A 1,153,433-nucleotide genomic window follows, 5' to 3' on the forward strand; every position below is an offset into this window, starting at 1 on the left:
CTCTGTGCGTGTTGGCGTTGCACACAGCTAAACAGCACCGCTCAACCAGCCGCGTGGTTCAGCTCAACCTCGTCGCCAGTTTGTTAGGTCCTAAACAGCACCAGTTTAGGACTGGTTATTCTTCTAGTAATGCGGCGCCAACGAATAGAAAACAATGACACACGCTTGGTTATCACACTCTGCTTCTCTGCCTGTTGGCGCCCAGCCAACCGGCTCTTTTATTAACTTTACTGACGTCAGGGGCAAACTAAATGCCCCTCCGTTTACAGGGTGGTTATTTACACGTGTTACACCACACGCTGTGAAAACACCCCTCTTCTACTTGGTATGTGACAATTACGTAAACATAACAGGTGGCAGCTACCGCGGGCTTCTGGAAAAAACTTGGGCCTAGCAATTATTTGTTTACAGTTTAAGCACTGTCCAGGGGAGTAGACGGGGTCTGATTTCAGCCACTGCTTGTGGGTGGAGGGCCTTCAAACTCATTTTTGGGGACTTTCGCTTATTTATCCACTTCAGACATTTACTGAAAGCAAAAGGAGGAAAAACACATAAAGCAGACAGAGAAAAAGAAAGGAGCCGTCACAAAGGGAGACAACAGGAACCTTCATGAGTGAGATAAAGGGGCAGGGAGTGTCTGGTAGTGGATTAATTAAACAAGAGTTGGATTTAAGACTCTGCAGTCCTGGTGGTTGTCTCACAAACATTTAAGTGCATCGGCCACAGGCTTCTGACCAGAGCTTTGGGTACCAGGACTCATTCTTTTCCAAATCAAGCAGCAGGCATAGAGGACCAAACTGAACCCCAGTGTGGGCAGTTTTCACTACTAAATTAGAAGCTACAATGGACTTCTTTGCATTGTGGTGTTTGACAACTCATTTTAAGACATGGGCAAAGTGGACAATTGCCTAGGGGCTGACGTTCCAGGGGACCCACTCATTACATGAGTTGGACAGACAAAATTCCTACAATAATAACAATTCTCTTAAAAATCAGCTTTATCTAATTTGACATCTAGGCTTTCTTTGCAAAAACGTAGTGTGCCTGCTGTCCTGCCCATCTTTAGTCTCTGCACTCTCAGGAAGTTGTTGGCAGTTACATTGAAAAATTATCTGGCATTTCTCTCGCCTTGCCTCACCTCTTCTATCTTTCCCTTTTCTCTTTACATCTATTTCTACATCTCTGTGTACATGCATTCTCTCAATCTCAGCTTTCTACCTCTTTTTTGTCTCCCTCATCTCTCTCTCAATATCCCAAATGTACCTCATCAACTTCATCTCTCTATCTCACTCTCATTAGCTTGCCTCTCTGTGCTTAACTCTATATCTATCACTCTTGACCCCTTTCCTCTCAGCTCTTTGTCTTCCTCCCACCTCTCTATCACGACTGTTTTTCCATCTGACATATCTGTATCTCTCCTCCAACTCCTTCACTTCTCATCTAACCATATCTCAATTTTTACCGCACCTCACTGTATCTCTCTCTGTGTCTCCATCAAACGTCTCTTTCAGATCTTTCTCTACCTCACTACTCCCTCTCACCTCTTTATGTCATTTGTGTTTCTACTTCAAATCTCCCTTACTACCTCACCTCTCTCTACCCCAACACTTTCTCCCATAACCTAATCTCTCAAGTTTACCATCATTAGTTCAGTACCTTGCCTCGCCACCTCCCCATTCTCTCTTTCCACATCTGTTCTCTTTCTTTCACTTCTCTGAATATCTTACTATATGTGACATTCTCTATTTCTCTACCTATTTTTCACTGTCATCAACTCCTCTCACTCTTTCTCCTTCACACGCATATATTTACCTAGACCACCTTCTCCTTTTCAGCTCACCTATATTCATGTCAACTGTCTCTTTCTACCTCTTTCTTTTTAGATCCCTCTACCTCACCAACTCTTCATCTTTCTCTATCTTACAACTCACTCTTCATGAATGTATGTTTATGGTATTTCTATATTGCAAATGTAGCCAAAATGCAACAGACTGGCAAAAACAAGTATAAAGTCAACGAGTGATAGCAGAGGTAGCTAGGCTGTGGACAGTTAATGCATTGTGATGTAGTGTACTTTAAAGAGGTGAGTCCTCTAAATTGGAGTAGTATTTGAGTGGTTCTAATGTATGCTGCAATATTGTTGTAGATCCTGGGTGCATCTCTACCTCTGTTTCAATCCCACCTCTATTTTGCTATTCAACATATGTCCCCCATCTTCCTCTTTTCTCCACACCACATTTCCCTCTCTACACCTCAACCCTCTAACTTTCTCTTTTGCCCACTGCTCTCTGTACCTAACATGTATTTCCCTACCTTTCTTTCTCTAACTAATTCTCCCACTTTTTACACCTCTTTATCTTTCCTTCTGGCTATGTCACCTCTCTAAATTTACCTTACTTCGCTCCCTACCTCACATTTGTTTCTAGATTGTCTCAACCACTAATCCCTCCTTTGACAACCTTAGGGGTTTTGGCCTGAACCAATCAGTGAATGCGCCGACCCATTCTGTAGGGCACATACTTGATGATATGTTATCAAATTACCCTGGACTTCAGCTGGATGATATCCATCAGGTTTGCTGGTCCAACCATAATACAGTATGTTTTAGTCTAGACATCAAACTAAACATGTCAGCAATGCCAAAGCTCACCCAGGAAATATGGATCAGACCCTGGAATAAAATCGATAAAGCTGTCCTGTTGGAAACCTTAGTGGCTTCTCAGCCAGCTTTTTCTGGCAATATCAACGTAGTGGGCGAAAACTATTTGAACTGGATAACCAAAGCAGCCAGTAGGCTGGGTCCAATACAAAAGGTCATATATAATAGAAACCACAAATGCCCCCTGGTTCTCTCCTGAGCTTACAGAGATGAAAATGAGATGCTGACACCAGAAAAGATCCTAGAGGAGCGGCTTTGCTCCTGATGAAAAAACAAAATATATATTGCTCATTCAGGAATATAAAAAGATGATAAAAACAGGAAAAAATGATATTTTACAGAGATAATCCACTCAGCAATATATTTGTCCAAGGATCTGTTTCAAGCAGTCCGGGCACTTACTACCCCTCCTGCTGTACAAACATTAATTCCCACCCAACAGCGCTGTGAAAGCTTAGTGGGATTCTCCAAGAATAAATTGGAGGCAGTATATTTTGATTTAGGTACTAGCTGGTGTGATAGCTATCCACAGGTAGTGGATGCCCAGTCAGATCCCTATCATTCAATCCTCAATGACCTTCCATCTTTGACAACTGAGCGACTGGCTGAGCTCCTAAGTTTCACTAAATCTGGGTCTCCCACTGATCTGTGCCTCGCAAAAGTGTTACATAAGATAGCTTGAACAACCCCCCCTCCATTAACATCGCTGTTTAACATCTTGAAAAACAGCATTTTACCAATGAAATGGAAAAAAGCTTCCATCCTCCCCCTACTGAAAAAAGCAAGCTTAGACCCTCAGGAAGATAAGAACTACCGGCGTATCTCTCGACTCCCGCTGCTAGCTAAAGACCTTGAGAGGCAATAAAACATCTCTCTATCCAAACATTTAGAACAAAACAAAATCTTGGACGCCGCACAATTCGGCTTCCAGAAAGCCCACAGTACGGAAACAGCCTTGCTTGCAGTTACTGAGGAGGTTCAGAATATCCTAGATAGAGGTGGAAAGGCTGCGGTGGTCCTGTTGGATCTTGCTGCAGCCTTCAATATGGTGAGCCACTTGATTTTAAAACATCATCTGGCTGAGATCAGCATCCAAAGTCCGGCCTTGAATTTGCTAGGTTTGTTTCTTGATGGAAGGGAACAAACAGTCTCTATGGGTAAATTCTCACTAAAGCCCTTTTCAATTCCATGCAGGGTTCCGCAAGGGTCTTCACTGAGCCCTACTCTTTTCAATACTCATGTGATGCCCCTCCTGAAACTGATAAGATCTTTTCGTTTCATAGCCGTCTCCTATGTTGATGACACCCACATTGTTGTACCTATCTTCAATGATGAGGAGGAGGTGGCCACTCGTTTCAAAAGGTCTATGACTGCAATAGTCTCATGGATGAACTCGCACTGCCTGAAGCTTAACTCAGAGAAGACAGAGGTGCTCCTCTTTGAATGTGACACATCCATCTGGAACACCTTTTTGTGGCCTCAGTCCCTTGGCTCCCCTGCCACTCCAGTGCCTAAGACCAGGAACCTGGTGATTATTTTCGATCCCTACCTATCCTTCTCTGAACAGACTAACCAACTGACTTCATATTGCTATTTTATTTTAAAAACAGAAAACAACTGTCCTTCCTTTCTTACCCCCAGGACTGCCGGAAACAGTGCATTCTAAGTTGGACTACTGCAATATATTATATGCCCGGGCACAGGCAGGCATCATAAAAAAACTCCATAGACTGCAGAATGCGGCCTTCCGGATTCTCAAGAACTTAAGAAAGTTTGAATCAGTCTCAAAGGAAAAAGAAGAACTTTACTGGCTTCCTGTTAAAAAGAGAGTAGCTTTCAAACCACTCTGTATCGCACACAAAACCCTTTGGGGAGGAGGGAACAAAACCACAACACCGTTGCTGTGTGTAAAAGGCTGCTTTATTGGAACAGGTGCACTTACAAACAAAATCCTTGACCTTTGCCTTACAAAACTAAAGCCTCACTAGACATTAAAAAAAAACTAACATTATCCTCCTACCTCCCCTACCCCACCCTCCCCCGTCCTGCAAGGTTCTCCTGCCACCCCTCTCAACTCTTGTTTTACCTATTTCTCTATCATGCCCACTTGTTCTCCTCCTGAACGCTAATGTCAAGCTTCCTTCCTGCCCGTCGCAACCTGCTGCTGTTCCCCCCCACTACCTAAAATTGTCCTGCCATCCTGCCCATCCGCACGTGTTTCGTTAGCTGCAAACTCTCCTCGCCTCCGCCACCAGAAAAATCCGACTGGCCTTTTTCTGCCCCCGACACTGTTTAGGTCCCGGAACATCATCCTCAACGTGTCTTTCAACTGCAAAAGGTGAAGTTCCATCCCCATGAATGATAAATGGAGCCCAACATCCCTGAAAAATTCCACATCTTCAAACCGCAAGTCTTTATGTTCCATATAAGTAATTCCCTTGTCTAAACAGAAACTTCTCATTTTCATATTAATCTTACGCCTCGCTCTCTCAATAGCCCCTGGTTTCCTCGCCCCTCTTCACACCCGCCGCGGAACAAAACCTGTAAAAAGCACATGAGTGTCACTCCACTGCGACAGAATAATCTGCAAATCCCTTTTCATAACTTTCAATAAATCCAACCCAGTTTGAACGACCAAATTGTTCTCCCCAAAATGTAAACACAACACATCCGGACAGGGACCCACCCCACGGGCTCCCTACCAATGAGGTAATAGCTCCTCCCACCGCATACCGCCCTTACCAAACCAACAAACATGATACTGCTCTAAATCTAACCAAAAATTCTCCCCTATGGCCGTCCGTCGGGCTTGTCGCTGAGCCGATTTTACGAAAGAGTGGCCGACGACCCAAATGCCAACGAAAGCCGCCTCTGGACAGCCACCACACCTGAAAAAGAAACAGACAGTTAGCAGACGTTCCCCGCCGAAGCGTCCCTCCCCCTCACATATCTCCGGAAACAAACCGACTTCCACCTCCCCAGAGACATGAGTGCCTCCCTGCTCCAACCCTTCTGCCCTGTCTCTGTCGCCCCCCCCAAACCAAACTGATGGGGGTCCTGCCCGAGAGCCTCTAGCCCCTACTGCATCACTGCCACCAACTGTGCTGAAGTGGCCCTGCTCCCGTCGCCATGCAAAAAGACGGCACCCGACCGGTTGTTCGACTGTTATCTCCACTTCTGCCCCAAAATTAAAGGGCATTTAGAAGCCACAGGGTATCGCGTGAGAAATACAGCCACTCCGGAGCCCCTCTGGCCTGTCTTTGAGCCGGTAATTCGCAAGGCCACACCCCGGCCGCCCAACTGAACATCCTTCCAGCAAGCACCTGGCTTGCATCGCGACCCCAGCAATTCAGACACCCGAAAAGCGCCGAAAAACAGCCAGGACATGAAGGTCTGAAAAACAAGAACCTCTCCCCTGTTAAAATAGACGTCCCGCAAGCTACCAGACAAGCCTTTCAACAGGCGCAAAGACATCGGGCGCTGACAACGACCCGTAGTGCCCCCCTCCCTAGCCCAACCTTCCAAAATCCGCTGCCCTAATTCACCCGCCGTCAGCTAGTAACCCCAGAAGAGCTTGCCCATGAAACCCAACGCCGGGAGCTTACCTTCTAAAGTGACCCGAGACTGAACTTTTTCTATCAATGTCATAATGAACTGAACCACATCCTCCATCGTATCCTCAGGCCTCATCCTCTTGCGCGCTCCCAATTGTCTAAACTCCTCCCACGCTTTCGCACATGCCCGTCGCGTAGCTGGCGGCAGTGAGTTTATTACCAGTTGAAGCATCCTCGAGTGTCTATATTCCAAAGAGCTTCTGGTATCACCGTCCTGCACAACTCCGTGCCCGTGACCAACCCATGGAATCTGCCCACTGTGAACGAGACAAAGCATCCGCAATGTCATTGTTCACTCCCGGCACATGACGTGCCCAAAACAAAATATCATTTTGTAAACACTGCAACACAAAAGCCCGAAGCAGCTGAAGAACCTGGGTCTCCCTTGCTGACTGCCTATTTACCAAGTGGACCACTGCCATATTGTCCACTCTGAACAAAACTTTTTTGTGCCGCAAGGCGCTCCCCCACAGGCACACTGCTACCACAAGGGGAAATAGCTCCAAAAAGGCTATGCTACGCCCTCCATTCTTCCACTCAAGCGGCCACTCTTCCGCACACCACCTGCCCTGCCAATAGATGCCAAAACCCGTCGCCCCAGCCGCGTCAGAAAATATCTGAATATCCCATTCCCACTCCTGCCAGGCCCTCACCGGAATGCCATTGAAAGACTCCAGGAACGTATTCCACATCCAGAGGTCTTCCCGAACTCCAGCTTTAAGATGTATACGGTGATGCGGCAAGGCCTTCCCTGCAAAAGCCAAAGCCAAGCGTCGACAAAACGTCCTCCCCGACCTCACCACCCTGCATGCAAAATTCAGGTGACCCAACAAGACCTGCACGTCATGCACCGTTACTTTGGTTTTGCTCAGCAACTTCAAAGTCTTTTGGATCATGTTCATCCTCTTCTCCTCTGGCAGTCGAGGTGTCCCTGTCACCGTATCCAACTCAATACCCAGAAAAGACAGTGCCGTACTGGGCCCAACTGTCTTCTTGGGGGCCAAGGGCACACCAAGGTTCTCCATGATTTCTTAAAATGTTTGTAACACCTCCGTGACCCGCGGAGAATTTGCTGCTGCCACAAAAAAGAAGTCATCAAGGTAATGCGTCACATGGACATGTCCAGACGCTGCTGTGAAAATCCATTGCAGGTACGTGCTGAAACATTCGAACAGGGCACACGAACTTGTGCAGCACATGGGAAGAGCTTTGTCCACATACCAGCACCCACAAAATTGAATTCCCAGCAACTCAAAATCATCCGGGTTCACCGGGAGCAAATGAAAGGACGACTTGATATCTGTTTTTGCCATTAGCACTCCGGGCCCTAGCACTTCCACCATGTCAATGGCCACGCGACCGATGCATATGACACCCTCGTGAACTCCTCCGGGATAAAATAATTGACCGAAGCGCCCTCTGGCCATGACAAATGGTGAATCAAGCGATATTGCCCTCTTTCCCGCTTGGGCACCACACCAATGGGGGACACGATAAGGTTCGGCATCAGCCAATGAAAGAAAGGGCCAACCATGCGACCTTCACAAACCTCCTTCTCTAATTTGCTGCTCACAAGAGCCTCTTTGCCCCCCACCGACCGCAGATTTTCCACCCACCGCCACACCCAGGGACCCTTGTACCTCAACCAGAACTCCTGCGAAAAACCCAGTACCAGCAAGTCTGCGTCTTCCTTTCTGTTGTAGGCCTGCAACCACAGAGCCAACCTGTCCACTTTAACTGGAGTATGAGCCCATTCCCGTAGGGCCCTGTCTAAACCTCTGGTCTTGACCGCTCGCTCCTGATTGCTGCCCACCCCAGGCCCCTTGCCTCTGACCTCCCGAGCACTTCGAGCATTCGTGCTGAAATTTACAATACTCCTGGGGGTAGATCCCTTTATTGTAGTCCCAGCATGCCCCCGTTCGCCCGTTTCCTGCTGTGCTTGAACTTGCCTGATTGGCGCTCCCGGTCCCCACCCCTTGGGTGGGGCGCTCCCGAAAGGGCCGATAAGTAATGGGCAGCCCACTGGCTGTAAATAAGGTCTTACCAAATTTTGCCAGGCACATGGTGTGTTGCCATAGATCTGCATCTATTTCCCCCCACTTAACCTCCGGATCTGCTGCCATTCGCGCTCTAAACTCCTCGTCATACTGCCGCCACGCTTCCTCTCCGTAGTTGAGTTGTGCCTTCCGAATTATACCCATGTACTTAAAAAGTGCAACGGACCTCTCCGGAAAACACACGCAATAAACGCTGGCAGATATAAAAAATGCCGCCATCCAAATTTCAATGTTAACAGGCACTTTTGGCCGCTTAGCAAGCTCAAACTCCTCTTCCTTTGAGCCCTCTTTCGCCCGCACTTCCCTGTGCAGCAGTTTCAAAACCTCTACATATTCCTCTGTCCAAATGTTTTCTTAAGTGGGCAACATTAGATGTGCGCCCAAAGGCTTAGCAGGGCCTATATACGGCAAACGCGCCTGCTTCGAACCCCCCCCCGCTGCTCGCCCACCACTCTTCCTCCTCCCCATCTTCTAAAAGCTCCCCTTCCTCTATGCTGTGCTCATCAAAATCCAAAGCACACTGGTCTTCGCACCATAGATCAGGCTCTGACACCCGCTGCCGAACTCCTTTGTCGCTACCACTCACCACCTAAGGCAGGGTGTGCGAGCAGGCGGACCCCAACGCATACCTAATGGACCCGGACGCTGTTCCCCAGGGGAGGCAACACCGACGGGCGCAAAATCCATACCTCCGCCCCACCCCTTCGGAGCATCCGCAGCCCCTTTTCTCCTTGCAGGTCCGTCTGTTGGTGAACTCCGGCCAGCCGCCCTGGGCTCCCCCTTCTCTTCCCGCCAGGGTATCAGAGCCGCTCGCTGCTCACCTGGCTCAGCACGTCCACGATCCCCCTCTGTCTGCCAAAAAAGGTCCGATGTGCCAGATTGAGCATTGCGCCTGGCAACACGCCTGACCGATGCCCAAAAATCCTCCCCAGCCCCACAGGACCCCCCAACAAACACGGCTCCCCGAGGACACCCCTGAGTACCTTGATGTCCCTCCCCGCTGGCTGGTCCCCATATACGCGCCCGGTGAAACTTACAGCGAAGGGGGGGAGGGGTCAACAGACCCCCCCCGGCCCCTCCCCATCCGCCTCACTCTCACCCTCACTGTCGGTGGCACTCCAATCTAACATGGTAGGCCACTTCTTTGAAATGGGCACCACGGGGTCTGTATCCACATCCTGTACCATAACCTCCCCACCCACCCCGCTATCTGAGACATGCTGCTGTCTCCCGTCCCTCGAAAATCCATCTCTGGCAGTCATATTCCCCTCCTCCCGGCTGAACCCCCCACTTGCCCCTCTCCGCTTCTCCCCCATCACCAGCACTATCTCTGGCCCCTGCTGAGGCCCCACGACCAAGAGCTAACTTATTAAGCCCCCCGCTGCCTCCCCACTCCCTCCACTTCCCTGCAGGTCTTCCGTCAGCACCAAGCTGCGTACCCGAATCCCGCACACTGCCAGTTTCAGACGTATGGGCCTGTACCAGGGCCGTGTGATGTGTCCCCCCTGCCCCGCCTCCCCTACGAAGGCCGGCTGCCACTGAAACCACGGTGCTCCCCCTTGCAACTGGAGCCTGCCCTGGGGCCCGCACCTATCTCCTCACCTGATCTGTCTTTTCTTGGGGGCGCGACGGCGAGCACACCAATACCACAGCCGCGACCCCCTGCGCCGCCTTTCAAGCCGGGCGCAGCGCAGTCAGGGCCTCGTGCTTAACGTGGTCCATGCCTTCTCCAACAGAGCCAGTGCCCTCTGAACGCAGTCGCCTTCCATGTCCCAACACCAACGGTAAGCCTCTATTACTCGCTCTATTGTGCTGTGGTACAGCAACCGTTTTTTTTTTTAAGAAGAAGAAGCGCGCAAACGCTCAAACCTCCGCCAACAGAGAACAGAGAAGAAACAAAGTCCCGCAAAAAACAGGGACTGTGTCACCTGTTGACAAAATGGTGGCCGTCCATACAAAATGGCACCATATATACCCCCCACCCGAGCGCCCAAACCGTCCAAACATAGCCCAACTCCAGTTGCGGACCGTACCACCCTCCAAAGACCCCGGGGGAGACCTCATTCTTCTGCGGATCCCCCCCGGGCCCCATTCTCACCCCGGCCCCCCTTAAAAATAAAATTGTGAAGTATTCCCAGAACAAAAGCCTTCACTCTGCCACAGCCAAGAGGCTGACCGTTCTAAAAAATGTTAAAGTCTCCTGGGAAGGCAGAAGTTTCTCCTATACGACCCGCTGTCTTTGGAATCAAATTCCATAGTACTTACGAAACCAGCATGACATTTTACTCACCACATGTAGCTTATCTGGGCTGCCGAGACACCATTGGGCATTTGTGCACTTCACAAATAAATCAAAACAAATTCTCTCACTACTTCACATCTCTCGCTACATTGTTTTCTTTATATCTTAGCACGTCTCTCCCATTTGTTTTACTCAGTATGGTTAGACGTAACTCTCTAACAAGAGAAGTTGCATACATATATAAAATGACAAGGGAGAGAAGGCAGTGGGCGGGAAAGTAGGAGAAAATGATTAGATTTTAACCAATGGAATGGTGAAAATCCACAGAGCAGTGCTATGATTATCACTGTTGCAACAAGACTGGCTGTAGTGAAGAGGAATATATTTGTTGTTACAACTATATAGACATTAAAGCTATAATTTCAAGTACACCAGGCATGTTTTTTTTTATATTACGCACTAGTCCACTAAACACCTAACAAAACACCATTGGCATGTTTTATTTACCATGGTGTCAACAGGCCTGATAGTCACTGAATTACACATAAAATTTTATTATAAGTTTTTAAAAAAACTAGATCCAATCATTAAAAATGGCTTTATCAATGCTTGTTCAACTTTCTTTTTGGAATTTGGCTTGCGGAAACCAGGCAGCTGTTTTTCCATGCCCTTGTTTCCAAAGATTTACACTCAATTCAATTTTTTTGGGGCTTCGCGAAGGCTTGAATAGGCCAAAAAGGGGGAGTAGATTCAAAGTTGTTCCAAACAGAGGCCCTAATATATATCTCGCCCAGGGCCTCAAAAATTCTTAAGCTGTCACTCATGGCAAGCACCTTGCAACCCACTAGGTTGATCACCCTCGCCTCACTGTAAAGCATAACGGTAACAGTGGCACAAAACTGTGGCATTTCTTTCAGTGGGATGCTGCACCTGTGTGGCCCCCTAATAAGAAGGAAGAGTTATCCTCTTTCATCGGCAGGCGCGGCCAGCCCTGCTACGGGAGGGAGGCTGGGAGCTCTATAACTTGGCAGCTCCAGCTTCGGGGGCGGCGGGAGAGCTGAGCTGTGAGTGCAGCAGGGAGGGGGAGGAAGGGGCGGGAGTGCAGTTGGAGCAGGGCTGGCTCACGCTGCTGTCGCGGGTGTTGTTGTGCTGCCGGCGGTGTCTGCGGCTAATAGTGCCGCTTCCTGGGGCTGCGGCAGTTGTCGGGCCGCAGTGAGGGGCTTGCACGGCGCCTGCGGACAGCGCCACTAGGCCAGGAGTCAGAGCAGCGGAGCTCGTCCCAGTCTCTTCCCGACTGGCATCCCTTGCTCTCCCTGGCAGGGGGCGGAGGACTCGCCGTGCGAGACATGCCGGGTGTACCCGTGGAGGGAGCACACGAGGGAGCTGGAGGGAGCCGACAGCTGGGAGGAGTCGCGGCCGGTAGGTGCGCTGCTGCTGCACTCGGTGCTTCTCTCTTCGGGGCCTAGCGTGCTGCATTGTTAATCTTGCGTCGTCTGTTAGTCCGGGTCAGCCGTGGGAGACCTGGAGCAGTGAACCATCAAGTCCAGTTCTTTGGGTTATTATTTCATGTAATAATAACGTCGGCGTTGTATGCCCCTGAGGATGGAGGAAACATATGGTGCATCTCTTGCGCACAAAATCTCAGACACACGCTGATGTAGCCCACGGAAATGCACGCGGGCAAACCCAAGTCCAGCTGCACCGTAAGAAAGATGAGCACATACCCAGGATAAAAACATACGCGGTGTGTTGACAGTAGCTGCCCTGTGCATGGACAGCTCCCGCCCTGACACTGAAGGCGATGGACGGTTCTCTCCCACTGAAGCTTCCTGAGATTTTACCACTGGTAGTGAGACTTAACCCTCAGATTCTCCCACATTCGAGTCATTTTCGCCCTTTAACCAGGCGAATTGCGTCCTGTAGACCTGAATAGGTTCACCACATTGGAACACACACATGATCTTCCTGAAAAAAATGTTAGTGGCACCAGCTTTCAAAACCAGTTTCAATCCTACTAGAGACTTAAGAGAGAGAATTAAGGGCGAGGAGGAAGATGTGCGTCTTCATCCCCTATAAATATTCCGACAGGAGAGGATACGCCCCACCCATTATTGTCCCCCTCTTGAACAGGCTGTAGAACCCAGTAAGCAAAATGTCCTTTAACTTTGCCTGGAGCAGAGGGATGCAAACGGACACAGCACCCTATTGCCCACCTTTTGCTTTTTGTTCCAATTGGGAACTCGTGACTGTAGCTGTGCTGGAGTCAGCATGTGCCGAGCAGGGGTGCGGGATGGGAAACCGTGGGCTGCATTATGTGCACGCGAGGTGAGCTCGATGGACTCGGCTGTGGGGGCAGAAGGGGCGCCCTCGAAGGGAACGCGTGCGAAGTGCTGGTGGCAGGGGTGTGCGCCACTGTTGTTTATATTCCAAGCACCGCTGCAAGAAAAGTAAGATGTTCTTTGACTGTGTGTTGAGTTCACTGTTGATGTAGCTCGTCTTTGGCCATATAACCGAACACAACTAGCGTAGGCGAGTAAGAAGCCCATGGGTTGCATTCACGTAATATGACCGGCATGCTAAGTACATAGACCATACAGGTTTATAAAAGCGCTTCGACGCCTCGTCAGGGGTAGTAAGCGCTATATAAATACGATTACAAAGCAATACAATATGTCACTCTGTGTGTCGTTCAAAATAGCTTGTGCCTCGCATAAAAACGCACATACCGCCTAACATTCTGCATATGACGCAGTTATGTACGCCATAAAATACTATGCCATGCGCGAAAAAATCAAGCAGTTTAGGAATCAAAGATGGCGAACGAAGACTCATTGTAAAGTGGTTGTGAATTGTAGTTCCTCCTGTGACAGGGCACTCTAACAATCAACAGCCCTGGTTAATATGCTAAAATCAAATTTATGGCGCCATTAATATACGTCCTTACCACTTGCTGAGTTCCCCCCTTGGTATTAGAGATATGAATATAAATAGTGCAGATTGCGTTTTGCATTGCAGATGGCTGTGAGCTGGATATGAACAGAGCAGCAGTATGTCAGCATAGCAGCAACAAGGGAGGGCCTCTGTTGGGTCTCCTTATTCTGAACGTGGGTGGCGTGACTGCTGGTGAGTTATTGGGCAATGGTTCATTCAGGTTGTGGTAGAGCCTAGGGAATGGCAAGATGGGACTTACTGTCTATCAGGATGGACGTTCAAGCTTATCTTTGCTTTATTGTTGGTCTGAATTTGTAAAGAGTTTTCAAGTACACGAGACACATTATTAGGCCTGTAGTTAGATTTGATCGTCTGATTGTCCTAAATTATACGTACAGCATTCTTACTCATAGAGGCTTTCAGCTAGTCTTCATCCTTCATCCACTGGTTTGTTATTGTCTCGTTCACATTTTTCGTCTGCCCACTACATCACACAACAAGAAGCAAGGAATCAGTCTGCTTCATCCCTTGGTTAGTTTCACTGTGAGTTATGGCATTCTGACCTTTCAAAAGAAGCATGTCTACACATAAAGTAGTTCCCTTCAGTGGCAAAGGGCTACTATGGCATTCTACGCTTTTTGAGACCCCAAAAGTATTTTTGCTTTTAGCCATTTGTTTTTTAGGTTGATGAGGGCCCACCAACTTCCTCTTTAAAAAAGTTTTGCAAAAGCGATGACAAAACAAAATAAACACTGACAAAGCCAAAAGACTGACAGCGAACACCACACTAATCTGCGTTCCCAATGCTTGTTTACTGTCTTCTTGTGTAGTATGGGAACCATCAGCGAGGAATACCAAGGCTAATGCTCGAAAAAGCTAGCTAAACCGAGGTTAATATGGTATTTTGCTTCCATTGCGGACCTTTGATTTTGTATTGCCAGTTTCCCATTAATTATTAAGGAAGTTCTCTTGTGGGGAATTGGACAAGTCTAATACCACTCCCTGTGTGCCTCTCTGTCGCCATGTTTGTTCTGTTACATCGCAATAACCAATTTTTCCACTGTAAGCAGTCTTAGACACACGTTAAAATGGCGTGTGGAGCTTCTGCCACACCTATAATTTATGATAAGTGGTCAGCTGTTGAGCTACGACCTTTAAAATTGTTTATTGGCTGACCATGTCTGAGGCTCATGATTTGGCATACACATTCTATCTGTGAGACACGGTGTAGAGGAATGTTTAGCATTTTGTGAAGGCCTTAGGTTGGGTGTCAGAGGCATATACGTCTGCTAATCAATACCATTTCTCACTTCTAAGACCACTGGTACCCACACATTATAACATTCAAGGCAAAGCATTGGCTTGTTGAAAAAACTGCCTTTTTTAAATGCACCAAACAGGTGTAACTCTTGTTTTAAAATTGTATTTTGACTCATTCACAAGGTAAACTCTAAATGCATGGAAAATATTAATGTGCTTTACATTAGTAATAACTTCAAAGTTCTTTTCACATTTCCATTCGGAATAAAGGAGGGCAGAAGCAGGTTGTCAAAGTCCTTCTTATGATGAAGTGACATTGATGCACATTGCATATGCAGATTTTTCCTTCTCTCATTTTTATTAGGACTTGGTCCTGGCTATCAGGGTTAGAGGGATAACAAGCTTGAGCTCCCACTACTCTTTGGCTGACACTACAAAAAAATGATTCGTTAGGGTTTGATGTGCAAAGATTGCATTAAAAAAGTGGTCACAAATTGCTCACCCACTTTTTACAAATGCAGCCTGATTTTTCAATCCAATCTATGTACAAATAAGTTGAGTCACAAAATACCACATATCCACAGGTTGCGGAACAGCCTCATTAATTAATATGAATTAATCAGGTTACAGTGTGCAACCCCTCTGTGATAGGCTACAATCACAGAGATGATGGCCGTCAAGGGACAGGATACCATCATCCCTGTGATTGCTTTCCAAAATGTAAACCTTTTTTTAACCCCTTAGCTGCTATTACTACCCCCAATCACACCCCTTGATGCCCCCACGCCACCCTCCATTCTGGGCCCTTTTCTGGCTATTTCAGGTAATTTGAGCTTAGGGCTTCCCAACTTTTTTCCAGAGTGGGTATCCAAGTCAAATTTGCTTACTTTTTCCCCAACTTCCTGTGCAATCTAAAGGTACCCAGGGTTTGTGGATTCCCTTGGAAGGGAGCGAAAAAATAGCCAAAACATAGCAAAATATTTAGTTTTTTGAAGAAATAGGGAAAAACTGGCCCCTTTTTCCCAAAGTGGGTAGCTCTAGATTTTGGACCCTAGCTCAGCTGGCACGTAGGGAAACCTAGCCAGCCTGTGCATTTTTCAAAACTAGACACCTAGGGGTATCCAGGGTGGGCTGATTTGCATGGCTCTCACCATGTGTTTTTAACCAGAATACCTTGCAAACTTCAAACTTCTACTAAAAAACAAAAACATTTTCCTAACATTTCTGTGATGTAAGTTCTGGAATCTGCAGGGAGCCAACAACTTCCATCCGCCTGGCATTCCCCTAAGTGCCCCGATAAAAATGCTACCTCACTTGTGTGGGTAGGCCTAGTGCCCGTGTCAGGAAACAGCCCAAAATATAACATGGATGCATCTTAGGGGTATCCAGGGTGAGCTGACTTGTGTGGCTCTCACCACAAGTTTTACCCAGAATCCCTTGCAAACCTCAAATGTTGACTAAAAAACAAATTTTTGTCACATTTCTGTGATGGAAAGTTCTGGAACCTGTGGGGAGCCACAGACTTCGTTCCACCGGGGATTCCCTTAAGTCTTCCGATAAAATGGTACCTCACTTGTGTGGATAGATCTAGTGCCCACAACAGGAAGCGGCCCAAAATGCAACATGGACGTATCACATTTTTCCACCGAAAACCAACCCTTTTTTTCCAATATGGGTAGCTCCAGATTTTGGATCCTAGTTCAGCTGGCACATAGGAAAACCTAGCAAGCTAGTATGTTTTTGAAAACTAGACACCTAGGGGTATCCAGAGTGGGCTGACTTCTGTCGCTCTCACCATGTTTCTTTACCCAGAATCCCTTGCAACCCTCAAACTTTGATTAAAAAAACACATTTTCCTCACATTTCTGTGATGGAAAGTTCTGAAATTTGCAGAGAGCCATGGTATTTTTTTTTTAATTTGCCCCTCGAGATATCATCCCTGGTGTCTAGTGAGGTATCCTGCTGGCTGTGGGTCACAGTGTGACGGTGATCCACTGCCAGGAAGCCCTATTAAGAAGGCCTCATTTAAAAGGGTAGGGTCTTCCCTTTCAAATGAGCACTCCCTTGAGGCTGGGGAGGCTGTTTTGGCCTTTTTTCTCACCGGAGTGGGAGATGATGCTTACCTGTTCTTCCTGTCCACTTCAGTGGGGGGGGGGGAGTGACTTCAGCATGCCTCCATGGGTGCTGATGACACAACATCGGGGAGAGAAGCGTTTTTGTGTCTCCCCCAGAGGAAACAAAGAATCAGCACCGGAGGATTCACTGAAACTCTCCCAGGTGTTGGCTAATGGCTGACAGACACATATTGCATCGACCATTGGACGACACACCCTACGAAAGGGTTAAAGGACCCGTGCTGGTTTAAAAATATTTTTTCCCATTTTGGAAAACTTCAAGTAAGAGCAGCCAATGGTCTAGTGCACCACTGCCTACTCAACTTCAACATCAGTTCCCGAAGGGGACCTCTTCCCCCTTGCAAATCAGTTAAAAGCCCAACTTGGGAGTTGGTACAAATCAGTAATTAGAAGTGGGAATTATGGTTGCAAATCATTGGTATATAATTTACCAATTTTAATTTTCGAAGGAATGCCCTTAACTTTCCCCTTCGAGATTGTGATTTGTTATGCCTTTCTAAATGAAGTTTGTGATTCAGAAAAAGCTTTCCATCTTGCACATGGGGTTAGTACATGAGCAAAAGTGATTTAGCTGGTACATACTGTGTAAATCAGACCTCACGTTGCCTATCATCCAGCTTCCCCTTGGAACTACTGATATGAGCTCGGCCCTACCAATAATATGGTACACCTGGCTGCTTTGTAAGCAAGCAACCCTCCACCAAGGCCACTTTCTAGATTTTGGTTTTCATGGTATCAGTATTCAAGCTTTTATGGTGTACTAGCGGTGGCCTTGTTTTTCTCACTAATACAGTGAATGCCAGGTCTGAACAGGAGGAGATATTCCTACAAATCAACTTCTGAATTTGTTCTATGCATTTTGGAAATATAAGCTCAAATGCAGTTTATGATGTGTACATTTAGCTCTGGTCAGCCGTAAACGGGATGTGGGCCTCTTCCTACATAAAGAGGATTTTCCTTCAAAGATAACCCATGACACTCAGTGCAAAAACAGAGCCACTGTGTCTGAAAACAGCACGTCACATCTTAGAAAGTTGTATAGTGTACTTTGGTTGTGCAGCATTTCGCCTCACCTCTCATCGGGGAAAAGGTCAGTCTCTTTTGCTGAGCTCTCGCTGATCCTCTGACTGTGTCATTTGATAGGCCATGCACGCCACACAGCAGAAGCAAGCGTTATTGCCATTGGAGGCGCAACAGCACCAGTAGCTGAATATGCGTTGTCACCAATTTAATTTTAATGCGTTTTTACATAGCCCTTGATACAGCACTTCTAACACACACAATGTAATAGTATTTCATGTTGCTTAATTTATGGGTACTCAGTGTATCGACCTCCGAAGAATTAAATGCTGAATCAGCCATGTATGGAGTCGAAGCCAGGACCCGCAGATTCCCTGCAACTGTGAGGTTTTAACTCACCGAGCCGTCCTGCTGGCTGTCAAATGTTATGAGAATTAATTAATTGTATAATAATATAATGGCAGTAGTCATGTCTTCATTTTATAGTGCTGAAGCGCTGCGACGGGTCTTCAGATCTCATATTCTGGACCTGAAAATCCGAAACCTGGAGACAAAGCCCAAATACTTGTGATGAGCTGTGGGGCCTGCATGCAGTTGCTGTACCTGGCCCCAACACACCCTATACGTTTCTCATACTTCACCAAGAGGGGAAAAGAAAAACGCCTCCCAGCTGAAGTACAACAAAGCCTGTCCTTCCACTGCACCGCTGCCCCTTTAACCCTACAAAGCCAAGAAAAAAGCCCCTGCAACATTTACCACCTTTTTCAACATTGTAGTAAATGTGTGCAGAATCGGGCCTGCTGTTTCCCCAGAAGGGAGAAATCATGCGGAATTGCACCCAATAATCTTAGGTGCATGTTATTCCCCATTCCGGTGAGAAAACTTGGAATCACAGTAACCTTATGTGGATACATATGCTAGTATTGTAAATCCTGGCCCCTTGTCTCCCAGTGGACAGACCAGGATCTTGGAATTAGAGCCTTTGCGTGAACGAAAAACAAGGAACCCCCATTTGCCAGGAAATTGTCGATAAATGAGTTCAGAGACACAGGGCTTAGAGTTAATGAGCTTGATTAGATTACTCAGCATTTCGCTAAATTATTTAAGCACAACACATAAATACACATACATAAACATTTAACACAGACAAAATAAAAGGAGTGAAGCTTATATGGTACCTGTATTGTTGTACAATCTAGGGGCGTTGTCTTTAGTTTTCCTGCTAATACACCTGGGAATTCATCGTGTTCCTTTTAGAACATAAATGTGCATACACGCCAATCCTCCCGATTCAAGCGGGAGACTACCGATTTCAAGGCTAGTCTCCAACCTCCCGATTCCTGCATGCAGAAACTCAATCCGGAGTTTTGCAAAACTCCCAGAAATAAAATGTTGATGCCTGTTACACACGCTCCACTCTTTCCCTCCAAGAATTAGCCCTCAAAGTTGCTGTGCTTTCCGGAAACGTTTTTCCCACGCAGTACACAACTTCTCCCAATTAATAGCGATTTCACTTACCTTCCAAGTTCGCTGTAACTACTGAAGTAGCTTCTGTGAGATTAAAGGGCTTTCTCCTTCATAAGCATTATGGGAATGTAGTTTTGGTCTTCCATGAAGAGAAATCGCACCACAGCTCCATGTCAGATTCATTTTGTGCAGTACTTATTTGGTGAGTTAGGATTGTATACAGTGCATTGTGGGTTACGTAGTTCTCTCTAGAACGGCTGAAGCATTTGTATTTTTCAAAATTGTCTGTTGTCTTTAAAGTTAAATGTATTGCATGAATACGAAAACCCATGATCAGATAATGTCTACATTTGAATCTATCCTTCCAAAATTCGCGCACTAATGTAACTATAACTCGCATCCTTGCCATGCACAGTTTTCTCATCATGATTTTATTGCAAATGTTGCAATGATAATATCAAAGATGTAATAGAAAGTCTCATTAGTGATATACTATGTGGAATAATTAGCTGTACATGGCTAAGTCGCAAGTTATAGTTACCTTAGGGGGCGAATTATAGTTAGTTGAAATAACCCTAACTATGACTGCTGAATTTCTATGTTTTTGTATGAGTAAATTCAGAACCTAACTATAACATCCCTGTAACTTTTAGTTTTTTCAGTGGATTTTTATAGTTTTTTAACATAAAGTAATTTTAATTACTATGCGTTAATCCAATCACTGCTGAGCACGGCCTTGCGGTCTGGCTCTGCAGTCAAACCCTTATAACACCCCAACCCTGCGCTGTGCATGGCCTTTTGCTGTGCACGGAAGGGGTTGGCCACAGGGCCTGTCTCTGTCAGTGTATCTGTGAGTGGGCTCATAAGTGTCTAGTGAGTGTGTGAGTCTATGTGTGAGTCTGAGTAAGTGCAAGAATGTCTGAGTGGGTGTGTGAGTGGGCACCTGAGTTTCTGAGTGCATGCATGAGTGAATGAATTAGTGTATTAATGAGTCTGTGAATGTTTTTTTAATTTTTTTTTGCTTATTCCCTAATATTCCGGAATATTCTTGAATATTCGCGAATATCACGCATGGTGAAAAAAATAATTTAAAACCCATAATGTGACCCTCAAACACCGCTATACTCCAAACCCTGGGGTCATGTCACCTCCAACCTGACCCCTTATGCTACTTTTCATTTTGTTTTTCAGGCATGAGGACAGTGTCCTGGGACGTTAAAATTTCCGCTGCAACTTTCTGTTTAGGTGGTGGCCAGCCAATTACAGCGCTTCTATTTGCATGCGCATTCATGAATGTTTATGAATATTCGCGCCTCTAGATATACAAATTTGGATTTAAATTTTTTTTTTGAAGGTTTGTCAAATTACGCCAAAGATATAGGCAAGTCAAAAAAACTTTTTTCTATGAAAACATTGTCCTACCTGTAGATACCTGCTGGCGACCACTATTTCGTTGTATATATAGGGTAAAACCTGAATAGCTTTATTAGACTGGAGAACAATCTTTAAGATAGATTTTCCTTGTTTAAAAAAAAACCTGTTGAGCGCATTTTCGCAGAACAACTGAAGCTGTTCCCGGCTTCTTTTGACATAATCAGGTCTGGTTGTAGATATGAATGGCATGCCTTTTCTGAGGAGATTGATTTCTGCTTTACCAAGTGTCTTTGGAAAAAGGTTATAGATGGAGAATTAGTTCTTGTTGCTGCATCTGTAAGTTTGTCTCCTTGTGCCTTGTTCCTGATTCATCCATTGTTTCCCACGTCCTCTTTCTTGGCATCATCCTAGAAAACAGCCTCTGTGTGGACCTTCAAAGTTCTTGCTAGATGGGTCTGAGTCACTGCTGTTATGAAAACATTTCAGAGAAATTAATACATATCCTTCTGCGACTTCCCTGGTAATGTGGTAGGATACTGGTGTTCTCCTGTTGTTCATAACATTCCTTTTTTAAAGAGGGATAGGCCAATTTCAATCACAGGTTAGCTACATTCTTTTGCACTTTCACTGGTTTTAAATTTTCAATGGCAGGTTTTAAACAAATGTCGCTCTATTCTTTATTTACGGCTTCTTCCAGTTCTTTTATCGATCGCTATTATTTTTTATGTATTTTTGATCAAACATTACAACAACAACATATGGCCTGTATGTTTCTCTGGGAAAGTTGGCAACCCTACAAGACACAAGTGTCTTCAGCTGAGATTGAAAAGCTACGTTCAATATGACGTTTTTTCAATACTTGTTGAAAGTAGACTTCATTGGCAATGTGGCGAAACTTCTCGGGTTCTACCGGGCTTGAGTGGGGGGCGAGGGGGCGGCGTGGGCAGTTGAGGGCGGAAGGATGGTAGATGTTTATTGTTTTGGCCCAAAAAAATCTGTTGACTCGGCGGGTATTCATGAGGATGTCAGGTTTCCTCTGCCCTCACAGTATATCGTGATTCCCTTTATCACCTAACACTTCACTTCCTCGAGAAAAGAAAGAGGAGACACAGTTTTGACAAAATAAAACTGCTCCAGATTAATACGTTTATCTCCGTTACAAAGGTACCTGGAGAACGTTTAGTCAGATCATAAGAATATTTGTAGAATAGCAGCTGATATATTAAGGTGCTCCATCAGGGGAGGGCGCCCGCATCTTGCGATGCGCATCATGGACCGCCGGAGGGCATTCCCGCCTGTTTTCAAACATGTGTTAATGCAGGCCAGGAGGATGGGTGCTTGGAGAAGCACCTTAGCGCGTTGCCAGGCTGCATGTGTACCTGGTTAGCAATGACATAAACGTGTCCCGTCCGCACACCTAGATGCCGCCAGGTGCCTCATTTTTGCTCTTTTATTGTAGGCGAGGGCCTGAACTATGGGTCGAACTTCCTCCTTGTTCACTGAAGACTAGGCCCTTAGGATAAAATGTAAGTCATGTCCATGTCGTAGTAAGAGAGCTGTGAGCCCTAATGCAAGCAATGGGAATGGGCTTCCTATTCCCGGATTTGATAGTTAAAAACAGCTTCTACTGGGAATGCAGAGGGCCCCTTAAGCTGCTGGGCCCCAGCCTGCTGCATTATTGATAAGCTACATCCCCATGTAATTTGCATGTAATGGTGCTTGTATTAAGTGAACCTATTTGGGAAGCATCAGACTTTTGAAAAACGTGATAGTTACTAAGCAGTAATTCAGATGATTAAATACAGAAATGAATTGAATAGAGATTAAAATGCACTGTTGTCCATTTCCTTCTTAATAGTCCAACTGATGGCGCTTAGAAATGTTTCCAAGAATCATGTCATTGCATTAACACGTAGCACTTATGTATTCCCCTCCTGCGCTCTCCATCCACGGTTTCACGTCACTGATTGGCCATTTAAAGATACCTTAGAGCCTGATCTACAATACACTTGTCGCAAAATATCACCATGTGCCCCAGATCTTTGATTGTTCGCGGAGACAGCAACAGAAATTGTAAATAGGCTCCTCCCTACGTGAGCACCTGCCCATCCAGTCATCTGAATTTCAGCATCCACTTCAGGTACTTCAGTGTGCAGCACCTCCTGAATACAAAACACACCACTGAGAGCAAAGGTGCTATTGAACACTGATTCACACATTTATTAATACAGTGTAAAGGTCAAATTCCAGTTCACTTCCGCAGTGCAATTAAATTGACTCAAGTAAAACACTATTTACTGCTTCAAAGATTGCATGTTACAGTTACTTTTACATAAGCAAACACACCTTCTAGTTATCTGAAATTTACTACCATGCATCATGGTTTTGGTAAATATGTTTGTTTTAAAAACAAATATACATAAAAGTGCCATGACATAAACCATATATGCAGGTACACAGATAGTAATCTGCTCTTTACTAACATTATGATGCATGGTCCCTTCCACCACTCATTAGTACTAATTAATAGCATTTCAAAAGGTGCATCTGTACTTATACTTCCACGTTCTCCCCAACAACCACCATTTTATTCTCTTTCACTCTCCTCTATTACTTTAAAAAAAAAATTGTGTGCTACTTCCCTGTAATTAGCAATCCTTCTTTAAAATCGTGTTCTGAATATATTATAAATGTTTCGATTTTAATATTTGATTTTTGGGTCTGGCATTAGCCAAGACCTTTTGATTTTAATATAATTTTATATATAATAATATACTTTCTCATAGTGGCTTTCAGCCAGTCGTTTTCATCCAGAGGACTGTTGTTGAGTCCTTCACATTTTTTGGTCTCACCTGCAGACAGTGTATGTGCTGTCCTTGCTGCAGTGGGTATTGTTTACTTTTAAGGATTTGGAGCCTGCACAATGCTTACCATTCACTGGCATTATTGTCATTCTTCTTACTGCCTCCTAATTTGCCAGAGGGTGACAGGCGTCACTTTGTTTTCTGTGGAGCATGCACCAAACACTGATTGAGTCATCTTAATTAGTGTCCGTCCACTGCTCGGGCTGTGATCGAGGTACTATTTTGTCTTTCCCTCCCACCACCCTTGTCTGTGTGCTTCTGTCCCCTCCCACCTACCCCTTATCCATGTTGATTCTTCTTCTACCATCGCCCATTCCTAACTTCTGAGAAAGTTGTCATACAGTTCCCCAGTTTTCAGCTCTAGGATATCTTTCATGTAAACCTTCAACAGTCTGTCTGTTCAACTCTTCTCATAACATGGTGATTGTTACTCACTGTCATTCTCTATCATGATTGAGTACTGAACACCTCTGCTGCTCCTGCTTGGAAAAGGCTTTTAACATTTGTAGCGATCTCCTTCATCCCCAACAGGTATGATATATGTAACTCCCTCGCCTAGTAACCTCTCCTGGCCTAAAACACATTTAGTTATAAACAAACCAGTTCTCGCCCAAGTGTTGTAATTGTAATTGTATTTACATAGTGCTTACTACCGCTGACGAAGTGTTGAAGCGTTTTTCAGCGAGTAGAACCCAAAGGGATTAGTGGTGAATTAGTATAGGAAAATATGAGTTAATTTGAGCCATAGACATGTGAATCTTTTAGTTGAATTGAACAGGATAAGGCAGGATAGAACAGGGTAGAGTTTAGAAAGTCTTAATTGGGGGGCCATAGTAGTAATATGAGGTTTGGGATGAGTAAAAGGAGAGATGGAGGAGAGAAGAGTCTGTAGAAAGGGATTATGTAGATCATAGTAGGAAAAAAGTGGTTTAGGATGAGCCAAAAGAGGGCTACATGAGGGTTGAATTTAGAGAGGGTTGTTTGGAAGATCATAGTAGTAAACTGAGGTTTGGGGTGAGCTAGGAGGGATAAAGGAGGGAAGAGTTTAGAAAGGGTTATTTTGTAGATCATAGTGGTAGAATGAGGTTTGGGATGAGGCAGAGAGTGGAGATAGAGGATATATTGAGAGAGAGAGAGTGAAAGCAATTTTTTTTCTCGTTTCTCTTTTCTACTGTAGGAGTAAAGTAATAAATACATAGATACATGACAACATAGAAAGGGTATATACATATAATATATTGAGATTTAAAGTTGTATTATATAAACTCAGATTTTCAAGTGTGGCTGTGCGTGAAGCTCATTTATTTGTGCATTTTTTACTAAACCTTTTAGAAATGTTCTGCTTTCCTCAATATTTCAGTAATGAAGCGCTTGTAGGTAAAATAGTTGATGATATTTCCATATAGTGATAGATAAATAAAACAGATACCATAAGCATCTAATCAAACAACTTGTATAAAAACTATGCAATGGCCTATACACATGTTAAGCATAGAATTATATATATATATATATATATATATATATATATATATATATATATATATATATATATATATATATATATTTATATATGTATATATATATACACACACACACACATATATATATAATTACAAGTAATAAATACATTTGTTAAGAAGTCCTAAAGCATATCTATATATTGTAAACTCCATAGTTCTTATACATATTTGTACAAAGAAATACACATACCCCAATACATACATTTAATCAAAGTATAATACATAAAATGAAATTATAAATGTTTACATACACAGGGCTACGCTGTACATTAGTGTTTGAGGATTGTGGATATGTAGGAAAGAGACAACTCTTGAGTAGTTTTCTGAAGATAATATAGTTATCTACAGATCTTATATTTAAGGGTAATGAATTCCATTGTTTGGCTGCTTGAGAAAGATGTACCACCTTTGGTCTTCTCTTGTATGGCAGATTTTTGAGGAGAGGAGCCAATTTTGAGTCCAGGTTTCTTTGTTGAATGTATTTGGTGATTTTATTCCTGATGAAAAGCAGTCCTGGTCCATGTATTGCTTTGTGGGTGATTCAAAGCAGCTTGAAGGTGCATCTTCTGTCAACCGGTAACCAATGTAGAGGTCTCAAAGCAGGGGAGATGTGGCCTTGTGGCTTTACTCGTATGAGTAGTCTGGCAGCAGGGTTCTGAATCCGTTGTAGTCTTTTCATAGTTGATAGAGAGGATCCATAATAGAGGCCACTGGCATAATTGAGTTTAGACAGCCCAGGAGAGATAGTAGCCTGAACCGTGTGTGGAAATCCCAGGTGGGAGAAGATGCGTCACAGAGTTTTCATGGTGATAAAGCTTGATCTTGCTAGTTTGTCCACTTGGGCATTCATTGTTAACTTGAAGTCCATGGTAATTACAAAGTTGTTTACTTTCTGAGGTACTTTAGGAGGGTGCCCCAGTTCGTCAGGCTAGATGCAGAGTGGCGCATAATTTTTCCATTCACCACATTTGAGTATTTCTGTTTTGGAAGCGTTGAATTTGAAATGGCTCCATGTTATCCACTGACCAACGGTTCTGAGGCAACTGAAGATTTTTGAGTTGCAGGTGTCTTTGGGGCTCTCCAATTTAAGGAGTATCTGTGAGTCATCTGCATAGTTGTAGCATGTGAGCTTAACCCATTGATCGTTGCCAGTAATTACTTCATGTAGATGTTAAAAAGTAGGGGTGAGATGATAGAGCCTTTTGGGACCCTTGCTTTTGTGAAGTACTGTTTGGATGAGAACGGGGGGAGTATGGATGACATCTGTTTTGTTCTGAAAGTAGGATGAGATCCAGTTGAGAGCAGTCCCCTCTATGCTTTCTTCATAGAGTCTTTGTATTAGGGTGTCATGGCCAACTGTGTCAAAGGCAGCGGAGAGGTCCAAGAGAAGAAGTGCAGTAAATACACACAAGCTCCTGCATCAGAATCAAAGCCATCAGATCGTACACACATCTGTGATTCAGATTATTGGTAACATAGTGGATTATAATTAAATTTATTTAGCAAGAGGCATTGAAGTGCCATAGGGCAATTCAGAAGCAACCTGGGCATCTTTCCAGACCACACTATGAAACTCTGCTTCATACAAAGCCACTCCACTCAATGCCACACAATGCCTCTCCACACTACACAATTTCTCTCTACTCTATGCCACACAATTTTACTCTACTGCATGGCACATAGTTCCACTCCACGGCACACAATAACTCTCCCTGGCACACAATTCCCCTCCATGCCACACAATTCCACTGTACGCTACACAATTTAATGGAACACAATTCTACTCCACACCCCACAATTCCATGCCACACAACTCTTCTCCACTCCGTGCCACACAGTTCCATGCCACATAATTACACTGCACATAGTTACACTGCACTAGCATGATCCCACTCCACACAACATAATTCCACGCAGTGGCACACAATACCACAGCACAATATTCCATTACATGCCACACAATTCCACTCCACTCTATGCCACACACTTCTTCTGCACACTACACAATTCCACACAACATAATTCCATTCCATTCCAGGCCACACATTTCCATGCCTTTCCTCCTTGCCACACAGTTCCACACAATTCCTCTTCATGCCACTCCACTAAATTCAACTCCACATGATTGCACTCCAATCTACGCCATTCCACTTCCCCATGCCACATAATTCCACTCCGGCCACACAACTCCACACAACATAATTCCACAACACACCAGACAACTCTACCCTATGCCACAAGATTCCCCTCACTCCATGCAGTGCCACTCCAGTCCACTCCACGCCACTCACTGACAGTCCACTCCACACCACACAGTGCCTCTCCACTCCATGACATACAGTGGATCTCTACACCATACCACGCCACACCCCACCATGCTACTCCGCTCCACTCCAACAACGGCATCAATAGATCTCACATAGTGGAGACCTATTGGCTTTCCATCCTTTACAGCATACAGCGTGGGGAGCTGTTGGCTAGCTTCACTGTGAGTGTTGACACATCCAAACACAAAGTAGTACCTTTCACTGCTAGAATCTGTTAAGGCAATGTGTGTTTTTGAGAAAAATATTTTTGCTTTCAGTCAGTGTTTTTTTTATATTGGCAGGGTACAGGCAAGCCATCAAAATAATTGTTATTCTAAAGCAACAAAACAGGCATTGATTGACAAAGCCAAAAGACTGTCAGTCCAAGTCAAAACCTGTTGAACATTATTATTGTGGTTAAATATATTGTGTGGATGTACTAATTAGGCATGTTGTAGATTAAGCCAAACACAATCTTCATAACTTAAAAAATATGGATCTAATCAAAGAAGATCAGTAAGTATTCTCTCTTGCAGAAGAGAGGCGTTGGTAACTTAACTGGGAGATAATATTTTAGTTGTTGTCATACAGAATGGAGATTTACACTTGCTCTTCGTTTCAAACCTCTGTGATCAGTTGGTAGGCCATTACTGCTGCATAACTAACAGTTGTTACCAAACAAAGCAGTTGGTGGGGTCCATCAACTTTCTTCATAGTGCTTTTCTACACACTTCTAGGAAGATTACAAATCACTCCTATTCAGAATACAAATTAACATTTACAGGTTAAGGAGTAATCTTTTGGAAAGAATAAAGGCTTTTAGAGCGAGCACTCTGGGTCATATCCCTGTATACTGAGAGTGCACGTTCCTCATGGCTTCTTGTGGTATTCTTTAAATAATACAGTGTACAATATCTAATGGTCTTTTTTTCTCTGGAGAAAGGCAGGAGGACGCTGTTGTGATGAAGGCTGTAGAATGTTATATGACTCTGTGGCAGTTGGGTGATGCAGTACAGCTGTGCTGGTGGGTGGGCTGTTTCTCCAATATAGAACCTACAAAAATCTCCTATGGACTTTCCTCTTCATTACATTTCTGAAGTACTTTTGATTCCACGGACATACTGTGCCTGGCAGATGTGGCCCTTCTTTGGAGACCACCCTTCAATAAAGTACGGGATCGTACAGAAGGAGTAACTTTATTTACGTAGGTAATAGGTAGGTCTGCAGAGTCATATATGTATATTCTTCAGATCATCTAATTAAAAAGCGCCTCCATTTACTGTACTTTTTCATATTATTGGACTTAGTCTTAGGCCAAACATGCCTTTGGAGTGTGTGCGATATTGTACACTGTTTTGGGATTCTGATACAGTGAACTAATGGTAATTGGATGTCTAGTGCAGATACCACACACATTTCATTTACTTATAATTAAATTCCCTCTTCAAATGGAATATGGTTTAATTCTATAACATTAATATTATATGTTTGCTTAATTTATGTTTACCCTTCTGTACTTTGATTTTAATTAGTGCGTAAAATTGAATATACATGAAAATAAAGCCGTTGTTGATTATGTAATATAGATATGCATGTGAATGCAGATGTATGATTGCATGATTCGAGGTTAATATGCCCGTTTTCATTGTAATAGGCCAGTGGTTCCCAACCTTTTGGCTTCCATGGACCCCCTACTTTATCATTACAGGAACCTGGGAACCCCCCACTGAATCATTTTTGGTCTCTGGGGACCCCTTACTGAGTCATTACTGGGAGCCGGGGACCAAGGCCTACGCATTGTTGATGATTTGCACCGCAAAACAAAAAACAAAAGATACAGAAACAAGCATTTCATCGCACACATAAACAAATGATCACACATTTTATTTAATTTGCAAACAAACTGCTCCCACAAATCAATCAGAGGATACTAATTTAGTTTTTAGCCTCCAATTTCAAGTTCCTTAACATTTACGTATGTTTTAAAATTTTCAGTTGCACATTTAGTCACTTTATTAATATGCACTTTATTTATCTGTAATATTAGTTAATTTTCTAAGCAGTCACGCGCCCCCTTAGGAGGCTTCGTGGACCCCCAGAATACAGGTTGGGAACCACAGTAACAGGCCATTGTGGACCAAAATGTACATTGTAAAGTGACTTTAAATACTTTTATGAAGTAACAACATTCTACAACCTAGGACATTGGCAACACTTGCAATTTAAGGATAGCAGTCACTTCTCGTCTCTAGCTTGCCGGTTTTTCTTCATTGTTTTTTTGTGATTCAGCCACTTTATTGTTAATGCATCCAGGCACTCATACAACTTCATCTTGTACACTATGCTTTGGTGTATGCAGTTTGTGGCAGAGGTTTCCCTAGCTTGCTGATATCAGCTGCCCATGGAGCCCTTGCTACATTAAATAATGTAGGGCAGCTGCCTTAATTAGGACTATTGGAATTATGCAGCAGGGGAGGACCAAATCATGCGGCAAGAAAACGTGGCGTATTGTGGCACATTTAGTGGTAGCATTTATTCAATGATTTTTTAATTTTTACTCATATCAGCTCTAACTGTGCAAAGGTTTCACCACATGAGTTTCAGTTCAGAAACTAAATACAGCAATCACCAGCTGTAACTTGGGCAGTTCATCCTTGCAAAGGGCCTTCCTCTGAGTTGCAACGTGTTTTGTCTTTCCAGCTTTATTGGCTGCACGAGATGATTTCCGCGTTTTGTTAAGTGACCTTCCCAAGTGACCTCAGCTGTGTCTGGTATCGGTAACTCTTGCTTTTCAATTCACAAGAGGTATTTACAGATACTGCACCCTTTGTTCTAGAATGCCTAAAAATAATAATTTTAGCACAGTCTGTACTTTATTGACTGGAATAATGGTCATTATCACTTGTTAATGCACTGTCACAAAATATGCGCCATATTTTATTGTAAGGGTGCATTAACATGGAAGAGACAGCCCAGCATTTCTCTGCAGTTGTATCTAGGCTCTGCTTCATAGATATTTTTCCTTCATAGAGCAAAATGGTGTGCGTTTTGGCCTGACATTAAATGCTGTACAGCGAATATTCTATTGCTTGTAAATAGCTTAATGTGCTTTTTCAAATAAAAAAATACAACAAAGAAGGAGTTTCGCTGTTTCTAGCAGAATTTCCAAAACCACTCGAGCCAATGATACCTCTTCATGTAACGATCGTTTCAAAGCGCCAGAGGAAAAAGGTAACTGACTCTCTATTTGAAAATTGAAAGCACGAGGCTTAGTGGGTAGAGAATAGATGCACTTACTGCCGCCTGAGTAGTTTTTGAGGTACATTTGTGATCTGAAGGAGCCAACAGTGACTGTGATTTTTGTTATTATAGTGCTAAGTACCAATTTTAAATGTACAATTTCTCATCAGTTTTTTTGCGGACACTAGAACTTCTTATTTTAGAAGGATTGATTTTAAGTCTGGTTAAGGTTTTGTAGAGTGCAGAGACTCCACGAGGAACCCACTAAGTGAGAGTCATTTCTTCTATTGTTCGAGTTCTGAATTGGCCACGAATAGCAGGAATATAAATGCCAGCTGAATAAATTACAACAGAGCTGCACGGACATTGTCCACTCCCCGAATGTATAGGGCCCCAAGAGCCTTCTGATTTTACTAAAACTAAATGTAAAATATAGTTACTAGAGGGGCTTTCATCCAACCCTCTTCATCCTTTGGTCTGTTATTTTTGTCATTTACATTTTTCTTCAGCCCAAAACAATAATACCTCCGGTCCCTCCCTCGCCTTCCTTATTAACCAGTGAGGCCCCTTTGCCTACCTAGATCCTTCCCTTCCCCTTTTAAAAACTCCCCCACCCAAACCCCATCCTGCTTCTTTTTGTCCAACCCTATGGACTTACCTCTCTTTTTCTATTCCATAGCGGGGCCTGGGGTGCTTCGGTGATCCATCGCAGTGGGTTGCGGTGATTCCGGCGGTGACCCCTGGCTTGGCAGCTTCTCGTCAGGGTGAGCATGGCTTCATCTGCTGACGCAGATTCTGAGTCAGTCTGATGGAGTCAGATGGCTCTGTATGGCTGTGGTTGTACTACTAGGTCGGTGCCTTGTGGGACTGGTGACGTCCTCGGCAGCATGTAGATTGTTGAATGTGCGGTAAGCACGTTTTTTTGGGCCCGTTTTTGTTACTTTTTTAGGGGGGAAATCATGTTGGTCCTGATTGGAGGGCCGTTTGTTCCGCATTCTCATTGGTGTTTCACTGGGGTTCTCTCCCCTATTTATGGCTGCCTTTTGTTGGTGTGGGCATTTTGGTGTAGTGATGGCGGAAAAAAGAGAGGCAAAATGGAGGCACATTTTGTCATCCTTGTCGTCTTCCGAAGGGGAGGATATTCCGGTTCCCCAGAAGAAACCTCATACACCCAAAGGTTCTGACTACAGGAATGCTCCTCTCATGTCTAGAGAGGAGGTGCAGGACATGATTAAGGTGACTGTGTCCAGGGCCCTCCAAGCAGGGGCTGCTCAGCCCAGGCGCCCATCCAGGTCACAGAAATCATTGGCTGCTGGTAGCTCCTCTTCCTCAGAGGGGGAGGCTCCTTCTGCACCCTTGGGGGGGGGGAGTATGTGTCACAAGAAGAGATGTGGGACATTCTACCACATGTACTGGAAAATCTGGGCTTCCCTTCCCTTCAGCCAGTGGAGGCGGAGTCACACATATTTCCTCAGTATGTTATCCCATCTCATTTTGCTATGCTTTTAAGAGGGCCTGTCAAATAAATGTTTTTTTGTGAATGGATGGATGTGGACAAGGTCCAGGTTCCACATTTCCTTCAGAAGTGTATTTGATGGAAGGTGAGGACGCTCTGCCTCCTTCAGTCTGACTGGATTCCAAGCTGGCTACTTTGACTGGGAAGACGCAGTCAATCCGAAGGATTGTACTCCTACTAATGCCACTTATCGGAAAGTTGACTCAGGGCTTAAAAGGGCATTTGGTGCTGACAAATTGGCTTTAGGGGCCAGTCTCTTTTCTGCCTATTCTGCTTAGACCTTGGTTCAGGACTTTGATAAGCTTGCAGTGGCAGTGCAAGAGGGCTTGGAGTGTTCTGACTTGTTGACTGTAATGGAGCAGCAGGCTAGGTTGCTGGTGGACATTTCTTCTGATGTTATCCGCACCTCAGCTAAGGCTTCTTGGGTCTTGATTGCAGTCAGGCGGTCTCTGTGGTTTTGACAGTGGAAGGCAGACCCCGGGGAAAAGGCTGCCCTTATGAGCCTACCATTCGAAGCTCAAGCTCTTTTTGGGGATCAGTTGCCGGCCATGATCTCTAAGGCTTCTAAGGAGCAGAAACATGCATTGCCTTATAAAGAGGGTTCCTTGGCTAGCAAACAGTGGAAGAAACATGCTAGGTCTTCTCCTAAATATGAGCCCAGGTCCTTTTCTTCTGGAATACTTAGATTCCAGCCCCACTTTTCTCCTAAATGTTCTGTTCCTTCTGAAAAGGGGGCATCCAAGAAGGACTTCTGAAAATCACTGTTCGGTGGAAGATTGGCCGGTTGGAGGAAGGCCACTACATTTTCTGTCAGTTTGGCAGGAGGATGTCACGGATCATTGGATGGTGAACAACACCTGTGGCTGGGGTTAGGAGATCATTCCTGCTAGAGGGCTTCAGGAGTTATTGTTGAAAGGAGTAATCTCCAGAGTGCCTCTGAGGAAACCAGGAAGAGGGGCTTATTCCATCTTGTTTCTAGTTCAGAAGGTGTCTGGGGGTTTTCGCCCAGTGTTGGATCTCAAGTGGGTGAGTTCTTGGTTCAGGACTGTTCATTTCAGGATGTTGACTCTACAGGCGATTATCCCTCGCATTGGTCCAGGAGATTTTTTGGGATCTCTGGATCTGCAAGATGCCTACCTTCACGTCCCTGTCACAGAAACCTCTCAGAGATTCCTGCGGTTTGCGATAGGGGACAATCATTTCCAGTTCTGTGTTCCTCTTTTTGGCCTTAAGTCCTCTCCCAGCATTTTCACAAAGGTGCTGGCACCTCTGATGTCTCTTCTTCATGCAGAAGGGGTGTTCGTGCTTCCTTATTTGGACTATCTTTTGGTACAGGATGCCAGCGAGGCCCCATTATTGGTTCATATGGCAAGAGTATTGCAGGTCCTCCAGGGTCACAGGTTTTTGATAAACTGGGGCAAATCAGATTTGGAGCACTCTCAGGACTTGGGTTTCATCGGGGCTCGATTTCTGACTCTGCAGGGATTGGTGACTGTGTCAGAAAGGCAGTTGCTCTGCCTGCAGGAGCAAGTGGGCGCCTTATTGACGCAGGTGGCTCCCAGGGCTCTCCGATGGTTACGACTGCATGGTCACTTGGAATCGGTGGTCTTTCTAGTGCAAGATTTCATCTGCTTTGTCTGGTCAATTGGATTCTCCGGATCCTCACGGTCTTTAGGCGAGGATTCCGATGTCAGTATCCATTCACAGAGAGTTGAGTTGGAGGCTGGTGCAGAATCATCTGTGTCAGGGGGTTCCTCTGTCTCCTCTGGTTCAGGTGATTGTGATGACAAATGCCAGTCTCTCCGGGTAGGGGGCTTGGCTGGGTTCGGAGCAGGTGCAGGGGTTTTGGACTCTCAGGGAGCCACAGAGGTCCTCATATTGGAGGAGTTGAAAGCTGTTCTTTTGGCACTCGTGCATTTTCAGGAACTCATAAGGGGGTAGGCAGTACTGGTGCAGACAGACAATGTGGTCATCAAAACACACATCAACAGACAAGGGAGGACCAGGTCCAGGACTCTGAATTTGGTCGCACAGGACTTTTTCCCGTGAGCCCAGGTCTCTGTTCTGTCTCTTCGGGCCCTATACATTCGGGGAGTGGACAATGTCCGTGCGGCTCTGTTGAGCAGGGTCATTACTTCCTCCAAGGAGTTTTCCTTCTGCTGTTTCTGTTCACTCTTTTGGTGCAGAGGTAGAGTCATTCAGGTTTAGATTTGTTTACGTCCCCAGTGTATGCAAAAGTGGTGATATTCTGCTTCCGGTTTTGATGTCTTCTGGCTCGAGCAGTGGACGGACTGACTTGTCAGTGACCGCAGGGTCTCCTATATGCATTCCCCCCTTTCAGTTACTCAGGACTTTTCTGGTGCGAGTCCGGAGGGAGAGGGCTCAGGTGCTTTTGATCACAACATGTTGGCTACGGGTGAATTAGTTCCCTTTGCTCCAGTTGTTGTCAATTGAGCTGGAGTGGGTTCTTCCACTCCACCTCTCTTCTCTGGTGTTTCCATGCCTCTCTCTCGGGTCCTTGCAGTGGCTAAATTTGACCACATGGCAGTTGAACTGCAGGGTTTGACAGTTCTAGGAGTGCCGGAACAACTGGTTGTGACCCTACAGGCTGCTAGGTGAACATCCACTCTACATTCTTATGCTCGTCATTGGAAGGTGTTTTCCTCTTGGTGTTTGCAACAGCAGGTGGATCTGGTTGTCCTGTTCTGGTTCCCTCTTTTGTCCGTAAGGTGAATTAGGTTTTCATGTAATCGAGGAGGTGACCCTGCCTGCTTTTTGTCCGGTTCTTTCCTCTAAAGAGGAAGACAGGTTGCATTGTCTGGAAATGCGACGGGCTTTGTTATGGTACCTGAAAGTTGTTGATGCTTTCTGGAAGGGGGATTCCTCGTTTGTGAATTTTGGCCCTGCTAGGAAAGGGAAGAAGCCCTTTTCTGCTTATTTGAGTCAGTGGATTTGGTCTATGGTGTTGCTGGCTTAAGCTTTGAAGTGGTACCTCCTTTGGGGATTCAAGGCCGTTCCACTTGAGGTATGGCAGCTATGGGGGCTGAATTGTAGGGCTGTTCTGTGGTGGAGATTTGTAGGGCAGCTACTTGGTCCACTCCCTCCACTTTTGTTTGTCACTATGAAATTGCTGAGTTGGAACGTTTGGAGGTGGTTTTGGGGCACAGGGTTTTGCCCTCTATGTAGGAATAGAGGTGTTTTGTGTGTCCTACTTGGATTTGATTAAAGTCGTTCTGTGTTGAAACTCAGTTGTCTGACTCATTCTTTACTTGCTATGTTTCATTGGTTAATAAGGAAGGCGAGGGAGGTATAGGAGGTAATGCATCCATTACTTACTGTTAACGGCATTACTCCTACTCCCCTGACTTCCTTACAGTTCCCTACCGCCCTCCCCGTAGAGGACAACTGAGTTGCTGGTTGGCTTGTTTCTGTACAGGAGGGTGTTTGGACATGGGGAGTGTTTAAAAGGGGAAGGGAGGGTTCTAGGTGAGGCAAAGGGGCCTTATTGGTTGATAAGGAAGGCGAGGGAGAAGGACTAGGAGTAATGCCATTAACGGTAAATAATGGACGCAGAATACAGCAGTGGCCAGTGCGCCAACCTATTTCAGCTCTTGGCTTACTTCAGTGTGAGTGACTGCATTCTGCCCTTTCACAAGGAGCATATTCACACACAAAGTAGTTTCCTTAAATGCCAGTGATTGCTATGGCAGTATGTGCTTTTTCAGTCTGAACAAATACATTTACTTTTAGTGTTTTTTGTAGACTGATGAGCGACCAGTAGCTTCCCCAAAAAAGTTTTTAAAAAACCAAACAAGCAAGATAAAGCAAAAAGACTAGCAGCCATTGCCAGACCTCTTGGCCGTGCCAGTGCATGTTAAAACTTTATTTGAAATGTTTACGTTAGCTTAGCCAATTAGAGGGTTTATAATGGATTCATTATCTACTCCATTTATGCTTTATACACCTACATGACCTTACTGAAAACGTAAACCATGTGCATAAAATAGATGGGAGCAAAGTTGTTTGTTTCTGATTTATTAGTGGACAGTACTGTATGAGAGAGTACGCTCTTTCCTAGATATGACTTGTGTTGGGATGGAAAACTCCTCTGCATGGTAAGAGATGTGTACCCCTGCCTTGAGAGCACAAACTGTACTGTTGTCTGGATCCCTAATGCTGATTTTTTTTGTCATAGGTGAACACGGATCATGGTGTGCTCCAAGACATAGGCCTGTCTCATAGATTGCAGTCTTGTTGGACCAGGAGCGGTGCCTAAATTGCTACCCTCATAGTCGTGTAAGGCTGCCACCTTCACCAAGAGTTCAAAAGCGCAATTGGAGTGGTGGCAGCATACTGTGTAGGGGTCCGTAGTAATCAACAGGACCTTTTTACCCTATGTCACTGGAGTGAAGCCTACAAGCTCTCTTACTTTATTATAAGTTCCGCTGCTGTGTGCTTACCTTAACCTTGGTCTACATCAGGTAGTTGTGGAGTGCTGTGCAGCTCAGGACTAGTGACTCTGTGTTGATTGTATATCTGCCCGGGAAGGGTGCCTTACAAGGATGGAGCAGTACCATGTAGTGCATGTGTGGTTGGTAGATGTACTGGGTGTATGTATGCCTGAGAGGAATGCATTGCATGAGAGATGTAGTGCTGTGCAGTGCATGTGTGGATACATTGTGCTGGATGTATGTGTGGTTGCGGGAAGTAGAATTCATAACTGGTGAAGACTTGCACATAGTGAGTGCGTGTGCTGGCAGTGCAGTTTAACACCCTGATTAAACATAGGAAAGCTTCAGTGCTGAACAATGCGCATAGACTGAGTGTGTGAGCTGGATACATAGGTATATGCAAGGGATTAATGCATACAGGTATTAGTTGTGAACAGTAAGTGTGCTGTGAATGTACACTGAGTGAGGGTGCCTGCAATGGTACCTTAGATCGAGGACCCTGGGTTCCGTTTTAGGAAGCCCAGACCTGCCTGGTAAAGATATGAGCAGGAGAGGAATCCACCCATACAGATTTGTGGATTGCTGCATTCCTGTGAGCTGGGTGGTAACACACACTGGAGGGAAGGAGGAGACCCCCCTTTAAATCTTAAAAAAAAACGCTGTTTGATTCAGTGATAGATCACGGGGAAGGAGCCTGGACACATTTCAGGAAGGAAAATGGGTCTGATAAGAAAACCATAAAGAATGGGTCTGGGATTAACCTTTTTTTTAACATGACCGTGGCTGGCATCCAGATGAGAACTCTGGTCACTCCCATGAATTATGTTGTGGACCAACACCTTCAGAGTCATGTTTGCTGTGACAGACCTCTATCATGGAAGAAGATGAAAAGAAGAAGTGCTCACTTAAAAAAAAAATCAGGACTCCAACATAAAACTTCATAGAACCAGACCCTAAATTACATTTTGTGTCTAGAAAAGGTCTATAAGAAGGCGAGGTTGAGTCCATAAACATTTGTCACCTTGCTGAGCATCCAGATCAGCTATGTGAGAAGGGGAAGCTCTGCAAGACTTCTGCGAGTAACTAGGACTGAATAGAGACGCTTGCTGGTCTCCCGGCTTGGTGAGGGGACATCATCCAGGACACCAAGATCACCTGCCCTAGAGCATCATTGCCTGCTTGCTTGCCAAGACCATGGGCATGGGCAGTGCAGGGGCCCACCTGTGGCCCCTGGCTTTTCACCAGCCTTTCCATGGTGAGGTCCCCGCCATGTAAAGGCTGCCAGAAAGCTGAGCTGTAATCAGCCAGGCACCACTGAGTTCAGCGCCACCGTGGCTGAGTACAACTCAAGCGGCTATCAGCCCTTCGGGAACCATGTTGACCACTATGCTCGTAATCAGGCCCTAAGTTCCTAAAAGAATAGAAGAGAGAGGGTTTGAGTCTGCCCAAATAGTTTGCATTCCCTGATGTGGCACCAGTCAATGGGGAATAACCATGGCCACATTTCATGAAGAAGAGTGGGACAGGTACTTGCCTGACAACTCCCGCAAACCCAACCTCAAGGGGTATTATGTTGTTGCTTCTGAATGTCATATTCCTTTGCATGCATAGATTTAGAAATAAACTCTACTTTGTCTTATAGACTCAAGGATTTGGCTGGATATTGATTTATTGTTTGTGCCATTTGCCTTTTGAGTTATGAGTTGTGTTCACTGACCTGTACCTTCATCCCCTGAAGGGAAACTTGACTGCTTGACCACAGCTACCACTGAGGGTCACGTGAAGAAGGGGTACTTGGCCCAGTTGTGTGGGATCCATAGTCGGTCGGGCACTGGGACATCAAGCGTAAAAGGCCTCAACCTCCATATTTGGGCCCACTAGCCCCTGCGTGCCCTGTGGCCATATGAAAGTAGTTCTGACAACCTGACTACTTGCTTCTGGAATACTCACTTTGTTTTAAAAGAGTTGTTTATTGATTTTTGTTTTGTTTGAAATCATTGACATAATTTAAGTAGGGGAGTTTTCTTATGTAGTCCAAACTGCAAACCAAATCATTTCTATTTGCTTTCGGGTACAAGAGGATAGAAGCAGGTGTAGGGTTAATGAGTTACCCAGGATCATAGTAGTGAACTGTGGAAGACAGGATAAGAACTCTGGGGTACTGGTTCAAGGGCTTGGTACTTAGCCATAGCCGTACGACCACTCCTTCTGTTTAAGCAGTACAACTAACTCTTTCACAATTTTAGAGGTATGATATTGTGGAGAAGGATATGCAGTGTAGGTGAAGATGAAGAAAGTAATCATAGACTTGCTGAAATTTCAAAAGTTTCTAATATGTTCAAATAAGAGAAAAGTATGATGTGACTAAATATTGGAAGGTCGTTCCTTGGCACATGCATGAAAAACTCATAATTGGAGCACACGTAGTAAAAGCATAGTGGGAAGAAATTTTATAAATGCTTGCTCTGCATAAATGTGGTACATTTGTGATGTATTGAAATGTAGTGAATAAGGCAAATTCAGTGGATTCTAATGAGTCCTATTTACAAAAATCATTTTGGAGTACATGAAGTAGTACTCTTTTGCATACTCCTACATGGCTCTGTGAGTAGTCCCATAAACACCTAGGGCCTGTTTCACAAAGGTAAACTTAGACCAAAAGTCTGACTGTACTTTGAGTAAAGTTAGACCTTTTGGTCTCAACTTGGACTAAAACTCTAAACTTAGATCAAAAGTCTAAGTTTACTATGAGTAAAGTTAGACTTTAGGTCTAAACTTAGACTTTTGGTCTAAACTTAGACTTTTGATCTGTATTTACCTTTGTGAATTGGGCCCTATAATGTAAATACTCTGGCAATGTTAATGTACACCTTATGGAAATAGAAAGGACTGTGCCATCTTTCTGCTTCTACTAATAGGGCATTTCGGAGCTGATTCACAAAGGTGTATAAGAGTACATAAAAGCGTTCTCCTGTAGTACTAATTCCGTGTTCCTAAAGGCTTTTGTGAATTTGCCCCAGGGTGTCTGTAAGTATGGCAGGTGCATGACAGACAAAAAGTGTTCGCTTGGGAACTCTTAGTGTTACCACGTTGGAATCATAGATGGGCCAGCACCCGCGTCTGAGGAAGCAGCTAGCGCTGAGGGAACTCCCATTCTATCAGCATTAATGGTGACTCTCACCCCATCTATGAGGGCACACACAAAGTAACTTTCTTGTATACTTCATTTATTTTTGTGCAAATCTTTAATAATAAAAAAATCTTAGTTCTGATCCAGTGTATCATGTTTTCCCTAAACCGAAGAATTAACATCTGTTTTATATAACTTTTCAATGCATTTTGGGATTCACGTCCTGTCTTCTTGTTTTATAGACAAATGATAGAATTTTATCAAAGCAAACAATCTGTCGGAGGCTTCTCTAATAATTAATACAGAACTTCCAATCTTGCAGGAAAAACATATTCCACAAGAGCTTACCATCAATTTGACTACATAGCATTTCACCTATCTCACACACTGGCATTACCCTTACTATTGTGGAAGGCAGGATGCCCTCTCTGCATCCTAAAATCGTTGGATGCATTGCTGTTATATGACACATTTTAAACTAGTTATTTATGTTGTCCACATTTTTAAACCAAGTGCCAGATGCTGTTGATGTGTCACTCTTTTTGATCAGTTTTGATAAGAAAATAAATTAATCACATCCTGTAATTTAATCTAGTCATACGTTAGAAATTACAAAAAGTTTAGTAGCTTGCTACATGTGTCAGTGCATTCATTACCCTTTCTTCCATGCCTGTTATAGTCCTCAGCTCTTAACTGCTTATTAAAACTGAATGACTAACATATAGCCTAAAATCATCCATCGCACTGTATCTTGTTATGGTCCATATGTTGCTGTTAATTCTCCCAGTGTCAATTTAAAAATGAATCATTCAAAGAAACAAATATCAGCCACCTGTATAATTTAAATACATCAACAATATCTCCCTGATAAACTCGATAATGTCTAAGAAGTTACCCAAAGTGACACCAAAATGTAATTATATTGCCTTTTTCATAAGTTAAAAGGAATCTATAGGAACAGTTAAACTAGATCATCATACTCACTCTTATATTGTAATATAACTGTAATAATTCAATCCACCAAAGTTCTCTTTATGAAAGTATTTTCTTACTTTCTCCTCTTTTAGATTTCAATACCACCTCACAGATTTGAAGTTTTATTTTGCTACTGTGTCTTTTCACACTTGATTTCATGTTTGTTTATCCTAATATCAAATGTGTGCTTCACCAATTATATTGGCATTGTTCTTGATGCCTTGTTGAAGGACATTGTTCCACACAGACATTTCAAATAGATAAACCACATTCTGTATTTCACGAGTCGCATATTGTTAAAGATATATCTTTTTGCCCATGATTAGGTGACCTTTGATAACATTATGGCATTGTAAGCATTGTAAACAATGGAATGTTCCTTTTGGTTTTGTCCTCAGTAACTTTTTGTTGTGTTTCTAGACATGTCTGCTTAAACGTATTTTCCTGTAAATATATCTCATATGTTTCTTTATCTATTACAATTTTTTAAAGTCTTGTTTAGTATTTTGGTTTGTGATTAACCTATTGTTAATTCTTACGTTAAGATCCAGAAAATACATATTAGGGTGTCCAAAGTTTAGCATAACTTTGAATGTATCATCCAACGTTTTAGTTTTTCTTAAGTGCCTCTCCATATCATTAATATGTCGTCTGGATATTGGTATCCTTACAGAGTGTATTATTTAAATTTCATGTGTTATCGAACAGGTTATATTTATAGCTTATGCATGAAAATATTCACATAGGTTGGTGCCTTGTTGCTTCTCAGACTCCTAAAGTTTGCAGATAGACGTGACTTTCAAATTTGAAATAAGAATGATGAAGAAATGTATAATAGTCATAGAAGGAAGATTCCTTTATCCTTAAATCATTGGTGTTGTAATATCAACTCTTCTACTGTTTCTTTGCCTTCCTCATATGGGCGCTTGATAGGGGATTACATACGGATGGTATTGGCACAGCGTGGAGGCTACACTGTGTCTGCTCGGATGAACCTTCATCTCGAACTGAGGCTGAAATCACAAATACATTAACCTTACATTGACAGTGAAGCAGATTGTGGCCCACAGTAATGACAGACAGAGAAGGGTGAATTAGATGGAAATTAGAATTCATCTGAATACAGCATACATGAAGCTAATTCAAGTAATTCAATTAGTAGTGTGAATATTTCATTATTAAAGCAACCTATGCAAATCAAAGCACAATCTCGCTTCCATAAAGGAAACTCCCTAAGGCTAAGCTATGGTTGTGGGTAGATCGGGGAAATTCAGAAGCAGCAGGTGTCAGCAAATATAGCATTGAAAGAAAAAACAAATAAAGGTTCCAATTAGATCAAGAAGGAAAGTGCTTGCTTCCAAGAGCCCTTCCAAGAGCAGAAAAAACGAGGAGACTGATCTTAGAGAAGGGAAAGGACACCTGCCTGTGAGGGTGGACAGTGGCAAGTGATTTACCTAATGAGCTTCACATAGTAAAAACATAAATTTCGTCCAAGCGATACATTCTTCAGATGCCTTTTTGGCAAGAACTAATCAATACCCAGTGTTCTCTTTGAACTTTGTATTAGCCTCCATCTCACGGACAATACAATGCCAAAATGCTCGCTCTTTGTGACCTTCACAATATCTCACAAAGGAGTGTTCACTTACTTAGTTTCCTATCCCATACAGGTGCTGAAGTTACTAACCACACTAACTGTTCGCTACCCTGTTCCTATCAAAATGTAAGAAAACAAGGAATAACATTTCTAAATGAGCACACAGTGAATCGAATGCCTGAAACAGAAAAAGTCTGATTCACAACAAGTTGAAATGCAACATTTATTTTCAAACATTGCATTCTTCATGGCCTACTTAATGGCTGTCTTAATTTATACAGTGTTAAATAAGGTCAAAATATATGGTTCCTTCGGTCTATATAATGTGCAAGTCAGGTGTACATGACATGTAAACAATAAGCAGTGGTTTACAGGTTACAGATTAAAATGTAATAACATGTTATGAAGCTCAAGTAAGTGACGATTACACTGCGTCATCTCTACTTCAATATATTGACCACATTACAAGTAAAAGGAATATGTTCATCTTTACATTCACAATTTTCTAGTTTTAATAACATATCAATTGAATCTCTGCAACTCCCATGCTTATACTGGGAATCTTCGATCAAGGGATATTGTTGTGCCCATTTAATACTACCTGTTAACCTGTGAGGAATAGCTTTTCACAGTGAACATTGGGCCTGGAATGCGGCAGCGTAAAGTGCCTAGCTTCAAACAGACCTTCTGTCTCCTTTCTTAATTTTAGTTGCTCTCCACTGTCTAACCTACTGAAAGAAGTCCTTGAAATGTTTTCTCTACCTTTGGCTCCATACAAAGGGTCAGATTTAAGAGCTGCTTGCGCCATACTATTACCACATTAGCGTCATTTTTTTATGCTAATGTGGCGATATTATGGCAAAAATGCTGCACCAGATTTACAAAGTGGCGCAATGCATGCAGTGTGCCACTTTAAAACCCCTTGCGCTACATAATTCCTGAGCCAGGTTGCTGTTAATTCTCCCAGTGTCAATTTAAAAATGAATCATTCAAAGAAACAAATATCAGCCACCTGTATAATTTAAATACATCAACAATATCTCCCTGATAAACTCGATAATGTCTAAGAAGTTACCCAAAGTGACACCAAAATGTAATTATATTGCCTTTTTCATAAATTAAAAGGAATCTATAGGAACAGTTAAACTAGATCATCATACTCACTCTTATATTGTAATATAACTGTAATAATTCAATCCACCAAAGTTCTCTTTATGAAAGTATTTTCTTACTTTCTCCTCTTTTAGATTTCAATACCACCTCACAGATTTGAAGTTTTATTTTGCTACTGTGTCTTTTCACACTTGATTTCATGTTTGTTTATCCTAATATCAAATGTGTGCTTCACCAATTATATTGGCATTGTTCTTGATGCCTTGTTGAAGGACATTGTTCCACACAGACATTTCAAATAGATAAACCACATTCTGTATTTCACGAGTCGCATATTGTTAAAGATATATCTTTTTGCCCATGATTAGGTGACCTTTGATAACATTATGGCATTGTAAGCATTGTAAACAATGGAATGTTCCTTTTGGTTTTGTCCTCAGTAACTTTTTGTTGTGTTTCTAGACATGTCTGCTTAAACGTATTTTCCTGTAAATATATCTCATATGTTTCTTTATCTATTACAATTTTTTAAAGTCTTGTTTAGTATTTTGGTTTGTGATTAACCTATTGTTAATTCTTACGTTAAGATCCAGAAAATACATATTAGGGTGTCCAAAGTTTAGCATAACTTTGAATGTATCATCCAACGTTTTAGTTTTTCTTAAGTGCCTCTCCATATCATTAATATGTCGTCTGGATATTGGTATCCTTACAGAGTGTATTATTTAAATTTCATGTGTTATCGAACAGGTTATATTTATAGCTTATGCATGAAAATATTCACATAGGTTGGTGCCTTGTTGCTTCTCAGACTCCTAAAGTTTGCAGATAGACGTGACTTTCAAATTTGAAATAAGAATGATGAAGAAATGTATAATAGTCATAGAAGGAAGATTCCTTTATCCTTAAATCATTGGTGTTGTAATATCAACTCTTCTACTGTTTCTTTGCCTTCCTCATATGGGCGCTTGATAGGGGATTACATACGGATGGTATTGGCACAGCGTGGAGGCTACACTGTGTCTGCTCGGATGAACCTTCATCTCGAACTGAGGCTGAAATCACAAATACATTAACCTTACATTGACAGTGAAGCAGATTGTGGCCCACAGTAATGACAGACAGAGAAGGGTGAATTAGATGGAAATTAGAATTCATCTGAATACAGCATACATGAAGCTAATTCAAGTAATTCAATTAGTAGTGTGAATATTTCATTATTAAAGCAACCTATGCAAATCAAAGCACAATCTCGCTTCCATAAAGGAAACTCCCTAAGGCTAAGCTATGGTTGTGGGTAGATCGGGGAAATTCAGAAGCAGCAGGTGTCAGCAAATATAGCATTGAAAGAAAAAACAAATAAAGGTTCCAATTAGATCAAGAAGGAAAGTGCTTGCTTCCAAGAGCCCTTCCAAGAGCAGAAAAAACGAGGAGACTGATCTTAGAGAAGGGAAAGGACACCTGCCTGTGAGGGTGGACAGTGGCAAGTGATTTACCTAATGAGCTTCACATAGTAAAAACATAAATTTCGTCCAAGCGATACATTCTTCAGATGCCTTTTTGGCAAGAACTAATCAATACCCAGTGTTCTCTTTGAACTTTGTATTAGCCTCCATCTCACGGACAATACAATGCCAAAATGCTCGCTCTTTGTGACCTTCACAATATCTCACAAAGGAGTGTTCACTTACTTAGTTTCCTATCCCATACAGGTGCTGAAGTTACTAACCACACTAACTGTTCGCTACCCTGTTCCTATCAAAATGTAAGAAAACAAGGAATAACATTTCTAAATGAGCACACAGTGAATCGAATGCCTGAAACAGAAAAAGTCTGATTCACAACAAGTTGAAATGCAACATTTATTTTCAAACATTGCATTCTTCATGGCCTACTTAATGGCTGTCTTAATTTATACAGTGTTAAATAAGGTCAAAATATATGGTTCCTTCGGTCTATATAATGTGCAAGTCAGGTGTACATGACATGTAAACAATAAGCAGTGGTTTACAGGTTACAGATTAAAATGTAATAACATGTTATGAAGCTCAAGTAAGTGACGATTACACTGCGTCATCTCTACTTCAATATATTGACCACATTACAAGTAAAAGGAATATGTTCATCTTTACATTCACAATTTTCTAGTTTTAATAACATATCAATTGAATCTCTGCAACTCCCATGCTTATACTGGGAATCTTCGATCAAGGGATATTGTTGTGCCCATTTAATACTACCTGTTAACCTGTGAGGAATAGCTTTTCACAGTGAACATTGGGCCTGGAATGCGGCAGCGTAAAGTGCCTAGCTTCAAACAGACCTTCTGTCTCCTTTCTTAATTTTAGTTGCTCTCCACTGTCTAACCTACTGAAAGAAGTCCTTGAAATGTTTTCTCTACCTTTGGCTCCATACAAAGGGTCAGATTTAAGAGCTGCTTGCGCCATACTATTACCACATTAGCGTCATTTTTTTATGCTAATGTGGCGATATTATGGCAAAAATGCTGCACCAGATTTACAAAGTGGCGCAATGCATGCAGTGTGCCACTTTAAAACCCCTTGCGCTACATAATTCCTGAGCCAGGTTTAATGTGTACATGGGGGACGTTCCCCCGTTATGGGGGCGGAAAAAATGGCTCACAGAAATCGAAAAGATTTCTTTGTGTCATTTTTTCAGCAATTTTAAAAACTGCTCAGAGCAGGTGTTAAAAGGAGGCACACCATTGGTTACAATGGGCCACTATGTACTGTTCAGGATTCGGGCCAGAATTTTGGTGATAACCCTGAACAGTACGTCAATAGCACCAAACATTCGGACGCTGGTGCCCCCTACCCTGCCCCATGGTGCACCGTATTTTAAATACGGCGCACACATGGTAGTGGTAGTGGATTGCTAAGGGGCGCAAGGAAAGTAGTGGTGCACTGGGTGCAGCACCACTTTTCTTAAATCTGCCCCATAGTATGGAGGGTGTAAAATGAAACCCACTGTGGCTGTAGTCATATGCGTTGTCATGCTTCACACATGCATTCATTGCACGTAGGCCTTGCATGCACATGCAGTGTCTACACATCTTTAGAACATGCACATGCAACATTCATTCCTTTTATGGGTATGCCCTGTTTTAAGGAACTGGCAGAACATTTTCAAATGAAGGAGTGGTGGGTAGGTTGTTCTCCTAGAGCAGACAACAGGGGAAAAGGTCTGCCCTGCACCATCATCGTTTGGCTACACTCCTGTAAATCCTTTACAGCCCAGGGAGATGACACTAGTCACTCTAGTAAGAACGTACTTGGCGTGTCTTTTCGACCACAGAGCCACACTCGTTCCATATCACGGAAAGACCTCAGCTTGCACTCATGATTGTCGTGTGTCCTGAAGTGGGGAAAGCACTACAGCTTGTTATGGGGACCTCAGGGCGGGGCCGCACATTTTCTAGAGCATTGTAGGGGACCTTTCTCCACTCCAATATCGAAGAGTTGCTGAAATAATGATCAGCAACATGGCTCAGTTAATTAGACTTCGATGCTGCATGACAATAATTTGAAGGCATTTCATGCCTCCGGTATTTAGCAAACCTGCTCTTAGTATTTGTTTTAGCATAATTTATGATCTTTTCTCTAGAGGATAATCAGAAATGTTTTTTTCAAAACAATTTCTGGTTTTAATACTGTTCTGAATAATGTGTCTTTAAGGATGATAAAAAAATGCCTAATGCACTTTTGAAATGCCCATGAAGCATAACATTTAAACATTTAATGTAGGGGGGGGGGTAGAATTTCAAAATCCCCGAATCAAGTCATGGTTTTCCAATATGCTTTGGAAAATCTTATTTGTCAATACATCACCAAAGATAACGTTCTCCTTAAAAAATATTACGTATGAGAGAATACCCATGATTCCCCCTCCCCCACGTTACCGTTAGAAGTTTTAATGTTATCTAAAGTGGCAATATATATCTCTGTCACTGGATATACTAGTGTAAGTCGATATACTTACATGCTATTGGAGGGTAGTGTTTTTTCTATTCTGTCAATAACCAAGCATGTGTGCAGAGGTCCCCATTTGTGAATGAAGTGACATACATCCTGAACTATTATTTATTTTCATAGTTACTTCTCGATATGATTCAATTAATAATGCCAAGATTTACTAATGAGTATGTGATGCAAAACATCAGAAAGCGCAGAAAACAGAAGCCCACCTAACCTTCAAACGTTATATCACTAAAACATATTTGGTCCCCTTGAACAAAATACACAATAATGCACAGAAAGTGGGCGATACCTATCAGGTACAGCGCAAGTACCTATATGTACCATCCCTCACAGATACTCCCCAAACTGAGGGAAATTATCACAGACCTACAAAGTGAGGGTGACACTGGGAAACCACAGGAGGAGATCAAACAAATGTATTGATTAAGCACTGATATTATATTGTAGGTTTTTGAACAAATAGCCCCTCCCTTGAGCCACCTGTTGATAGTTGGTATCCAATACAAGCTTTTATTAAATTACTTACTGCATGCAGGCTCCATTCACAACCCTGACGTGTGATGAAGGCAGTTAGATGTGTTTATGACAGGTCAACACCTCAGGTTCCCTAAACCAGGCCCTAGGCAGCAAAAATTGGAAGACTTCATTCTATATGTCACCGAAAGCGTCTTACATACAAGCTTTGTTTGGAAATTTGATTTACCTGAGATTAACGCAAGATATTGAAGCCCATGAACAATGCTTGATTCCTGACTTAATTTGAGGGGGGAAGTGAAGGCCCATGAGGCCAGTTAACTAAACAGCGATAATTGGCTTAAATGCTACGTGCTGCTATGGGAATATTTCAGGGTTTATATTGATTTGGTTTGTGAGCAATCAGTGTAATTGCAGCATGTGAGATAAAGTGATGAGATTACATAAAGTAGATGCCAAGGGTTCACATATAAAAAGAGATTGACAGTGGTCAAGTCTTGGAGTATGCCAGCAGTGGATTTAAATGGTGCACAGGAGAAGGAAGTAGGCAAGATGATGAGATGTCTGTCAGTGAGGTTAGAGGCAGTACATTTTGAAGCAATTATTTTAAATACAATGTCATCAAGTCTCTGTGGGATCTCATGGAAATGAACCATATCCAGAGTCAATGGCTGAACCCCATCAAAGCTCCGGGCAGGGTGCCTGCCAGGCGACTTGGGGCTGCTAAGTAGCCTCACAGGGGTTAAGGCCAACTCCATTTAAACTTCCCTAGTGGAAGTTGCACCTTTGAGATGGAACTGGAGATTGTTTGAATGCTTTTTAGATGAAGGCAGCCGATCCAGCAGCAATCGAACATAGTGCCTGCTGTGGAGGGGCATGTAAACAACGCCACTAGACATTTAAGCAGTGCCCCCTTCTTTCTTATGTACTCACTGAGACTCTCGGAGATTGAGGCACCACCTGGGAAGATTAGAACTGCACCATGGGGGGGGCGGAGCGTGGCTGCTGCCGAAAATGGCTCTCGGACTTGGGAGCTCCATTGTGCTGGAAGTCCCAGGTAGCACTTCGTTGTTGGTTGGTCATCTCTAACCACCTTTCTTATGGAATGTGAGCCCGTCTGAATAAGGAGTCTGTAGAGGCTACTGCGGGGACCATGCATGCATCTTAGCAGGCGCTGGCAGTGCTGATACCTCCTGGCCCAGACACGCGGAACTCCGCTGTGGGGAGGCGATCTGCATCTGGCTAGGAAGCGATTCACACCTCCACAGCTTGCTCCCGGCCCCCATGACATCCACGGCCGCTGGGCCAAGGTGAGCAGCACCTCTGCGTTGGGGACACAAGTGACCTGAGCCGCAGCCCCTTCTGACCTGTAACTCTCCCCTAGGGCCTGCACCGACCTCGCTCCTGCCGACTGCGGCAACCAGGGTGCAACGGTGATTATATCATAAAGCCCCACAGAGAGGCGCTTGGGAGCGGCACACACTCTCTTGCTTAAGGCTACATCCCGGTCCTGGGTCAGCTGTGAAACCCCAGCAGTGGGTCAACCGACCTGCATGAGAGGCCCCGGAAGGCTCTGGCATAAGAGGCTCCTCATGACCTCCATACTCAATGTCACTGCAGTGGGGGCACACTTGAAGGACTTTGACAGGCTAGATACACTCAAAGGCAACCACAGTAGGCCTTTGCACACCACAAGATACTAATATTGCAGTGAGTGCCTCGTTCACCTCATCTACATCCTGCAAGGCATAGCCGGACCTGCTGTAGCTGGCCTGGAGATTCCGCATGACCTCCATCCTCAATGTCAAGGCAGGCACAGTAGGCCCCCGCACACTGCAAGAGATCTAGTGTTGCTGTGAGTAATCCACCCCCTTTGCTGCATCTACACCCTGCAAGGCGCAGTTGGACCTGCGGCTGGCCTGTAGAATCATTCTGTATGAGGGACGTGCTCTCCGCCCCCTCTCCTCCCTACACACGCCTCTGCCAGTCTCTTGCAACTACCCCTGCAGGATAGGGAGCACCTGCTGCCAGGCACAGCCTACCCCAGCTCATCACACTGGAGGCTTCCCCTTCTGTGGAATTCCTGGACCCTGTGCTCCGCAGGTGGCCGATGGCCCATGATGCTTGTCAGCATTTGTTCTGCTCCACCCCAGAAGACCCATAAAGAAACCGTCCTCGGCCTCTGGGCTGCACATGACAGGGAAGCACCTCTTGTGACATGAGTAAATGCCGCCAAGCGGGCCTGGACCCTGTGACAACCTCCCTGACATCGTCCCTCTGTGAGGACATGGAGGAACAGATCACATAGAGGTGGGCCATGTTATACATGGGATCACGGTTGGCAGTCTTCCTCGACCTTTGATTTCCAGTGTGGGTCCATGTTGGCCTTACATATTGCTGTATGTGATGTTGTTTCTCAAAACTTTATGCATGCCAATAAAGACAGTTGCTACAAAAAAAAGAAGAATTTCACCATGGATTTGCTTCCCCTCACTCATGCCCATATCATCTATTGAGATGTAAACAACTCAGTGAAATCACATCCGCACTACACCAAAAATGTATATGCTACAAGTCGGACATCTCCCTAAACTCTTCTTTTACCTTTACAGGAAAACACTGTGTTGCATGTTGCCAGAAACGGTCTGCAATATACTGGAATTACTTGATCTTCCGTCAAGTACAGAGGGCAGAGGTACTAATCACCATAACAGATCACAAGCTTAGTAGATGTCCCTCATACCTAAGGCAAATTGAGCAGCACGCAGAGACACAACCATGAAAGAGAACAGTGCCCACATGCCTCATAGGACGGCTGACATTCTGATGCTTTGCCAAGATCTTGGACCCTTGCCATAATGCTTTCTCTGTTACTTCTTGAAGCAGTTTTTGCAAGTGTATGCCTTTTATGCCCCAAACCGGATAGCTTGGAGTATGTCTTCTCTCTCCCCACCACCAGTTTTCCCAGCACCAGGGATGATAATATAGGGCAGTCTTCGACCTATGATGGAGTCCCGACAGGCTCAGGCCTCACAGATTAATAACCTGAATACTGCCCCATATTTAGAGGAATGATCCTAAACTTTCTAGTAGACCTGTTAGCCAGGCCCTTTTCTAGTTTTTTTCTTTGTTATTTCTTTCATTATATTTAATGTTTCTTGTTTACAGGCTAATTATAACGCAGATATCGATGGTTCTGGGCATGGATGGGAATGACCATTATTAAGAAGACAGATATGGGGACAAATGACACACTTGGGCAACAAGGGGAAAGATTTGTGTTGTGTGAGTCGTGAGCAAACAAGCAATTTGAATTTCTGTTGTTGTTGACCCTAAATGTGCAAGGTTTGAACTCCCAACTAAGTGATGATTTTGAAATAGCTACAATATAATGAATATGACATTGAATTGCAAGAGACACACCTCCTTAAACAATATGCACATCAGATAAAATCATACTGGTTCCCACTGAGAATACAGTTCACATGCAACTAATAGAATGAAGGGTTTGGTGATATTGCTAAAGAGGGACTTAGATTTTCAACTCAGTACCCTCACACAAGCCAAGAGGGGAGAATGATGGGCATTAGAGGCAACATACAGAATAGAGAGCTCTCCATCTTCTTAATATATGGTTCTAATCATGACAGAAATGCTTTCTATCATTCTCTGTTACCTCCTATCAAAACCTTTATTGAGGGTTACTGATCATAGAGGAGGACTTTAAGTCTGTATTACATGAATTGCTAGATAGGTAAATCACTAGACATCTCACAGACATAGGCCTTCCTTACAACCCTGGTGGAAAATCCCACTTACCGCCATGCCGACGGCCGCCAACATACAGTGACTGCGGCGGTATTCCGCTACGGGTATTATGACCCACACAGAGAAATCCACCACAAAACAGACAGCCACACAAGTCCGCCAGACCAAAGGTCAGTGATAAACTGACGATAGCAAAACCCACACCGTCACACCAACAGGAATACGCCTGCAGTATCACGACCCACGAATCAACGCGGCGGTCTTTCAACCGTGGTAAACCATTGGCGGTACACACAGCTGCGCTCAAAATACACACACACTTACAAAACACCACCACATTGGACAATTCAAAATACACACATCTGACACACATACACACACTACACCCACACACCCAATCCAATATAAAACACACACCCACATTACCCCCAACCCCTTGCAGCGAAAAAATGTGAACAAGCAGAGAGAGAAAAGCAAAGATCACACCATCATTCAGAGGCATAGAACACCATCACACATACACCATCCACGCACCTCACAGCACACACCCCAACACATCACCCCACACATCACCTCACACATCACTCACACCACATCATGGCACCTCAAAGACACCCCAGGTTTTCTGAGGAGGAGCTGATGGTCATGGTGGAGGAAATCATCCAGGTAGAGCCACAGCTATTCGGATCACAGGTGCAGCAGACCTCCATTGCAAGGAAGATGGAGCTATGGGGGAGAATTGTCGACAGGGTCAGTGCAGTGGGACAGCATTCCAGAACCAGAGATGACATCAGGAAGAGGTGGAACAACCTATGGGGGAAGGTAGGTTCAGTGGTTTCAAGACACCAGAGTGTACTGTACAGAGGACTGGCGGTGGACCCCCACCTGCCCCCCACAAGTAACAACATGGGAGGAGCAAGTCTTGGCGATAATGCACCCTGAGGGCCTTTCAGGAGTAGCAGGAGGACTGGACTCTGGTAAGTCAAATCTTAACTACTTTATCCCCCACCCTACCTGCATGCCAGCACTAACTCCTACCCCTACCCTCACCCCCATCACTCCAACACCTCACATATACCCCACTATCACAACTCACACATCCCAATACCAAGCCCTGCATGCAACAACAATGCATAGACACCCATCACAGACCCGCATGGACACCCATCACCACAGCATGCCCAGTAGAGAGACTCACCCAACCCACATAATCACCAATCACACAAGGTCAGGGCGACAGTGCAAGCACATTAATACAGGGGAACACACCCATTGCACAAGATGGCACGCACAGATACAATACCAGTGCATTTACATCCCAATAGGACCCGTACCCAACGTCTCCAGACAGGAGGTGCCAGCCATATACAGTCCCCCCACAGAAGAGGACCACAGTGATGGCAGCAGCTCTGCACGCCTGGATCACGATGACCAGCCTGGCCCATCTGGGGCCTCTGGACAGTCGGTTCCCTTCCACAGTCGCAAACCACCACAGAACCTCCCCCCACAGGAAACACCAGCACAGCACTCACCCAGCGGGCCCATGCCACTGTCCCCAGGACACGTCACTCACCAGTGTGTCTACCACTAAGGGGACCCCAGGCAATCCAACTAACCCAGGACGATCAGGGACCTGGGGTCAGTGGCAGTGGGCACACGGTTTCTTGGGACAGAGGCACAGGACAACAGGGAAGCTGGGAGGACTGCTGTTCGACAGGGGGTGGACAGGCCCAGGGAGCGCGCTCTCCAGGAGGCGCTCGCCAACATCATGGGAGCATACCACCATTCCCAGGAGACAATGGGCACGGTACTGGCCAAGTTTCAGGAGACCCAGCGGCTGCAGGAGGGACACTACATGGGGCTCAGGGATGACCTCACCAAAATCTACACCATCCTGGCCACCATAGCAGGGGTGCTGGCTGACATGGGCAAGACCATGAGGGAGGCAGTGGCACAACAAAGGGCCCCTGACACTAGCCAAACCGAGGAACAGCCTTCCACCTCCGCCGGTGCAAGTGGACAGGAGGCACCGCCACAGGAAGAAGAGGCCACCAGCACCACACCCCCTGCAGAAGGAGAACCACCCCGCAAACAGTCCCTGCGATCCAGGCAGAAGACAGAGAACATTGCCAAGACACCCGCAAGGAATTAAGACTCTCCTGATTGTCACCCTTCTGTTCCACTATGTCACCCTGTCCAACTTGAACTGGCATTACTCCCCTTCCTGTGCCCCATTGGACACTGCACCTGTGATACCAAGAGACTGGACTCTACTATGGACCTTCCTCCACCATCACCCCAGCTCCTTACACATACCCCTATACTCATTAGCCCCTAAATAAACACCCTTTAATCACAAACCAATCTGGAGTCAGTCTGATCTTTCACAAATGTATTATTACAACATTAGCAACAAATAGCAATGTAAATGTTCATTTCCTCATACCAATGTATGACAGTTGTTGGGCAGCAGTACATATAGCAGAAGGCAGAATGTGGTACCCAGATCTGCAAAAAATAAATCCAAAGGGAACATTCAGTGTCCATAAAAAGAGGTGAAGAGGCTGACATGTACAATGCCCTACAGTATTCTGAAATGTGAGGAGGAGTTACAGTCCCTTACCTGTGTGTCACTGGAAGTACTGCATGATTATATTTGTTCTGTTGTCAATATCTTCTTCCTCTACCTCCTCTTCCTCACTGTCCACAGGCTCCCCCGCTGCCACAAGACCATCACCAGGCTCACCCTCCTGGACAAAAGGCACCTGGCGTCTCAATGCCAGGTTGTGCAACATGCAGCATGCCACGATTATCTGGCAGACCTTCTTCGGTGAGTACTATAGGGAGCCACCTGTTAGATGGAGGCACCGGAATCTGGCCTTAAGGAGGCCGAACATCCTCTCAATAATACGCCTAGTTCGGACATGTGCCTCATTGTAGCGGTCCTCTGACTTGTCCTGGCATTCCTCACTGGGGTCAGTAGCCATAAGAGGTTGGGGTAACCAGAGTCACCTGCAAATTTCGAGGGATACCTGTTAGACACACACACTTCCCCATACCCAGACACCTACTAATACTGTGTGGGGACCTTGGACTCACCTATTAGCCACACCTGGTGCCTCTGGAGTTGGCCCATCACATAAGGGATACTGCTATTCCGCAAGATATAGGCATCATGCACAGAGCCAGGATACTTGGCATTCACATGGGAGATGCACTGGTCCGCCAAACACACCATTTGAACATTCGTCGAATGGTAGCTTTTTCTATTTCTGTACACTTGTTCATTTCTGCGGAGGGGACTAATTCCACATGTGTACCATCAATGGCACCAATGATGTTGGGGATATGTCCCAGGGCATAGAAGTCAGCTTTCACTGTGGGCAAATCCTCCTCATAGGCGAACACGATTTTGCTGCGCTAGTGTTTCAGCAGGGCAGACAAAACTCTGGACAACACGTTAGAAAACATTGGCTGAGACATCCCAGATGCCATGGCCACTGTAGTTTGAAAGGAGCCACTTGCCAGGAAATGGCGCACTGACAGGACCTGCACTAGAGTGGGGGATACCTGTGGGCTGGCGGATAGATGACATCAGGTCTGGCTCCAATCGGGCACACAGGTCTTGGATTGTGGCACGATCAAGTCTGTATGTGATTATGATGTGTCTGTCTTCCATTGTCGACAGGTCCACCAGGGGTCTGTACACTGGAGGATGCCGCCATCTCATCATCTGCCCCAGCGGTTGTAGCCTATGGAGAACGGTGAGCAGAGGGTCATTTACCACATAGGTAGCACAACTGTGTCTGCAGTAATGTTAGTAAATCTGTGTGTGCAATAGTTAGTCCGTATATGTGCCAATATGTGCTGAGACGTAGTTAGGTTCCATGCAATGTGCACCCCTGAAATGGTGGCTGCCTGACTTGTGAGGAGGGACAAGGGGAAATGAGGTAAATGCGCTGGCGTTGTGCAGTGTCGCAGTAGGCGGTCGAAGACCGCCGTGCAACTCAGCATTGGTTATCATTGGGCCCTTTGGGTTCCAGGAGCCAATGGCCATGTATGCCGACGGTGACGGTACGCACCGCCACGGATGTGACCGCCATTTTCTATCTGTTCACTCACTTGATACCTGACCATCAACAGGAGAGGACCTACACTGCAAGTCCTGCTGTTACCTGAGTCTGGAAGGCGACAATGTGTCTGGGGAAAGGGACCCTGCCTTCACTGCGGAGGAGTTGGACAAACTGGTGGATGGGGTCCTCCCCCAGTACACGCTTCTCTACGGTCCTCCAGACAAACAGGTGAGTACACTGTGAGCATGATGCGTGGGCAATGCCTTTTTGGAGTCGTGTGTATGGAAGCCACATGTTGAGGGGGGCTGAGGGCTGCATGTGAGGATGTTCAGTGTATGTGTGTCAGGGCATGGGTGGGAACTTGTGGGCAATGGATATGACGGTCCGGACGGGTGAGTAATTTCCTTTCCTCCTGTACTTTTCCTCTAGATCAGCGCCCACCAGAAGAAGGGTATTTGGCGTGCCATCGCCAAGGAAGTGCAGACCCTGGGGGTCTATCACAGATGGAGCACCCACTACTGCAAGAGATGGGAGGACCTGCACCGCTGGAGCAAGAAGATGGCGGACGCCAAGCAGGGGCTGGCATCCTGACGTGGAAGGGGTGCCTGTCGCACCATGACCCCCCTGCTGTTCCGCATCCTGGCAGTGGCCTATCAGGAGTTGGATGGACGCTTGAGGGCATCACAGCAGCCACAAGGGGGCGAGTACAGTGTCATAAAGCTGACTCTGCACGGTTTAGGAGGGATCTGGCTGGGGGTGTGGGCTGTGGGTGACGCAAGGCCAGGGTGGTCATGCCAGGGTAGCTCCCTTGTTTGCAGGCTCAGAAGCACCCCTACCCCAATGGTACAGTTGGACCTCTACTAGTGTGCAGGGTCCTGTGGGGGGGTGTGCATATGTTGGTGTTAGGCATTGTACCCCATGGGGTGGTGGCTACCATAATGACTGGTTGGGCAAGGCCTAGTGCACAGGACAGCTCTGTGTGTGTTGTGTCTGCCAATGGTAGTGGTGTTGCTGGCATTGACCATGTGTGTCCTCTGTCTTTCCCCCCGTTCTTGTTTTGTCACCCTGTCCTTGTGTGCATTAGCATCTTCTGGCAGAGGAGCAGAGGCACCGGCGACGGAGGGAGCTGCATCCCACATGGCCCAGGAGGGTGAATCCACAGAGGGTGAAGGCACTAGTGGGACGGGGGGCAAGGGGAGCTCCACGACGTGGACAGGAGGGAATACCAGTGACAGCGACTCCTCCTCTGATGGAAGCTCCCTGGCGGTGGCAGACACCTCTGTGCCCATCCCAACAACAGGTACAGCCGCCACCCCCCACCAGCACTGCCCTCCCAGCAGCCCCTCAGCATGTTTCCCGTGCCCCCTCACCCAGGAGGTTGGGCATCTCCTTTGCCCCAGGCACCTCAGGCCCTGCCCTAGTCAGCCCTGCTGCCCTCAGTGAGGAGGCTATTGACCGCCTGAGAACCCTCACTGTTGGGCAGTCAACCATTCTGAATGCCATCCAGGGTGTCGAGAGGCATTTGCAGCAAACAAATGCACACCTGGAGGGCATTCATTCTGGCATGGCAGCCCAACAGAGAGCATTTCAGGCTCTGGCCTCAGCACTGATGGCAGCCATTGTCCCTGTGTCCAACCTCCCCACTCCAACTTCCATTACCCAGACCCAATCCCCTGTACCTCAGCCTATCCCAAGCACACCATCAGACCAGCATGCACACACATTAACAGACAAAAGTGGCTCAGAAAAACAAAAGCACCACACATCACACAGGCACTCACACAAGCACCATGCACACATACCAACATCCACTTCCTCCACTGTGTCCCCCTCCTCCATGTCCTCCACCTCCCTCCCAGTCTCGTCTCCACTCACACCTGCATGCACTACATCAGTGGTTCCCGATCTGTGCGCCGGGGCGCCCCAGTGTGCCGTCAAAAGGAGCCAGGGGCGCCGTGCACCAAGGGGTTTCAATTTCGAATTGAAGAAATAATCGCTGCTTAACATCTAGACAAATTTGAGGTTTTCAGTATGAGCATAAAAACCGCTAATGTTTTCCACTAGATGGCAGCAGTGTATTATTCTTGAAGAGTGCAGAAGTGAATGTTACTAGTCCCTCCAGCCTGCAGCAGCGGTTCCTGCTCTGACCTGCGTTTCAGCAGAGAGATGGAAGCCTCAACTGCTACAGCTTTGGATGTGTGAGAAATGTGGGGATGGAAGCTGGGCGCAGGGCTTAGACAGTCCTCTTGAAAGGTGCTCAGAGGCTGACGCTGCATTTCTTCTCCTATAAGGCAATCAATGAACTGCCTGCTAGCCGTATAAAGCCAGTGCCATCACTTTCTGGCCTGGGCTAGCCGTGCCTGGTCTTTTACAGGATACTTTCTAGGAATGAATGTAGATTTAAAAATGTTTTCCCTTTTTTCCCCCTCTCTCACTTTGGCCCTCTCTTGAGGATGATCTCTCATTTCCTGTCCTTGCACCAATAATTACCAATAAAGTATTTATTTGGTGTAATCAGCTTACTTTGGGCATGACAAACTGCAAAAGATAAATACAAAACAAATGTATGGTACAAACTTCTATTGTCCCATTCATAACCTCATAAAACCATTTCTAGAACACCTGAATGATTGATTGTGAGAGCGATTCTCTCAAACAAATTGACATTTTCATTTTTATTTAAACTGACAATAAGAAAGCAAGGCAGGATGAGTCCTTATCTTATTGTCCATTCAGGGTTCACCTTTTCTTATTTTATAGGGATGCCTAACCTCCATAAAAGACAAAGCAACTCCAGTCACATGTATGCCAGCCAAGAAACTGAAAAATGCTCTACTATATACAGTGTCTCCTGACATGCAAGTGTAAACATTTTTATTCTTCAGTAACTGGGCATGGGAGGAAAATGAATGGTAGTGTGTAGAGAAAGTAAGGAGTTTGTTGTTTACTCAACTCTGTGAAGGAGAACTTAGTAGTGACCCTACCTCTGCCCCCCTACATGCCCTTCAGGTAGGTCAGCAACCCTGGTAGTGACTCAGATTCACACACATTTCTTCTGTGGCTTGGCCCAAACTATTTTGGAGCGAACACACCTTTTTTAGGGATTCGAATGGGCCTAACGGGGAACAGCGACCACTACCAGTAGGTTAAGGGAGCCACGGGTCAAAAAAGTTTGGGAACCACTGCCCATACAGGAAAGATTTTTTTGTTTATGTCCTCATACACCTCAAAGCTCCTAAATCAGCTCCACAGTTACTCTTTGCACCCTCTCAAGAGTAAAGCAAATCATGCCGTGGTAGAAAAAAATATCCATACTGACAAATCTGACGTGGGGGGGGTCGTGGGGGGAATAATCATTGGACATTGAAATTCGGACACCTGATCTTAAACCCTAACTATTCTATTATTGCCTCTCTTGACCTTTTTCCCAATTTATCAAGGGGGCCCACATTTCCTCTTTTCTCTGATTTAAACCACCGGCCTCCAAATCCATTCTTGCACGATAGAAGAGAGCATGGAGCCAATCCATAAGAAGGGGGAGGGGGAGATTCCGACAGGAATACAGGAATCCATACAGGAAAGATTACCTCCTCCGTGTCCCTCTTGCTATGTTGAATCATAATTCTGACTTTCCACCAGGTCAAAATGATGCTTCATTCCTGAATCTGGTTACACCAGGGCCATGCAGACTCCGCAACTTGCTTGACAATAGTCAGCTGCGGTCGCGGGAGGAAGGTAAAGCCTCATTTTCATTGAATTAGAACAAAAGGTTTAAGCTAATACAGGTGATGCACTTGGCAGGTTTGGGTAGGTAACGAATTGGGGTGGGAACATGAGTTGACACCGACTGTGGCACTATTTAAGGAGACCTGAGCCTCAGGACCGTCACACACCTGTTTTAGGCCATGGACCTAAACACTGAACCTGTGCAACATGATTCTATAAATATATGGGAAGAGGAATGAGTGGCTGATTTGGAAGAAGAGGTGTGGAAAGCAATATGATCTAGGGCTGCAGTTGTTTCCATTTGTACTAGATTCAAACAAAGTACCTTCAAGGTCCCTACTTTATGATATTTCACCCCAGACTCAGGGCCATATTCAGAACTGCTGATGTGTGCTTGAGGGACTGTCAGCAAGTTTGCACAATGTTACAGATTTGGTGGTCCTGCCCATTGGATCAGTTATATTGGGCAGCTCTGCTGAATCTCCTAGAAGAAATTATAGGGATCGCTTTCCCATTGGACCCTGTAGTTATAATATTGGGCCACTCACAAGAAGATAAAACATATCCTATACATTTCCCTGTGGGTCTTTTGATCACATATTTCATATTGGCAGGCAAGGTAACATTGTCACTAAGGCTCTCATTATTCTAATGAGTCTACTGTATTTTGAGCGGCAGAATCACCTACGTTGTGTGAGACTATGTCTGACCCACTACAGGTGACACCTGTCGCTCCAATCCGGGTTTTGCTCCGGCTAACTAGCAGTGCCTCATCTCTACTCAAGGACAGGGATGATTGGGCAGCTGAGCGCATGACATAACTGATTTCTCAGGGAAACAGTGGTCACTCAGGTCTCATTAATTTCTCTCGGTTACATTAGTCTCACATGCACAATGATAATCAGAGGCAGTATATGTTTCGATAATGTTTTAATGAAGCGACTGCATCTTAGATAGCAAAGCATGGGCTGCAATAACCAGGACGATACAGCATGACAGGATTAAAATTGTGACAAGGAGAGTAAAGCATAGAAATAACGCTACCATATTGTCACTAGAGTTAATAGACTAATTTCTACCTAGCTATAATAGAGCACAGCGGGTTAAGCTCTAATTCTGCCCTTCAGGTTCCCCTGGGAAGACATCATCCCCCATACCTGAGCAAAGACCTGAAGTCTGCATAAGCAGCTGTAGTGAAGCATTCGGCAATCAGCATACAGTCGTGGTTCTCTGGCTGGAATCACCATCTAACGTATAAGGGACAGGGAAGTGTTTTTATAATAAAACAACTGATGTTCTGAGAAAAATGTCCCTACGTAAGGATGTGTTTTTTCTGTGAATTTCAGTAACAAAACTTTATACCACGTTCACCGGCAACCTATCTCTCTGCAGCCTTGGAAGAAGCACAGAGTGAGCAAGAATGTCTTGTTTGAGGACAGAGTGCTGGGCTAGGCAAAAACTGTTAGAGAGAAAATTAAACAAGACCGTAAAAGTGGCTATTGTAACAATAATAAAGCAAAACGTTCTTAGACGGGAGCAAAAGAAGTGTGAGGGGCAAAATGTTTGCTTGAATTGGGGCAGAAAGGGTAGGGGCTAGAGTTGGACTGCGCAGGACGGAAACAGTTCCTCCGATTTTGAACAAGGAGGAGCTAGAGAAAAAGGTGGGTGGGGTAAGCAGGACCATAAGCACGCTAGAGAAAAATGGGAACCTGTAGTATACCCACGGTAGTAGGAGAAGTAAGCATTCGAGTAGCAGTGGAGAGGGAGCTTGTCATCCCTGGCTAAAAGTAACCAGCAGTTTGTACAGTCAACCAATATGTCATCTCCGTGTGAACTGCAAAACAGTTTGAAGCTTCTCTTGTCGTGGCATGCATAGTACATTCTACAATGTAGCTTATCACCATAAACATGTCAAAGTGTGTCTCATGGAAAAACATGAGAAAATGAAAAGGGTAGCATTCTATGGTTGCATCTCCTTTCATTGCTCACAACGTACCCGTTTTTCATGTGCACCTCCAGGAGCCTGCCATAGGTACCGAAGAAGCTCCTGATCGACCTGGTAGCTTAATCTGCCAATGTACTAATGTGGGAGAGGGGAAAAGCACATGTGCAAAGAAACACACACAAACAGAGGCATGCACTGCAGCCACAACATGTGTCCACAGGCAGGTATAAACAGTGACAACTCACACAAGTAGAGGTATGCACTGCTACAATGGCCATTTTCAGGCAAGCTTGAAAATAGCAACACACTGCATGCACGGTCACCCATTTAAACAAAAAAAGTAGTTCAGAAAAAAGATGAAAATGGTTGCTTTGCATGTTTAAAGGTAGTTGGGCGGTGCACAAGGGGAAAAAGCATGACATATGCATACCCTTCACAAATGAGGAGAAGGAAAAATGGCGTGACTGTGCTGCTAGCAAATTGAAAGCCTATGGTCGGGATGAAGCCCACAACAGTAGCTAACAGAATGTCTCGGTTCAAGACAGATCATGTGCGCTGTCGAGAGCCGCGATCTAAAAAATGGAGGCCACCTTAGACACATTTTAACTCCATTTTGACAACTTGACCCTTGTCCTGTATGGAAGCGGACCAAAATAATGGAGGGGAGAAATAAGCCTACACCTTGAAACACAGAGAAAAGGGATGCAGACAACATTCTAGAGGACGGTTATCCCAACCCCTTATCAAGAATTAAGTCCCATTGCTTTTTCCTCCTCTCTCACTTTTCACTCACAGGATCACATCTATGATGATACATCTAGGGCTGGGGAAACATCATTAAGTGCAAACCACAGTCACTTTCAGAAGGAGTCTTCTTTTACCACATGGGGTAATTTTCACCTCCACTCCCAACTTAAACGCACACACTATTGGTTGGGGGTCATATGTCCAATATAGGCCGGGCCCTCCAGTTATTGCCTCTGGCATCTTCTTATTGAAATGTTGACTGGAATACGTATATAATATTATATATGAATTTAAAAAAAAGTAACATTTTATTGACATTTATTAGGCAAATCAAAGTGAATGTATTTGAATGCCATTATGGCTGACTCGATTTGTTATTAAATAAAATAGTTTCTGGTGGCTTTTACAGAAAAAATAGAGCATTTTAGAGTACAATGTAATCACAGATATCTGACGTTTACAGATGAATTGTACTGAGTTTATTCGTGCACAGACATGAGCTAATTTTCTCATGCAACTTAGAGCTTTCCCTCAGAGCCTATGGTTTTGCCAGATCCAATTTCATAAATCTCTCCTCAAATTTCTGACTCTGTTATCAAGCGGCCTAGAGTTACTGCTTCAAATGGGGTTGTCCACACAGGGTTTTGAAAGACATTATTTTGTATTAAGATGATGAATACTTTATTTAAGTATTTCTTTTATATCTTGATATTTATACACAAAATGCATTACATTCTTTTAATTTCCTTAAGAATGTGTACTATTTTCTCACAACCCTCAAATGAACTGCAGTGTTCATTTAGCATTGGGACATTTTTAGGTCCTGTTTGCAACAGTGCTTGTGCTGCATGAGCTCATGCTTGCAAGAAATTCTATTTACAACACGGGGCTTTTAGCTCACCCATTACTTACCATTTGTTGGCTCCATTGTCTCTCTTACGTTCTGCCAGCTTCACTTCCTCCTCTTTTCTCAGGAGCATGGACCACGTACAGATTGATTGTATTTGATTAGTGTCCATCCCCTACTGCTGGGTTTGCTGGGTTTGAGGTACTTTGCTTTTCGTATTCCCAGGTTGTTGCTTGCCCTTTGTTTATGGCCCCGATTGTTAGTGTTGCTTTTTCCCCCTCTAACCCCTGTTGTCCTTGTGGCTTCCCCACTCACGCCCATTGTGCCTCTTGCTTTTACCACCTTCCACCCCTGTTGTCTATGTTGCTTTTACCCCCTCTTATTCCCCATTGATCGTGTTGCTTTTAACCCCCTCCCCTCCTTTCTTGCTGAAAATTACCCTTCCCCTGTTGTCCATGTTGCAAATTCCCCTTCTCCCACCCTGTTGTCCGTGTTGCAAGTCCCCCCTCACACTCCTGTTGTTTGTTTTGCTCCACCCCCACCCACCAGAACACAAAAAAGCGATATGACGTAGCCACCACTGGCTGTCATAGTATTTTTTTTTAAACTTTATTTGTAGCCATGGCGGCAGCCACACTCTCGTACAGCATGGGTAAAATACATTAACAAGGCTAATAACTTTCGCATAGGCGAGGCCTAATGGCTTTGCCATTGCTTGTTTCTCATAGTCAGAATTCCAAAGTGAAGACGGCGCATGAACTAGTTGACTGAAGGTAACCATAGAATCTGAAAATACAAATAAACTGTACGAAAAATAGTGTGATAGTCGTGACAATAACAGTTTTTATCAAAGTGCGTTTCATGGATAGCTCTTTTAAACCACATTGTGTATGTGCATGGCCTCCAGAAGATTACTGCACATCAGTCTGAGAGTTCAGTGATTGCAAAGTATCTAAACAATAAAACGCGTGTGAGACTTTCAACTTTAAGAGTAAAGTCATGCTGTGGCATTCTACAGGGGTTTATGCTTTGGAAACATTTATGAATTTCTTTGACTCAGAAGGAATAAACATTTCTAATATTTTAAATGATTTAAAATTAATTATATTTGCAAAATATTCTGAATGTATTTCATAAAAACCACAGTAAAGCAGTTCAAATAAATAGCAAAGAAAAAAGTATTTTTTAGCAACATTAATTCATTTTGTCTAAAACATCCTAAACATATGTATTTATATACTTCTACAAATTTAAGTACATTTAAAAAAAAAAAAATACTTCTACACCGATCTTCATACTTTCACGATTCATAGGTTTATCTTTAAAGTCATCTTCACCAGGTCAGCAGAAAAACAGTTGCAAGACGAAAATAATATCCCCTGTTATAATGCAGTTCCTTAACTAAATGAGTATGCCTATCTTCCAAACAGTCTATTGCTGTCTAAGGCCCAGATTTATGAGAACATGACAGAGCACGATGCGGCGCCAAATTTGGCACTGCCGAGCTCTGTCATTTTCAAAATGCAGGGATTTGATAGATTACGGCACACCCCTGTGTTGCCCCCTGCGCGCCGCTAAAGTTGCTGCCTGAGCGCCAACGCAACCACCCTTGCGCCACAGTGCAAAGATGGCTGCGCTGCAGGGGAGATTGCTTTTGTGCAGGAAGGAACACCTTCCTGCACAAAAATAATCTTCAATGGTGATAGCTCTTCCTATGTATGCTGCAGAATGCAGCACACATAGAAAGAGCAAAAAACGAGAATTGAAAGCATTCCACCTCATTGCGCTATGCTAATGCCACCCCTGGGGTGGCGTTAGATTTCGGCGCTGCCTCAGGTTTACGAAAACTCGTAAATTTGGGACAGCATCAAAATGCAATGGGTATTGCTGTGGAACGCCCACAGCAACACCCATTGCACGCCCCTCCACGCAAAGTGCTGTGTGTGAAGGGGCCGTATTTACAAGGTTGCATTAAGCCACAAAAAGTGGCTTACCTCCACCTTGTAAATACGGCACAGTGCATAGCGCCACCAGAGAATTACTGAAAGTGACACTCCAGTGTCAATAAGGCCTTGGAAATCTGTCTCCAAGTTTGGCAGCAGGGTAACTGTGATACAAGGCATAGGTCTACAATGAAGAAGAAGATAATAACTCATATATGTATCATAATGAAAAAATATAAAAGTATACTACCTCCCAAGTAGTTGGGGTAAAAATTAAAACATCATTATTAAATGTTTTTCTCTAAAAGAAAGACAGTGACAATGGAGATGGAAACGGAAGTGAATCATATCAATGTAAAACTATTCAGCCTGGAATTTAATGTAGGATGTCTGTCTTTTATACAGATATAATGACTGGGAGGCGTTAATTTCTTTACTGAAGTTGGTTTTTATTATTACAAACATATTCCGAAGTCCGAATGTACTTGGGTAACAAAACGTCGACACTACTCACTTGTAATAACGTATTTTCATGTGTGCAGTGACATCGAAGCACCCTACTTCCTGCACACTGCTAAGTGAGGGCTTTCTGGTCGCTACAATGCCAAACATGTAAGGAGAGAGACCCTTCATGCCACAGCTACTTCTGTAAATGCTGCAGGCCATGAGCTCCAGCACTACTTGTCCATCCCACCTCCTGCTGCTTCAGAAAATACATGCTGCTGCTGTCAGTCCTCGGAGCTCAAGTGGCACTTCCAAATAAATGCATGTTGCTTCTGGCAGACTTTCAGAGCTCCTCAGGCAAAATTCGGCCTTCTGCCACTGTTAACATGTTCCTTGTATTCCCGGGATGATCTTCAGCACCCTTTCTCCTGCCCTCCTGACAGCCACAATTAAGCCTGAATGGTAGGAGGGGATTTTCGACCTAGTATATCCGGTGTTCCAAGATTATCTGTGGCAGTTCTGGGTGCAAAAACATAGTTAATCTTAAGAAGTGTCCTTGGTCAGATGTGAGCTTTGCATCCAGTTATGTTGTATGTGCGTTCTGGGATTGTTTTGTTCAAGGCCTGTAATCGAATAGACTGACTAGCGATCGTATGATTGTCTTATTGGGAAAAAACTTGAAATTCTGTGGGAGGGGGCAACAACGTCATTATGTGGAATTACCCACCCATCTGCTGTAAATTATTAGTCACCTTGGAATTCCGTGACTGCTTAAAGCCACTGAGCCTGCAACCTTATGTCTTAATCTGGTAACATAACTATTCTGTGACTTGCAGTGTCCTTAAAATGTAAAGGGGAGGGGGCACATTAACTAATATACAATACATAAACATTATAACTTGTAGAGCACTACTATTGTTTCTATTTTGTGCAATTGCTTTTGACATCAAAATGAATAATTTTGTGCCGATAAGGAAATAGTTGAGTAGGAAATAGACTTCCGTCCTACATACTCCAAGTGTATTTTTTCATGTTTTATAACAAAATAATGACTACGAGATATTAGATTTTTACAAATGTCTTTGTTTTGCAATTTGTCAGCGTTAATTCACATTTTCTATGAGATATATTTTTCGTGATTTTAGTACATATTGAGAGTTGTGCCTTCACAAAAAAACAGTAAAAACGGTCCATACTATGTCATTCATAAGCGTTGCCTTTGTGCCTGACTCTCTTTCAGGCTCCTGGATGCAACCCTTATTTGCCAGTTCCTGTTAGACAGTGTATTGATTTTAGGCCCTGTTGCTTGGATTGCCTTCTCTCGAGGATGCTCTGATACAGTCAAAAGAGGTCTTGGAGATGTTGAGTAGCAACAGCCATCCATTAAGGCAAAGCTGTTTACCACGAGAGACCATATTTGACTGCAAAACATTTCAGCCCTTCCATCAATCATCTTATTTTTAAAACACTGCTTGTCCATCGTACGACCGGATCTGCTGCGCACACATTCCATGATGTCCATTCTAAACCACAGCAGATTTGAACTCAGAATAAAGTGGGATCTTTGTCACAGGCTAGTCTATCTATGCTAAAGAAACAAGTGATCGTAGATCCCAGTTCCCAAAGGTACGTTTTTAAGTGTAGAACTATGCACGTATAGTAGTAGTACACTTCTACTGCGCATACTTATATACTTGGTTGCAGTTCACAAAACAACATATTTAAAATACGCCTACATGGGTTTAAGTGTTGCAGATGTCTCCGAGTCATGTAAATAATGGGGTATGGACACATGAGGCTCAAGCTTCCCACTTGGGGCGACAAATGCAAAAAGAACAGATGATGGACGGAATGTTGAACAGTGCAAACATTCACCCACAGTCACAAAGATCTGGGTTTAATCCATCATTTTTCTGCCCACTACGCCACCCCAGTTTGGACCCAGCCATATGCAAACTGTTCTTTTTGCATTTGCCACCCCAAGTGGAAAGGGTATGCCCAGACGTGGGTCCTGTGCTCACTATGCCACCAGATTTAAGCTACCCTGGCTGAAGAGGGGTGAAACCCCGAAAACGGTCCCAGAATGCTTGCCTCTGGTCTAGGGGGGACATGGTCTGGCAGTTCGGGCTGGACTGTTCCCATGGGGAACAGGATCAAAACTGATTTACATATGGCTGCGTCCAAACTGGAATGGCATGGTGAGCAAAAAAACTGATGGATTAAACCCAGATCTGTGATTGGGGGGTGAATGTGTGATTTGTTCTGCATTCCGTCCATCAACTGTTCTTTTTGTGCAGGTTAAATAAATAGACCAGAATTTTTACCCATTTCATGGCTCTCAACTCATGTCACCCTCTCCACAAGCAGACAGATTGTCCGAATACACACATAGCCATACATCCCACACATACCAGTGTCACACAGCTTGCCTGTCCCCCTATACATGCAGGAGGTAAGGCAAGACAAATTTATGATTAACTGTCCAACGTTACCAAGCCCCATGAATGCCACATTGCCAGCAACAGCAGCAGAAACTGCTCCACTGCCTGTGACAGGGCCGCAATGACTAGAAAATCACAAATCCCTGTCACCCACACAGACATGTGTCACTGCTATAACTGTCACAAACACACATAAGAAATATGTGCACATTATTTTGTTTTGGCTGACCACTGCAGTAATTGTAATTAGTCTACGTATGTTGAGACAACATTCTACCTCGTACGGCAAGTGACAATGAAATGTCCTCATAAACATTTATGATCGCCATTTACTTGTCATTGTTCAGGCCCTGATTTACCAGCCTCACCGGCCACCTGCCACCTCTGCTACTGTTGTATTTCTTCCTGCATCATGATGTGACCGAACTCTTGAACCAAACTGATGACAGAGGCTGGTAAGCTAACATCCATGTCAATGTACTTGCCCATGCGTGTCTTCCTCCGTGTACATTTCATAACTGTACCACTGTAAATGAGTAACCCACAAAGACACCAATGTTTGGTATGTATTAGCAATAAATATCTGATGTCTACCACATATACCCTTTACTTCATCAACATGGATGTCAGGGATCCCAAGACTGCACTGTTAGAAAACTGCCCAATATCATCTTGATAGTTTTGTGCATAATTTTGGAATGGAAAGCATGACTGCATCTTTGAATTGCCACAGCAGACTAACCTACATCTGAACATGACACAAAGATAACTAGTATGTTCATGTACATTTTTTCTACTAACTTATTCCAAGAATGTTCCATTTACTAACAATCATATTCGGGTATGTCTAATATTATCTACCTACCACTGTGCCGTTATCTGACATCTTGCTTCATAGTACCCCTCTGTCCCTGTATCTGTCTCGCACATCACAACTTTATAGCTGCAATGTGTGTTTGATACACAATGACATGTTGCCATACCTACATACTGATGGGTCCTGTGAAATATGACGTGTCTTTATGTGCTCCTCTTCAGGTGTGCGGTAGCCTAACACCCCCTGTTGACCACGCTTTGGTCGCCCCACCAGTCCCTATTAACAGGCATCCTGCAAGGAGCAATTTGTTTCTCTGCCATGCATCAGTCAAGTATGTCTGTGGCCCTCAGCCACTCACTGCATTGTAGAAGGATCTGAATTTTTTTGGCACCCTTTGCTACCTGAACCATAATTATGTACAGACCCGATGTCAATGTTTAAGGCATGTAATGAATCCCCATTTGGCATTTTACAACATCCACACAAGTCATCATACCTGTCACAATTGTCCACATTCAAACTGCCATGATTCAGATGCATCATATTGTTCAATTTATAAGCTGTGCATTCATTGTTGGCACTCAGAAATCACCTGGGGCAGCTTTAAATAGCAGCTGATGCCAGAGGGCCCACAAGAAAAGAAGCATCAATGGCATTGGTGTAGGAAGGTAGCCTCTTTCTAGCCTTGTTACCCCCACTTTTGGCCTGTTTGTGAGTATATGTCAGGGTGTTTTTACTGTCTCACTGGGATCCTGCTAGCCAGGGCACAGTGTTGATAGTGAAAACCCTATGTTGTCAGTGTGTTTGATATGTGTCACTGGGATCCTGCTAGCCAGGACCCCAGTGCTCATATATTTGTGGCCTATATGTGTTCCCTGTGTGGTTCCTAACTGTATCACTGAGGCTCTGCTAACCAGAACCTCAGTGTTTATGCTCTCTCTGCTTTCTAAATTTGTCACTGCAGGCTAGTGACTAAATTTACCAATTCTCATTGGCACACTGGTACACCCATATAATTCCCTTGTATATGGTACTTAGGTACCCAGGGTTCCAGAAGATCCCTATGGGCTGCAGCATTTCTTTTGCCACCCATAGGGAGCTCAGACAATTCTTACACAGGCCTGCCACTGCAGCCTGAGTGAAATAACGTCCACGTTATTTTACAGCCATTTTTCACTGCATATAAGTAACTTACAAGTCACCTATATGTCTAACCCTCACTTGGTGAAGGTTGGGTGCCAAGTTACTTTGTGTGTGGGCACACTGGCACTAGCCAAGGCGCCCCCACATCGTTCAGGGCAAATTCCCCAGACTTTGTGAGTGCAGGGACACCATTACACTCGTGCACTATACATAGGTCACTACCTATGTATAGCGTCACAATGGTAACTCCGAACATGGCCATGTAACATTTCGAAGATCATGGAATTGTCACCCCAATACCATTTTGGTATTGGAGTGACAATTCCATGATCCCCCGGGTCTCTAGCACAGAACCCGGGCACTGCCAAATTGCCTTTCCGGGGTTTCCACTGCAGCTGCTGCCAACCCCTCAGACAGGATTCTGCCCTCCTGGGGTCTCGGCAGCCCCGGGCCAGGAAGGCAGAACAAAGGATTTCCTCTGAGAGAGGGTGTTACACCCTCTCCCTTTGGAAATAGGTGTGAAGGGCTGGGGAGGAGTAGCCTCTGGAAATGCTTTGATGGGCACAGATGGTGCCCATCTCTGCATAAGCCAGTCTACACCGGTTCAGGGATCCCCCAGCCCTGCTCTGGTGCGAAACTGGACAAAGGAAAGGGGAGTGACCACTCCCCTGACCAGTACCTCCCAGGGGAGGTGCCCAGAGCTCCTCCAGTGTGTCCCAGACCTCTGCCATCTTGGATTCAGAGGTGTTGGGGGCACACTGGACTGCTCTGAGTGGCCAGTGCCAGCAGGTGACGTCAGAGACCCCCTCTGATAGGCTCTTACCTCTCGTGGTAGCCAATCCTCCTTTCTTGGTAGCCATACCTCCTTTTCTGGCTATTTAGGGTCTCTCCTCTGGGGTATTCTTCAGATAATGAATGCAAGAGCTCACCAGAGTTCCTCTGCACTTCCCTCTTCAACTTCTGCCAAGGATCGACTGCTGACTGCTCCAGGACGCCTGCAAAACCGCAACAAAGTAGCAAGACGACTACCAGCAACATTGTAGCGCCTCATCCTGTCGGCTTTCTCGACTGCTTCCTGGTGGTGCATGCTCTGAAGGCTGTCTGCCTTCACCCTGCACTGGAAAACCCGAAGAAATCTCCCGTGGGTTGGCAGAGTCTTCCCCCTGCTAACGCAGGCACCAAGCTTCTGCATCACCGGTCCTCTGGGTCCCCTCTCATCTCGACGAGCGTGGTCCCTGGAACACAGGAGCTATATCCAAGTGACCCCCACAGTCCAGTGATCCTTCAGTCCACGTTTGGTGGAGGTAAGTCCTTGCCTCCCCACGCTAGACTGCAAACCTGTGTACTGCGTGATTTGCAGCTGCTCCGGCTTCTGTGCACTTCTCCAAGGATTCCTTTGTGCACAGCCTATCCTGGGTCCCCAGCACTCCGTCCTGCAGTGCTCAACCCTCTGAGTTGGACTCCGACGTCATGGGACCCTCCTTTGTGACTCTCAGTCGACTCTGGTTCACAAATCTTCTAAGTGCCTGCTCTGGTACTTCTGCAGGTGCTGCCTGCTTCCGTGGGGGCTCTCTGAGTTGTTGAGTGACCCCTCTGTCTCCTCCTCCAAGGGACGACATCCTGGTCCCCAGTAGCACCCAAAAACCTCTACAGCGACCCTTGCAGCTAGCAAGGCTTGTTTGCCGTTTTTCTGCGTGGAAACACTTCTGCAACCTCCAGCACGCCGTGGGACATCTTCCATCCAAAGGTGAAGTTCCTAGCCCTTTTCGTTGTTGCAGAATCCTTGGCTTCTTCCACCCAGAGGCAGCCTTCTTGCACCTCCATCTGGGGTTTCCTGGGCTCCTGCCCCCACTGGGCACTATCGCGAATCTTGGGCTTGGTCCCCTTGCCTTGCAGGTCCTCAGGTCCAGGAATCCGACTTCAGTGCTTTGCTGGTGTTTGTGGTTATTGCAGAATCCCCCTATCACGACTATTGTGTCCTATTGGGGTAGTAGGTGTACTTTACTCCTACTTTTCAGGGTCTTGGGGTGGGGTATCTTGGACACCCTGGCTGTTTTCTTACAGTCCCAGCGACCCTCTACAAGCTCCCATAGGTCTGGGGTCCATTCATGATTCGCATTCCACTTTTGGAGTATATGGTTTGTGTTGCCCCTAGACCTATGTTCACCTATTGCATCCTATTGTAATCCTTCCCTGTTTGCATTACTTTTCTTACTATTACTTACCTGTTTTGGGTTTGTGTACATATGACTTGTGTATATTACTTACCTTCTAACTGAGGGTACTCACTGAGATACTTTTGGCATATGATCATAAAAATAAAGTACCTTTATTTTTAGTAACTCTGAGTATTGTGTTTTCTTATAATATTGTGCTATATGATATAAGTGGCATAGTAGGAGCTTTGCATGTCTCCTAGTTCAGCCTAAGCTGCTTTGCCATAGCTACCTTCTATCAGCCTAAGCTGCTAGAAATACCTCTATTCTACTAATAAGGGATAACTGGACCTGGCACACGGTGTAAGAACCACAAGGTACCCACTATAAGCCAGGCCAGCCTCCTACAACTGGCTTCTAAGGCACAATCCTATCTGATATCCATGGGCCCGTTGCACGCACCAGCTACCCTAGTATGCCAATGCTATTTGTAATCTCTTTATGGTGATGTGCCATGTGTGCCTGTCAAAGTGACATCAACTAGTGTGCATCTGTTTGATTCAGCATGCTTCTTCACACTCACAAATGTCACAGACAGATTGTTTTGCACTATAGAAGTTGTAGATGATGTGCCTGACGATGTTGCCCCTACCTTCAGGAGCTGTGGGCAATGTGCACTCACATGAAAAAAATCCCTGCTCCTGCAGGTCGTCACCTCAGCAGCATCCAAAGAGGAAGGTGGGTGGACCCACATAGGATGCCAGCTCACATGCTGCCATTTATCAATCTCCATTATCAGAGGGTGTTGTGGATTGCAAGTAGCCAGGCACAAGAATCAAGGCAACAGATGGTAGTCTCAGCTTTGCATGACTCATCTTCACTCACAACCTAACCTACAGATAGCCCAGTAGTTTCCCCTATTCCACCCACCAACCTTGGTGCAAATTCATTCCTCTGAACGTATCACATGGACTGGGTTTCCCAGATGAGTTAAGATGAGTTAAGTGTCTCTCAGATTACTCAAACTATATACCACAACATCCCAGAAAACAACCCTCAATGTGCAAACCAGTGAGGTGAATATGCGAGGTAACTAGGAATGGAGGGATATTGGCTTGGGCTAGAGGATGAGTTCTTTGACTAGCAGGTCTCTGTGGGGCAGGAAAACTGTGAAATGTGGGCATATATGTGCACTAGGTCCATCCACCAGAAAACACTGACACCCAGCAGCAGGAGCTCCCAGGGTTGATGGAGAAGCAGGCCTGGGCCAAGGAGAACCTAGACAAAAGGCTTTAATTGAGGCTAATTGAGTTACACTGGGACCACTTTTGAGTGTCAAGGATGGTGGAATGCACTGCCAATCATTTTGAAGAGAGGGGAGGACATCACTAAAAATGACCTTCACAGTGTATGATACATGGCCCGTGACTGGGAGGTGGCGGTGATAAGGGTGATGGATGCACAATTCGCCAGATGCCTGTTAAGGACATGACTATAGTTTGATAGAGGGGAGATGATTGTCATACATCCGAATGATACACTTATGAGCTTTGCAGGAGCACAGAATCCTTTTTGCATCCACTTGGGTCAATTCCACCAAATATGCTGATTGACTAAACCCACCAGAGAGATTTTATGTGAGTTTCCGATTAGCCCTTCTGCTATAGCAGTGACGGATTTGCTGTCGGACAGGAGCACATGTCTTAGATTGATTACTCAAAGGTATAAGGCCCCACAGATGGTAGCGTAAAGACCTCCGTGAACGTTTGACAGCAGTGGAATGCAGATCTAGATGAGCCATTTTCCAAAACAGAATGGAAAGTAACATGTGCACAAGTTAAAGAAGTGTCTAGTAATGTGTGCTCTCAGGTGGTGCATTTTTAATTTTCTCCATCACACTTAAATGGCACCCTTCAAGTTGCACATAAGATCGGTCGTGTGCCCTCAATGTGGGGTTTGCACATATGATATGGAATAGCATGGGAGTTAATCATTACCTGCATCAGGTAGTCCATAGATAAAATATGATGACAAATACTCACACAAGTAGAATCATTAAACATTACGTACTCTGGATTATACCAAAACCCAGGAGGGTAAGAATGAAGTATAGGTTTGTCATGTTGGGACTGGTACTAGCAAAGTGACATATAGCCATACACTGGATCAGACTGAGGGATCAGACAATAGCCTCCTGGATACAGGATCTAAAGGAGTGTTATCTGACAGAGGAGCTCAGAATGCAGTGATTCAGGACAAATGATAGGGCAACAGAAATATATTTTCTTGACGTCTACATTGATACAGCAAGTGGCAGAGGGAGAGAACAAAGAAGGGAAGACTAATGTGTAAATTAAGTGATGGAAAATATAGATATCTTTCTACATAACAACGGAACTTGAGTCATCAGGGACATTGAGTAAACACTGTGATACAAAACAATGGCCCCATGATATGTGAATGTAACATTGATACCAGCAAAATGGTTATTTATTCTGGATAATAATAATAATAAGTATGTTTCTTTATAAAAGCACTTTATAAGCGCTGTGGGTGTGAGTGAAAAATGTGCTTGGTGCTGTCTCATCAGTGATACACGCACATGACAATAGTAATTAAAGCTGCATATCTAAAAAGAAGAATAGCATTGCCTGTTCTTGGCTATTTCAATCGACGTTTTTATCCGTAAGGAGATAACAGGATCATTAACAGGACACTAGATATAACCGAGCATCATGATGAAATAAGAAAAAGATAGAGATGGTAAGGAAACAAAAAATGCTGAGTAAGGTATGCAAAGCATATATAGAAAGATACCCAGTAAAAATGCACTTTGCGAAAGAGTGAAAGAAAAATAGAAAATAAGGTGATGTGAACCTCATGCGAAAAAAGTCACACTAGATGACTAGAATCAAAATTAAATGTAAACACTGCTTACCTGAAAGTGTAACACAAAAAATATTATTCCCTAGAGTGTGATACCTGTAAAATAAAGAGATCAAATAAATGTGGAACCAATGAGTAGTTGCTTTCCTTTCCACTCGCTGTTCACTTCCATCGGAACACTGCTCTCATCGTGCCACACCCCATTGTCTTGTATGTGCTTCCCTTTTGGGACCCCTATTGCATGGAGAGGCTCTCGCTACACCACAGGCAGTGGAGCATTGTCTCCCTTGGCTTGGGAATGCCTTTATTTGGCTCCCAGCGTCCTCGTCCCTGAGCTTTGGACCATTATCTTTAGATAATTAGGGTGCTTTTGGTTTTCCCTATTTTGGTCTTGTAATTCATTTTCCTAGCATTCTCATTAGTTCCCTCTTCTTAATCACAGGTATAATGCCCTAGAGACTGCTATTTTTTCATTAGCCGTTGAGGTAAGCACTGTTTTTATTTTTCATTCTGGTCATCTACTATGACTTTTTTTTCTAATGAGGTTTACGTCTCCCCCTTTTCTTTCAGACTTTTGCAAAGTCCCATTTTTACTGTGAGTACTTTTCTATATATGCTTTTTGTACCTTACTCAGCATGTCTTGTTTCCTTACTATATCTATCTTTTATGTGCAGTGCTTTTTAAAGAAACATTTTCTTGATTATTGTTTGGAATTAAAAACCATTGGGTTGGTAGCTTTGTTGCATTCATATGTCTAGGGGGCATTTTTTGGTATCACAGGGAAATATAGATATTGCACACCTGGTATCCAGGAGTTATTTGGGTATGCATGTGTCTAGTAGATTAGGGTATGCATGTATCTAGTAGTAGACAATAGGAACACAATATGATATGTAAAGATAAGATATGCTACCCAATAATCATATTTATATTTTTGGTGTTAATTGATTGTAGAAAATATTAATTCCCATGGAATGATTTGCTGATCAAAGTGTGACTGCTGAAGCCTAATGAATACCTAAGCAGTGGTTCTACATGGATGTTGTGGTTTTTTATAACTTTAATGCAAGGTTATGTGTCTATAGATAGCGTTTAAAAAATGACAAAATAAAAACTTTAAAAAAAGAGAATGGTGGATGCAAGATGGCTTGTCAAGATCATACCTCTCATACAGATCATTGCCTACGGAGACCCACAACAAGCTATGGGCTAAGAAATGTACTTGAGACCACAACCACATGCAGGGCCAACCAACCCTACTAGCCAACATGCCCCCAGTGCCCCATCTAATCCTGATCCCACTGTAGACTCAGTATTATGTAGACAGAGAAATGAACAACCCTCCGCTGGACATGGAAAACATCCACTAGCCTCATGAATAATTACCAGAAACTCACCATATGATCTCACTGTAGACTCAGTGTAATGTAGACAGGGACATAGACGACCCTCCTCTGGACATGGAAAACATCCACTAGCCTCATGAACAGTTACCAAAAACTCACCATACCCATCCTTACACATCTCACTCCTGTTTGTGTGTTTCCTATCTCACAAATGCATTTGAGCATCAGGACATTCCCTTTCTTTCACTTAAGTAATAAACACATTTTGTACTTACCTTCATGCTGTATGGCATTTCCTGAATACATGTGTCTGAAGATGAACACATATTACTATTGTAATGAAATTCTTGGATTAATCTTGATTATATGCCATCATGTCACTTCACATTCTCACACAGGATTAATGATTCTGGTATAGGGTTTAGGGAAGAAATGTCCAAAATGATGGGATAACCATTTAACATATTTCACAAGTCCATGCAGGGAGATTTCGATGCCTCGTTAGGGGTAGTAAGCGCTATAAAAAATAATTAAACATGGAGGAAGTGAGAAAAAGAAGAAAACTGTAGGAACATCAAGGAAAAGATTATGTACAATATCAAAAAGTGAAAGGTTCTAAAACAAAGTCAAAAGTACTAATGAACTGTCCAAATAGAAGTCCAAATGTGTAGGGCAAACAAAAGTCCAACAAAGCTAGCACAAATGCACATTCAGTCCCCTGGCCAGGATAATTCATTGTTGCTGAACAAGTTCTTCTCCATCCTCATGGTCAAATATCAGAGGGACCTCAGTCACCTCCTCTTTTGCAGGCATGTTGACAGGTATACTGGACCAGGCGCACATTGATTGATTGCTTGAACACATTGAGAGAGGTTGCACGGCTTGTTTTGAAATACAGTCTAGACTGGCAATGGCAGTGGATGGAGCGGTTAAGGGTTAGTCGGAGGAAAGACTTCGCAGCAGTCAGGAGGATAACTTGAGGCAAGTCATTTCCCAGTGGTGGACAGCGTGAGGAGCATCATTCAAATCATTGAACACAGTCCCAACTACCCAATGAACTGTTGAAGAACCTGCAGAATGTCCAGTTGCCCACCAACTATATTGTTGATGCCGCCCTCCACTGCTTCCTGACATACAAATAGAGGACTCTTGACTGCTGCTTTCCCTGTTTGTAGGCACTCTCTACTGCAGAAGGAGGCTTTGGAAAGGCCCATTGTTCGAAGGTACTAGACCTTGGATGAGGAGGTGGCCTTATGGCCCTGGTGTTGTAGGTGTGTAGTCTTTGGAAACCTTAACATTGTCCTGGCCAGGAGGGCTGCCACATAAGTCCCTTCCTGGGCTGTGGCGTCCAAGGTGACCAACCTCCACTGTAGCAGAGACCTCCATCCAAAGATATTTGGTGTGGGAGCTTGCCTGTCTCCTATGGATAACATTGAATCTCATGTTCAGACATGAGTTAGGCTACTGTGGCAAATCAAAGATACTCTGTACATGCATAAATTGTATGCCAAACATTTATGTACAAAAGGATCAAGATGATGATGATAGACACACATTTGTCAGTGCAGCCTCTTGACCCCTAACACACAAGTTTACGAAGTTTAGTGTACATATTGTGTATTGTGTACTGAGGATGTAGACAACATAAATGAGTGTTCACCCATGATACCTATTGCTGACACACACCTAATTTAATACTCTTTTGTGGTGACTCATTTACCGATGGGAAAGTGCAGATTGAGATGGGTGTTGACTTAGCAGGCTCTGCAATCTACCTGGTGTAAGAGGTCAGTCCAAATTGCTATGCAGGCACAGTTACAACAGTGGAGGTTTAAACAGGTGACTGAGGAGCAGACAACACAGAGCCTGTCAAGGTGACAAACGGTGGTAATGAATGTTTATGAGGTGCTTTCATTGTCAACTGTTCAATGAGATGAGACCTTGTCTTGCAACAATACATGTTGCACATAGCTAAGGTCTGTGGTTGGTGTTGAAAGTCATAGCAGTGCCATCTACTTGGCTGAGTGACAAGACTGTGTAGTTGTGCCAGTCCTGATTGTGGTCTAGATACTTGTAGAAGTGCTTCTGCTGCTTGCAGTGTAGCATGCCCAAAGACTGCAGGAAAGTAAGGCAGAATAGACCTGTAAGTATTTCTTGCCTTATCTGTCCATGTGTAAGGGGTAGAGTACGCTGTATTGCAGTCGTCTCCGTTGCGTGCATGTCTGTGTATGTAGACAGAGACATGCCCACATGCTGATTGTGGACAGGGTGAGACGAATTAGGGGTCACAGGATAGGTGAAATGTAGCTGTGTATTAAGCTTTGGATTAATAGACCGAGTGTTCTTTGGAACATGGAAGCCATAAAGAAGGGGTATTTTGGAGAGGATATGCTTGTCAAGTAGAAAGATTGAGGCATGATCAGGGTCTGTCACCGTATGTACCCTTAGCCACCTCCATCTTGGCACATTTGTTTATCACAGACCTTGCATCATTTTACCAGTTTTTCCTGCTGTCTCAGTGTATGTACCTTCACCTCCAAAGCATTTTCACTGCTAATGACCTTCAGCCAGATTGTCACCTTCACTGCTCTAGTGGGGGTGAGGTGGCACACTATTATAAGTTTACTGTAGTGGACAAGCCCAAAGGTTACTAGAATGGCTGTCTCCTCCTCGGAGAAGTCCCTTTTCCTCTTGATGGGAAAGGTCTGCATCTTGAAGGTTGTGTCAAGTCTCTGGCTTCACTACTTCACACAGAAAAAAGGGGAGGTGAGTAGAGCCCAAGAAATAGGCTATTTATGTTCTCCAAATTGCAGTTCTTTTCTGGTGTGCCTGATTGTGCTAAGATGTTGGCTTCTTTCCTGTTGTGTGGCATTCTTAGAAATGTGCTGGGAAGTTGGAGGCCTAAATTCCTTAAGCCGAATTACACTTAAAATACAACCATATTGTTAATTTTAGTAACATTACAGTCACAACTGAGACACGCATGTGCCCATTGATGGCCTCTATTCAGTGAGACCGTCAGAGTATACTTTCTGTCGACAGAGACAAAGAAGGCTCAGTTGGAAGAAAGTTTTTGGCCTCCTCGTCTCTAAATGAAGTGGTCAGAGAGTTTGTCAGACAGAGTTCACTGTCTACAATGTAATACCGTCGGCCAAACTATAAATTAGGCCCTTAATCCTCTTTTAGAAGGAAAATGATTCGATTTCGCCATAATTCTAAATTTGCAGCTTGTTCCAAAACATTTCCGAAAGATAGGAAAAAGAATGACCTCTCCCCACACGAGTTCTTTTCTCTCCTAGAGAAGCAGTCACTATCTAAGTTGCCCACTTTAAGCCACATTAGTGCTACTGTTGAGAAGAACCTCCATCGTATTAGACATATGCCTACTGTAATGACTGGTACTCCCAAACATCAATGTTCCCCATCTACATGAGCCTACCCCAGTCAACCGATGTGGCCTCTTTTTCTGTAGGGTGTCTCCATGCAAATCAGCACCTTCCCTCTTCCACCGGCAGAATATGTTGGCTTGCCATTTATGTTGCTGACTGTGTAACAATATACAGTGCCCAAGAGGAAACAATTGATCTTCTCTCGAAGGACAGCTACAAGTGGTCTCCACAATATTGGATGGCATGAGGCGATGTCCAAGATATTCCTATCCATCCTGCAAGATACACACAGCCAATATCTGACAGAAAGGAATTGTGAGACAATAGTTGAGGTATATCCAGGTGAGCAACCTGATCTCTAGTGCCTTTGCTAACCCATCTTGGGGTATATCAGCCATCACAGCAGAAAATCGAACCGACAACTATCTGCAATGTCCTCCCGTCCTATTCCAGATAGACAGGGAACCCCTTATCATATCATCCATTCCAGAGATTTGGTCTGCCTGTCACTTAGATGAAGAAAATTCAGGTTCTGAAACATACGTTTGTATGCTCCATCCTGCAAATAGTCCAAGCAACAAAGAAGCCGCTATATTATCGCATTTGAATGATAATGCCAATGAGAAGGATTTTGCTCATGCTTTGTTGCACAGGAAACTAAACCTGTCTTGGAGAAGGTGTTGGTACCCTGTAAGTGAGTGCTGCCATTTCCAACAAGACTCGTTCACATGATCAACTTTTTCTATTTCCATAAACCTAGTTTTGTCAGTAACATAGCAACAATGCTGTGAACCTAGGTGCAAAGAAAGGGAAATGGCCCTTTGCCTGCTGTTGGGATAGTAAAACACAGTAATTATTATGGCTCAATGACCCCTCAGGTTACTGGGCCCCGGTCTTACTGCCCCTGCTGCACCAGTAGTAGCTATGCCCTTGAGTTCGGTATAAATACGCATTGTTAAATTATAGTCAGCTTTTATGTGCTATACAACTCTAATAAAATGTGGCACTTACAGAATGTATGTCACTCAGTGTTACAACACGTTGTTTGAATCCCAACTATAGACTGTTTCTTTGTTAAGATATTACGGTAATAATATTTTTGCAGTGCCAAAACAGCCTCTTCCTAGTTATACCTTCTAAGGAAAATCAACCAATAATGCCGACTCCAGACCTAAGAGCGGCTGTGGAACATCTAATAATTTGGTATCCAGATGAAGGAAATGCATTGGTTTTTGGACTTCTGACTGGCGATTCGTAATTTGCGATATTTACTGAATCGCAAATTAGGAATCACTATTTGGTATATACAGTAGTGTTAAACGTTTACCGATCTGATATCATCACAGTCACAATTTACTAAATCTCACTTAGCGATTTTGGCAGGGTATAATGACCTCATACACAGGAAATAGAACACCACATTGTCAGTAAAGGACTGGAGAGCACGAAGGTTGGAGATGGATTGTGCAATCCATCAAGTCACCTATATTTTATAGAAATATCTTTATTATTTTCCACATACAACAAGAAAATGCACTCATATTACAAAATAACTTTACAAAGGAGTGGGCACTGTGGGGTGGAAGGGTTGCTTATTCGGCCCTGTTGTGCTTGGTTTCTCAGAAGGCAGATAAACCCTCCCACCTCAGGGTGAGATGGGGAATATGAGAGACAAAACCAAAACTAGTTTGGGAGGGACTGGGATTATGTGGATGGCGTGCACTGATGTGGTGCGGCCTTTGGAGAGTTGTGTGGGATTTTTTAGCTCCCTCTTTAGTCAAAGATATGCAGCGTTCTGAGTCGTGGGGGATGAAGCATGTGTGTTACAGTCTGAAGAGGTGGGTGATCGGGGGCACAACCGGGCAAACAATTGTTTTTCTGTGTGGTTGAGCTTGTGTGATAGATATTCCATGGCCAGCACCTGCCACAGTTTGTGAAACCAGGATGCTATTAGAGGGGTTTCTGTTTTTTCCAATAGAATGCTAGGAGTTGCGTGGCTGCCCTAGTCATGTCGGGTGCTTGAGTCCAATCAGAATGTGTCATGCCTTCAAGGGTGGCAGATCTCATACCCAAGAGAAGGTTTGCCATATCTGTTAGGTGGGGGTTTTGGAAATGGACCTTTTTGCAGGGTTATCCCAAAACGTTTTTGCCTCTGACCTCCTATTTTTGACTGTATGCTGCATTACGTTTTTAGGACTCTGGGAACTTTACCACTGCTGACCAGTGCTAAACTGCAAGAGCTATCTGTCTAAATTGTATTGGTAATTGGTTTGTTCATGATTTGCATATTTAATGTACTAGTAAGTCCCTACTATAGTGCACCATGGGTGCTCAGGGCATGTAAATCGAATGCTACTAGTGAGCCTGCAGCACTGGTTGTGCCACCCACATGAGTAGCCCTGTAAACATGTCTCAGACTTGCCCCTGCATTGCCTGTGGGGGTGTTTTTAAACTACAATTTCAACCTGGCAAGTGGTTACACTTGCCAGGCCCAAAACTTCCCTTTTAATACATGTACGTCACCCTTAAGATAGGCCCAAGGCAGCCCCATGGGCAGGGTGCAGTGTATTTAAAATGTAGGACATGTACTGCTGTGTTTCACTTGTCCTGATAGTGAAATACTGCTAAATTCAGTTTTTACTAATGCAAGGACTATCCCTCCCGTAGAGTAATATGGGGATTGCCTTGAAATATCTTTTAAGTGTAATTTCCCATTGGGAGCAGATAGAGTTCAGGAGTTTGGGGTCTCTGAACTCACAATTTAAAAATACATATTTTGGTGAAGTTGGTTTTTAAATTGTAAGTTTGAAAATGCCACTTTTAGAAAGTGGGCATTTTCTTTCCTAACCATTCTATCTATGCCTGGCATGTGGATGTCAAGGGGGAAGAGAAGGCCCGAGACATGGGATAGGGGAACAGTAGAGACAATTCTGGGTTGGGGTCTGTGTCCACAGCACAGCCTTTCCTACTCGGGCTGGCATGTTCATTGCTGGTTTGGTTCCATCAGTGATTTGCCGGCAGTGGGGTGAAATGCATGTTTTGCAGGTGGGCTATAACTCCTTCTTTGGCGTGTTGGAGTTTTTGGGTCCGGCACTGCAAGACCCAGAGGTCTGGGCAACGGGTTACCTCACTGGTATTTGACCTTGTGTTTCCAGAGATTGTCTGTCATTGGCTTGAAGTCTTTGTGTTTTGTAAGCGTGATGGGAGCCAGATCTTGGTAGAGATGAATTGCCAAGCCTCTGAACATGATGCCTGCTTTGCCCCTGGGTTTGGGAATTACTTCTTCCTTTTTGTCAAAGAAGTTAACCTGGGCGAGGATGCCCAAGGCAGCCCCCTGTGCAGCAAGGAGAGGAGTGTCCTATGACTGCAATCCAATAATGGGGGGTTGGCTCCAGTTGGCCTCTTATTGCTTAGAGGAGGTCTTGGGTGAACCTCATTATGTCATCTCCCTCAGCCCTCCTGGGCACTCCCCTGATCCTTATGTTGTTGTGATGATTTATGTTTTCCAGGTCTTCCTGCTTGTAGGTCGATCTGTTGATCTTCCAAAGTGCAAATCTGTTGGCAGAACATTCTGTGGTCCTCTGATATGGGTATCTAGGGAGCACTTCATGTTGTCCACTTTGTAGCCCAGGTCTCTGACCTCTTTATGTAGGTCCTGGAAGCATGTTTTGAAGTCTGTCTCCAAGAAGCCAATCTCTGAATGGATCTCCTGTAGGATGGTGCCCAGGTATTCTTGAGTAATGGGGGTAACAGTGGTCGTCTACTCGGTGACCCGGTCTTGGTCCTCCTGCAATGGCGGGGCTGCAGAGGTTACTTGGCTCCACAGGCATGTTACCGAGCTCCCTTAGTGGCTCTTCCCTTTCACCATGTTGTCGGAGCATGAAGGTGGAATGGTTGGGGAGAGTGGTCGGGCTTGTGTGGCATCACGCAGTCCTAGTTGTATTGTGCGTTGGGGGAGCCTAGCTGTGTGTTCGAATGGGAGCTGGTGGGTCAGGCCTTTCATGATGGTGGTGCCAGAGGGCCCCACTGGAGAAGGGGTTGTGGGCACAGGGTGGGCGTGTGCTACCTGGTCAGGATTCTGGAACGAGGGCTAGTCGGAAACTTGGGGTGCCAGGAGTTGTAGGGGAGTGCTTAGTTCCCAGAGTTTCTCTTTAGGAGACCCCTCCCTACTTACCTCCATGGCAGCCTGTGCAGTAGCCGCCAGCATGGGGCAGTTCGCTGTGTCCCTGTTTGAGAGCACACCTGGCTCGGCAGACCGAGACCTGTAGTCTGTCGGCAGTGGATTGCGATGATGTTCTGCCGCCTCGCATGTCGCTATGAGGTTGGGAACAAAGTCTCAGCCACCATTGCTGCTGGGGAGGGTTAGCCCTCCTGTGCAGTCCTTATGTCACGGGATGTGATGCCTTCGCTCCGGGACTGCCTCCCCACTGGGGGCCCACCCCTCTGCCCGCAGTGGAGGGGGGAGCTCCTCGGAGCGGTCCTGGCACAGCTGGTGATGGCGTTGTCCGCACTCCATTGCAGTTTCACCTGCTGTAGGTCTTCCGCCACGTGATCCAAAATGGCAGGCGGCTCCTCGTGGTTTTGTAAGCCGCCCCTGCGGGAGCCATTAAGAAGGCTGTGCGCCAGCTGAAGTGAGAGCATTCACAGTTGCGGGGTGTTCACAGGGACCTCAGGAGCCCCCGGGAGAAGCGGAGCGCTGAGTAGGGGTGCAGTTGGTGGTTAGTGAAGGTCAGCTTGGATCGTAGAGATGCAAGGTGCATCTCACTCTATTCCCGGCTAGGCCACGCCCCCAGTCACCCCTATTTTGAGCCATCCATCCTTGGAAATGAGGAAAATGTCTCGGCAAAACCATAAGAAGGAAGCAGGAGATAGGAAAGAATCTAAAATTCTTACAGAGGAGTGTGTTGCACATCATGATTGGTTGTTTCGCAAACCATCACTTTCTGTGCCAGACCCTCAAAAAAGGAAAATTAGAGTCTCCATACAGGAGTGGAGGAACTCTGTTGGGGTCACACAGAAAGCAATTGATGAAACTGAAAAAGATGATATGATCTACGATCAAGGGGAAGGTAGCAACCCAGCTAAGTGAGGCCAGTGCTACAGGGGGACCCCTCTCTCCCACCACCAACCTCTCTTGAGGAATCGATGGAGTCAACTCTGGAACCTAAAAGTGTGTGTGGTTTCAGCAACATAGACATATCACCTGCCTCAGATGCGCCTAAACGTAAGTGTAAACAATACCAGTTTTCTTTTCCGAACACATAATACATAAAATACATGTTCAGAAAATGTAAATATTTAGCAGTATATCTTTCGAACGAAAGTATAATGTATGCAGCAAAACCTCCAGTCCACATTTCAGTTTACGTTAATATGGCATTATGGGAGATGTAATACAACATAGCAAGCAAAGTCTAATGAACTTAGCTCGTAGATATCATCAAAATAATTGTGACTTCAATTTTAAAGAGGTATGCCTATTGATGAAGCCAATGAATCAGACTTCCGAAATTCACCAGGTAGTCACAATTTTCCACGCCATGAGTTACCCTTCTACACAGTCTGTTGAGGAACCTGTGGAGACAGGCAAACAAACTGAAGTGGCAGAACCAGCTGTAAGGCCCAGACAATTGCGCAGGAGAAGTATTGTTCGACATTACGTGTTTGGAGGCCACAATCAACCAGAACTGTTCCCACTGGAAATAGGGGAGATAATGTACAGTTGTTTTAAGTTTTAGAGGCCTCAGTGTTCAGGATTCAGCCTTTCCAACACAAACAAATAAAAAATCTAAATACAAAATTGGTCTGCCTTGCAAGAATATCAAAATTGGCTTGCAGTATTTGGTTAATAGTGAAGAGGAAAGCCAAAGCTTCATAGGCGAGAAAGTGGTTATTATGACGGAAGCAATTAATAATTTTATGTGGCCACTTAAATCAGGAATGTGTAACCCAAAAGCATAGCCAGCATAATTATGTTGCCTTTAGAGATGGATTGAGCCGCTCAATAAATCGCCTTGTCTTCGGCCTCATCTTGCCATCCTGTCAACTTGCAAACAGAAACGACCCACTATAGTGGGATACTGCAGGGGCCCTTGCAGAAGTGGCAGATGTAGTAGAAGATTTGAAAACCCAGCAAATTATAATTGGGGGCTGAGGAAAGTGAAGACCTGATGCAAAATAGAATAATTTCATGAACTCCATGATGTTCTTCTCTTTGAGACATTTATTAGATGAGCAGAAGCCCTTAGTTGCTTCCACATCCTGTGGTCTCCAGTTGCATCTGTCATTCAGTGGCATATGGAATTCCCAGAGCGAGTGAGCAGTCACGCGTCATAACAAATGAAAACAGTTCCACAAGGGTGTCACTCAAGCGGACGCAGCAGCACAAGCTACAATATTCAAATGGAAATAACAGTGTTAAATAATATTTACATACTAATCATTACACCTGTCCAGGATCAGAGGTATTTATGTGACAGAGGATATGAGCTTGCTTTGCAGTCGTACTCATGGTAGAATTTAAGGAATTGCTGGGTCAACAACATCTGAAACACCTACTGCTGGTTGTGGTAAATGCAAACATTAAAACTTTGTAAATGTCTGCAATTTCATTTATGTACTAATGTCAAAATTTTCATTTAACATATATGAAGACATTTGTAAAACATAAATAGTTCGGGTATATTCTATAGGTACCACTACTCTTTTTGAGACAGTGACAATGACTTTTGAGCAGTTCAAATGTTCTCCTATCACAGATATTGTTATTTTGTGGTCAGCATTATAACAAAGCACACCTTATGTTGAAGGGGGTAAGGTAAGGTGGCAAAATAATTGAAGGCCATGCATAATCACTGTCCTCTTCAATGTAAAAAGACGTAATAACTACCAAATATACTGGATGTCCATTATTAAATGTGAGAGAAATTACAGAGTAAATAATCATCTCCAAAATCTTCTCCAGGAAGACGTGTAAATCCCAGTATGCCTAAGCATAAATGAATCATGGGAGCACCCTGGAAGTCGTTTTGGGAATGCTTAGTACATTGAAGTAACAATTCAATAATATTAAAACGCAAAAAGCGACTTGCTTTTTAGAGTCGCAAAAATACTGATTCAGTATATATTTGAATTGCAGAAATAGTGAAGCGACTGTCTTTTGTACACCTGTAAAGGCCACTTGTGCATGTGGAAATCAGTTTGTGACTGGACACTGAATTCAAAATGGTTTGGGCCTTATTTATACTTTTTGGTGCAAAACTGCACTAACGCAGTTTTGCACCCAAAAGTTTTGATCCGGCTTGCACCATTTGTTAGCACCAGCTGGGCACCATATTTATGGAATGGTGCAAGCTGGTGTAAAGGATAGGCTAGTGTAAAAAAAAATGACTTTAGGCAGGTTAGAGTCAAAATAAATGAGTCTAACAAGATTAGCATAATGTTTTGACGCTAAGGGGCATATTTATACTCTATTTGCACTGAATTAGCATAATTTTTTTTACTCTAATTCAGTGCAAAACTAACTCCATATTTATACTTTGGTGCTAGACCCATCTAGCGCCAAATTTATGGAGTAAAAGTCATTTTTTGGAAGTGGAAACCTACCTTGCCTTAATAAGATGCAAGGTAGGCGTTCCCGTGCAAAAAATTACTCTATGGCCTTAACGCAATATTTATACTCCCATGCAAAAATGGTGCACGGGAGGGAAGAGGGGTCAAAAAATGGGGCAAAGCTTGCTTTGCCCTATTTTTTAAAGCCTGGGTCAGGGCAGGTGTTAGGGGACTTGTGAGCCTATTTCCATGGTGGAACACCATGGAATAAGCCCACAGGTGCACTCCCCAGGCCCGAGGGGCACCCCCACCCACACCAGAGGGACTGTGGAGGATGGGGGACCCCAACCCAGGTAAGTACAGGTAAGATTGCATTTTATTTTTGAAAGTGCCATAGGGGCCCACAGGGTGCAATGGCCATGCCCAGGGGAACCTTGTCCTCTGTGCTGGCCATTGGGGTGGTGGGCGTGACTCCTGCCTTTTCTAGGGCAGGAGTCATGTGGCATGGTAGGTTTAGCACCATAAAATGATGCTAATCTGGTTAGAGTCATTTTTTTTTACTCTAACCTGCCTGAAGTCATTTTTTGGTGCTAAACCCTCTTCTTCTATACTGCCAGCCCCACCTGACTAAAGTCATTTTTTTTTTACTCTAGCCTACCCTTTGCACCAGCTTGTACCATTCCATAAATATGGTGCCCGGCTGGTGCACAGAAATGGTGCAAGCCGGTGCTAAACTTTTTGGTGCAAAACTGAGTTAGTGCAGTTTTGCAGCACAAAGTATAAATATTTTGTAAGTTGGTGCCACTTTTGCATCCAAAAATTACGTTAACGTGGCAAAAAAAATATATAAATCAGGGCCTTGGTGCTAGACGGGTCTAGCACCAAAGTATAAATATGGAGTTAGTTTTGCACCGAATTAGAGTGAAAAAAATGACGCTAATTCGGTGCAAACAGAGTATAAATATGCTGCAGAGTATAAATATGCCCCTAAATATGGCATTAAGGCCATAGAGTATTTTTTTGCATGGGAACACCTACCTTGCATCTCATTAAGGCAAGGTAGGTCTCCACTTCCAAAAAATGACTTTAACTCCATAAATGTGGCGCTAGACGGGTCTAGCACTAAACTATAAATATGGAGTTAGTTTTGCACCGAATTAGAGTTAAAAAAATGACACTAATTTGGTGCAAACACAGTATAAATATGCCCCTTTGTGTCTCTGACCCTTTGTGTCTCTGACCCTTAGTGCCGTAGCATGAAGAGCTGCTCTGGCTCAGCCTGCAGAGCCTATTTGTTTGTGTTTAGAGTGTCTAAAGCCAACACATATAACTAGAAAATAGTCTGAATTAAAACAGTGACAGGGGTTGTATCTCTCTGTTTCCAACTCATGCATTAGATCTGAGAAATTCTGTGTTGTTTGTATGAACTTTGCACACCTCAAAATCAAACAATCAGGCTCTCAACTATTCGCTGAGCCAGCTCAGCTCTTCATGATATGACTACAGAGATTGTGCAGTTTAGAGTTCAACTGGTCCTACAGGTGAAGAAATCTGATCAAAGTTTCCCCTCACTGTTCTCTAGTCAATCAATCAAAAATTCTTTACTGTTCTCTAATACTGTGCTATATCCACTGCCTAGCTTTCACTCTTTGCAAATAAAAGATCTGCTGGATTACTTAGAGAGCGATCAAAACCAGTCGTGGCTCGTCGGTCTTACATGGGGCAGGGTGGCATCCGTGGGGGAAGCAGCAGGTGGGGTGGCTGGGTGGTATTAATACAGTTAAAAAAATAAACTTACATGAACGCAGCCCGCGCTACTCCTCTGTCTCTGCTGCAGCCTGCTGAAGGCACAGGCTCCAAGCCTGCCCTGCGGCCCATCCTGATGCTGCACAGAGCAACGTCAGGATTGGCTGTGAGTGCCCAGCTAGGGTGCTCCCAAGCAGACTGGGAACCTGTGCAGGCTCCAGTGGTGGCTGGTGACTGAAAGCAGTGGTGGGGCACAAATACAAGACGGAATTGCACCTTTGTGAGTGAGCCTCACTACCCACGTATTTCCATTCACCTACTCACCCACTGCCTTTGCTCACCTACCCATTTACTCATCCACGTTGTCATCCACTGCCATTCACACAACTATTATACACAGACACCCACATTTTCTCAGCCAGTCAGTCAAGCCCTGCAAACACTTATTCAAACAAACACACATTGCCTCACCCATCCAGTATCCAGCAGTTTCAGTGATAAAAGGTACACGTTTATTTGAACTGCAGATTACATGTTTAATATGACATATCACGTTATTAGTCTGCAGAAGAAATAAAACGAGCATAACTAGCCATGATAAATTACTGGAACCATTACTGCCTTTGAGAGAGGAAATCACCTACAGAGGCAGTGAAGGGAGAGGAGAGCTGAGAGAACAGATTTTTTCCTTATTGTCTGTAAAAAAGATAGAGCTCCAACTTACTTGTGTGCAGGGTTGTCTTTGGCATATTTAAGACTTGAGGTCTTCAGGTCACACTCCTGTCTCCCAGATAGCCCTGGATGGAGTTATTTATTGTATTCATTCCATTTCTCTGCCACAGACTGCTTGTAATGCAGGAAAAGGGGATTTTCTTTGCACAATGCCACATTCTTTTAATAAAATGTGACCTTTGGAATGTAGACCCTTCTGATCACACCCCACGATTTGAGTAAGTAGGAAAGGGTGGATAATAATATTGGAGTGACATGAAGTTTTCAGGAACCCGGGCTGAACAAAAAACGCTCCAGGCTGTTTACTATCAGGGCTTCTTGTGGAGGATATAAGCCAGGGACGTCACTGCGTTCTGAGAAAACATAAGGGCTTTGCGTGGGCAAGCCCTGTCAGCCCTACTGTGCAGCTTTCAGCCACATACTGACGCAGGCGCAGTGGGGCTTTTCAAAGTGCACAACTTTCACTTCGGAAATGTTGTGCAGAAAATGTTTTACTTTCATCAGATAATTAAATATATGCTTCACTAGAGAGGCCAGAAAAGGCTAGGGGTGCAGCCCCTTCGCGCCCTTGAACACAAGCCGCCCCTGGCAGGCTCTTTCCAGCCCAGCAACTGTGTTGCTAGGCTGGAGAGAGCCCTGTGCACAGGTGTGTATCACCTTTGCCTGGTCTGGTGAAAGGGGGAGATGTGTGGAAGTCGCTATGTTCTTTGGGGTCAGCCGGTGTTTTGTTAGGAGATCTGTGACTGCAGTAAGGAAGGTTAGAGACTTGATGGAGAAGTTGATGATGTGGGTGACAAATTTGCTGAGCATGGGTCCTTCTAGGTTGAAGATATGGTTTGGACTAGGGTCTGTGGGGACCCACGAGTGGATGATATTCATAACTGAGACGGCGTCTTCCTTAGTGAGGGTTCTTCAGTTGGTTAGGTGTCTGTCCGAGTGATAAGTGTGCAGTGTGCTGATGATGTCCTTTGGATTTGGTGTGTTTTACAAAGTGTTGTGTTGGCACTGTCATTGGCGGCTCTAGTAGGGACAATGGGTGGTGAAAGCTTCGGTGGCCTCATTAAGAGAGCCTTGGCACTTATGTTTTGTTTTTACAAATTAAGCATTGAGCTAGTGCTGCGATTGCCAAAAAGAGGATGGCCCTGGGTTGGGGGTGATCCCATTTCCAGTGATGCAGAAGTACGGGGTGAGGGAGGTACTGCAGAACTCCCACATAACCTCGATAGAGATCAGATAGAGCATTACCAATAAAGAACATTTATTAGGACATGAAGCATTTGTAAGCAGTTTAATAAATGAATGCCTATAGTTAATAGTCTTGAAGAATTTACTGTTGATTCAAATACAAACTGTCTCATAACAGGCAACTTCCTGCGACAAAGTGCTGCTAAATGTTTTACTATTTCTTTCTGGTACTGTATCTTTGAAGTATTTTGTAATTTTAACTATTGATACTATTGCTATGGCACATGCGAAATTAGAAGGCCACGGTACTTCAGAGGATTTTCAACACATGTAAATGAAGACGTGCGTGATTTACAAAGTAAAGTACAAATATCTGAAAATATGTATCTGCAGCAACGCATGCAAAGTAAAATCAGGGTACTTCAGTCAGGTGATGTCGGGAGCGGCACCCCCACTCTGAATATTGTTCCCACACCACTGCCCAGTTGTGAAAGTGTCAGCCTCGATTGGGGGTGTGGTGTTCTCTAACGTTGTGGTGAAGAGTTTCACAAACATGTTACCTGTGGGTAGCACGCCTTTGGGACATATCGACTATTTTGGAATGCTGTTTATTACTCAGCGGGGAGAGTATTCCTAGACTGATTGAGAACCACCTGAGCGAGAAATGAATGCTAGCTGATGAAGCTGTTGACCGCCCGGTTAGTACTTAATTTGATCCAGCGGTTACTGGCGGGAGCCACTGACACTTCTTTTTGGGGGGACTGTCACTTATTTCTGTTCATCAGACGTTTCCGGCGCGCAAGAGGGGGAAAACATAAAAGGGGAAAGAAGGAGAACGAGAAAGAGAAAAACCGTAAGAGGGGGAGTAAGCGGTAACCTGCGGGAGTGAGAAAAAGGGGCAGGTAGTGTCTGGTGGTGGATTAAAGAGGCCTGAAGTAGATTCCTGACTAGGCAACTTCGGTATTTGATGCACTGGTGCCAGGCGGGGGGCTTCTGGGCAGAGCTTTGGGCACCAGTACTTACTCTTCTTGGCAACATGCAGTGTCATATTCAAACCATTATGAGACGGGATATATTCGTGACTGCTATGGGTTGATTTGTAGGGGTGATGAAATGGCGAGGAGGGGGGCCCATATTGTAAAGTCAGACTTTTACATGTGTTCAACCAGATGCACCTGTTGTATTTGCCTAAAGTTTGTTCACTGGAGTGTTGCAATGCCATGGTCTGTAAAGTTAAATAAAGTGAGATACAAATAGCTTATGTAAAAACCCTTTCTCTTATTGTTCTTCTGTTCCATTTCCCAGACACTTCCTTGCTGTTGGTTTAGGTTGTTGCATGAATAAATGCTGAACACAGGGTTGCTGTAATAATTTACTCTGCAGTATTTTTAATGTCTCCATCAGCATAGTTACTTTTCTGCAACATTGTTGTAAACGATTTTTCAAACAATAATTTCTGGAATAGAAAAACAAAGCTCTTTGGTTGACATTTCGAATTAACAGAAAGACATGTTAATAAATTTCAAATGTGGTGATTTATGATAGCTTTTGGTCGAATTTAATTTTGTTCTATCTTGAAACACGGTGCATCGAAAAAATCAGTAACCGTTAAGCAGAACGATTCCGATCAATGTCAAACGTATCATCTTAAAATTATTTTAAATTTTGACATGGACATTTGACTTCAGGTTCGGCTCATCATCATTGAAACGTCTTCAAACAACAGAATCCAGAAGGTTACATTGATCTGTGCATTTTTTTTTTTTTAGGGCTCTCAATACAAGTGGTCTCTTAATTCAAGGGGGCAGAAAAAACACTTACTGGCCCTATCAGAATTATGAGACGGGTAGATCTCTTTATTGTCACATGGTGATTTCAGATCCTGAAAGCAGATGAAACATCCACGTGAAAATCCAAGCAAAAATTGAGAATTATTTGGAGGAATCGAACCAAGAATTAATGTTTTCCCTCTGAAATCCCTCATGTCTAAGAGACCCTCAGGGGCACAGTTGTAATGCTCTGCTAACTTCAGCCCTCTGCAGTTAACCAATATCATTTTCTCTGGGGGAACACAAGGGGGTTTGGGTGACATTACAAGGAGGATAAAAAAAATTCTAGCATTCTCGATAAAGAATTTTCAGTTCTATTAAGGTCACGGAGGCAAAGATTATGCTTCTCTTTCTATGCTTTATTTTCTCAGCAGCCAATAACCTTACAGTAAACAAAACAGTCACATGGTAAACCATAGAGATGGCCCATATAAATACTCCTGACACTTAATCTCCTCCTCTTTCTTTGCAAACCAAGTCAATACAATTTGAAGAGATTTTCAACCAAGATTCAACTCCATCTGGGAAAATAACACTCCCAAGGACTGAAGTCAGTAGAAAGCCCTGAGGAAACTGGCCTCTGATTATACCTGCCGTCAAACTATCCAGTGTGCCAAACACTTGACTTCTTCCCTAAGTCACTGGAGTACCAACGATCGTTTGTCACCCTGTCCTAAAAGCCTTAATCTTCACAATCAACCCTCTCTGTATATAGTCAGAGAGAAATAACCACACTTAAAATATTAGGGAAGGTACAGTATGAAGCATATTAATGGCTTACCATCATACATTATAATGAACATGCAAAACAAAACAGCTGAATTATTTTTGTACCTGACTGGGTGGGCTAATCCTCGCCTCCATGTCCTTAATAGAATTGAAAATTCTTTATTGCGAATGCTAGAAAATGTTTTATTCTATGTCAGGACCAGAGGCTCCGATTATTCTAGTTTAAAGCTGATCTATCACAACTGAAGCCACATCTAATATTGGTTTATAATAAAATACTCCTAAAAGTGGACTCAGAGGACCAATCCGCAGCTTTCAAAATGTCTTCCAAACGGGACCTTAAATAAAATGACTTGGAAGCCATAGCACCCTTTGCAGAATGCGCAACAAATTGTGAAGTATCAATACCTGCTTCATTAAGCAGCCATTTCACCCATCTAGCTAGCGTAGCTGCTGTTACTGGACAAAAAGTTTTTGTAATGCAATCATTAATTGACCCTGCATGTCAGATCGAAACTTTGCTGTACTGATTTCATATACCTTCAGACATTGAACTACACATAGTTTACAGTTAGCCGGAAACACTGGATATTATATCACTCTGGAATTGCTTTTTGTCCTTCTAGATATTAGAAACTAAACTCCTTCTGGAGAAAACTGCCTACCTGCTAAGTTCAAGGCCTTCACATCTGGAACTCTTTTGCAAGAGATAAGACACGGCAACATGGTCAACTTGGCTGACAACTGTTTCCTAGATAGATATTTATTGCATGGCCAAGAATCCAAAAATATGAGAACAATGTTAACATCCCATAAAACTGAATATTTTGGTTGAGGGGGATTGAACATCAGAATACCCCTAAGCAGCTTGCAAATAATTGGCAACTGCCCCACCGGGCTCCCGTCTATAAAGGAATGACCAGATGAAATGGCTGATCCAAAGTTGTTCACAGACCGGTAATCCATCCCTGCTGCCGCTAGTGAGGAAAGAAACTTCACTGTCATATACCAGTCTGCTCTAATGGGGTCCACACCCCGTGATGAACACCAATCCCACCAATGTCTCCATGCAGAAGTATATCTCTTGTGGGTACCAGGTGCCCATGTGAGACCAATGAACTGTTGAGCGTCTCGGGAAAGTCCTGGGATGTTTCATCTTTCCCCAAAACTAGCCAGACCATCAAAGACAGATGGCCTGTCTGGATCAATGGATGCGTAAGGCCCCCCGGATCCAACAAAAGGTTCCAACGCCATGGCAGCAGAACCGGGGGGAGGCACATGCTAGTTCTAACATAGTCGGAAACCACATTTGAATTTGCCACCGCGGAGTCACTAGAATCATCTCCTCTCCCGACCGCCTCAATTGAGCTAGCAATAATCATTAATGGAGGAAAAGCGTAATTTCGAAATATGCTGCAGTCTTTGAAAAACACTTCAGGGTCTGGACGCCAAATGAAGAAAACTGGAAGTTGACGATTTAGGCGAGACGCAAAAAGGTCTATCCCGCATGGACCCCATCTGCGTATCAGTGCACAGAAGACAAAATGCAGCAATTTGCTTCCCCGGCAGAGAAACTCTGAATTGCAAATGAACCAGCCAAGAGTTCCAGGCAATTGTTATGGAAGTCCAGCTCCTTCAAGGACCATCGACCCCCCTGGAGGTTTGACCGCAGCGGGCTCCCCAGCCCCAGTGGCTGGCATCCGATTCTATACTCATCTCCGGAGAGGATCCAAAAATGGCTCTGCCATTCCAGGCCTCCTTGTGATGCAGCCGCCAGGAGATCTCCTCTTTGACCTCCTCCAAAAGCCTGGTCTTTTGGGAATAGGAAAGACCCTTGTTCCGATGTTGGATTTTTAGGCATTGAAGGGCCCGATAATGTAGGAGTCCTGAAAATATCACCTGAATAGATGATGCCAGGAGGGCTACTACTCTGGCTGTTGACCTCAATGATATGGCCATCTTGGACAACACTGTTCTCAATTCTTTCTTGATATTCTTCACCTTGCGATGCAGACGGATCAGTTGAGTTGAGAGGGAGTCCATCTGAAAACCTAAAAATTCCAGGTTCTGGGTCAAGACCGATTTCTGGTAATTGACAATAAATCCCAGTTCCTGCAGGAGAACAATTTCCCATCCTAGATGAGTTAAAGTCCTCCGAGAGCACTGGGACATGATAACAATGTCATCTAGTTAAATGATAAGCAAAACCCCTCGGGTCCTCGGAGACTTCACTACTAGTTTCATCACCTTTGTGAAACACCAGGAGGCGGAAGGCAGCCCGAATGGGAGGACCTTGAACTCGTAACACACACTGTTCCATACATACTGAAGGTAACGACGATGTGGAGGAAATATTGGAATGGTCAGATGAGCGTCTTTCAGGTCTAACTGTACCATCCAGTCTCCTTCTTGGAGAATGATCCCTAAAAGGTGGATACCATCCATCTTGAAGTGACGGTAGAGTATGTAGTAGTTGAAGTCTTGGAGATTGAGGACCAAACGTGATCCCCCTCCTTTCTTTTCGACTAGAAAAATTGCACTAATAAAGCCCCACGGATGTATAACTGACCTCTGTATGGCCTCTTTTTCTAGAAGCGTCTGAATCCCTGACTCTATGAAGTTCTGCTCGAGATGGGAAAAATACATTAAGCAAGGGAAATGGGTTTGCACTGGCGTCACCTATAATTCTTATTTGAAACCTTGTACTGTCTCTAGAACCCATGGGTCCGGTGATATCTTGTGCCAGTTGTGAACAATTGTGTTCTCCCCCCAAAAGAAACTTCTGCTAAAGGAAGAATTCTTACCTGTGGTATTAGACTCTCGACAGGAGCCCTAGTTGCTCCTAAATCATCCCTTTCTGAAGTGGCCTCTGAAGTTGCGGTTCCTTGAAGGGTTGAAGGTGATGGTAACCACCTCTCCCTCTTTGATAATAGTCTCTTTGATAATAGTCTCTCTATGGGCCTTGCTGGTAACCAACGCCAAAACCAACGCCAAACTCTTGTCTCCTGCAGCATCTGGCCCTATGAAAAAGTGGGTGGAGGATTTTTTTATAGAACCTTGGGCCTCGTCCAGGTTGGAATAAGTTGCAACAAACTTAGAGAGCTCCTTCAAAAAGGGCGCTCCAAAAAGGAGACATTGAGCTGACGGTCCAGTCTCCGAGGAGGCTAAACCGGATAGTTTAGGGCCCAACTTCACAAATGTGGATCTGTGGTGTTTGCTAGAAATAGTGCAATTCACGTTACCCAACTGGCATATGGCACGTTGGGCCCACCCCACTAAGACTTCTGCATCAATCGGCACTTGAGATTCTTTGGAGTGGAAGGCCATCTCCAGGATCTTTGTCAATGGGCCCAACATGTCTAAAAGCTTGTCTTGACATGCATTTGAGGCCCTAGACACTTCTTCAAGTCTTTGGTGTACTTTTTAAGGGAGGTACCAATGGTAGGGTCCACCTCCAGGGTGTCAGTCAACTTGTTGGGTTGGTCAGGTCTGGGGCATTCAAACTTCAGACCTGCTTGCAGGTCTTTGTCAAAATCTTGGTGGATATGGGAAGAAACATAATTCTTAACCTCTCGTGGGGGCACCCAGGAAGTAGGTCTGGGGTGTATGATATCTCCAGGTTCGAACATGAGAACCTTGATCTGATTACGTGGTTTCAGATGTCGTGCCTTCTTCTTCCATTTACTAGACTCTGGGATTACTTTGCGATCTGAACTCTGAGAGGCTGCAGAGTCGGAATTCGCTGACCCTCTGTCAGCATGGGAGGCAGAAAGAGCACTGTACGCATGGTTAGATGCCAGAGATGCTGCCAACTTTTCAAAGGTCCCAGCATGAGGCACTTTGGGTTGCATTGCCTTTTTGCTTGTCTTTTTTGGTACCTCAATCAGGGGGTGAGAGATGCAGCCTTGCTGCTGCGCAAAGCCATATATATGGTGTTTCAAGGGGGCAGTGGCTTGCACCAGGGCTTCATTCACTGTCTGATGCACTCCTGCATCCAGGGCATGGACCAGATTTTGCTCAAAAGACCCGAGGGGTCCTCCTCATAGAAGTAACTTCATCTGCCTCTTGGTATTCATCAGACATGGCTAGAGATTTATCACACTGCTGACTAAGGAATAAATGTATTATCACCAAGCAGTTTAGGACTCTGAGGAGTAGTCGGGGGAGCACAGAAGCAGAAAGATAAACTTTCCCTAAAACCCCAAGCAAAATAGGCCTGCACAAAGAGCCAATGCAAATAGAGTGTGGAGGGAAAATCTAGGTCTGTACACGCTTTGGGCAGTGCCTCTGCAAATTTTACGACCCTGCCAAACTCTGTTGAGTCATGGTGTTAACGGAAGCCAGAATGCATACCACAGTCATCCAGAGGCAAAAGCGCTCATCTCTGTGCTCTCTGAGGCGAATCGTGGTGAAGAAATACTCGCGAATCGGAACACGCATGTTTGTGTCGTTCCCGAGTAATAATAATGAAAAAAGGACGACGCGATCAACTATCGCGTCGTTCCAGCTTCCAAATCCCTCTCCATAATGTATAAAACATTGGCAAAATCACCTCGCTTTGAGCGGTTAGACCGCCTCACACCTCTCTTGTGTCACGCTTAAGAGAAACGCCGCACGAGCATTCAAAGCACACAGTACCAATAATTAAACATCATTTGGAAATGAAAATGAGAATGCACTTAACTGGCTCCGGAGCAGCAAAGAAAGAGGAGGAGTTTCTGTGTCAGGAATATTTATATGGGCCATCTCTATGGTTTACCATGTGACTGTTTTGTTTACTGTAAGGTTTTGGCTGCTGAGAAAATAAAGCATAGAAAGGGAAGCATAATCGGATGCTGCGGTCCTGACATAGAATTAGTTGGCCACTTAGGAGGGCCTAGGTTGTATCTTGCAATCTACCGACAAGTAATAAGTTGAAACTTTACAGTTATTAGCCTCAGAAATGACTCTTCGGCCCAGATTTACTAACACTTTGTGATGGGATAGAATTTCCTTTGCCAATGGCAGACTTACTAACTTTTGATGCAAAGCAGTGCAGCAGCCAAAAACCATCTGTACCCCCAAATTTCAGTGTACTTCGCAAATGTCCTAGTTTGTAGAGACAGCTGACTGAAAATGGTGAGGCAAGTTTTCCAGTGCTTTGGTGCCAGATTATTGAGTAACCCAAGTACTCAGAAAACAGTTTAGTTAACACTTAATTCTGTGTGTAAGGGTTGTATTTAATTACTCTTATAGCTTCTTTGTCTTTAGGTCGCAGCCTACCATATAGCGCATTGTGGACATTGTGGACTTTCAGAATGCTTACTGCTCGTTGATTACCAAAGGCTTTGTGGTTTTTAACTCACACTTTCTGGCTTTCGTTTTGCTGGCTTTATTTGCATTAGTCTCTCCAGGTTTAGTTCGTCCCTCCCGTTGCCTAAACCATGTCACTGTATTCTTCTACGAACTAGCTTTCTGTTGGCAGGCCTTTAAACCTTGTTTTTACCTTGTCACATTTGCCGTGCATTCAAGACAAAGGTCAAATGTCAGGCGCTGTCTTCAAAGGGTGCTTTTTTACTTTTATTTCTCTGCCTTCAAAGTGAGAGGATTTATGTGACAATCTAGGATACAGGGGGATAGGAAAGAGTTTTTTCTAGTACATGACAACATTTACATGAGCTGTGTGAGTATTTTGGAATAGATATCAGAATGATGAATGCGCGAATGAAGCACATTTTTTGTTATTTCAGAAGTGTGTTGGGAACAAATACTTAATATGATTAAAACAAATCATTAAACTAGGTGATGCAATTTCCACACATTTTCGTCTGTGCACTGTATAGTTTTATTATTAAACCTGTATGCCTGTGCAAATGTAAAGGTCATTTCAATTGAAAATGTGTTGTCTGTAATAGTATTGTGCTACCAAACTATGAATACTCCAGTCTATGCCTCTTCACTATTCTCTGCGCCATTCCACTCTACTGCACTCTATTTTGTACCACTCCAGTATACACCACTCCACGCCACTGCACTCTGCACCACTTCACTCTATGCTACTCCATTCTACGCCACTTTGCTCTATGCCTTTCTACACTGTGCCACTCTACTCTGTGCCCATGCACTCTTCACCACTCTAATCTTCACCACTGCATTTGCTGCTGCTGCACTCTACACTACTCTAGTCTCGGCTACGTCAACCCACTTTGCAACACTATACTCTACGCCAATGTACTTTTGCTCTGTAACACTGAACGTCCCTGCACTCTACACCAATCCACTGTATGGCACTCTAATCTACTCTGCACCACTGCACCCTATGTCACCGCATTCTACACCTTTACTCTATGCCATTACTCTGTATGCTACTCCATGCACCTGCACTGTACCTGCACCACTCCAGTGTATGCCACTTCACTCTACTCTGAAACAATCTACTCTACGCCACTGCACTCCATGCTAATGTACTCCACTCCGCGGCAGTCCACTCTATGCCTTTGCACTTTACGCCACTCTACTCTTAACCACTGCACTCTACCGCAATGCGGTGTATATAATTGCACTCAGTTTCACCGCACTCTATGCCACTGCATCACTGTACTCTATGCAGCTGCTCTCTGTGCCACTCTACTCCACTCTATACCACTGCACTCTGACACTCTACTATGCAACACTGCTTTCTCCGCCACTGAATTCCATGGCACTCTGCTCTGCAGTACTCCATTCTACTCCACTGTACGCTATTGCACTATACTCTACTCTTCAACACTCTGTGCTACGCTACTCTGCACCACTCTACGCCACTGAACTCTGTGCGACTCAAATGTACTCCGCAGTCTGCGCCACTGCCCTCTGCATCACTCTACTCTGTGCCATTCCACTTTGCATCATTCTACACCACTGCACTCTACCCTGCGCCACTCAACTCTGTGCCATTCCACTCTGCACTACTCCACCCTGCATCACTCTAATATACGCTATTGCATTATACAGCGCTGCATTGTACGTCGCTGAATTCAGTGGCACTATACACTACAGCACTCTACAGTCCACTCTAGTCTATGCCACTCCAGTGTATGCCACTCTGCGTGACTCCACACTATACCACTCCAATAAACAGCATTCGAGGCAACTCCACTCTACTCCACTGTTCACCATTCCACTTTAGGACACTCCTTGCCACTCTTCTCTATGATACTAACTTTTAGCCATGCTGAACAGCAGATACCCGGGTGAACAACATGGCTAAAACACATTGCTAAAGCCAATAGCTCTTGCATAGATGCGACCTAGTGGGTTTGCCAATGCTTGTTTTTCTATGTTGGTGAGTGCTTCAGTCAAGCTGTTGTGTGTTCTTCGATGGGTGCAAAATTGTAGTCTTACTTCTATGTTTTTGGAATGTCCCAGTTTTTAGTGTACAAAATCTGGTCACCCTGTATCAGTGCTTCATGATAGCAAGTGAATTTTCAGTTACCTAAATCAGCCAAAATACTAAAAATATAAAACGAAGGCAGGTTTTCTTAAAATAGAAGACAGGCTCCCAACTTTATTCTGCGTGGTGCATACATTGTTCAAAATCAGCTCTTCCTACTGCACAAAGCATGCTTCCAACTACATGCAATTCATATCAAATTTAGTTAAATTACATGCCTACTTATCAAAACATAAGCAGCATTCAGGAAGAGGTCTCCATCCACTGTAGCCACAAAAGTAAACAATTTTGTAGCACAGTGCACTCTATTCCTTTTGTTAATGAGGGCGACTAATTTAATTCAGATAGTGCTAGAGGCACCACTTGCTGAACTGATGCTTCAGCAACCAGATAATGCTTTTTAAGTTGTGCTTGAGACAACGCTTGAGCTGCCACTTGCAAGATATTTTGTTTACTAAAAGGGACTTGGAGATTGTTCATTTTTTACCATTTGTTGTCTTAGTTGTTATTCTTTTTTGCGGGCTCCTGATTAGTCGGTGTAGTCCGGTTTTGTTTGTTTTTCCCTTCCATGGAGTATAGACCAAGTATGGTGGTTATTTTTATGGTCTGGCTTGACAGACACTTAAGAGAGAATCACCAGGAGAGGGACCAACTGCCTGAGCTTGAACTTTCAGGGTAACACACATGCCATTTTAATGCTGTTAAAGTGTCTTCTATGACTAGATCATTTATGGTGTTTTTCTCTGGAAGCAGCACAGATGGGAGGAGGGCAGTCATGAACCTAAATGGATTTTTGATCTGCCTTGATAGTGCAGCTGTGACTGCACATTTTAACATACACCAATATTATTCTACAGGACTTTTCTTCTTCACATTACCGTACAAAATTACTTTAAAGCCAGACCTATTGGCTTTGTCAATGCTTGTTTGTTAATGTTTTTCCGCTGCTTGCGCTGTGATAAAGGGACCTTTTTTTTCTTCTTCTCCGTTGTCCTTTTTGTTGCTTGTTTCCCGTCCCCCCTCCCACATACGTATGTGTACCACCACCCTGCCACCACACTACCCACCAACCCATCCACCACACCCTCCCACCACAACCCTACCACCACACTACCAACACCACACCATCCTACCACCACACACCACCACTCCACGACTATCATACCACCACTGTATCAATATCTTACTACCAGCATATCACCACTATCATATCACCACCCCTACCATTACCACCCTACAACCACCCTAACCGCCACCAATTTACCGCCACCACCCTAACAATAACCTTTACCACCACCATACCCTAACAGCCACCATCCTACCATAACAACCACTGCTCTACACTAACTACCACCACCAACACTAACCACCAATATCACCACCACTACAGTACCACCACCACCCTATCACTACCCAACTTAACTACCACCTAACCACCACACTACCACCATCTCCACTACCCTACCACCACCCTATCATCACCTTATTACCCCCTCCAACTGCCTTTCTATCAACAACCTAACCACCACCACATTAAACACCCTACCCTGACCCTCACCAGCCTACACTAACCACATCACCCTACCCTAAACACCTCAACCACCCTACTAACCAACACCACCCTACCCTGACTACGACCTCCCTACCAACACCCTAACCACCACCTCCAACGTAACTACCAATACCTTACCCTAACCACCAAAGCCCTACTCTAATCACCGTCACCACTGTAGACACCACTACTCCCCCTTAATCACCACCCTGTATCCACAACCACTACCCTGACCACCTCAACCAACCCTAATTACCAACACCCTAACCACCACCCCCACTCTAAACACCCTTACCCTAAACACCACCATTCTAACCACCACCACCCCACCCTAACTACCACCACCCTGACCATCATTACCACTAAAACCACTACCGTAGCCTCCACTACCACCCAGATCACCACCCTAATCACCACCAGCCCCACCTCCTTAGCATCACCACCCTACCACCACCTCCATAACTGCTGCTACCCTAACCAACACCACCCTAACTAACATCACCCTATCCACTGCCACCACCACTACCAACACCCTATCATCACCCTACCCCTAACACCACCACCTTGCAACTACCACCCAGCACCTCCACCCTAACCACCACCATCCTACCATACCACTACCCTACCCTACCACTGCACTCTAACCTAGCCACAACCACCATATCCTAATCATTGCCCTAACCACCACCACACCCAACCACCAACAGCTTCACCACCATCACCAACCTCACCAGCACCACTGTACTCACCAAATCTCCTTTCACTCCCCTTACCACCACTACTCTCACCACCACTATTCTAACTACCCCTATATCTTCCCCCACCTCCTTACCTCCACCCTACAACCACCACTCTTAATGCCACCTTCACTAAGCCTTCACCATCACAACCACCCTAGTCACCATTACCAACCTATCATCAGCCTTACCACCACCACCTCATAATCAGCACTCTTAACACCACCACAACAATAACTACACCTATCGTCACCAACCTCAACACAACCACCACCCTAATCTCCCCACCATAACCACCACCACCCTTTCAGTAAACATGACTCTCACTTCCTGTAGAAGATCTTCATTTTTAACAACTATTTTCAGCTCATTACTTGATTGTTGTTTTCATGGAAAGTTGTGGCCCATGTTTGCATTTGTTTACTCTTGAATAAATTGTTCTCATCTGAAAACTATGCTTCAAGGTATTCAATAAAGCTACGTTATATGAAAGATTTAGAGACATTTATACGCCAATTATAGCTATCTATTCACTTGTCGGCCCTATCTATGCAAATCAATATATGTGATTGTTGAGAAGGAACTCAATGGAAGATGTTGCTGTGAAACCTAGGATGAGTGCTTGCCAGGCAGATTCACCTTTGCGTAAATGCCATATTTTATTGCATTGTACATTTTAAGTGCTGTGCAGTGGGAATAAGAAAACAATGTTCATCGCATTGTGTGGAATGTTTTTTATTAAAGCAACCTACAAATGCATTCAATCCTGCTCCAAAGACTGGTTGTGTGGGTTTTCCTTCCTCGTCTTGTGTTTGTCCCTCCCACTGGATCATGGGCTCAGTATATGAGTCCATCCACTGCTTATTTTTTAGACACTCCTTTTTAGGTTGAGCCTAGGCAGCTCATTTGCTGTCTCTTTGAGTTATGCTGTAATCAATTCATGGGCTTTTATCCTCCCCAGTAGTATTTTTATCTTTTTTATTTGTTGTTTGGTGTGTCCTTGAAAAAGGTTTCTTTGCTGTTGGGTACTTCATCTTTTTAGTCCCACCTTGTGCTCATTTGTTTCCTCCCCTGGAACAGGGACTAACTACTTTTATTGTTCCACTGTTGTTCTTATCTGTTGTTTTTGTGCACTGCTTTTTTGTTGGTTACTTGTTTTCTTCTTTACAGGTGTGTTTGGAACGCCATCAGACATACAGCCCTGCACTGTTATGGTTTGTTGTTTTATTTGCCAGCACGAAACGGCTATGCTGTTTAGTGGTATTGTTATGAACTTTGTTTGACAGCCTAGCACTACATTTTTGTTCCCAAAGGCCATATCATTACCATACCAAGACTCAAACCCTGCTCCCCAGCTCCAAGGTCGGCAGTCCTGGCTGTTGCGCCACATCCTCTGACTTGCCCCTTCTCTTTTATTTTTGATATTCTTGTTTAGCAATCGCGCCTTGGTCACTTCGCCACCGCTCCTCACAAACCCCCCTCAGTGCAGCCCCCTCTCTGTCTGCAGATCATGTTCTGACTGCCCCCCTCGCATCATTTGCTGTTGTTACAGATAAACCCTGTAGTATATTTTGTTGCAATCTAAAGCTCTCTTATATCTTATTTTTTGTATGAGTGCCACACACAATTGTTAAATAAATATATACATAAATATTCAAACTCATCCTGTGTCTTTGCCCACAGAGAAGGTACAGCCAACCGAAATGCAGAAACCTCCCTTAGTGTGGCCCCCCCTTCCTTCAGCAGTCGCGGCTGGGTCACTTTGCAATTGCGTTGCCATCGCTCCATGCAAACCACCCTCAGTGAGGTCCCACTCTCAGTCTATGGCTGCTGGAGGTGTCTCGTTCTTCTCGTCTGAGGTACAGACAGCCTGAGGAGCAGGACCAGGGAGCTGTGCTACAGGGCACCGGTCATTGCAAATGGTTTAACTTCAGTTTCATCTCCATGGACATTCACCAAGGCAGCCCCCTGGATGACCCTGTTGCATGGTGCAGCAGGTGCAGTTGCACTGGGGCCAGAACCTCCAGGAAACCCACCTAACACCAATTATAGCTGTATGTTGCTACCAAACAAGCAGTCACAAGTTCAGTTACCTTACAGGCACCAGGGCCATGATTTGAATGGGGCAGAAGATGCAGTGGCACAGGGGCAAAAGCTCCAGGAAACCCACTGAACACTGATTATTGCAGTATGTTGCTACAAAACAAGCAGTGGGAAGGGTATTTGCCTTGCAGGCACCCAGCCCATAATTTGAATGGTGCAGTAGGTGCAGTGGCACAGAGCCAAAAGCTCCAGGAAAACCACTAAACCCCAATTATTGCTATATATTGCTGCTAAACAAGCAGTCACAAGCACAGTTACCTTGCAGTCGAAAGGGCCATAATTTGAATGGTGCAGCAGGTGCAGTGGTACAGGGGCCAAATGCTCTAGGAAACCAGCTGAACACCGGTTATTGCTATATTTTACTACTACCAATCAGTCAGGAGTGCTTTTTTAAGTTCTTTCGTAACTATTGCAGCCAAACTAACACATAGCCTAAAGCATCGCTGTAACAAAACCTGTAACCTATTGAACTTTTCTGTATACCTATATCTTATGTTACATTCAGTTCATTTATATGGCACATTTTCACAGTTTTTGTATGGTCCTAAAATGCTTCTGAATCTGGACACACTAACACTTTGGCCCGGACATTCTGCATTCTATAACATTAGCTTTCAAAACTATGTAAATACTTACCACTTATCATATAGCATTCAATTCCAAGCATTTACAAAGCCAATCAGTTTCGCCTGTGCAAGGTCTATAGGCTTTGACAATATTTTCTTAGCCATTTAATACAGCAGCGCTAGCTTCAATGCAGCATAACTAAAAATAAAAAAACACTATAATGCAGACAACGTTGGTTGTGACATACAGCTTTTTACATTGCTTTCAGCCGTTTGCAACATAGCTAAAAAACATTAACAAAGCCAATAAATCTCACATAGGCAAGACCTATTGGCTTTGTCAATTATTTTTTAAGCTTTTTGCTTAAATTGCACAACCGCTCACGAAGCTGCAACTTACGACAAAAACAGATTATTATTAATCACATAGGCAAAACCTGTTTCATTTACCAATGCCATACCCATCTACCTCGCTCTCTCATGCACTATCCCCCCCACTAATATAGTTAACTTCAGATCTTCACGCACAGTTTCTTTCCTGTGCCTTTTTACATTTTCTGTCTCTCAAACACACGCTCTCCCACTCTTCTTAGGGTGTCTGCTGCATACACAAAATATCCCTCTTTGGGAATCTGTGGCCTGTTCTCCCCTTCTTTCTCTCTTTCTCACACACTATTTCTGCTCCTCTGTCTCACTGACAATCACCACTCCCACAGAAACTACCTATCCCTCTCATTCTTCCTTTCTATCTGTCCTGTGCAGCTTTCATCACTAGACTATTCACCCTGCCACATAATTCTACTACACAAACACACTACATAACACACAATTCCACACCACACAAATAAACAATTCCAATACAACACACATAATTCCACTATACACCACATACATTCACTACACTACAAAACAAAACACAGGTTAAAAACATAATTTACAATTCCAGTAGCTCCAACTCTAAAAAATCTGTGACTTATACCATTGTAAACACTTGTTCGTTTTTGCTAAGCACTCCATTAGAGTATGTGTTCTCCAGCTGTCTCCCTCGTGCTTCTTTTTGCCTCTCCACCGCGCTCCATGTTGCTCACTGCATTGTGCTTCTCCCCCAAGACCCTCCTTGTCATGCTTGTCCTTGTGTGCTTCTCCCCACTGCATTGCTTTCTCGCCTGTGTGCTTTTCTCTGTTCCACATTGCACTTTTTTTCACACATGTGCTTCTGTTCCCTCGTGCTTCAGGTTGCTTTCTCTTGCCTGTGTTTACTTCAGCCACCACTCCCAGGTTGCCTCCGACTCCGTCCTCCATGATTCTACCACCCACCAATGCACTCCATGTTGCTTCCACCCCTGCTCTCCTTATAGCTACTCTCACCCCACCTTTATTTTTAAAAAACACTTTGGCACTAACTTTTTTTAATTTATCTATCCACTTGGATTAGCAACTAACAAGAAATAAAGCCCATGTGTGCATTTTGTAGGCACGTGCATACTTGCTGCACATGGTTACAAAATGACAAGGCTGCTAGGGCTGTGTCATCGCACCTCTTTTTTTGTTTCTCTCTTTAGCCTTGCTGCACAGCATCACTTAAACCCCTGGCAAAGCCAGTAGTGCCCAAAAGGCAAAACCTATTGGCTTTCCCAGTGCTTCTTAAACTAGAGGGAATTTTCCCCAAATTCTATCAGTAAAACCAGTGCCTAATTTGTAATAATATGTGGCAGGACCAAAGTTCTGCTCAGAAGCCTGTGACCTACGCTGCCCAATATTGGGGCTCCCGAATACCAAGGCTACATAGTCTTGATTCCACCTTCTTCCCCTTTCACCCACCACAACATGCTTCCGGCCCCCTTTATCTCACCATTCTTATCTTTTCTCTGCTCACCGTCAAGCTTGTGCTTTTCACCTGCTGATGACAGAAGACGGAGCAGTGCTCTGGGCTGAGGAATTATTCCCAACTTTAATTTCTCTGCATAGTATTTCACCTGGGCTAAAGTGGGAGAGTGCAGTATTCTGCCTGGCCTGATGGGTTATTCTATATTTAAATTTCAGCAGTTTTTCTCCAAACCTCTACATCTATCTGCTGCTCCCCTCTGTTTGGTCCCTACATTTCCATTCTACCTTTCCACATTTTCTTTCATTCCCTCACTTTCTTGACTTCTTCCACTTCTCCTGATCCCTTCCTAGTTTTTCACAATGTACGTGCCCTTCCTTTCCTCCTATTTCTCTTCATCCTTCTTCCCTCCCTCATTATTCTCTTAACACTCCCAGAGGCATCGAGTTGTATCATCAGTTTGGGCATTCTGATCATTTAGCCATACATTTGTGCAGTGCTTAATTTGCAAAAGGAAGTGTGGCAGTGCCCGAAACTATGTTCAGAGGTCCGCAGCCAGTGCATTAAATGCCAGTCAGACGACACTAAGGCTGGTAGTCTTGCAGCCACATAATCGTCTTTATCCCGTTACCAGACACTCCCTGCACCTTTCTCTCACTGTTGTAGATCCATGTTTTTTTTAACATTTATGACGTTTTGTCTTTCTCTTCATCCGCCTTTTCCGATGTGTGTGTTTTTTCCTCTCTTGCTCTTGGTAAATCTCTAATGCAGAAAAATAAGTGCAGGTCTCCAAAAAGAAGCGCCGTGACCCCCAAATGAGAACCACCGGCTCAAATAAATCACTGCATCTGTGATGGAAAAGGCAACTACAACCCTGTAATAGGATGTAAGAATGGAAGTGACCGTATCATCGATAACTTATTCATATAAAGAAAATAATTTCCATTAATAATCATTTAAACAACGCATATATTGTTCGTCATAAAAATGTTTGGTCACACTCAGGAGGTGTCTAATGTGACCTGGAGTGAGGTGGTCACCTTAGGTGCAGGGAGTATAAAGCCATGTGTCCAACCATTTATGTTACTCATTGTAAATAAAGAGTCAAACAAAACTTGTGTTGGTCCCGCTAGAGAGGCCTCATACCCCAAGAGGCCAAACTGGCACCTCTGGAGAGCTCCTCCTATTTGTCTATAGTCGGTATCTCAGTGTCAGCCCCGCAGCCCCCATGTGGAATGCCCTGCGCAGCCTTTCATTGAGAATCTGTATCTCCCCGCTTAGTGGGTCCATTAGTGGAGAACGGATCTCGAGAAGCAACTGGCTGCGAGAAAAGTTGTCAACTTACCCTTTTCTTTTTGCTTTCAAGGTTGTGGAATTTACTGGAGTCAGGGGTCTAGGATTTCCCACTATAATATCCTCCCTCCAAGAACAACAAGAACTGCAGTCACTGAATCGCGCATAATAAAGAAAACTAATAAACTGAGCAAGTTAGGCTGGCAAGCAGTTGAGTACTTTTGTTAAATCCGATGCAAAAAAACAGCCATTACATTCTGGTAGTGAGTGTGTACTTGGTGCAGTGAAATCTTTTGAGGTGAGAAAACTCGATTAGGATGCTCAACAAACAGGTGGTTAGGGTATACTGCAGATGGAGGGCGGCAGCATTGGCTCCCAATTTACCTTTCTTGCTTATGTGAAAGATGAATAATATTCAGTAAATTTTAATATACAAGTAGTAAACACATGAAGGACTGCACCCTCTGCGCGGTTACAAATAGCGAGTTCGCCATTTCCGGGAGGATTCACAGTCATATATAAGTGTGTAAAAGAATACCCCTCGAGTACTTCTTTCCACACTAATAAGTGCTTTCTTGAATCAGTTCCTTAGCAGGTGTATCCTTCCCTGCCTGACCCAGGTCTGCAACTGAAGAACCCTTCTTCCTCAAACAGTGGCTCTTTAATCTCTGTTTTAAAACAGGGTTTATAAGAAATAAATGCACTAAATGGTTATACAGTAATATATGGTACTCCATCTAATAGTGTACAACACCCCTTTGCTGTAATAGATATGTGGGTGAATTTTTTTTTAATCTTGTTGACAAATTCTTTTTTTTAATGTATTTTATTAGCTTTTCTTGAACTAAAACAACACCACTGAGGGAGTTCCCAGCGTGCAACACATCATTGATATTGAGAAGGAGCTGCACATACATGCATCGCAAACGTTTGTCCAAGGTGTCGCGGCACAGCCAGAAGAGAATTCAAGTTCAAGAATCCGACTCAGTATCAGTAAAGCCATTTTCAGTACAAGTCAATAAATAGGAACGAAGGGGAGCCCAAATATCCTTTGGCCGTGACGTAGGGGGCAGTAATAAAGCATAAAGTTGTCTCGCTCTGTCACAACAGATAAGATCAGTTAATCAGTCATCAGCAATAGGCCGCTGACCACTGCCCTATAACAATGCAGTACGCCATTTAACAATCAGGAGCGCCATTGCTGCAAATCCTCTATGATGTGGAACAAGGGGACTTGACTTGGCCCAGGGGTGCCATTGCAGGGTCAGGATCTACGCCATGGTCTAGCAGATAGTACACATTGAACCGATACTTCCTGTGTCATTAGTAGCCATGGGTTACCTGTTAGGGAAATATCTGGCAAGTATAAGACATCATAACATAGGTATCTCCGGAGTCGAAATCATGCCCAGCTTGTGGAGGAGAGGGTATGGATTTCTTGAGGTTCTCAAGGCATGCCCTTCTGTAATATTGAGGGCAGTGGGAGCAAGTCCACCTGGTGTCTCTGGGGCTTCAGGTAGGGGAGCCTGGCGTCGGGATGATACCAGTAATATGAAAAGTGCCATTGAGCCACTAAGTAATAGAGGTTGAGATCCGGCACTCCGAACCTGCCCCTTGAGTAAGGAAGAGTGAGTATTTCTCATTTGATTCTGGGACAATGGCCAGCCCATATCAAATGTGTTAATAAGGTGCGTATTGTAGAAAAAAAGGAAACATTTAATGGTATTGGGATATTTAGGTATCAGTGAAGAAAACGGGAGAGCACAACCATTTTTATAATTGCAATGTGATCCGCTATAGATAATGGAAGGCGCATCCACCTGTTGATTTGGGGCAGAGAGGGTGTCGATGGCGGGGCTATAATTGCAGCAGATCACCTCTTCCTTTTGGCAGAGGAGGAAGATGCCTAAATATTTGGGGGTATCGTCACACCACTTCATGGGGTATTCTAGGTGGCAGGGAGTGGTAGCGTCAGTGAGTGGGAAGAGTTCTGACTTATGCCAATTAATTAACAGGCCGGACAGGGTGCCACACCGGATAATCTCCCGAATGAGCGGAACGAGATGCAAAGCAAGGTCCCTCACAAATAGCAATCTATCATCTGAGTACACTGTAGTCAGAATGGGGCCCTTCTGAAAACAGAGTCCCCTATGTAGGTGTCATTCTTGAATGTGCCTAATCAGAGGGTTCAGGGCAATATTAAAAAGGAAAGGGGGTGCCTCTTGGGTGCCTCGGGATATATCGAAGGCATCTGTGGCATGCCTGTTAACCCGCAAACGGCATAGAGTAGTAAAATCAAGTTCCAAAACCCCCAGGGAAGACCCACTTTATCGAGAGTCGCCCTCCGGAACGGCCACACGAAGGCCTTCTTGGCATCCAAAAGGGCGGAAGCAGTTTGGAGAGATGGATTGAGTTGGTTCAGTATTGCGAATATTGTTATAGATTATATGCTCAATCAGGAGAGCCAGGCGAGCAGCAAGGACTTTCGCCAGAATTTTAATATTGAAATTGAGGCGTGACAAAAGTCTGTATGAGGTACAGAGGTGAGGGGCTTTACCCAGCTGTGGAAGGAGGGTCACTACAGCCTTACACGCAAATGGGAGGAGGATACCGTCCTCAAGTGCATCAGCATATCCTTTAATGAAATGGCGAACCAGGGCCATTTTAAAGGCCTTGTAGAAGTGGCCTGTGAGGCCTTCCAGACCAGGGGCCTTAGAGCCACCAAGAGCATCAATGATCTGGGAGATTTATTCTCGTATGATAGGGTCTGCGAGGAACTGCTATTGACCAGTAGTAAGACAGACTATGGCTATCTCATATAAATAAGAAGTGATCTCTCCATCACCCTCTGTACGTCTTGTGGTATATCATGTGCAATAGTAGTCAAGAAGGGTATTAGCAATATTATCATCCCCACTAACTATGGTACCATCATTGGCTCGCAGGCTTGTTATATATGTGTACTGATAGTTTGGACCTAGGATGTGTGCCAGACTATGGCCAGGCCGATCCTCTTCCTCATATCACTGGGCCCGGGCAACTTTACCAAGATATTTTACCTCATGGTCTGCCAGCTCGTGAAATTCTTGCAAAAGTAGTGAACGCCTATGCATCAAGGGTGCCTGGGCCTCTGTTGAAGTGGCAGATTCTATAGCCTAGAGCTACCTTTCCACACGAGCCAGATCGCCTCGTATACACTGCAAAACTCCTGAATATTTCGAAATACAGACTCCCCTAATATTGGCTTCAAAAGCGTCCAGAGCACAGCCTGTTTAGTGACCATGCCCTAGTTCAACGAAAAGTACTCATTGGTAGCCATAAGAAAATCATCTGATCTGAATACAGCATCCTAAAGTGCTAGCTCTGGAAACGCCACTGTCTAGGAATGGTATGTGAGTGCGGAATCAAAAGGGTTAGATGGATGGGGGCGTGGTCAGAAGTGTACGAGGTAGACGCATTTTACATCCTGTAACCAGAGTAGAATGTGTTGGCCAGTAATCCAGGTGAGACCAGGAGTAATGAAGGGACGACTAATAAGTAAAGCCTCTAGTGGAAGGATTGTGAAAGCGCTGTGCGTCACAAAGGTGGTGATCAGCTAGAAGCTCTTGCAGGGCCTGAAATTAATAAAGTTTTAGACTTGCCACCAACCCAGTAGAGTTCAATGGGGAGTTATGCACTATGCTAAAGTCACCCACAAAAAGGGTACGGACAGCGGGCATTCGGGTGATGAGGGTAGTTAGAATATGAAATAATTCCAGGTTACCCACATTGGGGTCACATATATTTGCAAGCAAGATAGTCCTGCCCACCAGCGTGCCATGGCAAAAGAGTAACGGCCCTCTGCATCTGAAATATGTAAGTGGTAAGTAAAGGCCAGGGACTTGTTACTAGAGTACAATTCCACAGGGATAGGAGCTATAGTATGAGAACAAATTGTGTTGTCTCCATGTATGAATGAACTTGCAGTTGTTCAGAGGGGATAAGTGGGTTTCCTGAAGAAAGGCTAGCGTTATGCAATGTCTAGTGAGGAATGTCAAGACCTGTTTCCCTTTCCCAGGACTAATTAGTCCTCGGATGTTCCATGTGAGGCCGTGAATATCTACAGTGTTAGAGGGCATAGGCAATATGTGTTAGATAACAGAGCAATGAAACATTTTGCGCATGCATGCACACTGCAGTGTAACGGTCAAGCATGTGGAGACAAAGGACAGCAGTGGTAACAGAAACGTAATACCAACAGAACAACATATCCCTTCACCTTCTCAGCCCACCCATACTGAATTGCAAACATCCAGTAAATCCCTCGAACATAAACATTAATATGAACATGCCACAAAAACATGGCGGTAGTCACTATGGGCCGAGACAATGCCACGAACGAAGCAGACCAATTTTAAGGAGAATTGAAGTGGAATGTTCTAAAATGGCAGGCTGTGCCCCACCCCCAAACACAACACAATAACCATGATAAGACTATCATGAAGGTTTCTGTATAGACATATTGAGAGCCAGTACAAACAGGGCAGCAGGAAGAAGCCAACTGAGAGCTGAAGTGTATTGACCATCATCCAGGGTGGGAGGTCGCTGGAGAGACCAGGGATGCAGCGCGGTCCGGCATCTTCTGTTTGGGTGTTCAGTTAGCGGAGTGTGTCAAGCAGAAATCCTGAGCCTCCACTGGGTTGTCAAGTACACAAAATTTACCATTGACATCAATTCGCAGCCTGGCCGGATATAGCATGTCATATTTGACACCAATCTTCCGAAGTGAGTTTTTGACAGCAAAGTATTACTGGTGGGCCTCTAGGACAGACCTGGAGAAGTCTGAATAGAGAGAGACAGCCGATCCATGATATTGTAACAGAACATTTTTACGGGCCAGGCGGAGCGATGTGTCTATATCTTTGTAATTTAGTATGCGAGCTATAAGCGGTTGCGGCAGGGCTCCAAATGGTTGCTGAGGGTGATAGAGCGTTCCAACCTAATAATTTACCTGTATCTGGACGCTCTTAGGCCGATGAACCTTTTGACCAAGTGGGACACTCTTCACCCGAGAGTAATCAATCAAATCAACAATCAATAATCAATAACGAACATAAGCAATACCCTGATCTACATAACACTTCACAATTAATCCAGAAAACATTTCGGCGAACCATGACCTTTCGGCCATGAATAACCACACCAGTTTATTCAAAGTTAATGCATTTATTTCCCTATATTAACAAAGCTAGCACGATATAAATGTGTCTCAACACCAAATGATATATGTAAATGAACATTAATAGCTGTCCATAGCGGCGAAACAGATGCAATCTATGCAGCATTTGAATAACAATGCATTCGATAATAGCAACACAAACCACTAAAACTATAATCTGTAATGAGCTAATTGCATACATTGGTCAGCATAACAAGGTCGCAAATTGCATCGTGCATCAAATGAATCCTCATCTAACCCCAAATTAGCATCAGCATGTGGGTCTTCATGCAAAAACAATTTAGCAACATTAATTTGGAAAACTCCTAACTAAGGCTCTTATCAAAAATCAGCAGTTGGTTACCTAAAAAGAAAACACAATGCAATTGTACATTTTTTTTCCTTTCATATTTACCAAATTCAATCAGCATTCAAGGAAGCCTTCGTCTCACAGGTACCGGTTTCGATCAGCATGGGATGGGGCAAAGGGGCAGGATGGACGGGGCAATTGCCTCACAGCGGCAAGATAAAACTACTACTTCATGCAAAGGGGTAAATCAAAGTTAAAGTCTCTAGGGCGAGAATTTCTTAAAAGTCTCTAGAAGATGGCAAAATTACGATGTCTGCAAGATGGGCCATAATGGCTGCAATGTCCTGCAAAATGGCGGGTATAGGGGCGATGTCTCTCGTAATGTCTGTAATGGCTGGTAAAGTTCGTAATGGGCAAAAATGGCGGGCAATGGCTACTTTCTTCTTGTGCACCTGGTTTAAATAGACAACAGTTCAAATCCAGTAGGGTCTTCCATTGGAGGGTTCATAGGTTGGCTTCAAATTGTCCAATCAAAAACAACAGTTCTCAAGCTTTTACCTAAGCATACATTATCCTTGGAGTCGGGAATGTAAGTTGCAACATATTTTACCAATTAACTCACTTTCAGAGCTTCCATTGTCCGCACCTGCAGATTGACCTTGGAGCAAAGAAGAAGATGCCAGGCTGGCACGAAACCTTAAAGATAAGCATGTGAACGATCTCACTGGAAAAGTACAGCTTCAAGCAAGAATACACGTTTATTAGCACATTGGAAAAATACGAGCATCTAAACCATGAGACAAGGCAACTGGGCCAAAGCCTCCACTAAAGTTATGCTAAGCTAAAACATTTCAAACAAGCAAATCATAGCACACGTTTACGATTATGTCGGACTAGTACAATTCTAATACATCACGTTATAAAAAGCACGCTTATAAATGTTGGCAAACTACTCTGAGGGCACATTTGTCCCCGTACAATCTTTATTAATTTTCATTTTTAATCGCCACTGTTTTTAATATGCGCTCTACCTTGTCCAAGCGCTTTGTCATGGAATCAGCCACATCCTCAACAGCAGATATGTGACCCTCTGCCTTATCAGTCCTGGTTTTCTGATGGTCAAGGCACTCTCCCAAACGGTCAGTGTGGCCAGTGAGGGAGTCAAATCGGGCGTCAATAGAGCAGAAACTGGCTCTTAGCTTCGCCAATATTGCCGCCGTGCCCCTACGGTTTTCATGGTCTTCTCTTCCATGTCAGATTGGGCATCTCGATGGCGCAGCGGTTTAGGTTGATCAAACAGGAGCTTGTGCTGTTTAGGGTCTCCCTGGCTCATCCTGACAAGTAGGGAGGGTGCAGGGGATGGTAAGTTGGTCTCGCCAGGTGCTGGTCACCAGAAACAGTGTCATTGTGTACCTGGAGGGCCACATGGAACAGTCCAGGAGCACACATGGTAGTCCAGTCGGTGAGTCACATAGCAGTAGCTAATCCAGTAATGCAAGGTCCTAGATATGGTTAACAACAGGATGCCCGCCACAACGGCACCTAAGTGTTATCTTTGTGGGTAGAGCAGGTCACCAGCTGCCCATCGGCCACAGCATGGGGAAAGGTGCCACAGATGCAAAGGTTTCATATTAGGTCAGGAGGAGCGCGCATACACAGGCAGTCACTGTGGGTCATGATGGTATGCCAAGGGTTCATATAAGCTGATGGAACTGTATAAATGCATTCCAGATGCCCCCCCCAGAGATAGGACCGGCAGGCCGCAGGCCTATTGGGGAAAACCGCTAGGAGGTCATTGGGCCCGCTACCCCCGTCAGCGATCAGTCAAGCAGGCGGAGTCAGAATGGAGGGAGGGGTAGCTGCTGTAAGTGGCCTAGGCACCAGGCTGCGATGTCGGCAGTCACTCACAGGCTATCAGAATACAACCCCGGCCATCCTCCACGCCAGACAACAGCTCACATGTATCGCAGAGGCACTGGGACCGATGCAGCAAGCAGGGCTGTGGTGCCAGCGATACCAGGGGGCCTCAGGCTCGCCTGCAGCACCTGTCACTATGGGGCCTCTGAGGCGGTGTCGGGTCGCAGGGCCTGCCACAAATCGCAGAGAACGCAGGTGGCATCTACACTGGGAAATCCGTAACTGAGGTCCCCCCATGTTTAAGCGGCCATACCAGTGTCAAGGGGACTCAGTGGCGGGGCAGTGCCAACGATCTGTGGTCTAGATAGGCCTCAATCACCAGAGCTTCACTAGCAAGCGGCCATTGCAGTCGCTGCCATGGCCGCACCCCTTGTTACAAATGCTTTAACTCTTATATTCAAAATACAGCTTACTAAGTGTGCATCTAACTGGCCAAAATCACAGGCCGTATTTTAGAATAGCCACCAGAAATGTTAAATATTGTTGTTTGCCTTTGAAAATGAAAAAAATACCAATTTTGTTTGTTTTTATGTGTGGAAAACCAATGTTTATCACATTTTAAATGGGTTTGGTTTGATTTATACAAACCATTGGTTATAGCTTATTTTCCATTGCTAGTGATCACATCAGTGTTGTGCCTTTAAAATTCTTGTACTTGCCTTGTGTTATTAGAGTCACGTCGTCCCTTCATTTATTTGAGAATTGAGAAGGATTGAGGCACTTTTGGCAGATTTTGAAAATGTGACCCTCCTTTGTACACAAAAATCAGCCGTACACGATAGCAATAGCAGCCTGGACGTTTTCACCTCCGCACCATTAATTGTCTCGACTAGGCGGCCTTGATTAATTTGTACTGCTAATAATAGTGCCGTTCAAGGTATTCTTTAAGCATACCTAACTTCACATTTGTTAATAGAAATTGATTGAATTGCTCGCTCCAGGTAATAGAGATAGAGGGGACGTTCTTTTGAATGGTTTAATCACAAAGTTGTTCTTTTTCAGTAGGAAACCTTTAATTTCCCAAGAGTTTCAACGTAATTCTTTTGGAATGGGGTTGAAGGGTGAAATGTAGATTTGATGCTGGTACCTTGTTGGGGGCGGGGAGTCACGGAAAATGTACACCCCAAAAATGTACCTCAGCAGAATGCTCACGGTTGATGAATCAGAGACGGTGTTAAAACTCAATTTTATGAGGCAAGGTGTGCTCTAGGTAAGACATCTGCTAGCACATCAAAAATACAGTCAATTTTTTTTAGTAAGGGCCCACTCAATAATCGAGTTCTGGAGCAGCTGAATTAATTTAAAGGTTTTATAAATTCAAAAGATTGTGGCACAGAATTATCATAAAGTCATTGCTATGAAAACTCTGTTAATTGAGCTTTAGAGAGTAGTACAAAATCGAAAAATATTTTAAGTCGCAAGTGAGCAGCAAAATCAAAAGAAAAATGGACAGCATTCCTAGCAGCATAGGAACGTTTTCATGAAAATCTTTTGGCTCACTCTCACAACTGAAAGCTAATATACACTATTTTTGCATATTAAATCACAAAACCTGCTAAGTCATCATGGTTAGATCAAAAGTTTATCATTATCAGCGAAGCGAACCAGGGCATGGTTTTATTAAATGTCATAGGGCCAGATGTAGCAAAGGGTTTGCGCCTCGCAAACGGCGAAAAACGCCGTTTGCGAGGCGCAAAAGCCTCTCTGCTATGCAGAAATGCATTTTGCAAGTCGGATCCGACTCACAAAATGCATTTCCGACTCGCAAATAGGAAGGGGTGTTCCCTTCCTATTTGCGACTCGCAATGCTATGCAATTTCATTTGCGCCCGCGAAAGCGGTCGCAAATGAAATCGCTGTTACCATCCACTTGAAGTGGATGGTAACCCATTCGCAAACGGGAAGGGGTCCCCATGGGACCCCTTCCCCTTTGTGAATGATCACAAAAACAATTTTTCAGAGCAGGTAGTGGTCCTATGGACCACTGCCTGCTCTGAAAAATACCGAAACAAAAGGTTTCGGGTTTTTTTCTAAGTGCAGCTCGTTTTCCTTTAGGGAAAACGGGCTGCAGATAGAAAAAAAAAACTGCTTTATTAAAAAGCAGTCACGGACATGGTGGTCTGCTGTCTCCAGCAGGCCACCATCCCCGTGAGTGCCCAGACTCGCAATGGGGTCGCAAAGTGCGACTCACCTCATAAATATTTATGAGGTGGGTCTTTGCGACCCCATTGCGAGTTGCAGAAGGTGTCTGAGACACCTTTCTGCATAGCAAATTGCGACTTGCAATTTGCGAGTCGCACGGACTCGCAAATTGCAAGTCGCAATTTGCTTTTTTCCTACATCTGGCCCATATTTCTTTAGCACCTAAGCACTATTCCACTACATGAACATTTATTCTGCTCACTGCATGCAAATGTCATCCGGAGATGGTAAAAAAAATTGGTTACATGAACAACTGCAATTCTTATTAAATAAATAGGGAGCAATGAGCTAACTGAAGGTCCTTGAAGAAAGATACAGTTTGTGACCAAGCAAGGATATTTTTCATCGAGAACAGCAAAAACAACATTAGTGGAAATAAACATACATGACTCTGCTTGACTATGATCTGCAGGTATAAAGAATGGTGAAATGTGCAGGGAGAAACATCCATTTTGAAAATGATGGCTCCCAGTCTAATTGGACCTACTTAACAAAGGTCAGAAAAACACACTTCTTCATGTTATAGGTAATTTGTTTCAAAACCATTAGTACTATATCAATAGGTACATGTGCAATTAAACATAAAACCACATTCTGCATTTTGTTAATGATGCCCAAAAATAGAAATGCTCAAAAACTCTTAACATATACAAGAACTGTTAACAATAGGACCAATAAGAAAAGGCCATTTTTGTGACAAGAGAAAAATTGTTAACCAGAAAAAGCAACAGTGTGGTCTGAGTTGCTTAGATGATGTAAATACTAGACGTGTTCTTTAGAGGTGGTAATTCCTGAGGATGTCAGTATTAGTGGGGAAGGTAATTTATTGAAAGAGACTGGTACTACTATACCAGGGATGAAGTGGGATGGATGGATGCTGGAAACGAGTACTGCTACTGATGTAGGACTGATGGTGCAGGTCAAACAAATCCCCCTGTCCTTTCTCCTTTTAATAATAATGCTTTTATTCTCTTGACTGTAGAATTGTTATTTGTACTTAACTTAATCATGTTTATTTTTTTAGAACAGGTGGGTCAAAGTCTGATTTGGGTCAAATGGAATCAGCCCCAACACCTGGCAGTCTCGGTACAGGCACTCAAGAGTATCATATGACTCACATCTGCTTTACTTTGGTTCCCACTTATGCCCTTCTTTCCTCTTATTCCTTCTCCATGCCTATTCCTCCTTCTCTGTATTTCTCTCTGTCTCTTTTTCTCTATGTTTGTATGTCTGTCTTTCGCTGCCTTTGCCCTTTGTCATTTTGTCAACTTTGATCTTACTTTCTGACTCTCCAAGCTCTTTTTTTTCCATCTCCCTTTTTCCCTGCCTCTCCCAGGGTCTTCCTCTTTCCTCTGGTAATTATCATTGCAACTTGGTCTGGTCACTTTTCCTTCCACTGCTAATTATTTCATTGCATGTAAACATGATTGTAGTATTTACAATATTTTAAGGCCATGTTCGGGGTTGAACGTTTTCTCTTTTTGAGTGTCCTGAGTTTGTACAAGCTATTTCTAGCTGTGTATTTCTAGCTTATGTGCACATCCATGTTAAGGTTCTTGTCCAACGTGATTCCAGGCGACTTGGTGCAGTTAATGATTTTGGAAGTGCAATTGAGTGCATCAATATGAATGATACAGTCTTGGTCTGGTGGAGCGCTTTCATTGGAGAGAGATTAGGAGGATTCTATCTTTTATGGTTTGAGCATTAGGGGACTGTATTGCACCGTTTTTCACAATTTGAGTTACATGAAGGACATTGCAGAGAGAGGAGGTTTTTAGGTAGAGTTGTGTGTCATCTGCCTACAGGAGATATGCAAGGTTAGCGTGTCACAGGATTGAGGTCAGAGGTGCCATGTAGAGATTTAAGAGAGAGGGGAATATAATTGAGCCCTAGGAAACCCCTAGGTTGATAGGGGTGGGGTTTGAGAGGAAACGTTTTTGTTTGATTGGTTGATTTGTTGTGACCATTTGCTGAGCTATAGGGAGAGGCAGTTTAAAACTGTGCTGTCATTCCACGTGCTTGATTTTAGGATACTTATGGAAATGTCATGGTTGACCATGTTAAATATGGAGGAGAGTTTAAGGAGTATGAGTAGGCATGAGTCTCCTTTGTTCAGGAGCCTACAAATGTCCTCAGTGACATTTAGAATGGGTATTTACATACTACAGCCTGCTCTGAATTTTGACTTAAAGATGTCACATAAGTCCTTGTCTTTTATATTTTGTTTGATTTGGGACAGTATGCTTTTGATAATGACTTTGGCCATGAAGGTTAGGTTGTTCACAGGGTGAAGTTGTCCATGCCCTGAGTGTCCACCGTTGGTTTCTTGAGGAGTGTAATGACCTGTCCTAACTTCAGGCAGTCTGGGACTGCACCGATGGACAGGAAAGCATTAATATTTTAGTCCAGAGATGTTAAATGAGGTGGCTGAGTTCCTTGACTAAGGATGAGGAGATGGGAGTCTGATATGTGGCCAGTAAGATTTGAGTCAGATATGACTTTGGTGAGATTATTTTCTGCGAGTGCCCCAAATTAATTCCAGGAGACATTGTTCTTCCAGGTCAAGGATGAGGGATGCCTAGTTGATTAACTGGTTTTAGTCCTAAGAGTAGGGTATGGATGTGTGGACAATGGAGAACTGTTGTTATCTGGAGAGGTAACCACAAAGTGTTCAGTCTTCATAACCTTGTTGGCAAAGAAATTGGTGACTTCCTGACAACCCTCAGGTGGGTGATTAGGTTTGTTGTCTGATGATAGTGAACAACTTGTTTGGGGGGTTTCTGGTCTCGCCTAGGTGGTAACAGAAGAAGGTGCCATTTACATGGAAGAAGTGTTTATGCACCTGTTTCTTTTGTATCGAAATAAGCTTGATTTGAACAAGAGGGGGTTTCAACTCCATCTTCTTTCAGCCAGTCTGAATTGTCTCCTCTCTTCATTTAGATCCTTGTAGAAACAGAAGCAGGAATAATTTGTCCCAAGCCTCTTGACTTTTAATGGGGTGACTTGAGGATGTGATTTCATTGTAGTATGAGGTCAGGTCAACTACAGTTTGTGTATCATTGGAGGGTTGAAGGCAAGAGATGATTTTAATGCTTGCTCATTGGTGTTCATTTGTTTAGTATTTGATCCAGCACTTAGACTTGTAGGTCTGATCTTTGTTAGATTTTCCGAGAGTAGGTGGAATTGCAAGATGTATTGATCTGACTAGTCAACAGACAGAATGGGATACATGTGTACAGAGTCTTCTTCGGTTATAAGGAGATTTAAGGTGGCCCCCTTCATGTGTGGTGGATTAATGCAGAACTGTGTCAGGTTGTTGTTTTCTAGAAAGTCTCAGATGTGTTATCAGAGAGTTGCTGGTGTCAGTTTCTAGGATGCTCTAAATTTTATTTTATTCTCTCTCTTTCTTTACTTTGACTATTTCTCATTGCACTCCTTTCTATTTTTTCACAATTTATATTTTCCTTCTTTTCCATCTATCTCCCCTCCTCCCTTTTCCCCTCCCTATTCTACTACCCCACCATGAGGCATCAAGTTAGTGCATTCTTATAATTTATTAATATATCTGTAATGTAAAAGTCAACTACAAATGCTGCACTGTAAGAAAGAATATGACCATATAAACTACTCATACAAGGAAAATAATTCCCATCAGTACTAAACAAAGCAAGCAAGGCATATGTTTGTATTCATAAAAACACTTTTGTCTGGACACAGCAGGTGCTTAAGGGTAGGGGGAACTCATGGAGTTTCATTCTGTGGAATTCTGCAGAGTTCCATAAAAACTCAGTGAGATTCTGCGGAGTTCCGCAAGCAGCCTGAAATTGGTACATCACGCTGATTTTTAGCGCTTGAGCTTGTTCGGTGCTGAGAAATCAGCGCGAACAGCACTAGGTGGCGTGCCAGCGGGCACTGGTGCTCAAGTTGGTTGTGCTGCCACTCAAGTAGATTTTTTACTGAAACAGCAGCTTTTCCAATGTGAACAGTTGCGCCTGCCAGCAGTGGGGAAAATCTCACCTGGTGCCCTCCTAGCACCCGAAAATCACAGAAGAGAGCCATTTCTCACTTCCACTCACTAACTTACCATTGGTGAGCTGCGTTTTACAAAAAGCCCTGTTAGTGTGGAATTTGAAAGGAACTCCGCATTGCATGCATAACGCAGTTTGGTCGAATCTCTGCAAACTCCGCCAGTTGAGCAGAATATTTCACCCACCGCTACTACTATGTTGAATTAGGCTCTGCATGTACGTTTACGTTACACAAAACAAATTAGTTAACCATTTTCTGGACAAGAGGTTTGGAAAATACAATTGACAGAGACACATATTTTAATCCTGTATGTGCATATTGTGATGGACAACACTTTTCATTTCAAGCTTCATGTTCCCTCTTCCGCAAATATTTGACAGTAGCTACAGTATAGAACACCCTACAACACCAGAAACACTAAAAATTTGCTCACCTCAAATGACTGCTTCTTTTTAGCAAAGTTTTTAAGCATAGGATTAGCTCAGTGCCATCCAGACCGAGCTAGAAAGGGACCGAGGGACAGATTTATGGAAAGTGGCTCTGCACCGAGTGCAGCACCACTTTCCCTGTGCTCCTTAGCGCCCCTCTACTGCCACCATGCGTGCGCCGTATTTAAAATATGACGCACCATGGTGCTGGGTAGGGGCAATAGCGTATTTTTTCATGACGCTATTGATGTACTCTGCAGGAGTAGCGCCAAAATATTGGCGTTACTCCTGCAGAGTGCATAGGGGCCCATTATAAATAATGGAAGCCCCCCTTTTAATGCCTGCTCTGAGCAGGCGTTACATGTGCCTTAAAAAATGGCGCTAGTAAATCTCATAGATTTCTTGGCGCAATTTTTTCATCCCCCTCTAACGGGGAACCCCCTCCTTTGCATACATTATGCCTGACAAATGCAAAATGTAGCGCAAAGGGTTACACAGTGGCGCAATGCATGCCGTGCGGCACTCTTTAAAGAAGACGCAGGGATTTTAGCCTCATTGGGCCACATTAACATAAAAAATAATGATGCTAATGTGGCGTAAGGTGGCGCAAGGGGATTATAAATATGGCCCTAAGTCTTTTGCCATTATAACGCAAAGTCTTTAAGCATAGGATTGGCACAGTGCCACCCTTGCCGAGCTGGAAATGACAAAAGCCTGTCACCACTCCAGCCACAATATTACAGCTTTGAATTGGTAAAATACCATCCAAGCCAACCTAGAATGAGCAAAAGCAACCGCTGACGTGTTTCGCTATTGTTATTGCTTTTCAGAGAGGTTTAGCTTTGTCTGGACACAAGGGAGCACCCAGTATAAGTCAAAACAATTCACTTTCAGACATAGAGTGATGCATATAATATGCAAAAGAAAAGAAAGAACTCAGGGTAGTTCCCATGTCTAGGTGACGAGCAGCTCCAGTATAGAGCACCCTACAACATCAATGACACTCTAACTTTGCTCACCACAAATGTCTGCTTTTCTAGCAACATGTTCAAGCATTAGATTAGCACAGTACTATCCTCAATCTGAGTTGGGTTTCAGCAACCCCCAGCATTTACAATTATACTCCTCTGCATACCATGGAATACTCCGACACTCCAGTGCTGCAAATTCCTCTTTATTGGCTCCCCTCCACGCATTTCGGCCATAGTCCTGGTCGCGGGTAATGAGTGAAGCACCTAAAGTCAATTGCTTATAGTGCAAAGAAACATACACAGTAATAGTGGATAGGTCTTGCAGGCCAAAATGTACTGTAGTAAAGGCAGGTGCCATCATTTTTTCGAAAATCTGTTTATTATTGTTTTCAATGTACTATAACATTATTATTTACATCAGCATTAGGATAACAAACTTGTGCAATTATTAGTTAATTATATGGGCACATCAAAGAACGGCAGGTGGCAAACCAGCTGATAACCAGTCCCTCAAGTAGAATGTTTAGCTTCAGTGTGCCCGAACTCACGTAGTTTAGGATTAAGAGACATATCAATTCCAAAGAGATGTTCCATATAATACAGTCTTGAAGCTTACACACAACCCGAAGGAGGTCAAATATCTTCATATCTCTTCAAACCGTACCTGAGGATCAACGTGTGCGTACAAGGTTTTGCTGGTATGTATATATTTTAAGCATATCACAGATAACAATAAAAACATGAACAATCGTTGGAGTACTATTTTTACAGTCAATAGGTTGTATCTTAAGCATGCCCCTATGGGTGCGGGAATCTCCCTGTGCCATCCATTCATACCAGTATAGGACGGGGTTATATACAAGCCACAGACATCTGCCACCCTAGCAACATCCAGCCCCCTTCCCATAACCAAAACCGGACCGGCCTCTCATGTACCAGCCTCCCTTCCCTCACGCTCCCATTCCGAGAGCAGACGCGCGGCCTACCCACCAGTTAGATTGATTCCTCCTCATCTGAGCCTTGTCTCATGCCCCACAAACTGGACACCATCTCCTCCCAGCTGTCTGACAACGGATATTTGCGTAGCCCCAGCGCATCTTCTAGCCTCAATGCCACTCCCTCCGCGGCTGCCCACACCTCAAATGAATATTTCCAGGCCCGCTCAACCGCTGGATTAGCTGACTTCCACCTGCGGGTTATCAGCAGCTTAGCCGTTATCAGGCCCAGATCCAGGAATCGCGCCTCAGCTCTATGCCGCCTGCCCCTAGGAAAGAGGCCCAGCACACAGGCCTCCCAGGTAAGTGGAACCGGACATGACTTACATTCCGATACACCGCTCTCCAAAAGTAATGCAAGGACGGGCAGGACCATAGCATGTGAATCATGTCGGCATCCATGGAAGAACAGCGGGGGCAGGCCGCATCTTGACGAGCAAGATATCTGTTCACTCGAGCCGGAGTGAGATAGGCCCTGTGGATAATATAGAACTGGATCAAGCGAAATCTAGAGTTGCGAGGCACATTAATGTGTCCAGAGAGAGCTGACTTCCACTGCGCGTCCGTGATTGAAGCGGACGCATCACTGTCCCATGCTGCACGCAGTGCATCGCACTCCAGAGCTGTATGTATGCGCAACGCGTCAGTAAACCATCTAATCAGGTGCCGCCCTTGCCCCATCACCTGTATGTACTGTACTAACAAATGCGTGAAAGGGGCTACTGACATGTCACCCCATCTAGATGTTAAAGACCTCAACAGTGAACTGTATAACAGGAACTGTCCTGCAGGCAACCCCGACTCCTGGACCAGTGTAGGAAACGGAATCAGCCTGCCATCATCATAGAGGTCACCCAGCGTACATAACTCCGCCGCATTCCACGCATGTAGCTCGGGACCCGACGTAATCCTAGGGCCACGAGGGGTACCTAGCAGCGTTAGAGCTGGAGCAAATGGGACCTCCCTCCCGGTAAGACGCAGGGACCTGTGATAACAGCTATAAGCCACCTCGAGGAATATTTGTCTCGGCGATGCCACACGCGCAAGTGAGTGGAATAGATGTGACACCTGCATGAGGGACCAAGGGCCTTCTGCGGTCGCTGTGTCTGTGAGATGAAGACCCGCCAATCATTTGGACACCCACTGGAGCTGAGAGGCCAGATAGTAGTGCTCTAGGTTAGGGACCGCCAGGCCGCCTCTCTCTAACGGCAAATACAGATTTTTCAGCGTGACCCTACATCGACCCACATTCCAAATGAATTCCCGCAACGTAGACTTCAGATTCCTAAAAGAGCTGGAGGGGATATAGTGTGGGAGGTTAGAAAAGTAATATAATAGGCGCGGTAAGACTATCATTTTCAGCAACGCTATCCTACCTGCCACCGACAGCAAGATCTAGAGGCTCCTCCAGCGCAGTCCCCTGATCAGCCGTCAGATGTGGGAGTTCCACATTAGCAAGGAACTCGGTACAAGACTGTTCAGAGGAAATCACCATTGAGGCGTACAGCTCCTGGTAATACTGCTTAAATGCAGAATGTATTTCCCCAGGCGTATGCAACAGACGCCCAGACTCCGAGCGGACCTCCATCATCGGGCCATGGTCTCGGTCCTCTCTTATCTGCTGAGGCGTGCGATCTTGCTGAGTGCGCAGCATAATTCAAACGACGCAGCTCAAGTAGCAACAAACGCCCAGCACGAGCCTTGGCTAACCAGGCCTCCTCCGCAGGACTCCGAGCAGCTTCCCTCTCTGGGCGCAGCAAGTCTCGCTCTATACGAACTAGGTCATGCTCAATTGAGCGACGCAAATTCCATTGAGCCCCCATACAGTGACCTCAAATAAAGACCTTAAAAGCATCCCACTCCAGCAGGCCCGTAGTGGCAGTACTATCGTTGTGCTAAAAAAATTCAGGGATCGCCGTGCCCAGCAAAGCTTTAAAAGCAGTGTCCTCCAAGAGCTCAGGCCTGAGCCTCCAGGTAGGAACAGCCTAAGGGGAGAAATCCCAACCCAATCGTACAATCTGTGGGTTGTGGTCCGAATGCGTGCGCCCTAAGTAATCTGCGCCTACAACTGCGGAGGTCAGGTTCTGCGTACACAATATTCTGTCTAATCTTACATGGAGTGAGTGCGAAGCAGAATAAAACTAGTAAACTCTGTCTGCAGCATTCCGATGTCTCCAAATATCTATCAGGTGCCATTGTTGCGTCCAATTTACCAACCTGCACCCGGCTGCCACAGCAGGGGACGTGGGCAATGGGGGGAAGGAACGATCCAAGTCAATATCAAGCACACAGTTAAAGTCCCCTCTCAGTAACCAGGGGTAGTCGCTCCAACCCGCTAAGTGGTGGGATAGATTGTGCAGGAAAGAAGTCTGATCTACATTTGGTGCGTATATAGAGCTCAACACTATGGCCCGGCCTGCAAACCGTCCACGGACCAGGGCAAATCTCCCCTGCAAATCTATGATCCTCTCCTCCGCTACAAAAGGGACACCTGCTCTAATCCAAATCAGGGCGCCCCTGGCATAAGTGGAGTGCCCTGTTGCATATAGCTGCCCCGCCAACGCCGCTACAAGCGAGGGAGCTCTGACAGCGCCAGATGGGTCTCCTGCAAAAAAAGCAAGGTGGGCGGAATGCCTCTTGAGATATGAGTATATGGAGTACCGGCGCCTAGGCGTGTGTATGCCACGCACATTCCAAGTGACCACATTATATGGATTCATGGCGGCATCAGTTTAGTGCACCCACCCACCGTGCATCCTGCCCTTAAGGGTGGCGCTTCGCGCGCAGCAGCAGACTCCCAGCACCTGGTCAGACGTCCTGCATATAGCCTCCAACAGAACCAGAACAAAACCAATACCATTAGAGCAGATAAACAACTGGTTCTGCCCAAACCTGGCAACTTGAACATGCAACAACATAGTCACACATGCCAATTCTCCGTTAGCAGGAGAGTGGGGTAAGCCAACTCATGCAATGAAGCGAGCACTCACTAGACCAGTAAACCCAGCTATAGTGAATAACAGAGGGAGAGGCCAGCAACTAACTGCAGTTTTTAAACAACAATCATAAACAGCCACAGCGGCAGCTTGCACAATCTACCCAGGGGAGTTTCCCAAGCCTGGCAGCCGGACCAACTGGCGGCACATATTAAAGAACATATCATCTCTGTTGTCCGGGCGTCTCACGGATTCCAAGCAGGAGGTTGCAGCATTTCCGAGTCCTCCAAGTAGGCCTCTGCAGGGCTTAGAAAAGTTAATCCGCAGTGGCAGGCGTCACAGATGGGCAGTCCTGGAAGCCCAACTCCGAGAGACGATCCGGTGTGGGAGGCCGGTCACTGGGAGGCTGTGAAATTTCAGTTTCTGATTCCGATGCCGCCGGAGAGGTACGGATGTCCGCAGCCGATTGAATCGCCTCACGCCGCTCCCGTATGAGCTGTTCCAAGTCACAAGCATGTGCCGCTACCTCCGTGGTCGCACTACCTCCCTTACGGCCGCGCCTCGTCCGACTGCGCCTGCTCTTCGATGCGGGCGGGTTACTCTCTATTCCCCGGCCCGAGACGCGGCCCATCGACTCCAGCCACTCCCAAGCCGCTTCTGGCGTGGTGAAGAAGTGAGATTTATTCTCAGCCACAATGCGGAGTTTGGCGGGGAATAGTAGAGAATATTCCAGGCTCAGAGCACGGAGTCTGCGTTTCACGGGCAAGTAGGAAGCCCGGTCCTTTTGCACCGCCAGAGTGTAGTCCGGAAACAACATTATTTGTGCATCGTCCACTCGAGGCGGCGAGGAGGATCTCACAGTCTTGAGTATGATGTCGCGATCCGCATAGTGGAGCAGGTGAATTATAAAGGGACGAGGGCCACTTCCCGGAGGCCTGGGCCACGTGGGGATTCGATGAGCCCGCTCCACCAAAAAAAAGGGGGTTAGTGTACCAGCTGGCACCAGTCTTCGAAGCCAGCTCTCAGAGTAGGCCACTGCATCCCGGCCCTCCGCTCCTTCCGGTAATCCAACCACACGTATATTATTTCTTCTGGTGCGGCCCTCCGCTTCTTCCACATGACGCTCCAGCTCCGCCACTCGTGTTAAAACATCCCCCATCGTAGACTTCAAGCGAGACGTCACCGCTGTCAACTCATCCACTCGCTCCTCTATCATATCTGGTTTATCTGCCAGATGCAGTGGTCAGTGTGCAGCAAGACAAGGTCACTGGCTACCTTGTCGATCTTAGCTTCCAAGGATGTACGAGCCCGCTCCAGCGAGTCACCAATGCGTTCCACTGCCGCCAGCACAGCATCTAACTTCTGGCTGTCCTGTGCCGCACCGTATTGCGACCTCCCAGCGCCAGTGCCAGAGCGAAGGCGGCCCGTCCCCGCCATGATCAGGGCCAACGTAAGCTCCAACCAGCTCCACTCTGCTCAGCAGCCAACTCACCACCAGCTCCGTCAGCCCAGAGCTCCCCGGCGCACCCTGTTTGCGCGGGAAGACCAGGCCAGGGGACCGCCGCAGTCAAGGTGGCAAGCACGTGGCAGATTGGGCCCTCCAGGGCAGCCTCGAGCTCCTCACAGTCCGCCACCACACTAGTTGAAGTCCCCAGCACCGGGCACCAGGAGGGATCCACTCTTCGTCCCCAACGTCGTAGCTGGCAGTAACTTTGCCACTCTGCCGCTTCCGATATCAATCGGATCAACACCTCACCAGGACTTCAAACAGGGCTGGGCCCGCTTGCCTGCGCCTCCGGTACAGCACTGCGCAGCAGCACGAGCAGCCCAGCCCACGGCCGCTCCACTGCCCTCCTCCTGCCCCACACCTCCAGGCCAATGTGCACTAACCTGAGGCCAATGAGGCCTCAGGTAATCAATCCAGTCAGGGGCAGGCCAGCAGTCAAACCACGCAGCCAGCAGGCCCGGCCCTTCCCCTCCACGCATAAGCGCTCCTTATGGGAGGCCGATGCCCCCCGCCTCGCGCCTTCAGGGTCCTCCCGCTCCTCTTCGCCCCCGATGGGGCACCGCCTCTCCAGGAGGCCTCCCCTAGGCCGATCTCCGTTGCTGGGCCTCACCGCGCCTCGCCCGCACGAAACGGCGAGTCCGTGTCCGCCACCCACTCAAGCCGGCGGGCTGCGGATCAACGTGGGTTCGGCCCGATTTCACTCTGAGTCGCTCTGGGGAGCCGGCCCCGAGCTCCTCTGCTGTCCGGGGCCCCACCCCTGTCCAGCACCTTGATGAATCGGGCGCTGCCGGCCTTCAAACCCCTGTGCGGTGTCGGATAAGCCGGGCGGGACGCGGAGCTCTCTTAGCTCGTGGCCACCATGAACGCCGGCTTGGCCACGCCCCCTCAAGGCAGGTGCCATCTTATAATGTACACTCTACAATCATAATCATGGCAAGAATTCACACAAATGTAGCCATTTATAATTTTAATAATATGCAGAATTCCAATAACCAAACCAAAGTTTCTTTCAAAATTGTGTGAAAAAAACAATTTGAAAAATATAAAGGAAAATACTGTATCACCTGATGTAACTCATCAGCAAATCATTATGGTACGCTGTTCCCAAAACAATTTAAATCCAATAAGGTAAGAGACGCCATTACAGATATACTCATTTATACATTATGGTCATTACTATCAGTGAAATGAAGCAATAATAGTGAATTTCACAATAGACCCATCATAACAATCAGTGTGATATAGGAGTAAATTTGGGCGACATCTTATAATATGCACTCTTTCCTACATTTCACTGAATTCCATGAATGCCAAGATTACATATACATTTCAAAATATTCACAATCATATGGTTATACATCAATATAAAATATTGTAACCAATTAAGCAAGCTGTAATAAAATACAAGCTGCATCTAGTCTAAAGCGTATACTCCATGGCTCTATATTGCTCACTATTCTTTGTGTAGGAAAATGGGTATCTTACCAAATTATGATAGAAATAAACATCAACAATATCAATATGGCACATACTTTGCACCCTTAACAGTTTATATATAGTCATTCATTGTAAATACGCCAACTGCAATAATCCTCAAAAATTAATACTTCCACTAGTGTGGATGTATGTATACAGAATTATTGAGCAAATCCAATAAGCAGTCAACGTCTTGTTATATATATGGTAAACAAAGACATATGTAAATATGCAAATCAGGGTCTGGTGGACTAAGTTAACTCAAAACAACAAATTTGCACCCAAGTGGACAAGTAACATGCTGTTTAACAATTGTAAGGGCTTGATAGAGTATTGTTTGTGAAAACGTGCTCTGCGGTCTACTCTCCTTCCTGACCAGTGTGAAAGCACAATTTCTAAAGAGACAAAGTCATGCATAGCTGTAGTATAATTAAAGGCAAAGTTTATTTGCCCAACTCAAGAGTGAACCCGCAGTTTGCATCTGCCAAGAATTCCACCAGGCTGGGGTTACATTGAGCTTTTTATACATGAGTAGATGCATAAGAATACATTAGAAGAGCTTAATCATCTACTGCTTTTATCTACAAGGTTACTCTTATTGGGCACTTGAAAGCACCAATTTCAAGAGTTATGTGGCTTGGCAGTCAATGTGTTGCCTGCAGCTACTTAGCTGTCTTAGTTTTCTAGACCCCAATCAAGCAATCTTAAGATAAAGCAGATTTTACGTGCCCATTCTTTCATTCTTAAAGTAATTGGACAGGGAGTGAAAACTTTCATTGGAAGGGGCTCACCCAAGTTCTGCACCTGCATCCTGATAATTGCAAGTTTCCATTACTCACTTGCAACCCACCAAGTAGATAGAGAAAGAAGGGTCAGTCTCAGAATATTCAAACAAAGTTCAATGAGTAATTCATTCTTACTTCAGCACACTTATCCTAATCTTCAGAGTCCTAATAAAAGTAAAAATTATTCCACCAAGGTTACGTGTCTGGGCTGAGGCCACGCCAAGCCTGCACCTGTGTATTTGCAAGAAACAAGTCACAAGTTTCCATGGACAAGCTTTTGGAGAACACAAGCACAGTATAAAAAGGCACTCCTGAAACAGACTTAAGATAGAGGACCAATTGGTTCAATGGTTGAACAATGGTTCACTTATAAATGTTCTTCTTACCCTTACATCAGTGAAGATACCTGAGTAGAAAAGTAAAAAAAAAAACTTGATTAAAAACGTTTATACACACAAGGCCGTCAGTAGGAAGAAAACAGGATTTCAACATTAGGTAACCTATTTAGAACCCAAATGCACTGACATTTTCACACTTGAAATCAAAGCATTTGGAGTCAGTGTGTCAAACAAATCATAAACTTAGATTCAAGAATCCTCAACATCTTTTCCTTGTTGCCACCCCTGTTGTCAGGTTTTATACTGTCTACCACCATGAACCTCAGCAGTTTTTCATTTTGAAAGTGCATCTCAGTACAGGTGCCTTGCCACCGGGTACTGCCGTATCGTTGTGAGATATTGCCCTCATGTGCTCAAGGGCCCACTTTGTGGCCTTGTGTATAGTGCTCCCAATATATATTTTGCCACAAGGGCATAGTAAACAATATACACAAAACTCTGTGTTGCATGTAAGAACTTTTCTGATTTTTTTTCTCGGATGTTTACACTTAAGGAAGAGGTATTCCTCCCATTCCAGGAGCCCTCTGTCCTACCAATCCACTAATATCTCTCCATACTAGACAGATACTCCCTTACTTCCTTGCTATCCTCCTCCAGGGCCTATAGGGACTCTGGGGCACATCGTAGCTGACCAGTTGACACCATGACGTTACTGATCTCTTGAGACAGTGGGTGGACTTTTTCTGGAAACTCACCTTCTCACATTTGATCAGTTACAACTGGACCATGGCTTCCCTCCAGGCCAATTTTTGCTACATGGGCAGCTGCTAGCAGCGCTTCACGCTCTATGGTGCATAGTAGATGAGAAATGGCCACAAACTTCCTTCCAGTCAGCATTCCCCCAAGTTTCCCGATAAAAATGGTACCTCACTTGTGTGGGCAGGCCTGGTGCCCGCGACAGGGAATGCCCTAAAACACAACGTGGACACATCACATTTTTCCAATGAAAACAGATGTGTTTTTTGCAAAGTGACTAGCTGTAGATTTTGGCCTCCAGCTCAGCCGGCACCTAGGGAAACCTACCAAACCCATGCCTTTTTTTAAACTAGACACCTAGGGGAATCAAGGATGGGGTGACTTGTGGGGCTCTCACTGAGTTCTGACTCCCAGAATCCTTTGGAAACCTGAATATGTAGCTAAAAAACACTTTTTCCTCACATTTTGGTGCTGCAAAGTTCAGAGATCTGAGGGGAACCACAGACTTCCTTCCAAACAGCCTTTCTCCAAGTCTCCTGATAAAAATGTGTGGGTAGGCCTAGTGCCTGTGACAGGAAATGCCCCAAAACACAACGTGGACACTTCACATTTTTCCAATGAAAACATGTGTTTTTTGCAAAGTGCCTAGCTGTGGATTTGGCCTCTAGCTCAGCTGGCACCTTAGGAAACCTACCAAACCTGTGCATTGTTGAAAACTAGACACCTAGGGGAATCAAGAATGGGGTGACTTGTGGGGCTCTCACTGGGTTCTGTCTCCCAGAATCCTTTGCAAACCTCAAGATTTGTCTTAAAAAACATGTTTTCCTCACATTTCGGTGCTGCAAAGTTCTGGGATCTGAGGGGAGCCACAAACTTCCTTCCACCCAGCATTCCCTCAAGTCTCCTGTTATAAATGGTACCTCACTTGTGTGGGTAGGCCTAGTGCCCGCGGCAGGAAATGCCCCAAAACACAACGTGGACACAGCACATTTTCCCAATGAAAATTGATGTGTTTTTTGCAAAGTGCCTAGCTGTGGACTTGGCCTCTAGCTCAGTCGGCACCTAGGGAAACCTACCAAACCTGTGCATTTTTTAAAACTGGACACCTTGGGAATCCTGGATGGGAGGAACTTGTGGGACTCTCACTGGGTTTCCCAAACCTGAAACTTTAACTAAAAAACATTTTTCCTCACTTTTCAGTACTGCAAAGGTCTGGGAAGTAAGGGGAGCCACAAACTTCCTTCCACCCACCATTCCCCCAAGTCTCCCAATAAAAATGGTACCTCACTTGTGTGGGTAGGCCTTGTGCCCGCGACAGGAAATGCCCCAAAACACAACAAGGACACATCACATTTTTCCAATGAAAATGGATGTGTTTTTTGCCTCGCTGTGGATTTTGGCCTCTTGGTCAGCCGGCACCTAGGAAAAGCTACCAAACCTGTGCATTTTTTAAAACCAGATACCTAGGGGAATCCAGGATGGGGTGACTTGTGTTGCTCTTACCACATTTTTCTATCCAGAATCCATTGCAAACCTCAAAATATGTCTAAAATACCATTTTCCTCACATTTCAGTGCTGCAAAGTTCAGGGATATGAGGGGAACCACAATCGTCCTTACACCCAGCATTTCCCCAAGTCCCCTGAAAAAAATTATACCTCGCTTGTGTGGGTAGGCCTAGTGCCAGTGCCAGGAATGGATCACACAAGAGTCAATGGTAGTCCTTGCATGAGGACTACTGTTGACCATGGTGTGATCAATTCCTGACACAGGCACAGAAGTGGGGTTGTGTTTTAATCAGGACAAGTGGGAAAACACTGGATGGTAGGAATTGTGTGGAACCCTGCACATTCCTGTAGTTTACGTGACGAAAAAGCAAAGAAAAATTGTGTTTTTAATTAACGTTTCACCTTTGCAGGGTATGCTGGGTAAGAAAACTTTGTGGAATCCAAACATGCCACACTTCTGTCGACTGCTCCAGGTGTCTAGTTTTCAGAAATGTCTGGGTTTGGTAGGTTTTCCTATATGGCCGCCGAGCCCAAGATCAAATACACAGGTGACTGTTTTACAAAACCTGGTTGTTTTGTGGTAGGTAATTTTGATGTCTCCAGAATCCGTCCCCATTGCGGTCACTTGCCCACCCACTCACATAAGGCAACGGTTTTCTCTGGAGAGTTAGTGGAACCCTGGGTGGTAAACATTTGTGGCTACCTGCGGATTCCATGACTTCACCTAACTGGAATGCAAGGCAAATGTGCTTTCAGGGGGATTCTGGGTAAAGGAAAACTGGTGAGAGCCACGCAAGTCCTGCACCATGTTAAAGTTAATCCAACACTCACACTTGTTGGTTTTAGCACCTCCAGAAATTATGATTTCAAAGCATGAAGGCATATCAAAGTATCTGAATATTGAAACCAAGCCTTCTGATGGTGAGCATAAAGCCACTTCAAGGCACCAACCGCTTTATGGTCCATTCACATGCCATTCACGCACAACAAACAACACTTTCATACCGCCGGCCACGGGCCCAATCCAATCAATCACTGCACTCACATCAACTTACCGCTGCCAGACAAGGGCCTATCACAATAATACGCCACAGGACGGAATATGTTTGACTACATTTTACCACCTGTCAAATAACCGTCTCGTTCTTCCTGAACATTACTGAAGGCATGCATAAGGAACCTTTACTAATGACTCACTGTGCTAAATCTAACTCCTTCCAGTTTGTGGATGCAAGTTGGGGGTGTTCAAGCATGCCTTGGGTGGCCTATTCCTCGAACTCAGCGAGCATAGCTATCTTTGAAACTAAGGCAGACATCCTGGGTAATTTGCACGATGTTCCCTAAAGAGAAGGTCATAGACTATGAAAAAGGGTAGTGTTTGGCACACAGGGTGGTCCGTGAGACCGTAGCATATGTCCCAGCCAACATTATGTGCAGTGCTGTGACTGTAATGCACTCATACAGCAAATTGAACATCTGCAAAGATCTGATGGAGAATGAACATGGCAAGCAGGTCAGTGACCCGTACTTGTCATTGTCCTTCAGTGCTGGGGTTGCACCAATGAGTTTGAATCTACAGGTGTAGATGATGTGCATCTGTACTACCTTTACTATCTGCCTTCTAGCTGTGCAATATCCCTGTGAAAGCACACCTACCATAAGCTTTCCTTATACGTTCATTTCTCTGTCCTCATCAGAGTCCTGACTAATCCTGTAATTGCCAAGTGAACCTATATTAATGCCTTCTGCTATTAGCTACTTGAAGCTCAAGAAAACGTCTTTCCTGCGCCATCAGCGCACTTACTGTACTAAATCCAACTCTTTCTAGTTTGTGGATGTAAGTTGGCGAAATAAGAATATGCCTTGTGAGGCCTATTCCTCAAACTAAGGCAGACATGCTGGTCAATACATCCTAAGGTCTCTAAACTAAAAAGTCAAACAAATATCCTGTGGGACTCATTCACAACACTTCTGCTTTTGCTCTGAAAGTGAAGCTACAAGTTGAGTTTACACACTTTTAAACAAGTAGAAATGTTGATGAATATGTCCGAGAGCACATTTGTTTGGCTTATTACACTTACTCTGGTTCTTGTTGGCAATCATGGTGGTCCTTGTGCAGCATAAGTTAGTTCCCTAATAAGCACTTCAAAATTCAGTCATGCCTTTAACATTTTGCCACACAGGGTACTCCGTGACAATGTGGCATATTTTCTGTCCACTAGTATGTGCAGTGTGGGCACTATTTTGCACGTTAATCAAACAGAACATCTAACACGTTCTTAGGGTGAATATAAATGTCGAGCACACCATAAGGAAGTCCATGATTTCCTGAAGCAGATGAAGTAAAATTCTTTGGCTGCTTGCCTAATAAAGCAGTGGCCCATGGGCGTTCGGTATCCATGCACAGCCACTGAAAGGTTTACCCAACGGCAGCTCCACCTCAGTCGATTTCCGAGAACTTTGATTTAGTACGATACAGCGTTAAGCAAGTAGGGACGCAGAGGCCTGGCTGAGATGGGCACTGGGGACAGTAACACCGACTCTCCTGGCGCTTTCCATGCTTCAAGCTCCCTTTACAGCGATGACATGGATGATCCTTTTTGGGTGTTTTAGAAATATGATCAGCAAAGTGTCGCTCCTGCAGCCTTGCCACAACCTCCAGAACATATGAGGTGGAGGCTGCTGCTTCTATAACAGCAGTGAGGTTTTCAATTGCAGACAACTGTAAGTCAAGGAAAGTCATGAGTCTTCCTCTGGTTGTCTGATGATAAACAACATGCGCATTGTATGTTGCCATCTGGATCAGGAGGTTAAACAGTTTCTTATACCAAGTGCAAGTTTTATGACACGCATTGTATGGTTGAAGAACCTGGTCGTTCTTGTCCACGTTCCCCATGTACTTATTGTAATCAAGTATACAGGTGGACTTGTGGACCATCTGACCCCAAACCATGATGGGGGAAGTGCTCCCATCATGAATTGAAGTGAGCACATATACACCACGCCTTTGTTGGAACGCAACGCAGTACTTACAAATAAGCTCCTGCAGGAATCTATTGCAGTTACAATGAACTGTACCGCTCGCTGAACAGCTCTACTCCTGTATATAAATTGTCCACATAAAGGTTATAACCATTGTGAAGGAGTGGCTGGACAGGTTCGTTTATAATTCTAGCTGTGACCCCTAATGCGGGAGGGCAAGTTACAGGATTTTCCGGGTGGAGTCCTTCCCTGTATACATTCTCAAGCTGTACACATAGCCAGAAGAGCTCTCACACAGCAGGTACAGCTTGATGCCATAGCAAGCTCTTTTGCTCGCAATGGACCGTCTGAGCAACAGCTGCCCTTTGTACAGGATCAAGGACTCATTGACTGCTATATTCTTTCTAGGAGTATAGATCACTGGAAACCTGGCAGACAAATGTTCCACGACAGGCCGAATTTTGAACAGCCTGTCATGGCCTGGATGGTCCCGGGGCAATGCAGCAGAATTGTTATTGAAATGCAGCATGTGCTGCAGTAACAAAAAACAATCTCTGCTCATGTGTGGTGCGAAGATGGGGGTTACCCAAACCATGCGAGTCGTCCAGTAGGACTGCAAGGTGGGTTTCTGCACTAACCCATTTGTGAGCGTAAGGCCCAAAAATATATTCAACTCCGCCAGCAAAGTGGGAGTCCTTTTGTGTGTCCTAGAATGGGGCCTTAGAGTGCCTCCATGCTCCATCAGAAATTGTTCTGCATGCAAATTTGTTTGCTGCGCAATTTGCTGAAGGACGTTAACATCTAAAAATAGATGGACGTAGTCAACTGGCAAAAAGTTGCCCGTATCGACTTTACATCCACTGTCACCAGTAAAAAGGTTGAATTTGGGGCTGAACTAAATCAGGAGGCTGCCAAGAGAACAGTCTTTCTGTGCTTGCTGCCGCACGCACCTGCTCTCTGGGTTGGGCTAACGCGCTGTTGTTCCGCTGCACAGACTGTGCTTGCAAAATGACAGTATGACTTTCCTCATTGTCTCCCTCAGAATCACTGGGAGAGGTGTCATTGGATGGGACTCCACTGATTGAAAAGTCACTCCCAGATTCTGCCCCATTGTTCTCTCCCTCAGATGCTGTCTCAGTATCTGCTGTCTCAGTCTCTGATCCTGCCTCAGAGCTGTCCGCCATAACCCGAGTTACGGCTTCAGCAGCAGTCATCCAACCAGACGCCATCTCTGCTAATGGCTAAACTGTCCCTCTAAAGCACTAGTCTATGTAGAAGGCAGATAGGGTCACAAAATTACTTGTGGATGTGTATGTATGTGTTGTGTGCAACAGTAAATGTCAAGTCACCTTACCTTCTCTTCTTCTCTGAATCAGCAGATTCTCTGAAGACACTGAAAAAAAAAAAAAAAAAAAAGACACACTATTACTTCACCTTACCACATACCCATCATCATAGCCGTTAGCACTGGTGGCACCCAGTGCGACAGCCATTTTTGGTGTTTCTCCTTCCATGGTCTCCTCCTCTAATTCCCTCAGTACCAACCAGCAAAAGTGCCCCTTTATATCCCCATAGCACCCCACGCACATACATTTCATTTGTTTTAAAGCACAGGTAACGCCTGGCTTTACTAATACACTCAACTAAATACATATCTATCCTGTGCAGCAGGCATATAAACCATCTGTGTTACTTTATGGCGTCAAAACTGCCACTAGACAAAAGAAATATCTATTGCTATATATAGAGAATCTATCTCTAGAAAAAATATATATATATATCACTTTTATATGTGTGTGGTTTCCCTGGGGGCCAATTGTGGCTCCCGGAAAACAACACATGTAAAAAAGTGATATATGTATATATCTATAGAGAGATTTCTCTGTCTCTCACTATATATGTATATATATATATATATATATATATATATATATATATATATATATATAGAGAGAGAGAGAGAGAGAGAGAGAGAGAGAGAGAGAGGGTGTTTCTGTCCACATCACTTTTTCTTTTTTTCATACATGTGTGCTTTCCCTGGGGCTGGTCGTGACCCTAAGTCAAACAAACCACATATATATATATATATATATATATATATATATATATATATATATATATATATATATATATATATGCCCCCATAGGGCTGACCCCAACATTTTTGTTTAAAAACAAAAAACAAAAATCTTTTTGGGGGGGGGACCAGTCGCCCCCCACCTCCCCCTTCCCCAGGGAAGACCATTTTTTTTATACTACAAATTTCATCCCTAGGGGTTGGCCCCTGCAAGAATGGCCGACCGTGCCATTTTGTTTTTTTTTTATTTAAAAAATCAAACAAACAATTTTAGTCCCTGAGGGGAACCCCAACATCTTTTTTTCACATTTATGCCCCCATTGGGGGGGAGGTTGTGGGGGGGTGAGTGCCGGCCCACTTACATGGGGCCGACCCCCCCCCATACAAGATCCCTGCTGCGATCCATGGCCAGGAAATGGTGTGAGGAAGGCATCAATGGAAAGGGGAGACTCCCCTTTCCATTGATGCCTTCCTGGCATCTGGGGAGGCCGTTTTGGCCTTTTTTCTCCCACCGGAGTGGGGAGAAGATGCTCACCTGCTCCTCCGCTGCTTCGGTGGGGAAAAATGTGAAGCGCGCTGACGTCACATATGGGCGGGTGGAGACGCAGAAGTTCTTCGGGGTCTCCTGGGATTAAATTAAAAAAAAACTCCCTGGCGTCGGCCACTAGTCATGATCCGCACCAGGGAGGGTGTGCGTGTATTCGCTATTGACCGACGCACGCACCTACAGAGTCAAAAACATTCAATATATGTTAATACACAGGGGCATATCTCACGACCTCTTGGCTGAACCCTATGTTCCTCGGGCTGACTTCTCCTGTCCCAGATGCTGGGCTCCCATGACTGACCTCCAGCACGTCCTTTGGACCTGCCCCGGAATAGCTAGCTACTGCCAAGCAGTACACACCACACTGGTCGCAGTTACAAAACTCAAGACGCCGAATTCATGGGAGGCCACAGTCCTCAGTATCTTCTCTAGCAGAAAAAATCATAAAATGCGGGCACACTTTGCCAATCTTGCCTTCATGCTAGCTAAACAACTTCATACCATACTTTGGAGAGACCCGGACACTTCCTCATTAGCAGAGAGCTCATCGCCATTAGGGTGAGGTGGAGAGTATTGCCTTACACTGGGGAGCACGACGCCTCCGAAAATACCCTGTAGCATTGCCCTCGGACATTATTCTTACCCAATTGAAAGACCTGACATATTAACCCTCCCCACTCCTCCTCCAACTAGCTCTGTGTGTTCCTAGTTAGTTACTGCATTTGCCCAGTGCTACCCTTCCCCCTTCACCGCACTGCTTAAGAGGGCTGGCTCGAGGATTCGCGAAAAAGCTGTCCCTGCAATCGTCCGAGTTCTGTGAGTCCTTAATCCAAATACCCCTTCACACTTCTTGAAGCTCATCAGATGCCTCGCTCACATCCCTTCCCTTAGTTACCTCTTGCATTTCACGTTTTTCCCCAACTTTTCTGCTGGTCCTGTTCATGAATGAGATTTCTCTTCTCCCGTCCTGTTGAATTGCATTCGCTCCTATGGAATGCCTGGATACTCAAGGTTTACTCCTAGACTACCTGCCTCCATGCAGATGTACATTATGGAACTCATAACCTATTACATGGAACAGCACACTAAGCAGCATGTGTTTCATTGTTCATGTTTCTTAACTTATGACTAGTCACCTTATATAAGCATACTACGGCTGGTCTACTCTGCCATTATTGTGATCTGCTGGCAAGTAATTTTCTATTTTTCCTCTACTACAAATGACATGATGTAATTTGAAATTTTCACAAATGTAAGAAAACCTCAATAAAAGTTATATTAAAAATATCCAAATGCACACACAGTTAAAGGGACACATACAATCAAACATACACACAACCCTTCTAGCAGAAACACAACAACACCCAGACTTAATTACAAACCACACATACACACACACACACAGACGGCTCTTGCTGTATATTTTTTTAGTTGTGTTCATTGATAAGTAACACTCCTTATTCCCTTTTTGCAGGATGTAGCATTTAATAAATTTAAGTCATTTGATGATGCTATGGACTTATGGTGCAGAAACTGTAAATCAGGTTATTTGGGAGTTCACGTTTACTTTCAAGGTCTGTTAACAGTTGCAACAGCCCAGCAACATCAAGCCTTTAGAATATAAATTATTTATATATGACCTTATAAAAACAATCATAACACACCAATGTAGTTTATTGCAGGGTTGTGAATTATAGTGAATCTAGTAGCTATTGAGACTGCAGTATCTCGGCTAATTTAATATATCTCAGAAATTAAAAAACAGAACACACTTAACGAGGGCCACAGTGTAATCTTTACAGTCAAACACCACTGATATGAGTAAGTTCCCTGTCGTTGTCACACAGCAGCTAACTGTACACACCATGGATCATCTTTACATTCTCTGCCAATCACACAACCAGCATTTGAGATCTGACTACCTTTTTCTGACATACATCAATGGCATTAGTCCCTTTGAAGCTAAATCTGAAAGCACTGTTCATAAATTCTACACAATATCTTTCTTAAACTTAGAGGAACGAATTGTACAAAAATTGCAAAAATGAGGTGTTGTTATCAAAACAGACATAGAGGGAGCTCAGATGTTTTGTTGCAGCTGTACATTCAAGGCATATTTAGGGCTCGAAAAAATCATAAAACCTTTACTAGACCTTCAGGTCGAGTAACTTAAAGAAAGTACTAGACCTAACTGTAATGTACTTGACCCGTAAACGGGTCTCAAATTGTGTAATCATAGGCAAATAGTTTACTGAGTCACCTTTTTCTGAATTCCTACATATGATGGCACCTTCAAATATGTGAGCTCAGTATTTCTGCAGTACAAAAAAGTATTTTGTTTGATTAAGTGAACTAACGTTTGCTGCATGCATCAGGAGAATGTAGCCCACATACCCTTGAGGTCTAGCCCACATAACCTAGGACTTCTTTTAGTTTACTAACAACATTGACATCAGGACAGGAGTGTTTCTCGGTTTGTTTAAACTCTCAGTTTTAATAAATGTATTACTAAACCATGATGTGTTACCATATTGTTATCTACGCACAGTAACTTTCCAAGTAATGTCCAAAAACCTCTCCACTAACTTGCAGCTTTACTGATAAAACTATATATTGTATTAACAATCTGTGGACATTGGGTTTCAGTAAACATATCCTTTGCACATCAACATGTTAAGTATTCTGATTTGTTTTCATCATATTAAAATATTTTTTCATCACATAGAAATAAAAAAGGGCTTTCACAACTACTGAAATATATTATGAAATGTTTGCACAGTTGACTTAGTCATTTAAATGTTGTGTGTTAAGAAAAAGCTGACACCCTATATCCTTTTATTTTACATTGTAAGCAGCAGGTCAGACAGTTCACCTTACAAAGTCCTGGAACTCTGCAGTCAGAAGGAAAATTGATTGAAAGAAAAACTGACTTTTGACCTCTCTCTGTGTACACAGAGCAAATGTGACAGAAAAACAAGATTTAAAGGCATCTTTTATTGCCCCATCACTTTTCAACTGAACAGAACACATGTTCAGTGTTAACTGACCGGAAGAGAGGAGTAAGCTTTAAAAATAGCTCTACCTGATCAAATAAGACTAGCCAATGCGAGTGGTCGCCAATGCGAGTGGTCCAGTGGATTTCTTGAGCCCTGATATTCTTTACAGCTTGCTCACCAAGTAAGAATACATGAACCAGCTAGCAAAGCACTGTAGATACTACAGTAGGATCCTGGATAAATAATATCCCTACACTGTGCTCCATTATGAGTTGGGTGAGTTTCTTCCTGGTATTCCCCTCAACCCCTTTTGCCCCCGCACCATTGAGTTCCCGATACTGGTGAGACTGGAATCTCTCGGCAGGGAAATATTCTGTATTCTGGGATTTTGACATATAACATACAAGAATACGTGTTTGTACGCCAATTCCGATATGTTTTTGTCCAGTATTTCATGCAATGGCTTATTCAGCCCAAAGTCTACTGGTGAAGTACTACATTTGGGTACCTCAGTAGTGTGTTACTTTCTATTACTGTCCCCATTGGCATTACCGAGCCACTTAGAACGCGGTCCTTAGAGGAGAGAGTGAGGCCAGCAGGAGCAAAATGTTTTCTGGAATCCTTAAAAGTAATGAGCTGTTTCGGGGCGCATGCTCAAAAGAATATCTTCTGCTTGTAAAACATTTAAAAACCAAGCGCAAATAATTGTATCTGTTGTATCCAGAATAAGCGATATATGTTCAACCCTGTGCAGACTTCACTGGCTCCTCGCAATAGTGAAATTCAAGAGAGTATTTCTTTGTGGAGAGCTCGCAAGGAATATTGAATAGCATGTGTAGATTTGTGGTTTATGGCATGCTGGTGTGTTTATAAAGCATTGAGTTCAGGAGCATCAAATATCCAACAGCAGTTACAGCACTTAGGGCCATATTTAAGAAAATCTTGCTCCCTTGACCGTCCCCCTACCGGTGCAGGGTATGGGGCAATAGTGTACTTTTTAATGACGGTATTGATGTACTCTGCAGGAGACGTGCCAAATTTTGGCGCTACTCCTGCAGAGTACATAGTGGCCCATTGTAAACAATGGTGTGCCCCCTTTTAACGCCTGCTCTGAGCAAGCATTAAAAGTGCCAGAAAAAATGACACAAAAAAATCTATAAGGTTTCCTTGTGTCATTTTTTCAGTCCCCCTAACGGGCGAACGCCTTTTTGCATGCATTATGCCTGGCGCAGGCATAATGTAGCGCAAAGGGTTTCAAAGTGGCGCAATGCAAGCATTGCGCCACTTTGAAAATATGGTGCAGGGATTTTGGCCTCGTTGGGCCACATTAACGTAAAACAAATAATGCTAATGTGGTGCAAGGAGGCGCTAGGGGCTCTTAAATATGCCCCTTATTATTACATGTTTCCATAGTCCTTCAAGGACTTCTCCTGCCCCCAAGCTCCTGCCTCCCTAGTTACCAAATAGCAATAGATTAATTTACATGGATAATTCGGCAATTGCACAACAAAGCCATCATCTCTCACTACAACTCATTTGAGTAACTCAGATCTACTTGTCTATGGGAGAAGTCCCAGAGCTGTCAGTCTATGTGGAAGTGGCCGCGCGGGGTGCCCTTGAAGAAATATTCCAGCAGATGTATTATTCTTTTCCTTTTGATCCTACATAAAGTGGCATTTTTAATGCCTTTTCATGACTGCTTGCCTGTCATGATGCTTGCATCAATTCTACCTTATTTACTCAAAATATGAAGTTAATTTTTTTCACAAATCCAGAGTGACAAAGAGTATTTTGTTGAAACTCAGCACTGTTGATCATATTCAACCATATTTGCACTCCCTCTGTTGGCTGCCAGTTCAGAGACATGTAGACCCTCAATATGAGTTTGCTGGATTTAAGATCTAGTAATACTGCACCAGGAATAACTGATACTGGGGTATCACTATCACCAGGTCGAGCATTACGGAGGATCACAAGTTGATCTCCCGTAGTCCAGTATAACGTGGGTATTGGAGTTTCTGCACCGACTCCTGCAGTTAAACTCTTGATTGCAGGATATTTATCTGGAACAAAGTGGTCCATGTGTGACCTAGAGGATTTGTTACGAATCGCAAGGTTATCACACCCAGAGATATTTGGGCCCATGTTTATGGATTTTGACGCAAGACTGCATTAGCGCAGTCTTGTGTCAAAATATATTGCGCCTGCTAGCGCCATTCCATAGCATCAGCCAGGTGCCATTAATGGAATGGCGCATGATGGCGCGAAGGACAGGCTAGCATCTACAGAAAAGATGCTAGGCAGGGGGGTATGGCGGGAGGGGAAAAGGCGTTAGTGGGCCAGAAATGCCGATAGGCTGATTAGCGGCAATAAATATGCGCTAACCAGCCTAGCATCATTTCCTGACGCACTACCGCCCAAACATGACTCCTGTCTTAGTAAAGACAGGAGTCATGCCCACCACCCCAATGGCCAGCCCAAGGGATCAGTGTCCCCTGGGCATGGCCATCATACCCAGTGCCAGGCAGAGGGCACCGTGTAAGGGGCCCCCAATGGCACTGAAATTAAAATGAAAAATCTACGTACCTCTACTTACCCAGGAGTAAGGTCATTTATTTTGATACTAAAATGGCGCAAACTTAACTCCATATTTATATTTTGACACTAGACCCGACTAGCGTCAAAATATTGGAGTTAACGTCATTTTTTTACTGTTAAAACTTACCTTGTGTCAATAAGGTGCAAAGTAGGCGTTCCCGGCAAAAAATGACTCTAAGGCCATAGCCCCTTATTTATCCTCCCGTGCAAAAATCACGCACGGGAGGAGGGCCTTAAATAATGGCGCTATGCCTGCCTAGCGCCAATATTTAACGCCTGGGTCAAGGCAGGCGTTAGGGGACCTGTGGGCTCATTTCCATGGTCATAGACCATGGAAGTAGCCCACGGGTGCCCTTTCTTGCCCCCAGGGACAGACCCACCCACCCCTACCCACACCTGGAGGACAACTAAGGATGGGGGACCCATCCCAGGTACGTCCAGGTAATTTTTTTTTTTTTTTTGTAAAAGTGCCATGGGGGGCCTAACTTGGGCCCCCCTACATGGCACTGTGACCAATGGCCATGCCCAGGGAACATAAGTCCCCTGGCCATGGCCATTGGGTAAGGGGGCATGACTCCTGTCTTTACTAAGACAGGAATCATGTCCATGGGGGTTGTGCGTCAAAAAATGACGCTAGTCAGGTTAGAGTAATTTTTCTGACTCTAACCTGGCTAGTGCCATTTTTCGACACACAACCTCCTGTTTCCCCTACGCCTCCCCCACCCGGTTAGCGTAATTTATTTTGACGCTAACCAGGCCTTACCGCCGGCTAGCGTCATTCCTTAAATATGGCCGCTAGCTGGTGGTAAACTTTTTGACGCAAACCTGCACTAACCCAGGTTTGCATCAAAAAGTATAATGGTTGGATTTTGCTGCTCACTGTAATTTGGCGCCCCCCTTTCCTTTTAAATTGCACTGCCATTAATCAGTGTTTTTCTGTCAGATGCTGCAGGTGCAAATCTTAATTGAACAGTGACACCCGATGGACAGTGTCCTCATTGTGTATATGAGCTGAATGGGTATTGCTGTTCGCTCCTCCAGGGACAGGGGCTGCAATAAACAATTAAAAGAGGCTTAATGAGAATGCGAGATGGAGATCTCCTGTTTTTCGCAGAATCCATCCCTGCATGTGTAGCTTCTTCGGTGCGAATCACAAACAGAACCATGCCTCTTAAGTATTGATGTATCAGGATTCAGCGAATCCTCGCAAATTGTCATTTTGTGCTGCAGCAGACTTGTGTATCCATCACAGTAAAAAATGAAGAACGCATTATAAAGCAGTTGTGCAACAACACCGACTGCTTTGTGGCACAAGTATATCGGGCACTAGGTGATAAATTTATACACATGAATAGCGAAGGAAAAATGAACAGAAGAGGTGCCCGAGAGAATGCTTATTACAAGCGGCGTATGGTTGATAAAAGCACGTCTGCATTATAGAAGACCTCCAACTGTCCAGGAGCACGTGCAAAAACTGGCTTCAAAAAGTATAAAGTATAACTGTAACATTAAAGAGTACCATAGCTGTGAAAAGGTTAAAAAAAGTCAAATATATATAGTAAAAATAAAATGAGTGCAGCTTAGTTCTGTTAGTTCCGGTTCACTTAAAACACTAAAAGATGGACCATGAATTGGTTCTGCTTTTCCTGTTATGGGAGATGTTGGAAGAGTAAACTATAATGCTAAGCGCTGCCCATTTGGCATGTAACTGGAGTAACTTGAAAAGGGTTGGGTTTGAGATTATGGTGGAGGGTGGGGGCAAATCATTTTTTGCCTTGGGTGCTGTTAGACTAAAAGCGGAATTTATCCCTTGCTGCCTGGTCCACATGTAAAGCACAATTGTTCGTAATTCATAATTATTTGTTATTTATAAATATTTTAATATATATTGTATTAATTATTTATTATCTTTCATACACCTTTTTACATTCAGATTCCTGCAAGCCTCCCAACCTAACCTGTGCACAAGGCCACCTTCACCTTGTAAAACAATAAACTCCTTCAGCTTACCTTTCCAGTGATAAAGTGCAAGTTTAATCAAGATATTTCCTGAGCAAGTCACTTCTGTTTAATGAATCTGAGACTTAATGAAACAAACATATCTTTATATGTCATTGCTGTGGCAGGAAAGCCAAAGATATCCAAGAGACATGGAGGCAGCAGGTAATCCTAGCTACACCTGTTTCTCTAGCAGAGTAGCAGCATGTTAACAAGCATTTGCAATGCAATAGGTCTTGCATTAGCAAGAGTTAGAGCTGTTGGCGTTGTAAATGATAATGACAACCTCGCATTTGGAACCTTGTAAATATTTAGCCATGCAGCACATTAAGGGCCTTATTCATACTTTTTGGTGCAAAACTGCACCATTTTTTTAGCACCAGCTGGGCACCATATTTATGGAATGGTGCAAGCTGGTGCAAACGGTAGGCTAGCGTAAAAAAAAAATGACGTTAGGCAGGTTAGAGTAAAAATAAATGACTCTAACCAGATTAGCATCATTTTTTTACGCTAAGAGGCATAGTTATACTCTGTTTGCACTGAATTAGCATCATTTTTTCTTACTCTAATTTGGTGCAAAACTAACTCCATATTTATACTTTGGTGCTAGACCCATCTAGCGCCAAATTTATGGAGTTAAAGTCATTTTTTGAAAGTGGAAACCTACCTTGCCTTAATGAGATGCAAGGTAGGCGTTCCCGTACAGAAAATGACTGAACAGAAAGAGCTCATTGTTCTGAATGATTTGGGGGTGGTCCCATTGCCCTAGGACCACCACAGGCTGAGTTATGGGCATATTTTGTTGTAAAATGAATTCCTGCAAAGCATTATCGGGTGAGTCTCCGTGAATACATTAATCCTTATCAGAAACAAACTGTGTTCATGCATTAGCATAAGTGCAATACCACTGGTGGTAGTGGCTAGATGTCCCTGTCAAGCCAACTAAGTTAGTATTGCCTTAAAACACTTATTCTTTCAAGATCAAGAATGTAGCACATTACACATTTGCAGGCCAAGCAGGACTGTCAGAATAATATTACAAACAAGACCCTTATAACACAAACTCCTCTGAGATGCAAACAAATAAACGTTTCAACTACAAGTGAATTTAAAAGCACAATGAACGGTGGAAGAGGTTATGATTTTAGGGACCCCTCTCACCTAGTGTGACCCACAAGAAGGCCTGAACAGAACGAGTACATCGCTCTGAATGTATTGGTGGTGGTCCCATTGCCCTAGGACCACCACAGGCTGAATTATGAGAAAAAATGTGAAGTAAAACGAATGCCTGCAAAGCATCATGGGGTGAGTTTCCCCGAGTGCATTGAAAAATGTAGTATTGGCTTTCCGACTGTGCTGGGAAAGCCGTTGTTGAGGATTCATTCCTAGGTTGATTCCATGCGCTATAAAGCAGCAAAAAAGTAGAAAACACAGGTACAACACAACTACTTGTAATTATGGACTATGTAAAGTATGGACCAAGTGATAGGCAAACGTGGAAAATGAACCGCTTGTGTGAACACAAGTGCTTACTGAGAAACATGAGAGACAGGAAACAAAGAAAAATAGGCAGTCCAAACAACAGAAAAACATTCCAGGCGTAAGTAAACTGTACTTGGCCGGTGCACCTCAGCCAAGTACAGGAAATGACGTATCAGCTGCCAAGCCACTTAGCAACACTCCCTTTAACCTATTGGAAGTGGCAGGCATCAGCAGGTGGGAGCAAATGTCTATACTCCATGCAACAAGTCATCCAGACAGCGCCTGCGCGCTGTCTAGGCTTGATCTAAAAACCATAAGAGTTGGGCACTGGCAAAGCAATTTGCTACTTAAATCTAGAGAGACTATCACTCCTTGAATAGTGTGACTTAGAAATAAGTCTCACATCTCCAATTTCCATTCTTTTTAAATATATTTATTCACATTATCTTTTTATATATCTCTGTACAGCTCTTTTGCTACTGGAAACTGCCTCAGTGCACTTTGAGGCTTCGTAGGCATAAATAGAGAAAGAAGACTTGTTCAATACACTTAAAATGCACAGAGATACAAGGAATAAGAAGGAAAGCGGGCTGTCATGGCAACAGCCGCAGTGTCTAAATTGTATTCCGTTTATAGAAACAGCTGCCTTATCCATAAAGCTACATTTGGTCGCAAATGTAAGTTCAGACCCTAATTGACCTTTTTTTTGCTTAGCAGGAATTTGCTAACAAACCTCTGTCAGTAAGTTATAGGTTTACTGCTGCAGATTTCTCAGCAAAAATTCTACATTAGTAAATCCAACTAAACGTGCAGGAAGTGAGAATTCCAAGGTGTGCTTTGATTTGGATGTGTGGGAGTGTCCATAAAATGTTCATTTGTGGGTACTGCTAAACTCCTCTCTGACCTCTTCCCTTCATGAATATGGTTGGGCGTTTACTGCAGCCAAGGGCTAGAATATTCCACTTCAGTTATGGGAAAAGGAATGGATCAACCCCAGACCTATCCTGGATTTAGTGTGATGCAGGGAGAGGGTTGAGAAAAAAATGAGCATTTGAACAGGAGGCCCCTTTTGCCTTGTGTGAAGTTCTCTGCTATGGAGCTCAACAGGAAAACAGGACCATTCACAGAAGTCATATGACATTCCCACAAGTAAGCCTGAAAACCTGAACCTACTGTAGCTTTCCACCTCTATGTTTCCAAATATTAGTAAATTATAAAATAAAGAACAGTATGTAAAAACTTAGGGGGGCCTCGCGGGAACCGCCATTTGGCCGCCCCGCGGTCAAAAGACCGCTGGGGCCATTCCGACCTTCCCGCTGGGCTGGTGGGTGCTAACATTGTTAGCGCCCGCCGTCCCAGCGGGAAGGTGGCCTGCAACACTGAAGCCGGCTCCGAATGGAGCCGGCGTTGTTGCAGGTGTGCGACGGGTGCAGTTGCACCCGTCGCGCTTTTCACTGTCTGCTAGGCAGACAGTGAAAAGCAGGCTGGGGCCTTGTTAGGGGGCCCCAGAACACCCGTTCCCGCCAGCCTCTTCCTGGCGGTGTAAACCGCAAGAAACAGGCTGGCGGGAAGGGAGTCGGAATCCCCAGGGCAGCGCTGCTTGCAGCGCTGCTAGCGCTGCCCTGGTGGATTCTCCCAGCTGGGGGAAATCCGGCGGGAAACCACCGGACCCGGCTGGGCGACCGCGGCTTTACCGCCGTGGTCAGAATGACGAATGAAACACCGCCAGCCTGTTGGCGGTCCTTCCGTCATTCGCGACCCTGGCGGTCTATGACCGCCAGGGTCGGAATGAGGGCCTTAATCTATAAAGTGTCCTGGCTCAGGCAGAGATCAGCTACTGTTGTTTTATATATAGAGTGGCAATTTCCCATGTGGTAACAAGAAAATCGAAATGCTCCGACCATAATGCAGTGGTCCCAGAGACATGGTAGCAGTTGGAATTGTGAAAGTTCTGTGGCAGTCGACTCTATACAGATGAGGTATCCGGTAGTTTCTGTCTTGAGCTGACAAGAACCATTTGTTTTTCAGGTTGTCCAAGTAGTCTGATCATTTTTTTTTGTTTACTAAAGTGACAATTGTGGGTAGGGCATGCTGATGTCATGTAGTGAAAGTAAAACAAGCCAGTCGGCATCTTTTACTTTCACTGGATCACTACTTGGAGGGGCAGTCCCAGTCCCCTGAGCACCGATTCTAACGGGAGAGGTACTGTTGGAAAGAGGAGACTCTCCCCTTTCAAAGGTACCTCTGCCCAGTGGATCCCTACTTGGGGATCGCCACAGGTGGGCTAACCGCAAGCAGGGATCTAGCCACCATAGGTGGGGAGTGGCCCCATTGTCAAGGGCTTTTGCTTCCCCGGCTATTTATTTTTAAAATCACATCTAGCCCACTAAGAACTAGGGAATATTTATTTAGTAATGCCTAGGGTTTGGGGCTGCCCAGAATGAGCATGGCAATGTCCCCAGCCCCCCTCAAAATGGGCACTGTCATTCTGACCCTCCTTGGGGGGGGCAAATGGGGGTTATTACATCATATATGCCCCCCTGGAAGGGAGAATGGCCACTAGACTCAAGGGAATTGTTTTTTTTTTCTTTTTAAGGAGGGTTGGGGCTTGCCCCCTATAAAGGGGGAATTATGTATTTCTGTCTCCCAGGGTACAGATGAGATAATAGCCCCTGATCTGCCCTCCCCCAAGGGGCAGAAATCACACTAGGCACCAGGGATTATTTTGTATTTAAAGGAAAGATGGAGCCTGACCGTCATGTGCATGGCAATGCCCTCACCCCAAATAAATGAGGACACAGTCCTTCGGCTGCCTTAGATGGCAGATGGTGTTATGACCCCTGATCTCTTCCCAGAGGGGCAGAAAGCCAAATTAATTCCAGGGAATAATTTATGTACAAAAAGAGGGGTGAGGGCTGCCTCCTTTCTCTTCAACTCCTTTCCTCCTGGTGTTCCCACTTGCAGCAAGAGGTTTTTCCCCTTTGGGTTTTTCCTCTTTAAGTCTCCTTCTGGAAGGCACAGTCTGCGTTGGCGTTACATTGTGGGCAGCACCGTGGCTACTGGAAAGGGTCGACCTTACCTCAGAAAGACCAGGGCCTTCAAGAACCGAGGAAGGACTTTGTCTCAGCCCAACAAAGGCGGTAAGAGAGCCCCTGAACGTGACACAGAAGACTTGTGGAAGCATAGAATAGTAAAATATTTGTTTATTACCTATTGGATTACAGATGACATTTTGGAAAATACCCTCCAAATCATACCCTAGTACGGGTAACAACAAACACAGAGATGTAGAAATAACCACTGCTCCTAAACTCCTTATGTTGTGGCCAGTGCAGAGATACATACGTTTCTTGATACCGATTTTTCCCTCTGCCTATTTCGCTATAAGAACTGGTCTATACTTGGTACTCAGTGGTACTCAATGAAAAACCATTGTACGGGTAAGCCCAGTTCTTGGCTCTGGGTACCTTGGGTTCTTGGAGAACCTACAAACCCTATATATCCCCACAACCAGAAGTGTCTAACTGATGTAATGGTATACTGCTTTTGTAAATCTACTATTGTGACAAAAAGTTGCAGATGAAAATGCTCAGAGAAATGCCTTTTTTCCTACTCATTATCAATATTCTTTATTCTTCTTGAGAAAACCTTGAGAGATCTACAAATATGACCCCTTGTTGAATTTTGTCTACGTTTCAGAAATCTATAGCTTTTCTGGATCACCCATGGGCTTTACACTGGTTTCCACAACACACTGGAAATAGACTGAGAACACAAAAATTAGGGAAAATAGGCTACCCCTTAGAGAAATGCTAAAATTGTGGTGCAAGATTATTTTTTTTGATTAAGCTCTGTATGTTCCTGAAAGCTGGGAAGATGGTGACTTTAGTACAGTAACCTGTTCGTAGATGCCCTTTTTAGGGAAAATCAGACACTTTTATCTGGAGCATCATGTCCCTATTTTTCTGGAAAAAAAATGTTTTACTATATTTTTCCTATTTTCTCAGTTCCTTCCTGGGGAATCCACAAACCCCGGGTACCTCTAGGATCTCCAGTATGTTGGAAAAAAGGGACACAAATTATGCGTGGAAAACTTATCTGGGAAAAAGGTATGGAGCCCTAAGCACAAAGTACCCCAAATAGCCAAAAAAAGGGCTCAGCTTCAGAGGCTGGGGGCAGGGGGACAGGCCCAGGAGCTAATGGGATAAGACCATGGTCTTAGGAGAGGAACCAATGGGATGTGTATGAAAAGGGAAACAATTACTGAAAGCAAAGAAGTGAGATTCACCTCAGCAGTTTTGTTTTAAGAGTGGAAACCTGATCTGCCCATAATAGATTCTCTGTTGACGATTGGCCCAATGAATATTGGATATGTTTCTTATGGTATTCAGAATAAAACAGTGGTGAAAGGGGAGGAGATTACAAGTGGCAGTGTGTTTCATAGAAAACTCCCAATTAGTCTGGTGTTGCAATGGAGGGAGGCAGGTGCATCCTTAAAATGTCTCTTTTATCATTCAGGTAAGGTAGCTTCTGAAAAGGCAGTGAAAAGGGAAGTATTCATTGGATGGTGATATCCTGACAAACTTCCGGTCCATGACAAAGAGATAATCATGCTCACAGGGAGAATGATTTGGGCTTTCAGGTGCTGCCAACTTCATGTTTAAATTGTTAAAGCAATTAAGAAGAAATCTACTGACTCCAGAAAGTGTTGAATACAAACATCCAAAATATGGTGGTTGAAATGGGATTTTAAGAACTTGCGTAATGAAAGTTGTGTGGGAGATAATGGTCCAGGAAGCGCAACACCCAAAACTCTCCAATTGAACCTCCAAGGTTGGTCATCAGAAAGACGCACACATTAATACTCACATTATTACAAGCAGTCGTCCTGTATTAGGCAACTCTTGTGTGTAGACTATAAAGTCATGGTACCTCCAGATATATTATGCGCGAAAGGGGATGTTGTATGAGCTGGTCCGACCCAACACCTTCGGAAACGTTTGCCATCTGTTCAGTCTTTTTCGAGTCTTAGATGTGACAGCAGGTTGTTCCTCATTGAAGATCCTGGTACATGAAGCAATCTGCCTTCGAATCATTTGTTTTATACTGCTGAACCTCAGGATTCTGGGTGGGTGGTATTGTTGGAGGATCTTAGATAAATGCTGTTCCCAGTCACAGTGCAATGCTCTGTGGATACATCACACATATGTGAACTGGAAGCATTCCTTGACAGTGTCTACTGTTTGTCCTTGAGTGTGGGGATGATATGATTACAGCATTTACAGTTCAGCCGAGTTGAACAGCCTAGGTTGTAGGTTTTTTGTAGTATGGAAAGATTATGTTTTGCTAGTCAGGAATAACGGACTTTGCAGTAAATCAGGAAGAAGGAAATTGTAGAGGGGAAGCGTCAGTCCTGTGAGGAAGTGAAAGACATGGGAGGATTCCGACAGTTGTCAATATAAGAAGCATACCTGGTGAGAGCATTGTGCATGACATAGTGTGATTTGTTTGATGAGGCATATTCTATATGAAGGACATACATTCTTTCCATATGCCTTTCAAACATTTGCAATCAAAAGATGGGCCTATTGAAAGAACCTGTGATTAATTATGATAGGTAAGGTCTTTTCTGTTAAGTTGTGGTAACATGCATGAAGAAAGTTGCAACCTTAAAAATTACAGTCAAAATGCTTCTAATTGTGTTCAATCTTTCTGTCTTTATTTGTGTCCTTGCTTCGATGCCTTCCTGAAATCTTAGGGCCTCATTTACAAGGAAGTGGTGCAGCGTGGCGCTATGCCAAAATTAGCACCGCCACACTGCGTCACTTCAGAAACACTGGGATGTGCCATATTTACAAAAATACGTTGAATCCCTGTGATTCTCCTAGCTTTGGCACTAAATTTATCTGCCTAGTGCCAACACAGAAACCCTTGCACCATAGTGCAAAGGTGCCTGCGTTGAGGGAATAATTGTTTTTGTGCAGGAAGGTGTCCCTTCTTGCATATAGACAATCAATAAAGGCGATTTGCTAGTAATATGTGTGCTGCATTCTGCAGCACAAATAGGAGTAGCAAATCGTCATTATTTAATGATTGTTTATGTGCAGGAAGGGACACCTTCCCGCACGAATGCAGAACACATAGAAGTAGCAAATTGTTCATTATTTAATGATTGTTTATGTGCAGGAGGGGACACCTTCCCACATACAAACAATAATTCAGAATGCAGCACACAAAGAAAAAGCAAAAACGAGGAGAAATAAACCTATTTCTCCTCATTGTGCCAAGCTAACCCCACCCTTGGGGTAGCGTTAGTTTTTGGTGCTGCCTTAGGTTTACGATTCCTCGTAATCTGGGGCAGCGTCAAAATGCAATGGGTTTTGCAGTGGAACACACCCACAGCAACACCCATTACACACCCTTTCCAAGCTAAGTGATGCATGTGAAGGTGCTGTATTTACAAGGTGGTGTTAAGCCACAAAAAGTGACTTAAGCCGCTGTGTAAATATGGGGCAAGGTATTGCGCCTTCAGAGCGTCGCTAAAAGCGATACTCCGGTGGCGCAAGGGCCTCGTAAATGAGTCCCTCGCGCCTCCGCCATGCACAGTTTTTTCTTCAATAATTTTACTTCTAACGTTTCATTAATATTTTTATTGACGTTATAAAAGTTATCATGAATGTTGTAGTATCTGGGGTAATTAGCAGTGCATGGTGAGGCGCAAGTTATGTTTACTTTAGGACGTGACTTATAGTTGGGGGCGTGGTCGGGATCCGGAACATGGCGGTCGCCTAGTGTTCCAGCTCCGGTGGGGCTGGTCGGAGTTCTCCATCCTTGCGCGCCAGCCCGGACCGCCATCGCACGAAGTCCGCGTGCTGGGCGGCTGACTGGCGAACGGAGCGGCTTGGCTCCTGCTGCGGACCCGGGGGACGCTGTGGGCTGTGCCAGATTGCCCGGCCTGAACGGAGGCTTATGGCCCCTCCTCCCCTTCAAAGCAGCGGCCCCGCGTGGAAAGGCGGGCCGAGGCGGGAGCGGTCCGCTGGGGTCCGTGGCGGCGGCCGGCCCCAGCGGCTTGACGGCGGGTCCCGGTGCACATTTGAAGGCACCGGGGGACCCGAAGAGGCCTTCCTTGATGGAGCGCCTCGCTAAAAATCGGAGGAGCGAGCGCGGACCTGCTCCCGTGGGGGCCGCCCTGAGAACGCTGACTTGTGCCCCGGGGAGGCCTCGGTGAGCCGCGGCTATGGACAACAGGCGGGCCCCCTGGCGGTGGTCGACTGGAGGTCGCCGGGGGAGGGGTGTGACACCCCTTATCTTAGCCCCCAGAAGAGGCGCAGGCAGACTGGAGCCACTAATTGGGGGCCAGCACGAAGGAGCCATGGATTTCTCGGCGCCCTGGGGCACTGCCGGCCCTTGAGCGTGGGCACCGTGCAGGTGCAGAAGAGCAGCCATGGGCGCAGCGGAGCCACCGGTGAAGAGGTGGGTGCCTTGTGCGGGGGACCGGCTGGGCCCTGGCGGCGGCGTGCGCCTGGTTTTGATTGGTGCGACTGGTGTGGCAGGCCCTACCAGCAGGAGCAGGCGGAGGGACCGAAACGGCCACAGGCAGCGACCGACCGTGACTGACTGCAGCGGGCCCCCTGCCCTAAGGGCTGAGCGCACCTGGCGGAGTGCCTGGGGCCCGCCCTGCGACGCCCATGAACGGAAATCAAAGCTGCGGAGATCATAGCGAGGTGCCAATCCCGGTGACGATTCCCGCGGCAGCGCGCGGGTCGGCTGCTCCCCCCCCCCCCCCCCCCCCCCCCCCCGGGGTGTGCCCCCCTGGCTGGACCGATGCCCCCCAAGGGCCGAAGCAAGAGCAGAGCCATGGACCCCCTGACACCGCCTGGGGACGGCGAAGCGGACTCACTAGGCCAATCACACACCAAGGTCCAAGACACCCTAGACAAGATACTGGGGTCTATAGAGGACACAAAGTCTACGTTGCAACGGGACATCAACCAGGTTGCGATTGAAGTGGGACTCCTGAGAGCTGAACATCATAAACTGGCTGACAGAGTCAAAGAAACGGAAACCACGTTAGCGGACATCGCCCCGAAGCAGAAAGACATGGCGGCGGAAGTAATCTCACTGGCCGACAGAGTAGCAGGACTTGAACATCGTGCTGAAGACGCAGAAGGGAGAAATAGGAGGAACAACGTACGCGTGGTGTGCCTCCCTGAAGGGTCCGAAGGGGCGAACATGGTCGAATTCCTGGAGAAATGGATGAGCACGGTGGTTGCACCGGGATGCCTGACTCCCTACTACACACTGGAACGCGCCCACCGCGTGCCATCGAGACCTCTTGCTCCTGGCAGACCCCCCCGTGCAGTAATCGCTAAACTCCTGCACTACAAGGACAGGGATATTCTCCTACAGAAAGCCAGAGAGATGGGCCCGTTCAAAGTAGCAAACAGGGAAGTGACGCTATTCCCGGACTTTACTCTGGAGGTCCAGAACAGACGAGCCTCATTCCTAGCGGTCAAAAGAGCACTACGAACCGAGGGGATTCAGTACTCGCTCCTATACCCAGCAAGGCTGAGAGTGATCGTAGAGGGAATGACCACATTCTTCCAATCCCCGGAGGAGACATGGGACTGGCTGGAGAGGCGCGGATCCCAAACGGTACGCCCAGCGCGGGTGGACGCCGGAGCAGACGGGACCCACCGTGCACCTAGGAGGAGGCGGTCCAGAGGTTGTCCACGTCTGGCGCCGACGCAAATACAGAGGGAAACAGGCAGAAAGGAGGCCCTGGAGGCGGTGGCCCGAGTGAGTGGCGAGGTGTCCCCTCGTGGGGGCTTGGAGGTAGAGTCCGACGACACAATGGTGTCCTCCGCTGGGGACTCGGGGAGCCCATCTCGGGCACCAAAGGTGACCCCGCAAACAGCCGACGAACTCGGATAGCCCGTCTGCGTGGCTGCGCCTGGAGACATGGCGTCCTGAATGAACGAGTGGCCCCTCCGGACACGGCTGCTCCCCCCTGACCTTGCTCGGCTGGCGAGTTCTGCAGTCATGTGTTTGGTAAAGTTGCACTCTTGCACAGTTTTTGGGCTACCTATAATTCCGGAGGTGCCCTGGGGTGGGGGTGTTGGGTTTTGCAGTTTCGAGTTAAATCAACAGCATGGGTAATAGAATCTGACTACAACACAGGAACAGGCACAGGAGTGGGTAGATTAGAATACTGGGCGCACCGGTCCCCCAATTATCAGACTACAAGAACAAGATGACAGATTACAACATCATAACCTGGAATGTCAGGGGGATGGGCACCCCGGCCAAAAGACATAGAATACTATCATTCCTAAAGAGAAGGGGGGGGCAGATAGCAATGTTACAGGAGACCCACTTGGCCCCAGGTGAGGGAGAGAAACTTAGGCGTAGATGGAGGGGGCAGGTGTTTGCCACAGAGTATTCAGCCTATGCAAGGGGCGCAATGATATGGATTAGAGCGGGTGTTCCCCTGACAATTGAAACCTCAAACATAGACAAGGAAGGCAGGTTTGTGATACTAGAAGGGAAGCTACATGGGACTCCATTAGTCATGAGTTGCATCTACGCCCCTAATCAAGACCAGGTTTCATTCATGACGAGCCTATCACGACACCTCACCCGCCAACACGCTGGGGAGGTCCTAATAGGAGGGGACTTTAACGCAGTACTAGACATAAACATGGATAGGTCCACCCTGCCCCGACAGGGAGCATCATCAGTTAAGATAGCACAAAACCTGGCCAAGTGGCTTGACGCATGGGGACTGGTGGACGTTTGGCGGGTGCATCATCTGACCGACAGGGATTACTCGTACTACTCGGGCCTCCACCGGGTGCACACTAGAATCGATAGGGTGGTCTGCACCCCGGGTCTGGCACGAGGGGTGACGCACTCTGAATACCTCGCCCGCACAATTTCGGACCATAACCCACTATTGTTAACATTGAGGGTAACACAGGATAGACCCCCCATACCATCATGGCGGCTGGCCCCCGCGGTGCTGGAAGATCAGGCGTATAGAGAGGCGCTGCGTAGCTATCTGTCAGAGCGTATCGAAATTAACAAGGGATCCACCCCCTCCAGGGCAGTGGAATGGGAGACACTCAAGGTGGCGACGAGGGGTTTCTGTCTTGGGCAGTCGGCAGGGGTGAGGAAAACGCTAGAAAAGGAGCTTATTGCCTTAGAAAAGGTCATACACGAGGGGGAACTAAATCAGGGCCTCGCAGCACAAGGGGTAGAAGAATATAACCGTGCCCGTAGTGAACACTCCCAGGCCGAAGAAAAGCTCATATGTCATAGCATGCAGAAGTGCCTGGCAACCCTACAATCAGAGGAGGGGAGATCGGGCAAGCTTCTGCCATGGCTGGTGCGCCCGGGTGGGGACAGCGAACCCATCACGAGCGTATCAGACAAAGAGGGAAACCGCAGACTTAGCCCAGGCCTCATCAATGACGCATTCAGAGATTATTATACACACCTGTACAGGAGACCTAGCAACCTTGAACCAATGGCATTTGACAATTATCTGCGGCAGATCCCGCTACCGGGTGTTGAGGCTAGAGGTCAGGGACAGTCTGGGGGGGGCGGTGACCGTAGAAGAGATCAATGGCGCCATAGCACATCTAGCCTGTGGGAAGACCCCCGGCACAGACGGTCTTCCTATGGATTTTTACAAAAAATATAAATCCTTGTTAGCTCCTAGACTGGCGGAGATGTATGCGGAAGCGGTGCAGAGCGGTGAGTTGCCGGGCACGCTGCGTGAAGCACTGGTAGTGCCACTCCCTAAGACCACCAACAGGGAAGCCTCGGTGACCGACTTCCTCCCGCTATCAATGCTGAACAGTGACTTTAAGATCCTTAGGATATTGGCCGACCGTCTGCTTCCCCATATGCCCATGCTAATACATCCAGATCAAAACGGCTTAATTCTTGGTGCAGCACCTCCCTGAATCTCAGGCGTATCTTCTCTGTCATGCATATGCCCAAAGAATTGATTCCGCCGACGGGGCTCCTTCTGGCGGTGGATTTCGAGAAGGCCTTTGATTCGATTAGGTGGGACTACCTGAGGTCGGTGATGGTGGGCATGGGCCTGGGAGAGAACTGGGTGAGATGGGTGGACTTGTTGTACTCGTCCCCACTGGCAAGAGTGAAGACAGGTAGGACAATATCTAGAACATACCCGGTGTTTCGCGGAACCAGACAGGGGTGCCCCCTTTCCCCGCTGCTGTTTGCCCTGGCGATCAAGCCCCTAGCGGCTCGTCTGCGGGAGGAGGGTGCAGGGAGGGGAGTAGTATGGGGGCCGGCTGAGCATATTGTCTCCCTGTATGCTGACGACATATTAATATACCTCGGGGACGGTGCTAGTGGTCTCCCCTGGGCCCTTAGGGTCTTAGAGGACTTCGGTGAAGTTTCCGGACTACACCTAAACTGCGGCAAAACGTATGTCTTTCCCCTGACCCCTGGGAGTGCGCGCCCAGCAACATGCCCGACAGACGTGAACTGGGCCCCTCGGACCTTCAAGTACTTGGGTATTCAGATATTCCACGAGTTGGGAGACCTCAGAGAGGGTAATCTGGGCAGGGCGCTATGATCCCTGAGGTCCTCGGTTGGGTTCTGGCGCTCTCTGAAGCTATCAGTAATGGCCAGAGTGGCATTGTCCAAAATGATTATGCTTCCCCGACTCCTCTATTACTTTGTTAATTTACCGCTGCTGATCCCCCCATCATGGTTCCGTGACCTGAACATGCTACTAAGAGAATTAATTTCGGACAATGGTCGTAGACGCACTGCACTTACGACCCTCTGCAGGCCGACACATATGGGAGGAGTGGGCGCCCCCGACTTTGAGGCTTATTACTTGGCATCCCAACTGCAGTGGGTGACTGGCTGGCTGACGGGCAGAGGACTCCCGGACTTATGCACACCCCAGGGGATAATGGATGCAGCATGGATAGTGGCACGTATGATAGGCAGGAAAATAGCCCTACCTGGCAATAACATAATGACGAGCGTCGCACTGGCATGCTGGAAGAGGTGTATGAAAAGAGTGGGAGTGGGCCCCCCATATTCTCTAGCTTTACCGCTCTCGGCACTGGCTCTGGAATCTGGGGTGAAGGGCCCCGGGAATCTCGGGCTTGGCCTATGGGCGAGAGCGGGGATTGAGACGGTGAGTGGACCTTTCGATGGGGGTGTGCTGAAGGAATTCCCTGCCCTATCGGGAGTGGGTGTTCCCCGGGGCCAATTTCTACTTTTCGGGAGGCTGGTTCACACCCTGAAAGCCCACTGGTGCACGATAAATGCAGAACCCGCAGTCAATGGGATACTGCACCTCCTGCTGACATCAAATAGGAACCCTATTTGATAGCCAAAATTTACCGGGCTCAGGCCCAGGCTGTATTAGACCCCCTGCAATCCTTGAGAGAGCGATGGGCAGGCACTATTGGGCGGGAACTGACGGACTTAGAATGGAACAAAGCACTGGCATACCCCCGGGTGATTTCTCGTAATACGCAATTAAGATACATCCAATATAATTACCTACACAGAACGTACCTCACACCACACCGACTATTCCGAATATATGGGGGGGCCCCCAGGACGTGCCCAAGATGCTGGAGGGGGCGAAGCAGACTTTGACCATATGGTGTGGAGATGCCCAGTGCTTCAAGTTGGTTGGATAGAGGCACTGGCTGTCCTCTCCAAGTTAATCGGAGCGGAGCTGCGGCTCACCCCGGACTTGTGCCTGTTGGTTCTCAGGCCGACTGAGTTAAAGGGGAAAGTAAGTGGGTGTTTCCTGGACCTAACGTTGGCCCTTTATAAAAGGCTGATCTCGAAGAGCTGGAAGTCCTCGGTCCACCTCTCACTAGCTGACTGGAAAAGGGATGTTATGAAATGGTCCAGGGCCGAACTGCAGGTCCTGAAGGCTGAGGAGGCCAAGGGCATCCGACAGGTTCCCATTGCCCCGTCCTGGGAAGAACTGGTGACGATTTGGGATGGGCTATCCAAGAGGACAACAAACGTCGAAGTAAGAGTGGGAGAGGCTTAGCACACCCTAGGGGGTGGTCCCGAGGAGGGGGCTGCCCAGGTGGTACCTTTGGGATCCCCGTGCTGATACCCGGCCCGCATGGAGTAATGCGAAATAGAGTCAAACGAGTTACCACCAGCCATAATGCCACAAGAGTCGGGGGGGAGTGAGTGAACTGCTGCCCCACTCCCACGCTGGTGCGCCCTGGGCATGGCCCTCTCAATCATATTACTGTGCCTCAGTTCCTTGAAGAGTACCAACCACAAATCTCACCCACACAATGCTGTAATGTTGACCTTTCCATTCAGTTTACATACCCTTCCTTTTCCCCCCCTAGTTTACCTTTTTCCCCTTCTTCTTTCCCTTCCTCCCCCTATTCTCGTTCATCGTTTTTTAATGGTTTCTCCTCCAAGTTGAAGCCTGGAACGAGTTTCCTCTTCTTAAACTTGTTATTCATATGCATGACACAAACCAATGCTATAGATCAACGAAGAGCACAGCACGAACTGTCATTGGGTCTGGAGCAGTGGACTCAGGGCCTGACAAACGCATAAATGCTAATGTGTGCATTACAGTTATATACAAAGAAGCACGAGTAATGTACACCACAAGTGCGGCTTGTTTTAATGATCATGTATAATGAGTGCAATTGTTTATCTTGAATAGACATACAAATGTATAATAACAAAATGCCAATAAAAATATATTTTAAAAAAAAAAAGCAGGACGTGACTTATAGTTATTTGAAATAACTCTAGCTATAACTGCTGAATTTCTCTGGTTTTGTGCATGCAAATTCAGAACCTAACTATAATGTCCCTGTAACCTTTGTTTTTTTCTGTCAATTTCTATGTTTTTTTTAATATGAAGTAATTTTCATTACTATTCGTTAATTCAACCACTGCTGAGCACGTCGAGGGTGGGCACCCTGGGACATAGCAGGAGCCGGTCTTTGGGGGTGGCAGTCCGCAGGGATGTATGTAGCCGCAACGGACCTACTTCCTCATCTTTTTCCAGCTCTGGGGAGGTGGCAGTCCTGGGGGCAGGGAGGGCATATGGGGAATGGGGGGAACAGGGGCGTGCTCCCCCCTTAATATGAAATTAATTGCCCTGGGGAGGTGGCGGTCGCAGGGGCTGCGGGTGGGGGGTGCTCGGGCCCCCGTGTTAATTTAATCTTTTGCCCCAGGAAGGTGGCGGTCCTCGGGGCTATGGGGGCAGTGCCGACCCTGCATATAATTTAATATAAGCCCTGGGGACGTGGTGGTTCCCGGGGCTGCGGGGGGGGAGAGGGTGTGGAGGTCCCCCTCGGTAATTTAATCTTTTGCCCTGGTGTATCCACTTCCCCTCCTTCATGAAAATTTGTGGAGGGATCTGTCAAGTGGGGGCCGAAAAATAAGGGGGAGCCCCAAACCGTAAAATCTCCATGCATTTTCCAAGACTTCAAGACAGATTTTAGCAAAAACTGCTGAACAGAATTACACCAAATTCAGCAGAAAGCTAGATCTTGGTCCGCAGATTGTACTTTTTGATATTTGGTGTAAATCCGTCCAGTAGTTTTTGAGAAATGAAGGGTAAAATATTATTGTATTGTTGACAGTGCCGCATAATTTGTCCCTCTCTGCCACAAAATTCTAGTGGCCCTGCATATAACGAAAGCACTTCCATTTTCCTTCTTCCTCTATCTGCAGCAAAAAATAAAAATATTGCCATTATTTATTTTATTGTTTTATGTTAATATCTTACCCCCCCCCCCCGCCTATTTCCCCCCCACCTTCCAGCCAGTCTAGTGTGGAGACCCAGAGATGACCTAGATAGAAAGGGCACGTTGTGCGGTGAGTTAGGAGCAAAAATGTTTTGTAAAAGGAATGGCATTGAAAGCATTATTGAGCGAGTTTCCAAGTGCAGTGACTATTGTAGTGTATTGACTGTAATTTTCAGAACAGTCCCTAGAGGGCACATTAATAAAAATAACATTTGTAAGAAACATGATCATGCAACCATATAGTCATCCACTAAAGAGCACAATAAAATGGAAACAGAACAGCACAAAGTAAGGCAGTGTAACCACATATGTAAACCCTAAAAAGTGTAGCACCTTGCATAGCTGGAAGCCTGGCAGGCCTATTGCAAAAACAAAGGCCCTTAATATACAAACTACACCTAGCTGTAAAATAAAAGTTCCAGCCATGAGAGAGCTTAAAAAACAAAGAATTGTGGGAGAGGTTAATATTTGGGGTCCCCATTAACCTAGTGTGGGGACCCAGAGATGACCTAGACAGAAATAGTGTGTTGTGCTGAACGTGTTGATGGTGGTCCCATTGTCCTAGGACACCCACAGGGTGAGTTGTGGGCAAAAATGTTTTGAAAAAGAAAAGCCTGTAAAGCATTATGGAGTGAGTTTTCCTGAGAACAGCGAATATTGTAGCTTCAGCTCTCTTCTGTGGCAGGAGAGCCGCTTTGAAGATTTCTTTGTTTTTTCACTGTTGTAACTGCTCCAGTTTGTATATTTGCAACTGCTAAACTTTTGATAGTTATGTAAAGCGCTCCTTAGATCACGCTTACGCTATATGAAACTTCACTGTTATGTAAAGCATGCCTTTGGTCGAGTACGCGCTATATGAAACTTCATGTACTCATGTAAAGTGCTTCTCCTATTGAGTTCACACTCTATTGACCTATTTTTTTTAAAAAATTAAATAAATGTGAAATATATAAAAAAGAAACAGTGGCATGCCCAAAACAAGGAAGAGGAAGACAAAACTTATAGCCACACAGTGTGAAGAGGCGAGGCAAACAAATAGTGCACCACACTAAGGTATCTCGCCGAGCGTACAATAATCCATGCAGTAGGGTCAGTATCCAAGGCGGTAACAAAGCAGCCTACAGGCGGGACAAGCCTAAAGCATTTCCCTACAAAATCAAGGGAATTTTGAAAGGCATGCCCAAAAACGAATGAAAGTGATGTGCATGCGATTGGCGTGGTTAAAGCCCACAGAGCAAATTACAACAGGTTGAAAAGAGCAGCACTTGGATGAAGCTATGCTCGATCTAAAAAGGAGTATGTGATTTCTCAATACACTCTACTAGTAGAAATGCATAACGTAATCCTTATTATTGAGAGAAAGTGTTTAAGAGAGAAGTACTATGATGAATAGAAAGTTCATTCTTTGTATTAAAAGAATATTACAATCTCACAAGGCCCGCGTTGGATCTTGAAAAGTAGAAAAGAGTAGGTGATCTTGTTACACTGTTGTATGCACACTTGCTACTGTAGAAAGGAGTATTACTGGAGATTGTGTTTATCAGAGTCTAATATTTAGCCCATTGGCTTGGTAAGAGTTGTGAGAAGAGTACAGTCTACTACCATATCCTGCTAAGTCCAGTCATTATCAGAGAGAGGGGTGTTGGCTAGGAGGAAAGTGCCAGGACATAGCATACTATACCACCATTAATTTGAGAGAGGACTCTTAAGTAGATGCCAGTCCATCCACACACCCTACTATGCACATCCAGCATCTGAGACAGAGGGCTGAAATGAGAGGCAAGGCCCTCCCAATACACTTTACTACACACACCCGTCATCTACAACAGAGGTCTGAAAGGAAAGGCCACTCTATCCACACATCCTACTACGCAACGTGGCATCTGAGAGAGATGTCTGAAAGGAGAGACCTGTCAATCCCCACACTCTCCTACGCACATCCATCATCTGAGAGAAAGGTCTGACAGCAGAGGCTACTCCTTCCCCCGCACACTGCTATGCTCACCCATCATCTGAGAGAGAGGTGCGAAAGAACAGGTCTGTCATTCTCCACACACTACTGTGCACACCCATCATCAGAGACAAAGGTCATCTGAGAGAGGTCTCAGCAGAAAGACCAGACTTTCACCACACATCGTACTACGCACACCTGTCATTTGAGGAAGCGGTCTGAAATGAGAAGTCAGTACCTCCTCACACCCTATTTCGCACAGCTGGCATCCGATATAAGTCTGACAAAAGAGGCCATTCCGTCCCCATGCACTACTATGCACACCTGTTATCCGAGAGAGAGGTCTGACAGGAGAAGTCACTCTATCCATACACCCTACTACGCACACCCATCATCTGAGAGGGAGGTCTACTGCGCCAACCTGTCATCTGAGAGAGAAAACTCAAATGAGAGGCCAGTCCATCCGCATACCCTACTATTCACACCCATCATTTGACCGAGAGAGCTCTCCAAGGAGAGGCCAGTCCATCTCCACACCCTACTATGCTCACCCATCACCTCAGAGAGAGGTTTCAAAGGAGAGGTCAGTCCCTCCACACACCTGCAACACACATACTGTCATTTAAGAGAGAGGTCTCAAAGGAGAGGTTGTTCCATCCCACGCCCTATTAAACACACCCATCATCTGAGAGAGAGATCTCAAAGGAGAGCTACTCTATCAACACACCCTACTGTTCACATCCGTCATCTGAGAGAGTATTCCAAAAGGAGGGGCAGTCCCTCCCCACGCATTATTACACACATGTCATCTTAGAGAAAGAATCCGAAAGGAGAGGCCAATCCCTCCCCACACACTACTGCGCACACCTGTCATCTGAAAGAGAGGTCTGAATAGAGAGGCCTGTCCATCCTCACACCCTACTATTCACACCTGTTACCTGAGAGGCCTCAAAAGTGAGGCCAGTTCATTCACACACCCTTCTGCGCACACCCATAATCTGAGAGAGAGGGCTCAAAGGAGAGGTCAGTCCATCCATACACCATACTACTGACACCCATAATTTGAGACAAAGGCCTCAAAGAGAGGTCAGTCCATCCACACACCCTACCACTGACACCTGTCATTTGACACAGAGGTTTCAAAGGAGAGGTCAGTCTATCCCCACACCCTACTATGCACACCCATCACCTGATAGGTCTCAAAGGAGAGGCGAGTCCCTCCCCACACCCACTGCGCACACCTGTTATCCGAACGAGATGTCTCAAAGGAGAGCTAGTCCATCTATACACCCTACTATGCACATCTGTCATGCAAGAGAAAGGTGTTATGTAAAGGCCACTCTCTCTCTCTATACTCTACTATGTGACCTGTAATCTTGGGGTAGAGCTCTTAGCATAGAGGCAAGTGTCTCCCCTCACCATACTACTGACACTTGTCATTCCATAGAGATGTATCAGTGAAGAGGCCAGTCCCACCACATACCCTACTATGTACACCTGTTATCCAAGAGAGGGGTCCCAGCGGAGATGGTTATGGTTATTTCTCTGGCGAGAGGTCTCAGTGGAGATGCGTTTACTTGTTATACTTGCTATGGTTTAGTGAAGTCTTACATGTGAGGTGAATACCTTCTACCAGGTTCACTGGAATTATGCAGCATGAGAGGGCAAAAGCATGTGGCAGGGTTTAGTAAATTATGCGGCAGGGCAAGGCCAATTATGCTGCATAATGTGGCACATTTTGTAATAATATTACACCTCATTAGTACCATTTTAATACCAAAATGTAACAATAAGCAACAAAAAGGTGACATGCCCAGTTTTGCAAAGGTCCCTTTACTGCTAGCAACATGTGTCGCTGCACTTTTAGTAACTTTTGAACTGTTTGAGCTAGAAATACGTTTTTTGTTAAAATCTGCAGATTATGCGGTAAATGGTGGATTATGCGGCAAATCTGTCTTTGTGCGAAAATCGCCACGGCCGCACAATCACATAATTCCAGTGGCCCTGCCTACCACTCCCTACTGTGCATACTGAGGACCCTGGAGAATCTCGCAAGAGATTTTAAGAAGGGGAAAAAAACAGTGGAAACAACAAAGATAACAAACATAGAGTGGAGCTCTAAAGAGAGCTGTTTTCTCCTTTTAAAAATTTTCAACAACTATAACATTTTTTGTGTTTTCAATTCTTTTTTTTGGGGGGGAATATCCCAAAATCTTTAAAAGGGTCCAACAAAAACATAGAAGAAGATGAGTTGAGCATACAAGATCAGCATCTCCTTAAAAACAAAAAGGAAAAAGATTTACAAAACCGAGAACTTGCACAAACGCAGTATCTCCTGGAGCAAATGGTGTTGAAGCTCCTACAGAGTTGTCTAGTTCTACAGCACAAGCCAACTCTGCCCGTGCAAGCCTTTACGAATGCATAGAACTCAGGTGTCTCCATACCCCTGTGGTACTCATGCTATATTGTTTATTTTTACTCCTCCAGCTAAACTCATTGCGGCAAAGTTTACAGGTGACATACTTCGCAGAAACCTAGGCATCTGGCCTCATTTTAAAAAATTGCCACATCAAGGTTCCCTTGTGTGGCTGAGGTGTCTGACTGGTGCAGAAAACCCTGGCTGCTCATCTGTGTCAGATGAAGACATCTTTCTGTTCAAAGCCAAACAGGAAAGGAAAGCAAGCCAATTGTCTACTTTCACCAAAGTCCAATAGTGAAATATAGTAAAAGGATGGCATCTTCTTCTTCTAATTAAAAACATCCATAGTTACCAATCAGAATCCTTCCTTAGAGTGTGCTTCCTCTACCGAAACTCTAGTGGATGTCTTGCGGGCATCTCGGGAGACCCTCAAAAAATACTTCCTCTATATTTTCTATAGAATGGTACACAATTCATTTTTCCTACCTTAAACAATAGCCTAATGTTCTATTTCGTTGAAAATGACAGTAAAACACTGTTATTAACTTAATTCTAAATTTTCAGTCCCGCGAGTGGGTCGTCAGAGCCATACAGGAAGTACAGCCCCCTCGGAATTTATGCAGGGGATTGTGTATCTGGCACCAGCGAGCATCTCAGGAGAGCTATCACTTTAAAAAAAATTAAATATACAACCGTCCTTTATTCTCTACCGTATTATAGATTAGCATTCATTAGTACTTGAAAATGTAATAGAGAACCATATCTAATATATGACAAAACAAATTAGAACTTTACATTCTTGCGAGTCTCCCACAAGCTTCTTGTGATCGCCTCACAAGAGTATTGACAAATGAAAAAAGATTGCTGGTGACGTAATCAATTTCTATTAAATATTTTTCTGTTTAATATTCACACACATTTTACAAAGATTTTGCTGTCACCCATGTCCTGTTTTGTTACAATAAAAACAAATCTTTTACTAAAATATTGTCTGAACACAACATATATTATAAGGTTATTCTAGCATACGTACACTCATAAAAATAATTAATATACTTTAAAAGAAAAAAATAGAAATTCACTGAAAAACTAAAGGTTAAAGTAACATTATAGTTAGATGTAAGAAAAATATCTGTTTTCGTTAAAACAAACCTTAAAAATTCACGGAAAAAGGGGCCGTGGCTTTGGTCGTCAAGATGGCAGTCACACTCTGAGAGTGCTCCGGACCCCTCCGTCATTCGCCACCATCCATGCTGCACATGGCCCTGCAAGATTGGGACGGGCGGTCCTGACTTGATAGAGGACGGGCGGTGAGCCGAGCAGAGGAATCTTTCCCTCTGCTTTCGAGCCGTAGGGAGGAGTGGCGATGAAACCCGGGCAGCAGGCATAAGCAACATGGAGGCCGCCTGCCGAGCCTGAGATGCGCCGGGTGGGACGGCCTGGCCCCAGAGAGTCGGTGCGGCGGTGGAGCCCGAAGGTACGGCATCTGGGTGCTCCCCGGTGACCTGGGGTGGCGGCGGTGGCCCTCCCCGTCTGGCCAAGAGGAAAAGCTGTTCCGGTGCTGGGGTTGGGGCATGGCCCTGGCCTCGTCTGGGCCTGGGGCCTGGTGACGCGGCCTTGGGGCACCTGCTGTGAGGTGCGGATCCCCTGTAGGGACTGAAGAGCGGTCTGGAGCCCGGCCCGTGCCGGATACAACAGGCCCCGTCTGGAGGGGGATGTACCTCGGTGTCCCGCCCTGACTGCTGAAAAGAGGGTCATGGGCTGAGGGAGGCCGTGTTGGTGTAGGTCTGCCCCTGCCCGGTAATTGGACGGACCGGGCTGTGATGGTGAACAGGGGTGCCGGCCCGCCAAGCGGAGTGTGCGGAGGGCCGCGGCCGTTCCCCTCTGGCCCAGTGATGAAGTGGAAGCGGCAGGGACCCTGAGTGGCGCTTGAACCGGGCCGTGACTGGGGCCTGTCTGGCCTGCTGGAAGTGGGCGGGGGCTGGTGTGAGGCGGTGTCCCCGACCCTGCTCGGCTGGAACTTCCGGCCCTGGGAGAAAGCAGAGCTGGAGCTGGAGTCTGGGTGCTGCCCCCTGGCCTCGCCTGGGACTGAGCCTGGTGGTACGGCAGTGGAGGCCGGGGAGTGGTCCTGGGGCCTGGCCAGCAAAGGCAAGACCCGTTTGGAGGGGGCTGGGCTCCGGAGGCTGCGTGGAGAGGGCTGGGCTCCGGTGGCTGCGTGGGGCCTGTCCCGATAGCTGCGAAGAGGGGCGGGCCGAGGTGGGCTGTGGTGGAGCAGGCCCACCCCTCCCGCAATCGTACAGACCGGGCCGCAGCGGTGAACAGAGGTGCTGGCCAGCCAAGCGGAATGTGTGAAGGTCTGTTCCCCCTTTGGCCCAGCGATGGAGTGGAGGCCGCCAGGGCCCTGAGTGGTGTTGGCCCCAGGCTGTGACCAGGGCCTGCCCGGCCTGGGCATATGGGCTGGCCAGATCTTCCCTCCGCTGATGAATCTACAAGGTAGGGAGGTGGCAGACATCAGTAGAAGGTGCTGGATTCGGGCGGCGACAGGCCGGGCCCCTGGTCTGCGCCTCGCCTGTGAGAGGAGGTGGGGGGCTGGGCCGGCCACAAACGAGTGGCCCACTGTGGTCCCAGGTCAATCGGGAGGGGGGCTATGGGTGCTCACCGGAGGTGCTCCGCGCCCCCAGAGACATAGCACGTTGCCCAGCCTACGCCTGGAGCACCCTACATCCGTGGGCATCTGAAGGGAGTGCTGCCCATTGCTGACTATCGTAACACATATGAAGAGTTAGGGAGAGAAAGAATTTAGTGCAAGCCAGAAGGAACACAACCGTACTAGTCTCCCTATATATAGAGCCAAAAACACACAAAGGAGTACGGGGTTCGCTTATTATTAAGGAGCTAGTGACAGGGGGGGTATCCTCTGCAGCTCTTGGACCTTACTAGGTGATTGAATATTGTTCAATGCTGTGGAGAGTCATCTGTCAATGGTGGGTGGGTGTTTCCTTTACGGACTAGGTGGTCTCACACACTATATAGTGTCATGCTTCATCATATGATCACCTAGCCCCACCCAGGTAGGACAGTGCCACCTGGGCGGACTCAACCTCACTGTTAAAGGAACAGGAGGGAGTGCGTACATTTATTACTGTTCTGGAAAGATATGGGATCCAGCTAACCTAGGGTATACTTAAAAACACCTAAACAGTCACCTGTGTAAGAGTACACTTTTAATAGTGGTGTCTGCCCTGACGAATGACGAGATCGTCCCTGGCTCACTACAGAGGGCAGAAACATGATGGCAATTGACTTCTAGATAGGCGACCCAGTGAGTCCTTGTTCTCACAGAGGTGTCCCGCCTTGTTTTTTAATCACACCAGCAGACACCACTATCAAGGCCATACAGTATCCCAGGCAGTGGTTGAAAATAAAATAGAGGAGGTAAGGGCCGACATGTCACCGTTGAGGCAAGACCTAAAAAATGAATTGGTGTTACTAGCGGTGTTTCTACAGTGGAATATGAGGTCCGCTACCTTAAGACAAAGGTGTCCTGCACCCTAACGCGAACACACGAATTGCAACAACGTGCTGACGATGCTGAAAACCACTCAAGGCGGAATAACCTTTGTGGAGTTCCCAGAGTCCTCCGAGGGCCCTTACCCTGCTGTCTTTCTCGAAGAATGGCTTAAATTGTGGATGGCACAGGACAAACTGTCCCCCTGGTTTGCTAATGAACGGGCGCATAGGGCCCTCTCCACCAGGCCCCTGCCTGGGGCACCACCGTGGGCGTTTCTTGCCCGCTTCCTCAGCTATAGAGACAGAGATGCCATCCTTCCTGAGGCTAGAGCTCAACCTGAGATCCAACACCAAAATGTGAAGATATTTATATTTCTGGACTACTCCCAGGAGGTCCAATCCAAAAGGCGCTCCTATGAACATGGCTCCTACTAATATAATCTCATGGAACGTCAATGGTCTCCTGGATAACATTACACGAACAGCTGTACTGCTCCAGGCGCAACGCCTCTGTCCCTCAATCCTACTCCTCCAGGAGACACATTTGATGGGAGCCACCTGCCCATTTCTGGCCTGTTATGGTTTTGACTGGGTATACCATTCAGGATACACCAGGAGAGCCGGGGGGTGGCGATACTCCTACACCGCGACTATCCCCTGGTACTGCAACACAAATGATCAGACCCACAGGGAAGGCTCGTGGCACTGGCAGACAGGGTAGATGGTCACAACATTAATTTACTCAGTGTGTATCCCCCTCCGACAGAACTAGATACATTTTTCCACACCCTTACCACACTACTGACTCGAATGCCTGTGGGCCCCACTTTCCTCGGCTGGGATATGAATGCGGTCTTGGACCCGTCCCTAGACACCACTGGCCCTACATCTGATGTGCACAGGAGACATTCCTTGTCCCTTGCCAGGTGGATGACCAGTACTGGTCTCTGTGATGTATGGCGGATTTGGCACCCTCACTACCGGCAGTACACTCATACCTCAGCAGCGTATCACACTCAGGCCCATATTGACCTGATTTTTGCCCTGGCGCCGGATCTGTCCATGGTCACTCAAGTCCAGATACTAGCCTGTGGCCTCTCTGATCATGCTTCTGTCTCTCTAACCATTGGCCACTCCAGCCTTGGTCTGAGACCCCTATGGCAGATCAATGCCGGGTTCTTGCAAGATGAAACATATTGCACTGATCTCCGTAACGCGATCAATCATTACTTCTAAGACAATGAGTGCTTGGTCCAATCACACACACTTTGGTCTGCGGGCAAGGCCACAACTTGTGGCCATGACAAGGGCCTACTGAGACAGCGAGAGAGAGACGGGCCCAGTTCGTGTCCCTGGAGACCCGGGCACTTCAGCTAGAGAATGAGCTGATTAGGACTGGGGGAAGGAATACGGGTGGGCTCTGGAGATGATGCGCCAATGAATCAGAACTCACTCCTTGGAAGAGACAAAGTAGATTTGGTGGGGCACGCAGGCCCGGATCTATGGCTGAGGGGACAAAAACAGTATACTTCTCTACTGCCTGGCTACTGGACCGTGGACGGGCGCGTGGAAATATTAGATGATCGGGGGTCTATCTGCAGATTTACAAGTACTGAGCAGCTAGCATCCCATTTCCCAACTGTTCTTTCTGTTTAAGATCTTAGAAAGTTTGTATAGAAAGCTTTCAGATCATCTGGAAACCAACTTCCTTTTGGATGAGGTGCAAGCTGGATTTAGGCCATCTCACAGAATAGATCTGCTTTGGAGGACCTGTGAGTGGCTGTTAAGGAATTTCATAGACACCTTTTTGTCTGCAGATGTATGTGCTGGTAATATAATGGTTTTCATAGCAGTAAATGATATATTTCACACTTTCTAATCATTGTACGTGCTTTCCAGCAGTTGTTGTTTTAATGTTTTCCTTAGTTCTTTTGCGAATCTTACATTTGAAGAAGAATGAAGGATGTGTCTTCTGTGACATAGATGTTGTTTGGTTAAATTTAGTTATTCGTTTGCTTTTTTCACCTTAGTCACCAAAACGTGGTGATGCCTCGTAGTACAACCTTCCATTTCTCAGTGCGACTGAAACATTAAAGTCTACAATACGGTCTGTTAATGGAGTGTATATCGCTCTGTCTGATAAGCTGATAATAAGAGTCTCAAGTAGGGAAAACATTAAAAAGGCATAGATTCGAAACATTAACAGCCAAATCAGCTAAGGAGTGGCAAACAGTTCTCGATTAAAAGAGCAAACAGACATTTTTGTTTGCAGCCAGTGTGAATAACCTATCCCAGGCTGGCACACTAACGGTAGATAATGTATTCATGCAAGTGCTGAAGGTGACCCACTGGGAAATCTCAGTGGAAATTATATAACTTCTCAGCGGAAAATATGTCTTCAGTGGAAATTAAAACCATGCCAGTTTGTTTTATTTGATCAGTACACCAAGCCAATAGGCAACAATAAACATTTTGAAAGGGCAATATTAGCGAGAATAGAGGTGGGTGAAATATATTTTTATTGTTTGATATAAGTATGAAATTATAAGAAGTATATTCGATAAGATTATATATATATATATATATATGTATATATATATATATATATGTGTATATATATATATATATATATACGTATATGTGTATATATATATATATATATATATATATATATATATATATATATATACACACACAAATGTTTGAGTAACTAAAACCGAACAATCATGGTTTCGGTCAACAGCAGTCTGCTGCTAATCAATCACTTATGTATTTCCTCTGTTCCTGGTGTTGATGGGCAGAGGCAGAGGTACCTGTGTCCATTTTTCGGGCTTCGGTTGCTAATTTTCTACCACAGCAACTTACTCGTTTTTCGCCCCTTTTGAAGTGTGCAGCTTTCTACAGATTTGAGCTAGGAAGAAGCCTTGGGCAGTAAAACTTATCGTGGAAACACAAAGGTCCTGATTTAGATATTGGCGGATGGTTTACTCCATCACAAAAGTGACGGTTATCACGTCCGTTGAAATATAAATCCCGTAGGAAATAATGGGATTTAGAGTTGACAGACGGATATCCGTTGTGACTGAGTAACCTATCTGCCAATATCTAAATCAGGCCAAATTTGTTTTAACCACCCTGTGGGCTGCCTTTGCCGGAGTTCCCAAGTTATCGCAATTTAGGTATCCCAATATCTTTCAGAAACGTCATCGTGCTAGTTATAGTTACCCCCAAAATATCTTGTGAACTTTTGTGTTTTAATACTGGTATTGTCCTGTGGTTCTTGTTGATTTAAAACAGTATGTAGAGGCAATAGCACTTTATGCAGTCCTCAATGCATCAAACTTTACATTTAATTATTGTTATTATTGATTGACACTTGCACCGTGCACTCACTGCCATCAGTATGTCATAGCAGCACATTTGCAGCAGCAGATGGTATGTGTGCCTTTCCAAACCTTTCCATCACAGATTGGAGTTTATTTCTGCTCTGTGGGGGCGCGTGGTCCGTAATCCGTGTCCTGCAGTTGTAATGACGTGTCAGACCGAACGCCACTACCAAATTTCTTTCATATTTTCTCCATTTGGCAGCCGCAGCAGGGGTGGGGTTCTTTATGGTTCTCCTCTGTCTGCAATTCCGCAGACAAAACATCAGAACCTTAAGTGCAGTGAGAGCAAGGAAGAACGAAAGGTGTGTAAATAGAAATGGGAAAGAAGGAATATTGAATGGAAGGACGGGTGGAAGGAAGAGTGAAAGGTATGAAGGGTGATAGAAAAGATGGATGATGAGTGGGTGGATGAGTGAGTGGGTGAAAGGATGAGTACATGGATCGCTGGACGGAGACAGGTGAAAGGATGGCAGAGTGTGGATGGATGGATACATGGGTAAGTCAAGGGTCGGATGTATTGGTGGCTGGATGGATTGATGCATGCATTGATAATGGATGTGTGAATTTGAATGGATGGATGGAAGGGGGAAGATTGAATGATGGATGGAAGGATGAATGGACGACAGAATGTAACGTGTGCTTTTTAAGTTATTTGCGTAACCTAAGTGCATACATAAACCACTATTTAAAAGGTGGGGAAAGCGCAGCAAAGAACAATGAAAGATATTGCAAGGATTCCATACTGAGTGTGTTGCATAAAAAGGGTTTAAGGTGACCATGTAATATACCAATGGGTTTAGAAAGTGCCACCGAAAACTTTATAATTTATAGGTTATGTATTCCAATCGCGATACCATATAACAAGTTATGGAGACCCTGCTGCAGGGATCTGAGCATAACCTGTGGCCTGCAGGCTACAGTCTGTTAGTTTACTTGGTGGGCTAAGGCACTTGCTGCGGAGATCTGTAACCTGATAACTAGTGTCCCAATCTCGGTAATCTTGTACAGGCTGGGTTTTGTTTGCCAAAAAGTATTGTGTGTGGGGTTGTTTTTCTCTTTCTGAAATGTGCTTAGTGGTAATTTCACAGGTTTTCTATTTAATTACCATTGTATGCAACAAGATTTACCAGATGCCGAATTGCACCCGTTAAAACCACCTGCTATTTCAATCAAATTCTCCATCTATTAAAAACAGGTGGAAAATGTGTGTGAGAAAGAGCTGGGAATCCTTCAAAAAAACGTGGTAAACGACCCACTAATTCCAGGTTGTACAGATTATTCCTCATTGATGGCCTCTAATTTGTGATGACTGGAATGTATGGGCGTCAAGGGCTTGACGTTGGACTCATGAGTCCTCAATTTTTTAGTAGGACTGACTGAGATATGGACAACCTTTTCCCTAGCCACAGTACCATCCAAGGTAAGGGTTTCACTAGAAAACTGGTGCCTTCCTGAATGAAACAGGAAGAAAAAAGGAACAAAGGCAGAAATAAACCTTCCGATCAGATAGGAACTGCAGGCTGACGTCAGAATGAAATGATAGGGCATTCCCAGGAAGATGGTCCAAGAGTGCTGAAAGTAAAACCTCGAGGAAGGGAACATATTAACGGAAGAGGCAGTGAATGAGACATAAAAGACACCGAAGGCATTGCAGAGTATCTTCCTTATGAATTGTGCTGCTTAAGTTTTCTTCAGACCAGAGGCTATCCCAGGATGTCTTCTGTCACCATCTTGGATTGGGAGGAACGGGAAGGGAAGTAGTACAACGCCCATTTGGATAGTTTCATAGAAAAGAAAGACTCCTGTTCTTTTCCTGTTAAGGAGATGACATGGACGCCACACGGAACTCACGAGGGAACCTAAGTATTGACGGCCTATTCTGACTACGCCCTACAGGAGGCTGACAGACGCCATGCTCCATAAAAGCACAGTTTGTAACAAATGCGAACCGTCCCACGGGAAACCAGGGCACTACGGGTGGGTAACGCGGGAACCGCGGGTCTCAAGTGTTCATGCACAGGACCTCAATTGTTTCTCGTGAGCGGACATGGCAGAGGAATGGTGGGTGACACCATTCGTGTTCTGTTGCATCAGGACTATTATCTCCCCACTAATCAGTCCAACCCAAACTGATGGCATGAGTGTCAGCAGCAGAGGCTTGGCCTCTAGTTTATCAATGGCAGATCCCAGCCGCAGTATGATAGCAGAGAGGTTTAATGTACCAGTTGCACAAAACCGCAATCAATCTGCTTTTTGCGTGTTTCAGTTACAGAAAGACTGTAAGGTCGTTACATCTACTGAAAGATAGAGTTTGACGGTTGATAAATCTGTAATACGTGGTATAACTAAGGCAGTACACATAAATATCATTAATAGGGCATAATATAGCTTTTTGAGACATTTTGCTCATTGTTTGGAAAATAGATATGTAGTGAATGAGTAGCAGCATCATTAAAGTGTATTTGTGACGTCAGCCGGTGTAAGACACCCAAATCTAGCGGCAGATGTAAGCGTCTTCTTCAAAGTGAAACGGTCAGTTATGACAGGGGATGACAGTGAATCGAAGATAGCTGGCCCTCGTGACTTCCATGTATCCATTTTTTTTATAGCATGATGCCCTCATCAAAGGCCGTCACAGTACATATGTCACTCGGTGAGGTTCAAGTCGAGTATGGAAATCATACAAGAGCACTTACGTATTCCGATTGAATTAGAACTTGAGCCACAAAAACCTAACCACAAATCGGGGCAGATAGTGCAGTTTAGTTCGCTGCTTGGTAGTTTTAGGACTCCCCAGAAATATATATTTTGAGAAAAGGCAGCTCTTCATATTTTGAGCCACCCAGAAGTCATCAACGCCTGTTTGTTGTTCTGTGTACTCTCCCAGTATAACACTTCAATTGTATGCTAAGTTGCATCGCAGATGCTGTGTAAAATTGGTGCTGCCCTGCCACTGGACCAAAAATACATCGGGACCCTATTTCTTTCTCTTCTCTATTCATGATTATTTAAATGAATAAAATGAAGTAGTAACTTCATTACTTGGGACATTAACTCTTTTGTTGATGCAAAAAATTCTTCACTTGTGAGCTTCTTCTGATGTATTGTAATAGATGGCAGATTTCACCAATGTCACCATTGTATTGCTGGCACCCCAGGGGTAAACTGAAGTGTCAGCTGCCACAGATCTCAAGGGGGGGGGGCCAGGGGGGCAGAAGGACAGAAGGGTGGTGGGTTTGAAAAAAAAACCAAAAAAAAACGTACTTTTACCACAATGCTGCCGTCTGCTGCTGCCTCACTTGCCACTCCTCTTCCCTCAAAGTAGTGTCCTAGCATTCACTGGGACACCAGCACAGGCTCCCCAGCAATCCTGGCGCTGCTTTCATGCTAAACCTAGCATGAAAGCGGCATCAGGATTGGTCTGAACGGCATGGACTGCTGCTCAGACACAACCCTGGAGTCTCTGCAGTTTCTTCCGGCTGTTCTCAGGCTGGAGAAACCTAAGTGCGCATGTGTGTTTGACTGGCCTGAGACTTAGGTGCAGTCTCTCCTCCTCCCCACCTTGCATGAACCAGCCCTTCCTGCCCCTCCATTCACATGCTGGCTGAGCCAGCAGCAGAAAAGTAAAACAATAGTGAACTAATGTTTTATTTTTCTGCTGCTGTCTCATTCTGGGGGGGGACTGTGGGGGGTGCGGGTGACGCTCCTTCGCTATTGCGAAGGAGCCACCCCTGGTAAATTGAAAAGGTGAGGAGATGGTGGATCATAACTAACCATTTCTAAAGTGGCAATTTCTTGAACTATATGAATAGTCCACATATTTCACTTTATGCTAGTATCTATTTTTAAAATTTAGGGAGCCGACGGGGACCTTGTGAAGCACTTTCTTGCTTTAGATACAATACCTAAGCACTCACATTATCTGTCATATGAATACACAACGAGTCTGACATAGAAGAGTAGCATGGTGTCTTTTTCTGAGAGGAGACAGATATGTTGCGTAGTAACAATTAGTCTTAATTTAATTGCTGACACAAAGTGTTACAGTTCTCTGTATCATAATAGCTAGTAAGTCGTATTTACTGTGTGCACAGAGAGAAACGTTACATGCCAAATACAAAAGGCAAAAGAGAAGACTTGCATGTGTGATGCACACGGAGGCAGCCCCTCCTCAATCCACCAGTCTAACAATAGATGTATTTGATAATCTTGCAAATACAAAAATCACATTACAGAAATAAAGAACAGCACAATATAATCATCACAAAATTCGTGACATAGAGACTTCTAAAAATTGAAAAAGAAACGACGAACATGAGCTTGATATAAGCAAAAATATTACACGTTAGGTAAACAGTTACAGATAGGAGTACTTACTCGGCTAATAGCAGTTTAAACGTACTTTATAACAGCATAGTATTCCACAGGGGTTCTTATTATTAAAAGCGTTGAAGGGGTGGACACGCCAGTTCAGAAATAAATCTGTTTCAGAACTGATAATGAGAATTTGAAAGATCTTGGGTATTTCAGACATGGTGTAAAGCAAGGGGTTGTGGCATTAGACTGAGAGGTCTCAAAATCATTGCTACTCCTATTTAAAGTTATGGTTTATGGCATCATCCTCGACTTAGAGGTTCACCATCAGGCTCCCTATTATCAGTAATAAAATGAATTGCACTTTCCACGTGGAGCTCATTCACAGATATCAGCTCTAGATCTGCAAAGTCAGTAACTACAGAGCCACCAGCATCGTTCACCTGCCCGAACTCATCCCATTTTTCAATTTACATTTTTTGCAGGCCAGTGGCGCACTTTACATATTTCGATCACAGCACTGTGAGATTTTTTTCCCCTTCAATAGGATATCCCCTATATCAGTGATTCCCAACCTGTGGTCCCTGGACCCCTGGGTGTCCGCAAAGCCTCCTCAAGGGGTCCACGACTGCTTAGAAAATTAAATAATATTAACAGATTAAATTCCCAGCTTTCAGTAATGACTCAGGAGGGGTTCCCCGGATTCCAATAATGACTCAGTAGCGGTCCCCAGGTTCCAGCATTGATAAAGTGGGGCTCCACAGATGTCAAAAGGTTGGGAGCCACTACTCTATATGTTGCCTTCAGCAGGATGCATTGGATCTCCTCAGCTAAACAGCTTACGCTATTACAGGTGCCGGTTCTTCACTGATGTCCAGATTGCAGGGGCATAGCTTGGTCAGGTGGGGGGTTGATGAGTGAACTTTAGATTTCCCAACAATCACATTGCTGTATCTTGTGAAAATACATTATATGAGAAACGGCATGAGGGGGGGTTTAAGGGGCGGTGTGTTAGAAATACTTAAAACACAATATTTTTCAATCTAACCAACAATTTGTAAGACCTCAAAACAGAGACATGAGAGGGAGTGTATGTCCTTGTTTTTTTATGTTTGTGAAATCCCAGGTGAAATCTGACAGACACCTCATTATACCCAACTGATAGCGTTTGTACCCAACTATTTACTACATAAAACATTTTTAGAGGGAATGCAACACCCCAAACACCCCCGCGCGAAGCTACACCCCTGCCAGATTGTCAGTCGACTCCGATAGTCTCACATTACAAGGCAACAAAAATCACAGCTGTCTCGCCTTATGTGATGTGCACAGCGAGCACTGGCCAACGCCATCCTCTGGGTAAATTACAAAGGTGTGGCCATGGCTCAACTCAGCTTTAAGTGATATAAATACAGGTAAAAACTGTAATAAAAATCACTTCACAAAAATAAAACAGCAAAATATCTTTTTGAAATTCTGTGGGCTAAAACAGCTTGATTGATCTTTAAATAATACAGAGAGTTAAGGGCAGTGAACAGGTCTTAATTTGTGAAAAAAGTGCTAATCCCAAAGGTTTTTCTCAGAACCCTGCATAGGGTGCTGATGAATGTTGGGATTGGAAAATTGCAGGGTTGCCTAGTCTTGTTTCCACCTCTTGCCCTTTTCTTCCGTCACCATCACCATACCTTGTCTGTTTCCACCTCACGCCTCCTTCTTCCGTCACCATACCTTCTCTGCTCCTTTATTTCACTATTTCAGGTTCTTTTTTACCCTGTCTTTCCCCATTTGTCGCTGTTTTTTTCTCTTTCTCCTTGTGTTCCTTTCCTCCGTTTGTATTTTTCTCTCTCTTCCTCTGGCTCTGATGAGGAAAAGTAAGCAAGGGTCCCAAAATGTGTGCCAGAGGGTCCCCCCCACCTGCATCCACCGGTTTAAATGAAACACTGGTAGTGTAAATACATACACCCTTAGTCATCGACCCCAAAACTTCGTGCACCTGTCCCTCCAAGACCACCCAGGCCGTTTGGGAACGAAAAAGACCCCCAAAAGTGGCAGAGGCTACATTGTAGACTCTACGTTGAACATTGAAACTACCCCCACCCCCGCAGCTGCTGTACTCCCTATATACTAATGATGTGTTTCAGTCACTTATTGTCCAATTACTTTATGCCAGTTTTGCATTTAATATATTTTTTTCACAGTATAAACATGTTCCACTTAACAATGTGCATTATGATATGTTTGTAATTGGGAAAACCCCCTGATTTAAAATTTTGCAGCACAGACGTAATAAAAGCTGACAAAAGATCAAGAGTATGTATACCCTATATAAGTCTTGAATTTCCCACATCATCACTTGCACATCACATACGTGCACATCTTGCACCTAATGCTGCCCACATCCTGCATCATTACCCACGTCTTTAGCTAATACCATTTCTTATAAACTGTCTGTGCCACGCAGCGCTATCTATGTGCACTCAGACCGCGCCTATCCCATCACCTTACCATAAAGGCACAGTAACACGAAATGTTGCATCACTTCTGCCCTATACCACCACCTAACAACAACACCAGACACACCACGCGCCACCTAGACGTCATACATTCAATTCCCACCAAAACTAATGGCCCCTAACTATATATGGCCTTTAAACACACTACGCATCTCATGATCACACTTGCAACACCAGTGCTTTCTATTTACTGGATTCCAATTATTTATTTTAACTAAACCTAGCTTTCACATAAGCTTGCCTGAAGTTGTCTTTGTATTGCAACTTGGGTAACATGTCCGTACCACAAGATGGGGCAACAATAAACTGCAGGTAACAATCCTCCTTCAGTCTCCGCTGTAGCAAGTGTATCTGTCCGCCTGCCAGTCCCTGTGCTCAAATGCAGGTCCGGATGGAGGCATGATGGGAAGTATTTAGTGAACCTAATGTTCTCACTGAAAATGAGTTTAACAAAAACAATTAATAAATGGAGCTTCTTGGGAATACAAAAAACATTTTAAATGTCTTGTGCTACTAGTCACACATTTCTCAGAGGGTTAAGACAAAGGCTGTGTGTGGCACCAGGGTAACCCTTCGATCCCAGATTCTGGCCCGCTGCTAGGGTATGCTTTTGTGACCAACTCTCTGTGTCATTGTAACTTCCTCTTCCCCCCTCTGTATTTGACCTTATGTGTGTCTGAGGGAAACTTGAAGGAACTTTGCCTAAGCTCTGCTTGTTATGTGCTTATTCGTAAAGCCTGAAAAATGTTTTTCGCTACGCAAAAGTGAAAGCGATTCGGTTTGTGAGTTTTTGTCGCAAAAATGAGTTTCATTGAAAATATCATACTCATTAAGGTCGTGCAACATGGAGATGATAGCTATAACGGGCAAGACTGAATCTAACATGAATAGCTGTACTCCATTGGCATTCTTTCTTACATTTTGTAGTACACTTTGTCCTTTTTTTTTAAACTGTTTTTATTGCGTTTTAAAGGTTGAAACCAACAAGAACATACAATGCAGTGCAGGTTATAGCAAGACAGTACATCTTCATTGTATGACAGTACCAAAGGGGCCGTATTGAACAGAGTCCAAGCCATGAGAGAGTCACAACCACTACACCAACATTACCCTCCATCCCGCCATCCCAACCCAAATCATCATGAGACCAGACATTAAACAGCGTATGGAGGTGGGAACGTGTTGAAACCATAGTTGGCCGTCACCTGCTCAGTAGACGCGATGTGTATCCCCAACCCCCTCATCCTCCGCACTACTTTTAGAGTTTATGTCCTCCACACTAGTAAACTGTTCCAATAAGATTCCCCAAACCGCCTCATCAGCGAGTGCCCTCTCATCCCTTTGTGTCAAGCGCATATGCTGCTCCTCAGCTGCCCCCACTCCATTAAATCCCGTATCCAATTCGAGATCATCGGGATCCAGGAGCTCATTCAACCACCTGCTACCCTGTGCTTGGCCAGCACCAGAGCTAGCTGTGACAATTTATATGGAATGCTCCGACCACGCGGCTTCTGCACCACTCCCAAGAGACAGGTCATCGGCGTCGCCTCCAACCCCAGTCCCGTGGCCTCCTCAATTGTCGCTGCCACTTCCTGCCAAAAGTCATATACTGTCCTGCAAGTTCAGACCAGGTGTAGGCAGGAAGCACCAAACGTACCACACCTAGGGCAGAATGCTCTATGGCCCGGGTCAATCTTGTTTAGTCGACTGGGTGTGAGATACGTTCTATGTACAAAGTTAAAATGCAACAACTTGAACCTATTGTTACACAACACCGTACGCACCAAAAACAAAGCCAAATCCCAATCAGCATCCACCATGGGTTCTCCCAGATCATACTCCCATGTCCTGCTTCCCACACTTATCACACCTGGTTGATCCTCTCGGAGGGCTTTATAAAACCGGGTAATCAAGTGCATCCCCTCACCCCAGTTAATCAGACCGTTCAGCACCAAAGAGGGCCCAGGGCCTACCGGAAAACCACTCCAGATCTCATGTGCCACACTCTCTATTTTCACATATTGCAGGAATTGACCAGGGCCCAGATTAAACAAATCTTGAGCCTCAGTAAAAGAGAGAAACTCTCCATTGGGTTAAAGATCCCCAGCCACCTTGCATCCTCCTAGTCTCCAAGCCTCTACAGACATCAACTTCTCCATATCCCGAAATGGGGTCAAGTCCCATAACTTCAACTCTCTATCTAAAGGGGCTCGCCGGAGTACATGTTTAACTACCTGCTCCCAAATCCCAGCAGTGGTCTTGATCAAGTAGGGTGCAGCAGGGTCAGATCTACCCCCGACATCAATATATGCACCAATGACTGCCCATCGCACATTCCTGCAAACAACCTCTTCTCCCAGTTATCAGTATCCGTCATCCACTTGGAAGCATATTGCAAGTGTGCTGCATAATAGTAGTGTCCAATGTTAGGAATTGCCAACCCACTCCCCTCAAGATCCCTCCGTAACACCGACAGAGCCACCCTACTTCATCGCCCAGCCCATACCAAAGAGATCAACAGACTATCCAAACGACGAAAGAGCCGGGCAGCCAACGGAAACAGAGAGTTTTGGACCAAGTATAAACACAGTGGCAAGAACACCATCTTTGCCACAGTGGCCCTGCCCATCACAGAAAGGGGTAATCTGTTCGAAAATTAAACCGAACGTTCCAGGCCGGCAACTACTCGCTTGACATTGTGTTTATCATGCGCAACCATAGAGTGAGTGACCCATATACCCAGATACCGGAAGCTCTCAACCTCCCATCTGAGTCCTGCTCTAGGTAAATCAGCCTGCAGAACCCCACTAAGGGACCCTAAGGGGTACAGGAGCGATTTTTTCCTATTGACTTTGAGACCAGAGACAACCCCAAAAACATCCAACCTCTGCAGCAGCATCTGCACCGAAACATGAGGTTCCCGTAAATAAACCAATGCACCATCTGCATACAGGGAAACTACATGTGTTGACCGTTCCACCTGGATCTCCCACGATTCCAGCTCCTCTTGAAGCCAGATCGCTAGTGGCTACACCGCCAGAGCAAATAGGAGAGGTGATAGCGGGCATCCCCGCCTCATGCCCCTGACGATCTCCCAGGCGTCCAATAGCTCTCCCCCTACCCGTACTTGTGCAGTGGGAGCAGTATACAGTAACTACACCCAAGTGCAGAAACCGGGGCCAAATCCATGCCCTGCAAGACCTCTAAAAGATAACCCCACTCAACAGTGTCAAAGGCTTTTTCCAAATCCAAGGACACTAGCGCCAATTCAGTCTCCACATCTTCGGTCTCGTGCAGAACATGTGCCTAACAGCGCAAGTTATATGACGTACTATGACTAGGAATAAACCCTATGATCCTCATGTACTAGACCCTGGATCACCCCGCGCAGCTGGGTGGCTAAAATCTTACAAAGTATCTTGACATCGCTATTTAACATGGTAAGCGGGCGACACGAGGAGGGGTCACCAGGGTCCCCTCCCGGGTTAAACATCGAGCACACAATACCTTGATGCATTGTGTCTGGCAACATACCACACACTTGAGCTTCCTCAAAGACCTCCAGGAGCTTCTCCCTCAGAGACAAGGAAAACATGTGATACAACTCAACAGAAAACCATCACCACCTGGGGACTTGGACTTAGTTGTCGCAGCCACTGCCTCACTCACCTCCTCTACAGTAATAGAAGTCTCAAGTGCATCCCTACTCTCCAAGTCCAAGCGTGGGAGCCGCATCCGCTTCAGAACCCACCCCCACCCCACACCCTCCTTGGGTTGTACAGCACCAGCCCTCGACACCCTTTGGAGATGCTCAGCCAATTCCCGTAGAATGTCCGTGCGCTTCATGAGCATTACGCCACTAGCGTTCCTAATGTGCAAAATAGGAAGAGCCACCACCTCCCGTTTCAGAATCCACGCCAAAAGTTTGCCAGATTTATCTCCCTCCCGATGCAGTCGCTGCCTATAACCTCTAAGTGTGCCCCGGCTCAAGGTATCCCAACAACTATTAACCTCCTTCCGTAACCTGAGTTCCTCCCATTCAGCCTTTCTCGTGTCTGGTAACCGCTGCTGCCAGTCCCCCAATTTCTCCTCCAGTTCTGTAAGTTCCCGCTCCAATTGTCTGCGTACCCCGCACGCTACACCTATACACTCCCCTGTATGACTGCCTTCATAGTCTCCCACTCCAGGCCCCTAGACAGTGTGGTGTTCCAATTCAATTCCATGTACTGTTTGATGGCTTCACCCACCCTTTCCCGACATCCCACATCAGTAAAGAAGTCCGCAGGCAAACGCCAACTACCTGCTAGACTGGTGGCGGCTGCCCCCCATTGTAATTGCATCCGCACTGGTGCATGATCAGATAAGAACCTGCCCATATTTGTAACATCCAGCACCTGCGAGCTGTTGAGACCACCCAACAGAAACCTGTCCAATCGAGTATGCGTATTATGCGTTCTGGAATGACAGCTCCCTCCAACTGTCCAATAACCCCAAATGTGTTGTCACTTCCGTGAGAGATTTCACCATCAAAGGCTTAGTCCCCAGCTTCGGTGGAAGACAATCCAGTTCACTGTGGAGTACACAATTGTAGCCCCCCACCCAGACAAAAGGCCCATCCACACTGTCCCCCAAAATCTCAGGTATTCTGGTATAAAAGGAGTGATCATCAGTATTAGGCGCATACATATTGAGGATAACGATAGGTGAGTCATCCAACATACCTTCAACCAGAACATATCGACCCTCGACATCTACTTCACTGTATATGTGGGTGAATAGAACCCTTGAGCCACCCAGATAGACACACCCTGCGCATAAGAGGATTAGGAGGATGAAAACATTTGACTCCGCCACCTCTTGTTCAGTTTTTGTGCTTCCTTCTCAGTTATATGCCTTTTCCTGAAGATAGGCAATATGAACTTATGGCTCTTTAGAAAGGAATGTACCCTATAGCGCTTGGTGTAGCTCTTCAACCCCCTGATATTCCAGGTCAACATATTAATTTGACGACCCATAGTGATACTGGACTGCCCTCCCTCCCAACCCATCACCTCCCCCTGTGTCCTAACCCACCATGGTAAGACAAAGAAAATATATATTGCACATCTCACCCTTATACCTGCACTGTTGAATAAACTTCAAACATTGACAAACTTGACCAATCAAACCTCCCAAACCCCTAACCCCCACCCCGGATATACAGCAAAACAACCATAACAAACCATACTGCAAGTCCACATCATAGATGCTGCCAGGACAACAGCCTAAACCCCAACTTTCCATGTCTAAAGTCCTACCACAACTGTGGAGTGACCACCCCCCACCCCGGCATTGATCCACTGATTGCCTAAGTACCACCCCAATCTTAGTTCACTAAGTATCAGAGGCCCGCCCAATGACCAATACAGTCCAATTCTTAAGTGAGGCCCTGTCAGGCCCTGAACCAAAATATAGCTGCATCTCTCCGCCAGAGAGGTACTTTCACTGTTGACACAAACCCCACAAGCAAGGGTGCAACGGCACCCTGAATCATGAAGGTCATAGTCAGACTTGCGCAGGGACCCCCCGGCTCCTCGCCACGGCTCCACATCCAGACCCCCGGCCAAACCAGCAGGCACTACCCCCATTGTTCCATCCTGTTGTATCTCAACTCTGCGAGTAGAATCAACAGCCGGACCGCTAGTCCCAGCATCTTCCAGCCGACCAGCTTCATGTGACCTCCAGTCCGGACTCTCCGCTCCAGAGGCCCGAAGAGAGACCTCCCCAGTCCCTTCCAGCCTCCCAGGGGCCTCCTTATCCCACATCTCCAGCCATCTCCACACCTCCTTCGGTCGATCGAAGAAGTGTGATCTCCCACCTGAAAGCACCTTTAAGCGTGCCGGATTCAGAAGCATATATCTAATGTTCATGGTGCAGAGGTTTGCCTTGACCTCCATAAATCTCTTTCGAGAACTCTGCACCTTGTTTGTGTAATCAGGATAAATGGATATTTTGCAGTTCTCATATATTGCCTTGTCGGACTCACGGGCGGCCCGCAACACACAGTCGCGATCCTTATAGTTCAGAAGACTGGCAATATTAGCCCTGGGTGGCGAGCCTGGCCGGGGAGGCGCAATAAGGGCCCTGTGAGCACGTTCCACTACAAATACCCTGGAAAGCCCAGTCGGCTGCAGCACATCTCGGATCCAGCTCTTGACAAATGCTTCCGCAGCGGAGCCCTCCGCGCACTCAAGGAAACCCAGCAGTCTGACATTATTGCGCCCGGATCTTCCCTCTGGGTCCTCCAACCTTGCCTCCAGCCGTCCGACTGTGGAATTTGCCTGCACCATTTGTTTCCGCAGGGCCCCCACCTCTGTTTGTAGCTCCACAATAGAGCCCTCTGCCACCTTGACCTTATCAGACACCTTCCAGAGGTCCGCCCGAAGCAGGTTAACCTGCACTGCCACAGGCTCTATCTTACCCTCCAGTGCCACCCCAGAGCCCTGATGGCTGCAAGAAGCTCTGCACGTGAAGGCTCCTCGGGATTCGCTGACAGCCTCATATCATCTCCGCTCCCATCCTATCTGGTCGTACACTGTGGCAAGGGTATTAGAAAAAAGAAACACAAGGGTAGTAAGGGTACAGAATGCCGCACTTAAAGGTAGTAAAACAATTATTTTTAACAAATATCTAAGAAAGAGCAAAGTCTGGTGCAAACTGGCCGAGTGCCCTACTACCCAAAAGGCACCAAACGGGTAACAAAGTACCCACGGGAAAAACTGGAACGAATTGGCCAAAGCACACAGAATATAGTGTCCAATAGTGCTGCAAGGATAAGGATCCCTGATAGTGTAATGAAAATCAGAGTAAGTATGAGGTTGAAGAAAAGTCCTGGCTCTCATTAGTAGATGATGCCTTTATTCGTGGGTGTTGTAGAACATAACAACATCATAGATAGACAGCCATAGTAACATCATAGATAGACAGCCAACACGTGTTTCGTCACACAAGTGACTTCATCAAGGCTGGGCCGTAAGGCTAGAATGCTCAATGTTAATTAGGTATGTGGGCTAGAATAGGTGATATTGATCTTAATAGTTTAGTAAATTGAAAGTAGTATGGCTGCCCAAGGAGCAGCAGGGTTAGTAGGTGTTGGGTACGTAGGTAAGTTCAGGTATAAACAGGCCCTGATAAGCCGCGAGACAAAACCTTGTAGAGGCAGGCCGGAGAGGCGCGGTAAGCAGCCAAGGACGCTCCTTGGCTGCTTACCGCGCCTCTCCGGCCTGCCTCTACAAGGTTTTGTCTCACGGCTTATCAGGGCCTGTTTATACCTGAACTTACCTACGTACCCAACACCTACTAACCCTGCTGCTCCTTGGGCAGCCATACTACTTTCAATTTACTAAACTATTAAGATCAATATCACCTATTCTAGCCCACATACCTAATTAACTGTGGCAAGGGCACTGGGGTAGTATAGTGCTCCATGGTGTTACCCTGTGAAGTGTCTGTCCGCTTGTGCCGCCCCATCTCACCTCGTACCCAGATCAGGGCTATGACCCAGTCCCAACTGGAGCAGGGAGACGCCAATAAAGTCTGGGATGCAAAGTACCACAAAAACAGGATCCGCTGCTCTTCCCACCGCCAGGCACCACTGTACACCACTATTTCACAGAGTGTTCAGAGGAGAGGTCGCAGATACCCCTATTAAGAGCGGAATCCTCTCAATACATTCATAGGTAAGAGCCAAAGGGGTCAAAAAAGTAGAAAACTCAGGTCCAGGGGCCATGTCGCGCACACCCTCTATGGTGCGTGCCGACCAGCAACTGCAGTCCATCAGGCCCCAAAGTGGCCCTCCAGAGCCCAGCCGGTCCCCCCAGATGCCCTCACAGGGCGCCGCCGCCCGTTTCCAGGCACAGGAGACCTCCACCAGTGGCTGAGGGCCACGCAACCAGCAGGCCCACCTGAGTCAGCAGCGTGGCAGTGCCACCTGCCAGCCGCCGCCGCACCAGTCAACAGGCCCAGCAGTCGGCACTCGTGTAGCCCAGGATGGCCTTCAACCATGACTTCCACTCACATCAGGCCTCAGTGCAGCTCACCAGGGCCCAGCTGCGTCCGATGGGACCTTCCGTTCACCTCATGGCCCAGGAGTCCTACCGCATAGGACAGGGGCCGCCCGGTCAGTGGGCCCCCCAATTCAGCAGCGCTGCCGATGCACCCACTCACCGCTCTCACACAAGCTCCCTGGGCCCAGCAGCCACCTCCCGCGTGGCCTAAGAGAGGCCTGCAAACACTGCCTTGGCGCACGCCACCGCGGGCTCCAAAAAGAGGGACTGTGCTGTGCCTGACCCTTCAGCACATCGTTCCACAGCAGGAGGGGGCCCCCTTTGCCTCAGGCACCCCAGGATGTCGCCGGGAAGCAGGAGCTCACTAGGAGCACATCCCACCAGCCATGTTGCTTCCACTTTGTCCTTTACTATTACCTGATCAGCAGTGGAATATTTAATTTAGAGTTTTCCTGCAAACGGGGTTGTGCTTGACAAGATTAAATGTCTGTATCTACCTAGATCTCAATAGGATTTCCTATAGCCTGACACCCAGGACATATTGTTTGGGAATGAAGACAACAGTTTTAATGTTTATTTGGGCCTTGGGACAAGTAATACCAACCCCTTGCAGCACAAACCCTTTGGATAGTAGCTTACAGGAAAGGGAACTGTCTGCAGGTGCTATAACATTTATATCTGTACACTAATGCTGTTTGAACTTGCACTTATGGTTCATTAATGCAAAGCCTTTATTATTAGGGCGAGTGCTCTAAATACACGTTGTAAAGTTGCACTGCACTACTGACAGCGGTTCAAGTAAAAAAAGTGTACCTACATGTTTGAAAAGTTGAACAATATGAGGCTACTTATAATGCTCCCAGAATGCTCTCTGATTAGATGCTAATGTTTGCAGAAGCTTGTAAGAAAATGCAAGTAGGAAAAAAACATTTTGTTTAACTAATGTGAAATTTTAGGTACTATTTCTTTGAAGTATCATTTAGTAAAATGTCTTTATGCATGCTAGTATTTCCCAAAAACTATTCATAATAGAAAATCAGTGTAACCATTTTCAACAAACTTATGGGAACCCTGAAAATAAACAAGTACTGGCAAAGCCAACCGATCCGACATTGGTGGCTAGTATTTTGGTTTTCTCAATGCGTGTCTTGTTTTGACATGGCTCTTGTAACCATTTATGATTGTGGAAGCTGCCAAGCCCTCACTATTATAACAAACATTGGCATAAAGCAAAAAAAAAAAAGTTTTGGGTCCCAGAAAACACACATTGCTACAGTAATTCCTGGCACTGAACAAACTACTTTGTATGCCAATATGCTCCCTGTGGAAGAGCAGAATGCTATCACTCACAGTAAAGCCAGCCAATAGAGAAATATAATTGTAATAAAAACAAAATGTCTTGGTTAACACCAGACCTAGTATGCAGCCCAATTCTTAAAGTCACAAAAGTGCACCCATGGTATATGTCTTTGAATTAGTGGCTTTCATGAACATCACAAGATGTTACAGAAGTAGACCAAGAAATCGTACTCCTAGAAAATATTTGTGAACTGCATTTTAGCACAAGCAGATATGCACGTGTAGATTTGCTCATGCGAAAATCTACTGAGCAGTTACAAGTTCACTTTTCCTCCAACCACTTTCTTTTTACCAACCCTGGAAGAACTTTTACTTCTGCCCTTGTCAGGAGTAAATTTCCAACCTTTATCAGTATGGGAAAAGATTAGAGGAGAGCTGGTGAAGATCCTTAAAACATGCAAGTTAATAGGTTTGCAGAGACTGAAAGGCATTCCAGCCCTAGAACTATTGCTTACTGCTTCCTCCAATGCCAGTATGTAGATCTGTGTAAAGGTGGCAAAATAAGGAAATTGCTATACCAGTGTTTAAAACTGCCTGTATTCAAACCCTACTATAGTATTAGCCCTGGCATTATCAGAGGTCTCACATAATGACATTGCTGCACTAAATGGCACCAAAGGGACAGGTAGATTTTTTTACAGGGCAAGTAGATTTAAGTAGCAACCTGTCACATGGACAAGGAGATATTTTATTAATTTCCACACCCCTGATGCCTGTCACTGCTTTTTCATGTGCATGTCTTCCCATGACACTGTGTAGTCTTGTCTCCCCATGTATCTCTTCCTGTTCTATGACTCACAACAGAGTATTCAAATATGTCTTCTGTCATGTGCCTTTTCCTTTGTGTCTTCCAGTGTCCATTTCTCCTTAGTATCCAGGATTTCCCAGTGTTTTGCTTTGTCCTCTTCTTCCCTTCTTCCTACTTTCTTCCCATGTCTTTTAGACTCTGTGTCTGTCAGTGTCCATGTTCTCCTGGTCCTCTTCACACACATGCTCCTTCTCTGGGCCCTGGTCTTGTTCCTCCTAATTCTTGTCCTCCCAGTATTGATCCATCTGATTCTGATTGCCCTGGTCCTGGTCATTCCTATGCTCCTGGTCCTCCTGTACCTGGACCAGGCCCACACCACATGCTCCTGGTTTCTACGTTTGTCCGCTTCCTTCTGGTGCTCCTCCTGACCCTCCCCCTTCTGGTCCTATTTCTCAGCCTATTGGCTCACCTCTTTCTGGCACTAACATACTGGTCCCGGTCTTTCAGCTCCTTCTGGTCCTGATTCTCCAAGTCCTGGTCCTCAAAATCCTCTTGGTTCCTGATCCTCTTAGTCTTCTTGTTCTTCATCCTTCAGGTCTTTGTTCTTCCCCAGAGTTTGTCTCGGTCCTTTTGGTCCTTCTACTTGTCCCCATGCACTTGTTCTTCCTGGTTCTCCTAGTTCCCTTTGGTCCTCTTGATTCTAGGTTTTTCGGTCCACCTATTCTGGGTTCTTCTGGTACCCTCGGTTCTCACAGTCTTAATCTTCCTATGTGTTGTCCTGCAGGTCCTGATCCTATTCTCATTGATCCTAGCACCCTAGCCCTTTTCCTACCTAGTCTTTGCCCTGGTAATCTTCCTAGTCCTCTTGCTCCTCCTGGTCCTCTTAACCGTAATTCTCCTGATGAAAATCCTCCAGGACCTAGTACCTATGCTCATGGACCCCCTGGGTCTGATCCAACTGGTTATGTTCCTGATGGCGGGGGTCAGATGTCCCTGGTCCACCTCTTCTTCATTTCCCTGGTACCCTGGTGCTGTTCTTCCTGGTCTTGGTCCTTCTGGCCCTTGACTCATGGTCCATGTCCCCTTATTTCTGGCCCTCCTGGCCTCCTGGTGCTGCTCCTCTTGGCACAGGTCACCTCACAGTCCTGCTCCTGTTGGTTCTAGTAATTCTGGTGTCCCTGGTGGTTCTAATTCTGCTGGTAATCCCCTTCCCTTCAAACAGGTAATCATGGAACTGCCTCCAAAACGGTCACTCAGGTTTCATTTAGTAACTTTCAGATCTTTATCAGTGAGTTAATATTTTTATTGCTGAGATCCTTGCATTACTTCCAATCAATAAGCCACAATGCCAGAATGTATAGGTTAATCAGTAGTGCACCTGCATTAAAGAGCTACATGTAACTTGTAAGCCATATGTTTAGAACCTTGCATCACCTTTGTAGGTCGAAGCCTACCAGACAGCACAGCTGTCTAATTTACCAAAGACATCTTAGGGATGTCCAGAAAACTTTCCTTTGAATGCATTCCAGCCATTGCTTACCATTGGCTTTGTGGTTTGTAACTCACATTTACGGGTTTCTATTTGCTGGCTTTATTTGTTTTAGGCTGTTCAGCGTGAGTTTGTCCATCCCAAGGGGTAAAGCCTTTTTGCAGTACCTTCCCTTGTATTCTTCCACAAGTGCTCCTTTCTGTAAATAGGCCTGTAAATCTTGTTCTTATCTTGTCACTTTTGCTGTGAATTCAAAGACAAAGGTCAAATATCAGGCTCTATCTTGATGGAGCTTGGTGTTTACTTTTCATTATCTGACCTTATAGTGAGAGAATCTATGTGACCATCTTGTTGGATAGTGGGGGTAGGAAGAGGTGTTTTTTTCTAGCACATAATAGCATTTAAATTAACTGTGCATGTATTTGTAAACTGTATAGTTTTATTAGTAAATCTGTATTTCTGTGCAAATGTAATGGTCATTTCATTTGAAAATGTGTTGTCTCTAATGGCAGTGTGCTACCACACCATGCTTACTCCACTGTATGACACATCATTCTACTCTGCACCATTCCACTCTACTGCACTCTACTCTGCACCACTTCACTTTATACCACTCAATGCCATTACACTCTGCATCACTCCACTCTATGCCGCTCTAATCTACTCTGCACTTCTCTTCTCTATGCCAATGCACTCTGTGCTACTCTATTCTACAGCACCGCACTGGTGTGACCAGAATTTTAAAGCCAAAAAAACAGAACGTTTCACTAAAATTGAAGAAGAACTACAATTCCACTTCAATCAAGCGCACAGAATGACATCATTCATCAGCTCAGAATCCTAGAAGAGGCACTAAGAACCTAAAGAAAATGCAGTTTTTGAAACCAGTAGCATGGCTCTTAATTAAGTTGTTTTCTTTTAACAGCTGCTAACTATCCCTGCTTTGTAAAACATAAAAAGGCACCTCCTACCCTCTCTAAAAACTGGGACACAAGTTAAATTTTCCAAAATCTGCCAGGACAGCTGGTGAAAAAATTGAACTGTCCCGGGAAAACCAGGACACCTGGTCACCCTGCATTGCACTTTCGTCACTGCACTCTATACCACTCCACTATAGGCCAATCCATTTTACTCTGCACAACTTCACTCTACGCCACTGCACTCTATATTAATACACTCTAAGCCAATGCACTCTACTTTGCACCACCCAAATCTATGCCCCTGCACTCTACGCCAATCAACTGTACGCCTCTCTAATCTACTCAGCACCACTGCACTCTATGCCACTGCACTCTACACCACTTTACTGTATGCCATTACATGCTATGCCACTCTACGCCACTGCACTCTACCCTGCACCACTCTACTCTACGCCACTTCACTCTACACCACTCTACTCCACTGTGCGCCACTCCACTCTATGCCACTTTACTCTACACATTCTATTCTAAACCACTGCACTCAGTGCCACTGCACTCTACATCACTGCACTGTCTGCCTCTTCTCTCTATGCCACTCTACACCACTGCACTCTGCAACACTCTACTCTGCAACACTGCACTCTAAGCCACTGAAATCTATGCCACTTTACTCTGCACTACTGCATTCTCTGCCAATGTACTCTACACCACTGCACTCTGCAGCACTCCACTCTACACCACTGCACTCTGCAGCACTCCACTCTACACCACTGCATTCTATGCCACTGCACTCTGCACCACTCATTTTACTCTATGCCACTGTACTCTACGGCACTCTACTATGCACCAATGCACTCTACATCACTGTACTCTACTCCACTGCACTCTGTGCCACTCTACTCTGCACCCCTCCGCTCTGCACTACTGCACTCTATGCCACTGCACTCAACTATGCATCAATCTAATCAGTGCCACCGCATTCTAACATGCAGCATTCACTGCTGAATTCTATACAGCTGCACTCCGTGCCACTGCTCTCTACTGTGCACCACCCAAATCTATGCCCCTGCACTCTACGCCAATCCACTGTACGCCTCTCTAATCTACTCAGCACCACTGCACTCTATGCCACTGCACTCTACACCACTTTACTGTATGCCATTACATGCTATGCCACTGCACTCTAGCCTGCACCACTCTACTCTACGCTACTTCACTCTACACCACTCTACTCCACTGTGCGCCACTCCACTCTATGCCACTTTACTCTACACATTCTATTCTAAACCACTGCACTCAGTGCCACTGCACTGTCCGCCTCTTCTCTCTATGCCACTCTAAGCCACTGCACTCTGCAACACTCTACTCTGCAACACTGCACTCTAAGCCACTGAAATCTATGCCACTTTACTCTGCACTACTGCATTATCTGCCAATGTACTCTACACCACTGCACTCTGCAGCACTGCATTCTATGCCACTGCACTCTGCACCACTCATTTTACTCTATGCCACTATACTCTATGGCACTCTACTATGCACCAATGCACTCCACATCACTGTACTCTACTCCACTGCACTCTATGCCACTCTACTCTGCACCACTCCGCTCTGCACTACTGCACTCTATGCCACTGCACTCAACTATGCATCACTCTAATCAGTGCCACTGCATTCTAAGATGCAGCATTCACTGCTGAATTCTATACTGCTGCACTCCATGCCACTGCACTCGACTCTACTATATGCTGCAAAACTCTACACCAATGCACTCTACACCAGTCTATTCTACTTTTACTCTATACCACACCTCTCTACTACTGCACTCTACTCTGCACCACTGCTCTCTACGTCACTGCACTATATTTTTTGCCACTGCACTCTATACCACTCTACTCAACACCACTTTTCTGTACGCCACTGCACTTTATGCCACTCTTCACCACTGCAATCTGTGACATTCTACTCTACAACACTAAACTCTAATCCACTCTACTCTGCACTACGGCATTCTCTGCCAATGCACTATACGCCACTGCACTCTGCACCATTCTATTTTGCATCACTGTACACTGTGCTACTGCACTCTGCAGTACTCCACTCTAAGCCACTGCACTCTACGGCACTGTACTATGTACCACTCTACACCACTACTTTGCACCACTGTAAGCCACTGTACTCTGTGCCATTCTACTTTACTCTGCACCACTGCACTCTATGCCACTCCACTCTACTCTGCACCACAGCACTCTATGCCACTGCAGTCTACTATGAAACACTAATCTATGCCACTGCATTCTACATTGCTGCATTGTACGCCTCTGAATTCTGTGCTGCTGCACACTACACCACTACACTCTGCGCTATTATACTCTGCAACACTCTACACCAGTGCACTCTTCACCAGTCCACTCTACTCTGCGTCACTCCACTGTACACTACTCTACGCAACTCCAATCTGTTCCACTTGAAAACACAACACTGTATGCCACTCCGTTCTATGACACTCTACTCCACTCCTCGCCATTACACTCATGACACTCTTTGCCTTTCCCCTCTACGCCATTAACTTTCAGCCAGTCTGAACAGCAGCCATGCGGGTGTACAACATGGCTACAACCCACTGGCAGGGCCAACAGCTCTTGCATTGGCGTGACCTATTGGCTTTGCCAATGCTTGTTTCAATCTATAATTACTCTAAGATTGTTAAAAGTATTTGATTGAGATAGCTATAATAAACTGTTACTACTAAGTCCTAAACCAAATATTTATAATATACTGCAAGTACACCTTGCAGTATATTATGACATTCAAATACCTACACTTAAACACAAACATGGATCTTGAAAGTGACAAAAACGCTTCAAAATCTGAATGTGTTTTTTATCAATTTGTGATGTATCATGCTCTACGTTTTTCTTTGTTCTGTGAACGTTTGTCTGAGTTCTGCAACAGTGTGTTAGGTTTCAGCTCTAACTTTCTGAGGCACAACTGCTCCTAGTCTTGTTAGACAACTGGAGCCGCTGATTACCCTCTAAATGCATCAGGTCCAACTATAAAGAAAAGTGGGAGAGCTTTCTGTGACACTATGCAGGCGCTACAACACAGTACACTGGGTCACAATAAAGTTCGGATACTGGGATTCGGCTCAGTAATAACTGCCGGATCTAAGATCTGGTCAGATCCCTCTGTAACTAGATCAGAAATTCCCCAGCGCTACTTCCACCTCCAAAGATAAGTTTTAACCAGAGACAAACTCCTTCCAGTCGAGCCCTCTCTGCACCCACGCTGTGGATGTTGCAGAGAGCCACTCGGGCTCTCCTATACTTTGTTGCCCGCTCCGTCACGACATAGGGTGTCCGGAGTGCAGGCTATATAATAAAGAGGTGCTGGACCCTCCTGGTCTTGGAGCACATGCACCCGAATGAAGCCGAGTCGCTGTGTGTTGGTGCCCGAGAGGGGGCCGTGGTAGTGGGCCCGTCAACAGCTCGCCTCCCCCTTTACAGATGTGACAGTCACAGGCGTATATGCAAATCATGGGTAATGTTGCTGGTTGTACTTGCGTTGTTTTCTGTTACTGCTATTTGTAATTTGCTCGGTCACGTTTTATTTTAATCAGAAGGAATGGAAGTTGCGCTGTCGATATTTAAACCGCTGTCTGTTTAATGTCAGTGAAAGGGAGCTTCCGTTGAGATGAATCTCGGCGATATGGCAGACACTTGTGTTCCAAGCGAAGGCTGCTTCTAATCTCCCCCAAACATGCTCCGGCTTCACCACCTGTCGGTACATAAACATGCACGCAGCGCGCTTATGAAGATCTGTGAGGTGATTTGCAGAACTGGCTTCCGCGGGTCTGTGCTTTTCCGACCTACTGTAAAAACACTGGCACGTGACCTGTTTTTCTTGTTTAAAGGTTATCCCCGCTCTCATTGCCAGAGCCGCAGCGTTTGCATTCGAACCTTAGCAAACATCCGGAGAACTAAAGTTGTGACCTGTGGCCTCACGTTATCTTTTGTCTCCAGGGGCCCTCCATGTGTGGGAATGAAGTAAGGACAGCCAGCTAGCAGTTCGCGCCAAAGGACGGGAGAGGCAGATTACTCTTCGCTCGTTGCACCATGGACTGCAAGGAAGAGAAGAAGGAACGCCGACCAGGTTACTTTGCCCGGTAAGCCTCCTGAGTGCACGTTGCTACCTGTCATGCGCAGAAATAAGTGCTTAATTTGTACGAGTGGCTGTAGGTTGTGGACAACGGAAGTCAGTTTCTGGGGACCAGAAGAGGGACGTAGCTGTCATTACCAAGGGTGTAGGAGACGGTATATTTCTGGGGCGGACTTGGGCCTCTTTGGGCAGGTCCGAGCCAGGGGTCTGGCTTGGCTGTCAGAGACAATGCACGCGCCGACTCATTGAAAGGTATAAACATGGCATCACATGTCATTAAAAAAAAGATAATGACTTTAAAATGGCAAACATTCAACATTTTTCAGTGCCTCAACTAAGTACGTACATAAATCTCTGAATTGAGTGGCATTTGTTGAAAATAATTTTTTAAGGTGAAATGTTCACGAATACTCCCATGATCTGCCGATGTTGCCGCAAATAACCCAACGTGTCACTTTATCATGTTCTCTCTACATGGCATATATTGTTATCGTATGTGAAGGAACTGTTATTATATATTAACAATATACAAGTGAGGTTTTGGTAGCGCACAGACCCTGAAATGAATCACTTCAATATGCACTGAAGCTCAATGCTTAAAGAAAACGATACACAGTGAGGTAAAGCGACGGGCCATGGATCACACAATTTGGTCAAGTGGGGAAGCCGGGATTTGAGTCCAGGGTTGCAATTTGTGTAGTTTGGAAACTACAGGGTTACATCATTCTCTCTTCCGTTTAACACCAAGGGCCAATGCTTTAGATCCAGTTATTTCTATTCAGTAGCTTTCTATAAAGCACATATCATGCCTTAAATAACGCTGACACCATACGCACACACACACACACACACACACACACATATGTATATGTTTCCACAGACATTGAAGATCAAACCCAGTGACACGGCAAATGCATGCTTGAAATCGTGCTTCACTTTGCAAGCATCTCCTTCAACATCGGTATCTGAGAGGGCTCCAAGACCTCTTTTTTGCCAGTTATTTAATTGCCGTTATTGAAGTGTTGAGCCTCTCATAAAATCCTTATTTTCCTCAAGTCCGCAGAGCCAGCAGTAACATAAACATAAAATAGCATCTCGTGCCTTTTCTTCCTCTGTTGGCTCGCCTGCCTTGACAAACAGAATGATTCAGGAGAGGCGCAACACTCCGTGACAACAATACGATGGTTGACAAAATAAAAACATCTTAGCCCACGACACAGGCTGTTCATCAGGTTGCAGTGATTCAAGTAGAGGCCACGCGCAGCGTGGCTTAAACGAAACGTGTTCTGGCTGCCACTGTTCTGTTTCCACAAATCTGGGGGATATTGCCCATTGCAACCCCCCATTTCAGAATCTGAAGGGGGTATATCCCTTTGTCCCTTCGGTTTCCACTCCCACAGTCATTAATAAAGCAGGTGCGGCCTCACCTGGGCACAAAGGCTGTGAGTGGTCCACCTTATATTTACAATGAGTGCTCTTTCCTATTCAGGGAGAAGGAAGGGTTACATTCCTTGCTAGCATTGTCGCCCACGATATCTTGATTCGCCACTCTGAGACAGCTGGGCAGAGGCATACTTGTGCAGCAGGAGCAGTGTCACCGTGGTGGACATCAGCCATGGCTGTCATTTATTACCAAAGGGGCAGAGGGGCTGCTATAATTCTCTTGCATCACTGCTAATCACAACCTTGCTGAGCCACTGGCGCGTGAATTACGTTTCATCATCAGACCCAGAACAAGAGCGAGAAAGGCAGAAGAGGGAGGAAGTGGGAGGTGGATTGGGAGAAAGGGAGAAAGCACTGATGAAAAGAACCTGCAAGAATGAACTGGAGAGGCACCACGTTTAGGGTGGAGGTAGAAGGACGCATGAATCCGACCCAAGACGAGGCTGCCTTGCATCAGCCTCCAACATTTAGCAGTGCCAGTGATGGGTTCTCAGGAAAAAGTTTGGACTCCTGCTCGTATTATTTATTTATGTATTTTACAGGTTGAACTCTGGGTGCCCTGTTTCCAAACTGGTAGCAATTGAAACAGCTTGCCTCCTTCCTGTCATGCTTTCATATTGTGTTATGTTGTGCTACTCTACAAGATGTCTAGCTTTTGGGCAATGCGCAGATGCCACTGGTGTGATATCGTAGCACTCAAGCCGTCCAGGGCACTTGCAGGCGGACCTGTGTTGTTGTCTGGTGTGTGTGTAGTTATAGTGTGTCCAATGCGGGAAAAGTGGAGGTTCTGGTCGTGTTACAGTGAACTTGTTGCTGCTTCTAGGCTGCAAACATTCATAGGGTTTTATGAGACGAGAAAGAGTCTGCATCTACCCGTACTATGGCAACTTAGCACTTAAACTGTTCGTTGTGGTAACTGGTTAGGTTATATGCATCTGCAGTCAGGGTCGGATTGGCCTGTAGGGCAGTCGAGCAGCGCCCAGTGGGCTGGTCTGACAGATCAGTGTGTGAGCCGTTTTTTAGCAGTTTTGGGCTGGTTTTATGGGCAGGTGGGCTATTTTGTACTGTTGATTTCTCTGATATTATCACTTTTTTAACTGTATGTTTTGCTAATGTGGGCATGGACGTAAATTCACCAAAATGCCAGAGGTAACAGGAGTGACATCACACGCCCTTTGACCCACCCACTTTCACTCATACTTACACATAGTTTCAAATTCATACTTACATACACTCTCACATAAACACACTCTCACCCAAGCACGCACACTGCGTACATCTATTAGCATTTTTTACTTACCTCAGCTGCCACGGAAGGGCGGGTTCCAGCTCATGGTACTCCATTGTCATTACACTCAGAGTGAAAGATATGGTACTATTCACTGTTAGTGTGATAACAAATTGACAGAACACAAAGAAAGTGGAGCCCCAACTGACCTCTATGTGGACGAGCTGCCTCATTCCTGGCACAGAATTTACCGCCCATGAGGACAGGGGTCAAAGGCAGTGTCAGGGGTAGCAAGGGGCAAGCAAGGAGTCGCAGCTGCGACCCCTGGCGACCCATAAATGACGTCCATGAATGTGAGCCACTTCTATTTTGGTGTCCAGGCCTATGTTTTGTACCAGTCTGACCCTGCATGCAATGTACATTAGTTATCTTAGGCATGTTATGTTTTTGTGTAGTCTGGCTATGAGTTGTCATATTCAAACACTTGCTGTCATTCGAATGTTTGCTTTTATTTCTGTAACATAGTTCACAAAATCTTATTTTCCTCAGAATGTGGCTTGCATTTCGCGCTGAATGCTGTTTGGCCAAAGTTTGTGTCACACAGTTGTGGTCAACTGCTTGCTGCAGATGGCAGGGAAGGGGTAGGTGGCACCTGCTTGATGTGGTCATTTGCCTCTTCTCGCCCAAGGGGCACTCTGCATGGTCCTCGATCCGATGGTTTGCTGTCCTTGGGTTAAACTCAGGAAACACCAAAAGCAGGTCTAGGAAAAGCTTTTATAAGCATTTGGTAAATGTTGCATTAACTGTGCTTCTTAGTTCCATCAGTTATGACTTTTCGTATAATATTTAGATTTTTGATAGAAACTTAGACCAAAAGCCTAAACTTAGACCAAAAGTTTAACTTTACAATGAGTAAGGTTAGATTTTAAGTCTAAACTTAGTCTTTTCATCTAAGTTTACCTTTGTGAGTCGGGTCCAAGATTGGGTACTCTGCCAGCTGACAGAGAGACCAGTGGCACACTGGGACCTTGACTATAGGAGTGAAAGAATGAATACGGGGACCTATGCATTACTGACACTGGTTGTAATCCTGCTTTATAAAGGAACACTAATACATTTTCGCACAATAATAGTTGCATGTTTTGCCCCTACCTAGTAGATAAGACGGCTGATTTCTAATGTTTTTCTGTAAAAACAGAATATGCCAGATGTGAATAATCTTGAGTGCGCGACAGAAGCTCTCACTAATTTTTAAAATGTAAAAAGAAAAAAACGGAATATATTCTGTTTTGATACTGACATTCAGGTGATTGTCTGACACCCATGCACGGTGCTCCTCCAGTATAATCATTGCTTACATTTCTAAGAATGGGGATCACAGGAACTGAAAAAAATAGAATCGTTTGAAGAAAGGGGTCATTGCTTGAACGCAGCTGCAAGGAATTGTTGCACTATTAGAAAGAAGGGAAAGGATTGATGCAGGAGAGGGACGGGAACAAAGGAAGAGCAGTGTGAAGGGGGTAGAGATACCCGGCAGAACTGCAAGAGTGAGGGATGCATTAAAAGCAGGTGGGAGTATGCCAATGCATTGCCTCACTAATGTCTCATTAATGAATAAAGTTCTGTTTAGATACAAGTTACTGGCTTTCAAGGAGAAACAGAACCCTTCCTCGACTGCCTTTGTCGTCTGGTTAAGCTGATATTCTCATTGAGTTATTAATAATAATAATTAGATTTTATGTAGCGCTAAAGACTGTGCTGCCTTTTATAAGCGCTGTTAATAACAGATTAGTGCTGTCAATGTCAGATGTTATTAGCCAATTATTGGTGCTCAATTTACCCATTTTGGATTTGTGTTTAAAGAACATATTTTGGTGCTTGTGATGCACAAAATGCAATGGTATAAACCCCCGTATTTTACATGGAACATTGAAATATGGGAATATTTCATGGCTGCCTTTAAACTACGAATTTCATCATCAAAATTACAGCCCCCAAACCACTTAACAAATCTTTAACATTGCTGAGGCTACTAGGATTATACTGCACGATGAACCAAATTATGCAGCAAGGTTATCTAAATAAGGCAGCAAAAAGTCAATTTATGCAACACTTTGCCAGTATTAGTTTCATCCATTTGAGCTAGAAACAACGTTTTTGAAGTTTTGATTAAATTGGCGCATTTTGCACATTTTGTGGTCAATACAGTACAACCCTAGAGTGGCAGAAAATGCTGCAGCTGTAGAATGGCCAGAGGCCACTGACCTTCACAATTGCCCACAAATTCATTTACAATTTATTCTAGAATAGGGAAACAGGGCCTAAACATTCTAAATCCAATCACTGCACTGTATTAAATGAGTATCATGTGACTATGGTTCCGTACTGCCATCTTAGGGTTCTGGTGACATTTAAAAAACTCTTGACCTTTAGGCATCATAGTTTATGATGTCACCACAACCTCTCAATGGCAATAGTGGCCTATGGGCCAGATGTACAAGATATTTTACCGCTTGCAAACGGCCCATCTGGCCATTTGTGACTGGTAAAATGCGTTTTGGTAGGTAGTTTGCAATTAGCTATTAGGAACGGGCATGTAAAGGGCATCCCTTCTTAATAGCGAGTCGCACTGGTATGTATGAATTTTTTCTGGCGGGGATTCCGGTAGCAGAACAGTCACACTTTACCAACAACTTAAAGGAGGCAGTAACCCATTCACAAGGGGTCCCCAGGGGGCCCCTTCGCCCTTGTGGATGGGGCGCCAGCATTTTTTCAGAGCAGGCAGTGGTCCCACGGACCACCCCCCCCTTCTCTAAAAAAACGAATGGAAACTTCCATTTTTTTTAACGCATCTTGTATTCCGTTGGGGAAAGCAGGCTGCATTAAAAAAAACTGCTGTATTTAAAAAGCAGTCACAGACATGGTGGTCTGCTGACCTCAGCAGGCCACCATCCCTGTGAGTGACAGCCATTCCAAATGGATTGCAAATTGCGACCTGCCTCATGAATATTAATAAGGCAGGTCCCCTGCAACCCATTTGGGAATCACAAACCGTGTCTCAGACACTGTTGTATCTCACTGTTTGCGACTTGCAAAAAAATACAAATTGTGAGTCGTTAACACTGAGGGTAGTACATCTGTCCCCATATTACATATCACGCATGCACACATATACTACTAAACACACATTCACACATTTATTACTACAGTGCATAGGTCAAATTCCAATTTATTACAACCATGTAGAAAACCTGACATGAGAAATGCCCTATTTACTGGATCACAACTTGCATGTAAGAGTTACTTTTCACAGGTAAACAACTCTTCTTATATTGAGTGAGGTTTTGCATTACTGCACAAATGCAACCCCCTGTGTCCTTGTTTTGTGTAAATATATTTTCTTAAAATAAATACACATGAATAATACAATGGCATAAACCATACATGCAGAAACACTGATTCTAAAATGCAATTTTTTTACCATTTTGAAGGGAGGGTAGGATCATTGTGACCCACTCCTGGCTTCTCGTCTCTTGAGACGTGCCCCTTCCCCACACCCAACAATTGTAATAAATACCATATTATATGCTACTTGTTTACACAGACAAACATCACTCCCCATTTTCATGAACCACGTCTATCTCCTACACCACATTTAGACAAAACCTTCGCTGTGTACTTGCACCTGATTAAAACCTGTGTATTTAAATAGGGAATATTGTATGCAAACACTAAGTGCTCCCCGTTTGGTGACCATTACTAAAGCTAGCATACAGGTTTGTATGAGTTGCCCCTGTAAACTCAGAACAGAGTACAACTAGTGCTGAAATCCTAATCTGAGTTAGCTTAAAATGGGCAGAAGTGCAATTTTCACCCATTTTAGAACTCATTTCTGGACCTAAATTCAGCTATTCTCGGGCTGTTGATTAAAACCTCTTCCAACACTTTTCATCCCTTGCTTTGTAGTTTAAACAAGGCCTTCTGGGCATTATTATAATTATCTGGTAAGGGAAAATCCCCTTCTTTCTGAGAGTTCGCCAGTGGAATTTTGCATCCCGTGCAACTCTGCAGGAAAATTTAGTACTCACCGCAGAAATCAAACGGTTATTATCCAAATGGCCGAAATGAAGAACCTGCACGGATGGGACGACCTGAATTCTTAGTCTATCCATGCTACAATGGACAGCCAGGATCACACTTTTTATTCTATACTCAAAATCTGCACTTACTCACAAAGTCTTTCTTTTCTCTGATTCTCACACTGACTTCTCATACACACTCTCTTTCCTTTCTCATCACACCTACTTGTTTCTTACAGTTCTCTCTTATACTCACTCCTTTCACTAACATTCCTCAACACTATGCACCTGTGCTCAAACACATTCTCTCTTTTGCTCTTACAACTACTACTCGTACACTCTCCCTCCTCTCACTCTTCTTTGTCATAGTAACACTCCTCTGCTGATGTCACTACCATCTCCCCTATGATGTTAAGTCTGCTCACTAGCCGCTGTTCCTTGTTACCGGGCTAGAGTCACGGCCAGCTGGTGTTTATACATTACTGATGGAGAAGGGCAGCATTGATTTGCGGAAAGTCATTTGCATTGTATAAGTACTAGAAAAAGAGTAAACAAGTATTTGCAATGCAATGGGTCTCGCATTTGCTTTAGTTAGAGCTGTTAGCGTTGTAAACTCCTAACCAGACTTTTCTTGCCACATATATTGAAAATGAAAAGTAATACAGTTTCACATGAGCGAGCCGATTCAAAGCGCCACGGCATCAGCGTGAAACAGCACACAAAAGAAAAAAGAAGTTTGCTCCAGGTCAAACATATTGGCAAAAGTGCAATTAGCCATGTAACAGGGGCGGTGTCCAAGGCAGTAACTAAACCGCCCCAAGGAGGGACAAACATAAAGCATTTACCAACGAACATAAAGTATTTTTGAAGGGCAAGCCCATGAACAAGTGATAGTGATAGGTCAGCGTGGTTAAAAGCTCAGATACATACCAACATGTCGTGAAAGCAGCGCTTGCACGCAGCAATGCACAAACTAAAAAAGGAGGCCGGGGTAAAATGGGGTGACCAATATGGCAAGTCAGATAAGAGAACTGCGTAGAAGGGCATTTCATTTTTAAGCACTTAAAATTGAAAATCTTAGTGGCCCAGATACACTCACACATGGATACTGTTGCTAACAGATTACACATTTACTCAAGAAACTTAGCGGCCATATCCAAGGGCACACAACTCTCTGACCCATCACCGTTAGAAGATCGTCTGCTAGATGGCTATATCACATGCAAAGCCATTTCAAGTAGCCTGACACCCTAACACATCTCTGGGGCAAATGGGCTAATGACTTGGGAGACCTAGACGATGCAGACTGGGCAGAAGCCCTGGCCTCTCCTAGAGAGGCAGCCATCACATCCAGACTCTGACTAATACAATTAAATATACCACACCATTTGTACTACTCTCCGACAACTGTATTCAAAATGGGGAGAACCACAAGGAGCAACTGTAGGTGAGGCTGTCACCAAGTAGGCACATTCTACCACGTGGTTTGGGGATGCCCAAATATCCGGCCTATTGGCAGGCAGTTTTGAATTGTTTTAATGAGGTACTGGGGTCTACTTTGGTCCCATTGCCGAAATGGTGTCTTTTGATTGTATGGGTCTAACCATAGCCATACGGAATATTGCCAAATTGTGGGGAGCTGAGAATGTACAAAGATTAGCTGAATGGCAAAAAGGGCATGGACTGGTGCACAATGGCAGAAAGAACGATATATGAGGGGCAAGGCTACCCAGAGAAATGGGATAACATTTGGATTGCCTGGAATACTTACAGAGGTAACTTTTGCAGAACATCAGATGAGATGATTTTCCAGAGCCATACTTCTAGGGGACCACAAGGGCGCCCCAAACCCTGTGAATTAATACAAAGAAGAAGGGACTTTGAGGGTGATTCATATTAATGTATTATGCAGGAGGCGGTGTGAGTTTTTTTGTTGTTGTTGATTTCTTTAAAATCACTAATAGAAAGATTTAGTGGCACAGGCTTTATGGTTTTGCAGAGCCCATCCATCTATGGAGCCCTCGCTGGTGCATCTGCCGTCTGGGAGGAAGCAGCCTATGCACTGCCATCCACCTCTTCATGTCCCTCAAGCCTCCCCTAGTCTCAGACATTCAGACAAGTGCCTCAACCCCCACCTCTTCCCAACCAATCAATGATGCCCTCTATTATCTGGAGAATATACCCGTACCCATACCTCCCCCACTTCCCCCTTCCCCACACACACACAGCTGCACAGGTTTGTCTCCTGATGAAGGGATGTGTTAACTGATTTTATGACTGACCACAGTGTACAATCTCATACATTATTTTGTGATGCTATTTCGGTCAGCATGGACATGGTTAACGGTGAGAGGGGTAAGGATGTAGGAAGGGAGTAGATAAGAGATATGAGGACTGAGTGGGGAGAGGAATTTGGGGGATGGTATAAGTCTGGGTGGGTGAATTCGGATGAGGGTTAGAAAATGGGTAGGAGTTGCAGGGTGAGTAGGGATGGCGAGGGTGTGGCTGGAGGGTCGAGAAGCACTGTCAGAAAAATAAGGGTGTGTATCAAATATGGAGGGATGAGAAGGGCTGAGATGGATGTGTTTTTGGGAGCTGAAGGGGAGAGGTCCAGGAACAGAGGATAGCTGTCAGTGAAAGAGCGACTGTGTGCTTTTATATAGGGAAGGGGGATAAATGAGTGAATGGGAATGTGGATAATTGGGAAGTGGTTTGTGGCTAAAAGAGTCTTAGGGGAGGTTATGATTGTGTTGTGGGAGTGAGAGGTGGATTAGGAGCGTGGGGGTTGCTGAAGGGTGGAGTGGTGTGGGGGATGTGGTAACTGCTTTGAAATGGGGCATTGTGTCCGAGCTGGTTTGGAAAGACTGTTGAAAGTTCTGTGAGTGCTGGCCAGAGGGGCAGCAGTGTTTATGGTAAGGCTATTTCTTAGGTTGTAGCCTACCAGACAGCACAGCCAATGGCCTTGTGGTATGTATTTCACATTTTCTGACTTTCTGTTTGCTGGCTTTATTTGCTATAGGCTGTCAAGGTTCAGTTCATCCCTCGCATTGCCTAAACTGTGTTTACTGTATCCTTCCACAAACTCCCTAACGGTAGACATGCCTTTAAATCTTCTTATCTTGTCACATTTGCTGTGCATTCAAAGGCCAAGGTCAAATGTCAGACACTGTCTTCCCAGGGCGCTTTCTTACTTTTCTTTCTCTGACTGCAAAGTTATAGAATTTATGCGACAGTCTTGCTGGATACAAGGGGTATGAAAGAGTGTTTTTCTAGCACCTAACAACATTTAAATGTACTGTATGACTATAATGGGCCTGATTTACAACTTGTTGGATGGGTTATTCGGTCACAACAATGACGGATATCCCATCTGCTAAAATCTAGCTACCATTATGTCCTATGGGATTTAGATTTCAGCAGATAGGATATCTGTCACCGTTGTGCTGGAGTAACCCATCTGCCAAATTTTAAATCAGGCACTATATCACAATTAGTAACACAAATAGAGCACATCTTTAGTTTTTTTCTGAATTATGTTGGTAACAAATACTTTAATGTTATCAAAACAAATCATAACACTAGGTGATGTTAACTCCACACATTTATGTTTGTGACCTGCATAGTTTTATTAGTAAAACTGTATGTGTGTGCAAATGTAATGGTAATTTCAATTGAAAATGTGTTGTCTGTAATGGCAGGGGCCTGCCATACCATGCGTACTCTGCTCTCTGCCACTCCACTCTACTCTGCACCACTCCGCACCGCTGCATTCTCCTTTGCACCATTCCACTTTACACCACTCCACACCACTGCAGTCTGCACCACTCCACTTTATGCCACTTGACGCTACGCTGAACACTCTACCTTGTACCACTCTACTCTATGCCAATGTACTCTTCGCCACTCTACTCTACACCACTTCACTCTTCACTGCAGTCTACATCACTCCATGATAGGCCACACCAATCTACTCTGCACAGCTCCACTTTGCACCACTGTACTCTATGCCACTCTTCAACACTGCACTCTGTGCTACTATGCACCACTCTAATCTATGCCACTGCACTCTATGACACTACATAGTATGCAGCTAAATTCAATGCCATTGCATTCTATGCCACTATACTCTGCAACACTCTACGCCAATGCACTCTGTGATATTCCACTCTACTTGATGCCATGTTCGTCAGTGTATGCCATTCTAGTGTATGCCACTCTATGCAGCTCCACACTGTGCCACCCAATACACAACATTCTCTGCCACTCCACTCTACAACACTCTACTCCAATCTTTGCCATTCCACTCGACGACGCTCCATGTGACGTTCCTCTACGCCACTAACTGTTAGTCCCGCTGAACAGCACCCACGCTGATATACAACATGGCTAAAACACGCAGGCAAAGCGAATAGCTCTTGCGTAGGCGAGACATATTTGCTTTACAAATGCTTTTACTTTATTGACCCTTGTATGTATTTGTAGGAGTTTTAGGCTGCAAGGATGGGTAGGAGGATGGCGAAAAGATGTTGGTGCCATGGGCAACGGCTAGGAGTTTGTGAGGTGCCCTTTTAGAGGCAGTGTGCCGTTGTGGTATTTGTACTTGGAAATCATATTTCTTTGTGTGTTTCATGTGGCTGTATGTAGATTTTGTCTGAGTGGGAGCGTGAGAGGACTCTAGTGTACTGAGAGGTAAAGGAGACTTTCTTAAAGGTGTGTATTAGTTCACAGATGTTTCATGTATGGCATCATTGTTGGGAGTTAGGCTGGTCAGAATGACGTTTTGAAGGGAACTTTCAGACTCTGGACCAGTGCAGTGAAAAGTGATGTGCATGATGCATAGTGCATTTAACTTCATATGCTCTTTGACCAATATTTCTTGTGACGTGCTTGAGAAGGGATTTTTCTGGGGTTGATCTGTAAAGTTCTGGTGGTTGTATTTTGTTCTTCTTGTAACCTTTTTGTGAAATATGCATAGAGGCGAGGAAAGCAGGCATTGGCATAGTCAAGGCTTGCAAGCACTAATGCTCCATTGGTCTGTAGATGTAGGGGGTACAGCAAGTACGGAAGAATGTGCCATGGTGTGTAGCGGTGGTATAAGCATGTTTGAACCATCTTATTAGTCTGTGGTTACATGATTACCCCAAGGAGTTTAACTAGTTCTGAGGGCAAAGTCCCTTGCTAGGTTACCACAAACCAGGGACTCAGTTTTGTCAGGAGTAAGATTGAGATGATTCGGACAACTCAGCAGTTAATCGAATGGAGGCATAGAGCTGGTGGTTCCTAAAGAATGAGGGGTTGAACATTTTAAAGATGACTTGTGTGTCATCGGCATAGTGTCCAAAACATATCAGAAGAGTGGGTGAGGAAGAAGAATGGATTCAGAGGATAAGTGGTAATGTAGGCATTGGACAATGGTGGGAAAGTGGGGAACCCTCTCTGGGTTTTCTACTTATTTGGCTGCTTTAAGAGTGGAGCAGCAGCATGTGTACTGTCTGAGTTCTGTCTGAAAGAAAAGAATAAACCAGCCAAGCACAGCGTCAGCTGGCCCTTATTCCTTCAGTCTGGTGAGCAGTTCCAAAAACTGACTTTTTGTCTTCATTTTGAATTGAACGCTGGAGGCTACCAGGTGCCAGCTTCTGAAGCGTGGGAAAGACTTATAGGGGGTCATTCTGACCCTGGCGGTAAAAACCGCCAGGGTCAACAACCGCGGGAGCACCGCCAACAGGCTGGCGGTGCTCCCATGGGCATTCTGACCGCGGCGGTACAGCCGCGGTCAGAAACGGAAAACCGGCGGTGTACCGCCGGTTTTCTGCTGCCCTGGGGTATCCTCCATGGCGGCGCAGCTTGCTGCGCCGCCATGGGGATTCCGACCCCCATTACCGCCATCCTGTTCCTGGCGGTCGTGGCCGCCAGGAACAGGATGGCGGTAAGGGGTGTCGTGGGACCCCTGGGGGCCCCACCATGATTTTCAGTGTCTGCCATGCAGACACTGAAAATCGCGACGGGTGCAACTGCACCCGTCGCACCCCTTCCACTCCGCCGGCTCCATTCGGAGCCGGCATCCTGATGGAAGGGTGTTTCCCGCTGGGCTGGCGGGCGGCCTTCTGGCGGTCGCCCGCCAGCCCAGCGGGAAACCCAGAATACCCGCGGCGGTCTTTTGACGGTATTCTGGCGGTCCCAGCCAGGCCGGCGGCTTCCGCCGCCGGCCGGGGTCAGAATGACCCCCTTAATGTCATCTGTTAATTTGTGACTCATTGTGACTGCTATATTATAAGGAATTTTAAATTTGCCTACATTGTATCTGGGTTTATGACCAAAAGGAGAGCTTTCATAATCAGTTGTCCCTCTGATTATAGTGCTATTGACTGTTGTCCTTTCTACCTTCAGTTACCCATGACATGGTTTATGCAGCATCTTATATTGCAATTAGAAAGAGGCATATTATTATATACATGGATATCCACACAAGCCAGGGGGGAAATGGGCCCAACCATCTTTACGTTATCTTTCACTACAATCTTTGAGTTGCCAGCCTTAAATGAACCATACTGTGAGTTTTTCTTACATAGTCAATGTTTTGTACCTATTACTAGGAGTTAAGAGTAAGTTAAATGTTGGTCATCCAATACTTTCACAACTCTTTCACGGTCATTAGTCAGTTTCCAAAAGCTGAAATACTATCTGTGTATCAACTGCATAATATTTAACATTGACATTGTTAACGCTGATTTTAGAATTGGAATTATTAATGAATATTCATGTATTTCGAGTGTTGAATTTGTGTTGAAAATTAAATAATATAGAGAAAAATAATGCACACATTTGAAAGTGTGACCACATGAGTGGCCGCCAGTGTTCACGAAGTGTACATATGAATGGCTTTTTAAAATGAAAAGTTGAGCTTATGTTTGATTTATGTAGTAATGTCATATTAAGGGTTATGCATTATGTATTAGCTTTATTAATTGAAAGCCTTAACTTAGCGGAGGTCTTGGCCTAGCTGCACGGCCTCATGTCAAGCTGTTTTTCTTAGGCGTCTAATAAAATGTCTGCTTAGAGAATTGAATTGTGATTTTCCACTGTGCTGACCTAATGTGCTCCTAGCTAAAAGTCTTTCTCATGAGAACTGCTTGCTAGCAGATGCTGTACTAGCTAATGCAACATTGTTTTATGTAATGTGTAGAAGACTGACTTTCTCAGGAGAATACAATGGAGACACTGACCAGAGTATAAGCTGCAACAATATTGTTACCTGACGAGCCGGATGAGGAGAACAGGACAAATGAAGCCAGTCATCGACATGTGAACTGTGTGCTAGCAGAAATGTAAATTTGAAGTTTTAGTTTTATTGGACAAAGTGTGAACATGTGATCGCTTGACCAATAGGGACCTGGGAAGTAGTTTAGGATATCTAACTTGGCCGAACTGCACTGAGAAGAAGACACCATTTGCCAATTTCTCTGTTGCGATACTGCCATTACATTAGAAGAGATATGCTTAACTTTTTTGCTTAAAAGACTTTGCCGTTTCTGAACTTTCATGCTGAATCCTGATGCCTTGCTGACTAGAAAGATGTTCTGGGTTTGAAGACTGTCACAGCTTGCTGATCCATACTGAGGATGGGTATATTGACTGTGAGATTGTTTGCTATGTCTATTTGCTTTTGTTTCTAGGTTCCAACCGCTATTTTAATAGAGCTATAGTTAGATGTTTTTCCAAATTTGTGTTTTTACGAAATTTTTTTGCATGAAGCCCAAACATGCTATGCTAGTCGGATGTTAGTTAGGGCGCTCACTAATGAGGTTCGCTACATGAAATAGTTGCTGATGTATTTTCATTGCTGAATCTAAATGTATATAATATTGTTTGTGCAGTTATTCTTGCTATTAATTTGCACTGTTATTTTAGAATTTTTAGAAGCCCAAGCTTTGATTAGATTGCGATCCTTTTGTCATTTCGGTCAGCCAGTGTTGTTTCTGTATGTTTATCATTTGATTTAGGGATTAACCTACATCACATTAGCATTGTTATTATAGGGAAATAAATATTCTAACTTTTACATAAAGGTGTGGTTATTCATGACTGCAAGGTCATGGTGTGTGACAATTACTGACTACTAGTGTTATTGATTGTTATTGATTATTGATCTGCATGTACGGGATAGATGGTGGGAATATCTTAAGCGTAGTAATCGACCTATCTGCGTCCCCTGTGAGTTTACTTATTAAGGTCAGACGCGCTAACAACATCAATATGTAAGAGAAGATGGTGTGATGGTTGAATGTAAATAGTGGAAAGCTTCAGAGAGTGGCAGAGGCAGTATGATACCTCCGAAGAGATGGCAGTTGTTTTTGCTCTCTTTTGACCAATCTCATTCTGGCGATTTCTATTAGATAAAAAATCGTTTTGGCAGTGTTGCTAATTTTAAATGAAAAAGAATGAGATATAATCAGCGCTCAGTTTGGTTGCCAGTGGGGCTTGCCTGCACTCGTTTTTGAAGACTGGCCCTTATTTTTCCTCATCAGATATTGAGCATGAGCAAGAGAGAGAAAAACACGCATCCGGGAAAAAGAGAAAGAAGAGGCAAAACCGCCAAAAAGGGAGAAACCAGGGATTGCAAGAGTAAGGTGAAGATTAAAGAGGCCTGATTTGAATTGAGCCCTTCGCAGCCTTGGTATTCCGTGCGCTGATTTTTAATAGCACCCCGGAGCAGAGGTTTTGCACCAGCACTCATTCTTTACAAATTAAGCAGTGGATATAATGATAGTTTTTGTGGCGTTTATGAACTTCCTTTCATTTGAACAAATTATCCTTTGCAGATTGTTTATTCCAGACCAATTCAATTTTTAAAACTCCTACAAGAAACACCTTTAGTTAATCCGAAAACGAGAAGCAGGATTTGTTCATGCCATTAACACGGCCGGTTTTTTAAATGAACCAGTCCATCAGCAAAAGGCGGTCAGTGTTGAATTGCGCAAGTTTACCATCGTAGCTATATTTCTCATGCCAGGCTTCTAATAGATTTATCTCACTGCAGTCAGCGGGGCTTTCAAGTTTCTGTAGGTGTCCTGCTGTAGCTTTTTCAAATTATGCATGCTATGCCCTATGTCTTGCTAAAGGGCAGCATTCAGTGACCTGACCAGTTAGCTCGACAGGTGGTTAATAGATCAATATCCAGACCACATTTGAGGACCCTTTCTAATGTACGCCATTTTAATCTGTGGGGTTCAACGATTATTGTTTCTAGCACAGTCCTTCAAATGTCACTCAGATCCTTGCTTCAGCATTGTCCCCAGTATCTTGTAAGCAGAAAAATATTTTCTGCCAATTCAATCACTTTAGATTTGACTTACATTAATGGAACCCCAATACTTAGAAAATCCACATCGATCTCTGCAGTTTTCAGTGGTGGTTGATAAGTTAAATAGAATAGTAACCATTTCAGTGGCGGACAGATTGTCCTTCAATATCATATGTTCAAAGGTCATAAATAGGCTAGAATTATACATTTGAGTTCCAATTCAAAACAATTTTTCAGTGAGGTACTCTTGTTGCACCCTTCCTTACTACTGAGTTCCAGGAAAAAGCCACAGGTATTTCCGGAACACCTCTGGATTTCAGGAGTAACCTGTGGTGTATTACCTTAAGTGTTCCAGGGGCCGAATGAGGGTATGCACTCGCTTTCTGTGCCCAGAGCACTTAGGTATTACAGATGGAAACACTGATGCTTGTGCAGACCCTTCTATAATATTGATAGATCCAGCGCACATGTAGTCCGGGTGTGATGTCCAAGGGGTATTCCCTCTTTTGTTTGGGTATGTGGCCCTATGAAAAGGAGGGAAACGCTTTAGTTCTTCACCGGAGTCCTATTACAGATGAGTACGCAGAGGAGCGGTCAGGAGGTGCACTGACTGTTCGCCATATAAAGATGGGAAATGGTCAGTATGCCTCCCCTAAGGAAATTCCCCGAAAAGGGGATGGAGCATCATGGACTCCCCAGACATCAGTCTGCAGGCACCGACCATCTGGGGAATCGCTGTCTCTCTTTGAAGAGGAGGTTGTGTTGCCACCTGGAAAGGAAAGACAGACAGGTCCATCTTTTACTAATTTGCTGCCCCTAGGTCTGGTGCAAGTTTGTGACTTCACTGTGGGCAGCACATTGACAGTGGTAGAGCGAACTGACCCAGTCTTCGCTAGGCACACTAAGTTATAGTTGCATTGCGGTGCAGACTGGTCAGTGCACCCATTTCATAACATGGCTCATGTGTACTATAAGACTTAACTCATGCATACTCTTAGAAAAGTTTTTTTTTTGCTTGAGCCCTGGGACTTTAAAATTACTGTATTAGCTATGACGTCTTCGTTATTGCTTCTCACAAATGCCAGCACTATCGATTCTGAAGATATCAAAGGGTGTTGATAATGCAAATAATAATTTTAGACCAGAGGCGTCATAAAATCATACCTTCTTATTCACCATTATACCAATTACATTACTGATAATTGCTTCAGAAAGTTCAATATTGTGGGTTTTAAGTGAACTTTCATTAATTATTATTGTCTCATTCTCAGTGGAGAACTCAAAAGTAGATTTTCCTCCACCATGGTAGCACTTTGTTGTGGAAATTCCATCTGTGGTTTCTCCTCTGGATGTAGCACTTTCTCTAGAAATTAGACTTTCCACTTGAGACTAAATTAGGCTCTCTGAGGATTCTCTCCATGTTCGCTTGCTCTCTCCCAGAGAACGTGAGAACCTAGTCGACCTGAAACCATGATAAATACAACCTTGCTGAACAGTGGACACAAACAGAAATTAGAACTGTCCACAAACAAACAGAGGCTTCAGGTGATCTGCACACTTCATGTTGCCTTTTATATAATTACTCTTACGTAACCCCTCTTCCACACAGTAACACTCATTTTTAGGTCTCGTCTGTGCTCTCGTTTGCAAGAGCTATTGTGTTCTACAAGGGGTTTGGAGCCCACCCATTGCTTACCATTAGTGGGCTTCATTGTCATTCACATTTGCTGCCTTCTAATGGGGAAGCGCCAGCTGGCTTAACTTCCTCTTCTTTTGGCAGGAGCATGTACCACATACTGATTGAATCATCTGGATTTGGTCCTTCTGCTGCTGTGATTGAGGTACTATGTTTTCTTTTCTTTCTTCTTCCCCTGCCATCCTCGTCCATATGCTTCTTTTCCACTCACCCCTCATTGCACTTTCTTCTTCTTCACTTCTCTCTACCCCTACCCATGTTGCTTCTTCGATTTCTGATGGTGGCCATGTCATAGCAGTTTTTTTCTACATTTTTTGATGCATTCTGTCTTCCGTATCTATGGTGCTGGATTGATAGTTCATCTGTTTTATAGTTTTGTACAAGGGCTAGCAGCTCTTATTTCTCTTATTTTAACTTGCATGCTAAATGTCCCTACTCTTCCTTTTGGTTCTTTGTAACATAGCCATGGGTATGAAGCTTTGAGCAGAGATTACAGTGCGGGTGTCTGTGACTGTGTGGACATTGCTGTCCATAGAGGCGCTCCGTTTCTGTAGTCCAGGCCATGGTGGCTCACTTCAGGTCAGGATCTCACTTTCTGTTTCCACCAAGTCTTCAGGGCAATGAACCCCCAACCAATAGGACATGTGCTCTGCATGTGTGTAGCCCTTGCACAGCCTTCTTTCAAGGCTACAACGCTACAGTGATTGCTTGCATGTGAACAGTTCATGGTACCACTGCTGGTGTCTGTGAGTAAAGTTATAATGTTGCAAGATTTCTTTTATTTAGCACAGTGCTCGCCATTTGCAAGCCGTCTTGTTTCTGTTTGTTTTGAAGACCTTTCTCTGGTGGTTGTGGGTTTCACTTATTTTTTAAAAAAAACCTTTTTATTTGAATAAACAGCTGCTCATCACATAACAATTAACACAAAGTCATTTGCAGAATATAGTTCTTGGCCATCGGAGAGAAACAACAATTATCATTGCATCATAGAGGATCACAAATAGGAGTGTAGCCAGTCCCAACAATCTACAGCGCACAAAACTTCACTTTGATTACCCCTCAACTACCCCTGAATGGTAGAATTTTGATAAAACCCACCTAGTCCTCCCACCCTTCCCTGTTTGGTTTTCAATTATTTTTGAGTGTCTGTATCCAGGTGTCTCTATGTGTGGTACTACCTTATAGAACACATGTCTGCATCTTGCCTGTCCTGGAAACTGTGGCCATGTTTTCTTCTCCAGTGTACATGGCTCTCTCCCCCTCCCAGTATTTTGTGGCTAGTTGTCCGTCTGCTTTCTCTCTTTGTCCGTATGTTTCCACACCAGTATTACCTTGCTCCATCATCAAAGCATGTGCCCTTCCCAACTTAGTGCCTGATGCTCCTGGTGCCCATTGCTCCTTTCCCAGGAACATTTGGCTACTCTGTCACCTTCAAACCCGGCATCTTCTCGACGTTATTGTTTCTATTTTGTTTTGGCAACTAGTGCTTGTTTGTTACATTTAACCATTCTGCACAGCAGCCCCACTACTCTACAACATAGAAAAACGACATTGGCTAAGTCAATAGCTCACCCATAGGCGAGACATAGGGCCTCATTACAACATTGGCGGGTGGCAAGCACCGCCTGCCAAGTTGTAACCGCCGTGCAGCTGCCAATGCGGCCGCACTCCCGCGGTGCCCATTTTAACATCCCAGCGGATGTGGGCCGCAACATGGGAGCCGGCTCCAAATGGAGCCGGCGGTGTTGCGGCCGTGCGACGGGTGCAGTTGCATGGCAGACAGTGAAAAGCCGCATGGGGCCCTGTCAGGGGGCCCCTGCACTGCCCATGCCAGTGGCATGGGCAGTGCAGGGGCCCCCAGGGGCCCCGCGACTCCCCATACCACCAGCCTTGTCCTGGCAGTTAAAACCGCCAGGAAAAGGCTGGCGGTTGGGGACTCGTAATCTCCTGGGCAGCGCTGCTAGCAGCGCTGCCCTGGCGGATTACTACCGCCGGGCCATTGTGGCGGAAAACCGACAACCCCGGCGGTGCGACCGCGGCGCTTCCGCCGCGGTCGTAATGACCCAGGAAGCAACGCCAGCCTGTTGGCGGTGCTTCCATCATTTTAGCCCTGGCGGTCATGTACTGCCAGGGTCAAAATGACCCCCAATATGCCTTTGCCAAAGCTTGTTCTAACGGTGCTCGGATAACACTCCCTATAGCGATACAGTGCCTGCAAAAACAACACTTCTGGTTTTGCTGTCTATATTTGGCATATTTTTAAATGTATTTCCAGCTGGAACTTTGCAGTGTCTCCCCTTTATAGTATTATTGTGAGATGTCTGCAGATTATCACACGTTTTCGATATCTAGGTTTGTAATTGTGTACACGTTTAATCCACCACCATGTGAGCACGTGGGGAAATGTTTGCCACCAGTTGCCTTTGGGTCTCACAGTAACATCTTATTGTAGTGGGTTCGTTGCATCAAATGTTTACCTTCAACCACAAATACAGCAGATGACAGTTTGTGGTGATAACAAACATGTTTTTCGTTTTATTATAAAGAACTTATCTTAGGTTTTGTGTTGTCTTATATAGGCATAACTTTACAGTCACAGGAGAAAGACAATATTGCATACATGTTCTAGCGTGCACCATTACCAAACCTGAAACGGTGCACCACAAAGATACAACATCTCATGTCAGTGTACAGTTACTCCGGTGTCAGGAGGAATCAGCTATGGCTACCTTGACAGTATTGACCAGGCTATCACATGACATATCAACAAAGAACTTCCCATCCAGGCCCCCATTCCTGATTTGTTGGTGTGTCGTTATGGAATCTGTCCTTGGGACTGTCCTTGGGATCGATGGTCACAAATTACAATTTCTGCTCAACCAGCCCATACGTCCCAGATGTGAGTAGGTCATTTCAGTTATTCCCCTCATGTATTCATTTATTCATTCATCCAGCTCACCCAGAGTAGAAAGATCCTGTGTGTCCTGTAGACCTGAGATGATGGCTGACCAGGCACGCAGGTCATCCTCCAGGTGCTCATCACTGCGAACATCGCACATCCTGACCTCCTCTACATCCACCCATTCAACCATGTCTTTCAGCCAAGCGGCATGGGTAGGGGGTGGGGGCCTCAGTCACCCAACGGCAATCTGTTGTTTTGCCAGGACCAGTCCTAGCAGGACAATATGTCCGACTCATCTGTTTCCTAGCAGGCAATGGTAGTAAATGCAGCAGGGTCGGTCAGATTTCCAGTTCCACGCTCCATTCTGAGGCCCTATTAATATTTTGCAGCACTGCTGTCTAGTAAGAGAAGAGCAAGGGACAGGCCCACACCATATGGAGGAAATCCGTTTTTGCTCTCTACGTCAGGGACAGGTGGTTGACCGGTGTGGATAGATCGTGTGCAGTATTTGTGAGGAAAGATATGTTTGGGGTATAAAATTGTACTGTAGAAGCTAGAAACGAGCATTTGAACTCACTTTCCATACCCCCTTGTGTTTTTTTCCCCAGTCTCTGGCTCGGATCGGTTCCCCGACGGCTGTCTCCCACCTGGCCTGCACTGGTAATCCTGCGTGTGGGATATCAGAACGCAGTGCATGATACAAGTGGGAGACCATCCTACGTCTTCCTTCCGTGGTCAACATGACCGTTAAAGTGTGCATCCTATTTGGTTCGTCGGGGAAGATAGGCCGTATTTTGCACGCTGTTTTCAAGATCTTCATATACTGGAGTTATTCCCCTCCCTCCAATGAAAACAATGTAGTGGCCTCTTTCCTGGTAATGAAGCATTGCTCTGTGTAAAGGTCCCCCATTGTTTTGCACCCTCCATCTTTCCACTGTTGTATCGACAAGGACTCGACAATTTTTAAGAAGGGTTGAGTTACCCAAAGAGGCATTTCAGTGGCGTACGTAGCACACCGAATGTTCCCCCTGACCACGTCTTCCCAGACCCTCGCTACCAGACACACAACGTGGGGGGCAGTGGGAGGCGAACCAGGTGGTCATAGCAAACATGTCTACTTCCCATATCATCATAAAATGAGGCATTCTTGAAAAGTTTTTGTTTACATTTGAAACACAAACAGTACAAAGCAGGAAGGCAAGACTTCAAGAAACAATACTCAACTGTCAGGGCTCCAAAAATCTACTGGCTATGGTCAAGCCATTTTAAGATTCAACTCCACCCTTCTGGCAGTGGGCAAAGAAGAGGAGTCCTGTTCTGCCAGAAACTGAGGTAGAAATTAGGATGCCTTTAAATCTCATTCTTGTCACATTTGCTCTATGTTCAGAGACAGAGGACAAAAGTCACTTTGTCTACTTGCAATGCAAATACTTTTCCTTGTGACTGCAGAGTTCCAGGATTTTGTAAAGTGAACTGTCTGAACTATGTGAAATGAAAGGCTTTTGGTATCAGGTTTTTCCTAACACACAACATTTATATAACTAAGTCAACTTTACAAACATTTCAAAATATATTTCAGTAACTGTGAAAGACCATTTTTTGTACTTCTGTGTGATGATTTTTTTTTTTTATAGGATGAAAAAAAAGTCAGAACACTTTATTTGATAATGTGCAAATGATAAATGTTTTCTGAAACCCAATTTTCAAAGATTATTGTTAATACACTATATACGCTATATAGTTTTATCAGTAAAGCTGCAAGATAGTGGGAAGGTTTTTGGACATTTCTTGGAAATTTACTGTCTGTAAATGTCAGTGCGCTACCACATCATTGCTTTAGTAATATATTTATTTAAAGTGAGTGTTTAAACATAGACTGAGAAACACTCCTGCCCTGATGGCAAAGCTATTAGTAAACTAAGAGGCAAGTCATGCATGGATCATGTGTACCCTATATGTGGGCTGGATGTATTATACATAGAGCAAACATTTAGTGTATTTAATCAAACAAAAGAGGATTTTTCACACATTTGAAGGTGCACACATATGTGAGAATGAAGAAAAAGTCGACTGTAAAATACAATATTTGCCTAGGATCACACAATTTGAGACCCGTTTCCAGGTCAAGTACAGTACAGTTAGGTCGAGTAAATTATGCTGCTCTAGTAACATTTTTATGATTTTTCGAGGCCTGACTGTTTAATGTTGGCAAATTTGATAAGGAAGATTTTAAGCCTGTAAGCTTCCGCTCTTTAGTTAATGCATTTATTTTTGTTGGCTAAATGGACAGATATATGCGAAAGGTACGTTTAAACAAAACCTGCATCCTGGGAAAAAGACAGATACCTTCTGATTGAATATTTACGTTCTAAAATCATAGAGATTAGAGTTTTCCTTAAGTACAGTTGTACCATTCTTCGACCTATATATGTACATTTCAGTTAGATAACGCATTAAAATTGCCTCACTTTCACGCTAATTGAACATTAATCTTACAAACTGACATGTTTCAGGTGAAGTAGGGGAAAGGGTGTTGTGGTATTGTGGCTAGACTTTGAATTCTCTTTGCAACTGGATGCACATTTAGAAGATCTACTTTGGTAAAGCTGGAATTGTGATTTTTGTAGGATTTAGAGTCAGGGTTGCATACTAGATGTATGATTGAGATAGTTAATTTAATGATGTTAATGTGCATATCAGGTCAGCATTTGCAAGCCCCATACCATTCAAGCATCATATTATCATTAGTGCTAGGAGTAAATAAACATGAGATTTCTTAGTCTTCTGAAAATAGTTTTTATTTTAAATGAAATTAACGTATGGGCATTGTTGTACCTGTGTAGTTATATGTTCTGGTAGTGTAAAACTCCTAAATTCGTTTTTACACTACTGTGAGGCCTGCTCCCTTCAAAGGCTAACATTGGGGCTGCCCTCATACACTGTTGAAGTGGCAGCTGCTGATCTGAAAGGAGCAGGAAGGTCATATTTAGTATGGCCAGAATGGTAATATAAAATCCTGCTGACTGGTGAAGTCGGATTTAATATTACTATTCTAGAAATGCCACTTTTAGAAAGTGAGCATTTCTTTGCACTAAAATCTTGTTGTGCCCTTCAATCCACGTCTGGCTAGGTTTAGTTGACAGCTCCTTGTGCATTCACTCAGACACACCCCAAACACAGGGTAATCAGCCTCACTTGCATACATCTGCATTTTGAATGGGTCTTCCTGGGCTGGGAGGGTGGAGGGCCTGCCCTCACACAAAGGACTGCCACACCCCCTACTGGGACTCTGGCAGACAGGATTGAACTGAAAGGGGGCTTGGTGCATTTCTTAAACACTCTTTGAAGTCACCCCCACTTCAAAAGGCACAACTTAGTATAAAACAGGGCCTCTGCCCTACCTCATCAGACACTTGCTGGAGAAGAAACCTGAACCAGAAACTACATCCTGCCAAGAAGAACTGCCTGGCTGCTCAAAGGACTCACCTGTCTGCTTTTCTACAAAGGACTGCTGCCTTGCTGTTGGCCTGCTGCCTGGCTGAACTCTTGTCTGGCTGTAAGAGTGCTCTCCAAGGGCTTGGATAGAGCTTGCCTCTGTTCCCTGAAGTCTCAGGACCAAAAAGACTTCTCTCTTTCACTTGGACGCTTCGTGTGCCGAAATTTGCGCCGCACAGCTTGTTCCGCGGCGAGAAAAACGCCGCACACCGACGCTGATCGACGCAACACCTTCGGGACGACCGAAACTTTGACGCACGGCCTCACAAGGACAACGCCGCCCGACTTCCAAGGAGAAATCGACGCCTGCCGTGAGAGTGAAATTTCAACGCACAGCCCCGCGGAACGACGCGCAGCCGGAAAACAAGCAGGAGAATCCACGCACAGACCCGGGACATCTGGTAATCCCCACGACCCATAGAAGGAGACGGTCCGCGTGCCGGAAAACGACGCACGTCTTCCCCGAGTGAAAAATAACGACGCAAGTCCGTGTGTGAAGGGGCGTAACCTACGCACACACCATTTTTCCTCCCGTAGAACGACGCATGTCTCCCCGCGTGAAAAATAACGACGCAAGTCCGTGTGTGAAGGGGCGTAACCGACACACACACCATTTTCCCACGCATCTCCTCTTCTGCGGCCCTCTGCGGAGATTTTCCACCAGAAACCAGGCACTTTGTGCTTGAAAGAGACTTTGTTTGCTTTTAAAGACTTAAGACACTTTATATCACTTTTCAGTGATATCTTTACAAATTCATATTGCATCTTTAATCGTTTTGACCTGCTAATACCCAGATAAATATTATATATTTTTCTAAACACTGTGTGGTGTATTTTTGTGGTGTTATATTATGGTATTATATGATTTATTGCACAAATGCTTTACACATTGCCTTCTAAGTTAAGCCTGACTGCTCGTGCCAAGCTACCAGAGGGTGGGCACAGGCTGATTTTGGATTGTGTGTGACTTACCCTGACTAGAGTGAGGGTTCTTGCTTGGACAGAGGGCAACCTGACTGCCAACCAAAAACCCCATTTCTAACATTGGTGATCAGCGGTGAGGATAGGACTTGTGTTTGTGCAGTGACATACAGTAGCTAAGTATTTCACTACCTACCCACAGTTGAAGGTCAACTTGATTTTTCATCTTTTTTGCTTTTGGTTCTCTGATGTCCTCCTTGATATACTATTGATATTTTGGACTTAGGATTTTGGTTTTTGCCGGTAAGACCTTATCAGCAATGAGATTGCTTACCTACTCACTCTTTGTGCCTACTGACCACCTCACTAAGGCTGACCTAAGGAGGCTTTGCAGAAAATGGGGCCTTCCTGTATCAAGGAGATCTACTAAGATGGAAATGCTACATGCCTACATAGTCTGGGGGGAAGAAAGATGGGCAGAGAGAGAGGCAGAAAAAAAACAAATGACTAAGTACCCCTCAGATGAGGAGGGGGACTGCTCAAATGAGGAGGAAGACTACTCAGATGAAGAAAGAGAACCAGTGAGAGATGAATGGCTCCTAGCTCAAGAGCGGTGGATGAGCGATGGATGAGCAGCTTGAAATGGATGAGGCAGCAAGACTCTTAGCCCTAGAAGAAGAAAGGACTGCAGCTCAAGAGCTGAGCTGTGAAGAGCTGAAACTGGAGGCCGGAAGGGCTGAGTCCAGTTCAGATGGTGGCAGCAAAAATCTTGCATCCAGTACTGCTGAAGAAGGGCACAAGCCCAGAGATGTGGTGCCCAACTTGAAGAAGGGAGTTGACACACCCCAGGTGGTTCAAGGGTATGAGGTAGTTCCCGTTATGCACAGGGTCCCTGAGAAGGATTGGGGAACTGGCACAGGGAGTCATATTCCTACTGGGGGGAGGGACACTTTACTGACTCTAGCAGAGAGTGACAGAGAAAAGGGTTCTCCCCTGGTGGACGTCCTGGATATAGAGTGTAGAGACATCCCAGAAGAGTATGGGTTGAGTGTCAGGGACAGGCAGATACTGTCTCACCAGTCTCAGGAGGGTGATGTAGAGTGCTTTTCCAAGGCTGAGTTACTGGGTGGTTGGGTGAAGGGTACTGTGGTTAATACATGTGAAGGGCAGAGTGATGTAATTGCTGGAGAGCATATGTCTGGTCCTTATTTTCCAGAGCTACGCCAACACCAGGTGGAGTGTGAGTTCTCTGACCCCAGGGAACTTACAATGGAGGCAGACTTCTGGGTGAGTACCAGAGAGTCTGAAGAGGCATTTGGGGGTGCTCCTGAAGGGAGTGGTCTAGGTGGTTCCCAACCAACTGAGGTGGGAGAGGATTGTAGTGTCCCAGGTAGGTCCCAGGTCCTAGAGGGTTCCATGAGGGAACACCAGGAGGGAAGCCTAGCCCGTACCGTAGGGCCACCTTTTGAGGGAAGCCCCGCAGTGTCAGAAGAACTTGGGGGGGTGACTGTAGCCAGCATCCCAACAGTTATGGTGTCTGGCAGTACCACTCCTAGTGAGGGGGTGCAGAAGTCCAGACATAGGGTTGAGAGGGGGTTGCAGACCCCAGTGGAGGACCTTGAGAGTCAGGGGTCAGCTCTGAGAGCAGAGCCCCCCAGGAATGACCCAGGTGAAACCATTTCTGGTTTGGGGGAAACCCAGACTCTGCCGGATGGGCAGAGGTCGGGAGACCTGCGCCAACCAGACTCTTGTGTGGCCCTTGGGGACGGTGTGTCCCTTGTGGGGGGTGAGAGTGCCCCCCAGGAAGTCCTGGCATGCCAGGCAAAGATTCAACCTCAGGGTGGTGACTCTGGGTTGGCTAACCAGGTTCAGAGGGTAAACTCTGACCTGGTGGGGGGTAGGTGTGCCCCCCAGAAAGTCCTGGTATGCCAGGCAATGGTTCAACCTCAGGGTGGTGACTCGGGGTTGGATACCCAGGTTCAGAGGTTAAACTCTGACCTGGTGGGAGGTAGGTGTGCCTCCCAGGAAGTCCTGCTGTGCCAGGTAATCGTCCAACCTCAGGGTATTGACTCTGGGTTGGATGGCCAGGTTCAGAGGTTAAACTCTGACCTGGTGGGGGGTAGGTGTGCCCCCCAGAAAGTCCTGGCATGCCAGGCAATTGTTCAACCTCAGGGTGGTGACCCTGGGTTGGATGGCCAGGTTCAGAGGTTAAACTCTGACCTGGTGGAGGGTCAGTGTGCCCTCCAGGAAGTCCTGGCGTGCCAGGCAATTGTTCAACTTCAGGGTGGTGACTCTGAGTTGGATGGCCAAGTTCAGAGGTTAAACTCTGACCTGGCGGGGGGTAGACGTGCCCCCCCAGAAAGTCCTGATTTGCCGGGCAGTGATCCAGTCTGAGGGTACAGACCCTGGGCTGGAAGGCCAGGTTCAGGGTGTCCCCCCGGACCTGGAGGGAGGGGCTACTGATAACAGTGCCCCTACCATGTTGTCTTCTGAGGAGGCCACTCCTAGTTGGAGGGTGCTGGACCCCAGAAGGGAGGGCAGGGGGAGGGAAGCCTCACCCCGGGCCCTAGTCCAACCTGAAGGTACAGACCCCAGGTTGGAGGGCCAGTTGCAGGTTAATAGCCCTGCACTGGTGGAGGAATGGTACAGGGCGACTTTTATAAGCACCCTGACCATGTTGGACTCTGGGGGTACCGCTCCAGGAGGGAGGGTACCGAGCCCCAGAGGGGAGGACCAGGTTCAGGCTGTGATCCCTGACCTGGTGGAAGGGAGAGTGGTTAAATGGTGCCCAGCACCTGGGGCTGCCGCCCCCCACTCTCCACAACCACAGTGGTGGGAGAGCTTTGAGAGGCCTGGGGCCTGGCTCTCATTCCTGGCAGCTGTCAGTAACCACTGTGGCTTGCTGTCCGGGTGGACAGAGTTATCCCTGGGGAGGGGACAAGTGTCACACCCTGAGGGTAGAGTGGGCAACACCACTGTGTTAGTCCTGGTGGTACTATCCTGCTCCTGGGATACATCTGTGAGCAAAGTAAGGTTAGGTGCTGCACAGATGGGATCCGCAGGTAAGGAGAAAGGTTCCCCATGGATGGGCTTAGTGGGCCCTGAGAGTATGGACAGAGGGATCCAATTGGAGTCAGGAAGGCGAAGAACTGGAGCATGCCCCTGCTGTTGTGGGCCTGGGTCCTTGTTCTGTCGCCTCAAACAGGGAAGTACATCAGGATAGTGATTGTTCTCCCCTGGCTTTAGGCTGGTAGGGGGTCATGTTGTACCTGGCTTTTTGACAGGGTCATCCCCAAACTTTTTGCCTCCTTCCTCCTATTTTTTCTGACCTGTTGTTGTTGGCTTTTGACCTTTGGGCACTTTACCAATGCTAACCAGTGCTATAGTGCATATGCTCTCTGTGTAAATTGTACTATTGATTGGTTTATCCATGATTGGCTATTTAATTTACTTATAAGTCCCTAGTAGAGTGCACTATATGTGCCTAGGGCCTGTAGATTAAATGCTACTAGGGGGCCTGCAGCATTGGTTGTGCCACCCACTTCAGTAGCCCCTTAACCTTGTCTCAGGCCTGCCATTGCAAGGCCTGTGTGTGCAGTTTCACTGCCACTTCGACTTGGCATTTAAAAGTACTTGCCAAGCTTAGAACTCCCCTTTTTCTACATATAAGTCACCCCTAATGTGCGCCCTAGGTAACCCCTAGAGCAGGGTGCTGTGTGGGTAAAAGGCAGGACATGTACCTGTGTAGTTATATGTTCTGGTAGTGTAAAACTCCTAAATTCGTTTTTACACTACTGTGAGGCTTGCTCCCTTCATAGGCTAACATTGGGGCTGCCCTCATACACTGTTGAAGTGGCAGCTGCTGATCTGAAAGGAGCAGGAAGGTCATATTTAGTATGGCCAGAATGGTAATATAAAATCCTGCTGACTGGTGAAGTCGGATTTAATATTACTATTCTAGAAATGCCACTTTTAGAAAGTGAGCATTTCTTTGCACTAAAATCTTGTTGTGCCCTTCAATCCACGTCTGGCTAGGTTTAGTTGACAGCTCCTTGTGCATTCACTCAGACACACCCCAAACACAGGGTACTCAGACTCACTTGCATACATCTGCATTTTGAATGGGTCTTCCTGGGCTGGGAGGGTGGAGGGCCTGCCCTCACACAAAGGACTGCCACACCCCCTACTGGGACTCTGGCAGACAGGATTGAACTGAAAGGGGGCTTGGTGCATTTCTTAGACACTCTTTGAAGTCACCCCCACTTCAAAAGGCACAACTTAGTATAAAACAGGGCCTCTGCCCTACCTCATCAGACACTTGCTGGAGAAGAAACCTGAACCAGAAACTACATCCTGCCAAGAAGAACTGCCTGGCTGCTCAAAGAACTCACCTGTCTGCTTTTCTACAAAGGACTGCTGCCTTGCTGTTGGCCTGCTGCCTGGCTGAACTCTTGTCTGGCTGTAAGAGTGCTCTCCAAGGGCTTGGATATAGCTTGCCTCCTGTTCCCTGAAGTCTCAGGTCCAAAAAGACTTCTCTCTTTCACTTGGACGTTTCGTGCGCCGACATTTTCGACGCACAGCTTGTTCCGCGGTGAGAAAAACGCCGCACACTGACGCTGATCGACGCAACGCCTTCGGGACGACTGAAACTTTGACGCACGGCCTCGAAAGGACAACGCCGCCCGACTTCCAAGGAGAAATCGACGCGACGTCTGCCAAGAGAGTGAAATTTCGACGCACGGCCCCGCGGAACGACGCGCAGCCGGAAAACAATCAGGAGAATCCATGCACAGACCCGGGACATCTGGTAATCCCTGCGATCCATAGAAGGAGACGGTCCGCGTGCCGGAAAACGACGCACGTCTTCCCCGAGTGAAAAATACCGACGCAAGTCCGTGTGTGAAGGGGCGTAACCGACGCACACACCATTTTTCCTCCCATAGAACGACGCACGTCTCCCCGCGTGAAGGGGCGTAACCGACACACACACCATTTTTCCACTCATCTCCTCTTCTGCGGCCCTCTGCTGAGATTTTCCACCAGAAACCAGGTACTTTGTGCTTGAAATAGACTTTGTTTGCTTTTAAAGACTTAAGACACTTTATATCACTTTTCAGTGATATCTTTACAAATTCATATTGCATCTTTAATCGTTTTGACCTGCTAATACCCAGATAAATATTATATATTTTTCTAAACACTGTGTGGTGTATTTTTGTGGTGTTATATTATGGTATTATATGATTTATTGCACAAATGCTTTACACATTGCCTTCTAAGTTAAGCCTGACTGCTCGTGCCAAGCTACCAGAGGGTGGGCACAGGCTGATTTTGGATTGTGTGTGACTTACCCTGACTAGAGTGAGGGTTCTTGCTGGGACAGAGGGCAACCTGACTGCCAACCAAAAAACCCATTTCTAACAGGCAGGATATCTAAGGATCCTTTTTAGGTCTGGTGTTAGCCAAGACCTTTTGATTTTAGTAAAATTAAGTGTATGATATATTTATTTACAGGGGGCTTCAGCCATCCCTATTTACACATTGGCATTTTATTTTGTCATTCACATTTTTCTTCCACCCACTACAGCATGCAACAGGGGCCATTGGGCCACTTCACTTTAGCCACAGGCTAACCTTACTGTGAGTCACTGCATTCTGCCATTTCACAAGGAGCACATTCACACAAATATTAGTGCCTTAAGTGCTAGTTACTATTATGACTGTTGGACCTGGCTTTTTGACAGGGACATCCCCAAACTTTTTGCCTCCTTCCTCCTATTTTTTCTGACCTGTTGTTGTTGGCTTTTGACCTCTGAGCACTTTACCACTGCTAACCAGTGCTAAAGTGCATATGCTCTCTGTGTAAATTGTACTATTGATTGGTTTATCCATGATTGACTATTTAATTTACCTGTAAGTCCCTATTAGAGTGCACTACATGTGCCTAGGGCATGTAGATTAAATGCTACTAGTGGGCCTGCAGCACTGGTTGTGCCACCCACCTCAGTAGCCCCTTAACCTTGTCTCAGGCCTGCCATTGCCAGGCCTGTGTGTGCAGTTTCACTGCCACTTCGACTTGGCATTTAAAAGTACTTGCCAAGCCTAGAACTCCCCTTTTTCTACATATAAGTCATCCCTAATGTGTGCCCTAGGTAACCCCTAGAGCAAGGTGCTGTGTAGGTAAAAGGCAGGACATGTACCTGTGTAGTTATATGTCCTGGTAGTGTAAAACTCCTAAATTCGTTTTTACACTACTGTGAGGCCTGCTCCCCTCATAGGCTAACATTGGGGCTGCCCTCATACACTGTTGAAGTGGCAGCTGCTGATCTGAAAGGAGCAGGAAGGTCATATTTAGTATGGCCAGAATGGTAATCTAAAATCCTGCTGACTGGTGAAGTCGGATTTAATATTACTATTCTAGAAATGCCACTTTTAGAAAGTGAGCATTTCTTTGCACTAAAAACTTGTTGTGCCCTTCAATCCACGTCTGGCTAGGTTTAGTTGACAGCTCCTTGTGCATTCACTCAGACACACCCCAAACACAGGGTACTCAGCCTCACTTGCATACATCTGCATTTTGAATGGGTCTTCCTGGGCTGGGAGGGTGGAGGGCCTGCCCTCACACAAAGGACTGCCACACCCCCTACTGGGACTCTGGCAGACAGGATTGAGCTGAAAGGGAACTTGGTGCATTTCTTAGAGACTCTTTGAAATCACCCCCACTTCAAAGGCACAACTTAGTATAAAACAGGGCCTCTGCCCTACCTCATCAGACACTTGCTGGAGAAGAAACCTGAACCAGAAACTACATCCTGCCAAGAAGAACTGCCTGGCTGCTCAAAGGACTCACCTGTCTGCTTTTCTACAAAGGACTGCTGCCTTGCTGTTGGCCTGCTGCCTTGCTGAACTGCCTGGCTGCTCAAAGGACTCACCTGTCTGCTTTTCTACAAAGGACTGCTGCCTTGCTGTTGGCCTGCTGCCTTGCTGAACTCTTGTCTGGCTGTAAAAGTGCTCTCCAAGGGCTTGGATAGAGCTTGCCTCCTGTTCCTTGAAGTCTCAGGACCAAAAAGACTTCTGCCTTTCACGTGGACGCTCCGTGCGCCGAAAATTTCGACGCACAGCTTGTTTCGCGGCGAGAAAAACGCCGCACACCGACGCTGATCAACGCGACGCCCTCGGGACGATCGAGACTTCGACGCACAACCTCGCAAGGACAAAGCCGCCCGACTTCCAAGGAGAAATCGACGCGACGCCTACCGTGAGTGCGAAACTTTGACGCACGGCCTCGCAAGGACAACGCCGCCCGACTTCCAAGGAGAAATCGACGCGACGCCTGCCGTGAGACCAAAATTTCGACGCACGGCCTCGCAAGGGAAAACGACGCCCGACTTCCAAGGAGAAATCGACGCGACGCCTACCGTGAGATCGAAACTTCGACGCGCAGCCCCGCAGAACGACGCGCAGCCGGAAAATAAGCAGGAGAACCCACGCACAGACCCGGGACATCTGGTAATCCCCGCGATCCACAAAAAGAGACTGTCTGCGCGCCGGAAAACGACACCCGACTTCCCCGCGTGGAAAAGAACGACGCAAGTCTGTGTGTGCTGAGCGGAAAACGACGCACACACCCCTTTTTCCACACATCTCTTCTCCTGTGGCCCTCTGAGGAGATTTCCCACCAGAAACCAGGTACTCTGTGCTTGAAAGACACTTTATTGCTTTTTAAAGACTTAAAGACTCTTAATATCACTTTTCAGTGATATCTTTACAAATTCGTATTGCAACTTTGATCGCTTTGACCTACAATTATCCAGATAAATATTCTATATTTTTCTAAACACTGTGTGGTGTATTTTTGTGGTGTTATACTATGGTGTTGTATGATTTATTGCACAAATGCTTTACACATTGCCTTCTAAGTTAAGCCTGACTGCTCGTGCCAAGCTACCGGAGGGTGAGCACAGGCTGATTTTGGATTGTGTGTGACTTACCCTGACTAGAGTGAGGGCTTTTGCTTGGACAGGGGGTAACCTGACTGCCAACCAAAAACCCCATTTCTAACATTGGTGATCAGCGGTGAGGATAGGACTTGTGTTTGTGCAGTGACATACAGTAGCTAAGTATTTCACTACCTACCCACAGTTGAAGGTCAACTTGATTTTTTATCTCTTTTTTGACTTTTGGTCTCTGATGTCGTCCTGGATATACTATTGATATTTTGGACTTTGGATTTTGGTTTTGGCTGGTAAGATCCTATCAGAATGGGATCGCTTACCTACTTATTCTTTTTGCCTACTGACCACCTCACTAAGGCTGACCTAAGGAAGCTTTGCAGAGAATGTGGCCTTCCTGTAGCAAAGAGATCTACTAAAGCAGAGATGCTACGTGCCTACATAGTCTGGGAGGAAGACAGATGGGCAGAGAGAGAGGCAGCAAGAAACCAAATGACTAAGTACCCCTCAGAGGAGGAGGAGGACGACTCAGATGAGGAAAGAGACCCAGTGAAAAAAGAATGGCTCATGGCTCAAGCACGGTGGATGGAAGAGCTAGATGAGTTTATTGAAAGGGCTGAGGCAGCAAGTCTCTTAGCCCTGGAAGAAGAAAAGATTGCAGCTCAAGAGCTGAGCTGTAAAGAGCTGAAACTGGAGGCCGGAAGGGCTGAGTCCAGTTCAGATGGTGGCAGCAAAAATCTTGCATCTAGTACTGCTGAAGAAGGGCACAAGCCCAGAGATGTGGTACCCAACTTGAAGAAGAGAGTTGACACACCCCAGGCGGTTCAAGGGTATGAGGTAGTTCCCGTTATGCACAGGGTCCCTGAGAAGGATTGGGGAACTGGCACAGGGAGTCATATTCCTACTGGGGGGAGGGACACTTTACTGACTCTAGCAGAGAGTGACAGAGAAAAGGGTTCCCCCCTGGTGGACGTCCTGGATATAGAGTGTAGAGACATCCCAGAAGAGTTTGGGTTGAGTGTCAGGGACAGTCAGATACTGTCTCACCAGTCTCAGGAGGGTGAAGTAGAGTGCTTTTCCAAGGTTGAGTTACTAGGTGGTTGGGTGAAGGGTACTGTGGTTAATACATGTGAAGGGCAGAGTGATGTAATTGCTGGAGAGCATATGTCTGGTCCTTATTTTCCAGAGCTACGCCAACACCAGGTGGAGTGTGAGTTCTCTGACCCCAGGGAACTTACAGTGGAGGCAGACTTTTGGGTGAGTACCAGAGAGTCTGAAGAGGCATTTGGGGGTGCTCCTGAAGGGAGTGGTCTAGGTGATTCCCGACCAAGTGAGGTGGGAGAGGATGGTAGTGTCCCAGGTAGGTCTCAGAGCCTAACCTGTACCGTAGGGCCACCTTTTGAGGGAAGCCCCGCAGTGTCCGAAGAACTTGGGGGGATGACTGTAGACAGCATCCCAACAGTTCTGGTGTCTGGCAGTACCACTCCTAGTGGGGGGGTGCAGAAGTCCAGACATAGGGTTGAGAGGGGGTGGCAGACCCCAGTGGAGGATCTTGAAAGTCAGGGGTCAGCTCTGAGAACAGAGCCCCCCAGGAATGACCCAGGTGAGACCGTTTCTGGTTTGGGGGAAACCCAGACTCTGCCGGATGGGCAGAGGTCGGGAGACCTGCGCCAACCAGACTCTTGTGTGGCCCTTGGGGACGGCGTGTCCCTTGTGGGGGGTGAGAGTGCCCCCCAGGAAGTCCTGGCATGCCAGGCAAAGATTCAACCTCAGGGTGGTGACTCTGGGTTGGATAACTGGGTTCAGAGGTTAAACTTTGACCTGGTGGGGGGTAGATGTGCCCCCCAGAAAGTCCTGGGATGCCAGGCAATGGCTCAACCTCAGGGTGGTGACTCTGGGTTGGCTTACCAGGTGAAGAGGTCAAACTCTGACCTGGTGGGGGGTAGGTGTGCCCCCCAGAAAGTCCTGGGGTGCCAGGCAATTGCCCAACCTCAGGGTGGTGACTCTGGGTTGGCTAACCCGGTTCAGAGGTCAAACTCTGACCTGGTGGGGGGTAGGTGTGCCCCCCAGAAAGTCCTGGTATACCAGGCAATGGTTCAACCTCAGGGTGGTGACCCTGGGTTGGAGAACCAGGCTCAGAGGTTAAACTCTGACCTGGTGGGAGGTAGGTGTGCCTCCCTGAAAGTCCTGGCCTGCCAGGCAATGGTTCAACCTCAGGGTGGTGACCCTGGGTTGGAGAACCAGGCTCAGAGGTTAAACTCTGACCTGGTGGGAGGTAGGTGTGCCTCCCAGAAAGTCCTGGCGTGCCAGGCAATTGCCCAACCTCAGGGTGGTGACCCTGGGTTGGGGAACCAGGCTCAGAGGTTAAACTCTGACCTGGTGGGAGGTAGGTGTGCCTCCCAGAAAGTCCTGGGGCGCCAGGCAATTGTTCAACTTCAGGGTGGTGACTCTGAGTTGAGTGGTCAGGTGCAGAGGTTAAACTCTGACCTGGTGGAGGGTCAGTGTGCCCTCCAGGAAGTCCTGGTGTGCCAGGCCATTGTTCAACTTCAGGGTGGTGACTCTGAGTTGAATGGTCAGGTGCAGAGGTTAAACTCTGACCTGGTGGAGGGTCAGTGTGCCCTCCAGGAAGTCCTGGCGTGCCAGGCAATTGTTCAACTTCAGGGTGGTGACTCTGAGTTGAATGGGCAGGTGCAGAGGTTAAACTCTGACCTGGTGGGGGGTAGGTGTGCCTCCCAGGAAGTCCTGGTTTGCCAGGCGGTGATCCAGTCTGAGGGTACAGACCCTGGGCTGGAAGACCAGGTTCAGGGTGTCCCCCCGGACCTGGAGGGAGGGGCTACTGATAACAGTGCCCCTACCATGTTGTCTTCTGAGGAGGCCACTCCTAGTTGGAGGGTGCTGGACCCCAGAAGGGAGGGCAGGGGGAGGGAAGCCTCACCCCGGGCCCTAGTCCAACCTGAAGGTACAGACCCCAGGTTGGAGGGCCAGTGGCAGGTTAACAGCCCTGCACTGGTGGAGGAATGGTACAGGGCGACTTCTGTAAGCCCCCTGGCCATGTTGGACTCTGGGGGTACCGCTCCAGGAGGGAGGGTACAAAGCCCCAGAGGGGAGGACCAGGTTCAGGCTGTCATCCCTGACCTGGTGGAAGGGAGAGTGGTTAAAGGGTGCCCAGCACCTGGGGCTACCGCCCCCCACTCTCCACAGCCACAGTGGTTGGAGAGCTTTGAGAGGCCTGGGGCCTGGCTCTCATCCCTGGCAGCTGTCAGTAATCACTGTGGCTTGCTGTCCGGGTGGACAGAGTTATCCCTGGGGAGGGGACAAGTGTCCCACCCCGGGGATAGAATGGGCAACACCATTGTGTTGGTCCTGGTGGTACTATCCTGCTCCTGGGATACATCTGTGAGCAATGTAAGGTTAGGTGCTGCACAGATGGGATCCGCAGGAAAGGAGAAAGGTTCCCCATGGATGGGCTTAGTGGGCCCTGAGAGTATGGACAGAGGGATCCAATTGGAGTCAGGAAGGCGAAGAACTGGAGCATGCCCCTGCTGTTGTGGGCCTGGGTCCTTGTTCTGTCGCCTCAAACAGGGAAGTACATCAGGATAGTGATTGTTCTCCCCTGGCTTAAGGCTGGTGGGGGGTCATGTTGGACCTGGCTTTTTGACAGGGACATCCCCAAACTTTTTGCCTCCTTCCTCCTATTTTTTCTGACCTGTTGTTGTTGGCTTTTGACCTCTGAGCACTTTACCACTGCTAACCAGTGCTAAAGTGCATATGCTCTCTGTGTAAATTGTACTATTGATTGGTTTATCCATGATTGACTATTTAATTTACCTGTAAGTCCCTATTAGAGTGCACTACATGTGCCTAGGGCATGTAGATTAAATGCTACTAGTGGGCCTGCAGCACTGGTTGTGCCACCCACCTCAGTAGCCCCTTAACCTTGTCTCAGGCCTGCCATTGCCAGGCCTGTGTGTGCAGTTTCACTGCCACTTCGACTTGGCATTTAAAAGTACTTGCCAAGCCTAGAACTCCCCTTTTTCTACATATAAGTCATCCCTAATGTGTGCCCTAGGTAACCCCTAGAGCAAGGTGCTGTGTAGGTAAAAGGCAGGACATGTACCTGTGTAGTTATATGTCCTGGTAGTGTAAAACTCCTAAATTCGTTTTTACACTACTGTGAGGCCTGCTCCCCTCATAGGCTAACATTGGGGCTGCCCTCATACACTGTTGAAGTGGCAGCTGCTGATCTGAAAGGAGCAGGAAGGTCATATTTAGCATGGCCAGAATGGTAATCTAAAATCCTGCTGACTGGTGAAGTCGGATTTAATATTACTATTCTAGAAATGCCACTTTTAGAAAGTGAGCATTTCTTTGCACTAAAAACTTGTTGTGCCCTTCAATCCACGTCTGGCTAGGTTTAGTTGACAGCTCCTTGTGCATTCACTCAGACACACCCCAAACACAGGGTACTCAGCCTCACTTGCATACATCTGCATTTTGAATGGGTCTTCCTGGGCTGGGAGGGTGGAGGGCCTGCCCTCACACAAAGGACTGCCACACCCCCTACTGGGACTCTGGCAGACAGGATTGAGCTGAAAGGGAACTTGGTGCATTTCTTAGAGACTCTTTGAAATCACCCCCACTTCAAAGGCACAACTTAGTATAAAACAGGGCCTCTGCCCTACCTCATCAGACACTTGCTGGAGAAGAAACCTGAACCAGAAACTACATCCTGCCAAGAAGAACTGCCTGGCTGCTCAAAGGACTCACCTGTCTGCTTTTCTACAAAGGACTGCTGCCTTGCTGTTGGCCTGCTGCCTTGCTGAACTGCCTGGCTGCTCAAAGGACTCACCTGTCTGCTTTTCTACAAAGGACTGCTGCCTTGCTGTTGGCCTGCTGCCTTGCTGAACTCTTGTCTGGCTGTAAAAGTGCTCTCCAAGGGCTTGGATAGAGCTTGCCTCCTGTTCCTTGAAGTCTCAGGACCAAAAAGACTTCTGCCTTTCACGTGGACGCTCCGTGCGCCGAAAATTTCGACGCACAGCTTGTTTCGCGGCGAGAAAAACGCCGCACACCGACGCTGATCAACGCGACGCCCTCGGGACGATCGAGACTTCGACGCACAACCTCGCAAGGACAAAGCCGCCCGACTTCCAAGGAGAAATCGACGCGACGCCTACCGTGAGTGCGAAACTTTGACGCACGGCCTCGCAAGGACAACGCCGCCCGACTTCCAAGGAGAAATCGACGCGACGCCTGCCGTGAGACCAAAATTTCGACGCACGGCCTCGCAAGGGAAAACGACGCCCGACTTCCAAGGAGAAATCGACGCGACGCCTACCGTGAGATCGAAACTTCGACGCGCAGCCCCGCAGAACGACGCGCAGCCGGAAAATAAGCAGGAGAACCCACGCACAGACCCGGGACATCTGGTAATCCCCGCGATCCACAAAAAGAGACTGTCTGCGCGCCGGAAAACGACGCCCGACTTCCCCGCGTGGAAAAGAACGACGCAAGTCTGTGTGTGCTGAGCGGAAAACGACGCACACACCCCTTTTTCCACACATCTCTTCTCCTGTGGCCCTCTGAGGAGATTTCCCACCAGAAACCAGGTACTCTGTGCTTGAAAGACACTTTATTGCTTTTTAAAGACTTAAAGACTCTTAATATCACTTTTCAGTGATATCTTTACAAATTCGTATTGCAACTTTGATCGCTTTGACCTACAATTATCCAGATAAATATTCTATATTTTTCTAAACACTGTGTGGTGTATTTTTGTGGTGTTATACTATGGTGTTGTATGATTTATTGCACAAATGCTTTACACATTGCCTTCTAAGTTAAGCCTGACTGCTCGTGCCAAGCTACCGGAGGGTGAGCACAGGCTGATTTTGGATTGTGTGTGACTTACCCTGACTAGAGTGAGGGCTTTTGCTTGGACAGGGGGTAACCTGACTGCCAACCAAAAACCCCATTTCTAACAATGACAATATGTGTTTTTGTGATTAAAATATTTTCACTTTTATCCCTTGTTTTTTTAGATCGATGAGGGTCCAGTGACTTCTAAGTAAAAAAGGGTTGCAGCCAATGCTGGATCTAATAATTTTGCCAATGCTTGTTTTAGTTTGTATGCTTTAATTCATAGTTTAGGGGAATGTATTATTAATGTCATTGTTTGCTGTGCCTTCTGCTCGTTGTACTTAGGTGTTTAAGTCCATTTGTACTTTTCTTTGTCTCCCAGTTTGTTTATAATGCGTGATGCATGTCCTCTACACCATTTCACCATGTGTGTGAAATATCTTACATGCAGACATGAATTTCTGTCCGGAATCCCTGATCCTCTTCTCCTTCTCATGATATATATAATCCATTGCTATGTTTTGAAAACCTTAAATTATTTTATTATTATACTGCCAGAGTTTTTGCTCATGGCTCTCTATTTAAGGTGTATTAGATATACAAGCTTTCAATTGGCATGGAACATGCACAGCACTCAAAAACGTGACTTGAATGCATATTACCATTTTTTAGGTCTTGTCTGAGACGGAGCATTCACTGTTGCTTATAAGACATTTTGTTATCTTACAGTGGGCTCAAACTCCGCCCATTGCTCAACAGTGGTTGGCTTCATTTCCACTCTTAGTTTCTTCCTCCTTATCTGTTAGTACATGCAGGCTTTTGTACTTTACTTGTGTTTTCCCCTCACCAGTAGCATGAACAAAGTATTTTTCCCTTCCACTGCACACATTTTGGGAGCAACATTCCTTTTTTTGAAGCACTCCGTGAGAGTGGCTTTGTTGGCAAGCTGCCTCCTTCATTTGCTTATTGCTACCCTGCGCTCTGTGTTGCCCTCAAACAGCTGCATGCATGCTTTTGTCCCCATCCATGTACATGATGCTCCTTCTTGCATGTGAGCTTCTGTTCCCCCGTGTCACTCTCTCACCTGTGTACCTCTAGCCCCTACCTGCACTGATGTTGTCCACTCTCGCCTGTGTGGTTCTGTGTCCATTTATGTTTTTCTTGTTCGTCTGCATGCTTCTGTGCCTCCCTGCTCTCTGCTTTCATTTATTCGTGTGCTTCTATCTCCCACACCCCTGATCCCCCCACGTCCCTTCATCACTCATACCCTGCCTCCTCACCCTGCTCCATGTTGCTGCTCTGCGCTCCTGGCTCCACGTTGCGGCCCCCATCTCCCAGTTCCATTGCTGGCCCTCGCTCCACGTTGCTGCTCCTGCTCGTAACTCCACGTTGCTGGCCCCTTATCCTTCCCTACCTGCTACTTAGACGCAATTGACAAAAAGTGCTGTGATGTTTATTTAATACATCAGATGAATACGAAACGGCGCATGCTTATGTTTTTTTATTACTTGTGTATATATCTTTCCTTTATGCCAGGGGCCTTCAAAGTGGGGGGCCTCATGTGTTCCCAAGGCGGGAGGGCAGGCTCTGGCCAAAAGAACTATTATCCTGGCAACAGGGCTTTATTTAAGCTGAAAAAATGAGCAGCAGAAAATCGCTCTGTAATGGGTCATCATTAACATGGTTCGTTCTTTATATCTAAGCTTGGAGTATATGTCAAAAGGGAAGGGACTCAAATACTTTTAAAAAAATCCCACTTCTAATAATCACACTGTGAATACGTTTACATGTTAGTAAGGTCTGTCTGACCAGAATAGAATGTTTGGTATCATTTATTTGATTGCATTTTTAAAACAGTAACAAAACCTAACTACAGTAACACATATTTAAACATTGCCAATTTAATAGAATGGTAAAAAAGTAATGGAGGGGAACGATTTTATTTTTCCCCTGGGGGGGCGTGGCATTAAGACGTTTGAAGACCACTGCTTTATGCTGTCCAGCATCTCCTGTCATGCTGGACAGCATGAAGGTAAGTTATTGGCAGAGCCTAAGGTGAAACTTATTGGGTTTGCCAAGCCTTGTTTTGACTTCAGACTCATTAATTGAAGAATCATAATAAATGTGCACTCAAGAAATGAAGCAAAATTTCCAGTTTATTTGATAAAGTCAGGGGTGTGGCCATTACATTTAACTGAATATAAGTGTTACTCAGTAGAAAAGTCAATTGTGGATTGGTATGGTACACATGTTTTAGTGGATAAGGCTTTTGGGTGTATTTTCTTGTTCTATGGAAATATATATGGTTTCCATTTTCAAACTGGTCACTTTAATTCAGTAGGTTTCTCTAGGGTATTTTGTCTGGAAGAAGACAGAATGAACATTGAAGGGGTTAGGGGTGTGATTTCAAGCATACAACTGCCTAGGCCATCTTGCCCTGATTAAATGGGACTTTAGGTTTGATGGATTTATAGAATCCAGCTGCTAGGCAATGTGAGAGAGAATGTATAGATATTAAATATGACTGCACTTCAGCTCGTGCTGAATTTGAGCTGGTGGTTGTCAGCACCAGCAGTCATTTTTAGGGTTGGCACTTATGTTTCCTTATCAGACATTTATTGTGAGCAAGAGAGCTCAAGCATTTGCAATGCAATAGGTCTCGCATTTGCTTGAATTAGAGCTATTAGTATTGTAAATTCATTCTGGACTTTTCTTGCCACATAAATTGGTCAGCCCTGCCTCATAATTTGGTATTTTCTTGCCATATAATTCCAGTGGCCCTAAAGCACTTCCATTTACATTCTTCCTCTATCTGCAGCAAAAAATGAAAATGTTGCCATTTAGCATCCTAATTTAAATCTGTCATGCTAATTCCAATAGAATACCAATTTCACCACCCCACCATCAAAGTTGCTGGCTGGTTAACACAATTCTTCAAAAAAGACACAAGACAGCCACATAGGAGAAGTAAGCTAGAGGGGTCACCCAAACATATCAAGAGTGTTCAGTCATAGTTTAATAACGATGTTAATTGACCTGAATTAGGGTCATAATTGTAATAAGGAGATAATATTAAAACATATACAATTATCATTTAAACCTTTATCAGTAATAAACTTTTGGCATAAGACCGTAATGCTCAAAACAGCCCCTAGAGAGCACTATAGAAAAAACATTTGTAAGAAACATGGTCATGTAACCATATTGTTAGCTCCTACAGGACATAATCCCATGAACGAAAACAGGAGAAAGTAATGCAATGTAACCATATATTTAGCCTCTAGGGGTGTTTTCAGGGCTAGCAGACCTACTACAATGATATTAGAAACAAGGCCTTTAAAATAAAACTTCTCCCCACGGTAAAACAAAAGTTCTAGTTTTGGAGTCCCCACTAACATATTGTGGTGTCCCAGAGACGATGTAGACGGAAAGAGCACATTGTGGTCAATGTTTTGAAGGTGGTCCCATTGTCCCTGGTCCACCACAAGCTGAGATATGAGCAAAAATGTTTTGTAAAAGTAATACCCTGCAAAGTATTATGGGGCAGGTTTCCGTACCTCAAATATTTAAATATGTTGATATGACTGTAATGCTTAGAACAGCCCCGAGAGAACACCACAACAGCATTTGTAAGAAACCAAAAGAAAAAGGCAACAAACAATGAAGAGCAACCACATATGTAGCTACTAGAGAGCATAGTACATTACATATTTTCAGAACTAGCAGGCCTATAGCAATGACATTATAAACAATGCCCTTAAAACACAAGCAATTCACAGCTTAAAAAAAAAAAAAGTTTCAGCCATGCAAATGCTTAAAAAGACATTGACTGGTGGGAGGGGTGATTACTTTGGGGTTCCCACTAACTTACTGTGGGGACACAGAGATGACATAGACAGAAAGAGTGTGTCATGTTGAACAGTTTGGTGGTGGTCCCATTGTCCTAGGACCACCACAGGCTGTGTTATGGGCAAACATGTTATGGAAAAAGAATGCTTGCTAAGCATTATGGGTCCAGTTTTCCCAAGTGCAGTCAATATTATAGTATCATCTCTCCAACTGTGCCGGGAGAGCTGGTTTGCTTTGAGGATTTCTGTTTTATGTAAATCCTTTACCAATTTCAAGTATTTTAAGGGTAGGGCCACAACAAATTACTTTGATTAGCTAACTGTGAACAATATGACCAATGCTTCAATACTGCTGATCGAGTTCACTCTTTGTGCTTGTTCTTACTGTGAGTGCCATGGCGTCATGCAGCACGAAGGGGAGAAACAAAAAAAATTGTTTGTCCATGCTGAAGTATGTCAGCAATCCTGCAATAATCCATGTAACAGGGGCAGTCTGCAAGGCGTGACAAAAACAGCATCAAGGCGGGACAAAACGTAAAAGCTTTACGTTTTAAATAAATGCTTTACCAATGACATTGAGTGATATTTGAAAGGCAAGACCACAAGCGATTGTAAGTGATGGGTGTGACATGGGCGTGGTTATAAGCCCTCAATACTTACAGCAGGTCAAAGCACTTGAGCGCTTGACCTAAAAACAGACAAAGGGGAAAGAAGGAAGAGAAAGAGGTATAAAGAGAGATAAATAGCTTTGGCGCTGGCCCTGAGCAGATCTTTAGGCTTCGGGATTCATTCTTTTACAAATTAAGCACAGATTTCAGCACTGCCCAAACCCAGGCCCTACAAGGTGACAGGGTTTCAAGAAGTGAAATCTTGTCTCACCTTTGCAGCTGGTCGAGAGCAATAAGTTGTTTCTCAGAGAAAGATGTATGCAATGACCTCAAGTTCAAACTAGGTAGGTAGTAAAGTACACTTTATATGCCACATACATGGGGAAAATTGGGGGCATATTTATGGAAAAGTGGTGCATCATTGATGATACGCCACTTTTCGAGCGCCCAATTGTGTCCCCCTAATGACACCATGTGTGCGCCGTAATTACACTACAGTGCTCAATGACGCTGTCCACATGAACATCATAATTTATGGCGCAATGTGTCACTTTGCTGGATTAGCACCATAAATGATGCCGCTAATTCAGCAAAGCACAAGGAGACCCATTGTTTTCAATGGGAGCATCATCTTAATGCGTGCCTTAGCCAGGCGTTAATAATGATGCTAAAAATGGGGCAGCAAAATTTCGTAAATTTCACTGCACCATTTTTCAGGGCCCCCCTACGTGGGAACACCCCCTTGCATACACTATTCCTGGGTAGGCATAATGTGGCTCAATGGTTACAAAGTGGCGCAGTGCAAGACAAAGTGGCGCAATGCTTGCATTGAACCTCTTTTTCAATGTGGCGTGTGGGAAATGGCACCTTAACGTCATATTTGCATTAAAAATTATGCAAATGTGGCACAAGTTGGCGCTAGGGGCATCATAAATATGACCCTTAGTTGGCTGCATATGAGTCAGATGGCATGTCACCTGGGCCAAAGGATGGTGAAGAAATGTATAGTGACTTCCTCGTACAAGTGAATGCGGTCGTGGAGTCACAGACGACAGTAACCATACAGAATTGAATAGGATTGATAACTATGCAGTAAAACAAAGACATGTTACCCTACACATGATAGTGGCCTGGAATAATGGGGCAGTTGAGAAATTGGCTATTGTCAAAACTAGCTCTCAAAGTATAGGCAGTGCTATTAAGCACTGTGCTTGTGGCTGAATGTGTTGGGCACCGAAACTCATTTTTAAGGACGGGGGCGAGTTCTTCATCAGACTTTGGCCAGGAGCATATGAGAGAAAGTTGGATTTGGAAGAAATAAGGAGAACGAGTCAGATAGGAAAAGAGTTGAAAAGGGGAAAGGTAAAGGGGCTCACATAGTGTAGAAAGGTGAAGGAGAGGCATAATGTGGAATCAGATTAGCAGGCTTGGGATAGGGCAACGCTGGCATTGGCCAGCTCGTTCCTCTTAAGAAAAAAATATTAGCCCCTGTACTTTCCCCACCACAAATTAAGCACTCACAAGTAACCGGGGAGTGCTATGTAGGGTGTCTCCAAGTTAGCCTCCTTTCTGAGGAGACCAGTCCACCTTTAGAAATATTGCCGAGTCGCAGAAAACTGTTACTTCGCAGCGCACCTTCCCAGCACAATAATTTCTACTTTTAGCCGTACCGAGGAAATCCGCCATCATATGAGCACCTCAGGGAAATATTTCCTGCCGGCTGCCTTTGGGTTTTACAGTAAAGTCTGTTTACCTTCGACCACCAAAAACCGTATTACACTTTGTAATGATAACAAACATGCTCAACCATCATGTGAAAACTCATTGTTAGCATTGAAATACAAACAGTCAAAAAAATAAAAAAGGAGAGGGCAGGACGTTCAAGAAATAACAGTGCTCAACTGTTCTTTGTTGGCGAATTTGATCTGGAAAGTTCCAAGTCTGTAAGTATCCACTCGTTATTTACTACACACATTGTTGTTTGCAAAGTAGACAGGTATATGAGTTGTCCGGGAAAGAATATATGTATGCCTAAACACACAGAGATAGTTTGCAGAGGTGAACACGCATCTACCTACTTTGTTTACCAAACGGCATCTGTAATTCGTCACACGAGGAAAGCAGAGCAGAGACGCAACCGCGGCCGTATGTTTTTAACCTATTTAATTAGTTAACAAAACAAGGCCTGTTGACAAAATAAAGTACTTTCTCTGTGGAAGGTGAACAGGCTGTTCTTATGGTTGTAAAGATAGCATGACGCACTGCTGTTTCAAATCAACCATTGGCAAAGCCAATATGACGCACCTTAGGGATCTATTGCTTTTGCTAATGGTTTTTAGCGACGATGTACGCAGTCCCTATGCTGTGCAGCATTAACGGAAAAAGCAGATAGGGGATATCAACTTTGGAAGAGCAGAATATATACGGGGCAAGGTAGGAGAAGCCGGAGCAATACAGGGCAGCAGATTAGTGGAAACAACACAGGACCGTGGGTGGGAGGCGCAAAAAAAGCAAATGGTTGAGAGAGTGCAATGTGGAATGCGGAGGAGAGAGGCGAACAGGCGAGAGAGAGCAAGTGAAGCAGCGCTGAGGGGCACGTGGACGAGAAAGTAAGAGGGGGCGAGAAAGGCGAGAGCATCATGGAGGGGGATAGGGTAGAAGCACAGGGGTGAAAGAGAACAACATGGAGCAGAGTGGAGAAGCACACTAGTGAGAAAACTGGAAAGCACATTTCTTCTCTGCTGCCTAAGACAAAATATAAAAGTAGTTCCCTAAAAGTGAGAGGTGAATGTACACAAGTAAGTGGGCTCTATTGCAGAGGACGGAAGACAGACAGCAGAAATTATCAGATTTAGAAGGAGGCAAATGAGAATATAGTAAAGCCAATTAGTGGTACCCATGGGAGGGCTGCAAGCCCCAGTATGTCCTTCGTAAGCCCACAATATGCCTTTTGCAACCAGGCAGCTGTGCTGTCTCTTATGCACAATTTAAAAATGTCTCTTAACGCCACACCATGCATCAGCTACACTCAGGTGTTTGTTGGAAAGAACTGATAGTTGCATAGCCCTCACACAATGTTGACAGAGACCTTGCATTAAGAGGTTTGAAGGCCCATTTACACGCCCTGAGGAGTGGAAGTTTGCTCATGTCAGTTGTTTTGTATGCCCTGCATACTTAGGCTCCATATAGGTGGTGGAGGTGATCAGGCCAGTGCGGCAGCATACTCCAGGACTGAGAGATTAGAAGATAGCCTGGAGTTGTGTGGGCTCACAGACCGAAATAAAGATTGCACCTTGGAGAAACTGGGAAAGCTGCATTGGAGCTGGCACCAGGCCAGTTAGAAACCAGGACGAGGAGCGCAGGATAGACGAGGTGCCACGACCCAAGCCAGGCCTCAACCCCCATACAGGAAACTGTGTCCACTGCAGCTGCGCACACCTGTTTGTGATAGGTGTCAGTGTTGCTCAACAGATGGACAGGTGGTCCTTTTTTCTCATATGGATGAAAGGATGAGCTGAAGCTGCTGAGAACCTTCCCTTGGCATCTATGTTTCATGAAGATTTGTGAAGGAGGGGCATCGTCCAATAGCAGATGTAACAGCCCATGCATTGACACCCTGAAGTAATTTTCATGGATTCGAAGCTATGCCTGCTAGTTGCAAGTGGATTTATGCAACTGATTCATTAACACACCCATCCATCCTACTGGTACTGTAACCAGTGACATACTGATTTCACTGATCTCTGCATTCAGCAAATTAACACACAGAGCTGTTTTTCATAAATTGCAACATGACCTACACATCTCTGCAGCAAGTGAGCTTGTGTATCGAGCTATGTTGCATAGATTGTACCATATAACCTGCAAATTAACGGCGGAGCTGTCCAGTGGGCATATTACTCCAAGCTGCAGAACACAGATTGGAACCAGTGACTTACAGAATGCATACAGCTCTCTGCAATAGATACATTCACTTTCATTAACTTGGAGAATGTACCTAGAGCTCTGCAGCAGGCGCCTTAACTTCCTCAGCTATCTTGCATGGTGACCTGAATAGTGCTCAAAGATATCTGCAAGAGGCTTATTAATGGACTGATCAGTCTTACATACATGGTATTGAGACTTTTGAAATGCAGTTTACACACGTTATCTCTGGGACGCGCATTAACATCAAGAGTTGTGTTGCTTGGAATAGAATGTGTCTCTTACTATAGCCTTATAGCCTGCCATAGCGGGCTATGCCAGCCATTAAAGGCCCACTCCTGCGTTAACATGGGTGCGGGACTTTAATGCCAGTGTAGCCTAGCTACAGAGGGCTAATGGGCGATTAGTACATTTTGCCTCTAGAGGGCAGAATGTTCTAATAAATAACACAAAGGTCTCAGGGAGCCCTAGGGGACTGAAATCCCATCAGGCTCCATGAGGCCTTTGTTCACAGCAACGGCTGTGAACAAAAATATTGGAATGTTGGAGCTCCAGGCTTTTACCAGCCATTAGAAGCCCGGAGCACTCCTTTGCTTTCCATGGAGCTCCTAACTTTCCATTGTTCTTATCCAGGTTACATACAAGAACTGCGGAGCTGTCAGACAGGGGTTTGTACTTCTAACCTATTGTAGGAGACAGCTTCCCTTTTTCTTAGCAAGCGCAGCTATGTGTTATTTGCATATTACACACAGTCTCTCTCCAGCAGATGTATTATTAGCATACGTGAGCTACCTGCCTAGTGGCGATGGACTGCCTGCATGCCTTCTCATAGCAACCAGCCTATGACGATGAGGAGCTGCTCTCTCTGCAGACCCTCAGGATGGGGAGCACGCACCCCGGGATCTGCAGGCACAGCGGCACAAAGCGGGCCTCTGCCGAGGGTCACATGGTGAGAGCGCGGCATGAGCCCGCTGGATTAGTTAGTATGTACCACTGCCCTTGAGTTATGCCTTGGTATATATTCATGTTAAGAGTTCGTTTAGCTATTTTAAGTGCTCTTTAGTACCACTCTCCAACTATAAATGATGGGCTGGATGAACAAGTCTCCAAAAAAAAAAACTAAGACTGTGTGAGCTACTTACTCGGAGCAACTTATCAGAAAATCATAACCGGAGTATTCTGGTACAATATTGCATGACTTTCTGCCATTTAACAACCAAATGCATTATGGGAGCTGTAGTTGTGGTTCAGTTCACTTGTTCTCAAGTTCATAAAAATGGTGGTTTGTGTCAACTGTAGACGTAGGCATCACTTAGTACGGTGTCTCATAAACGGCCCCTTTGGACCAATTGTGCCTGCTTGACGTGCTGCAGCTGTGACAGGGCTTTGTGCATTAACCTTTGGCCTCTGTGACGAGAGTAGGAGGGCTTAGTAGCTCTGTCCTGCTGAGTTTATGGAGCAGAGGGCAGGTATCACCCGAGGTGCTGCCACACACCTTAACTTGACAGGAGAATATATCGAGTGAGTCATAGAAGTATGGATTTTCTTTGCGCCCTCCTCTTGTATACCAGTCATTTGTGGTGTAGGGCTGGGACAGGTGGTGTGTGACAGTACTCTCGTACATGAAAAGAACACAGCTAATCTGCAGGCGCAGTGGGAGCTCTGAACTCTGTGTGCAACAGTATGCCTCGATACTAGGCCATGAGCATAACATAACTGTGGATACCACAGGGTAGTTAGGCGTTGTAATGCAGCTGATAGCAACATGAAGGGCAGAAGGGACAGGGAAGCAACAGGGTTGTGGGAAAGCAACACAGAGGGCATGGGTGGGAGAGGGGACATGGACTGCTGGAGGAGATAAGTACACAAGGGAGACAACAAAAACACACAACACACTCTCTCACAGAGTGCTTAACACTAAAGAAAAAAGAAGTGCTTGAGAAGCAAGCAGTGGGAGAAGAGATGCCAGTCAATAAAAGCCATAGTAAAGAGGCATTGGTCCATGGAAGGCAGAAACTTAAGACTGAAAAACTGGGACACGAATTTCAAGTGGGCAAATGAAAGTGCTAAGGAGAGCTAATCAATGGGCAGGCTCCAAGCCCCTATACATTCTTGGTAAGCCACAATATGCCTCGCAATAGACAACACATGAGCTATCTAGTAGGCTTGACCTAAAAGTAGGGTTCATCTAAGCAGATTTGAAAATCCAGGAGTTGATGATGGGGCATATTTTAAAATCCAGGCAATGGTTCCAGTTAGCAAGTATGCTAGCGAAGAGCACCAAGACACTGCACTAATCACACAAAACCTGCAGTGACTTGCTATGTTCCCACATAGTTGCAATACTCATCTGCTGGCGTGATCACCGAAGGCAGCTTCACAAAGTAGCACTAACACTGCTCAATGTTTAGTCACTGTAAGAGGCAAACTGCATATCCTTTGACGAGGGAGCTGGAAATGCTGTTCTAGTATTAGATTGTGGTTTAAATATCACCCTGCGAAAATATTGCATCGTCTACACCCATCACTGCTACATCATTAAGGTAGGGAGGTGTGGAGTCAAGAATACCAAATGTATACCCTCCTTGCTGATAAAGTGGTAGCCTATACAATTGATGGATACTTCGACCACTCTATGTTTGTAGGTCAATATTTCTTCTGTAGGATAGTGGTAAACCATTCCTGGAAACTTGTGGCCACAAGCGCCACGGTGCAGCTTCTAACCACACTTACCACCATGGAGGCCTTCATGATTCCATCAGTGGAGGAATGTAGGATGTATTTCTGCAAATGTCATGTGTAATCATCTCTACCTCCAGATCTCCTGCGTCACAAAGGTATCATCTTTCAGCTGTTTCTGGAAGGCTATTAATGACTGACACTGTCGGGTGGGCAATGGACGAGCATCCTGAATGTGAGGAGCGTCTAAAGGAAAATGTATAGGCCTTTGGAGACTTGTCTTGGTAGGGGTGGTATGACATCATATTCCTTCACACGACGAGCATAAATTCTCATCTGGGATGCAAGGGAAGGTCTTATTTTGGAAATGACTAAAGCTAGGTTAAAAAAAGAGTTGAGAAAGCAATCTTAGATAAATTTCTGTTCTGCACCATAATCCAAGGTAGAGATTGTTGAGCCGGAGAGACATGTTCCAATTGCCTCAGGCCCAAAACCAGTAGACAAACAGCAAACGGAGTTTGTTGCAAACACAGGAATGTCAGCAGATATGGATTTTCAGTTTTCCAACCATGAAGTTGTGGAGGCTTCTGTGACTGTTTCCATCTGCCCTTCAAGGGTAGGAAATTAATCATGTTCTTGAACAGTGTCATCGCTCAACGCGTGTCTACATTGTCAATCTGTGGGTTTGAAAGACACCTAGGGCCAGATGTAGCAAACAGTTTGCGAGTCGCAAACGGCGAAAATCGCCGTTTGCGAGTCGCAAACGTGTATTTGCTATGCAGAAATGCATTTTGCGAGTCGGAACTGACTCGCAAAATGCATTTCCGACTCGCAAATAGGAAGGGGTGTTCCCTTCCTATTTGCGACTTGCAGTGGTATGCAATTCCATTTCGCAGTTACCATCCACTTGAAGTGGATGGTAACCCACTCGCAAACTGGAAGGGGTCCCCATGGGACCCCTTCCCCTTTGTGAGTGGACCCAAAAATATTTTTTCAGAGCAGGCAGTGGTCCAAGGGACCACTACCTGCCCTGAAAAAATCCAAAACTAAAGGTTTTGGTTTTTTTTTCGAAGTGCAGCTCGTTTTCCTTTAAGGAAAACGGGCTACACTTTGAAAAAAAAAACAGCTTTATTTAAAAGCAGTCACGGACATGGAGGTCTGCTGTTCCCAGCAGGCCTCCATCCCCGTGAGTGCCCATAGTCGCTATGGGGGCGCAAATTGCGACCCACCTCATTAATATTAATGAGGTGGGTCTTTGCGACCCCACAGCGACTCGCAGACGGTGTCTGAGACACCGTGCTGCATAGCAAATTGCAAGTCGCAATTTGCCGTCTTCCTACATCTGGCCCCTAGTTCTGTAAGCATGCCTGGATTCTTTTATTTTTATAACTCATTTTATTAGAATCAGGATAGAACACTAAAGGTCTTGCATTGACTCATGTACATCCACATTGATAACATAGTTTACAATGTGAGGAAGGATTTTCCAATCTCTCACTCATTGTGTGGGTAAACTGAAGTTGCATCTGAAGCAGTTCAAACATATAACAGCCTTGCAGAAGAAAACCATGGAGGTAGTGAAGTCACACATTGGAGCCATTGAATGCAACCTCAATGTCTCATCACGTGCCCTTCAAGAAGCAGTCCCACCTCATGTACCTGCAGCATGAACAATGGGTAGGTCACTTTGCTCATTTACAGAGTTTAGTCCCCCTCCCATGTTTCACCCACTCTGGTCACAGGTGTAGCCCCAATATGCATTCCAGCGTCCCCAAATGTTAGTCCTTTTCTGGGGACACCCCCGTCCTTCGTACACCACCTTCTCTGCTAACATACACCAGTCCATACCTTTTTTCCAGTCCTGCAACTGTGGTGTTTGTTCTGCTCCCATAAGCATGCAGTGTTACATTTGGCCAATCCCATAGCTAGTGTAACCCATATTCTTTCCATACGGTTTAAGTCTATCTCCCTCAAATATAGAGCAGACACCTCTAGCAGCGAGAGCAATACTCTGGGTACATAGGGAGCCCAAGCAGCCTATTACAGGGCTCAAAAAGCATTGTATTAGCGGGCAGTCACGCAGTGTATGGTAAAAGGTACCAGGTTGTCCACATTCCCTTCTACAACTCTCATCCACAGCTCTGCCCATTTTGAACATGTTATGTTGTGCGTAGTAAGAATGATGCAAGATTTTAATTTGGACAAGATGAAACTCCTCTCCTATTGCCAACTTTCTGGCTCCCTAGGTCGTGGGTCCACAATCCCTCAGGTGTGCCAAAGCAACGGGGGTGTTAATCAGTTTATTGTATGTCAATGAAATGGCTTGCATGAATTCGTCTAGCAGTCTGTTCTCTAATGGAGAAGATTAAAGGAGCTCTGTCCCTTTTGGGAGGTCTGCTCTAAGTGCATGTTGTACTTGCAGATATCGGTAGGCCTGAGAGGGGGGCAGCTCATATTCGCGCTGCAAGTCTGCAAAAGGGATGACATCCCCTCAAGTCCATAAGTCGCCGACCTGGGAGAGACCTATGAAGTCCTGCCTGTGCTCCTAGGGAGCCAAATACTGATCTGTTCCAGAGGGGCTTGCTTGCGTAATTTTGCCCTTCCAGCCCAGTGCTTTCGCTGTCACATGCCAGATATGAACCAATACATCTGTTGGGTTGCGGGCTTTACGTTCTCGTGTAGCACTATAGAGGGATGTCCCTGTGGGTACATCCTGACTCTGTCCATTCGGTACACGGGCTAGTCTGGGGTTGCAAGACCCAGCTAATAATCATAGTCAGGTGAGCTGCCCAGTAATATTTCTGAATGTATGGGAGAGCGATCATACTGTCATACCATCCCGTGGTCAGTTTCCGCAATGCTAATCATGCTTGGCCTCTGTCCCATAGCAGCATTTGGAGTCCAGTTTCTAGAGACTTAAAATAGGAATCTGGCACCAAATAGGGTGTACTATGCAGAGCATAAAGAAAGGGGGGCAGGGGCATCATTTTAAATAAGGCCACCCTTCCAAGGAGTGCATGCGTCAAGGCTCTCCAGTGTCTGACATCAGTTTTAAGTCTATGTAGTGGGGGGAGCAAATTCTTTTCCAAAACAATTTGGGGTTAGTAGTGACATAGATGCCTCTGTGGCCATGATGGCCTCTCAGTTGTGAGGCAATCTTGGTGTGAGTCAGTTTAAAGTATCAATTGAGTATTTATGCCGGTTTATCATGTAGCTGGAGTGGCGACTGAATAGGAAGATTATTTGCATGTGCCTGTCCAAAGTAAGATAAGGATCTGTAACTTATAGCAGGTTATCGTCTGCATATAACGATACTCTGTTCTCCCAGTCACCCGTTGAACGGAGCCCGCAGACTAGTGGATCTAGACGGTCCCAGGCCATAAGTGGCTCCAACACTAATGCAAAATTCAAATGTGACAATGGGAAGCCCTCTTTCATGCCCCTTTGAAGCTCAAAGCCCCAGGATCTTCCCCTATTGACCTGGATGTGAGCCAGCGGTTTGGAGTATAATAAATACACCTATTTCAGAAAGCATAGCCTAGAACGAAATTTGGCTAGAACTTCAAACAAATAGGGCCCCTCCTCCGTGTCAAACCAGGACAATTTCTTGGAGGATATTCACCTTGCTTAACATGCCATTATGGCACCAGAGGTTTAAGGATGTAGTTCTCTTGGGCATAAAGCCAAATTGGTCTGGATGGATCAGTGTTTCGATTGTTTTTATTAATCCGGAGGCCAAAACTTTGGTCAGAATGTTAACTTCCACATTGAGGAGCGATATTGACCAGTATGAGGAGCAGTCATCGGGGGGTTGCCTTCTTTTTGGATGCCCACAATAGAAGCTAGCCTTTGGTCTCTGGGAAGGACACAGAGATGGCAACTATCCTTATACATACAAAGTAGGTAGGGAACGACTTTATAAGCTTTCAATTTGTATAATTCAATTGGTAGGCCATTAGGACGAGGGACTTTACCTACGTTTAGGTCATGGTTCACCTTAACAATTTCATCCTCTGTTATTTCCTCATCTTGTCATGCCCTGCCGGTAGGTGAAAAACTAGGGAGACGGATGTCAGCGAGGAGTTTTCTGGATTCGTGTACCGAGGCAGAATCCACTGGCGAATAGAGACAAACATAAGAGTTAGTGAAGGCATTCCCAATGTCCTACCTGTCTTTGATGATGGTCCCATCCTCAGCTTTGATTTCCAATACCCATTGGCCTGCCTGGGCTTGCTTGTCCAGCCACACCAGGAGTTCTTTTGCCTTGTTGCCCACCTCGTACAGCCTGTGTTGTGTGGTCCTGTGGCTCGCTTTAGCTGCGTCTGTGGTCGTGTCCCTGTATTACTGTTGCTTAATTTGTAGGACATGGATAGGTCTGCACTTGGTCAGTGAATCAGACTGCTCTCCAATTCCCTAATTTCGTTTTTAAATTGTTTGAGAATAGCTTATTTGTCCAGTTTATGGCCCACTATTAATGAAAGGCTTTGCCCCTCTATAACTGTTTTACAGCCTTCCCTTAGTGAGTGAGCAGAGTTGACAGAATGTTCATTTTCAGAAAAATATTGTTCTGTTGCCATTAAAAATCCCTCCCTGATATGGGTTACCTTAAGATACCAGGGATTCAGGGTTATGTTACGAGGAACTAATCCGCTGTGTAGTGCACATTCTACCCATGCTGGGGAGTGATCCGATATACCTCGCCGTAAGAAGCGGGCTCCCAAAAAATATTGAATTTGATGCACAAGGGTGAAAATAAAAATCAACATGCGAAAGGCTGCCATGCCCTCCCAAGTGGAATGTATACTGTCGGTCCATCAGATTGAGGGTTCACCATATGTCAGTCAGGCCCGGGACGACTAGGAACCCTGCCAGAGGGTTGTGGGGAGGTTCCACCACCATGTGGTGCCATCAGTCACGTTGATCACATTTAGTCACATTAAATCACCCCTATCAATAATTTACCATCTGGAGAAGCAGGGTGGCCAGGAATGGAATTATGAGGTCATGCTGGCGGGGTGGAATATAAACTGAGCATATGTTGATGGTGGTTCCCTCCCAGCTCCCATACAGAGCCACATAATTACCATGGCCATCAAACCAGGCCTGTTGAACTATAAGTGACTTCTTTACCAAAATTCCCACATCCCTGGAGCCTGAGGTGTACCCCGCATCGACGACCAATTTATAACCCCAACAGTCAAGAGTGCAACAGGTTGTTCCCAACAAATGGGTCTCCTGGCGGGGGACCACATCAGGTACCTGATGCTTAATATATTGAAGGGTGAGCGTTCGCTTGATTTTGTCCCAATGGCCATTCACATTCCAAGATATCAGTTTCAGTATTCATGTGTCAGAACAGTGGGCCATGGGTAGGTGGGGATGAAGAGGCTTGGTAATCTAACGGAGTGGACAGCTAGGTCGGAGAGACATGTAAGGAGATACCGGGTATGCATGAAAAAAATACAGTGTAGGAAATGCACTTGAGATTGAAGGTTTTACATCCAAAGCAAACATTAAGAAGAAAAGCAACAAACATCCCTAGAACAAAACCTCCCTCCCTTCTTCCCTACATAGCGGAATCTAAACTGTCTACCCCCCAAACACTGCAGAGTGCCTGTTGCCTCAAATTAACACAGAACCAGTATGGAACCATGGTCACTACTAGCACTCCCTAAGCCTTTCTCCCCCCTTTCGTAGGTCTTTCATGTTACAGAGTGCAATCAGCATAACTTGATGCCAGCAATCGATCTTAGCTGCCAGCGAAGTCCACCCCCAGATAGGATGGAGGTGGGGAGACGCACCATCGTAGTGCATATTGTTGAAGCTAAAATCGTTGAAAACAGTGGCGGTTTCTTCATTAGGGCGGCAGGGCTCCGCCCCAGCTTCAATTTCTGCATCATTCATAACAGTGTGACCCTCGCTCTGCGCGAGGGTCAGGCAAAACTACAGGCACTTTTGTAAGACAAATGTGCTGCAGCGCATGTGCTGGCCGTCGCAGCCTCTTATGACGCACTGAAGCCTCGGTGAAAGAAAACATCCTGGGCGCTTTAGCATAAGCCCTGGGTTTCGAAAGCTGGCGGTCAATCAGCAAGGCTGTGTAGCACTGCAGCCCTTTGTCACAGGGTGGGTGGGAACAAGCCTCCATGGCCCCACCTCATTCTGGGAGTAGCTGGGAAAGGATTGAGTTCTAGTCACTGCTGCTGTCTTCAAGCCATGGGAGAGCTCTCCCAGGGCAGTACCAATGATTAGCCACGGCGACTTACCATCACAAGAAGTACTCTACCCACAGTGTGCAAGGGACAGAGCTTCCACTGTTGTTATGACACGGGCACTGCGGGCTTACAACAATCAAAGTCCACACCTTGAAAGGAAAGTATGTTCATCTCACGCAAATCCCTTGAACAGGAGCCCGGGCTGTGCATACCTCGCTCTGCTATCCTGCCCTTAACAGCTATAGGTGCGAACATGAAGTAACAGCGAGGGTTGGTGAGATCCTTCCAGTGTCACTGTGTCCTTTTCACTGCCGCAGTGACTGACGCTGTGTAACCTCAGGCCTGATCCGCTGTTAGTCATGCAACATACGGGAGAGTGAAAACTCACACTGAACAGACCCCATAGTCTGGGGTGCAACCAACAGCACAAGGCAGGTATTTTTATGAATGTTCACTACTCTGCATCCTGGGAGACACTTCACTTTAATCCAAAGCTAGCAATATAGCTCAGTGAGCTGAACCGTTGTTTATCTCACAATGAAATTTATCTCCGACCAGGAGTTCAAAATCTGGTGAGGCAGAAGCAGATTTCCGTAGATAGTTACACTGAGTCACATAAATTAGTAAGTAAAAATATCTGCACTTTACAGCGCCTAGAATGGAAAGACGTTTTGTATTTAGCACTGCTCTAAAAATAAGATTTATAACATGCTTTATGGCGCATGTTATCAAGTGCTCCTATCACCATCTTGCATTTCCTCCTCGGTGTCCTATTGTGGGCAACGTGTTTTGCACAGCGATCTTTGAAAGCACCGCTATGGCAGATCCTTCACTGTACAGCACAGAGCTGGCGATGGCCACCAACTTGCTACAGTTTAAGCAGTTGCCTCCCTGCGAGCGATACCTTGTCATTAATAATACCTGATTGCAACAGGGATGGAAAGTGGAGACACCAATAAACATTATTGGAAATCGCAAGAGAGAATAGCGCGAATATTAAAAGTTACAACGGCTATAGATGACAAAGCAATGATCAGTTTTATGGGCATTTATAAATAGTAATTTTGTTTCGCTGGTATTTAATGTAGCTATTTCACAAAGAGACCAGAGCATAAGTAATCTACAAAGTGCTAAGTCTTCGTAGCCTTCCCAGCCCAGAGGCACCATTTAGTTGTTTTCTTATTTGCTTAATGTACTCAAAACTTCACCTTAATGTCGCAAGCTACAAACAGATGAAATGGGTCCATGCCTTCTGCAGCGCTGGAGCATCAATAATGACTGCACAGCCCATTCTCACTGGAGGAATCAACAGCCAATCACACGCAGCCAGCCCAGTGCCATTAACCAGAGGCGCTGTGTGCTGAGATTCCGCACTGCATCCGACTGATGTGTGGGCGCAGTGTGGAAAAAATCACGGCTATGAAAGGGAATGTGCATGTGATATTTCTTGCCACTTATGAACATTTAGTAACAGTCAGCTAATTATAGAGGCAAACGTGCAGCTGATTTTATGCTAATATTTCTCTTGTAAATGCTAGATTTTGTTTAATGACTAGAGCCCTCATAAAAGATCTGGTCACTTTTGTAATTCTAAACAGTGACCTGTAACATGGGATTTTCAAACAATCTCATTCTCCATATGGATCGGAATTTAAAAACCCTCAAACATTGTACATTGATGCACGCTTAGAAACGTCAGTATCACATCATATTTGGGTCTACATCCTCAAAGTGACTTGATGATTTACAAGTATGAGTGATCAACTGAGTTAATCCTTAGACAGGAGATTGACTACTTGAGTTATGAGTGAGGCAATAAGAGCGTGATCGTGCAAATTAATCGCCAATCGAGTGAATGAGTCAGTGAATGGGTGAGTATGGTAGTAGGTGAGTGAGTTATCAGTGAGTGGCTAAGTAGATGAGTGACTGGATGGATAAGTGATTGCGTGAGTGGACAAAAGGATGCCTGGGTGAGTGAGTGACTGGGAACCTTTTATGAAAGAGAGAGAAAAATAAAGAGTGTGTGGGTTATATCATAAACTCCTCATTGGAAACCATACAAGCAGTCCTAGGCAAACAGTGCTGGTTGTAGAAGTACTGTACTTTAATATTTATATAGAGCTTACTACCCCTGTGTAGGGCACTGATACTGCCTAAGCTGCACGTTTATAGAGGTGGAGGTTGTCGGTCATTAGCTAAGTGGAGCTTTCTGTACTGCCATAAGCAGCAGCTGAGCAGTTCCTGCCAAGCTTTTTTAATTTTTTTCTAGGGAGGAGGACCTAACCTGGACCCCACGTTTATCCATTAAGCTTGCTTGCTTTGTTCTCTTCATAAACGTCAAGCCCAACTTTTACGCCCCACCACTTTCAAATGTCACCAGCCACCACTGGTTGAAAATGAACTCCAGCTCACTCAGTGCTATCGTGCCAGTCTGTTTTGCAGACTTGTTGGGTTGGTATTTCCGAGTCCCATCATTGCAGTGACTTTGGTGATTCCGCTCCAGGGGTCAGTAGCACGTCCGTGGCAGCAAAACTGCAGGTGCATTCCATAACCCATTCTTTAGCCCTCCAGCCACTTCTATGTAGCCTCCGGGGTCATGAAGAGACAGGTTTTACCTTCTGCCACTATGTGCAATTGGGCCAGAAACATCATTGAGAATTGCAGATTCTGGTCCCCCAGGGAAGTTTCACTTCAATAAAACTGCAACACAGTTTTTGGAACTTGAATGTAAAGACTGGGTAGAAGTTAATGACTGTTTTATCCCAATTTAAGCTGCAGGGCAGTGCGGGCCATCTGGAAGATGACGTCCCAGTCTCTAAAATTAAAGATGCATGTTATGAACGTACGTGGTGGTGCCCCTGATTTAGGAAGAGTTCCTGGAATTCTATGCACTTGTCCGACAGAGAAATAGCTTGAGAGGCCTCGGAGTTGCAAGTGTTTCAGAATCAAGTCCTCAACAAAGAAGTCTACTTCAGGGCCCTCTCAGTGACCCCGACTATGCGAGCATTGTTTCTCCTCGACCTCCCTTCATAGCCTTCTAACTTGATCTCTATGGATTCTGTGGTAGCTCGCAAAGCCTTGACTTGCTGTCTAAGAATGGAGGTTTCAGCCATCAGGGTTGCGATCGAGTCTTTCGCTCCCTTTAATCATGCATTCATATTACAAAGGTCTGTCCTAACCAAGGTGACTTGAGTGGAGACTGTATCTATTTTGGTTTCCAAGGACCCTTGGACTGCTTGAATTGCCATCATGATGTCCTTAAGCGTGAGGGTGTCACTCTCTTGTGAGGGCTCGTCAGCGGGATTTTTGGCATCCCTTGTACCTGTCGTAGGCACCCCCTCTCGGAGGCCTGCAGACTTCTCTAGTTTTGTTTGTTGTTTTGCTGAAGCACCTTTTCCCCTGGTCATGATCACCACCACTTCAGGTCCACTTGTGTGATGGGGGGGTACCAAGGTAGTTGCCACCGCCAGCCAATTAAATTAGCCACTCGGGTCGGTCCTCTACGGCCTGTCAGGTGTCCCTTGTGTTCTGTACCTTTTAGTTGTTGTAGGCACCTCACAATGTCAGAGGAGGGGCATAAACAACGGAGGCCCTGCCTCGTCTGTGTTCCCTAATTCCTCCTAGGGGAAAGGGGTTGGACAGAAGACGCCCATTGTCAGGCAGACCTCTTATCCGAGTTATCATGACTGCAATGCATTGATAACTACATCAGTTTTATTTGAGACACAGACGTCAGGGTAGCCCTGGGGCCACCTGGGTTGATGTCGCCAGCCCCGGCACTTGCACAGTGTTATTACTGAAGGGCCTTGCCCGATAGAATATCCCTCTACTGACTCTAGGTATTCTGGTCACAGTCTCCAGAGCGTTAATTACATTTGTCTTTAGGCTCTGGGGTCAGGGGCACCAATTTGATTCAATGCAGGTGAAGGGCTGAGGGGAGGGGCACTGGTTACTGTGTCCCCTGTCCTGGCAGGATGGGCATTCGACAGTCCCTGTGGGTAGGTCGTGGCAAGTTCTTATGTCTCCCCCTCGATGATGAAAGGCTCGGCATGGACAGGCTGCCCCTGAAACTTGCAGAGGCCTTTATAAGTGCAGCACTCACTCAGCATGACGCCAGCACCGATGCGGCCGCTTTAAAGCTGTCCCTCAGGGGGCCTCACAATCACTCACCACTGCCGACCAGGTGCTATAATGACTGTCCGCCCCACCTCAGTCTGTAACAGAGGCCCTGCAGGGTCCGGGCTCATCGGGTGGCACCCTGTCTGAGTGCCAGCGGCCTCGCCACATCTCCTCGCTGCCGTGGCAGCTCTGCACTGCTTCCCAGAACTGGACAGACATGAATGCCACTCCCGTCAGTGGCCACCTAGGGGGGGTCATACGCTACAATGCAGCTACGTTCTCATGGTCCCTCAATCAAAGGCGGGGTCCGATGGGGGGGTATCGGCTGCTTCACGTTCCTGGCCAGCCGCATCGTATGCTTCCCGCCAGTGCTTAATTTGTGCTTGTTGTTTCCGGTGCGGAGCACCTGCACTTATTTTTGAGGGCCGGCGTTTATTTTTCTGCCAGCAAAAGACAGATATGGAACGACGAAGGAAGAGAAAAACGAAGAAGCATAACAATGGAAGAAAGCAGAAAGCTGCAAGACTGAGCTGAAGGGCAGGGAGTGGCTTTCAGTGGATTACAGAGCCCGAGATGGCTTCAGGATAACGCCGCATCAGTACTCTGTGCTCCCACATTTCATTGCAGCAGCCGCGTGTTTAAGAGGAGGGCTTTGAGCACCGGCACGTTTTTATTTACAAATTAAGCACTGCTTCCCGCTGGAACCCGCTGTGTTGCTCGTGTTCAGAGTCCCGTCCTCTGTAGGGTGAACCGAGGCCGGCATCGGCAACAGGAAAGCCAGTATCTGCATCTCCGCATCTCTTAAAGCGGATGGCAGATGTCAGGGAGTCGCGGGAACGGATTATGAGTTGGATTACTGGGGATTCGGCAGTTGGGTTTGGGAGCTGCTTACTTATGTGGCCATCTTGCCACATAAGTAAGCAGCTCCCTGAATCCCAGGATTCTTGGCCATACTTTGTCGGCGATGGGTTTGCAAAGAAAATGAGGACTACTTCCAAGTTAAGTTTCAGGGACTATCTTTTACCCCAGACAGGATAACACCTGTCTTGGCAGCACTGACATAGAGCCAGATGTCATTGGTAGAAACATCAGTGTATCATTAAGGCTGCTTTTTCAGCTCACGTGCATTGCTGCAGGTACATCTTCGGTAGCCCATAGTTGCTGATTTAGTGATTATTTTTTGTATCTGTTTATTTTACTTTGTGTTTCTGCTTATTTAATAAAGGTCCAACCAGTGCCCTGGAAAGGACATTTTGACCATGAAGGGATGGAACTGACAGCGCCTTGACCTTCAAGGCTTCCCCAGTGCACACATAAAACTGGCTATTTATCACCCTCTCGTCTCCCTCCCCACACCTTGATGCGCCTGGAAGGTCGAAGAACGCTGAGGACGGCAGTCAGGGGTGTGGCTTTGTCAGTAAGAATGGGAGTGTGTTAGTATAAGATTTTCCGACAATCACGCTAGCATATTATGTTTAAATAAATCATATGAGGAGCAGGCATGAGGGCGGCCTAAGTGGCAAAGGAAAGGGAACCGAGTTCATATTGTGAGAGGTATTTAAAACACAGTATTTCTTAAAATAACCTTGATTTAGGATCTTCAAAACAGAGTCGAGTTCGAAAGAGAGAGAGGTAAATAGAGAGAGGGAGAGTGTGTGTGTTTGTGTGATTGTCTGTCTGATTGAGTATTTAAAACTCCCAAGTGTAATCCGACAGACACCTTATTTTACATACTGAAAGCTCCTGTACCCAACTATTTATGAAGTAATACATTCCTGGGAGGGTGGGGCGTAACACCCCAAATACCCCCCGCCCCCCTCTAGAGCTACGCCCCTGAAAGCAGTTGGATGCAATGACCAGCATCTGTTGGTCCAGTGGAACACATTTTTTATACTAAATAATTCAATTGACATTCAAGTCAAACTTTATTAACATTGTACATTGCTGTTACATAAAAACGTTACAAGTTATATTTCCATCTTTGAATATCAATTAAAGATGACAAATTGCTTTCGCAGCAAGCTATTTCCTCAATAGTGATACTTGCCTCATCACATAAATAATTCATGATCTGTGTTCCTTTCACCTGCTATAAATTGCACAATCAAAATTACAGATCTGATAACCACATATCTTCCATGGAACTCACTTTGGCCCGTATTTATACTTTTTTTAGCGCCGCATTTGCGCCGCTTTTTGACGCAAAACGGCGCAAACCTACAAAATACAATGGTATTTTGCAAGTTTGCGCCGTTTTTGCGTCAAAAAACGACGCAAATGCGGCGCAAAAAAAGTATAAATACGGGCCTTTATTTATTCCGTTCGTTCAGGTCCCTGGTGGCAGCACGGTGAGGAGGCGAGAAGCAGAGAGCAGAGATTTTGAGAACGAAGAGCAACAGTTTTTACTGAGTAGAATGATCATCATGGTTCAAGGGGTGGAAATCCATTAACTGCTCTCACCCGTGTTGAGGGAAGGCATGCTTTCTGTTCGTGGGTAACATTCACAGTCTTTCATGAGTCAACACTGCCACTGATGAAGCACAAACAATATGTACATTAATTTGTTCTCTGATTATAAATATGGTCATGGTATGTGTTAGGAATGGGGTCTCTAGGTGGCAGTGGTTTGCACCCTGTCCAAGTAGTAACCCTCACTCTTGTCAGGGTAAGGGTGTCACACAGCTAAGATAACCCCTGCTCACTCCCTTGGTTGCTTGGCCCGAGCAGTCAGGCTTATCTCAGAGGTAACCTGTAAAGTATTTGTATACACACACATAGCAACACTGTGAAAACACCATAAAAGTACTCCTCACCAGTTAAAAAAAATAGCCAATATTTATCTGAGTAAAACAAGACCAAAACAACAAAAATCCAACATACAGAAGTAAAGATACACATTTTAAAAGATTAAATCTTAGTATAGCTCTTAGAAACACAATAGCACCTATTGGGGCTATCACAGCATCTGGACGTAGTCGTTTCCAAAAGTCCGACACCACTCGTGAGGGAGTACGGGCCCCTAGTACAGTACCTTGGAAGACAAGGAGGAAGCAAAGACTTTGCACGAAGTCGGAGAGATGAGGCATCGATAGAACCCATGTGGCATTGGCTCCTTACTGCCTCTAGGGAGGTGAGGCAACATTTCCTTACTGCTAGGCAGGGGAGGTGAGGCATCGGTTCGTTACAGTTGCAGGGGAGGTGATGTGGCGTTGGCGGCAAGGCAGCAGTTCCTTACAACACGGTGGGGTTGATGAATCCAGCAGGTCAGGATGTGAGGCGTCGACTTCGCGGTGTTGCGATCATACCACTGGTCCTCAGCTGCTATGGCGGATTTGGAGCCGGGTGCCACGGACATAGGAGACATGGCGCTCTGGACTCATGGTGTGGCAGGTCTTTGGAGGCGCTGCGGCGGCATCTGACCTGTGGCGTCGGTCGTTGCACTCTGTCTGAAAAAAGGCTCCGGTGCAGGCAGCGGCTCGGAGTTAGACAGCGGCACCGGTTCTGAAGTTGCTCTTGAGTGGAAGTGCTTGGTTTCTCCTCGGTTGCACCAGAACTTACTCCCAAGGGCCCAGGGACTGGATTTGTCACCACTTGACAAGTCAGAACTCTCAGCAAGAGAGCCAAGTGCTAGTAGATGAAGTCTTAGATGTCCCTGAGACATCTTAACAGGAGGCAAGCTCAGTCCACGCCCTTGTAGAACCTTTGGAAGCAGGATCTAGAAATTAAAGTCCAGTCCTTTCACTCCTAGGATAGAAGCAGCAAGCAGCATACCAGCACTGCAAAGCAACATGCAGAGTGGTAGTCCCTCCTACAGCATCCAGCTCTTCTTCTTGGCAGAATGTCATCGGTCCAGAAGAATTCTAACTATGTGGTGTCAGAGGTCCAATACTTATACCCATTTCTGTCTTTGAAATAGGCAGACTTCAAAGAGAAGTCTCTGTAGTGCACACAATCCTGCCTGTCCTGGCCCCAAACACATTCCAGGGGGTTGGCAAATTCTTTGTGTAAGGACAGGCACAGCCCTATTCAGGTGCAAGTGTTGGCTCCTCCCACCACTCTAGCTCAGGAAGACCCATCAGCCTAGTGGTTGGGTATCAGGATATACAGGGCACACCTCAGTTGCCTTTGTGTGACTGTCTAGAGTGAATGCACAAACAGCACAACTGTCATCCTGACCCAAACGTGTATTCCACAGACAGGAAGAGGCACAGAATGGTTAAGCAAGAAAATGCCCACTTTCTAAAAGTGGCATTTTCAAACCTACACATCAAAAGCCAACTTTTTCAAAAGATGCATTTTTAAATTGTGAGTTCAGAGACCCCAAACTCATTATCTCCAGCTGCTCCCAATGGGAAATTACTCTTAAAATATATTTCAATGCAATCCCCATGTTACCCTTTGAAAGGTAGGCCTTGTTGAAATAGCGAAAACCACATTTAGCAGTATTCCACTATCAGGACATGTAAAACACACCAGTACCTCTTCTACCTTTTAAATACACTGTACCCTGCCCGTGGGGCTGCCTTAGGCCTACCTTAGGGATGACTTACATGTAGTAAAAGGGAAGGTTTGGGCCTGGCAAGTGGGTGCACTTGCCAGGTGGACATGGATGCTTAAAACTGCACACACACAGGCACTGCAGTGTCAGGACTACTCATGTGGGTGGCGCAATCAGTGCTGCAAGCCTAGTAGCATTTGATTTACTTGCCCTTGGCACACCTGGTGCAGTATAGCAGGGACTTACTAGTAAATCAAATATGACAATCATGAAAAAAACAATCACCAATACATTTTAGACAGAGAGCATGTGCACCTTAGCACTGGTTAGCAGTTGTAAAGTGCCCAGAGTCCTAAAGCCAACAAAAACAGCTGAGAAAAAAAAAATAGGTGGAAAAAGGCAAAATGTTTCAGGATGACCCTGCTAAAAGGGTCCTGTCCAACAACATGCAACAACTATCTCAATTTCAGTGCTGACACAGAAATAAATAGTATTCCTCAGACATTGAGAACCATAAAATACTGGATGGACGTAAAGTGGCTAATCCTCAACATGAAAGAAGGTAGGTTTTCATGGGGATGGGCAAAGGCCACAGCACCAGCTGCTGTAACATTACATGAAATTCATTTTAATTCCACTGAAATGAACTTGCAGTTCAGACTAAAAATTATCCATCACTTCATTAACATGATGACCCTAGTCATGTAACCTCACATTCTTGGCACTGTGGGTTTCTTCACAAGACTATGCTGTGTAGTTGAATTATATTTTAGCCAATATAATCTGGTCATGGTTTCCTTTCATGTAATCTCACATTTTTGGCACACTGGGTTTCTTCAACAGACTATTCTGTGTAGTTGGATGATATTTTAGCCAATATAATGTGGTCATGATTTCCTGTGTATTTGTTGCATCAAATGCATACCATATCAATGGCCCCTATATGGATAAACTGCAGAAACTACAGACAAAGTGAAGCAACTTGAATGGTGATGAATCTAAGAAGTTATTGCACCTACCCCGACATCAAACAAAAAAGCTGCCTACTAATGTGCTATATATAAAATTAACCCCATAGTGAAATCCAAAACACTACATTTTGTTAGTGGAGTAACACTATTCCATTTGTAATTGAGCAGTTCATAAACAGATTGTACGTTAATACTAGTTAACATCGATCCAGAGAAAAACTAGTGAAAAGAGGTCTCCAAGTCTAAAAGTCACTGGAAGCACCTCCCAGCTAGCAAACATTAGAAATGAACGTCACAGGATAGAATAAGAAAACATTAAAACAGTTAATAGAGACCTGACTATTTGATTCTGTCCACCACATCCGTGCTGTTCAGATCTTCCTATGCCACTCTCAAGACATTGAGCCTGCATGTATTCAAGGTATTAAAGGCCTATAAATAACTTTAATATTTATCCTTATGGGCCTTGCTTTACCCACTGCATGATTTCACTTCCAACATTTATTAATGTATGTATTTACTTCTTAATGTATTTATCTAGGTAAACACACTTTGGATTTTTGTACTTTTCCTGGGCCACTTAAGAGCCATATGTAGGAGTAGTCAAAAGACAAAGAAAAATTGTTAAAACTAGGTCAAGATTGTTCGAATAAAGCGATATTTAAGTGTCCGTCCCAGAAATCCAATTCTACAGTCACTCCCCTTGGTGTAGTTAGTTTTAATTTAACGCTGTTTGAAAAAAGATTTTTTTTTTCTCGAGCATCCCGAATTGAAGATAGCTGCATTCAGCTTGGAGCTGAGGATATTCCAGGGTCTTGAGCACTGGACTGCCAAGGATGTTGTGCCGCATTTATGTGCCTTAAAAGACCACAGTTGGATCAAGTGAGAGGCAGCCAACTGAAGCTTCCGGGCAGATACCAGAGGTACAGAACCAGGGAAGACGAGGAGGCTATGATCAAGAGTTTCTCTTTGAATCAGGGAGCATTTATTAGGGAGCATTTATGGAATATGGCCATCCAGCTCCACCGATGCTACACAGAACATTAACTCCAGGGTAAATAATTTGTAGGGACAGAACAAACCTGTCGGAGTTGGCTGAGAACATGATATAGGCAACATTGACAAAAGAAAAAGTTGATTATGTACAGCTGTTCAAATGAAAGGAAGGTAAATGTGTTTACTGTTCAAGTAGTGATTGGCACAAAGTCTCCGCGTGCGAAGCATGGCTTGGCAATAAGTCCCAGCGAAAATAAAGCAAAATTAAAAACCACCAGAGTGAAACTTGAGAGGAGCCTGCCTTTGCATCAAGCAAATCCATGTTGTGGCAGAAGACAGCAATCCTAGGAGACAGGAGAATCCGGTATTTGTAAGTGAGAAAGGTATAAATAGAGTAAAGCTTGGAATGTCTCCAGCTTAAAATATAAAAAAGATGCTAAGAATCCGTTTTGAATACAGATTAAAGTTATGCATATTGTAGGAAGCTGGCTCTGTATATACTATTTCAAAGTAAGAAATAGTGTGCACAGAGTCCAAGGGTTCCCCTTAGAGGTAGGATAGTGGCAAAAGTAGATCTTTCTAATGCTATATTTTGTGGTAGTGTGGTTGAGCAGTAGGCTTATCAGAGCGTAATGTTAAGCATTTGTTGTACACACACAGGCAATAAATGAGGAACACACACTCAAAGACTTACTCCAGGCCAATAGGTTGTTATATTGAAAAATATATTTTCTTAGTTTATTTTAAGAACCACAGATTCAAGATTTACATTAAACACTTTAAAATGTAAGGTACTTCACTTAGATACTTTAGGAACTTTGAATGAAAGCAATATCACATACAGTCTTTGTAAAAATGGCAATAAGCTATTTTCAAAGTGGACACAGTGCAAAAATCAACAGTTCCTGGGGGAGGTAAGTAAAGGTTAGATTTGAAGGTAAGTAAAACACTTACAAGTCTCAAGTGTGGGGGATAGGCAGCCCACTGTTGTGGGTTAAAGGCAACCCCAAAGTTACCACACCAGCAGCTCCGGGCCGGTCAGGTGCAGAGGTCAAAGAGGTGCCCAAAACACATAGGCGCCTATGGGGAACAGGGGTGCTCCAGTTCCAGTCTGCCAGCAGGTAAGTACTTGCGTCCTCGGGGGCAGAACAGGGGGGTTTTGTAGAGCACCGGAGGGAACACGAGAAGGCACACAAAGTACACCCTCAGCGGCACAGGGGCGGCCGGGTGCAGTGAGCAAAGCAGGCGTCGGGTTTTAGGTTGAAAACAATGGAGAGACCCGGGGGTCACTCTAGCGTTGCAGGCAGGCACAAGGGGGGCTTCTCAGGACAGCCACCACCTGGGCTAGGCAGAGGGTCGCCTGGGGGTCACTCTTGCACTGATGTTTGGTTCCTTCAGGTCCTGGGGGCTGCGGGTTCAGTGTTGGTTCCAGGCGTCGGGTCCCTTGTTACAGGCAGTCGCGGTCAGGGGGAGCCTCTGGATTCTCTCTGCAGGTGTGGCAGTGGGGGCTCAGGGGGGTCGTCTCTGGTTACTCACGGGCTTGCAGTCGTCGGGGAGTCCTCCCTGAGGTGTTGGTTTTCTGCAGGTGGAGCCGGGGGCGTCGGGTGCAGAGTGTGAAGTCTCATGCTTCCGGCGGGAAATGCAAAGTCTTTGGAAGTTGCTTCTTTGTTGCAAAGAAGTTGCAGGTTTTGAACAGGGCCCGCTGTTCACGGGAGTTTCTTGGTCCTGTAGTTCAGGGAAGTCCTCTGAGGCTTCAGAGGTTGCTGGTCCCTGTCGGATGCGTCGCTGGAGCAGGTTTTCGAAGCTGGAGACAGGCCGGTAGGGCTGGGGCCAAATCAGTTGTCGTCTTCCTCCTTCTCTGCAGGCTTGTCGGTCAGCAGTCCTTCTTCTTTCTTCAGGTTGCAGGAATAGGATTTCCTGGGATCTGGGGAGCCCCTAAATACTGAATTTAGGGGTGTGTTTAGGTCTGGGAGGGCAGTAGCCAATGGCTACTGTCCTTGAGGGTGGCTATGCTCTTTTTGTGCCTGCTCCCTGTGGGGAGGGGGGCACATCCCTAATCCTATTGGGGGAATCCTCCAAACTCAAGTGGAGGATTTCTCAAAGCAGGGGTCACCTCAGCTCAGGACACCTTAGGGGCTGTCCTGACTGGTGGGTGACTCCTCCTTGTTTTTCTCATTATCTCCTCCAGCCTTTCTGCCAAAAGTGGGGGCAGTGGCCAAAGGGGCAGGCAGCTCCACTAGCTGGGATGCCCTGGGGCTCTGTAACAAAAGGGTTGAGCCTTTGAGGCTCATCGCCAGGTCTTACAGTTCCTGCAGGGGGAGGTGAGAAGCACTTCCACCCAGTACATGCTTTGTTCCTGGCCACAGAGTGACAAAGGTACTCTCCCCATGTGGCCAGCAACATGTCTGGTGTGTGGCAGGCTGGCAGGGACTGGTCAGTCTACACTAGAAGTCGGGTATGTTTTCAGGGGGCATCTCTAAGATGCCCTCTTGGTGTATTTTACCATAAATTGCACACTGGCATCAGTGTGCATATATTGTGCTGAGAAGTTTGATACCAAACTTCCTAGTTTTCAGTGTAGCCATTATGGAACTGTGGAGTTCGTATACGACAAACTCCCAGACCATATACTCTTATGGTACCGTGCACTTACAATGTCTAAGGTTTTGCTTAGACACTGCAGGGGCTTAGTGCTCATGCACATATGCCCTAACCTGTGGTATAGTGCACCCTGCTTTAGGGCTGATAGGCCTGCTAGAGGGGTGACTTACCTATGCCACAGGCAGTGTGAGGTTGGCATGGCACTCTGAGGGGAGTGCCTTGTCGACTTAGTAATTTTCTCCCCACCAGCACACACAAGCTGTGAAGCAGTGTGCATGTGCTGAGTGAGGGGTCCCCAGGGTGGCATAAAACATGCTGCAGTCCTTAGAGATCTTCCCTGGCATCATGGCCCTTGGTACCAGGGGTACCAGTAACAAGGGACTTACCTGAGTGCCAGGGTTGTGCCAGTTGTGGAGACAAAAGTACAGTTTAGGGAAAGAACACTGGTGCTGGGGCCTGGTTAGCAGGGTCCCAGCACACTTTCAAATCATAACTTAGCATCAGCAAAGGCAAAATGTTAGGGGGTAACCATGCCAAGGAGGCATTTCCTTACACATATCATGTTATAAATCATGGAAAAGCATTTGGGACTACAGGTTCAAAAGCAACTGTGTGTGTTTCGTACAGCGTGTATGGAATCAATTGACTGCTGTCTCATAATTGTAAATGAAGGCATCGCTCGTTGCTACTGTTAACTATTAAGAAGTGTGTTTGACTTATTGGTGAGTGTGCATATTCTGTACATATGCATCGTTGCTATTAAGTTAGATTAATCGGACCCAGAAATCCCCACACACACCTGCTGCCCTCAGATTCCTAGGCACATCTTACTCATGTTCTAGTCTACCCCTTCTATGCTGGTGAGATAATGCAACAACCTAATTTTCATGCAGTCCCCTCTCGCAGCCGATTTTGCCCAAAGGGACCTCATCCCTTGGGGCTGCCTCAATTTGTTTTTACAGTTGAGTGGTACGTGGCCCTCCTCCCTTGGCCGTATTTGGCCTCAGGGACCCCATCCCCTGAGGCCCATTGCTCAATTTATGGGGGAGGGCCATGACACCCCCTGCCCCAGGCTGATTTCGGCCCCGGGGCTGCATCTCCTGAGGCCCAGCTAGATTGTAATTAGGGAGGGGGACCCATAGTCCCCTTCCCGGGCTTATTTCTGGCCTGTGTGACCCCATCTCCCAGGGACAGACCATATTAAGAAAGGGTAGGGGGGCACGCAGAGCCCCCAATCCCAATCCAATATTGGTCCAAGGACCTCAACCCCCACGTCTATTGAATTAATAATTGGGGAATGGGGACACAAGGTCCCCCCTTCCACTGGACTATTTCGGGCCGATCCCCCAGAGCCTGGCTAATAATGCAAAGGGGTGGGGAGCACACAACTCCCCCCCCCCGGGTTGATTTTGGTTTGGGGACCCCATCTCCCAGGGCCCGGCCAGAGACCACTATATCCCAGGTTTGGGCACCCGAGGCATAGCTGCGGCCTGCCCTTGGCAATGGGGTTCCGAGGGCCACTAGTGGCTGTGCGACCACCCTCCCATTTCAGTGCATGGCCAGGCTCTGGGTGTTGGGGTCCTTGGGGACAAAAACGGCCCAGGAAGAGGAGCCATGCTGTCCCACTTGCAATATACCACTTTAGCTGGCCCCCAGAGGATGGTATCCCTGGGGCCGAAATTGGCACGGGAAATGGTTTCAGGTGCACTCCCTCCACCAATAATGTATATTAGTCCACCACAGGTACCTGGGCCACCTGGGAGATCGCGCTTGGTTTCTTTTTTTTATTTTTATTTTACCATGGATGTGCAGATCCTCAGTGAATTTGCTGTAAATTGTTTTTTTAGAAAAAAAGTTTTTGGCCGTAGTGTCCCTGGGAACCCACCACCCTGCATAGGGGGGCAGGGTATTTCTACCTGCCCCCTTGTCTTTTCTAATGTTTTTTCTTGAGCACCACTGAGTCTTAGTTCCAAGGTGGTTGCTACCACTTCCAGGTTGAAGTGGTGGCAGCCAATCAGATCACATTTTGAAATCTCTAGGATCTGCTTACCCTCCACGTCCCTAGATGTACATAAATCTTTTTTCTTTAATAATTTCAAAACTAGTGAACAGATTTACAACAAATCACAAAAAAGAAATCTTTCTGGAACAAGATCTAGCTTTCTGACAAATTTGCTGTAATTCCGTTGAGCAGTTCAGGCTGTAGTCTAAGACCCCTCACTTTTTCTCCACCCCCGCTTGACTAATCACCCCAAAACTTTCAAGAAAGCAGCTGAAATGAGTGGCAAAGTAGTTTTGGAAATTCTGTGAAGATTTGGATCTGTCAAATGGTGCTAAAGTTGATTAGGTCCTAGTTATAACTTCCTACTGGTGACCACTAGTAGGTTTTATGTGTATGTGTGGCAGTCACCACTAGGTCGTTATAGTTAGGACTTTTGATCAGCACAGCTGTTGCCTTGAAAGTTTTGGGGTGATTCGTCAAGCGGGGGCAGAGAAAAGGGGGGTCCAAACACTTTTTCCCAATTCTATGTCAATGGAATTTTTCAAAATTGAACACGGCTACAACCTGAACTGCTGAATGAAATTACACCAATTTTGGCAGAAAGCTAGATCTTGGTTCCGAAAGCACCCTTTTTGTGAATTGGTGTTAATCCGTTAAGTAGTTTTGGAGAAATTAGAGTTAAAAAAAATATAGGTTTATAGGGACACGGATCCTCTGTGGATCTGACTGTCCCCATGCAGATATCTGATTAGTTGGCAACAATTCAACCTGGAAGTGTTGGCAGCCTTCTTGGGACTCGGCTTTAGCCAAGCACCAGAAAAAAAAAATCACAAAATGAAAGTGCCAAGGTAGGGGCACTTTGACCCCTTAGCTCTGGTGCTGGGGTCCCAGAGAGACCCCGCAAGGCTTAAAAGCATTTTTTTAAAACATTGGAAAAATCTGCAGGTCTGCATCTGCCGGTTTTTCCAATGTTTAAAAAAAAAAAAGTGTGCTTTCCTGAACTTTTCATGAAGCTCCCGGTTGAGCCAAATCTTGGGGGCATGCAAAGAATAAGGAGGGGGCGCATGGGCCCCCCCCTCCTCTACTTGCCAAAGCCCAGGGGACCGCCACCTCCCCAGGGAAAAGATTTAGTTTTGTGCGGGGGCATGGCTCCCCCCACAGCCCCGGGGACCACCAGCTCCCCAGAGCTTTAAACAAATCAAACGTGGGGTGGGTCACCCAGCACCCATCAGCTACAGGGACTGCCACCTTCCTGGAGCTTTAAACTAATAATATGCGGGGGCACAGGGAAGAAGAGGAAACATTGCTCTCACAGAGCTGTGGCAGCATTGCCAGCTCCCACAAGAGGTAGAGAGCTGGCTGGGACCGGGGGACATTCAGACCTGCAATCTCCTACATTGAGACTGAGTGCCCTGGGGGCACCCAGGTCACATGGCCAGGCCCAGTGGTATAGGGTCCCAGGGGGCAAGATCGGCCTGGGGAGGGGGGCCGTGCAGCCCTCCTCCCCACCAAAAGAAATAAATATTTAGGTCTGAGGATGGGTTCCCTGGGGCTGAGATCAGCCTGGGGAGGGGAGCTGCGGGCCAGGCTCTGCGGCCAACTGCCGCTGCGCATGGCTGAAGGATGTGTGGGGCACTGGTTTAGGCGGTTATAGGGGTTGCCCTTAGGCTCTGCAGCCAACCCACGCTGCCCAGGGCCAAAGGCCATGCGCAGCACAAGGTTGGGTGGTTTTAGGGGTAGACTGCAGGGCCTTGCCACAGGCCAGGTCCTTCGGCAACCACTGATGTGCGTGGTGGTGGTTGGATTAACGTATAGTAATGAAAATTACTTTAAGTTTAAAAAAACATAAAAAATCACTGAAAAAAACCAAAGGTTACAGGTGCGTCATAGTTAGGCTCTCATTTCGCACGTACAAAACCAGTGAAATTCAGCATTTATAGTTACCTCAGCCAACTATAACTTGCGCCCACGTAATGCACTGCTTATTACATCACTAGTGACATTGTCATTCAGTTTTTTCAGTATATATATATATATATGTATATATATATATATACATATACATACTTGGCCAGTGGAAACAAATTGGAGAAATAGAAATAAATGGTTTGCAGGAACTGACTTGTTTGTGTTACCTGCTTCTCTTGACCGCCCGCCAGTAGGTAGTTTTAGTTAGGACCTAGTTTCTATAGAAAAAGCATTTTTTGACTTGGCTGTTTCTATGGTGCCGTTTGAAGTATCTTCATGAAATCTCCCCCCAAAAGTATCTTGTAGTGCATGGAAAGCTTTGGGGTTATCCATCAAGCGGGGGCCCAGAAAAAGGGGGAAGTGAAAAAAGGTGCATTTCGCATATTAATTCCCATAGAGATTTTAAACGTGACTGCAGCCCTAACCGCTCCAAATTTGGCAGGAAGGTAACTCTTGGTCCAGAAAGCCTTTTGTTATTTGGTGTAAATCACACCAGTAGTTTTTGAGATGCTAAAGGAAATCCAAATTTGTATATCTGGGCAGAGCCTTAGCACAAATCTCTTGGTGAGATCTGGTTGGCTGTCAGCACTGCAACCAGAAAGTGATGGCAGCCATCTTGGGACCAATATACATAATAGCACCCCATTGAAATGCATTGTTGTGAATGGCAGGTTTTTTGGGTCACAAAAAGGAGAACGTATAAAGGGTGATAGCAGATATCAGTTACAATATAAATAATTTGTTTCTAAGTTGCTAAGGCAACCCTGTGAAAAAGCCTTCTGCTAGGATTTCATGAATCATGTTTGAGAGAAAACTGCTTTCTCATGATTTTCCAATAGAGGATATGGAAGGTGCTCGTGAAGCTAAAATGAGAGCCTATTTTCTGTAAATTCACACTATCTTTCTCAGCCATATGAGAATGAAGGCTGACATTCTCAGTAAAACTTGCTTCCAACAAGAGCAGCCTATCAGTTGATCGTCTTGTGTTCTACTGCTGTCTCCCAGAGTGTTCTAAAGAACAACTGGAGCTCTAACAGTCTTACTTTTGACACAAGTGTGGCACACCTGAAGCCACATAGATTTAATCAAACTGGTAAGAAAAATTAGGACATGTTTTCAGTGAGTTCTCAAATATATTCCTCTTCTGTGTATTTAAACATTCTGAGATGTAGACTGAAACATGCACTTTCAACACCAGCAACAGACTGCTAGTTCACTCCCTCATGATCAGCAGTTTACTATAGTGTTCTAATGAGCAATTTCAGTGCTAACATTCTAAATGTATGCCAAAAGTGTGGCACATCTGACCTCCAACTTGATGGAATTGAAGTGGAAAACTGAAAGCATTTTCTAATGAGGATACTGTAGTAGATGAGGAGATTAGGGGGCTTCATAACAAATAAGTCTCTCAAGACGACCCCCAGAGAAAAACAAGCATTTGAAATGCAATAGGTATCACATTTTCTTGAGTTAGAGCTATTGGTATTGTAAATTCATAACTAGACTTTTCTTGACACATAAATTGGTCAACCCTGCCTCATAATTTTGTATTTTCTTGCCATATAATTCCAGTGGCCCAGCATTTAACTAAAACACTTCCATTTACCTTCTTCCTCTACCTTAAAACATACACAATTATCATATAAACGTTTATCAGAAATAAACTTTTGGCTTTAGAGTGTAATGCTCAAAACACCCTAACAAAAATATAAATTGGGACGTATTACAGTGTGAAAGGAAAGAAAGAGTCTGTAGTTAAGCTGAAGAGGGCAAGTGGCATAGTAACAGTGTCATGGGCCCTGGAGAAAGAAAAGAATATGGTTGACTGGAATTTCGGTAGTAAAATACAGCAGTCATTAGAGTTGAGTGAAATCTGTAGGTCTCTTGGCCCCGGTGCAACTGCAGCTGTTGCTCCATTGATAACTAGGCCTTAGGAGAGAAACAGGATGGAGCAGAAAAACCACACAAAAGGCAGCAGAAGGAAGGAAGAAAGAGAAGGTGTTGCAAATAAATAAAAGAAAGAAGGGAAAGAAAGAACGAAAAAACAAAAACACAACTAAGAGAAAAAATAGAGAAAATGTGTGAGACAAAAGGAAAAAGGGAAAAAAGCTAGTGAATGAAAGGTAAAGAGGAAAAAAATGAAAGAAGTGTGAAAAGAAAGAGAAAAATTAATATTAGAGAACAAAAGAGATGTTGAAAGAAACAAGCAGCCATAGAACCAAGGCATGTATGACCTGACACATTTCCCACAGAAACAGAATAGGAAAACCACTTTGACACTTTAGGTCCGACAAGTAACTTGTGGCTTCCACATACAGATGGGAAAAAGAGGGATTTATAGTAAAACATGAATTGACAGATGAAGGTCAGAAAAACACCAGAGAAAGGAAAGAAGAAAGATATAAAAAAAAGCGAAAGGACACACACTGAGTCAAAGGAAAGAGCAAATTAAAAAAACAAAGAAAGAATGAAGGGCAGAGAAAAAAATGTGAAAGAGTAAAAGAATGAATGCTTGATGAAGACAAAAAAGAGGAATGAAACAAGGAAATAAATAACCAAGTTTTTGTGAGTTTCAGAGAGGAGGTAGCAAGAAAAGAAAAAGAGGGAAATAAAAAAAGGGAGCGGAATAGAAAAAACAGTTGAAAGAAAGAGTGAATGTGGATTTTAATAGCTGGAAAGAGAAGAGTGGGAGAGAAAGAAAACATTGAGAGTAAATGAAAGAACGGAGTGAGATAGATGAAACAGACCCTTCCAAATAAAGATGGCAGTAAAGAATAGATTTAATTGGCTCCCGCTTCCTCAAACAGAAGTCAGAGTGGGGAACAACAGGGGACACTGCAGAACAGCAGGAGGTGCATTAGCAGAGTTGTATGTGAAACCCAATATAGCAATATTGGGGCACTTCAGATCAGGATTGGGAGTATAGATAGAGTTGTGTCCCGGCCCAGTGCTGGAATAATAGAAAGGCAGCGAGTGATAAATGAGGGACGGAGCGCCGTGTAATTCTTGGTATTGGAAAAATGGGGCACTGCAGGTTAGGGTTGAGGTGCACTCACAGAGTTGTATGTGGTCCACAGTACTGGGATAATAACGGGCACACAAGGTCAGAAGTGAGGTATGTTAATGGAGCTAGGTGTAAAACCTAGTATTGTCGTGCCAGTGTTGCTGAGTGTTTGCCTGGAGGTGCCCTGGTGAAGCTGCAAGTGGGGCCCAGCATGGAAGTGGCATTGCCTCCGAAGCACAGAAGCGAGGAGTCATGAGAAGATATGTGCACTGAATGTTAGAATTGATGGATTCTGGCAGAGCTGCAGTGTTTCCCATCTACAGTGGCGTTGGATGTTAGACTAGAGGTGCACTGGCTGAGCTTTGTTTTGCTTTTTTGGGTCCAGTATTGGCTTGACAGTGAGACTGAAGATTAGAATTGAGCTGCTGTGAGGGAACTGTATGTGAGCGGGGTCCCAGTATAGGAAAGGAAGAGACCTTGCCAGGGTATAACTGAGGTGCACTGATGGAGCTGTGCCCGAGGTTCAGTCCTGAAACAGCAGAGTGTACTGGCTGTAAGAACTGAGGTGCTCTGGCAGACAGAGCGTGTGGGGTTCCTGACACTGGCACAGCTGAGAGATAGGAGTGTGTGAATTGAGGTGCACTGATGGAGCTGTGCCCGTAGTCCCAGTACTGAGCAGCAGAGTGTACTGACTGGAATAACTGAGGTGCTCTGGCAGACAGCGCGTGTGGGGTTCCTGGTACTGACACGCTGGTAGAGCTGGGTGCTAGGCTATAAGCAACTACAAGTGATCCTCCGCCCTTGCTGTCAGCACCCCACAGGCAGGCACACTTGGTAAAGAAAATCCAATCCAAGGAAGGGCGAGAACCAGGTAGCTCAGAGAGGGTGCAGAGAGCCCACAAAGACCAAATGTGACCAAGATAACATCCTGATTTATAGCCTTGTTTAAAGCTAAACTCAGAGCAAGAATGCTCTGCAAATAAAAAGGGAAGCTTACCCGGACAGGAGCAGGAAAGAAAGCAAAAAAACTATCCACTACCGACCAGATAAACAGGACAAAGCATAATTATACAGTAGTTGGTCCCTGCTCTCACACAGAAGAAGGAGGGACAAAGAGGCATGTCTGACCTCTAGCAAGCAAGGATTCTTAAATGACACTGAAACTAACAAATGAAATAGCAGGAAGCCCCCAGAAGAAGTATACTTAAAAGTATACAAGAGGTTGTACGCTTATGCTCTACCCAAAGAGTCCAAATGTAGCACGCACCCCCCTATATATTATAGTGATTGTTGCCCCATTTGAGAAGTTTTGCCCAGGGGAGGTGGCTGTCCCGTGGTGTGGGCGGGACCAGCGAGCCTGCCCGCATAAATATTTTGCAGTGGCTCGGGGGGGGCATGCAGGTCCCTCTCCCATCAATTTAACAACTTTTGCCCCAGGGAGCTGGTGGTCCCTGGGGTGTGGGGGAGCAGCCCTGGCACCCCCTGCATAGATAATATACAGTGCCACGGGGAGGTGATGGTTCTTCTGGCTTTGATAATTTTTCCACAATGCCCCCGGGACCTGGCCCACCCGGGGGCAAAATAAAACGCAAGCGTGTGAGACAGTGCTTGATTTGCTTAAAAATCACAGCAAAATTTGCAGCCCTTTTCTTTTTTGTTATTTTTTTCATTTTTTCAAAACTCGGTTGAAGCTGAGTCTCAAAATGGCTGCCAACACTTCCTTGTTGATGTGTTGCCATCCAATCAGATCAGTGTACAATATCAGCAGTATTTGCAAATTCGTCACAATCCTAGATATACAAAATTGGATTTCCTTTAATTTCTCCTAAACTACTGAACTGCATTATACCAAATAGCAAAAAGCACTCTTTCTGGGCCAAGAGCTACCTTCCTGCCAAATTTGGTGTAATTCCATTCAGTGGTTTGGGCTGTAGTCATACCTAAAATATCTATGGGAATTATAATGGGAAATTTACTTTTTTTGAACTCACCCACCCCCTCCCCCAAACCCTCCTTTTTCTCTGCCACTACTTGATGGAAGATTTGACAAACGGTGCCAAAGACATAGGCAAGTCAAATAATGACTTTTCAATGGAAACTAGCTGCTAGCTATACCTACTTACTGGTGACTGTCAGTAGGTAACACACACACACCTACATGCACTTTTCTCATCCAAGGCCGCCAGGTGTCTCAATGACACCAAATTAATTAAAAAACATATTGCATTCTGAGAGTTCTATTTCAAGTGGATTAAAGTTCACCTTTTTTTTCTTTTTTTAATATGCATAAGGAAAACTTAAACTGAAATATAGTGTTCCTGATTACAATGATTCAGCTTCTAAGGTCACCGTTCACCTGGGCTCAATTCACACTCCCGCCAACCTTGGCTCTTTTATTGCACCTGATTCTGAGAACAAGCATCTGCAAACCCAAAATGATTGCGTTTGCGAGACCATGCTGCACATCAGCCACGCTGATGTAAAACCTGGCAAAACAAAATTGATAAGGCCAGTAGATCTTGCAAAGGCAAAACCTATTGGGTTTGCCTTTGCTCGGGTAGCCTATCTCCACTGCTGAACTATGGGGATCCTCTGGCCGGTATGCTCTGCAACTCACAGACTATTAAAGACTGTTATTTCTCATAAACATTTTCAGACTCATGCAAAACGTGCAAAAAAGTTTTCTTCAACATCTTCTAGTAACCAGGCATCTTAGAATGGAGGCACATGTGTTCTTGATTTTACTTCAAAACATTAGAAGGAAAAGAAGTCATTAATGGGCAGCTGTATCCCGGCAGAACTCATTGTCCGTACTTGTTTTAACATATTTTGCAGTTGGCCGCTTCATCTGTGGCATGATGTTTTCAGTAGCACAATTTAAAGTTTCTGGACCTGGAGTTAATGGTTCAATTCTGAACAGTCCATCCCTCCAGCAATCTCCCTCCCACAATCCAAACTCCCCCCACTCCAGTTACTAGGCATTATGATTTTTTGGCCCCATAATGGGGAATAACATGCTAATACGGAAATCATCAAGCCCTTTATTACATGATGCTCCGGATTCCAAAGTCTTTTTTTGCAGATATTATACGCCTGTTTTCAGCAGATGTATCACCTCAGCAAAAATGTTTTCGGTCTTACTAGGTGCAGTGCAGTAATTAGTACTATCCAGAAGTATATCAGTGTAGCCTAGTTTGGTATAGAGATAGTTAGTTCTAGTGATGTAGAATGTTGTTGTGGAATGCAGAATGTAAAGAATGGATAGATTCAAGGGTCTCCCCCAAGCTAGTTGGGCATGGTGGAGCTTTCCACGACACGTGGGGCAGCTGTTGGTCAGGGATGACAGGAAGGGAGAGACATAGGGAGGGTTCTTAAGGAGGTGGGAGGGTGTGATTGGCCTCTTTGGCCGTTGTCACACCCAGGCGAGGGAAGTAGTTAGTTTGGCACCTGTCAAAGCTGTAGGGAAGCCAGAGTTTAATGACACAATTACACCAGCTCTATATTAGATTCAGTGGTCATGGCTACTGCCAACCGTGTGGTACATTCCTTAAAAATTTGGCAAGAAGAGGGGAGGGAGGATCTCTTGCAGGAAGGTATTTTAGAGCAGGCATGGCTGGGGTTGAACTAAACAGATGTCTTCTGAGGGGGTAGCTGTGACTGTTTTAGCTTGTACCTTCCCTGATGTGAGACGTAAAAAATATAAGCAAAAAAGTGCAACCGGGCGACCGTCGTGCTTGTTACCTCATAGCGCTGGTAGCTACTCCATTGTGGGAAAATCCAAGTTGAGCCTGCCTCATAATAGTGGCCCGACGCACATCGTAGTGGTGGGCGTTTAGAACATTGTTCAAGAGCATTTTTTCAGGACCGTGTGGGGAAAAAGGCTTGCTCCGGGGTGATGCTGTGGCAGCTCCTCCCCAATAGGGGGAGTATGCGAGTGTGGAGCTCACTCTTGAAGTGGAATTGAGCTCTTATGGTCAAGGCGGGCTTCTTCGTTATTGGTCAGATGTGCTGGGAGCAGAATTGGCCCCGCATAGCGCGTCTGACTTGTTTCACGATCACATGGGATGTGGTGCACGAAACACCAGCACCCGATTGGTATTTACCTGGAAGTTTAGAGGAAAGCACATTAGGGGCGCCAGCCAATATGGGGGTGCCCATGCGTCACTTGTATGTATACCGATGAGGTTCGAAGCATCCTCTGGGTGCCGGCCTGCAGGGAGAGCAGGTTCCGGAGCGACCTGCTTGACATCAGGGGAGTACATTCAAACAACCTTGGATTACATCGGCAGCACGCAGGATGAAGAACAACTGAGTACTAGCTGGGGTGCTAGTGGGCTTGTGGATATGAAGAACTATGAGGAGGAATTGCTTAATTATGATGAGGAGGTTATTTTGGAGGAAGAAAAGATTGTGGACAAAGTAATTAATGTGCCTGGTGGGTTGAAGAAGGAAGGGGGAAATGGGCAGGTGATTAACCTGAGAAGGAGCATTGGTATTTTTCATGAGGAGTCCCGGGACTCAGTCCAGCATAATGTGAAGGGGTTGCAGAGCGTCAGACGGTCAATTAGTCAGCGTCCAACAATCCCTAGAGGTAAGAAATGAGTGGCGTAGGATGCATCTACAGTTGGGGGAAAGAACAAGGTGGTCAGGGTGGTGTCTGTGGCTGTGGGCAACAGTCCTGTTAAAATGCCGGCGAGTACGCAAAGTGCTGAGGTTTGTAAAGATACAGGTGTTCAAACTAGCACTGAAGATGGCAGAGCGCATCCATCGGATAGCTCAAAGGAGGGTGATAGGTTTGCAGATCTTGGAGGGTCAGCAGCTGATATTGAGAAATCAGGTAAGGATGAGGGTAGTATCAAAAATATGGTTGCTGTATATGGGGGTGCTGATACCTTTGGGGGTGCACCTCACCCAATAGATGAAGGATAACATTTATAAAGGAGAATTCGTAGATGTATTCAAATTGTTACATAGAGAGGTACAAGTGAAGGAAGGCTCAAAAGAAGAGGAGTGGGAACATGCTTGAACACCTAGGGCCAGATGTAGCAAGCAGTTTTGCCCATTCTGTGTCTATGGGAAAATGTGTCAGTGCATATGGCCCCTAGAGTACAAACGGCATTCTTGATATTTGCAAGCATGTATTATAAGCGCCATCCTCAGCGATGTGTAGCTGTTTTTAAATATATGAATGTGATGTGGATGGCCCAGATGGATTATGATGGCTTTGGATGGTTCAGGTATGATGAGGAGTTTCGTGCCATACTGGCCATCAACCCTGGGAGGGAGTGGGTTGAGATTTACAATGAGCTGTGGATGCAGTGGCTTCGTGCAGCCAAGAATGTACCAGTTGTCCACACTGCTAGTGTTTTACCCTTAAAGTACAAGCCTTTTCAGGTATGCCCCACTCAATATGGGGTGGAGTCTTTTGGGAGAGGTCAGTTCCCACAAAATGGGTTGTGTTGGTCCATTAACAGAGGGGCCTGTCAGCATCTATAGTGCAAGTTTTGGCGTGAATGCTCAAAGTGCGAGAGGGAAACATCCTCTGCTCCAGTGCTATGGAGGGGGGCTCAATGTGGATGGCAAGGAAGTTCAAGCAGAGGGGGAGATAGAGGTCAGGGGCAATGCCGCCAGTGGTGGAAAAAGGGTCCTACTGCTATTGATTTGCAGATTTGAGCTATTGGCTTCAAGTTTAGCCCAAGCATGACAATGCTAAATCTTTGTATTGGTTTTTCTTAAGGCTTTCACTTATGTTACCAAGGCCCCAGGATCAGAAGATGGGCAAAACATTTAAGTCACCTGTTGAAAATGCAGATGTAGTCAGGGCTAAGCTAGCCAAAGTAGTTACTCGGGGTAGGATTGTTGGTCCATTTAGTTTCTGGCCTTTGCCTCTTTTAATTATTTATTCCTTGGGAGTGGTACCAAAAAACCAGCAAGGTGAGTTTCGGTAGATCCATCATCTATCTTGGCCCTTAAGCACATCTGTTAATGATTTTATAGCTGAGAAGGATTTAGTAGTACATTATGCGTCTGTGGATCATGCTGTTGCTTTGGTAAAATCCTGTGGAATGGGAACTGAAATGGCCAAATCTGATATTCAGTCAGCGTTCAGACTGTTGCCAGTTCACCCAAATGATATTTTGTTGTTGGGTTTGCAGTTTGAGAGTTCCATTTACATAGACAGAATGTTGCCAATAGAATGGTCATTCTCATGTCTTTGTTAGAGAAGTTTAGTTCCTTCCTACAGTGAGTCTTTCAATTAAGAAGTGGTGTGGGTCATGTTACGCATTATTTGGGTAATTTTCTATGTGTTGAAAAGGGTGGCTCAGGTGAGTGTTGTTAGCTTTGGATTTCTTTAGGGTCCTTAGGGCTTGGTGTTCCTTTCGCTGCAGGCCAGACTGAGGGTCCAACTACTTGCATTTACCTTTTGGGTATCGAATTGGATACACGACGGATAGAGATTTGTTTACCTCAAGAAAAAGTCTGCAAATTGATTTCCTTGTTGGAAGAGGCAGTTGTTAGGCCCAAGTTGGATTTGAGACAGGTGCAGTCTCTTCTGGGTCATTTAAATTTTGCTTGCCATGTAGAGAGGGTTGGCTGCACTTTTTGTAGGCGGCTTGGTTTTGCAGTGAAAGGTGCTGTCTTGCCTCACCACAACATATGCTTGATTGCTAGCATACAAGCTGACTTGAGGACTTGGATTACATTTCTGAAGGAGTTCAGTTGGGTGACCATGTGGACAGATGACGAAGATTGGTTGAAGCAGATGCAGTTTTTTTCTGATGGGTTTGGTGCTCATGGTTTTGGTGTCTTTTGGGATGGTCACTAGGTGGAGGAAGCTCAGCCGGACAGCTGGAAGGCAGCCCGGCATAGTATTGTCTTTTTATAGTTCTTTCCGCTTGTGGTGGCTGTGGGCTTTCGGGGGAGGCCGGATGGCCAACAGGCAGGTCGTTTTCAATGTTGACAATAAAACTGCTGTGAATTTGGTTATTTTTCAAAAAGCTTAAAATGAGAACGTTTTGAGACTGCTGAGGATTTTTCTCTTGGGATGTTTGAAATTTAACAGTATGTCTAAGGCCAGAACCGTCCCAGGTGTCCCAGGTGTGAATAGTGATATCGCTGATGCACTATCTTGTTCACAGTGGCTGAGATTCCATGGGCTAGCACTAGGAGAGGATGCACAGAAGACAGAAATACCAAGAGATCTCTGGTTGCTAGGAGATTGAGGATTTTATGCTTGATTTGGCAGTACATTGCGCCTACAACTATAAGGTCCTATAAGCTGGCTTGATCTGAATTTATTCTGTCAGGTGCTTCTCGGAAGGTGTATGGTCCATTGGTGTTGTTGTGAAGAGAGGATGCTGTTCACTTTATTTTGTGGCAGATTGACTGGGTTTTCAGCAGGCACTATATCAGGCAAGATGTCAGGCATTATGAAGGTTGGAGGTCACAGTGTTATAAGCGTTATAGCTCTGAAAATATGCTTAAGAATTGTTCTCTCTGAATGTTCGTTGTCCTTTATTGGGTAATTTTAATTTCTTTTCAGATTGAGTGGTGCGCCCCTGTAGCGGCATGGCTACTGTATGGATTATTGGGCACTCGTTCGTCCATTGGGCTGCGAAGTATACAGAATACAGACATTTTGGCAGGCAGCTGGGGCTGGATGGTTCCATAGTTTTTGGTTAAGTGGTGGGATAAAGGAGGAATGCATTGGGGAGAATTGTGGGGTGTCCTCTCTTAGAGATTATCATCAGTTTTTTGTCCTGATTTGTCCTGATTTGCTTATCATACACCTTGGAGAAAACAATTTGGTATCCTTATCTGGTATAGGTTTGTTAAAAGCCATGAAAGTAGATTTGTCACAGATTAGAGAGAAGTGGACTGAAATGTATATTTGCAGACCGTATTTGTGTCTCAACGTTATTGGAGAGGGACTAGGAATCTCAGGGCCATAGAAAAGCAGAGGAAGAAAGTAAATAAGGAGATGAGACATTTTTGTAGCCATTTGGGCATTTCCACCTTACATCATGTTGAAATTGTTCAGGAATATGTATATTTATGTAGAGAGGATGGGGTGCATTTGTCTCTGCTTGAATTTTATCTGATGTAGCTAATGCTACAAATAGCCAATTTGTTAGGTGAAAGATTGTTGGATTAGTGAGCGCTGGCAAAACTATTCGGTGGGGCAGGAAAACACCTGCTGGTTTTCCCGGTTGGCTGGGATAAAGACAATTCTTTGGTGGGAGGGGGTCCCAAATCAGATGGATATGAGCTCCGATATATTGAAGAAGAATATAAGGCATGGTGGGCCAAGGGTAACAAATCAAGGTGGAATCAGGGCTGAGGGATACTGGATTTTGGTTTACAAGGTTTAGGATGAGACGTGGCATTTCTGTGGGTAAGCTTCATTAGAAGGGATGGGGTGGTTCCTTTGTCCTGCCCAAGGCAGTTAGTGGCGACAGTTGATTGCTGCCAACGTTGGCTGCCACACGCTGGTGCCTCGCTTTGTAAGAAACGTAATTTTTAATAAATAATTCCTACCTATATATCTAATACGAGTTGGAAGCTCTTCTTTACTTCCAACACCAAGTCTTTGGGCAATTTCTGTCTCCAGCTGCAGTTTGTACTTCACGTCAGTGTTAAGCTAACTTATCATATATATATATATTCAGTTAACCAGCCTAGGCTATCATCAGTTCATTATGTTACAACACTTGCTCCATTGATGTTTAGGTAAAGCGTGGTGTCTCAAGACAGTTGGTGCCTACACATCCCTATTTCCACCTAGGATGTTTTTAACATTCCCTTAAAAATGGAAGGCCCCTGAAACAGGGCTTAACCCTGAAATACAATGGGGCCAAAAATGAATTTGTGAACTTTGCGGATCATGAAACTGTCTACCACCTTTGAATAGTAAGCAGTTGGAACATAATGGACTGTAATTAATCTGGATGGATTAATTGAACATAGATATGATGAGATGCCTGTTAGAAATGGGGTCTCTGATTGGCCGTCAGTTTGCACTCTGTCCAAGCAGAGACCCTCACTCTAGTCATGGTAAGTGAGTTACAATCCTAGGATAACCCCTGCTCACCCCCTTGGTAGCTTGGCGCAAGCAGTCAGGCTTATCTCAGAGGCAATGTGAAAGTATTTGTATCAACACACAGTAACACAGTAAAAACACTACAAAATCACTCAATACCAATTTAGAAAAATAGCCAATATTTATCTTAATAGAACAAGACCAAAACGACAAAAATCCAACATACGCAAGCAAAGTTATGAATTTTCAAAGATTAATCTTCAATATAGCGCTTAGAAACACAAATACTTAAATTTGGTGTTATCATAGCACTGTGATAGACTCATTCCCAACTATACGACACCAATGGCGCCGGTCAAGTGGCCCCCAGATACAGTACCTTGTGAAAATGAGGAAACAAGCCGGTGCACGGAGTCGGGGATCGAGGCGTCACTGGATCCGGTGCGGCGTTGGTTGCGGTGCTGCGGAGCGAAGGCACTGGTGCGAGGCTTGGGGCCCTTGCTGCAGAGCAGTGAAAATGAGGTGGCGTCGTTGCGAAGCGTTTGTTCCTTACGCTCCAGCGGAGTCGATGGCCGGTGGGCAAGACTCAGTGGGACGACCTCAAGGAGTCGCGGTCACACCACAAGGCTGCAGGTGCTGCTGCGGAGTCTGGTGTCACAGAAGTCAGTGACACAGCACTCACGAAGTTGTGGACTTCAGCGAGCCTGCGGGTACGTTGGGCCTGCAGGGTCGGTCAGGGTCTTCACACTCCAGCCGGTTGCAGGCGGCATCACGGGATACGACAGCGGTGTCAATCCAGGCATTGTCTGAAATCGGTGCACTTGTTTTTTCTTGTTTTTCACCAGCTTCTCCTTTCAAGGGCTGAGGGACTGATGTAGGCACCACTTGGCAGGGTAGGAGTCTCAGCAAGAGATTCCAGATGCTGGTAGAGGAAGTGTTTGATGGCCCTGAGACTTCAGAACAGGGGGTAAGCTCATTCCCTGCCCTTAAAGAAACTTCACAAGCAGGATACACAGCAAAGTCCAGTCTTTGCCCTCTCTAAGGTAGAAAAGGCAACTGCAAGCCAACTCAGCAAAGCACACACAGCAAAGGGGCTGCACTCCTCCTCCAGCTCCTCACCTCCTCTTCTTGGCAGAGGTTCCTCTTGATCCAAAAGTGTTTTACAAATCTGGGGTTTTGGGTCCACTACTAATACTCCTTTCTGCCTTTGAAGTAGTCAAACGTCAAAGGAAAGTCACTGTTTTTCTCAAGATTCTGCCTTGCCCAGGCCTGGCCCCAGGCACACACCAGGTTGTTGAAGACTGCATTGTGTGAGGACAGGCACAGCCCTTTCAGGTGTACGTGTCAGCTCCTCCCTCCCCACTCTAGCCCAGGAAACCCATCAGGATATACATGCTACATCACAAACCTCTTTGTGTCACTGTCTAGAGACATTCACAAACAGCCCAACTGTCAGTCTAACCCAGATGTGGATTCCACAGGCAGGCAGAAGCACAGAATGGTTAAGCAAGAAAATGCCCACTTTCTAAAAGTGGCATTTTCAAACTGACAATCAAAAAGCCAACTTTACCAAAAGATGTATTTTTAAATTGTGAGTTCAGAGACCCCAAATTCCACATCTCTATCTGCTTCCAATGGGAAACTGCACTTAAAAGTTAATTAAAAGGCACTCCCCATGTTAACCTATGAGAGAGCTGGGCCTTGCAGTAGTGTACACCGAATTTGGCAGTGTTTCACTATCAAGACATGTAAAACACATCAGTACATGTCCTACCGTTAACATACACTGCACCCTGCCATTGGGGCTACCTAGGGCCTACCTTAGGGGTGCCTTACATGTACCAAAAGGAAAGGTTTGGGCCTGGCTAGTGGGTACACTTGCCAGGTCGAATTGGCAGTTTAAAACTGCACACACAGACACTGAAGAGGCAGGTCTGAGCAATGTTTACAAGGTTACTCGTGTGGGTGGCACAACCAGTCCTGCAGGCCCATTAGTAGCATTTGGTTTACAGGCCTGGGCCCCTCTAGTTCACTTTACTAGGGACCTACCAGTAAATAAAATATGCCAATCATGGATAAACCAATCACCAATACAATTTAGACAGAGAGCAAATGCACTTTAGCAGTGGTTAGCGGTGGTAAAGTGCCCAGATTCCTAAAGCCAACACAAAATGATCAGAAAAAATAGGAGGAAAGAGGCAAAAAGTGTGTGGATGACCCTGCTAAAAGGGCCCGGTCCAACAAGTGCCTTTACACAGATAAGCATCTTAAGCTGGTTGTCAGGAGACACAGATCACCGAGTGATCTGTGCTACACTGATCCATCACAAGAGTCGCTAACTAAAGGCATATAGTCCAGCTAACATACAAAGCGGAACAACAAGGATGAATTCAAGGAGAGCGTCACCACTCATGTTTTTCTTTCTTCATTGGGTTATATGAATAATATGGAAGTGAACAGGTTATTTTACCACCACCTCAAGTACACCACTCCTCTCTAATCCTAATTTGGCTCTCAGTGTCAGCTCTACTGTTAGGGATCCCTTGGGGCTTCTCTCCTATAGCATAGCCCCCAAAGTGAATATTAATATCTGGCTCCCACTACCTCCATTGCTTAAGGACCTGCAGCCTCCATCAACTTAGTGGGTATACTACAGTGGTCTGAGTAGGCATTTGTCCTGTTGCCCTAAAATGCTGTAAATGGAAAAATATAACTCAGCGAATCCAAACATGATGACGGAGTAACAAAGAGTAGAGTCAATGACAGTCTGCCAATACTTTTTTTTTCTTTTTTTTTTTAATACAAAAGTCAAAGAACTCGTTAATGAAAAATTTGAGGGTATGGTTGTTGTGGCTTATTTTTTTGGTCATAAACAGACTGAATTTAAAAGATACTTCATGGGATTAAGGCACGTGTTGTAGAAGCATATGTGTATTCACCAATTCTCGTGGTACAGTACTCATTAGACAGCACATTTAGTTACTACACTCGCAAGTTTGAGGTGTAATCTATTATCATAAGCATGAATCAGTAGAAAAAAGCTTAGACGGTTATCGTGGCTGCCGGGAGCATCATGTCACAAGCTTTCATTCTCTGCAGCATAGCTCAGTAGGTTAATGAATTTGTTGTAGAGATCTTTGTGTACTGTGTAGGTTGCTGTCTCTAGTTCTAGTAAAATAGTTTGTGCGTCCTATTCAAACCACGTACAATGCAGATATTTTAATGTTTGCAAGTTGTAACTCAATCTTTCATTGTCCAGGAGTGATATCATGTTTTTCATGAAGTTAGGCAATAGTAATAAACATTTATGAAGTCCCTAAATAATTGTTTTATTTAATCACTTTAAATGTTTACACGAATAGGTAGAACTGCTTACATAGACTCACATGGGCTATGAACATACAGTGCTCGAGGAAGTAAAGCACATTCTAGGATTTCTTTACTTTAATATTGATCCGACTAAGCGATAGTATTTTTACCACTTGATGAACTGCTGAGTCTTTTGAGTGGGTCTGGCTGGACTTCCTTTGTCATTTGATACCATTTCTCAGCAATAACACAACTCCCACAGGACAACTCACTGACTTTTCATGGTGGGGGAGAATGCTCCAGTCCATCCCACCCCTTCAAACTGCTGCTCCAGTCAACACACAGGCACATACACTGAATGTGCACAGGTGATGCTACATGTGTCTTGAAACAGTCTCATTGAGTTGGGTGGAGGACCGACAGTCCACTTCCAACATAAGAATAGCTGCCAGAAACAGAGTCCGCCAGGTACCCAACCTGAGACAGCATTGGCTTCCCATGGTTGTCTACACATTCTATCTGTACAGCTCTTACACATTACGTTCTATGTCTCATTTACGACACGCGCCTGTAGCACGATGTCCAATTGATGTGACACAGACAGCTCAGCATCATGCTGTATGTCTTCCACGGCATGCACCGCACCGCGTCAAGGTCGGCCTGATCTGTAGGCCAGTCAGGCAGGTCTGACAGATCAGTGAGTCGGCCCGTTTTTGGCAGTTCATGTAGCCATGTGGACTGTTTTTTAGGGCGAGCGCTCAAGCACTCTGAAATGTTGTAATCTATCTGTGGGCTTTTAACCATGCCCATCACTATCACTCGTTCATGGGCTTTCCTTTAAAAAATCCTTTGATATTATTGGTAAATGCTTTACGTTAGTCCCTCTTTGGGGCACTTTTGTTACCGCCTTGGCCATCGATCTTGGTACATGGATAATTGCACAGTTGCCAATACATTTCACTGCAAGCAAACTTCTTTTTCCTTTTGTGTGTCTCCTTCGCACTCGTGCTCATGGTGGCTGTGGCACTTTAAATCAGCTCGCTTATGTCGACTGTTTTACTTTTCATTTTCAATTTATGTGGCAAGAAAAGTCCATTTAGGAATTTACAATGCTAATAGCTCTGACTTGAGCAAACACGCAACCCACTGTGTTGCAAATGCTTGTTACTTTTGAGTTTCCTGCCACTATCACAATCATTGTCTGCAGGAAATACAAATAAATGCAGACGTCCATACCTTGCAAATACCCACACAGCGTTTCTTTACAAGTGAAAACTGGCAAAATTTGCCAATGTCGGCCACTTTTTTGCTATCTGGTTTGCTAATGGGGGGATTACCTTTATTTTGGTGCCTTTTTTGTTTCCAGTCCGACTCTGCACTGCTTCATATTGTATGTTTTGCATGAAAGACATTGTACTGAATCACGCTGTACATTTGGCAACAGTGCAAACAAAAAATGGATTTTGCAGAAATGCACTACAGGTGTTCGACTTGTGGTACATTTCCCAGCAAGCTTACATTTTACTCCCAAACAGTACTTGTTGACTGATGGCACGTTCATACAAAGTCCATTCTTGTTTACCAGCCTTTAGAATGGCTTTTAATGCTCGGAGTGAGACACAGTTGGTGGAAAATCAGTTCTACTGTGTGATCACACATTGCTCTTGATATATGTTTTTGCAGGTAAGATTTAGCACGTCCACGCTGCCTGTATTTTCACTGACGTAGTGGGATGTGACTTTTGAGCTCAGTAGAAGAGCCCACTGAGGTATTACTGGCCATACTCATTTCCACAGTGCAGAAAATAAAGCTTTCAACCTCTGACGATCCACAGCTGACTATGATTGGTTGGGAGTCTATAGAAACTGCGTCTCCAGAGTCTATATGACACAGTGCTGGGAGCCTCTTTAATAATTGATGATATTACCCCAGTTAAGGATATCATGCCGCCCCCTTGATACATAATCTGGCATCATTAAGAGCTTCGTGTTTTTATCATCACCTGGTTCTTTTCCATATTCAGTGGTCTGGGATTGTAACAAGGAGATGATATTAGAACCCTTCAGTCTAGGCTGGAGGGCATATGTGTATATTGGATGTAGTTTCCTTGTCTGACTCTCTAGATTTTTTTTCAAGGGTAACTGGTTAATAAATGTTCCCTCTCTGTTTGTACATTCCATGTTAAGAAATGCACATCTTTACGCGCCTTCCTTATGCTAAATATGTAAGAGTTATTTATATTTGGAGTTTCCTCTTCCTTGAAACATGCCGCGGTATATATAACATTATTGATCTCTGTTTTTCCCACCTGAGTTGTACTAATATGAATTACGTTACTTGTTCAGTGTCCTATAATTGAACATTCTGCTGTACTTTGTGATTGATTCATGGATATTACTACCCTGTTTCCGTCTACTACCTCTTCATGGATATTGGGAAGAGTTTTGACAAGTTTGCTTTATGAGTTGAAATAGCAATAGTATTGACTGAGGTTTGATTCTCCCCTTACACAGTCTTCTACGTTTCCGCTTTGTTGAGGGCATGGTTTTTGTGTTTCCATTTAGTTGTGTTTCACTTTGGCCCAGCTCTATTGTGTTATTTGTCTTCAGGCAACGTCATTTTGCGTGGCCAGGCCTGGTTGGGATATATATTTAGGTTTGTCCACCATTTTTGATGGTTGTGTTTGCATAATTGAAGCTAAACAGATGCCTTGGGTTGATAGATTTTTTCAGGGCAGGTCTAGCTTCAAGGTTTATCTCACCACGAAAATCCAGTTGGTTCTTGATTTGGGCCTTCTTTCTCTACACTACTTGAATTGGCCTTGTTTTCAGTAGTTTTGTCTGCTGACATATTAGCCCTTTAGCCCTTAGACTTCCAATTGTTTTGGGTTGTAATTTATTGTCAGCAGAAGCATTGCTGTAACTTAAACGTCTGGGCTTGTTTGTTTTGGTTGCAGTTAACATTTTGTCCTTCATGGGTGTATACTGCCCCAGGACATGTTGTGTGGGGTCAAGAACAACAAGCTTTAATATTTATTTTGTCCTTTGGATAAGTAGGCCCAGACTACTGCAACACAAACCCTTTGGTTGCCAGTTTACAGGGCAGTGAACTGTCTGCAGTTAAGGTATCATATAATAATGCTGTTTGAACTTGTATTTATGGTTCATCATTACAAAGCCTTTATTACTAGGGTGAGCATTCTAATAAAATGTTGTAAGCTCGGACTGCAATACCGACAGTGGTTCCCCTAAAAATAATGCATACACACAAATGTGAAAAGTTTAACAATATGAAGCTACGTGTAATGCTCCCAGAATGCTCTCTGATTAGGTGCAAAAGTTAGCAGAAGTTGGTAAGTATGATTGATGATTCCTTTCTTTCAAAATAAAATGTTCCAAAAAAAGCATACAAAAAAAAAGTTTTGATAAATTACTGTGAAATTTTAGGTACCCTTTCTTTGAAGCATCATTTAGTCAAATGTGCTGATGCATGCTAATATTTCCAAAATATATTCATAAAGGGAAATCAGTGTAACCAATGACAACATGATTAAGGGAAACATAAAAATGAATAAGCATTGGCAAAGACAACTGATATGATATTGGTTCTCCGTCTTTTTGTTTTGTCAATACGTGTCGTGTTTTGATATGGCTTTTGTAAAACTTCATTGTTGTGGGAGATGCCACGCCCTCACTGTTGTAACAAACATTGGCAAAAAAGCAAAAACAATGTTTGGTCTCCAAATGCACACATTGTCACAGTATTTCCTGGAACTGAACAAAACTTCTTTGTGTGTGAATAGGCTCCTTCTGAAAGAGTAGAATGATATCACTCACAGTAAAGCCAGCTGATGGATAGAGAGAAATATAATTTTAATAAAGGGAAATGGCTTTGGTTAATATCAATGTAATTAGGGGCCCAATTCTTAAAGAAAATCACAAAAGTGCACCCATTGTATATGTCTGCATTAGCACAGAATTATGGATTTCATGAATTGAAAATAATTTTCAGAAGTAGACCTGGAAGTTATACTCCTAGAAAACATTTGTGAGCTGTATTTTAGCACAAACAGATATGCATGTGTAGATTTGCTCATACGGAAATCTATTTAACATTTACAAGTTCACTTTTTCTCCAACCACTTTTTCCCAACCTTGGAAGAATTTCAAATTCTGCCCTTGAAAAGTGTACATTTCCAGCCTTTCTGTGTATGGGAAAAGATTAGAGAAGAGCTGGTGAAAATCCATAAAACATGCAAGTTAGAAGGTTTTCATAGATTCAAAGGCATTCCAAACCTGGAACTATTGCTTACTGTTTCCTCCAGCTCCAGTATGTAGATCTGCAAAAAGATGGTAAAATAAGGAAATTGCTAGTATTCAACTATACTATAGTATTAGCCCTGGCATAATCAGAGAGGATATTTTCAGAGCTCTTATGTAATGAGATTGTTTCCATAATTTGTCTCTGCACAACATGACACCAAATGGACAAGTAGATTTGTTTAAAGGATGAGTAGATTTATGAAGTAACCCCTGGTCCTTACACTGTACGGTTAGACAGGATTTCCAATGTAATATTGATACCTGTGACAAAGATGGCCAGGAACTTTAATAAATCCACTTGGGCCTCCAGTTTGGTGGAAATTTAGGTTAAGGCCTCTATTGTTGTTTGAATTATATCTAGGAGTGATATCCAATAATCCTTTGTTGTACTTTCATTACTATAGGTGCTTGAATAGCGTTTCTTGTTATTTTATACTACTTTGCTGTGATGTTTTGGATTTTTACATTGTCATTTCCTCTAGAGCTGAATTGCTTGGGCTCCCGGTAAACATGGATGTCATTTCGTCAGTATGGATGTAATCTTGGTTTTGCTAGCCAAACGATTTTCAGACTTTGCCCCTCGTTGTACTCAGGATTTTGGAAACCTTGTTGTAAGATCTGTCTGAAAGATGAATTTTAGCAGGGAGGATTGTCCACTGCTCTTCTGGTGTTTTGAGTTTTTGCACGGTGACATAACATTTTTTTTCAAGGAGAGCGTAATCATGATTCAGCGTGTTAGAACTGTGAGTATGCTCTGTAGAAGTTTCAGGAGACCACTTTTTTGTGTTTATAATCCATTTCTGGGCACCATGATGCTGGTGGTCTTCCTCTTCCATTTGCTCTAATGAGCCTATTATTGGGTCAGCTAAAATCTCCTGTTCGTTGTGCTCTTTATTTTCAGGCCTTTGCTACGTCACATACAGTGCTGGAATTTTCCCATTAAGCTACCACTTTTCCACCTGATTCAATTGAGGGGGATGTCTTCATGCTGTACAGGGTACGAGAAGGCGAATCTGAAGCACATTTATAAAACTGAAGATTTTGGGACTTGCCATAGCCCTGAAAACGATGTTAGATGTGACCTTAAGGATAGTGAATTAATGTTTTTGGCGTGCCTTTGTTTGGTTTTGCAACGCTTTGGAATTTTTTTTTTTTTTTGAGCTGGTGCCCTTATGTTGCACAATATACTAAAACTCATTTTATATTTTAAATACAGCGTTGCAACAACTAGCTTGTGATGACTCATTACTGTTGGTTGCTTTCATATCTGTTGTATTGTTTGTGCTTGCTGTTCTTTTTCATTTTAAATACTGTGGTACAAATTTGTTTGTTCTAATTTTATTGTTTCTTGACAAAACCTCTGTCCTAAGAATCTGATGGTTGTAGCTCCTGTTCTCTGAAGAGTTGTAGTTTCTCTCAGCCCACCTTTTATGGACTTATTTTTTGTCTGTGTCGTGACTGGACTTGGTTTTAAGTTGATTTTGCATTAATGAAGTGGGCCTAATGAGATCACAATCCGCCCTAGAGCACCTCTGGCCTCCTTCTTCACTCTCCAAGGGTGACACTCCAGGGCTACAGCGCCAGACAGTATACCAAGAGTCCTGCTCTGGCCCCTACAGGGCACTCCCCACTGCCTTACTGCCATCCTCGGTCCACGCCTTGACGCCCGTCAGCCTATGTGTCCTCCACAGGATGATGGGTACAAGGGAACAGGAGTGCAGGCCTCTGGTTATCTGGGGGCATGGCGATGCACATTTGACGAGCGCTCTCGTATGGACCTCCAAAACTGTGTCAGTGTACCAGTCTTTTTATCCAAGAGCGGAAGAGTTTGGGAGTGCGACTGGTGTTTGTTCGAAGCGGATCGTATCATGGGGGAGAGTTCAGCATCACAGCTCCCACTCTTGCATCCCAACTCCCTCGGTTACGGTATGTTTCAACTGGAGCCATGTCAGCATCAATTCTTGCGCCGACTTCTCCTGCTGGGACCTCCACCCGCATGTCCACTGGCGTTCAGTTCATCTGCACAAGAGTGCTGCTGTCTTACCACCCACTACTGGCACCCCAGCAGTGGAGCGGCACTGATAGGAAGTGGGAAGCAAGCCTGCGTTCAAGGGGGGACCACGGCCCGCAGCATGGAAGGGCACAAGCACAGCCAGCTGCTTCTGTGACATCCACCATCTGACAGTCGTCTGTGGCCTGAGTACTCTGAGCGGTTCTGCAGGCGGTGCACCTGCTGCACATACGTCACACCATAAAGCGAAAAAAGCGGGGGATAAATACTGCAGTATAATAAAATAAAATATTAGCTGGTATTGTACACAGGTATGTGGTTATTTTTGTAATGTTATCTTCCATTTGAATAAATACTACATCAAACCATATATTAGCAGAGATAATACATTAGGATAAGCTTCTTGATGGTTGTACTACAGAAGCCTGGTGCCCAGTTCCTGACAGATACTGCCGCTTTGGCGAGCCTGTTGCTCATTTCTGCATCAGTAATATTCATGAGACACGTTGGCAGATCTTGACAGAACCAGCTGAAGATCAGCCATCCAAAGGCAGACATATGTCAGAGCAGGTAATGACAGACAGACACTGCTTGAAACCTTAAAAGCACAGGTAAAACCTGTCGGCAAGAAGAATGTAAATTCTGGAAGTAGCGGAGTGTCCTGTGTTAAAGCATAACCGGAGCTAACTTGAGCATAAAGCAAACCTATATTTGTTGACATCTCTTCAAGATCATTTTTAGAAACGTTCTTGAATTGCTGCATTAAAGAGGAAAGCTACTTATCTGTATTAAGGATGATATGATTTGCAGATCCTAGTACCTCTTCAGATGGTGAACAATATAGCATACCATAATGCCCATCTGTCCTTAATATTTTTTATATGGTGAGAACACTTTATGTAGTATCGGAGTATCTGTATTTACCAGATCACCTTCATACCTTAGACTTGTTTCCTTGAAGCAAGTGAAAATGACATCGCCCAGAATGCAAGAGAAGCTTCAGGTTTAGACATATATTGTTGAGCATATATGAAGTTATCTGTCAGTTTCTGCGACACAGCAGTTTGCATTCATTAAACTTACCACAAAAAATACTTTTGCTATTTACTATATTGTCATTTTAATTTACATGCACCCATTTAAAAGAACTTAGATAAGATACCTGTTTGCACTTTGATGAGATATGGCAATCTTTCTAAATTCAGGCCCTCATCATTAGTTGACTGGTTATTGTTTCACAAGTCTTGCAGTAACTCAGCTGGCTCAGATTTTATGTGGTGTGATAATGGCCATCCAATAAATCGGATTAAAATACACATTGTGATCCAAACTGCACCAAAATCTGCATGTTACAGTATTTGCAGGGCATTTTCCCCTGATAAATAATTGCAGGTTGGACCTGCTGAAATTTATCCGATGGAAGCAGGATTTAATGCAATACTCATAATTCAGATACGAATTGGAGTTACCACACATTTTGCAAATTTAAAGGCCAATTCGTAATGAAGGCCTTAGAGTTATTTTCCTTTGCTCGGTTCACTTATTCGTTGTCACCTGTTTACATCTTTACGTCGCTCATTCAATGGATCGTTTAAAGGGCTGTAATGCGGTTCCCATTTTGATAACAGGTCTGAGTAATTAGGACGGTAGCACCAATAACGAAGTCGAACATGGCAGTGGTGCAGTAAACACGTATTTATTCACAAGCAGCTCATATGTCTTTCCTCTTCCTCGGTCCCCAACGTCTCTCTCCCACCACCGAATCTCCCCACATTCTGCAGCCCCAATATTCCATTTCAACATTCCACTAAATACTAACATATTACTTGTACAACTGAGTTACAAAACATTTCCCTTCCAAAAATAAAACATAAAACCCAAAACAGAAATACATTGTGAGGGAAATGCATAAGATACCATAGTACAAACAAAACAAAAAAACTATAAAAGGACAACCAAACAAAGAGACAACATGAAACAAACACATACAAAACAATATTGTATACCACATTAAAGAAAAAGTTTCAATTAAACAAACTTTTTGAGTTTGAAAGGTAGGCAACGGTTCCTCGCATTGAGTTTCACCCTTGAAGCAACAGAATCCCTGTTCCTCGCCTTGAGTTTCACCCTTGAAGCAACAGAGTCCCTGTTTATGATATTGTCAGCATCATTCCTTTGATTCCCTGCCAACCCTACCTGTTCAGATGCTTCCGCCTTAATTGAATGTCCACAAACCATTTCGCTACCACCACACTCCACAGAACGTGCACTTCCATTCCAGGTCGCTAACAGTTGATCAACATATTCTCCTTCAACAGAATCACCCCTGTTACCATAGCACTTCGCCACTCTTCTCACATTCCACACCTTGCCATCCTGTGTAACCACACTGTTCTTCAACACCTTGACCATCTTAAGAGCCCTTCCAAATTTACTTTCAGACTTTCTTACGATCCCAGGCTTACGTATCTTGACCCAGTCTCCAACTGCAAAATCGGGTCCCCTCACAGTCCATTTTTTGTCATGGATTTCCTTCATCTTTGTCTGTTTGCACCTGACCCTTTCCCTGACATAATCCATAGACACATTTTAAGATTCTTTGCCTTGCTTCCTTTTGAACCACCATGGACACAATTTAGACACGGGATGCCTCCCCCTCAACAACCTGAAAGGACTTACACCCGTCGTGGACTGTGGTGTAATACGATAATGCCATAATCTTTCCATTAACTTTTCCTTCCACAATCCCCCAAAACCACGTGCCCAAACAATGTTATCTTTAAGAACTCGATTAAATCTTTCCACCTGTCCGTTCCCTTGTGGTTCGTACAACGGAGTTGTAACATGTTTAATATTGCTATACCTAAAAAAACTCTGTGTTTCATTTGCCATCAATTGGACTCCATTATCTGAAATTAAAACTTCTGGATAACCTTCTCTAGCAAAAATTTCCTTAAAAAACTCTATGATTACCCCCACCGATACACAAGGAACCATTTTTACTTCTGGCCATTTAGAAAAATAATCAGTCAGTACTAAAGCATACTGTGCATCTCCAGGAAGAGAATGAAAAGGGCCAGTAATATCAAATCCCAATTTCTGCCAAGGGGAGTCCGGCCATGAAACAGGCGCAAGAGGCGCAGGCACAGTCCTTAACATCTTTTCTGCGTTCACACAAACATCACACTCCCGGACCCCTCTGTCTACCATTTTATCCAATCCTGACCACCAGAAACAGGTGCGGACCAAACGTTTCATAGATGACATACCCGGGTGCCCCTCATGGGCTATTCTCAGGATAGTCTCCATCAAACCTCTAGGAGGAATGCACTTCCCTTTTTTGAACAACATCTCATTTTCCACCTCCAGTTCATCTCTAATCTTACTAAAAGGTTCTACCTCCGCTGAAACTCTACCTCTGACAGGCCAACCATCTCTCACATACTTTTTTACTACTTGTAAAACACAATCACTTTTTTCACAATCCATCCACTCTTCTTCTTTTATTCCCTCGTACTCTGCAGTCATGTATTCTGACACTGTGGAAACTACCTCACATTCCAACATATCACGTAATGCATCGCCTTCATTTCTCTCATTCTGTGGAAGTCTCGACATACAGTCCGCCACTGCATTATTCCTCCCCGGCACATATTCCACCTTGAAGCAATATTCTTGCAATCTTGACACTAGTCTGGCAATGCGAGCCGTGGCATTCCAACCACCGCCAGGAGAAAGAATTCCCACCAAGGGCTTATGATCAGTTTGAAGGATCAAACTTGCACCCCAAATATAGTCCCTAAAATGTTCAACTGCCCATGTGCATTCTAACAACTCCTTTTCTATCACGGCGTACTTTCTCTCCGTGTCATTAAGTGTGCGTGAGGTAAACGAGACATTCCATCTGTCCTAAACCACATCTCTGAGATAGTACACTACCAATACCATACATGCTTGCATCCACTGTCACTATACACTGTGCCCCATACTGAAGGGTCTTAGGGTAGGGGTCCCTACAATCTCTTTTTTAATTCTCTCAAAGGCTTCACACTGTCTTTCCGTCCACTCGTACTGAACTCCTTTTCTCGGGAGTTCCCTCAATGGCTCCATCTTTGTAGCAAAGTTCTCAATGAACTTACTATAGTACTCACATAGTCCTGTAAATGATAGTAGTTTCTCCCTATTATCTGGAGCAGGAGCGTTTACAATTGCATTCACCAACAACTGTTTTGGGATTACCCCCTCACCAGATATGGTATGACCCAAATATTTTACAGATTCGGCAAACAATGAACACTTTTTTTCCTTTAGAGTCAAACCGTTCTCTCTCAATACATTGCAGACATTTACAACATGTTCCTTGTGCTCTTTTTCATCTTTAGAAAAGATTAAAATGTCATCTTGAAACTTTTTACGCATCCATCCATGTTTTTGAAAAATTGGAACATTGCTTGTTGGAAGACTGATGCCGCAGAGGCTAAGCCAAAAGGCATCCTCTTGAATTGGAACAAACACTGTGGAGTAATAAAAGCGGTAAGATGCCTTGAGTCCTCTGTCAACTCTATTTGATGATACGCAGATCTTAAGTCTAAAGTGGTGAAAATGTTCACACCCTCCAGCAAGCTAATTACCTTGTTAATCTTTGGTAGAGGATGACAATTAACAATAATGTTTGCATTCACTGCCCTCAAATCCACACATAGCCTCAAAGATTTGTCGGGCTTACGAGCCAACACAATTGGAGACACCCATTCCGAAGATTCAATTTCTTCTATAACATTGTCCGCCATCATCTCCGTCAAGATGTGTTTTAACTCTTCTCTGACACTTATAGGCACATTCCGAAGTTTTTGTACAACTGGCTTAGCATTTGCCTTGACCTTAATTTTATGACTGTAATTCTCCAATTTACCTAATTTACTGGTAAAGACTTGTGGAAATCTGGAAATAATCCACTCGTTGTTATCGCAACACTCTACTGCCAACACAGGTTCCTTACTCCTGGGGTTTAAAATTATGCTCAATTTGCCTTGATCTATCCACCCTAGAACATTTACCCCTTTTGCTGCCACATACAACTTAATATTCGCTCTCCTTTCCTTAAACAAAATCTCCGTCTCAACAAACTCCATTACCTCAATAGTTGTCCCTTCAAAACTCTCAGCCATAATGTCAGGTTCATTTAGGTCATTAATATCCCAAACTCCCTCAAACATTCTTTCAAAATAATCGTGCACGACAATTGTCCATGGCGATCCCGAGTCTGTCATAAGATCTAGTTTTTCCCCCCGCAATAGTCACCTCACACATAGGACATTTCAACCCACTCACATTGTCGTCATGACCACTCTTAAGCGACAACATTGTGCCACTTTGTTCAACACATCTCACATCACTTTCCCGTCAATCCTCCTCACACTTCCTTATGCCTACATGTGCCACTTTCCCTCTTGACATATTGCTACTTTTTTTTAAATCTCTGCATACCCTAGCAAAATGCCCCACTCTACCACATTTTTTACATTCTTTACCAACAGCGGGACACTGAGATGACGACGCTAAGTGATTTAAACGTCCACAACGAAAACATGCACATTTATCCAACCTGTCACACCTTTCCTTTCTCCCTACAACACTGTTACTGGCACCTGAATTACTGTTGGGATTAGCTCTCACGGCACCCACCACATCTATTTCCACATTACAAGTTTTATCAGACTCTTGATTTGCTTTCATCCATTTGTCTGACTGCTCTAAAGCTTTGGCGGTTACAATAACATCTTGTAGCTTAGGATCCCCCATGGCCCACAAATATTCCTTGATCTTCCTACTTTTCACATGCACAATTATTTGGTCTCTGATCATTTCATCAGTCATTTCTCCAAAATTACAATGTACAGATAAACCACGTAGTGCTGTTAGAAAATCATCAAAACACACTTCTGGATGCTGAACCCTTGTGTAAGACTGGAATCTGTTTAATGCTATGCTTGGCGTAGGCTTGAATCTATTTTCCAATCTCATAAGTGCTTCCTTAAACACATCTAATTCTCCATCGCCCTGCCCTTGGATAACAACGGGTGGTAAAGTTCTGAAAACCATTTGTCCCTCAGAGCCTAAACAATGGAGCAGAATGTTTTTTTTTTCTTTCGTTGGACATGTTATCATCATCCATTGCCTTCATATATGTTAAGAATTCTTCTTTCCATCTAGACCAGGGCATAGGTGGATCACCCTTTATTTGTAAGAATTTAGCAGGCGGTTCAAATTGTATTTTGGCAATTTAAAATTGTAATTTAGAGGATAAAGTTTATTTATTATGTATTTCTTTGTCCTTGACTTTATTTACACCTTCTTATTCCTGATGAACATAATTCAAATTGCCTGCTGCGTGAGTCTGTCTTCGATTTCTTTAGTTCCACAGTCCTCTTTCTATGCCAATTGTATATAGCCTTTAGGCACCTGTGCAGCATACAGACTGAAAATATCCAGCTGGAAAGAGACTTTGCCGAGTAATTTTGAAACGCAAGCACCGCTTCTAAACTTCAAAGATTCCATACAACACACGCAGCACGAGGAGTCTTTCAAAGTCTCTTCACACGGTGAGTACTGTGAAGCTGCAGCACATAACAATGCGTAGCGCGAGGGGCCGACACCATTAAAAGAACACTGCCGAGCGGAACGCGTGCAGAGTATTTCAAAAGCCGCTATAACCCAACGGCTTTGAAAAGAAAGATTTTATCATGTAAGCTTCACGAAAATACTCAAGAAATCAGTCAAATAACTTAAAATATTCACCACCGACTTCGTAGGTTCCTCTTCTGAAATTCTTTGCCGTATACACAAAGTAAATACAATCAGGTTTCTTCGGCTCGGTTTCACAGCTTTGCGTTTCTATGGAGACGCGTCTCAGGTCCGGATAGGAAACACAAAAGCATTTCCAAACACTCGTTGCCACTGTAACAAAGTCGAACACGGCAGTGGTGCAGTAAACACGTATTTATTCACAAGCAGCTCGTATGTCTTTCCTCTTCCTCGGTCCCCAACGTCTCTCTCCCACCACAGAATCTCCCCACATTCTGCAGCCCCAATATTCCATTTCAACATTCCACTAAATACTAACATAGCAATTGTACAACTGAGTTATAACAGCACCTCAAGTGTGAGTTCATCCCATGCTGCTTGGCAGCTGTCGGCCTAACTCCTGGTTGGCTCACAGTGCCTCACCCTGACCACTAAACCTGTTGGGGCAGAAAGTGATTTCAACAACTTCAACATGACGCTCTGACTCCTCAGGGAAGTTGCGGAAACAGATCTTATGCCTTTCATTCAGTTACTCATGCACAGCAAGGTGAGATGCAAGGTAGATGTCAATGTATGTATTGAAGCAATCACATTTGAGTATAAAAAGCAAGTGCTGCAAAAATTAGGCAGATAAAACAGAGCATGGTAACCAGCATGACAGCAAGAGTGAAGTAGATAAACAGTCCCATCATATTGCGTGTTTCTAGAGAGTCTACATGTTCCTACCAAAACCCTCTGTCTAGATCTGCGAGCATAGTGGTTGTAAGCCTTTGCCTGGCCCGGCCTATTGGATTTGCCCCAACCCCATACCTGAATTGAATAGCAGGGGTCTGCCCGTGATGCAGATGGCTTCACAGGAGGCTGAGATAACAGCTTCAGCGAAGTTGTCGGCCGAAAGGAAAGCGCCCCAGGATGGTCATGACTGGAATGCCCTCTACCTCCTCTAGACCTGAGTGTAGTTGATATAATGACACACACCTCATTTGGGTAGCAACGCTGATGCACTGCTATGTCTAGGAGATAGAAGCTGACGCCTGGGCTGGCAAATAACAGGTATCATATCATGTAATGTGCATCCCAACCTTGGACAAAGAGTACAGATTATATGGAGTACAAGGCTGATTAAACATGCAGCTTGAACTCTGCCTTCCTAGAAGAAGCAACTGATAAAATACATAAAAACAACCGCTAAAGGCAGGCTTGCTGAAATATGAATAAAAATGCATGTAAATGTAAAATAAGGCACAACCCGTGAAAGTAAGCTACGACAACCCAACCTGGGATCTAAAAGGGCCTTACGAGAGGACCTCTGGGAAAGATATTGTCTGCTGAACCATTGACATGTATACCTCACTTCAGTCATGCCACAAAGTCTAATGCATACAGGCTATCACAGACTTGAAGTGCACAGGAGAAGTTACAGAAACCTGCTGGTCAGTTAGTAGTTGAAACTCTCCTTACAGCTTTAATGGAAGAAATTAAAAGTACATTTGTAATTTCTGAAAAAAATAAGCGAGGATACATGAGACCTATGACACTTTGGAGGGAAAAATTAATAACTTAATGGCGAGATTGTGTAGTATGGAATCCTCCGTGGAGGAACTTAATAGAAAGGTTTAACTCAATTACAACGAGATTCAACTATTAAAAACAGGGAAGAAAGAGCTCCACGAAAAGATGGAGTCTTTGGGAAATAATGCAAGAAGGAATAATGTAAGATTACTAAATATCTCCAAAGGGGGTGAAGGTGATAACCTTAAAGGTTATGATTCATCTGTTTAAGGAGTTTATTCTACCAGTAGACTGTAATGAGCTGACAGCAGACATACAGAGGATTCATCAAGATCCCTTCACAAAAAAAATGAATAGGAAAAACCCAGGAAGACCTTGGTTAATTTCAAGTCTTATTTCTTAAAAGAGCAGATTGCATTGGAGCCACTAAAGGCAGACAGTTTCAAAAAAGGAGAGTGGTCTTTTTGTATTAGATAAGATATTTCGAGGGTAACACAGGACAGACAGTGGGAGTTGGAGAAATATATTCAAGAACATAGAATGTTAGAAGCAACTGCCCAGCTGAAGTTTCCCACAACTTTGAGAGTCATGTGGAATAACAAAATGCACAGCATAAAAGAGCCAAAGGAGGTTGAGAATGTAGTGAAAAAGATTAAAGTGCATCAGAAATAAAACTCAGCACTGGTAGGAACAGAGTTCAAATGGGTATTGCGAGAATACTCAAAATGGATTTAGGGAGGGTTCCCCAGGGAGCGTTGGTTTGATTTCAGACACATCACATTGATAGGAAAGGAAGTGAAAAGGGTCCTCATTTGCAGTAAGCAGTGGCAAAAAGCTGGCCGGTGAAGGGCTTATACCTTAAGGAAGGAAGCAGGATCCCCAAGAATACAATGATAGACACAAATAAGATGTTAAGGCAAGATACCGAGGCTAATATTATGCATCATTCTGTATTGCCACTACTCACAGCAGCGCCTTTAAAACAAGTATTTGCAATGCAATGGGTCTTGCGTTTGCTTGAGGTAGAGCTATTAGCGTTGTAAATTCCTAAATGGACCTTTCTTGCCACACAAACTGAAAATAAAAAGTAAAACAGTTGACAGAAGAGAGCTGATTGAAAGCGAGAGACAAAAGGAAAAAGAAGTTCGCTCGCAGTCATTTATCAGCAAAAGTGCAATTATCCATGTAAGAGGGCCGATGGCCAAGGCGGTAACAAAACCGCCCTAAGGAGGGACAACCGTAAAGCAGTTACCAACGAAAACAAACGATTTTTGAAAGGCAAGCCCATGAACGAGTGATAGTGATGGGCGTGCGGTGGGCGTGGTTAAAAGCCCAGATACATACTAAGACATCGGAAAAGCAGCACTTGGAGACAAAGGACCAACAGAGATAAGGGTTTTCATTTTCACAACAAAAAATATGGCCATGCCTCTAGGACTGATTATTTTCTTGTAGAGATTAGGCTGAGTAAAAACATTAAAGAGAAAATTCATCTCCTGGATCATCTGTCACATTACTCTGCAGTGAGATTAGAACTACTTCTGAATAACATCAGTCCTCACTAGATGGTCTTTTAACTGCATATGCTACTGGGTCGAGCAATAACTGGTCAACTGAAAAAAGAAACAGTAGATGCTTCTAAATAAACAATAGTGCGGCTTCCCCACACATAATTCGAAACACTTATAAAGCATTCATTAGGGAAAAGATACGCAGCTCACAAACATAAAGAATCTCTGTGCATACTGAGAGAGCTAGAATTGAAAAATGAAGGAACTCAGAGAGATTTAGATATTCATTGTTATGATCAAGAACAAATTATGCTTAACAATAAAACTTAAAATGGCAAGGGGTGAACTAACAGACTATCTGGAAGGAATTCTGCGGAGAAAATGGGAGGCCCACAAGCTACCTCACAATGAATATGGAGAGGGCTGTGGAAAACTTTTAGCCTGAAATGAAAGTGGAAAATTCTAAAAATCTTATTCGGGGATTAAATTAAAAGAATCTAGCAAATGGTCTACCGATGACTCAGATAAAGAACAAGCTCTCACAAGTTTCTTTCAGAAATTGTACATAGATGATTTAGAAGCGTTGGAAAAACAGATAGGGAGCTGGCTTAGGACAGATACTCTGCCTACATTTGAGCTGAAATTAAAGCAGAGTTTAAATCAAGAGATAATTGCAGAGGAAGTTATAGGGGTGATTAGGGCACTAAAGAAAGGTAAAGCATCAAGCTCCAATGGACTATCAAATGAGTTGTATGTGGTGTTAAAAGATGAACACATTCCGGTACTAACCAACTTACTAGTAGGTATTTTCTCTGAGGGCATGCCTTGCCACGGTCTTGGTATGGAGCAATTATTAATGTAATTTTAAAACCTGACAAGGACCATACATTTTACAAATTGTAAAGACTGATCTTGTTGATAAATAATGACTACAAAGTCTACACACACTTGTCAGCAAAAGGTTGGAGAAGGCGATGCGGGGCTTAGTGCACGAAAATCAAAAAGGTCTCATTAAAGGAAGACAACTATATGAGTTGGCACAGAAGTTAGTTGATTCTTCGATATGGTTACTAAAAACAAAACTCTATTAACAATACTGACATTTGATGCTGCTAAGGCTCTTGATGGGGTGAGCTTGCTTTTCCTATATGATGTTATCAACCAATACGACTTGGGAGAAGACTCTTCAAGGGCAATTAGATCAATCTATAAAGAGCCAACAGCAAGAATTGTAGTAAATGGAAAACTAACCAAGCAGATTCTGTGACAAAGTAGCCTCTTTCAAGCATGGTTACCCCCACTTTTGGCCTGTTTGTGAGTGTGTGTCACTATTTTTTTACTGTCTCACTGGGATCCTGCTAGCTGGGACCCCAGTGCTCATAGTTAAAACCCTAATTGTCAGTGTGTTTTGCCTGTCTCACTGGGATCCTGCTAGCCAGGACCCTAGTACTCATAGTTTGTGGCCTAATGTGTGTGTTGTCAGTAGTGCTTAACTTTGTCACTGAAGTTCTACTAACCAGAAATCCAGTGCTTATGCTCTCTCCACTTCCAAATTAGTCCCTATAGATTAGTGACTTCATATTCCAGTTCCAATTGGCACACTGGACCCCCCCCCCTATAAATCCCTAGTATATGGTACCTGGGTACCAGGGCATTGGGGTTCCAGGAGATCCTTATGGGCTGCAGCATTTCTTTTGCCACCCATAAGGAGCTCAGACAAACCTTTCTTCAGCACTACCACTGCAGCCTGCATGAAATAGTGCACACACTATTTCACAGCCATTTTCACTGCACTTAAGTAACTTATAAGTCACCTATATGTCTAACCTTCATTTACCGAAGGTTAGGTGCAAAGTTACTAAGTGTGAAGGCACCCTTGCACTAGCAAAGATGCCCCCACGCTGTCCAAGGCCAATTCCCCGGACTTCATGAGTGCAGGGATACCATTACACACATGCACTACATACAGGTCAAAAGCTATATGTAGCTTCACAATGGTAACTCCGAATATGGCCATGTAAGGTGTCTAAGATCATGGAAGTGTCCCTCCCATTCCAAATCTGGTATGGGGGGGCAATCCCATGCATCCTGGGGGCTCCACCATGGACCCCCAGTACTGCCAAACAAGCTCTCTGAGGCTTGCACTTCACCTACAGCTGCTGCCACCTCAGAGACAGGCTTCTGCCCTCATGGGGTCCAAGCAGCTCAGTCCCAGAAAGGCAGAACAAAGCATTTCATTTTGGTGGAGGGTGTTACACCCTCTCCCTTTGGAAATAGGTGTTACAGGCTTGGGAGGGGTAGCCTCCCTGAGCCTCTGGAAATGCTTTGAAGGGCACAGATGGTGCCCTCCTTGCATAAGCCAGTATACACTGGTTCAGGGACCCCCAGTCCCTGCTCTGGCATTAAACTGGACAAAGGAAAGGGGAGTGACCTCTCCCCTGCCCTTCACCACCCCAGGGGTGGTGCCCAGAGCTCCTCCATGGTGTCCCTGGCATTAGCTATCTTGTTTTCCAAGGTGTGGGGACACTCTGGAGATCTCTGAGTGACCAGTGCCAGTAGGTGACGTCAGAGACCCCTCCTGATAGGTGCATACCTGGGTAGGTAGCCAATCCCTCTAGCAGGGCTATTTAGGGTCTCTCCTGTGGGTTCCTCTTCAGATTCAGTTTGCAAGACTTCTCCAGGAATCCTCTGCATCCTCTACTTCAGCTTCTGACTGTCGGATCAACCGCAGACTGCTCCAGGAACTGCTGTAACTGCAAAAAAAGTATCCCAGATGACTCCTGTGACCTGCAACTTCAGCTCCAGACAGCATTTGCAACAGTTTCCAAGGTGTGCACACCCTGCACCAGAAGAACCAAAGGAATCTGCTGCAGGCACTTCCCTGCAGGCACCTTCCAAGACGATAACCGGTTCTCTGGGACTCCTCTCCTATGATGAGCGTGCTCCCTGGAACAAAAGTGGTGGACCAACATAACCTAGACTGTCCTGAGATCCAGCTGTCCAAATTTGGAGGAAGTAAGAGCTTGCCTTCCCGGATTGCGACAGTACCCCTGTGCACTGTGTCATCTCTAGCTCCTTGGGCTTCTGTGCACTTCTCCCAAGAATCCTTCGTGCATGGTGTAGCCTAGGTCCCTAGCACTCTATCCTGCGATGCACAACTCGCTGAGTTGTTCTCTGGCGGCATGGAGCCTTCCTTTGTTGTGCTGCACCAACCACAATTTGCACCTTCTTTGTCCCCGTGTCCTGGGACTCCCTTGGGTGCTGCCTGGTCATCTGTGGGCTCCCTCCCTCAGTCCGAGTTGAGGCCCTCAGGTCCCTCCTGGGTCCAGGCAGTGCCATTTTGACGCAAACCACAACCTTGCTTGAACCAAGGCTTGTTGGGCAAATCCAGCGACACAAACAGCCTGCATGCAACTTCTCAACGTGCGACATCTCCTGCACCACGCAGGAACCCGCAGCTATCTTCTTTGGTGCTCTTCTTCAGACTTCTTCTAACCGGAGAATCCTCTTTTGACCATCTGCTAGGTTGGCAGGGGCTCCTGTCCTTCCTGGATTCTTCTGCGACTTCTGGAGTTGGTCTTCTCTCTTCACAGGTCTTCAGGTCCAGGAATCCACCATTTGTTGCTTGCTGTCTTGCTTGGTTCTTGTAATAACTCTTATCACTACTTGTAGTGTGTCCTGAGGAAACTTGCAGTACTTTACTCCTACTTTCTTAGTGTGAGAAAACAGGGCTGATTGCAGAGGCCCCATAACTTTTTGCCCCCATTTTCCTCTTTTTGCTGGTGTTTTCCTGACTTTGATGGTGCCTTGGGTACTGCTAACCAGTCCCAGGGCCTGTGCTCTGTGTAAAATGGATATGCAAATTAGGCTAATTATAATTGGCTAAGTTAACCTATCTATAAGTCCCTAGTATATGGTAGGGCATGTAGGTTTAGGGACCACAGCATAGGTGGTGCACACCTAGGTGCACTGCTGAGGTGCCCAGTGTCATTTTAAAGGCAGGCCTGCCTTGCTGGCTGCTTTTAAATTAAAATTATATGCAAATTCGACTTTGGAATTAAAGGTACTTCCAAAGTCTTAAACTACCTTATTTTTACATATAAGTCACCCCTAAGGTGTGCCCTATGTTCCCCTAGGGCTGGGTGCCATGTAACTATAAGCAGGGACCTTATAAAAATAGATTTATAAGCCCTGGTGAGGTAAAAACAGCCAAATTCGTTTTTCCCTCATTGAAGTAAATGGCCTTCATAGACTAGAATGGGCAGACTTTATTTTAAATTTTAAAGTCTCCTTAAATGTTGCATACCAAGAATTTGGTATCAAATTAATTGTTGTAATAAATCCTACAACTTCCAGTTGTTGGATTTAATATAACTTGTTCAGGTAAAAAGTTTAGACTTTACCTAAAAAGTTGCCAATTTCAGCTCTGCATTGTTTTTGCTGCTGTGCTCTGATTGGCCAGCCTGCAGCAGCTTCTGCCAGGCTGCCTTGATGAGGTGTGAAGTGGCCAGGCTTCACACAAAGGAATGTGCTTGGGGGAGAGAATCTCCCCTCAGCAGATGGTGAGGCAGGAAGGGGGAGGGCGGCCAAACTGGTCTTCAAAGGCAGAGAAGGACATTTGAAGCACCCAGCAACACCCCCACATCCTGCAACCCCAGACAATTAGGTGCCCCCTTGATTAGATTAGGAGAGGGCAGGAGAGGGGTGTGTTTATGATTTTTAGCCACACCAGTGGGTGGGCTCAGCCAGATGTAACCTCCAAAAATCAGATTCATCCATGTTGGATTTTTAGAGACTGTTGCCTTCTGGGATGGATTGTTGCCACACTTCCCAGGAAGTGGTCATCACAGGGGGACGACCCTGTCCCTGATTGGAGAACTAGGACCCCCCTGCTTTTCACCCAGGAGCAAGGATAAAACTGGCAGACCTGCACCCACACCTCAGATCCCCACCAAATTTCAAGAAGAAAGAACTTAAGGAGAAGAAGGACTGCCCTGCTGGACCCCTGGCCTGCACCTGGAACCTGCATTCAGAAGGACTGCACCAGCTGCACACTTGGGCTTCACCACAAGAAGGACTTTGCCTGGCTTCAACTGGTTCAAGGAGGGACTCCCTGTTTGCTACAGGTGAAAAATTGCTAACCAGAGTCCCCTGCACCAACTCCTGAAGAAAGCGACCAGCTGACCACTGTCCAGTGGCCAAAAAGGAGTTTGCGCCAGGTGCATTCTGGGAGTTGAAGTCCGCACCCCCCAAGGACCATCACAGAACTTCTGGACCCTTGGGGTGAGCTGTGGACCCCAAAAGAACCTTAAAAGAACATCTGGGTGAAGCCCCAGAAGTTTGGAAAAGATTTGAGAATATTGGGAAAAAAGCTCCAGAGAGGGACCGACCCGCCGCGGAAATTCTAGCCGGCTTGCCTCAACCGCGACCCGGCCTGACTTCGTGGTTCATCCCGGTAAAGAAAAACATCCAAAAAAGAGACTAAGTCCGAAGGTAAAAAGTTGACCGGGACCTCCCAGCCATCGTATCCGAGAAGGGCTCCATGGACGTCGGATCAAGATCCAGGTTTACCCCGGTCGAAGGATTTTCATCTCGAAAAAACGACTAAGTCCGAAGGTAAAAGTCTCCACCGAGGAAACCCACATCGCGTATCCGGACAAGGGCTCCAGGAGGTCGGATTCAACTGGCAGGTTCGTCCCGGTGAAGAAAAACTTCAAAATAAAGACTAAGTCAGAAGGTAACTTTTTAACCGAGGCCTCCCGCGACCTGTAGCCGAGCAGGGCTCCATCGCGGTCGGCCTGAAACTTTGACTTTGCCCCGGTCCTGGTGCAACCAGATGACCCGATTGGCGCTTTTTGTTTCTAAGCGCTAGAAAAATAGTAATTCTTTAAAAATTCATATCTCCGGTTCCCCTGAACCGATTTTAATAGTTTTTGGGTCATTTTAAAGATAAAAATATAAACTATTTTTATAAATTGGTTTTGGATTTTTCAACTGTTTCCTGTGTTTTATTTGATTACTGTTTTGTGATATTTGAATGCTTTACACTTTGTCTCCTAAGTTAAGCCTTGACGCTCGTTGCCAAGCTACCAAGGGTTGAGCTGGGATTAATTTACTGAGACCTAACTGTACCTAGGTGGAGGTTAGTGGCTTGTTGCTAGGTGTAGGTACTTACCTGCCCTACCAATAACCCATTTTCCAACACTTAGCCTCTGAGGTGGGGTATTTTACTTACCTTTGGTGTTTTCTTACACTACCAGCGCCCCTCTACACACTACACTTGCCCAGGGGGGAATTCGTGATTCACATTCCTCTTTCTTAGTATATGGTTTGTGTTGCCCCTAGGCCTATTGCATTCTATTACATTTTCTACTGTTTGCACTACTCTATGACTATTTACTTACCTGATTTTGGTCTCTAGTGTATTTATTGTTTATAATACTTATCTCCAGAAGGAGTATTGTCTCTAAGATATTTTTGGCCTTGTGTCACTAAAATAAAGCACCTTTATTTTTGGTAACACTGAGTATTGTCTTTTATTGTGTATATGTACTGTGTAACTTTAGTGGTTTTGCAGGAGCTTTGCATGTCTCCTAGTTCAGCCTAAGCTTCTCACCTACAGCTACCTCTAGACAGGCAAGCTGCTAGCACTGCCTACATTTCACTAATAAGGGATAACTGGACTTGTTATAAGATGTACCTCATACCTTAGGTACCCACTACGAACCAGGCTAGCCTTCTACAGAGCCATATAACAAGAGGGACGCAGCAAGGGTGTCCGCTGTGTGCCTCTGCTTTTTAATTCGTACCTTGAACCCTTAGCAAGTATTAGTAAAAAACAGGATATTATTCCGTTTAAGCATAATGGATGGGTGAAAACAGTTTCACTATATACAGATGAGTTGAGTTACACTATATACCTAAGATCTCGCAAGCTCTTTTTCACCTATTCTTTAAACTCTGAGTGCCTTTTGGATGGTCTCTGGATACCTGGTGAACAAGCAAAAAACAGAGTTAATGATATGGAATATCCATCGTGATAGCCCTCTTGAAAAAAATAAAATAAGGTACCTGGATGTTCATGTAGTACCGTAGCTGGACAAGATGTCCTAAGTACCTTTCTAAAAGCTCATGATAGAGACCAAAACACTTCTGAGATGATGGGGATGTCTCCCCGATACAGTTCTAGCAAGGACTAACGAAATAAAAATGGCGATACTCCAGAAATTCACTTTCATTTTTAATGCAGTCCATCTAACCTTAGAGGAGAATGGGTCAGGAAACTACAGGGTGAGATAAGTAGTTTTATTTGGTCATCCAAGGAAGTGAGAGTAGTCTAGAGAAAACTCAACAGCAGTAAATTAGAAGGAGGTATAGTAGTCCCAGATTTCCAGTATTATTGCTGGACTTCTCAGTTAAAGAATATACGACCTCTGTTCACAGGAGGTTTCCAGAAGATTCCCCTTTATTTAAAGCCTTAACAACAAATCTGCATCGGGGGTAACTCCTGTTTAAATTTTGCCATCCTGAGTTTTTCTAAAAGTTTAAATTGAAGACTCTGTGTGCTGCCTGTAAGCTTTCGGCCCAGATTAGGCTGGTTCTAGGAATACCTTGTTACACTGACTTTGCCCCGATATGGAACTCACCTAGAATGGCAGAATGCTTGCAGGATAATCTAGCAAGACCCTTAAAAGATGCCGGTGTTCTAAGAGGGGGCCAGATTATTGAGGGGGATCACCTGGTGCCTTGGGAAACACTAACTCAGATCACTGACAATAGGCTATCTAAATTTAAGTTCTGTCAACTGGCCAGTTGGGTATGCAGACTTGGTAATGATGGGGAAGAGAATGCGGAATGGGAAGATAAATTACAAGATTGCTACACCCCCCTCCCAAAAAAAGGGAGTGTCAAAATGGTACTGGATGCTGGTGCAAGTTGTCAACGGAGTGTTTATACTGCCAAACGAATCTTGGGGGAGGGACCTGCCGATGCTGGAGTTAACTCACTTATGGCAAGTATCTATGGGCCTGATTTAGATAGTGGAGATGAGTTACTCTGTCACAATGATGACGGATATCCAGTCTGCCGAAATCTAAATCCTATAGGGTATAATGGGATTTAGATTTTGGCTGATGAGATATCCGTCATCGTTGTGATGGAGTAACTTGTCTGGCAATATCTAAATCTGGCCCTATGTCTACTCTCAGGATTTCAGTAAACTCTGCATCTCTCAGAAAAAAACATTTATTCTTACTACACAGGGTGTACTAGACTCTAAATAAGTTATCAACCCTACGGGGCCGAGGAACGAAGTTTTAACTTAAATGCGATTTGGAGAGGGCAGATGATATCCACATGTTTTGGCAGTGTCCTGTTATCCAATCTTTTTGGCGGTAAGTGGGTAAGGCTGTATCGGTCATAATGGGAAGAGAAATTAAGGTAAGCATGGCACTGGTGATATTTGGAATCCTAGATGGGGAGTAACTCTGCAACAAGATGAACGGCTGTGCAGTAACAAGATGAGTAGCTACGCACCAACAAGCGGAGCAGCGGTGCAACAAGAGGGTTGGTGGTGTAAGAACAGGAGGAGCAACCGTACAATAATGTGACTAGTGCTGCAAGGACAAGAGGAGCGGCAGTGCAACACCAAGAAGAGCACAGATGCAACGACAAAAGGAATCAAGGTTCAACATATTCACCCATTTTATTTACCAATGGACAGAGTAGTGGAGCCGCTTAAAAGTGAGTCCATGTTTTTTAAAATGCTTGTTTAATTTACGTTGTATTTCATGAAAAAATCGACTATCCCTAAAAGCCTTGCCCCGATCACATTTCTCTGAATCAGACTAGGCCTCAAAAATTGAACTATTAACCATTCTTCAACAAGAAGGCGACATAATTAGCAAGTGGAAGGCATTGTTCCCAGTACTGTTGAGTGTTGTGTCATCAGCATGGATGACAACACATTATCACTTCCGCAAGATTTTACTCAGATTGTACAACATATAGAAATAAATCTGGTTATTTTAATTTATAATCTATGCGATCGGTTCCGTTCCGTTGCCAGCGCGTTATGTATTGTATTATACCACACTGGGATAGCAGGCGGTCCCGTTTTTGCCAGGCAGTGCCGCAGCAGGCTGCTTGCTGAACATACATTTATTTAAAGCGCCAAAACAAATCACAGATCACTACTGGGTCAAAATTTAAAGACATTCCTAACACATTTTGGGTCAGGATTAAGAGAAAGAGCACTTGAAAAAACTACAGAAGAAACATGCATCACGTTTATTTGTAATAGTTGTACTTGCACGGAGGGAACTACAAGTGAAGTGGGCATCACCTGCCCTCTGGTGTTTTTGGATTGGGCAGTATCGGCTCAACTAGTTAGCAGGTTCGAATGCTGTTGTCACTTTGGTAAAAGGGTGGAGAGGTGGAAACCTTTTGAGGCCTGGTATAATGGACTCCTTAGGGGGCTAATATGTACTGCGACCCTGGTGTTCAATGATTACGATAAAAAACACAAGAAGTGAGGAGCTCCAAGTTCGCTACCTAACTCCAGCTAAATATTGGATGTGATTCTGGACCAGGAGGAGGGGAATCTCATACTCTGTTATGTTTCCTAGCTTGAGCTCCTTGCCTTTTATAGCAAATGAGGACACAACAAAAACACTAACATAGTGAATATCTGAGATCAAAAAAAGTTTGACAAGAGAGTTTTTAACACCACCACAACGGAAACTAGCAGATGCGACAATAACCAAACTCTGCTATGATAAACCCTTTTATTATTTTCTGACGGTTTTTTTGTGCTGCTTGTGCCGGAATACTAATCAAAGAGGGCATTTATTGATGAGAAAGGAATTAACGGTCGGACAGTTGTGCAGCTGCGATATAACAGCAATGCACAGATAAGATAAAGGAAGCGACATTTCCATCTGGTCCTTGGTTGCTGTATTTTCTGCGGATGAAGACTGTCAAATTCAGCATTGAGGGAAAATGTTGCCATGTGTGAAAACTGAATGCCCGCAAAGCTCTGCCGAAGAAATATTGCAGTGTTTCACACCTGACAAGGAAGGTGAGTACGAATTATACATTTCACATTCATAGAGTCGCTAAGTAGAAACGAGGTCCTTTAAATTGAAATATTTAACTAAACTTTGAACCTAGAGGCATAGATAATAAGAACAAGAAGAGTGGTGGTGCAGCGACAACAGGAATAGTGCTGCAACAACACAGGAAGTGTGGTGCCACAGCAATATGAGAGGTGGTGTAACAACAAGAGGAGTAGCAGTGTAACATTTAGAGGAAAGGGAGTGCAACAACACGGGCAGTGGAGGTGCAACAACTAGGGGAGTGGTGGCACAACAACTGGAGGGGTGGTGGTACAACAACCAGAGGTGTGGTGGTACAACAACTAGAGAAGTGGTGGCACAACAACTAGAGGAGTGGTGGCACAACCACTAGAGGAGTGGTAGCACAATAACTAGAGGAGTGGTGGCACAACAACACGGGCAGTGGAGGTGCAACAACTAGGGGAGTGGTGGCACAACAACTGGAGGGGTGGTGGTACAACAACCAGAGGTGTGGTGGTACAACAACTAGAGAAGTGGTGGCACAACAACTAGAGGAGTGGTGGCACAACCACTAGAGGAGTGGTGGCACAATAACTAGAGGAGTGGTGGCACAACAACACGGGCAGTGGGAGTGCAACAACTAGAGGAGTGGTGGCACACCAACTGGAGGGGTGGTGGAAAAACAACTAGAGAAGTGCTGGCACAACAACTAGAGGAGTGGTGGCACAATAACTAGAGGAGTGGTGGCACAACAACTAGAGGTGTGGTGGTACAACGACTAGAGGCATGGTGGTGCAACAACTGGAGGGGTGGTGGTACAACAACCGGAGGTGGGTGGTACAACAACTAGAGAAGTGGTGGTACAACAACTAGAGATGTGGTGGCACAACAACTAGAGGAGTGGTGGTACACAACTGGAGGGGTGGTGCTACAACAACCGGAGGTGTGGTGGTACAACAACTAGAGGAGTGGTAGCACAACAACTAGAGATGTGGTGCAACAACTAGAGGAGTGGTGGTGCAACAACTAGAGGTGTGGTGGTACAACAACTAGAGGCATGGTGGCACACCAACTAGAGGTGTGGTGGTGCAACAACTAGAGGTGTGGTGGTACAACAACTAGAGGCATGGTGGCACACCAACTAGAGGTGTGGTGGCACAACAACTAGAGGTCTGGTGACACAACAACTAGAGGAGTGGTGGCACAACAACTAGAGGAGTAGTGGTGGTGCAGTTGCAGGAGGAGCAGTGGTACAACGAGAGGAGTAACTCTGCAACAAGATGAACGGCTGTGCAGTAACAAGATGAGTAGCTATGCAACAACAAGTAGAGCAGCGGTACAACAAGAGGTTTGGTGGTGCAATAACAGGAGGAGCGACCATATAACAATGGGACTAGTGCTGCAACACCAAGAGGAGCAGTAGTGCAACAAGAAGAGGAACACAGATGCAACAACAAAAGACGTCATGGTTCAGGGTATTCCCCCATTTTATTTGCCATTGGTCTGAGTGGTGGAGCGGCTTTAAAGTGAGTCCATGTTTTTCAAATGTTTGTTGAATTTACGTTGTATTTCATGAAAAAATCCACTATCCCTAAAAGCTTTGCCCAGTCACACCTCTCAAAATCAGACTAGACCTTAAGTACTGAACTATTAACCATTCTTCAACATGAAGGTGACATAATTAGCAAGGAGAAGACATTGTTCCCAGTATTGTTGAGTGTTGTGTCATCAGCTTTGATGACAATACATGATCACTTCTGCAAGATTTTACTCAGATTCTACAACATTTAGAAATAAGTCTGGTTATTTTAATTTATAAACTATGTGATCTGTTCCGTTCTGTTGCCAGCTCGGTATGTATTGTATTATACCACACTGAGATAGCAGGCGGTCCCGTTTTTGCCAGGCAGTGCAGCAGCAGGCTGCTTGCTGAACATACATTTATTTAAAGCGCCAAAACAAATCACAAATTACAGTCAAAAGTCAAAGACATTCTTAACACATTTTGGGCCAGATTTAAGAAATGTGACTCTGCAACCAGTGCAGCACCACTTTCCTTGTGCCCTGTAGCGCCCCCCCTAACGCCACAATCTGTGCGCCATGTATATGATACGGTGCACCATGGCGGTAGTTAGGGAACTAGCATCAAAGGTAGGAGCTTTACTGGATTAGCGAAAAAAGGTTTGGTGATAATCCTGCACAGCCCGTTGAGGCCCATTGGATCTAATGGTGTACCACCTTTTAACGCCTTAAAAGTGGCATTAAAAGTAGCACAGAAATGACACAAAGAAATCTCTTCATCTGCGGCATTTCTTTGCCCCCCCTAACGGGTAAACGCCCCATTTGCATTCATAATGTCTGGCGCAGGCATAATGTAGCGCAAAGGGGATACAAAGTGGCGCAATGTGGACCACTTTGTAAATTTGGCTTAGTGATTTTGGCCTTGTTGGGCCACATTAGCATAAAAAGAATTACGCTAATGTGGCGCAAGGAGGCGCTAGGGGCTCCTAAATCTGCCCCTTTGTTTATTCATGAACCTTCACAGATTGGAACAGCACCACTGTATGTGCAACTTTGATACCGCTTGCCCACATCCTCTATTACACAGTGTGTTATACCTTCACTAGCTTAAGTTGTTTTGATTTTGGCAATCAGTTGTGAAACAGTCACAATTCTTGCATGTATGCATTGGTATTTATATAGCGCCGCCATTAGTTCGGCAGCAAAAAGAACTGTTCATTAATGGGAGTGGTAGGATGGGACACAAGAATTGACCAAGCATATCAAGGGAAATGTACCTATTTTGAAATACACAACTGAATTTCAGCTATTTAAAAATAGGAAGATTCAGTGATTTGCTGAGAGCTATACAATCTTTAGCCAAACACCAAGTGCCAAGCTTGAAATTTGATCCAACGTCCCAAAGTCAAGAGTATATTCACTGAACCACATATCCATGCACTCATTGCTGCTTCTTGTCTACTCTATGCTACTAAACAGTCTGATCCTCCGACGTAAACATTTTGGGGTTGTCTACACAGTAGTGTAGTTTCAGGGAATGGAATATATGAATTGATCCATACACTTCAACATACTATGGTCCCACAATATTGTGTCCTAAATATCGTCAGTCATTAGTATTGTGTCCAAATATAATTTATGAAAATATTGCTCCTTTGGAGTTAATAGAAAATCTTCACTCAGTGGAGGAATACTGTTGAACACGATATTAAGCCATTGCATTTATGTCAAATTGTTGACCTACAACCTTTAATAGGTAATACACAGGATGATTGCATTATGTAACCTATAATAATAAGCATATCAGAGAGTGTGACCCAGGTGTAATTGTTAATAGTTTGATTTGAATGTAATTTCTTTGTTCAACAGTCACCTTGAAAACTGAGCACAAGTTCCCAGCTTCCCTGATCTCTTTCCATAGTTACATGTTCAATAGCACTTCATAGACACAGAATTGCCTCTTTCAAAAGTTTTGCAGAGCCTTGTGCAGAATTAAGATCAGTGCTATTGAGCTCACCGTGTGCTTCACCATAATCTGGAATTCCTGTAAGGTCCTTATTGTCAACCTCTGTTATGCCCATTCTGAACACCTGACTTGGAGACACAGCCTTCTGTGTTCGTCTGCTAACTCACATTTGCTGCTATTGAATGAGTGTATTTTGCCATCAGAGTACAAACACAAGTTGCAGGGAAATTTGCCCTGTACCCATTTTATGGAAAATAGCTTTTCCATAAGGGAAGAAAAGGCAGTATTATGGTGAATGACAGTACACGTTGAGGGGAATGAGGGCAATCCTCAGTCGTGACTATAGGGTCCACATGTCCATTAGCGGTCATGTGACTGGGCATAGACATAGAAAGTGTGGTCTTCTAGCTAAGCTATGTCACCTCAAACATGGCCCTTGCCACGCACTGCTAATTACCTCACATATTACATCACTAATGACATGTTCTATGTCTTAATGGATAATATCTCTGCTACGTCTGAAATGACATCATTGATAACAGCATGGTGCATGGTAGGGCTGAGTTATAGGTACTTGAAATAACTATAACTGGTGAATTTCAGTGGCACGGTATTTTTTAACTGCCATTTTCACCTGACTATAGCAAATTCCGCGAATTTCAAACCCCTCTCTTATATATATATATATATATATATGCCAGACACCACTAGGTAGTTATAGTTAGTACTTAATTCCCATAGACAAGCGTTTTCTGTTTTGCTAATATCTTTGGTGTTGTTTGACAAATCCTGATGAAATTATCATAAGTAGTGGTCTGGTCACGTCAGCTGCTGTCTGGAAAGTTTTGGGGTGATCTGTGAAGTGGGGTGAGAAAAAGCGAGGGCCCCAAAACATGTTTTACCCTTGCAATTTCAATAAGGATTTTGAACATGACTACAGTCCGAACTGCTGGATGGAACTACACCAAATTTGACAGAAAGCTAGCTCTTGGTCCAGAAAGAGCCCTGTTTATTATTTGGTGTAAATCCGTTCAGTAGTTTTGGGGATATTAAAGGAAAAAGAAATATAGATATCCAGGGACACGGATCCTTCCCGTATCTCATGCTGAGATCTGATTGGCTCCCAACATGGTGCAGCATAGGAATACCCTGACCCCCTAGGCCTGGTGGTGGGCTCCCAGAGGGACCCGTCCAGGGCCAAAAAGCCTTTTTTTTTTAACTTTTTGCTGTGAAAATTGCAGAGGATTTGCAAATCGTAGTAATTTTTTTTAAATCAAGCACGGTCTCCCGCACTTGTTTTTATTTCAGCCCTCGGCAGTTTATGGATCCAGGGTCTGCCACCTCCCCAAAGCAAGGCTGATGTTTATAAGGGGAGGGAGACCACGCAGACCCCCTTCCCAGGCCCTTTTTGGCCCCAGAGACCACCACCTCCCCAGGGACAGAGTGATTCTCTATAAGAGTGTGGGTGGCCAGGTGGACCCCCCTCCTGGGCCATTTTCTGCTGCAGGGACCAGCACCTTCCCGGGGCCAAGACGATTTTGTGAATTGGGATGGGTGCTACATGGTCCTGCCCCAGGCTGTTTTTGGCCCTAGGTACCACCGCCTTCACTGGGCCAGACTTCGCAAATATAAAGTAGGGGCCAGCGTGCTAATGACAGATTTGCTTCAATACTGTATGTTATTAATCCAGGCCTCTGCACTGGCTCAATCACCCATGTTTCCTAGAACATACAAAAGTGGTAAGAATCAATAGATTCTCCCCCCTCCGGATCAGTAGATTTTTTATACAAACCTGCCCTATTCCAAGACAACAACTGTAATGTTTCAGGGCCCTCAACTGAGCGATTATTCTTAAACCCTCCCACAAACTCACTTGCGCCTTCCGCACTTCCTCAGGAGGCTTCAGCAACAAGAGTTGAGGGACATCTGGACTTCCAGTGAGAGTTGTGTCCTCCAGTAGAGGATTGAGCACTATGCTCGGTTGAAGCGATATATGGAGCAATCCGCCAACCTCACTCAAGGTGGAAGGAGCTGGACAAGGCAAAGTTGATCTGACATGGTGCCACTTACAAGAGCTTCATATAGGCTAAGGAGTAGTCATTGTCATAGGTATTGAACTTCGATTGAATTTAAATTCAATCTAGTTGAGCTGGATGCTAAAACCACTGTTTAGAATTGTGCATAGGTCCAGGCCGCCAGTCTCCATGTGTTTGGGATCTTTGAGAACAATATGATGTAATCAAACAATTCAGAGTTCAGTAAAAAGCTATGGGTGTAGGATATATCGGATCGAATAAGGGAGTAACAAAGACAATGTTGTCCATCCCAGTGGACCACCTTGCTTATGACTGAATCAGTGTCTTCCCTCCAAGAGCTATCTGTGCGCTTCAGCACATTCATCATGCCCTTTTCCTGTGACAATCCTGAAGCAAAATTAGCGTAGCTATGTTAATGTTTGCAGTGTCTCTTATTGGGAGGATGGGAAGACTGGCTCTAAGTGGAATGAACTCTGTGGTATGTGCATAAGCGCTGGAAGTAGGAGTGTAGTACCCTCAGGCATGACCATGATGGAGTTCACAAGGTGAATGAGAATAAAGATGCCCTAAATGTTGTCTTTAAATTGTTTTGTTTGCTGTTCGTTCAAAGATGGAGTTGAAATGTCAGGCTATGTCTTCTGACAAATTGCTGCTAATTCATTTAACAATGAGACTGGTGTCTACTTTTCGTTCTCGGACTGCAAAGTGAGAGGATTTTGTATAGTGACCTATTTGACGATCTTGTCCGAGTACAGGGAGTGTGAAATTAAAAGTTGCAGGATAATATTTAACATTTAAATACCTGTACATGGATTCTACAAACATTTACAAATATATCAGCTATTAAGAAAACACAAATTAAGCACTTTTTTTTGTACTTCTGAAGTGTAATGGAAACATACATTTTATTAGGATCAAAACAAATGAAGACATTTTGCTTAGTCCTGTTCAAATGATAATTATTTTTCGAAAACTGGATTTCTACACTGTCATTTGTGTCCTATAGAGCTTTACCAGTAAAACATCATCAAGTTATTGCCCATTTCAACCACAAATATGTTGTTTTTAAATGTAACATTAATGGCACTACCACACTACTCTGAAACTTGTTTAAGGATCACTTTATGTGTGGCGGTCACTCTATGCTGTAAAACAGGGACCTCCAGGATATCTACCAGGACTGGCCATTGGCCCTGCATGTTTTTGGCTTACATTGGTAGTGCTACGTTCTGGACACAATCTTATGATGGTTATTATTCGATTGCTGGCTACCTGAGATGGATGTACATGTATTACTTAAGTGGCCTTCTCGTTCTTTGTTTGCTACTAACTCATCGGTCAGTCTGCCTCTCTCTAACACTACCTGTAGCCTAGCAGTTAATGCCTGCACCAGAATTTTCAGTTGTCTCAATTCCTTTATAAGTAATCAAAGCTTGCTGTTGATATTATTCTTATTGCTATCGACATAGACTTGTATGTGGGTGAATGGACGTCCTGTTTGTCAATAGGACGACTGAGCACTGGAGTAAATCTATATTACAAATAACGAGGGCTCTGTGTAATAGTATGTATTCAGCCTGTGTGGTGTTCCTAGCTTTGATGTGAGTAAGTGAATATTAAATATGATGGTGGCTTCTCAGTGCATGGGTTCAGCTGGTATAGAACTCCAAAGGTTAATAAGAGATGGATGAGTGACTGTTAAGGAAGTACAGTTAGTAAAGGGAAGACCTTCAGGACCTGTGGAGTGTCTTGATTGTACTTTTTTCCTTGTAAAATTGGGTTATTTTAGCAGTGGAAACAGGGCTTTTGTTTTGATTCCTTTCCTGGTTGAGGATAGTCTCCACCGCCTCCATTAGGACGCCAATCTCATCGAGAGTACAGTTCTCAGCTGCATATCAAGCTTGCGTTTTCACCTTGTTCACTGTCTGTAGAGGTTCGGTGACCTTGCTCTTTCCCATAATAGCAAACAAGATAACTCTAGAAGAGAACATTAACATCAAAACTAAATAAAGTTGAGGTTGAGTAAATTAAAGAGAACAAGGTTTAAATTGTTATGCCGTATCGAAAAGCAGTCCAGTCTCAAAAACAGGCGAGGCACTATGCATGCAAATGCAAAACCTTGGCTCTAGAAGAGCACCAAGAAAGTGAGAACCAGTCTGGAGACAGCACTCCTTTAGAAGCACACACGCTCTTCATGGAAGGTACAGGGAACCACCATCAGAGGAAATAAGAAAAAACAGTTCAAACGAAAACTGGATACCTTGCCTAACCCAGAGAAAGCCCAACCCAAGTAGAGAGCCCTAAGGCTGTCGAGAAACCAAAACCACACACTCAAGTAGAGACGTATGGGAGGAGTGTATAAAAGGAATCCTCTATGACAAATAACCAAAACATGGAAACCCCATTATCGTACTGCAAGAGGGAGCACCTGACAGTTGTCCACCGCCAGTCAGAAAAAGGGGGAAGGAGGCCAGAAGGCCAAACCAGAAAGTTACAACTCATCAGAGAAATTAAAACAGGATTACATGAATGGTTGAGTAAAATATAAATACAAGGAGAGCCACAGGGAACAACAGAGCCAGAAGTCCAAAGAGATGCAAACACTCTAACCCCTAACAGGGCACACATGACTACCTGCCAGAGCAGGCACCACTACAGGCACGGAATGGAGCACAAACGCAGCCCACCAGTACAACCCAATCAGTCAAGGAAGGTCAGGAAAGCAAAGCGAATAATCTGCAATGTAGCCTGAGGTAGGGAAGCTGTGGCATATATCCCAGAAGTCCAATTCCCAGCAGGGAGAAAATGTAGAAGCTAACAACCAACTGACACAGTAAAAGGAAGATACTGTTCTGGCATTTAGCGATAAATATCTTCAGCATTATATAGGCAGATCAGAGTCACACCATTGCCAATGGGTGGACCTTCCTCTCACATGAAACAGCATCAAACAGCCCTGAAACATCAAAGAAAGGTAGACAAACAACCAGACAATAGAAACCATGCCACAAGAAGCCAGCCACAAGGAACACAGTACTAAATAGATCCAGTGCCGAAAGGAAGAACACAAGATATTACCTCCCCATCAAGAAAAAGGAAACACAGATCAAGCATTGCCTTTTGTAACCAAAATACAAAAACACCCTGGTTATGAGTGGGACGGGATTTTCCGATCCCTTTGAAGGGGTAGGAATACTGAGTTAAGCTGACTTCACCACACACAGTAATGACTGATGTTGTAAAGTCCTCACCCTTTTTTAAATTTCGGAAGGTTAAACCTGTTGAAATTTAACAGGGGAAGAAGAGTACGATATTTAACATGACATGCACAATTTGCATTAAAATCCACATTGTACCCTAAAATATGGAGTAGATGCAAATTATCGCACCTGATAAATTTCAAACCCTGGAAGTCAGATTTCATTGGGTGTGATAAATTGCAACTACCCCTCAGGACAGTCCTAATCAGTCACAACTGCCTCCCTGTTGCTGAATCATTCAATAGATACCTAGGTCACAATCAGTGGTCAGGAGGAATGGTATTTCCTAAGGAGATACCACTGCACCCACCTTTGAGTACCTTGGCTTGCCTACACCAATAAATATAAGGGATATAAGGGAGTTTGAAAACCGGGCCGAGTTAACCTGCCAAAAGTTGATAAAAGTCACAGCTGGAAAACAACTCAAATATGGGATAAGACATGCGTAGACAGATACAGCTATTCCGCACCTCCATGTTATTCTCTATTGTCAGGCAGTTTTCTCTTAGTGGTACCATCAAGGCTGACTTTAGGGCAGTGCGGCCAGTGCAGCCACACCTGGTGCCGACCTTGGGTGGGAGGGGGGCTATGACTAGAAATTGTGCTTATATCCCCTGCAAGTGAACCCGCGTAAATATTAGGATTACAGTTATAGACAACTTGATTTCACATGGTTGAGCAGAAGCCGATAGTAATATTGGGGGTTAGCCGGTTATTTGCAGCTAAGTTACCCCAATTAGCGGAAGAGGTGCAATCTCTAAACACCAGTGCTATATAAAGAGTTTCATCAGTGCAAATTGGTATTTACGGTCATTCCTTTTTCCTCAACAGAATACTTTCACACGTATCTCCCTTTGTAGAGGGAAAAGTTATTCCTACATAAAGTGCTCCAGCTCGACAGAGGAACCAGTCCTTGCAAGGTTAGGAAAAAATGTTAGCATTCCAGTAAATATAATGCGAACTGAAATTACAACTAATGCTGTATCCGCTAAATTAATTCAAAGAAAGTATTCTTAATCCTGGAAATGCAAAAGATTTTTTCTTTAAGTGTCAATTTATGTTTGAGTCCATCAAAAGTTCTTATTTGCAACACCATTTAAATTCCACAGGCAGGTAAAAGAAAGTTCTGTTGCAATGATATAACAGTCCGCCACATCTCCAAGTCCCTGAAAGAAATGGAACTTTACCAGTATATCTTAAAGTCTGAGCATTATAATGCATTGCATGAGCGAGGAGGGTTTGTGACGTGGGTATTCTATACGATCTGTCTACTAGCACATATCCTACAGCTTTGAGATTTCTGAACAGCCAGTATAAAGCAATCAAGGCTTACTTCCTTGTTACCTTTGTCAGTTCCTTCTGGCAGGCCAAGCAGATGCACAACATCCATCCAAGATTCCCATCACCCAACTTGGCCTCCCATTGTTTCACGAACGAGTGAAGATCTGTGATACTTTTAATATGTCCAAATCCTACTCCCCAACTCTAAATATATTTGTCCTGCCACGACACTAGAACTATAATCGATAGTCAATATACTAAGTCATATGGTTGATACTCTCTAGTATTGACAGCTTCAGACATTAGCTGAAGACATTTTCAGTATTTTATGCAGTTCCAGTTCCTTCTGGTTTTGCCATCTTGTTTGTGATTTTCAACTGGAATTTATTGGCAGAATGATTTGCATTTTGTACATTTCATGTTTTTGTCTCTCCCCTTATCACTCGTTATGCCCTTTCTCCGTGTATTGTTTGCATTTCTCTAATCAGTGCTTTAGTAGGCAATAATTGGAGACCACTGATATTACATGGCATAGTGTTTCTACATTCCAGTTTTCAATCATTGGTTATGCCTGCCGTCCGAGCTTCACTGTGCACTGTTATTAACAATTTTTGAGTTGCCAAAACGGCTGCTCGGCACACCTAGACATGATCCATTGGAAAGGCTCTTCAAGTATCTAAGCAGCCAGGCTATGCTCCTAACCAGCAGATTAGCTGCAGACAGCATAACTATCACTGGCACCAATTGAAGATTTGATGCGTTTTGACAGTTCGTACAACCGTTCCAACTTCAGTTTACTCTTCCATCACTAAGTCACGCGACTTTATGCTTCGATTGGCACTGCCAAACAGTGGGGTGCCAGTCAGTAGGGTGAGGCGGGGTGGGGCTGGGAAAGTCACAGAGTGGTAAATGGAGTATATTATACTAGATAGGGCATGGTACTTCGACCGTGGGCTCCTGCAGTATCTCACAGTTTGTTCACAATAATTAGAACTCCCCCGTGAACGACACAATGTTGTTCAGTGAAACAGTAGCTGAATTTTATTTAGTTTGACAGTCTGTAATTTAGAGTGTCTGTCCAAACCTGACCATTACTGGCCAGAATACTACCTGCCACAATATAGTCTACAACCAGGCTATTAATGTTCTTCTGCTTTCCAAAACGGCCAACGTGGCCAACTGATGTTTTATGAGGCTACAACATGACTTCATCACTTTTCCCTATGGATCAGCCATTGAGGCATACTTGGAGCCACAGTGCATGACATGTTTCCACAAATTAGCAACGAAATCAAGACCCCAGTGGGATGGATGTCTTCCATTTTTAAATCTTGCATTTTCAAAGTTGCTTTAGGACATGATTAGCACTGTCGGTTTGGCTCTTCCTATTAAGAGGCTGACAAAGATTTACCCAAGCAAGGCAGGGGCAACCTTCCTAAAGGAGAAACAGTTTTCCAAGATTAAGAAGATATGCGGCCGACCTACTATCTCAACACCTTCACCTGTTCATATAGTGACCAGAAGACACCTTGCTAAATTATTTTCCTGGTTTTGCAAAATGAGCAATGCAAGCTTGTGTGCATAACAGGATCAGCTTTCTCAGTTTATGTGTCTATCATGTGGGAGCTCTGACTAGCTCCTGAAATTAAAATTTGACTGATTATGGTATTTTAGATTAACTGCTGCAAAAAGTCTGCAATTCCGTTATGTTTCAGCTTTGGATCAGCAGCTAATCCATGATTCCTGACTTAAGTTATTGAGTCGCTTACCTTATCATAATTATAATACTTTCCACAGGAACAGTTGGGTATTATTAAAATAACTTCCTTGCATGCCCTGAATGGAAAGGAGAAACTTTCAGACTCTCATTGTTCACACAGGTGATGTGAAATGCTGAACCCTGAAGCCCAAGCTGCCCAACCTACATCTCCAAAGAGTGTTTGGGACACATGGTGCTTGCATTTTCAGCTTTGGACTCTGCTGTTGGCTTGAGGTGAGTGGGATTGGAGAAGCACCTAGACAGCAGAGTAATGCTTACTGTTCTTCAGGCACAACATAAATGCATTACATTTCAAAGTCTAATATGGTGGAAAAAATGTGTTGACCGCCATTCTGAAATAAAATAAATAATAAATAAAAACGCACCTGTTAGAAATGGGGTCTCTAGTTGGCAGTGGTTTACACCCTATTTAAGTAGAGACCCTCGCTTGAGTCAGGGTAAGGGACTCACACAGCTAAGATAACCCCTGCTCACCCACTTGGTAGTTTGGCTCAAGCAGTTAGGCTTATCTCGGAGGCAATGTGTAAAGTATTTGTACACACACACACACACACACACACACACACACACACAGTAACACAGTGAAAACACAACAAAAGTACTCCACACCAGTTTAGAAAAATAGCCAATATTTATTTGAGTAAAACAAGCACAAAACGACAAAAATCCAACATACACAAGTAAAGATTCTAATTGTCAAAGATTAAATGTAGTATAGCGCTTAGAAACACAGTAGCTCCAAAGAGGGCTATCAAACGGCTTCCAACAGTGAGGCGCCACCCGCGAGGGAGTGTGGCCGGCCACAGAGTCGTGTAGATCCCCTTTACAGTATCTTGGAAAACGATGAGGAAACAAAGACGTTGCACAGAGTCGGGGAGATGAGGCGTCGCTGGAGCTGGTGCGGCTTTGGTCCCTTACTTCTAAAAGGGAAGTGAGGCATTGATTCCTTACTGCTAGGCAGGGCAGGTGAGGTGACAGTTTCTCACGGTTGCAGGAGAGCTCCCTTTTTGTGACTGACTAGAGTGAATGCACAAACAGCTAAACAGCCCACTGTCTTCCTGACCCACACTTGTGATCAACAGACAGGCAGAGGCACGGAATGGTTGAGTAAGAAAATGCCAACTTTCTAAAAGTGGCATTTTCACACCTACAATTGAAAAACCAACTTCACCAAAAGGTGTATTTTTAAACTGTGAGTTCAGAGATCCCAAACTCCACATCTCTATCTGCTCCCAATGGGAAATTATATTCAAAAGATATTTCATGGCAGCCTCCAGGTTAACCTATGGGAGAGACAGGTCTTTCAATAGTGTAAAATGAAATTAGTAGTATTTCACTATTAGGACATGTAAACCACACCTTTACATGTCCTACCTTTAAGATACACTGCACCCTGCCCACGGTGCTGACTTGGGACTACTTCAGGGGTGACTTACATGTAGTAAAAGCGAAGGTTTGGGCCTGGCAAGTGAGTACACTTGCCAGGTCGACATGGCAGTTGAAACTTGCACTTATAGACACCTCAATGGCAGACCTGAGACTTGTTTGTAGGGCTGCTCTTGTGGGTAGCACAATCAGTGCTGCAGGCCCACTAGTAGCATTTGGTTTACAGGCCCTGGGCACACCTGGTGCACTCTACTAGGGACTTACTAGAAAATCAGATATGCCAATCAAGGAGAAGCCAATCACCAATACAATTTACACAGGGAGCATATGTACTTTAGCACTGGTTAGCAGAGATCCTAAGCAGCAGAAGTTTGCATTTGACAAGCAGAAACAACACCTCAACATAGCACACCCACGATGTCTGAGATGGAGGCCTGCGGGGTTGAGGACTCTGATATATCCACCAACGCCACTGCAGTAATGATGGAGCTGCATATCGGTTTCTAGGCCATCGACGCTCGGTTTGATACAATAGCTAGCTGCCTAGACCAGATGAGGGAGCACCCTGACTGACATGATGCGCGAATGGCACACACGGAGGACAGAATCTCAAAAATGGAGGATACTACTGCCGAAATGGCCAAGAGGTTAGAGATACAGGAGTCCCGCCTGCGTACAGTTGCCATAAAAATTGAAGACTTTGAAGCGCGGAGCAGATGCAACAACATTTGTATTCTGGGAGTACAGGGTGCATGGACCTCTTTGTCAAACATCTGCTCACATAGTTGTTTGACCGTGCCAGCTTCACCCCCATGTTCGTGGTGCAATGTGTGCACAGATTGCTCATGGCACAACCTGTGCCTGGAGCCCCCCCTCCTCCGACTGGTTGTTGCACGTCTTCTAAACTACAGAAATTGTGACACAGCGCTCTGCCTGGCCCAAGAAAAGACTCATCTGCAATATCAAGGAGCCACAATTTTCATCTACCCCAAATGGTCTCCAGGAGGCCAGATGGAAGTTTCAAGACACCAAGGTCGCACTTCGGGGTCTGGGTCTCCAATATGGCATGATATAGCACACCAGACTCTGTGCTGATTACCAGGGCAAGCGCTTCAATAAACTGGCAGAGGTGCTTGACCTTTGCAAGAAACCCTCCAAGGAGAGACTGCGTTCTGCCCACTCATCGCCTCAACAATCCCCAACACATACCCCAAGGACATCCAGCCAAGATGTGTTTTCGGCACCACGACTACAGCCCGGCTCCCCAAGAGGCTGCGACATTTCTACCCTGCTGGCTGTGGGGCCCAGCTGTGGGGCACGCTCGTTGCGTGCGCATCATGGCCCTGCTCTTACTAGCCTCTCCCCTAAATGCACCGTGAAGGCTGGTCGGATCTTTAGACTCCTCATCCATGGTTACACTGCTCTTACATAACTATACGACACGGGGACTACCCGTGGAAGTGTTGCCACCCCTCCATGGATGATACCACACTGTATGTTGTAATGGGATAGTTCTGTTTTTGTTTTAATAAGGAAACCACTTGGCAATTCTTACCAGGTGTGGGTGGGGGGATATGGGACAGTTGGAATATAGGCAGTCTTGACACTGTTAGATTGTTGTTATTTTGTTTTTATGGGTACGCTCAGGAGATGCATTAGCATCCTTTCACCTCAAATCGATGACTGTTACAGAGACCACAGGGCGAACAACTCTAAATGTTACATTCATGTCCTGGAATATTAGGGGTTTAAGTAACCTGCACAAGGGGAAACAAGTTCGACAATATTTAACTAGACATGGTGCACTGATCGTTTTCCTGCAGGAGACTCATTTTTCTCCTGTTTCTAGCGGTAAATTTGCTAAACAATGGGGTCCTCAAAGATATTACTCAAACTACAGCTCATATTCCAGAGGGGTCTGCATATTGATCCATAAAACTTTACCCTTTCATCATCAGTACACTATTGCAGACGCGCAGGGCAGATTCATTCTGATGCAAGGAATGCTGGTGAGTCGTTGAATCACAGTACTCAATATATATGCCCCTAATGTAGACACCTCAGATTTCTTTTACACCCTTCAAATACACATAGACAGAGAACTCGCGGACCACCTGGTAATTGGGGGAGACTTCAGTCTTCTCCAGGATACATGCCTGGACACCACATCCTTACATCCTGCTAATAAAACCCAATCCCTGAAAGTTTTACGTGATATATTCAATACCCACTCACTGCGGGACTCTTGGCTGCTATCGCCCACAGCTGCGCTGATATGCACATTCTATTCTGCCCCTCATGTCTCGCATTGATTTTTGGCTCATGTCATTACAGACATTGCCCAGGCTCCGTTCGGTCTCCCACCTACCTTGGACCCGCTCAGATCACTCTCCAGTCTGACTCGACCTATGTATTCCTTGCGCGGACTATATGGAGTGTCCATGGCACTTCCCCACTATGGCCCTGCACGACGAGGTATTTCGCTCAGACCTCCACTCTGCTATTAACGTGTCTTCAGTTACATCCAAAGCAACATTGTGGGAATCTTTCAAGGTCTGCATTAGAGGGATCACTATAGCTAAACACTCAGGTGTCCTTCAAGCCATCTTCCAGGATATTAGCTGTGTTGAAGCTGCACCAGTTGATGCGGACAGCGGGACGACCTCGCAACCTGCGGGGCATGTTTCTTGCCTGAGCCAAATTGCTGGTTGAATTCCGGGAGCTGGCGAACATGAGGCCAAATTCCTGGGTAAATTTGCCAGGGCACATCGGTATGGTGAAGGCGAGAGGCCCAGCCGCACCTTGGCATACCTTATACAACCCCCCAGGTTGATTTCTTATATCCCTGAACTACAGGAGCCCAGCAGCTTGAGGACCTCAACGACCTGTGAGGTATAGACACTACTAGTTAATGATTACAAGCAACTTTACAATACCCGCGTGCAGGGCTGCTCCCCTGAGATGCTGCAGTATCTGGAGGAGGTGGCCATGATGTAGCTGAGCTGACCACAGCAGCGGTGTCTAAGGCTGAGGAGGTGATGCTGGCCATTGATTCATTAAACAGTTCTAAGGCGCCAGGCACGGACGGGTTTACTGGTGTCTTTTATAAGGCATACTAGTACATCCTAGTCCTCAACTTCTGGATGTGTACCTGGAGGCCATGGATGAGGGAGTGCTCCCGTCCACTCTTTAGGAGGCTGTGGTCACTTTGTTATTAAAAACCAGACAAGGACCCCACCCTATGTGGACCACACCAACTGCTGTCAATTTTGTATTTTGATAATAAAATTCTGGCAAAGATGGTGGATAAGTGGCCATCTCTAGTGCTGGACCGGATGATCTCACCAGTTCAATCGGGATTGGCGCCTCACAGGTCCACATTGCTTAACCTGCGTACAGTGCTTGCATTCCTTCATTGTGTTTCCTCTAAGATACCAGCCGCGGTTGCCCTACCAGATGCAGAGAAGGCCTTTTATTCATTAGAATGGCCTTACGTAGAGGCCACTGTCTATTAGTTCGGCATGCCCCAGGGCTTTATCTCCTTAATCATGCTGCTGTACTCCTCTCCTACTACCTGTATTCAAGTTGACGGCACACTGTCACTGGTCTTTCTCATCACTAGGGGAACTTGGCAGGGGTGCCCCCGTCACCCCTCCTCTTCATAATTTTGATGGATCCTCTGGTACCAAACCTTCAGGAGAAACACATACACAGAGGATTGCAATTCAAGACTTGTATGCAGATGACATCCTTTTGTTTCTCCTTCACCCCATCACAAACCTGAGTCCGGTGCTGGAGGAGATTGCTCAATTTGGCGATTTCTCAGGATTACAGATTAATTGGCATGTGTCTGAGATATTTCCCTTCACAGAAGTAACTACCCCCGTGGGCTGAGTTCCCTCTCTTCTGTCGCGAGGACAAGGTTAAATACTTGGGTATCTATATACATTTAGAAAAGGAACACATACTTAGACTAAGTTATGGACCTGCAATGGAAAGATTAAATATACAGATAGACCGCTGGATCCGCCTCCCCCATCCATGGCTGGCCGTATTGCATTAATTAAAATGGTGTTGCTTCCACGTTTTCCATATCTATTTGTCAACATACGAATCCCTCTCACCAATACATTTTTTACCACACTACAGAGTTGTTTGACATAGTTGATTTGGGCCGGGAAGGGTGTCCATGTGTGTTGGGAGTAGTGACACTCCCGTATGAACGTGGGGGTTTTGGGTTCCCCATTTTAAGTTATACTATTTAGCTGTCCAGTGCCACTACGTGTACTATTGGTATTATCCAGATGCCCGGTTACCATATGCTATACCAGAAAGGGATTCTGTGTCCCCTACCCAGTTACAATTGGTGCTCCTATCTGGCCACCCACTGAATCCTACAGACGTCCAGCCGTTGTGGCTTGCCTTCTGTCTTGCTACTTGCTATACTCAGCGTCACTCCCGCTGGCTAACAATCCTTGGCTCCTACTTATAGAGGAGAAACTGATGCAATAAATGCTTTGTCTCTTCAGCTTTCTACTATAGGTGACCTCTTCCCACACGATCATGTATTCTTGCGAACAGAGGATAGTCGCTTTGAATCCGCCATGTATATGGATCATTTTGTTCTCCGCTGTTTGCAGAGCACGCTGCAGGCGCGTTTGCCTACTTACCCACTGGCACCCTTGGACTCCCTACTCCTCACACTAATTATAACAGCGGCCTCCAGCCCTGGTTTGATTTCCAAGCTGTACTGCGCATGCCTTGAGCTTCTCCCCGTTCAGGATTGGAGGGTGTGGGAGTCCTGGGAGGCAGACTTAGGGCATCAGCTGTCCGATAAGATATGGTACGATTATTGTTCCCAAACACGCACAGTATCTCTCAATCACAGGCACAAGCTTTTACACTTTAAATTTCTCCGCAGAATCTATATAACACTAGCACCTTAGCAAAAATAGACCTCTCTCGATCCTCTGCATGTCTGAAATGTAAAGCAGACAATGCAGAGTTTGCTCATTTAACTTGGACAATGCGGTGGAGTTGCGGAATACTGGAGGAGCGTTTTCAATATTCTGACGTCAATGGTGGTCACCTCTTTTACTCCTGACCCTTTGATGGTGCTGCTGGGATATGTAGAGAATGTTGCTAAATCTCTTTGACACTTTGCAGCCATAGCCATTCTCTTGGTGAGGCGTGAAATAGCTCTACATTGGGGTTCCGGGACGCTGCCTTCGGTGCAGGCATGGCTTCAGAGCCTCATATACTATGATACACCTAGAGAGATATATGCCTCTCTGCAGCCCCCTGCTTCATCCCCGAAGGACATCTGGCAGCCTCTGAAGGAACATTTGTCGACCCTGAATGACCCTGAGCTGTCGAACGATCCCATCCATGAGCACTCTGCCGCCATTACTGTGCGTCTACTGAGACGGGCATTGCCACATTTTGACTCTTTGATTTCTCAATGACAACGGTACATAATGTACATCATCCTTCTACAACCCACGCCTGCTGCCCTTGACGTGAGACACTTATTTTATGTATAGCCTAATATGTGTGTATGTCTCAGAAAATGATTGAATAATGTCACATATGGGACATATGTCCCTGCTGGGTGCACATTCACTTTTTAATTTTCTCTTGGTTGGAAAACTTAATAAAAAGAATTTAAAAAGACAAATCTGTATCTCCGGAATCCTCCATTGGATTTTGATGGTTAAGGTCTCTAAAGATTCATAACTATCTAATCTATTTTTCTAAGCTGGTGTCTTGTTTCTTTCATGTCATATGACTTTCTTAATCTGTTGTTTGGCATTGTTAAATGCTTTACACATTGTTCCTTTTGCTAATCCTTACTGCTCACAGCTACCCAGGGTTGAGCTTAAGGTTGAGTAAACATTTGTAGTATTTGTGAGTGTACTACACGGTAGGGCTACCCAGCCAAACTATGTAGTACACCCCAAATCCTCACACCCATGCTAGGCAAATGTTTAAAACATTCTGATTTTGACTTACCAATAGCTTCTGTTGTCTGTACCTCCCTGCCCTTAACATGCTTGCCTTTTCCTTCATTACTTGTTTCTGTGTTCTTAGGAGTACCATCATGGATTGCGATTTAGGACCCACCATTTCATCAATTCCCATGCCTATGTTTTCCATCTCAGTACCCACACTCTTGCCCACCAACTGTGTTATTTTAGGCTTATCCCTCACATCCCAACTACTCCATCAACCTGTCCCACCTGGTTGCAAACACTGTTTCACTCCCATCTTTTTCCGACCTCCTGCGCCCATCTCGAAAGCTCCCTGTCTGTTAACTTTTCCCAAGGCTGACTCCATTGCTTTGCTTTTGGGTACTTGAAACTCAGAATTCTGCGAAGACAAATTATTTGCCCCCTTTTTTTGCACTCACCCTGTGTGTCTCCGGGATTCATCATCTTATCATCTTGCTAATGCGGAATCCCCTGCTCCTCTAGTTCCTCTTCACCCTCCTTATAATCCAATGCAATCTCATCATCCCTAGATGCATCCACATTCTTACTTCCACTTCGGCGTTTATCATCACCCACAACCCACTCAAATTCTCTCCAATCGATCTTATGTGAGGTATTACAAGTTGTAGCCTGTTTTTTCTGTCTCGCGTGGGGACGGATGCACTGAACCTCCTCCCTCTCTTCAGCCTAGTGCCCACTGTGCCTTTCAGACCTGACCGGTGTCTGCAAACTTCAGTTGGACTGGGCATCGAGCTTTTTTTCTGCATAGCCCTTCAGGTTGCCCAACCTGAGGGAACTGTGCTCCCCTGCTATGCACCTGGTCCAATGGCCTGGTCTTGCATTTTGCCTCTTGCCCCTGGAACCCACATCCACTGCCAGTCTTGTCAACCATCTGCCACAACCACAGGATAATTTTCTCACACTCCTCCAGCATTCTCTGTAGTCCCTTGCTACTCTATATTCTCTGCCACTGTGTTATAACTGTACCTCTCTTTAATGTTTCTACCTGCGTCTTGCCAGTGCATGATTTTGTCAACCTCATCATTATTTTCACCCACCTGACTTTATATCCTTTTCATGTCGTACAAAATTTTACTGTCTGAAGAATGCCCAGCATATGTGACCCCCATTGGCAGCTCCCGCAACTCTGGCCACTGCAGAAACTGGTATCAAACTCTGGCCCTTTAAGCCCCATGCTGCAGGTTTAACGTGCGCCTGGTCATACGCCACCTGCCGCTCTTCCTCTGCAACAGCATACACATCTGTAGGCATGTACACTGCCTGAAGGTGTGTGCTACCAACTGCACTCTTCCAAGCCATGCCACCAACACGCCACCAACACTCGCTGGTCTCTTCCCCTTCGAACCGACACTGCGAGTCCGTCCACGAGGAGCTGCACCTTCTGAATTAGTCACAACTCCTGGCAAGTCTGTAGCCTAAGGGAGAGCGGTTGCTATTAGGTGACACACTTGTCTCCCTGCACATTCTATTTTGTACTTCACTTTTCTAGAGTCCTTACTTTTAGGGGGTGAACAGGCCAGTACTGTGGTTGCCACTTCCCTTGCTGCTTTCCGCCTGGTTAGATCCACCCCTGCTTGAGAAACCACTCCTGAACAAAACAAATCCTCCCTCTAGGCCTGCATAAGCATTTTTAATGCTTCTCTTACTGACTCTCCCTCTTTGGACATTGACTCTACCTACACCGAAATATTATGTTTGCTTTATGACAGACCTTCCCTCACAAGCCGTTCAAAAATCCTGCCTTACCCGATTTTCCTGCCTGTTGGGACCACAACGTAACACATTGTGTCCCTGACTGCCACCTCACGAGACCAACTACCCAATAAGCCCATCCTCTGTGCCCAAATCCTCAAATGCACGATCATCCTGGGTCCGGACTGTGCCGCCTGCCCAAAGGACTCTGGGGTTGGACCTTCATACGGACTCCACCCACAGGGGCCCACGTTTGCATTATGCCTCTAGTCTTCTTGCCTCCTGTTGAGTCTGTGGCATAGTAAAAAACATCCATAATTATATTGCACATACCCCTACAATCCTGCAACTGCAGCAGTCTTGCTCAGTTTAAGGTACACACTCCTTTCTCTGCTATCATTCTGTGAGCACAAACACAGGTTGGAGAGTGCCCAGGCATTGGTATTTGAGCAGTGTGACCCACACCCATCAGACTGGGTGACTCCCCAAGCAAAGCTCTACGCAGTCCACACCATCCACTGAAGAGTGGTGCTTAGAGACAAACCCCACCCATGCAGATAACAGGGCAACATTGGTAGCGGAGAAGAAAACACAGTTGGTCATGAAAGTCAGCTCTTCGCCTGCTCTTGCCATTCTCATCAGGAACAGTGGTGATTCCATTGTCATTACTGAAGCTACTGTGTATGCGAGCTTCTGCTAGGCATAGCATAAGACTTTCAAAAGTGGTTTTCATTGCACTCCTGGTTTGCCTCACTAACACCCCAGTTATGATCCGATGAGAAGTCATTGTTATGAAACTACTCTGTCAACTCGGGGCCACACCTAATCCTTACTCTAAGCCATAAACCAGTTACTTGGTAGTGCTACCCTCCTCTTATGTCATCCTTCCCCCTGCAACCACCATGTGCATAAAATAGAATCTTTCCTCCGTGGACAAACTGAACTTGAACGTACTTTGAATGTGGAGGCAGAATGTAAATTGCACTCTACAGGCTAGGCCGATGCAACACTACTGCTCTTCGAACTCAGTAATTTCCCCCTAGAGCCCCTAAGCTAAATTATTAGAAAAACGATATTGGTAGACCACAGAATGGTCACAAAATATTGAATAGGTATCTGAACTTTGGATACATTTTGCTGAGCTTGAAAGGTTTTACTGAGCAAGTAATAGTTATTATTTAACATTTTTAACTTTCCTTGGCTACTTTTAAATATAAAAGTCTCTCAGGTTTGGCCTTACTGTGTTAACTTATGATGTTCCCAAACCTGTGTTGTCAAATGCCATGTTGCGCGATTTAACATGCACTCCTCAGTGTGGGCAAAAGTATTGTCCCACAGCATGTAATCAAATTATCTGCTAGTAATAGACCCTAATTAGAACTGCATCAGACAGTGCGCCCACAGCAATATTAGAAAGAGGCATTGGAATGAGTTAAGTATAGAGCGACAACGTGGCTGGAGGGAAGCCGTTCATCTCCTGAATGCTCCCATTAAGCCCCACATAAAGCACTCTCTCATCTGGTTACCATGGTACAAGCATGAAATTGACAAATTGCCTCCCACAGTTTTACAAACGATGTCGGGTAGAAACTGCAAAAACAAATCGAGTACACGAAACCTGTTGTCATTTCTCTCGAGACACTAAAGGAGTGTGGTGGAAAGTAAACACTAAAGTCTTAGACCGACTTGGAGGAGTTTCTGAGCTCGATTACTGCAGAGGTACTCAAACCCGGCAGAAAACACCTATGTTTATGCTTCTTTGAATATTTGGACTTACAGCAGGACTTTTTTTAATCACGTTTAGGTTATGTACTGCAAGGCCTGATTACTTAAGCTGTGACACCTGTGTTAACTGGGACCAGTGTGCTATTTCACACCAAACTGCACCGTGTAAAAGGGTACTGTTTAGCACCATTGATTTTTGCACTGTACCATGCATTTTTATAGACAGCAAATGTCTATGATTTAATTTTGTCTTCATTTTTATAAGACAAAATGAAATAGACATTTGCTGCCTCATGTGAGAATTGACCACAAAAACGTATATTGACAAATTAAATAAATGTTGCTTGCATTTTTTTCAGTAATATTCCAGGAACACTGGCTTAGCCAAATCTTTTGTTTTATTACTGATAGTTTGCAGGGGCAATGATGTTGATTGTGATGAAGGAGCGCCCAATTTATGTTCCCCATTCTTTATAAACCATATGTTAATGTGTGTGTTTATGCATGGCTTCATAGCTATAAAGACGCCACATTTATAAAACTGAAGTATAACCTTTAGCTTGCTGCATTCTCATGTTGATCGAATGTGCATTTAAAAAGTTATGACCAGACCTCAGTTGCCCAACGTTTCATTCCTAACCTAACATTGTTTACTAATGTGCTTTCACGTTTTTTCCTTTCTCTAACAGGCGTCAGATGACATTCAGTAGTAAAGTAGTAGCTCATTGTTTTGCTTGTAGAAAAGTTAAGCTAATTGACAGTCTACTGTGATTTGCAGTGTGCGTAGGGGATGAGAAGATCCTCCTGTACCAGGCTCTCCAGACCATAACGCGCTTCCAGTGGTCATGCAGATGTTTGTGTGCCTTTGTTTGATGATGGAAATGGAGGGAGTTTACCTGCCCCCAAGACATTCTGGATGGAATGTATCATTTTAACAGTGTGCCGTAGTTTAGTTACATCAGATCCTATCCTGACTTTGCTGAGGGAAGATCTTCCCCTAACTCTGTTACCTGAAATCCATATTTCAGAGCTTTAGAGTTCGAATCTTGAACATTTCTGCCCTTTTACTGTGAACAGTTTGGTTCTTTTTAGACAGACACTTTCGGCTTAGAATTTCCCACTGTAATATTTCATTGCTTTAACTAGATTAGGGAAGTTCCTTTACGGAACTGATACTATCCTTGTTTGACATCTTATACTTTATAATGCTTTGCATTGCCCTTTACTTGATAGATCTTGGATGACTGATTAACAATACAGAATTTTATGCTTATTTGGTAGATTGATTACTGAATGAATGAACTGTAACTTTGACTAATTCGCTATTAAACCTTCATAGGTCAGAAACCATTCTCTGTCGTTTTTGTGGAATCAAATTAGTTTCACTGTAACTTGAAATTGATGTTCTGATTTTAGCTCCCAGGATAAACTTTCATCTAATAAACAATGATCCATACAATAACTGGCACAATCCTTTTTGACAACTACACCCGAGCCAGAAGGTATAGAAAATTGCACTGCATCTGTTGGTAGTGACAAGGATTATTTATTACTGAAGTGTAGTGGGCTAGAAAATATGGCTGTAAAAATTAAAACGTGCCCTAATTCAGCCCATGTCCCAGATGTTCATGGTCCAGTTCAGAGCACCAGTTGTTTTCCGGCATTTATGAAAGCAGTTGAGGTGTCACAGGAGTGAGTATAAGCAGGGCTATACTTCGCTAATTGTATTGTCAAACTTTACAGTGTTTGTACTGCCGCTGGTTGTCTCACAATGTGGTGTCTAATTTTGAGTCCAAGAGGGCAGAGAAGGTGGATGTGAAAATTAAGGTATTTCTCTGTGTATTTTGCTTGTTTATGTAATTGCACATGCACATCTTGCTAAGCTGAAGTTAGTTATCAGACTCCATGTAGTCTAAAATCCCAGGTTAGATAATAAGTATATTGCGGTTAACTCGTTGGTTAAAGTTTTGTGGTGTTGGTCCCTGAGGTACTATTGTCCATACAGTTGAGATAGAGATCTCTTAAATTACTGTTGTGACAGTGTACGAATAGTGCTTGGTGTTGTTAAATCCTTTTGCGCAGAGGAGAAGCTACACTAGTCAGAGTGATTTTCTGCTGGTTGAGGTTTCCCTTGTGTGCATGGTAACATCTGGAAAGCATTATTCCTCTTTATCTCCTTGAGTGAGTGATAGCTTTGAATTTCTTTAATGGAACAGGTAAGAGTTATTTGTTTTTCGTCTTTGCATTGTAAAATATTGCTTTGTCAAAGCTAATTATGAAGGCGGAGAGTAGCTGATGCGTGAAGGAATCTATAGCATAGGATACTGCACTGGTATTAGTTGGGTGGTTTGTGTACTGCGCTGGGATTGGTCAAAACATCAGCAGGGGCTGCACTATGAGAAGTCAATCTAGTGGGTGCCACACCGAGACTGGACATTGCTATTATTACATGTTGCATTGTGGTTTACTGAAAAAACAGGTTTGTTCGACTTGAAGTTGTTGGGGTTTGGGACACCAAAACATGTAAAATTAAATGTTTTATGGCATAGAGAGATTTTCCTAGAAAAGATGTTAGGGTGCCTGTCCGAGCGGGTGAGGAAGCCACCTTCTTGGGGACATGCCCAGTTATTACATGGCAATGAATGTCTGTCTTCACACATGTATTCAGTTTAAACAATGGAACAAGATCACTGAGAAAAAGGGGCTTTGTAATTTCCATAGAATTGGTACTTTAACCTGCCTCCTAGACCAGCACAGTGTTGGGTTCTGTAACTGGAGAACCCATGAGAGTAGCTCTGCAAGCAAATGTTCCATCACCTGAGGTCATGCTGATGTATGACCAAGTGATACATTTCCTGAAAGGTAAGATCCAGCAGAAAGAGATAGGTTAAAGATAAATCAAACTACTGGAGAAACTAAGGAGTCAGTTCCTGCCTACTATGAATATCTCAGGCAGGTGCTGCAACAGCATAGGGGGTCATAAATCCAGAGAGAAGAAATATGAGCAATTTTGTGTCCTAATTCGTGATTGGGTTGCGTCTGGAGATTAGTCCCCATATTCAACAAAATGTTATGTGTTGGCAAAGTAAACCTTTGGATAAATTAGTTAAATATTCAAGGTATTTCAGTAATGAAATGGAAATGAAGCAGAAAAGAATTAAGGAAAAGTAAAGAAGGGATTCCAGAATGGCCCAGTTCTGTGTAACAATTAAAGGTTATAATCATGGTGTGTGTGGCGAATTGCAGGGAGTTGAGTTACAAGCTGGAGAACAGATGATGAACAATGCTCCTCATGCAAGAGGTCTAGGTGTGCCAATAAATGTGAGTACTGGAATAGGTGTGGCGAATCTCAAAAGGTCTAATCTGTGTCATTATATAATAAATTGAGCTATTGGAAGAGAGAGTGTAGACTGAGTCCAAGTAGTATGTCGGCTGACAGTCAAATGCAAAACGGTAATTTGATGCAAGTACAAAACATACAGATGGGAAGACCTCAGAACCCTAATGTGTCCCTGGCCACAATGCTGCTGATGCCCCGGGCACTGATGGCAAAGCAAACCGTAGGTAATGTGAGGTTCAGTGCAAACTTAGTTACTCAAGCTAACCCAAATTCCTTTGAGAATCATAGCAGTTTCTATCAGTTCCTATTGTTCAACACACCTGGAGACTGTGGGTCAGATCAATCACAGTGACAATGCCTGAGAGGAGCGGAAGGTTGCATACTTGGCACAGTCTTGGACGTAGACCAGAGTTGCCCATTTCTAGAAGATGAAGTGAATGGCTCCTTGGTGCCATTTTTGCCCGACACAGGTGCTACCTGTTATACTGTCATGCCAGTGAAAGTTCTAAACCTACCCCTTTTGGGAAAACAAGTTTGAGTTGTAGGTGTTACTAACAAACATATTGTAAATCCTGTGTCCGCCATGGTTCCCATAAAGATAGGTTCTTTTTAGGAGAACCACCAGTTCATAGTGTGTGACTCAAGTCCAGTCAGTTTATAAGGCAGGGATTTATTCTGCAAACTCATTGTGTAATCTGCTGTACACTAGAGGTTGTCGTGCTTTAGACACACAATGAGGTTGTGGACTTTAACCTGACTAGATAGGGATCAACTGTTGGGGTTTTTCTACTGTTCTAACAAAAGGCATAGAGCCAGTGCAACTAACAGTTAAACCGAATGTAGAGTATCTTCAAACACCCTAATATAATCGCACACCAGAGACAGTGCCTGGAATTACCCCAGTGATTGAGCCCATGATACAACATGGGATTTTGAAAGATATCTTGGTGGGTGGGGGGAGTCCATGTAATTCCCTGCTTATGGGTCTCTAGCAACCAAATGGTAAATACTGAATAGTTCAAGATTTATGAAAGATCAATATTATTGTTCTTCCATGTTGCCCAGTGGTACCTAATCCTGCCGTAACTTTGTTCCAGATACTCAATGAAGCTGAGTACTTCACAGTTCCTGGTTTGTGTCAAGCCTTTTTCCCCATCCCACTGCACAAAAAAGTCAATTTTGTTCAGGTTGCAGTTCCAAACTACAATTTTGGCGTGATGCCAAGTTCCACAGAGCATGACTGTCTTAAGGTTACTGAGTTGTGCAATAAACTGAGGCATGACATCAGGGACGAGTCCCTTACAGAGCATGTACTATTTGTGGACAGCTCATACCAAAAATTTTAATTTGGTAAGATTTGATATGGGAAACTTGAGAACTACTTATGCTGTTTGCACTCTAGGGAGTGTTGTGGAAGCCTCCTGCTTGCGTCATTTAACCTCTGCCCAGGTGGCTGAACTAGTCACTCTTGCTAGAGCTTGCTGTGTTTCAGACCAATCAAGAGTTACCATTCAAATTGATAGTCAGCATGGCTTAGGTGTGGTCCATGACTTTGGACAGTTATGGTCACAAAGAAGGTTTATGACATCTTTTGGATCTCTGATCCACAACAGACAACATGTCATGAGGCTGCACAAGGTCTTAGAAATGACTGTAGAAACAGCTGCTGCGAAATGCACAGCACACAAGAGCAGGAATGATGTAGTCACTGCCAGAAATCGGCATGCTGTTGAAGTTGCCCATTATTGTACTCATGGGCCCTGTGCATTCAGTGGGGAATATTCAAATGAATCTGAGAGTAAGTCCGCTAGGAATCTGATGTTAACCATTGCTGAAATGTGGAAGGAGATAAAAAAAAAACTATTGGAGGAGGCACCAAAGAGTTAACAGCAGAGATGGGTCAGAGCAGGTTGTATAAAGTAGGAGGATGAGATAAGGGTTTCTGGAGAGGGTAGGTGTGTGTAGTCACCCAGTTTGAGACATTTTCATGGTCCTGCACACTTGGGGAGGGACATGATGATACAGTTGTTTAAGCAGAATGGGTTCAACACACATTTCAGGGTGATTGCTGATAATATGTATCATTGGTGTATAACATGCTAACAGTTAAACTTAAGTCCAACCATAGAACTCTTTCAATAATGACATCCAGAGAATGCTGTGTGTAACCTTACTGGTGGAGTAGAGACTGCTTTCTAATTAATGGCCTAAAACAGTCAGAGATCGCTGAACAAATCAACGGGATGCTGAAATCCCCTCTTGCCAAAGTGTGTGCATCTACATTTCTTACGTTTCGGGATCCTGTACCTCTGGTATTGATGAGTGTCAGGAGTATGCCTGAATGAAGAACAAGATTATCGCTGCATGAACTCCTATTGGGAATAGCCATGAGGCTGCCTGCTGTGCTTTCTACTGTGCTTGTGACTATTTCAGATGATATGGTTCTTGACTACTGAAAATCACTAGCTAATGTGATGCTTTCTGTCTCTCACTAGATTGAAGCATCCGCTGCTCTTTGGAGCTAAGCCAGTGCCATGACCTCAGTCCTGGAGACTGGGTTTTGGTGAAGGTACATGTCAGTATGTCATGCGTGGATCCAAGTTGGCATGGCTCCTTTTAGGTGATACTAGTCACAAACACAGTGGTCAAATGTGGAAGCTTGTCTAACTGATGCATAGATATAATACTCAATGAGTAAGACATAGTGGTGAAGAAGTGATGGAAACAACCACTGTTTTTTGGAGTCGAGCTTCTGATCTCCACAAAGGTGCTGAGAAGTGAGATGAGTGCACGTAGATGTCTCAAAGTGAGCTAGATTTACAAACCAAAGAAGTGTCTCAGAATCAAACTGAGGAAAGTGCTGATCCTGTGGTGAATGAGTCAAGAGTAACCACAGTGAACCAATTCAGTGAAACAGTGAATGACAGGTCTAATCCATGAGAGGCACTGTGCAAAGTGACCAGTGATGACTACAGAAGGGAAGAGTGACCAAAAAGTTGTGAGCGACCGACAACAAGTGTTTCTGCAGAACGTATCCCACAGACTGCCACTGAGGAGACTAAACCAAGTGAACAGAGTGTAAGTGAAGATGAACAGGCAGTAGTCAGAAGATCAAAGAGAACAGTGATGCCTAGTCGGCGGTACTAGGCTCCTGGGTGGACATATTTTGCTGAACTAGCTAGATCTGGCCTTTTACGACGTAGGTGGTTAAGGGACTGTGCCTGCAGAACCCCCATCAATAATGCGGTCCTCCCCTTCCTAGACCAGTTGTGTGTTTTGTGCACAGGTTTGTGTCCTTCCCTATATTTTGACACTGTGCATGGACCTTTCAGATGTTCGATGTGAAGAGTGGAATGAGATTGCAAAATGTATGTGCCCATCCTTTATTTTAGGGTGTGTGGATGATCACATGGGTTTCCCTGACTGCTCCACCAACACTGCAGTGGAAACACTCACTGGTCTAATTTAACAACCACACTATATATGTAAACTATGTACACCACGTTAGGATGACCAAGCTCCACGGATTTCCTGGGAAAGTGGCCGGTTTTACCATCATGGCAAATGTCAATAAAGTTATCATATATCACATTTTTCACATGGAACTGGACTGAACACAGAGGAAGGCAAATATTCAGGTGTTCCAGTAAAGAACTAGTTAGCAGCCAACAACAGAAAGCAATTTAGTAAACACACATGACACTGTGCTTGAATGTTGAACTGAATTCCACTTAGGTCCCATTGTCTTTGTTTTTGCTTATTGATGAGTGCTGTTAATTAGGCCAGTCAAATGTATACTTGTAATTATTGTAAAAATAGTGGTTTTTGTTTTTCAAAATCTGTTCACCCTAACATCAAACCCACAGATATTGCATTCATAGTCACGTATTTCACACTTTGTGAATCACATGTAAACAATGAATTCATACATTTTGAAAATGTCCAGACTTGTCAGATTATATCTGGAAAACTTTGTGAACCCAGCCTGTGTGAATAGATATCTCTTAATTTGTCTCTCAACATGTCTAATCAAAGTCTTTCAATGCCATATAGATAAATCAGCCTGACAGCCAACACCCTCTAATTTAATTAGGAAAAAATGAAAGATAGGCATCAATTTGCCCTCTGAAAATCTCGCCAGAACATCATCAGAGAACACGAGTACGTGGAACGAAGCCGCCCTTGCTGTGGCTAAAACATTTATACAGCATAGAACTTGTGATATAGAACTGTGTTTTACTAGCAAACAATAATAAACTAGCATCAACGTGCTCATAGAATCCATAAGCAGAACACACTAATAGCGCATAGCAGTCAGTAAGCCATTCTGTAGAGCCAGTGACGTGGCTAAATACAGTGAAGAACTTCCCTAAGCCGACGGTAACGCGTCCCATACACTTGACATCTCTTGTTCATAAATACAATTTCTAGATGTAACAGGGTATTGTTACATGGTATTGTTAGCGCAAACACCTCCTTAAAATGCTGGAAAGTGTTGGTGAAGACACCAAATATTCCTAGTATGACCAGTTACTTTTATTTGTAAACGTCTATATTTTGTGCAGACAACTCTTTATCTGTCTAACATTATTGAGAACTCCAGAAAAAATGCGTATAGTCCAAGGTAAATTAGCTCCTGTGACTAGAAGTTGTGTCTTGTTCTCTTGAATGAGAGTGTGAAAAGACTTGAGTTGGACTGCGTCATTAGCGAATTACCTAGGAAGGTGTAAGCGTCTACAAGTGAAAAAGACATAGGACAAGTATTGACAGAAAAGTATTGACCCCAAACTCCTTCCTGTGTATTTCTTTTTGTCTTCCATTTGTATGATGACCTGAATCACGGTATGCAACTAGAACTGTCTATATCCAGACTTAGAACAGGTCAAGGTCAGCTTCCAGACTGCACTACATTTGCTACCCTTATCACTTGTTCAGCACTCCAAACCTCCGTGCATGAACTAAAAACTCTCTCTGACTCATCTTTGGTCATTAAAAACCCTGACATGGTCCTCGTTGGACACAAATATGTTTCATGATTATACAAACGCGTTCTCTTCCACAGTGACTACTGCTTGTATCGCCAGCTCACCTTTGACCTTCACAAATCCAGCTCCCCACTTTAGTTGTCTAGACTTGCTTGAAAACAGCATCATTTTAAATTCCAATCCCCACTCATCTTTGTTGACATGTTCTGGAATGGATACAACCATGTAATTCCCTTTTAAACCACCTGCATTTACCAGAGATCTCTAATAATACAAATCACGTTGTTTTTTTTTTCTTCACACAATGCAGCTGTTAGATATGACAGGAAATGTGCCGGTTCCTTTTTTATGGAACACATCCGTATACATAATGGGAATCTTACAGCTGAGCAGTTGGTCTTGCGCTGTCCTCAACAGACAAAACCCAGAGGCTGCTCCTTCCTCTAAATTTCCTGTTATGGAAAAACCCCAGTTTCACCTCCATGGTCATACATTGAATACAAACATAGGACCAGGTGTACAACACATTTTACTGGTCGCATGATGGGTAAAACGCATTTTGACATGTACCAAAGGTAAAATGTAAAAAACTTGTTACCAACTTGCATCTTGCTTTTGCGATTCGGTATTAAGAAGGGGAGTGTAAAGAGCGTCCCTTCCTAATAGCGAGTCACACTGATATGTATGAATGTTTTGTGACTAGGAATGTGGTCACAACACATTCGTACTTTACTGACTCCTTGACGGAGGCGATAACCCATTTGCAAACAGGAAGGGGTCCCCATGGGACCCCTTCCCCTCTGTGAGAGGGGGCACACACATTTTTTCAGAGGAGGCAGTGGTCCCATGGACCACTGCCCGCTCTAAAAACATGAAAAGAAAATGTTTCATTTTTATTTTTGAAATGCATCCTGTTAGAAATGGGGTTTTTGGTTGGCAGTCAGGTTACCCTCTGTCCAAGCAAGAACCCTCACTCTAGTCAGGGTAAGTCACACACAATCCAAAATTAGCCTGTGCCCACCCTCGGGTAGCTTGGCACGAGCAGTCAGGCTTAACTTAGAAGGCAATGTGTAAAGTATTTGTGCAATAAATCATACAACACCACCCTATAGCACCACAAAAATACACCACACAGTGTTTAGAAAAATATATAATATTTATCAGGATAATTGTAGGTCAAAACGAATAAAGTTGCAATGTGAATTTGTAGAGATATCACTGAAAAGTGATATGAAGTGTCTTAAGTCTTTAAAAAGCAAACAAAGTCTCTTTCAAGCACAAAGTACCTGGTTTGGAGTGGAAAATCTCCTCAGAGGGCCACAGAAGAAGAGATACGTGGAAAAATGGTGTGTGCGTCGATTTCTCCCCAGCACACACGGACTTGCGTCGTTATTTTTCACGTGGGGAAGTCGTGCGTCGTTTTCCGGTGCGCGGACAGTCTCTTTCTGTGGATCGCGGGGATTACCAGATGTCCTGGGTCTGAGCGTGGATTTTCCTGCTTGTTTTCCGGCTGCGCGTCGTTCTGCGGGGCTGCGTGTCGAAATTTCGATCTTACGGCAGGTGTCGCGTCGATTTCTCCTCTGGAGGTCGGGCGGCGTTGTCCTTGCGAAGCCGTGCGTCGAAGTTCCGGTGGTCCTGAAGGCGTCGCGTCGATCAGCGTCAGTGTGCGGCGTTTTTCTCGATGTGGAACAAGCTGTGCGTCGAAAATTTCGGCACACGGAGCGTCCAAGAGAAAAAGAGAAGTCTTTTTGTTCCTGAGACTTCAGGGAACAGGAGGCAAGCTCTTTCCAAGCCCTTGGAGAGCACTTTCACAGCCAGACAAGAGTTCAGCAAGGCAGCAGGCCAACAGCAAGGCAGCAGTCCTTTGTAGAAAGCAGACAGGTGAGTCCTTTGAGCAGCCAGGCAGTTCTTCTTGGCAGGATGTAGTTTCTGGTTCAGGTTTCTTCTCCAGCAAGTGTCTGATGAGGTAGGGCAGAGGCCCTGTTTTATACCCAAATGTGCCTTTGAGGTGGGGGAGACTTCAAAGAGTGGCTAAGAAGTGCACCAGGTCCCCTTTCAGTTCAATCCTGTCTGCCAGGGTCCCAGTAGGGGGTGTGGCAGTCCTTTGTGTGAGAGCAGGCCCTCCACCCTCCCAGCCCAGGAAGACCCATTCAAAATGCAGATGTATGCAAGTGAGTCTGAGTACCCTGTGTTTGGGGTGTGTCTGAGTGAATGCACAAGGAGCTGTCAACCAAGCCCAGCCAGACGTGGATTGTAAGGCACAGAAAGATTTAAGTGCAAAGAAATGCTCACTTTCTAAAAGTGGCATTTCTAGAATAGTAATATTAAATCAGACTTCACCAGTCAGCAGGATTTTGTAGTACCATTCTGGCCATACTAAATATGACCTTCCTGCTCCTTTCAGATCAGCAGCTGCCACTTCAACAATGTATGAGGGCAGCCCCAATGTTAGCCTATGAAGGGAGCAGGCCTCACAGTAGTGTAAAAACAAATTTAGGAGTTTTACACTACCAGGACATATAACTACACAGGTACATGTCCTGCCTTTTACCTACACAGCACCCTGCTCTAGGGGTTACCTAGGGCACACATTAGGGGTGACCTATATGTAGAAAAAGGGGAGTTCTAGGCTTGGCAAGTACTTTTAAATGCCAAGTCGAAGTGGCAGTGAAACTGCACACACAGGCCTTGCAATGGCAAGTCTGACACAGGGTTAAGGGGGCTACTTAAGTGGGTGGCACAACCAGTGCTGCAGGTCCACTAGTAGCATTTAATCTACAGGCCCTAGGCACATATAGTGCACATTACTAGGGACTTATAGGTAAATTAAATAGTCCAATCAGGTATGATCCAAAGTTACCATGTTTAAAAAGGGAGAGAGCATATGCACTTTAGCACTGGTTAGCAGTGGTAAAGTGTGCAGAGTCTAAAAGCCAGCAAAACAGGGTCCAAAAAGTGGAGGGAGGCAGGCAAAAAGTTAGGGGTGACCACCCTAAGGCATGTCAGGTCTAACATGTGTCCCCCCAGCTGAAAGTGGGGAGAGCTACCCGACCTCCTGGGAGCTCTCCTCGCTAAGGCGGAAGTATCTGGAAAGACCATCAGCATTGGTGTGGTCAACCCCTGGGCGATGCTCCACCGTAAAGTCCATCCCCTGTAGGGAAATGGACCACCTCAAGAGTTTTGGATTCTCACCCCTCATCTGCATGAGCCATCTGAGGGGCCTGTGGTCTGTCTGAACCCGGAAGTGAGTCCCAAACAGGTAGGGTCTTAGCTTCTTCGGTGCCCAGACCACAGCAAATGCTTCTCTCTCAATAGCACTCCACCTTTGTTCCTGTGGTAATAGTCTTCTGCTAATAAAGACTACTGGTTGGTCTGCACCCTCCTCATTCAGCTGTGCTAGAACAGCCCCTATGCCATGCTCTGAAGCGTCTGTCTGAACAATAAATTCTTGGGAGTAGTCAGGTGCCTTGAGCACGGGGGCCGTGCACATGGCTTCCTTCAGAGAATCAAAGGCTTTCTGACAGGCCTCTGTCCAATTCACCAACCTAGGTTGTTTCTTGGAAGTGAGTTCTGTCAAGGGGGACACAATGGTACCATAGCACTTGACGAACCTGCGGTAGTATCCAGTGAGGCCCAAAAAGGCTCTCACCTCAGTCTGTGTTCTAGGTGGTTGCCAGGCCTTGATAGTTTCAATCTTGGCCTGGAGCGGCTGCACCCTGCCACCACCTACTAGGTGTCCCAAGTACACCACGGAACCCTGCCCAATCTGGCACTTACTAGCCTTGATAGTCAGGCCTGCCTGTTGCAGGGCCTGAAGCACCTCCTTGAGGTGGAGCAGGTGTTCCTCCCAGCTGGAACTGTAGACAGCTATGTCGTCTAGGTAAGCTGCACAGAAGGCATCTTTACCAGCTAGGACCCCGTTAACCAACCGTTGGAAGGTAGCGGGGGCATTTGTCAGCCCAAATGGCATCACCCAGAATTGGTAATGGCCATCAGGGGTGGAAAAAGCAGATCTTTCTTTAGCCCCCTCAGTCAGGCCAATCTGCCAGTACCCGGAAGTAAGATCGAACGTACTCAGGAACTTGGCAGCGCCTAGCCTGTCAATGAGCTCATCAGCTCGGGGGATGGGGTGAGCATCAGTCCGGGTGACTGAATTGAGACCCTGGTAGTCCACACAGAACCGGAGTTCTGGCTTCGCACCTGGGGCAGTAGCCTTGGGAACCAATACCACAGGGCTGGCCCAGGGACTACTGGATTTCTCAATAACCCCCAAAGTCAACATCTTGAAGACCTCCTCCTTGATGCTGGCCTTCACCTTATCTGACAACCTGTAAATTTTGTTCTTTACAAGGGCACTGTCACCTGTGTCAATGTCATGCACACAGAGGTGGGTTAGTCCAGGAGTAAGGGAGAACAGGGGGGAGAACTGCTCTAACAGCTCACAGCAGTCCCCTCTCTGGGTTGGAGTCAGGGAGTCAGAGAGAATGACACCACCTACTGACCCATCCCCTTCTTTGACAGCGAGGAGGTCGGGGAGAGGTTCACTCTCCTCTTCCATGCCCTCATCGGTGACTAGGAGCATACTGACCTCAGACCTCTCAAAGTGAGGTTTGAGCCGGTTGTGATGGAGGACCCTTAGGGTTTGCCTAGGGGTCTTGAGGTCCACTAGGTAAGTGGCCTCCCCTTTACGCTCCTTGATCTCAAAGGGGCCAGTCCAGCGGTCTGGGAGAGCCCGGGGCTCTACTGGATCCATCACCCAAACTTTGTCTCCAGGTGAGAACTCAACTAGAGTGGCCTTCTGGTCGTACCACTCCTTCATCACCTCTTGACTGGCCTTGAGGTTACTCTGGGCCTGCTTCCAGAAGCGTTGGGTTTGTTTGCGGAGGGCCAGCATGTAGCTGACCACATCCTGGGGAGGGGCCTTGGGAGCTCTCTCCCAGCCCTCCTTAACGATGCTTAGGGGTCCCCTGACAGGGTGACCATAGAGAAGCTCAAAGGGGCTGAACCCCACCCCTTTCTGGGGCACCTCTCTATAAGCAAACAACAGGCAGGGTAAGAGGACGTCCCACTTACGCCTCATGGCCTCAGTCAGGCCACCAATCATGCCTTTCAGGGTCTGGTTTAATCTCTCAACAAGACCATTGGTTTGAGGATGATAAGGGGTGGTAAACCGGTAGGTCACCCCACACTCATCCCACAGGGTCTTCATGTATGCAGACATGAAGTTTGTGCCCCTGTCAGACACGACCTCCTTAGGGAATCCCACACGGGTAAATATTCCCAACAGGGCTCTGGTCACCACCTTTGCAGTCACTGTTCTCAGAGGGATTGCCTCTGGATAGCGGGTGGCATGGTCCACCAAAATCAGGATAAACCTGTTGCCCAAGGCAGTTTTGGGGTCCAAGGGACCAACAATGTCGATGCCCACCCTTTCAAAGGGGGTGCCAATGACTGGGAGTGGGAGCAGGGGAGCTTTAAGCCGTTTCCCTGCCTTCCCACTAGCCTGGCAGGTGGGGCAAGCTCTGCAGAAGTTATCTGAGGCTTTCCTCATTCTTGGCCAATGAAAGTGGGTGTTAAGCCTGTCAAAGGTCTTGTCTTGGCCCAGGTGTCCTGCCAGGGGAATGTCGTGAGCCAGGCCTAGTAGGAATTTCCGGTAACACTGGGGGACCACCAGCACACGGTGTGCCCCAGGACCTGGAATCCTACGCTCACTGTAAAGGAGATCATTCTCTCAGTAAATATGGTGAGCGCCAGAGGCGTCACCTGCTGCGTGGTCTGTGGCCTGCTTCCTCAGACCCTCAAGGGTGGGGCATTCTTTCTGCGCCTTGCAGAATGCTTCCCTGGTTGGCCCCCCCCTCTACTTGCCAGCCAGCAAGTTCAGGTAGGTTACCCAGGGCAGCTATGTCCTCTCCGGTTGGCTCAGGGGCCTCCTCTTCCTCAGGGACCTCGTCTACCACCGTGGGAACATTGGAGGCGGGTTTCCCGTGCCCCTGGCCCCCCTCTTTGGCGGCTGTCTGGGCCATCTTACCAGGCTCCAGATGCCCTTGACTCCCTTCCCGGGCAGCCATGGACCTTGTGGTCATGCAGACCCACTCAGGTAACCCTAACATCTCCAGGTGAGCTCTGAGCTCTACTTCTTTCCAAGCAGTGTGCTCAAGATCATTGCCTAACAGACAATCTACAGGCATGGCAGGACTCACAGCCACTTTCAGAGTACCAGAGCCCCCCCCCCCACTCAAAGGGAACCAGAGCCACCGGTAGGTGACTCTCACGATTGTCAGCGACTATGACCTGGTGGAAGGTATTAGGGACTATCTGCTCTGTTGACACCAGCTGACTCTGGATAGTAGTCATACTGGCTCCTGTGTCACGCAGAGCCTCCACCTTCTGCCCATTAATGGTGACCCACTGCCTGTACTTGGGAGTATTTCGGGGCATGTGGGCTTTGGGCACCATTTCTCTTTCTCCCAGGGACACTAGGGAAATCTCTACCTGCTCCCCAAAGCTATCTGGGTCCATCTCCCCCCCAAGCGCTACACTAGTCAACCCAGGTGTCTGTCCGGTAGTGGACGGTGCCCTTTTGGAGCACTGGGGGTCGCCTTTATAGTGACCATACTGGTAACACTCCATACATTTGGGGTTGGATTTCCCTGACCTATCAAATGTCCCTGGCTTTTTCCCAAATCTGGAGAAGGAATGGTAGCCACCCCCTCCCTGGGAATTTTTTGGGGGGCCTTTTGAGAGTTCCTTATCTGTAAGTTTATCTCCCCCCTCTTTCTTCTGTTGGGAACCCTGGCCACCTTTGTGGGAGTCCCCCCCAGGTACCTTTTTGGACACTCTGGTGCTAACCCAGATGTCCGCCTCCTCAGCAAGCTTCCTGGGATCAGTCAGCTTACTATCTACCAAGTGCTGGTGCAACTCTGTATAGGTAACATTGAGTATATGCTCTCTCAGAATCAAGTCATATAGCCCTTTATAATTATCTACTTTGTTGCCCCGCACCCATCCATTCAGTGCCTTACTGGAAAAGTCAAAGAAATCTACCCATGTTTGTGTGATTTGTTTGGTGCTGTCCCTGAACCTCTGACGGTATCCCTCAGGGGTCAGCGCAAACTTGGCAAGTAAAGTGGCTTTCTGAAGTGGGTATGTGTTTTGATCAGGTTGATCCAATGTGAGAAGTGTGTCCCTCCCCAATGGCGGCACATAACCCCACATAGCTACCCCCCATTGCCCTTCAGGAACCTCATGAGCCCTTAGTGCAACTTCATAAGCAGCTAACCATTTATCTATGTCATCTCCCACCACAAAACTGGGCACCACATTTTTGGGTATACAAACCTTTTCTCCAGCAGGTCCTGTCTGTATGCTGCCACCATTATTGCTGGATTCAGACTGTCTTGCCTTGATCTCCAGCTCCTTGAGACTCAGTTCATGAGCCAATAATAGTTTCTTTTCAGCCAAAGCTCTTTCAGCTTCCTTGGCTTCTCTCTCTGCCCTTCTTTCCTCTTGTTGAGCCTCAATTTTCAGTTTTACCATTTGCAATTGGAACTCCCTTTCCTCTCTCCTTTCCTTTGCGGTCAGGCTTTGCACAGAGACACTGCTCCCTGGTCTGGAAGGGGGCACAATTGCAGTGGTAACATCACCCACAGATAGCAACAAATCCTCTGAGGGGCCATTTTCTGGCTACTCTTCTTCATCATCGTCTTCTAAATGGGCTTCTGCCCAGGCCCTCGGCGCCACTTGAAAGTCCTCCTTTTTGGAGGCCCCTTGGGTGGGTACCCTCATTGCCCTGCAGAACCCTCTTAGCTGTTTGACCGTATATGTATCCAACAGGACTAGGTCAAAGTCTCCTATTTGAGACCCAGTCAGAGACATGTTGAGTGAGGATTTAGTTTTTGAAAATTGTCAGGAAAAACGAATTTGCAAAAAGAGATAAAAATCAAGTTGACCTTCAACTGTGGGTAGGTAGTGAAATACTTAGCTACTGTATGTCACTGCACAAATACAAGTCCTATCCTCACCGCTGATCATCAATGTTAGAAATGGCGTTTTTGGTTGGCAGTCAGGTTACCCTCTGTCCAAGCAAGAACCCTCACTCTAGTCAGGGTAAGTCACACACAATCCAAAATTAGCCTGTGCCCACCCTCGGGTAGCTTGGCACGAGCAGTCAGGCTTAACTTAGAAGGCAATGTGTAAAGTATTTGTGCAATAAATCATACAATACCACCATATAGCACCACAAAAATACACCACACAGTGTTTAGAAAAATATATAATATTTATCAGGATAATTGTAGGTTAAAACGAATAAAGTTGCAATGTGAATTTGTAGAGATATCACTGAAAAGTGATATGAAGTGTCTTAAGTCTTTAAAAAGCAAACAAAGTATCTTTCAAGCACAAAGTACCTGGTTTGGAGTGGAAAATCTCCTCAGAGGGCCACAGAAGAAGAGATACGTGGAAAAATGGTGTGTGCGTCGATTTCTCCCCAGCACACACGGACTTGCGTCGTTATTTTTCACGCGGGGAAGTCGTGCGTCGTTTTCCGGCACGCGGACAGTCTCTTTCTGTGGATCGTGGGGATTACCAGATGTCCCGGGTCTGTGCGTGGATTTTCCTGCTTGTTTTCCGGCTGCGCGTCGTTCTGCAGGGCTGCGCGTCGAAATTTCGATCTTACGGCAGGCGTCGCGTCGATTTCTCCTCTGGAGGTCGGGCGGTGTTGTCCTTGCGAAGCCGTGCGTCGAAGTTCCGGTCGTCCTGAAGGCGTCGCGTCGATCAGCGTCGGTGTGCGGCGTTTTTCTCACCGCGGAACAAGCTGTGCGTCGAAAATTTCGGTGCGCGGAGCGTCCAAGTGAAAAAGAGAAGTCTTTTTGGTCCTGAGACTTCAGGAAAAATCCTTGGCATAGTACTATGTGTGTGATGCGTGGGAACTGTTGTATTTACAAATGCTTATTAGTCTTCTGATACTACACTAAGACCTTTCCCTGCTGTCCAGCCTTCAGCATTATGGTTTGTAACTCGGTGCCTAATTAAGTGTGCAAGTCATTTAATCACTAACCCTGTTCCCCGTCACATGCAAAGGCAGGGAACACAGGATTCAGACATAAAGGGTAAAAGACAGTCACATACATGTCAGATTGTAAATTGTCTTCTGCTTAACAGTAACAAAGACAAAAACGTGTTATTAAATGCTACATTTGTATTAGTGTTACTGCTGTTACCCTCGCAACAAACACACATCGCATTGCAGAGCAGTTTCACTTGTAAATAGGCGGCCCTACAGGCTTTTTTTTTATCTCATTCTTTGAGTTGCACTTCTTTATGCCAACATATTAACTACAAAAGAGTGTTCAAGTAATTCATTTTTTGCAGCGTTTATTGACTGACATTGTCTTTTCTTTTGGGTATTTAGTTTGTAATTAACTGTGACACTCAAACGAATATACATCTTTCGTAGTGGAAGCCTTCAAATAGCCTCATTGTAAGGGTGCTCTAAATAGTCTCATTTGGGGGTGTCCGGTCGAAGCACAAAGGTATATTTTCCTGATTGCTTACTCCGTTAGGCATATAAAGCCAAGCCCACTCACAGAAACACCTTTCCCAATTGCCACCTGTGTGCTTGACATATTTTTCGTAAATTTCAGTATTGATCTGTCACTAATTACCAGATCTTCTTGCATGGTACGGAGTTGAGTCCAGATTCCTTTTACAAAAACTTTTGCATATATATATATTTCAGGTTGAAAAAGAAAAAACAACCAAAACCAAGTGCCGAGGGAACGCTGACTAGCACTCGAGGAACGTCTGCCTGCCAAACACAGCTGGCGGCACAAGACACCTCAAATGAAGTTCTAAAACAAATCGCCTCAGAGCAGAACACGAAAGCAGGAGTTGAAAAGGGAAATGGAGAAGAGGAGAAGAAAAAGAAAAAAAGTCAAGCAAAACAAATCAGGCGGACAGAGCTAAAGAGATACTACAGTACTGGTGAGTCGTTCTAACAAATATCTTACGCCAGTGGTTCCCAACCTTTTGGTTTCTGTGGACCCCAACTTTAACATTAATGGAACCCAGGGACCCCCACGGAATCATCATGGGAATACGGGGACCCCCGTCTGAGTCATTACTGGAAGCTGGGGACCTAATTTGTCAATATTTGTTAATATTTTTTTATTTTCTAGGCTCTTGCGGACCCCCAGGGGTCCCCGGACCACAGGTTGGGAACCACTGTCTTACGCAATTGTTTTTTCTGTCTCTCAGTAGCATATGTATATTAAGCAAACTGTTGCTGCCATTCCTTGCCTCCCTGCGCTTTACAGATTTTAATAATGCAAATTCAGTTAATAGGGCAATTCCAAACTAATGCAGAGGTAAAGTGGCTATTGTCCATATTAAGGTTACCTTACACCTTCAGACAGTAGTCGTACCTCTTGGGTTGGACCCGAATTTAGAGAAGCAGGTGATGACACAAAATTGTTTTTGATTAGTTGCACTTAAATAATGTAATACATGTAACCCTCATTAACTCTAGCATCCATGATATACACATGATTTATTCATTCCGTACTCAAATTTTGTCCCTTTTCAGTTTCACTTTATTCACATTTAGATAAATCAGGGTGAACCGTGTACATATATTTCATTAACTTAGCCAGTGTGCATAAAACTTAGCGTAAGTGAGCATACGTGCTCCTTGCCATTTTGAAATAAGCATTGTATTTACGCTCCCTGTGCATAACATTTTCTGTTTCAGACACCAAAGTCACTGTGTACTTATGTAAAATGTTATTCTTTGCTAGCTTACATTTCAAAGGTCTTAACAGACCGATTAGCTGGGTTGGACTGAAACCTCAACTCCTGCAGTGGGTAAGGAAGCTGAGGAGTTGATATTCCATTGTATGATAGTTGTGGTGGGAGATCGAGTTGCATTGTATTATTTTGGGAGAAGAAGGACCACTCCAGGCACGGAGAGAACACTGGACTTTGATTGGTCAGCATCTGGTGGGAAACCTGAAAATTGTATCATTTTGATGGAGTGTGGTGTTTTAACTGTGCGCAACTTGTTAGATAGTTCGATCACTTGCCCATTTCCACCAAGCCAGGCGGACGTCTTCTCTCATCCGTGGAGACCAGTGGTCCTTCTTTTTCTGCTCGCAGAGTTTCGCTCAAGAGCAAGGGCCTTTCTTCTAATTCTAATTGGAACCTTTATGTGGTTCCTCCTTTGGATCTATATTTGCTGATGTCAACTGTTTTTGAAACTCCCTGACCTACCCAAAACTTTAAGCTTAGAATTACGGTTTTTCCATTATGGAAACAAGTCTTTATTTCACCTTGCACATGATGCTTTTTGATGTACAGTTGAGTTATTGATTCCACTTCTTGGATTGTATTCATTCATGCTGTAGCCAAAAAAATAATGCTTTTACTTAATTTAATTGATTTGAGATGTAATTTTACTAATCTGCTAATAAACCTTCATGGTTTGCAATCTATTACTCTCTGTCATTACTGTGCGGTAAAATGTCCTGCACTGTCAAAGAATTAGTAACAAATTGGTGGTTTCAGCCTCAGTCCAAGACAACGACCCCTTTGGGTGGAGATGCCAGTGTTTTGAGATTTCGTTAAGATTATCGAGGCTCAGAGCCCATCCATTATCTTATCTAATCTCGCTATCACAGGTCTCAGACGGAAGAGAGGTATAGGAAGGAAAGCTATTCAGGCATAGGAAGAAACCTTTCACCCACAAGTCATAAAAAAACAGCATTAGCAGCAATAGTGTCTTAATACACCAAAAAATGATGTCACAAAATCAGCAAGAAGTGACCCTACCATAATATACATTTTTAAAAATTCATCTTTTAAAATATTTTAGAGCTATGCTCATTTTGTCACTAAAATTTAGAATGTGGGTTTCAATAAATACAAGAATTTGCTGTTATGAGTTTTAGTACATAAAATAACTTGTTTTAATGTTTCTTTGCAGTATCATAAAAGTATATCCTACCAGCTTTTTTAATCTAAGTACTATTCTAATTTTCAACATGTCCTCTAAGCATGCATTCATTTTACCTTCACATATTTTACATTTTGAGTGAATTTAGCAATTTAGTTCTAAAATAGCATCTTTTTTCTGTTATTGGAGAAAAGAAGGTTACAACATTTTGCCAAAAAGAAATTTGGGAGGAGGAGAGTCAAGATGGTGGTGAGCTAGGACACCTTCCCTGCACCTCTGCCCTGCCTCGCAGAAAGATAGCCTCTAAGCCCCCGGGAGAGCCCTCATCCTTAGCAATCCAACGCTCTGTTGAATCTGGGAGCTTGGCATTATCGCCGAGAAACAAAACAGTCCCTGCGTCTAAAGGAAATGGTGATTGCAAGAGGCCAAAGGGACGGCATGATGGCGGCTGCCCTACAGGTCTAAAGACAGGACAAGGCTTGGCATAGCTGTGGTGAATAAGCTGCAGCACAGCCGGAGAGGAAATGAGGGCCTTGCACCATGAAGGACTGACCCCACGCAGGGAACAATGGCTGTTTGAAGAGGCCCAGCTGGCATGGCTCTGCAGAAGGTAAGCGATCACTCGAGCAGGACGGTCGACGGGACCCGGACAGCTGCTTTCCCTGGTAGCTGAGACGTGCCAGACAGGGAGACCTAGCACAGAACATCTGAGGGTGAAGACACCCGCAGAGACCCTAATTCTGTAATGACAGGACTCGAAAGTACTGTTAAAAGAAGGCAACCATGGGCCCAGAAGGAGGTTCGCATTGGGCGGCTTCACTGGACGGCTTTACCTGGCCTGCTGTGACGTGGGGAGTGCAGTTCAAGATTGTAGGTCTAGAGGGTCCCCTTGTGCACACAGGGCAGTAAGTAGGACAGCAGGGATTTTCCCTACACAACGCTGAGTGGAATTTGCATGCCCTTCAGCTGGGAGGACAGAGTGAATGCTGGTGCCTGGCAAGACAACACAGGTAACTTTATTGGGATGGCACGATTTTCCTAGGTGCCACAGGTCAACCAGCACAGTAAGTGGAATGTGTGGCATCCTTCCGACTGCAGAGTAGACTGGCACAGAGAAGAAATAATCAAACATCAAAGACATACTGTCTAACACCCACTGACAAAACCTGCTAGCACACTCCATGCCAACTTCCTCAAGCAGAGAGACCCACACAAGCTCAGAAACAGGACAATGGGAGCCACCTCTCTGGGAGGAGATAAAAAGGGATATTCAGTCGCTTTAAGAAACCCCAGTATACTGCAGGATTCGGTTCAGCCGCTTTGACTGTAGCTTTGTATAATTGTCCTATATAAAAATTGCATAGGAAAAGCACGTTTCAGGGACCTCCTTTTTTCTCTGCCCAACTTGACAAATCAACCCTAATCTTTCTGATTACCATGCATAGTGGGGGTGGTAGTACAGTTAAAAGTGGACTACAGTATCCTACGATTGGAAAAATCTGTTCCAATCAACAGAGATGAGGTGTACTTAAGAAACAAAAAGTGATCCGGCCCTTAGGATCCAATCTTGTTCCAGAAACTCTGCTGTCAGCCACATGGCGGCGTTGAAAGGATTCGCACCCACAGGGTGTCTGTGGCATGCTTCAGCCGAGTATTCAATCCAGAACGATCGTGCATCTGGATCGGCTCGACCTGTGTAAGGGGGCACTTGATAAATGTGTGAGGGATCTTCTGGGTGCTTTTTTCTAAAATCACCTCGCAGGATATCCTCGTAAGAACGTTTATTAGTGGGGTCCGCAGGTCAGATTAAAAAAGTTAAAGACGTGCAGGTTGACGCAGGGAGTTAATTTTTACTCCAGCATCTAAAGGTCTACTTGTTACAGCCGTTTTAATTTCCCAGATGGCCAGTCGGCGTTCAGCAGGACCAGAGAGCTCTAGCAATACAATTAATCTGTTTTTGTGAACTCAACGATAGTTAATTTGTGAAGGAGATACACACTCAGACATGTACATATTCAGGCAGATGCACTCTCCAAATGGAGTAAGCCTGGTTATTCTGTGTGAAATCATGTGTTAGTGCTATTTTCAGTTTTAGTAATATTTGCGTAGTAACATAAACGCTTTGCAATTGATTAATTGCTGTGATGTATAGAACTTTGTTTTCATGCTATATGAAGTGAACTAAGCCTCAGTTAGGCCTCAACTCCATTTTAGATTTAGAAATGAACCATGTTTTTCACTTCTCATTGGCACTGAACACAGTAAAACGTGCACACATTCAATGACAGTTGGTCAGAAGGAAACTCAAAGGTATTTAGTTTGAAGGACAGTGTTAGGATAGTGGTATTTTATGATGTTTTGTACAGCTGTATTATGATTTGATAATGTTTTGATACATTTCCTCACCTTACATTGACTGTGGTAATTCCATTGCTTTCTATGGTGAAATGTTCTATATAAGATCATTTTATAGGGGGAGCCGCATTCTTTTTGTGCCTTTCTGTGAGCCTCTAGAGATGCAGTTCACTTTTCTATTGATTTTCCGCATATTCTGGACTTAAACTATTTCCCATATTTTGCTCAGTTTGCATCCACTCTAGTTGGTTTCTGAGCTGTAGAGCTGTATGCTTATGACTTAAATGTTATGCAGCTTGATTGATTGATTTGTTTTGCCTTCTGTGTTGCACTTTAGTATTTTAATAAACCTTAATGGTTGCTAAACTACTGATCATCACAATCCCTCATTTGGCAATGAATAATTCTTATCGACTGCCATTTTAAGTGCTGTTTTGAACCTTATCTTTAAGGACATATTTCCTCATCTGTTCTTGAGGATAGCACCCCCTTAATTCGAAATCGGTGTTTTATAGACTATTAGAAATTGTGCTGAGACAGGGATAAAGACATAAGAAATATTTGGAGAACTTAACCTGATAAGTGAGCAGCTTCAATGCACACTGTGCAAATGATAACGTTTTTTTCAAACCGCACTTGTTGATTTCTCAGCAAGCCACACTTGATGCTGTGAAGTGAATGACACACAAGACAGCAAAACTGAACATTAAAACATGTATTTCTGTGAAAATCTGTAAGGCAACTCACCCTTGGGGTGACAAGGCTTCGTATTGCTCCTTGCAGGATAAGAATGACCTGTAGCCACACCCTATGTGCCAAAAAAGCAGATATGCACAATTCGTTTGGTAATGGTAGTTTCTGTAAGGGAGAGTATAGGGGTGAAAAAAAGAAAGAGGGTTTTCAGCCCTCGTCTAGGTCAGAAATGCAATCACTTCATCAAAGGAAGTGGCTGTGATTTGCACCTTTCTCGTTTCTTGCCTCTGATTATCGATGATAGCGAGACAGTGTGTTTTATTTCAAAGCTACAGTCATGTGATGTTTTTTGGTTGTATGCCACTGTGCCCTAGCATAAGGGGCACGTTGAACGGTTGCGTCATGTGCATTCTACGTGTTGTGTGAAGCACTCAGCTAGTCATTTGACCATTGTGCCACGTGGCCCTTGACGAGTTTGGGTAGAATGCATATTTTTTTTATTTGGTTCACCGTGTTATCGGTACGAAGTGGGTGTATGTAATGTGGTGAAATGGGCCGGGAGAACTGCCACCTTCCGCTGATGGTGCAGTTAATAAAGTTGTGATTTGACTTGAGTTATGTGTTAAATCATACAAGTCATATTGTGCTCATTTGTTTGGTGTCAGCAAGTAAAATATATGGTAAAGCATATGGCACGAGATGTCATCTACCCGCGTGCAAGGCAATTACTTTTAAGTGACATCCCTTTGACTTCCACCTAGCCACGGATTTCCTCAAAAGTAAAGGCATCAGCTACAGATTGGGTCATCCTTTCTGAATAATATGTACGTGGGAGGGCACCCTTAATCGGCTCAAATCCCCCAGAGAGGCATATCGCGTCTTCCACAGTGTCAGGTGGCGTCAGCAGCGGATGAGTATCCAGGAGCCCCGGACTGCAATCTGTGGGTCAACATATAGAAAAGAGCGCAATCCACAATGTATCACAACAATCCGACAGTGGATGAGATGGCAGCAGAGAGAAAAGTAGTGTTAGATGAACTAAAAGACATCAAAGTCCACCATGGCTCCTAAGGGGATAACATTGACACGACTAAAAGATGAAATAACAATTTAGATGGATCCGTGGTTATAAATGAATTGTTAATACAAGTGGTGCTGAGACTGAGGAGGAGAATGGAGCAAGGAATTGGAAGACGGAGGATAAGCAGTCCAAATGTACAGGTACACTGGACTTTGGCCCATTGGCCCCACAGTGCTCACGTCAGGAGTCAGGCATGAACAGCTGCTGGTTATTATGTTGAGGCGAGTGTTATTCATGGGGGAAGGGAGGGAGACAGCCACCCTAAAAATCGGTTATCAGAATCTGGAGGCCATTTACAAAGCCACAAGCGCAACTCTCTCTTACATATAGGACCTTATAGAAGAGATCACAATTTTGAGGTTGAATGTACAGTGACTCAACGCTCCAGCAAAAACGGGGGACATTCTTATCCTTGCTTAGACTCAGGATACCATATGTCCTTATTTCAGAAGAGTCTCCTGTTCAAAATAAGTTGCCATAGGTTGCACTCTTGTTGGTTCCCACAGCAATATTTCTCCTCCGACCCCAAGAAAATAGCAATGACAGCGATACTGCTAGCAGTGATTGCAAGGTGGCAGGGGGGAACAGCAGAAAATAATGGTAGAGCTCTGGCACTGAGGCTTACTTGGGGAGATGATGCATTCACAGTAGTCTCAGGTTATGTGTCGAATTCAGGCCAAGAACTATTCATTAATACTGCAGTTGCACATATTTTGCAGTCTCCTAAAAAAGAAGTCATAATAGGTGACAATTATGATCTCGTAATGTGCATTGGAAGAGACAGAATCTGTACAATGGGCAGGTGAGAGGCATCACCAAGAAGGGAACGCCATGGCTACACGAAGTGGAGCTTATTGACATATGGAGCTCCCTATAACCCAATGAAAAAGACTGTTCAGCTGTGAATGAACATACGCCCGATTAGATCATTTTTTGTGCTCCCTGGGCATAATGGGTATATTGACTCGGGTAGGTCTGCTGGGTCTGTCTGACCTCACATGGTTCCAATCCCTGAAGAAGTGATGGAGGCCTTCTGAGAGGGCCTCACTTTCCAGTCTCACAGACCTCCTGTCTAAGGTGTTAGGGAAACCCATAACAATTGAAGAGGTCATTACTGGCATATCACAACTTAAATCCCAGACATCTTGGGGCCAAACAGCTTCACTGCTCTCTTTTTTATAGCATGTTTTTCCAAGAACTAGCCTCTCTGCTCAAACAGATGTTTAATGGAGTGGGGAAGACATAAAAGACAATCCAGACAATGCAAGGGATCTCAATCACTAGCCATCTCAAACCTGGAAAGGATCTGCAGCTGTGTTCATCTGACTGTCCGATTTCACTGCTTAACATTGACAGTAAGCTCATGACTGATATTTTAGATAGGTGCCTATGTACAGGCACTGGTAGACCTAGATCAAACCCGCTTCGTACCTAGGAACAATTGCACTGACAATACCAAGAGGACCTTGCACATAATGGATAAAGTGTGCCGTGTGAGAAGAAGAGCAGTGTTGGTTGCAAATTACATAGCAAAAGTGTTTAACCAGATACACTGGCTGTTCCTCAAACTGACACTGCCCCACATGGTAATCGACCCACAGTTCAACACATGGGTTTTTAGCAACTATTGCTATCCTCAGGCACCTTCTAATTAACAGGTCCCAGGCACCTTCCAACAGATAAGGAGGGGAATCAGACAGGGATGACCCTTTTCCGTCTGTTTTCTTGCTATATACGGAGCCCCTAGCCATGGTTTTCAGGCAAAATGCAGCCATTTCCGGGGTGACCAATGGACGGAGTGAGCAAAATGCAACTTGTATGCAGAGGTTATGCTGTGCCTCACTAATTCATGAAGTCTCCTTGCTAGAGGTGTTACACAAATTGCACTGCCTTCTGGCCACCTCTGGTTTAAAAAAAAAGGTCCACAGATTTCAGGTGCTAGGTCTATTCCTCCTACAGGCAGTCAGAGCACAGGTACAAGCAAAATTACTGCTGCGGTGGGCAGCAGACAGCCTGACATACTTGGGCCTGAAAATGAAACAAACTTTGTCAAAAGAAAACTATATGGGTCTTATTAGCCAGTTAAAGTCAACCTTTCACGACAGGCAGGGGGCAGGCTTGTCTTGGCTAGGCCGCATTGCAGCAGCCGGTATGACAGCATTGATGAAATGTATCTTCGTGGCACAGATATTACTGCTCCTTCCCGACAAAGAAACTTTCAGACACATACAACAGGTATTCAGTACCTTTATATGGGCAGGGAAAAGACCACAAATAGCTGTCAAGCAAATGTATAGGCCAGTCAAGGAAGGTGGCTCAGGAATCTTAAATAAAACACAGTACTATCATGCCACACAGCTTCAATACATTGTAGAGTGGCATCTGAACGAGAAGCACTGGTTCATCATATAACAAGCCATTGCAGGCACACATATCTGGAAGAGAATCTGACTTCCCAAAAAGCATAGGCCCTGGGGTTTAAAAATCATCTCCAGTCATACGGGCAACTATGTTGGCATGGGATAAAAGGGTTGTCAAGCAGGGTCTAGTTATCATACAATCACCCATGGCACCGATTATAGGTATCGCACCAGCTGTAAAGGAAGAAAATTTCACTAAATGGCAAATGGCGGGGTGTAAAGGGATAGGGGACAATTGGGAGGAACTAAAATCCTTTGAACAAGTTAAGCTGGACTATGGACATCCCAGGGAGGAGAGACTTAGGGATTATCAAGTACAGCACTGGGGTCCTAACCTTTAATTTAGCAAGCAGCTAATCAGTGTATGCAGCAATTCGAACATGGCTTTTCACCAAGTCAGGAGATAAAAGCATCCTCCCAGAAATACATAAACACCTGCTACAGGAACATATACACAGGAAAGCAGCAGGATAAAAGAGATGGGGAAAGGAATTGGGAGAATCCTAGATACTAGGTAATAGTAGGCAGCATACCAAAGAGAGAATTCCAATAGTGGCCAGTGTTGGTGACGAGGAAACCTTAAAGAAAATAACTTCATACTAGTACTACATTCAAGAAAAAATAATTGAGTAGAACAATGCTAAAACCAGAGATTGTTGGAGGGACGGTCAGGGGACGGGTTCACTCTATTGCCTAAAGTGGAACTGCCCCAGGCTCAGTAAATAGTGGGAGGTAGTGCTGGTGACTGTTCTATACTGTGCTTGCCACGTACATAATATGAGGGGTAGATGATAAACTTACATATCCTTTTAAGTCCCCAAGGGGAAAGTTGATAACAAATTTACTATGTGCAGCCAAGTTAGTGATACTGGGAGCCTGGGGCACAAGATATCAAATTGTCATAGAAAATATAGAAAAGAGAGAAGGTCCACTTTTGCTAATGCATGGATCAGCAGGAAAAGGTGCAGAATTGTGTATGGTCAAAGACAAACACATGCCCAAATTGTTTACGATGTCAGAATAGAGAGCAGGAGCAGAGTCGGGAACTTGCTGAAAGGCAGAGACGAGTTGTAATAGATATAATAATTAGTAGCACAGCTGGAATAGAAGATCACAGCATGAATCTTAAGCTACATTTTGTACATGTTTCTGAGAAAGAATGTAGTTTGCAGAACAGATGCGCAGGGAGGACATGTTGATATGCTTCAGAGCATGAGACTAAAAGGCACTGTGCTTACTAGCAAAATGTATCAATAGCAGGTGCACTTCAGTCTCATTCTTGTAACGTGTGGTTAGATGTTTTGTAGAAAACTATTGCTTCATGCTTAAACTTTTAGATATAATAATGTACTAAGCAAGCGCTTTAATTAATATGCATGCCAGTGAAGAATAAGCGTTTATTGTGGTTTTGAGGGTATATAAGACACTGTCTGTTATCGTGCAGTTTGAGTGCAGTTCACTCATAGAGATGATCTGTACTCCTGGCCATATTTTATAAAAACCTATACTATATTGCCAACCAGAACTATGTCGCTTCTTCATTTATCCTTTTTACAACATTTGGTGAGCCAGCCAGGAGCCACTTCACTTCCCTGAACTGTGGCTGAAGGAGGCACTGCCTGTACTGGTTGAATAGAATACTGCACAGAAATCAGGTGAGAATACACCTGCCTATTCAAACAGGGGGACTGGGTTTCCAAAGCTTGCCGTCCTAAAGGGTGAGGAGAGGTTGGGCTTCGTACCTTAAAATTTTAATTGGATGATTTTGTAGCAATTATAGTATGGGGGGAAGAGTAAATGCATGCATGATTTATGTGTTTTTTTTTCTTCACAGAATGGAATGTTATTATGTTTCAGAAGTGAAATGTGATTTCCCGGGCAGACCAGAAGATTAGCTAGTGTGAATCCCCTTTGAGATAGAAGATAGCAATAACAGGTAATAGTGTACTACCCAGGGGACAGCTTCTAGAAGGCCCATTCCTTTGGGAGTTGCCAACACGTATCCCGGTTAGATCCAGAGGGCTAGAGTAAAAGTAGTGAGGTGGACCTGGTAAAAGGTGTGAAGTCTGATGTGGCAAAGAGACGGTCATTTCACTGGTGCCACCAGGCCTTGCTCTGAATAAGTCAGATGCCCGGTTCCCAAATTCCCAGATTTAAAATATCTGGAAGGCGTCTTTAAAGGAGAGCAACCAAGGTTGAGGCATCAGTGGGGGAGTCTGACGTTTAGGTAAGGGGACAACCGGATGGTTGGTGTCAATTGACTTTGCCCTGAGCACAGCCAGACCCTTGTTTGCAAACCCAAAAAGTGCATTAGGAGCAAATAGATATTCTCCCGTTAGTAATGAGTAAGGAGGATGACATAAAGAGAACAGTGATCCATAATCATAAGGGCCAAAATTTAGAGAAGTGGCAGGGGTCCCAGCCAGCTGTCATACACCCTGATATAAGCAAGGAAGAAAGGGTGCAAAATCTTTGCCATATTTTTGACATCCCAATAGAGAACCCTAAAGTGTCCTGGAAGTGGGGAAACATTATTTCAAATAAAAACACGGGGAGCAAAAATAAAACATCCCAAGATAAGTGTAAAGATTAATTATAAATCCCAATGCGTAAGACTGATGATTCACTGTGGCAGGAAACAGGTACCATTGAATAAAAACTAATAATTCAATGGGCCGATGGACAATCTTTGTGCCCATGTAACAATCCTCGGTTTGTAATAATAACACAGTCACCTATTGTATTATAGGCTCTCCTTGACGCACATCTCACAGGCATTCACAATTCAGGACTTTAAAACATGAACGGGACATCACATCCCTGAGGACCACAAATAGTTATTTACATTAATGAAAATGTTAAAACATGTATTGCTTCAGGCACCAATCCACTTAGACCTCTCATAAATGCACCCTCCCCAGATATAACCCTGGAAGAAGTGTTACACAGGCAAGCGACAAGTATGGCTAATGTTGACCGATTTGGTCTCACGACAATATATGTGAAGTCAGGTAACACTGCAGATTAACATGTGCTTACCACTGTCATTGGTTAGTGATATTGATAAAGACAAATACATATCAGTAAAGGAGGAAAGGTCCAAGAGGGGCATAAAATAGTGGACAATTAAACAGAAGATACCTATAGGAAACACATCCTTTGTGGACCATGGAGATCCATCTAGAACACATGATAAAAACATTCAATTCAGACAAGAAGAGGATAAAAAAAATACTGTAAACAATGGTATAAATGTACCAAGGACCACGTCCAGCCATGGCCAAAGGAAGGGACATTTAACGAAGATATAGCTGAACATATATTGACATACATTTGCTCTAAGTATAAGAAAAAGAAAAGACAGAAAAGGGAAACCACCCTGACATTATGGGTGGTATTCTGTGATACAAAAACAGCAGTAACAGAGCCCCCAGAGAAGCCTTAGGTAGAGACCCCTCCTTGTGGTCTTTATTCTATTCTGCCAGCTGTAGGGTACCAGGATCCCGTAATAGTAGCACCTAAAGAGGAGAAACAAGAGTCACGGGGAGCCGAGTCAACGTCAGACCCCGCCACTACACTCTTAGGGCCGGTCCAGAACCAGGTCTAAGAGACAGACTAATAAATGAATTGCAGCATACTGTGACACTGTCAGAACGATATAGGAGTCTTGCCCCCTTTCGAGGGCAATGAACTCTGGATCATGTTGTTCTTAGGACGGGAGACACTTCTGCAGGGTCTCTGAGAGAGGCAGCTAAGAAATGGATAAGAGAAGAAGAATGATGGGAAAGAAATGTAGAAACGCCACAGTATAATGAACATCCAACTGAGTTTCAAGACACAGCAGGAGCAGAGGACGATGGGAAGTGGGAAGAAAGGCCTAGCAGGGGGTGCAGGAGAACAGGGAACTAACAGGAGTCCATATCATTTCCACCCGCGTCCTATGGGAGGGTTACTAATGATAGCAAGAGTCACCACAGACATGAGGAGGAAGTCAATCCTACAAACGAGCTGGCCAAATTTAACACCCATAGAGATAATAGAACAAAAGGAAAGTAGTTATTATTGCCAACCCTTCTCAGATGAATTGCCAGCGTGGACTAAAAAGGAAGGGAGAAAGCCTTGGCACCGACACAGGTATTTTTAACCCTTTGACATAGCAACTGCAGAAGATTGTATATGACAGGGACAGGGTGACCCAGATTGTAACTACCCCTATATGCAAGACTGCGTCGCGATCTGGGAGTAGTATGCTATAGACAAACCAACTGAAGTAATACAAGGTAATAGACCAGATCCGAGGTTAGGCTCAAGGCCAGTAAACCCTCAATCAATAACACAGTTACCCCTAATTTTCAAGGGTGGCCAAGTAGCCACATATGTACCATGGCTGCAGATGGATGAAGAGAAATTAAAGAGAGCACTACCCCATGTCTGAGAGAGCAGGAAAATGGATAGGATACTTTGAAAAACACACTGCTAGAGTGAACCTCGCCTTGGGCGATCTTAAAAGCTTGCTAAGTTCTTTAGTGGGAGATGAAGTAAATACCATTTTTGCCAGAGCAGGGTTCCCTCAAATATTATTGATAAATACGCAATTTGATGGGTCATCCTTTAACAATGTCCGTCAGTATATTTGGGATGCGTTCCGACTAACATTCCTAGACAGACCAGACATTTGTGCCCTTACGGCAGAGAGCATAAAACTGACTGAGGACCTTGCAGAATTCATTACCAGAATGAAAGAACAATGGGTACAGGAAGTAGGATATAATTGGGAAAACACAGAGGGATTGCAATTTTATTTTATATTGTATTGAAACGGAGCTCGCCCACAGATATACAAGCAAGCCTAGACGGAGTAGTGGGAATAGTGGCTAAACCGTGGCCAGAAATACAATCCCATATAATACCTTATTTCAAAAAAACAAAAGAAGGATAAAGAGAGGACAGAACATGCATATAGGGCCAAATCTAAGTTTGTGCAACAGAAACTTAATCCCTTAGCTGCTGGGCCTCCACTGCACCCCCCCCACCCTCCAGTTCTGAGCCCTTTTTTGGCTATTTGGGATAGTTTGCGCATAGGCCTCCATAACATTTTGCCCACATAAGCTATCCACACCAAATTTGCGATTTGTGTCCTTTTTTCCCCCAACATTCTAGGGATTCTAAAGGTACCCAGAGTTTGTGGGATCCCCTTGAGGAGACCAAGAAATTAGCCAAAATACAGCTAAAATTTCATTTTTTTCAGAAAAATGGGAAAGAGGGCTGCAGAAGAAAGCATGTGGTTTTTCCCCTGAAAATGGCATCAAAAAAGGCTTTGTGGTGCTAAAATCATAATCTTTCCAGTTTTCATGAACAGGCAGATGTGAATCAGAAAACCACATTTTGCAACACAATTTTGGCATTTTACTGGGACATACCCCATTTTTACCATTTTTGTGCTTTCAGCCTCCTTACAGTTAGTAAACAGTAATGGGTGTGAAACCAATGCTGGATCCCGGACAGCTAAACGTTTCTGAAAAGTAGACAAAATTCTGAATTCAGCAAGGGGTCATTTATGTAGATTCTACAAGGTTTTTCTACTGAAAATAACGGCTGAAATGAAAAAATATTGAAATTGGGGTTAAAAAAAACACAGCCATTCCTCTCCACGTTTCAATCTGTAACTTTTTCCTGCGATGTCAGATTTTCAAAAGCAAATACTGTTACGTCTGCTAGACTCTTCTGGCTGCAGGGATACATAAGGCTTGTAGGATCATCAAGAACCCGATGTACCGAGAGCCAATAAATGAGCTGCCCCTTGCAATGGGTTTTCATTGTATACTGGGTATACAGCAATTTATTTGGTTAAATATAAAGAGTCAAAAATAGGTATCAAGGAAACTTCTGAATTTCCAAAATGGGCACAAGATAAGGTGTTGAGAAGCAGTGGTTATTTGCACATCTCTGAAGTCGGGGGTCCCCATACTAGCATGTGAATTACAGTCCATTTCTCAAATACACTTCTTTATTACACACACTGTCTTACATTTGGAAGGAGTAAATGTAGAGAAAGAAGATGGGCAGTAACACTTGTTCTTCTATTCTGTGTTCCCCCATTTCTCCCGATAAAAATGGTACCTCACTTGTGTGGGTAGGCCTTGTGCCCGCGACAGGAAACGCCCCAAAACGCAACATGGAATCATCACATTTTTACACTTAAATCTGACGTGTTTTTAGGAAAGTGCCTAGCTGTGGATTTTGGTCTCTAGCTCAGCCGGCCCCTAGGTAAACCTACCAAACCTGTGCATTTTTTAAAACTAAACACCTAGGGGAATCCAGGATGGGGTGACTTGTGGGGCTCTCACCAGGTTCTGTTACCCAGAATGCTTTGCAAGCCTCAAAATTTGGCAAAAAAACACTTTTTCCTCACATTTCGGTGCTAGAAAGTTCAGGAATCTGAAAAGAGCCACAAATGTCCTTCCACCCAGCGTTCCCCCAAGTCTCACGATAAAAATGGTACCTCACTCGTGAGGGTAGGCCTAGTCCCCACAACAAGAAATGCCCCCAAAGCACAACATGGATACATCACATTTTCCCAAAGAAAACTGACCTGTTTTTTGCAAAGTACGTAGCTGGGGATTTTGGCCTCTAGCTCAGTCGGCAGCTAGGGACACCTAGCAAACGTATACATTTTTGAAAACTAGATACCTAGGGGAATTTAGAATGGGGTGTCTTGTGGGGCTTTCACTGAGTTCTGTTACCCGGAATCCTTTGCAAACCTCAAAATGCGGCAAAAAAAAAACCTTTTTCCTCAAATTTCGGTGATAGAAAGTTCAGCAATCTGGGAGGAGCCACAAACTTCCTTCCACCCATCATTCCCCCAAGTATCCCGATAAAAATGGTACCTCACTTGTGAGGGTAGGCCTAGTGCCCACGACAGGAAATGTCCCAAAACACAACATGGACACATCACATTTTCCCAACGAAAACTGACCTGTTTTTATCAAAGTGCCTAGCTGTTGATTTTGGCCTCTGGCTCAGCAGGCACTTAGGGAAACCTAGCAAACCTATACATTTTTGAAAACTGGGCACCTAGTGGAATTCAGAATGGGGTGACGTGTGGGGCTCTCACCAGGTTGTGTTACCCAGAATCCTTTGCAAACCATACAATTTGGCAAAAAAAACACCTTTTCCTCACATTTCGGTGCTGCACAGTTCTGAAATCTGAGGGGAGCCACAAACGTCCTCCCACCCAGCATTCTCCCAAGTCTTCTAATAAAAATGGTACCTCACTTGTGAGGGTAGGCCTAGTGCCTACAACAGGATATGCCCCAAAACACAACATGGACACATCACATTTTCCCAAAGAAAACTGACCTGTTTTTTTGCAAAGTGCCTGGTTGTGGATTATGGCCTCTAGCTCAACCAGCACCTAGGGAAACCTAACAAACGTATACATTTTTGAAAACTAGACACCTAGGGGAATTCAGAATGGGGTGACTTGTGAGGCTCCCACCAGGTTCTGTTACCCAGTATCCTTTGCAAACCTCAAAATTTAGCAAAAAAAACCAAAACCTTTTCTTCACATTTCGGTGATGGAAAGTTCTGGAATCTGTTGGGAGCCACGAATTTCTTTCCACCCAGCATCCCCTCAAGCCTCCTGATAAAAATGGTACCTTACTTGTGTGGGTAGGCTAGTGCCCGCGGCAGGAATGGATCACACAAGGGTCAATGGTAGTCCTTGCATGAGGGCTACTGTTAACCCCGGAGTGATCCATTCTTGACGCTGGCACTAGGCACAGGCACACAAGTGGGGTTGTGTTGTTATCAGGACAAGTGGAGGATCACTGGGTGGTAGGAATTGTGTGGATCCCTGCACATTCCTGTAGTTTATGTGATAAAAAAGCAAGGAAAAATAGTGTTTCTAATCAATGTTTCACTTTTGCAGGGTATTCTGGGGAAGAAAACTTTGTGAAATCCAAACACGCCACACTTCTGTGGACTGCTCCAGGTGTCTAGTTTTCAGAAATGTCTGGGTTTGGTAGGTTTCCCTATATGGCCGCCAAGCCCAGGACTAAAAACTCAGGTGACTGTCTTACACAACCAAGCTACTTTGTGGTAGGTAATTTTGATGTCTCCACAATCTGTTTTGGGTACTTCCCTGTTGCGGCACTTGCCCACACACTAAAGCGAGGCAATGTTTTTCTCTGGAGACTTAGTGGAACGCTGGGTGGTAGAAAATTTGTGGCTACCTGCAGATTCCAGGACTTCCTCTCACTGAAAATGCAAGGCAAAAGTTTTTTTTAAGCAAAGTTTGCGATTTCAAGGGGATTCTGTGCAAAGGAAAACTGGTGAGAGCCATCCAAGTCCTGCACCCTTGGACTCCCCTGGTACTAGTATGTTAAAGTTAATCCACCACTCACACTAGTTGGTTTCAGCACCTGCAGAAATTATGGTTTAAAAGAATGAGTATTTGAATATGGAAACCAAGCCTTCGGAAGGTGGACCATAAAGCCACATCCAGGCACCAACCTCTTTATGGTCCATTCACACGCCATTCATGCACAACAAACAACCCTTTCATACCGCCGGCCACAGGCCCAATCACTGCACTCACATTAACCTACCGCTGCCAGACAAGGGCCCATCACATTCATATGCCACAGGACAGAATAAGTTTGACTACATTTTACCTGTCAAGTAACCGCCTCCTTCTTCCTGAACATTACCGAAGGCATGTGTAACGAACCTTTACTAATGACTGCGATGACAGCCACCTGAGGCTCAGGAAGACATGTTTTTCATGCGCCTTTAGTGCACTCACTGTGCTAAATCCAACTCCAGTTTGTGGATGCAAGTTGGGGGTGTCCGAGTACAAAGCGATTCCTCAAACTGAGTGAGCATATCTATCTTTGAAACTAAGGCAGACATGCTGGGGAATTCTCACGATGTTCTCTAAAGAGAAGGTCATAGGCTATGAAAAAGGGTAGTGTTGTGCACACAGGGGCATCCGTGAGAACGTAGCATATGTCCCAGCCAACATTATGTGCAGTGCTGTGACTGTAATGCACTTATCATACAGCAAACTGAACATCTACTAAGTTCTGATGGAGGATAAACATGAAAAGCAGGTCAAACACTGACCCATATGTGTCATTGTCCTTCAGTGCTGGGATGGCACCAATGGGTTTGAATCCATAGGTGTAGATGATGCACATCTGTACTACCTTTACTATCTGCCTTCTACTTGTGCAATATAACTGTCAAGGCACACCTACCATAAGCTTTCCTTACCAATTCATGTCTCTGTCCTCATCAGAGTCCTGACTAATCCTGTATAATTGCCAAGTGTAAGGAAATGCCTCCTTGGCATGGGTACCCCCTAGCTTTTTGCCTTTGCTGATGCTATGTTATGATTTGAAAGTGTGCTGGGACCCTGCTAACCAGGCCCCAGCACCAGTGTTCATTCCCTAAACTGTACCTTTGTCTCCACAGTTGGCACAACCCTGGCACTCAGGTACGTCTCTTGTAACTGGTACCCCTGGTACCAAGGGCCCTGATGCCAGGGAAGGTCTCTAAGGGCTGCAGCATGTCTTATGCCACCCTAGGGACCCCTCACTCAGCACATGCACACTGCTTCACAGCTTGTGTGTGCTGGTGGGGAGAAAATGACTAAGTTGACATGGCACTCCCCTCAGAGTGCCATGCCAACCTCACACTGCCTGTGGCATAAGTAAGTCACCCCTCTAGCAGGCCTTACAGCCCTAAGGCAGGGTGCACTATACCACAGGTGAGGGCATATGTGCATGAGCACTATGCCCCTACAGTGTCTAAGCAAAACCTTAGACATTGTAAGTGCAGGGTAGCCATAAGAGTATATGGTCTGGGAGTTTGTCAAACACGAACTCCACAGTTCCATAATGGCTACACTGAAAACTGGGAAGTTTGGTATCAAACTTCTCAGCACAATAAATGCACACTGATGCCAGTGTGCAATTTATTGTAAAATACACCCAGAGGGCATAGTAGAGATGCCCCCTGAATACATACCCGACTTCTAGTGTAGGATGACCAGTTCCTGCCAGCCTTCCACACACCAGACATGTTGCTGGCCACATGTGGAGAGTGCCTTTGTCATTCTGTGGCCAGGAACAAAGCCTGTACTCTGTGCACACTATTTCTTACTTTGAAATAGTATATACAGAGCCAACTTCCTGCACCAAGTGAACCTATACTAGTTTGTGGATGCAAGTTGGGGGTGTTCGAGTATGCCTTGGGAGGCCTATTCCTCAAACTGAGCGAGCATATCTACCGTTGAAACTAAGGCAGACATGCTGGTGAAGAAATACTAAGGTCTCTAAAGTGAAAAGTCAAACAAATACCCTGTGGGACTCATTCACCAACACGTTTACTTTGAAAGTGAAGCTACAAATTGAGTTTGTATACTTTCAAACGAGTAGAAATGTTAGTGAATATGTCAGACAGGACATTTGTTTGACTTATAACACTTACTCTGGTTCTCATTGGCAATCATGGTGGTCCTTGTATAGCATACATAGGTTCCCTAACAAGAACTTCAAAATTCAGTCATGCCTTTAACATTTTGCCACACACAGTACTCCGTGACAATGTGGCATTATATTCTGTCCACTAATATGTGCAGTATGGGGACTATAGTGCATGTTAATTGAACAGAACGCCCACCACGTTCTGACGGTGGATATAGGTCTCATGCAGGCCATAATGAAGTCCATGATTTCCTGAAGTAGATAAAGTAAAATTCTGTGGCTGCTTGTCTAACGAAGCAGTGGCCCATGGACGTTCAGTATCCATGCACAGCCACTGAAAGGATTACCTACCGGCAGTTCCACCTCAATCGATTTCCCAGAACTTTGCTTTAGTATGATACAACGTAAAGCAAGTAGGGACACAGAGGCCTGGTTGAGTTGGGCACTGGGGACAGTAATACCGACTCTCCTGCCGCTTTCCATGCTTTGTGCACACTTTACAGCGACGCCATGGACGATCCTTTTTGGGTGTTTTAGGGATGCTATCAGCAGCGTTTCGCTCTTGCAGCCTTGCCACATCCTCCAGAACATATGAGGCGGAGGCTGCTGCGGTTTTACGACGGAACACCGACTTCCAAAACAACTAGTGCCTTAACAACGAGGTCGGAACACCGACCTCGTTCTTACTACTAATGATTTTACCACGAATGCCTTAACAACGATATTTTGTTGTAAAGGCGTTCCTGATAAAAGCATTACTAATAGGCACCATTCACCCTACATCCCTCACCCCACCCCCCCAACCCCACCCCAAAACCTAAAACCCCCTGACCTGCCACCCCCTCCCCAAAACCAAAAACGCCCCACCCCCCAACCCCACCCCAAAACCTAAAACCCCCTGACCCCCCACCCCCTCCCCAAAACCAAAAACACCCCACTCCCCCAACCCCACCCCAAAACCTAAAATCCCCTGACCCCCTCCCCAAAACCCAAAAAAGCCCCAACCCCACCCCAAAACCTAAAACCCCCTACCCCCTCCCCAAAATCAAAAACGCCCCACCCCCCAACCCTGCCCCAAAACCTAAAACCCCCTGACCCCCCACGCCCTCCCCAAAAACGCCCCACCCCCCCAACCCCGCCCCAAAACCTAAAACTCCCTGACCCCCCACCCCCTCCCCAAAACCAAAAACGCCACATCCCCCAACCCCGCCCCAAAACCTAAAACCCCCAAACCCCCACCCCCTCCCCAAAACCAAAAACGCCCCACCCTAATACCCCCTGACCCCCCACCCCTCCCCAAAACCAAAAACGCCCCACCCCTCCAACCCCACCCCAAAACCTAAAACCCCCTGACCCCCCACCCCTCCTCAAAACCAAAAATGCCCCACCCCCCCAACCCCACCCCAAAACCTTAAACCCCCTGACCCTCACCCCCTCCCCAAAACCAAAAACGCCCCATCCCCCCAACCCCACCCCAAAACCTAAAACCCCCTGTCCCCCCACCCCCTCCCCAAAACCAAAAGCGCCCCACCCCCCCAACCCCACCCCAAAACCTAAAACCCCCTGACCCCCCTCCCCTAAACCAAAAACACCCCACCCCCCCAACCCCACCCCAAAACCTAAAACCCCCTGACCCCCCTCCCCTAAACCAAAAACGCCCCAACCCCACCCCAAAACCTAAAACCCCCTGACCCCCCTCCCCAAAACCTAAAACCCCCCACTTACCTTAGTCGACCCCTTGTCACCTGCGTCGTCCTCCTTCGCCAACTCCCTTCTTTGTACCTTAACCACGCATGTTCGTTGTTCAGAACATAGACTCTCTTGGGAAAGGTTAGTCTCATCCTCTTTCGTTTGGGGGGGTTGTGTAAGGAAATGCCTCCTTGGCATGGTTACCCCCCTAACTTTTTGCCTTTGCTGATGCTATGTTTTGAATTGAAAGTGTGCTAAGGCCTGCTAACCAGGCCCCAGCACCAGTGTTCTTTCCCTAACCTGTACTTTTGATTCCACAATTGGCACACCCTGGCACCCAGATAAGTCCCTTGTAACTGGTACCTCTGGTACCAAGGGCCCTGATGCCAGGGAAGGTCTCTAAGGGCTGCAGTATGTATTATGCCACCCTAGAGACCCCTCACTCAGCACAGACACACTGCTTACCAGCTTGTGTGTGCTAGTGAGAACAAAAGGAGTAAGTCGACATGGCACTCCCCTCAGGGTGCCATGCCAGCCTCTCACTGCCTATGCAGTATAGGTAAGACACCCCTCTAGCCGGCCTTACAGCCCTAAGGCAGGGTGCACTATACCATAGGTGAGGGTACCAGTGCATGAGCACTGTGCCCCTACAGTGTCTAAGCAAAACCTTAGACATTGTAAGTGCAGGGTAGCCATAAGAGTATATGGTCTGGGAGTCTGTTTTACACGAACTCCACAGCACCATAATGGCTACACTGAAAACTGGGAAGTTTGGTATCAAACTTCTCAGCACAATAAATGCACACTGATGCCAGTGTACATTTTATTGTAAAATACACCACAGAGGGCACCTTAGAGGTGCCCCCTGAAACTTAACCGACTATCTGTGTAGGCTGACTGGTTCCAGCAGCCTGCCACACTAGAGACATGTTGCTGGCCCCATGAGGAGAGTGCCTTTGTCACTCTGAGGCCAGTAACAAAGCCTGCACTGGGTGGAGATGCTAACACCTCCCCCAGGCAGGAGCTGTAACACCTGGCGGTGAGCCTCAAAGGCTCACCCCTTTGTCACAGCACCGCAGGACACTCCAGCTAGTGGAGCTGCCCGCCCCCTCCGGCCCCGGCCCCCACTTTTGGCGGCAAGGCCGGAGAAAATAATGAGAACAACAAGGAGGAGTCACTGGCCAGTCAGGACAGCCCCTAAGGTGTCCTGAGCTGAGGTGACTCTAACTTTTAGAAATCCTCCATCTTGCAGATGGAGGATTCCCCCAATAGGATTAGGGATGTGACCCCCTCCCCTTGGGAGGAGGCACAAAGAGGGTGTACTCACCCTCAGGGCTAGTAGCCATTTTCTACTAACCCCCCAGACCTAAACACGCCCTTAAATTTAGTATTTAAGGGCTCTCCCTGAACCTAGAAACTAGATTCCTGCAACAACAAGAAGAAGGACTGCCTAGCTGAAAACCCCTGCAGAGGAAGACCAGAAGACAACAACTGCCTTGGCTCCAGAAACTCACCGGCCTGTCTCCTGCCTTCCCAAGAACTCTGCTCCAGCGACGCCTTCCAAAGGGACCAGCGACCTCTGAATCCTCTGAGGACTGCCCTGCTTCGACGACGACAAGAAACTCCCGAGGACAGCGGACCTGCTCCAAAAAGACTGCAATTTTATCCAAAGGAGCAGCTTTAAAGAACCCTGCAATCTCCCCGCAAGAAGCGTGAGACTTGCAACACTGCACCCGGCGACCCCGACTCGGCTGGTGGAGAACCAACACCTCAGGGAGGACCCCCAGACTACTCTACGACTGTGAGTACCAAAACCTGTCCCCCCTGAGCCCCCACAGCGCCGCCTGCAGAGGGAATCCCGAGGCTTCCCCTGACCGCTACTCTCTGAAACCTAAGTCCCGACGCCTGGAAAAGACCCTGCACCCGCAGCCCCCAGGACCTGAAGGACCGGACTTTCACTGCAGAAGTGACCCCCAGGAGTCCCTCTCCCTTGCCCAAGTGGAGGTTTCCCCGAGGAAGCCCCCCCTTGCCTGCCTGCCGCGCTGAAGAGATCCCTTGATCTCTCATTGACTTCCATTGCGAACCCGACGCTTGTTCTAACACTGCACCCGGCCGCCCCCGCGCCGCTGAGGGTGAAATTTCTGTGTGGGCTTGTGTCCCCCCCCGGTGCCCTACAAAACCCCCCTGGTCTGCCCTCCGCAGACGCGGGTACTTACCTGCTGGCAGACTGGAATCGGGGCACCCCCTTCTCTCCATTGAAGCCTATGCGTTTTGGGCACCACTTTGAACTCTGCACCTGACCGGCCCTGAGCTGCTGGTGTGGTAACTTTGGGGTTGCTCTGAACCCCCAACGGTGGGCTACCTTGGACCAAGAACTGAACCCTGTAAGTGTCTTACTTACCTGGTAAAACTAACAAAAACTTACCTCCCCCAGGAACTGTGAAAATTGCACTGTGTCCACTTTTAAAATAGCTATTTGTGAATAACTTGAAAAGTATACATGCAATTGAAATGATTCAAAGTTCCTAATGTACTTACCTGCAATACCTTTCAAACAAGATATTACATGTTAAATTTGAACCTGTGGTTCTTAAAATAAACTAAGAAAAGATATTTTTTTATACAAAACCTATTGGCTGGATTTGTCTCGGAGTGTGTGTACCTCATTTATTGTCTATGTGTATGTACAACAAATGCTTAACACTACTCCTTGGATAAGCCTACTGCTCGACCACACTACCACAAAATAGAGCATTAGTATTATCTATTTTTACCACTATTTTACCTCTAAGGGGAACCCTTGGACTCTGTGCATGCTATTCCTTACTTTGAAATAGCACATACAGAGCCAACTTCCTACACATGCCCTTTGATAAGGAACAATTATTTGGACCTGAGGTGGATACCACCATAGAGAAGCTTAAAAAAGACTCAAACAGCCAAGTCTATATGTGCACTATATACCACACCCTCTAGAGGCACTTTTCGTAGGCTCCAATTTAGAAGTGGTTTCAAACCATCAACCACAGAGCCATCCACCTCGCAACAAAAATAGGGGTCACACTTTTACAACAGAGTTTCATACAGAGGCGCAACAATAGAGGAAGAAGTAAAACATCCTCCAGTGGTTCCTGCACGTCAACAAAACAGTGACTTTTTACAAATCCCCACAGCGCATAGGTCTCCTGTAGGAGGAAGACTGGTAAATTTGTGTCCACAATGGTACAATATCACCACAGATCATTTGTTTCTATCAATTATCCAACATGGCTATATAGAACTCAATTCCAGTCCACCAAACATTCCTCCTCATTCCCACAAACGCTCTCATGACCATCTCACTCTGTTAAGAGGAAGTAGTCCCTTCTTCTCAAAGGGGCTATAGAACCAGTACCTACATCCCAACAAGCGTTAGTAGTATATTAACTTTACTTCCTAATACCCAAAAAGGAGGTTCATTAAGACCAGTTTTAGATCTTAAGCCTCTCAAGACTGAGATCCAATGCTGTAATCCCCCTTACTGTAATAGAGGAATAACATCTTACAGACTGACCATATGGAAATCGTCAAAGATTCTTATTTCCATGCTCCCATGCATCTAGCGCACCACAAATATATCTAAGATTTGTCATTGCAGAAAAGCACTACCAATTCAAGGTATTACCATTCGGGGGGTAACAACAGCTCCAAAGGTATTTACAAAATTCTTGGCCGTAGTAACAGCATTTTTCAGAAGACAACACATACATGTTTTCCTATATCTATACGATTGGCTCATAAAGGCCAATACCATTCAAACTTGCCAGCAACACACTCAGTACACTATAAATCTTCTACATGATTTGGGGTTCATACATTACCTCAAATCTCATCTTCAACCATCACAAATACAGCCTTAACTGGGAGCAGTTCTGAACACTCAGGCAGCATTAGCATATCCAAACCCAATAAGGATTCAGGCTTTTCAAAATCTCCTCGCTCAATTGCAACAGAATCATACTTACTTACAAAGTGACGCTAGTGATGCAACTGTTGGGAATGATGGCTTCCTGTATAGCCATAGTTCCCCATGCAAGACTGCACATGCATTCACTTCAACAGTGCCTTTCTCAACAGTGGTCTCACACGGTTTCTTCACGATCTAGTGTTGTTGGACTGCCAGACTCACTGCTCTTTGCAATAGTGGAATCCCACCAACCTTTCAAAAAAGCTGGCCCTTTCAGGACCCTGTGCCTCAGATTACTCTCACGAGAGATGCATCACAGGTTGGGGAGCTCCCCTCAACAACCTCACCATACAAGAGAAATGGGATCCCATTCAATAGACTTATCACACAAATTATTTAGAATTGCTAGTAGTCTTTCTAGCACTCAAAGCATTCCTTACACAAATTTCACACAAGGTAGCGTTAGTACGCACAGACAATATGACAGCAATGTATTATCTGCAAAAACAGGGGACACCCTCATCTCAGTTGTCTCTTCTAGCTCAGACAATTTGGAACTGGGTGATTCACAATCAGTCAATTACTGGCAAAATAACTCCCAGGAATGGACAATAAGATGGCGGACCTATTAAGCAGGACGCAGCCACAAGTTCACGTTTAGGAAATTCACCCACAAGTACTTTAAAAATACCTTCAGTTATGGAGAATACCAGAGATGGATCTCTTCGCCAGTGCAGAAAACTCAAAATGTCAAAACGTTGTGTCCAGATACCCACACCCTCAGTCCAAGGGCAATACTCTATGTATGAATCTGCTGGCAGACTGGAACCGGGGCACCCCCTCCTCCATTGAAGCCTTTGCGTTTTGGGCACCTCTTTGACCTCTGCACCTGACCGGCCCTGAGCTGCTGGTGTGGTAACTTTGGGGTTGCTCTGAACCCCCAACGGTGGGCTACCTTGGACCCAAACTTGAACCCCGTAGGTGGTTTACTTACCTGCAAGAACTAACAAATACTTACCTCCCCCAGGAACTGTGAACATTGCACTGTCTAATTTTAAAATAGCTATATGTGATTTATGTGAAAAGTGTATATGCTATTTTGATTATTCAAAGTTCCTAAAGTACCTACCTGCAATACCTTTCATTTGAAGTATTACATGTAAAATTTGAACCTGTGGTTCTTAAAATAAACTAAGAAAATATATTTTTCTATACAAAAACCTATTGGCCTGGAATTGTCTGAGTGTGTGTTCCTCATTTATTGCTTGTGTATGTACAACAAATGCTTAACACTACTCCTTTGATAAGGCTACTGCTCGACCACACTACCACAAAATAGAGCATTAGTATTCTCTTTTTGCCACTATCTTACCTCTAAGGGGAACCCTTGGACTCTGTGCATACTATTCCTTACTTTTAAATAGTGCATACAGAGCCAACTTCCTACAATATTCAAGAGATGGGAAACACCAGAACTAGCTCTATCCGCAAAACTAGCTAACACCAATACTTTGCATACAGCCAGCCACACCATCAATCCCTTGGTCAAGGATATTTGCTTACGTAATCAACAAATGCAAGACGGCCAGAATGATGCTAATACTTATTGCCCCTCAGTGGGCGAGACAGAACTAATAGAAATGGCCCAGGGTAACATGCAGAAATTACCAAGACAACAAGATCTGCGGTCAGTAGAAGAGGGGAGATTTCCCCATCCAGAACAAGAGATTCAGTTTGACAGCATGGCTCCTATAGACCTAGAATTTCTGTGCTTATCTGAAAACACAATGGCCATTATGAGAAATGCAAGAAGGCCAAGAACGTTTCACATAGCCAGATGGGAAGGATATTCAATGTGGTGCCAAAAAATTTACCTATTACTAGAAAATATTAAATACACAATAGTCCTAAGATACCTTGTACACCTACTAGACTGCAAACTAATTGTGCCTCATTAAAGTTACATCTAGCAGAGATTGTGGCCTACACAAGAGGTCATATAGGAAGAAGTTTCTTCAGAACACCAGTAATAAAACCATTCTTAGAGGAAGCAAAGAGAATAGTACAACCGAGATGGGTGTCAGCACCTACATAGAATCTGAATCTAGTACTAACACTATTGATGAGAGAGGCTTTTGAGCCTTTAAACAAGGCATCATTAAAAATGCTCACGCTGAAGACTGCCTTTCTGGTGGCAGTGACATCACTCTGTAGGGTGAGTGAGCTGCAGGCACTTACAATTTAAGAGGCTTACCTACAAGGACAGAATAGTCATGAGGACAGATCCTGAATTCTTACCGAAGGTAACTTCCTGCACACGTCAACCAATTCAAATTCCAAGTTTTTTCCAAGAAACAAAAACACAAGCAAAAAGAGCATTGCACATGCTTAGAAGCAAGAAGAGCAATCGTACTACATGGAAAGAAAAAAAGTAGGAAAACAAAGCAATTATTTGTCTCCATTATAGACAACTACATGGGTAAACCAGTGACTAGGCGTACTGCTGCTAAGTGGATCTCTCAAACAATTCAAGTTTGTCACGCAAGTGCAGGAATACAATTGAATTCTTACCCAAAAGGTCACCAAACATAGAAAAAAGGAGCAACCGTTGTGTTTCTAGCAAATATACCTTTACAGGACATTTGCATGGCAGCTACTTGGTCATCCGTTCACATGTTTAATAAACATTATTGCATAGACATTCAAATCAAAAAGGAAGCTCAAGCTGGACAAAGTACGCAAACATCTATTTACAAATTTAAGCTCAGCTTCATCCCAGCCACCGCAGGATCAAGAAATAGCTCCAAGATCAATGCGCAGCATGTGAATTCCGAAAAGATTCATGCTGCAAAACAAAATGGTGTCTTAACTGTAGAAGTAGTTTTGCAGCTTGAAACATTTTCTGTATTCTCAAGCCACCCACCCACCTCCCCTAAAAGATAGGAGTAAAGAAGGAAAAAAAACAAATCTGAAAATGGCGACCATGAGTAGGAGCTTTCGGAGAGGGCGTATGATGTCTGGATAGGAAAGTGGTGGGACTATCGATGCTCAAAAAGAAATAACTACTACTACTAGATTGGGAAATTCCTGACCCAACCACTATATAGCAGAATAAGGCATAGCATGGAAATCCAGAAAAATTCTACAAGCTGCATAATTACCCCTACGAGTAAGAAACCATTTAGTTTTCCCTGTGTTAACAGCAGATCGAAGTACAGTGAAACATTTGGCAAAGTGTGTGTTCTCCACTGCAAGTTTAGCATTGTGGTATCTAAATGCTTGTTGGGGGGTTGGGGGGGGGAATGCACTCTTGCACTCTGTGAGGTGGCAATCAAAATATATTGCCTGCCTTCCCTGAGGATTTCCAAAATACATTTGCCCAGATGGTCCACGATATGGACATATTACCAAGTTCATCAAATGGGCAGGTCTGGACGCCAGACTGTGTGGGCTGTGTAATGAGCAGAAGTGTGGTGATTCGCCATCACTCCTGGAGTCACACCATGTGTATCTGTATGGACATGCAAGGATTTGTTATTGATGCACATTTTGATAGCTCCAGGCTGTTTGGAAGAGTCAGTTATGAAGCCTTTCAAATATAGCCATGCTATTGGCCACTACTTGGGCCTGCCAATTCCATCAACAGTACCAAAAATTCAAATTTGGAGGTGGCCTTTTCAGCCCCTTTCAGGCACCAAGTGGGTGTTTGATGGCAGATAAGGCCACTCCTCTTCCTCATCTTCTTCCGCTGCCAAGCTGCTGTTTCCTCCTTCAGCAGAACCAGACAGGCAGTAGGGTACAGAACAGATTTTTATCTGCCAATCTGACGTGCAGTTACTTCAGACCAGTGGATCTTGCAGGCGGTTTTTCATGGTTACAACATTCTCTCTCTGTCCCGTTCTTTGCAGTTCCTGTTTTTCACTCAGTCGTTGCCTTTTCAGATCCTCTTGTTTTCACTCAGCATATGGTGGCACTATTCTTGCCATTCATTTCTTCCTGAGGTTCTTAATTAACAAGCCAAAATCCCACCTTCAGCCCGAGTATAGGATTCCCTTATCAGGAGCTGCTTTGGACAGTGGGGGTTCAAACTCTTTCCGCTCCTGCAGCGAGTCTGGAACATTCCAATTATCTCAGTTTGTCCCGCTCAGTGTTGTGTTCCACCCCAGATGGTTCTGAGGCTGCCTGTTGGCACTTGCAGTCTCTTCAGTAGAGCCTCTGCCTTCAGTGGGCTCAGCTTCTGTCTTCCATCAGGTGCAGCCTTATGCAAGTTGTGACTGACAGTTTCATCGTCCGTGTGGTACCGCAACAAACAAGGCACTCGGACACTGGCACTGGCTAAACGATCAAAGGGACTTCCTTGGCTGTCGACCCATCAGGCAGGCTTCCTAGATGTCAGGGCTGATGTGCTCAGAAGGTTCCATCTAGCTGACCATGAGTGGCATCTGCACCCAGAGAGAATTGGGATAATATTTGCCTACTGGGGAGTGCATTGAGTAAATCTTTTCAGTATTTTTGAGAATGCTCATTGTGAATCGGTTTGCACTCTAAAGCAGTTCTTAAGCTTTTTACTTCTGTGGTGGAAGCCCACTGAATCATTGTAATCTAGGGACCCCATTGAATCATTATTTTAATCAGCGACCTGATGACTTCACTGAGTCGTCATTACCAGAAGCTGGGAACGATGGCTTAAACATTTTTGATGATTTGAACCTCAAAACAAAGACCAGGCTGAGGTGACCTGAGAGTTTGGAGATGCAGGTGTCCATCAGCAGAGTGGACCCTAAAGTATTTCTGACTATCCCTCCTGACAGGGAGTCACAATTGCCATTGCCATTCAATGAAGCCCTCACCGATGTCCTCTTGGGTACTTGGCCCAAACCCAACAAAGGGGCTCCTGTGAACAGGACTATCGCACGCTGCCATCGGCCCGTCCCAAACGACCCTAAATTCCTGTCCCAACACCCCACGCCTGAGAGTCTTGTCATCTAGGCTTCCTCTTTCTCAGGTGCATTCCCTTCCGCACACCCGGATAGGGAATTTAAAAAGGCTGGAACAATTTGGGAAGAAGATGTTTTCTTCCTCCAGTCTCGCGCTGTGGTCCGTGAACATCGCATGTTTTTTGGGCCGCTCTACCCACTCTCTGTGGGATACGGTCGCACAAGTTCTGCCACCGAGACCGGAGGAGGACTGTGCTATCGTCTCCCAAGCTGTCACCGATGGGAGAGATGTGGCGAAGTTCACGATCCGATGTGGGCTGGACACGACCGACTCTCTGGGCAGATCAGTTGCTACAACAGTGACCTTGAGGCGCCATGCCTGGTTGCGTACTTATGTTTTTTTTGGGAATGTCCAACAGTCTATTATGGACATGCCCTTTGATGGCTCCCGTCTCTTTGAAGACAAGGGGGACCCGGCCTTAGAGAGATTCAAGGACTCCCGGGCTACGGCTCAGTCCCTTGGCGTTTCCACTGCCCCTCGCCTCCAACACTCCACCTTTCGCCCCTTGCCTCCCTGTTGTGTCCTCAACCCAGCCACCGTGTCACCCATGCTGTTCAGCTGCTGCATGGCCGGGGATGCGGAATCTCACGTGGGCATGGGACAGGGAACCAGAGGTCTGCCCAGTCCCCCCCTGCCCCGCTGCATCCTCCAAACCCTCCAAACTGTCTTTCTGGGTGCCATCACTCCAGCTCGCAGAGTAAGTGAGCTTCAAGCTCCTTCTTCAAAGCCTCCATTCTTGTCTGTGCACCCTGACTAAGTGGTGTTACACACTTTAACTTCAGGAACTTTTCCTGCAGACCTGAAAAAGGCATACATATGACCATTATTAAAGAAAACAAACCTAGACCCGCAAGACCCCAACAACTACAGACCAATCACAAATGGACCTTTCCTGGGCAAATTGATAGAAAGAGCAGCATTCGCTCAGATGTCACAATTCATTGAAGACAATTCTATACTTTCAGACTTCCAAACTGGATTCCGCCCAGGAAGAAGCACTGAATCGGCACTCATGGCAATCTGGGACGATCTTAAAAACACAGTCGACCGAAATGGAGTTGCTGCACTACTTCTCTTGGACCTCTCAGCTGCCTTTGATACGGTTGACCATGACACCCTAACTCAAAGACTCCACGAAGCAGGCATACAAGGGATTGCTCTCGACTGGATTACTTCCTATCTTCAAAAAAGAGCAAATATCATCCACTCACCCCCCTTCTCGTCCGAACCCTACTTCACAAAAGCAGGGGTCCCTCAAGGGTCAATCATCTCACCTTTGCTTTTCAACATCTACATGATATCTTTACCAGAACTGATCAATGATTTCCATCTCACATGCTACAACTATGCAGATGACACACAGATACTACTTAAATTAGAAGACCCCAATTATGACCCTCTGTGCGTCTGGCCTGACGATCTTGGACCACCTCCTCAATTATCCAAGGAAGTTAAAAACCTAGGAATCACCATGGATTCCAAGTTAACTATGAATGCCCAAGTAGACAAATTAGCATGCACAAGCTTCATCACCTTAAAGACTTTACGACGCATCTTCCCCCACCTCGGATTTCCACACAAGGTGCAAGCTACTATCTTGCTTGTACTATCCAAACTGGATTATGCCAATAGCCTCTACCATGGATCATCTCTATCTGTTATGAAAAAAACTACAACGTATCCAGAATTCCGCAGCCAGGCTACTACTACATATAAAGCAGCAAGCCCACATCTCCCCTGCCGTTGCCAGAAAATGCACTTTCAAGCTGCTTTGTATCACCCACAAAGCTATACATGGAACAGGACTCCTTTTTATCAGAAAGAAAATTACCAAATACATCCAACAAAGAACCCTCCTCTCAAGATTGGCACCCCGCCTTAGAACACCACCATACAAGAAAAAGACTATAGGTGGTACATCCATCTCCGTCCAAGCAGCCAAACTATGGAATTCATTACCCCCAACTATAAGAGCCACAGATAACTTTCTTGTCTTCAGAAAACTACTCAAGAGTTGGCTCTTTCCTTCATAACCACCTTTTTCAAACAACTATGAACTGCATATGCCTATGTGGATAAATATTTTTTTCAGATTATATGTATATTTCTATTTATTTATAGATTCTTTGGAAAATATGTATTGCTACTATGCCATAACAATAAAATACACACACACTCTTTAAACCTGTCTAAGTATTTTTTACCCATGATTCTAATTATGTATTGTATGTGCATATGTGTGTGTATTCGTGTGTGTGTGTGTGTGTGTGTATATTTATATATATGTATGTGTATATGTTGTTTCTGTGCTTGGCATGTTCGTGGATCATTGCATGGCTCCTGGTTCTTTGGGTTGTTATACTAGATATCTATGAATTCCTGCTCTCATCTTATCACACTTTTCTACTCATCACTCTTATGTCATGTCTCTATCAAACTATCCTCCATTATTACTCTGACTCATCCCAAATCCCTTCTACCACTTTCATCTCCTAAATATCTCTGCCTAAGCTCTTCCCTCCACCTCCACATCTAACTCACCAAACCTCACTCTACCTCTGTGACCTCCCACACAACCGTACTAAATTCTCCTGCATTCATCTCACCCTGCTACTATGCTCTCCCTAACCCTTCCACATACTCTTCCCTCTCCGCCCCCCTTTACTCATCCCAAGCCTTTGGGTTGAGTAAATGAAGGATATACTCCTAATTAACACTTCCGGATTTCTTTCCTCCTCCACCCCTCCATTACTCCAGTCAATCTAACTAACAAACTCTCATATCCGCGGCTCAAATTAACTCATAATAATACTAAAATTGTACTCATTATTTAATGATACTAATCCATCACTAATTCTTGTTGGGTTCCAGAGTAGCGTGCTACTCATCGAAAAGCGCTTCGACGCCTCGTCAGGGGTAGTAAGCGCTATATAAATACGATTACAATACAATACAATACAATACAATACGTAGTTAAGGCACAAAATAACGGAGTCGTGGTTAAAAAAAGCGTTGTTGAGCTTTCGTTAACCACGACTTCGTTAAAAAGTCGTCGTAATAAAGGATGTTTTTCCAGCTGCTGCTGCTTCTCTAACAGCAGTGAGGCTTTCAATTGCAGACAACTGGAAGTCAAGGAAAGTCATGTGTCTTCCTGTGGTTGTCTGATGGTAAACAACATATGCATTGTATGTTGCCATCTGGATCAGGTGGGTAAACAGTTTATTTTACCAAGCGCGAGTTTTAGGACACGCATTGCATGGTTGAAGAACCTGGTCGTTCTTGTCCACTCCGCCCATGTACTTATTGTAATAAAGTGTACAGATGGACTTCGGACATCTGACCCCAATCCACGATGGGGGAAGTACTCTCATCATGAATTGTAGTGAGCACGCATACATCATGCCAATCCAAGAACTTGACTGGGAGCAGTTTGTTGGAATGCAACACAGTACTCTGGGATTTCTGGAGCTTCTTGCAAACAAGCTCCTGTGGGAATCCTTTGTGGTTACAATGAACTGTACCGCAGGCCACACTGCCAGCTTTGTAGAGCGCACTGAACAGCTCTACTCCTGTATAGAAATTGTTTACATAAAGGTTATAACCTTTGTGAAGGAGTGGCTGGACAAGTTTCCATACAATGTTACCTGTGACCCCTAACACAGGAGGGCAACCTACATGGTTTAGGGTAGAGTCCTTCCCTGTATACACTCTCAAGCTGTACACATGGCCAGAGGAGCTCTCACACAACATGTACAGCTTTATGCCATAGCAATTCTTTTTCTCTCAATGAACTGTCTGAACAGCATCCATCGTTTGTACAGGATCAAGGAACCATTGACTGCTATATTCCTTCCAGTAGTATAGATCTCTGGAAACCTGGCAGACAAATGTTCCACGACAGAACACATTTTGAACAACCTGGATGGTCCCCGGGCAATGCACCAGAAGTGTCATTGAAATGCAGCATAGCATGCTCTGCAGTAGCAAAACAAAATCTCTGCTCATGTATGGTGCAAAGATGGGGGGTTACCCAAACCATGCGAATCGTCCAGGAGGCCTGCAAGGTGGGTTTTTGCACTAACCCCATTTTGAGCGTAAGGCCCAAAAATATCCCCGCCAGCAAAGTGGGAGTACACTGGGTGCCCTAGAGCGGGACCCTAGAGTGCCTCCATGCTCCATCAGAAATTTGTCTGCACGCAAATTTGTTTGCTGCACAATTTCCTGAAGGAAGTCACCATCCAAAAATAGATGGAGGTAGTCGACTGGCAAAAAGTTTGCCGTATCGACTTTACATCCAGCGTGACCAGTAAAAGGTGGAATTTGGGGCTGAACTAAATCGGGGGGCTGCCAAGAGAGCACTCACTCTGTGTTTGCCTCAGTATGCACCTGCTCTCTGGGTTGGGCTTACCCGCTGTTGTCCTGCTGCACAGACTGTGCTTGCGAAGGGACAGCACGACTGTTGTCATCGTCTCCCTCAGAATCACTGGAAGAGGTGTCGTTGGAAGGGACTCAGCCGACTGAAAAATCACTCCCAGATTCTGCCCCATTGTCTTCTCCCTCAGATTCACTCTCAGTCTCTGATCCTGCCTCTGAGCTATCCTCCATAACCTGAGTTAAGGCTTGAGCAGCAGTCATCCAACGAGACGCTATCTCTGCTACTAGCCAAACTGTCCCTCTAAAGTACTAGCCTAGGTAGAAGGCATATAGAGTCATAAAATTGCTTGTGGGTGTGTATGATGTGTCCAGTAGTAAATGTCGTCAGCTTACCTTCGCTTCTTCTCTGATTCAGCAGAATCTCTGAAGACACTGAAAAAAACAAAAAAAGACATACTATTACTTCACCTTATCCCATACCCATCATCACAGCCTTTAGCACTGGTGGCACCCAGTGTGACAGTCGTTTTTGGTGCTCTGCCTCCCATGATCTCCCCCTCAGTAACACCCAGCAAAAGTGCCCCTCATATCTCCATAGCCCACCTCCACACTCATTTAATTTGTTTTAAAGTGTAGGTAACACCTGGCTTTACTAATCCACTCAGCTAAATACATGTATATCCTTTGCAGCAGGCATATAAACCATCTGCACAACTTTATGGCATCAAAACTGCCACTAGACAGAAGACAGATCTATTTCTATATAGAGAATCTATCTCTATCTACTCTCTCTCTATATTTATATATGTTCGATGGCATGTGTAGCTGCGGATACATTATCCTGCCACCTAATGTTGGGCTTGGAGTGTTACAAGTTGTTTTTCTTCGAAGAAGTGTTTTCGAGTCACAGGATCGAGTGACTCCTCCTCTTCGGTTCCATTGCGCATGGGCATCAACTCCATTGTTAGATTATTTTCTTTCCACCGTCGGGTTCGGACGTGTTTTCTCTTGCTCTGAGATTTCGATTTGGAAAACTCTGTAAAACTCTCTTTTCGTCGGTATTGTATTGATCGGGTTAATATCCTTCCATCGACACAGCAGTACTGTTGGGAAAACAACTTTGTTTGCCCTTTGGGGCGCGCGCGCCCAACTCAGGCCTATTCGGGCCGACCGCGTGGAAGCCTCATGGATCGGTCTCCATTCCGATTCTGTCCTCAGTGCCACGTGAAGTACCCGTACACAGACCAGCATCTAGTTTGCAACCTCTGCCTTTCCCCAGATCATCGGGAAGAAAACTGTGAGGCCTGTCGATCCTTCCCATCGAAAAAGACTCTTCGAGACAGGAGGGCAAAAAGACTCAAAATGGCGTTGCAAAGCAGTGAACATCTTGATGTAGAAGAAGAGAAACTGGCACAAACTGCAGTCTCAGTTTGAGATTCCGTGTCTGAGCAAGAATCAGAGGAAGACAGACCCTTCACAGCAGGTCAACATGTGAGTACTTCTGCCCCTGTACCCTCACAAAAGATAAAGCACAAGGCCCTGTGTACGCCACTGCCGGAAGGCCATGGCTCTGCCCAAAAAAGGACTGGCGGTGACCAATGTTCCCTCTAATTTTTTTCCACTGTGTGCGGCAGTGTGCGGTCTCTGTGCGCTGCAGCCAAGGATACGTGCGCCAAGAAATTGACCATTCACGCGCGCGCAGCGCATAACTAGCCAAGATCTTTGGCATTAGCCTCTCCATACCACTAAAGCAAAAAAGGGATATCATTGCTCCATGCAATAGGGCATCAAGGCAGTTTTGTGACCTGGTTGCACACCCCAAGGACATGACCTGTTAAGTGCCACCTACACCCCAGTTAGAGAAAACAGAGGAACATTGCCCGCGGCCTTTAAACGCTGTTTTCATTGACTTCAATCCAGATTCAAATATGAGCATTTTCTGCAATAGGAGAGCACGACTATCGCTCTAAAAGGCTTATTTGATCTGAGAAAGTGATAATGCATATAAACAACTATGAAGTATGACAATGATGGAAAAGTTGGTAACAGCACATTTCCTACTGTTCTGAAGCATTTCCTAGCTCATTAACCATTAATTTTCAACATAAATATCACTTGCTCGCTTGTATGCTAATGTACGCCAAATTATGTTTAAAATACTCCCCGCAGCATTTAAACGCTGTTTTCATTCAATTCAGATTCAAATATGAGCATTATCTGCCTTAGGGGAGCACGACTATCGCTCTAAAAGGCTTATTTGAGCTGAGAAAGTGATAATGCATATAAAAAACTATGAAGTATGACAATGATGGAAAAGTTGATAACAGCACATTTCCTACTGTTCTGAAGCATTTCCTAGCTCATTAACCATTAATTTTCAACATAAATATCACTTGCTCGCTTGTATGCTAAAGTACGCCAAATGATGTTTAAAACACTCCCCGTGGCATTTAAACTCTGTTTTCATTCACTTCAATCCAGATTCAAATATGAGCATTATCTGCCTTAGGGGAGCACGACTATCGCTCTAAAAGGCTTATTTGAGCTGAGAAAGTGATAATGCATATAAACAACTATGAAGTATGACAATGATGGAAAAGTTGATAACAGCACATTTCCTACTGTTCTGAAGCATTTCCTAGCTCATTAACCATTAATTTTCAACATAAATATCACTTGCTCGCTTGTATGCTAAATTACGCCAAATTATGTTTAAAACACTCCCCGTGGCCTTTAAACGCTGTTTTCATTGACTTCAATCCAGATTCAAATCTGAGCATTTTCAGCAATAGGAGAGCACGACTATCGCTCTAAAAGGCTTATTTGATCTGAGAAAGTGATAATGCATATAAACAACTATGAAGTATGACAATTATGGAAAAGCTGATAACAGCACATTTCCTACTGTTCTGAAGCATTTCCTAGCTCATTAACCATTAATTTTCAACATAAATATCACTTGCTCGCTTGTATGCTAAAGTACGCCAAATGATGTTTAAAACACTCCCCGCGGCCATTAAACGCTGTATTCATTGACTTCAATCCAGATTCAAATATGAGCATTTTCTGCAATAGGAGAGCACGACTATCGCTCTAAAAGGCTTATTTGAACTGAGAAAGTGATAATGCATATAAACAACTATGAAGTATGACAATGATGTTAAAGTTAATAACAGCACATTTCCTACTGTTCTGAAGCATTTCCTAGCTCATTAACCATTAATTTTCAACATAAATATCACTTGCTCGCTTGTATGCTAAAGTACGCCAAATGATGTTTAAATCACTCCCCGCGGCATTTAAACGCTGTTTTCATTCACTTCAATCCAGATTCAAATATGAGCATTTTCTGCAATAGGAGAGCACGACTATCGCTCTAAAAGGCTTATTTGATCTGAGAAAGTGATAATGCATATAAACAACTATGAAGTATGACAATGATGGAAAAGTTGGTAACAGCACATTTCCTACTGTTCTGAAGCATTTCCTAGCTCATTAACCATTCATTTTCAACATAAATATCACTTGCTCCGCTTGTATGCTAAAGTATGCCAAATGATGTTTAAAACACTCCCCGCAGCATTTCAACGCTGTTTTCATTCACTTCAATCCAGATTCAAATATGAGCATTATCTGCCTTAGGGGAGCACGTATATCGCTCTAAAAGGCTTATTTATTAACGTGCGTGCTTGCCGAAGGGGCCTGTGTGATGGGGGAAGGAAAGGTGCGCGCGCGCCTTACAGGGAACATTTGCGGTGACCAACCTACCAGTTCGGCACTGAAAAAGGCCACTCCTCTGAAAACATCGGAGACAGCAAAAAGCTCAGTTTCCAACTCCACCAGACACCATTTTTCGGAGTCGAAAATTAGAAAACCAGTTTCAGAGCTGAAACCTTACTCCTCATCATCTTTTTCGATCCCGAAAAAGCATGCCTCAGGGCCGAAGAGGCCAACATATACAGAGGAACATGGACTTTCAAAGAGACTTAAAGAAAGCCACAAAACCTCTGAAGAGTAGTTAGAGGTACAGCCATTACTAGAAGTTACTAGAAGTTATGGATGAAAGGCAATCCAGGATCCACATCCATAAGGAAACAGGGAGAATTCTAACAGCACCTCCTTTCAAAACCAAAAGGAAGCTAGCTTTTCAGGAGGAATTGGACACTATGCAGCCTCCAGCAAAAGTGCCAAAGCACAAGGAGAAACCACCACCTCCTCAATCTTCTCCTCCTCCTCATTCTTCCCACCTAACTACCTCTCCTCCTACTAGCCCTACACCAGTGCAGTCTCCCACTCACTCTTATGATTCGCAACAAGACAATGTGGATCCATGGGATCTTTATGACCCAGATTCCATTCCAAGTAGCGATCCAGACAGCTATCCCTCTAAACCATCACCACCTGAGGATAGTACTGTCTGTAACCAAGTTGTAGCTAGGGCTGCAGCAAATCATGGTGTCACCATGAATACAGAGCCCCTAGAAGAGGATTTCTTATTTAACACTCTATCCTCAACACATTCCAGATATCAAAGCCTCCCGATGCTCCCAGGCATGGTAAAACATGCGGATCAGATATTTAGTGAACCTGTTAAAGCACGCATCATAACATCCAGGATAGAGAAAGAATATAAACCTGCACCCTCTGACCCTGATTATATCACCCATCAGGCATAGTAGTTAGCGCTGCCAGGTAGAGAGCAAATAGTCAATCATCAGGAGATGCACCCGCTCCTGATAAAGAGAGCAGGAAATTTGATGCTGCAGGGAAAAGAGTTGCATCCCAGTCAGCAAATCAATGGAGAATAGCCAACGCGCAAGCACTATTAGCTCGCTATGACAGAGCCCATTGGGACGAGATGCAAGACATAATCCAGCATCTCCCCAAAGAACACCAAAAAAGGGCACAACAAGTAGTGGAGGAAGGGCAAGCCATTACTAACAATCAAATACGATCTGCCCTAGATGCAGCAGATACCGCTGCTAGAAGTGTCAATACTGTGGTCAGTATACGCAGGCATGCATGGCTCAGCTATTCTGGATTCAAGCCAGAAATTCAGGAGGCTGTATTAAATATGCCATTCGATAAAAAACATATTTTTGGGCCAGAAGTAGATACAGCCTTAGAAAAAATGAGAAAGGACTCTGACACAGCAAAGGCAATGGGTGCACTCTACTCTGCACCATACAGGGGTCCTTTAGAAAACCTCAGTTTCGAGGTGGTTTCAGACCACAGTCCACTGAGGCATCCACCTTACAGGGAAAGCCAACCTACCAACCGCAATACCAATGGGGTAGTTTTAGGGGCACATATAGAGGACAGTACCCCAGAAATAGAGGGATATTTCAGGCCTCTAAGCAGCCTCCACAGCACCCAAAACAGTGACTTCTCTCATTCCTTTCCACTCCACACCTCTCCTGTGCAAGGGAAGACTACAACAGTTCCACACAAATTGGCAAAATATTACCACAATTTGGTACTATCAATTATTTGCAATGGCTATTGCCTAGAATTAATACAAACTCCTCCAAGTATCCCACCAAGGTCACACAAACTATCCACTAAACACACCATTCTGTTGCAATAAGAGGTCCAATCTCTACTACTCAAACAGGAAATAGAATTGGTGCCACAGTCTCATTTAGGGACAGGAGTTTACTCACTATATTTTCTAATTCCCCAAAAATACGACACCTTCAGGCCAATATTAGACATCAGGACCCTCAATCTTTACATCCTGCCAAAACACTTTCACATGGTAGCTTTACAGGATGTCATCCCACTGCTATAAAAACAAGATTTCATGACAGCCTTAGACCTCAAAGATGCATATTTTCATATGCCCATCCACCCTGCACACAGAAAATATCTAAGGTTTGTCATTCAGGGAAAACACTACCAGTTCAAAGTGTTGCCCTTTGGAACAACAACAGCTCCAAGGGTATTCACAAAGTGCTTAGCAGTTGTGGCAGCGTACCTTAGAAAACAACATATACATGACTTTCCATACCTCGACGATTGGCTAATAAAATCAAACAGTCAAACACAATGCCAAAAGCATACGCATTATGTAATACAAACCTTGCACACACTAGCGTTCTCAATAAACAACCAAACATCACACCTTCAACCAGCACAAATCCAACAGTATTTAGGGGCAATACTAAATACTCAGCAAGCTCTAGCATATCCAAATACACAAAGGATACAAGTTTTCCAAAATATAATCACACAAATACAAACAAATCAACAATACACTGTCAGATTTGTCATGAAGATTTTAGGAATAATGGCATCATGTATTGCAATTGTGTCACATGCAAGATTAAACATGCAGCCCTTACAACAGTGCCTTGTACAACAATGGTCAGAGGCACACGGTCAACTTCAAGATCTAGTGTTGATAAACCACCAAACGTACATGTCCCTTCAGTGGTGGAAATCCACAAATCTAAAAAAAGGGCGGCCATTTGAAGACCCTGTGCCTATGACCATAATCACAACAGATGCATCAATGATTGGTTGGGGAGCTCACCTAAACAATCACAACATTCAAGGGCAATGGGATGTCAAACACAAACAGCTACACATAAACCACTTGGAGTTATTAGCTATCTTTCTAGCACTCAAAGCCTTTCAACCTTTTCTTACACAGAAGAATGTTCTCATCAAAACAGACAACATGACAACCATGTATTATCTCAACAAACAGGGAGGGACACATTCATCCCAACTGTCCCTTCTAGCCCAGAAAATTTGGAAGTGGGCAGTCCACAATCAAATTCATCTATTGGCACAATACATTCCAGGGATAGACAATCAGTTGGTAGGCATCCTCAGCAGAAATCACCAACAAACTCACGAATGGGAGATTCATCCTCAAGTACTTCAAAAATACTTTCAAAAGTGGGGAACACCAAACATAGACCTGTTCGCAACAAGCGAAAACACAAAATGCCAAAACTTTGCTTCCAGACTCCCACATCCCCTATCCAACGGCAATGCTCTATGGATCAATTGGTCAGGGATATTTGCATATGCTTTTCCCCCTCTCCCACCCCTTCCGTTTCTAGTCAACAAGTTGCGCCAAACTTCACTCAACATGATACTCATAGCACCAACATGGGCACGTTAACCGTGGTACACATTATTAGATCTGTCGGTCGTACCACACTCCAAACTCCCGTCCATACCAGATCTGTTGACACAAAGCAGAGGCCTAATCAGGCATCCAAATCCCAAAACACTCAATCTAGCAATTTGCCTCCTGAGGTCATAGGGTTTGGATATTTACAACTCCCATCAGAATGTATGGAAGTTATTAATCAAGCAAGAAAACCCACTACTACACAGTGCTATACAAAAAAATGGAAAAGATTTGTATATTACTGTCAATACAAAAATATAGACCCTCTTACAGCATCTCTACAAGATATTGTATGTTATTTACTTCATTTACAAAAATCAAACTTGGCATTCTCTTCAATAAAAATTAATCTTACTGCAATTTCAGCATATTTACAAAATATACAACATAGCTCTTTATTTAGAGTTCCTATCATTAAAGCTTTCATGGAAGATTTAAAACACATCATTCCACCCAGAACACCACCAGTTCCTTCTTGGAATCTCAATATAGTGCTTACATAACTTATGAGACCACCATTTGAGCCTATGCACTCGTGCCAGATTCAATTTCTAACATGGAAAGTTGCCTTCCTAGTGGCAATTGCTTCTTTAAGAAGAGTAAGTGAAATCCAAGCCTTTACTCTTGAAGAACCTTTCTTCCAAGTACACAAGCATAAGTTTGTACTAAGAACAAACCCAAAATATCTCCCAAAAGTTGTATCACCATTTCATATAAATCACAACTGGAACTGCCAGTCTTCTTCCCACAGCCAGATTCTGTGGCAGGAAGAGTTCTACATACATTAGACATTAAAAGAGCTTTAATGTACTATATAGATAGAAATAAATCGTTTAGAAAAACTAAACAGCTATTTGTCGCTTTCCAGAAACCCCATACAGGCAATCCCATATCAAAACAAGGTATAGCACGATGGATTGAAAGATGCATCCAAACATGCTATATCAAACCAAAAAAACGTCTTCTAGTTACTCCCAAAGCACATTCTATAAGGAAAAAAGGTGTGACAATGGCTTTTTTAGGGAATATACCAATGTCTGGAATATGTAAAGCTGCCACTTGGTCAACACCACATACTTTCACTAAACACTACTGGGTAGACATATTGTCATGACAACAAGCCACAGTAGACCAAACTGTACTAAGAACATTATTTCAAGCAACTTCAACTCCTACAGGCTAACCAAAGCTTTTTTATGGGAGGACAAACTGCTTTGTAGTCTGTGCACAGCATGTGTATATGCAGCTACACATGCCATTGAACGGAAAATGTCACTTACACAGTGTACATCTGTTCGTGGCATGTTCCACTGCAGATTCACATCCACCTTCCCTCCTCCCCAGAAGCCTGTAGTCGTTTAAGTTACAAACATTTGTACATATGGATATACTTTTACACTAGCATAGACATCTCTTACTTTATACCTATATACTCTATCACTCCTTCCTTTACCCTCTACGGGAAAACAATCTAACAATGGAGTCGATGCCAATGCGCAATGGAACTGAAGAGGAGGAGTCACTCGATCCTGTGACTCAAAAACACTTCTTTTAAGAAACACAACTTGTAACACTCCAAGCCCAACACTAGATGGTAGGATAATGCACAGCATGTGAATCTGCAGCGGAACATGCCACGAACAGATGTACACTGGGTAAGTGACATTTTCCATATATATATATATATATATATATATATATATATATATATATATATATATATATATATATATATATATACATATACCTAAGATACACAAAGACGCAGTGAAACCCCCTGGGAGACCTACAATTTCAAGTAGAGGCAGTCTCTTTGAACCCCTATCACAGTATAAAGATAAATTTGTATCCCCTTTAGTTGCGAGCTTGCCATCGTATTTGAAAGACAGCACTGACTTTTTAAAAAGGATCTTTGATGTTGGGTGGGAGGATGATTTCCTCCTCATGACGTTAGACGTAACGGCATTATATACGAGCATACCCCATGATTTGGGGATGAAAGCTATTGAACATTTTTTGAGAGTGAGACCTATCGGGTTTTTTCAACATAGCAAAATGTTAATTAGCATGATTGGTTGGTGTTTACAACATAACATGTTCTTCTATAACAATGACATATTTGAGCAAAAATGCGGGACTGCTATGGGAACCTGTTTCGCACCGAGCTACGCGAACCTGTATATGGGTTGGTGGGAAGAACAAGTACTTAATCTTCCCCCCCTCGACCAGTGGAATCAGCATATTGTACTTTGGTTGAGATATATAGACAACATTTTTATCATCTGGAAAGGGGACATGACCAGTGCTTTACAATTCTCACAAGAAGTAAACAAGAACAATTGTAATTTAAAATTTACAAGTAAGATACATACAAGTGAGATAGAGTTTCTTGATGTAAAAGTGATGATAGAACATAACAGGGTAGAAACCACAGTATTTAGAAAACCAACCGCAGGTAATAGCATTTTACACACTTCCAGTCATCATCCACAACCGCTAAAAGAAAGTATTCCATTTGGTGAGATGATGAGAGCCAAAAGGATATGTAGTACTGAGACCAAGTTTAAAGAAGTTCAGGTAGACATGGAGAGGAGATTATACAACAGAGGATATACTGATAGGACACTCGAAAGAGCCAATAATAAAATAAAATCTAGAGCTAGAGAAGATCTATTATTCTCGCCAAAGGGAAGTAAGAATAAGACAAACAGTGGTGAGAATAGTGGAACAATAGTGAGGTTCATTACAACATTTAATGAAGCACATGACCAAGTACGCAATTTATTACAAAAGCACTGGCATGTTGTAAGGAGTGATCCTATAATAGGACAGAGCATGATGAGGAGACCACAAATAACCTATCGAATAGGCAAATCTTTGAAAGATGTTCTAGTGAAAAGTGATATTAGACAATTGAACAAACAAACTACATGGTTTAACACACAGGATGGCTTTTACAAGTGTACGAAATGCAAAGCATGCAAGAATGGAGAAAATATAAAAAATGTAACCTTGAGTAACAGGACGGTACACACTATAAAGGGAAGATACACGTGTAAAAGTGATTATGTGATCTATATCTTGAAATGTACTTGCCCTAAACTGTATGTGGGCAGCACAAAATTGCAGGTACATAAGAGAGTCCTGCAACACTTAAGAGCTATCACAAATAATGATATCACATATCCAGTAGCTAGACACATTCACGAGATACATGGAGGGAAAATAGAGGCGTTACGCTACAGCGTAATTGATGGCATAACTAGAGATAGTAGAGGGGGAGACCGAGAGAAAAATCTGCGCAAATTAGAGTTGAGATACATACTATCACTCGACACAAAGGAACCAAATGGTCTGAATATTAGTGAGGAGTTATACATACATTTATATTAATGAATTGATTCAATTAGTACCATGTAAATATCCGAGGAGGTAGTCAGTAGTCTCAACCCTATATAATAAATGGCCATGATGGACAGATGTAAATGTTGCTTATCCAAATATAAATTTATCACATTTAAGGGGTCATTCTGACCCCGGCGGGCGGCGGGAGCCGCCCGCCTGGAGGGAACCATTGGCATGGGCACTGCAGGGGCCCCCAGGGGCCCCACGACACCCTTCACCGCCATCCTGTTCCTGGTGGTCGGAACCGCCAGGAACAGGATGGCGGTAAGGGGGTCGGAATCCCCATGGCGGATTCCCATGGGCAGCGGAAAGTCGGCGGTACACCGCCGACTTTCCGTTTCTGGCCGCGGCGGCACCGCCAGCCTGTTGGCGGTGCTACCGCTGACCAATGACCCCCTTAGTCCTTACAATATCAAGTTGAGAGTTGAGCCGGATTTGGTCATGATATCATGAAGAAAACTCAATATGATAAAAACAGTAAGATCGAATCAAGGCAGTACAATTGAAGGGACAAAATATATGACAATTGTATAATATATTGAAGCCCAGCTGTCCGTTTGGTAAATTTTTTTTTTTCATTGATTGCCCTATTCTACACGCTTTGCAGGAATTGCATTTGACGAAACCCTTATTCTCCACCTCTAGCCAATTGCTAAAGTCACCTTGTGTTAGAAAAGGATAGCAATTGGCTAGAGGTGGAGAATAAGGGTTTCATCAAATGCAATTCCTGCAAAGCGTGTAGAATAGGGCAATCAATTAAAAAAATGTATTTACCAAACGGACAGGAATGGCTCATTAAGCATAAAATTACATGTGATACAAAATACGTAATCTATATTATAGAATGTCATTGTGGCCTAAAGTACATTGGGAGCACAATTTGTGCGCTTAAGAAAAGAATCCTTGAACACATTAGAGCCGTCACTCACAGAGATTATACATATGCGACAGCCAGACATCTACAGACACACACATCAAATGATTGGAAGACACTCAGATATTATGGTATAGATCATATCCCAGATCATGAAAGAGGAGGGGATCGAGTAAGAAAGTTGAGGCAATTAGAATCGAAATTTATAATTCGAATGAAAACGAAGGCCCCTTTTGGGATGAACAATGATGAAGAACTTTATGTTCATTTATGAGTGTATAATCCAAATAACATATAAGTAAAATTTTTGATTGGTTGAAATTTTTGATTGTTTGAGGTTTTTAATAATTGTCCTAAGTATGTTTGTGAGCATTGAAGAGAAATTGTATTTTTCTTTCTTTCTTTAAGCAAGTCCTGATTCACATGAAATTTAAAACTTGTAAAAATATAAATACTCAAGTCATATTCATCATATTACCATTAGGAAAAAGTAAGTTAACAATGGCAGTATAAAGTTAACTAAATTAATGTTGAGAATAACAGAATTTGAGTTGTAAATAACAAATGAAATGAATTTGCTATTTGGTGACTTATTTACAGAATGTTGGAATTTCAATTTGACTGTATTCTCCCTGAGAAAGATTGATTGTGAAATTTTGCACTTAAATTACTTGTTTATGGTTAAACTACAATTCCCAGCATGCATCATGTGGGTGTAATACTGTCCATTATAAAAGGAACTTGCAATGTGAACCGGATGTTTGAACTCGAAAAAGACCATTGGGTCGAAACGCGTTGTTCTGCTTTCCTGTTCCAAATAAATCAAGAATTATTGTACCTTGGTGGAGTGCGCTGCTAAATCTTTGATGAAATAATTGCTTTTGGATTGGTTCACCCAGAGCGGTTGCACCGGTATTTGAGCGCGGCGCCTTTCTTTGAACCGTCTTGCTCTTCGATAAGTATATATATATATATATATATATATATGTAGAGAGAGAGAGAGACTGGCTCTCTACATCACTTCTTTTTGTTTATACATGCGTGCCTTCCATGGGGCCGATCGTGAACAAGCATTTGCAATACAATGGGTCTCGCGTTTGCTAGAGTTAAAGCTATTAGTGTTGTAAACTCCTAACTGGACTTTTCTTGCCACATAAACGGAAAAGTAAAACAGTATCACATAAGCAAACCAACGGCTGCTATGAGCACAAAGGAAACACACAAAAGGAAACCGAAGTTTGCTCGCAGTGAAACGCATCGGCAAAAGTGCAATTATCCATGTAACTGCCAAAAGTGGAATTATCCATTTTACCTATGCATGCCTTTCACTAATTAAATCAAGCTCGTTTTAAAAGGCAAGCCCACGAACCACCCAAACTGATGGGCTGGACAAGGGCATGGTTAAAAGCCCACAGACAGATTACACTAGGGACAGAGCGCTTTGCGCTCGACCCTAAAAATGCCCCCATAGGGGGTCAGCCACAGGGCTGTCCCCAACATTTTAATTAAAAAATATATATATTCCCGCGGGTGGGGTGGGTGGGGGGAGCTGCAGAAGTTCTTCCTCGTCACCCGGAGTAATTAAAAATAAATCCTCTGGTGCATTGCACCAGAGGATTTTTTAACCCCCTCCCTGGTGTCGCCACTGGTCGTGACCCGCAGTAGTGCGGGCCGACACCCGCACTAATGGGGTTAAGAAAACAAGTACAGAAGGGGCACTTGTGACACCACTACCAACAGCTGTTGCAACACCAGTGCATGTGCAGGCACCAGGAGGGCAGCAAGAAACATGGGAAAGGGACATGGAACTTTTTCGGGAGGCCAAGGTCCAGCGCAGGGAAGAAGACAAGGAGGATACAGGGTAGGACAACAGAGTTATTATTGCGTTAAGATGGGTAATTTTGCAAGGGAATGTACAACAAGAAGGAATGAAGAGCAAGCACAAGGATGGATCACTACGCAGATTCAGATGAGGCCACAACAGATGCAATGGGTGCCCCAACAATAAGTAACACAGGGACCCCGGCAGGTCCCTCGAGTTCAGTGGACCGCACAACAGGGTCTAATGCCGCAGAGTACACCCCAGGGTACTCAGAAAAACACCACTATAATGATGGGATGACCTTTAACACTGTATGTAGAGCATGTGGTATTTGCAGTCTTACAAGGAGGCAAGAACACTCTCACAACTCAGAGAGCACACCCCAGGGTGTCAGAAACACTATAGGAGGACCAACACAACAGTGCAAGGAGGTACAACTCCAAATGTCCGGAGGGACACCGACTAACAATTATACTCAGTGACAGAGCCCACAGACAGCCACTATGTGTCCAATAATATTGGTAACCCACAGGTCAGATGAGGAGCCCACAGTGATGGTAGCCGTAGTAGGTCACTCCTATAGTTAGCTAATTGACACTGGTACCACAAAATCGTGTATAAAGGAAGGAACACTACTACTTACTCAAAAATCAATGAGCACATGGGAATTTCTGGGGCTGTCAGGAGGGCTCCTTTTACTGAATCATTGAAGATGGTTGTAGGAGACACACAAATTGAAGGACCATTATTTCCCCCAGAGGCACCAGTCAACCTTTTTGGAAGAGACCTAATGAGCAAGTTGAACATGACCATCTCTTTTCTGGAAGATGGGTCAATGGTATGTTACACACCCGGTGTCACACCAGGTAGGATACTGTCACTCATAGCTCATTTGCGACAACAGGTCACAGTAATTCCTGTTCACAGTAATAGAGACAGAGGGTATTCGATGATGCCACCCTGACTACACCACTTTTGACCACTCTAAAAGAGTCCCATACCGGTGAGAACATAATAAACTGGACTGTCGAGAGAGACACAGCATTTCTGGAGCTAAATAAAGCAATCACAAATGCTCCATTGTGAGGTACACCTAACTACAGCATAGGATTCTACCTCTTCTGTCTGTGTAATGAAAATACAATGACAGCAGTACTGACTCAAAAGTCATTTATGGGACACAAACCAATTGCCTACTACAGTGGGCTGCTAGATCCTGTCATGAAAGGTCACTATCCATGTGAGCAAGCAATGGCCACAGCAGCATTTGCAGTTCAGAAAAACACCACTATAGTGATTGGATCACCTTTAACACTGTATGTAGAGCACGTGGTATTTGCTATCCTACAAAGAGGCAAGAGCACCCTCACAACTCAGAGAGCATTTGGATATGAAGTAATACCTTCAATACCATCACTGCAAGTGGTTCGCTGTCACACAGTTAATCCAGTGATATTGTTTGCACACCTAGCTACTGATGATGAACAAGTACATGACTGTACTAATTACATACCAGATGAAGGAAGTGAGTTGGGAGAAGACCCCATCCCAGAGGACATGCTGCTCTTGGTTGATGGGTCCTCTTTCATACATCAGGACACTGGAATTAGGCATTCTAGAGCAGCAGTTGTAAGAGCCGAACAGCAGGAATCATCTGATATATTGCAGATAATTAGTCAGATACCACTAGCTTCTTATTTTCAGCACAGGCTGCAGAATGAGTTGCCATCATTGAAGCATTGCAGCGAGCTGAGGGACTAGAGGTCTCCATTTACTCAGATTTAACATATGTCACCATCACTGTACATTCTAGCATTCTAGCATTCACAGGTGGGAAAGGAGGGGATTTCTTAAATCTGATGGGTCCCCCATAATGCACCTAGATTTATTGGCTCAATTGATAAAAGCTCTAACTCTTCCATTCAAAGTAGCAGTGATAAAGTGTGTAGCGCTCACCAGTCAGTAAGACCTTATCTGCAGAGGTAATGCCCTTGCAGCAAAAGAAGCAGCTAAAGCATCCCCAAATTATAATGAATATGATGAACATACATTAGGAATGATGACAAGCAGGCAACAGGATGCTACTGAGTTACCACCCCCGTATACAGAGACAGCATAATTACATTTACGCAAATTGCAAGAACAAGCACTACCTTATGAAAGGGAGCTGTGGGAACAGCAAGGCTGCACACAGCCACCAACAGACTTAATTTACAGGCAAGCCTGTAATGCCACAAGCCCTGTTGTACACAGCTCTGGAGCAACTACATCTCCAGCACACACTGCCAAGGAGTACCTCCTTGCTACACTACAGGCCGATTGGTTCATTCCACAACTATCATAAATGATCACTATGTATATTGCGGAATGTGCAGTATACTAACAGTACAGCCCAAAGCCTACATTGAAAGTGATCACCTCAACAAAACCACGCCCAACAGGCCCAATTAAAAATTTGCATTTAGGCTTTGTTGACATGATTGAGAGATGCAACAATTACAGGTATCTTATCGTGGTTGTCTGTCCCTTCTCGAGATGGATCGAGGCAGGACCATGTGTACATAATGATGCTAAAGCAGCAGCCAATTTTTTTAATGAGAGACGTAATATCCAGGTGGGGAATTGCAAAAGCGGTTTGCTCCGGTAAGAGCACACACTTCGTTAATGCAATGTTCCAGCACATTTGCACCTCCCTAGGAATAAAACATTAGTTGCCATCTGTTTATAACCCCCAAAATAATGGTATGGTGAAAGCCTCAATGGCCTCCTAAAAAATAAAATAAGCAAACTATGTGCTATGTTCAAAAGAATTGGCTTCACTGCCTCCCCCTAGCTTTATATGCCCTCAGAAACGAACCAGAAAGTGATCAGCATTTGACCCCCGCACCAAATAGTGATTGGGCGTCCCATGCCAACCCCCCTTAACAATAGCATGACAAAAGATAGATGCCCATAAGACAGCTAAGACATATGACAAGACATTAGGTTTTGGGGATGAAATGAGCTGTTATTTATCTCAGTTGTTGAAGTCTGCCAAGTTAATTTCTAAACAGGTGTTGCAACAGGAGAAGTGCACCACCGCAGCCCAGCCGACCAGTCCAATACCCGTTGGCCAACAAGTGTCCGTCCGCAATGGTGTACGTAGTTGGAGGGACAGGAAATTCGAGGGCCCCTACTGGATCACCTAGAACACACCACCTAGAGCACATCCACTGTAGTGAAAGTGGAGGGCAGGAAACCATGGAGGCACTTGTCAGATGTTCAACTGGCCCCTGCTTTGTGTCAAGCATCTCCATCCTCAGAGGGAGACTCAGAGGAGAAAAAAGAGAAATAAGAATAACGTCTCCCTGCAAAGCGCGAGTGGAGTGTTTTATCGACTGTGCTAGCAGACAGTTCTGTATTTGTTTTGTTTTTCTGTTCATGTCTCCTTATGTTAGCAGCTGCATTGTAATGGTATTTTAGCCCATGTAGGGGACTGTGTCAGTATATCACGCGCTTCCAAAGAGAAGTATACAAGTACAAATGTATCTCATAGCATTCTTGCTAGCTTGTTAGATAATATGTGATACCAGCATATGACAGAGATAGGCATGCAGACTTCTAATGAATCCTGTTTTATTTGTTTTGTGATTCCACATGCTAGTGATTCGGAAAGGCTACACTCATCTAAAGAAGTACCCCTAAATATTACCCAGTGTCCATTACACCTTTTCCTTTGTAGAATGCAAGCGCAGATACAGCCCCTTCAGGTAAAACAGGGAACTTTCCTAGTAAACACCATGCAATATGAGGAAGAGTTAGCAGACATAATGAACGACCTGACAGACCGCAAAGAACTAGTAGTGATGTTAGACACAGTGACCAAGACAGGAGTTATGAGGTACAAGGCTGAAAGGTGGAGAGCTAAACTTTTGTTGCTGGGATTCTTAGTGGTATCCTGACCTACACTTTTCTGTAAAAACTACACTGTTACACCTTGGATTGTCAAGGGAGACCATATTTCAGAGTAAATGGATCAGTATACGTTCATGGTCACTGGCACTATAGTGCTACATTTGGATGCAGAGCCCTTTCCTTATCGAAAGGAAACCAAAGTGATAATATCACGCAACAAAGGTGTCAGGCAGTGTGGGACGAGAACATGTCTAGACTAACTTGGGAAGAAACACCTTCAACTCTTCGAGTAGATAGAACGCCCATTATTTTTTTAATTTTTATATTTCACTGGAAATGGAACAGTCCCTGTTGGAAACAAAGTCAATTGCATCACCCCAAGATATAATGCTGACATGCAATGGAGCATCTCCATTCTGATGGACTAGTATCGGCAGTGTGGAGAGTGGCTGTATATGTGACTTCCTTCAGGATGGTGAGGTCTCTGTTCCTTGGTCACTGTGCACACCCCCCTCCGTGGTGGTTTCAGGATTGGATATTTCAAAGATACATGACCATCCCATGAGCCGTCCAACTACCTTGCTGCACCATCATCGAAGGAAGAGAACTGAAGAATATTTTAGCACTACAACCTGGAAAAACATCCCACAGGAGCACAAGTTGTTCAACGATGCTCAGTTGTTCTTTGGAAGCATCTTTCCGCTTGTCCAAGCAAAAGTGACAGCACGTTGGTTGCAAATAACAAGCAGGGTACTCATGAAGGCCATCAACCCCACTGAGGATGGTTTTAGTGCACTCACAGAAGAGTTGCGAGCTATGAGAGTAAAGCTCCTGCAGCACAGGTATGTGCTGGACTTGACGACAACAATGGAGTGGGGAGTTTGTGACAAAATTGGAATTGCCTGTTGTACATACATCCCGGCTAACGATGATTACAATGGAACAATAACAGGGCCATACAAACTCTGCATAATCTGCAAAAGAAGATGGTGGGTGAGGGGGGTACCTCAGATTAATGGTTCTCAGGGTGGTTCACTTGGATGCCATCCTGGATGTCAGGACAGTTTAAAGGCTTATTACAGCTCCTTGTGGTGATGCTCTTGATGTATTGTATCTTCCAGTTAATGATAGGATGCTGCAAGAGGGTTAGCCAGAATTTGGGAGGGACATTTACCACTGGCTTGGTCAATAAAGTGAGAAAAGAGAGAAGACCCACTTTTGCTAATGCACAGATCAGAAGGAAAAACTGCAGACTTTTATGTGGTCAAAGACAAACACAGGTCCAGACTACTTACGATGTCAGAATAGAGAGCAGGAACTGAGTGGGGGCTGGGTGAAAGGCAGAGACGACTTATAATAGATACAATAATTAGTAACGCAGCTGAAACATAGGCAACATTGTATACACATTTCTGAGAAAGAATCTATATTGCAGAATAGCAGACACGTAGGGAAGAAAGTTGATATGCTTCAGAGCATGAGACTAAAAGACACTGTTTACTAGCAAGATTTACCAATAGGAGGTGCACTTCAGTCGCATTCTTGTAATGTGTGATTAAATATTTTGCAGAAAACTATTGCTTTGTACTGAAATTATTAGAGATAATGACTAAGCAAGCGCTTTAATTACTATGCATGCCATTGATGAATAAGCATTCATTGCTGATTTCAGTCTGTATAAGACACTTTTTGTTATGTTGCAGTTTGAGTGCAGTTCAGTCACAGAGATGAACTGTCATCCCGGCCATATTTGTTAAAAACCTATACTATATTACCAACCCGAATTGTGTCGCTTCTTCATTTCTCCTTCCAACAAAATCAATGACATTGCATATTTTGAAACATAATTGGCATGGAAAAGATAACAATGACAGTGAAACACAGAGGGATGAACTTTGAGAAGTGCTGCAAACTTTGTTTGAGGCTTCTGGCAAATTAGTTCACTGAACTAACATTCCCCAAATACCTTAAAGTGCTACGGCTGACGATCACAAATGTAAGAAATGAAACTCTATCAAGTGTTTGATCTGAGATGCCACTGAGAGTGGCTGGGGAGGTGGGTGGAAGGAAGGGGAAGTTGTGATTTTGCATTTAATTTGCTTTTCCTGCTGGATGTAGGCAGGACTACATTTTCCCCTTAATAAGTCAAATAAAAATAATTGATTAATAAAAGAAAGAAGCGAATTCCAAGGTCAAGAATATTAACCCAACTAAGTCCTAAATTAGTCATCAAACGGCAGAAAGATTCAATGTTATTTTTAAACTTCTCAGTCCAAACCATCCCTCACAGTCAGATAGTTTAAAGTATCGCTGAACCATTTTACCTTTAACTTTATTAAATCTTGCTCCAATTAGAAAAAAATCCATCACCTGATGAGGGGCCATGATTCCATACAGGACCAAATGAGGTCCAGTAATACAATGGCCCCCCTACTCCTAGACTTGAAATGTAGGGCCTGATTTAGATTTCGGCAAATGGGTTACTCCGTCACAGTGGTGACGGATATCAAGTCCGCCAAAATATACATTTCTTAGGAAATAATAGAATGTATATTTCGGCAGGCGGGATAGCTGTCACAGTTGTGGCAGAGTAACCTGTCCGCCGAAATCTAGAACAGGCCCGTAGTCTTCAGTGCATTGTCACCAACATGGACATCGTGGTGACTGGAATGCCTAACTGATCTGATAGATAGACATTCGGTTAGGATTGTTGGAGCTGAGAGGAGAATCTCGGACATGAAAGATAATCTTACAGAAGCCAAGACCAAAGTAAGAGACTGGAGAAGCGGACTCTCAAAGTGGCGGTAAAGAACAAATATTTGGCGACAAGATCGAGACATTCTGATGTTCGGATTGTGGTTGTCACAGAGTCCATCAACACTGATAGAATGGCTCTGTTTGTGGAGAAACTCTGTGTTGATCTTTTTGGTCAGGACAGTTTGGCCCTCATTCTGACCCTGGCGGTCGGCGGAGAGGCGGCGGTCGGACCGCGAACACACCGGCGGTATTAAAAATGGCATTCTGACCCTGGCGGGAACCGCCAACACAGCCCGCCAACTTAACACTCCGACCGCCACAGCGGTACAAACAAACAGCGCGGCGGTTCCCGCCAACAGCCCGGCGGCAGACAAAGTACCGCCCACCCTATTACGACCCACCAATCTGCCACCTTTTCCGGGGCGGGAGCACCGCCGATAAGAACACGGCGGAAACAGACTACGAACGGGAAAACGCTCACCTCTACGCACTCCACGGGAGATTCCGGCAGTATGGAGCCAGAGTTGCAGGTCATCCCCGCACTCCTATTCCTCCTCATATACCAGGAGCACGCCCGGCGGCGCGGAAGACATCGGTGAGTACTGCACCTACGACACAGGGGAGGGAAAAGATTACCGGCACACACCCACCCACCCACACCCACTACAACACACACATCAATGCATTCCCACAGATCACTGTCACAACCCACAAACCACCCCCCTCCGAAATAATGCAAAGACCAAAAGAAGAGATCAGAAACGGGCAGATATATTGAAATAAACTATGTACAAAATATATACAGCTACTAAATGTAGTCCAACCACTGTCCGTGGATCACAGGGGTCCTGTGCAAAGGGGCAAGGCCCAGTCCCACGACAAGAACTCCACGGAGAGAACACTGCAGGGGCATCAGAAAGAAAATAGGACAGGCACCTCAGGGGGAAGGGAAGGGGGGGCACCTCAGCCACTTGAGTACACGACGCCAGATCCACGAGGGGACTCCATGACCACTGGGCCATCCTGGGGAGAGCAAAGCCACAGTCCATACAGTCCATACAGTGGGTGGCCTGCCCACTGGGCCATCCTGTGGAGAGCAAAGCCACAGTCCAAACAGTCCATACAGTGGGTGGCCTGCCCACTGGGCCATCCTGGGGAGAGCAAAGCCACAGTCCATACAGTCCATACAGTGGGTGGCCTGCCCACTGGGCCATCCTGGGGAGAGCAAAGCCACAGTCCAAACAGTCCATACAGTGGGTGGCCTGCCCACTGGGCCATCCTGGGGAGAGCAAAGCCACAGTCCATACAGTCCATACAGTGGGTGGCCTGCCCACTGGGCCATCCTGGGGAGAGCAAAGCCACAGTCCATACAGTCCATACAGTGGGTGGCCTGCCCACTGGGCCATCCTGGGGAGAGCAAAGCCACAGTCCAAACAGTCCATAACAGACCCCACTGCCACTGGAGGAGGCAAGTTGGCCAGAGGACATCCTGCAGCCCTGCGCAAGATAGATCCTGCCCTGCCACGTCTGCCAAAGGGCCAGCGGTTCTTGCCTTGAAGGGCCCAGTCCAGCGGTTCTTGAGACGGCGGGGCCCAGTTCAGCGGTTCTTGCCTTGAAGGGCCCAGGTCAGCGGTTCTTGAGACGGCGGGGCCCAGTTCAGCGGTTCTTGCCTTGAAGGGCCCAGTTCAGCGGTTCTTGAGACGGCGGGGCCCAGTTCAGCGGTTCTTGCCTTGAAGGGCCCAGTTCAGCGGTTCTTGCCTTGAAGGGCCCAGGTCAGCGGTTCTTGAGACGGCGGGGCCCAGTTCAGCGGTTCTTGCCTTGAAGGGCCCAGTCCAGCGGTTCTTGAGACGGCGGGGCCCAGTTCAGCGGTTCTTGCCTTGAAGGGCCCAGGTCAGCGGTTCTTGAGACGGCGGGGCCCAGTTCAGCGGTTCTTGCCTTGAAGGGCCCAGTTCAGCGGTTCTTGAGACGGCGGGGCCCAGTTCAGCGGTTCTTGCCTTGAAGGGCCCAGTTCAGCGGTTCTTGCCTTGAAGGGCCCAGGTCAGCGGTTCTTGAGACGGCGGGGCCCAGTTCAGCGGTTCTTGCCTTGAAGGGCCCAGGTCAGCGGTTCTTGAGACGGCGGGGCCCAGTTCAGCGGTTCTTGCCTTGAAGGGCCCAGTTCAGCGGTTCTTGCCTTGAAGGGCCCAGGTCAGCGGTTCTTGAGACGGCGGGGCCCAGTTCAGCGGTTCTTGCCTTGAAGGGCCCAGTCCAGCGGTTCTTGAGACGGCGGGGCCCAGTTCAGCGGTTCTTGCCTTGAAGGGCCCAGGTCAGCGGTTCTTGAGACGGCGGGGCCCAGTTCAGCGGTTCTTGCCTTGAAGGGCCCAGTTCAGCGGTTCTTGAGACGGCGGGGCCCAGTTCAGCGGTTCTTGCCTTGAAGGGCCCAGTTCAGCGGTTCTTGCCTTGAAGGGCCCAGGTCAGCGGTTCTTGAGACGGCGGGGCCCAGTTCAGCGGTTCTTGAGACGGCGGGGCCCAGTTCAGCGGTTCTTGCCTTGAAGGGCCCAGTTCAGCGGTTCTTGCCTTGAAGGGCCCAGGTCAGCGGTTCTTGAGACGGCGGGGCCCAGTTCAGCGGTTCTTGCCTTGAAGGGCCCAGGTCAGCGGTTCTTGAGACGGCGGGGCCCAGTTCAGCGGTTCTTGAGACGGCGGGGCCCAGTTCAGCGGTTCTTGCCTTGAAGGGCCCAGTTCAGCGGTTCTTGCCTTGAAGGGCCCAGGTCAGCGGTTCTTGAGACGGCGGGGCCCAGTTCAGCGGTTCTTGCCTTGAAGGGCCCAGGTCAGCGGTTCTTGAGACGGCGGGGCCCAGTTCAGCGGTTCTTGAGACGGCGGGGCCCAGTTCAGCGGTTCTTGCCTTGAAGGGCCCAGTTCAGCGGTTCTTGCCTTGAAGGGCCCAGGTCAGCGGTTCTTGAGACGGCGGGGCCCAGTTCAGCGGTTCTTGCCTTGAAGGGCCCAGGTCAGCGGTTCTTGAGACGGCGGGGCCCAGTTCAGCGGTTCTTGCCTTGAAGGGCCCAGGTCAGCGGTTCTTGAGACGGCGGGGCCCAGTTCAGCGGTTCTTGCCTTGAAGGGCCCAGGTCAGCGGTTCTTGCCTTGAAGGGCCCAGGTCAGCGGTTCTTGCCTTGAAGGGCCCAGGTCAGCGGTTCTTGAGACGGCGGGGCCCAGTTCAGCGGTTCTTGCCTTGAAGGGCCCAGTTCAGCGGTTCTTGAGACGGCGGGGCCCAGTTCAGCGGTTCTTGCCTTGAAGGGCCCAGGTCAGCGGTTCTTGAGACGGCGGACGGTCTATGGCCAACTGCTAAATGCCTGGTGGTGCCCTCCTGGGCAGCGGGGATGGTGCTCCTTCACTGCCCACCTGGGCTGTGGGTGGTGGGGCCCTCCTGGCCAGCTGGGCTGGGTCCTCCCTGGGCAGCGGCTATGGGGGTGGTGGGCTCTCCCGGGGCAGCGGCTATGGGGGTTGTGGGCTCCTCCTGGGCAGCAGGCCTGCTGCCTGACCTCTCCAACTTGCTGCCCTTGCCCTCCTTAGTCGTCGGCCTGTGGCCCTTGCCTCCCTTTGGAGCTGTGGCTGGTGACTGTCTCTGGGTGGTGTCCGGGGGGGATGTAGAAGGCGGGCTCCTGCGGCGCCCCTTCCGCCTTCTGCTCCTCTTCCCAGGGGGTGGGCTGGCTGTCCCCTTGCTGCTGGGTGAAGATCCAGACATGCGGGCTGGCGGGCTCCAATACCCCTGCACCCTTGTCAAGGGGGCTGCAGGGCTGGTGGTGGCTGAGGTGCTCTTCTTACCCCGACGAGAAGGAGGGGGGGGCTCAGGGTCAGGAAAGAAGTTAGTAGTGGCGAGGAAGAGCTTCTTGGGACAATGGAGAGTGGTAGGTACAGTGGGAATGGGAGTGGAGGGAGAGGATGTGGTTGTAGGTGAGTCACGTTTGCTGTCTTTGGGTGCAGGTGCAGGAGGGATAGGCTGTCGTGAGGTGGATGGCTGTTGGGTGGGTGGGTGGCTGCGTTTGTGTGGTGTGGAAGAGGGGGTGACAGACACAGTGGGAGAGGACACAGGGGACGTGTAAATGGCAGTGGGGGTGGTGACTGCACGTGTGCGGACTGGAGTGGAGGGTGTGCTGGTGATGGAAACACTGGCTGATGGTGAGGTGAATGGAGGTGTGAGTGTAGACGTCACAGGGAGGGAGGAGGGAGACGAGGAGGTGGGGGTCACAGAGGTGGTAGTGACTGTTGGCATGTCTGCATCGGAATGTTGCGTGTGTGAATGTCTGGGTGATCTGTGGTGCTTATGTTTGGATGAGCTTCTCTTGGGTGTTGAGGTGTGTGCAGGCTGGTCTGATGGTGTGGGTGGGACAGGCAGAGGAACAGGAGACTGGGAGGAGGGAGTTAGTAGAGGCAGGCAGGAGACAGGGACAATGGCTGCCGTCAGTGCTGAGGCCAGAGCCTGGAACGATCGCTGATGGGCAGCCTGACCCGAATGAATGCCCTCCAGGTACGCATTGCTGCAATGAACCTCCCTCTCCACCCCCTGGATGGCATTCAAAAGGGTAGTCTGCCCAACAATGAGCGTTCGGAGGAGGTCAATGACCTCCTCACTGAGGGCAGCGGGGGTAACAGGGGCAGGGCCTGAGGTGCCTGGGGCAAAGGAGATGCCCGGCTTCCTGGCAGAGCGGGCACGGGGCGAACGCGGAGGGGCTGCTGGGAGGGCGGAGATGGTGCGCTGGGTGGCGGCTGTACCTGTAATGGCGGGGGGCACGGATGGTGCCACCCCCGCAAGGGAGCCCCCTTCCGAGGACGTGTCCGTGTCGCTGCAGGCTCCAGTCGTCCCCGTCGTGGAGCTCCCCTCGCCCTCCGTCTCACTGGTCCAGTCTGACTCTGTGGCATGGCCCTCCTGGGCCATGTGAGATGCAGCTCCCTCCTGCCCCGATGCCACTTCTCCTCCGCCTGATGATGCTGATGCACACAAGCACAGAAAGACAAACAAAAAGGGGGGGGGAGAGAGAAATAAAGGGATATTGAGTACATGGATCTCCGGTACAGTTAGCGGACATGACAGACACAGATGCCCCCTGCACTAAGTTGCGCACTTGTGGTCCGCTACGCATTCCGTGGAACATGCCCTACACGCCTAGAGTTGTCAACTGCACCCATGGATGACACGGCCCAGGGATGGCTGTACTGACACACTACTGAGGGTGGTGGCTGGGGACACAGGGGCTTACGGGGGTGCCCAGCCTACAGATATCGCCCTGGCCTAGGGGGACCCACAGCCCTCCTCCCCCACCCAGACACCTCCACTGCACGACAACAGAGTAGATGATGCTTCTACTCACCCCCTTGTGTCTGCTGTGCTGCCCTCACGCGCCCATCCAAATCAGGGTAGGCCACCGCCAGGATCCGGAACATCAGGGGGCTCAGTTGACGGCAGGCACCCCGCCTACGTTGGGAGGCCATCCCCAGCAGAGACTCGGCGGTCTTCTTTGTCCCGCGGCGGATGTCCTCCCACCTCTTGCGGCAGTGGGTGCCCCGTCGATGGTGGACCCCCAGGCCCCGGACTTCCTTGGCGATGGCACGCCAAATCCCAATCTTCTCATGGGCGCGGACCTATGTGACACGTACAGGGAGGGAGAAATACCACGTTCAAGTTACTCAGCATTTTCCTTTCCAGTGGCCCAACGCCCCCCATCCCCGCCAGGCCCCCCGCCAGGCCCAACATGCACCCCATCCCCGCCAGGCCCCCCGCCAGGCCCCCCGCCATGCCCAACATGCCCCCCATCCCCGCCAGGCCCCCCGCCAGGCCCCCCGCCATGCCCAACATGCCCCCCATCCCCGCCAGGCCCCCCGCCATGCCCAACATGCCCCCCATCCCCGCCAGGCCCCCCGCCATGCCCAACATGCCCCCCATCCCCGCCAGGCCCCCGCCAGGCCCCCCGCCATGCCCAACATGCACCCCATCCCCGCCAGGCCCCCCGCCAGGCCCCCCGCCATGCCCAACATGCCCCCCATCCCCGCCAGGCCCCCCGCCATGCCCAACATGCACCCCATCCCCGCCAGGCCCCCCGCCAGGCCCCCCGCCATGCCCAACATGCCCCCCATCCCCGCCAGGCCCCCCGCCAGCCCCAACATGCCCCCCATCCCCGCCAGGCCCCCGCCAGGCCCCCCGCCATGCCCAACATGCACCCCATCCCCGCCAGGCCCCCCGCCAGGCCCCCCGCCATGCCCAACATGCCCCCCATCCCCGCCAGGCCCCCGCCAGGCCCAACATGCACCCCATCCCCGCCAGGCCCCCAAGCCAGCCAGTGGCCCCAAATCCAGATAGAATTACACTCACTTGTTGGTCTGGAGGACCGTAGAGTAGCGCATACTGGGGGAGGACCCCATCCACAAGTTTCTCCAACTCCTCGCCAGTGAAGGCAGGGGCCCTTTCCCCAGTCGCAGCAGCCATTGTCCCTTCCAGACCGAGGTCACAGCAACACTTGCAGTATAGGTCCTCTCCTGTGAAAGTTCAAGTCGCAAGTGGATAAGTAGATAGAAAATGGCGGTCACGTCCGCGGCGGTGCGTACCGCGGCGGTGCGTCCCGCCACCGCCGGCGCCCTTCGCCATTGGCTCCTGAAACCCATAGGCTTCAATGTTAACCAATGCGGCTTCGCGCCGCGGTCTTGGCCCGCCGCCCGCCGCGGTGTGCCACGCCAGCGCATTGACCTCACATCCCATTGTCACACTTCACAGGTCAGGCAGCCGCCATTTCCAGGGCCCACATGGCTCAATTTCAACTGCGTCACACAGGCCTAGGCCTTGCATAGCCACTCATACACGCCATTCACTGCATAGAGAATCGTATACTGTGCTAGCTGTGAGTACGTACCTGTGGGTTGCCTGACTGTGTGCTCCATGTTGTCCTTCCTAGGCACCGTCCGCTGGGTTGGGCGAGGAGACGGATGAATCCTCCCGTGTACCGACCGCTGGTGGACCTGTCGACAATGGAAGAACGCCACATTATCCTGACCTACCGTCTTAACCGTGCCACTATCCATGAACTGTGTGCCCGGCTGGAGCCCGACCTGATGTCCCCCATCCGCCAACCCACAGGGATTCCCCCTCTGGTGCAGGTCATGTCAGTACTCCATTTCTTGGCAAGTGGGTCATTTCAGACAACAGTGGGAATTGCTTCTGGGATGTCTCAGCCCATGTTTTCAAAGGTGTTATCCAGAGTGTTGTCTGCCCTGATGAAATCCGTGAGGAACTACATCATTTTCCCTGAGGTGGGCGAACTGGCTACAGTGAAGGGTGATTTCTACGCCCTTGGACATATTCCCAACGTAATTGGTGCCATTGATGGGACCCATGTGGCTTTGGTTCCCCCAAGAGACAGGGAGCAGGTGTACAGGAACAGAAAAAGTTACCATTCAATGAACATCCAGGTGGTGTGTTTGGCTGACCAGTACATCTCGCATGTAAATGCCAAATTCCCAGGGTCAGTGCATGACGCCTACATCATGCGGAATAGCAGCATCCCTTACGTGATGGAACAGCTACAGAGACACCGTGTATGGCTAGTGGGGGACTCTGGGTACCCCAATCTGTCGTGGCTACTGACCCCAGTAAGGAATCCCCGGACCAGGGCAGAGGAACGGTACAATGAGGCCCATGGGCGTACTAGGAGGGTGATCGAACGCACCTTTGGCCTCCTAAAGGCCAGGTTTCGCTGCCTGCATATGACCGGGGGATCCCTAATGTACTCACCTAAGAAGGTGTGTCACATCATCGTGGCCTGCTGCATGCTTCACAACCTGGCTTTGCGCCGCCAGGTGCCTTTCCTGCAGGAGGATGGTCGAGACGGTGGTGTTGTGGCAGCGGTGGAACCTGAGGAGAGTGACGAGGAGGAAGACGACGGGGCTGAAACAGACAACAGGGACAGAATCATTGAACAGTACTTCCAATAGGACACAGGTAACATTTCTAAGATAATTTAGTAAAAGTTAACTACTCTGCAGCATCTCTGCTGCCTGTCTATTTGCCCCAGTGTATGATGACTGAGTTTTGGCTTTTCCCTCCCTATTTCAGATCTGGGGTCCCCACTACGAGTCCTGTGCTTCGTTTCCCCATGGACTACAGCTTTGTGGCAGCTGTTTGTTGACTTCACCATGTACAAGGACATATTTGCACTGTCATGTCAATTACAATCTATTGAAATCACAGCCAGACTCCTGATATTTTGGTGCAAAATAGGTGTTTATTGAAGTGCTCAAAATGGGATGGGTGGTTTCAAGTGGGTGGGGGCTATGGTGAAGGAATGTCCATGGCAGAGTCCAGAGTAACAGTCACACAGGTGCATTGTCCAGAGGCCTGTGGAGAGATGGAGCATGGGCAGTTCGAGGATGGACAGGGTGACAATGTGGGACAGTGGGATGACATCAGGTGGTATCCATTGCTGGCGGGGGTCTTGACATCCTACTCTGTCTTGCGAGATCTCAGGGCCCTCTTGCGGGGTGGTTCTTCTCCTGCAGGAGGTGGGGGTCTGGTGGGCTGCTGCTGTGCGGGGGCCTCCTGTCCACTAGCGCCGGCGGAGGTGGATGGCTGTTCTTGGTCCCGGCTAGTGGCAGGGGCCCTTGGGTGTTGTTCAGTGTCCGCCCTGCTGTTTACGAGGTCCTGCAGCAGCCCTACCATGGTAACCAGGGTGGTGTTGATGGCTCGGATGTCCTCCCTGTACCCCCGATAGTGTTCCTCCTGCAGCACCTGGATCTCCTGGAACCGGGCCAGTACCGTCGCCATCGTCTCCTGGGAGCGGTTGTATGCTCCCATGATGGTGGTGAGGACCTCGTGGAGAGTGGGTTCCCTGGGCCTCTCCTCCCCCCCCTGTCGCACAGCTGCCCGCCGAGTTGGCCTGTTTCCCTGGGCCTCTGCCCCTGGCCGGTGTGCCCACTACCACTGCCCCCAGGTCCCTGTTGTTGTTGGGGTGGTGGGTTATCCTGGGTGCCCTGTAGTGGTAGACACACCGCAGATTGACGCGCCCTGGAGACAGAGGCATGGGCCCGCTGGGTGGGAGCTGTGCTGGTGTTCCCAGAGGGGTTAGGGTCTATAGTGGCCTGTGCCTGTGTGAGGGGAACCGACTGTCCAGAGGTCCCCGATGGTCCGGGCTGGTCATCGGTGTCCAGGTCGACAGAGCTGCTGTCATCGCTGACGGCCTCTTGGGTGGGGGGTGTGGATAATTCTGGCCCCTCCGCCGCGGTGTGTTGACGGTCGGGTCCTGCAGGGGTATAGAGGTATGGTTATAGTTTCAATGTGTGGCATATGGGTGTATCTGTGGGTTCCCGTGTCCCCAAGTGCTGGCATTCGTGTGTGGGGGCTTTGGTGAGGGTGGCTTGTGGGGGGGATGTGTATATGCATTGGGCATGCTTTGGTGATGGGTGTCCATGCTTAGTGGACGCATGCAGGCCTAGGTTTTGGGATGTGTGGGTTGTGATGGTGAGACATTGGCGGGGAATAGGTGTGCTGGGGGTGGGGGTGAGGATGGTGGTGGGGGTGAGGATGGTGGTGGGGGTGAGGGTGGGGGTGAGGGTGGGGGTGAGGATGGGGGTGGGGGTGAGGGTGGGGTTCGAGGATGGGGGTGAGGGTTGGGGTCTGATTTGGCATGCAGGTGGGGGGGAAGCAGTATTGAAGCTTCAACTTACCAGTATCCATTCCTCCGCCGACTCCTGCGAGGCCGTCAGGATGCAGGATGTTCAAGACTTCCTCCTCCCATGATGTGAATTGTGGGGGTTGAGGTGGGGGTCCTCCGCCAGTCTTCTGCACGGCGATGTTGTGCCTGGATACCATGGAACGCACCTTCCCCCGTAGGTCGTTCCATCGCTTCCTGATGTCTTCCCGATTTCTGGGGTGCTGTCCCACTGCGTTCACCCTGTCGACAATCCTCTGCCATAGCTCCGTCCTCCGGGCAATGCTGGTGTATTGGACCTGTGTGCCGAACAGCTGGGGCTCTACACGAACGATTTCCTCCACCATAACCCTGAGTTCTTCGTCTGTGAAGCGGGGTTGTCTTTGGGGTGCCATGGGGTGGTGTGTATGATGTGTGGGGTGGAGTATGTGTATTTAAGTGAGTTGAGTGTGGTGGTGTGTGTTGTTTTGTGTGTGGATAGTGTGTGGGTGATGGTGTTGAGTGGCTGTGGCTGTTATGTTTTGGATCCTGGTGTCTCTCTCTTGCCTTCTTTACGATTTTGTAAGCGTAGGGGTTTGTGGGTGATGTGGGTGGGTGTTTTATATTGTATTGTGTGTGTGGGAGTGGTGTGTGTATGTGTATCAGGTGTGTGGGATTCAAATCGTCCAATGTGGGTGAGTTTTGTTCGTTGGTGGGTATTCTGACCGCGCCGGTGTGTCCCGCCAATGGAATACCGCGTTTGAATGACCGCCGCGTGGATTCGTGGGTCGTAATGGGATGGGCGTATTTCTGTTGGCGTGGCGGTGGAGGTTTGGTCACCTCCACCTTTCCGCCGACCGCTGGTCTGGCGGTCTGTTGTGGCGGTCGGATTTTCGGAGGTTTGCCTTCTGCGGGTCAGAATGACCGTGGCGGGTTTCCGCGACCGCGGCGGGATTATGGAGGATTTCTGACCGGCGGTAGGCGCCTTTTACCGCCGAGGTCAGAATGACCACCTTTGTCTGGTATGTTCCTCACTGGATAGGCACTTAGGTCGCTCGGCCCGATGCCACATCGATTGGACCCCCCCATAGCCTATAATTGAACACCTACTGAACTTCAGAGACCGTGATACCATCCTGTTGTTGGTGAGAGAGCAGGTCCACTCTTCCACCACATCCCAGTGATCCTTATATTCTCTGTGTTTACTGCAACAGTGAAGGAGGTGCACTGGAAATTTTTGGAGTTCAAACTCACACTGTGCAAAAGGAATGTTAAATATACAATTCTATACTCTGCCCAGCTTAAGGTGGAGCTCGGAGGGGAAGTAACCACTTTTTGACATTGGTGAAGGAGGCCACTAAATACTGCATTCACTTCAAACTCCTTGGGGCTCTCCAGAACCGGCAACTGGCTCTCAGATACATTGCATGCTCAGAGGATCCTGCCAGCCACCAGGAGATAATGAAGACCACACTAAAATTGTGTAACACTGAACTGGGGTCCGGCCCTGTGCAAGTGGCACGTTTCTGTGAGACAAGGGAGGGCAAGAAAGGTCAGACAAGTTTTTGGTACATATTCTCACTGAGACTGTCATATTTGCCATTGGATGGGGCTCTGCTGACAACGTACAATAACCTTTAATACTCTACTCATCAAGTATGTACTGCTGAGCTCGGTCACAGGTAGTTGGAGAGCTATCAGTAGCTCACAAGCTACTCATGGCAAAAACCTGCTATTGAGAGTGTGCTTTTACAGGAAAACACATTTATCCCCAAAAGGCATGTATGATTTTGCTCAGAAGTGCGGCCCCAAATTTTCTTCTCATCATATTGTTCATACTCCTAAGGGGTCTTCATCTTAATACATACGTGCATAGATTTTAGGGTACACCACTATCATTTCAGTGTAACTGACCTATTTATATTCCTGATAGGAACTCTGGAGAACATAAAGATAGCCTTTACAAATGTTTAAGCTCCAAATTTTGATACCCATAGTTTTTCTTAGACATTCTCACCATACTCAGACATTTGAAGGTTGACACAATGCTATGGGAAGACGACTTCAATTTAGTTCTCAACCCTGAACTTTATTTTACAGATACATAATGCTCTTCCTACTCACAGTCTGTAAAAATATTGGAAGACACTATAAGTTTGTTTGAGCTACGGGACCTATGGCAACATGCACCTCCATTTGCTATGGAATTTACATCCTATTCCTCACCACATTAGTCCTCCTCTAGACTTAGATATTGGCTCTCTACACCGGACCTAGGGACCCAGGTTGCTGACATTACCCATCGAACATGTACCATACCGGATCACTACCCAGTCAAGTTCCATGCATTGTTTCCTAGCTCCTGTTTGCACTGGCCACAGTAATGATTCCCTCTTGATTCCCTTCTAGACCCAGTATTTTGCAATGAATTGCGTATGACCATAGTACAATATTTCCTGCTGAACAAAGGCATGATGGAGAAACGCCATATGGGAGGCCTTCAAGGCCTGTTAGGGAAATAATGATTGCCAAACATACAGGGATTCTCCAAGATATATGTGGGCAGCTCACACACCTGGAATAGAAACTTAGAAATATAGTAGACCTTATAGCACATGCCCCATGGCAGCAACTTCCCAAAGAGCAACACCAGCTGCTTCAGGATTATAGAGACCTATCGTCTCTGGGTGCATTAACTGGAGAAGAACTGGACCTTGTCGTGTATCCTACGTTGAGATCGATGACAGTGCAACATTCACACGATCATGACCCAGTCTGGTGCACCCTTCATAGATAATGAGAATATATTGTCAGTCACGCCTATACGAGACCCAGGTGGAGAAGTCATCTGGGTCCATTTCAGATTACCTGAATGAGGTGACTTTGGTCTGGCTGGAGAGCTGTCATCAGCAATTTTTAAGCCATCCTATCTTTAGGAGAGGAGATAGTTGTGGCCATTAATACCCTGGCTGGGGTAAAGGCACCAGGCTCTGATGGCCCGAAATGGGATTTTTACAAGGCCTACAATCATATTTTCATCCCACCTCCTAGATTATAGGCAGAGGTGCTCTCCAATGGAGTGCTACCATCAACACAGTGTGAAGCAATTATTTCGGTCCTTACTAAACCCGGGCGAGATGCCACCCGATGCCCCTCCTACAAGCCACTACTGCTGCTCAATTGTGACAACAAAATTCTTGCCAAAGTAATTGCAAAAAGGTTGTCCTTCTTGCTCGCAGAGATAGTCTTCTCAGTGCAGGCTAGTTTTGTGCCTCATAGATCCATGTCAATCAACTTGCACACGGTGTTTGACATTTTATTCCAACTGAAACTTTAGCTCAAGGCTGCCGGGGTGTTACTGGAAGGTGAAAAGGCTTTTGATTTCTTGGAATGGCCCTTTCTTATTGAAACGCTACAACAATATGGTGTCCGAAGGGGTTCCTGGTACTAATTGAGATTTTGTATGTTGGACTTGGCCCTCTCTGCAGGGTCCTCCCCCAAACTTTTTGCCTTCATCCCATCTGTTTTTTTAACATGGTTTTGTTGGTCTTAGGACTCTGTGCCCTTTACCACTGTTAACCAGTACTAAAGTGCTTTTGTTCTCTCCTTTAAACATGGTGAAATTGGCTTACACCCAGTTGGCACATTTCATGTACTTGTAAGTCCCTAGTAAAGTGGTACTAGAGTAGTTAGGGGTGTAAATTAAATGCAACTTGTGGGTCTGCAGCACCTTTTGTGCTACCCACTTTTGCAGCCTTTTTAAACATGCCTCCTTGGTATAGGCTGTTTTTGTGCCCCATAGATCCACATCAATCAACTTGTACACTGTGTTCACCATTTTACACCAACTGCAACCTGAGCCTAAGGGCACAGACGTGTTGCTGGATGCTGAAAAGGCTTTTGATTCCTTGGAATAGCTCTTTCTTATAGAAACGCTACAACGATATGGCATTGTGAAGGTGTTCCTGGTACTGATTCAAATATTGATTGTTGAACTTGACTCTCTCTGCTGGGTCATCCCCCAAACTTTTTGCCTTCACCCCTCCTGTTTGTTGAACTCGTTTTTGTTGGCCTTAGGATTCTGTGCACTTTACCACTGGTAACCAGTGCTAAAGTGCTTCTGCTCTGTCCTCTAAACATGGTGAATTTGGCTTTCACCCAGTTGGCACATTTCTTGTACTGTTCGTCCCTAGTAAAGTGGTGTTATGTGTACCAGGGGACTGTAAATTGAATGTTACAGCTGTGTCTGCAGCACCCATTGTGCTACTCATTTAAGTAGCCTTTTTAAACATTTCTGAAGCCTGCCATTGCAGGCTGTGTCCAGTTTTCTTTTAAACCTTTATTTATGCTTTCTGTTACATCTGTACAAAACCAACGTAACAAATATTGCACGTTAACATGTGCAGGTATTGTATCTCTCATCACACTGGGTAAATCAACAGGACCATCACACACTGGACCACATCCTATGTACCAAGTCATCGCACAAATCACATATAGCACTAGACTGCAACCCCACTTGGTGATGACATCTCTCATACTCAAAGGTAGTCTTTATACTATCATGTTTCTGGGTCTCTCATATATGATTCCAAATCTGAGTCGCTGTGCTCATTGAACCAGTCCAGCACTGCCCCCCAGGCAGCCAGATTTTCTGCTACCCTGTTATCTGTACAGGAGAGTCTCAGATGTTGCTCCTCTGCAATTCCCCACTACAGAACATCTTAAACCCATGCAGCCTCATTCCTAGCTCGGGATCCCATAGCAACTGTATGTTAAGCAAGAATCAGCGCCAATTGTAGGTGCTTATATGAGCCTTGCAGCCCTTAGGCTTCTCCACTTTACTCAACAGGCATGCTCCCGGTGTCATAGGTATAGTGATTCCCACCGCCTCTGCAATGGGGGGCACTACCGCCTCCCAGAAGCTATGTACCCGTGCCCACTTTGTACTGTTTACTGTTCTGCGATATCAGTGTCAATGCCTGGATTACCTCACCAATAGTCAACTGAATTTTGATGTCATCTTCAAAATGCTTTCTAAATAACTTACCTGGCAAATTATAATCTTTTGGTTCACATTTTCATAATGTTATCTTATTGGCTACTGTCCTGCAAGACTGCTTCATAATCTCACATATATGCCTCACATGTTCAGATTATTTTATGCACACACTCACAGTCTTACTGTACATAAAACATGATCACTAGATGCCATTGAGGGGCACCAAATAATAGGAAGGGCTTACACATGCCAGCAATATGATCAGTTTGCTTTGGGCGGTTGTCAAATGCAATGTTCATTTCTAGAAAATTAAATAGTAGTTAAATCGAAAATATATATCTGTGAGTTTCACAGAGTATAGTGTTAAGTTTCTTATTGTCTCGAGACGAATGGGAAAGTGTATGAACTCATGTGGCTAACTTGCTGAAATATAAATAGTCTTCTTTTAGTTTACCATAATTCACATATTTTAATTTGATTATGCCACCACATTCATCTGTGAATTTCCAATTAAAGTAGTTTTATGGGAAACTTATATTTATTTGTCAAGACTTATAGAACAAAAAAGTGCACCAAGACCGACATGCCAACATCTCATCTACTGCTCTTCCTTTGTTTGACTTCTTCAATGCCAACAGGTCCCCTGGGGTGTTTCTTAATGGCCTTTCCTCACCCTTGATAAGACATGTGTGTGGCGTGCTTAAGGTTCCCTCTTTCCTTGTATTACCTAATATCAACATGAAAACTTTACATGATCCATTAGTTGCAAAGATGGTTAGTCAGTTTCCACATCTGTGAGGACGATATTGCCTTAATACTTCCTCTAACAGGCATTGCAGAGGAAGATGCTGCCATCCTGCCTATGTCATCTAGGGCTAGCTTCAAGTTAGTAGGTTTGACCAGAACACCAACAAAGCAGAGCTGATATTGTTTGGTTCTAAGACCACTCTCCAAAAGCTGATCACCTCACATAAATGGTGGGGAACAGGGAATACCACTTTTCGCCTTTCTGACTATGTAAAGCCCTTTTTTTTTTTTAAGATAATGATTTCAGCCTCGAAGCACAGGTAAATGTCTTGACCAAGGCCTTTTATTTTTACATACGTTTGTTGACCACGTTGAGACCTTGCATACATGAAGAAAGTGAGCAATCATTGCGAGGGCAATATTGAGATTATGGCTAGAGTATTGTGGCACTCTTTACATAGGTGCTACAAAAGGTTTCTTTAAAGTATTAAAGAAACTGAAACATTTTCTGCCCCGGTTCTGACTGGTCTTTATCGATAGGGTCATGTCAGCCCACCACTTCTCAGACTCAGTGGCTTCAGGGCATTGACTGGGTTAAAATCTGGGCACTTACTCTCATCTTTAAAACTGTCCATGAAAGTAGCATGGACAAATAGTAATCAAGGATGGTTGTACTTACACCCTAACAACCATTATTGTCAGTGAACACAGATTGGTTGGTTCTTTACACTTTGAAATAGAGTACAAATGGAGGCACAACTTTTTCGGCTTGTGGTGGAATAGTCCTCCCACTGCTGTTCAGGAAATCCGATGGCCTCATTTTGTTTTAAGAATAGGTTAAAAGTGTATCTTTTCTAACCACTCTGCCTTCTGGTTTGGACCATGCCAGCACCAAAATACCACAGAGTTAGGTGCACTCTATAAATGGCCCTGATTTGTGTTGTATAAAATACAGTAGAATACCATCCTTTCATAAAATATGAGAATTGGCTGTCTATTCTAGCATATTTAGCTCTGTTTGCCTCCCAGGGCATCTATTAGAATACTATCTCTGGGTATTTATTTCCTATATTTCAGGTCTAGGCTCAACAACAGAAAGCCTTGTGCTGTAGTTTGAAATGTTAGGAAAAACAAAAGCAAATTTCGGAATCTTCTACCAAAGTCTCAACCAATCTTTGACCAAATCTATGATCATCCCGTCTCAAACTTCGCCTGCAGATTTTTCTTTACCTAGGCAATCTTTCACCAAATATATGATCATCCCATCTCATAAACCTCGCCTGCAGATTTTTCTTTACCTATGCAAATTGTGTGACATAGTAAATCTGTATTATTTTAAATTCTGTTTAAAAATCTGTATGAACCATTGAGATGTGTTTTGTATCTTCTGTAGAGATCCCATACCTTGGACTTAATTGTAAGTGTCTTCTCACACTGAAAATGTCCTTATGAACAGCTATGTTTCTACTGCTCAATGTAAATTACCCTTTTTAACTTTCCTCAAACTTTAAAAAACCTCAAATAATCTTCTCAAAAAGTGAATAGCAAAAGATGAAGTGAACCACACTGGACTGAATTTGCAGTGATTATTTATGGGTTTTCTGAATTGTAAGGGGAGAAAGAATTATCTGTATGGCACAAAATGACTATTTCATATGCTCTTCATCAGCGATATATACCAATATATCAAATACTGCCATTTTTTGCAGCATTTTTAACGCCTGCTCAGAGCAGGCATTAAAAGGGGGCACACCACTCATTACAGTGGGCCCCTATGTACTGTTCAGGGTTAGTGGCAAAATTTTGGCGCTAACCCTGAACAGTACATCAGTAGCGTCAAAAATGTTTACGCTGTTGCCCCCTACCCTGCACCATGGTGGCGGTAGGGGGGAGCTAAGGGACATATGGAAAGTGGTGCTGCACTGGGTGCAGCGCCACTTTTCTTAAATCTGCCGCCTAGTTTTGAGTTATTAGTTGTTTAAGAACTTAGCAACATTCAGAAGATGGATAGCAACCTAGTGTTTTGAAGTCACTCTATTCTGTCAGGGTAACACTCAGAAGAAAAAGCAGACCTTCCAATGCACACTTGATATCGGCTTCCATCACACGGTGAGGAGCCAATATCACATGGTGTGCACACAATAAACCGGAAACGGTTGCAGAGAGCAGATTTCCAGCTAATTATTTGGCCGTTCTGCTCAGCCGTTGCCCATTATAGTGCGTGACGCCTCCCCAGGACATCGGCTGTAGCCTCCAGGGCGTTGTTTTTAGTGCTGACTGGGGTTGAGCAGGGTTTGAGGGGGGGTTGTTGGAGGTGCATTTAAAAGTGCCTGGGGCTGTGCTCAGCCATTAGCTCAGTCCCCTCCAAGGCCCTACTTCTCCTCACAGGAAGAATTATTTTCACAAGTTGGCAAGTCTGGAAATATGAAGAATCTGCACCATAAACAAGGTTTTTTAGAACAAGTGCCTGAATGCCTGATATAAAATAGAGCCTCTGAATGATCACAGCAGAACCTAAGAGAAATGCACACTTGTACTATGCCCCTGGGCAGGCTCATATGAAATAGACATTTGATAAGTATAGTAGCTCTTGTTCTCAACAACCCTAACAAACAATTCTATGAGGTAACAGCCGAATACCTGCTCACCCCTGGGCTTGAATACACTGAAGGCAGTGAGTGTATCTTATGTTTAGCAAAGGCAAAATAAATACCACTTGCTTTATCAACATCTTACAGCGGTGGCACACTTGCACTTTCTCGCATAAGTTCGGCTGAGGAATGATTCAAGGCAACAGATTCAGATGGAAGAAACTGACCTAAAATGCAGCTGATACAGTGGTGCAGTAAAGCAACCATCAGATCACCCTGGTTCTTGACTGTTGGAGATGTGGGTCCATGCCTGAAGGCCACATGCCTGGGGTCAATTACAAACGATTGGCTCCTCCATTCACGATTTCCCTTGTCATTTTTAACTTATATTTTGCCATGGAGCTATCCGTTACTATAAGACAGTTTAAATAAAGGAAGAGAGAATGTACATGTGAGAAGGTAGCCTCTTTCTAGCCTTGTTACCCCCACTTTTGGCCTGTTTGTGAGTGTATGTCAGGGTGTTTGTCACTGTTTTCACTGTCTCACTGGGAACCTGATAGCCAGGCCTCAGTGCTCATAGTGAAAACACCATGTTTTCAGTATGGTTGTTATGTGTCACTGGGATCCTGCTGGTCAGGACCCCAGTGCTCATAGGTTTGTGGCCTATATGTATGTGTCACTGGGACCCTGTCACACAGGGCCCCAGTGCTCATAGGTGTGCATGTGTATGTTCCCTGTGTGGTGCCTAACTGTCTCACTGAGGCTCTGCTAACCAGAACCTCAGTGGTTATGCTCTCTCATTACTTTCAAATTGTCACTGACAGGCTAGTGACCATTTTTACCAATTTACATTGGCTTACTGGAACACCCTTATAATTCCCTAGTATATGGTACTGAGGTACCCAGGGTATTGGGGTTCCAGGAGATCCCTATGGGCTGCAGCATTTCTTTTGCCACCCATAGGGAGCTCTGACAATTCTTACACAGGCCTGCCACTGCAGCCTGAGTGAAATAACGTCCACGTTATTTCACAGCCATTTTACACTGCACTTAAGTAACTTATAAGTCACCTATATGTCTAACCTTTACCTGGTAAAGGTTAGGTGCAAAGTTACTTAGTGTGAGGGCACCCTGGCACTAGCCAAGGTGCCCCCACATTGTTCAGAGCCAATTCCCTGAACTTTGTGAGTGCGGGGACACCATTACACGCGTGCACTACATATAGGTCACTACCTATATGTAGCTTCACAATGGTAACTCCGAATATGGCCATGTAACATGTCTATGATCATGGAATTGCCCCCTCTATGCCATCCTGGCATAGTTGGCACAATCCCATGATCCCAGTGGTCTGTAGCACAGACCCTGGTACTGCCAAACTGCCCTTCCTGGGGTTTCACTGCAGCTGCTGCTGCTGCCAACCCCTCAGACAGGCAGCTGCCCTCCTGGGGTCCAGCCAGGCCTGGCCCAGGATGGCAGAACAAAGAACTTCCTCTGAGAGAGGGTGTGACACCCTCTCCCTTTGGAAAATGGTGTGAAGGCAGGGGAGGAGTAGCCTCCCCCAGCCTCTGGAAATGCTTTGTTGGGCACAGAGGTGCCCAATTCTGCATAAGCCAGTCTACACCGGTTCAGGGACCCCTTAGCCCCTGCTCTGGCGCGAAACTGGACAAAGGAAAGGGGAGTGACCACTCCCCTGACCTGCACCTCCCCTGGGAGGTGTCCAGAGCTCCTCCAGTGTGCTCCAGACCTCTGCCATCTTGGAAACAGAGGTGCTGCTGGCACACTGGACTGCTCTGAGTGGCCAGTGCCACCAGGTGACGTCAGAGACTCCTTGTGATAGGCTCCTTCAGGTGTTAGTAGCCTTTCCTCTCTCCTAGGTAGCCAAACCCTCTTTTCTGGCTATTTAGGGTCTCTGTCTCTGGGGAAACTTTAGATAACGAATGCATGAGCTCAGCCGAGTTCCTCTGCATCTCCCTCTTCACCTTCTGATAAGGAATCGACCGCTGACCGCGCTGGAAGCCTGCAAACCTGCAACATAGTAGCAAAGACGACTACTGCAACTCTGTAACGCTGATCCTGCCGCCTTCTCAACTGTTTTCCTGCTTGTGCATGCTGTGGGGGTAGTCTGCCTCCTCTCTGCACCAGAAGCTCCGAAGAAATCTCCCGTGGGTCGACGGAATCGTCCCCCTGCAACCGCAGGCACCAAAAAGCTGCATTACCGGTCCCTTGGGTCTCCTCTCAGCACGACGAGCGAGGTCCCTCGAATCCAGCGACACCGTCCAAGTGACCCCCACAGTCCAGTGACTCTTCAGCCCAAGTTTGGTGGAGGTAAGTCCTTGCCTCACCTCGCTGGGCTGCATTGCTGGGAACCGCGACTTTGCAAGCTACTCCGGCCCCTGTGCACTTCCGGTGGAAATCCTTTGTGCACAGCCAAGCCTGGGTCCACGGCACTCTAACCTGCATTGCACGACTTTCTAAGTTGGTCTCCGGCGACGTGGGACTCCTTTGTGCAACTTCGGCGAGCACTGTTTCACGCATCCTCGTAGTGCCTGTTTCTGGCACTTCTCCGGGTGCTACCTGCTTCAGTGAGGGCTCTTTGTCTTGCTCGACGTCCCCTCTCTCTGCAGGTCCAATTTGCGACCTCCTGGTCCCTCCTGGGCCCCAGCAGCGTCCAAAAACGCCAAACGCACGATTTGCGTGTAGCAAGGCTTGTTGGCGTCCATCCGGCGGGAAAACACTTCTGCACGACTCTCCAAGGCGTGGGGGATCCATCCTCCAAAGGGGAAGTCTCTAGCCCTTGTCGTTCCTGCAGTATTCACAGTTCTTCAGCCTAGTAAGAGCTTCTTTGCACCAACCGCTGGCATTTCTTGGGCATCTGCCCATCTCCGAGCTGCTTGTGACTTTTGGACTTGGTCCCCTTGTTCCACAGGTACCCTCAGTCAGGAATCCATCGTTGTTGCATTGCTGATTTGTGTTTTCCTTGCATTTTCCCTCTAACACGACTATTTTGTCCTTAGGGGAACTTTAGTGCACTTTGCACTCACTTTTCAGGGTCTTGGGGAGTGTTATTTTCCTAACTCTCACTATTTTCTAATAGTCCCAGCGACCCTCTACAAGGTCACATAGGTTTGGGGTCCATTCGTGGTTCGCATTCCACTTCTGGAGTATATGGTTTGTGTTGCCCCTATCCCTATGTTTCCCCATTGCATCCTATTGTAACTATACATTGTTTGCACTGTTTTCTAAGACTATACTGCATATTTTTGCTATTGTGTATATATATCTTGTGTATATTTCCTATCCTCTCACTGAGGGTACACTCTAAGATACTTTGGCATATTGTCATAAAAATAAAGTACCTTTATGTTCGATGGCATCTGTCGCTGTAGATACGCATGTTCTGCAATAGCTCGCCATCTGGTGTTGGGCCGGAGTGTTACAAGTTGTTTTTCTTCGAAGAAGTCTTTCGAGTCACGGGACCGAGTGACTCCTCCTTTTGTCTCCATTGCGCATGGGCGTCGACTCCATCTTCGATTGTTTTTTTTCCGCCATCGGGTTCGGACGTGTTCCTGTCGCTCCGAGTTTCGGAACGGAAAATTAGCTAATTTCGGAAGATTTTCGTCGGTATTGTTGCGTTCGGGATCGGCGTACTTAGATTCCACACCGCATCGAAGATCGAAGAGCTCCGGTGCCCTTCGGGGTAGTTTTTCGATCCTCCGTCGGGGCCTGGTCGGCCCGACCGCGTGCTGAAGAACGCCGATGGAACGGACCCCGTTTCGTTTCTGCCCCAAATGCCACAATAAATACCCCTACACAGACCAACACTTGGTCTGCAACCTGTGCCTGTCACCTGAGCACAGCGAAGACACCTGCGAGGCCTGTCGTGCGTTCCGGTCCCGAAAAACACTCCGAGACCGTCGAGCCAGAAGACTTCAAATGGCGTCCGCACCGACAGCCCAACGGGAGTTCGAGGAACAGGAAGAAGAAGGTACCTTCTCGATCCAAGACTCAGACTCCGAAGGATTCGACGATACACAAACCGTGAGTAAGACGTCGAAAAACACACAGAGAAACATTTACAAGGCCCAGGGGACGCCACTGCCACCAGGCCATGGCTCGACCCATAAATTCGGTGACCGACCGTCGGCACCGAAAAAGGCCAAAACAGTGCCGAGATCGTCCGACTCCGGTCGAGACACCGGCACGCAGCCTTCTCGGGACCGAGAAAGTGCTGGAGACAAGCCTCGACACCGAGATACCGGTGTGGACACGGCTCGACGCCGAGACAGCGGCACCGAAACAGATCGACGCCGAGAGGTTTCGGCCCCGAAAAGGAAAAAAGTCACCTCGGAGCCGAAAAAACACGCAGACAAAGTTTCAACGCCGAAACAAACTGCAAGCGACCCAGCTTCAGGCTCTTATACAGAAGAGCACTCGCTAACCTCCCAAATGCAAAAGCATAGGTTTGAGGAAGAGCTACAAGCAACTGATGTGGACCATACGCAAAAGCGTATCTTCATTCAGCAGGGGACAGGAAAAATAAGCACCCTTCCCCCCATTAGGAGAAAGAGAAGGTTGGAGTTCCAGACGGAACAAGCACCACAACCAAAAGTGGTTAAAAGAATTACACCACCACCCTCTCCTCCGCCCGTGATTAACGTTTCACCAGCACAAACTCCATCTCACTCCCCAGCTCACACCACCATGAGCCAGGGTGACCAAGATCAGGACGCATGGGACCTATACGACGCCCCAGTGTCAGATAACAGCCCGGAGGCCTACCCTACAAAGCCATCTCCACCAGAAGACAGCACCGCGTACTCTCAGGTGGTGGCTAGAGCAGCACAATTTCATAACGTAAGCCTCCACTCAGAACAGGTCGAGGATGATTTCTTGTTCAACACACTCTCCTCCACCCACAGCTCCTACCAAAGCCTGCCTATGCTCCCTGGTATGCTCCGGCACGCAAAAGACATATTTAAGGAGCCGGTCAAAAGTAGGGCAATCACACCACGGGTGCAAAAGAAGTATAAGCCGCCTCCTACGGACCCGGTTTTCATCACTACACAGCTGCCACCAGACTCTGTTGTTGTAGGAGCAGCTAGGAAAAGGGCCAACTCTCACACATCTGGAGATGCACCACCCCCAGATAAAGAAAGCCGCAAGTTCGATGCAGCTGGTAAAAGAGTCGCAGCACAAGCTGCAAACCAGTGGCGCATCGCGAACTCCCAGGCACTACTTGCGCGCTATGACAGAGCCCACTGGGACGAGATGCAACATCTCATTGAACATCTGCCCAAGGACTTCCAAAATAGGGCGAAACAAGTGGTTGAGGAGGGACAGACCATCTCCAACAACCAGATACGTTCCTCCATGGACGCTGCAGATACAGCTGCACGGACAATTAATACATCTGTAACTATCAGACGGCATGCATGGCTCCGAACGTCTGGATTTAAACCAGAGATTCAACAAGCAGTTCTCAATATGCCTTTTAATGAAAAAGAACTGTTCGGTCCAGAAGTGGACACAGCGATTGAGAAACTCAAAAAAGATACGGACACTGCCAAAGCCATGGGCGCACTCTACTCCCCGCAGAGCAGAGGGAATTACAGCACATTCCGTAAAACGCCCTTTCGAGGGGGGTTTCGGGGTCAAAGCACACAAGCCAGCACCTCACAAGCAACACCGTCCACTTACCAGGGACAGTATAGAGGAGGTTTTCGGGGACAATATAGAGGAGGGCAATTCCCTAGAAATAGAGGGAGATTTCAAAGCCCCAAAACCCCTACTACTAAACAATGACTCACATGTCACTCACCCCCTCCACACAACACCAGTGGGGGGAAGAATAGGTCATTATTACAAAGCATGGGAGGAAATCACTACAGACACTTGGGTTCTAGCAATTATCCAACATGGTTATTGCATAGAATTTCTACAATTCCCTCCAAACATACCACCAAAAGCACAAAATTTAACAACACACCATTCCAATCTCCTGGAGATAGAAGTGCAGGCACTATTGCAAAAGAATGCAATCGAATTAGTGCCAAACACACAAATAAACACAGGAGTTTACTCACTGTACTTTCTGATACCAAAGAAGGACAAAACGCTGAGACCAATCCTAGACCTCAGAGTAGTGAACACTTTCATCAAATCAGACCACTTCCACATGGTCACACTACAAGAAGTATTGCCATTGCTAAAACTACACGACTACATGGCAACTTTAGACCTCAAGGATGCTTATTTCCATATACCAATACACCCATCTCACAGGAAATACCTAAGGTTCGTATTCAAAGGAATACATTACCAATTCAAGGTACTGCCTTTCGGATTAACAACCGCACCAAGAGTCTTTACCAAATGTCTAGCGGTAGTCGCTGCACACATAAGAAGGCAGCAAATACATGTGTTCCCATATTTGGACGACTGGCTAATCAAGGCCCATTCGTTCATACAGTGCTCAAATCACACAAATCAGATCATACAAACCCTCTTCAAACTCGGGTTCACCGTCAATTTCACAAAATCCAAAATTCTGCCACGCAAGGTACAACAATACCTGGGAGCCATAATAGACACATCAAAGGGAGTAGCCACTCCAAGTCCACAAAGAATTCAAAATTTCAACACCATCATACAACGCATGTATCCAACACAAAAGATACAGGCAAAGATGGTATTACAACTCCTAGGCATGATGTCATCATGCATAGCCATTGTCCCAAACGCAAGACTGCACATGAGGCCCTTACAACAATGCCTAGCATCACAGTGGTCTCAAGCACAGGGTCACCTTCTAGATCTGGTGTTAATAGACCGCCAAACTTACCTCTCGCTTCTATGGTGGAACAACATAAATTTAAACAAGGGGCGGCCTTTCCAAGACCCAGTGCCACAATACGTAATAACAACAGATGCTTCCATGACAGGGTGGGGAGCACACCTCAATCAACACAGCATACAAGGACAATGGAACGTACATCAAACAAAACTGCATATCAATCACCTAGAACTGCTAGCAGTTTTTCAAGCACTAAAAGCTTTCCAACCAATAATAGTTCACAAATACATTCTCGTCAAAACAGACAACATGACAACAATGTATTATCTAAACAAGCAGGGAGGGACGCACTCCACGCAGTTAAGCCTGCTAGCACAAAAAATTTGGCATTGGGCAATTCACAACCAAATTCGCCTAATTGCACAGTTTATACCAGGGATACAAAATCAACTCGCAGACAATCTCTCTCGAGATCACCAACAGGTCCACGAATGGGAAATTCACCCCCAAATTCTGAACACTTATTTCAAACTCTGGGGAACACCTCAGATAGACTTGTTTGCGACAAGGGAGAACGCAAAATGCCAAAACTTCGCATCCAGGTACCCACACAAACAATCCCAAGGCAATGCCCTATGGATGAACTGGTCAGGGATATTTGCTTACGCTTTTCCTCCTCTCCCTCTCCTTCCTTACCTGGTAAACAAACTCAGTCAAAGCAAACTCAAACTCATATTGATAGCACCAACTTGGGCAAGGCAACCCTGGTACACAACGCTGCTAGACCTATCAGTGGTACCCTGCATCAAATTGCCCAACAGGCCAGATCTGTTGACACAGCACAACCAAAAGATCAGACACCCAGATCCAGCATCGCTGAATCTAGCAATCTGGCTCCTGAAATCCTAGAATTCGGGCACTTACAACTTACCCAAGAATGTATGGAAGTCATAAAACAAGCAAGAAGGCCATCCACCAGGCACTGCTATGCAAGTAAATGGAAGAGGTTTGTTTGCTACTGACATATTAATCAAATACAACCATTACACACAACTCCAGAACATGTAGTGGGTTACTTGCTTCACTTACAAAAATCTAACCTGGCTTTCTCTTCCATTAAAATACACCTTGCAGCAATATCTGCATACCTGCAAACTACCTATTCAACTTCCCTATATAAAATACCAGTCATTAAAGCATTCATGGAGGGCCTTAGGAGAATTATACCACCAAGAACACCACCTGTTCCTTCATGGAACCTAAATGTTGTCCTAACTAGACTTATGGGTCCACCTTTTGAACCCATGCACTCCTGCGACATACAGTTCCTAACCTGGAAGGTGGCATTTCTCATCGCCATTACTTCCCTGAGAAGAGTAAGCGAGATTCAGGCGTTTACTATACAGGAACCTTTTATACAACTACACAAAAATAAAGTCGTCCTAAGGACCAATCCGAAATTTTTGCCAAAGGTTATTTCACCGTTCCATCTAAATCAAACAGTGGAACTTCCAGTGTTCTTTCCACAGCCAGATACCGTAGCTGAAAGGGCACTACATACATTAGATGTCAAAAGAGCATTAATGTATTACATTGACAGAACAAAAAACATCAGAAAGACTAAACAACTCTTTATTGCATTTCAAAAACCTCACGCAGGAAACCCAATTTCAAAACAAGGTATAGCCAGATGGATAGTTAAATGCATCCAAATCTGCTACCTTAAAGCTAAACGACAGCTGCCCATTACACCAAGGGCACACTCAACCAGAAAGAAAGGTGCTACCATGGCCTTTCTAGGAAACATCCCAATGCAAGAAATATGTAAGGCAGCCACATGGTCTACGCCTCACACATTCACCAAGCACTACTGTGTAGACGTGTTATCCGCACAACAAGCCACAGTAGGTCAAGCCGTATTAAGGACATTATTTCAGACTACTTCCACTCCTACAGGCTGATCCACCGCTTTTGGGGAAATAACTGCTTACTAGTCTATGCAGAACATGCGTATCTACAGCGACAGATGCCATCGAACTGAAAATGTCACTTACCCAGTGTACATCTGTTCGTGGCATCAGTCGCAGTAGATTCGCATGTGCCCACCCGCCTCCCCGGGAGCCTGTAGCAGTTTGGAAGTTACCTTCAATTATTTCTATATGTATCATCTCAACCTTAAATAGGTGCATACTTAGTCACTCCATTGCATGGGCACTATTACTACAATTCAACTCCTACCTCACCCTCTGCGGGGAAAAACAATCGAAGATGGAGTCGACGCCCATGCGCAATGGAGACAAAAGGAGGAGTCACTCGGTCCCGTGACTCGAAAGACTTCTTCGAAGAAAAACAACTTGTAACACTCCGGCCCAACACCAGATGGCGAGCTATTGCAGAACATGCGAATCTACTGCGACTGATGCCACGAACAGATGTACACTGGGTAAGTGACATTTTCATTTTAGTATAACTGTGTATTGTGTTTTCTTATGATATTGTGCATATGACACTAAGTGGTACTGTAGTAGCTTCACACGTCTCCTAGTTCAGCCTAAGCTGCTCTGCTAAGCTACCATTATCTATCAGCCTAAGCTGCTAGACACCCTATACACTAATAAGGGATAACTGGGCCTGGTGCAAGGTGCAAGTACCCCTTGGTACTCACTACAAGCCAGTCCAGCCTCCTACATTGGTTGTGCAGCGGTGGGATAAGTGCTTTGAGACTGCTTACCACTCTTGTCATTGTACTTTTCATAAGAGAAAAATATACAAAACAAGGTCAGTGTATATACACATAGCCAAAAAGTTTTGCATTTCCTCTTTTCACTCTTTTCTAAGTGCTGAAAAGTACTTCTAAACTTTCAAAAAGTTCTTAAAAGTTTAAAAAGTTTTTTCTGTCTTTCCAAAAAGTTCTGAAAACTTTTTTCTCTTTGTCTATCACTTTAACTCTCTCTAAAAATGTCTGGCACAGGCCAAAAAGTTGAACTGTCCAAACTTGCATATGATCACCTTAGCTGGAAAGGAGCAAGGAGTCTCTGCATAGAGAGAGGTTTGAGTGTAGGGAAGAATCCTTCCTTAGAACTGTTAATTAATATGCTTAGAGTACAAGATAAGGCCATAAGTGCCCAATCTGTAGAAAAAGTAGCTAATGGTTCTCAATCTGATCCAGGGACTCCCCCAGGAAAAGGTTCAGGAAAGAAACTTCTCAGCCTGCCCATTACTAGACAGTCTAGCATAGTTGGTACAGAAGTTGAATCACATCATACTGATGATGTGCTCTCACATTATGCTGGTAGCCAAGCTGTTAGGGTGCCCCTTGTAAGGGACAGGTCTCCTTCTGTTCATTCCCATCATACCTCTGTATCTAGAAATGTCCCTCCCACCCACCCTGATGACAGATTGTTAGAAAGGGAGCTCAATAGATTGAGAGTGGAACAAACCAGACTGAAGCTCAAGAAGCAACAGCTGGATTTGGATAGACAGTCTTTAGAAATAGAGAGGGAAAGACAGAAAATGGGTTTAGATACCCATGGTGGCAGCAGCAGTATTCCCCATAGTCATCCTGCAAAAGAGCATGATTCCAGGAATCTGCACAAGATAGTTCCCCCTTATAAGGAGGGGGATGACATTAACAAGTGGTTTGCTGCACTTGAGAGGGCCTGTGCTGTACAGGATGTCCCTCAAAGGCAGTGGGCTGCTATCCTATGGCTATCATTTAGTGGAAAGGGTAGGGATAGACTCCTTACTGTGAAAGAAAGTGATGCCAATAATTTTACAGTTCTTAAGAATGCACTCCTGGATGGTTATGGCTTAACCACTGAACAGTACAGGATAAAGTTCAGAGAGACCAAAAAGGAGTCTTCACAAGACTGGGTTGATTTCATTGACCATTCAGTGAAGGCCTTGGAGGGGTGGTTACATGGCAGTAAAGTTACTGATTATGAAAGCCTGTATAACACAATCCTGAGAGAGCATATACTTAATAATTGCGTGTCTGATTTGTTGCACCAGTACCTGGTAGACTCTGATCTGACCTCTCCCCAAGAATTGGGAAAGAAGGCAGACAAATGGGTCAGAACAAGGGTGAACAGAAAAGTTCATACAGGGGGTGACAAAGATGGCAATAAGAAGAAAGATGGTGAAAAATCTCAAGATAAGCATGGGGATAAGGGTAAAACCAAAGATCCCACTTCAAATCTTAAACACTCTTCAGAGGGTGGGGATAAAACAAATTCTTCCTCTTCTTCCCAACCTGCACACATTAAAAAGCCTTGGTGCTTTGTGTGTAAAAACAGAGGCCATAGGCCAGGGGATAAGTCCTGTCCAGGTAAACCCCCTGAGCCTACCACCACTAATACATCAAGCTCTAGTGCCCCTAGCAGTAGTTGTACTAGTGGTGGGACTGCTGGCAACAGTCAAGCAAAGGGTGTAGTTGGGTTCACTTATGGGTCCATAGTGGAAACTGATGTCATCAGTCCCAAGACAGTTTCTGTCACACCTAGTGGCATTGGCCTTGCCACACTGGCTGCTTGTCCCCTTACAATGGATAAGTACAGGCAGACAGTTTCAATAAATGGTGTTGAGGCCTTGGCCTACAGGGACACAGGTGCCAGTTTCACTTTGGTGACTGACAACCTAGTGCACCCTGATCAACACATCATTGGACAACAGTATAAGATTATTGATGTCCATAACTCCACTAAGTTTCTTCCCTTAGCTATAATTCAGTTTAGTTGGGGTGGAGTTACTGGCCCTAAGCAGGTGGTGGTATCACCTAGCTTACCTGTAGACTGTCTCTTAGGTAATGACCTAGAGGCCTCAGGTTGGGCTGATGTAGAGTTTTATGCCCATGCAGCCATGCTGGGCATCCCTGAGGAATTGTTCCCTCTCATTTCAAGTGAAATGAAAAAGCAAAGGAGAGAAGGCCTGAAAACTCAGGATCCCTCTCCATCAACAGGTAAAAAGGGTATCACAGTATCCCCTAACCACCCTACCATTCAGGATACTATTCCTGTGGTGGGAGAAACCTCTCCTGGGGTGGCACCTGTTCCAAGGGAATCATCAGTTGGCAAAACTGTACTCCCTGAGGTGGAAGTACCTCTCTGTGGGATAACTAACATTGGTGAGAAAAACAGCACCATTTTAGTTAACATGGAGCATCCCTCCAACCCTCCCAGAGAAACTTTAGTGCAGAAACCCTGCACTACCTCACAACACTTAGGACAGCATCCCTGCCCTAGTGTGGAGCTCATAGGACAGCATCCCTGCCCTGCTCCAACTCAAGAGAAACAGCATCCCTGTTCTCTCTTCCAGCCAGATGGACAAAGTTTTTGCCCAGCTATGGCTTTTCTGAGACAGCATCCCTGTCTGGCATTTCCATCACTACAAATAGGTTCAGTGGACAATTCCCACTGCTCTAAACTAAAACTTACTGATAGAAACTCTGAAAATACATCTTCACATTGTTGCTTAGCTAAAAAACTTCAAACAGGGTGGTTTACATCCCCACAGGGAAGTAACCATATAGTGGATGATAAAGGGAGTAACCAGTCTATTGCAGAGCTACTCTCTACTTATCACCACTTAGACAATAAAGTCTCAACTGGCCAAGGTTAGCCTTATTGTCCTTCGTTTGGGGGGGGGGGTTGTGTGAGAAGGTAGCCTCTTTCTAGCCTTGTTACCCCCACTTTTGGCCTGTTTGTGAGTGTATGTCAGGGTGTTTGTCACTGTTTTCACTGTCTCACTGGGATCCTGATAGCCAGGCCTCAGTGCTCATAGTGAAAACACCATGTTTTCAGTATGGTTGTTATGTGTCACTGGGATCCTGCTGGTCAGGACCCCAGTGCTCATAGGTTTGTGGCCTATATGTATGTGTCACTGGGACCCTGTCACACAGGGCCCCAGTGCTCATAGGTGTGCATGTGTATGTTCCCTGTGTGGTGCCTAACTGTCTCACTGAGGCTCTGCTAACCAGAACCTCAGTGGTTATGCTCTCTCATTACTTTCAAATTGTCACTGACAGGCTAGTGACCATTTTTACCAATTTACATTGGCTTACTGGAACACCCTTATAATTCCCTAGTATATGGTACTGAGGTACCCAGGGTATTGGGGTTCCAGGAGATCCCTATGGGCTGCAGCATTTCTTTTGCCACCCATAGGGAGCTCTGACAATTCTTACACAGGCCTGCCACTGCAGCCTGAGTGAAATAACGTCCACGTTATTTCACAGCCATTTTACACTGCACTTAAGTAACTTATAAGTCACCTATATGTCTAACCTTTACCTGGTAAAGGTTAGGTGCAAAGTTACTTAGTGTGAGGGCACCCTGGCACTAGCCAAGGTGCCCCCACATTGTTCAGAGCCAATTCCCTGAACTTTGTGAGTGCGGGGACACCATTACACGCGTGCACTACATATAGGTCACTACCTATATGTAGCTTCACAATGGTAACTCCGAATATGGCCATGTAACATGTCTATGATCATGGAATTGCCCCCTCTATGCCATCCTGGCATAGTTGGCACAATCCCATGATCCCAGTGGTCTGTAGCACAGACCCTGGTACTGCCAAACTGCCCTTCCTGGGGTTTCACTGCAGCTGCTGCTGCTGCCAACCCCTCAGACAGGCAGCTGCCCTCCTGGGGTCCAGCCAGGCCTGGCCCAGGATGGCAGAACAAAGAACTTCCTCTGAGAGAGGGTGTGACACCCTCTCCCTTTGGAAAATGGTGTGAAGGCAGGGGAGGAGTAGCCTCCCCCAGCCTCTGGAAATGCTTTGTTGGGCACAGAGGTGCCCAATTCTGCATAAGCCAGTCTACACCGGTTCAGGGACCCCTTAGCCCCTGCTCTGACGACGAGCGAGGTCCCTCGAATCCAGCGACACCGTCCAAGTGACCCCCACAGTCCAGTGACTCTTCAGCCCAAGTTTGGTGGAGGTAAGTCCTTGCCTCACCTCGCTGGGCTGCATTGCTGGGAACCGCGACTTTGCAAGCTACTCCGGCCCCTGTGCACTTCCGGTGGAAATCCTTTGTACACAGCCAAGCCTGGGTCCACGGCACTCTAACCTGCATTGCACGACTTTCTAAGTTGGTCTCCGGCGACGTGGGACTCCTTTGTGCAACTTCGACGAGCACCGTTTCACGCATCCTTGTAGTGCCTGTTTCTGGCACTTCTCCGGGTGCTACCTGCTTCAGTGAGGGCTCTTTGTCTTGCTCGACGTCCCCTCTCTCTGCAGGTCCAATTTGCGACCTCCTGGTCCCTCCTGGGCCCCAGCAGCGTCCAAAAACGCCAAACGCACGATTTGCGTGTAGCAAGGCTTGTTGGCGTCCATCCGGCGGGAAAACACTTCTGCACGACTCTCCAAGGCGTGGGGGATCCATCCTCCAAAGGGGAAGTCTCTAGCCCTTGTCGTTCCTGCAGTATTCACAGTTCTTCAGCCTAGTAAGAGCTTCTTTGCACCAACCGCTGGCATTTCTTGGGCATCTGCCCATCTCCGAGCTGCTTGTGACTTTTGGACTTGGTCCCCTTGTTCCACAGGTACCCTCAGTCAGGAATCCATCGTTGTTGCATTGCTGATTTGTGTTTTCCTTGCATTTTCCCTCTAACACGACTATTTTGTCCTTAGGGGAACTTTAGTGCACTTTGCACTCACTTTTCAGGGTCTTGGGGAGTGTTATTTTCCTAACTCTCACTATTTTCTAATAGTCCCAGCGACCCTCTACAAGGTCACATAGGTTTGGGGTCCATTCGTGGTTCGCATTCCACTTCTGGAGTATATGGTTTGTGTTGCCCCTATCCCTATGTTTCCCCATTGCATCCTATTGTAACTATACATTGTTTGCACTGTTTTCTAAGACTATACTGCATATTTTTGCTATTGTGTATATATATCTTGTGTATATTTCCTATCCTCTCACTGAGGGTACACTCTAAGATACTTTGGCATATTGTCATAAAAATAAAGTACCTTTATTTTTAGTATAACTGTGTATTGTGTTTTCCTATGATATTGTGCATATGACACTAAGTGGTACTGTAGTAGCTTCACACGTCTCCTAGTTCAGCCTAAGCTGCTCTGCTAAGCTACCATTATCTATCAGCCTAAGCTGCTAGACACCCTATACACTAATAAGGGATAACTGGGCCTGGTGCAAGGTGCAAGTACCCCTTGGTACTCACTACAAGCCAGTCCAGCCTCCTACAGTACATTGTCAAATCTGCTTAAGCAGTAGGTAGGTATCATCAGCATACCTCTATTAACCAATAACCAATTACCTCGGTCCGTGGAGTACACAGGAAATAACTTTAGAAAAAAAAAGCTGTTTGGTAGGATGAGCACTACGTGTTCATAATCAGATAAGATTAATTCGACCCACTGCAAGGACAGGCCATTAAAATCTACCAGACAAGGTCAATCTAAAAGAGTATTGTGGTTGACATCTGAAGGCTGCTGATGTATATAGTAAAAGATGCACCCTGCCACAGCCACCGTACATCTCCCACCTTTGGGCTTCTAAGTGGGAACAAGTCAGATGAAACCTGTTTCACGTTTGTTGGATCTCTCTCACAATTCCACAAAAAAAACTATTACATAATCATTCTAGTGATTTCAGTTAAGAGGTTGATATCTAAATGCATATCAGTTGTAGAACTTGCATTGCTAAGGTCACATTTTATAGGGTTAGGCTTTAAATGTCAATGGGAAGGAAATTGGTTTATGTGATCTGTGGTGTATTTCCCCACACAGTGGGTGTTGTTGAGAGCATGTAGCACATATAGTTAGTATCTGTAAGAAATGGGGTCTCTAGTTGGCTGTCAGTTTGCACCCTGTCCAAGTAGGGACCCTCACTCTAGTCAGGATACGGGAGATACCCGCTCAGATAACCCCCTTGGAGCTTGGCACAAGCAGTTAGGCTTATCTCAGAAGGAATGTGTAAAGCATTTGCACATAACACACAGTAATTCAGTGAAAACACTACAAACGGACACCACGCCAGTTTTAGAAAAACAGCCAATATTTATCTGTGTAAAACAAGACCAAAACAAGAAAATCCAGCATACAGTGCTAAAGATATGAATTTTGTAAGATTTCACTTAGAAATACAGTTCCTTGAAGTCGATAGCTCCACCAGGGGCTGTCACGGCGTTGTGATCAACAAAACCAACAGTTCAGGCCGGCCACGGGGTTGCAGGCTAGCTACGGTGTTGGGGAGACTCGCAAACAGTACCTTTGGATTTGCAGGGCGTCGTGACCCTCGCAGTGAGTTCCGGAGAGCGGCGTCGCTTGTGTCACAGTGTCAGTTCCGGAGTCAGTGCAGGAGTCGTCGGCCCCTCGAAGTCACATCTCGTTGCAGATCGAACTCCGGGCTGATGAAGTCAGTAGCCCTGGCATGGATGGTGTCGGGGCTCCAGTGCGAAGCGGGATGACGCCACGTGCGGTGCCCACAGGTCACGTGCAGGCAGCGGCTCGGTGACAGCGTCCAGTGGTGCCGGTGAGACCAGGGCTGCAATGAGAAGCAGAGCGGTGCGACGTGCGGTGTCACCAGTTCATGATGCAGACAGTGTTGTTGTTGTAGCTGAAGCACTGTCGTCGGTAGGCCCAAGTTGGCGGTGCGGCACGTCTCTGAGCAGCATCTACAGGTCACAGTGCAGACAGGGACATCTGTTGATGACTGTGGAGTTAATGGTGCTGGCATCGGTGGACCGGGGCTGCGGTGTGGGACGGGGCGATGCTTCGTGCCCCTCAAGAGCGGTGTCCACAGGCCACAGTGCAGGCAGCGGCGCCGGTGTGAGCAGGAGCGACGTCGTCGGGGATGCTCAGGCTGGGGTGTGAGCAGGTGATGCCGGAGTGTGGGGCCCACAGGTCGCAGTGCAAGCAGCAGCTTAGAGAAGTCCTCCAATGGCGGTGTCGGTGAGACCAGGGTCGTGTGCAAAGTGAAGCAGTGCGGCTCTGTGCGGGGTCGGCAGGTTACGGTGCGGGCCAGCGGCTTCGGTGATGGCGTTGCAGTGGTTTTTCTTCTCTTACAGCACAGAACACACATTTCCCAGTGCTGCAGGTTGTGGAAACTGAAGTCTTTGGTGTCTCTGAGACTTCCAACAGGAGGCAAGCTCTACTCCAAGCCTTTGGAGAACTTTCTCAAGCAGGATACACAGCAAAGTTCACCATTTGCTCTCTTTAAGGCAGAAACAGCAAATGCAGGCCAACCCAGCGAAGCAACACAGCAGAGGGACAGTACTCCTCCTTCAGCTCTTCTCCTTGGCAAAGGTTACTCTTGATTCCAGAAAGATTTCAAAGTCTAGGGTTTTGGGTCCAATACTTATACCCCTTTCTGCCTTTGGATTTGGCAAACTTCAAAGCGAAGTCTCAAGTGTTTTTAAGATCCTTTCTTGTTCAGGCCAAGTACCAGACAAACACCAGGGATTTGGAGTCTGCATTATGTGAGGGCAGGCACAGCCCTTTCAGGTGTGATTGACCACTCCTCCCTCCTCTCTAGCTCAGATGGCTCACCAGGATATACATGCCACACCCCAGCCCCCTTTGTGTCACTGTCTAGAGCAGTGGACTCCAAACTTTTTAATGCTGCGCCCCCCCAGTTGAAAAATAAAAATCATTGGGCCCCCTTTCAGAATTGTTTCACAATTATTTTATAAAGATGGCAATGTTTAAATATGTCTAGATGTATTTAAACCTTGCAGTTAAGTACTGTTACCTTTTTAAAAATGTAATAACATGTTTCTGCTTAAAACAAAACACAGTTATTTGTGTAATAACTCTTTTGACCACATCTTGGCGCCCCACCCCTGGGATCAATTGAGGCCCCCCCGACAAGGGCACTCCCCCCAGTTTGAAGACCCCTGGTCTAGAGGGAATTCACAGCAGCCCAACTGTCAACCTGACCCAGATGGGGAATCCACAAACAGGCAGAGTCCAGGAATAGTTTAAGCAAGAAAATGCCTACTTTCTAAAAGTGGCATTTTCAAACTAACAATGTAAAAACCAACTTCAATAAAAGGTGTATTTTTAAATTGTGAGTTCAGAGACCCTGAATTCCATGTTTCTATCTGCTCTAAATGGGAAGCTACACTTTAAGAATATTTAAAGGCAGCCCCCGTGTTAACCTATGAGAGAGATAAGCCTTGCAACAGTGAAAACCGAATTTGGCACGATTTAACTGTTAGGACATGTAAAACACATCAATACATATCCCACCTTAAACATACACTGCACTCTGCCCTTGGGGCTACCCAGGGCCTACCTTAGGAGTGCCTTACATGTAGTAAAGGGAAGGTTTGGGCCTGGTAAGTGAGCACACTGGCCAGGTCGAATTGGCAGTGCAAGACTCCACACAAAGGCACTGCAGTGGCAGGTCTGAGACATGTTTACAGGGTTACTCATGTGGGTGGCACAACCAGTGCTCAGGCCCACTAGTAGCATTTGATTTACAGGCCCTGGGCACGCATAGTGCACTTTACTAGGGACTTGTTAGTAAATCAAATATGCCAATCATGGATAAACCAATCACCAGTATAATTTGCTGTATAGCACTGATCAGCAGTGGTAAAGTGTGCAGAGACAATAAACCAGCAAAAACAGAGTCCAGTACACCATAAAAACAGGAGGTCAGAAGGCAAAAAGACAGGGGAGGCACGCCAAAAGCTGCCAGGTCTAACAGTATCTTAGAGGGAGATCTGTAGTTATGTTTTCAGTGATTTTGTTTTGTGTTTTGAAACACCAGTTACATGTTCAGCTCCGGCTTTAGTGCTGGTAGCGCCTGGTGCGACAATCTTTTTTGCCCCCCCTCACCCTCCTAGTGTTCCCTCACTACTGCCTGGACAAAACTGCCCCTAACCTCTCCATACCCCCTCTCTCACATACCTTTCATTTGTTTTAAAGTGCTGGTAAAGAATGGCTTCACTAATCCACTGAGCTATCTACATAAAATACAGATCTTTTCTTTGCATCAGACATATAATCGTCTGCACTACTTAATGAGGAGTCAAAACTCCCACTAGACAAAACTCTGATAGCTTTCTCTCTCTCTAGCAGGAACATTAACCACAAGAGTTATCTTGAAATTTTTATTGGTGCCTGAAAGATGGATACACAAGGATGTCTGCAGCAGGTTCTTTTAACTCGTAGGTTATTGCTAAATACAACACCCCTTCTGAGGTCAGTGCCCCTCCTCCAGTAAGTGCGACCACACCAGTTGCGTGCCCTAAAGTTGAACTGGGGTGGCATGGTGAGCAAAAGAACGATGGATTAAACCCAGATCTGTGACTGGGGGTGAGTGTTTGCATTGTCAGCACTCCGTCCATCATCTTTTTGTGTTACTAATGTTGCCCTAAGTGGGAAGGGTATGCCCAGACGTGGGTCCCTTGCTCACTGTGCCACTGGAATCCAGCTAGCCTGGCTGAAGAAGGGTGATACCCTGAAACCGGTCCCAGGATGCTTGTTTCCGGTCCAGGGAGGACCTGGCCTGGCAGTTCGGGCTGGACTGTTCCCATGAGGAACAGGGTCAAGACTGATTTGCATATGGCCGGGTCCGAACTGGGGTGGCATGGTGAGCAAAAGAACGATGGATTAAACCCAGATCTGTGACTGGGGGTGAGTGTTTGCATTGTCAGCACTCGTCCATCATCTTTTTGTGTTACTAAAGTTGGCCCTAGGCATGTTTCAGAAAGAAACTTTACAACAGAGAATCAGTTAAGGGAGCAGTACTGTTTTATTAAGGGAGTATATCTTTTTTTTAAAGAAAATGAGCATGCACTCAACTAGGCTGATATGTTTAGGCTTTGATGGGTCTTGTTTTTCAGAATGCGTCTTACCGTAAGCACTAGGGAACAATGTGTGTATTAAGGAAGAAGAGTTTTAAGATTAAGAGGGAGCCACTGTTTTCACAAGATGGCAAAATATTTGTGATACCTCCTCTCAGAAGCTGTAGGGTCATAGCTGACTTCTAAACTGTTAAAGGCAAGTCCAGAGACTTGGGTTAGTGGAGCTACCCACAGACTAAAGTGAAAAGATGCAAAAGGACCACCATGGCAACTCTGCCACAATCAACTATATCGAACACCAACAACTGTTCTGTCTCAGTCGCATATCTAGGCTAAAAGCTGCGTGTAGTGGTACAAATGAAAAAAGTGATTATTTTATTTTATTAAATTGAACTGTCCTTCTCATTAGGTCTCACAAACAGGCACCTTTAGCTATCTGTTGTCGGAGACCTATTCTGTACAATACAAATACTTACATTGGGCTTTAGGTCAGCCTATGGCTTATCATCGGTTGGCTTTTCTGTCAGTATCATTTGTTTGCTTTTTATTCAATAGCTTTCCATACTCTTCTTATGTTTGTCCCTCCCCTGGAACATAGTTATTTACCATCCATTTATTTGGATGACTTGAATCCTTCCAAGGTTCACATCAAGGAAATACATTTTTCTTTTTCTTTTAACAGAAAAGTGAGTGTTTCTTGTTCTCCTTAATGTGTTGCTTCCCTCCATATATTCTCAACCTGTTCTCTCACTGTCGCTCTCAGTGATGCTTCCTAGTCCTTCCAGCTTGTTGTAAAAAACAATGTAACAAGTATATTTTTGCTGGGCTTCAACTAAGGAGCAGATTTTTGGGGGTTTGTTTTGTATATTATCTTTTACGGTTCACATGTTGCATGAAAGCCCAGGACTGGCACTCGAGGGCAGTATTTATGCCACTGGGGGAGGGGTAGGCTACTGCACTCAGTTAGCATTGAGGCTAAAATGTACTTTACGTTACTGAAAATTGGATGTTTCTTCTCCTGGAGCACATAAATCTGTTCGCTGGGCTTCTACAGAGCATCAAATGGTTGGAGCATTTGTTTCAGGCCAGAGTCCTGTGGAATATACATTAGGCCTTGGCAAGCATTTTCCTTTATATATTAGAACACTGCCTCTCTTTTAGTTCTGGCACTTTCAACCAGCCCTCTTATTCCTTTGGTCTGTTGTTGTGTCATTCACTTTTCTTTCTGCCTACTACAGCATACAGCATGGGACAATGTGTCAGCCCACTTCAGCCATAGACTAATTTCACTGTCAGTAATGGCACTCTGCTTTTTCACAAGGAACAAATCCACAGACAAGCAGAACAAATCCACAGACAAAGTAGTACCCTTCAGTGTCGTGGAGTAATTTGACAAAGTGTTCTTGGCGAGGCCTACATTTTATTTCGGTTTTAATTTATGTTTATATTGTATGCTGGCTGTAGTATGCTTTTGAAGACCACAATATATTTTGGCTTAAAGACATTTTTTTCATATTGGCAAGAGTCCACTACCTCCCCAGAAATAAAGTTTTACAAAAACAATGACAAAGCAAGACAAATACTGACAAAGCCAAAAGGTTGGCAGCCAATCCCAGATGTACTGGCTTTGCCAAAGAATGCTTTAAATTCTGTTTAGAGTTTCCTGTGTAATAATTATTTGTAAAGTAAACTATGCCATTTATAAAGATTGGAACATTGAATACTGTGAAGAGTTATACGTGTTTGCTTTACCATTAATACTTTCAATGTTTTTTCTTTTACAATTCTTTATAAATTAGCATAGGCAAATTCAATAGCTTGGCTCTTGCATTACAAAGAAATTGACCTGTTAGCTATGCCAGGCTGTTTTTGTTCATTGTCACAGACTAGCTGTGTTGGGCTCAATCAGGATAAATACTGAGTGTGGGTTTTGGTATTTCCTTTTCCCGTAAGAAGTATGATTTTTTTTCGTTATTTACAGAAAAGTGTCTTAGGTTGTGAAACTATTACTTTTGGCATGATCCAACACAGAATTCCTCAGTTACTAATGGGCCCACAATCTTGCATTTATGATTCGACCAGTAACATATTTTTTTTCATCAAGGGATTGTCAATCACCATTTTAGAGTTAACTGGAATAAACTCTTTCTTTAAAGAGCTTTTAATTGTCTTGTCATACTTAGTAGGAAAATATGAGGCTCTTTCTTGGTCTGCAAAGTTTAGAGCTTGATCCAACTGAGAATTATTGACTTAATAATTGGTAATCATCTTTGCAACCTGAGAGGGAGATGGTAGGGGTTGATTCAAAGGGCCTTTATAGTACCCAGTTAGTGGTTGAGATAGGTGATTGCTAGGGGCTGATATTACTAAATGCCTAGGATCACATGGAGTTGTATTCTGGTCCATCATAATAGAAGGGTCTTAGGTTGGCATTATTCAGTCACTGTGTCTTGAGATCCTAAATTATAATTGCGGGCTGCTTGGGAACTGTCTGTCAGCACCATTGTTTCAATAACTGATTTCAGGAGATCTCTGAAGAGTGAATAGTTTGTCTATGCTATCGGGCAAAGGGTAAGAATTTTCAAGATGCTGTGGACGTGTATTCCTAAGGTCCAGGCCACACGTAATAGTCATAAACATACTGTCCAGGTACAGACTGCATTTATGACACAAGGATAGCACCCCATGACTGCATACACTTAACCTGACAGATTGTGACTACACTTTATTTAGCACAGTGTTAAGAGCATTACTCTAGCTCATGACAGACCATGAACATTACCTTTGTTAAACTTCGAGAAAGATCCAGGCAGACTGGCGACATAGGGCAAAATATGTGCTATAATCTCAAATCTGATGACGGAATGTGTACTTAAAATTCAACAATGCATATCAATCAATTGATGTATATTGAAGAAACAGCTTATGATCAAATTAAGAATAAATATTTGGCTTAAGAACCAAGGGCCAAATGTACATATGTCTGGCTATTTGGTAATCACAAACACACATGTACTAATGTGTCTTTAACACATTTTGCGATTCCCAGTGGGTTGGAAATAGACCTATTTCATTAATATTCATTAGGTAGGTCTCAGTTTGCGATCCATTGGGTATCGCTAAAATCACAGGGATGGTGGCCTGCTGGGGTCAGCAGACCACCATGTCTGTGATTGCTTTTCAATAAAGTAATTTTTTTTAATGCAGGGTCTTCTCCTTGAAGGAAAATGGAGTGTGTTTCAAAAATAAAAAATTAAACATTTTTGACCAACATTCACAAAGGAGAAGGGGGGCCTTGGGGATTTGCGAATGGGTTACCACCAATGTTTTGCAAGCACATTTCAGTTGCACACATACCACTGTGAGTCAGTATTAGGAAGGGACGCCTTCAACACGCCCCTTCCTAATACCGAATTGCAAACCCTATTTATGATTCTGTAATAGGTTACCAATCACAAATAGGGCTTGGTACATGAGAAAGAGCATTTTTTTGTTCACAAATGGCCCGATTCTGCAAATCGGGCCATTTGCGACCGAAAAATAGCTTTGTACGTCTGGCCCAAAATGCTTTTATGCAAGTTATTATATATTTATTTCATCTAAGTCCATTTGTATGAGATATGGGGCTCTATCCATATGGGGTCAGCCAATGAGGGAAGGTCAGCAAGACTGCTGTCCTCACCACACTCTGTGATGAAACGTCATGCTAGACTCTCAGCCCCGGGCACTATGGGGCTTAAACTGAAGCACCTAGGACTGAGGCTATATTGATGCTCTCCCTCATCATGAGGAGGAGGACCTCAAAATGCTTTGCCGGGCTGAGGATGTCAAGCCCTCCATGAATTTTTAGCCCAGCAGTTTTCACTCAGACAGTCAGGTTCCCGTACATTTATCACATGTTCAATGCTTGGCTACCTGACCCACTCATAAAGAGTGTCTGTTAGACTTAACTTTGCTCAGCCTGAAAGGGTGAAGGGGTGGGGCTCCTCTGCCCTTAACGACGAGCTGCTGCTGTGGGGCTATAAACCATGGTTTCTCGGCCAAGAGACTTCCTTTTCCGTTAAGCAAAATTGCTGAACCACTAGCTATCAGTGCTTTAAATGGGCCGGTACTGTCCGGTACGGAGTACCGGAACTTTTTTATTTCGAGAGTAAGAGTACCTGCTCTTCTCCAGATAAACGTAATACTTTTCATTGTACAGTACCGTCACTTCTCAGAAACAAGCAGGTACTCTGATACAGAGTGCCTGCACTTCTATTTTTCCATTTCAAGCACTGAGCTAGTTGGAAAGGAACTGTTGTCGGGTGAATCCATAAGGTGAACATTGCAAGTGGTAACATAATGCATGGCCACTGCTAATGTTTTGGGCTGACCGGTGTCTAAATATTTGTAGAAATGGAACTGCAGTTTTTCTCCATCTCAGACAGTGACAAACAGCGGTTCTGGATCTTAAAGGAAAGTGCTACGTTTGTCTGGAAAGGTGCAACGTTTGTTGACATCTCTAACGCAATCACAGAACACAACAGAATATTATAATACAAAAGACAATGCCTAAATACAAACATAACAAGGCACTCAACGGCAAAACAGACCGTATCACAGCATACACGATGACACAACAAGGCGGTGCAGTAGTACAGCTAAAGACGTAGTGTGAAAAAATAACACACCACATCACCACCACGTCACAATGTTACATAACAAATAGTCATAAAGATTCGTGTTGCTTACTTCTACTTTGCAGAGCTCCATTTATTGGTATTGCAGGTTTGGTTCAGCTTATTATGCAGGGTTCTGCACCAGCCTTTAAATGCAACACTGGCACAACTCTGGCTAGTTTGCGGCAGGGTCAGTTAGGTGCTTAGCTTGGGCATCTACTTTAAGAGTTCTGCCCGATGTCAGCTTTGCCTGTGTTTTGCAGTGTTTGGTATAAGGTTGCCAGATTGCCCCATGTCGGCTGATCACCATGTGCCACCCTAGACCAGTTGGATTTACACGAGACAACACTGATTTGTGAGACGAAAGAAAGGGAACTATGGTGATCTGTTGATTATAGCGAGAAATATAAACTCCAGTTTCAGGAAGCCAAGCAGTTTGTCTTATCTCAGTCCTTCGACAAAGGGATCAGTTATACGTTTAATTCAGTTAAAGAAGGACGTGGGAGGGGAAATCATAGACTCTCATACATACATACAAGACAGAATATCAGACCAATCATTAAATCCTGTTAATCATACCTACTGTTCGGCCTCTGATGAGGAAAACATGCATAGATATACAACTTAAATAATTTTGTTGCTTACTGTTCAATCGTGTGTTTTTTATGTTGTTAGTTATACGGGTGTTAATTCATGTGAAAATTATTGCCTGAACAAGCTTGTCCGCTGCAGCTCTCCACCCCAAGGCAGTAAAGTGATCCATTGCTGCCATAGAGCACAAGCGACAAACCTACTGCCCAGTATCACGATGCACTTTCTAACTATTAAAAGCTTTCAGTGACATTTTACTAATGATCCCGAATTTACCACATGAAAGTTTATGGCTATAAAAAGTCTGAGGAATGGTGGTCAAATGGAATGAAGAAAATGTGTTTCAGGAATATCTTGTCATTTTCAAATATACCATGCTAAGTGGTATTCCTGTTTGGGAAATTGGAGGCTTAGAGAAAGTCGCCTGTCTTTTAACAACAATGCACCTCTTTACGGAGCCTTCTTTGAATGCTTGGGCACTGTTTCTAAGCCAACAGCTAAACTGAGGGCGTATGTGACCTCACGGAGGGACAAAAGTGGAGTGCCAGATACTGAAGTGAGATTCAAAAATAATTTACGTATTTACTTATGTTTTTGTAAAGCGGCACAGACGGCTGTAGTACTGTTTCGGGTAGCTTAAGAATGGGCACAAAGCAGCTCAGTGCTGGACTGGCCTTTCTGGCCAGCTGGCACTCTGGCATTGCTGGATTGGGCAGCTTGAAAGGTTGACAGAATAGGCCATCCTTTGGTCCCGTCATGACCCATGGGACTAGCTGGCAGGCCATTCTAACAAAGAAAACAGCAGTGGCGTAACGAACCCTAAGGGGGCCCCCCTGCACAGTACATGGAGGGCCACCCCTCTGGACTCACTCAGGCGTTCTCAGGCCAGGGTACTGTGCTGAGGGGACACCCTGGAGCTCGGCTCCCGCACGTTGGAGGATGCTGGGGCCTTTGTTACGCCACTGCAAAACATCTGTAAACTTAGAGAGAAACATAGAGAAAAGACGGTTTACATGACATGTGGAAAGTCTGTGACAGTATCCTGTCAAACCCCCCCTTGATGTGTGTGAATGATGAAACCTCGTTAATAAGAGGCTTCACTGAGGATTCTATGGTGGCTACTGGGTAACAACAGCCAGAAAGACGTGGACTCAAGACTGGAAATGAAGAGCAACAAATTGGTTATTCAGGATGCTGATTTGAAGAGAGAAAAAAACTAGACTGTATTTGCAGTGTCGACACCCCATTGCCCAGGGCTTCCTCCGGCTAAGAGGTCTGAAGCAAAGGGAATCTTCCTGTGAAGCCTTCTCTGTTTGGCCTTTTCAGACATTAGGGGACTAGGGCCAGACCTGCTGCCCCTGCTACAGTCACCAATGATTTTTCCATCTTGTGAGTTTTTGGAGATCAGGAACTGCTGGCATTTTCCTTCATCTGCCCTTCCCTTTGTAGTATGTGTATCAAAGCAACTGATACGAATAAACCACATTATTCGTGTTCCTACAATATGTTGATGTCTTATAAACATCATGAAATAATGTATTGTATATTTTCTGTAATCATGCTAAACCTGGAGTTCCTTCCACTCATTTGAACCCTCCCCAGGCAGAAAAGGTGGAAAAGGTGTCAGGTAATGTAAGTATCTCTTGCTGCATCTTATATCTGACTTGGCTGTGCCTATAGGTGTTCTTGCCTTAGTAATATTGCTACAGAGTCCCAGGGACCTGAGTAATTTACAGTACTCAATGTATTCTCATATCTGCGGCTGGCCTGGGCCCAGCATATCTCTCTGTGTTTCTTGTATAGCAAATGAGGGCTGACCTCACCGGAGTCCTTGCAACAGCAATATCTCAAGAGGCTTTCTGGGGCCAAAGCCTTTCTCAATGTTCTCTGCATCTCACAATGAGATGTGACTGGACACTGAATAACCAGTGGATAACCTGTGGTCTCGATATCCATGGATTAATCAATACTGTTGTCCGTAAGAAAAGGAGTTCCTCTGCTGCCTTTGCAGTACAGGCACAAACAACAGGTTGAGGCCAAGGCAAATATTCCCTGTGCAGTTTAAGAAATTATATTTGGAAACTGAAAGTAAATATGATCCCAATGCGCAGTTGACCTACACAACTGCTAATTTAACTAAATGTTGACCAAAACGATGGTCCCAAGAAACAAAAGCACAGAATAAGGTCTGTAGTAAGAGTAATGGAAGATGCGTCTGTAGGTTAATGGCTCGTCATTGACAGAGTAATATTGTTGTGAGCTCCCAGTCCGATTTCATGATCTGTTTGATGGACTTTGGGAAGACATTTCTCAAACATCATAGGATGTGAGCAGAACATAATTAAAGATCAAATCCACTATACTTATTCTACTTCCCTAGATGCTGAATGAAATCTAAAAAGTCAAACCTGAGTATAAAGGAGTCCATTCATAATATGAGATACAATTTAATTGCAAAATTATCTAGAGAGCCATGATAATGGGTCATCAGCAATAAATTATGCTCTTAAATCTCCTCACCTAGAGAGACATACAATTTAAAAACATGCCCATTTGTAAGAGTATCTTGTCCAAATGTGACAGTATTAAAAACAGAGTGGAATGTTTGTTATAATACAGAGATTCTTTAGTGTTTGACTTCTGTGGACCATCTTTCAGTCAGTACTGGAAACCTGAGGACCTTTGCCTATTTCTGTGATTTGAACTTCAACAAAACACACAAAAGTACAGAAACAAGTGTACATCAAATACATTTACAAATGATAAAATATAATATTTAGTCACAAACAAAAAAAATAGAAAAATCGCCATTTTAATTTTAATGAGAAGGTTGGAGCTTTTCAAAATGTGTTTTTATTTCTAAAATATGAAGGGATATGCTGGACATCAGGATATAACTTTGTCTTTTTTCCTACCAATTAATGATCTCTTTTTGTTGGAAGATACCAGTGCTTCAGTTGAGGTCACATTTGTCCATAATTGATTCTGTTTGATGAACATGATGCGCTGCTCCCAAACTAAAGATACTAACTAAACTTCTAGCCTCCAATTTTAAATTTCTTCATATTTATGGACCATTTTCAATTTCTAATTTTCAATGTTTCTTTTTTATGTATCTACACTTTTGAAGACTCCTTAATTAGTTGTCTCATATCCCATGTTAAGTAAGCAGTTTAGTCTTTCCAGGTCGGGCAGCATATTGAAAGATAAGGAGACTGGAATCAGGTTTTGATCACCTCACGTGGCCAATGAGTATCCTAACTTGGAAATCTAAACATACATGGATCTAAGAGCTCAAGAGTGGACTGATATTTAATATCTTTTATTTCTGACATATGGCTGAACAGATTTATTCTATGTTTTGCAAAGGAGGATGTGCTTTTTGCACTCTTTTTACACATCTACCTTTTAACTTATAATAATTTCACCTATTCTGCACTTGTTCAAAACAATAATGAATGTGGTCTAACTTGAAATAGAGCTCACTTTAACAAATCATTGCTATTTTTTAATTGCTTAATTGTAGATCATTTTTGGTAAAGTAATTTGCCTCAGGGTGCAAAGCCAAAGCAGAGCATAGTGAACAAAAGGTTCTTATGGACTTTCTTAATTGAATAACTTCAGGAAGTTTCCAAGAGAATTAAGTTCTAAAGCTGAGGTGGATGTACTGAGAATATTCGATTACTTCTGCTATTACATCATGTCATATATACTCGGAGCAAACAAGAGCCTCTGAATCGAGATTTGTTTTAGGAACATTTCGCATAAAGTATCATCCAAGCGCGAGGTATCAAGATATGCATCCATCGGAATACCAACCGTGCAACTTAAATCAAATCGTTTTTGACCAGCTTTCGATGCAGACTGTTCATCAAAGGATCCAGTGAAATGCCTCAGGATTTTCCTAGTGTTCCATATACGGCAGTGTTTTGCAGCACTTGCAGTCTTTATGATTTAGTTTACTAGCATATATAAACGTTACGTTTCTTTTAATCTGTTTTTCATTAATAGGGGTCCAGCCACAATGCCATGACGATCTTTGGGCAGAGAAGAGAGCAGCTTTTCTGAGCTGTTGAAGTTAGGAAGACACTTTGAACAACTGTGCCAACCTTAGCAAAAGCTAAGATCACTGTTCTTGAGAATTCCCTGTTTTTTAAAACGTTATCTGTAAAATACTACCTATGTCCAAATAGAATCAGTGGACAGTACGATAGGGGTGGTTAGTTAGGTAAAACCGTGTATCCAGCACAAATCTTCCTGCTTAGAGGCTTCTACTTTAATGAACTGTCACTGACCGAGATGATCATCATCTTCAAGCACTCCAACTGTGCAGACTGGAGATTGAGCTTTACTAGAGGAACATATGTTAAGCATTTCAGAGTAACAACGTGGATGATAAGTAATTGACACAGCTCAAAAGAAATTTGACACCAATTTATAAAATTTTAGCAGATTTTTATATAATTTTAGACACTAAAACAAAGCAAATCAGTTATGTTTAATGGGAGTTATCGATTTTAAAGCAGAAATAAAATCAATGCATTTACAAGCTGTCAAAAATCACCATTGCGATCAATGGTAAAACTGACGAGTAACACTCGGTCACTTGCTGGGTGAGCTCAGAGGAACACATTTGTGGTTAAGGTTGTGCAGGTCCTAAGACCAAGATGCAACAGTAAGACCAATTTTACCCTGCTACTCTGGCCCACATGCAGAGGTGTCCTGGCTGTCCTTGATGCTCAACAAGGGAGCCTCGTTTTGCTGAAAAATGGTACTTGTGACACTCAGTCATTTGAAGGTCGAGGTCATGGGAACCCACTGGGGGTTAAATTTGGGTAGGCCCCTGGACCAGGATTCACCAGACAGAACAACTGAAAACTAGTCTCGGCGTCTTGGGTGCAGAGGTGTGCTTGGCTATCGGTGCTGCTGAATGGGAGCTGCGGTTGCTGGTTTTACCACTGAGACGGTGTGGATGAGGAAACCAAAGCAAAAACACAACAACAGAGGCACAGGTGACGTCAGATGAAGCTGTTGCAGTGTGCCCTCGAGTTGCAGCATTGTGTAAAGCTGGTGATTACCAGACTGGCCACCAACAAGCCTTGGCTGTGATAGCGATTACGCTGGGCCACACATGGTGTGGGCACAGTTTAGTTTGAGCAGTTTGCACTGCTACCGCCATCTGCAATGGCAGGCTTGCTCTCAGTAGTTTACTTGGGTCACACAGAGTGGCACAAACAGTGCTTCAGGCCCTGGTGACCCCTTTAACACCCATGCCCTGAGTACCAACGGTACCATATACTAGGGTTCTTATAAGGGGGGGTAAAGTACTTGCCAATGTGGATGCAAATTTGCTCTTACCATTTTCGGGAGGCAGCACTGGCACTGGTGTCTGGTTAGCAGGCTCTGGTGAACTTTCAGAGTCATAACCAACAGCATTTAGAGCGAAAAGTGTGGGGGTGACCATCCAAAAAGGGCATTTTCTACAGTTTACACAAAATTAGGCACACCCGAATGATGCAATGTTCTACAACATATTGACAGGTGAAGAAAATCCACAGTAATCTGTGCAGCTTGTGTCCCCGCCATTTTATGCTTGGTCCCTTGAAGTTCCCCATGTTTTTGATTTTCAGCAAACGTGAGGGCTTCGCAGTCATTAGGGACAGTCCGGATTATATATTAGTGCAGTCAGGGTGGACCCTTGGACCCCATGGAATAGCCCTGAGAGAACCTTACTTGTCTCCTCACAAACAGGACAGTCCCACAGGGAATATTACTAGTGGACCCACTGGGCCGAGCCCTGGGTGGTTTCTGCAATTAACGAATGTGGGAGGGGCGTGGTTTCGCCAATGGGTATGGCCCATTGGCCTCTTTGTGTAAAATAATGTCCAAAAGCTCAAGCTAATAGGGGCACCCTTGCTGCAATATGTTTAATTAACATTGCATGCAAGTCATCACTGGTGTATTGCTTGATGAATGTTGGTGAGCATGAAATATTCCCAGGGTTTGTTTTACTGGAACACCTAAGATAAGGTTACCTGGAAGTTTTCACAAACATTGTCATAATGTAAGAATTATGTTTGAAGGATAAAGGATGTATGCTGCCTAAATTAAATCAACCCACTCCCACTTCTTCCTGCTCTCCCTTCACTTGAGTCATTTTGGAGTGAATAAACAAAGCTTTCCACCAGAAAAGCCCTAGGAAGGTTACCCTGAGTTCATGAACAGCTTGGTCTTGCTAGTCTGTCCTCCTTTGATTTTTTTTATTTGAAATTTTTAAATTTGAATTAAACTTTAAAATGTGATTCCAGACTGCCTGGCACATTGAAATTGTGAAATGCACTGGACATAGGCTGGCTTGGCTTCAGCCAGCCGCCCACTTCAGTTTTCTAAGCTTTAACTGCCAGCAGTTCTTCAAACATTTTCTATGCTTGGACTTGAATATTCTGAATTGCACTGAGGGTGTGTGGGTAGATTGCTATTGGGGTCGAATGAACCCTTGTTCTCTTTTTGTGTTTTTGCTGATCCTTTCCAGCAAGAAAACTATCTGATTTTATTTTCTTCCCTGGACTCACCATAAGAGTCTTACCCTGCTGAAGAGACCCTGAGCTCACTGTATCCCTCACTGTGCGTTGAAAGCAGACAGCGGAAGATTCAGCCTCATCAGAACCATGTCTGCAAACATTTGTGACTGAAACATGTCTGATGAGCAAGCTTGCATACACTTTTTCATCTCAGGTGGCCAAGGCATGAAAAAGAGGCATGAAATATCAGAGACAATCACTTCCATTACACATTCAGTTTGAGTTACTTACATCAGCAGGGAACATGGCGGTCCGCCAAAACGCGTAGACCACGGTCTACACCCTCCGCTCCTTGCACCGCCGGCTCCCCCGCTTCGGGGATGAGCTTCAGTTCGCTTTTTCTTGTTTTTTTTTTTTGTCTTTTCACTTACCTGGTACCCGCGGCGGATGGGCGCTCCGTGTCTAGGGGCCCCCTTCGAGCCACCGCTCCCTCCACGCTGGACTCAAGCAGCATGGTCGCTTCGCCGACACAGAGGGGCAGCAGCCAGGCTTTGCTTCCAGGGCAGCAGGGGCAGTCAGTACAAGCTTGTGCCTGGCTCTGCCTGGGCTGAATCAGAATCTCCAGGGGGAGCAGTCCTTGGAGCTCCCTCGTATTACGGACATCTGGCAACACCATTTTACGCCCCAGGCCTTCCATCACCGGCCCTCCTGCATGACGCCCAAGCGCCCATCTGGGCCGGGGGCCAGAACTCGGTTAAGGGGGCAGAAGCTGCCATCTTCAAAGCCCGGGTTGGATCCTCCAGCTCTCTTCCAGCTTCATCAGCGCTGTCTCTACCGGGTCCTGGGGTAAGGAGCAAGTGCGCTAATAAAGGTAAAGCCTTTTTATTATCTGTGCCCCCTCATCCACGAACTGAGGGAGGGGTTTCTTCTCCAGAGTATCAAGCCCCACCAGCTAAAATCACTGCAAGCTTTACCACTGGGCGACTCAAAGTTACCCCATCCTTTAGGTCCTTCTTTAAAGTACTAGACCAGTCCAGCGCTCTACAAACTGCGCCCACTTCCTCGGTAAATATGGCTGTGAATTTGGCTAATATGGCGGTAGTTCCCCCCTCCTCGTATGTTTTATCACACAGCCCATCTATGCAGGAGGCAGAACAGGACACAGTTGAGGGGGCGTCTGCGCTTCCGCACGAGGTAGCGTCCGAACAAACTAGTGTATCCCACACGGATTCCCTTCTCCAGTCACTACTACATGAGATGAGAGACAAATTTGCTGTCTCTGAATCCAATCAAGCTAAAATCCAGGGGCTCTGTGATGGTCTTGATGCGATAATCACTAATTTAACAGAGAGGCTAGGAGTTTTTGGAGTCCTCTATCCGTGCACTACAGGCAGATGTGGAGACAAACACTCATGAGGTCCAAACGCTGAAGCGAAGTGAGAAGGAGCTGAGAGAGAAACTAGAATCTTTGGAAAAACACTGCAGAAGGAATAACTTCAGATTCTTGAATATTCCAGAATGGGTGGAAGGAGATAATATTAAAGACTTTATAATATCCTTGATTAAAGACAATGTCCTGACAGTGACCTCCCTAGACCTGTCCTCGAAATTCAGAGAGTCCACCGGGACCCTTTCAAGAGAAACCCTAACAAGGAGAAACCTAGAAAGGTTCTGGCTAATTTTACGTCATATCGAGTAAAATAATTGATTCTTGCAGAAGCTCTCAAAGTTCAGGGCTTTCGGCATGAGGGTTGGTCATTCCTAATAAGATCTGATATGTCCATGGCAATGCTAGATCAACGCTGGGAGCTGGAGAAGGCTATGCAGGATTTTAAGTCTCAGGGTGCTACTCCACAATTGAGGTTCCCCGCCTCCCTGCGGGTAATGTGGAAAAACAAAATGTATAATTTCCGTGATCCCCAAGAAGCTAGGATTATGATTGATCAGGTACAAGGGGAGAGCCAGCGAGCTGCGGAGGGCTGAGGCCCAAGAGTAGTATGAGCCACCCCATATGGTTTCACGGAGGGTTACCCAGGGTGGATACTGGGAAGTGTAGTGTGTCACGTGTTTTAACAATTCAACTAAGGTCACACTGGGTGGGGAGCAGATGGGGAAAAATGAAAAAAATTGAGTTCTCGCACAGTTGTGAAATTGTTGGGGTTAGACAAGAGCTCTTTATCTGGATAAGGACATGAGGATGGGACCCGGCGATACTTCTAAACTTAAAATCCTGACTTGGAATGTAAATGGCCTTAGAGTGAGCAGCAGACGGAGGAGAATTCTTGAGTTCCTAAGACTAAATGATAGCCAGATCATTCTCCTGCAGGAGACCCATCTAAGATATGAGGAGTGGATGAGTATTCTTAAGTCACAAAAGTGCATCACCCATTTTGCGTGTACTAATCAATCCTGCAACGTGAAAGGGGTAGCAATTATTGTAAAGAGTAAAGTCCAAAGTCAGCTGACAGACGTCAGTGCTGATCCTAGGGGGAGATGGGTCTTGGCAAATATCAAGTTAGGAGGAGTCCAACACACTCTGGTTTCCTAATATGGCCCCAACGTGGACGACTTGGGCCCACTAAGGGATCTATACGAGCAACTGATTGGAGGAGCTCAGGACTTGATAATAGGCGGTGGAGACTTTAATGTTTTGCTTAATCCCTCCTTTGATAGGTCTACCCTCAGACCGACCGTCAGTACACCTAATATGAGAACGTGCTTGTATAACATAATGGAAAATTTTGGTCTGAATGACCCTTGGTGAAACAGAATGGGACAGACTAAGGAGTTCACTTTCTGGAACAAGAAACTTGGGCATGCTTCCAGAATTGATTTTTTTCTGATAGATGCAAAACTTCGAAATAATCTAATGCGAATTTCCCACCAGTCTAGCCATCTCTCAGACCATTCAGCTGTTCAGCTGGTTATAAACTTTGCTGACTCTCGGACATGCACTAGATGGACACTGGATGGCTCTCTCCTGGGGGAAGAAGAGATCTTTTTAAAGTTGAAAAGGGACTCTAAGGAATTCTTTGAGATTAATTTAGGCTCCGCGTTAATAGCCACGGTCTGGGAAGCATATAAGGTTTTTATTCGTGGAAAACTGATTAGCTATGCTGCTTTCAGAGCTAAGAGAACCAGAACCAGAACCAGAATAGAGTCTCTTGAGGATAAACTTCAGACTTTGCAAGCCCAAATCGATCCTCCCAGGATGCAACAATGCACACAGACTTACAGCACCAAATCCAGGAAGCACAAAATTCACTTGAGGTCTTTTTAAAATCAATTGTGAAGAGCAAATGGGAAACTAGTAAACTGGAGCATTTTGAGTATGGCGAAGGCTGTGGCAGGTTATTAGCATGGAAGACGAGGTCCGACAATGTTAGGAATAAGATTAAAGGAATAATACTAGGTGAAACGGGCAGAACCTCCTCAGAAGATCACGACATTGCAGGAGAATATGTCAAGTTTTTTTCTACACTATACAGAGATGACTTGGAGACCTCAGCGGAGGCGATTGAAAATTGGCTAAAGGTGGACACACTCCCCAGATTAGAACCAGCCAAGAATTTGAGCCTTAATCAATGCTTTCTCCTTAGTGAGGTAGATAGCGTTATTGCTGGCCTGAAAAATGGGAAGGCGTCTGGTCCAGATGGGATACCGGCAGAAGTATATAAACTCCTGAGAGAAGAGCTTGCATCAGTTCTGACTCAGTTGATGAATTCGATCTTTATAGATTCCCTTCCGGTTCCGCCCTCTTGGAATGAAGCTATCATAACCTTAATACTAAAGCCCCAGAAATATGCCAGAAGATGTGAGTCTTATAGACCCATTTCACTGCTCAATAATGATTATAACATTTTTGCCCAAATATTTGCTAGGAGGTTGGATAAGGTGATTGGTGACTTAGTGCACATTAATCAGAAAGGATTCATGAGAAATCAATACTTAGGAGATTTGACTCATGACTTAGTTGCTGCAATCGATTTGGCAACTACTATGAATATGCCTCTAACTATATCAACATTTGACGCTGCCAAGGCCTTTGTTAGAGTGAGATGGCACTTTCTGCAGGCGGTAATGGACCGCAACAATGGGAGATAACTTTCTTAACGCAATCAAAGCTATCTATAAGTCTCCCTCTGCTTGGGTTTTGGTTAACTACATCTTATCCTCACATTTTAAGACTGAACGGGGCACTCAGCAGGGCTGTCCTCTCTCTCCTCTTCTCTTTAATCTTTATATTGTACCACTGGCTAGGAGAATCAAGGCAGATCAAAGAATTATACCTTTTCAGTATCATGATTGGGTCCTGAGGGAAGCCCTCTACGCGAATGACCTCCTGATATATACACAGAACCCCCATTGTGCTTTCCCGGCACTGTGTGACATTATTGCTAGCTTTGGAGGGATCCCAGGTTATTTAGTTAAAATAGATAAATCTGAACTAATGTCTTGGAATGGCCCTCAAGATAATCCATTAGAAAAAGACATAATTCGATATCTAGGGGTTAAAGTGGTCAAGAACCTGGCAGAGATGGCCCAAGTGAATTTTGTGCAGCGCCTTAGGGAAACGAAGAAGTTACTCCTCCAATGGTCACATTTACGTCTTTCTATATTAGGCAGAACAAATCTAACAAAAATGGTGGTACTGGCAAAATTCATTTTTTTTTTTAATGCTATCCCATTATCTTTTAAAACTGAATGGCTAAGGAAACTGCAGGGGAATTTAGTTTTATCTGGTCTTATAAAAACCCCAGAATATCTTGGAAAAAATTGAGGAAGAAAAAGCTAGATGGGGGAATTGCACTTCAGGATTTTCAGCTTTACTAGTGGGCATTCCAGCTGAAAAATATCAGATCACTCCTCTCCAAGGAATATCTAGCCCCTCGACTTCAGGCACTGACAGGGTGCTTCCGGGACCAGGGTATACAGTTTCTTTATAAATTTGGTCACCCCAGATACTACAAAAAAGTTGGGCTAAAAGTTCTCAATAATGCTTGCAGCATTGGGTATACAATACGAATGAGACTGGGCATTCCATATTACAGTGAGTTGGCCCCAATCTGGAATTCTCCTGGTACCCTGATATATCTCTAGGATGGGCGTGGTTTCTCCTGGTACCCTGATCTATCTCCAGGATGGGCGTGGTTTCTCCTGGTACCCTGATCTATCTCCAGGATGGGCGTGGTTTCGCCTATGGGTATGGCCCACTGGCCTCTTCGTGTAAAACAATGTCCAAAAGCTCAAGCTAATAGGGGCACCCTTGCTGCAATATGTTGAATTAACATTGCATGCAAGTCATCACTGATGTATGCCAGCCAAGCAACTGATAGAGGGAGGAATTGTGCAGTGGGGACAGCTAGTTAGCAGGGGCTCTGTTAGTTCTTGGGAATCTCTATCTGAAGCAACTAATGCTAAATTGTCCAGATTTAAATATGTGCAGATTAAAGGCTGGGTGCATGGGGAACCAGAGGCTGGGCGTTCTACGGCTTGGGAGAGGCAAATCACTGGTCCACAGAGCCAAAAAAACAGAGGTTTCAAAGTGGTACTGGGCACTTATACAAGCTGAAGACGCATCTTCTCCTCCCTCTACAGAGGGATGGGATCTTGTTTTTCCTGCCCTAGACCTTCTTTATTACTGGCGGGCCTCTATGAAGATTCTTTGGTCTGTGGTTAAATCTGCCCCTTTGCGGCGGAACCACTTGTTTACCGGGCTTACTGGACCCCCAAAAGGTTTACTAAAATAGCTTTCCAAGGAAAGAGCAATTGCCCGAAGTGTGATTTAGAGGGAGCTGATGATATTCATATTTGGTGGCAGTACCCAGGGGTACATACTTTTTGGGAACAAGTGGGTAAGTCGATCTTGTCTATTATAAATAGGCGTAATGCAATAACTCTACCAATGGTTGGATTTGGGCTATAAGAGGTTGCCAAGAGGAGTTTGCACAATAGATTGTCGAGACCTCTGAGGCATCTCTTTTTTTATTTGGTCTTGATAGCCCAGCGGGAAATATGCGTTAAGTGGATCTCTAGTTTCCCCCTACCCACAGGGATAAGCTGTTGTCAGCTAAGAGAATCTCTGATTTAGATTGTAGTAATGGTTCGAATAGGTGCCTCAGAATGTGGGAACCCTTTTTGGCTTTCTATAGAACCATCTCCTTCAGGCATTAGGACAGTGTGAATTAATTAGATACCACCAGATTTAACTCCTGAGATCTGATTCTGGTAAGAGTCCAATGATTAAGTCTTAAATCCGAACAGCTAGGAGGATGGGAGCGGACTAGTTCTGCCCCCTCCCGTAAGGCTGATGGGGGCCGCTCGTTCCTTTAGCGTTGGTGGAGTACCAGCGCAATGACCAAGGCTGGGGCATGTTGCGGCTTCTCTTGTCTGTCTTTTGTTACATACGAGGACTCCAAAAAAAAATGTGAAAAAAAAAAGACATTCAGTTTGCATGAGCAGAAAAACATCTCTGAAGCAAGTTACAGTTACGTTATTTGAAATTATTACTCTAAAGTTATAGTAGCATATCCATACTTCTTGCTTCTTTCGTTCACTAAGTACTGAGTCTTGTGAACAATCAAGCTTTGTAACAATATAGCTTTTCCCGAAGTGTACTACTTAGCCAGGAACTCTGATTGCAACACTACATCATTTATTGACAAGTAAACCCACCTGAGATGGCTTTTTTATTTTGATATCGTTGGCCCTTTGTACAATATTGTTTGACTTTGGTATTCCTAATTTAATTGTGTCTAGTGTTGTGGTTTATACTTTGCACTTGCTTTGATTCCATTTGTAGTGTAAATTTAACATAAATTCATGAGTGGTGTACAAGGTCAAGGAACCCTTTGCTGGGCATTAACACATCTGCCATTTCTATGACTGTACTGTGTGCAGCCTGTACTCACCCCACTCCCCCAACACACACACACACAACTTTTCTTACGATAAGCCCTGTACTCCATGCCCATGTCTACAAAGACAATCATGAACTCTTGCTTTTTGTTGTATTCCTGGACTCCTGATTGTTAGAAGTACTGAGCACATGCCGAGTTGGAGAGCTGTATGGCCCCCGCACATACCTGCTCAGGGAGTCCAGCCTGAAACTCGTAAACAGAACAGCTAAGTGCATATTACATAGTTATTGCCAATCACTAAAAGCTTTCTAACGTAAAGCTTAAAAACCTGACCGTAAAGGAGAGGTATGTCATCATTACCAGTGCATGCGCTGAAGAGCAGCGCGTGGCCCATGTTCTTTAAATGTAACTATTGGCCAAATGGCAGATCGACCCCCAATAAATTGAATAGGGTACCTGTAAAATATTGTTCATAAAGTTAATAATAACTATGTGGCCTGGAACCTCTGAAGGCGAGCAATGGATCACTAATATCATATTTACCTTTGTGGATTCATTTTTCATTGGCACATGTGCGTGTGATACATGCACTGTGACTGTCCTTTTACCATGCATGCTTTGCGTGCTAGCACTTGTAAAACAATGCTTGAAATATGATAAGCTGACATTTCCAAAGTACTAAGTTCTGTTAGCTAAACAGTGAGGCTGTCTGAAGGTGCCAAGGGGAACAAGGGGCCTCTTGGCAAAAAAGATGGCACCAGTATTTTGAAAAGCGCTATACTTTACATCCTGATGCATTTCTTGGTGGTAGGTGGGATGCATCATGTTAAAGACATTTGCAATGGAGTAACATTTATATGTAAATGCATTTTGGTTACTATTTTTAGGAGTAAAAATAATGTGCAAATGTATTTTAGTTACCATTTAAAGCAGTAACATTTATAAGCAAAGACCTTTTGCTACTATATTTTTTGTCTGCAGCCACAAGGGAGTGTTTACTTTAGCTATGAGCATTGCTTGAGTATTAAGGAAAGTGGTGAGAGTGGTAAGGCGGAGCGCTGCCTGACAAACTTGTTCCAAGGCAGTAATCTAGGGGCCAGATGTACCAAGCCTTTTTTTCATTCACAAACGTCCCTGTTCACAGAAGCGTCAGTTTGCAGCTACAAAAAGGCATTTTTTTTTTATGTAAGAAACACAAATTGTGACTTGATAACATGTTAACGAATCACGATTTGGGATTGTGATTACATACCAATTTGCCATTTGGAAGGGGCGTGTTTAGAGTATCCCTTCCATATACTGAATTGCAGTGGGATGTTTTTTTTTTTACCGAAGGCATTCACAAACAAGAAGGGGTCCTCACGGGACCCTTCTCCCCTTTTCGGATATTGAAACAAATATTTTTTTAAGTAGGCAGTGCTCCCCTTGACCTCTCCCTACACTTAAAAAATGTTAATTACAGGTTTATATTTTTAAGTATCCCATTTTCTTTTAAGAAAAACAGGTTGCATTTAAGAGGATTGCTTCACTTCAAACCTCAGCAGACCGCCATTCCCGTGACGGCTGCGATTTGTAGGGAGTTGTAATTTGCAAGCTTCCTCATTAATATCCATGAGCTACGTCAAATTGAGACTCACTTTGAATTTAGTTTTTGCGAACCAACCTGCTAGTACACAGGTCTGTTCGCAAAAACAGAATAGATTTCGTAAAGTAGTTGCACAATTTAAGAACCCTTTTACCAAATCAATTCTTAGTCCGTCTAGTCATGAGTCCTTATAACATTGCCTAGTACGACAATAGGAGCTACTGACTAGTTGTTCCAAAAGGAAGAGTTTGAAAAAAAGAGCAGAGCAAGCTGACACAACAGCAATTAGGGAGGCCGGCTACTTGAAAGGCTCTGCTTGTGGTTTTCCCTGAAGTATCACTGCCAACGAGACCCGGTGCATAATTCATGACGTGGTTAATAATTCATGACATGGCAAGCTGCTGAAAGTCTGAGATGGTCACAGCAAGACAGCTGGGACCTATGGATTTCTGGTCTGCCTCAGTGTTCTGTACACTTTTTCTGCTCTTAAGAAATCACATGTCTACTCTGGTACAAGTGAAAAGAAGAAAGAATACCCACACATACCAGTAAGTTGTATACTCTTACAATGGCATTTAACATCTGTCTAGAAAGAGAACCATCAAACCTCCTTTTAACAGAATGTGTAGGCACTCGTTCATGCGAAAAACATATTCCAAGTGTTGACACTGATGCATAAGTCAGTGTACATAAATCAGTGTAGATCTGAGCCCGTAGTCATTGCTTAATTTGTGCATTTGGATGCCATTGGTGGGCACCAGCACTCATTTGTGCAGTCTCAGTACAGTCTAAGCTGTCACAGACACATTGTATATAATACAATATAGAGTGGGCTTTGAACGCTTGCAGTTTTTTCTTGTCTAGCAGCTTGTCCATCTCTGTTCCCTTCTCTTTATTGGATGGCATTCATGCCGAGTTTACCCCATGTAAGGCATAGCTTGTTTAACCTTGCTTTTGGATATTTGCTATTCAATAAACTATCATTCTACTCCTGATGTAACTGAACTACCTTCTTTTTGTTTCCACATTTGCTTTTTAGGTCTTGCCTGAGACAGGCAGGTGCTGTCACTTACAAGACATTTTGTTTACATACAAGGGGCTTAGAGCCCGCCCATTGAATGCCATTTATTTGCTTCATTGTCAGTCTTGTTTGTTGGCTCCTGTTAGGTCAGCGTGTGCTGGCTTCACTTTGGATTCACTTCTATTTGTGTGTTTCCCCAGTCTCTGTAGCATGGTCCAAGTAGTGCTTTAGTTTTTTTGGAGTGTCATTCCGCTGCTTACGCTTTCTGTCTCTACCTTTTTTTCTTCTACTTGCAGCACTTCGTAAGAGTTTATGGCGGTCATTCTGACCGCGGCGGCCGCCCGCCATGCGGTCACCGCCGAATGACCGCCCCGCGGTCAAAAGACCGCAGCAGCCATTCTGGCTTTCCCGCTGGGCCGGCGGGCGACCGCCAAAAGGCCACCCGCCGGCTCAGCGGGAAAGCCCCTGCAACGAATGGAGCCGGCGGAGTTGCAGGGGTGCGACGGGTGCAGTGGCACCCGTCGCAATTTTCACTGTCTGCTAAGCAGACAGTGAAAATCTTCATGGGGCCCTGTTAGGGGGCCCCTGCACTGCCCATGGCATGGGCAGTGCAGGGGCCCCCAGGGGCCCCGACACCCATTCCCGCCATCCTGTTCCTGGCGGTAAGAACCGCCAGAAACAGGGTGGCGGAAAGGGGGTCGGAATCCCCATGGCGGCGCTGCAAGCAGCGCCACCATGGAGGATTCCCTGGGCCAGGGGAAAACCGGCGGGAAACCACCGGTTCCCCTTTTCTGACCGCGGCTTTACCGCTGCGGTCAGAATAGCCCAGGAAGCACCGCCAGCCTGTTGGCGGTGCTTCCGCGGTCCCCGGCCCTGGTGGTCATGGACCGCCAGGGTCGGAATGACCCCCTATGTGTTTTGGGTAGCCTTACTCCTTGTTTTTCTCTGCTTGTTACCTGTGTTCATTGGAAATTATAACCTTTTATGCGGGAGTCCCTCTTACTTTTGCCTTCTTTTGCTGAACCCGTTTTGCTGGCCTGCTAACCGGCGGTAAAGGGCTTGTGCTTCCCTTTCTAAACCTAATAAAGTTGGACTACACCTAATTGGCACATTTAATGTACTTGTAAGTCTATAGTAAATGGCACTACTTGTACCCAGGGCTGCAAATCAAATACCACCAGTGGGTCACGGCACTCATTGTGCCACCCACTAAAGTAGCACTATAAAACATATCATTAGGCCTGCCACTGGAGCCTGTGTGTGCGGTTTTAAACTGCCATGTCGATCAAGCAAAATAAACCTTTTGCCATGCCTAAACCTTCATTTTTAATACTTATAAGTCCTTCTAAGGTAGGCCCTAAATGCCCTTGCTCAGTGCATGGTATTTTAAAATGAGGATGCCTTGGACAATGAAAACCCCCATAGTTATTTTTCACTGTGGCGAGGTTGACTTTCACATAGGTTAACATTGGTTTACACTATTACATTTAATAAATGATAAATTCAGTGTGCAGAAAGCTAGCATTATACTTAAAATACTCATTACGACAATAACCTAAAATCTAAATGGCCGTCAGATTTTATGTTACTTTTTTAAATGATACTTTTAGAAAGCTGTCCGTGCCCTGCTTAAAATCGAAAGGCTTTCCTGCCTGTCTCAAGCTGTCTCATGATGCCTGATGGATCCCCTTTCTTGAGATGTGTATCTCTCCCAGAAACTGGACAACGGCTCAGGGTGTGGGGCGGGGTTTTCCTCCTTGTAAATATGGCTTATGGGGGCTCTGCCCAGCCCCTCCATGACCTCCAAAAGATGCCTTCCAGTCACTGGCAGGTAAAGCTCACACATAGGCCTGTCTCCCTTTTGTCTCTTTAGTCAGATTGGCTCCAAACCTAGTGGGAATAGAACTGCCCCAGAACTGGCGTAGAGTGACCACAGATGAGGGTTCGCCCATTTCCATAATCACACCTCTGGGTGGGCACAGAGAACTTGGACCAGAAGAAAGAAGGTTCTGCCATGTTGGTTTTAGGAGGAGAGGCACTGCAAGAAGGTTTACACACACACAAAACGCTGGGAACTTTTAGCCCGTTAGTTTGGGAGCGGCCAGGAGTCTTTCCCCCCCCCCCCCCCCCCCCCCCCAGAGACTGGCACCTAGTACACACCTCAAAATATTCCTGGACCTGAGGAGAATCAGAAGAAGGACTGCCTTGCTATCTGAAGGAAGCCTGGACCTATATGTCTTGAACCCAGGACCTCAGACGTGTCTCCAAGGGTCAGTACCTGACCTCCTATGTGAGTTAAAGGTTTGCAACAAGCTTCCAGAGGACGTTTCTCTGCAAATGGCCAGCTGACCAGTTCCAGCTTTTATTGCCCTGGATCCTGCTGCTGGCCTTTTTTGACTTGAGTATATATCTCCACCCCTAAGTGGTGCCCTCAGAGGCTCTTGTCACTTGCTGGAATTAGAGTGTATTCCTCCTAAGCATGAACCATGGCAAGTTTGTGGAACAGGTGGTATATAAGGGGCGAGGATGCCAACAGAACTTGGAAAAAATCTGGAGCAACTGGGACCAGGAGTCCACGTGAATGGCACAGATAGAGTCCCTGGACATGACTCAGTTAGAAGAAGGAATGTTGTGGAGTTGCAGTAAGGAACACTGCTCAAATGGGTGTATGGTTATGTTTCCGTAACATAGGTACTTTACTGGATGTCGGACATGTGTGTTTGGTTGGGGGAGCGTTTGGGGAAACTGGGGTGAGAATCAACATGAAGTTACTGTAATTCTAACTTTAAAAAATGATATCTTCGGTTCTGCTTATTGGATTTTTGTAATTCATTAAAACTTACTGTGTTTTTATTTTATTTGGTTTGAGTTTTTCTTTTGTAGTGTTTTGACTTTATTACTGTCTGCATAAATTACTTTATACATTGCCTCCAAGTAAAGCCTGTCTGCTCTGTGCCATAGCTACTATGGGGGTCAAATCAACTGATTTTGGTGCCTTCAGTGGTTCACCCTGACAAGGTTTGTGATTTTTATTTGAAGAGGGTTCTCACACCCTTCAACTAATACTCAATGTCATAGAGTGCTTGTTCCATTTTACTCTTTATCCTCTCCTCTCCTACTACTTGGTTCAGCATAACAACACCAGAAGGCCACAGGTAGTTAATGTCACTTTTAACAATGATTTCAAAATACATTAATGGATTAAGTCTGTCCTATTAAGTTATCACTTATTTAGTTTGTAGAAAAGTGATTTTTTGGTGGGTGTTTCAAGATATATAGGATGCCTTGGGCATGATTAAAGTGTTTTATACAAAAAACATACTGTGATTTAAATTGGTATATATTTGCATGCCTACGGGTTGGATAGAACATTCTGATGTGAAAATAAGATTAGATTGGGAAACATTTTTTGCTTGGTCCTGTAGCTTATTCTAAATACATTGTAATAAAGATTAACACCCCAGACTATACTATCATACTGTACGACATGTCACACCATACCATACTATACAATGACAGGTCATAACATACCCTACAGCAGTGGTCTTCAAACTTTTTAATGCTGCGCCCCCCCCAGTTGAAAAATAAAAATCATTGGGCCCCCCCTCAGAATTTTTCACTATTATTTTAGAAAGATTGCAATGTTTAAATAGGTTTAAACCTATTTAACCATTGCAGTTAAGTACTGTTACCTTTTTAAAACGGCAATAACATGCTTCTGCTTAAAACAAAGGCATGTTATCTGTATAATCTTTCTTTTGGCCAGAATTTGGCGCCCCCCCCTGGGATCACTTGAGGCCCCCCAAGGGGGGCCCGCCCCCCAGTTTGAAGACCTCTGCCCTACAGTATTATACCATATCATCCCATACCACGCCAGAACAGGCCATACCGTACTATACAATGATAAGCCATTGCATACCGTACCATATTATCTAATGACAGACCATACAATACCTACTATACAGTGACAGGCCATAAAATATCATGCCACACAATACAATCACAAGTCATACCATGCAATGACAGGAATACCATACCATTTTATACACAGCCTATATCATACCACACCATATTCCACAGACCATACCATAAATAGTACACAATGAATGGCCATACTATTTCATACTATAAACAACCATAATATAGTATACAATGACAGACCATACCATACTATATAATGACAGCCCATACCATACTACACAATAAAAGTCCATACCTTACAATGACAGGCCACAACAGAATATATGACAGGTCTTACCATGCCATACTATACAAAGACAGACTACATTATACCATACCATACATTGACAGACCATAGCATGCCACACCATATCATACCATACAATACCCTACCATGCTATACAGTGACAGGCCCCATCTTACCATACCATAATAGACAATGTCAGGCCATAACATACCATTCTATACTACAAAATGACATACCATTCCATCCCATACCATACAAAAGGCCTACCATAACACACCATGAAATGACAGGCCATATAATTCTGTACCATACTATACAATGACAGGCCATACAATACTATACAATTGCATGCCATACCATAGCATATTACACAATGACAGGCCATGTCATACCATATCACACTATACTAAACTATGCAAAAAGAGGCGAAATCGTACGATACAATACCATACTATACAATGACAGGGCATATCATGCCATACCATTCAATGCTAGGCCATACCATACCATACTATACCATGACTGGCTATACCATGTCATACCCTGACAGGCCTTACCATACTACATAATGACAGGCCATAACATAACATACCACACTATACAATAACAGGCAATACCATACAATGACAGGCCATACCATATTATACTATACAACGGCAATCCATACAATACCATATCATATCATACTATACAATGACAGGAAATACTATACCATACCAAACCACTCCAAACCATACAATGACAAGGCATACTATACTGTACCATAAATACAATACCATACCATGTACAATGAGAGGCCATGACATAACGTACCATGTTTTAAAGAGCTACTTTAATGGGTGGAACAGTACGTGCTGCAGATCCACTGGTAGCATTTAATTAATAGGCCCTGGGTACATGTAGTACAATTGTACTAGGGGCTTATAAATAAATAAAAGTGACAACTTGGTATAAGCCAATTTTACCATGTTTTAAGGAGTGAGCACAAGAACTCTAGCACTGTTCGGCAGTGGTAAAGTGCACAGAGTCCTAAACACCAAGAAAAACTGTTCAGAAAGCAGGAGGGCTGAAGGCACGAAGTTAGGGGTAGGGAGAAGCCAAACATGAGCCCCTTCAGCCAAAAGCCAGGGCAGACTAATCTGTACTTTCAAGAGCTTCCCTGCCGAGACACTGGAACATGGACAGTGGGCCTCTTCAGCAGTGGCGTTTGTCAATTCTGTGCTCCACTAACCTCAGTTTGATCCCTTGGTCTACACTCTCCTGAGTTACTGGACTGACCTATGGTGAACCCTTCTGTTCACTTATGGATCCTACCTGTAAAGCACTGTAAGAAATTGGGGTACAGGCTGAGGGGGTGAAACCCTATTCTACAGCAAACCACAATTCTTGTCAGGGTGAAGTCACAAGCAAATCCCAGATTAACCTGTGCTTAACCCTCTAGTAGCTGGGCATAAAAGCAGTCGGGCTTAACTTTGAGGCAATGTTTAAAGTATTTATGTAGCACCTCAAACAGTACTAAAGTGAAACACAACACAAGAAAAATATCTCAACAATTTAGAAAAATAGAGTAAAATTTAAGAAATAATTTAGGACTGAACTAAAAAAATTCAAATCAGACTTACTGGTGATATGCAATTTTAGATATGTACGTGAAATGAATGTAAAAAAGCACAAAGCGCCAATTGTGGTTATCTGGTTGCACTGGACCGGAAAAAAGTCACAAGATCAGGTTGACCGCGATGGAGCGTGGACCATCTGCAGGGACCCATTTAAGCCTGCTGAACAAGAGCACCTTAAATTCTGGTTGAGGAGAATTGTGGAGTCCCTCATCAAGGATGTGTCGCACAGCCGCGATTCCTAGGAGCTACGAGACTGCAATGCGGGCCCTGCGTCGTCGTCGAGGATGCTGTCATTGAGGGGTTTGCGATACCAAGACCTGCCTGGAGAATGCAAAGCATAGTTGCGGTTCCAGGGGCTGTGGGAGGCAATGTGAGGTCCCGCGCTGGGGTTGTATAAAGTAGCAGTCCTGATGCCTAGTTTGGAGAGGCGATGCATTGGTGAGCTATTCCGATGTGGAGTTTCTGGGAGCGAATGCATCGTCGGTTTTTTTCTGAATAAACCACATAAGACAAACAACATGATCCCACAAAGGGAGTAACATTAAGTTCAACAGTTGTGGCAGTAATATAGTCGGAAATGCCAACAGTACATGAACACATTTATGACCATAGTTGTGAATAAGGGTTTGATGGAGGGGAAGAAAGGGAGGAGGGGTAGGAAGAGTGAACAATGTAAGCTTTGTTTGGGGATAGCATGACCGACATAGGCAACTCAAGTGCACTCAGCAGCATGGAGATATACACTGTGGTTTCCCCCATTAGACTGAAGAGGCAGGCACCTAAGTCAATAAGTATGCACGGAGCGACTGTTAAATATCTTTGGAGCAAGAGGTTGGGGCCTGCAGCCTGACAAATATCTTGCTGTGGAATCACAGTAGACCATGCTACTCAGCCAAAGCCCACGATTGGGAAATGTTTTCTGCCCCAGTATAATGCAAGCTCCGCTTAGCAAGCAGTAGTACAATTGCCTTGAATCTGTGGACTCCCTTTGGGATGTCTTTTATGTAACCAAGCAAGGCCAGGAGTGGGTCAGGGACCAGGTTGAGGCCTATAATTAGGGAAAGTCAGGAAAATACTTTGCGCCAGAATCTCTTTATGTGGCTGCATGTCCATGTCAAGAGTGCGAAGTCTGCATTGTCTGCGTGGCATTTGGAGCAACTGGCTGGTCTCGAAGGGTCTATCCGCGCCAGTGCACTAGGTGTAGTATACAGGGAGTGCAGAATTATTAGGCAAATGAGTATTTTGACCACATCATCCTCTTTATGCATGTTGTCTTACTCCAAGCTGTATAGGCTCGAAAGCCTACTACCAATTAAGCATATTAGGTGATGTGCATCTCTGTAATGAGAAGGGGTGTGGTCTAATGACATCAACACCCTATATCAGGTGTGCATAATTATTAGGCAACTTCCTTTCCTTTGGCAAAATGGGTCAAAAGAAGGACTTGACAGGCTCAGAAAAGTAAAAAAAAATGAGATATCTTGCAGAGGGATGCAGCACTCTTAAAATTGCAAAGCTTCTGAAGCGTGATCATCGAACAATCAAGCGTTTCATTCAAAATAGTCAACAGGGTCGCAAGAAGCGTGTGGAAAAACCAAGGCGCAAAATAACTGCCCATGAACTGAGAAAAGTCAAGCGTGCAGCTGCCACGATGCCACTTGCCACCAGTTTGGCCATATTTCAGAGCTGCAACATCACTGGAGTGCCCAAAAGCACAAGGTGTGCAATACTCAGAGACATGGCCAAGGTAAGAAAGGCTGAAAGACGACCACCACTGAACAAGACACACAAGCTGAAACGTCAAGACTGGGCCAAGAAATATCTCAAGACTGATTTTTCTAAGGTTTTATGGACTGATGAAATGAGAGTGAGTCTTGATGGGCCAGATGGATGGGCCCGTGGCTGGATTGGTAAAGGGCAGAGAGCTCCAGTCCGACTCAGACGCCAGCAAGGTGGAGGTGGAGTACTCGTTTGGGCTGGTATCATCAAAGATGAGCTTGTGGGGCCTTTTCGGGTTGAGGATGGAGTCAAGCTCAACTCCTGCAGCAATACATTGCAAATGAACAGTATTTGTAAACACATTAAAAATAAGTCTTCAGGATTAAACTCTGCAATGCAAAAGGTTAAACAACAACATATCAGCACAATGCATAAATTACGTTGTTTTGAGAGTGCTGGGTTTTTGCATTCTAGTCGCCAATAGAGCGCGCACTGCCTGGTGTTGACAGTCGTGCAGAGTGACGCATGCTGCACCTTGAGCCCAGTTTCTGAAGGAAGGCCCTGGCATCTGCAAATTTGAGTCTGTACCCTTCACGCTCAACCACAAAAGTAGTCATGAAGCTCTAAGAGCCAAAAGGTTCAGAGAGCAGATGCTCAACAAATGAGTCCATGCAACCCATGTGTGTGGATTCCGCCATGCTTAGGATGCAGAGATTATTACAGCAAGACCTCACTCAAATCTTCATTTTTGATGGACACAGTTTTTTAGGAGACACTCAACCCTCTCCAGTTGCTTGTTGGTTATTGATGCTCTGTTCTCTAGGTTGGATACGCGCTTTCTTTTCTGGCGTTCTGGTGGTCAGTGTGTTCTGTTTGTGAGAGTGTCAAAGCTAGCATCTATTGAGCGGGAGCCCCCACAGATACAGGTGGGCAAAGGTTCATAAGGTGACTATATGATGCCAGGCCCAGAGGAGTATGGCAAGCCCGCACTCAGGAGAGGGAGACCAAGGGTGCGCTGTGTTTACAGCGGTATGGCAAAAAGGCGGGGGGGGGCAGTCTAGATTGCAAGGTCCAGTGGGTGAGGCTAAGGTACTGGTGATTCCTTGGCGTGAGTTCTCCTCCCACAGTGGCCAAGGTATGCGGCAGGGCGGCCTTTCATCTGGAGAGGTTGTAAGGGTGTTGTATGCCACCCCTGTGGGAGCCCATGTGGCCCTGGCACAGATGTCCAGGAGTTGCAGTTAGAGTGGTGAGTAGGCCACAAGCTATTGCGAGGACGCAGATTGCACCTTACTGTAGGGCCTGGGCAAAGTGTTTCCGGTGGTATCTGCAGGTCGTGGGGGTGGTGCAGCCACCCTTGTGGGAGCCAATGTAACCCAGGCAGTTGGCCGTATGCAGATGTCCAGGAGTGACAGCGGGAGGCAGTGAGTAAGCCACTAGCTAGTGCGGGGACATGGAGTGCTCCTTATTGCAGAGCCTGGGCAGGGTGTTTCTGGCAGTTACTCCGGCCTGCGATTTCTTCCTTTCAGCCCCTCAATGCCGCGGGCAGTCTTGCCCTCCAGCTACGGTCACTTCTCATCAGGGGTGTCATTCTAGCGGGACTCAGCAGCCCCGTACATGAGGCTCATCTTCCGCCCCTGTTGCCGTGGGGCCTCCAAGGTGGTTGCAGGGCTGCCACACACACAAGCGAGGCTGTTGCACCACTAGTGATGCAGCATCGACAATCCCCTGCCATGTCCGACAGCAGTCATTAATATTTACGGAACAGCATTGTCGATGTCTGTGGATATGAGCAAATTGACTCAAATTACAGTATTTAAGGGCTATGCCAGCCGGAGCTTCATGGCTGGGCAGATTTCTTGGTTCGCCAGCGTGGCCCTGACCCTCCTCCATCCCCGTGAAAAAAACAAACTACCAATACATGTAGAACTAAAAACTACATGTCCAACTTTTTAAGTACACTACTCCTTGCCCTCTGGTATGCTCAGGGCCTACTTTAGCGGTGACCTACATGTATTAAAAAGGAAGGTTTGTGCTGGCAAAAGATAAATTTTGCCAGATCGAAATGGTGGTTTAAAACTGCACACAAAGGCTGCAATGGCAGGCCAGAGAAATTTTTTGCAGGGCTACTTAAGTGAGTGACACAATCAGTGCTGCAGGCCTAGTAGTAGCATGTAATTTACAGGCCATGGTTCCATGGGGTACCACTTTACTAGGGACTTAGAAGTAAACTGAATGTGCCAAATGGGTATAAGTCAATTCGATCATGTTGAGGGGAGAAAGCACAAACACTGTAGCAGTGGTAAAGTGCACAGAGTCCTAAGGCCAACAAAAGCGAGATGAGAAAAAACAAGAGTGGTGATGGCAAATGATGTGGGGGAAGACCAGCTTAAGGCTGAAAGGTCTAACAAGCACTTAACCTTAACTTGCTGACCAATGCATACCATTAGGTAGACTACTAATATGGCCAATAAAGGATGTTGCTCATTCGCCACTTGGGTCAGACGTCTGTCCCAAACCCAAAGAAACCTCTGCCCATAAGGACAGCAACTGACAAAGACCACTGTAAGTTGTCCTTGTCAAGAGCTAGGACACGGGCCATCCACTGCCAGCTGGAGGCTCCAGGCAGGGCCTTGGGCAGGCCTCGCTTCCAGCTTTGGGGCTGGAATCAAATTCCCTAACTGCTCTGGAGGGTCCCCAGACCTTTGAGATTTCTCAGCGTGGAGGACAGCAGCCCCAGGTTTTAGGCACCCTACTTCCACTCTCCCTCCCATCAGTACAGGGGTGATATCCTGACACTGGCCACTCAGCCCAGAGTCTATACCCTGAGACTCAGCAGGGGCCTGCCAAACAAGAACTTTGAGGGGGAACAGTCATCCCCTTCAAGTGTGGCACACTCAGTGCCATGCAGGAGTCTATCTGGTACAGGTCTCCTGCCCTCAATCTCTGTCAAAGTGCAGGGACTACATCCAAATCAGAAATGGCCTCACCAGGGTCAGTTGTGAGGTGCTCTGTTCTCAAAGCTGGCAACTGCTGAGCAACCGGTCCTCCCACTGTGGAATGTTTACACCTCCTGCCCTTCCATCTGGGCCTCTGTACTCTCTCTGTGGAAATAGTACCTCCCAGTAACATGAACTTTCAGGGCACCCTGGGTGGCTGCCACTCCCAGCTCTTTCAACACTGTGGACAACTAATAATGCAGTCTGCAGACCTTCCTCTGGACCACCTCCCTACCCTGTTATTGGGATTCCATAGTAATGGATGGAAAAAGTCCTGCCTCTGTGTCTAAGTTACCCTACACACCTGTCCAGTGTACTGCTCTACGGAAACCAGCCTTTCGCCTATTATGGTCTGGCTAATCCTGGTGTGCCTCGAAGCAGTGACAGAAAACCTATTAAATATGACCTTGTGAAAGTGATAACTCCACCTTCAAGGATCTCCAGTCTACTTTCTATGTCCATCTCCCAACTAAAAGAGGCTAGGGCATGTTCTGCCACATGCCCCTGAGGACTACTTCAACTTAAGGCCACATTTGCCACCCCTATAGAGTTCTCAGCAGCAGTTGGTCCCCCCTGCTTGTGTCCTAACTTTGAATAATCAAAGCACCAGGCTGGAAATGGGGCCCTGTGTGCCACCGCTCACCACAACCTCCTCCCTGTTTCACAGAATGGGCAACAGGAACCTGTTCTCCCTGCCTTACTCTAGGACTTGTCTATGTCTCCCTTTACCTCTCCCTCACTCTGCTGGGGAGAACCCGAACCACCCTTTTTGAGGTCACTCACAGGTACCTTCTAAGACACTCTAGTACTAATCTGAGGGGTGCATCCTTTGAAAGCTCCCCAGTGAACTTATTATCAGTCAAGTGTTGGTGCAGCTCTGGAAAGCAGGTACGGGGCAAGTGCTCCCTCAAAAAAAAATTGTACAGCCGAGTAAATTCACTCACTTTGCTGCCCCTTACACAACCACAAAGGGCCTTGCTGGACAAGTGCAAGAAATCTACCCAAGACTTTGGTGGTAGTTTCTGGCTATCCCTGATGTGATACTTCTCAGGGGGCAGCCCAGACTTTGTGAGTAAAATGGTATTCAAGAAAGTGTACCTCATCTGACCTCCCCCCCACCACATCTAATGGAAGAAGGGTATCCCTCCCCACAGGGAGCCATGTGTTTCCAGCAGGGATGTGAAATTCCTATCACCTGACGCCCGGAGCAAATTGGGGTCAAGGGCAACAAGTTTTCATATTTATTTTATCCTTGGGAAAAGTAGGCCCAACCCCCTGCAGCAGAAATCCTTTGGCTGACAGTTTACAGAAAAGGGAACTGTCTGCAGTTGAGGTAATATGTGTGTCCATATGTTAATGCTATTCGAACTTGTATTTATAGTTCATTAATGAAAAGCCTTCATTATTAGGGTGGACGCTGTAAATAAACATTTTAAAGTCACACTGCACTACTGATAGTGGTTCTGGTAAAAAAACAAAACACAAAAGTGTACACATGTGTTTGAAAGGTTTTACAATATGAGGCTGAGTATAATGCTCCCAGATGCTCTCTGATTAGATGCAAATGTTTGCAGAAGCTTGTAAGTGAGAGTGATGATTCCTTGCTTTCAAAATAAAATGTTCATGAAAAAATGGAAGTAGGAAAAAAACTGTTTTACTATTATGAAATTTAAGGTGCTATTTCTTTGAAGCGTTGTTTAGTAAAATGTGTTGATGCATGCTAGTATTTCTAAAAAATACTTCTAGTGGAAAATCAGTGTAACCATTCTCAGCAAGATTATGGGAAGCATGAAAATAAACAAGCAAAGGCAAAGCCAACCGATCCTGACATTTTTTGTCAGTCTTTTGGTTTCGTCAATGCGTGTCTTGTTTTGACATGGCTTTTGTAACACTTTATTGTTGTGGGAGCTGACAGACCCTCACCATTGTAACAAACGCTGGCAAAAAGAAAAATAAGGTTTTGGTCTCAGAAAGCACCCATTGCCACCAGTGCCCTCCAGGGGGGCCCCCTCAGCACAGCACCTGCCCTCATTGTGTCTGGAGGGGGGCCCCTCCATGTTCTTTGCAGGGAGGCCCTCCTCCAGTTTAGTTATGCCACCGATTGCCACAGTAGTTGCTGGCACTGATCAAACTACTTTGTGTGCCAATATGCTCCTTGTGGAAGAGCAGAAGGCAATCACTCACTGTATAGCCAGCCGAAAGATAGAGAGAGAAAATAAGTTTCATAAAAACAAAATGTCTTTGTTAACGCCAGACCTAATTAGGGACCCAATTCTTTAAGAAAGTCACAAAAGTGCACCTATGGTATATGTCTTTGGGTTAGCGGCTTTCATGAATTTACTAGAACTTACAGAAGTAGACCATGAAATCATACTCGTAGGAAATATTTGTGAACTGTATATAAGTATGAGCAAATATGCATGTGTAGATTTGTTCATGTGAAAATGTATTGAGTGTTTAGAAGCTCACTTTCCCTCCAACCACTTTTTTCCCAACCCTGGAAGAACGTCTACTTCTGCCACTGTCAGGAGTAAATTTCCAACCTTTCTCATTATTGGAAAAGATTAGAGAAGAGCTTGTGAAAATCCTTAAAACATGCAAGTTAGTGGGTTTGAAGACTCAAGGGCATTCCAACCCTGGAACTATTGCTTACTGATTCCTCCAGCCCCAGTATGTAGATCTGCGGAAAGGTGGCAAGATAAGGAAATTGCTATGGTAAAGACTGAAGTTGCTAGTATTCAAGTCCTACTATAGTAGTAGCCCTGGCATAATCAGAGAGGCTAATATCAGAGATCGTACAAAATGAGATTGCTGCCATAATTTGTCGCCACAAAACATGGCACCAAAGGGACAAGTAGATTTTAGAAGCAACCTGTGTAATGGACAAATAGATATTTTATTAAATTTCACACCCCTGTTCCACAGGCTGCCTCCCAATCCTCTCTTAGGGCCCTGTGCATCATCAGAGCTATTTCATATACAGAAAACAACTCATCTGTGTCATCCTGACCACAAAGCTAGGCACTAGATTTTGGAGTATGCAGACTGTCACCTCTCCATGGGACACTGGATTGCTGCTAAACTGTTGTTTGCTTGGCTTTAAGGTCCAGCTCCTTAAGACTCACTTCATCAGCCAAGACCAGTTTCTTTTCAGCCTTCCTTTCTCCTTCTCCAGGGCCTGCTTCCTTTCCTCCATAGCCCTGTCAGTCCTAGCCTTCTTCTTTGCCAAGGCCCTCTTTGCCTTTGGCTCTTTCTGCCTCAGTCTTTCTCTCCACTGCAGCCCACTCTGTAGCTGTTCCCTCAATTTTCAGTTTGGCCATCTTCAGCCTGAACTCACTTTCTCCTTCCTGTCTTCTAGCTCCTCTAGAACAGGTTGCCGTCAGAGATACTGCTCCCTGAGTTGGATTAGGCAGGAGATCTCTCTCCTGTGGGCCCTCCTATCTCCTCTGGGGCCACAATCAGGGGTTTACATCCTCCCCTACCATTTCCTCTTCCTGCTCTTCCTCAAAGTCCACCTCATCCTCCTGTGCTGTAAAATGTTACTTGTTGGCCTTCTGAAGCTCTAGCTTCTTGTAATTTTTGTTTGCTATCAGTCCCCATTCCCTGCACAATCCCTTGTGCTCAGCCACAGTGCAGCTCTCCGGAATGTGGAGCTCAGTCTCTGTGCTTGCAGCAGGCAGATTTACAGAAGCACAAAGTAAGGTGGAATGGAAGTGAATTTGGAAAAAGCAAAAGGGGCCAATCAAGGATAATTTAAAACAAAGGTTGAATCTGGTACCAAGTTATTTATATGAGATTTTAGTGTTACACAGAATCATTGAGTGGCACTGCACATACACATACTGGATCCCACCACTGAACACCAATAAGAGAAATTGACTTTTTGATTGGGGGCTGAGATGGTGAAAACCCTTCTCAAGCAACAACCACAATACTTGTCAGGGTAAACCAGAAAAAAAAACACTAAATTAACTTGTGATTGACTGTCTGGTAGGTTGGCACAAAAGGAGTCAGGCTTAACTTAGTAGCAATGTGTAAAGTATTTATGCAGCACACAAACAGTTATGAAGTGAAAGCACAACACAAGAAAAATCCCACTTCAATTTATAAAAATAGATAACATTTTAAGAAATAAAATGAGACCAAACCAAAACAAAATTCAATCAGTAGACCCAAAGATATGCAGTTTTAAAAACGTAAGTAAAAATAGTGCTAGGAAGCAGAAAGAGCTAACCATGGGCATCTGGTTGTGCTAGATTGGGACAGTCACAGGTTCAGGCCGACTGCAATGCAGTGCAGGCCAGATACTGGGACCAGGTTAGACCTGTTAAAAAATGTACCTTCTTATTTATACACAGAGCTCAAAACCTCCGGATTGCACAGGGAGAGTTCGACTGGTGGCAGCCAAGGGTCCAAGACCTGGGCAGGCACCTCTTGGGGATCAGGAACTCACTCCACCTGAGGCAAGCAGGGCTCAAACAGAGCTGGTTGCACAGGTCAACTGGGCAGTTGCAGGGAGGCCTCTGGAGCTTGTTTGGTCCCTTTAGCTCAGAATAGAAGGTCAGCCAACTGACCCATGGAGTCATTCTGGAAGTCCTGAGTTCAGGGAGATCATCCTTTCTCCCTCAAGCAGCAAGACAGGCCTCAAGCAGCAGGGTAGTGCACTGGAGTACAAGGCAGTTCTTCTGTAGTATTCCACAGGCCCAGCAGTGTACTGAAGAGTGGGTCAAAGGGTCCTTTATTTATACCTGGTGCCCACTTTGAAGCAGAAGAAGCTTCTGGAGTTTCCCTTCTGAACCCTCCCCCCCCCAACTCAACCCGATTGGTTCTTGAATTTTCTTCCTCCCTACCCAGGTCCCAAGATGTCTGGGGTGACAGAAGCCTGGTGTCAAGTTCTTTGTGATTGTGCTTAGTCAGCTCCTTTGAAATGTAAGTGGGGAAGGATGGCCCTCTGCTAGCTACACTGGGGTCCTATTGTTCACTGTCAGTATCTAATATTCATTCCTGGTGGAACATTTAATATGCCAAGGCAGCTGGAAACTCCGAGAAGGCCTCAGAAGGCCTGGGGCAAAAAATGTAAACTTTCTACAAGTGGCATATTCAAAATTGTAATATAAAATTCTGCTTTACCATTAAAGAGGATTTTATATAACAATTAATTTGAGTCCAAACAGGACATTTCTGCCTGTTCCCAATCAAAGGTTAGCACTTATTAAATGTAATAAGGGAACCCAATTTAATATAATGGAAAATGCATGCCTTACGGTAGTGAAAAAATGAATTTAGGAGTTTTTCAGTACCCGGACATGTAAAACTTAAAAACACATACCCTACTTTTTAAATACAATGTATCTTGCCCTATGGGTTGTTTAGAGCTTACTATAGGGGTGTCTTATATATATTAAAAAGGAAAGTTTAGGCCTGGCAAATGTTTTATTTTTCCAGGTCAAATTGGCAGTTTAAATTTTTATATGGGCTGGAATGACAGGCTTGAGACATGTTTAAAGTGCTACTTAAATGGGTTGCACAATAAATGCTGCAGGACCATTAGCAGCATTTAATTTACATGCCCTGGATACATGTAGTACCATTGTACTAGGGACTTATAAGTATATTAAATATGCCAGTTGGGTGTAAGCCAATTTTGCTGTGTTTTATGGCGTTAGAACAAGCACTGTTGCACTTATTGGCAGTGGCAAAGTACACTCCGTCCTAAAAGCCAAAAAAAGTGGGTTCAGAAAGCAGGAGGGTTGAAGGCAAAAAGTTTTAGGTTGACCCTGTAGAGGGTGCCAAGTCCAACCTCACTCTTAAAGTAAACTTGAAATGAATCACACTTGGTGTGTCATCCCAAATTCAGTCTCAGAATAGTGCACAGATTGTGATTGAACTAGTGGTTTTGCCAGAGCAAATATGGCCCTCATTACAACCCTGGCGGTAAATCCCACTTTCCGCCGTGCAGAAGACCGCCAACATACTGTTGCGGCAGCGGAATTCCACTACAGGTATTACGACTCACAGCTCGGAATCCACCACACCAAAGGTCAGTGATACACTGGCGATCCCAAAACCTACACTGTCACGCCAACAGGAATACGCCCACAGTATCACGACCCACGAATCAACGCGGCGGTCTTTCAACCGCGATAATCCATTGGCAGTACACACCGTCGCGCTCAAAATACACACACATCTACAAAACACAACCACATTGGACAATTCAAAATACACACACTTGACACACATACACACGCCACACCCACACACCCAATCCAATATTAAGCACACACCCACATCACCCACAAACCCTTACAACCAAAATCCTGAAAGAAGGCCAGAGAGAGAGACTACCTAACAAAACACCAGCATCCACAGACATACAACACCATCACTTATACAACATCCACGCACCTCAAACAACACACACCAACACATCCCGTCACACATCACAACAGACAGCACCTCACACATCACCCACACCACATCATGGCACCTCAAAGACACCCCAGGTTCTCTGAGGAGGAGCTCAGGGTCATGGTGGAGGAAATCGTCCGGGTAGAGCCACAGCTATTCGGATCACAGGTGCAGCAGACGTCCATTGCAAGGAAGATGGAGCTATGGCGGAGAATTGTCGACAGGGTCAACGCAGTGGGACAGCATCCAAGAACACGGGATGACATCAGGAAGAGGTGGAACAACCTACGAGGGAAGGTATGTTCCGTGGTATCCAGACACCAGATTGCTGTACTGAGGACTGGCGGTGGACTCCCCCACAATTAACAACATGGGAGGAGCAAGCCTTGGCAATAATGCATCCTGAGGGCCTCGCAGGAGTAGCAGGAGGACTGGACTCTGGTAAGGCAGATCTTTAGTACTTTATCTCCCCCACCCCACCTGCATGCCATCACATACTCCCACCCTCACCCTCACACCCATCACCCCAACAACCCACAGATACCCCACTAACACAACCCACACATCCCAAAATCAAGCCCTGCTTGTAACACCAATGCATGGACACCCAAAGCATGTCCAGTAGATAGTTTCACTGATTCCTCCAAATTCACCAATCACACAAGGGCCACAGCAATAATGCAAGCACAGGAGTAGAGGGTAACTCACCCTTTGCACAAGATGGCACACACAGATACAATAACTATGTCTTTACACCCCAACAGGACCCATACCCAATGTCACCGGACAGGAGGTGCCAGACATATCCAGTCCCCCCACAGAAGAGGCCCACAGTGATGACAGCAGCTCTGCACGCCTGGATCAAGATGACCAGCCCGGCCCATCAGGGACCTCGGGACAGTCGGTGCCCCTGACACAGTCACAAACCACAACTGAACCTCCCCCCTCAGGAAACACCACCACAGCACCCACCCAGCGGGCCCATCCCTCTGTCCCCAGGACTCGTCAATCAGCAGTGTGTCCACCACTACAGGGAACCCAGGCAACCCCACTAACACAGGACAATCAGGGACCTGGGGGCATTGGCAGTTGGCACACGGTTCAGGGGACAGAGGCACAGGATAACATGGAAGCTGGGAGGACTGCTGCGCGACATGGGGAGGACAGGCCCAGGGAACCCACTCTCCACGACGCACTCTCCAATATCATGGGAGCTTACCACCATTCCCAGGAGACCATGGGCACGGTACTGGCCAAGTTACAAGAGACCCAGCGGCTGCAGGAGGAACACTACCTGGGGATCAGGGAGGACTTGAAGTCCATCAACACCACCCTGGTCACCATTGCAGGGGTGCTGGCAGCCCTTCTCAACACCAGGAGGGACACAGTGGCACACCAACGGGCCCCTGACACTAGCCTGGACGATGAACAGCCCTCCACCTCCGCCGGCGCTAGTGGACAGGAGGCACTGCCACAGGAAAAAACACGCCACCAGCCCCCCACCCCCTGCAGAAGGAGAACCACCCTGCTAACAGTCCCCGAGATCCAGGAACAAGACAGAGAACGTTGCCATGACCCCCCCCAGGAAATGAGACCCCCCTCAATATCACCCTTCTGTCCCACTTTGTCACCCTGTCCACCTTAAACTGCCATTGCTCTACTTCCAATGCCCCATTGGACAATGCACCTGTGAAACAAATAGACTGGACTCTGCCATGGACATTCCTCCACCATCACCCCAGCCCATTTCACACCCCCCTCCACTTATTTGCACAGAAATAAACACTCTTGAATCACAAAACAATCTGGAGTCTGTCTGTGCTTTCGCTAATGTGTAATTGCAAAACCTCTGGAATATAGCAATGTCAATGTACTTGTTCACATACCAATGTAACACAGCTGTAGGCTAGCAGTAAACATAGCAGAGGACACAAAGTGGGACCCAGATCTGTGAAATGGAAAGGCAAAGCAACAAGTCAGGGTCCATACACTGGGTGAAAATGACAGGCTTATGCTAGCTCCAACATTAGTATGAGATGTGGGAAGCAGTTACATCTTCTTACCTGTGTCTCACTGGAAGTACTGCATGATGATATTGTTTCGGTTTTCGACATCTTTTTCTTCTGCCTCCTCTTCTTCACTGTCCACAGGCTCCAAAGCTGCCACAAGACCACCATCTGGCCCATCCTCCTGCAGAAAAGGCACCTGGCGTCGCAAAGCCAGGTTGTGCAGCATACAGTAGGCCACGATTATCTGGCACACCTTCTTCGGTGAGTAGTATAGGGAGCCACCTGTAAGATGGAGGCACTGGAATCTGGCCTTCAGGAGGCCAAGGGTGCGTTCTATAATCCTCCTAGTTCGTCCATGTGCCCCATTGTAGCTTTCCTCTGCCCTTGTCCTGGGATTCCTCACTGGGGTCAGTAGCCATGACAGGTTGGGGTAACCAGAGTCACCTGCAAACGTAGAGGGACAACTGTTAGTCAGACACTAACCCTTAGGGACAACCCCATACCCAGACACCTATGTCAACTGTGTTGGGACCTTGGGCTCACCTATTAGCCACACACGGTGCCTCAGGAGTTGCCCCATCACATAAGGGATGCTCCTATTCCTCAAAATGTAAACATCAGCCACAGAGCCAGGATACTTGGCATTCACGTGGGAGATGTACTGGTCTGCCAAACACACCATCTGCACATTCATGGAATGGTAGCTTTTCCAGTTTCTGTACACCTGTTCATTCCTGCGGGGGGGACAAATGCCACATGTGTACCATCAATGGCACCAATGATGTTGGGGATATGTCCCAGGGCATAGTCACCTTTCACCGTGGGCAAATCCTCCACCTGAGGGAAAACGATGTAGCTGCGCATGTGTTTCAGCAGGGCAGATAACACTCTGGACAACACGTTAGAGAACATTGGCTGGACATCCCTGATGCCATTGCCACTGTTGTTTGAAAAGACCCACTGGCCAAGAAATGGAGTACAGACAGAACCTGCACTAGAGGGGGGATACCTGTGGGATGGCGGATAGCTGAAATCCGGTCTGGCTCCAACTGGGCACACAGTTCCAGGATTGTTGCACAATCAAGTCTGTAAGTGATAATGATGTGTCTCTCTTCCATTGTCGACAGGTCCACCAGAGGTCTGTACACCAGAGGATGCCGCCATCTCATCACCTGCCCCAGCAGACGTGCCCTATGGAGGAGAACAGAGAGCAGAGGGTCATCCAACACTTAGGTATCACAATGTGTTATTTGCTAAAACGTTGGAAAAACGCAATGTGCCGGTATCTGTCTGTATTCCAGGCCTAGATAGGTGTGATGCAGTTTTTTTCCATCCTATGTGGCCCCCTGAAATGGCGGCTGCCTGACCTGTAAGGTGGGACAAGGGGAAATGAGGTAACTGCGCTGGCATTGTACACCGTTGCGGTGGGCGGTCGAAGACCGTGGCGCAATTCAGCATTGGTTAACATTGGGCCCTATGGGTCCCAGGAGCCAATGACGATGTACGCCGGCGGTGACGGTACGCACCGCCCGGAACGTGGCCGCCATTTTCTTACTGTTCACTCACTTGATACCTGACCTTCAACAGGAGAGGACCTACACTGCAAGTGCTGCTGTGACCTGTGTCTGGAAGGGACGATGGCTACAGTGTCTGGGGAAAGGGCACCTGCCTTCACTTCAGAGGAGTTGGTGAAACTGGTGGATGGGGTCCTCCCTGAGTACGCGCAACAGTACGGTCCTCCAGGCAAACAGGCGAGTACACTGTGAGCATGGTGGATGGCACCTGAGTGTATGGAGTGCCGTGGATGGAAGAGGGTGGGGAGGGGGACAGGCCAGCATGTCAGGATTGTGTGTGTATATATGGCTGTGCCAGAGTGTGAGGTGTTTGGCAATGCGTGAGATGAAATGTACAGGCTAGAAACATCCATTTTTACTTCACTTTTCCTCTAGGTCAAAGCCCACCAGAAGAAGGGTATTTGGCATGCCATCGCCAAGGACGTCCGGACCTTGGGGGTCTGCCGTAGACGGAGCACCAACTGCCGTAAAAGATGGGAGGACCTGCGCCGCTGGAGCAAGAAGACGGCGGAGGCCCAGCTGGGGATGGCCTCCCAACGTGGAAGGGGTGCCCGTCGCACCATGACCCCCCTGATGTACCAGATCCTGGCGGTGGCCTATCCAGAGTTGGATGGGCGCTTGAGGGCATCACAGCAGCCACAAGGGGGTGAGTACACTCTAATTCAGCTGACTCTGCGCGCTTTACGAGGTGTCTGGGTGGTCGAAGTGGGCTGTGGGTTCCCCTAGGCCAGGGCGAACTTGGTAGGCTAGGTCCCTTGCTAGGCAGGCTCTGTGGCACCCCAACCCCACTACTGGTAATAGCCATCTACACCTAGTCAGGCTCCTGTGACTTCCAGGTGTGCAGCAATTGGGCTTAGGCCTCGTCCCCCATGTGCATGTGAATTTGCTAGGAACTGTTAGTGCATGGCTTAGTGCAGAGGGCTGCTCCCCGTGTGTTGTGTCCGCCAACAGTAGTGGTGTTGCATGCACTGAACATGTGTTTCTTCTGTCTTTCCACCCTCTTTTTGTTTTGTCTCCCTGTTCTTGCGTGCAATAGCATCATCTGGCAGAGGAGCAGTGGCACCGGAGCAGGAGGGAGCTGCAACCCACTTGGCCCTGGAGGGTGAAGCAACGGAGTCTGAAGCCACCCGTGGGACGGAGGGCGAGGGGAGCTCCACGACAGGGACAGGAGAATACACCAGCGACAGCGACTCCTCCTCTGATGAGAGCTCCCTTGCGGTGGCGGGCACCTCTGTGCCCACTGCATCAACAGGTACAGCCGCCACCCCCTCTACCAGCACCGCCCTCCCAGCAGCCCCTCAGCGTGTGTCCCGTGCCCGCTCACCCAGGAGGGTGGGCATCTCCTTCGCCCCAGGCACCTCAGGCACTGCCCCAGTCAGCCCTGCTGCCCTCAGTGAGGAGGCTATTGACCACCTGAGATCCCTCACTGTTGGGCAATCTACCATTTTGAATGCCATCCAGTGTGTTGAGAGGCATTTGCAACAAATAAATGCATACCTGGAGGGCATTCATTCTGGGCAGGCGGCCCAACAGATAGCATTTCAGGCTCTGGCCTCAGCACTGATGGCAGCCATTGTCCCTGTGTCTAGCCTCCCCCCTCCAACTTCCTCCACCCAGACCCAATCCCCTGCACCTCAGCCTGTCCCAAGCACACCATCAGAACAGCATGCACACTCATCAACACACAAGAGTGGACATGGCAAACATAAGCACCACACATCCCACAAGCACTCACACAAGCACCATCCCCATGCAGACACAGCAACATCCACTGCCTCCACTGTGTCCCCCTCCGCCACGTCCTCCTTCTCCCTCCCTGTCTCATCTCCACTCACACCTGCATGCACTACATCCTTAGCCACTACCTCCATCACCAGCACGCCCAACACCACACACCGCTCACGTGCAATCACCACCCCCACTACCATGCACACATCCCCAGTGTCCTCTCCCAGTGTGCCTGTGAGCCCTCCTCCCAAAGTACACAAACGCAGGCACACACCCACCCAACAGCCATCCACCTCACAACACCCTCCGGTCCATGCACCTTCACCCAAATTAAGCAAACGTACACCTCCTACAACCACTACCTCTTCCTCCACCCCCAAACCCCCTCCATCTTCCCGTCCCAGTGTAACTAAGAAGCTTTTCCTGGCTAACCACTTCCCTACACCTACCCCCCGTCCTTCCCCTAGGGCCAGGCTTTGCAGGTCCCAGCCCAGCACCTCAGCCACCAAATCCCCAGGCACAGTGGTGCCAGCAACTGCGGGGTCATCGAGTGCGCCACCCATCAGGGCTGCCAGTGTGCCACCTTGCAAGGCCAAGGACATTCCACCACCTGCCAAGGTGAAGAAGGTGCCCATTTCCCGGAGGGAGAATCCGCACCTACCAGCCACCAAGGGCTCCGCCAAAACAAAAGGGGACAGTGGCCAGACACCTGCGGCACCATCAAAGGTAGGGGAAGGGACAAAAGCAGAAGAGCAGGACAGGGCACGGTGGCACCGACTGAGGGACTAGTGTCAGCCCTTCTGTCAACGACTACACCAACCTGTACGGCGGCGAACACCGCAACCTGCCCCACCACCAGCACCGCCACCTGCACCACCACCAGCACCGCCACCAGCACCGCCACCAGCACCGCCACCTGCACAACCACCTGCACGTACGCAGCCTCAGCAACAGTCCCCAGCATCTTCCACAGTGTGTAGCCATCCGAGGCTGCAGGAGATGTCCTGCTGTGTCCCTCAACAGGTGCTGACACATGCACCACCGCCAGCACGGGCGCAAGCACCACCTCCAGCCCCACGACGTGCTCGGACAGTGGCACCACAGCTGACATGGCTACCATCCCCAGTGGGCAGCCGTCCGAGGCTGGAGGAGACTTCCGGGACCCTGCCCAGCTTCCATGAGGCATGACTCTCATCACTGTTTACACCTGCAGGTGGAAGGCGAAGCCGCAGCAGGGCGGGGTACGTCTCTGCCTCCATGGCGTATCATGCTACCTGTTCCTAGGCAATCTCATGGCACACACACCCAGGTGAGGGAATGGGACCTGCCACACTGCATGTGGAGCACTCTGGGCACTAGGCCCCCTCCAGAACCAGTGGAGAATCACATCCACTACCTCTGTCCTTGCCAGGATGAAGCACTCTGGGCACAAGGCCCCCTCCAGACCCAGTGGAGAAAAGCATCCACTACCTCAGTCCTTGGGAGGATGAAGCACTCTGGGCACCAAGCCCTCTCCAGAACCAGTGGAGAATCACATCCACTACCTCAGTCCTTGGCAGGATGAAGCACTCTGGGCACCAAACCTCCTCCAGAACCAGTGGAGAAAAGCATCCACTACATCAGTCCTTGGCAGGATGAAGCACTCTGGGCACCAAGCCCCCTCCAGAACGAGTGGAGAATCACATCCGCTACCTCAGTCCTTGGCAGGATGAAGCACTCTGGGCACAAGCCCCCCTCCAGAACCAGTGGAGAAAAGCATCCACTACCTCAGTCCTTGGCAGTATGAAGCACTCTGGGCACCAAGCCCCCTCCAGAACCAGTGGAGAATCACATCCACTACCTCAGTCCTTGGCAGGATGAAGCACTCTGGGCACCAAGACCCCTCCAAAACCAGTGGAGAAAAGCATCCAGTACCTCAGTCCTTGGCAGGATGAAGCACTCTGGGCACAAGGCCCCCTTCAGAACCAGTGGAGAATCACATCCACTACCTCAGTCCTTGGCAGGATGAAGCACTCTGGGCACAAGGCCCCCTCCAGAACCAGTGGAGACTGTTATCCACTTGAGAGACTGTGGCTTTGCACTCCCCAGGATAAAGCAGTGGGCAAACCACCGACTGGAAAGACTTGAGAGACTTTGGCTTTGCACTCCCCAGGATAAAGCAGTGGGCAAACCACCCACTGGAAAGAATTGAGAGACTGTGGCTTTGCACTCCCCAGGATACAGCAATGGGCATGGAGCCCCCTGGAGGAGCAGTGGCGTCGTGCAATCATCAGGCTGAGGTGCCCCCCTCCCCTTCTGCCTGAGGTGCCTGATTATTTTCGATCTGATGCCCCTGTAGTGTTCTCTCCGTTTCGAATCAGGTATCTTGTGTGGGCTTTGCCCATGCATTTTGGGACCACTGGTCCATGGCCAATGATTGGTACACTATCTGGACTTGTGTAGTTGGTATACATATTTGTATATACTGATTTTTGAACTTTCACTATCTGATTTTTCATGATTATAATTGTTACAATCATTTAATTTTGTCCTTGCATTCTTCCAGAGTGTGGAGGGGTGTATATGTAATGTTGCTGCATGTATTTGTGTGTATGGTGTTGTGGGTGTGTGTCACTCTCTTTTCCCTCCCCCCCCACTCCCCCTCCCCTTGTGCTAGGTGCAGTACTCACCGTGGTCGTCTACGGCGTCTGTCAAGCTCCCGATACAGCAGGAGGAAGACCAGCATGGGCAGTGCGTGTAACTCGGGCTCCATGGCATCCTGGTTCCTCGTTGGGTGTCGAGTGGTGAGTGGTTTCTCTTCTGTGTACTGTTTCCGCCGTGATTTTTATAGCATCGGTTCTGCCCCAGAAAAGGTGGTGGATAGGCCTGTTGTAATACAGTGGGCGGTACTTTGTCCTCTGCCTGTCTGTTGGCGGTTACTGCCGCGGTGTTTGTTTCTACCGCCGTGGCGGTCGGAGTGTTAAAGTGGCTGTCTATGTTGGCGGTTTCCACCATGGTTGTGATTCCAGTTTTTTTTTTCCGCCGGCCTGTTGGCGGTATTACCGCTGCTTTAACACCGTCCACCAGGGTTGTAATGAGGGCCTATGTCCCAGGATGTACATAGCCAAAACAGTGGGTAAATTGGAATACCATGCATTAATTCCATCCAGTAAGAGTATTACACAATGGTGCCCTTTTTCCATTGGGAAACATGGAAAAGGATGCAAAAAAACACCTGGGGCAATATATTATACATCCATGCAGTAACAATTGTTTTACCTGTGCCCTATATTTGCACCAGACAGATCCACAGAACTTGGAAGTTTTTACGTGGCAGTCGGAGTTCTACTTCGAGTGCTTAGCATAAAGTTTGCTGCAGAATTTTGATAAACATTAAATTGTAAAGAATTGTTACAGTTGAGTCATGAAGAAGTAATTTTCTAAGCACTAGTGATGACCAAATAATGTAATAGAAAGAACAGTACAGTTTTTACACAGGACTTTGACACATTTTCATTTTAGAATTAAAGGTGGAATCCAGCAAATTCACAGGGAAAGCCAGAGCCAAGCTAGGGTGTGTTTTGGCTATAACAGAAAGTAAGTGCTTAGTCATCAAGGGGTTTATTTTGTAAATGACGCAGCAAACGCCATCTAAAAATATGAGACTTTCAGATTTAAAATATGTTATTTCTTGAACTTTTATGTTCAACTTTAGTGTGGTAATTATATCTAAGAGTGAGTGAAATTAGTATATTTTTTTTTGCACCATTACTAGAAATTTGCGCAAATCAAAATCAGCATTTAGCAGTATATTTTACTGTGAAATGTGCCCTTTCATCCATTTGAGGTGTGAGGGCGCAATTTGTGCTAAACAATTGCAGAAACAAGTGCTGCGAACAACAGCTGCTCTCGTTCTGGTCTTTCGCATTGTTTTTGTGCTATTTTGCCACAATAAGCATAATCTCATGATTTTCACGTATCGTATATTTCCCAAAATAATACCGGAAAATCACTGTATTTTAAACAATAGATGAGTAAGGTTTTCATATAGCACACAACCTAAACAGAAATTTGCAGTCTCGTAAGGCAAAATGCGTAGGATCACAAAGCTTGGTCAAGTAAGGAAGCTGGCATTTGAACGCAGAGTTCGTGGTTACACATTGTGGAATTCAAACACCGGATAAATATCTTCATCCTTGCGTGGCTTGCCTATCTGTATAGCTATATATACACATGCCACTACAATACCAAATACAACGGCACTACTAAACTGCAAGATTGCAAGGTAGAGCCCTGTGAATGAACAAAAACAGGTCCGGGAGGGGGGAGGGGGAGGAAGAGAGAGGAGGAGAGAGAGAGAGAGAGAGAGAGAGAGAGAGAGAGAGAGAGAGAGAGAGAGAGAGAGAGAGAGAGAGAGAGAGAGAGAGAGAGAGAGAGAGAGAGAGAGAGAGAGAGAGAGAGAGAGAGAGAGAGAGAGAGAGAGAGAGAGAGAGAGAGAGAGAGAGAGAGGAGAGAGAGAGAGAGAGAGAGAGAGAGAGAGAGAGAAGAGAGAGAGAGAGAGAGAGAGAGAGAGAGAGGAGAGAGAGAGAGAGAGAGAGAGAGAGAGAGAGAGAGAGAGAGAGAGAGGAGAGAGAGAGAGAGAGAGAGATGAGAGAGAGAGAGAGAGAGAGAGAGAGAGGAGAGAGAGAGAGAGGAGAGAGAAGCCTCTGCATCTAGGGGCTTCTCTCTGCAAAGAGGTGTGTAACCGTATGAGTAAGGTTCAGTCATAAAATACGGATGTTACTTTGCGCAAAGGAGGTGGTTGACGTGGGTGGGATTTCAGAGGTACGGTGTGCCCATACTTTGGTAATTTAAAGAATACAGTTCCCCTACTTTTTGGGAAAGGACAACCGTCCTCAGACGGTTAATTCTGAGTTGAAATGCATCAGCTAAAATGTAAGGTAGCGAGGTCTACTTTGCTATGAAATCGAGAGAGGGGCTGTAGGAAGGGGTCTCTATATATACTATCTCAAAGTGAGAGATAGTGTGCACAGATTCCAAGGGATCCCCTTAGAAGTTGATAGCTGCGAAATTGGATAATACTAATGCTCTAATTTGTAGTAGTGTGGGTCGAGCAGTAGGCTTGTCAGAGGGTAGTGTTTAGCATTTGTTGTACACACACAGGCAATTAATGAGGAGCACACACTCAAAGAATTAACTCCAGGCCAATAGGTTTTTATGTAGAAAAATATATTTTCTTAATTTGTTTTAGAACCACAATATTCAAGATTTTAGGTAAATACATAAAATGCAAGGTACTTCACACAGGTAAGTATAGAACTTTGATTTAAAACAATAGTACATATAGTTTTGGTTAAAATGGCAATAAGCTATTTTAAAAGTGGACACAGTGCACAAATCAACAGTTCCTGGGGGAGGTAAGTATTAGTTAGTTTTTCAGGTAAGTAAAGCACTTATACAGTCAGTGTCCTGGGCACAGGCAGCCCACCCTTGGGGGTTCAAGGCAACCCCAAAACCCACTGCACCAACAACACAGGGCCAGTCAGGTGCAGGGGTCCCAAAACAGATAGGCGCCTATGGAGAACAGGGGTGCTCCGGTTCCAATCTGCTAGCACGTAAATGCCTGCGTCCTCGGGGAGCAGACCAGGGGGGTTTTGTAGAGCACTGGGGGACACACACACAAGCACACAAAACACACCCTCGGCGGCACAGGGGTGGCCAGGTGCAGTGTGCAAAGTAGGCATCGGGGTTTGCTATTGAAAGCAATGGAGGGGACCCGGGGGTCACTCTGGCGATGCAGGCAGGGCACAGGGGGGCTTCTTGGGCCAGCCACTGACTGGGCTAGGATGACGGCTGCCTGCTGGTCACTCCTGCACTGGTAGGTGGTTCCTCTTGGTCCTGGGGGCTGCGGGTGCAATGCTTGGTCCTGACGTCGGGGTTGCTTTGTTACCGGGCAGTTGCAGGCAGGGGGGAGCCTCTGGATCCTCTATGCAGGCATTGCTGTGGGGGTGCAGGGAGGTCAACGCATGGTGTCTACGTTGTTGGAGTCGCCTGGGAGTCCTCTCTGCAGTGTTTGTTGTCCTGGACTCGAGCCGGAGGCGTCGGGTGCAGAGTGTGAAGATTCACGCTTCTGGCGGGAAGTGAGTGTCTCATTAAAGTTGCTTCTTTGTTGCAATTGTGTTGCTGACAGAGTCGCTGTCCTCTGTAGGTTCTTGATCCTTCAGGTGCAGGTCAGTCCTCTGAGTCCTCAGAGGTCGCTGGTACCGCTGGATGCGTCGCTGTGCAGGTTCTTTGAGTCTGAAGACAGGCCAGTTGGGTTGGGGCAAAGTCAGTTGTCACCTCCGTCGTCTCTGCGGGGCTTTCAGGTCAGCAGTTCTTCTTGTTGTAGGTTGCAGGAATCTGATTTCCTGGGTTCAGGGTCGCCTCTAAATACTAAATTTAGGGGGGTGTTTAGATCTTGGGGGCAGTAGCCAATGGCTACTGTTCTTGAGGGTGGCTACACCCTCCTTGTGCCTCCTCCCTGAGTGTAGGGGGGCACATCCCTATTGGGGGGAGACTCCAAAATCCAGATGGAGGATTTCTAAAGGCAGGGGTCACCTCAGCTTAGGGCACCTTAGGGGCTGTCCTGACTGGTAGGTGACGACTCCTTGTTTTTCTCATTATTTCCTCCGGTCGTGCTGCCAAAAGTGGGGGCTGTATCTGGAGGGGCGGGCATCTCCACTAGCTGGGATGCCCCGGGGCGCTGTAACAACAGGCATGAGCCCTTTGAGGCTCACCGCCAGGTGTTACAGTTCCTGCTGGGGGAGGTGATAAGCACCTCCACCCAGTGCAGGCTTTGTTCCTGGCCACAGAGTGACAAAGGCACTCACCCCATGTGGCCAGAAACTCGTCTAGTTGTGGCAGGAACTGGTCAGCTTAACACTAGGAGTCGGACTGGCATACAGGGGGGCATCTCTAAGATGCCCTCTTTGTGCATTTTTCACTAAATTTCACACTGGCATCAGTGTGCATTTATTGTCCTGAGAAGTTTGATATCAAACTTCCCAGATTTCAGTGTAGCCATTATGGAACTGTGGAGTTCGTAATTGACAGACTCCAAGACCATATACTCTTTATGGCTACCCTGCACTTACAATGTCTAAGGTTTGGCTTAGACACTGTAGGGGCATAGTGCTCATGCAACTATGCACTCACCTGTGGGTATAGTGCACCCTGCCTTAGGGCTGTGAGGCCTGCTAGAGGGGTGACTTACCTATGCCACAGACAGTGGGTTAAGGGCATGGCACCCTGAGGGTAGTGCCATGTCGACTTAGTCATTTTCTCCTCACCAGCACACACAAGCTGTGAGGCAGTGTGCATGTGCTGAGTGAGGGGTCCCCGGGATTGCATAATACGTGTTGCAGCCCCTTAGAGACCTTCCCTGGCCACAGGGCCCTTGGTACCATTTACAAGGGACTTATCTGGGTGCCAGGGCTTGTACCAATTGTGGGAACAAAGGTACAGTTTATGGAAAGAACATTGGTGGCTGGGGGCCTGGTTAGCAGGGTCCCAGCACACTTTCAATCATAACTGCCATCAACAAAAGGCAAAATGTTTGGGGTTAACCATGCCATGGGAGGCATTTCCCTACAGTGGCAGACAGCGAAACAAGCCTTCTTGCCAGGGTGCCTGCTTCCCTGAAAGAAATGTAAATGTGTGCACATGTTCAACCTGCAAATGTAAAGGGTGGTTGTAAGCCTGTATTGGCTTCACTTGATGGACTCCCTTGAAACTGCGTGATAACACAGATTAATTATTTTTAAGTGGGATTGCTGAGAGTTACCAGCTGAGCTGTGGAGTGTTTGCTTTTAAAGGACTATATAAAAGAAACTGCACAAAGTAATGTCTAGGTATTACCAGTGGCGTGACGAACCTCACGCAGGAGCTCGGAAACCAGGGCACTGTGCTTACGGGCCCCCTTGTATCCCCCATTGCAAAAATTAAAAAGACTCGCGTATTTACAGTGATTCCTGTCACAGACTGGGACCGCATAGCATTAAACATACATTCACTGTTCTCAACTGCACCAACCACTACTGAGTTCACCTCTACCTGAAGGTGAAATACCAAAGAAGAGTTTCAGGATACTTTGTATTTTTTAAGACATCTCTTTGACAACTAATCCCCGGCCACTTTGCCCACAGTTCACAATCAAATACCGTTTTTAATGCAGTTCGACCATGGAGTTGAGAGCGGCTGCGCTCTGCTTCTAACAAATCCACAATCTCCTTCCAGGCCCCAAATCTTCCTACAATTAGTTTAATTGTTTAAAGCAAAAACAACAACAAAAATAACACGATTAATTTAATAATTCATCTAATAGGATTCAGAGGGAGGAGCATATAATCGTTCTTGGAATGTGTTGGATACGTGCAGCAGGCGTGCTCCCGAGGACTGAGTTTTTAAATGGAACCATCCTTTGTGCGAGGTGCAGAAAAATCACTTCCGCTCACAGAATTGAGATGTTCGCCCTGGAGTGTGTCCACGGATCTGATGAATTCTGCGATGGGTGTCCTGCGGAAACCGAGGCGCCGATGCCCCAGTCAGACCGCTCAGTGCTCGACGTTGGACAGATCCTTGCAGAGGGTTTCGGTGGGTCCGCCTCGGACTCCACCGACGTTTGGAGCCCAGCAGCGGGGAGTGTGGGGGAGGCCTTCTCTCGGACACGGCCCCGCGCAGCCACCATCTGCAGCGGCAGTATCCCTGCTCGGCTGCAGCCCAGGAGGCTCTTGCTGAGCTCCTCCCCCCGCACGAGAGTGCTACTTCTGGACTATCGACTGCCGTTACCACCCCGACGTACTGCGAGGTAACGTCCTCCTTTCCATAACGGTTTACAGCTTCGTTTTGCAATTAGGTGGGTTGCTATTGTTCCTCCCTCAACGCGGCCAGCAGGCTGTGTGTATTCAGGAATGTATTTCACTGTGCATGCGCTCTTAGGTTTATTAGATCCATGCTTAGACGCTCATCCAGAGCAAGATTTAGGCTTGTTCTGTCATCCTCATTTTCTTTGCGCCCCAGGATTTGTGGTCTACTGGATTATACAGTAAGGACTACAAGTCCCAGTATGCAAGAGTAATTCAGGTCTGGGCGAACGACTCCGCACTCTGACTTGCTCTGTTTGAGAGCACTTTGTGCTTAATTGAGTCACAATGTCAGTTTATTGCTGCTTAAGTGTACGCTAAATATGTTTGGTTCATCGTGGATAATAGCTGGAGGTTTCAATCCACGTCGACTTTTAGAGAACACCCATCTCTTATGTCAACCATTTGTCTAAATTGAGTGCCGCGAAAATACTCGCCTGGCCATGCTTTATGCAATTTTTGGTTACCGCTACGAGCCTGGTTTATTTACATAAAACATGAAGAGGGCTTTGTTTTATGTGGTTTACCAGTGCTTTGGATTTCGGCAACTCAGTTTTGTTGTTACTATTTTTCCGATTTATGTTTGCAAAATAGTGTTTTTGCCATCTTTTTACAATGATTTCCAGATATTCATTTTAACACGGTCCTGTTCAAATACTTTATGTTTGTAGGTTCCAGTAAACCATTGGGAGCGCCATTTCGCGACGGTTCGGAGGTTTATTGTGATTAACACATCGGAACTCTCAATGTAGTTAGTCCCGTGCGTGGAAACTCATCCAGTCCGTTTTTTTTTTTTTTTGCTTTGCATCCTGGAGCGTGCAGTCCTTTTTATAGTATTATAAAATGATGACTACGTTTACTAGTTTTAGAACGGAAAACAAGCCCATGGAGTAGATGATCTGCTCTTGCATGGACATGGGAAACCTGAGCGCCCTGAATTTCACAATTGTATGATATATTATGTCGAGTCTTGGTGAAACATACGTTTCAGTACTATACGTTTGTGCAGCATACAGTTTCGTGGTCGCTGTCACCCTGTAGTGTCCATCATTGACAGACCTGGAAAGTGTTTTAATTTACAATTTAACAAATGTTATCTTGTCGTTGGCCCTCATGCAAACAAGGACAGTGCCTTCGTTGTCCTGGTTTCCATACTTGGTGCCAGAGCCCCCCTAATACTACCTGGGCCAGCGCCATGACACTTGTCGCAATGCTGCTAGCTTCCCCTGATGAGAAGAGTGAAACTAGAATCAGCAGGATACTTGATGCTGCTGACTGAAAACGAGGACTGGTTTTAGGGTCCCTCTCAAGCCAAGGATTTAGCTGACAGCTTTGGGATTAGCTGGTTATTTGGCGTGCATTAGCAGTGGCGTAGCGTGGGGGGTTCAGGGGGGGCCGGCCGCACCGGGCGCAACATCTGGGGGGGGGGGCGGCGCGCTCGCTCTCGCGAGTGCTAAAATCCACGGGTTAGGGGGCGCAAATTACTTGCCTTGCCCCGGGTGCTTACAACCCACGCTACGCCACTGTGCATTAGTATTCCTTACGCAACCTATCGTCTGATGATGCTTGCTCCAACCACAGAATAATCACACTTTTGGGGGTTTCAGGCACAGTGGGTTTTTGCTATCTACAGTGTATAACTTCTGATGCCCTTTGACCTCTGCATTTGTGGCATTCCACGCTCCCCTGCGTGCTGTCGCTTGGTTTACTTATAAACTGCTGAATCCCAAGATTTGGCGCCACGTTCACCGCCCTTTAATCTACTCTGAGGGCCTGTGGCGAGCTGCACCTTATGACAACAGTATTGTGATTAAATGCTTGCTCACGCATTCCTTTGCTTCCATAAGTTTACGAAATAATTGTGCTGCGAGCCTAGTTTTCTCCCTCTCGTTTGCCTCACACTGCCAGCTGACGGAAAGTGAAAGCTGTACTAAACCAGAATTGTCCACAGAATAGAAGCCATCCCAGGGAATGCAGAGACAGTTCTTGCACTTATCCAAAAGCCAGCAATAAGAGTGGCCAGTGAAGGGGTGAGAGGAGACGAAACACAGTCGAAGTTTCTAAACCGTGAGCCCTGCCTATCCATTTGTTGCACGATCTATCACCTCACTACACGTGTTTATCTTATTAGGGCCTGATTTAAAAATAATCTTTTCACACTGAAGTCGCTCTTCATGGCGGAAGAATATGTGGTTGGATGGGACAGGAGGGAGTAGCCCACAAGTGCCCGTTGCAAAGGTCACAGCTTGGTGCCTTTGCATACGTTTGTATGGTGCGCACACCCGGGTATTTTTCACACCGTTGGTGTTGGACAGCAGCTTATTTTATTACATCAGCCTTAAACCTCCTGAAGTTACAGGTGAAACAACTGACAATTTTAACTTGCTCCCAGTATCTTGGAGACACACTTTGCATTGTGAGAAATGAGACATGGTAGACATTAGAACCATATGAAAGTGATAAAACATCTTGCAAACTTTTACATCATGACAACATTCCTAGACTTAACTTTTTGAGCAAATTGGCCTAACCTTCTTTTTTTAAACATCGCTGTAAAATATATGCATTATTTTATTTCTTTACAACGGAGCATATCAGGACTCGGAGTGATGCCAAATAACCAGGGAGAGCCACCCATGATAAAAACATGTCGCAGGACCCCCAGCAAATGAAGACACAATGATGTTAGCAACCCCAGGTAAAGATAGAAGGCAAAGGCTACAAGCAGGACCCCCTTCACCTCAAGCCAGCAGGTAAGTTTAAACCAACTTTAATTCGACTGTAGATGCCATAAACGTAACTGTATTATTTGGTTTTACCTCATTTTAGGCAAAAAACAAAAATCCTTCGGTATGAGGAATCTAGGTGATGGGTTGGTGGGAAATTGTCGCTTTGTGTAAGCACAGACCAGAGCACAAACAAAGAGGGATCGATTGGGGTTCTCTGGGCTTATAGCTTGTCCCATCCTGCTTAAGACCCCCACCCCTGGGTGTGCCTAGGACGTCCAGAACACTCCTTTCGGATCTTCCTTATCTCTGGCTGTCAACTGTTGATCTGATGCCACAAATCACGACGAGAGTGGGGTCAGGCACTCTGCAGGGGGAACTTCTCAACCCATCTCCTACTGGAAGCACTAAACAATATGGGCCAATGTGTTCAAACCCAAGGTGCAACTAAGGACCTTTCCTCGCTAATCGCGGATACAGGCGACAGTCCTACAACATTTTTAGTCCTAATTTAACAAACATAAACATGTAGAAGAGCTTCCCCACATTATGTCAGACTATATCACTATACTTAGAGGAATTTATTAAGTCATCATAATTTTTTTTAAAAAAAATTAGAAAGGTTCATGCACCCTACCACCCTGACATCAATGCCATGAGTGAACTAAGAGGCACGTCAATTGTTGTGCACCTTTATGTGGGTGTGGGTGTGTGTGTGTGTATGTATGTGTGTGTGTGTGTGTATATGTATATATATATATATATATATGTGTGTGTGTGTGGGGCACAATTTTAATCTTAAATCAAACATGACAGGTTTTTGTACAATACACATACATAACTTGTGTATCTGAAGATGCTGTAATGATGAAGAAGCGAGGCATGACGAAATATAAGGTTTCCAGTGAATCACACAATCTGGTCAAGCAGGGAAGCTGGGGCTGATCACACATTTTCTGTTTTTTTTATTTTATTTATTTTTTATATTATACACTTCAGCGACTACATGGTTATTTTTCTTTCTGTTTTCTTACAGAAAAAATTCAATGGTCTGTCTTTAATTCTTGCCAAACTAGGTTGGAGCATGTGGGGCAGCAGAGGCCACAGGAAAGCTTAGTTAGTTTAAGCGTCAAGGATCCAAGTGGACCTTGAACTGAGCTGCAGTAACCAATGTTGCCTCGCGTATCAGAATTGTGGATTTTGAGATGAATATCACACCAATTGGATATATTTCTGCATATGAAACATGTTTACTTTTATTAGTGGAAGTGAGGAGGGGTGGAATGACCAGTAAATACTGGAAGATGCTGATTTTGGGTCAGTATCCACCTAAATCTGTGTTATTTCCTATTATTCAGAAAACAAAAAAAACAGAATTGTGTGATAATTATTGCACCCGATAAATTTGATCAGCGGAGTCTGATTTTTATCGGGTATAATATGTAGCACACCAGTCACCGCCAAACTCTTAATGAGGGCGATGCAAAAGATTTGCAGTGCGTATATTGTTGGTGCAAAACTCAAGTACAAGCTGCACTCGAGCGAATGGACCCTGAGTCCCGTAGTGGGGAGTGAAATCAAGTACAGCGGGTTGCAGTAAAGCACATCTGGCCCACAGTGATGACAGTCTTAGTTTTACAAACCATACAAGTTTATCAGCAGGTTAGCAAAGTTGCAAATTCAAAATATTCATAGCTTAGTATTCAATGCAGATCATCAAATACAAAGACAAACCGCTTACATTTGTCATAAAGCAAATTAAGCAGCCTCAGCTTCAATGAAGAAAAGTTCCATAACATGCTAAACTAAGCATTTCAGTGAATTGGGGAGAAGTCAAGCAGGTGATGTCAGGAAGTAATGCCTCTAAAATGCAGAATCAAATGAAGATTCAGCCAATTGAGTTAAAATGGGTTTGCCTAGGATTCTTAATTCTTTCGGGCACAAGCAAAGGAAGTCCCCTCTGAGAACAATGACAAGGGCATCTAAATCTAACTAACTCAGCAGTGCACACTTTAACAATACAGATTTTCAGTGAAAGACCACTCCAAATGCTTCAGATTAGACCTGGCATCCTTAGGGTGGTTTTATCCCAGACATTTTACCTTTACCTCCTGTTTTGTTGCCTTATCTGTTTGTTGACTTAGGATTCAGAGCACTTTACTACTGCTAATCAGTTTTAAAGTGCATAACATTCTCCCTCAAGCATGGTAATGTTGGTGAATTGTATTCAGACACCCAAACTCCATATCTCTTTCTGCTCACAATGGGAAGCTACACTTTAAAGATATTTAAAGGCAGTCCCCATGTTAACCTATGAGAGAGATAGGCCTTGCAATAGTGAAAACCGAATTTGGCAGTATTTCACTATTAGGACATGTAAAACACACCAATAGATGTCCTACCTTCCAAATACACTGCACCCTGCCCATGGAGCTACCTACGGCCCACCTTAGGGGGTGTCTTACATGTAGTAAAAAGGAAGGTTTGGACCTGGCAAGTGGGCACACTCGCCAGGTCGAATTGACAGTTTAAAACTGCACACACAGACACTACAGTGGCAGGACTGAGACATGTTCACAGGGCTACTCATGTGGGTGGCACAACCAGTACTGCAGGCCCACTAGTAGCACTTGATTTACTGGCCCTGGGCACCTCTGGTGCACTTTACTAGGGACTTACCAGTAAATCAAATATGCCAATCATGGATATACCAATCAGCAATACAATTTACACTTTAGCACTGATCAGCAGTGGTAAAGTGCGCAGAGACAATAAACTAGCAAAAATTTAGTCCAGCATACCATACAGGAGGTCAGAAGGCAAAAAGACAGGGAAACACGCCAAAAGATGCCAGGTCTAACACCCAGAGTGACTCCGAGCGGCTTCACCTTTACTTTGCTGCTTATGTTGTGTAATCACCCTGAGCGGCTTTGTTGGACTTCACCAACCAACTTGTACAGACACCCTGAGCGGCTTTTCTCACCTTCGCCATCTGCTTTCTAAAAACACCCTGAACGGCTTTGCTAAACTTCGCTGCCTGTTTTCTTCAATCACCCTTGGCGGCCTTACTGAACTGAACTTTGTCAACCACTTTCTTCAACCACCCCAATCAGCTTTTCTGGATTCTGCTGCCTGCTCACCAATCACCCCGAGTGGCTTTGCTAAACACAGCTGCTCTCTTTGGTCAACAACCTCGAGCAGCTGTGCTGAACTTGGCTGCCCACTTTCATCAAAGGTCCCGAGTGGCTTCTACGCTTTGCTGTTAGCTCATTTTCTGAGTGCTGTGGCAGTGACTTCCCCCTGGTATCACTGACCTCTGCCTAAACATTCCCCCGTGGTCCCTGCCTACTTTCCTAATGACCACGCCTGGGAACCTCACACTTAGCCACTCTCCAAGAGTGCACCTCGGACATTACAATATTTTGTGGAGACAATGCACACTCATGCCAAGGGCCCCCTGGCACCACCTCTTCACTTATCAACCTTGCTTTACTTCATCCTGAAAAGTGAATTATTAACTGATGAATGGGATCTGTCGTTCTGATCATAACTTATGCCAATAAACAAGCTTTATTTTTCTACATTTGCGCGGAGTCTTTTTGTGATGTACCTCCTGTGATTATTGTGTTCGTTTTGTTCAAAACTTTACACATTGCCTTCTATGTTAAGCCTGCCTGCTCTGCACCAAGCTACCAGAGTATGAGCACAGGTTCATTTAGGTTGTTCAGTTTGACTTACCCTGACTCGGATTGTGGTCCCTACTTAGGCAGGGTGCATATAACTGCTAACTGGAGATTCAATTTCTAAAAGTTCCCATGAAGAAAACCAATCAGGGTCCAACATTCTTCGATAAACAGTTTCAGCCTTATTCCCAGCCATCGTACAATGGAAGTCTCTACTGTATGACCATCATCAGATATATCATAGTAGTATGCTATAGTGCAGTCAGCATGTTCTTCTTGCAGGTGCCGATGTTCATTATTCAGCTCTCCAAGGAACACCTACAAATAAACGTTCACAGAGAAACTAAACATAATGATGCAAGTTAATAAACAGCTTGGCTCCTGAAACAAAAGAAAGAAATTCACAGCAGGAAGAGCATGTTTTGTCTTTGCATGAGTCATTTAGATTGAGGCCTACATTAACTATGGCTAACTTTAATAGGGAATTCACACTCTATACACATTCATGTCCCTTGCAGATTAATACAGGTGTTGTGAATAATGGAAAATAATGAAACATCACCTTTAAGGGTCTTTATGTTTTCTGCTCTGCTGATTATTTAAAGGTTCAGGGAGCCAAGAGTATGCCCAGGAACATATTGAAAGTGTAGGCTTTGAGCAGTTAATTTTCAGAAGTCCCCCACTCCCCACCCACCCCATAGATTTCTCTGTACAACTACGATTTTGAGGTATACCTCCCTTTTTAGGTTGAGCGCGCAAGCGCTCCGGCCTGTTGTAATCTGTTTGTGGGCCTATAATCACTCCGACAGCACGCCCGTCACTATCACTTGTTCATGGTCTTGCCTTTCAAAAATCCTTTATTATCATTGGTAAATGCTTTGTTAGTCATTCCTTTGGGCAGTTTTGTTACTGCTTTGGTCATCGACCATGTTACATGGATAATTGCACGTTTGCGGATACTTTTGACTGCCAGCGAACTTCTTTTTCCTTTTGTGTCTCTCCTTCGTGCTCATGCTCATGGCGGCTGTAGCGCTTTGAATCGGCTTGCTTATGTCAACTGTTTTACTTTTTATTTTTAATTTATGTGGCAAGAAAAGTCCATTTAGGAATTTACAATGATAATAGCTCTAACTCGAGCAAACGAGAGACCCATTACATTGCAAATGCTTGATTTCAACAGTCTGCCACAGATCACCGTCCATGTGCATGTTATGAACAGGAAGAGAAGTTCAGGATGCCAGAATGCACAGGGTGCATTGAACATTGAATGCCAAAAATCCATTGAAATGGAATTTAGTGAAACATGATGTGACTTGAATTTTTCACTAATCTGTTAGTTTATATGCAAACTGGTATACATGTTATTTATTCGCTGTAAGTTGTGTGTGAAGAAATGTTATTGTTTATGACCATGTTATAGTCAAACCCCACAAAAGGGTGACAGACATTTGTCATAAACTGGCCCTGTTTTGTCTTAGTGAGTGTGTTTTTTGTTGTTGTTTTTTTTGTAATTGAGTTACTTTAGTTACTTTAAGCTTAAAATATACTTGATTTTGGCTAATCCACGCCTCGTTTATTTCATAACCTGTGCGCCCCTTTAATATAAAATGTGCAGCTATATTCAATTGAAGACATTGAAGTATTGCGTTTGTGAGGATTCTAAACCATAATAACGCTTTTAAATCGAAAGCACACAGTTTAATTTACACTAAATGTCTTCGTTATGTCTCCTGTTAGATGACCCGCCTACCAAAAACAATGAAAGGAAAGAGAAGAAAATGGTTATTCAAAAACCGCCTGGCACCACCGAATACACAGTAAGTTATCAACACAGAATATTTATTTGCATTTCGTTTAATTTTCCTACGGTAGTTATTCTTCAATATCAGACGCCTGATTTCTTGGCAGGAAACACACTACTTTATGTGACTAACTGTTGCATGGCTGTGGCTGTTCTGAGTCCGTATGAATTCTGATAGGATCACCACTATAATCAAGGTCACTAGAATTGTGGCAGTGGAGGGCCAAATTATGTTGCAGGGTTGAATAAATTATGCGGCAAGAAAAGGCAAATTATGCGGTGTCGTGCAGCACATGTTGTGATAGTATTACTACATTACTTTGTCACTTGTTAACACTGTCTGGACAGTGTTTGCACCTCAGTAGTACCAGTTTAACAACCAAATATAGCAATAAGCAACAGAAAAGTGACCAGTCAGCCTTTGCAACCGGCCTACTACTGTGCAGCAATACGTGTTGCTACTTTTTTTCTGTAACGTTTGAAGTAGAAACAAACTTCTTTTAAAAATCTGCAAATTATGCGGCTGATAATGAATTATGTGTCAAATCTTTAATTAGGCTAAAAACGTTGCAGCCGTGCAATTGCATAATTCTAGTGGCCCGGACTATAATTCTAGTTATGAAAATCAAACTCTGGTTTGCGCCGTACGCTTTTTGTTGCACACATTCAACCACCCACTGTGGAGGAGGGATTTCATTTGTTTGTTTCATGAATCTGGGGGTTATGGCAATTAGGGTCACATGGCAGAAGAGTTTGGCGAATGGGTACGAAGATTAAGGAAGGCGCATCATGAACATTAGGAGGTAGGGTATTAAGGTGTTCTGCCCAAGCAGTGTAGTTTGGTACTGGGCGGGCGATTTTGTGTGAATTATATGCCAGCAGTAGACCCAGGATTTAAGCAATATGGAGGCGAAATGCATGTGAAGTGTTAGCAAGGTCTGTAGTGGCTTTTAAACTTTCAAAGGGATTGAGCATAGTGTTGTCGTGAATAGTGGTTGTTGTTGAACTTCGAAAGTGGCGTGGCATAATTCCTCTACTTCAGTTGTACCAGGTAAGCGATTTCAGCTTTTAGAGGTGGGTTATAAAAATGGGGTATTTGCTCCCTTGAGTAAATTTTGTAATAGTAGGTCAGATTAGTATTTTACTTCAGTTTGCTAAGAGGCCAGAGGCTGTAAGAAGTATCCAGGAAATATTCCAGTCACTTATTGGCGTGCCACCCAAGCCTGACCTTTTACAGTGGATGTTGAGGATTAATCCTCTTTCGAGAACATGGTGAAATTTCAGCAACTTTTCCATCAAAACTGACTAAACGGGTGTGTAATTCACATGGCCTGACACCCAGGACATATTATTTGGGGTCAAGGACAACACGTTTTCATGTCTATTTTGTCCTTGGGACAAGTAGGCACAACCCCCTGCAGCACACTCTTTGGCTGCCAGTTTGTAGTACCACTTTATGAAAGAAGAAAGGGAATTGTTTGCAGTTGAGATAATATTTCTGTCCATTTGTCTATGCTATTAGAACTTATATTTATGGTTCATTATTGCAGAGTTTTTATTATTAGGGTGAGCGCTCAAAATAAATGTTATAAGCTGGACTGCACTACTGATAGTGGTTCCAGTAAAAAAAAATGTGTACTCACATTTGCAAAGTATAACAGTATGAGGCTATGTATAATGCTCCCAAAATGCACTCTGATTGATTAAATGCAAATATTTGCATAAGCTTGAAAGCTTGGTTGCTGATTCTTTGCTTTCAAAATAAAATATATACAAAAAATGCAACTAGAAAAAACTTTTGTTAAACTACTGTGACATTTTAGGTACCATTTCTTTGAAGTATCATTTAGTAAAATGTTGATGCATGCTAGTATTTCCTAAAAATATTTATAATAGAAGAACAGTGTAACAATTTCCAAAAAGATTATGGGAAACATAGAAAACCAACATTGGCAAAAAAAATTGGCCAGACAATGATGATCAGTCTATTGGTTTTGTGAACTTTTGTCCTGTTTTGACATGGCTTTTATAAAACTCTATTGTTGTGGGAGCTGCCTCACCATTGTAACAAACATTGGCAAAAGCAAAACATTTTCTTGGGTCTCAAAAAGAGCACACATTGCCACAATAGTTTTTGGCACTGAACAAAACTACTTTTTGTGCTTATATGCTCCTTGTGAAAGAGCAGATTCCTATCACTTACAGTGAGGCCAGCCAACAGATTGATAGAGATAGAATTTTCATGTAAGCAAAAGGTCTTGGTTAACGCCAGACCTAATTAAAGGCTGAATCATCAAAGTAAGTCCCAAAAAGTGCACTCGGGGTAAATGTCTTTGCAAAATTGCAGATTTAAGTATTTCATGAATTCACAAGAATTTACACAAATAGACCATGAAATTGAACTCCTTGAAAATATTTGTGAGCTGTATTTACACATGCAGATTTGCTCGTGCTAAGATTTGCTCAAGTGAAAATCTGTTGAGCATTTGCAGATTTGGCACCCCACCTTAAAACACCACTATACAAGAAAGACTATGGGTGGTACATCCTCCTCTGTTCAAGCGGCCAAACTATGGAATTCGTTACCCCGAAATACAAGATTCACGGATAACTGTCTTCAGAAGACTACTCAGGAGTTGACTCTTTGCTTCATAACTACCATATCCAAGCGGTAATGGACTGCATGCCTGTGTTGGTAAACATTTATAATCTGATAATATGTGTATATCTATGTATTTGTGTTTCTTTAAACAACATGTATAATTACTATTTCATAATAATAAAATATATACATACTCTTTAAGCCTATTTAACAAATGTAGATTTACTCGCAGTTAAATGTAGATGTGTGTGTGTGTGTGTGTATATATATATATATATATATATATATATATATATATATAATGTGTGTATATATATATATAATGTACATACAAGTATGTCTACAATGTATGTGTCTATGTAAACATATATATGTGTATATTCTGTACTTAAAATGTTCATTGGTCATTGCATAGTTCCTAGATAAATTGTCAGATTAGATACTTATGAACCCCTACTTTCATTTTAGCTATCACAATGAGGAAATGTTATCCTTACTGTTTTATCAGCAACCATTTCGCTATGGAAAATTGAGGAAAGATAAAAAATAATGCTAGAAAAGTACACAAATAACCTCAAATATTGCTAATCTTGAAACTGTGTTTATTCAACACATTTTAAAATCTCAAAATATTATATCCTTAATTATATTCCTTACACATATATTCCCTTACTATGTATTTACATATCTATTCATTACTTTACTACTGCTGTACAAGAGGAAAACAAATATTAAACATGAAACATTCTATCTTGTAAGCTTTTATTCTGTCTCCTCCATCACCTTTTACCTCTATCAATCTATCCTCCATCCCCACTCTGACTCATCCCAACCCCATTCTACTATTATGATCTCCAAAATAACCATGCCTAAGCTCTTCCTTCTACCGCTTCTGGCTCACCTGAACCTCAGCTTACTACTATGATCTCCCAAACAACCATACTATATTCTCCCTCACTTATCTCATCTTTGACTCATCCAAAACCCCTTCTCCTACTATGATCTCCCTAACCCCTTTCACCAGAATCTTTCCTCCTCCATCTCTCCTTTACTCATCCCAAGCCTCATCGTATTAAGGTAAACTCCCAAGTAACACTTCTGTTTTCTTCCCTCTGCTATCCCTCCATTATTCTTTTCAAACCTACTAACAAACCCACATATCCGTCTGCTCAAATCAACTAAAATCTGTACTCCTATTTCCCTTTTCTAACTATCCCACCACTAATCCTTTTGGGTTCCAGAGTAGCGTGCTACTCTTCGAAAAGCTCTTCAACACCTCATCAGGGGTAGTAAATGTAAATACAATTACAATTTATAAGTTTGCTTTCCCTCCAACCACTTTTTTCTCCCAAGCCTGGAACAAGTTTGACTTCTGCTCTTTTCAGGAGTAAATTTCCAACCTTTCTCAGTAAGGGGAAAGATCAGCGAAGAGCTATTGAAAAGCCGTAAAACATGCAAATTAGGTTTGCACATACTCCAAAGGGCATTCCAACCCTGCAACAACAGTATATCACTACCTCCAGCCCCAGTATGTAGATTTGTGGAAGTGTTGCAAATTAAGGAAATTGATAGCATTCAATCCCTACTATAGTATTAGCCCTGGCATAGTCAAGGAAGCTATTATCAGAGCTCCAATATAATGAGATTGCTGCCGTAATTAGTAGCCGCCGTACATGGCACCATAGGGACAACTAGATTTTTTTACAGGACAAGTAGATTTATGAAGCAACTTGTCTCATGGACAAGTAGATATTTTAATAAATTCCACACCCCTGGACTAAAAGCCATTAAGTATTAAAGGCAGACTAATCATTTTCACATGGCACATCGTTTTTTAAATAAATAGAGAGGGTGTTGGTAGCTCTTTACAAAAACAATCGATAAATATTTCTTCTCTTCGAAGTTCCATTCCTTTTTTAAATTTTTTTCACCAACCCTTTCCAAGTAATTTTTCAGTGCTTATTAATGACTGAAAATCCATTTGGAGGAAACAGGCTGGAAAAACTAAAAATGTACAGAAAGCTCATGATCTCGGGGCATTTGCATATCTTACTGGCCTTGCCAAGGTAACCTTCTAGGTTACTGACACCCACAGGCTCAGATAGGCCTCAGACAGCAGAAGGCATAAGAGATAAATAAATGCATCCACACGAGTCATGAACAAGCCATAGGTGAAAGTGGCTTCTGGCACTAAAGGCAACAAAGCCCTGTCAGAGTAAGACCTAGTGTCTGGTTTCACATTGACGTGACTTTCAGCCTACTTATACGGTCATCAGGTTCCCCAATTGATCCTAGTCCTAATATCTATGCTATCTACGTGGTAACGACCTGGATTCCGTTACCCCCGGAAGAAAGCCCTTTCTTACACTTTTCATATCCTTGCCGCCTTACATTGCTTACCAATCTATACCCTGCTTTCAACCTTTCACAATAAACACAAGGTTTTTACGTAAAGCAATTGGTATACCACAACCTGGGCAGGAAGATGCCAAGCTGTGTGCACTCCTTGCCACTCCTTTTGTCTAACTGGCCTCTTTATGGAATATTTTCATTTAGCCTCTTTCATGACAAAATACAAAAAAATTAAACCTAGCAATAAAATGTGCAAGAAGATACAAAGAGTAAGCAAAGCCTTGGGCTTTGTCTCCGATCTTTGCAGAAGCTTGGCTTCTACTCTGCCAAAAGTAACTGAAGTACACCCAAAAGAATAGTTGGTATGTGATTTCTGCAAACATTTTCGAACTCTCTTCTCCCACGGCCTAGTGCAACTTGGTCCCATCCCACTATCTCCATCTATCCCCTTATCTCCATCTATCCCCTTGTACACTCATTCCCTTCCTTCTCCGTGGTCCCTATCATATTGTCATTTTTGTACTACGGGTCTTTTCAATATAGGTATTTTTGCTCCCCATATAACTCGCATATTTATGAATCTATTTGGGGACTACAATAATTATATGCTCAAACATCAGCTCAGCAGTTTCCGGAAGAATGAACTCTTTTCTATCAAATAAAAACGTCACATTTTTGTATAAATGTAAACAAGGTCCCTCAAATAAGAGCAGTTAGCTTGAAAAAACTCGGCCATTAATGGTACTTTAAATAAACAAGTGTTCGTTTGCACTTATAACACGAGTCTCAGTTGCGTGTTCCTGTATCGCCATTGTAACAGAGACTCCTTTCATGTTTCCAGATATTTTCACCGCCGCTATGCAAGGGGCTACACCCCCATGCTGTGAAGGCTGCTCACAATATAACAGGAATTGCTATTATGCCAAAGCCAGTATTAGACTTTGGGTGGGCACCATTTTTTACCTTTACATTTTTTTTTAATAGCTTTTGTTTTATGAAAATATAAACCATTATTCCAGTCACCTTGTCAAAAGCAGCACAGTGGTACATAGTGAGATGAGCTCTTTGGAATTCAGCCGTGGAATAATATTGTAAGTGAAAATAAAATGACCATATTGACATTAGCCATGATTGACGATGCTTCAACTACGGGCCCTGTATTTCTAATTTCAAAATGCACTGATGAAGTTTCTGCAAAATAGAAAGATGCCATTTCCACTAACCAAACATCAGACAAGACAGTCAAGGAAGACTTCATTCTATGGAGTAGCAAGCACCTTGCTGCCCTCATCGATTTTATAAGCAATTTCTTCTAGAGCAGTGTGAGATGGGTATAGGTCTCAAAAGAGGACCATTATAAAATGTACCTCAATCATGTGCTATAAACTACCGAGAAATATGCAGTAACGCTTTCTGTAAGTTCTCCTGTGTGGCCGGTATGTAGCATACTTGTGAGGTTAACTTGAGAGAACTTTAAATATGCAGCACTGTAATTAAAAAAAAAAAAAAAAGTCAATAATTATGTAGAATGATCTTTTTAGTTCTTGGTTGCCCAGCCTGGACTGATTTTTTTAAACGCTTCCTTTGTGAGTGACCCAGTGGTATTTGGGAATTGAATTCAGAGTTCAGTTTCCCAGTTGTTCTATTTTTTTTAACCCTTTCGCTACCAGGCCTTTACCCCCTCCTGTGCCAAGCCTTTTTTGGCTATTTGGGATAGTTCACGCTTAGGTCCTTATAACTTTCTGTCTACATAAGCCAACCATGCCAAATTTGTGTCTTCTTTTCCCAACATCTAAAGTTTTACCCAGAGTTTGTGGGTTTCCCTGGAGGAGGCCAAGAAATTAGCCAAAATACAGCTAAAACTGTTGTTGTGGCGGGGGGGGGGAGGGAATGGGATGAAGTGCTGCAGAAGAAAGCACATGTTTTTTTTTCTTGCAAATGTCAACAACAAAGGGTTTGTGGTGCTAAAATCACTGGCCCAGATTTATCTTGGTGTTGCAGAGCAGTGCTGCGGCAAAAATGGAAGCGCCGCGCTGCACCACTTTAAAAAACGCAGAGGTGCACTGTACTTACAGAAATACAGCGCACTCCTGCATTTGGTGCTGAATTAAGCTGCCTAGTGCCAACGCAGGCATCCTTGCACCGTTGTGCAAAGTTGTCTGCATTGAGGAGATAGATTGTTTTATGTGCCGGAAGGTGTCCCTTCCTGCACATAATCTATAATGACTATTTGGCACGTTTGTGTGCTGCAAAATAAGTACAAAAACTTCATTTTGAATGATTGTTTATGTACTGGAAGGTATCCCTTCTTGCACGTAAACAATCGTCCATGGCATTTCCCCTCATTTTGACATTATAACCCACCGCCCCCCCACCCTCCGGGATTACATTCGTTTTTGTTGCTGCCTCTGGTTTACGGCAACTTTCAAATCTGAGGCAGCATCAAAAGCAGTGGGTGTTGCAGTTCGCAACACCCACTCCACACCCCTCTGACACTGAAAACTGCATCAGAAGGCCCATATTTACAAGGAGGCGCAACACCACAAAAATGTGGCGTTAAACCTCCTAGTAAATATGGAGCAGTGGTTTGCGCCACAAAGTGTCACTCCGGAGGCACTTGGGGCTATTAAATATACCCACTATCTTTCCAGCTTTCAGGAACAGACGGGCTTGAATCAGAAAAATACATTTTTCAACAGAGTTTTGGCATTTTACTGGGACAAACCTAATTTTTACTAATTTTTCTTTTTGTGCTTTCAGCCTCTTTTCAGTTAGTGACAAAAATGGGTGTGAAACCAATAGTGGATCCTGGACAGCTAAACGTTTCTGAAAAGTAGACCACATTCTGAATTCAGCAAGGGGTCCTTTGTGTAGATCCTTCAAGGTTTTCCTACAGAAAGTAACAGTTGAAATATAAAATATTGAAATTGAGTTGGAAAAAAAAACAGCAGTTTCTATCTGTTTTCTTCTATAACTTTTTCTAGCTATGGTAGAATTTTTAAAGCAATATACCATTATGTCTGCTGGACCCTTTTGGTTGCAGAGATATATAGGGCTTGTAGGTTCATCAAGAACCCAAGGTACCCAGAGCAAATAAATGAGCTGCACCTTGCAGTGGATTTTCATTGTATACTGGGTATACAGCAATTCATTTGGTAAAATATAAAAAGTGAAAAATAGGTATCGAGGAAACGTTTGTATTTCCAAAATAAGCACAAGATGAGGAGATTCGAAGCAGTGGTTATTTGCACATCTCTGAATTCAGGGGGTGCCCATAGTAGCATGTGAATTACAGGGCATTTCTCAAAATGACTTCTTTCTTTCACACTGTCTTACATTTGGAAGGAAAAAATGTAGAGAAAGACAATTGGCAATAACACTTATTTTTCTATTCTGTGTTTCTGCAAGTCTCCCGATAAAAATGGTACCTCACCTGTGTGGATATGCCTAGTGCCCGCAACTGGAAATACCCCAAAACGCAACATGGACACATCACATGTTTACATTGAAAATTGATGTGTTTGTTGGAAAATGCCTAGATGTTGGTTTTAGGTTGTAACTCAGCCGGCACTTGGGGAAACCTACCAAACCTGTACGTGTTTGAAACCTAGATACCTAGGGGAACCCAGGATGGGGTGACCTGTTGGGCTCTCACCAGGTTCTGTTACCCAGAATCCTTTGCAAGCCTCAAAATTATGGCAAAACAACTTTTCCCTTACATTTTGGTGATGGAAAGCTCTGGAATCTGAGGGGAGAAAGTGCCTAGCTGTGGATTTTGGCCTTTAGCTCCGCTAGCACCTAGGGAAACCTACCAACCCTGTAAATTCTCGGAAAGTAGACACCTAGTGGAATCTAGGATGGGGTGACTTGTGGAGCTCCCTCTGAGTTTGGTCACCCAGAATCCTTTGCAGCCCTCAAAATTGGGCAAAAAAACACTTTCCCCTCACATTTCGGTGCTGCAAAGTACCTGAATCTGAGTGGAGCCACAAACTTGTTTGGTAAGGCCTAGTGCCCGCTATAGAGAAGGGCCCAAAACACAACATGGATACATCAAAATTATCAATTACAAAACGACCTGTTTTTACAAGGGGGGGCCTCCTGCGTTTTTGGTTCTGGGCGCTGCTGTCCTCTATGGAAACCTACCAAACCCAGACATTTTTGAAAACTAGACACCCGAGGGAGTCCAGGGAGGTGTGACTCGAATGGATCCCCCAAAGTTTTCTTACCCAGAATCTCCTGCAAACATTAAATTTAACTGAAGAAAAGAAGCACATTTTTCCTCCGTCAAAAAAAGTGAATCCGAAGAATTTCTTCAACTCTTCCAGATTTGGTGGAATCCACCTGGTAGCTCTAGAGTGTTGCCTAAGTCTTGCACTATTGTCCCTCAAATACTATTCAGCAAACAAATTATTGTGCTGAACAATCTCACCCAAAAATACATTGTCCATAAACAACTGAAAGAAATGTATAGGCAAAAGGTTTTTTGTATTCACTCTACACCCTGCAACACCACTAAAGGCAGGTAACACCGGCTGCACCCAGTTTTGGGGAATCCCAAAGTCCAGCACTTCCAATAGGAAGCCTTTCAGCCACAGGCTGCAATCCAGATGCCTCTTGCTGCACTATTGGCTCATCAGTGTCTTCCTTTAAAAGTGGCATTTTCTCCTCCCTGAGTGGCTTCATCAACTGATTTCGCTCTGACAGAAAATTCACTGCCAGAATCCTGGCCTTCCTCTTCCTCCTCAGTCATTCTCATAATCCTGGTCGGAGAAAGACTCCGATCATACCAACAACCTGCTGAGCGGTCATCCTGTGGCTAGCCATGATCCTTACTAGAACAAGTAACTTGACAAACAAATCAACTATACCCAACACTGTGTAAAATAAGTAATAAAGTGTGGCTTGATCAAACAAAAAGTACAACTGATGGCATATAGCAATTGCAAGGGACAGTCAATCAAATCAAAGCACACAAAGACCTTTGCACTGTACATACCACTCACTTGCCGGAGACAGCTAGACTCACCAGCACCTACTCAGCACAGACACAGCAAGCACCAATTATATCCCACTAGAAAAGAAAAACAAAACAAAATTACATACAAAAAAACACAATACACATTGTGTGTAAAATTTCCCTTGCATGTGCACATTCAAACAGAGGGTAAATATGCTGCTATTATTACATTTCTAAAAATAAAAAAAAACACATTTGTGCAGGTCATTGATACGCATTTGGAGTAAATAGTAAAACAAAAAAAAGTTTTCTTTCTAAACACTTGCAACTACATGATCTGCCAGTGCTGAAACTGCAAGTATGAGTCACACCAAAGAAAAACAAAATCTCTGCACTAGAATAAAAAGGAGAAATAAAACATTACTATGACATATGACAAAAAATAAAAGTTCACATTATAAAAGACTATGAATTCTGCTAATCACCATTGAAATGCCAGCCACACACAGCCAGCCAAACGCCAGTCCGCGCACACTGCCCACCAATCGCCACTTTGCACACACCCCCAGCCAAGGGCCAGTCCACATTCACTGCCAACCAATTGCCGGCCCATGCACACCAAGTACACGCTGACCGTCAGCTGAACTCTAGCTCACACACACACAAACTTTCCCTAGTGTCTTGTGTTTTTTTTCCCCCCTTTGGGGCAGATGGGTCTTAAAATGTAGCCAAGCTGCCACCAAGGGGGACAGAAATGGCCAAAATGTATAGCCCCTCAAGGGGAGTGAACCTAGGGCAACTGGGTCACTCCCCAAAACATTATGTGCCATATGTAATAAAATCCCGGATTGTCTAATGGATTAATTCCTCCCCGTGGCAGATGGGACAAAAAATATAAGACTGATCAATGGCCAAAACATTCATCCCCAAAAGGGGAGCGACCCTTGCCCAAGGGATTAGCCGAAAAAATGACCGATCTAGCCACAGGGGGACAAACACAGAAACTCGTATTGCCCAGAGGACAGTGACCTTTGCCCAAGCGGTCACTGGTCTAGAAAATAATTAGGCACATTGGGGGTTTGACCCCGTGGGGGCAGATTGGCCAAACAAATGGCTGATCTAGCCCAGGTTGGTGGGGGGGGGGTGAAGAGGTGAGGTGAGGTGAGGTGGATGTCAAAACTAGAAAAACATTTTGCCCCCAGGCAGCGACCCTTGCCCAATGGGTTGCTGCCCTAAAAAATAAACTATAAACCATCCCTGGCCAAACTTGCCTCAGGGGTGGGGGGGGGGAAATCCAAGCACGGATGTAACATTCGCTCCCTGGGAGGGACCATTGCCTAAGTGGTCGCTCCACTACATAATAAACAAAGAAACATCCCTGGTGCCTAGTGGAGGGATTCCTACTTTACGACCGCGGGCTGCGCGTGCGATCGTCGAGCAGGAATCCATTCACAACAGGCACAGGGGGAAAGGAAAAACTATTTCCTTCCCCCCTGTGTCTGTTACCCCCCCCCGTCCTAAACCCCTCCCCCCCAAGTACGTCCCCGGCAGCATGTCATGAGGTCGGCATGCGGTGAGTGCGCTGATGTCATCAGAGTGCCGAGGGGGGGCAGGGTCAGTGGTGGCCGTGAAAGGTCTTCCACTGCCATTCCTGGTGGCGGGGTGTGCCCCGGGGGGGGATGCTAGTGCTCCCCCTGTGGGTCAGGTCCACGACGTAACAGTTATGTCCTTGGCACAGCAGTGCTGCAGCCGAGGATGTAACTGTTACATCCATGGTTAAGCAGCATATACTGTTATGTAAGAGGAGTGTGTGCATATTGGATGCTGGTGTTTTAAACTAGAAGTAGTCCATTAGAAACCCTATTATTTTTTAGATTTTTGCCAGTCTTGTTTGAAATTTCTTCTATTCTGTCCTCATCTTCTATTAGTGGCATAAGAGTTTTCCTCAAAATTGCATACTTGCAATAATTGGTCTTTTGAAAACACTGATTAGTAGTACAGACTCACTGATTATTACTTTGCAAATGATGTGTATGCTATTTAAATCATCCCATGCCAGTCCAGTCTGTTACCAGCAAAGCAAATATAAGTGTTGTCCCACAGCAAATTTCAGTATTGTAGTCTATAACCTGGAAGTGAGGCTGAACCTTGGCCGTATCAGATGCTAATAACAATTGTTGACAGTACCAGAGGGGACCCATCTGGGAAGCTCTGAATCACTTGCATGCGGCCACTCTGTGCTGAAATAATGCCTGTGATAATTCTTAAGGCCAGGGAAACCAAATACTTCTTCAGAAATTGGAACTTTAAGTTTTCTGATGGAAAACATGGGTTTGTAATTTACACCCCAAGCAAAAATCTGAAAGTTTATTTCAGTGACTTGTACGACAAATTCTTTCACATAAGTAATTTAATACATAAAGAATTATTGGTAAACTATACGTTTTTCTGTATTAAGCTTGTCCCAGAGACTAAGATGCAGCTTACCTTCCCCATGCAATGTTGATGTAAATTTGATCATTTAATCATTTCACAATTGTTGTAATGATATTTTCAGTGTTCCTTGTTATTGTTGATCCTAGGTATTTTTTGTGTCCTTTGACTTTAAGCAAAATTGTAATTGTTCATAGATTGGCTTCTGAATTGGTGTCAAAATAGGTTAAGCCTGATTGGACCAATTAATCACATACCCGGAAACCGAACAAAACATTTTCACAAGACATAAAAAAGCTGGGATGGCAGTATCTGATTAAAAAATGTTTAACAGCATTTCTTCGGCAAAAAACAAAGTTTTATATTCATAACAACTTACGATAACTCCTATAATTGCTTTTATTTCGAATAGCAAAAGATTCTAGGGCTAAATTGACCGAAAGGGGAGACAAAGGGCATTCCTGTTTAGTACTTTTTTTTATTTTTTATAACACTCGCTGCCTCTTTAGAATAGACCATTGATATTAATGCACGGTTTAGATTCTTCATAAAAAGAAATTGTAATGCAAAATGATGTGCCCAAGTTTTTTCTACTTCACATCACTTGTAAATAAGAGAACATATATTGTCTAATGCCTTTTTTGGTGTCCAGGCTTACTAATAAATCATTAGCTAGCCTATATCAAAAAATTTATATTCAGTCTGTAACTTTTGATATTCTGAAATTTGGTTAATAGTGTAGCTCTAAAATCTGCTACACATTCCTTGTAGAATTGGACAGATAACCTATCTAATCTAGGAGATTTATCTATGCCGAAGTCTGTAATAGCTAAAGCTGCTTCTGTTTCAAAAATCAATTGAATTGATTTTTCAACATTTGCAACTCAGTCTAGGCATGGGTAAATGATACAAGAACTCAAATGAACACTTTAAACACAGTTTTTAAGAATACATTGTTGTTTAGAATTGAGTTAATTGTATTGATAGATTTTGCATCAGAGTGCTGTATACCAAGCTGATCTCTTATGAATTCATTAATTTCTTTCCAACAATTGTTTGAGTCTGTATGCTAACAATTTTCTGTTTCGATCTCCCCTGCCCAATATTTATAGATAGTTTTAACAGAATGGATTCAACCGTTTGGCTATATATCCTATTTGTGTTTCATATAATATTGATCATCTTCAACCTTAATGTTTCATACAATCCCTTCTCTTTTGCTTTGTTTTCCAAAATATTATGTTTTATGTCTCAGTGTATCAAGCTGAAATTGGCCTTGCCCTGTGGTCCTAAAACCATATTAATTTGTGCAAGGATTCCCTACTGTGCCATTATTACTTTTTATGAAGTTATTGGTCTTTTCTCTCACCCCAAGTCAAAATGTGGCCATTTGTAAGACACTGTGATAGATTTATCAGATTAATAGTTCTGTTGTTGCTATCTAGTTGGGAGGTTATTATGATAGGAGGGTGAGCTGATGTATGAATGGAATTAATCCTAGCTGTTAGTGTTCTTTAATCATCGTGGAGCCTGCTAAATTAAGTTCAGTCCATGAGAAAGTATCGTATACCTCAAAGAAGAATATATAGACCCTCTATGTTGCTAATAAACTCTTGCGAGAGATCAAATTTTATTAATATCTTAGTGGAATAGAAGTTAGCATTAGATGATGAAATACCTACCTTTAGAGGCCTAACAGAGAAAATAACATGATTTGTAAAATGTGCATGTTTGAATCATGGTGAACCATTTGGCCACAATTCTTATTAAACACTACGTTTTAACATGAGTTTTGCATTCATATTAAATGAAGTACTAATGTGAATTCATATTAAAAGTGTTATTGAAAATGTTATATTAATATGAATTGTGTTTATATTGAATCAAATTAATTTAATTAATGTGAGTTACATGTGTGCAGAAAAAATGCACATTTAAATTAGTTTTAACATGTTATAAATAATGTTTGCAATTTAATGTATTTACTTTGCATATTTGATTTGAACTGTAAGGTACGCAGTACATTTATTAATGCATTAATGCATATTAGGGGTTTCTTAGCTTGACTAGGCCTAAAAGATTAATTTTGCAGCAGTAATGGAAAATCACTTGTTTATTTGATCCCCTCTGACCTGGATTCTATCCATAGGCTTTTAATGTGAATGTTGAATGTCCTATTGTATTGTAGGCAAGAAACATGTTTTAGTATTAACAATGTCACGTTATTTGTTCTAGCTGTGGAACAAGACAGGAAATTTGTAGTTCTCATATGAAATATATTAGCTTAGTTCATTGTGTGTCATGAGAAAGGATCTCCAGTAACAAATTAGAGAATGTAATAATTTGTTAGAAATGTGTGAAATCATCCGACAATGCACTTTTGCTGAGAAAATCTGGAATAGTAGCAGAAGTGATGGTGCCATCTGCAGCATCTGGATGCTGAAACTGACGTCTGAAGTGCACCCACCTGAAGGACCAATGAATGGATTGTGCATACTTCTAATTAGTGAGGAACTTTGGAATTGAATTCAGTGTGTCTTGAGGGTGTCTTCAGTTAGTCCTTCTCTTGCATCAAAGCTAACAATGTTGAGGTTTAGTAGGCTAAATCTTGCAGGTGTTTCGGTCAGCGTATGGTTTTAATGTATGTTTATGACTTAGTTTTGCGCACCATATATGTGACATTGATTTTTGGGATTGTAATACAGCTTTGAAACTTCATTCAGTTTGGAGTTTGATTTAATATTAAATTGGTCATGGTGTCTAGAATTGTTTACGGTATAATGTCATTGATTTGTGTTTGAATGAATCTGACTACTACACTCTTCGCCAAGTCCAAAGATTCAGTTGACCTCTATAGGTGAGAATAGTGATAGTGTCACACCTGCACGCTGGTGATTGTTGCAGGAGTGGGGAGAAATTCTGCCCCAGAGCACGTCATCACTCTTCTATTCCAGCCTGAATTGTGTGAAAATGGCTCCATCCAATAAATGGCCAAAATACCCCATAAATTCACACAATTAGTCCTGTGACAACATTATGCCTTGCTGGGCCCCATTGTGACGGATGTGCACACTATTGCATTCATCAGTTACCAGTACACTGCCAAGGCCATTAATACAACAAATGTAGGCACATTGTGCCATAAATGGCCACATTATGCCTAGAATTATCACCATTACCTCACTGTCATTGTTATGACATCAGGGTGGGCATCATTGGTCTCCGTATGCCCACTGTAATAAATTCAGGGGTGTGTTACTACCCACTTCAAGGAATTATGAAAGCCCTTGTCAGGGTGACCCCCCCCCCCACCCCCCAGATCCCCCCCTCAAGTCACTAAATAAACGTGAGTTCCACTACATGGTAGGTATTGCACAGACCTTACAGGAATATGTAACTTATTTATGCAGTACCAAAATAGTTCTAAAGTCAGAATGCCAAACAATCAAAATAAATCCCAAACCAAAAGAAACAAAATAGAGTAAAATTTAGCAAGCAAAATGCAATAAGCCGAAGTGGAGATATGATTTTTTTTTTTTTTTTTTTTTTTAAAGTTTTAAGTAGAAATGGCTCTAAAACACAAAGGGCCAATGTTAGTACCAGTTTGACGGAAACTGGGACCAAGGCACAATTTTAGGCTGAAATGCAATCGAATGCGAATTGGTTAAACATTTTACCTTCGGGTTTAGTCTTTTAAGTTCCAATAAACCACAAAAGTACACTTCGCAAGAACCCAGGACCTGAAGAGAGACACTTGGAGACTCACAGGGTGTCAGGCAAAGGCCAACAGCAGTTTCCAGCCTAGGTCCAGTTGCTACTAGTCAACTGGATATGTCCAGGCCCTCTTGCAGCTTTTTGTATTTCTGTAGCCACACAGGAGGCCCCCTAACTGACCCTTGACGTCCTTTTCTTTGTCTTTGGTATGAGAGAGAGCTAGTCCAGCCCTTCAGGACTCCTCTCTAATTACAGACTGCTGTTCCAGTCTTCTTCTGATCTTATGCACGTCCAGAAAGCATTCTGTAGCGGGTGCCTCGAGATGCCAAATTTATGCCTGAAACGAGTTGGTGGGTGGGGTGACTCCTGGATCCTCCCTAACTAATAAGATAGAAGTTCTTGAGGACAACCCTACCCACTTTTGTGGTAGTTTACACTTCCCTTACTGCAGACAGGCCCAAAATGCAATATGTCAGGGCTTTTTCAAGATGGTGAAAGTCTTCAACCACTTAGGCTCTTAGGGCTGGGTATGTGTGGGGAATGGACTATGGCAGTCATATTGTCTTCCCACATCTAACCTTAAAATCCAGTTTGTAACGGTTACTATACCCATCACAAACCCAGAGACTTAAGTCTCCTAGGACAAAAGCAGGGTCCTTCACCTGCCAGACAGAAGAGGCACAAGAAATGTCTTGGCATCCTGTTTTCTCCCTTTCAAGAGCACAGGGAGTGTTACACATAGCACAATAAACCTTTAAAGCAGGATTAGATGCTGTGCTGTCAGAAAGACACCCACATTCCCCACCCTACATATTCTGTGGAGTTCACTGCAAGGAAATTTTAACATTAAATGTCTATGTCCTTCTTTTAAATACTGCACACCCTACCTTGTGGGTTGCAAGGCCTGCAGGTGAAACTTATTAATATCTAAAAAGGAGGTTTGACCTGTCGCAAGGGTTTATTTTCAAATGTCGAATTGCAGTTTTTACACTGCTAGAGTTGGGCTACAGTGGTAGGCCTGGAGCCATGTTTGCACTTCCACTTTAGTGGATCACACAATAGATGCTGTAGTCCACAAGTGGCGTTTGACTTCCAGGCCCTGGGTACACCTTGTACCATATACTCTGGAGATAAGTTATAACCCAGTTAAATATGCTAATTAGGGTATACCAATTCAGCTTTGTTAAAAGGTGGTGCACAGGCACTTTACTACTGGTTAGCAGGGGTAAAAGTACACAGAGTCCTAAAGCCAGCAACGATGTAGGGTGTATCAAAATGTGAAAAATCTGGGGTGACCATGCAGAAAAAGCAGATTTCCTACCCTCTCAATATACCAAGAACTACCACCATGCTGTCATTGTGATATTGATGGACACCATTGTGCCATGGATACCCATATTGTGCAAAGAACTTCAGCCATTATGCTGGAGGCAGCAGTGTTCTGCAGGCATACCCCATCAACCAACATTTGGGGCCTTTTCTTGGGGGGTGTCTTCTGCCATGGGTGGCATAAGGCTGAGCTGTCAAGGCTTCCTATCATGTAATTTAGTCGTGAGGCCATATATTCCCACTATAAGACAGGAAATACTATTGGTCTAGGACCATTATTGCATCACGGTTTGACATCATAGCACGGTTTCCAACAATATGCTACAAATTACTATGATTAAGACAGGGCCATCATTATGTTGCTGGGGCACCATTATTCCATGGATTCTGACAAAATACAACAATTTAACTTTATGCCAGGTCAGACATTGTCAGGTGTTGCCATCATGGTATTATGGATGCCCGCAGAGCACCATGCATTGCCATATAATCCTTGACCAACATTACAACAGTATAGGGAATGCTTTTGGCGTGGATGTCTGAGTTATGCAAAGCAATATCACCATTGTGCCTAATTCTGCATTACACCAGTGGTGCACACCACTGCGAAACAGATACCCATATCTTATCAAGCGTTACCATCTTTTTGCAAGAGCTGGCAGTGCGTCCGAGGTGAGAACCATCATTCCATGGATGCCCATACAATGCCAGGATCAAACCATCATGATAAAATGATGTACTAAATTAAGCCAGAAGTATCTTTGGGAGCAGGGTTTTTCTATTAATCCTTTTTTTAGTTTATTTTTCAATGAAGGAACATTGACAGACTTGGATAAGTTGTTGGGATCAGATTTGTGAAGACAAGCAAAGCAAAGGAGAAAGGAAAACATCAGTTAGAAGGGCATCCAGCTTAGGATGCTGTAGATATGGGTTAAAAAGTTACACTACATTCTTTTGAACTATTTGGAAGGAAGACAATTGAATACACATATGAATCAGGTAAGCATGAGGGACAGAAATAAATACATTTCTTAATATTATAATTAGGTAAAGGTACAAAGGTGTCATCCAATATTGGATGGCAAAACCGCATCAGGTTTAGCAGTGCTGCCTGTTTCTGCTGTGTTTTAATCCAGTGACCCATTGAGTGACCTCAGATGAGCTTTATCTCGCCTGCTGATTTCTACACTTGCATTTTCAGCCTGCTATCCCCTGAGCCAGAGGAGCATATTAACTCCTTTTCTTAATTTGGCCTTAACCCAGGTCTGACTGTCTCCAAATATAATCTGTGGTAATCAAAGTGCATTTTTAGAGCTGTATTGCAGCAAGTTTGACTGCTGCTAGACTATGCATTTACCAATTCCCTCTCTATCTCTCTCTAAGACACATCTTCTGGATTAGAAATCTGACCACACCTCTCCTCCACATGTACTTACTTGCCAGGATATCAATTGGCAGGGCCTGCAGCTGAGCTGAAGAGAAGAGAAATGGTCAGGTAATCTCCCCCTGGTGCCTCTCTGCTAAGGACAGAGAGGACAATGGCGATTGCTTGTTTGGGCCTCTTTGGGCTAGGAACTGCCAAGGGCCAGAAATGATGACCCTTTCACAGTCTGCAAGCACATGTTAGGATACATCCACAAACAGAAGCATCCACACAAACACAAAACAGGTCAATACAACCTCCACTTAAACTCCACCTAGTTGTAACACACACACACACAATCAATCATTTGTTAATCGTGCAACTCACCCTGTAGGGCCTCAAGGCGCTTGGGGGGTGAGAGAAGGGGTGCTACTGCTCGAAAATCTGGGCTTGAGACGCTTCTTGAAAGTCAGAAGGTCCTGGGTCAGACGTAGGTTGATGGGGAGGGAGTTCCAGGTCTTGACGGCGAGGTGGGAGAAGGATCTGCTGCTGGCTGTGGTGCAGTGGATGTGGGGGACGGTGGTGAGGTTGGCGGAGCGGAGCTGGCGTGTCAGGACGTGGAAGTTGAGACGCTCATTGAGGTAGGCAGGGCTGGCGTCGTGGAGAGCCTTCTGAGTGTGGATCAGGAGTTTGAAGATGATCCTTCTGTTGACGGATAGCCAGTGGAGTCTCTGAGGTGGGCTGAGATGTGTTCGTGGTGAGGGAAGTTGAGGATGAGTTGTGCTGAGGCGTTCTCAATGCACTGATGTTTTCTCTGGAGCGTGGCCGTTGTTCCCGCATAGAGTGTGTTGCCGTAGTCCAGTCTACTGCTAATGAGGGCGTGGGTGACCGTTCTTCTGGCTTCAATGGGGATCCATCTGAAGGTCTTGCGTAGCATGTGGAGGGTGTTAAAACATGAGGATGAGATGGTGTTAAGTGAGCGGTAACTCCATTATGAAGCTGAGGTGCGTGCGTGGGTGGTGGGTGTTGGAGCGGCTCCTAGAGTGGCAGGCCACCAGGAGTAGTCCCATGCTGATTTGTTGGAGCCGAAGATGATGATCTCTCTTGTCCGAGTTCATTTTGAGGTGGCTTGCCTCCATCCAGTTGGCGATGGCGTGAAGTCCATTGTGGAGGTTGGTCTTGGCGGTGGCGGGATCCTTCATGAGTGAGAGGATCAGTTGTGTGTCGTCCGTGTAGGAGACGATGTTAAGGCCGTGGGATCGGACCATGTTGGGAGCGGCACCATGTAGATATTGAAAAGGTTGGGGCTGAGAGAGGATCTCTGGGGTACTCCACAGATGGTCTTGGTGGCTTGTGACAGGAACTGAGGGAGGAGGACTGTCTGAGTTCTGTCAGAGAGGAAGGATGTGATCCAGTCCAGAGCCTTGTGGCAGATTCCAGCGTTGTGGAGGCGTTTGCGAAGTGTGTGGTGACACAGTGTCGAAGGCTGCCAAAAGGTCAAGGAGGGTGAGGGCCACGGTTTCACCTTTTTCGCGCATGCTCCTGATATCGTCGGTAGTAGCGATGAGAGCGGTCTCGGTGCTGCGCTTCTTGCGGAAGCCATATTGGTAGATGTCGAGTAGGCTGTTGTCCTCCAGGAAGCGAGATAGTTGGCTGTTGACTATCTTCTCCATGACCTTCGCTGGGAAGGGGAGTAGGGAGATGGGTCGGTAATTATTGAGGTCTTCGGGGTCGGCCTTGGGTTTTTTGAGCAGGGCATTGACTTCGCCGTGTTTCCAGCTCTCCGGGACGGTGGCGGTCTCCAAGGACCTGTTGATGATGGTACGGAGCTGGAGAGCGATGATTTGGCTGGCTTTATTGAAGACATGGTGAGGGCAGGGGTTGGCGGGTGAACCGGAGTGGATGGTGCTCAAGGTCTTGGTGGTTTCCTCGTCGTTGGTGTGGGTCCAGGCACTCAGGAGGTTGGTGTGGTTGGGTGCGTTGGGGTCGGCGTTGGCAGTGGTGGTCGTGGGGATCGGGGGCGAAACTGCTGTGGATGTCTGTGATCTTGGGGTGAAAAAAGGTGGTGAGGGAGTCGCAGAGGTCTTGCAAGCGGGGGATCAGCTGAGCAGGACTTGGGGTTGGTGAGTTCCTTGTGATGCTGAAGAGCTCCTTTGCTGTTTTGTGTGTTGTCAATTAGTTCCTTGTAGAATGATCTTTTGGTGGTCTGGATGAGCTGGTGGTGCTTGCGGATGGCAGTCTTGAGGGCGGCGTGGTTACTCTGTTTGTTCTTGGTGCCAGATCTTCTCGGTTTTCCGGCATTCCCGCTTGGAGGTCTGAAGGTCGGCAGTGAACCAGGGAGCTTTCTTGCTGGTTCGGGTGTTGGTTGATTTCCTAAGTGGAGCGAGGGTGTTGGCGCAGTCGTCTAGCCATTGTTTGAGGTTGAGGGCGGCGGTGTTGGGGTTGCTGGTGTTGGGTGGCGGGGCGTGGGTGAGGGTGGAGATCAGTTGGTCCTTTGAGATCTTGTTCCATCTGTGGTGAGGGGTCCGTTGTTGGTGGTGGTGAGCGGTGAGTTTCTGGAAGGAGAAATGGACACAACGGTAGTGGGTCCAGTGGAGTTCGGTGGTATGGGTGAAGGTGATGTGGCTGCTGGTGGAGAAGATGGGGGGGGGGTTGAGTGTGTGGCCAGCTGAGTGTTGTGACGAGTTGCTTGAGACCGAGGTTGTCGAGCAAGGCTGAGTAGTTGCTGTCGTCGGAGTTCTCCAGGTGAAAATTCAGGTCGCCGAGGTGCATGTAGTCCGTGGAGGCGAGGACGTGGGTGCTGATTGTGTCAGCGATGGCGTCGCAGAATTGGGACAGGGGCCTAGGGGCGCACACACACACACACACTCTCACACACACACACACACACACACACATTCACACACCTTTTATACCAATAAAATGCAAAACTCACGCCTTTCTGCCAATAAAATGCTTTTACCTTTTTTATAGCAATAAAATGCAACTCTCACCTTTTACCTTTTTATACCAATAAAACGCAAAACTTGCACCTTTAGGCTCACAAAAAAGCCTGTCCTTACTAAACAAAACTCTTTCATTGTCCCCTGCTTACTCCTAGCATTGCCCTTGACACCCTTCTTTCTGAACCCTTTCTTTAACGATCATACTGCTTTAACACACAACCCCTCTTCAGGGGTGTGGAATTCCTATAGCCCGACGCCCAGGACATATTGTTTGGGGTCAAGGACAACAGGTTTTGATGTTTATTTGTCCTTGGGACAAGTAGTACTAACTCCTTGCAGCACAAACTCTTTGGCTCCCAGTGTACAGAGAAGGGAACTGTCTGCAGTTGAGGTAACATTTGTGTACATATGTTGATGCTGTTTGAGCTTGTGTTTATGGTTCATTAATGCAAAACCTTTATTAGGATGAGCGCTGTAAATAAACTATGGACAGTGATTCAAGGAAAAAAAAGTACACATACATGTCTGAAAAGTTTAACAATATGAGGCTACTTATAACGCTCCTGGAATGCTCCCCTAATAGTTGCAGAAGCTTGTAAGGAAGATTGATGATTCTTCGCTTTCAAAATAAAATGTTCAGAAAGAAAATGCAAGTAGGAAAAAAACATTTTGCTAAATTACTATGAAATGTTGGGTACTATTTCTTTGAAGCATCATTTAGTAAAATGTGTTGATGCATGCTAGTATTTCCCAAAAAATATTCCTAATTGAAAATCAATGTAACAATTTTATGGAAAACATGAAAATAAACAAGCACTGGCAAAGCCGACCGATTCAACATTGGTGGTCAGTCTTTTGGTTGTGTCAATGCATTTCTTGTTTTGATATGGCTTTTGTAACCATTTATTATTGTGGGAACTGTCGGGTCCTCGCCATTTTAACAAACATTGGCAAACAAATTTTGCAGAGTTCCTGGCACTGAACAAAACTTCTTTGTGTGCCAACATGCTCCCTGTGGAAGAGCAGAATGCTATCACTCACAGTAAACCCAGCCGACAGAAAAATAAAATTGTAGTTGGAAAAATAAAAAATAAGTCTTGATTAATGCCAGACCTATTTAGGGGCCGAATTCTTAAAGTCACTAAAGTGCATCCATGGAATATGTCTTTGAATTGGTGGCTTTCATGAATTCACAAGAAGTTACAGAAGTAGACCAGAAAATCATACTCCTAGAAAATAATTATGAACTGCATTTTAGCACAAGCAAATTTGCACGTGTAGATTTGCTCATGCGAAAATCTATTGAGCACTTACAAGTTCACTTTCCTTCCAACTACTTTTTTCCCAACCCTGGAAGAACTTCTACTTCTGCCCTTGTCAGGAGTAGATTTCCCACCTTTCCCAATATGGGAAAAGATTAGAGAAGAGCTGGTGACAATCCATAAAACATGCAGGTTAGTAGGTTTGCAGAGATTCAAAGGCATTCCAACCCGGAAGCTATTGCTTACTGCTTTCTCCAGTCCCAGTATGTAGATCTGAGTAAAGGTGGCAAAATAAGGAAATTGCTATAGCAGGGCTTGAAATTGCTTATTTCAAGCCCTACTATAGTATTAGCCCTGGTATTATCAGAGCTCTTACATAATGAGATTGCTGCCATAATTGTTTGCTGCACCAAGGGAGAAGTGGATGGTTTTTTTTTTTTTTTTTTGCACGACAAGTAGTTTTAAGAAGCAACCTGTTCCATGAACAATTACATATTTTATTAATTTCCACACCCCTACCCTTATTTACATAAAAAGACGTATGACAATGCTCTTTCAACAAAAACAAAATCACCCCCTTTTCAGCCTATAACCATCCCTCAGAAATATTATGCACACAATATCACACTACAGAGACTGCTCTCAAGCATAATTCGTCCCCTTCTGATTCAACACACACAACTCACTAGTCCTCCACACTCCGTCCACACCTCGAGTCACTAACAAACTTCAAGATAATACTACACCACAGAAACAAAACCAGATACACATTTTTCTAAACAAAATCTCACACTTTCATAAACAACTCGCCATATCCATATGCATCCGCTCTCCTCTGAATACTAGCATACATAAACACATGTAAACCCCTCTCTGCCTCACACTCTCAATGCACGAAATACACCATTTGTTCAACCCACAAATACACCACTTGCACATCTGTCACCCATTGCTGAATTGAGAGCCATAAAACATGACCCTCATTCTCCACTACCACCCCTCCTCACCCATACACCTGCCCCCTTCAACACACACAAAATAAATCAACTCAAAAACACTTCTTAACCTTGCATCCCCTTTTCTGTTGCAAAACAAGCTTACCTTTCACACAACACCATAGCCCAACACCTCATTTTCAACCAGACTCTCCACCATCCGTCCGACAAGCCCCAAAAATGTCTTTTAAGCCTTTTGGCGAAAGATAATGATAAAACAATTACTTTTCCGGTCCTCCAGTTCTTAACACCACCAAAAATAACACACCGCCCACAACTTCAAATGACATTACTCATACTCCTGCAGCACAAACTTACACCACCTCCAAATTAGATTTTTTTAAGACTGCCTACTGATAAATGCTTATTCCATAAACAAAGTACCACATGTTTGACATATTCATAGATCCAGAACCTGGCTTTTCATAACATGGCTGGGGTAAGATATGGCACCAGTACTGCATAAAGCTGTTCCACCTGGATATAAAACTGAGACACAAAATTGCTTAGGCAAAAGAGAAGGTGGCTTAGCCATCCTATTGAAAGAAATAACAAATGTGACCAAAGCCGGGGATGTTTCTTTACATGGCTGTGAGGTCCTCCTTGCCAGATGCAAGCCTGCCCCAGCCTTTCTGTGTTTTCTCCTTCTCTACATGCCACCACCAAGCAATGCAGCATTCCCAGACCCATATCTAGATAGTAAATTCAAACCTATTTACCCTCAGTGACTGCAACATACGGTTTCACAAACCTAATATGCCCTCCTACCCCTGAACCATCATCACTGGCCTAGATACACACAGTCTACAAAAGCTAATTTCCAATCGCACACACATCACAAGACACACCATAGATGTCCTCTTCAACCCATAACTAGTCATGTTCCAAAGGATTACTTCAGTCATGTGCTCTTGGTCTGGCCACTACCTCCTTCCCTTCTAACAACACCACACCACAATCTTACCCTCAACTACCTATCGACTTTTGAACATGTTGAAATTGGAGGAATTGAAAAAAACCTGCTTACCTCCACCACAAATCTGCTTGCAATAACTTCTGTGCATTTCATGGCTGGCTCCAGAAAGGTCAAAAAATTAATTGCTAAGCTTCAACACTGCTGGCTGTAAATAAAAATCCTCAAGACAAGATATGGAAAGACACAACAGAAAATATGAATAAAACTAAACTATTCCAGCCACAAACGCAATGCAAAGTGTACCAATTAAGGTTTTTCTAAAATACTCAAAGTTCCATAAGCCTAAATGCACAGAAGCTACCAATCCAGTTTCCCAAGAATTTTGTGGCAAACTGGCAAATCATTACACAACTAAAGGAAATGTTGGATCTTTACATAACAAAGAAAAAAGCCAAGTACCCCAACCTGTTTGCACAAAACCCTCCAGGTGCCAAACACAGCCCTCCGTTCCTAAAAAGAACTATCACTGACTGAATTTCTGTACCTTGTCAAAGTGTGTAAGCCAGTTGGATGGTCTTCTATTTACCACCTTAGAATTTTGAAAAACATTCAATCATCTTCAGTGGTCACTCTAGTCAGAACACATCAGTAACTCCTTAATAGGAGTTTTCCCAGAAGACTTTAAAAAAGGCATGCATATGCGCATTATTATTATTATTATTATTTTTTTTTAAACCTAACCTGGAAAATCAACATCTCGACAATTTTAGACCATAGAATGAGCAGCCTTCACTCGGATGTCACAGTTCATTGAAGACAGTTCCATACTTTCCAATTTCCAAACTGGATTCCGTCTAGGAAGAGGCGCTGAGTTGGCCCTAATCCCTATCTCGGATGACCCTAAAGACTAGAATAGGGTTGCTACCCTTCTTCTCTTGAACATTTCGGCAGCCTTTGACACAGTGGATCATGACACACTAATCCAAAAACTTTAAGCTAAAATAGAGAGCACAGTTCTCATTTAGATCATATTGTACCTACGTAATAGAACAAATATTATACATACTCCCTCATTCTCTTTTGAACGATGCAGCATTAAATGAGGAGTGCCTCGTGGCTTAGTCATACCCCCCGCCCCCATGCTTTTCAACATCTACATGAAGTTATTACCAGAGCTGATCAGTGATTTTGACTTCACCTGCTACAACTACACACGTGACCTGCAGTTACTTCTGAAATTGGAAAGTCCAAAGGACATTGGAGCATCAGAATTCATCAGTTGCCTCCGGCCTTTTGACTAATGAATGGCATGGACCCATCCTCAAATTGAAAGCCTCCAAATCCAAAATATTCACTGTGATGACTGGAAATCCTATGACTTTTTCTGCCTCTGGTCAGATGATCTAGGACCAATGCCAAATTATCTAAGGAGGTAAGAAACTTCAGAACTAGAATGGATGCAAACTTACCAATTAATGCTATGGTGGATAAGGTAGCAAAATCAAACTTTCTCAAAATGAACACTGCAACACATTTCCCAACTCCAAGGATTCCCCACTCCCCCACAACAAGGTTAAAGCTTCCATCTTTCTTGTCCTATTTAAAATGGATTAGTAACAGTCTATATCATGTCTCACCTTTGGCAACTATGAGAAGATTGCAGAGAATTCAGAATGCTACTGCTAGATCCTCCTATATGTAAAGCCCCAGGCACACATCCCCTGCTTTGAGGGCCCAGCACTGGTTTTCAAAAGATCTACCTTCAAGTTGCTGTGCATCACACTGAAAGCAATTCATTGTGAAGGACCACTTAATCAGGAAGAGAATGAACAAATACATACAATTAAGGAGCCTATACTTAACATTCTGACACACAAGAAAAACACATGGGTGAAACATCGTTCTCTTTTCAAGCAGCCAAACTGTGATATTCACGGTTCACAAAGAGAAGATCCATTGACCACCATCGCCACCAGAGCGAATATTGTCATTATACATGTGCCATTGTACATTAAACTATGCTTCCTGTGTTAAGCAAATACATATATGGTGGGAAATGTGTATTACTCCACATGATATGTGTATACATCACGCCAAGTCATTATTGTTGCTTCTATGTACATATGGGTGCATTTATAGAGTTTTTTTTTGCCGAAATAAATAAAAAAAAATAAAAAAAAATATTTTTAAATGTGTATTTCACCAAAACATGCATATGCACAGCAGACCATGTAAATGCTTCTATATACAGGTGTATTTAAATAGAGGGGTTTACTCCAGCCACTAAAACATTCGTAAGTGGTGTGTGTGTGTGTGTATATATAATAGATGTTTATGTACAAGTTAGTTTCAGTTCGTTAGAAAAAAAACGAGCCCCCTTTTAACCTTTGTCCATCCCTCTACTACGACTTAACCCAAACGTATGTGAATAGTATGAACTCCCAAACATCCTTTTCAAACTTCCCCCTCCTTTTTAGCTAATTCACCCAACTAACAAGGATACAGGTCACTACTTACTTTACCTTTAATCTACTTCTATTGCAAAGGCGATGCGATTGCTGTACAGTACAATGTCTCCCTTTTTTGATGGTTTTGGGGAAAGTATTGAGGCGTGCTGTAGTTGATGTGGATCTCCCTTACAAACAGCTGTCACTTTGGAAATAAGGCCATGACGAAAGAGCTTTAGTGAGATCCCTTTTACCCACTATTTGCTGACAGTTCAGACCTGTCAACTGAGCCCTCTAGAAGGTGCCTGCAACTTATCTCACCTTTCATTGTGCTATTCTTGGAGCGATAACGGTGACACTCATGTGGCACCTGTTGCTTCTTTGGTCAGTCCTGGAAGTAAAAGTATTGCAGCCCATTCATCAACTTCCTCACAAAATAATGTGTTTGTCAAAAACCTAGCCCACCTCAACTCCATCATTGCTTCCAATCTGTGAGTTCTTGTGAGGAAGATGGGTGTTTTGATTTTATTTTGGGACATCTGCTGGTCATCAGAACATTTCTAGAACTACTTGTGGCTGCTAGTTACTATTTTCTAAGAAAAGATTTGCCTTTGTTTCCACCAATTTCACCATGATGACCTTCGTGTTCCAGCTTCTGTCTTACGCCACCTTCTTCCACTTTATCTTGTAATAGATAGGCATAGCCCTTCTACTAAGCCCTCAGACTCTATGGGCACATAACTGTAGTGTAATGAAAATGATGTATCCACTTAACCGGGAAACTGACAATACCATAATAAGAACACATGAATACGAGCTGAATCGGACTCTGCTTTTTCTCTTTTTTGGTTGGAGAATTCTGAACAGGGCTGCCAAGTACATCTTTGAGGCAAGTCTCACACAACAATATACGGGCTCTGAATTAAAGTGGAGTAAAGCATACCTGGATGAGACACCCTACTATCTGGACAAGAGAAAGAAGGTTTAAGACAGAGAACTTACGGTGAACAATGAAGACCGTGTGACACTGTCAGTTTAATAAGGCTCATGCAGGGTCCAACTGTTGCGCATCAAGGTGGCTAAGGAAAGTTGAACAACACTGTTAAAATGTTATGCTGGTTGCTCACTTGCAAGACCGTACTCTGTAATAGCGAATATTAATAAAACTTGAATCCAGTAATCTCTTGAGGGGCTTGTCAGATCATTGCAGTTTTTTAGGGTCAGTTTATTTACCAGTATAGTTTGGGCTGGTTTGTTCCTCTTAGAGCAGGACCATAACTGATTTGGCAGTCTGGGTCTTAAGTGGCATAGTGCATGAAAAACAATGGACTGTAATGCAACCGGAGTGAATACTAGTGGTTGGGACCTTTGCCACCACTGCATCTATCAACTTTCTGTTTTTCAGGAAGTGCAACAACCAGAGTGTGAAAGTTAGGCCCAGATGTAGGTCTGTGCACTCTTCCACAGGACTTCATCTATAGATCGCTAATGAAGCATAACTAGGCTGAAACTAGTGTGGTGTTGCTTGTGTTAGTGCTAAGAGGGGACTATGCTGACAATCTGGTCTGGACTCTTCCTATTAGAGCAGGACCCATTTGCACATGGCAGGTCTCTCTGAAGTGGCCAAATAGGTGACAAATCATGGACTGAAATACAGCCTTGGCAGTTGCAAGTGGCTGGGACTTTTGAAAGCATTCATCCTTTGTGTTTCATTTCTAACTACATTATACATCTGTGGAACATCATTCACTGGCAATATTTGTGTCCAGGGCAAGATTGATTCTTTCGGGCATAAAGGCATGACTTGGCAGGATGGTTGACCGCACTCACTGAGCCTCTCCTCCTAGGCCCAGTTTTAAATCTCCCAACATCCTTCGCCTTTGCCTGCATAGCTGGGATAGCCAGTCAGTTTGCGCGTTGGGGAAACGGCCACCACTGGTGCCTAGGGTGCCCAACAGTTTGCCTGAACCAGTGTGAGGGTTATGTGCCAATTAGGTGGCCTGGGCCAGATCTGCAGAGAGGTGGCTGGTCTCTCATGGGCTGGATGTGAGTGTAGGGACTTACCCCAAGAGAGGAGTATGAAGACATGCCTGCTGGTGCAGTGTCTCGGTCCTGACAGAGGAGGGAAGTGCCAGGACCATGAGCTTTGGATCACAGCCCATTGAGACCAGGGCATCCGATGGTATGGACCCCATGCCTCAGTGAAGCAGCCTGTTATCCTGACAACTTGAGGGCCTTTCCTCTCCCTTCCAGTGGGCCAAGCACTGCTCATGCCATTTGCATAGACAGGTGGACTGGACATCACTCCACTCCCTCCCCTGGGGCTGCCACAGTGAGGGAGGCCCAGTGTTGACCTCTAAGGCCTCAAGAAGCCGTAAGCTCAAGTACAGCTCCCCCAGAGATGGCACGGCTGGGTGGGGCTGCCTGGTCCTCAGCTCGGATTGTGTGCCAACCCCCATCACCCTTTCCCTGGAGAGATGATGTCGGGGCCACCTGCGGTTGGATTGCAGAACTGGGTGTACTCCCATCCACACCAGAGGAAGGAATGGGCTGACGTGGTACTATACAAGCCACATTTGGGATTGGCAGCCCACTGGATTCCCTCCCCCACTCTGCCGCAGCTGAGAGGTGGCCCAGTTCCTTCCCCTCCTGGTGGCTGAGGATACACCTGAGGCACTACCACGTGTTGGACCTCCTCTAACTAGTCTGAGGACTAACTGGCACACTTCCTGTCTGGATATGACCACGTTCAGCATTCAACATCTAGGGTTTTACACAACTAGAGACAGCCAGAAGGCTCTAGACATAAAAATCCAACCCCTGCTCTCACGTGTGCAGACAGACCTCAGGGCATGGGCCTCACTTCCACTCTCCATTATGGGCAGAGGATCTCTCTGTAAGATGACAGTGCTATCCCTGCTTCTCTATACCCTGCAAATTTTCCACTGTGTTCTAACGCCTTCCTTCTTCCCTGAGATCCAGTCCTCGCTCGCACATTTCTGGGGGCTGGACTGCTCCCCAGAGTGTCCTATCGGACGTTTGCACATTCTTTATAGAAGGGTGGCCTCAGCGTTCTGACTCTGTGTGCTTACTACTGGGCTACCCAAAGATTCCCATCAGGGACTGGATGTTCAGAGATCGCCACATATCAGTGTTTTGATTGGACGTGGTGGGACTCTAGACAAGCTGGGAATTCTGGTGTTTCTTTATGGGAACATACCCTCTTTTAGCCAGTGATTGGTGTTGGGCTCCCTTCCCCTAACATATTGGTACCCAAGGCATGGATTGCTGTTCCATGGCAGAGCAGATAGGTTTCAAAGAGAAGGGGTTTGTGACTAAACATGCTAAAATATTTGGCCAATGTACAGCCCAACAAAATGGCAGCTGAAGAGTAGATGCCTTGACTCTGTGTGGTACCAAAGTGAATTAATCTAATTGGCCTGTGAAAATAGCAGCTGATATTGAATTGTTGGTCTCTCTGTGGCTGTGGTAATACTGTGTTGGTTGCACTGAAAAAAAATATAATAAGATATATATATATATATATATATATATATATATATATATATATATATATTTTTTTTTTTGGATGACTTATCCGAAAACAGAAGTCTTGGGACATAATCGATGTCACTTCAGAGAAGTATTTGTAAGATTATTGCAATTTAGCAATATAAATCAGCAGTCGAAGTTCATCCAGTTCATAAGTATGTGCTTGGGTTATTTTTGAAAATTTATATTTTGTTGATACACAGTTTTGGAAATATGCATGATGCTGTGGAATGAATACTCCAAAATCGATCTGTAGACCCCAATGGCAGCATAATACACATGAGCTTTCAATTCCCGTCTCAAAGAGTCTCTAATTTCCTCATTACAGTCAAGTTGTGACATGGTGTAGCTGCCCAAATGTAATAACCTGTCACAGTTGAGTTGTGATGTCATAATACCTGCTGCTAGAATCAGAAACCAATTTGAAAGATAGGTCACAAAGCACAATTACAACTGCAGTTTGAAGAATGGACACAGAACTGGTGTTTTCCTTTTAAATGATCTGCTTTTCTTGTCTGGAGAAGGATCATCAGCAAAGAGATATTTATGGAAACTTGTTTAATTTTTACATTCTATAGGTCATTACAGAAAAGATAAAATCTCTGTGTGTTCCTACACATACTGAGCTATTGCATTTTAAATCAGACTTACTGCAATATACTCATTCTGGTTCGTTTTTGCAACAAATTAAGAAGTTCTTTTTGGTGGTTAATTTTGCACCACAGATTCAGTTTTTCTTTTTTACTTCTGCAACCATACTATATATTTATGCGAAAGAATAAGACATCAAGAGATTAAGTGGTTTATGGGAAGGCTGTTGGTGTGACCATGTATTGTAAAGAATAAAATACCCTCTGCTATTCGACCTCGTTCCCCCTATCAGGTCATGGATCTCCTTGGTGACTTGCATTATAATGTATGATAGAGTTACTTTAATCCCACATAATAACTAATGATGAGCACTCCTTTACAACACATGGAATTGTGACAAATTATGGTTCATGCATGTACCAGGAATTACAAAGGAAAGCTGCACAGACTTATCCTGGGGCAGCTGTGCACTTATTAATGGATCTTCTTCAGAAATGTCAACAATAAATGAAGCCCACATCCTTCATCTTCAGTGATCTTTAACCAGAAGACATGATTAACAATCACAAAGTAGAATATGGCATGTAGGAAAAAATCCAGTATTTTTCAGCCCACCAGGCAACTACCAACAATACTTTCCATTCTGTCACTGACCAGTTTAGTTTTTGCTCTGATTTTAAAGAAATCTTCGGCCATCGCATTTGCTCTCAACTTTCCCACCCCATGGAAAGTTATTGTTGCCAATGTTACAGAAATATCAACTTCTCACATGCATGGATAAATCTCCTTTAACATTTAAAATCTAAAGCTGTCTGCCAAACTTGTCAAATGTATGGGAATTCTCATTAAGTGCTTTTAGCTGGGTTGTGCTTATTTCTTTTTATTCAAACAACATATTTTAGTTTTTTGCAGTGGAAAATAACAAAGTTTGTAAATTCTGTACAGGATACAGTTCCCCACAGATGATCAGTTAAATGACATTGGTGTTAAAACTGATCGTAGTCACAACCCACGCATACAGAGAACCAGATTAGAAGGACGGGCATTACCTCCTCGTCTGTCTTCCTCTCATAGTCCTTGCATATGAGTTTATCTCCACTCATGCAGGACCTAATTACCAAACTTGACTTTTCCTTTCCAATCCAAGATGGCCCCCATACTGATGAGTACACATAACTTACTTCCTTAAATAATCAGGCATCAGTAGAAATCAGTTGAACAGTCTGGGAGAGGCAGGTGGGAAGCTTGGACTGTGACGATGAAGACATGGACTCTGAGTAATGAAAATTACTGGTAAGTAACCGGGCATTTCCTTCTCATCTGTCTTCATCTCACAGTCCTTATGTACGAGTATGTAACCAAGCCAAAACTGAACAAATCACACCACGATTAAGCTGAAACAGGTGTATTTATTGAAACTAATGATCCACAACATTACAGTGCAGAAGAACCCACAGAACTCAAAACAGCAGTGCCAAAATCAGGAAAAATCCCCACCCAATTGCAAACGGTAATGGGTCATGAATGTGCAAGGCAAAGCCCAAGTAGCAGCAAAACAAACTTCACAAATCAAAGACCCTTTAAATGCCACCCCAGAGGCTGACACCCCTGGTAGACGCCGGGATAGGTTGGCGATCAAAGAAAAAGAATGAGAAATGGGCAACTTAATCCAACAGGACAAAGTAGAGAGAGAAGTTGTGAGACCCCTCCCTGCCTGGCCATGGGAGACAAACAAGGTATCTGATGAGCGAAACGAGGCAGAGTGCTGTAAATACAGAGAGAGCACGATGGAAAGCAAGAGAACAAAAACGGAATGGAAGGGAAGCAAAACAATATGAGAATCCAAATGAAATGAGTAAACCACCTCAATCAGAAAAGCAGGACTAGGGCACAGCACCACCTAGTCTGGGAAAAACCTAAGGAATGGATGGGAGGACATCAAAGCCCCAAACTCCACTACCCGTCTCTCGAAAGAAATGGTCACCAGAACCACAACCATGGCCGACAGAAGCTGAAAGCCTGGGGATCCTAAAAGCCTCAAACGGAGCACCCACAAACCTTGCAGAACTAATGGCAAGTCCCACAGTGGGACCAAGGAATGAACAGCAGGATGCTGCAGTAAACAACTTTGCAGCAAGCACGCCACCAGAGGGGCAGTAAGGATAGTGACGAGGAAGACATGGACTTGGAGTTACGAAAATTACCGGGCATTTTCTTACATCACATCACTCATCTTGCATGAAACTGCTTCTTAGTCCAAATTGGAGCATCCTCTTTTTTTCTTCAATTCCACAAGAAGCTGGACACCAGGCTTTTCAATTAACCAACCATACATAAGCAGGGCTGGGCTCACACCTTCTCCAAGGGTGTAGCTTAGTCAGTGATGTTCTGGGGTGTGAATAGAGGTTACAGCTCTGGGGATTAGAGGTAGGGGGTCTCTTGCAAGCGTGCAGGCAGTCCGTCTTGGGCAATCTGATCTTGTCTTACTCTGAGAGAAAAGGGGGATGCTTAGCCCATTTGCTGTAAGTGTTTCAGCTCGTATTTGTACAGCAATTTACTTCTTGAAGTTTACAAATGTTTTCTGGCTCATTCCCTGAGGTTTAGGATTTGTCAGTTTTTGCCCCATGTTCAGTAATAGATCAATGCTATGAGCAACCTAATGCACATGGTGGGACACATGGAATTTGTTACACCTGATAAAATTAACTTCCCCTCTTTCCAAAATGTATTGTGTTATACATTTTGGCTAGCCAGAGTTTTCTCAGTAAAGGGGAATAACTTGCACATGGATCAGTACGTGGCTTTTGGTGCTTACAGCTCATCGGTGCTCTTGTGCGCCAGACAGCTCCCTGCCGTCCGACATACACAGCACTGGAAATCCCTCTGGTGCAGCCACAAGAGGGATTTCCTGCAAAAAATAAATAGCCTTGTAAGGTGGGAGATGGCTCCCGCTGCTGTTTCTTTGTTTTCCGGGAAATGACAGAGCGCTGATGTCATTTCCCTGAAAACGAAAGTGAAATGAGCCAGTCGCCTCATTTCACTTTTTCTACTTGTGCGACTATCTCAGCCTCTCCATCTCCCCCCCCACCCCCCCTCTCCCCCCTCCCAAGCACTGATCCAGACAGGAAAGGCATCATTGGAAAGGGCGAACCTCCCCTTTCTAAAGGTACCTTTCCTAAGAGAATCCCTGCTTGGGGATTGCCCAAGGAGGGTGATCCCTAAGCAGGGAGTCACCAACTAGACCCAGCAAGAGAGAGCAACCCCTCAGGCAAGGGCTTTTGCTCCCCTGTTATTAGGGCACAATTCAGTCTTTCTGTCCCCTAAGGGGGGCAGAAAGCCCACTAGTACACCACAGAATCTTTTATTATTAATAATGTAGGGATGAGGGGTGGCCGTAACTGCCCTGTCAGTGCCCTCACCCCAAAAAATAAGGCAGTCTTTCGGCTCCCCCTTGAAGGGGCAAGTGGGGCCAACTTGTGCCCATAAAAACTCTGCCCCACTTGTATGGCTGGGCCTAGTGCCTGCAACAGATTCTGATACAACCAAGATCAATAGGTGTCTCCACACAAGTGCTCACATTGCGGTTGGTTTGATCCGTTCCTGTTGCGGCACTAGGCCCAGCCACATAGGTGGGGCTGTGCTTTTATTGGCATGTGGGACAATGCTGGGTGGTAGGAATGTTGTGGATTCTTGCAGATTCCGTAAGTTTCAGTCACAGAAATGTGAGGAAAATGGGTGATTTCAGAAAAAAATTGAGGTTTGCTGGGCATTGTGGGGGAAAAAAACGAATGGGGTCCATGCATGTCACACCGTTCTGGATTCTCCTAAATGTCTGGTTTCCAAAAATGTACAGATTGGCTAGGTTTCCCTAGGTGCAGGCTGGGGTAGGGTCCAAAATCTAGAGCTACCCACATTGGGAAAAGTAATTATTCAGTGGAAATATGCACTGCATACATATTGTGTTTTGGGCCGTTTCATGTCACGGCACTAGGTCTGCCGACACAAGTGAGGTACCATTTTTATCGGGAGACTTGGGGGAATGCCAGGTGGAAGAAAGTTTGTGGCTTCCCACAGATTCTAGACAAATGTTGTGAGATCCACACAAGTCACCTCATCATGGATTCCCCTAGGTGTCTAGCTTTAAAAAATGTACAGGTTTGCTAGGTTTCCCTAGGTGCGGGCTGCGGTAGGGCCCAAAATCAACAGCAAGGCACATTGCAAAAACGAGTAATTTTTCAGTGGAAAAATGTGATGTGTCAATGTTGTGTTCTGGACTGTTTACTGTCACAGGCACTAGGCCTAACCACACAAGTGAGGTGCCATTTTTATCGGGAGACTAGGGGGAACGCAGAATAAGTATTATTACCAATTGTCTTTCTCTGCATTTGCGCCTTACAAATGTAAGACAATTTGTAAGAATTAAGTCATTTTGAGAAATGGCCTCAAATTCACATGCTAGTATGAGTACCCCTAAATTCAGAGATCTGCAAATAACCACTGCTTCTAAACTCCATATATTGTGCCCATTTCAGAAATACAAAGGTTTCCTTGATACCTGTTTTTCACTCTTGATATTTTACCAAAATAATTACTGTATGCCCGGTACACAGTGGAAAAACCATTGCAAGGTGCAGCTCAGCTATTGGCTTTGGGAACACAGGGTTCTTGGTCAACCTACAAGCCCCATGAATCCCTGCAACCAGAATGGTCCAGCAGACTCAACAGTAGATTATTTTTGAAAATCTGCCTTAGTTAGAAGAAATTACAGATAAAAACGTAGACACATATAGCTGTTTTATCTACACATTTTCAATATTTTTTTTATTTCAACTGTTACTTTCTATAGGAAAACCTTGAAAGATCTACACAAATTACCCCTTGCTGAATTTAGAATGTTGTCTACTTTTTGTAAATGTATAGCTTTCCGGGATCCACCGTTAGTTTCACACCCATTTCTATCACTAAGTGTAAGGCGGTTGAGAGCATAAAAAATAGGAAAAATTTACTAGGTTGCACTAACATGCCAAAACTATATTGAAAAATGTGTTTTTCCGTTTCAAGTCTGCCTGTTCCTGAAAGCTGGGAAAATTGTGATTTTAGCACCTCAAACCATTCGTTGATGCCATTTGCTGGGGGGAAATAGATGCTTTCTTCTGCAGCACGTTTTCCCCTTTTTTCACAAAAAAGACAAATTTAGCCAAATTTTGGCTAATTTCTTGCTTCCCTCGAGGGAAGTCCACAAACCCTGGGTACCTTTAGAATCCCTAGGGTGTTGTAAAAATAAATAAGTAAATACACATATATATGACGCCAATTAAGCATGGATAGCATATATGGGCAAAAAGTTGTGGGTGCCTAAGCGCAAAGTACCCCAAATAGCCAAAAAAAAAAGATTTAGCACAGAAGGGGGGAAAGGCTTAGCAGGGAAGACCCTAAACGGGAGAAAAAAGAATGTAAAACTATTATCTTTCATTGCAAATCCAAAACAGAGCCTTGCACACGGTCAATTTTCGATCAGTTTCTACTCCATCTTCTTATCTATGGGCGAGAGACGTCGTATGGCCTTTACTGTTTTGACTGGATATAGTTGTAGTAAGTTTTGTATTTAACTTTTGGTTGGAAAAGTTTAAAATCATGACCATGTTTTCACCGTAAAGTTGCGTTATGCTAGTCTGCCGCCTAGTGGATGTCTGTCTAATATAAACTTAAGAACGCATACACAGATAGTTCGTAGCCAATAGGTATTATTGATATCTCGGTTTTCAACGATGTTAATGTAGGGTCGAGTAATGGTTTCCGGATATATTCATGCCCACGATGGTTTCAAAATATTTCGTATTGTTTTTTGCTGTTATTCGTTCGACGAGGGTCATTAAAAGCATCCTTAAACAACCGATGAGCCATCCATTCCCTGTTCTACAGAAATATAATGTGGCGTTAACAATGAACCATAGTCTCCCAAATCGGGCGCCTTACGTTCAGCTCGATCAGTCAAACGTTTATTTCAATCAAAGTCATAAAATGTTCACAAGTGTAAAACTTTGAAAACATTTTTTTAGAAAAACAGAAGCATAAAATGCATATCAAGGAAGAACGTTGTCACAAGCAGCCAAACAGGAACAAGTCTTGGATCATATTCCAACATATAGACAGTTCATGAAATAAAAAGTGCGAGAAAATTGACGGATGGCTCTGAAAAGAGACGGCAAAAGATCTAATCTAAATTCATTGTGTAAAGGAAGTGCAAATACTTTCGACTGACAACGGAGACCCAAGCGCTATTCCAAAGTGTCACTTAAGTGCACTGCTGTCACAAGAAAACCTAGGGGCAAAGAGATAAGCATATTGGAAAAGTTAATAAGTAAATAAACGCGGGTCTGAATTCACGAATCCCTTGTGTAACCAGGACTGGGTGCCAAAAAGATATGCTGTGGGACTGAGGAAAAATGTGCATAAAAATAGTGCATACATCCGGGGTCTTCAAACTGGGGGCGGGCCCCCCTAAGAGGGCCTTAAATGATCCGGGGGGGGGGGGGGGGGGGTAGAGGGGGGGGGCAGGCTCTAGCCAAAAGAAAGATTATGGAGATAATAGTGCTTTGTTTAAAGAAGAAACATGTTTATTGCACTTGTAAAAAGGTAACAGAACTTAAGTCTAGACTTATTTAAACATTGCCAATTTAATAGACTAGTTTTGAAAAATTCTGAGGGGGGGCGATGATTTATTTGTTCCCACTGGGGGGGGGGGGGGGGCGCGGCATTAGCAAGTTTGAAGACCATTGGACAGGATTGCTTTGAAATGTGGTCGCAGTAAAAAAAAAAAGTGGCTCAAGAAACGAGTGGTCTCTGGGAAAGCTAAACCATCCAGCCCCATATTAGAACTGGTTTGCGAGATTTTCTCACTTGAGCTCCTAACCCAATATGAAAACGGCTCTATTCCATTGCTTGACTTTGAAAAGATGTAAGCCCTGAATTATAGCTTAAGTAGCTCCTATGTGTGGGTAGGTGTTTTTTATTTATTTTCTCTCCCTAGGGTAACCTTTCCCTTAAAAATTGCCGCCAGCAGCTTGAAAGAAGGTGCGTCCGCAACCTGTGATGAACCTAGTTGGTCCGCAATATTTCTGATTATAATCTAGCAATGGGTTAGAATGTGGCATCTGGATGACATCCCCAACTATTTCCTTCCTGTTGATTCAGCCACACCCGCCAGCCGTAGCGAAATGGGTACATAGTAAATCTTGCACACACATCTACTGAAATCCAGTCTCTTAATGACGGGTGTACATTGAGATTCCTCCTGGCAGGCCCAGATTTATCACTACAATGTTGTCTCCAGAGTCTGTAGTTTTTGAAGCCCGGAGTACCTTTTACACAATCTGTAACTGCTACAGTCTTTTTCCTTTTAATGAAGAATAATGTGCATAGGCTATACATAAATAACCAGGACGACAGGAAATTAGTTAAAATCACTGTATTCATCCTTTTTTAGTCTTCTCTCAGATTGTGAGGGTGTAGCCTCCAGTGCGATTAAATAAGCTTAAACGTACACCAGTCCTACCTTGGAGTAAGCCAAGCAGCAAACTTGTTTAACCATTGGTATTGGAGAACTTCCTAACTATTTGAGACAGTGTTTAATACAAACAACGAAATACAAAATAATAGTAAATTACTAAAACATTTAATTGCATGTAATTTTTAAGTTAAACTAAATAACATTTTGTATGTATTAAATTAAGACATTTAAATGCATTTACATTTTAACTTGCTTTAAAACCTATTACAGTAAACAATTTATAGCTACGCTGGTTTCAAATTATATTAATCTGTGAGGGTGGGTAATTAGAGTTGCAAGGTATTGTTCAGAAACATTTAAATTATAACATTTAAATCAGTGTTTCATATTAATACAAAGTAGATTCCAGTAGGTTACCTTTCTTTTCCTTTAAGCAGTCTTTGGTTAACATTATTTGTTTACAGTTTTCATTTTTATCTTGCATTATATTTTTTTAATCAAAATAAAATGTACTACATTTCCTTGTAAGAAAATCTCAGTCCTGTGCGACGAAAATCTCCACAGAGCAATCATAACTTTACACTCAGTTGAGGAGTTGGAGACTCTTAAGACTTCACCTTAGTGTAAATCTCTACTGAGAGATTGAAGAGTAAAAGAGTTAAACCTAGGTGTAGGAGTAGAACTCCAAGTAAGTACATCTACATGTGCAAACTTACTCTTGTCAATCAGGCCTTTGGAGCTTTTAATTTCTTCAGTCTAGATGGAAAAGTCCGTTTGGTAAACGTTTTTATAGAACCTCTAGTTGACTTGATTTCAGCTGGAATTTGAACCAATCCAAGACTACTTTTATATTTCCAGATCTACCAAAGACAGTACTATATATATGTATTTTTCTTTTTTTTTTTTAAATATAATTGGATTTACGCCAGTCATGCCTTGTAAACCTTTCTTTGTCTCTAAGTAGGAAAATGTGTGATTCAACATCAGGTATATCAGTTCCACCAGAAACTTCTCTTGAACCTGGGCTTGTTCCCACCTATTCTGGGATATCACCTGAAAACTATCACCTATAGCGATCACCTAAAACTTCTTAATTCTTTGGATTGTTTTGCACATGATCATACTATATCAGTCATTAATACGAGTTTAATTCACAGATGACCCCATAATACTTAGAAATATAAACGTGTGTCTCAAATCTAAATCCATCGTTCTTTATATAATTTCTATAATTAATTGTAGTATAGTGTGCATCATATAAAATAAGGTACTACAAACTTCAAACATCTAATAAAATGCTTCTTGTTAAAATCAAACAAGAACATTGTTTATACTATAATTTATTACGGTACCTAGTCTTTCATCTTGTTTTCTGAAAATTGACTTAAGGCGCCATGCGGAAAGGAAAAATAAATGTACTCTGGCCAAAGACACTGACCTCAGTAGCGTTTGTCTTAAAAATTCTCAACATGCAACATTGTCTTTCATTCAGCAGCTGACATATAGGACAGATGCATTTCTTCCTAGTGTAAATACATACATTAAAAAAAGTAAATGTGCCTCTGTTTCTGGTATAATCTTGCATGCTGGGCAGATATAATATTTATGGTGACTTGAAGGCCTTCTTGATCTAAAGCTGTTGATGGGTAGAGTCCCCTATCTAAATTTCACAAGGAAATGTTTAGCAGTTTGTGGACTAATGTTATCTAGGTAACCCTCAAATTTAGGCACACTCTTCTGATCAAGAAATGTTTGTACCAGATCACCTTGTTTTACATACATTTCGACACATCTATGATGTACCTGGGATCAAATATTTCTTTTAACAACATCACAAACCCCTAGACTGGCAAATGCCCGCTTCCTAAACTTCCAGGACCGGGGTATGATCCTGACAGAGGTTCACAATATGGGAGTAGTCAGTTATGAAAACTCCAAGATCCTTATTTTTCACCAACTATAGCAGGGAGGTTCACAGGCCACGTCGCACCTGTGACTCCGCGAAGGCCAAACTCCGAAGTCTTTAGTTGCAGTATATGCTCCTCTTCCCAGCGAAATTGAAGGTCCACTTTCAAGGGAAAGCATTTTCCAGACCCTGGAGGAGCGCCTCAACTCTGTAAAAGGGAGTCAAGAGCTGACATCAGGTCCAAGGAAAGAGGGGGTGCGAGGCCAAAGGAGTGGTCGTGCCCCATGCAAAGGGGCCGGAGGAAGCAGAGAGGTGGCGGAGATACGTTGTGGCGGCCATTGCGGCTGATATGGGGAGAAGCAGATTAGCCTAACTCGGAGAGAAGCTGAAACCCAGCCACCTGAAAGAGGGACAGGAGGGAGGACCATGCCACTGCCACGATAATGGATAGCTCAGGCACAGACATGAGACTGGATTGGAGTCTCCCCATCTGTTGGTGGTGGCCGTTAACCATTTAGAGGCTAACCAAGAGGCCCCAGGGACCAAAGAAGGTGGCAGGACTGTGGAGGCAGCACCGTGATAAGGGGCCGGAGGAGTATGGTCTGGCTATTCCTTAAGTCAGTACAGAAAAGGATTTCTGCTTTCCAGGGCGGGTGCCCCTGATTTGATTCTAAAGCTTTGATACTGAGGGGTTGGGGGGCGGGCTACAGACCTTTCGACTCCTGCTGAGATGGTGTATGGGGCTTGGTGCTTGAAGGGGCCTGGGGGAGGTGGGGGAGGGGAGTGGGATGTGTATCTGTTCGGGGGGGAGGGGTGTTCTTTTCATGGTTCGTGAAGTTGAGCCACAGACACATGCATCTAATAGGTCTCCCCTTAATGGGATGTTGGACACCAGGTTCCCCTTTCCCTTCGTGTCTCAGGTGGGGCCTTCACCTCTTCTTAGTAGAGTTCTTCCTTAGACCAAGGATGATCCTCTCAGGTAATGGTTCAGGTACTCCTCTGGTGGAGTCCCTCACTGTTTTATCTTGGAATGTGAACGGACTGGGTGATAAGGTCAAGCGTGGTTTGGCATCCCAATATATAAATAGGCTGGACTCGGATGCTGTACTTCCACAGGAGACTCATCATAAAGGCACAAAGTGTAAATTTCTGGGCAGAAGAAACTATGCCACGCTGGCACATGCAGGCTTTACCTCCAGTTCTAGAGGGCCGATGATTTCGATTGGTAGGATTTCTCCCCCTCTTCCTCCCCTCCCCCCCCCACTCCGCCCCCTCCACATTGCACAACAATATACAGACACCGCTGGTAGATATGTGGGGGTGCAGGGGTTCTGGGTTACATGGCTGGTATTGTTCCTGAGTGCTTATGCCTCACCCATACTCCAGTCCCCCTAAGAGAAATTAGCAGAGATCTTGATGGAGGCTGACTCCCCACTCCATGTCTTAGGGGGAGACTGTAATGATGTGATGGCGTTGGATGTGGACCAATCCAGGACGTCAGTCGTCTTGCACCCCCCACTCAGCTTTCCTGTTTTGCTGCAGCCCTAGGATTGTCTGATCTGTGGAGGCGTGCCCACCCCACTGACAGAAAGTATTCTTAATTCTCTAGGGCCCTTAAAGTATTTTCTAGATTGGATTATATCTTTAGCCCCGCAGAGGAGGTGGGGACTATACATCAGGTGGACTACTTGGTGAGAGGTCTGTCTGACCACTCTCCCCTAATGGTGCGTCTGGGGAGTCGAGGAACAGGAGTGCAGAGTTGGAGGCTTGGGAATTGCAGGATCGAGAGGTGGCACATGAGCTCTGGGTGTATAGTGAATTATATTTCAAGGAAAGCACAGGGTCGGTTGCGTCCACAGTAGTGCCCTGGGAAGCATACAAGACAGTGCTTCAGGATAGTGCCCACAACTTAGTGGGCCAGAAGACAAGGAAGGCATCAGAAACCTTAGAAGAATGTAAACACCACCTGCTGCCACTCAAGGGGACTTTGGGACAGGAATCGGCCCTCCTCGCACTCCGAGAACTGGAACTAGTAAGGGGGGAGTACAGGGAAACTGCAGAGAGGGAGGTGAAAAGTCAGCTGCGTACTACCCTGCACAGGCTTTATGAAACTGGGGATAAAGCAAGGAAACTCGTATCTTGGCTGGGAAGGATGGAGATGAGGTGGATACCTGAGCGTGAATCTGGAGGAAGCTAGTGTCTTCGAATATAGAAATTGCAGATGCCTTTGCCTGCTATTACGGTAATTTGTACAAGGCAAGACCATTGAAAGATGCCCATCTTATCACAGGATACTTACAGGGCACAGCTGTCCCAGTACTGGACGCAGAGGCTTGGCAGATCCAGAAGGCAACATCACCTTGGAAGAGGTAAAAGCTGCCATGGCAAGGTTACGTTTGGCAAAGTCCCCGGCCCCAACGGGCTCTCGGCGAAGCGATTTAAGAGACTTGGTGATCTATTAGCCCACCACCTACTACACATGTTCCTGAAGGCTAGACAACAAGGAGCTCTCCCTCCTGATTCAAGACTGACCAAGATAGTTGCTATCCACAAGGAAGCCCGTCCTAAAACGTGCTATAGACCAATATCCCTCCTTAATGCAGAGGTGAAAGTTCTTGCCACAGTATTAGCAATGCTCCTACAAGGCGTTATTGCTTCCCTAGGCCACAGAGACCAGTCTGGCATTATGCCTAGATGCTCCACAAGATATAATCTGAGGCACACACACAACTGGCTGAATGCCATACTGAAACATCCAGATCCACACATCTTTGTCCCTTGGGCGCCGGGAAAGCATTTTATGCAGTGCACTGGCCCTTCTTGTAAGGTACACTGGTAAGATTCACATTTGGCCCTCAATACTGGGAATGGGTGGGACTGCTCTACTGTAACCAAGTGGCGGCAGTGAGAGTAAATGGGACTCTTTTTCATCTGAGTTCCCCATAGTATGGTGTACCAGGCAGGGATGCCCCCACCCCCCGTTTGCTCTCAGTATAGAATCCCTGGCATGCATGATCCATGCCCATCCCGACCTACATGGGCTCAGGCTGAGAGAGGAGGAGACTGAAGAGGAACGCATTTCATTATATGCTGATAACATACTTTTGTGTGTCACAAGGCCCCTAGTGTCCCTCCCAAGATTCTTCCACCTGTTTGAGGAATATTGGAGCTACTCTGTCTACCAGATTAATTGGGACAAATATATTTTATATACCCCACAGAAAGACAGAGCAATCCATTCCCTCCCAAGTCCTCTTCTGTATTCGCATGAGGGATTACAGTACCTCGGTTACTTTGACACATATGGCAGATTTTTGCCATACTAATAATCTGGGGAGGGTGATGCGAGCTTGTTGAAAAGACTTTGAACACTGGAGAGATATCCCTCTCACATTGTTGGCGTGGGTAGCCATGTTTAAGATGATCCCTCTCCCGAAGTTCTTATATGTCCTACAAAATACATATCACAAGATCACCCCGGGATTTTTTATGGCCTTGGCATGAGACATGTGACTTTCTGTGGGATGGGAAGCACCCTTGAATTGCCCTCAAAACGCTACAGCGCAATCAATATACGGGCTTCTCTCCCGGACCTGGAGGATCACTACTGGGCAGCTTATCTGATTAACATCAATGACTGGATGTTTGCTCCGGGAGATCACCCTACTTTTCGACTGGAGACAGTTCAATGGAAGAGGAAATCTGGTCTCCACTATATATGAGGGGGGAGGGAAACACATTTTACCTGCTACTCAGCTGTCCCTCATCGAGTGGTGTAAGGTGTAATGGGATGGCATCACCAACCCACAAGGGAGCCCCCCTCCTTTGGGAGGGATGTTAGTTGTTGTAAATTAGTACACCGACGGGTTTTGAGGCGTGGGACCACATTGATATTTCCAATGTAGGGGGATGTGATGGAGGGGGGGAGATATCATAGCTTTTGTGGCCTTTCAAACATTATGCGCTTAGTAAGACACAGTTCCTGCAGTATGCATGTTTGCAGCACACATGGAATGCGGAGGGCCTCCCGGGGGGAGATGATACCTGACTACACCCCTATGGAGGGTTGATTATTGATGGAGAGCCTAGACACAAAATTGATGTCCATAACGTATAGGACTGTTTACAATGATATGTCTGACACACAGACTATTCTCAGACTACCCAGCTGTTGGGAGACCGACTTTGGAGAATTGGAGGATGTGGATTGGGAGGCAGCATTGAGGTTCTCACAAGATGTAGCGATCAGATCGAGAATAAGAATAATCCAGTTTAAGATCCTTCCTAGGATCGATTATGATAGACAGTGTTTGCATACTATGGGAAAGGCACCGCACCCGAACTGTTGTAGATGTCACAAGAACATTGGCACCTTCCTACACACAATCTGAGGATGCCCTGTGCATCAGGAATGTTGGACAAGGATTGTGGGGGAAATAAAGGAGTGGTATCGGAGCAGGTCCCCCTTGATCCCAAATTTATTCTTGTGGGAATCCCTAATGACATTGATTTGTCCTGAGCCAAGCTCCTATTTTGCCGCCTCGTGCTGGTGGTGGCCAAGAGAGAAGAAATCGCCCATCTTTGGTTCTTTGAGATATGTCCAGCTGTGGATATGTGGAGAAGAGAGATGGATGTATGAATGGATTTATGATGGCAGAGAAGGCAACATACACCAATAGAGGCTGTCCTTGGAAATTTGGTATGGTCTGGGCGGCCTGGATGGCATATTATTCCTTGAATGCATAGATACATATGGAAACTTGGCTCATTGGGCCATGCTGCTAAATATAAACTGATGACTAATAAGAGACATATGGGTTGTGATATTTATAAATGGGGAGAGTTAATAATTGATGTAATGGCTACCTATATGCTCAAGTGTCTGGGTTGTAGTTGGCGGGGGGCTGAGGGGATGTTGCCTCTTTCTCTCTGTTTTGGTGCTATGATGATTTCTCAATATGTAATGCTTCTTTGGTTATGTTATGCACCTTTTGAAAACCAAATAAAAAGATTTAAGAAATCTCACAGTTCCAACATTAATCGAAATAGAGGAAGGTTGTTCCCACCGTACTCCCAAGCTCAAGGACTGGAGCCACTCTTTCACGTATTTAAGCCAAAATATGCTACAGTTTTTATCCAAGGCTCTCAGTTCCACAAATACGCCCCTATGACTTAAGGTTTTGGCCAATCTCTCAGCCAGTCAAGTAAGCGCCTCGAATTAGCTAATGAGCAGATTTTTTTAAACCCTGAGTCAAAGAACTGTGGCAGCATAGCGGTGCTCTGTGGTAGAATAAAAAATTACCCCTCAAACCTAGTCTCTGTTCTGGTCGTGATTTCCAAATTACAGCCCTCTAGAACTCTGTTCCATGAAGGGCAGCTCCTGGGCCTTTTGCATAAAATAATTGTTAATCTGGTGGCACTGGTCTTGAAGTTGTCGATCTGTGCTTTTGTTTTCAATACAGCTGCTTCTCTATGTTGCACTATCAGGCAGCTCTTAGTGATTTGGGAAGTCCAGGAAAACGTGTTTGTTGTTTTTAATCCCAGATCATCAAAAATATCAACTTTTGCAAAAGACGACGGTCCCCTACCACCCACCCTCAATGTTAAAACACCTCTAAATTACCCTTGGGAACCCAATACCATTAATGTTATCTTAGAGGAATTGATTTCCAGCACTTGTTGATCAATAGATGCTGAAACCATTTTGAGGAATGTTGGTAATCTCATCGGTTGGTGTCTTGGAAATTAAGACTGTATTGTTAACAAATAGTAGCACTGGAATTTTAATCATTGTTACACTCAACAAGATAAGTTCTCATTGATATACAGAGAGAATAGTCTGTGCCAAAAGACCTCCTTGCCTAATACCCTTGTGTACATTGATGCAACTGGTCAACTCCTGATTCTTGCCCAATTTACTAGTTCTTAATTATCGGTGTGCAAAAGTGTTTGGATGGGCAAAAGATTATTTGTGACACCTTTTTTTCAAAAGCCTCCCACTTCACAGCTCTGGGTACCAGATTAAGTGCAGCTTTTAAGTCGGCAAAGGCCACATACAGGTGTTCATTTTCACTATCACATAAATCCAGTACAATAGTACAAAAAGAAAGATCTGGAGTATTGTATTTATGTTGTTTCTGAATCTTGCATGGAAAGTTGATGGGATGTGCAACTCCTCAATCCAATCCTGTAGACCAGTGATTCTTAACATGCAGTTCACAAAACCAAGTGGGGTCTGCAAAGCCTAATCACTGGGTCCGCGACTGCTTAGAAAATTAAATATTAACAGAATAACGGAGTGTGTGTATGTGTGTTTTTACATTATATATGTGTGTGAATGTATATATGTGTGTGTATATGTGTGTGTGTATATATATATATGTATATTATATAGTGTGTGTGTTTGGCATGTGTAGCTGCAGATACACATGCTTTGCATTAGTTTGCCATCTGGTGTTGGGCTCTGAGTGTTACAAGTTGTTTTTCTTCGAAGAAGCTTTTTCAAATCACAAGATCAAGTGACTCCTCTCAGTGATAGTGTGCATAGTCATTGTGTTGTTTGTTAGATTGTTTTCCTTCCTGCCGTCAGGTTCAGACATGTTTTCGCTCGATCCTGTGATTCTGGATTCGGAGATTCAAAACATATTCTATATTATTGTCTGCATTGTTTTTGATCGTGTTCCCATCTATAATCGATCCGTTCTAGACCGTCGGGTCGTTTTTTTTCTCACCCTTACAAGAGCAACGCCCTTTAAGGGCCTCCTTCCATGTGAGTCTGATGGAACAAACTCTGTTTCGATTCTGTCCTCTGTGTCATGCTAAATTTCCGTAAACCGTCAAGAAGACAATTGCAACGCCTGTAGATCTTTTCGATCTATGAACCATAGAGCTCGTCGGCCCAAGATGACGTTGAAACCAACAGAAGACACACCGGAGATCTTCGGTGAAGAACATGCCCACTAAGAAGTTCGGCAGGAAGTCTTTTCCGTCCAAGACTCTGACCCTGAAGAACATTCAGATGACAACAGCCACTACGTGCCTGCAGTGCAGTACGTGAGTACAACTGCCCCATCACACCACACAAAAATTACTAAAAAGACTCCAGCACTGGTCGTCGATCCTCCACTGCCTTCAGGCCATGGTCTGATTCGAAAAGAAAGTCCGGATGACCAACCACCGGGTTCTGCACCAAGATTTAAGACTAAGTTGCACTTGGCTTCGACCAAGCATACTCCCACACCAATCTTAGAGTTGAGCTGAAAAGTCGAAAGCACATCTTCGGAGCCGAAAAGATCAGCACCATCTTCGGAGCCGACACTTTTGGTTCAACCAAAACATAACATTTCGGAGTCTAAAGCTATGGGTAGTAAAGAAACTACTTCTGCCCAGGAGTCCATAGACATTCAACCTATTTAAGAGCTCATGGACACCAAACAAAGAAAAATATGTATTCAGAAGGACACAGGGAGGATAATTGCCTCCTCTCCAATGTCCCTTTAAAAGGAAATTGACTTTGAGACACTTCAAAAAATGCACCTCCATCAAAGGTCTTCAAGCACAAACAGGGAGAGACTTCAACACCGAAACAGCCTTCACCCCCACATTCTCCTGTTCCTCCTTCCACACCACCATCACTCACATATGAGGCACAATTATCACTCCATACATCCTCAATTTCATCACATTGGGGATAATTTTAGTGATGATCAGCAGGACCCAGATCTATGGGATACATATGACTCTGATTCAATTTTACCAAATGACCCTCAGTTATATCCTGCCAGACCCTCGCCACCAGAGGACACTACAGCATATAATAAAGTAGTGGCTAGAGCTGCAGCATACAATACTGTGCAAATGCACACTGACCACATAGAGCAGGATTTTCTGTTTGACTCACTGGCATCAACGCATAAGCAATATGATTGTCTTCCTATGCTCCCAGGCATGCTCAGACATGCTTCTGATGTATTTTAAAAGCCTGTTAAAGCTAGGATTATCACTCCTAGAGTGGACAAAAAAATATAAACCAGCACCCTCAGACCCTGTGTTTATAGGAGCTTAACTACTTCCTTATTTCATCGAAGTTGGTGCAGCGAGAAAAAAGGCCAACAGTCAGTCCACAGGAGATGCCCCTCCTCCTGATAAGGAAAGCAGGAAAATAGATGCAACTGGGAAGAGGGTGTCTTCACAAGCTGCAAATTACTGGAGGATAGCCAATTCACAAGCTCTTTTGGCTAGATATGACAGAGCACACTGGGATGAAATGGAAGAGCTGTTACAATACCTCCCTCCAGAACACCAAACGGGGACAGCAAATGGTTAACGAAGAGCAAGCAATATCTAACAATGCTACTAGATCTGTTATGGATGCAACTGATAAATCAGCTAACCATCGGCTACGGAAACAGCAACTACCCATCAAAAACAATCCTCACAATTCCACACTAGAGGATCATTTAGAGGCTCCTATAGGGGATGCAACAGTAGAGGAGGAGGTAAACCCACCACTTCAAGAGGTTCCTCACAATCCAACAAACAGTGACTTTCTCACCATTCCCACATAGCATACATTTCCTGTGGGGGGAAGACTGGTAAATTTCTATCCACAATGGCACAACATCACTACAGATCACTGTCTAGAATTCGTTTCTACTCCACCAATATTCCACCTTGTTCACACAGACTAACTCAGGAGCATCTCATTATATTAAAAAAAGAAGTACAATCACTTCTACTCAAAGGTGCAATAGAGGTGGTACCTTTAGCTCAACAAGTGAAAGGAGTATATTCTCTATGCTTCCTTATGCCAAAAAAGAATGGTACACTCAGACCAATCCTGGATCTCAGACCTCTCAATCAGTACATCCTCTCAGAGCATTTCCACATGGTCACTCTTCAGGATGTCATTCCCCTATTACAAAAACAGGACTACGTGACAGCATTAGGTCTAAAAGATGCTTACTTCCACATTCCCATACATCCAGCACATCACAAATATCTAAGATTTGTGGTAGCAGGCACACATTACCAGTTCAAAGTGCTACCCTTTGGAGTAACAGCCCCAAAGGTATTCACCAAATGCCTTGCAGTGGTTGCAGCATACCTAAGAAGGCAAATATACATGTTTTTCCCTATCTGGACGACTGGCTCCTAAACGCCAGCACCATTCAAACCTGTCAACAGCACCACAATACACAATCGATACCCTACACAGTCTAGGGTTCACCATTGATTACCAAAAATCTAATCTCCAACCAGTGCAAATACAACTATATCTGGGAGGAATTCTGAACACTCGGTCTGCATTAGCGTACCCAAACCCACAGAGAATTCAAGCTTTCCACAATCTCATATCACAGCTATGATACAATCAAACTTACACAGTAAGGTTTATCATGAAACTATTGGGAATGATGGCATCGTGCTTAGCAATAGTACCCAATGCATGTCTAAACATGAGACCACCCCACCCCCACAACAGTGTCTCTCCCAACAATGGTCTCAGGCACAGGGTCAACTCCACAATCTAGTGTTGTTGGACCGGCAGACTTAAAATGCTCTGCAAAAGTGGAATCACACCAACTTATCAAAAGGGCGGCCATTTCAGGACCCTATGCCACAGACCGTAATCACCACAGATGAATCAATGACTGGTTGGGGAGCCCATCTCAACAATCTTACTATACAGGGAGAATGGGACTCAGTCCAGCAGACTCACCACATAAACCACTGGGAATTGCTAGCAGTCTTCCTAGCACTCAAAGCATTCCAGCCGCAGATCATGCACAAAACAGTGTTAGTACATTGTTGTCATGTTGTCTGTTTTTCTTATCTGCAAAAACAAAGGGGGGGGCACACTCATCCCAATTGTCCCTTCTAGCACCGACAATTTGGAAATGGCCCATTCACAATCGCATTTGGCTACTAGCAGAGTACATCCCTGGGATGCACAACCAACTAGCGGACCTCCTAAGCAGGACCCAGCAACAAATACACAAATGGGAGATTCACCCACAAGTAAATCAACAGTACTTTCACATGTGGGGAACACCAGACATAGACCTTTTCGCAACAAGCAAAAACACAAAATGCCCAAACTTCGTATCCAGGTACCCATACCCTCTATCCAAGGGCAATGCTCTATGGATCAGTTGGTCAGGGATGTTTGCTTATGCTCCCCCCCTCCCCCCCTCCCGCCACTAATTCCATTTCTGGTCAACAAAATACGTCACACCTCCCTCACTATGATACTCATAGCTCCCATGTGGACTCGCCAACACTGGTACACAACACTGTTGGATCTGTCTGTAGTACCACATCACAAGCTCCCAAACAGACCAGACCTATTAACTCAAAACAAAGGTCAGATCAGACATCCCAATCCTGTTATACTCAGCCTGGCGATTTGGCTCCTGAGGTCTTAGAGTTTAAATATCTACAGCTTCCATCAGAATGTATGGACATTCTAAAGGAAGCACGTAAACCTTTAACCAGGCAGTGCTATGCAGCTAAATGGAAACGTTTTGTATATTACGGTCAACCCAAAAACATTGATCCACTTAAAGCATTGGTACAGGATATTGTACGTTATTTTCTTTTACTTACAAAAAACAAATCTTGCATATTCTATTAAAACTCATTAAACTGCAATATCGGCCTGCCTCCAAAACAGACAGCATACCTCTTTGTTTAGAATTAATGTCTTAAAAGCTTTTATGGGAGGCCTTAAGAGTTATTCCACCTAGAGCTCCACCAGCTCCTGCCTGGAATCTTAACATTGTGCTCACAAGGCTTATGGGTCCACCATTTGAACCCATGCACTCTTCAGTTTCTCTCATGGAAAGTTGCTTTCCTGGTAGCAATTACTTCCTTAAGAAGAGTTAGTGAAATTCAAGCATTCACTTTAGAAGAACCTTTCTTCCAAATTCACAAACACAAAATAGTACTTAGGACAAATCCAAAATTTCTACCCAAAGTGGTTTCACCATTTCACATCAGTCAGTGGAATTGCCAGTCTTTCTACAACCAAATTCAGATGCTGAAAGAGCTCTCCACACTCTTGACCTCATAGAGCTCCCATGTATTATATAGCTGGAACAAAAGATTTTAGAAAATCTAAACAACTTTTTGAAGCTTTTCAACAGCCTCATAAGGGTGATCCTATTTCAAAAGGATTGGCTAGATGGATAGTAATGTGTATTCAAACTTGCTATCGTAAAGCTAAAAGGTAACTATTAGTAACTCCTAAAGCACATTCTACTAGAAAGAAAGGAGCTTCAATGGCATTCTTAGGAAATATACCAATTGCAGACATATGCAAAGCAGCCACATAGTCCACACCACACACATTTACTAAACACCACTGTGTAGATGTGCTATCTCGCCAACAAGCAAATGTTGGTCAAGCAGTGCTGAAAACACTATTTCAAACTACTCAAACTCTTACAGGCTAGCCACCGCTTATTGTAGGAGGGGACTGCTTTTCAGTCTATGCAAAGCATGCGTATCTGCAGCTACACATGCCATCGAACGTAAAATGTCACTTACCCAGTGTACATCTGTTAGTGGCATGTGATGCTGCAGATTCACATGCGCTCTCAGCCTCCTCCCCGGAAGCCTTTAGCCGTTGTGGTACTTTCTTATGTAAATATGTATATACATTGCATGGACATCTTTTTTTTACCATATATATATATATATATGTGTGTGTGTGTGTGTACACATATACAATTTTTCTCTTCTTACTTCACCCTACTGAGGAACAACAATCTAACAAACGACTCAATGCCCATGCGCACTATCACTGAGAGGAGGAGTCACTTCATCTCGTGACTCGAAAAAGCTTCTTCAAAGAAAAACAACTTGTAACACTCCGATCCCAACACTAGATGGCGAACTTAGGCAAAGCATGTGAATCTGCAGCACTACATGCCACGAACAGATGCACACTGGGTAAGTGACATTTTCCATATATATATATATATATATATATATATATATATATATATATATATAATGTAATACTGACATTAGTGAAACTTTCTGTACCTATGAAGGAATTTTTAATTGGAGGCTAAAAATGAAATTAGTATCCCCAGATTCATTCGTGGGAGCAGTGCAAGTGCATCACACAGAATATAGTAATGACGTTGAATGGCTTCAATTAAATTTAGGAAAGCTCCATACTTTCCATTTAAAAAAATATATATATTTTTTTAAAGATGTGTATGAATTAACTAATGTATCATAATTTGTCTATTTGTTCCCATGCTTGTTTCTGTATTTGTGTGCTGTTTTGCAGTTCAGTTCATCGAAAATGATTTCTTCGGGCATTCAGTAATTGCTCAGTAGAGGTCCCTAAATTCCAATAATGATTCACTGGGTGTCACTGTCTTCCAATAATTAACTGAGGTCCATAGAAGTAAAAAAGGTTAAGAACCACTACTGTAGATGGTCCCGAATCTGTCTACATAATATTTTATGCAGGATATCTATTTAACTGAAGGGTCTATAGTTCCCTGGGATTTCCCTTCTCTCTATTTCCGCCACTTTCAAGTTTCGGTGAGATCGGCTCCTTTCAAAATAGCTTGTATCATATATTTATATAAGGCAGACAAATCTGGGGCTCTGTTTGATAAAGCTCTAATCTTATCGGGCAGAGGAGCTTTGCCACGTTTCATAGACTCAATAAATAGCCTTGGACTCCTGCATAGTTGTTACCAAGGGGGAGTACTAATTACCAAACCATCCATTGTTTGAGTAAGAGTATAAATGACTAGGTGGCATTCAGAACAAAGGTCAGCGAAATGCTGAGCCCAAACACTAGTTTGATGTGGAACTCGCCAAGATTATTTGTGTGCAAGCTGCCACGGGCAACAATATGTTTACATGCTTTGTCATTCATCTAAGCTGCTTTAGGAGGTCCTTCCAATTGACCTGTTCCCAATATTTTGTATCTAAATACTGAACGGATTTATACTCCAATCTTGTTTCTGTAATAGCTGGCTTGTTAACGAGATTTGACTTTTGATTTGCCTACATGGCTAGCTGTGTTAATTGTCTTTGATTATTTGTAGCCATCAAGAGAACATCACATATTAGATTTGAAATACAAGTATTAAAGAAGTGATCCCCTCTCATGGATAGGGAAGGAGCCTGTGGTCACTATCCTGTCTATGGATAACTTCCATGTCGATAAGATTAGGCCCCAAGTGAATGTCTAACATGATTCAATCAATTTTTTCCATGTTAATTCCCTCTTTCAAAAGTGTGGCCCCTCTTCAGTCAGATGGAGTCTGGACATATTTGGAGGCCCAGAGATTGCGTTCAAGTGGCTAACAATAGGAAGTATTTGTTGTCTGCATTTTTATCTAAATCCAGCAATGTACAAAAAAGGGGCGATTTCTTGTTCTTGTCCATCAAGCAAGAAGTATCCAGCACAAAAGGTCCGCCTACTCCTTTCCGCCTACTCCTTTCCACCTAGAGTAGCTTAACTTGGTGGATTGTCTTGATGCACGTCTGTCATCAGGGGATCCGTAGGACAGCCAACTGAACGGTTTGTCATGTGTTCTGTACACGTTACTTTGTTCAGCCCGGTTTCATAATTCTTCTTCTTTTTCTTCTTCTTTCTTCTTTCTTCTATTTCCTTCTTTCTTCTTTCCTCAAGAAGTGCCCCAACATACCATTGGTGCACCGTCAGCCATATGTTTTTCTCATATGTTGCACACATCAGTGAATAAACCATCTTCCATCTCCGCACTGGGTGTGAGCCCTTCTGTAATAGCCCACGATCTTGAGGAAACCAGGGGCATTCTAACTCATTGTTAGTGTTTGGTCATGTTTTTGCTTTGCGGACTGAAACTTTACCCCACTGTGGCTGGTTTAAATTTGTATGTTTGGGTAACCACTGTGATGGATTTAAGATGTGGTCAGCTTCTCATAGCACAGTAAGCAAGCTGTAAACGCAGGATGCTATTGGTGATTCAGTACATACCACTGCGCAAATGTTCAGTATTACCGTGCACAGAAGCACTGTTTGTAGTCTTGCAACATCCATTGTTCTAATCTTTTTGTAAGTTTCTTAATGTGTTACTTTTTCTTTCTACAGGCAGCAAGTACAGACACTCTAAATAGTATAGCACTAAAGTTCAACGTCACTCCGAATAAACTTGTGGAACTCAACAGGCTGTTCACACACACAATTGTGCCAGGGCAGGTAAGCTATTACTAGCTGTCGATCAGTTTGTTTCTACTCAGACAGATGGATTGTGGACTCCAGCATTTGTTAGAGATTAATGTGCTGTGGGGTGCTTGCTTTTGACATCTGCTTTGGTTTTGTGGCTGCACGTGCTGTTGCAGAAGTGCGGTTTGAACCCATTTTAGCATGTCCTGTGCATGCCTTCACTCCCTCTGGCACTTGTACCATCGAAGATTAGTGTTGCTGACGGGAAGAGCAGCCTTAACTCCCCAGAATAGATAAAGTAAACAATTTGTATGTTCAACAGCTTTCAGAATATTCCTTCTGAAATAGTATACTTTGGCATCAATATATCTAATTGGGAAGGATGAATACCACCCAAAGAGAAAGCATATCTTTCATATAGGTGTACTGGCACACCAGGATTCCTTAATGTGGATTTTGATACAGTCTCTCCTTCATAGTAGCAAACGCAGCTTGAAATGGTGTCGGTGTTGGTACTGGTTACATAGCCTGTAGGGTCTCCAAAGAGTAGCTTGTGAGCTACTACTAGTTCTCAAGCTATCCTGTGTGTTGCCCAGCTTACAAAACCGAAACGTTTATATTTAAAACAAACAAGTAAACTTATCTGATGTGGTCAGTATTAAACTTCTAATATTCATATCTCTGGATGATTTTCACCAACATATGTAACCTTTTACTACAAAAAAAGGTTGGAGACCCCTGATTGACAGCAATACCTAATTTGCTCAGGTCAATTGAAGGGTGGTACAGTTCCTTTTCTTACAACTAGTTCTGTGCTACATAAAGAAATTGTCTTAACTCTCATGCACTTAAAGCGGAATAGGGTATTTGTAGCCTTCCAAACCTTGCTTAAATCCGCCACCAGAATAGAAACCGGTAGCCCTGTTTACTTGTTGTAGTAAACTGCGTTAGAAGTGCAGAGAACAGTGGGGATTGAGTAGATGTCTGTAACAAACTATGGCAGTGAGACAAGGTTTTATTTATTTATTTTTAAATACGGAAATTAAACAGATTAACAGCAACACAAATTACCTTGCACCCCAAATAATGTATGCCCTAATTGTGTATGAATGTAAACTTCTGTACCAGCGTCTTAGATGGACTAGCCTTTAACTGTTTATCCATGCTTCTTAGCAATTTCTTAAGTAATAGAGCTGACCTTCCCATCATTTTAAAACAAATGGTTACCTTTACATAGTGTTTCTGGGCCCAATAAGTAGTAGATGAGGCAGTAACGCACAGCATATGATCCTAGAGGAGCTTCCGGTTGCAAAAGGATTGTTACAGGCAAGTAACCCGTTTCTTACCACCTTCCAGCCGCAACCCTAGTTTCAACACGTATATCGTCTTAGACATTTCCTAGCCTTTGCTTATCCACATAGGAATGGTCATGCTTTGCCTCCTCAGTGTCTTTGTGTATGTTCGGTTGGACTCCACTATTACTTCAGCGAATCCAAGCCTTCAAACTGAGGCTAAACCCAAGGAATCTGAGCTCTAACTTGGAATGCTTGTTGCACATTTTATCTTTTATTTTATAATAAGGCAAACCTAAGGGATCTCGCACTAAACGCTTGTGGGCTGTTTGTTACTTGCATCACCATTGACTGGTTCCCACAACCCCACCTACAGAAGACGAGCACATTTACACATGTTAATAGTGCCTATGTATCTACTAAGGAGTCACCTCTCTGCATTTGGGGGCCTCCATCTTGACCCCTAGCTCCAACACCTCTCCAGACTATTCATTGACGTCATTTATACCACCACCACTAAAAATCTTGACCTCTTGTTCCTTGTCCAGTGCCATCATTTTGCCCCTCCCCGCCCCCAGCAGCCTCCATTTTGTTGATGAGTGGTTATGCAAAGTGCATGACAGGGAACCTGCAGGCGGCCAACCCGCTTTGAGGTCCAATTGGCAGCACTTGAACTTATGTTGACTGCAATCGAGCTTGTGATGACCGCTTCTTTTCACATTTTGTTAATTTCTGGCACAAGAGTTCTGAAGAAGTATTCAGTAGTACAGAAACACTGAGTAGGCTCTACATGTCCTAGCGCAATAGAGTGTTTCAATAATTTATTTTTTCTGAAACGTTTCGATGGACATATGTCTCACTTGACCACAATATTTGTGGTGTTGAAGGTGCTGTTTCTCTTGTGACACAAGCTTTCGTTTGCTGTGCATCCATTGTTTCTACAGAAGAACGGAAGAGGTCACCTCTGATACAATTTTCTCAGCGCATTTTGAAATGAATAGAAAAACAGTGCTTAGGTTAAATATGTTTGATTAGCATAACCAGGCTTTATTTGGCATGACTAGATTGTAGTCAGCCTGTGATGACAATCGTTTTGCATTAACCGAGAAAACGTGGCTTTCAAAATTAAATTACCACATTTTCTTCGTATACATCTCTTCTGTGTGTTTTCTGAAAAGGAAAATAAATTAAATAGACTTCATTTTGTGATGGTGTTTATTTTACAGAGCCAAAATATATTATTTTTTGTTTCTCGAGTAGGAAGCCATGTGCTGGATGTTGCTGTACTTGCAACGCATTCACGGCTCTTTGCGTGGGTCTTCCCCAAGCAGGTGCACTGTGTATTGTTTGCATTATTGCACAAAGGCCACATTTTTCCTTCATTCCCTACTATCGCGTTATCATAATTCTGAATGAAAGTAGGTTTTCCTAACTGTTTATATTGTGTATCATATATGTGAAAGATACTTTATTAGTACAGCCCTGTGATGTCAGACCATACCATATCAAAAGTGTAGTTTTGATTGCTTGAACCTAGAAAATGTGCCCTATTTGGGATGTGTGCCAGACCTTTCTTGCTTTCCGAACTGAACAGAATATTTAATGCGTTTTTATATAGCACGGACTTTACCCGAAGGTGTCAGAGCGCTTCACAATAGGCAAAGTAAAGATACAAGAGGAGAGGAATTACAAGTGAGCCTGTTACAAACGCAAACGTTACATTACATGAGGCAATACGAAAGGAAAAAGTGACGTGTGCAGGTTACAAGAGCAAATAAAGTACGAGTAGAGGTAAACAAAAAAAAAAAAAAAATTGCAATAAATGGTAGACACTCAAAACACTAAAACAATAGTTACGTTACATGAGGCAGTGGTGGCCGTTGTGCATGTATCAAAAGCAAACAAGATATAAGAGGTAGCAAATGATACGTTGTAAAAGGAAAGGTGCCGTGTGCATGATACAAAAGAGTACAAAATACAGGTAGAGGTATAAAACTGCACTAAATGGCATACACTCAAAACACAAAAACACCCTGGGAAGGCACTTCTATAGGCATGGAGAACAGAATTTCCTATAATGGAAGGACTTCCTTCAGAAAATAGAGGGCTTGAATTAAATTTGGAAGTGTCTTTGAAGGAGGAGAGCTTTGAGGTCAGTTTTGAAGGCCTGGGAAGAGGTGGTGGTCCGAAGCTGAGGCGGAAGTGAGTTCCAGATTCTCACCGCGTTGCCTGAAAAGGATTGGGCCATCGATCTGTCCTTCTTGAAAATGGGAGGTTCAAGCAATAACTTTTCTGCATTACGTGATGGTCTGGAGCCCCCAGAGTTTCAGTTTATTCACCAGGTAGCGAGGGGAGGAGGAGTGCAAGGCTTTGTGGGTGATACATGCAGTTTTGTAGATAGATCTTGCCTCTATGGGAAGCCAACGGAGGGTGGATAAAATGGGTGTAATGTGGTCGCTACTTTTGCCCCATATATGAAACGAGCTGCTGAATGGAGAATAGACTTCAGAGGGGAAAGGTGGGATTTGGGAAGGCCAGTAAGAAGAGAGTTGCAGTAGTCCAATCTGGAGAGAACCAGCGATTGGACCAGGGTTTTAAGGTCGTGCTCCGGGAAGAAGCGACGAATTCCCCAAAGAAGGCGCAGTTGGTGTCGAGCAGACTTTGCAATGGAGTCGATGTGGGAGAGTAGATTTAGTTTTTTGTCGAGTATGACACCAAGGGATTTTGCGCTCTCGACAATGATGGGCTTATTGTTCATTAGATTGATCTGATCCATCCATGATTGCACTGGGGGATGAGAAAGTGAGGAGGAGAGGAGGAGGAATTCTGTTTTGGAGGGATTCAGGATCAGTTGATGAGTTAACATCCAGTTTTGAATGGAGTCGAGAGTAGAGCTAAGGAAGGAGAGATCGTGATTGGAGGCCACCTTAAGGTAAATCTGAGTGTCATCCGCATATAGATGATAGTGGATCCCGGATTTACTCAGGAGATTTCCCAACGGTTCTAAATAGAGATTGAACAGTGTGGGTGCAAGTATGGAGCCTTGAGGAACACCTTGACTGACCGCTAAAGGAGCTGAAAGACTGTTCGCTATTTTGATCATTTGGGATCTATCAGAGAGGAAGGATGCAAACCATTTGAGCACAGTGCCCTCCATGCCCATTCTCTGTTGAAGAGTGTTAAGGAGAGTGTTGTGATTGACAGTGTCAAAGGCTGCAGAAAGGTCAAGAAGAATTAGACGACAAGACTCCCCTGAATCGAGTATCCGCAGCGCGTCATCAATCACTAGCAGTAGGGCTGTTTCAGTGCTGCAGTTTTGAATGAAGCCGGACTGGAAATTGTCAAGAAGATCATTTTCCTTGATATGGCGAGAAAGTTGTTATGCTACACATTTTTCTGTGATTTTCGCAAGAAAGGGTAGGTTAGTGATGGGACGGTAGTTGTTGAGGTCGTTCGCATCAGCGGTGGGTTTTTTAAGCAGAGGGGTGACCTGCCCAGTTTTGAAGGAAACAGGAAGGGAGCCTTGACTGAGGGAGAGGTTTGTTCAAAGTGGTCCAGTAGGAAAGAGAGTTAGTATAGAAGTCAATGGCAATGGCACTAGGGATGGGGTCAAGAGAATGGTTAGAGGGCTTTGTATCAAGGATGCATTTAAGGAGAGCATCGTCAGAGATGGGGTCAAAGTTTTGCCAAATGGTTAAGGATTTGCGCTCCTCTGTAGGGGTAGGATGAATGACCTGATCTACAAGAATACATTGGTCTGACTAGTTATTTACACTTGGACTTTTTGCTTAGTTTCGCGAGGACACTAGTCTGTCTAGTTGATTTATACTTGGACTTTCCTTGAGCTTCGAACTGAGCAGATAAATGCTAGACCTTTTGCCGAGCTTTACTTTGGATCTGGCTATATATTTGCTTTGGAGGAGTCTTTATTTTGATACCTTTTGCAGTTTTCCATATTTGAAGCATTATGGATGGTGATTTGAATTTGATTAACTAGCTACTGTTTTCCTTCTAAGTATAATTAAATTTGAATAAACCTTTATTGTTCGACTTTAAATTTTCTCCCATGAAATGTTTCTTTATTGGCGTTAGGTCTCTTGTCTGTTGAGACTCGCATGTTCCATATCCTTTATCTCAACTCTTTTAATTTATTGATCAAAAGTTTGACACTGGTAAATGGGGATTATGTTGTAGAGGAGTGATGCTTCTGATTGGCAGATTTGGAAGTATTTGAGTTATTTCATGGCCACTCATTCAAAACAGTCTTTCGACCTGCAGCCTATTATTTAGAAAGTGCTGTAAAGTGTATTGCAGTGGATTACTCCATCCCCACTCCTCCCCTATGTGCCTCCTGCACATTTAAAAAGAACTGGTTCTACCACTTTGTTTTCTTTCTGTGTCCAGGGGGATTTTATGGAGTCCCTGTGATGGGCATGGGATGAGTCAAGTGAAGAATACTGAACTGAAGTTTTTCTCTAAATTGTTAGTGTGTGATAATGTACAAGTTCTGTGCTTGACATATATTTTCTGTTTTTCATTTACATGCCTTAATAAGTGGCAGTAAATGCACCAATCTGGGAAAAATAACTTCATGTTTATGCTTAGGGTGCTTTTAATATATACCCAATTTGTTCTGTGACGTTTAAAGCAATGCAAATGCAATCCAAACATTTTCGTTTGAAAACTTCGAGATATGGTCTAGAAAATGTTTTGTGAATTTCTTATTTGCACACAAGAATATAAATGTGTATATTCTCGTGTGCAAAAAAGAACCAGCGTTTGCAGTGCAATAGATCTCGCATTTGCTTGAGTAAGAGATATTGGAGTTGTAAATGAATAACTGAACTTTTCTTTCCACATAAATTGGTCAACCCGGTCACATAATTTGGTCCTCTCTGTCGCCAAATTCCAGTGACCCTGCATAGAACTAAAGGACTTCTATTTACCTTCTTCCTCTGTCTGCAGCATAAGATGACAATGTTGCCATTATTATACTTTTTATATTATTTTTTGGGATCCCTGATCCCAGCTGTAAAACAAAAGTTCCAGCCATGAAAGAGCTGAAAAAGACACTGAATGGCGGTAGAGGTTATGAGACGGCTCTTTCGTTAAGGGTGAGGAGCATCGACCCCTGCCAGCAGAGGCAAAACTTAAATAATAATAAAATGCTAATAAACCAGGTTTATTATCATTTTATTTTTTGTCACTGGCCCAGTCTTGGGGATGGGCTCATTATCATACAGCCATGGAGGTGGAGTGGTGTGCACTTCCCTCAGTGCGCACGTGTGTTTGTCCGGCCATCTCAGGACAGCCAAATCATCATGCACACTGAGCTGTCTCTAACATGAGCTGTGTTGCTTGGTTAGGGACAGCAGGCACAGGCTCCCAGTCTAGAATAAGATTTAAAGTTCTGCTTCACTTTCTGACTGAACAGAACACCTGTTCTTTGTCATCTCACCAGAAGGGTCGAGGTCCTAAAAATACCTTGACTTGATAAAATATGACTTGCCATACATAGCGAGTGTGCGAGTAGAATTTTTCAGGCCTGGTCATGTAGAGCGATCCTCCGATCGAGTTCATGCTACATGAAACGTCAGTGCTCCTCTGATCGAGTTTATGCTATATGAACGTTTTTAAATAAATAAATAAATTGAAAAGAACTCCCCTCCAGCTTGCAGCCTTTGTGCACAGACACCACAAAGAAACAGCAGCATGCCCAAAACAAGGAAGAGGAAGAAACAACATACGGCCTTTGCTTGCTGGCAGACGGAGGGAATTTTGTAATGTGAAACAAGTGACAATTTTGCTGGAGTTCAGAAAGCATGAAAGGAAAGGCTAAAGAATGCCGAACGTTTTCTAGCACCCAATAAAACTTAAATGCTTGTAAATTAACTTTTCAAATAGTAAGACATATCAGTAGTAAGAAAAGTTCAAAGGAAGCACACTATATTTGTAACAAATTGGCCACAGCACACAGAATATATTGTCCAATCATGTAGTGAGGATAAGGGATCCCCGGTGGTACGTTGAAGGTTTTGAAGAAGTATAGGTAAAGAGACAATCTTGAGTCTTGTTGCTAGATGGTGTCTTTAATTGTGGAAATAGAAATCATGATGTCATCAGAGAAATACAGCCAACACGTGTTTCGTCACACAAGTGACTTCATCAAGGCTTGTTGTGATAGTAAAACTGAGTAGTCACGCTGCCCGAGCAGCGGCAGGAAAGTTGGATGTTGAGCGCGTGGGTTGAGGTATACGAAGCCCTGATAAGCCTCGAGTTAAACCTGAGCTGCGTTGTTTGTGGAAATGAGGTGAGTTGTCTGAGAGCGTCGCATTAGGATTTGGATAAGAAAATATTATCTAATAATTTAAGGAGGTCCTGAAGAAATCCAGGGGCACTCCCCGGATGAAACACGTGTTGACGGACAAGTAAGTGTAAATTGAAGGTTTTGTTTTTGGAGTTGTATATGTGATTTTGTTGAATTTCAAGCGGAATTATTTGAGAACATTTGGATCAGAGAATGCTTTTGGAGAAAGGACTATATTTCATGTGAAAATTATGGATGGAACATGTAGATTGGACTGCAGAATTTCAAATTGTGAATAAACATTTTTGGAACTCAAGAAAGGACAGTATTTTGGACACACAATCATTTTTTTTTTTTTTATATTTGACATTTTCATGTACTGATATATTTTATTGTTAGTTTACACGTGTGCCATTACTTATTGCATTGTAAAGAGAGGCGTGGTCGGGTCTGGCAGAGGGAGCTGCGCAGCGTACGGACGAAGGCCCGCGCTACTAGAAGAGCAACTGCCAAGGCCTGACCTGACCGCGCTGACGCAGAATATCAAACACTGCACGAGTGTATTGTCATGTAACTGCAGTACGATCGGCATGTTGGGGCCACCGCGAAGGCCACAACATAACATATTTATCGAGGGGCTCGCATGGTTCGGGGGCAACTGCACCCTCATCGAGCCAGTCCCTTTTCTCTCAGCGGCGGACATAGTGTACAGGGTCGCTTGTGCCCTGTGTTCCTTTATGAAAGGATGTGTGCGTTCTAAATAACGATGGCTCATGTTAGTGTTGTGAAACTCTTCCAAAGGTGGCACTTTGAAGAAGCAAGCGGGGCTCGTCGTGAACAGTTTTCGTAAACCACGTTAAGTTTTCGGTTTGTAACAAGCGTCTAGTGCGTCTTAAGAATAGGTGCTTGTCCTATTCACCAAATGTTAGAAGCACAAAAGCCCACACACAGTGGCACGTGTAAAGTTGTCACCAGCACATCCAGCACGCATCTACTTTAGTATATACAGTTATTTAATGCCACCGCTGTACTTTTTATTGACACTTGAAAACACAAAGGTTTGTTTACACCTGAGGGGCTCATGCAGGACCATTGGAGGGTAACAGACTTCCACAAACCACGACCTATTTGTATCCACCAGTGTTGCATAACTAAAAGCCGGTGGTGAATTTAGCTCAGGTGCTTATCCAAGCTCTTTGTGATCGGAATCCACCCTGTTTTGTTAACCACGTACTTCCTAACAGTATTCAGTAGCCGACTACTGATACAAAGCCTCTGCGTCTCTGTTCATACATTCACTGCACTCCAAAACACATAGGTAAAATACATTGTAATTTACAACGCCAGTTGCTCTAACTCTCTAACAAATGCGAGAGCCATTGCTTTGCAAATGCTTGTTTTGTTTTCATGAAGCTTGTCCTTCTGTTACACACTCAGGCCACCAACCAAAAGTCCATTTCAAGTTTTCCAGCCGTTGGTTATTTAGTTAGTTACAAGCACCTCTTGCGTCTACCTGGTACGACACTGCCACCTTGTGGCTTTTCTGAAATTTATAGCCATCTAATTTAAAATTGATAGGTTGCTTGAAAGGCACTATAGAAGACTTAGCACAGCTTTCTATTCCTTCCCAGAGGTCAGCAGTATGATTTGATTAGTATAAAGCTCATGCACTTTCTGATTTGTCCTATTTAGTACAGTGCAAGTCTCATACTTTATCTCTTTGCTGCAATGCAGATGCTCAAGTTTGCCTACAATCTCTGAGTGTTGGTGGCTTTCCAGCTGTGTCTTCTCCAGCATAGTGCCTTACTGGGCGCAGCCCCCTAGGATCCCAGGTGTTTCTTTCCCGGAAGAACCACAATCAAGGGCTCGATTGTTTGCTTTAGAGTGAGCCTAATAGTTTGGAGTTTTTTTTTTTTTTTAAACAAACTATTTGTCATGACATATCAGCATTGAGTCGGTATGGACTGCTATCTTATCAAAACAACATCGCTACATATTTTGAATACAATGTAAAGAGGGTTTATGACCTTTTGAGGGGATAGGTTTCATGCAGAGGAGTCATGGATTCCTGTCGAATTCCATGCCAACCTGTTCTTCTGCTGTTAATGCTTTCATGGCGTGGCTTTTTTTCAGGTTTCACCTTGAGCGCATGCGCTATCAGCGAAAGCTATTGCTCTGCTGAAAACAAGCTTAGAAGGGGCTTAGAACCTGCTCATTATTTTCCTTCATTTACCACTGGCTGGCTTCCACTTTGATTTAGTTTTCATGCTTCTTATTGGACAGTGCCTCCTCCTCGCCTCCAGCTTCCTTCCTGGGCTCCGTGTGTCCATGCTGTGGAGCTTGGACCAAGTACTGCTTTCGGTCTGTGGCTGCAGAGGTACTTTTTTATTTTTTCCCTTTTTTCTTTTTTTTTTCTTGAACTGCAGCACACTCTGAGTGCATCATTTTGCAGGCTCTCTATACCCAACCCTCCCACCCTGTCTGCATTTTTTTATTGCTTTCTCCATTCCCCTCCTCTCCCGACTGTCGCTGCTTGCTCCCTCTGACCACCTCCACTGCATCTCCCCGACTGAATTGGGTTACGGCCTATGCTTTATAAACAATTTACATCTAAAGCCCACATAAAACATAAGCAGCGCGATGGGTCAGGTCATACATGTTTTAGATGAAGTACTTTGGTAGTGGGAAATGATGCTGTGTTGCTGCTGGGCCGGTTATTTGTGTGTTTTTAACTTCATTGCGTTTCTTTCTACACTGTAACAAAAAATGTAATTCGATAAAATGTCAAACTATGAGGATTTTTGTTACTATTGGCGATCATGAAATAGTTGACTATTCTGCACTTCGTCATCGCTGCCCTTCTGTTTACACACAGATTTACAGGATGAATCACGTATTTTTTGGCCCTAAGAAAAAAACAAAGATTCCAGGCAGGCTAATCGATCTGTGCCAGTGCACTGAAGGGAGAGGATGTGGCATTACGACTAGAGCTACCAACTTTGAAACTGGAGAACCAGGTTCAAGACGTGGCATTGGTTCAAGTTCATGTGATTCTGGGCAAATCACTAAATCGCCCTGTGCCTTAAAAATAAGCCTAAAATGACTGTCCTCGCATAATGTAACTGATGCTCATCTAAAGGGCTCCAATACCTTCGGGCCAAGTTTGCGTTATATAACAGTCTTTGAAATGAAATGAAAAGGCACTCATATAGTGAACTGCCACTCTGAGAAGTTTCCTCAATTGAACTGTCCAGTATGGCAAAAAAAGTTAAAACTGAATAAAAAGGCACATTTTAGCTTCTGTTTGAACTTAGTGGAGGGGAGATGGCCTGCATCTTCAAAGGGAGGTTATTCCAGGCTACAGGCCCAGAAAGAAGGACCTGCCACCAGCTCTAGAATGCCTGATCCTGGGGATTGTGGCCAAAAAGGCACTAGCCAAGCACAGGCACCTAGAAGGAACATATAAACTAATCCTAGACCTGAAGTACCCTGCACCAGACTGATGAAGGGATCTGTGGACCAAACACGAGTCTTGAATAAGATCCTCTTTTTTTACAGGGAGCCAATGAAATGCTCTGAGATATGGGGAAACATGCGCTCTCAGCCGCAAGGCCAAGAGAGTGTGAGCTGCTGTGTTTTGGGCCACCTACAATTTATTGGACAGATATTCAGGGAGGCCCAAAGACAAGGCATTGCCATAGTCCCACCTAGATTTATTCTTATTTTGAATGTGTAATGCACGTGTGTGTGTGTAATGCATGTATATGTGTAATGCACATAAGTGTAGTGGTTGTGTTTCTTTTATAGTTATTGTTATGGTGTTCTTTGGGCTTTTGGTGGGAGGGCGTGGTTTACTTTGGGGTTTTGGAGGGAGGGGGTGTTTTATTTATTTATATTTTTTGGTGAAGCGGTGGGGCACTTAACTCGCTCCACCACTTTCAAAGGGTAGCCGCCGCCGCGGCTTGTCTTGTATGCTTGCTGTGAGTTTTGAACTAGGCAATCTGTCATTCCATATTTTATTCGGCGCAGTCCTCCTCAGAAAATTCCACAGTCACAAACTTAGTGAATTTTAGGGACACCATGCATTTTCTGGGTTTACCAGAACTAGAATGATGAAAGCTATGCTAATATATAGATTGTAGAGTAACATTTTGGAGTCTGTTATTTCATTATGACAGCACTTTACGGTGAACCCAACACCTCTTTGCAGATGTTTTTGAAGTGCAAGGTGACAATAAGGGGGTTTGGCCTTAGTGATGCAAGTGAATGGTCTGGAGGTTAGGCTAGAGAGGCCAAAAGAGGGATTGCAAAGCCAAGTTCCAGATGTAATGCTGGTTTTAAAGAAGGAGGTTAAGTGCGCACAGCTGCATGTACGGGGCTCCTGTCCCTAGTTGAAGCTGTGGGCATGCATGTTTCCACAACGGTCAATAACAGGTTTGCCTTCTGAATGTTAAGCTTATAAGGAAAGGTCACTCTTGATGAACATTGTTTGATTTCTTCTACACAAGAAGAGTAAATTTCATCCGGAATTGTGGGGTTATGCCTAGGGTAAGGTGATGGAGGGGGCAGTAGACAACTAGTATTGCAATGAGATGGTTCTTGGGCTTGATGGTGTATGGGGCTGTGATGCGCTCAATGGATGAGAATGTTGTTGTGGATTATAGTTTAGGGTAGTTATGTTGATTTGTCTAGCACCCCTTTGTGTATCTTCTGTTACTCAGGATGGTTTTATGGCCCAGAGCACACAGATTACCGAGAGTGCTAGTTGCGTTGTCTACACACCAACAAGTGTGTTGTAACTCAGGAATGCAGAGGGAGCGGATTCGGTAAGTAAACAGGTTTAATGTGAGATAAAACAGGAGCCACCCACAGCGCGTCCTTCTCGCCGCCAGCCAACCGCCTATCTGCGAGCCTACGTCCTCCCCATTCCACATTCCACCGTTCTACCTCCCCGCGCCCTACATTCCACATTATAAACAATACAAATACATAACATAGCATCTCTCCCTTTTAAAACACAAACAAAACAAAACACAAAAAACAAAAAGATACATATTCAATAATAGGGGAAAAATCTAACTAAAGATTAAGACACATCAGACCTCAATTTCCATGGTAAAAACTTTTCCCTGGAAGATCTACGCAGAGACCTTTCTGAAGAATTCGTAGCTGAACTCTGACCATTGGACTCATACGAACTCTGGACCTGCACCCTCGACTTTCCACTATTACAAACCTCCCTACAACCACTAAGATCAATGGGACCTGGAGATCGGTCCTCCGACACCTTAACAATCTTCGACACATTCCACCACTGTCCACCATCAACCATGACCGCACTCCCATACACCTTTCTCACCCTAACTGGATTACTGAACCCAGTATCACCTTTCTTCACAAATAAACTTTTTTTTATACGCACCAAGTCACCAGGACAGAACACACGCAACTTAGTAGCTTTGACCGCATCGTATCTATTCTTCATGCGCTGTTGTCCAGACTCCACCTTTTCCCAGCTGACCCCTCCATCCATTACTCTCATTCCTTTATTTTTCAATGAACTTGCTAACCATGAAGGAAATAAAGTGGAAGTGGGTTTGCGACCTCTCAACGCTTCAAATGGAGACACCTTTGTCAGAGAATGAGGTGTGGAACGATAGACCCATAGCATGGTGCTGACCGCCTCTTGTATGTCATAATTATTGTGTCTGGCCCATTTTATGCAGTCCCCAACAACTCTATTCATTCTTTCGACCAAACCATTAGTTTGGGGATGATATAACAAGCTTTTTAGATGTCTAATGTTTGATTGCTGTAAAAAGAATTCCATCTCAGAATTAACTAATTGTACTCCATTGTCAGAAATGATGGTGTTGGGGAAACCCTCACGCCTAAAAACGTCTTTAAGAAAATTAACTGCCTTAGATGCTGACGGGGTGGCACAAAAAATAAACCTCTGGCCATCTGCTGTGATAGGCCATGAGAACAAAAGCATAACGCAAGTTATGAGGAAGAAAATTAAAAGGCCCAATCATGTCAATCCCAAGATTCGACCAAGGTCTATCCGGAACTTGTATAGGATGCAACGGTGGCGTACACACCTTGAGACCCTTCTCAGCAGAATTACAAATTGCACACCCTCTAATAACAGCATCCACATCTTTGTCCATAGATGGCCACCAATAACTCTCTCTTAATCTCCTTTTTGTCATAGTCGCCCCAAAATGACCTTTGTGTGCTGAATTAATCAAACCTGAACGAATACCAAAAGGTGGAATACATCTCTCCCCCCTCAAAATTATCTGGTCTTCAAAAGAAATCTCATCAGCAACTTTACAAAATGGTTGAAGAGGTAAAGGAACACTTTTCTCTTTCGGCCAACCATTGGTCACAAAATCCTTTACCTGAACTAAAATGGGATCCTCATGTACTGCTGTCTCCCAATCCATTTTGCTAAAAGCCTTGAACACAGGAAGATCCACACTAGCTACAAAACAATCTTCTCTATCATCTTCCGAATCACATTCATCCGAGTCCTCTATGGGAAACCTAGAGAGAAAATCCGCTCTTACATTAAGTTTACCCGGTAAAAACTTAACCTCAATATCATATTGCAGCAACTTAGTAGTAAGACGAGCAATACGCGGAGTGGTATAATTAGTTTTTGTCTCCACTGAGAATATAAAGCAGGGGCTTGTGATCGGTTACAATCACAAACCTCCTGCCCCAAACATAGCTCCTGAATTTTTCACTTGCCCAGACACACGCCAACAACTCCTTTTCAATGACGGAGTAATTCAACTCTGCCTCTCTCAACACTCTAGAAGCATAACTAACTGTCACTTCTCCTTGCTTAGAATCTTGGACGAGAACAGCACCCAAACCATATTTGCTGGCATCAACCATTATCTTACATACTAACTGGGGATCATAAGGGCGTAGCGCTCTAGCATTGGTCATTTCAATTTTCGCCAAATCGAATGTGTCTTGGCAATTTTTGTTCCAAGAAAACGCCACACTCTTCTTCATCATATTAGACAAGCACTTCATCTTAGAAGCTTAATTAGGAATAAACCTGGAATAGAATTCACACAAACCCATGAAAGAGCGTAGTTCATCCTTATTTTTAGGAGGAGGACAGTTCCTGACAGCATCAACAAGACCAGGTCTTGGTTTGACCCCCTCAGACGACACAACATGTCCCAAAAATTCAATCTCCCTCTTCCAGAATTCACACTTTTGATCCTTCACCACAACCCCGCTCTCCTCAAACACTTTCAGTTAAATGTTTAGCAAAAACAAGTACATCATCCTGGAACACTATTACTCCATCAATATCCCTCAAAAGATGTGACATATTGCGCTGGAAAACAGATGCTGCTGATGCAAGGCCAAAAGGCATTCTTCGAAACTGAAAAGTACCAAAGGGTGTGTTAAAAGCTGTACAATGTTTGGAATCTTCTTCAAGAACAACTTGGTGGTATGCCGAAGCCAAGTCAATTTTGGAGAACCATTCAGCACCATTGAGTTTACCCAACAGATCATTTATTCTGGGAAGCGGAAAAGAGTCGACCCATATCTCCTTGTTCAAACTCCTCAAGTCAACGCAAAGGCGCATTTAACCACTGCGCTTGCGAGCAACTACAATGGGAGATAACCACAAACTAGACTCAACCGCTTCAATTACTCCTGCTGATTGTAACTTTTCTAACTCTAATTTAAGATCTTCTCTCAGGCTGAAGGGGATCTCTCTCAATTTGTGCTTAATGGGAATGGCGCCCTGTTTGATTCTGATTTTATGTTTGAACCCCTTAATGCACCCCAGTTTTTTTCTCAAACACACCAGGGAAAAACTCATGTAAAGACTGCAAATTTAAACCACCACAATCTTTAACAACCATGACTTGTTCAGCGGTACCTGGCCTCAGTACCATACCAAAGAGGCCTTGGTGGTACCATCCTAATATGTTAAGACCCTTTACTGCCACATACACCTTTCCCCAGATTCTGCGCCCTTTGAACTCCAAAAAATCCTCAATGAACCCTTCAAGTTCGATCTTCCTTCCTTCATAGGAGACAGGAGCTCTGTCAGGAGGAAGTAATGCTCTGGAACCCCAAGTTTTCTTAAACAAACCCGATGTCACCATAGTGATACGTGCACCGGAATCAACAAGTAAATGAAGAATCTTGCCACCCACGTTAATGTCTACATAGGGGTCAATACACTCTTCCGGAATACCCGAAACAACCTTGTCATCCGTGACCACAACAATCATATCACGGAACTGACTTTCCAAATCATTTACCACAGGAGGATCACACACACTGTTAACTTTGACATTCTTACTCACATTACTCTGACAAACTTTAGCATAGTGACCTAACCGGCCACACTTATGGCACACCACATTCATAGCAGGGAATCCTTTAGAGTCTTTCGCATGTGGTAAGTTACCACATCTAAAGCAAATATTTGTTTGTTTAAAAAAAAAAAAAAACTGTTCATAGATTTCTGTTCTTTGCGTGAAGAGACAACGTTAATAAATGTTTTTTCTTCTTCCTTGCGTTGAATTGCAAGTTCCTTAAGTGATGCCTGAGCCATTTCTATGCTTTTAGCTTGCTTGATAACATCTTCAAGTGAAGGGTCCCCCATAGTGAGAAGTGTTTGCTGAATATGTTTGTCAAAACAATGTCCAATCATCTGGTCTCTTATCAGTTGATCACGGAAAGTGCTAAACTGGCATTGTGCACACAGCTTCCGAAGTGCACTGACAAATTCATCAATGGATTCATTTTGTAACTGGCTCAAATCTCAGAGCCAACTTTTTAACAGTTTCTTGGTATTCATCCAACTCATCATTATCCTGAATTTCAATATCTGGGAGATGTTTAAGAATTTCACGTCCTTCAAAACCCAGAGAGTGTAATAACAAAAAAAAAATTCTTTCCGATCTAAAACGTGATGCTCCAATCGCACCCAAATAAGTCTCGAAAGCGTCGAACCATTGAGACCATAGCACAGGTGGTTCTCTAGGGGTTTCTAAGAAAGGCGGGGGAGCAGAAACAGATTGCATTTTGCAGTACGTAGATTAATTTTGACTGTGAATTCGAAACCAAACACCAAGAGACCAAGAGCCTAACTTGATCACTAAGAAGGATCAAAACTGCAAAATGCAGTTTCAGTATAAATAATAGTCCGTGATATGGCCCAGATTTATAACCAAAAATCCTATGGTCAAGCATAAAAATACGTGTTCCCAAGCTAAAATAAAAAAACAAAATAGATCCACGTAAACACTGCTGCTGCCTTTAAAAAAACAACACGTGGATAGACGCACGTCAGTAAACTAAAACAGTTTCATGTAAACACAGCGGTTGCTTTGAAAGAAAGTAACAAACTTGTCAAATTTCGACGTAGACGGACGTGCCCAAACTCTTTCGTAACAACATAGTGGTTGCCTGGATACAGACGCGCGCACCTCCTCTGTTCATGCGCTCTGCACTTCAGTGCGTGCTCAAGCTAGCCGGTTGCTAGGCGCAATGTTTGCTTGGATACAGACGCGCGCACCTCCTCTATTCACGCGCTCTACGCTTCAATGCGTTCTCAAACTTGCCGGTTGCTAGGCGTGCATAACTTCCGAGTTAGAAAAAAATTAATGAAATATCACCCTGAAGAAAATGGTCCTCCATGAACCACGAAAGCAGGATACACACTCGTGAAGGAAACAACTTCACCCTTGAAATAGGAATGACTCGGTGATTCCGCGTAGGTTCCGAGGTGGCTCCAGTAACTCGTCGCCAAAATTATGTTGTAACTCAGGAATGCAGACGGAGCGGATTCGGTAAGTAAACAGGTTTAATGTGAGATAAAACAGGAGCCACCCACAGCGCGTCCTTCTCGCTGCCAGCCAACCACCGATCTGCGAGCCTACGTCCTCCCCGTTCCACATTCCACCGTTCTACCTCCCCACGCCCTACATTCCACATTATAAACAATACAAATACATAACAAAGTGCTGAGTGGCATTTCCGGGCCAGCAGTACTGTTGCGTTCAGGTTGGATAAGGGGGGTTGCTCCATTTGGCATGCATTTCTTAAAGGGTAGTGAAACTGATCAGTCGGAGCTCTTACAGGCTAGAAAACAAGTGATGTGGTGGTTCATTTAATGCATACAAAGTGAAGAGTGTCCTGTGAGATCTAGAACATCAAAGAACAAGAGTATATTGACGGGCATCTCAAATAGGGCCCTTAATTAGAGACTTTATTCAAAACTTGTATGCAACTGTGATATGATCCTTAAAGTGATATGTTCCATCTTCATCTGTGATGGGTCATTTGTAGATGCTCTGGCGTTTGTGGTACAGAACAGATCTTATTTCTACAATGTGTGTAAGCAAAGCTAGCCACTGGTGAACTGTGCGCCAGACAGAACGTTCCCCTGCGGGAGGGAAGCTTTGATATAACTAGCACTGTAGTTTACGCGTCTTTGGCTGTGACTTGAAAACTGGATCCCTCAGTGGTTTGACTCTTCTGCTGCAGTAAAAGCAGTTTCATAAGTGTGCCTTTACCCAACAACTATGACGCAGACAAAACGAGTATTCACACAATATGTAGCTTTTAGATCACCACAGCTGATTCACCAGCTGGGTGTGCAGCTAAACAGGACTACCAAAAGTCTTCTAGGTGGTATTGTGAGAACATTCAACCAAGACTAGTAAAAGTTGCATCTACGTTTGTGCTCTTTGCAATGGGCAGTTAAAGTAGTGATCCATTACCCATCATGGTGCCCGCATCTCTAGCTGTTGCACGCCTTCTGGTGTGGGCACCTACATAACTGTGGTCTAATTGCAGCATAAAACTACATTGTCTGTAAAACTGCAAGTTAAGACAACTGTTTAATTTAAATTGGGGCCCACTATTGGCAGCCAAAGGGGTAACATTCTAGTGACCGTGTGTACTGCCATTTGATGGAGTTTGTTTTGACCAATGACTTTGTGTTTCACCACTGCGCATATTAGTTGCTCAATGTTCACCAGTAGCACATTGTATGTTTTGTTCAGTTTAGCCGCCTATGGGCTTTGACATTGCATTAGTCATTACATTCTGTATTCTGCCTATTGGCTTTGACATGGCATTAGCCATTACTTTCTGTATTCAGTTGAGCCGCCTATGGGCTTTGACATTGCATTAGCCATTACATTCTGTATTCTGCCTATTGGCTTTGACATGCTGTATCCAGTCTAGCCGCCTATTGGCTTTGACATTGCATTCCTATTGGCTTTGACATGATGTATTCAATTTAGCTGCCTATTGACTTTGACATGCTATTAGATATTCTGCCTATGGGCTTTGACATGATATTATATATTGCATTTTGTATTCAGCTTAACTGCCTATTGGCTTTGACATGATATTATACATTGCATTTTATATTCAGCTCAGCTGCCTATGGGCTTTGACATGATATAAGACATTGCATTTTGTATTCAGCTTAGATGCTTATTGGCTTTGACATGACACTAGACATTGCATTTGATACTTAGGTTAGCTGCCTATTGCCTTTAACGTGGAGTTAGACATTGCAGTTGAGAATCCAAGCTGTATTTTTCCAAGCTGTGTTTTTGCACCAGAGAACCAAGATGTTTTGTTCTCACAGTAGACTAGACCTGATAAGAGAGAGTACATGGGTGTTATTTTTCTTCGCTTGAGCTTGGGAACAGGAGTAGTCTTGGAGACCTGGCCAGTCTCCAAAAGGCTTGCTCAGTTTCCCAGGTCTGAGAGGAGGGGGCACACCTTTGTAACGAATGTAACAGGCTGCAGAGAGTCAGATTCGAATCTGCCGGACCTCGTGCTGGAGCTTGGCGCCAGCTGGCAGCAATCCCGTGTGGGTAGATGAATCTCTTTCTCGCGGCTGACAGGGGTCATCAGCTTGCAGACCTTAGAAAGATGAAGCTGTAGATAGTTTCCCACACGGTGAAGTATTTGTTTTGCTTTGCATTCAATATCTTATAAATATAACCTGCTGTGTATATTGCAAACTGATATATTTTGTTTGATTAACGCGGACTTGAAAGCTACTAATTCGTCATTCATAAATATTGTGGTTGGGGAAGAATTAACAACAATAAAAGTCTTCTTTGACCTCAGAAGTGCATTTCTGTTGTGTTATGTTAGTGCTTAGAAACTAGATAAGAGGAAAGCACTACACCGTGGTGAAGAGAAAATTCTGCTGGGAGGTGAAGCAACTCTAGTGGGCTCAAAGATTGTGAAGTTCACTGGAGGGAAACCTAACGTTGTCAGTAAAAATGTGCAGCTTTATAAAGCGACTCAGAGGCCCTCTAGCACAACAACCATTGACCTTCCCAGCAATATCCTTGCATCTAGTATACCTCCTGCCCTGACTTCTGGTCATCACGTCAACAGACGGGGCCTAAAGGTTATTCCGGTAAAATACCTGACAGGGAGCCTTACTACAGTTTCTCCCATTTATAACCCTCCCCGCACGGAGTTTAATCATTTAGGGGCCCAGATGGTAAGAAAATGTTTGTCCGATATTAGCATAAATGCATCCAAGTACTTGATTTGAGGTGTGTTCGTGCAATGAATGATACAAAGAAAGGAGACCAGGAGCAATCAATTTACATACTTCCTCCATTTTCACAAAAACGTAAAGAAAGTTTGGAAAACGTGCGTGGGGTGAAATTAGAAACAACAAAGAGCTTACGTTTTACCCGAGTGAATATTACACGATTCATTCTCCTGTTGTTTATGAAGGTCAAATTGTGAGACACTGCCTGATTCCAAGGTCGTTCTGTGGTGAACTAATGAAGACTGATGGTTTTGACCTCTTGTTTAAGTTTGTATTTATTGCGGTGGTGTTTTGTGTCCCATTACAAATTATAAGGGAATTAATCAAAGACAAGCTAATATCATTCTCTGGCTTTTGTCGGTAGCTATCAAATGGCTCTTCCCTAAGAAACAGGTGCGAAGTTTTAACTTCTAGTGAGCAAGTTTTCATGTAGCATTGTCTTACGTTTGCAAACATACCTCCAGAACAAACACTGAAACCTACCACCACCGACAGCCAGGTGGCAGCACCTGACTGTACTCCAGTCTGTTGTAGGAAAGGGCACCATTATTTCTCATGATATAGTTTAGCTTTAAAACTGCTGCTGTAGATGATATCAGGTGAGAGAGCCGCATATACGTAAGACCTGTATTCTGCAGGCCTAATGAATATAGGATGTACAGAATGTGTGCAAGCTATGCAGTAGAACCTAATCCGGGTTACCAACCATTGCATCACATATTTAAAACTATAAATGATGCAAATAAACCCAGCGCTTGACAAGTGTAACTGCAGTGCTCCTTTGTAGAATTCTGGCCTTATTTTTAGATTACACTCTAAAAGTGGCAGCTGATGTGTAGATACGATATAAAATTATACCCTATTTGATATGAAGCATTTTCAACATCTATAGTACTCCTACCTACTTTCTCATTGCAGTCCTTGCAATACAGTGGTGAGTCATGTCTGGAAAATGGGCAATTGCATTGCTAAGCCGAAATGTTAATTCTCTCTACATTCCCAGGAAGACATAAATAAATTGTCAGAATACCAGGGGCGGCTGCTCTGTTACTGCAGGGGACCGTTTCCCCCACCCTCCACCACCACCAGCAGCGGCAGCTGTAAAACCTTCAAAAGAAAACTATAATAAACTTTTGTTTATTATTGTCTTCTTCTAAAGGGGTGGGGTTGCGGGGTGACCAGCAGTGACAGCCCTCCCCCTCACTGAGCATGTATGTTTGGCTGGTCGTCTCGGGCCAGCCAAACACACATGCGCAGTAGGCTCTCTCCAGCCCAGCAACAGAGTTGCCGGGCTGGAGAGAGCATGCACAGGCTCCCAGTCAGCCTGGGAGCACCCTGGCTGGGCGCTCCCAGCGTCAGAATTGGCTGCAGGGCAGGCTGGGAGCCTGTGTCTGCAACGGAGGAACGGAGCGACGCAGCTGCGAGTTAAGGTAAGAGTTTTCTTTATTTTTTTTATTAAATTAATGTTTATTGACGCCCCCCAGACCCACCCTCCGCTAGCCGCCCCACCCCTTCTGCACCGTGCGACTGGAGAATACTCATCAACTTTCAACAAAATCTAGGTTAATATTTTTCACAAACAATTGAACATCTACTCACGCAGTAGACCTGAACCATGACGAAGTCATGAATTTGCTTCTTTGAGTATTTCCAGTAGGGGTTACCAGTTGTCCTTAAGCATGACATTAAATTGATTTTATCAAGTTAGATACATATATTATGACTAGCAGTATTATGATACAAGGAGGCGGTCTTCTTGTCATTTTCCATCTTCATTAAAGTATTTTTATGATATGAAATGTATGTGTTTCGTTTGTATGTGTTGGAATTAATGTATGGCATTATTGCCAGTCTGAATGTATAGCCCAGTTCGTCATTTATCTATTGAAGGCTAAGATTTAAAATAATATAAACAATTAAGAGAGGATCTATCTATATGTGAAGCCACTTACAGCAAAGAGTTTGCTTTAATGAAATAGAAAAAAAACATGCCTTTCCATTAACTGGTTCAGTGTTTCTCTTCCAAGATGGTTTCAGGGTTGATTAGCAAGAGCAGTTTAATTTTCCCTTGCCCTGTAAATCGTAGCGAATAACTGGAATCCATTCTTCCTTAAACAATTGGCTGCCTGCTGCAACTAGTTTTTCACACTATCGTTTATATAATGTTTTTTCTTCATACAGGTTCTTTATGTGCCCGCGACTCACCCTTGTTCTGTGGCTTCTACGCCCGTTCCCACTGCTGGCGGTGTTCTTTCTGCTTCATCATCTGATGCAGAATATGATAAACTTCCAGTGAGTATGCCTTATTTGCTTCTTTGTTTTGTGACATGTTAGTTTCGACTACCTTTTACGCTAACACCGTTCAGGCCACTTTCCCCAATCCTTCACCCCCATTTTACTGTGTGCACCAAGCCAGACTAATTCTGTGCCATCCACAGGCCTTACATTTCATCCTGGTTTCAACTGGTAACCAATGGAAAGCTTTCTGAACCGGCTTGATGTGGTCTCATTTACATAGTGTCATTTAAAGTCCTCTTTAATGATACAGTTGTATTGTAAGTCAAAATTCTGAAAATGCTACTTTTATGAAGCTGGCATTTTCCTGTCCTAATATTTCGGTGCCTGCACTCTGTGCTCTGGGTCTCAAGACTAGGTGTAGTTGCCTTTGGGTGTTCCTCCCAGGCCAGCACACAAAGCAGGACTAGATGTTGGCAGGACCGTCTGTCCTGACAGCATGGGAGAGGTGGAGCTGTGCACAGCCCCACTTAAGTCTCAAAGGAGCAGTCTCAGCACATACACAAAGATCTTCACACTAGCCCTTTGTCACCCCAGGCATCCTTGGACGAGGGCAGTCCGAAACGAAATTCCAGAACCATCTGTGGAAGGAAAACTCCAGAAGTTTCTTCTCTCATTGGACTGCCCTCGTGCCTGTCAACCTTTGGTGTACTTGAAGGGACTTCCCTGCTTCTCCAAAAGGACTGCCCTGCTGCTTTTTCTTTTGCGTTAGCCCAGGACAACTTGAGTGACTCCAAGGGTTAGTTGACTGGCCTCCTGTTCAGAGCCTCAGGGTCAGAACCTACACCTGGCCCTTGCACGAGTGAGTCCTTAACATGCATGTGATGCTCATCCCACCCTGGACTCTTGGAAGTGGTGCAAAAGGGGCCCAGGAAGCCCAAATCCAAAACCTCGGACTTGAAAACCAAGAGGAGACAAGTCCTACGTGCTCACCGATCCGCCCAAGGTGCATCACCGGTCAGCCAGACTTTCTGGCAGGTCCTGCTACGTTCTTCTCCGCAGCAGCAAATCCTGTTCAGCTGCTCCTCACAGAAGGTGTATCCGGCCCCATAGAGCCCATGTCAGCTACAGAGTGCAGCATTGTCCCTCTGGATATTTTAAAATTCTGAAAAAGAGACTAACGGCCTGATTTAAATCTTGGCGGAGGGAATATTCTGTCACAAATGTGACTGATATCCTGTCTGCCTTCTTACGACCTCCATAGGATATCGGACATTTTTCTTCAAAAATTCTTCTAAGTCCAAAGGTAAGCAGAGGCCAAGCCCAGTCCACTTTGTGTATCCAGACAGTGCTCCATCAGGGTCCGCCAAAACGTTAAACTTTGCCCCAGTCTTGCGCGACTAGATGTCTGCACTTGGCGCTTTGATGTTTTAGGCACTATTTTTCCATGTAAAGTTTTTTTTTAAATTAAAAATCATAATTGCGGTTCTACTGATTGGATTTTTGTAATTTTGATGTCAAATACTTTAACTTTTACTCTGTTTCTATCTTAGTATTGTTTTTTCTGGTGGTTTGTTTTAGCCTTATTATTACTATTATTTGAGGGCTGCATTAATAACCTTACACATTGCTTTCAAGGTTAAGCCTGACTGCTTTTGGTGGTTATGAAGGAGCAGGAGGAGGACCCAAGTCCATGTCCTGAGCTGCAGCACTCAGAGGAGAGGAGTACAACTCTGTCCCAGAAGCTGGAATCCCATGCCAGGAAAGGGAGCAATATGTCTTTGTACGGTCTGTTCCCAGGGTACCTATAAGACAAAAAAGCTGAGGGAGTTCAGGCTGCAGCTGGCCAAATTAAACTTTGAAATACAATAAATAGGTTTATACAGAGGGTATAAATGCCCTTTTTATCTCTTCAATGAAAATATTAATTAACCGTTGGATGTGGTTTTACTTCATTTCAATTTTTACTTTCCTTTTACTTAGATGTTTCTTTCTGTATCACTCCCAACATGAAAAATACAACCACTACCCTTATTTTACACACCATAACAAAACACTTATATACATATACTACAACATATAGTTAGTGAAATCATTAAAAAACAAGTTGTTGCACCGCACTTTTCCATTTACAGTTCATAATCAAATCCGCTGCTAAGCCCTTTCTTCAGATGAGCAGTCTTTGGAAAGAGGTAGTCCTTATTTTTAGTACCAACTTTAGTAGGATATTACTTCCTGTTGTTAATTGTCTGGTACCCTCATATTCTTCCTTTTTGTTTTATAATTAACTTGATGATGCTTCTTATTGTGGTCGACTTGCTTCAGCCTTACAGATTTGGGCCTCCTCAGGACGTGGGAAAAGGTGCCTATATATACAATATTACACAAATTTAACATACTCATGCTGTTTATATATAGCCATAGCTGACCGTGCCACCAGAATCCATAAGGACTCTGTTCGCCAAAATCACCATGTCAGCCCAAACAACAACTCCCTGTGAGGTTACTTTCTGAAGTATCTTTAAATTATATCTTTCCATTTTGTTAATAAGATAGAATTCTCATTCTCACTATTTAATCACCCTTTGTGAACATGCCTTGGTGCTCCAAGTGCCTTACTATTATTTACTCTCATACTAAAACCATATTTGTGAGAATTATGTGTATAGCCTTTATTTCGTAAACATCATTTTCTCGCGGACCTTTTTTTTTTTTTTTTTTTTTTTTTTTACGATAAACTGTTTGATATTGCAATTCTTTTTGTTGCTCCTGTTGTTGACTTTATTTGTTTTGTTTGTCACCAAATGTTTTGACATTCACTAGACATACAAATAAAGATATATCATAAGTACTCTATCTTTGTATTTAACCTTACCGGACACTATTAACTATGTCTGTACTTACATTTTCTTCCGTTATCGGGCCAAATTTTTGATCCCGTCCGCTTAGCGTAGACGCGCTACAACACCATCAGCGTGTTGGTGTACCGTACATGCTTCAGGATTCTAACCTATTCCTTAGTTAAGGAGGGGCGCGCTCCTCCTCTTCCTCTTACATAGGCCCGCTACGGTTTTTGGAGCGGCCATCTTTAAAGGGCTACACTGATTATGTACATCATGCTGCACTTGTGAGCGACTTCTATTATTAGTCGAAATGTAGCAAGGGCTTCCGCATATCTTTTTAATATCTATTGTTTGTCTTTAAAACAGTCTTGCTCTCTACAGCTTTTTTTATGTATATATGTGTTTAGTCCATCGTAATTATTGTCAAATTGCATAAACCATATCACTCATCTCGGATATCCATTTGCCTTTATTTTTCAGTTTTTTCAGTTATCTTGTCCTTCCTACAGGCTAGTTTTTGCTACGAAAAAAAACTTTCACTTAAAGATTCCTTATAAAACAGAAACACCAGGGAAAAGAAGTTCATTCTACTCTAAGCTTATTTTGCAATTTCTCCAATTCTATGTCAATTATCATAACAATAATCGTTCTCCATTAAGAAAGCTCTTCACCTGTTACCTTCAGGAACCATACATACTTATCATTTTTTGCCAATGAGAGCACACATCACATTAAGATCATTAAGCCCAGATCTCGCTGTAGCATATTTTTCAATGAATCTGGCCGCCATTTTGGCTAGTGTACCCTTATTTGTACTTTGTGTTTTTCCCAGTACATATAATACTGACCACCATATGTCCTTGTCTTTATGTTTTTTTTCTATGTATTGTTCCACCATGGGGGCCCCTCGTACCTTACATCTAATCCTTGACATATGTTGTAAAATCCTCACTTTTGCCGGTTGGACTGTCTGTCCTATATATATTAGTTGGCAAGGACACTTAACACAATAAATTACATTTTTTTGTGTTAAAATTAGAAAAACGTAATTGTTGGTGTATTTTCCCAATCATTTCTATGTTTTTGGGGTTCTCAGTATATTTACAAGCTATGCAATTATTACGTGTAAAGTGTCCAATCAATGGTGGTAACTCTAACATGCCTCTTAGATCATTTGGTCTCTTTTTTTCTATCTGGGAGGAAGAATGTACCAACACATCCATTATATTCTGTCCTCTTTTAAATGAAAAAAGGGCTTTTGGTATCCCCAGTGGATATAACATTTTCCAATTTATTGCTATGATGGAATTAACCTTATTGACTTTTGGGTGGTATATCAAGACACAAGTCAATGGAACTACCTGTTCTTTTTGTCTTGGAGTAAGTAAACATTCTCTCAGGGGTATGCCATGCCATTTTGAGTGCTCCTTTCACAATTTTGTTTAGGATATTCTCTTGCTAACAATCTAGTGTCCAAATTGTCTGCATTCTCAAAGTAATCTTCCTTATTGGTACAGTTCCTGCGAATCCTAAGGATCTGACCATATAGTAAATTGTATTTCAGGTTACGTGGGTGATAGCTAGCATAGTGTAATAATGTGTTTCAGTGTGTGGGTTTCTTATACAGGTTAACCCCAATTTGGCCTTCTCTGGACTCAATCCATAAGTCAAGGAAGTTGATCCGCCTTGGGTCTCATGTCATCGTAAAATTTAGATCTAAGGTACAATGATTTATCCATTCATGAAATCTACACAAGGACTCTACATCACCTTCCCATATCATAAAGATATCATCAATGTATTGCAACCATCTTTTTATTTTTGTAATTAAAAGATTATTTCTATGGTAGATCCATTTTCTTTCAAAACTATCCATCACCAAGTTCGCAATTTCTGGGGCAGAGCTGCAGCCCATCACTTCACCTTTAATTTGTAGATACATCTCGTTCCCAAATGCGGAGAAAAAAAATTGAGGCATAGTTTTGCTAGATCTAAAATAAAATTAGATGGAACTTTATATGGTAATTCCCTGTTTTCTAGACAACTTCTCATAATTTCCAGAGCTTCATCTTGTGGGATATTTGTGTATAAAGACTCAGGCCCTCATTCTGACCCTGGCGGTCGGCGGAGAGACGGCGGTCGGACCGCGAACAGACCGGCGGTATTAAAAATGGCATTCTGACCGCGGCGGTCCCCGCCGCGACCGACCGCCACTTCTCCACTCCGACCGCCACGGCGGTCATGACCGCCGGGCTAGAGTTTGCGCACTCCGGCCCGGCGGTCGTCCCAAGACCGCCAAGGGTATTATGACCCTGCCTACCGCCGCGGTTTCTTGCGGGCGGGAACCGCCGTGCGAACCATGGCGGTAGGCACTATCGGGGCCAGGGAATTCCTTCCCTGGCACAGATAGGGGTCTCCCCCACCCCCCACTACCCACCCGAGTCCTCCCCCCACACCCTCCACCCCCCAGAGGTGGTACGAACCCCCTCCCCACCCCCACCCCGACATGCACATACATGCACCCCGACATGCACACACCCCCAACATGCACATATACACACCCCCTACACACACATACACAACGGGGACACATACCCGCACACATACATGCAGACATGCGCACCTGCCGAACAGCACACATTACCCATAGACACAGCAGCACCCCCCGCCCGCATACACGCACTCACACACCCCCTCTACACACTCAAACGCACACCCCCATGCACGCCCACATCACACAACACCCCCCCACCCCCTCCCCTCACGGACGGTCAACTTACCTTGTGCGTTGGTCCTCCGGGAGGCGACGGGAGCCATGGGGAGGTGACCGCCAACAGAAGACCGCCAACAGAAGACCGCCACACAGAAATGTGGGTCGTAATTCTGTGGGCGATGTTCTGCTGGCGTGGCGGTGGAGGTTGACCAGTCTCCACTTTCCCGCCGTCCGCCAGTGTGGCTGCTGGCGGTTTTCCGGCGGAACGCTCCCAGCGGTCAGAATGCGCACAGCGGCATACCGCCGCGGTCGGCGGTCTTCACCGCGGCGGTAACTCGGCGGTCTTGCGAAAAGACCGCCAAGGTCAGAATGAGGGCCTCAATGTCTAATGTGACCAACAATTGTATTTGTTCTTCAAAAGCAATACCCACTAAAATATTTATCATGTGCATAGAGTCTCGTACATATGCTTGAGTCTCCCACACCATAGGTTTCAAAAAGGTATCCACATATTGAGCTAAAGGCTCCAGAATTGATCCACAGGCAGAAATAATTGGTCTACCTGGTGGATTTTCTGGATCTTTATGTATTTTTGGGAGAATGTACATACATGGTGTCATACATTACTCTGATTTAAGAAATCATATTCCTTTTTACAAATCCACCCTTCTCTCAATGCCTCATCTGTTAAATCTCTTATCTTGCCTTGTAGTCGTTTAGAAGGATCTTCGCTGATTTTTCAAGTGTTCTCTTACTTGGTTGTCGTGTTACTTCTTCAACATATTTTTGTTTATCCAGTATTACAATTCCTCCCCCTTTTTATAGCCAACTTCTCTTCATTTGTGCAGTTCTGCTTATAAAATGTTTATCTTTCCATTCATTATATCAAATTCTCTTAACAGCACATCTTCAAAAATCTGTACCTCTACTGGAAGTTGATTTAAATCTGGACAAAAAGTGGATTTTACATGTAAACCACTCACACTTTGTTCTATCTTTGTGGTGCTTGTATTAAACTTTGAGGCAGCCAAGGAAGAGGCTACTGCAAAAAGGGCAGCAGAAACTCTCAAACCAGTCTTGGGTGGATTTCTTAGATTACTTTAGCACTGCACTGAGTGGTTTAGTGAGGGGCAGCAAAGTGAGTGATTTTACTGGGCTGTAAAACCTAATTTCGAGAGAGCACACCAGTACCTGATTCATTGAGCTGCTTCACTGACCCCATAAAGCTTCCTAAGGAGGCAGACCTCTGGGTTAGTACTAGAGTGTCTAAGAAAGTACCTGTAGTGACCCGTATAAGGGTGGTTCAGGCTTCCCCCAGCAGAGTGAAGGTGGGGTGGCCCTAGGAGACCTAGTCAAGTCCCAGGTTAAGGTCATAGGGCAACGGTTCCCATGCCCCTTCTGAGAAATTGGAGGAAGGTTTTGGTTGGTAGTTGCCCAGCGTGCCCCATTTCCATCCCCACTGCTTTGATAGTTATGTGTTGGAACACAACAAGTGGGACTTTCTCTATCCTAAGAACCACCCAGTAGTGGGATGTCCAGTGGAGTGGCCCCTATGGCCTTAGGGATAAGTAGTCCCCAGGGGTAGAAGGTAGAGCATGCCTTAGTCTCTCGAAGTTGAGAGATAGACTTAAAGTTTGAACTTGTGATCCCTCAGGGTGGGAGTCGTTGCTTCCACCCAGTCACAGTGAATGGTATCTCCAGACCGTGGTAGTGGAAATTCTGGTTTTCCCAGATCAGTACACTGGACAGGCGTATAGGATAGCTGAAGTCCGTGCGCAGGACTTTTTTTTTACCCTATTACCCTGATGTCCCTGAAATAGGGTGGAAAGTGACCCACAGGAGGGTCATAGTCCGTCCCCAGATGCCTATTGACTGCATTCTGGGAAAATAGTTGCCACTTGTAGTGGAAGAGCAGGTAAAGGCGGATACCCTTAAAGCTCAGGTTTCTGGGGGTAGGGTACCACTCACAAACAAAGTGTACAGCGGACCAGATATAGGGGCAAGGGGTGAAAAGGCTCACCCCTGACCTCCTGTTCAGCCTTGGGGTAGAGAGTTTTGGCTGGAGAACCAGTCTCATGCTGCCACCCTTGTACTGGTGGAAGGGAGAGTGGATGTAGGGTGAGCCACATCACTTAATTGGCCATTGTAAAACTGTCCGCCTACTGTGATACATCTGTGAGCAAGTTAAGGTTAAGTGATTCACAGGTGGATTCCAGAAATGAGGAAAAGGGTCCCCTCTGAGTCGGTCCAGTGGCTCAGGAGAGGGTAGACAGAGGTATCCAACTGAGTTCATAGAGGCATAGAACTGACGTGCCATTGCAGAAGATGCCCATTGTCCATGTTTTATTGCCTCCGCATGAAAACCCATCAAGGTACTGATTAGTCGATCTTGGCTGGAGGGGTTTGTGTTGGGCTTTGCTTTCTCTGCAGGGCCACTTCCAGAGTTTGTCTTCATCCCTTCTGCTTTCTAAACCAGTTTTAGTTGACATTTAGGGCTCTGTGCACTTTACCACTGCTAAGCAATGTGACTGTTCTTGTGCTCACTTCTTAAATCCTGGTAAAGTTGACTTATACCTAATTATCACGTTTATTAACTTAGGAGTGCCTAGTACAGTGGTACTACATGTAACCTGGGCCTGTAAATTAAATGCTGCTACTACCGTCTAAGGTCAAACCGCAGGGCCAGTCGCTCAGCCATCTAAAGAAGCACATGACTGGGGCTGGATCGCCTTCGTCTTAGCCTAAGCGAAGAGGAGGTATCCCTAACATTATGTAAATGGAGAAGGGATGCACAAAACAGCAGACAGATAACGAAAATAGTATCCTGGAATGTGGCAGGCATCACCAAGATATTAGACAGTAAGGCTGCATTGTCCTTTCTGAGTGATGCAGGTGTCATTTGTCTCCAAGAGGCATGGTCACTCTTATCAACCTTGCTTCCAGGAAATGCAGCATATTTTCAGTCAGCGTAAAAGAAAAAATCAACTTTTTCGGGAGTCCATCAGGAGGAGTATCAGTATACATCAAGCATTCAATAATGCTTCCTATTTTGCAAATCAACTCCAGCGTGGAAATGTTACAAGCAGGAATAATTAAGGTCTACAGAAGCGCACAGTTCATATTAATTATCAATGTATAGTTTAACCGTTAAGGCAGAAATGCACTGGAAAACACAGTCAACCAGTTGGATCGACTAATTAACAATCGCAGTGCTCCGGAAATGATCCTACTGGGGGATTTCAGTATTCACAATCTAGGGGAGGTTTGCGTAAACAACAAGGGTCTGCCAATCAATCAGGAGTTTGTAAAGCAGGGGGGATGCTGCTACTGCTTGAACAGCCAGATCTTGAGAAGTTTCCTGAAGGTAAGGAGGTCTTTGGTCTGGCGCAGGTGGGTGAGAAGAGTGTTCCATGTTTTGGCGGCGAGGTGCGAGAATGATCTACCGCCAGTTGTAGTTCTGCGGACGCATGGGACGGTTGCGAGGGCGGCGGAGCGGAGATGTTGGGTCAGGGTCTAGAAGGAGAGCCGTCTGTTGAGATATTCTGGTCCTGTGTTGGGCAATGCTTTGTGAGCGTGGGTGAGGAGTTCGAATGTGATTTTCTTGTTGACTGGGAGCCAGTGCAGGTTTTTCAGGTGGTCTGTGATGTGGCAGTGGCGGGGGATGTCCAGGATAAGGTGTGCGGATGGGTTATGGATGCGTTCCAGCCTCTTCTGGAGTTTGGCCGTGGTTCATGCGTAGAGGGCAATGCCGTAGTTCAGTGAACAACCTGAAGATTCAACATACTTATACAAACCCACAAGTTGGAATCGGCTCAGATGGTAGCAAAGACATCCAACTCTTTGAATAGCCACACTCACACTTTCAGCAAACAAACTACCATTGACTACATATTCTTGAGGCAATATCACAAAATAAAATGACGGACGGAGTGTTGAAACTTTTCAAACACTCACCCCTAGTCACAGATCTGGGTTTAAATTGTTGTTTTGCTTGCCACGTCACCCCAGTTTGGACCCAGCAATATGCAAACCAGTCTTTGTCCTGCTCCCTATGGGAGCAGTCAAGCCCAAACTACCAAGCCAGGTCCTGCCTGGACAGGATTCAAACATCCCGGGACTGGTTTCAGGGTATCACCCTTCATCAGCCAGGCTAGCCAGTGGTGCAGCAAGAAAGGGACCCACGTCTGGGCATACCCTAGCCACTTAGGGCGCACAATGCAATATCACAAAATAAAATGATGGACGGAGTGTTTAAACTTTCCAAACACTCACAGATCTGGGTTTAATCCATTGTTGCTACTTTTTTTTGACCCCAGGCCGGAGGGGGGCTGTTTCAGAATACCAAATTCACTACAGGGGGATTGTGATCATGCAGCCCTAATGGTGCAATTAACCCTTCAGGGGGAAATCATGAACGAGTACCAGAAATAGGCAATTCAAAAGGCGAAGAACAACATAAACTCCCTTGCAGGATAAAATTGACATCCTTATCCGCAACTAGGATTGAGGGATGGAAATGTCAATGGGAGGGCTGGTCACTTAAACCACAAAAAACAGACGTCATCAATAGTTAGCCACTTGTCATGGAATTGTTTACCTTCCTGCAAAGAAGCAGTTGATACAGACCCTTCAAGGGAATAAGACACACCATGGAATTTGTACCGGCAATTAAAATGAGAGCCCACAAATGATATTCGCCCTTGCTATGGCTCTTAATTTAACCTGAGGACGACTACCTTGAGATTGAATCTAGCAAAGGCAGCAAGGAAGTACAAGCATCTGATACGGGGAAAATAAAAGAAAAAGGCAAGACAGGGGTGGCTAAAACTCTTTGCTTTAATTGCAGGGAACAGTCGCTAGCAATTCTTGCAATTTGTCTCTAGTACATGCCATGGGAAGACCAACAGGGGCAACTCAGTCCCCACAGAAAAATGGGTAGTGCATGTCAAGATTCTTTACTCAGAGTCCCCAGACATTTCACGTCCAAAACAATTGCAACCTCCTCTCAGCATGGGCAGGGTGAAGGCCCTCCACAAACTAAGGTGGGGCCATCTGAAACTGGATGTCCAAGCAGTAATTAAGGTCCTGTACTGCTTAGGGAAGGACGGGGCCCCTGGTCCAGATGGTCTGTCAGGCTCAATCTTCAGAGAGGACCCGAAGTTCTGGGTGTCAGTTTTCTCTCTACATGAAAACCTCCCTGATTCCTGGAGAGGCTCTCTACTCCAGCCGATGTTTAAGAAGGGGGACAACACTAACATGTATTTTTAAGGGTCAATCACCGTATTAGACATTGAGAGCAGAGCCTGTGCCAGCACTATACCACAGAACCTAGGTAAATGTGCATCTGATGAGGGTTTTCCCACATTTCTACCAAACAAGATTCGGAGAGGGAGGTTCAACAATTGATAATATTTTGGCCGTCACAGAAAATACAATTCCTGTGTTTATCTGTTTCATTGACGGTGTGGTCCACAACACCTTCTGTCAGAAGTTTGCAAAGTGGAACATTCCCCTTAGGCTATTAAAAGCTATGATGTAACTCTATACCAAGACATGGGTCCGAGTCAGACTTTCTGGCTATGTAGCAACAACAAAAATCGCAACAGATAGGGGGCTCAAACAGGGGGGTGTGCTCGCCCCAGTTTTGTTTAACTTATGTACAGCTGACTTGGTCCAGGCTTTATTAGACACAAATCTAGCTACCCTTAGGATTGGAGAAATGAAAATTTCCCTCATGCAATTTGCGTATGATCTTGCCCTACTTGATCACACCAGAGTTGGCCTCCAGAGGGCGTTGAATACACTGAATATCTAGAACACAAAAAATGACCTAATTGCTAACAGAGCAAAACCACAGTGGTGATCTTTGGACATTATCTGAAAAAAGGGTTAGAAAATGATGGCTGGGGGTCTCAAAAGCTTGAATGCGTGCAGAGTTACAACCAATTGGTGGCATGGCTAAGTGAAATCAGAAAACTGAGGGAACACTGGCAAAGAATTAAGAAAAAAGGAAAAATTATTACCCATGCACTCTGTAAATTAGACAGCTCGCTTGATAGCCCAACGACCACAGCCATCAGGAGGGTAATCACAGCAAAATGTGTGCCTTCTATTAACTACGCACAGCAAGCATTTCCGGGCATAGCGGCTGAGCTTGACGAGCGTCAATGTACGTGCTATAAGCACATTTCCCAACTGCCTACCTATACATGGAATTCATTAATCAGACTTGTACTTTACCTTGTGTGCCACAAATTTGAGCATATAGACCTATTAGCACAATGCTTCTACTGGACAACCATTGCACCTGTGAATACAAGGAAGAAGGTCTTAAACATAATCTGCGCAACCAAAGGCAGTCTGTGACACAGACATCTACATTGGAGAAGCTTCATCTAACCGTAGAGAACCGGGCCTACAGCACTAGTAACTTCTCAGCCATTAAAGCTGCTATAAAAGGGCAGCTTTGCCTCTGCTCACGAGAAGCTGATATCAGGACTCTCCAGAAATAGGACGCTCAAGTTTCTTTAATACCATCTTGGACAATCCAGCCAAACTGCCAGCAGTTAACACTAGCACTGGGAAAATGCAGCCTAAAACTAATACCAGGGGCAAGACTGGTGCCTCTCCCAATAAGCGATGTGAACGGCGAATGGAACTCACTCAGGAACATTGAACGTTGTAGGCTGTGAGACTAGAAAAAGGAATTGCTGGCCCATCTGCTATGTTGTTGCCCGATAGGATACAGTGCTAGTTACAAATTCCTGTTTTTACAATATGACGTACAAATTGTTCCAGAGGCTCAAAACCTTCTATTTGCACTGCAAGCTATGTGGCAGACATGTCGAAGTATGGTAACCTTATGCATCTGGCACTGTCATTGTTAAAGGACAAACTGCGGGCGCGGTGCCCGCTCCTTCAGCCCATGCCCCTTAGCAGTAACTATATCAGTGTGTATCAGCGAATAGCTTAAATCCCGAATCATTTGAATAATCTTGAACACACAAGAATAGGGCATAAATCTTACTTTTGCTTATATATATATATTTTTTTTTTTCTTTTATACCCTACAAACAGAATTATCATTATGAAAGGATAACCATATTGGCTAATTATTTTACCTGAGGTTATAAGATGATTTGCTATTTTAACAATTTCTGATTGTTTGCTTTTTCTAATTAGCTGGAGCTTCGAATTCACTTATTTGTAATGATTTTAAGCAGTCATACAATAAATATATTCATTCATTATTAAATGGGGTGTTTTGCAATATATAGAGCAGCTTGGGTAAGGTGACCATTTTATACAGGGCTGCCCTGCCCATGATCCTAAGGGGCAGTTGGCGCCACTGTTCCACATCATTACAAAATTCTGTCAGAACTCTCAGATTCAATTCCAGAAACCATTTGTGGTCCGTTATGTGAATGCCTAAATATAGGAAACCTGTCTTCGTCAGTTGGATGTCCCTCACCACGTGTTCCAGACCCTCCAGTATTCCACCTGGAAAATGATGGATTTTCCCCCATTAATTTGGAACCCTTAGTTGATCTTGAATGCACGGAACACCAAGAGTATCGCTGGGAGTGATAACTCCAGGTCAGTTAGGTAGATCGAGGCGTCATAGCAATATTTTGTTCCGGGGCAGCTGAGATCTGGGGAAAACCCACTGTGTCTGCTCTGCATTGCATCCAGCATGCCAACGGTTCCAGGTGCGGAGCAAACAGAATGAGGGAGGTGGGGGGCGTTAGGGGAGGAAGGGGGCTGAACAGTGGGCATCCTTACTTTATTCCCTTCCCACAGCAAATGTTTGAGAGCATACAGTTGACCCTCGCTGCCGCAGTGAATGCTTTAAATGGGAAAGCCCTCAAACTACAGAACTTAATCCAAAACATATCCTCTTCAGGGTCTCGAAGCGGTAGTGCCAGTCTGTGGAATTGCTAACGCGTCCCTTTATGGCTAATTTACTCACTTTGGGACTCGTTTTAGGCCAATGAATCTTTTGACCCTGATTGAAGACACCTTGGACGAGATAGCTAATCAGCATGTCAAACAATATGTCAATAATGCATCAAAATTCACAGTAATACGATCATTCAAATTAATCAAAGACATTTAATAGAACTCGCAAACCACCATGACCTTTCAGTCATGAATAACCACACCAGTTTAATATAATTTTGTGAAGTTTATTCCCCATTGATTACAGTTCTACTAGCAAGTTTATTAATCTCAAAACCAAGGAACACATTAGCATAGTCACAATATGGCAACTCTGATAAGATTTCATCAAAGCAAGAATCACGAATATTAGAACATAACACGGCGTCAACATAGATTCACTTTAGCAGAGTATCATCACATTATTCAACAAAGCATAGATTCAGTCATTTGTCTAATTGCGTCAGTATAGTGAATCCCTCTCCTAACCTCAAATTAGCATTGGCATGTTTGGCTTCATGCAAAACAATTTAGTAACACCAATTTGGAAAACATCTAACTATGGTCTCTGTCAAAAGAAGCATTTGGTACCTAAAAAGGAAAAGCAAACAGACAATTACAATTTCATTGTCATATAGTTACCCTCCGTATTTGGGTCAGCACTCAGGTTCGGTCTTCGTCCTCAGGACATTAGTTGGTTCGCCATCAGGAATTCAGCAATCGGGTAAAAGGGGCACTTCCCTCATAAGGAGGTAAAGTGTAAATGGGCAATATAAGGCAAGAATGGTTTTAAGAACCAAACCGCAAAATCTCTATGCAGAGTGACAAAGTGTCTGGGTCATAGCAAATCACATCAGCATCTCCCTAACTCTCTCCTAGTCTCCTATTCTCTCCTGTTCTGCTTTACTTCCTGGTGTTAAGGGTTTTTATCCCATTTTGTTGTACATTCCCCTAAAATTTGGTTGGATGAGGGGTTGCACCCCACTATCTCCCTCCAATAGAGTTTCAATTAGCTCATCAAATTTGTCACCCCATAACAGTTCTCACGTAGTTTATTGGTCCTTATGATTGACGTGTTTAGTGGGTGGAATGTCCGGTATGATTTCATACTCTCGTGGTCCTTTGCACATCTTCAGTCAGTGGCTCCATTGTCTGTACCGGTTCAGGCGACCTTGTACCTGGTATTAATCTACACTGTTGCCTTCAGCTAAAATGTTTCTACAAGCAAGTCGAATTTCATGAGAACGGATCTACTACAGTTACATTCAGCTTCTAGTTTGAAGAAAAAAACAAGAGTTCATGTCATTCAGCAAGTCAGCACACTGCACGTAAGAAAAACACATTTAATATGAAAACCAGGCAGCTAGGCCTTGACTCATGCTAACTAAGGCCTAAACTTAACGTATAACCTATTATTATTAGTTCAAAATCATCTCTTCATATAACATTTTATCATTTTTTTTTTGTCAGTTTCGTTAGTCCCCGTATATATTGGCGGCCACTCCCCGTGGGCACATTTCAAGTGCACGTTTTAGCAAAATACATTGATACACTTTATATGCAGCATTATTACACATTAGTTCATAAACATTTCATGTTAATATTGATTATATAAGCTACGCTCTCTCAGAATCAACACTTTTTTAGCATCTGGGAACATTATCGCCCGAGGTGTGGTGTCCATCACAGGCCTGTCTAGCCATAAGAACAGGCTCCTAATGTTTAGCTTTGCAGCCTGCTGGGGCATAAAGCTGGGTTAATCTGCGTGTACTAATTCTGAGCTCACCCCTAAAGGGCGGTTTGCTTGGACTTTGGCTAGAATCTTACTTTTGGGTTTCAGCATAGAGATTGGGCTATAAGAGGAGCATAGGTTGGGTGGTTCACCTTTCTTGGGGATAATCACCCTAATGGCATTGTTGAGGTCCAGAGGCAAGCTCCCTTCCTCTTTTGCTGCTGTAAATAGTTTTCAGGTGAGATTAGAGGAGCGTTGCGTAGCATTTATATAGCTCGATTGGTAGGTCATTAGCCCCAGACGTCTTCCCTGATTACATAGCCGTTACGGCTTCTCCTAGCTCTTTAGTCGTCAAGTCAGCTTTGAGGGCATCTCTATCAGAAGTGTCTAAGACAAGAATGGGCATGTCTGTTACTTTTGGTTGTTTCTTTAAGTGTGGCCTCTTCGGGCACGATTGAGGTCATGATAAAACCTAGGCCTCAGGAGCCGTTTGTCCATGAGGAATGAGCCAGTACAATATATTTGCTTCTTTGCAGACACTAGCGGGTGTCTCCTCCCTTCGCACTATGTCTTGTGAGTGTCTAAAGATATATTGTGTGACAATCTCTCTTGTGATTGTACAGCCCATTCCATTCAAGTTCCAAGAGAGGGCTATCAGTGGGTCAGTGTGCAGTATTGTCATGTGCGCTATTGTGGAAGTTTCCACTGCAGGTCCCACCAAGTGTATGTCCGCTGTCTTCCAATGTTGTGCCTGTATGGTTGCACATTTTGCCTCACCCAACAGTGCATAACTAAATGTAGAAACCCCAGATGTACCATCCACCCCATGGTTCCGTCTCAAAGGCTTTAAACTATCCACCTCCCCAGCTATGGAATTCCCTGTCATCCACCATGCTCTATAAATAGCACTTTAAGGGCTTCTCTCATGTACGTCTGTGTGAGAGCTCTCTCCCTCTACCCCATAAGCATTCACTCACATCCTATGCACCGCATGGAGTAAGTCATTGTGTAGTGGTACTTAATCGTTTTTATCTGAGGTCCCTTTGGTGGACCACAGGTTCTGTTTTGGATGGGTCTTCTCTGAAGTGAGTGTCTGCGGCTGGGCCCCAGTGACCCCTCCCAGGGGGTGGACTGCCCCCACCACCCTTGGCTGCTACAGTCTGTGTTCGACGTCTGGTTGCCTCTTTCCTCCAATTTATGTCCATGTTTACCATTGCCGTTGGAGGGATGGCCAATCCCTCCAGTTGCTTTGGTAGCCGTTATTCCAGCCATCCCAAGCCCGGTCTGGGTGGTCAAACAGGACAGTTTTGCCTTGAAAAAGCACTAAGTTTAGCTGGTAGAGCATCATATATTTTCAGGACCCTAAGTTTCTAATTTTCTGATTGGAATGTCTTTCTTTGTTGTTGTACTAGTTTGTGAAGTTTAGAAATATGAGGATCCGTTTTGATTTGTGCTTTACCTAGCCCAGGCCTCTGATCATGCAGCGCATGAAGTCTCCATCTCTGTTGTTCAGAAAGTGCACCGTCATTGGCCTTAGGCTTTCACTAGGTGATAGTTTCCTTGCCAGGGCTCTGTGTGCCATCTCAATGAGAGAAAACACTGGGACAGTTGGCCAGTCAGGAGGAAGGATTGCTCCTTCCTCCCGGAAGCCAGTCCTCCAAAAACTACTGTGATCTAGGCCATCCACTCCTTCCGAGAACCCCAGGAATTGCAAATTATTGTGCCTAGTGCATACCCCAGCGTCTTCAATGTGGGCTGCCAGCTCTCAGGAGAGGCCGGAGTGCCACATGTGCCCCAACCTATTTCTGTCTCCAGCGCGTGACGAGAGGGTTCATTGGCTTACAATAACGCATCAGTCTGTGAATGGGGCACATTTCCCCCCACCTCCGTGGCCTGCAGAGCAGACCCAGCAGACCCCTCACCCTATAGCGGCTACGACGCCAGCCAAAACAAAGGAAACTAGACAAATTTTGCCAGGCTGATAAGTGCCTCCGTCTCTGCCAGTGAATGGATTTGTGGTGGGCGGCTCAGCCGACCCCTGTTCCTACTCGTGTGTAGTTGTAGCAATCTCATAGCGTTTGGACTCCCTATAACCTGTTTCTTCCTCCTGTAGTGGGTGGCAGCTGGGTCAAACACACCCCATTCTGCAGGGTTGCTGGTCTCTCCCCAGAACCCTGCATTGGCTCCTGCACTTGGGGCCCCTCTGTAGTACAACTTAACAGTGGCTATTCGCAGTGGTGTCACATGCTGGCTGTGGCTACCCTTTGGCCACAGTCCCAGGTGTGTCAGTCTCTTTCAACAAGTAGGATCATGGTGGATGGCCTGACAGACCCTTGCCCTTTTTGTGAGTTGTAACAATTGTGAATAATCTGGCCCCACTGTCACCCAGGTGCTCCAGGGGTCACAGGTGGGGAAGCTGGGACAAACCTGCTTTGCCAGGCCACCTATCTGTCACCGGGTCCTAGCACTACCCCCACTGACCAGTGGGCGGGGGTGACGGCGGCTGGGGATGAGGTTCCTCACTCCCCTTCTTCTTCTCCATGCTGTTTTTGGGACAGGGATCCCCAGCAGGCTTCTGGTGTGCTCTGTTTGGGAGGCTGTAGAAGGTTGAGCATGGAGAAAGGCAGGGGTCCCTACCGCATCTGACATCTTTCTGGCTGGCTGATCAAGCTGGTCTATTACAGCCTCACCACACTGCAACAGCCCCAAAGCTTACTTCGCCGTTCCCCAGGGCCCTTTCACCACTGAGGGCATCAACCACTGATACATGCACCACCATACCCGGCCCACACCGAGGCACAGCTGCTCTACCTTGGGAGGCCACTGTACTCCAGGAACCCTTCAGGTGCCATCTTGGGTTTCCAGAGTACACATTGCAGCTCACAAAAGGGAGTCCTAGTCTTCTCACTCCTTCCCCTACTGCCTGTGGCATTCCCTTGCTTCCTGAGGGTTCCCTTAGGGCTCAGGAGAGAGTGGGGTTGATTGGCATGTGCAGCACCCGAATAGTGAAGGATGGTCTGTATTGCGTGGTAGAGCTATGAGACGGCGACCCCCATCTTGCGCAGTTAGACCATGCTCCCCGACTTTGCCCCAGACTTGCACAACTAGATGTCTGTGGTTGTCACTTTAGTTTTTAAAGGGCTATTTTTCCCTGTAATTTTTCAAAATTCATTACTCCGGTTCTACTAATTGGATTTTTGTCATTTTGGTGTCCATTTATTACTTTTTTCTCTTTTTTTCCGTGTGGAATTTTTCTGGTTTCTTGTGTTCACTTTATTGTTGTTTGAGTGCCATAGAAATACTTTACCCATTACCTCTAGATTAAGCCTGACTGCTTTTGTGCTAAGCTACCAGTGGTTTGAGAACAGGTTACATTTTTTATTTTTTATTTTTTTTGTGGTTCACCCTGCCAAGGATTGTGGCTGTTGGTTGGGAAAGGCTCATACCCCCTCAACCAACCATGCAGTTTCTCATAATGGCTCACCACCTTTAGGCTACTACAGTGGTTCCCAAACTTTTTCGGCCTGCAGCTCCCTTGACTTATTGGCCATGGCTCACAGTTATGTCACTTTTTTTATTATTATTATTTTTTTAACTGGTGATGGGATGTAAGGCAGGCCTCTGGAGCACTTCCATTTTTCTCCCTGAAAAAATGGGCTTCTGTGACAGGTGACTTCTTTAACTCCCCAACATGGCATTCCCACATGGGTTACTCGGGGCCCAAATGCATATTACAAAACCCTAACAAGTTTGGTTTATTTGTGTTGTGATTCTTTATATTTCATACTACCGTACAGCTTCATTCTAAATGTAACATATTTAGAATGGAATGGTATCGTAGTATGAAAGAGAAGGAATCGCAATGCAGATAAATCAAACTTGTTAGGTTTTTGAAGTGTTACGATGTAAGTTGTAAAACCCATAATGTTTGGTTTGTTTCCACTGCAGTCTTTCCCTTTCATACTACGGTGCGGCTTTGTTAGCTGTATGGTAGTATGAAAGAGAAATACTTGCAGTGGAAGCAGTGCTTAATTTGAAACCGTGGTTTCTGATGGAGGGCACAGCACTTATTTTTGAGGGCGACGCTTCGTTTTCTGCATCGGCATTTACTGCGATCAAAAGACACAAATGGGAAAGATGAGGGAAGAGCTCTATATTGGGAGAAGTTCAGAAGCTGCAAGAGTGAGCTGAAGGGACAGGGAGAGGCTGTAAATGTATTAAAGAGGCCCAAGATGGCTTAAGGATTACGCTGCCTCGGTATTCTGTGCTTGCACTTTTAATTGCAGCAGCTGCATATTTCACATGTGAGCTTTCAGCACTGGCAAGTTTTTATTACAAATTAAGCACTGATGATGGGTTTTACAATTTACAACGTAACATTGTACAAACCTAACAAGTTTGATTTATTTGCACTGTAGTTCTTTCTTTTTCATGCTAACTACCGTGTGGCTCCGTTCTAAAAGTAAGATGGCTTTAGAATGGAGCCTTGCAGTAGTTTGAAAGAGAAAGAATAGCAGTGTAAATAAATCAAACTTGTTAGGTTTTTGCAATGTTACGATGTAAATTGTAAAAGCCCATCAAGTTTGATTTGTTTACACTGAAGTCTTTCTTTTTCATACTACTGTGTGGCGTTGTTAGCTGTACGGTAGTAAGAAAGAGACTCGCAGTGGAAACACATCAAAGGCTGGATTATCTGTACTATGAAGAATACTGAAGGAGAAGTGCCAAGAGAAAGAGTTGAAACTTTTCCACTTATATAATATCAAAGAAGATTACCAAGCTGGAAACAAGAAAATAAAGTGCTCAGGGAAGGGAAGTCTAGTGCAAATGGCTCCAAAATTGGAAGAGTCCATAAAGCTTTGCAGCAATGGACCAGCTTAAGCGAAAGGAACGGGGCAAGTTATGACCCAGATATCTCCCCCAGCTTACCTGGAGATAATTCATGTTAGGCATGTAACAATCCTCCAAGGCTCTCAGCTATTTTGTAATAACTGAAGCACACAAAAATAAGAGATATTTTAATCATGTCTACAGGTCTCCTCAGCAGAAGAGATTTCAAACGGTCTAAACCTTCCAACTGCCACCAGGCTAAACCAAGTAATACAAGGTGAGAAAGGAACGATTGACTGAACCATAAAACTCTGAGTTAGTACAACAGGGGAACCCAACTCCATCACATATATAATTTAAATTCTGACATAAATTGCAACACATCTCTGTGCCATAAAATTATTTAAGATGAAAGTTTTATTAATTAAGAAAATTGATAACAGGAAAACCTTTTTTCACCTGTCTGATATCCTGCATTATTTGTTAATGGGAGCATCGTATTTCTTTGAATCTTCAGTAGACAAAGAAGAAAGCGCATCATTTCTGGCCAAATGATTTCCATAGTACTTGGCCATTCTATCTATACTCCATAATTTTGCCATTGGGTTTCTGTCCCTCACCATTCTTAACCTCTACAATTTGTAATGGCTTAGAAAATTTACTCATCTTGTTACTTATATTACTAGGCTTTTTAATGTGCACCTATCACCAACTTTCCATTGTTGTTCCACGTTTAGCATTGTACTAAAATTTGTAATTGTTCTGATGGCTCATCCTTTCTTTGGGCCACATGTACGAAATTTCGGATTTGCGACCCACAAATTGCGAGTCAGAGCGGCTCGCAATTTGCAAGTCGCAAATCCGAATGTAGGATGGTGTCCCTGACACCATCTGCGATTCACAAGGGGGTCGCAAATGCCCACCTCATGAATAATAATGAGGTGGGTCGCAATTTGCGACCCCCTTGCGAATGGCAGCCCTCACAGGGATGGTGGCCTGCTGCGGACAGCAGACCACCATGTCTGTGACTGCTTTTCAATAAAGCAGTTTTTTTTTTTTTAATGTAGCCCGTTTTCCTTAAAGAAAAACGAGATACATTACAAAAACAAAAAATTATACGTTTTCGTTTCATTTTTTCACTGCCTGCTCTGAAAAAATGTTTACAGGGACATTCACAACGGGGAAGGGGTCCCCTGGGGACCCCTTCCCTTTTGCTAATGAGTTACCACCCATTTGAAATGGGTGCAAACTGCGATTGGTTTGCGACCGCGTTCGCGGTCACGAAACAATCCTACATTGCACTGCGAGTCGCAATTAGAAAGGGAACACCCCTTCCTAATTGCGAGTCGCAAAACTGGGTTTGTGCATCGCGATGTGCTTTTTGCACTTCGCAAACAGCGAAATTCGCTGTTTGAGACGTGCAAAAGCTACCTACATGTGGCCCTTTATACTTTTCAGAATATTTGCACACATTTGCCTCCACCTAACCAACTTGGGCTTAATTCAATGCAGGCTTCCCTTCCTTTCAGGGCTGTTAAAAGGGATATCCCTGTCACTAACATAGGTTCAGTATTCTAAGACCATAGCATGTTCTGTATGTATTGCTCCACTGGTTGACCATGAATGCAGGCCTACTGAATACCCTTCTTCAAAGTATGGTTTGCCCTCTCGACCATCTCATTGGCTTTTTGACAATATAGGGAAGTCTTTTCATGCTTAGTGGGTAGATTTGGCAAGGATTCCCTCACTTCATAGGGCATACATTTCTCCTTATTGTCTGTGACCAACACTGACGGAATTCCCTCTACACAAAAGCTTTCCCACAAGAAATCACTTTAAACTTTGTTGGCCCTCAGGTTAAACATCTTGGTGCCTTTCCATTGCAAGTTTTAATTGATCAATGCAAACCTAAACCTTTAGTGATCCCTGCATGGTTCATGAGCCCTATCGTATTCAAGATTAGCTTTTCCCAAGGTTGGTCTCGGATGGAAATAGGGTAGAACGGAGAATTCCTAGTAATTTTATTATTATTACTCCTAGCACAACTAATACAGTCTTTCTCTTTTTTGTTCCATAAAGAATTCATCATGGGGAACCAAAATTTGTTTCTGACTTTATTCCTAGTAAAGCTGTGAACTGATAGATTTTTAGCTGCAAATTCCTTACCTTATTCCCAGGCGTTAACACTGGATCCAGAAAGTTTTTTATGAGTAGTAACCATGCAAGCTGGTAGGTGGAGTCATTCGGCTCCGCATGCTGTCACCAGCGATGGAAGTGACAGACGTTGTGCCTTTATAGATGCCACCCAGGCACGCTGATGTAAATTATTTTCTCTCCACACCAGTTAGCGCGGATTAGAGAAGAGCTACACCTTAGTCATTTTTTGACAAAACCTTTTTTACTTTTGTCGGCGAATTTCTGAGGTTTTTCTTCCTACTGTGACAGGTATGTCACCCAGAAAAGCGGGTTTTAAGCCCTGCGGTGCCTGTCACTGCTTGATGTCTGTGACAGACCTGCACCTTGTATTCCTCTGGCTGGTGCCTTGAGGGCGACCGTGACCCAAAGGCCTGCGACAGTTGCTGTGCCATGAACCCAGAGACTTTGTGGGAGCAATCCTTCAAGCTTGTGGTGGCCCGACGCGCTACATTGTGAAGCTCGAGGTCGCTGACAAAAGGAAGATCACAGGAGTAGTCATAGAGCCCAAGATATTTGTCGCACTCAATCGTCAGGTCACTCAGGTAAGCACCACAAGCAGTCAAGGGGATCCTCACCCAGCCCATTGGCCACCGAGATGAGGGCGCATCCCCATTCGAGACTTGGTTCTGCAGTAGAGCCTGGTTGAGGATGACTGGCTTTTCTGGGAGTGTCCAAGTATCACTCCTGCCCAGAGTTCTCAAGAAGATCAGGAACAATTGGGCCCCAGTCATACTTGTAGCTCCGGACTGGGCATGAAGTTTTTGGTATCCCAAGTTGTTGACTATGGCCATCGATCCTCCTATCAGGCTGCCCCTTTGGGAGGGTTTTCTGTTGCAGCAGCAAGGGTGGTCCTCCACCCAAACCAGTCAGTTCTTCGCCTTCTTGCATGGAGATTGAGCATCGACATTTGACAGCTTTTCACATTCCTCCTGAAGTCTATGGTGTTCTCTTGGCAGCCAGACTTCCCTCCCCAAGACGGTGTACGCCTGCTGTTGGCAACATTTTGTGGCATAGTGTTCAGTAAAGCAAACCAATGCCCTTTCTGCCCCCTTTCTCAGGTTCTTCTTTTTATTCATTCTCTTGCCCATCAGGGCTCTGCTCTGGGCACTCAGAAGGGCTAGCTCTCCACTAGCTCTGCTTTTTTGAAGTTGCTTGATCAGCCATCCCGCTTCAAATACCCTGTTGTAAAAGGTCTGCAATATACGTTCCCTCCTTCACCCATTATCATGCTCAGTCTGAACTCAATCTTGATTTGACATTCCTGATGTGTGCTTCTTTTTGAGCCCCTACATAATTGTCTTCTCAGGCAGCTTACTATTAAAACGCCATTACTCTGCCTGGAGGGTCTGCAAGCTTTGGGCTTTATCATCCCAGTCTCCATATCTCATAATCCCTCCAGATAAACTGGAGCTTTGCACAAGAGCTTCCTTTCTTCCATAAGTGCACACTTCCTTTAACGTAAATGAAACATCACCTGGTATACTTTTTATGCTCTGCCATATCTCTCCAACGAAGAGGACCTACTCCACTGTCTGGACCCATAAAGAGTTGTTCTACCTTGACCGCACATGAGAGTTCCAGGTGGCCGACCAACTCTTCATGAGGTAGGTCAGAGTGAAGAAAGGATGGGCCATGTAGAAGCGAACCATCTCCAGATGGATCATCTTCCATATAAAGATCTGCTGTACATTGACCAAGAAGCAACCTCCTGAAGGCTTGCAATCTTGTTCCACCAGAGCTAAAGCTGCAACAACTGTGTTGGAACACAGAGTTCCAGTCCTGGACATCTGCCAGGCAGCAACGTGGGCCTCATTGCACGTGTTCACATAGAACTGCTGCCTGTAAAGTCAGGTCTGTTGGAATGGGCATTTTGCCTGTCCAGTCCTGCACTACTTCCTCATCTCAAATTGGTTTGTAAACCCACCTCCGGGGAAGGTATTGCTTGATATCTTTTCTAAGTTAAGGAATCTGCTGCTAGAAGTCTCTATTGGATGAGCAAGTTACTTCCCTTGGCTAACGCCTTATCTAGCAGAGACTACATCTAGCTGCAGATTCCTTACCGACCACCCATCCTCACTGCTGTGAACACATTTCTAAGGACAGTGCTACACCCCTTTCAGGGGCCCTAGTTTTCCACACCAGTGGTCAATGCTCTTCATGGCCCACGTTCCTGCTGTGGAAAATCACGAAAAGAAACTGACGTCAGCATGCCTGGGTGGAGCGTATATATGCATCCCAAACATCACTTCAGGTGCGGATGACGCTGGAGTGCAGGAGTACTCCTCATGGAAAAAAAATTCCACATCCAGTCTGAACCCTGGGGAAAATTCTAAGGTAAAGAATCTGCAGCTAGATCTGGTCTCTAACAGATAAGGTGTTAGCGAAAGTAAGTAACTTGTTCACTAAGACGAACTTCATGAGTAAGGTCTGCAATTTTTGTATCTCAAACTCAACAGAGGCAATAACTTATTACAGCCAACCATCTTGCCTTGAATATATAACTTGTATCTCGTATCCCGAAAATGTCTCAACTCTTCATCCAATTCACTACATTTAGTTAGGTTATCAATATGCAATGTGCTCCTTGATCTTAATGACTTTTTAATCTTGTTCCATACACGCCTTTCATTCTCTGATATAGATGCTATACAAATTTCTAAAGGAGAACATTCTGATGTATCTTTAGTCTCAATACTTTCCAGGGGTACTTTGGAAAGAAGGTCTGCTGACAGATTCTGTTTTCCTGAGACATACACCAATTTGTAAGAAAATCCTTCCAAACCTAAAGTGGTGCGGTACTACGCTCCCTGTATCATAAATATGTATGTTTAACGTTTGCGGTCTGACCTGATAGTGAATTTTAATCCCTGCAGATAAAACCTGAAACTCTTTAATGCCCAGAAGCGAGCTAATGCTTCTCTTACAACTACACAGTAGTTGCATTCAGTTTTAGAGAAGTATTTGGATAAGAAAGCAATTAACCTCGTCTTTGCTATCAACAAAATAGGAATGTGTAACACCTAAACCCTTAATAATGGTATTAGTTGCAAAGAATAGTCCTTCTCTTTGTGTCAAATACCGCTAAAGAGGGTGCAATTGTGATGTCCCTTTATAAATTCTCAAATGCCTCTTAGCAACTTTAACTCCTCTTAAATCTGGTCCCTTTTTCAGAATTGAATGTAGTAGATCTGTTACTTGTAAAATCCTTGACATATTTGGATATGTAATCAACTAACCAAAAAAACCCAGCTCAGGTGCTTTTTTCGCTGCAACAATTAAACTCACCTTGGATTTGAATCTTTCTTTTGGAAATGCTGTGACCCAGGTAGTCAGCTGAGCTGATCCCAATGTGATATTTTTCTCTCTTAACTATGAGACCCGCATCAGTGAGTCTTTGGAGAACTTCACTTAAAATTCAGTCATATTCTGTATTTTATTCTGTAGCCTAAAAATGCAACACATTTTTTTATTCCCTTCAAAATCTGATGCATACTTTTTTTCAAAAATTGCAGCAGCGGATGCCAACCCAAATGGCATCTTGCAAATCAGAGTTATCAGTGATGCTAAGCCAATAGATTCTCGTTGGAGCTTCACTTGTTGGTAGGACACAGATAAGTCAATAACTGAAATAGCTCACATCTCCATTGAGTCCAATATCCTATTAATATGTAGAAATTAATGTCTTTCTACCTAAGTAAACACAAATGTAAGCCTCCTCCTTGGGTTTTGGTGGCCAGGACTACAGGGGCCATGCTCTCTGAAAATTCAGTAGGTTGATAACTCCTAAATTTGACAATCTCTCCAGCTCGTTTTTTAATGATTCTTTCATTAAATTAGGTACCAGGTGCTCTTTGTGTACACTGGATTTGGTGGCTGCCTTTAATTTGATCTCATGTTGAAGTTACATAGTTGGCCCAGTTAGTCAGAACACTTCCGGGAATTAATCACAGATATACCACCCTTACAACTGTCAACCAAAAGTAGATGTTCCATATTGTTAGGGTCTAGCCTGATACCAAGTTCTTTTTGGTGTTGCCATCCCAACACAATTGAGCTCTTTTTAACAACAAACTTTTCCGGAAGTTGAGCGGTCTTTAAAGTTGATGCATACTTTCACCATCCCTTCAAGAGGAACAGGATCTTTTGTTACACACAGTGGGTGAAATATCAGGTGGCTGTAGTATGTGATCATTGTTTTTTCAGAATGGATTAAAATCCTCTCTTATAAGCAGCATGCAAACAAGTGAGCAAGAATCTGCAAAAATAGTAACTGCTTTTCCATCTAAGCATACTTTGAATTTGGGGTAACTCACCTTATCATTAAGATTTACATTCTGTACTTGGAAAACTATTTTTCCTTCCTGACTGGTGTCTTCTGTTGAGTTCACTTGTCTGTTATCGTTCTCTCTACACACTGTTGCAAATTGCCCCCTTTTGTTACATTTTCTACATACCGTGCTGCTAACTTGACAATATTGGCGGGCTGCTCTTTGTTTGCCTATACTGCAATATAAGACACCATAATTTGCTCACCTCGGGTATATGTTTGCCTTTGTTTATCTAATTTTCTTTAATTTTCTTTACTTCTTCTGTTAATTTATTTACTTTAATTTCCGCTACAGTTTCTGTGGTAGATGTAATTTCTTTAAAACACTGGGCAGTGTTCTCAACTGAGTTTTCAATTTAATTTGGCACTTTTAAATTAGGGTTATTAGTTAATACGTTTTCGTGTGTGCATGAGTAATTTGTGAATCTTACCAGTTTGTCTCCGATTAATCAGTCTGTAAGTGTGCCAAAGTCACATAAATTAAATAATCCCCTTAAACTGCCATATTATTAGTTACACTCTAATTTTTACCTTGGTTTCTGCTGAAAATATAAAAACTCTTTTGGCGTTGTAGACCACATCATTTTTTGTCCCCAAATTGCAATTCAAGTCTTAAATGTTATTTTATTCACATTGAGGTTTGCTTCATCTGTATTCTCTGGAAATTCTGTCGGTTCGGTAATGTTGCTTCTCTGAACTGTTAATCTGTAAAGGCTCTGGATGGATGTTTGTCACCCTTTATGAAAAATGAAAAAGTGGCAGAAGAGTTCACTACTAATGTCCTTTGTGAAATCTAGCATTCTAAACCAAACGCTCATTACATTCTGTTATAGTGATTACGTCACACTGGTACTGAGTCCTCAGGGAGCCTGAAAGGTTCTGTTCTAAATCATGCGAGACACTAAATCTTCCCCTCTGTTAAATGGAAAAACTGCTATTTTTTTATAAAATCATGAGACTGACACAAATATCTACATATATTGAAACATGTATAACTATATCTCTTCAATTAATCTTCTTGGTGCTTTGATCTGTTGGCCCGATCTGGTTACTGGAAACAGTCATCCTGCAGTGATGGTAAGGAATTAGCAACAGTCAGTGAATTTTCAGAATCTGTCTCTTTCACCATTTTGAGTTGAAGGCTGATAAAACACAGGCCTGAAGTGAGAAGTCTCAATAAGGAACTTCCCAGATTGTGGGCAGTCACCATGGTTCCTTTGGTAGACACAACTTCAAAAGGTTCAGCATCATATGGAGCATCAGATTTTCTTCTTCGTAACTGTTGAGCAATTACCTAAACTACTTTTCTGAATGAGCGGTCTTTCGCATGTCTCTTCTTGCCTGCATACACTTTCATGTTCTGTTTTTGAACCAAGTCCCTTATACGAATTATAATACCTCATGAAGGTGATGTGGTTCTTAGAAGACTTATTAACAAACCATCAGCTTCTCAGTCAAAGCAACATTCACAATAGAATCGTAACAGAATTCACAGCACACACATTAAGGAAGGTTGTGTCATAGGAGGAGTGGGAGAGGCAGGAGAACAAGGAAAGGAAGCAAATGGAATGTTGTGCATTGTACAGTCCAGTCCTGTAGTCGGATCAATACAACAGATCTCCTTAACAATATAAAAAGAATGAGGCTATGCACAACATTAACATATAAGAAAATGATACACAGCATAAGAACGAATAAACTTGTTATAATGGATCCCTTGTATAGCATTAATACATTATGAAACATTTGTGCCATTCAGGTACGTTTCTTTCCCTTTATGTCTTAAGTGTTCCCTGGTTGTTGTTGTTCGTGTTAGCCTATTTTATGGTTGATTGGGTAGAGTTGGGATTGTGTGTCACATTCCTAAATTTTGATATTTTGTCCATTTTCAGGTCTCGCATCTCTAATGTGACCACATTCTTGACCACATTCTTGACCACCCATGTTACTTACATAGGTTTTGACAACAGATTACACTCCTTTATTCTGTTTTCAGGTAGATTGATCTCAACCCAATCTCCCTTTTTGCAATTGGAAATCATGGTGCAGATTTTCTCATCATATCTCCTTTTAAATTTGTTTTGATGTCTTTGAATACTATCCATAACTTGTTTCCTGGAGACCACATCTTGTTTGTCTTTCTTAAGCCAAATGGCAGATAGTTTACTTTTGGGTTCTTTTCCTTTTAGAGAAACAAAAGGTGACACACTGGTGACTGTCTTAGGGGTGTTCCTGTGTACCCATATTGTTTCTTGTGGTACATAAACAATTGGAACATGGTATATTTCTGCCCTCTCCGTTTACTCCTTTATCATGTGGTTAATTCGTTCTACCATGCCATTTGCCCTGGGACAGTAAAGAGCTGTTTTTCATGTGCGTTATAAACCGTTTCTCTAAAAATTTCTGCATTTGGGGTGAAGTGAATTGTACTCCATTATCTGTTTTTAGCACATCTGAGATTCCTTCTTCAAAGAAAATATCTTTCACACATTTTATCAGTTACAACTCATCGTGTGTGATAGTCTTTTACTAGAACAAATCGTTCATGGAGTGATTTGTAGTTTAGTGGTCCAATAGTATCAAGGGCTATTTGGGACCATGGTGTGTTTGGAATTTCAACAGGAAAAAGAGGAAGTTTGCATGTACGCAGGACTGTGGGCCCGATTTAGAACTCTGCGCACAGGATACTCTGTCACTGTTGTGATGGAGTAACCCATCCACGAGTTCTAAATTGGGCCCTTTATCACTGTCAGCACAGCCTCTACATTTTTAACTAATTTGTCTATCATTGTGTCCATTTGAGCCCACCAATAGTAATTTCTAATTTTGTTCTTTGTCAGGCTGCGTCCTAACTGTCCTTTGTGGGCTAACTAAGTTATCTTTTCACTCGTAGTTCTGGGAGGTACAATCTTATCTCCTCTATAGATACCTTTCCTGTATAACTTAATTCCATCCTTACTTCCCAGTATTGACTTATGTGGTCACATAATTTGTTCTTATGTGGGCCTTCCCTCCTGAATGTAGTGATGGAAGGTGTTTAATTCTTCATCATTTTTCAGACTCTCTTCCCAATCATCGTGACCTACACTAGACAGGGTTATTTTGAACACATCCTCCAGAATTTCTTCCACCTCATCACTTCTTTCTTCGAGGGGATTCCTGGAGAGATAATCGGCCACACTGGTTTTTGATCCTGGACATTATTGTATCCTGAAATTGTATACTTCCAATCCCAGGACCCACTGAGATTCTGGGTGTAGTTCCTTCTGACCCTTTAGTAGTGAAAGCATGAACCAATGGTTTATGGGCTAACTTTATGATGAATTTAGTCCAGTGCAGGAAAAATTAAAAATGCTACCCAGTAGCAGGCCAGCGCTTATTTTTCCACTACTGAGTACTTACGTTCAGCTTCTTTGAGAACCCTTGATGCAAATGAAATTACACGTTCTGTTCGATTTTCCTTTTGTGTAAGCATGCCTCCTAACCTCTTGTTACTAACATATGTGGTCAAATAGGTAGGTTTGTTGGAATCAAACCTTCCCAGTGGCAGAGAATTGCTTATAGCAGTATTTTTGTTTGTTTAAAGCTATTTGACAACTCTCAACCCACAAGAATTCAGTGTTCATTTTTATTAGGTTCTGTAAAGGATCCACTATTGTAGTGGGATTGAAGGGGTTTTTGCTTTATAATACACGAACTACAGGGTCGGGTGCAATATGGTTAGTAGAAGTTTATTGGTTTAGAGATCTTATAGGTCAAGTTTATATGTGGTTTCAGTTATGCTCCTGGTTCTCTTTTCACCAGCAGACCTCTTGGTTCCAGAACCAGTCTTTTCTGGGGGGGATTTGCCACACCTCGGGGGAAGACAAAATAAAGAATTCTGGTCTCAGGGAAGTGGATTTTCTATAATTGTCGGATAGGGTTATTAGGGAAGGGAATGGGTGGCGTTGTGTTGGAGGATTCATACTAGTGACACCAGGCTTGTGCATTCATATGTGTCCATAACATGCATAGGTGTCTGTGATGGTGTTTTCACATTTCTTTATAGGTGTGAGCCCCTTTTCTGCCCCCCCCCAACCCCTCCTTTATTCACCTCCTCCCTTCTCCCGTTTTCCCCAATTGGTGAGTTCAGCCCAAAAATCACTCGTACCTTGTGAACATGGCTGGCCTGTTGGCGTTTAGAGTTCTGGATTCTTACTTCTTTTCCCTTCTCGTCCCCTTCTTCTTCCGTCACCTTCTCTCCTTGCTCCTCTTCTTGCTTCTGTCTCTGTTCAGTCTAATCGCTCTGCTCCTTATCCTTGCTCCGCTCCATCTCCTCGCTCCACTTCTTCTCCTCGCTCTGCTCCTTCTCCTTGCTCCACTCCTTCTCCTTACTCCACTCTCTCTCCGCTCCACTACTTCTCCCCACACCGTGCTTTCTCCTCGCTCTGCGCTTTCTCCATGCTTTCTCCTCGCTCTGCGTTTTCTCCTCGCTCTGCGTTTTCTCCTCGCTCTGCGTTTTCTCCTCGCTCTGCGTTTTCTCCCCGCTCTGCGTTTTCTCCCCGCTCTGCGTTTTCTCCCCGCTCTGCGTTTTCTCCCCGCTCTGCGCTCTCTCTCAGCTCTGCTTCTTCTACCCACTCTGCACTCTCTCTCTCAGCTCCACTCTTACTCCTTGCTCCTCTTCCGGGGCCTCCTCCCCCTACGTCATGGTAACAGGTGATGCTGGAAGTGCCGGAAACGCACTCGTCACTGCATCCCGTTACAACTATATTAGCAAAACCTGCTACAAATTTTGAATTAAATTGAGTAAGTCTAAAGAAGGACTTCTGCTCATCCTTGCTAGTAGGTACAGGTGCCTTCCTAACCAATTGCACCAAATCAAATTTGGATTTGATGCCTTCTTGTGATGTCGTCTGGCCCAAATATTCTACAAACGTTACCTCATGCTGCATGTTTCTTTTTTTTATGGTTAATCCCGATTCTTTGAGCTTGTTTAACACTGTTCTGAGAGTGCTTTCATGTTGATGCCAACAATTAGGACATCATCTTGGAAATGGATAGTTTGGGAATGTTCTGTAATAAGTGTTGCATTATTCTTTGAAATGCAGTGGAAGCCAGCCCAAATGGCATTATTTGGTATTGGAATGCTCCTATGGGGTCATGAATGAGGTCGGATGTCTAGAGGGACGGTCAATCTCTGATTCATGGTAGGCCAAAGATCAATGTTGAACGCTACACTAGGTTGCCCTGTCAATTAGTGTTAGGATTTTGTGGATGCGGGGTAATAGATGTCGATCAACCCAGATATTGTTATTTAAATCCCTGAGGTCCACACATAACCTAATCAGTCTTAATGGCCCTACAGGCAATTACAATTGGGGCTAATCACTCAGAACATTCAGTAGGCTCACTGACATTCAGTTTCAGTAATTTATATAATTCTTCTGTAAGTGTTGTATAAAGTAATTGGGGAATGGGCCTAACATTATGTACAATAGGTGTTGCTTTAGATTTGAGCTTTATTTGATGTTGCTAGTTCTTCAGTAGTCCTAATTCGTCTGAAAATGATTGCAAACTTCTTCCCCACACATTGAAGGATTTATCAGGAGTACAGAATCAGCACTGTTGGGATCTAGTTTTATACCAGAATCCTTCTGATGCTTCCACACTAGAAGACTTAATCCTTTTTTGTTATATACACATTTCCAACAGTGCTTCTGTCCTTGAAATAGATTCTCATCTTCTCTGCCTTCCAATGGTATTAAGGGGGTTATTACAACTTTGGAGGAGGTGTTAATCCATCCCAAAAGTGACGGTAAAGTGACGGATATACCACCAGCCGTATTACGAGTCCATTATATCCTATGGAACTCGTAATACGGCTGGTGGTATATCCGTCACATTTGGGATGGATTAACACCTCCTCCAAAGTTGTAATAACCCCCTAAATCTCCATTGTACCCACCCGGGTTGATGTCTGGTGGTTCTAATAGCTACTATTATTAGGAAACATTGCATCAAATTTCGCTCTATCCAATAAAGTATATGGAGGGAAAGAATCAACAAATGCAGTACTGCTTCATTATCTAAAAGTATCTTACATGTAGGGAAAGTCACATTTTACTATCCTCAATCACTTAAAAAAAAAAAAAAAAAAAACTTTCTTTCTTCTTGAGAATGGTTTCCACCATGGTTAGCTGTTTGCTTTGTACGTTTCTACATACTCTGGTGAAATGTCCTTTTTTCCTACATTGCCTGCATATGGATGTTGTTGCTTGGCAGAGTATGTTGTTACCAAGGTGACCAATATAACCACAATGAAAACAAATTGCATTTTCATTTGTTACAGTTTGTGAAAGTCATCATTTGTACTAGTAAAGAGTCTGTGCATGTCCTCTGCTTAGTGTGAAGCCGGGCTACCTAGTTTTTTAATAACCTTCCTTGAGTAGAAGGTGCCATTTGTTTTTCAGTATTTGCTCTCATTTCGTTCATGCATTCTGCAGTGTGTTCATTCCCAACTGTCACATCAATCAATCAATAGGTTTAAGTCTCTAGGTTCTGTGTGAGAAGTTTCTCTTGTATTTTGGGATTGTTGGTGCACCTGACCAGCTGATCTCGAACTAGAGAATCTGCTAGGGAGTCGAACACGCATATGTTTGATAAACCTCTTCAAGCAGCAGAATACGCTGGAACTTTTTCTGCTTTGCCTTGGATTCACATGGAGAATTTGTCTTTCTAGAGCTAAATTAATTATTTTACCAAAATCAGACTGTGCTTTATTGAAAGTAGCTTGATGCACAGCTATTCGGTCCTCTTCCTCTTCTCCTTTGTCATCTTCAGTTAAATCTTCATATATTTTTCCTTTCTCCTAACCCCAGATTATGTATTAGTATGTGCCTGCCGTTTCCTTAATGGCATAACCTTTTCCCCTCCTATCACTATTAAATAGGATTTAAAGCATTTATCCCATTGTTCCAGGATAGGACGGGTTCTCCCTCTTCATTGAGAAAAGGTGGGGGCTGGGACATGCTTGCCACTGCCATTGTTCAAAACTGGATGGATGTAGTGCAGCGCCAAGTTATAGCAGCAGTCTTGTAATGTAAGAGCTCTGATAATAGCCTATCTGATTATGCCAATTCTAATACTATAGGGGGCTTGAATACTAGCCATTTCCAACCCTGCTATAGCATTTCTATTATGCCATCTTTCTGCAGATCTACATATGGGGGCTGGAGGATGCAGTAAGCAATAGTTCCAGGACTGGAATGCCTTTGAGTCTCTGCAAATTTACAACTTTGCATGTTTTAAGGACTTTGACCAGTTATTATCTAATCTTTTTCCATATTGAGTAAAGTTGGTAATTTACTCCTTACAAGGGCAGAAGTAGAAGTTCCTCCAGGGTTTGGGATAAAAATGGTTGGAAGAGAAGTGAGCTTATTAACGCACTATAAGATTTTCAGATGAGCAAATCTACACGTGTATTTGCTCGTGCTAAAGTACGGTTCACAAATATTTTCTAGGAGTATGATTTTCTGGTGGTGGTCTGTAAATTCTTGCGAATTCATGACTGGCGTTAACCAAGACATTTTGGGCGAGATGTATCAAAAAATGTTGCATTCGCAAACGGTGCGAATCGCAAAATTTGGCCATTTGCGAATGCAAAAACGTGGTCTGCGATGCATGAAAGGCATTCGCAGACCAAAAATAAGAAATCGCAAAAATAGCGATTTCTTTTTTTGCGACCTGGTTTTGCAAGTCGCATTTTGTGATTCGGTATTTCAAGTAGGAAATTGTGAGGCGCAAATTGCGACTCTCAAAACCCAAGTCGCAATTCGATGCATCAAAAAATCGCAAGTTGCGATTTTTCGCAGAATGGCATTTTGCACATGCAAAATACCACTAAGTGAAACCAGGTGGTAACCAGGTGCAACCTATATAAAGAGGCCCAGAATGCCTACAGCGCAGATCTTTGTCTGGATTTCTGCCCAGAGTCTGCTTTTTTCACTCTCAGGCACCTGGAGTGAGCTTTAGCCAAGCAGCCGGTCATGGCTCCTGACCACCTCCTCTGTCAGCATCTCCAGCTCTTGCTCGCTAAATTTCAGCTTGCTCTTTCTTTCTCTCTTCTCCTTTCCCTGGGCAGAGGTGTCCATGTTTGTTCAGCTGTGCTTCCTTCTCCAGAGACTTGCTCAGTGTGGCTGGGCTGACTCTCTCTGAGTGCTGGTTTGGGTATGGCACCTGCAAACTGCCTGGGATGACTCGCTTCCTGCTTGTGATGTCATCAGGCTCCTCCAGGTGTGCATTCTCTCAATTTGCGATTTTCAATTACCGAATCGCAATTTGCGAAAATGCAAATTGCGATTCGGTAATTGGGCCTCGCAAACCAGAAATAGCGATTTTTAAGAAATCGCTATTTCCGGATCGCAATTATGATACATGGCCTATTGCGACTCGAAAATAGCGATTTCTTAAAAATCGCTATTTGCGATTCGCAAAGCCATTTCATGATACATCTGCCTCTTTGTTTTTATAAAAATTCTGTTTCTCTCTATCCATTTATTGCCTGGCTTTGTTTGTGAGTGATAGCATTCTGCTCTTCCACACGAGCGTACTGGAGCTCAAAGTAGTTTTGTTCAGTGCCAGGAACTACTGTGGCAATGTGTGCTTTTTGAGACTTTTCTTTTTGCTGTTTGTTACAGTGGCGATGGCATGGCACCTCCCACAAAAATAGTGTTATAAAAGATATGTCAAAACAAAACAAGACACCCATTGACTAAACCAAAAGACTGACCACTGTTGGATCGGTTGGTTTTGCCTGAGCTTGTTTATTTTCGTGTTTCCCATAACCTTGTTGAAAATGGTTAAACTGATTTTCCTTCATGAATAGTTTAAAAAACAAATACTAGCATGCATCAACACATTTTACTAAATTATGCTTCAAATAAATAGTACCTAAAATGTCACATTTATTTAGCCATTAATTTAGCAAAGGTTTCTTCATACTTGCATTTGTTTTTCTGAACATTTTATTTTGAAAGCAAAGATCACCAATCTTTGTTAGGCAAACATTTGCATCTAATCAGAGCATTATACATATTCTTATATTAAACTTTTTACTGGAACCACTGTCAGTAGTGCAGTACTAAAGGCTTTGCATTACTGAACCATAAAACAAGTTTGAACAGCATTAACATATGGACACAAATTACTGAACTGCAGATAGTTTCCTCCTCTGCTAACTGGCAGCCAATTGTTTGTGCTGCCGGGGGTTAGGCCTACTTCTCCCAAGGACAAAATAAACATGAAACTTGTTGTCCATGATCCCAAACAATATGTCCTGGGCGTCGGGCTATTGGAATTCCACACCTCTGATGGTTTTCTCAAGACAGAGTTGAAGTACTAGATGATTTCCTTGAGAGCGTGTACACAAGAGGGCTCCGTCCAAAATTCATTACTGAGTGTGTTTGGCAAAAAAATTACCCAGGGCCCTTCCTTGAAGAAAGAAAAATAAGAGTAACTGGCTGAAGAGGTATGCATTTTGTCTGTGCGCTTGAATACTGTTGTATCACCAAAATAATGTTGTAAAGTTTATATCCACGACAGGGGGTGCTGTTTGCCAGCATTTCAATCAATTTAGATGAGGGAACCGGTGCAACGCTGGCTCGTTGAGGAGTCTGTGCTCAATGGCAGGGTGCGCAATATAGAACGTTGTGGCTCAATAAGTGCTCACAGACTGCACATTCACTCTCATGGTCAAACGGCTGAGTTCAAATAGTAACGGCACCCAATACCTCGAAAATACTTCTCATGCTTTCAAAATTGCCTCTTGCTTATATCTGCCGTGCAGTGACATTACAACAAATTCACAGCAGTTAATATGCTCAACGTTATGTACGTAATACACTTGTCACAGTCATTTTTCTTTGTCAGTGCTGCACCTGACACAATCTTTATTGGAGAAAAGGATTTTGAAATATGGAGAGTTACTGTCAAAGTCAAACAAATTGTAATGCCCTTAGGCAACGCTTACGTTACAGTGCACTGATTCTAAACATGTCACAATGGGGCATACTAATTAATTAGAAGGCTGAACACAACAGATAGTGTTTCAGTCACGGTGCACTTGCTTGCTTAAATCTTCTCACAGTACAGCGCGTTAGAAACAGTCATTGGAGGAAGTAAGCTGCATACAGTTAACCATTGTCAGCCTGTATTGATGCTTAATGCTCGAGTTGCACCCTGTGCAGTTGGTGCATATTACTCTGGAGATGCTCCCCGCACTCAACTTGTTAGTGGAGCTACAGTGTTTCACTAGCTATACTGCTTTACTAATTTGGATATAAGCAAAGATAAACGGCTGTAAGCATTATAACAGTAAATAAAATATAGGAAGCTGGAGCCAAGTGAAAATGTCTTAAGAGGGTTAACAGCTCTTCTTGATATTACAGGCAGAATTTTGCAAATGCTGGATGCACAGTAACTCACTGTGGTTAATTAATTCCTTCTGTTTTGTCTGGTACTTTTCTTCTCGAGTTAAAAACTGCAGACTCCTGACCGAGTACTTCAAATATGGTGTGATGGTGTAACTGTACCCTCACAGCCACTTACTGCCAGTGTCACTCATGAAGGCAATGCAGTTTTCAGTAGGTTTATTAACACACCATTAGCTCTTCAGTCAGAGCAATGGTCATAATAGAATATTAACGAAATTCACAGCACATACTTTACTAAGGAAGATTCTGTTGTTCTAAGAGGAGTGAGTGGGGCAGGGGAACAAGGAAAGGAAGAGAATGGAGTGTTGTGCATTGGTACAATCCAATCCTGTAGTCTGGTAAATACAACAAGATTCTTGGTTGCCATTACTCTCCCGAACATCAGAGTCCCAGGACTTTCACCTGTGGTCGAATTGAGAGTCAAACGATAAGCTTGTAAAATAGAATGTCAATCCTCTCATATAACTCCTTCCTGAGCTATGGATAATTCATCTTTGATATTCTTGTACTTTTGATATTAAACATCATTACTGAGGGGTCGAACGTGTTTGTTCCACGACTAATGTGCAATTCTGTCTTAACTTTGGGCGGTCACTATCATGACTTGTAGCAGTGACAGTCTTGGCTAACGATACAGCAGCTGGTGTACTTGACAATTAAGTTGATGTAGGCCCCAGCCCTTTTGGATCGAGTAGCACGATCTTGAAAAGGCACTCCCGAAAAGCAGTCATCAGTAAAACCAAACTTTTGAACTCGGTCCCCATCATTCATTTCAGGGAGGCATCTTGGCTTTTCGATTGGCGACGATGGTCAGCAAAGCTTGATGATCTGTCACCAGCGTAAAAGGCTTTCCGTACAGGAATACATGGAAATGTTTGCAAGCCGATACTACAGGCAAACTTTCTTTTTCAGGCTGTGAGTAAGCATGTTCTTTTTGAGACAAACGTCTGCTAGCATAAGCCACAATATGTCATCTTGCGTTTGGGCGTCCACTAGATTGTGCAAGTATAGAGCCTAACCTAACTGGGATAGCTTCAACCACAATCTTGGTATGGAGCATTGGACTGAAGTACGCCATTTCTGAAGTATTTTCGGTGGGGTCTTTGATTCTCTTAACTCTTTTCACATTCTCTGGACCATTTTAAAAGAATCATTTTTCTTTAACTCTCATAATGGAGTACTGACAAGAGCAAAGCCTTGTATGTATCTCTTGAACAGTAGCTGGCCATTCCAAGAAAACATATTGATGAAACATCTTGTGGGAGTTTGGCAAGGCTTGGCTTTTGCAGGGTCAGATGTCATACTCCGTCAGAAAAGATACAGCCAAAAAAATTCAATTTTGAATTCACACTTGTTTGCATTTAAGGATAAACCTGCATCATTGAGTAAATGACATACTTGTGTGAGGGCTCCATAGTGCTCATCTGTGTGCTCCAAAAAATAATACATCATCAATATAGTTAAATGCATTTGCAACATGTTGTATGATGCATTGTATGACGTCTTGTAAAGATTCTACAGCCAATGACACACCAAAACTAAGTCTCTTGCATCTAAACAAACCAACATGTATCACAAAGGTTGTAATATATATGCAGCTTTCTTCTAGTTCTAACTGATGACAACCTTTATTCAAATCAACTTGAGAGAAGATATTGGCACCATCTGTGTGATCAGGTCAGCAATGCGAGCCTTTGGATGTTGCTCTCATTCAAACCCTTTGTTCGCCTGGCACTTGTCAGCGCATATGCACACAGTTCCTTTATGGTTGTTTTTAGGCACTACTGCTGTGAGGAAATCCTTGGCATCAGACCAGCGGCACATTCAATAATGTCATGCTTAAGTAACGATTGAAGTACTTTTTCAACAGCTTCTTGTAAATGAAGAGTAAATCGTCTATGTCTCTGAACTACAGGACAGAAGCCTCCTTAAAATGCAGTTTTACTTTGATAGTCTAACTTTCCTAAACCACGAAACACTGAAATGAATTGACTTATTATTTCAAGATGGTCATTCATGTTGTAATTCACAGAAATCAGTCCTATGTCAGTAGCTATTTTGAAACTGAGCAATCAGGCACTTGCCGCTGTACCTTGAAGCACATGGATCAGTGCTTATACTTTCATTTTCTTATGTTTCACTGTCTCTATAAATGAACCTTTACTCTTCATGGGTGTCAGTGCAGCCCAAGTTTGTACTTTGGCCTTTGATGGCGTAATCCACGGGTAATGGAGATGGTTCATTATACTTCTCATCAGGCATTTTATTTATAGATGCATCACTATCGATAATGAAAGGTATTGAACATCCATTTATTTTCAATGTAATCATTAGACAGTGTTAGTATGATTTCATTGCTGTGACATGTCGACTTTTCTTTGACTGGCAACCAGTCTGACATGCACATTTTTCCGAGGTAATCATTGACATGGCACAATCAGTCTTCACTTTTACTTATTAGTGAGGCCGAAGAACTGTTTGGCGATCATTTAGATGATGATAGGCTTAGTTCAGTGTCTATTTGACTCAGCTGATGTTGCTGCTTAGCCTTGTGGGCACGCATCGAATTTTGCTTCCGGAATGTTCTGGCAGGCGTTTTGTCTTCGTACTGTGATGCACTTACTTTTTTATTCACTCTGCATGTTGTCACAAAATGGTTCTCTTTGCCACAGCCTTTGCTTATTTGCCCAATGGCTAGACACTTTCCTTCATGTGGAAACTTCTTTTTGTGTATAGACATCACTTTGTGTCCTTCAGTCTTTTGTTACGAATTAATTTTCACACTCATGACCGACTTGTCCGAGCACCTCTGGCCTTCATGTCGGCAGCTTGTCTCTCTGCACATTTCCCAGCTCTGGCAGTCATCAACACTCCAGACTAAGTTTCTCTCAGAATTCGTTGTCTGAATCGGACAAGCATCCATCGATCACTAAGCCGCATGGCTTCTTTATCATTAAATTAATTGAACTTAGTGTTTGACTAGTGTGTTGAGCCTTTCCACACATTCATCAATTGTTTTACCAAGTCTTTGACATTCTTGACTAAAGCATATTGCTTATAGTCAACCTTTTATACTGGATTAAACTTAAGATTCAACACATTTTTAATTTGATGGTATGTGACTAAGTCATCAGTTCTTGGCATTTGTTTTATGACCTCTTTCACACCATCACCAACAAGAGTTTTGAAATTTGCTACTCTTTCTGTTATCAGTCTCATCAAGTGCATCAATGAAATCTTCAAATGTCTCTATCCAGGCAATCCACCTATCGCCAATATTTTGCTTCTTGGCAGTGTCGAATGATGGTGGTGGTTTGAGGAAGGTGGCAGGATTGTAAACTGGTGTGGAACTTATTGATATTGAGAGTCGTGTGTTCCCTGATGCTTTTAATTGATCATGTTTGTGCAAATCCTCTGAAGTCTTTAGAAGTTTGAGTCTCTGAATCAACTTTAATTTTAATGGGAATTGCATCTTCTCTCTGAGTTGCCATCTTCAAGCTTCACAGATCCAACTGTTGCCTTCATTCTTTTTGCTCTTTGAAGACCTATGAAGTTGTTCTGAGCCCCACTTGGCAGCTTGATGAGCAACTGCTTCAGGTACGGACAACCCATGTAAGCACAACCCAGAGCACTTCTCCTTGAGACCCTTTGGTGAATGCTGTGGCACGATGACTCTTTAGCGGGCTATGAAATTCACCTATTTTATTCTTTTTACACTTCAATTTATATTTTCATACACCTGGTTGATTTCTGCCTTTCAGTGCTTTTTTTGCAGCACTATTTAGTTTTTAACTGTGCTTTGTTAGTCTGTTTGAATCAGCCTTCAGCGTTAACTCTCAGTATATTGTATAGTTTAATTTTGCATGGCAGACTGGTACCTTTTTTGTAGGATCTTGGTTGTAGTTTCTTGATCAGCGATGCGTAGGCTTTTCCTTGCAGCTCTTTTCACACCAGCTGGAGTTGTGCTTTGACTCCACATGCACCAACTTTCGGCTTGGCACTTTGATGAAGGCACACGTGGCATGCACAAGCAGTTTGCTTAGACCCCAGCAAACTCTCAAGAAGAGCACTTTCTTCTTTGGGTTACTTATCCCCTATCTCTTCACCAGTTTTAGCATCTTCCCCAGCCTGGTGCCCGCTGAATCCCTAGGCCACATGGAGCTTCAAATCATACGTCCCTATTCCTCTGTGTGTACCTGTGAACTCCAGCATTCTAAACAAAATGCTCATTACATTCTATTGATTACGTCACACTGATACGGAGTCTTCGGGTAGCCAGAAAAGTTCCGTTCAGAATCCTGCAAAACAGTATACCTAGATACCTAATATTTAAGCATCACTTTGCTTTAATGGCGGTTCAGTATTTCAACAAAGTTGCTTAGCTGAAGGTCATTTTTGGTTTCCTAGTCCGTGGCCTATCACTGTGAGGCCAAGTTATGTCTCTGAAGAACGACTCTTTGTGAGCAGGTGACCTTAGCACAGTTCTGCAAGGAGCCTCTGCTGTCTTTTGTCATATAATATAAAAGTCCACTGTCTTTCAAGGAGAGGGTTGTGAACAGTTTACTTATACAATCCAGAATGGTTACTTAGAGCAAAATAACCAAGACTGTGATGTCTGGTGGGAGAAATAATGTGAGAATTCTCTTGCTCACCACTGATAAAGTCTAAAGCTATTCTGAGATGTAATGCAAAACCTAAGACTTCATGACCCTGGCATATCCGCCACAGAACCTGCTGTAATGTGCCGTTTACCAGCAACCCATCAAACGTTCAGACACATCCTTCTTGCGAGGAAGAGACTGAGGTAAATAACTCACTTTTTAGGATGTAGTAGAAGTCATCTAATTGTTGGCATTGACTGGCAACCCTCAAATGAACTGAAATTACTTGTTTTTTTCCTGTGTTTGTATTGTAGAGAACTTATATGGACATTCTTGGTTTGAAATTCTAGTAATTTGACATACATTTATAGTGCTTTGAAGGTAAATCTGCTGCTCACATGTAAGCCTTTTTTTAATGATAAAGCAAGTATTTCCATGATACTTTGATTTTGATAGGTCTAGATGTGAATGTGTCATCTAGACCTGTTCTGGGGATATCCCGTCCCTATACATTCTTCTGGTTAATCATTTAGACTAGAACAGTGTAGAATTGTGCACCTTTTTTTGGCATTTTGAAGTCCTTTTATAGAATGTTCGAACATGAGTGTGCAGGTTATATTGTGAGCACAGATTTGCTACAGGCTGTAGGTTCTGGTAATCCTCAGGAAAAATTGAAAGCAAATATCTTTGAGTGATACAGATAGAACAGTGGCACCAGCTGTCAAATTTGATAATAGAATGTAGTCTTAAACTTTTTATTGTATATAGAATAGTTCAACACAGCAATTAGCTTAAGGCATAGTAGAATCCTAAATGTGAGGACTTGAGTGCTGCATGTTTTTCCTTCTCAACTGTAATGACAAACTGAGCAATATTGCCTATGCGCCAGCATTTTGCAGGTCCTTAATGATAGATGCATTCTTAGAGGCATTGCAACTGAGGATAATTTGTTTTTTAAAATATATTTTTATAAGAGATGTGTACTTCCAGACTGAATTCCATCTAGCTTGTCCAGAAGTCATGCACTTTGATAGTTGGCTGGGTTGGTGTTCAACCATTTGTAAACAGTGAAGTGTTTTGGGCATCTTTCATAAGCTACGCAGTAGTTGAACATTAGGAATGGGATTTTTTTTAAATTGGTATTTCAGATTCAATAAAAGTTTGTCAAATTTAACATGTAGTATTTTTACTATGATGTGCTGTGAGTTGGGAGAGGCAGGTGCCTGTTTGCGAGTGTGGTGGATACCAAAAGAACTGAGTATTAAGTAATCCAATGAAAGAATGTGTTTAGTTCAGTTCCATCCCACTTAGGGAAATTGTGTAAAATCTTAAATGTTTTTGTTTGTGTAAGCTACTTAGATACAAATTGCAGCCATCTCATTGAAATGTCTTTTTTTCTTAAAGGATGCAGATTTGGCACGAGTGGCTAAACCAATTGAAAGAGTGTTGTCATCCACATCAGAAGAGGAAGAACCAGTTGTTGTAAAATTTTTGAAAATGAACTGTAGATATATCACTGATGGGAAGGTAGGTGTAAATTAATTTAACTGTGTATGTGAGTTCCAAATGTTCTCAAAACACTGTTTCTTTAGCAAATCACTGTATTCTGGTGCGTTGGTCCAACTGGATCAATTGAAGACAACCAAGACTATAACTCAGGAAAAAGTAATCTTCTTTCAAATGAAAGCTAGTGAATATAACATGACATCCCTGGTGACATTAAATCTGTAACAAAGGTAACTCGTTTTTTAACAGTGCTTCATACCATACTTTTCCTAATTTCTATGTGCAATAAATAACTTTTGTTAATATTGCATCATAAAACGGTAGTCTTTTATTGACTCAGAAGGATTGGTTGGTGTGACAGGCAATTCACTTCATATTAAAGTCATAATTGCACCGCTGGTAGCAAATAAACAGCAATTTGTTGACAATGATCTTCTCCCTGCTCTTAGACTTCATTCGTTTGCTATCCTGGGGGTGGTGCATGTCTCAATGGGAAGACTGATGTCCTCATTTTACCACTGTTACACTTCCACCTTTGGCTGGATGGTCATGTATTAATCTTGAGTTGAGTAATTTTGATATAGAATGCCAATAAATTTACAACTTTTCCTCCTTCTATTTCTCACAATTTCAAGCAGCTTTCTCACCCCCCCCATTGTTATGACATACAGTCACCTTCTTTCTGTACTTGATATTAATGCTTCTGCAGCCATGTTTTAACAGTTCTGCACCTCATCTACCTTTTTGATCCTCACAATTTATAAACGTCTCAAAGGTGGTCTAATTACCTGCCTAATGTTATATTTTAAAGAGCACACTTAAGCCTCATTACAACTTCGGCAGTCCAACTGATGGACCGCCAAAGTCGCGGTTGGGGGCAGCCATCATGCCAGTGGCTTCACCCACTGCTGTATTACAATGTTTCCACCAGGCTGACTGGCAGAAACCGTGCCAATGCCATCGCACACCAGCAACCTCTGAATGCACACTTACTGCAAGCAGACAGTGCACATTCCAAGGGTGCTTGCTGGGCGCCCCCTGCATTGCCCATGGTATGGGCAGTGCAGGGGCCCCCTTGTGGCCCCATGCACTGGCTTTCTGCCAGTCTTTCCGTGCTGGTGAAACCGCCATGGAAAGGCTGGCAGAAAGTACCATCGTGATCAGCATGGCGATGCCGCCAGGGGCAGCGCAGGGGCTGACCAATACTTCGACCACCTCCACCCCCTCGGGATCAGTGTTCCTAGCATTGGTGGCTGTATGACAGCTAGGGTTGCGATCTGGCAGTCGAACCACCAGGAGTGCGGCGTTCTGACTGCTACAGCAAACTTGGCAGTCTTAAGACCACCAAACTCGTAGTGAGGCCCTTGGTCTTTTATATTTGGAATGCTACCAAATGTTGATTGGCTGCGGTCCAGGATTATCTACACTGGATGTTTTGCCATCTGTGAGAGTGAGGCTGGATCACCACTGAAGAAATTTGCAGCTGACCAAGGTAGAGCCCCCCACTTCACTTTTCGCAAGCTAGAAATTGGCCATCTTTAAACACAACACAGGTCTTTGGTTAAGTGAATGGGCAACCACCTCTGGTAACCACCCCTTACTCTATCCATATGTCATTAGTTTTAACTATAGATGACAAAATGTTTATTTAAGCTGAAAGATGAACTGCAGCCTTTAGGGGTATGTTGCAATACAAGTGTTTTTATTTTAGTCAGCTGTAGTTAATTTTAAAACTAGGATGTCTGCTCAACCCTAAGATCTGATTAGACTGTTTCAACCTCTCTTGTGACTTCGAAAGGTCAAAGGCAACATTTTGGAGGGGCCCCCATCTCTAAACAGTTCGCCTCATTAGACTACCTAGCTTTCTGTGGTGTTGGTGTGATATGCGTTGAATGTAAGGAGATGTTTACAAGACTAAAAAGACTACACAAGTAAGAAAATGCACTAGGCCAATTTTACTGGAATAGTTTAGTAATCTGTTGCTAAAATCTAACAATTCTACCCCATGCCCACATGCCGAGCTGAACCCGGGTCCATTTTTAATACGAGGACATTTCTCTAATCTGGTTTCATCAGGGACCACATATTGATTATTAATTGCTTAACCTGGTTAATAAGTCCATCCTTCTTTATCACCTGTGCTCTGTCTTTCATGAATATTGTCTGCTTGTACCCAGACTTTTTAGGGTTTATGGCAGCTGTGCTAAAAACTACACATGCGGAGCTCCACATGAACCACTCAGGAAATACAGCAAGAAAGTTTGTTCTTAAAGGCACATTAGTTCCACAACTTAAAAACCACCTTAGGCCCATAAAGCTTCATAAAAATGGGACAGCATTATAAGCATGAATGGTGGGTGGGGAAATCCCGGTCAACTAGAAGGGCGATGTGTAGTGCTGACAAAGGTTTATTGAGGTTGAGTATTTTGAACTCTTTTCCCAACCCAAACGTTCAGTAAATTAATTTTAATAGTCACAGTGTCTGCTTGAATTTGTGTAATGCCTTTAGTCCTGGATTTTCTAAGGGCTGGAGGGATCAGTGACCCGGTTCGGACTGCTGTTTCAGTGGCGGTTAGACATCTGGAAGTGGTGGGGCATACAAGTTGCTGATGAGTTTAACTAAGCGAGCAAGTCTGACTAACAAAAGTAGGTTTTGGGTGTTGGGCGCTGGGCTTCATAAACCTGTTCTGCAAGAGTATTTTGTACAAAATGTAAACATATCAAAAACTGCCCCTTATGTTGCTGCATTAAATATGTCCAACAGTTACTGTACAACTTCATGCACTGCATGGGGTATAGACTTGCTCTCCCCAGGCTTGTGGAACCACTCACACCTGCTTGAGTTGCAAGCAGTCACATAGAAATATAAGCAGTCAGGGCTTTAAGTAGGGTGGAGAAAGTGGAGGGTCTCTAAGAGGGGTGCGGCTTAAATATGTACATTACATTTCTGTAATTCCCATAGTATGCCACCAGGCTAGAATTTTAGTTTCTTTCTAATCCTCCTTTTTTTTTTTTTTTTTTTTTTTTAATTGCTTTGAGATATTTAACACAACAAACGACATATACTTAAAACTTGCCAGGACCACTTTCTGTTGAAGATAAATGAGTAACGGTAATGATTTTGTTGTAAATAATTAATATTGAAATTGTTTAGATTGAATTTGTGAGACTATGAATTAAATATTACTGAGGCCTGTGGACGTAGTTTTAGTTCCATTAATCATATGCACGCTGTGTTAAACATGTACACACTTTTTATTTCGTCCATTTGTGTTATCTTACACCTCACTTATTTACTCTTCGGCACCCTGTTTTCACTCTCTCCTGAATGTCCTTCCCCACATCCCCTTCACTTCACCTATAAAACAAGTCACTAACTCACCTGTAAGCGCTCATTTTCTTTTATTTTCTCCTTGTCAATATTGTGACAAATTCCTTCACACACATTTGCACAGAATCACAGTTGCAATTGAATATGTGACTGTTGCTTTCTGCACTCTACACAGAGGCCAAGGATTGGGAGATGTGTATTCTGAATACATTGTTGACCCACTGACGGGCACTGTGGGGCCTTTAGCCTCAATTCCAGAGTTCTCAATAATGGCCTGCTATAAACATCTGGAGGCTATTCGGTTTAGAGTGCGCATTATCAAAGAACAATATGCTACACCCCCAAATAAATACAGAAACGCAATATCTTGGCAATATCTGTCACTCTTAGAGAATACAAGATTAAGTAATCATGTGAAATATGAATAGGAACTAAATCGCTTAGGATAACCTTAACGTTTGTAACATTCATTGTTACAAAAACACTGCATGATTTCTAAACCATGAATGCTGAAAATGTTAACGATAAGGACATGAATGTAGGGGTCGGTAGAGACCAGTTTCACTGTCTGTTTTTAATTAAATCAAATAAAAATCATTACGCAGGCGTACATGACTTGTACAAGTAAAGGGGAGGCAAGGGTTAGGCTAGGGACATCTGTCCTTTGAGTCCTGGCTTGTCTTGGGCTGTCCAGGCTCAGCAGTTGGTGGCGTAGCTAGACGGAGGTACTGCACACCAGTCGAATTCCACAGCCGAAATCGCTCTAGCAGAAGTGCCTAAAGCATATGCACAAGACTCAGCAGAAGCATGTGCATTGTATCTGTTTACAGCAGTAGTTCCCAAACTGTGCGCCACAGCGCCCCGGTGCGCCATCAAAACAAGACAGGGGCGCCATGAGCTGCATCATTACCGATAGCAGTGACCTAATTCTGCAGCTGCATATTAGAATTTAGATAATCCCCTCAATTAAAAAAAGTCGGAAGCCGTTTTCCTTGTTTAGAGTGCACAGCTCGTGATTGTGGAATTTCTAGTGAGAAATTGAAATACAGCAAGGAAGGGCCTTGAAGTTTAATACTCAAACACCATCTAGTGGTAGTAATTATAGTACACACTAGTTCTATTCACAAAAACCTGCAGGCTCAAGTTTACTAAGATTTCACTCAATGTGATGAAACTTCAAATTTTGCTGTCCATTGTTGTACTAAAGAGAAAACAGAGTGCAGCACCATATATGCAAAACTTTGCATGCTGCTGGTGTCACTCCCAGATCTAGCACACAAATAGGCTGCTTTGTGCGACGCACAGTCAAACACCAGAGTGCAGAGGAGAGCATATGGTGTCTAGCATAGGATTAGTACTGGAGACATTCCCCTCAGTACAGATTTCTAAGTATAGTTTATATTGTTTCTGACTTAACCAATTATATATTTTTTTAATTAAAAAACTGTTATATTTTTATGTTGTTACATCTATGATTATAATATAATACCTTCATTGGCTTTATCCCAGTTATTTTCAGCGTGAAAAATGTAAGTACTCCTGAGGCCCGGCTCACACTCCCCCACCCGCCCCCCCAAAAAAAATAGCATAATGGGGAGCCGCGGCCAATAGCCAATAGGTCAAGGGAGGCGCGGGTCAAAAAAGTTTGGGAACCACTGGTTTACAGCATACAGACTGTGACCCAGTGTCAGTCATGAGTTGAGTTTCATGACGGTGACATCAAGTCTCACATGGACTGGCATGCCCTTGGACTCTAGCACAGGCAGCCTGCTCCAACCCCTCCCTTACTCAAGTTGTCGGAGTTGTGTGGGATCAGTAATGCTTGCTGATGGCACCTCACCCTATGTCACTTGTGAAATGGAGTGGTGAGGTAGCTTTAAAATGAATTGACAAACAGCCCAACGAGGTACAGGGCTTATGCTGGACTGCTTGAAATGATGATGCCACTTTCGTTATTACTTGGTGGTCTCTGAGGAACCTATGTATTGTAGGACTGGGCTGACGCCATGTCAGCCCATTGTGGCTGCTTAAACTAAATCACCACTACCGTCACCAAAACTATTTTATTGGCACTTGTGCATATACCTCAGACAAACTGCCTGCCTGACTCCCTACCTGCTTCCCATGTGTGAAAGTCACATCAGGCTGGCAGTCCAAGACACTGTTAGTGCATTCTAAAATAAATGTGACAGGTGATTGCTTTTTGCAATTAATATCCAGATCACTGGTAAAATTAGGAGAAGCTCTTGGTTTTATAGTCCATGTACTGAGAAGTTATTGAGAAATTCTCCTGTATCTAACCTTGAAAATCCCACGTTCAGAATTTTCATGTTTCATCCTTAGGAAAACAGCAGACAAGTATTGCCTTAGTAAACATGTTTCTAATAAATTATTCCTTTCTTGCATGCATGACTGCCTCACTATAACCTGCCTTTCACATATCTGCTGATTTTCCTAATTGTAAGTCTGTCACATATCTGCTGATTGGCCCCATTTTAAGCACAAAGCCTGGCAACACTAATTCTTTATAAGTTGACAGCACTTTAGATGCTTCAACTTGGAAGCTCAAACTAATAAAAGAAGAAAGCAAAACTACAAGTTCCAGAAACCAGTCTCTGTCAAATTCTTTTCATCGATGCAGCATAGAATAACTTAAATTTGAAGCTGAACCCTTGAAGAGTGGCTAGGAATGGGCTGGAGGGATCAGAACTTGCTTAGATGAAGGGCATAGTCCTCCTCAAAGTAACACTTGCCTACAAACCCCTCCACCCTCTCCAAACACCAACAGCGCCGCTGTCTCCAACCAAGGACTATTCCTAACTATATCAAAGGCTAACTTGCTGGTAAACATACGTGCCCTTTGTGCTTGTCTTGTCACTGTCAGTAGGCTGTCTAGCAATCAGTAATAGCTAAACAAGAGACAAAGTGTAAGTACTTAGGCAAATGTAGACTAGTTACCCCTCTTCCTACAGCTAACAAGCAATGTAAAATATCAGGGAGTGGTTTTTGAACTCGTCAACATAGACCATACCTTTATTTTCTGGCAGTTGCATAAGCAAGAGCCTTTACCTAATACAAATACAACAGAGCTTGCTTGGTTGCTGGCTGAATCACAAATGTTAACAAAAACGTCCTGACCAGCACAGCACAGTTTTCTGTTTCCTCCCTGTTGCATAACGTGTAAATAATACGTTTTCCTCATCATTGCATAGAATAGACAGAATATCAACTTTGCGCATATAAAATAATGGCACTCTGTTGTGTGATCAAGCACACAACAGAGAGCAGTCTCACCAGAGACAAGTATGATTGGATGTGCAGGATTCTTCTATACAACAGGGCCTCAGATAGTGGCAGCTAAGGCCGCACAGCAAGATAGGGACTAATATACTATGAGCATCTGTAAAAGAGGGTGCATCAAGTCTCAGGGACCAGGATGACTGCTACCCTTTTTAAAGAGGCTATATTATATTTTCTTTACAGTGGGCCAATCTGAGATAAGTGACTCTACACAACATGGAATCGAGACAAATTATGCTGACTGCAGAGGAACCACCAACAACATGCCGGTAGTGCTATTACCTCCGTTACCTGTGCCAGTGTTGGGACGGTAAAACCACAAAGGATGACCAGATCATTCCCCGACACAAGAATGCAGTGTGCTGATCGCTAAAAAGCTTTTGACTAGTTGATTGTGTCATTAAAGATAATCATGGTGGCACTGTGGTCAACTGGCAAGATCATGTCTCAAAGACGAGGTTCCTGGAAGCAGAGACCATCACATGTCTGCATTACAGTTGTCATTTTGGCGGGACTGAGGAGTAGTGGGTCATCTGTAATAGGTCATTTGTGGTAAATAAGAGTCAGTCACATGATGAATCTGCTTCTGAAAGGCTTGTGTGGTTGATGCAGATGCATTTATGTCATTAAAAGATAAGCAGAGCTGGGCACAGTGAAGACATTTCAGGATCAACTTTGACAGGCCTAGATGTTGCAGAATTAGTCATACATCAGTCTTGCATTGGGAAGTGAGACCAAGTTGAAGTAGTCAGCCTGCACTTCAGGGGTGTTTAGAAGGCCATGGATACCTCACTTACCATAGCAAGCCTGTCCTACAGCTGTACACATTTTATTTTGTGTCTTAAACTCTTGTTTTACTATTCCCTCTCTTTCAAAACTCACTTCTGACAGGTACATCTTCCTGGAGATCTCCCATCAAATGAACAGCTTTCCAGCTGTGAGAGTACTAGAAAGCCTTTCCCTCAGCAGTAGCTTCACAGTGTCATCAAGTGTAACCATGCAGCTTCAGTCATTACTGTGCCTGCCAGACGTTACCACATCAGGGTATATTAGGTACCTACGGGCATGGTGGTTTAAGTTCTGCTTTTCAGTATGTAGGTCTGAATTGCTCTGTGCTTCATGGCCTAAATTCCTTAGCATTTGTGCCAGCAAGTAGATTAATTGTCTTAAACAGATTCTTGTGGCATTAAACTATGTTGCAAAATGCCACAAGACAATGTTCTTTTTGGCATTTGTATGTAGCTGGCAAACGTTAGTCATCAACCAATTTACCACACCACATGTACAGTTTGATTAGCACCTGTATGGTTGACTCCGTCAGATCCTGAAATGCGATCTGGACGCTACAGACTTGACTTCATCGATTGGAACCATCATTCTGCTGCATTGTCATGCTTGTGTGTGTTACACGGACTTCCCAGGAAATGTAGCGGCAACCCTCATGAGCGGTTGTTTGCGAGAAGGCTGACTCCTTTCTAGAACATTTCAAGAAGAGCACAGCAACTGATTGATTGCAGGGCCTAACCTTTCCAGTGAAGCAGTTCCACCCACAGTACAGAACATTTCCAGGCTGGGCACCGGAGTCCCCTTTTGGGAACCTTTTCAACCAAACCAGTTGCCCCAGCAAATGTACTGAACCTTTCATTGCAGGGGTGGGTCTAGTAAAGGCCATAATCCCCAGTACGTCTTGTCTCCACTGCACTCAAAAGCTTTCTCGCTGTCCCCTTTCTCCCCACACTTTAGTCCACCATTTATCCACTAATTGAGGGACAATCACTAGATCACCAAGTTAGTCTTATTGGACCACGCCCTACTGTTCCTCATGGTCCCTGACGACCACACCCCTTCAAACAGTACGAACTCTCTGACTTAGGACTCGATTTTGGAGGCAAAATTAATTGTCCTGATGAGCAAATGTACAATAGAGATGGTGCCTCACGAAGAATGAGGCACAGACTTTTACTCCTTGGTAGCTAAGAAGGACGGTGTCTGAGACCTGTCCTCAACCATTGATTCTTGAACATGTTGATTTGCCAGAATTAGTTCAGGATGCTATTTTGAAGCCATGATCTACTGGCCCTCAGGGAAGGGAATCTGTTGGTGTCTCTGAACCCCCCCAGAATGCTTTTTCAATCTATCTAGCCATCCCAACCCCAGGTGTTACCCAAGATTCACTGTAGGGGTCCCCGCAATATAGGTTTCCTGTCATACTGTTCAGACTGGCAACTGCATCACACATCTTTACTTAGGCACTAGAAGTTGTGGCGGTTTTCCTACATTGGTTTGACATTTCTGCATTTGGACAGCTGGCTGTTAAAAGTGGTGGTCCCGGTGCTGGTTAAGCAACAGCTTTAACCCATGCCTACTGTTTTCCAAAACGTGGACCTTACTTTCAATATCCAAAAGTCTCACCCATTCCATTGCAAAGGTTTTAATTCATATGAGCAGTGTGGCAACTTGCATAAAGGCCTTACCTCCTACCTATTTGGGAGGTGATTCAGAGACTTCTGACTTCAGACACATCTCGTATTTTTTCTTGTCTTACAGCTGCATGACCATGTGGCCTGATGCATCAAATTGGTGCTAAATGCGAGAAGGTGGATGATGGTCCTGAAGTGGTGCCTGCACAACAGTGGCTCCAGCATCAAGTGAGACTCTTTGCTTAGGTGCAGAGTCCATTCACTCTACCTGGATCTACATTAATGTAAGGACTCCTCCAAAGTAAGGGCATATGCTTCATGGACAGAGGCTCTTTGGATCACTCCTTTCTGGGCTAGGCTACCCACCTGAGTGACATGACGGTGTGAGACTTTTGGTCTTTGTCAGAGCAGTCTGTGCCCATAAACGTGCAGGTGTCATGCTGGTCCACCTTTCTTTTGTGGCATTTCTGTCTCCCATCTTAGAGAGAACCAATCAGATTCTGTCACACAACACCACCACCATCCATTATATCAAGAAATGTTGTGGACGTGTATAGTAAGAGTTGTGGCTCTTGTAGCAGTGGCACAGTGGTTGGGAGGTTTTTGGTAGTTGGGCACCTTGCAGGCTTCCTCAACATGACAGTAGATGTATACTGGAGGTCCATGACCGGGAGGTATACCCAGAAGTGACATAGGTAGTCTTCTCTAAATTGGAGTGTCCCTAACTGGATCTCTTTACCAAGTGTATAACAAGAAGTGCCCTCGGCCCAAGCACCCTGTACTTCCCTTTGCATGATTCCCTATGGGATGTCTCCTTTGTCAGCTGGCCTTGGTGCCTACTGTAAGCATTTCTACCATTTCTGCTTGTTGCAAAAGTCCTGCACAAGGTGCAGCTGGATTACCCACAAGTAAACATGATCATTCTATGCTGGTTACACTAGATATAGTACCTGTAATGGCTTATGGACGCCAAGAGGGACTCACACCAAGGTCAGTGTCGGAACGTTCTTTAATGCACCTCAGCCATCAATCCAATCTCCAAGTCTCAACTGACTCCTCTTAGAACTTCCCAACATTCTTCCCCTTAGGATAGAATATCCAGTGTGGTTTTCCAGCTGAGAACCCTTACCAGGTCATCCCATGCCCCCTCCCCCCCTTATTTTTTTTAACCCTTTTCTCTAAGTAGAAATACACATTTCACTTACACTTAGCCCTAAAACTTTAGACAATTAAAACAGCACGTTAAAAGATGTATCTTGTATACTTATCACGAAAAGATGAAGCACTTAATGCACATAATCTTTCATGTAAGCTGGTGATCTGCATATTTTTCCACTTCTTCTTCTAGAAACATCAGGATACACATTTTCACGAGAGATGGTAGTCTGCAAGTCTGCATGAGAGATGTCAGTCCTTTCCCCTACATAGTTGTGCTTTTCTCTTGTTATGTTGAGGCCAAAGAATTACAACACAACTTTTATTCCAAATTCTTCCATCCTCTTTATTTATGGCATTTTTTAACAACTTCACAACCTTTTTCTCACTTGTGAATTTTGATCCTGCTTGACAACCTACAGGCACTTTTATGTTTATAATATCTTCTAAAGCAAATGTTTCACTTGTTACAGATGTTCTGTTGTACTCAAAGGGTGTCTTACTAGTAGTTGCATGAGGAGACACTCAGTAAGCTGTGATCCTGTCTTGCTGTACTTGTTTCCCATTCAAACAAATAGCTTTTGCTATAACTATGCTCTTTTCATGTCTTGTTCAGCCTTTCAATTGCACCATTTTTCTCTGGGTGATAGAACACTTTTTTTTTTTTTCTTTTTTTTTTTTTTTAGTTATCCCACGGGCTATTAAATACTTCTCCATTTAGTTAGAACAGAAGTGAGGACCCTTATCTGACATCATAGAATTGGGATAACTTTTAAAAATCTAATCTAAAAATGTTATCACATTGGCTGATGTCACATCTTGTGCAGAGGAAAACGCTATACACTTAGAGCAGTTGTCCCCAACCTGTGGTCCGGGGACCCCTGGGACTCCGTGAGGCCTCCTCAGGAGGTCCACAACTGCTTAGAAAATGTAATAATATTAACGGATTAGGTCCCCAGCTTTCAGCAATGACTCACTGGGGGGGGGGGGTCCCTGGATTCCAATAATGAATCTGTGAGGGTCCCCGGGTTCCAGTACTGATAGTGGGGGTCCACAGAAGTCAAAAGGTTGAGAACCACTGACTCCGAGGATAGATCTATGAAAAGTATAAGATAAGTAAGGAGTGTGATGTTCTCCATCTAAAGGTCCTATAATGTCTATTGCAGTTTCATCCCAAGAAAATTTAGGAAGTCCCCTACATATCATGGGCCTTTGTCTACACCAGTGTATTGTCACTTACTTAGCACTGCATACAGTCTCTGACCATCCTTTCTACTTACATGTCCTTCCCTGGCTGCCAGAAGTGCAATCTTAATCCCTTTTTTTTTTCCAATTCCCATGTGTCCTATGTGTGCAAATTCCAGAAGAGTAACACGTAAACTCAGTGGTGGTACTAACTTTGTTCCATAAATATTTATGCCACTGACAAGTAATCTGTGATCATGGACTATGGCTTACCTAGCGATTCACCCTGACCAGCTACCACTCCCTTAATTACTTTGAAAATGTGTTGATACGTATCTGCCTCGATTCCACAATCCTCATCTTTTATGGTTCCCAAAGTATTTTCACATACACTCACCTCTTCATTCACAAATGTTTCTGACCTCTCCTCAATGTCGGCTTCTTCAGTCAATCTTTCCAAATAATCTGCTGAACTGTTTTTCACTCCAGCTATATATTCCACACTTAAGTTGCATTCCTGTAGCGTAATGACCCACCTCCTTATACAAAAGGAAACCATGTCCAATCCATTCTTCTGAAACATTGAAAGGTTTATGTTCAGACAGCACTTTGAATTTTATACCCCAAATCATATTCCTGAAATAGTGCCAATTTCAATTACTGAATATCTTACTCCTGCACCGAGATGCACAGTCAAACAAATGTTCTTTTCCTTCCCTCTTCTAAATCAGCACTGCGCCAAGCCCTTTGGCACTAGCATCTGTTAACCCATATGCTTCCTCTCCAGGAACAAAATCTTTTGATCATGGTGCATTTTCTTGATCATTTTTTTACAGATTCAAATGTCCCAGACAGTCAATTTATTTTCCTAATAACTTCTGGAGATGTTTTGTTTTATCAGCATATTTTGGAATACACTTACAATAGTTCTCCACCATTCCCAGAAATGAAACTAATTCTTCCTTGTTGTTTAGTTTCTTTATTTTTTTTAATTGTCAACAAACTTTCCTGGGAGATACTCCCTTCCCTGAAAGGTGATGACCTAGGTAATCTACTTAACATACACCAAACCGACATTTATCTTTCCTTGGCATCAATCCAGCTTTTCCCAATCTATGTAGGACATTACGTACTCCTAAATAGTGTTCTTCCTTGGTGTTACCAAAAATTAACACATCGTTTTGTTAACAGTTTAATCCTGACAGCCCTTTTAAGACAGATCTCATGATTCTCTGAAAAACAGAGGCTGCTGGTATTAATCCGAATGGCATTCTTAAAAATGTGTATGTCCCCGTGGGAGAGACGAATGCTGTAAGTTCCTGCAAATGTTTATTCAGTTCAACATGGTGATAGCCTGATGCCAGACCTAAAGTTGTGAAAAAAACTGGCACCAGCGAAAGTTGAAATAATCTCATTTATGTTAGGAAGTGGAAATCTGCCCACTACAACCATTCTGAGTGCCCTAACATCAATTCACAACCAAATGTATCTATTGGCTTTTTTTATGCTACCACTATAGGAGATAATCAATTGGTGGCTTCCACTGGTTCAAATATCCTTAGCTTAATCAGATGGTCAATCTCCTTCTGTACTCCCATCCTGAACATTCAACTGTATTCTGCACACTTTTGCTGCAACAGTTTCAACCTTTAGTTTGATATGATGCCTGTATCCTCCCAAGCATCCTACATCATTGGAGACTACTCCCTCCAATTCTTTTCCGAACTGCTCAGTGTTATCTATCTCTTGTACCTGAACTTTTGGCTCAGCATTAAGATTGTGTCACACCCAACAGCCTCTGATGTGGCAAACCCAACATTTGAACCCTGTTTTTAGATACATACTTTTTTCTGATAACCTTTTTCCTCCAGATTCAATGTGTGCAATGAAGTAACCCCACATCTCAATGGGTACACCTCCATATCCCACAGGCTATATTTCCATTCTGCTCCTTTTGATATTATTATTACCATAATGTGCATCAAACGTTTTTTTCAAAATCATGGAGAGATGTGAACACGAGCCAAGTGTCCTCCAAGTCTACTCCCTCCATTCAGACTTTACCAGTTGGATGCTCACCCTTGTGACCACCCACATGAAACACTATCTCTTTGACTTCTTGTTTCATCTTTTTTCCTTTTTCCATTGCGAAGTGTTTTTCTCTTCCACTTGCATTACATGTGGATTGTAATGCTAGGCGTATGGGTGTGTTCGCCCTGTGTCCTGTTTTCTGACACCTGTAACCTGCCTCTAAACTCAAATCTTTTCCTTCCGTCCCAGATGTAACTCTTTGTTTAACCTGACGCACTACTTCCTCTACTTTGTCAGCAGTTTCCAATTTTAGTTTATTCTTTGCACTACTCAGCTGGTCCACACCCTTTACAGTGTGTCCACCCATTTAGCAATTCTTGTTACTTCGTCAAGTGAGGGCTCATCCTTTAACCAGAGTTCCTCTCTTATTTTGCCATTAAAACATTTCAGGACAAAATTATCGCATATTCTCTGTTCTGTTGCACCCCCAAATTTACAATTTGCAGTCAGCTTGTGAAGTGCTGTTACAAAATCCTCTACAGATTGCTCCCTGCCTTGTTCTCAGGCCAAAGTAATATCTTTACATTAACATGCTTAAACGTGGCAGGTAGTGTCTATCTAATTTTAGTATACAAATCTCATATTCATTTAATGACCTTTGATCTGCTGCACTTAGTTGAGGTAAATCTTCTAAAATTTCTTGACCCTCACCTCCAAGACATTGTAACAGTAATGAGTATATGCGTTCCACACTTAAATTCATTCCACAGACCCTTGCATAACTGACATATGTTTTCTTCTACTTTTGCCACTTACCAGCTTCTCCTGGACTGCATAATAAAAATGATGGAGGAGTGATGTTCTGCATATTGAAATTTTTGAGTTTGAGGTACCAAAATTACACAAGAACAAGCCACAATTTTCACCTCCTACACCAATTTACCTTTGTGTGAATACAGTAAATTTGATTACACCCACACATCAACAGTCGTACTCAAATAAATTATTGTTCTGTATGTAAACTCACATGTGATTATCACCCACTTAATAGGCCTAAAGAAAATCATTTTCTCTTCAATGCCTCATTAATTGCCTCACTTCAGTATTCAGCTGTGAGATTGTTGCTTGAAAATTATCCCATGAAGACAGTTACTCAATGGCAGTGTGACGGAGCCCGTTGGGCACCAAGAACCACGGAGGCAAACAAGACGCACCGCAGACGGGAAGAGTGCCTCGGGGACACTGATGAGAGGGAAACACAGAGGCAAGACCTTGAGCGTCCAGACGTTCAAGAGAATGAGTAGATGCTGGAAAAGAGAGGTGGTGAGGCGAACACCTGGAAGCAAGGAGAGGCTCATCGGACAGCAGCGGTCAGAGGAACCGGCTTTGAAAAGCACATCAACAGACGAAAACGTCCGTACATTGGAGGAGGTCGAGGAGACAGGGAGTAGACCCAAAGGAGACTGGATCTCGTGAGCGGGAGACCAGACACCGAGGGAAAGGAGAAGATTTGATCTCCCCCCACGTCCCAGGAGGGACATGGCTTTCTGAGGTATGTGATTGCTTATATCATCGGATTGGGTTTCGGCTGGGCACAGGGGGTACTAGTGGTAAGGGCAGAGGTTGTATGGCATCCTCTGCATGAAGAGGCTGAGTTACACATTTTGGTACTGAAAGTCAAACAGGCTGAGAGCTTGAAGAATAAGCACTGTTGTCCCAGAAAGAAGTGCACATGAGGTTGTTCCGTCCTTTGACCCACTACACTCCCTTCCCTTTTCCCACAGACTCCGTGTGAGGAAAACCAGAAACTTACCCTAAACCTGATGTTTGTCTGAGGTCCTGAGGGCAGCTGTCTGTCCCGAGCTGGGAGTAGGACCAGAAAACCAAGAAGAAGAGAAAAGTCAAGATCAAGCCAGATGGGACTAACAATCGACCACTTATAGCAGTGCAAGAGCTGCAGAAAGAAATAAAAAAAAAAAAAACAATACAATCAAGGAAACCCCACAGTAGTGTCTGTGTGTTACTGTCTATTGGGAACCATCCTCGCTACCCCACTACGCCACTCCAGCCAGACTTGGAGATATAATGAAGTTAACTACACGGTTATTTTAAGAACAAAACAAACGGTGCCCCCATTGCTGAGATGCAGTGGCAGAAGTAGTGTGCCTATCACCTAGATACGCAGGCTCTGACCCCAGTACTTCCAAATTTGTATATATCTCCATGTTAAATTATTCGCCCTCTTTTGCTTTTACAGGTAAAGTAGTGTCCCAATACACTTGTTTAGGATATTTCCCAACTTATCAAAATGGTGACTGATATACGTCAAATACACAATCAGGCCACTTTCTGTAGACCAACTCTCCTTTTTTTAAAGGTGATTTGGGCACACCAGTTTACAACAGCCATCTTTGAGGGATAATACGTTTCACAACAGCCCAGAAATGTTACAAAGACCATGAATGACCTACAGCACCTCACCAGACACTTTGGGATGTCTCCCTCATCTCATGCAGCAATTCTCCTCTCTGTGAAATCTCCCACCAATACTTAAGCAGCTTCATTAAGGACACAGTTGTAATGGTGTGTATCAAGGTCCAACACTCCTTTCCCGTTGAGTCTTGACAGAGCTCTTCCAATGCTTTGTTTGTAAGTGATGTTTGATAGGAGCTATTTTCTCTTGGACATGTATTTTGGTTTTCCTTGTTGCGATTACGTACCACAGCTGTCTGTAACAAGTCAATTGAGTTATCGGGTGGTAAGATTGATGTGAAGCTGGATTTTATTTGAAGTTTACTGTTTTTTGAGTGTGAGGTTTTGATTCCTAATTCAAGTTCTGTTTCTGCAAAAGTAAAGAAAATATTTGCTACTTGCGTAACTTTGACTGAAAACTTGTACACTATTAAGAGGTATTTCGACCACATGATGTTAGTAAATAAGTCACAACTTATTGCAGGTTTCTCACGTCACCCTTTAATGTTTTTCTTTACTGGATCAATTGCACTTCATTTCTATCTTACTGATATTACCTCACCTCTAAAAGAATTTCACATATTGTAAGCTTTTGTTGCACTAAAACTGATGCATGCCAATACCCGTATTCTACACTTCTGTCTAGATAATCCAGTCACATACATCGACTCTGCATGAACTGTAAGATTCAGGTTAAAACCACTTCCATGTGGGCTTCGGATGCCACTTTTGATATGTTTCTCCTAAATAATTTTGACAAATCCACAATATTTAATCTCACATAAGCAGGAATCCCTTAATTTTCCTCACCTTGCACATTGTACATCTGCTCTTTGGAAAAAATCCAATACGACTTACCACCACCACCACACTATTTGTATTGTTGCATCCTTGAGAAAGCCTCAAGCTATCAGGCCAGTGAGTGGGCGAAACACATGTCGGCACCTCATGAACTTCACCTTTATACAAGTGCTATTTGATGGATCAACTCCAAAATAGAAATTTCTATACAGCAAAAAAGAAATCTTTATAAATTCAGGATGAGCCCAGGGGGACTGCAAGACCCATACTACACTACAAGCCTTGAGAGAAGGGGCTAAGGGCTTCAAACTCCTAAAGCACTGAAGGTTTCCTGTGGGCATGGGACACGCTTCACATGCCCAGGAGGACTCAAGCCCCATACCATATTGCAAGCTCTGATAGGAGGGGTGAGGACTTCAAACGCACTATAAAGCGCTGAAGGTTTCCTGTGGACACAGCGGCTCCCAGGTGCCTGTTGCAGGGGAGAAGAGGCAAGCATCACAACCTGGTCTCATGATGCAACAACTATTTTGAATGAAATTGTTCTTGTTCTGCGCAATGATATAGCTGGTTTGATGGGAATAGGTGAATCTCTAGAACAGTGGTTCCCAACCTTTTGACTTCTGTGGACCCCCATCTTATCAATACTGGAGCCCCGGGACCCCCACTGACTCATTATTGGAATCCGGGAACCCCCACTAAGTCGTTACTGATAGTTGGAACCTAATATTATTAAATTTTCTAAGCAGTCACGGACCCCCTGAGGAGGCTTCGCGGACCCCCAGGGGTCCCCGGCCCACAGGTTGGGAACCACTGCTCTAGAATGTACATTGAATGCAGTCACACAACTATTATCCCAGGCTATTGAGTCACAGGGTAACAAAGCTAGCTCCATCTCCTCCTCACCCCTTTACCCTCCTATTCCTGGTATTCCTCGACAGTAGATTAGCGAAGATTCTGGACACTTGTTGGATATTACCAGCTCACCCCATTATTTTTGCCAAACTATCAGGCATCAGGTATGGGGGAGTGGGGGGTGGGAGGGGGGCAAGGTGCTGTGCAGGTTTATAGAAGTGACCTTAATACTTTTGATCCCTATTGTGCAGTGCGCACAAAAGGAACCATTGTACCTGGTTCTTCATGGCCTATTGACAAGGGATGCTTGTGGATTCACCCATACAGGGAATCACATTCAGGCTAGTTTTAGTGAGGGCAGCAAAGCTTCAAATTGGTTAATGTTCTAAAACTGGAAAAAGTGTTTTGAGAAGAAGTCATTACGTAATGAAGTATTACACTGGTTAGGCGGCAACTATGAATATAGTCCCATCATAATGCATTACATCTCGAGTGTCCACATAAGCTCTCCTGAGCCTCGGTTCTGTGATACTATTGAAGTTGTGGTGGGTTCCAAGGAAATTCTAGATGGCTTATTGCAATAGAAGAACCTTACAGCCGTTCCAACAGAACAGGGTTTCAACTTGCCTTTTGCAATAGCATGGGGCTTAGCAGCTGTCCAGGAGTAGTAGGGTGATTCTAGGAGGGAGCGGCCCTTGAGTGGTATTGTACGACTGCTGCCTACAGCCGGTTTGGTTTTCATGTGCCTGCCCCAAGTGAAGCTAGTACTGCAGCTCAGGTACCCCAGTTAAAAGTAGAGGCAGATGTTGCTCCAAGGAGTAATGACTACCTGCTGGGTACTGCGACTGAGAAATTTGAAACTGCTGACCAGTTGCATATTCTCTCCTGGATTCCCGATGGTTATGCAGCAATTTGGGTGATCCACAATAGGTCGATTTAAATTAACTCTTCCAGGAGACCTGGGCCTTAGAGTAGTTATACAGGTCGAGGTTTGTCACCTATTCAGTGGATGTACTTCCCTCCTTGTCTGATCACCCTGCTGTGGGTCTTTTGATGTGGGTCTCAATCACTCTAAATGGGACCATTGAACAGCTGACTGTTCAGTTGCTCAATGTTTTAGGGCTGTCCGTAAGGGCCAGTAAGTGGTCCAAAATTAACATTTATATCCATAGTGTCGCTTATAATCTTGGAGGAGATCTGTAACTATACCAATCTTTAAGAAGGGTGCCAGATCTGACCCTAATAATTATAGGCCCATCAGCCTAATTGACATCCTTTAAAAGGTGTTTTGCAGCCAGGCTTTAGCCAAACTTCCAGATGTGGGTTCTTGATGAAGATGGTCTTTCTCCCTTCCAGGCTGGGTTAAGATCAACGGTTGGAATAGTGGACCAAGTCTTTAGGTTCATGTTGATTCTCTGGAAATATATTAAGATCCAGAAGGACCAGTTTTATGTAGCCTTCATTGACCTGAGCGCTGCATTCAACTTGGTTCCCAGATCTGGTCTCTGGAACTCCCTGGAGTTGAAGGGGGGCACTTTCTTACTTTGTTGGGATCTTAATGAGGCCCCATGAGAACAATTGTGCTCCAGTACAGTGAGTAAGGATGGGGTGTTAACAGAGGATTAGCAGTACATGAGGGGTTCAGCAGGGATGCGTCCTCGCGCCAACACTCTTTTCTCTGTGTATAAATGACATATTCAACCACCTAACTGCCTATATTCATGATACCCCTATACTCTGTGGCATTTCTTTTCCTGGGCCATTATTTGCAGATGACACCCTGCCTATCTCAAGAACCCCTGCTGGAATCCAGAATTTATTAAATAAATAAATTCCAAGACTTTTGTAATGTAAGTGGGTTAGAGATTCATGTTCAGAAAACAAAATCTAGGAGTTAAAGACTGCCCAGATAATTTCGCAGAAATCACTCTGGGTCACATTACTTGAAGTTAATCACTTTGATTTTCTGGGAGCTAGAATTAGTAGTTCACAGTCGTGGTGCCCACCCTATGGAGAAGAGCGAGACTATTGTGCACAAATCAGCTGCATTTGAAAGGATGCTTCAGGCCACTTCCCAAATATCAGTCTCTCCAGCCGTAGAAGTATACAAGGTTGCTGCCTAGTCAGCTGCACTGTATTGGGGGGGGGGGGAGGTTTAGGGTATGGCTTCTCTAGATTCTCTTATTGCAAGAAAAAAACATTTTGTGAGATCATTATTTTGCTTACCCCAGCCGAACCCACTTGTCCCAGTATATTTTGATTTGGCTTTAGATCGGATTGGTGTCCTGGCAGCACTGAGGCCCTTGGTCCACTGGGTTAGGATCTGGTCTACCCTGGAATTGGAATCCTACAAACAAGGCCTCAGGGAACTTGTGCAGCTGGACAGAAGCTTGATTATCCCATGGCTGTATATTCTTGGCTTGTAAGCTATGTGGATCAACCCTTCTGTTAACTCTTCATCGAAAGCACTCTTAAGGAAGTAATTTTAAGGATATATAAAAGCTGAATACACATGGAACTCGGACAGCCTTACCAGCAGGTTTCTGATCAGAAGAACCTTCTCGAAAGTATACCTGGACGAGGTCACTCCGCATTGAGCCAAAACACTCTTTATTATGTTTAGGGTATGCACCCAGGCACCGAACAGATACAAATGCCAACAGAATAAGGTGTGCTCTGACAAAAAAAAATTCATTTTATGTCTGAACCCGGTGGAAATCATCCAACATGTTTTGTTCAGCTGCCCGTTGTACGTACGTGCTAGAGCAGAGTAGATGAAGGCTTACTGCAGGTGCATGGATTTCCAGCGTTATTCCCTTGCTTTCTTTATTCCTAGTTCAGATACCAGTTCGGTAACGGTCTTTTGCTTGAGTAGATTTCTACTTGCAGTTGGAGTGATCAGGAAACACTTGGGCATCTCGGTATAGTAAATGTTGTTTTTGTATTATGTAGCATCAAAGCGATTTGCAGCTGGCTTACTCGGAGATAGGAGATTTGAATGCAGCCTGGGCCATTGCCCTTGTGGTACATCTGTATTGACCGTTGTACTGTTGCAAACTGCCCTGATCCTATTTTGTGTTCCATGTTCATCTCTGCAGAGTCCGTTACCTCACAGATCTAAATCATGTGTATAGTGGATATTGTACTTGGTCAGTAGAAGATTTTTTCTCTCGTAACTTTTTTTTTTTTTACTCTAGGCTGCCCTTGTAGCACTTGCACTATCTATTCCGATTGACATGTGGAATCATGGTGGGCATGTATGTGTTTTACGGTATTGTCGCAAGAGTTAGTGTGCCTGCAGCTTGCCCTTCTGGGGGTTGGTTAAGCTACTGTATTTTAAACTTTTATATTAATGTGTGTTTTTATTCTGTAACTTTCAGACTCTAGTGATGATCTTTGTAGTAATGTATTTTTCTGTGGTGCATTGCTTTTATGGTCTTTGTGACCGAAGTAAAGTATTATGACATTAATCCTGCCTTCCTAATGTTCTGTGATTTGCACCACTTCTTGCACAGCAGGGTATGGCAGTTGCTGATAGTAAAGGGCCAGTTGAATATTGGTTATAATATCTTGTGCCCATAGGGTCATAGAACTTCAGGCCTCTCTATTCTTCAGCTTATCATGCTTATCTGCCTGCATTGATTGGATCACTATGAGTGCCAATCCTTCCTAACAAAGGTAATAGCTGCCTTTGAGATAAGCTTGTTCACTACATTTCCAGTCTTCCCACTTCAGCCATCTGAGGAGGAGGAACAGCTACGTAGCCCTGATCCCATGCATAGTGTCCTTTTAGATCAATCAAACTTCACTGGTCAAGATAGATGATAATGTCTTTCTGCTTGTCAGAGATGAAAAAGACAAGGTGGTGACCAGCTGCACCATTTTTCATTGGGTTACAATCTGTATCAAGATTTGCTACGGTGTGCCCAAAAAAGCTCATCCGTAGGGTATTAATTTCCATTGCACTAGACATGGCCACTTCTACAGCTCTTTCCAGAAGTGTTACAGTGAGTCACATGCGAGTTGGCCACATGGTCATCGACGCATATTTTTTGCTTAAGATTACTGTCTTGGAGCTTAAGAGTGCAGCGGTGGGTGCTTTGCTAGGGCTGTGTTTTCATGACTTACTTGATCAATTGTCACTATTAAATGTTGCTTCCAATTGAGTTATTGATTTGGGACTCATTCATAAGGTGAGGAATCTGTGGACATTTTATTAATCAGAAGAAAAAATTGTTTCGTGAGGATACTTAATCTTCCTGCAGATTTCTCACCACGCACCCTCCCTCCTACAACGAGTTAGTGTTGTGCATAAGTTCTAGTGGTATGCAAATAAGCCATCTTCTCCGCATGCCTTGATGGGGGAAGGAAAATGTTCCTAATACTGATCCCAGGACATTGGTTAGCACATAATATAGTTGCATTTGACTAAGGCATGACTGAAGCCGCCTGGCATCACCTGGCTGTACGGGAGACTTTTAGACCAGTCTGGCGTCTGGATTTATAGTAATAAAATGATGAATCTGTGGGCAATACTTAGAAGTGTAGCTATTGAAGTTAAGTAACTTTTTCTTCCTACGAGTTGTAATGAAGAAACACTTAATGGACTTAATGGTAACCAGTTGTGTTCACCGTTGGGTTATTGAATAAGTTACTTGTGCTTTGCCTTTGTATTACATTTCCTTGTTTTTGTAAATTCTAGAGATCGATATAATTGAACTTAAAACCATAAAAAGGAACCTTACCGCCATTAATGTTTTTATTCTGATTGTTCTGGTAGGTGTACTACATTTTCTGTGCTGTGTACTCGCCTCGCTATAGGAAGGAGGACCAGCACTAGTAGAAGTGGTACTGTTGGTGCCCTAAAAAGCCTTTGTGGGTTTTCAGATTCAACGCAAAGGAAACTGTGAATCCACATTTAACTTTAATAACAAGAAATCTTTTGAATGTTATTCAGACGGCTTGGGTTTTCCCTGTCAAGTAAAATGGGGCTTTCTAAGTGAGCTATGCAGAAATGTTTAATGTTAGGAAGTGAACGGCTTCCCTTGTATATATTTGTTAATAATATGTATTCATTTTTTATTTTTCAGGGAGTGGTGGGTGGCGTTATGATTGTCACGCCCAACAATGTTATGTTTGACCCGCACAAGTCCGATCCACTTGTTATTGAAAATGGCGTTGAAGAATATGGTCTCATCTGCCCCATGGACGAAGTGGTGTCTATCGCCCTCTACAGCGACATCTCCCACATGAAGATCAAAGACGCCTTACCATCGTGAGAAACTATTTTTAGGCTTTCTGATAATTCAAGGGCTCTTGGTTTCGCGAGACTTGTGATGCGATTCTTCCACCTACTATTTCCTGTTTAACGTTTTACACCATTATCTCACATCGAACTCTAAGAAATTAGCTCCTACTTCCTCTTCGGAGACCAGGTCTACGCAAGATCGCCTCTAAGCTTTTCTCTTTAACACTCGGTGTTCCCTAAAAAAATACATGATAAATATTCAATATCGTCATCACCTTTTTTGCGGTAGTAGGAAATATGAATGTACAGGGAAATGCTTAAAAGTCACTAAAGTCACCAAAATAACACAGTAGGTAATTTCCAAAACGTGCTATTCAGTGTTGCAATTTAGTCATCTCACAGGATCACAAAAGCAGACCTGTTTGCATCGAAAGAAAAACACCTACTCTTGGAAACCTAACATTTTATTTAAAAAAAAATTATTTTGCAGTTGAAGACAAACAAAACCACCATGTCAACACTACTTGTAACGCAGGATACTTCACCAATCTTTACTAACCTACCTTGTATGGACTCTCCTACCGCCCAGAGCCCCCTTCCATATCCAAAGCGTCCCAAAGTCAGAATAATTATCGCGGGCAGGAAATTACTTATGTTCTCGGGAGTCATCCAAAAGGCCAGGGAATGTGCCCCACCCACAGCGTGTTTTCTCCCACTTCCGTGGCCATCCCCTACTTTCATAGACCTGGCGTTCTGCAGCCCTGCACCAGCCCGTGTCCTATTTCCACTCCTCAGCACTCTGTGGTTCGCTCACACCCTATCAGTGAGCGACATTTCTTTTGGCCACTGCAAATCCCAGGGTGGGTAGCAGTCGAGTGTACCTTCCAGGACATTCCTCACCTCTGATGTTCAAAAGAATCCTTTTGTGTCAAACCTCAGCTTTGAGGCCAGCTCCCTGTCAAAGGCCATCTCGGACCCCCTTCAGGAAGTCCTCTGAGAATGGGCAATGCCATAGTGTATGCAGGACAACCCCAGGTCCCACAGCCCCTGGCACACTCATCCTTACTAGCCCTACCTATCTTGTGTAGTAGGACCTGTGGAGTATACAAAGCTGTATCGGCCAGATTTGGGCTCTAACTGTCACTTCCCTGGGTGATAGAAGTGCCTCCTCCCATTATTCCTCTTCTAGCTCTCCAGCGTGAGCCTCACAGGCCCCTTTGAGCCTCAGCAGAGGGATCAGGGGCATTATGCATAAATGTACTGTATGTAAGAGAGACCCCTTTTGTATGGAGTGGTTTGGTCAGTAGTCTGACCTCTAGTGGCAAGGATTCCTCCAGCTGTTGGTCCTTCTCTACATGTGCTTGCAATGCATGCCTGGAACTGATGGTACATAAAAATTTCCCAGGAAGCCATATGATGTTCTGTTTGCAATACCTCCCAGGCGATCACATCCTCCCTACCACTCATCAACCAACTTGAAGATGCCGACTTGGTTCTTTCCCTTAAACCCTTCATGGGTTCCTACTTAAGCCAGGGTGTTGCTATGCCACAGTGGGCTCATCTTAGAGTGTTGACCCTACCATCCCTGTCATCTAGTTACCCACTGGTATACCAAAGTCGTAACGCTCCTGAGAGGTTGAAGAGACATGTAGCCCTTCTTGGAGTACTGCACCCTCGGGTAGCCCCGGGAGCCTAGGCCCTTATGGTCCATCATGATCGATGGTTCCATAAGAGGAGCGAAAACCCATTCATTGATTAGTATCAGTTGTGATGCTCAGTAGTACTTTTACAAGTAAGGGAGGGCTGTGCCCCCATCATACCATCCCTTCATGAGCTTAGTCATTGTATTCTGGCGGGGCCCACACCCCACAGGAACCTTCAAACCGCTTGAGGTACCTGTTGAGAGAACATAGGCTGCACCTGATAAGGCGTGTTATGCAGCACAGGGAGGAATTTTGGTAAAGCAATTATTTTGTACATTGCTGCGCTGCCAAGGAGCGATGGAGGCAACGATTTCCAATGCTGGACAACCGCTCTAGATCGGTCCAATACTGAGTAAAGATGAATGCAGAAAAGTTCAGGGTGTCTAGTCATGTAGAGGCCCAGATACTTAAAGCCCACCGTTTCTACTGTGAGTCCCTTCGGAGGTTGCGCTTCGTAGTCTATGCACTCAGGGGGGGGCAAAGAAGAGACTTTCCCCAATTAATCGTGTACCCAGTGTAGGTACCATATAGGTGAAATATATGGAGCAGTGTTGGGATGGAAACCTCAGGCTTCAACACTTATAACAGGATATCGTCCACGTACTGAGAAATCCTGTTTTCCTCCTCTCCTCCCCAAGTGAGACCACTCACCAGTTGGTCGGTGCGCACCCAACAAGCCAATTGCTCCAGCACCAAGGCACAGAGCATCGCTGATACTGAACATCCCTGCAGGGTGTCCGGTACAGCTGGAAAGGATGGGACCGAATCCCGTTTATTCTCACCTGCACTAGTGGTTTACTGTAAAGTAGTTTCAGCCATTTAGGACCAAAGACGATCCTCTCTAGTACAGCCCATAGGTATTCCCACTTAATTGTATCGAAAGCCTTGGCTGCATCGAGCGATGGGACTACCACTGGCTCCTACCCTCCCTCTGTCATATATGTGTGTGTGTGTATATGTATGTGTGTGTGTATATATATATATGTGTATGTTTATTTCCACTTAAAATAAAGGTTACAGTGATGTAATAGTTAGGCTCACATGTTAAAGTTACAAAACCATAGAAATTCAGCTACTATAGTTAGTTATTTCAAGATCTATAACTTGTGCCCTAAGGTACCGATAACTAGTGCCCCTGCCATGCACAGTTACCTCATCAATAATTTTACTGCAAATGTTACAGTTACATTATCAATGCTGTTAGAAATGGGGTTTTTGGTTGGCAGTCAGGTTGCCCTCTGTCCAAGCAAGAACCCTCACTCTAGTCAGGGTAAGTCACACACAATCCAAAATCAGCCTGTGCTCACACTCCGGTAGCTTGGCACGAGCAGTCAGGCTTAACTTAGAAGGCAATGTGTAAAGCATTTGTGCAATAAATCATACAACACCATAGCATAACACCACAAAAATACACCACACAGTGTTTAGAAAAATATATAATATTTATCTGGGTATCTTCAGGTCAAAACGATCAAAGTTGCAATATGAATTTGTAAAGATATCACTGAAAAGTGATATAAAGTGTCTTAAGTCTTTAGAAAGTAAACATAGTCTCTTTCAAACACAAAGTACCTGGTTTCTGGTGGAAAATCTCCTCAGAGGGCCACAAAGGAAGAGGTGTGTGGAAAAAGGGTGTGTGCGTCGATTTCTCCCCAGCACACACGGACTTGCGTCGTTATTTTCCACGCGGGGAAGTCGTGCGTCGTTTTCCGGTGCGCGGACAGTCTCTTTCTGTGGGTCGCGGGGACTACCAGATGTCCCGGGTCTGTGCGTGGATTTTCCTGCTTGTTTTCCGGCTGCGCGTCGTTCTGCGGGGCTGCGCGTCGAAGTTTTGATCTCACGGCAGGCGTTGCGTCGATTTCTCCTGCGGAGTCGGGCGGCGTTGTCCTTGCGAGGCCGTGCGTCAAAGTTTCGATCTCACGGCAGGCATCGTGTCGATTTCTCCCGGGAAGTCAGGCGGCGTTGTCCTTGCGAGGCCGAGCGGCAAAGTTTTGATCTCACGGCAGGCGTCGCGTCGATTTCTCCTGGGAAGTCGGGCGGCGTTGTCCTTGCGAGGCCGTGCGTCAAAGTTTCGATCTCACGGCAGGCGTTGCGTCGATTTCTCCCGGGAAGTCGGGCGGCGTTGTCCTTGCGAGGCCGTGCGTCAAAGTTTCGGTCGTCCCGAAGGCATCGCGTTGATCAGCGTCGGTGTGCAGCGTTTTTCTTGCCGCAGAACAAGCTGTGCGTCAAAGTTCGGCGCACGGAGCGTCCAAGAGGAAGAGTGAAGTCTTTTTGGTCCTGAGACTTCAGGGAACAGGAGGCAAGCTCTATCCAAGCCCTTGGAGAGCACTTTTACAGCCAGACAAGAGTTCAGCAAGGCAGCAGGCCAACAGCAAGGCAGCAGTCCTTTGTAGAAAAGCAGACAGGTGAGTCCTTTGAGCAGCCAGGCAGTTCAGCAAGGCAGCAGGCCAACAGCAAGGCAGCAGTCCTTTGTAGAAAAGCAGACAGGTGAGGCCTTTGAGCAGCCAGGCAGTTCTTCTTGGCAGGATGTAGTTTCTGGTTCAGGTTTCTTCTCCAGCATGTGTCTGATGAGGTAGGGCAGAGGCCCTGTTTTATACTAAGTTGTGCCTTTGAAGTGGGGGTGACTTCAAAGAGTCTCTAAGAAATGCACCAAGCCCCCTTTCAGTTCAATCCTGTCTGTCAGAGTCCCAGTAGGGGGTGTGGCAGTCCTTTGTGTGAGGGCAGGCCCTCCACCCTCCCAGCCCAGGAAGACCCATTCAAAATGCAGATGTATGCAAGTGAGGCTGAGTACCCTGTGTTTGGGGTGTGTCTGAGTGAATGCACAAGGAACTGTCAACTAAACCTAGCCAGACGTGGATTGAAGGGCACAACAAGATTTTAGTGCAAAGAAATGCTCACTTTCTAAAAGTGGCATTTCTAGAATAGTAATATTAAATCCGACTTCACCAGTCAGCAGGATTTTGTATTACCATTCTGGCCATACTAAATATGACCTTCCTGCTCCTTTCAGATCAGCAGCTGCCACTTCAACAGTGTATGAGGGCAGCCCCAATGTTAGCCTATGAAAGGAGCAGGCCTCACAGTAGTGTAAAAACGAATTGAGGAGTTTTACACTACCAGGACATATAACTACACAGGTACATGTCCTGCCTTTTACCTACACAGCACCCTGCTCTAGGGTTTACCTAGGGCACACATTAGGGATGACTTATATGTAGTAAAAGGGGAGTTCTAGGCTTGGCAAGTACTTTTAAATGCCAAGTCGAAGTGGCAGTGAAACTGCACACACAGGCCTTGCAATGGCAGGCCTGAGACAGGGTTAAGGGGCTACTGAGGTGGGTGGCACAACCAGTGCTGCAGGCCCACTAGTAGCATTTAATCTACTTGCCCTAGGCACATGTAGTGCACTCTACCAGGGACTTACAAGTAAATTAAATAGTCAATCATGGATAAACCAATCAGTAGTACAATTTACACAGAGAGCATATGCACTTTAGCACTGGTTAGCAGTGGTAAAGTGCCCAGAGGTCAAAAGCCAACAACAACAGGTCAGAAAAAATAGGAGGAAGGAGGCAAAAAGTTTGGGGATGTCCCTGTCAAAAAGCCAGGTCCAACAAATGCTATTCTAAAAGATGTCATGATTGCTATAATATCTGGGATCATTGCATAGCGAGGGTGCAAGTTATAGTTACCTTAGGACACAAGTTATAGTTACATGAAATAACTCTTACTATAATAGCTGAATTTCTATGGTTTTATACGTTTAAAATGTGACCATAACTATAACATTCCTGTAACCTTTGGGGTTTTTTCAGTTTATTTCTAAGGGTTGTTTTAACGTAAAGTAATTTTAATTACTATAGATTAATCTAACCACCTCCCATACCCATCCTAAAAACATCTTACCACCCAAAAACCCATACCCACCCTAAAATACCCCTTGCCTCCCAAAAAGCACTACTCACCCTTAACCCTTATATTACGCTTGCCACTCACAAATCCATACCCACCCTAAAACTACCCTTTCCACCCAAAAACACATGCCCACCCTAAACCCTAAAAAATCCCTTGCCACCCAAACCTACCCTAGAATTACGTTGCCCCCCCCCAAAAAAAAAACCATAACCACCCTAAACGCTAAATATGACTTTATACACAGACACACACACACACACAGATATATCCGAACTGTAAAACCTTTACAACAAATATGCCTTTACCATTCATTCCTTTACAACAGAATTTGGTGTAAAGGCATATTCATTGTAAAGGGATGCATGGTAATTTCACATGCATGGCTAAGTCTGTGTGGTACCGGCATGCACGGTTCAGCCTTCATTGTAAAAGCTGTTTCCCCTACAGCATTAACCCTAATTTATGTAACAAAATGAACCCCCTCATTTTGTTCCGTTCTAGATTAAGGACCAGATGTATGACCATTTTAGTTTGCGTGTCGCAATTTGTGATTTACATTTTTTTACATTTTTTTTTGTGAATCGCAAATTGTGAGTTGCAGAACAAAATGTACAACGGTGTCAGACACACTATTTGCGATTCGCAGATGGGTCGCAAGGGACCTGCGTCATTAATATTCATACAAGTCTACTTCCACATTACAATGTTTGGACCATGACGATCTAGGTGCTGCCTCACAATCCCTCTCTTGCTTTTGCTCCATAGGCTTTTAACATTCCAGGACATGAAAGTCAACCTCTATCCTTGTCTACCTAGTGTGGCCTGTGTTGATGTGGTAGTGGACATCCAGCCTATAGACATCTAGGGCTCATCAACACCTCATACACCTGTGCTTTTCCTAGGGATGTAGTATTGTAGGGTGCCATGAACATAGAAATCAGAACTTGTCCCTCCTGACCCCTCCCCCACCCCCTGAAATTCAAGCTTCAAGCTGCCTGCCATCCCCAATTTGCAGGGTGTCTGTCGACCACGTGGGAACAGTAACAACAAAGATCTCATCACATCCTCCCTCCCCCCCCCCCCCCCCCCTACTGAGAAGGAACTTTCACAGCAATTGTGGACTGACACCTCTTACCCTGTGAGACATTTGCGACGTAGTACCCCAATATAGTCCCCTACTCGTCCATTGTCCTCAGTGATCCTCCCCACTCCTCCCTTGGCATCGGGGTTGGTGAGCACTGCTTCTCCATGGATTTCCACCCCAGTCCTACCCTAGGGTGGTAAAGATCTTGGATTTGCCATCATGTAGCACTTTAAGGCGCGCTGGGAACTGCACAGTGTATTTCACCTTTCAGTCCTGCAGTCTGCATTTCACCTCCCAGAAGCTCCTTCTCTGCTGCTGGACTTTTAGAGTGAAGTTGGGGTAGATCTGCATTGCCACAAGTGGAGTTTTTCCCTAGTGCGTGCAGAATGTAGTATTGCAGTGCTGTCTCTGTGATTAAAAATACAAGTAATGATAATCCTTGGTGGCACCCCTGGTCTTAGCGGCGGAATGGGTGCTCTGTGGGCCCACTTCAGAGTAAAAGTTGGACAGTCTCTTAGGATTCCGTACTTGCAGGATAGACTCCTCTATAAACAGTTCAACACTTGGCCCCTCTGCCCTCTCAGGGCCCCTGACAATCTGGATATTATTTCATCTGGAGTGGCCTTCACTGTCCTCCAACTTTGCTTGTATCGTTGCACTCCTCCAGTTGGTCAACCTTGACTTGGAGCACCACTGGTTCATTTTTTGTTTCTTTTATGCCACCCATTTTGAGGGAGGGGGGGGTCATATATGTCGATTTTCATCTGGTGTTGTGACCTACCACTGTGGGCTTCCCTTGTCATGTTTGCGCTCCTAGGGGCGAGGGGGGAAAAAAGGGCTCAGTCCTCAGTCCTCCAGCTGAGCAAAGACGCAGTATTCGCAGGACAGTGTGGTCTGTATAAGTGGAGGGGGGAGGAGATATTCACTGTTGTCACCCAGGCACGAGGCCCTCTCCAAAAAAGGCTCCCCAGAGTGTCTGCAGCCTGTCTGCTTTCTTCCCCGAATTAAACTCCTGCGCCGCCCACTATGCTACGCCAGGCGTCAGTTGCAGCATTGGGGGACTCACACACGTGCCACCCAGGCCCCATGTTCTGCAGGCCTTGATCTCATCTATGCAGGAGTCTCTTTGGGGGCCCTTCCTGGCAACCAAGTAGTTGTCACACCTCCCTCCAGGGACACAAGCCCCTCTTCTCTGATCCCCACGGACTGTTCCGTCCACCAACAGAGGGAGGGGATACTCTTACACCCCCTCTCCAGGGGAACACGCCTACCTCTGAGGCCGATCCAGGTCTTTGATGGCCCCGGTAGGCCCCACTAATGAATCAGCAGGCCACAGTGTCCCTGTGCCCCTGCTAGGCATGCTGTCGTGCCATGGGGCAACACTGCCTGTGGACTGGGAAATATGCCACGCTGCTTGTGTACCATTCACTCAGTCATTGTACTGTGACATTATCGCCCAGGGGGTCTTAGAGGACCACAGCTGCAGGCACCAATCTTCAAGGTGCCGTCACACCACCTCAACTGGGCCTCCGCCCAGCAGTTGTTGCAGTTGGGATGACCTGCCTGTTATCTCCCTATGTAGTCCCTACTCTGTCAGGGTCCCATTGTCCTGGGAGGCTCAAGGGGATCGCAGCTGCCAGCCCAGTTCTCCTGGGTGCCATTGCACCCCCTTACCAGGAACCAGCCCCACTTTCCCTGTTTTCAGCCTCTGCGCCCATCGAATTGAAGGGGGAGGAGGACTGACCGCTTGGCCCCTTGGGGGGTGGGATGAGGGGGGGTGTGGGGAGGCGGCTGGGACTTCCACTGCTGGGATAATGGGTCACTCCTCTGCATACCGTCCAGCTGCAGCTTTACTGCTGCCTCATCCGGCCCGAGTCTCTACCCCCAGGCACCACGCTCAACAGCAGCTGAGCACTGCTCTTCCTCCCCCCTCCCCCCCCCTCCTGCGGTTGGGAGTATGAGGGGGTGACTTTTTCAAGGTGTCGGGAGGATGATGTTGAATGTCATGGGGGATGAGATTGAGGTTAGAACTCTAGTCAAGTTCGACCATCTTGCCCGCTGTCCAGGGTACCGGAAACCTATCATCTTAGTCAGTCTTTCTTAGCAATGTTGTAAAAAAATAAATGAACATCATGAATTAGCTTTTGAGTGAGCTACTGCAGAGTCTGCCACCATTTCTTTACATTATTGTCCTTGCTGCTTACACACTATGTTGGCTTTTGAAATGGCAAAGTAAGGAGTCTTATGAGAGACGTAGGAGTGACATAAATGTAATAGGTTTTTCTTGTATATGATCCTTACAGTCTTTTAAATGGCATCTTTTTTTCGAGTCAATATGTAGGGCAGTGGCAGTCCACATAATGGACAATAACCTAGTCCACATTGGGATTCACCAAGCCTCCAGGCTCCAGGTTTGTATGATGCAATACAGAACTCGCAAGAATGGGGCATGCTCCCAGGTAAACATTGCATTTATCCAAAGAAAAGATCTGTAGGTTGAAGCCTTAGTGTGGCATCAGTTCTTCGTCATGTTTAAAGCACCTGTAAAACTACCATGGCCTTCACCTCTGCTAGATTCTCTTTTTTAACCATATATGTCTAATTAACGACCTGAAAAGCTCACTGGATCAATGTGGTCCTCTCCTGTAGCACTTGGAAACCCTGTTAGTTGATTTGCCTTTGACACATGCTACCTGTTCCTCACAGGGGTATGATTTCCCTCTATTCTTGTCCATGGCTCCAGCTGGTTGGCTTCTTTGCTCATTTAGAATGAAGAGATTAACCAGTAAGTTACCTTAAGCAAAGCAACTTTTATAATAATTGGTATTGACTTATGAATTGTGCAGTGACCTTGAGGTCAAAGTTAAATAGAGGTCACTGCCTTGTCCAGAGAGTATTGGCACTTTTGCGAAATTGGTACTGGGTGGTAGCATTAGGCTGAATTGTGCAACTATGACCAAAGGCACATCCTCCTGCATCACCTTACATAACAACATTGCTTTAAAAGTCCTCTGTAACACCACAGCTGTCCTGTCACACTAGAGATCCCAGACAGGTTTGGCTGTAGCAGTTATACGACTGCCTCAACCAACTTAAACAAACAAGTGGGAGACAATCTCCCTACCTATCTCTTGGTATCCCTTTGAGTACCCATCGCCCAGAGCGTATAAGCTCATCCTCTCCCTGCCTCCAAAATGGCTTGTCTAATTAGTAACAAATACTGTCCCTCACCCAACATCTTAAATAACAAGAACTCTCCACCAATGAAAGCTCACCCTCAAAGGAGGTTTCCAGCCCCATCCTCTAAAAACAAATTCAGATTTAAACTTGACTACTTCCATCAAACAAGCCTTCTATTAAATCCTTACCTTTCTTCTGATAATTAAGTCAAACAGTTTTCCACAACATGAGCTAATAAACCATCTGAACAGTCTATTAACTGGTACAGCACTGCTTAAATTGGCAGCAGCTGGCCACCACCGCACCCTCATCTCCCTTGCTAAATTACCCCATTGCTCTTGTAGTCTTTGAATATTAAACTCGAGCTTCGTCAGGAAGTGGTGCCTCTTGGCTAACTTGATTTCCTGCATGTTTCAGAAAGAAATGCCAACAAATGCAAATGTGCATCCTCCTGCCATTGTGGACCAGTACAGTCTGCAGGCATAACACAGAACAGAAGCAAAACATTGAGGTTGAGGGGGGATAGGAGGATAAAAATAGAAGTTTGATGGCATGTGTGGCTGTAGATACACATGCTTTGCATAAGTCCACCATCAGGTGTTGGGAAGAATCTTTTCCAGTCACAAGATCGAGTGACTCCTCCCCTATGTGATACTGCGCATAGGCATAGAGTAATTTCTTAGATTGTTTTCTCTCCGCTGTCTGGTTCGGACATGTATTCCTCTCGCTCTGTTATTCCTCGGCTCGGTCTATTCCGAACTTTTCTTTTTGGTCTTTCTTTCAGCAACTGTGATTTATTTCGATTGTATTTTCACTATCTAACGCACTCGACTCAAATTTCTACGTACGGGGTTGGTTGGGCCATGGTCGGATCCAAAAATAACATTTGAATGCTGTACCATTTGGGCTCGGCACTGAAAATAGCCATGACTAAAAGGTCTTTGGCATCGACCTCTGGCTCGACACCTTCTCATTCAACCTCTGGATCAAGTTGAATCTTCTCCCCGAGTGCTTCGGTTCCGAGCAAGAAGCCTTCTATATCCACTTCGGAGCTGACAGCTTCGAGTTGACACAAGGCTTCTGCTCCGAAAGCTTTGGATCCGAAAATTCTGTCTTCCAGATCCTAGAGTCTTTCGTTGGAAGCAGCTTTACCAGAGGAGCCAATCCTCGAATTAATGCACGTTTGCCAGAGCCAACTCCATATTCAAAAGAGAACAGGATGAATTATTTTTTCTTCTCCTGCTCTATTTAAGAGGAAACTTACTTTCCAAGAGACTTTGGACACTGCTCTTCCAACTAAAAAGTTTTCCAGAGAAAAGGACAAGACTCCAGTTCAACCTCTGCCTTCTCCACCACACTCTTCTGTGTTACTGCGTACCCCTCCACCACCTCCACAATCACCTCTACCTACTATTGAGCAACGATTTTCTCCACAAGGTTCACCATCACCTCAGGGAGATGATTTGGGGGATATTCCACAAGACATAGACCCATGGGATTCATATGATCCAAAGCCCATACTTTCAGACAACCCTGATCTATACCCTGCACGCCCTTCACCTCCTGAAGATGCAACATTATATCAGCAGGTCATAGCACTGGCAGCTGCATATCATAATGTACAAATGCATTCTGACCCAGTTGAAGAAGATTTTCTGTTTGATACACTGACTACTACCCATAAAGAGTCAGTTTCTGCCCATGCTACCAGGCATGCTCAGACATGCCACAGACATTTTTAAAGAGTCTGTTAGGTCTGTAATTATTAATCCAAGGGTTGACAAGGAATATAAGGTGGCCCCTAAAGACTATATATATATATGTTCGATGGCATGTGTAGCTGCAGAGACCCATGCTGTGCACATCCCGCCATCTGGTGTTGGGCTCGGAGTGTTACAAGTTGTTTTTCTTCGAAGAAGTCTTTTCGAGTCACGAGACCGAGGGACTCCTCCCATTTCGACTCCATATTCATTCAGTCACTAATATCCCCTGATTCTATCGTTGTCAGCACGGCATGTAAACGTAAACAGTCAATCAACGGGAGATGCACATCCCCTTACAAAGAGAGTAAAAAACTAGGTGCGGCAGGAAAGAGTAGCTTCACAAGCAGCCAATCACTGGTGTATCGCCAATTCACAGGCACTCCTAGCACGCTACGATAGGGCCGACTGGGATGCGATGGAAGGCCTTCTATAGTATCTCCCAGAGGAACATCGCAGAAGGGTAAAAGAGCTAGTTTGTGAGGGCCAAACTATTTCAAATAATGTTGGTGTGCCAATGATGCAGTTGATACTGCTGCATGTGGTATTAATACCAGCATCATTATCGGAAGGCATGCTTGATTCAGATGTTCAGGTTTCAAGCCTGAAGTCCAACAGGCAGTTCTTAATATGCCTTTTGACAAAGAACATTTGTTTGGACAGGAGGTGGACACTGCTATGGGAAAGCTCAAAAAGGATTCAGAAACAACAAAGGCTATGGGGGCCCTACTCACTACACCATAAAGGGGTAATTTTTGTCGCCCACAATTCAGGAGAGGCTTCAAACCCTCATTTAATGAGCTCTACTCCTCACAAACTAAGCAAGGCACCCATTTCTATCATAGAGGTTCCTTTAGAGGTTCATACAGGACGCGAACAATAAAGGCAGAGGAAAGGCATCCGCCTCTATTACATGCCCTTGACTACTTCCACCGGCTCACCTCTACAGTCGGGAAAGATGAATGCATTTTTATGAACAATGGTCCAATATCACCACGGATCAGTGGATTCTATCAATTATCCAACATGGTTACTGCCTAGAATTAATTTCCACCCCACCACATATTCCCCCCTCACGTTTCGCAGACTGTCACAAGACCATCTTGCTCTTTTAAAAGAAGTACAATCCCTTCTTCTCAAAAGGCTATAGAGCCAGTTGCCCTCTCATAGCAAGGTTTAGGCGTGTAGTCCCTATACTTCCTTATACCAAAGAAGGATGGGTCACTAAGACCAATTCTAGATCTCATTCTTCTCAATCTATATATTCTCTCTAGGCATTTCCATATGGTCAATCTCCAAGATGTCATTCCCCTTTTACAGCAGGGTGACTTCATGACAGCTCTAGATCTGAAGGACGCATACTTTCCCATTCCCATTCACCCAGCACACCGCAAACACCGAAGATGTGTCCTTGCGGGGAAACGTTATCAATTCAAGATATTACAATTCGGGGTGAAAATTGTCCTAGGATTTTCAGAAAGTGCGGCATTCCTCAGAAGACAACACATACATGTCTTTCCCTTCTTGGACGATTGCCTCATCAAAGCCAGTACCATCCACCAATGTCAACGTTGTACTCAAACCACAGTAGATCTTCTCCACACTCTGGGGTTTACAATCAACTTTCTCAAATCCCACCTCCAGTTTTCACAAATACAGCCCTATCCGGGGGCAGTTCTCAATACTCAGTCTGCCTTGGAATATCCAAACCCAGCTCGAATTCAAACTTTTCAGACTTTCCTTTCACAGCTACAACTCTGACACAGTGAGAACAGTGATGCATTTATTAGGGATGATGGCGTCATGTATTTCCATTTTTCCCCATGACAGACTGCACATGTGCCCCTTACAGCAGTGTCCATCTCGTCAGGGGTCTCAGTCACAGTCTCTGCTCCACGATCTAGTGTTGTTGGACCGCCAGACTCACTCCTCTTTGCAGTAGTGGAATCCCAACAAGCTTTTCAACGGGTGCCCCTTTCACGACCCTGTGCCTCAGGTCACTCTGACTACCGATGTATCACAGACATGTTGGAGAGCACATCTTAACAACCTCACAACACAAGGTTTATGGGATCCAGTTCAACAAACTTCACACATCAATTATTTGTAGTTACAAGCTGTCCTTTTTTTTTTTTTTTTCTTTTTTTTTTAGCACTCAGAGCTTTTTTACCTCAACTCTCCCATAAAGTGGTTCTAGTCTGTACAGACAACATGACAGCCATGTATTATCTGCAGAAACGGGGGGACACACGGTCTTATCAGCTGTCCCTTCATGCTCAGACAATTTGGAAATAGGTAATTCAACATCACACTCACTTACTGGCAGAGTATCTCCCAGGGATAGACAGCCATTTTGCAGACCTTCTAAGCAGGCTGCAGCAACAAGTCCATGAATGGGAACTTCACCCTCCAACACTTTATCAGTACTTTCAAAGGTGGGGAACACTAGAAATAAGCCTCTTTGCCACCACAGAAAATTCAAAATGCCAAAACCTTGCGTCGAGATACCTACACCCTCAGTCCAAGGGCAATACGCTATGGATGAATTGATCAGGGATATTTTCTTAGGCTTTTCCACCTCTCCCACTCCTTCCATTTCTAGTTCACAAAATGAGACAGACATCACTCACCATGATCCTTGTAGCTCCCCCATGGGCACGTCAACTTTGGTTCACAACACTGTTGGGTCTGTCAGTGGTTCCTCAGGAGAAACGTTCCAACAGGCCGGACCTTCTCACTCAGTCACAGTCAAATTAGACATCCAGACCCCAAGACACTCAATCTTGCCATATGGCTCCTGAGGTCCTAGAATTCGGATATTTTAACTTCACCTTAGAATGTATGGAAATTCTTAAGGAGGCACGTAAACCTTCAACTAGAGTGTTATGCTGCAAAATTGAAGCGTTTTGTTTGCTGTTGTCAACCTGAAAACATTGAACCGCTCAAAGCCTCAGTTCAGGGCATTGTTTTTTACCTGCTACATTTATAGAAAGCAAACTTAGCATACTCATCTACTAGACTTCATTAGGCAGCTATAGCTGCTTACCTTCAGAATAGATAACCTATCTCTTTATTTAGGATTCCAGTTATTAAAACCTTCCTGAAAGGTCTCAAGTCATTCCTCTCAGGGTTCCCCCAGTCCCATCATGGAACCTAAATGTTGTTCTCACTCTCTTTGCAGTTTATTTCATGGAAGGTAGCCTTGTTGGTAGCTATCACTTCGTTAAGACGTGTAAGTTAATTACAGGATCTCACTTGAGAAGAACCTTTCTTCCAATTACAAAAAGATAAAGTAGGTCTCAGGACTAAATTCCTTCCAAAAGTGGTTTCACCATTTCATAATAATCAGTCAATTGAGTTCCCTTCTTTTTTACCCACAACCAGACTCTGTTGCAGAGAGAGCTCTTCACACACTGGATGTTAAAAGAGCTCTCATATATTATATTGCCAGAACTAATCAGTTTGGAAAATCCAAATAGCTTTTTGTAGCATTTTCTATGCCTCATAAAGGCAATCCAGTTTCAAAAAACTGTATAGCCAGATGGATAGTCAAGTGTATTCAGATTTTTTATCTTAAAGCTAAAAGACAGTTGTCTATTACTCCTAGAGCACATTACATTAGAAAAAAGGGTGCTTCTATGGCTTTTGCAGATAACATTCCAATAGCTGACATTTGTAAAGCTGCAACTTGGTCTACACCACATACATTTGCTAAACACTATTTTCTAAATGTTTTAGAAGGCAACAACCTAATATTGGTAAAGCTGTGATTAGGACACTTTTTCAAGCCACTGCAACCCCTACAGGCTAGCCACCACTTACTTGGAGGGGACAGCTTTACAGTCTCTGCAAAACATGTGTATCTACAGCCACACATGCCATGGAACGGAAAATGTTACTTACCCAGTAAACATCTGTTTGTGGCTTGTAGTGCTGTAGATTCACATGCACCCTCCCTCCTCCCCAGAAGCCTGTAGTCTTTCTAGTGGCGTTCTTATGTAATTTGGTATATATGTAAATGCACTGCATGGACATCTTTTTCTTACTCTCTATATATACTCCTTACCTCACCCGCCTGCGGGAATAAAATTTAACAAAGGACTCAATGCCTCTGCGCAGTATCACCGAGAGGAATCACTCGATCTCATGACTCGAAAAGATTATTCGAGCAAAAACAACTTGCAGACTCCAGATCCAACCTTAGATGGTGGACTTATGCAAAGAATGTGAACCTACAGCACTGCATGCCACAAACAAATGTCAAGTGGGTAAGTATCCTTTTCCTTGTTAAGTAATCCTCCTTAATCACACAACTTTCCCACCTCTCTAGCTCTCATACATCAACCCCTTTAACTCCTAGTTAATGTCTTAGGAGAGCAAAGAAGGTAACATTTAAACTCGTCCTCTGTGAACAACCCAAAGCCATCACACTTCACCGATGCACACAATTCGCGTTTCAGTGTTATAAGAGTAATTCAGCATAATGTGACTGACACCATGCGTGTTTGTGTGTATGTATGCAAATATATAATGTTATTGGTGCACAGGGCACTCCTGAGTGTGCCTTTATAAACATTCTACACAAAGGTGGTAAGGTAAGAAATTAGGCATATACATTGAAGATATGTTTCAAAAACACTGTTTGGATTCTATTGTTTAGCAATCATTTTATGAAAACAGTGTGTATTAAAGTATCACTTTAGTCAAAAGTAACCTGAGAGAACGTTTCTACAAAAGTTGTGATACAAGGAAAAAGGGAAACTGTTGAAAATAACAATGTTTATGTAAAAAGGTGATTGTGAGCTTGCTAGGTTTTAACCCCTGACGTATATGATCAGGAATAGATAAAAAATAACTTTGAAACCTTTGTTAATGACAAATAGCATTACACGTATGAGATAGCTCATGTAAGACTATGACCAATTTTGCATTATAAACCAAGTGGACTCCCCAATCTTTCCAAAGGTCCACATTCAAACCTGCACAGCTATCGATGTATGTGCTATCCTACATCATTCATAGAAGCTATTACATGTTCAGTTAGGTTGGATTTACTTTTGCAAAATATTCATAGTTATTGGTGAAAGAGTGCACGAAGGAGTGCATCTTGTGACCATATAATATAAACTACATCAGCTCAGTTACTATTGTGAGTGAACGTTAAATAATCTATAATAAAACAAAAAGCCTTGTCATTAAAAGTAGCAAGTGAGGTGCACTATTCCAGGTCGGGCCTTAGTAGTGATTAGTACCGCTGAAAAGTTGTGCGTTTAAGACTTCCAGTTCAATGCAGCTTTTCCCCTTCTGTGCTACCTCAAATATGACATTAAACAATCTAGTTTTCCAGAGACAATTACATTATTTGAGATATACAATATTTGGCAGTACGATCTCATGACAATCTTTCACTTCTGTAGCAGATGAGTTGGAGTACCATAAAGATTCTGGGGGAAGAAACCTTGCAAAGACCGTGCTGAGTGACGAATCGATAGCCTGCAGCAGGTAGTTCGCAATGGTACCTGGTAGCACTAGCATGCAGCCCGCTATGCCATGTTATTAATGAGGACTTTAGCCTGTGTAAGGATTTCCATGAAGCTTATTGGCATCGCTAGCTTTTGACAAGCAATAATTTATAAACCCTGGAATATGAATGGGGGCTACATATCATGACGGTTGTATGATGGAACCACGCATGCCGGAACAACGCATGCCTTAACGCTCTTAGAACCACGACCATGTTGTTTCCGCGCATGCCTTTACTATGCTTGCCTTTACAATGAATTTTGTTGTAAAAGCATGCCTAGTAAAGGCATGTGTGGAAACGGCATGAGTAGTTCTGTTAGGCACCCCCCTGCCTGTTGTGAGGCCACAAACTACCCCCACCTCTAATACCTAAAGTACCCTGAGCCCAAACCCCCCCCCCAAAAAAAAACGATCCCAACCCCCACGCCGCACCTAAAATATGATGATACCTGATAGCTCTAGTGTGCAACAGGCTGTGTCTTGCTAATACTAGTTTATTTAGTTTGAGGATGGATGTCCATGATACTCATACTTATTTCCAGCATTTGCTAGGCGGATTTTGATTGACCATGGAGTATGAAGTGTGCAGAATACCATGCCTAACTAATATTGTACTCTTTAGCCTTTGACACAGTGGTAGATTTGCTGAATCTGATAAGCAATGTACAACAGCCCCTAGGATTTCCAGCCTAAAGTAGACACTGCCCAATGACCACTCACAGTCTGTAATATTCAACGGGTATTTCAGAGGAGCCCTATGGGGTCTCTTTTAAGATGGGCCGTTTAGGTTACAACCCAGTTTTCTAACTTGATATTTATAGAAGAAAGTTATATGGATTCTTTCAAATGCAAACTATGGTTATATCGGTTGATTCAAATTATATTCATGTAAATCTGTTGTGAAATTGGAGCCACAAATTATCAGAGTCGAAGACTTGAGCAGAAAGCAGCTCATGGCTATCTGAGGCAGACTGTATTCAATATGACAAACACATGAATGAAATGTGCAGGATACTCCTGAACAATAATTCTTGCAGGATGGGTTGAGTTGGGCGTTCTACCAGGATTGGAGGTTGGAAAATGTGAGACCCTAATATTCTTCAATGTGTGTTTCATTTCTCCACGTATTAAAAAAATAACCAGCCACTTTAGGTGAAGAACAAAGATTCAGGTGTTTGACTCCTTCTTGGAGAAAAGTGACTTTCTAACTCTTGTTGTCCTTTCACATGTTAACTTTTACATTCCAGTTGGGTCAAAACCGTGGGATCTAATTTTGGTGGTAAGAAAGTTTCATTACAAGATCAAGGTCTTGCCCTTGATTGTTGTAATCCCACTTTTTCGGAAATGTGTGATAATGCCCAGGTTGGGTACACTAGTTTGAAAGCATAAGGACCATCTATTAAGTGTGATATTATTGAAGGTTTTGTGCCTCCAAGACTCTGGCCAGCTTTTGTGTTCAGATGCAATGTCAACTCCATCAAATTCTCCCTCCAGCCGACGTAGTTGCTTTAGTTCTTAATTGTTGTTAAAGAGACAAATAGAACAGTGATCTGTTCTTTTCACGCCTGAATCCTATAGTATCCCAGTGGGTATGGCAGCAACCAAATGAGGCCATAAAAGGGGAAAAAACAGAGATTGGGTAGAAAGACATGAAAGAGAATTGAAACACTTTTGCCTTGGCTGCTTTTAGTTTCCTGTCCCACCCTGTGTATCTTTGAGAATTGTCAGTTCAGACTTATTCCATAGTTTGCATAAGGATTTGGGCTCACTTGCTGTCTGACTTGGCTACTGCTTATCCCCAAATCTAATGAGATTCAAGAATTAGATATACCAGCTAAAGCATCATCCTTTCCTTGTCAGCTTTGAGATATGACAGAGCAGAAGGGGAGGGGTCTATTTATTCAGGAGATTTAAAGCTGGTAGTTAATAAAACAATACTAAAGTTGGCCAACACAATAGTTATATATGATGTTTTGGTTACAGGTGTTGTGCCATTGTTCATCTTAATAACTGGGAATGGTGCTTTTTAATAGAAAACCTAGATGGAGTGCGTTGTCTAGTTAATAGTAGAAAATAAATTAGGAGAAGTAAATGCATCTGTCTTTGCAAAACATGTTTCCTTTTCTTCCATACCTCCCATATTTATCTTCATTTAGTTAAGCATATGTTTTATAGTCACCCCGTGATTTGATGTATTATTTTTCTTTTGACTTAAGTTTTGCTTTGACGTTAACAGGTCTTCTGTTTGTGTTAAACCATTTTTTTACATTTGTTAGCCATTTCGTTTTTTTCTTTTTGTTTTTAACATTCCATCCCCATCAATCATTCTGTTTTTGACAGCGACATACCAAAGGATCTTTGTCCTCTGTACAGGCCTGGCGAGTGGGAGGACCTGTCTTCTGAGAAGGACATTAACCCGTTCAGCAAATTCAAATCTCTCAACAAAGAAAAAAGGCAGCAAAATGGGACTACAGTGAAAGCCAATTTGCATACCACTTTTTCAAAGCTATCTGATGTTGATAAGGCCACAGGAGAACTAGAAAATGTAAATGCCAAAGGGGAAATCAAAACCTTGGAACACTGTAATGTCTTTCCAATATCAGTGTCTAAGACAAATGATCTGCCTCACAGCTGCACCAAAAAGGTTGAGGAACCTTTTAGTACCATTACAATTTCAGAACCCGGTACTAAAGAACGTTCTCCTTTAGAAGATGGTTATATTGAGCTGGAGAAAGCTCTTCCTCCAGTTGAAGGGGGCATAGCAGATAGCAAAGAAACTGTCACAGCTGAAGTGGTTGTCGCTGAGCCAACGGTTTCCCAGAGGGCCACAGAAGAGACTACAATATCTTCCATAGAGGCACCATTGGTATCCACAGTCTTGCAAGGTTCACTTGACATTGGTATCCCTGAGAATTTATGTTTAAATTTAAACAAAGAGTCAGAATTATCATTGGCAGAGAATGACCTTCCTCTGCCAACGACAGAAAAGATGGAAACCATGTTAAAGATTTTGAAGGACCTGAGTGAAGATCAGTCTTCTGGATTTGTCATCGACACTAGCAAGACATTTTCATCATCCCACAGTTTAAGTAACTGTAACATGCATGCTGATAAAAACATTCTAGTAGCCGCCACAGAGACTGCATCTGAACCTGCAGAGGTACCAGAAAAAATACCCACTTCAAGCTTAAATGCCGACTTGGGTACAGACTTTTCAGGAAATGAGGCATTGTTTAAAGAAGGATCACCTGCAGTGAATCGCAAAGTTTCGGAAGAATCCCCGCTTTCTTATTCCTCGGGGGAAACCTTTGCCGAGATGCAACAAGATAGCGAGACTGAGATCAAACTGTGGCTTCTTAAAAGGATGCAAGGGCCAATCGAAGGTGAGTCGTTTTCTTGTTCCTCTTTTGTCTTCAGGCGCGCAAGGAAGATGCTTCTCTTGTGTCATTTGAGTATGTATTAATAGAATAAAGCTGCCCTATTTCGACCTCTTTTTACTGAATGCTTAGGTAATGGTGTTTTTTAAAAGGGATTATATGTTTTATTTGAACTTTGCAGGCTAGGCTGTTCCTTACTGTTTTACATTCTGGTCCAATTCCTCGTGAAACACATTCCACCTGTTCTATTTTCTTTGTGATCTGATGGTCCCAACAGGAAGTTTCCACATAAGAGCCGAGCATTACAGCAAAGTCAAAGGCTCCATTGCCTCAGCCTTTCCAGCTGTGTGTTTACATGTGTGACAGATGTGTGCCTTTCAACTGTCATCACCCAAAATGGGTGACCACAGTAGAAAGCAGCACATCTGTGATTTGGCACACAAACCTAAACCAGTCATTATGGCAAAGTGACTGGAGAAAACCTGCTTTGGTAACCAGATAGTCTCTTAATTCAGATTGCAATATTAGAAGCAACTGAGTATTTCCAGTATAAGCAGTATCTGTAGTTGTAGCAGCAGCACTAGTAATAGTATTGTTGGCAGGAACACACTGGCAGTAGTACCAGAATTTGTACTAGAGCTAATAGTACTGAAGCTAGTAGTAGGGATCATATTTACAGTATTATTGGTGATGGCAATATTCCTAATAGTGGGGCATTTAATATTATTAGTATTTTGACTAGCTGCAGGAGCAGTATTATGATAGATTAATTAATAGAGTTTCTTATAGAAGGTAATCATGTTACCAGACACAGCAGTAATAAGACTATTATTAATAGTAGGACAGTTGGCAATAGAACTGGTAGGGACAACTGAGATTGTAATGATAGTATTAGTGGTAAATGCAACAACCAAAGTACCATTGCTACTAATTGCAACAGTACTGGTATGAGTGCTACAAGTATTAGTTCCATTACTAGTAATACTATTGTATCCATGCCAGTAGAAGTGGTAGTACTTCCAGTAATAACACTACTGAAAGTACTACTGCAACCTCTGGATCTCCTGGCTCTGCAGTTTTTGATTAATCCACTCTATAATGATGATAATATGTAAGCAATAGTACCAGATATGCCAGATGTGTACGAAGGGGACTGGTGGATCACCTAGTCAATCCGAAGTGCAGCAGGAGAGCAGTATGATATAGTGCTGTGTGGGTTGGATTGGAAAAGTTGCACATTTACTATGACTTGGTGCATAGCGCAGAAAAATGCAACCTTTTAGTTTGTGCTATGTTAGTTGACTAAAAAAATGATAAAAATCAAGAGCACACATGTATCTATGGACTGACCTTTCTGTGCTATGCCCCTTCCACTTCCTGTGTTGGAGGATGCATCCTATTGGAAAAACCAAGAGGACAGCCTGTATCAGGAAACAGCTTGAACAAATGTATAACAATGCATATGTAACAAAGAGCTGACGCTCTCACAATTGTTGTAATTTTGTGGTTTGTCAATATTGGTATCCGATAAATACTTCATACAATCATTTAAGCTTTATACTCTAGCAGCTCTCCATCCTTTTCTGAAAGTAATAGAAACGTCTTAACTCTTATTAAGGGTTTCAAACCAGATATATTTTTCATAGTAAATCCGTTTCAGATCATTGATAACTCTGAAGTCTAAGACATTTGCAGCAGTGCAGTTTGAGGTTTCAATGCCCATTCAGAAATGCTGTAAAGTTTACTGTTTGTTTTAAATTGTATTTTTCATATTTGTTGCCTCAGGTACCCACTGCACATAACCTGATTATCAGCAAAATAGATTTACCCCATGTATCATCAGCAGATCAATTGTCTTAATGGCCTGGACTAAAGCCAGATGTTTTTAAATGTAATTACGAAGGCCAGTCATGTTGAGAACTTCCAGATAAAATGCTAATTTAAAATACCATGTCTGTGATTTATACAACATCAAAAAAAGATTGTCTTATTTTCTGAAAGATATTTTAAAATAAATGTAGTAAATGTAGTTTATATGAACTGAATCCAGCTACATTTCAGTATTTAAATATTACATGTAGAACACGATTAGGATAATAAAAACAAATTATATGAAATTTTAAAAGCTGGATGCATGAACATCTCACAAGGTAACAATCACTATTTAGCGATTCTAATGTCTTTAGGTTTGGCCTAAAGACAGCTGTAGCTGTCTTGCTAACCATGTTTAAAAAAAGAAAAAAATAATACCAAGATACATACAAATATCGGGGCTCCCAGTCAATCATTCAATCAGGATTTGTAAAGCGTGGCTTGTCACCTGCAAGGGTATCCAGGTGCTGAGAGTGAGGCTGCCTATCTTAGTCGAACAGCTAGTTCTTGAGACCTTTCCGGAATTCCAGAAGGCAGGTTTGAAGGTGAGGTGGGAGGTTTTTCCAGGATCTTGCCATGAGGTAGGAGAAGGGACGTCTTCTGCTGTTACTCCGGTGGATGCTGCGGATATGTGCAACAGAGAGGGATGTAAAGCACAGGGGTCTGGGGTTATGCTAGTCCTTGATTGTAAAGAGCTTTGTAGGTGTGGATCATCTTGAATTGGCATCTCTTTTGGAGGGGGAGCCAATGTAGTTTCCCGAGGTGGTGGTGGTGGTGGTGTGGTGATGGTGGTGGGGGGGAGGATATCTGCCTGTTTAGCAAGGTCAAGGATGTGTCTGGCGCTGAGTTCTGTGTGGTCTGCAGTCTCTTCAGGAGGTGTGTGGAGATTTCTACGTAGAATGCTGCATTTCTGCACATCTAGTCAGCTAGTGACCAGGGCCTGAGTGACGTTATGTCTGGTGTTGACGGGTAGCCATTTGAAGATCTTACAGAGCATGTGAAGTGTTAAGAAGCACGTGGAGGAGACTGTGTTGATCTGGTTGGTGACCACATTCAGGGCTTTTTTGGTGCTGTGGTTGGCACTGAAACTGGACTGGGAGGGGTCCAATAGGTTGTTCCTTTCCAGGTGTAGAGTGAGTTGGTGGTTTATGGCCTTTTCACGTACTTTGGCGCAAAAGGGGAGCAAGGAGATGGGATTGTAGTTTGAGTTTGCTGGGATTGGCAGAAAGTTTTTTGAGAAGGGGGTTTGACTCCTGCGGGTTTTCATGCTTTGGGGAAGCCAGCTGAGGTTATGGATGAGTTAAAGATGACAGTGTGCTCCTTGCTGATCATTCTGGTGCCGAGGTTGAAGAAGTGGTGGAGCAGGGGTTGGTGGGTTCCTCTGAGTGCACACAGTTCATGATGGCTGTGGTGTCCTGTACACTGAGCTGGTCCCAGGTGGTGAGCAGGTGGTTTGGAAGCACCTCCGGAGTGGCATCTGTGGGAGGGAGGAGGCTGAGGGTGGTTCTGGTGGTGGGTTGGGATTCGAAGTTTTGTAGATATGGCAATTTTCTCATCAAGTGCAGCAGGGGTTGGAGAACTCCCTGATGATTTTGAAGAGTTCTTCGCTGTGGTTGGGGCTGTTCTCAGTGCAGTCATCTAGGGTGTTCTTTTTGGTTTTGTTCAGTAATCAGTGGTATTTGTTGAGGGACGATTTGAAGGCTGCTCGGTCTGCAGGCTCTTTCCTGGTGTGCCATTTGCTCGCTAGCCGCTTACTGTTGCATTTCACGATCCTGCGCTCCGGGGTGTAGCAGCTGGCTTGTTTGGAGGGTTTCTTAGGTTTGGTGTGCTTGACTGGGGCTACTGTATTGGCACAGTTAGTGATCCATTTCGAGAAATTCTTGACAGTCTGACCCAGGTTGGATGCAGTGTTGGGGCGTGAGCTGCCGAGGGCATTGGTCCACTGGCTTTAAGATACTCAGTTTCTGCTTTAGTGGAAGGTGCTGGGTGGGAGGTGCTTTCACCATTGGACTGTTGACATGTCACTCAAATTATACTCGCACCCACCCCAGCAGAAAGCATAGGTCAAAGACCAGCAAACTACGTTCCCCAAAAATGGAAATTGTTAGCCACTTCCCAATGACTGATAGTCCCCGTGTATAGTAGGGTACAGCAACTATTTTCATAACTCTCAAGACATTTATTGTAAATTGCAAAATTTATTCCTCACTATAAACAAGCTTTGGTATGTTTATCTTACTGAAAAGTAACAGTCATTAGACTAGCTGAAGTGTAGATGTAATTTGTTAAGTAGAAGCAACCTTCCCCCCCACCCCAAAAAAAAAAGGTGTATGATTGATATTTCAACCACTTTAGAGAGCCTTTTAATAACTCCTTGTGGCACTATATCCCCTCTATTGGAGTATTATACCAGCACTGCCAAAATGTAAAAAAAATATCCTCTCAACTCAAAGCTTAAACCCACTGAAAGATGGACCACCGAATAAGCTATGTAACTGTACTTGTACTTAGCAGTGATTAAAGGTTCCTAAAAATAGTAGTGTGTGTGATCACAAACCTTTAAAAAAAAAATAATATTTTTACAAAATTGAACTGTATTAAGCTCTGTACTTTTTACTCAAAGTGGACCAGCTGTGGCAAGCAATTCTACGGAAAACCATCTCAAATTATAAAAATAGCATAACTGTGTATTTAAATGTATATACTAAAGCTATACTCCCTCATCTTGCTGCGGGTCATTTGGAGCAGTTGTTTCAACCTTAAGCGGGATGTCTATTAACAAGGGAAACTGCAGCTTTTTGCATTTGACATATTAGAGTCGTCTAGTAATGACTAGCAGAGCTGCAGCTTCATAGACGAATTTCAGTGCTTTTCCATCTGGCTCAGTAAGGACACCTAGAAATGACTAATGGCAGAAGTTGACGTGTATATTTATGTAACCCTCTAAGCATTGTGAAGGACATTTGAAGCAGTTGCATCTTACTCAAGAAGGACATTTCAGAACAGTGCAACTTATTGCAGTTTTGTGACCGACTTGTTAAGCAGTTGCTTGTGACTTAAGATATCTAGTAACAACTAGTAGAACGGCAGCTTTATATAAGAATTTCAATGCTTTTTTATCTGACTCAGTAGAGACGTCTAGTAATGACTATTAGAACTGCAACTTCATGTAATACTTTAAAGGACGTTTGAGGGACACCTAGTAATGACTTGTGGAACTGCAATTTCATGAAGGAATTTCAATGCTTTTGCATTAGAATTTTGAGGGACACATAGTAACGACTAGTACAACTGTAGCTTCAAGCAAGAATTTCAGTGCTTTTGGATTTGACTTTTGAAAGGCATCCAGTACGACGAATGTATCAGAAGTTTCATAAAGGATTTCAACGCTTCACCGTTTGACCCGTAAGGGACACATACTACTGACTAGGTAAACTGCGACTTCATGTAGAAATTTCAATACTTTTGCATTTGACTTGTGAGGGGCATCTAGTAGCGACTTGTGGGACTGCTCCTTACAAAATAATGTAAATGTTTTTGCATATGACTTGTGAGGTACACCAAATATTGACTTGCAGAAATGCACCTTCATGAAAGGGGTTTGCATTTGACTTGAGATGCATACCTAATAATGACTACAGGAGCTGCAATTTCGTAAAACGGTATCTATGCTTTTGTATCTGACTTAAGAGGGACATCTAGTAATGCCAAGAAGAACTGCTGCTCTGGAAATATTTGTGAACATTTAGCAGTTGAGTCAAGAGGGACTGTAGCAACACTTGGAGTTATTTCAGGTATGAACCCTTTACCAAATATCTTTATCTATTGGCTTGCATTTTGCTTAGTCCTACCACCTCTCATAGCATAAGGCAGTAGGCATTTTACTGGGACATAAGAATAGTGACCCTCAAAAAAACAGTTTCCCGGCAATATGGTAGAAGGCACTTGACTTAACCAGTGATTGCTAGTAGCCATATATACGAGGTTGTCTTTACAAGTGTTCCATAGTAATCAATACATTTACTGAAAGTTGCAGTATTGATTCCTTAGCATAGATCAGCATTGGCCTCTTCACTTATCCAATTAAAATCAAGCACAATTTATTACAGTAACTAATGTGGATATGTACATGTTTATGATGAAGCCACATCTCCCTCAACTTTGTGAAGGACATTTGAAGCTGTTGCATCTTAATCGAGAGGGACATTTTGTAACATCAAAAGGTATTGCAGCAATGTGACAGACTCTGATCAGTTGCTTCTGACTTGAGAGACATCTAATAAAGTTCTGAAGTGCTACAGACTTGTTAAAGACGTCATTCTGTTCCTTCTGACCCAAAAAAGACACTTAGTAATTACTTGAGTTAATATAGCTATGTGAAAGGCTGGACTGATTGCCTTTGCCAATGCTTATTTTAGAAAGAGACTAGTTTTCCTTCATTTGCTTGTGGCCGAAAACCTTACCCTACGCATAACTCACTTCTGTTCACTTTTTTTTTTAACACAACAGTAAAGTGTGCACAACTACCCTGTATCCCTCCATGTTTGAACCCATTGGATGGTGAATCATTCAGTTCACAACTCCCCAATCAAGTTTTCACTTGCATCCATGCATCTTGTGCTTCAAACAGTCTGAGGTTCCTACTGGAACCAGTTTATTGAATTAAATCTGCTTATCAGGTTAATCCAGTGCAGTAGAAAGTCCACAAAGCAAACTGCCTTCTTAGTGCTCATGGACTTCTGCACTTCATATCAAAGTACAAAATAGTGGTGGATTATGGTTCCGTCACCCAAATCCTAGCTGCTCCCTTGTATTGAAGGGAATAAATTAGCTGTAGTAAATGGGTTCTTTGTTATGTCTTACCTTCAAAGCTTTTTTAAAAATTAAGATAAACACAAAAGAGTTACAAAATTAGCCCATCCCATTACGTTCCTGTTATACCCACTGTATTCAGTAAGACTAGTGAATAGTAGTAAGGGTCTGTCACACCTCTATCCAGGCTCCTAAAGGTTCCCCACCACTTTTGTCAGAACCCCATTCATAGGGCCACAGGGCAAGCAGGGGTTACTTGGCCCAACAGTGGGGATTGAGGCCTTTTTGCTCCTAATGGTCCAGGGCCCGACCTACTATGGATCCTGAGCAACTATGCCAAGTACCTTTTCAACACTTTACTCTAAGAAATAATGTGGCTGGAACAGTCCAAGATCCCCAGGGGCTTAGGAGGTAGATATAGTGTGAGAACACAAGCACATAACTCAAAATACCACACAATAGCAATTAAATATTATCCAGTCAAATACTCACTTTTTTCAAAAATTTAAGTATTATATTTTACCGTTGCTAACACAAAGGTAAATACAGCATTCATATACAACTACCAGTTCTCCTTAGGCGTGGTCTCTAGGGTTTCTTAGGCAGTTCCCTGTGCCCCTCCCTCTTCTCTCTCTAGTGATAGTGGTTATTTCCCATTCAGTATAGGCAACATCCAGGGTAAGTCCTGCTAGTAGTCAGAGTCCACTCTGACAATATATGTGGTGTTTATGTACATATCTTCACTTTCAAACACAGTATAATATTCATGCTCAGAAAGCATACAAACAACTGTTTTAACATCCTAGTCACCAGAAACCACCCCAGGTGTAATAATGTAATTCATGGAAATTTTAAAAACATTTGGAATTTGTTTCATTTCAGTAGGGCGAACTATATCACATGGAACTTTATCCCAAGCAAACCCATCAGAAACTGGAAAAGCAGAAATGTTCACAAGAGACAAATCTCTGTGGTTTTTGGAAAGACAAATAAGGCTTTATAACCTCATCCACTAGTTCAGCAGAAGAGCTTTCAGGAAGATAATGCCCATGTACTAGCTAAACGAAGATAATAAATCCAGTCCATAGAAGAAAGGCAAGCGGTGTCAGCATAATCCGCAGATAATACCATGGATGAATCAAGTAGGTACTTTTAAGCCAGTTAAATAGCTTACGGATACCATGTGCTGAGGCAACAGGTGATGCTGAAAAAGTTGAAGAAAAACCATTGTCAGCAAAATAACCAGAAGCAGTTTGTGTAAAAACTGAAGTCAGTGCACTTGAAAGAACTGGTAGATGTATCCAATGGTGGTTCTACATAGACACTCCCATCCGTGTGTGTTGCATTTGTAAATTGCAGATTAACATTTTGGACATTTCTTGTGCTTGTAGCGGTTACTGGAATCAACAAAAGTTCATTCTCTACCCTTCCACACCTCTGGGAAAATAATTTCAGCGTTGTTTAATGCTTGAAGAGGAATCTCCTGTATGGTTGTGAGAGAGGCAAGGGAACTACCCAGGAGTCCTCATGATCTCCTATGCAGGACCGGCCACGTGATGGAACTTTATGTGATCAATGGAGATGAAGCGGTTGTCTTTGGAACATTGCAGTCTAGGTGGAATAACAGTTCTTGTACCTTTTATTCCAAACACCAGTGCCCAGTAGGATGGGCAAGAACTCCTTCTTCGCATGTATCTTTTTTTGTACCAGATACCCAATTTTTAGAATCCAGCCTGTGGATGTTGCTGAATTCCTCATTCCCAAAGTGGCAGCATGTGCTGTGAAATGTTCATCTCGGAACTGTTGTAATTCCTATTAGACAGTGACACGTTCATTTATGGCAAAAGATGTTTCTGCTGCCACTGTGTCAGAACCATCAAGATCTGGGGCATACATAGGGATGCCAAACAGCGTTTCTTAGTGGGTACGACCTCCCAAAGATCTTCTAGGCATATTTAATGGTCTCTGGACTCCTTACAGGTGAAGGATTCAGCTACGACCTGAGCCTATTACCCTATCTGTTAAGAATTGCTTTAAACATCATTTTTTTCTTTGCACAGCCAAGTTTTCCTCAGGATGGTATGGTGAAGAAAAATGCACTGCTACTGCCAGTGTTCCCATGGTGCCCCTTTAACTCCTAGAGGCAAAAGCAGGTCCCTGGTCCACATGGGAAGCAGCAACTGCATATGTCCCGATATAGACTTGCACATCTTCAATAAAAGTGTGAGTGTCAGCCTATCATTGTGGTCACTACCAAAGGAATCTGGAGCAAGAGTCTACTGCTAGTAGAATGTATTTGTATGCACCATCTGAATTTAAGGGGCCTCTATGGGCCAGGTATACGCATTGCATAGGCTTGTTTGATATTAAGAGGACTGTCTGCGGTGGATGCTTGATGTGGGAACCTTAAATTTGTCAACAGATGTCGCAGCTAAGGACACAGTGTTTTGCCTGCTTATTTAAGCCCTACCACCAATAGCGTTTTTGTAAAAGGGAAATGGTAGCCGACACCCTAGCTTGGGCAGAAACCACATTCTCTTGAGCTGCTTTGATCAGTTCTAGCCTATGATCTTAAATGAGATCACACGATCACCCTCTCCTTGTTTTGTTTCAAAGGGAATGTTTTGAGCACTTAAGTGGGAGGAATATTTTATTGGGTATGCTTTTGGTAAAGACTTGCTGTCAGCAGAAGCATTTACAGCAGCCAGAATGTCAGCATCCCTTGTTTGAGAACGAGTTATCTCAGAAACAGTTGCTGTAACAAATGCAGATTTTGCCTACAATGTGTATTCCAACATGGTGGCCCAGTGTATGTAGTACATGAGCCTGTGGAAGTTTGTCCTTTAACTCTGCCATCTTCGCCCATCAAAATACATATTTTATGGTGTTTAGTGTTGAATCTCTGAACCCATTAAGGCGCTAGTAATGTAAGTTTTCATAAAAATACTTGACGCAATAATACAGATCTCACACAATAAACATGGGGATTTCAGGATTAGTATGTTTCAGTGCCAAGATCAGTGTTTTGAGCTCACAAAGTTGTGCTGTGTAATCCACTAGGGACTGTGTGTAGGATTGTTGAGGGGGGGAACTCGCCATCCATCATAACACCACCGATGTCTGCACAAGCAGTGGCGTATTTGTTTTGGTACCTACAGCTGGTTGATCTGAACCATCAGTATAGATGTATCTGTAAATGTGGACATGGGGTACTCAAGTTCATAGTGGAGAAATTCTTGGGACAGAAGTTTTGGATCGAAAACATAGTCAACATCACTGGCAGTCAAGGTGGTAGACCAGGTAACAACAATATTGCGCTTACCCTGGGCTAGTGGTCTCTCCATGATGGCTGCCATCTGAACTGCAGTAGGTATTTTTCAGTTGGTGAAAAGCGCATTTCTGCATTGGAATGATTTGTTTTACGCAGTTAGTACTGTCACCTTCATTGAATGTGATACGTGAATCTGATGGCATCCGGAATTACCCAGATGACTAAATTAGATTTGTTTTCACATGTGTGTGTGTCAGTGTTTTGCTTTAAGTATGTCATATTGTAATGATCTAAGAATTTGTGTTTGTTGTGGTGCACAATGCTTACATGAGAAATCTGGACAAATTAAATCATAAAGAGATTTTATGTATTGTGCATAGTTTGGTATGTATGTTCTACCAAAATTAACAAAAGAATCAAGGATTGTATTTTTTTATGGTATTTGGTTGTAGTTGTGCACGCTTCTCTAAGTGTGGTGCCAGACTCCTACTTTAATTTGAAAGCTGTTATCCCAAAAACAGGACACTGAGAGAAGCAATTTTAGTTTTCTTTGTAGCCATAGTCGGCACGTCCCAGTACAATGCGATCTACCCTCGCTAGATGTTTGTTGAGATTGTTGTCCATCAAGTAAATGCCATCTACACAGGACACCTTCTCGGGATCAGTATCATTTAATATTGATGTCACACTCACTGAGAACAGTCCTGGACTGTTCTTATACCCTTGAGTGAGTCAGCAAAAGTGACGCCGAGGGCCTAGCGTGGAAAAAGCACGTAAATATCTACTTTCTGGTGTTAGATTTTGGCAGGAAACCCTGTTGGAACCGACCGGTGTTGTTTTCTAATTTATTTTTGCAAACAGTGGTGCTCATAGGAGCTGTGCTATGTAATAATGAATGGCAAATGTGTGAGTGTGATACTGTTTAAATATCTGTTAACTAAGATTATTCTGTACGAATGATCTGGCTTAGCTACGGGGAACAAAGGTTTGTTCATTGGTAATACACAGGGTTCAGTTACTCCCTGGTACGCAAGTTGTGATAATTTTCCTCATGGGGGCTTTGGTATCATGATTCATTGTGTGTTAAGGTGGTACTTGTGGGCTGGACTATATTGGTATAATGTGATGAGAGTACTTATTGTGGTACAGCGCAAGTGCCTGTGGTAAACTCAATCAGCAGTATAGGCTTCTTTTACTTGATCTGGAACTAGAACTGAAAAAGATGGCAAAATGACATCTTGCTCTTGTGGGAGTGTTCCGATAAACTCTGGCGGCCAGTCTTTTTATTCCAGAAAAGTGTCATAGCTGGGGCAACTGACCTGTCTTGGGTTCGACTTCACTTTAGCCATTGGTGGATTGCACACGGTCAGAAACTCTTTCAGAATCTGGCGAACTATTGTGACCTCTGCCGCGCTGACTAGCAGAGTCACTGCCCATGTCCTGTTCTTCAGTAATGTTCTCAATATATGTGGCATACTTAGCCGAAATCCATTGCAACCACCTTCTTTATAAATTGAGGTTTTTTTCTGTGGAAGTTTCTCTTTCTTTTTTTATTATGACATCAGAAGAGCACGGAGTCCTTTTTTGTTTGCACATACTCGTGTCTGTGTTCTGACCGCCCACTTTGCTCAGCCCGTTTTTCGGATCAGTCCTGAAAGGTACGAGAATGTCATGTAGCTGTATACTGATCAAAGTAACACTATTTCTAATGTTAATGCATTTCTCCGAGGTCTCCGACTGCGGAGATTCGCCTCACTGTTTTATTTTATCCATGTTAGATTTTTGTTTGTCCCAGGGTTTTTTAGAACCCCACTGCGCTTGCTTGGTATTATCCTTTTCAGAATTTCCTTTAAATTGTGGTTTATTTGGTCTGGCCTCCAGATTATCACAACCTATACGAGTACTAGTTTCATAGATAATTTTTGGTAGCTCACGTTCCTGATCTATTTGTGAAACGTCTTTGTGTTGTAACGTCAACACTGCTGCTTCCCTTTTAATATTTCCTATAATTATTGAGGATACTGTGGCACAATTGCCCATTAACTTCATCCCCAAATCCAGGGCAGGGGAAGCCTGTGATTATTTTGTATTTGTTTTAACATCTCCAGTAAGTTCGAGAGTGTTGGTGTACAATGCGTTGTGGTATAGACTGTAGCAAATACTGTGCCCCAAGTGGAACCATTCCAAATGACAAGCATATTGTAAGAATTCTGTGTTATACTTGGGGTCCCACATAGGGAAACACTGCTTCCAACTGATTTCTTTTGTGTGCAATCCGAAACTGATTTTCTTCACGTTTGGTGGGAACGTATCCATAATTGCATTAATAGGTACTGCGTTTATCCCTAGTGTCACCAATTGTTGGACAGCTGGATCGCCCTCGCTAGGGCAGTATTCAGGGTAGCGAGTAGAGTTCAAACCTGGATGTTAGCCTCAGTGATATGTATTTCAAAAGGTTAGCCCAGTGCCTCAGCCCTACTCTTTGATTCTGTTACCAGTCCCTTCTCCTTCCTGAGATGTCCCAGGCCCCTTCCTTGTGACCTCTCTCTGAATCAAAGCGTACCCTTTGAATTGGAATGGAGGAGCCTGCCTCTCCTTTCTCCAGGGTGTCCCACCAAGCTTACAAGAAAGCAGCAATACACCAATCTGTATGAGAACTCCTGTACCTTCTCTGCTCATGTATGCCTAGGTCTACCAAAATAGAACCCAGAGTCCTTGTATTGTACCCTTTACAGGCACACATACACCCAGCGCATGTGTTCAACAAACACATACTGAACAGCAATGTATCGTTCATGTACTGCACCACTCACAGGTGGTACACATACATCAGCATGTTTTCAAATGACTGCTGTTCACAACCCCACATCCTTCTTGTATTGTACCACTCATAGATACTTATACAACCAGCACATGCATTTAACATGCATGCATGCATGCACTGCACAGTACAGCCGTAACCCTGTATTATACCATTCACAGATGCACATACATCCAGCACATGCATACCAGTTACGTGCAGTGCAGTACTTTACACCAAACCAATGTAAGCTAAGTGGTAAGTTAAACACACAGCAGGTGAAATTTAAATGAATGTGTCTGTAGGCCTCACTCAAGTGAAACAAGTTAAAAAGGATCTGTTCACTCTTCCTGATGACTACACAGTATGCTGTCAACACTGCTTTCTTGCTGCCTAACCTCTGGTAAAGGCAGTAGCCTTTCCCCACTATGACGTTAGCACTTTAGTGGCCCCTCCTGGTGCAACAAGACCACAATCCATGAGAGAGGCTGATGTCATGGCGCACACGCATTATGATCTGGGTTTGGAACCCTAATGCTGATTTTGTTGTCATGGGCAGACATTAGCACAGTTCGGGCACTCAGTGCAGGTCTGTACGTCCATTACCATGCAGACGACTTCACTGTCCCAATACCCACTTTAGTCTTTTACTTTTCCTTCTGGTTCCTCTGGTAATCTCTAGTGGATCTATCCTCTCCTCAGCCCTGTTTATTATGGATGGCAGTCTTACTTTTTCTAACTTTCAGAGGTCCCTGCCTTCTGCTATTCTCTTGCCCTTCTTCTACTTTGTTGCATAGCTACAGATTATTTTTCAGCAATGGTGTACCCTTGTAGTATGTCTACACTATATGCAGAGTTAATGTTTTGAAACCACTCCTATTACCTTTCCCCCTCTTCCAGGGTTAGCTTCAATTACTTTTACAACATCTCTGTAAGAAATTGTTATTAATTGAGAATGGGTGTGAGCCCAACTCAAATATTGTCAAGATGGACCACAGAAAGTCACTAATCTAACCTGTGCTTGATCCTCTTCTAGTTTCGCATAAAATCAATCAGGCTTACATTAGAGGCACTGTGTAAAATATTTATGCAGGGCACAAACATTACGAATGAGAAAACACAACACAAGAAAAAGCACAAACCGTTTTAGAAAAATAAAGTATGATTTAATAAATAAAATGACACCAACACTTATTAAATCCAATCAGTAGAAATGGAGCTATGAATATTTAAAATTAATAGTGAAAAATAGCACCTCTATTATAGAAGAGCTAACTGTGGGTATCTGGTCGCATGAGTCCAGGGAAAAGTCAATAGTTAAGGCTAATCCAGGTGGATCACAGGTCAAATACAAGGGGTGGATTAGGCCTGGCCTTGGCTTACCTTTGAACTTGAGAAAATGGAGAAAGTAGAGTCTCGGCTGGGCAAGACAGTAGGCTGAATCTAAGGACACGTTGTTGACGATACGGGAAGGCTGGAAAGGCTTGGAGCAGAAGAAGCTGTATTTCCAGGCAAGATGGTTGGTGTTGTCCCCTGGATGCTGGTTGTCATCAAGCCCGGTAAAGATTTCTACCTTCAAACTTATAAATTTTTCTGGAGCTCAGACTCACCCAGAGGGACAAGACTGTAGCGCATAGGGTGCCACAATGCCAGATACTGCTGCCAGGAGGTCCCTTGCTGCTTTTGAGAATAATGTAGCTGGAACTATCGCAAAATCAGACTGTCCCGCAATGCACCCTGAGCAGATCAGCTGCCAGTTAGATCCCAGTCTTCTATCAGTTTTTCAGGCAGTTTTTGTTGAAAATATCCCATGTTCCAGATTTCAGATTCTGGTAGGAGGGGGCCACTCCGGCTCCACACCAAGGGTCCAGGACCTGAAGGGCACTGCTTTGGGGTGGTTAGGACTCACTCCAGCAGAGACTAGCAGCAAGGTCCGTGGTCTCAGGCGCTTGTTATGTCCCTGTAGTTTTCAAAGGAGGCTAGTCAGCTAGCCCTCTGTTGGTCCTGAATTCAAAGAGCAGGACCAGTCCTCCTTCAGACAGCAGGGCAACAAGGCAGTCCTTTCAAAAGCAGGGCTTCTGAATCTTCCAGAGGTGCAGCAGTGTACTGCTGAGTGGCTCTGAAGTTCCAATATTTAATCCTTCTGCCAACCTTTGTGTAGAGGGACTCCTTGTCCTACTCCCTTTGGCAAAATTAGTCCATTCTCTTGTCATAGGCTCCAAACGGTCTGGGATGACAAAAGATGGAGCGGGCTTGGTGTTAGATTCCTTTGTGTGTGAAGGAGGTATAGAAACTTTGAAGTAGAATTGAGACTGGGTACAGCCCCTCCCAGTCATGCTGATAGGATGACCCATTCTGTCCACACATAAGCTCCTATTGTCTTAATGTCTGGAAGTATTACACAGACCCAAACAGCAGAGCCATTCAGTCATGTAACCCAGGACACTGGCAGAAGGCACAAATTGTTAGGAAAAGAAAATGCTAACTTTGTGGCTTAAAATCCAACTTTACCAGTAAGGAGGATTTTAATATACAATTAATTTGAGTGTAAACCGCAAATCTTATGTTTATGTTGTATGCTGGAAATAAGACCATCAAACAGAGGTCACAAAATAGGATTTTAAATTGCAGTTCATTTGAGTCCAAACAGCGTATCTCTATCTGCTCCCAGTCCAAAGTTAGCATGTATTAAATGTAAAAAGGTAACAACGTGTTAGTCAATGGGATTGGAAGAAATGCTGCAGTTTGGAATGGAGAATCGGCCATCGTGGCTAGGTCCGGCTGGGTGGCAGGGGTCGTGTGCTGTATGGAGTGTGGTGTGAGGGGAGGGGCCACGACAGGGAGGGAAGGGGAGGAGCACATCACAGGGAGCCTCCTTCGCCATGGTGGATCATACTTCTTTCAAGATTGTGTTCTAGACAAAAACAACGGGAGGCTTGAGGAGTCCTCTGGACTCCTTCCTGTGTCCGTCTTTAGTTTCTTCTTCTGCACATTAGAAGAGGGCTGCCACCCAGGCTGTGACGGAAGGATGCAGGGGTGGGATCATGGGTTTCCAGCAAGAGGTGAGCATGCACTTTGCCAGGAGCAGAGCCAGATCCCAGCTGTCTGCTCTCTGAAAGGACATATGACAGTGGGCTATTAACAACAGCATCCTACTCTTAAAGCATATGTCAGGGCTGAATGAAGGCATTGCAGACCTGCAATTCAGGAAGCATCAGCAAGGCCACAAATGAGCATTTAACCCACAAATACTTCAAAGGTACTTCTGCCATTAAAAGACTGCTGCTATCTTTTCACCTCCCACAAAATACAAAACGTGAAAACGTTGCCTCCAGGTTACCACACCCTCATTCCATGGGCATTAATAGGTATGAGATATTTGCTTATGCTTTTCTGCCTCTCACCTTAAGCGGTACAATGCTAAGTAAGGTACTCATGACTCTCATCCTAGTGGCTCCAACATTGGTCAGGCAAATATGGTTCCCCAAACTTCTGAAGATGTTGGCGAGCCAAAACAAGTAACTTCCACCACATGTTCTTATTTAGCATCAGGGTCTCTGAGTGCCCAGACCCCAGGCAACTCAATCTGGAAGTATGACAACAGAGATACTAGACTTTAGTTGTCCTGAAACACCTATAGGATTATAGGAAAATCCTATACATGTCATGTAAACCCACCTTACATGTCAGTTATGTCGCTAAACTGCAATAGTTTGTCCACAACTGAATTAACTGGTATGCAGATGCCCCTCCTCCTTAACATTTGTGCAAGACATTCTCTAAACCCGTTCATATTTGCAGAAAGCAAGTTTGGCATACACTTCTGTCCATTTACATTTAGATGCATTTGCTGCATACCTGCAAAACGGTCACAATTCATCCATTTTTAAAATCCCTGCCATTAAACTTTCTATGGTGGAACTATAGGATCCCACCTCATATCTCCAATAACTCCTCTAGCACTTGTTTGGAAGTTGAATGTGGTGCTCAGATGGCTCATTGGCCCATCCATTGAACCTCTGTTCCTGTTTTCTACAGTTCTTGTCTTTGAAGAGGGTATTTTTACTTACCTTTACCACTTTGAGAAGGTTTATAGAAACCCTTTATCCAGGTCCATGAGGATAGGGTATTTTTTACAGCTAACCTCAAATTCCTACCTAAAGAGGTATGTCCATTTCACGCCAAATAAACCATTGGGTTGCCCATCTTCTTGCATGTAGACTTTATGGTGGAGAGAGCATTACACACATTAGATGTTAAGAGGGCACTTGTGTACTATATTGACAGACCAAAGTTCAAGTTTGCAAAGCCTCACATGACACCTGTCACCTCACCTCCAAAGCTGGATAGTCAGATGCTTTCAATTCTGCGAAACCAAAGCCAGCTACGCGCTTCTGGTGATCCCGAATGCACATTACACATGTAATTAAGATGCCACTGTGGCCTTCTTGGGGAAACCCCTCTGTAGCACACATCTGCAAAGCTACCACTTTGTCAACATCACGCATGGTTTCAAAACACTGTGCACGTTTAGGCCTGCCAACAGGCTTTAGTTGGCCTGACTGTACTGAAAACCTAATTTGAAACTTATGCATCATCTGCTCGCTAGCTACACTTTGAGGAGAATCTGCTTTACAGTCTATGCAGAGCATTTGTATTTACAGTCACATTCTACGAACAGAAAATGTTGCTTATTGTGTAGCCATCCGTTACTAGGCTGTAGTTCTGTAGATGTGCATGCACCAGCTCTCTTCCACAGTAGTCAGGAATATCATGGTTGTTTTTCTTTGATATTTGACGCTACAATACACTTCCAGTACTCGTCTCCCTGAGCGGATAGAAATCTGAGGAAGAGCCTTTGTCCCGATGCGTTGTATACCGAGGATGAAGGCACAGTAAGGCTTGTGATGCAAACATATTTTAAGAAAAATAAGTTGCAGGCATCCAGGTACAACACTAATCCTAATGAGCATGCATAGCACTACATGAAATGAACAGATGGTTATGGGCTAAATAACATTTTCCTTATTCTTCGAGTTATTTATTTTCAAGTCCACAGTTCTTAAATGGGAAGGCTTGCCCCCACTGATATTTTCCACCTGCAAATTAATATTTTTATTCAGCAAATATCAAAACTGTTTTTTGACGAAGCAAAGTTGGTGTTTTTTTAGTATTACAAGATCTGTAACGTTTAAATTACACAAAACAAGTCTTTCATAAGCAAATGGATTGTCTTTTTCACCTGTAAGGATTTGTTGATAGTTTAGATGATCTACGGATCTCTAGCAGACGTATCGCCCTTACTGATCCCATGACATGACACCTTTGTAATTGAATGAAAAGGGGGACAGCTATTTATTGACAATTGGGCATACTTTCTCCTGCCTGAATGATATTAATTTTGACATTTGTTATGACTGGCTTGGAATAACAGCATCTGTGTCCAACAGTCACGTCCCTTTCCATTGGATCCAAACGTAGAGTAGGAGAATGCAAATTTCCAATCACAGAAGAAGAGAGCGTGTCTCCATAATTGAAGAGAAAGACCAGGACACTGCACTTTCCGGATTGGTAGACTGTATTGTGTGGTAAATTGTAAACATTCAAATAGGCGCAAAAAAGTAAGCAAGCAGATAATTAACATGCACCAGAGACCTTATGCAGAGCGCAGCAGCACTGTCAGTATTGAGTAAGTTTCTAACAGCATATATGACACCACTGAATATTAGTGGAAAGCCCAGAAAAAAAGCAACAACTGTTCATGGAGAAAGGGAAGATTCAGATGCATGCTCTGAACCACAAGCTAATAAAAGTATTTGACATTTTTCAGGTCAGCGTGAATAACACTTGTTAATCCTATGCTTAAACACTTTGCTGCAAAAATGGCAAAAGGCACTGTCTCTCCAGCTTGGTGTGGCAATGCACTGCGATTGTCCTGTGCTTTAAAACCCTGCTAGAGAAAAAGACATTTGAGGTGAGCAGATTCAGGGTGTTGGTGGTGTTGTACGATGCACCATACAAAGGAGGTGCTGTCCGCATATGCGTCTAAACTTGGGAACTACCAGAGATCCTGCTTCCTTTTATAATATATGCAACACTTTAAGCCTGAAAAAGTATTGTCTTGAGATAGATAGATATACGAAATCCAAGACAAAGTTTTTGCAGAACTGCCTAACAAATGTTTTTAAGCATACTTTTTATTGTTTTTAGGAACCAAATGCATGTACAACATGGAGCGCACTTTGCATAATACATGGAATTCTGTAATCCCTGTATAAACGATAATCGCTAATTTATTTATAATCAGCAACCTGTGACGCACCAAACCACTGATTATAAAGAAAACATGTCAGAAATCAACTGTTATACGGTTATAATAGTCAAGTTCTGACGTCTCAATGTCGCTTGCTAGAGCCAGCAGTTGCGGTGAAAGGCATAGAGCATAATTAAAGCAGCTGTTTACAGCAGCGAAAACAGAACATTACTTTTCTTTCTTGTGCTCTGTTTTAATAGCTTACAATGACCAGCAGAGAGAATGTTTATTTTTTGTACTCCTTAGCTAGAAAAAAGCTAGAATCTTTATGCATGTTTCTAGACGTTTTGCACTACTGCAAATTTTTTGGGTTAAATAAACTGACTTGTATAGAACTTTTTCAAAGATCTGTTTGAAACAAATATCTAACATACTTGTGATGTTTCATTTTGCACTAGAGGTGTTGATGTATGCACACATGCTCAGTCTTTCATATAAAAGAGCTATGCACAAAAGTTTTAAGTGGTTTGAGGGGAAAGGCAGTAGTGAGACCATGTATTAGAATGGAAAAATTACCCCCTGGCCTACACGGTGAGGACATTACAAGTCACCTCGTAGTTCCATAACCTTATAAAGGAACTCTGCTTTCGGCCTCATTCATACATACATATGATTATGGAGCTACTCTGTAACTTGCAATATCCTTATCATGTATGGCAAGGGGTACTTCATCCCAAGTATAATATCCATTTACCATACATCATTTTACCCCCCTTCCCAAAAAGGGAAGGTATTTAACACATAATAATCATAGTAACAGTTATATATTATTCAAGACATTCTTGAGCCTGGTAGTACTTTTCCCTTACATGTTACTAACTAGCTCCAAAGAAACCAAACACAAAATATTTTTTAGTTCAACTTCTGGCCCGTAATGGTTTAATCCTAACCATATCGAAGGTGCCTCTATTCTTCAATGCCATGTTCTCAAATTTCAAGCTCATTTGACTCATCCATACGCTGTCAAAATGTCCTTTTCGACAGAGGTTTTATTCACTGGAGGTATTTCACATCGGTTCTTAGAACCTTACATAGATGCAGTCGGATGGTGTAAGGGGAAAGCCCAAAGCTGTTTAAAACTTCGGAGGCCTTATCTAATTCTGCCTTCTGGGTTTTAAATTACATTCTGTAGTTTCTCTTAAGCCTTGGCTATCTCTGTATTTCCGTTGCTGATTTTTAAATCTGTTGGAACCCCTATCGGAACGGTCATGTGCCCACAGGGGCTACTGGGCCCGACTGTGGGGTATGAGACCTTTCATTCCAGATGTTCCTGGGCCTGGCCTACTGATGATCCTGAGCAACTGGGTCAAGAACCCTTCTGCACTTGACTCTCAGTGGTAGATGTGAACGAGCAGTCAGAATCCCTTGGGGGGGGGGGGGGGGGGGAGTGTGGATACAGATTAGTGAACATGACTTATAACTCGAGGAAAACGGAGGAGCAGCAATAAATCAATATCCAGCCAAATACTTTTATAACAAAAATAAGTATTTAATTTCTAACTGTACTCACTCAAAGGAAAGTTATGGTATTTACAGGCAACACATTTCCTCCTTGAGGTTGGGCTCTAGCGTTTCATTGCCAATTCCTTGTCCCCCCTGTTCCATGCTATGTGGTCAGGTTTATTCCCCATTCACTGGTAGCTGCATCCAGGGAATGCTCAGTAGTAACTCTTTAATTCAAGGGTTCACTCTGCCTCCTCGATTACAGTCAAGTAGTGCCTTGGCTCCGTAGGGCTCTTAACAGTGAGTCCACCAGGGTCCAGTAGGCCTGTCACAAGTCTTATCCACTCTGGTAGAGAGGAAGCGTGCAGTGTCATGAAGGGTGCTCAGTCAGGGGGCACTCTCAACAGCTGTTACTGCTCAGGTGTGCCGGCTGCGCACGAGTGTTGCAGAAGTACTAGTCAGGTGCTCTCCTGAGCCTACACATTCATGCTCCAGCAGCGATCAGGGGAGTCTCCATGCTCCTCCTGCAATGTGAGTGTCCATGCTTCCAGGGAGGGTGGATGTATAGGTGTGTGTGATCCAGAGGGTCAGATGCAGTCCTTTTTGCTCCTGGTGATCTACAGGTCACCGCTGCTCACAGTTCAAGGGCTCCTTTCCAGTCTACACAGCACAATTATTCCCAGATCCTCCTGGCATACAGGGTTGCTGTGACACTGCCGCACAAGGCCTTGACCTTAACTTGTAGCAGTCCTTAAGACAACCCCTCCAGGCATACAGGCTTATCTCTGCTGCATTGTACCCGCTTCACTCCTTCTCTACAAGGCAGTCTTTTCTACCATGGCCCCTCCTGGCACACGGGGTCACCACAACAGTGCTACACAGACTTCTGCCCTTATTACACTTCAGTCTGTACACAAATATCTTCATGGCGGCCCTCTCCTGGCAAACAGGGGTCATTAACTCAAGTCTGCACATGAACAATGACCCAATCAGTGCAGCTGCTGCCTCCTTGCACCTGAGTCCTCTCAACAGAGCTGATCTTGGCAAGCAGGCAGGTGGTGTTGCTTCAGGCTCCAGAGCAGGTGGTCTTGGTTTCCCAGGGTGATGTTCCCCCACCCAGTATTGTCGTGGCCCTTTCTAATCGGCCTCACGAAATGTGCCTTTCAAACATGCATATATTTTATTCATTGTCATTTATTCAATAGAGCTTTTCTTTAGTGCATTGCTTTATATTTTCAATCCGTTGCCTCTTAGGAAGACACAATACATACTACACATTTTTATCAGCCTTTAGCACAGCACGTATTCTATGCCTTCTTCAAGGCTGTTACATAATATGCCAGCTTGGATTATCGTCTAAGGAGACAGTTCCTATCCTCTAGACCTATCATGACATCAGGCCTACTTCCACAAAGTGTTTTGGGTTTATTTTATAAACATCACATAGGCCTAAGGAGGACAGATGGCATTCCAGTCATGAGCTTCCCAGGACTTGCATCATACTGCAGCCAGCTTTGCTGATCCTGACGCTAACTCTTCGACTAGATTGCCTTTCAAACATCAGGCAGACCCCTGCTATGTTACTCGGGTATGGGAGGATTAGGGTTCCTTCCTTAGATCGGGACCATCAGATGGGCTACTACGACTATACTCTCATTCATAGAGGTTAGCAGAAATCACTAGACTTTCTAGAACCATCCACAATGGTGGGGTTGTTAATCTTTTTCAGGCTCATTGTAGTGATGGTCACTGTGTTATGTTTCATCTACCTTGTGTACTAGGATGCAATAGCTTCAATAAATATATTAAACTCCAACTTACATCTCTCGTCTTGCCTTGGCATGTGTGATTCTTTGTGTTACTGAGCGAAAGGGGTGTGATCTGGTCACCATGACTTCACTGAGGAGTCAGAGTGTCAGCCTTAGGTTGCCACAAATCACTACTACCCATATTTGGGCGGGTGGGGTACTGCAGGCCAGCCAAGAGTTAGACCGACAGCTTCCAGACCGCGTGGAGTTGACTCAGTCTCCCATACGCAGTGGTGCTGTCACTCTAAACGTGCAGTCTTATTACCATAGTAAGAGCCACAAGACACCAGCAGGGAGACTAGCAGACCTTAGCTTCCAGTCCTGGCCATAAGACGTCCTGCAGAGCTTCCCTCACAACACAGCCCAAACCTTCCCTTCTTGTAGTCCGTTTCCAGACACCAGATGTGAATTAGGGTCAGGTCATTGAAGTTTAGTGTTGGTGGTTCTGCTTCTTGTTAAGTACATACTTCTCTCCCTGTTACTCTTGAAAAACCACCTGTCACAGAAGGAGAGACTCTAAAGCTGATAGTCCTACAACACAAGCCATGGGAGTGACTGGAATTCACACCTGTGTCAGAGTGATATGTGCATGAAAAGCTTAATCTTGGGCTCCAAGCTGCGGTCTTTGAGTCCCTCATGAGCCCCATCTCCTTCCTGAGATGTGTCCAGGACTCTTCCTTTTGATCTCTCACGGAATCAAAGAGCACCTTCTTTAGTATGTCCCAGTATGCTTACAAGAAAGCAATACACAAGTCTGGGGGGGATCCTTCTACCTCATGACTTCACTAAGTAGGCCAGGGCCTCCCAAAATGGAACCCAGCTACCTCTGTGTGATGTACCATAACATGCATGCTTACAGTGTTTGTACACAGCATACACACTATTCAGCACAGTTACCTCCATGTATTGTGCTGCCATAGGCACGTATACACTCATAACACACATCCACTCTTTCCCTACTGCTCAGTACTGTGGCCTTTGTGTTTTCATCTACAAGCATTTGTGCAGCCCTCACACACATTTACCATGTGTGTTCTGCACAACACTATATCCTTCACATGTTGTACTCCTCACAGGTTCACGTACACCAAGTATATGCACTCACCATGCACAACACCACTCTATCCTTGTATTATACCCTTCCCAGGCACACATAAAGCCAGTGCAGTCTCACCACCCCTGTACTGCGAGCACTTTACATCTAACTAATATAGGCCAAGGGTGAGTTAAGCACACAGCAGTGAAACTTTAAAAAGTGAGCAAGCCTGTAGGCCTCACTCCAGTGACACAGGTTAATAAGGAAGTGTTCACTGCTAGGGATCACTGCATAGTGTGCGTCCACCACTGTGCTTGTGCTGCTCAACTCCTGGTGAAGGTGGTACCCTTTCACCACTATGAGGGAAGTGTTTTTTTGGCACCTCTCTCGGTTCAACAAGACTGCAGTCCATGAGACAGGACTATGTCATGAGTCACACTCATGATCCTTGTGTGCATAGGACAATAAAAATCAGTATTCAGGATCCGTAAATCAATACATTTAGGCACCTAGTCAGGAGTTCACGTTCATCAGCACACACAGGACTTTTCCATCCAAAAAGAATTTCTATGCAATGCTAGGTTTTCATATTCAACCACTTTTAATGACCTTCTTGCAAGTGCGACCAAAAGGCTGACTGTTGCATTCCTTTTCGGCAAAATCAATAAACTGGCCTGTCAGCTGTCCCATTTAGTAACACCACTATTGCGCGCCAATAATCAGTCAGATTGTGACACGGGCACATCATTTGTAGAAAATCCGCCTCCACTTTCTCACATCGAGGGCAATACTTGTTTACCTCAAAGGGGTCATGTACACTCTGTACTAAAAGTGAATTAGTTGAAAGTGGGCATTCCTGGATATTCCTTGGTCATGTCTGAGTATATGACCCCAATCCTCATTGCTAATAGTTCTACCTGTATCCTCAATCCATCTATCCATAACCAACTATGTGATTTTGGTATGCCCTAGAAGGGCTTTGAACCCAGGTAAAACAGGTGTATGTTTACTGCTTGTATCTACTATCACTTTCAGACCCAAGTGAACAATACGTTCCCTCTTCCCCCTCCAAGTACATTCAAGGGCCCATACAGTACAAAAGGAAGTGCTCTTGTGACAAATCGTATTCTTCATGTGATGTTGCAAAGTCTAAGATTTCATCCCCCAGTAAAGGTTACCTATCCTGTCCAAACCATTCTCTATCCACAATTGCAATCCAGTGCAAGTTCCTTGGGTGTGAAGGACCCAGACTGCCTCTGCTAGCCAATCCATTGCATAAGGTACCTTCACAGAGGCTTTGTGCCCAGCAGTACTTAAACATCTGGATATGTATTTCTCTTCCTAGGACTACAGTGAAGTGAATGCCACTTTCCCTCTGCCTGGAGTCATATGAAGTCCCTAAGGATTAAGTACAGTTTTCAAAATTAGCTTTTCACAATTACAACGGGGCAGTGATAAAGAAAAATTACAATAGTATGGGTCACGTTGCCATCTTGATGAGATGAATTCTGCCCATCACAAATAGTGACAGGTTCTTATAAAACAGCACAAATGCTCAGGGCTCCCAGAGCCAAGTGGATGTTCCCTTCTAAAAAATCATTCTTACTATGATGTATCCGGCCCGAAAGTAACACACTGTTATAGGATCCTAGCAGAATCCATCTAGAACTGGATTGGGAAGGGGGAACAATTATTCTGTGTTGACATGCTACGAAACCTCTAAACATACTCTAGTTTACACTTCACATGGACATGCCTCCAAAGTACTCCAGTACACTCACATCACTCTGCATGCCCAGCTTTTGTGTACATATAACCAAATATCATCTGATACAATAAAGTATGCTTGACAACTGTCAAAATCCCTGAAAAGTATCCACCTGCCTAAGTCTGCAAGCTAAGGGTTCAATAGCCATTGCAAAAGGTGGAATGCTGTTTTGTACTCCTTTCTATGCCATAGTTGCCTGAAATTATAGGTGGTCCCATACCTTTGCTGTAGGGAAAGTGTAAAACAGTCTTGTCCAACTCCCAAAGCCATTCACCACTTCCATGCTGTCCATCTCAGCATAAACATAATCCCATCAGAAGGCTTTAAAAATGTTTCTGATATTAATAGGCAGGATGATTTAGGATTTTCAGCTGTGGGCAATCTTAATACTTCAGTTACCCTCCTTGTGTTTATCAACATATTTCTGCTGAGAATAAACCTTCATTGATCAGGGTGTATCAGTCTTTGCAACAGCTGAAATAGCCTGCAAGTCAGTACAGAACTCCATGTCTTGTAACCCAAGCTAAGCATGGATAGAGGTTCATAGCTAGCTACATCTTAGATGTCTCTACCCTGCAAATGCAGAGACACCACCATGGCATCTTTGTTAGTGGAACAGGATTCCTATGCCATAGTAAACAGCTCCACTCACAGTGGAGAAGTGTGGCTCAATGGTTAGAGAGGCAGACCCTGAAGCAGAGATCTGGCTCAAGACCAGGGTTCAAGTCCCGCTTCGGCAGGTCTTGGGCTCAATTCCCCTTGACCAGATAATTCTCGCCTCGGTGCCTAATCTAATTCATGGGTCCCACTCTGCAACTCTGGGCAATAGCTTGCTTAATCTCCACAACGGCCCCAACAGCGCTTGGATGCTTGGCTTCACCCTGGGGGTGCTCAGGAGTGGGCGCCTCACAGGGAAAAGCCAGGAGGGGTTCCATAGCGGTATGAGTACAGCGCCTTGAGACCCTAACGGGTGAGTAGTGCGCTATACAAGTGCTAATTTACATTTTACATTTTACATTACAGTGGGGGCCAAACAATAAATGCGTGCAGCATAGAATTCTACCAGGAGGCCCTGTACATTGCCTCTGGTCATCCTTTTAACTTCCTCATTTACCTTGGCCTCTGTCACCTCCTTAGTTCACCTACTCAAAACACCTTTTCAGGACGATATCTTCCATGTACATGAGTATGTCTGCCTTTTCCTCCAATGTGAGTCCTTTAAACAGAGTTTTGTAACTATCCACTGCATTAATATCCTGCTGTGAATGCACTAAGTCCCCTCATGCCGGAAAAATTCACAGTATTGGGGTTTCCCTCTTGTTGGGATTTGCCAAACATACTAATAGGCTACTTGTTTTATCCCTCTCACCAGTCACTTTAGTTATTTGTCCCTTATAATTTGCTTTACATAAAAGTTGTCATCAGTTTCAATTTGTCCCCTGACCCACTATTTTAAAGTCCATTTCCTCATATGCTTGGTGAAAGCTTGCTGCTGCAACTATTTGTGTCCATGGTCTTGGGCAAGTTTGCTTGATTACCAGCGCATTATAGAGATGCTAGCTGTGGTGTTTATTAGTCAGTGATAGGCTACTGATGGTCATTCAGGAGCCAGAAGCACATCTGAGAAAAATATTAATATGCAGTAACTTCTTAACTGAATATTTTGTTCTGCTTGTTTTTAAAATCTGAGGCTGCATAGATTTGTTGAGCCTCAAAAATAATGAAAATGGGAGCCCACAAACCCATTGGTCTCTTGTTAGCAGATGCCTTGAGATTCTAGGTTTTTATCATTCAAGCGAAAGTACATTTTTTTTATTTTTATAAAACAGCTTTATTGATTTTATTGCAGAACAAAGAAACACAGCATAACACCACTGGTCACATTTTGCCGCATCTGATTGGACACTACACAGATAGATCATAATCACTGGACTAATAATCCCCCTAAAGTCTCCATCAAGTCTTAGTTGCACTTCCCCCAGCTCACACCGAGGATTCACGCCCAGTGTCGTCCTCCGGGGATCCCATCCATTTCCCCCATACCCGTTCATATTTAGCAGAACAGCCCCATGCTTCATAGACAAGTTTCTCTTGGGAGACGAACCAGTCCATCCCGCGGTGCCACTTCGCCAGCGTGGGGGCCGACTCCGCTCTCCAGCCTGAGGCGATATCTCTTTTGGCCACCAAACAAGCCTACAAAGGTTCGCTCCGCCCTGCTGGAGCCCACCCCCTCGAGGTCCCCCAGCAGGACTGGCAGGGGAGCTGGCTCAATCTCCACCTGCAAAATCCTGGACACCTCCGCTAACACTGCGCGCCAGTAGGCAGCAACACCAGGACATGCCCACACCATATGGAAAAAATCTGCTTCCGGGAACGTACACCGTGGGCACTCAGCTTGCCGCCCAAGGCCGGCCTTGTGCAGCCTTTTGGGGGAGAGAGACGCTGCATGAAGAAAAGAAGTCTGCACCAATCTAAGACGTGAAGTCATAGTCAGCAGTCTTGGGGCCATCAGGGCATCTCTCCAGTCCTCCTCCGTCATCGGACCACCCATTGCTCCCATCGTGCACAAAGCTTATCGAGTGGTTGCGATTTATTAGTAGTCAACATGTGGTATATACGCAATCTCCCCCCTTTGCCTAGGTGTACCATAAGTGTCTTGGTTTCCACGGGGCTGAACTCAGGGAGAACCGTTCCTGCCTGAAGGTGCACCTGAAGGGCATGACGGAGTTGTAAGTACTTATGGAACTGGGTCTGGCTGAGCGAGAATTGCTGTTGAAGTTCCTGGAAGCACCGCATATGTGAACGCGCCCAGATGTCTCCGGGCGACGATATCCCAATAAGATCCCACTTAGGGAATCCCCGGAGCGCCTAGACCTCCCTCAGCCATGAACCCTGCCACAATGGGGTCTGTTGGGTAGGCCGACCCCACCACCCCGACACTCGCTGCACCGCCCTCCCCCCTGTAAGCACCACCCCTGTCACTTCCAGAATCCTACGTGGCACGGGGTCACCGTAGAGCATTCCAAACAAGACAGGAAAGCCCATGGTTAGAAGCTCCAGTTGATAGGCGTGGTCCGACCATTCTCCCCCCAGCCAGTCGTTAATCACCAGCAGGTGCATCGCAGGTGGTAAAGGTGAAGATTGGACATCCCCAGACCACCCTCGTAGACGTCCCGCTGACAGAGCCGAAGCGCCAGGCGCGGACGGGATCCATGCCACAAAAACTGTTGCGCCACGGCCTCCATGTCTGCGAACCACCAGTCTGGGAACTTGATAGGGGAAGTTGTGAAGTAGGTAAAGGAACCTGGGGAATACCATCATCTTATATAGTGCAATCCGCCCGGCAGGGAATGGTGCAGCAGGACCGCCACTCCTCTCGAGCCCTTGGAGAATCCAGCATGATACTCTGTCATACCTCCCCTTATAAGCACCGGGCACCTTGTACTCAGCAGTTGGGTTTCTTGGAGCAAAACCACAGACGGGGTAGACCTGCAGATGGAAGAAAAAACCACAGACCGCTTAATTTTATCCAAGTGCCCATTTACATTCCATGAGAGGACCCGTTTAGACTGTTCCAGCATAGGTACATGTGTGATGGCTTCCTGTGAAGTGCCTCTACTTGAGCCTCCCATCGTGACCAGCAAACCAAACCTAGAAGAAGATAATACACGCCCAAACAAAGGCAACAGTGTATGAACAATCCCACCCTGCCTCCCAACTGTCCCCCTCCCCATACTTCCGACCCTGAAGCATCTGTCGCCCAAAACTGTAAATACAGAGTGTCAACAGTAAGCCTGGAGTGGTGAACCCCTCCTACATGATGGAGAATTGCAAAACGGCCCTCAGCCGCCCCGAGTCCGGTGTCATAAAGACATCGACACCCATATTCTCTCCTTCAAGGTGGAGCACCGAGAGATCAGCCACAAGAAATCTGGGGGGACTGGCTGAGGCGCTCATCCTTCAGGGCTGACACCGGACCCTCACCACCAGGGCCCCCCTCTGTGTGGCCCTGTCCACGGGCTGGCTCGGGCCTGCCTGGTTGTCCCCTACTGATCCTCCACGCAGGCCGCTCTGCCTCCTCTTGTGGGACCGGGTCCGCCTGCGTTCCCCCCGCCGGGCCCCGGGGGGAGCCGCCAGGAGCGGGCGCTCACCTCCCAATCTGGAAGAGCTCCCCCGGGCCATCCAGTGCTCCTCCGTAAGCCAGTCCCAAGCCGCCTCCGGGGACTCAAAGAAGAAGGATTTTCCATTGTGAAGAACCTTGAGGCGAGCAGGGAAAAGGAGCATGTTGGTCAACTGCAGCGCCCGGAGCTTCTGTTTGACCCCTTCATATGATTGCCTCCTGGCCTGCACCTCCCGGGTGTAGTCGGGGAATATAAGGATCTTGTGGTTGTTTAAGCAAAGGTCCGGGTGTGCTCTCTCCTCCCGAAGGATTACCTCTCAGTCCTTGAAATTGAGGAACCGCGCGATCATTGGCCTCCAGGAACCGCCCGGGCCCTATGCGCTCGTTCAATGGCGAACCAGGGGGAGAGTTTCTGGGCAGGAACCCACGACTTAATCCAACTCTCCAATGCGCCTCCTGCCTCTGCGTCTTCCGGGAATCCCATAAAACCAGGTTATTTCGCCTGGCTCAATTTTCCGCGTCCTCCGCTCTGTGATGCAGCTCCCCTGCACGAGTTTGCAATTGCGCAACTTTGACTTTAAGATCTGCGATCTCGTCTTCGGCCTGGGAAATGCGGTCTTCCACCTCCTAGATAAGACCCAGAGCAGTCCGCAGATCTTGCCGCAGGAGGCCCACGTCCTCACGCACCTCTCCGACCTTGGTCTCGACAGCCAACTGCGAGGCTTGGATGGCCTGTAGGATGGGGTGGACCCCATCGGTCGCCGTCGCCTCGGGGGTCGGGGCGCCCGCGTCCCGCGGGGATGTCTGTTTAGCAAAGTGATCAATACACTGCTGGGACGCCGGAGGCTGCTTACTTGCGTTGTCCTTCCCCATCACCTTCTCCGGACCAGTAGCCTGGGTACGCGCAGGGCTCCCCCCAAGGCCCCGGCCTGCGCCCCTGGGGCCACCATGGCGTCAAACCCGGCCTACCGGGATCCTCAGAAAGATGACCACCTGGGCCAAGGGCCGTCCCCCCTCAGGGGGCCAGGGGGACCACTCCGGGTCTGTCCAGGCGGCCGCAGATATCTCTGGGCCCGCTCCTCCCAGCACTGGCTCCAATCCAACTGAAGTGGGTCCCGACCCAGGTGCCGGCCGACCGCCGCGTCTCTCTTGCAGCACCTGCTGCTCCGCTCACCTCAACGCCCCACTCCACACCTGCGTCTTCAGGGCGCCACAGCCATCCCGCTGCCAGATTGCACCGCCACCGCACCTTCCCCTCCGCACAGTTTTAGGCCTGAAGGCCCTCAGTTCCGGCTCCAGACCGGCATGCACCAGTCCAGCTCTCCGCCTACCCTCTACTAGCTCTCCAGGTGTAGACAACGTGAACAGATAGAATCGGCTAGCGGCAGAGCCTGGATAGAAGGCTGTAGATCTAATGCAAAAAGTTGTGGTGATAACGGGTACCCATGATGGTTGCCTCTAGTAATTTCAGTAGGGTCCGAAAGTTTGCCGCAACAGAGGATCCTTGCTGTTAACATTCTGTAGAACATCCTAATCTGAGTATTGAACCCTGGGCCATACCCTCACCTAGCCATCATCCCCCAGAGAAGATGCAAGGAGACCATGTCAAATGGCCTTTTGGCATCTAACCTGATCATCTCCTTCACTGATGCCATGTCCAGGAAGTTTATAGCCATGTTAACTTGATAACCCCCTCATATTAAGCCCCAGAATTAACCTCTGTTGCATAGGGTCAACCAAATCAATGAGCACTGTGGATAATCTGTTGGCCAGAACTCTGGTTTAGATCTTAGTCTACTTTGATTAAGGATATAAACCGATAGAAACTACAACTTGTTGGAACCTTCCCTTTCTTAGGAACAATGACTAGGTTGGTCTCTCCCCATGTGCTGGGGGTTTGGCTAATGAAATCAGGGGAATTAAAGAGGTTTCTAAGAACTGGTGCTATTGACCCTGGTATGGATTTGCAGAATTCCAAAGGGATTGGTCCTGTCTCACAAGCCTTTACTTTGGCTAGCTTACTAATAGCTGATTCAACCTCTGCTAAACAGATGAATTCCCCTAACCTATCAGACTGTCCTTCAGTCAATTTACAGTCCTGGTACTCCTCTATGTAGTTGTAGACATCTTCAATGGAGGTGACACAATCCTCTGCATGTAGATTTTGGTAAAATTGTCTAAATTCGCCCATGATCTCCATCTGATTGGCCCTTAATTCACTCTGTTTGTTAACTCCCCCAAATCCCTGGTTACAAACAGATGGCCCATCTCCTTACTTTTTCCAAACATAACAGTTGCTTTGGCCTAATCTTTTTGCTAACCCTATCCCATATGTGTTCTTTAGGGTTGCCTGCAAGTCTTGCAGCTTCTCGGAAGCCTCTGAGGCCCTTTGCCAGTCCTACTCTGGGACCCTTTAAGCCAACCGACCTGTAGCAATATAAGGGCGTGTTGTCTGAAATTCCTCAATACACAGCTTTTTCTGCTGGGGTATTGAGTAAGTCAGTGCCTGTGCCCTGCAGAAGGCTTTAAGTGAGTCCCATACCACAGTTGTAGATTTGGAGCCAACATTAATGTCCAAAAATTATTTCAGGAGCCTACCCATAGCTAGGACATGTCTCTCCTCTAGCAAAAACGTCTGATCAAAAGACCAGCTTGTCTGAATAGAGCAGATCCGAGCCATTGTAGATTGATAGTTATGATCCAGTATTTGTGGATTCATGTGAATGACCCTGTGCCATGTTAAATGAAAGGTAAAGTGCTGGTCCCATGATCTACCTGACCACCAGATATCCATCAAAGCATAAGAACTAATGATCTGCTGCTAAGCACGTCTATGGTGCTTCTTACCCCCTCCACCTTTGTGTTGCATTACCACACTGTCTACATGTGGAATCTAGCCCTGGATAAGGACAACATTAAAACCCCAGCATAGTTCTAAAGGCTCAGGCCATTGATGCAGCTTGGCCAATAGACAGTCAAACACAGAGGGATCATCCTCGTTGTAACTTACTGTATGCATAGTCTAGGGTTCTAAGTCTACTCTCTGAGTTACTATGATCAGCCAGAAGACCCCTGTATCACCCTTAGTTTTAACCACAGATCAACTGGAGTCGTGGACTAGGAGTACCATAACCCTTCTGGCCGAACTAAAACAAAACACCCCTGGTGCTCTATAACCAAGCTCACCCAGGAACAACGTTTGATCCCCAGACAGGTGTGTTTCCTAGATACGAATTATGTGTGGCTTAAGAGTGGTCAGTTTCTCTTTTATCAGTTCACGCTTATTGGTGCCTTTCATACCATTTATATTCCAGGTACAAATATGCAATTGCTGACCATGATGTCTCTTTCACCCGACATTCTTGTCTAGACCAAAACTAATGAGACACACACCCTCTGCCCCACCATTGGTGGGATATACACCTTCTTGTCTGTATATTTTTTGTTGATGCCCATTTTTCCCCTCCCATTTCTTAATCCTGAATGTCTCTATATCCTTGCTAGTGAACCCAACCCCCTTACCTTGACCCTTCCATCCCCAGTCACCCACCACCCCCAATTCTCACATCCCCACCTTTGCCCATCATTTGACCAGAGCCTGAGCTGTAGCCAACCACTGCGAACAAACCAATACCAACCACAGGCCTGCTGCCAGGTTGGTCACTGAAGCCCCCACCCCACTGAGGCAACCTCAATCCAGACCAGCCTCAATCAAGATAACCATTGCAAAAATTGTGTTTAGAGAAAATATAGAAGACTAAAACAAGACCGGAATACACAATAAATACAACAACCAGAAGGCCTAGCTGCTCGGACTACTCAGAGAAAAAACACAGTGAATCATCAACCACTATAATCTTTTCAGTAGGCATCACTTAGCAGAAGACCACATATTCTGCAGTTCTTTGGCTTTAACATTGTCCTGATAAAATTTTTTGTCCTTTGACTATATTTCAAAGGTTGACAGGTTCCAACAGTGAAACCGTAGCCCCAGCTTTCTGAAAATCAGGAATAAGTTCACGCAGTTGCCAGTACCATGGTTTCGTAGCAAACATCAGACCACACGATAAATTCGATCCCATATGCTTTGATGGGGGAACATGGATGTGCAACCTGGTTGTTCTCCTGTTGCAGAATAAAGTTTACGACATTAACTAAGATGTCCAGAGGGTAGCGGGTAGTCCCCCATTTCCTGGATTGCCAAAAAGGAAAGCGGTATGCCCTTTGAATCATTAAGTCTTTATCCCAGTCACTGGAGGGCCGGAAAAGCTTCTCTAAAAGGGTGGACAATATAACTTATTGGGTCATCCCCCAGATGCCTAGAACTCTGAGGTTATTCCTCTATGATCGACTTTCTAAGTCCTCCAATTTTGCGGTAAGACCATCCAGTTGAAGCTTGTATTTTCGGTTGGCTGTTGCGTTCTCTTTCATGGTCTCCTGTTTGGTAGCCTACCATCCCTCCAGGTCCTAAAGCCATGTATGAAGAATGTCCATATTCTACTCTTTCTGTGGCACACTTGCTTCTTTAAGTTTGCTGTTTTTAATGAGAGAGAGTTCTTTTTATATCCTTCTCTGAGAAGCTGCAGGAGATCATAGATAGCAGTCAGATTTGGGTCTGTCCTATTGGTTTAGGTTCGCCCCCTCCATTGTCACCTCTACCAACACATTAGCCCCCCTGGATACAGTCTTTACAGTTTTGAAAGTTGAGGGGAGAGGGAATGAAGGAGTCTCCTGTGAGGGAGGAATAGAATTTGTAGGAGTAATTTCCAGTCCCTTTGGGTCCCAGAGCGTTTCTTCTCCTAGGGCCATTGTGGGGTCTAGTTCCCCTAGGGCAAATACATTGACAACTTAGCAGGTCGAGGATCTGGTTACTAATGCCTTAGTAATGCCAGGCACTGTATTCCCATCCCTTGTAGCTTCCCTGGAGTACTTAGTTCTAGGTCTGGTTCTAGCCACATCACCCTCCTGGAATCCATTAACTCAGCTTTTCCCATCTCCACTTTTCCCATGCCACCAACATCTAACTCTGCTATCTCCAAATCAGATGGACTGCCAGAGTCGGATAGAGAGAAGAAGGCCACATCTGACACCTGTTGATTATTATCAATATTCTGAATGTCCATAGCAGCTGAGTCTTCAGAATGTTTCTGTGTGGCTCTCTGCCCCCCTGCATATTGCATGGCTTTAGCCCAGCCATGGTAGGTACATTACCCTGTCTGTTTCAGCCTTCCTGCCTTACATGAGTGCCAGGTTCCATCTTATCTGACCTGAGGTCACCTGCTTCTAGAATGCCCATAAGGAAGTTAGAGGAAGTAGAAGTGGGGGATAGAGATAAACGTGCTAAGACCATAGGAAAGGCAATAGCCCTGGACGGCCCGAGAGTCATTGCTGATAGCGTTAGATTTTTCGATTGGCATATCAGTCTCAGGCAGTCACTCCCAGAACAGATATCATCAATTTGACAGGATGTACATTCTGGTCTATAGTATTCTCTGAGGTGGTGGACAGAGGACCAGCAGCAGTGCCTGGGAGGGGAATAAGATAGCTCATTCTCCCCACCCTTCCCCTTTCACCTTCCCTTTAGGTGCATATTCACCCAGACGACGCCTACCACACCAAACTAGGGGCGTTAGTTTTTTCTATACTTTAATATCCTCTGCACAATACCCGCTCTCTGATCTGTCTCCCCAGTTATTGTTTTAGATGGGGATAAAGTACCGTTTGAAAGCATGTATAACTGTAGATAAGCATGCTCTGCATACTTCTGCCATCTAATGTTGGGTCAGGAAGGCTACAAGTTGTTTTTGTTCGAAAAGTCTTTTGAGACACAAGGTAGAGTGACTCTTCCTCTTGCAGGCAATGTGCATGGTCCTGGACTCCATCTTCAGATTGTTTTCTTCCACTGTTTGGTCTGATTTAGTTTTTTCGGAGATCCAGCTCAAGACTGTAATAAGTCTCTTCCATTCAGGAAACCCTCTCCAACCCCATCAGTAGAAATTCCGCTCCGGGAACAAAGAAATCTCTGTTTAATTGACATTTTTGATACAGGCTCTCTGGGCTGCACCCTTAGGACAGCCATTTTCTCTATCCTGCATGTCTGAGAGTGAAAGACTGATGGAACGGATGCCTTTCCATTTCTGTCCGAAGTGCCATTCCAAATTCCCTTGGACCGACCAACACAGGTCTGTAACTTCTGCTTGTCGCCAAAGCACAGGGAGGATATTGTGAGGCCTGCCAATCCTTCAGGTTAAAGATGACTCTGTGCGACAGAATAGCTCATCAGGCGAGAAATGCAGCGGCAGGAGACGGAGGACCCGTCTGACATTTTTGGTATCAAGGACACTATGTCAGAGGAGCAGGAGATCCAGGAGGCCTCAGCTGGAGAGGTCTTGTATTCTCCATACAAGACTCTGGCTCCAAGGCAGAAGTGATGCTCGATATGCAGGACATTCCTCCAGGGCAACCGATCGTGAGTATGTCACCACCTGCTACACCCAAAAAAATCCACCACTTCGAAAAAGAAGGCTATCGAGCTACCTCTGCATTTTAGCCATGACGGACATCGAAAAACTTTTTGGGATGCCCCACTCTCGGGCTCAGTGCCGAAGCCTAAGCCAAAAGTATCTGCTTTCACATCGAGCTGAACAGCTTCGGTTCAGGCATCGAAAGCTTCTGCTTCCCACTCGGCAGCTTCTCTATCGGCACTAAAAAATATCACAAACCCCAGCTCCAACAACTTCAGCACTGAAAACTAAACCAGCTTCAGCACTGAAAAAACTTGAATCCAAAAGATTTTCAGAATCAAAATCACTACCTGAGGCAATTCTACACAAAATGAAGCAACAGCTTCAAAGCAAGCAGTCTCAACTTCATATTCAGCTAAAAAGGAGGAGTGTGTTGGTAAAGAATGTTATCTCCACCCCTTCCAAGAGGCAACTCACGTCTATGCCTCCAATCAAAAAAAAAAAAAAGGAGAATGGACAAAGACATAGAGGCTCAGCCACCTCCCTCTACACCTACTCCACCAACACCACACCACCAACACATTCTCTGCCTCCTCTGCACAGTCAGGGGAACACATTGGATATTTTACCACCAGGATCACCTCATTCCCTCCATGTTTCACAAGACACAGGAAATGGCATGGAACACTTACATAGTGACATAATGGACCCTTGGTACCAGTATGATGTGTTTACTTATACGTACACTGATATAGAGGCTTATGCAATTAGTCCTTTGTCACCTGACGGCAGCTACTGTGGAGGGCAGCAGCTTACCCTTTCATAATGATCCTGTAGATGATTTCCTTTCTGAAATGTTAACTGCATCACCACACAAATCCACTCAGTATTTCCCTATGCTTAAAGGAATATTCAGGCATGCACACAACATTTTTCAAGACCCGGCTAGAGCTTGGGTTATTATTCTTAAAGTGGAGAAGTATAAGGCCTCTCCCTCAGACCCTGTATACATCAGGAGTCCGATTCTAGCTGACTCTTAGGTTGTAACTAACGCTAGGAAGAGAGTTAACTCCCAAGCAGTGCAAGATGACCACCTCCTGATAAGGCGAGTAAGCTTATTGATGCTTCAGGGAAGCGTGTCGTAGCTCAAGCGGCAAATCACTGGCGCATTGGCAACACGCAGGGGCTCCTAGGGAGATATGATAGAGCACACTGGGACGAAATGGAGCAGTTACTCCAATACCTCCTGAAAGAACATAAGAAAAGGGAGCAAGAAACTGTTAATGAAGGACAACTCATTTTGAATAGCTCTTTACCGTGTGCCCTAGATTCAGCTGATGCTGCAGGTATCAATATTAGTGTCCTACATAGACATGCATGGTTGCACATCTCTGGCTTCAAACAAGACGTGCAATAAGCAATTCTAAATGTGTCTTTTGATAAGGAACACCTTCATGGCCGTCAAGTAGATCAGGCCTTGAAGAAAACAAAAATAAACAACCAGGTGGCCAAATCCATGGGTACTCTCTAGCTTCCCTGCTCTTGAGGTACTTTTTGTAGGACCCAATGTAAGCCCGACTCTAAAACTCCTTCAGCTGAAACATCCTCAGCATATAATACTGGTCAGCAGCATACATCCTCACACACAGGATTCTTCAGAGGGCCCTATAGAGGAAGTAATTACAGTGGTAGAGGTAAAACAACCTCCCCTTGAACCTCTACTACTACTTCCAAACAGTGACTTAGTCCAGCTTCCCTCCAAAAATCAGACACCTGTAGGAGGGCACCTTTAGTTCTTTTTCCAAAAATGACAACACATCACTTCAGATCAAAGGGCGTTGGATATTATCCAACATGGTTACTGTCTGGAGCTCAGTTCCACATCTCCAAATATACCGCCTCACATTCTCAAACTCTCACAAGATCACATCACTCTTCTCAAACAGGAGGTTCAAATATCAAGGAATAGGAGTGTATTACCTATATTTCCTGATCCCCAAGAAGGATGACTCATTAAGACCCATCCTGGATCGCAGACCCCTAAACCATTGCATTATATCAGAACATTTCCACATGGTCACACTCCAAGATGTTACCCTTAGTACAGCAGGGCGGCTTCCTATTAGCGATAGATCTAAGACGCCTATTTCCCTATTCCTGTTCACCCAGCTCATTACAAATTTCTCTGATATTTTATACATTGGAAGCAGTATCAATTCACAGTGATCCCATTTGGGGTCAGCAGAGCACCAAGAGTGTTCACAAAGTGCCTGGCTTTGGTAGCAGCTCACCTCCGCGGACAAAAGGTTTATGTGTACCCTTACCTAGACAACTGGCTTATCAAAGCCAGCTCTCGCAAACAGTTAGGGTTCACAATCAGCTTTCAGAAATCAAATCTCATACCATTTGAGGTACATTCGTACCTTGAGACCATGATCAGTAGCTTACCCAAGTGCACAAAAAGTACAGGCATTTCAAGCACAACTTCTTCACTTTCACTTTGGTCCCAATATATGTGTCACAGTGAAATTAATCATGAAACTCCTGGGAATGATGGAATCTTGCAATGTAATAGTGCCACATTGACGTCTTCACATGTACCCATTGCAGGAATGTCTATTCTGGCAGTGGTCTCAGACACCGTGTCACTTAGTCATTCTGACAAGGGACACTTCCCAGACTGGATGGGGTGCTTATGTCCAAGAACTCACAATACAGTGGTCTTTGTGATCTCACACACCTACTTTTGCACATCAACTCTCTGGCGCTGCTTGCTGTTTATTTAGCACTCAGAGCTTTTGTGACGCATCTTGTCAGCAAAGTAGTCCTCATTCACACTGACAACATGAGAACCATGTTCTACCTGCAAAAACGGGAGAGGGAATACTCTGATTACAGTTTTCTCGCCTTTCACAGACAATTTGGAGTTGGACGATTCGAAACAACCTTTACTTGTTAGCAGAACACCTTCCGGAATCCCACAACAATTTTGCCGATTTCCTCAGCAGGATGCGGCAACAAGTCCAAGAGTGGGAACTCCACCCCAGGGTCCTGCAACCCTACTACCTAAAGCGGGGATTTCCAGACATATCTTTTTGCAAAAAAGAAAAACACAAAATGCCCAAACTTCGCCTCCAAGTTCCCACACCCTAATTCTCAGGGCAATGCTCTATAGATGAATTAGTCAGGAATATTTTCCTTAGCTTTTCCACCTCTCCCACTCCTTCTGTATGTGGTTTGGAAACTCAGGCAGACTTCTGTAGTACTGTATATTCACATGCGCCTACCTGCCTCCCTGGACACCTGTGGGCGTTTCAGTTTTTTAATATACTTTGACACGCACAGTCAATTTCTCTTGTATAGCTTTACACTATATTCCATTCAGAAACGCCTGTGGGAAAACAATCTGAAGGTAAAGTCCAGGACCATGTGCATTGCCAACAAGAGGAGGCGTCACTCTGCCTTGTGACTCAAAAGACTTTTCTAACAAAAACAACTTGCAACCTTCCAGACCAAACTCTAGATGGTGGAAGTATGCAGAGCATGTGACTCTACAGCCCTACATGCCACTAAAATACTTACTGGGTTATTAACATTTTCTTTTCTCAGGTGCCAGGCACTTAGCGGATGTGGATCTTAGACCTGAGAATCAACTCATTGAGGCGTTTCCACACCCTCATTATGTGACCATCACCCCCAGTAGTTACTGTTACTATAATTCCAAGTCTCCCTTCTCAATTGCAGATGGTAATAATATTCTCCCTGCCTGACAAAAAAAACTGGAGCAAGGGCTGCCTCAGCTCTGGAAACCATCCCTTGTGGAGGCAAACCAAAGCAGGACAATTTCACAATTTGCACCATAGAAGACGCCAAAAGACTTGTCCTGCCACTTAGTCCATTGTATGCATCTGGATCTGACTGCTTCCCTCAGCCGCACTGCCCGCGCACGACCAGGAACGAAAGATTCCATAATCACCGCCACCTTCCATCACCCTGGCCCTGGGTGGCAACGGAGCACGTCGGTCCCGTCTTGTGCCTCTGACCCCCTGCCATTGCTGCTGTCACTGGTGGAATTCCGGTACGCCTTGGGTTGGCTGAGGGAGGGCTCTGCATCCTCTACCCCCTCGCTGTGCACTGCCATCTTCCCTGTATGTAGTTTTTCTTTGTACCCTTTCCACTCAGTTGTCTCTTACTCTTAGCAAGGAATTCCACAAAAACATGAAAAGCAGTGGAAAGCTTCAACTGGAGTATTTTCAAATGGTCTTGGCTTTTTAAATTGCTGAACCACCATAACTTATATTCCATTTGATTATTCCTGAGGTGCAAAATTGTACTAAAGCAGTTGTTTCAGCTTGTACATCTTGAACTGTGGTTTGCCGCCATTCTTAGCTCATGCATTCCTCTGCATGAGGAGAAAGTGTTGAACATCTGATATTTTCAGTTAAATCACTGCTGCTTGCAGTAAATGGCAGGAAATTACATTCTTGCAACACCACAGAAAAATAATGCCCACAAACAAACTGATAGCCAAAGAAAAGTAATTCTATGAAGACCTGAAGCTTAAAGCTGTTAGTGGCTCAATAGAGCAATAGGAAATGTATATGTTCTGTGCAGTAGTCCGAAGATGGTGAGAAGAAAGGAAATAAGAGGGGCTTGGATTGCATGAATGCATAGAGTTGGAATGTGAATCAGAATTACTGACCACCTACCTCTAAAAAGGGTCTATTTGTTAAACTTGTATGCAACTTCTTCATTTGTAATTTGTATGCCAAGCACCAACTAAAGGGGCCAGGACAACACAAGAATTTTAGAAAATTGACGACTGCATTAGAAAACCTACTAGATCCACAATGATTAAAAAAAACAAAAAAAATTCGAACAACGAAAAAAGGATAGAGCGCCCCATTAAGGATTTTGCACCAATAGCAACCATAAAAAATGTTGGTATTAGTAAACTCTGGCGCAATAGAAGCAGTCTTCATCTGCAAAGCCCAGTCTCTACTAGGGGAAATACAGTACATGCACATGTTACCCGTCAAGCAATATCCCCAGAAGCAAGCATGAAGAGGACTGCATTCAACTAGAATCCTCTCTTAAAACCTCCTAAACGGGAACCATAAAAATATGAATGGCTAAACGGCCAAGGTATCCATTGCAGGTCCGTAATCATCTACATGGAACATGACACAGGCTGAATCTGAGAAAATAGACCTAAACTGATTCCACAATTAGGTGAACTTGGTTTGTCTGCCGAAGACCTGGGCCACAACATGACAAACAAACAGTTTCTACACACTGACAATAACCGTTTCAAAAACGCTGAGAAGATTGGGTGACTTGCGGTCAGCTGTATAGTGAGTATATGCAGAAGCACAACATATATTGAAGCAAGTTCCTATCTAATCATCGTGATCTCAACAATACAAGTTTTCAGATAAAGAATGCTCAGTGTCTTAAGCTCCTCACAAAAAGAGTGAATGTGAAACCATTGTAAACCAGCATTTGCAATGCAGTGGGTCTCTTGTTTTTTTTAGTTAAAGCTATTAGCATTGTAAACTCCTAACCGGACTTTTCTTGCCACATAAACTGAAAAGTAAAACAGTTTCACATAAACGAGCAGACAGCCACCATGAGTGCAAAGCAAACACACGAAAGGAAACAGAAGTTTGCTCGCAGTGAAACGTATCGGCAGTGCAATTATCCATGTAACTGTCAAAAGTGCAAAAATCCATGTAACAGGGTTGATGTCATGCAAAGCGCTCTACTGTTGCCCAGCGAGATCACGCTGCCAATGAAATAAAGAGAAAAAGTAGGGCAGAACCATACGGAAAACATGGAGCCTCATATGTTTTCAGTAGTTGGCCGGTGCGCTCGAGGTGGGCTAAACACAAGTAAAGGCATGACGTATGCATGCCTTTCACCAATCAAATCAAGTTGATTTTTTAAAAGGCAAGCCCACGACCCAACCAAACTGATGGGCTTGACATGGGTTTGGTCAAAAGCCCACAGAGAGATTATACCAGGGCCAGAGCTCTTTGCGCTCGACCCTAAAAACATGGATTATGTTCTAGACAATACCACTCAATTAAAAGTGAAATTTTACACAACCATGAGGCAGACTTCAACCCAAAAATGGCTAAGTGGGATGGATGTAAAGAATATATAAACAAAAAGCAACCACAGGTCGCATTAATGAAAATATTTTTACAGTTGGAAAAAATTGAGGTTCTTGGGAAATCCCGGTGCAATGTCATACCTGGACAGTCTTCTCTAAACAAGTTACCATTCCAACGTAAGCTTGTCATCTGCCATATCTTGTTATATTTTACCTTCATGGAATCCTGGCACAATTTCAGTGGGGGCAAAATACTGTGTATAGTTGAAAGTGAATTATACCTGCAACCCACAGCCTTCCTGGAAGCCACTGTGACAGATTTCAGAGCCGTGCTTCAGAGAAGAAACCACATGAAAAAACAGCATTTACGAGGCCGGAACTACATATAGCCTTTACAGTGACTCAATTACAGTATATGCATCTTACCAACGAAAGTTTCCCCAACTACATTTTTTTTTTACCACGGGTATGGCTTTACTACGCACCGCACAACTGTACAACAAAAATGTATTTCGCAGGTGAGAGTATTGCATACACAGGCTTCTCATCGATAACTTTATGGAAGATGTTGGAGTTATATTCTAAAGGATGTCATAGAAGATGTCATTACTGATGTATTAAGTGGGGTTAATAGCAGTGCATGGCGAGGGCAACTTATTGTTACCTTAGACCACGAGTTGCTGTCTTGAGGTAAGTATAACTGTAACTGTTGAATCTCTATGGTTTGTGTTAGTGTGAAATCTAAAACTAACCATGACATCCCTCTAATCTTTAGTTTTTTTCAGTGAATTTATAGTTTTTTTTTTTTTTTTTTTCTTTAAACATTAAGTAATATTTAATGACCTTATGTAAGTCCAACACCCCGCTGTGCATGTTCTTTGGCCATAGACCATGACCAGCGGCCAGGCCCTGAAGCTAACTCCCTGTAAGTAGCCAACCTGTGCCACACACGTCCTTCAGCCTTGTGCAGTGGGGGTTGACCACTGGGCCAGCAGCCCATTCCCCCTACCAACCTCTTTCCACCCCACCCCTCCCCCATTACGCAGCACGCACAGCCTTTAGCCATGCAAGGTTGGCGGTCGGCTGCTGTGGCCCACCTTCCATATATAGGCAGTCTGGGAGGGGGCATGCGCCCATCCCCCGGGTCTTCAAATTACCGGAAGGGTGGGGCACGCTGCCTCTCTCCCCGGACCAATTTAAGCCCCCCGGACCCCATCCCCAAGTGCCCAGCCTATTAATAAAAGGCAAAGGGGCTGCAGCTGGGGTTGGCCGAAGGGCCTGACCTGTGGCAGACACCCCCACTGGCACCCAATCCCACGGCATGCCAGCTTTTGGCCGTGTGTGGCAGGGATTGGTGGCAATGCCTGCTGCCATCTCCCCCTTATGCACCCTACCCCACACACAGGGGGTCATTCTGACTTTGGCGGGCGGCAGAGGCCGCCCGCCAAAGTCCCGCCGGCAGAATACCGCTGCGCGGTCAAAAGACCGACGCGGTAATTCTGAGTTTCCCGCTGGGCTGGCGGGCGACCGCCAGAAGGCCGCCCGCCAGCCCAGCGGGAAACCCCCCTCCATGAGGATGCCGGCTCCGAATGGAGCCGGCGGAGTGGAAGGGGTGCGACGGGTGCAGTTGCACCCATCGCGATTTTCAGTGTCTCCATGGCAGACACTGAAAATCTTGGTGGGGCCCTGTTACGGGGGCCCCTGCAGTGCCCATGCCATGCCAGGGGCCCCACGACACCCCATACCGCCATCCTGTGCCTGGCGGCCCAAACCGCCAGGAACAGGATGGCTGTATGGGGGTCGGAATCCCCATGGAGGCGCAGGCAGCGGAAGACTGGCGGTACACCGCCGGTTTTCCGTTTCTGACCGCATGCCCAAGGGAGCACCGCCAGCCTGTTGGCGGTGCTCCCGCGGTTGTTGGCCCTGGCGGATTTTACCGCCAGGGTCAGAATGACCCCCACAGTCTTTGAATGTGTGTGCCAGGGTTGGCCACAAGGCCTGGCCTGTAGTCGGGTCAAACCCCCCTACAAGCACACAGCCCTGTGTGTCACACAGCCTTCTGCCATGCTTGGCGACAGGTTGGCCACCGGGTCGGCCTGCAGCCAGGCCCTGTTGATCACACCCCATATGTAGTCAGCAGGGGGTGAGGTGGAGGGGGTGGTGATTATGGCACGGAGAGCCCCTCCCCAGGCCAGTTACTGTCCCAGGGACCCCATCAACCCGGATCACCCAATTACTAGAATGGGATGGAAGCCACGTGGACCCGCTTCCCAGGGCTATTTTGGCCCCAGAGACCCCATCCCCTGACCAGTTACTAAACGGGCAGGATGCAGCTTGACCCCTGTTGTGGGCCCTGCCGACTTCCGTCCTCCAGTGGGAGCTGGCATTGCTCCCTGCGTGTAGGAGCACTTTTTTCATTTGTTTTCGCACCTGCTTCACAGCGGGCAGGAACAGTTTTCTGGCTCCCATCTGGCGAGAGCAGCCTTACTGTTTGCTCTCGCTTGGTGGTAGATGTCAAAGCTCCCGCCAAGCGCCAGCAAACAACTGTGGCCATGTGGGTGGGCACCTCAGGACATAGGGAGCTGGCCCTGAGGAGAGTGGCAGTTCCTAGGGCCATTAATGACTCCAGGAGGGGGCTCCTACTTTGTTTCTGATGGGCCTGCCCTGGGGAGGTGATGGTCCCCGGGGCCAAAACAGCCCACCAAGGAGGTTTGCAGTGCCCCCCGCCCCTCTGTAAGACTGGCCTAGCCCCAGGAAGGTGGCAGTCCCTGAGACCAAAATTGGCCATGGAAGGGGGAGAGCCGTGTGTGCCCCCATCATAATTATTATGATTTGACCCCGGGACCTGGCCCACCCAAGGGCTGACGTAAAAAACAGCCTGGGAGAGCCCACTCATATTTTTTTATTATTTTATTTTTGCTAAGATCCACCACAAACTCAGGTGTGTACTTGTTTTGAAAATTTTATGAAGATTCGCCAAACGCCACCAAAGTTATTGGAAAAACAAAAAAACAATTTTCCTATGGAAACTAGGTCCTAACTATAACTACATTCTGGTGACCCCCAGTAGGTAAAATATATTTATATGGGTAGGATATTTTTAGGGTTTTTGGGTGGGAAAGGTATTTTTAGGGTGGGCAAGGGTTTTTGCGTGGCAAGAGTATTTTTAGGGTTTAGGGTGGATGTAGGTTTTTGAGTGGCAAGGGTATTTTTAAGGTTTATGGTGAGTATGGGTTTTTGGGTGGGAACAGTATTTTAGGGTGGATATGGGTTACTGGGTGGTGTAGACGGGTGCCGTCCACCTCGTCTACAGATACCTGCAAGTGGCGCTGACCGCGCGCCTGGTCCGATTCTGTCCCGCGTCTCCAGGGAGATGCGTGGAGGCGGGACGCTACTTCGGCCCCGGATTTCCGGGTCGCGGTGAAAGAAGAGAAGAAGAAGACGGACTACCTGACGGGTCGGGAAGAAGCCGGAAGTGTAAAGCACGAAGAGGAGATGCGCCGGGAGGAGAACGCCGAACATAGAAACAACGAGGAAGAGGCAACCAGCCCGAGCAACGGAGTCGGGAAAGACTATAAGGAAGACAACAAACCCTGCCACGACCCAGGAGGGTCGTGGCTCTTCAAGGTACGGTCCCTGTTAAAGGGACATCGGCATAAGGGGACTAGAGAACGCAAGGGCACAGAGGGAGGGGTGGGAGAGAAAAGGAACACCGGGGAGAGAATAGGGAAGAGGGCAGATTGGGCTAAGCACCGGGAGCCTGGGCAAGACACTGGCCGTACAACCTCCCTGTCACCAGCCTTACCAAAATAGTACTGCACCCTCCCCTATGCCTGCACTAACCTGACATACCAAACTCAGTGTTTCCTTCCTTCACCCTCCCGCTCGTGTACTAACTAAAGGGGGCAACCCCATACCTTATCACTTACCTGGTCTTATCTTCTTGTTTTCCGAGACCCTGCTGGAAGGAGCCGAGAAGACGTAGTCCGAAGACCCTCACCACCTAGGAAAGACAGAACATTAAGGATTAGGAAAACAGCAAGACCTTCACGGAAGCACCTCCAATAAACAAAGGACACGTACAGATGAAAACTGTATTACTACCCTAGGTATTAGCTTCCCACTAAAACAAATAAAATTATTTTTTCCCTTTTGGGACTTAATTAAAATACGGATCAGAGTCCTCTGTGGTGTCAGAAGTGGGATTTTACTCCCCAGGCGGTACAGAAGCGTCAGGATCATGGAAGAAAAACCCACATTAGAGGACATGATAAAACAATTAGCGGAGGGCCAACGCCACCTACAATTGGTATGGGAGGCACAACAGAGGGAGGCCAAAGAAGATCGAGAGGCCCTCCAAGCCGCTCTAAAAAGCCAAGCCACCAAAATGGCTAATAATCAACTGTTGCACGAAACCGCCCTTAAGAAATTGACAGATACCATTGCCGCCAGCAAGGTACATCCTAACGTGCCCAGTTCGGTGCTACAAAAATACCAAGAGGGTGAGGATCCTGACTCATTTTTTACAAACTTTGAAAGAGTGGCCTCGTCAGCCCAATGGCCTGAAGACCGATGGGGTCAATACATCGCCCCCCTCTTGACGGGCACCCTCCAAACAGCCTATCAGGCTGCCAATCCTGGTGGCTCTACCCCTTATTCAGACATTAAGAAGAGTATCCTCGAGAGAGTGGGACATGATACCGAATACTATCGGATGAAGTTCCGAAAAGTCAAATGGGGACATAATGAGGATCCACGATCATTTTATTTCAAGGTTAAGGACTTAGAACTGAAGTGGTTAGGTCCCCTAGGGACTAACCGCGAAGACGTCATAAAAGCCATCATTTTGGAGCAATACCTAGACTCCCTTCCTGGGAGCACCCGTAATTGGATAAGACAGCATCCCAAGATCGATACCGAACTGGCAGTTGACTTAGCTCTTGCCTACCATCGGTCTGTGGATATTAAAAGCCAAGCTCCCAGACCTCTGAGTAAAATACCCATAGCCCCCCCCCCCCCCCCCCCCAGTATCCACCCCGACGAACCCTTGAGGAACCTGGTCCCTCCAGGAGTGGGGAACGGAGCCCCATGCAACAACCACAATGTTTCAGTTGTGGTGAATGGGGCCACCTAGCAAGAGGATGCCCAAAGAAAACACAATGGGGTTGAACCTACGGAAATAGGAGTCACTCGAGGGAGGGTTTTGTGTATTGGTAAGGGAGATAAAACATTCAAACACACCCTAAAGGTAAACGGGCAACCAGTAGAGGCCCTGATTGACTTCGGGTGTAGTCAATCGGTAATACGCAGAGACATAGTAAAATCTGTAAATCCGACTCCAATTCAGTGGGTTACGATATGCTGCATCCATGGAGACAGGGCCAACTACCCCCTAGAGTGCTTCTTGGTCAGAACACTTACAACACCTAGAAAGAGTGTTTTCTACGTTAGCAAGGGCCGGCCTCACAGCTAATCCCAAGAAGTGTGTATTAGGTCAAACCCAAATTGCCTATCTTGGGTACGTCATTGGTAAGGGGGTTCTACGTCCTCAGAAAGATAAGGTGGAGGCCATCAAACAGATACCTATCCCCAGAAACAAAAAGGAACTCCGTTCTTTTCTAGGGTTGGTAGGGTATTATCGTAGATTCATCCCGCAGTATTCCACTATTACGGCCCCCCTCACCGACCTGTTGAAGAAACAGTACCCCGCCACCCTTCCTTCTTTTTCCACCTCTCAGCTTCAGGGGTTCCAATATCTCAAAGAGACCCTTACGACCGAACCAGTATTACAGTGTCCAGATTTTTCCAAGCCTTTCCACCTCTTCACCGACGCTTCCAACGTCGGCCTTGGGGCCGTCCTCGCCCAACCCGACGACCTAGGTCATGACCATCCTATCGTCTACATCAGTCGCAAACTCCTTCCGAGGGAAGTTGAGAAGGAATGCCTGGCCATAAAATGGGCCATTGAATGTTTACAGTATTATCTCCTAGGCAGACCATTTGTCCTCTACACTGATCATGCCACCTTGACATGGTTAGCCTCCCATAAGGACACTAATTCCAAGGTTTTACGCTGGTTTCTTGAACTCCAGCCTTTTACCTTTCAGGTCCGTCACATTCCCGGTACCCGGCAATGCCCCGCTGATTTCCTCTCCCACTGTCCGGACTCTACGGTCCTCTACCAGTCCCGTTCTTGGGATGGGGTGTGTAGACTGGTGCCGTCCACCTAGTCTACAGATACCTGCGAGTGGCGCCGACCGCGCGCCTGGTCCGATTCCGTCTCGCGTCTCCAAGGAGACGCGTGGAGGCGGGACGCTACTTCGGCCCCGGATTTCCGGGTCGCGGTGAAAGAAGAGAAGAAGAAGACGGACTACCTGACGGGTCGGGAAGAAGCCGGAAGTGTAAAGCACGAAGAGGAAACGCGCCAGGAGGAGAACGCCGAACATAGAAACAACGAGGAAGAGGCAACCAGCCCGAGCAACAGAGCCGGGAAAGACTATAAGGAAGACAACCAACCCCGCCACGACCCAGGAGGGTCGTGGCTCTTCAAGGTACGGTCCCTGTTAAAGGGACATCGGCATAAGGGGACTAGAGAACGCGAGGGCACAGAGGGAGGGGTGGGAGAGAAAAGGAACACCGGGGAGGGAATAGGGGAAGAGGGCAGATTGGGCTAAGCACCAGGAGCCTGGGCAAGACACTGGACGTACAACCTCCCTGTCACCAGCCTTACCTAAATAGTACTGCACCCTCCCCTATGCCTGCACTAACCTGACACACCAAACTCAGTGTTTCCTTCCTTCACCCTCCCGCTCGTGTACTAACTAAAGGGGACAACCCCATACCTTATCACTTACCTGGTCTTGTCTTCTTGTTTTCCGAGACCCTGCTGGAAGGAGCCGAGAAGACGTAGTCCGAAGACCCTCACCACCTAGGAAAGACAGAACATTAAGGATTAGGAAAACAGCAATACCTTCACGGAAGCACCTCCAATAAACAAAGGACACGTACAGACGAAAACTGTATTACTACCCTAGTTATTATCTTCCCACTAAAACAAATAAAATGTATTTTTCCCTTTTGGGACTTAATTAAAATACGGATCAGAGTCCTCTGTATCGCCGAGCCTTCCACAGGTGGTAAGATTATTTTTAGGGTTTAGGGTGGGGTGTGGGTTTTTGGGTGGCAATGGTATTTTTAGGGTTTAGGGTGGGTGTGGGTTTTTGGGTGGCAAGGGTATTTTTTACGGTTTAGGGTGGGTGTGGGTTTTTGGGTACCTAGGGTATTTTTAGGGCTAGTATGGGATTTCGGGTGGAAAAGGTATTTTTAGGGTAGGTATGGGATTGTGGATGGCAGGGGAATTTGTTGGGATTTAGGGTGGGTGAGTTTAGGGTTTTATGGGTTAATAAGGCAAGAACCATTTTTACACACACTCACATACATATGTCTGTAGATGTGTGTGTGTGTGTATAGGTGTGTGTGTGTGTGTGTGTGTGTATATATATATATATATATATATATATATATATATATACACACGTGTGTGTATGTATGTATGTGTATATATATATATATATATATATGTATATAATTAATACTTACCTGTAATATTTTTATTTAAAAAATGTGCATGCCTTTATCATGAAGCTGTAAGTATTTTACAGGTAAATATAAACATATATATTAGATTTACCTGTAAAATACTTACATTTTTCATGGTGAAGGCATGCGTCACACAACCAACCCAATGATGCTCAATCCTTCTGCACTTTTGCCATATTTTTCACCATTTAGAATATCCTGGATGACACAAGATTTTGTCAAAAAGAAAAAGACAACCTGCTATCAAAAATGATAAACAACAATCCGTTTGATTTATGCAGAGTTGAAGCGAAGATTTTTACCATGATGACGTCTAAGTTGAATAACCCTGAAGCATGGATTCAGAGGGGAAAAATACTTTCTCCATTTCAAGGAGAAATCGGACAATGACCAGCAAAAGTAATTCAAATTATCTTTTTACAGTTTCTGATCAAGAAATAAGTCCTTAAAAAAGAAACCCTTGTTTTCTGCTTTTCTGGAAAATCCCTCTACCTTTGACACAGTTAGTAGACCTGTACTGTGGGAAGTGGTAATCTCGGATTCCTTCATGATGGAAGATGCTGGTAGTGCTCCACGCCAAATGAATGGAACAAGTATCTGCGTTTCGGGTCAGTTATCTCAAAATTAAAAAAAAAATTTAAGCAAGGCTCTGCTAGTGCGCCTGGTCCTTAGTAAGTAAACTTACAAGGGGACGCGTATAGGTCGATGAACCTTTTGAATCGCATGGAGTATCCTAGTCATGCAGTGATTAGTGAGCTAATAATCAACATCAATAGAACAAGTTAAACACTATAAGAAACCACAAAGAAAACCACACTAATCAGAAATAACCATCACTCATGGAAAAAGGTTAAGAACTTTTATTCCCTATTGATTACATTTCTAATCAATTGTTAATTATCTCTTTATTAATCTTTGTTAGTTCATAAAAATAAAAAGTTTGCGCCAAGAAAAACATGAGCAACAATGCAAATCATAAGTCAATGAATATCAGCATTAATGATGCAATTCAGCAAATTAATTTGTCCGTCATTTGTCACCGTCAGCGGCTCCTCTGTCAGCCTACCTAACTAAGATGAGCATCAGCATGTGGGTCTTCATGCGAAAACAATTTAGTGAAAGCATTAACTTGGAAAAATCTACCCAACAGAGAGAAATTCTACAAAACAGCGCAGTTGGCACCTAGAAGAAAAGGCACAAAATCGTTTGTCACATTTTCATTGCTACCTATCCAGGATTTATTCAGCAACAAGTCAGTCTTCGTCTTCAGGTCATCAATAGTCAGCTACGGATCAGGCTCACGGAGTATAAGCCCAATGTCAGCACCTCGGACAGCGTCTCCTGACGTCATCCAATTTCTCCTCCCACTTCCCTAAATTCTGAGCTCTTAGCCCCTTGTCATGACTTTTTATCAATGTCTCCCAGTCCATCCCATTAATTGGTAAATGGTCAGTCTTGTCGGAAGTTATGACTCTAACCTATAGTTTTTATTTACCAAATCTTTGATTTTACATGTCTTGTGTCCCATAAACCTAATTGGTCCTTCTTAGGATGAGAACATCATCCGGCTCTTCAGGTAACAAAATTGTTGCATCTGTCTCTTCAGTCAGTGCCTCTATTGTTCAAGTCCTGGGAAAGTACATTTAGCCTACACTTCACATAATTGTATCAAATTGTCTTCATCATCTCCTGTCCGTTGGTACATTCCAGAATGTTCCAGCTAAGCCGTCTGAACTCTGAGCAGTTCAAGTTCTCTCCTTCCGGTATCCAGTCCTTTGCGAAGCATTTGAATTCTCCATGTTCAGAGCAAGCGAGGCCCAGTGAAACCACGCCTTTAGTCCGGCTAATTTAAGAATATGAATTAAATATAAAACATAGGTTATACCTTTCGTTATGACATATTAGTATATTTTTTTCTCTTCTTTTTTCATTATTTTACATCTTTTAGTTATGTCAGTACGTATGATGATCACTCCCCGAGGGCACACTTTTGAACGCACACATTATTTTCTACAATTAATTTCTCTAGGCATTTTTCTCATTAATAAACACACATTAGTCATTAATTATTTCTTTAATTAGCAGTTCCGCTCCATCAGCTCTTTCTTCGCTCCACCATTATTAATGTACACAGAAACTGCATTGGGAATCTTGTAGGACAGCACCCAGGATTTCGGACTGTTATGTACAATCTCCCCTTGCTTCGGTCTGAATAAGGTTCCGTTTATGGACCAAATATTGGAATTCTTTAAGGCAACACATAATGCTGCTTCCGTTACAGCATTCTGTGAAAACGGCAAAATACTTCTCTGCGAAAAGTCACAAATCAGGTCATGGGCGGCAGATTTTATAAAACAAACACGTACTTTTGAAGGTGCTACCCTCCCAAACCAAGCATGAATTAGCATGTGTGGCAATTGTGTCATCCCACTGTAAAAACGTAGGAAATGAAACCAGGCAGGACGTCGCAGCCACCAGAGGAATAATTAGATTTGCTAAAACACAGATCTGAAATTCTAGGCCTCTGAGAAATGGATCGGCGGTCCTCCTCGAGAACAAATATTCTTAACAAAGGTAAACAGGATTATGACATGTAGCCGAAATCAGCTGTCTTTAAGCCAATGTCACCCGCTGGGTGTGGCTCAAAGACCTTTTTCGGTGAAAGACTAATGCCTCCCCCAGGGATGCCAAATTTTATTTTGGAGGATGATAGGTTATCAGGTTTTTTCATTTTAAATGTTTTACGTTATATCAACATAACTTTTAAATACGCCAATGTATTATATGTGTATTAATCACATTTAGTTTGGACCATACTTAACATAGGCCTGTATTTTAAAATGGCCAACGACTGTTTGCCCTCTTGTTTCTTAAACATGGGTATTTTATTTCTAGAAGAATCTGAATTCATAGTTAACGAATGTAATGTGTCCTTGTTTCTTTCCCATGTAAAATATTTTCCTTTGTATGAGAACTGAAGACTATTTCAATTAGTTGCTGCAGTACACCTGCAGAGCACATGATGGTCCGTTGTTTTCCGTTTGTTAAAGATAATCAGTTTGAAGGACGCTTAGTGAAGCTGCATTGTTGTGTCCTGAGAAACTGATGAGCTCAAGGTTGTACCTGTCTTGTTTTTCCTGATTGGAGTGTTTCATGGTAATCGTGTAGGTGCTATGCGCAGGTGTTTTAATAAAGATTATTAATGAAGTGTTTATGTATTTTGAATAATAAGTTTATGTAGAAAATGAAATAACGTAGAAAAATAATGCACACATTTGAGAATGTGATCACAAAGAATGGCTACCAATGTTAATGAAGTGTACTAATAAATGATTAATACTAATGCAGGAATATCTCATATTAAGAGTTATGAATTTAGCTTTAGCTTTATTAATTGTAGGCCTTAATTTAGCGAGTGTCTTGGCCTATTTTGCCAGGCCTCATATAAAGCTGTATTTCTTAGTGTTTAATAAAAATGCTGACCAAGTGAATTAAACTGTGAAATGCCTATTGTACTGGTTAAATGAGCTCATAATGGAAGCTTTTCGTATGAACCGACTGCTAGGGGATGATGTTCTTGCTAATGCAAAATTTTATGTGTAATGTGTGTGTGAGACTGACTTTCCCAGGACAGGAACAATGAAGACACTGACTAGAGTGGATGCTGCAACAATATTGTTACCTGACAAGCCGGATGATAACATCGCAAGACGAACCAATCAACAATATGAGAACAGAGAAATATTAGAATTCATACATTTGGGTTATTAGTTCTATTGGACAGAGTGCAAACGTACGATTCACTGACCAATAGGGAATTAGGGGATAGTTTATGTGACTTTAATAAAGACAGTTCATTCTGACATTCTGGCTCATTGTGCCCATATTTTCCTGACTGAGCCTGATGCCTTGCTGATCGACTGATGTCCTGAGGATGAAGACTGATTATGCTTTGCTGATCCATACTGAGGATAGGTATATTCTGACATGTGATTATTATGCATATTTGCTTTTTCTTTCTAGGTACCAACTGCGCTATTTTGATAGAGCCATAGTTAGATGTTTTTCCAAATTTGTGTTACTAAATTGTTTTGCATGAAGCCCAACATGCTGATGCTAATCTGATGTTAGTTAAGGATCCTGATTTATGACAATAGGGACTAATGCTTGATGAATTTCTCTGCTCAACTTCATGTACTTAATTTCATTGACACAGCTGACTTTGCTATTGATTTGCACCGTAACTCTAGAATGCGTTGTAGCTCATGCTTTGATTAGATAGCATTTCTTCCGCCGCTTCGGACAACCAGTGCTGTTTCTGTATGTGTTTCATTTGATATTGAGATAAATCTACATGACCTTAGCATTGTTAATATAGGGAAATAAACATTCTAAACTTTTACTAAAGGTGTGGTTATTCATGGCTGAAAGGTCATGGTGCGTGATAATTACTGACTCCAATTGATTATTGCTGATATTGATTACTAATGATTGTTGATTCTCGTGTATTGATTATTGACTATGTACCGGAGCTATGGTTAGAACTTCTTAATTGCAAGTTAAAAGGTTCATAGACCTATTCGCGTCCCCTTGTAAGTTTACTTATTAAGGTCAGGTGCGCTAACATAGGTGAGCAGATGTTAGAATTGTGTGATTTAAGCTACTGAAATATAGATGAAACTTCAGAAACCTTCAGCCAGACTTAGCAGCGAACACCTGCAGAACTTTTTTCTAAACAGTTTAAAGCAGAATAGGATGCTCTCTTTATCAGAGTATTAATTTACTTAACTTTCTGTTGAGGAGATTTTATAATGTTTTGTCCTCTTATGACTTTGTTTTAGACTTCTTGTTGACTAATGTATTCATACATTGATTTACCCTTAGTTGATGATTCTGCCTGATGTAAACCTTTTCACCTTTAAACCAAAAACCTTAGTGATTTGAGAACGTAACCCCTTCCTGTCATTGTTGAGGAGCCCAATATGTGTGACGTGGTTGAAATATTTCTTACAGTACTGACATTAGCAACTCAATATTGGGTAGCTTTTATAGTGGCTGAGGAGGTGTGAAGAAGAATAATTTGATTTGTCATAAGCCTGAATGTGGCGCAAAAGATTGCCATTTCTTAATCAACTGTATTCATTTTTTAAGTGGACAAGAGGGTGTGTTTTATTGTCTTAAAGACTTAGGGGGTCATTCTGACCCTGGCGGTCATAGACCGCCAGGGCCGGGGACCGCGGATGCACCGCCAACAGGCTGGCGGTGCATCCAGGCCAATTCTGACCGCAGCGGTAAAGCCGCGGTCAGAAAAGGGAAACCAGCGGTTTTCCACTGGCCTGAAGAATCCTCCATGGCGGCGCTGCAGGCAGCGCCGCCATGGGGATTCCGACCCCCTTCCCGCCAGCCTGGTTCTGGCGGTTTTGACCGCCAGAACCTGGCTGGCGGGAACGGGTGTCGTGGGGCCCCCTATCAGGGCCCCACAAAGATTTTCAGTGTCTGCATAGCAGACACTGAAAATCGCGACGGGTGCAACTGCACCCGTCGCACCCTTTCCACTCCGCCGGCTCCATTCAGAGCCGGCATCCTCGTGGAAGGGGGTTTCCCGCTGGGCGGGTGGGCGGCCTTCTGGCGGTCGCCCGCCAGCCCAGCGGGAAACTCAGAATGACCGCCGCGGTCTTTTGAACGCGGTACGGTCTTCTGGCGGTTCGCGCTTGGCGGGCGGCTCCCGCCGCCCGCCAAGATTAGAATGACCCCCTTAGAGATTGAATACTTGAGGCTTTGACAGTTTTCTTTATTTAAGCATCTAAGATTAGATGGGGTCATAAATAACATATATAATTTTCTTCTGCCACTAGTCGTGGAGTGAAACAAGCGACATGGAGTTTACCTATCGTAGTTGTGCCGAGCTTGCTTGCATTTTGTTTCAATACGAGAAAAGCAATGTATTGACAATTAATGATGAGGAAGATTTTTGATTGGCTACTTCTACAGCGCACTGCTGCAAGAAGAGTACCTTGACTCTTAGAGGAGGAGCAGGCCAAACAGATGAGTTTTAATACCTTTTTAAAGTATATCAGATTTTGTCATATTGATGAGCAAGGGGAGCTGGTTCTGTAAGGTGGCAGCTTTCACCAATGATACTTGGCCACCTATAAATCCACAACATTATTTCAGTACCACAACGGCACCTAGCAAGGAAGAGTGCAAAGTGCAGAAGAGCGCATGGGGCACACATTTGGTCTGTGATCTCTGCAGAGCTCCATTCAGGTAAAGTATTTTTTTGTCTGGGGCGATCGTACCTTTGAAAGATAAGCTTGAATGACTGGGAATAACAAGAAGGAAAAGCACTGAACAGATCTGAATAATTTGCAGATTACTGTAAAATGTTTTGATTGGCCTATATTGAGCACTTTTGTTGTGCACTAGACTCGTGCCCTGAATTCCTGTTGGATGGGATAATTAGCCTTTTGCCATCAAGATTCAGGAAGGAAAACATCTTCCTTAATGTCCTCTAGGCCTAAAATAATGTGGATGCCAATTTGTTCTGCTTACAGTTAAATGGCAGGGAGTTGTCATTAAAAACACATTTCTGCCTTTAGTAGGCAGAGAAATGTTTAGCACCAAGAACTAGTAGTTTTGATTTGTCTGATGCGTTGAAGCCCCTTTTCTTACATTCAAGACTACTGCAGTCATGCTGTTGTGAAATGTGAAGATAATGTTAAACTTACTGTTGTCCAGCCTTCGGAACATTTGAAATTCATTGGTATTCACAAAGAAGGTGCAATTATAATCCCTTTTAAGTGTTGGGGTTCTGGTGACAATACAGATTAAACCGGTAGGCCTAACAGCTGGGCCTCTGGGGCAGTCCACATTTTAGCAATCAATTGGAAGAGTGAATGGGGAAGAGAGACTACTGGCTTCTGATGGTGTGGTAGGATTTTAACTAGGTCAAGGTAGAAGACCTAACTGCAGTCCTGTGTAGCCTGGCCATCTTAATAAAATCAGTATTATGCCATTGCTGCCATCCAGGATTGTCAATGTCATCCAGTGCTACTGTCTTATGCTGGATGAAACCTCAATTGGGTTGTGTTAACAACATGTGGTTCCGTAATGTCAGACCTAATTCTCATGCCACAAGGCAGAGAGGTGCTGCTAGGCCCCAACCATAGTGGTGGAGGTTATTTGCCACTGGCTCTCTGGGTTCATCCTAACATGGCTCTGCAAAGTGGTCCAAGCACAACCTTTTTGGCACTTGATTTTCAAGGTAGGTATTGAGACCAGTCTTGGTGACGTAGTGTGGGAGCAAAACTCTGAACTAAGCATCCATCCAACAGGCACAATAGTAAAAATGTCCAGGACAGCACGTCCTTTACGGAAACAGAAAGAACTTTCATCACACAGCAAAACTCAGTACTACACAACATGATGAGAGTGTAACACAGGGTTCTAATCACTTGCATCAGTGAAGTGTTACACCTCCTTCTCCCAAGCACCCCTCCTTCTCACTGTGGTTAATTTTCTGCCTGTCTAGCTCCTCTTGGTTTTAGCCCTCTGTGAGGTCACCTCCAAACTTTGGCCCTTCACCCCTCCTGTTTTGCTAAATTTGTTTCTTATGGCTTAAGGACTCCGTGCATGTTACCACTGCTAAACAGTGCCAAAGTGATTGTGCTCTCTCCCTAAACTATTGTAAAATTGGCCTACACCTCATTTGCACATTTAATTTACTTGTAAGTGACTAGCAAGTGATACTACGTGTACAAACGGCCTATAAATTAAATGGTGCTAATGGGTCCAGCACTCATTGTACTACACACTAAAGTAGCCTGTAAAACTTGTCTCGGGTCTGCCGCAAATTAAAAATCCTCTTTTTTTTTGTTTTCCTTTTTTTTTTTTTTTTTTTTTTTTTTTTTACTTCTGTTTATTGGTTTTATTTTCAGTGTACAACATACACAAAATATAGCATAGAATGATTTGTTATACATAGTCAGTACAATACAGAACTGTCTACAAGTGAAGTGTTATTGTAACAAACATTTATAACAGTTATAACATGATCAGCCAATTACATCTCCTTCAATAGGGCTTTTGCAACTTGAGGTCTATGTGATATCTTGGAATGTGAGTTGGAACTTGGGCAGGTGGAATGTGGTGCTCAGAGGTTTCTTATTGGTTCTGGGTTCCAGGGTTCGTGAACAGAGATCCAGAGCTCGTGGTGAATGAGGCATTGCTTCTTATTAATCTTAAATCTGTCTAACTATTGGAGTCAGAGCATGTCTACATTGGCGACGAGTGGTAGCACAGCACTAAAAAACTAACACCGCGATCAGCCACCACCGACTATTGGATGAGGACAAGATTTAGGCTGGAAGAGGAGCTTGGATGCAGGCTGTAGCAGCGGGGCTGAGGAAGCACTGATTTTCTCTCAGCGGACAATGTCTCATGGGGGAGACCTACAAACTCCACTATTTGAAGTTTTATTCAATGGACTGTCTGAGCAATCTGAAGCAAGGTGAAGGAAGCTTATGATAAAAAGACCATCCTGACTATCTCAAGGAGTTTGAAGGGTCCGGAGCACGTGTACTCAATAATGGAAAGGAAGGCCTTTTGCCTCTGTTAGACGATCAGGAAATTCTAAACATTTTTGTAGGTCACCAGTTTTGTAGTAAGATCTGATCACAAGCCCCTTAGACACTTTTGGAAAGAAGGGTTTGGATGCAGTGTCAAGCAGAATCTGTGAGTTTGTAATCTCAGTATAGGAGTTTGAATTCACTGTGGAGTACACTCCTGGGGTAGAAAATCGTTTGGCAGATAGTCTTTCAAGATTGGTGAAAATGAAGGTGGATAAACAGGAAGGGTTGATGGATGAGGATCCTTGGAAATTAGATGAATTTAGTGCATGTGAGGTCACAGAAGGTATAATAAGTGAAAAGGAATGGAAGGACTAGGTTTTAAAGGAGGTGGAATTGAGGCAAGTCACTAAACTGACAAAGGAGTGGCAAGAACCCAAGAATTCAAGGCAGAAATGCCTAAAGGTTTGGGAGGTGAGGAATGAACTGTTAAAACATGGATTGCCGTGGAGGGGTACAAAGTTGCTTCCCCCAGCAAGTGTGGTTGGTGAACTAGAGGATTTGGCCTATTAAGGACATTTGGTTAGCAGTAAGACAAAAGTCAGGATTAGAATGATTTTTTGGGTGGCCGTGATTGGATAGAGAGGAGAAAGGAGCAATTAGAGATTGTGTAGATTGTAAAACCATGATAAAGGTTGCAAGACCAGGATACAGCGTATGATTTTGAGGAAACAACCGGGAGGCCATGGGAAGAAGTAGCTTTAGACATGTTGGGACCTGTCACCAACAAGGCTGGGCAATATTACATCCTGTTGTTGAGTGACTTATTTTCCAGGTGGCCAGAGATTTGGGGTAATCAAGGTATTGAGACAAAGAATGTTTCTGACATTTTTAAAGGAAATAGAGTACAGCTAGTTTCTCATGAGATGAAACGCATCCTGTCACAAAGATGAATCCGGCATACAAAATTGGCTTTTTCCTGCCCAGAATTTAAGAGATTTAATAGAGTCCTAAAGAACGCTATACAGATAGTCACACTGGAGGGAAGAAATTCAGTGAGGGTTTAAGATGAATTACCTAACTCGGCATTCTGTCACTGAAAAGGTCCACTTTGAATTCTTTAGAGTGAGGAAACCTAACTCTCATGTGTCCATCTTGGATTAATCATCTAAAAGAGAGCACTGTGGGTGATCTCGAAGAGTGGAGAGTGACACATAAGGGTAGGATCAACCAGAGAAAAGAATTGTATGATTCCAGGCAAGTAGTAAAACGGACAGAAGTAGCTGTTGGTGACTGAGTCAGAATAAAGTTACCACCGGGATTTTTAAGTCCTCAAAATTTGCTGTACCTCAGCAGATAGTTAAACTATTTAGAAATGCAGTGAAAGTCGAGAACAATCGCATTTGGAATTTGAGTAGGGTGGACAAGGATGATATGAGGATAATGTGGAGGACGACGATGTGGAAGATCTGATGTATAAGGGACAGTGTAAGCTGAAGAATAGATTACCACACAAAAGTTATTTGTGACTGTATTCGACACAACAGGAGAGCAATAATGCCACCTAAGTATTTGAAAGATTATGTAGCATAGATGCTTATCTGTGTTTCGAATTTTCATTTATGCAAAAATGTTCTAGTAGAAGTTTCATCTTTGTAACTGATAACTCTTAAGTTAGTTTAAGAACTTATTTCTGTAAATGTTATTAGTTTCTTTTGATTTGTACAAATCTCTATAAAAGAGGGAAGATATATTTTGTAACTTTGAAAGTGGATTGGAACTTGGGCAGGTGGAGTGTGATGCCCAGAGGATTCTTCTTGGCTGTGGGCTACAGGGTTTGTCAGTTGAAAAGACCCAGAGTTGGTGGGGGGCTGAGGCGTTGCTTCTTATTGATCTTAAATACATCTATAACTACTTTGAAGTCAGAGCTTTTCTACAGTTTGTTATTAGTTTGTCTTGTTTCCTTGCTGGTGTGCAAAGGGGCTCCTACTACATGCCAGTCCTCTGTGGCCACGACCAGCTGCCCCAAGACCCTTCCCCAGCTCTCATTCTGATTGTTCTACAGCCTGTGCCTCCGCTTGTTCCTAGTATTTGGTGAAGTTTCGGTTCACTTTGCCCCAGAAGTTTGAGTAAGGGGACCCTCAACCAGTATTTCACCTCAGCCTGCCACTTAGCATATGTGGGACCGACCCTCTGTTTCCAGTGCCTGGCACTCAATTTCCTGACCAATGCCAGGGCACGACCCAGCAATCTATTGCCTGCCTTCTTAGGTGCGGGTAGGGAAAAGCTGCCCAAAAAGCAGCTCTCCAGCATTGATTCCAGATTGCAGCCACTGGGCTGTATCTCCCAAGTGGCCAACGATTTGCGTCCAGTGAGATTTTATCACCTTGCAGGCCCATACATGGTGGATGAATGTCACGGTCATTGACGCGCACCACAGACAGAAACATGGATGCCCCCAAATAAAAGACAGTTATTCTCCCTGGGGATAAGTTTGTTTGCTGTAGAGAGTTTGTTTGCTGTAGAGTGTTGAATTGTGTAGTATGTTGAATTGTGTAAACTATAATCTTGTGTCCTGGGATAATTTCTGTGTGTTGGTCAGCATCCTTTCCCATTCCAAGGCCACGATCTTGAGTCCATGATCCTTCTCCTATCGGTTTTTAGCATTAGGTAGGGATATAAGCAGTTGAAATAACCTTGTGTAGAAGCTCCTGGGAGCATGTCCGCCACAGTCATGCAAACAATTGTGTCAGAGCTGTCTAAGTTAGAAATTGCACCTGTGCCAGTTAACTGCTGTAGCGGTGTTAGGAAACTCTCGGTAAAACAGTTGCCCACGTTTATCAGGCCAGCCTTGGTCCAGTTGGTGTGCTGTAAAGAAGAAATCTCAGTCCCTGTATGATAGGCCAGCCAGTGGAAGTGCCGAAGGATAGGGAGGGCTTCTGGAGGGTGGTTTGACACATTGCTTCAGCACCATATTGTGACTGAGAGAAGTATGGGCAGTTTTGTTGTTTCTATGGTTTACTCAGTAAGAGAGTGATCAACGCCTTCTGATTTGGATCCCACCTCCGGCTCCCTTGTGTGCTAGCCTCCAGCCATTGCGTCATTCACTGAATATGTGGCACTTGGTAATAAAGGTTAGAATCTGATATTCCCGGGCCCCTCTTTGTGATTGGACTGTGAAAGACAAATATCAGAAAATAAATTAACAGTCTATGCACTCATGGTGATTAAAAAGAAGCAAAGGTTTATTTGCTTAAGCCTGGGGTGGAAAAGCACAGTAGCTAACTGTGGGTGTCTTTCACTCTTCTTGTGTTGGTTTGAACCTTTTACATTACAAATGTTAATTTATCATCTGCGTGCAGCTGTGCAGGATCTAGATTTCAAAGAAAAGATAGTCTTACTTTAAAGGAAAGATACGTTTATCAGTAGAGTAATTTAATGAAAAGACATTCAAGGGGCTACTGTTCGTCTCTTCCCTCAGTTTCAAGGCCTTCATTTGAGGCAAACAGCATTCCTTGTGCAAGCAGCCTAACCTTCCCTAAAGGGCATGCCCTGGTCGCTCATTGTACGAGGTATAATTTTCAACCACATGCCACTTTTATATAACTTTAAAAGCACTGTTTTACAGTCAAAGGTTTTGTGAGGAATTCCATTGCAAAACTACTAATTATTTCTCTCAGTGGCATGGCACCTGCATTTTATAATTATCAAGCAAGAAACGAAAGCCTTGTGTTCACCTCAGGTGGTCACTTTTTAGGAACATGAACATGTTTCAGCAATCATTCTAGAAGCAAGATTCGAAATGGGAAAGTAACTGCTGATTGCTTGGACAAGTTTCTATGTTAAATGTTTTTGGCTTTTACAAATTCAACCTTTGTTCAAGCATAAACTCTACTGCTTCTTAATCTGTCTCTTTTACACAGTTCTTCAATGACCGCATCGGTCATTATTATGGCATTGGTCATGGCAATGTTGACTGGTTTGGGCTGTAGGGAGGCACAAAAAGATATGAAACGAGTGCTTACTAAAGCAGGAAAGCACTGTACACAGCAGCATAGTCATAGTAGGCCTCCCATTACTATTATTGTAAATTTAAGAATGGTCTTTCCTCATGACCCAAATGAGGATATGTTGTCCCATATTGTTCGCTCAGTGAAGTCATGTATCTGAACTCTGATGTCATGCAAGTTTTCTGTAGCCTTATAAACATTCAGGACATTACCAGGTTTAACCATGCAGCATTCCATGTGGATCATTTTACAGACTCCTCCCCTTTCAACGAGGAGCATGTCTAAAATTATACGATTTTTGATCACAACTTGTCTAATAGCTACCATCTGTACTGTGATGTTCTCTAAAGCACTAGTTGTCTCGTTTACTGTTGCTTCCAATAGGCGACCCAACTGTTGCAGTCTTCTGATATTAATAATTTACCCTGCTAGTGAAAACAGGCCCAGCACCACATCCCATGCTGAGGTATCTGACTGGTCCTCTTCCCCTCTTTCCCTTGCCAGACTGTTGTGTAGTTTGTTTGTGGACATACTCTTTATGGTGGTCCTGGATGTGGCTGAAATACTACCCGAGGTAACAAGTACCTGCCCAATATGGGGACAACCAAGAGTGCCTTTAGTCTACATCCCCTGCATACAAAGGTATGCTAAGCGAAAAGGCATTTGAAAGTGAAAATGTGATGTTGTAAACACCATTTCCCACTATTGTGGGTGATCAATTGCCATATGTGCTAAGGGTTCCTGTAGTGGTGGCAGGCGACCTAAGATGTGGATTGTAAGTGTCCTTTACCTCTGTATTGTTCTGTCGCTAAAGGAAATCCCTAGATTTCTTGGACATAGAAGTCAAATATAAGGGAGACGTGTAGGCTGAGTCCTTCTCTGCATCTTCAAGCAGTCTCTGCAAGTAACTCTTACACCCTTGTGTAATTATCTGTGACCCGTTTATTTTCTGTAGGTCAACCTGCTCTCTTTTGGCGGCCCAAGTATTGACCATTGCATATATAATCACACCTGAATCATTGTATGGCAAAGGTAGGTGCAAGGTAGACATTCCTTTTTCAATAGTTTCCGGCATTTTAAAACATAACCAGCAATTTAAGACATTCATTTCCCTATGATAGGCATGCATAGTTTGTATAGTGACATTCTCATGATACTCATTTGGATGAAGGCCATGTAAATCTGACCCTTCTGTACCATGTTCAGATCTCTGTACAGATGGATAATACGTTTCAAAAATATAAATGGCAATAATGGCTAGTATAGTTATCAGAGCAAAAATAACTGGGATGCAGAACACTTTCTTTGACATTTTCCTAGTCAGTTCATTTTTTGTAGCCAGCACAGCTTTTGTCCTTGGCCTTGCTCCGTGTCCCATTTTCAATTTTGGCGGAGGTTGCCCCAAGCCACGCTAAAGATCTGCGGGGGTACTACTAGGGATGCACCACAACTTGTCCTAAGTGATGCAATGCAGATGTCTCTGGCTGGTGGTTGGCTTGCACCAGTGTCTTCTGATGGGAGCTGTACTGGCACGGGCACTGGTAGAAATCCTACCGAGAAGTACTACCTGGCTGGTCCCCTTTCTCGCTATTTCACTCAATACCTGGTTTTTAGTAAATATTTAGGTATGTACTACAGTCTGAATTGATCCCAAATGCACTTACTATTTCATCTAGCACCTGTTCATCACTTTCACTGGGGTCTGAATCCATCAATCAGTGCATGAAATCCCACTTCAAATTTGCCCGAAGATCCTCCAACTTGTGATAAACATTCACTCATAGGTATTTAAAGGTGGTGGATGTCTGTCATCCCATTTTCAGTCATGTCTGGCATTTCTCTGCCAGGGTGGACTGAAAAGACACCAACTTTTGCAGGATTCGCCTTCAGCCCCCAGACCATCCCAAATTCATCCAGGAGGGCCTGCGTCTGTGCCAGAACTTGTGCTGTCCCCCTAATGTAAAACAGCACATCATCAGCGTACAATGATATTCTGTTGTTGTTATCCCATAGCGGTATGCCTCCTTCCAGTCTAGCCAGTCCTGCTAGAGTTTCTATTGCAATTGCAAAAAGATGCTCTGAAAAGTGCACCCCTGTCTTATGCTATGGAAGATTGGGTTTTGGAGTGAGATGTGCATACCTGTTTTAACTCGCGCTAGAGGGCAGAAATATAGGATTTCAGTCCATTGAATCTAACAAGGTTTGAGCCCTAAGCAATCCATGCATGTAAGAAAATGCTGGATGGATGGATGTAAGAAATGCTAGCTAACCATGGTGAATTCCTTTTCCAAATCCATAGAAGCCACAATCGCCCATGGGTACCAAGTCCTGTTGGTCTCATCCAGTACCTAAAAGAGCCTCCTAAGGTTTAGTGAGGTGCTCCGCAAAGGATAAACCCATCATGATCCCTGAGGATCAATTTACATCTATAGTGGGCAATAGGACTGATGTGGCAGAGCTTTCCAGGTCTGGGGAGGGGACCCACCAGTGCCTCGAAGGGTAATGATCAGAAGTTAATCTTTGTCCCAGGTCTCAGGGTACACCGTGATTAGGTGTAGTATCAGAAGTTTTGAGTATGTTTGGTAGAACTCTCCTGGTAGGCCATCAAGGCCCAGGGTTTTTCCCCACACCAGTTCCCTTTTGACACCCCATAACCAGTTTGGGGAAATCGGGTTACTCAAATGTCCCGTCTGCATCTCCCAAGGTAGTCTGCCGGGCACGGGCTAAGAAGTTAATGATGTGTGGGGAAGAGGCCTCCTTGGTATGGCCATAGAGCTCCCAACAGGAACAAAGGAAGGAGTTGTTAATTACCTCCTAGGAGGAGACTAGTTGCCCGTCCAACTGTTTCATCTGGGTAATGGAGCTGCCTCTAGTTTCTGGGTGCACCAACCACGGCAGGGTCCATACAGGCATGCCCTCACCTTCATGTTCCCTATTCAGGTATTCCCTATAGTGATGGTATCTGTCTCCACAGTGCAAGAGTAGAGTTCACTGCAAACAGCAAGCTTCTCTGTCTTTGATGGGCCATTAGCCACTTCCAGTTCTAGCTCATGGATTTTACTGCCCAGCGGCACTAGTTCCACTGTCCACTCTTGTTGGATCCCGATTAATTTACCTGATAATGGTCTTTGCCCTCAACCTTAAAGGCCTTCCATTAATCATGGGGGCTGGAGGCAGTGGCCTGGTTCCATTTAAAGTATTCTGTGATAATGGATCTCAGTAACTTGCAAAATGGGAGGTTCATGAGCCCAGTAAGTTGCAGCCTTCAGATGGGCACCCGCAAGAAGGGCCTGTCTAGCCTCATCTACAGGTTATCTCCAAGGGCTTGTGATAAGATAGTGCCCTTCCCAAATACTTTAATTTCATCTTGAAGTGAGCAAGTTGCCTTGAGCAAAATACTCTATCTAATCTGATATACTCCATGCAGGCTGGAGTAGAAAGAATGGAATAATCCTTAGTCATACCATTCCTTGCTTGACTTTTATAGACTGGGTGCTGGGGCAAGGAGCGGTCCACATGGATATCACTGGCACAATGAAAATCTCCACCCAGAAGAGGCGGGCTCCCTGCAGTACAGCCCAAAAACAGGGATAGGAAATCAAGGAATGCACGCTGATCTTGGTTGGGTTCATAAACACAAGCAAGGAGTATCTTCCGGCCATCTAGTTTACAAGTCACCTACACCCATCTCCCCTCCCCATCCACCCCTCTAGCATTCAAATGTGTCTCCTGGAGGTACAATGTGAGCCCACCCCTCCACCCTTTGACGTAGGAGTATACTTGTTTTTTTGTTGCCAAGGTCAACCCGTGCACATTCCAGGTTATAAAGGAGTAAGTTTGTGTTTCTGTGGAATGTAGCATCATATTCATTTTGTTTCTTCTCCCAGCACCTTTGAATCAACCTCCCAGCTCAGGGGACCTCCGCCCTTTTATCAAGCTTAGCAGTCTTTCTGTTGAAGCTGCCCTCCCCCACTCCAAGGGTTTGTTGAGAACAACCACATGCCAAAACTAAGCCCCGAGGGCAGAGAGGCAGCTGCCTCTTGTCCATACTCTCAAATACAAACAGCATGCTTTTATGATCACGCCTGACCCGGACTCCAAGCAAATCGAGGGGGCTGCACGGGAATACCACCCAAGTGGTCCTTAAGTGCTTACATACCATCTGACCCCACAAAAATGTATCAGTATTGGACAACAAGGCAACCATAAATCAGGCAACTATACAATCAGTTACCAGCTCAACTTTAAGCACAAAGGTCTCCAAGACTTAAGGCATGTTGCCGAGCCTCTCCTGCTGACCAACCTTCCATCAGTACTGCTATACCAAGATCTCAAAAGGTCGTCTACCGATTAGGTAGTAACATGCGACAGGTAGCACCCCATGTAAAAGGCTGCATCAGAGTCCGATTTCAATGTCTGGATGCCAGAGTCTGTGCAGCCCCACCTGAGACTGGAGTCCTCCTCTTAGCAGCCTCCTGCCTGCACTGTGGCTGCTCTGCCCCGTTCAGTCTGGAGTTTTGTCGGTCTCCAAAATCACCTATGAGTATCCAGTTCTTCTTGTGTCTCCTAATAGCCTGGGAGAAGAAAGTGGACCAAGGAGTAGGTGGGTGCCTCATCCTCTCTACCCACTTTCCCTCCCCCCACACCACCACCGCCTCCCTCCACCCCACCAGTCTCTACGATCCTATAACCCAGTTACAGGCTTTAGCAGGCTCCATGAAAAACATTGTGCAGCCGGCTATGATTTTAAGATCTGCAAGAAATATCAGATTGTATTGTTAGTGCATCTCCTTGAGTGCATGTTTGATCATCACAAAAGAGGCCCTTTTAATTAGCACCAACAATGTCAATGAAGCATTCTCCACTTTATACAGTCCTAATTCCTGTGCATTGTTGAAAGTACCCCTCGATTCTGATAGCGCAAGAGTGTGGCAGTTATTATCTGGATAGTGATGCCCTAGGGTGGGTCTCCTCACTGGCAACCTGGGCACCGATTTCAATGCAAAGAAAATAGTCAGGTCTGTAGGTACTACTTCCGACTGCAGCTTGCATTCTTGGAGTTTTACCATACGATCACCCTCCACCCCCTCCAGCAACCACGCGTACTTTGTGCCACTGATTTCTGTGTTCAGCATCCTCCGTTCTTTGATCCAGGCCTGCTATACTCACAGAAAGCATTTAAAGGTGTAGTTGGGTTGTTTTGGATTCAGACCCTAGCGTAGTGAAGGCTGGCTTGCCTCCTTTAACCTGTCAATGAGTTTATGATGGTCAGCTCCAAGGATCCCCAGCTCCACAGCTAGTGAGTCGATCTTGGTTTCTAGGGCTTCCTTTGAGGCTATGGTAGCCACTAGTACATTATGCAGGTGTAACTGTAGAAGCTCTGGAAGCTCAACAAACCTTGGTGTGATCCCCACGGCTCTGTTCGGCTCTACGTTCTGGGTCCCATCCTCCTGGCTATCGGGCCCCCGGGGCTATCGATGTTTACCCATGATGGTGGTCGTCTGATTCAGAGGGGTAGTGAATTGCGACCCGCTCCTCAGGTTTATTTGTGCTCTTTATTTAATTACAGCCTGCAGCTATTCTCAGTGGGTCATTGTGAATGAGCTAGGCTCTGTTAATCAATTTGGTTAGCAAATCCACAACACTCACATATTCCCCAGCTCCAACCAGGTGCACTAGCTCTGCATTCAGATGGCCCAAGTGAGGACCAACAGGAGATGCCCTGTTGTGCCACGGGACCTATGTGGCATCTGTCCCAGGCACCCCTGATATGTTCATGGTCAACAAGGGTGTCTTCAAGGGCTTCCACTTTGTAATACAGCAGAGCCCTGTGTTAGGTGATGCATCATGTGGGGCCCTCCATGACCCGCAGCATCTCCCGCACTCTCGCCAGACTTTGCGGTCCCATTTTCATAACCCAGTGCATGCTCCTGTGTTGCTCAAGAGCCTCCCATTTTGTGGGCCTGAGAAGTGACCTGACACCACTCCCACCCAGCCCTAGAGGGAGATCGGAGGTTGAATAGGATAAATGTTTTTTCTAGTGGGTACAGGCTGGGAGCTCAGTAACTACCCTCCTGCTAAATGTGTGGCTGGGCACACCAACCATTTTTAAAATCCTCTTTAAAGGTAAAGTCAGATTTTAAGTACCAATTCTGAAAATGCCTCTTACAGAAAGTTGGCATTTCCCTGCCCTAACCATTTTGTGCCTCTGCCAGTGTCCTGGGTCACAAAACTGAATGAGTGTGCTGCTGGGCTTTGTGTATTCCTACCAGACAGAAATACAAAGGGAATTAGGTGTGGATGAGATGATCTAGCCTGTCACGATGACTTGGAGCAGAGCTGTTCCCTGTCTCACTTACACTTCAAAGGGGCTTGCCTAAAAAACACACGAAGGAGCCCGTTTTCATCCCAGACGTCTTGGAGCCTTGACAGGGAAAAGGAAGAGCCTTAAAAAACCAAATGAGGGGCGAGTTTTGGGACTCCTCACTTTAAAGGCTGGTTCAGGGTATAAATATTGGACCTCCAAGGTTACTCAGCAGTACCCTCCTGAACCTGTGGCCATTACAGAAGACTGATTTGCTCCCCCAGGGGACTGCCCTGCTGCTTGCTGCCTGCCATGCTCCCCAGCTTACTGCTCTCCTTTTATCATAGGAATAGCCTGCCTTTTTTTCACACGATTTTATTGGGGTTGTCAACAATACGTGCATTGACAGGTCAAAGAAAAATACATTTCTTATTGCCTGTATGACTGTCTAAAGGGCCATCCCTCTGCATGAGGAGATGCAAAGTCTGGATTGTGAGCGCCTGCAGTAGATGTCATTTTGACTGTGCAGTCAGATCGATGATGGTGCATGCAGACTTTGTATGGAAGGAGCATATACCGGGTGAGGGGGTGAGACCAGGGCACAACCTGATTTGGGATGTAGTTTGCGTCTGGGAGTGGTGCATGAGGTAAGTGCCATAGTGCCGACTCGGATGTGGGGGGAGTGAGCCCTGGTTTGGGAAAGGGGGTGTGCAAAGGAGGGCAGGATATTTCAGGAGGGCTCTTAGCTGAAAGGGGAGTTCCGGTCCATGATTGGCAGCATTTCAGTCTTTACAGGGGCAGTTTGTCATCCCATGTAAGCTTGAAGTTGTTGAGTTTCCCACGCAGGCAAGATGGGGGTACCTACAGATGTGTCAATACTTCTCAAAGCGCAGGGCCTCCCCCTTAGCCTTTCCCCATCGCTGCTTCACTCCATGCCAGTCATGGGGGCTGTGGTGATTGCCAGTGGAGGGTGACAGCGTGTTTTCTGAGAAGTAGTACAAGGATGGTGACGCGTGCCCCAACCACTGTGCAGTTCCCATGCCTGAAAATGTACAAGGTGCAGGCTTCCCAAGTGTCTTTGTCTGGGAGTTCTGTCACTTTGCGGAGCTTCTTGTCGATTGTCCACAAGTATGTGAAGAGGGTAGGGCAGGACCATATCATGTGCCTGAGGTCAGCTGAGAACTCATGGCAATGTAGCAGCAGAGGTGGGCCACGGGAAAGAAGCGGAAGAGCTGGTGTGGTGTGAGGTAAGCTCTGTGTAGTATGGTGTATTGAATACTTTTGAATCGGGCGTTGTGGGAGACCCTGTGTGGAAATTCGAGGGTCCTGTCCCATTCAGTATCATGGAGTGCCCATCCAAAGTCTGCCTTCCATTTGTCTGAGTGTTGTCAGTGAGGTCACTGTGTGTTCCCTCATCGCCCTGTATGGTCATGTTATCAAGCGGCATCCCGTTCCCACGGTTAGCATGGATTGTATGACTGAGCGGGGGTTAGGTGTCCACTATGGACCATTAGGCATGGAGCACATACCACGGAGAGAGAAGTTGTCAATTAGGTGGACGGTCGTGAGGAGTTGACAGTCCTGGAATAAGTCACCTCTGGTGGTCAAAGATCAGCTTTGCCAGGAATCAAAGTTTCTGGATGGGGGGAGGAGTAGGGAGGGTATGGGAGCCTTTGCATGGGGAAAGCTGGAGCATGTGGGACTACATGACGAGTGAGGCAGAGCTCTCTTCTGAATGCATTTGTGTATGATTGTTACCAATTATTGTGATTGCCGATGAAAGTCGGAAGGCAATTCAGCTAGCAGGAATCCCTGCAGGTCTGTGGGGACCTGAGATTTTAGGGCGTTTAACGCCCTTTGGAGGTTGCCCGTGAAGAGATCTGCAGGGGAATTGTACAAACTTATTCCCAGGAACCGAAGAGTGTTGCTCTTCCACTTCAACTGCTGCCCACCCCCTGGGTCTAACCCCCAAAGAGAGCAGGGAGCCATCCAGACAGAACCTGCATGACTTCACCCAGTTGACCTGTAGTTTGGTCTTTTCATGCAAAGGAGTACAGTGTGGCGTGTGTAAGGAAGAGGTCAGTACAGATTTCCTAGATGAGAGTAGGTCATCCGCATAAAGGGAGACAGCATAGATAGTATCCTCCCTGGGTATCCCTAAGCTTCACCTCCATCTGGAGTCTAGCAGCGACCAGTTCCTTTGTAAGAGCAAATATTAGAGGAGGGCAAGGGGACAGCCTTGTCTAGTGCCCCTCTCCACTGGGAATGCTGAAGAGACCAACCGGCCTAGAAGGACCCTGGACTTGGAGGCGGTGTACATTGGTTGCCTATATGCGCCAAGGAGTTCGCCGATCTCCAGAGTGGACAACACCTGGAATAAGTAGTCCCATCCCAGGTCCTCAAAAGGTTTTTCCAAGTCCAGAATAAGGCAAGCCACATAGGGGAAGTGATGTGGAGCTTGGTCCACTAGATGAGAGGTGGCGTATGTTCTGGGAAGTACTCTGCTCGGGGACGAAGACTTTTGGGTGAGGGTAGACTAGGGCTGGAAGGATCTAGGCATAATGTTCAGCAAGTATTTTCTCGAGGATTTTATAATCCGTGCCCAATATAGTGGTTGGGCGGTAGGAGGTGAGAAGAGTTGGTTCCCGGTTGGGCTTTGAGAGTGGTGTTAGAAAGGATGTGCAGGGGTGGTGGGTTGTGGGGTGAGGTGTTGAGGCTAGGCGCTTTTTTTTTACACAGGGCTGCCTTGTATAGCTTAGCCCGGCAGGGTGGGAGGTGAGAAGGGAGCTGAAGGTGCTGCAAATTTTCAATTGGAGGACCCTCTAGGGCTGGGGTTTTATTCCTGGCCAACGTACAGATTGCCCGTTTGATCTCTTGGATGGTCAAGGGCTCGTCCAGTTCTTCTTTACTAACAGATGTTACTCTTGTGAGAGGGCACCTGGAGTGGAAGGAGCTAATCTCTGTCGCAGGTGGGCATGGAGCAGAAGCATAGATAGGTGTGATGTGTGAAAGGCAGCTACTATAGCTTGTTCCGTCTATAGGTGGATACTGGAGGGCATGGCGATCTCCAGGATATGGCGAACTTGAGGATGGACCCAGACTGGGAGTGTTGACTGAGCAGGCAAGCCAGCGCTATTCCGTCCCATCTCCCTTCCAGTGTGTTTGATCGTCATAGGCTCTAAAATTGAAGCAGGACATTTGGTCTAGGACTGCTGCGTATTGAGTCTGTGTCTGCAAGTGCCTGCTGCTTAGCGGCCTCCATGGGCGTCTCTATGTCCAGGTTGAGGATCAGGCACTCCGACTTTACTATCTCCTGATCGAGTATCATGCGGAACCATGACATTTCTTGTATGTAGTGCCTGTGCGTGACCGCTTTGAAAGCGTCCCATTCAACAGCGAGGAAGCCATGCAGCTGTTGTCGGAAAAATATTGAGTGATGTGCTGGGCGTGGGATGCTTGAAAGGATGGGCCTTCAAGTGTCTCTGTGGGCAACCACCATGTGAGCAGTGGGGCATTCCAAGATAGATCCACCGTGTCTGCTTCATGGTTGGATATTATGCACCCCAGATAATCCCCCTGGTATCTAAAAGAGTGACTGAAAGAAGAATACTATCGAGACAAATGTATAAGTCATGCACCAACAAGTAAAATGAGTGGACCTGGTTGCCAGGGTGATTGGATCGCATCAACGAACTCCCTGTGGCGAGTCCATTGCAGAAAGTGTGCTGATTGTGTGTGAGGGGGCACACGTGGGAGCAGAGGGCAGGAGCAGTCTAAGGAGATGTCGAGTGAACAATTGTAGTTGCCCATCAAAATCCATGGTGTCCAAGTTTTGTGTGCAAGTATTTGCAGTAGAGTGCCCCAGAAGGCTTCCTGGTCTGTGTTCAGAGCATAAATGCTGCCCAGGAGGAAGATGAGGACGTTGAGTCGGCCCTCCCTGTCCACCATGATGAAGCGGCCCTCCCTGTCCACTATAGTTTTGATGGTTTGGAAGGGGACCCAGGGACGAATCTAGATGAGAGTGCGTGTGCGTAGTGTAGGTAGTAGCTATGACGTTTCCCCACCAGAGCTTTTGCTGGCGCTGTAGTTCTAGCAATGTAATGTGTGATTCTTCGAGGAAAATGATATGGGCATTTTAGAGTTTTGCATATGAATAAATGGAGTAGTGCTTCTGTGCCGTGTGAATCACCCTGATGTTTGAGTCAGGTTTCTGCTTGTGGAGCCATGTCCTGGGCGAGGTTTGATTTTTCCCAGAGGGGTCCCACTCAGGGCCTGTTGCTAAGTGTGTGAGCCCAGTCAGTCCCCTGTGTGTAGTGAGGTGAAGTGGCAGCACGGCCCTGGTCTGGCCTCAGCGGGAAAGGGCGAGAGTGAGAGTGAGAGTGGGAGTAGAGTACATCAAAACATCAATCAGGGCATGCTGCAACAGCAGTATATCCAAAAAGGGTGAAGTCTATTAGCATATCGGCAGGTTGGGTTGCAGCTTGATGGTGGGTAAGAGCCAAGTGGGAGCTGTAGGTGGCCACGTGCAGAGAGGACAGTGGCCGAGGCCTGGCATCTTTGGGGGGCGGCGAGGAGGAGGAAAGGGAGCGAGTTGGAGAGGGCTGCAGAAGGAGGCCAGGATCCTACAAATTGGTTAGAATATGGTGACCAATCTGGGGGTTCTGGGAGCCAAGGTCAGGCCCATCTGTTGTGTTGGACTCTTCATCTGTCAAAAAGATCTGGGGGCCTCTCTCGTCCTCTGAGGAGCCAGTGCTTCCCTCATTAGCACCACTGCCTGTTTTGCCTGCCGCCAATCCCAGATGAGCTGCTAGATGTATGTGTATGTGTGTGTGTGTTGGAGGGGGATGGTGGTGCTAGGTCTTGGGGGGGAGGGAGGTACCCTATCTCTCACGCGAACTCTCTGCTGCTCCGATTGCCCCAAGGCGCTAAGCCTCCTCACCACCACTCCCTCCCCCATCCAGGTCGATGGCGCCCTCCTCTGATGTTGGTCTGTCCAGTTCCAGGCAATTTTGGAATATGTAAAGAATAGGAATTTACCCTCTGAGAGCAGTTTAAGGCAGGCTGAGAACAGGGAGGAGTACTGCAAGCCATACTCTGAGCCTCCTCTTGGCACTCTGGAAAGAATACCTCTTGTGCTCCACAGCCACTGTGTAATCCGGAAATATCATAATTGTGTGATTGTCCAGTTTCAAGGGGTCGGACGTGCGTGCTGCTCTCAGGATGGCGTCCCGGTTATGAAGTAGTTTGGCAAACCTTGCTTGCTAGTGGTCAGTCATGCCTCTTTGTCCCTCCTTCTGTGTGGAAGGAGGGACCAACTACTGTATAATTATGCTTTGTCCTGTTTATCTGGTCTGTAGGGGACTTGTTTCTTTACTTTGGTTCCTGCTCCTGTCCAGGGAGGCTTCCCTCTTCATTTGCCAAACATAGCTCCCATGAGCTTAGCTGTAAATAAGGCTGTAAGTCATGATGTTATTTTAGTCACCTTTGGTCTTTGTGGGCTCTTTGCACCCTCTCTCGGCTTCCTAGCTCCCACCCTTCCTTGGCTTGGATTTTCTTTACCAAGCATGCCTACCTTTGTGCTGAGAGCAAGCGGAGGATTCTTTGTAATTGCTTATAGCCTAGGCACCCTGCAGTACAAGGGCTCTGCAATCCTTAGAGAAAGTGCCCACTTCTTCTCCTTACTGGGATCCCACTCGCAGCTCTATCAGTGCATCTCAGGACACACTCTCCAAGGCCTCAGACGTGCCAGTGCCAGGAACCCCACACCTGCTGTCTGCCAGAGCACCTCAGATCTTGCAGTCAGTAGACTCTGCTGCTCCAGTACTGGGACCTCGGGTGATGCTCCATCAGTGCACCTCAGTTCACACAGTCCATGCCCTCAGCCTTGCCACAACCCCACATACGCTGTCTGACAGAGCACCTCAGTTTTTACAGTCAGTTCACTCTGCTGTTCCAGTACTAAGACCTTGGGTGCAGCTCCATCAGTGCACCTCAGTTTGACACCTGAAAGGTCACTTCCTTTCCTATACTGGGACCCCGCTCACTTGCAGTTCCATTACAGCAGCTCAATTCGAATATTCAGTCCCACTGCCAAGCCAATACTGGACAGAAAAGAGCAAAACACAGCTCAGTCAGTGCACCTCAAGTCTAACATCCAGTGCCACTATTGATGGAAACCACCATAGCTCTGCCAGAATCCATCAGTTCCAACATTCAGTGCACATTTCTTCTCAGTACTAAGGCTTGCACACACACACACACACCCTTCAGGACTCCTCCTTCTGTGGGTCACAGACAATGCCACTCGCATACTGGGCCCCACTCGCAGCTTCACCCAGGCACCTCCGGGCTAACACTCTGCAACACTGGCACGCCAATGCTAGGTTCCACACATAGCTCCATTAACATACCTCTCTTATGACATTGTGTGCCCCTTACTATTCCAGTACTGCAGCCCACATACAACTGTCAGTGCACCTCAACCCTAACCTGCAGCATCCCATTATTCCAATACCAGGAATTACACAGCACTCTGTTTCTCCTTCCTGACACACTGCCTTTCTGTTAGTCCAGCACTGGACCGGGACACAGCTCTGTCTATACTCCAAATCCTGATCTGAAGTGCCCCAGTATTGCTGTATCGGGGTTCACATACGACTCTGCTAATGCACCTCCTGCTGTTCCACACACTGACTTCTGTTTGAGAACTTGGGGGAGGCAATTAAATCTATTCATAGCTGCCATGTTTATTTGGAGGGTCTGTTTCACCTATCTCACTCAGTTCTTTCCTTTACTCTGTTTACTCTCAATGTTTTCTTTCTCCTCCACTTTGCTCTTCCCAACTCTTACAATCCACACATTAACAGTTTTGCTCTTTCTTTTAACTGTTTGTTTCCACTCCTCTCCCTTTTTTTCTCCCCTCTTCCTCTTGCTACCTCCTCTTTCAAACTTGCAGAGACTTGGCTATTTCTTTCCTTGTTTCTTCCCCTTTTTTTCATCAGGCATTCATTCTTTCACTATTTTTTCTTCCCTTCATTCTTTCTTTCTTTTTTGTTTGCTCTTTTCTTTGACTCAGTATGCGTCCTTTCACTTTATTTTTTATTTTTACAATTTTTCTTCCTTTCTCTGGAGTTTTTCTTAATCTGTCAATTGACGTTTTACTATAAATCCCTCTTTTTCCCATCTGTGTGTGGAAGCCACAATTTACTTGCCAGGACCTGAAGTGTCAAAGTGGTTTTCCCATTCTGTGGGAAGTGTCAGTACATACATGCTCTGGCTCCTTCGCTGCTTGCTTCCCTCACCATCTTTTTTTTTCTCTAATGTTCATTTTTATCTTTTCACACTTTCATTATTTTTCCTCTTTATCTTTCATCCTCTAGCTTTCTTCCCTTTTTTCTCACATATTTGCTCTATTTCTTCTCTTCATTGTGTTTTAATGTTCGCGTTCTTGCCATTCTTTCTTTTATTTTATGTTGGCCCATTCTCTCTCTCCCTTCTTTTTTTTTTTTTTTTTTTTTGTCCTCATAAAAAAAAATTCGCTATTGAACTCTGGTCAGGTGCCGCCAACCTCATGAGCTCAGGAAGACACTACCCTCTGGGTCATAGGGGGAGACCAGTTCCCAGCCTAGATCTTTAAAGGCTCCCAAATCTGATTCCCTAAACCTCCTTGCTCTCTTCTATCTTCTTATTTAAAGAAAAGAGCAGACCTTCTCCATTCCTTCAAATTTTGGGGGGAGGATTGAGCCCAACTTTTACAAACTTCCCTTTTTGCAAGTAGTATTAGATAAAACACCAGCTTTCTTTGATATACCTTGGAGAAAGGAAGAGGAAAAGAGGAGGGAGGGTCCGTGTCCAAGGTCCGAATCCCAAACCTAATTAGGCGAGGGGGTCATTTCAACTACGAAACCCAAAGAGTCCGAGATGGTCTTACCCACCGCCGACCAGAATCATTTTAATTTCAGGCAGGCGGCAAACATGTGAACATAGTCTGCCTTTAAGCTACCATACCGTTTACACTCTGATGCTGAGCCGCTTCTCTTTCTTTGCCAAACCCTCAAGGGTCCAAAACACTCTGTGAATGGTAAAAAGGTGGTTCCTTCTTAACGCTGCTGATTTGACCATGGAATATACTGTAGCCAAGGTTACTTGCCATAACTGTTCCAACTCCTCCTCCGGCAGAAATCCACTCCATTTCTTATAAAATGGTTGCAACACATTCTCTACTATCGATAGAAGATGTTGATACCATTGAGAGACTTTCTTCCTTTTGTCGCCAGCTACCTGCAAATCCTGTTCCATTTGGGTGGGGTCTGGGCCAAGATCCCCCTGACCTTTAAGCCACCCATTCACCTGAAAAATCTAAAATCTAGATATGGTCCCTTGTGTCTTATTGTTCCAAACCCCCCAGCTCAAAGTTGGCCCATCTTCAGTTAACTGTCCCCATCTAATAACTCCACTATTTGAAGGGCACCGCCAAGCTATCCAATGGACACTCCGGGGTCCCTGGTGAATCCCAGATGGGGGTTAATTTGTTATAGTAACAGATACCAAGAAAGGATCTAATTTTGTACCAACTAGCGGCAGCTGCTCATAGACATTTCAGTCTAACTTTTTTGAAAAATGTTGGAGCCCCGAACTTATAGGAGAAGCTGCTTACAGGATAGCCTCCCAACATTGCCCTGAACATAGACCACATTATTGAGCCATCTGGAGTCAACAACAGCATCCTATTATCCTTTAACCGATACGACCAACAATACAACTGTAGATCAGGAAGGGCCGGAACCCCAACACCCACCTTCCTCCTCAATTTTTTCCAGGAAAGGCGAATACCTTTGCTGGCCCAAATAAATTATAAAAACTTCGCATGCAGTTTTAGGATAACTTCTTTATCAAAATGTAAGCGAATATTATCAAATAAGAAAGTAATCTTCGGAAGTATAGACATCTTGATCAGATTAACACGTCCAAAAATCGAAAGCGGCAAATTTCCCCACTTTCTTAGGAGAACCCCAACCTCCTTAACCACTTTTTCTAGATTCTTAAAGGCTATCTCTCCTAAATCTTCGGTTATCTTTATACCCAAATACCTTATCTCGTGGACCTTTCTAGGATCTTCACAGACTTAGTTTCAGGACATTATCTCAGTTTTCCGTTCATTTACCTCGTAACCGGCCAATTTTGAGAACATCCTCACTTCCTTCACAAGGTTAGGGATCGCAGACGGGACATCAGAAGTGTATACCATCAGGTCATCGGCATACAGCACCACTTGCCTATAAAAATTGCCGACCACAAAAGGTCTTATACATTCATTTGACCTCAAACTCTCCGCAAAGGGTTCAATATATGGATCAAAAAGGATCAGGGAGAGAGGACACCCTTGTCTGGTCCCTCTTCCTATCTCCACTTTCGGCGATAGAATGCCCTTAACTAAAATGTTCGCACATGGAGCACTGAATATCTTAGTCAGGACATTGATTAGGGACTTGCCGATTCCAAAGTGAGCTAAGACCACCCTGAGATATTTCCAGTTCACACGGTCAAATGCTTTAGTGGCATCCACTGTTACGACTGCCAGGGAGATATTTAAAGCTATAGCCAACTCAATGGAACCAATCAAGGAATGATTAAGATCTCTCATATTTCTGCCCGGCATGAATCCCTGTTGGTCCTGATGTATCAAATGTCCAGCCACTTTATTCAAGCGCCCTGCTAAAATACTGGTGAAGACCTTATAGTTGCAATTAAGTAATGATATCTGGCGATAAGAGTGACATTCCAGGGGGTTCTTGCCGGGTTACAACAACAAGGAAATTATTGCATAATTCCAGGAGTCCGGGATGGGGGAACCCCCCCAACAGTATAGCGTTAAACAACTGCACCCATACTGGAATAATGACTTCTTCCATTACTACATATCGCTCACTAGGGATTCCGTCAGGACCCGCCGCTTTCTCTTTCTTTGTTCTCTTAATAGCGGCTAAAATCTCACTACCCGATATTTCTTGACTCAATAATTGTGCGTCCTCACTCGATAATCTTGGAAGATGCTTCCGCCCAAGCCATGCTTCTATTGCCCCTAAATCTGGATCTAAATCTTCCTTATATAATTCCTAAAAAGGATTTAAATGCAGCAATTATTCTGGGGTTGTCCTCAACCACCGCACCTACGCTGATTCATGTCCTTCTTGATGTTATTCTGGCACACCTCCAATCTGCCCTTCCAAGCCAGCAGCTTACCACAACTTTCCCCGTAAATGATGTTACGCGCTCTGCTGGCTTCCCACTGCTGAGCCACCTTAGCCTCGAGCATAGTGCAGAATTTTAACTGTAATTCTTCTAGCTGCTCTAGCGCTACACCCCTTCCTGCCTCACTAAGTATATCTGCCTTTAACTCCTCTTCTAGCATTGCAATCCCCTCCTGCAATTCAACTTGTTGCAACTTCTTCTGCCTCACCCAATGAACCACTAAACTAGTTATCGTCGCCCCTTAACCAGGCCTTATGAGTGTCCCATACCACATGAAGTGGAGCTGATGCCATATGCCAGGAGAAAAACTCATGCGACTGCTGGAATATCCTGTGAACTAACTGTGACTGCGCCAACATTCTTCTATCTATTGTCCATCTCCTTTCTGCCCCCATCCCACCTTCTGCTGAATTTTTAACAGTAAGGCCGAATGGTCCGATAAATGGATCACTTTTCTCTCAACAAGAAAGTAGTCTAGCTTTGAGTAATGACCGGTTTTTACTGTGAAAAGTGTACTCCCTACTATTCCCTCTTAATCCTCGCAAAACATCACGTAGGTCAAAATTATCCATCATATCCAGCCAACAACTTCTCATTTTTGGTGAATTAATTAGTGTTCTTTCCGACGACCTATTTAACGCATTGTCCAGTAAGACATTTAGAGCCTCCCCACGAATAATTAGAGCTTTAAACACAAGAAGGTGAACTGGGACAATAAGGTAGTGTCATCCACATTTGGCCCGTAATAACTAACTAGAGTGTATATAACCATGTGGACCTTTAGCTCGGCAATTATCCATCGCACTCCCTCATCTATCTTACACCAAACTAAGCTTGCCCCCGAGTTTGCTTTAAGGACCAGGGCCACTCCTTTGGAGCAGCACGATTGATCTGTTTCTATTATAGTTTCCACCCATCCTAGCTTGAAGAAGAGATCTTTACACTCCTGCCTCAAAAGGTGAGTCTCTTGTAGCATCAAAATCTGGGCTTCACTATCTTTTAAGTATTGCAGAATCAATCGGCGTCTCTCAACAACCCTGAGGTCGTTAACATTCCAACAAAGGATCTCCCACGATTTCATCAGGTTCTCCTGACCCAAACCCATTCAATCCAGCCTAATATCCACTGGGCCTTATGCCCCAAAAAACTACTTAATAATACTTCAGTCAAGCCGCTGATCACCCTAATAGGTATCTGACCTGTCACCTGCCTTAAATTGAGGACATTCCTTTTTTTTTTTTTTTCCCCACTGCACTCCACCACAAGTGCCTACCCCAGGGGAACCCTCCCATCTCATACTTGGCATAATCTGATGCCCATTCCACTCAACCCCGTGGGAGAGCCTACATCAGATCTCTCTACCTAATTACTACTAGGGCACCCCTCCTTCGCTATCAAAGAGATAAAACTATCCACCTCCACAGGTTCCGAAAAATTATGCATCTTGTTTCGCCACATAACTTTCATAATAGCCAGAAACCTCAATTGTGCTCTGGCACCCAGTTTCCTCAATTCCTCAAACCTATTCCCAAATTCCCACTGCCTATCTGCGGTCTCCTTAGAGACATCAGATCTAATCCTGAAAGAAGCCCCTAGAGCTTGTAACGAGCCAGCTTTAAGAGCCAACCTCAATAAATTATTTTTTCATGTATGAAAGAAAATTCACTATGAACTTCCGAGGGTGCTTCCGCCCAGGATGTTGTTTAACCGGATCCCTGTGCACTCTCTGGATTTCCACTTCAAGATTATCCATCCAGTTATCATACGGAAAGGAATTTTTCAGAAGGTTAATCACAAATGTTTTAATATCCAAACCTTCCAAGCCCTCCTTCATGCCTAGAGTCCTGACATTGTTCCGTCTGGCATTATTTTCAGTTCTCTCAAGTTTAGACCTAAGACGTGATACCTCCTGAGAATTTTCCTGGATGACTGTTAGGAGCGTCTCAAACCCCTCCTCTAACTCCTGTGTACACTGAGCCAAATTCTCAATTTTGATTCTAAACTGGAGCGGCTGATTTGGATCCCACTCTGGTTTTCCTCAGAAATTGCAAAACGATCCTTGATCGCCCGAGACAATTGAGCGAGAGTTGTTTGAACCAAATCCCAAACGCCCGGGCCCGCTAGCCAGTGCTCCTGAATTTTCCAACTCTGAGCTTCTAGGGCCTTTGAGGTATTCCGCCGCCCCCTGCAGGCACTGCCCCATCACACAAGTTGTAGGGGACTGCCCCTACATCTGCAGGACCCTTATAAATCGTTGAAGTCGTAAGCGAGGTGGGGGGCACAAATATGTAAATCCGTCAAAACTGCATTCTCCAAATCCAACCTCCTTACCTCACTTTCACACTCGGTTAAACTTAGCTGCTTCCTCTTACCTTCTGTAAGAAGATCACTCATCTCTGTCCAAGATTTAAAATATGACTTTAAGGAAGGCGTGATTCTCTTTGAGTTTTTAATTGACAGACTCTTATCCTCTGTTAGGGGTTTCTCTGCTGCCACTCTCATTACAGGTGATTTCAGCATGTTTTTGGGGTGGGGGGCCTTTGTTAATGCATTCTTCAGGTGAGGTTTAACCGTCCTAACAGAGGCCATTACTTTCATCTGTTCTAATCCTAACCGCAGGCCTCCCTCCCCCTCCTGCAAGCTACGAGAACGCCGGGCCTCAATAACAGTCTCTCAGAGCCACACTGCTTCATGTGTTTCACAAGTTGAGCCTTATCAGCTCCTTTACCCAGCTTGCCATCTAAACTTTGGTCTGGATGCTCCAATAACTGAGGAAGCACCTTATTTCCTTCCTCTGCCCCTCTCAGCAGTTTCAGGCTTTTTCTTTCTCCATTGCAGGCTCCAGGACCGGCAAGCAACTTGTGCTGGCTCTGCCCCAGTCACCCTCTGCGAGGTCTCCAGCGTGCTGCGTGCTGGCTCTGGAGCGCGTCAGCCGCCAAAATCCACAAAAAGACCCCCGGGTCCCCCATGGAGACCACCATAAATAGGGTAAAAAGGGGGGGTGGAGCGGGCCCTATGCTCTCCTAAACATTACCGTGCCGCAAGGTGATCTGCAGTGCACTAATCCGGCCTTAAACCCGGGCAGGTGCTCCGACCGACTCCTAGCCCCCCCGCTCCCCCTTCCTTTTGTTTGTTGTATTCCTCTTGCTTTTTCTCCTGAGGCAGAGTTGTCAATGGAGCAAAAGGTGTAGTAGCACCAGGGCCCCGAGACCTAAGGGCCTCACTCAACTCTAATTACTGCTGTATGTTCCTACCAAATGTGGAGTCAACCATTTTCCTTTCTTACTCCAGGACCTGTGACACTCTTACTATACCGCTTGTCCTCTCCGTCTTTACTCCCATCTCCCTCTTTCCTTACACCCTCCAAACCGTCCTAAATGATATTTTTGCTATGGTGCTATAATCATTACACGATAATACCAAGTTTGTTTCTGATAAAGGTTTATATGATAATTGTATATGTTTTAAGGTAGAGGAAGAAAGTACATGGAAGTGTTTTAATTTAATGCTGAGCCACTGGGATTATACGGAAGGAAAAGACGAAATTATGAGGCAGGGTTGCCCAATTTATGTGGCAAGAAATGTCCAGTTATTAATATACAGTGCCAATAGGTCTAACTCAAGAAAATGCTAGACCTTTTGCATTGCAAATAGTGTTTAATCTTTTCATTCTAGTTTATTGATAAACCAGTTATTGTCAATGGTGGTGCCTAAATACAACCGTGGATTGAGTGATTTTTCGCCAGGTTTAGTCCAGTTTTCAGAAAGTATCCAATTGTTTTTTTTCTCTGCATTCTTTGTGATGTATAGTTTGTAATCTTGGTTCTTAACTGCTCTAGTCACAAGAAGTTAGGCTTATGCCCCAGAAATCCTGCACAGTTACGGTGCTTGCTGCTGGGTGTACCTAGTCGCCATCTAACTGATGAAATACCGGGGCGTGGCCTGCTGAGCAGCGAGATGGACACTCTTTGAGTGTGCTCCGCCGGCCGGATTGAAATCCTTTAATGATCCTTAACATCGGGGCGAGCCCAAACTGCCAAAACCTGTATTAATGTGTGGAGGATGATTCGCTGCAGATGGCGACATGTGAATTGCTTTATTTTATTGTCTGCGTGGACTTGGGGGATAGTGCGGCCTGAAAGCGGAGCCGGCGGTGTCGTCTGACGGAGCTTCTGGTGGAGGAGCCTGGGCTTGGGCTGCGAGCGTGTGCCGGCGGCGGGACCAGAGCGGTAGCGAAGCCGGGGCGCGGAAGGTCCCGGCATTGTCGGGCTGCCCGGGGATCTCGCCGGAGCTGTAGAGCTGAAGCGGCCGCGGGCTGCCTGGGAGGTAGGCTTGCGGAGCCGCGCTGCTGGCGATGGCTCTAGGCGCGGGACGCAGCTAGAGAGTGCAGACGACGCCTACAAGATTAAGGACCCCAGGCGGCGGCAAGAGGGGTGAAATTTGGACTGCGCCCCGACGAGCGGAGACGCTGGGCCTGCGGAGGGGATCGGTGAGGCGGACACTAGGGGTGGCGACCGCCATTTTGGGGCCCAAAGCGCCAAAAACAGAATGAGGTGGCGCGGGGACTGGAGAGGAGCTGAACACCGGCACGGAATCCCGTAAATGCCGAGGGCGCCCTGTGGAGGAGTTGGGAGCGTTTGAAAAGGTGGAAGTGTTTGAGCTACCCTGAGCCATGAATAGAGCGCTCCGAAGATGCAGAGGTGAGGCGCCTGGGGGCATGTGAGCAGACACAACTGGGCAAAAGTGGAAAGTTGTCAGAAGAGACAGGGGCTGCGAGGACCTGTCCGATTGCCTCGGGTGTGCGGTGGTGCGAACGTGGGGCCCCCACTCCGTTGACCTGCGCTAGTGAACGGCATAATGGACATTGGCTTGCACCCTGGCAACAGTTTGGGTTAGTTGCGGAGAGTCAATTTAAAGGAACCCAGCGGAGGTACAAGCGGCGACACAGTGACTTGTTAAAACAAAATCGGTCAGCGTGGGCCCGGAGAAGGAGGCAGGAGTGCCTGACTGTGGATGTGAGGGAACGGAGGTGGCTGTGAGACTCAGCTAAAAACTAGTGGCAGTATTGGGTGGATCCCTCGCTGCCATGGGAAAGCACGACGCTAAACAGCCGAAGCTGAACTTTGATCATAAGCGCTCCATGCGCCAGGGAGAGTTGGTGCAGGGGCCCCAGGCGACAGAGGAGCGCGACCTAGCCGCAGACGACCAGGGCGAAGATTTGCGCACGTTGATGCTTGAGATGCGCTCCAGCCTCCGTAATATAGATACTAAACTAGATAATCTCGCCAGTCAGTTAGACTCTGTTAAAACCCAGGTGGCCACACACGAGACGAGGTTGGACACGCTTGAGACCCGCCAGTCAGAATGTTATGAGTTTCAAGTAGAAACAAGGGACCAGCTCCTGCACATGGATAAATTATTAGGAATAATCCATGCAAAGAATGAGGACTTGGAGGCACGGTCCCGGCGCAATAATCTACGCATCACAGGAATTCCGGTGACCACTGCCATAAATAAAATGGAGACATATACCACTGAACTCCTACGCGAACTGTTTAACCCCAGCCTCTCGGCGGTGTTTGCGGTGGAGAGGGCGCATAGGTCATTGGGTCAGAAGCCCCCCGTGGGTGCGCCGCCCGACCCATAATTGCGAGAATCCTGAACTAACAAGACAGGGATTTGATCCTTAAGATGGCAAGAGAGAGAGGATCCATCACACACAAAGGAAATAACATCCCCTTCTACCCTGACTTCACCCCAGCGGTCCAGGCTGCCCGCCGAGAATTTCTGCCTGCAAAGCGGCTTATTCTGCAGGCGCAGGTCCCGTACTCTCTCCTCTACCCGGCTAAATTGAAAGTGTCCTTCGAGGGGTCTGCCCACATATTCACTGATACAAAAGAGGCGTTGAAATTCGCTAAACATGTGGGGCGCAAATCCGCACAACGCTCCAGGGACACTGTGAGGTCGGAGGACAGCAGGCTCTGCGACAATGAGTAAACGTCGATCCTACTTAATATCCCCTGTGGGGAACTGCTCCTAGTTAAAAGTGACTTCTACTCGCTAGAGATGGAGACGCACTTGTGTTGCTTGTTGTTCAATGTTGTCATCTGCTATACTAGATAGATTTGATTACTAGGTTTTGTGCGGGGAGGATCCCCTGCAGATCTTCCGGCCACCCCGTTTTATACGGGGGAGAAGCCGGCATTGCCACACCCCCTCGGGAATGTTCCCTTGCTTATTAAAATGTCTCTTTGGGGATAGGAATGGGAAGGTTAATCTACGACCCGGTTGGGGGGTTGGAGTGGGTGGGGGGAGGCTGGCTGGGGCTGTTAGCTTGTTGTTTATTGCCAATATCTATTATTTGCTACCTGTGCGGTGTCCTGAACTTACAGCCTGGTTATTGTCAACATGTCTTACTAAATGTTACAAGATGTTTGTGAGAAATGCCAAGAACGGATAAAACCCTGAACTGTCTCACCTGGAATGTTAGGGGGCTCAACGACCACAGGAAGGCTAGGTTGGTACATGCATATTTGGTGCGGCATAAGGTGGATGTCTGCCTATTGCAGGAAACGCACATGAACACCGCCCCTGCCCAAAGACTGCGTCACACTAGATGGGGTCATGTTTATTCAGCTATTTACTCCAACTATGCCCGAGGGGTGGCGATACTCATAAGACGCGGGCTGGACTGGCGTGAGGGTGCAGTTCAATGTGACCCAGAGGGGAGATATGTTTGGGTTCAGGGTATTGTGTGCGGTGTTTCGGTTGTATTTGTGGCTGTGTATGGGCCTAACGCAGATACTCCAGGGTTCTTTCATAAGCTCTGGGGGCAGGTGAAAACCACTGGATGCGATACAATTGTATGGGGAGGTGATTTCAATGCTGTACTTGATGACAATGTAGATAGAAAGGGGGCAGCTCGCACATTGAATCCGTTGGCGGGTTCCGCCCTACGAGAGATAATGCTGGATGGCGCGCTGGTTGATGTATGGCGAGGTAGACATGGGGACCTGAGGGAGGGCACCTGTATATCGTCCTATAGAGGCGCGTGGTCCCGTCTTGACTTCAGGCTTGTGTCGCGAGATGTTGCACTGTGGACGTCGCAGGTAGAGCACATGCCTCGTACACTGTCTGACCATGCGCCCTGTATGTTGAGGTTGCTGCTCCCTGGGGGTCCTTCCCCGGCATTCTCTTGGCGACTCCCACCCCAGGCACTACTTGATGTCGCATTCAGGGAGGAGATACGGACCGACATTGCGGACTACTTTGAGGATAATGCGGGGTCGGTGGACACGGAGGCGACTCTTTGGGAGGCCTTCAAGGTCGTTATTAGAGACCAATGTATAGCCCGGCAGGCGGGGGTATTGAAGGCAATACGGAGCACTCTGGTAGAACTTGAAGCCGATATAAAACAACTCGAACGCACTTTCTTGGAGGATGGGGAGTCAGAGGCGGCGGGGCTGTTGAAAGCTAAATTACTGCAATATGAAGAGGAAGCATTGAGGGAGGTCAAGTTTCTGGGGAAATATGCTGAAGCGAGGCGCTACGGCGAAGGAGGGAGACCGGGGAGGGTACTAGCAAATATGGTTAGACCGCCGCGTCACGTGACATATATTCATGAGCTGCGCACAACTGATGGCGAACTGCTTCATGACAAGGAGAACATTGTAGGAGCATTCTCCAAGTTCTATTCTCGTTTATACACTAACACTCAAGATGAATGTCCGGAAGGGCTTATATCCTATCTAGATTCCATTGCATTGGTATGGCTCAATAATAACCACAGAGAATATATGGACCTTCCTATAGACGCCGGCGATGTGGCACAAGTTATCAGGAGCCTGCCGCCTGATAAGGCGCCGGGACCTGATGGGCTTACAACAGCCTTTTATAAGGCGTACGTAGATGAGCTGTCTCCCCGGTTGCTGGCTGTGTACGAGGAGGCCCTGGAGAGAGGGGTGTTACCTGCCACTATGCGCAAAGCAATGATTATCACGCTGTTGAAGCCGGATAAACCTGCTGACGATCTAAACTCATATAGGCCCTTATCTCTGATTAATGTAGATTTGAAAATCTTGGCCAAACTACTTGCGAATCGAGTGCAGCCAATGCTGTCGATGGTCGCACTCCCAGACCAATCCGGTTTTATACCAGGAAGGGCGACCTCCCACAACCTGCGAACAATCTTCGCTACATTACATTACCTGCACCCGAAGTTAAAGCTGCCGTGTTTTTTTTAGATGCAACTAAGGCCTTTGACACTATTGAATGGCCATATTTATTCCATATACTAAAAAGGATGGGTTTCAGTGCGCTGCTGCTTAGAAAAATTCGTCTGCTTTACACTTTGCCTACAGCCAGAGTGCGGGTGAATGGTCTGGTATCTGCACCGTTCCCTGTCTTGCGCGGTACTAGGCAGGGTTGTCCTCTCTCCCCGCTGCTATTTGCCATAGCTATGGAGCCGCAGGCAGCGAGGATTAGGCAACATCATACTGCAAGAGGTATAGGGTTCAGCTCTAGAAACCTTCTAATATCACTATACGCGGACGATGTGACCCTCTATCTTACAAATCCTGCGGACAACTTGGATCCCATCCTGCGGGAATTTGTTCGCTTTGAGGGGTTCGCGGGCATCTCCATCAACTTGTCTAAATCGGTAATCTTTCCCCTCACGGACGGCACTGCGGAGGTGCGCACTGAATACCCCCTGCACTGGGAGGCGGAAAAAGTCAAATATCTGGGGATTTGGATAAGCCGGGACCTTCAGGAGATTTGGGGCCTCAACTCTGGCAGGGCTATGGTGTGGCTGAGCGAGAAAGTGAAATCATGGGCCTCCCTGCCCCTATCACTAACTGGGCGGATCGCGTTGACAAAGATGATAGTGTTACCCAAATTCCTTTATCTATTCGTAAATATACCTATACCGCTTACAGCACACTTCTTTGCCACTCTGAGGTCATGCCTGGTTGAGCTGGTGTGGGCGGGTGGACAGGCCAGGGTAGCGTGGGACACGTTGGCGCTGCCACTGCGCAGGGAGGTTTGGGGGCCCCAGATATAAAACTGTATGCTCTCTGTGCTCCGGCTCAGTTCCTACATTTTTGGACCCACCCTGTCCCTTTCCAGCCTCACGTGGCGGTGGAGCGTGATATGGTGGCGCCCATTCCACTTGGAGTTGCGATATGCGCTAAAGCAAGGCGCCCTAGAGGAGATGTAGATACGGCTAGGATGCTGCAGTGGGTATGGGAGGAGTTGCGTAGGAGGGCCGGAGTCCCGCTGTTGTATGCTCCATCGCTGCCTCTGCTGCATAACCCGATGCTGCCTTGCGTGGCTGATGGAACAGCTGGCCACCTGATTGACAAGATGAATCTCCGCACCTTTGCTAACCTTTTTCCCAATGGCAAGTTTATGCCCCCCCCCCTGCGCCGGAGGAGGGGGGTGGGGTGCCCTTTTCCGAATTATTCCTGTACCATAGACTACATACGGCGTGCCGGACACTGTGCGAGGGGTTCCCTGACTCGCCGCCGATCTTTACAGCTTTGGAGGCGGTGGTGGGTTCCCCTTCTCCCCGTAAACTAGTAACTCGAATTTATCGCCATATGCAAAACATGACACCAGAGGTAGCGCCTAAATCTATGCTGCATTGGAACGAGGAGCTGCAGCCTGAGATTTCTGGGGAGCAGTGGGAGTTCTGCTGTGGGCAGCTCGCTGAGCTTTCGCCAAATTACAAGCTGCGTTTAATACATTTTAAATACCTACATAGGTTCTACAGAACCCCCATCAGCCTGAAAAGAATGAGGCTTAGAGAGACGGACGAATGCTGGCGATGTGGGTCGGCCTTGGCCTCTTTTTTACATATAGCGTGGTCCTGCCCGAAGTTGAAGGATTATTGGTCTCAGGTTTTTGTATCGGTAAACCAGATAGTGGGCCGCTCGGATGTCCCTTCCCCTCTGCTTGGGCTACTAGGATATGTCAGAGACACTCCGCCAGAAATGCGCAGGCTGCATGCATTACTTTTGCTGTTTGCTAAGAGATGGGTGTCGATCCATTGGGGTAGGCCGAGGGTGCCCGCGGTGAGGGATTGGCTGGCGGATGTAACTTACGGGCATACACAGCTAACCACATTCTGGGAGTTAATGCCAGCTGCATCTAGACCCCGCGACATCTGGGATCCGTTTGTGAGCTGGGCCCGGGAACAACAGAGTCGGGAATAAGAAGGAGATACCATGAGCGAATGTTCCCTGGGAGGGGGGTGTCGATGGGGCTATATTACACTCCTCGCTTATCACATAATGGAGGAAATGACTTTAACACTAGCATGACCCTAATCGATACCCCTGTTTTATTTTGCAGCCGCCCTCTCTAGGCACTAAAGTAGAATGTTATGACCCTTTTGAGCCCCTGTGCCCAGTTTAGGTGCTTACAATCTCAATGGATATGACATGTTGACTATGGTAATATGTTTCTTTTTATAGGACACCTAATTGCATATTATATGTACACACTAACGATGATAACTGGCAAGTTTGTTTGTTGTATTTACTATAATGTAAAATGCTTAATAAATAAAAAATAAAAAAAACTGATGAAATACCGATTCCTATTGCACAGAGCGGGTGAGCTACGGACACACTGGGCATTTTTGGCACATCTGCCTCAACTTCTTGCAGTTTTGTAAATTGTTACATTGCCAAAAATTGTAAATAGAGGGTCTTAAAAGGACGGTAGTATCTTATTCATATGTAGTAGTATTTTAACTTGATTCTCTTCTAGTTTTAGGCAGAGCCTGGGTTTAGTGCTTGATTGCATAGGTCACCAAATTGTACAGTGTGTTTTGGCACACACATAGAACCTTACAGTAGGCTTCTGGCGCATACACAAATCAAGTGAATGTCACAAAACCAGACTTACAAAACCATTTGTTGTGAACTCAGCACAAGCCCCCTTCTTCTAGCACAATAGTTAAAAGCTCATGTGTGTTCATTAGCTCTTGAAATGTCTACATTATTCCAAAAAGATTACATACATTTATTCCTTTACTTCAGATATGCTACCGTCAAAAGAGGAGAAAAGCAAGACACCACCAATGTTTCTGTGTATTAAAGTGGGAAAACCGATGAGGAAATCATTTAACACACAGTCTGCAGTTATGGTGCAGCAGTATGCCAGGAAAAGAAAACAGCCGGAATATTGGTTTGCGGTTCCAAGGGAGAGGTGAGTTCTAAAAATGAGGTCCGAGTGTCGCTTGCAACGGAAGCGGTTGTATGTGTTAGTCTTTGTAGATGGGATTTATTTCATTTTGTTATACTAGATTCTTCTCACATTTTGAACTTCCTCTCCTGGCCCAATTAAGGAATGAGTGAGGGGCAATAAGCTACAGATTTAACTTTTTTTTTTTTTTTTTTTTTTTTTTTACACAGACACGTACACACACATCACTTAAAAGGTATTAATCAGTACTAGAGTTGGATCCTACTCGCTCAATACATTTAAAAGACGGAATTAAAATCCGACTCTTTCTCAGAATACTTAAGCATCTGACAGTCATTTGTAAAAGAAAATATTCTCAGGAACGGTCTATGTGCCTCATGTTTGTATTTTAGTGCAATGTTCATATTGTGTGAGCTCACTGTACGTTCAGCATGTGCCAGGTTTGCTTCTCTTGGTCGGTGTGTTTGACAAGAAACTGTCAGGAATAGCTCATTATGTTTATGAGGGAAAAGAGTCATTTTCCAAAGATAAAAAATGTGGAGAACGTGGGAGAGGAAGAGTGAGTACATAGAATATTTGTGCTGTCAATAAACCATGTTAACCTTAGCTTGACATTATGGTACTCAAAAGGAGTTTCAGTTAATTATTTTTTCTTGCTTTGGGCATGCAAGCAGAAACAACTGGGTCTGCAGGGAAATGGTGTGCATATACTGCTTGACTTAGGTTTGGCCCCATGTTAGATTGTTGTAGCCCTCCTGATTTGTTAGGACAGTTCTGTACAGGTCGTTTTTTTTTTTTTTTTAATGAATGGGCAGTTGTCTAAGCTGCATAAAGTACATATGTGAAAATAATTAGGTGAATTGACTCTTCATGCACCGGTGCATGATCTCCAAAATGCAGTGTCATACCTTTAGGCACTAATATTTGGTACAAATTAGGCAGTTTAGAGGTCAGAAATGATGTCCAATTAGACAGGAGTTTTTAACCATCAAAGATGATATTTATTTATTGAAGATTAATTTCTGTTCATACAATAAGACATCCAATAAAAAAGAAGAAAACTGAAAATAACACGTTTCACAACATGCAGTATACTTTGTAAGTTTTAGAGCGCTTGGATTTTAAACTCGAAAAGCCGGACACATTTTCAGGTTTATTTCAAATAAAAAGAGCTACCCAAATGTCTATGCAAACATGAAAATACATGCATAAAGAAGTCAAGGTTTCTTCCTGACAGTGACGGTCTGCCTAGACCTCTTGACAGCTCGTCTGGAGTTTTCGGGGGCTGCCTTATTCGTGCCCCACGCATCTTGAATAACCCTTCTCCTACCTGTCCGTCTCACAGGTCCGGCACCCGTGAGTTTCTTTTTGCCTACCTGCTCTCACTTGATGATTGTAAGCACCTAATGCATAGTTACCCACATACTGCCTTTCGTTTCACTTGAAGTCCCCAGTTCCTCAGAATATCTCTTACTCCTGATGAGACCTTCGTAGCTCTTAAAGGGTTGAGAACTCGTTGATGCTGTTTGCAAACAAACCCTTTGATATACCATAATAGTGTGTGGCTAGGCAACTGTGTGTCTGGGCTAATAGGACTAATCTGCATGGTTGTTTGCATACCAACTTACCTACAATGTTTCACCACTTGTTTCACTTTGGTTGTGGTTGTCGCGTACATCGGAGTCACTTTGCACTTAGCTTGATTTAATATGGACCATGCAATGCAAATTATGCAATTTATGGTGTGAATACATTTGCTACACTGGAAGCCTACTATCTGAATTAGGATTTTACACTGCAATGGCTGCAATAATGTTTGCTGTGTGTATCCAATCATTTTCTACAGAATGAGTTTCATATGAGTCTTTGCTGTTTGTACATTTATATTCTGAGGTGCGGCAAATTATTCATTTTAGAGCAATGGTGCAAGGCCTAATTTCCATTAACTGCATGATTGGGATGTGGATATACTTGGAGACTTTGTGTTTTCTAATGGACACACCAGCTGATTGTGTACGTAGCTATGTAATACAGAAGCCTCTGTGCTTTATGGGGAATGCTGCACACCACCCCTCCCTGTCTATGGAGGCAAAGATTGTTCTTGCAAAACTTACTGCAACAGATAATTGTCTAACTCCTCTGATGGAAACATTTCACAATGTTTGTTGCGAAGTGATTTGGTCTTGATTTAGTATGTTAGAATATCACGTACAAAATATTCTGTGATGTAAATAATGTGCCGTAAATATTGTTTCATAAATATTGCCCCATTGTGTGTAAATTTTCTACCAATACCCTTATGGTGCTATTTTTAAAAACACTAGACCAAACACTAAATTTAAGTCAATATTGTTCGATATTGTGTTTCGAAACACTGATTCTGCAGAGGTAAAAAGGATGTCTGGGAATGTAGACCGTGTCTTCTTATCAATGTTTGATCCTGCATACAATGATACAGAACATAGACAGAATCTAATTTGGCTGCAAAAATTAAACAAAATGTAAGCGTTCTTGGGTACTTCAACCTTAAGTAATGAGGACCCTCTGACATAATAGTGTCAGCATAGTGACCAAATATGATACAAGGAGCTATCCTGTTATGAAACTGGTATTTGGAGGGAGGAAACGTCTGGCACACTCACTTTGTTTTAAACTGGTTCCCTAAGTACCAGAAACCAAACAAAATACAGTGGATCCCATCTAAACAGTGTCTTCTAAAACAGGCAGCAACTGTCGCTGACAAATCAAACGCAGTTCTAGCATACGGACAATAATAGAAAACAATAACTCTGAATTTTACATTCATATTTTGCTCCAGGCAGAATATTTGTATGTTATGTTCTCGAAGGAAAATGAGGTCATTAGGGCAATGGAAAACCTGGAAAAGTAGTACACAACAGTGGCAACAGGGGAAGGTTAAAGCCATAAATATGAGTAAGGAAGGCAGGAGGTGCCTTATGGGGAATCTACACCATTAACACTTGTGTACATATAATGTAAAACATGCGGAATCCTAGCAGCACTGTCGAAGTCAGCAGGACTCCAGAAGAGGCCTCCTTATACCACCTGGGTCACCTCTCTATTTTTTTTTAAAATAGAACAAGCTGCTTATAGCTGTGAGAAGATGAAGTCCTTGCCACCTTGTTCTACCATAAAGTGTGCCAGGTACCAGACTTATGGAGGTGACCATGAACACAGCACTCTCATTTTCAACTCAACTGCCAGGCGACAGTAATGCCCCTGCCACTCGCCTACCAAAACCGGTGTTCCCTTTCAAATTTCCAATGCCTGGTTCATCTTGTCCTCCATCTGTTTCAGCCTCAAGCTGTAGTTTCACAGCAGCACTCGCCATCTCCATCTTGTCTAATTTCTTTAAAATAATTTCCAATGTCTGTTGTCCACTTCTCTTTGATTATAATTCCACCCACAGTTTTCCTTCTCGCTTGAATATTTTTTTCTGTTTCTTATAGTGTGTTACTTGACCGTTATTCTGCCACTGGCTATGCAGCCATAGTGTGTCACAGGACCGTCTTCAGGCCTTTAATTCATACCACTCTTTTGGGGGCACCTTCTCACTTGTCCCAGGCTCCAAGCCTCTTCAGGGCAAAACTTGTCTGCACTGTCCCCGATTCAGCCAGCAACACCTTTGCATCAAGTGAGGATTCTCGCTCCCAAGTTTCAGTGGCAGGCTATCCACACCGAAGGACATCATCCACTGCCTCTCCCAGGCGAGTTCAGGACCTCTGGTGCATCAACAAACTGTCAGTGATACCTTGTTTTCCACACTGTTGGTGGGGCTCCTATTGACACAATTCTTAACTATCTGGTCACCCTCCAGTGATTCCCCTCCACAGTGGTGTCAGCAGATCAGGTTGGAATGCCATGCAAATGGTCCATTAGCTCACTTAAAGGTAAACACACATGGATGCCAAAGGAGAGGAGCATTCCTGCTCTAGTTCTGGCTCCTGCTCACCAGCCATCCAGGTTTGTAGAATGTTGAGAGCAAAAGAAAAACATATTTTTACAAGACAGCTCAAACAGCCAAAAAGTACCTCATCTGTTCTTATTAGGCTGTATGTGGATATAGTCTGAGTTTTGTCCATCACTAAGTTGGCACCCCTTTATGATTTGAAAATTCAACAAAGGTAAAACAGAAAAAAACTCTCAGCCATGCTTAGTGATTTGGGGTATTTAGAAAGGGAAGCTTTTTCTGTCTGGCTGAATCCTTAAGGGTTGGGTTATGTCTTGTTAGAACCTTGCAACAAGGGTTAAAAAATGCCAGACGTGAGGTGACTTTGGAGCAGTGCAGTTCTCCCATCCATGAGTTTCTGTTGTACACATTAGATATAGCCAAATTCAAGGAGTTGTAACTGACCACTGAACCCCATCTACAAAGTTGCTCCTGAAGTAACTGGAGATGCCCATAACCATCTATCAAGTAGGCAGAAAGAACACAGCTGAAGGGGGAAATTATCCAGTACAGATGTACACCTAGCAGTTGTGGGAGCAGAGGCAGTCTGGAGCCTGATTGCAAAAATTGCCCAGTGATGCAACAGCTGTAGGGTAACTGCTAGCTAAAGATCTCTACGAGTGAAGATAACTGGTGTGTATGTAAGCCAGTGCTTGACAGTAATGAGATTTGGTGGCTTAACACTGAATCTATAATTGGGGAGATTGCAGGCCCTCGAGAGAGAAATTCTCATTGCACTTGCGCATGCTTAACTCAATCGGGAACATGAACATTCATGGAAGTTGTTCTAAAGCACTTAAATCCATCAAAATCCCAGAACAGACTTTAGCGAGTGACTCTGTGTACTCTTCTTTTGACACTAAGGATCCATGAAAAAAACTAATAGTGGTAAAACACAGCCCAAGCTTTACTACTTCTATGAATGACATGCGTTAAGGAAAAGGCCACAGCCACTACTGCAGCTGAGGTACCAACAGGTAGCAGTCAGGTGCTGATATCTAAGTTGCAAACTAATCCTCCACTCATGCAAGAGGACTTGATCGGTTGCATTACAAGCCTGCAGGTCAAAATGAGGTAGGCTTTTTCCTGAGCTATTCAAGCAATTAAATCAGAAATGGCTTCCAAGATCAATTAAATTCCCAAAGACACACAGGTGATCCAAGAACAGGTAAGATGCATTGAGGACGTTAATTTGGTGGGTACAATAGTGGATGAATTGCAATCTGCTAAAGCAGCAGTTTCCAAAGAATTGAGAATGAGGATATGTCCTCAAAGACTGTACAAAATGCAATACTGTTAGAAATTTGAAAGTAACAGCAGAAGAAGTGAACATAGACAGTATTTGTGTAGCCTTGCTCCATAAATACTCAAAGACTGCAGAGTTACCATTGTTGGGGGCCCACAGGTTTGAGGTGCGAAGACCTGCACTGGGATCTTGTCCAAGAGACATTTTAGTAAAGCTGCTTCTTCTGTACTAAAGGACAGAATCCAGGTTGAGACACAATATTCAAATTCTGTTGACTTTTAACATGATGACATACAACTTTATAAGGACCTATCACAAAGTACTTGTAACAAAAGAAGAGCCCTTCAAGAAGAGACAGATTTTGGAAACAGTGAAAGAATATACCAGTGGGCATCCCCTTTTTCCTTTATATTCCAAGCAGACTTAAAATAGATTGTTGTTAGAACACCTGTTGAGGGTAAACTGACAATGGGAACTTTGGAAGAGAAAGTCTAAAAAGTCTAAACCGCACAGCAGGATCCGATCATACAACAGAAGAAAAATGGGGGAGGATGGTACTTGGTGTAGAGAAACAGATGAGTGAGAGACTAGACACTTCACGAATATATAACTGGATGAAGCTGGTCAATAATTCCACCCAGTTTCAGTTGAGAATGAAACTGGATTAAGCTAGTCAAGAGTTCCACACAATTTCAGTTGGGGTGGGAACAACAGTTGTGACATCCTCTGTTGAATTGCAAGTTGAAGGATTTTTTGTGTGCTGAGATAGAGGGTGAAATTGAGATCAAAAGTAAAGGTTAGAACCAGGAGTTAGTGTCTGTGATTGGTATGGCTGTGAACTGATCACACCACACCTGGGGTGTTTCAATTCTCCATTCTGAAGGAGTCTTAGTGTTGATAGTGTTAGATTAATAGGGTGGAAGAGAGTAGAATTTTCAGGGCGGAGAGGTTGCACCCACGCTCACCTTGAAGCAAAACTGTGAATACCACACATTACTTTGGGCTGAAATGGGCCTTAGTTGCATTCTTGATAAATGATAAGATCACTAACATGGAAAGTTAGGGAGTTCAGCTCCCCAATAAAAAGAGACAAAACATGGAGGGCCTTCGTCAGGAGTTCTGATATTATTGGTTAGCAGTAGTCTCCGAAGTTTCTAATTTAATCTTTCACAAACTCCATTCCATCATTTGGCTAAGAGAAATGTGGATGCACTGATATCTTTTTATTGGAATTCATTTTTTGGCTTATAAGAAAAATATTGTCATTTTGAGTACAGATGCACTGATGGAAAGAACAAGTGAAAAAGAGATGATGTATGGAATTTCAAACCATGCTTCGATTATGTTGTAGAGTGGGATCACTGAGGTAAGCCAAGAGAAAGGCTGTTGGAGGTTTGATCATTATCTTTTGAAAGACAGATTCAAAGAAACTGATCTAAAAAAATTATTCAGTTTGAATTGAATGATAATGGGGATGTTTCTGCTAAAACCCTGTGGGATGCATTCCAGCCTGCAATGTTGAAAAAGGCATAAAAATAAAGGCAGACCAGAAACCTAACTAGGCTCCGGTGAGATTGGAGAAAGATCTTGAGAAAGTGGAACATCATCAAACCGAAACAGGATACCTAACATTGCTGAAAAGGATGACAGTTCCAAGGGGGCAGCTTAACTCTTATTAAGAGTGCTGCAGTAGAGTTGAGCAATGCTTCTATAAAAAAAGCCAATACATTAATTATATAAGCTGTATTCAGCATGATGATACACTGAGACATCTAGGACCAGGCTTTCTAATGATATCAATATAAATTGCTAGCTCAGAGAGTGGCATACCACAAACCTTTACAGATCTTTATATTGCAATGGGGCTGACTGACCTGAAGATTTAAACCTCTCAATTTTGGGAATGGGGAACAGGAGGACCTAGAACAACCTGTCTCACTTGTAGACGTGGAGAGGGTTATTAAGGATCTCCAGTCCAGCAAGGCTGAAAGCCCTGGTGGATTGGCTAACTCATTTTATTAATGATTCTACTCGATTCAAGCTCCCAACTAGTTAATGTATTCAATTGACTCTTGGAAATAAGAGGAATAACTCCCTCCATGAGTAAGACTAAGATTGTAGTGGTACATAAAGCTGACAATCCTACTGTTAGTTGTTCCTCTTATAGTCAGATTTGACTCTCGAATATTGATTTGAAAATAAATACTAAAGTTAGTTTTTCTTTAAGGTGCTGCATGAATTCTCTATGCGTTTAGAGAAATCTATGGTGTTGCTATGATGATAGCAAGTGTCACTATATTATTGTAATAGTATACAATAGATGCAGCAGCATCCGCAGTGGGGAAAAAAGCATTAGTGCCCCTTAGTGGCCAGGTTCAGGCAGTGGAACAAAGAAGTCCGACCTTGCAGTACATGCCCTTGGGACTCTGAAATGTACAACCTGCTTCATGGATCACATCTTTATAAGGTTTCATCTTTTTGAGGGATGCTTATAATTTTGAAGTTGGTGCCCTGGAGGGTCATGGCAGATGTGGGGTTTGAAGGGGCGATTCGGTAGTACTTCCCTGGGAGGAGTCAGGAAGGTAGCAGATAGGGATATCTAGTGTTTCAGTAGCGATGCTTAATACACTTCTTCTGTTGTCATTTTGACCTTCATGTTCTTTGGAGTAGCAGTGCCTTATGAATTGGGGTTTATCTGGTTAATGGTGGTTTATGTATTTATGGTGCCCAGAGTTAAGGGACGTGTTTTTATGATGCCTTTCCGTGGTTAGAATATATTTATGGTTATTGTTACATCGACAATTTATCAGTCATTTTGTTGGAGGAGGTTGTGGTATAAAAACATTTAAACCTATACATTGTTTTTGCTGCAGGCAGATATTGAAAGGAGAACATTGGAATGAATTAAAATATTGGAAAATATCTGACCAGTAAACTTAAATGGTTGAGAAATATTACTACATCAAGGATTTTTCTTTTTGCATGGATGGGTATGTTGAAGGCTTGTGAAAGGCTGTGTTGAGCGAGCAGTTGTTTTAGGACTTGAGTGTTTCTCTGAAGCCTGATTTTCGTTGGAGTTCGCATCATGTAGGAAGATATTTTGTCCTCTGGTAAGGACATTGGCAGGGTAAGAAGTGACCATTTCGTTCATAATCCTTAAAACTGTGCATTTACGTGCCATGCATCCCCGTTGAAGTCAGTTCTATGTTTATGACCCCTCGTTAAATCTTATGATAGTGACTATTGTCTCTTTGCTCTAAAGACCGCTCCAGCTAGATTCAGCTGGTTCTATTAGACTCCCTTTGTCTTGCTGAAGATTCAGCTTCTTTCTGTCTTCCCTTTCCTATTTGCAGATGAATTGTATTTCAAAGCCATTTAATAAAATGTTTGTGAGATGTCCTGTTTAAAAAACGGTGTGAATACTTGTTTACAGTTCTTTGGATAAAGGTGCTTGGTACATCAGAATAAACATGTCATAAGACACAACATATTGAATTGAAAAGAGGAATTTTTAACACTTCAACAAAATAACCTAATTAGATACCTTCTACTAATTCCATCAGTTTCTCTGTGTGAGGGTTTTTGTCCACACAACTCTGCAAAAACAGGAAGTGAAAAGGGGAAAACCGAAAAGGCTGGGGTGTGCGTGTCACACTGTCAAGGAAGAATGAGCAATTATGTAAATAGGGGACCCAGAGTAAAAAAGATTGCTATCCTACCTGTTTTTACGGATCAGCGGCTTTTTAGTTCTGCAAATGTATCTTAAGTCAATATCAGTAGTTTAAAGATGCAGAGCAGCATCACTAATAGATCACATGGGCCCCGTCTTTATGTGCCTGATCTCTCTAAAAGCATCTCCTGGGTTGTGTGGATTAGAGCAAGGTTCGTTCTTTTTGCTGTTCGCAATATAGTTTTATTTTGAAATTGGTTTTAATGGCATAAATAGTCCAAGACAAAGGTTTAATTTATAAAAGGAAGCTCATTATAAGAAGCATTTTTTAGGATAATTACAGTAAAGTTGTTATTACAAATAAGCGTATTAGATTACCACTTTTTAGCACAGGTTTAAATACACCAATGTAAAAAACGTAGATTCCTGGTCCGTTGTTCTTGAGAGAGCCTCCTTTCAGAGTAACACCACACTCATGAAAGAAATAACCCGTCTTTGTTTGCTCTTTGCCTGATTTCTGTTGCAGTATCCCTACGAGTTAATTAAAATACTTTTTATCTATTTTTAATAATTGCCAAAATTGTGAAAATGTTAATTAGGGAAAAAAGAAACTTAAGACTATCCTTTGCTTTTTTAGTTAGCAAGTGTAATGGGAACCGCCTACTTAAGTCTTGGATACAGACAGCTGTAGTAGAACTGTTGCTTCTCGTACATTTGATAGGCTTACAGTGGGATTTGGGAACAGCCCGTTTCTCATGACTGAATGACTTTGTTGTCTGCCTCACTTGTCTGCTCGTGATTCAGTAGCTTTTCTCCCTATTCTTGTTTGTCCCGAGCATGATCATTTCAGTCTGTGTTCTGATTGAATACGTTGAATTTTTCCACATTATACTTCCAGGGACACTATTTTTTCTCTCCTCTAGCCCCTCCAATTTAGACATAAGCACTCCCTGTGAGTGCATGCATTTTCACGCTATAGCTATTGCTCTCCTCTTGTGAACTTGGTCAGTCATTCCATGCTCCCAGTTCTGCATGTGTATGTGTGTGTGCGTGTGTGCGCGCGCATGTGTTTGTTTTATTTTTGCAATTTTTTCAAGGTTTTTTACTTTTTTTTTTTTTTATGATCTAGCAATTGTAAAGGGCTGCCTTGACCCTTGATCTTTTTTGCACCCTACTCCTGATTCTACCCACCTTGCTCCCCATCCCACATTCAAATGCTAGTTACAGACACCGCAGCACTCAAAGGTTCATCGATAAATAAGTCCTTCAATTAAGTTCAGTTATAGTAGGTTCTTTTATTCGAAGACATCGGCATACGTCCATCAAAGAATCATCGTACCATAACCACACCCATTGTATTCAATTGGATGAACATCGTTGCATAGACAAGCCAACATGTGTTTCATCCCAACAACTGACTTTTTCAAGGCTGCAAGATATATATGACAATTTTGGTAGTCATTCCCTGTCCCGAAATGTTAGAGGATGATAACATGGTCAATAGAGTATTGGTAAAAAATGTGTTCTCATAGGAAAAGGATTTTGTGGTAAGTTGCCCTTGTGCCAATGAGAGAAAAAACAAACTGAGCTGAGGAAAGTAAAAACACACTTAATATGAATAGGTAACTCAAAATAACCTATGCCGGCGTGTCCTGGGTGCCACTGCATATCGTGAAACATACACTATGTACAATATTTTGTAGAGGCCTCGTCACCATCATTCATGCTGACTAGGTGCTACACACATCAAGGTTCTACATAGGAATGGTAAGAAGATTACCACGACAGAGACAAGGAGAAGGCATACCTTATTGCAGAAAGCATGGTCTGAGAAGTACCAGATATGCAACCAAGGTAGGCACAGTATGCCTAGAAAATATGTTACGAGACTTGTTCATGGTAGTGTGAAGAGAGCATTGACATAATATGAGACCATGGTAAGTCTCATGCCTGTGGAAAGCCGACATGGTATGTGAAAATTGAACATTTATGTAGCTGAGTTATACATGTAAAGTTAATATAGTAAAGGACAAAGACCAAGTGTGGTCTGGACACTATAGAAATTAACCAGCGAGTATATATAGGGAAGCTAACCTAGGTTCTAAAAAAGGCTTGTGAAAATAAACTACACATCAGCTGTTGTGTGTAGTGTATACATGTATTCATGGGATAAAAAATAAGTACTGTTTAGGCTAGTGTTATGGTTAAAAATTGAAAAGTGAAGAAATCCGGGAAAAAAAGTGAAAGTAAGAGCAATATATGAGAGGTGGGCAAAAGGCACCAAAAGGGACCCAGTAAGAGGTCAGAGCAAATGCTACCGATAAAAGGCAACAGAGGTGGGAACCTGACGCCCAGCATAAATATGCCGTGGTGCAAGTCTAATAGCGAGTGGCAGTAGTGAAAGTAATAAAATGTGTATGTATAATACATAGTTATAAGAATTACATTGTATTTGATCCATAGGTATGTGGTTTCTTGTTTTGTTCTGAGAGGGCCACAATTCAATATACCTGAAATATGTCGACTCCTATAAGTGGATGAGTCAGTCTATGCAAAATAAAGTTTGTCTAAATTGTGTTTGTCCGCAGAAGGTAAAATAATAAGTGGGTGATTTGCGTTTGACTCTTTCCCATGGGAAACTGAACTGAAATTATAACATAGACACCTATAATGTATAATAATATTAACAGTGAGGGACAAGAAATGTAATGAGATAGTGCTCATGGCAGATGTTTGTGATACATTGTTAATATATGTCTTTAAATTGCCTAGAGGCTTTAAAGGAAAAAAGACAATTGTAGATATGTTATTGTTTGGCAATTAAAAATACATTGTGTTGACCTGTAGGCAGTGTTTACGTCACCTTTCAAATGAGAATTAATTATTTCATTGTGTAAAATTATCACTGGTTATAATTGATCCCCATTATATACTGTTTTTTTCATTGTTGCAGTACGCAGCCCAGGTTATATGGGCTAACCCCTTTGTTTGTAACAATAACATACCAAAAGGTAAACATGCATGTCATCCAGGAAGAAGGCAATTTCCCTATGGATATGCTCTCTAAATAAGAGCTCCAAGACTGTGTCTTCTCTGTGCTCAATTGGATTTTAGAATCTGCCTCTGAGAACATTTCAGTGCCATAATGGTCATTCCTAGGGTTTAAAAGAGGGTCAGGCCCTCCATCAGGAGACCGGTCCAACCAGATTCCTCCGTAGTTCACACTGTCCACAGGCATGCCTCTGCTCACGCCACTGGCGATTACCTTCCTCCTGGTAAGAAGATAGGCACAGAAGGCAAGAGGGTGGCAGTCGGAGCAGCTACCCATTAGCATATGGCCAATTGAGTTGTTCTCCTTTTGCGGTTATGGCGGGGCACAATGAGATTAGATGTAGAAACTTAAACGCCTCCTGGAATAGTCCTGGAAGCAGGCGAGTAGGCAATGTGTTTTAAGACAAAATCATCTCAAATTCCAACATTCACTATGCGCTAGATACTGCACACTCTGCCTCCAGGGGCATCAACACTCTTTTTCTTGGATGCCTGCCTGGCTCCTTCTTACCAGGTTCAAACCTGAGGTGCAGCAGCATCGCCTCAATCTCCTGGGTGACAGAGAGCAACTTTTCAGGAGACAGGTTGATGAGGTTCTGAAAAGATGATAAATAAAGGATATGGAGGCAGCCAAATTCCCGTGACCTCTTGAGGCTGCAGCTTACATGGGCTCCTTTCAGAGGGAACGACCCAGAGAAGGGACCAAGACCACCTTGCCTGTACAGGAGGCAGCAGCAGGCTTACTATCTCCCAGCCAATAAAAGGTACAGAAGGGGCTCCTATAGAGGAAACACTAGGGAGAGGGGCAAAGGGGGTTCCATTAAGGAGGCTATGTCTTCCAAGCAGTGAAGTGCCCTGTCTCCCCCTAATCACACATATCTTGTAAGGGGAGGATTACATGATTTCCTCCTATTGCATTGCACCCCTCCCAACATTCTTGCATGCTCCATAATGAACACCTCTCTCTCTCCTCCAGGAAGATGTGCACGCCCTTCGGCAAAAAAAGGACCATAGAAGCAATAGCACCACCACAGGACAAGGGTACATTTCTCATTCCCTAGAAGGCTCCCTCAGGCCTATCCTCCATCCCAGGCCCCTCAGCCGCTACATCATATCAGAACATTTCCGGATAACAACCCTACAGGAGGTCATGCCCCAGGAAGGGGATTTCATTATGGTGCTCAACCTCAAGAACTTCTGTTACCACATTTCAACCTACCCTGCTCACCGCAAGTGAGGTACGTTTGATTTGTGGGAGTGGACAACACTACCAGTTCAAATTATTCCCCTCTGTGGTAATCACACCACAGTGCGTTGACAAAGTGTCTAGCAGTGCTGGCAGCACATCTAAACAGGGAAGGAATTCATGTCTTCGCTTACCTTGAAGTTTGACTTATTGAGAGCAGCAGCAGGCCACAGTGTCTGGCACGTGTGCAGCTGGCAGTGTGTTTACTTCATGCATTGACCTTTACTGTAAATGCCACTGTGTTCCACCTGCAATCTCATCAAATACAGCCCTTCATAGGCTCCATCCTATATACGGCCACAGGCAAAGCTTACCCCAATGAGCAAAGGGGTTGTAGCTTTCCAACATCTTCTACCTCTTTTTCAGCCCAGCAGTCAGCACACAGTTTGTCCTGTCATCTGCCTTGCAGTGTTGCAACTCCAACCAGCCCTCTTCAACCAGCCCTCTTCTCCCCTCCAAACCCTTTAAGTTGCTTGACTGTCCAATGGTCCCCATCACAGGACAGGCCTTTCACAGACATGGTCCATGCATTTGATTGTTACCACGGGTACCTCTCTCTGGGGTTGGAGCATGCATTTTAGCCAGTACACAGTCTAAGGACAATGGCCATCTCAATACCAGGATCCCTGCATCAATTACTTGGAACTTCTAGCCAATCAGGTAGCTCCCAAAGCCTTTCTGCTGCTGATTTGCAGCAAAGTAGTCCTAATCAGAATGAGTCACATAAAAGACATAAATTGCATCTAAAAACAGGTTGGAAAACACTCCCTTAGCCCTCCATTACAATATTCACTTTGGACGAGTAGCCAACAACTTTGTGAACCTGCTCAACAGACTGTATCAACAAGTACACTAGTGGAAATTCCACCCCAGGTCTTTCACAGATACTCCCAGAGCAGGTGCCTAGACCCAGCCCTCCCTGGACTCACCTGTGACCAATCCTCACACCGTTCTAGTCCCTTGTGGGTCCAGATCCTGCACCTCGAGACACCCACCCCATCTCCGGCTCTCATGTTCTCTCACTGTCCTTCGTGTCTTATGCCTTGTGCTCCTATCCCTATTCTGTTTGTTTTCCTTTTCACTCTTTTCTTTTTTTGCTTTTTCCGGCTCTTGCTATTTCTTGCCTTTTTTCCCTTTTCTCTGTTTTTGTTCTTTTTTTATTTTTCTCCTCTTCCTCCTTTTGGCTTTTTTGCTTTTTATTACTAATTTGTGCTCTTTTTCTTCTCGCTCTTCCACTCTTGGTCACTTGGCTTTTGCCACCTTTCTCTGACCTTTGCTTCTTTGTGCTCTCTTCCCTTGTGCTCTCTTTTCCTGTGCTGTTTTCCTGTTTGGTGCCCTTTCCGGTGCTCTTTTACTTACCTTCCACCTCTCACACACCTCCCCCTGCTCCTCACCTGCTCTTTCCGTGCTCCTATTAAGCTCTGCCCACCGCCCCTGCACTCATTCCCCTTCCAGGACCTACTTAATGTCAGCCGCAGCACAGATCATCCATTAAACATGTGCCTAGGCCCAGGCCTCCCTAGACTTAACTGTGATTAGCCTCTGACCAGTCTGCCTTGTGCTCCTCCCCTCTCGCTGTTTTCTTTTGTGCCTTTTTACTCTTTGGTCTTCAAACCTCTTGCTCTTTTTGTCTCTTTCTTCTTTTTCTTGTGTATCTTTTATCTCTGTTTTATGCTCTTTTTACTTTTGACCTTCTCCATTTGCTCTCTTGCCTTTTGTACTTTTAGCTCTCTTCTTCTTTGCCATTTTGCCATCTCTTTGGAGCTTCGTTGCCCTGCTTCTTTTCCAGCCTCCTAGCTCCTTCGCTCCCTCTCCTCTCTCCCCACTTCTCACGTTCTTACATGTTACTCTCTGCACCTCCCACTTCTTCCCTTGCTCCTGACAAGCCCCGCCACTACCTCTGCACTCCTCCCACTTACCAGGACCTTCTTGATGGCGACTGCAGCACAGATGCGTGCTCTGGGAATGCCAGGCCATGCACCACTTACCTTTGTACTACAGTTCCCCAATGGTACTCTGCAGCATCCCACCCGTCACTCAACTCGGGACACATACCGCTTCGCCGGCACTGATACCACACCGCAAAACACTATGCATTAGGAGAAAAGATGATGGCTGCTGAGTCGACATTGACATTTCCATAGTGATTCTGGCAAGATGCAGGATCGCCTGACAGGACCACCAAGACAAACCAGGAGGATAGTCTTCAAAGAAACTGTCAGCTGCACCTCAGAGAATGCGACCCCCTTCATGGAGTACTTACTCTTCAAAGTGGGAGTCCCTGCAACCTTCACCCTGAATGGAACCCTTGTCTACCATCCCCCTGGACCAACAACAAGTTTAACTGACAACATTGCACACTTTGTCGTCCCCTTTTAGCATTGATTCCAAGGCCTACCTCCTCCTAAGAGACCACTTCCACCTGAAAGATGAGCAACCACAGCTCAACCACACTCCTTGAAAGCCTAGGAAACCTTGGACTGACGCAGCACATCACCAAACCCACATACTCTGCCAGACACACCCTTGACTTCATTTTTGCCACTTACAATGGCATCAAGGTACCACAACCACTTATCTCACCTGGACCAATTCCACCATCATTCACTTCCTAATGAACATCCCTAACCAAATGATACTCCACTACCACCAGCCTGGCCAGCCAAAGCTGGAGCAGCATCTCTGAATCGAACTCCTCCCACAGCTTGCACATGAACCAACACAACCTCACCAGAAACCCAAACAGTGACATCAAACCACTCAACAAGTGGAACAGACTGTGACGACTCCTTGGCATGCTGCAAACAAAACAGTACTCGGAAGCAGGCAAGTACATACGTATGAACTCCTTTCAACCAAGTAATACTGCAGATAACTAGAAAGATGGAGAACGAATCACAAAAAAAAGAGGAGGACACCATCAAAGAGGCACTCATGCACTAAAAGGAGGAGATCAGAGAAACCAAGAAGACTTCTCTAGCAGAATGAAAGGTAACATCTTCAATAAGTGTAAAGAGATCTTTGCTATCGTTAGCCGTCACTGCAACTGCTTCCACCACCAATAGCATCACCCCCTCCCAAGACCCATGTGTAAATTTATTGGAATTCATCAGCAACAAAATCAATACTACGTAAAACTATTTTTACCCTTAACTGAACCGCTGCAGCCTCATCTCCATCGTCCCCGCAAAAAACCTTTGAAACACCCTGACTACATCAAAAAGACTCTCCACTGAAGAGACCGCCATCATCATGGGATCTTTGCAATCATGGGCTGGGATGGACTCTTGTAACCTTCACAATGACAACATAGGTGCCTCCCTCACATAATAAACATCTCCATTTCCCTTGCAATGTTCCCAGAGTCATAAAAACACACAGCGTTCACCTCTCTATACTGAAAAAGTTATCAGCAAGCCCCCACCCAACTAGCAAACTACCGCCCGATCTCCCTACTACATTACCCAGTCATGGTCATGGAAAAAACTATCAACAAGCACCCCACTACCTCGACGTACAACACCTCCTGGACACCATTCAGTCAAGCGTCAGAACCAACCACCGAACCAAGACTGCTCTCATCGCAGCAACCGACGACATCATGATGACCCTCGACCAACGAGGAACAGTGTCCCTCATCCTGCTTGACCTCTCGGCAGCCTTTGACATGGTCTTCTACTCCACCCTGTTCAAAAGGCTACACGAAACAGGCATTCAAAGACTCACTCTCAACTGCAGCTGTAGCCTTCCTTGTAGGAATCCCCTCACTTAGGCACATGAGTGAGCTCTAAGCACGCGGAATACAGGCACTTTTCATCCGGGTCCACAGGGATTTCTCCCTAAGGCGGTATCACCATTCCACCTTAATCAACCTTAGCACTCTGGTCTTCTTCCTACAGACAGATTCTGTAGCAGAAAGAGCGCTGTGCACGTTCGATGTTAGCAGGACCCTCATCTATAGGGCAAATCATTCTGTTGGTCAAACCAGCTCTCGGTCTCCATTGCCAAAATCACAAAGGGCAGCCTAAGTGCAAGGTTGGCATAGCCAGGTGGATTGTCAAATGCATTCAGACGTGCTACATTAAGGCAAAGAGGGTCCTGCACACCCCACCTAGGGGTGCATGTGAGTGGACGAAAAACACGTTGCCTGAGCCAACAGCCCAGCAATTTAGAGCAGAACTGTTTTGGTTCAGCGAATGCTTGTTTATTATGCAGTCAAGCCAGTTTTCTTCCATATTCACACTGAGACCATTTACTAACTTGCTTTACCATTTAGATGTGTTTTTACCCAATTTCAGCAGATCCACATCTTGTTACAGAATATCCAAAATTTATTTCAGTGAAATTTGTTTCCTTTCTGTGCTAAAAACAAAACATAAGTAGCCTCTTTCAAAGATGTGTGCACTTAATGTAATACTTGGGCCGGTAACATAGGCGTTCCGTGTATGCAAATCGGACTTGGTCCTGCTCCAATAGTTTCAGTCCAGCCTGAACGACCTGACCATGTCTCCTGTGAATGGAAACACGAGCAACCCCAGACCAGTTTCAGACTGCTTGGGTGGGGTGGGGTAAGGTGCCCTTTTTTTTTTATTTTTTTTTTTAGGTCGAGCATAGAAGTGCGCTCACATCACGCCCATCACTGCCACTCGTTCGTGGGCTTGCCCTTCAAAAATCTTGTGATAACATTGGTAAATAGCTTATGTTTGTCCCTCCTTGGCGAGGTTTTGTTACCGCCTTGGCTATCGCCCTTATTACACGGCTAATTGCACTTTTGACGATAAGTTTGACTGCAAGCGAACTTCTTTTTCCTTCTGTGTGTCTCTTAATGCTGGTGCTAATATCTTCGTGTTTGCAGAGGAAATAAAGAAGTGTGAATGCCAAATAAGCTGAGAAAGATAAACCACCCGATATGTTTATATTTATTTTTCTCCAGCTCTGTATCCTTTGGCCTTTCTGTAGCGTACTGCGAGATAAGAGGTGCCCCTAGCCTAACTCCAGAAGTAGAGAAGCTTTTACTTACTCAGTGGGACTAGGAGAGGAGCAACAGCTGTGCTGCCAGGGAGTCCCGTTTCCGTTAGAGCCGAGTAACTGAAGCTCCACCTGAGTGCAAAGAGCCATAAGTGGTGCTACCTTCCCGAGTGCAATGATGCCGCACTCCGGCCCACACCAGTGCACCCGAGAGACGGGGGCTCCCTGGGCGGCCTTCCTAGTAGTTGTAGGCAGAATCCTTACCAGTCCTCAGATGTCTCCTCTGGATGGTAATTCATTTCACAGACATGGATACATTAATAATGTGTATTCCTATAGTGCTTACTTCGCAATGTTACCATTTCGAAACCATGCATACTGCAGGCATCACTTCTACACATTGTATTGGTGCTCAATTTATTCACCTCAGAGTTGTTAATTTATACCCAGAACTCCGTCGAGGGATAATTGTTTGCTTATGTACAGTCCTGTGGGGTTTTGCATGGCTCAGATTGGTTCTCTCTGGGGTGAATGGAGGACTGCTAGATATCGAGACACATCGTGTGATTTATCTGCAGTATTCACAACTAAACAGTGTCTTGTTTGTTATCCTGCGCAGCAAAATTGTTGCCTAAACAGCCACAGTTGTTTATTTGTACATTTGCACACAATTAAAAATTGCCCTTTCTTATTCAAATCAGATAGACAAAACTTAGCGCTCCTTGTCCTGCACACTGCCCTGCAACAAGTGTGACATATTAACATGTTTTTTGCTGTCTTACAAGTAAAGATGTTCTAATCATGACTGAAGAGGCAAGGCTGTACATTGTTACATACGTGGGATCACTCTCCCTGGCCAAAACTGCAGGATATTGGCACGTAAAATACTATTAATATTGTTTCTTGGCAGCCGCTCCTCGGTTTAGTGCAGCCGTTGGCACAGGTTTAGAATTCAGGAAACAGTGTGACCTCATCAGGTTGAATAGAAATCTGGGTGAACAAAAAAAAAATTAAGACAGGGGAATTATGTCTCGCAAAACTCCGAGCTGAAGTAAGCAACGCAGCCACAAAAACATGTAGGAGCACCGCATTGGTGTCAGTTGGAACTGTGTCCTTTTCGAAGAAGTTGTCGTTCTAGGTGGAAATACCAGTTAACAAGAAATACATGTTTTTACTGAGTCCTGCTGTGATGTAGGTTAGGGCATTTTACAGTGGTCAATATATGTCCAGATGAAAAACGTTAAAGTTCTAGTGGTTAAATAAAACTGCTGTACCATTAGAACCAATTGTCTCAAAAAGGGTTCGGTAGATTTCCTTAATGACCTAACAGCACAGGGTACAGCAGGAATTTTCACAGATAAGTTGTATTGCTCAATCACTACAAGGGTGGACGAGGGTGTTGGGTGGGAATGAGAGTAAAGGAGTCTTGAAGATGTGGTATTTCCTGCTGGTTTTCGTGGAGTCTTTGCAGTCTAGACTCACATGGTGCTTTAAACATGTATGGAAGTAGCATGCTTTGAGACAATACCCACTTGAGGAAAGTCTTCCCCTTCCTCAAAAAGAGGGACAAATACCAATTCTCGACTCCTTGATTTGGATACAGAATCATCTGTTACAGACCCTCATAGTGATTTAAGGTCACGTTATAGTTATAGTGGTGGGTGTTAATTATTTGGGTTATGTTTATTCCCTGTTCACCTCGCTTCAGTGGCTCCCCATCAAAAATCGTGTCATTTTAAGTTTCTTTGATGTAGTCTATGCATTCTGTATTGATGACCATTGTTTTTTGTTGTCGTAATCATGCCTGCGTACTGGGAGAAACCGCCGGTCTTTCTCTGCCCTCCTTACTGTTCCAAAATATATATATTCCCACTTAGAGAGCCTCAAATTTTAGTATTGGGTCTTTAGAGTTGGAAATCTCTTCACTTGAACCTTTGTATCTTTTCTTTTTCCAGTTTTGTAGAAGTCTCTAAACATGTCCTTTAACTTGACAGTCCTGTTTCTTTCTCGATTGCCTAGAAACCGCTCCGGTGTAAGTGTTCAAAGTAGATTTCAATGCCAAATCCGGACTATAGGGAATAAGGGTGGGGGAGGGCGGGGTTTAACTTGGGGGTAAGAGGGCGTCTCAAATTATAACAGGCATTGGCAAAGCCAGTAGGTCCCCCCTATACATGAGCTATTGGCCTTGGCAAAGTGTTTTGCCATGTTGTACATCAGTGTGGCCGCTGTTGAGCATGGCTTAAAGTTAGTGGCATGTAGTGTCAGAGTGGATTTGTTGGAGTGTTGGAGAGGGGGAATAAAGTGTTGTTGAGTATAGGGGAATAGTATTCAGTGTTTCAGTGGCAGAGAGTGCTGTTGAGTGCAGTGTTGTGGAATAGGATGGAATGGATTGAGATAGTGGGGTGGATTGGATTAGAGTAGAGTGAAGTGAATTGGATTAGGTTAGAATGGAGTGAATTGGATGCAAGTGGGGTGGATTAGATTGGATTGGGGTGATTGGATTGGATTGGAGTGATAGAGATGAGATTAGGTGGATTGGGTGTGGTGGGGTGGGCTGGATGCTTTCGATTGGAGTGGGGTGGACTGAAGTGGGATGAGGTGGGTGGATTGGTATAGAGTCGGGTGGGGTGGTTGGATTGGATTGGATTGGTATAGAGTGGCCTGGACTGGAGTAGGGTGTGGTGGATTGTAGTAAATGGGGTGGATTGGATTGTGGTGTGATGGGCTGCAGTGGGATAGATTGGATTTGTCGAGTGGATTGGATTGGCATGGGGTGGATTGCAGTGGGGTGGATTGCATTGAGGTGGGGTCGAATGGATAGATTGTATTGGAGTGGGGTGGACTGAACTGGAATAGGGTGGAGTGCATTGGGTTGCAGTGGATTGGATTGGCGTGGAGTGGATTTGATTGAGGTGGATTAGACTGGAGTGGTGTGGGTTTGAGTGGAGAGACTGAGGGATTGGATTTGAGTGTGGTTGACTGCAAGGGTGTGGGGTGGATTGGAGTCTACTGAAATGGAGTGGGGTGTATTGGACTGGATTGGGGTGGATTGGATTGGATTGGGATGAGATGTATTGGAGTGAGTTACATTGGACTGGGGTGGATTGGATTGGGGTGCAGTGGATTGGATTGTGGGGTGGATTGGAGTGGGGTGAATTAGGATGGAGTGGGGTGGATTGGATTGGATTGTTTTGGATTGGAGTGGGGTGGATTGGACTGGGACTGACTGGAATGGGCAGATTGTTTTGGGTTGGAGTGGGACAGCCTGGAGTGGGGGATATTGTTTTGGACTGGAGTGGGGCGGATTTGAGTGGGACAGATTGATATGTATTAATGTGGGGTACAGTCAAGTGGGGCAGATTGTTTTGAATTGGAATTCGGTAGATGTGAGTGGGGCATATTGTTTTGGATTGCAGTGGGGAAGATTGTTTTGGATTGGAGTGAGTCAGATTGATTTGGAGTGGTGTAGATTGTTTTGGATTGAATGGGGTAAACTGGAGCGGGACAGATTCGACTGGGGTGGATTAGGAGGATTCAGGTGGGTTGGGGTGGATTGTGTGGGGTGGATTGGGGTGTACTGCATGATTATGTGTAAGAGCATTTCATGAATTACACATAATAAAGAAACATGTCATTGTGAAATATTTCGAACAAGATAATTGTCATCTTTTGAGAACATCACCCACAAGCAAAAACAAAAGGAAATATGAGTGCAAAGTGAGAAAAGACGACTTAGCAAAATAAAAGAAAGTAAGCGATATAAAATAAAACTTTGCAATTAGGTTTGTCCTGCTGGTCACGTTTTGCTATTCACAAGCCTTCTGTTTTGTTTGCAGGGTACTAGAAGTTAAAGAACAAGTAGTACTGCAATCACAAAATAAAGCTTTGAGGTGGAGTGCTGGGTTATAGACAACATTTCCCCCAATAGGTAGTGGTAGTCCAAATCTAGAAAGAAAATCCTCTTCTATAAGGAAAATTCCTCCTGATCCAATTCATCAAATTCATCAGCCAAGTAGGAGCAAGGAGCTATGTTGTAATGTCAGTTTCACATTTTATTATATTCCCTTTGTAACATACAGCAGCCCAGCCAACAGGTTTCTTCCAAAGAAGGATTTAGTCAGGGTCATTGATGTTTGATCTTTTCACTTGGTGCTGGTCAGCTGATACAGTTCTTAACTGGGCAAGCTACTTTTTCTCCTATGTATTGGATTGTGGGGAATCTATCTGACAGGAAGAATGCAATCAATATGAGGGACTATAGTGTGTTTACATTGTGGGTTTGGCATTGCGAAGAAGAGACATTAAACACTACTTGCTCTCCATAAAATGTACTTTCAAGGCACTTTTTTCCGACACTTCAGGCTATTTTATATGATGAATGCCAGGCCAGGTGCATGTTCTTGTTTCTGTTTGAAGATTTATACTTGCCTTCCCAGTTAGTTGTTGAGCTCTGCAAAATACAATTTTAATTGTTGGTTGGTAGAGGACATGCATTAATGCAGCAGCAATGCATGTATGTGATTTAAGAGAGATGGTTACTTAATAATTTGGTCTGGACACTCACAAGATAGTGGCAGTAAGAAGTACAGATCAAAGTTGTTGACTAAACCTGAAGTGAGTTAACTTTGCAAAACTCATAAAATACAGCATTCCAGAGTGAGGGAAAACGATAAAGCTGTCTGTCATGACCACTGCATCTGGATTTGCAAAATCTGGGCTTCAAAGATTAAAGTTCTGAAGAACAGAATGATCTGAGTGGTGTATAAGGGGAAAGGTGTTTAGAAATGAATTTCAAAAGTAAGTATAATAGGGAGCAGTGAACAGCACAGAGGTTAAGAGATTCTAACATGAATGGGTAGTCAGAGGCTTTGCAAAAATGGTGACAGAGGTTTTAAGCTGTACCGCTTGATTCTGGTCAGATTGTTGTTGATCCAGTAGCCCAGGTTGGCATTGCAGTCACAGAGGCACAAAGCTTTCCAAGGTCAGACAAGGAAGAGCTTTACATCTCCTCCTCTGAAAGAAGCAAGGTGAGACTACTGTCACCAGGGATGCCATCTGAAGATCTGCATCAGTTGTGAGTTAAAGGGTTTTGACCATTGCTAAGGGTATAAGTTAACAGTTACATAGGTCTGAATGCATAAACCAGTGATAGATTTTCCTTTCCCTGACTAGTAACAGCCAGTTCTAAAGAGTGACCATTGTCCGAACAATCTGTGAACCTAAGTAGACTGTCTCTTTTCTGCTTTACAGTAAAAGTGGTGGCCAAGGGAACTGATGAGCTCTGCTTAGGGACACATAACAAGTAAAAAGATATGGGGATATTGCACAGTCTCGAAGGAAACTGCATGAGATTTGAGTGGGGAGGAGGTGGATGAGCCAAGAATCAATTAAAAACGATTATCACCAATACCAGGTTTCTTGAGTTTGAGTAAGGCGCTCATGGTCGACATTTTAAAACAATACTGCCACATCTCAGTAAAATCACGTTAGACACTGCTTGTATTTGATGCGAAGTGTGTATCCCCAAGTAAGGCAGTAATGATAAAGTCTGTGCTCAGAACCCTGCTTGTGTCCCATTCCAGTCACTAGTGGATTCCAAGAAGTTAGCCAGTTGCTCAGAGGAAGTGATTCAAGAAGTTTGACTCTAGAAAAAGAATGATAAGTATGTAATTGACTAGGTAAGATGTGGCTACTTCAGCAAAGGGGTTTCTGCTTTAATAGCAGAGGTAATGAGTGGTGGTCCATCCTCAAAATGTGAGGACCAAGTAAAAGGGTTGATTGCAAAATGCCTTTTTGAAGTGGTAGAAATCGAACCTAAATAAGGGTGGAAGAAAAAACACATTTTCAGTCCACGAAAGTATTACTGATATCCTAAGGTGCATAATGAACAAAATCCTCCTGTACAAGAGGGCTAACCTTCTTGGAGATGGGCTCAGATTACACCAGCACTAAAGCCAGCCCTGCTAGCTGTAATTTGTTTTTGTTTCACAAACAACATGTCTCTAAACTTTATGGTTTCAGCTTCCTGTTTCGTAGTGCATGTTGATCTTGGAAACCTATAACTGTGCAGTCGTATTTGGAGAATAGATTAATGTTTGAGCCATTAAAATGCTTTCTAGTTACCGCCACCTCCCAAATAATAAATAAAAATGCCTAAAGTATGCTCAGTCTTTGCCTAATTAACTGAGAACCTTCAAAGGGGCAGTCCAACAAATTAAATTGAACTGAGAAATGATCACATAAAAGAATGACACTGTAATACAAAACAACAAAGTAGAAATACATATATATATTTTGTAATGTTCAAACCTGCTCTTACTGTTTGGTACTGCTTTCAACGACTTGTCTGAATCAGTTGACTTGGACAGCTCTGGAGGGCAAGGATCCAGAGAGTTTTAATCTTCTCCACAGTGGCATCCATGTTCATAGGTTACTAATAAGGTTAAGCAGGAATGGCTTCTTCTCTCCTTCTGATGCCGGCTAGCTACACACACTGAGACATCCTTCTTCCTCAGCCAAGGTAACTGACCTACGAAGGAATGTTCTTATCAGGACCACGATCTAATAACATGTCACATTCCTTCTTTTTAAGTCAGTAGTAGCTACATGTGTTGGCAAACAATTTGCTCATGCTGTTAACACTTAGAAGTTTAATCTACTGAAAGTTATTACAGAATAGATTTTTTTTAAAAAACCTTGAAGTATCACTACTCGAAACAGTCATAAATGATTTCTTTCTTGATAGGGGAAGTTCTAATTGATCTTATTGATCTCCTAATAGTTTGTAGAAAGGCGCTTACTTCTGGACTTATTGAAAGTAGTTCGCGTTAGAGGCAGTTTATTTCTCTGCCCATGGTGGTGCACTTGAAGCTGCAGTACCAAACAAACGCTTTCTGATACTAGTTTATGAGGGGCATGGTGCTTCCTGTCTACCTCACTGATAATTCCGAGCCTGCTCGCAGGATTCAGCAGGAGCCGAGACGTCAGACGCATTCCAGACAGTCAGCTCCGTGCAGTCACAACAAAAGAAAATGCACCACATCAGAACAAGTCCATCTTCTATGGGTTTCATCAAGACATGCAGCCATGCTTGTGTGCCACAGACAATGCTAACACGTTAATCTATTTGACTAGCTTCATACGCGGAGCTTACTCGTGAAACTTTTTAAATTACTTATCAATTCTTTTGGGAGGCTCCACTACTTGAATCTATAATAAATAATTGAAATGCCTACTCCTGTGAGCAAAAGTATTTAAGAACCTTGGAAGCAAAATGTGTGTGAATTCTGTGCCAGGCCTGGAGGAGAGGATTATGCTTTTCCTCCTTCTCTTTAATGTAACATGTCATCAAAGAACAGCCATTTTAACATTTAACAAATTTTAAACAACTGTTCCCAGAAACACCAGAGAATCCTAACTTTGTTCAATAAAACCACAGTAGTCCCAAACGTAACCTAGTGTCACTTTCCAGACTCCCTCTTTCTTCGCTGCTCAGCACCCCTAGTCAAGTCTCACTTTACTGCTTTGTGTGTTGTCATGGATTTTGGATACTATTTAGGGCTTTTTTTTTTCATGGTGTTTCAAATGCCTTAACATTTATGTTTATAGGGCAGCTGACTTGTAGGTCGTTGGACAGCTAGCACGCCCCTCACTTGATAATACCCTTGTCTGCTGACACCACAGTGCTGTCTGACACCCGCTAGAGGATGCAGTGTGTCTCTGTGGCTCCATGGCACGCGTGTCTTTCTACTGCGGGATTCAGATGTGCGCCTAAGAGCCTCTTGAGCCACTGCATCCTTGTCCGCTTGCCAAGGTGATGCACCTCACAGGGCCTGTATCTGCCCCACACATTTCTTGATGTCCCCCTGGGGATCCATATTGTCTGCCCCTTCTGTGCCCCGATGAGCTGGTATTGGCAGCCACACAGGCTGGTTTTGGGACACAGTTCCCAGGCAGCTCCCTATAGACCTTAAGGGGAGAGTGTCTCTGGAGCATAACCCCCTAAATTAGTGCAGCCATCGACCCACCCACCACTACTGGGTCCCCCAGTGCCACATTACCATGTACTGCATGCACCACACATGGCTTTGCTCACAGTAAACTGAGTGGCATCAGACCTACCCTACTGTAACTGGGAACCCAAGTTCAGTGGTCGTCACTGCTAGCGCCCTTAAACCATGGGATACGACCATGCAGGCTCCCCCCAGAGTGCCTACGAGGAGGAGGACGCCCTGGCCTTCCTGCAGTGGAATGATGAATTCTAAGAGGTGGCAGATACTGCTATTTACTAGGCTGTTCATAAGGCCATGGCCCCCTTAAACGGTGCCTCACCCAGCAGATCACGGTTGAATCCACCAAGAGAACCAAACTAGATCCAACAGCTGTGGGTCTCCCAGGTCCTGCCAACCATCCCCAGGATGCCTTGGGTGAGATTACCCTGCCTCAAAAGAGAAAAGGCAATGAGGGAATTTGTGTGCGTTAAGGGAGCATCCCTGGCCCTAGTGCCCTCCTCAGATGGGCCGATCAAGCTTTCGGATCCCTACCTAGGTCCTTCTTGGCTGTGTTTCCTGGACCTACAGGACAAGGAGGGAATTCCCAAGGGGATTCAAACGACAATGTGCCCCGCATCCGACTCCGCCCCCAGTTCAGATGTCGCTTTGGACATGTTAGATCCTGATGACATCATTCACCACAGATCTGCGGAATGGGCTCCAAGCGGATAAGGTAGCGAACTATATGGCAGGGCACCTGCGTAAACCCTTTGATTAGCATGCACCTGGCACTCCTTAGAAGTAAAGGACACCCTTACCCCAGATATAGACCCCAAAATGGCCATCTTCTTGGCAAAATTTATGAAGATCTCAAAGAAGGGTGTTGATAGGTGTGGCGTTCTTGCTAAGACAAGTTACTGGATGCCATAGGTCCCATGATCAAGGGATTGGATATGGCAGAAGATGCCAAGGCCTCGGGCTCTCTCATCCTTCCTGATGTCCTCTCCGAGTGGGCACAGTCTGCAATTATATTTTGCAAACTGTGCGCTGTCCACATTGCGGCATTTGTTGTTGCTGATTAAGGTCTACCCCAAGTTTTGGTGACATCAGAGACAGGTCCAGTGGCCCACAGAGGTCTTTTTGGTGACCCCACAGACCAACATTAAAAAAAACCTTTAACCCACAGGTTCTCCAAGGGGCTGGTTGTGGCAGGAGCTGCACGGCCGGTAACTCTTCAAACAATGGTGAATGTTCTCCCTTCTTTGCAGTAAAGGGTAGCCGACCTACTGGCACATTTCCTCCATATATAGATCTCTGCTACCACAGACGCATGAGTTTTGCAAACAGTGCAAGGTTTCCAACTAGAGTTTTACAGGGTTCCTCAGCAGGAGTCTCAGCCCATCTGTTTTTCCCAACACACAGCCGCCCTTATTGACCAGGAGGTCAAGACCCTTCTAGAAAAAGGGGGCATTTGCCAGTCGGTGACTCACCCCAAAAGGTTTCTAAGCAATCTTTTTGGTAGGCAAAAGTGATGGAGGACCGAGACCGGTAATAAACCTGCAGGATTTCAGTGAGTGGCTGGTTTACGGTCACCTCAAGATAGAGGATATTCATCTTCTCTGGGATGTTTTGCTCCCATCAGACATTTGGCTCCCCGACCTTCAAATTCGCTATCTTTCTGTTTGGCCAGTCGTCATCGCCCTGGTGCTTCACAAAGATCCTCAAGCCAGGCGTGGAGTACCTCTCGGCGCAAGGGATAAGATTCATCATCTATTTAGACCACATTCTCCTTCTAGCCCAGTGCCCCAGAAGCTTACCCTTCAGCTCCAGATGGTGGTAAATCTTCTCCAGGGATTGAGGTTTGTCATCAACGAAAAGAAACTGCTTCTGTTCCTCTCTGAGACAGCACTTTCCTAGGGTTTGCGATATAGTCTACCCCAGCCTCCTTATTTGGAAGATGGCAAAGATCTGACATGCTTTGCGTCAAGTTATCCAAACCTCAAACATCTCTCAGGTTGATTGAGGGCCTGGTGGGCTTCCTCTCGTCCTCGATCCAAGCGATCTTCCCAGGCCCTCTTTACTATCAGGCTCTCCAGCGACTCAAAGTACACCATCTACAAAACTGTCAATTATTGCCTCTGTCGGATGAGGCCAAGGGGAAAATCAACTTTTGGCTTACCCACTTGGGGGCATGGAAAGGAAGAGCGATCTTTGGTCCCACCTCTGACTTGGTCATAGAGTCTAGCAGGTCAGGCTAGGGTACCAAATGTGGGGACTTGTCCACAGGAGGAAGTTGGTCAACACACGAACAGAGCCAACAGTTCGATTGTTTGGAGCTCCTTGGCGGTTTGTTCACGGTCTGGTGTTGGACGAAGGACAAGATTAATTCTTGCATACTTCTAAAGATGGACGAAATATTGGCAGTGCATTATATAAGCCACCTAGGAGGCACCGGATACAGAACTCTGGCAGGTTTGACAACATTTTTTGGCACTTCTGCCTGGAGAATCATATATTTGTCACAAGGGAATACCTTCCGGGCCGGGCGAACCAGGTTGCGGACTGGCACCCTGGCATGTTTTAGACTGGAAGCTGGACCCCCAGGTCTTCCTGGGGGTCTCAGACAGATGGGGTCCATTTTCAATAGATTTGTTTGCCTTCTGTCTGGAACACCAACTGCCTCAGTTCTTCTGCTGGAGGCCTGGTGCCCTAGCGGTGGCGACTGATGCCGTCCTCCAAGATTCGCGTCAGGAGAAGGATTACGCATTTCCACCCTTCTCGATGATGACTTGAGCATCAGTTCAATGAGGCAACAACTGGCGAAGGTGGTCATGATAACGCCCTAGGGAAGGTCTCAAGTGTGGTTTCTGCTTCTCCTGGAACTTTCTTGGGATTTTCCAATCAGACTACCAATGTTTCTGAACATTCTTCTGAATTCAGGACAAGCCCCACACTGATTGGTGATGTAGGGATCCCTACAACTGATTGCCTGGCAGATTACAGGTGACTCGACGCTCACAGGGATTTTGCATCACGCACAACTCCTAGTCATGAGATGACAGAACATCCAAATGATATCCATCTGCCTGGACATGATGGATGTGTTGCTCTTTGCAACAGTGTGTGAATCGTGTGGGCGCAGACTTAGTGCAGATACTCAATTTATTTTGCCTAGTCTGGCTGAAGATGGGCTTGCCTAATGATCCATTAATACCTTTCGGTCTGCCATTTCAGCAGGGCATGCGCTTATTGATGGCACCCCAGTGGGTGAGCACCATTTTGTTTGCTGGTTGCTTAAAGGGATTTGTCTTTCCTTTCCTACATAACCCCGCTACTCAACAATGTGGGTCCTAACTCTTTTTCTGTCTTGGCCACTGAATAGGTTTTTATCTCTGAAATAGCTCTCAGCAAAAATGCCAATGTTGCTGTTTCTGGTATCATGCAGACGGGTCTCCGGTATGTGAGCCCTTGAACTCTCTGCCATGATTCTTTTCCCGAACTGGGTTTCCTTTACAGTTAGTAGGAAAACCAAATCTAACACCTGTACAATCTCTTACCCAGCTTTTTACGATGTTCCCAAATTATGTATGGAATAGTGTCTAAAGGCTTATGAGTTGATGACAGAAGAAGTGCACACTCCGGGCGAAAGACAAGACACTCATTGCGTTAAGAAAAATGTATAGAGTGGTATCCTCACCTACGGTAGCCCAATGAGTTTGGTAATGCAAGAGGCGGGTATTGACAACTAAGACATTGGGGGCACATTCAGTTGGAGGGGCGATGGTCTCAAAAGCGTTTTGCTTGGGTGCTCGAATGGAGGACATAATGAACACAGCAGACTCACCTTCAAGGGGTTTTATTTTTAGCTAGAGCTGGATGTAGCTCAGTTGGTGGTAAGTAAGCTTTGAACTGGTATAATCCTCCACCTATTGCTGAAGTAGAATGAAAATTTGCCTAGCTTTCATAACAGAAAGTTTCAATTCTATTAAGGTCATGGAGACGAGTATTATGCCACCCAGTGATGAATAATAAAATATGCTTTCCCTTCTCATTCTGGAGTAAGTAATTCATTTTTAGATCGGTGGACATGTACTTATGAAATGATATACCTTTTATGGTTGTTTTTTCTTCTCAGAGTATGGTTTACCGTTATTGTTGTGGCTTTGAGGGTTGTGCCAGAGACCAGCCATTTACTGTGTTTATTTTTCAATAGGGTTTATTGGTGCAAAACAGTATATGTGAATTCCGATCTGTGGCATGATTTCGCATGAAGGAGTGTGAACAGTGACATTGGACTGTGTTTGGGACTACTGTGATCTGATTTGACAATGAGCTTGTTAGGATTCCCTAGTGTTTATAGGAACATTAATTTAAAATGTGTTAAATGTGAAAATGGCTGCTGTTTGATGAATTGTTACGTTAAAGTGAAAAAAGAAAAGCATAATCCTCGCCTCAGTGTCCTTAATAGAATTGAAACTTCTTGCTGCGAAAGCTAGGCAGATTTTCATTATACATTATATGCACAAATGTACTGTTTGTGTTTATGATCTGTCAATGGCCTGTTCTTTTACAGAGACAATTCTCACAATTTAGTAGTCTCAAGAACACCCTATGGTTATGATGATGAACAAGATTTATAGAGCGCACAGATGCTCCTAGGAGTGTTCTGGCACTAGTCCAGCAACACGTCAATTGTTACAGGGTGAAAAGCCAAGTGTTAGTTTATTTTTTAAAGTACACCCTGAACTCTCTTGCTTCATGTGCAGAGGAGTTTATTTGTGTGGTGTTTATTTATTTATGTATTTATGTATGTATTATGTATTGAACAATCATGGCTTCCTTTTTTCCAAAGTGCTAGAAATAAATACAAGAAAGAAATGAATTTAAAAGTAACAGAATTAAGTACTGTTCTTTAAACTTAGAATTAGATTTGTCCCTTCCTGTCGTTTATATATATAATTTTTGTCATGTGCAGAGGAGGTTTGTTCCATTCAGAAGTACCTAGAACACAGAAGGATAGAGCACCTCCACCGGTCCATACCTTATTGACTCTCGGGATTCTTGCTAGGGCCTGATTCGAGAACTGGAGGTTCTAGGCAGGGCAGTATGAGTGGACTTTACAAGCCAGATGGCTTGGGCCAATGTTATGTAGAGTACGAAATTCAGCAGCAGTACTTTCAACAGAATTTGTTTTCTTTTCGGGGAGCCAGTGCAAAGAATAAAGATGTTTAGAGGTCCAGGTTCTCCAAGGAGGATTCAATAAAAGGCGTGCCACCGCATTCTACCACCTAAAGTTTATGAATGGCCTAATCTGAAAGTCCAAGATACAAAGCACTGGCATAATCTAAGCGGGAAATAATGAGAGCCTAGATACGTTTTCCTGGCAGGGAAAGACAGAAACAAAACAAACGTTTTCAGTGCCCGCAGGAGCAGAAACACATTCCATCCACTGAACTAATCTGCAGCTGTAAAATTAACCGATTCTTGAAATGAATTCCTAAGTTCTTAGCCGCCTCTGTAATAACCATTTGTAATAATAGCATAGTTATTATTGTTATGCGACTAAAAGACGAATTTCCACAAAAGCTCAGCACAACACACCATAGACCTCACAACAGTGCAGCACTGGCAAGTGTATTTTTATATATATATATTGTTAATATACTTAGCTGTGAAAGGCTATAAGCTACAGCTGGACTTCAATTTGACAGTTTCTTTTAGTATACCATTTCTCTTGTAAGTGGCTTCTGCGTAGCATCAGCAACACTGGGATCATTCCAACTACCCTTCTGCCTGTGTACGTTTTCGCTGCCCATTTGCAGGATCTTCCAAAACAAGAAATGTTCAAACTGTGTCATGCAGCCGGTAGAATCCTATGTATAGCAAGTTATAGGAGTGGTGAGATGACAACCTAATTTGCAAGCAAACAATAAAAACAAGCACTCAATGAAAATAACCGTATTCACCGCATTGATGTTATAGCCCAAAAATGCCTATTTGGTGACCTCACAACAACAGCGAAATTATGAATACCGCAGGTGAGCTGCTATGCATACAAAGCAATAGATGGGTGAAAAGAACAGCTTATTTTGCACCGTTGATATTATAGCACAGAAAAAAAACTGAACTGGTTGACTTTGTCAGCACAACAGCAGTCACAAACCCTGGAACAAAAACATATTGCCGTGTTTTAGATTATCACTTTGAATAAAACTATTGTGCTGCTTAGCGTTCCGTTGCTGGCCCATGTGTACATCTGAGGTACGTTGCTGTGCTGACAGGATCATCACTCCTTAGTCCATACCCATCACACAGTTTGTTTCTCCGTGTGGTGATGGAGGAAAGCCACATCCGCATCTTGGAGAAGCCTATCATTTTCTGAGGTGAACTTCTCAGCTTAGGGAACCCTCTTGGACCCCAGCATTCCCACATGTTGTAGTACTGGTTGCTGCTCACTTTGTCCATTTGTAGTGTTTATCTTTCTGTGGGAGGTGCCTAGACTGCCTGAGTCCATTCAAAACATTTTGTGTTGTAATGGATCTTCCCCGATCTCGGGGGATTGAAATGTCCACCAAAGATACCCATAAAAAAAATCGCATACTTCCAAGTACCGCAACCCCTGATCAGCAGTAAAATGGAGCCAGCTTAATTGCAGTTCATTAAATAGATGAGCAAATACTTGACTGAAAAGAAGCAGGAGAGAATTAACTTCCACACGTTTACTGATATCTTCGGGTTGACCTTCTGTAGGAAAGTACCATCTTGCCTGGCATGTTACCCCCATTTTTCACTGTATATATGTTGTTTTAGTTGTATGTGTCACTGGGACCCTGTTCACCAGGGCCCCAGTGCTCATAAGTGTGCCTGAATGTGTTACCTGTGTAGTGACTAACTGTCTCACTGAGGCTCTGCTAATCAGAACCTCAGTGGTTATGCTCTCTCATTTCTTTCAAATTGTCACTAACAGGCTAGTGACCAATTTTACCAATTTACATTGGCTTACTGGAACACCCTTATAATTCCCTAGTATATGGTACTGAGGTACCCAGGGTATTGGGGTTCCAGGAGATCCCTATGGGCTGCAGCATTTCTTTTGCCACCCATAGGGAGCTCTGACAATTCTTACACATGCCTGCCACTGCAGCCTGAGTGAAATAACGTCCACGTTATTTCACAGCCATTTTACACTGCACTTAAGTAACTTATAAGTCACCTATATGTCTAACCTTTACCTGGTAAAGGTTAGGTGCAAAGTTACTTAGTGTGAGGGCACCCTGGCACTAACCAAGGTGCCCCCACATTGTTCAGGGCCAATTCCCCGGACTTTGTGAGTGCGGGGACACCATTACACGCGTGCACTACATATAGGTCACTACCTATATGTAGCTTCACAATGGTAACTCCGAATATGGCCATGTAACATGTCTATGATCATGGAATTGCCCCCTCTATGCCATCCTGGCATAGTTGGCACAATCCCATGATCCCAGTGGTCTGTAGCACAGACCCTGGTACTGCCAAACTGCCTTTCCTGGGGTTTCACTGCAGCTGCTGCTGCTGCCAACCCCTCAGACAGGCATCTGCCCTCCTGGGGTCCAGCCAGGCCTGGCCCAGGATGGCAGAACAAAGAACTTCCTCTGAGAGAGGGTGTTACACCCTCTCCCTTTGGAAAATGGTGTGAAGGCAGGGGAGGAGTAGCCTCCCCCAGCCTCTGGAAATGCTTTCTTGGGCACAGATGTGCCCAATTCTGCATAAGCCAGTCTACACCGGTTCAGGGGACCCCCTTAGCCCTGCTCTGGCGCGAAACTGGACAAAGGAAAGGGGAGTGACCACTCCCCTGACCTGCACCTCCCCTGGGAGGTGTCCAGAGCTCCTCCAGTGTGCTCCAGACCTCTGCCATCTTGGAAACAGAGGTGCTGCTGGCACACTGGACTGCTCTGAGTGGCCAGTGCCACCAGGTGACGTCAGAGACTCCTTGTGATAGGCTCCTTCAGGTGTTGCTAGCCTATCCTCTCTCCTAGGTAGCCAAACCCTCTTTTCTGGCTATTTAGGGTCTCTGTCTCTGGGGAAACTGTAGATAACGAATGCAAGAGCTCATCCGAGTTCCTCTGCATCTCTCTCTTCACCTTCTGCCAAGGAATCGACTGCTGACCGCGCTGGAAGCCTGCAAACCTGCAACATAGTAGCAAAGACGACTACTGCAACTCTGTAACGCTGATCCTGACGCCTTCTCGACTGTTTTCCTGGTGGTGCATGCTGTGGGGGTAGTCTGCCTCCTCTCTGCACTAGAAGCTCCGAAGAAATCTCCCGTGGGTCGACGGAATCTTCCCCCTGCAACCGCAGGCACCAAAAAGCTGCATTACCGGTCCCTGGGGTCTCCTCTCAGCACGACGAGCGAGGTCCCTCGAATCCAGCAACTCTGTCCAAGTGACTCCCACAGTCCAGTGACTCTTCAGTCCAAGTTTGGTGGAGGTAAGTCCTTGCCTCACCTCGCTAGACTGCATTGCTGGGAACCGCGACTTTTGCAGCTACTCCGGCCTCCGTGCACTTCCGGCGGAAATCCTTTGTGCACAGTCCAGCCTGGGTCCACGGCACTCTAACCTGCATTGCACGACCTCCTAAGTTGTTCTCCGGCGACGTGGGACTTCTTTGTGCGACTTCGGGTGAGCACCGTTTCACGCATCCTCGTAGTGCCTGTTTCTGGCACTTTTCCGGGTGCTACCTGCTGCTAAGAGGGCTCCTTGTCTTGCTCGACGTCCCCTCTACCTCCTGGTCCCTCCTGGGCCACAGCAGCGTCCAAAAACGCTAACCGCACGATTTGCAGCTAGCAAGGCTTGTTGGCGTTCTTTCGGCGGGAAAACACTTCTGCACGACTCTCCACAGCGAGAGGGATCCGTCCACCAAAGGGGAAGTCTCTAGCCCTTTTCGTTCCTGCAGAAACCTCAGCTTCTTCTGTCCAGTAGAAGCTTCTTTGCATCCACAGCTGGCATTTCCTGGGCATATGCCCATCTCCAACTTGCTTGTGACTTTTGGACTTGGTCCCCTTGTTCCACAGGTACCCTAGATTGGAAATCCATCGTTGTTGCATTGTTGGTTTGTGTCTTTCCTGCATTATTCCTCTAACACAACTTCTTTATCCTTAGGGGAACTTTAGTGCACTTTGCACTCACTTTTCAGGGTCTTGGGGAGGGTTATTTTTCTAACTCTCACTATTTTCTAATAGTCCCAGCGACCCTCTACAAGGTCACATAGGTTTGGGGTCCATTCGTGGTTCGCATTCCACTTTTGGAGTATATGGTTTGTGTTGCCCCTATCCCTATGTGTCCCCATTGCATCCTATTGTAACTATACATTGTTTGCACTGTTTTCTAAGACTATACTGCATATTTTTGCTATTGTGTATATATATCTTGTGTATATTTCCTATCCTCTCACTGAGGGTACACTCTGAGATACTTTGGCATATTGTCATAAAAATAAAGTACCTTTATTTTTAGTATAACTGTGTATTGTGTTTTCTTATGATATTGTGCATATGACACTAAGTGGTACTGTAGTAGCTTCACACGTCTCCTAGTTCAGCCTAAGCTGCTCTGCTAAGCTACCATTATCTATCAGCCTAAGCTGCTAGACACCCTATACACTAATAAGGGATAACTGGGCCTGGTGCAAGGTGCAAGTACCCCTTGGTACTCCCTACAAGCCAGTCCAGCCTCCTACACCTTCACAGAATACTTAGATTGGTGTTGTGACATAGAAAAGCACAGGCTTAAACTAATGCTGTCTATTGTGGCGTTACATAGAGCACAAGGAAGCATTAAACCAATCCTCTATTGGAGACGTTTTTGGGCTCCTCCTGAGTTATATACTTATCATGAGGGGCTTAAAGAAGTCCTAGGTATCCTAGGTTCTGGGAGCATTCCTTGGAGTAGGTGCATCAAAGTCACTGATAAAGATGGCGTGTGGTGACCTCTGTGTTGACCCCGAGTAGCTCTCCGTAATTAGTAAATCTACTCTAAAAGGAAAGTACTGTCAGCACAAAGCTAGCTGAATGTTGGCTCTTTCTACTCTTGGGACCTTCACTGACCACTTTCTCCATGTCAAAGATGATTATAAATTAGAACAATTTTTAGATGAGATTGAGCCCCCTCTAGCAAGAAACTTGTATTTGCAGTTCAGATACAGTATACTACACATTGCTTCCTTTACTTCCAAATGGGCCAGTACAGTAGCCCTAGAAGAGTGTGCTTGCCCCTGCTGCAGGGCAGACAAGAAAACAGGAGAACATGTTTTGTGTTTTTTGTCCTGTATACTTAAAGGGAAGGCGAAAGTCGATAGCCCCCACCTGCTGGTTTTTAGAGGTTGGGGAGCATCTAGTAGCTCTCCGTATTTTAAAAATTTATGAGAGACAATGTTCAGTCTTAACTGTCTTCCGCCTTTTGCCATTTGTGTGGAGGACTAGACAAAGTGCTTGTCAGTAAATGGTAGCCGTTGGGATTTCAGTGCATCAGGCTTTGGGTGGTATGCACCCTCAAAATGTTTTTACTGTGGCAGGGGGGGGGGGGGGGCTTAGTGCTCTGATTTTGTTATTGGATTTTAATATGTACTAGCTAGATTGTGTTACTTAATATTTATTATTTATGTGCATCGATCGTATATTATAATGTGATTTCATTTTTGCTTTTATGGCATATTGCCGAACTAAAGATTATGATTTGAACTGATATCTGCAATGTAGAAAATATTTTGTGCCGGGCAAGGCATAATGGTTTTGGAGGACGAGATGGTAGCCCTGCCTTCTCCTTCCTTCCCGTGATGCGAGTCAGCCTGTCCTCCACTTCACCTCACTCCTGTCTGCCTCCCGTTATCCACTCTCTGCCCTGATGCGCCTTTAGGCCCCGCAAACACAGGCACCATCACCCCCCTCACTCACACCTCGCCCACAATCACCAGCCACAAGCGTGCACTGTTGCCTCCTGGCCTATTGCTCGTTGGTTTGTGTGAGGGGATCTGTTTCTGCACATGATGCTAACTGCGTCACGGCTGCTTCTGCCCTGCCTGCTCTTTGTAATAGGCCCTTGCCTGCAAACGTTTCTGTAAGTGACGAGGCACGTGTGTTCTATGTAGGACCCTTCTGCTGCTACCTTATAGCTGTTTGTGTTAGGGAAGCTCGCACAGATCTGCTGGACCTGTGTTGGGTGTTCGAGGTGCTCGATAACCACTTTTCCCCCTTTAGAGAAGTCAATAAAATCGGGATCGTCTTCCTTGCAAGCGACTGTTCGACTTCAGAATGTTTTAAAGACTCCTCTAAAATGTGGCTGAGCTCGATTCTGATCCTTGATTAGTGCAGTGGGTTCTGTCCTATTTGGGATGATAGTGTGCTATGAGGCCAAGATACCTGCACCTGCTAAGCGCTTTGCTGAATTGTTTCGAAGCCCAAGACCAGTCCAACGCACGCTTCAGTTATTTGCAACCACGAAGAAAGCAAATACAAAACGAGGAAACGAAAGCTTTAACCACGGAACTGTTTCCATCTAGAAATTATTTTTCCAGACAGAACAAGCAACAGATCTTCAGCGAATAAACCTCGGTGTCTGTATACTTGCGTTTTGTTTTACCTTGTCGTTATATTTTGCGGGTTAAATGCACCATAACACAAAATAAGTGTAGCAAAGGTATATAGTTAAGAACTATGGTTACATTTTTAAAATGTAACGTTTATACTTTCCAAAAATGTTCCCCATATCGAATGTTTCTAATGGTTTTAATACATAGATAGTTGAGCTACAGTTAACCGTATGTGAATACTTTTTGTCGTATTTAAGTTTGAACGTATCTCTGCTCTTGAGTTCCCATTGTTTTGGTTTTATTAGTATCTTTCTTTAATTCTTATAGCTTTCGTACTACGTGCACCGTGCGAAAATATGAAATAGTTATCATAATCGTCATTTGATAGTAATAACTTTTAGGAAAGAGTATTTTGTTTTCAACATAATAAGCATGTTTTAATTCCATGGCTTTCTATACCTAAAATGGGTTTACCAGGACTGGCAGTCTCACCAGCAAAAGGCAGCTTGTATTTACTTGACGTTGAGAGCAGTAACACACAATCTGGCCCAGAATGGGGCCGTGCATCCTGGTTTGGTCGGACTTCGGGGTTATGCTTCTGGAGTAAAAAAAAAAAAAAAAACTTAGTACCAGCGCTCTTGTTTTTTAATACGTTTCGATTTTTATGAATCTAGCACAAGTCGTTTACAGGAAGAGGTGGCTTTTGGGTAAGGTAAGGCCCTGAAATGTTTGACTTTGAGATCATGTATAGGTTGCAGTGGCAGTCTGTAGGGATTATAGCTAAATGGACTGCAGCTTTTTCCAGACGACTGGAGAGTAAGTTCATCACGTACACTTATTTGTAAAGCACTACAATACGCACGCCTTATCCTTTCAAGCATTGAGTGAATCGTGCTGGCAGTGAGACCCCTCTGCGGCCACCTCCTCGGCGCACTTCACATCAAACCCGAGGGGTTTGTTCATCCCGATTTTATACCAATGACAAAATACTTTTCATGACGTTGTATTGCAATGTTATAATGAAATCTGTAAAACATCCTCTATTAAATATACGTGAGGATATCCAGTAGCTTTTTCCAACCTACGCTCATGAATTAATTCATGCGGTGTGGTGAAATAAGTAATGGTTTGAAGGTGTTAAAGCAGTTTGACTTCCATCCCAACGTATTTCGGGTATAAAGTACCCTTCATCAGGGGTGTCTGGAACGACAAGAATAGCCAAAACAAATCATCTTAACCGGATACAGCCTGGGAACCGAAAACAACCGTAACATGTATTCATTCTACTGTCACGAGAAAAAAAAGAAGGCGCTAGTGAATATCAGTTAGTTTAACGTGCTGATGGGTCAGTAGTGCAGGGTCTTACAAAAATTGTATTGTAATAGTATTTATATATCGCTTACTACCCACGATGAGGCGTCGAAGCGCTTTTCGGCGAGTAGCACTCTACGCTGGAACCCAACAAGAATTAGTAATGGATTAGTATAGGGAAATATGAGTACAGTTTTAGTATTATTATGAGTTCATTTGAGCTGCTGATATGAGAGTTTGTTAGTTAGATTGACTGGAGTAATGGAGGGGTGGAGGAGGAAAGAACCCAGAAGTGTTAATTGGGAGTATATGGAAATAGGAGTAAGGCTTGGGATGAGTAAAGGAGGATGGAGGAGGGGAGAGTCTGTGGAAGGGGTTAGGGAGATCATAGTAGCAGGGTGAGATAAATGAGGGCGAATTTGTATGCATCAGGTTTAGCATTCCTGAAAAATGCTGATTTTATCACCTTTCTGCAAAATAACATACAGCGCTGGAAGGGTTGGGAAATAGTAGTGCACTAGTTAGAATTCCCTGTACGTCTGTACATACCCACAATTTAAGGTGTTTAGGAGTATTCTCCATCTCCTCTCCAATCTTACCCACACTGGAAATGGTAGGGATTGTACTACAAAGGCAGGAGTACAACGTGTTCCAGGGTGGGAGAAAAGAGTTCAAATAAAGTGCGTTTGAAACCACTAGGCAGATTTCTGCATAAGTAAATACATGTGTATATTTGCTTATGTGAAAATGGAATTCACTATGTCGCCCGCCTGTGGAAACACCCCCCAGCCCCGTGCAACTATGGCGAAAAGGGGTTGACTGATGTGCCTGCCAAGAGAAACCGATATACGAGGCACATGGATGTCCCCAGAAGCATGATAAAATATGGGGGGGAGATGGGGGCCTTACTATGGACTACCTCCATGATGGTTCTATGGATTGAAATTACTGTTTTATGTACGTTATGCTCCAGAGTCGGTTTTTCGGACTGTGTCAAACTCAATGGTACTCGTTTTATAAACGCATTAAAACTTGGTTATCAAAAATGAAAATTGAATTTACTATAGTTCGCTATAAGTTTGGTTTCCAGGCCTACTTATTTAAAGTCTAGAAAAACCCTGAATGTCAGAAATCTACAACAATTCAAGGACATCTACCTGCTAGTAGAAAAAAAACAATAGACACACACACACAATTTCATTATTTAAAAAAAAAAAAAAAACACATTGCCACACATCAAACGTGCTTTACTAAATGTCGTCTCAGAGAAATATTATTTCAAGCTGCACAACATTTTAACAAAAGATTTTCAAGTTAAAATGTTTTGTGTACATTTTATTTTGAAACCAAACAATTAAACATCTTGTTTCATGCCCAGGCGTTTATTTGCATATAATCATATAATCAGGAAGCATTCTTGGATCATTATAAATGGCCTCAATTTGTTACATTTTGCAAACGTGTACACGTTTAAGACCCCCTGCAAGTAATGCAAGCTGTACTCAAAGCAAATCCTTAGAGCACTTGCTCTAATTGTAAAAAGGATTGCATCAATGAATTATATATGCACGTTTTAGAAAGAAAGATAGGTAGGTAGATAGATAAATAGATGCATGCAATCATTTTTCACAGACTCATACTGTGGTTCTCTAAACTGGCATACAACAGGCTTGTGCTACTGTGCGTTGGCCCTACTTGTCCAGTGGACATAAACATGAAAACTTCTTGTCCTTGACTCCAAACTATGTCATTAGTGTTGTGTGATTGGAATTCCACATCTCTACCACATGTTGCTGGCCATCTGGATTTTCTTTCTTTTTGAGAAAAAAGATTTCAAAATGGTAACCCTTGTGTCACAAAACATGTGCACGTAGGAATGAACATCTTGTATTGTTTCTTCTCATAAATATAAAATAGGGTACAAAGAGACAGGGCATGCATGCACTGTGTAGCTGGGACCTAAAATGAATCTGTCCTTCATGTAGTCTGACTGACTTGAGCCAATGCCTTAAAGTTGACTTTGCGCTATAGAAAACTACAAAAAAAACAAGCGCTCAAATACCCTCCGGTTGAATTCAAGCTGTAGAAACCTGCAAAAAAAAAAAAAATAGTTATCAGCGGTGCTCTTAGCAGAAGAGGGGAGCCGGGAGGGGGCGTCTGAGATCTGGTCCCTACCTTTTAGAATCTAATTAATGCATGCACTGTCAAGCCGAGACCTAAAAATACACTTTGTTTTTAATTTTGAGCAGACTTTATCATAGTCTTAGATCATTGATGTGTGTTAGATGATTAACATCCCAAAATAGTTTCACGACTCGACCACAGACACCCAGAGTCAGAGCCCTCGGTGGTTCCCCCACTGGTTGAGGGAAATCCTGAACGTTCATGAGCTCTCTTGGGTTGGAAGCTTCCCCTCTTGCCTGCCTGACCTTGACAGCCACTACCATTGGTCTAGTGACGTCAAAGGGCCACAAAGACATAGAAAAAGGACCAACGCCTCAGGAGCCATCCTCCATCTTGGCCCCGCGGTAGGGCGGCCAAGTTGGATAGGGCACTTACTCAATACTACACAGTGAGATGCAATCCCATGTAAGGATAATTTAACTTTGTAAAACATGTAAAGTTAGCCTGCAGCTTCATGTCATCAAGACTACATCCAATAGACTTGGCTAGCCTTTAAAAAAAAAAAAAAAAAAAATGTTTTCAAGCCTAAAACCGCTCTTGAACTCTATCTATCTGCCCTACAAGTTCCAGAATGCACGATTGCTGTGACGAAAGAACAGGGCTGTACGTGAGTCATTCATATGTGAATGATGTCTGTTTCACATGAGAGATGTAACTAGAAAATAACAAATGGCATTATTCAGATGCACTTTGTATTCACAACAATGCATTACCGAATAGCGACGTAACTTCACAGCTGCATATTTTGTTTCTGAGCTTTTGTGATGCCCTTCAGAAAGGCAGTGTCTGAGGTGTGGGGAGAAAGACAGACAGACCGGGATAAGGGCATGTGGAAGCGCCTTGGGGAAGGGGCAACTGGTGCTTCAGGTCCTGCCTGCTTCAGGTCCTGCCTGGTGCTTCAGGTCCTGCCTGGTGCTTCAGGTCCTGCCTGGTGCTTCAGGTCCTGCCTGGTGCTTCAGGTCCTACCTGCTGCTTCAGGTCCAACCTTTTTCAGGCCCTACCTTGCAACAAGAATGTGGTGTGGGTGGGAAAGGAAAGGAGCGGCTGAAAAGACAAGAACTCATATGGAGTGCTTGAACACAAATAAAAAATGTAGCTCCAAAACATGGGAGCAGTGGATGGGCAAGTACTTGGTCCATGCCGAAGGGGAGGGCCAAAGAAAAGAAGAGGCATAACGCATGCACACCTTGCCAAGCAGGAACAAAGGATATAAGAGCGACGTTCAAGCTAACAAATGGTAAGCTATTGGTGGGCTACTATAAGCCCACTGACTGTAAACAACATGTCTCAAAGAGGCAGCACATGCACTGTCTAACCAAGAACTAAAAGGTTGCTTCCTGATGTAAGTAGTGGAAGTATGCAACTCATCCAATTGGAAACATGGTATAGAAGAAATGTGCAGGGATGTCACAAACACAAGAATTAGGAGTTGAAACACAGAATAAGGAAAACGAACTGAGGCAGAAAAGGACACCTTCCAATCAGGAGCGAGGGCCTAAACCAAAGCCATCTCTAAGTATAATTGTATTCTATTGCAACTAATAGTCCTCCAACAACATACAGCTGAAGTAGTTAGCAGGAAGCACTTAGACTTGTTGTTTGCTGACTAATGACTAACTAGAAGCAATACAGAGTGGCTTGTAGATCAGTCAACCCACAGCCCACAAGCGCTTTTCTGGACAGAGAATGAAAAAGGTGCAACCAGTTAATTTGCAAACAAGCATGTGGGCCAGCATGATAGATATCACAATACTAGTGAAATAAATCATAAACAGCTTCAGTACTCCCTCCCCTTACACCCACTGAAGCATGTATTCCAAACACCAACACTATTCCATCGAGATTCCACTAGTATTACAAGCCAGGTTGATTTTCACTGTTAAATTACCCAGGTTTACACATTAGCTCGAGTAGGAACCAATTGTGATCCTGGTGATTTGAATACCTTCAACCTAGATTGTCTTCATCGCATAAGGATGAGAGCAGCTATCCTGAAATGAACTGGAGAACCATAGGACTGACTATTCCCAACAATGCAATCAGTATTGCTTATTTCAGGCGAGGGCAGCCTACAGGAATGGATGGGGGATCCGTGCTGGCACTAGTGGTGGCCAGAGTCATGTTCAAGAATCCGGTCAGATTCACTAGGTCAGTGGTTCCCAACCTTTTGACTTCTGTGGACCCCCACTTTATCATTAATGGAACCCAGGGACCCCCACTGAATCATCATTGGAATCCGGGGACCCCCACTGCGTAATTACTGGAAGCATGAGACCTAATTTGTCAATATTTGTCAATATTTTTTAATTTTCTTAGCAGTCGTGGACCCCCTGAGAAGGCTTTGCGGACCCCCAGGGGTCCCCGGACCACAGGTTGGGAACCACAGCACTAGGTGGCACACAGCACCCTTGGAAGCACGTTACCCAGATATTGAGTAAGGTTTTACTCCACAGTCTTGTTTTATTTGTATTGGTGCCATCTGAAGCCACCCAGCAGTTTTTACCTTGGCCAATCAAGTCTCGGTGGGTGGGTGGGGGTTGATTAAGTTTTATTGCAGGTATTTAATGCGTTCCAAAGGTAACTAAAAACGACAAAAAAGGGCAATGAGCGTGAGTTAAAACAGCGTGATTATCTGTCGCTACTGCAAGGCGCTAATCGAGTGCCATACCTTCGTTAATAGGATGTGTGTGTTTAAAATGCATAAGTCAGTGGTGCGATGTCTTATAAAAATATGCTCCCTAGATAAATAAAACCGATTATGTAGCGCCTCATGCCTGTAAACTTGCATATGCGCCTACCTAGGAGAGAAGACGGTATCTCTCGCAGGCAAATACAACCAATCGTGCGACTAATACATGCTGGAACGCCGTGTACGTGCTCGTGTATTCACTGTGTTTCTAAACGCGCAAATAACCGGAAATGCTTTCAAGAAGTAAACAACCATTTATGTCTGTTGTGGAATTTAAAGAAGCCATGCCTCCTCTTAAAGCTACGTTACCAATCCCTTGTATAGCTTGTGAACCACTAACCCTTGTGATGTGCCAATTGTAGAGTCCTGCTGGACACGTTCTAGTGTTCCACCAGCCACTCAGCTGCGGGCTGGCTTTGCACACACACCCCACACCCATCCAACACAGGCGTCACCAGTCAGGTGACCCTGCCAATAAAAAGGGCTGGGCGCACGAGCCCAGGGCCAGTTAACAGAACCCTACCACTGTGTCTGTGTCACCATCTTTTAGTAGCATTAGGGCCTAAGGCCCCCAGCGCTACACCAATAACAAAAAATTATATAAATGTCAAAACACAGGTGAAGTCAACGTAATACAAAATATGCGAGTGCCCGAAAATGCTTCCACAATTTTACAAATCAATCATGTTAAGTGAAAAACATAAAGGATCCAACCGTCCCGTTCGTTCTGTGTCATCAAGTACTGTGTATAATCTGAAAAAAGCTAATACCAACAGTCACTAGTGACGGAAATGTCCTGTGGTAATCAACAAAGTATCCCATTTATATCTGTAATAATAACAAAATCCTGCATCATAAATAACTGTTATATCAATCAGTGACACGTGTACACTCGCCAGTCACAGAAATCAAAAATGGATCCCACTTATGTAATTGATAAAAACAAAATACTGCGACATAAATGATTATGTAAATCGGTGACACACTGGAACGGAAACAAAAAAAACATTAAAAGACAAAAAATATATCTTAAAGTAAAATAAAACAATTCAAGTTAAAGAAAACATGTTAGTTCCACTTTCATTTGCTCCTTTAGGCTGCATACTAATAAATCTCTTAATCCCAAAAAAATCCCTTTGTGACAACCTCTTTTGGTAGTCACGGTCAGCCTTAACTTGTACTATCTCCACTATCTGAAAACTTGATTGTGAAATGTTGTGACTTGCCTTCCTCCAATGAGCAGCCACGCGTGAAGTAGGAACGCTATTTTGTATATTCCTTTTGTGTTCAAAGATTCTTACTTTGATCTTTCATTCAGTTTTTCCCACTTATGGTTTCCCGCAGTGACACTTTACGGCATATATCACATTTGTGCTGTTAGTCTGCGGAATGCTCCAACTTGATGTTAGTTCCGTTCATACAGGGTGTAACTATCTCCCAGGATCACATTATTGCAATGCACGCAGTTCAAGCACTTCACTGTTCCTTTGAAGGATCAAGACTGTTTATGGTCCCTGCTTGTCAGAATCTCTTAAGTGTTTCGAACGGTTATACGCAAAAAATGTTTTTTGATTAAATAGACCTGTGGTTCCCAGCCTGTGGTCCGGGGACCCCTGGGGGTCCGCGAAGTCTTCTCAGGGGCTCCGTGATAGCCTAGAAAATTAAAAAATATTAACAAATATTGACCAATTAGGTCCCCAGCTTCCAGTAATGACTCAGGTGGGGGTCCCCGGATTCCCATGATGATTCAGTGGGGGTCCCTGTGTTCCATTAATGTTAAAGTGGGGGTCAACAGAAATCAAAAGGTTAGGAACCACTGAAATAGACCATGAAAACCTGGTTTGTTATTTAATAGTTCCCGTCTCCTGCGTTTAAGCACTCATAAAGATTGCAGCAAAAACAGAAAAAAAGTAGCCAGTTCATGGTCAGCAGCAGTGTTAGGTTTCCAGAAGGGTAATAAGACAAAGCCAAAGGTCTATGGAGCTCTCATGAACAGAACATGGTCCTGAATGTCCAACACCCTTGGGAGTGATTTCACATTTAAAGAACCAGTAGATTAGGCAACCTGACTTCTTGTTGTTTTTTGTTGATGGTAAGTGCCATAGCTTGGAGGAATCCTTTTTTGGTCAGAGTGAATAGCAAGGGCAGTGTTCTGTTCCTCTTTATGATTAATATTTTAAGACTATCCAATTCTCTTCATAACTGGCTTTCCTAATATGTTGCTATTCCTCTCCTCATGGAAGGACTCCACTTTTTCAATAGTTCCCATTGCCGTTTTTCCATTTCCTTTTCTCTTCACTTTATGCACAATTCCTTTTTTGTTAATTATTTGTCCTTTAGCTTTCAATTTTATTTCTACGGGGATGAGTCACACATTTACTTCTTTTCTTTTACAAATCTCTACATCCCCGTACTTCCACTTGTCTTGGCAGATGATTAAATCATGATCACTCATTTCCTCAAGCTCCATACTTAAAAGAGAGATCTTATCCTGTCTGGCTACCTCCTCTATGCCTTTCCCCTTCTGTCCTCTTTCCTCCAAGCCTGTTTTCTTTCTCGGTCTCTGCTCATAATTGGAATTTACTATTTAATTAATCTCTTAACTTTGCTCCGCAGATTTTTAAAGTTACAAATTCTTTTAACTTTGTTTACAATATTTGCACTGTTAAATAGTTTCTGCCCTTTTCTTCTGTGAAACTGCTCATACAAATGTTGGTTCATTCCCATCCCATTATGGTTCTTCACTGTATGTTGGATTTTTAAATACTATACTGATTCATTTGATATAATTTCAGAATGCTTGTATTTGTCTTATTTTTTCTCTACTCCTCCCCACTGCCCCTTCTCTTCCTGCTGAGCTTAGCTTGCTGTCTTTCTATATACATTGTCAATTTAGTATTCTGTACATTACATTCAGGTATCTGTATTGAAGTGATCTGCCTTGTCTTTGTGCACTTGTTTCTCTATACTTCATTTCATTCTTTGTGCTCTGCTTTGCTGTATCTTTTTGCTGTGCCTCGTCCTCACGCTGCGTAATCTTGGTTTCTTTCCTTTGTACTATTATCTCCCAATTCATGGAATACACTTCAGTCTCTATAAGATCAGTCCCTTCACTTATTTAAATAATAAATATATAAATTTAAAATAAATTACTTGGAGCACCTTCTGTCATTGTGCAACCAAGACTGTGGCTTGATCATCATTATGTATTCATGGTTTGTTGGACTTCTTTGTTTCCTTGCAGTGGTAAATCGATCAATGAATAAGTACTTTGTCCAGCGTATACTGTATTATCTGTGATCACATGACCCCCTCCATTGCGTGCAAACCAGTCAATCACTAGACTACTTCCTTTCATGCAGCAAGATAGCTTCTTCTTGTAAAGGAAGAAAGAGACTGTGCACCAGCACTCGGTGTATCCCAGGCATGGTACATCTAAGGTTATGTGACCCACCACTTTACCTACAAGCCAGCCAATATCCAGAGGCCCACCTATACTTCCTTTGAGAGCCTGGGACTATACTTACCCTAGCATACAAAGCACAAGGTGACATTGACTAGGGTGATTCCTCTTAACCTGTTAGGGCCTGCCAAAAGCAATGGATCTCTACAACAATGGATCAGCTTTGCAGCTCACATCACCCACTTGGTAGGTGTGTACTCCCAGAATCAACCAGGATAGCCAGTTGTGGTGCTGCTGAAAGCGAGCAGAGATCAGTTGGATGTCACATGATATAGGTTATTGTCATTATCAAACTCAAAAAATAAATTGTTGGGGAAGGTATTGGCAAATAGATTAGCATCTTTGACTAGAAAATTGCTACATCCTGATCAAAGTGTGTTTATCCCTGAAAGGAAATACGCACGTGAATCTGCGCCGACTCTTTCATGTACTGGAAAGAACCTGAAGACTATGGTTTCCTCTTTGCATGTGGAGTCGGCCTCTGATGCCTTTAGTGACCCTTCTTGTTCATGGTTCTCCTTACATTGGGGATTTGAGGTAATTTTTCAAAATAGGTGTGCGTGCTATACTTGGTCCCAGTAGCAAGAGTGAGACCGAGTAATGTTTTTTCCAGGCAATTGAGTATTTAACAGGGATTTGCTGAGTTGCTTATTGTTATTTGCATTGGCAATAGAACCTCTAGCTTGTATACTGTATGATAGAGGGTCAGAGTCTTGGATACAGTTGGCTTAGGGGCATCACATTGTCTCTTTCTGTGTGAATGGTACATAGTTATATTTGCGGGAACTCAAGGTCCTGACTTGCTGACCTGTTGGTCTGGTTTAGGAGAGATATTGGGTTAAATGTATATAGAGTACTAAACAGTCATAAATTCAAAATGCAAAACAAAATTCCAAAACAAACTAGAAAACAAGAGTAAAATGTAATAAACCAAATGACAAAAATCCAGTAAGGGGAACCAGATATAAATTTTTCAAGTTTTAAGTAGAAATAGCACATGAAGCAAAAAGTGCCAATTATAGTCTGTTTTAAGTAGAATAGCACCTAGGTGCAATTTAACATCCATGATGAAGTGCACCAGATTTGTCCTTGTCAAAGATTTTACCTTTTGACTTTAGTCCTGTAAGTACCACCCCCCTAAGGGAGTAAGCTTCTAAGACTCCCAGGACCTCCTAGGGCTTATGGGTGCACAGGGTGGCAGGCAGCCGCCACAAGGAAAGTTTAGTCTAGTTCAAGTGCCATGGGCCAGGTGCAAGAAAAGGCCTATTGTAGTTTGTTGGGTCCTTGTACAGGCCTTGAAAATTTTACACACCCACTCATTATGGCGAGATGCATTTTATCAGGTGGAGCTATTTTTAGGACTTACTCACCCATCTGGCAGTGGACATAGAACAGGTGTTCTGTTCAGACATAAAGTGAAGGAGGCCTTTAAATATTTTTATTGTCACATTTGCTCTTAGTTCAGAGACAGAGGTCAAAAGTCAGTTTGTCTTACAATTAATTTTCCTTGTGACTGAAGAGTTCCATGATTTTGTCAGTTTTTTCCTAACACACAACATTTAAATAGCTAAATCATGTGTATAAACATTTCATAATATTTTTCAGTAGGTGTGAAAGCCCTGTGTTTGTACTTCTGTGTGATGACAAAATATTCTAATAGGGTGAAAACAAATCAGAACACTTTTTACTTGGTGATGTTCAAGGAATAAATATGTTTTCTGAAACTAGATTTTCACAGATTTGGTAATACATTATAGTTTTAACAGTAGAGCTGCACGTTAGTTTGAAGGATTTTGGACATTTCTTGGAGATGTTATGTGTGTAAACGACAGTGTGTGACCACATCATGATTTAGTAATATATTTATTAAAAGTGAGTGTTTAAACATAAACCCTCCTGCCCTGGTAGCAATGCTATTAGTAAACTAAGAGGTAGGTGATGGATCATGTGGGCTAGATTTATTTTATACATGGTGCAAACAATTAGAGACCCATTTACGGGTCAAGTTCATTACAGTTATGGTTGAATAAATTATTTAGGTTACTCGACCTGCAGGTGTAACATTTTTATGATTTTTCGAGGCTTGCTGTAGCTTTAACAGATCATCATCATCCTTATTACTTTTAGGGTTCACTTCTTTGTTCTGCGTACCAGAGATCGCAGATTCAGTCCATGGCTATTGTGAGGTTGCAGATACCAGGGTCAGACCTCCTCTGATCTTCCTCAGGTCCAGGAATGTTCTGAAGCGGGTACCTGGAGGTGCATGCACATTTATGCTTGGCATGAGCTACTGGGTGGGAATGACACCTAAATATGCCCTAAGCAAAGGGGTAAAGTTCCAAGGGCCACTCCTGCCCAGTTTGTGCATTTTCATAATGACCATTTTTCATCCATACTGAACTTGGGCTCTCAGTGCTTGGGGTGTGTGTAGGGATTGTACTACGATAATCCTTTCATCTTTCTACATCCAACTCTAAAATCCAGTTCCAGGCAGCCCCTGTACTGACAAAAAATCCTGAGACCAAAGTCTTTTAAAATCAAAGCTGGGCTTTCAGCAACCAGATAATGAAATCAGTGTTTCACCTTCTGTTGTTCTCTTTTGAAGTGCTTCCCAAATGTTATATGCATATCCAGCAGACTTGTCAATTAGGCTGTAACACTGATTGGAGCCTGACTGGCTGGGAAGACAACAGGAGGACTGTGTCCAAACGCCAGCTGACATTTGCCGGTGGCAGGGGAAGCTTCTTTGAAGAGCACGCCTATTATCATATGAAAAGCCTCAGCAAACCTGTCAAGCAGGATGTGACATTCAGGAAAGACTTGGTACTTTAATGTCAAAGAATATCTTGACAGCCTCCCTAACATATTCTGTCAGGTTCAGATGGGTCATCTCTGCCCATTCAGGTCAGCCAATTGTTTTTGTGGGGACAGTTCACACCTCATCACAGGGGAGCCATCAAGTTTCTAGGTGATAGTTGAATGCTTAGAGAAACGATTCCACAGGCTTCAGGCAGGCAAATTGTAACTTTCCTAAGGTACATTTTTTCTGTATTGGACAAAATTCAACTTTATCATTAAATTGGATTTTGTTTAGCTGTTGCAAAAGTCCTTGAAATATTTCTCTAGCTGGTTCCTAGGCGGAGAAAACATTTATTAAACTTAACATTTTATCCCAGTGCTCTCCTCTGGCGCTGACAATTTTGCTGCAGTGAAAATATCATTAAGGTGCTAGTCACTGTAATGATACGTTTAAAAAGAACCTTTACAGGTCCAACTTTAAAAGAAATACACCACGCCTTTATGGGCAGTAAGGCCTAAATAGGGGTGACTTATACATATTTGTAAGGAGGGTTTTAGGCCTGTCAACTGGCTTTTTTGACGGATCGAATTTTCAGTTGAAACCTATACTACTGTACTACACACGAGAGCCCTGAAGGCATGCTTTATGCCTCTGAATTGAGTGGTACAATGTGTGCTGTAGCCCACTGGTAACATTTACAGTGCGTGTCCTCGGTACAGTTTAGGTACCATACATTAGAGACTCATTGGTAAGTTAAATATGCCAATGTGGGTTAAACCAGTTTCATCATGTTGAAAGGTGGAGCACAGTCACTTTACCATCAATTAGCATGGATAACTGTCTGAGTTTACTGCCAGTAAAACAGTCATGGCACAAATCGTGGGAAAATACCTACAAGAGATCGGGTCATGTCCAACATAACCCTAAAACCCCCAGAAATAATTATTCCCAGTTGGACAAAAAAAACTGTACATGTAAGGCAGGAGAAAGAACCAGTAACAAATTATTAAATTCCGGCATGACCCCAATACCATGACCAATGACCGTACAGTCAAGTCAAGTTGACTTTCATGAATTCTTAAGACTTCACAGTCTGGCCCGCCAGGTGACGTGAACATCTACCTATTCAATCACTCCACATCAGGTGACAGTATCTTTATCCCACGTACCCAGCAGGCACTCAAGACATGGGTTCTGGTGAAATAGGAGTGAGCTTTGGACCGTGAATTAGAATATCTGAGATCAATGCCACATCTGTTTCTATTCCTTCAGAAGAGACTCCATGTTCTGAGTCTGAGGCAGCGGACTGCTGTGTCCTTTGTGACAAAACTTTCTGTGAACAAGTATTGCCCTTTCTTCAGCCACCTGCTTCAGAGTATGGTAACTCTTCATAATCGTTAGCTGTTTCTCTCTGCATCTTCTGGAACTTCCTCTTTGACTTGATTTGTCAAACATCTCGGGTCTTGATATTCCTTCTGTCTCCAGCCAGCTCAATTCAGCGTCAGGAGATTCAGAGAAGTGTGCTTTGTTCTTTGCAACCACACTCAGTTTTGCTGGGTACAGCAGCGCAAATCGGTTATCTTGTTTTTGCAGGCATTTTAAAAAAATATATATTTCAGGATAGGCTTGGCGTTTTCACTGAACTAGTGGCGTATAATGTAGATTTTCCTAGTCCCATGACGGAAAGTCTTAATTTTATTAATCTACATTTTATGACAAGACTGGAGGCTCCTATTATGCGAGTTTAAAGAATATTAATTACATTCAGAGACACATTATCAAAAATGCAGTAAATGCATTAAATACAGCTTTAGCTTACAGCACACAGCAAAAGCTTTAAATACATTGTCATTAGACCAGTCTGCAGATTTAAGAATATCTTCTAAGCGGGAGCCTACCCAGAACGCTTTAGAAGCCATTGCCCCTCTGGAAGAGTGAGCTCCAAACATAGAAGTATCTATGCCCGCCAGAGACATCAACCATTTAACCCACCGAGCTAGGGTAGCAGCCGAAACAGGAGAGTGGGGTTTCCTAAATGAAATTAGTCATTGGGAATGAGAAGAAGATCTTAAATCTGCAGTCTTTAATTCATACGCCTTTAAACATTGTCCAACACATAGTTTCGGGTGATCAGGAAAATATGGATAAAAGAATGAGGATAAATTGGTTTTGGTTCGACGAACCACAGTAAACAAAACCACAGTAGGTGTAAATTGCCGATTAGAAATATCGAGAGCTTTAACATCTGAGAGAAGTTTTATAGAAACAAGGCACAATAACATTGGTCAACTTTGCAGATAACATTTTTAACTAAAGCATGAGATTATCAGGCCATGACAGTATAAATTTCAAAACAATATTAACATCCCATAATTGTCTATATTTAGGCAAAGGAGGATTGGAAAACTTTACTCCCTTTAGTAAGCGGCAAATCAGAGGGTGTTCTCCAACAAGTTTTCCATTGACTAGGCATGATTGGCAGAGATAGCTGATCTATATAGGTTGATAGTACCGAAAGCTTTGCCTTTGCTGGCTTCAGCCGCTAAAAAGTTGATAATAAAAATCAAATCCGCTGAAAAGGGATCAGTGTGTTTTCCCAGACACCAGCTGTGCCAAAAAGACCAGGCTGACGAGTAAGCCTTTTTTGTGCCTAGGGCCCAGGACCGTGAGATGTATTGGAAAGCTTCTGTCGAAATGCTCGGGAAAGATTGAGATTGCCCGAGATTTTCCATGCAGAGAGAGTCAATAAGTTGTCCAGGATGAGAGGATGGGATCGGCCTAGAGGGACGAGCTGTAGATTTGGGAAGGAAGGAATCAAAATCGGGAAATCTATTGATAGTTTTAGAAGAGCTGGGAACCAAATTTGTGATTGCCAAAAGGGAGTTATGAGAATTAAAGAGGCTTGTTGACGCCTGATATGGGCCAGCACCCTGCTGTTCATGAGAAAAGGGGGAAAGCCGTAATTGAGGGAAAGGGACCAGTCCTGTAAGAAGGCATCTGATGCCAATGCCAATGGATCTGGACGCCAGTTGTAGAATTGGGGAGGCTGAGAATTGAGGCGAGACGCAAAATGATCGATTTGTAGAGGACCCCATTTGTTCTGAATGATCTGTAATATTGAAGTGTGTAGTTTCCAATCGCTTGAATCTCGAAGATGACGAGAATGCCAATCTGCCACCGAATTTTTAGAGCTCGGAAGGTACTCTGCATGAACCAAAATGTGGTTTAAAAGGCAAAATTCCCAAAACCCCTTGGCTAGTTCCGCCAGAGGTTTGGATCTTGTGCCCCCAAGGTGATTGATAAAACGAACAGCAGAGATGTCCATTCTGAGGAGAATGGCACAGCAAACTCTGTTTTTTGCAAGGCTTCTGATTGCAAAGGAGCCGGCAAGCATCTCTAAACAATTGATATGCATTTTGGACTCCTCTGACGACCATGTGCCTCCAGTCGAGATTGGTCCACATCACGCCCCCAAGCCGGATTGGCTTGCATCTGATTCTAATACAAGATCTGGGGCTGATGCAAAGATAGTCCTTCCGTTCCAGGCCTCTAAATGGTCTATCCACCATTGAAGTTCTGTGCGAGAATCGACGTCTAATGGAATGATATCTGCGTATGAGATGCCTTTCCTCAAGTGACAAATTTTTAACCTTTGAAGGGCTTTGTAGTGGAGAGGGCCTGGGAAAATGGCTTGGATTGAAGAGGAGAGGAGACCCACAATTCGTGCTAATGTTCTGAGAGAGATCTGAGAACTGCGTAGGACTTGTAGAATTTCCGACTTTATGGTCTTGATCTTTGCAGCGGGAAGCATAAGAGTGGTAGAAATTGAATTTATTTAGAAACCTAAGAATTCTATAATTTGAGAAGGGGTTAGGATGGATTTTTTTCTGTTTATGATAAAACCTAGGTCTGATAGGAGGAAGCACGTGAGGGATAGATGAGACGAAAGGGATTGTGGAGACTGGCTCATTATTAGGATATCGTCGAGGTAGATGATGAGTCTGACACCTTGAGCTCTGAGAAAGGCTACCACTGGCTTCATGAGTTTGGTAAAACACCATGGGGCCGATGAGAGACCGAAGGGTAGAGAGGTAAAATGAAAATACTGGTTTGACCATTGAAATTGGAGAAACTTCCTGAAATGAGGGTGGATTGGAACCACTAGATACGCATCTTGAAGATCCAATCGCACCATCCAATCCTGTTGAAGAAGAGTATCTCTGAGAAGGAGGATGGTTTCCATCTTGAAATGATGATAGACTACAAAGTGGTTGAAACCCTTGAGGTTTATAACAGGGCGCATTTTTTTGTTTTTCTTTTGAACCAGGAAAATTGAGCTGGTAAAACCTGTTGGATCGGGAAGGGTAGGAGCGATGGCTTGTTTTTGCAAAAGGGATTGCACCTCCGAGGTAATGAGAGATGCCATGTCTGAGGGAAAACGTGGGGGGGGGTAATTGAGTCTGAATAGGGATTGCATAAAGTTCTATGGAATAACCTTGAGCAATGTGGAGAATCCAAGGGTCTGCCGTGATTTCCGACCATTTTGGTAGGAAAAAACGGAGACACCCTCCTACCGGTATAGAAGAAAGTATAAGACTTACTTGGTTGGGAAGAGAATCTCGAGTTCCTGAAGCCTCTGGAGCGGAAACCTCTTGCTCTCCGAGTATAAAATTGCAGCCTATACTCTTGGAAGGATGTGTTGTGGTATCCTCTGGAACCTTGGTTGTGGTATGGACGGCCGGCAAAGCGGTTCCTTCCTCTGCCAGCCCTTGCAAAAACCCGCTGGGCAAACATCTTCTTTACTGATTGTTGAGCCTTATCCAGCGACGTAAAAGTTGCTACGTATTTACTTAAGTCTTTGATAAAAGACTCTCCAAATAAATCACCGTTGGTCTGAGCATTGGGTTGGACAGTCGCCAGGTTGACTAGTTTAGGGTCGAGTTTCAATAGTAGACCCTTGCATCTCTCATGCGTAAGAGCGGAATTTGCATTGCCTAGAAGGCAAAAGGTATGTTGGACCCATAAAGTAAGCTCTTCAGGGTCGATGAAGGAGCCGTCCATTCTGGCTGCTTCAGCGATGTCAAATATACGGGTTAGAGGTCCCATAACATCAAGCAGTTTGTCCTGACAGGAAGCCCATGCTTTATCCACTCCTTTGCGTGGATCCTTGCCTAATTTCGTAAAGAATGTTAAGAGGGGTTGGTCAATAGAGGGGGTGACATAGAGAGTACGGGAAAGGGAGGGGCGAGGGCACTCTGATTTTAATTTCACTCTAGTTTGTTTATCTAGGGGACAAATAATTTTTGCAGAGACATATTGTGCAACATGGTCTGCAGGAACCCACCCAGTACAGTTGGGGTGAAGGATATTGGAAGGGTCAAACATCTGGAAACCCTCAGGGTCTAAAAGGTTGGAAGTTTGAAGGGAGGATGGCTTGGATTTCTTAGGGGGCGGGGGGGAAAAGGTACCATCATATCCATTGTTAGAAACATTGGAATCAGAGTGCAGGTCAGGTAGTTTGTCATCCGTATCAGGGATGGACGATATTATCAAAGGAGCAATAACATTTTTCTCCTTGGATTTGTGTTTTAAACTTGGTTTCCCAATTACAAATGTTTATACTCCTTGGAGGGAGCCTTTTGAGGAACTGCGTCCTCTGCCACATGTGAAGAAATCTCACTTCTCTTTTGCGCCAATTTTTTTGATTTTTGGGATTTTTATTGGGAGAAAGGCGCTGACTGCATTCCCCTGCAGCCTGGGCCGACATAGACCTAGAAATCATGTCAGAAAAGGAAAGTTCTAGGTTCTTTGAAATTTTCTGCATAGAAGAGGATTTTATAAAAGCAGACAGTTCCTGCCTAATATCCTCAACATCAGGTGAAGGGGAGTTATCTGAATCCATGATGGGAATGAAAAGAACTGGAAAGTGAGGGGTTAACAGCAGGGAAAGAGGAGCCACTGAAGCTCCGCCTGTGGGCGTCGCTAAAGCTGAAAGGCAGCCGAGATCGAAAACGAAGGAGAAGGAAGGGCTGTGGAGCCACGACGTTAAACCTGAAAAGCAGCCGGTAAGGGAGCTCTAAAACCCTTGAATAATCGATGTGGCGCGTCAGGGGAGAGAAAGCCTGTAATGCGCCGGAGTTTCCTCAAGCGCGACGATTCCAACTGCCGCATGAGGAAACCCGGCAGTTGAAAACACAGTGTGCGCGCCGCCGCACGCCAAAGGGAATACTCGGCAAAATAAACTGAGCGCGTGGGCCGCTGAGCATTGAAAGGAATGCGGCAACCTGCCATCTGGTAGAATGAGGGGGAAAATAATTCAGAAACACAGGGCGTAGTACAGAACGAGCGACAGAAATATAATTATGAATAAAATGTAAAAAAAAAAACTTCACGACTATAAAATGTATGCAGACAAAGATAAAAGGGTACTTAACTTGACTGCAAGCAGCAAGAAAAGAGGGCTGTTTGCAGTCAAGTGATGTCATAATACCTTTGTATATATGTGATTGGTGTACACTGTTCTGACTACGTTCTTATTCCCATTGGCTATTGTTCTTTTGCCTTCTGGGAATTGTAGTATATTCCTTGACTGCTGCTTTTTATTAAAGTAAGAAAAGAAACGCATAATAGGAGCCTCCGGTCTTGTCATAAAATCTGGAAAGATATGCATCTTTGTGTTCTCAGTGGCCCCAGGCCTGTGTTCTTGAGCAGCAGTCGGGATGGGTTCATGTTCCGTATAATTCAGTTACTTGACAATCATTGGTCTGGGCAGGGACCCCGGTTCTGGTCTCCACAGAGCCTTCTGTGCTTGTTCCACCACAAAGAACTTTGGAGGCAGGCCATCATACTCGTGCTGCAACAGCCACTGTTCTGCAGGAGACACAGCATCTATGTTCAGTGGGAATCAGTTATCCATTCTGCTTCATACCAACAACCAATACAAGCGGATTGTGATTCGAGAGAGTTTGACCAGGAAATGTATCTTAAATCTTCATGTGTCCCCCCTCCCAGTCTCATTGAAAACATAGCAATGCACATATGTATGAAGTGCACCAGAGAGTAAAAAGAATATTCAGCAGTATCTGGGTGCATTTCTCTTCACACCTCCACCAACCTTGAGTGTCTCCTCTGTTCCACTAAGCGCCTGGAGCGCTGTTCACTTTGAGATCCCTGCTGCAAAAGCAGAAACCTATCCGTATGGTTCATGAATGGCCTTCCGTGTCTTTGGCCCTATTTTTCAGTGTCTGTACAGCATCTTTTAAGGTCTTAACTTGGGCTTGTAGTTCTTGCATAGTAGGTCACAGGGTTGCTAAATTAGATTGTCTGTGATTTTCTCAGAAAGTTTCTTTTGATCTGCTGTAAGTAGTGTGATGGCTATCGCCACCACACCAATCTTGCTCTCCAAAGCAGCGTTGGTGTACTCTCAGCTGCCTTAAATGAACGTAGCAGTCCATTTGTCATGGCGAGTTCTGGTTTTCGATGCAGAGCCCTTGTCATTGTGCAGCTTCCCGACTTTATAAACTGCTGCATAATTTTGAAATCTAATCTGTGATGCAGTTATGCTCGTAATTAGATGTATGAGAAGCCAGGTAGATCCATTCCTCTGCTCCAAAATGCGGCTCCTTACAAAGGCTCTGTACAAGCCAGTGCATTACATCAGATCTGCAGGGAGTTTCCTGTAGGTTTTTGGCACTCCCTTTAGTAAGATTGACCTTCAGTCAGCATCAGTCCAACATCAGATAAAGTGCAGGTGTCTGTACTGGAAGAGAGGAACTATTCTTTCCAGTTCACCAAGTTCTGCGAGCATCATCAGTCCGCACAGGATCGTCGTATAATATTTCAGAGTTCAAGCATTAGTTAAATGGTTAACCACGAACGTGTCCAGTCGTGCGAGGGCCACCTGCTCGGTATTTTGTGCCTAATGTTGTCCATGATTAAGAGCTTGCAAAGCTTTCTTACTTTATTCAAAGGCGAGCCATCAACAAAGGATGGGACCCGGCGCAGTTCACAAAGCATCTCACCGAGTTCCCCTCGGAAGGTCGACATACCGCTCGTTTGGCCGCACAAGTCGGTGGAGATGCACTTCTAATTAAGGCTGTGGTCTTCAAGGGCGTTATCGCGTTACACTGGACCACCCCCCAGGAATTAGGTCGCCACTTTCTGCTCACTGACTGCACTGTGGAATGTCATCAGGTCGGGAGAGTTTTCTCCGTACTCCGTTGTAGTCGCCAGTTTTTTTTCCCATCGTACCCGGTCAGAAGGGCCTCACTGGCTTATCAGGTCAGGAGTGCCTGAAAGCATTGCTTCTTTCATGAAGCCTCCTTTGCTGGACATTGGAGGTCACCACTCGTCTTCAAATGCAATAAAACAAGCATTTGCAATACAGTGGTTCTCGCATTCCTGAGTGTTAGAACTATTGGTGTTGTAAATGACAATGTCTTTTACCCAAGTGTTTTTGATTTGAAATGGAGTGGATGTATGTGGCGTGGTGTGGAATTATGTGTGTTGGATTGGAATTGTTAGTTGTGGAACTGTGGTGGAATTGCGTAGTGTGGAGTGGATTTGTGTTGTGGACTTTTGTGGCATGGTGTGCAGTGGAATTATGTGAATAGTAATTATGTGGTATTGAGTGTACTGGAGTTGTGGAGTGGGATTGTGTGTCATGGAATGCAATTATGTGGAATGGTACTTTGGCTGTGGAGTGGTTTGTAGTGGAGTTTAATTATTTTGTGTGCTGTTGAAGTTTGTGGCATTATGTGGAATTCTGTGGTGTAGATTGGATGTATGTGGTGTGTTGTATAGTTGTGTTGAATGGAATTATGTGGTTTGTTGTCAAATTGTGTGGAATGGAAATATGTTGAGTCAAATTGTGTGGCGTGGAAGTGTTTGCCATTGAGTGAAATTATGCTGATTGGAAATATGTGGCATGGAGTGGAATGTATTTGTGTGGACTGTTAGCGCGTTTTTTTTTTTTTAAGCCCATTGTTCTGCACCCATGCATGAGCGGATTCTAGGCAGTCAACCCACTATCTTGTGCTGCTGACCACACCACGCACTGTGCTCACATTGCACACACTCCTATAACACACAGCGCAACACAGCACATGGAAAATCCGATTGTGCTGCAGATCCCAGAGGACATTTCTAAAGATATTAAACTCTCTTAAGGTGTCCGTGTAAGGGGGTAACTTAGTGTGCTATGGAACACAGTACAAGTAATGACACACTGCTGGGTCGGTGCTATCCTACACAATGGTGCCATACACCCGTAGATGCTTCGTGCCCTTGCATAAACACACACTGACAACCGTAAGCTAAGTTCGCGCTCCACACATATCAACAAGTATTGGGCATGGCCTTTTACTCCATTTTATATTTAATCATCCAGTCATGTGCAGGCGTTGGATTTCAACGAGACTGTGGAACGATGGAATTATTTTAACCATCTAAAATGTCCTGAAAATCAGCAATCCGATATACGAGCAGAGGCCCTGTATCGTGAACGGGATGAAAAAGTGGAACAACATTTCAAAGTATGCTGTTACATCTAACTTTTTAGAAAAATGATTAACTGTCTAATAACACACGCGTGGCCACTGTCAGGCAGAGACGTGACGTGGCTTTGGTTATGGTCGAAGGTGTTTAATAAATATTTCATATTCATTATACCTGTTTGTCTAAAATATTTATGGAAGGGTGTATTGGAGTACATTTTTTTTCTCTCCGATGTTAAACCGAGAAACTAGGAACCTGGGCCCATCTTCTGTAATACTTTTTCGTAATAATGAAATGAGTTTAAGAGCATATGTAGACAGATGAGCACAGATAGGTACGCAGGCACCGACATAAACTCACACAGGCACACAAAAGAGACACCTATAAACAGACTCAGGTAAACAGGTAGACGCACAGGAAAGCATTCACACAGACACCAAGACACTCACACACAGATAGTGGTGGTGTTGTGCAAACTTTCAAGGAATAGAAAGATGGGCCACGATTCTTAACTATTTGAAAGGTACTGCCACTTGACGGTGCAGGTGAGCAGGCACTCATCAACACACACACACACACTTTCCCCCCCCCCTTGCCTGTCAGCACAACCGTTGCCCGAGTAGCGCCATCAGTCGCCTTCTAGGTTTTTGGCTGTAGCATGCCACCACCATCTCACTGTAAGATGTCCACTAGCAGAAGTGATGTTTCAGCTGGTCCCCAAAAAATAGTACCTGAATCGTATCTGGAGCAGCAGACAGTCAAGGATTAAATGGAATTAATCTGTGCTTAGTCCCTGCTCCACAGCAAGCGGCGGAAGTCATGTATTTTCCACACTGGCGAATTGAAATGGCTGCAGAGAAGAGTGATGTAGATGAAGAACTGTAAACATCGGCGGGCTCCAAGCCTGTTACTGTATACAACTGCGTCTTGCAAGCGAGGCGCATGCGCTAGCGCATGCACTCGCAGCCTCGACCCTAACAACAGCTTGGTAAATAAAACAGGGAAAGAAAGAAGTAATATTGGATGGACGGGTAGGAGGAAGTATAGATGAAATAGTGGTTGAATGAGTGAATGGATAGGTGGATGGACCTGTGAAATGGTGGCAAAGTAAAAGGATAGATGGATGAATAGGTCGTAGTACAGGTAAAAGGATGGCAGAGTCAAGGAATGGATGTATAGTGGTGGACAGGTGAAAGGAGGTAAGAGTAAAGGAATGGATAGAGTAAATCCCAGTGGATGGGAGAGAATGGATAGGTGGATGGACAGGCGAAAGGATGGCAGAGCATAGGGATGGATGGATACTGAGAGGATGGCAGAGTAAAGGGCTTGATGGAGTAGATAGTGGCAGAGTCAAAGGATGACAGTGGATAGATAGGATGATGGACAGATGGATGGCAGAGTGGATGTATTGATGGATGAATGGCACTGTGGATGGATGGCAGAATGGATGGCAGAGTAGATGGATAAACGGATGGCAGAGTGTAGGGATGAGTGAATGGAATGCAGAGTGTCTAGATAGATGGTTCACAAATTGGATGAATAGATAGGTGGATGGATGAGTGGGTGGCAGAGTGGATGGATGGATGACAGAGTAGATGGTATGATTGATGGACGGTTGCCAGATTTGATTGATGGATAGATGGATGGATGGGTGGCTGAAGGGATGGAATGGAAAACGTTTGATAGATGGATGAAAGAATGAATGGATGACAGAATGTAAAAGTGAAGCAGGTGGATGGAAGAGCAAAAGTATGAATAGATAGATGCATGGATGGAAAAGACAAGGACGTTTTTCTAGGGAGTGTTCAGATCACTTGCTTCTCTTGCTTGGTGATATCAGCGCTTTCATTCAAAGCTGGGGCTGTTTTAATTTTCAGGCTACTCCCTTGCTCACACCTGCTTTTGGATTTGGGTAAGAGGAAGTCAACTGCACACTCGAATAGCACACGATGTAAAATGTCAAACTCTGTTACCACTTTTCTTACGCGCACCATGGGTGTTATAGAATGGGAGATAAGTAACATTGAGGAGAGACTCTTGAGTGTTAATCAAATCATTCAAGAACTCCCAGATGTAGAGTCCAGCTGGACTCATTCTAGTGTTTCTGCCAGCCACTCTGCTGAGGACTGGTCTTGCTTGTGTAGCCTACACCCACCCAACACAGGCGTCACCAGTCAGGTGACCCTGCCAATAAAAGGGGCCGGGCGCACGTGCCTGAGGCCAGTTTAATACCACCCTACCACCGTGTCTGCGTCACCTTGATTAACTATCATGAGGGCCTAGGGCCCCACTTTACATTGGCGACGAGTGGGATCTGAAACCCCACGTGGTCGCAGACATGGGCTCAACTTGGTGAAGAGGAGAAGTGAGGCCGTGCAGTCCCAGCCCCATCGGTAGGAAAGAAGGGGTGAGTGCTGTCGATGACAGCGTCCCGCAGCGCTACCAAAACGGCTGCGGTGCTGAAAGAAAATAAAGCGCTGTGAGGCTTGTGTTCCCGGTGCCCCCAGAAGGAATTGCCCTGAGCGCGCCCCTCCCTCCCCCCCAGAGTCAGCACATGAGCAGAAGGCGCTGTTGCGCGCCGTGAAGAAATGGAAGTGCGAAAGGAAAAATGGGTGGGGCCGTCGCCCGTCTAATCTTAAATAATGGTGCTCCCGCGCACCGAAGAAAATAAAGAGGAATGCCTAGGGCCGCCCCCCTCTTCCCCATCGAAGAAAGTGCGAAAATGTGGCCGGGCCGGTCGGCCCAGGAAAAGAACGCGGTCCGCAGCGTGTCCCGTGCTGCTGCGGCCGCGTGTGGAGAACATGGTGCGATGGGCACCGAGGAAAAAAAGAAAATTACCGGGGCCGTTTCCCCTTTCACTTTTAAAGTGGCGCTGTCGCGCGCCGTGAGAAGGTGCCAAAGTTTGCCCGGGGCCGGTCGCCCCTTTCATATTAAGAAAGGTGCTCTCGCGCACCTAAGAAAATGCTTATGGCCGCCCCCACCACAAAAATGCCGGAAAACGGCCGCAGCCCGGAGAACTGCTGCGGCCGCAACAAGTGACCCGCGACGGTGCTACCAGGCACCAGGGAAAAGAAATGGAAATGCCCAGGGGCTCCCCCCTTATTCCGGCAGGAATTAAAGAAAGTGGTGCAGACACGCACCGAAATAATTTGAAATAGCATGGTGCAGACACGCACCAGGTGCCCAGGGCCGCGCCCCCACCTCCCAGAAATGAATACAGAAAAGAGGTGCTCACACGCACCTACAGTAAAGAAAAAAAACAGTACCCGGAGCCTCCCACCCCCTCTCACTGAAATGTGTGCCCTCTGCATGCCTCCTCAAACAAGGCTATGCAGCTGTGGAAGAAAAAAAAATTGGACAGAATAAGAAAAAAGAGGAGAGAGAAGATAGAAAACAGATAAAATTACACTTACCTGCAGCTCCCACCAGCATGAGAAGTCCTCCCAGCAGCATGCCCTCCTCACCGGCATCTGTTGAAATAAACGAGGCCGGTAACAGGAAAGACTGTCTTGAAGCTAGAGAAAAAAAGTGCACTACTGGCATCCAGTGGCCAGAGTTGGTATTGCACCCTATTTCTGTTTTAAAGGGAAAACAAGCTTGGATGAAGGCAAGTTTACAGCAGCACCTTCAGAAAGTGACTGCTACACACCAAGAATGCGCCCATGGACAGAAACGGCGCATAAGATGGAAACAGCAAAGAAGAAGAAAGCGACGCTGCAAAAGGGAAGGAGAAGACTGCAGCTGTCCCAGCCAAGCTGCAACAGTGAGAAACGGACGCAAGTGCCACGTGAGGTATGAAGAGAGCGCGCATGGTCTGCGCAGCCCCTGGCGGCCATCCGCCGCCACCGCCGAAAGAACGCCACATGCCCCAGCAGTGATGGACATCACCGCAGGACAAGAAAGGGACATGCCAGACGTTGCCACAGGACGCCCAGAAGAAAAAAAAAAGAGACTGACACGTGCGCAGCGTGCACAGAGAGCTGCGCCAGAGAATGTGACGACAATGGGTAAAAGTGAAGATGGAGAGAGTACCCAAGAGCGTGACGTAACGCACGGGACAAGAGGCCATGTCAGCCGGCTGCACAGCGACGGAAGATGGCCACTGTTGGCCCATCAGTGAGCAGGTCATCTGAACTGACCGACCCTGCCAGAGCAGATGGCAGGAGTGAGCGCCGTAACAGCGCAGCCTCGAGGAGCAAGAGGGGTGCCCTCGAGTGAAGAGAAGGAGGAAGAGAGCGGGGACCCTCCTGCCAGAGAGAGGTCGACCAAGAAGATCCGGGAACGGACCAGACCGGGAAAGGTCTGCCTGAAGAGCAGATCATGTCCTACACGCAGGACTCAGCCTGTGAGAGGCTGCGACCGAGCAAGATGCACCAGAGGAGGTGCAGTGATAGGTCCATGTGACGCAGCATGCGACCTGTGGCACAACGCCACATCGAGGACGAAGAGGAAGATGCACCAGCAAAGGTGCAGTGATAGATCCGTGTGAAGCAGCATGCGACCCGTGGCACAACGCCACGTCGAGGACAAAGAGGAAGATGTACCAGCAGAGGTGCAGCGCAAGGTCCATGTGCCGCAACATGTGACCTGTGGCACGACGCCACACCAAGGAGAAGAGAGAGTGGCACGATGCCAACAAGAAATGAGGAGAGGAGTGTGACAGACCGGTCACACCACAGATCAACTCCATTGCAGGTGTGAAAGTGGAAGGAAGTAGAGTGACACAACTGAGGACTCGTGCGAGCAGATGAAGAGGTACCCATCAGTACAAGACAGTCACCGGGGTGAGCAGACGTCACTGAAGACAGCGATGCGGGTGGTCCCCCACGCTTCCCAGTACGACCGTCCTGTCACCGGCTGCTTGGCTGTGATGGCATGCCTGACGCTGACTGCACAGGCCACACAAGACCCGCCGTGGCCACTACGTCCATCAAGTGGTCCTTCCGCTGACGAAACGGCCGCCACCTGTTTGATCTGCAAAAGGAAAAAAAAAACATCATCATCATGATGAGGTGCATCGCCAAATCATCGAAGGAGGAGCACAGCACCACCTGAGTGGAGACAGTCAGCAACAAGAACCGACTCTGATAAGGCATGTCTGGCAACGTAGAAACTTATCATCTGAACATCTGCCGTGAGCTCCGTGAACCAGACGCCTGCCGGTGAGAGCAGACCAGATCATTTGGACCATCCACCTTTGGGGTTGCACAAGACTAGGAAGTGGCCCTGTTGGGAGTTCAGAGAGACTCCTTTGGCGTGGCCGACGTTGGCCCACGCAGTCCCGCCGCAATCCAGGGACAAGGACCTCCAACAAATTCCTGTGAGAGCGGAATATCGCTGAGAGAGAATGCATCTGAGACCGCTCCATGTCAGGCATCCGGAAGCACAGAGGTCTCATATCGAGAGACTGGTCACCTGAAGACTTTGCACTATGGCCAGAGCACCTGAATCCGGATGGCTCGAGCAAGCGGACCCTGCATCAACAACCCTTGTGGCTCCATGCGAGACTAGGATGTGGTCCTGTAGGCTGTTCCTCTGAGACGTCTTTGCTGGGCCTGAGATAGGCAAGCACAGCCACACAGTCCCGTGGAAGCCCGCGGAAGGGCCTCGAGGAGACTCCTGCTTGATGGAGGTCTGGCACGAGAGGGAAGACTGGTTGCTCTGCCGCTGGACTCCCAGGCGCCCCAGGCCGTCACGTCATCTGCAGTCTCAGGAGGTAGACAATCTCCAGAGCCCGAATGCCGTCCAGAACTGTGTACAGTGGACTCCCCACTACTCCAGATGCACCCGCATCAGAAACTGTAAATAGACTTTGACCACATGAACCCAGGCAGGACCGGATCGACTATATCCAGTGAACTGTGAGGTCGTGGACAAGCAACTGAAGTATCTGGACTTCATCCACACCGTGTTCGTGCCCAGCTGTACCTGGTTAAATTATGGACTCGTGCGGAGGTGTCCGGATGCTCCCAGCTGCACCATGTCCACTGCAATTCTGCAGTCTGCCTTTTCGAGGCCGAGAGACTGATTGTGGTGCTTTGTTATTGTTTCTTTTACAGGTTGGACTTTTGTTTGGTTCCTCAATAAAGTTTGGGAGGGATGTAGAGTCCAGCTGGACTCATTCTAGTGTTTCTGCCAGCCACTCTGCTGTGGACTGGTCTTGCTTGTGTAGCCTACACCCACCCAACACAGGCGTCACCAGTCAGGTGACCCTGCCAATAAAAGGGGCCGGGCGCACGTGCCTGAGGCCAGTTTAATACCACCCTACCACCGTGTCTGCGTCACCTTGATTAACTATCATGAGGGCCTAGGGCCCCACTTTACACCAGGTACCTTTTCTGCAGGATGTACCGCTGAAACAGCTGGAGGTGGGAGGGGGAATCACAATTCTGCTAAATTAAATCCATGTGTGTGCAACGATTCTGTAATAATTGAAATAGCATTTCGGAGTTTTACTTCACCACCAAAATGAAAATGGAAAACAGCGGTTAAAAACCACATATAAAGACCCTACGACAATCGGGGAAGGGGTGTCCTCGGCGTCTGATAAGAAACCTGCAACTCGAGCTGTCAGAAGGAATCATATTTCAGCCCTAAACAGATCTTGTTAGTACGCAGATAGCTCTCTGGTTGTTTTAAAGGGAATAGGTGCGTTATTTAAAAATGTTCCTCTGCCACCCAGTCTTCAGGTGGTGAAAAGTATTGTGACTAACTGCTTTGGACTAATGATAGAAGTTAAGCAATGCAATAGGTCTTGCATATTTCGAACAAGTTAATTGTAGTCCTTTGACAACAGCGCCGACGAGCAAAAACAAAAGAGAACATGAGTAGAAACTGAGAAAAGACGACTTAAGAAAATGAAAGAAAGTTAGTTCTAAAAAATAAAACTTTGCAATTGAGTTCGTTCTGCTGGGCACGTTTTTGCCAGCAACAAGCCCTCTGTTTCCGGGCACTGGAAGTTAAAAAGTACAAAGTAGTACCTCGATCACGTTGGAGCCGAGTACGGGCACTAATTATGTTGAAATAAATTAATGCTTGATCTCTGTTCCACACAAAGGAACAGGAATGTTGCCAGGCATGCGTGGACGAATTTCTGTAAAGAGTGCCACACAAACCAACACATGGTGAGCGGCAGGCGGGCCCCAAGCCATTTACTGAACACAAGTGTCTCGCAAGCGAGACGCATGCGCTAGCCATACACTCGCAGCCTCGACTCTAAAAAAGCAGCTCAGGAGAAACGAAGTTCATGACGGAGCCGGAGGGGTGCGATGGTGCGACCTACTCCTTGCCACACCATGAACTAACTAGCAGAAGACTTACTGCTTGCGGCATTATGTGCACGGATAATTGATGGTGGTTGCTTTAATTTTAGCATTAGTAAATAGGAACACTTCTGGGGGCACAGTAAGGGCAGATTCAAGCGCCTGAGTGTTAAAATTTGGACTATAACAGAACAGAATGAAAAAGAAACGTGTTTCACGTTCGAAACAGAATTGATGAGGTAAAATCGAGGGAAGCAGTCCTACAAGACGGGATGTCTGTTGTGCGATCTGTTAGACCTACCTGACCGCAGGCCTCACTGGGGCGAACATGATGGATTGAAGGCAGAGGTACCTCATGGGACAGCGAGGGTGCTGACATTTCATGGCGATAGAGCCGGAGGAAAGGGGCAATGCATAAAATGCAGTGGTGTGCAGGCCCAAGATTAACTTGCACCTAGGACCTGATAACCACAAGAATTATTTGCTGCTCGACTCTCTGCCTTGTCCTGGAAATAAAACAAACAATACTTGAAAAAAGAGAGAGAACAATTTCCGGGCAATTATGTTTTTTTTTCGTTTGCATTTATGAAAACTAGACATGCCGGCGTAGGCACTGTAGAAGGACGTTTTTTTAAAAGAAAATGTACTGGAAAAATACAAAGCCATGCAAACGTTTCGAAAGTGAACAGGAACCAATATTTAATATCTAGACAGTGAACCACCCAATAAGTCAGCCAGTTAAGAAGTGCAGTAATGTGGAAGTTGCCGAGTCGTCTCCGCAAGTGGTACCCAGTCGGTATATTGTAACTCTAAAACTAGTTACACATTCAGTTGTCCATTGCGAGATTGAGAGAGCTAAAAGGTACATTGCTCCTTCAGAAGGCCACGAGTGCCGCTAAGAAAAGAAAAGCTTTATGGCTAAACAAACGTTTTCTCCTTTATATATCATATGTTTATGCACGTCATAATTTTCGCAACGTGTTCTTTGGAGTTTATACAGAGGACATTCTGTTAAGTACACGATCGGAATATTTTTGTTAAGGTGCATCTTTAGTGAATAGCTTAATTTGCTAAAAGAATGCCTTTTGAATCCCTTTGCCTTTCCCAAGAGAGAGACAACCCCCCTTAACATTTGAGATGAGCATGTTTACTAAGATTTTCCCTCTGTCTTAGTACATGTAAATGAAAAACAGAAACATTTTCAACCCCACTTTGGCTTCAAGGCACTGTGCAATGCAAGTCAGAAAGTGCACCACAGTCCCCTCGAAGAGATACTTAAGGAGGGATATTGGTTATTATAAAACAGCTTGCAGAGTAACGATGAGCTTGCATGTGATCATGGCCTGTGGTGCATACACTGATGGGATAAGTCGTTGTGCAGCATGGGCTAGTTTCTTTTACAATAACTTTGGTCCTGCATTCCACCCTTCTTAAATCTAGCTTCACTGACCACAGAAGGGTAAAGCCAATGTTTGCATATTAACAAAATAGGAGTAGAGTACGTTAAAAAAAAAAACCAGTACAGCACCGTCACAGGAAGCCAGCATGAGTTAAACGTCTGGATCGTCCCTTTACATTGGAAACTCTGCTTTAATCCCCGGATCGGATGTGGAATCAACCAAGCTTTGGAATCAACCTTCTCTTTAACATTCACAGGCACGGGCCACTCCATTCCACCTCATTAACAAGCACAGCATTCTGAACCGGTATTGCTTTAAGAGTAGGGAAACATGCCTATAATAAGGAGTAAAACTCGGATTCCAAGCACCAATTTCTCTTCTCTTGGTCGTGTGTGATTCAGCAGTACCTTAATATCATAGGGTCTCGGCTACGAATACATCCTAAAATGTAAGGGAATGTCAACACTGCAAAAAACGAATGTTCCAGATATCACCACTTGGTCCACAAAAATACAACACTTTTACCAGTTTCCTATTAAAACCGCAGAGTATGAGTTCTATTTATTACAGTTTCTGAGAAAGGAGAGTTCTGTCATGACCACACTTGGAGGCTTCCGATCTCATGAATCATGACAACCCCCCCTCCACCCCCCCCCCCTCAAAAATAGCTAGCATGTTATACTATGGACATATCTAGCTCTTTCCCTATAATCTTTCTCTCTTTATCTTTCTATCTTCTTCTGCTCTCTCTCTCTCTATATATATATATGTTACCTGCTGTTCCATAGGAAAAATGTTTTTTGTGTTGTTAATAACTTTGGCTGTGTTTGGTGAATCACCACGAAACTTGCCACAAAGGTGCTACGTTTTCACTAGTTAGTGCATGGAAAGTTTCAGGCTGATCCATTAAATGGGGGGTGGAAAAAAAAGAGGGTCTCAAAATACAAAAATTCCCATGCATTTTCTGTAGACTTCTTTACGTAAGACTACAGTAAAAACTGCTGAATGGAATTGCAATAAATTTGTCAGGAGGCTAAATCTTGGTCAACCGGTTGTGCTTTTTGTGATTTAGTGTAAATCTGTGAAATAGTTTTTGAGAAATTAAGGTTGAAAAATAATTGTATATTTGAATGGTTGGGTTTGCAAGAGTCTCACAGGACTTTTGCAGGAGTACCAGTTTAAAAATATAGCATTCTGCTTGACCCAGGGAGCTTTAGTTCCTGTGTGTGTGTGTGTGTGTGTGTGTGTGTGTGTGTGTGTGTGTGTGTAGATATATACATATATATTTGTTTGTGTGTATCTCTGTCTCTCTCTATATATATATAGATAGATAGATAGACATACACATTGAAAATTCTTTTTTTTGTATTTGCTAATAACATTGGTGATGTTTGATTGTACACAAAACTTTCTAGATTAGATTCTGCATTGTAGGTTGCATACCGATCTGTGCAGGTTGGCAGGGAGGGGGGGTTGCTCTAGAAAAAAATGAATAAAAATAAAAAGGTGCGTTTCCCATACTAACTACTTATGTATCTTTGCTCTGAACGGACTAACACCAATCAAAATCAGTTTATTCAGGGTGCATAACTCATTAAATCATATATATTTAAAGGCAGCAGTATACACACATATTATATTAGCAAGCTAAATACACCAGAAGCATAAAACATTAAAATCATAAATACTATTTAAATACTGTTTCCAAATTTTGCCACTCTAAATACAGTGGGTTCCCTGTGTGTAATTTCTTAAAATTTACATGACAACACTTTACTGGGATGCCCCTATGATCTGGCATATTGGAATAATGCATTTTTTGCACACAACAGAATACACACTACAGAAAAAGAAAATATGTTCTACAGTTTCACTTTCAAGTTTACAAACTGATCAAAGAGAAATTGTAGAATAAATCAAAACAGAATAATTTTTCCACTTGCTGCAAAATGCATTCACACTCGAGGTTCCATATCTAAACTTTATTTAAAGTTGTTTCTCGTGGGCTGTCTACAAATGTTTCAATCAGAAATAACTTTAAAATCGAAACAATCACTGGTGAGCGTAGGAAGTCCCATGTTGACCACAGCCAGGTCTGGTAAAGCAGACCAGAATTTCTCTTTAATAACATCTTTTGTAATATAGATGGTCCTACTGGGGGTATTCTGAAGGGTATCTAAGCCCAGCTGATGTAATTATGTATGCAAATATTTAAACCATGGTATACCCCCAAGACTTTATATCTCTTCCAATACATTTGTGTACAGGATCAATTCATCTGTTTGCCACAGCCTCCTCCAGGAAAGGATTGGTCTTAACTTAACCTGATGGAAGACTGACTTAATCTGCCTATCCATGTATAGGTGGCATGTTGGTTAAAGACCTCAAGAGCCCCCTTTCATTTAATGTGAGTCCTAAGACCTTTTGATAGCCCCACAACTGAGCCCCACAACTGAACAGAAAGATGCTCCCATTGATTGTATGTTTTAAATCTGTAATGCAGTTGGGGCATCTCTGCTTAGTGATGATCTATGGACTCTAATATACCCAACTTACAGTGTGACATTTTAGAGCACATCTGTCTCTCTGCATAACAATTAATCAGCCAGTTTGACACCCAGATAGTCAAAAGTCTTATCCCTCTTTAAATTCACCGATCCAGGTTTGGAGTGGCTCGATAACGTCTGTGGGGGTTGAAAGCCATAAGTCTTCTTTTTGCAGCATTCACCTCCAGTCCCCTTTGCAGAAAACTCCAAAGCAATCCAACAGTTTCTGTAGACACCCCTAGGCATCCTGAAGATCAATAATCACCCACAAACAAAAGGGCTAGTATCTCTTTCTGACACAAATTTGGCGAGCCACCACTCCATTAATATACACTGAAAACAAAGTTCAGGCAAGGATTCAACCCTGCCACATCCCCTTCCCATTTGGTATTCATTCAGTTAACGTCCCTTAGGGCCCCATCTTAATTTCACATAGCAAATTGTATAAAGCCTTATTAGAATGGCCAACATGTTTTTCTCTACACCCATGTCCTGAAAAAGAATCCACAACTTGGATTTTGGCACCAGGTTGAACGCCAAACATAGATCTGCAAATGCTACATGGTGACCACTTCTCAAGGCAACTGTCTTCCAATAAATCAGGCATAGCCTAAAAACCTGATCGATTGTGCTGGCCCTTTTTCTAAAGCCAGCTTGAAGATGGGAGAAAACATCATTTTCTAACACCCACGCCTAAAGTTTCTCTAAAATCTGTCTGCAGAATTGTTTTTGCATGCTGTCTATCAGAGCTATGGGTCTGTAATTACATGGATATTCCCTAAATCCCTTTTAAAAAATTGTGATAATCTCAGCCTCTGCTCATGGAGGCAGGAAGTCTGAGGAAGCCAAGATAGCACTTGAAATTATATTAATATAGTGCCCCCCAATCGCTGACTTGAATAAAAATCGGTCACCTGGTATTTCTTTCAGGTTCTAAAGCCTTATTTTGAATAGCATCATTTATTGCATATCTCTGCAAGTGTTACAGTCAAAGTTCTGTTTTATTAGCTGCTATCAAAGCAGCAGCTGCTCCGCATCATCGCAGAGAATCATGTTGGACGAGTGCAGTCTGGTAACATGCTCTATCCACGTTTTGGGCCGAATAAAATACCCCACTGTTGGCTGAATGCGGTGTCTCCCATGGGCCACATATTCCATTCGCTCATTGTTTCTGTCAGGTCAACCCAGTTTTGATCCTCCCCCTCCGTTTTGGCATGAGAAAGAGTCTTCTTATGCCTGTCTAGTTACCCTTATCTTTTCTGTCCTGCAATTTAATGGCAGCTATTCATTTTTCTTTTTCCATCTTGCACTCTTCATTGATCTATTTTTGCTTATTTTGGATGGTGCGAGTTGATTTTATTTTTTGCTAAAATAGTTCTTTGGGGATTTCAGTAGTTCAACATGAAGACATACCACACAGACCGATTTCCCAGTGGTACAGGATGTATTAGACAAGGTATCTAAACCATCAGCCACTTCTCTATACAACTTAGCTGATTACTCCGGTTGATGCAAGAAAGACCCCCACTGAACATTAAATCGGTTGTTTGTAACACACAATTCAGTCCCAATTTCCTTGTGCCGAAGCTCAGAGATGTAGAGTAAAATCAACTTCAAAGTCACATGGAGGGCATTATGTCCACTATTATTACAGTCTTTAATGGTTATATTAACCAGATCCTTCCAGAGAGAAGAATGTAGTTGATACAGTTAGTGATATTGGGTCTCCAGTCTATCATAGTCTATGGCCCCATTGCATGTCCACACTCTAGGTCCAAAGTCAGAGGATTGAGCTGTATAGTAGTAGCTGTCCAATGTCTAATAGGCGCTTTCTGGAGTTCAGGAGTTACCCCCAACTCATCTTCACCATTGGTCATATTAAGGGGTTCAAATGTTGCATTGAAATCACCTAAGGGGAGCTCTTCCATCAATTTGATCACTTTAATGTTCTAAGTGATGTATGGTTTAGAAGCCACATTTACCTCTTGCTGTATGGCTATTCACATTGTAGATGTTTAGAAGTTGTCTTGAATCTAGACAAATTAATACCTATGATGTCTCAGAAGGTGTACCTTAAAAGTTGTGATTTTACAATTCAGCCCTGTCTTGACCCATACCGTTAGGCCCCAAAGGAACGAAAAGCCCTCTTTACCAAGGCATCAATGATATAGTTCATATACCTCAACCACAATAGTGGCTCGTACACATCACATTTGCTTATGAAGTTTAATCCACTAATGAATCCACTAATTTAGAAGGTAATCCTGAAAAATTCCAATATATTATATTTGAATAATTGACATCAGTGTCCAACACAAACAAATCAGTGTTACTACGTTGAGTATATATATTCTTAACTTTATTCCCCTGGACCGATAATTCCCTACATTTACAACTGAGGCAGTTAGACTAAGGGGTTCCCCACTGTCACTACCCACTAAGAATGTCCTGGATCTGTCCAAGCTAACTGAACTCAGTCATTTCACTCCACTAAAAACAGAATCCCCAATCCCCTAACCACTGTCTACAAGGCGTCATAGGTGCCTTAGACTCAGTCACCACGTTCTCTCCATCAGAGGGAACATGCAGTTTGATCATAGTCAACACCGTCTCCCCATAGGGATAGTTATGTTTGAACTGCATTCCACTGTTCCCAGGGCTGGAAATAAATATCTCGCCCCACTAAACCATCTGCTAACTTCCCAACAGTAGTTCAGTGCAGTCAAATGTGCTTCAATTAGAGGAATGTTGTTTCCCACTAATAATATCAGAGCATATTACAGAGTAGCAGTGGTGTATGCTCTGAAGCCAATGTGTAGATTTATTGATTTATTAATTAATAAGGTCTTGTCTTCTCTTATCTACCAAGAAAGTTTGGAGACATTAAACAAAAACGCCAACATACTCTTTAGGCTTGGTTTGGACTCATACCTTTCTCTCAATCCATCATACTTGTGGTGGCTGAAGGTGTAGTTTTTACATTCATTAAATGTCCTTGAATTAGGAGTAGGGGTGACTATTTTGTTGGTTATATTGAGCCTTCTGGCCATCAACATCTGAGATCTATTTGGATTGGGATACACTAAAGAAGGGCAGATACACATAACATTCTGGTCTACGCCTTGAGGTAATTGAGCATACATAGGTTGTATATATTGGGGCCTTCTGTTGCCCCATCAAGCTTTAAGTGGTCTTCAAACATTGTAGGTTAACTCATTCCAGGTGAGGTGCCACTGCAATCTTTCCCCCTTTCCACTAGTTGGTCAGCTTATGACTTTTAACATATGGTGGCTATTATTAACCAAGGTGGCTACTCTTTGCCTTGAGATCTTAATCTCCTCCTTTAGCTCTTGTATGAGAACTACTAAGGTGGCATCACGTAGCTTGTCGTCTGGCAAATATCTAATAGCCTCCACCACCTTGGACGAATTCTTAGCTCCCTCCCCTGCTGGGCATTAATATTCTAATGGAGTACATCTGTTTTCACAAAGCACAATTACTTTGAAAGGGACACATGGTGTCGGGGGTCCTGGTTGCGCCCTGCTTCTACCGAAAGCATCTGGAACAGTTGGGGTCCTTGGGGTTCGAATAGCTTGTAGTAGGGCTTTCTTTTAAAAAAAAATATATATATAATAATATGGATTGGTGGCTTTTCCATGATTATTCCTGGACCGTTTGAAGGGAGATAATCAAGGTTTCAACCTCATCAATTAAACCTTCAATTTAGTTCAACATGCAATTATCCGTGTTTGTTTTGGCAGCTTTTCTCAATTTAGACATCCCTTGCATGGGCTCCTCCTCTTTTCTTCGCCCCATTTAAATACTAACAGGAAAGGTAGCAATCAATCACTATAAGGCTTCACAATGCAAAGTCAGATGGACACACAGTAGATCACCAACAGCAGGCCTACACAAACATTAGCATTAGCCAAACTCTTGTACTCCTGCCTATAGTTCCTATGCTCAAGGCTCTACAAGATTATCCAACGGAAATGTGCTGAGTCTTAATACAATAGTCCCATCTCAAGGCAGTTTGTTCTGGATATGTAAGGCCCATCCTAGTCTCCTCCAGGCGATAAAGTGCGTTGATGCGCTTACTTAGGCTTGTCAGTGTGCAGGACCCTCCTCCACACCCTCTCCAGAGCGTGTTGCAGGGAATTATGGAACTTGAAGTCCCCTCAACAAAATAGTGTCCCACGCAGCGGGTGTTGATGATGCACTTTATAACGCTTGGTGGTGCGAGAGATCAGGTTTTATTAATAAATTAGTGGCAAAGAAGTAGCATATGGCAGCTAATGAACCTGTACCTAAGGGCCTAACAGAGAAAATAACATAGAATTGAAAATTTACACATTTAAATTGTGGTGGACATTTGTGCCTACCACTTGTATTTTGACATCACGTTTAACATGAAAATATTGTGCATTCATAAATGAGTGAACTATTAATAAACATTAACCTGAACGTGTTATTTTTAGGTACAAACAGTAGAAATAAAATGTATTATGAGTATTAAATGAATATGAATTAAACATACTTGTTTTGAATTAAATGAAATCCATTAACATGCAAAGAAAAATAAATATATGTTTAAAGATGCTATGACATATTATGAATAATGTTTGCAATTAAACAACCTGCTTTGCTTTAAAACCCTTTAAACTTTCAGTAGCGCTCCCGCCTCGCGGGACGCGCTGTTTTGTGGCGGCAGGAGGCGGCATCCATTTCATTCAGGGCAGGAGCCCTTTAAACCTTCAGTAGCGCTCCCGCTTAGCGGGAAGCGCTGTTTGTGGCGGCAGGAGGCGGCATCCATTTAATTCAGGGCAGGAGCCCTTTAAACTTTCAGTAGCGCTCCCGCCTCGCGGGGACGGGCTGTTTGTGGTGGCAGGAGGCGGCATCCATTTCATTCAGGGCAGGAGCCCTTTAAACTTTCAGTAGCGCTCCCGCCTCACGGGACGCGCGCGGGCGACGCCCGGGCCAAGCCCGGGCCAAGGGCGGGCCCGTTCTGTGCCCGTCATCGTCCGAAAGAGGCTGGGCTGGGCCACCCCTCTTTCGTTTACAGTAAGGAGTGACTTGCCCAAATCCACTTTAATTACCTGATACATATTTTGGAGTCTCTTTTTGCTTCTAGTGGACTTTTAAAAGCCTATTTAGTACCATCTTGTTTGTTGCCACGCTGCTGCATTGTTCTCAGTATTGTGAATATGGGCAGGAAAAAAGGAGCCCTATCTGGGCCTCTGGGGGGGGCGGCAGTAGCAGACAGAGCTATGGCGCCACCACATTAGACCCCTTTCTTGCAAGAGCCGTTGGGGTTGTTACAAAAGAAATTGATTTGGCAGAGAGGAGGTTATCCATGGAATTGGAAGATTGGCACCAGGCCCCAACAGAAAATGGTCCTCGTGAGGCCACGGCTGTGGAGGTGGACTATCTGGGGATAGGGCAAGGTGCTGGTATGGCTGATGCTGAGCCTGTTCAGGCTGAGTCAACAGAGGATCTGGGGTCCCATGGCCCCTCTAGAAGAAGTAAAAGACTTCTATTGTCTTCTCCCCCGGCCTGTCCTGTGGAAAATTGTAGCCCTCCCCCGAGGAAAAGAAAAGCCTTAAAAAAACTGATACAAAAGACTAAAACACCTCTCCTGGAGCTCCCTAAGGGTGGGAGCAGTGATTTTTCACCTTGTCAGCACTTGGGGCACGACACAACTAATATACTGACTAAATTTCGGGAGATTATTCAGGAGCTTTTGTCTCCCGTGGTGGCGAAATTGTCTGCCATAGAAAAAACAGTATCCCTGATTTGTGCGCAAGGAGGTCAAGGAAGCCAGGGTGTTGGTAGAAGTGGGGCTTTGACGAGGCATCCCTGTGCCAATAAGGAGTTGTCCTTCCCAAAGGTAGCCGCAGGACTCTTGGGGCCCATGGAAAAATCATCTCAACTTTTGGTGAATCCGCTCAATAATGAGGGTCAGGGTGCCTGTGCTGAAACTGCTTCGACTGCACCAACCCCTTTATCGAGGTCAGAGAGGCCAGTCTATATGTCTAGCTGCAGTAGGCAGCCTGATACGGACTCTGTGGCAGCTGGGGGGGGTGGCCAACTGCTGTCTGGAAATGACAATCTGAACCAGCCAACGGCCAGGCCTTCCCCGGCTTGTTTGGATCTCCCCCCTGCATGTGCCCCCTATGTGGTAGTGCTGACGAATGTGCCTTCTCTTGTTTATGGGACAACTGAGTCTACAAACCAACTCATAAATAAGGTTGGACACTGGCTGAGCAAAAATTGTGATTTTGCATGTAATGACCTCAAGGATATCCTGTTTGCCAGAAGAATTGGGTGGGTCGGTCCTAAAAATAAGATGGGGAAGGGCGACTGTATTATTATAAATGTCAGATATCCCGCCCTGACTAAAAGGCTTCTCTAGCCATTGCTCTCCGGTCCTTAGTGCAGGTTCTATGGGTATGGTTCCCTTGGGCTATTTCTATGATCACATGCAAGTGATAGAGCGTTCCGTGCCAACAATTTACCTGTATCTCAGACGCTCTTGGGTCGACAAATCTTTTGGCCTAGTTGGGCTCTCCTTACCCGAGAGAAACTCAAGTTCAATCAAATCAAATAATCAATATCGAACATAGGCAGTTCCACGAACAACATAACACTTCACAATTAATCCAGAATACATTTCGGCGAAAACCGTGACCTTTCGGCCACAAATAACCACACCAGTTTATGCAAAGTTAGTCAATTTATTTCCCTATATTAACAAAGCTAGCACAATGTAAATGTGCCTCAACGCCAAATGATAAATGTAAATGAACATTAATAACTGTCCATATCTACGGAAAAGATGCAATCTATGCAGCATTTGAATAATAATACCTTCTATAATGGCAACGCAAACTACCAAAACAATAATCTGTAACGAACTAATTGCATACATTAGTCAGCATAACAAGGTCTCAAATTGCATCGTACATCGAATGAATCCTCATCTAACCTCGAATTAGCATCAGCATGTGGGACTTCATGCAAAACAATTTAGTAACATTAATTTGGAAAACTCCTAACTAGGGCTCTCATCAAAAACAGCAGTTGGTTACCTAAAAAGGAAACACAATGCAATTGTACATTTATATCCTTTCATATTTACCAAATTCAATCAGCATTCAAGGAAGTCTTCGTCTCGCAGGTACCAGGATCGATCGGCATTAGGACGGGGCAAAGGGTAGGGTGGACGGGGGCAATTGCCTCACGGCGGCAAGACTAAAGGACAACTACTTCATGCAAGGGGCAGATCAAAGTTAAAGTCTCTAGGGCAAGAATCTCTTTCTCTCGATTAGAGAAATCATCAGAGTCTCATTCAAAATGGCATCGCAGCAAGGTGGGCCATAATATCTGCAATGTCTCGATGGGTAATGTTCAATAATGGCTGCTTCCTCTTTGTGCACCTGGTTTTTATAGACAACATATACATATATATATAGATATCGCATCTGGGTTCTGTCCATTCCCCAGGTTCTGAGGCATGTTCATTCCCACACCATGTGTCATCATTGCCGGCATGCCCATTTGACTCCCTGTCATCTGAGCATGTGCGTTTCCCCCCTGCATCTGCTTTTGAGGTATCAAAAGCTGGGTTGATTCGGCTTGTGCCAATGTTGGGTTATGACCATTCTGTACTCCCATTACGGTGGGATCCAAAACCATTCCCGCACCGGGATCACTGCTGTAGTACCTTGGGACCTGCGGCTGATAATTTTCTGCTGGTTTCAACACAGGCACATCTGGGTATATTCTCCTAACCTGCGGTATCTGCGGGGTGAACAGTAGACTCGGGTCCTTAGATCCCGATGTCGTTTCCGAATTCTGGGTTTCACTTCTCTGTGCCGGAGGGGCAGAACTGGTACTTGGACCTTGTTCACTCTCTACATAAGGTGGTGGACGATCGTTCAGCAATTGCGTGATGAACTCCTCATCTTCTCTATCTTTGGAGCACCTTTTGTCGGTCTTACAGGTAGCTTTCTTGCCTGTCGCCTCTTCTTCCTTAGCAATTGCGGGAAACAATTTTATCCCCTGCAATACATCTGACCTCCACACCTTCTGTGCATTGTCCCATCTAGCATCCGCTAGTGTCTTTTCTACCTTTCTTATCCTGGTCTCAAACTTCTTTTGCTGTTGCTGTCTAGCCATTAGCTCCCAAATCGTTAAAGCCTCAAACTGTGCTGGCCTTGGAGGTACCTTCATGTCGTACATCGCGAATCTCAAATTCTCTAGAATCCTTATATTGAATGTCACATGGATCGGGAACGCTACGCTCCCATGTTTCTCTGTCAGCTTGTGCCATTGCTTTAGCCAAAGGCACGGAGCTACCCCCCTTTCCTCCATTACAATGTAAGCTGGTGTACCTTCGGGCGGCGTCTCTTCTCCTACGCTCGCTTTAATGTAAGACTCTCCCTTCATCGCACTCTTGAATGCCTTTAAAAACTTCATTTTCTCGTCTTTATTTCACAAAAATTTGTAATCAATGGGTGACTTTATTCCCGGAATACTCTTCACTCGCCTTTCCCCTTCCAATCGAGTCCCACAGACTGCGTCCAATCCGTGCGCGACCCGTCTCTACAACCAACCTATCCCAGCGCGGCTCCTAGTGACGTCACACTCACACACACTGCGGCTGACAAAGCCTCGCGGCCTGTCCTCTTTCACTCACTTCCTCTCGTAACAACTTGGCATGTATCGCGAGCTACCAAAATAATAAGAAAACAGATCTGTCGGTTTACTACAGGAAGGGTAACACAATCGCTTCAGGACCTTAGGGATTTTTCGCTAGCCTCGGCAGTTATTCCATCTTTCTCGGTCCCCACTTTCGCAAGCAAGTCTGACCCGCAGACCTACTCTCAACTTGTCAATGATCTATTCTAGTGCACTTAGAATTTTGTCAAAGCCCGAAGTCGAAGTTTCTTTCACTCCCTTAACACGCGTACCGACTCGTTGACCACGCCCGATCAACCTATTAAACCAACCAGACCACAACATAAACAAGTGTCTCATGCACTTTTCAACATACTCCGGAGTCTCTTGACCTCGCAGGGCCCGTCTCAACAACAACCACGTGGACCTTTTTCCTGCACAAAGCGCCACACGCACATGAAGTTCGACGACTTCCCTACTCTCACACTCGGAGTCGCACCTCCGCTATCCTCTATGAAGTTCGACGACTTCCCTACTTCTAAACTCGGAGTTGCACCTCCGCTATTCTCTAAAAAGAAAAAATGTCCTCGCAACCTTTTCACACAATCTGCGGCAATAAGCTGTGCAAGCGCAAAACCCTAACTTCACTCATACCATCACTAGTACCGCCAACGCTGATCTCACACCTCCATCCTTTCCATTCGCAAGCTCCGAGATCCCGGGAAAGTCGCGGTGGACTTAGCCCATCATCATTCTCTCAATCTGTTTTACCAAAGAAAATCTAATTCAACCTCTCAAGCGGGTCCCAAAGGGCGAAACCGCTAATCTAACACCATGTACTTCTCGAGTAGGGGTCCCAAAAGGGCTAAACCGTCCTCTGCTACCATCTACTGATAGAGCGTTCCGTGCCAACAATTTACCTGTATCTCGGACGCTCTTGGGTCGACAAATCTTTTGGCCTAGTTGGGCTCTCCTTACCCGAGAGAAACTCAAGTTCAATCAAATCAAATAATCAATATCGAACATAGGCAGTTCCACGAACAACATAACACTTCACAATTAATCCAGAATACATTTCGGCGAAAACCGTGACCTTTCGGCCACAAATAACCACACCAGTTTATGCAAAGTTAGTCAATTTATTTCCCTATATTAACAAAGCTAGCACAATGTAAATGTGCCTCAACGCCAAATGATAAATGTAAATGAACATTAATAACTGTCCATATCTACGGAAAAGATGCAATCTATGCAGCATTTGAATAATAATACCTTCTATAATGGCAACGCAAACTACCAAAACAATAATCTGTAACGAACTAATTGCATACATTAGTCAGCATAACAAGGTCTCAAATTGCATCGTACATCGAATGAATCCTCATCTAACCTCGAATTAGCATCAGCATGTGGGACTTCATGCAAAACAATTTAGTAACATTAATTTGGAAAACTCCTAACTAGGGCTCTCATCAAAAACAGCAGTTGGTTACCTAAAAAGGAAACACAATGCAATTGTACATTTATATCCTTTCATATTTACAAATTCAATCAGCATTCAAGGAAGTCTTCGTCTCGCAGGTACCAGGATCGATCGGCATTAGGACGGGGCAAAGGGTAGGGTGGACGGGGGCAATTGCCTCACGGCGGCAAGACTAAAGGACAACTACTTCATGCAAGGGGCAGATCAAAGTTAAAGTCTCTAGGGCAAGAATCTCTTTCTCTGGATTAGAGAAAGCATCAGAGTCTCATTCAAAATGGCGTCGCAGCAAGGTGGGCCATAATATCTGCAATGTCTCGATGGGCAATGTTCAATAATGGCTGCTTCCTCTTTGTGCACCTGGTTTTTATAGACAACAGTTCAAATCCAGTAGGGTCTTCCATTGGAGGGTTCATAGGTTAGCTTCAAATTGACCAATCAAAAACAACAGTTTACAAGCCTTTTACTTAAGCATACATTATCCTTGGAGTCGGGTACGTAGGTTGCAACATTTTATACCAATTAACTCACTCTCAGAGCTTCCATTGTCCGCACCTGCAGATTGACCTTGGAGCAGAGAAGAAGATGCTTTGCTGGCATGAAACCTTAAGATAAGCATGTGAACCGAGCCCACTGGAAAAGTACAGCTTCAAGCAAGAATACACGTTTATTAGCACAGTGGAAAAATACGAGCATCGAAACCGTGAGACAAAGCAACTAGGCCGAAGCCTCTACTAAAGTTATGCTAAGCTAATACATTTTAAACGAGCAAATCATGGCACACGTTTACGATTATGTCAGATTAGTACATTTCTAATACATCACGTTATATAAATCCCGCTTATAAATGATGGCAAACTACTCTGAGGGCACATTTTGTCCCCGTACAATCTTTATTAGTTCGGTTAAAGTCACACATGGCTATTGCAGCACTACGTTTATGCGCTAACAAATGTAAAACCTTCATTCCCGCGTCACCACAAGCGTGTACTGGGGTCTCTTCTGGATCTGGTAGGAACCCCCCCCCCCGGGTCAATTCAGCCTGCAGGCACATAGTAGAAGAACCAACAGCAACCTATCCCTGGAAGGGGTGGATTGACAATGCGCCAAGGCACTGGCTATACAAGAAGAGGTACCCCCACAGTGTAATCTTATCTCATGGAATATTGCTGGCTATGACACTAAGCTATCTGATCAAGCATGGGTTGGGTGTGTGGCTAACTATGATGTTATCATGCTTCAGGAAACTTGGTCGGCGGGACTGGCTGTGTGGGATGGGTATGACAGATATGCAATTCCAGCTGTACAGTCTCTTGGTGGTCGTTCGAAAGGTGGCCTGGTTACTCTAATTCGCCTCTCTAAGATAGTGGGTGCTTTCCAAATTAACTGTAACCATCAAGGTATATTGCTGGTATGGGTACTCTTCTCCAATCATTTTAATGTATTATTGGTCAACCTTTATAATGCTGTGTGGCATATGGGGTGCCAAATTGGGGCCCTGTTCTCCATTCTTAAGATTATGCAATATAGAATGGAGAAGGTGGCATTGGAATTTCGTGCCATCATCTTTGGGGACTTTAATGCCAAGTTGGGCCGGTCCAGCACTGTGGTTAATCCCTTCATCCGTGACTGCGAGGTCTATTCAGCGCTGGGTCCGCAGGACTCCAGAGGCAGAGATCTACTAAAGGAACTCGGGGAGATGGGCCTCTTGAATTTCTATGATATTGAAGCAGTAGGCACTCACCAACTTCCAACCTTTGTCGGAAAAGGGTCTGGATCCACCATCGACTATATTTTTGTGTCCCCTCCTATGAGAGACTTGGTGATTGGGGGTAAAGTGTTAGGCGAATGCTTTAGCGATCATAATCCCCTTATATTGTCCTTTAAACTCCCTGGGGCGTTTCGCTTACTAGGACGAGGCAGGCCTGTAACGGTGGTGACAAAGGACCAGGGTAGGCGGCTTGGGTGGAAGCAAGTAGACCACCAAAAAGTTGTGGGAAGGGTGGTGGGGGATAACCTACATCTATTTATGGAAATACTCCTGACAGAAGCGCCAAATCCCATGACTGTTATAGATGCGATAACAGTAGTATATGCAGCAGTCAGAGACTGTCTCTTTGTAGTAGGCAACCACCCTAATAAACATAAATGTGGCAGGTACGACAAAGCCTGCTATGATGCAAGGGCAAATTTAAAGATGGCTACCAAGACCCACCCTAGAGATTGGGTTCTCGTAAAAGAAGCGAGAATAAGGTATAAAAGGACCCTAAGGGATAGTAAGCTAAAATATAAAGATAAAGCCTGGGAAGAGTTAGAGCGTGCTACAGCTTTGAAAGACCCCGGCCTGTTTTGGAAGGTGGTGAATAGAGGTTCCTTTGAAACAGAAACCTCTGAGGGCCTTGGATGTAATATAGCCCCGGAGGCCTGGGTAACTCATTTCTGTAATATATTTGAGGGTACCCCCCTAAGTAATACACGGGAGAGTGTGTATGATGTGGCTCCTAACCTAGCAATCAGATTCTCACTACCGGAGGTTATTGATGCGATACAGAGTTGTGCGCATAATAAAGCTCCGGGCCCGGACTCGATCCCGATGGATCTGTATAAAGCTAACCCTCAGTTATGGGCACCCATTCTCCTAAATGTTCTCAATGCAGCCGTAACTGTGGGCATCCCTGCCTCTTGGAGATTGGCATGCATAGTCCCAGTTTTTAAAAAGGGTGATCGTAATGATCCTAAGTCTTATCGCCCTATTTCACTGTTGGATTCCTCTGTGAAGATTCTGGGACGGATTATCCTAGGGCGTCTGGAGGCCTGGATGATATGAAATGATATTTTAAGTCGGGAACAGTATGGCTTCAGGGAAGGCCTCGGTACGCAAGAACAGTGTCTCAATTTACTGATGATAATCAACAAATACACGCAGGCCAGGAAAGGTACCCTTTATCTTGCTTTTATGGACCTCAGCTGGGCTTTTGATAAAGTGAACCTGTCCTTATTATGGGAGAGGCTAATTCAGTTAGGGTCGGACCCTATTATTGTAGAGCTTCTCCGATATCTCCATGCAGGGACAGTAGCAAATGTGAGGGTGGGCCCAAATGGGGAATGTTCGGAGGCATTCAAGCTTTCAAGGGGTGTGCGCCAGGGGTGTGTCTTGGCCCCTACCTTGTTCCTTCTATATACCAATGGACTGAAAGATTTTCTGATGGAACACTGCAGGGATGTCCCGAAGGTGAAGGGTATTGATATCCCTGTGCTGACATACGCGGATGACGCGGTCCTTATGGCCCGCACGATGAATGGTCTCCGAGAATTAGTTAGAGCTTATGTCGTCTTTATGTCAGCTTTGGGACTGGAGGTCAATTTTAAGAAGTCTCACTTTATGGTTTGTGGTAAACCTATGAGTAGGGTAGGGTAGGGGAGCTAAGGGTGGAGGATCAAGTTATTAGCAGAGTCCACGAGTTGACATACTTAGGGGTAATTTTTTATGAGAAAGGATCTTGGAAACCCTGTATTGCTAGAAGGATTGTGCTTTTTCATGCAACTGTTGGTGCAACCTTTGACTTTGCGGTTAGGGTAGGTAGCAAACCAATCAAACCCCTGCTTGAAATCTATAGGCGGAAATGCCTACCTGTCCTTCTGTATGGTTCAGCAGTTTGGGGGTTTAGGGATACCCGAGCCCTTATGGTGGAAGAAAATCGTTTCTGTAGAAGGCTTCTGGGTGTTGGTCAAAATATTCCTGGATTTTGCCTCCACCTGGAACTGGACCTTGAGTATGTACAGGACACTACCCAGCTGGCTCCCCTTTTGTTATGGATTTCAGTTTGGAGTAACGAACATGCCTCCCTTAATAGGGATATCCTAAGGGATTGTTTGGCCTGCGACCATGTAAAACATATTCCCTGGCTGTCGCACATAAGGAAGATAGCACATGACCTGGGGCGGCCTGAATTGTTTGATTATCCCGAAGACCTGACTAGCTACGAAAAGAAATGGGTTAAGGATAACTTTCAGAGAATCCAGGAGACCAAGAGGGAGGGGGAGGCTCTAAGGAAAAAATCGATCAGGGAATTTACTATACTAAAGATGTGGGTGGGTCCTGAGCAATATCTTTTAGAAATCAAGGATGTGAGGGAAAGGTCTCTCATAACTCGATTTCGCTTGGGGATCATTAGAAGTAATTTGTGCTTCCCCCTAGGTCAGTATGGGGAGAAATGTATTAGACCCTGCCCCTGTGATGGGGTGTCCCATCAGACTTTGATCCATTTTACACTATTCTGTGTCTTTTATGCACCATTTAGAACCCGATTCCTACTACCGCTCCTTAGGCCCAAGGGTTTTGTGCAACACCGTCCTGCTTTCATGTGGCTGCAAATGGCCTCAGATGTACTGGTATGGAAGGGCCTGGGATCATTCCTGAAGGGAGCTACCACTTGGCGCAAAAAAATAGAATGTTTAGAATGATCTCATTTATTTTTCTTCAGTTTTTATGAATGAGGTTTTTATCTTTTGTTTTTTATTTTACTTTTTTATATATATATATTTATATGTACATGTTTTTATGATGGGTGCTTTTATTATACCTGGTTTTTATTGGTATTCTTATAATGTTTTGTTGATTATGTTTTGTAATGGATGAATTTATTTATACTGAATAAAGCTTCATACTTCAACCTGCTTTGCTTATATGATATGAATTGTATGGTGTGCAATAGGTTTTATTAATCTATTAAATGTATTAAGGTGCATTTAGGTTTCTTAATTTGACTAGGCCTGAAGTATCATTTTGCAAGCAGCAAGGGAATATCACGTGTTTATTCTGTCTGCTCTGACCTGAATTCTTTCCCTAGACATCTAATGTAAGGTGGAATGTCCTATCGTATTGTAGGAAAAAGACATGTTTCAGATGCAATAATGTAACACTATTTGTTCTAGCTATCGAATAAAGCAGGAAATCTGCGCCGCTTGTGTGAAATGTATTAGTTTAGTTTATTATAGGTTGTGAGAAAAAGTAATATTTCGGTGGAATTGTATGAAGTCATGAAGCAAAGAACACACTTTTACTGAGAAGATTCCTAAAAGTATCAGAACTTGCAGTGATTGGATGCTGAATCTGATGTTCAAAATGCACCTACTGTTTTGCTGCACTAATGACCGAGCTGAAACACTCATGCACTGACAAACATCTCTGGAATGCGCCTCCTAGTCCAAAGAAGACATTTATTATTTCACTACGCAAGGTTCGTAAAAGGAGATTACCATGCTGAAAGCGCACGTGCAAAAATGGTCACAGCAATGAAATGAAAAAATGCACAAATGATTCTCCACGGCAATATACACAGCAAATATATGTATCTATATTATAATGCAAAGCAAATAATGAATTAAGAAGTATGCATCACCATGAGGCAAGGGAATGACTGCTTCATCTCCCTCCTATTCAGCATCAGATCGCCAGATCCCAGAAATGATTGAGGAGAGAGAGATCAATTATCCTCACGGGAAGGATGACACACTCCAGCATCCTGGATATGCCTGAGATCTGTAAACACTCTCTGTCCCCAGTCCATCTGGTCACGGCCTCTTATACTTTGAACAAACATGAGAGGAAAATTCGAGAACCTTCTTCTCACTGTAGAAGCTTATTATTCAAAGAATACTGATTGCTTTAGGCCAGCTTTGAAAATAACATGTTGGAACTTGGACACAATCCCAAGGTGCCAATTTAAAACAAGACCGTTCCCTGACGTTTTAGAACATTCTTATCAGCCTAAGCCCTTGCTGGGAAAGTGCATGAAAAATAAAAACATATGCACATTGTACAGTGTGAAAAACTACTTGCAGCTTTAAACGTGGCAGTGGCTAATGCTAAAATAAAGTCAATAGACAAAATGAGGCTGGTGGTTACTAATGTAACGGTGTGCTGCTAAGCTAAGTGCAACATGGATTCAGTGGTCAAAACATAAATATCATAAAAGCCACCTGGAGAACCAATGAATGGATTGTGCCTGCTTTTAATTAGTGAAGTACTTGGAAACTTGGAGTTAGTTCTCCTCCTCCCTCAAAGCTGTCCAGAACACTGTTTGAGTTTTCTCTCACATACTGTTACTTTGCATTTCCTCATGAGTTTTCTCATCATAGTCTTAACTGTCCTATTCTGTTATGTGGTTCAGTACTAATAAGGGCAATTAATTCCGAACTCCTGATCTGTTCCATACCCAGCCTGTGTTTTGCACTGTCCTGATACTGATGCCAGAAGATGGTGACTGCCCTGTCTTGATGAATTATTCTGTCCCATGAGGAGAGGTACAACTAAATGTGGTTTCTTGTTTCTGCTTACACCAGCATATTTTTACAGCAAATTATCTGAGATGTTTTCCAAATTATTTTTGCCTTTCTTTTATTTTTAATTCTGTCCGCATGTGTTAGCCTATTCCCATTCTGAAAATTAATACTGTATTTTGATGATTTACTGTTGTCACCATCATCTGCTTTGAATTTCATAAATCGTGTGCATATTGTATTGCTAATTTATATTATTCTTCTGGAGTGTCTAACAGCATTGATGTTTAGTAGGTTAAATCATTTCAGACGTTTTGGTCAGCCTATGGTTTGCATGTGTGTTTCATAATTTAGTCTTGCGCATCATATATGTCACATTGATTTTGGCACTGTAGTAAAGCTTTGAAACTTTATTCAGTTTGGAGTTTGATTTGGAGTTAAATTGTTTAAGGTGTTCAGAATTGTTATGGTATAATGTCATTGATTTGTGATTGAATGTTTCTGACTACTACACTCTTCAGATTCAGTCAACCTCCATAGGTGAGATTAGTGTTGGTGTCTCACCCGAGTGCTGGTGGTTGTTGAGCCCGGAGCTGGGGAGTAGTATTTTTTCAGTGCCTCAGCGCTCCAGCAGTATCATGCAAGGCCCTCCCATGCCCCCTCTGCAGAGCATGCTGCTGGTAATTAAGGGACCCGGAGTCTCCCTTAACAAAGATATCTTCTTGGACTTGTGTAATCCATTCACATTTTAGTATTGCCAAAATATGTTGGGTTGCTTGAAAGGATTAAAAAGTTAGAGATATCAGGGCTGTTAGTTCAGGAACTGTCCTCAAACCCCGGTTCAATGGCCATACGTGGACCCAAATTTAAAAGAAAGACTCTGGGAAGGAAGTCCAATCAAATGCAATTTCAGGTCTGTAACATCTAGGCTAGATTTGCAAAACCAATGGGTTCAATTGGCTGGCCGAATGAGATAGCTTTGTTTCTTGGCTACCTTTATAAGAGGTGGAGGAATCGCTTCTGTTCTTGGAAAAAGAAATTCAAGCCTCACAAGGGGGCGCAGTCGGTAGACCCTGAACCACAGGCTTGAGTAGGGGGACTCCCAAAGGACACCAAACAATTAAACCGAACCTCAAGCCCTCAAAATTTAAAAGTAAAGATAACATTTTGATTCATCCCAAACTCTGTTTCTTAATGCAGACAGGCAGAGACATACGATGTTTGTGTTCAAAAGTCAGTGGTCTTCATACAGAGATTACATACAAGCGGTGAAACTCATAGACTCATGTTGGGCTCCCTTACAAGACTAAGGTCTTTGTACCTATTATAAATGCTATTTTGGGTGTGCTGCAAAGTTTGTAAACCTAAAGTGCACAATAACAAGGTTTGGACTGCCTGTGGCATCCTCAGGCTGCTTCCAGTCAAGTTCACAGATTTTAGGTGTGTTTTAGAGCATTTTAATCTTTTTTGTTGTTTGAAGGTTCTATCCTTCCACCACATTAAAAAGTTGCCTTTACCTTAGTAACAGGAGGCATACCCTCCATTTTATGAGTAGCAACGCATCTGTTCAGTTCACATAAAAAGGCAGTGCTGCTTGGAAAATTGAGTGATGGCTGATGTTCCTCGATCATCTGAAACTCAGGACGAGAGCTTCCTCTGGATTGGAGATGCAATGGATAAGGAAAAAGGGCTCGATCAAGTGGAAATGTTTCACAGTTGTCACAGGAAGGAATAACCGAAATGCAATTTAGCCTTTAAATTAAGCCAAGAGGTTCACATGCGAACTGTTTGAGCAAAATCTAAGCAGGGGCAGACTACTGATTTGGCACTCCAACAATGACACACCAATTGCAAGATGGCCGCCACTCTGAGGCTCTACAGGACAGGAGAATAAATCCTAAATTTCTCCTTTTCCCCGCAGACCATTGGCTGCAGTAGATGCGCAGGGGCAGTGTGACTTGTAGTCCTGAGGCATGGGGCACAGAATTGGGCTTCCCAGCAGTTTGGAGACCGCGCCGTAGTAGAAGGAGACGGGCTGCATGGCTGGTCACGGCCTGATGAGGAGGATCTGCCTTGCGAGAGATGGCCCCTCGGCTGGCTGTGCAGACTGAGGCGTGGCTGCTTCACAACTGCTGTGTCGATAGTGGAGAGGTGCAGGAGGGGGCCCATCCCTGCCTCTCCCCGCCCCCCAAGCCCGGAGCCTGAAGAGAAGGCCCAGCAGAGGTGAGGGCTGCTGTGCTGGCCACACGCATCACTTGGGCCCTCTAGATATTAGAGTGGTCTGCACCACGGCTGAGAAGAGGGCCGCTGCCTGGGGGGAGTACCCATTCGGACGAGGGCCCTGAAGGCTGGGAGAGGCTCAGAGGAGTGAGGTGGAAGCCCTCCGCGGCCACGGAGACCATGATCTGAAGCGAGCTGCAGGAAGACTCGACGGGGCACAGAATGCAGAGCTGTATCTGCTCCTTCCTGTGGCACTGATATGACGGCGACTCAGGTGAAATATTCTCTCGAGGAGTAAAGAGAGACTCCAACCCGAATTGAAGGTACATGTTGGAAGGAGGAACACTGGTGGGAAGTGCTGGACGAGCTGTGACTGGACATGGTCGTGAAGCTTAATGGGGAGTCCATGAGGAATGTGCGCAGCTCTGGGGCTGGTGTGCCGGAGCAGGGTGTGAACTAGTGCAGAGGAGGCCCGCCTAACCCCGGGTGTTCAAGTCATGGCTGAACTTTGCTGTGGTACAAGGAAGGCGAGAGCGGTGGGTGGGTGCAAAGGAGCACTGCCACATCATTTCTAAGGGGCAGTGAGGTCCCCACGGCCGCCTGGCAGGAGGGAGGACGCACTCATGAGGCCGCCCTCACCTGCGCTGCTATCGGGTGCGCTGCTGGGCACCTCTTCTCCAGACTCGAAGATTTGCAGGAGGTAGCTCCTCCGGGAGTATGAGACTGCTGATCCTGAATTTTGCCCTATCTGCTGTGTGACCGGCTGGGCTGGAAGACTACTGTTATGGGTAAAATGGACAGCAAGCAAACAAAACTTACATTTGAAGGCAAGAAAAATCTGGGCACGTCAGTAGAGTATCTTTTGACATGCCTGCAATGCATTCCTATCCTGAGTAGGAAGAACAATCCTCATCCATAAAAGCTATGTTCTTGGACAGAGTCTTGCTGGCATAGATACCACATAGGATCACCTCACAGAGCGCATGGACTGGATAAAGGGCAGAGTAGATGACCATGACACCTGGCTTGATCAGGTAGACTTCTTCGGATGGAGCATGTGCTCAAGGTGCTCCGCATAAAAAGGAGGATCTTGAGGATCACTTAAGGCGGCATAACCTCTGAATTCTAGGCCTCCCAAAATCCACAGACATGGGCCGTATGAAGGACTATATGGAGGACATGCTGAGGTTGCTTTTCGCAGGTGCACTGTCCCCAGTGACTATGGCAAACCAGGCGCAAAGATCTCCGGGCCCGCGGCCTCCACAGGAGATTCCGGCCCGAATCATTATAGTGTGCCTCCTAAACTACAGAGAGCAGGATACAGACACCACTATACACTGGGATTTTTTTTCTTATGAAATTGGCACAAGGGGAGCCACCCTTTGGCAAGGGTCGCTCCGGGGGGAGCATTTTTTTTTATTAGGCCTTTTCTGCACAACCCATTCCCCCCCCCACCCCCACCCCCGGGAAGTAAAACGGACTATATTAATTGGCAGAAGCCGCTAGACACCACTGATTTTTTGTTGTTGTTGTTTACATTGATAAGGGGGGAGTGGGGGAAGAATAGTTTTTAGGCCATTTCTGCCCCCCCCTTGGGGGCAGATCAGCCTATTTTTATTAGGCCAATCTGCCCCGAAAGGAGGCAGAAACCACTAGACACCAGGGATTTTTTTTAGGTCATTTTCAAGCATGGGGAGCGACCCCTTAGGCAAGGGTCAGTCCCTTGGGGGGAATTGGGGCAAATTTCTTTTAGGCCATTTCTGCCCACCGGGGGGGCAGATTGGCCTATTTTTCGTAGGCCAGTCTGCCCCCAAGGGGGGCAGAAACCACTAGACACCAGGGATTTTTTTCTTTTTGCGCCAATATCACGCAAGGGGGATGACCCCTTAGGCAAGGGTTGCTTCCCTGGGGGGCAAATTTATTTTAGGCCATTTCTGCCCCCTTGGAGGCAGATCAACCTATTTTTGTAATGCTCAAAACCCCACCAGACACCAGGGAAGTATTTTTTTTTTCAAAAAAAGAGGATGAGGGTATGGCCATACCCCCACCCTAAATAAAAGGTGACAAGGTTGTTCTGCCCACCGGGGGGTGGGGGAGCCTACTAGAGGCCATGGAATTAAAAAAGAAAATAAATACTGGGGTGGTGGCTACCAACCAGTATGGGCATGGTTATGCCCCAACCCCAACTGAAGGTGCTAACAGTCTCTCAGCTCTACCCCCCCCCCCGCCCCCCCAACACACACTAAAACATCTTATCCCATGGCAAGCAAGAGGACATTTGATTATTTTGGATTTTGCTTTTACATTTGGGCCATGAGAGCTTGCCTAAGTCACAAAATCATCCCACTTGGAATGGTGAGGGCAGCACTTTTTGGACTTTGGGTCACTGCCATGTAGAAAAATCGACGAGACCTAGACACATCTGAAAACTAAACATCTGGGTGAGTCCAGGGCGGTGTGCTTCACTTGCACCCTGCAGCATTTTCTTACCCACAAACCTCCAACTTTTCTGGAAATCACACATTTTTGGTAGGAAATTTGTGCCGGTGCAGTGATCCCACAGAAATGTGGGAAAAATGTGATTTTTTTTTTCTTTAGCTAAATTTTAGGTTTGCTGAGGATTCTGAGTAAGAAAACACTGGGGATCTGCGCTAGTCACACCTCCCTGGACTCCCTCGGGTGTCTAGTTTTCAGAAATGTGTGGGTTTGGTAGGTTTCCCTACTATATGGCTTCTGAGCCCAGGACCAAAAACGCAGGTGCCCCCCTGCAAAATCAGGTAGTTTTGTATTTGATAACTTTGATGTGTCCACATAGTGTTTTGGGGCATTTCCTTTCACGGGCACTAGGCCTACCCACACAAGTGTGGTTCCATTTTTATCAGGAGACTTGGGGGAATGCTGGGTGGAAGGAAATGTGTGGCTCCTCTTAGACTCCAGAACTTTCTGACACCAAAATGTGAGGAAAAAGTGTTCTTTTGGTCAAATTTTGGGGTTTGCAAATGAATCTGGGTAAGAGAACCTGGTGAGAGCCCCACAAGTCACCCCATCCTGGATTGCCCTAGGTGTCTAGTTTTAAAAAATGCACAGGTTTGGTAGGTTTTCCTAGGTGCCAGATGAGCTAGAGGCCAAAATTTACAGCTAGGCACTTTGCAAAAAACACGTCCGATTTCAATGTAAAAATGTGATGTGTCCATGTTGCGTTTCCTGTCGTGGGCATTAGGCCTACCCATGCAAGTGAGGTACTATTTTTATCGGGAGACTTGGGGGAACACAGAATAGAAGAACAAGTATTAGAGCCCCTTTTCTTTCTCTACATTTTTGCCTTCCAAATGTAAGACAGTGTATAAAAAAGACGTCTATTTGAGAAATGCACTGTAATCCACATGCTAGTATGGGAGCCCCAGAATTCAGAGTTGTGAAAATAACCACTGCTTCTCAACACCTTATCTTGGGCCCATTTCGGAAATACAAAGGTTTCCTTGATACCTATTTTTCACTCTTTATATTTCGACAATTGAATTGCTGTATACCTGGTAAAGAATGAAAACCCATTGCAAAGTGCAGCTCATTTATTGGCTCTGGGTACCTAGGGTTCTTAATGAACCCACACGACCTATATATCCCCACAACCAGAAGCGTCCAGCAGACGTAACAATATATTGCTCTTGAAAATCTAACATTGCAGGAAAAAGTTAGAGTAAAACGTGGATAGAAATGGCTGTTTTTTTTTTTTTTTTTTTACCTCAATTTCAAATTTTTTTAAATTTAGCTGTTATTTTCTGTAGGAAAACCTTGTATGCTCTACACAAATTACCCCTTACTAAATTCCGAATTTTGTCTACTTCCCTGAAATGTTTAGCTTTCCGGGATCCAGCATTGGTTTCACACCCATTTCTGTCACTCCTGGAAGGAGGCTTAAAGCTAAAAAAAATAGTAAACATTGGGTATGTCCCAGTAAAATGCCAATTTTTTTTGAAAAATGTGGTTTTCTGATTCAAGTACGCCTGTTCCTGAAAGCTGGGAAGATGGTAATTTTAGCCCCACAAACCCTTTGTTGATGCCATTTTCAGGGGAAAACCCACAAGCCTTTTTCTGCAGCCCTTTTTCCCATTTAAAAAAAAAAAAAAATTTAACGAAATTATCGCTGTATTTTGGCTAATTTCTTGGTCTTCAGGGGAACCCACAAACTCTGGGTAATTCTAGAATCCCTAGGGTGTTGGAAAAAGGATGCAAATTTGGTGTGGGTAGCTGATGTGGACAAAAAGTTATGAGGGCCTAAGTGCAAACTGCCCCAAATAGCCAAAAAAAGGCTCTGAAGGGGTTAAAAGAAATACAGCTATTTACAGCTAGGCCTTTCTTTGTTCTTCTCTTTCCTCTTATTTACTTTTTATGCTTCTTTACTATGCACCCCAGAGTTTTGTATTGTTCACTTTGTAGCATCACACATGGCAGCAATTTTAGTAGCTTTCGATCTGATTGAGGTAGAAACTTTTTTTTGTTAAAATCTGCATAATATAATATAATCACACACTTCTAGTGGCCCTACCCATTAGTCATAAATCTGGGTAAATTTAGTGGCACACTTAGCACAGTTTATGCCTGGGGAGGGGATCTTTTAGATGGAACAGATAAGAAGGAACCCTTGTCTGCAGACGTATAATCCCCTGTTATTTCTTTGTGATACTTTTGTTTACCTTTGATTTTGTTTTCTCATGTATTGTTTGTACAGCAAAAAATGACGTGAATTATTTCATAGCTCTACGAATGTACATTGTCTAATTTGATGTAGTGCAACAACTTTAGGGTATACACCATTATACATAAATGTCCTAGAGAAAGATTAGAGAGGACTGAGAGTATCTCCTCAAATGCATGTAATACTTTAAATTAAGACCACTGAATTTCCTCCAACACATTTTTCTTAAAATGTACAAGCAAATTCACTCTTCTCTGGTTTGATGCAGTACAGTTCTCATCTGTGATCTTTCATGTATTAAGTACCCAAGGGTCAATATTATACTATCTTTTGGACTCTAAAATCAATGTTACCATTTACCAGGATGTATCCAGTCCCAATGTGTGTCTTGTGTGTGCGCAGGGTGTTTTGGATAACTATGTACTTTTAAAAGGATCTCTATCTGGATAAAGGGGACATTCCATTCAAAATGGATCTTGAGGGGCACCAGAACATATTAACTGGTGGTTGTAGAGTAGCCACAGTTCTGTTACAGGAAATGCAGCACTTTTATCCTCACCATATATTTTCCAGCATTTATTTCATGCAATTAACCTATTCTTTTCACCACTCTAAATTCCTGCAGCATATTTCCCACATGTTTCTGTCTATCATGTATTGCTGTAGTATGCAGTATTTAAATGGCCTTAAATAGCAATTACAGCGTTGGCATAATGTGCCCTTTTCACAACTTTTCATCACTTGCACAGATCCCTAACCAGCTAGCTTAACTTTTTGATTGTGAAACAAGTTTGTTCATTGCCAGATTTATGCATTTGTGATTAACCCGGAAGATGTGATTATTAGCCACCGGCCCTCCTGATGGTTTTGCGCTACATAAAGAGCCTCATTTTGCATGGACTGTCAGATTTCGCAGAGGGCTTGTTTTTTGCTTGTACAGGTTTGCTGAGCTACTTAAAGATTTAGCATTACAGTTTCAATACGTGAGCATTGCAGAAACATGTGAACTGCTATTTATCTTTAATTCCTTTGATCATTTGATGAGAAGAAAGTGTTCCTGTATAATTTCATTTTTACAGAATATGTTTGCCTAACTTGAAGTTTGATTCTTTTCTGCCAACTTGGGGGCACCCATCCTTTGATTCACTTAAAGGCAAGCAAGAACTCAACCAGTGGGATCCTCCGTCGCTGTCTGGGGTTGCCTTTCTCTAAACCAGACCCTCATTTCAAAATGGCTACCCACTGGTACATGAAGAGAGAACAGAGCACACGTTCTGCAGATATACTCAGCATCATTTATGAAAAAAACAAATATATTAAACACCTTAATTTATTCATCCTCATTTAGCTGTTTAAAAAGATTAATAATATCTGTAACCAGGTTTGAATTCTCATTTGGATTTTTGCTGAACCGATTTCAGAATGAATTATCCACCTCCATAGTGGAGTAAGTGCTATTTTAGCATTGTTCCTGTGGATACTTATGTTCCACCATGTGAAAACTACTAGTGAATACTGACTAGCTAATATGCATACAAAATATCTGTGAACCGTCTGATTACTTGCTAATTAGACCTATTGTACTAATGAAGGAACAAAGTCTACCTAAATCCCAAAGAAAGGTTTCTAGTCTGTGGTTAAAATGTATGAAAATGTAAACAGTACTTCTTGTGTTGGTCCCCAATAGAATGTCGAAATGCAATATCTGTTCCATGCATTTTTTCTTTATTTGCTGTATGGAAGATGGTCTTGATAAAGGTTACTCAGTGTTTCGGCATCACGTTTTGCAGGGTGGATCATTTGTATACATTTTTCGTTCAGTGGTCACCAGAGGTGTACGGAAAGGATGCCAAAGATGCTAAAGATCAAGGATTTGTCGTAGTTGAGAAGGATGAACTTGATATGATTGACAACTTTTTCAGTGAGCCAACAACCAAAAGCTGGGAGGTAAGTTCAGTTGTAAGTCTGCCTTTTGAAGTTGAGATACTGAACAGTTTCGGAAACGATGATTTCAGAATGTTTGTCTAAAGTGAAATGGATGGGCATTTTACAGTGATAGCGCAAGGGTGGTAATGCTTAACTGTGAGTAATGCCACATCTACAGGACTCAACAGATAACTTGGGCCCTGAGGTTCTATGATTTGAATTGAATGGTGACTGAATAGTAATTCTAAACCTGGTATATATCATATAGACAAGAACAAATATTAAGGCATAACAAAGAAAGTGAAAAATGTATTGCCTCCATAGAAAATTACAGAGTCGGTCTTACAAATCAGGTTGATGCTGGAGATATGGCAAGTGTATGTTTTGGATGTTTTGTGTATTAGCTTATGACCTCCCCCAAAACTAAATGAGCTCTGTAATGAGATAAGTGAAGGAGTCCAATTCCAATTCTTAAAGAATCTAGATAGCTTCTAATGTTACATTTTGAAATGCACTTGGGGGATAGAAAATTACATGATACAGTGGCTCATGTTAAATTTTGCAATACAATTGGGGGATTGAAAATTATATGAAACGGATCATTGGATAATTTCTGATGGGCAGAAGGATGATCCTACCTCACTGAGAATGTTTGCAGTGCCCATATTCAAAGTATCGATTATAGCCGCTTTAGAGGTCTTTTAACATGTATGCTGAAATGCTTTACCAGGAAATGATGCAACGTGTAATGCAGAATATATTGTTAGAAGTATAAAAATTCATGTATTTGTAGACGTGATCTGTTTTTAGCTATAATAAAACACATTTCAGTGTACATTATACACTTTCATTTGTTGCCCCTTTGCGCACAACTGTAGCATATTATGTGCTGTAACTAATACTAATACTATACTCCTATTTCCCTATACTAATCCACCACTAATCATTTTGGGTTCCGTAGTAGCATGCTACTCGCCAAGAAACGCTTTGACGCCACATCAGTAGTAGTAAACGCTATATAAATTGAATTACATTGATTCGCAGAAGACTATTTCTATGGTGTATAAACTGCTCTAAAGAAAGATCATGAAATAAGAGTGGGAATACACTTAAAAATTGAGATAGAGAAAACCGATCCGCAATAAAAGCAGGGGTAAGAGGAATTTGGAAATTACTTTTTTAGAGTAAATCCAGAGCATTATTTGAAAAAAAATAGGAAATAGCAAAGGAAATTACTTTTGTACTTTATGTATATATATCTATTTCTCTTTCTCTGTAGCCTATTGAGGCTTATGGAGCTGGTCAAGGCGCCATTCATCCCCTTTCTATTCATACCTGCTGCGTGGATGGGGTCCCTGGGGCCTCCCAGAGGCTCTGGGAGGGGTCGAGGTGTGTGTATGCGGGTGGGTAACACGTCGCCATCCCCTAAATAATCGTTTGTGCAGCACCCAGTCCATGGCCTACCCCAAGGGTTTCTTTTTGTAGTAGTACAGGAGGCAACACTTTTAAATTTGTAGCAACATTAAAAAAAATGGTTTGGACACAGGCAAGTAGGTTTCATCTGAGACATGGCCCCGCTGCTCCCCTGCCAGGCCTATGGGGATCACAGTATCCGTACCCTGCCTACTTATGTCTTTTTTTCTTTTTTCTTTTTTTTTAGACAGCTTTTTTGTAGATGTGTCTGGCAGCCAAATAATGTTCAAAATCAGATCTTGGGTATGTGGATCCTCTGCAGCATGAAATATAAGGGTTTTGAGCCTTAATTGCTCAAACTTCTGAACAGATTAACACCAATTCACAAAAAGCACTCTACCTCCGCCAAGATCTAGACTTCTGCCAAAGTTGATGTAAATCCATTCAGGCGTTGGGCTGTCGCGGTGTCTAAAGTTCCTATGAAAAAAGAAATAATGGTAAAACATGTTTTGGGGGACCTCCCCACCCTTTTTCTCAGCCCACACTTGACATTTCACCTAAAACCTTTTCATGTACAAACTAAGCAATAAGGAACACTTTTTTTTTTTTAAAGGTTTGTGAAGATTTGTCGAACATCACTCAAGTTATTTAGCGAAACAAAAAAGGGATTTCCTATGAAACACAATCCTAACTCGACCGCCACTCGGTTAAAAATATATATATATATATACATAATTTGTGACGTGTAGCTGTAGATACACTTGGTGTGCATACTCTTGCCATCCAGTGTTGGGGTTGGGAGTGTACAGCTTGTTTTTGTTCAACGAAGTCTATTTGAGTCATGAGGTATAGTGACTCCACCTATCTCTAGTAATGCGCATGAGCATCAGCTTCATTGTTAAATTGCTTTTTTTCTGGTTCCGACGTGTCTAAGTGTGCTCTGGTTCGACACAGCATGGTGCTCTCGCCGGGCCCTTTGATCTGTTCATCTGTCGACTCTACAATCTTCCTTGCTTATCAGGTCCACTCTTGCAAGTTTTTCGTGGCTTCATCCTACTGTGGTCAGCTTCTACAAGTTGTGGCCCTGCCATTTCAGCCCACCAGCACTTCTACATCTAAGAATGTAAACATGATGGAAAGAACTCCATTCTGCTTCTGCCCTGCTTGCCACGCCAGGTACCCGAGAACAGACTTGTACAAGGTTTGTAACCTCTGCTTGCCCCTCGACCATCAGGAGGACTTCTGCTCCACATGCCTTGCATTCCGTAACAAGAATCATCTTTGGGATTGGCAAGTGTGCTAATCGCTTCAACATCCATAGTGCTTCTTCAGAAAATGGAAGATCCTCTGGACTTTTTCCAGGACCAAAAGGAGCTCAGGGCATTTGCCATTAGGGACTCATCACAGGGTGTCTCTGTTGATTCAGTACATTCCCAAGATGGACAACAACTTGGCAGACCTGTTCAACAGGATGCATCAACAAGTTCATGAATGGGAACTCAGCCCCCAACTCCTCCTCTCTTGCTTCCATCGTTGGAAGTTCCCACAGATAGACCTGTTCGCCATTGCCAAAAACACAAAATGTCCAAGCTTTGCCCTTGGATTCCAACACTCGGTCCATGGACAATACACTATGAATGAATTGATCAGAGATATTTTTTTTTACACTTTTCCACCTTTCCCATGCCTTCCATTTGCCTTCCATTTGTGGTTCAGAAGTTGAGGCAGATAATCTTAGTAGCTCTAACCTGGGCCTGCCGGCCCTGGTTCATACTCTGCTTGAAGTCTCCTTAGTCCCTCACACGAACCTCCCCAACTGGCCAGACCTTCTTTCTCAAAATCGAGGTGCTCTCAGGCATCCCAGCCCGTAGCAGCTCAATCTTGCAGTTTGGCTCCTAAAGTCTTAGAATTCTGCAACCTTAATCTCCCTGCAGATTATATGGCCCTTCTAGAAGAAGCATTCTAGACCAGAACCAGGTCCTGCTATGCTGCTAAGTGGAAAAGGTGTGTTCATTACTGTGTCCATAGGCACGTTGACATTCACACTGCCTCTCCACAGGACATTGTCTGTTACCTTCCTAATTTACAAAAGTCGTGCTTTGCCTGTACGTCTCTCAGGCTTCATTTAGCTGCAGTAGCAGCTTACCTTTAAAATAGACAGCACACTTTACTTTTTAGAATCCCAGTTAATGCTTTTGTGGAAGGACTCAAATGGGTTATCCCATCACAGGTGTCCCTGTTCCGGTGGGGAACCTTAAGATTGTACTCACTAAACTAATGGGTTCTCCTTTCCAACCACTTCACTCTTGCCCCCTGCAAATTCTATCTTGAAAGGTGGCCTTCCTTGTGGCCATTACTTCCCTCCGGCGTGTCAGTGAATTACATACTCTCCCCTTGGAAGAACCTTCCTTTCCAGTACATCAGAATGAAGTGATTCTGAGAACCCAACCCTAAATTCCTAAACAAGGTAGTCTTCAGTTTTCATCTCAACCAAACTGTACACCTCCCGGTGTTCTTCCCACATTCAGAGTCTGCAGCAGAATTTGCTCTTCATACTTTGGATGTCAAATGAGCGCTCAAATACTACATTGATAGGACAACACCTTTTGTAAGACACAACAGCTCTTTGTGTCTTTTTCCAAACCACACAAGGGGCATATTAATTCTAAAGCATGGGTTGCATGCTGGCTTGTGAAGTAAATACAGGCATATTACTAACTTGAATGTCTCTATCACCTTTGTATTTTATCAGTGATTTTTTTTTTTTTTTTTTAAACTTTAAGTAGTATTTAATTACCTTAAGTTAATCCAGCCCCCTATTCTTGGCCTTTTACGGCCCTGGAGGCCCCATTCCCTGGGGCCAAACAATCACTACAAGGGGAGGGGGGCTCCACAGTCCCTCTCCTGGGCCAATTTCGGCCTTGGGGACTCCACACCCAAGGCCCAGCCAATTAGTGAAAGGGGAGGGGAGCCATGTGTGTTTACTCACAGTTTCTTGTTTTTGTTCTATCCCTTTTTTCAAAAAAATACGAAAAAGTTAACATTTTGAAAAAACACAAACAAAACAGTTGTTAAAAATGTTACTTGAAAAAACTACTCTTTCAGAGCTCTACTATACTTTCATTACGTATGCTGTTTGTACTATGTTCCTGTTTTTTTTCTCTTTCTTGATGACTCTTGTGAGACACTCACAAGAACTATGAAGCTTCCATATATAGCATGAGTGATTCTTGCGAGCCCCTTACAAGAGTCAGCCACACTGTCCTCTGCGTCCACTGCAAGGGGGCAATGTTATTTGGTTTGCGTTCGCAGCATCTCACAAGATCGTACTTTTAAAATTAATTTTACATTTCCACTGAACATATCCTGTTGTAATAGATATAATTGATATGCTCAACATTTTTGCTTTCCCTCCATTGTTTTTTTGTCTTTTCTGTGCTCCTGCGAGACTCTCTCGCAAGATCATAAAAACAGTAAAGAGGAAAATATTACATTTTCATTCATTACAATATTTATCTCTTATACTCCCCACTACTTGACTAAGGGGAGAGACTGGCCTGGTGTAGAGTAGGGTTCAAAGAGACACTGCCTCTCCATTTACAACTTTCCCCAGGCTCTCTCGTATGCATAATAGCATGCGGATGGTACTCACCTCACATGTAAGACCTCACTATTTTATACTAAGTATAACAAGTACTAACCTTCCCACTGACACCTCTCCACAGGGAAATAACCATATTCACTAGTGTGTGGGAAAAGATTGCCCTGTCCACTCACAGCTCTCCCCAGCCTGACAGATATATACAGTAGTATGAAGGGAAACTTTGCCTTCTGCACTCACACCTATCTCCACAACAGCTTAGATATACAGTACGGTATAGTGAACCAGTGTCATCTGTCCTCATACCTCACCTTAGAACAACAGCAAAATGTAGTGCTACTTGGGAAGGAAGTCGCCTCTCTGCTAACACATCTTATGAGTGTAAGAGGTGTCTCTAGTAGGGTTTGAGACAAATGTATCTCTCTACTCATACCTCTTCTTTTCCTGACAGGTATGCATAGTAGGTTGTGGGGAAAACTACCCTGTTTCCCGAGACAAGCATTGCTCTCTTGAATAATGCTTGTGCAAATTAGAGTGTGAAAGGTGGCTTACCTTTGTGATCACAACTATCCCATTATGAAAGTAGTACAATTGAAGTATAGAGTAGAAATTACCCTTATGCTGCATATCTATCATATGAAAACACACTGACCTCTTAGCTGAGACATCTACCCAGAGTAACACGTGCAACATACTCTGTGGGGAGAGACTGTTGTCTCTCCTTATACCTCTCCATGATAATGAAGATCATTAGTAGAGTGTAAAATTGATTATCTTCTCTTTTGACAACTGTGTCTTGCACAACCACTGTGCATATTTGAATGTAAGGTCACAATCATCTCTTTCAGACACCATCTTATGGAGACAGGCATGTATAGTATGCAGTACACAGACTGAGCTCTGTGCTGAAACTTCTCTCCACAGTGACAAGTATTTATACTACCATGTGCAAAAGAACAGCTCTCTCCACCAGCAGCGCGTGGTATAATATGAAATGCTTTTGCCTATGTACTAGCCCCTGCCTCTTGTATAAAAATCTTTATTCTACAGAGGGAAGAAACACTAATAACCATTTGTAAAGTAACACATTCTTCTTTACACCTTTCCTGTGAGGCAGTGTTTTACTCTTGAAATGCCAATATCTCCATTCAAACATCTCATGGGGTAAAATATGTGCACAGTAAGGTACGTAAGAACCCTAGGCCATGTATTAACATATTGCAGATGCTTTGTTTTAACATTTCAGAAGCATTGCCTCTTTTACTTACCACTACATAAAAATTGAACATTTCAGTTTTTAACACAACATCCAATACTTGGTAATATCTCGCCACATACTTAAGTCTACATCTCTAACCCTATGTTAATAAACATGCACCACTACAAAAAGCTTTTCACTCATTTAACCTTGTACAGAATAAATGTACCAACAGTATTGCTCTTACTGATACTTCTCAACAAAGTTCATTAAGTATATTTCTTATTAGCTGAACTTAGATCTGTTTCTTATATAGAGCTGAAGACACCAGTCTGTCTCAGTCCAAATTCAGTCACTTCAGCTGAGTAAAAATCCAACAGGCTTCCTTCTCCTCCAAATCACCAAGAACAATCTGAGCTATCCCTGGTTCTCCACCCAGTCACATCACAGCATTTCTTCAACCATGTAGTAAAAGTGGAAGCTACTGATTGAGCCCCACCTCCACCCCCGATACGATCTTGCACCACCCTTGCAGGATCGCAAAACACGTTGTGTCAGGCGCAATCATTTTCCATGCTGGTCTCGCAAGAGGTTTGTGGAATCGTAAAATACATTGTGGCAGGTTCAGTCATTTCCCTTGGGTCTTGCGAGCCTCTCACGAGATCGCACGTATCCATGCAGCAAGCTTCACTCTTTCGAAGCTTCTGAGACTCTCTCATGAGAGTCTCACAGAATCGCAACAAACTTGTATAGGAAATAATATGTTGGATGGAGTATCCTCTCCACTGAGACCTATCTCTTTCATGATGGGTGTGTGTTGTAGGGTCTGGGGCGAGACTGGCCTCTCCACACAAACATCTGTCTCAGGTGACACGTACATAGTATTGTGTATGGATGGACTAGCCTCTCCAGTGAGACCCCTTTCTTGGATGACAGGTGTGCGTAGTAGGGTGTGAGGTGAGACTGTCCTCTTCCCTCTGACCTTTCTTACATGAAAGGTGTGCAAACAAGGGTGTGTGCTTGGACTGCCCTCTCTTTTCATACCTCTTTCTCATCTAATGGGAGTGCATAGTAACATGGACTGTCCTTCCAGACCTCTCTCCCAGATGTTGAGTTTGTGTAATAGGGTCAATGTAGAGAGATTGCCTCTCCACTACGTCTCTCTCTCAGATGATGGCTGTGCATAGCAGGGTGTATTTGTGGACTACCCTCTCCTTCCAGACCTCTCTCTCAGATGACGGGTATGCATAGCAGGCTGTATAGAGAAAGACTGGCTACTCCAGTGAGACCTTTGTCTCAGATGACAGGTGTGGGTTTTAGGGTATGTATATATAGACTACCCTCTGCTGTCAGACCTCAGTCTCAGATGATGGATGTGCACATGGACTGACCTCTTCTGTCACAACTCTGTCTCAGATGATGGGTGTGCATAGTAGGGTGTGTGGAGAGAGACTAGCCTCTCAGTTAAGACCTCTTTTTTTGGATGACAGATTTGCATAGTATGCTCTGTCCAGGGACTATCCTCCCTGCTAATCCTCCCCTCCTTCTAATAATGGATGTGCATAGTAGGGTGTGGGAAGAGAGCCTCTTGAACAATCACAGGGCTCTAGCCTACTCACAACTTTTACAAATCCTATAGGCATAAACAGTACACTCTGACAAATACCATCTCCAGTGATACTCCTTCCTACAGTAGCAAGTGTGCATACTACAGTGTATTCAAAGATCACCTACTCTTTTTTTAATATTCACGATCCCACCAAGTCTAACAAGAGCGTTCTTTTTATGGAAAATAGGAATTAACCATATACTCATCACAGTAATAATCTCTTACACACTCCCTATCACAATTATGACCACAATATGCGCACGTTTTTAAGTATTCAGAACTCATCTACCGCTTTTTACTATTCACAATCCTCCAAGAGTCCAGCGAGATCGTAAAAGTTAGTGAAAACAATATAAATTTATTTTTATCACAGTAGTTATCCCTTAGACACCTCCTGTCTAAATCAAGGGGGACAGCATGCTTTTCTGCTGATTCCTTATATAGCTTTTTTATTTCATTTCCACAACACTTCGGATTTTTCATAGTAAACAGTAATGGCCACCATTTCATTTACAACATTTGAACAGCCAGGCAATGGGCGCACTCTCTTGCGAGTCCCATGGGAGCCTCTCTCTCTTGCCAGAGCGTGAAGGCTCACTGTAAGAACAAGCCTCTTGAGCAATCATAGGCCTCTCGTGTTCCGAACCGCCCAAATATCCAATTCTTTTTTACCCTTAATTTTCAAAAACTACTGAACGGATTTATACCAAATCACAAAAAGCACAATCTGCAGACCAAGAACTAGCATCCTGAAGAATTTGGTGTTAATTCCCTTCAGCAGTTTTTGCTGTAGCAGTGTCTTAAGAAGTCTATGAAAAACGCAAGGAGATTTTACATTTTGGGACCCCCTTTTTTATTGCCCCCCGCTTAACTGATCACCCTGAAATTTTCCAGGAAGGAGCTGAGGTGGCTGAACTTTTTTTGGGGAAGTTTCATGAAGATTCCTCAAATGGGGTTAAAGTAGTTTTCAAACCAAAAAAAGATTTGTCTGTGGAAAAGCATACCTAACTATAACTAACTATTGGCGACTGCCAGTAAGTAATTTGTGTATGTGTATGTACGTGTGTGGGTAAATATATATTTGCATATTAGTCAATGCAAATAAGAACAGTTGTCGTAGCCTTCCCCTCCTTTCTACTACAACTGTGTTTTAGAATGGGAGGTCCAGAAAGTAGCAGGTTTCTGGGCAGAGTGCGGGAGGGGGATAGAGATAAAATAATTAGAGGTCAGAATGGGGAGTCATACCTAGGGGTATTGGTTGGAAAGATGGGGGCCACAGCAGCATTTTAAAAAATCAGGTGATAGTTGAGGACGGCGTAGGGGAAAAGAAAGAACCGAAAAAGCAGGTTAGGAGATGGGTGCACATGAAAAGGAATATAGAACAGAGAGAGACTGGGTAAGTAAGTCGAAAGAGGTGCTGCAGAAAAACCTACTGTGGTTGTGAGAAAACAAATTTAAAAAACCAAAATAGATTCGAGAGATCTTTGGGACTGAAAATGGGGTGAGGCGGGGGCGAGGAGTTCCCCAGACAATGAACTCACAGGACTATGTATTTAAGTTTAGGAAACTCCAGCTTTTCACCAATGAATAAACTAAAGAAGAACTTCACTAAATAAACATAAACAATGAACTTCTGTGGATTTGGTGTCTTGGATGATAACCATAAGTTACCTAAAACTGAAGTACTTTTCAAAGATTTTTTAAATATTTTGTTAACATAGTTTGGCTTATGAGCAAACCAGAGAGCCACAAAATCTTAACACATTTGTTTTCAGTTGTTTATCTTGTCAATGTTATATCGGAGGAAAGCCGAAGGTGAGGATTTGGTAAAATTGTCCATATAAAAGGGTGGATTAAATGTGATTCCTAGTCCAATCTGCCACCATTGTCTACTGGGCTGCACTAATTTAATACCACTTTAGAAGCACAAGGAAAAGGACTGAAACATGTTAGTCTGACAAGTTGCTAAAAACAAAATCGTGCCCTTAGGAAACTCTACTTATATTTGTTGTCGGACCATGCTTGCTGCTATTAAGTGCATTGGCAGTATGTTATGAAGACATGCTTCTTGTGAGCCTGTGCTTGACTCGAGCCTCAGACATTCTGCTTTGAAGTGAAGCTCTGTGATTAGCATGAGCCATGGATATTCTGCTTTGATGTGCATTTTAGGAATCTGATAGAATCATTGGCATGCTGTTTTTATGTGCCAAAATGAGAAAACAGAGTTAAACCTCCACATGTTATTTTGTGTATTTGGCCAAGGCATGCTGGTTTGGGATGCCTGTACATCAAAACTGGTAGTTTATATTTGATGATCCTAACATGGTTAAGCTGGCTTTTGCTTTCCTTCCAACAAATTGGGACATTTCATGTGGGATCCTTGGGCCACTGACCATACCTCCAAACAGATTAACTGCTCTCTAATCTATTGCTTCTGAACCATGGTGGATTGCAGAGGCCTAGAAGGCTAGCACAAGCTTTCATTACAGATCCATTGCACCTTACACCTATGTAGCTTCTGTGACCCTCCAAGTGCAATTATTGGCAATTTGTGATCTGAAGCCTAACACAAGTGAATAAGGTGTTTCCTGCAGTGAAACTTGTACAATTCTATCCCTGCTGACATGGGATCCCTTTTCCCAAGATCGTGGGCCTTCATACTTTGTCTCGCTCGAAGTCCAGCCCAGCTAAACTTGACTCAGACATCACAAATTAGAGTCTGTGGTTTTGGACTTTAAAATAACCTTCGAGAAATATCGAATCATGCTGGTGAGCAAAAGTGTCTGGCAGCTGAGTGTCTAGCAAGATTATTCAGTTTTTTGGGACATGGATGGAAAGTAAACAGTTTGTGAAATGGTTATAACAAATTGACCATCCTGTTCAGCTGCAGTCGTGAAGCACGGGGCCAGCTGTTTGTTTCACTGTGCTGTTGAAGCACTAGGGGATCAACTGGTAGTACGCCAAACATTAGAAGGAAAGATTCTCTGTTTTTCAAATGGTTGGTTGGATTTTGATTGGGTCATACAGGAAGGAATTTCTGTAGGAGCCTTGTTGAGAAGGTTCATAAGCATCACGCAAAATTTAAGGTGTCAGAAATAAGCAGGCTGAAAACTTGACAGCCCTGGACTTTCGAACCCATACACCCTCCAAGCAGGAGCATATCTGAGCAGTGCATGTCCCTACCCCATCTGCGTCCTGCACTGTCTGGGACAGATGGTTCCCCATAGTAGAACTGTAGCCCTGAAACCGCAGCCCCCACAGTAGGCCTGACACCTAAGCTTGACTTTTTCTTGCCTGTACATGTCCTTGTGGTAAGCTTTCATTGCAGTTACCCATGTACATGTCTTATATGTGTAAAACGTTTGCAGTGCTGCTCCCTCTACTGTAATTATTCCTGTTGTAGAATTGGTGAGGGCCTGCCCGGGCTGAGCCTGGCAGTTCAAAACAAGCATTGGCAAAGCCAATAGGTTTCCCTTATGCAAGATATATTTGATTTGTCAGTGTTTTATGTTGCACAGCAGCACGAGTCGCTGCGCAACATGACTTAGTCAGTGGAAAACCAAGCACGGGGGCAAGCCATAGGGGGGAGTAGCAACAATGGACAGCAGGAGTGCACAACTGCAACAAAGGGAGGATGTGGTATATGGAAACTCTCCTAAAAAAAGAAAATTATGAATAATGAAGCCAGTACTCATGCAAGCACTCCAATACATTAGGATTTAGCTTGCACTATATAAAAAAAATGAATAAAATAAAACAAGATAGGCACAGTGGAGGAGGGTGCGAGGAACAGCAGCAATGGTGGGAGAAGGGGATGGGTGAAGAAGCTCGCCTAAATGAATGAATACATCCTTGTGATTGTGTAAAGTGTGCCATTCCTGAATGTCTCCCAATGCTGTGTGCTGACAGTGGGTTACAGTCAGGGGGCTCAGGTACATTCAGAAACATGCCTCCGATAAGGACACAACTCCTGCTCACAATGCCCATTGATCTCACATGAGAATACTGTAAATCTTGGTGTGGAGAAATTCATGCCAACATCCAACCTTTGCTGGCACGCTTCTGCTACTTAAAGCGAGCAGAAAACATGGCTAAATTAAATTAAAAACAAAGTGCAAAGCCAATAGATCTCTTATAGGGAAAACGTATTAGCTTTGCCGGTGCTTGGTTTCAGTGTGATGTATGTTTGGTGACAGGCAGGCAGCCTACCCAATTAAAGGTTGCAGTCTAACTTGTAGTCTAACTCTGGGAGCAGTAAATTGACTGTGGTCATTGTAAGAAAGTTAGTTTGCCCAGGACATATTAGGGAGATAAAGCAGTCTCTTCCTGCACAAACAGCAACACAGGCCTTGCCACTGATAGCCCTAGGGTGTAGGGAAGGCCTCAGTTGCAACATTGCTTCAACTGAGCCTGGTAACTCGTTATTTGGCATTTATACAGTGCCCAGCAGGCCACTGGTGTGGTATTGCACCGCTTCAGGTATCTCCAAAGGAAAAAGCAGACACCAACTTGCAGAGGGGTCTTCAAAAGGTTCGAGCTCCATGTTATCGAAACCCGTCCACCTACTGGTGCTTTCTAGTACTAGGGAAGTGTTGGATAACACACATGATGTAAGAGAGCTTCCCTCGACTCACCCCTCTAACAGGATGTTGGAAAACTAGCTGTTGTGGGGGCTCAGTCAGTGTGTCTGCTGCAGAGACCTACTTTAACTGCTTGAAGATCAGAGGGTTAGATTCCGGCAGAGCCCTTAAGTCTTCTGAGCTTGATGCAAGGGGTGCCTCCTATTTAGGCGCACTGATTAATTGAGCATGACGCAAAAAAGGTATGCTTTTAATACGGACGAGGGCGATACGTTTGGCACAACTTTATGAAACAATCTGTCTACTCAAAAGACTAAAGATGTAAATGAGAACACACAACTGACAAGTTAAATGAAAAAAAAAAACAGGGGGCAGAATTGGAGTGCACTGGAAAGGATCCTGCCACCAAGAACCAACAGGTGAACAGAACTAACGCCCTCCACAAGTAGTCTTGTGAACTCTATCCAGTCAGCACTGCGAGGAAATCAGCCAAGTATCACTTCATAGGACCAGCAAATGGCTACATAGGTAAGGAACACGGGCAGTCCTAGGCAGGCTTAGTGAAGCAGAGTAGGCCAATAAAATCTTTATAGAGAACAACAATTTTTATGTATTTCTTTGTGAAGCGACTTGCAGGTCTATGTCGGAGACTGGAACGTAGCACAGAAGTCACAAAATGCCAGGGCTAACAGGTCACCAGCGTGACCACACTCATGGGAGACACTGACCACTGATCGAGGTGACTGGCGAGGGCAGGTTTCCAGCCATCAGGTATTCAAAAGCAACCTAATGCATTCTGGGAGCTGCAGGCTGTATCCACATCAACGGAACAAAATACCAGGTTACAGTGGTGGGCAAAAGGTAATCGGAAGACAGGAAGAGGGTACCCCACTATGGCATCAATATAAAATTATATATTTTAAATTCAGAATCAGACGTAGAATAGTGTACATTTTAGGAACACTATACATCTAAAAACATTAACAAAGCTAAACAGCTCTGCAGAGATATTTCGCTTTGTTAATGGTTTATGTGGTGGATGGGAGGGCCATGAGGTGCTTGCGGATGGAGGGTATTGGGGCAGAACAGGCAAGCAACATGAGGGGAGTAGGAAGGGGGATGAGTTGTTGGCTGTAGACACATGCAGTCTCTGAGTGCCGTGCCTGTAAGTGAAAAAGGACTACCTGTTGGTCAGTGAATGAACTCTGGCCACAGGAATTAGTACTTATCTATGCTCCATGGCATGGAAGAAGTCTGAAGACCAGGGTGAAGCCGGAAGCCGGAGACCCTGGAGGAGGTGCTGACCAAAAGGAAGCAAAAAAACGAGAGTGACGCATGAGCAGACCAGTGTAAGTAAAGGTAAGTAATGGGCGGACACTAGGCACCTTTTACGATTTATTTTTTATTTTTTATTATTATTATGTAAAAAAGATTTTGCAAGCACAGCAGAAGCCTGTGCAGGTGAAACCTACAAATGGACATTGAATCTAGGCTCTACCCGATCCTCTTCTTTTGTCCTTTCATGGCTGAGTTTAAAAAAAAAAAAAGACTGCCAGTCATAAACTAGAAAGTTGACAGCTGCAGCGTATGTGCGACTCTGTATCTGGAAATCTGGGCAGAGCCTGTGTTCAACAGTCACATGAGGCAACTGGACACCAGAGCAGCTCCTCATTTTTCCCCACATATTGTGGATTGTAACCCTACCCAGGGAATGTAGCTTACCATAGAGAGTTCTGCGAAAAAGCCAAGATGTGGTCATTTTTTTTAAAGAGAAAATGGAAAAATCTGATATGCAAGAAATGTTTTTTTCAAAAAATAAATTGTATCGACAAAAGGTTTGCATTGCTAAGACCCCCCTTCTTTCCAGGATTCAGAAAGGAAAAGAGAGCAGAACAATTTTTGCAGTTTTGCGTGTTGGTCAGTATTGCTTATTTATGCGGGCATTAACTACTTACATTTTATGAAACCCATGTATAAACCCAGAAAGATAAATATTCCTAAAAATTCCTGAAAACTACAGAAAATTCAGATTTCAGTAAATTTGTGCAGATATTTTAATGATTTCCCAAAGAAGGTAAATATTGAAATAAAAAAAGTGAACGTAAACAGTTAAAAAGGAGAAATATGCAACACGTTTTTTTTTTCTCTTAAGTCATTGTACGAAGGTAATCTACAAAAACCTGTCATCCTAGATTTGTCAACTGGCCTTTGTCTAAAATGTTTTTTTAATCTGATAGAGACCTCTAGTCGCAGATTCCTTATCTCAGAATTATCCCCAGATGTCAGAGATGTGGAAATGTTTCGTAAACAGTACCCATGCACGCCTTTAGGTGGCGTGGTTAAGCTCTGCGTGGCATCTGCATTCATGCCAGAAGTGACATACGTGATTACTATACATGCGCCACCACAGTGCACTGTCAGTTATTTTCTTTCTGTGCCTGCAGTGCAGATTCATGAAGCGCTACCCCTCCCCCAGTCACTTTTTAACTGACCTTTTTTCAACCCTTTTGTTGAAGATTTTTGAGACTTTGTCTCTTGGTGTGGCAGGGATGTCCGTGCGGAAGGCTTGTACAATGCCCTTTGGCACCTGTCACTGGCAGATATCAGTTGCGGACCCACACCTCCTCTGCCTTTGGTGTCTTGAGCGCGAACATGACGCCAATACCTGCATTGATTGTTGTGCCATGCACCCCAAGGTCTTAATGGAGCGGTCCCTCAAACTACTTGCTGCTCGACATCGCAACAGTCTTTATCTTGGTAGAGGGTAAGGTCCCAGGATCAGTCAAGTAGCCATTCAAGTGCTCATCGTCTCAGTCAGTCATCCTGGTGTTCGAGTAAGTCCCACAAGTATAAGAAAAACAAGAAGAAGAAGATATCTTAAACTTTGCCCCATCCGTCAGAATCACCTGAAAAGGGAGGGTCGGCATTCGAGGCCTGGCATCATAGTTGATCCTGGGCGGTTTCCGGAAACTGGTGCAACCCCCGCTCAGGAGGGGCTCCTACTGGTCTTCTGCTGGCAGGTTTGCCCCCGGCACCAGTTGGGGCCCTGGATCCATGAATCAATCTGGACCGGCACCAGCCGTGCAACCACGACGGGCTCCACTACCGACATCCCTGACGCCCGCCAGCAATGCAGTCCACATACTTAACTCCGACCCAGACGCAGAGCCAAACTGGCGTCGTCCAAAGCAGGAAGGCCCCAACAGGGCAGATTCCACCTAGATCGGAGCCTGTGCCCTATTCATTTGGGGTAGGACTTGGGTATGATTGGGTGTGGCCACTGGACCCTGATGAATACCAGCCCCTAGATCCAGTCCACTATTGTAAATAGGTTTCTTAAAGGTCTACAGCACATTCCCCCAGCTTCCTTCATTATGCCTCAGTGGGACCTTAACTTGTTTCTTAGCTTTCTAATGTGTGTTTCCTTTGAGCCACTTCATAGCTGTCCTCTTGGGTTCCTCACCATCAAGACAGCCTCTATGGTGGCAATTATATCTGCCGGGAGAGTCCGTGAACTGCAGGCACTGTCATCTCAGCCTCCCTTGAGCTCTTCCCCCTCCCTCCCCCAAGACAAACTGGCCCTTCTGACTTGAGCATCCTTCTGATCAAAGGTAGCCACCCTGTTCCCATAGGCCAGTCCATTACCTTCCCTAACTTTAATACTCCACATCAGCCTTTTAAAGAAGAGGAAAGACTCCACGGCTAGATCCAAAAAAGCATTGTCATTCTACCTTGACTGCACAAAATTGTTCAGGGGGCGATCAACTCTTCGTGAGCTTTGTCGGACCTTGTTCTGCTTTCCTTCTTATCTCGTATCAGAGCTTACAGAACATATCAAGAATGCACTTCTGAGTTCAAAGAAGTCCTTTATTGTTGTTAATTCCTCCCTACCTACAAGTTCTTGAGGGACGAATTAATAGATTTCAAGCTCAAAAGTAGTCACAGCATTAAAACAAAGTATATATCAGTTCTTCTCAGTTGCAATGTACACAGCAGGTTATATATATAAGATATTGAATGCAAAGCAAAACAAATACTTCACCGTGTGAGAAACTGTTTACAGCTTCATCTTTCTGGGGTCTGCAAGTTGATGACTCCGGTCAACTGCGAGAAAGAGATTATCTACCCACACGGGAGACTGGCAACTGGCACCAAGTTCCAGTCTGAAGTCAGGCAGAGTTCAATCTAATTCTCTGTAGCCCGAGTCATCCCTACAAAAGCGTGCCCCCTCCTCTCAGACCTGGGAAAACTACGCAAGCCTTCGGAGACTGGCCAGATCTCCTAGATTCCTCCTCTTACCAAGCCTGAGCAGAAAGGAAAACACCAAATGTACTCTCTTATCAGGTCTAGTCTGGTGTGAGAAAAACATCTTGGTTCATCTTGTGCAAAAACATAGCTTGGAAAAATACAGCTTGGATTCTCAACTGCAATGTTTAACTCCACGTTAAAGGCAATAGGCAGCTAACCTAAATATCAAATGTAATGTCTAATGTCAAGTCAAGCCAATAGGTAGCTGAGCTGAATACAAAATGTGATGTCTAATATCATGTCAAAGCCAATAGGCAGCTAAGCTGAATACAAAATGTAATGTCTAATATCATGTCAAAGCCAATAGGCAGCTGAGCGGAATACAAAATGTAATGTCTAATATTATGTCAAAGCCAATAGGCAGCTAAACTGAATACAGCATGTCAAAGCCAATTGGCAGAATACAGAATGTAATGGCTAATGCAATGTCAAAGCCAATAGGCAGCTAAATTGAATACCGAAAGTAATGGCTAATGCCATGTCAAAGCCAATAGGCGGCTAGGCTGAACAAAACATATAATGTGCTACTGGTGAACATTGAGCAACTAATATGCGCAGTGGTGAAACACAAAGTCATTGGTCAAACTTAATTAATAGCATCACATTCCACCCTATGACCAATGAATTTTTGTTTCACATATCTCGTTTCAAACAAAAACCAAAAAAAAACATCAGCACAAAAAAAAACATTATCAGCAAGTCAGATTTGAATGATCAAAGCAATCACTGTAAAGCAATGGAAGTGGAACCTTTCACATCAGATACATCTACACAGAAAAGACTGAAACTTTTATACTCTGCTCTAAAATAGCAATTTGATGTAGCATGAGTACGACTCATGTAAAGGTGCACGGTCCACCTGAAAGGTTTGCTGGAAGATACGTGAAAGTCAGAGTTCCATACGGAAAAAAAACACAAACAGTTAACTGTTAAGGTTGCTTAGTTCCAGTGGAAGAATGTAATCAAACAAGTTGAACTTGAACTGAAGGCGCCATTTGCGCAAAATGGATCCATGGTGCTGGCACTTTACTCAGCCAGGTCCAGGTTGGGGGTTTGGTCCCTTCCCCGACCCCACACGCACACACCCGAAGGGGGACCACACAGCACACTCAGGGACAGTGGCGAAACGTGGTAGGATCTGCAAAAGAAAAAAAGTATGACTTTTCTTGCAAATAACATTTGTCATTTGAAATGTACCCTTCCTCTTTCTTTCGCTGTTTTATAATCAGCAGGACGTTTTTGGGGCCCTTTGTTATAATTTCTGCAGGTTCTGGAGGGTTACTTGGGGCTTCAACCCACACCTCAGCACTGAGGTTCTTATCTGCTGCACCACAGCTTCCCTTTCTGTGCACTGTCAGAAGGGCTGGGGCAGACTCATTCTTTACCAAACCTCCATTCACTGCATTTTTGACAAGTTGGGCCATTCTGTCTCCAATTTGTATGAATAAATCAGATTATTTTCTAGTTATCAGCATAATTTCGATTTCTCCTTGGTAATCTGCAGCAATCACTTCCCCTAAAACCTGATCAATTTGCCATATCTGTTCTGGTAACTTTCCTCTCCCCAACTGCTCTGTGACTGCTTGTGGGACAGATTGCTTTTGTGCGTGCGGCACAGTTTTTATCAAATCTAGTGGAATGTGCATCTCTCTCATCTCTGCCGACCTGTAAGTGCCTTTTTCTCTCAGCTGTACCACATTTCTGGTGCACCCACTTAGCCATCCCCACTAAGTCAGAATTCTGGGTGTACACTTCTCTCTCTGAATTATTCTCTTTAACATCTGCAAGGGAATTGAACCAGTTAGGTGCAAGCCATGTGGAAAACCAAACGGCTAAACCATTGGCAGTAAACCAAGAATCAGCGTAAAAATGACACATCTCAAACAGCTCTTGCTTTAAAATCTGACACACATTGTATAACGCTGTTCCTTCTACTGTGCCAGAAAACAACATTTCAGTTAATGAATCATTAGTCAAACAAACATGCTTTTTATCCTCAGTGGACACGAATTCAAATGGTGCACTCAATTTCACTGGTGACTCTTTTACCTGTGGTACTCTAGCCCTGTCTTGCAAGTACCAGATCCAGTGTATGATCCTAGCTAGGGGCACTCTTTTCTTTCCCTGTTCCTGATTTACATGTAAATCAGTGTTTCCCTCTTGCACTGCGCAGAAACCTAAAGTCTGAATTATTTCATTTGCCAAATCACAAGCGCGCAGCTGCATATTGACATTATACCAAAGTGTTAGGATTTCACTCAGATGAGGGCTATTCTGTTTCCAAAAATCAAACAAGCTAATGAAACTCGGTGTCTCTTGCTTAGTGCAAACAGTAAGAAGCTCTAAAATCTTTCGTTTTACTTCATTTTGCAACCGTAACTCGTAAATCACATTCTGAGCTCGGTCCCTGTTATCAGTTAAGGAATGCACTTTGACTGCCAAAAAACCTGGCTCACACAGAGGCTCAGAGTAGCTCGAAGCTGTCTTAACCCCCTCATTACTGGAATGGGAAAAGACAGATTCTTCTAAAACAGCATTTTTATAACTTTCAGCATTATCTTGCAATAATGTATTCTGGCTAATTTGCTCACGTAAATTCTCATTTTCATGTTCCAACTGCCTACATTTCTCCTGCATTTCTCTGTAAGCAGATAAAAGTATCCACACCCTTCTGTCAAAAACAAAAGGAACATCACTGCTCTCAAAAGGCACATTTTCTAAATATGCTTCATCACAGAAAGAAAACGTATTTCTCACAGCACCATCAGGCATTTTAACTACACCTGCATTTTCAAACATGGTCTGCCCTGCTTCTGTAATTCTCCAAACAACAAAAAAAACAATTACACTTTTAAATTGTGCACGTAGAAATCTATAATTCGTCCCTACCCCACTTCTGGTACCAAAATGTTCTGCTTTCCTTCTTATCTCGTATCAGAGCTTACAGAACATATCAAGAATGCACTTCTGAGTTCAAAGAAGACCTTTATTGTTGTTAATTCCTCCCCACCCACAAGTTCTTGAGGGACGAATTAATAGATTTCAAGCACAAAAAAGTATCGCAGCAATGAAAACAAAATATATCACAGTACTTCTCAGTTGCAATGTACACAGCAGGTTATATATATAAGATATTGATAAGATATTGAATGCAAAGCAAAACAAATACTTCACCGTGTGAGAAACTGTTTACAGCTTCATCATTTCTGGGGTCTGCAAGCTGATGACTCCGGTCAACTGCGAGAAAGAGATTATCTACCCACACGGGAGACTGACAACTGGCACCAAGTTCCAGTCCGAAGTCAGGCAGAGTTCAATCTAATTCTCTGTAGCCTGAGTCATCCCTACAAAAGCGTGCCCCCTCCTCTCAGACCTGGGAAAACTACGCAAGCCTTCGGAGACTGGCCAGATCTCCTGGACTCCTCCTCTTCCCAAGCCTGAGCAGAAAGGAAAACACCAAATATACTCTCTCTTATCAGGTCTAGTCTGGTGTGAGAAAAACATCTTGGTTCATCTTGTGCAAAAACATAGCTTGGAAAAATACAGCTTGGATTCTCAACTGCAATGTCTAACTCCACGTTAAAGGCAATAGGCAGCTAACCTAAATATCAAATGTAATGTCTAATGTCAAGTCAAAGCCAATAGGCAGCTGAGCTGAATACAAAATGTGATGTCTAATATCATGTCAAAGCCAATAGGCAGCTAAGCTGAATACAAAATGTAATGTCTAATATCATGTCAAAGCCAATAGGCAGCTGAGCTGAATACAAAATGTAATGTCAAATATTATGTCAAAGCCAATAGGCAGCTAAACTGAATACAGCATGTCAAAGCCAATAGGCAGAATACAGAATGTAATGGCTAATGCAATGTCAAAGCCAATAGGCGGCTAGGCTGAACAAAACATATAGGGGGTCATTCTGACCCTGGCGGTCGGTGATAATGCGGCGGGCAACCCGCCAACAGGCTGGCGGTTCAAAAAATGGAATTCTGACCCTGGCGGGAACCGCCAACAGAGCCCGCCACTTTACCACTCCGACCGCCACGGCGGGACAGACAAACAGCGCGGCGGTCACCGCCAACAGGCAGGCGGCAGACAATGTACCGCCCACCCTATCACAACTCACCAATCCGCCACCTTATCCGGGGTGGGAGCCCCGCCGATAAAAACACGGCGGAAACAGACTACGAACGGGAAAACGCTCACCTCTATACACTCCACGAGGACAGAGGACAGCATGGAGCCCGAATTACACATCCTACCCGCTCTCGTCTACCTGCTCATCTACCACGAGTACGAACTCCGGCGCAGACGACAACGGTGAGTACCGCACCTACGACACAGGGGAGGGGGGAGGAGGAAGGGTTATTGGCACACACATACGCATCACACCCACCCCCAACTATCTACACACCAATGCAGAGCACCAAGTCAAAGTGACCCCACCCAAACCCCCCGGAATAACGAAAAGATATGATTAAAGTGAGAAACAACATTTATGTAAAAAATAGGTTCATGGAAGACATGGTTAAATAGGAAAATGATGGAAAAAATTTCAAATGTAAACATTGCGTGACCGAGAAATAGAGGCAGAAAGTCCCGCACAGTCACAGAAATTGCAAATGTCCGTGGGCCAAAGTGTATCAACACATGGGCAAAGCCCACACAGGAGACCTGAGTCCGTTGGAGAGAACACTGCAGGGGCATCAGATGACAAAACTACAGGCACCTCAGGGGGAAGGGAAGGTGGGGCACCACAGCCACATGAGTCCACGACGCCAGATCCAAGAAGGGGCCACCATGCCCACTGTTCAATCCTGGGGAGTGCAAAGCATCAGTCTCTCAAGTCTCTACAGTGGGTGGCTTGCCCACTGTCATATCCTGGGGAGTGCAAAGTCACAGTCCATCAAGTGGATAACAGTCTCCACAGGCAATGGAGGAGGCAGGGTGGGCCGAGTGCAGCGTGAACATTAGCACGACACAGAACCGGCACAGTCATTGGGCCAGCGGTGCTTGAGACGGCGGGGCCCAGCGGAGCGGTGTTTGACAGGAAGGGCCCAGCGGAGCGGTGCTTGACAGGAAGGGCCCAGCGGAGCGGTGCTTGACAGGAAGGGCCCAGCGGAGCGGTGCTTGAGATGGCGGGGCCCAGCGGAGCGGTGCTTGACAGGAAGGGCCCAGCGGAGCGGGGCCTGTCTTGGCGGGGCCCTCTTCTGCGGTGCCTTCCTGGACGGCGGGTCCCTCTTCAGCGGTGCCTTCCTGCACGGCGGGTCCATCTTCAGCGGTGCCTTCCTGCACGGCGGGTCCCTCTTCAGCGGTGCCTTCCTGCACGGCGGGTCCCTCTTCAGCGGTGCCTTCCTGCACGGCGGGGCCCTCTTCAGCGGTGTTTGTCCTGTTATTCCAGGGAGTCAGACCTGGGCAGGACTCCCTGCTCAGTCGCCCTCCGACCGTGCAGTTGCTGGACCCTTCGGTGACGGTGTCCTGGGCCCTTGGGTGTCCTCCCTCACACCCGGGATGGGGCTTGTGGGGCCCTCCTGGTCCACGCTCCTGCTGCCTGACTTCTCCGCCCTGCTGCCCTTGCCCTCCTTCGCTGTGGCTCTCTGGGCCTTGCCTCCCCTGGATGTTGTGGCAGGTGAAGTGTCCGAACTTTGGTCCTTGGGGGCAGCCGTGGCACTCCTCCCGCGGCGGCCCCTCACTTTCCGGGTGCTCTTTCCAGGGGGGGGCTGGCTGTCCCCTTGCTGCTGACCGATGTCTCACTGCTGGCAAAGGGGGGACTCCAAAATCCTTGGACTACGCTGACACGTGAACCCGGGCTGGTGGTGGCTGAGGTGCTCTTGGGACTCTTAGCAGATGGAGGGGGTGGGTCAGGTGAGGGAAAGAGGTCAACATTGGAGAGGTAAAACTTTTTAGGACCATGGTAAACGGTAGGTGCAGTGGTTATGGGAGTGGAGGAAGAGGAGGTGGTTGTAGGAGAGTCAGGTGTGCTGTCCTTGGGTGAAGGTGCATGGGCTGCAGGCTGTCGTGAGGTGGTTGGCTGTTGGGTGAGTGGCTGCCTGCGTTTGTGTGTCTTGGAAGAGGGGGTGACAGACACAGTGGGAGAGGACACAGGGGACGTGTAAACGGCAGTGGGGGTGGTGACTGCACGTGTGCGGACTGTACTGGAGGGTGTGCTGGTGATGGGTGTACTGGCTGTTGGTGGTGTGCATGCAGGTGTGAGTGTAGACGTCACAGGGAGGGAGGAGGGAGACGAGGAGGTGGGGGACACAGAGGTGGTAGTGGCTGTTGGCATGTCTGCATCTGGGTGTTGCTTGGGTGAATGTTTGTGTGATCTGTGGTGCTTATGTCTGGATGAGCTGCCCTTGGGTGTTGAGGTGTGTGCAGGCTGGTCTGATGGTGTGGATGGGATAGGCAGAGGAACAGGAGACAGAGACAGGGTGGAGGCAGTTAGAAGAGGGAGGCTGGAAACGGGGACAATGGCTGCCGTCACTGCTGAGGCCAGAGAATTGAATGATCGTTGATGGGCAGACTGACCCGAATGAATGCCCTCCAGGTATGCATTGCTACAATGCACCTCCCTCTCTACCCCCTGGATGGCATTCAAAAGGGTAGTCTGCCCAACAATGATGGTCCTCAGGAGGTCAATGACCTCCTCACTGAGGGCAGCAGGGGTAACCGGGGCAGGGCCTGAGGTGCCTGGGGCGAAGGAGATGCCCGCCTTCTTGGGCGAGCGGGCACGGAGCGTAGGCTGAGGGGCTGCTGGGAGGGCAGAGCTGGTGCGCTGGGTGGCGGCTGTACCTGTAGAGGCGGGGGGCACGGATGTTGGCGCCACCGCTAGGGAGCTCCCATCCGAGGACGTGTCGGTGTCGCTGGTTTCACCACGGCTCCCCTTTGTGAAGCTCCCCTCGCCCTCCGTATCACTGGTGGCCTCGGTGTCTGTGCCATGGCCCACCGGGGCCTTGTGAGTCGCAGCTCCCTCGTGCTCCGGTGCCAAGTCTCCTCCGCCTGATGATGCTGAAGCACACATGCACAAGAAGATAAAGAAAAAGGGTGGGGGGAGACATAATAAAAGGTTGAGTACATGCATTGTCAACACCGTTGGCGGAGAGGACAGACACAGGAGCCTCATGCACTAAGCCGCGCAATCGGGGTACACTACTGAGTACTTGTGACTGGGCCAACAGGTCTAGGGACAACAAACGCGCACATGGGTGATGCAGGACCATGGCTGGCTGTACCTGGCACCGTACAGAGGTGGGGGGCGGGGGCACAGGGACATGGCTAAAGGAGAGGAAAACAATACAGAAAGCGCCCTGGCCTAATGTCACCCACAGCCCTCCTCCCCCACCCAGGCACCTCCACTGCGCGTAAAGATAGCTGAATGTGCTGGTACTCACCCCCTTGTGTCTGCTGTGATGTCGTCACGCGCCCATCCAAATCGGGATAGGCCACCGCCAGGATCCGGGACATCAGGGGGGTCAGGGTACGACTGGCACCCCTCCTAGGTTGGGAGGCCATCCCCAGCAGTGACTCGGCGGTCTTCCTGGTCCTGCGGCGGATGTCCTCCCACCTCTTGCGGCAGTGGGTGCCCCGTCTGTTGTGGACCCCCAGGTTCCGGACTTCCTTGGCGATGGCACGCCAAATGTCGATCTTCTGATGGGCGCTGACCTATTTGACATGTACAGGGTGGAAATTGAAATATCATCAGATTTCCGCATGATAGATGCGATTGGCCCCCCCTCCACAACCTTGCCATGTGGCACATGCTCTCATCTGTCGTGCCTTGCACTCGTCATTGTCCCCCTACCCCACCATCTTACATCCACCATACACAACCCAGGCATAGCCCATTCAACGTGCACACAGTGTACTTACCTGTTGGTCTGGAGGACCGTAGAGTCGCGCATACTGGGGCAGGACCCCATCCACAAGTTTCTCCAACTCTTCTGTAGTGAAGGCAGGGGCCCTTTCCCCAGTCGCAGCAGCCATTGTATCTCCCAGACCGAGGTCACAGCAGCACTTGCAGTATAGGTCCTCTCCTGTGGATGATCAGGTCTTGAGTGATTAACCAGATAGAAAATGGCGGCCATGCCCGCGGCGGCGCGTACCGCCGCGGTGCGTTCCGCAACCGCAGCTAGTCATTGGCTCGTGAAACCCATAGGGTTCGATGTTAACCAATGCGGCTTTGCGCCACGGTCTTCGACCGCCTACCGCCACGGTGTGTCACGCCAGCGCATTGACCTCACATCCCACTGTCACACTTCTCAGGTCAGGCAGCCGCCATTACAAGGGACCACAGGGCTTAATTACTACTGCGTCACACAGGCCTAGGCCTTGCATTGCCACTCATACAAGCCATTCAATGCATTGAGAATCGTGTACTGTGCAAGCTGTAGTTACGTACCTGTGGGTTGCTTGACTCTGTGCTCCATGTTGTCCTTCCTAGGCACCGTCCGCTGGGACTTGCGAGGAGAAGGATGAATCCTCCTGTGTACCGACCGCTGGTGGACCTGTCGACAATGGAGGAACGTCATATAATACTTCACTACCGACTTGACCGAGCCACTATACATGAACTGTGTGCCCAGCTGGAGCCAGCACTGATGTCCCCCATCCGCCAACCCACAGGAATTCCCCCTCTGGTGCAGGTTCTGTCAGTCCTCCATTTTTTGGCAAGTGGGTCTTTTCAGACAACAGTGGCCATGTCATCAGGGATGTCTCAGCCTATGTTTTCTAAGATTTTGTCCAGAGTGTTGTCTGCCCTGACGAAATACATGCGGAGCTACATTATTTTCCCTGAGGAGGGTGATTTGGCCACTGTGAAGGCTGACTTCTATGCCCTTGGACATATCCCCAACATCATTGGTGCCATTGATGGGACCCATGTGGCCCTAGTACCCCCAAAAGACGATGAGCAGGTGTACAGAAACAGGAAAAGTTACCATTCGATGAATGTCCAGGTGGTCTGTTTGGCTGACCAGTACATCTCCCATGTAAATGCCATGTTCCCTGGGTCAGTGCATGACGCGTATGTTATGCGAAATAGCAGCATCCCCTATGTGATGGAACAGCTAAAGAGACACCGTGTGTGGCTAATAGGTGACTCTGGTTACCCCAGCCTGCCGTGGCTACTGACCCCAGTGAGGAATCCCCGGACCAGGGCAGAGGAACGGTACAATGAGGCCCATGGGCGATCCAGGAGGATCATAGAAAGGACCTTCGGCCTCCTGAAGGCCAGGTTTAGGTGCCTGCATATGACAGGGGGATCCCTAATGTACTCACCCAAGAAGGTGTGCCAGATCATCGTGGCCTGCTGTATGCTTCACAATCTTGCATTGCGACGCCAGGTGCCTTTTCTGCAGGAGGATGGTCCAGATGGTGGTGTTGTAGCAGCTGTGGAGCCTGTGGAGAGTGAAGAGGAGGAAGACGACGGGGACGACACGGACAACAGGGACACGGTCATACAACAGTATTTTCAGTAGCACCCAGGTAAGAATCCCCCACGTCATTTTACATTTACTTCTGGCCTCCTGCATCTCTACTTTCTGTGTTTCCCCCCAGTTCCTTTCAACTGAATTGTGACTTTCCCTTGGCTTTTCAGAGCTGTATGACCCACTGCGTGACTTCTGGTTTGTTCGGCCATGGAGTAAAGCAAATTGACATTGGTATGTTGTCATCACAATGTAACTGTAAATTTTTGACCCGTTATGTGTAATACATTTTTTAAGAATACAAGCAGACTCCTGAGTGTTTTAAGTGCAATAAGTGATTTATTTAAAGTGCTACATATAGGTCCATGATAGTAAAACGGTGATGGGTGGGGGTGGAGTGATGTCCATGGCAGAGTCCAGTTTTCGGTCGCACAGGTGCATTGTCCATATGCCTGTGGAAGGATGGAGCAGGGGCAGTTCAAGGTTGGACCGGGTGACGATGTGGGACAGTGGAATGACATCCGGGGGGATCTTAGGCTGGCGGGGGTCTTGGCATCCTACTCTGTCTTCCTTTGTGATCTCAGGCTCCTCTTGCGGGGTGGTTGATCTTCAGCAGGAGGTGGGGTTCTGGTGGCCGTCGTTGTGTGGGGGCCTCCTGTCCATTAGCACCGGCGGAGGTGGTAGGCTGTTCCCGGTCCGGGCTGGTGACAGGGGCCCTTTGGGGTGCCACATGGTCCCGCAATGTGGTGACTATTAGGTTCAGGGCCTGGACGATGTTCCTGAGCTCCTCTCTGTACCCCATGTACCGTTCCTCCTGCTGTGCCTGGATCTCCCGGAACCTGGCCATTACCGTCGCCATCGTCTCCTGGGAGCGGTGGTATGCTCCCATGATGGTGGTGAGGGCCTCTTGGAGAGTCGGTTCCCTGGGCCTGTCCTCCCCCCCCCTGTCGCACTGCAGCCCTCCCAGTTGCCCTGTTTCCCCGGGCCTCTGTCCCCTGGACGGTGTGCCCACTACCACTGCCCCCAGGTCCCTGTTGTTGTTGGGGTGTTGGGTCAGCCTGGGTGCCCTGTAGTGGCGGACACACCGCTGATTGACCTGTCCTGGAGACAGGGGCATGGGCCCGCTGGGTGGGAGCTGTGCTGATATTCCCAGAGGGGGTTAGGTCTGCTGTGGCCTGTGTGTGTGGGGAACCGACTGTCCAGAGGTCCCCGATGGTCCGGGCTGGTCATCAGGTTCCAGGTCGACAGAGCTGCTGTCCTCACTGCGGGCTTGTTCTGGGGGTGGGATGGACATATCTGGACCCTCCTGGCCGGTGTGTTGGCGTTCGGGCCCTGCAGGGGTGAAAGAGTATGGTTATTGCTTCTGTGTGTTCCATGGCGTGCGATTTGTGGGTGCCCTTGTCCCCCAGTGCTGGCATTCCCTTGTGGCAGGAGTTGTGAGGGTGGTTTGTGGGGGGGATGGGTATGTGCATTGGTCATGCATTGGTTGATGGGTGTCCATGGTTTGTGTTGGCATTCAGGGTTTGGTTTTGGGTTGGGTGGGTTGTGCTGGTGAGACATTGGCAGGGAGGCTGTGTGCTGGGGGGTTGGGGGTGAGGGTGGGGGTGTGGGTTGGCATGCTGGTGGTTGGGGGGGGGGGGGAGTAGTTGAGACTAGACTTACCAGAGTCCATTCCTCCGCCTACTCCAGCGAGGCCCGCAGGATGCAGGATGTTAAGGACCTCTTGCTCCCATGCTGTGAATTCGGGAGGGGTGGGTGGTGGTCCGCCGCCAGTCCTCTGCACAGCGATGTTGTGTCTGGAGACCATCGACCGTACCTTCCCCCGTAGATCGTTCCAGCGCTTTCTGATGTCTTCCCGGTTTCTGGGATGCTGTCCCACAGCGTTGACCCTGTCGACAATCCTCTGCCATAGCTCCGCCTTCCTGGCTATTGTGGTGTGTTGCACCTGTGTGCAGAAGAGCTGGGGCTCTACCCTTATGATTTCCTCCACCATGACCCGGAGTTCTTGGTCCGAAAACCTGGGGTGTCTTTGGGGTGCCATGGGGTGGTGTGGATGAGGTGTGGGGTGGGGTGGTGTTTGCGGTGATGTGAGTGGTGGTGTGTGGTGATGTGTGCGTAGATGTGGTGTGGTTGATGATGTTGGGTTCCTGTGTGTGTTGGGGTTTTCGATTGCTGTGCTCGCTCGCTCTCTCTCTCTCGCCTTCTCTCCGATTTCCAACTAGTGGGGGTTTGTGGGTGATGTGGGTGTGTGTTTTATAGTTGCTTGGATGTGTGGGGGTGGTGTTTGTATGTGTATCAGGTGTGTGTATTTCAAATTGTCCAATGTGGCTGGGTTTTGGAGCCTGGGTGTGTATTTTGACCGCGGCGGTGTGTACCGCCAATGGAATACCGCATTTGAAAGACCGCCGCGTGGATTCGTGGGTCGTAATGGCATGGGCGTATTTCTGTTGGCGTGACGGTGGAGGTTTGGTCATCGCCATTTTTTCGCTGACCTTTGGTGTGGCGGACTTTTGTTGATGTCGGGTTATTGGCGGTTTGCCAGTTGTTGGTCAGAATGACCGTGGCGGGTTACCGCGGCCGCGGCGGTAGAATGGCGGTCTTCTGACCGGCGGTAAGAGCCTTTTACCGCCGAGGTCAGAATGACCCCCATAATGTGCTACTGGTGAACATTGAGCAACTAATATGCGCAGTGGTGAAACACAAAGTCATTGGTCAAACTTCATTAATAGCATCACAGACCTAAGTAAGGAAAGGCTGTACAGCTATCTCCCAGTGGATTGTGCTCTGCATTGGGATCTGTTACACATTGTCAAAGAAGCAACCCCCAGAGGGCTTGCATGCTCATTCCACCAGAGCAAAGGCTGCGATCACTGAGTTAGTATGCAGAGTTTTGGTCCTTGACATCTGCCAGACAGTAACGTGGGCTTGCTGGTACACGTTCACCAACCACTACTTCCTGGACAGTCAGGTCCATCGGAACCAGCACTTTGTCTGTTCTTTCCTGCAGTAGTTTCTGGACTAGATCAAGTTTGCAAACCATTCTCCGGGGAGATATTGCTTGGGTATCTAGTTCAAGGTAAGAAATCTGCAGCTAGAAGTCTCTAACAAGTTACTTACCCTCGGTAACACCTTAGCTAATAGGGCACTCATCTAGCCGCAGATTCCTTACCCACTCACCCATCCTCCCCACTCTGGATTTCTAGGTCCAGGGCTATTCCCTTTTCAGAGTCCTAGTTCCACAAACTAGTTGTAAGTGATTTTTGTGGCTCCATTCTTCTGGTGTGGAAAATCACAGAAAGATATTGACATCAGTGCTGTGGTGACACGTATATAGGTACCGCACACGTCACTTCCGGCATGAACGACACCACATGGAGCCAAACAACACCACTTACTGGCTTACTGGCACACAGGGGTATTGCTCCCCAAAATTCAGGATCCAGTCTGATCTCTGGGGATAATTGTATGGTAAGGAATCTGCTGCTAGATGGTCTCTACCAGATAAAAATTTACTGTAGATAAGTAACTTGTTCATTGTGTACTGACCATGCATCACTTCCTAATGAAAAATCCAGTCACTAACAAATATGTAACTTTAAAAAATGCTTTTTTGAAATATAAATGAATCTAGAGGTTAGGTATTTATTGAGCCCCTTAACATATTGTGTTAATAAAATTGGCATGTGATTTCAAGGCATTTTTTCATTATATGCTTTTTGTGCTCTCTAACCTTCAATTTGAAGCTGCCACTGTATAATATTTCATTGCAAAATATCAAATGTCCTGACATCCTACATTTCAATATTCTCTTGATAAAAACTGTACCCCACATATGTAGGTGGGTCTATAACATTGGAAACTAAAGGGGGGAAAGTGATCAAGGGAGGAGAAGGAATGTTTGGAGAGGAAACAGTTGTGATGCTCGTGTGTGCCTGATGTATCTGGCCACAGAATCTGCCATCACCCAAACATCTTACCAACCTGAGGCATTTCTGAAAAATTCAAGAAACAATGGAATTGGGGTTGGTGTAGCTCACGTGGGTCCCACTACTTTTTCTTATCCATTTGCACCACAAACAATGAACACTTTGCCTAAAAAAATGAATTTCCTCACATTTCTGTGAGATAAAGTTCCAGAAATGTTGACGAACGTCAGAAATCCTACCGTCCACTTTTCCCACCTTTCTCCCAGAACGGTACCCCGCTTGGGTGGATGGACTTATCACGCAGAAAGAAAAGACACAAAAAACACAGTAGCGTTGAAAAGACAGTGCTAGGAATTTTGATTGCTGCCAGAACCACAAACCAAATACTGCAAGTATCTACATCCTAAACATCAATCAAGGAATCCTAACAGAACTAGGCATTTCTTAAAACTAGAGACATAGGGTAATCCTGAGTTGTGATTTGTGCAGTGATCCAGCACATTTTATTTCCCAGAATATATCGTCAACATTAAAACTAGGCCCCAAAAACACACAATTACCTCTGTGTTTCACTGGGGATGGCTACTATATTTAGGGCTGAGTTTGGCCTGTATACAGGGAACCCTAACAACTCTGGGAATTTCTGGAATCTGTGCCCAACAAAACCTTAATTTGCTCTCTGTTTTCAGTGGGGTAGCTATTGCGTTGGTCAGCCCCAGGCCCAGATTGTGATCTACTCTCAGCCCTCTCCCTATACTCCTCTGCATCTCTGGTTGTCAGAGGTTCTCTGGGTTGGTTGTGTTCCCAGTGAGCCTGCCATCTAAGATCTCATACTATTGCCATCTCCTATTAGAAAATGAGAGGAAATTGTGATTTCTTTGGGCCTAGCTTTAACATTTGAGAAGGCAGATAGTGAAAAACTCCCTAATCTGCTTTGAACTGAGTTGGTGTGGGCCAGCACCATGAGATGGCCACATACCAATTTTATAATGAATTCCTGTGTTTTTAATCCCTCTGTCCCCTTGTCCCTCTCCCCTCTCTTCTCCCACTGCCCCAGCAGTGGGCACATTGGTGTAGAACACCAATCAGTCCCTGCACCTTACTTTTCTCAGAGCCAGAAAGACAGTCTAGTGCCAGAGGCAGGCAGGTTGTAGCCTTATTCCAACCCATTTCGGTTTTCAGAACCTATCAGTGGTGTCCAATGGGTCAAAATGCACACCACAATCTGCATCACTCAACCTGCAGGGATGCAAAGACATTCTGGAGCCCACGTGAGGGTAGTAATTCCTTGTGCCAGAGGGCCTGGTCCCTTCTCCAAGGTCGTCCATTTGTGTGGGTTCCTCCTTCGGTTTTGCCATTCTGTTTCAATTCCCATTCAGAAATTCTCTGAAGCGAGGGAATCTCCCATTTTTCACTTGTCTCCCCTGTCTAGATATCTACTTGATATGCTGATCTGTGCCCCCCTAGCATTGATCAAACTGAAAGTTGGAGCTTTAACCTCTGACTGATGTCAGCACACATAGCAAGCTGCTAATCAACAAAGCCTCCTGTGGCTGCTGGGGAAGATCTTTCTTTGTAGCAAAAATTTGGGGTTTGAAAGTGTCAGCCTCTTCTGGAACACACCACAGGGTTTGCTAGCCTGGTTGCGGTGTCATGGCTGCCACATTCTCCACACTCCAGAAAATTAATTTGTCATTTGTACGTCAATAAAGACAATTTGTGCGAGTTAAAGGGTTTTATTAATAATTCCAATAAATTACAATTATTGTATTCAGAAGGTAACAATCTTATGTTTTTGTTATTACAAATTCAGATAATCCATTATTCGATATTTCTAAAGAAGGCAAAAAACAATATTAGTAAAAATTTGAGTCAAGATAGAAATAATGCAACAAGCGTGTTCTACAAAGATATTACCCGAATTTAAATTAAATTAAGAATGGAGTAACGTGTCAGTTCAGAAACCCAATTAAAAAAGCTCTGATGAGAGAATAAATACATAAGCATGAAGTCACAACACTTTAAACAATAGAAGATATAGTAAGCTGGAAAGAATTCTCAGCTATAAATCCGCAAATCTCTTTTGCAAAGGAATAGAGGTCAAAGGTGAGTCTTCCATGAAGAGAGATTTGGTCTCAAGAAACCCAGGGTAGGATCACCAGCAAAGGCGGCAACCTACATTAGCAACACACTAATATACATTCTAATGAATACAGAGTGAAACATCTGGCACATTGCCCATTCTTGATGTCCAGTAGGATCTCCACAAACCCTGGGATCAAGTAAACTTACTAGTTTCTCACGTCTTCACAATGGACCACAGAAATAAGTCCTTGAAAAGATACTTCCTGCACATCTTGTGGTTCAAACTGTTCTTCCCATGAGTCAAGCTTTCTGCCATATCCTCTCCTGGTGAGTACCTCACCATCAGTTATCTAATAAAAAACAAATGCCCATTCATGAACTAACACACGGCTTCTGGAATATTACAGTATCTGTAGTGAGCAAGAAAAATATCTTGTGCAAAACAACAGTTCAACAAGAACAAACAGGCCTCACAAAGCTACTGTGCAAACTGCTGGTATAATGTGAGCAGTATTCAAGCTAACTTATTGTTGTTATTCATTTTAATCACACCATTAGAATACGTATGACTACCCATTACAAATGTGAATTTATGAGCATGTTACTTTGCATAAACTTTGCACCTTTCAGTTAAATGTGTGTTTATTTTCAAAATGAGTAAATTTGTGTTCGCAGTGTCAACAATGAGCTACTGGGAGATAAGAAGTTTTGTTTGCATATTTTGTAGGAGTTCATTCCCACCATTTATGGCCCAAAAATGACAATATTCAGTTTCACCTTTCATATAGTTAAAGGGCTTTTTAATGCTTCTCAAGCGTATAAAATATATTCATATACAGCAGCAGTGCAAGAATTTGCAATAAAGAGTGTCTACAGGAGCAGCAGCAGTGCAGTGTTCTCTCTCTCTCTCTCTCTCTCTCTCGCTTTCTCTCTCTACCCCTAGATCTCTATCACTCTCGTTCTGCAGTGTTGTTGCTGTCTGCCGATGGGACATACAGCTGACATTTTCTGCTAGTCCTGCTTTTGCAACTACATGAAAGTCCTGCTGCTAGCACCTAATGTACTTCAAAACTATTCATGCTATACTAGATGCTGTAATATGTATATCACTGCATATATATTGATAGATGTCAATAAAAATAGATGTTCCTGGTAGGTGTACCTGTAGGTACACATGCTGTGCATAATTCTGCCAACCGGTGTTGGGCTCAGACACATACAACTTGTTTTTCTTTGGAGAAAGTCTTTTCAGGTCACAGTATCAAATGACCCCAACTGTTAGTGGTATTGCGCATGGGTGTCGGCTCCCTTGTTAGATTGATTTCAGACGTATTGTTCATATTTCCTGTTCCAGGTCCTCAGATTTGTCCTCTCGTCAGTATCTACAAACAATTCCGTGTTTTTGTCAGTTTCCCACTGTTGTGTACCTTGGACGCTGTGCTGAACTAACACCCTAGACTCCCAAGCACTCGGGTCGAGGATGTTACTGTGATGGAAAGAACTCCATTCCGATTCTGTCCTAGTTGTCGGGCTAAGTATCTGAGATCCGACCTCCACAAAGTCTGCAACATTTGTTTGTCACCGAAAACCGTGAGGACTTCCGTTCAGCCTGCCCTGCATTCAGAAACAGGAAAACTCTTCAGAACTGACACACGTTGGTTTGCAAGAGGTTGAGGAGACCCTGGATATGTCTGGAGAACAAGAGGAGTCAGATGTTGAAGAGGTGGATGCTCCAGGGGTCGAAAAAAGGTGCCTTTTCACCTGGAAGTGTTGGTTCTGAGACAGAGGTAGAGTCAGTAGACCCTGCACCAGCCCTGCACCCTCAGAAGGTCACAGTGAGTATGGATGTTCACATAACTCACCAAGCCCCGAGCACAGCTTCAGTTCTGGGCCTGAAGGCACAGCCTTGGCCACCGTCAGACTCAAAAGAGATGGAGCCAAAATCTTTGGAACCAAGACATCCTGCACCAAAAGATTAGGAGCCGAGGCTTAGTAGAACTCAGATACATCAACAGCACAGGAACATGTCGACTCTAAGTAATCAGAGCTAAGATCACGCTCATCACCCTCCAGTTGGTGAATCTCTGCAGTCCCATTAACTCCACCTTCCACTGTGGCATCCTCTGCAGCTTCAGAGGAATTTGATCAGGCAATCCTCGAGCAGCTGCAGAAACACTTTGATGCACAACAACAGTGCATACATATCGAACCAGGCACACGTCATATTCTGGCAGAGCCTTAATATGTAACAAAGGACTCTGAGCCTCACAAGAGTTAACTGAATTTGGGAAGGCCATTAACCCACCGGAACTTCTAATCTCCATGACAAGGCAACCTCTCATCTACCTTCTGCTTGTCCCCCTCTTTCCCTGCCTCCTCCTCCTCCTTCACCTTCACCTGTGTCTCTAGGGTCACCACATCATTAACCTACAGGCTCTTCACATTCAGGGTGGGGACAGTCCTGGGCTCCCTTATGACCGTTATGACCACCCTCATGACTCACCGTGTCTGAACCCCTGGGATGACTATGATTCTGAACACCCCATGGACCCAGACCTTTATCCTGCTAAGCCATCACCTCCTCATGATGTCACATCGTACCATGAGGTATTGCACAGAGCTACTGCTTTCCACTATATAGAACTCCATGTGCAGCAAGAGAAGGATGATTTTATTTTGGAAGCCCACTCTTCCACCCAACACTGTTAAATATCTCACCATGCTTAAGAGTGTCCTCGAGCCGGCCATTAAGATTTTTAAGGGTGATCATGCCTCGGATGGAAAGCGAGTATAAAGCCTCCCTTAATGACCGTCCACACATTTGTGGCCAAGTATCCCCTAATTCTTTGGTTGTCTTTACAACTGGAAATTGTGCCAACACTCGGGGAACAGGTGATGCACTTCCAACCGGGAGAGTAAGAAAATTGAAGAGAGTGGCAGTGCAGGCCGCATCCCGTTGGTGAATTGTGAATTAAATTGGCTTGCTCTCATGGTACAACCTTGAACACTGGGACCAAATAGCAGTACCTTAAGAAGGGGCAGCAGTTAGTGGCTGAAGGAGAGATCATCTCGAACACTAGCATCCACTGTGCTCTGGATTCCGCGATACAGCCGCTTGCAGCATTTATACTGGTATTCTGCTGCCACGTCATACCTAGCTGCATGTTTCAGGCTTCAAGCTGGAGTTGCAGCAGCACCTACGTAATGTCACCTTTGATGGTCAGCATCTCTTTGGCCCTCAGGTAGATGAGATGCTTGAGAAATTTAAAAAGGACACGCAGACAGCTAAGGCCATGGGTGCCCTACGAATGTACCCCCCCCCGCCAAACTCACACCAACAAATATCCCCCTTCGTTAACACAGATTGTTCGAAGAACATATGTGCCTCCTTTAGGAAGAGGTACAAGACCTTCAGGACAACACTGCTGAACTGGTATTTACTCCCTTTACTTTATTATCCCAAAGAATGAAGGCTCCCTCAGGCTCATCCTTGATCTCAGGTTTCTCAACAAATACATTTTGTCAGAGCAGTTCCATATGGTTACTATACAGAACATTATACCACTCTTGCATAAAATTGACTTCATGACTGCCCTGGTTCTGAAGGACGTTTACTTTCACGTACCCACCCACCTAACATATCAGACATATCTGAGGTTTCTGATAAGTGCCACTCACACCCAGACCACAATTCACACTATTCACAGTTTGGGTTTCACAACATGTCCTTGGCTCAGCCCTAGATGCGTGGGTAGGAAAAGGTTATCTACAACCCAGCCAGTGTACAAACATACCAAAAACTTGCTGCCTTTTTTTCAGCCAGATGAGCAGGTAACAATCAGGACTGTGATGCGCCTTCTAGGCATGATGGCTTTCTGTCAGAGTCACCAGATCCTCGGGGTCTGTGCACTTTCCCAACACTTCCGCCACAAGACAGCTCCAATACTCTGATTAGATTTATCACAGAGTCTAAGGGAGTCCAAGTGGGGAAAAGGGGATTAGGACGGGAACAGCTGGGAAGGAGACCTGTAGGAAGCAAAAGGTTAAAACACAACATCAAAATTACATCTCATGAAATCAGTACCATGCTACAACTCTAAGCTTCGTCTTTTCCGAAAAACATGAACAACCCTAGAATAGTCCTAAAACTGACTAGGCTTTAGATGACCGAATGCCTGAGGAGGAAACAGGAAAAGTTAAATAGGACTTTCCGATTCGAGTACTTTCTTTAGCATGAGAATCAGGAAACACTCTGAGCAATTTCTAAACAACCATATGAATCTCCTTTTAAGAATATATATCGGGAACACACAGCATTACATCTAGAACTCTGGTATTGTTGTGTTCATCTCAGAAAAAACATTGGGAAGTGAATTGCGCACATTGCAGATTTTTATATGAGTATTAAACACCATAAAGGATTGTGCACCATGAAATCACACAACGTAGATTCAAGGAATAAATCACGCAACGTGTCAACTTGAAATGCTACCAAGAAAATGTCTTAGCATAGTAGCGCACAGTAATTTACATTATTTATACACGAGGAAAGAATTGCGCGTCTTGCCGATTCAAATGCCACCATACAAATGCCAAGAAATGGTAGCGCACAATGAACAACATGAAAAGCACTCAGGGAAAGAATTGCGCGTGTTGCCGATTCAAATGCCACCATGCAAATGCCAAGAAATGGTAGTGCGCAATGAACAACAAAGTTAAATGCTCATGAAACGAGTTGCACGTCATGCCAACTCATAAAACATCATGTAAATGTCAAGAAATATCAGCGCGCAATGAACAACAATGTAATAACAAAGTCAAATCTTTATGGAATAAATTGCGCGTCCTCCCTATTTGCAAACCACCATACAAATGTCAAAAAATGGCAGCACACAAGTAATCTGTTATTCATTTAAGAATTAAAATCAAGGGGGGCGTGGCTTCGGGCGTCAAGATGGCGGTCGCACTTTGAGAGTGCTCTGGACCCCTCCGTCATCCACCCTCAGAAGCCGCCATCGAGAGGTCTACCATGCTGCCCTGGCCGCCCCCGTGAGCTCCTGGACCTCGGGGAGGCCTCCGGTGCTGGCGCTGGCTCAGTCCGAGCCGTGAGAGTTGTGAAGGCTGGATGCGACCGGGTCGGTGGGTCTCCTAAGATGGCGGCCGGGCTGACGGCGCCGGGATGCGCCTCGGCGTTGGAGCCCACCCGCTGACGGGGCCTCCTCCAGCGCGGGTGCCGTGTGCGGGGCTGGAGTGCCTGGGGCGAGCTGAAACCTGGTGCCCCCCGGGGACGGGAGAGCGACGAAGCCGGCATTCTCCGTTGGTCCTCGGTGGGCCGGACTATGAGGTGCTGGACCCGAGGGCCCGGCGAGAGGCCCGGAGAGAGTGAGCCCCGGGAGAGGGGCTCCCCTGCCTGACTCGAGTGGACGTGGTCGGGCCCCTGGACAGGGGCTTCCCCGCTAAGAAGACCGCGCGGAGTGTCCTACGGAGGGCGTCTGGACCGGATTCTGCAGTCCGGAGCCCACAGGCCGGCTTGAGATACCCTGCCTATGCGAGGGGAGAGTAGCGAGGACGACGTGGAGGAGGTGAGCTGTGCGGCTAAGGGGACGTGACTGTGCGGCACGGCCGCTGATCCTGGGCGACCGGGGTGAAGTGGACGCCCGCGGCCCCCCCTGGTCCGCCCGCGCAGGAGCGCAGTTGCCCCTCACGCCAGAGAGGAGAGGAGGGGGGGAGAAGAGAGATCGGGGCCCCCCTCCCCATAAGTAAGCAGCGTAATGGGAACTCAGTAGGGCGCAGCGGGCCTGAACATTAAGGCTGTGCCCTGCGATTCACAATCCTTAATTTTAAAGAGACTCCCCAAAGGCTTGCCCCTATTCCACAGCCGCAATTTTGATAAAGCACGCCAATAACCTCGGAGGTGGGAATTTAATTGTGACGCGCTGGGGCTCGCGGATGGTCATCGAGCCCCACGACTTACCGTCTTTCCAAAACTGTCTGATAGGAGAAGAAACCGGCCACGGGGCAATCCAGCTACACATGACTGAGTGGAAGCCAACAAATTCAAAGGTCCTGGACATATTTCGCTGGCACACCCTGTTGGGGCCCGTCTGCTGTGTCTTCCCTGTAGATGCGCTTAGGGTGCTGAATTTGGACGGAAGAGCTGCATAATTCGATCTGGGTTCTCCATCCCCTCCCTCCGAGATAACATGGGGAAAGACAGAGCAAGTAAACACCCTCCACCCTCTCAACCAAAGATTGATCAATTTGCAACGCCAACAGGTCCGAGAGGGGGCGGAGAGACAGCCGCGGGGGACCCAACACCAGACGGAGTGAATGCCATCCTCCTGGCAATCCAGTCTTCGCAATCAGCTGTAGAGACTAAAATCGGAGAGGTGCGTGAGGAGATGGGCCTTATCAGGCAGGACCTCAGAAATGCGGCAAATCGGATCACTATCGTGGAGGGCAGAGTCTCTTGCAACGAAGACGAACTAGCTGACCTTAGAACCAAGGTGGCCCAGTTACAAACTCGAACAGCAGAATTACATAGCCGGGCAGAAGATGCGGAAAATCGATCGAGACGAAACAACCTACGTTTTGTAGGATTCCCGGAAGGCGCGGAAGAGGATAAAGCCACAGAATTTTTAGAGCAATGGATCAAAAGCTGGATGCCAGACCAATCTCTTTCACCTTGGTTTGCAGTGGAACGTGCGCACAGGGCCCTTGGTCCTCGCCCCCCTCCGGGCGGTCCAAAACGGCCGATGATTGCCCGAATCCTCAACTTTAGAGATCGTGACAATATCCTCAAAGAGGCGAGGCGCTCTGAAAATCTTCAGTGGGACAACTACAAAATCTTAGTATTTCCAGACTACACCCGGGAGGTCCAGGTCCGCCGCCGCTCATATGAGCAAGTGAAACAAAAACTTAGGGCGATGCAGCTTTCGTACATGCTCCTTTTTCCTGCGAGACTCAAAGTTATTATGGCAGACAAGGCGTACTTCTTCGATTCCCCGGAAGAGGCATGGGACTGGCTGACTGAGGAGGGCGTCGGGGCTCGGAGGGGCCCAGCGGCGCGAAGAGGGGCGCCCTTCCGGGTGGATCCCCTCCCCGCTGGTGGGCCCTGGCGGGGTCGTAAACGTACTAGGTCTCGAAGAGGAAGACGAGGACACTTGGACACTTCTGTGAACGGAGAGGCGGTGGGAGAGGCTGGCCCACAAATGGGAGGGTTGCCCGTTGGGTCTCCGAAGGGACAGATTCAGGCGCAGGCCGAGGAGGAGGGCCGTCTGAGTCAATCCCCAGCGCTTGGCTGACGTGTTCCATGGAGCCCCGAATGGAGCGCATGGGGAAGTTTGGAGAGTCTGGTCCACCTTGAAGAAACCCGTGATGGGCTACAGCGGGGATACAGGCTCCCCTCAAGTACTGTAAAATATGGCTTGACTTCTAGTGAATAATTGTAAATGATCCGTCTTAATGGAGGGGTCCATCACTCCATTCCTATGGCAGTCCTTATGGCTGTCTTGTTTTGGTTGACGGTTAGGGCGACAGATGCTTCCTGGGTGGGAGTATGGGGTGGGGGGCGGTTTTGGGGGAGGAAGGTTAAGTTAGGGTTAGATAGATGTATTTTGAGTATTGCGTTATTAAGTTTTAATTGGTCATTCCTTAGCCCACTGACTGGCATCCAAAGCTGTAAGACTCCTACGCAACCCACGTCTGGTCCACATTGACACAAATCATTTCTTGGAATGTGAACGGGCTGCTAGATAAGATCAAGAGATCTGCAGTAATTAACAATCTCCGTAGATATTCCCCATTGGTAGCCCTATTGCAGGAAACACACCTCATGGGAACTAAATGCCCTATGTTGGCCCGAGGGGGATTTGATAGGGTCTATCACGCAGGCTTCTCTAGGGGATCAAGAGGGGTAGGTATCCTGCTTCATCGCTCACTGCCCATGGTGGTAACATCTACGAGATCCGATCCACAAGGCAGATTCATAGTAGTCTCAGGACTACTTCGTGGCGTGACATTGAATCTTGTATGCGTATATGCCCCCCCAGAGGGATTTGACACCTTCTTATGTTCACTTCGACAGGTGGTGGCGGGACTCCCCCAAGGAATCACAATAGTAGGAGGAGACTTCAATGCGGTTCTAGACCCTAGATTAGATGTGTCAGGAGATGTCACAGCGGGCAGGTCGGCCCGAGCCACAGGCCTTAAGAGTTGGGCAGACAGCCTAGGCCTATGTGAAGTGTGGAGAACTTGGCACCCTATGGAGCGTCAATATACGCACACGTCTGCTGCCCATCAGACACACTCTAGAATTGATCTAATATTTATGCCGGCCATGGACTTCTCCGGTGTCACGGGAGCAGAGATACTGTCCCGTGGGGTGTCGGATCACGCACCGGTGCGAGTCCGACTGGGCGGAGTAGACCTCACCAGGCGCCCGGTATGGCGCCTAAATGCTTGGCTCTTGCAAGATGAAGATTGTGTCCTCGAGATTAGAGATCGTCTCACGCAGTATTTTGAACTGAATGTGGGAACAGTCCAGTCGTCAGGCACGCTATCGGCTGCCTACAAGGCTACCTTGAGAGGGCAGGCTAAGTGCCTCTTGCGAGCACGTGAGCGCATTCGTGAGTCACGTGTGTCCGAGTTAGAAGCGGTAGCATTAAAACTGGAACGCCAGCAAGCAGTCTTATCCGAAATCTCCACATTGAGGCAGCTCACCAGGGTCCGAGAGGAAATTAAACACCTAACACTTGAGTCAGCGAAGCATATGTGGAGGGCATCGTCCGCCCGAATTTATGGCTGGGGGGACAAAAATGGGAAGCTCTTACACTGGTTGGCCACTCGACCCTTAGCTAACAGAATCATTCCCGAAATTAGAGATAACACAGGTACCCTTCACAAGACACCCATCGAGATTGCACAGAGTTTTGCTTCCTATTATGCATGCCTATATGCAGAACACCCCCGGCCTACGGTTGAAAAAGCTTCCCCCCTCTTGAACGACATAACACTCGCCAGAGTGTCTCAGGCGACTAGGGACAGGCTGGACGAAGCACTTGACCTAGCGGAAGTAACGAGTGCGATTGCCAGTCTGGCTTCAAGCAAGACACCAGGTCCGGATGGGTTTCCTGCGGAACTGTACAAGAAATGTAGTGACATTCTGGCCCCACACTTACTTGAGATGTATAGAGAAGCCGAGCAGAAAGGTCACTTCCCCTCAGGGATTGACCTTGCTACAATAGTAGTAATCCCGAAGACCCAGCCCCCATCGCCAAATTGCTCGGCTTATCGGCCTATCTCCCTCCTCAACACTGAGATCAAGGTGCTAGCCTTGATCCTTGCCAATAGATTAAAAGAGGCAATGCCCGTCTTGGTGCACCCTGACCAATGCGGCTTCATGCCTACGCGGAGCACCAGGCACTGTATTAGGCGTCTACATTTAGCCTTAGCACACCGTAAAATCCTGTCACACACCCCTCTAGCGCTGCTCCTACTTGATTTCGAGAAGGCCTTTGATACAGTGGATTGGTCCTATCTTGAACAAGTACTTATAAAAAACGGCCTTGGACCCAAGTTCCGAGGTCTTGTGGGACTGCTCTACTCTAATCCGACGGCTCAGGTCCAAGTAAACGGAGTGGTCTCAGGGGTGTTCCCGATCGGGCGTGGTACCCGACAAGGATGTCCACTATCCCCCTTACTCTTTGCATTAATAATAGAACCCCTGGCGAAGTTATTTCGAGAGGATCCTCTGATGGAAGGCTGGTCTTGGCCAGTGTGTCCAGAAGACCGTGTGGCACTTTATGCGGACGATGTCCTATTATACATAGCCAATCCGGCCAGGAGCGGTCCCCGTATCATGCAAATTCTGGATGTCTTCTCGGAGGCATCAGGTCTCGCCCTAAACCCCCAAAAATCCCTGTTGGTTCCGCTCCATCAATCTAGAGATTGTATGGACTGACAACAAAGTATTCCAGTGCGAAGAAATAGCTTTAAATACCTGGGGGTGCATGTCGCAATGCTCCCTGAATTAGCATGGGAGCTCAATGTCACACCTTTAACCAGAAGAATCAAAGACGATCTTCAACGTTGGAAGGACCTTCCTCTTAATTTGCTGGGAAGAATTGCACTCTATAAGATGATGGCCCTTCCCAGACTTCTCTACCTCCTTCAAAACTATCCTAACCCTATCCCCATGAAATGGTTTAGAGACATGGACTCGCTAGCACGCCAATTTCTATGGAGTGGTACCCGTCCCCGGCTAGCGCTTAAAACCTGTCAGAGAGATGTTAATGAAGGGGGCTTGGGAATGTCTAATGTCCATTACTACCACCTGGCGACGCAACTACTAGTGATCAACGACTGGTTGGGGGGGGGTTGGACAGATCCGGCGTACCGTCTGGAACTCCAGACATTGACCTACCCCAAGATCTTTGACGCCTTATATGGTGGTAAGATCACTCGTGAGACCCCTGGGGTGACAGGGGTGGTGCTGCAGGGATGGCGGACGGCTCAAAAGATCTCGGGATGGTGGGGACGCCTTACTCAGCAGACCCCACTGTGGCAGGGGACCTGCTTGGGCGAAGTTGTGGGTCTTGAGGGATTCCAGAAATGGGATATTATAGGCATCTCTACTCTGGGTGATGTATGGGAGGGCACGAGCATGCGTTCCTTTGAAGATCTCCAAGAAATCTTTGCACTAAATAAGACACAGTTTCACAAGTATCTCCAAGTACGACATGCCCTTCTGACGCAGGTCCAGCCAGGGAATAGCATACCCGTAAGCAGTCCTATGGAGAGGAGGGCTCTGATGGGGAATCTGGGCAGGGGAGGTGTCTCCCAGGTGTATCGCACATTAATCTCTACTACGGCCTGCTCCCTGGAGGAACTTCGTCGGAAATGGGAGGGATGGGTGGGCCCTCTTGAAGAGGAGGACTGGACTGAAGCTTTGGCAGCTCCCCACTCCCTGACTATGACGACACGTCTCCGACTAGTACAGACATATTATCTTCATACTGCTTACCTTGCACCCTCCAGATTGCACAGAGCAGGACTCCGGCCTACGGCTGATTGTCCCCGTTGTATGAGCCCTAAAGCTGATTTTTTCCATATGGTGTGGTCATGCTCGGTTATCAGTACATATTGGAAGATGATCTCGCGTGAGGTCTCGTTGATTCTGCAAGTAGACGTGGCGCTGACACCATTGACATCCCTATTAGGGGTTATGGGAGAATCGGGACTACGTAGAGCAGAACGTACCTGGCTGGGGGTGGCATGCCTAGTGGCCAAAAGAGACATCGTGGCGGACTGGAAAGCCACTATGGCTCCGGCCCTGACCAAATGGAGGAGGGGACTGGACTGGTGTGCCCAATGTGAAAAGCTCGTATATGAGGCTAGAGGGTGTCCGAGTAAGTATAACAAGATCTGGGGGAAGTGGGACGGAATGACATTTTAACCCCCTGGGATGCGGACCGACACAGTGGAAAGAAGAACCCTCACACACTCCTCCAACTCCTTTGGAGGGAAATGAGACACATACGTGGCACGTTGGTATTGACATGTACCGTCTATCTACTCAAGGTGCTGTCTGGGGCTTTGGAGCTGACCACTGTTTGGTGCCCATTGGCGCCTTGTTACTTTATTTTTAGTATATAATTGTATTGTTTGTTTTGTATTACTTTATTTTATTGCAAAATCAATAAAAATTCGTTATAAAAAAAAAAAGAATTAAAATCAATATGAAAATTCTCAATTACGGTGTTGGGAAATGTCCAAACACCGTCTTACCGCCTGGAAACAGTGATCACCAATGAGAGATGAGTGCAGAAGACTGGAAAATCCAAATAGGCCGCCGGGACAGGAGCTCAGGAAGAAGCTGCTGCTCTGCACCGGGACCTCTGAATAGTGAGCACTGGAAGTTGGGCTGACTCTCTTTTATAGAGTCCTGGCCCAGCCTAGAACCACGCCCAGGCATGTTGCAGGGAAAGCCTCTAGAAGGTCCTGGAACGGGACCACACCCTAACACACTCTGAATGTCTGCAGCAATACATTGCAAATGTACAGTATTTATAAGCACCTTAAAAATGAATCTTTTGGAAGGAATTCTGCAATGCAAAAGGTTCAACAATAACAAATCATCACAATGCATAAATTACATTATCTTGCGAGTGTTGGGTTTTTGCATTCTAGATGCCCGTAGAGCGCGCACTGTCCTGGTGTTGACACTTTCTGCATATCTATATTCCTCAGGCCTGACTCCACATACATCCATTACAGGAGTGCTTAGAGGCACAGCAGTCTGAAATGGAGGGTCATCTAGTGTTGGTTTGGGGCTGCACACATCTCTCTCTGCAGTGGTGGATCATAGACAATTTGTTACATGGGCGGCTTTCCTTGACCCAGTTCTACAAGAAACCATCACAACAGGCACCTCACTCAAAGGTTGGGAAGCTCATCTCAAACGTCTTACTCTTCAGGCTCATTGGTTCTCTACTCAGCAACTTCTTCACATCAATCACTTGGAGCTGCTGGCAGTCCACCTTGCTCTCTGCGCTTCTCACCCGATCATTCAGAACAAGACAATCTTGATATGCACAGACAATGCAACTGTCAGGTTCTATCTACAGAAATAAGGGGGCACACATTCACCACAGCTATCCAGTGTAACCCAGAGGATCGAGGTGGGCAATACACCACAGAATACACCTACTCATACAACATGTACCTGCTCAGCAGGACGCATCAACAAGAATACAAATGGGAATTCACCCCCGGTCCTGCTCCCATACTTTCAGCACTGGGGACTCTCATAAATAGATCTGTTGGCCACCACAGAAAGCTCAAAATGCCGAAGCTTTGCCACCAAATTACCACACCCACAGTCCATGGGCAACACACTATGGATGAGTTGGTCAGAGATATTTTCCTATGCCTTTCCGCCTCTTCCCCCTCCTACCATTGGTGGTGATGAGACTGAGACAGATATCACTCAGGCTTATTCTAGTAGAACCAGCCTAGCCATGGCAGCCATTGTGTTCCATGCTGCTAGAACTCTCTATAGTCCCACACAAGAAGCTCCCCAACAAACCGGACCTTCTCACAGAAAACCACAGCACTTTTCTGGCATCCCAACCCTCAGGAACTCAACCTTGCAATCTGGCTCCTGAGGGCTTAGAATTTGTTTACCTCAACCTACCTGAAAAGTGTATGTCTATTCTTAGAGGCCCACAGACCCACCACCAAGGCCTGTTGCACATCCAAATGGAAATGTTCTGTACACTTCTGCCTCCCAAAACACATTAATCCCCTCCAGTGCAGGATATTATTTGTTGTCTTCTGCAAATGCAGATATCAGACCTAGTCTATACCTCAATAAGTTTACACTTGACTGCCATAGCTTCCCACCTACAGAACAGCCAATATGTTTGCTTGTTCGGCATACCTGTCATTAAATCATTCATGGAAGACCTTAAAAGCGTTATTCCACTCAGGACACTCCTTACTCCGGTTTTGAACTTAAACATTGCCTTCACCAGGCTCATGGGTCCTTCTGTTGAACCCCTACAATTCCTGTATTGGAAAGTGGCTTTCCTTGTGGCTGTTACTTCCTTAAGGCGAGTCAGTGAAATACACATTCTTAATTTAGAGGAGCCCTTTTTACAGGTACCTCAAGAAAACATGGTCCTCAGAACCAATCCAAAATTCCTTCCTAATGGGATCTCTAGTTTCCACCTTTATCAGATGATTGGGCTGCCTGTCTTTTTTCCGTAACCAGACCCTGTGGCAGAGCAAGCTATGCATACTCTGTCAAAAGACCATTCATGTACTATATTTATAGGGCAAAACCATTCGTAAGACCCAACAACTGTGTGTGTCATACGCCAAGCCTCACCAGGGATGTGCTTTTTCCAAAGCAGGCGTAGCACATTGGTTAGTCAAATGCATACAAATGTGTTATGCCAAAGCTAAAAGAATCCTTCCTGCTCCTCCTATACCTCATTCTGCTGAAAATAAAAGGGGCTTCCATGGCTTTCTTGGGTAACATACTAGCTGATATCTGCGAATTAGCTGTCTGGTCTATGACGCATAAATATTACTATGTGGACGTTCTGGCCAGACAGCAAGCAAGAGTTGGCCAGGCTGTCCTAGGTATGCCTTTCCAGGCTTCTGCAACATCCTCTGGCTAAGACACGGCTTTTAGGATGACTGCCTTAGAGTCGATGCACAGCATGTGCCTACAGCTGCACATGCCACAAATAGAAAATTTTACCCTGCAAACATCTGTTTGTGGTATGTAGTGCTTGAATTGAAATGCGCCCATCCTCCTCCCCAGTTGCCTGAGATTCTATTCCTTTATTATCATTCTTATTTTATTTCCTTTGTATGGTTGTCTTTTTGTATTCTCTGTGTTTAACATTCAGTGCCATCCTCCTTGCGGTAAAAAACAATTTAAAAATGGAGCCAATGCACATGCGAATACCATTAATAGGTGGAGTCCCTAGGCCTCATGATCCGCAAAGGCTTCCTTAGAAGAAAAACAAGTTGTACACATCCTTGCCAAACATTCGTTGTCGGAAGTATTCACAGCATGTGAATCTACAGCACTGCATACCACGAACAGATGGTTAGAGGGTAGGTAACATGTTACATAAGAAAAATGCCGCTCCTGCTGCTTTCATTTGCTACCTTTCCTCTGCTTTCTCTGAGTCCTGCTGTTACTATATGTAACTCCTGCTTTTGTATGCTTTGACTTGCCAGCTGTATCTGTCCCAGATTAACAATGCTGGTGTTCTCATTCCTACTGCTGCCATCTCCTCAAGCTTGGATACAGCAAATAAATACCATAACAAATCGGTGAAGAACTATACAGAGCCTTCAAGACTGCAAAAGTGTTTCGGCCCCGGAGGAGACATTTTCCATATCCGGATTAGTTCAGGTGTCACAATAATTAGGTGCTCAAGCTTTGTTGCACCACACACCTATGAGGGTGATGGTGCCTTTAATAAAGTGGAAATCCAAACACCATACTCCCTCCAGTGAAGGTTCCTTGCACTTGTCCATTCTTTTGACTGGCAGAGAGTATTTACTGTGTTTTAGAATTTGTGTGCACTCCGTCGGAAAGCAGTGTGTGTGCGCCTCAGCCTTGGGAGAGCAGGGTGTGTGCTCACTCTTGTAGCAGTCAGGGTGGATGCCTGGGTCCTGGAAGCAAAGGGTATGTTCCTGGGTGCTCTGAGAGCATTGCATGTGCTTTGTGCTTTGGTCCGTTCAGACAACTGGGAGAAAGATGTTGGTAAAACCCCCAGGAAAACATAAACAACTAATATTACTAATATGTCCATTCAGGCAACTAATGGCATTGAACCATAACTGACTTGGGTCAGGTATCTGTGGGAAGGATTCATTCTTAGAAAATTCCAGCTGGGGGCCTCACTGGTGTATTTTGTAAGCACTTTAAACAACACCTAGCCCCCCCCCCATCTGCTTGCCATGTGTACAGAATACCTTGAAACCGGGGTGCTCCCCCCGATGCTGCGTGAAGCGGTGATCACCATGATTCTTAAGCCTGGTAAGGACTCGCACCAATGTGGCTCTTACCGCCCCTTGTCGCTACTTCATTTCGACAATAAGATACTCACCAATGTCCTTGCATGCTATCTTTCCCTCCTGATGGACCATACTATTTCTCCACTCCAGTCAGTGTTTGTCCCCCACTGCTCCACATCCCTGAAACTGTGGACCGTTTTCTCTGTCCCCAATAGAATTTCCCCTGATGCTCCAGCTGCCATTGCCTTATTGGATGCAGAGAAGTCCTCTGATTCTCTTGAGTGGCACTTTCTGCAAGCCACGCTTCTTAAGTTAGGCATTCCACGCGGCTTCATTTAATTGATCACACTCTTATACACTCAACCAGTGGCCTGGACCTGGGCCAGTGGCTCACTAACGCCTAATTTCACCATCACAGGAGGAACCAGGAAGAGATGTCCTGTATCCGCTCTGCTTTTTATCATAGCAGTGGATCCCCTGGTGCGCACCACCAAGAAAAACATTTGCACCACGGACTGTAGTTTAAGCCTGGGCCCTTTTTTCATTCCTTATATGCAGACAGTATCTTGCTATTCATGCGACATCCAGCAGACAATCTACCCCCAACTCTCCACAAGATAGTGCTTTTTGGAGACTTCTCTAGTCTCCACATCAACTGGACCAAATCTGAGCTGTTCCCCCTTATGGACGCCACTGTGCCTTTCCACTGTGCGTTCCCTCTGATCTTGTGTGATGGCCGTGTCAGGTATCTGGGTATATTTTTGCACTGCGACAGGAAGCAAATCATAAGACTCAACTATGGCCCAATTATCGACAAACTGACAAATAAAGTGGAATGGTGGATTCGCCTTCTGATCTCAATGGCCGGCTGTATTGCCTTAAATAAAATGGTGGTTTTCCCCAGTTTTCTACACCTTTTTCTTAGTTTACCCATCCCGCTCACTAACTCTTTCTTTGCCACACTATGGATCCTGCCTTTGAAACTTATTTGGGCTGGCCAGCATCCACGTATTAGTTGGGACAACCTTGAACCCCCGTGTAAGCAGGGCAGATTCTGTGTACCACACTCATTTATATTACTTAGCGGCACAATGCCACTTCACCCATAATTGGTACCATGCCGATGCACGACTCCCCTATTCCAAACCTGAAATTGACCAAGCCTCCCTGACTCCAGTGGCCCCACTCCTCCCTGTGGGACTTCGTCTGGATCCCACGGACATTCAAACTCTATCCACTACCAGTTGGGCTTGGTGGAAGCTTCTATGGTTGCTAAGGGGCAGGCTACTCTAGAAGTCATCGCTGCTACTGGCAGATAACCCCTGGCGCCCTATTAACTGGGAAAAAATTGGTCCAGCGCACACTGGCACAACACTCTTCACACACATTTGGAGACCTTTTCCTAGATGGCCATATCATCTCACAATCTAAACATGTCGGTTTTTGGAATTGCTCCCAGATAATACCCATTAGCTCCAGGTGAGCCCCCCCCCCGTCCTTAGTGATTACTGACAACACCGGGAGACACCTAGTCTCCAAGCTGTATCATGCATGTGTGGCCCTGTCGGCCCCTTTTTATGGCAAAATTAGGGGCATCTGGGAGGCCAACTCGGGATGCCCACTAGCTGACAAGATATGGTCCACCTGCTGTGCTCAAACACCTCATTTCACCCAAGCACTGCCACAAACTCATACACCACAAATTTTTTACACCCTACACTATGGCACCGCTTAACCCCACAAAATTCTCCAATTGCCATCTCACCAGGGCGGAGTTTGCGCACATGTCATGGACGTGTAGTCATATTGAACCCTTCTGGTGCACCATAGTCTCCCACCTAGACCAGATGATAAACATGACCTTACTTCAACACTGCTAGCTTTACTGGGCTATGCACAAGATATACCAAAAAGTCTTTGGCTTCACTACTATCGCACTGCTTTGGACCAAATGCGAAATTGCCCTCTACTAGGGAATTAGACATCCACCAATGGCTAGAACTTGGCTTGACAGCTTGGTTGCGATAACACAAGTGAACTGTACTCTTCCCTGCAGCCCCCAACCTCTAGGCCTAAAAACCTATGGCAACCCCTGCAGAACTTCTTGTTGGCAGTGAAGGGTGCTGACCTGGACTCTTGAGAAGTAATGTTGTATTAGCGTGGCTTGCATGTATCTTGCACACCCCTGATTATATCTGATTGACATCACTTCCTCCCCGACCACCTCAGGCCGTTTACCACTATTCTCATCACCCACATATGGCACGATTTATTGTCTTTAAAGTTCTGTTTAATGTTGAGAGAACTCTACTCTGCACTGCTGTGTTCTACGTGCATCAATATCCCCCCACATGTAAGGGCTACTGTCTGTCTTCTCACTATACCTTGTAAAAATGATAAATTACGTTTAAAAAAATCTGGCTCGGGAGTATTAGAAGCTTGCGGTGTTTCCCTCATCGACAGTGATGCTCCATGTGTTTTTACTTGCCCCTGCGATAACTCTTGTGTACAGACGTTTGCTCACTTTGTATTATTTTGTAAACACTGTCTTTTCAGAATAAATTTGTAATACTTGTTCTTAAATCTTATGGTTTCTATCAATATAAACTTGCTTTATACTTTTTTATGTATGTTACCAAACCAGATTGTCTAAACTCCTTAACTCCTTGAGGTGTTTTTTAACGCTATGCATTAACACAATCAATTTAATTTTGAAACTTTTTTAAATGTGTTTGTGTTGCCGACAATGAAGTATACCTATGCTGATTACCTTTGTGTACGTCATCAAATATTTTTGTATTTTGTAAAACAGCTTGATGCTATTAATTCTTTCTGATTTCTGGTTGCACTGTTTTATTTTTTTATGTTTTAGATGTTATGTGCTTTTATACTTGTATTCCTAGCAAATCGATGAAGCTTTTTGATAAGTGACTAATATCTTGTGTAGTTTTGAAAAATTGTGATTGCTAGAAATTATTGGTTTTATCACTAAATGTTAACAATTTGCACCGTCTCACTTAGCTTTACTTTTACATTCTCAAGCTTTGTTATACTTATGTCCCCGGATAATGATGCTTTATGTTTGAAATATTTCGCAGAAGTTTTTAGGTATCCTTTGTTGAGTAAGAGACTATTTAGATTGTTTTACAACTCAGTGTAGGAAGTACGTGCTACCGCTTATTGCCTGAAGACAGGCCTCCTACCCAGTTAGATGGAGGACTCTAACCATACCCCCCCCCCCACACACACACACACACACATCATATACCTAGAAAACGGAGTCTGCCCTGCCGTACCTCTCGCTGCAAGATGGAGAACAGTAACTATGATCTTTCTGACAGTCTTCCAAGTGTGATTCTTATATGATCCCTGTCTCCATAAGAAAGCTTATGCCAACTTTATGCCACCGAAGTCCTCATTCATCAATGGGACAGGCACATAATATTTGACATGGCATGCTTGCAGAGGCATTGCTGGGCAGGAGGGTAAAGATGCAGGCTACTCCAGCCCTCTTAACTAACCAACCCAAACTGACTAGCCAGGTATGAGAAGAAATAGAGATCTGGCTCGTGCTGTTCTATGGAGGAATCCAACAAAGTCCACTCTGCACGTCCCAGATAGTCACATACCTTGAGCCCCAAATACCTGTAATGACAAAAGGACGATTATTACTGAGAGTTCCTTGCCAAATGTTCCTACCTGACATCTTATAATGGCAGTTATATAAAGGATGGCTGTAACAGTCTATACGGGCATATATCGGGTTCCCTGAATGTTTTTTGTACACCTGTTACCTCCCGCGGATCGCAAGACCTCATCGCACGACCTGGTGCCGCAGTCAGCAAAGGAACAGGGAAGATAACAACTACAACATTAAAGGAGACCTGCAGTGTTAGTAACTGCCAGAATACCTCTAACTATAAAAATGCTAATCTATCTGACACTTTCTTATCAATCAATCCGTCCCATAACACCCAATCAGACAGCGCTTTAGTGGGCATCACGCCCAGCATGGAAACACTTCCCCCATAGGCTCAAACCATACACCCACATGATGAAGCATGCTATCAGTGTGGAGAAGTGCTTCAGATCCCCACATAGGGCAATCAAGCACTGTACAAATGCTTTAATACAATATTAGTGCACAGGTGCACGGGCAGTAAGCGCTTTAAATATAATGCATTCAACTTCGCTCTAAGTGGCATAGGCCGCACCTGTTTAGAAGGGTTCTTATCAGGCTTGTTAAACCATACGCCTTTTACAGGCCCTAATCTTTTTCATTCTACTTAAAGCACAATTTGAGGAAAAGTGTTTATTGTTGAGGCTCGTGTGCTTTGTGTATTGGTGAAGCTTGCACCACCTCTGCCCGAGCTGTGGCTGCTAGATGAATGTGAGGGAAGCATTTTAAACTGCTGCTTTCAGTGCTATGACACTGAATTTTTAGGCAGCGTTTGGTTTACGCACCCCTGAACATAAAGTTTACCCATCGGTCTTTGGTTTTAGACGTATTTTTTTGTTTTTAGCTTAAGTGGACATAGCCATAAAAAAATGTTGTACGTAGACCTCTGACCTAGAGAAATGTACTTTTAGTGAGGGATGGGAAAGTAGTGGACGCGGCCCTGTGTAGTGCTTTACGGCCCTTGATGAGGCGTTGAAACGCTTTACGGCGAGAAGCACTCAAAACTATTACTCAAGATTAGTGGTTAGTCCAGGGGTCATTGTTTGTTCTATGGGATGGTCTTGTGCTCGCAAGGAAACCATTTCATGCAATTGCTCTGCCTTTTTTGTGGTACTTGTGTTGATGGGAGCGTGCCCTAAAAATCACAGGAAGAGTATGCTGAACTCTGAAAGCTGTCGGGAACGAATTCTGTATTAGTGGCTTTCCCCGGCCCTTGCGTTGCTTCCCAATCATAGAATATACTAATTCACGAATGAGCGCAGAAGAGTGGCAGAAGGGTTAAAGATCCGTTGAGCCGTAAGCTTGTAGCAAAGGGGAACTTGAACGGAGGAGGCGTGCCCGAAATAAATTCAAGAGTTTATTGGCAAACCGAATATGGTCTTTATCCTGTGTGAAAGTTAATCCCCTTTGCCAGGAAATGGAAACTTATTTGTGTAGTGGCAGCATTGGCCCGTTCATGCTGCTGCAGTCCTAGAACGTGCTTTCAGAAAGTGAGGACGCTGCGCGCACGGTGTACAGCAGTCAACCAAGAACGGAGTGAGGAAAGCAACGCTTCCTTTGCAGCCATGCGGAGCCGGGCGATGCCTCTCAACCTTAGAATTATCTACTGTGCAGGGGCGGGCCAGGAACCGTTCGTGCAGGTATGCTTACCACGTGTGTGCTTTGCTTCACGCGTTTCCCGTAGTATGGCCAAAGTTTACCTTAAGGCATGTTTCTTTCAGCCTGCGCGCAGTTGCGTTTCTACTGGCAACACGAACCGTGACCGGCAGCGCGTGGCAGGTGTTCGCGCAGGTTTCTGCTCTGCAGATAGCTCAGCATGGTTGAGACGCATCAGCCACGTGTGTGGATACTAAAGACAGGGCGGGCGTGACTCGCTTTTGATAATATCAGTTCGCTTTAGTTTTTTCTGAAATGCCAACCATTATGTAGTCATTTCTAAATATAGTGCTTAACGTTGGTGGCTGAGGGTGACATTAAACAGGCTGCTTTTTGTCCTGTTAGTGTTATGTCTGGCGTCTCTCTGTGTATACTCCTCTAAGAAGTACTTTTGTTTTTATATCAAATGCTGTGCGATTTAAGGAAGCGGAATCCTCAGAGACCCGGTGTATAATGGGTTGGCAAAGGCTGGTGTAGGAGTTTGCATCCTAAGGATGTGTGAAACATTCACTCATCTTTGCCAGATTGACTTAGAACGGCTCACGTTTTCATTCTCGGCTACATCATTAAATGGTTCACGGAAGAGGCCGTGACTAGCACTGCAAAGCACTTGGCTCAGTAATGCATTGTTGCGTTTCAAGATTGCTTCTTTGCGCCTTGATTTCTGAAGTCGTTCGCTTTCTCTAGTTGTCTCTGAGGTTCGTATGACCTTCTCCCTCTTTTGGGGTAAGTACTGTACACATGCAACCTGGAGTGCGAACCAAACAAACGTATAATTTAAATAGATTTGATACAACCTGGCTTGACAAACCGATTTAAGGAGGGGCTCTGCACCTCAATGGCCAAACTTAAAGAATTAACAAAACAAAGAGGTCATAGCCCCCACAGACTTTGGTCCTCGGGTACAGTGCTTCATGGAAAAATATGTGATGTCCAGCACGGCTTTAGAGAGACATATTCTGTCTGCCACTGTTTACTCTTCAATTTCCAGGTAAAAGTTTGGACATAGGAGGATGAATATTGTGCCCTTTGTCACCCCACTCCAAAATCTGGGGGTGAGGAGAGATATATTCCATGATTCCTACACTTGCGTTTTAGGTTTTATAGGTAGTTGTGAAAAAGTAGTGTTTATAAAACAAGACAAAAGTGCTACAAGATCACTGCATTGCCATTTAAATGCAGTTCATATTTTTTCAGCACAGCCACCCTTTAGCTTGTTGTTTTTATATTTTAATCAGCTGCTTTATTCTGAGAAGACAGTTGTTTGAGCTGCACATTTTATGAGCCCTTTGTACACAATTCACTTTGTGTCCTGTTCTCTACATGATATTCTAACTCATATTGCCACTCTAGTAGCTCAGGAGTCGGACCCCAAAATCTAGACACAGTAATACATCAGGCTTCATGATTAATTATATAAACACCACAAAGGCCTAAAGGGGCAAAAGGTATTCCAGTCATGGCCGTCCTGGGGCGCCCATCATTCTATTGACAGCTTTGCTGATCCTAGCACTGACTTTTTAGCTACCTGAGAGGATTGCAATCGAGACAACAGGCAGACCCTTGCCAGCCTCTTCAGGTATGGTGTTGGGGTCCCTTCCTTAGATCGGGGCATGCCCTCTTTAGGCTTAGGTTGTAGGTAGGAATCTTTAAGCTTTTAGGATCATACAAAGATGGTGGGGTTGTTTATCTTCACATTGATAGTAATGACGATAACTGTATTATCTGTTATCTGCCTAATTATCACAGTCAATGCTTTTTATAATAGGATGCAATTGCTTCAATAAATGCATTGAAATCCATTTTGCATCTCTTGTTCTGCTTTTGCATGTGAGAGTCTCTGAGTAACTGAGTAAAATGGGTATGATCTGTTCACCACGCCTTCCCTGAGGAGTCCGTGTGCCGGGTTTAGGTTGCCACAACTCACCTTTCCATTCTAGGTTTGTGTGAGGCACTGCAAGCTGGTCAGGAGTCTGGGCAACAGCTTCACGACTGTGTGGGACTGATTCAGTCACCCACACTCAGTGATGCTGCTACCCTAAAACACGCAGTCTTGTTACCAACATAGGCACCACACAACACTAAAAAAGGAGGTACTTCAAGGTGCATTACTTGAAATTGTCTGTGCCTACAGGAACACAGTGCCTCGCTTCATCAGGGCCACAATGACTGAGGGGAGAACTCATCCCACTTAACCATGAAAGTGGCCAACTGTCCACCAGATTGCTGTGGGAAACGGGGGGTTAGGAGGAGAGAGGGTGTGACATCCCTGCTCATTACATAGCCAGATAAGTCCTGTTCATGTTTCTCATTTTTTACCCTCCTATCACATAAACAGTGTCTTGCTTTTGAAATAATGTAACTATTTATTTTGAACTGTTAATATTTTGCTTAGACCGCACAGCTCCTGATTTGTTGTCTATCATAGTTGCAGTCACTGTGCAAGAAACCGTCCTGCCGCTATGATAAATCTAGGGTGCTCTGCATATTAAAAACACAGCATGCTCGTAGGCAGTGCTTGGACCTTGATAACCGCTTCATATAAAGTTTTACGAAGCTTTGGAACTCTGCAAACGTATTTCCATCCTAACCTTACTTGTACCAAGACATCTGAGCATGTTAGAAAATGCTGCTGTGCCTCATTTTGTGGGATGTTTTATGGCTCTGTAATGTGGAAACACCCGTGTTAAGGGCACGGTTTATGTAATGCTCATATGTACCTTAAAAGACTATGTTGAATGTAATGTATATATAGCCGAAAGGAGATGCACTTCACATTAGCATGATGTTGACATAGTCCTTTCTGAGGTATGTAATATCTAGGTTATAAAGTCCAACGTACTAACATGAGTGGCAAAGTCATGCAGCCTATAACTAACTCTTTTAAACATCTCAAATGTCTCTGCTGTTAAAATTATTTGGTAATTATCGAATTCCTCTTTTTTCCTAATGAAAATGTGATTCTCTGCTAAGAAACCCCAACTTGACATGCCTGTTTAGTTACCCATCTGGAAGCACAGATGAATGTATTTTTACCCTACCTGGTCCTGCGTGTCACCAGGGAACCAGGATTTTTATAACTATCTACAAATCTTTTTGTACCAACAAGGATGGATATATATATATATATATCTCATGATAAAAAAAGAAGTGAAAAATAAACCCTTAACGGCTGAAAAAAACATACAAAGTACAATGTTAAGTTCCACATTTGGTAGCTGAGTTGTGATGTTCCTGTGTAACCGGTGTGAAAGTATGCCAACAAATCGGTTTTCAGAGGGTAGCAAAACCTTAAGGCGTGAATGTCCAGTGTATAACTGTATGGCACAATGATACGTCCATAAAAAAGTTGATTTTTCTGCAACCGGCCATGTCTAAAGAGGATAGATACAGTGCTACTTAATATTTAATCTTCCCTATTCAAAGTGGCAACATTTGACCTGAAGCAGGTCTCCACACACAGCTGCTTAGGGGCGACATTCTTTTTTACTACTTTATTACTTAGTTACAATATTCTGGTTATAATTTATATATTTCTTTTACAGTGCATAAATCAGTAGAGACAGCCACGTGATAAATGGTGCAATAACATGAAATAGTTTAATGTATGCTGGCTTTTCGAGGTCGAAAGGCATACACATCCCAAGTTCTTGTCTTTGCCTTTCCTGGTTTAATAAATCAGGCATTTTCTGGCGCATGTGAAGCTCTGAATTACTACAATACATTCCTTTCTTGTGCAAATATGTCTTTTTGATCAGGGATTGGAGGGTTGGATTAGTAACAGTACCTTGCTCTGCACTTTTAAGATGCCCATGAGAAGATAATTTTAACAGGGATGAATAGTACTAACTGCTCAATCTTTCATTTTTTGTGTGTGCCCTAGATCATCACAGTTGAAGAGGCAAAGCGGCGGAAAAGTGTATGCAGCTTGGATGAAGAGGACACAGAAGAATTCTTGCCTGACCTGAGGCATAACAGTGCACTCCTAGAAGATGTTCACGTTGAAAAGGTGAGTTTGAAGTACACATTGTAGGGCTTTTTGCATTGAAGCTGATAAAGTATTGGAAACTAAACCCCTTTTCAAGTAATTGATAAAATAGGTTGCAGCGTAAATATGCCTACTGCATTAGGATCTGAGTGGCGTATGGAGATATCATTTTTTGTACAGGTGTGGGTGGGGGTCATTCTTTCTGAGGTTGATAAATTCTTACCAGCGCAATAAAAAAGAAAAGTTGTTCGTGGGAAATTGAGTTATAAAAGGAAAATTAATATTGGGTATCAGCTGTTCTCATGGAACACCTTCTGAACATGACTATGGCTGTGCTTCATTGCAGCTCAACACTAGTTTAGAAAAATAGGAAATATTTATCTAAACAAAACAAGACGAAAACAGCAAAAATCCACCATACACAAGTCAAGTTATTAATCAAAATACAAAAAGAGTCTTTAAGTAGTTTTAAACACACACTAACGCAGTCAGTGTGAAAAAAGTACCTTGGGTGCATCAAAAATAACCCCGCACGGGCGAGTGCACGTCAAAAAGGACTTGCGATGCGTTGATTCTACTCACGAGTAGAGAGGAGAAGTGTGGCACAATGGTTAGAGCGGCAGACCCTGAAGCAGAGATCTGGCTCAAGACCAGGGTTCAAGTCCCGCTTCGGCAGGTCTTGGGCTCAATTCCCTTGGACCAGATAATTCTCGCCTCGGTGCCTAATCTAACTAATGGGTCCCACTCTGCAACTCTGGCCAATAGCTTGCTTAATCTCCACAACGGCCCCAACAGCGCTTGGATGCCTGGCTTCACCCTGGGGGTGCCCAGGAGTGGGCACCTCACAGGGAAAAGCCAGGAGGGGTTCCATAGCGGTATGAGTACAGCGCCTTGAGACCCTAACGGGTGAGTAGTGTGCTATACAAGTGCAAAGTTTACAGTTTACGAGCGGGACCGTGCGTCGTTTCTCCTTTCGCCGGGTCAGGGCGCGTCGTTTCTTCTCTCCGCAGGAGAGCGATGCGTTGATCTGGTCAGCACTCTCTGGTCCAGGCAGGCCTTGTGTTGTTTTTCCACGCACAGTGGTACTCAAGTCGGAAACCCAGCAGCAAGATGATCCGAAAACCCCGCAGCGCAGGTTGTGATCTCCCAGCCTCCGTCAGCGATGCTGCACGTCGTTTCTCCTGCTCCGTGCGTCGATTCTTCGGTCGCGTTTGCTGCGAGCGTCGTTTCTCAGCTGAGGAGCCAGCAGTGCGTCGTTTCTTCAGCCGCAGATCGGAGTTGCGTCGATTATTTCCCCAAACGGCATTCTGTGCGTGGATTTCCTTGTCTTTAGGCTGCCAGGTTCTCCTTTCAGGGTCTCAGGAACTGGATGGGCACCACAGGGCAGAGTAGGAGTCTCTCCAGAGACTCCAGGTGCTAGCAGAGAGAAGTCTTTGCCGTCCCTGAGACTTCAAACTACAGGAGGCAAGCTCTAAATCAAGCCTTTGGAGATTTCTTCTCAAGATGGAAGGCACACAAAGTCCAGTCTTTGCCCTCTTATTCTAGCAGAAGCAGCAACTGCAGGATAGCTCCACAAAGCACAGTCACAGGCAGGGCAGCTCTTCTTTCTCAGCTCTTCAGCTCTTCTCCAGACAGAGGTTCCTCTTGTTTCCAGAAGGGTTTCTAAAATCTGTGGTTTTGGGGTTTTGGGTGCCCTTCTTATACCCAATTTCTCCTTTGAAGTAGGCCTACTTCAAATTAAAGTCTCTTTTGAATGTGAAATCCTGCCTTGCCCAGGCCAGGCCCCAGACACTCACCAGGGGGTTGGAGACTGCATTTTGTGAGGGCAGGCACAGCCCTTTCAGGTGAGTGACCACTCCTCCCCTCCCTCCTAGCACAGATGGCTCATCAGGATATGCAGGCTACACCTCAGCTCCCTTTGTGTCACTGTCTAGTGTGAGGTGCAACCAGCCCAACTGTCAAACTGACCCAGACAGGGAATCCACAAACTGTCAGTCACAGAAATGGTATAAGCAAGAAAATGCCCACTTTCTAAAAGTGGCATTTTCAAACACACAATCTCAAAATCAACTTTACTAAAAGATGTATTTTTAAATTGTGAGTTCAGAGACCCCAAACTCCATATGTCCATCCACTCTCAAAGGGGGATCTACACTTTAATCAGATTTAAAGGTAGCTCCCCCATGTTAACCTATGAGAGGGACAGGCCTTCCAACAGTGAAAAACAAATTAAGCAGTATTTCACTGTCAGGACATATAAAACGCATTACTATATGTCCTACCTTAACCATACACTGTACCCTGCCCTTGGGGCTACGTAGGGCCTCCCCAAGTGGTGTCTGACATGTAAGAAAAGGGAAGGGTTAGGCCTGGCAAGTGGGTGGCAAGTGGGTACACTTGCCAAGTCGAAAACTGCACACACAGACACTGCAGTGGCAGGTCTGAGACATGATTACAGAGCTACTTACGTGGGTGGCACAATCAGTGCTGCAGGTCCGCTAATAGCATTTGATTTACAGGCCCTGTCACCTCTAGTGCACTTCACTAGGGACTTACTAGTAAAGCAAATATGCCAGTTATGGATAAGCCAATTACATACACATTTTGTAAAGGAGCACTTGCACTTAAGCACTGGTTAGCAGTGGTAAAGTACCCAGAGTAACAAACACAGTAAAATCAGAGTTCAGCAGACATCAACAACCTGGGGAACAGAGGCAAAAAGTTAAGGAAGACCACACCAAGGATGAAAAGTCTTACAGGTTAGAGCTGGCCAGAGTAGTTTCTTGTGATACCTTAAGGGGAATGCAGCCCCATGAAATTTTTAAATATTAGAGCAAGACATTTTAATGTGGGTTATTGGACTTCAAATCTAGAGATACGTTTTCTCCTTTTAGAAGGACCCACTTCATGAAAATCTGCAATTATCCAGCAGAAGTAGTCAGTGAAAACTCCCAATCTGCACTTTATCATTTCCTAGGGTGTCATGGAAGGGTTAACAGCATATTCTGCATTTCTGTTATGGGAGTAGGAGGTCACACTTATCAAATTATTCCTGCATCCACAATCTCGGCAATGCACTAGATTCCATCAGTAGCAGCAACAGCTGTAACACCAGAGATTGGCATTAAGCTTCCTTGAGCTACTGCAAACCCCACAACAGAAAGGTCAAGGTTGGAGGCTGCCCTTTATCTGTGCTGGCTTGTCACCTTCAGAAATGTCTCTTTCAGATGCTTACAGACTTTAAAGTCCAATTTTCCATGTAAGACTTGCTTTTTTGCTTTAGAACACCCTTCCTCCTACCTAGATATCACTAGTTCCTTCTCAGATTTTGAATGGTTACAAATACTGAGGAACAAAACGCAGCCCAATGAGTTTTGCTTAATCGCTTAGTACCAGAGGATACAGACTAAGGTCTGCTTAAGCTGGGATATTTAATTGGCTTTGTACACTTTCAGCAAGACGGCTACACAAGACGACTGTCATCCAAGGTCCCGTCCTTCAATGGATTTGCACATTTCTCACTGGAAGCACCCAAAGAGTCATCATGCCACATTATTCTTCAGAAGCCTTAGAACTCACTTGCAAAGTCCGGCCAGACTTTTTGGTCAGCCTGCCCTTCTTCAACATCTACATGACTCTGGAGGCAGATAACATCTAACCACACAACAACATACTCACGCCTAAGACATGCAACTGATTCGATCCCTCCTGGACAAAACACTCAGTACAGGGAACAATTTAAACACATGCATGACCGACGGATCTACCTTGAGGAACTCCAACTGCCTCAAGCTGAACACAGACAAAGCCGAAATGGTGACCTTCGGAAAGGGTGCCTCGCCATGGGTTTTGTCCTGGTGGTTTACAGACCTTGGACCTACACCTACTCCCAGCCTATAAGCAAGAAACCTCAAGATCATTCTCTACAGCAAGCTGGACTTGTCAACACCGTCACCACAGCCTGCTTCAACACCCTGAGTTTGTTGAGAAAGATCTACATGTAGCTACCAATCAGCATCAGGAAGAACATCATCTAACCCCTCATCACCAGCAGACTGGACTACAGGAAGTCCCTGTATGCAGAACTCACCAGTCATCTTACCAACAGACTACAGACGGTCCAAACAACAGCTGAAAGACTCATCCCCAACCTCCCACGCTGATCTTGCATCACACCTCACCTGAGGGAATTCCATTGGCTCTTAATATTCAAGCACACTCAGTTCAAGCTTCTCACCCACACATATACAGCACTATACTACACAAAACAAGCCCAGCCTACCTGAATAGTCGCATAGCTTTCCACCAACACCTCTGGTACCTCCCGTCAGCAAACTCACTGCTTCACGTCCCACGCATGTACAGAAACAAGCCAGGAGGTCATTCTTTCTCATACATACACTTTAAGTGTGAAATGACCTCCTACACCACATGAGACTCAACTGTCTTCTTGAGTTTTGCAAGATGCTGAAAAACGAACTCTTCGAGGAAGTCCCCTCAGAGCTAGCCTCACATAGCTGCATAACAGCCAGGATACCCTCATGGGTGATAGGACACTTTTATAGCAACACATTCTATACACTCTTAGTAAGGCATTTACGGCTGTGGTATCATTGATATTACAGGTAACGCTAGTTGAAACCAACTGAATGTGCTTCAGCATCGCTTGGTGCAAGTATGAATTATCCGATGCACAAATGTGTGTTTTATTAGCCAAATGAACAGAGATGGGCTTAAACAATATTGCTTTCGAAGTACCACAGAGTCCTTTGAGAGAGCAACAGTTATCATCTGCTTGAATTACCATTATAAGCAGCTTTTTTTCTGCTGGGGTAGTACAGCAGTTGTGACCACCATACTTTTACATGAAATCAAGCCTTGCTTCCTGTTCTTGCTTGTAACTTTCTTTTCATATACCTTAGTGATTCATTTATTTGTTGACTCTTTTAGCTTGCACAACGCCTTCCAGCACGAGTTCAGGGGTATCCCTGGCGATTGGTTTACAGTACACTGGAGCATGGCACCAGCCTGAAAACTCTTTATAGGAAGACAGCGTCTATTGACAGCCCGGTCCTTTTGGTCATCAAAGATATGGATAATCAGGTACTTTAACATCTTTCATCAAACTTAACAGAAAATGTGTCATTCATATGTGCATATAAATAAATAGGGAATATTTCAGTTGATACTGCTCAGTGATTTATGTGGAGCTTTGGCAAAGTCTTAAACAACAGTTATACATATACTTTGAGAACACAGGGTAAAGACAAAATAATGCCTCTTGGAATCGGTGAAACTAAAATGAATGGCCCTTAATATTTAAAAGCTTTTGCATGCATTCTTAAGTCAGCATCTTTATTTGTTATTTGTGAGTCTATCTTCCACAGAGAAACAATAAGTATGTAGCCAGTTTTAGGATTATTTATGAATGTCTCCACACTTACAGTAGTAGTATGATTTCCAACCCTATCTCCTTGGTATTTTGGTACTCTGCTTTCTTTGATTCTTTCCATATAATTGACCTTGGATTTCAGCACTTTTACTGGGGGCCTCACAGGAAGTAAGGTGGGAGAGGTTTTTTCCCCTCTTGTATGTTCAAGTACATTATTGTTAATTTCACATATAATTTCTGGCAACACAGGGGTAGGGATTTGATGACTCGATACATTTTACGTCATTTAGCTGTACCTGCATAGTTCTCTTTTTTGATGGAAAGCAAATGCTCCGTACATTATTTATGTACATATCATAATGTTCAGGTGGCCACAAACTACCAGAGTAATCCCACCTCATGCAAAGCATGAGCATGTCAGATAACTACAATGCTATAACAGATATGGTTCAATTGCTTCCCTGATGTAAAGACACTTGCAATATAGAGATTTAAACTAATGGGAGGATTTCACAGACTAATTACAAATGTTGATGCAAAAAATTTAAGTACTGCATGTACGTGGTGTTTGTTGTGGTCGGTGTACGTAGAGTTGAGACATGCTAGAACTAAAGTGCCTAGTAGTGTGCTAGAGTGAGTGCATACTTTTTTAAATGTGCCTTTAAAGGTCCAAGTGTAGGTCATTGGTGATTGCGGAATAGCAGTGGCAGGGGGGAGTCAACAGAAGATGCTGTTGACCATGAGAACAGGAAGTAATTGAATATAATACCCCTTGGTGACCAAGTAGTTTGAGTTTATGTAATAACCTGTGCCTAGAGTTTCAGGTTTCTGCTGCATTCCATAGACATTTGCAAATTACTGGGCACGTTGAAAAACAACTGCATGATGAAATACAATTAACTTAAGTGTAAGATTGATATATATGTGTGTATGTGTTTATATTGGTGTGTGTGTATATGTATGTGTGTGTGTATATATATATATATATATATATATATAATGTTCGATGGCATGTGTAGCTGCAGATACACATGCTATGCACAGGGCCTGCCATCTAGTGTTGGGCTCGGAGTGTTACAAGTTGTTTTTCTTCGAAGAAGTCTTTTCGAGTCACAGGACCGAGTGAGTCCTCCCTTTCGGCTCCATTGCGCATGGGCGTCGACTCCATCTTAGATTGTTTTCTTTCCGTCATCGGGTTCGGACGTGTTCCTCTTCGCTCTGTATTTCGAATCGGGAAAGTTAGAAAAGAATCGAAAATTCGTCGGTATTGTTCTCGTTTGGTACCGGCTTAGTTTTAGCGTATCAGTACCGACATCAAGACCGCTTCAGCAGCCCTTCAGGGCTTCCGCTCTTCATCAAGGCCTGGTCGGCCCAACCACACCCGTCGTCCAAGACTAATGGACCGGACCCCCTTCCGTTTCTGTCCTAAGTGTCACGCCAAGTATCCTTGTACAGACCAGCACCAAGTCTGTAACTTGTGTTTGTCACCCGAACACAGAGAGGATACTTGTGAAGCTTGCCGAGCATTTCAATCCAAGAAGACCTTAAGGGATCGACGCGTAAGACTACAAATGGCGTTGAAGCCGAAACAACATCTCGACGTCGAAGAGGAGGAAGAAAGAATCTCCATCCAAGAAATGGACTCAGATGAATCCGACGGTGATCGACCCTCGACGGTGCAGCAAACAGTGAGTACACCTGCCCCGTCCCACACCCAGGGTCACACCAAAAATCTCAAGGCCACGGGAACGCCACCGCCAGCAGGCCATGGCTCAACCTGCAGAAAAGAAGGTGACCAAATACCTTCGGCACCGAAAAAGGCCAAAGATTTGCAGACGAAAAAAGTCGGCATCAAGTCGGGCAAGCCTCGAAAAAGCTCATCGGTACCGAAAAAGACAATATCTTTGGGAATTTCGGTACCGAAAAAAACGGCTTCGGAGCCAAAACGCTCTTCCTACACTGAAGAGCAAGGTCTTTTGATGCAGCTCAAAGAAAAGCACAGATTTGAGCAAGATCTGGATTTAGAAGAACATGACCAGAGACAACAAAGTTTAGAAATCCAGAAGGACACAGGGAAGATACAGACCATCCCTCCACTCAAATCAAAAAGATAACTACCTTTTCAAGAGACTGAGTTGCAACCCAAAGCCTAAGTGGTTAGAGACAAGTCACCACCACATTTCTCACCATAACTATCACCACTGCAATCACCACACTTGTCACCAGTGGGTACACCGATGGCGCAGTCACTCACACATACTGGGATGACTCAAGATGATGCCGATCCCTGGGATTTATACAACCCACCTATCTCGGACAACAGCCCAGAGTGTTAACCGACCAAGCCTTCACCACCAGAAGACAGTACAGCATATACGCAAGTACTAGCCAGGGCAGCTACGTTCCACAACGTAACAATGCACTCTGAACCGGTGGAGGATGACTTCCTGTTCAACACTCTGGCATCCACTCACGCATCCTACCAAAGCCTGCCAATGCTACCGGGCATGCTCAAACATGCTCAGCAGGTCTTCCAAGAGCCTGTAAAAGGGAGGGCCATCACGCCAAGGGTCAAAAAGAAATATAAACCGCCCCCGTCAGACCCAGTGTTTATAACTCAACAGCTCCCTCCGGACTCCGTGGTTGTGGGGGCTGCAAGAAAAAGGGCGAATTTGCAATCATCAGGGGATGCCCTGCCACCTGATAAAGAGAGTCGAATGTTTGACGCAGCAGGGAAAAGGGTGGCATCACAAGCAGCCAATCAATGGCGAATTGCAAACTTGCAAGCCCTACTTGCACGCTACGACAGGGCACACTGGGACGAAATGCAAGACATCCAGCATTTGCCCAAGGAACACCAAAAATGTGCCCAACAAGTAGTTGAAGAGGGACAGGCCATATCGAACAATCAAATACGGTCTGCCCTAGACTCTGCAGATACAGCAGCACGGACTGTCAACACAGCCGTAACGATTCGAAGGCATGCATGGCTGCGAAGTTCTGGATTTAAACCAGAAATACAACAAGCGGTACTAAACATGCCGTTTAATCAACATCAGTTGTTTGGGCCGGAGGTGGATACCGCAATCGAGAAGATGAAAAAAGACACGGACACGACCAAAGCCATGGGCGCGCTCTACTCCCCAAAATACAGAGGCACATTTAGGAAACCACAGTTTGGGGGGGGGGGGGTTTCTACAACAGACATCTGAACCATCCGCCTCCCAAACAAAACTCAACTACCAGTCGCAATACCAAAGAGGGACGGGTTTTGTGGTTCCTACAGAGGACAATTCCCAAGAGGAAGAGGGAAATTCCAGCCCGGCAAACCAAGCCCTAGCAAACAGTGACTTCAATGTCACACTACCCCAACACTTGTCACCAGTGGGGGGGAGGCTAACCAAATACTACCAAAATTGGACACACATTACTACAGACACGTGGGTCCTGTCAGTTATCCAACATGGTTATTGCATAGGATTCACAACATTCCCTCCAGATGTTCCACCAAAACCGCACAGATTGGCTCCACAACACTTAGACCTATTACATATAGAGGTCCAAGCACTGCTACAAAAACAAGCCATAGAGCTAGTACCCTATCAACAGAAAGGAACAGGCATTTTTCTCCCTGTATTTCCGTAGTCCAAAAATGGACAAACCATTAAGGCCTATCTTAGAACTCAGAACACTGAATCTCTTCAATCAGATCATTTCCACATGGTAACACTTCAGGGCGTAGTTCCCTTACTAAAAAAAAAGGGGAATACATGACAACACTGGATCTCTTTGATGCGTATTTTCACATACCCATACATCCATCTCACAGGAAATACCTCAGGTTTGTAATACAAGGCAAACATTATCAATTCAACGTGCTACCGTTCGGAATAACAACAGCCCCCAGAGTATTTACAAAATGCCTAGCCGTAGTAGCAGCTTATATAAGGAGACAGCACATGCACGTATTCCCATATTTAGACGATTGGCTAATAAAAGCCAACACTCAGCAACAATGTCAATTTCAAACGCAATACGTCAGATACTCTACACAAACTAGGGTTTTCTATAAATTACCAAAAATCACATCTACAACCATCCCAAATACAACAGTACTTGGGAGCAACACTCCACACACAAAAAGCAATTGCCACTCCAAGTCCACAAAGAGTTCAGTCGTTCAAAAATGTAAAATCAAGCATCCAACCAAACCAACAATACATGGTAAGGTTTGTGATGAAACTACTAGGCATGATGTCCTCATGCATAGCTATTGTCCCAAACGCAAGACTACACATGCGGCCCTTACAGCAGTGCCTAGCAAAACAATGGATGCAGGCACAGGGTAAACTCCAAGATCTAGTGTTGATAGACCGCCAAACACACTCTTCGCTTCAATGGTGGAACCCTGTAAATTTAAACAAACGGCGGCCTTTTCAAGACCCAGTGCCTCATATCATTATCACAACAGACGCTTCCATGATTGGGTGGGGAGCACACCTCAACAATCACAGCATACAAGGTCAATGGGACAATCAACAAAAACTACTTCACATAAATCACTTGGAACTGCTAGCGGTATTTCTAGCATTCAAAGCGTTTCAGCCACTTCTAGCCCGCAAACACATTCTTGTCAAGACAGACAATATGACAACAATGTATTATCTAAACAAACAGGGGGTGGGGGGGGAGGGGCACTCGTCGCAGCTGTGTCTCTTAGCACAAAACATTTGGCATTGGGCAATTCACAACAACATTCACCTGATAGCACAATACATACCAGGCATTCAAAATCAGCTGGCCGACAATCTCAGTCGAGATCAACAGCAAACTCACGAATGGGAAATACATCCCCAGTTACTACAAGATCACTTCTACCGCTAGGGGACACCAAACATAGACCTATTTGCAACAAAAGAAAACGCAAAATGCCAAAACTTCGCGACCAGGTACCCACACCCTCAGTCCAAGAGCAATGCTCTATGGATCAGCTGGTCAGGGACATTTTCTTTCGCTTTTCCCCCTCTCCCGCTCATTCCTTATCTGGTCAACAAACTGAGTCAAAACAAACTCAAACTAATACTTATAGCACCAACATGGCTCGCCAACCGTGGTACACCACACTGTTGGACCTATCTGTAGTACCCCACATCGAACTACCAAACAGACCAGATCTGTTAACACAACACAAACAACAGATCAGACACCAGAGTCCAGCATCGCTCAACCTAGCAATCTGGCTCCTGAAGTCTTAGAATTTGGATATCTAAACCTTTCTAAAGAATGTATGGAGGTCATTAAACAAGCAAGAAGACCCACAACCAGACATTGTTACGCTAACAAATGGAAAAGATTTGTTTGTTACTGCCAGGCTAATCAGATTACGCCACTAGACGCCTCCACACAAGACATTGTAACTTACTTACTACACTTACAAAAGTCCAATCTAGCCTTCTCTTCCATTAAAATAAATCTCACTGCAATATCTGCTTATCTGCAGATTAAACATACCAAACCGCTTTTTAGAATCCTAGTTATTAAAGCCTTTATGGAAGAACTAAAAAGAATCATACCCCCAAGGACACCACCAGTGCCTTCGTGGAATCTTAATATTGTGTTAACACGACTCATGGGCCCACCATTTGAACCCATGCATTCTTGTCAAATCCAGTTTTTAACTTGGAAAGTAGCCTTTCTAATAGCCATCACTTCACTTAGAAGACTTAGGTAAATACAGACGTTTACTATTCAAGAACCCTTTATACAAATACATAAACATAAGGTGGTTCTCCGTAAAAATCCACAATTCTTACCAAAAGTCATATCACAGTTTCATCTAAATCAAACGGTAAAACTCCCAGTCTTCTTCCCACAGCCAGACTCAGTAGCAGAAAGGGCATTATATATGTTAGACATAAAAAGAGCGCTAATGTATTACATTGACAGAACAAAACAATTTCGAAAAACAAAACAATTGTTCGTAGCTTTCCAAAAACCACATGCAGGTAACCCCATATCCAAACAGGGCATTGCCAGATGGATTGTCAAATGCATGCAAACCTGTTACCTTAAAGCTAAAAGAGGATTAACCATTACTCCAAGGGCACACTCCACTAGAAAGAAGGGCGCCACAATGGCTTTTCTTGGTAATATACCAATGACAGAAAGGCAGCCACTTGGTCTACGCCTTATACATTTTCTAAGCATTACTGTGTAGATGTGTTAGCAGGACAACAAGCCACAGTAGGACAGGCTGTACTAAGAACATTATTTCAGACAACTTCAACTCCTACAGGCTAACCACCGCTTTTGGGGAGATTACTGCTTTGTAGTCTATGCACAGTATGTGCATCTGCAGCTACACATGCCATCGAACGGAAAATGTCACTTACCCAGTGTACATCTGTTCGTGGCATGTTGCGCTGCAGATTCACATGTGCCCTCCCACCTCCCTGGGAACCTGTAGCCGTTTTAGTTGCATTGAAAGTGTATATATGTAAATAATTTTGACTTTAATACTCTATGTACATACACATTTACTCCATTGCATGGGCACCTCTAGTATCCTTACTTTAACAACTCCTACCTCACCCTCTGCGGGGAAAACAATCTAAGATGGAGTCGACGCCCATGCGCAATGGAGCCGAAAGGGAGGAGTCACTCAGTCCCGTGACTCGAAAAGACTTCTTTGAAGAAAAAGAACTTGTAACACTCCGAGCCCAACACTAGATGGCAGGAACAGTGCACAGCATGTGAATCTGCAGCGCAACATGCCACGAACAGATGTACACTAGGTAAGTGACAGTTTCCATATATATACATACATACATACACACACACACGCACACACACATTTACCAAAATAAGGTTAAAGTAATGTTATAGTTGACTGAAATATTCATTAACAGTGTTATGTTTTAAACACTAAAAACCATAGAATTTCACTGGTTACAATTGTCTCAAGTATCTAGAAATCGTATCCTAAGGTAACTATAACTCACGCCCCTCCATGCACTATTTTCTCATCTATAACTTCATTGCAAATGTTGCAGTGATATTATTAATGTTATAGAAGATGTAATGAGTAATATAATATGTGTGGTAAATAGCAGTGCAAGGTGAGTTGCTGCAAGAGCTGACATGTTTTTGTTTAAAGCGGTGTGCTACTGAACAGATAATGCACGAAATGCAGAACGAATCAAACATTCACCCCCAGTCACAGATCTGGGTTTAATCCATCAGTTTATTTTGCTTGCCATGCCATTCCAGTTTGGACCCAGCCCTATGCAAATCAACCTTAATTCTGTTCCCCATGGGAACAATCCAGCCCAAACTGGCAGGCCAGGTCCTCCCTAGACCAGAAACAAGCATCTTGGGACAAGTTTCAGGGTAACACCTTTCCTCAGCCAGGCTATCTTGAATCCAGTGGCATAGTGAGCCCGAGACCCACGTCTGTGCACAAGCAGTCACTGTCCATGTTTTTAGTGGTGTACTGGTAAAATAAGCTTTGTGCAAACCCTTGATATATTTTGTAGAGGAATCAATAGGGGATGAAGGGTATTTTATAGAAGCAGGGTCATGAACGTCGGTTCCCAAGAAGGCTAGGGGTAGCGGAAGTGACATCACATAAATGTTTTTTCATTTACATCCACTCACACACACATGCCGACAAATACCCACACTCTCACATAAACACTCACCCTCATGCGTGCACACACCATGCATTTATTATTTTCTTTTACTTACCTCAACTGCTATGGACGGTCATATTCCAGCTACCTGTATTCCATTTTTTATTATATTAATAGTGACTGATATGTTAGTATTATTCACTATTAGTGGAATAAAAATTGACAAAAAAATGAGATTGCAGCCCCAACCAATGTCCATTACAACAATCTGCTCCTGTGTTTCTGGCACCGAATTTGCCACCTCTGAGGCCAGGGGTTGCAAATACAGTGTCTGTAGCTCAGTCATACAAATGTTACAAATTCTGCTCAGCAGCCACACTTTAATGATAAAATGGCAGATCACCTGAAAATGATCACCCGAAGTTGTGGTTAATCTTGACGTTAGATGTGTATTTTGCTACCCGTTTACCTACTATTTTCTGTAATAAAAGGTAAAATATTAAAAGGCACCCTTCATTGCAGGTCCTTGTCGTATTTACGACAGTGTGCATATTACATCGCTATTGTAGATCTATGTGTTTTGGGTGAATGCCATATTGATGCAATTCAGTTACAGAAATCCGTCTGTTAGAAACACAATTACTGAAAATTTGCACTTGGCCTGGGAGAAAAAACTTATATAAACAATTGTCTTATTGAGGAACAGCAGTCACCATCTCTCTTCCAAACTAACGATAACACTCAGTTTCTCACAAACACTAACCCCTTTTTTATTATAACTGTAACTCAAATTCAAACTGTATATGGAAACCTCACCCTTCACTTTAATAGTAGCCAGACTATAATGCTTAAGATTACCCTAACCCTTTTTAAAACCAGTGTTCTTTTTATGATTTTTTTTTTTGTTGCAATGAAGGAAACAAGGATATTTTTGTGTATATTTTGCAAACTAAAATGTTTATTGGTGCCATTTTTCTCCACTAAATTGCCTAAATATAGGTCTTTTTTATTAAATATTCTCTATACCTTAATAATAGCCTCAAAATAGAATGATCGATCTATAAAACAAATGTATTATTTTATCTTCTTCCATGTTTTTCTTCAGATATGATATAATAATGTTTTACTCCCCGTATACTAACAGGTGTTCGGAGCATATGCAACTCATCCTTTTAAGTTCAGCGACCACTATTATGGAACAGGAGAAACTTTTCTTTACACATTCACTCCTGATTTCAAGGTAAGTGCACAAACCTGCTGTTCGCCTTCACTTCTTTTTTATGCACAGTGCAATACTCTTTTTCAAAAAGTTTGCCAAACCTCTGTTTTTACTGAACTGTGATGTTGTCTTTTTGGTTTCACAGGTGTTTAAGTGGACTGGAGACAATTCTTATTTCATCAATGGGGATCTGGTATCTCTAGAGCTAGGTGGAGGAAGGTGAGTCTTCAAAGCAACCTGTACATCTAATGGTTCCACTTTAAGTGTTAAGTGGTGGTATACGTTAAGTGGGTTTCATTGTCACAGTCCCATGATCATTTTCTAATGCAGCAATGTACAGGAAGTGGCTCCAGGCTCGCAATGGATATGTTGTTCACATATGATATATTAAAGGAGATAGTTGTAAATAGGATACATATGCATGAACTTGAGGCTAGGCCAGCATTATTTTATTACAACTGTGCATAGTTTTGTCGTCATCTGTTCCCCCAGAATCTGTCAACATTTCCTTAAAGATTTCAGTCACTCCCTCATTCGAAAATACTACTGGTCACTTCACCCTATTCATCTGCTCACTCTCCACCATTACAAATTAAAATGTGCAGAGGATCTGCTGATTGACTGATTCAGATAACTGTCAGTTAGTGGAGTTTTTGGCAAAGGGGTGCTTCTACAAAACTACCATAACAGGTTCTATTTCTGAAAAAATCAAATAAAAGGGGGAGCTGCGATTGAGTTGTATTGCTCAAAAAGGTGATGTACCACTCTCGGTGAGAGCAAACTTGGCTCACCTTTAGTAGATTAGCATCCGTGAAAAGGCAGCCTTATGAGAAAGTACATGTAGGTTTTGTGGAACTAATAAGCAACACAGTAAAAAAAAAAAATGCTTGCATAGACAAATTAAAGTAAACCAGATATGGGATATTGGGAAATCAATCTTCAGATGATAACTGTGCCTTGAGATGTTACACTGCAAACTGGTTAAATGTACTTCAAAATGATTCAAAAGCCACAACAAGTATTTTTTGTTATATAAAAATATTTAATACCATAAAAATCAAAATTTTATAAATTATCACCAGATGATAGCAGTACTTCTGATGGATAATCTAACCACAGATTGCTCACTTTAGGATATTCTCCATGCCTCATACTGGAACTCGAAAACCTTGAGTAGTACCTCTGCATGCTGGCAGGTGGTGTCGTAGGCTCAGCGTCGACTGTGTCAGAAATGAGTTTGTTGTGCCCACATAAGCGCCTTTCCGGCGTGCTGAAATCGGTTTCTTTCATTTCACACCAGAATGGCTACCTCTGTCGTTATTTTGACCAGCTTTTTTGACCTTTTGTGGACTATTTTTATACAATCACTTGTAGATGTCTGATCCCCACTTACTTTGTCACTTGTGCCTGGGGTCAGGGCACAACTCCTAAGACTAGGTTGAGTGCAAGACCCTGCTCCTACACTCCACCTGCAGAGCCAGCATCTGGGCTGGCTCTGCACTACCCAGTGTTCCTCAGACCCAGAGGGATGCCAGCCAAGTTAAAGGAATTATTTGATGCCAAGCATTCCATTTTCAGGCCACCGACTCCCTCTGGCGCACTTACGAGCCCAAAGTAGCCATGAGGTGCCCTGGCTGAGTTACTGCCGGTGGGCTCTCCCCTGATGCCAGCCGGGCCTTCTGGATCTGCCTCTATATCTGGATTGACACCATCACGGGTGCCAATATTCTCAACAGCCCCATTTCCACTGGCGGATGGGTTACTGTGTCACAATGGTGACCGATATCCTGCCGCAAAAATCGAAATCCCAAGGGATAGAAAGGAATTTAGAGCTCAGTGGCTGGGATATTCATCACCGTTGTGACAGAGTAATGAGTCCACCGGTTCTAAATTGGGCCCAGTGACAAGTGGCATGAAGAGCTGGGTGGCGCCAGTGGCATCAACATCTTCCCTGCCTCCAAAGACATGCTTTGCCCTCTGGGCCCTGTTTCAGCAGAGAACGTATCCTTTGCCGTTGGAATGTGCAGAGTAGCCGAGGTCCTTGAACTACAACTGTCTGTCGTCCAGGTCAAAACTAATGTTTTGATGAAGGTGTTTCACTCAGGGGGCCAGCTCGGCCGAGCCCTTGCTCCTCTTTAATGAGGCCCTCACAGACATTCTTCTGGGGGCCTTAGGAAAACCTTGCATGTGGACTCGTGTATCGCATGATTGCTGATCGCTATCGCTTACTCCTGACGATCCAACCTTCCTCTCCCATCATCCTTACCCAGAGATTCTGTTAGCCCAGGACTCTATGACCAATAGCAACCTTAACACATTCTTTTCCACCCCTCCAGGAAGGAGTTCCAATTGGGTGGATACCTTTGGGAAGAGTATTTTTGTTTCCATCAGTTTTGCATTGTAACAGATACTCCCATGCTCTGTGAAACTTGGACATGCAACTGTCCCCTGAGGAGGGCCACGTCATCCTCAACTGAGCCATGATAGATAGCCAGAATGCAGCAAAATTTGCCATCAGGTGTCGACTGGACAACACAGACTCCCTGGGTTGGGCCATTGCCTCTACGGTTGTGCTCCACTGCTGTGCCTGATTACAGTCCACTGAATTGTCAGTGGACGTTCAGACGCCCCTCATTGACATGCCATTCAATGGCTTCCCTTTGTTTGGTGACGTAGTTGATATGGCACTGGAACGGTTCCCTGAAAGCCAAGCCACCACTAAGTCCCTGGGTCTTTTTGGCTTTCTACTCACAGTAGCAGTCCTTTCTACCCTTCAACAGACGTTCTGGATGCCTGTGGGCGCCCGCAATGTTGGTCTTACCGCCCAGCCCAGCAGACTACCTGGCCTTTTCATGGCTGGAGTTGAGGAGCCCGGAAAAGATGCTAGAGTCCTGCCCATCACGCTATTTAGTCCCCCACCCCTCTGGCTGCTGCATCCTACAGGATGCTTTAGTGAGCCCTCTACACTGCAGTCATCCTCTCAGCACCACTTTCCCCACTGGAGCAACATCACCTCTGAAAAGAGGGTGCTCCAAATTGTGCAGAAGGGTCATGCTTTTCCATTCATGGAAACCCCTCCACCTTTGCCACCATTTCCAGATTAGCTGACTGAGGAGCATCTCTCCTTGCTCTGTCAGGAAGTGCAGGCTGTGTTGGAGCTATCGGGAGGGTGCCAGCACCAGAGACAGAGCATCTCTGGTGCTGTCTCATACTAGATCTCAAAGCCTTTCTGAGGAAATAGAAATTCAGGATGCTGATGTTAGTTCAGGTTCTGTATGCCCACGATCCTGGAGACTGGATGGTAGCGTTGGAAATGCAGAGCTCATATTTCCACATCTCCATCTTTCAGGCCTTCTGGCATTATTTGCTGTTTCACAGTGGGCCAGGAGCATTTCTAGTTAGCTGTGCTCCCCTTTTGCCTTACCAGTGCCACTAAGGTGTTCAAGAAGGTAATGGTGCTGGTTGCAGCACATCTTGGGTCTGGGGTTCCAGTCTCTCTCTACCATGACGACTGGCTACCGAAGGCAGATTCGCCCCAGGCAGTCGTTGCCCACCTCCAGACTATGGCAAAACATTTGCGTTCACTGTGAAAATGTCAGTCACACTTGACTCTTTCTCTGACACATATTTTCTTTTAAGCCATTCTGCATACAGTGCAGTTCCATAACTGCTCTCCGGATTGGAGAATCCAAGACATTCAGGCTATGATCCCAATGTTTCAACCCTAGTCCTGGATTTTGGTGAGACTGTCTCCTAAGGCTGTTGGTTCTGATGACCTCCTGCATCCTGCTGGTGAAGCATGCTCAATAGTATATGAGAGCTCTGGAGTGGGATCTGATATCCTAGTGCGCACAGCATCAGGAGAATCTTTACAATCTGGTCAGGATTTCAAAGGATACTGTGAAAGATCTGCAGTGGTGGCTAACAGACCACAAGTGAGTCAAGGAGAAACCCCCATCCCTTCCCCACCCAGAACGGACAGTGGTGGCCAATGCTTCACTTCTAGGTTGGACTGACCACTTGGGAGAGGTAAAGATCAGAGGGCTCTGATCTCAGGCAGAAACTCAACTCCACATCAATCTACTTGGGCTGAGGGCTAGCCACTTGGCTTTCAATGCCTTCTTTCCCTCCATCAAAAGGAAGTCTGTTTCAGATGTTTAAGAACAACACTGCTGCCATGTGGTATTGCAGTAGACTGTAGTGCCAGGACATTTTCCTCATCGTACAGCACCTGGAGGGATCCTTGAATGGCAGGTCAGACAAACTCAGCCATCAATGCCTTGCAGACCATGAATAGTGAATACATCTGGAGATGGTGCAAGGTTTCTTCCAAGAATGGGGAGAACCTTGGCATGCTCTGTTCACGACTGCCAAGAACTTGCAATGTCATCTGCAAAGTACTCTTGCTCCAAGATGCATTCCAACTCAAGTGTAACTTAGGACTCCTTTTCACCTTTCAACCAATATCATTCCTGCCTAAAGTTCTCAAGAAGATCAGGAGAGACCAGACCCAAGTCATCCGGATTGAGCATGGTATCCCAAGCTCCTGAGCATGAGCATCTGTCCTCTGGTCAGGCTTCCCCTTCAGGAGAATCTTCTGTTGCAGCAGCAGGGCAGGGTACTAAACATAAACCATTGAAGATTGAGTGGCGACAGCTGAGTTTTTTTTTTCTTCCTCCTAAGGTATGCGATTGCATCTTGGCAGCCAGGCATCGCACCACCAAGATTGTATGCAACTGCCCTTGGGATACGTGTGTGGTATTCCTCACACAATGTGCCACCCCCTTTTTTTTTGCTCTTCTTTTGGCGGTATTGCTGTGGCACTGTTAAAGGTTATCTGTAGGCTGTTTTGGTTTTTTAGCAGCTGCCAGATGGGTCCTCCATGTTCAAGTCACCAGTTGTGGCACATTTGTGAAAGGTTTACAGTATTTGTTCCCTCCCACCTCTTTCGTGATGCCTCACTGGGACCTCAGTCTGGTACCTCATATGTTCTCCCATCAAGGTTCTGGACCGCCGCTCTCTGTGGCTCTTCACAATCGACGGTTCTCCTGTTGGCTATCACATCGGCCTGGAAGGTCAGCAACCTTCAGGCTCCATCTGTTCAACCTCTGTACAAATATTTTTTTCCCCAGGCAAACGTTTCCTTTGGACCTGTGCCTCTTTCTTTCGAAAGGTGGTCACCCCCTATCATGTTAGCCAGAACACACATTTCCAACATTTGTTGCCCCATCTCACCCTTCTAAAGAGAAAGAGAGACTCCATGGTCTGAACCTAAAGAGAGCTCTTTCCTTTTTACACTGATCGCACCAAAGACCACTGAGTGAGCATTCAGCTTTTCATTAGGTTCACTGAGGTGACAAAGGCTATGCAGAAGCGGACCATCTCTCGATGGATTGTGCTGTATATTAAGATCTACGTATTGGTGAAGCAGCAGCCCTCAGAGATTGAGGGCCCATTCCAACAGGGCCAAGAACACCACCACTGTTAGTGTGCAGTGTACATCTCCTGGATATCTGCCAAGCTTTCTTGTCGGCACCACTCCACATGTTCATAAAGCACTACTGCTTGGACAGTCAGGTCCATCGAGACAGACATTTCGCCTGCTCAGTCCTCCAGGAATTGTTGGTTTAAGTTAGTTTGCAGACCTACCTCTGGGGAGGTATTGTGGTTATCTGTTTTAAGGTGAAGAATCTGCGGTTAGAAGTCTCTATCGGAAGTATACGCTACTTACCTTTTTTAATGCTTTTTCAGGTAGAGACTCTAACCACAGATTCCTCACCGACCTTCCCATCCTCCTCATTCAGTGAACTCGACTCATCACCTAAAATATTCCATTAGATGCTGCACACTGATCAACCTTTTTTTGCGTGACTCAATGTGTTTATTACACAAATAATCAAAAAATAATTGAGTGTTGCTTATGTGGGCACTGTGACATCACTTTTGATGCAGATGATGTTGACGCAGAGTCGACAGATGCGCCTTACTGACGCACAGAGGTACTGTTAGGATTTTACAGGTCTAGTCTGACTCCTCAGAAATATTCTCAGTTGAGGAATTAGCGGTTAGATAGTCTCTACCAGAAAAAGTATTGTGGAAGGTAAGTAACTTGCTTATCGAGAGCATTTGGCCTTGTTAATTACAGTTGAATAGTTTTCCTAGAACTAAATGAAAAATGTCTGTCTTCAAACTCCCAGATTCAAGAAAACAGTTCAAATTCCTAGTCATTCTCAGCATCCTTAACTTGGAAATTGCCATGTTATATCCTTCCTACCCCTCAGAATGGATCTAAAGTTACCTGGCATTTTGTTGAGAAGACCTAATTCTCTTCCTCCCTTTAATCTTCATAACTAGTTCACTGTTTTCACATCAAAAAGTTGAAAACCAGCAACTTATCCTAACTTAAGCACAAGCATCATTTTGTAATTCTGCTTCTGAAAACATTCCTTTTTTGCTTTTTATTACTAATAACTTTTTCTGTTTGCTAATTTGCAAACCAGGAACAGCCACTCTACAACATACCCAGCTGAGACTGCTAAGTACAACTTATCCGAAGCCTAGCACAAGCATCATTCTGTAATTCTGCTTATGAAAACATTCCTTGTTTGCCTTTTATTAGTAATATAATTGCCTGTGTGCTAGACTTTCTGTAACATGATTTTTTTTCATGTGAAGGTAGCCTCTCCAACATGACACCACACACACTTTGATACTTTTTTTGTAATTTTTACCTTGTAACGCCTGCACCCTTTCAGGCAGTCCCGGGGCATTCAGCCTAGATGCTGCTTTTTAGAAGAGCTGCATTGGGAGTGGCTATCTTGCAACTGGGCATTTGAAAGCTGTGCTCAGTTACATACCTGGGGGCTGCAGGTGTGTTCCCAGTTATCTTTTAGACCATGGTTTACGTTTTCCAGCAGACTAGAAGTAGCATGTCCTTGTGCGGTTGGCTGAGCTGAGCTGCTAGGCGAGCAGAATATGTGTAATTTACCCACGAGGCAACGCAAAGCTCAGCTGTACTTGCTGTCTGGCAGTCACAGCTCTGAATGCCATTTCCTACTCTATACGAAGTTCAAGATCACGAAGAGTTAACATGTTTTAGACTTTTCATATTTGGCGTGGTCTCCCTTAACTTTTTGCCTCTGTTCCCCAGGTTGTTGATTTGTGCTGGACTCTGATTTTGCTGTTTTTGTTACTCTGGGCACTTTACCACTGCTAACCAGTGCTAAAGTGCAAGTGCTCCTTTAGAAAATGTGTATGTAATTGGCTTATCCATGACTGGCATATTTGATTTATTAGTAAGTCCCTAGTACACTGCACTAAAGATGCCCAGGGCCTGTAAATCAAATGCTACTAGTGGGCCTTCAGCACTGATTGTGCCACCCACACAAGTAGCTCTGTAATCCTGTCTCAGACTTGCCACTGCAGTGTCTGTGTGTACAGTTTTAACTGTAAATTCGACTTGGCAAGTGTACCCACTTGCCAGGCATAAACCTTCCCTTTTCCTACATGTCAGACACCCCTAAGGTCGGCCCTACGTCGCCCCAAGGGCAGGGTGCAGTATATAGTTAAGGTAGGACATATAGTAATGTGTTTTATATGTCCTGACAGTGAAATATTGCTAAATTCGTTTTTCACTTTTATAAGGCCTGTCCCTCTCATAGGTTAATATGGGGGCTACCTTTAAATCTGATTAAAGTGTAGATGCCCTTTGGGAGCGGATGGACATGTGGAGTTTGGAGTCTCTGAGCTCACAATGTAAAAATACATCTTTTAGTAAAGTTGATTTTAAGATTGTATGTTTGAAAATGCCACTTTTAGAAAGTGAGCATTTTCTTGCTTATACCATTTCTGTGACTCTGCCTGTTTGTGGATACCCTGTCTGGGTCAGTTTGACAGTTGGGCTGGTTGCACCTCACACTAGACAGTGACACAAAGGGAGCTGGGGTGTATCCTGCATATCCTGATGAGCCATCTGTGCTAGGAGGGAGGGGAAGAGTGGTCACTCACACCTGAAAGGGTTGTGCCTGCCCTCACACAATGCAGTCTCCAACCCCCTGGTGAGTGTCTGGGGCCTGACCTGGGCAAGGCAGGATTTCACATTCAAAAGAGACTTTACTTTGAAGGAGATCTACTTCTAAGGAAAAATTGGGTATAAGAAGGGCACCCAAACCTACAGACTTTAGAAACCCTTCTGGAAACAAGAGGAACCTCTGCCTGCTGAAAAGCTGAGGAAGAAGAGCTGCCTTGCCTGTGACTGTGCTTTGTGGAGCTATCCTGCAGATGCTGCTTCTGACAGAGTAAGAGGGCAAAGACTGGACTTTGTGTGCCTCCCATCTTGAGAAGAAATCTCCAAGGGCTTGATTTAGAGCTTGCCTCCTGTTGTTTGAAGTCTCAGGGACAGCAAAGACTTCTCTCTGCCAGCACCTGGAGTCTCTGGAGAGACTCCTACTCTGCCCTGTGGTGCCCATCCAGTTCCTGGGACCCTGAAAGGAGAAGCTGGCAGCCTAAAGGAAAGGAAATCCACGCACAGAGCGCCGTGCGGGGAAATGATCGACGCGACTCCGCTCTGTGGCTGAAGAAACGGCGCGCTGCTAGCTCCGTGGCTAAGAATCGACGCTTGCCGTAAACGTGACTGAAGAATAGACGCCAGAGCAGGAGAAATGACGCGCAGCATCACTGTTGGAGGCTGGGAGATCGCAACCCGCACTGCGTGGTTTTTGGATCATTGTGCGGCTGAATATCCTACTCAAGCACCGCTGGGCGTGTAAAAACAACGCAAGGCCTGCCCGGACCCGAGAGTGCTGACCGGATCGATGCATCGCTCTCCTGCGGAGAGAAGAAACGATGCGCCCAACCTGGCGAAAGGAGAAACGACGCACAGTCCCGCTCATGAGTGGAATCAACGCATTGCAAGCCTTTTTTGACACGCAGATGCCCGTGCAGGGTTATTTTTGACACACCCAAGTTACTTTTTCACGCTAATAGTGATAGTGTGTGTTTAAAACTACTTAAATACTCTTTTTGCATCTTGATGAATAACTTGACTTGTGTATGGTGGATTTTTGTCTTTTTGGTCTTTTTTTGTTTAGATAAACATTTCCTATTTTTCTAAACCTGCGTTGTCATTTTGTAGTGTCTTCATTAAGTTACTGTGTGTGTTGGTACACATACTTTACACCTAGCACTCTGAAGTTAAGCCTACTGCTCTGCCAAGCTACCAAGGGGGTAAGCAGGGGTTAGCTTAGGGTGATTATCTTTTACCCTGAGTAGAGTGAGGGTCCTTGCTTGAACAGGGGGCAACCTGACTGTCAACCAAAGACCCCATTTCTAACAACATGAAATTTAAACTCACAGATGGTGGCGGTCTCAGGTGGATTAGGGGTAGGCACCACTGCAGAGTCTCCATTGACAAGAAGCCAAAGATTCATTGTGGAGACAAACACCTGCATTAGCACAACTGCTAAGATCAACTAACTGAAGCTTAACTTGCTGCTTGATATCTGCATCCCCCTTTGCAGCCCTCAAAACCACTTTTTCACCTATAAATCTCCTGGTCCAATTCACATCCCCACTGGCTCTCTGTTCGGCACTAGTCCCCACAGGAATAAGTAAAACTGCTCAAATGGAGACCTGGCAAAGAAACTGTCTTCCCGAATCAAATTCAACTGTGTCCAACGTGATCTTTAATATTCTGATAAGTCGTAATGGTTACTACTGTATTTACTGCATTGGTGACTGATCCCAGTTATCTACATAGACCCTCTCCACCAGACACACCCCTGTGTAATGGATAATGCTGAAAGTCATGGGAGATCCCAAGAGTCCATCCAGTATATTGTTATTCTAGCCCATAGGGATGTAGATACCTCTCTTTATTCCTCCTGTATACGTCATTATAGAAGAATGTGGTCTTTTCTCCTATAGTATCCCAAGAAAGGAAATAGCAATTGCTGACCTTCAGGTAACAGAGATGGCACATATCCTTTGTATATTGAACCGTGTGCCATCTTTTCCTCCTTCACTCTTCATCATGTTGAGACGCCTAACCTTTTGGTTCCATTCACTGGGTAGTGGCGAAAACCTTTGCAAATAAATCTGCTTTAATACCTCCCACCTCTGCTTTTTAAATATTTGTGCAGCAATAAGAACACTCTTAATGTGGAATTTCTGTCCACCAATTTTTATAGAACGGTTAAAAATCACAGAAAATGCATTTCCACAAATTACCAGATTGTGCTAGTGCCTAATTTTAGCATTTTCGTTTCTACCCTTTTTGACTTTCTCGTTTCATCCTGAAATGGTACTTCTTTGGTCTTGGGCATTCCTTACGGAACCTAGAGCCTCTAACAATCTCTTTAAATGACTTGCACTTCTCACAGATTGTTCCTTCTGATCAACCTGTACTTAAGATTATTAGTATATCAGAGAAGTAACATCGTTCCCTAGCTTGCTTCTCGATGTAGTTAACCCACTGAGAAAGCCCAATATTGCATCCTTTTTTACCATATCTTCTGGTGCTTTTAAAGCCAGCCCCTTGCCTCCATAGATCTGTAATTTGAAAAGTCTACATTGAATTATCCTTCTTTCTACATGGTAAATCTCGGGGCCTCTGATCTCGATTTCTGTGCAGTATCCCATTTCACTATGACTAGTCCCACTCCTAGGAAGAATTGTTCATATCTATTAAGCCCCACATATTCAGTTGGTGAAAGATCTGGAACAATGCGTCCGGAACCACGGCTGCGTTGTTCACGCAAGCGGAACAACGCTTGCCTGAACGCAGGCCTTTTTCTCTGCCCTAACCACACATGCAGTGGTTAAGGCAGAGAAAAAAGAAGATCCATTGTGAGAGGACACGATCAGGTAAGTGGGGCTGGGGCAGGGTTGGGGTAGTTTTTAGGGGGGGGGAGGTCAGTACTGTGGTTTTTAGGGCGGGGTTGGGGTTATTTTGTTTTTAGGGGCGGGGTGGGGAGTCGGGGTAATTTTGTATTGGGGGGGTTGGGTGATTGTATTTAGGGTGGGTGGGGGGGTCAGGTTTTTAGGGGCCTGGGTGAGGGAATTGGGGTAATTTTATATTTAGGGTGAGTGGGGACGGGTTATTAGGAGTGGGAGTGGGGTGTTGGGGTAATTTTATATTTAGGGCGGTGGATGGGTTTTTAGGGGTGGGGTCGGGGTATTTTTGTATTTAGGGCGGGTGGGGTGTCGGGTTTTTAGGGGTGGGGTAATTTTGTATTCAGGGCAGGTGGGGAGGTCAGGTTTTTAGGGGCGGGATGGGAGTTGAGGTAATTTTGTATTCAGGGCAGGGGGGATCAGGTTTTTAGGGGTGGGTGGGGGTTTGGAGTAATCTGTAGTTAGGGCAGGTGGGGGTGGGTTATTAGGGGTGGGGGTCGGGTAATTTTGTATTTAGGGCGGGGTAGGTTTTTAGGGGTGGGGTGGGGAGTTTAGGTAATTTTGTATTAAGGGAAGGTGGGGGTCGGGTTTTTAGCGGCGGGAGGGGTTGGGGTAATTTTGTATTCAGGGCAGGTGGGGGGGTTGGGTTTTTAGGGGTGGGGGTTGGGGTAATTATGTGTTTAGGGCCTTGGGGAGGTTCGGCGTTTTAGGGGCGGGGGTTGGAGTAATTTTGTATTTAGGGAGGGTTATTAGGGGTGGGGTGTTGGGGTAATTTTGTATTTAGGGCATGGGTAGGTTTTTAGGGGTGGGGGTCAGGGTAATTTTGTATTTAGGGCGGGTGGGGTGGTTTAGGGTTTTTAGGGGCAGGGGTGGGGGGTTGGGGTAATTTTCTATTTAGGGCAGGCGGGGGGTCGGGGTATTTTTGTTTTTAGGGGTTGGGTAGTTTTATTTTTGTGCGGTGAGAGTCTGTTTTAGGGCTCAGGTTGGGTGGGGGGGCATTGGGGTAATCTTTTAAGGTGGGAGGTCGGGGTACTTTTGTTTTTAGGGTGGGGGGTGGCATTCGACTTCCACGCATGCCGTTTCCACACATGCCTTTACTAGGCATGCCTTTCCAACGAACAATTGTTGGTAAAGGCATGCGTGGAAACAACACGGTCGTTGGGCAGGCATGCGTGGTTGCCACATGCGTGGTTCCATCATACAACCATTCAGTTGTATTCTTTAGGGCTAAGTTAGGCGTATGGCTAATATGTTGGTCAAGTGTTTCTGTAAATACTCTCTCCACTGTTCCCCAGGATACCTCTGTGAGCCTACAATCCCAGAAAGTAAATTCAAACAATAACTCCGTCCTATGTTCTGCCTGTGTGTGAGGAATCCCTACACATGCCATAATCTCTGCCCTATATAATAAACTTTATGCAGGTAGATACCGTGTATGAGGTGATACCTCATAGCACTAGCTATTTCTCTGGGTCCCATCTGGGCCACTTGCAGATTTGCATCATCATGAGAGTTAAGAACGGATTCCCAGTTGGCCTAACACCTTGAAATGTATCACTAGAACATACACACCCTCAATAACCATTTCCCTCTCAAGAATAAGAAGACGGTGAGCTTTATAGTAAACCCTGTTGGTGGATCCTTGTTTGGCAGGGAGGGCAATAGTGCATGCCTAAACTGCACGTCTGATTAATTGGGTCTGAAGTAGTCCTAACTGTTCTGTGTGTTTGGTAAAACAATGTAATGGTGGTGTACTTACAGCACCACCTAAGCTCTTACTTCTGCCCTGGCCTTGCTTTCTTTCCACACCATGCCCCTCTGCCTCCATGGGCGTGCCACTTCTGCTCCTGGCTTACATCATGCACCCGCATTGGGCTTACCTTTTCTGCCCTTGTGCTTCTTTAAGCCCTAGCATTAATGCTTTCCTTAGAATTATCCTAAAAAGAAAGCTGACCCTCCGCCATGGCTGTTCATGCTCCCTGGTCGTATCCTTGTTCTAAGCACCTATCCTGCTTTTCACTAGGTATTCCTGTAATCAACATATTGCTGATGTTACCCAAAGAGCACTGCTGCATGCAAAGATGCACAACATTTAATCTACGCCTACGTAAAATGCCCACAGGATAGATGCCTATGCCCTAGTACTGAGGAGTGAGGACAAAACTTTAGCAAAGCAATTTCTTGAAATCTTGACAATTCTTTGAAACAAGAGCATGTTTTGTATCAGTAGTATTGTACTATATGTCAGACTGTTTTCCTGACGTATGGATATCACAGCATTTTTGTTCTTGACACAGTTGTTAAATGTGTAATATTCTTGCTAACTCTTTAAAATAATTTGCTGGTTTTGTCCTTGCAGTCTTGCTTTTAGATTCAAAGTGAATTTATTACGTATCCAGTTATTACTTATTTTCGAATAGTACCCTGTACTTCCCTCATCTACTACTATAGCGTCTAATTTTTTATTACTTTTTGTCTGAAAAAGACTTGTATCTTACATTCTTGAGGTTTTTCTTTTTGCCTGGTCAGCCCAGGAGTTATCATTCATCCTGATGGTAAGGATGAGTTTACCCTGTGACCTAACTTGGTTATAAATATGGATAACAGTGAATAGCGGGGATGTATTTCACTGAGGGGTTCTGAGTGTCCTCAAATACACAAGTGGAGCAAAGCACAAGTTGTCTGTGATGTCACCCTGATCCCTTAGGTGAAAAACATCAGTTATTAACTTTTAATGCATCTTTAAATTTTGTTGCATATGCTCTAACCACTCCTCCTTCCCCCCTCCCCCAAAAGTCGTCTGATCAACTTTCACCACCCACTTCGGGGCAGAGGAGCAAAAGGGGATCCGTACATAACATGACCTGCATTCCCAAAATTTGAAAACAATATTTTCGGCTTCCTGCCACACTCATACCCATCACCCTCTAAATTTAAAATCCTCACCCACACAAATTGAAAATAATGGTGTACTGCCACTCGCCTCACTCTCTTCAACCCTCTCCCTCTAACCCCACAAATAATAAAAACAAATCTTGTCTCTTGCCACCCACCCCTCTACCACCCTTCGTGCCTTCGCTCCTCCTCCCGGTCAAATCTATACCAGTGTTTCTGTGAGAGCTGTTAACACTGCTTTTTCTCCCCTGTCAGCATGAGTCTACAAAGGCCAGTGCTGATAGTGGATTGTGACCCTTGGTGCATGCACCTCTCTGCCCGTTTGCTTCCCTTGGCCTATGGGGACCTAGGAGAGACAGAAGGCAGTGGATGACACAGACAACCACCGTTCCCCGCCTCACTCCGCTCTTCACGTACCAGGATGAGGTAGCAAAACAGGGGATGCCAGCACTTCCCCAGGGTACTTAATAGTGAGAAGCAAGTTTATTTTGTTTCCCACTGTTACCTCATAGCCGTGCATAACTGGATTTCTATCCAGTTACTTACACTAATATCTTCCAATGGTAGCTATACATAACCATAGGTTTTATGCTTCCTTGGTTGTTGTCCCTATGGTCTGGTGGGCAGGAAACCTTTCTATTGCTGTTCTGCTAGGTAGTTCCCTAAGTGAATTGGACGGAAGGGGGTGGACAGTAGCATTGTGTGCATGTCCATTTTCATTTTGCCACTTGGTGGGGTAGCAAGGATTGTGGTAGAGTTGCAGCTGAGTGTAGCTGTTGTGTGTGCATGCTTGCTTGGAAGCACTGTTTTCACTGGTATGTGAGTAAGAGTCCAGAAGCATGTGCACTGGCCACCAAGTGCTACCTTCCAAGTTTAATCACTGAGTACTTTTCCAGTCCTCTTGTGATGTGAGACATGAGGCATATCTTCCCTTCCAATATTACTTTAATTGTATTTACAGGTTAATTTCAAGAGTAGTCGCTTGCTCTGTGGGGCCCGTCTTTGGTCACATTGTCACTCCCATTCCCCAGCACTTTTGCTGACTTTTACTCAGTCACTTAGTAATCCAACATTCACTCAGCGTGCTTTCGCACCTATGATGCTCAATTTGATTGCATTGCTTGTTGAAAGTGAATTAATGGCTGATAATAATTAGCAGCAATGTGTAACGTGTTGGTCTACATTCTCATTCCCTACAGTGGAGGATTTGGTCTTTGGTTGGATGCAGATTTGTATCATGGCCGCAGCAAACATTGTGAGACCTTCAACAACGAGACCCTCTCCAAGAAGGAAGACTTCATAGTGCAAGACGTGGAAGTGTGGACATTTGAATAAACTGTCAGACATGGGACAGAAACACGTTGGGTCTGTGAACACTAATTCAGGAAGATGAAGATGCTCTATTTCAACATCAGATAACTTGTTGCATTGCCCGAAACCTTCATTGTGAAGCTGCGCCGACACGTACTGAGCAATCGGTGCAACCACACCCGAGGCAAACTCATGCGAGCAGAACTGGAGACTCGTCTGCAGTGGACAAGATTGTGTTAAACTGATCATCTCTCTCCTTCACATGAAAAAAGGAAATGATAATGGAATGTTTTAACGCTTTTTGCTAAAGATGGTTGCTTCTTCTGCAGGTGCAGTAAATGCACACCAAGAGCAGACTGGTCAGGTCCCCGGTTGGGCAGGAACGGTCGGGGCATAGATAGTTTGTTGCTAGCCAAAGAAAAGGGCTTGGAGAAAAAGCTTTCCCTGAGAAAGCTTTTACTGCCACATATTTGCTACAAAGATTGTGCTTTTCTTTCAGTTGTAAAAAGCAAGTATCCATCGTTTCTCAAATGAGCAAGTATATATTTGAGAAAGGGTAAAATAATATTTTAAAAAAAGGTTAATCTATTGGCTGACATTTTTTTGGTGCATACGCACTTTTTTTTTGGTTTGACGAAATGTAAATTTGAGTTATGTAATTTGCACATCTGAAATCTCCATAGGTCCAAAAATACAACCTACGTGTTTTTTAAAGGTATTTATTATTTTTATTTCAGAAACATGTAATATTATTTTTTTTAGCAGTTTGGGCCCTGTTTTTTTGGGTGCTTGGAGAACATGATTCTGAGCTGGCTTGTTGGCATCTTTTACAAGCACTAAGTGCATAATTCCAAATGAGCCAAGAGAGGTATGCCAAGCTGCCAGCCTCCGTTGGTAGAGATGCAGTGCTGTTCTTGTGTAGCTAGTGGCAACTTTACTGGTCATATGTTGATAAAATGACTAAGTTTAGGAAACGCAGGACGTTTCCATCGAATGTTTGGTGAGCTGAAAGTAACCTGTGGGTCCAACAGCATTTTTAATAATGTAATTTTAAATATTTTAGGTTTTATTATGAGTAGTTTTAATTTTCAGCGTGAACGTGCTGGCAGTGTGATGGAAGGGCATTCTTTGGTGCAGGTGGGCACAGATCACACATGTTCTAGGACTGTGTTAAGTTTTTATGATTAGCTCAGCGCAGGAAGGTAGAAATGCTTTGACGTTTATGCAGTTGTTGTTTATCCCAACATATGAAGGTGTTACAAACTTCTGAATGCCAGTGCTTCATTGAAACTGTGTGCTTAATTTGGTATGTCTGTGTATTGAACATCCCAAGCTTGACACCAGGTGAATTTGTGAAAATGGTATAATATCTTTTTTGTAAATGATACAAAATATTTTTCTTGAGAAGAGAGTATTGGTGATAACTTAAGTGACTCAAGTTAGTAAATGAGAAAAACTGACAATATGTTAAGATTTCAGGAAACTGAAAGGTTGCTGGTGGTTATACTCTGCTTCTATGCCCTCTTGCAGTATACCATAAAATGACATACACAATCGACTTGTATATAAAGAAAGTTGTTATTCATTGCCCTTTGTAAACTGAAAATTGAGAAAAAGGAAACTAATTGTAATGTCCGGGTGCATTGGGCTGAAAAACAGAATGACCACTTACTAGAGAAAAGAAAAGCCAAATTCACATGTTGTTGCACATACATACATATGTGCATTAAAACAGAAGACTCTGCTGCAAAGGTTAATTCCACATCCTGTTTCACAGAACTAGGTCTGATGTTTTTTTGTTTTTTTTTTGGTTTTTTTTTTTAATGAGATCGATTTATGAAGGAGGAAAATCCGCCGTTGCCCAAGGAATTGTTCCATTCACAAGTTTAGGGATGGGGTGAAGTTGTAGGTGTTCGTGTTTGAGGTGAACACCCAAACTTAGTGGCTATGCCCAGACCTCTTGCTGTTAGTTTCCCACCATGGAAATCCAGCGAAATAGTCACCAGTACAAAAGGCAGAATTAAGTACCTTTCGCCAGAATGAGATGGGACATGGAATACTAATACATAATGGGACTGGGAAGAGTTTCTTCATCCACTAATATGTTTCCTTCTGAGGAGAAAATAAATGACCTCTTACTGGACATTTCATATCTACCTTATACATGCAGAAGCTCCTATCACGTGGGTATTGTGTGTGCAAGTTTATTCAGTGTGCATACATTTTGCACATTTGAATATTTCGAGAAATCAATGTTTGCCGTACATTTCTTGAAGTATGCGTGGGATTCTTTATTAATCTTCTAGTTATTTTAGAATCACGAAAAGTTAAAATCTGCTCCAAATTTAGGATTAACCGTTTGGGAGTATATTTCGACTTTTTGAGCAGATGCTTTGTCAATGGGTCTAAGCACTAGAGGTGCCACTCTGCCTCCAAATGCAGGAGTTCGACTGTGATAGATAAAAAGAAGAAAAGAGGACGAAACTGAAAGATAGTGTACTTTATAGAAGCAGCCTCATGGTATTTCCATTCCATTGGTTGTAGGGCTTGCAGTAGTCTCTTGCACATTTGGTAGCTGTTAAGCTGAGCTCTGACCGACCTGCTTGTTTGCCAACATTTTAAATTCGATTCACAAATATTGATTTTATATGGTCTATTAACACGCAGATTTAGTTCTGTCTAACATGCTGTAAGAAGCTGGTAGGCATAATATGCCAACAGAACTTTCAATGGTCATTTTAAAACTTTTCTTGAGCTACCATTTAACCATGTGTGAGTGTTTTAAAAAATCTGTTTAAAACACTTTTTTACTTTTTTGCAAACCATTTGTGCGATGAAGCTAAACAGTGTGTCATATTTCATACCATTTTACTCATTACTGCTGATTATGCTTTTGGTCTGCTTGATAAAACACTGTCTACTTTAAAGCATTGTTAGATCGAAAGTACATTACCTACGGTCTTGGAATACACTGAATATATGTAATGCAGTGCTCTCAATATTTTAAATAAAGGGATTTATGAATTGACATTTGTGATGCTTGATGTATATGGTTCACCCATCTTTTTCATATCATATGTACTGAAAAATGTAAAGCACACAGCAGTATAATTAGGCTATCCTGTTTTAGTTTTAAATCTATTATAACTGATTACATGCCTACAAAAGTGAAACAGCCGTCAATAAATGTATAAATATAAACACCTCTGCACAACCACAAACTAAAATTCCATTCAAAAGGGGAAAGTGAGAGAATGGACCGTTTTCTTTTCCCTTCTGGAAGGGATGAACACAATGCAACTTTGTTATACTATGTTGTAGTTAGACTGGTCTAATTCTGCTTTAGGTTTGTTGTTCAGGGATGCCACTAAAATATTGTTTGTTCTTCCTTATTTGTGCTTCAGTTTTGTGTGCTTGGATTAAAGGAGCTGGGTTTAATAGAATGTTATTTCTGATCTAATTATTTTATACATTCTAGAGAATCTGGGAATATTAAACCATGTTTGATCTTTGGACATTGTTTAATTATGTCACTGACTGGTGAAAAGGCTGGCTCATAAGAACTTTAGCCAATGTGTACTATCACAGTTATTCATAGACCCAGAGTGGGTAAAACTCTGATACATCAGCCCCTTTTTCTAGCAAGTCAGTATTGATAGCAGGTCACCTGCCAAGCACCCCAGGCCTTAAACGTTCAAGGCGAGTTATAGCAAAAGCTACTTGTGAAAAGAGCTCTGTCACCACGTACATGCAATAGTGGTGAAAACATGACACAAGATTGACCACATGCTAACAGAATTCGCTGCTGCATGGTATACCATTGTTATTTGTGATGTCTTCAGCTAATGCTGGCTTTTTAGCCAACTGCACTTTGCTGCTGGGGCTTCTAAGCCCATAATTACAATGTTAGCAGCAAAAGGTCAGAACTGACTTTAATAAATGTCCACACAATTGAAGCATCACCTTAATACAGTCAGACAAAGAGTGCCGAAAAGTAGTGGCGAGCATGCTTGAAACATCAGGTTTCAGGTGCCTGAGCATGCAGGGCTACAAACTAATGCGGTGTAATTCAGAAGGATAAAATGCTTCACAGAGCCTATGCTTTTGACAGGGTTGACCTCCCCTCCAATGTCATAAAATTCAAGAAGGAGTAGGTGAATGATCCCCCAACCATGTCCAAGAATTTGTGTACTGAAACATCTGAATATAGTAATCATACTTTATAATTCCATGAATAGTCCTGTAAACCCAGAGTCCTGCCACTGAGTATGAGGTAATGTGATGAGAGAGGGTAATGAGATGCAAGTGTAAGAGTGCAATACCCAGATGTTCTTTGCTTTAAACAGTCTATCAGGAGTCCATTGGAGATGCTGCCAATGGGAACACATTTCACATTCCGAGTTTCTTCTCCTTTAAATTAAATATGTGCTTTATAACAGTGGAAACAAACAGTGTTTTGTCTATTTTGGGGGTTAGGTAGCCAAATAAGCACCAAAAGGCATTAATTTCAAAAGGTTTAGAAACCACTACTGAAATCCACAAGAAATAAACACTGAAAACAGAAAAGTCTAAGAATAATCCTCAAATGCATGGATAAGAAACAAGATCTCATAAAGTTCAGGAAATCCAACTGCAGATTACATGCACACATGGGCAGAGAAAGATAGCTTAAGTGATGAATTAAGTCAAGATTTGTCGGAAACTCCTACTCAGATGGGCATGTCTTTCAAAACCACAATAGAGCTGCAAAACACATAACAGTATCCTTTAGAGAGAGAGACACAAAACACCAATACAGACCTCTAAAACATGTTCATGCTCTATGGGTCGTGTGCTTTATTTTCTAAAACAAATATTGGTTTGTTAAACAAAACAAATGTGCAGATGGGTTTGGGAGTGGAATAGAACAGAGAATGAGAATACATTAATCAGGAAAAGATGAGAAACCGCAAACAGATGGAGACATGCAAGATACAAATTTCCACAATACAATGTGAATGACTGTGACTGAAGAGGGAACAATTTGATGTTAAAATTCAGAATGAGGCTTGAGCCTTCTCATTAGGATGAGAAATAGATTCTGATAGAGATGAAAGTGGTAATGAACAGAATATGAAATATGTGATTGGATTTGGGAAACATGTAAAAAAAAAAAAAACAATTGCCAGCTATTGAGAAGAAAAACATTGGATTAATTTAATTGCTGGACAACTGAAATATTGGACTGTATCTTGGCCCAGATGAATAGTGAAACTTTAAACTTCCACTACGAATAATTCTGTGATCTTGTGACTTCTGGCCTGCTTCAGAAGGCATCAAGGGCAACCATTTCGGTGCTGCTATTTGACAAGATAGATGAACTGAGATACGCAATGAGAACTGGTATTATTCCGTGTCAATCCCTTAGGAAGCTTGGATGAAAATAAAGCCATCATTGGCAAAACCATGAGGTCTGGCACTTATTGTCAGCTTTTTGGCTTAGCAATGCATGTTTTGGTTTCTCCTTTTTTAAAAGTTTTGTTGTTGAACGCACTCACCAAAAATAAAATGCTAAAAGTAAAAACGTTTTGGTCTCAAAAAGCACACATTGCCATAGCTGTTTCTGGCTCTGAAGGGGTCCACTTTGTGTACTGATGTGCTCCTTCTGAAAGGGCATAATGCCATCACTTACAGGCATTAGCCAGTGGCTGACCCATTGCCACATATGGTATGCTGTAGCAGACGGAATAAAAATGTGAGTGACACAATAACAGACTAATGGAAGAAGAGGGCAGGCTGAAAGTTCTTATAAGTATTTTATACAAATACTTTTTGTACAATTAAAAGGTTATGGCGTACTGCAGACATAGAAATTAGGAAGTTGGATCTAAGATTATAATGCTTGCTATGGCAATGAAATGGGGCAATAATAATTACTAAGGTGGTTATCAAAATTGCTGCTAAAGCTGTGATTCAAGACTGTCTTCTGGGTTTCGATGATCTTTCTCAGTACTCTCACTAAGAAAATTATTCAGGCTAGATATAAATCTAACAATTCAATGCCTGATTTGTGCATAGGCATTTCAAAATTGAAGCCTTGCACCATTCAAAACACTGTTATTTCTTTTTCGAGCGTTCCTGGTCGACAGTTACGAATGGGAGATGAATCAGCCTGGAGTCGATGAAATTGTTGTTCTCTGGTTTTTGATCCTGTGCCCGTGAATGCGACCCACAATTTTCATTTTTTTGTTGGATTAAAGGACCTATACTTTTGAAGCACCCATATTTAAACATTTCCAGTTTTGAGGTGAATAAGGTTCTGCAACTCATGTTTTTTGGGGCTCCAGTTGAGGATGCTCAAAGAAAATATTGTCAATATCCTGTCAGTGCATTTAGGGCACCCTCCTTGCTCCTCAATCCTTCTGGGTTGAAAGACCTGTTGTAAGTTGTACTCTTCATGGGGTTCTGATGCTACCATCTCCAGCACCCTCTTCAGTAGTGTCCTCTGTTGTTATGTTTTTGCTTTACCAGTGTTGCCAGTCACCAATGCCTTTTACGCCATGAGCCAGGACCCAACACTTTGGCCATTGGTGTACCACTCAGGGGAGGAGGTGTTCTAACATTATTATTTTTTTAGCAAGGTGTGGATGCCCAGAGGTGGAACATATGTGATAGAAAGTCATCACTCTTTACCTTTTTGTCTGATATTATTGGATTAGCAGCCATGGCTGAAAAAAATAATGTTTTTCATATTTCTGATAAATTACCTACAAATTCATCATAATATGTGGAAAATAAATCTGATTCCACCAGTTTGGTTGAATTCAATATAATTTAAAAATAATTGATTATTAATAGTAATAATAATATAGTCCTTAAAATGATACAACTTCATTATATCCTAATATATTGATATAGATTATATGCACATTTTTCATTTACAATTTAAAATAGTTTTCATATTTTACATAGGCAATGTATGTCATGAGTGAACATAAACACAATTTTATCATTCACATTCGTAGTTCTCATTTTCTGAATAGGTGTCATCATTCTCTGGTAATGTTTGATTTTCACAGGTGGGAAGTTTGAACATGTCAGTGGACTTGAGGTCATTTAGACAGCAGACATATGTTGGCAGTTGTAATTCTTAATGCAGTTGCAAGCTAGTAGATCTAACACTGCCGGAGGTGCTGGCCGACCCTCCATCCAGTCCACTACCAGTTGCTCTGCTCCCTCTTGTTTTTCCAGATTCCACCCTCTCCCAATTGGACTAGGTGTCTGTGCATCATTCAGGAAACATCTCTTGCTTATAGAGGCTTGATAATTCACACGTTTAACATGTTACTTCAGACAGTTCCTGCAAGGTGGAAGATGACTGTTTTTCTCACCCTTCTTTAAACAGAATAGGTGATATGTCAAGTCACTCACGTGATGAACGGAAGATTTTGGAGCATACCGCAAGCACAAGAATTGCTCCAATTTGTCCACTAGTTCTTCAGAGAGATCCCAATCGTCTGTGCTGCAAAAATGTTTCCTGTGTGTGTCTGTTGGCAGACAGGATTTTGAATGCACTTACTTTTCCTTTTCCCTCAAATTCGCTTACTGTGCCCCATCTAGTAAACGTATGGAGACCTATTATAGCTCGACAAACATTTTCACAAAGCGTTGAAGTTGTTTTCTCAATGTCAGGGACTCACATGCGTATTTTAGTACCACATTTCAGAAATGATTTAGCCATGATTCTGTCATGGAATCTCCAACACATAATAAATACATTGGTGTCATCTGAGCTTATCATTACTGCATAATAGCCCTCATTAGCAGTGCGTGCAGCATGCAGCAACAAACAACCTTCTTCTCATGTGTAGTGTTAAGATTGGGCACTTCCTGGCTCCCTTCAGATGTGGTTTTGTAGCATTTATCTTCACAGTTCGGGAACAGTGTTTTATTCTCAAGGTTTACAAAATACTCAGATTTCCATCATTCGTTAACAAGAAATGCAATGGGATTTGTTTTATTCTTTACATTGCTTAGGCATTTCCACCACTATGACAATCTGGGAAGGTGAGATGCTCTGTAATTGGTTCACGTGTTCTTCCCTTCTAATTGTCCTTCCCCTGTTCTTAATAGATGACTCATCGTACGTATCAAACACAAAATCAATTCTTAGACTCCTGTTTCCTTCCCACAAAGCCATGCCAAGACAGACATAGCCCCTCTTCAAAGTTTGATTCCTCTCCTTTTACTCTCTAAACAAGAACCATACCATCAATCAGCGTGGCTAAATTTCCAGGTATTTCCTCAGCAGAGGTAAAGTTTTTCTGCAAGGATGTTGCTAAAACTGCTTTGTTTGTCTTTCACAACAAACCTTCTGGAGTTGCTAAAGCCCATAGTAAAGGCCCTAAGGGATGAAAGAATACACCTGCTGTTTGAAGGTTCTGATTTTGTGCTGTCACAATGATTCGACCAAATAGTGCTTTGTCTGCTATCATGATGATGGTCCTGCCATTGCTGTTCACTGTCTTCTTCTTGGACATGTTAGTGAAGGTTTTTAGTTTGTTTGTTTTCATTGGGTCATGAAACTTCCTAATAGGTGGATTATTCTCAAGTCGCTCAAGTTTGAAGTCTGTATGGCACTGTTCAGGTATTTCATGCACCTTCATCATGTTGGATACTATGGCCCTCATTACAACCCTGGCGGACAGTGGTAAAGCAGCGGTAAAACCACCATCAGGCCGTCAGGAAAAAAAATTGAATCACGACCATGGCGGAAACCGCCAACATAGACAGCCACTTTAACACTCCGACCGCCACGGCGGTAGAAACAAACACCACGGTGGTAACCGCCAGCAGACAGGCGGAGGACAAAGTACCGCCCACCATATAACAGGCCTATCCGCCGCCTTTTCCGGGGTGGAACCAACGCTATCAAAAGCACGGCAGAAACAGTACACAGAAGGGAAACCACTCACCTCTCGACACCCAGCGAGGAACCAGGATGCCATGGAGCCCGAACTACAGGTCCTGCCCATGCTGGTCTTCCTCCTGCTCTATCAGGAGCAGGACAGATGCAGTCGACGACCACGGTGAGTACTGCACCTACAACACAGGGGAGAGGGTGAGGGAAAAGAGAGTGACACATACACGCAACACACAATACCCCCACCCTCACCCACAACACCATACACACAAATACATGCAGCAACATTACATATACACTCCTCACCCCCTGGAAGAACGCAAGGACAAAATTAAAAGATTGTAATGATTGTAATCATGAAAAATCTGATAGTGAAAGTTCAAAATTCAGTATATACAAATATGTACACCAACTACACAAGTCCAGATAGTGTACCAATCATTGTCCGTGGACCAGTGGTCCCAAAATGCATGGGCGAAGCCCACACAAGATACCTGACTCGAAACGGAGAGAACACTGCAGGGGCATCAGATCGAAAATAAACGGGCACCTCAGGAGGAAGGGAAGGGGGGCACCTTAGCCGAATGAACGCACAACACCACTGCTTCACAAGGGGGCTCCATGCCCATTGCTGTATCCTGGGGAGTGCAAAGCCACAGTCTCAAGTCTTTCCAGTAGGTGGTTTGCCCACTGCTGTATCCTGGGGAGGGAGTGCAAAGCCACAATCTCTCAAGTCTTTCCAGTGGGTGGTTTGCCCACTGCTTTATCCTGGGGAGTGCAAAGCCACAGTCTCTCAAGTGGGCAACAGTCTCCACTGGTTCTGGAGGGGGCCTTGTGCCCAGAGTGCTTCATTCTGCCTAGGACTGAGGTAGTGGATGTGATTCTCCACTGGTTCTGGAGGGGGGCTTGTGCCCAGAGTGCTTCATCCTGCCAAGGACTGAGGTAGTAGATGTGATTCTCCACTGGTTCTGGAGGGGGCATTGTGCCCAGAGTTCTCCACATGCAGTGCGGCCAGTCCCATTCCCTCACCTGGGTGTGTGTGCCACGAGATTGCCTAGGAACAGGTAGCATGATACGCCATGGAGGCAGAGACATACCCCACACTGCTGCGGCTTCGCCTTCCACCTGCAGGTGCAAACCGTGATGGAAGTCATGCCTCATGGAAGCTGGGCAGGGTCCAGGAAATCTCCTCCAGCCTCGGACGACTGACCACTGGGGATGGTAGCCATGTCAGCGGTGGTGCCACTGTCCGAGCACATCGCGGGGCTGGTGGCGGTGTTTGCGGCGGTGTCTGTGGCGGCGGTGCTGGCGGTGGTGCATGTGTTAGCACCTGTTGAGGGACACAGCAGGACGTCTCCTGCAGCCTCGGACGGCTGCTCACTGGGGAAGATGCTGGGGACTGTTGCTGAGGCTGCAGACGTGCCAGTGGCTGTGCAGGTGGCTGTGCAGGTGGCGGTGCAGGTGGCAGTGCAGGTTGCAGTGTTCACCGCCGTACAGGTTGTTGTAGTCGTGGACAGAAGGGGTGACATTAGTCCCTCAGTCCATGCCACAGTGCCCTGTCCTGACCTGCTCTTCTGCTTTTGTCCCTTCCCCACCTTTGATGGTGCCGCAGGTGTCTTGCCACTGTCACCTTTTGTTTTGGCAGAGCCCTTGGTGGCTTGTAGGTGTGGCTTCTCCCTCTGGGATGTGGGCACCTTCTTCTCCTTGGCAGGTGGCAGAATGTCCTTGCCCTGTCTACTTGGCACACTGGCAGCCCTGATGGGTGGCGCACTCGATGACCCCACAGTTGCTGGCACCACTGTGCCTGTGGATTTGGTGGCTGAGGTGCTAGGCTGGGACCTGGAAAGCCTGGCCCTAGGGCAAGAATGGGGGGGAGGTGAAGGGAAGAGGTCAAAGTTTGTCAGGAAAGGTTTTTTAGACACACTGGGACGAGAAGATGGAGGGGGTTTGGGAGTGGAGGAAGAGGAAGTGGTTGTAGGAGGTGTATGTGTGCTGAATTTGGGTGTAGGTGCATGGGCCGGAGGCTGTTGTGAGGTGGATGGCTGTTGGATGGGTGTGTGCATGCGTTTGTGTACTTTGGGAGGAGGGCTCACAGACACACTGGGAGAGGACACTGGGGATGTGTGAATGGTAGTGGAGGTGGTGATTGCACGTGAGCGGTAGTGGCTGAGGATGTAGTACATGCAGGTGTGAGTGGAGACGAGACAGGGAGGGAGGAGGAGGACGTGGAGGAGGGGGACACAGTGGAGGCAGTGGATGTTGCAGTGTCTGCATGGGTGTGGTGCTTGTGTGAGTGCTTGTGGGATGTGTGGTGCTTATGTTTGCCATGTCCACTCTTGTGTGTTGATGAGTGTGCATGCTGGTCTGATGGTGTGCTTGGGATAGGCTGAGGTACAGGGGATTGGATCTGGGTGGAGGAAGTTGGAGGGGGGAGGCTGGACACAGGGACAATGGCTGCCATCAGTGCTGAGGCCAGAGCCTGAAGTGCTCTCTGTTGGGCGGCCTGCCCAGAATGAATGCCCTCCAGGTATGCATTTGTTTATTGCAAATGCCTCTCAACACCCTGGATGGCATTCAAAATGGTAGATTGCCCAACAGTGAGGGATCTCAGGGGGTCAATAGCCTCCTCACTGAGGGCAGCATGGCTGACTGGGGCAGGGGCTGAGGTGCCAGGGGCGAAGGAGATGCCCACCCTCCTGGGTGAGCAGGCACGGGACATACACTGAGGGGCTGCTGGGAGGGCGGTGCTGGTAGGGGGGACTGGTGGCTATACCTGTTGATGTGGTGGGCACAGAGGTGCCCGCCACCGCAAGGGAGCTCCCATCAGAGGAGTCGCCGCTGTCACTGGTGTATGCTCCTGTCCCCGCCGTGGAGCTCTCCTCGCCCTCTGTCCCACTGGTGGCTTCAGACTCCGTTGCTTCACCCTCCAGGGCCAAGTGGGTTGCAGCTCCCTCCTGCTCCAGTGCCACTGCTCCTCCGCTAGATGATGCTATTGCACACAAGAACAGGGAGACAAAACAAAAAGGGGGGGAAAGACAAAAGAAAAACATGTTCAGTGCATGCAACACCACTACCGTTGGCGGACACAACACACAGGGAGCAGCCCTCTGCACTAAGCCATGCACTAACAGTTCCTAGCAAATTTACATGCCCATGGGGTACGAGACCTAAGCCCAATTGCTGCACACCTGGAAGTCACAGGAGCCTGACTAGGTGTAGATGGCTATTACCACTAGTGGGGTTGGGGTGCCACTGAGCCTGCCTAACAAGGGACCTTGCCTACCAAGTTCACCCTGGCCTAGGGGAACCCACAGCCCACCTCACCCACCCAGACACCTCGTAATGCGCGCAGTCAGGTGAATGAGAGTGTACTCACCCCCTTGTGGCTGCTGTGATGCCCTCAAGCGCCCATCCAACTCCAGATAGGCCACCGCCAGGATCCGGTACATCAGGGGGGTCATGGTGCGACGGGCACCCCTTCCACGTTGGGAGGCCATCCCCAGCTGGGCCTCCGCTGTCTTTTTGCTCCAGCGGCGCAGGTCCTCCCATCCTTTATGGCAGTGGGTTCTCTGTCTATGGTAAACCCCCAGGGTCCGTACATCCTTGGCGATGGCACGCCAAATACCCTTCTTCTGGTGGGCGCTGACCTAGAGGAAAAGTGATGTAAAAATGGATGTTTCTGGCCCGTACATATAATCTCACACATTGCCAAACACCTCCCACACTGGCCTTGCCATACATACACACACAATCCTGACATGCTGGCCTGTCCCCCCTCCCCCATCCACGACACTCCATACACTCCGGTGCCATCCACCATGCTCACAGTGTACTCACCTGTTTGTCTGGAGGACTGTACAGTTGCAGGTACTGGGGGAGGACCCCATCCACCAGTTTCTCCAACTCCTCCGAAGTGAAGGCAGGGGCCCTTTCCCCAGACACTGTAGCCATCGTCACTACCAGACACAGGTCACAGCAGCACTTGCAGTGTAGGTCCTCTCCTGTTGAAGGTCAGGTATCAAGTGAGGGAACAGTAAGAAAATGGCGGTCATGTCTGCGGCGGTGCGTACCGTCACCGCCGGCGTACATCGTCATTGGCTCCTAGGACCCATAGGGCCCAATGGTAACCAATGCTGAATTGCGCTGAGGTCTTCGACTGCCCACTGCGATGGTGTACAAAACCAGCGCAGTTACCTCATTTCCCCTTGTCCCACCTTACAGGTCAGGCAGCCACCATTTCAGGGGGCCACATGGGATGGATAAAAACTGCATCACACCTATCTAGGCCGGGAATACAGACAAATACCGGCACATTGTGATTTACCAAAGTTTCAGAAAATAACACATTGTGATACCTCAGTGTTGGATGACCCTCTGCTCGCTGTTCTCCGCCATAGGGCACGTCTGCTGGGGCAGGTGATGAGATGGCGGCATCCTCCGGTGTACAGACCCCTGGTGGACCTGTCGACAATGGAAGAGAGACACATCGTAATCACAAAGACTTGATCGAGAAACAATCATGGAACTGTGTGCCCAGTTGGAGCCAGACCTGATATCAGCTATCCGCCATCCCACAGGAATCCCCCCTCTAGTGCAGGTTCTGTCTGTACTCCATTTCCTTGCCAGTAGGTCTTTTCAAACAACAGTGGCCATGGCATTGGAGAGGTCCCAGCCAACATATTGTCCAGAGTGTTATCTGCCCTGCTGAAACACATGCACAGCTACATCGTTTTCCCTCAAGTGGAGGATTTGCCCACAGTGAAAGGTGACTTCTATGCCCTGGGACATATCCCCAACATCATTGGTGCCATTGATGGTACACATGTGGCATTTGTCGTCCCCCCCCCCGCAGGAATGAACAGGTGTGCAGAAACTGGAAAAGCTACCATTCGATGAATGTGCAGATGGTGTGTTTGGCAGACCAGTACATCTCCCATGTGAATGCCAAGTATCCTGGCTTCGTGCATGACGCTTACATTTTGAGGAATAGCAGCATCCCTTATGTGATGGGGAAACTCCAGAGGCACTGGTTGTGGCTAATAGGCGAGGCCAAGGTCCCACACAGTTGACATAGGTGTCTGGGGTTGTCCCTAAGGTTAGTGTGTGCCTAACAGTTCTCCCTCGACATTTGCAGGTGAATCTGGTTACCCCAACCTGTCATGGCTACCGACCCCAGTGAGGAATCCCAGGACAAGGGCAGAGGAATGCTACAATGAGGCACATGGCCGTACTAGGAGGATTATAGAACGCACCTTCAGCTTCCTGAAGGCCAGATTCCGGTGCCTCCATCTGACAGATGGCTCCCCATACTACTCACCGAATAAGGTGTACCAGATAATCGTGGCCTGCTGTATGCTGCACAACCTGGCTTTGCAACGCCCGGTGCCTTTTCTGCATGAGGATGGGCCAGATGGTGGTCTTGTGGCAGCTGTGGACAGTGAAGAAGAGGAGGCAGAAGAAGATGTCGACAACCGAAACAACATCATCATGCAATACTTCCATGGAGACACAGGTAAGAAGATGTCACTGTTTCCCACATCTCATACTATTGTTGGAGCTAGCATACGTCTGTCATTTTCACTCTGTGTATGGACCCTGACTTGTTACTTTGCCTTTCCATTTCACAGATCTGGGTCCCACTTTGTGCCCTATTCTATGTTTACTGCTGGCCTACAGCTGTGTTATACTGGTATGTGAACAAGTACATTGACATTGCTATATTCCAGAGGTTTTGCAATTACAAATTTGTGAAAGCACAGACAGACTCCAGCTTGTTTTGTGATTGAAGTGTGTTTATTTCTGTGCACATAAGTGGAGGGGTGTGTGAAATGGGCTGGGGTGATGGTGTAGTAATGTACATGGCAGATTCCAGTCTATTTGTTTCACAGGTGCATTGTCCAATGGGGCATAGGAAGTGGAGCAATGGCAGTTTAAGGTGGACAGGGTGACAAAGTGGGACAGAAGGGTGACATTCAGGGGGGTCTTATTTCCTGGTGGGGTCTTGGCAGTGTTCTCTGGCTTGTTCCTGGATCTCAGGGACTGTTTGCGGGGTGGTTCTCCATCTGCAGGGGGTGGGGTGCTGATGGCCTGTTCCTGTGGCAGTGCCTCCTGTCCACTAGCGCCAGCGGAGGTGGAGGGCTGTTCATCGTCCAAGCTAGTGTCAGGGGCCCGTTGGTGTGCCACTGTGTCCCTCCTGGTGTTGAGAAGGTCTGCCAGCACCCCTGCAATGGTGACCAGGGTGGTGTTGATGGTCTTCAAGTCCTCCCTGATCCCGAGGTAGTGTTCCTCCTGCAGCCGCTGGGTCTCCTGAAACTTGGCCAGTACCGTGCCCATGGTCTCCTGGGATTGGTGGTAAGCTCCCATGATGTTGGAGAGTGCCTCGTGGAGAGTGGGTTCCCTGGGCCTGTCCTCCCTCTGTCGCACAGCAGTCCTCCCAGCTTCCCTGTTATCCTGTGCCTCTGTCCCCTGAACCGTGTGCCCACTGCCACTGTCCCCAGGTCCCTGATCGTCCTGTGTTAGTGGTGTGGCCTGGGGTCCCTGTAGTGGTGGACACACTGCTGATTGACGTGTCCTGGGGACAGAGGGATGGGCTTGCTGGGTGGGTGCTGTGCTGGTGTTTCCTGAGGGGAGAGGTTCAGTGGTGGTTTGTGACTGTGTCAGGGGAACCGACTGCCTCGAGGTCCTTGATGGGCCGTGCTGGTCATCTTGAACAAGGCGTGCAGAGATGCTGTCGTCACTGTGGGCCTCTTCTGTTGGGGACTGGATATGTCTGGCACCTCCTGTCCGGTGACGTTGGGTAAGGGTCCTGTTGGGGTGTAAATGCATAGTTATTGTATCTGTGTGTGCCATCTTGTGCAATGGGTGAGTGACCCTCTACTCCTGTGCTTGCATTATTGCTGTGGCCCTTGTGTGATAGGTGATTTTGAGTGAGTCTCTCTCTTCTGGACATGCTTGGTGATGAGTGTCCATGCATTGGTGTTACATGTAGGGCTTGATTTCGGGATGTGTGGGTTGTGGTAGTGGGGTATCTGTGGGTTGTTACGGTGATGGGTGTGAGGGTGAGGGTGGGAGTATGACTGGCATGCAGGTAGGGTGGGGGGGATAAAGTAAGATTTGCCTTACCAGAGTCCAGTCATCCTGCTGCTCCTGCGAGGCCCTCAGGATGCATGGTCGCCAAGACTTGCTCCTCCCATGTTGTTAGTTGTGGGGGAGGAGGTAGGGGTCCACCGCCAGTCCTCTGTACAGCAGTCTGGTGTCTGGATACCACGGAACGTACCTTCCCCCGTAGGTCATTCCACCTCTTTCTGATGTCATACCGTGTTCTTAGCTGCTGTCCCACTGCGTAAACCCTGTCGACAATTCTGCGCCATAGCTCCATCTTCCTTGCAACGGATGTCTGCTGCACCTGTGATCCGAATAGCTGTGGCTCCACCCAGACGATTTCCTCCACCATGACCCTGAGCTCCTCCTCAGAGAACCTGGGGTGTCTTTTAGGTGCCATGATGTGGTGTGGGTGATGTGTGAGGTGGTGTCTGTTGTGGTCTGTGAGGGGATGTGTTGGTGTGTGTTGTTTGAGGTGCGTGGGTGTTGTATGATTGATGGTGTTGTGTGTCTGTGGATGCTGGTGTTGTGTTAGGTAGTCTCGTTCTCTGGCCTTCTTTCTGAATTTTGGTTGTAAGGGGTTGTGGGTGTGTGTTTTATATTGGATTGGGTGTGCGGGTGTGGTGTGTGTATCTGTATCAGGTGTGTGTATTTCAAATAGTCCAATGTGGTTGTGTTTTGTAATTGTGTATTTTGAGCACGTATGTACCGCCAATGGAATACCGCGGTTAAAAGACCGCCACGTTGATTCGTGGGTCGTGATAGTGCGGGCGTATTCCTGTTGGTGTGACGGTGTGGGTTTTCTTATCGCCAGTTTATCACTGACCTTTGGTGTGGCGGACTTGTGTGGGTGTCTGTATTGTGGCGGATTCTGAGCTGTGACTCGTAATACCTGTAGCGGAATTCCGCTGCCGCAATGGTATGTTGGTGGTCTTCTGCACGGCGGAGAGCAGAATTTACCGCCAGGGTTGTACTGAGGGCTTATGACTTGAGATGCCTTTTTTGCCATGGAGAGACTAATGAGATCATTGACCCAACAAATGGGTTTATCCTGCTTTGAACCTGACTAACAAACTCTTGTAACAGTATCTTCATCTTTTTCAATTTGTGACTTATGTAGGTCTCCGTGAGTAAGATCTGATCTTTTGTTATAAAGTATTTCCCTTATATGACCTTGTAGCCGGCTGTCCGGCGACGCGGCTCCCATTACGGAATGGCGCTGTTCGCGCGGCCAGGCAAACAGCGTCTCTTGTTGCCATGACGACCGGGGGGCTGCCGTCAGTAACACACAACCGGATTTCCGGGGTCGTGAACCTGTAAAAAGGGAAAACGAGCAAGAAGAAGGAGAGGACGGAGTCGAACGCGGACACTTGGCAACGGATTCGATCCCAGCCCCAGAGAAGAACGACCAGGAGCAGCCCAGAGTGGAACCGGAGAATCTTGATGGCGTCAAGGACGCGGAAGGCCGGAGGAATGAGGAACCGAGCGAGGACGTGCTCAGAACCCGCCACGTCCCGGGAGGGGCGTGTCTCTCCACAGTACGGTCCCTTCTGAGGGATAGACAATTGTTTAACCGGGGAAAGGACAGTAGGAGGGTAGAGAGGGGAGGGAAGGGATTGAAGAGGAGAACAGTGGGGGCGGGCAGGGAGGTGAGGCACCAAAGAATAATTAAAGTAAAAGAACAGCACTGTTGGCAAGCCTACAATACAGAAACTGTATGCAGTAGCAAGAGTCTGATCCACCTCCGAGGGTGACTACCAGCACAGCCTACTATTCATTCCTTTCCACATACGCACCCGGGCTCTCTCTCTTTCTCTTTCTCTCTTCCCCTCCTTTTTTTCCCTATCGTTACGTACGCTTCCTATAAATACCTACCCCGACTTACCTTCCCTTTCATTCTTTTCCGGTACGTCGGGAGACACGGCCGAAGATCTCCGCCAGTCAAGCAGGGAGCTGCGAAAAGGACAAAGAGAGAATACGGACTGAGATAACACCAAGATACTGTGACACCAATAAGAACTGTTAAATAAATACACCTTACCACTTACCTGAGTCTCTGAGTCCTTCTATCACCGACCCACGTAACAATGGTGTCAGAAGTGGGATTTTAATTAATCAGTGATACGGAGGAGAACAGGAATAATGGGGAGAAACCTACCCTAGAGGACATGATCCAGCAGCTGGCTGAGGGACAAAGACCCCTCCAACTTGTATGGGAGGCACACCAGAGGGAGGCCAAGGAGGATCGGGAAGCCTTACAGAGTGCACTAAAGAGCCAAGCTACCATCATGGCCAATAACCAATTAGTGCACGAAACGGCCTTACAGAAATGGACGGGCACCATAGCGGCGAGTAAGGTACACCCCAATGTCCCTAGTTCGGTCCTCCAAAAATTCCAGGACGGGGAAGATCCAGACGCATTCTTCACAAACTTCGAGCGTGTGGCTTCCTCTGCCCAATGGCCACAAGAACGCTGGGGACAATACATCGCACCACTGTTAACCGGTATTCTGCAAACAGCCTACCAAGCTGCTAACCCAGGAGGCACAACACCCTATAAAGAAATTAAAAGTAGTATACTAGAAAGAGTGGGCCACGATTCCGAATATTATAGACTGAGATTTCGGAAAATCAAGTGGGGACAGGCCTAGGATCCCCGGACCTTTTATTTCAAAGTTAAGGACCTCGGGCTAAAATGGCTAGGACCCCTGGGAACGGAGAGGGAGGACGTCATTAAAGCAGTAATCCTGGAACAATACCTGGAGTCTCTCCCCTCCTCCACCAGGAGTTGGATAAGACAACACCCTAATGTGAACACAGACATGGCAGTAGATTTAGCCTGTGCCTACCATCGATCTGTCGATTTTAAGAACCCCAGTCTTAAGTCAACAAACAAACCACCTGTGGTACCCTAAAAGTCCTTTACACGAAAATACCCAGAAGAGGCAGGGCAAAGACGCAGCGGAGACGCCCCTCCCATGCAACAACCACAATGTTACAGCTGTGGGAAGTGGGGTCATATAGCCAGAGCATGCCCAAGAAAAGGAGAAAGAGGGGAACCGTCTTATGCACGGGACGGGTGCGCCTAAGTATAAACAAAATATTTAAATAAATGGACGGGCTGTCCTAGCACTTATAGATTCAGGCTGCAGTCAATCAGTGGTGCGAGCCGAAATTTTAAATACCTCCAACCCACCCACCAATCAATGGGTATCCATCTGTTGCATCCACGGCGTCAAGAACAATTATCCCTTGGCACTAGTTCGAGTAGAATGGGAAGGACACCAGGATCTCTTACCGGTGGGGATCATGGATCGATTGGTGGAAGAGTGTGTTCCGGGCACAGATTATCTCAGGTTTCCTGATCTCTTAGAGAAGGTTAAAACCCATACCTTAAATAATAACTGGTGGGTAGAAGCACCCTTCCATGACACCTACATAGAAAACAAACCGTATCGCAGAAAATTGACAAGACGGGAAAAGAGACAAGCAAAACGAAATTTCCTGATTTCTGGGCAAGGGAAATGTACAGGAACAGAGGTGGCCAATATCACCTCGTCTCCACCGTCCTTTAGGGCATGTCAGCGAGAAGACCCAACCCTACGTCATGCGTGGAAAATAGCCAAATCCGAATCCACTAATGAGGTGGGTCCCTACTTTCTTATCCAAAACAACCTCTTATATAGGGTCTTAAAATCCAACAACATCGAAAAGAAACAATTAGTGGTTCCTGAACCTTATCAAATACAGGTCCTCTTCCTCGCACATAACCAACCGGGGGGGGCACTATGGACGTGAAAAAAACGAAGAATACCTACTGAGACGGTTTTACCGGCCAGGAATCTATGGCCAGCTCAGGAGATATTGTGCACAGTGCCCTCGGTGCCAACTGATTGATCCCGGACCTCATAGGAAGGCCCCACTACAACCCCTTCCTGTTATCGACATACCTTTCTCCCCGGTCGGGATGGATTTGGTGGGCCCCCTCCTCCCTTCCACCAAAGGACACACATATATATTGGTATAAGTCGATTACACCACGAGGTATCCAGAAGCCATTCCCCTTTCCAACATGACCACTAAGGCTGTGGCCCAAGCAATGGTCACCTTCTTTGCGCGAGTGGGATTTTCTCTGGAAATCCTAACGGATCAGGGAACACCTTTCATGTCAGCTCTAATGAAGCACATCTGTAAGGTTCTCGGGATAAAACAGTTGAAAACCTCGGTTTATCACCCACAAACGGACGGCCTAGTTGAACGTTACAACCGTACCATCAAAACACTACTCAGAAAGACGGTATCGGAGACAGGGAGAGATTGGGACCAGAAACTTCCTCTTGTACTCTATGCAATAAGAACCCACGAACAGGCTTCAACTGGACATAGCCTGTTTGAGCTGGTCTTTGGGCGACAACCCCGCAATCTGGTAGATATGGCAGCCGAACACTGGGAAGAAGAGGGCGAAGAGGAGAGACCTCTTCTTGAATATGGATGCAAATTAAAAACCCAGCTTCAGTCGGTGTGGGAGGATGTCCGTAAACACTTAGAAAAGGCCCACGTCAGTCAAAAGGAATACTATGATCGAGGAGCCAGACCTCGCTCCTTTCAAACAAACGACAGGGTCCTAATATTAAGACCCTGTTCTGAGAACAAACTGCTAGCCTGGTGGCAAGGCCCATATACCATCATCAAACCCGTGTCTCCAGTCACTTACTTAATTGAGCTCTCTAGACATCCCAAAAGAACCCAAATATATCATGTTAATTTACTAAAAAAAATGGGAAGGACCCAATGAGAACCCTCCGATGGAAGCCTCGGGATTTGTAGTAACTCTGGGAGCCTCTCTAGGAATTGAATTTCCTCCTCCAAATATGGAGGACACAGAAGAAACTCCTGCATTCAATCGGAACCTTACAGAAAGTCAGAAGTCCCAACTTCTCAGGTTATTAAAATCATATCGGAAATTCTTTTAAAAACACCCCGGGAAAACCAACATCGTGCAACATCACATTAGGACTCTGGAGGGACAAACAGTAAGATTAAGACCATACAGTATACCAGAATCTCGCAGACATCTCATTGAAGAGGAAGTACAAAAGATGCTTAACTTACATGATATATAGAACCTTCCTCCAGCCTGTGGTGTTCCCCTGTCGTTATAGTACCAAAGCCTGACGGATCTATCCGTTTTTGCATTGATTTCCGCAAACTGAACAAAATATCGCTATTTGATATCTATCCGATACCCCGAGTTGATGATTTGCTAGAAAAGCTGGGAAAAGCAAGATACATGTCCACCCTAGACCGCACTAAGGGATATTGGCAAATTCCCCTAGCGCCCGAAGATAAGGAGAAAACGGCCTTTGCCACTCAGTCAGGCCTCTATCACTTTACAGTTCTTCCCTTCGGCCTCCACGGAGCCCCTGCAACGTTCCAAAGATTAATGGATCATTTATTAAAACCCTACCATTCGTTTTCCGCAGCCTACCTAGATGATATTGTTATATTCAGTAATACCTGGGAGGAACATTTAGATCACCTACATAACATCTTCCAGGTCCTATGTCAAGCTGGTCTCACTGCCAATCCTAAGAAATGCAATCTCGGTAACAATAAAATTGCATACCTGGGGTATTTTATTGGAGAAGGTCAACTGCGACCCCAAAAGAATAAGGTGGAGGCCATACTTCAGGTGCCTACTCCCACTACTAAGAAAGGTTTACGTTCCTTTTTGGGTCTCGTAGGGTATTATCGTCATTTTATTCCCCAATATTCCACCTTGGCCGCTCCCCTCACTGATCTCCTAAAAAAACAATATCCTGCAAAATTGCCTCCCTTCTCCTCGATACAATCAAATAGTTTTCACCTCCTCAAAACAGCCCTCACTTCTGAACCAGTGTTGAGATGTCCCGATTTTTCCCAGCCCTTCCATCTTTATACCGATGCGTCCGATGTGGGACTTGGGGCGGTTCTTACCCAACCTAGCGAGACAGGTCTTGACCTCCCTATTGTTTTTATCAGCCATAAGCTACTTCCACGTGAGTGTCATTATCCCATTATCGAAAGAGAATGTTTGGCCATTAAGAGGGCAATAGATAGCCTGAAGTATTACCTATTGGGTCGCCCTTTTGTGCTCTTCACCGACCATGCCCCTTTGACCTGGTTGGCCTCCCATAAAGACTCTAACTCCTGGGTGCTGCGCTGGTTTATGGAGCTCCAACCTTTTTCCTTCCAGGTCCATGTTCCTGGCTCTCAACAATGCCCTGCCGACTTTTTATCCCGGTTTCCAGATCCTACGGTACTATATCAGTCCCGATCTTGGGATGGGGTGTGTAGCCGGCTGTCCGGCGACGCAGCTCCCATTACGGAATGGCGCTGTACGCGCGGCCGCGCGAACAGCGTCTCTTGTTGCCATGACGACCGGGGGGGCCAGCGTCATTAACACGCAACCGGATTTCCGGGGTCGGGAACCTGTAAAAAGGGAAAACAGGCAAGAAGAAGGAGAGGACGGAGTCGAACGCGGATGCTTGGCAATGGATTCGATCCCAGCCCCAGAGAAGAACGACCAGGAGCAGCCCAGAGTGGAACCGGAGAATCTTGACGGCGTCAAGGACGCAGAAGGCCGGAGGAATGAGGAACCGAGCGAGGACACGCTCAGAACCCGCCACGTCCCTGGAGGGGCGTGGCTCTCCAAGGTACGGTCCCTTCTGAGGGATAGACAATTGTTTAACCGAGGAAAGGACAGTAGGAGAGAGGAGGGTAGAGAGGGGAGGGAAGGGATTGAAGAGGAGAACAGTGGGAGCGGGCAGGGAGGTGAGGCACCAAAGAATAATTAAAGTAAAAGAACAGCACTGTTGGCAAGCCTACAATACAGAAACTATACGCAGTAGCAAGAGTCTGATCCACCACCGAGGGTGACTACCAGCACAGCCTACTATTCATTCCTTTCCACATACGCACCCGGGCTCCCTCTCTCTCTCTCTTTCCCTCCTTATTGTCCCTATCGTTACGTACGCTTCCTATAAATACCTACCCCGACTTACCTTCCCTTTCATTCTTTTCCGGTATGTCGGGAGACACGGCCGAAGATCTCCGCCAGTCAGGCAGGGTGCTGCGAAAAGGACAAAGAGAGAATATGGACTGAGATAACACCAAGATACTGTGACACCAATAAGAACTGTTAAATAAATACACCTTACCACTTACCTGAGTCTCTGAGTCCTTCTATCACCGACCCACGTAACAGACCTAAAAAGGCACTCCTGTGCTCAGCTGTCATATAATGTCTTTTCACAGCACCCACCTTGAAGTTGAACCTTATCATATCACCCAGAGTCTTTGTGTCTTTGTTGACTTTTACCTCTCTCGCTTGATCGACTGGAGTTCTTCCAAATGGATTAATGTCTGACAGTTGAACTGAAAAGCATCCATTGATGAACTTGTGGTGTGTATCTCTGGATGTTTCACTGCAAGTAATGTCATTTTGGCATAGTGCACAGGAAGATATCTAGTGTAGTTCATCTTGTCATATGCAAAACACCATGGGATCATAGAGCTTATGGTGGTAAGATGTAAATGCCAATTTCCTTCTCGCGCAGCACGCAGCAGAGCCAGCAAGACATTTTCAACAATATCCAAATACGACATCCACAATGCAGAGAAATATCTATTGTCATGAAGTTCCAGGAATACATACCAATGCTGTTTTACTTTGGCAAAGGCAACATTCTGCAAGAGGTCGTCTAATCTCTGTTGGCATAGGTCTTTTGCAAAGTCATCAACATCCTCGAGGAAGGAGTAGACTACCTGAATGTTCTCTTCCTATTGCTCAACCCAGGGGACAAAATCCAACCAACCAGTCTCCACATAGCTTCATACTCTCACTTGTGTACTTAAACAGCAAGATTGTACATACAACCTTCTAGTACTGATATTGATCCTTCTGCTACCTTGTCTGCTTCAATGCAAAGTTTGTGAAGGCCAGCATTTGGAAAGCGTTTTCCAAGAATGAACATGACATTGCAAACGGTGTGAAAGGTGCCCATTCGAAGAATGATACTTTTGTACATTGCTTTATGCTTCCGCGTGATCTTTTGCTTTTGCGTGAAGAGCTTGATCCATGACCACTACAATTTTCGTCGAAGGCAGTGATTCCCTAATCAGATCTGACTGTTTCAACATTTCAGAAAGTTTTCAACTCAGTTGTAGGGGCATTAATGGTGGACAAGTAGTTAATGGAATCCTGTCATTCACTAACAAGTTCTCTTGTACTGATGTCAAATCCTGTCCAACGTTGTATAATCTGTCCAAGGCTCACTTACTGTCTTGTAACAACCCAGATTGTTTTTATTTTGTGCAAGCTTCAGTTGGACAATACAGTCCGTCTTGAATTTGATACTTGTCATCAATGGCTGAGGTCCAACTCATTCACCAGGAACATACATGAACAATTCTTCAGTATTTGTGGTGGTCAATGTTTTTTTGTTTCTCAGTGCTTGGGAGAGGATCTTTAAAAGGTTGTGGTCCAAACAACTGGGGCTTCACAGCTATACTGTTGACTCGATGACGTGTCCCTTTACTAGTAACAGTCTCCTTCAGCCTTTCATGGTTATCCCATGCTAAGTTAGTCAAGACATGAGGATGAATGTCAGCTGGAAGAACAATGTGCTTATGTAAGGTAGCAGCAAGTTCCTGAAAACACAGGGCGGTAAAACTGTCTTCCAGTTGTGAGTATGAAATCTCATGACCAAGTGTGTTTTGAGTGCGAATGATTTCAGTGCTGCCATTTGAGATGTCATTAGTGATGTCCCTGACTATGTCATGAGACCTGTAATATGTGAGGTTATAAGCAGTACATTACCGGAGTGCAAGTTACATTTAGCGCAGGTTTTGTACGAGTAAATTCAGAACATAACTATAACGTCCTTGTAACCTTTGCTTTTTATAGTGAATTTCTGTTTTTTTAATGTTTAGTAATTTTCATTACTATATGTTAATCGCCCGTGCACGGCAGTGGTTGGACCTGTAGCCAACCCCCTAGAAGCACCCAGGCTTACACCATGCACATCCTTCACCCATGCGGAGAGGAGGTTGCTCGAAGACCTGGCCTGCAGCCAACCACCCAACCCCATGCTGCTTATGGCCCTTTGTCCTTGCGTGGCAGGAATTGGACGCAGTCTCTCCGGGTGTGAGAATAGTTGAGAGGGTGTATCTGGGGTGAGAGTGGTTGTGAGAGTGTCTGGGTGTGAGAGTGCGTATATCAGTGTTTTAGTGAGTGCGTCATTGTATGCGTGAGTCTGTGAGTGGTGCATGAGGGTTTCAGTGGGTCTGTGATTGGGTGCGTAAGTGTCTGAGTGGAAGTGGGAGAAATTGAAAGAGTCAGAGAGGAAACAAGTGACCGGGAGAGAGTTTTTTAGGCATTGTATGATTTACTTAGAATGAGATATTTCTCTACTATTTAAAATAAATGTATTTGTCATTTTTTAAAATAAAACTAATTTGTACCTTTAAAAAAAAAAAAAAGGGAAGCGATCCTGGCTGGACTCGAACTCTGCCTCCTAAGTTTTTTTTTTAAAGCCTTTTATGGGCTATCTGGACCTTGGGGGAGCCCTCAAGGGCTCCCCCACGGTCCCTGCATTTTTTTAAATGTACTTTATGAAAATGCCCTCACTGGGTATGTGGCACTGTGGGGGAAACCCTAAGGGTTTCCCCCGCAGTGCCATTGCTTCTGCAAGCACGGAGCTGCTTTGACAAGAGTTCCATGCTTGCTGAAGCATTTCATCTTTGTCCTTTGCATGCATGCACGAGACAGAGATGAAAGCTTCAGTTTTTGACAGCGGGACTTGCTTTTTAGGTGCTGCTGTCAAAAACGGAAGTGTTTACTGTGGCTTGGCTGCAGAGCTGCAGTCAAGCCACACCAAACAGCTACGGTCCTGGAGGTGGACACCCTGAGAAATAGCAGCAGCCGGCCTGGGGGTGGCAGTCCCCTGGGCCATCAGAGGCTCCTCGAGGGGGCCACGCACCCCAGCGAGGTGGTGTAACCTGGGATTTGGGGGTCCCAAAGGGGACTCCCTTTCTATTTTTAAATATATGCCCCAGGAGGAGGTGGTACCAGGGGGAGGGGGTGTGTGCCCCTCCCCCACTCATAGTTCAGTGTAGCCCCGGGGAATTGCTGGTTCCTGGGGCAGTTGGGGAGGCCATTGGGCCTCCCCCACTTATTTAAAGCATTTTTGTCCTTAGCGAGTGGTGGTCCCCAGGGAGCGGGGGCCCAATGCCTCCCCTGCAGTGATTAAATTGATTGTCCCAGGGAGGTGGTGGTCCCAGGGGCTGCTCGGGGGGGCATGCGCACCCCTGCATATGACTGATAAGTCCTGGGGGAGATGAGGGCCCTGGGGCAGCTGTAGGGGGTCAAGTGCCCCCCTGCATTTTTACACAAAAGCCCCAAGATTTGGCCAACCCAGGGGCAAAACAAGTAGAAAATGCGGGAGACCATGTTTTTTTGTTTGTTTGTTTTTTAAAAAATCATAGAAAAATCCACTGAACCATCCGTGGATTTTTTTGATGTTTTAAAAATCTTTTTAGCCCTGGCGGGGTCCCTCACAGACCCCAGCACTAAGGTTAAGGGGTCAGGGTGAGTCTACCCTGTCCCCTTTTCTTATTTTATTGGCTTTTTTTTTCTGGGACTCGGCTGAAAGTGAGTCCCAAGATGGCTAATAACACTTCCTTATTGAAGTGTTGGCAACCAATCATATATCAGCATGGGGGCAGTTGGATTCGTGGAGAATCTGCTTTCCTATATATCTATATTTTTTTGGCCTTTAATTATTCTGAAACTACTGAATGGATTCCTACCAAACCATAAAAAGCGTAATCTGCGGAACAGAATCTAGTTTCGTGCCAAAATTGGTGTATTTCCGTTCAGTGGTTCGGGCTGTAGGCGTGTCTAAAGGTCCTATGGAAAAATGAATGGGGAAAATATGATTTGGAACCCCCCCCTTTTTCTCTGCCCCCGCTTGACGGACCACTCCGAAACTCTCAAGACAGAAGCTGAACTAAATAAAGTATAAGCTGTGAAAATTTAGTGAAGATTTATCAAATGTCGCCAAAGTTATAGGCAAAACAAAAAATGTTCTTCCTATGGAAACTAGGTCCTAATTAAAACTAATTAATGGCCACCTGTACCATTAGGTAATTAGAACCCATCCCTCAAGAGGTACAAAGAACATGGTTGGCTCAAGGCCTATTTGGAACTACTGATCTGGACTACTTAAATATCACTTTAGGGCATACTGCTGCTTCTTGATCCATGCTGTTTAACTTTCTCTCACACAATAAATGTGCAACCAATAGGCATATGTTCAAACCTACTGCTCCTACACATGATGCACTACTAGAAGGTGGACATATAATTTTGTCTTTCTTTTTCTAAATGGCTTCCTCAATGTGCACATACATTAACCCATTATGTCTCCATTATGGACCCCAGACTGCTGATAATCTAATTATTTTTTTTCCAATTTAGAGCACTCTAATCCATGGGAACCTGCACGGCAGCACTTGCAGTTATTTTGTCTACATCATTACTTACTAAGCTGCTATTTTCCCCTCTTCTGATTTTTGGAGTTCGAGTCTGTTTTTGCCCTGTTCCTTGGCCTCATTTTGCCCTGCCTATTTGTAGAACAGTCTTAGGGCTTGGACTGTTCTCCTGTTCTTCTCCTGTTTTATTTGAACTGCTTCTCATGCCTTTTTGCCAACTGAACATTTTCACGACTTTGGGGATTTTACCTTTATATAGCTGCCCCATCAAAGAGCAAAGTCTTACCTCTGTGGCCCACGTATGGTGTTAAACAGAGCCCTGGCTACAGGAAAAAGTTTCCTGTTAAGCAAGGCAGGAGGAAAAGCATGGGTGTTTCGTCCAGCCCTTACGTTATCCTCTTCCACTGCTTTTTATGCCTTTATGTTTGCACTGGTGTCTGTTAGTACAATAGGGTTGCAGAATTTTTCAATACTATTTTGTTAAATCATTTGCCTTTGCTACTTTTAAGCCAAAGGTGGTTAGTTCCGGCTTAGCCCAAGCAACTTAAACCAATCATGCAGCTTGACTGATACAGCAGGCCAAGGACAGCAGAACCATCAAATTGATCTATGTCTATGGTCATAACCCCCATTTTGTATTTCTCGAATATGTTTAGGTCTGGAAGGGGTGATCGGCATTACCACAATGCAACTTGTCTCATGATTTTTTAAGCCTGGTGGACTTGCCCAAAACTGAAGAGAGGATAGGACTCTTAAGTCTTTTGAGCTAAGCCAGACATTCGTGTTTTTTTTATTTATTTTTAATCTGCAACCCTTCCTGCTGTGAAGGAGGACAGTCAATTTTCCTATTTCATCAATTCAACTTATTTAGAATGCTTTTCCTGGTTAGTTTTTAGACACCCTGTGGTATCCTAGTACTGAAGAATGTAGTTATTTAATATGCAGCATGTCTATCTTGGAATTCTAAGAATGTAGATGAGAAAGTTGGAATGCACAGGGGAAGTCAGTTGGAAGCTGCCTGTAGTGGTGGCTGGGACGTTTCTGGTATCCTGTTCTACCAAATTAAATTTACATGTGACTCTTCTTTACAGCGTGTGGATTGATCTTTGTCACACACCCCTTCTGGCTGTTATAGCTTTGAAAAAGCAAGCACATATATACTTTAACAAAGGCTGTCCAGTTAACCAGTTAATATACTTAGATTGTCCTGCCACCAATTATCTATTCTAATGATAACCCAGGGTGTAGTGTCGGAAAGTCAATTTTCCAGCCCTAAGCTTAACTTTTACTGACTGAATTTACTTAGAGACAAATGTGATCCAGTGTAAATTTAACAGACTTTTATGTACCTAATAACAATAATGATAAATCATTATTTTTGCATAGCACTTAATACTGGTTCATTTAACATTTCCAATTGTTTTAAATAACAAGTGCTACCAGCGCCTAATTTAATTAGAGGTACATTTTCAACCTTTTTTTATGGAGAAATCGCAAGTTGGTAGTTTCCGCCTGTAGGTCATCAGGAAGCATATACTGCTGGCACACCACATACCCATCACTTTGTTGGAACTCTCCTGTTTCCCAGGTTCTTCTGCAATCATCTCGTTCAGGCCAGGTTTTTTTCTTTGCATTCTAGCATATTTAGTGCAACATTCTTAAAGGGAAACTCCCAGGCGGCAGACTGAATGTGGAACCTTTCCTCAGCAAGGATCCTCTGTACCGCTAAGTTGGCGCCAAGCCGCTTCCTGCTGTCAATACCACCTTAGAAGTGACCAAGAGGAGCAGCATGTAAGTGCCACCCCTGGGGGCTGACGTGATTTCCTTTCTTTCCGTTCCTTCGGATGAAGATCCTAAGCTCTGCTCCCATATTTGTCGGTCTTACAACAACTTCTAAAAACTCAAAAACAGGGCAATACTCAAAGTTGTTTGATATGTGAGTCCTGATGCACCTGATGGCGATCCAGGGCCAGGAGGCAAAGCTGCAAATCACTGAACATAAGAAGTAGTCAAGACCCTCATGTAAATCCAGATTGCAGGCACGGACTGAGTTTCACTCTCAGGGCTTGACTTGGAAGAGGTTGCATAGCAGTCAGACCTCAGCACAAACAAAAGGAAGCAGATCTCAACCCCATCCAGACACAATGTTAATCTGTCTTTTCTGGGGTAGGTGAGCTACCTACGTGAGTTACCGGGGCCATTAGTGATGCCACAGAAAACTGAGGCCTTCAAAGAGTCAATGTTGGAAATTTTCTGCATTTTTGTGGCTCCCTCTGGCGCATTTGTGCCTCAAGGGTCTACAATGGTTTCCAGTTAAATTACAGGTGGTGAGTCCTTCCTCGGTACCGAGTGATCCAGTTCCAGATCGGGTACAGACACATACTTCAGTGCCTGGACCTGCTCTGGGCCACCACTCGTTGATGCCAGAAGAGGATCAGATTCTGGTTCAGATACCTGACCCAAACTAAATTAATTCGACCTTCGGCCAATGTCAGTCATACTACAAAATTACTCAAGCACAACATGTCATCATGCAGCCTCATTCTGCGCCGCTGTCTCCACCAGGGTAGTAGTGCCAAAAGAGGCTCCATTATCTGTTCATCTCTGCCTCTTGACAAGGTACATCACCAAAGAGAGATGTCAATGGTCATGTAGGGGATGGTGATATTTCCTCTCGTTATGGTGATCACCATTTATATACAGATCTACATGAAGCCAGTGATATGGGGTTGTACTTGCCACTGTGACCATCAAGGAAGAATAGTGCGTCATTTGCAGTTATGGTCCAAAGGTTGTCTGAGGTCTGGGATCTCAACGCTAATGTCCTTATGGAAATTCTACATCCTGGGCTTGCCACTCCTTTTTCTATGCTCCTCTTCGATGAGGCCTTCACTACAATTTTGATGGCACTTGGTTAAAGGCTGTGTTTCTACCCACCAATGAATAGGGAGATGGCTAGGTGTCAAACTGGTGGCCTGAGACCATGTTTTTTTCATTACCCAGCCTACTACAGAGATCCTAGTGGTTCAGGGCTCTACAAGTAAGGTGAACCCCAATTCTTTCCACACAACTTCTCCAGATAGAGAATCCAACAGGATTAAGGCATTTAGAAAATAAATGTGCTCCTCTTCTAACCTGGCACTGTGACACATCATTGAAGTCTTTGTTCGGTTCCTACACACAAAACCTCTGGAACATGGGCAATGAGATCTTGCCGACAGTCCTGGAAGTCCTTAGGACATCTCTGGCTTACAATTCGTGATGAACAGGATGTGGCTAAATATGTGACTTGTGATGTCCATAAATCTACTTACTGGCGGAATAGGATGGTTGCCCGAATACGGTGCTCTGATCAGTATGCCCTTTAATAGCTCACACCTTTTTGTCTAAAAAGCTGATTTTGCGCCACACTGTTTTAGGGACTGCGGAGCCACCGTGTGCTCCTTGGGGCTGTTGACCCCTTCCAAGCAGTTCCTGGAACAGCTTTGAAATTTCAGGAGCTACTCCAGTTTACTGGTGTACAGATGGTGACAATCGCCCCAGCCAATGCAGCAGTCACTTCAGTCCTAAGGCTGAAGATAGGGTCTAACAAGCACTGTACAAGCCAGCAGGGATACCGACCCTCCCAGTCCCCTCTTTACTGTGGCAGGCAGTGGCACACACCCATCCTATGGGGAGTAGGATTCAGTATTTCTACCCAGGGCAGTGATTCATCATATCTAACAGATGGGTGATTGTATAGATCATTCAGCATGGTTATGTTCTACCTTTTTTGTTTCATCCACCACGTTTCACCCACCTACCCCCCACAACCAATCAACTTTCAGAGGAGCACTTCCCCATTCTGTTACAAGAGGTGATGCTGTGTAAAAGTGCTTTTAAGAACAGTACAAACTTGGAAGGAGTAGAGTACTGTTACTCCCTCTATTTCTGTGTACGGAAATAGGATAGTGTTGCAAGGTAATTAAAACATGTACAACATTGAAAAAGACAGACTCCTGTTTGGCAGTGGAAAGACAGCTCTTTACTGTCACGACAGGGAGATCAACGCTCCTCACACAGGTAGGCAGCCGGTCTCAATGTGCTGTTGCACAGACAGCTTTTTGTATACAAAACCACACAATGCTTGATTACAAAACAGTAAATAATAATTGACTTGTCAGCTATAGATTGAAAACAGAAATACATTAGAACACTTGTGACCCCTAATCCTAACCTCTAACCTGTTCCCCTACACATTCTTCATTTGTGATATTTATGGTGTGTGGCAAACTAACCGTTCTTCATTCTTGAATGCATGCATATTTGCAGTAAATACAACTTTAAAAACGTGCTTTCTCATTGCGAATTTAAGACCTCCATGTACTCTAAACTGATTAGATTTCCTGAACCTATTATCTAACCAGGTTACAATCTATTTTGAAACACAAAAGTAAATGCCAGTGAGCCTGTGTGTCAAGAGCATAAATTCCTTCATGCTTTCTAAGCACGAGTTGTCCTTTTAACTGCAACCCTTTCAAGTTACTTATTCCATTATGTCTCCAAGTGAACTTTTCACCTTATTCCGGTAGGAATTACATTTGGACCTGCAATATTCTTTTACTACAAACAGCTGTGCAGTGCTTTCTGCCGGTGTCTGTTGCGTTATATTTTCACATTAAATTTCCACATTTTCTGTATTATTCCCCCCTTCTAGTTGATCTTTCAACTATTGAATCTAAACCTTCATCTACATTTGGCACTAGCTGATTTACATTACCCTGAGAATCTACTACATGTGTTAGTGTTTTAACTGGAAACATCCCTCCTGCCTTTGCACCTACTCTTCTACAACATGTTAGGGTTAACGGTACTACATAACATATTAACAAGGCTGCAATAGCTGGCAACAAGACTCCCAACAGTTCAGACATCCAGGATGGCAGTAATGTTACCCACCCCTTAAACCAATTTTCTGGTTCACCTCCCTCATCTACCATTTTCTTTTGTAGATTATGCAGTTTCTGCATGGCCTCTGATAAAATTCCATTAGCCGCATCATTCACTGGAATGAAAGTACAGCCCGCAGTTCCAATCTTCTCGCATACCCCTCCTTGCTTGGCCATCATAAGGTCAATTACATAGCAATGCTGCATTAACACCATTTTCATTGCGCACCGCTCATCCTTAACCATGTTGAACCCATCTTTTGTAGTGTTGATAGTCCTAAGAAGTTCCCATTGGCTTATCTGCAACCATCGAGCTGTTGCATTATCCTGAACAAACAGTAGAATATTCCCAAAAATTTGCTGTGCGTCGTTGAACAATAGTACGCCTGAGAAATGTCACTCCAAGTACTTGTGTCATAATACTCTGCAGTTCTCTTCCTTCGATTATGATGTAGCAAAGTTGTTGGATGGCTCATGGGGTGTTTATGCAAAGCTGTCAGATTAATTCCAGGAATTACCAAAACCAGAGCGTGCAAGGCCTGTGCATCACTGACAGTACTAGACACGCAGAAATACTCTGTGGGCACTTTCACTGTGTATATCCTCCTGCAGAATTCATCTGAAAAGGATTCTCTCCTTTCACAAAGACACCTTCCTTTCCACTTTGAGGTGGAGTCACCATTGGGGGTGTTTGATAGTTCTGGTGAAGCACCACGTGTTGTGTTTGAAGCGTTACTGGTGCCTGCATATTTTGTGATAGCGCCCCATGGTACATATGATTTGCGGATTTGGTTGTGACTGTACTGCTGTATTCACTGGCTGAATATAAACTCCTACCCTTCCGTTTTGCTCATCACATCTCTTTGTGCTGCAATCTCGAATAAAATGTTTATACCTCTGACAATAACATACCCCATCTAATCTTTGAGGACCTATCCTATCTCTTCCTATTCCTCCTCATCCTCCACTGTTACCTCCCTGTGCCCTTACATTGTCCTGTTGTTGAGAGAACTGTTGTTGAGTTGTCCGCTGGACCAATCCCACAGACACCACAGTCATCTGAGTGGTGGCTGCAACTACAATTCCTTCTTCTGCTCCTTTCTTTGTCAACTTCTACTGTACTAACTTAGCTACTGCTTTTTCTATCACGTCCTGTTTGTTCCTTTATTTCTCTTGCAAAAATGGATTATGTGCACTTTAATCCCTGTCCTGGCCTTGGCTTCTAATGCCATTATATTGTCTAGGCTATCCTGTACATCAAAGGGTAACCCTTTTTGTTGCCACATTATAAAATAATACAGAAGTTCCTCCTGTTACCATCCAACCCTGACCTACTTCTTGGGCCCATTTCTCTTTCATCCTATTAAGGAACTGAGAAGGATGCTCATTTGGCTGCATTAACTGAGTCATCAGAGATCCAATATCTGGCCTATCAGGATACATTTTTCTAAGCTGATGCCAAACCACTGTCCTTACTAAATGAAATGGAGACCTATTATATAGTTTCAGTGAGGGTAACGTTTCTCACTCCAACCTTTTGAAGAACAATGTCTGTTTCATCTCCTATAATGGAACTAAGCAGACTCTTTGTCTCCTATGCTAAGGTAATACCTGCAGTTTGTTTCTCAAAATCTCTAATCCATTTCCCTGCTTCCTCTGTAAGCAGTGGCAACATTTTTATTAAGATTTTCCTTTTCCATTTGTGGCCAGGGAACCTAATGAGGTGCCCCAGGTTCCTTGCATATCAGAGGCATCTGATGTAAGGCAGTAGTAGAGCGCCAGGGATTATTGTGTCTAGGATGTTTCCGCTACACGTGCAAACAATTCCACATGTAGGATCTCCGCATAAAGAATGTGATACTCTGCATTTGCCATATTGTGTGGATCAAAGAACTCTTCATGTGGCCATGGACTCAGTCCAGACTAATAAATGCTCTGCATAAGGTACAACACTTTACCAGCTATTCTCTCCTTTAGCAACTATCTCACTAGGGGTGAGGTCTATGCTGTGCAAAACGGATTAAACACTCATTTACTGCACTGGGCTATCCTGCAGTGTCAATCTTCCCGTAGCCTCACAGGATCCCATCCCTGGGCCTAACTGACCTTGTGTGCCCTGGAACTGCAATCGCTCAAGATCTATCGCTCGAGTTTTCCTAACTCTGGAAAACATCTCCTGTTCTCCCTCTCTAATATCAATATGATAAGTGAATACCCTTGCACTTTTTCTGTGATCAAAATCAATAAAGGGTCTTTCTTGAATGCCAACATCAGCAGTTCACCCATGCTATCCACACACTTATGTATAAACTCTATCCTATTTGTTGTTCTCCCAAAACCTCCTAGAATCTGTCTTGAAAAGTCATTGTAATATTTATCTCCTTACTTTCACTTCGCGATAATCACTCTTGAACACTTTATGTTTGAAACTACTATGTTCCCCTTCTGCCAAGTTAGTAGACTACCTTTAAGCTTATTTTTAGAATGGGATGTTGGCCATTGTTCATACTAGCAGTCCTGTCCACATAGTGACTCCATCTAACATCATCTGCATCTCTTAACATTGGGGTAGATATTTGTACTGTAACTACCCTTCCTGTTGTGTCTCTTCTCTGCAACACATGCAATGTTGCTGATGAAACATGTGGCTGGTCGTCACTATTTCCTGGATTTTAATCTTCGCTTCTGTCCTCCCGAGGAGTGGCTGGGTCTAAACATATAGTGAACTGTGCTTCTGGTTGTCCCAAAAACTGGCACTCATTTATCTTTATTTGCTACCTAGGTGTGCCTGCACGTTTTGTCTTTGGTATTTATGGAACAACATCAGGGGTAACTTTTGGAGATCGTGAAGGGGTCTCAATTTCAGTATTCTCAAATCCCATTGCGGCTTCTTGTAACTGTACCAGTGGATAGATATTAAGGGCCAGATGTAGTAAACTTTTGTGAGTCGCAAATGGCCCGATTCGCAATTTGCGACCCCGCAAAATCGGAAATGGGATGCAAAAATCCCATTTCCGACTCGCAAAATGCGATGCGAGCCGGTACCGACTTGCAAAATTTGCGACCCCATTTTGCGACCCGCAAATAGGAAGTCGCAATTTGCGAGTCGCAAACCATATGCAATAGCAACTCGCAAATTGCGACTAGTCGCAAAAAGCCCATTTTGCGCTTCCAATTTACCACTAACTCAGAGCAGGTGGTAACTTTTCCAAATAAGTAAAAGGCTCTCCTTGGAAATATGTTGAAGCTGTTTATTAAGTTACCAAACAAGGACCCCTGACCGCAGCCTTCATCAACTGTCCTCCGTCTCTCCCTCATGGAATCCTCCCTCCGGTTACATTCTACATTCCATAGCTTGTCAGGAGCAGTACAATGAAAATAAAAGTACATAGAATAGATTGTCATTTGACATGTCACAAGATATAACACATCCCCTTTCCTAAACATTAAAACAAACTAAACATAACAACGGAGAAAAAAAAAAATGAAACTAAAAACAAAAAATATAACATCTATACTTAACAAAACAAAATATATACAGGACTATATAATGCATGGTAAGGATGCTCGCTCTAACCAATCAATGAAACATACTTAAGTACACTCATAATCGCAAAATCTCTTCGGCTTTATCTTAACGCAATTAGATATTCTATTTTCAGTGACCTCGGTTGCAGTTTATTTCTTTGTTCCAAACCATTGTCTCATTTCAATCTCGCTGCACAAAGTAACCTTCCTCATATTCCACCACTTTCCATCTGACAATCTCACCAAGTTTCCTTTGGCTTCAAGCACCTCTTTAGGATCTGACCATTTGGGAAATCCCTTTTTAAACATACCCCCTTCACGCACTCGGACATACATTCCCTTTTCACACCTCCTTCTCCCTTTTATCAACTTTTCATTATGTCTTTGCACATAGTGGTCTTGGTACTTCCTAACCTTTTCTTTCATTGTTTTTTCCTTTAATCCCTGTCGATTTGTCCTTTCCATCCAAGCAGGCACGGCCACTGTGCACGGCACTCTACCTTTCATCAACTTGAATGGCGTTTCCCCAGTTACAGAATGTGGTGTAATTCTGTAATCCCATAACATATCCTTCACCTGTTTTTTTCCAACACAGGTTTGCAGACATAGCTAGTTGTATACACTCTCCTAACACCCTGTTGAAACGCTCCACCAAACCATTCCCCCTGGGATGATAGACAGGTGTCTTGTGATGCTTAATACCCCACTTGCTAAGAAATAACTCAAATTCCTCAGAAACAAATTGAGGACCATTGTCAGACAAAATAATGCCTGGACATCCTTCCCTTCTAAAAACCTCCTCACAAAAAGTAATCACATTGGATGACTTTATATCCCTCATGAACGCCACTTCTGGCCACTTAGAATGGTAATCCATCATTACTATTGCAAACCTGTCATTAGTACCTAAACACTCAAAAGGACCACAAATGTCTATGGCTACTTTTTCCCACGCCCGAACAGGAAATGAAATGAAATTCAAAGGTGTGTCCTGTGATGTGTGCGACTTGTCACTACATGCACATGGAATACAGTTCCTGACAAAACGTTCAATCTGTTTTTCCATGCCTGGCCACCAAAAATCAGTCCAAGCTTTTCGCTTCATGGCTGACATTCCTCCATGCCCCACATGTAGTAACTCCATTAGCCTGTGATGTAAATTTTTGGGTACCACTAACCTTTCACACCTCCTCACAATACCATCAGAGACAGACAATTCATCCCACACATTTTTGAAAAGACACAAATCTTCCAACCCTGCTTAGATAACAACGCCCTTGTAAGCAAACTCAATTCGGTATTGTGTGATACGGCCTGTTTCCATTTCTCCTCACTGACGGCACCATTGCTCACTTCAGCTATTTCTGCCACCATCCATTCCTCTTCCTCAGGATACTCTTCCCCAACCAATGGTAGCCTCGACAAACAGTCGGCGTTCACATTCTTTGTCCCTGGCATGTACTTTATGGTAAACACAAACTCTTGAAGTCGATATATCCACTTAGCTATGCGTGGAGTAGCTCTGCTAGCTCCCCTCGTAGAAAACAAATCAATTAATGGCTTGTGATCTGTGCGCAATTCAAACTCCATACCCCACACAAATGTTCTAAAGTGTTGTATACCTCACCAACAAGCCAATGCTTCCTTTTCTATGGTAGAGTATGTGCTTTCAGCACCTTTGAGTGTACGAGAAGCAAATGCCACTGCTCTTTCCCGACCATCACACTTCTGCATTAACACTGCTCCTAGACCGTAATTGCTGGCATCTGTTATGATTATTGTCTTATCAGCAGGATCAAAAGGTTTTAACACTACCGCTTTTACAATAGAGCCCTTAATATCCTCAAACGCCCGTTGACATTTCTGTGTCCAATTAAATATCATTCCTTTTTTCATAAGTGCTCGCAACACATGGACCCTTTCAGAAAAATGATCCACAAACTTCGAATAATATTCCGCAAGCCCCAAAAAAGAACGCAGTTGTTCTTTATCTTGAGGAACTGGTGCTTCTTCAATCGCTTCCACCAAATTGCACTTGGGTTTAATCCCTTTACTTGTCAGTGTGTGTCCTAAGTATTCAACCTCTTTCACCCCAAACTTGCATTTATCCAAACCAATAGTAAGACCAGCCTGTTCTAATCTTTTCAAAACCGTTGATAGCACTACATTATGCAGTTTTTCATTTTTTTCCCACACTAATATGTCGTCTTGGAAAACAAGCACATTTGTCATGCCCTGCAATATCCTCTGCATGACCCTTGGGAACACTGCCGAAGCTGATGCTAAGCCAAAAGGCATGCAAGTAAATCTATAAGCCCCTTCTGGAGTTACAAAAGATGTAAGATGCCTGGAATCCGAATGCAGTTGTATTTGAAGATAAGCATTTGATAAATCTAACGTAGTGAAATATCCAGCATTTTTCACAGACATCAACATTTCATTAATGCAAGGAAGAGGATGTCGGTCAACCCATATACACTCATTAAGATCACGCAAGTCCACACACATGCGAATCTTGCAATTGGGTTTCTTCGCTATAACTATAGGGCTCAGCCACTCGGAGGCTTCAATAGGCTCAATCACACCAGCATCACATAAACGCTTCAACTCCTCCTTCAATCTTTCTCATAATGCTAATGGACCATTCCGTACTTTATGTACCTTTGGGGTCACACCCTTTTTTAAAGCAATTTTGTGTTCAAATCCCTTCAAGCAACCCAAACTTTGAGCAAATAAATTTGGAAATAAAGAGCACCATTTACTTTTCTTGTTGAGCTCTGTCAGCAACACCTGGTCAGGATGATTGGGGTTCAATATCATTCCTAACGCTCGTTGCTCCCTCCAACCCAGCAACGTTCTCCCTTTTTCGACCACATACATTTTGCCTTTTGCTTTCCTTCCCAAAAATTCTAGATCTGCTGTGAAATATCCCTTTATAGGCATTTTAGTCCCACAATACCCTTCAGGCTCAACATCAGTAGGACACAACTCATACTTGCCTATGCTCTCCCAAACGGACTCATCCACCAATGTAAAAGGCGAACATGAATCTGACCATGCTTGTACTTCTTTGTCATTCATTTTCCCAGTACATTTTGGAGGATTATATTGTTCACCTAATTGATTTACCTTGTATTGTGAGTCTACACCACATACTACCATCACTTCGATTTCATTATCATTATCCTTAACCATCCGATGTTCAATTTGAGCATCACCTTCATTCACCAGGTTTACTCCCTTTTTCACATACAAGCTTGTACCCATCTTACACACTCTGGCAAAGTGTCCCATCTTCTTACACTTAAAACACTTTGCATTGCCAGCAGGACAATTACTTGCTTCTGCAGTGTGTCTTGCACTTCCACACCTATAACATGTCTTTCTTCTATCTCCGTCCTGTGATCTCTGCCCCAACTCTATCTTACTACTAGTGCGTGCAGGTCTTTTAACCACATTCACAGCCGCACTTTCGCTTTGCTCTATTTTTTCCTTGAATGCATTGCTGCTCAATTCGTTTACATATCGGGAAGTGTCTTCCATACGTCTGGCTATCTCTATGTTTTTTTCTAAAGTGGGATCCTTCAAATCTAACAATTTCTCTTGAATTTTAACATTATTGGTTCTATTAATTAATTGATCCCTTATTATTTCATCACGTATATCTTTAAACTTGCATGAAATGGACAATCTTCTCAGGACTGCAACATACTGCTCAATAGTTTCACCCTGCAGTTGAGCTCGCGAAAAAAAATTATGTCTTTCTACCACTACACTTATTTTTTTCCAAAATTATCTTCCAAAGCTTTTAAAGCATCTGCATACTCATCCTCCTCTATCCCATCTGCGTCCGAGCTAGCATTTTCATCTCTATACTCATTAACATTTATAGGTAACGTTCTCAAAACTCTTCTTCCTTCCACACCCAGACAATGCTTCAAAATGGCCAATTTCCTTTTTGCAACAAACGTGTCCCCCTCTATGGCCTATAAATATGCTTCAAACATGTCCTTCCATTCTTCCCATGCGATACTTGGGGATACTGGTTCTTGCAAAAACATTGGCGGTGCAGATATAGACTGTCCTGCCATGTTTACACCAATATATTTTTTATGTCTACACCAGCTAGACATGCATGGGGTGTAAATATTCTTTGCTAAATAACCTTTTACAATTATAATTAAATGTACAAGGCTAATTCCTACTACTAAACAGATTAATACAAAATAAATATGTGTGGTGAGTTTGAAATTTCTCCACCAGGTGGAGCTGTTGTTCAATTATTGTCCAAGAATTTCGACCATAACAAAAACCGAATGAAACACTTCCTTGTTGTTCCCTAATTGGAAACAGATGTCGTTTTAGACTTTCCCCGTGACTTCCTTTGTCATGACTTCGTGACGTGTGGCTGCGCCACCTCACAGAGGGATCCTAAAATGTTTTATTTACGATGCTTCCAGTACAAGAGAGACTCGATTGTGCCTCCGAGTGTCAAAACTAAACCGTAAGTTCAATGTTAATGTATCTGTGCTAAATATAGAAATTCCTTCAGTCACAGAATGTTCAGGGCATTTCCAAGGTCTCTCCCATGCCTGTAGTTTCAATCGCGCACGCATCTCTCCAACTGTTTTTCAGTTATGCTTCATGTGCTCACAGCGCAAGCTCCCTCCGAGGTACTGACTGTTCAATAACCATAAACTTGGTTATAATATGTTTTTGCTGGAATTCACAGCAGTCATGCAGGGCAACAACGATCACTTTCCTTTGTAAATTACAGTTTTACTTGAATTTGCTGCAGCACTACTCGGAATGTGTAAACAACCATGGCACGGTCGCTCTCCAACTTGACCCTTCGCACACATCAGCAATAAACTGGGTTCCATCAGTCAGTAGCCCAATCTTTTTTTTTTTTTTTTTCTTTCTTGTGAAATACTTGCCACAAATGCTGCGAGCACACTGTTCACTTCACCGACGTCTTCAGAAATGAGTCAGGGGTCCAATATCAGGTTTCGCCAGTTCCAACCATAGGGTGCTTCATCTCCGCATCCCATCCTCGTCGCCACTTTTCCAAATAGGTAAAAGGCACTCCTTGGAAATATGTTGAAGCTGTTTATTAAGTTACCAAACAAGGACCCCTGACCGCAGCCTTCATCAACTGTCCTCCGTCTCTCCCTCATGGAATCCTCCCTCCGGTTACAATCTACATTCCATAGCTTGTCAGGAGCAGTACAATGAAAATAAAAGTACATAGAATAGATTGTCATTTGACATGTCACAAGATATAACAGTAACCATTACCAATGTATAAAAGGAGACCCAGAAGGCATCTGGGTTACTCAAGATGGTGGAGATATACCTGATAGCAGTGAGAAGGAGAGCCCACGCAGCCCAGCAGAGGAGGAGGAGGAGCCAGAGACAGGAGAAGATTTACAGAACAAGGCAGACACTCTTCCAGCAAACTGAGGAGGAAATATATGACAAATATAGACTTAGCAGCGCAGCTATACTAGATTTAATAGATTTACTCAAACCACAGCTAGAACGCCAGACTGTGCGCGGTTGCACCATCCCTACGCATGTGCAAGTGCTATGCTCACTGCACCTCTTGGCCTTGGGTAGCTATCAGGGGGTCATTACAGTGGCAGGTGGGGTATCCCAAAGTGCACTATCAAGGTTCTTCAGGGCATACCTAGATGCCATACTCACACACACATGTCCCGATACATATACCTACCCAGGAATGAGGCAGAAATTAACAGCACCAAGTTGGACTTTTACCGGATTGCCAACTTCCCCCATGTCATAGGGTGTGTAGACAGGACACATATTCAAATATGCTCTCCTGCAAACCTGGAATATCTGTTCCGCAATATGAAGTGTACCCACTCACTCAATGTTCAGGTGGTATGTGACGCCCATTATGTCATCACTGACATGGTTGCTAAGTTTCCAGGCAGTACTCATGACTCCTACATTTTTAGGCACAGTGGGATACACCAACGCCTGGAACGTGGGGAGTTTGGAGACGGATAACTCCTAGGTAGAGCTGAATACACCTTGAAGACATGCACACAGATCAATGTGCAAACCACCCATGCCTTGCTAACAGTGTACGTTTTGTGCCCAACAGGTGACAGTGCATATGCTCTACGTCCATGGATACTGACTCCGTACTTAACACCCAGCAATGAATGCGAGAGGCGATACAACAGTGCACATAAGAGGACCAGGAACATCATCGAAAGAACCTTCGGACTGCTGAAAGCAAGGTTCAGATGCCTCCACCGAAGTGGAGGTGCCCTCCAGTATACCCCAATAACGGCATTCAAAATAGTTGTAGCATGCGCTATCCTGCACAACATTGCCACCCAACGTGGGCTACCTCTCACCCCTGAAGACCCAGATTCGGAGAATGAAGAGCAAGAGCAACCACATCACCATCATGGGGATAGGAGCATCGCAAATAAAGGCAGACTGAGACGGGAACACATTGCAAACCAATACTTTGGAAGGTACGTGCCAACTTCTACCATACTCACCAATAGAACAAACAGTCCATGTGTTAAGTGGAAAGAACAAATGATTTAATAAGTGCAAATAACCAAACTATATACAAGAAAAAACACTTCAGGGCCTTCAATAGTCCACCTGGCATGGGACACATTGCCATCATGTGCCCCAACCCCAGGGACAGTGTTTAGCTCACACCCTACGGCGGGCTCGGCCAGCCTGGCTGGTACTAGGTGGGTCAGCAGTGCTCTGCCTTGTGCTCCCACTACGTAGCACCCTGGTGTCACCGGCAGAGACACTGCTGACAGTGGAGACCTCCTCACTGTCTTGTGGGGTGTCACCTGTGCCCCTGGACACCTGCCCTGCCTCCATTAGGTCTATTGCATGGGTGATCCGGCCCAGTCCCCGTGCCACATCACCCGCAAAGTGGCCCATGTCAACCTGGAGGCTGACTGTTCTCCTAGACAGCCCATATGTGTTAACTGCCAGCCTAACGATAGAGGAGGCCATCCTGTCCAGGCGTTGCAGCAGCTGGCGGTCCCTGCGCCGTGCACTGTCACTCTGCGTTAGCAGTCCAGCCACCAGTTCGCGCATAGACAGTGCAAGGTCACCTGTGTTGTTCCCAATGACCTGCAGTTCTGAATGCACCTGCTGCATGCTGTTGGCATGGTTCCTCTCAAAGCGCTGCAATACCCCACTATTCCTCCTTAACTGTTGGTTTTGCAGATGCTGACCCCGTAGCAGTTGGGCCTCCGTTGGTGTTGTGGAGGGAAGCCCTGACTCTGCCTGCTGCTGTGCTGTTGTCATCCTGCGTCGCCTGCGCAGCGGTGGAGGCCCTGTAATGTCTGATGTGGCACTCTGGCTTGTACCTGGTGCAGGCTCCAACACCACTGTTGCAACAGGTGTTTCCAGAGAGGGGATGGTGTTGGTGGTGCAGGTGGGAGTGGTGGCTGGTCCTGTTGTCTCCTCTCTGTGCTGGCTAACCATTGGCACCTGGCTGCTTGGGCTGGTGGGGGTGTCTTGTGGGAGACCTGTGGGACATGGGGAACACAATGTCAGCGTCTACTATCAGTTAAAAACTTCCTAATAAACAATTGCCTATGAAATGCCTACTTGACTACATTGCCCATAATGCATCATTCTGGTGTTTGCTACTCTGAAATGGAGCTATCTTGGTTGTGCATGCCCCTGTGTACATGGTGGGTGGGGGTATGGCATTGATGGGGGTACAAGCATATCACATGGTACTCACCGGTTGATGGTCTGGGCTCAGAGGTGTCCAGTTCTCCAATTCCAGTGACAGCCTCCGGCTCAAGGGTCTCCTCAACCCTTTCCTCCAGGGGTGTGGGTGGTGGTATGGTAGATGGTCCCCCTCTTGTGCCTCTCATCTCCCGGAGCCGTTCTGCCACCCTCTCCTTGGTCCGGGAGCGGAGGTCGTACCACCTCTTCTTTAGTTCTTCCACACTCCGGTGGCTGACCCCCAGGGAGTTTACCTTGTCCTGGATATCCTGCCAAATTCGTTTTTTTTCTGTGTCTGGCACAGTGAGGGCTGCCTTGCCAATCAGCTCATCATGGTGCTGACAGCACTCATCTATTAGCACCTCCAACCCCTTCTCAGCAAACTTGAGCTTTCTTTTCCTGGGAGTGTCAGCCATGGTTGCTGGTGCTCTGTTAGCTGTGCTGCAGTTAAAAAGGGTGTGGTCCTCCCTCCTCCCAGGTGTATTTCTAAACTTCCTGGCTGTGATGTCATCATCATATGCCAGGAAGTGTTTTCCTGAGTGTTCTGAAGTGATTTCTAGAGTGTTCTGCAGCACCTGCTTTCAATTTGCGAGTCCGTTTTTTGCGCGGTCGCAAAAAGCGACCTCTTAAACAGCGGACTCGCTATCTGCGGTGCGACTCCGGGTGCGAGTCGCAAATTGTCTGCGCACTTTCTACCTGAATTGCAGTTAGCGACTCGCAAATTGCGAGTCGCACATGCTCGCAATTTGCGACTCGCTATTTTTTTCCTACCTACATCTGGCCCTAGGTACTTTGGGAGAGGTATTCATAGGATCATGTGGGGGTGGGGAAACAGATGGGGCACTAGTGGTATACATTTTTGAGGAGCCCTTAGATTTTTCACAAAAAAGTTGTCATAACGCTAAGTATTTTCTCTCCTCTGTAATTTGACTCCTACATATTTACTCCTAGGGAATATACTCAATTATTCTGTCTTTGAATGTCCCTTCTTTTGGCCAGAGATGGGTATGTTTTTTGGTGGCTTTAAACCATTCTAAACAATATTGTTCTAATTTCTTCTGATTATTTGGAAAAGCTTTCTGTATATATGCTAAGGGAGTCTCCATGATTATTAGTTTTTTCAGTTTTCTAAATGTAACCATTTTATCTATCTGGTCAAGTACTTCTCCTCTTTTAAAATGTACTCAAATATTTTTAAAAGCAGTCAAATTTAGCAAGTTTTGTCCTTGTCAATTATGCACAATATGCAACATTACACATCCTACAGTGGCCACTTACCATTTATAGACACATGCACTCACCATCAGTATAAAAAAAATTATGAACACTTCAATTATTTCTAAAATATTACCCAACTGTATTGCACTCTAAATGGTAAATACAACTGGCCACCCCTGATCACTTTCCTTTGTGCACAGAGAATATAATCTTTTCAAACCATGCCTCTCTTAGACCATGGAATGACTTCTGGATATTAGGTACCAGACATTTGAGTGTTTAGATCATATCTAGAGGTACAGTTTAGCGACATTAACTTTTCAGATGTCCCGCTATGTCAAACACTGGAACACATATTTGGCACATTCCAAATTCTAATTACCCACATTGACCATTTTCAAGCTTGTCGCTGGGAATAAAAAGTGAACCAGTTATGTAGAGCCTTTCCCTGATATTATGCAACACGTATACAATCTTGCATGTACTACCCTTATGTGTCTTATAACCTTATATCTCCTTATCTTATATATCTACATTTGTGTTTAGCATTGCCAAAGGAAATAAGTCATACAGTATATTCAAAAACATGGAATATAGCCTGCATTGCCCTCAGCTTAAGACAGCAATCCCTGGAATCTTTCCCAACTCCTGTGCACAGACAGAACTACAGAAACCATGACATCTGCTTACCCTATCAAAGGTGCGCAATAATCTATGCAGCGGTGGTAGGTGGTCATCTGGTGTCAGCAGTCAGGTGGGAACAAAAAGTAGGCTGGCTTGCCAACTGTTGCAAGGCATTTCAAATACTTAGAAAATGGAAAAAAGCAGACACCTCTTTGGCAATGGAAAAACAGCTCTTTACTGTTGCAACAAGGAGATCGACCCTCCTCACACAGGCAGGCAGCTCGTCTCAATCTGCTGTTGCACAGACAGCTTCTTATATGCAAAACCGCACCTTGTTTTATTGCAATACAGTAAATAATAATTGACTTGTCAGTTCCAGATTGAAAACAGAAGAACATTAGAACACTGTCAGGAGCACTTTCCTCAGGAGCAGTACTACCCTCCAATGCCCACCTTCTGCCAGCACTGACTCTGCAAACATATTAGTTATCAGAGGTTCGGAGTGGCCAGATGAGGGGAAGGGATTTTGGGGAGGGTACTGCAGGGAGGGAGACCTGTGACAATAAGAAAGACTATGAAATCAGATGTCATATATTAAATGGCTTCATATACTTTCAACAGATATGAATGTATGAACCTACTCTCAACTGTTGGATTTATGATGAATGAACCAGATCTGTAGTTTGTTGGATTACTTTCCAATACCGGGTAATTTATGATTGTTGAGAGAATTTGGTTTCTATTCTTATCTTCCCAAGAATATACAGTCTTATATTCATGTAACTTGAAAGTACAGAAACTGTATTAACCTTTAAACAAATTATGCAGGATTCCTTAAAATAGCACTTATGGGGGTCATTACAACATTGGCGGTAAATGCCGCTTACCGCCGTGCAGAAGACCGCCAACACACTGCTGCGGTCATGGAATTCCACCACAGCTATTACGACCCACAGCTTGGAATCCGCCAAAATCCAGACACCCACACAAGTCAGCCACACCAATGGTCAGTGATAAACTGGCGACAACAAAACCTCCACCGTCACGCCAACAGGAATACGCCCACACTATCATGACCCACGAACCCACGCAGCGGTCTTTCAACCGCTGTATTCCCTTGGCGGTACACACTGCCGCGCTCAAAATACACACACACACTTACAAAACACTACCACATTGGACAATTCCAAGTACACACACCTGATACACATACACACATCACACCCACACACCCAATCCAATATAAAACACACACGCACAAACCCTTACAACCAGAAATTTAGACGAAGGCCAGAGAGACAGCACAGCAAAGACAACCCCACCATACGGAGGCACACAACACCATCACACATTCACGCACAAAACACCACACACCCCTAAACATCACTCCACACATCAAAACACACACCACCTCACACATCACCCACACCACCCCATGGCACAGCAAAGACACCCCAGGTTTTCTGAGGAGGAGCTCAGGGTCATGGTGGAGGAAATCATCCGGGTAGAGCCACAGCTATTCGGATCACAGGTGCAGCACACCACCATAGCTAGGAAGATGGAACTATGGCGCAGAGTCGTGGACAGGATCAATGCAGTGGGACAGCACCCAAGAATTAGGGATGACATCAGGAAGAGGTGGAACGACCTACGGTGGAAGGTACGTTCCGTGGTCTCAAGATACCACATAGCGGTTCAGAGGACTGGTGGTGGACCCCCACCTCCTCCCCCACAAATAACAACATGGGAGGAGCAGCTCTTGGCTATACTGCATCCTGAGGGCCTCGCAGGAGTAGCTGGAGGAATGGACTCTGGTAAGTCAAATCTTTAACTACTTCATCCCCCACCTTACCTGCATGCTATCACATACCCCTACCCTCGCCCTCACCCCCATCACTCCAACTCCTCACATATGTCCCACTATCACAAACCACCCATCCCAACACCAAGCCCTGCATGCAATACCAAAGCATGGACACCCATCACCAATGCATGGCCACTGCACATACCCACACACACCCCTAAACAATTAGCACACAAGGTCCTACACATGAATGCAAGCACTGGGCTAGAGGGTCAGCCACCCATTGCACACCATGGCACACGCAGATGCAATAATTATGCCTTTACACCCCTGCAGGACCCCTACCCAACGTCACCGGACAGTAGGTTCCAGACATGTCCACTCCACCCACAGAAGAGGCCCACAGTGATGACAGCAGCTCTGTCCAACTGGATCTAGATGACTAGCACGGCCCATCTTGGACCTCGGGACAGTCGGTTCCCCTCACACTGGCACAAGCCACAAAAGAGCCTCCACCCTCTGGAAACACCAGCACAGCACCCACCCAGCGAGCCCATACCTCTGTCCCCAGGACACGTCAATCAGCAGTGTGTCCACCACTACAGGGAACCCAGGCTAACCCACCACCCCAACAACAGCAGGGACCTGGGAGCAGTGGCATTGGGCACACAGTTCAGGGGACAGAGGCCCAGGAACACAGGGGAACTGGGAGGGCTGCTGTGCGACAGGGGGAGGACAGGCCCAGGGAACCCACTCTCCATGAGGCCCTCTCCAACATCATTGGAGCCTACCACCATTCCCAGGAGACGATGGCAACGGTACTGACCAACTTTCAGGAGACCCAGTGGCTGCAGGAGGAACAGTATTTGGGGTTCATGGAGGAACTCAAATCCATCAATACCACCCTGGGCACCATTGTAGGGGTGCTGAAGGAACTCGTGAACACCAGGAGGGACACTGTGGCACAAGGGGCCCCTGACACTAGCCTGGACGATGAACTGCCCACCACCTCTGCCGGCGCTAGTGGACAGGAGGCACCGCCACAGGACCACGACACCAGCACCACACCCCCTGCAGATGGAGAACCACCCCGCAAGCAGTCCCTGAGATCCAGGACAAAGACAGAGAACAATGCCAAGACCCCAGCCGAGAAATGAGACCATCCTGATTATCATCCTTTTGTCCCACTTTGTCACCCTCTCCATCTATCAACTGCCCCAGCTCCACTTCCTATGCCCCTTTGGACAATGCACCTGTGAGAATAATAGACTGGACTCTGCCATGGACATTCCTCCACCATCAGCCCTGACCATTTTACAAACCCCTCCACTATTTAGCACTTAAATAAACACACTTAAATCACAAAACTATCTGGAATCAGTCTGTGCTTTCGAAAATGTGTATTTGCAATAACAAAGGCAAAATGCAATATCCATTGTATTGTCAACATACCTATGCCACACAGCTCTAGTCCATGAGGAAACAAAGCAGATGTCACACAGTGGGACTCACATCTGTGAAATCGAAAGGGAAAGTGACAACTCAGGGTCCATACACTGGGTGAAAGTGAAAGACAGATGAGAGGTAGAACAAGTGTATCAGATGTAGCAGGCAGTGATGTCTTCTTACCTTTGTCTCACTGGAAGTATTGATGAATCACCGTGTTTCTATTGTCGATATCCTCTTCTTCTGCTTCCTCGTCTTCACTGTCCACAGGCTCCACAGCTGCCACAAGACCTCCATCTGGACCATCCTCCTGCAGAAAAGGCACCTGCCATCGCAAAGCCAAGTTGTGAAGCATACAGCAGGCCACGATGATCTAGTACACCTTCTTTGGTGAGTAGAATAGGGAACCACCTGTCATTTGGAGGCACCTGAACCTGGCCTTCAGGAGGCTGAAGGTCCTCTCTATAACCCTCCTAGTTCACCCATGGGCCTCATTGTAGCGTTCCTCTGCCCTTTTCCTGGGATTTCTCACTGGGGTCAGTAGCCATGACAGGTTGGGGTAGCCAGAGTCACCTGCAAATGTCGAGGGACAACACTAACCCTTAAGGACAACCCCAGACCCTGACACCTAGTCACACTGTATAGGGTCCATGTCCTCACCTAATAGCCACACACGGTGCCTCTGGAGTTGCCCCATCACATAAGGGATGCTGCTATTCCTCAGAATGTAAGCGTCATGCACTGAGCCAGGAAACTTGGCATTCACATGGGAGATGTACTGGTCGGCCAAACACACCATCTGCACATTCATAGAATGGTAACTCTTCCGGTTTCTGTACACCTGTCACTCCTGCGGGGGGGACCAAGGCCACATGTATCCCATCAATGGCACCTATGATGTTGGGGATATGTCCCAGGGCATAGAAGTCACCTTTCACTGTAGGCAAATCCTCCACCTGAGGGAAAACGATGTAGATGCGCATGTGTTTCAGCAGGGCAGACAACACGTTGGAGAACGTAGGCTGGGACATCCCTGATGCTATAGCCACTGTCGTCTGAAAAGACCCACTAGCCAGGAAATGAAGTACTGACAGCACCTGCACTAGAGGGGGGATACCTGTGGGATGGCTGATAGCTGACATCAGGTCCGGCTCCAACTGGGCACACAGTTCCTGGATTGTGGCACGGTCCAGTCTGTAGGTGACAATTACATGTCGCTCTTCCATTGTCACCAGGTCCACCAGCGGTCTGTACACCGGAGGATGCCGCCATCTCCTCACCTGCCCCAGCGGACGTGCTCTATGGAGGAGAACAGCAAGCAGAGGGTCAGCCAACACTAAGGTACGAAAACACAACTTTATTGCACATATTTTTCAATCCGCTATGTCCCTGTCTTAATGTGTATGAAAGGCCTAGATATGTGTGACACATTTAAAAATAATGCCATGTGGCCCCCTGAAATTGCGGCTGCCTGACCTGTAATGTGGGACAAGGGGATATGAGGTAACAGCGCTGGCATTGTACACAGTCGCGGTAGGCAGTCGAAGACCGCGGTGCAATCCTGCATTGGTTAACATTTGACCCTATGGGTCCTAGGAGCCAATGACGATTTACGCCGGCAGTGATGGTACGCACCGCCGCGGACGTGACAGCCATTTTCTATCTGTTCACTCACTTGATACCTGATCTTCGACAGGAGAGGACCTAAAGTGCAAGTGCTGCTGTAACCTCAGTCTGGAAGAGACAATGGCTCATGTGTCTGGGGAAAGGGCCCTTGCCTTCAGCAGAGAGGAGTTGGAGAAACTAGTGGATGGGGTCCTCCCCAGTACACACTACTCTACGGTCCTCCAGACAAACAGGTAAGTACACTGTGAGCATGCAGTATGGGCAAGGCCAGTGTGGAGTGGTGTGGATGGAAGATGGGGGGAGAATGAAGCGTGCATGAAATGACAGTGAGTGCATGTGTGTCATGGCAAAGGTAGGAACGCGTGCCAATGACTGTGACGGTCCGGACGGTTATATCTTCTCCTTTTCCCCTGTACTGTTCCTGTAGGTCAGCACCCACCAGAAGAAGGATATTTGGCGTACCATCGCCAAGGACGTCCGGACCCTGGGGGTCCACCACAGACGGAGCACCTACTGCCGTAAAAAAAGGGAGGACATTCGCCGAAGGAGCAAGAAGTCAGCGGAGGCCCAGCTGGGGATGGCCACCCAACGTGGGAGGGGTGCCCGTCGCACCATGACCCCCCTTATGTTCTGGACCCTGGCGGTGGCATATCCGGAGTTGGATGGGCACTTGAGAGCATCACAGCAGCAACAAGGAGGTGAGTACACTCTCATTCAGCTGAATCAGCGTGCATTATGAGGTGTCTGGGTGGGGGAGGTGGGCTGTGGGTTCCCCTAGGCCAGGGCAAGTTTAGTAGGCAAGGTCCCTTCATAAGGCAGGCCATGTGGCACCCGACCCCACCAGTGTTCAGAGCCAACTACACCTAGTCAGGCTCGTGTGACTTCCATGTGTGCAGCAATCGGGCATAGGCCTTGTACCCCATGACCCTGTGATTAATTAGGGAACTCTAAGTGCACGGCGTAGTGCAGAAGTCTTCTATGTATGTAGTGTCCGCCAACGGTAGCGGTATTGCATGCACTCAACATGTCTTTCTTCTGTCTTTCCCCTCCCTTTTTTTTGTCTCCCTGTTCTTGTGTGCAATAGCAACATCAGGCGGAGGAGCAGTGGCACCGGAGCAGGAGGGAGCTGCATCCCACATGGCCCTGGAGGGCAAGACAACGGAGTCTGAAGCCACCAGTGGGGCGGAGGGCGAGGGGAGCTCCACGGCGGGGACAGGAGCTGAGACCAGCAACCAGCAACACAGACTCCTCCTCTGATGGGAGCTCCCTTGCTGTGGTGGGTCCCTCTGTGCCCTGCATCTAGAGGTACAGCCGCCACCCCCCTACCAGCACTGCCCTCCCAGCAGCCCCTCAGCGTGCCCCATGGCCGTTCACCCAGGAGGGTGGGCATCTCCTTCGCCCCAGGCACCTCAGCCCCTGCGAGCCCTGCTGCCTTCAGTGAGGAGGCCATTGACCTCCTCAGATCCCTCACTGTTGGGCAGTTTACCATTCTGAATGCCATCCAGGGTGTAGAGAGGCAGTTGCAACAGACCAATGCATACCTGGAGGGCATTCATTCTGGTCAGGCAGCCCAACAGCAAGCTTTTCAGACTCTGGCCTCAGCAGCTGTTGTCCCTGTGTCCAGCCTCCCCCCTCCAACTTCCTCCACCTGGACCCAAACCCCTGTACCTCAGCCTATCCCAAGCACACCATCAGACGAGCGTGCACACACCTCAACACACAAGGGAAGCTCTGGCAAACATAAGCACCACACATCCCACAGGAACTCACACAAGCATCAGACCCATGCAGACATACCAACAGCCACTGCCTCCACTGTGTTCCCCTCCTCCTCATCTCCCTCCTCCCTCCCTGTCACGTCTCCACTCACACCTGCATGCACTACATCTTCAGCCACTACGTCCATCGCCACACACCGCTCACGTGCACTCACCACCCCCACTACCATTCACACATCCCCTGTGTCCTGTCCCATTGTGTCTGTGAGCCCACCTCCCAAGGTACACAAACGCAGTCACACACCCACCCAACCGCCATCCACCTCATGACAGCCTCCAGCCCATGCACCTTCACCCAAAGTCAGCAAACGTACACCTCCTACAACCACTACCTCTTCCTCCACTCCCAAATCCCCTCCATCTACCCGCCACAGTGTGTCTAAAAAACTTTTCCTGTCCAACCTTGACCTCTTCTCCTCACCTCCCCCACCCCTTCAGTCCCCTAGGGCACGCCTTTCCAGGTCCCAACCCAGCACCTCAACCACCACATCAGTGGGAACAGTGGTGCCAGCAGTAACTGGCTTCTGGAGTGCGCCAAGCTGCAGGGCAGCCAGTGTGCCAAAGAGCCACACCACGGACAGTCCCCCACCTCAGAAGCATAAGAAGTTGGCCACTGCCCCGGAGGGAGAAGGGCAAAACACCTGCCACCAAGGGCTCTCCGAGGACTACAGTTGGGAGTGGGAAGACAGCTGCGCCACCATCCAAGGTGGGGAAGGGGCACAGAAAGAAAGGGAAGTCGCCGCCGACCTGCACGGCGGACAAGACCGCAACCAGCACCGCTGCCAAGGACACCGCCGCCACCAGCACCGCTGCCCAGGACACCGCCGCCACCAGCACCGCTGCCCAGGACACCGCCGCCACCAGCACCGCAGGCCAAGGACACCCCCGCCACCAGCACCGCTGCCAAGGACACCGCCGCCACCAGCACCGCTGCCAAGGACACCGCCGCCACCAGCACTGCTGCCCAGGACACCGCCGCCACCAGCACCGCTGCCCAGGACACCGCCGCCACCAGCACCGCAGGCCAAGGACACCACCGCCACCAGCACTGCTGCCAAGGACACCGCCGCCACCAGCACTGCTGCCCTGGACACCGCCGCCACCAGCACTGCTCCCCAGGACACCGCTACCACCAGCACCGCTGCCAAGGACACCGCCGCCACCAGCACTGCTGCCCAGGACACCGCCGCCACCAGCACCGCTGCCAAGGACACCGCCACTGCCCAGGACACTGCCGCCACCAGCACTGCTGCCCAGGACACTGCCGCCACCAGCACCGCTGCCAAGGACACCGCAGTCACCAGCAACGCTGCCCAGGACACCGCCGCCACCAGCACCGCTGCCAAGGACAGCACTGCCAGCAGCATGCTGACTGAGCCACCCACCACCACCGTAGGCTAATGAGCGCCGCAAGCACCGCCGCTACTGAGGCCGCCACGAGCTGGATGAAGCACTCTGGGCACAAAGCCCCTCCAGAACCAGTGGAGAAAGGCATCCACTACCTCTGTCCTTGGCAGGATGAAGCACTCTGGGCACAAAGCCCCCTCCAGAACCAGTGGAGAGTGTTATCCACTACCTCAGTCCTTGGCAGGATGAAGCACTCTGGGCACAAAGCCCCCTCCAGAACCAGTGGAGAAAGGCATCCACTACCTCTGTCCTTGGCAGGATGAAGCACTCTGGGCACAAAGCCCCCTCCAGAACCAGTGGAGACTGTTATCCACTACCTCTGTCCTTGGCAGGATGAAGCACTCTGGGCACAAAGCCCCCTCCAGAACCAGTGGAGACTGTTATCCAATACCTCAGTCCTTGGCAGGATGAAGCACTCTGGGCACAAAGCCTCCTCCAGAACCAGTGGAGAAAGGCATCCACTACCTCTGTCCTTGGCAGGATGAAGCACTCTGGGCACAAAGCCCCCTCCAGAACCAGTGGAGACTATTATCCACTTGTGAGACTGTGGCTTTGCACGCCCCAGGATAAAGCAGTGGGCAAACCACCCACTGGAGGGACTTGTGAGACTGTGGCTTTGCACTCCCCAGGATAAAGCAGTGGGCAAACCACCCACTTGAGAGACTTGAGAGACTGTAGCTTTGCACTCCCCTGGATAAAGCAGTGGGCAAACCACCCACTGGAGAGACTTGAGAGACTGTGGCTTTGCACTCCCCAGGATAAAGCAGTGTGCAAACCACCCGCTGGAGAGACTTGTGAGACTGTGGCTTTGCACTCCCCAGGATAAAGCAGTGGGCAAACCACCCACTGGAGAGACTTGTGAGACTGTGGCTTTGCACTCCCCAGGATAAAGCAGTGGGCAAACCATGGAGCCCCCTCGTGGATCTGGCGTCGTGCACTCATCCGGCTGAGGTGCCCTCCCTTCCCTTCCCCCTGAGGTGCCTGTTGTATTTCTATCTGATGCCCCTGCAGTGTTCTCTCCGTTTTGATCAGGTATCTTGTGTGGGCTTAGCCCATGCATTTTGGGCCCAGTGGTCCACGGACTATCAATGGTGCAGTACCTGGACTTGTATTCTTGGTGTATATATTTGTTAATAGTGTATATATATTTTTGAGTACTGGTTTTTAATTGATTAAAATCGTTATAATCATTTCCTTTTGTCTTTGCATTCTTCCAGGAGGGTTGGAGGGTGTAACTGTAATGCATCAACATGTATTAGTGTGTGTGTTGTAGTGGATGCGGGTGGGAGTGTTGTGTGTGTGTGTCACTCTCTTTTCCCTCCCCCCTCCCCTGTGTCGTAGGTGCAGTACTCACTGTGGTCTTCACCGCCGGCGTTCGTGCTCCTGGTAGAGGAGCAGGAAGACAAAGGCAGGTAGAATATGGAGTTCTGGCTCCATGGCGTCCTGGTTCCTAGTGGAGTGTGTTGAGGTGAGCGTTTTCCCTTCCAAGTCCTGTTTCCGCCGTGTTTTTGTTTGCGTTGAATCCGCCCCGGAAAAGGTGGCTGATTGGCCTGTTGTAATACTGTGGGCTGTACATTTCTTCCGTCTGTCTGTTGGCGGTTACCGCCACGGTGTTTGTTTGTACCGCCGTGGCGGTCGGAGTGTTAAAGTGGCTGTCTATGTTGGCAGTTTCCGCCATGGTCGTGATTCCATTTTTTTCCGCTGGCCTGTTGGCGGTCTTACCGCCGCTTTAACACCGACTGCTAAGGTTGTAATGAGGGCCTTAGTCTTTTAAATGATCAGATGACAAAAATCACCAAAAGAATATTCACCAAAAATGAAAGTAATGGTTGCTTTCAAGCTTGTCCACACCTTGTAAATTCACTTGTGTTCTCTTTCTCCAAAAGACATGAATGTTCTGTGATTCTTTGATTAAAGTCTTTCAAAAAGCTGTTTTATCATATCTCAAAAATAGTCTGTTTCTACAAATTAACTTCGACTTGACATTCTTTAAAAAATGCTCTTTTATCACATCCCAGAAAAATTCTGTTTCTATAAATTAACTTCAGCTTGATCTTATTTAAAAAAGGCTCTTTTATCACATCTGAGAACAATTCAGTTTCTATAAATTAACTTCAGCTTGATATTATTTAAAAAAGGCTCTTTTATCACATCTGAGAAATAGTCTGTTCCTATTAATTAACTTCAACTTGACCTTCTTAAAAAAAATTACTTTTATGATATCTCAGAAATATTCAGTTTCTGTAAATTAACTTCCACTTAACATCCTTTCAAAAAGCTCTGTTATCACAACTCAGAAACAATCTGTTCTATAAATTGACTTCGACTTGACATTTCTTCTAGTTTTCATAAAATAAATTGAGTAAATTGTTCCTTTGGTTTTCACAAAACAATCTCTGTCTATAAGTAAGTACAGAGTTGTAACTCTCAGATGCCTCTCACATAAATCACAAAGCTTTCATTGACAATTCCTGAAGGAGGCTTACCATGATTCAGGAGCTTATCAGCCATCACCAGCTGCCAGGAGAGAAGCTGAATCACCAGCACAAGTCAGGCAGTTATGCTGGTATTTATAGGTAGGCCCCACCTGATTAACCACATCTATTCTAATTAAGTCAGCACATGGCACTTCTACTGAAGAGAGGAAATATAGTCAATTACTTGCAAATCAATGTGTGTGCTTTGCAGGATGTAAATAAAGGATATTTTTAAATGACAATGTCATTTCTGGAATACTTGCTCTCTCTTGTTTTGTATCGCAACGTTTATATGTTAACAAACCCAGATTCTCCAGTTACCACCACAGGCTGGGCTCATAATCATGACAAACACCTAAACTCTAACCTGATCCCCTACACATTCTTCATTTGTGGCTTTTACAATGCTTGGCAAACTAACCATTCGTCATTCTTTAGTTCATGCATATTTGCAGTAAATGCATCTTTAATAATGTGTGCTTTATTATTGTGAACCTAAGACCTCTGTGTAGTCTGAACTGATTAGATTTCCTGCACCCATTGTCTAATCAGGTTACAATCAATTTGGGAACACAAAGTATGTGCCAGTGAGTGTGTGTGTTAAAATCGTAAAAAATTTTATACTCACTAAACACGAGCTGGCCTTTTAACTGTAACCCTTTCAGATTACTTATTCAATTATGTCTTCAAATGCACTCTTCACCTTATTCCGATCAGTATATAATTTGGGCCTGAAATGTTCTTTTACTATGTACAGCTGTGTAGTGCTTTCTGCTGGTGTCTGTGGTTGCTTGTATTTTTACATTAATTTTCCACATTTTCTATAACAATGGTAACCCCCAACCTATACTGGACATGCAGCCTCTGAATATCTTCCTGCAGAAGGACCAATTCCAAATGCTCACGTTAGCACAGATCCTTACCGCCCTTCACTGAGGAGGCTAGATGGTGTCCTTGGTCCTGCAGGACACGTATTTTTATGTCTGTCCAGCAGTCCCAAAGGAGTTACATGCAGTTCAAGGTCAGTCAGGAGTATTTCTAGTTTGCAGTGCTCTCTTTTGGACTCACTAGTGCCCTTCAGGTGTTGATGAAAGTGATCACTGTGGTCGTGGTCCACCTTCAGGGGATGAGGATACCACTTCTTCACTACCTTGACAGCTGACTGTTGAAGACAGGCTCGCCAGTCAGTTAGAACCACCTCTAGATAATGGTGACCCTCTCGACAATGGTATGGTTCATGAACAATGAATTCAAGTCACCTGACTTTCTCTCCCCCGCAGTGAATCTGGGACATTTGGGCTATAATCCTGATGTTTCAGCCTCAGTCCTGGATCTCGGAGACAGCAGCTCTGAGGCTTCCTTGCTTTTTAGTCTCTGCATCTTCCTGGTGGCACATGCAGACTTTGCACAGGAATTTGAAGTCCCAATGGACCAGCACTAAGGAAATTTGTCAGATGCCGTCCAGATTTCTGAGGAGACAGCTCACTATCACACAGGGCAAACAGGGGCTAATGGGCCCAACCATGGGTGCTGAGGTCTTTCACTCTTGATGTCCCAGGGCCTGACCTACTATGGATCCTGAGAAACATGGCCAAGTACCCCTTCCGCACTTGACTCTCAATGGTAGATGTGGAGGAGTAGTCCAAGGCTCTCTTGGGGGAGGGGGGGTGTTGGGGCTATATATTAGTGGACATAGGCTCACAATTCAGATCGCTCAGCAGCAGCAATAAATCAATGTCCAGCCAAATACTCACTTTTATAAAAAAAGAGAAGTATTTTATTTCTAACTACTCATTCAAAGGAAGAATATTATATTCACAAACAACATATTTCCCCTTGAGGTCAGGGCTCAAGTGGTTCAATGAGATTCCTGTCCCACCAGACCTACCAAACCTTAGGCGGTGGGTGTCTCTTTGTTTAATCAAAGGAATGAGGGATACATCCTCTCTAGATTAGCTATCTGTGCTTAACAAGAGTTTGGGTTTTATCTCCACCAGACAAATTGAAGAATATAAAATGCAATGGGAAGTAGCAGAGTTCTTTAGGAAGATCAGAGTAAAAGTGTTTTTGCAAAACACTCCAACCATGGATACAGATGGTTGACACACAACCTTGAGAAAGAAATCCAACTTTAGCCCTCCTCCTTCCACAGCACTCCCAGACGTATGGGCCTTTGAAGAGGCAGTGGTAAAAGAGGTGGAAGAACTGAATCTTACAAGAGCCACCTACTAGAACCTCACCAGAAAGGAGAGAATAGCCCTAGAAGCCTTCAGTAAAAAGGATCATCTGTCATCAGGCCCACAGTCAAGGGGGGAGCCAATGTCCTCCAAGGGAAATAGGAATACATAGAGGTATGCCTTTCCTTTCTACATGATGAAAGGAATCACAAAGTCTTACAAGCTGACCCTACCAGTTGTCTACAAGGAATCATCAAGAATTTACTCGATGAAGCTACTTACAATGAGTGGATTACAAGAAAAGAACAAGAATTTCTAACCACAAATGAACCACGAATGCCTCAATTCTACACGATCCCGAAGATCCATAAAAGAAGAACTCTTCCCCCGGAAAGACCCATATTATCTGGTACAGTATCTGTTCTTAAGCCATTGTCACAATACACAGATTGGTTTTTACGACCCTTGGTCACAAAAACAATATCCTACATCAAGGATACCAAGCACCTGCTGAATCTGTTGAAAAAAGTGGAATATGATCCCACCACAGAAATGATGCTATGCCTCAATGTTGAGGCCTTCTGCACCAGTTTCCCACAGGATGAGAGCATGCAGAGTATTAGTGATCGATTGCTAACCCAGGAGTGGAATTGGCCAGCCCCAGTCCATTGGCTCATGAGTCTGGCTTAACTGGCACTAACAGAGATTTTTTTCTCTTTTGAAGATGAGATTTACTTACAGTGCCATGGAACAACCGTGGGGAGTACATTTGCGCCAAGCATTGTCTGCCTCTACATGGGGTGGTTTGAGGAGGAGTACATTTGGACTGACAACCTGTTTAGTGGCAGAAGCCGTTTATGGTGCAGATGCATTGACAATGTTCGGGTCATCTAGCATGGAGATGAGACAACCATCAAACTATTAATAACCCCTATTCAAGTTTCACTATGATGGCAGATAGAAATACTGTATCTTTCCTTGGCATCATCATTACAGCAAAGAATGGCAAACTCACCAGCTCCCTGTACACAAAGCCTACAGACCGGAGCAGTCTGCTGCATTTCAAGAGTGCCCCCCCCCCCTCGGCCCTCAGAGAATACTTGGGACAATTTATACATATCAGAACAAACTGTTTGGACATACGAGACGTTAAGAAAGAGGCCATGACTCTTACAAAGAAATTCAGAGACAAAAAATATGCTGACAGGATCATCGGAATGGCACAGAAATGAGCACGCAACATCCTCAAAGAAACCTTACTCAAGACCAATGCCAAACAGGACAACGAAGCACTGATCTTCAGAAGTACTTGCAACTCCTCATCCAACATTATAATAAAGATCATGAACAAACACTGACGTATCCTCACATCAAACCATCTGTCCTTCAGAAAACCTCTGATTTATTTTAAAAGAAGCAAGAGCATCAGTGATAGACTTATCCATTGCAACACATGGCAAAAAGCACCATAAGGGCAAACTATACTGTGGGACCTCCCTTCTGTGACAGGTCATTTTCCTTGTGGTTAGGGTTCGATATGCCTGCTCACAGAACAGTCAAAAACACTGGACCTGGACCTTCAACACCTTGGGTGCAAAGAAAACACACAAACAGCAATAGCAGTAATGTGGTATACTTCATTACATGACCGTGTGGCCTCCGGTACATCGAAATGACCACAAGTTAAGATGTAGAAAAGCATCCACCATACTCAGGGCACATTTTTGGTAGATGACCCACAGTGATAAAGATATAAGTTGGTCAACCATTGAGAAACGTACCTCACATACAGGGGTAATTAACAGACTCCTGCAGAAGGAATAGAGATGGGTCTACAGACTGCAAACTAATAGATGAGGGCTCAAGGACGAAATACCATGGAATCAATTGAGCCCCCATAGATCATAATATAAAGTGACCGCCTTTTCAACTGCGAGGCCGCTTCCAAACACTGTAATTACACACGAGTATTCCTACTCTTAACATTGGATTGGAAGTGGCATTTACAGATAAATGGAATCTATTTCTTCAACAACTAAGCCTGCCTAGCATCACTGCAATTTAGTCAACATAAGCATAAAAGAAACAATAAGGAGTGAATAATACAAAAATGTCATGAGATTACACTGGGGCCTATGGCACTTAGAGACCATAAAAAGATTTTTTCTGTACTGGATTTATTCTCTACTGTGTGATACTATTTAAATTTGATCATCCACTCTATTTTGTGAGTGACTCCATTTTGTGCTCTGCTGCAGTTGCAGGGCAGCGCAGGTGTTTTTCCTTACAAAACTTGTTTTTCTCTTCACCAGCGAAGAGTCGGACATTGCTGGAACATATTATGTGGGATGCAGACTTGATAAGAGTTCACATGAGTGAGACTGTGTTTTTTGCAGAGGAATGTATGGATCTGTCCCAGAACCAACATTGTGAACCTGGCCAGCTTCTATGGGTGTCTTCCACACAGATGAAGTACAGCCAACATTTGATTTCATAACAGAGGGGAAGGGGTTCTAGAACCTTCTTGAGGTGTTTAAGGTATAAAAGACTAGGAGACTTGGCGCTCAGGTAGGAGGTCACCTGTGGAGCAGACGCGCTACCCAGGATCTGATGTGTGATCCCGATTGAGTCTCCTTCCTGACTGAATTCATTGTTCCCCAGTCGCACTGACGGATGTCAATCCAATCGGTGAAGTATTTCTAAACTTGATTATTAAGCTCATATATACATGCTCTGTTGATGCATTGCACACTTCTTTCTGAGCCTTGACCACTAAACATATGCATTTATCTTTGCATATACACATGTTCTGGTGCATTTGAGTTATATGCTTATTCTCATATATTTGTATGACTTTTATTTGATATATGGAAGTGCCATAATAAATTCATTATTTAGACGAAGAGTGCAGCATTTGTTTGGGATTGTGTCCTCTTAGTTTAAGTAAAAGCAATACATACTGGTTTCAAAATGTTAAAATAATGTGGTTTTAATATCTGAAATCTACATAAAAATTGACTTTTCTGAGAGCTCCTTGTTCCACTTATGAGCAGATATCCTGTTTATTTGAACTTCACCAGTAAATTACTTCGGTTGCCTTTATGATATTGGCTGTGACTGTTGTAGTGGCATAATACCGCCAACAGGCTGGTGGTAATTATGGTAATTACCGCCAAATTATTACCATGTCAGTGATATCTCCCATAGACAGCCAATGTACCACAACAACCGCCAGGGTGTTAACACCACTGACCACGGCGGTAGCTATCAACAGCCAGGCAGAAGACAAAGTACCGCCTACCTTATTAAGACATAGCAAACTGCCACGATTTCTGGGGCGGTACCAACACCATCAAAAGTCTAGTGGAAACAGAGCACAGTAGATGAAAAACTTGCCAGCAGAGAAACAGAGAAGATCAACTCCGCTATGGAACCAGAACTTCAAGTCTTCCTGATGCTCTTCTAAGCCATGCTCCACCTGGAACACCAACGCCTATGAAGACGACAACGGTGAGTACAGCTGCCTAGCACACAAGGGAGGGAGGGAGGAAAAGGAGAGTGACAAACACACCATTCACACAACCAGCTGTAGAGGATAACCAGTGTCACAGGACCCACGTCATAAAAATGCAAGGACTACATTATTCAAGAATGGATAGTGTAATTTGATGCAAACAGCCAATATATTGTCCACATGACAAAAAAAATACATTATCACTGTTCGGAAATGGCCTATGGCTAGTCCAAAGTACAAAAGGCCCACATGGCCACAGGGCACAGTCCAAGGCCCAACTCGTACCCTGATGTAATCTGCACTACACTGTGCAGGGGCATCATGTTGGGAATGGCCAGGTACCTCAGGGGGGAGAGGGGTGAGGGGCACCTCAGCTGAAGTAGGGAACTTTCCCACTGGTTCTGGAGGGGGCTTCATGCCCTTTCCAACTTGCTGGGAAGTGCAAGGTCACAGTCTCTGAGTTGGGGAACTTGCCCACTGGTTATGGAGGGGGCTCCATGCCCATTTCAATTTGCTGGGGAGTGCAAGGTCACAGTCACTGAATTTGGGAACTTGCCCTCTGTTTCTGGAGGAGGCTCCATGCCCATTTCAATTTGCTGGAGAGTGCAAGGTCACAGTCTCTGAGTTGGGAAACGTGCCCACTGGTTCTGGAGGGGGCTCTGTGTACAACAGTCCCTGGAGGGTGACCAACATGCCCTCTGCTGGAGGTGTGGGCTGCTGTGTCCCAGCTGGAGGTTAGGGCTGCTGTGTCCCAGCTGGAGGTTAGGGCTGCTGTGTCCCAGCTGGAGGTGAGGGCTGCTGTGTCCCAGCTGGAGGTGAGGGCTGCTGTGCACCAGCTAGAGGTGAGGGCTGCTGTGTCCGAGCTGGAGGTGAGGGCTGCTGTGTCCCAGCTGGAGGTGAGGGCTGCTGTGTCCCAGCTGGAGGTAAGAGTTCCTTGACCACTGCTGTTGGAGGGGAAACCCTGCCAGCATCTGCTGGATGTGAGGGTTCCTTGCCCACTGCTGTTGGAGGTGATACCCTGCCAGCCTCTGCTGGGGGTGAGGGCTTTTTGCCCACTGCTGTTGGATGGGGCCTCTTGTCTCTCTTAGTTGGTGGAGTGGGAATCTTCCCTTTCCTGGGTGGTGTAGTGGGATCCTTCCCTCTCTTGGGAGGTGGAGTGGGATCCTTCCCCCTCTTGGGCGGAGGAGTGGGATCCCTCCGTCTCTGGAGTGTTGGAGTGGGATCCTTCCCCCTCTTGGGTGGTGGAGTGGGATCCTTTCCTTTCTTGCCTCCACGACTAGGAGGTGCCGCCACTGTCCCCATGAACTGTTTGGCTGAGGTGTTGGGCTGGGTTGTTGTGACCTTGCTCCTATTGGCAGGACAGGGGGGAGGGAAGAGGTCAAGTTGGGCAAGCAAAAGCTTCTTAGGGATGGTGTGGCGGGATGATGGAGAAGGGATGGAAGTGAAGGTTGAGGGAGTGGTTGCTGGAGATGTATGTCTGCTGACTTTGGGTGCAAGTGCATGGGCAGTGTGCTGATGTGAGGTGGATGGCTGTTGGGTGTCTGAGAGCATGCGTTTGTGTCTCATGGGGGGCAGACAGGGTGGGAGAGGACACAGGGGACGTGTGGATGGATGTTGTAGAGGTGTCTGCAAGTAAGGTGTTTGTGCTGCTTGGTGTAGTGATGGTGGTGGTGGCTGTTGATGCAGTGCATGCAGGTGTGAGTGTGGATGTAACAGTGAGGGAGGAGGCGGAGGAGGGGGAGACAGTGGAGGCAGTGGATGTTGTTGCGTGTGCAACTGTCTGTTGTGTGTGTGAGTGCTTGTGGCCTGAAGTGTGCTGCCTCTGTTTGTGCCACCCTTGTGTGATGTTTTGTGTGCATGCTTGTCTGTATGTGTGAATGGGATGGCTTGGAGTTGAGGAGATTGGGACTGGGAAGTGGTAGCTATAGGGGGGGCGGTAGGAACAGGGACAAAGGCTGCCATCAGAGAGGAGGCTAGAGCCTGGAACAATGTCTTTTGGGCCGCCAATACACTGGGAATGCCCTCCAGGAATGCATTGCATTGCTGCATCTGGGATGCCAGCCCCTGGATGGCATTCACAATGGTTGATTGCCCTACAGAGATGGATGTCAGGAGGTCAATAACCTCCTCACTCAGGGCAGGAGAGCTGACTGGGGCAGGCAGGGCCTGAGGTGCCTGGGGTGAAGGAGGTGCCCACCCTCCTGGGTGAGCGAGCACGGGCAACTCAGTGAGGGGCTACTGGGAGGGCAGTGCTGGTATGGAGGGTGGCAGCTGTACCTGTAGCTAGGGTGGTCCAGGAGGTGTCCGCCACCACCTTGGAGCTTCCATCGGAGGAGGTATCTGAGTCAGTGTTGTCACCTCCTGTCTTCGCATGGTGCTCCCCTCGCTCTCCGTCCTACTGGTCCCCTCGGTGTCGGCTGACTCTGCCTCCTGGGTCCTGTGGAATGCAGCTCTCTCTGTCGCCGGTGCCCCTGCCCCTCTGCCAGATGACGCTAATGCACACATGGACAGGATGACAGGAGAAAAAAGGTGAGAGAGAGAAAGGGAGCACTGGGTGAATTACAGCACCAACACCACAGATGGCATACACATTACCATCACACACAATGATCAGGATTGAGCACCATGCATCGCACTGGCATTACATTGGATAGGTACCACAGCAAGATGTGAGCCAGCCTCCGCCAACTGCACCCCTCCTGGGAGTCACTAAGCCCTGTCTGACATGCAATGCGACCTAACTAGGTTACCACATTTAGCAATACAACCATTAGCCTTCAGCTGGATCACGCTGCATTCTCTGAGCTTGCATTAAGGGGTACCCACTAAGTAACACCCACCACCAGGTTCACATGGCACCTACCATTCATAGTTGTAACACACACTGTACTCACCCCCTTGTGGCTGCTGTGCTGCCTTCAAGCGCCCATCCAGCTCTGGGTAGGCCACCTCCAGTATGCAGGCTATCAGGGGAGTCAGGTTCTGACGGGCACCCTGCCCTCGTTGGGAGGCCATCCCCAGCTGGGCCTCCGCGGTCTTCTGGGCCCAGCATCTCAGTTCCTCCCACCTCTTCCTACAGTGAGCGCTCCGCCTGCTGTAGACCCCCAGGGTCCACACGTCCTTGGTGAAGGCACGCCACAATTATTGTGATGGGCGCCGACCTGCAGAGGAAATACAGACAGGAGGACACTATTACACATACAATCCAGCCTGTCACACATATTGCCCACAAATCCTCTTCCATCCCCATTGGCACACACATCACCCAGTGCCCACCCATGTACACCACCACCAGACATACGACCCCCCCAAATGACATGATGGTTGCACACACATCCCAAGGCAACTTTGTCACATGCCTCGTGCCTAGGGTGTACTCACCTGTTGGTCTGGAGGCCCATATAGCTGCTCATACTGGGGTAGGACCCCCATACACCAAGCGCTCCAACTCCTCTGAAGTAAAGGCAGGGGCCCTTTCCCTGGGCCATGGCAGGATCCAGACACAGGTCACAGCAGCACATGCAGTGTAGGTGTTGTCCTGTGGAAAGTCAGGAATCAAATGAGGTTACAGGCAGAAAATGGCAGTCACGTATGTGGCGGTGTACACCGTCACCGCCGGTGGTGATCCCCATTGGCAACTGTACTCCATAGAGCCCCATGTTATCCAATGAGGAAGAGCACAGCGGTGCAAGACTGCCTTCCGCCATGACCCAAAATGCCGGCAGAGTTACCTTACTTCCACCGGTCCCTTATACAGGACAAGCGGTTGCCATTTTATAGTGGTGGACAGTATTCAGATAATCCAGAACTGCGTCATTTCTATAATTTGCACATTCAAATGTTTTTTTTAATTAGTTTTTTGCCGTGACTGTGTGAATTGCCTTGCTAGTTTGTGGCATACCTCCTCCCCCTTTTTCTCTTCCAAGTAAAAAGGCTACATACATCTTGCAGAGTATGTTTTTAGGAGACTGTTTTAATCTGTTTCTGTGATTTAAATTGTGCTTAAAAACTGTCTGCCCCCCTGTATTTTTGCCTTTAAAAAAAGCCCGATTTCAGAGTGCGCGTACAGCAGTATTCCAGTGTTTGTTTATTAAACAATCTCTCCCTTACCTGGAAAGTAGACTCTGCTAGCTTTGAAGTGTGGATTCAGCCTGTCTGTATCCAAGGAGATTCTGAATAGAGCAGCAGTTGCCTTTCCCTCTGACCACAGGGACTGGACTTAGCTGATTGGCTCCCTGAGTTCCTGCTGCACCTGAGACCCGCCCCCCACACCTGCTCTGGCCCCTTAGGTTTGTGGCGGGAATCCCAAGACAGCCACCTCCATTTTGTGAGCCTCTGAGCATCTCCCCTGTGTGCTGATACTGCCCAGTGTTCAAGGATTGCAAAAAGACCTAGGTAAGGAGCCCTGAGATTTTTCTGGGTAAATACTATTATTTGTTCAAAAGTGTTTATTTCAGCTACCTGTGCCTGTTTTACTGTGGACTCTCTGTGTTTCAGGCAGCCTGGCCTCTTTTAAAGTGGTGTTTATTTTTTAATTTGTTTTTTGCCGTGACTGTGTGAATTGCCTTGCTAGTTTGTGGCATACCTCCCCCCCCTTTTTCTCTTCCACGTAAAAAGGCTACATACATCTTGCAGAGTATGTTTTTAGGAGACTGTTTTAATCTGTTTCTGTGATTTAAATTGTGCTTAAAAACTGTCTGCCCCCCCCTGTATTTTTGCATTTAAAAAAGCCAGATTTCAGAGTGCGCGCCCAGCAGTATTCCAGTGTTTGTTTCTTAAACAATCTCTCCCTTACCTGGAAAGTAGACTCTGCTAGCTTTGAAGTGTGGATTCAGCCTGTCTGTATCCAAGGAGATTCTGATTAGAGCAGCAGTTGCCTTTCCCCCTGACCACAGGGACTGGACTTAGCTGATTGGCTCCCTGAGTCCCTGCTGCACCTGAGACCTGCCCCCCACACCTGCTCTGGCCCCTTAAGTTTGTGGAGGGAAGCCCAAGACAGCCACCTCCATTTTCTGAGCCTCTGAGCATCTCCCCTGTGTCCTGATACAGCCCAGTGTTCAAGGATTGCAAAAAGAACTAGGTAAGGAGCCCTGAGATTTTTCTGGGTAAATACTATTATTTGTTCAAAAGTGTTTATTTCAGCTACCTGTGCCTGTTTTACTGTGGACTCTCTGTGTTTCAGGCAGCCTGGCCTCTTTTAAAGTGGTGGTTTAAAAAAAAAAAAATTGGGGGCCGTGACTGTGTGAATTGCCTTGCTAGTTTGTGGCACCCCTCTCCCCCCTTTTCTCTTCCCAGTGAAAAAGATACATACATCTTGCAGAGTGTGTTTTTAGGAGACTGTTTTAATCTGTTTCTGTGATTTAAATTGTGCTTAAAAACTGTCTGCCCCCCTGTATTTTTGCCTTTAAAAAAGCCCGATTTCAGAGTGCACGCCCAGCACTATTCCAGTGTTTGTTTCTTAAACAATCTCTCCCTTACCTGGAAAATAGACTCTGCTAGCTTGGACGTGTGGATTCAGCCTGTCTGTATCCAAGGAGATTCTGAATAGAGCAGCAGTTGCCTTTCCCCCTGACCACAGGGACTGGACTTCAGTTAACTTGCTCCTTATATAAGTTCCTATTGGCTGTTGCATATGTTGTTGTGATAGGTTGTTGGGAGATGGGCTTTCATTGGTAGCTGGCTCCAGGGCTGGGGTTATGATTGGTGGATAGGGCTGGGAATCTGATTGGCTGTTGGTTGTAGGGCTGAGAATCTGATTGGCTGTTGGTTCTAGGGCTGTGATTGGTGGATAGGGATGAGATTCTGATTGGCTGTTGGTTCTAGGGCTGTGATTGGTGGATAGGGCTGGGATTCTGATTGGCTGTTGGTTCTAGGGCTGTGATTGGCGGATAGGGCTGAGATTCTGATTGGTTGCTGGTTTTAGGGCTGGGGCTGTGATTGGTGGTCAGGAATAGGACTAAGATTGGTGATTAGGGCTGGGTCTCCCATTAGTTGTTTGAATCAGGGCTTGAAATAGGATTGGCTAGGGTTAGGACCAGCTTCTTATTGGCCAGTAGGGCTATTAAAGACTAGGACTCAGGGCGTCTCAGCCCGGGCATCTAGGCTAAGGGCGGAGAGGACAAGGGCAGCTGCCTGTTTGGGCCTGTTCTGGACAGGTAGGGACTAGGGCCAGAAATGCTGCCCAATTCTCAGTGGACCAAGAATGGTTCCAGCCCCTACACATCCCTCAACATGCAAACACATATTCTACAAAGGCATCCAACTCATGCATCACAAACTGACCACAGACAGATTGCATTGCCCCATCAAGCAACACAATACCCTTTATACAACACATATATACATAGCCCCCACAACTACTACAGTCAAACACCTGCCTTCTCACAGCAAACACTACTCTGTCCACTCCCACTAACACAACCTGCCATCACCCACACAACACAAAACTACTGTATACATTTCTCTCAGCCTTCCAGATACACACTCTCTGCTCATACTAACCAACAACACTATCTGCTGTTTGCTCCACACAGACCACCTGTCATCATAACAATGCCCAAACCCTGCCTTCAAACACACCATCTACAAACACTCTTCCCCTCTCTTCACCAATTACACACAACCATACAATCCCCACATTTCACTCCACCACAGATATTACCTCTTCCAGTCATCGCAACTAACACTAACTCCCCTGACACACATCCTTCACCTCTTACACACATCGTACATTCATCTCCAAAACACATCAACACACCATCTAACACTCAAATTCCATTCACCAGCACTAACTCACATACAAATCCCTCACCAAAACCAATTACACCAATATCCCCTCTCACTATTCCACAAAAACAATACCAACCACAAACATCAGCACATCAAAGCAACACAAACTTACATTACACTTATCGTCATACACACTCCCACCCTCAGGACTACACAAAGAATACAAATTCCATCCTATCTTCACCCCTACTTTTTCACTTTTCACAAACACCTACCACAAGCACCCCAACCCAGCAACTTTCATTCACTAGCTATTATATTCAAACAGGCATTGAACCTCAGTAAAACAGACAACATCTCCATACAAGGTTGTGAAGCCCTCCTTACCAGATGCCACCCTACTCCAACTTCCTCCTGTAACTTTCTCCTCCTTTACAGACCTCCACCTAACAACTCCACATTCCCAGATGCTTTTCTAGACACAGTCTCAAACCTTATTACACTATACTCCAACCTATGCATTCTTGGGGATCTAAACATTTGGTTTGACAAACCCAATATGCCCCATCCAAAAGCTATAACCACTGGCCTATTCGCATTGAACCTACATCAGACTGTACACAATCCCACACACATTGCTGGTCACATCCTAGATGTCATTTTTGCTAAGCCTGAACTAGTTACTATTCGTAGCATCACACCAATCACTTGGTCAGACCACCATTTGATAACTTTCCGACATACAACTCCACAAATCAACACACCCCACAACTACTTACATACGTACACCTATCGACCATGGAGCAAACTCAATTTGGATGACTTAGAAACACAACTAACAGCCAAAACAGATCTAGATACAATTAATTCTGTGCCAAAACTTTATGAGTGGCTACAGGAAGCTTTTGATATCCTAATACCACTCAGAAAAACTAAACACAACAAAAGAAAACCAACACCTTGGACAAACACAGAACTTACAAAGATAAAGCAACAAATCAGAAAGTTGCAGCGGACCTGGCTCAAAACAAACAACAGTCAAGACAAACTGCAGCTACACACACTTAACAGGATATACAAATCAACAATCAGAAAAGCTAAAAAAAGGTACTACTCAGACAGAATTCAAAATGCTCAATCTACAACCAAGGAATTTTATAAAATTCTCAATGAATTTCGAAAACCTACATGCATGGAAGGAAGTCGTCCCACTACTCAAGATTTCACAAACAAATTGGCAGCTCACTACACAACCAAGGCAGACACATTGGACTCCTATTTAAAACAGAAGAAAAACATCAGCACCAACCCCTTTCCTAAAATACCCTCTAAGAATAAACCAACCCAACCTCTACAGTCCTTCAAACAAATATCCCAGGATGAATTTATGGATTTGGTCAAAGCAAGCAGACCTTTTGGTTGCCCTTCTGACCCTTGCCCACCACAAATCTTCAAGAACATTCTTCTATCTACTTCTGCTGCCACACCTGTAAGAAGAATCATCAACAACTCTTTAACTTCAGGAACTTTTCCTGTAGACCTGAAAAAGGCATACATACGACCTTTATTAAAGAAAGCAAACCTAGACCTGCAAGACCCCAACAACTACAGACCAATCACAAATGGACCTTTCCTGGGCAAATTGATAGAAAGAGCAACATTCACCCAGATGTCACATTTCATTGAAGACAATTCTATACTTTCAGACTTCCAAACTGGATTCCGCCCAGGGAGAAGCACTGAATCGGCACTCATAGCAATCTGGGATGATCTTAAAAACACAGTAGACCGAAATGGAGTTGCTGCACTACTTCTCTTGGACCTCTCAGCTGCCTTTGATATGGTTGACCATGACACCCTAATTCAAAGACTCCACAAAGCCGGCATACAAGGGATTGCTCTTGACTGGATTACTTCCTATCTTCAAAAAAGATCGAATATCATCCACTCGCCCACCATCTCGTCCGAACCCTACCTCACAAAAGCAGGGGTCCCCCAAGGGTCAATCATCTCACCTTTGCTTTTCAACATCTACATGATATCTTTACCAGAACTGATCAATGATTTCCATCTCACATGCTACAACTATACAGATGACACACAAACACTACTTAAATTAGAATGCCCCAAAAACATTGAAAACTCACAAATCTTCAATTGCCTCAGAGCCGTTGATCAGTGGATGACCTGGAGCCATCTCAAACTAAATACCTCCAAAACAGAAATACTCATATGTGGTGACTGGAAAAATTATGACCCTCTGTGCGTCTGGCCTGACGATCTCGGACCACCTCCTCAATTATTCAAGGAAGTCAAAAACCTAGGAATCACCATGGATTCCAAGTTAACTATGAATGCCCAACTGGACAAATTAGCACGAACAAGCTTCATCACCTTAAAGACTTTACGACGCATCTTCCCCTACCTCGGATTTCCACACAAGGTGCAAGCTACTATCTTGCTTGTACTATCCAAACTGGATTATGCCAATGGCCTCTACCATGGATCATCTCTATCTGTTGTGAAAAAACTACAACGTATCCAGAATTTCGCTGCCAGGCTACTATTACATGTAAAGCCGCAAGCCCACATCTCCCCTGCCTTGAGAGCACTACACTGGTTACCCGTTGCCAGAAGATGCACTTTCAAGCTGCTTTTTATCACCCACAAAGCTATACATGGAATAGGACCGCTTTGTATCAGAAACAAAATAACCAAATACATCCAACAAAGAAACCTCCGCTCAAGATTGGCACCCCGCCTTAGAACACCACCATACAAGAAAAAGACAATAGGTGGTACATCCTTCTCCGTTCAAGCAGCCACATTATGGAATTCATTACCCCCAACTATAAGAGCCACAGATAACTTTCTTGTCATCAGAAAACTACTCAAGAGTTGGCTCTTTCCTTCATAACCATCATATTCAAACAACTATGAACTGCATATGCCTATGTTGATAAATATTTTTTTCAGATTATGTGTATATTTCTAGTTATGTATAGTTTCTTTAGAAAATATGTATCGCTACTATGTCATAACAATAAAATACACACACCCTCTTTAAACCTGTTTGACTAAGTATATTTTACCCATGGTTCTAATTATGTATTGTATGTGCATATGTGTGTGGATTCATGTGTGTGTGTATGTGTATGTATATATATATATATATATATATATATATATGTATGTATATACGTTGTTTCTGTGCTTGGCATGTTCGTGGATCATTGCATGGCTCCTGGGTGGGTTGTTATACTAGGTATCTATGAATTCCTGCTCTCATCTTATCACACTTATCTACCCATCATCATATGTCATGTCTCTATCAAACTATCCTCCATTCTCACTCTGACTCATCCCAAATCCCTTCTACTACTTTCATCTCCTAAATAACTCTGCCTAAGCTCTTCCCTCCGCTTCCACATCTAACTCACCAAACCTCACTCTACTACCGTGACCTCCCACACAACCCTACTAAATTCTCCTGCATTTATCTCACCCTGCTACTATGCTCTCCCTAACCCTTCCACATACTCTTCCCTCCTCCATCCCCTTTTACTCCTCCCAAGCCTTTGGGTTGAGTAAATTAAGGATATACTCCCAATTAACACTTTTGGATTTCTTTCCTCCTCCACCCCTCCATTATTCCAGTCAATCTAGCTAACAAACTCTCATATCCGCGGCTCAAATGAACTCATAATAATACTAAAACCGTACTCATTATTTCCCGATACTAATCCATCACTAATTCTTGTTGGGTTCCAGAGTAGCGTGCTACTCACCGAAAAGCGCTTCAACGCATCGTCAGGGGTAGTAAGCGCTATATAAATACGATTACAATACAATACAATACAATACATTACCATTACCAATGTCCCATCATGTTGCTGCTCTATGTACACTGAGGTGGTGGTTCCATTGTTCAAATTGTGACAACCTACTCACACTTGTGTCCTTTAGATACCTACCACTGCGGAGGAATCGGAGGAGGAGACAAAACCCCATGTATAGACCCCTTGTGGAAATGGCTACACTGGAAGACAGGCACATAATACTCACCTATAGACTGGACAGGGCCACAATCACAGAGCTATGTGCTCAATTGGAGCCTGATCTGATATTAGCTATCCGTCATCCCACTGGGATCCCCCCTCTAGTGCAGGTTCTATCAGTGCTCCATTTCCTGGCAACTGGTTCTTTCCAAGTGACAGTGGGCATGGCAGCAGGAATGTCACAGCCAATGTTCTCAATCGTGCTGGCAAGGGTTTTGTCTGCCCTGGTGAAACTCATATGTAGCAACATTGCTTTCTCCTTGGTAGAAGATTTGGCCACTCTGAAGGCAGGATTCTATGCAATGGGACATATACTCAACATTATTTGGGCGATTGACAGGACACATGTTGCTTTTGTCCCTCCCCCCGAATGAACAAGTGAACAAGTGTTCAGGAATCGGAAGATTTTCTACTCACTCCATGTGCAAATGGTGTGCTTGGCTGAAGAGTACATCTCCCATGTCACTGCCAAGTATCCCCGGGTGCAAGACGCCTTTGTCCTGAAGAATAGCAGCATCCTAAATGTGATGGCACAACCACAGAGGCACAGGGTGTGGCTAATTGGTGAGGCTGACTCCCCACCCAATGTATGTCAGTGTATGCCTTCTGGTATTGACCCCATACCATTGTGTAAGGATAATGTTTGTCCCTGAATGCTCGCAGGTGACTCTGGCTACCCAAACCTATCGTGGCTTCTGACCCCTGTGAGGAATGCCAGGACAGGGGCTGAGAATCGTTATAATGAGGCACATGGGTGAACCAGGAGCATTATTGAAAGGGCCTTCGGCCTCCTGAAGGCCAGGTTCATATGCCTCCATCTGACAGGTGGATCACTGTGTTACTCACCCGAGAAGGTCTGCCAGATAGTAGTGGCATGATGCATGTTACACAACCTGGCCCTCTGATGACACGTGCCTTATCTGCAGGAGGAGGAGACCGGAAATGCCCCTGTGACAGCAGTGGACCCTGAGGACAGTGAGGATGAGGAGGCAGAGGATGAGGATGTGGACAACAGAACATCCTTTATACGTCAATACTTCCAATGACACACAGATGAGACAGTTGAACTGACCATTCCTCTGATTATTGATGTTTTCTGTGTGGCTGTAGCAGGATGGCATTCACTTCCTTTCCATCTCTACTTACTGTCACCTATCGCTTCTCATTTTGCAGATGTTGATGATATGGCAACAGTGTACTGATGTGATGATTACAGATGGATACAGGTCATAAAATGTATGCTATCACAGTGTTCAGATCATTTGCACAGGATGTAACTGTTTCCATATATGCACATTTTCATCACATAAAACACTTTCACTTAGGTTATGTTCAAAGGTGTGAATTGTAGTGCAAATTATTAATGGAAAAGTGCAATGGCATGAGGTGATGGTTGAGGAAAGCCCAAGGTATTGTTCAAGTCTGTTTGTAGCACAGGTCCAGTGTCCGAGGGGCCATAGGAAGGGGAGCAAAGGCAGTTCAAAGTGGACAAGGTGGGACACAAGAGTTACATTCAGGAGGGTCTCATTTCTTGGCGGTAGTCTTGGTCTTGGTCTTGTCTCTGGCTTCTGTCTGGGTCGCAAGGAACGTTTGCAGGGTAGTTCACCTTCTGCAGGAGGAGGGATGGTGGTGGCTTGTGGGTCCTGTGGAAGGGCCTCCTGCCCACTAGCTGCAGTGGAAATGGTGGTCAGGTCAGTAGACTGGCTAGTGGGAGGGGCCCGCTGGTGTGCTGTCCATTCCCTCATGATGTTGGCCATATCTGACAGCACCCCTGCTATGGAGACCATGGTGGTGTTGAGGGCCAGCGAAATCCTCCCTGATCTCCTGATGGTGTACCTCCTGCAGCTGCTTGTTCTCCTGCATGTTGGTAAGGATCAGGCCCATCTTGTCCTGGGATTGTTGGTAACCCCCAGGACATTAGTGAGTGTCTCCTGGAGAGTCGGTTTCCTGGGCCTGTCCTCCCCTGGTGCACAGCGGTCCTCCCAGTGTCCCTGTTCCCTTGTGCCCCTGTCCCCGGAACTGTGTGCCCACTGCCACTGACCCCAGGACCCTGATTGTCTTGGGTGTGAGGTGTGGACTGGGGTCCCTGTACAGGTGGGCACACTGCTGCTTGACGTGTCCTGGGGACTGAGGTGTGGGGACGTTAAGTGGGTGCTGTGATTTTGGATACTGATGGGGGAGGCTCTGTGGTGGACTGTGAGTAGGCTGGGGTGGCCGACTGTCCAGTGGTCCCTGATGGGCCAGGTAGTTCATACAGATCCTAAAGTCCAGAGTTACTGTCATCACTGGGGGCGTCTTCCGTTGGGGGACTGGTTAGTCGTGGCACCTCCTCGCCGCTGAGATTGGCTAAGGCACCTATGGGGATGTGAGTGATGTATTATACTTCATGTCTGTGACATATTGTACATCCCTTGCTTCCCCTCTATTGTTGCTGTTGCCCTGCCACCTTTGTTTGTGTATGGTGATGTACTGTTTGCTTGTTAGTTCTCCATGCTGTGCATGCTTTGGTGATGGGTGTCCATGCAGGGCTGAGAGGGCTGTCCATGCATTGGTATGGCCTGCAGGGCTGGGCATTGGGGTTAGTCAGATGTATAGGTGCAGTGTGTGGGATTGAGTGGAGTGATGGGAGTGAGGGTGAGGTGGTGAGATGGCATGAGTTATGGGGGGTGATAAGTAGTAAATATTGACTCACCATTGTCCAGTCTCCCAGCAACTCCAGTGAGTCCCTCAGGATGCAGTATTGCCAAGACTTGCTCCTCCCGTGCTGTGAGCTGTGTGGGAGGAGGTGGGGGTCCACACCAGTCCTCTGAATGGTGAGCTGGTGCCTTGCTGCCACAGAATGTACCTTCTCTGTAGGGGGTGCCACCTCTTCTAGATGTCGTCCTTTGTTCTTGGATGCTGTCCCATGGTGTTCACCCTGTCCACGATTCTCTGCCATAGCTCCATCTTCCTGGCAATGGATATTTGCTTTACCTGTGCTCCAAACAGCTGTGGCGCTACCCTGACTATTTCCTCGACCATGACCCGCAACTCCTCATCAGTGAAACGGGGGTGCCGTAGTGGGGTCATGGGTGTTGTGTGGGTTGTGCAGAGAGTGTTAGGTGATGTGGTGGGGTATTGGATGTGGGGTGCGTGACGGATGTTTGGGTGTTTGTGGTGTGTGTGTGTGTGTAGTTGTCTCAGTGGTCTTCGTGTTAGTCTTGTGGCGCTTATTGGTATTTGTAAAGGGTTCTGTGTAATGTGGGTGTGTGTTTTATAGGGCTGTTGGTGTGTGGGTGTGGTGTGTGTATGAGTGTCAGGTGTGTGTTTGTGGTATTGGCCAATGTTGTGTTGTTTTGTGTTTGGGTGGCCATTCTGAGCATACCGGTGTGTACTGCAAATGGTTTACCGCCATTGAATGTCCACCGTGGTGATTCATGGGTCATAATGTGGTGGGCGTTGCTTTGTTGGCGTAACGGTATGGGTGTTCGTACTGACACTTTACCATTGACCTTTGGGCTGGTGGATTTGTGTATGTGACAGTATTCTGTCGGTTTGGTGTGTGTGTGTTATAATATGGTGAACAGATATTCGCCACTGCGGCGGTATGTTGGCGGCTGTCACCGCAGCGGTAAGCAACATTTACCGCCAATTTCATAATGAGGGCCTTTTTGCTTACCCTTTTTTTCATTCAGTATAAGTAGGGAATGGCTGATATGGGTTTAAAAGAGGTGAAATACAGAAGCCTTCTCCTCTTTGACACTGTTCCAAAAACTAGGCATCCGAGATGATACATTTCCCATGAGGCTCGGGCCTCAGGCACGCAAAATACAGTGCGACTTCCTGCCTGAGGGCCCGATTATGTGTGCAGTCTATGCTGGGAGCCCCTATTGACAGACAATTGTCTGGATAACTAGAGGTTTTTGTCAAGTGACGGAGGCAGAGATATCTGAGGCAATCTCTTCTCATTATCAACATGGGTGCCGCCCCGGGGGATCAGCATTTTGCTCAATGTGATTGGTCCACATCAGTGGTTCGCAACTTTTGACTTCTGTGGACCCTCAGCCCACGGACTCCCACTGAATCATTATTGGAGTTTGGGAACTCCCTTCCCCAATGAGTCTTTTCTGAAAGCTGGGGATCTAATCTGCTAATATTATTAAATTTTCTAAGCAGTCACAGACCGCTTGAGGAGGCTTCACGGACCCACACGGGTACCCGGACCACGTGTTAGGAACCACTGATCCACACTATTCCTAACAAGGTCCAGCTGGCCTGGTCCTGGGTGATAAAATGCTCCGACCAAAGGCACACTGGTACCACAAGCCAGAGGAGCGGACGCCAAATAGGTGATACTGAGGGTAGGGTCCTCTTGACAGAGTGAGACCTTCAATCTAACCGCTAAGGCCATTACTTTTTAAGCTTCCTATCGTATTCTTTGTCTTCCTCCCTCTTCTTTGATACTCTACTTGAGGTAACTAGGCTTTGACTATAGGGTCAACCCCCACCTTCCCCGAGGGATAATAATTACACACTGAAAGGGTAAGTGGAAGGAAATTATAGATTGTCACTAATCTTTGTGTACATCTCACAAACCTTTTTATGGGGTCCTTTCATGTATGTGTGTGTGTGTGTGTGTGGATGCCTTGTTGAGCACATAGGCTAAGTTCCCAGTAATATTTACTCATGTGTTGTCATTTAAAACTAACGATTATACATATTAAACTGTGTGCGCACCAGAATTAGATGCAGCTACATTGACATAAAGCATTACATGCACAACACAGCATGATATGTTGAAGTGCAGCACAAGTATATGGTGCACTTTGGTCACAGGTTTATGAATGTGACGCGAATGTGGGAGGTGTGCACATCACGTTCAAAACCCACAAATACTAGCACATAAGTTTTATGCTACACATTTCTTATCTTTACCGGTCTTGCTTTTGATGGCAAGTATTGTACTGCCTGTGCATGTCTTGACTTTATATGCATGCCATTTGATAAATTGTACGTATAGGATATGCGTCATCGGAAAACTTACATGGTCTGACAAAAGCACAGGACCAAACATGCCAGTAACATAGGGCTTGAAACATGGTGGAGCAATAAAAGGTCATAGCACCATAATATCCTTATACTCCCATTATAGTCGGGTGGTGTATGCCTTCCCATCCACCCTACTATTAAAGGGATACTGAAGGAGTGGATGAGGAATTTTTAATGGTTCCATTCCCCCCTAAATTGTAATATAAAAAAGCTCCCTTAAATATGGTTGTGCCGTCCCTGATATACAGGGGTCAGGGTGAACACGATGATGAAGAATGCCGCTATTACAGTGGGTGAGGGTTATTTATAAAACAAAAATGTTTTCCTCCTTTTTTCCCACCTCTTTTGTAAATGGTGTATGGGTGTGGCACATAACCCCTCTCTTTAAAAGAACTATCTTCTGACATGGTGGTACTTAGATGTTGATTGCATTACTCCCCATTCACTGTTGGTCATATCCAGGGAATGCTCAATCAGCAGTCTGTATCTCAAGAGACCACTCTGATTCTTAAAGTCAAGTCAAAAGTGTCTTAGCGCTTGCAGGTTGCTCTCCGGGTCTGGTAGGGCTGAAACAAGCCTTACCCACTGTGGCAGGAGTGTGTAGTGTCTTGGAGTGCGCCCCTTTCGCAGGTGCTCACAGCCGCTCCAATCCCGATCAGGTGAATCAGCTACATTCAGACGCATGCTCTCCCTTTCTTTCTCACTCTATCTCCCCCCTGGGATCAAGCTCTGGCAGGGATCAGTGATTTTTATGCACTCTTCCCGTAGGTTATGTTTCCAACCTCCTGAGGAGAGGTGATTCTGGTGCTCCTGTCCCCAATCACAAACAGGGGTGGTGATACTATCACTGCGTTCTCACTTGTTTTACGTGGTCGGGTAAGTCACAGCCCAATTTGTTCCTGGTGAAATATGGGTCACAACTGGTCACAGTTTACTGGCGCCTGCCAGATTTCCCTGGGTGATCTCCCCTCATCCAGCAGGGAGACTACAGCAGGCCTTGTCTCCCAGTCTTGGTCACAGGCAGAAGTCTTGCAGACCCCTCAGTACAAGGCATGTGGCTGCTTGGCAGGTGACATTTTTGGGGGCCTCAAACTCCTCCTTTTTATTGTCCATTTCCAGACACTTAGGCCCACATTTATACTTTTGTAACGCCGCATTTGCATCATTTTTTTAAGCAAAAGTGGCAGAAACTTACCAAATATAATTGTATTTTGTAACTTTGCGCTGCTTTTGCGTCAGAAGATTATGTAAATACGGCTCTAAAAAAGTATATATATGGGCCCAAGTGTTATTTAGGCTCTGGGTCTTTAAAGTTTTATTTTGGAGTTCTGCTGCTTTGAGGTTCATACTCCTTCTCTCCATCTTGAAAAGCCATCTATCACAGCAGGAGATTCTACAAAGCTGATAGTCCCACAACACAGGTCAATAGTAGTGACTAGAGTTCACACCTGGATGTCAGCCACAGTGATATGTGCAACAAAGATTAATCTTGGGCTCCCAGCCCTATTCTATGTGATTTCCTTGTCACCCCATCTCCTTCCTGAAATGTGTCCTGGCCCCTTCCTTGTCATTACTCATTGAATCACTTTTAAAGTGTACAGGGGGGACTTGCTCTCCCCTCCCTAGTGTGTCCCACACAGCTCACAGGAATGCAGCAATACACAAATCTGTCTGGCGGACTCCTCCACCTCTCCTCTTCATGTTTTCACCAAGCAGGCCTGGGTCTCCCAAAATGGACCCCAGGGCGCTCCATGTGTTGTACCAACCATAGGCACCCATAAACCCAGTACATGTACCCAGCACCCACACAGTCCAGCTCTGTTACCGCTACGTATTGCGCCACCGTAGGCACACATACACCCAGCATACACATTCACCATGCACATACTGCAGAACAATGCATCTTTCATGTACTGTACTCCTCACAGGTACACATGCACCCAGGGCACGCACTCACTATGCTCGCACTGCACAGCACTGTATTGTACACTTCCCAGGCACAAATATTTCCTGTGAAGAGTCACCACTCCTGCACTATGCAGCACTTTACATCCAACGGATGTAGGCCAAGGGGTGAGTTAAGCACAAAGCAGGGGAACTTTAAAAAGCAAGTGAGCCTGCAAACTTCACTTCAGTGATGCTAGTGCAACCGGTCCTTATTAAGTAAACTTACAAGGGGACGCGTATAGGTCGATGAACCTTTTGATTCGCATGGAGTATCCTAGCTATGTAGAATCAATGTCCATCAGTAATCAATACACAAATCAATAACCACTAAGAGAAACATTAATCGTCAGAGAATAGTGTCAATATTTCATGAATAACCATAACTCAATTATATGTTTTATCAATGTTATTTCCCTATTAGTTACAATACTAATTCATGAAGTTAATTCAAACTTTATTCAATGTTGACTTCAATATTAGATCATTAGTGACCACCAATAACATAATCTAATCAGAACTTGAGAAAACATGCCTCAACATAAGCCAATAATTATGAATATGTTAACATGAATAGCAGAGTTCAGCAAATCAGTCCATCAATCATTTGTCATGGGATATGTCAGCGTCTCAGAATAGGAACCCTACCTAACCCAGATTAGCAGTAGCATGCGGGACTTCAAGCAAAAACAGTTTGGAACATGAATTTGGAAAAACATCTAGCTAGGAGAAAAACTATAAAACAGAGCAGTTGGTACATAGAAAGAAAAGGCGCAAAAAGTTAATCAGTCACATTGTCATAGCTACATATCCACAGTATGGATCAGCAACAAAGTCAGTCTTCGTCTTCAGGTCATCAATCGATAAGCATCACATCAGGATCTCACGAGCATGAGCCCAATGACAGAATCTCAAATCTCTTTTGAACATCCACTCCTAACCTCCGACATCTAACATCTGCATCGGTTCTCTAAAGTTTTTCCCCTTTGTCACGACATTATATCAAAGTTGCCCAATCCATACCCTAATTCCTAATTGGTCAGTTGATCAGCAGTTATTTCCCTACCCAATAACTTTAATTTTACAAATCTATGAATTCTAATATTACACCGTTCTCAGGGTGTCGATTGGTTCATTGTACAATGTCCTCATCATCCGGCTCATCAGGTATCGAAAATGTTGCATCTTCTTCTCCAATCAGTGTCTCTATTGTTCGAGTCCTGGGAAAGTTCATCTCGTCTGCTTTACACCGATTTTGATACACTCTAGTTCCATCATCCCCTGTCCGTCGGTTCATTGCAAAAAATCCTAGCTAAGCAGACTTTATTAACATGAGCAGTTCAGGGTCAGTTCAGCACATTAGCTTCTCTACATTGCATGATTATTCAGTTTCTGCATGAGGCCTGTCAAAACCTAGGCCACAACTTCGGCTAAGTTAGCTCTACAATATAATGTAAAACATATGTTATATATCTCAATATGACATATTACTACATTATTATTACGCATTTTCAACATTTCACATATTTTTTTGTCATTTTTAGTATAATTTGTGAATCCTGGTGACCATTCTCCGTGGGCACATTTTCAAACGTGCACATTAATTTTCAATATTATGTATTTCTACCATCTTCTTATTAATCACAATGCATAAACACTCATCAATATTTCTAATTAACATATCTGCGTCAGCAGTGACACAAATTAAAAAGGACCTTTTCACTGCTACTGATCACTATCGAGTATGCTGCTACCACCACGCTTGTGCTGTTCCCGGTAAAGACAGTAAGCATCTACTACTATGAGGTAAGCACTTTGGGCACCTCTCCTAGTCCAACAAATCCTCAATCCATTGAGACATGCCTATGTCATGATGCACACAAATGAATTGTGTTTGTTTAAGAGAGCAGAAATCAACAGTAGGGATCCGGACAACATATAAGTTGGGCACTGTGGACAGGGGTACAGCTCTATTACCATGAAGAGCACTTTTCCGTCCCAACATTGGAATTACAGGGCTCTGGTCTCTTTTGGAAGCCCATCTCCATATTAATCTGTTGGAGTTGTGGGCCGTTTGTCTTGGACTCCCTGCTGTCCATCAAGAGAAGACTGGAGCAGGTTCTCACAGGCAACACCACTACTACGTGGTATTGCAACTAGCAGGCCGGAGTGAGGTCCTATGTTCTGTGCCAGGAGGCTGTGTGCCTCTGGCCATGGATGAAGCGTCTGGGCACTATTCTGATTGAAAACCATTTGGCAGAGTCCTTGAATGCAAGATAAGGCAAATTATGCAGGCAGGGTCTGGTAGATCATGAATGGCAGTGTCTGCATCCCGAAATAGGGCAAGGCATCTTCCAGCAGTGAGGGGAGCCTGGGTAGATCTTTGAGTCACTGTTGAGAACTCACAAAGTCAAAGGTTATGTGTGTTGGAGTTTCAGCAAGAATACTATCTAGGGGATGCCTTCCAGCTTTAATGGAACATAGGACTCCTGTACACCTTTTCATCTTTGTCTCTCCTGGCCTGGTAGTGAAAAACATCATGAACAGCCAGGTCCAGGTCATCCTAGTGGCTCCGGATCAGTGTCTGGAACTTCTGGTGATGAACATTTTTCTTATCAAGCTTCCACTAGGAGATAATCTACTGAAGCAGTAGCATGGCAGGGTCCTAAACGCAATCCTGCAAAATCTATACCTCCATGTGTGGGGATTGAATTGGGGGCAGTTAACTGTGTTTTGTGGATGTCATCCTCGCCCTTCTATGAAGTCAATGTATACCAGGCAGTGTGACAAGTTTGTGGCCTTGTGTGGAGTCTGAAAAAAAGACCATTTACTGGCCCAACTGTTGGATGTTCTCATGTTGGTTTTGTCTTTGACCCTGCATGGCCTTGGGGGTGGCCCCTATTAGAGGCTGTTTGTCGGTCCTCTTGGCATTTCTACGTTTGAACATTTGCCAGACCAGCCTTTCTTGCTTAAATTACCTCTTGTGATGTAGTTTATGAAAGGTTTTAGTCACATGCTCCTTCCCTGATTTTCATGCCATAGTGGGCAATTAACTAGGTCTTAACATTTCTCATGTGTACACCTTTCGTAATGATGCACAGATGCTTATTGTATCGCATGACTTTGAATACTGTCTTCCTCATTGTAATTACTTTAAGTTGTTCCCGAGGTGAACTTCTGGCACTAACAGTGCAACCGCCCTGCACCACTAAGAAAATGCTTCTTTATGCATGCTCACCCCCATTTTTTTGGAATAATACTTTTGGTTTTTGGAATCTGTGCACTGGAACCATGTTGACCAGGCCTCAATGCAAGTGCTCTGATCCCTAAACACTTTTTTGAATTGCCTTATGACCCTAATTAAGATAGTAAGTAAATAAGGGAAACAACATTCAACTAAGCTATACGTCCCTAGTATATGGTACCCATCAATGTACAGGGTTGGCACTTATATGCAACTCTATTGAGTCACTTCCGTGGTGGTGCAGACATGCAAAGCAACACCTAGCTGCTTGTGAAAACTTTGCTGATGAAAGTATCTAGATCCAGTCTGGTGCTCAAGTATATTATAAGGTAAGGAATCTGCAGTCAGAGTATCTTCCAGAAAAAGCGTCCCAAAGATAAGTAACTTGTTCAGCAGTATTGTAACTACCAGAATTCAAAAGAAAAATCTGGACCAAGTGTTACTGGCTTTTTACATCTGCTTCACAATACTCTAGTGTGATGTTTATAAGTCTCCGCTTTCCACAGCATTTCCAGGAGGATGTAAAGACATTTATTTTACACTTGTTTCTATTAGAAAGTTGACTTTATCCTAACACCTTCAACCATGTAATCTTTCTTGAATGCTTTCTGCATCTAATGACAACCTGGAATATATGTCCCTGTTCATTGAAGTTACTCAGATACTTCTGAGGCCAGGCCCACGCTATACAAATACTATAATAAAATGACCATACGACCAAACAAGCATTAGAGACACTGATTTCCAATACCAAACTTTTCATTCTGTGCCACGGGAAGACCGTTTCTCTGCTTTGCAATATTAAATGGGCGTTAGGCTGAGCTGGGTCTCCGTTTATTGCAAAGCCTTACTGAAATTCGATTTATGGAACCTTTATAATGAAGGCCACTAAAGAGGCAGGTTGAGATGAGCAAGAAGTCAGTTGGTCACATTACTTGGCAAGGGGTTCAAATAGTGCCTTGTTCTAGAAATCAAAACTTGTCCTAGTGCTCATTTACTAGGCTCGTGACTGTTACTATGTATGTTTAAATTGTGTGTGCGTGAATAACTAAGGCCACTAAAGAGGCAGGTTGAGTGCCAATTAGAAAACAAATGGGTACTTCTGTTAAAGCATTATAGGTTAATTGATTACTGATGAGAAGTTACAGGTATTCTCTTTCATCGTCATAGTGAATGATCACAAAACAAAACAATTGCATTGCAAGTTAGAACAGAAGAGCTACGCAAATATTTATAAACTGTGAGTACAAGCTTCTAGTAGTAAAAGGGGATTTTCTAGATCCAAACAAAGTATATGAAAGAAGGAGCATGTCCTTTAAATTTATATTTAATTTAATGATTTTATTACTTTCTTTATTAGACTTCTTAACTTTCTCAAGGATGAGAAAACAAAATAATCTAAAATAGTTTATACATTCATATCAAAATTAATAAGTAGCTGTTTTCAAGTATGCAGTTTCAAAAATATAGATTTCATTGTAACATAAGTGGTCGGAAACGACTGCTCAACGAGAGAGTTTGCTATGCTGATTTAATATCACTAGAAAACTGAGATGAGCAAGAAGTCAGTTGGTCACATTACTTGGCAAGGGGTTCAAATAGTGCCTTGTTCCAGAAATCAAAACTTGTCCTAGTGCTCATTTACTAGGCTTGTGACTGTTACTATGTGTGTTTAAATTGTGTGTGTGTGAATAACCTGTCATAGTTGCAAACTATTTAAATTTTATTGAGCTACTTACTGAATACTCTCCATAGGCCTGTAATTTCCACTATGGGGACATTAAAATACTAATTTTTGCAACCACGTATTAGGAACCGGCTACATATACATTTTGATTTGAACTGTTAAAAGTTAATTTGAACTGATTTTAAGTGAATTTTTGTTGGCATCCCCGAGAAAGCTTCTATGGATGGAACATTTTCGAGGGTCTCTCTCAGTTTTGGAAGATAAAGTCCCACCCATTGCGATATTTGGGTTGATAGGCTGAGCCACCCCTGCCAGGATCATACTTTGCATTTGAGTCAGCAGTTCTGTTTGACGATGGTTATGTTTTTTCTCCGTGAAAAGAATATCTTTAGCCTCTAAAGTTTTACATTTGTGTTTAGGCGGTGTGACACCTTCTTCAGGATTTGCCACAGAAGTACATGTAATTATTTTATTTATTCAAACATCACTTTGAGATATATATTGTATTTAGTCCTAGGGATTTAGATACAGGAATCCAGGGATCACCCAAACACAGCTCTATACCCCAGAATTGCATCACTGAAAAAGCCAAGACAATGTTATAAAACTCTCCAGTGCCCCTAAGGCAGTCAGAGTAGAGGTCGCAAAACGCCAAAGGTTAGAACAAGTAAAGTAGACAAGTAATGAAGGGAGCGTTGTTGTAGCAGCCTAAATTGTGTTACAGTTGCTGACGTTCTAGGATCACTCTCTCCCCACTCCAATTCTCATCAGGCAGCTCCCCCAGATCTGCCCTCCAGGCTGATCGAGCAGGTGAAAAGTATTGTGAGTATTAGATACGAGGAACAGAATATACGCAAAATTAGCTTCCAAGCTATTTATCATGTCAGAACTCGAGTTTCCAGTGGATTAAGTTCGGGGAGCTCAGTCAGATCCTTAATATAAATGTTTAAGGAGTGGCGGAGTTGGAGGTAGCAGAACACTTTGTGTTTGTGCATGTGAAAAGAGTCTTGAAGGCTAAGCAATTGAACCTTATGAGTCCCAGCCATAATGTCTCCCAAGATTGCGTTGCCAATCCTGCCCCAGCCCTTGAATCCCTCCAAAACTGCCACCTTCCAAGCATGGTTCCCATCCAGAGTGGAGTCTCCTGTGTGAGACTATTATGCCAACATATGTCTCCAAGGGTATCCCACCACATCTCCAGTACTCTTCTAGTTGCAGGTGGAAGAGACACTTGTATTCCCCCCTCACCCCATATAAGAAGGGAAAGAAGTGAATGTAATCCATATCCCCTTTCTTTGTAGTGAAGACGGAGTTGGACTGCAAGGAGTGAAGCCAGCTGTCGATCACTGCAAGGTGTGTCTCTATGTATTAAGGTTGCCTGTCAGCAGACCCAATGCCACTCTCAAACGTTGATTTATAACAATTACTCATGGCAGTCCTTTGTGCCCTATTGACTGTAAGAAATTGGGTTATTAGTTGAAGGGTTTAAGTACCCTTTTCAAGTAATGATCACTGTCCTTGACAGGGTGAACCACTAAAGTGACTAAATAAACCTGAGCTCAATCCCCTGGTATCTATGGCACAGAGCAGACAGGCTTAGCTTAGAGGCAATGTATAAAGTATTTATGAAGTACTAAAACAGTAATACAGTTGAAACACAAAACAATAAAAGTCCCAAAACTAATTAGAAAAATAAAGTAAAATTGAATATATGTTATGCCATTAATTGTTTGACCACTGACTTTGTGTTTCACCACTGCGCATATTAGTTGTTCAATGTTCACCAGTAGCACATTACATTCTGTATTCAGTTTAGCTGCCTATTGGCTTTAACGTGGCATTAGTCATTACATTTGGTATTTAGGTTAGCTGCCTATTGGCTTTAACGTGGCATAAGACATTACATTCTGTATTCAGTTTAGCTGCCTATTGGCTTTAGCGTGGAGTTCGACATTGCAGATGAGCTGTGTTTTTCCACGTGGTAGACCAAGCTGTGTTTTTCGTATTGTGTTCACACCGAACCCTAGCGTGATAAGAGAGCGTATATTTTTTGTTTTCCTCTCTACTCAGCCATGGGAAGAAGCGAGGTTTAGGAGATCTGGCCAATCTCCAATGGCTTGTTTACTTCCCAACTTTGCATGTTTTGCATTATAAGACGGTGTCCCTGGGCAGCAGCAAGGGGTAATTTTCAAGGACGTCAGTCAGGAGCGGACGTCAGCTGCCTGACCTCCCATTTGGGTGAAAAATCTCTTTCTCGCAGCTGAACAGGAGTCATCAACTTACAGGCATGAGAAAGATGACGAGCAGTGATAGGCCCTACAGTGATGAATTTTGACTTTTATTCTTTGCTTTGAAGTTATGCGATAATATAATCACATGTATTTGCTGTGTACATTGCAGTTGAGAAGTACTTTGATATATTTTGCTTTCATTGCTGTGACTACTTTTAAACGTGTGCTTCCAATCTAATAATCTCGTCTCTCAGGGACCTCGTGGTGAAGTAATAATAATAAATGTCTTCTTTAAACTAAGTAGTGCATTCCAGAGAAGTTTTGTCAGCTTGGTCATAAGATAAGGAAAGCAAAACAATATACTAAATGACATCAAAGTGGCAAAATTCCACAAGGACCAGTGCATTATGAAACAATGTGAATGTTAGGTTTGGTGGACATTCCAGTCATAAAACTGGGATTCATTAACTGTTGTTAATGAACTAGGGATTCATTAACTTGTTAGGTAAGTTGCCAAGATGTAGGCATTGAGTTTTGCCTCAACATTAATCAAAAATATCAGGGACAGAGGTCCTGAGGGGCACGTCATGGGAGTTGACATGCTTGTTAAAGGTCAAGTGGCAGAATACTGTTCTCCAGGGCCTCATCAAACATTGTCTTCACTGATGAGATGGTATATTTAGCCATGTGCCTAATGAACTCCATCAGGAATCCATTGAGAGTTCCCCAACTGAAGTTGCACAGAGGATTTTGTTAATTCTTCTTCAGTGATTTTACCCTGTAACTGGGCACATTGCCCATGGGATAGTCTCTGAGCGGGTAGGCTCTAGATAACCCTGTCCATTTCAGATGGATCAGGGGACTCGCATTTAGCATACAGGATTGCATAGCTGTGATTTGTTTTTCACTATTACAAGGCCTACCTCTCCCATAGAATAACATTGGAGTTACCTTATTGCATTTTATAAGTGTAATTTCCACATGGGACCAGGTAACCTGTTTATGTTTGGTGTCTCTGAAACTGGAATATAAAACCCAAACTTATGGTGAAGTCGGATTTAAAATTAAGGTTTTGAAAATGCCACTTTTAGAAAGTTGGCAGTTACCTGTCTTAGCTATTTGGTGCCTGCAGCCTGTCTCTGGGTCAGAAGACTGGGTGTGGGTGACAGTTTGGCTTTTTGTATTCCTTCTAGATAGCCACACACTATGGGAAGCTTAGGTGTGAGTGAATGAGCCATCACTGGCCTTTAGAAGCTTTTCTTTAAAGGATCCTCTTCTCACAGGCACATCTGTTGTTTCTTGGGTTATCATTTGTTTATTTGCAACTCCTACAACTTGGATAATTTTTCCAGAGAGAGGTACATTTGGGACTTATATAGCTATCAGAGTATAATGGATAGCACCAATGTCAACCAAAAAAGACACAGGGTGGCCATTCACCTCATCATCTACAAATGGACCACTCCAATCTATCTCCAAGACTGTTCCAAGTACGCAATCTAACCACTCCATCAGGCTGATTGATCAGAGCCATAGTTCTAAAATATCTCAAACACTGGAAACTGTTAGAAGGGATTATTGTCTTGAAATGCATTTGAATTCATATTTGTAACTTGATTAGAATTCAAACTGGGGCCATTCGCATTTTGCTGTGTCATCGAGGGTTATGGGACCTGCATCACTGGAGCTCGTGGTACTTTGAAATTCTGCCCTCTCTGTCTCTGCACATGGAGCATATGTACAGGGTTGTTATTCTGAGATTGTACAACCCCTGAATTCTGGAGCTGATTGGCGGGGTTAATGCTATATTCCCTCTTTTAATATCCCAACTTTTATGCAAACATGACAAGGGGTTGTCTTCTTCAAACTACACACATTCATTCCTGTACTGAGGACAATTGGGACTCCTCAACCTAAACCCTCCATCACAATAGTACCCCACCAACAGCACTAACTATCCTTCAGCTTTTTCTGTTGCATCTCTATTTCATCACTGCAGTACATTGCATACCTGAAGATCTCATCAACTGATTTATTCTGCCAACAAATCAAATGCTGTTGAATTGCCATGCTAATTTCAGGTCTCAATCCTATCACATCCTCAACACAGAATGTCCCATATCCTTGGGCTCAAGCGTCTCTATTCCACTGTACTGCTTGAATGCCTGCATCAGTCTCTCATAAGAGGCATGAATCGGCTCTTTAGGTTCCTGAGTTGTTCTAACAATTTTAATCCAATCAATATCTTTGGTCGACACCATTGACTTTAAGAATGTCATCACCTGCTGATACCTTCTCATCACCAACAGAGAAGGGCCTTTTTATTACTAGGCTCTTTGGCGGTTCCGACTCAGGCCATTCAACAGCTATCTTACATTCTGCCCACAAGAGACTTTGAACCACAGTGTCGAACAGAGTGCTCAAATCGACCACAGCACCTCTTAAATCTTCACAAATTGCTCAACTTGCTTGTACCACTTCACTGGCTTTCCCCTCAGCTTTGGAAAGTCATTATTAGATGATGCAAGATCACTTCTACTCCAAGACACATGAACATAACCTTCACCAGGCACTACCCACAACTGTAAAATTTTTGCACTCGCCTCTCCCGCTACAGGAGGAGGTGGTTCCCCGGTCTGTTTCTTCGGTTGTTTGTTTGTTGCCCATCGACTTTCCCACTTATCTAGCTCATTTCATTTTTGAATGTTCTGCATTAGCTCTTTGATTTGTATTTTCATCCCTGAAGTTCTCAAATAGGCTATGTCTTCCTCACTAAGCATACACTGTAACGCTTCTGCAAGGCTTTGGTATTGATTAAGTCTATTTCTGTGATCTAACTCAGATAATGTGTCATAAATTTGTCCTGCAAGTCTGGTAAAATCCTTACAAATGAACACAAGCTAATTTTCTTGGTAAGACTCTAAACTAGTCACTTCATGATTCCTGTTAATCATCTCATCCAGTTCTAACTTCAGTTTAGCCACACCCACCAGGTTCTCTCTCACACATGACTGAATCGTACCTTGACTCTCCCGCTATCACTTGAAGGAGTATCAGCATTTGCATTAAAAGGCTTCACCCACTCATCTATTTCCTTAGCACTAAGACTCTGACACTTAGACATATTTCCACCTACATGCCAAGACAGCTCCATACAGGTGTACCAGAAATTGACATTCTCTGATCTGTACCTCTGGAACTGAATCCTGAAAGATTCAAAGCCGAATATGTACTCAACACAAATGGAGAACTTGCGTGTGTCAGGATTACAGCAACAAATACTCTTGTATCAGGACTTGCTGCAGTTTTACCTGAAGCACCTGCTGCACTGGGGACAGCCAAATTATAAGTTGTCTTTCCTGGGAAATCAGGTTTATACATGGGGACCACAGGACCAATAGTAACTGTGACAATAAGAGCATTGGAAGGGTTTGAGATACTGGAGTTAGCAGGAATGTGAATTCTTGAGCCTTCTCCCTTTGGTTTATGATATATGTTCATTGGAGTAACCCCCATTGAACCAGGATTCACATTTATTGGGACAGTAGCTAATCCACTATTTCCATCACCATTAGTGTTACCTCCACCCCCTCCACTAGGGACTCATTATACAGAGGTGGACATTCCGACAATAATATTTCTAAAAAGCTATCCCCAGAATCACTTTCACTGATCTCACGCATATGATCTGCCTCTTTTTGCTTTCCATCCTTTGAATTCTGGTCCTTTTTCTTTTCTTTCTTTCTCTCAAATGCTTCACTCATTAAGGCTGTGTACATTCTGGCCCTCATTCTGACTTTGGCGGGCGGCGGTCGCCGCCCGCCAAAATCAGGCCGCCGAAAGACCGCTCCGCGGTCAAAAGACCGCAGCAGCCATTCTGGCTTTCCCGCTGGGCCGGCAGGCGCCCGCCAAAGGAGCACCCGCCGGCCCAGCGGGAAAGGCCCTGCAACAATGAAGCCGGCTCCGAATGGAGCCGGCGGAGTTGCAGGGGTGCGACGGGTGCACTTGCACCCGTCGCGATTTTCACTGTCTGCAATGCAGACAGTGAAAATCTTTATGGGGCCCTGTTAGGGGGCCCCTACACTGCCCATGCTAGTGGCATGGGCAGTGCAGGGGCCCACAGGGGCCCCACGACACCCGTTCCCGCCATCCTGTTCCTGGCGGTAAAAACCGCCAGAAACAGGGTGGCGGGAAGGGGGTCTGAATCTCCATGGCGGCGCTGTTTGCAGCGCCGCCATGGAGATTCAGCCCATGCAGGGGAAATCCGGCGGGAAACCGCCGGATTCCCTTTTCTGACCGCGGCTTTACCACTGCGGTCAGAATGGGCTGGGAAGCACCGCCAGCCTGTTGGCGGTGCTTCCGTGGTCTTGGACCGCCAGGGTCGGAATGACCCCCTCTAACTCTCTCTATCATGTCCATACACCATTTCTTTTGTTCAGCATCCCATCTAGCATCAGTGTAATGCACTGCTTTTCGAGTTTTTTTTTAATACTTTCCCAAGTGTTAATCACTTCATACTGTGCAGTTCTAGGAGGTGGTTTCATCTTATAAAACACTCTCCTCACGTTTTCAGTGATCCTTAAATTAAATGTGCCATAACGTGGAAACCTCAGTGCATCTTCTTTTTCTGTGATCTTGTGCCACTGACAAAGCCAAATATATGTATGAAGCCCTACATTTATTGCCATAGATTGAGCTAAGGTATCTTCGGGAGGTGTCTCTTCTTCCTCTCAACTAGGTATAGGCACATCGCCTCAAAACAAATCTCGTGTGACATTAAAATAATTTTTCAACCAAATTATCAATAATCACAGATAGACTTTTGTTCCGGTCTAGGTAATAACTCTTTAGCCACAATTCCTTGTTCAGCATCAACAACCAATTGCAAAGCGACTTTTTGTGGCATAGACAACCAATATGAGCCCCTGGCTACCCCAAGCGACCAATACCAGCGAGGCAGACTTTGGTGTCAAGTGCGCTCCTTGCAGCGGCTTACCCTCCTTTACAATCTGCCTGCCCACACTCTCTTCAGCATCAGCCACATTTAACAAAATACAGTTGTTACATCTGGCATCCTTAGAGTGGTCTTATCCCAGACCTTTTGCCTTTACCTCCTGTTTTGTTGCTGTAACGTTTTGTTGGTGTTAGGACTCTGAACCCTTTACCACTGGTAACCAGTGCTAAAGTGCATGTGCTCTTCACCTAAACATGGTAATATTGGAGCATCCACAATTAGCCTATTTAATTTACATATAAGTCCCTTGTAAAGTGGTACACCATATACCCAGGGCCTGTAAATTAAATGCTTCTAGTGGTCCTGCAGCACTGATTGTGCCACCCACTTAAGTGGCCCTGTAAACATGTCACAGGCCTGCCACTGCAGAGCCTGTGTGCAGTTTCACTGCCGCCTCGACTTGACACTTAAAACCTCTTGCCAACCCCTAAGCTCCCCTTTTCTTACATATGTCATCCATAGGGTAGGCCCTGGGTAGCCTGTTGGGCAGGATGATGTGAGTAAAAGACAGGACATGCGCTTTTAAGGTTTACTTGTCCTGATAATGAAAAACTCACAAAGTCGTTTTTCATTATTGTGAGGCCTGCCCCTCTCATAGCCCAGCATTGGGAATTCCTTAAAATACCGATAAGCTGTCATTCCTGATCAGAGAGGAAGCTGCATCATGTTCAGTATCATTGGAATGCTAATGAAAAATACTCTTTACTGGTAAATTAAGATTTATTATTACTATTTTAGAAATGCCAGCTTTAGTGAGTGGGCATATCTCTACCCTCACTGTCCTGTGTACCTACAGCCTGTCTCCAATACATGTCTGATCTGGGCTAGATGACAGCTACGCTTGTGCATTCCCTCCAGACACCCACCACACAGGACACTCAGCTGCATTAATCTGCATACTGATAGTTCTTCCTGGGGAAGAGGTTGGGAAGGGTTCCCACTTACATTTCAAAAGGGGCTGATGCCCTCCCACTGAAAATGCACTGATCCCAAAACAATGAGTACATTCCAGGGCTGAAAAAGCCTGTTGGGGTAAAGACTGCTGTGTGCCAGGATCACCACCTTGCCAGGACTGACTGTTCCCAGGAACTGCTGCTCTGCCTAGTTGTGCTGCCCTGCTGATCTCTGTCTTGCAGCCGAAAAATCAATAGCTAACCCGAGGGTGACTCTAAGGGCTTGCTGACCTGCCTCTGGTTCTACTAAGGGTCACCAGGACATCAAAGACCCCTGAGCATCTTGCTGGCAACCTGCTGCCTGCTTTTTATCAAAAACCTGAGTGACTTCCCTGCTTCTCACCACCCGCTTTGTCAAGGGTCGCAGAGTGGCTTCTCTGCAGCTCACTGCCCTCTGTGTCAATGATCGCAGAGTGGCTTCCCTGCAGTTTGCTGCCCGCTTTGTAAAGTATCGCAGAGCAGCTTCCCTGCAGCTCTCTGCCAACTTTGTCAAGGATTGCAGAGCAGCCTCCCAGCAATTGTCCACCCACTTTTACTAAGGATCACAGAGTAGCCTCCCTGTAGCACGCCATCCCGTTTACCAAGTATTACAGAGCACCTTCCCTGAATCTAGTCACCCACTTTATCAAGGACCGCAGAGTGGCTTCACTTCAACCGACCGCCGCCCCCCTTAACAGCTTCCTTGCTACAACGATGAGAAGAAGATTACTCGAGAACATAACGTTCAGCCGCTCTCGGTGAAGAGCGCTTCCAGAATATTCCCATACTATACTTAAACAAGGTACACTCACATTTAGGAGTGCACAGCATCATTTTTGTCATGTAACCAGCTACAAACGCTGCTTTTGTTTAACTTTAAAAAGTGAGATTTCTTAATTGGATTTTTGTCGCTTTGGTCTTATCCTCTAAACAGATAAAGAGTGTTTATTTTCTTAATACTGTGTGGAGTTTTTTGTGGTGTTCTCATTGTAACTACTATAGGGGGATTGCACATATACTTTACACATTGCCTTCTAAGTTAAGCCTATCTGCTTTGTGCCAAGCTACCAGAGGGTCAGCAAAGGTTAATTTAGGTCATGTAATTTGATTTACTTTGACTAGGATTGTGGTCCCTACTTGAACATATTGCTTGCCGCTTGCAACAAGAGACCCAAGTTTTAACAACAATACAATAACCCTTTTCTGATCCACAAAAGAATTGACAGTATTCAATCACACAAGAGTCGAAATAAGGAAGCACTTTGAACAAAACCTTGACCTGAGGGGTATCCTTCAGATTAGTACAGATTCACCATGTGCTTTAGGATCCATTACACCAACTGCCTCACATTCATGCAATGATATGTCTCTGTCTCAATTGTGCTGTTAACAACATCTCACTACAAGCACCATCAAGCTTAGCAGACAATTACAATATAGTGTCTTCTACCTTTACTAACACTATGCCGAGGTCTTAGGTCATGTCAGACCCAATAACAACTATTACTGAACATCACACTAACACAACATTGAAAACATCCCTTCAAAACACCATCCAAATTCCACAGCACACCGCAATCTAAACATGAACACTGCAATTTACAACCCTATTGATACTCACTCCTCCACTGCTGATACTACTCTCTCCAGAACTCCATAGAGCCTCCAAATTCTTGACATAGGCACTAGGGACTGGGGTCTAGGGACTAACAAATCTAGAATAAAAGGGTTCTAGCTCCCCTTGCTTTGTGATCCTAACCCTCCTCACTCTTCTTCCATCTGATGATGCTCAGGGCCCTTATTCTTGTTTCTCTTCTTCTGACGGACCTTTTTAGGAGTCTCTAGGGATAAAGTGGAGTTAAAATCAACACTTCAAATCAATTAACAGTGTCCTTGACAAATTATTCTCCTGTACCCCCCTGTCTCAGATACACAATATGCCTTTCAGTAATTGTAGACTCAGATGGATGCACCTGCAAATAAAAAAATATTGCAACACAAGCAAAACTCCTTGTTGAAGGTTAAACACCTAAAAATCAACATTTCAGGTCTTTGGTTATGCTAACCCAATCTAGCATTTTAATGCACATTTACAATACATGATTTTATACATATATATGTATATATGCATCTTCCATTATAATTGCAACATGATTATGAATGAAACAAGATCATATGCAAGTTCACAGTAATACCTCAGAGCACATGAATATAAATGTTCATATGTATTACAATCCAACATGTTAAAATCAACATTAGAATACATATATATCTATGAATTTCAAATTTTCTACTGTTAACGCATCTTCAATAGTATGATTTCGATGCTCCACTTTCCATTCATAACGATAAGGGACACAATATATCAATTGTTGATTACATTATTATGTCACTCCTGTGACGCATAATGGCACAGCCAAAGGTATGCGTTCTCTGGGCTCAGTGGCTGGAACCAACACCGCATGTTAGTTTCCAGTGTGGCCTTGTCGTCAGTGGTCCAAGTAGCGACCAGGAATTGGTCCTCCAGTTACACATAGCAGATTTGGCATCCAGGGAGCCGTAGCCTCCCGCCAGGGCTTGACAAAGGCCCTCTAATGCAGAATGGCGGCCAGCAACTGAGTTCATTTGACCCTAGAAGGGACCAGTACCTCTCAGTAAGTTCTTTCTGCCCACCCCTCTGTGGGCACACTCTGAAAGAGCCCTCATCCCTCCCTCAAAACATGTTCCTGATGCATGTGGCAGAGAGGGGTCTGTAACAGGCAGAAGGCCTGGAACAAACCACCTGGGATCCGCAAAGGCAAGTCCTTGGAAGGTGTGGCTTTAGGGCCCCCAAAGTGGCAACACTCCAGATCTGCACAGTTCTGGACATCAAAGTGTGGCACTACTGTGTACCCAGCCCCTTTCCGCCGTTAGACTTCCACTTCTCCCTGCTGAGCTCCAGTTGTCCCCCAGGCAGCTCTCAGTTGACCACGTCCAGTCAGTTAGATGTGGCACAGGTGCTTTAGATTGCAATGCCACAATGTTGACAGTCAGTAACCCCTCTCGCACCTCACGTCAAAGGAACGCTTCAGTGACTCAGATTGCACTTAATGTTGAGAGGGTAATGAAGAATTAGTGAGCTCAGACAGAAGTTCTCGATTTAGGTGACCTCCATGATGGCTGCCCAGCCGCTCCCCCCTCTTATATTTATTTTTCTAATCCTCATTTACATCATCCCATTACTTATGTTACATTTTTAAAAGTCACAATGAACTCCCAGCAATCATCCTGACTTCCACTTGGTTTTGCCAATAAATGGCAATAGCTGTATGTCTGCATAAAAGAGTTACCTAAGCAAGTTCCTTTGGGCAGCCCATGCTCTGCACACACCATTCCACACTTCGGACTGCAGCTACATTGATATGGTTTGGGAATTATTTTCTTACATCTCAGCATAGTTTTAACCATACTTCAACCATTCTGGTTTAAGGGTTATTGCCATCTGAAGTCTATTCTGGACTCCTACCATGAAGTCCACGCCAATATTCGAAGATGAAAACGTGATTCCACTTTTAAAAATCTGCCTTCAGACAGATAGTTTTGCAGCATGAGTCCTTACAGTCTGGTGTTTCTGTGAGATGTACTTTGGATTATAGTACAACATAAATGTTAGAAATGGGGCCTTTGTTTAGCAGTCAGGTTACCCCTTGTACAAGCAAGGACCTTCGCTCTAGTCAGGTTAAGTCAAACACAATCCAAATTATCCTGTGCCCACCCTCTGGTAGCTTGGCACTGAGCAGTCAGGCTTAACTTAGAAGGCAATGTGTAAAGTATTTGTGCAATAAATCATGCAATAACATAGTATAAACACCACAACAATACACCACACAGGTTTAGAAAAATATAGATATTTATCTGGTTAAAATACGGTCAAAAGGATCAAGATTTGATAAGTACAAGTTTAAATATCACTTTGGTAATGACAAAGATAGTCTTTAGTTTTTAAAAAGCAATAAGTGTCTCTTGTAAGGACAAAGTACCTGGTTTGCATCTAAATTATCTGCAATGGACCGCAGAGGAGGAGATGCGTAGAAAACTGGGAGGTGTGTGTTGGTTTCTCCGGGCGCACACAGACGATGCATCGATATTTTTCATGCAGCAAGACCCGTGCGTCGATTTACAGCACGCTGACTTGGATCCTCTTCGGGTTGCGGGGTATTTGGACGCCCCGGGGACAATGCGGAGAAATCCTAGGCGTGCAGCACGAAGTCACAGAAGCTGTGTCGGTCCGGTGGGTGATGAGGGGAAATTTCTGTTGCATGCAGGCGCTGCATCGATTCTTCTCGCAGGGAGTTGGGCTGCGTCGTTCCGACTATGTGTCGATCCAGTGGGCCATGCGTCGAAGTTCTGGTCGCAAAGTTGGCGCTGCGTCAGTCTCCACTCAGGGAGCCGGGCTGCGTCATTCTGGTTCGGTGTGCGGTGATTTTCTCACTGCGATGCAGGATTTTTGGATCTGAGACTTCAGGCAGCCAGGCAGCTTCTCTTGGCAGGTTGCAGGTTCTGCTTCAGAGTTTCTTCTCCAGTAGGTAACTTGCCCAGAAGTGTCTGAGTTGGTACAGTAGGGGCCCAGTTTATATGCCCAAATGTGCCTTTGAAGTGGGGGAGACTTCATAGAGTGAGTGGCTTAGAAGTGAACAAGGTCCCCTTTCAGTACAATCATGTCTGGCAGGGTCCCAGTAGGGTGTTTGGCAGTCCATTGTTTGAGGGCAGGCCACTGTCCTTTGACATGTAAGTGTCAGGACCTCCACCCTCCCAGCCCAGGAAGACCCATTCAGTATGCAGATGTGTGCAGGAGTGACTGAGCATCCTATGTTTGGGAGCTGTCAACTAACCCAGCCAGATGTGGATTGTAAGGCACAGAAGGATTTAAGTGCAGAGAAATGCTCACTTTCTAAAAGTGGCATTTCTCAAATAGTAATAATAAATCCAACTTCACCAGTCAGTCGGTTTTGTATGACCATTCTGGCCATACTAAACATGACCCTGTTACTCCTTTCAAATCAAAATCTACCACTCAAATAGTAAATGAGGGTAGCCCTAATTTTAACCTGTGAAAGGAGCAGGCCTCACAGTAGTAAAAAAGGAATTTAGGAGTTTTACACTACCAGGACATATAAACTACACAGGTATATGTCCTGCCTTTTATCTACATAGCACCCTGCCCTATGGGTTAACTACGGGCTACCTTAGGGATGACTTGACTTATATGTAGAAAAAGGGGAGTTTAAGGCTTGGCAAGTACTTTTAAATGCCAAGTCGAATTGGCAGTGAAACTGCACACACAGGCCTTGCAATGGCGGGCCTGAAACATGGTTAAGGGGCTACTTATGTGGGTGGCACAATGAGTACTGCAGACCCACTGGTACCATTTAATTTATAGGCCCTGGGCACATGTAGGGCACTTTACTAGGGACTTATAAGTAAATTAAATAAGCCAATTGGGTATGAACCAACGTCACTATGTTTTAAGGGAGAGAGCATATGCACTTTAGCACCGGTTAGCAGTGGTAAAGTGCGCAGAGTCCTAAAACCGGCAAAAACAGTGTCCAAAAAGTGGAGGGAGGGAGGCAGGCAAAAAGTTAGGGGTGACCACCTTAAGGCTGTCAGGTCTAACAATAAACAATAGTAGCCTACTAGTAGTTACTAAGAATGAGACTAGAGTCAACCCTAAATGTTTTCCCCTTAAACGGTGCCTTCTTCTTTTGCAACTAACTACTAAAACCTGCCGCAACTGGGGTGGAAATCCTCCAGTAGTCATGCTGGCGGTCAGAGGCGGTTCCACCACCGGCCCTGCCGTGCCAAAAGGTCTCCACCAGCCGTATTACGACCTGTAATATGGCCTGGCGGTGTCCTGATGGTGGGGCGCTGCCGGTGGTGGGAGTGCTGGGTCCTGACCCCTCAGGGAGGAGCACCTCGTCGGGCAAGGTAAATGTCCTCCTCAAGGGGAGGGTGTGGGGGGGTGAATGGATCTGTGTGTCTGTGTGTAATTGTGGTGATGGCAATGCGTGTGTGGGTGAATGTGAATGCTGGGTTGGGGTGCATGTGTGCATGCAAGTGGACGGAGTGGGGGTTGACTGTGTATGTGTGTTGAGGAAAGGAGGGGGTGGAGGATGGAGTGTGTATGTGTGTCAATGGGGTGAATGTAGTGAGTACGTGTGTGAGTGGGGGTGTTGTTTGTGTATGTGTGTATGGATTTGGGGGGTGTTGTATGTGTGTGTGTGCAGTTGAGTGTAAGTTTGTTGTGAGTGTGAGTGAGTGAGTGAGTGTCAGGGTGTGCTTGCCTGTGGGTGCGTCTGCATTCATGTATGGGTGAGGGGTAAGTATGGGGATCGGGGGTGGGGAGTGAGTACGTGTATGCAGGGGTTGAGGGGTTACTGGGGGGTTCGGGAGGTGGAGGATGGGAATGTTGTAAGGGAAGGGGGGTATGGTGGGTTCTTGGGTAGATGGAGTGTGTGGGGGAGTTGTTTACCGGCAACAGGAATGTAAACTCTTGTCACTGGTAGCCTTCATGCCAGCAATTTTGTGGCGGTGCTACCGTCACAAAATCCTTGGTGGAAATGGGACTCATGATACCACCAGCCGTATTGGGTGGACTGCCAGGTCAGAGATGCTGATCTCCGGCCCGTCTGTCCAACCACCCTGGCTGTACTAGCAGGGATGTGGCGGTGTGGCACAGGCCAAACGCCACACTCATACTGTGGTGGTCTTCACCGCCGGCCCGTCGGCTGTGAGCCTGCCACCGCGGCCCTGGCAGTTCTCGGACTGCCCTGGTCGTAACGAGGGCCTGAGACTCTGAACTATCTTTATCACCTTAAATATTTAAATATTTATTTTGGGTTTTGGTGGTATGCCTTATTCATTGTGGATGATAGTGTAACAGGTTTTTATTCAAGTCCCTTTGTCGTGAAATATCAAAGCCATCTATTAATTTGGCACACCTAGGCACATCTTCATCCAACATAATATCACACTTCCCATTTTTGTTTTTGCTATTTTTTCTTCTTTTAGAATTAAACCAACCCCAAAGTCCCAAAACTCTGGTGGTCATTCTAACCCTGGCGGTAAAAACCGCCAGGGCGACTGACCGCGGTTGCACCGCCAACAGGCTGGCGGTGCACCGCTGGGCATTCTGACCGCGGCGGTTCAGCCGCGGTCAGAAGCGGAAAGTCGGCGGTGTACCGCCGACTTTCCGCTGCCCGTCAGAGTCCTCCATTGCGGCGGAGCGCGCTCCGCCGCCATGGGGATTCTGACACCCCTACCGCCATCCTGTTCATGGCGGTTCGCCCGCCATGAACAGGATGGCGGTAGGGGGTGCCGCGGGGCCCCTGGGGGCCCCTGCCGTGCCCATGCCAATGACATGGGCACGGCAGGGGCCCCCGTAAGAGGGCCCCAAAAAGTATTTCAGTGTCTGCCTAGCAGACACTGAAATACGCGACGGGTGCAACTGCACCCGTCGCACCTTCCCACTCCGCCGGCTCAATTCTGAGCCGGCATCCTAGTGGGAAGGTTGATTTGCCCTGGGCTGGTGGGCGGTCTTTTGGCGGCCGCCCGCCAGCCCAGGGCAAATGTCAGAATCACCGCCGCGGTCTTTCGACCGCGGTGCGGTGTTCTGACGGCGGTACCTTGGCGGACGGCCTCCGCCGTCCGCCAAGGTCAGAATGACCGCCTCTATCCCCTCACCATTTCATCAGCCCACAAGTAAACAGCAGGTCAAATACACTCCAAACTATTCTATCTCAATGGGTTTTCATATCTTCATTAAAGTACTTTTTTCAAATCAAATACCTTTATTCAAGCATTAAATGACGTTGATAAAAACAAGTTCTATTAATTTTGCAGTGTTATAAATAATACAAAAAATGTATATGTTAAAATGAAAAGGCATCATGATAGTTAAAAACTCAGTAGTCAAGTCAATCTTTATTCAATTCTAAACAAACTATAAAAGTACATGTACAAAATATATTCCATGTATACAAAACAGACATGTGTAATAAAAAGGACAGAACCATATAAAAAGTTTCATATAATTACGACAGTGATTAAAATTTGAATAATACAAAAAATATATATGTCAGATTGAAAAGAAATGATTTGAATCCTGAATATACATTGATCTAAAAATGGAACTTGAAATAAAAAAGTTAGAAACACCTCAAAAATAGAATTTACAGAGCATGGTATCAATGTTATAGTTCTAGAACAATAAACTTAGTGAGGGGTCACCCACCCACTCCGCTAACACCCCTAGCTGGTGTTACATGTAACCAAGAACAATACCATAGTCACTTTCCAACTACTTTGCACAACCTTACGTTTGAGGCAATGAATTTGTAAATAGTCTGACAAACCAGCTCAGTCTGAAGCAGCTGTAGATAGAACAATGCTGCTTTGCACTCTCTAATATTGAGGTTCCGCAGAAGAGGTAATAAAATGCATAACCTCGTCTCTTTATGAGATGATGTTAAGTTACATGGACATGGTATCAGATCTTGACTGTTGCAAGTATTTGAAGGGTAAGATACCAAATAATGGACCAAACCAAGTCTAAATCTAACCAAATACCATAGCAGAAGTAGTGCACAGCCGAAGATATGGCTCAACTGTCTTTTTCTTTGACTCCAGCATCATTCTCTTAGCGGCTAGGAAGTTTATTAGTTCACATTTTACAAGAACCTTAGTTGAGTGTTTGGTGGTCTGCGGGTTTTTGTAAAGAACGAATCTACTGACTGCCCGTAGGTCATATTCAAAATATGTACACCATCTAAAAGTATTGGCCTGTGCCAATTTTAAACAGTTAGCGTTCACCCTTTGGTCTAGCACAGCCTCTGGCCTAGACCAGATTGACAACCACAGCAAGGTCGGTACTAACCTTTTAATGACTTCTCAATATTGAAGTCTTAATTCCTCATTTACTATTAGGGATGGAGTGCTGAGTGGAAATGACAGAAGGCTGTGCAAAAAACTATTTTCACTAGTCTGAAAATGGGAACAGTCACTATACCCCAACCCCTGCAGCAAAGGAAGCAACCATTACAGATCTAGCTTTGTAAATGGAGATAGCGGCATCAGGTCGCAGGGACCCTCATTTTGTGGCAAATTTAAACAGTGAGGCTATGGATTTTTCTAATTACACTGTCCTAACACACACCAAATGCTTCTATGAGCCCACACTATCAAAGGTGACCCCAAGGTAGGTGAAAGTTGATACACACTGGAGAGCAGGGCCCTTGATGCTGAAAAGAGGGATCTTGCTCAGTGGTCAATCACACACCATAGCAAAAGATTTAGCTTTATTGGTAGAGATGCCCAAATCAGACATGAAAGCCACAAACCTGTCCAGGAGCTTCTGTAGCCTTCTCCCTCTTCTTGCCATTAAGACACAATTGTCAGCATATATTATTACTGGCAGTGGCCTAGTCCCGACCCTTGGAGGGTTCTTCGCAGTCAGCCCATTGATGTAAAAACTAAAAAGGAAGGTGGCCAGCACACAACCCTGCCTGACTCCTTTTCTGATTTTTAAGGGACATGAGCATTTTGCATTTGCCTCAGACCTTACACTGGCTTCCACATGCTTGTGGAGCCACGAGAGTAAGTGCACGATCCCGGGATCAGCACCCTTCTTTGCTAACATGTCTCACAGCTTCCCCCCCTACAACATTATCGAAGGTTAAACTTAGGTCCATAAATTCTAAGAATAGGCACGCTTCGTTGGCAAGCACATATTTATTGACTAATAGAAGGAGGTTCAGACACTGGTCAGTTGTCCTAGTGCCTATCTAAAACCATACTAGGCAATTCTTAAAATATTCTTCTATTTTGCCCAGTTCTCCAGACGGTCCAATAATATCCTGTCTAATACCTTAGCAGTGGAATATGTTAAAGATATTGGGTGGTAACATTGAAGGTAACCCTTGTCTCCCTTTTTAAAGATTAAGACGATTATTGCTCTGGACCAGGATTTGGGGGCACAAATACTAATCACACTTTGAAGCACATTTACCAGGACTGAAGTCCACAATGTCAGGTTACTTTTAATAAGATCAATTGGGACCCCACCTGGTCCCGGTGGTTTATTGCTGAAGCTCATTTCCACAGCGGACATGAAGTCCTTGAGTGAGATTGTTTACTGCTCAATATTCCTCGTTCCATAAATCTCAATGGGGTAGAACATTTGTTATGGGCTATGTTATGCAAATCTATACAGTGGTAAAATGCTTCATCCAGGCACGTTCAGTTATAGTCGCATCTATATTAGTATTGGGGCTACTCGTAAAAAAGGGGGCATTCACTAGCTCCCAGAATTTGGTTGCATCATTGCTAGCAAGGGGACATTTAGTTGCTCCCAGGTCTCCCTTCTGACCTCCTCTTTTCTCGCCTCAGTGGTTTCTTTGTAGTGTTTGTTTTCTGAGAATTGTGATCTCCACCTTATCCCTAGGATAATGTTTGACTGCTTGTAAAAGGCTAATGTGTGCTTAGGTGCATGCTTTATTAAACCATTTTTACACCTTAGGGCTTGGTGCAGACGTATTGCAAATGAAGGTGATATTTATTTAAGACTTTAGTGCAAACAGGTGGTTTTAGATTTTTCGTGCGATATCCTCTTTAATGTTTCTCCTTTTTGGTGTTCTTTATAGGTCCTTTCTTGACTGGCGCCGCCTTGTCTTGGACTCCTGGTGAACCGAAAACAATGGAATGGAATGGAAAGAGAGAGAGAGAGAGAAAGAGAGAGAAAAAAAAAAGAAAGAAAGACCCGGTAGTGTGTGAAAGAAACACAGGTGCTGTACTCAAAACACCCTTAGTGCTACCCGGAAGTTCTTGCTATAATCTCTCTAATGCTCTGATTAACAGTAGAGGTTTCCTCCGTTTAGTCCCATCTTCCCCACTTCCTCCTCCCTTCCCGCTCTCTCCTCCCCTGTTCCCTGTTTGTAAGGGCTGGCTTCTCCTTTGAACGAGGACCGTACCTTGTTTAGCCATGTCCCTCCTGGGACGTGGCGGAAAGCGCTCGTCTCTCCTGGGCCGGTTCCCTCTTCGTGTCTTCTTCTCTCGTTGAGAAGCTCCTGCTTCTCAATCCTGGCTCCTTCTGCTACGGGCGCCGTCTCCCGATGCTCGGCTCCGTCTTTTGAGGCCGTTGCCTCCGAAGTCTCCTCCGTCCCTCTCCTGAGTCCGTTGTCGCTGTTTTCAACACCCGGGACCCGGAAATCCGCGTCCCAGGAGTCCGGAGCCACCCCCACGTTACCATGGGGATGGCAAACTCCCACCTCCGACGCGTGCGAACAGCGCCAGTCGGAGGAGTCTGTAGGCGCGGCGGAAGACACCCGCCTACACACCCCATCCCATGAACGGGACTGATAGAGTCCCGTAGGATCAGGAAACCGGGACAGGAAGTCGGCCGGACCTTGCTGAGCACCTGGAATATGCCGTATCTGAAAGGTAAAGGGTTGAAGTTCCAGAAACCAACGGAGCACCCGAGCATTGGAGTCTTTATGAGAAGCCAACCAGGTTAAAGGAGCATGGTCGGTGAAGAGGACAAAAGGCCTGCCTAACAAGTAATATTGCAGATTTTCAATAGCCCATTTTATAGCCAAGCATTCCCTTTCGATAACTGGATAATTGCATTCTCGGGCAAGTAACTTCCTACTAATATATACAATAGGATGGTCCTGGCCCTCAGTGTCAGGTTGAGTAAGGACAGCCCCTAACCCCACATTGGAAGCATCGGTATACAAATGGAATGGTCTAGAGAAATCGGGACATCTGAGCACGGGCTCCGTCGTCAGGGACTTTTTCAGATGATGAAAGCTGGATAGTTGAGAGTCCGAGAACATGGGCCATTTTGAAGGATAGTGCTGTTTAAGGAGATCAGTGAGAGGAGCAGCTAGTGTAGAGTATTGGGGAATGAACCTGCGATAGTACCCCACAAGACCCAAGAAAGAGCGAAGTTCTCTTTTGGTCGTGGGGACAGGTACTTGCAAAATAGCTTCTACTTTATTTTCTTGGGGCTGTAGAAACCCGTTTCTGATATAGTATCCGAGATATGCGATGTGGTTGTTTCCTAGACTGCATTTCTTCGGATTGGCCGTGAGGCCCGCCCTAAACAATGTGCTGAAAATGTTGTGTAGATGTTGTAAATGTTCCTCCCAGGTATCACTGTAGATGACGATATCATCTAAATATACAGCAGCAAACGCTTGGAACGGTTTCAAGAGGAATCCATTAAGCATTGGAACGTGGCTGGAGCCCCATGAAGACCGAAGGGTAGGACAGTAAAATGATAGAGTCCCGACTGTGTGGAAAAGGCAGTTTTTTCTTTATCTGCAGGAGCGAGTGGAATTTGCCAGTAACCCTTCGTCAGGTCCAAGGTTGACATATACCGAGCATTCCCTAATTTCTCAAGTAAATCGTCAACCCGTGGAATGGGGCATGTGTCAAAGAGGGATATTTCATTTAGTTTGCGGAAATCAATACAAAACCGGACGGAACCGGACGGTTTTGGCACTATGACTACAGGAGAACACCACAGGCTTGTAGGTGGTTCAATAACTTTAAGGGTTATCATCTTTCGTACTTCCTCTTCAATGAGGTGTTTTCGTGCCTCTGGGATCCGGTAGGGTCGTAGCCGGACGGTTTTCCCCTCAGGGGTTCTAATGTGGTGTTGAATTAAGTTGGTTCTTCCTGGTGTTCCTGAAAAAAACTGTGAATGACTTTTTAAAAGGGCTAGGAGTTGGGTCTTTTCTTTTTCTGTAAGAGAGCTATTTACCCGTGGGGCTTCCCATGCCTCTTCCCTGTTTGTGGGAAAGAGGTCCATCCCTAATTCTGTGGTTGGGGTTACTAAAAATCCTGTGGCTGTGGGTGTTATTGTATCTTCTGGGTTTTCCCATTTCTTTTACAGATTGACATGATATATTTGTGTCTTTTTAGGGTGTTGGGACAATTGGATCAGATATGTGACTGGAGAAACGGACTTTAAGATCTTATAGGGTCCCTGCCACCTGGCTAAGAGTTTGTTTTCGGACGAGGGTCGTAATATTAAGACTTGGTCATTCTGTTGGAAAGATCGCATTTTGGCCCCGTGATCATAATACGTCTTTTGGTTTCTCTGTGCTTTCTCTAGATGTTTCCGGACATCGTCCCACATGACCTGTAGTTGGGTTTTTAATTTATTAACATATTCTAACAGGGGCCTTTCTTCTTCTCCTTCTTCTTCCCACCCCTTGGCTGCCATGTCGAGTAAATTTCGTGGTTGTCTCCCAAATACTATCTCAAAGGGGCTATGTCCCGTGGATGTCTGCTCGTGGGTACGGATGGCGTAGAGGACTAAAGGTAATTTCTGGTCCCAGTCCCTTCCTGTATCTTCAATCGTTTTTCTTAGTAACGTTTTAATAGTACGGTTGTAGCGTTCCACTACACCGTCTGTTTGGGTATGATAGACTGAGGTTTTTAACTGCCTGATCCCCAAGACTTTACAGATCTGTTTCATGAGGGCGGACATAAAAGGCGTTCCCTGATCCGTTAGTATTTCCTGTGGGAACCCCACTCTGGAAAAGAAGGTGATCATGGCTTGGGCTACTGCCTTCGTGGTCATACTAGAGAGTGGAATTGCTTCTGGGTACCTAGTAGCGTAGTCGACTAAGACTAATATATAGGTATACCCTTTTGTGGAGAGTAAGAGGGGTCCCACCAGATCCATACCAATACGAGTAAATGGAATATCGATAATGGGGAGTGGTTGTTGAGGGGCCTTCCTAAGCGAACCTGGGTCTATTATTTGACAGCGGGGGCACTGGGCACAATACTTTCTAATTTGGGCATAAACCCCCGGCCAATAGAATCGTCTTAGTAAGTAATCCTCTGTTTTCTCCCTACCGTAATGCCCACCCCCTGGTTGGTTGTGTGCTAAAAATAAGACTTGGGTACGATAGGGCTCGGGTACTACCAACTATTTCTTTTCCCCATTGTTGGAGTTGATGATCCTATATAGAAGGTTCCTTTGGATTAAAAAATAGGGACCTACCTCGTTTGTGGATTCGGATTTTGCACTTTTCCAGGCGTGACTTAGTGTGGGATCCTCTCGCTGACTGGCCCGAAAAGAGAGAGAGGGAGTGGATATACTGGCTACCATCTTTGTAGGGGTATGTCCGGATCTTGAGAGTTGGTAGTTCTGTTTCCCTTGTCTTTTTTCCCTTCTAGTCAGTTGTACGCAGGTTGGTGGTTTCTCAATAGGGCTGCTATGAAAGGGTGCTTCAGTCCACCAGTCTGGAGACATTACGGGTGACCTCACTTTGTCTAATAGTTCGGAGAATCTTAAATAGTCGGTGCCTATGACACAGTCCTCTACTAACCAATCCATTGCTCCTACTGGTAGAAAATCCTGATATTCGTCCCACTCTATTTGTACCAGAGCCAAAGGGTAGTTGGTTTTATCCCCGTGGATGCAGCAGATGGAAACCCATTGTTGGGAAGTTTGGTCCATACGGTTTAACAGGTTGCCTCGTATCACCGACTGACTGCACCCCAAGTCTATAAGAGCCTGTATGGGGTTCCTGTTTATCCTGACGGTTTGTTTGAACCTAAGGTTTCCCTTACCGGTACACAGTACTCTACCCCTAGTGACCCCTATTTCCATGGGTTCTACCCTGTCGCCTTTTCTTGGGCACATTCTGCCAATGTGGCCCCATTCCCCACAGCTGTAACACTGGGGCTGTTGCATGGGGGCCGCCTCTCCACTCCGACTCAGCCCCGGTTCTTCCGATAACCGTAGTGGGGGATATTTAAGGGGTACTACAGGAGGTTTGGTATTGACTCTGATACCTGTGTTCTTAAAATCAACAGATCGGTGATAGGCACAGGCTAGATCTACAGCCATTTCGGTGTCAACTTTTGGATGTTGTCTTATCCAATTCCTAGTAGATGCGGGAAGTGAGTCCAAATATTGCTCTAGTATAACCGCCTTGATAATGTCCTCTCTTTCAGTTCCCAGAGGTCCCAACCATTTTAACCCTAAATTTTTAACTCGGAAATAGAAGGTTCTGGGATCCTCACTCTGGCCCCACCTGATTTTCCGGAACCTCATCCTGTAATACTCTGAGTCATGGCCCACCCTTTCTAATATACTGCTCTTGATATCTTTATAGTGTGTAATACCTCCGGGGTTGGCTGCTTGGTACGCCGTCTGTAATGGCCCTGTTAAGAGAGGGGCAATGTATTGACCCCAGCGCTCTTTGGCCATTGGGCCGAGGAGGCCACGCGTTCAAAGTTCGTGAAGAACGCGTCGGGGTCCTCCCCCTCTTGAAATGTTTGCAGGACGGAACTCGGGACGTTTGGATGTACTTTACTTGCTGCGATGGTATCAGTTAATTTCTGTAAAGCAGTTTCGTGTACCAATTGATTATTAGCCATGATGGTAGCTTGGCTCTTTAATGCGGTTTGCAGGGCTTCCCGGTCTTCTTTTGCCTCCCGCTGATGTGCCTCCCATACGAGCTGTAGGTGTCTTTGACCTTCAGCTAGTTGCTGAATCATGTCCTCCAGCGTTGGCTTGTCTCCCATTTTTGCCGGATTCTTCGTACCACCTATCTCATCCCACTTCTGACACCACTGTTACGGGGCGTGAGGGTGGTATGAAGGACTCGGAGAAGTATTGCAAATGAAGGTGATATTTATTTAAGACTTTTGTGCAAACAGGTGTTTTAGATTTTTTGTGCGATATCTTCTTTAATGTTTCTCCTTTTTGGTGTTCTTTATAGGTCCTTTCTTGACTGGCACCGCCTTGACTTGGACTCCCGGTGAACCGAAAACAAAGGAGTGGAATGGAAGGTAAGTCGGACATATATATATATAATTTTAACATGAAAGTAGGATTGTGAGAGACAAGGGAAAAAGAGAGAGAGAGAGAGACCCGGTAGTGTGTGAAAGAAACACAGGTGCTGTACTCAAAACACCCTTAGTGCTATTCGGAAGTTCTTGCTATAAATCAGGTCCAAGAGATATAATCTGTCCACTGCTCTACTTAACAGTAGAGGTTTCCTCCGTCCCCTCTTCCCCACCTCCTCCTCCCTTCCCGCTCTCTCCTCCCCTGCTCCCTGTTTGTAAGGGCTGGCTTGTCCTTTGAACAAGGACCGTACCTTGTTTAGCCACGTCCCTCCTGGGACGTGGCGGAATGCGCTCGTCTCTCCTGGGCCGGTTCCCTCTTCGCGTCTTCTTCTCTCGTTGAGAAGCTCCTGCTTCTCAATCCTGGCTCCTTCTGCTACGGGCGCCGCCTCCCGATGCTCGGCTCTGTCTTTTGAGGCCGTTGCCTCCGAAGTCTCCTCCGTCCCTCTCCCGAGTCCGTTGTCACTGTTTCCAACACCCGGGACCCGGAAATCCGCGTCCCAGGCGTCCGGAGCTGCCCCCACGTTACCATGGGGATGGCAAACTCCCACCTCTGATGCGCGCGAACAGGGCCAGTCGGAGGAGTCTGTAGGCGCGGTGGAAGACACCCGCCTACAGTGCTGTTGGAATACCATTAATGATTCAGTTGACTTTTTTTACAGATTTTGAGAAAAGCCCCCATTACACTTATTGGATACGGGTCAATTTGTCACCACAAGGGTTATGCTCGAAATGTAAAAGATTGCAAGATTCGTTATCCCTCAATCCACAAACATTGTATTAGAAACAGAATATAACCTATGGTTAAAATTACTCCCCTCTGGCCCTCTCCCCCCATTATGACAAAATCCTTGGTCAGCCCTGCAAGCATCATGTCTAGGGCATTCCTCCCCCATTAGAAGAAAATCCTTGGTTAGCCCTGCAAGCATCATGTCTAGGGCATTCCTGAGTGATTCAATAACAGAAACATTATTATCAAAATTATAACAATTGTTAAGCACTATAATTGAAATCTCTTTAAATTACACAATTTATCTGAAAAAAGGCTGATTCTCGCAACCAGTTTGCCATGGATGATCAAGGATTTCATTTTGGTGTTCCTGCATAGACCTTTTCTATCTCAGCTGGCAGGCGTTACTCAGCAGGGTTAAGAGACCACCACTATGCCGTCCTGACATTGACGAGGTCGCAGGGGTGAAAAACATGTCTTGCCCTTTGCAATACATAGGGACCAAGTAATTCCTGAATCAAAGGTAACTCAGAGAAAATAGGCCTTATTGATTCTCCAACCAGTTTGCCTTGGATGATCAAGGTTTTCATTTTGGTGTTCCTGCATAGACCTTTTCTATCTTAGCTGGCAGGGGTTACTCACTAGGGTTAAGAACCCACCACTATGCCGTCCTGACATTGACGGCATCGCAGGGGGAATATCAAATAAAAACCACTAATATGCGTGTTCGTGCAAGACAATGTCTTTTGAAAACAGACAGTCTGATGTTGAGTTACCAATTTTACCCAGTTATCAGTCAACGTATTGTTTATTCCTGCAATGTTTAAAAAAAAAGTCTGATATCGTGACTGGGATGGTTATTCTCTGCTTCACCTGAGGGCATAGGGTTTTGGTAGGAGGGTTGCGGAGATCTTACAGGCCCGTTGAATGTTGGAAAATGATCCTGCAGGAGTCCCTCCTCAACATTGGATGCCTTATGAAGTGGCTGATCAGTAGAACTTGCTGCTTTCACATTTGCATCCGATGAAGGGAGGTAGTAGTCAAGGATGTCCTCTGATGCTCTGCTACTATAGTGATTCATCAATTTGGGCTTAATAGCTAAAGTAAAGGGTGGCTCGATGGAACCGGCAACTTCCTCATGTGTTCCTGTGCTAACTAAAGAGACATGTTAGAAGGATAGGCAGTCAACCTTTTTGAGGGGCGCAAATCGAAGGTGTGTTGCAACTGCAAATAACCTGTTGCCATCCGGGATGCAGTTTGGCCTAATTAAGGGATCCATGGGTATATGTCCATAAAAATAACCTAGTGGGACCAAACAAATCCCTTGTGAGGGCCCTTGGGAACTAAAAGACCTATGCATAATGAACTCCACCAGTTTTGTGGTGTCACAGAAATCTGTTCCAGTGTAGTCATCAGCTTCCTTCTTTGGTCCTTATCCAACTCAACGGACCCAGGAGCTGAGGTTAACCAATGTACCACCTTATTCTTTAACTGAGAATCTATCACACATTGAGCTATTTGTAAAGGTGGCACATTTTTTATAACTACCACATATGGGGTACCCCCAGGCAGCAGTTGCAAAAATTTGGGGTTTCTGCTAAAATCTGCTGGACCACTATCAAAAGTCTACAGGAGGTGCCAACACGTTCTTAGAGTCGGAGGTAGGCCCATCAGAGGAGGGCTGTGTGTCAGTGGATTGATTGATTAATCCTTCTGTTCTCCATAGTGGCTGAGCAATGCCTGGTGAACAGTGAGCCAGTTCCTGGCGGGCAGTGCTGGGACTCCGTATCTGTAGTTGGACCAGGCAACTTTGTTTGAATTAACAAGTGCAGTTCTTTCAAAGTATCATTTGTACTCTGGAGGGCCGTCACCATGGGTTTGAGCAGTTTTGCAAATATCGCTTATAACTAACTGTTGCTACCAAGGGCATTGGCTGCATTAATAACACTGCATTCCCTGGAGGCAGGATTTGGCCCTGTGTAATTGAATCACAGTCTAAACATCAGCCCCTGTGCTTGCTTTGTATTCGCTTTGGGAATTTTTGGTCTGAGATCTTTGGCGCCCGTGTTAAACATGAGTTGCCTTTCTTTCAGTGGGTGGCAAGTCAGTGACATCCTTGATCAAGGTTTCCCAGTGCAGGGCTGTTGCCCCTGTGAGGCCATTGTAATGTCAAAGTCCCCCTGAAATACACAAGGGCTGTTTGCTTCAAAGCCGGGCTCTGTTCGAGGTTCTTTTAGGGTTCCCCAAGATGGGCACTTATGGCAGAAGCTGTATCTGTATCAGAATTACCTACATGCTCTTTATTAGTTGTAAGTAATAGGGACCTCCTAGTCACCTCAAGCATTTCTTCCACACTCTCAATTTCAGAATTGATAGCACTCATGCCGGTAGTCAGATAGTTTGCAATTGAGCCCGCCGCCTGATGCTTATTGGCAGCTGCAGTGATGGCTCTGACGGGTGCAGCAGGCCCACTATTGGCCCAGCCTTCGCCCAGGCATGTCCCCTGCACGTCCCGTGCCATGGGCAGGGAAACACACTTTTGAAGCAAGATGCACTGCAGCTCCTCTTCCAGGCACGCGAGCTGAGTGGTATACTCAACGCCTGCTGGGGCACGAAGTCCCACCCCAGCAAGTCACAGGTCCCAGAAGAAGCATACTGGGCCGCAGGCAGGGAAACATGCTTTTGAAGCGCAATGCGTTGCAGCCCCTCCTACAGGCACACAGGCTGAGTGGTATGGGGTAAGGTCTGCTAGGGCACGTAGTCCCACCCCAACAGGTAACAAGTCCAAAAATAAGCGTCCTGTGCTGCAGGCAGGGAAACATGCTTTTCAAGTGCGATGGGTTGTGTGTTGCAACCCCTCCTCCATGCACATGGGCTTAGAGGTATGTGGCAAGGCCTGCTGGGGGACCTAGTCCAACCCCAGCAGGTCACAGGCCCTAGGACAAGTGTCCTGCGCCACAGGCAGGGAAACATGCCTGTGAAGCATGACATTTTGCAGCCCCTCCTCCAGGTGCACGGGATGAGTAGTATGTGGCAAGGCCTGCTGGGGGGACATAATCCCACCCCAGCAGATCACAGGTCCCAGAACAAGCGTCTTCATCCAACATAATAGCATGCTTCCCATTTTTAGGGTTGAGCCTGCGTTGCATGCGCTCGCACATGCGTATCGCAGCGAGACTCTTTAGTTACTAGAAAAGGGCCCGGAGCCCTGTCGACGTCACGTCAGTGTGTTTAATTGGTTTGTGGGCTTGCCTAGTAAAATCTGCTTGCTTTCATTAGTGGAAGGCATGCACACGTCATACCTTTTCCGGTGGTTAGCCCTCCACGAGCGCAGCGACCAAGTACAGAAAACACGCGAGGCTCGTTGTTTTCTGTCGGATCGTGTACTACTTTTTCTCTATTTTCCTAGCGCGATTTCGCTTGGAAGAAGTCGATCGCTTTACATAGTTAATTTCACTTTTTCGGTTATGTACATAAAAGCACTTTTGCCGATAGATGAAAAGTCGGGTTAGGAGTTTACAACGCAAGCAGCTCTAACATGAGCAAACGCGAGACCCATTGCATTGCAAATGCTTGTTGTTTTTTCTAATGTTTTCCTCTTTTAGAATCAAAACAACCTCAAATTCCGAAACCCCTTTCATCAACCCACGGGTAAATAGCAGGTCAAACACTCTCCAAACTATTCTATCTGAATGGGTTTACATGTCTTCGTTGAAGTACTTTTTTTTTCCAATCAAATAGCTTTATTCAAGCATTAAATTATGTTCATAAAAGCAAGGACTATTCATGTTTCAACGTAATAAATAATCCAAATCTAACTATGTCAGCATTAAAAGACAAAAAATGTTCATCATGATAGTTAAAAACAACTAAATAAAAAAATGAAACTTTCCATTAACAGTGACCTTACCTCCCTCATTGAGGAAAGCATGGATTCTTTACATGAAGGGCATTTTTTTTAAATGAATCAAATGCTAACGAAAATTTTGGGTGTGCTCAACAATCTCAAGTGAAATAACGCTGGTCTGCACTTGGACAGACCTAAACACCTCAGAACGGGTATTAGGAAGATTATGGTAAAACGACGGTAAAACATACAAAAAAGTAAAATGAAAGAGACTCTTTCTTCACATGGGCAAATGTGTATGGACGAACGATCGTACTGCTCCAGGACAGAACAAAGGCAGCATCTAATATACCCCATCATGAATCTAGTTAGGAGGGCCCTGTCCTACTTGTTACTCACAAAATCCAAATATGAAAATATATTCCTGATTCTGGGTGTTGGGCAACTCCACTGCCTCCCTTCCCCGCTGCCTCCAATTCAAATAACATCTTTTGATCCACGTCTTATCCATTTTGGGTAACCTTCTTGGGATAGAAAATATGGAAGGTCTGTGCAGAGTTAGACACATTCACTTTAAACTTTAAAACTTTACTTTATGTAATCCACCCAGGGTATGTATTGGCTTACCGCGCAGGACAGTCAGGGATCACCTCCCTGTTGAAAGAAGCAAAGGAGTTACACCAAATTGAGCACCACAGTAGAAATGGGGTCATAATAATCTGATGTACATAATCTAAACCAATCTCCTAATGGATAGCAAAGGTGGGGGAGCTGGGAAGGAGATCCAGGAACTGTCTACACACTCTATTCTCCTCAGCCTGCCAGCGACTGACAGTTTTGTAACCCCATAGACCTGCCCCATAGGTTAGCACAGGTAAGCAGTGACAACTTAAGAGTTTTAGAGGCAGCGGGCAAGAAATATTTTGTGGGCCTCAGTTTGGGCCTCCTTTGAATTTTATTGCCCATTTGTTGCTAAAGTCCTGTGTTGCCAAACAATATTGAATTATACTTTAAAGGTTAGGATAGAGAAATACACAGAAGTAATATAGGGAGAGAGTTCACTTTTCCAGTGGACCCCTTGGAAGATGGGGGCCCTGGGCAATTGCCCACTTTGCCCATGTCGTTAAACGTCTCCGGCACTTCCCCCTATACAATTCTGGGAGAGGCCCAATGGGCTTCTTTACTATGGTTGAAGCCACACTGAACACAAAATCCACAGAGTTTGAAAAACATGTCTTGTCCTTTGCAATACATGGGGACCAAGTAATTCCTGAATCAAAGGTAACTCAGAGAAAGGAGACCTTGTTGATTCTCACAACCAGTTTGCCATGGATGATCAAGGATTTCATTTTGGTGTTCCTCGGTCCACAAACAATAAAAAAACGTTTTGGTGGGTTTTCCTTCCAGATTCAAAGTCACAAAGTCGATGTAGCCATTGAGCAGGGTTCTAACTCCATTGGGTGTTCTAGCCAATAGGATGGCATTATATGGATGTGTTCGCATGCGGATAGGCCAGTTTAGAATAACAGACACATCACAATTCTTTACAGTCAAGAAATCATAAAGGCCTTTTACATATAATAGAAATAGAACTGGGATAAGACTGCAATCCTGCCCAACCCCACGTCCCAGGTCAAACGATTTGGTGCATTCACCATTTTCCCATATCATACAGAAGCAGCGAGGTCATAATAGGGGACCCTCAAAAAATCCAACAGCCGTTTATCTACCTCCATGAATTCCAGCATGGCCCAAAGTTTAGACCAGACCACATGAAAGCATAGGAGCTATCCATGTTAAAGTGCTTAAAAAAGAAATTGGGTAGTGATCCGATCCCTCATTAAGTCAAAGAGCACCAGTACTCATAATCTCTCTGGTACTGGTACAAGGATTCCATAGAGTCCTTAGCCAAGGATTCTAGCATAGGCAGCTAAACCAATAGGATTTTTTCACCCAACGTGAATCCCTGTGCAAAAACCTGTCCATTGCCATTACCTCCCACACCCTACTTTTCCAGATATCCAGAGTCTTACAATTTTAGTGCTGACTAACATTGATAATAATTAGGCCCAGATGAAATGTAAATTACACAGTGTTATTTGAACATTTTCTGTGAATTTCACACTACGTTTGGTATGTGAGATTCCTGAAATTATGCCACATGGCGTAATTATGCTGCGGTCACAGCAAAAATATACTGTGGGAATATGGGGACAACGAGAATGACCAGAGCACGACTGTCTGGTGATCATGACGCTTGTGTTTTTGGTGCTATTTGTTAGTACAAATTCGTCACTGCATGCATTTCGTGCTAAAATATAGCACTAAGGGCCAGATGTAGCAAAGTTTTGGGAGTCGCAAATGGCCCGAATCGCTATTTGTGACTGTGCAAAATCAGAAATGGGATGCAAAAATCCCATTTCCGACTCGCAAAAAGCGATGCGAGCCGTTAGCGACTCGCAAAGATTGCAACCCCATTTTGCGACCCGCAAATAGGAAGTCGCAATTTGCGAGTCGCAAACCATATGCAATTGCAACTCGCAAATTGTGACTAGTCGCAAAAAGCCCAGTTTGCATGTCCCATTTAACACCAACTCAGAGCAGGTGGTAACCATTACCAAAGTATAAAAGGAGACCCAGAAGGCATCTGGGTTACTCAAGATGGCGGAGATATACCTGATAGCAGTGAGGAGGAGAGTCCACGCAGCCCAGCAGAGGAGGAGGAGGAGCCAGAGACAGGAGAAGATTTACAGAACAAGGCAGACACTCTTCCAGCAAACTGAGGAAGAGATATACGACAAATACCGCCTTAGCAGCGCAGCCATACTAGAATTAATTGAATTACTAAAACCACAGCTAGAACGCCAGACGCTGCGCGGCTGCGCCATCCCTACGCATGTGCAAGTGCTATGCTCACTGCACCTCTTGGCCTCAGGGAGCTATCAGGGGGTCATTGCTGTGGCAGGTGCGGTATCTCAAAGTGCACTGTCAAGGTTCCTCAGGGCATTCCTAGATGCAATACTCACACACATCTCACTTCATATACCTACCCAGGAATGAGGCAGAAATTAACAGCACCAAGCTGCAATTTTACCGGATTGCCAACTTTCCCCATGTCATAGGGTGTGTAGATGTGACACATATTCAAATAAGCCCCCCTGCAAACCTGGAACATCTGTTCCGCAACAGAAAGTGTACCCACTCACTCAATATTCAGGTTGTTTGTGACGCCCACTATGTCATCACCGACAATGTAGTGAAATTTCCAGGCAGTACCCATGACTCCTACATTTTTAGGCACAGTGGGATACACCAACGCCTGGAACGTGGGGAGTTTGGAGATGGATACCTCCTAGGTAGAGCTGCATACACCTCGTAGACATACACACAGGTCACTGTGCACACCAACCAGAACTTTCTAACAGTGTAATGTTTGTGCCCAACAGGTAACAGTGCATATGCTCTACGGCCATGGATTATGACTCCGTACTTAACACCCAGCAATGATTCCGAGAGGCAATACAACAGTGCACAAAAGAGGACCAGGAACATAATAGAACGCACCTTCGGATTGCTGAAAGCAAGGTTCAGATGCCTCCACTGCAGTGGAGGTGCCCTCCAGTATACCCCCATTACAGCATTCAAAATTGTTGTCGCATGCGCCATCCTGCACAATATTGCCACCCGACGTGGGCTACCTCTCACCCCTGCAGACCCTGATTCAGAGGATGATGAGCAGGAGCAACCACACCGCCATCATGGGGATCGGAGTATAGCAAATCAAGGCAGACTGAGACGGGAACACATCGCAACCCAATACTTTGGGAGGTACGTGTCAACTTCAACCATACTCACCTATTGACCAAACACTCCATTTGTTAAGTGGAACAAAAAAAACTATTTAATATGTGCAGAAATTCAACTATTTACAATTACTAACTGTTCACGAACATCAAAAAGCAAACCATGCATGGGGCACATTTGTGTCATGTGCCCCTACATCAGGGACAGGGTCCAGTCTATGTCCTACGGCGGCCTCTGCCAGCCTGGCTGGTCCCAGGTTGTTCTGCAGTGCTCTGCCTGGTACTCCCACTCCGGAGCACCCTATTGTCAGTGGCAGAGACACTGCTCCCTGTAGAGCCCTCTTCGCTGTCCTGGGGTGTGTCCCCTGTGCCCCTGGACAGATGCCGTGCCTCCATTAAATCGATCTCATGTGTGATCCGGCCCAGGCCTCAAGCCACATCCCCTGCAAAGTGGCCCATTTCTACTTGGAGGCCAACTGTCCTTCTCGACAGGCCAGTGGTGTTAACTGCCAGTCTGCCAATTGATGTGGCCATCCTGTCAAGCCTCTGTAGCAGCTGACGGTCCCTGCGCCGCCCACCCTCGCCCTGTGACAGTAGTCCTGCCACCAGTTCCCTCATGGACAGGGCTAGGTCCCCAGTGTTTGTGCCAATCACGTCCAATTGGGCATGGAACTGCTGCATGCTGGCCTCATTGCTCCTCACAAAGCGGTGCAGCACCCCACTAATACGCCCTAACATATTGTTCTGCAGGCGCTGACCACGGAGCAGCTGTGCCTCGGTGTTGGTGGTAGATGGACGGCCGGACTCAGCCTGCAGCCCTGCTCTCCTGAACCTGCGTCACCTGCGCAGCGGTGGATGCCCTGTGTGCTCTACTGTGGCACTCCTGCCTGTTGCTGGCGCAGCCTCCTGAACCACTTTTGCAGCAGGTGTTGACATCACAGAGATGGTGTTGGTCGTGCAGGTGGGAGTGGTGGCAGCTCCTGTGCTGTCCTCATGGGGCTGGCTGCTGTGGCTTGTGGTGGTGTCTTGTGGGAGACCTGTGGGACATGGGGAACAGACTGTCAGTGTCTACTATCTGTTGCACACTTCCTAATAAACATTTGCCTATGAACTGCCTACTTGACTACATTTCCCATAATGCATCATTCTGGTGTTTGCTACCCTGTAATGGAGCTATCTTGGTTGTGCATGCCCCTGTGTACATGGTGGGTGGGGGTATGGCATTGATGGGGGTACAGGCATATCACATGGTACTCACCGGTTGATGTAGTGGGCTCAGAGGTGTCCAGATCTCCTATTCCTGTCACTGCCTCCTGTTCCAGGGTCTCCTCCACCCTTTCTTCCAGGGGTGTGGGTGGTGGTACGGATGATGGTCCCCCTCCTGTGCCTCTCATATTTCTGCCACCCTCTTCTTGGTCCGGGAGCGGAGGTCATACCACCGTTTTTTGATCTCTTCCACACTCCTGTGGCTCACCCCCAGGGAGTTCACTTTTTCTTGGATCTCCAGCCAGAGTTGTTTTTTGGTTGCTTCTGGCACATTGAGGGCTGCCTTTCCAAAGAGATCATCATAGTGCTGACAACATTCTTCTGTCAGCACCTCCAGCTCCTTCTCAGAAAATTTGAGTTTTCTTTTTCTTGGTGTTTCAGCCATTGTAGCTGCTGTTCCTCCTGTTGGCTGTGCAGCAGTTTAAAATGGGTGTGGTCCTCCCTCCTCCCAGGTGTATTAGTAAACTTCCTGGCTGTGATGTCATCATCATGTGCCAGGAAGTGTTTCCAGAGTGTTCTGGAGTGGTTTCTGGAGTGTTCTGCAGCACCTGCAATCAATTTACATGGTACTCGCAATTTGCGACACCCACTCGCAAATTGCGAGTTTGTTTTTTGCGCGGTCGCAAACAGCGACCTCGCAGACAGCGGACTCGCTATCTGCGTTGCGACTCCGGGTGCGAGTCGCAAATTGTACACGGACATTGTACCTGCATTCCTATTAGCGACACGCAATTTGCAAGTCGCACATACTCGCAAATTGCGAGTCGCTATTTTTTTGTACCTACATCTGGCCCTAAGTGCCGGAATTGCATTTCACATAATTATGCAAAATTTCACATAATTTGCCGAGATAGTGAGTAGTTAAGTGACCTTGATTAATAAAAGGATTTGACAATCCCAGGAATGGAATCTTATTGATCTCATACCCAACAACTCCTGTAATTGCAACTAGGATCACCTTCCAAAATATTCTCAGTTTAGAACATTTGCAGCTGTCTGGAGGAAGTACCACATAGAGAGAATCTTAAAAGTCTTTTCCCTGTTTGCCTCATTTTGGGCTTTGTTCTCGGATTCTCAACCACCTGTACAAAGACCCAGTGCTTTGCCTCTCCTCGTACGCAGGGTTGCAGAGACCCTGAAATAGAGGGCAGCCATAAGATAGCAAGCAGGGGCTGCTCCTCCACTATGGCGGAGGAGCGTCACCCCCCCACCAGCAGCACAAGCTGCAAAACTTTTACAAGAAAACTATAGTAAACTATGTTTATTATCGTTTTCTTTGAAAAGGGGCGGAGCCACAGGCGATGACAGGGGCTGAGGGGGAGTGCACAGCACTCCGACCCTCAGTGCGCATGTATGTTTGGCCGGCCGTCTTGGCCGACCAAACACACATGCGCACAAGGCCTTCTCCAATCTGGCACTGCGTTGCTGGGTTGAGACAGCAGGCACAGACTTCCACTCTGCCTCAGAGCACCCTGAATGGAGACTCCGTCCAATCCTACTGCTGCTTTTATGCTGCCAGCAGCATGAAAGCAACATTAGGATTGTACGCAGGGCAGGCTGGGAGCCTGTGCCTGCAATGGAGGAGAGGAGCAGAGCGGCGCCAAAGGTACGTTTTTAAAAAAATCATTATATATACATTTTGCTGTCCCTCCCCACACACTACGCCTCCCCACCCCTTTTCCCTCCAGCGAGCCGCCACTGATAGGAAAGGTGACATATTGTAGCATCTTCTTTGCTGAACAAGTAATTTTCCACACAGATGTTCATAGTAACCCCTTTAAAGGCAGGTCTTCAGCCTTCGAGCCAAAGATTCCAAGGAGCTCGGCCCTTAGACTTGCTTTGTATGACAGTGGCTCACTACTCCACTAAAACAGTTTCTATCTCCTAGACGCAATACACTACTTGGCATCAGAGGGCATTATAACCTTCTGGTTTCCTAAGTTATGTTTCAACTGCCTTACGTTTCCTTTGCGTATTTACATTATATTTAGTTTACAAGAAAGAAGTTTGGTACAACATTGAGTTTATTAAGTATAAAGACTTGTGTGATATAGTATTTGACTTTGAGCACCTCTTGCAGTAAACTTTGGCCTATTCTTTTTACCACTATTTGGTTGAAACAGAAGAAGTTGTGTTTTAACTCTTATCAAGTTGCCACATCCTGGAGCACGCTCCCTCTGCCCTTAAAGTCAGCTCTCATGAAAAGTTTAGATGAAAACGAAAAACTTCCCCCCATTAAGCTGGCAGTCCATCTGGTCTTGTCTGTCAGTGCCATGAGACCTAACGGTGACCAAGCACCATATGAAGCCCAATATACATATATAGTGCTTGCCGTTCCTATCCTCGAAGAGTTGACAGAACAAAGGATCCAGTGGTAAATGTACCGCACACATACCAAATGACGTTTGTATCACACCACACAATCTCTAACATGAGCAATGTATTCTTGCCTACTGAGGAGCGGGTGAAATTTAAATTTCTTTAACATTTCTTGTACCATAGGCTTTTGTCCCTGTGTAAGCTGCGTTCAAATGTTTTGGGCATCATGGATATTTTTCCATTTGGCCTGTTCCAGGGTCATATTTACTACGAAATAAACATGACAATATCAATCTACTTACTCCTGGTCACAGGAGTCCCCACACTGGGAGTGGCAGCTCCTTGGTTTAGCCTTCTGGCGCACGTTCAGCACATTATTGGCCTGTACTGGGCCCATCCAGCAGACCTTCAAGTAAACCTGCAACAAGATCCAGCAGCCTAAAACTGCGCGCGCCTAGGCATACTTCCTTTAAGTACACCAGAAACGACTTCACTTCCTTTTTCTACTTAGAAAACAACCCGCATGACAACTGTCCGAGTCTCAAAATATTATTATTAGGATATTCTTCATTCCGGGGAGAACACCAACATGGAACTAGGTGAATTCTAGCCTTTGTTTTTATCCAAAGTTCTGAACAACGGGGCCACTACATTTGTGCTCTTTTGAAGTCTGGCTGTACTTTCAGCTGGTGGGTGTTCAACTAAGATTGAGGAGAGGAGCTGATCATCAGCAAAGTACTAGGAGATTGTAACCATGCCCTTCCCTTCTCATACTATTCCTGGTTCTGTCCTTGAGTGAACTATTTCTCCCAGGAAATCTCTCTGCTTATTCTACTGACAGGCTATAGGTGCAGGACAGTCATCTTTATTACTGGTATTGTTTTCTTTGTGTGGAGACGGGCTATTAGGTTAACACCATCCACTGAATAAGAACTGGTGGAAGTCCAATTAGACCAGCAAGACAATGGCCAGATTTATTGAAAAGTGGTGCAGCGCTTCGCTGAGTCACTTTAGAAACGCAGGGATGTGCCCTATTTATTAGAATACAGCGCACCCCTGCATTTCCCCCTGCACTGGCGCTAAATTGTGCTGCTAGCGCCAACGCAGGCATCCTTGCACCCTCGTGAAAGGATGTCTGTGTTGAGGGGTTTGAGGTGTTAAGCCAGAAAGAGTGGCTTAACGCCATCTTGTAAATACCGCACAGGGCATAGCGCCACTGGAGCGTCACGAAAAGTGACACTCCGGTGACGCTAGGGGCCCATAAATAGGCCCCCTAGTGGTTTGGGACATTTTATTACCCAGGGGTGTGGAATTTATTAAAATATCTACTTGTCCAGGGGACAGGTTGCTTCTCAAATCTACTTGTCCTGTAAAAAGATCTACTTGTCCCTTTGGTGCCATGTAGTGTGGCGACAAATTATGGCAGCAATCAATAGCCTCTCTGATTATGCCAGGGCTACTACCATAGTAGGGCTTGAATACTTGGAGTTTCAATCCCTACTGTAGCAATTTCCTTATTGTGCCACCTTTCTGCAGATCTGCATACTGGGGCTGGAGGAAGCAGTAAGCAATAGTTCCAGGGCTGGAATGCCTTTGAGTCTGCAAACCTACTAACCTGCATGTTTTAAAGATTTTTACCAGCTTCTCTCTAATATTTTCCCATAATAAGAAAGGTTGGACATTTACTCCTGACAATGGCAGAATTAGAACTTCTTCCAGGGTTGGGAAGAAAGTGGCTGGAGGGAAAATGAACTTGCAAATGCTCAATAGATTTTCACATGAGCAAATCTACACATCGTATTTACCCACGCTAAAATACAGTTCACAAATATTTTATAGGGTTACGACATATACCATGGGTGCACTTTTGTGACTTTCTTTAAGAATTTGGGGCCACAAGTAGGTAGGTTCAGATTTGTGACCTGCAAATTGCGAGTCGCAAATCCGAATGTAGTATGGTGTCCTTGACACCATCTGTGATTCGCAAGGGCTTCGCAAATGCCCACATCATGAATAATCATGAGGTGGGTTGCAATTTGCGACCCCCTCACGAATGGTGGCCTGCTGGAGACAGCAGACCACCATGTCTGTGACTGCTTTTCAATAAAGCAGTTTTTTTTGTAATGCAGCCCGTTTTCCTTAAAGGAAAACGAGATGCATAACAAAAACGAAAAATGAAACGTTTTCGTTTAATTTTTTCAGAGCAGGCAGTGGTCCACAGGACCACTGCTTGCTCTGAAAAAATGTTTACAGTGACATTCACAATGGGAAAGGGGTCCCATGGGGATCCCTTCCCTTTTGCGAAAGTGTTAGCACCCATTTGAAATGGGTGCAAACTGCGATTGGTTTGCGCCCGCGTTCGCGGTCACAAAACAATCCTACATTGCACTGCGAGTTGCAATTAGGAAGGGAACACCCCTTACTAATTGCGAGTCGCAAACCCGTTTTGTGATTCGGTAACCAGGTTACTGAATCGCAAAACTGGGTTTGTGCATCGCAATGTGCTTTTTACACGTCGCAAACAGCGAAAGTCGCTGTTTGCGACATGCAAAAAGCTACCTACATGTGGGTCTTGGTCCCTAATTAGGTCTGGTGTTAACAAAGACATTTTGTTTTTATTAAACTTCTATTTCTCTCTCTTTAGGCTGGCTTTACTGTGAGTGATCGCATTCTGCTCTTCCACAAGGAGCATATTGCCACACAAAGTAGTTTTGTTCAGTGTCAGGAACTACAGTGGCAATCAGTGACGTAACGAAACTGGAGGGTGCCCCTTTGCAAAGAACATGGAGGAGCCCCTTCTCCAGACTCACTCAGGGCAGGTGCTGTGCTGACGGGGCCCCCTGGAGGGCGGCTGCGGGGCCTTTGTTATGCCGCTGGTGGCAACGTGTGCTTTAAGAGTTCAAAAACTTTTTGGGGGGGCTTTGCCAATGTTTGTTACAATTTTGAGGGCCTGGTAGCTCCCACAACAATAAAGTGTTACAAAAGCCATGTCAAAACAAGACACGCATTGATGAAACTAAAAGACTTATAAAAATATGTCAGATCAGTTGGCTTTGTCAGTGTTTGTTTATTTTCATGCTTCCTATAATCGTGTTGAAAATGGTTACACTGATTTTCCATTAGAAATATTTTTGGGAAATACTAGCATGCATCAACACATTTTACTAAATGACACTTCATTTGCATATAATCAGAGAGCATTCTGGGAGCATTATACTTAGCCTCTTAGCCTAAACTTTTCAAACATGTGTGTACACGTTTTTTTTTTTTGTACTGGAACCAACGTCAGTAGTGAAGTGTGACCTTAAAACATTTATTTACAGCACGCACCCTAATAATGAAGGCTTTCAAATAATGAACCATAAATACAAGTTCGAACAGCATTATCCTTTGGAAACACATTACCTCAACTGCAGAGAGTTCAACTCTCTGTAAACAGGCAGCCAAAGGGTTTGTGCTGCAGGGGGTTGGGCTTACTTGTCCCAAGGACAAAGTAAACATAAAAACTTGTTGCCCTTGACCCCAAACAAGATGTCCCGGGCGCCGGGCGATAGGAATTCCACATCCCTGATTACCATTCAACATTGATTGGACACCATGCTTGCCCCTGTACCATTAGTACATCTATTATCTTTGTGTATTAGCAACTCAATGACCATTAGAAAGTAGTGATACATGGAGTCATCTCACACAAAAAGAAAATAACTGTTATTGTGATAGCATTGAGGCTTCTGTTGCAAGTAAAGGAATGTTAAGCGGGCATTTGTTTAAATTCTGAATGTAAAATTCAGAAGCCCAGCAGTATGAAGACTAATGTTGTGTGCCATGCCTGACAACCCTATGTCTACTCCCATATGTTCTGCCAATTACCTCCTTTCCTGCTTCTGGTTTGATTAGGGGCAGACATTTGTCTTATCCTAGTATAAGTGCTCAGTTTGGAGCTGTAGGTAAATACATGGGACCTCTTTACAAGCTGGATTGCGTAGCTCTTGCCCAACACAATGCTGTGTAAGAGCAACACAAACATTAGGTCAGATTTACAAAGCCACGCAAGGCCACTTTACATGGCTCTGAGTAGCTCCATAAATCTGGACATAGGCAATGCAGCGCAAATCGCTGTTTTGTCTTACTCTGCCCTGGAAAAAAGTTCCATGGGCACTGCATGAGTGTTCCCATGCAGCTCCCATGGTTTTTGATGTATTCCCATATTTACCAGCATTGATAAACCTAGGAACGCTCCAAAAAGAAACGCCTTCCCAGGAGAGGTGTAACGAGGAGAAATATCTTTATTTCTCCTCGTTACTTCCTGACAATATGTGTACTGCAGAATGCAGAAAGAGGAATATACCCCTCAAGATTGTTTTTATGCAGAGAAGGTGTCTCCTCCCACAGAATGTACAACACATGCATCATGGTGCAAGGGTGTCTCATTGGCGCTAGGCTGCCAAAAGGGCACCAGTGCAGAGGAAACAGCAGGAACGTACCATATTGCCTCAAATAGGTTGGAGTCCTACCCTCTCCGTGTCACGCAGTGCAGTGTAGCACAGAAAGGTGACTTGTTGCACTGCTTGACTTTTTCATAAATAAGCCAGCTGTCCTCCAGTTTTGCTCAACATGCATCCCTTTGCTCTTAATCCCTTATCTGCTGGGCCTTTCCCATTCCAGTGCTGAGCCCTTTTTTTACTTTTTGAGGTAGGACTCGTATAGGGCTGCATAACTTCTTTACCTCTAAAGTATCCATGCCAAATTTGCATCCTCTTTCCCAAGATCCTGGGGATTATAAAAGTACCCTGGGTTGGTGGATTCCCCTGGTGGGGACCAAGAAAATAGGCAAAATATACCTACATTTTAAGTTTTTGGGGAAAAGTACGAAAAATGTGCTCCAGGTTAGTGCCATTTTTACACCGCATTAACATTAAAACAAAAGGCACAAGCAGGAAAGAATGCAATTGCAAGAGAAGATGGAAACATCAGGGCAGGAGAGACCCCAGGGAGACCCCAAACACCCAGGTACGAGCCAGAAGGGTCCAGCAAAGTCCCAGGAGGAGAAGAGAAAGCTCAAGTGTCGCTTTAGCAAGGAGGAGCATGACATCCTGGTCAGAGAGGTGAGGGAGCACCAACACCAGCTCTTTGTCACCTCCAAATTGCCAGTTGGTAGGCAAGACACAATTTAGCAGGCAATAGTGGACAAAATCTACAGTGTCAGTGATGTGAAGAGGACTGTCAAGGGGGTCAAGAAGCGCTGGGATGATTGCACGTGCAGGACTAGGGAGAAACTCACCAGGAACTGTAAGGCAGCACTGCAGAGTAGAGGTTTAAGTCCTGCACCACACGAGGACCTGGGTGAGCTGCAGGAAATGGTTGCAGTGGTCATCCCAGAGGAGCTTGTCACTGGAATCGTAGGACAGGACAGAGCAGATTACCAGGAACCACCACAAATGCAGCGTAGGTTGCAGGGGGGATATCTGGAACTCCACTAATGGCAGAAGGGGAGGCTCATAAGGCACATTCAATGCATGCTAAAGGGTTGCATCTGGACACATAAGCCGTGAATCAAGATGCACCATCCTCATCCAAGCCACACATGTACCAACGCTTTGGTTGTGCAATGCACTCCAACATTTACACAATGTCATCATAGGCCACTCACTATGGCTATACTCCACCATGTAAATAAGTACCACATTGCCTGGTAGGCACGTGCAAATAATGTGGCTGTACAACACCCATAGCATATAGTCAAAGCCCCTGTACCAACACAACATAGACATCAGAGACTGGGACGGAAATCAATACCACCCAAGGGGTGGTGTCTCTGGTCAAAATGCTTCCCTTCCTCAATATCGCATTGCCTTTACTCATGTGTGCTGCATCTTCCAGCACAAATTGAAATACCCTCTCATCAAAAATAGCTTGTACATGAGCAGGAAGAGATACCTCCCTGCACATGAACAAACCATCACTTCAAGGAAGGCACTTAATAATCATGCTGCAACAATGCCTGTCTTGGTGCAGGGAGTACAAATCTGTGCAGGCGCAGGGGGAATTGCAGGGCTGTACTGTATTCAAGTAAATATGGCACATCACTGTGCATCTAAACTGCTGCAGTGTACTGCAGCACATTTTGAGGCTGCCCTGAGCCAGTCCAAAAGAGAATAAATCTTCCCTAAAGCTTGCAACCTGTGGAACACAACCCATACAGGGTGAACCCACAACAACTCACTCACAACCATATGCATCATATGGGGATGGCCACAAACCAAAATGCATGCAGCACATTGTGCATGTATGTGAACATCATGTGTGCAGCTGTACAAGTGGCTGCAATCTCAGCATTTGACAAGATAGAGGGCTAGATCAAACAGAAAATGATGGTGCCTTCTGCTGTGCAAAATTAGGCAGCATCACGCAGCATCATTTTCAAAACGCCGGGATGCACTATGTTCATAAGAATACACCGCATCCCTGTGTACACCCCTGCACAAGTGAAAATCAGAAATTGTGCACCAATGCAGCCACCCTTGCACCATAGTGCAAGGATGTCTGCGTTGAGGGGGAGAAAGTTTATGTGCAGGAAGGAACACTGTCCTTCACAACAACAAACTTAAAGTGTGATTTGCTCTTACTCTTTGTGCAGCAGAATGCAGCACACATAGTAAAATCAAGAAATGCAGTAAAAATGTAAGCTTTACTCCTAGATTTTGCCATGCTAAACCCACCCTGGGCAGGTTTTGGTCCAGCCTCAGGTATACAAATTGTCCAAATTCTGAGGCAGTGTCAAAACGCAATGGGTGTTGCCGAGGTACGCTCACAGCAACGCCCATTGCACACTATCCACACAAAGTGCTGGGTGTGAAGGGGCCATATATACAAGGTGGCATCAAGGCACAAAAAGTGGCTCCATGCCACCTAGTACATGCGCAGCAGGGTATTGTGTCACCTGAGCCTCATCAGAAAGTTACATTCAGGTGGCACTTGGGGCACTTACATATGCCCCAAAATACCTAGGGGCATATATATGAGCCTCAAGCGCCACCGTAGCATCACTTTTCGTGATGCTCTGGTGGCACAATGCCCTGTGCCATTTTTTCAAGGTAGCGTCAAGCTACCCTGTAAATACGGCCCCTTCACACGCAGACGTTTTGCGTGGAAGGGGCATGCAATGCATGTTGCTGTGGGCATGCCACAGCAACACCCATTGCAGTTTGATTCTGCCTCAGATTTATGAGTTTTAGTAAACCTGAGGCAGCACCAAAATCTAACGCCACCCCAGGGGTGGTGTTAGCAGGGCGCAACAAAGAGGTATACTTTTATTCCTCCTTGTTTTTTGCTTTTTCAATGTGTGCTGCATTTTGCATCTGACATAGAAAGAGCAAAATGACAGACATGATTGTCACTGTGCGGGAAGGTGTCCCTTTCTGCAAAAAAATATATTTTTCAAAATTACTCTTTGACACTACTATGTGTGCTGCATTCTGCCAAAAGTGTCCAATATGCCAGTAGTGCTTGTGTAAGTGCAGGAAGGGACACCTTCCTAAACATAAACAAGCAAACCTTTCAAAGCAGACATTCTTGCACGATGGTGCAAGGATGCCTGCGTTGGTGCTAGGCAGTTCAATTTAACACCAGCTTTGGGGAAAACACAGGGGTGCACCATATACAAATAAATACGGCACCTTGCCTTGTGAAAATGATGCAGCGGGACGCTGCCACTTTTAGCACAGCATTGCACTCCATCATTATCCGTTACTAGTGAGCTTGACCCATCTGTGATGGACAATGCTACATATAGGTACAACCAGAACCTTGGGTCAGTGACATGTCACTGAGCCTCCAGTGGCAAATACATGATGTCCCATGTCAACAGCCAATGCAATCGAATATTGATTTTACACTATCTCATTGCTGAGGATGATGGCTTACCTTCTGCCGACCTGCCTGTCCTGGATTTTTCTGATGACATGGATGACCAGCTGCCAATCATTAATGAACAGACTCTCCAGGATGTCTTAGGATCAATCCATATACCACCTCCAGTCGCAGGGAGGACGCACAGTGTTGCGGGGTCTCCACATGAACCACCCAGCCACCAACACACGCCACCAGCCAGAACTCACACAACCCTGGACTGAGTTGGCCAAGCAGGTGCCAATGGGGATGGAGACCATGGCAGGCAGCCTGGAGGGAGTGTGCGGACATGCCTCAGTCCAAATAAGGACAACTCTGCTGCCATTAGAGGCACCCACTACCCGCCACATGGACTCCAGCAGTCTCTGGCTGATATAGCTGCTGCATGGAGCAGAGGCTACAACAAATGCCCTCCCTAACTGCCAGTAGCATGCAAAATACCCTGGAGTCCATACAGTGGGAAGTGGTCTCCCATCCAGGAAAACATGGCTGCGTACCACTGTGACGTTGTTGCGTGTTGAAAAATCAGCAGTTCCTCCTTGCAGCAGTGATGCCTTATGTGTTGCCACAGATGTCAGCTGCCTGGGACCTTTGACTCCACATCTCTATCACATGAAGTGGGTGTTGCTCCCTCTACCTCTACAACAGCATTAGCCATGGCACAGGAGGCACCACACACACATCAGAGGTTGAAGATGTGGAAGAAATAACATTCACAAGGAAAAGCACCCAGTAACACCAGTCTGTGCCAAATGGACAGTTTCTCCTTAGTTCTGGGCTTAAGATCATGCTAGTGTTGTGACAGTAGGAAATGTGCCTTCTGCACCTAACCACTCTTAAATTGTCTGCTATGTGCTGTCATTGTCTCTTACATACCAATTGGCAATTTCTTAAACACCTCACTAATGCACACCACTCCTAACCATGTCTCATGACATGTCCCTCAACCCTGGACTCCGATTGTGCTACATATGGCTAACGTTTACTCATGGGGTCTGTGAAATGGATAATGTATAGAAATCACAATTACAATTGCACCTGTAAATAAAGCACTTTGTACACATGTAGCATTTCTATGTTTACTGTGATCCATCTACTCAGCTAAAAGATAGCATTGTATCAATCCATGTCAATGTGTACAGAATATCAGTACATGAGTGCATGACCGTCAGACACTAAGCCACACACTAGGATCCTAAAATAGGAAAGATGAATTATGGCTACAACCAACTTACTGTATGTACTATATGATTTTGAACTGATATCCTTTGAAGTAGACATATGACATGTATAGCTCTGAACCAAATCAGTGGTAATTTACCCAGATGGGAGTACCAGTACAGCTTATTTGTGTGGAACAGGAAAAGCTAACCTTATCAGTTCCAAATTTGCCTGTTGTCAGATGTACCACACTTGCCAACGATAAAATTGCAGGACCCCACTAATGGCAGGTGAAGTACCATATTTACCTGTCCAAGATAATGTATACATACACATTGTAAATGGCTGGAACACTGGATGGCAAATGTATGCACTAGGAGACACTATGTAGCAGCCATTCTGACAGCTCCTTGGTCATAGGGGATGCCCATGGGAAACCTTGGAAATTAAGACAGTAAGCATAGCCTAGGCCATTTCCACAACTTGGCCAGTGCACTCATGAGAACCCCTAGACACTCAATCAAATTACAAAATTATTGGGCTAAGATGAACAGGATTTATTTTAAAACCATATACCAAAATAATATCTAAAACCTACCATATGCTAAACTAATCTATACTAACTATAACTAATTATCAACTACACCTATCTAACCTATTCTAAACTTATCTTACACATGTATTATCACACTATAAACATTGCCCCTCACCCCCTTAAGAGACAAGATAAAGTAGGACAACATAAATTATGACTGCACATGTACTAACCTAACCACTGGCCTAAACAAATATATATATATATATATATATATATATATATATATATATATATATATATATATATAATATATATATATATATTTCTACACAAATACACCAACATTATCCCCCAACAATAAAAAAAAAAGTAGATTCCCTTCCCCACTGCAGCGCAATACTGTTCCTTGCAATACTACGGACTTATTATATATGCAGATATAACCAACATCTGTACCATCTTGTCAGTAAGTGTAAGCTAGGTGTGGCACACAGTGCTGACAATGGTGCTGTGACAAAGTGGTTTTCAACAGGCATGCTATGTACATTAACAGCTTCCCGGAGATGCATCATGGTAGACATCAATGATTAAGTGGCCAGCCATTACAAGTCCTATTTCACACAATTCCATGCATGCACACGTTGCCCCTTGAACTGCAAGCAAGCCATTCTCATTGCACAACATTCCAATATACATGATGTCCATTCTCCAATGATATCATATCATTGGTCTGGCAAACCCAGCTATCATAGCATTCCACACTTTAGAATGACTCATACCAAACCCTGGATTAGCACACATGATGCACAAGATGACACTTACTGGATGCATCAGGTCTTCAAATCGAGCAACCTCTCCTACGGTGTAGGGCGCAGGTCCACCTGCATGACATGAATGGAAAACATTTCTTAGTGTAATTTGTACATATCAGTTAATGGACGACATTGTTCACTGTCAACTTGTTAGGATGAGTGAGCAAGTCAACCTAGTTGTAGATCAGAGCAACTGACAAACATCTATGATTGGTCAATCACACATAGTCTCAGGTAATGTAGACCCATGCACCTACAAACTATCACTGTCCCTGACACTCCTGTGGTGCTTCTCAGTGCACCATTTATACATGGCATTGTCATGCAGGTGTCTGTTAGCTCTACACCTCCATGACCATATGTGACTGCTTGACACTGTATTTTGCATCTGAGGGGCATGCGATGGTTGTTGCAGTGGCTGTCCCATTGTGACACCCATAGCAGTTGAGCCTGCCTCAGATGTAGACATCTACCTCATTGTCATAGCAAACTGACAAACTACTGCCCAGGGGTTGTGTAGATTTTCCAAGGTGTTGAGGAATGCTGTGATGCATCCTTCAGTGAAGTAAGTAATATGTGTGTGCCAACACAAAGCACACACACGATCAATAATGCTATGGGAGTTTACTCATGTGAAAATAGTTGTACCTAACTGCACATTGACATCATGGATGTAATGCCAATAGTGTGTGGCCAGCCATTGTTGCCATGGTTTACCATTATTTGTCTCGGGAGGGATAAGAACATGGGCATAGAAATATGCATCAACACAGACACACTTGCTCTGTGGTCCAAGGATGCATTTGTTGGTGCAGGTTACTGAGTAATGTGCCAGTGATGGGCCAGTTGCAGGGCAGCCCCATACTGTTTGTGAGAAGTGGCAGGCCTGTGGAACTGACTCTGCACATGTGTGTGGTAAAAGACATAGGGGGTCATTACGACCTCGGCGGTCTTTTTGCAAGACCGCCGAGGGACCGCTGTGTGGAAGACCGCCTGTGCAGGCGGTTTGCTGCTCGGCGTATTATGACTGTTGGCTGCTCTCCGTCGTTATTCCGACGGAGAGCCGCCAACAGCCATACTTGCGGGCGGCGGGGAAGTGGAGGTTGCTCCACCTCCACCACACACCAACAGAACACTGCCCAGCGAATCACGTCCTGTGATTCGCTGTGGCGGTGTCCTGTTGGTGTGGCGGTGTCGGGGGAGCTGCCCCCATGGCTCCCGTCCCCTCCCGGAGGATCGACGGAACAGGTAAGTCGATCGTCCGTTAGGGGAGGGGGTTGGGAGGGTGTTGTGTGCGTGCATGGAAGTGTGCGTGTGGGTATGTGGGGGGGTGTGAGTGCGTGTATGCTTGCGGGGGTGTTGTGTGTAAGGGAATGAGTGCGTGTATGTCTCTGGGTATGTCTGTAATGTTATGTTGGGGGTCGTGGTGGGGAGGGGGGCCCTGCCACCTTTGGGGGGTGGCAGGGGTGGTGGGGGTGTAGGGGAGGGAGTCGGGGTGGGGGCAGGGGGTGGGGGAGACCCCTATCAGTGCCAGGGAAGGAATTCCCTGGCACTGATAGTGCTTACCGCCATGGATTTCATGGCGGTTGAAACCGCAGGAAATCCACTGCGGTAAGCCGGGTCCAAATACCGCCAGCGGTATACTGACGGCCGCAGGGCTGGAGACCCAGGTCTCCAGCCCGGCGGTCGTTTCCGCCCTGGCGGGCGGGACGGAGAACCGGCAGATGACCATGGCGGTAACCGCCATGGTCATAATTCACCTAGGTAAGACCGCCAGCCTGTTGGCGGTCTTACCGCCGGTTCTCCGCCATCCGCCAGGGTTGTAATGACCCCCATAGTATAGGGTGTATGTGATACCCAATGAACTGGAACAGGGAAGTGCTAGTAGTATGGACCCAGTGCATAGTCAAGCTCCCTTACATGGCCTTGGCCAATGACACAAACGGGCCGATAGAACAACAGTGGTGCAGCACCAATTGCATCTATACAGTCCGTGTGGCCCTCAGTGGACCCCTTACACCCGCCATGTGTATGCCTAATGAGAATTAAGGCACAGCACGAAGCAGGTAGTGTCCAACTACATCTATTTATGTGTAGGTAAATGATTTACTCAGCAGGAGTTGCAACAGATCATCACAACTTCTGCTGAGTACATGGGGGCCCATACCATACATTTATATGCCCCCATATCACACTTGCTCTCAGCAGCCATTCAAGGTGCATTAAAAATTGAAATAAGGGATTTCTAATTTTTCTGAGTGACTTATACATTTGCCTCCCAAACAGGTTTTGGGACACCCTTCCATACATGATGCATGGCGCAGGCCTCATTTGATGCTGCTCTTTACCGATTTGCCCTATGCGGTTGCACAGTGAAAATGGTACATCTGCCCTGCATCGGCTTCATTATTGTACATTTGCATTGCGGCCTAAGGTGGGGCTGGGACTCTGCATACAGGTAGCATACAACATGTCCAGGTCCACAACCATTACATGCAGCACTCAACCGTATCTGTAACTGTCATGCACATGCAAAAGAAAGGAAATGTATGGAAATGGGTGACTTACCAACAGCTCCACCAATGTCTATGACCAGATAATCCAGCAGATCCTGCTCCCTTGGAACGAGTTCTGCCCAGCGATGCTTGAGTTGGTGGTCGTTCCTTCCTGTCCCAAAATCCGTGTTAGGTGGTGGAGCACCTTGCCCACTGCCGCCTCCTTGCATCTGTGGAGTAGCCAAAAATGACATGGCCACCCAGTTGCAGCATCATGGGGAGGAAGTGCTGAACCAGCCATATAAAACCCCCCAGCTCATCGGCCGATATCCGCGCCATCCTCCCTTTCCCAGAAATACTGGACTGCACATGCAGTTCACCCAAAACAAAAAATAAATATACCTAACACCTAACCCAACTACCCCAACAACTATACTACCCCAGACAAATACCCCACAATACAGAAACAAAAACAGTACACTTACAATACAAAAGACAAGTTTAAAGACAAATAAAACACAACACCTACAGGACACAGCACACTAATTACTACAAACACTCCAAAACTCCTACAGCGCCAGCTCCATCCACCCTAACACAGTCACAGCCAATAAGACTGTGAAGTGAAAGTGAACTCACTGTATCATGTTTGCAGGCAGGATATCCTGTTTCAGACGGTCATATGTCATTTTTCTCACCTTCTGCGTGAAATTGATTGTGGACGTGTGATAGACATTCAGGGGCTAGGCATCTTTTAGCTTAGGGGATTTGTATGGTATATCCGTATGCATGACAAATGTTGACGTATGACGGTCATGCATCGATTTTTCACCATGGAGCGTTAAAATGCATGCAAACGTGTAATTGCTGCTCAGGGCCCAGGCATCATTTTACTTACGTTGCAGTGTGGAGTTAATGCGTTTGCGTAATAGTTTTTTACACATGACAGAATTGTGTAGATCTTTGCATTGCAGGCCTTGAGTGCACCCTGATTCACTTAACATGTCACATGGGCTGTGCTACAATGTTGTACATGTGGTATGGCTACATGTGCATGACTATCCAGTAATGTCCTTACAGTGACATTGGTATATCAATTCCATAGATTTGTCTATGTGTCTGCGGCATGCGATTACTCATACCTTGTGCATATGTGCATGTGTAGCTACACTGTGTCCACATACATGTTGGCACATGTGTGCTATGTGTGTACATATGTGTATGAATACTAATTTGTGGGTGGACTACATTGTTATGTCTGAGATACAAATGTACACATACCTACAACACAATATATATGATGGCCTATGTCCAACCTATCGTAAGGCATGTGACAACCATGACAATTTGTACTGAGAGTATTCAGTGGACTTGGACTGCATTGACATCACGTGACACCTGGCAATTTGCGTGTGCCTGTGTGCCCACTCTGTGGTGTGTTGTTGGATTTTACTTCATGTTGCTGTGCTACATGTGTGCCTTTTGGTTCCCCGTGCATCTTTGTTGCAGGAGATGTTACATTCACATGTTAGTGAAGGTTGATGTGTGTGTAAAGACAAATGTTGTGTAATTTCTGTAACATATGACGAAAGTGGTGTGTTCATGGGATGTGAAACCTCACATTACTATCTTCCTGCAAAGACAAATGTTGGCATTTTACAAATGCATGTGTAGTCTAATCAGTGACATTACAATGCCTGAATCATTTTAGTGGTACACATGTGCTGAGATATGTGGTATATGTGTGCATGCTTCCAACTGGGCACTCACATTTGTCAACATCATGTTTGTGATGACTGTCACATACAATGGCATACCACTGTGCAGCAGCGTTGCAGTCTGCCATAAATGCCAGCCTACTCATCATCACCACTGTGTGAGTTTGTATGGCAACAGAAACCGGCATGTGAAGGGGCAGGTTAATGGTGCTCCAGTTTACTCAGCCCCCTGTGCACAAGCATCAGGCCCCTGACAATGTCATACATTAATGTAGCCAGAGCAGTGGTGTGTGGGTTTATTGAGCAGGGATCTATACTCTTCATGATTGCTACAAAGCAGAACTATGCACCCTTCCCAGCAGACTGACACATGCACAGTTGTGGTCATAAAGACCAGGATTTCACATTTTTCTCTGCGGTACTTGATGTCAGACTTTCCCTCTCATGTACAGATCTCAGGTGCTTGCACATGTAGGATATGTCTTATTATTTGAAGTGCTTAGTTGTTTCCATGGGCAGCTTGTTTAGGTCTTGTATATCTGTTGTGACTTCAATATTGGAAATGTGCCATGGTGTTGTCTGTCACTGCCTCCTGTCATGGTGGCATGCAATAAGCAAATACCGTGGTATGCTAGAGGCCAACATGCCTGGGTTATGTACTGACCAGGCCACCCTCTCTGTACATATGTTAAATGTTGACATGTAGACATTGATGTGTTGTACAGTCAGTATTGGTATATGTGTGTCCTTTCTCCATGTTTTCCTGCATTTCTGTTAAGGTATGTATTGTCTCCTACATTGCTCCCATTCTTTAGTTTGCACTTTTTAAACATCTTCTACAGCAACATTGTCTGGTCATACATGGACATGATGCAACATGTGACTTGTGGAATTTGTAGATGTACACGTCTCCTACTACTGGCTACTTGATAGCTATGGTTCCATTGACGCTATTTGTGAGATGTAATGGGTGCCACACACACATGACATTCACCTGCCAAAGCACTTGTATTGTCTCCAAGTGACCTCCTGTGTTGTATTTGCAAGGATCTGTGGCTGTGTCAAAGCTGTCCATCCACATCCTCCACTAAACATGGGTATGCATTTCTTCCAGCATGCCACAACCTAGGTAACTCTTACCATGACTGAATGATTTTGAGGTGTGAAATCATCTCAGTGCTGTACTTTTCATTAGCCAAATGCAACATATATGGCTAGGTCCACTCCCACTCAGTTTGATGTTGTATCTCAGACATTGTTAAACAATGCTGGGCATAGTAGTACATCCCACACCTGACTGCAATGTTGGAGCCTAAAACATGTATGGGATAAATTGTTACTGTTGCTACAATGCACTTGTTCTGTCATGTGAGTGACAATGAGTGATGTGTATTGCTATGATCTGTGTGATGTTGTTATACAGAGAATAGTAGCCAAACATGCTGACATATTTCAAGCATTGTTGATACTGGCAAACCAGTTGCTACCTAGGACATACACCAGTACATCAGTCTTCACATGTTTATCTGGATTTGCTCTAGGCCCGAATCAAGACCGCAGATTTGTGTGCCAAGTGTGCAGCTCATGTACATAGTGAGTGTAAAAAACTCTGCCTACATTCGACCCAGAGAATTATTTGGCGGTGCACTGTCCCAATAAATCCTTAGATTCTGGCAATGGGTCATTTGTTTGGATAGTGATTCTGCATCCATGGCTGATTATTTTGTCTGGCAACCCATTGCACACTCTACAGCCAATGTGTGTGTGCCATACGTGAGATACAGTCCACTGTATGTCAGGGGTGTGCCCAATGGCAGTGCCAAGACATTATCCCATGGATACACTGTGCAGGCTCAGCATTGGACATTGATTACAATCCCTAAACAATTACTGAAATTCCATAGTTACCAATGATGTCTAACCCTTGTCACACATGTACCATGCAGACAAAGCTGCAATAACCATGAGTTGTGACAGTGTTCTGGACATTACTTAATATCCATTTTTTGACAGCCCTTACCTTATGTGTGCCCCCTTTGCATACATCCTGTTAGGAATGGTAATATTGTGGTGAATGGGCTAGGTATTAGCACCTTGACCACTTGATGGCACAATATATGTAGTGGTGCATGGATCTAGGCCTTCAGGAGTCACACACCCGTGAATTGTGTGTCACTGATATGTGAGATTGGGGCAGTAGACCCTCACAAACGATGTTGCTACCGTACTTGTCCCCTTTGTGTTTCTTCCCTGCTCACTGAGGTTTGAGTCACATCCCAATGGTATATGTAATGGAGAATGAGTAGACCAAAGTGAATCAGGTGCAAAATATTTTAATTGTGCTGTTTACAATGTGATGTTTTTAGTGTAGTAAGTTCTCAACAATGTGGAGTGTCATGCGAACTCCTGAAGCAGTGTTCTGTTGGTCCCCCTTCAAATTATCTGCTCCATCATCATCCTCCTCCTCGTGGGGGACATCAAACTTGTCATCCCGGGGGATATTTGTTCTGACACAGATGTTGTGGAGGATTGCACATGCCAGAATTATTTTGAAAACGAGTGGTGGAGCATACACTGTCAGGACCAGGCACCTGAACCTGGATTTCAGGAGCCCAAACGTCCTCTCCACCATACTGTGTGTTTTCCTGTGCCCCTTGTTGTAGGCCCGCTCTTCTACTGTGTGGGGTTGGCAAATTGAGTCATCACCCATAGCTGTATGCTGTACCCTTGATCAGCTGCAAAGGAAAGAGAGAAGATGTGTTGGTAAAGCTTGATAACGGTTTGGAACGTACCATGGCAGTTGTTAGTTTAAGATGGAGTGGTGACTTAGAATTGCTTGTGGTATAGTGTATGTTCCTGTTCTTGTGAAATGGCTTCATTGAACTGTGTTGATGGACATGACAATGTTGGGGAGTGGCTCAAGGGCCTGGGAATTTTAATTTGATCCCAAAATGATGCTTATAATTTAGGAAAATGTGTTGTGTAGTCCATATTTGAAGCAGTGTTCTATTGTTAGATAGAACCTACCACCTCCTTGCATCACAGTGGTGTCAGATGTTGAGACACTGTAGTTGCCCTACACAGCCAGACTGTACTGTCCATGTTACCATGTGGCACTACGCATGCAGTGTGACACTTTGTGACCTTTTATGGCAGATGATGCCTTTGGCAGCCATCAAGTGTAGGAGGGTGCATATCAAACATTAGTAAGATGATGTAATTTGGTGCAGTGGTATCTCCTAGCTTCCAATACATGATTTCTCACAAACACTTTCTACACATGCACAGTGCAGGCTTTGGGAGGGGGCACAGCTATTTTTCACATGGATCCCTTAGTACGGTGCATGTTAGGTCAGGTATGTCCTCTATACTCCTACTGAGTCCTACCATAGCATCCATGATTCTTACAGTTTTTTCACAAGCTCTGCATCATGGTGGACCGTTTCTAGTATATGGAACAGACATGGTGGTGTTAGGGGGCACTAGGGGTGCATGTAAGTAGGTGTTGCCCCATTTCTCATTATCTTTAATGTTCAACGGCAGATTTGTATGTGTGCAACACAAAGCAGCAGACAGGTGTATGTGCACACTACAAGTATGTCAGATAAGTGTAGATGATATGTAGTTGGTTATGGCACCACTTGGGTGGCATTTGGTTTAGGTTCTGCCAGAGGCTTGCACACCATGATTTATGCGGGACTGTGCATATGGGTGACTTTCTCAAAATGACCATGGCCTATGCCATTAACATGGCTCTACTATTCTTTGTTTGGTGTAATGTGTATGTGTGATCTGTATTTAGTTGTCTACCTGTGGACACTTGTGGTGGTATGTGAGCAGCTTCTGTATGCAAAGGGGACTTGGCTCCACCTCTCCACATGTGGTGTGCCAATTATGGTGTGGCTGTGTTATGTACATGTGGGTGTATGTGTTTGTGAAGTGCAATCTATGCAGTGTAGTGTGGCATGTTGCATATGTGTTGTTGCCTGTACATCTATGTAGCCCTGCTCATATGTATATAGTGTGGTGTTTGTCTTTTTTGTCCTAGATGGTTGGTGTGTTGTGTGTGTTATGATTGGTATGGTGGCTTACCCATGAGTAGCCCATTGCCATAATGGCCATTCTCGAACTGCTGGTTGATGGTGCAATGGCTAAATATGTATGCATCATGGACGCTGCCGGGATATTTAGCAAGGATGTTGATGAAGAACCCACGGTGGTCCACGATGGCCTGCACATTGATTGAATGTGTGTGCTTGCGGTTCCTATATAGGTGTTCCATTGCTGCAAGTGGCACCAGTTGTATATGGGTGCAGTTCATTGCATCCAGCACATGTGGAAACCCTATAATTTGATAGAAACGTTGCTTGGTCCCCTGCTGCAGAAGCTGGGTGTTCGAGCAGCAGATGTGGTGGGGTGTGAGGCATATATTAGCGTCCAGGACCTCAGGTAGAAAGACCGAGAAGGATGGCTGGGTGATACCAGTCACTTGTGCACCCGTTTTCTGAAATGATCCAGATGCCAGCAAATGGAGGGCAGTGAGGAGTTTGGTCATGGGTGGAATGTTAGTGGGAGTTTGCACCCTTTACTGTGATGTGTGGCGCAATATGGTGCAGCAGGGGTACAATGACTCCTGGTTCAGTCTGTACATCCGGATCCCATCTTGTTCTCTGAGTCCAAGAATGGTTGTGCGCTGTCTGAAGATTTTCTCCCGCCATCGGGCTGCCTTTGTGGCTGCTGTGGTGGTGTTTGGGGTTGCTGCCGTGGTGCTGGAGGGACCTGCTTTCTTCGGTGACATCTGCGTTGTGTGCTAAGCTGGAGCAGTACCACTTCCATGTTGTCCTGGAGGTTTCAAAAGCTCCTACTGTGTGTTTTCCTTCAGTGGTGGTGTGTGGGCCTCTTTTTAATGCTTGGTCTGACCAGGCGTTAAAATTTGACGCTAATCGGACTTAGCTCCATTTTTTAAATCTGCTTCCTTAGTTTGCGTTTTTTTTACATCGATAGGTAAATATGGCTCTAGAAGGGAACAACTATCTTGCATCTCATTGACCCAATGAGACGCAAGGTGGTTTGGTGCTCCCTTAAAATGGTGCTAGCTCCTAAACTTTGATGCTTGACAGGTCAAGCATCAAAATATAAATATGGAGTTATGTTTGCGCCGCTTAAATGTAAAACAAATGACGCTAAGGCGGTGCAAACATTTCATAAATATGGGCCTAAGTGCTTAAGCAAATAAAAAATTAATAGATAAAAGATAGCTAGATAAATAAAAGATAGATAGATAATTATATAGATAGATAGACAGATAGACAGACAGACTGATGGATGGATAGATAGATAGATAGATAGATAGATAGATAGATAGATAGATAGATAGATAGATAGATAGATAGATCGAAGGATGTGTGAGGAAATTTGGGTAAAGTGAGGAAATGGAAGAAGACTATTGTAATGTGATAGGCTATGTATGGGGGGTGAACTGAACCGATGGGGCAGGGTATTCAGCTCTGGAGATTTTGGCAATGTAATGTTTAGATGGTGATTGAAATTGTAGTGTGGTTAGTTTTACGTATTCATTGCGCTTTAGCTTCAGGCTTTAGGCCTTTGTGCACTTTGCCCTGAATATATTTTATTCATTTGCTGACAGCTTAGAGCCTCTGTGCACTTTGCTCTACATGCTTTTTATTAGGCTTCGTACTGTTATTTTTCAAATAGCCAGTTCTACTGTGTTTTTTTTTTATTCATATCACACTGTTTTGCCTACTTCAGCACTGGAGTTCTCCATAACATATTTACTCTGTGCTTCAGTCAAGGATACAGTCTGGTACATTCCCGATAGACGTGGTAAGAGTTTAGACTTGGCATTCCTGCGTAGGGACATTTTGTGATCACGATGACATGTTAGTTATAAAATCACTTCCTTGTCCCAATACACAAGAGAGGGAGATTCCGACCAGGGAACCACAACTAGACGCTGACTGCCTCGTTGCAGATGCTGAACCAAGATCACAGGTCTTTGCTCAGGTATGAGGGCTGATGTCTCCACAGTGATTCTAATAGGCAAGCTAGAAGCTTAACATGCTGTGCTCTAAATAGAACAAGCAGAGGGAGAGTAGAAACTGTTAGACAATATGATAGCTTTGTTCTTATGTTTTACTCTCCTGGTGACTATTTCAATCCTACTTTGTTGTATCGTTCTGGTTATTGCGGCTCACGCCTTAATATCTAAAATACAGTCGTTTTATTAAAACATTATATAAAACTTATACTGTCTTTGTCATTTGTATATGAGATCATATTGGAAATAAGAGAGTTGGTTTGGATCTGAGTAACCACGACTTCCCTGAGAAGTTCCAAAGATGTCATGCGCTCGGCTGCCAAATCATTCCTTCCACATGGGAGAAATGAGGCACTGCTAGTTAGCCGGAGCAAAACCCGGATTTAGGGTGACAGAGTTCTTTACACGTGGGTCAGACTCAGTCCCCCACACCGTTATAGATCCTGCTACCTAGAAATCCAGTAGTCTCATTTAGAATAATGAGAGCCCACGCGACAAAATGATGGTGAATGTTTAGGTTCAAGAATGTTGGTAGTTTGCAAACTGTCCACTTAAAGGAAACAGCATTGAGTGATAGATGATTTTCCGCATTGAGAATGGGCCTAAAAGTCCAAGCGGGGCTTTGAAGGTTCTTTTTGATGCTTGTGTTAAGGGAGCGATGAGTATGTGTGGTTTATTAATGATGCTTGGTAGAATGGATGATTGATGTGATATGAGTCAAATTGGAGTATGAGTAATGTGTGATGAGTTAGTAAGATGCATAATCATATGACAAGATAATTAATTACGGCTTGTGACGAACAGGAGACTGATTAAGGGATACACCTTTTTTAAAGTGATCTTGAAGAAATTGATTTGAGAAAACTAAAGAAAGAAGGAACTTCCATTGAATTCTTGGGTGATAGTGAGTACAATTACTTAATATTTACACAGTTGGCATGGTTTTACCAAGGTGGTAATTAATGTTACTACTTTGTGGATATGGGGTGATGGTACTAATTTCAAATTCAATGGTTGAAAATTGGTAATTATGGGAAATGGGCTGAACAATATAATAGAGATATACACGTTGATGGTGATGATTATGGCCTCCGAGGCAGGTTTTTCTTTTATCATATGAGAAAAAATGTTGGAAAAAAAGAAGAAAAAAAGCAATATATTTGAAAGAATATGAAGTCATTGTTGTGATCAGGGTCTTTAATTTGTTGGTTAATGTCTATATTAATGTGCATTTTTATAAGGATGGGTTTTTATTAATTTGTGTATGTATTTTTTAGGCCTTGATGAAGTCACCCTATAAGGAATTAAATGTGTTGGTCGGGTCTTTTTAATGTTTGGAAAATTGGTGCTATATAAAGGAATTTGAGGAGCCCACAGTTGTGATGGATACATTTCCTGACCAGATAGTATTGGGAACATCTTTTTTTTCCCGGATTCTATTTTCATTTCAGGTATAAATGTTACACCAATAAAACTGAAACTATACATAAGTAGCATTCAATAATAATACTTTGTTTTCGGCTGTTCACAGCACTATAATCACCTTTCAACATATTCATATTGGTCAATCAGATATATTCATGAAAATTTATATTTGCTATTTTTGCCTAAGCTGCAGAATCAACAACACACTCAGAACATCCCTTTAAATTACTTCCTTACATATAAACACATCCTGGTTTCAGTCATTTCATATATAGCCTTGCTTGATTTGATATTCCCCTAATTTTTGCCATATAGCTATAAACCTTTTTGTGCTCCCAACACAATTTGATTACACTTCCTCATATTTCTTGGTTCTTTTCATCTTATCCCACCAGTTATGCAGTGTAGGAATATTTTCAGTCCGCCAGAGCTGAAATATCAATGATCTAGCTACTGCAAAAACAATCCCAATAAAATATTGTTGATATTTAGCTAGCTGGCATGTTTTCTCAGATACTCCAAACAGAACAAAATTAGGCCCTAGCTCAATCCTTAAGTTAAAGCTGTGATTTATTACTTTGTTTATCTCCAACCAAAAGAGAGTTAATTTGGGGCAGTCTAAAAAGATATGTAGCCAATTAGCCTGCTGTTGCAAGCCAGAGGGAAGATTCTCTGTTCCTGCATTAAATATGAGAACCTCTGTTTTACTTTCATTGATTTGATATTCCCCTATTTGAGTAAACTCATTAATTCTATCCAGGACCCTTTGTACATTGTCGTTCTCTGGTTTTAAATGTAAAATAACATTGTCTGCAAAGAGCTTAATTTTTGGCATAGCTGCTATTGGTGACAACATATCGTTAAAGCTGCGTATTATGTGAGCCAGAGGTTCGATAAAAGAGGCAAACCATATAGGGGAAAGAGGACAGCCCTGCCTAGTACCTCTTTTAATCTGGAAGGTACCTCTGACCTTTGAGTGAATAACAATTCTAGTGTGAGCGTCCTGATACAGTTGCCTTATCATTGATGTAAATTACAAGGGAAAACCAAATTTGCCCATCTGGGCCTCGCCTTGCTAGCTGCCTCTAAATCTGTTGACACCACAACCACTGAGTGGTCAGAGAAACTGTTTGCCCATATGCGTGAATGGACCTCCTTGAATGTACGAGAAACTAGAAAAAGAGCTATACCGACACTGTTTTATAATGATGTGAAAAATAAGTTTATTTAGCAGCCGCTGGGTATTCTTCTCGCCAATGGTCTGTGTGGCATTCTGTATTCTGTAATCCCCTTAGTTACTGTCAACAGATTCTTACTGTGACATTCATTCTACATGGAAGTTCTAAATACAGAATGCCACAGTCTGTTATCTGAAAATCGCTTTTATTGGGTCCAAAGTTTGCTTAGTTCTGGGTTTTAGTTGTCTTTTCCCTCGATTAGAGGTATCTAAGCTAATATCTAGAATATAGTTAAAATCCCCCCCAATAAAAAAGGGGCCTATGGCATTCATTGCTACATTGTAGAACTGTACTAATGGTTCTTCTTCATTCATGAGTGGCCCATAATAATTGAGCAGATTGATTTGGATCCCTGATATTATGACCTTCAACCACTGCCATCTCGGCTTAGGGTCTCTAATGACCTCTTTTATGATCCAGTCGACTCTGCTACTTAAATATATTGCCACCCCTCTTGCTGCCAGCCCAGATGATGCAAATAGAGCTGCTGAGTATTGTTTTGGGATGTAAACGTTGGGGTTATTACTTTTTAGATGGGTTTCCTGAAAATAAATGACTTCAGGTTTGAATGATGTCAGCCATTCTAGAATTGCCTTGTATTTCTGCCTATTTGAAATCCCATTTGCATTACAGGAAATAGTCTTAAATTTGGCCATATCTTTTAATTAATTTGACAGTAACCTTCTTCGTGCCATACCTAGTGTCTGCTACCTTATGCAGAGACCTGAATTTTCTTGACCCTTCAATCCTCTCCACGTGTACCACCTCGCTCAACCTCTGGCCCCACCCTGATCCCTATCCTCCTTCCTTGGGTGCTCTGAACTTGAGGCCCTCCCGTCTAGGGACTCTCAGAGGACTTCCCTCCCTTTATCCCACCCAGTGATCTTGCCTTAACTCTACTCTGTTGTACTTCCCCATCCCTTTACCCCTGCTACGGTGCCTTGACATAGCAACGTTGACGCCGAAACAGCATGGAGGCATCTTAGTCTTTTCCCTTTCGGATGCTCAACAAGCTACAAACATTTTTTTCGACTGATTTCCCTTAGCCTCACAGTCCCATGCTAGCAGCCAAGTAGCTATCAACTCTTAAATCACAGTGCAATGTTTTTACAATCTCCTCCCATCTGAACTCGGTATGAAATTCAGAAAAGTTTTTGCCACTTCCACCATATGAAATATATTAGAACTTACTTTATATAAAACTTTCAGTTTTGATAGCTGGACCAGACCAGCTGGTGCCCCCATTTTCTGAAAAGCCGGGATCAACTCTTTCAACTTTCGGCATCTGCGCATCGCAAGTGCAGACATGTCAGAGAAATTTTTTCATTAATAACCTCCTGGAGTTACAAAAGTCCTTGCTTTAATGGCCATTTAAATATTTTTTCTTTAATGCAATAGTCACCAAAGTTGACCACTATCGTCTGTGGGTATTTTGCACCTTTAGACTGTACTGCTGGGACTCGATGAGCAAGTGTAATTGTAAGATCCATCATGCTGTTGGCTGGCTCCATTAGAACGTACTGTTTAATTAGATCTGTGACTAATTTAATAACCGTCTGACCCGACTCTCTCCCTTCTGGTATCCTTGTTAACCTTAAATTAGAGCGGCGGGAGCGATTCTCCGCATCGTCAACTCAGATCTGAAGGTCGGTTAATTCGGTTTGGTATCTGGCAACTGATGCTTCCATCTGTGATTCGACGTCCTCCAGGTCTGATACTCGTTGTTCAACTTCTTTGAGCACGAGTGCTCAATTGCTATATGTTATTGTTAAGAGGCTGAGTTCAGTTTCCGTCTTACGATTTGCCTCCTCTTGTGACAGTTTTAAAGCCTTACATTCACTAAGAATCTGAAGAAGCATAGTCTCCGTAGCTGAAGAGACTTCACCGACTTGTCCCCCTTCTGCCTGATTGTGAGAAGTCCGCCCAGCATGCCCAGAACCTGAATAAGGCAAAGAGCTCAGATTTTCTACTATTTTGCCAACTTCCTGGTGCCCTGCTGTGACCCCCATCTGAATTGAGTCTGGCGTCAGAAAATAAGTTATTAAACTGTGAGAGATGTAAGGGTCTGAGTGTCAGTGAATATTGAATACATTTTAGGGGAATGGAGGCTGGCAAATAGGTACTGAGTTGCATCTAGGATGCCCCCCTCCTTTAAACGTTCTGCTGGAAGTGCTATTTTAGGTGGTTCTTTGAGCTCCTTAGGTCCTGCAATGGTAAATAACGGATACATCTGTAGTTGCCCATTGCTATTTTGTTGAGTGGTAATCTGACCTTGCTCTGTTTGTTCGAAAGGGCGGAGATCTTGCGGCTGATTCTGGTTGTCGCTGGTGTTCTGCAAGTTGCCCTTCTAAGGCTACTAATTGCCTGTTCCTTGTCCTCGGTTTCCATGATTGCACCTTTTGCTTTGGAAATCTTCTGGGAGTCCAAGGAGGGAAGTGATGCTTGAGAGGGAGGTTGCAGTGCTGGAGAGGTTGCGCCTGGGCTAAAGGTTTTCTCCCATTAAGCGGGACGTTTAGTCTTTACATTTCCTCGCCACCTTCATGGTTTTACCAGTTTAGCGTGCCTTGGGCTGGAGATCTCGAGTAATCCTTTTCATTATGGTAGATATTTGTTTAATTTGCGATAAACAGGTCCTCCCTCCCTTTTACTTATCTGCACCAGCGTGGTTGCCACAAACCACACCTACGCCTGCGCGGGACGTTTCTGCAGCGCACCAATCTGGTGGCGCCCCTATAAAGGTGGCCTAGCACCACTCTCTCTGGGTGGGTGGGGGGGGTAGTTTTATGTGCCTTTTAACATGCCTTGGCCCCACCTCCACTATACTGTTGTTCCTGTTTCCGTTCTGTGCCCTGATGCACTGTGCCAAAGTCCACTGTCCGTGTCTGCGCTACTTTTTAGAACCTTTGAGTTGCATTCCCTAATGCCTCCCCCTCTCTCCATCTGCCAACAGCCTGCCAAACAGAAGGTGATACTCCATAGGTAGAAGTGGTAGCAGCAAGCACTGAGAATATGTGGGAGAACAATAGGGAGAGCTCAGAACACTCGCAAGTAATAACAGTAAAGTTGTTGAGTAGGTTGAGCATCTACTTGAGTAAGCTGATATAAGCTGATTTGCCAAATGTTTTCAAAATGCAGAGAAAATTAGTTCAAGTGCCTTAATGCAGTCCAAAATGGAATCCCAAACAGTCTACAGACGTCATTTTATGTTAATTTGCCCAATTTCACTGATAGCCCAAATACCACCAAGTTGAAGAGGACGAGCAAATGTTTTTCTCCTTTTATATATATTTTTTCACTCACCCCAGGTCTCCATGGCCGTGCCCGGGTTCATTCTGCTGTTTCTCCTGCCTTCTGTGGGTTTAATCCCTCTCCCTTTGCTCAAATGAGCTGGGCTCCAAATCCAGCACCAGTTGTGAGGGGGGGGTCTTCTTGGGCTTTGTGAGCTGGATAATAGCAACAGGGTGTCTCTGAGCGAAGATAGCACCCCGACCGGTTGCTTTTCTTATAAAACTGCTGCTTGCCGCCACCTGCCAGGACAAAACTTGCGAGCGGCATAGATTCCCCGTCCTCTGATGTTGCGTTGCTGTGCTGAAGCCTCTGTCGCTTCGGCGTTAGCTGCAGAGCATGACGGGAGCTCCTGACGTGGCTGCCTCGAAGGATCCGAGTAGTGGGAACATCGATATGGACTGAGTGACTTTACTTTTCCCCATGGTTTGCCTATATAAACAAGGACTGGAATTAGTCCTCCTATTTCTTTAGATTTTTCTTGATAGATAGATAGATAGATAGAAGACAGGTAGATAGTGAGAGGTGAAAGAATGGCAAAAGAAAGAGAGAAGTAAAGACGAGATAAAGGAGAGATCAATGAAAGGCAACAAAGTGAAAGCAAAGGGAAAGCTTATGGAACAGAAGCAGGAAGAGAACAAAAGGACAGCGAGAAAGGCAAATATCCTGAACTGTTGAGGGAAGGCTGGCTGTTGATAAAACCCATCTAGCTCTAGAATCCAAAATTCCTGGTGCCCCCAGGCAGGCCAGGCCAGGCCAGGCCAGGGTGCTGCGCAAGTGACTAGGCCCCTGTCTCTGTCCTGTCGCAGTTGGGCTCTCACTCCTAAGCCAGACTGCTGGTTTAGGGATGACAGCACTTTTGTTTGTAGGTGACTAAGTCACTCTTACAACAACTCGCAACTGTCGGCCCAACCCTCCCGGCTCACAAGCAGTACCTCACCAAAAACCCAAAACATAAAACATGATTTCTGGCAGCCTTTTGCATGGACTCTAGATTGCGACGTCTCAGGGGAGCCATGGTGGAACATAAGTTAGCCTTTTGTCTCATAAGCAATAAGTCTCAGTCACACACAGGCAATAAAGGAGATGCCAGAGACTTTTCAATAGGTTTATTGAAAAGGCTGAAATACAGGGTAAAAATGCATTAACTGCAATGATTAGGATAACAAACAATAAAAGAAGCATAATTGTGAAAACCAGAGTTGTGAATACAAAGACCCCCACCATCTTGCAATAAACATGAAATGCAAAATCTCTAGCATAGAGAACCTACTCCCTAACCTAACAAGAGCTTGGTGTGATGAATCTAATCTGCAGTACCATGTCCAAGAGAACGCCCCCTAACCCTCGTTAGCTTGGAATGAGGTCTCTAGATCAGACTCCATGGTGACGCAAAGGCTGAGTTCTGCAGCAGGGTGACTTGCAGCATAGATGGCATCTGGTAGGAATCCCTCTGATAACCTTGTCAGTGTGAGATGTATTTATACAGAGCTTGTGGGACCCCTGACGCAGGTATGTTTTCAAACAATTGATAAGGAGGCAGATTTGTGGTGACAATTATGTTAACAATCCCCAACAACATTATGTTCTTGTCACACATAAGAAAGAAAGGGACATGATGTGAATACCTACGTACATCACTTGATTACACCTTCACAAAGTGGCACTGATAACGCTAATCAAAACATTTTTATAGCTATGAACAATGGCAGCCATCTTAATAAAAATAATAAAATAAATGGACTAAAACAGAGCACACTAAGTAGGTTAAAAATCAATAGGTGACGGGGGCACAGGCCTGCAAGCCAAAGGGCTAAGCTAACCTCCTGAGTCTCAATAAAAGGTAATATGGATTCACTATAGTCCGCAGGGCCCCATACAGACTATATTGCTACTAATACGGAGAGATGGGGTCCTTACTCTATTAAACTGGGGAAGCAATGTTTTTAAGAAATGAAAGAGAGGAACAGGAGAGGCAAACCAATGCTGGTTTGAAAAAACACAGACCCAGAGAAAGCAAAAGGAGGTAGGTGTTCAATCTCCAGCCAACTAGGCTATCTGACAGCTTGCCCTCTCAGCACACTAAAGAATGTGAACCTTTATGAGACCCCAGGAAAAGGCAGCCAATAGCACCAAACCTTCTTTTAAAAACAAAAAAGATGAGTCCACTCGCTGTTATAATAGGAAGGAATGTGACAGGATGTACCCATTCTAAAGTAGAAAAATCCATAAAGAAGTCATGCATTGGCAAAACCAATAGGTCTTGCCTTCGTAAGGGAAGTGCTGACTTATTGGCTATGCCATTGTGTTTTTGCATTGGCACGCCTTGCATAAATGTTTTTTAATTTGCCATGCCAAAACAGTAAATTAAAAGAAAAACACAAAACTGCTGTCAGGTTGTTATATAAGCAGTGACAGTAAATGGTACATTCAAATAATGTTCTGCACTTAAAGTAACAGACAAACCGGTTGTTTTAATCGTTAATATTCATCATTTGTTTTTTATTCCCATTGCTCTAATGACTTGGCTATGAGGTTCCTCCTGATATAAAATGGGTCTGGAATTTGCAAAACTTGGGGCATGGGTACAAGCGCCTAATATCAAACGCATGTATAATTTGGTTGTTATACGTACCTTACCTTGATACCCTTTGATCGGGATCTTCAACTCTCTCTGTGTAAACTATTCTGCTGAGAATAAAGTAGAGGAATTAATCCTCTTGATTCAGTTTTGATACAGAGTTGCAGGAAAAAAGCCCACACAGAAATACTCAGTGGTAAGACATACTTTGTTTTTTAAATTTTACTGCATTCAGATGATTGAGTAATTAAAATTATTGAAAGTTTCCCCAATTATGCCTCTCACTGATCGAGATAGCCAAGCTAGTTAATTGCAAATATTGCTGATAAGCACGTTCCTTTGGGAGCACACACCTTAAAACTCTGTGTCAAAAACATGGTTCCATGAAAGGGCGGCCCCTCCACTATGATGGAGGCGCATCGCCCCACTGATGAAAAGCACAAAAACAAAGGGATAATAAAATTATTTTATTATCTCTGTATTTTTCCGCCTTCGTAGGGCGGGGCGGGCCATCCTCCTCCACGTCAAGTGGAGGAGGAGTGGTATGTGCGCATCTAAGTGCGCATTTCAGTTTGGCTGACCTCTCCGCTCTCATCCTGATTGGCAATTCTGCCCACTCAGGCCAATCGTTCCACTTCTTTCATGTTGTGAAACAGCATGCAAGAAGCGTTGGGATTGGTTGGGGAGAAAAGACGAGACGGCTGGAGCTGAGCAGAGTTTCTCGGAGGGGCAGGTGAGTTTATTTTGTTTTTATTTAACTGCACCCCCCTGCACCCCGCCTGCTCTACTTGCTGACCCCACCCGCCCCAGGTTAAGCCTACTCAGCCTGGGCCAAGTTTACAAAATAAAGGCTGTGAGTGAAACCCAATATTATTTACTTGCCAGAGCCCATACATTGGTCTAACTTTACACGTGCACAGATGCTTAGCAAAGGACCCAAGCCTCATGTTTCACTTTTGAGAATTCAAGCAATCATCAGTTTCTTTTTGAAATATGGCCTGAAGAAATAATTGCTTGCAGAAGTGGACCACTCCTTTTATCCTAAACAAAAAACATCTTTTGGATTGAAAGGCAGAGGAAAAACACAAGACTGAGGGCAGGGGAAGGCGTTCAGGCACAGCTGAGCTCTACTTAAAGCTCTGATTAACGGCCCCACTGGCGCCTTCCCGCCTGTTGTACAGAGACAGCAACGAGTTGTGCCCAGGAGGGTCCCGCCGCACTGCAGAGGCGAGTCTGCACTAACATTGCGCACCCTCTGAAAACAGTGTGCAAATGTGATAAGAAAAAAGCAATATTTACAGTCCGGTTCAATTGTTAGTGATCAGGATGCTGCATTCCTCAGTCTGTAACGTGAGTGCTAGCTGAACACACACCCGCCAAAGACAAGCAAACAGTAACACAAGCAGGAAACAAAGAAGAAAATAGTCTCACAAAAAGCGCACACAAACAACCAAAGCGAAAAGATACAGTAATTGTGCAGTGTTCCGTGGGAGGAAACAAATATAAAAAGGAGGGAAAAAGAACAAGGATTTACCACTAGCAAGTAAGCATTTTTAAAGGACAATAGAAGGATCAAATAAAAAGCCAATGGTGGGCTGTAATTCCATAATGCATAAACAACATCGCTGTTTACGCGAGACCTAAAAAGGCCCTTTGTGACAATGTTTTCATATGTAACTTTTTGTCACAATGGCCACTTTAGAAAAGCAGTATACTATTCTGACTGCTAGACCCTTTTGGTTGTGGGCATAGATGGGATTTGTAAGTGTTCCTATAACTCAAAGTACTCAGAGCCAACAACTGAGCTGTACCGTACAATGGTTTTTCATTGTGTACCAAGTATAGACCAATTCGTATGGTGAAATATGAAGAGTGAAAAATGGGGATCAAGAAAACCTATGTATTTCTGAAATGGGCACAAGATATGGAATTTAGGAGCAGTGGTTATTTGTACATCTCATAATATGTGGGTACCAGTAGTAGAATATGATTCAGTGGGTATATTCCAAAATTCCGCCTTTCTTAGTCTCCTGCTTGCATTTGAAAGGATTAACTGGAGTGAAATCCAATAGGCAATAACAGATGTTCTACTATTCTATGCTCCCACATGTCTTATAGTAAAAATGGTTCCTCACTTGTGTGGGTATGCATAATGCCAGCAACAGGAAACAGCCCAAAATGTTACAGGGACACATCACATTGTTCCACTCTAAAATGATCCTTTTTTTTGCAAGGTGGGTAGCTGTGGCATTTGAGCCATAGCTCAGCCGGCAACCAAGGAAACCTAGCAAACCTGAACATTTGTGAGAACTAGACACCAGGGGAATCCATGCTGAGGTGACTTGTGTGGCTCTCACCAGTTTATTTAACCATAATCCCTTGCAGACTTCAAACTTTGACTAAAGAATACATTTTCCTCACATTTCTGTGATGAAAGTTCTGGAATCTGCAGGGAGTTACAATCATACTTCCACCCAGCATACTCCCAAGTCTCCAGATAACAATTATACCTCAGTTGTGTAGGTAGGCAACAGGAAACAGACCAAGCCACAACATGGACACATCACAATTTTTTTCCTCAAACCTCAAAACTGACCCTTTTTTTGCAAGGCAAGTAGCTGTGGATTTTGGTCCCTAGCTCAGCTGTCACCTAGAGAAGCCTATCAAACATGGACATTTTTAAAAAGCAGGCACTGGGGGAAGCCCCCCTCTACCTGCTACCCCTTCAAGGGATCCCACTGACCTTGGTCTGATCCATTCCTGTAACAGATACTAGGCCCAACCACACAAGTGGCACAGAATTTGTATCGGCACAAGTAGGCCAATGCTGGGTGGTAGGAATTTTACTGTTGACTCTGGAAGTTTCCATCTAGAATTGTAGGGAACATGCATGATTTCTGACAAAGTTTGAGATTTGCAGAGCTTTGAGGGCAAGAGACCTTTGTGGGATTCATGCATGGCACACAGCCGTGGAATCCTCTGGTTGTCTAGTTTGCAAAAATGTCTGTAGTTAGTAGGTTTCCATGGGTGGCGGCCGAGCACGGTTCAAGTCCCAAAGCTACCCTAGTGCTGATCTCTGCACATAGCACTTTAGGCCCTTTCGTGTCAAGGTCTTTTGGCTCACCCCGGCAAGAGAGGTACCATTTTTATCTATAGACATGGGGGAATGCTGTGTGGTAGGTAATGTGTGGCTTCCCGTAGATTGTAGAAGTTTTCCTCACAGGTTTGCAGGGCATTTTGGGTAAGAAAATGGTGTGGTATTAATGTGTGCAAGGCAAACCACTCTGAACTCCCTCGGCTGTCTAGTTTTTAGAACTGTCTGGGCCGGGTCAGTTAGGTTTTTCCAGGTAGCAGCCTATCCAAGCTTAAAACGTGTAGCTGTTTACCATTGCAAGTGGGATAATATTTGGAGGTAAACATACTCTCCTGGCCCATATACCCAAAAAATCAAATGTCCTCTCGCTTACCATTGGGCTGGGATGCATTAATCTGCAGGCGAGCAGAAAGACAGTTCAGGTGTTAGGGGTAAGGGTGGGGGTAGTGCCTGATGTTAGGATTGGCAAGACCCAAAATAAACCTGTGCTCGCCCTCTGGTAGTTTGTGGCCCTGAGCATTCAGGCTGAAGTTGAAGGCGACATATAAAATATGTTACGTATTTGTGAAACACTTCAAACGGTAAAACAGTGAAAACACCACACAAAGAGGATCCCACATCAGGTTTGAAAAATAGAACTTAATTTAATAACTAGAACAAGACCAAAATGACAAAAATCCAAACAGTAGAACCGGGGATATCTGGTTGCGCCAGACAGAGACAAAGTTAAAAGTTTAGATTCATCGCGATGAAGCATGGCTAGCTACATTGACCCAGTTAGGCCCTCTGAACAAAGTACCCTAAGTTGTGCAGCCCATGCAATACGTTCGTTCTGAGATGTGGCGAAGCTGCGGTGTGAGGTCCTGAGGAATCAATGTTGAGGATCCCATTGGGGATGCGTTGTACAGCTGTGGCAATGTGTCAGGTCCAATGAGCGGGAAAGCTTAGATACAGAGCTTTGGCATCATCACTGAGTCTGCTGAGAGAAGCATTGCGCAGTGGTGGTTCTGAATGCGATGCATTGAATCCGAGATGCAGGGTGCAGCAGCAATGCAAGACTTCTGTGATGGGTCCAATTCACGCATTAGGGGCGATGCATCAATTCTGCTTGAGGATGCACCACATAGCCAAGGAGATGCGTCAGTTCTGCTCAGGGATGCTCCGCTCAGCAGATAAGATGTGTCAGGTCGGTTGGGAAGCACCGTAGGCCCACCTTCAAGGGTGGCACCACTTGGCAGGGTAGGTTCACAGATGATAGAGTCCAAGTGCAGAAGCAGGGTGGTTGGAAGTATTTTATGTCCTTGAGGTTTCAGATCAGGAGGCCTGCCAACTAATCCTTGGAGTCCCTCTGGGATCTGGGTTGGGGAGGTGTGGGTCCTTCTCACTCCCAGGCAAGAAGACAGCAGGTCAGCATAGCAAAGCAGAAGTCCAACATAGTGCAGTCCAGCAGAGTGACAGTCCTTCAACAACACAGCAGTCCGTCTTCCACGGCAGAATATACACAGGTCCAGAAGTGTACTGAAATGGTGGTGTCTGAGCTCCAGTATTTATACTGTGGTGCCCTGGCTCTGAAAAATGGGAGAAACTTCTAGACAGTGGCTTAGAAGTGCAAGGGGATCCCTCCCTCCCCTGCTATGGCTCCAAGATGGCTGGAGTGGCAATACAGGGATGTTAAACCTTTTGTGTGTGGACAGGACACAATTTATTAAGGCGTCAGTGAGGCTCCTCCCTCCCATCGTGCCCAGGATGATCTATCAAGTCACACCTAAGCTCCCATTGTGTGTGGTTGTCTGGGTGGAATACACAAAGCCCAGCTGCCAACTACACCCAGTCATGTGACCAGAGACAGGCTGCAGGTACCAAATGGCTAAGGCAAGAAAATGCCAACTTTCTAAAAGTGCCATTTTCAGAATTGCAATTTAAAATCTGACTTCACCATGAGTTAGGATTTTAAATTGCGACTGCGGAGACACCAAACATAAAGTGGTCCTCTCTTCCTATTTGGAAGTTACACATATAAGGTGCCATGGGGCAACTCCAATGTTAACCTATCAGGGAGATAAGCTTTGCAATGTTGAAAAACAAATTTAACAGTTTTTCACCACCAGGACATATAACACTAAAAGGTACATGTTCTAGTTTTTAAAAACACTGCATCCTGCCCTTTAGGCTTTCCAGGGCCTATGCAAGGGGTGACTTATATGCAGGCAAAAGGTTTATTTTGCTAGGTCAAAATGGTAGTTCAAAACTGCTGACACAGGCTCTGCAGTGGCAGGCCTGAGACATGTTTAAAGGGCCATTTAACTGGGTGGCACAATCAGTGCAGCATGCTCACTAGTAGCATTTAATTTTCAGGCTATGTGCACATGTAGTGCACTCTACTAGGGACTTATAAGTGAATTAAATATGCCAAATGGATATATGTCAAAGTTACCATGTTTTGGAGAAAGAGCACATGCACTTTCACACTGGTTAGCACTGTTAAAGTGTGCCAGCAAAAATGAAGTCAGCAGAAACAGAAGTTCTGAATGGAAAAGGTCAGGGGGAACCCATGCTAAGTTTGCCCAGTCTAACTTAACCTAATTGGAACAAGCCTCCTATATGCACCCAGTGGGGAGGAAAGACACAGTTGAACAACTGGGCTAGGGGTGTGGCTCAGTGCCAGGGTATGCCATCCCATCCTTTTATTTGTTTTGATGGCATTTTGAGATCCCCTGTGCCTAGTGTGATTTCTGCCCCCGGGAGCTTAATGACAGATTGTGGATTAATACCCTATTCATCCCCCAGCATGGGAAGAAAGTGTATTTAACCCCCGGGTGCTGTGAGCATGAGCCCATTCCCAGAGGGGGATGCTCCCCCCAAAAAATGTATTGCATTAATTCAGTCTCTAGTGTTTAGTGTGCTCAGAAAACTGAGATATGCCGCTGAGCACTGATTCAGTGAAAGCAAAATTAGCTCCATGACTTGTTTTACTTTCATTTTCATTAATGACGTAAGTGCGCCCTGCTTGGAGATCATCATTACAGATTTAAAAAAAACAGTTAGGGTCTGATATAGATGATGGCAGTAGCGGACCCGCTGACGGTTTTCTGACTGAAAACCCGTTCGCCACCATGAGGGTCTGCCCGCCGAATTTAGATGTTGGTGGTCCCATAGACTTACAACACTCAAGTCCCACCAACTCCGCCAAAGAATCCCATCCAGTGCCACGGCACCATAGGAAAGAGTGGCTGATGGAAGGACTCCAGTCACACTTACTACAGAGCAAGCTTGGATGTGGAATACCTGCAAGCAAAAAGTGGGGGTCGCACCTTCATATCTGACTTGGCGGATTAGGGAAGAAAGGTGGTAAAAATTCACCTTTTCTTTTGATTCAGCTTCTATTTTTAGCTGGACACGACTGGACAGGACCCTCCATTGCTTCTGCCACGGGACTCTGGAAAAAACATGAGCCCCCATCGCTGGACACGAAGGTAGACAACCTGCATTGGCTGTGTATGTTGGGGCATCACAGCACTTGGGCGCGTGACCAGTGGAGACATCTACATGTCACAATATTTATTTTTAATTACTGTGACATGCATATGTTGGGTACACTGGTGGGCCAGACATAGGTGGGGACACACTGGTACATAAAACATATTAAACACATACACAACTGTCAGTATGATGCCAGTATTCATTGCCAAATGAATGCTGGCACCAGAATGATGGTACATTCACACTTGTCAACTGTGCTGATGCGTGCACATTGCAGAGGCACCCGTCATGTTGTGCTTGAATTGTGTGTGTGAGTCAGTATGTGTATGTGCGTGTGTGATTCGATTGGCTGAATGAAATGAAGGATGGTGTAGTTGGTGATGTGGTTGTGTCAGTATGTTTGCAACTTGCTTATGACATGGATGTTGTTGTGTATGATGTGTGTTGTGTTGCTGCGGGCAAAACTCAGGTGCATGTTGTTGTGTGACGGTCACTGTTGTGATGTGTGTAGTTGTGCTTGTGTGTGCGTGTATTTGTGTAGATGAGTGTATTGGTTGTTGTGGTTGTGTCATGTGTGGGTGCAGTGTCACTAGTGTGTGTATGATGTATGATGGTTGTATGTGTATGTCTGTGTTGTGTTGTAGTGTAATGGCAAGGGATAATGGTGTGTATGTGGTGTGTTGTGTCTTGTGTGATGCAAGGGGACACATGTGAAGGTTAGAGTGAGTGTGTGTGACATACCTCTATTGTATGGCCACTGGGATTGTCTGATGTCCATTGGGTCCAGCAATGTTCTCCCTCCATCAGCAAGCTGCCATCAGTACATCGCCTATCCAACTGTAACATCTTAATATGTCCAGCAGGAACCCACCTATCTGACGGCTATGAAGAACATTCCGTTGTGGGGGTCTTAGGCTCAGCAGCAATACATCTAAATATGGCTGGCAGAAGACCGTCGACTTGGCGGTCTTCTAAGGTATGCCGCCGACGCGGCTTGGTGGTGTGACCACCAAGATCTAAATCTGGCTCTAAGGCTGCTAGGGCAGCTTGGACTGCCTCCAAAAAAGGAAAAGGAAACTCTCTGCTGCAAAAAGGTAGCGGGCCCTTATAACCTTCCCCAGTGTAGACCAATGGCCAACGGACACACTGGGGAGGGACCGTGGCCTACGGACGCCTTTAAGGGGTTAAAAGAGCAACTAGCAATCAGGACTGTGAATAATTCTTTGGTAGGGTTCGGAACAATAACACATTCAGGCCCTGTATTACATTAACAAATGTATGGCCTCCTGATGGATACTTCTGACAGCAGATTCCCCACCTTGTGAATATTTCCCAGGCATCACCATAGATCTAGAGACCTTTATACCAGTACTTCTGTGCACCTATAAGTGGGGTCATACGGCTCCACACTGATGGCATTCTGCTCTGGAAGAGATGATTGGACCCACATATAAGCGCCACCTATCCAGTTCTTTAATTTCCAAGCCTTCAGATGCAGTTTCTCATTGTTCAAGGGAAAATGTTCCCACTAAAACAACAAGGTTTAAACTGTGGAGTCAAGGTCACAAATGGATGTCTGTGATGTACCATCACAAAGCCTGTTTGTGGTTCCTGGGTTCAAATCATAACTCCAGACCTGTAGTTACTGCAACCAGATGATCCTGAAGGTCGTACATGACCATGAGGTCAAACTGTACATTGCCAAACTCAGCATAACCAAACACAAGAAGAATTCATGTTGTGACCAGCTGTAGTCGAAAGGAAGGTTCTAATCCCAAAGTGATTCTTGTGGCAGGTCGTCATCACAGTTGAAGTCTTTAAGTAAGTCAAAGAAAAAGCACAAGAAGTTGAAGTGGGAATTAGCCCCTTCCTTCCACTCAATACTTCAGAGACAGTGCAAGGGTATCAACTTGCATCCCAGTACCGCTCCCATTCTCCGTCTGAGCCAATTCCAAGTTTGGTCCCAAATCACCCTGAATTTCCAGGTCAGTCAGCAACATTGCAGCAAGTAGCGGCCTTCATAGAAGGCAAACTGCATAGATATGTCCCTTTCCTGGCTCCTTTTGCTATGCCTTAAGGCTCCAAGGATCAACAAGAGTCTCCAGTCAGACTTCTGTGGTGGGCCTACCCTCAGCACTGTCTGTGCCCCTTGGCCTATCGTCAGGCTCAGTAATGGCTCCCGTGCACGCTTCAGGTCTGGTTCTATTCCCATGTCCCCATGCCTCTCGCATTAATACTGAGGCCCTCAAAACCAGATGAGGATGTACAGACTGTAGTTCTATGTAACTCCAAGCCAAAGCCACCACAACCTCGACCGGTGCTGAACAGTGCAAACCACTTGGCAACCCTTCCGACACAGATAATGATAACTATGATGACGGGGATGACTATGTTTCCAAAACATGTTAAGGAAAACTGATATGAAGATCCTCAGAAAGGCAGTGGATGGGACACTTCCCAAGATACTGGCCTTGTGCACCCCCCATAAGCCCTCTGGTTCCTGCCATGGAGAAAAATTCCTCCTTCAAGGTCTGTATGCAAAGAGCTCAAGGATTTGCAATCATAAATCGTGACACTTAAACATCAAAGCTTTAATATCATAATTATTACTGCCAGGTTTTCATTATCAAAGTTGTTCATGCATGTTATACATTGACAGAGCTCCACATTCCCTTTAAATATGTAGAGACAGTATTAACAACCACCTCAGTCAACATGCTGTTTGATGGTTCTCAACTTATCGGTGACAATGAGGACACAGTCTTGAAATGCTCCAAAGAAAGCAGAGCCACAGTGCGTTCCTTTCTGCTTCCACAAGAAAATTACACCTGTAATTGTGCCCTCTCCATGGCAACAGTAGAGGTTTTTTATTTTGCCAGCACCAGACTCCTCTTCCAGACCAGCAGGCTTTTCCGACTTTATGCGGCAGAGGCTGCAGTACTCTGACACAAAGAGGACAGAAGGGACAGCTTGCAGCTCAGTACCCCACCCCAATCAGAAACCGCAGACTCAAAACCACTTTAATGTGTCCTTGCTGGGACACATCCACCTTGTAGGATATTTCCTCCAGGGTTGACATGCAATCACTTCAGACAAGTGGGTCCTCCAATTTGTGCAGAGATGCTATGCCCTTCCATTCATTTATAACCTGCCTCACCTTCCACTGCCTTCAGGATGGCTGATAGATGACCATTTGTCTATCTTACAAGAGGAAGTGCTGGTCATCTTGGCCAAAGGGGCCGTAGAGATTGTTAAATCCTCTGAAGTAGAAACTAGGGGCCTCATTTAGATTTCAGCAGACAGGTTATTCTGTCACATCAGTGATGGACAGCTTGTTGACTGAAATCTGAAACCCATTATATCCTATGGAATTTAGATTTCAGCAGATGTGCTATCTGTCACCATTGTGACAGAGTAACTTGTCTTCCAAAATCTAAATCAGGCGTAGCTTCAACTACCACTTGTACTGAAGGACAGAGTCCCTCGTCCTATTTCAGAGCTTTTGTTTCTGAATGCCTTCCTGTGAAAGGACAAATTCAAGATACTCATGCTAGCCCAGATTCTGTCGGCTCTTGACCGAGGAGATTGGGTGGTGGCGGAGGACCTGCAGGACACCTATTTTCATATTCTTATTCTGCTGGCCAACAGGCACTCCCTAAGGGTTCGTGGTGGGCCAAAAGCATTTTCAGTTTCTGTTGTTCTCCTTTGGCCATGCCAATGCCCCTTGTATGTTCAGGAAAGGCGATGGCGGTGGTCGCAGCACACCTTCGGAGGTCACGGGTACTATTCTTCCTCTACCTTGACTGACTGGTGAAGGTGGGTTCACCCTAGGCAGTTTTCAGACAAATCTAGACAATGGTGAAATTCCTAACATCATTGGAGTTCACAATAAGCATGCTGAAGTCACACCTGACTCCTTTGCAGATGCTCCCATTCATCAGAGCTGTTATGGATACAGTACAATTAAGTGCCTTTCCCCTGAAGTGGAGAGTCTGGGACATTCAGACTATGATCCAAATGTTTCAGCCTGGTCCTGGATCTCAGTACAGATGACTCTGAGGCTCTTAGGGTCATAGCCACCTGCAATCTGCTAGCCAATCACATCAGGTGGCATATTTGGTCTCTTCTATGGGAGCTCAAAACCCAGTTGGCTTTAAATCAGAGGAATCTGTTGGATTCTATCCAGATTTTGGAGGGCACTGCAAATGAGCTGCAGTGGTGACTACTGTACAGCTGTCGGGTCACTGGCAGGCCTCACTCCTTACCCTCGTCCAGAGCTCACAGTGGACAGTGAGAATAAGGGATCCAGTAAGGAAAAAGCTACACCAGAGACTAACAAAATGCAGTATGAAAAAGTAAAAAACAGAATTGGATCCCTTCCAACGCAGGAGTCCAGTAGAAGTGGTTATAATTTGAGAAATGTGATAAAATTAGAAACCTGGATCGGTATCAGCCATTCTCCCTGTTCTTTACAGAATTTGGAGACAGTAAAATGACAGAAAGGAGTGAATGGATCGAGTAAGACAAAAAGGAAGAATACGTCAAACTGAAAAGTGAACTGATGCCTGAATTTAAAATGAGCATAAAGAAGAAGGAGAAAGAAAGTGAAAGGTTTGGACACAAAGACTCATTTTAAGAAAAAGAAAGTAGCAGGTTTAGTGAAAAAGCACACATTGGGGGCTACAGATCTTTCTGCGGACAAGACTTGGATAGTAGCGCTTCTGGACTAGACATCTGAGTGACCAGTAGTTTACCAGACTCTCAAGGAGTATCTGGTGGTGACTCCAACTAAAGAATTTCATTTATATATGTTGAGACACTGAAATACATGTAAAACCTGCAGACATGACTTATGATGGAGAAACTCACACCAAGGGTGACATATTGTGGAGAATTAAAGATATCTTCTGTTTTCTGTTGTTGGACACTTAAGGAGTAATGACAAATCTAGTAAAGAAAAAATATAAAACAACTTTAGATAAAGCTATTGGATTCTTTAGACAAAATATAATGACTAAATCCCAGCATCGAACTGCTTTTTCATTTAGTGGTTTTCAGTACGCTTATCTGGTTCTGTGCTGAGGACGGCTCAGAGCTGTCCTCATCCACTGTGCTTGTGTGCCAAGGACAGATCCAAGACGCCTTTGTACACGAGGCAGGCGATCTCTCTGCTGTATAAGCTTTGGGAGCTGGGGAAGAGCTTCCCCAGAGGCCCAAGGCTCTTTCTTTTTCAATTTGATGACGATTGGCGCACATGGTTCTCTGCCTTTAATATATTGAGAGTGAAAGTGTAATGAGCCAATCGGCTCATTTCACTTTCTCAGCTTCAGTGCTCAGGAGCATATCTCAGCCCGGAGCCCTTAAGCACATGGGAGAGCTATCATGGGAAAGGAGAGGTGCACTGACACCCATACCCAAAGAGGGCAACCCAGTTTTTCTGCCTTCCCCAGGGGCAGGTAGGGAGTTTACACCTAATATGCTTCTAGAGGGGTAGAAAGCCACTAAACACCAGGGATTTCAAAATGGCAGCAAAACAAAAAAAAGGATGGGATGGCCTATCCTGGTATTGAGCCATATCCCCACCCTAGGAGAGGCAATAGTGTCTTTCTGCCCCATGGGGGACAGATAAGAGGTTTGCTCCAATTTGGGTTGTGGCCCCAAATCTGCCCCCGGGGTGCTAGAAAGCCCAAAGGAAGGGGTGTGTGTGTTACTCTCAAGCAGTGACCAAATCTCCACCGAATGGAATTAACCATTCCTTCTGCACCCACTAGAGGCAGACAGGGCGTTCACCCGCCATTTGCCCCTGGAATGCAGAAAGCCCACTAGCTACCAGGGATTTCAGAATTACACCTGCCAAAACAGACAGAAGGTTGGGGTGCCCTATACTGGCATTAAGCTATACCAATGCCACAGAAGGGGAAATAGTGTCTTTATCACCTCTTAGGGGCAGATAGGACGTTTGTCCCAACAGGGGAGGCTGCCCCAAATTGACTCCAAGGGGACATAGAAAGCCCATTAAACCCCAGGAATTTTGGATTTCTGACAAAAGAAACGGATGCAGGCTCTGGCATTGACCATCTCCCCACCCAAAAAGGAATTACCCAGTCTTTCTGCACCCACTAGAGGCAGACAGGGGGTTCACCCCCAATCTGCCCGTGGAAGACAGAAAGCCCACTAGCTACCAGGGATTTCAAAATTGCACCACAACAAAAAAAAGGTTGGGGTGCCCTACACTGGCATTAAGCCATACCCATGCCACAGAAGGGGCAATAGTGTTTTTATCACCCCTTGGGGGCAGATAGGAGGTTTGTCCCAACTGGAGAAGTTGCCCCAAATTGACCTCAAGGGGACTTAGAAACCCCATTAAACACCAGGAATTTTGCATTTCAGGTAAAAGAAAGGGGCACAGGAACAGGCATCACACCTTGGACTCCCCCGAGTTGCTAGTTTTCAGAAATGTCTGGGTTTGGTAGGTTTCCCTCGGTGGCTGCTGAGCTGGGCCCTGTTAACACAGCTACCCCATTGCCGAATCAGGTTAATATTTGGACAGGAAATTTGGATGTATCTCTATTGCGTTTTGGGTCTTTTCTTGACGCAGGCACTAGGCCCATGACACACATGATGTGAGGTAACTTCTTTGGGAGATGTGGGGGAACGATGGGTGATATGCCGCAGATTCTGGAACTTTCTGTCACACAAATGTGAGGAATTTGTGGGCTTAATTACAAATCTGGTGGTCCTAGGACTGCCAGACCTGCGTTGGCGGTCAGTCTGCCGCTGCTGGAATGGTCCAACTGCAACATTACGACCGCCGCCTCCACCGGGTAGGTGATCCCGATAGGCTGACGGCTGGTGGAGGATGAAATCAGCCAGGGCGATCCTGCAGGCAGTGCACCCTGCTGATTACATCCTGGTTCTGCTCTAGTCTTTTCTTGGTGCTGTCACCACCATGAAAAGGCTGTCGGAGAACATGTGCAGGGGGCCACAGGGGTGCCCTGGGGTTTACCTGGCCAGCACCCTCGTAATGCGCACTGTTAGCTGTGCAGACAGTGTGCATTATGAGGGTGCTGGTGCCCCCTTCGGGTGGCAGCATTGCAGACGGCTAAAATGCTGCCACCACTTTCCCGCTGGACTGACCGGCCATCAGCCCAGCAGGAAAGACATATGGGGGCCAGTAGGGAGGCCGCCACTACAGTGGCGACCACACTGTCGGGAGTTTGAAGGACGGAAGTTAGGGCCTGTGTGTTTTTAGCCAACAATTGAGGTTTCCAAAGGTTTCTGGGTAAGAAAACCTGGTGAGAACTAGACAGTTCTCCCACCATAGACTTCCCTCGGTGTCTGGTTTTTGGAAATGTATGGGTTTGGTAAGTTCCCTAAGTGCAAGCTGAGTTAGGGCCCAAAATTCCAAGCTACACGATTTTCAAAGAAAAGGTACATTTTGAGTGGGAAAATTTGAACTGTTCATGTTGCTATCCAGCCTCTTTCCTGCCATGGATGCTAACCTCTCCCACTCAACTGAAGTACCATTGTTAATGACAGGACACTGGGTGGTAGAAATTTGTGACTCTTTTCAGAGTGCAGAACTTTCCTTCACAGAAATGTGAGCAAATGCGCATTTTTACCCCAAAGTTAAGGTTGGCAAGGGTTTCTGGATATGTAAACCTGGCGAGAGCCACACAAATCACCCCACTCTAGCCTACCATGGCTGTCCAGTTTTCAGGAATGTGCAGGTTTGGTAGGTTTCTCCAGGTACCAGCTGAGTTAGGGCCCAAACTCCACAGCTATCCAAATTCTTCAAAAGAAAATTGTTTTGGGTCATTAACTATCACAGGCTGTAGGCCCACCTACACAAGTGAGGTACAATGTTTTATTGGGAGACATGGAGAACCCTAGGTGGTGGGGAAATATGTGGTTCCCCATGGATTCCAGAACTTTCCCTCACAGAAATGTATGAGTATGAGGTGTGCATAGACTTCTGTTTAAGACAACCTGATGAAAACCACACAAGTCATCCCACCCTAGACAGAAATGTGTGGGTTTGGTAGGTTTGTCTGGGCGCCTGGTGAGCTAGGGCCCAGAACTGACAGATACCCAAACTCCAAAGAAAGGATGATTGTGACTGGAAAAATTTGATCTCTCCATTTTGCAATTAGGGCCCTGTTTTGCCTTGGGTGCTAGGCCCTTCCACACAAGTTAGGTACCATTGTTATTGGGAGATGTAGGGGAATGCTGGGTAGTAAGACATTTGTGGCTCCTGCAGATTACAGAACTGTCACTCACAAAAATGTGATCAATTTTGCACTATTGGCCAGACTTACAGATAGGCAAGGGCTTCTGGAAAAGTAAACCTAGCAAGAGTCACTCCACTCTGTATGTCATGGCTGTCTAGATTTCAGAAATGTGCAGGTTCTGTAGCTTTCTTCAGGTGCCAGCTTAGTTAGGGTCCAAAATCCACAGCTACACAAATTGCTAAAAAAGAGTTGGTTTGGAGTGAAAAAACGTGGGCTGTCCATTTGTGTTTGGAGTGGAAAAATGTGTTGTGCCCATGTTGGGTTTTGGGCCCGTTCCTGTTATGGGAGCTATGCCCACCCATACAAGAGAGGCACCATGTATATAAGGAGATTTGGGGGATTGCAGAGTGGTAGGAAATTTGTGGCTCTTCCCGGAATCCAAAACATACCCTCACAAAAATATAAAGAAAATGTACATTTGTAGTCACAATTTGGGGTTTGCAAGGACTTCTTGGTAAGAAAACCTGGTGAGATCCATATAGGTAACCCCATCCTGGGCACCCATATGTGTCTAATTTTCAGAAATGTGTATGTTTGCTAAGTGCCATTAGGGTTGTCTAAGCTAAGGCCCAAAATCCACAGCTACCCAAATTGCAAAAAATTTATTGTGTGGAAGAATTGACCTGCCCATGTTGGGGTTTGGACCCTTTTCTGCAGTGGGCACTAGGCCCACCCACACAAATGAGGTACCATGTTTATCACAGGACATGGAAGAACACGGGGAAGTAGGAAATATGTGGCTCCCTGCAAAATTTAGAAAGTTCCCTCACAGAAATATGAGGAAAATTTGATTTTTTACTAAAATCTGAGGTTTGAGGGGCTTTAGGGTAACAAAAACTGGTGAGAGCCACACAGCTAAGCCTAACTTGGACATCCCTGGGTATCTAGGTTTTAGAAATGTATGGGTTTCTGACCTAAGGTCCAAAATTCACGCCTACCCAGATTGCAAAAAAAGAGTTGGTTTACAGTGGAAATATTTGATCTATCCATTTTGGGTTTTGCAGACTTTCCTGTTGCAGGCTCTAGGTCTGCCCACATAAATGAAGTACTACATTTTTGGAAGGCATAAGAGAATGGTGGGTTTTAGAAGTGTTCAGCTCTCCTCAATGTGAGGAAAATGTGTGTTTTTAGAGAAAGGGGGTCACTACGAGTCTGGAGGTCGCTAGACCACCAGATTCATGAATGGCGGTCGGACCGCTGCAAATGTGGTGGTCAGAGCACCACATTACCACCCTGGTGGTCGGGCCTCCAGGAACCACCAAAATCGGAGATCCCAGTGGTCTGGAGGTAGTGGCGGTCCTAATCTACCAGGGCAGCACTGCTAACAGTGCTGCCCCGGGGATTATGACCCCCTTCTCCACCAGCGGTTTCATGGCGGTACCACTGCGAAAATACTGGTGGAGAACGTGTGCAGGAGGGGCCCAGGGGGACATGCACTGTCCATGCGCTTGGCATGAGCAGTGCAGGGGTACCACTGGACCACACCATCGCAATGTTCACTGTCAGCTGGTGCACTCTGCAGGCTACAACATTGCCTCCTGCTCAATTACGAGACAGAGACAATGTTGTAGCCTGTTTACTGCTAAACTCAGGTTTCTGCCCTTGACCTAGGGGGAAACTCTTAATGGGGCTGGCGGGGAGGTAACCTTTGTGGGAGCAACTTCCCCGTCGGACATTTGGCAGAAGGTAAAAACTGTCCACTGAACTCATAATGACCCCCAAAGTTTGAGGTTTGCAAGGGATTCTGGGTAAGAAAACTTGTGAGAACCATACAAGAAGTTACCCCAACAGTTCCTCCCTTATGTGTCTAGCTTTCATAAATGTGTGGGTTTGATAGGTTTCCCTAAGTGCCAACTGGGATAGGGCCCACAAACCACAGCAACTCAAATTTTCAAAGTGGGTAGATTTGAGAGAAAAAACAGGATCTTTCCATGTTGTGCTTTTGGCCCATTCATGCTGTGGTCGCTAGATCCACCCACACAAAAGATGTATCATTTTCATAGGGAGACATGAGAGAACACTGGGTGGTGGGAAACTTGTGACTGCTCCCAGATTCCAGAACCTTTCCCTCACAGAAATTTGTTTGAAGTCTGCAAGGGCTTCTGCATAAGAAAACCTGGTGAGAGCCAAACAAGTTGCCCAAACAAAGGCATCCCTGGGTGAATGTTTTTCAGAAATGTGTGGGTTTGCTAGTTTCCCTAGCTACGGCTGAGCTAGGGCCTACAATTCACAGCTACCCAAATTCCTAAAGTTGGTTTTGGGTGGAAAGATTTGATCTGTCTATATTGGGTGTTGAGCCCTGCTGTGGGTGCTAGGCCCTCCCATACTAGTAGGTACCATTTTTATCAGGAGACATAGGGGAACACTGGGTAGTAAGAGCTTTATGGCTCCCTGCAGTTCCCAGAACTTTCTCTCACATACATTTGAGGCACATATGCATTTGTATCCATTGTTTGAGGTTTGCAAGGGCTTCCTTGTAAGTAAACTTGGTGAGAGCCACACACAGTACACCACCCTCAACTGCCACAAGTGTCTACTTTTCAGACAGGTGCAACTTTGGTAGATTTCCCTATGTGCTGGCTGAGCTAGGGCCCAAACTCCACAGCTCCCCAAACTGCAAAAAAGAGAGTCAGTTTTGAGTGGAAAAAGTTGATCTGTCCATGTTACATTTCTTCAGCTGTTTCCTGTTGCAGGCGATAGGCACACCCAGACAAGTGAGGTAAAGTTTTTGTCTGTGTAATCAGTATTATGTCTGTGATCCTTTCCGAGACATCTCCAAATATTGAGACACACAAATATTATGTCAAAAATATTGTTGACACAAATATTGTTTCCCTATCTTCAAAATGGTAAGTACAAACTTATCGGAAATAAAATATTGTTTCACACCAATATCATAAAAATAACATAAAAATATCTATTTTCACTTTAATGTGATTTTACTATGGTAAATCATAAATGTTTTAATATATAACATTAAAATAATGTAAAAGAAGTAAATGTAATTAACATTTAATAATATATATATACTCACATAAACGCATAAATATATACATATTTGTATGTTTATATATACATATAACATAACACTATCAAAAAATATATATTTAACATCCTATTACATTTTTTGTGTTTTTTTAATTTACTTCTATAAAAAGTATAAAGATATCTGTATATAAAACATAAAAAAATTAACTAATCAAATGCAAAATAATAAATTAATTAGCAAACAAAAAATAAAACAGATATTTACTAACAATATTAAATAAATAAAAATATATACACATGTATATGCAGATAATATAAAATGAAACAAATACACACATTATAAAATTATTATATAACAAACAATATTAAAACTTGGTAAAGTCTGTGAGAAATGGATATAGTATTTCCAGTCCAATGTCTACAACAATAGGGAAAGATTGGACTCCACAGAGGTGAAATGTACTATTCCTACTCTAGTCTGTGCAACAGAAAGGTACGTGTTGGACTCCAGAGAGGAAACAATTACTATTCCCTATCCAGTCCGTGCAACACTAGGGAAAGTGTAAGACTCAAGAGGGGAACAATTTATTATTCCCTTTCCAGTCTGTGCAACAGTATGGAAAGCGTTGGACTCTGTAGGGGTAAGATTTACTCCAGTCTGCAAAACAGTAGGGAAAGCGTTGGACTTCAAGAGTGGTAAAATATATTAGTCCCATTCCGGTCTGTGCAACAGTAAAGAAAGTAGTTCACTTCAAACACATATCATACCTTAATACCTCTATGACTTCACCCAAACTATAAAACTGTTAAAATAAAAATTATACATAGAAATATTTTTTTACATAGTTATTACAAATTAATATAAAATAATAAAAATGTTATGAATTGATTATTTAATTAAATTCACACACTATACTCCAGCAAACCTAACAGCCTGGAATTAAAATAACATATTAAATAATCAATAAAATAATTATTAATACATGAATAATTAATTGTTAATTAATTATTACCTACAAACTCCCCACCCATTTCAAACACAAACAACCTGCAACTAATATATATCATTAAAAATATGCTTCTTAACCAATTTGCATTATTATAAACACATATAATACTTTATTAAAAAAACAATTAATGGATAAAGAATTACTACTTATTTATCTTCTCACCCTATACCCCCACAAGCCTTAGGATCTCCACCTAAAATGTAATAATTACATAAGTTATACAATTAATTATCAATTAAATAACTAATAATTAATTGATAATTATTTATGAATCAATTACTTAACTTCCCACAATATATATCTACAAACCCAACAACCACACCTAAAATATAATTTACAAAATATAATAGTCACACAATTTACATAATTATTATCAATTAAATAATTAATACGATTCATAATTCATTAGTTATTAATTATTAGTCAATAATTAATCAACTTCCCAGGCTATATGCCTACAGACCCAATATCCCGAACCTAAAATATAATTTAAAAAAATTAAACAATTTACATAATTAATTATCAATTAAATATTTAATAATATGTAAGATTTAATCACTAATTAATTATACTTAATTAACTTCCCACCCTATACTTATGCCAACCTCGAAACCTTCTAAGACCCTATAAATTACTATTAACAATTAAATAAAAAATTATAAATAGCTTAAAATTGCAAACTATTTTTAAAATTATTAATAAACAATATATACCATTTACAATGAAAATATAAACTAAAAAACAGAAAATAATTAAAAAACAATATTATTTACAACTATATTATTGAAAATGATATTAAGAACATAGATATTATTGAAAACAATATTACCTACCTAAAAATATCGATATTCTTGTCAACACTATTTCTGCATCACGCTATTTATGTGTCACAATATAAAAAAATGGATATTTATGTAGCTTGATTTTCCTGATATATTTTGTCCAAACACAGTGGGAATGCTGGGCAGTAGGAAATGCATGGCTTCTTCCAGAATTTCCCCTAACAGAAATGTGGAGTAAATGTATGTGTTAGCCAATATAAATGTGGTTTGACAGGGCTTCAGGGTAAGAAAATATGGTGAAAGCCGCACACGTTACTCCATCATGGACTCCCCTGCGTGTCTAGTTTTCAGAAATATGTGGGTTTGGTAAGTGTCCCCAGGAGCCAGCTGTTCTAGGTTCCAAAATCAAAAGCTACCCAAATTGCAAAAAGTTGTGTCATGGTTTGCTCTCATTATACAAAAAGAGACTGCTGGATTTGGGCAGCAGCACCTCCAGGCTGTGGGGAACTTAGTCCAATTCCACATCTTGTGGCAACTGTCGGATTAACCCTTTCGGCCAGTTTGCAGTACCTCATCAGCACCGAAAGTGGCAGTGATTGTGGCAGCAGTATACATGACATTCCGACTTCTCAGGGAAATCGTGGTGCTACAAATCTCATCCTTTTTTCTCAGTTACATTCATCTCATACATGCAAAGACAAACAAAAGCAACAATTGTTCAATATACTTTATTGAATCAACTGCATTCTAGACAAAATGGCATATACTGCACTGTTTAGGATGATAAACATAACAATAATACTACTACTACTACTACTACTACTACTACTACTACTAATAATAATAATACAATGACAAAGAAAGTGAAACATAAGAAATGTCCCACCATAGTGTCACAATGCTAGGTGTTAGATTCATTCCTATGCCACTAACTTACTATATTGAATCACAGCAGTGCTAGCCTTAATCCACCCTTCAGAATACCTAGGAAGACACCAAGACCCATACCTGGATTTGGTAGTAGCAAAGAGGGCTGTTAGTCTACTGAGAGTCTTCTCTCATGTAGGCAGAGAAAGACATCTGGGGCCAGATGTAGCAAAGTATTTGCACGTCGCAAACGGCGAAAATCGCCGTTTGCGAGGTGCAAATGCCTCTTTGCTATGCAGAAATGCATATTGCGAGTCGGTACCGACTCGCAATATGCATTTCCGACTCGCAAATAGGAAGGGGTGTTCCCTTCCTATTTGCGAGTCTGAGTGGTATGCAATACCATTTGCGACAGCGTACGCGGTCGCAAATGGCATCGCAGTTACCATCCACTTCAAGTGGATGGTAACCCACTCGCAAATTGGAAGGGGTCCCCATGGGACCCCTTCCAGTTTGTGACTGGACCCACAAATATTTTTTCAGGGCAGGGAGTGGTCCAAGGGACCACTCCCTGCCCTGAAAAAATACCTAAACTAAAGGTTTCGGTTTTTTTTTTAAGTGCAGCTCGTTTTCCTGTAAGGAAAACGGGCTACACTTAAAAAAAAAAAACTGCTTTATTTAAAAAGCAGTCACGAACATGGAGGTCTGCTGACGACAGCAGGCCTCCATGTTTGCGAGTGCCTATACTCGCTATGGGGCCGCAATTTGCGACCCACCTCATGAATATTCATGAGGTGGGTCATTGCGACCCCATAGCGAGTTGCAGTCGGTGTCTGAGACACCATACTGCATACCAATTTGCGAGGTGCAAAGTGCGAGTCGCATGGACTCGCACTTTGCACCTCGCAAATTTTAAATTTGCTACATCTGGCCCCATGTCTCAGCAGACAGCTGCAATGAAGCGAGAGCATGCTGTGGCAAACATCTGGCTGGAACTCTCCATCTCACACATAGGGTGTGCAGAGGTGTTTTATAATAAAACAACTAATGTTCTAGGAAAACTGCCCTAACATAAAACATGAATGTTTCCAGGAAGTGGCAGAGATTGTGGTGTTCCACTTGGTGCCAGTAGCATATTGGAGACAGTCTTGAGCAGAGCATAGAACGAGAATGTCAGGGTACAAAAAATGAGAACAGTTTCTGTGCTAAACGTATATAAGGGAAAGAAAAATAAAACATCACTGCAGAAGAGAGCTTCTGCTCAGAAAATAAAAATGAATAAAATGAATTGCAACCAGGCTAAGGGGCACAGGCTGCAGGCATATGGCTAAAATAACGTGCCCATATGGCTACAAAGATACCCTCATGACACCCTCCCCGTGTTGGTTCAAAGTGTAGAGGCAAACCTAATCAAAACCTCATTAAAAATGAATTAAAATATATGTATCAATGTGCAAGTTGACAAACAAGCATACTGGTAGCAGGCCAAATTTAAAACTGTCAATTAAAACATAACCATTTTGGAGATAAAAATCTGAATGTTAAATTTAAGTCAGTGCATTTTGAAAACTGCCAATTATATCCAGGACAATTGAGTTGAGGAAAGATCCTACCTTGGCATGCGTGAAAGCAACCAAATTGGTGCCAAAGAAGACCAAAGAGCACTCATGTTCCAAGACCTCAGCTCCAGGCGAGGCAGAAGAATTCCATGTAGTGCCACATGTTGAAGTGCCCAGAGCCAATTGATCCACAAATTATGGCTAATAGGAGGCTTCCTGCAGAAAACGCATCCTCAACACGAATATCTGGTAATGAGCCCTCATGGAGAACTTCAAAAGATCAGCGCACAGTGAAAGTAAGCGCTGCGTAGAAAGACACAGTTTTAGTGCACATTTGAAAAGGCACCAAAGGCCATGAAACACGGGTTGCACACAGTTCAGTACCAGTCTGAATGACAGAAATCAGTTGCACTCCAGTTCCTCAAGGAGTGGTGCTCTGAAATACTGCATAATGCATTCACGGCACAGTTGCGCTGATGACGCACCATCAGTCCTCTTCGTTGAGATGGGGCAACCATTGCGAATAAAAAAGAGCAATAGCAGAATGCCACCAACAATGGCCAAAGTAACTGGGAATTCCCTAAATACACCCAAAAGTATTGAGCGTATGGATGAAGGTATTATACCAAATATAAATGAAAAGTTTCTGACAAACCGAGAAACAACAGCCCTAAAGAAATGTACAATCCCAGCAGTATAAGACACATTAAAATATTTGTCCCACGAGTTCACTCAAGTGTCTCTGAAAGTTTGTATTTAAAAGGGACTTTATTTCCGCAGATGACATTGCTACTTGAAGCGTGTTGGTCTCACATGTAGATGTAAGTGCTACATTTTTCCAAAACAAAAGAGTTTTTTATTCTGCTCAGCTTGTCAAAATTTACATTAGAAGTAGCAATATGAATCCAGATGTCTGCTACTTTCGTCTGTTCTGTAGGGGGGAAAAGGGCGTTACCGCAACAAGTTACAATTTGGGAGACTGAATCTGCATAGAGAATTCTGGCTCACATCCCACAATAGCTCTCGCTGTTTAGAAGTACATAACTTCTATTTGAGGGGACCTGGAACGCTGGTCGAATTAGGGGGACGGGAACTCCCTTCAGAGAACAGGCCAAATTTCCTGCCGAAACATTACATGCAAGAAAAGCTGTTTGCAAACCATTGAATGGTTCACAGAATGGTTCACAGAAGTCCTGCATTTGTTGCCGGTAAGAAAGACCGCTTTCATGCCATTTAAACATTTGCACTAAAAGGGTAGCTCCCACACCTCATGGACGTAACTATCTCCAAGTCTTTCATATCTGCCCACTGGAATGTGTTTAAAGCAGGATGTAAATTGAAGTGTTGCAATAGCAGATTAATAACCCCATGACAAGCCAGACAGCAGATGGTATTTTCACCACAGTAAAAGGCAACTTTTATAATTTTTCGATGTTCAGCATAATATAAGAAGGTTCTTTTTTAGCCATTATTTGCTGTTGTTGCGTCAAATTAAATGCGGCAAACAGGTCCTTGGCCCTGACATAATGCCATGGAACATGACCATTTTCCGATGTCTGTAGTGTCCAGCCCAACTGCATAATGGACCTAAGTTGACTCTGTCCATGTTGTAAAGATCACATGTCAGTTTACATAATGCTGACTGTTAAGGAAATTATGTTGACAGTGTAAATGCGGCCGGATATGGTGTGAACCCCATTATCTACAACAGATAATTATTTCCTGATATATTTGCCTTAACCGGGCTGCAACTTCTTGCTGTGCAAGTTTCCAAATCTTGTTGTAAATTGCATATAAGGAGCGCTTTTTACATTGTCTTCTGGGGCCTAACAGATAATCTTGCAAGTCTTTGTCTCAGGAGACAGCATTTAGTGAGGAACTTTTTAACCTTTGCTGGCATAATTTTCCTACACTCTGTGTTGTCAAAATACTCGAATGTCCTGGTGACACATAGCGAGGGTTGGGTCTGTTTGCGCTAAACCCCCCAGTGGAGTTTACAAAATGTGCATGATAACCATTATGATCACTACCCACAATAACCCAAGCCAGGATTTGAAAGTGATATGTTAAATGTTACATTTTGACCGACCCATTGAGCTGATCTTCAGTTGCTTTAATGTATTTTGTAATTTGTCAAATTTTGCGGGAGTGGGGATACTGGGCGCATTTGGGGATATATTCAGGAGCCCCTAGCACCATTCTAAAGCTGCATTAGCATCATTTTTTTTACGATAATATGGTGTTAGAAGGCCAAAAGCGCGATACCACATTTACAAAGTGGTGCAATGCATGCATTTCGCCACTTTGTAACCCTTTGCGCTACATTATTCCTACACGTGGCATAATGTATGCAAGGGGGCATTCCAATATTAGGTGGGCTGAAAAAATGGTGCAAGGAAATCTAAGAGGTTTCCTTGAGTCATTTTTCTCGGCACTTTTAATGCCTGCTCAGAGCAGGACTTAAAAGGGGGTGCCATTGATTACAATGGACCCATATGTACTCTACAGGAGTAGCGCCAAAATGTTGGTGCTACTCCTGCAGAGTACATTAGTAGCAGTAAAAAAATTATGCTATTGCCCCCTACCCTGCATCATGGTGCGCCATATTTTAAATACTGCGCACATATGGTGGTGGTGGGGGGCGCTAAGGGGCACAAGAAATGTGGCAGCTGCACTGTATGCAGCACCACTTTTCTTAAATATTCTTTAATTTTCGTTAAACTAGACAACTTGTCTGCTGTTATAACAGAACATATCACCAACATTTTTCTTTGTTTGGTAAATATCTTCACTTTCAAATACAATAAAGTACAGCGAGGCCGGATCCTTGGGGTTTGCGCCTGTTCCCAATAAGTCCACCTCTTGGCAGCTCCAAACTCCACTAGCTATCATAGCACAGAGTTAAAGAATGGGCAAGCGGGGATGGGGTTTAGGTTGGGAACAGCGGGGCAGGAGATCTGTGGAAGCAAGAGTTAATAACACAATAGCAAGATCTTCACATTAACCTTCATGAACTTTGTTTTAATTCTTTATGCTCTAATAACATGAAAGATCAAGAACTTTTCAATAACGTGACCTTTTTATAATCATATACTGTGAACATTGAACTCTCTCAAGTTAATCCTTAGAATAGGAATTACGTCACAACAAGAGTCAATGAGTACATTTGTTCCCAAAAAAGTAACTACTATAGGATTCATGAATGATACTGTAGAATAGGCAAACTGACTAAACTTGTTTTGTCTAGAAAGATCACACTCTGTTTGATCTAAGTTTCAAGATTCAATTGCCCAGAAGTTATTACGCACCTTATTGCCAGACTGCGCATCAAGACTCAAGTACCTAGAATGATCGCGCGCTCTGCCAATCTGAACTGCAAGGGTTAATTGCCAAGAATGAATCGCGCACACTGTTGCCGATTCAACCATCAAGATTCAAATGCCTCGAAATGATCGTGCACTCTGCCGATCCGAACTAGAAGAGTTAATTGGCAAGAATGAATCGTGCACACTGTTGCTGATTCAACCATCAAGATTCAAATGCCTTGAAATGATCGCGCACTCTGCCGATCCGAACTGCAAGGGTTAATTGCCAAGAATAAATCGCACACACTGTTGCCGATTCAACCATCAAGATTCAAATGCCTCAAAATGATCACGAACTCTAACGATCCGAACTGCAAGGGTTAAGTGCCAAGAATACATCGCGCACACTGTAAATCAGAAAGACAAAAACTCAAATGTTTCTTAGAATGGAGTCGGGGGTCCTACCCCGACTTCCGCCTTACCACCCTGCTTGAAGATCAGCAAGATAATGAGGACAGGGCCAGGAAATGTCCAAGTAGGCCTCCGGAACAGGAGCCCAGGAAAATGCTGCTGCTCTGCACCGGGACCTCTGAATAGTGAGCATGTGGAGCTGGGCTGGGTTCCTTAAATAGACCAAGCCCCGCCCACATGCAACACCCAACCAAGCTGCAGGAAAGGCTTGAAAATGAACAATACATTGCAAACGGCATTAATGACATTTCAAGATAAATACCTGCAATGCAAAAAGTTAATATGCATTATCAACACATAATGCATGAATTATTACATTGCATAAGGTTTGTCATTTTGCATTACGTTGCCTGTAGAGCGCGCACTGTCCTGTTGTTGACAGTACTCCCTCCTCCCGAACGCGCTCTAGGGCCTGGCTTGTCTGGGTTTAAGTGGTGAAAACGCCGCACTAGTCGTGGAGCATGAATGTCAGATGCTGAGACCCATGAGTCGTTCTCTGGACCGTACCCTTTCCAAGATATTAGATACCAGAGAGTACGACCTCTAAATTTTGAATCCAGAACCTGTTATACTTCGTATTCCAATCCTCTTTGTACCATTTCTTGAGTTGGTCGAGAGCGAGTTTTCTGTAAAGCTCTTTTCAGGAGAGAAGTATGAAACAGTGGATGAATACGTAGTGATTTTGGTTACTGTAGTTTGTAGGTTACTGGATTGATCTGTTGAAGAACTGTGTAAGGACCTATATATTTGGGATTAAACATATGTCTTTTCTTGAAATCAATATGACGTGTGGAAAGCCACACTCTATCTCCTGGCTTATATTGGGGTCCCTGACAATGTTTTCTGTCATAATGTTTTTTATACTTTTGTTTTGCGTTGTTTAGATGTTGCTGGATTTGTTTCTGGGTTTGATGGAGTAGTCGTATTGTTTCTGACACTGCTGGTGTAAGTGAACTTTCTTGCGGAATTGTGATTGGCAAAGTACCTGGGTGATAACCAAATAGACCGAAAAAGGGCGTTGCTCCAGTAGAAGTATGATACGAGTTATTGTAGGCCAGTTCAGCTAACAAAAGCATTGATACCCAAGAATGGAGTGCTTTTTCAGCATAAGCACACAAATATTGTTTCAATGTTTGATAGAGTCTCTCAGTTTGGCCATCCATTTGAGGATGATGACTGGTAGATGATGTAGGTGTAACTTGCAGCGTTTTGCACCATGTTTTCCAGAGGTTAGAGGCAAATTGTGATTCTCGATCAGAGAGAATTACTTTTGGTAATCCATGATAACGGACCACTTAATTTAAAAGTATTGTTGCCATTTCACTGGAGGTAGGCAATTTCCTGCAAGCAATGAAATGTCCATATTTTGTGAGACTATCTACCACTACAAGAATATTGGGCATACTGTGGCAAAGTAGCCCATTAATTTCATCCCCAAATCCAGAGCCGGGGCAGCCCCATATTCCTTTTGAATTTGTTTTAACACCTCCGAAACATTGACAAGTGTTGACGTACCATGTGTGGTAGTGTAGAGTGAGGCAAATACCATACCCCAAATGTTGCAGTTATCCACTGCAGGAACCATCTCAAATGGCTAGCACATAGTGAAAATTCTGTGTTCATCTTGAGGCCCCGTATGGGGAAACACAGCTTCCATTGCTTTTATCTTTTGAGCTAACCAAAACAGAATTTCTTTACATTTTGGGGGTACCTCACCCATGATCGCATGCACCTTCGCAGGGTTAATGCATGGTGTGACTGTGTACAGTTATGCTGGAACAGCACATGCTGGGTTAGTATTTAGTGTTTGCATCACAAACTGTACTAGGAGTCTATATATTGCTAAAAGCTCAATGTGTAAGCAGCGAACCTCAGCTACCACCAAGGTGCCTGCATTAGGATGTTTTGTAGATGTGACCAATAAAGGCTATGTGGGGCCATCATTGTTCAGAAACTTTAGCACAAAGTGAGATGGAGATTCATAATTCAGTGTCTGACCAAATGTTGGTGGCACCATGTTGTGTTTGGCTCTCATTAAACTAAATGAAACTGCTGGATTAGGGCGGCAGCACAATCAGGCTGTGGGGAACTTAGTCCAGTTCCCCACCTTGTGACAACTGTCGGCCTAGCCCTTTCAGCCAGCAAGCAGTACTTCACCAGCCCCTAAAGTGGCAGTAATTTGAGGCAGCCATGTGCATGACATTCCAACTTCTCAGGGAAATCGTCATACAACAGATCTCATCCTTTTCTCTCAGTTACATTCATCTCACACATGCAAAGACAAAACAGAAGCAAAATTGGTTCAATATACCTTATTGAGTCAACTGCATTGTTGTAGATAAATGTGGCATGTAATATGATGATTAGGATGATAAAACACAGTAATATTAAAGGGGTGACAAAAATAGTGAAACATAAGAAAAGTCCCACCATAGTGTCAGAATGCTAGGTGTCGGATTCCTACCTATGCTACTAAAGTACTATATTAGAGCACAGCAGTGTTAGCCCTAATCCGCCCTTCAGAATCCCTTTGAGGACACCAACCCCCATATCAGGATTTGGTAATAGTGAAGAGAGCTGTTAGTCTACTGAGAGTCCTCTCTCATGTAGGCAGAGAAAGACATCAAGTCTGAGCAGACAGCTGCAATGAGGCGACAGCATGCAGTGGCAAACTTCTGGCTGGAACTCTCCCTCTCATGTATAGGGGGCACAGAGATGTTCTATAATAAAACAACTAATGTTCTAGGAAAACTGCCTTAATGTAAAACATGCATGTTTCCGTGAAGTGGCAGAGATTGCGTGGTTCAACTTTGTGCAGGCAACATATTGGAGGCAGCCTTGAGCAGAGCACAGAACGAAAATGTCAGAATACAAAAAATGAAAACAGTTTCTGTACTAAACGCATACAAGATAAAGGAAAATATATTATCACAGCAGAAGAGAGCTTCTGCTCAGAAAATAAAAATGAATAAGATGAATTCCAACTAGACTAAAGGGCACGGATTGCAGGCCTATGGCAAAAATTACATGCCAATAAATCAACTAAGGTACCCTCATGACAATGGTTGATTTTGAGTTGAAAAGTTAGATCTGTTCATCTTGCGTTTTGGGACCTTTCCTGTTGTGGGCACTAGGCCTACCCACACAAGCGAAATACCATGTTTAGCGGAAGAAATGGGGGAATGCTGGGTTTTAGAAAATCAATGGCCCTTCCCAGATTCCAGAACTTTCTCTCACAGAAATATGAGGAAAATGTGTGTTTTTGCCAAAGTTTGAGGTTTGCAATGGTTTCTCTGTTAGACATCCAGGTGAGAACCACCAAGATATCTTACCAAGGACTCCCTGAGGTGTCTAGTTTTCAGAAATGTGTCCCATAGACCACAGCTACCCAAATTGCAAAAAAGGGTTAGTTTAAAGAGAAAAAAATGGATCTGTCCATATTGTGCTTTGGGTTTATTCCTGTTGCAGGTGCTCGGTGCTGTCACAAAAGTGAGGCACTATTTTTTATCAGGAGACATGGGAGAACCCTTGGTGGTAGACATTTGTGGCTCCTTGTAGTTTCCAGAACTTTCCCTCACAGAAATGTGAGGAAAACATGCTTCTTTGGCCAAAATTTTGGGTATGCAGGAGATTCTGGGTATGAAAACCTGAGGAGAGCCGTACAAGGAAAAATTGGATCTGTCCATGTTGCATTTTGGACCCTTTCCTGTTGAGGGCACTCGGCCCACCACACAAGTGAGGTACCATGTTTATCGTGGGTCATGGGTGAATGCTGGGTGGTAGGAAATTTGTGACACCCAACAGATTCCAGAACATTCCCTCCCAGAAATATGACAAAAATGAGTTTTTAACCAATATTTGAGGTTTGCAATGGCTTTTGGGTAAGAAAACTTGGAGAAAGCCTCACGCACTGCACACAGGACTCCCCTGTTTATACAGATTTCAGAAATGTGTGTCTGTGGTAGGTATTCTTAAGTGCTGAGTTAGGGGCTAACATCCACAGCTACCCAAATTGCTAAAAAGTGTCTGTTTGAAAGACAAAATGTGATCTGTCCATTTTGTGTTTTTTTGCCTTTGCAGGTTCTATACCGATCTACACAAATGAGGTACCATTTTGTTTTAAAGACATGTGGGATTGTGAGTTGTTGGGAAATTCATGTCCATGCCCCCCCCCCCTTCGCCCCACAGATTCGAGAAATCCCTCACAGAAATTTCAGGAAAAATTTGTGTTTTTAGCCAAAGTTTGGGGTTTGCAAGGGCATCTGCATAAGAAAAAACATTGTGAGAACCACACAAGTTAACCCACCCTGGACTCCACTGGGTGTCTAGTTTTCATAAATATGTTGTGTTTGTTCTGTAGGTTCTGTAGGTTTCCCTAGGTGCTGGCTAAGCTAAGGCCCACAATCCAGAGCTATCTAAATTGTTAAAAAATGGCCAGTATAAGAGAAAAATCCATGTCCATGTTGTGTTTTCAGCCCTTACCTGTCTGTAGCACTAGGTCCATCCGCACAAATGAGGTACCATTTTGACTGAAAGATGTGGGGGATCTTTGGATGGTAAGAACTTTGTGACTACCCATGGATTCCAGAACTTTCCCACACAGAAATGTGAGGAAAATATGTGTTTTAGACAAAGTTTGAGGTTTGGATGGGCTTCTGGGTAAGCAAATCAGGTGACAGACACACAAGCATGCCACCCTGGACATCTCAGAGTGTCTAGTTTTCAGAACTAACCGAACTAAGTGGGTTTGGTAGATTTCGTAGCTACACGTGACTCTTACTTGGATTCTCCTGTTGTCTAGTTTTCAGAAATGTGTGGGTTTCATAGGTTACCACAAGTGATGGCTAAGCTAGGTTCCAAAATGCACTGCTACCCAAATTGCAAAAAAGGGTTGGTTTTGAGTGGAATAATTTGATCTGTCCATGTTGTGTTTTAGGGATTTGGGCATTTGGCCCACCCACAAAGATAGGTACAATTTTTATCGTTGGTCAATGGCCAATGCTGGATGGTAAGTGGCTCCCAACAGATTCCAGAGCTTTCCCTTCCAGAAATGTAATGAAAATATGTTTTAACCAAAATTTGAGGTTTGCAATGGCTCTTGGGTAAGAAAACCTGATGAGACACAAGTCACCCACCCTGGACTCCCCAGTTTATCTAGCTTTCAGAAACGTGTTCTGAAGCTACCCCCTAAGTGCTGCCTGAGCTATGGGCAGAATTCACAGCTACCCAAATTGCTAAAAAAGGGGCAGTTTGATAGGAGCAATTTGATCTTGTGCATGTTGTGTTTTGGTTTTAGGCACCAGGCCCACCCACAAAAATTAGGTACAGTTTTTACCGGGAAAGGTGGGGGAATGCTGGATAGTAGGAAATTTGTCTTCCTCCGGATTCCAGAATTTTCCCTCACAGAAATCTAAAGGAAATATGTGTTTTACCCAAGGCTTGAAGTTGCAAGGGATACTGGGTAAGAAAATGTGGTGAGACCCGCACAAGTTACCCCACTCTGTACTCCTCTGAGTGTCTAGCTTTCATAAATTTGTGGGTTTTGTTGGTTTCCCTGAGTGCCGGCTAAGCTACGTCCCACAATTCACAGCTACCCAATCTGCTAAAAAGGGTGGGATGATAGAGAAAAAAATGATCTGTCAATGTTGTGTTTTTGACTCTTACCTATCTTGGGTGCTAGTTCCAGCCATACAAATGGGGTACCATTTTTATTGGAGGATATCTGGGAATTTATGGTAGTAAGACATTTGTGGCTTCTCACATCTTCCAGAAATTTCCTTCACAGAATTGTGAGGAAAAAGTATGGTTTTAGCCAAAGCTTGAGGTTTGCAAGGGCTCATACAAAAGAAACCCCAAAGAGATCCACACAAATCACACCAGACTGGTGTCTAGTTTCCAGAAGTGTGTAGCTTTGGAAATTTTCCCTAGGTGCTGGCTGAACTAGGACCCAAAATCCACTGCTTTCCAAATTGCAGAAAAATGGTTGCTTTTGAGTGTAATCATTTAATCTTTCCACTGTGCATTTTGGGCCCTTTTTTATAATGGGCCCTAAGCCCACCCACACAAGTGAGATATAGGCCCTCATTTCAACCTCAGCGGTCTCTTTCAAAGACCGCCGAGGTTCTGCCGGGCCAAAGACTGCCAGTGTTGGCGGTCTTCCGCCAACCATATTGTGACTGCTGGTGACCCTCTGCCCATTTTTGGACGGAGAGCTGCCAGCAGCCATACTGGCGGGCGGCGTTGTAGTGGAGGCTGCTCCACTGTCACCGCCACATCATCAGAACACCTCCCACCGAATTACGTCTCAGTATTCGGCGTGGTGGTGTTCTGGTGATGGGGTGCTGGTGGTGGAGCAGCCCCCGTGGATCCCATTCCCCCCCGGAGGATCACCGAAACAGGTAAGGTGATCGTCCATTAGGGGAAGGGGGTGGGGGGGTGTTGTGTGGTGTGTGCGTGCATGGGGGTTGTGCGTGTGAGTGTGTAGAGGGGGTGTGTGAGTGCGTGTATGTATGCAGGAGGTGTAATGTGTGTAGGGGAAATGTTATGTGTATGTATGTGTGCATGTGTGCATGTATGTGCGCATGTATATGTGTGAGTGGTGTGAGCGTGCGTGAGGGGGGTATGGAGGTATTTTTGGGGATATATGGGGGTCAGGGGTGGGGAGGGGGTCCTACTACCTTTGGGGGGTGGTAGAGTGGTTGTGGGTGATGGGGGGTGGACTCAGGGGAGGGGGCATGGGAAGGGGGGACCCCAATCAGTGCCAGGGAACAAATTCCCTGGCACTGATAGTGCCTACCACCATGGATTTTGTGGCTATTCAAAACCCCACGAAATCCATGGCGGTATGCGGGGTCCTGATACCGCCGCCGTACTAGTGACGGCCGCCGGGCTGGAGACCGTTGTTTCCAGCCTTGGCGGTCGTTATCGCCGTGGCGGACGGTGCGGTACATTGGCGGTTTGGCAAATGCCAAACCGCCAATGTCAAAATGGGGCAGTAATGACCGTCGGCCTGTTTGCGGTCTTATCGTCATCATTGGACCGTCTGCCAGGGTCGTAATGAGGGTCATAGTTTATATCTGGAAACATGGGGGGATGCTGGGTAGTAGGAAATGCATGGCTCCCTGCAGATTCCAGAACTTCCCCTGAGGTTTGCTCAGGCTTCTGACTAAGATAACCTTTTGAAACCCACACAAGTCACCCCACACTGAACTCCGTTGGGTATCTACTTTTTCAGAAATGGTTGGGCTTGGTCAGCGGCATAGATTGGTCAGTAAATTAGGGAGTGTGAACTACAGATTTTCCAACAATCATGCAGATGTGTAGGGCCTCATTACGACTTTGGCAGTCTTTAAAGAAAACCGCTGTGGCAGCAGCTGCCAAAATACCGCCATGTTGGCAGTAATCTGACCGCCGTCTTATGACTCAAACCGTGAAGACAGCCAAAAAACAACCAAAAATCCGACACACCAGGAAACAGCCCAACACAATTCCACCTACCATATTATGACCCACAAATCACAACAGAGGTTCTTTCACGGCGGAAAACCATTGGCAGTTTGGATCGCCGCGCTCAGAACCCACTACTGTCAGAACACAACACCACATTGTACAGTTTGAATAACTGCTACCTGACACTCGTACACACACCAGACACACCTACTCACTGCACTATAAAACACCCCACACACAACCCACAATCCTTTGCTACAAAATTAATTTATACATACACTGAGAGCAGGCAAATACACTTATATAGGACAATTACCCCATTGGCACATATACACATCTCACTCAGTACACACCACACAACTACACTATCAACACAAAACACACATAAAGACCACACACACACACACCATAAGCATCCATCACTTACCATGCACCACCCGCACCCCATCAATCATCCTACACTGCACCCTTACACACACAACACACCCCACCCTCAATACAACCACTACCATGTCCCCACATAAGCACCCATGGTTCACAGACGACGAGTAGAGGGTGATGGTGGAGGAAATCATCGGGATAGAGCCACCACTGTTTGGAACACAGGTCCAGCAAACCTCGATAGCCAGAAAAATGGAGTTGTGGCACTGAATAGTCGACAGGGTCAACTCAGTAGGCAACCATCCACGCACAAGGGAGGACATCAGGAAGAAGGGAAATGACCTTAGGGGGAAGGTGCATTCCATGGCATCGCAACACCAGATTGCTGTGCACAAGACTGGCTATGGGCTCCAACTTCCTCCCCCACAGTTCACATCATGGGAGAAGAAGGTCTTGGACATTCTGCATCCCGGGGACCTGACTGGAATACTCGGGGGACTGGACTATGCTAGGTACCCACAACTTCCATGTCACTCAATTATCATGTCCAATTTACTGAAAGTCTCACTACACCTCCCAGCTATCCACCTAATGGCCCTCTCCAGCATACCACACCTCCACCCAGCCCATATTCCCACACAGTCCTTGGCATTGGCTAATACTATCACTACGACTCCCACAGTGCACTAGCCCATCTACGTTAATACCTGGAATGTGCACATCTCATCACATCCCTTGCATGTATGACTATTGTACTAGCTATACCAACTAGATGGTACAGCTGAGGACCACTACATGGCAATGACAGCAATGCAATGGCACAACACAATGCCAAACAAGGCAAAACACAGCTACAGCACTGTGAATAATCCAATTGGTCAGTGGTCAGGATCCACAAACCAGAAATATACGTCCATGGCATGGAATGTAACATGGCAGACTCCATGCCATGCACAGTATACACAGACAGGACAATTAACCTTCCATACTCACATACCCTCCTCCCACAGAGACCATGCTGAAATGTCCAGCCATTACTTCTCACAACCAGCAAGTCTGAATAGTCACTAGCTGACAGTGCAGAACAGTCAGGTGAACTATCAGACAGTACTGGAACCCATCCACAGAGCCAAAGTTACCAAACCTGAATGACACTAACCAAAATGGAGTATGATACACATGTCACAGACCACCAATGTTATGTTGTACAGCATCTGTCATTGTCATTGCTGGGAATCATGTCAAGCCACTGTATGCATATGATAACGAAAGAACCAATCACACGTTCAGTATTCAACTCCCTCTCTTACTCCATCCACAGGTATCCCTGCAAGTGCCACCTTGGAGAGGGTACCAGAGACTGCCAGCCCTCCTCAGGAAGAAGGCCCCATTGAGGACAACACGCCTGGATGTCAGGACACTAGCGACATACCTTGCCCATCTGGGACACCTGGTAAGTCTACGACTCCCTGCCTCACCCTGCCCACATGAATCCCCCATCCCTGTGGCTTCTACATCACAGTCAACCCTTCGTCCCCAAACCTGAGTCCCAAAACTATTCAAACTATTGTGTGACCCACAGTACAGGGACATGAGTCAACCCCTCACACCCCAGACAATGAAGGTCCTGCAAACACTGGGAGTTGGCACCGTGCCAGGGGCACAGGCACATGAGGGCAGGGGCGCGGGAGGGGAGCTGTGGGCCAGAGGATGGGCCCCCAAGGGACACCACTGACCAGGAAACCATCTCCCACGTCCTGGGAGCATACCAACAATCCCAGGACAGGATGGGCCAGATCATCACCATGTTGGGGGAAAACCAAAGGCTGCAGAGGGAGTACCACCAGGAGGTCATGCAGCAGTAGCAGGCACACAATGCCACCATGGCCTTCATTGCAAGGGAGCTGAAGGATATCAACACCACCTTGCATGCTTTCACCAGCCACCAGCAGACCCCTTCCACTAGCAACATACCATCTGAACCATCCACATCAGGGGCAGGTATGGGAATGGAGGGCCTGCCAGGAAAATCACAGACCTCGGACACCCCACCCTCTGTAGCAGAAGAACTCCCCCCTCAAACGTGGTCATCTATCCAGACATCAGGCTGGAGCAGAATCCAAAACCCAACCCACTGCCAGGAAGTGAACCTCACATGATTTGTTTCCCTTGTGTGCCACTTAGACACCATTTTGACTGTTCAGTGACATAACTCCATCTTCCCATTGGCACATGGACCCTGGACCTGTGCAACCAACTGCTGTACCACCTACTCTGCTGATTCTATCTACCATAACCTCACTCATCACCTGTTGGACAATGTATCCACCATAATTTTGTTGTCATATTGACATTATATGCACAATAAACACCAATGGAACAGAGCTACTGTATATGTGTCTTCATTAAAACATCAACAAATGTAATGATTGCAAAATGTGATCTGGTTATGTGCCCCTACATCCAGGCAGTGTGATGGACATAATATCGGGGCATCCCCAGCAGGAAACACAGTACAACAGATATGTTCCAAGACAGATGTCAGAGAGTCAAAAATCCAGGCACACAGAAGAGTATAGTCTGTATTCCAACCTGCAAAAAGACAACAACACCAGGATGGAAGGCATGGAGCCACACAAAACACAAATGCAGCTCTTAGATGTCGTGTCCGATTTAGAATACCTCCTGTGCAGGGGCCTCCAGCGAGTACTTATACATCGCAAGTCACAGAATATTCATCACAAATCACTTTAACTTCCATCTGTCATGTACAAACCTCAATTCTCTAATCATTTCACAATGGCTAATGACTATGAATGCTTCAAATATAAAAATAACGAGTGCACTGTTCCAGAAGGTGGAGGGCATTGATACCTCTCAACACAGTCACACACTCATTCGGAAGCAATAGCCCTCATGCATCATCATCGGGCTGTGCTCCACGTCCGACTGGTACTGCAATGTCTGACGGGGTCCTACATGGGACCATCTAACGATATAAAGTTTACTTATGTCTTAGTATAAAACATTCTTAGGTTACTAAGAAACAACGGCTGGAGAGATGAAAAATGAAATATAAAATTGGCTCGGGCACCTCCTCGGTATAAAAAATGTTTCATAAACGAGCAAGGAACCGGTCAAGATTAAAAGCACTGGAAAAGTGAAGGGGAACTGATGTTCCCACACTTTACATCTTCTAAAAGTCAAGCACTGTAACTTTGACCACTACAAAACGTCAACATGTTTCGTGCCTAGATAATTGTCCAAAAAGGATCCAGTTGCTCTTCATCAGGACTACAACAGTCTTTCTCCAGAACATCAAAAATATGAATACAGTATGTTCATTCAAAAAAGGAGAGTAAAAAGGATTTTTACTCAATCCAGGTCTCCAGGTCAGTGTCAACTAGCACAAAACTACTGGTAACCTGTAGAAACAAAAACATGTATGCCAAAATAAATGTGAATCACATCGGAAACGAGATATCATCAGAAGTAAAAGGTGATATGGACATAAATGGAAGTGCAATACTACAACAACACTCATCTCAACATTAATGGCTCAATGAAATAAGTGCTTTCCAGCCATTGTCAGGAGAAGAACTTCTTCCACTGGAGACATATGTAAAAAATCATTCAGGATATCTACAGTGGTGTTTCAAAAGAAGAGCTTATCCAAATTAATTATGCATGAAACAAAACACTGAGAGAAAGTATATCAGAGTAATGTACTTACGCGGGTGTTAATTTTCTCATTATCTAATAACAAAATTCATAAAAATATGCTAACCCGAATAGTGCAATTACATTGTAAAAGGAGACAAAAAGAGAAACAAATAGTGACATTCCACTATATCTAATTCATAAGTAGAACCATTTAAATCGCAGTCTGCACAGATGTCACATAATATGAATGAACTAGTGACACATTTAAATAGACCCCCAAGACAAGCCAAGATAAATAAACAGCCTCAAATAGGTAGAGACCTCGTTGCCACGGTGGGAAAATAATCAGAAAGGATGTACTCAACCTGATTGATGAAAATAAGATAAAGAATAAACCAGAACTTACTAGCGTGCCGTAAAAATCAACAACGCAATGTATGTCGTAGACACGTTTTCATACATTGAAAAATACACGCGAGCGGAACGCAGTATAAGAAGGGTGGGCTGTATAAAAATCAGCCAATCGGAGTGGACGGCCAGGACTTCCTGGTTACGCCCTTGGATATCGCGTCCCAAAAGGAAAGAAAGAGAAGACGGACACGATAATACATGTTTGTTTTCACAACTGGAAACGCGTCTACAATGTTATCCTGTGGTAAAACAAAACATTGCAGAGAGGCGTCCCGCAATGATGGAAATAAAAGAGGGACCCTCAATATCACATTAGAAGGGAGGAAAAATGTGGGGGGGAATGCATAATAAAAGTATGTTTATACTGAAAGTGAATACTAATATGAATGATAAGGATTCTATGAATGCCTCAAGCCATAGGTAGCAGAGGCACATATATCAATACCACAGTCAGTGGGTTTAATGACATGAGAACAGGAGAATGCAGCAAACATAACTGAACAGTGGTCTGTACAGTGGGAATGTGAATGTAGGAAACTGCAGTGAGTACACTTATAAGATTTGAGACACTTGGACTGTGCATCTTACATTCAGTCAGTGAGCTCCCCCAACACATACCTAGGGATAGGACCACAGTACACCCCCACTGATGCGTCAACTCAGGAGGACTATTGTCAGCAGTTCATGGGCTATACAACACTTGCAAACCCACAATCACCATATCTGTATGTCACTGGTAGTACTGATTGATGAGCTCAGTCCTAGAGTCATCTGCACCTTCCCCCTCTGCTGCTCATCATTTGCCATGTCAGCATTACCAGCCACTGGTCCAGCTGCCTCACCCTCATCAGCTAGCAATGATACCTGACGTTTCAGGGTTAGCCTGTGGAGCATGCAGCAGGTTACTATTATCTGGCATGCTGTTTGGGGCGAGTAGAGGAAGATACCTCCAGATAGGTCCAAGCACCTGAATCTAGCCTTCAGGAGGCCAAATGTTCTTTCAATTACACGCCTCATCCTCCTGTGGGCCTCATTGAAACGGAGTTCCCCATCCTTGGCAGGGTACCTCACGGGTGTCAACACCCAGGCGAAGGTTAGAATAGCCAGAGTCGCCTGTGTTAAAAAAATTAGGACCAGTGAAAAGAGAGGTATAGCGACAGGGAAGAATGTGAAGACAGGTGCCACAACAGTGAAAGGCCCTCATCCGCATACATACCAAGGAGCCAGGCCCTTTCTGTGTATAGTCGTGCCATCATGGTTGGGGCATTGCTGTTCCTCAAAATGAAGGAGTCATGCACAGATCCAGGAAACATGGCTGTGGCCTGTGAGATGTACTGGTCTGCCAGACACACCACCTAAACATTTATGGAGTGGTAGTTCGTCCTGTTGCTATACACCTTTTCATTGGCACTAGGAGGGACCAGGGCTCTATGGGTGCCATCAATGGCCACTATCACAGGAGGGATGTGTCACATATCATAAAAGTCTGCCTTTACATAGGCCAAATCCGCACGTTGGGAAACCTAATGTAGCGGTCCAGGTGTTTCAACAATGCACCCAGTACATCCTTCACACAAGACTGAACATGGGCTGGGACATCCTTGCTATTGAGCCCACTGAATTCTGAAAGGAGCCTGTAGCAAGAAAGGGTAGCACTGGCAGGACTTGTAAAGTGGGAGGAATGCAATAGGGATTGTGTATGGCTGGTAAGAGATCAGGCTCCAACTTTGTACATAGATCCATGATTATCTGACGATTCAGACAATAGGTATGAATGATATGCCTGCCCTCCAAGGTTGCAAGGTCAACTAGTGGATGGTACACTGGTGGTTGTCTCAATTTCCTTATGACAGAGTATCTAGGTAGAGAAGGGGGAATGTACATTGACAAATGCACTTGACACATGTAAGCAGAATATGTCAAAATCGCACACACCTAAAACTTTAGGATATGCAGAGCACTGCTGACACATACTATTATGGGCATGCTGAAGCGCCTTGGACACCATCCTTGAAGCACATTACTGAACCTGTAAGTAGTATGGGACGCATATCACGTGCGTAATGTGCCATGTGTGGCACACTGAGCTGTCCTGCACTGATCACTTGAATAGTAATGGGATGCAGCAATATAGCGCCACCGCCTATTTCCTCCAAGTATTTAAACATGACCACCATCAGATATACTGCCACATCACGTCACTGTGTCATGCAGGTCACATGTCATTGCACTAACATGATGGCACAACATAGGCTTACTCCGCCATTTGGACGAATATGTGTTTGGCACACTTTTTTGGCACATCAAAGCATGATATGTGCACAAAATGGCAGCTGCCTGTCCTGCTGGACAGTTGGAAGTGACCTAAGTCCGCCAGCATATGTTGCGTCCACTGTGCAACTTGTCATTGGTTAACTATGGCGGACTGGGGCCAATGGTGATTACCGCCGGTGGTGACGGTCCTGTACGTGGCGGCTATGACTGCCATTTTCTGCAATCTTGCTCACTTGTCTCCTGACACTGCTGCTAACAAGACCTCCACGACCTGAGCTGCTGTTTACTGTCTCTGGGAGCCATTATGCCATGTCCTGCAGGTGATACGCCTCAGCCTTCACCCCAGAAGAGCTAGAGAAGCTTGTGGAAAGGGATCATACCCCTCTATGGACAGCTGTATGGGGCACGAGAGGAGCAGGTGATCCCAAAGCCATAATCATGAGTGATAGGGGTACGTGTGATGGTGAATGGGGTAAGTGTACCAGTGACGGAGTACATGCATGGAGAGGACATAAGTGAAGGCGTGTGAGCTGAGAGGATGGGTTTGTGTGGGCACTTGGTGAGTCAGATGTGTACAGGCCCCTCATGTTGGTATGGTGCCAGTGTACATGACTTTCTCCTTTTGTCTGTGTTATCCATACAGGTAAACGCCCATCAGAAGAAAGGGATCTTTATTGCCAAGCAAGTGTGGACCCTGGGGCTCCACAGCCGGCGGAGCAAGCAGTGGGAGGACCTGAGATGCTGGGCCTGGAAGAGTGCAGACGCCCAGCTGAGGATGTACTCCCAAAGAGGGAGGGGTGCCCATCGGACCCTGACCCCCTTAATGGCCCGCATTTTGACGGTGACCTAACCTGAGATGGATGGGCATTTAAGGGCAGAACAGCAGCCACAAGGGGGTGCGTGCTGACTGTACCCTGGGACTTGGCTCTGGTTGTATGGGATTAGCTGCCTCACTGTAGCTTTTGTGACAATGTAGTCAATGCAACATGTATGTAGACTAGTGGCAATGGGTAGTAACCACCAGGGCTGAGTATAAGTTGTATTGTGTTTTGAAGGTTTACTGTCAGTGGATGTACATCTCCCATATCAAGACATTTCCATGTCTGGATAGTGGAGATGGTCTTATGACATTGGCACCTGTGTGGCTCCATCCTGCCTATACACTGGATGTGAGCTTGTGTATCACCCTAACCATTGAGTATGACCTGTTCTCTCCATCTGCATTTGTGGCTCTAAGGTGTCAGTCCACTCCCATCTGTATAGCATACCTGTACATGCAATTGTGTGACTTCGGTTTGATCACAGGGACATCAAGTGCTGGTAATGGCATTGACTGAATGGAATGTGAGGCAGCCATTACATTTCCACCACAGATCTGGCCTGTAGAGGACTTGACTAATGGTTTGATAGCTGTATACCCTACCCATATGTTGCTCATCTGCTAACTATAGGGTATGTGAAGGTTGCTAAAGTAAGATACTTTTACATGTACATTTGATTAGCTCTGATTGAAATCATCATACATTTCTCTGTGCTAGACTTGTGGGGATGAAACCTTGAAGCTAATGGAATAGTACTAGAATTGGTAAATGCCTAGGCAGACCTGGTCATTGTCAATATGTTATGTATATTACATGTATGCCAATGCCCTAGCAATTACAGTGCAACCAGACTTACTTACTGCTTACATCATGTCTCAATGGTTACTTCGGGGCATATCTGATGGAGTAGGTCAATGTCTGCAATGTTTGGCCAGGCTAAAGTAACAGATTAGGACAGAATTGGGTATTGCATAACTTATGGGATATTGATGTGAATAACATGTTGTATTTTCTCTCCTGAGGCTGCCCTATGTAGTAGTGGGATGTGTTGGTCCATGTTTGCATACTGCTTACATGTATTTACCATCTGAGATGTGTGTTGTCTGGACTTAGGTACAGGTATTCACAAATCTGGAATGGTGTGTGTGAGGGTGGTGTTATCATGGTATGAAGTCCTACTGGTGAAACCTCATGTGTGGTGGTATTGTATGTGGTCCATGATGTCATATGTGTGTTCCAGAAGTTCATCAGTTGTGACACTGCACTCAGTGATTGAGTATTGATGCGTAATATGTTCAATGTGGGCCATTGTAGATGTACTTAGATGTATGATTAGTTGTGATATATGTGTTTGGTGTCTGCAGATCTTCCTCTGTGATTAGGTCAGACTAATCACATGGCTATATCCCAGACATGTATTGTACATATCATATGTCACCTATGTAGGTGTCTAACTTGTAGTTATGATATCCATATTGGCATTACTATACAGAGTGTTAGGTCAGCCATGTAATGTGACAGGCAGATGCTGTGTGGTGTGTGAGTGGAGTAGTCTTCACTGTCATGAATATTTACAAAGGGCATGGACTGACCAGCTGTTGTAACTGTAGAGGCCTGATGTGTTTTGTTCAGTCATCTGCACTTCCAATGGGTGCTAGGGGTATGGAGAGGTAGGATGTGAAACCAGGGAGTCATTAATCCTTCATCCAGGGCACGATGTGCATGCAAACATGGCTATGGTGGTTATCACGTGGATGACTTAATTGTTCTGACCTACTTGGACATAGATAGAGGTGTAAGGGTTAGCATACAGGGGTGGGTGGTAGTGACATGATGTAGGAAATGTGTATTGGCATCTGAGGTAGCCTAGTCAGGAAATGTATTCTCACAGATGTGCATGTTTATATGTGTGTATGTGAGGTGTATGCTAACCCTCTCTCTCCCTCCAACTCTCTATTTGTTAGCATCAACATCGGCAAGTTAAGGGGAAGGGGCACAGGCGAGTGGGGATGCTGCAGGCCACAGGACCAAGGGTGCTGCTACCAACAACAGCGAAGGACCCAATGGCACGGAGAGCAAGGGGAGACCAGATCTTCCACATCATCTACGGAGTCCTCCTCCAGTGGACACTCCCTGGTGGTGGCGGACCCTTCTGGGACCACCCCAGACACCAAATGTGTCTGCTGGCACCCCCTAAACTACCACCACCCTCTCTGTAGCTTCCCACCCAGTTGCCTGTAGCTGCTCACCCAAGAGGGTAGGCATCTCCTTTGCCACAGGCACCTCGCCCCTGCCCCAGTCAGCCCTACCACCTTCAGTGAGAAAGCTATTGGCCTCCTGAGGTCCATCTCTGTAGGTTAGTCGACCATTGTGAATGCCATCCAGGGACTGACAGCTCAAGTCCAGCAAAGCAATGCTTTCCTGGAGGACATTCACAATTCACTGGCTGGCCTACAGAGATCATTTCAGGCTCTGGCCTCCTCACTGCCGGCAGCCAGTCACCCCTTGTCTACCATCCTCCTCCACCTACCGCTTCCTGCTCCCCTTTTCCCAAACCCAGCCAAAGCACACAACTTTTATGAAAAAAACATCTGTTGACATTTTTATATTTAAATTTCCTGTTTGAAATATGTACAGAAAAGGGCTAAAAAAATACAGGCTTTAGATGATTTTGCGTATTTGCCTACCAACCAGGGCATTAAAATACCTCTGGTGCTGATAGAAAAACAGTTAGGCGAACCAAAAGCAATACTCATATCAGTATCTGAAAGCATAGGATACTCTTAGGATGAGCAGAGGGAATTTAGCAGGAGCGCACATTATTGTAATTGTATTTATATAGCGCTTAAACCCTGATGAGCGCTTAAGCCCTGAGGGGACGTCAAAGTACTTTTCAACTAGTAGCACTCTACTCCAGAACCCAAGAGGAATTAATGGTGGATTAGTATAGGGAAATATGAGTACAGTATTAGTATGAGTTAATTTGAGCAGAGGATATGTGAGTTTGTTAGTTGGACTGACTAGAGTAATGGAGGGATAGAGGAGGGAAGAATCCAGAAGTGTTAATTGGGAGTTTATAGTAATAGGATGAGGCTTGGGATGAGTAAGGAGAGATGAAGGAGGGAAGAGTCTGGAAAGGGGTTAGGGAGATCATAGTAGCAGAAGGGGTTTTGGATGAAGGTGAGATAAATGTGGGAGAATTTAGTAGGGTTGTTTGGGAGATCATAGTAATAAGCTGAGGTTTGGGGTGAGGTAGATGCGGTAGAGGAGGGAAGAGCTTAGGCAGGGTTATTCTGCAGATCAAAGTGATAGAATGGGTTTGGAATGAGTCAGAGTGTGGATGGAGGATAGATTGAGAGAGACATAGGGTGATGGGGAGACAGAGTAAAGCTTACAAGAGAGTACATTTCATATTCTTTTTCATTTATTTATGTATTTGTTTTAATTTAATTGTTTTTTTTCATTTTATTATTGATTTAATTGTATTTATTTGTATTTCTTTTTTCTCTTGTACAGTAGGACTAGAGTAATACATAAATAGATATGTAAATACATAGTAAGGGCATATATGTGCAAGGAATATAATAATGGGTATAATAATATGAGAAGTAAAGTTGTATTGTATAAACACAGACTTTCAAGATTTGTAATATTTGATGTTAATTAATAAGTGTACTTCTCTAACATTCATTTATCTTTCCTCAATTTTTCAATAGCAAAATGCTTGCTGTTAAATAGTTAAGATAATATTTGCTCATTGTGATATTTAAAAAAGCAGGGATTCATAAGTATGTAATATAACAACTTATCTAGGAGCTATTCAATGACCTAAGAACATGTTAAGCTTGAATAATGTACACTTATATACGTATATACACACACATATACATATAGACACATGCACACAAACATATATATTAACCGTGAGTAAATATACATTTATTAAACAGGCTTACAGAGTATGTGCATAATTTATTATTATTATGAAATAATAACTATATATATTTCTTAAAGAGCTCTTCATATCCAGAATATACACATAATCAGATTATAAATATTTATTAACACAGGCATGTGCAGTCCATTGCTGTTTGGATATGGTGGTTTTGAAGGAAAGAGTCAACTCTTCTGAAGACAAGATAGTTATCTGTGGATCTTATATTTGGGGGTAATGAATTCCATAGTTTGGCTGCCTGAACAGAGAAGGATATACTACCTATTGTCTTTTTTTTGTATGGTGGACTTTTAAGGCGGGGTGCCAAAATTGAGCTGAGGTTTCTCTGTTGAATGTATTTGGTTATTTTGTTTGTGATAAAAGTGGTCCTGTTCCATGTGTAGTTTTGTGGATGATACAAAGCAGCTTGAAGGTGGATCTTCTGGCAACCAGTAACCGGTGTAGACTCTCAAGGCAGGGGAGATGTGGGTATGTGGCTTTACATGTAATAGGAGCCTGGCAGTTGAGTTCTGAATACGTTGTAGTTTTTTCATAATAGCTAGAGATGATCCATGGTAGAGGCCATTGGGATAATCCAGTTTCGATAGTCCGAGAGATAGTAGCCTGCACCTTGTGTGGAAATCCGAGATGGGGGAAGATGCGATGCAGAATATTCAAGGTGATGAAGATATATCATGCTACTTTTTCCACTTGAGCATTCATTGTTAACTTGGAGTCCATGGTAGTTCCAAGGTTTTTAACTTCCTTGGATACTTGAGGAGGTGGTCCCAGATCGTCAGGCCAAGCGCACAGTTGGTCATAATTTTTCCAGTCGCCACATGTGAGTATTTCCATTTTGGAAGCATTCAGTTTGAGAAAGCTCCAAGTCATCCACTGATCAACGACTCTGCAGCAACTGAAGATTTGTGAATTTTCAATGTCTTTGTGGTATTCCAATTTAAGTAGTATTTGTGTATCATATGGATAGTTGTAGCAAGTAAGTTGATTTATCAATTCTGGTAATGACATTATGTAGCAGTCGAAAAGCATAGGTGAGATGATTGATCCTTGGGGGACCCCTGCTTTTGTGAAGTATGGTGTGGATGAAAACAGGGAGAATAGTTAATATTAGTTCTGTTTTGAAGGTAGGATGTAATCCAGTCGAGAGCAGTCCCTTCTATGCCAGCTTTTTGGAGTCTTTGAATTAGGATGTCATGGTCAACAGTATCAAAGGCAGCTCAGAGGTCCAAGAGAAGTAGTGCAGCAACTCCATTGCAGTCGACTGTGTTTTTAAGATCATCCCAGATTGCTATGAGTGCCGATTCAGTGCTTCTTCCTGAGCCGAATCCAGTTTGATAGTTAAGCTGAAAGTATGGAGTCGTCTTCAACGAATTGTGGCATCTGGGTGAATGCTGCTCTTTCTATCAGTTTGCCCAGGAAAGGTCCATTTGTAATTGGTCTGTAGTTGTTGGGGTCATGTGGGTCTAGGTTTGTTTTCTTTAACAACGGACCTATGTATGCCTTTTACAGGTCTTCAGGAAACGTTCCTGTAGTTAAAGAGTTACTGATGATTCTTCTTACAGGTATTGCAGCAGAAGTAGATAAAAGAATGTTCTTGAAGATGTGTGGTGGACAAGGGCCAGAAGGGAAGATGGAAGATCTGCTTCTTTTGACAAAATCCATAAATTCACCTTGTGATATTTGTTTGAAGGAGTGCAGAGGCGGGGATGGTTTAGTCTTGGAGGGGTGTTTAGGAAATGGGTTGGTGCTGATGGTGTTCTTCTGTTTTAAATAGGAGTCCAATGTGTCCGTTGTGGTTGTGTAATGATTTGCCAGTTTGTTTGTGAAATCTTTAGTGGGATGACTTCCTTCCACGCATTTAGGTTTCGAAATTCATTGAGAATTTCATAAAATTCTTGAGTTGCAGATTTAGGATTTAGAATTCTGTTTGAGTAGTACAATGTTTTTGCTTTTTTGATTGATGATATGTACATTCTGTTAACTTTGTAAAGCTGACATTTGCCTTTATTGTTGTTTGTTTTGTACCAGGTCCGTTGCAGCCTTCTGATTTGTTGCTTTATCTTTTTTAAGTTCTGTGTTTCTCCAAGGTGTTGGTTTTCTTATGTCCAGTTTCGTTTTTCTGAGTGGTATTAGGATATCAAAAGCTTCCTGTAGCCTCTCATAAAGTTTTGGAAAATAATTAATTGTGTCTAGATCTGTGTTGGCTGTTAGTTGCGTTTCTAAGTCTTCAAAATTGAGTTTGCTCCATGGTCGATAGATGTATGCATGTAAGGTGCTATAGGTTGTGTTGATTTGTGTTTTTTTATGTCAGAAAGTTACTAAATGGTAGTCTGACACTGTGATTGGTGTGATGCTTTGAACGGTACCTAGTTCAGGGTTTGCAAAAATGACATCTAGGATGTGCCCAGCGATGTGTTTGGGATTGTGTACAATCTGATGTAGGTTCAATGTGACTAGGCCAGTGGTGATAGCTTTTGGATGGGGCATATTGGTTTTGTCAAACCAAATGTTTAGGTCCCCAAGAATGCATAGGTTTGATTATAATGTTATCAGGTTTGAAACTGTATCTAGAAAAGTGTCTGGGAATGTTGAATTGTTAGGTGGAGGTCTGTAAAGGAGGAGAAAGTTACAGAAGGAAGTGGGTGTAGGGTTGCACCTAGTGAGGGGGGCCTCACAACCGTGTATGGAAATGTTGTCTGTTTTACTAAGATTTATTGCTTGTTTTAATATAATAGCTAGTCAACATCCTCTTTTGTCTATGCGGTTTTGTGTGATGCTTTGATAGCCTGGAGGAACAGCTTCATGCAACACTGAGGCCATTTCATCTCCCAACCATGATTCAGTAATAAATAGTAAGTCAGGTTGTGTGTCGTTGAGCCGGTAGTAGATGTGGTGCTTGTTTTTTTAGAGTGATTGAGCATTTATGAGCAGGCAGTTTATAAAATGTGTGTTTGTGGCAGTGTTATTTTGTTTTGGAGAAGAGTGAGCAATATATTTTAAGCTTGTAGCAAGTGTGTTGTTAGTTGTGATAACTGTATGATGGTTACAATCGTCCTGTTTTTCTATATAGTGTTCCTCGTTCAGCAGGTTTATGAGGCATTTTGTTGGGTCTGTGTGTGTTGGTGGTGGACTTGGTAGCTGAGAGTGACATGATGAGTATAGTTTTTTTTATAGAGTGCCATATTGTGAAATAGGCAAGGAGATGCAAAGTTGTTGAGAGTGGAATGTTGTTTTTTTGGTTTGCGTGGAAGGAAGATGGGTTAGGGGTAGTGAAGGAATATGTGGATCATAATGTTAGGCCCTAAATTGAGCAATTGATGAGATCTGGGTGAATGAATGTTGCTGTGTTGGGGTTGCTTGTGGTATATGTTTGTGAAGCGTGAGAATTTAGGAGTAAAGATTGGGCAGGATTTGTATTATTTGTGTAGTCAGGAGGGTGAAAGTGAGTGTGACGGAAAGTATGAAAGTTTGTGTTATTTTGATGTGCTGGTGTGTGTGGTTTGTTTTATTTTTGTGGAATAGTGAGAGGGGATATTGATGTAGTGGTTTTCTGTGAAGGATTTGTATGTGAGTTAGTGCTTGTGAGTGGTATTAGAATATTGCAGAAGGTGTTGATATGTTTTGGACAAGAGTGTATGAGATGTGTAAGAGGGAATGGAACAGCGTTAGGGGTTTTTGTGTACGTTTTAATCACTGGAGGAGGTAATATGTGTGGTGGAGTAGAGTGGAGAGTAAGGATTGTATGGTTGTGTGTAATTGGTGAAGAAAGGGGGAGGGTGTTTATGGATGATGTGATGGAAGGCTGGGTTTGTGTATTGTCACGATAAAAGGAGGTCTGGCAGGAGCAAGTAGAGGATAGTGCTGCTGGTTTGTATGAACAGGAAGTGTGTGTCTTGATGGCTGAAAGTAATGTATAATGTGGTTATGTGTTGGTGGGCGATGGCAGGACGTGTTAATGGGAATGGACAGAGTTGTGTTTAGTGCGAGAATACAGGTGTCTCAATGTTGTAGTTATGGTGGATATGTGTATGGGTGTGGTATGTGGGGTTTAGTGCTGGTTGATGAGACATTACAATCTGTATGAGGTCTGTTTTTGGTGCATGAGTTGGATGCTTTTGTTGATATTGTGTTTGGATGTTAGAGAATGTGTTGGGAATGAGGTCCATTCTGGTAAATAGAAAATTGGGCAGCATTTCTGAGCCTAGGCCTGATCAGTCCCAAAAAGGCCCAAACAGGCAACTGCCCTTGTTCTCTCTGCCCAAAAGGTCCAAACAGGCAACTGCCCTTGTCCTCTCTGCCCTTAGTTTCGACAACCTGGCTGAGACGCCCTGAGCCCTAGGCTCCAATAGCCCCCTGTTGGCCAATAGAAACCTAGTCCTAACCCTAACCAATCAGATTTGTAACCCTAAAGCCTTGAGCCAATGGGATACCTAGTCTATTATCCAATCACACCCCTAATCCTGACTACCAATCACACCAGTAACCCTAAAACCTCAGTCTAATAGGAACCCCAGCCCTAGTACCAATCACAATAGAACCCCTAAAAACACAGACCAATAGGAATCCCAACCCTAGTACCTATCAAAATAGAAACCCTAAAAAACACGGACCAATAGGAATTCCAACGCTAGTACCTATCAAAGTAAAAAAAAACTAAAACCATAGACCAATAGGAATCCCAAACCAAGTACCAACCACAATAAAAGCCATAAAACTATGGACCAATAGGAACCCTAGCACTAGTACCAATCAGAAACCAAGCCCTAATCCTTAAGCCAATACAAATACTAGTCCCAGCAACCAATCACAACATATGCAACAACCAATGGAAACTTACATAAGGGCCAAGTTACCTTAAACCCAAGCCCCTGTGGAAGGGAGGAGAGAGGTGCTGCTCTATGCAGAATCTCCTTGGATACAGACAGGCAGAATCCACACTTCCAAGCTAGCAGAGTCTACTTTCCAGGTAAGGGGCAAAACTAAACATGTGTGATTTAAATTCTTTTAATTTATCAACACCACAAGCATTTTTGCCGACCAAAGGGGAACCATCCATGCGTTGATAAGATTGGAAGGAATATTTTTGTAATTATATTGAGATTTTTTAAGAAGAAGAATTGAGTCCAGGAACAAGAAGAAAGTTATTTTGCATTGTTTGGGTCCTGGTGGATTACAGTTGTGCAATCAGATTGAAAACAAAATCAGGCAGGAAAGTGTAGGTGACGTGTATACACATGCTTTAGATGCACAATGTTCCCAGTAGTGTGTGTGGCTGTTGACAGGTACACTTTTTCAATTTAAGCAAGGGAAAAGTTAAAATATGGATGTGTATATGGCAGCACTCAAACACCTAACCATAACATGTAGGTTTTGCTTTTTGCAAGAAGACCTCATAATGGATAATATCATAATGCATGCTAGTAATCCCAATAAACAGGATAAATTGTGGGGTGAATGGAGAGGCCCCATTGAAAAAGGTAGAAATTTTAGTGAAGAAAGCAGAAGGCCCAATTGAAAGAGGTAGTAGCAGTAGTAAAGGCAGCAGAACTTACCGGCAGGTGTGCTGAAGCTATAGTGGAAGAACAGCAGAATCATGTTGAAAGTAAACATGTTAGTATTATTAAGGCCACAAGTTAAGAACAATTATTCCACAAGATCTCAACTGAGTGTGGGTAAAAATGACACAAAAAAGAAAGCTGAGGAGAATTCCAGAAAGTGTTACAGGTGTGGTAGTGCAGAACACTTGGCTTACTACAAAAAGTGTCCTGCACGCGATGAAAACTGCTCCATCTGCAGTATAGTAAGGCATTACACAAGAATATGTAAAAAGAAGAAGGATAGCAACATGAATTTAATACAAGAAGAAGACAAGTCTGATTCTGACCATCAGGGGAAAGATTTAGATGCTGATGCCAATAATGTATTTTGTATTGAATACGATGTTCTCAATATTAGACATATGGTTTAGGAAAAAGTCAATTTTTGATATAACTATTGATGGTGTTTTGTTGGAAGTTGTTGCAGATTCCGGATCTCCGTTTACGATAGTATGGAACAAGTTGTTTGGTAAAGTGTTAGGTAACAGATTAGAGAAACCTGGCATTAAGACCAAAGCATACACTGGTAAGAGTGTTGATTTTATTGTGTTCAGGGCATTGGAATTCAAATATAAAGGTAGGAAGACTAACTGCCAACTATCGGCCTCATTATGAGGCTGGCGGTCAAAGCACTGTCAGCCTCGCAGTGACAGTTTGACCGCCGCAACTGTGGCAGTCCGACTGCCATATTACAACCCTGGCGGGCAGACCTGCCAGGAGACCACTGTCCCCCCCAGGAACATGGTTCCTGACAGGGTGACGGAGGTTTGAGTTGTACTCAGCCAGGTGGCGCTGAATTCAGTGCTACCTAGCTGATTACAACTCAGCTTTCTGCCAGCCTTTTCATGGCAGAGACCCAGCCATGAAACAGCTGGCAGAAAGCCAGTGCCAGGGATCACAAGGAGGCCCCTGCACTGCCCATGCTCGCAGCATGGGCAGTGCAGGCCCCCCGCCAAGCACTCTCAGAATGCACACTGTCTGCAAAGCAGACAGTGAGCATTCCGAGGGCGCTGTGTGCTATGATATTGACCTCAGCTCCCTTAAAAGAGCTGAGGCCAATATCGTAGCACTGTTCCCGCTGGACAGCCTGTCAGTAACACTGTAATACAACGGGATGGTGCCGCTGGTATGATGGTGGCGTCCTCCCCACCAGTTTGGCTAGCGGCTTGTCCACCCGCCAAACTCGTAATGAGGCCCTATGTGGTTTAGGAAAGGGTCCATCAGTGCTGGGATGGTATGAACAGGGAGTGTTATGGATTATCCCAATAATGCAGAACCAGTCTTGTCTATTCATACTGAAGAAGAGATTGGCAAAGCAATAGTGGAGTGTTCTCAGGAAAGGTTGAGGTGCTTAAAGATTTCAGTCATAAGATCAAATTAAAACCGTCATCGAAACCAGCGATGAACAAGGTGAGACATATTCCAATTTCTATTAAAGAAGAGGTAACCGGGGAATTAGGAAACTTAATGAAAAATAGAATAATTGAACAGGCGGAATCTGCGATGGGTGTCACTTTTAGTTCTAATAAAAAGGTCTAACTATAAGGTCAGATTTATGTATCGACCTTGAAGAATTGACCCAAATATATTGCAGTTTTCTTTACTGAGGATTAATGAGACGTTTGCTAATATGAAGGATGTGCACTGGTTTTCAACATTGGATTTAAAATCTGTATATCACTGAGTACAATTACCCCCAACATGTAGTAAATTGATGACCTTTATCACTCCCATTGGATGTTTTCAATTCCTTAGAGTACCTTCCGGCTTCGCATCTGCAGTTGCCATGTTCCAGAGACTGATGAGTTATCTGTTTGAGGATGACATACTATGGGAAATCTAGAGAGGAACACAACAGTAAACTGAGACAAGTTTTGGAAATATTGGAACAACATGGATTTACAGTAGAATTTAAGAAGTCTTAGTTTGCCAAGTGTTGCAAAGCCATCTTTTTGCCCAGTTCACCCCAGTTTTTTGGTGCTGACTCTGACTGTGCCCTGGGCTCTGTTAGCCAGATCCAATCCAGTGCTATGTTAAAACACACATGTGTAGTAGAGTACACTAGGTATTAGGGTACACTTCCACTTGGCCTGACTGACCCTGTAAGTCCCTAATATTTAGTAGGGCAAGAGATACAATCTGCCCTTTAAGCCCCTAGTATATACCAGGGCATGGAGATGACATGCCCCGCAGAATGTCTGCACCTGCATGTGTGCACTGCTGTGTGCTTTCTGTCCATTTAAATGCAGGCCTGTCTTTAATAGTTAAATTCATCAAACCTATTGAACCACAGCCTCCACACTGCCCTGGTAAATAATATGGCAAAGGGGGTGCCAGCTACCTATGAGACCCTAGTACATTATGAGGAATGGAAGTAGAGGCCCAGCAGAATTGCTGTCCTTGCATGTGGGCACTTCTGGAGGTTTTCTGTCATTTTTAAATGCAGCCTGACACAGCAGCCTGCATTTAAATGAAAATTATGTACCAATTAGACTTTGGTGGCATGGACACATTTTAAGGCCCGTACTTATACTTTTTTTGCGCCGCATTTGCGTCGTTTTTTGATGCAAAAACGGCGCAAACTTGCAAAATACCATTGTATTTTGTAGGTTTGCGACGTTTTGCGCCAAAAAGCGGCGCAAATGCGGCGCTAAAAAAAGTATAAATACGGGCCTAAATGTGATGATTTGCATTATTGTCAGATACTAGGTACCCCCAGGGCCTGCCCTAGGTGTCCTATGGGTGGGCCATATAATTTTAAGCAGGGGCCTTATAAAATATATTTTTTAAATCCCTGGTGAGGGACAAACTGGTCATTTCATCTTTCCTTCATTTTAAGTACTGTGCTCCATAGGCTATCATTGCAATATTGTATTTTATTGTAAATATAGTAAGGAAAAGCGTTGAAAAGTAATTCAAGGACTTTTTTGATAAATCCAGCAATTTGACATTGGTGAATTTATCGCAACTTGTACAGAAAAAACATTATAAGACTTTTCTTTCTGTAAGCCAAAATCTAGCCTTCTGGAGGTCCCCTCTGATTGGTCAGTACTAACAGGATTAGCAGGGCTGCATTGATTGGGTGATAAGTGGTGTCCAGTATAGAGGCTATCTAGTGAAGGGCAGCTCTGGGGCTACCAAGGAATGCCAGAGCGGGGGAGGGGTAATAAAACATCAGGCTTTAAAGGACAGCAGGACAGGCAGAGAATACCAGATCACCTTCTGGGCCCCTCAGCCAGATAGCAGGCTTAAGGAAGGAATTTGCAGATGTTAGGAGGAGGAAAGCTATGGAAATGAGCCACACTGGGGGTTGGTTTAGTCAGCTCTAATTGCTCTGTTGAAATTTCAGCCATCATGGGTTTTGGAAGGATTGTGCTTTCTGGGACAGGAATATGCCACGCTTTGGAGGAAGTGGTCATGCATCTGGGTGTCACCCAGAATTTTATTGGTCAGGGGTGTCCACCTTCCTGATGCCCAGGAGCTAGGAATAAATATGTGAGAGGTGCATAACCTCTCAGATCTGCTGCTTGAAACTACAAGAGGAAGAAGGACTGCCCCGCTGGAATCTGGATCTTCCCCCTTGGTCTGCACTGAGGTTTGGCGAAATTTTGAGAATTTTGGTAAAGTTGGCTTTGTGTTTCTAAGCACTAGAAAGTGCATATTCTTTAAAAAGTCATTTATCTGGTATCCTACATTGGATTTTTGTCGTTTTGGTGTCTATTTACTCATACAAATATAATATATTCTTATAAATTGGTGTGGCATTTTTATTATGTGTTGTGTCTCACTTAGTTACTGTTTTGGTGTTTTTGAATGCCTTACACTCTTATCTCCTACGTTAGACCTGCCCGCCGGGTTACAGCTACCAAGGTTTGAGCAAGGGGCTAATTTACTGAGACCTTTACTGAATCTATTAGTGGCATTATTGCCAGTGGTAGGTTCATACATACCACTACCAATAACCCACTTTCCAATACCAAGAAAGAGGCAAACTATTCAGAATTTACTGTCAGTGGAGAAGGAACTAAACCTAAACAGTTGTTAGCAGATGCCATTTGCAATGCCCCTTCACCAGCAAGCAAAAATGATGTGAGGGCATTCCTAGACCTAGTTGAGTTTTTTTCAAAATGTGTACATAACTTCTCTGAAAAAAACATATCACATCAGAAATGTATGCAAAATAGAGTAAAATGTTCATTGTCAATGGAATGTCAAAGGGAATTTGCTAATTTTAAGATTCCCATTTGTAACTTACCATTCCTGAAGAATTGTGATCCAGCATGCAAAATGTGTTTCACTACAGATGCAAGCAAGAAGGGACTGGGAGCTGTATTGTCCCAAATTGATGAAAATCGAAACAAATGGGTGGTAGCTTTTGCTTCACATGCCTTGCCTAGTGCAGAAGAAAGATATGCAGTGATAGGAAGAAAGATGTTGGCTTGCATTTGGAGTCTAACTCATTTTCATCAGTATGTATGGGTCTACAAAGTATTATTGAAGATGGACCATAAACCTATAACTAAAATTCTTACTAACACAGGATTTGCAGAGAGCATCCCAATGATTAACGCAAATGTCTATCAAGCTTCTTGATTTTAGTTATGACCTACAGTATATTTCACGGTTTAATAATAGTTTAGCTGACTTCTTAAGTCATATGCCATTGCCTGCTGTTGGTCACAGTGAACAATGTTTGGATGAAGAATGCTTGGCAGGTGTATTTGATGAAGGGCTGGATGGCATCAACGAGGAATGGAAAGAACATCTGAGAAAAGATAAATGTATACAACAAGTTCTCAAACCTGTAAACAATTGATGGCCTAAGAAAAGGAAGTTAAGTGAAGAGATATGTACATTTTGGGAAATTTTAAATGAATTGAGTGGAGAGAAAGGCTGTTATTGAAGTGTGGAAAGTTTGTACTACCCAAAGGTTTGAAAAATAAAATGTTCAGAATTTGTCATGAGAGAAATTTAGGCATTTCTAAAACGAAAAAAAGAAATAAAAATATGTAAGGGTGGCCTGGTTTGGATGGTGATATTGAAAAATTAGTCAAAAAATGTATGAAATCTAACAGCTCAGATAAAATACTGAAACCGTTTCATCCACCGTTGTCACCTATACCATGTCCTGATATGCCTTGGGGAAAAAATGGATAACAATTCCCCTTAATACTCATCTTGACTGTACACAGCCCTCTTTTCTTGCTGCTCGCTGTCAAGATAAGTATATCTAAAGAATTTGTTTTTCAATAATATATGTATATGTGAATTTTGCTGTTTAACTTTAAGTGCGTTGCCCTTGTTGCACTTACTATTCTTAGCATTTTTTCCAGAACGGCTTGTAGCCGCACTCCTCAACATGCCTCCCTCAAGCGTGCGTTTCATTTCTTTAGAACCTTCGACGTTCCTCTCACCGCGGTCGCCATATTCAACTACGGCTGGAAGAAACGTCGAGTTCTTCTGCCTCCTCCACAGGGTTTTCCCTTACCGCATCGCTTTGCCTGCCCTTTCAGCCTGCTGCCGAGGTTTCTTTTTTGTTCATTTAACTCTCCTCTTGCTGGGCCATCGCTTTTCTCTGCCCTTAGGTGGAGCTAGGCTAGTTTTTCCTCCAGCTGAGGAAAATTAACCCTTTCCCAGCCAGACATTATTTAATAAACAGTTTGCCTTTTGTTTATTATGGAAATCGATAGTTCTCCTATTTCTTGGGCCATGAATGAGGAGGAGGAGGTTATGAAGGAAAATTTGAGTGACTTTATTCAAAGTTCTGTGGAGCAGGCAGTCTCTGCCTCAATTGATAAACTTTCAAAAAAATTGGAAAATTCAGTTTTAAGCTTGGTATCTAAAATGATTTTGGCCCAGTCTGCGGGGATAGCAGAAAATGCCTTTTATCTAAAAAACTTCTCAAAGTAGCATTATTGGATGTTGAGGATTCCTCACAAAAGACAGAGGACGCGACTCCTCATAGGCCTCCCTTAAGGGAGGGGTCATTAAAGAATAAATGGTCTCTCAAATGTACGAAACAATCCAAGCACATTTCTTCTTCTATTGTTATATCAAAAATGATTGCTACTGATGATGACATCCAAGATGTTGGCTCAGACACAGACAAATCTGATAATGATAGCGGGACCTATTTCTTTCCCCTCCTCCTAAGAAAGAAAAAACTTTCAGCCCAAGAGGCTTCATAACCTCTAACAATTACTGACACGGAAGGGGTCCCTATGTTTGATCCAAATGATATACATCATCCACACTCCACAAAATGGTTTCCTGCGGACCATGTGGGGGATTACGTGGCTTCATGACTACGCACTCCCCTGGAAAAACAAACTACGTTCAGAGTGCCCTTGTCCTTCCCTGCAATACACAACTTAATAAGCATTAGTCATCATTAGCAATGAATCAAAAGAACTCAACACCCCATGACCTTTCAGTCACGAATAACACCAACTTGTTATACGTTTTAGTGATTGTGTTTCCCTATTTGTTACAATACTAAGTGATAAGATTAATTCAATGCAATTCAAATCAAATCAAAAATTTCATATTAGTTTATTATAAGGAGCCAAAAACATAATCTAACCAAAACTTGCATCAAAACATATTCTAATGCAGAGCACAAGTCAACATAAAGATCAAAGGTAATAAGTCTTCCCTATTCATAGATTTCAGCTAAACAGTTTGTCAATCTTTCGTCTCTAAATCTGTCAGTCGTCACATAAGGAAAACTTCACTAATCCAGATTAGCATCAGCATGTGGGACTTCATGCTAAAATAATTTAGAACAAGAGTTTTTGGAAAAATCATCTAGCTAAGAAAACTATTTAGACAGTACAGTTGGTACCTAGAAAGAAAAGGCACAAAGTTATACTTAGTCACATTGTCATATCTACCTATCCTCGATATGGATCAGCAACAGAGTCAGTCTTCGTCTTCAGGTCATCAGTCGGTCAGCATCACATCGGGCTCACAAGAGTATGAGCCCAATGACAGAATCTCGAATCACCTTAGTAATCTTGCAGTCTCGCTCCCCAACATCTAGCATCTGCGTCTAGCATCTGACATCTCTCTCTCCATCTGTCTGTCTGTCGTCTCTCTGTCACATTGTTATATCGAAGTTACTCAGACTATCCCCCAATTTTCAGTTGGTCAATTAATCACAAGTTATGACTCTACCCAATAGTTGTTTTATTCCAAATCTATGAATTCCAATATTTCACAGTTCTCATGTCGTTGATTGGTCCGCTTTACGATGTCCTCATCATCCAGCTCGTCAGGTATCGAAAATGTTGCACCTTCTTCTCCAGTCAATGCCTTCATTATTCAAGCACTGGGAAAGTACACTCAGTACGCTTTACACACTAATCGTAACATTTCTAGTTCCATCATCTCCTGTCCGTCGGTTCACATAGAGGTTTCAGATAAGCAATTTTTATTAAACAATGAGCAGTTCACGGTTAGTTCAACTTGTCAGCATTTTACATTAAACGCAAAGAAATACAGCTTCTGCATGAGGCCTGGCAAGACTAGGCCAAGACATTAGCTAAGTTAAGGCCCACAGTCATTGCAAAACATAGGTTATATCTCTCAATATGACACATCACTACATTATTTTTTATACTTTTTTCTATATTTCATGTATGCTAGTCATTTATTAGTACATTCGCGAATTCTGGTGAACAATCTCCGAGGTCACAATTTCAAACGTGTACATTAATTTTTCTTTGTTAACCATTTTCTAACAAACTCATTATTAGAACACATAAACACTCATTAATAATTTTTAATTAAGTCATTTTGCATTAACACAAGCATAATAGGAGCCTCAAGGCTTGCCATAAAATGTAGATTTTCCTAGTAATTTATGAAGGAAAGTCTTCATTTTATTAAAGACACGGAGGCGAGTATTAACCCACCTCAACAGTTACTGATAGATTGTTTCGTCTTTCTCCCTAACAGCATCATCAACTCCTACATAGGCTTCCTCCTAAGCACCTCCTTCCGGTTCGTCACCATTTGAGGTTTCCTGCAGCACCAGCTCTTCAGTGCAACCATCTGCAGCCAGATGTCCTTGTTTTCTCCAAATCCAAGTTTCCGTTTGTGAACTTTTTAGCTGTGGTTATGGCAGTTTGCATTTTTTGTTCCATTTTACCATTGTTTATTACTTTCTAACCCTCGCACAAGAAAAGTGGGCTGTTCACAGTCAAAAGGAGTATTAATGGATATTCTGGCCTGTGACTGGCGCACGTCTATGGAATACCTGTTTCTTCCCATTGGCCACGTTCGTTTGCCTTTTGGGATTTGTAGTTTCTTCTGTCTTGACTGCTGCTATTGAATTAAACAAGAAAAGAAAAGCATAATACTCACCTCCGTGTCTTTTAGAAAATTAAGACTTTCTTTCATAAATTACTAGGAAAATCTACATTTTCTATGATAGAAAAAGAAACTCTAGCTTGTTTGTGGACCCTGGAGCATTTTAGATCATTTGTGTAGGGAGTGCAATGTATTGTGTGTAATTACCACAAATCTGTAGTAAGATTATTGACTACAGAAGGGATGCTAAGTGCTTCTGCCACAATTGCGAGGGTGTCGATGAGGTTACAGGATTTTACATAAAAGATGGAGTATGTATCTGGAAAACGGAATGTGATTGCATATTTTTTATCATGTATGCCTAATGATAGTCAAGAATGTGAAAGTAAGTGGGATGATTTCCAAATTGCATTAATTCATGATCAGGGAAAAGTGAGATTGAAAGGAGATAATTGGAAAATGTAATATGCTAAAGACAAGGTATTACAACAACTGATTGAATTTATAGATCAAGGTTGGCCAAGAAAATCACAGATTACTAAAGAACGGTGTGGTTCTATAGAACTACTTTACATGATGCTCTGTTTGTGTCTCAGTTTGGGGTAATGAGAGGAAGGGGAGCAAGGATGAAGTACAATCCTGAGTGGTTGTTGCAAGTGTCTAACACCACTGTACCGGTCGAAGAGATCAAGAAGAACATTATTGTGAAACATCAAAAGTATAAAGAAATGTTTGATCGAAACAGGGAGTCCAAGAATATTGATGGTTCTGAAGGTATGTGGGTGAAAGTGAAGAAATAAAGGAAGGTAAAGAAAGGAGAAAGTCACTATTCTGAATCACTAAAAGTGACCAAAATTGTATGCAATGCTGTTCAACTGAGTGATGGAAAGGTGTGGAATTTGAGAGGAATTGCTGTGCTAAAAGGAGAGTACAGATTATTTGAAGGATGTTATTGAAGAAGAAACAAGTTAGATGTTGATAATCCTGGCAACTCGAATTGCCAGAATTATGTTATAGACAATTAGATTGGGAATGGTGAAGTTGATGGAGTACACATGGAAGACATCAAAGATAATGTAGATTTTCCTAGTAATTTATGACGGAAAGTCTTAATTTTATTAAAGACACGGAGGCGAGTATTATGCTTCTCTAACTTGCTTTATTTAAATAGCAGCAGTCAAGAAAACTACAACTCCCATGAGGCTTAACAAAACCAAAGCCAATGGGAGAAGAACAGGAATAACCAATGCACCAATCAGCATCCACGGTGCTACGTAACCACTAAGCTTGACTGCGACCAGCCCTCTTTCTTGATGCAAGGGTTTAGTCGATGCGTGAAAACAAAGGAAAAATAGTCAAAATGATAGCAATTGCCAGAACCAAAGAACAAAGTTCCTGAAGTAAGTGCAGGCAAAAGAAGAGACGAGGAGGAAGCCGAGATATGTTCTGAGAGTTTTCCAGAAATGAATCTTGAAGATCAAAAGGAACGGTGGAGTTCAGCATGACCAGAGCTTGATCAGGTAGCTGGTTGCGTTGTTGTAGAAGTTGCTGTAAGGGAGGGGAAGGTCAAAAAATTAAGAAAGTTTGTCCCACTCGAGGCGGGATAATACTCGCCTCCATGTCTTTTTATAAAATTAAGACTTTCCGTCATAAATTACTAGGAAAATCTACATTTTATGTCAAGAACGGAGGCTCCTATTATGCTTTTTTTAAAGCATATTAATCACTACAGAAGATGCAGTATGTACCGGTTTACAGTAAAATGTTCTAAAAACATTATCGATAGACCAATCGGCAGACCTCAGAATGTCCTCCAGGCTAGAACCAACCCAAAAGGCTTTGGAAGCCATAGCACCCCTAGTGGAATGAGCCCCAAAAACAGAGGTATCAATCCCTGCAAGAGACATAACCCAACGAACCCATCTAGCCAGCGTAGCTGAAGTAACAGGTTTGTGGGGTTTACGAAAGGAAATGAGCAACTGGGAAGAGGAAGACGTTCTGAGGTCAGCCGTGCGATCTTCATAACATTTAAGACATTGACCAACACATAACTTAGGTTGATTAGGAAAGTGTGGGTAGAAAACTGTGTGTAAATTAGATTTTGTACGTCTATGAACTGAAAATAATACCCCAGATGGGGCAAATTGTCGAGAAGAAACGTCTAACGCTCGAACATCAGATAAACGTTTGATAGAGACTAGGCAGAGTAACATGGTTAATTTGGCAGAAAGTGATTTTAAAGACAACTCATGATTATCTTGCCAAGATAAAAACAGATTCA

The 1,153,433-nt window shown here is 44.7% G+C and overlaps 1 protein-coding gene and 1 long non-coding RNA gene across 7 annotated transcripts; both read left to right on the top strand.

Moving 5' to 3' along the window:
* The first annotated feature begins 11,591 nt into the window (after positions 1-11,591).
* On the top strand, positions 11,592-945,698 carry NCOA7 (nuclear receptor coactivator 7). Of its 6 annotated transcripts, none has more exons than XM_069234813.1 (16): positions 11,592-11,991; positions 198,394-198,536; positions 354,140-354,384; positions 506,373-506,452; positions 561,421-561,528; positions 583,865-583,975; positions 626,972-627,094; positions 649,714-649,898; positions 669,410-670,419; positions 760,012-760,180; positions 856,185-856,341; positions 913,228-913,353; positions 918,283-918,435; positions 927,500-927,595; positions 927,720-927,793; positions 942,559-945,698. In XM_069234813.1, exons 2-16 carry the CDS (start codon positions 198,487-198,489, stop codon positions 942,692-942,694), a joined length of 2,823 nt encoding a protein of 940 aa, XP_069090914.1. In that variant the 5' UTR covers positions 11,592-11,991; positions 198,394-198,486; the 3' UTR covers positions 942,695-945,698. The 6 variants fall into 6 exon arrangements, with proteins under 6 accessions (XP_069090914.1, XP_069090910.1, XP_069090911.1 ...); XM_069234809.1 differs by having other exon boundaries at positions 11,675-11,991; positions 669,377-670,419; XM_069234810.1 differs by lacking the exon at positions 11,592-11,991 and adding an exon at positions 68,250-68,335 and having other exon boundaries at positions 669,377-670,419.
* Positions 945,699-983,052: 37,354 nt separating this feature from the next.
* Positions 983,053-1,051,202, top strand: LOC138297315 (uncharacterized). Its single transcript, XR_011204019.1, has 3 exons — positions 983,053-983,168; positions 1,046,028-1,046,168; positions 1,051,134-1,051,202. It is a non-coding gene; the product is annotated as an uncharacterized lncRNA (long non-coding RNA).
* Positions 1,051,203-1,153,433: the final 102,231 nt, after the last annotated feature.

This window comes from Pleurodeles waltl, chromosome 5, assembly GCF_031143425.1.
Source record: "Pleurodeles waltl isolate 20211129_DDA chromosome 5, aPleWal1.hap1.20221129, whole genome shotgun sequence".
NCBI classification, from domain to species: domain Eukaryota; kingdom Metazoa; phylum Chordata; class Amphibia; order Caudata; family Salamandridae; genus Pleurodeles; species Pleurodeles waltl.

Excerpts from the sequence above, each read along its gene's own strand:
- NCOA7 (XM_069234809.1), top strand. The coding sequence starts at position 198,487 with ATGGACTGCAAGGAAGAGAAGAAGGAACGCCGACCAGGTTACTTTGCC. Across the intron at positions 583,976-626,971 it reads CAGAATATGATAAACTTCCA|GATGCAGATTTGGCACGAGT; the intron begins GTGAGTATGCCT and ends TTTTTCTTAAAG. Across the intron at positions 927,794-942,558 it reads CTAGAGCTAGGTGGAGGAAG|TGGAGGATTTGGTCTTTGGT; the intron begins GTGAGTCTTCAA and ends CATTCCCTACAG.